General features: G+C 41.6%; 3 protein-coding genes and 3 long non-coding RNA genes across 13 annotated transcripts; 1 reads left to right on the top strand and 5 right to left on the bottom strand.

Annotated features, from left to right (window-relative positions):
- Nucleotides 1-155,335: 155,335 nt before the first annotated feature.
- On the bottom strand, nucleotides 155,336-199,971 carry ANXA2 (annexin A2). The gene is made up of 13 exons (XM_027553861.1): nucleotides 199,757-199,971; nucleotides 188,755-188,813; nucleotides 185,456-185,555; nucleotides 170,186-170,280; nucleotides 166,591-166,704; nucleotides 163,406-163,496; nucleotides 162,405-162,484; nucleotides 161,017-161,076; nucleotides 159,258-159,351; nucleotides 158,582-158,677; nucleotides 158,080-158,138; nucleotides 156,720-156,842; nucleotides 155,336-155,710 (listed from the first exon to the last, which is right to left on the bottom strand). Exons 2-13 carry the CDS (start codon nucleotides 188,800-188,802, stop codon nucleotides 155,651-155,653), a joined length of 1,020 nt encoding a protein of 339 aa, XP_027409662.1. The 5' UTR covers nucleotides 188,803-188,813; nucleotides 199,757-199,971; the 3' UTR covers nucleotides 155,336-155,650.
- Nucleotides 199,972-199,994: 23 nt separating this feature from the next.
- Nucleotides 199,995-218,776, top strand: LOC113900258. Its single transcript, XR_003513104.1, has 4 exons — nucleotides 199,995-200,392; nucleotides 200,928-200,993; nucleotides 216,459-216,524; nucleotides 216,681-218,776. It is a non-coding gene; the product is annotated as an uncharacterized LOC113900258 (long non-coding RNA).
- Nucleotides 212,495-219,785, bottom strand: LOC113900257. The gene is made up of 4 exons (XR_003513103.1): nucleotides 219,251-219,785; nucleotides 217,536-217,661; nucleotides 214,810-214,912; nucleotides 212,495-213,661 (listed from the first exon to the last, which is right to left on the bottom strand). It is a non-coding gene; the product is annotated as an uncharacterized LOC113900257 (long non-coding RNA).
- Nucleotides 219,786-227,598: 7,813 nt separating this feature from the next.
- ICE2 (interactor of little elongation complex ELL subunit 2) lies at nucleotides 227,599-294,419 on the bottom strand. 6 transcript variants are annotated; one of them, XM_027553855.1, is made up of 17 exons: nucleotides 293,451-294,415; nucleotides 292,398-292,533; nucleotides 289,684-289,788; nucleotides 283,609-283,870; nucleotides 282,539-282,658; nucleotides 272,444-272,581; nucleotides 271,722-271,838; nucleotides 271,381-271,540; nucleotides 270,240-270,421; nucleotides 264,251-264,292; nucleotides 261,775-262,771; nucleotides 260,908-261,083; nucleotides 254,329-254,458; nucleotides 236,229-236,313; nucleotides 234,726-234,776; nucleotides 231,415-231,673; nucleotides 227,599-229,734 (listed from the first exon to the last, which is right to left on the bottom strand). In XM_027553855.1, the coding sequence occupies exons 2-17, from the start codon at nucleotides 292,436-292,438 to the stop codon at nucleotides 229,612-229,614; spliced, it is 2,988 nt and encodes a 995-aa protein (XP_027409656.1). In that variant the 5' UTR covers nucleotides 292,439-292,533; nucleotides 293,451-294,415; the 3' UTR covers nucleotides 227,599-229,611. The 6 variants fall into 6 exon arrangements, with proteins under 6 accessions (XP_027409656.1, XP_027409661.1, XP_027409658.1 ...); XM_027553860.1 differs by having other exon boundaries at nucleotides 283,609-283,710; nucleotides 293,451-293,785; XM_027553857.1 differs by lacking the exon at nucleotides 289,684-289,788 and having other exon boundaries at nucleotides 293,451-293,785.
- A 4,550-nt stretch (nucleotides 294,420-298,969) lies between these two features.
- RORA (RAR related orphan receptor A) lies at nucleotides 298,970-1,109,670 on the bottom strand. Of its 3 annotated transcripts, XM_027553851.1 has the most exons (12): nucleotides 1,109,404-1,109,629; nucleotides 946,733-946,786; nucleotides 500,733-500,762; nucleotides 348,562-348,647; nucleotides 328,126-328,267; nucleotides 324,540-324,935; nucleotides 317,683-317,804; nucleotides 315,960-316,092; nucleotides 313,382-313,489; nucleotides 311,802-311,912; nucleotides 310,746-310,858; nucleotides 298,970-309,176 (listed from the first exon to the last, which is right to left on the bottom strand). In XM_027553851.1, exons 1-12 carry the CDS (start codon nucleotides 1,109,567-1,109,569, stop codon nucleotides 309,012-309,014), a joined length of 1,626 nt encoding a protein of 541 aa, XP_027409652.1. In that variant the 5' UTR covers nucleotides 1,109,570-1,109,629; the 3' UTR covers nucleotides 298,970-309,011. The 3 variants fall into 3 exon arrangements, with proteins under 3 accessions (XP_027409652.1, XP_027409654.1, XP_027409655.1); XM_027553853.1 differs by lacking the exon at nucleotides 946,733-946,786 and having other exon boundaries at nucleotides 308,820-309,176; nucleotides 1,109,404-1,109,670; XM_027553854.1 differs by lacking the exons at nucleotides 500,733-500,762; nucleotides 946,733-946,786; nucleotides 1,109,404-1,109,629 and adding an exon at nucleotides 409,963-410,105 and having other exon boundaries at nucleotides 308,821-309,176.
- On the bottom strand, nucleotides 1,099,294-1,109,317 carry LOC113900254. The gene is made up of 2 exons (XR_003513102.1): nucleotides 1,101,774-1,109,317; nucleotides 1,099,294-1,101,532 (listed from the first exon to the last, which is right to left on the bottom strand). It is a non-coding gene; the product is annotated as an uncharacterized LOC113900254 (long non-coding RNA).
- Nucleotides 1,109,671-1,153,433: the final 43,763 nt, after the last annotated feature.

Here is a 1,153,433-nt window from a genome sequence, read left to right as displayed (position 1 = left end):
GGATCTTTGGTGAAACCAATGGAGAAAAAGAGTTGGATGGACAGTTTCCTGCTGGAACATGTTGGGAGCGTGTAGTGTTTCAGCCACAGGCTCCCGATGATGGAACTTTCGTTGCTGAACATGAAGATCATTTCAGCACCCTACAATTATGTGCCTAATTAAAATTAAGAAATTAGAACACAGTTAAAAGGAATAATATTTTGCTCACAGCTAATTTCATTAAAGTATTAATGAACAGGACTCTTTTTATGGCCAGAGGGCAACCACTTTCCACAGAGTACTTCCATGCCAGCTAATTTATTCATGCATGAAAAACAATCCAATGAGAAATGAGGGAGCTCAGAACTGCTGGTCCTAATTAAAATATTTAAAACACCAAGTCTCTTTTCTTCCATCTAGCCAAATACCTAAGCTTGAGCCAGCATGGTGCCAATTAACATGGAAAAAGCAAACACAAACACCCATGGTTTCTGATTAAAGAGCACATTATGGTACCATGCAATACATTGTTCAGCACATATATGTAAATGTTTAATTAACCCATGTCTAAATCTCAGCAACATTCAAAAATCGATAATTTAATCCCTAAACAAGTGTCGATCTGTGGAGGGGAGACACTGACTTATATATTACAGTGTTTTATTCTAACCTAATTTGAAGCAGTCATGTGCTCACCCTGCTCAAGTGTTTCTTAAGGCAAAGAACAGGGAGGAGATTCTTTGCTTGGCAGATTTCTCTTCCTATGGCAGCAAGACTGTTTGTGTGAAATTGTTATTCGCCGAAGACTTGTGAAAGAAACTAGGTTAGCCTTGGGTGATAGGAAATTTTTCATTAATAATGTAGGGGGAAGTCTGGACCTAAACCCATTTGTCAGCCTGGACAGCAATGACAATACACACACACACACACACACACACACACACACACACACACACACACACAAACACGTACACACACACCCTCTCCTCTCTGTTAACTAAAGACCTGTCTGTCAGAACAAACTCCAGGGACATCACTGCCTTGGAAGCATGTTAGAGAGAAACATTTGAACCTGAGAATATAAAGATTTGAAAACTTTACTAGTATTTACTTGAACTTTATCAATATGTTACAACTAATTCTAGAAGGGGAATTAACATTTCATAGGCTGCAGTCCATGGGGTTGCTAAGAGTCAGGCACGACTAAGCGACTTCACTTTCACTTTTCACTTTCATGCATTGGAGAAGGAGATGGCAGCCGACTCCAGTATTCTTGCCTGGAGAATCCCAGGGACAGAGGAGCCCAGTGGGCTCCCGTCTATGGAGTTGCACAGAGTCCGACCCAACTGAAGCGACTTAGCAGCAGCAGCTGAAATAGTTTTAAACACTTTCACTCTAGTTATGTCTATCTAGTTAACCGTCCCTTGAGGCAGGCTGAGCAAAGGAAACCAGAGATGAGAGCAATGAGTCACTTGGTGAAGGTCATGATCAACATACGTTAGAGTCAGAACTTGAACCCATGTCCTTCAACTCCAAAATCATTCTACTATGTAGCAACTTTGCAGAACTATTAAGAACTAATAATTTTTCTTTACATAAGCAATATAATCTTAAGAAACCTAATTACCGACCTTTTAGCCATTAAAAATCATCTGTAGTTTGCTTTTGAGCACTTCTTGGAAGGGGTTGGGGGCGGGCGGTTAGGATATATTATACAACTTTTACTCCTAGGGTTTCTCATTGTTTTTCCAACAACATAAATCATGGGATTTTAGACAAAGATCTGAGAGGTCATCTTGTCCACAGGGTTTCAAACTGTAGCAGCAGAATCCTTTTTCAAACATAATCTTTAACATAACAGCAGTACACTGTCTCCAGTAAAAGCAGAGCCCCCCAATGGAGAAGGTGAATCTTACTGCCCAAGATGGAAGCTGAGGCACCACCCCAGAACTCATCTTCTAAAGAATCGTGCAGGAAACGGGGTCCAGAGAGGTGAGGACACAAGCAACATAATAGACCTAGAATATGCTGAGAGCAATCTTGACCACTTGCCCGGTTCTTTTTACCATGGTCCCTAATGGAATCAACAGAGACTATAGCACAGGTAAAATTACAAGAGCCAAAAAGAGGTGAGAAGTTTCATGCAAAATTACCAATGACAATTAAAGAATGTGTGGCCGTGAGGAAGGTTGGTGCACAAAACAAGAGGTAAGATTGGAGGCAAGAGGCTTACAAGAGAAGTATGTTTCATACCCACAACTGCAGGTTCTTCATTTCACTTCCCTAGGCCCCAGATTCCTCAGCTGAGAATGGGGTTAATATCTCACAGAACTTTTTTAAGAATAAAAAAATTAGTGAACATGCCATTACAAAAGTGCTTTATCACACTGCACTGCAATTGCTCTCCTGTCTATTTCTGCCACTAGACTACATTTATTTCAAGATAATGTTTTTTACTATCTCTTTATCCTCAGTGCCTATCTGGAAAAGGTATTTCATTAGCATTGGACAATGTTGTTAAATCCTTAATGCTAGGATTAATCTCTAACATACACTAAGCATTTACTGTGGTTAACACTGACACTGAATATCTGATTTTACTTATTTATTCCTCATAACAATCCATAGACTGATATTATTATTGTCTTCATAGCAAAACTAAAATCCTGAGACACAGAGAAGCAACGTGCTTGCCCAAGTTTCCAGAACCACTAAGCTGTGGAGATGAGATGCGTATTGTGATGGTTCAACTGCAGAGTCCAAACCCTTATTCACTATGTCCTTCAAGAGCAGCCAAAATGGGATAAAAGATACTTATCAGCTAGAGAACAAAACAAGTTTAATAGATGGAAAGCCATGTGAAGCACAGCACACATTCACTGAGAAACAGGAGATGCAAATTCAAAGAGTTTTATTTTCCATGACTATGCTCACAAGCACAAGTTAGGGATGTTTAGAGTACATCTCTGATCTCTAAGGATGATGCTGTGGAGTCCAAGTTTCCATCACACAACTCTCAGAAGGATCACTGATCTGATTCAACAAGCCTAAAAAAGAAAGACTCAAATATGCAACGGCCAAAGGAAGAGAGGAATGGGGTGGGGAGGAAAGAGGGAACATGAGAACAAGGTTCATGATGCACCAAGAATTAATTATTCCTGTGATCATCAGCCTCCCTATCCTCATACCTACATACACAAAAACCCGTGCTAAACAGTGAAGTTGATGTGTCTGGTTACGAAGGAGACTGATGAGAATCAGCAGAAACTGGCATCAGCCCTCTCTCATATTGAATCACTCTTCTAAAATATAAGAACACTCAGCAAAGCTTTATAGAAACAAAGTGATATAGCCATACTTGATCATAAAGGAAAGCTGTGCACACCTGGGTTACATCCCAGATATTTTCAGGGGCTTTCTAAAGACATTTTTTATTCGTTTTAAAAAATTTACTTATTTTTAATTGAAGGATAATTGCTTTACAATATTGTGTTGGTTTCTGACATATATCAACATGAATCAGCCATAGGTAAACATATGTCCACTCCCTCTTTAACCTCCCTCCCACCTCCCACCCCATCCCATTGCTCTAGGCTGTCACAAAGCCCTGGTTTGAGTTCCCTTTTCTGGGACTTTTTATTGGGAAGTCATGATTCATATTACAGTCAGAAATGGAATAAGGTGCTGGATGGACCACTATGCAATATTCTTCATTAGATTTCACATTTAATTGGTAATTACATTGATGTATACAAAATCTCTCTTTGAAGGTAAGATGGATTACATGTTCTTGGGTCTCTAATTTGCAGATGGCATTGATTAAGCCCTTGGTGATTATAGCATTTCAATTATTAAGATGATTTCAAGGAAGGAGCTACTACCTCATCACTTTATCTTCCAAAACTTTCCTATATCTTATGAAATTTCTCAGTTGCTTAGAATCTGAGTTAAACAAAATGCATTTTCTTATATTCTAGCAACATGCAAGTATTCCAAACATTTGACATGTCCTCCAAAACAGTCAGTACGAGAAAACTGGATTTTTCAAAAGGTTTGTTTGTTTTAAATTCTCTCTCCATAAGCAAGTTTGGTTTTTGAAATTTTCACGTTCAAGAAAAAGAAAAAAAACAAAAGCAACAAAGCAGATCTCCAAGACAGGGCTTGCATTTTTACGCATCTTTAGCCAGACAAACATTTGTCCTCCCCAGAAGTGGGACAGCTATTCTGAAGAATGTAAACTTGCTGTTTTCTCAATATGCAGATAGGCTGTTGTCACAGATCCCCATAGTAATGAACAACTTTTCAATATTTAATAAGCCTGGCATTTCTGTCCCCAGGCAGAGAGCGCAGACGTTTGGTATCCAGCTACTAACTGACCATTAAAATACAGAATCTCTCTTTAAAACGTGCTTCACAAACAGGCTGCATCACGTGCGGTGGGCAGCGAGTGCTGTCCTCGGCCAGGAGGTGGCCTGTTCTTCCGCCTGACGAGGGCTGGCAAGGAGCAAGCAGGACTACACTTCTCAGTACTCAAACAGCGGCTATAACACAACACTGCTTAGAAACAGCTTTTTAAAAGGAAGGGAAAGTCCATCAAAAGCCCTTTTCTTTGCAGTGTTGTTAGCACCAACAACAGCCAAGCAAGTGGTAATTAGGAAATCAGCCTTGGGGTTTTGTTTTTTCTTTAAGTGTGAAAAAATGAAATTATTCTTTCCATTCTTTGAATCTGTTATTTCCATTTTTTTTTTTTTCATGTTTGCCTGTACACAGGAGTGTTTTATGCTGTCTCTGGTGTGCTGTGTGAGTGTGAATGTATTGCAACAATAATGCTCACTAATTGGACAGAGGAGCCATTATTCAGTACAATATTTGAGCATTTTAACAGTGGCTTTTCCCCCCTTTAATCCAAGGAGTAAAAACTAATGTGAATGTGATTATAGGGAAATTCAGAAAATTTTCGGATCATTTTCTGAATAATGGGAAAGCTAATATAATGAGTTCTCCTTGCTCTTACTGAGCATTAAGAGAAGTTGTTGGGTTGTAACTGTAATTCCATGTTAACACAAATATTCCCAGGATCACATCAAGCACACAGATGTGAAAATTCTTGAGTGCACCCACTACAAAAACTATTGTTACCATCCCTTTATAAGACATGATTGCTTCTTATTCTCTTTCAACATCAGTAGAAATTGTGTTCTTCAGTACTGATTTTTATGAGGAAACAAGGTAATTTTTTTCTTAATCATTTCAGAATAGCTGCACACAGAATGATCAGAGAAATAATGAAGATGCACGTGATGGGTGACTGACTTCCTAGCAGAGGATCAGCTCTAATCACCGTTTTCCATCAGTACAACCCCAACCCATGTCTCTAAAATGACAACTCTATGGTCTGTGGGCCACTTTCCAGGAATATCAATTGTAAAACTATTTATGGTCATTTACTGCCATGCATGAAAGGGAGCAAATCTGTTCTGTGTTACGTCAGGAAATAAAATGAGGACCAGGGGGTAAAAATACAATGAAGCAAGTTCAGGACCCTCATGAGAACGTCCAGGCAGAATTGTACAGTCAGTAAAAAAGGAATGACATTAGGCCATTTGTAGAGACATGGATGGACCTAGAGACTGTCATACAGAGCGAGGTAAGTCAGAGAAAAACAAACATTGCATGTTAATGCATATTAATCTAGAAAATGTGCAATCTAGAAAATGGTATAGATGATCTTATTTGAGATAAGAAATAGAGACAGAGGTACAAAACAAATGTATGGACATCAAGGGGGGAAAGGGGAGATTGGGAATGACATAAATACTATTGATAATATGTACAAAAATATATAACTTAATGAGAACCTACTGTATAGCTCAGGGAATCTTACTCAGTGTTCTATGGTAACCTAAATGGGAAGGAAATCCAAAAAACTGGGGATGTATGTACACATGTAGCTGATTCACTTTGTTGTACCACAGAAACTAATACAACCTTGTAGAACAACTATACTTCAACAAAAATTAATTTAAAAAAGAACGGTGCAGTCATGGAATGAGCAACATAACTTACAAAGTAGGGATCCTCAAAGAAAGGGTGAATGAGTGTCTATCATGGACACTACTAGCAATGTTTTAAGAAAAAACATTAGTCTATTTTTTAAAACCTCATGTGAAATCCCAAAATATAATAAAAGTGAAACAGCTCTGCTCTGGTTGAAGTAGAAGACATAGAACTCCATTCAGTTTTAACCCCCAAAGCTCTTCAGGCAACTCCACAAGGCTCCAAGGAACACAGTTTTAAAAATACTGCTATAAAAAATCTTCCTCAACTATGTGGAAGACCATACTAACCCAGCAATTTTCAAATTTTCTACACTGGGAAACACAGGGCAATGATAATCAACATATAGAACTTGAACCCATGTGCATACCCAGATTCAAATATTCCCCCAAAAAACATCATGAGGAAGTAAAGCAACACAAAATTCACAGGCAAGTGATAAGAGTTCAAGCAGGTCTCAGAGAGCTGGTTTTAACCTGGCCCACCTCACCCACTCAAGAAATCACACAGAAGACAAGAGAGTTAGAAATATGACTGAGGTAGCCTTGTTCTACTCTAATTTGCCAAAGTAATACATTAAGAAATATTCACAACTTTGAGTATCTTACCAATAGTGATCAATTCTTTGGGTCACACCTCACCACTGACCACAGCACACCTGGGATAACTATGGGCTTAAGACCCTCGACGACAAATGAATTGACACCCATAGCCAGACCAAAGCCCCAGAGCTGATTCTACATGCTAGCTAACACTGGAAAAGAGGTGAACATTCGGATCTCCTTGCTAGTCCAGTGGTTGAGAACCTGTCTGCCAATGCAGGGGACACCAGTTTGATCCCTGGTCCAGGAGGATCCCAACTGCTGTAGGCAGCTAAGCCCTCATACCGTGACGACTGAGCCCTCGTGCTCTAGAGCCCGTGCTCCACAAGAGAAGCCACCACAATGAGAAGCTTTAGGACCATAACTAGAGCGTAGCCCCCACTCGCTGCAACCAGAGAAAGCCCGGGCGCAGCAACACAGATCCAGTGCAACCAAAGAATATGTAAATTTTCTTAAAAAGGTGAACATTTTTATGAAATACTGCAACCACTTTAAAGTCTCCAAATGCTGGGGATTTTATGTATAAAAACACAGTGGTCAGTTTCTATGAGGTCAGAGGGTGGGGCATTACACAAAAATCAGCCTCAGGGAATTTTACTGCTCCTGCTCCTTTGAAATTCTTGCAAAGCGCTCAAAGTTGAGATCTATCTACATGGTATAATTTAAAACGATGGTGTATTTTTTTGAGCGAAGAACTTTTTTGAGTCTTGATGAGGCACCAGGTGTGGTTCTGAATTTTTCACATACATTAACTCTCTGAGGTTTCACAAGAACCCCATAGATGGCTAGTGTTGTTACCCCCTGTTTATAGATGTGGAAACTGAGGCTTAGACGAGGCATCCAAAGTAGCTCAGCAGACTCTACACAATAGTTGAGTTGCACAGATGGGATCTGGACCCAAGTAAATCTGACCCCAAAGCTCATAAGCTGAACTTCTACACTGTACAAGAAGCCTGAAAATTTCTACTGTCCATGAGGAAACTGAAGCAGTAGCTCACCATAAAGCTAATTCTCAAATTGTGAGTGAGCTCCTTATCTCTCGTCTATGCTGTTACTGAGCAGCAAAAGAAAAAGAAATAAATATCAGAGGTGACACAGTATTGTAATTATCTTTCAACTAAAAATAATAATAATAAAAAAAAGAACAGAGGTGAGGAATTGGAACAAGGGTGTGGCTAAGCTACTTTTCCTGCAAAGGGCAAAAAAAAAAAAAAAAAAAAGCCAAGAATTCAGATTAACTCACCCAAAGATCAAAAGAGAATTTTTTCCCTTTTGGGGCAAGTTAGTTGCCACTCTTGGGCAGCTAATGTAGGACTCCAGGGGGCGCTGACTCTCTGCTGTACTCAGTGCAGGACTGAGAAGCCTCTTGGGAACTAGCCCTGAGCAGGCCACAGGAGACCTGTGGCTCTGCCCTGTGACCACCACAGCAGTAACACTACTGACAAATACCTAGAGGTCATTAGAATTGCAAAGCCTCCTAGCCATCACGGAATTGGATCCTCAAAACCAACCTTGTTTACAAATAAAGAAGTTGAGAAACAGTACAGTAAATGTCCTACATACAAACTTTCAAGTGGGTAACTTTCCAAGGTACAAACATGCATTTGCATGTCCACTAATGCCGTGCATGAGTGAAACTGCAGCTTACCCTCCTTCTCCTGTTGCTGATGATCCTTCAGTTCTACCAGCTTCCACCTCCTCTCCCTCCTCCAGTCAGTAACTCTTCTTGTCTGTTCACTCAAGGCCACACTGGGGAGAAATAACTCCAGAAAGAATGAAGGGATGGAGCCAAAACAAAAACAATACCCAGCTGTGGATGTGACTGGTGATAAAAGCAAGGTCCAATGCTGTAAAGAGCAATACTGCATAGGAACCTGGAATGTCAGGTCCATGAATCAAGGCAAATTGGAAGTGGTCAAACAAGAGATAGCAAGAGTGAATGTTGACATTCTAGGAATCAGCAAACTAAAATGGACTGGAATGGGTGAATTTAACTCAGATGACCATTATATCTACTCCTGCGGGCAGGAATCCCTTAGAAGAAATGGAGTAGCCATCATGGTCAACAAGAGAGTCTGAAATGCAGTACTTGGATGCAATCTCAAAAACGACAGAATGATCTCTGTTCGTTTCCAAGGCAAACCATTCAATATCACAGTAATCCAAGTCTATGCCCCAACCAGTAATGCTGAAGAAGCTGAAGTTGAACGGTTCTATGAAGACCTACAAGACCTTTTAGAACTAACACCCCAAAATAATGTCCTTTTCATTACAGGGGACTGGAATGCAAAAGTAGGAAGTCAAGAGATACCTGGAGTAACAGGCAAATTTGGCCTTGGAAGAGGGAATGAAGCAGGGCAAGGACTAATAAAGAGTTTTGCCAAGAAAATGCACAGACCATAACAAACACCCTCTTCCAACAACACAAGAAAAGACTTTACACATGGACATCACCAGATGGTCAACACCAAAATCAGACTGATTATATTCTTTGCAGCCAAAGATGGAGAAGCTCTATACAGTCAGCAAAAACAAGACCAGGAGCCAACTGTGGCTCAGATCATGAACTCCTTATTGCCAAATTCAGACTTACATTGAAGAAAGTAGGGAAAACCACTAGACCATTCAGGTATGACCTAAATCAAATCCCTTATGATTATACAGTAGAAGTGAGAAATAGATTTAAGGGCCTAGATCTGATAGATAGAGTGCCTGATGAACTATGGAATGAGGTTCGTGACACTGTACAGGAGACAGGGATCAAGACCATCCCCGTGGAAAAGAAATGCAAAAAAGCAAAATGGCTGTCTGGGGAGGCCTTACAAATTGCTGTGAAAAGAAGAGAAGCGAAAAGCAAAGGAGCGAAGGAAAGATATAAGCATCTGAATGCAGAGTTCCAAAGAATAGCAAGAAGAGATAAGAAAGCCTTCTTCAGTGATCAATGCAAAGAAATAGAGGAAAACAACAGAATGGGAAAGACTAGAGATCTCTTCAAGAAAATCAGAGATACCAAGGGAACATTTCATGCAAAGATGGGCACAATAAAGGACAGAGATGGTATGGACCTAACAGAAGCAGAAGATATTAAGAAGAGATGGCAAGAATACACAGAAGAACTGTACAAAAAAGATATTCACGACCCAGATAATCACGATGGTGTGATCACTGACCTAGAGCCAGACATCCTGGAATGTGAAGTCAAGTGGGCCTTAGAAAGCATCACTACAAACAAAGCTAGTGGAGGTGATGGAATTCCAGTTGAGCTCTTTCAAATCCTGAAGGATGATGCTGTCAAAGTGCTGTACTCAATATGCCAGCAAATTTGGAAAACTCAGCAGGGGCTGCAGGACTGGAAAAGGTCAGTTTTCATTCCAATCCCAAAGAAAGGCAATGCCAAAGAATGCTCAAACTACTGCACAATTGCACTCATCTCACACACTAGACAAGTATTGCTCAAAATTCTCCAAGCCAGGCTTCAGCAATATGTGAACCGTGAACTTCCTGATGTTCAAGCTGGTTTTAGAAAAGGCAGAGGAACCAGAGATCAAATTGTCAATATCCACTGGATCATGGAAACAGCAAGAGAGTTCCAGAAAAACATCTATTTCTGCTTTATTGACTATGCCAAAGCCTTTGACTGTGTGGATCACAATCAACTGTGGAAAATTCTGAAAGAGATGGGAATACCAGACCACCTGATCTGCCTCTTGAGAAATTTGTATGCAGGTCAGGAAACAACAGTTAGAACTGGACATGGAACAACAGACTGGTTCCAAATAGGAAAAGGAGTACGTCAAGGCTGTATATTGTCACCCTGCTTATTTAACTTATATGCAGAGTACATTATGAGAAACGCTGGGCTGGAAGAAACACAAGCTGGAATCAAGATTGCCGGGAGAAATATCAATAACTTCAGATATGCAGATGACACCACCCTTATGGCAGAAAGTGAAGAGGAACTAAAAAGCCTCTTGATGAAAGTGAAAGCGGAGAGTGAAAAAGTTGGCTTAAAGGTCAACATTCAGGAAACGAAGATCATGGCATCCAGCCCCATCACTTCATGGCAAATAGATGGGGAAACATTGGAAACAGTGTCAGACTTTATTTTTCTGGGCTCCAAAATCACTGCGGATGCTGACTGCAGCCATGAAATTAAAAGACGCTTACTCCTTGGAAGGAAAGTTATGACCAATCTAGATAACATATTCGAAAGCAGAGACATTACTTTGCCAACAAAGGTTCGTCTAGTCAAGGCTATGGTTTTCCCAGTGGTCATGTATGGATGTGAGAGTTGAACTGTGAAGAAGACTGAGCGCCGAAGAGTTGATGCCTTTGAACTGTGGTGTTGGAGAAGACTCTTGAGAGTCCCTTGGACTGCAAGGAGATTCAACCAGTCCATTCTGAAGGAGATCAGCCCTGGGATTTCTTTGGAAGGAATGATGCTAAAGCTGAAACTCCAGTACTTTGGCCACCTCATGTGAAGAGTTTACTCATTGGAAAAGACTCTGATGCTGAGAGGAATTGGGGGCAGGAGGAGAAGGGGACGACAGAGGATGAGATGGCTGGATGGCATCACTGACTCAATGGATGTGAGTCTGGGTGAACTCCAGCAGTTGGTAATGGACAGGGAGGCCTGGCGTGCTCTGATTCATGGGGTCGCAAAGAGTCGGACACAACTGAGTGACTGAACTGACTGACGGTACTTTTCAAAGTATTTAAAATACAAGATTTAAAATGTTTTATTGTTTGCTTTTTATGTATTATTTGTGTGAAAAGTAGTATAAAACTTATTACTGTGTATCCAGTTGTGTTAGTTGGGTACCTAGGCTAACTCTGTTGGACTAAGAAATTGGACTTACGAACATGCTCTCTGAATGGAACTCGTTTATATGTAGGGGACTTAATGTACCTGAATCTTGCAGAGGTGAGGCACAGATCTCCTGATGTCAGAGTACCTCCTTCTTATCACATCCCTTGGTACAGACATTACTCACTTGCTAGACAAGTAGTAGAACCTCGTATAGGTGGGCAGCCTGTGACCTGAGTTCACAGCCTGGCTCCACCATTGTTCAGTTGTTAGATAACCTTGGCAGGTTACTTAACCTCTCTAACCCTGTTTTCCAAGCTGTAAAATGGGAATCATAATAGTACATGTCTCATAGAGTTTTTGTTAATTGTTAATTAATTGAAATTAAATGACAATGTATATCAAGAGTAAAGCAAAATGGGGCTATATGGGAAAATAACTAAAAAAATAGTGTATATAAATATTTGACTGGTTCACTTTGCTACACACCTGAAGTGCTAACATAACACTGTAAATCAACTATACTCCAATAAAAAATTTTTTAAAAGATAGTGAACATATATCCATTGCCCCCAAAGATGTCCTCTTGACTTGTTGTAATCACTCTCTCTTAGATGTCTCCCTCTTCCAAGCAAATACCATTCTGATTCATATCACTGTAATTGAGCTTGTATATCCTAGAGCTTTAAATAGATAGAATCATACAGTATGTACTCTTTTGTCTGGCTTCTTTCACTCAACATAATCATTCTGAGAGTCATATATGTTGTTGCTTATATAGAAAGTTCATTTCTTTTTATTGCTGAATAGTATGCCATTACATGGGTATATCACTATTTTTTGATGGCTTATTGATGGCCATTTGCATTGTTTCCAGTTTTTGGCTGCAATAAACAAAACTGCTATGAACATTCGTGTATATACCTTTGTATGTGTGTTAGTCACTTAGTCATGTCTGACTCTTTGCAACCCCAAAGACTGTAGCCCACCAGGCTCCTCTGTCTAGGGAACTCTCCAGGCAAGAATACTGGAATGGGTAGCCATTTCCTTCTCCAGGGGATCTTCCTGACCCAGGGATTGATCCTGGGTCTCCTGCACTGCAGGCAGATTCCTTACCATCTGAGCTACAGGGAAGTCCCTATACCTTTGTATGGATATATATATATTTCCTTCCCTCTTGGCTGGAAACAACTTTGAGTGGAGTGGCTGAATTGCACGGTAAGTGTATGTTTAACTTTATCAGCATGAGAGTTCCAGTTCCTCCACAGTTCTATCAACACTTAGTACGGTCAGTCTTTAAGCCATTCTAATGGATGTCTCATTGTGATTCTAATTAGCATTCCTCTAAGTACTCTTGCCTGGAAAATCCCATGGATGGAGGAGCCTGGTAGGCTGTAGTCCATGGGGTCGCTAGAGTCGGACACGACTGAGCGACTTCACTTTCACTTTTCACTTTCATGCATTGGAGAAGGAAATGGCAACCCACTCCAGTGTTCTTGCCTGGAGAATCCCAGGGACGGGGGAGCCTGGTAGGCTGCCATCTATGGGGTCGCACAGAGTCGGACACGACTGAAGTGACTTAGCAGCAATGCCTATAGGTATAGAGCTTCTCCTCATGTGTTTATTTGCCATCTGTATATCTTCTCTTGTGAAGAGTCTGTTGAAATGTCTTGCTTGTGTTTAAAAAAAAATTGGGTTGTTTTCTTACCATTGATTTTTGAAAGTTCCTCATTTATTCTGGATAGAAGTCCTTCATCAACTATATCTTTACAAACTAAAGAGTAAATCAGAATGGCTAGTAATAGTAAGCATTCATCAAATATTAGTGTTTATTACTAATTATTCACTCATTTAAGAAACCTGAATCATATATTGCTATTCTCTTCCAGGCCTGTGTGCTTGGGCCTGATGATATGTGACAAACCCTGCCCAAACGTTACTTACAGTCCTTGAGAGACCAACACGAGGAGAGGTTTATAAAGCAAGGGAGGGGGGAATAAAATGATACCGGCAAGTTATAATATTATACAGGTACATAAAATGTCATTTTATCTAGAGCAGCCAGCCAAGATGCTCTAAGAGAGTTTATGAAGCAGTATCTTTAATTCTAAGAACAATGCTACAAATTGAAACACAGTTTCAAGTTAAATATCGATGTCACCATACTTTATAAAAACAAACAACAAGCTCCTAAGATTTAGAGTTGAAGACTCTTAGTTCAAACCCCAATTCTATAACCTACTAACCTTATGACCTTAAGAAAATAATTTAACTTTTCTCTGAACCACAATCAACTCATCTCTAAAACTGAGATAGAAACGTTCCTGGTGGTTCAGTGGTTGAGAATCTGCCTTCCAATGCAGGGTACATGAGTTTGGTCTGGGAAGATTCCACTTGCCTCAAAGCAACTGAGCCCACACACCAGAGCTACTGAGCCTGCCCTCTAGAGCCCACATGTGGAAACCACCAAGTCCGCATGCCGCAACTACTGAAACTCCTGCACCTAGAGCCCACATTCCACAGCAAGAGAAGCCCACACGCCGCAACTAGAGGAGCCCCTACACACTGCAACTGAGGAGAGCTTGCATGCAGCAATGAAGATATAGCTGCTGCTGCTGCTAAGTCGCTTCAGTCGTGTCGGACTCTGTATGACCCCAGAGATGGCAGCCCACCAGGCTCCCCCATCCCTGGGATTCTCTAGGCAAGAACACTGGAGTGGGTTGCCATTTCCTTCTCCAATGCATGAAAGTGAAAAGTGAAAAATGAAAGTGAAGTAGCTCAGTCGTGTCCGACTCCTAGCGACCCCATGGACCACAGCCTACCAGGCTCCTCTGTCCATGGGATTTTCCAGGCAAGAGTACTGGAGTGGGGTGCCAGCACAGCCATAAATTTTAAAAAATATATATATATATAAAACTGACATAAAATAATAATACACTTCACGTTTGTTAGGCAGATGGAATGATGTACATGAAAGTGCTTTGTAAATTTTCAAATGTGATTATAATTATTACTAATTATGGGGGGGGCAGGAGGATAAAGAAGTAGAGATAAAGGAGGACAGGAGGAGAAGCACTTGACATTTGCTGAGGGGCCTGGGCAGCCACAACCAGCAGGGGTCCTGCCATGCTCCCATGGTCTCAGGTGTACACAAGGATGATGTCTCTCATTAAAAACAGCAGACAGGGATTCACTCCAAAATTTAAATATGCACAGCCAGTTCCCGTCCACGTAGTCAGCTTTCTTCTTATTCACAGCCTCTACAGACTCTTCTGAGATTCAGGCATCTTTACTTCGGGAAACCACATTGCCCCTCTGTGAATGTGTGCAACCGGAGCCCACACTGTGCCTCCATCCTGGGAGACTTTTTGGCCCCTGGGGCTCACTCCCTAGTCACAAAAAATGCCACTATCAGACCCAGGCACATGGGTTGGGCAGCCCATCCCAAGCTATCTGAAGAAATGTTTCTGTTCACCATGATCCCTCTGGAGGCTCTGCCAAGCAGTACTGATTAGAGCCCCAAGGGGGGTACTCTGAGGTTGCTAAATGGACAAAGACAGTGAACCTGGGAAAGAATTGGCATCATAAAAGAGCCTAGGGACTGAGAGAACAATGAGCAGAGCAAGACGGCAGGGTGGGAAGGAAAGGCCATACGTGCCAGACTGGGACTTTAGACTTTCCTATGGAGAGGGTATAAAGGTAATTCAGTCAACTCAAGGAAAATCAGTGGTAAAAGCTGTTTCTAAAATTTTATGAGGCTATGAATTCACAGTTTTTTTTCAAAGAAGCAAAACATCCTCTTAAGCATATACAGAAGTAGGAAGATGAGGCTAACAGCAGTAAAGAGTACAGGCTTTGGGGACTTCCCTGGTGGTCCAGTGGCTAAGACTTGGAGCTCCCAATGCAGGGGGCTTGGGTTGGATCCCTGCTTAGGGAACTAGATCCCACATGTCACAACTAAAACCCGATGCAGCCAAATAAATATTTAAAAGAAATAAAAGAGTACAGACTTTGTAATCAAACAAAATTCCAGTGCTTTTATTTACTCACCATGTGGACTTGGGAAATTATTCATTGCTCACAGCCTCAGTTTATTCACCTGCAAAAATGGCTAGTATTTACTAGGGTTTGAACAAGCTAAAATGAACTACTTAATTATGTAAAGCACTTACCAAAGTTCCTGGCACATAGTGAGTGCTCTGAATTGGAGTTACTATGGATGAATTAAAGCAGCACGAAAAAAATGATGATGTTTGCCAACACACTGACTAGCATCAACTGACATGAACTTGCCTCCCCAGTGCAATTTCTATCTTCCCAGAATAGAGAGTGTAAACTATAGACTTCTAGAAATAAATTCCATCTAGTCTATTAGAAAATATATATAATAACATCAAAGTGAGGAGAAGAAATTCAGATCGAGTTGGTCCAAACATTTTGGTGTGGTGAGAAACCTGTATGCAGGTCAGAAAGCAACAATTAGAACTGGACATGGAACAACAGACTGGTTCCAAATAGGAAAACGAGTATGTCAAGGCTGTATATTGTCACCCTGCTTATTTAACTTATATGCAGAGTACATCATGAGAAATGCTGGGCTGGAAGAAGCACACGCTGGAATCAAGATTGCCGGGAGAAATATCAATAACCTCAGATATGCAGATGACACCACCCTTATGGCAGAAAGTGAAGAGGAACTAAAAAGCCTCTTGATGAAAGTGGAAGTGGAGAGTGAAAAAGTTGGCTTAAAGCTCAACATTCAGAAAACAAAGATCATGGCATCTGGTCCCATCACTTCATGGGAAATAGATGGGGAAACAGTGGAAACAGTGTCAGACTTTATTTTTCTGGGCTCCAAAATCACTGCAGATGGTGATTGCAGCCATGAAATTAAAAGACGCTTACTCCTTGGAAGGAAAGTTATGACCAACCTAGATAGCATATTCAAAAGCAGAGACATTACTTTGCCAACAAGTCATCTAGTCAAGGCTATGGTTTTTCCAGTGGTCATGTATGGATGTGAGAGTTGGACTGTGAAGAAAGCTGAGTGCTGAAGAATTGATGTTTTTGAACTGTGGTGTTGGAGAAGACTCTTGAGAGTCCCTTGGACTGCAAGGAGATCCTAGAGGAGATCAGTCCTGGGTGTTCATCGGAAGGACTGATGCCAAAGCTGAAGCTCCAATACTTTGGCCACCTGATGCGAAGAGTTGACTAATTGGAAAAGACTCTGATGCTGGGAGGGATTGGGGACAGGAGGAGAAGGGGACAACAGAGGATGAGATGGCTGGATGGCATCACCAACTCAACGGACGTGCGTCTGAGTAAACTCCAGGAGTTGGTGATAGACAGGGAGGCCTGGCATGCTGCGATTCATGGGGTCACAAAGAGTCAGACACAACTGAGTGACTGAACTGGAACTGGAAGCACCACTAAATATTTTTACACCATTTTATGCTGGGGAGGGACTCATCATTTCTGTAAGCAAACTAAAGTTCTCACTTGCCACTGGGAAACACAGTCAGTCACAAAAGTTAAGAAGCTAAAGAACACTAATTTTCAAGCCCTTTAACACTTAATCTGGTTCTACACATAACACAGACAGATGGAAAGTATAAAATAGGGTTTAAATGTATAATTTGTGATCTCACTGTTAGCAAAACACAGGTTCGTGTGCCTGATGCACAGCAAGACCAAACAATACCAAAGGTTGGAGTTTGGGGCAGAGAAAGGTTTATTGAAGGCCATGCAAGTAGATGGGTGGCTCATGCCTTAAAACCCCCAAATTCCTCAAAAGCTTTCAGCAAAGCCCTTTTCTAGGAAAGGTGAGGAAGGATCAAACTTCTTGGTATCAGAACTTTTGTGCTTGAGGTCAAGTTGTGGTCTGGCAATGAAGTTCCTATAAATCTCCACCAAATAAAAGTTACTCTCCATTCTGATGAGAAAGGGCAAGGTTCTAAGGCACAACTTTCACCCTCCGAGGTCCAGTCCTGGCTAAGAAGAGGTAGATCTCAGCTGGAGACTTCCTCAGGACAAGATCCCCAGACTCTGCCTAGCCGTCACTGCTGAGGAAGCCAGGAGCCCAACCCAGCTGGGCCTCAGGCTCCTCAGGCCACCAGTATGGCGGGAGCCAGTCCGAAAGACTGATCCTATGTAGACGGCAGCTGCCATTAGGTCTCAGAGACAGGGATGGGGGCGAGGTTCACCAAGACCTCAAGGCCTGGGCCAGGCCAGTGGGTGGCCCTGGAGAGGGCTCTGGAGCCCTCCAGGACACAGCCCCCAGACTGTTCCCTAGGGCCCCCCAGCTCACCCACTCAGGGCTGAGTGACCCAGGGCAGGGTGAGCTAGAGGGTCCTGGGGAGGAGGCTGGGATCTGCCTCTTACCTCACTCTCCATGTGACAGCCACCACTCTACCAACTGTTGGATGAATCCCCCCAACTAAGGGTCACTCATTGACAGTCAGTCACTCATTGATAGTCGGTCGCTCAGTGACAGTTGGTCACTTGGGGGCGGGGCCTACTGCAGCACTGACCAATGGCTGAGCAGGACTACTACCAGTCTCGAGGTAACCACTCACTGCCTGGTAACAGGGTGGGTGTTTTAATGGCCCACAGCAACTGAGGCCTGCTAAGTGCTCAGTGGCACTGGATTACAATTAGACAAAGGGATTCCATTCAAAAGCCATAATCCACAGAGTATAATCAAGGCCCAGCAGCCAGGGTTCACCCCACAAGGAGAGTATTAAGAGGGCATTGAGCTATTAATAATATTTGGAAAGAAATACCAGCTCAGGGAAGAAGTCCTTTTGAGAAGAAAAGAAGCCATTTTCTGACAGCCTTGGGCAGGTGACCATGGCTGAAAACAACACTACACATGTCTTCTGGGCTGTTTATCTTTATTGTCACCATTTTTACAGGCAAATAAAGTATCTGTTCCCAAGAGAACCCCCGACTATTAAAACTTTCAGAAATCTCCTCCCTGCTATGATCACAATCACTACACACACACACACACAAGTGCAGCTGTGGGACTCTCCTTCATTAATGTGACCTTTTCCTGCTCTGTCTAACCCTACATGGGGCTCTGGTGACAACTTGGGCCGACTTTTTCTGGAGAACCTAGTTCTTCACTCCTAAGTCGGAAGCATGTCCCCTTATCCTGCTCCATTCAGTGATCAGAAAATCCATGAGACAACCTTCTCCCTCAGAACAAAAGGGCTTCCAGGATGTTTCATAGGCTCTTCTCTGTGGGTTTGAAATTATACACAGCAGTGCCAAAGGTAAGGCATTTCTAGAGGTTTCTTTCCCTTTTTATTCCAGTTCTGGGTGTTTTTTAATTTTTTTATTCCCGCTCCCTCTCCCTCTTGTGGTATCTATTTGTGGCCTACAGCAATCACTTTAGACTTTTTAGACACGTCTGGATAGAGATAGATGACACAAGTGATCTACTTATCTTCCTTTCCCATCACCAATAAAAGTGACAGCCCGCCTAATTAGGCCTAATAAAGCAGCCGCAGAAAGAGTGGCGCCACGGCGATCTGAAGAGAGATGGCGCTGACCCGGAGATTCAGGTGCTGCCTTAAGGCGTTGCTGCTATTACTTTATCTCCAGTACATTACAGCTCGGCTCATGCCATATTCAAATGCAAGTAGCATGTTTTTCTCCTCAATTCTTAGATCAAGAACAAAAAAAAAAAGAACCCCATCTAATCAAAAAAGGCACTGACAATTTTTCAGCCCCACATTAAAAGCAAAGAGTCATTCAGAACAGTGCACTCCATATTCTATTTTATAATATCACTTTAAGCTATTGCTTTGAATCTCAGACATTTCTTTGTTAAGAAGGAAAATCAAAAATTCATCAGAAGAAGTTCTTTCTTCCCCCTTCTCTCTCTCTTTTTTTCTTCCAGGGCTAGCATGGGGTTTGGAGCTGGAACCAACATTTGTAGAAGTTAGGAGTCCTTAAGCAATTATTGGCGGTGAGAGTTTGACACGCGGGAGAGTTGTCAACAACTGACTTTAAACAAAGTGGAAGGAAAGAGAAGCAAATGGTGCTCTCAGCAAAATTAATACACAGGCCTGCAAATTAATGATGTCATTTATTTTTTTAAAGAAGGGGAAAAAAATCTGAACTTTGCATGAAACAGCATTTTAAGTACATCTTTGCAAAAATTATCAGATTGTCAAAGGGCATCAAAGTGAACTGAGTCTGCAACTACTCATAATATTTCCACATATGCTAAATGCAAAATTTATCTTACTTTATTCTCCTATTCTGCAGCAATTATTTAAAGCTATTAGAAAGGGGAAAGTGTCCTTGATCTGAAGTGCCAATGCTCGTTCTATAGCATTTATAATACAAAATATAACCCCCTTCTCCCCCATTTAAGCAAGCATGCACGCACATGCACACACACTCTCACACACACACACACACATTCTCCTCTACTTACTATTGGCCAAATGTTACTTGCCCTGAGCATTCTATCTTACTTTACATCCATGGTTTTGACTGCTACATGTTTCTAAGTAAGTTCCCCCAATCTCTACTTCCATCTATTAGTTCTGACCTTCTTCTTCTGTATCCAGAATGACACTTATCACCTTCTTAGCCTTGCCCAATGTGAACCCTCTTCAAACATTCCTCCTCTCCCACGTTCCCCACCTGCAGTGGTAGTTACAGCTCCCCTGCTGGTAAGCTGTGGTCCATGGCAAGTTCTCTCTCTTTGCTGTGCTTGCCAAGACGGGGATGCCATGTGTAACACTCATGGCCATCATCTATGGATGGCTTGCCAAGTGTTATGAAGAATGACATATGCTGCATACAGTAGTTAATTACCCTGAAAATTCTGTGGAATAGGCATATTCTGTCCACATGTGCTAATTGGTGAAGGAACTTTCAGAAGTAATGTAATCTGTGCAAGGCTGCTCAGCCAGTAATGTTCAGAACTGGAACTGGTACCTGCTGACTATTAGGACAGATCAGTTAAGTGGGGTGAGGGGGAGGGGCTTTAGAATTAGTGGCCAAGTTGTTTCACTTCATCATGAGCATCCTTATAATTTATGCACCCTAATCACTTCTCCTGAACAGTGGGATGGGCCTTTAGTTGAGTTTCTCGTCCCTACTATCCCTCCCAATATATCACATTATAAGAGCAATCCCCATTTCTTCACACACAGAATCTCTGGCTCTTCCCCCTATCAGCTGGGTAATGCTGGGAGACCCACTTCCCTTCCCTGAGGACCAGTTTCCTGTTCTATAAACAGGGATGCATGACATTGCCTTGTAGGCTCTGATCAGGATCAGAGAGGCTTCATGGAGAGGGCCTAGCACAACTGCCACAAACCAGAAAGCTCAATTAAGAGCAATCGCTGATAGAAGCAAAGTCCAATGCTGCAAAGAGCAATACTGCATAGGAACCTGGAATGTTAGATCCATGAATCGAGGCAAATTGGAAGTGGTCAAACAGGAGATGGCAAGAGTGAACATCGACATTTAGGAATCAGCAAACTAAAATGGACTGGAATGGGTGAAATTGACTCAGATGACCATCTTATCTACTACTGTGGGCAAGAATCCCTTAGAAGAAATGGAGTAGCCATCATAGTCAACAAGAGAGTCTGAAATGCAGTACTTGGATGCAATCTCAAAAACGACAGAATGATCTCTGTTTGTTTCCAAGGCAAATCATTCAATATCACAGTAATCCAAGCTATGCCCCAACCAGTAACACTGAAGAAGCTGAAGTTGAACAGTTGGTTCTGTGAAGACCTGCAAGACCTTCTAGAACTAACACCCAAAAAAGATGTCCTTTTCATTATAGGGGACTGGAATACAAAAGTAGGAAGTCAAGAGACACTTGGATTAACAGGCAAATTTGGCCTTAGAGTACAGAATACAGTACGTACACTTATGTAAATCCTTTTTCACTCAGCATGATAGTTTTGAGATCTAGCCATGTTGCTGAAAACATCAGTAGTTCATTTTTATTGCTGAATAGTATTCCATTAACAAATATAATATGGTTCAGCCATATTGTTGTTGATGTACATACACCTGAGCTGTTTCCAGTTTGGGGCTCTTATGAATAAAATATTATGAACAAACAAAAAAAAAAGAGCAATTGCTATTGTTATGGCCATTCCTTTCTGTCACTCATACCTCACAACTCCTTGAAAGCACAGCTGATGAGGTCTGCTGGGAGGTCAACTGTCGAAGGAGGATAAGATCAGGCTTAGAATTTTATAGACCTAACTGGATTGGTGAGTTTGCCACTTATCATCTTGTGATGTTCGGAAAATCACTTACCTTTCGAGCCCTCAGCTTTATCAATGATAAAAACTGGGTATGATGACACTATATGAGCACTTAAGAGTTGGTGAACACTTCCCTGGTGGTCCAGTGGTTAAGAATACAGCTGCCAATCCAGGCGACATGGGTTCAATCCCTGGCCTGGGAAGATTTCACGTGCTGCAGGACAACTAAGCCCATGTGCCACAACTACCGAGCCTGCGCACTAGAGCCCATGGGCAGCAACTACTGAGCTCACATGCCCTAGAGCCCGTGCTCTGCAGCAAAGAGTAGTCCCTGCTCGCCACAACTAGAGAAAGCCCATGCACAGCAATGGAGCCCTAGCACAGCCAAATTAATTAATTAATAAAAAATTTAAAAAGAATATGAGCGACCTAAAATTTCTAAAAAAGAATTTGTAAAAGTTCTAAATGTGATAACACAGAGAGAACCCCTAGTACTGCATATGACAAGCAGATCCTCTCATTAACCAGAAAGAAAAGGAGGGCCTACTATAATACTGCCTGTATTCCATGCCAGGCATGTGCTAAGTGTTTCACATACATTCTTTGCTCTAACCCCCCACAGCATCCCTATTAGGTCACTCCCTGAATCTCTATTTTATAGATGAGACAAGTGAGGCTTTTCTAGTTGTCATGTATGGATGTGAGAGTTGGACCATAAAGAAAGCTGAGTGCCAAAGAATTGATGCTTTTGAACTGTGGTGTTGAAGAAGACTCTTGAGAGTCCCTTGGACTGCAAGGAGATCCAACCAGTCCATCCTAAAGGAAATCAGTCCTGGATATTCATTGGAAGGACTGATGCTGAAACTGAAGCTCCAATACTTTGGCCACCTGATGAGAAGAGCTGACTCATTTGAAAAGACCCTGATGCTGGGAAAGACTGAAGGCAGGAAAAGGGGACGGCAGAGGACAAGGTGGCTGGATGGCATCACCAACTCGATGGACATGAGTTTGAGCAAGGTCTTGGAGTTGGTGATGGACAGGGAAGTCTGGCATGCTGCAGTTCATGGGGTCGCAAAGAGTCGGACTTGACTGAGTGACTGAACTGAACTGACGCTTAGGGAGACCATGCAATTACAGAGAAAGTAGCTGGGCTGGTATTTTAACCAAAGCAGCTTCCCTCTGGAAATAGTGCTCCAAGTGGGCTTAGATAATTTCAGAGCCCCTTTCCTCCCTCTGTGAAGACGTCACTGACTAACAGCTCCACTCCCCCCAATCCCTTCCCACAGACTCAGCACACAAACACACAACTGCTGAACTCAGTCACACTAGGAAACCTTTCAAGCATACACCTACTGCTGGCACCTACAAGTGTGCCTTTGTTTCTATTACTTGCATTGCTATGCATCCCACTCTTTTGTCATCCACCCTCCTTATATTTTCTCAAGAACCATGATCATATTTTTTATTTCCCTTACCTCTCACTGGAGTTCAAAGCCAATCAGAAAGCATTAGTAAAGGTTGTTGATGGAGCAAATGTGGTCACAGGGTTTGTACCATCACAAGAAGGATGATTCATGTATGCCCAGGGCTCTTCTTCATTTTAAAGAAAGAACACTTAGCTGCCATGTCCCATCATTTGCACATAAACTCCAGACCATGTCATATTGAACAGAACAGAAGCTGGGCTTCCTTTGCAGCTACTAGAAGTCCTAAATGGATGAACGCTAGGTCAGAATGTTACCATTAAATATTTTTTACTATCTCTTTTTTTGGCTACATACTCCCTGCTATTGATTCAGCATCTTTTCAATATCTCAGGGACTCAAATGTCAAATGATTCCTTCACAGATATATTTCTAACCTCCACACCCAAGTTTTATTTTATTTTATTTTTTTTATAAAGGCCTCTGGCCCCGCACAACGGGCAAAGGAGGTGGTAGCATATGCAACCCGAGAACCCCGGGAGCCCAGCCTCCAGCAACGAGTCCCTGCGGCCCGACGCCGCTGCCACACACCCAAGTTTTAAAACACATATGTCATACAAGGAATCTAATAAATCCCCTGTTTTGTTTAGTCTGATCATCTTAGCCAGAAGCAATTAGAGAGCTGTATTAGTATTTGGTTCATTTCAAAATGTTTGGGCATGCTTTGGGTTCTGAAAATCCATACGGTAACTCTTGGAAAGAATCCTTAGGGCCCCTTAGAGGTGTGCTTCTGTACCCAGGCAACCAGAGCAATGCCTACTGACAAGCATGTTACAAACACAGCCAGTCTGTGAAGGACTAATTATGGGAAAGAGTAGTGCTTCTCTTTTCTCCATTGCTGGTTAGAATCTACTGCAAGTGGAAGCTGGCTTTTGCACTCCCCATCACTGATTTGATGGACATGAGTTTGAACAAGCTCTGGGAGTTGGTGATGGACAGGGAAGCTTGGCGTGCTGCAGTTTGGGGTCACAAAGAGTCGGACACAACTGAGCAACTGAACTGAACCTTGGCTTTCTGCTCCCTCGTTTGCATATACCTTTTTTTTGTTTTGATACCACTGGTTTTTTAAAAAATATTTTTAAAATGTTTATTTATTTGGCTGCACCAGGTCTTAGTTGCAGCATGTAGGATCTGGTTCCCTGACCACGGATTGAACCTGAAGCCCCTGCACTGGGAGGATGGAGTCTTAGCCACTTGACCATCAGGGGAGTCTCCCTTGAATACACCTCTGTAAGTAATTCATCAGCACACCAAATGCAAAGAAATACGCTTCTATAAAACACAAGTGGACCCTGAGGGTCTGGCATTGCTCTCTCAGGGATTAACAGGTAACAAATGGCATTAAAGCCTTTATTTCATTTTTTTGCCACACTGCTTGGCTTGCAGGATCCTAGTTCCCTAAACCTGGGCCTGGAAGTGAAAGCGCCTAACCTCTGGACCTCTGGGAGTTCCCAAGCCCTTAATGCAATGAAACCACGAGCTCTCCCGTGTACTCCTTTCCAAGGAAGGCACATATACACGCAGATGTATTGCTTTTAAAGGCGGACAATAGAAGCTATGACAAGAACAAAAAAACTTCATCCGTAAAGAGTTTTGTCAATAACCCCCTGGCAAGGACGGGTCCTTCTCCTTTTGAAGGCCATGTGCTCAAATTCCAGAACTGTTTGGTGAACTCCAGGGCAAAATGGGAATGACATTCCTGGGATTTAATACATTGAGTGACTTTTGCATTAAGTACATCTTCCATATCACAAAGAGGTTTCCTCTGGTCTGTGAAGCCTCCCTCCTTCCAACACTGATAGCACTTCTTGCCAGACGGGAAAAAAATTGCTTTTTAAATATTGACTTTCTCAGTCACTGCCAAGGCCACCCAGTCAGCCGTGAACCACATTTGTTGCTGCCACCTTATATAGATCTTGAACTCCGCCACTTGCCAAGCCGCATCTCTAGGGCAAAAGCAAAGTCACAGTCATGACCCAGAGCTGAGATACTAGGCATCCAAGCCAGAGGCAAAGGAATCACTGCCTCACTTCACTTTAGGAGTCACTACTGAACCTCAAACCTTTCACTCCAATGCTCCTGAGCCCACCTTGCCCTATGAAGTTCTTCTCTATCCTCCCTTCCTCCTCCTCATCATTATCATCACTAACACTTTTTTTTTCTTTCCTTAGAGGGGTTTTTGGGGGGAAAACGAATCTAGTGGTAAGTTCTTTTTTTAAATATTTATTTATTTATTTTAATTGGAGGCTAATTACTTTACAATGTTGTAGTGGTTTTTGCCATACCCTGACATGAATCAGCCATGGGTGTACATGTGTCATCACCACTGACAATTATTTTAAGAGTTACAGCTTTCCTGGTGGCTCAGATGGTAAAGAATCTGCCTGCAATGCAGGAGACTGAGGTTCAATCCCTGGGTTGGGAAGACCCCTAGAGAGGGAATGGCAACACATTCCAGTATTCTTGCCGGAGAATTCCATAGACAGAGGAGCCTGGTGGGCTACAGTCCGTGGTGTCACCAAGAGTCAGACATGACTGAACCAACTAACACTTTCACATGCTAGGCATTCTCTCAAATTATTTTACATATTACTACCTTCACGATTTCTAAGAATAACAGCTAATACTTGGATAGTACACACTGTCAGACACTATCTTACAAATTTCACACACATAATCCTCACAACACCCCCAGTAAATAAGAACCCTTACCATCCTAGCTTCATAGCTGAGGAAACAGCACAGGGTAGTGAACACATAAGTAAGTGAAGGGGCTGAACTTCAAACACAGGCTGCCTGGCTCTAGAGCCTGCTGTTCCCCTCTGATCCCAGGGGAAAGACAGACCTAGAGCAAGCAATCGTATCTCCAGGTTTCTTTAGAGAGGGATTCAAAGGGGTTTCTCTAGGGCTGAGTCTTGAAGGACTAGGAGGAGTAAGTCAGGGAGAAAAGAAAAGGCAAAGTTTCCTGAAGGGAGGAAGGGTGTACACACAGACCTGGGGGAGGGCTTACTCAGGGGACTCCAGGCAGTTCTTGAAAGTCAGAGCAAAGGATGCAGAGGAGGAGGAGGAGGAGATAAAAGTAAAACGTACTGAACTCTGTCCGTGATGACCCTGCTGGCTCGTCTAAAGTTAGACTGCACCCTGAATGAGAACAATGACAGCCTCAAACTAATGCGAAACTAAGGGCACTGTTACACGTGGGTTTCCTTTTCAGAACGATTCCATGGTAGCCTTGTGGCAGCCATGCTAGACAAGAAAGGGAAACCAGGTGGGAAGCTATGAGCATAATTCAGGTAAGAAATTATAAGGGTTTGAATGTCAATGTCAGTAATTATAAACTTAGGAGAAAATTCTCAGTCTTGACCATTTTGATAATGCTTTAATTAAAAATACCTGTCTAGATAGGGGGTTCCTAAAGCCCTTGTCCTTTAGAACATGGTCCCCAACCCCAGGGCCACAGAGCAGAAGGTGAGAGGTGAGGGATTGAGTGAAGTTTCATCTGTCACTCCCCATCACTCCCATTATTACCTGAACCATCCTCCATCCCCATTCATGGGAAAGTTGTCTTCCATGAAACCAGGCCCTGGTGCCAAAACCTTTGGGAACCATTGCTAGAGTACTTCACTGCAGCCAACCCTTCTCCATGGAACTCACAGGTTAGTATCATATCTTGAAATCAAATGTAAATGAACTCACCATTTCACGTTTTATTATACTAGAACTCAACTGCTTAGCTATTATTGTTGTATAATATTCGTATCTACTTAATCAAAATATTAAGAGCTCATGTTTGTTTAATAAAAAAATAAAATCTTTTCCATCATTATCCTCTTTTACATGAAGCAACTTTTACCATAGGACTTCAAAGTACATCCCTATATCCCTATATATTATGTCTCATTTTGGGCCATGGTTCTTAAGTGCCCATAACTTACCAGGAAGTCACAGGCTGGCTGACTTCTTACAACATCTGTGCAGATAAGTGATACCATGCCTGGCTCAAACTAGATGTTCATTAAGTTTTATTGAAAAGAAATGAAATCAGTCCAATGAAAACCTATCATTGGACGTAGGCATGAACAATTTTCATTTAATACTTCACAAACCTACATGTTATCCCATAATGTCCTCACAAAAGTCTATGCCGTTTTACTTCTTTTCTTTGGAAAGGTCTCTTACCAGGATGCCTTACTATAGAAGCAGGGGTACAGTGACCAAGAGACTGGCAATCACTGCTAAGGGACTTGCAAGATTTACAAGAATGACTCCTGATTATCCTCACAATCACAAGGAGCAGGACTAGGGGACACTTGAAACAGTAGATAATTCAAAAATATTCCATAGACCACTAGGATTTTAGAGCCAGAAGACACTGGCCCAGAAAGGTGAAGGGGTTTACCTGAGGTCACACAGCCAATTAACAGCAGCCTGATTCTTAATTCCTAGACTTGTATTCTTTTCACTATCGCATGCTGCCTGCTCATTTTGTGTGAAAATATTAATAAAATATAACTAGAAACTTGATGGTATGTAAGTCAAAGATGTGTAAATAATGGTAAACCAGCCTCAAAAATCCTAATGTTTAGTCCTATTTTGATGCTTGCTTTTGGATGGCCACTTAATGTTTTTGAATTTCAACATTCCTGTTGGTCATAGCTGTAAATCCAGCAGCTCTATCCATGAGGCTGAATGCTTCCTCTTCCACAGCAGCTTCCCCTCTGCTCAGAAATCTGTGTCTCTAAGCCCTGTGTTCACCTCAACCTATAACCTCCTTTTCCTTCTTTCCTTTCATAAGCAAATTACCCAATAGAATCTACACTCACAGCCCCTACATGGTCTGGGTCAAAGGTGTCCCCACCAGTTCTCAGCTGTGCAACTTGGGGCAAGTCACTTAACCTCTCTATGGCTTGGTTTCCTTCTGTGTAAAACAGAACTATTAACAGTTCCTACAACCAGGTTACTGCAATGTTTAAATGACATAACGGAGACAAAGCATATAAGCATTCACTCAACAAATAGTTATCGATTGCCTGTTTCAGGAGGGATTCCGGTAGAGGGGATAGAGCACTGAACCTTCAAAATAAATGAGTTCTCATCTCCACAAGGCTTCAGAATTTCACTTTTGGGAGTTATTCTGCACCTCCTCAACTCCTATTTGGATGCTTACAATAAGGCCCTTTTACTTTCTTTTTGAACATTCATTTAAAAATTATTTATTTATCCATTTTTGGCTGCATCAGGTCTTAAGATGCTGCATGTGGGATCTTCACTGTGGCACACGGTCTTCGTTGCTCCACAGCATGTGGGATCTTATTTTCCCAATCAGGGATCAAACTCTCATCCCCTGCATTGGAAGTGTGGGTTCTTAACTACTGGACCACCAGGGAAGCCCCAGGCCCTTTACTTTCAAGTAAATAGAGTGTGCCTCTTTGCCTTAGAATTTAATGAAGCTACAGTAGATTCTGAAACAACACGAGTATGAATTGTATGGGTCTACTTATATGTGGATAGTTTTCTAAAGTAAATATTACAGCACTACACAATCTATGGTTGGTTGAGTCCATGGATGCTGAACTGGCAGGTATGGAGGAACGTTATGTATGGAGGACCAGAGGGCTGGCTGTAAATTACACATGGATTTTTGACTACCCAGAGATTTAGTGCCCTTCACCCTGACCTTGTTCAAGGATCAACTGTACTGTGAAAACTGTTAAAAATTCAACACAAATATAAGGCATTTTATTAGTACTCCTCAAGTTTAAGCACAGGTCTGGCCACCCAAACCCAATATTGTCTTTCCTTCTTTGGGATGCTGGAATCTACAGTAAATTAGAATCTTCCCAGGTATCTGAATAACAAACCAAGTAAAAATTATACGACTTTCTATTCGAGTCCCCAGGCCACAAATGTGCAAATCGGTTCAAAGTGAAGTCTCCCTCAATGAGATTTTCTTAATGCTCTTTGGAATCTGTCTCCTCATGCTGACTTGGCCCCACTCTGTGCTATATTACCCTCACGAGGCCAGAAGCTCCTGGAAGGCAAGGTGTGTATCTGGTTCACAGTCTCCCTCTCCCTGACACTCGCTTTGGCACAGAGCAGGCCTACAAAACTAGGTATTGGTGACCAGGCACCAGGAGCAGTGGAAGTGCTGAGCCCTCGGAGGGCAGTGTGTGTTGACGGCCAGCTCTCTGCCACACTCACCACATTCTCCTTTTCGGCCCATCTGTGTGCCTTATAAGTAAATAGAAAATGCTAACCTTAGCATATTCAAAAGAACGTTTTAGCATGCAGCAATTAGGTTATCTCTCGGTTATTTATTTCTTCGGCTTGTTATTAGCTCTGCGCAGAATATTATTCTAATTATGTCAGCCCAATCAGCAGTATTGCATGTCCAGGCTCATTTCCATTAGTCTGAGCTTTGTCTTTCACACTGTGATACTAATTCAATGAGACATCAAACATTTAAATCGACCCGGGATGCCGAGGTCAGGCGGTTTTGCCCTTCCACTCTATTAGCACTCGGGTGTAATTGTGTTCGTCACTCCCCACATGACGGATAGTATCAGGGTGACCATCGGAGCACAAATGAGCAATGTGCTAATATATTATTTTGTTCTATAATACCAATATGTGTTTATTCAGTGCTGGTGCTGGCCAACTTGAAACGCTCACTTTAATACAGCCTCATCAAATGCTGCTACTCCCAGTGAAGTATTTGGAACATTTGCTAGATTTTCAAGGGAACTGGACCAAAGTAAGGAAAATAAAAATGGTTGCCAGGGAAAGGAACCATGAAGGTCTCAAAAGCCTCTAACAGCAACAGTGAGGACTTGGAAATCATAAAAACAGAAGGTACAATGCAACTCTCTTTCTCCTCAAAGCACTTTGCAAAAGTCTTCCATTCTGTGGTAAATAGTTTAAAAATCAAGGTGCAGCCTACGGTATCTGAACAAATACAAACTTGACCTGGAGTTAGTGGGCACTCTTGATTTTCATGACTCTGTTTTTGACAGTGAGGGAAATGGAGGGAATCGATAAGCCGTGAAAAGAAAAGTTTTGGGAAGTCTGTTAGTTTGTTTTTGTTTCCATGACAGGTAGATATCTGACAACGAATGCTGTCCCTGAGACCTCAATGAACCCCATCTGTGCTCTTACCTGTTATTTACTCTTGTCATTATGAGACTTGAATTTGAATATTAGTATAACATAGTGTCACCCAGAGAGACACAGTTTTGATCCCTGGGTGGGGAAGATCCCCTGGAGAAGGGAATGGCAACCCACTCCAGAATTCTTGCCTGGGAAATCCCATGGAGAGAGGAGCCTGGTGGGCTACAGTCCATGGGGTTGCCGAGAGTCAGACACAACTTAGCGACTAAAACAACAACTGCTACCCATAGCCTTAGTTTATTATTATTCCACATTTTAACATCTCAAAAAGTAACTAGGGAAGCTGGTTTGCCAACAAGTCCAAGTCAGTACAGCATACTGCCTGATCAGGAGGTACTGTGAATTCCAAGAGGAATTCTGTTACTGAGTCTCAAGGCCTTTTCACAATCACCATAGGGCATCTCAAAGTGTAAGTGAAAAACTGAAGGAACTTCCCTGGTGATCCAGTGGTTAAGTCTTTGCCTTCCAATGCAGGGGGTGTGGGTTCAATCTCTAGTCAGGGAGCCAAGATCCCACACCCCTTGTGGCCAAAAATCCAAAACATAAAACAGAAGCAATGTTGTAACAAATTCAATAACGACTTTTAAAATGGTTCACATCAAAAAAAAAAAAAAAATCTTAAAAAAACAAAAACTTAAGCCTGGAGAAGTTGGTATCTAAGCTCAAGATCCCATAGCTTGTCAATGATAATGCCAGAGCCGGGTCTGGGTTTTTAGATCCCTGTATGGTAATAACCTGTTCTAAAACCCCCAGCTGTCTGCCCCCATCTCTCAACTGCAGGCCAGAAGTTCGGGTCAGCCCTGCTCTGGTGACATCCCTTATCCAGGCTCTGCTTCAATCTTGGCTCCACACACAGTCCATGTAGCTTGGGCTTGGCTCTTTGCCCAGGTGGACTTATCTATCTTCTCCAAATCATAAACTTCTTAAACTAATGCTTGCATGTGCAAAGATCTGCACTGAAAGAATGGAAGAGGATAAATCATCCCTAACCTCTACTGATAGGATCAATGAATTACACCAATATATGTTAATTGAAAATCTGCTCTTTATAAATATAGATAAAGCTTAAAAAGGTACAATTAAGTACTTTTTTAAAACTCACCACTGCTTTAAGTGACCCTTCAATGTCTTTTTGTTCTATTGATTTTGCCATTTTAAATGTAGATGCATCTTTTAATTTACTCTAAGGAATTAGCTGAGAATCACCCATTTTCTGTTTTGGTCTCAGTTTTGCATGCCAGAATTGCCTCTAATGTAGATGCCATCCAAGTTTAAGATACAAAGTTTTTGTAACTGGTCCCATGTGAGGAAAAATGGAACTTTTAATTTTATTACTGAAATTCAATGAGGAAACTGAAAGCAAACTCATAAAAAAGAATTTGATGCTATTACTAGTCAACAGTTTGGGTTCAAAAGAATGAGCGGAGCTTCATGTGGTTTACAAATTTTCCCACAATATTTCTGCACATTGATACCTGCATATTGAAAGGAGCACATTAGACTTTTGTTCTCAAAAGATTGAAGTTGAGCAGAAATGCAAGCAGAAATAAGAGACCAACTCCAAGGTGAAGGTCCACCCCCTGAGATGCGGACACAGAACTTTTGAGTTCACAGCACTTTGGAAAGGTGACAGGAGCAGTAAATAAACCACTGGATTAGATGAGAGGTCAGCAACCTTTTAAAAGGGGTATGCTAAAGAGTTGACCCCTTTCTTTCTGGCAGGCTACTCCCTTATGGACCACGTCTCTGCAAAGTAAAAAAAGGTTGAACTACCACCTGCCAATGATCAGCTCGGCGGCTGACCCTCCTGGCTACTGGTGGTCAAGCCATCCATGTGCATGTAAGAGAGCTTGGCTTAACCGTCACCTCAGGCAGTGATCGGTCAGGCTCCTTTGTACCAATATGGAGATGTGTGGTACAGAGAGGAAAATTCATCACACCAGCTTCCAACATACTTCTGATGACAAAGAAAGCACTGGAAGCATAAGATAGTAGATATGATAATAAAATAATTCATAAGATAATTCTTTACCAAAAGGAAGTGGGAAAAGGCTAATAGACCAGAACATCAGAAAAGTTAGTGATCATATCCTACGCTTTCTTCCCCTCCTATCAAAAAGAAATCAGACAATGGAAATAATTGGACAAGTTCTCTCATGGGGGCAGGGTGGCACATGGAAATCATAGACTAGGAAATAAAGAAAAAAAAAACAAACCACAGTCAACATAAAATGCAAAAGTAGCCACTTATTTATGCACTCCTTCCATTTATAAAAGATATGTTTGAGCCTCCGGCTGCATGTACATAATAATTAGCGGTAATGAATATAAATGATACTCACAACTCAACCTGTTTACAGAGTCCCCACCCACACCCCTCTCCATATCATTCAGGGAAGAACTGGGTTTGGAAATGAGATATATGCTGTGTTTTGGAGCTTGACAATGACTCAGATGTTATCAAAACTGAGGACAAGGAAATCAACTAGCAATTAACATGGCATGAAAAAGCCAAATTCAAAGAATTTGGCACTTGGAGTCCTAGGCACTGTCACAAAGTAGGACCCTCTTTCTCTGCAGATATTTGTCCACAGAGTAACACAATTATTCCTGCACAGCCCAGCACCTGAGAGATGCTGAGGGCAGAAATTCAAGGAGCAACTGTAACAGCATAAGAGGTCTGACAAAAAGAACACAGAACATTAAAAAAAAAGATGAAGAAAAGAATGACACCTCCTTAGTTTATTGGGACACTGCCCTCTTTGTAGAAATAAACTACAAAGCTGTTTGCATTTATATGTCAAACTGAAGAAACTTTCCTAAAGTTTGCTTTTTAGTCATTCTTGATTATCTGTAACATATTAAGAGATGAGAGTGCAAAACCAAGCTAACAAGAACTGAAATGGATGTCCTTCCTTTAAAGTTCACTCTCAAAGCTCACTTTATTCCAATAACTACTGGACTTACATGCTACTCTTATTTATTCTTCCAAACAAGAGAGGACATCTGGTTTCATAACTGAGAGGATATTTGAAGCCAGAAATTCATATGTATAAGAGGTTAATAGTAACAGCACAAAGACAAAGGCAAGAAGTAATATATAAAATGCTAGAGACCAAGTTAGTATTAGTCACTCAGTCGTGTCTGGCTCTTTGCAACCCCATAGACTGTAGCCCTCTGGGCTCCTCTGTCCGTGAAATTCTCCAGGCAAGAATACTGGTGTGAGTAGTCATTCCCTTCTCCAGGGGATCTTTCTGACCCAGGGATCGAACCCGGGTCTCCTGCACTGCAGGCATGTTCTTTACCATCTGAGCTACCAGGGAAGCTGGAGACTAAAAAATCCCAGAAAATCAGATATAAAATCTCTTGGAAATAGTATCCAAGGACTATTTAGTGTGAAGGAACACATCTTTATAAAACTCAATAAATATACCTGAGAATTTTACAGTACAAAAATGGGCTGGACTAGAAATGGAAAGATACTGATGTTTGGTATGTTTTGTTTAGTGAGAAATAAAGAATGCCACACATTTTAGGAAAGGTTCATATCCTCAGTTACATACACAAAACAAAGTTTGAGGGTTTAAAAAGGCCAGCCTTGGGTTTCCCTGACAGTCCAGTAGTTAAGAATCTGCCTTGCAATGCAGGGGACACCAGTTCAATCCCTGGTCTGGGAAGATCCCACATGGACGGGAGAACTAAGCCTGTGTACCACAACTACTGAAGCCCTCATGCCCTAGAGCCTGTGCTTGGCAACAAGAGCAGAAACCGCAATGAGGGGACCATGCACCGCAACTAGAGAGCAGCCTCTACTCGCTGCAACGACAGAAAGCCCACGTGCGGCAACGAAGACCCCGTGCAGCCATAAATAAATATTAAAAAATCAATAAAAAGGCCAGCCTCAGGGAGTTGGAAAATTCATTTGCAGAACACCTCATTTTCCTGTGGGCCCAGGAACCAATGCTTCGTGCTCTGACATTCCTGAGAAAACTTTCCTCGCTGTTGGATACACTTCTCTGTCTGAGGATCTTACAGTCTAGGACATTTCACAAGCAGAAGGGCCCCAAGAGATCAGCGGTCTCAACCACTGAGAAAACAAGCCAGCCCAGGGTAAGGTGGGGACCTCCCAAAGTCATGCAACAACACAGGGGCAGAGGCGGAACCAAGGATCCAAGACTCCAGTGGTTTCTATGAAATTAAGTACGATGTACAAAGATGGCTACAAATTTGGCCCCTTCGAGCTTACTGCCCTCCTAGCCTAACCTTCTGAAGGAGAGAGAGAAATCACAAGAGGGGGCAGGAAGTACCTGGGGCATCCGGGCATGTGAATAACAAGAGGAAGCTGAGCTCGTGTCACTTGCTAGATCCTAAAGCCCAAACTTTCTCACTTGCCCTTGCTCTTTTCTCGCTCTAAACCTGTGCCTCAAACTTACCTCATCCTGGAAGCCCACCAGGCTAGTCTCTCCTGCTCCAAACTCTTCCCAGCATCCCAACCCTTCCACTGACCAGCCATGTGATAGCTGCCTGATGACTTAGGGCTCCATTTCTCTCTCTAAAAGATAGGAACACTAAGATCTACTTCCTAGGATGGTTGTGGGTTTCAGGGGAGATAATTTGTGTAAAGGGCCTAGCACAACATCTGACAAATAACATATGATAAGTAAGTGCTCAGTTAAAGAAAGATCTTAGTCCTTTATCTTGTCCATTATCACAAGAGCAAATAAATCTCCACAGCCAAGTTGTGGGGTGACTCTCTCTGGGAGACCTCAGCACATTATATTTAGTTTTTTCATTATGTTTTTAATTGGAAAAGACCTTGATGCTGGGAAAGACTGAAGGCAAAAGAAGAGGGTGGCAGTGGATGAGACGGTTGAACAGCAACACCAACACAATGGACATGAACTTGGGCAAACCCTGGGAGACAGTGACGGACAGGGAAGCCTGGCAGGCTGCAATGAATGGGGTCGCAGAGAGTCGGACACGACTTAGCGACTGAACAACAAATGGTTGCTTACAACGCTGTGTTAGTTTCTACTGTTTCAGCAAAGTGAATCAGCTATATGAATATACATAGCTCCTCTTTTTTGGATTTCCTTCCCCTTGACGTCACCACAGAGCACTGAGTAGAGTTGCCTGTGCTATACAGTAGGTTCTCATTAGTTACTGATTTTATACATGTTGTTCAGTATTTTATACATAGTACTATATATGTCAAGCCCAATCTCCCAATTCATCCCACCCTCCTTCCCCCTTGATATCCATATGTTTGCTCTCTAGATCTGTCTCTATTTCTGCTTTGTAAATAAGATTATCTATACCAATTTTTTTCCAATTGTACATACATGCATTCAATAGGCAATATTTTTTCTCTAACTTACTTCACTCTATATGACAGTCTCTAGGTCCATCTGCCATCTCTACAGAAGACCCAATTACTTTCCTTTTTATGGTGGAGTAATATTTAGTTTTGCTATTCTGGTGTCCCTCTGGTCTGACCCCCCATGAGTTCCTGGAGACCAGGGCTCAACTGTACAGATGTCTTTGCATGTGGGTTGAATTGAAGTCTTCTCCTCTCTTGCCTCTCTTCTCTCACTTGATTGGAATCATTTCCAGAACAGGGATTCTGTATGTTTTTTTCACAAATATGGTTAGCACAGGTTGGCTCCCTGGCACTGACTATGCCAAGCTGATAAATAGTAACTAAGTTTAAGGGTTGTTAGAATCGTTTGTGAGGCAATTTCATATACAGAAATTCAATTAATCCTCACAATTACCTTAGAAGGCAAGCAGGACTTTTATTATTATCCCCATTTTAGATAAGAGAAGAAAACGGAGGCTCAGGTAGGTAAAGTGACCTGCCTCTCCCCTTGAGTGGGGCTGACAACTTTTGGAATCAGGAGCAACCTTGCCTGGCTTGGCAGTTTTCAAAAAAGGGTATTAAGCCTTCCCCTAGATGAGCTTTAACACATATAACTGCTCCTGTGCAGTATCCATTCAACAAGGAGTCCCTAAACACAGATCAGATCAGATCAGATCAGTCGCTCAGTCATGTCCGACTCTTTGTGACCCCATGAATCGCAGCACGCCAGGCCTCCCTGTCCATAACCAACTCCCGGAGTTCACTGAGACTCACGTCCATCAAGTCAGTGATGCCATCCAGCCATCTCATCCTCTGTCGTCCCCTTCTCCTCCTGCCCCCAATCCCTCCAGCATCAGAGTCTTTTCCAATGAGTCAAGTCTTCGCATCAGGTGGCCAAAGTACTGGAGTTTCAGCTTTAGCATCAGTCCTTCCAAAGAAATCCCAGGACTGATCTCCTTTAGGATGGACTGATTGGATCTCCTTGTAGTCCAAGGGACTCTCAAGAGTCTTCTCCAACACCACAGTTCAAAGGCATCAATTCTTTGGTGCTCAGCCTTCTTCACAGTCCAACTCTCACATCCATACATGACCACAGGAAAAACTATAGCCTTGACTAGACGAACCTTTGTTGGCAAAGTAATGCCTCTGCTTTTGAATATGCTATCTAGGTTGGTCATAACTTTCCTTCCAAGGAGTATACGTCTTTTAATTTCATGGCTGCAGTCACCATCTGCAGTGATTTTGGAGCCCAGAAAAATAAAGTCTGACACTGTTTCCACTGTTTCCCCATCTATTTGCCATGAAGTGATGGGACCGGATGCCATGATCTTAATTTTCTGAATGTAGAGCTTTAAGCCAACTTTTTCACTCTCCACTTTCACTTTCATCAAGAGGCTTTTTAGTTCCTCTTCACTTTCTGCCATAAGGGTGGTGTCATCTGCATATCTGAGGTTATTGATATTTCTCCTGGCAATCTTGATTCCAGCGTGTGTTTCTTCCAGTCCAGCATTTCTCATGATGTACTCTGCATATAAGTTAAATAAGCAGGGTGACAATATACAGCCTTGACGTACTCACTTCCCTACAATTTCAGCATCTCCCCACAGCAACTCGTTTTTACCTTATCAACCATCAATCAAAGAAAGGTTAGCAAACTACAGCCAAATCTGACCTACAACTAGTTTTCAGATGGTCTACAAGTTAAGGATTTTAAAGGGTTATAAAAAACTAAACAAAAACAAACAAGAAAAGGCAACAGAGATGTATGAGGTCTACAAAGCCTGAAATATTTACTATCCAACTTGTTTTAAAAAAGGTTTGCTGGCCCCTGAATCAAACTGTGGTTCTCTTTGGCAGTCTGAACACTTAAGAGTTCAACCTATGGCCCTTCTCCAGCAATAGAATAGGACTTCATGCAATGTCTTTTGGGAACCTCACTCTGATTCCCATTTTGCTCTCAAAGGAAGTATCTGATGTGATTCTTTCAATGCTTAAAAAATTAAGACCACCACTGGTAATCCTAAAACACAAACCATTAAACTCATTGGTTCCTTTACCATCAAGTAATAACGTACAATAGACACCCCTGGTGTTGTTCCTGACCCAGTACATCCTTGGTCCTTAATCACATCCCATGTTTCATCCTTAAGGGAGCTTCAAAACGTCCTGCCTAATGTTACTGTTCACTATTTCTAAAACTTATTTTAGTCCTTTATCTTATACCATAATAATCACTTTTGAAAATGAGCAAATACTTTCAGGAACAAGGATTTAAGGACTACACCTTGAATAACTTTCTTAGAATCTCAAGGGTAGTACAGAGCCTGTTTGACCCAGCTCACTTTATTCTACATCCGGGCCTTTCCATTGCTATCCCTAAAAGTCAAGAAGGTTTTTAAATGGAAACAATTAAGGACCAAACCCTGTTGGTTAGTGACCCTCCCCAGCTGCAGCCCACTCTTTAGGAACAGCTATCCTGAAACAGCCTCCCGGGCTTTCTCTTAGAGGGTCAGCCCTGGTAACTGCAGTTCCGCCTTCTCGGATTCAACCAACTGTGGACTAAATCTGCAGGTGCAGAACCTGTGGTTCCGGAGGTCCGTTATATTCCATCATCTTCCACAATGGACCTGAGATCTGCGGATTTTGTTATCCAGGAGTGTTCCTGGAAGCAATTCTCTGTGGATACTGAGGGATGACTGCTCAGAATAAGCCACACACAGCACTCCAGCATTCCCCCCACTGTTGGGACTCCAGCTACTCACCCTGTCCAAAGAAAAGTGGGACAAGAACCCATTCCCAGTTATATGGATATAAGACCTGGTGGTTGGGTTTGGGTTCTCTCACTACTCACTAGCTATAAGACCTTGAATCAGTCACTTACCCTCTCTGACTCTGCATCCTTATCTAGAGGATTAGAGGGGTCACACCTGACTTATCCTCCTAGTGCTGTCATGAACTGCATAGGTGAGACTGCATGGCAAAGTGTTTAGTCCACTAACATTTTGAAAGCCTGTACAACTGTAAGAGCTGTTATCAGAGCAACAGCCATTCTGCAATCAGTCTGAGATGCTTGGAGCTGGAGTAATCAGTCTTCTTAGTACACCCGCTATCAGAATTTGGACATGTGGATTTTTCAGGGGAAAGAGATAAGAGTTTTGCTTTCTCCTTTATTTCATCTCTAAACCACATGGGTCTCCAAGGTCTCAAAGGACTTTTTATTTAAGGAAAAGACAGAAGACAATGCACACACCCCAAAAGGCTATAAAGGACTATCCACGGAGAATCTTTGATTTAAAAAAAAAAAATGACAGGAAGTCCTGCCACCAGGGAAGTCCCTAATAGTCCAGGGGTTAAGAATCTGCCTTCCAAAGCAGGGGATGTGAGTTCAATCCCTTGTCAGGGAACTAAGATCCCATATGTCACAGGGCAACTAAACCTGTGTGCTGCGACTACTGAGCCCATGTGCTCTAGAGTCCACATGCCATAATGAAGACCTAGCACAGACAAAATTTTTTAAAATTTAACTAAAACAAACTTTAAAAAAAATATGGCAAAAGTACCCTTATCCATACTGCCAATTAGATGAGACAAAGTGATACCAACTCCATGCTGAGTCCAGGGACCATCCAGAAAAAACTTACATATTATCAGCTTCAAATTTCTGTGACAATGTCCTGCACATAGATACTCTCACATGAAATGAACTTAATATTTGTGTGTTTTGTACCTCTCTGCACTCACCTCAGCAATTAAGCTCCTGTGTACTTCATCTTTCACTTGACAACATGTCTTTCATTTGACAGATCAAAAGATTAAGCATGTATTTTTCCTCCTCTCTCAAACCAGCCATTGCATCTACGGAGCACTGATGCCCTTCCTTGAAAGTGCTGTTCTTTTTGAGTAGTTTTCACCTTGGGACTAAACATCTTTCACTTTCAGACTTGGTCATAACGTAGGCTGGTCCAGAAGAGATGGGTAAGGCCAGGGGCCACCACCGTTTGCAAGGGGAGGAGGTTGTCTGGCATCATTTTAGGACTGCTGGGAAAGTTAAAAGGAAGTTGCTAGCTACCAACGAGCTACCAATGGGCCCCGTGCACTCTTGCTTTTCTGCAAGCCCCTCCTTTCTCATGGGGCTTCCCAGGTGGCTTGGTGGTAAAGAATCCACTTGCAGTATAGGAGATGAAGGTTCAATCCCTGGGTTGGGAAGATATCATGGAAAAGGAAATGGCAACCTGCTCCAGTATTCTTGCCTGGGAAATCCTATGGACAGAAGGGCCTGAAGGGCTACAGTCTATGGGGTCATAAGAGTGGCACAGGACTTAGCGACCTAACAACAACAACCTCTCTCACATGACACCAAATACCCTGCATTCCATAATTTAAGGAAATGTGTATAAAATTCTTTGCAATTAATGGGTAAACATGTTTTAGTTTGTAAAAGCTTCAACATTAATTATTACAAATTTCATAGTTTCACATTTTTCATTCAGTGATTCCTTTCCAGAATTCCAACATGTTATTAAGCTCTTGCAAATTTCAAAGCCCCCAGCTCTGTGTTTATGGATCCAATGGTTTAATGGTCCTGTTGTCAACTCTCGCTTGGGCTGTAAGAGAAGATTTTGAAAGAGGAGTGGGAGTAGGAAGGTGTGAGGGAAGACCAGAGTTCCTGGAGCAGAAGGGCATAGGACCAAAACACTCAGATTTTTCACAGTGTATGCTGCTCCTTCCTATTCTCCCAGGGCCAAATGTGCCACCAAATACTGGGGGAAAACTTGTGTTTAAAGTTGCTCCATTTCTCAGTACTGATCTAGAGTATCCTATAAATCTTCCCAAATTTGGCAACATGATGTACTAATATTGGAAAGACAACTATGCTAAGAGCATGGCTCCCAGCTAAGGATCCAGGCGTAGATGCACCTCCTGGCTCCATGACCCCCACATTACAGACCTCCTGCACCTCACTCATTCATAAAGAGGGGTCAATGCCATCAATCAGCCTTAGCAGTGTTATAAGCATGAAGTGTTATGAATTAAATGAAAGTTCTTTGTAAACTATAAAGTGCTACAAAATGCAAAAGAACATTGCTATTAAGTTCTCCTGGCTAGTCATGTGATAATTCACAGGACACACAGTTTGTAAGGAGATTATGTGTATACCCAGGGTTCCTCATGGTTCTTTGTGGAGATAATTTCCAACTTCTTGCTGAAACTAACAGGAATTCCCTGGCGGTCCAGAGGTTAGGATTCTGTGCTTTCATTGCCAAGAGCTTGAGTTTGATACCTAGTGAGGGAACTAAGATCGTATAGGCCTCCTGGGGTAGCCAAAAAAAAGTGTGTGGGGTCGGGAGGGATGAAACTAATGGCATAAAAAGTCTTCAAACATGAGATGCAGGAAACTGACCTAGACTAAAAGGTGGAAGTATCCTAATGTTCAATCAAGCATCTACATTCTGCATGCATAAACACATATTCTATTTCGTTTCTTTTGGTTTAAGGAACTCAGAGAATTTACTCATGCCTACCTCTGGAAAAGAAGGGTTAATGGTTTTCACTCTTGACTGTGAAACTGTCAGGAGGTCAATGACATGCATTTTACTTAGTCTGTACACAAAAACTTGTGCTATACTACAACTATGTTGCATAGGTCACTTCTGCTTATTCCCCAAGAATTTTTGTTTGTTGGGGGTGTTTCATTTTGTTTTGCCAAAGAGCTCCTGAAAAGTGACAGAACATCCTCGGACCTGAGAGGGTTTTAAACTAAATTTAGGTAGGAAAAGGGAATAACAAAAAAATATCCTAAGAAAATCAACTTAAGGAGCTCCCAGTGGTTAAAGCTGAAACAATTTAGGCAACAAAGTAGGCAAATTGGTAGTGAATTATAACACCAGAGTATAAAATAAAAATCCTTGCGCCCATACTGATATAAATAAATATCTGAATAAGTAAAAATATTTGGGAGAATAGACAAATCTACCGAGCAGAAGAATTTCAAGTAATTTACGTAGCTAGGTGCCACAGCCTCAGGAGGTGGAGCCTAACTCTCCTCCCTTCCAGTGCGAGTCAGGCACAGCGACTTCCTTCCAGAGACAACAATGTGGAAAGGGGCGGAAGGCTGTGTCAACTTTGCAGTGGAGAAACCAGACAAACTACCTCAGCCAAATGATCGAGGTGAACACCAGCAGTGGTAAGTCATGTTGCTTGTATGTGGTCTCCATTTACTATAATGAGAATGGCACTTGATCTCTGTGGTCTTCCTCCCAAAACCTACAAAACCCTAGTCTAGTGAGGACAAAGCATCAGACAAATCTCAATAGAGACATTTTATAAAATTCCTGACCAGTACTCTTCAAAACTGTCAAATAGAAAAACAGGGAGAGCCTAAAAATTGTCACAGTGCAAAGGAGATTAAGGAAGCATGACTACTAAATGTAGTATGATATTCTGGATGGGATCTGAACACAGAAAAAGACATTAGGAAAGAACTAAGGAAATCTGAATAAAGTATGGGCATGCTTACCAAGGATCCATATTGTTCAGTCAGACTATCAATAATGGTTCATTAATTGGAACAAATGTGCTATCTTAAAATAAGATGTTAATAACAGAGGAAACTAGATATAGATATACAGAAAGTTCCTGTGTTAGCGCTTTAATTTTTTTGTAAGTTTCAAAATGTTCTAAAAAAAAAGTTAATCTTTCAAAAAGATCAAAAAACTACCTCTCCATTCAATCAGCAAATATTTAAATCCCTACAATATGCCAATAACTGTCAGATACAGTTCTTACTCTGATGAAGTTTATGTTCTAGTAGGAGAAGGCATCACAAATAATAAAGTAAATTCATAATATCAAATCCAAAGATGAATTTTAAGCCATGGAACAAAATGAGAACATCTCAAAGAGGCATGTGGAGCATTAAAACTTGGAAAATGCTTACAGATTTTTAAGGCTCTATTTGTCATTACACAGCAAAAGGTTCTGCCTTTGGGCTTATCTAGGTTATCAAACAGATGGCTTGTAAAAATTTATTTAAAAAATTTTGTGATTATTAAGAATCAGCAAGTGGGGACTTCCCTAGTGGTCCAATGGTTAAGACTCCACACTTCTAATGCAGGGATATGGGTTCAATTCCTGGTTGGGTAGCTAAGATTCTACATGCCTGTGGCAAAAACCAACAAACAAACATAAAACAGAAATGATATTTCAACAAATTTAATAGACTTCAAAAATGGCCCATATTAAAAAAAAAAAAGAATCAGCAAGTGTTCTCAGCAAAGAATGCAAAATCACACATTTCCTTCAATAATTTGGATGAATAGAAAGTAAGATTTTCATAATTTTATGTAATAAATGACAACACAAATCCAAAGGGATCTTGACAGGGTGAAACTATGTAGTAATGTCAAGGGTGAAATTTAACAAAAATTTGGTTGCAAAATTTGCACTCATATCCAAACATTTCAATTGCACAAATAAAAGATGAAGGATCAAAGTGAGTGGCATTTTCCATGAGCAGAGACTCAGAACTTTGGTTGACCATAGACTTGATTGGTGCCAACAGTTCAATGTGGTTAATGACAATTCAGTCCAAACTGATAGGAATTAGTGTACAGGTCAAAGAAGCTAGTAACCGTTCTTATCTCTGCTGTTGTCAGGCCACACCTGGAGGTTCTTCACCATGTATAACCACCATATTCTTAAAGGAATATTGACAAATTAGTGTATACAGAGGAATATGAAAGAACAGTAAAGACTCTGGTAACAAGTAGCTTACATGAGTAGAGTTCAAGAGTAAGAAATATTTAACATAAGAAAAAGGCTAAACAAAGATGTATTAGAAGGTGGATATTTTCTGGCTATAAAAAAAAAAGATAGTCACATAGTCATGTCCAACTCTTTGGGACCCCATGGACTGCAGCCCTCCAGGGTCCTCTGTCCATGGAATTCTCCAGGCAAGAATACTAGAGTGGGTTGCCATTTCCTTCTCCAGGGGATCTTCCCGACTCAGGGATCAAATCCAGTTCTCCAAAATAGTAAAGAAGTTGATAAACCCTCTCCCCAGAAAACTATGATAAAACTGGACAAAATTGTCCAAAAAAAAAAAAAAAAGCAACCATATGAGGACTCTAGAAATTGATCAGATCCAAACAACAAATTGGGAAGAGTTTCATCATGAAAAGGTGCTGAAACAATGGGAGCGTGTGGTATTCTTACCTGGAGTGGTCCTTATCCCTTCCATCCCACAGCTCAGTCAGTATGTACTATAATTTTACCAGGACATAGCTACTCAAGAAAACCAGCAGATTACTGTTAGCAAATGAGGTTCAAGTGGTGAGTGAATTTGAGAGGGAAAACAGAAAACCCACTCAAAGAAAGGAACAGGGAATTTCAGTATCTCTTCTAGTCTGAGATTATGGTCCTAGGTAGGAAATGCAGCAACCACAAAAAGAACCAGAAATTCAGTGGAAAGATACTTGACTAGTTTCCCATGGAACCCTGACTGATCGCCTGATTCTGTTCATGCACAGGGAAGACAAAACCAGGCCTGAGAACAAGTGAAAACTGAGGCTAATCTGAAAACAAAATGAACATTCCACGTGCTTTCCAATGGACACAGAGATCAACTGGCAAAGAGTGGGAGTCTAGTGTTTGTGCAAAGTTCCTGGCCAATTATTGATTAACTAATAACATACACAGGCCCATGGGAAACCTCTAGGTGACCAGGTTGAAAAGTAAAAACAACTGGAAAATCAGAGCACAGATATCAGTGGTAGCACATCACAGGGTACACAGATTCCACAGATTAAGCCCAAGAAAGTTACTTTAAAAAAAGCAAAGAATTTTTGGTTTCCACTGCAACATGTAACGGAGAAGGCAATGGCACCCCACTTCAGTACTCTTACCTGGAAAATCCCATGGACGGAGGAGCCTGGTAGGCTGCCGTCTATGGGGTCGCACAGAGTTGAACACGACTGAGCAACTGAACTGAACTGATACCAATGTGTCGTGTTCAACTTGCAACAAAAATGTACAAGTCATGTTAAGAGGCCAGAAAAAAAAAATGGTCTGAAGAGACAAAGCAAAATCACAACTATTCTAAGCTTTGACACTGACACTGGAAATAAGCTTGTCCATTTTTTCACTTGATCAAGAGCAGATGAGTAATATAAGCAAAGAGGTGGTAGTTCCAAGAAAGAATCAGGGACTTCTGGTGGTCCAGTGGTTGATATGCCATACTCCCAATGTGGGGAAGGGGAGTGGGTTCAATCCCTGGTCAAGGAACTAACCTTGACTTAACTAAGACATGCAGTGTGGTGTGGATTAAAAAATTAAAAAGAAAAAAGAATCAAAAGGAAGTGCTAGAGAGCAAAAACACTTTAAAAGACATTCAGATCAGATCAGATCAGATCAGTTGCTCAGTCGTGTCTGACTCTTTGCGACCCCATGAATCGCAGCACGCCAGGGCTCCCTGTCCATCACCAACTCCCGGAGTTCACTCAGACTCACGTCCATCGAGTCAGTGATGCCATCCAGCCATCTCATCCTCTGTCGTCCCCTTCTCCTCTTGCCCCCAATCCCTCCCAGCATCAGAGTCTTTTCCAATGAGTCAACTCTTCACATGAGGTGGCCAAAGTACTGGAGTTTCAGCTTTAGCATCAGTCCTTCCAAAGAAATCCCAGGGCTGATCTCCTTCAGAATGGACTGGTTGGATCTCCTTGCAGTCCAAGGGACTCTCAAGAGTCTTCTCCAACACCACAGTTCAAAGGCATCAATTCTTTGGCGCTCAGCCTTCTTCACAGTCCAACTCTCACATCCATACATGACCACTGGAAAAACCATAGCCTTGACTAGACGAACCTTTGTTGGCAAAGTAATGTCTCTGCTTTTGAATATGCTATCTAGGTTGGTCATAACTTTCCTTCCAAGGAGTAAGCGTCTTTTAATTTCATGGCTGCAATCTCCATCTGTAGTGATTTTGGAGCCCAGAAAAATAAAGTCTGACACTGTTTCCACTGTTTCCCCATCTATTTCCCATGCTTTTGATAACCTCATCAATAGACAGTATGGTTTAGAAAAACAGTGATCTTGAAAATACATCCATAGGAATATTCCAAACTGAAAAGGAAAAATAAAATTTTAAATAAAAGGAATAGAATATCCAGCAACTTGGGACAACTGCAAAAGGTATAACATACATATAATAAAAATGCAGAAGGAAAAGAAAGGACAGAAAAGATATTTGAAATAATAATGGCAATGTAGTGTGTGTATGCATGCTAAGTCACTTCAGTCATGTCCAACTCTGTGACCCCCATGAACTGTAGCCTGCCAGGCTCCTCTGTTCATGGGATTCTTCAGGCAAGAACACTGGAGTGGGTTGTCATGCCCTCCTTCAGGGGATCTTCCTGACTCAGGGATCGAACCCACATCTCCTATGGCTCCTGCACTGCAGGCAGATTCTTTACTGCTGAGCCACCAGGAAAGCCCCAATAAAGGAAGAGAATATTGCAAAATTCATGACAGATACCAATCCACACACCCAGAAAGTTCAGAGAATACCAAGTATGTTAAACACCAAAATCTAGGCTGAGGAATATCACATTGAAATTGCAGAAAATCATAGTCAAACACGAAATCATGAAAGCAGCTAAAGAGAGAAATCACTTTAGAGGTGTACACATAGAGGAACAGGAATAAGAATTACACTGAACTTTTCTTTAGAAGCCACACAAGTGAGAAAAGATTAGAGTGAAATATATAAAGTGTTAAAGGAAAAATGCGACAATCTAGAGTTCTGTATCTTGTTAAATTATCCTTCATGGTAAAGCAGAAATAAAGGCTTTATCGAGGGAAAAAAAAAAAGGTGGGGGTGGAATTTGTTGTCAAATCCATTATTTTAATTGAAGACTTCACTCTGTCTCAATAATAGACAAGTGATCCTTCATGTAGAAAATAAGTAAGGATATTGCTGAAGAGCACCATCAATATAAACTGACACTCATAGAATACTTCACCCCAAAGCAGCAGAATATATATCCTTAATCTAACTTGGCATAACACCCCAAACAGATTCCATTTTGGTTAATATAATACAATGAATGAATTTAAAAGAATAGAAATTGTAAAATATGATCTTAGACCACAGAGTAAAGTGTGAAATATTAGTCACTCAGTTGTGTCTGACTCTTTGCGGCCCCATGGATTATAGCACAACAGGCTTCTCTGTCTCTGGAATTCTACAAGCAAGAATACAGGAGTGGGTTGCAGTGCCCCTCTCCAAGGGATCTTCCCAACCCAGGGATCAACCCTGGGTCTCCCACATTGCAGGCAGATTCTTTACCTTCTGAGCCACCAAGGAAGGCCCTTAGACCACGATGGAATTAAATTAAAAATCAGTAACAGAATATATTACACAACCCACTTCTAAATAATACATGGGTCAAAGCATATTTTTTTCAAAATTTTAAGAAAACTAAATGAAAAGGAAGATACAAGTTACTGAAACTTGTGAGACACAGAGAAAGCACAGTCTGGAGGGAAACTGATAGCATCAAATGCTTATGCTGGAAAAGAGGAAAAGCTCTATAATCAACAACCCACACTTCCATCTTAAGGGAAACAGAAAGAGAAAAGCACCATCAGCCTAAAGCAAGCCAAAGAAAACTACAGTTAAAACTAGAGTAAACACCAATGAAATTGAAAATATGAAATCAATACAGAAAATAAAACTAAAAGCCATTTCTTTGAAAAGATCAAAAAAATCAATAAACCTCTAGCAAGGCTAATCACGAAAAAAAGAGAAGAAAAAATTATACTTTATCAGAAGTGAAAGATGGGCCATCTCTACTGATCCCATAGACATCAAAAACATAGTAAAGGTATATTATTAACAGTTCCATGATAAACTTGATAACCTAGACAAAATTAGTCCATTTCTTGAAAGACATAATCTGCCAAAACTTACATAAGAAGTAATAGATGGTTCTATTTCAAACTTTGAATAAATAATCAATAATCTTCTAAAGAGGAAGCAAAAGGCCTAAGTAGGTTCACTCATGAATACTATGAAACATTTAAGGAAGAAATGACATCAATTCTCTGCAGTCTCTTTCAGAGGATAAAAGCAGAAATAATATTTCCTAACTCATTCTATGAGGCTAGTATTATCCTAATACCAAAACCAGACAAAGACATTACAAGAAAACTAGTGACCAGTATCTCTAATGAACATAGATGCAAAAATCCTCAACAAAATGTTAGGAAATGGAATCTAACAAATACATAAAAATAATTGTACACCTTGAGCAAGTTGGATTTATCCCAGGTATGCAAGGCTGGTTCAACATTCAAAAATAATTAATCTATCACATCAAGAGATTAAAAAGAAAAATCACAGGATTATATCAATCCATGCAGTTTTTCCATGGATGCAGTGCTTTTTGTACTGACAAAATCTAATATCCATTCACAATAAAAACTCGCAGTAAACTAGGAATAGATGATAACTTTCTCAATTTGATAAAGAATATCTATATCATTGACTCGATGGACATGAATTTGAGCAAGCTCCGGGAGTTGGTGATGGACAGGGAAGCCTGGCATGCTGCAGTTCATGGGGTTGCAAAGAGTCAGACACGACTGAGCGACTGAACTGAACTGATCTACAAAAAAACCTACAGCTAATATTACACATTATAGTGAGGAAGTAAAAACTTTGCCACTAAAATCAGGTACAAAGCAAGAATGCTCCCTCTAAAATGAGAACCACCATAGGATTTAGCAATTCCACTTTTGGGTATTTATGCAAAGAAAATAAAAACATTAACATGAAAAGATATGTGCACACCATGTTCATTATATCATTATTTATAATAGCCAAGAAATTTAAACAACCTAAGTATCCACAAACGTGATATATGTGATGGAATATTGACCAGACCAAAGTCACCCAATCTGTCTGACTCTTTGTGACCCCATGGACTGCAGACTGTCAGGCTCCTCTACCCATGAAATTCTCCAGGCAAAACTACTGAAGTATCTTTGATGAAGAAGTATTCCTTCTCCAGGAATATTATTCAGCCTTAAAAAATAAGAAAACTTTGTTGTTTGCAACAATATGAACAGACCTTGAGGGCATCTTGCTAAGTGAAATAAGTCAGAGAAAGACAAATGCTGTATCATCTCACTTACATGCAGAAGCTAAACAACAAACAAATTCAAAATAAAAAAGCATGAATTCATGGATACAGAGAACAAATTAGCAATTACCAGAGGTGGGGGTGAGGAGTGGGTGAAATAGAAGAAGGAGGTTAAAAAGTACAGACTCCCAGCTATAGAGTAAATAAGTCATAGAATGTAATGTACAGCATGGTGATTAGAGTTAAGAATATTGTGATGTATATTTGAAAGTTGCTAATAGAGTAAATCTTGAATATTTTCATCACAAGAAAAAAATTTTGTAAATCAGGAGGACAGATGTAAATTAGATTTATTGCGGTAAAATTTGGGGGTAGAATTTGAAATTAAAAACAATACCATTTACATTAGCATGTAAATAATGAATTACTTATAAATCTAACAAAATATGTACAAGATCTGAGGAAAATTATAAAATCTCTGATGAATGAAATCAAAGAACTAAATAAATAGATATTTTATATTAATGGATAGGAAAATTCTATATTATCAATATGTCAGTTCTTCCAAAATTGTTTTATAGACAAGGCAAACCAAATCAAAATCCCAGAAAGTTATTTTATGGATCTCAACAAACTCATCCTAAAGTTTATATGGAGAGGCAAAAGATCCAAAACAGTCAACGCAATATTAAAGAAGAACAAAGCTGGAGGACTGGCACAGCAACTTCAGACTTACTATAAAGCCACAGTAGTCAAGACACTGTGGAACTGAAAAGGAATAAACAAACAGATCAATAGAACAAAGAGCGCAGAAACGAATCCCTATAATATAGTTAATTGATTTTTGACACAGGAGCCAAAGCAAGACAAAGTTACAAAGATGGTCTCTTCAACAATGGTGCTAGAACAATTGAATATCCACATGCAAAAAAATGAATAGACACAGAATATATATCCTTCACAAAAGTTGACTCAAAGTGGATCACAGACCTAAATGTAAAGTGCAAAATGATTAAAACTCCTAGAAGTTAACATGAGTTAGATGACCTTGGTTATGGCAATGACTTTCAAGATAGTACATCAAAAGCATCATCCAAGAAAGGAATAATTGATAAGCGGGACTTCATTTTTAAAACTTCAGCTCTATGAAAGACAATGTCATGAGAATTAGAAAACAAGCCTCACATGGGAAGAAATATTTCCAAAAGACGTATCTGATAAAGAACTATTATTTAAAGTATACAAAGAACTCTTAAAACTCACTCATAAGGAAACAAACAACCTAGTTTTTAAAATGGGACCAAAGTCTTCACAGCTCTCCAAAGAAGATACATGGATGGCAAAAAGCATATGAAAAGATAGTCCATAGCATATGTCATCAGGGAAATGCAGGTTAAAACAATGAGATACCACTACATACTTATTAGAATGACCAAAATCCAGAACAGTAACAATACCAAATGTTGGTGAGGTTGTGGAACAACAAGAATTCTCTTTCATCACTGGTGGGAATACAAAACGGTGCAGCCACTTCAGAAGACAGCCTGGTGGTTTTGTTACAAAGTGATATACTCTTACCATATGATCCAGCATTTTCATTTTTTTGGTATTTACACAAAGGAGTTGAAATTTTATATCCACTCAAAAAATCTACACACTGATGGTTATAGAAACTTTATTCAAAATTGCCAAACCATAGAAGCAACTAATATACCTTTTAGAAAGTGAATTCATACAACAAATATTATTCAGAGCTAAAAAGAAATAAACTATTAAGCTATGAAAAGACACAGGAGCCTTAATTACAAATAACTAAGTTGAAAGACGCCAGTCTGAAATTGATGCTTTTAACTGTGGTGTTGGAGAAGACTCTCGAGAGACCCTTGGACTGCAAGCAGATGAAACCAGTCAATCCTAAAGGAAATCAGTGCTGAATACTCATTGGAAGGACTGATGTTGAAGCTGAAATTCCAAAACTTTGGCCACCTGATATGAAAAACTGACTCATTGGAAAAGACCCTGATGCTGGAAAAGATTGAAGGTGGGAGGAGAAGGGGATGACAGAGGATGAGATGGTTGGGTGGCATCACTGACTTGATGGGCATGAGTTTGAATAAGCTCCGGGAGTTGGTGATGGACGGGGAAGCCTGGTGTGCTGCAGTCCATGGAGTTGAAAAAAGTTGGACACAACTGAGGGACTGAATTGAATTGGACTGTCTCTGTGACACATTTTGGTAATTATTGCAAGATTTCAAACATTTTGATTGTTATTAGTTTTGTGTTGGTGATCTGTGGTCAGTGAGCCCTGACGTTACTATTGCAAAAAGGCTGCAGTTTGTTGAAGGCTCAGATGATTGTTAGCACTTTTTAGCAAAAGAGCATTTTAAAATTAAGGTAGGTACAGTGATTTTTCAAACATAATGCTATTTCACACTTGCTAGACTTTGGTAGAATGTAAACATAAGTTCTACACGCACTGGGAAACCAGAAAGTTGGTGAGACTTGCTTTATGTTGATTCTTGCTTTATTGTGGTGTTCTGGAACCAAATCCTCAGTATCTTGGAGTTGGTGATGGACAGGGAAGCCTGGTGTGCTGCAGTCCATGGGGTTGCAAAGAGTTGGACACGACTGAGCAACTGAACTTAACTGTATAATTTCAACTCTATGAGATTCTAGAATAGGCAAAACTACAGACACAGTAAAAAGATCAGTTGTTGCCAGAGGCTGGAGAGAAGAATGGATGAATAGGTGGAACATAGTGAACTTTTAGGACAGTGGAAGTGCACTATATGATACTATAATAATGAATACATGTCAATATATATTTATCTAAACCTTTGGAATGTACAATACTAAGTTATTGTTTAGTTGCTAAGTTGTGTGAGACTCTTTTGTGACCCCATGGACTGTAGCCCACCAAGCTCCTCTGCCCACGGGATTTCCCAGCCAAGAATGCTGGAGGGGGTTGCCCTTTCCTTCTCCTTGCCAACTTAGGAATTGAACCTGCGTCTCCTGCGTTGCAGGTGGATTCTTTACCAGTGAACCACCAGGGAAGCCCCACCAAGAGTGACCCTTAATATAAACTATGGGCTTACAGTGATGATGTGTCAACATATGTTGGTCAACTGTAACAAACGTATCACTCTGGTAGGGGATGTTGATAATGCAGGAGGCTATGCATGTGGAGGGATAGTGAGTTTGTGAGAAATCTCTGTAACTTCCTCTTAGTTTTGCTGGGAACCTAAAGTGTTCTAAAAGAGTAAAGACCAAAATTATATAAAAAATGAGATAAGATAAAATAAAAATCAGTGGTTGTCGGGGGTTTGGCAGAAGGGCAGGGAGAATGAATAGGCAAAGCTTTGAACACTTTTATGGTAGAGAAACTTCCATGTGAAACTAATGTGGATACATCTATATGTCAAAACTCACAAAAAATACTACATAAAGACTGAAACTTGAGCTTCCCTGGTGGTCCAGTAGTTAAGAATCCGCCTTGCAATGCAGGGGACAAGGGTTTGATGCTTGGTCCAGGAAGATCCCCCATGTCATGGGGCAACTCAGCCCATGTGCCACAACAATTGAAGCCCGCACACCTAGAGCCCAGGCAGCAAGAAGTCCACGTACACAACTAGAGAGGAGCTGCTGCTTGCCACAATTAAAGAAAAGCCTGCATCCAGCAGTGAAGACTCAGCACAGCTATAAATAAAAATAAAGTATTTTTTAAAAAAGGAATGAGCCTTTTGGTAAAGGATAGACAATAGTTAAGGCCTTACAAATAGCTGTGAAAAGAAGAGAAGTGAAAAGCAAAGGAGAAAAGGAAAGATATACCCATTTGAACACAGAGTTCCAAAGAATAGCATGGAAAGATAAGAAGGCTTTCCTCAGTGATCAGCGCAAAGAAATAGAGGAAAACAACAGAATGGGAAAGACTAGAGATCTCTTCAAGAAAATTAGAGATACCAACAGAACATTTCATGCAAAGACGGGCTCAAAAAAGGACATAAATTGTATGGACCTAACAAAAGCAGAAGATATTAAGAAGAGGTGGCAAGAATACGCAGAAGAACTGTACAAAACAGATTTTCATGACCCAGATAATCACAACGGTATGATCACTCACACTCACCTAGAGCCAGACATCCTGGAATGTGAAGTCAAGTGGGCTTCAGGAAGCATCACTATGAACAAAACCAGTGGAAGTGATGGAATTCCAGTTGAGCTATTACACATCCTGAAAGATGATGCTGTGAAAGTGCTGCATTCAATACGTCAGCAAATTTGGAAAACTCAGCAGTGGCCACAGGACGGGAAAAAGTCAGTTTTCATTCCAATCTCAAGGAAAGGCAATGCCAAAGAATGCTCAAACTACTGCACAATTGCACTCATCTTACACGCTAGTAAAGTAATGCTCAAAATTCTCCGAGCCAGGCTTCAGCAATATGTGAACCATGAACTTCCAGATGTTCAAGCTGGTTTTAGAAAAGGCAGAGGAACCAGAGATCAAATTGCCAACATCTGCTGGATCATGGAAAAAGCAAAGAGTTCCAGAAAAACATCTATTTCTGCTTTATTGACTATGCCAAAGCCTTTGACTATGTGGATCACAATAAACTGTGGAAAATTCTGAAAGAGAAGGGCATACTAGACCACCTGACCTACCTCTTGAGAAACCTGTATGCAGGTCAGGAAGCAACAGTTAGAACTGGACATGGAACAACAGACTGGTTCCAAATAGGAAAAGGAGTACGTCAAGGCTGTATATTGTCACCCTGCTTATTTAACTTATATGCAGAGTGCATCATGAGAAATGCTGGGCTGGAGGAAGCACAAGTTGGAATCAAGATTGCCAGGATAAATATCAATAACCTCAGATATGTAGATGATACCACCCTTATGGCAGAAAGTGAGGAAGAACTAAAGAGCCTCTTGATGAAAGTGAAAGAGGAGAGTGAAAAAGTTGGCTTAAAGCTCAACATTCAGAAAATGAAGATCATGGCATCCGGTCCCATCACTTCAAGGCAAATAGATGTGGAAACAATGGCAGACTTTATTTTGGGGGGCTCAAAAATCACTGCAGACGGTGATTGCAGCCATGAAATTAAAAGATGCTTACTCCTTGGAAGGAAAGTTATGACCAACATAGACAGCATATTCAAAAGCAGAGACATTATTTTGCCAACAAAGGTCTAGTCAAGGCTATGGTTTTCCCAGTGGTCATGTATGGATGTGAGAGTTGGACTGTGAAGAAAGCTGAACGCCGAAGAATTGATGCTTTTGAACTGTGGTGTTGGAGAAGACTCTTGAGAGTCCCTTGGACTGCAAAGAGATCCAACCAGTCCATCCTAAAGGAGATCAGTCCTGGGTGTTCACTGGAAGGACTGATGTTGAAGCTGAAACTCCAATATTTTCATCACCTGATGTGAAGAGTTGACTCATTGGAAAAGACCCTGATGCTGGGAAAGATTAAGGCAGGAGTAGAAGGGGACGACGGAGGATGAGATGGTTGGATGGCATCACTGAATCAATGGACATGAGTTTGGGTAAACTCTGGGAGATGGTGATGGACAGGGAGGCCTGGTATGTTGCAGTTTATGGGGTCACAAAGAGTCGGACGCGACTGTGCAACAACTGAATAACAATATATAAATATTGGTTCATAATTGTCACAAATATATCCCACTAAATACAAGATGTTGATAGAACAGAAAATTGGGTGGGTTGGAGGAGTATATATGGAATGCTGTTTATTTATTCTATAATCCTAAAATTGTAAGCCAAAAGCATATTTTTTAAAAACATTGAAACATCCCTACACATACACACAGGAATGGCTGCTATCTGTCCCCCGCCCTCCCCAAAAAACAGGCATTACCAGGTGTTGGTGAGGATGTACAGAAACTAAAACTTGAATACTACTGGAAACAGTAGTATTAATGGCATAGTCACTCTGGAAAACATTTGGGAAGTTTAAGGGTAAATTCAGATTTACCATACAACCCAACAATTCCACTCCTAGAAATCTATGCAAAAGAAATTAAAATGTAAGTCTATACAATGAGTTATTCATGAATATTCATAGCAGCATTATTTATAACAGACCCAAACTGCACATGTCCTTCAAATGGCAAACTGGTAAACAAAATGTGGTATATCCATACAGTGGAACGGACAAATGGAATCTATAAAAAGGAATGAATCAGTGATTTGTGCTACAATATTCACGAACCTCAAACACATTATCCTAAGTGGGATGTGTTAGACAGGAAGAACTATATAATATATTATTCCATTTATTTTTAAATTTCAGGAAAAGAAACCATAGAGCAGGAAAGCGGATCCGTGGTTGCCTGGGGCTGGAAGTGGGGAGTGACAGTAAGGAAATTTATAGAGGTAAATGATATACTCTAAACTGGAATTGTAGCTATGATTACACAGCTTCTTTAATTCACCAAAGCCATTAAATTGTACACTTATAATAGGTGAGTCTTATGGATATAAACTATACCTCAAAAAAGTATTTATAATTTTCTGGTGGAAAAGAAAATAAAATCATTCCATATCATTCAAACAGTGAAAATGAAATTTCATAGAAAATAATTCTAAGGAGTTAGAATTTTAGCCAATATGTAGAAGTACATACACTGATAATCAGAGCTCCTCACCAGGAAAAATTATGATTCTAAAGCAAGAGCATTAATACTGTTGGTTGGCCAAACCAAGAGAACCCCTTCTTTACCAAAAGAACCTAAACTTTAACTAGCTGGATATTCTGTTATTTGTATCTGAATAAATCTTAATGGATAAACCTACTTTTCAGCAGAAGGAGTCTGAAAGAGCTGAATAACTTTTTACCAGGGAAGGCATGAAATAGTCTTACTAGAGTGAAGGGATAACAGTAATGGTTGGATTAAAAAAAAAATTTAAGCGTCCATTTTGAAAACCACCTACATATAGCTATTCTCTGAAGAAAAAAAAAGCAATTGTCATCATGAAAATATATTTATAGATATAGATCCATATAAATATAGATACAGAAAGATATATCTATTTATAGATATAGATAAAGAAAGATATAGATTGTTCCCTGGGAGAACTTGAAGAGCAAAATAGAAGACAACTTTTTTGTTTCATTTTGTTTTTTGTATTTTTTTAATCTTTATTTTTTAACATCAAAAACATTTCTATTGGGGTGTAGCTGAGTAACAATGTTGTGATAGTCTCAGGTGAACAGTGAAGGGACTCAGCTATGCATCTACATGTATCCATTCTTCCCCAAACCCCTCTCCCATCAGGCTGGCACGTAACACTGAGCAGAGTTGCATGTGCTATACAGTAGGTTTTTATTGGTTATCCATTTTAAATATAGCAGTGTGTACATGACCTTCCCAAAGTTCTTAACTATCCCTTCCCCCCAGCAGCTCTGAGTTCGTTTTCTAAGGCTGTGAGTCTCTTTCTGTTTTGAAAGTAAGCTCATTTGTATCCTTTCTTTTTAGATTCCACATATAAGGGATATCACATGGTATTAGTAGGAGACTACTTTTACTAGGAGATGCAAGGCACACAAAAGTTTCAGATTTGTCCTCTGTCCTTAAAACGCCAGAAAGGCAATCTTTGTAGAAGCAGGTAAATACACCTGAAGCAATTAGCAGATAACAGACATTGTACAATGAAACCGTAGATTGTAGGGTATAACAATTAAATTCTGTAGAAGCCAAATCACAGACAGCTTTAAGATCCACCAGGATTAAAATATGCTACCTGATGGTGAAACCATACAATTAACTGTCCACAGCCAAAACAAGTTATTTTGAACCAGGTATTAAGTAGTCTTTTGAAGGCTTCTGACACCAACATGCTGTTAGATAATATTCAAGTGGTTTCACAGGAACAAGAGAAATTAGTGCTTTCAAAAGAAGTCATTTAAAACAGGCTCCCCAAGATCATTTCTGGATGTGCAAATTCACAGTGGATTATTTCTTGAATTTTACTTATCTCTAAAATCTACATATGAGATACAGCAGTGAAAGTTTTGATAGATCAGTGCAACTTAAGCACTGCTATCATGACAGTTATCACAATTGGATTTTTTTTTCTTTATATTTTTCCATCTGCAGTCTTGCTTTCTGTAACTCTGGGATTTTTCAGAATGGCATCATCACAAAGACCTGTGTTATTTCAATACTATATATGGAAAAGCCTCCAAGCAAAGGAATTTTTTGGTGGTTCAGACGGTAAAGAGGAGAACTGGGTTCGATCCCTGAATCAGAAAGATCCCCTGGAGAAGGAAATGGCAACCCACTCCAGTATTCTTGCCTGGAAAATCCCATGGATGGAGGAGCCTGGCAGGCTGAAGTCCAAGGGGTCACAAAGAGTTGGACACAACTGAGCAACTTCCCTGTTCTTTTTTTGGGAGAATTAAAGTCCTTTAACGTATGCACTGGTAGGATTAATGAATCATCTGCTTTAAATACATTCTCATTTGAAGCTGACTCCAGTAATCAGTTGTGTGAATTGCTTTTCCAAGAATTGTCACCCACTCTCTCTTCCCCACCTTGTTCCATCTCTTCTCCTCCCTCTATCCATTAATGAACTTAATTTCAAGAGGTCTGAAGAGGCAATAGGTACATGGACTCCAGGAGGTAACTGGTTCCCTTGTGAAGCTGACTAGCTCTTTTGGCACTGAACCCACAGTCTTTGCTCCTTTAATACCACGACCACTCACTGAGAGCTCAGAGGACCCATCTCCCAACCACTAGTAAATGACCTGCTGAGAATTCACCTACCACAAACTCCATCAATGGCAGATCTGGTGTCTAAATTTGCAGATAACTTTTACCTGCTGATAGCGTTTGAGATGGAAGCCCCTATAATAGAATAAAACATCTCAAATACAACACTTCTCTTGACCCTGAGTAATTATACATAACAGCTACTTGCTGTGAAAATTTACAAAAACTCATCTCCATTGCTCTGTTCATTCTACTTCTAAATAGCACACACTGACTTACTTCATTATTCCTCATACCCAAACCTCACTTTCTAGCAAGCAAATCAACTTTTGGTGCCCTGTGCGAAGGAATAATTCCCAAGAGTACTTGAAGAACTAAAACTAATAACTGCCAATACATATTTTTAATTTTTTTTTCTCTAGAGCAAATCAGATCAGATCAGATCAGTCGCTCAGTCGTGTCCGACTCTTTGCGACCCCATGAATTGCAGCACGCCAGGCCTCCCTGTCCATCACCAACTCCCGGAGTTCACTCAGACTCATGTCCATCGAGTCAGTGATGCCATCCAGCCATCTCATTCTCTGTCGTCCCCTTCTCCTCCTGCCCCCAATTCCTCCCAGCATCAGAGTCTTTTCCAATGAGTCAACTCTTTGCATGAGGTATGCTGTAGTATATTTAAAATCTGTTATTTTCCCTGATATCCTTCTGAAAGTTGCTCCATTTTAAAATTTTCTCAAAAAAAAAAAAAATTTTCTCAGCTTAAATTTTCAACTGAATGGAATAAGTATCTGACAGAGTTCTGTTCTGCCTTCACTTTCTATGGTATTTCTTCCAAAGCTGTTTATTGCCATTCTGACTTCTAAACTGGTTTTATAATTATGCCACACATTCCTATCACAATGAACTTCCTTGCCTTTAAAATGTGTATATCTGAATTTAAACGCTGGTCACCACGACATTTGTGGATTTACTTGCCTCTACTAGTACTGGGTATCAGCTCATATAATACTTTCAATTTATTTCTCTTTCAGAGAAAAAGCCTAATAGAGTTAGTGAACAGCATTAATAGCCTAGGATCAAAATGACCCAGAATGAAAGGAGTCTTTTTTTATTTTTTGCTTTATGTTAAAATCACAAATTTAACTTATGATGATTTGGAAGTGGAGGCAAATGTAACTTCTTTGTTTCATCTATATTTGATGTCTTCCTTCACAAGTTCTTACCCGCTGTTAAGTGAGAAAGAAAGAGCTAAATATTCGAATTCAAAGCTCAGTCTGATCTGATTATTTCTTCAGTCTTTTTAGAAAATGTTCAGCCTGTCAGACAGCATTTCCTTCTTACTATTTCTCTCTTGTGAAAGAATTGATGCTTTGGAGATGTGGTGCTGGAGAAGACTCTCGAGAGCCCTTGGACAGCAAGGGCAGCAAACCTGTCAATCCCAAAGGAGATCAGTCCTGAACATTCATTGGAGAGACTGATGCTGAAGCTCCACTACTCTGGCCACCTGATGCAGAGAGCCAACTCAATGGAAAAGACCCTGATGCTGGGGAAGATTGAGGGCAGGAGGAGAAGGGGGTGACAGAGGATGAGATGGTTGCATGGCATCACTGACTCAATGGACATGAGTTTGAACAAACTCCAGGAGATGGTGAAGGACAGGGAAGCCTGGTGTGCTGCAGTCCATGGGGTCACAAGTTGGACACAACTTAGCGACTGAACAATTTCTCTCTCAAGAGAACATTCTGGGTTTCTGGGCAGGATGGTGTCTACATATGCTGGTGAATGAGAGACAAACAGACCCCTTGGGCATGTGCTGGCTGACACCTGAGGATCTCCAGGACAATGTCCAGCTGTTGTGTGTCCAACCAGCCTCAAAGCTGGAATTGTCCATTCTCTTGGTTTGGCCAATACTCTCTGTCATGGCAAGACTGGCTATCTGCTCTGCAGCCCCAAAGACAAAGGCACGTGGCCCTTTCAGGGTAAGCGTCTCAGGCAGGTCCCTAGCCTCTTCTCCTTGTCATGCCATATGCCCGAATTTATTTCATGGGGCTGCACCTTAAGTTAATGAGGGAAAGTCTAGAAGATGATACCATCCCAGAGTCTTCAAGGGAAGTTAGATAGGACAGACGAAGTGGAAAGAATCCCTTAGGCTTCAATATTATACTCACTCATATAACATATGTGCAAATGCTCTGGCTCTTGATACTCTGGACATATCTAACACTGACTACTGTTAGTTCCCTTTTGGATGTTCAAGCTTGCTCTTACTTGGCCTCAGCACATATTCTAAAGTACAATTTCTAGTGCTTTTGCCCTTGAATCCCTCTTTCCTCACCAAAAAATCTTAGGTATGAGGACTCAAAAATACACATAAGGATAGACTGACTAATACATAATAGAGTCTCATTCATTTGTGATGAGCTTCACTAAGGAATATTTTAAAAGAAATTCCACTTTTATAATTTACTCACAATATCCATAATAACTCACAGGAAGCTAATTATATCATTCAATAAGCTTTAGGGAACAATATAGGGAAAAGAAAATAATTATTTTTAAGTACTATATTATTCTTTTGTAAGTGAAAAGTTATTTAATGTGCTTGGGAATACTTAAAAACTGTTTTAGTCACTCATATAGCATACATAGAGCCTAACTTTCACTTGCAATCTTTATATTCATCATCATAGAAGTGAAGTTTGTTCTCTTCAAACGAAACTACAGATAGGCCATAACATTTAGTTTTAATCACATTACAAATGACTAAAGCAAAATTATTGAAATCTTCACATTGCAAATCCAATGTAAACTGATGTCAAAGTGGAAATGTACACATACGCATTGTTTAATAAAGAATGCTGAAAAATAACGAAAGCAATGATTTTCTAAAACCATGTAATTTTGTTGAAATTGAGACAAAGCTCCTGACTCAGAATGCCTGGGCCAGCCTGGAAGTTCTTACCCTGTCAATATCCTGCCTAGCTTTCCAAAAGTGATGGCCTTATTATTCAACTAAAAAATAAAAGATCCATTGCCTAGAACACCACATCCACTTAGGTTTTTTTTTAATATGCTGCTATGATATCTTAAAACATCTTATTAACAGACTAACCTAAACAAGATCAATCAGCAAAACCATTGTTTCCAAAGCTTTGGGAAACATGGTCCATTCCAGATTACCAGTCTTATCTCTCCACTGGAAAATTAGGCAGGCACGTTAAAGTCTGGCCTTTAGGACTGCAAGACAAGACCAAGGATCACATCCTTCTCAGGCAACCAGCATAAAAATTCTACAAAGCACTTTTAAAATAAGCAGACTAAATTTATCATGAGAAAAATACAGGAAAACTTCAACTAAGCCAGCGAAGTGAAAGTTGTTCAGTCGTGTCCAACTCTTTGCGACCCCATAGACTGCAGCCTGCCAGGTTCCTCTGTCCATGGGATTCTCCAGGCAAGAATACTGGAGTGGATTGACATGCCCTCCTTCAGAGGATCTTCCTGACTCAAGGATCAAACCTGCATCTCTTACGTCTCTCCTGGATTGGCAGGCGGGTTATTTACCACTAGAGCCACCTGGGAAGCTAGATAACTAAGTGCTTTGTAAATAAGTTGTCCTTAGACATCCAGGACTATAGGATTAATTAAATCAATTATGGTACATCCACACAATAAAATACACAGGAATAACTAAAAATCATGTTCCAGAATTTTAACTGACAATGGAAGTGTTGTTATATAAAATCTTCATATATGAAAAGGTCATTTAAAAAAAGCAGGATCAACTTCTTTGTGTGTGTTTTTAAAAACATATATAGAGACTAGAAAACTAGACTATATAGACATCAAAAGACCAGGAAAGTTTATTTTACATGATATGTTTTTTTTTCTCCTTTTCATTTATCTCAGTTTTCTAAATATTATGCAATAAGTGTTCATTATTTTAATGTTAGAAAACATAATGATAGGAAAGTGATTAAGCTACTTCATTATATTTCCTAGTTAACTGAAAAGTAGGCAAAAGAACTTTGGAATGGTTCAAGAATTTTCATCCACATCCTGGTTACTGTCAACAAAACCCTATGATCTAATTATATTCAGTGGGGCTTCCCTGATGGCTCAGTAGTAAAGAATCTGCCTGCCAAAGCAGGAGACAGAGGTTCGATTCCTGATCCGGGAAGACCACACATGCCTCATAGCAACTAAGCTGGCGCATCACAGCTAGTGAGCCTATGTTCCAGAGCCCAAGAGCCTCAATTGACTACTGAAGTCTGCCCACCCTAAACCCTGTGTTCCACAAGAGAAGCCACCGCAATGACAAGCCCTCCCATTGCACCTAGAGAGTAGCCCCAGCTTGCTGCAACTGTAGAAAAACCCACGCAGCAACAAAGACACAGGACAGCCAAAAACAAATAATTATATTCTGTGAAATCAGTCAGCCAATCAATTCTGATGTCTGTGATATCCAAAGGAGTTAAGTCTTAAGTTTTTACTTTCATTCAGTTATTACATCACTAAGCTGATAAAGAACTTGGTAAAAATTCAAAACAAGTGAACATGATTATACCTTACTTCTTAATTAAGCATCTCATAGGAACTACAGCTTATGAAGATAAACATCACTCATCATATCCAGAGAACCATGAATGCTGGTGTTAAGGGTTTAATATTCACTAGTTCAAGCATCATAGTTTGGAATGGTATTTAGTAACTAAATTCCTATTTCTTGTTTACACGGTGTCTGTCTCAAAAGTTAAATGCAACACAAATTCCAAAGAGTTTAGAATGTTTGAGATTCTTGTTGCAATCCTGTTATAATTTAATGCCTTTTTTGTTTTTGGCCATTTCAAATGTGCAAGTTCTATTTAAGTTCTTATACCCCCTTCCAGATTTTAAAAAATGCAGAGTCACTTACTTTTTTGAATAGGTTATAATATTCAGGTGGCTTAAACATCAAAAAGTAGAAGCTCCCCTTCCATCCACATACCTATCTACGCAGTTCCCACCCTCCTTCAACAATCCTCATTATTAGTTTCTGGTTTATCCTTCTAAAGATTTTTTAAAATGTATATTCAAGCATAGTATATGATTGTATGTATCTTATTTCCCCCAAAATATTATATTGCTATTCACCTTCTTTTTATTACTTAACAATGTACCTTTGAGATCTTTCCAAAATCAGCATAGAAAGAACATCCACATTCTTTTTATAGTTGTACTGTTTTTTGTATGAATATGCCATAGTTTATTAAACAATCCTCAACTGATAGACTGCTGGGTTGCTTCCAATTTTTTGATAATACTGTGATAAACGGTCTTCTGTGCATAAATTATTACACAAATGCTCAAGTATTACTGCAAAGTAAAACGTTGAAATGCCAGGTCAAAGGGTATATGCATTTTTAACTGTCACAACATTGCCACATTGGCCTCCAAAGGAGTTGTACCAACTTAAACTCCCATCACCAATGAGTGAAATTCCGTGTTTCTCCACAATCTTGCCAACATAATGTGGTACCTAACTTATAGCTTCTGCCAAACTGGTTAAAAATAGTATCTCAGTATATTTTTGATAGACTTTTCTTATTATGTATAACATTGAGCATCTTTTCATGTATTTAGGGATTCTGTTTGCTTCCCTTTTAGGTCAACTCTTCAATAAATGTTTTCTTATTGAAATTGAAGGAACTCTATAAACATTAAGGAAATTCAACATCTGCAGTATGAGCTTAAAATCTTTTCCCCAATTTGCCATCTTTCTTTTGATTTTGCTTATGATTTTTGCCATGAATATGAACATACAGACATGCATATTAATACATACATACAAATGTGTTAATCTTTTCCTTTAAGGCTTCTAGATTTTGTTATAGTTTATAAAACCTTTCTTCCTTATTCTGAGATATAATTTTTTGTGCCTTAATGGGCTCATTTATTGATATCAAAATTTCTATGCATTTGGATTTTTCTTGGTATACAGTGTGAAGTATTGATCCAGTTTTAATTCTTCCAGAGGCTACACTACTGTCTCATCAATAGTTTTTGAATAGGTTATTTCTCGCTAATTTGCATTGCCACCTTTCACTTATCAAAACTGTATATATTTTGAGATCTATTTCAGGATATTCTAGTCTATCCCATTGTCCTGACTACATGTACTAATAACATTAATTTAAAACTAAGAGTCTATAACACACATTGACATCTGGAATATCTAGTCTCACTAATTTTTGCTCTTTACAAAGGTTTCTGGCTGTTTTTAGGGGAAAAAATTGCCTGATTCTGAAAAAACTAAAATCTCTTTGATATTTTTGAGGCACCATGTTAAATTCATAAATTAACTGACATTTCTATAATGTTGAGTCTGTTTAGCCAAGATTAGGATATGCCTTTTCCCATTTTTTTCAATTACTTTAGGTCCTTCAGGAATGATTTAAAGTTTTTTTCATATAAGGCTTTATTGCTATATTTATTTCTAAGTATGTTATCTTTGGGATTGGTAATTGCAGATGTGTGTTTTCCTTTCTTTTATGTACTCATTGTTCTTTGTATATATGAAAACTAGTCATTTCTGTTCATTTTATACCCTATTATCTTACTAAATTCTCTGCTTTCTTCTAGACTCTGTTTTTTCTCATAGGCTTTTTAAGTATACAACAATAGCAGCTGCCAACAGAAATTAGGATTGCTCCTCTGTAATTTTAATGTATTTATTTTAAGATGTTGAGGAGTAGTATCTCCAGCCTCCAACACAATGTTAACTACACTACATCTTTCTCTTATTCCTAACTTTAATAAGTAATAAGTGAGGAATAAGTCTATAGTCTCCCCATTAAAAATAATACTTGTTTCAAAGAAAAACATGATTCTGAATTAGTGGGTTTGGGGTTGTCTTCCTTGAGAAGAGGGTGAGCCAATTCTCTATGTGTCAGGGAGAATGACCAGATTTATTTGATGAAAAGAAATTTCCATTTCATTCTGGCACATAGAAGACTATGTTTCCTAGTGCCCTTGCTTTTAGAAAAGAAATGTGGCTTCTTCTGACCAATTGTTATCACCTTTGAGCCAAAGAACAAAAGAGAATGTGTAAGATTTCTATGTGCTTATTATTTCCTTTGACGGCAATTGAAGAAAGCATGAGTTTCGGATGATGTACCCACACAAATGCCATGCCTCCAACACCCTCCCCATGTGTGGCTTATGAAAAAGAGGTTCCTTCTTACCAGCAACCAATGTTTCACGTACACTCTGAAAAGAAATAAACCTTGTCTTGTTTTGTTTTTTTTTTAAATAACAATAATTCTTGTTATTTTATCTCAGCCCTCTCAGTTTGGGAGCAGAAACAAAAATATTTTCTTTCAAAGAAATATATTATTTTACTGTGGATTTTCTATCAAGGATAAATGTTGAGTATTTTTAAAAGTTCCTTAGATTTACCAGTATTATAAATTATGATCAAAGATTTTCTAATATTCAAATGTGTGTTTCTGAAATAAAACCCCACATGATTTGTACTTTTAATATGTTTCTGGATTATGCTTGTGAACATTTTATTTCAAATTTTAAGTCTATGATCATAAGTGAGATTGGCCTGTAATTTTCTTTGTCTAATTCCTTTTAGGTTTTGCTATCAGTTTTTACACTTGCTTCTTACAGAGATGTTGGAGACTTTCTTCCTTGTTTGATGTGCTGGAACAACTGAATTATCTTTAAAGTGATCTGATCTTTAATGGCATCCTGGAATTTCTCTGTGAAACCATCGGGTCTTAGTATTTTTGGGACTGGTTCTTGGTCAATTTCCTCTGTTTGTACAATGGAGCTGTTTAGATTGCCAATATCATTTGGAGTCTAGTTGATAAACTATTACTTTGCAGAGTAAACTATTAAATTTAGAAGAGTATTTCTTATAATTATCCCAGTTTTTTTCTTTTCTATAAATTTCCCTTTTGTTCCCTAGTTTTCATATTTGCACTCTCCCTATTTTTACTGAATAAATCAGCAAATAGTTTATCTTGCCAAAGCTTTTGGATTTATTATTTCTACTACATTCATTATTTTCTGTTTGTAGTCTTTCCTTCACTCTCTCAATGTATTTCTCTTTTTATAACTTAAATTGGATGCTTATATCATGATTTCTATTTTTATAGTGTGTGTATACACATACACATACAAACATATACACATATACATATATAAATTTTCCAAGGGTTACTTTAGTTACATCCCATAGTTTCTGATATGTAGTATTTATATGACCATTTTCTAGCATCCTGGCATTTGAGTTTATCCTTTTTCTTTGATGCAGTTATGGCTTATTAGAGAATTTAATTACAAGAAGATACACAACAATTTTTTTCTGTCATTCTAATCCTCCACGTTAGTCTTCATTATACTGTTAAATATATTCAGTGCTTACCTCTAGTCCTTTCGCTGGTATTAACCTAGTCGTAGTTAGTTGAAATGTGTTTTCCAGCAATTTCCACAAGAAGGACTCCTGATATTGCTGCACCAAGTCATACTGGAGCCTGGGGCAAAAGAAAAATCAGTAGTAATGATCCTGTTTTCCTGTTAAAGTTTTGATACTTTATTTAACATAGATTTTTTCATTATTTAGTTTAACACTGCATTAAATATTATTGTTGATTATTGAACTTTCTGTACTCTCTTAAATTCTGTGCCCAGGTTCATGTTTCTTATTTGAAGAATGGTTTGACTGACTCACTCTTTCCTTGAGGAACTTTCAGGTTGCTAGTCATTTATAATCTTCTAAAAGATATTGTAGAGAGACTTCCCTGGTGGTTCAGGGGTTAAGACTTCATGCTGCCAATGCAGGAGGGGGCATGGGTTCAATCCCTGGTCAGGGAACTAAGATCCCACATGCCATATGACATGGCTAAAAGATAAAAAAGTAAATAATTTATTAAAAGTGTTTTAATTTAAAAAAAGATGCTGTGGAAAAGTCTGAATCCAGCCAATTTTTTTTCATTTGTTTTTTAACTTTTTGTAACAATTCTTTATCTTCAAAGTTTAACAACTTTTCCAGGATCTGTCTTGGTGTTGATCATTCTGGGTCACATTTCCTTGGCACACAGTATGACTATTAAATATAGAGACTTGAGTCTTTTTCTTTTTTGAACTGTATTTTAAAATATTAGTATTTGTTTTGTAACATTTGGGGTTTTCTTCTTTGGATATTCAACTTAAGTGCTTACTGGATCTCCCTTGTATATCTTCTAATTTTTAAACTCTTTTGATTTCTACTTCACCATGTTCCCTTTTCTTATTTTTATCTTTTACATCCCTAGCAATATTTTCCATATTGCTTGTTACTTCTTCCAGTTTTGTCTTTATTTCTGTGCTGGTTTATTTTTTCCTTCTACTTCTTTCCTGATTTCCACCAGTTTATATTTCTTTTCTTATGACCTCTTTTTTCAAATACTGTACTGCACTTCCACCTGGTGGGACTTGTTAGAAGAAGTGATTGCTTTACCGAGTTTTTGTTGTTGTTTTGATATCAAAATGTTTATCCATAATTCTTATCTGCTTCATGACAACATCTCTGGTGAGTAATGATCATCTGCTAATACACTTTGCTGCACCTTTTCTTCCTTTTTCTTATGGTTTCTCTACAGACATTGTTCTAGTTTCTTTTTCATTACTTATTATTGATAACAATAGAGGACTGAAAATTTTTTATCTGATGAGGTTAAAACAAAGGGAATTTGGACTTAAAACTATGAGGTACAATTTCTGGTGGATATATAATTCACGAGATAGTGGGATCATATGGAACAGACATTCTTCCCAGCCTTACTTGGCTTAGCTTAGAGGACCCTGGCAGCCAGGCAGTCAGCCCCAGGCAGAGCCTGGACAGTCCTATACAGTCTTAACAGCCAGAAGCAAAGACTTATACATACTGACGCCAGGGGTTCCTCACTAAAGGCTCAATCTAATCATTTCAAAACACAGTTGTGGTTACCAAGTCCACCCACAGGCTCCAACATTCCAAACCAGTCTTTAGTGCCTCTGTTAGTCTGCCCAGGATGTCATAACAAAATGCCACACACTAAGCAGCTTAAACAACAGACTTTTTAAAGCCTATTTTCCCCACACTTCTGGAAGCCAGAACTCCCTGATCAAGGTGCAAGAGAATTCAGTTTCTGGCGCAGGCTCTCTTCCTGGCTTTCAGACAGCTACTACCTTGCTCTGGGCTCACATGGCCTTTCCTCAGCACATGTGCATGGAGACAGAAGGAAAGTGAGATCTCTGGTATCACAATTTTAAGGACAGTAAACCTGCTGGGTCAGGGCTCCACCCTTATGGCCTCATTTAACCTTCATTACTTTCTCATAGGCCGCAATCTCCAAATACAGTGACTTGGAGAGTTAGGGCTTTAACCTGTGAGGCGGGGCGGGGGGGGTGGTGGGGAGACACATAAATATTTAGTTCATAATAGTTCCCCAAACGTTGTCAAAACAAATTTAACTCTATCTATGGAGTTTCAGTATACAGATGGTGATTCCCAACCATCATCTCTTCCTTTCTTATTTGACTGTTTTCACCTCTGAGTGTGTTCAGCGAGTCTCTAAACCCGAGGGTAACTAAGTGGGAAGAGACTTCCTGTTTCAAAACCAGTGTATTTAGTTCCATTGGGTCTAGAGTTAATGGACCTGATGTTGCCTTCTGTGGACAGTGCTATGCCCTCTTTCAGAGGTTTAAGTCTGTTGAAGTCTTGTAAAACTGGTAGAGATGGAGAACTGAAGACCACTGATTTAACTTTCTCTTTTCAGTGAATATAAAAGCGAGTGAAGTTGCTCAGTCGTGTCTGACTCTTGCAACCCCATGGACTGTCCAGGCTCCTCTGTCCATGGGATTTTCCAGGCAAGAGTACTGGAGTGGGGTGCCATTTTCTTCTCCAGGGGATCTTCCCAACCCAGGGCCATTTCCTTCTCCAGGGGATCTTCCCAACCCAGGGATCGCACCCAGGTCTCCCGCATTGCATGCAGATGCTTTAGTGTCTGAGCCACCAGGGAAGCCCTGTAAATGTGCTCAGTTATAATGCACTGTTCCAAAATATCTATTAATTGGTATACAGACATATGCATATATCTATATACCCTGTGTAAAAGCTGTGTCTCCTCTGTTGATGTACAAACTCTTCACTCCCTAATAATTCTTCAGCACAGACAGATCTTCCATCATCAACAGAGGCTGATGACAGCTTCAGAATAGAATGGGTGAGCATTGCAAAAAAACCCAGGTTGGGATATCTATATGCCTCTCCATCAGCAAAGTCACCCCTTCAAGGTACCCTCACCTCTACTTTTGTGGGTTCTTTGACTCTCTCCCATCTGTCTGTAGGGCCCAGAAGGAAACTCTGATTCTTCAGCAAAACCAGCTCTTAGCAGTGGGTTTATATGAGATATGTTGTCCCTTTGTTTGCTGCTGACAAGCGTAAAGAACCACTTTCACTGCTGATAATAATGGTTAATTTATCACATCCAGCGGAGGCTGACCTCTGGGTGTCCCAGCCCCTCCATCACCTTCACACCTGCTCAAGCTAATTGTTAGAGCCAAGTGTAAATGAAAATCAACTGGGCTAATAATGAATGGAGCCCATTACTCGCAACAGCACATTGCTTTACGAAGGTTTATCAAGAAACATTATAACCAGTCCCCTGGTCACAGTTCCCTGTTTCATAGATGAGAAAAAGCAAGCAAACAAGAAGGGACCTGCCCAGGAAAACAAGCACAGTGACTGAAAACAACGTCTGATTTTACCTCCCAGAGCTCTAGAACAGTCACCCCTGCATTTACCAAAATTCACTCACATATAAACAAAAAGGATTAAGATATTTCTCCAAATGTTCTTGTCATCTGTTTGTATAAGCAAATGAGATCATTACCAGAGATGAAGACTCTAATTAATATGCTAATCTCGTTCCTCCATCACAACCATTTTTAAGGCGGTTGTCTCCATGGCTTCTCCAGTCACTGCCACCTGCCCTAGAACTGCCTTGCCATCTCCTTCTGAAAGCACAGACCCAGCTCCAAAATGTTAGAAATGAAAGAATGAGAACTCCCATTAAAGAAACTCCCATGAAAGAACTCCCATAAAAGAAACTCAGAGAGCTTTACTTGATCTACTTCACTGAGCAAGGAACAAACTGTTACTGAATTCCCAAACCAAAGGTAGTTAAGTTCTTAGCTCCCAGTACTATTAATAAAAGCTCAGGTGATGAATAAGTACATTGTTTTCACTTGGGATCTTTTACCAGAAACTTTTTTTTTTTTTTTAACTGCATAAGCTTGCTTGCTTGTAGCTGCTTTGGCTAGGAAGCTGCAAGGTCCTACTGACATGAGGACTACTTTTATTTGAGGCGAGAGTCAGCATTTCAGGGAAATCAGGGCATTTTACACTTTGGTTATGTGACTATGAGTGTTTGGACTAGGGGTATATTCAAACTGTGGTCTCCATTTTAATTGCCTTTTGACAACTGAGTATCTTCAAGAGGCAGATATTAGAACACCAGGAATTGTCAACTGTATTTGAAGAAACAGCTTGATGGAGTGCAAGAAATAGCTTCCAGTCCCCAAGGTAAGGGGTTGGTATATTTAGGGAATGTTTTAAAGTTTTTTCATCTTGTACTTTATCTGTTCATTTTTAATGCCACTTATAAGCAGTTGCATACTAGCAAAGTAATGCTGAAAATTCTCCAACCTAGGTTGCAACAGTACGTGAACAGAGAACTTCCAGATGTTCAAGCTGGATTTAGAAAATGCAAAGGAACCAGAGATAAAATTGCCAACATCCATTCAATCATAGAAAAATGAAGAGAATTCCAGAAAAACTCTACTTCTGCTTCACTGACTACACTAAAGCCTTTGACTGTGTGGATCACAATAAACTGGAAAATTCTTTAAGAGATGGGAATACCAGACCACCTGACCTGCCTCCTGAGAAATCTGTATGCAGGTCAAGGAGAAACAGAATTGGACATGGAACAATGGACTGGTTCCAAATTGGGAAAGGAGTACGTCAAAACTGTATACTGTCACCCTGCTTAGTAATTTATATGCAGAGTACAGCATGTGAAATGCCAGGCTGGATGAAGCACAAGCTGGAATTAAGACTGCTGGGAAAAATATCAATAACCTCAGATACACAGATGACACCACCCTTATGGCAAAAAGCAAAGATGAACTAAAGAATCTCTTGATGAAAATGAAAGAGGAGAGTGAAAAAGCTGGCTTAAAACTCAACATTCAAAAACAAAGATCATGGTCTGTGGTCCCAATCACTTCATGGAAATAGATGAGGAACCAGGGAACAGTAACAGACTATTTTCTTAGACTCCAAATCACTGCAGATGGTGACTGCAGCCATTAAATTAAAAGATGTTTGCTCCTTGGAAATAAAACGATGATGAACCTAGATAGCATATTTAAAAAGCAGAGACATTACTTTGCCAACAAAGGTCCGTCTAGTCAAGGCTATGGTTTTTCCAGTAGTTATGTATGGATGTGAGAGTTGGACTATTAAGAAAGCTGAGTGCTGAAGAATTGATGCTTTTGAACTGTGGTGTTGGAGAAGACTCTTGAGAGTCCCTTGATCTCTTGGATCTCCCTACAAGGAGATCCAACCAGTCAGTACTAAAGGAAATCAGTCCTGAATGTTCACTGGAAGGCCTGATGCTGAAGCTGAAGCTCTAATACTTTGGCCAGCTGATGTAAAGAACTGACTCAATGGAGAAGACCCTGATGCTGGGCAAGACTAAAGGCAGGAGGAGAAGGGGATGACAGAGGATGAGATGGTTGGCTGGCATCACCAACTCAATGGACATGAGTTTGAGCAAGCTCCAGGAGTTGGTAATGGATAGGGAAGCCTGGCATGCTGCAGTCCATGGGGTAGCAAAGAGCCAGACACTATTGAGTGACTGAACTGAACCGATAAGCAGTCGACATCCCCCCTTCAAGCCATAAATCAGAAGGAATATGCATCCCACAGTAAATTCAGCCATAGACGTAATATCTTTAATCCCATACGTCTGAGTAACATTTTTACGAACTTCTACCAAGTGATTCTCTGCACTTCCAAACATATCAGACCTCAAGATCAGCAGCTTGAGATCAATTGGGGCCAAATACCAAGTCAATCTGTTTTAGAATTGAATCGATCATTCATAGGATGCAAATAACCCCATTATAACTTGACCAAGTGGAATTGATTTCCCATAACCTTGATTCTTGTCCAACTTTCCAGAAGACTACTCTTAAACCTGGTTGAAGACCCAGGGCTTTGCACTGATAAGACCTATACTTGTCATCTGCTTAAATATGGGCATCTTCCTTCCAGGTTTTGTAACTCATGGACAGATATAAAAGAGAGATGTACTCATCAGGGGCTTCTGTGTTATCTGCTTAATAGCCTTCAGTCTGAGGGGCACCATTCCAAATTTATACAGCACAGCTTCTGCCTGTAATGTGACAAGGGAAGGGAGGTAAGCACACATTGCCCTCAATAGCAGTATCCAGTGATTCCAGAGGAACAAGGTGTGAACTGTTGGTCAGGCTGGGGGAAGGAGGCAGGGAAGAGAGGGACATTTCCACGGTCAAATGAGATGGGACAATACTGGGTTTAAGGGACAGGGGAGCCTAGTGGGCTGCCGTCTATGGGGTTGCACAGAGTTGGACACAACTGAAGCGACTCAGCAGCAGCAGCAGCAGGAGTCCTTTTATCAAGGCAGAATTTCTTAAGTCTAAAAAACATTATCAGTCTTTTAATTTCCATGAATACAGAATCCTTGCTTCAGAACACTAGTAAACATCATATATAACATTGGTATTCAACAGGACACCAGATGGAAACACTATTCTAAAAGGCCTTGCCCTATAAAAGATCCAATATACTACTCTAGTAGGGAAGAACAATTAACAAATCTATCCACTCACACTTAAAAGCGAGGGGCAGGGGCTTCCCTGGTGGCTTAGTGGTAAGGAATCTACCTGCCAATGCAGGAGTTTGATCCCTAAACTGAGAAGATTCCACATGCCTCGGAGCAACGAAGTACATGCACCCCAACTACTGAGCCTGCATCCTAGAGCCCTCAAGCCCCAACGACTAACCTCGTGTGCTGCAACAACCGAAGCCTGCGTGCCCTAGAGCCTGTGCTCTGCAACGAGAAGCCACCGCAAGGAGACGTCTGAGCGCCGCAACTGGAGAGTAGCCCCCACACATCACAACTACAGAAACACCCACACGGCAGTGGAGATCCAGCACAGCCAAAAGGAAATAAATAACTCAAACAAACAAACAAAAACAGTGAGGGGCAAAAACTATTACCTTCATTTACAAACTGATATGGATGAGTTTTTTGATTTGGGGTTGTTCAGGTATTGTTGCAATAAGCCCGCAGAGCGAACGATCTCCAAACCTCACCCACATATAACAACCAACATTTACATCTCGTTGATGCATCTCTGAATGGGATGGAACCACTTGGCTTCAAGCAGTAGGTCAAATGCAGGTGTCTTCCAGGCATTTCTCACTCAGGCATCCAGTTTAAAAAGCAGTAGTCTACTGTGGGTGTGCTTTTCTTGTGGGATAAAACAGGAGCACAAAATTGCTGTCAGACATTTGCCGAATGTCAGCCTCAGTGCAGAGCTGATACACTATCCCTTTTACTGTGTTTCATCAGCCAAAGCAAGTCGAATGGCTAAGCTCAACATCCACAGGACTGGGAAATATTACACCCACAGCCAAGCCAGGCAAGGGCTGGGAGGGAGGAACCATGGTGGGCAAACCATATCTACCACACTGACCATAAATTCAAATCCAAAGTGTAACCATGTGTGGGAACAGCCATACTTCTATTTTCTTCAAACACAAATGTCCCGTTTAGTAATAATTCAAATATACTAATGGTTAGACTTGACCATAGGAATATAGACTCCATTTCTATTCTTCATTCTTCTTCCTGTACTGGACAAGTTAGTATTTGGTATTTCTAATCCAGGAGAGTTACATGTTAGAGCATTTTCCAGTTGATTTCTTAGTATGTATTTTGAATACCAACACCACAATCAACCTTTTATGTAAGAGCAGTGACACATCTTGTACATAGCATAACAAATGACCACCAACTAATAGCTTAAGACACATGTTGGTTATGTCCATACACAGCTTAGCAGGGCCTCTTCAAGGCTGTGATCCAGGCCTGGATTCTCCTCTGCAAGCTTGGCTGGGAAAGCATCTGCTTCCAGGGTCACTCAGGTTGCTGGCAGAACTCATGTGCTTATAGTCATAGGACTCATGGGCATCTTGCTTCTTCAAAGCTGGCAAGGAGAGCAAGACCTTAGAGCAATTTTGTTAGCAATTGTAAAGCCTTTGCTAGCAAGACAGAGCCTTATGTAACGTAATATAATCCCAGGAGTGATAGCCCATTATCTTACCATATTCTATTGTTTATGCACAAGGGGTAGGGATTATACTAAGGCGTGAACACCAGGATGTAGAGCTTACGGGGACCACCTTCAAGTATGTCCCTTGCAACAAGAAACCTAAAAAATATATTATTTGTGACTTACTCTATCCCAGCGTTGCCCAGCTTTTCTCAGTGGAGAGTCCTTCTCCATCATGTTCTAGAATTGCATTTACTTAGATGAACCCACGTTCACTGGGCAGTTCTATTTCACTTTGTATTTTAAGATCTTTTCAGGGTAGGAAACTAGCCGATGTTATTCAATCACTGAGTGTAGTCAGTGTCATTAACACCTGAATGGCCCAGAAGTCATTCCAGCCAGAAAAGACCCAAGTACCAATTATTAGACTGTCGTGATTTATGTTTGTGCCTGATGTAATAGACATAAGTCAACTGCTTATACATGGAAACGTAGCCATTGCCTCACAAGAACTACAGAGTATGACTCATGCTGTGCCTACCCACAGCCAAAGCCGTCAGTCAATTCTAAAGGTATAAATGTCAATTAAATAAATGGTTTGGCAGCCTAAATATTTAACAACTGGATGATGACTGGAATTTTCACTTTTCATTCAGTCACACAGACATGGTTTTGGTAAAAGAAATAACTGAAGTTTAGGGTAGTTTTCCTTTTCCTAAAAGTCATCCACCCCCAAACATTTGCTGAATGCCTACCATGTTCTAGGTACTTTGCTTACTGTTGGGAATACAGAGATAAATCTATTCTTCACACTGTTTCCCTTTTAACTTCATGTTACCTACCCTGCAAATAAGCAATTTTCTCAGAAGCCATCAGTACCCAGGGGCCTTCCCCACTGCTCCTTTTCAAATATTTCTTATTGTTCAGAAAACCCTAATAATTTACCAAAAATCACTTTGCTGTGGCAAAACCTCAATACCTATACATCTCACTGGCTCTGAAGAGTAACTGGAATGAGATTACTGCCTCTGTTGACAGAAATTTTGTATTTATTAAAATTCTGAATGATGGAAAAACCCATATGATAAAAATTTATTACTATGATGCCCATTATAATACCCCAGGATAAGAATATTTTGCATTCCTACCATATATAAAATAGATAAACAACAAAGATTTACTGTATAGCACAGGATACTGTATTCAGTATCTTGTAATCATCTTTAATGGAAAAGAATCTGAAAAAATATATAGGTAAAAATGAATCACTTTGCTATACACTGGAAACTAATACAATACTGCAAATTAACTATACTTCAATAAAAATAAAAAAGAAAGACTGCTTTGTTCTACAAACACTTGAGAGCTAAAGATCACTTGTAACAAACCAAGCAAATGCTTCAATGTGTGATAAACAGGAAATGCCACACGGAGAGGGACAATCTCAGACCGCTTAGCCCTTTCTTTCCCTATACTTTTTCTGTAAGTAATTTTATATATTCCCATGGCTTTTATGTACTGAATCTTCAGAGGGAAAACAGATAACTTACTTTAATAATCATTTATCATAAGCGTGGGATGGGGGTGATGGTGAAACTCTTGACAAATACCAAGGACTCCTCTGTTCTTAAAGCCCCTTTATTCTCAAGGACTCCTTTATTCTAATGTAATGGCTCCTGAAAAACTTCCCTTTTCAAGGATACTTTTTTCAAACACAATCAATAATCTACAATCAACTTTGTAATCTCTTTGGAAACCAGGACCTTTTTGGCTTTGGAGTTTTAAAGATAAAATGCACAGCAGGATTCCTACAGGCCAAATATTTAATTTTTTTTATTTGTGGGTTATGAATCAGATTACTAATATGGTGGTGTTTGATAGGAATAGAAAGTCAAAATATAGTTTCTCAAATTATTAGTTTTAGAATTCCAGAGATGAAATGAGTTTTAAAGCACATCTGGAAATGATATGCTGGAAATGAGCTTTAAGGCACATCCACCCAGAGCTTGGGTCCCTTAAGCAACATCTGTAACAAGTGGTTGTCAGCCCTTGTTCCAGCAGCTCCAGCAATGGAGAGCTCCCTACCTTTAGACCAGAGATCATTCTGTCTTCCCAAACCACTTTAAAAATGTTTTACTTGGTCTGAGTCAGTTCTTCTATAACTTTAATCCTTGATCTTAGTTATAGTCCTTTGAGTCTCATTGGACAAATATAATCCCTTCCTATAACAGTCCTCAAAATATGTGAAATCCCCTACCATATCCTCAACACTCCATTCTAAAGATGCTTTGCTCCTTGAATTATTCCTCATAGAACATATTTTTGGTTCTGTCACTGTCCTGCTATCTAATCTCTGGGTCAGATGATTTTAACCAGGATTTTGTAAGAATCACAGCCATTCTTGTGATCAATAAGAAAAGAAAGGGTGAGCAGCTGTAGTAACTGCACCCAGAATTAAGGATAACACTTTCTATATTATTCTGTGCCATGGACCAAGAAGAAACTAAATATACCCAGGTGAGTATTTTGCTTCCGTGAATGTGATAAACCACATGATCCATAGTGGATTAAAGGCTGAGAATCATTATTTTAAATGCATTCCAGTTTATTCTTTGAAAAGTGTAGCAGCTGAAATGTAATACAAAAACCCAGAAGTGGGTTAGCTAGGACAATGCAGACTGGTTCACTAAACAAAATATTTCCCCTCTTCCTACGCCTCCTTGTCTCTCAGGAGTCACCTGAAATCTTAACTCTTATGTGAAACATTAGTTCAGCTCAGTTCAGCCACTCAGTTGTATCCGACTCTTTGTGACCACCATGGACTGCAGCACGCCAGGCTTCCCTGTCCATTACCAACTCCCGGAGCTTACTCAAATTCATGTCCATTGTGTCAGTAATGCCATCCAACCATCTCATCCTCTGTTGTCCCCTTCTCCTCCTTCCTTTGATCTTTCCCAGCATCAGGGTCTTTTCCAAGGAGTCAGTTCTTCACAACAGGTGGCCAAAGTTACTGGAGTTTCAGCTTCAGAATCAGTCCTTCCAATGAATATTCAAGACTGATTTCCTTTAGGAATAACTGGTTTGATCTTGTAGTCTAAGGGACTCTCAAGAGTCTTCTCCAACACCACAGTTCAAAAGCATCAATTCTTCGGAACTCAGCTTTTTTAATAGTCCAAATCTCACATCCTTACATGACTACTGAAAAAAACCATAGCTTTGACTAGATGGACTTATGTCAGCAAAGTAATGTCTATGCTTTTTAATATGCTGTCTAGGTTGGTCATAGCTTTTCTTCCAAGGAGCAAGCATCTTTTAATTTTATGGCTGCAGTCACCATCTGTAGTGATTTTGAAGCCCCCCAAAATAAAGTCTGTCACTATTTCCATTGTTTCCCCAACTATTTGCCATGAAGTGATGGGACCGGATGCCATGATCTTCGTTTTTTGAATGTGGAGTTTTAAGCTAGCTTTTTCACTCTCCTCTTTCACTTTCATCAAGAGGCTCTTTAGTTCTTCTTCACTTTCTGCCATAAGGGTGGTGTCATCTGCATATCTGAGGTTATTGATATTTCTCCCGGCAATCCTGATTCCAGCTTGTGCTTCATCCAGCATGGCAATTTGTATGATGTACTCTGCATATAAGTTAATAACCAGGCTGACAATATATAGCCTTGACATACTTCTTTCTCAATTTGGACCCAGTCTGTTGTTCCATGTCCAGGTTTAACTGTTGCTTCTTGACCTGCATACAGATTTCTCAAGTGGCAGGTAAGGTGGTCTGTTATTCCCATCTCTTGAAGAATTTTCCACAGTTTGTTGTGATCTGCACAGTAAAAAGCTTTGGTGTAATCAAAAAAGCAGAAGTAGATGTTTTTCTGGTATTCTCTTGCTTTTTCAATGTTGGAAATTTGATCTCTGGTTCCTCTGCCTTTTGTAAATCCAGCTTGAACATCTGGAAGTTCATGTTTCACGTACTGTTGAGCCTAGCTTGGAGAATTTTGAGCATTACTTCACTAACATGTAAGATAAATGCAATTGTGTGGTAGTTTGAACCTTCTTTGGCATTGCCTTTCTTTGAGATTGGAATGAAAACTGGCCTTTTCCAGTCCTGTGGTCATTGCTGAGTCTTCCAAATTTGCTGGCATACTGAGTACAGCACTTTAACAGCATCATCTTTTAGGATTTGAAATAGCTCAGCTGGAATTCCATCACCTCCACTAGCTTTGTTGGTAGTGATGCTTCCTAAGCCCCACTTGACTTTGTATTTCAGGATGTCTGGTTTTAGGTGAGTAATTACACCATCGTGATTATCTGGTTCATGAAGATCTTTTTTGTACAGTTCTTCTGTGTATTCTTGCCACCTCTTCTTAATATCTTCTGCTTCTGTTAGGTCGATACCATTTCTGTCCTTTATTGTGCCCATCTTTGCATGAAATGTTCCCTTGGTATCTTTAATTTTCTTGAAGATATCTATAGTCTTTCCCATTCTTTTGTTTTCTTCTATTTCTTTGCATTGCTCACTGAGGAAGGCTTTCTTATCTCTCCTTGGTATTCTTTGGAACTCTGTATTCAAATGGGTATATCTTCCCTTTTCTCCTTTGCTTTTAGCTTCTCTTCTTTTCACAGCTATTTGTAAGCCATCCTCAGACAGCCATTTTCCCTTTTAGCATTTCTTTTTCTTGGGTATGTTTTTGATCACTGTCTCCTGTACAATGTCACGAACCTCCATCCATTGTTCTTCAGGCACTCTATCAGATCTACTCCCTTGAATCTATTTGTCACTTCTACTGTGTAATCATAAGGGATTTGATTTAGGTCATACCTGAATGGTCTAGTGGTTTTCCCCACTTTCTTCAAGTTAAGTCTGAATTTGGTTATAAGGAGTTCATGATCTGAGTCACAGTCAGCTTCAGGTCTTGTTTTTGCTGACTGTATAGAGCTTCTCCATCTCTGGTTGCAAAGAAAATAATCAATCTGATTTCGGTGTCGACCATCTGGTGATGTCCATGTGTAGAGTCATCTCTTGTGTTGTTGGAAGAGGGTGTTTGCTATGACCAGTGTGTTCTCTTGGGGAAACTCTGTTAACCTTTGCCCTGCTTCATTTTGTACTCCAAGGTCAAATTTGCCAGTTACTCCAGGTATCTCTTGACTTCCTACTTTTGCATTCCAGTCCCTATAATGAAAAGGACATCTTTTTTGGGTGTTAGTTCTAAAAGGTCTTGTAGGTCTTCATAGTACCGTTCAACTTCAGCTTCTTCAGTGTTACTGGTTGGGGCATAGACTTAGATTACTGTGGTACTGAATTACTTGCCTTGGAAATGAATAGAGATCATTCTGTCATTTTTGAGATTGCACCCAAGTACTGCATTTTGGACTCTTTTGTTGACTATGAGGGCTACTCCATTCCTTCTAAGGGATTCTTGCCCACAATAATAGATATAATGGTCTTTTGAATTAAATTCGCCCATTCCAGTCCATTTTAGTTCAGTTTCCTAAAATGTTGATGTTCACTCTTGCCATCTCCTGTTTGACCACTTCTAATTTACCTTGATTCATGGACCTAACATTCCAGGTTCCTATGTGATATTGTTCTTGATAGCACTGGACTTTACTTCCATGACCAGTCACATCCACAACTTGGCGTTGTTTTTGCTTTGGCTCTGTCTCTTCATTCTTTCTGGAGCTATCTGTCCACTCTTCTCCAGTAGCCTATTGGGCACCTACCAACCTGGGGAATTCATCTTTCAGTGTCCTATCTTTTTGCCTTTCTATACTGTTCATGGGGCTCTCAAGCCAAGAATACTGAAGTGGTTTGCCATTCCCTTCTCCAGTGGTCCTCATTTTGTCAGAACTCTCCACCATGACATGTGCAAATGTATAGCTGATTCACTTTGCTGTACAGTAGAAATTAACACATTGTAAAGCAATTATACTCCAATGAAAATTAATAACAACTAAAAAGGGTATCGATAAATACAAAAAGCTATGACAAATCTAGACAGCATATTGAAAAGCAGATACATTACTTTGCTGACAAAGGTCCATCTAGTCAAAGCTATGGATTTTCCAGTAGTCATGTATTGATGTGAAAGTTGGACCATAAAGAAGGCTGAGTGTCAAAGAATTGATGTTTTTGAACTGTGGTGCTGGAGAATACTCTTGAGAGTCCCCTGGACTGCAAGGAGATCAAACCAGTCAATCCTGAAGGAAACTAGTCCTAAATATTCATTGGAAGAACTGATGCTGGAGCTGAAGCCCCAATACTTTGGCCACCTGATGCAAAGGTCCGACTCATTAAAAATGACCCTGATACTGGGAAAGATTAAAGGCAGGAGGAGAAGGGGACAACAGAAGGCAAGATGGTTGGATGGCATCACAAATTCAATGGACATGAGTTTGAGCAAGTTCAGGGAGATGGTGAAGGACAGGGAAGCCTGGTGTGCTGCAGTCCATGGGGTTGAAAAGAGTCAGACACAACTCAGCAACAAACAACAAAATACAAAAAAAAAAAAAAACAAAGGAGACCCAAGTCAGATCTCCTGCCATGGTTTCCTGAAGCTTCCTGATTCTTGCCTGGGTCATGAGCCTGACACAGCTGGGTGTGTGGTCAGGGAGCAGGCTCTGCAGTGACACTGCCCATATTCCAGTCCCAGTTCCACACCACCAGCTGTGGCTTGGGAAACTTGCTGGACTTCTTCAGCCTCCCTCTCCCCATCTGTAGTACTGGGATTACAATGGCTTACTTACGTACAGGACACACAGCATGCAGCTAATTATCCAGGGGCCTTGACTCTTATTAACTTTCCAGAGCCATTCTTCAGACCTCCCTATCAACAGAGAAGAGGATTACTCCTCCGGCTTAGGCTAACCCTTCCATCTTGGCCTGGGACTCCACCATCCTTCCCCCACTTTGGAGAGGCATTCAGCTGATTACCTCTTCCCTGTCTGCTACACACATCCACTCAGCATCCCAGTGCCCTCTTTCACCTTAAAATCTCCTCCATCAACAAGATATCCCTCTGCAAATACTTCCCTATATCTATCTTGTTCTTCAGAGAAACTAATAGAAAAAGTGGTAGGGTAATTTTTTTCAAAGGCCAATTCATAACAGCGTTATAAATGCCACACCTATCCTCTGTTCATTTCTCCACTCTGTCAGCCTAGAGACTGACCCGCACTCCACTGATTGCTCTCCACAGGCTGACAGTGCTTCCCAGATGCCAGATCCAATGGCCATGTGTCACTGACAGTTATGTACTGGACAGCAACATTAGACTATACTGAGCCCTCTCTCCTGATGTTCTGTTTCCTAGGGTTTCATGATACCACAGTCTCCTTATTTTCTTCCTACCTCCTTAATCCCTTTTTCTCTACTTGTCCCCTAAACATTGATATTTTTCAGGGCTCAAAATTTGACTTTCTTCTCATCTGTCTGCTTACATGACGATTTCATTGCCTTCCTGGATGAGTTTATGATTCCAAAATTTACAGCTCCAGCCCTGGTTTCTCTCTTATATTCCAGTTTGCCACTTAGCCAAATGCCTGTGTATCTTCACTTGAATGTCCTACAAACATCTGAAATTCCACGTACGTGAAACTAAACACCTACATTTCCTTCCAAAATCTACTACTACTCTTGTCTTCCCTACACCCATATCTGACAAATCAAAAACGTACTTTTGCATTTGGAAATGTGAGTTTTTTGAACCTCAAGCACATACATGTATATACACACATCAAAATTTTAGCAGGATTACTCCAAAGTGTTTGGAGTGTTTTTAAAGGACCTAGAAAAGGAAGGAATCCTATCCCCTTCCTCTACCTGAAAGCAGACTCGGTTCCTTTTCAATGAGATTTACCTTTTTATCTTTAACACTCATCCCCGGATATCACCTCCTCCAAGAAGGCTTCCCTGAGCCCCTGAGAGCACGATACATAGCTCTCCTCCATGACCCCTTATTTCAACCATTGCACTGTTGAATATCTTAGTAACTTACTGTCATCACCACCAGTTAACAGAGCTTTCTCCCTCACCAGGATCTGGGCTACTGTTTTATTAATATTTATCTTTGTAATCCCAGTGCCTGACATAAGCAAGTGCTCAATGACATTGGCAGAATGACTGCACGGCAAATGCTAAAAAGCTGGATGAGGGAGGAAGAGTCCATGATTGAAATTAGAGGCTGAGCATTTTACTTCAGATGCTGTGACTCACTGTGTGACCTTGGCAAGTCCTCTTACCTCCAAGCCTGGGTTTTTACGTCTTTTAAGGAAACTGGAACAACAACAGTACCACCTTCCTCATAGGGTTACTGAGACAATTAAATGAGATGAAGTCCATTACATTTCCTAGCAGGTTCTGTAACATTTTGGGGAATCTATTGGGTCGGTGAATAGAAGGCAACAGAGCAGGGGAGGTGGAAAGAAGACAGAGGAAATTAATAAAGTTCTACTTGGTTTCCCTGGTGGCTCAGACAGTAAACCGTCTGCCTGCAATGTGGGAGACCCAGGTTCAATTCCTGGGTCGAGAAGATCCCCTGGAGAAGGAAATGGCAATCCACTCCAGCACTCTTGCCTGGAAAATCCCATGGATGGAGGAACCTGATAGGCTACAGTCCACGGGGTCGCAAAGAGTCCGACATGACTGAGTGACTTCACTCACTCATGTGATATAAACTCCAGTTCCCTAACTCCTCCATTTTGAAAATGAAAAGCATGTCAGGATAACAAAGATAATCCAAAGGATCGTTGGCTAACAATGTGATCAGGGATTAATGGGGTTTAGGTTGGAGGAAGCACTGAATAGATAGGAATGGAATACTGGTGGCTTTGTGGTGCTTGAGCTTTCTCAGGAGGTGAGGAGAAGGGCCAAAGACCTGGAGCACTAGAATATGTTTTCTCCCCGAAAAAAGATCACAGTGCTATACCTAACCCAAATGGAATTAAAATGGTTAAAGTCACAAAGCAGCTCAGCATTCATTAGGGATTCGGGCACAGGCGATGCTCAAGCACTAATATTAACTATGGTTCTTAGCCTTTGGAGTTGGCGAGATGAACCCAGCTTCCTGCAGACCAAACACTTATGCTAATTGAGGAGAAACTTTCTGAAAAAAAAAAAAAAAAAAAAGGCAGCCAAATCTAAGAGACCTGTCAATGCCAGGGTCATCAGTGAAGTGATAACCAGCAAAGAGCTGAAATCAAAGGCTGCATCTGCCTCCCTGTGCACATTCTGTTCAGTGGGAGCCCACGGTGGTCACAGCTCCTTTAACAATATTTATAATGAAGGAACGACGTTGGAGATGTCAACCTTGATTATTCATAAAGCGTCCTCCTGCTCAGATCCACCCCGGGGCTAACAGTAAAAGTACCTGATTCCCAATTCTCAAACACAAAAGCATACAGAGCTTGAAAGAGGAGCTGACTAATAAAGTTTGCATATCCCTAAGAAAAAGAGCATACAAGGAAGAAGAAAAGGAATGGCAAGATTAAACAAAAACAGTAAGCTTGGATGGGAAATGATAAAAATTTTAAAAGGCAAGAACTTAAATCTATTTTCCTCTTTTTTTCCTAACGTCCTTGTTCATTTACATTTCAGTATAAGCCATTCAGAGGAAACAGCTGTTTCATCTCCCGACTAGAACGCTGAGGTGCTTTGAACAGTTACTGTGGGAGCATAATGTTGCTAAACTCTATTCTGGAGAGGAGTCTAGTGGCTTTAAACTGTGAGGAGAGGCAGAGAGAGGCCTTCCTCTCTGGTTCCATTAGACAAGGAGGCCTCAGAGCAGAGGCTTTGAGGCCTCACTGAGGTGGTCTATGTAGGGTGAAGAGTCCCAGGCCAGCTCTGGAGTTTACACCCACCTTCTCTAGCCCCCTTGAGCTCTATGACCTAGTTACTTCTTTCTCAGTTTCCTCATTTGTAAGATGGGAAGATTAATACCACCTCCTCCTAGGGCTGCTGAGAATATTTAATAAATGAGGAAAATAAAACCCAGAGCTGGGATGATGAAAAAGTTAAAGCGTTAGTCTCTCAACTGTGTCTGACTCTTCGCGACCCCATGGACTGTAGTCCCCAGACTCCTCTGTCCACAGAATTCTCCAGGAAAGAATACTGGAGTGGGTAGCCATTCCCTTTCTCCAGGGGATCTTTCCAACCCAGGGATTGGACCTGGGTCTCCTACATTGCAGACAGATTCTTTACTGTCTGAGTCACCAGGGAAGCTGGGATGATGGTCAGCACTTAACGCCACTTGGGCTTCACTTGTAGCTTAGTCAGTAAAGAATCTGCCTGCAGTTCCGGAGACCCAGGTTCTATCCCTAGTTGGGAAGATCCCCTGGAGAAGGAAATGGCAACCCATTCCAGTATCCTTGCCTGGAAAATCTCATGGACAGAGGAGCCTGGTGGGCTGCAGTCCATGGTGTCGCAAAGAGTTGGGCACAACTGAGCGACTAACACTTACTAATGCCACTTAATTGCTGTTGTTATCAATCCCGAGAAGTCTGGTCAAGTAGAAACTGAATTATTCGCTTTTGGAGTTGATTTTAATAGAGCTATGGTTTGAGCTTATGGTAATAACATGCTGACTGTCAAATATCCTAACTCTTCTCTCCTTGGCACACACTGGATCAGATTCCTGGTTCCCTATGGTTGGATAGGGTTGTGTGACTAGTTCTGACAAATAATTGTGAGAAGAAATACCATGTATCACTTTTAAGCCAGAGCTTTAATCGGCGGTGTAAAACCTGCCAGAACTCTCTTGCTCTTGCCATGATACCTGCAAATGTTCAAAATGATGGACCATTCCATCAACCTGTTCCAGGTTTATAAATCTCTTGAATTTTAGCTGATTTAATATCTTTTCTCATTTTTGGAAACCCTTGCTGCCGCTGCTGCTGCTGCTGCTGCTGCTGCTGCTGCTAAGTCGCTTCAGTCGTGTCCGACTCTGTGCGACCCCATAGATGGCAGCCCACCAGGTTAGTAGCTATTCAAATATTGGTTCTGCCTCATTATCTCTATTGCATGTGACCACAAAAGACATGTACAGGGTGTTCTTGCAGCAAATGTTCACAGTAGTTAAAAATGAGAAGCAACATCAAAATTCATCAATAAGAGGATCACTAAAGTGAATTATATTCCTTCAGTGAAATATTACATAGTAGTTAAAATGTGAACCAACCATATACAAATAAATATGTACAATTCACAAAAATCTCATAAGAATAAAGTATTTTTAACATATAAAAATGCTACCTATATTTAGAGGCACACAAAAATGTAGTTAAAAGTATAAAAGTATGCACGCGTGTATGCTCAACTGCTTCAGTTGTGTCCAACTCTTTGTGACCCTATGGACTGTGGACTCCAGGCTCCACTGTCCATGGGATTCTCCAAGTAAGAATATTGGAGTGGCTTGCCATGCCCTCCTCCAGGGGATCGTCCTGACCCAGGGATCGAATCCACAGCACCTGCATTGTAGGCAGATTCTTTACCGCTGAGCCACTGGGGAAGCCAATATAAAAGTATACATGAAAATTATAAATATAAAATCAGAATAGAGGTGGCTTCTGAAGGAAAAAAAAAGTATTACAATCTGAGGTTGAGTATTAACTCTAAATATAACATCTTATTACTTAAAAAAAGAAAAATATGAAGCATATATCACAAAAAGATTATTATAACTGTGTATGTTTAAAATTGTTCAAAATTTTTAAACAAACATGACTAAATGAACATATAAAGATACATGCCAAGGCATGTTCTGCTAAATAACAGAGTCATTCCTGAACACATTCAAAAGGTACTTATTATGTTGGTCCAGTCTCTACAGAGATCCAAAACTACAGTAGGTTAGACAAGTCATAAGTTTCTCTTCTGTGATCACAGTCTAGGAGCTGGTCGTCCAGGACTGGCAGCACAGTTCTGCCATCTTCAACCCCATGTTTCCATAACAAGATAGACCGATGCTCCACCATCTCCATCACATGTACAGAAGAGCCAATGGGATAGCAAGAAAATGTCAAGGAGACTACACTTCATTCCTTTTAAGGTTATAACATGAAATTGCCACACACAGCTCCTTCTCATATCATATTTGTGAGAACTTTACTGCATGGCCACATCTTGTAAGGGAATGTGAAAAACGTACTTACTCTCTGGCTGGGAAACCACACAACCAGCTAAACTTTGCAGTTCTGTTGGGCTGGCCAAAAAGCTCATTCGGATTCATCCATCACATGTTACGGAAATACCCAAAAGAACTTGTTGGCCAACTCCAATACTACTAAAGGAAGAATTAAAGAATGGATACAGCTGAACCACTAGCCACCTCTGCCATAGGACAGATTAGGCAGAACTATGACAGAGGCACAGCAGGAACATTTACAAAGGGGAAACTTGTCCTTCTGACTTTATCTTGGGATCCAACCTCACAAATAGTCCCTGCTCATCTTTCATTTCCAAAGGTGCCTAGCTCTAGTCTTACTCAGCTGTCCTGCATCCCATAAGCACCTTCCAAGAGCAAGACACTCTATGAGGTGCTATAAGTTCAAAGATGGAATGACATGGACCCTGCCTTCACCTATGGTCAGCACTAAAATGGTAGTATCGGTTTAATCTGAGCGTTGGGGTGGATCTATGAGCCAGCCAAAAGAGCCTCTGAAGACTTCTCTGTAAAGTCTCTCCAGGCTTTACAGAGCATGTGGTCCTGGAATTGAGGCTTGCAGTTTGCGAAGGAAGCTCTCAGGGAGATAAGGTTCTGACCAGAGAGAATAAAATATGCAAAGAGAAGGGGAAGCATAACATGTACAAGAAAACAAAGATGTTCAGTGTGATGTAAATTAATAACACAGTGAGCCAAAAAGGAAGCTGGTAGCTTGCGTGAGGTCAGATCATGGGCAGTCATTCACATGGAGGCATTCGGATTTTATTCTGCATATACAGAGGTAGCCAGTAACAAATTGTGAACCAAGGAAGGGACAATGTTATAATAGGTGTGTTAGATCACTCTGAAAATAATGTGGAAGATGGATCAGGAGGTAAAGAGAACTATTAACAGGAAAAAAAGGCAGGGGTCAACAGTTTGGGGGATGGGGAAAGATGAGTTCAAATTGCACCTCGTTTGCTTTGAGGTCCCCAAAGGATAACCAGTTTGAGATGGCTGGTAAATATGGTGTTAGATACACATGAAGCTCTGGAGAGTTCTGGTTTCCACAGCCTGTTACTCCTTGAGTTTGCAGTTTCTGGGACAGATAAGACGCTTTTCAGCCTCAGCACTCATTTCTGCTTCTCATTTCACAGGCTGGTCTGCCATTCCATGGCAGTCGAAAACTCGTGTCCCCTACTCCCCATTATACTGTACTGGTCCCCATTATACTGTACTGTCCCCATTATATTGTGCTGGCGGCACAGGCTGGAAATTCAAATCTAGCTGAATATCTTACTAACGGAGTAATGTCAGCCTGAAGGGGCACCTCTGGGGTGAGCACCCAGCTTTCATTTGTCCCTGTCATGTTGAGCAGCTTTATCAGACAAGATGAAGGCAGACAAAGCATCATCAACCCATTTCCAATGACACCAAGACATTACAGGCAAATTTGTGGATGTCAGGTGGACAGTTCAGAGAAAACTAAATATGCTAAAATCAACAAGATAAAATAGAATGGGGAAACATGGAAAGCTTGTCAAATAAATGAATTGCAAAAGTAAACTTGTGGGGAAATTCTGCTAAAGGTGTTTGCTACCCAGAATATTTAAGTCTTCTAAAGGATGCTGGAAATGTTATCCAGAGCATAGCAACCACCATTTCTCAGGGCTCAATCAGCAAAACAAACCTGAATCTATTTTCCAGGGAGATGGTTTCCACTTTAAATAAAATAGGTGACCAATGATCTCTGTTAATCACTGTTCTATTCTACAAGTATTCCCATTCACTCACTCTAGATCTCTGGACACACAGCTTCATTTCTCTATAAATATCTTTCTAGAAATGTTATTTCATAGTTACCTGTTCATCTATGTATTTTTATAAGTACTAATCAAGACTTGAGACAGCTTCCAGACTGTCATCTGACCAAGCTTATCCGTATTAGATAGCCCCTTGACTAATGTTCACAAAGCCCACCGTACTTCTCTCTCAAACTTTCATCGCCATTGTAGTTCATTATGTCAACAAGTTTCAATGTTTGTAAGCTCCATGACTGATTCATTAGTCTGTCTCCAGTGCCTCATGCAGAGCTGGCCCGTAGTAGGCACAGAATAAATATGTATAGAAAGAGTGAATAAGTAAAAGAAAAAGTAAATGACTGACACCCAACAAGATTCATAACCTGACCCTCCTACACTGTTAGTGGTAATGTAAATTGGTATAGCTACTATGGAGAACAGTTTGGAGCTTCCTCAAAAATCTAAAACTTGAGTTGCTATATGATCCTGCAATCCCACTGTGGGGCACGTATGTGGATAAAACTAATTTGAAAAGATATATGCACCCCAACATTCATAGCAACACTATTTACAACACCCAAACATGGAAGCAACCTAAACATCCATCCATAGAAGAATGGATAAGGAAGATATGGTAGGGACTTCCCTGGAGGTCCAGTGGTTAAGACTCTGTGGTTCCACTGCAGGGGGTGTGGGTTTGATCTCTGGTCAGGGAACTAATATCCTGTATGTGCTAAAGTGCAGCCAAAGAATAAATAAAAGAAAAAAGATACAGTAAATATATGCAATGGAATATTACTCAGCTGTAAAAAAAGAATGAAATAATGCCCTTTCCAGCAAGATGGATGGACCTAGAGATTGTCATACAAGTGAAGTGAAGTCAGAAGAAAGTGAAGTCAGAGTTGTGAAGTCAGAGAAAGACACATATCATATGATACCTCTTATATGCAGAATCTAAAAAAAATATACAAATGAACTTATTTATAAACAGAAATAGAGTCACAGATATAGAAAACATCTACAAAGAGGAAAGGTGGGGAAAAGGGATAAATTGGGAGTTTGAAACTGACAGATATACATTACTATATTTAAAATAACCAACAAGGACCTACTGTATAGCAGAGGTAACTCTATTCAATATTCTGTAATAATATAAATGGGAAAAGAATTTGAAAAGAACAGATACATGTATACGTATAACAATCATTTGGCTGTACATCTGAAACTAACACAACATTGTGAATCAACTACAGTCCAATATAAAATAAAACTGAAAAGTTATCATTACCAAAGGGGAAAGGGGGTGAGGAAAGATAAATCAGGAGTTTGGGATTAACACATACACACTACTGTATATAAAATATAGATTGCCAACAAGAACAGGGGACTATACTCAATATCTTGTAATTACCAATAATGGAGATCAATCTGAGGGACTTCTCTGGTGGTGCAGTGGCTAAGATTCTGCATTCCCAATGCAGGGGGCCTAGGTTTGATTCCCAGTCAGGGAACTAGAACCTGCATGCCTCAACTAGGATCTAATGCAGTCAATTAAATAAATATTTTTTTAAAAGAACCTGAAAAAGAATAAATATATACATACACAGATATATTCAATTTGGGGTATACCTGAAATGAACACAACACTGTAAAACAACTACACATCAATAAATTTTTTTTAATATTCATAATCTATATTAGTAACACAAGATAATGTCAAAGCTCTTTTTTGTGCAACTATTTCATGATGGGAGAATAAATTCTTTTAATCACTTTTTTTTTTAACTAACTGTTCATCATTACTCATGTCCATCTTGTCAGCTATTTCTACTTAAATAAACTATATACCTCTAGACACCAGCAACAGAGGACTCGTCTGAGAGAGAAAAGTAGCAAAGAATATATAATATTGTCACCTGCTCTCCAGCACTATAAATTCTGCTTGTATAAAGTAGATGCTCCAGAAGAGAAAGACAGTCAGTTCCTCCTTTGCTCACATTCATTTTTTAGCTAGGAAAAAATCATTGCTAAAATTCCAAGCAAAAGCCCTTATGCATAAGGCATGAATAAAAGACTATTTGCTATACAAGAGCTGATTTGGCTATGAACAGGAGAAAGGTGGAAAGAGAGAGAGAGTCCGGAGGTAATTCAAAGAATGCGACAGAATGTAAGTGAAGCTAATCGCGTCAATTCTCTTTGAACGGCTCCTGCCCTTTTTTATTACAGATTCCATGTGCAGCTGGTGACGTGGCTCTGCTCCACACTCAACTTATAGCCATCAAAAATTCTCTCTGCGGAACTTCCAGGGAGGATTCCGTCTGGTGTAAGTGAGACACATTTCATTTTTACAGTGGCCTAATTAAGGTGTTCCAGTCCACATTGGTTCCATAAACTGTACCATAAAAAGCTGCTATTTACAAATTTTGCAAGCAAGCAATGGATTCCACTACCCCACGAGGAGCAAAATGCCATTTAAAAATTGCCATCGTGGAAGAGTACTGGACAGGTGCTCTTTATTCGGTAAAGACCAACCCAGATTCCTGCCTGCCTAGATACTGGAACTTCTCCACCAGGTAGCTCAAATTGTTAATTTTAAAATGCCCAAATTTTAGCTATCCTCACCTCTAGTCCAAAGACCCAAGAAGTAGTTTCAGAAGATGACCAGTTCCTCCCATACCAACAGACACAGGAAGTGAGGGAGCCATTTTTCACCCTCAAAAGGATTAGCTCATTAACTGAGGATCCAAAGCTCCAGGTAACATCCAACCTCAGGTAAGTAACCCCAGCCGCTGCCACTCCTGGTGACACAAAGTGACATTTCACAAAAAGTGTTTTACTGCTTAATGTTTGCTCCTTTAAGCATCTGGAGGTTATGATCACCTTTAAAGTGAAAGTCAAGTCTCTCAGTCGTGTCCAACTCTTTGCAACCCTATGGACTGTAGCCTGCCAAACTCCTCCATCCATGGGATGATCACCTTAAACCATAGTTTTATTCTAATTCATTTCACAGTTGGGTCATCCTCATTTTTAATATGTGGAAAAACAGACCTTTAAATATAAGTTTCATAAACAAACTTTTCATTCCAAAGACTCTCCCTCTTTTTTTGTCTCAATTTCTTTGTACCAGAAAAGGCTGCTTGCTTGTTTTGTTAACTTGTGTTATCAAGTAGAAACAGTATTCCCAAGCAGACAGGCAGCAGGTAAAGCAGGTCAGTCTTCTTCCCCTTTTTATATGGTTCACGGGCTTCTCAAGCAAGAATACTAGGGTAGTTTGCCATTCTCTCCTCCAGGGGACCAAATTTTGTCAGAACCTTGCACTGTGATCTGTCTCTCTCGGGTGGCCCTGCATGGCATGGCTCATAGCTTCATTGAGTTACGCAAGCCCCTTCACCATGACAAGGCAGTGATCCGTGAAGGGGAAAGACTGAAGGCAAAGGAGAAGAGGGCGGCAGAGAATGAGATGATTGAATAGCATCACCAACTCAAGTAGATATGAACCTGGGCAAACTCTGGGAGACAGTGAGGGACAGGGAAGCCTGCAGTCCATGGGTCACAAAGAGCTGGACACGACTTAATAACTGAGTAACAACTTCTTCCCCTGTGTGAGTGCTATAGAGCAGAGGTATCTGCTTTACCATTAGGGTAGATTTGAATATCCATACCCACTCAGGACAGAAAAAGGATATGGGTCTCATTTTTCCATAAGTACATGTCAGAAAGTAATCCAAAATTAGGCAACTGTGCAACCATTCTTGTGACCACTCAAAAATAAAGCATCATTCACAACCCAGAATGGGAGACTTTTTCTTTCCTAAAGAAACATATTATGTGAACATTTTAAATACCCTAACAAACATTCAGGCAGACTTGCAGAAACTTTAGCCTACTCTCTAAAACATTTGGGCTGTCATATATAAATTTCACGCCCCTTCAGTGGAAATGACCATTCAGAAGGCCAAAAAAAAAAAAAAGTTGAGGGTTACATTGGCCAAATTCTTTGGTTGCCAGCTTTAAAGTTTTTCCTTCCTGTGAAAGGCATTCATACATTTAAAGGACTGTCCACTGTCCCCCACCTCTTTTATTTTGTCAATAGCAACAACCTAAGAAATAAAATGTATAAAGCACCATACAGCACATCCTCCAAATTCATTTCTTCAACCATCTATCGATCATGCAGTGCTTCTTACTACTGAAGATTTCAAATACTTCTTAACTATGGCTTCCATTCCATGCCCGCATGCTCAGTCTCTAAGTCGTGTCCAACTCTTTGCGACCCCATGGACTGTAGCTCGCCAGACTCCTCTGTTCCTGGGATTTCCCAGGCAAGAATACCAGAGTGGGTTGCCATTCCCTTCTCTAGGGAATCTTTTTCCAACCCAGGGAGTGAACCTCTGTCTCCTGTGTTGGCAGGCAGATTTTTACCACTGAGCTACCTGCAAAGCCCCTCCAAACCACAACTGTACCTAAATCAAAGATAAGGTATACTGGAATTGAGAAGAAAGTAAGAAATTTAGATTCTTTTTTCCATCTCCAATGGCCAGGACACTTGAAGTATGTCCTTTTACATTTTTAATCCCAGTTCCCTAGAAGCAAAATGTGTAAGTATTCATAGCATAAAACAAAGGGAATCAAAAGAATAATTTCATGCCACAACTATTATTATGAGTGATAAAATGGCTAGTTAGAAGGCAATTCACACTTTAACCACTTTTGGAAACAGATGGTTCTAAATGTGACTAATTTTCCTCAACATTTAACAGCAACATCAGAAATTAAACATGTTACAGAAACCATTAAGGTTCGGTCCCACCCGTTTTCATCAGTGTTGTCTACTAGGGAAATCATACGACATTAACGTATTTACATTAATTGAAGGAGGAAACTTGAAGAAAGACAAGAATTAGCTATTCACTGCATACTCCAAAGGGAAGGCTGGCTTCTTCTTTCCCATTTCAAACCAAACACTTGCTGGTTTCCCTTTTGGCCAAGAAAGTTGATGGATCAAATTCAGGTTTTAAAATAAATTCCCTTAGCTAGAATCCTGATGCATTCCCAGGAGCTATAGTATATTTCCACCTCAGAAGAATAAGAATATCCTACTTGTAAACATCTTTGTCTATCAAATGGTAAGAGGGCTTGAAGCAGCAATCCCAACTCTAATGCTGGTTTTGTCTGAACCTACAGCAAACAATCAAGGAAGAATGCAGATTTATCCACTCCTCCTAGTGGCTTCCCCAGGGCTCAGATGATAAAGAATCTGCCTGCAATGCAGGAGACCCAAGTTTGATGCCTGGGTTGGGAAGATCCCCTGGCAAAGAGAATATTCTTGCCTGGAGAATTCCATGGACTGAGGAGCCTGGTGGGCTACAGTCTATGGGATCACAAAGATTCGGACACAACTGAGTGACCAACACTTTCACTTTCACCTGGTGGTTTGCAAAGGCACTGTTTAAACTCCAAGTCTTGACATGCATTGGCTGTACTGACTTTTCTCAACTAGCCAACTTCAGTGAAAACTGGTTCCCCAAGCCCTCCGTGTTCATATATGACTTAGATGATATAAAAACATGAAGTGTTTGTAAAGGCTTCTTCTGAAATCCTTCACTCTAAAGATGTGATCATCATTAGCATCTCCTGTCCTTCTTTTTCAAGGATGCACTTAAAACAATTTATGAAGAAATACAGATATGGATGTTATGTTTGAATCTCAAAAGGTCAACCTCAAAATAAGCAGGGGGACGAGGTGTCACCTACCATTCCCAACAAAGGCAGAGGGACAGCAAAAGTCCTGAGACAGGTGAATGAGGGTGAGGAAGGAAACGGGGAGCCTGGTGAGCTCAAAGTCTTAGGATCCTTTAGTCTGAGAAGATGGAGAATGAAAAGAGGGATGACTGAGGGTGACCAAAGTCTTTAACGTCATCAGGAAGAGAGAAAGCATCAACGAGAGCTTGTTCACACAACTAGAATAGACTTGGGGGGACTTCCCTGGTGGTCCAGTGGTAAAGAATATGCCTTGCAATCCAGGGAACATGGGTTTGATCCCTGGTTAGGGAACTAGGATCCCACAGCTGAAGAGCAATCAAGCCCAAGCATCACAACTACTGAGCCTGCATACCACAACTAGAGAGTTTATGCACTGCAGCTAAAGATGACGCGCGGAAGATGCCACAGCTGCAACTAGACCCAACACGGCCAGATAAATAAGAGCAAGGGAAAGGCTGGGGGCCTGAAAAGAGGGGCAATTTTGACATTGCAAACAGAAGCATTTAGGATAAAACAGTGCTTTCCACAGTAAATCGATGTAAACAATTTCCTCCAGCCTCCTCCCTTTTGTAATGATTAAATGAACTAGTATCTGAAAAGCTCTAGAAGAGTATACATGTTAAGTGACCATGACTACTTATTACCAACATCATCATCATCAATTCCTTCTACCAAATTACAAGATCCTTAGAGACTGGGTTGTATCTCATTCACATTTTAATTCCCGCACAGTGCCCTGCCCACACAGAACATGTGTCTGCTGGCCAACATTAAACAACCAGCTATGTGGGGTAAACTGATGTGGAGTGATGACCAGTTTCATGGTATAAATACCCCCATCAGGATGAAGTTCAAGCAACCAAGATGATGTCATTGAAAATGGTATTGGGAAGAGATGCACATCATCCTTTCTTGGGGGCTGTAAAAGCTGCTCCAGTCCATGCCCGGATTCATTTAGTAAATAATTATGGAACTGGAAATGCGCCAAACCTTAAATGATTTTACACGATGGCCAGCAGAGAGCCAGGTACATGACTGTCAGGAGTAGAAGCATCTGTTCACCATCATCTGTACTTTCAGTAAAATTATCAGGTTTTTCTCCCAACCAAGAATTTGACCTCTTCATCACTCATTATGTCACTATGACCAAGGAATTCTACTTAGAACTTTAGCAGAAAACCTTGTCATAACAGGATATATGGGAGCTGTATGTGCCCATAAACAAAAACTATGTGCTATGGTATTTACTGTCACCAATAAAATGTATACTATGGGTTAATAAACCAGGAACACCAAGTACTAAATGAAATGAATATGAGTCACTCAAGAGAAAAAAACCACAAAGCATTAGAACACTTAGTGAATTCTCAGTTAATACAATCTCTTCTTGTGAAGAAGCCTCCCTTCTACACAGACTCAAGGCCCTGTTGTCCTTGAATGATCCACAACAACTCCCTCTTGATCTACTAATAGTCCAGTCCCACACTAGGTCCCTCCCAGGGCAGCTGCCTCAGCCACTTGGGCACGGGAGCAGGTCACCCTGGGGGTTCTGTCTCCCTGCCTTTCACTGAGCTCTCCCTAACCTTCACTGAAGGTACTCAGAAACAGAAATATACTTTGAACTGCTTTTCTGCTTAGCAAAATTAGTCTCTGAAATCTCTGCCTGAAATATGTTTTCTTTTCCTCCTCTTTTAAAATGAGGCCCAGCTTAAAGATTCTGAACTTAGCAGGAGACTACATTGGATCTCCTGCTAAGTGAATTGGTGGAGAGACTTCATTGATCACTGGTTGATCAATATGTCAGTCACAGAGCTGGGGATAAGATAAGGGTAGGATGCATGGATATTAAGACAAATATGATATGTTTTCTGACTTTAACAAGCTTGCCACCCAGTGGGAGAGCTAAACATACAAAACTATAATATTTTATTTTAAGTAGATAATTTCAATATAATATGATACAACAGGAAAACACATGGGCATTAGGTGCTGTAGGAACTAAAAGGAAGTCACTAAACACAGTCTGTGAGTTGGATGGAGTCACAGGAGGAGGCTTCCTATATAGATGAGCCTGACCCTGAGTTTTTGTTTTTTTTAACGCAGGATTTATCAAGGTAGCACTTATACGCAGTAAAAATTATACTTTTAGGTATACAATTTTACGAATTTTAACAAATGCACATGTGTACACAGCCATTAGCCCGATAAAGAGATAGAATATTTCCATCCTCTTAAAATGTTCCCTTAAACTCTGTTGTGGTCAAACTCTTTCCTCCATATTCAGCCACTGGCAATCCCTGATACGATTTCTATGCCTATAGTTCTGCCTTTTCCAGAATGTCCTCCAATAAAGGGAATCATAGAGTATGTAGCTCTTTGTGTCTAGCCTTTTTTATTCATCATAAATGCTTTTGAGACTTATCCATGTTGTTGTACACATCAGTAGTTTGTTCCTTTCTATCACTGAGTGATATTCCATTGTATGCAAGTCTCCCAGTTTGCTTATCCGTATATCAGTTGAGAGCCTTTTGGACTGTTTTCATTTTGGGCAATTATAAATAATGCTGCTACAGACAAAAATAAAATGAGCCCCAGCTCTGGTTGCTTTCATCTGCAAAGAGGAACACTATTTTTGTTGTCATTTCTGTTTCAAACTGCCCCGTCTTTCTTGGTGTACCTCCCTCAGTCTCCACTTGACTTCTCTCAGTCTCTGAGTGACTGTGAATTTCTGCGTGTCTATTTAATCAGAGTGCTTCTTCGGCATGAGATGTAACTTACAATGAAAAGCTGCTCTCAGTTAATGCCTCACTAACTGAACTCTTTCCTTTCTTTAAGAAAAAGTCTTCATACTTCAGGCAGAAATCATCATGCTCTGCCAGCAAGTCATGTATCTCTCACCTCCGGACATCTCTGAATGTTTTTCCCTCCCAGTCCCAATTACAATGGTCCATACCTCTCTTCTCCTTAAAGAAGACACAGAGCTTTTCCAGGTCCAATAAACAGATAACCAAGACTGCAAAAAAAAAAAAAAATTTCATCAACCTAACCAAGTACAATAAAATGTAACTGGGGTTCAGATCCAGGCATCCATAAAGGACTATGTATTTGATTTCACTCAGTTTATTGTTCTAATACCAGGTGACATTCATCAGTGGAACAGTCTACAAATTATTAAATCTCATCAAAGAAGATTCCACACTCTTGCTTTCCTTGGCAGAAATAAATCCCTTGTTTAATATATGTGTGGAGACAAATTAATTCTTCTCCCTTTACATAATTCCTGCCAATGAGAGCTCTATCATAACATATATCATGCAGATGCTTAAAAAATAGTGTCTTATTTTTAATAGTCATTAAAAGCAGTTTTAAATTCATGAACTCTGGAGTCTGCACCCAAGTAGGAGGGATAGTGGAACCAGCTTATGAAGAGGGCTTGACAAAGAAGGCTCAAGGATTTACCAAAACATGTAATTTGGGAATCCCTGTTTAAGAAAACATAACATGGGCTTCCCTGGTGGTCCATTGGTTAAGATCCACCTGGAAATGCAGGGGACATAAGTTCAATTCCTAGTTGGGAAGATCCCACATGCTGCAGGGCAACTAAGCCTGTGTGCTGCAACTACTGAGCCCATGTGGCTAGAGCCCATGATCTGCAATGAGAGAGGCCAGCACAGTGAGAAGCCTGCACACTGCAACTACAGTGCAGCCCCAGCTTGCTTCAACTAGAAAAAACCTGAGTGTAGCAATCACCGACTCGATGGACGTGAGTTTGAGCAAGCTCTGGGAGCTGATGACAGACAGGGAAGCCTGGTGTGCTGCAGTCCATGGCCGACTGAACCACTGAACTGAACTGAGTATAGCAATGAAGACCCAGGGCAGCCAAAATAAAAATAATAAATAAATCTTTAAAAAACACAACAATAATGAATATCAAATTAGGTATAAAAGAAAATCTTTACTTAACATGGGTATGTGCAAAGTGAGGAGTCCTGAAAACTATTTCATAAGCTTCATGGTAAACTACCTCCCACCTAGGTTTTCCTAAGAGTCCCTACCAGTGCTTTCTACACGTTAAACCCATTACAGAGGGATGCCTACTTAATCATCACCCCATCCTTCTGAGAAATGCCCTATTTCTAGCTTTGCTGCAAACTGAAGAGACCAAGGTTTTAAAAGGTTCAGCAACTTGTCCAAGGTCACAGTGCCGTAGAGGATAGAGTTAGCACCTACCTCCAGCAGCCTATGGTTGGCCAGAACACAATGTGGCCTCCTAAGACCCAAAGATTACACAGAAGTCTTCTACACTTCTCAACATTAGTTTATTTTTTTTCCCATCCTAACTTTCCCAAGGAAAAAAAGGCACAAACATAAGAGTGTTTAAAGTGCACATAAATCTGGACCTTGAAGTTGCACAGAAGCGACTCCATCATTAGGTCTTACGTTTTCATCCCCAATTGCTCCAATTCAATTCTCCCAAACACAATGAGCCCCTTCATCAGTCATGGCCAAATGGGTTTCGAGTGGATGAAAGTTATCGCTGCTGGTTGTGGGGTTCTCCAAATCACTAAATTCAGATCATTTCGAATGTCAAACTGGCACTTAACAGGAAACAGCTGAGAATCTGACTTGATTTTATTTTGGAGTAAAATCCTTTCCGAGCTAAGGTATTATACGATAATTCCTCACATTACCTAGAAGTGTCATCAAATAGAAAATAAAGATATTCTTCACCTCCTTAAGTAATTCAGAAACATTGGAGATGATCCTTCTAATGCGGAAAGCTCAGGAATAAAGTTGCTCACTTTCAATGGGCGCATTAACTTCCTTAGGACCCAGAAGCTATCGGGTGCAGTGAAATAGGTAATTTAACAAATGGACCCTAAGAGGCAGAAGGAGCTAAGTATCTAATGAATCCACCACCAAATGTCATTTAAAACTGAAATGAAAGCCACAAAGACCTGTGCAAGCATGAATTAAGCTAATCAAGAGTGTTTACCAAACATACTGAACTTCACACACAACATACGCATACTTAGAGCCTTGCTATAGCAACAGTACTGCTGTGTTCCAACCAAAAAATGAGAGCTTTAGACAGATTTGTCAATGCCATCCCTATTTTCAAAGCAATCTAAGAACAGTTTACTTGCTTAACAATTAAAAACCATTTGCTGTCAGTATGCATGGGTGCTCAGTTGTGTTCGACTCTTTGGAACCTCATGGACAGTAGCCCACCAGGCTCCTCTGTCTATGGGATTTTCCAGGCCAGAATACTGGAGTGGGGAGCCATTTCCTTCTCCAGGAGGTCTTCCCAACCCGGGGAATAAACTCATGTCTCCTGTATCTACTGCATTAACAGGCAGATTCTTTACTACTAAACCACCTGGGAAGCCCTTTGCTATCAGTAATGGAGGGGAAAGAAAAGGGAGAAAAGCACTGTGTTCCTCAATTCTGGCTGGCATACTAAGAAAAATTATCCAGATGAACTCAATGGCCTACTGCTTCTGCCATCTCTTTTCTGTAACACATTCTGGTCTAAAGATGTGCCCCCTATAACAGTGTGGGGCACCAAGGATAAGTCTGAAAGGACTAAACAAGCAGGAACCTAAAGTCAGGATCCTGTAAGCTTGTTTGAACTGAAGGGGCCCAAATGCAGCATAATCTCAGAGTCACCTCACTTGCCAAGGAGTTGAATTTGGTATGGAGTGGAGCTATTTTGAGCCTCATACAAAGTTAAAGTTATTATTTTTTCAAGAATCCAAAAGATCTCCTTGGAGGTCACTTAAACACTCTGAGCATCACTTCTTTCTTTTTTTCTTTCAAATATTTATTGAACAACATGTGCCAGGCACTGAGGTAGGAGCTCTACGTAGATAGTCATTCATCTTTGATTATCTTGTTCATTCTTTTGACCCCAGGACATAGCATGGTACCGGGCATACAGCAGATGGCTCAAAAGTAGCATCATCATCATTATCACTCTTGTTAATGGTGGAGGCATTCAAAGGTGACACAGAGGTCAACATTTTTCAGAGGTGCACTCCTATCAGGCTCATGGAAGCCCTAAGTCCTGAGAGAGAGAGAGAGAGAGAGAGAGAGAGAGAGAGAGAGAGAGAGAGAACGTGTGTGTGTGGCTAAAGTAAGTTGTTACTGGTTAGAAAAAAATGATTCTTGTGTTCGTCATCAGAAATCTACAGTACTACTTTCTAAGGAAGGCCTGTGTATTACACACTAATGGCTTCTAAGTCAAATTACAAAAGGAGATTTAATTAAGAATATGACAATTTTACCATGGCATCTCTGAGTGACCCTCCACGCCATGCTCTGCTTTAGACGATTTATATTCATCCACACACTTAAATCTCATCACTTCCTCTTGTGGTAGTATTGGCTCCATGCCCCACTTTATAGGTAGAGACGCTAAAAGACTACTAGGAAACCAGGGAAAATGAGCAGGGGGACCAGGCCATATGTTCAGGAAGAAGCCCTTCTGCAAGTAAGGCAGAAATCTAGGCAAAATCCTGAGAGGGTCCCTGGGGTGAGGAGGTAGAGAATTTGGTGAGCTAAAAATCAGTGAGCTCTTTAGCTTAGGGAGAAAGAATGAAAGGGGAAATGATCAAAGGCTATAAAATCATGAAGAGTAAGGAGACCATAAACATGGGTTTGTTCACAAGATGAAAGACTGGAGATGGAAAATATGAGAAGTGAAGACAGATAATGGATTGGATGTAATCACCTAAGAGAAAATCACTAAAGAGAAAAAGATGAAGGGCAAAGTCAAGATTGATGGCAAAATCTGTCCAAAGGAAGATGAATGTCTTCTAGACACACTTTTACTGACTCTCTACTAGGTTTCTAGCTTCACGCTAAGCTCCTTGCTAATGATTGCATTTGATCCTAGTAACAACCCCTCCAAGGGGAATGTCGAGTTTTTTTCACAGTTGCTCAAATGCTTGGTCAATTAAATTCAGTGCTAGTGACTGCACCAGAATAGCTAGGTTATTTTCAAGTTTTCATGATGTCTCTAAATCCATTGCTCCTGGTCACTCAGTCTTTGTGTTTACCTATTTCTCTGTTTCCATTTCACTCTAATTGAATTTGGAGTAACTCTGCTATTTGAACAACTATGCTCTCCCAGACTCCTTGTTCTCCTTCCTAACGAATGCCCCCATCAGTCTCTCTATCTGTTATAGACTGAATGTATGCCTCCTCCTCAAATTGCTAAATTGTAACTCTACCATCCTATGTGATGGTATTAGGAGGTGAGGCTTCTGGGAGGTAATTAGGATTAGCAGAGGTCATGAGGGAGGGGCCCTCATGAATGGGATTAGTGCCCTTTTCAGAGTTAGGAGATAGGGGACATCCCTAGCAGTCCAGTGGTTAAGACTTCACCTTCCAGTAAAAGGGGTGTGTGGTTGAGAAGCTAAGATCCTATATGCCTCACAGCCAAAAAACAAAAGCATAAAACAGAAGCAATATTGTAACAAATTCAACAAAGACCTTAAAAATGGTCCAAACTAAAACAAAAATTTCAAAAACAGAGAAAGCTTGCTTCCTTCTTGGCTCTCTATCATGTAAGGATTCAATAACAAATCATCAGCCTGTAACCTGGAAAAGGGCCTCACCAGAACCCAACTGTGCTAGTATACTATGATCCTGAACTTACAACCTCCCGAACTGTGAGGAATACATTTCTTTTGCATATAAGCCAGTTCATCAATAGTATCTTTGTTAGAGTAGCAACCCAAACTGACTAGGACATTGTTGTGCAGAAACCTAGGGTTTCAGAGGGAGGGGAGGGGAGGGAGAAGAGTGGAGGGTTCAGGATGGGGAACGCGGGTGTACCTGTGGTGGATTCATTTCGATATTTGGCAAAACTAATACAATATTGTAAAATTTAAAAATAAAATAAAATTTAAAAAAAAAAAAAGAAAGAAACCTAGGGTTTCTTTTTAAAAAAAAAAAAAAAGAAAGAAAAAAAATCAAGCAAAGAAAGCTGTTTATGTGGGTCCAATGGCAAAATGTAAAGTAGACGTAGCCAAAAGAAGTCTTTGCGAGCTAGAATAATAAAATGCAGGTTTTTAAAAAGATGGTATTCAGCTGTGATAAACATAAGTGTTTTGACTTTAGTTGAAAAAAATGTAGATGTATATAGGTTTATCCTGTTAAAAAAGAAAAACAGAGATTTGGTCAACAATAAACCTAATATGTGGCTTCCCTCATGGCTCAGTGCGTAAAGAATCCATTTGCAATGCAGGAGGCCCCAGTACATTCCCTGGTTTGGGAAGATCCCCTGAAGAAGGAAATGGCAACCCACTCCAGTATTCTTGCGTGGAGAATCCCCATGGACAAAGGAGCCTGGCAGGCAACAGTCCATGGGGTCGCAAAGAGTTGGACATGACTCAGCAACTAAACCACCACCACTACCAATCCCAGTTTGTATCACCAATTTAATGTAACTTCCACAGAAGATAATATGACTTGTGCCTCAGTAATAGCTACTGTGCACAAATCAGAATATACAACACAGGGACTTCCCTGGTCGCCCAGTGGTTAAGACTGTCCTTCCACTGCAGGGGGCTTGGGTTTGATCCCTGGTTGGGGAACTCAGATCCGGAACAGTATAAAAAAAGAAAAGAGTCCACCCAATCCCACCCTCGACAAGAATACTGCTTTCACTTCTAGAAGCTATGCCTAGAACAGCTATAATTTGTTCAAGGCAAGTGATCACGACAGTGAAGAAATTCAAGCCCTGTCATATGAGGAATGATTCCAGTTAATGGGAATACTTAGCTGCAAATACTAAAAGGAAGACCAGGCATCAAGGAGAGAAAATAATTGTTTTCAATTATGCAAAGGGCTCCCATGTGGAGAATTGGTTTGTGTTGGTTCGTGTTATACAACTTCAAGAGGCAGAACAAGAACCAATAATAGCAATGATAAAAGCAGTTACCTTTTATTGGGTTCTTTCTCTGTGTCAGATACTACACTATATTATATATATAAGTACATTATATTCATTACCCTATTTAATTGTCACAACAATCTTGATGTTAATAAGTGGCAGTTACCAAGAAACAGATATAAAACCAACACACAGAATAATATTCTAACAATTAGTCACCAGAGATGAAATAGGCTATGTTGAAAGAGACCGGTGTCTGTCTTGTCACTGCCTATGACCAATTATGTGCTGGAAAACCCTAGGTGCGAGGATGCTGTCGAGAGAATTCGAGCAGCAGGGCTGGGTGAGGTCCCACAAGTCCCTTCTAGTACTTGCTGGAATAAAAAAGATATAAACAAGGAAGGCCTAATAGAGGCTTCTGAATGGATGAAAACAGAGGAACATGAAACAGACTTGAAGGAAAAACTGAAACTTATTTCAAGGAAAGTGAGAGGTCATTAATAGAAATCAAGACATCTTCAGTAACAGAACAAAGTCTCCTCTCTACAGGGTGGTTTCTGTCTGGTCTCCTGCAGTGGCAAAGGCGATTGGGTGAGTGAGCCCTGGAGCCACGTGCACCCTTTCGATTTTGTGAAGAAACTTCAGGTGACGTGCTGGCTTCTCTGGATCCTTTTAGGATTTGATAGCTGCCAGATTCTAGAATCCAGTCAAGTCTCCAAACTCTGATGGTTTCTAACCACCTCAAGATGCTATTCCCCTCATGGCTATTTAATAACTACAATGGTGTGCCTGCCAAAACAGCCTCGTGTACTCTGAAAGGCGTTGGACAATCCAAAAACCTGCCAGCAGCAAAGAAAACTATGGGGAAGTGAGTAAATTGGAATTCTTCAAAATAGTACTGGGAGTATTTTAGATATTTAGGACAAGATGTGTGATGGCGTTCGATTTTAGAAACCATATCCAAAGCCCATCTTCACTTTTATTCCTGCCTCTCATGTGCTCTTTGCCTAAAGGAGCAATTGGATCTACTATCTAAGATGTGCTTCCTACAAGGAAGGGAGAGAGAAGGGAATGAAGGGCACATGAGAAAGTAGAGAGCAGCACGGAGGCAAAGGAGAAAGAGAAGAGGAAAGAAAGGTACATTTGCAGACAGATGCACAGAGTGGGGTTGTGCCCCCTTAAAGATAGTAAGGGACTAATGGAATGATTACAGCTGAACTGTAAGAATGGGGAGCCAAGTCTACATGAAGCAGCTCAGGATACAAATGGAAGACACAGGTGTCAGCTGCCACCAAACACCGCTTCCTGGGACTTCTCTGGCAGTCCAGTGGTTAAAACTCCACTCTTTCCATGCAGGGGGTGCACGTTCCACCCCTGGTCAGGGAACTAAGATCCCACATGCTGTGCAGCCTAAAAAATATTAAAACAAACCAAAAACCATTGCTTCATGCCTTTCACTTCAGAAACAGGAAGGAGAGTTGATATCAAAAGTTAATATCAAGAACTTCCCTGGTGATCCAGAGGTTGAGAATCTGCTTGCCAGTGCAGGGGACACTGGTTCAATCCCTGGTGTGGGAAGATCCACATGCCACGGGGCAACTCAGTCCATGTGCCCCAACTACTGAAGCCCATGCACCTAGAGCCCGTGCTCCACAAGAGGGGCCAGCACAGTGAGAAGTCCACATGTCACAACTAGAAAGCAGCCCCTACTTGCTACAACTCGGGAAAACCCGAGTGCAGCAACGAAGACCCGGTGCAGTCCCCCAAAAAAGTTAACATCCAAAAGCCTTTGAGACCCAATTTGTCCCCAGTATTGAGCCAGTGTGCCAGTACATCAGCCACCACCTCTTCACTGGGAAATGCACCGTCCTGGCCTATAGTTTTGTCCTAGGAGGGCAGTATACCCATTTGCTAAATGATGTTTCTAGAAGAAACCCTTGCTCTTGAGTAGCAACAAGAGATTCACAGAAATTCAACTCCAGCAAGAACCCTCTCAAAGCCATTTTTCCTAGTTCCCCTGCACAAAGCAGGTTTTTCCCTCCACTTAAACAACAACAATTTGTTTTACTTTGATAGGTCCTCCTAAATAATGGTTTCATCATTAAACATCTGGCTTCTTCCTAGCAGATTAGGCCTCCAATGAGGAAAGTGTGTTTATAATTTTAATTTGAAACACAGCACATTAATATGCTGATTCTCATAATGTTTGCCTTAACCTGTTTGGAGAAATTATGACTACAAATATCTTGTACACAACACCTCTAACTACCAGCTTGTACAAACAACATAAGAGCCGGAGCGCCTCATCCAGACGATTGGAACCACTTCAGAGGCGATCATGATTAGTGCTTTGGCTGGAAGCCACATTTTATACATAAACTCAGCATCTGTCTCTGAGATGCTGTCCTGGGCTAACAGACCCACCTCCACTGTTACTAATAAGCACATTCAAGAGAACCAGATGGTCTGACGGGAAGAATCTGCCTTTTCCTGAGCTAGGCACACTGGAGGGAGGGCATCCAAGGGAGGCTCTGAGTCCTATTTCCTCAGGCTCCAGGTCCCTGCGATGCTGTGAGCAAACAGTCTCCACTAAAAAAGAATGTAAATGAGGGTGCTATTCATTATTTACGGCTGGCACCTTGCCATCCCCTCCTCCTCTGGGTGACGGCTGCCCGTAGGAATAGGGAAAGCATCTGATGAGAGCTGGGCAACCCTGGAGGCGTCGAGTCATTGCAAAGCAGTTTCTTTTCTTCTGCAGAGGATCCTGCAGGCTCAGCATTTCTGGCCCACAGAACAGCTGAGCTTTTCACTTCCTTCCTAACAAAGCACTGGAGTTCTCTGGCCTCCACGTTTGTTCCAAGAGTGTTTATTTACAACCCAACCCAGAAAAGCAGCCTTGCTGCTCTATTCTCTTTCCAGAGCTAAGGTTCTTTCCCCTGAGCCTGGGTTCAAGGGAATACAAAAACCATTGGTCTACACAGGGGAGGCACTCGCAAGCAAGTTCAAGACTCAACTGGCCAGAAGTTGCATCAAGAGAATGGCTCCTTGCTTTTGAGTGAGTGTCTACAGACCTTAAGCTATGATACTTATATATTTCACACATCTACATCATCTTTTGCGAACTGATTTCAAGCAACATGAGAGTATGGAACACGCTTTATATTTACTCTTAATTTCTCCAAAGTACCAACCAAACAGTGTCCAGAAGATCATTGTTAGATCCTTAAATATGGTTTTTAACTCTTCAGTGAATGTTGTGACTGAATATAAAATGTTTAACTTTATATTTTGAATTGAATCGAATTTATTTCCATACACATTTCAAAATCGAAAAGCTCTTGTTGCTGGGGTTGACATAGACCAGCTCTGTGTGTTGACTGCCAAACATCAGATTCTTTTCCATACCATCTGAGAGTTTTTTTATTTCAAAGATATAACACTAACTATTAAGAAAAAAATTAAACAGAGTAATAGACATGACTGTATGCTTTCTTTTTGAACATGGAAAAATTTTCTTGCCTAAGGATATAAAAGATGCTGGCTGATAGTACTAGTCCAGATCCTTTGAAGCAAGTGACAAAATCCCAACTCTATTCTTATCAAGGGGGTAGGGATGTGTTAGCTTCTGAATTCAAACTATAAAAAGGGCATGGATGGAGCTACACTCAGGGTTGGGTGGATACAAGGACACAGAGTTATCCCCTCTCTCTCTTCCTCCTCCCTACCCCACATCTCTGTATGGGCCTGCATACTTGCTTCACTTCCTCTATACAACTAACCCCACAAATTGGAGATATGGCCACAGGCAACCCAGGCTTATATCCCTCTAGCCACACAAACAAGACTGCAGAAAAAGGATTGTTTATCTCCATCAGTCCAGTTAGAAGAGGGAAGGATCTGGTTGGCCTAAGGTGAATCGGGTTCCCATTCCTGGGCCAGTCACATGACTAGAGGGAGAGTGAATGAGCTCAGCTCTGACTCTGTCAGGTGTCCACCTCTGACCCAGGAGAGAGAACCAGCAGGCACCCACCAATGACCGATGAGGAAATACAGACACTTTTCAAAGATAAGCAGTGCTGCTAAAGGAAAAGGCAGGAAGAGAGTCTGGACCAACTCAGTGTTTTCTGTTACTTCGTCGTTGTTTAGTTCGCTAAGTCATACTCTACTCTTTTGCGACTCCATGGACTGACAAAACGTGGTCCACTGGAGAAGGCAACGGCAAACCACTTCATTATTCTTGCCTTGAGAACCCCATGAACAGGATGAAAAGGCAAAAAGATATGACACTGAAAGATGAACTCCCCAGGTCAGTGGGTGCCCAATAGGCTACTGGAGAAGAATGCACAAATAGCTCCAGAAAGAATGAAGAGACAGAGCCAAAGAAAAAACCCAGGTGTGGATGTGACTGGTGATGGAAATAAAGTCTGATGCTGTAAAGAACAATATCACATAGGAACCTGGAATGTCAGGTCCATGAATCAAGGTAAATTGGAAGTGGTCAAACAGGAGATGGCAAGAGTGAACATCAACATTTTAGGAAACAGTGAACTAAAATGGACTGGAATGGGTGAATTTAATTCAGATGACCATTATATCTACTACTGTGGGCAAGAATCCCTTAGAAGAAATGGAGTAGCCCTCATAGTCAACAAAAGAGTCCAAAACGCAATACTTGGGTACAATCTCAAAAATGACAGAATGATCTCTGTTCATTTCCAAGGCAAACCATTCAACATCACAGTAATCCAAGTCTATGCCCCAATCACTAATGCCGAAGAAGCTGAAGATGAATGGTTCTATGAAGACCTGCAGGACATTCTAGAGCTAACACCAAAAAAAGATATCCTTTTCATCATAGAGGAATGGAATGCAAAGTAGGAAGTCAAGAGACACCTGGAGTAACAGGCAAATTTGGCCTTGGAATACAAAATGAAGCACAGCAAAGGCTAACAGTTTTGCCAACAGAACGCACTGGTCATAGCAAACACCCTCTTCCAACAACACAAGAGACAACTCTACACATGGACATCACCAGACAGTCAATACTGAAATCAGATTGACTATATTCTTTGCAGCCAAAGACAGAGAAGCTCTATACAGTCAGTAAAAACAAAACCGAGAGCTGACTGTGGCTGGACTCCTTATTGCCAAATTCAAACTTAAACTGAAGAAAGTAGAGGAAACCATTAGGCTATTCAGGTATGACCTAAACCAAATCCCTTACAATTATACAATGGATGTGACAAATAGATTCAAGGGATTAGATCTGATAGAGTGCCTGAAGAACTATGGACAAAAGTTCGAAACACTGTACAGGAGGCAGTGATCAAAACCATCCTCAAGAAAAAGAAATTCACAAGGGCAAAATGGTTGTCTGAGGAGGCCTTACAAATAGCTGAGAAAAGAAAAGAAGTAAAAGGCAAAGGAGAAAAGGAAATATATATCCATCTGAATGCAGAGTTCCAAAGAACAGCAAGGAGAGATAAGAAAGCCTTCTTCAGTGATCAATGCAAAGAAATAGAGGAAAACAAAAGAATGGGAAAGACTAGAGATATCCTCAAGGAAATCAGAGATACCAAGGGAACATTTCATGCAAAGATGGGCACAATAAAGGATGGAAACTGTATGGATCTAACAGAAGCAGAAGATATTAAGAAGAGGTGGCATGGATACACAAAAGTACTACATTAAAAAGATATTCATGACCCAGATAACCACAATGGTATTATCATCCAGAGCCTAGAGCCAGACACCCTGGAGTACAGAGTCAAGTGAGCCTTAGGAAGCATAAGCATTGTGACAAACAAAGTGGAGGTGATGGAATTCCAGCTGAGATATTTCAAATCCTAAAAGATGATGCTGGGAAAGTGCTGTACTCAATATGCCAGCAAATATGGAAAACTCAGCAGTGACCACAGGACTGGAAAAGGTCAGTTTTCATTCCAATCCTAAAGAAAGGCAATGCCAAAGTATGTCCAAAGCACTGCACAATTGCACTCATCTCACACACTAGCAAAGTAATACTGAAAATCATCCAAGCTAGGCTTCAAAATTCATCAAGCTTGGCTCAACTACTTGAACTGAGAACTTTTAGATATTCAAGCTGGATTTAGAAAAGGCAAAGGAACCAGAGATCAAATTGCCAACATCCGTGGGATCATTAAAAAAGGAACAGAATTCCAAAAAACATCTACTTCTGCTTCATTGACTATGCTAAAGCCTTTGACTGTGTGGATCACAAGAAACTGTGGAACATTCTTAAAGAGATGGGAATAACAGACCACCTTACCTGCCTCCTGTGAAACCTACATGCACATCAAGAAGCAACAGTTAGAACCAGATGTGCAATAACAGACTGGTTTGAAACTGGGAAAGGAGTATGTCAAAGCTGTATATTGTCACCCTGCTTGTTTAACTTATATGCAGAGTACATCATGTGAAATGCTGGGCTGGATGAAGCACAAGCTGGAATCAAGACTGCTAAGAGAAATATCAATAACCTCAGATAGATATGCAGATGACACCACCCTTATGGCAGAAAGCAAAGAGGAACCAAAGAACCTCTTGATGAAAGTGAAAGAAGAGAGTGAAAAAGCTGGCTTAAAACTCAACATTTAAAAACTAATACAATTATGTAAAGTTTAAAAAAAAAAAAAACAAAAAACGAAGATCATGGCATCTGGTCCCATCACTTCACGGAAATAGATGGGGAAACAATGGAAACAGTGACAAACTTTATTTTGGGGGGCTCGAAAATCATTGCAGATGGTGACTGCCACCATGAAATTAAAAGATGCTTGCTCCTTGGAAGAAAAGCTATGACAAACCTAGACAGTATATTAAAAAGCAGAGACCTTACTTTGCCAACAAAGGTCTGTCTAGTCAAGCTACAGTACTTCGTTTTTTAGTAGTCATGTATGGATGTACCAGTTGGACCATAAAGGAAGCTGAGTGCCAAAGAATTGATGCTTTTGAACTGTGGTGATGGAGAGAGAAGACTCTTGTGAGTCCCTTGGACTGCAAGGAGATCAAACAGGTCAATCCTAAAGGAAATCAGTCCTGAGTATTCATTGGAAGGCCTGATGCTGAAGCTGAAGCTCCAATCCTTTGTCCACCTGATGCAAAGAGCTGACTCACTGGAAAAGACCCTGATGCTGGGCAAGACTGAAAGCAGGAGAAGAGCATAACAGGGGATGAGATGGTTGGCTGGCATCACCAACTCAAGGGACATGAGTTTGAGCAAGCTCTGGGAGTTAGTGATTGACAAGGAAGCCTGGTGTGTTGCAGTTCATGGGGTTGCAAAGAGTCAGACATGACTGAGTGAATGGATCTGAACTGGACTCCCATGGACCCACCAGGCTCTTCTGTCCATGGGATTTCCCAGGCAAGAATACTAAAATGGGTTGCCATTTCCTTCTCCATGGGATAGATCTTCCTGACCTAGGGATGGAACCCACACCTCCAGCCCTGGCAGGTAAGTTCTTTACTGCTGAGCTAGCAGAGAAGCCCTATCTCTCTTATAATGTGGTGTTGCGGGGAGGCAGTTATGTAACACATGCTTTTATTATGTCAGATGTTTGTTGCTTCAAATAAGTTTACTTCTACAACTTTGGAGAATGAAGACAAGGATTTGACTCTTGATAATATTTTTGATCTTTACCCTAACAACTTTTGAGAAATTCAGAAATTCTGCCATCCCACACCTCATTTCTAATGTCTGACTGCTGTTGTTTTTGTCTTAATTAAAATCCAATGTGGTAGGAGTTTTAAAAGGCATATAGTTCTACAAGGGGTGGTTATAGAAAATAATCGTTCTCCTATAACCTCCCCTCCATACCAGTAAAGCATCTTTACTATGTAATTGAGTATTTACCTCCATAACTCTAATAGCAAGTATAAGCTTTTTCCTTTTGCATTTTTAGTTTTAAGTATTACTTACTGGGACTTCCCTGGTGATCCAGTGGTTAAGAATCTGCCTTGCAATGCAAGGGACTTGGATTCGATCCCTGGTCAGGAAACTAAGATCCTACATGCCATGTGGCAACTAAGCTCATGTACCACAACTAGAGAGCCCTCATGGCTACACCAAAAGATCCTACGTGCTGCAACTAAGATCCAACTCAAATAAATATATTTTAACTATTACCTATTGATTTTTCCTATTAAAAATAAATATTTCACTTTTTCTCTGCCCCAGCTCCCCAACACACACACACACACAAACACACACACACACAGGCATACTTCCAAATTCTCTGTGCCCAAACCTATTTTTATCATACTTTTGGTCTGCTCATTATCCACTTTTACATTATGATTATGTAAATGCTATTCTACTACTGAACCATGAAGTCTATTATAATTTTACTTCTTTCTTGTGCAACTTTCTATTTTCCCTAGTTTTGCTTAGTTTTCTGGTTTGCTTAGTTTCTTAGGAATTCTCACTACTATTATCTTCAGACTATCCCATGATTACCCAACTTTCCTTTCAATTCAGTCAAACACTACCATTTTATTTTTGGAATTCTCTCTTCCTGGACCTTCTGATCAGCTCCAATCTTCTGGTTGCTCTCTTGCTCTGTTACACAGATTCATCCAGGAGTCTCCTTTAACCATCATCCTGAAAATTTTCTTCACCTCTCACTTGGGTTGAATTCTTTTTTTCTCACTATCTGTATCTTCATCATCGTTTGTTTATTTCTTTGTTTTGACAAATACTTCTTCCAGTTGCCTACGAGAAAAATCTACAGGAGAGGCAAAATATTGTGGCCTCACATGTCTAAAAAATATAATATTTATTCAATTGGTACACTTCACTGATATTTTAGCTGGGTATAGCATTCTATGTTAGAGAGCACATGCAGAGTCTAAAGTGATTTGGATTCCTGATTCTTTGACTATAATCTTCCCCCTGTTCTTTGAAAGCTTTTAGGACCATTTTGACCCCAGTATTTAGAAATATTTTCAGGATGTGCCTTGGCAGGAATCTATTTTCATCTATTTTGCTAGGTACTCGATGGATCTTTTCATGCTGAAAACTTTAGGTCTAAGTTCTTTTTATCCTGACACCTTCCAGCCCTTGAATTATTTATTGGATAGTTTCCCTCATTTTCATTCACTCAATTCTCAGTTTCAGGAATTTCTATATTCAGATGTTCAAGCTCCTCATCTCATCTAATTTTCTTATCCCCTTTTCTACTGTTTTATGTTTCTTGCCTTCTTATTCTGGTTTCTACAAAATTTCCACAATCTTATTTTCCAAATCTTATATTAAGCTTATGACTTGCATCATAATTTTTTCCAAGACCATTTTAGTTTCTATTCTTCTGATTCTCCATTTATTACAACATTCTATTCTTGCTTTGTGAATGCAAAATCATCTCTTAACTGATTCTTCCTGAAATCGCCTCAATTTTTTTTTTTTTGGCCTAAGAGTCTTTCATTTTAGGGAGAAGCAATTCTCAGATGCCTGGTTGATTCTTCACTGTCTGATCACATTTAAAATTATATCACTAAAACACTTATGGAAGTTTTGAGTATGTAGGTTAGATTTTCAGCTCTGGCTTACTGTTTCCTTGGGAAGTCTCCAACATTAATATTTTTAGATCTTTTCTCATAGCCTAGTCAGACTGTTCAGACACTGAATTCCCAACCTCATGCATGAAGTAGAAACTGGCTGCTAGCTTAACAGGAATCAAATGGAAAAAGAAAACCAAGTTCTCAAATTCAGGAAATTCTCCCTATTTCTATATGGGATCCCTACCCTCTTAAATACTTTATGTACCTTAGTTCAAAGAAAAAAACTTTACAATTTTCTGTTGTATTGTGGGAGGGGGGCAATGTTTAGCTGTTCTTGGTTGGGGAGGGAACAGATGATTTAACCTGCATTCCCAGGTGCTAGTGGTAAAGAACTTACCTGCCAATGCAGGAGACATAAGAGACATGGGTTTGGTCCCTGGGTTGGGATGATCCACTGGAGGAGGGCACAGCAATCCTCTCCAGTATTCTTGCCTGGAGAAACCCATGGTCAGAGGAGCCTGGTGCACTACTGTCCACAGGGTTGCAAGGAGTCAGACACGACTGAAGTGATTTATAACATATATAGCACATGCATGTCCAATATAGGAGCTACTAGCCACTGAAGCTATGTAAATTTAAAATAATTTAAATTAAGCAAAATGTAAAATTTGGTTCCTCAGTTGCACTAGTCACATTTCAAGCACTCATTAACCACATGTGACTAGTGGCTGTGGTACTGGATAGCACAGATAGAGAATACTGCAGAAAGTCCCCTGGGCCGCACTGCTCTAATTGTTCTGAAATACACTTTTGACCAATGCTCATGTTTCAGTCCTATATTCCAGAGATATCTGGTATCCCCAATTCCTGAGCCCACTGGAAGTTCTGAGGTACAAATCTGGTTGAGTTTTTGGCTTTTCCTATCAGGTTGGTAACTCCATACAAACAGTGATCTTGCTTTTGGTCACTGATAAGTCAAAGGACCATGAAGAGGGCCTAGCACAAAGTAGATGCTCCATAATGCTTACGGAATGCTGAGAAAATGTTTTCCCTCACAGTTGACTTAGGCTTCAGAGTTCCCAGATCTGCTAAGTCAATTAACTACTCATCCTCCCTGCTGTCTGCTTCTAAAATGTTATTGTTAACCTCTCCACTTCCACTCTTTCTGTTACTCTCTACGTTTTATTACTGCTATGTCGGAGGGGTGTCAGGACAGAACAGGGATAAATGTTCATACTCAATCACCATTTTTAACCCCAAGTGCATTTCTAAATGAAAGGGAAGGAAAAATACATTTAGGATACCAACTTTTTAAAGGAAAAGATGTAGTTTTTCAAGGGGGGGGGGGGGGGGGGCGGGGGACTGAAACAAATACCAGAGAGGCTCACAAAGACAGGACTTATACTATACTCAAAAGAAGAAAAGACTGATAGTAGTTTTAAGAATAAAGCCAATCCATGGTTTAGAAAAGTACGTTGTTTATGATTTTCTTACATGATGATGACGTAATAATGCTTATTATAGAGCATTACCAGGACAGCATACCTCATGAGCCAAAGCACACTCCACCACAGAAGGAGGCGGTCACCTAACCAGCTTCCAACACAGCTATGGTGCACAAATAGGCCGAGGTTTGCTAAGAGTCATGTAACCTAGACCAAGAATTGGAAACGAATGACCCAAAGAACCAGGGATGGCCTAGGACCCCATACGGCTGGAGCGTCAGCAGCAGTGCACCTTCAGTGATCAGTTCTGCAGCCTAACTAGAAGGACAGTGTCTGGCTGCATAGCTAGCCAAATCTATTCTCAGATCCTATTCTGTATTTTTAAAATTGCAATAAAAAGTTTAATTTCAGACACTGAGTTCACCATTTATAAATACACTAAAACATAGTCAATGCTAATTCAGATTAATAATAAGTACAGTATTTTAACAAAACAGCTTCTCTAAAAGGTCATAGGCAAACCAGTGACCTGTTTCACCCAGAATATTTAACTGGTTTGAAATAAGAAAATGAATTCTTTTCTAGGTTTTGAGGCAAAAACTCTGAAGACATATTATTGTTAAAAAAAAAAATGGATGACTGATACTCCATTCTGATGTCCTTGCTGCTGCTGCTGCTGCTGCTGCTAAGTCGCTTCAGTCATGTCCAACTCTGTGCGACCCCATAGACGGCAGCCTACCAGGCTCCCCCGTCTGTGGGATTCTCCAGGCAAGAACACTGGAGTGGGTTGCCATTTCCTTCTCCAATGCATGAAAGTGAAAAGTGAAAGTGAAGTCTCTCAGTTGAGTCCAACTCTTTGCGACTCCATGGACTGCAGCCTACCAGGCGCCTCCATCCATGGGATTTTCCAGGCAAGAGTACTGGAGTGGGTTGCCATTGCCTTCTCCATCTGATGTTCTTAGGGTCCTAAAATACCCCCACTGACAGCTGAACCTTTCCTATCATAGAAAAGAAAATTTCCCCTATTATTAAAAAAAAAAAAAAAGAAAATCTAAGCACCTAATCCAATATCCTTTAAATCCATGCTTTTGGTTTAAAAAGAGCAGAATGAGTTTCTGTAACTAGCAAGGAAGAACCCAGACTGCCAAGAATTCATATCCCCCATGTTAGGAACCTCTAATTTACACAGAGAATAGTGTAAGAAGTAAATAACCCAACATTTTTTAAAAAGAAGAGTAAGAGATTCTTGGGGTTCTGAATGTTCCATTTTCTGCCCAGTATAAAAAAACAATTTGGAAAAAAAAAAGGGTACTTGCATAACTTCAAGGTGTCTTCCAAAATATTTATTACTGTCTGGTTGTAATATATCTCTACGAACTCTGATACTCCTCACTCTTCTCCTTAGTGTGGGCCGGACTTGCTGACTATGGTCTAGAGTATAGAAAGGGAGAAAGTACCTCTGGAGTAGAGAAACCTGGTGGACATGACCTGACACAGAGATCAAAGTTTACACGGCCAGTGATGGGTCCTGTGACAGCGCTGTCCACCCTCCCATGATGGTAGAGCACACTGCCACTTCTATGGTATTTCTCCCCAAAAGCCACAACTCAGTCTCATGATGAGAAAAATCACACAGACCCAAACTGAAGTACCTTCTACAAAATGCCTAAACAGAAAACCAGAAGGACTCAGAAACTGTCATATTGGAGACACGACAGCTAGATGCTCATGGTGCCCTAGATGGGCTGCTGGCTAGAAAGAGAACGCTGGTAGAAAAAGTGGTGACATCAAAATAAAGTCTACTTTAGCCAATGGTACTGTATCGCACCAACATTAATTGTTTAGTTTTGGTAAGCATATCACGGTTAAAAAAGAAGACAATCAATTTTTAAATAAGGCTTGGATAAGAGAAAGGATCCCTAAAATATTGCTTTCTAGAGAGGTATTTATTTCAAGGAACACGATTCAACTCATGCTTTATCCAAATTTATGACCTGCCTTTTAACAGAGCTAAAGCAGTGCTTTGTTACACAGAAAGCCTCTCTCTGTCTCTCTCTGAGTAGCACTGGAAATTTGTGGTCTTTCACACCCATTCTAGAAGCATTAGTCTCTCCTCTGTCAAAGATCTTTATACTCTAAGTTGCAGAAGATGCACTGAAGAAAAACTCACATTTTAAGGCAGGTTAGCTCCCAAGATCTAGCCCCACAGCAACATGGAATAAAATTATTTTAAAAGAGTAACTGAGACTGATTTTGTTCTGAAGGTTTGGCCTGCTACAGCTGTAATTTCAAATACACCTTCTAAGAATCCTCTTTAAAGCTGTGTAAAGACATTATAACTACATTACTTCTATCTCTATTATTATTAAAATACACCATTCTATACCAAGCCAACAGGCCTACCCTGTAGGCTGAAGTTGGGCTGGAAAATGTGCTTGCTTTGACTTTATTTCCCAGAGCTATTAGTAGACAAAGGGTGTGACCTACCTTACTGCTCTCCTTTCAATCAGTGGGTATAGTGAGCAATTCACTGTCTTAGGTACCAGGGATACAAGATTAAAAAGACACAGTCCCTGGTACACCTATTTTGGCAAATGTTTGAAAAAAAACTGGCAAAGGTTCAACTTCCTGAATATTCCATCCAGGTGTCCCGCTGCCAGCTACATCTATCCTGTTACCAACCTGCTTGTTCACCAGAAGATATGGGCAAGAATGTTCATAGGTGCCTTGTTTCCAGGTTTTGAAATTATGAACAAGTCATCAACAATAGATTCAATAAATAAAATATAAGGGCTCCTTGTTCAAAAATGAAGAAATTGAAGACAGCACACAGGGACAGAAAGATTATAGATCAGGAGTCAATGAGATTTCTCAGCTCACTACAAAAGTTTCAGAGCTCAAAAGTATCACCACCATTATGAAACACAGTTTTGGAAGTCCTAGCCATAACAATCAGAGAAGAAATAAAAGGAATCCAAGTTGGAAAAGAAGAAGTAAAACTGTCATTGTGCAGATGACATAGTACTATACATAGAAAATCCTAAAGATGTCACCAGAAAACTACTGGGGCTAATCAATGTGTTTGTAAAGTTGTAGGATACAAAATAATACTTAGTGTCACTGAACTATACTGCTAAATCTGGTTAAAATAACATGTTTTATATAACTGACTTGTACCACAATTAAAAAAAAAAAAACATTTCAAAAGAAGTATTGGTTAATAGAAGGAACGTCCCCAAACTTGCTTTCTTCCATCATGGGGAGTAACAGGAAAGTCCATCTAGGATTTAGAAAATTAGGTTCAAATTCCAATTCAGCTCTCACTGGCTGTGTGTCTTCAAGCAAATAGCTAAACCTCTGTGAGAGGCAAATGTGGTAATGGAAAAGTAAAATTTTTAGAAAGCACTAGACTTCAGAAAACTGGTGGCCAAGTCAGAGCTGAGCCTTATGCAAATGAGTTTATAGCGCATAGGTCACAGAACTGCTGGAGGGGGTGGGTAACAGGAGCAAAGGCTATGTCCCTACCTACCCCTCAAAACAGAGGGCGTCAAACCAGGAGGTCCGTCAATACCCTTTCTTGATCCATGTTTAGTCAATGATCCTTTGGAGAGAAAGAGCTGGTACACCACCTACTCAGGTTGAGTGCCTAGCAGGTGAAAGCACCCCAGCTTCAAGGGCGGTGGGGGACACCCCAACCAGCCACACAGTTTCCTGCACTTAGAGGAGCCCACACAGAGGTTAAGGTCCTGTGGCCACTGTCTTCCATTTCTTCATTTTTGAACAAGGAACCCTGCACTGTCGTTTTGCACTGAGTCCTGCAAATCATGCATCAGGCCTGGTACCCAACACTGTGCTTAGCGTCCAGGACATAGAAACAAAACAGACCAGTACTCTCAGGGAACTCCAAGTAAGGATATTACCTGGGAGGCAAATTCTACATAACAAACAGGACATTCAAGGAAAGACATTAATGTGCCTGTTTTATTCCTTAGCCTGATGACAGATAGAAAGCTCTAAAGATTAAAGTACTTACTTATCCTTAAGACAGGTTCTGGTTTGGTTGCACACGAAACACACACAAACACCCCTATAGACTCACCTAGCCACACCCTTGTGAGATGAGCTGTCTTCCTGGACACTTACAGCTCCCTGAGGAATGTCCATCTGGACACGCCAGGGACAGCTAAGTGCCTGAAGCTGTGGTTCTTAAAGTGTGGTCCCCAGTCCAGGAGCATCAGCAACACCTGGGAGCTTCTTAGAGATGCTAATTCTCAAGTTCAGCCCCAGACCTCCTGAAAAGCTCTGGGTGTAGGCCCAGAAATCTGGATGTTAACAAGTCCTGCAGGTGATACTGATGCAGAGGTTAGTTTCAGAACCACTAGCCTAAATGATGGGCTTCCCAGGTGGCTCAGCGGTAAAGAATCCACCTGCCATTGCAAGTAGACAGGGATTCAATCCCTGGGTTGGGAAGATGCCCTGGAGAAGGAAATGGCAACCCACTCCAGTATTCTTGCCTGGGAAATCTCATGGACAAAGGAGCCTGGTAAGCTACAGTTCATGGGGTCACAAAAGAGTTGGCCACAGCTTGGCAACTAAAGAACAACAAAGCCTAGATGATCAAATGTAATCACTTTATCACTTTGAAGTATGTTTGTTATCATTTCTTTCTTTTTTTTTTTTTGGCTGGGGAGGGTGTGTTGGGGGAATTGATGGAGGGTCAGGTTCTTCCCAACATCCCCCTTCTCACCCCACAATACCACAATCACCAGCAATTCCCGAAGTTTCCGATCTCTTTGTGTGTTTCCCACAAAATTGAATTTAACTTGCACACTTTGTTTTCGCCTGTTCATTCAGGACACAATGTAGCCCCCGGTTCCTTGTGAACAAACGTCCCATTAGAACATGTCAAGTACCTGATCACTTGCTTACCGTCTGCAACAGAAGCCTCCGTGATATTCTCGATCTAAACAGCTGAGTTAATGCCCTGGGACAAAGGGGCCTGGTGTTTGGGTGAGCTTCCATGGGACTGACCGCCACAAAGAGAAGCTTGTTGAATGCACACACAAAAAAGAGAAGAGATAGGTGGCAGAGACTAGATCTTTATGACCCTCTGATTATTCTATCAGTTAGTTAAGGCATAAATCCATCCCCTGACCTAACAAAATACTATTTTACTTCCTTTCACTCCATATTTTATCTTTTATAGCCAATAAAACATAAAAACCTTACAAAGGTTATGTTCTCATCAATTTTTGCACTAAATGACAATAAATTAAGTGGCAGTTATTGCAGCCTCAACACAGGCGTCAGCCTGAAACTTTCTGGAAAGACAATCCTCCCTTCCCACTGGCAGAGTTCAGGGCTGCCAGTCAAAGACGCAGCCATTAAAATGAAATGTTAATGGCATTGCCATTCTATTTCTTTAAGTAATTAGATGATGCTGAGCCTTTACTCATGTTTCTTCAAAATCTGCTCTGGACACAGACTTAGAAAACTGCAGGGGAAAGGACAGTTAGGGAATTTGGGGTGGACACGTACACAGGGCTGTATTTAAAATGGGTAACCAACCAACAAGGACCAATTATACAGCACATGGAACTCTACTCCACGTTATGTATGCCATGTGCCAGCCTGGATGGGAGGGCGCTTTGGGGGCGAATGGATACGTGTATGAGTGTGGCTGAGTCCCTCTGCTCTTCACCTGGAACTACCAGAACATTGTTAATCGGCTGTATTTCATCACAAAATAAAAAGTTTAAAGTTTGGGAGAAAAAAATCTGCTCTGGAGGCCAATAAATAAAAAAGAATATGAAAACACGAAACCTTAAATATTTGTCAGATATAAGAAAAAGCTACAGAACTACTCTGAGTTCAATATCTTCCAGTTCTCACTGTAATAAGGTTGCCCAAAGCTCCACAACACTGAATGCTTCCCAATGCATAAACTCGAAGTATACTTTTAATTTATATAAAAATCACTTAACCAGTGTTTCTCCAAAGTTCCATGCCATGAGTCAGTACCAAGCACTTAGAACAAGACCTGGCGCACAGCAGGGGCTCAACATTAGCTCCCACTCTTATTTGTTATTGTTGTTACTGTAGCTGTTACTGTGAGATTTTGCGCTAGTACATGCTATTATGCGCTAAGAATATGAAGTGAAAAGTAAAACAGATGTGGCTCTTCTGTTTTCATGAAGTTTATGGGCTAGCAGCAGAGACAAATACCAAAAAATAGTCAATAAACATAAGTTAAAACCTGAACAATTAAAATGTAACCCATGGGGGATGCAAACTAAGAAAAGCCCAGAGTAGTTCTGTATCATTTTATGATTCTGAAACCTCTTGGATACTTAGTTTCAACCAAATCAAAACCCCTCCCCAGATGTTTCCAAAGCCTTCTGTACTACTATGCAAATTTCAAATATAAAACAGCCCCCAAAATTGCAAACAAATATTCATATTTTATTACTGTACCATTCAACATCAGAAACACTGTACTAATTTTGTAGATAAGAATTTATTTTTTTAATACTCTTAACATTTCCAAATACAGAAACTGAGATATCCCAAGAAACAAGCCTGTGTTCAGATATATTCGGTGAATCGTCCATGAATTTTCTTAGAACTTTATCTGTTCAAATTAATTCATAATTAAGGTTAAGGTTTAAGTATGCATACCACTTTCTTGAACATTATAACTATTTCTAAATAATATAAAAACTTGATTAAAAACTTTTGTATTCAACTTTTTAAAATTATAAACTGGGTTTTCCAGTGACTTCACTTACAGCCAAGAGCAAGAAAAAGAAATTCTTGACCACAGAATGTGGAGGCCCATCCTTAAATATAATCTGTTTCACAGGGAGAACTGGGGAAATTCAGGAAGGCCCACTGGGACTGTCACTCAGAAAAGTACTAGGGTTGGGGGAACCCTGAGAGCACCCCCCAGAATTCTTTGTACCCCTGCAGGAGGGCCTGGGCTCTGGATCCAGACCCCCATGTGGATTCTAGCTCCACCTCTCCATGTCTGAACTGACAGCCAGTAGCTTAACCTTGCTCAGTCTCAGTCTCCTGCTCTGGAGAACGGGTACTCACTTCATAAGGAAGCAACTGGAATAGTTGGGGGAACGGATGCAAATGCTTCTTAGCATGATGCTGAAACACAGTGAGTGCTTCTCCACAACCATTCAAGCCTCTCCAAACTCTGTTTCCTAATGAGACAAGACCCAAAGTCACAATTGCAATAAAACACAAACCGGGACCCAGAATGCTCTTTCCACTTCCCATGTGCTTGTTCTTGAACATCATAGTCCTGCCCTCGGATCCCCACAGGCCCCCAGGGGAGGTATCACCCCATGGAGCAGGTGGCAGGTAGGTGTCCTCTGAGTCAGTCTTTAGAGACCTCTACAGCCTGCCCTCTGGGCTTCCCTGGCAGCACAGTGGTCAAGAATCCACCTGCCAATGCAAGACACATGGGTTTGATCTCTGGGTCAGGAACATCCCCTAGAGCAGAACATGGCAATCCACTCCAGTATTCTTGCCTGGGAAATTACATGGATAGAGGAGACTTGTGGGCTATAGTCCATGGGGTCACAAAGAGTCAGACACGACTTAGCGACTAAACAATAGCCTGACCTCCTGATATGTTCAGCCCTGGGCCACATCTCACAGGGCAACTTATTACCAAAGTGGAGACTGCAGCTAAACCAATAGGTCAAGCAGAACTCTGCCCTCCACAGTTAGTTCATCACACATATTACCTAGATACATAGCAATCAACTCCTGTGTGCTAAGAACATTAGTCCCATAACACACTCAGGAAGGGAACCTCCCTGGTGGTCCAGGGGTTAAGAATCCACCTGCGAATGCAGGGGACATGGGTTCAATCCCTGGGCCAGGTAGATTCTACATGCTGTGGGGCAACTAAGCCTGAGCAGCACAACTACTGATCCTGTGCCCTAGAGCCCATGCTCCCAACAAGAAAAGTCCTGGAAATAAGCCTGTGCATCCCAACCAGAAGGTAGCCTCCACTCGCCACAATCAGAGGGAGTCTGTGTGCAGCAACCAGGACCCAGGGTAGCTATAAATACATGAATAATTGTTTAAAGACACCCGGGAAGGAAAAGTCTTTAGACTGTGATCCTAAACCCTTTCCTCCATCCATTTAAAACACACTTACTACTGTATGCTATCTGTCACACTTCATGCTAGACTCTAGATACAAAAATGCCAAAGATTCAGTCCTTGTCATCAAGGCCTTCACAATCTTGGAGGAAGAAGCTGCTTAACAGACAATTTTAATGTGATGTTGTCATTATAGTGGAAAAAGCTACACACAAGATATCAAAATGTTTTTCTGTTTGGAATCTGGCCTGGGAAGTAAGGTATTTAAGACCTAAGTGTTTTAAAAAGCTCTTTCAAAATGACTATCATACCAACTTTGGTTAACTGATTAATACACATCAATTGTAAAAGACCCATGAAATGAAGACAAGCAAAAAGGAAAATATAACTTATAATCTTACTATCTGAAATAACTACTGTTAACATTAGCTGCATAGACTTCTAGGTTTTAAAATATTGATAGATATTGATTACTAAACAAGATATGAGATCATTTTATGCAGAGTATGGTAACCTGGGATTTTCCATAAACATATATTAACGTATTTCTGGAGCAGTGAATGCTCCCCTAATTTATCATTTTAAGTGATTACATAGAATTCCACTATAAGTTTCATCATTTCTTTCACTGTCCTCTACTGTGTGATATTTAGACCACTTCCAGTTTTTTTGGCTATAATAAACATTATGACATTCTTGTTCACTCATCCTTTCAAAGCCAGATTACTTCTCCAGAATAACCTCCTTGAGAGTTGAATAGTTGGATCAAAGGGTAAGCATGTTTTTAAACTGACACAAACGAGCCTATCTATGAAGCAGAAACAGACTCAGACAGAGCAACAGACTTGTGGTTGCTGAGGGGGAGGATGGATGGGGGAGGGATGGAGTGGGAGTTTGGGATCGGCAGGTGCAAACTATTACACACAGAATTGATGGACAAGGTCCTACTGTATAGCACAGGGAACTATATTCAATATCATGATAAGCCATAATAGGAATTATGAAAAATAATGTATACTTGTGTATATCTGAGTCACTCCGCTGTACAGAAGAAATTCACACAACGTTGTAAATCAACTATACTTCAGTTAAACATTTTTTTTATTTAAAGGGTTCAGCATATTTTTTAAGACATTGATACCTGTCACCAAATTGCCCTACAGAAAAGCTGTATCATTAACTATCACCATTTCCCCATGTTCAATTTAGAGCATTGTTCTTCTTACTCTTTGCATTTCATACTTTTATTTTTTTAAGATTATTTTATGTAGACCATTTTCAAAGTTTTAATTGAATTTGCTGTTAATACAATAGCACATCATTTTTATGTTTGGTTTTTTGGCCCTGAGGGATGTGGGATCTTAGCTCCCAAACCAGGAATCGAACCAGCACTGGAAGGCAAAGTCTTAAACACTGGACCGCCAGGAAAGTCCCCATATTTTTAAATTTTAATGTACCCACCTTAGTTAAAAATGTTGCTTATAAGAGCATCTTTTTCAGAGGCAACTATGACATTTGCTGAAATTAGGCAGCTGTCAGCTGCCCAATCATCCCAGTTTGAATTTGGGGCCTCAGCACTTCTCAAATTTCACCATGCACAGAAGTCCCCTGGGATCTTATTGCAATGTGGGTTCCGAGTCAGTAGGTCTGGGGTAGAGACTGAGATGCTGCCTGTCTAACAAGTTCCAAGTGATGCCAAGCTTCTAGTCCATGAACTATACTTCAAGAAGCAAGGAGCACAGCTCTCTTATCTCAAGCCCCCTCCCAACCCCTAAAAGAGGCCCTCATCTCTCCAGCATCTTCCTCCTCAAAAGTGCCCAGCAGGCCTGAAATCCCTCTACCACTCACTCCTACTCCTTGTGCTGTCTTAAACAATTCACGGAGGGCTTCCCTCATGGCTCAGTGGTAAAGACTCTGCCTACCAATGCAGGAGACATGGGTTCCATCCCTGGTCCGGGAAGCTCCCACATGCCTTGAAGCAACTAACCCACGTGCCACAACTACTGAGCCTGTGCTCTAGAGCCCACGAGCCACAACTCCTGAAGCCCACACACCCTAGAGACCGTGCTCCACAAGAGAAGCCACTGCAGTGAGAAGTCCGTACACCATAGAGAGTAGCCCCCATTCACCACAACTAGAGAAAAGCCGGCACATCAGTGAAGTTCCAGCAAAGTCAAAAACAAATAAAATTATAAAAAAATAACACCAACAATTCACTGAACATCAAAGGGCCTCAGTTTACCCATCCGTGAAATGAATAGCATGGAGTATCTGGTCCCTAAGCTCCTTCTCACCTCCCTGCACAAAGAGGTGTCCCTGCACAAAGAGAAGTAGGCGTACCCTGGGATGGTTCTGAGTATCTTCTCCCTGTCAGCTCACAGGCCGCACTCGGAAGAAGGCCAAGAGAGGGGATGACACTCCAGCAGCTGGTGACAGCCACAGCCCAAGGAGAAAGTACCCTGAAAGGGAAAACTCTTGTCCAACTACCTCTCTCCTGGGGAGTCTCCAGTTGTAATCACGTACACCTCTGTTCTCTTCCCCAAAAGAAGAGATTTAACAAGAACCTAAGGCAAATTCGCTCATTAAAGGAACAAAGGGGAAGGAGGCAGGAGACTGTTAGAAATACTGCATCTGTAAATATCTCACCAAAGAGCCTCTGAAGGCAGCTCTGGGCAAAGGGAGTCCAGCATCCTCGATGATACTTCACGTCGTGGCCACTCCCTTTTGTTCTGTTTTACCCTCTAGCTTTCCTGCAGCAACACTTAAAGGTAGGCAGAAACAGAAAGAGATCCTCAGCACCAGTGCTGGTGGAAGTGGTTATTTAAACAGATGTTGGATCTACAGACATATTTTCTGCTTTGCCAATAACATGAAAATGTGGCTGTTCTTCTGTGGGAGGCTTCCCAAGCAGCTCAGAGGTAAAGAATCTGCCTGCGAATGCAGGAGATGTGGATTCGATCCCTGGGTCAGGAAGATCCCCGGGAGAAGGACATGGCAACCCACTCCAGTATTCTTGCCTGGAAAAGTCCATGAGCAGAGAAGCCTGGCAGGTTATAGTCCACGGGAGTCACAAAAAGCCGGACGTGACTGAAGTGACTTAGCATGTATGTACGCTTGTTCTGTGGGGACATCAGACGTGTATTCTCCACCCTCAAAGAAGACGGTCATGTGCCCAGTTCAATTAATTTACTGAATAAGACCATGAACCTAGTTCACTTTAGTTATCAAATAAGACGGTGAAAGGTTGTCTCCTTAAATCCTCTTGTCTTTGGAAAGACTGAACCAGGATGGTTTCTTATTGGTAACAGTGCCCTTCCTTGACCCTCAAAAGACACTTTCCCCACCTCTTTCTAGGTACTGGCAGGAAGTTTAACATGTTCATGAAATGTTTTTTCTCACATTCATTTCCTTTATCTTCCTCTGAACAACTCCTAAGTATTTGACTGGTAAGTGATCTTTTTTTTTTATTTTAAAAAAAGTACCCACATCCTCTGCCTTTCTCTTCTGGGGATGGTATCCCTTTCTTCCCAGGGTCTCCCACAAAACTGGGAGACTTTTGTTGCTCAAATCAGGCCTGAATTAGGTATGATGGTCAACTCTAATCGAGACAGAACCGAATATCAATAAGCACAAATACATCAGCATCTTCCACTTTAAATGCTGGTGCTGCTGGCATAACTCACTTCCACTCTGCAAGCCCAGAGTCCCCCTGTGGACTGTTCACCATGTCCTGCTTGCCCATGTTGAGGTGGAGCCCTGGCCAGGACGTGTTGCTCTGAAGACCGACAACCCTAATTCCTCCCCATCATTCTGCAGCTTTTCAGCAGGACCCAAGCAATAAAAAGATCAATAAGAAAACAAATCCCCCCTGATTAGGTCCTACTTGATCTTAAACCCACAGCATCCAAGATTTCAGCTACATAATGCTGACTCTGGACAAGGGGAATGGACTTTTCTTAAGAAAATAAATTAGATGAGCACACGGAAGAAAGAAAACGGACATGCGACTAACTGCTAAAATATCTGAGAGCCTTCACTGAGGTTAGTGAGCTAAGCAAAGGGCAACGGTTTCTTTTCCCATTTTCTTCCGTTTTTTATTCTCTATTGTCCCTTCTCCCTGGAACAAATGTTTTGCTTTCAACAAATCAGAATCTGAAAAAGAATAAATATGATTATATGAATAACTGAAAAAGAATAGATATGTGTATATGTGTAACTGAATCACTTTTCTGTACACCTGAAATTAACACAACTGTAAATCAAATATACTCTGATAAAAAAATCTCAGTAGAGTGCTTGGGATGGAGTAAATGCTCAAATATACATTTTTTTTTTCAGGTACTACTTTTTGATCAGAGATGCCTTTCTTTCTCTTGTACACTGGTGTTTTGTTTTCCACATTGAAATTATAACATACCCTAAAGACAGCAAATGCAAGTCCTAGGAGTCGCCTTGCTACAAGCCATCAGCTGCGATCATATCAAGATGAATGTATTGTCAGGAACCTGTAGGTAGCATTTCATTTACCCCACTCCCTCCTCTAAGACAGGCTCAGCCAGGGACTAGATTATTATGCAAGCTTTCTGGACCCACTCCAAATGTAGATTGCAACTACAATTCGAAGGGAAACTTATAAAAGGTGATAGGAAATAAACCTTCTACAGAACACTTTTTATTAAAAAAAAATTAACCTTTTCAAAGTTTAATTCCATCCTATGTACCCATAAATAGACCAGCTTACAGGAACTAAAAGCTAATCCTATAGTAATAACACAAAGCTTGATATCTCATTCCACACGATCATTAATACTGCTTTAAACATCACAAGAAATCTCTTCGACTTCTTAAGCTTTGTAATTCATTTCTGTACACCAATTCAAGAAACCTCATTAATTTAGGTGGCCTTTTTGTGGTACATCTGAGGCACGCAAATATTTGAGGTTTTTACCTTAGGTCAGAGATTAAGAAAAAATTAACTTTTCATTTTCAGGAAGGATTTATAAAAGTGAAAAAAAAAAACACCACTTTTGACAGTAACGTGTTTATGTCATCTAGTTCGAAAATAAAACAGGCTGCACAGACCATCGGAAGTAAAAACTGAAAGGAAAAAAGGAGAAAGCTTTATATAAATGGTAGAGGTATTTCTTATGAAAGGAAAAAAAAATCTGGTTACCTCTTCACCATTTTCTTCCATAACCCAGTTTCCATATTCCAAATGAGAGTAAGATGGAAGAGCTTTGATTTGGGAGAGGAAAAAAATCCTTTGAACACTGATCGACACACGATTTGTGCAATTATTTTACCTAGATTTAACTCCCTCTTCTCAACTCTCTAGTCATTTGATTGACTGAGATGCTGTGTCCATTGAGCCGGTTTACAATTATCCTTAAACCAGTGAAACTTCAAAGCCTGTTCAATAGGTATTTTCCATTCTTCATTAGAACTCGTAAATGTATAACCTGCACATAAACAAGTCACTCTGCCTAATTAAATGGAATCTCGTCGTCTCTATTAAAAATTTAGAAGTGCTGCCTGAGTATAAACATGTCATCTGAGAAGGGGGGAGGGAGCACTCCTGTAACATCCGTGCATAACCAACTGAATCGCTTGTAAGCGAAGGCATGTTAATAATAGCAGAGATGCACATAAATTTTTCTAATTATTTTACTATCAAGAAAGATTGTTTAAAGGTAAAGGATTTTCATTTTTGGCAGTTACCCCCTCAAGTATTATCTAAATAATATTTCTAGGGAAATGTAGTCTGGGTGCTTAAATTTACTTCAGAGATTATCACATAGCCTTTCCCCTACTTTCTTTTTCAAGCACCTGTGTCCTGGAACAAATAATGGTGTTTTTCTCTAATATTTGTATTTAGCTTAGAGAATGAGTTGTTTGTTCTGTTCTATTTTTTTTTTTTTAAACCATACATTTAGAGCTAGAATTCTTAGGAAGATAATCCCTAAAAGCTGTTTTGGAAGTGCAAATGTGCCCAGAGTGTTTTGAGTTTGTATTGTTTGGCCTGTTGAAGAAAGCAACGGTTTTTAAACTCTGCCTTTTTTTTTGAAAATTGATGTAGGAATTATAAAGAACCTCCAGCTAAACAAGCAGTTGAACTTGTGCTTCTAATTCACTTCCCAGGTTCCCAACATTCTTTAAAAAAAAAATCTCTTCATAAAGTTTGAAACAATATTTGTGACATTGAGCTTTATGTCAGAAGACCAGGCAGAAATGGTAGCGTGTAAATGTTTGAGGAGGCAGATGTAGATTTTTGAGCTGTGAGGTGTTTTGTTAGCGCACCCTCTTGTGGTCAAACATTGTCAACACACTTTCTGTTCCACATTTTTTTTAAAGAACAAGTTCAGCAATTCACGTAGTGTAATCCTGACAAAAATAAGCCGCAAGTCAGAGTTGGACTTTCTAGTTTTTTGTTCGGTTTTGGACCCTCTCCTGTTCTCCAAAAACAACTTATAATGCATTCACTCAAGAGAACAGGAAAACGTATGCAAGTTCTTAAATGTACGAGATCTAACACATATGTGCACAAGTTACACACAGTATTCCTAGTGATCTGGGAAGAGAGAAATTCTTCTACATGAAATGACACCCATCCCCAAATGTCCTTCAGCTGGCCGTGGAAGGGATTCCTTCCCCAGCATCCACACCCCTGGCAGATTCCTATCTATAGCATGAGGTTGACATAACAGCTCTAAGCCATGTGGATGATGTCACCCATCACTGCCTGAAATGTCTTAAAATGCTGTGATGCAGACTGAACTCATCTGCAAGGAGAATATATATCCCCAGCAGACCAGGGGCCCAACTGCCTCAGTCCTTGAGTAGAAGTAAGTGTAGCTTTTTGTTATATCTGCTCCAAAAGAGCTGCTGCTGCTAAGTTGCTTCAGTCGTGTCTGACTCTGTGCGACCCCATAGACGGCAGCCCACCAGGCTCCCCCGTCCCTGGGATTCTCCAGGCAAGAACACTGGAGTGGGTTGCTATTTCCTTCTTCAATGCATGAAAGTGAAAAGTGAAAGTGAAGTCTCTCAGTTGTGTCCGACTCTTTGCGACCCCATGGACGGCAGCCTACCAGGCTCCTCCATCCATGGGAGTTTCCAGGCAAGAGTACTGGAGTGGGTTGCCATTGCCTTCTCCGTCAAAAGAGCTACAGGTATTCAAGTGAATGAAGTAACTATATTCAGGAAGTTCCATAATTAGTTAAATACGTAAAATATAAACCATTTAAAAAACTAACATCATGGTACCTGGTCCCATCACTTCATGGCAAATAGAACAAGAAAAAGTGGAAACAGTGATAGATTTTATTTTCTTGGGCTCCAAAATCACTGCAGATGGTGACTGCAACCATGAAATTAAAAGACACTTGCTCCCTGGAAGGAAAGCTATGGAAAACTAGACACCATATTAAAAAGCAGAGATACTACTTTGCCAACAAAGGTCCATAGAAAAGCTATGGTTTTTCCAGTAATTTATGGATATGAGAGTTGGACCATAAAGAAGACTGAGTGCCAAAGAATTGATTCTTTCAAACTGTAGTCCTGGAGAAGACTCTTGAGAGCCCTTTGGACTGCAAGGAGATCAAACTAGTCAATCCTAAAGGGAATAACCCCGAATATTCATTGAAAGGACTGATGGTGAATCTGAAGCTCCAATACTTTGGCCACTTGATGCGACAAGCAGACTCAATGGAAAAGACCTTGATGCTGGGAAAGATTTGAAGGCAAAAGGAGAAGGGGGCGGCAGAGGATGAGATAGTTAGATAGCATTACCAACTAAATGGATGCAAATTTGAGCAAACTCCCAGAGATAATGGATGACAGGGGAGCCTGGCATGCTGCAGTCCATGGGCTCACAAAGAGTTGGACACGACTTAGCAACTGACCAACAACAAACCACTTCTGTGGTTTCAGAATGTTCTACCTAGAAGCTTCACTGAAAATCAGGATCTTTATAATAAATCCTGCCTTTGACCAGAAAACCTGGGTTAAGAAGCTTTGAGAAATGAGACCTTCTCTTTCATACATTGGATTTTAGATCTTGAGGGGAGCCTGGAGATTATAAATTGCAAATTTGTCTCATCACAGGTTAAAAAATAAATAAAAGCCCACTGAGGTGTAGGGATATGCCCAAGGTCTCCTGGTAAAAAGCAGCAAACCCAGGACTAGAAGGCCATCTCCCAAGTGTATAACTAGCATGGCCCATTCTCCTTGCAAAGAGCATCCTGGCACCCAGTTCCTTGTGGAGGCCTGGGGTCCACAATCTAGCTCAGTGGTCCCTGAACTGCTACTAAAACTACTTTTCTGCTAATGAGTGGTCTGTCCTGTTCTCTCCTCACCTTAAGAAATACATGATATTCTTTCTTTGTGTTTAGTCTTTGTTAGTTTGATTAGTATGTGTCTTGGCGTGTTTCTCCTTGCATTTATCCTGTATGCAACTCTTTGTGCCTCTTAGACTTGATAGACTATTTCCATGTTGGGGAAATTTTCAACTATAATCTCTTCAAAAATTTTCTCATACCCTTTCTTTTTCTCTTCTTCTTCTGGGACCCCTATAATTCGAATGTTGGTGTGTTTGATATTGTCCCAGAGGTCTCTGAGACTATCCTCAGTTCTTTTCATTCTTTTTACTTTATTCTGCTCTTCAAAAGTCTTTTTCACTATTTTATCTTCCAGCTTACTGATTCATTCTTATGCTTCGGATACTGTGCTGTTGATTCCTTCTAGAGTATTTGTAATTTCAGTAATTGTGTTGTTTGTCTCTGCATGTGTATTCTTTAATTCTTCTAGGTCTTTGTTAATTGATTCTTGCATTTACTCCATTTTGTTTTCAAGGTTTTTGATCATCTTTACTATCATCATTCTGAATTATTTTTCAGGTCATTTGCCTATTTCCTCTTCATTTATTTGGACTTCTGTGTTTCTAGTTTGTTCCTTCATTTGTGTAGTATTTCTCTGCCTTTTCATTATTACCTTTTTTTAACTTATTGTGTTTGAGGTCTTCTTTTCCCAGGCTTCAAAGTTGAATTCTTTCTTCCTTTTGGTTTCTGCCCTCCTAAGGTTGGTCCAGTGGTTTGTTTAAGCTTCGTATAGGGTGAGATTTGTGCTGAGTTTTTGTTTGTTTGTGTGCTTTTCCTCTGATGATAAGCAGACAGGTAATCCTGTCTGCTGGTGATTGGGTTTATATTTTTGTCTTGTCTGTTGTTTAGATGAGGTGTCCTGCACAGGCTGCTACTGGTGGCTGGGTGATGCCAGTCTTGTATTCCAGTGGTTTCCTTTGTGTGAGTTCTCACTATTTGATACCCCCTAGGCTTAGTTCTCTGGTAGTCTAGGGTTGTGGTACATATTCACAATGGAATATTACTCAGCCATAAAAAGGAACACATTTGAGTCAGTTCTGATGAGGTGGATGAACCTAGAACCTATTATACAGAAGGAAGTGAGTCAGAAAGAGAAAAATAAATATTGTATTCTAATGCACATATACGGAATCTAGAAAAATGGTACTGAAGAATTTATTTACAGGGCAGCAATTGAGAAACAGACATAGAGAACAGACTTATGGACACGGGGAGAGAGGAGGAGAGGGTGAGATGTATGCAGAGAGTAACATGGAAACTTACATTACCATATGTAAAATAGATAGCCAACGGGAATTTGCTGCGTGCTTCAGGAAACTCAAACAGAGGCTCTGTATCAACCTAGAGGGGTGGAATGGGGAGGGAGATCGGAGGGAGGTTCAAAAGGGAGGGGATATATGTATATACCTATGGCTGATTCATGTTGAGGTTTGACAGAAAACAACAAAATTCTGTAAAGCAATTATCCTTCAATAAAAAAAAATCTAAAAAAAGAAACAAATGACAACCATATTCTTTAAAACAAGACTAGCAGCCATTGCAAACCACAACCAAACTCAATACAACAGTGAATACAGCATCCTTCCCAGAAATGTCCAGAATTCCCAGTCCATTTGGGGTCATGTACTGTGGGGGCTCCCCTCATAGCTCAGTTGGTATAGAATCTGCCTGTTGTGCAGGAGACCTGGGTTTGATCCCTGAGTTGGGAAGATGCCCTGGAGAAGGGAATGGCAACCCACCCCAGTATTCTTGCCTAGAGAATTCCATGGACAGAGAAGCCTGGCAGGCTATAGTCCATAGGGTCACAAAGAATCATACTGTGGAGCTCATCAGCCAAACTTTTTATACAAAATGGAATTAGAGTACGTAAGGGAACCAGTAATGTGCCATTTTTATTATAAACGCCAATGTTAATACTCCTCCATGACTGACTTTATAGGATATTGGTCATTCATGAAAATAAAAGCCCACAGGATGACTCACTTTAAGTAAAAGAACTGAAGAGGGGCATCATCAGTTGCCCCCAGCTGATGATACATTACACTCGGATGTGTACATAGCAGAGCGGTTCTCTGAGGTTGGAAATCCACGAAGATCTGATGTGGTTGTGGTCATAACAGAGACGCCCACAAGATGGCACTCTTCTTTACCTTTAATTCATAAGCCAAAAAGAGGAATTTTCCACAGTCTAACAATAAATGGGATATGTAGGTAACTCCATATAGTATCATGTTCAGTCTTGTAACTGCATCACAGTAATGAAAATCTGCCCCTCACCTCATTGAGGATGAGGTTTGTGTTGATGGAAGACAGAAAGGCCTGGAAAGATGAGTGTTGGTGCTCTGAGGAAATGCCAGGCCTTGGGAGAAAGGGTATGTTGGGGGGGGGGGGGGGCAGGGTATGGTTGGGTGTGGTGGGGGTGTGTGTGTGTGTGTGTCTGTGTGTGTGTCTCTGTGGGTGTGTGTGTACCACATGCTTCCATATTTTTCCCAAAAGGTGAGTTCTGTCTTAAAAGTATGTTAATTAGATAGACTGCCTACTGTCTTAAGAGTTTTCTATCTTCAAGGCCAAAATAGAGGCTCTCCAACTACTATGCCTTGCTCCACAAAGTCCCCTCTGAAGAAGCCTTTCCGTCTTGGTCACATACATACACAGAGCACTCCCTCTCCTGAGCTGGGAGTGCAGGAACTGCCAAGTTCTCTTTAGTAGGTGGTAGATAACATCTGACTTGGCAGGAAGATGGATAAACGAAAATAATAGACGGACATTATCAGAAGACCTCAGTGACCAGGCCAGAGCTCTCAAAGCTCACTTTCACAGCACTCCAGTTCCACAAACTAGATAGAAATGTGTGGCCAATAAAAAAAAAAAAAAAAAGCTGGCTTTTAAACAAATGGTCCTGGAACAACTGAATGTCTCCGCACAAGATAGACCCTAGGCACAGACCTGGCATGCTGCAGTCCATGGAGCTGCAGAACTGGACATGACTTAGTGACTGAACAACAACAACAGAGCATAGACCTTACTCTTTACACAAAAATTAACTCAGAGTAGATTGTAGATCGTAGGCCCCCGCATAAAATGGAAAAATACAAAAACTTCTTAAACATGGAAGAGAATCTACATGCCTGTGGATTTGGTGACGAATTTTTAAATACCAATAACACGCTCGAAAAGAAAAATTAGTTGGACTTCATCAAACTTAAATTTCTGCTCTATGAGAGTCGCTGTTAAGAAAATGAAAGCTAAAGCCACAGATTAGAAAATATTTGCAGAACACGTACCTGATAAAGGGCTAATATCAAAATATGAAAGAACTCTTAAAAGTCAATGATTTAAAATAAAGAATTAAAAGGAGTCAAAAATCTGAGCAGACACCTCACCAAAGAAGATATAGATGGCAAACAAGCATATGAAAGGGGCTCAATCAGTTCAGATCAGTCACTCAGTCGTGTCCGACCCTTTGCAACCCCACAGACTGCAGCACGCCAGGCCTCCCTGTCCATCACCAACTCCCAGAGTTTACCCAAACTCAGGTCCATTGAGTCGGTGATGCCATCCAACCATCTCATCCTCCGTCATCCCCTTCTCCTCCCGCCTTCAATCTTTCCCAGCATCAGAGTCTTTTCCAATGAGTCAGCTCTTCGCATCAGCTGGCCGAAGTATTGGAGTTTCAGCTTCAACATCAATCCTTTCAATGAACACTCAGGACTGATCTCCTTTAGGATGGACTGGTTGGATCTCCTTGCAGTCCAAGGGACTCAAGAGTCTTCTCCAACACCACAGTTCAAAAGCATCAATTCTTTGGCACTCAATACTACTGGTCATGAGGGGTTTGCAAGTGAAAACAACAATGACATACCATTACAAGACGATTAGAATGACAATATCCAAACAAAAAAAACTGACAATACCAAATGCTGGCAAGAAAGCAGGGTGCGGGAACACTCACGCAGTACTGATGGAAACACAAACCGGTACAGCCACGGTGAAAGACATTTTGGTAGTTTCTCACAAAACTAAACATAGCCTTACCACCTGACTCAGCAATTGTATTCCTAAGAATTGTGTTCCAAGACGGCATCATCGATTCGATGGACACTGTCAAAAACTGGAAGTAACCAACATGTCCCTTAATAGATGAAAGGATAAATAAACTGCACTACCTCCACACAATGAAGCATTCCTCATTTGATTAAAACAAACAAACAATCAAGTCATTGAAAAATATGGATTTATCTTAAGTGCATATCACTAAATGAAAGAAGTCAGTTTGGGAGAGCTGCCTACTATATGGTACCAAATATATAACATTCAGGACAGGAAAAAATATAAACCCGATAAACATATCACTGGCTGCCAGGAGTTGAGGGGGGAGGTGAGGTTGAGGAGGTGATGTGCAGAGGATTTGGGGGGGAAGGTAATTCTGTGTGATACTGTAAAGCAGATGCAAACTAGGGGAAAAAATTATTTAGAAGATTACAGAATGGAACAAAAAGTATGATGACCCAACTGTTAGGTCCACAAATCAAGGCAAATTGGAAGTGGTCAAACAGGAGATGGCAAGAGTGAAAGTTGATATTCTAGGAATCAGCAAAATAAACTGGACCAGAATGGGTGAATTTAACTCAGATGACCATTATATCTACTACTGTGGGCAAGAATCCCTTTGAGGAAATGGAGTAGCCCTCATAGTCAACAAGAGTCCAAAATGCAGTACTTGGATGGATGCAATCTCAAAAATGACAGAGTGATCTCTGTTCGTTTCCAAGGCAAACCATTCAATATCACGGTAATCCAAGTCTATATCCTGACCAGTAATGCTGAAGAAGCTGAAGTTGAATGGTTCTGTGAAGACCAACAAGACCTTTTAGAACTAACACTCAAAAAAGATATCCTTTTCATTATAGGGGACTGGAATACAAAAGTAGGAAGTCAAGAAACACCTGGAGTAACAGGCAAGTTTGGCCTTGGAGTATAGAATGAACCAGGGCAAAGGCTAATAGAGTTTTGCCAAGAGAACACACTGGTCATAGCAAACACCCTCTTCCAACAAGAAAAGACCCTACACATGGACATCACCAGATGGTCAACACCAAAATCAGATATTCTTTGCAGCCAGAGATGGAGAAGCTCTATACAGTCAACAAAAGACCAGGAGCTGACTGTGGCTCAGATCATGAACTCCTTATTGCCAAATTCAGACTGAAATTAAAGAAAGTAGGGAAAACCACTAGACCATTCAGGTATGACCTAAATCAAATCCCTTATGATTATACAGTGGAAGTGAGAAACAGATTTAAGGGACTAGATTTGATAGAGTGCCTGATGAACTATGGACAGAGGTTCATGACACTGTACAGGAGACAGGTATCAAGACCATCCCCAAGAAAAAGAAATGCGAAAAAGCAAAATGGCTGTCTGAGGAGGCCTTACAAATAGCTGTGAAAAGAAGAGAAGTAAAAAGCAAAGGAGAAAAGGAAAGGTATATCCATTTGAATGCAGAGTTCCAAAAGAATAGCAAGGAGGGATAAGAAAGCCTTCCTCAGTGATCAGTGCAAAGAAATAGAAGAAAATGATAGAATGGGAAAGACTAGAGATCTCTTCAAGAAAATTCAAGATACCAAGGGAACATTTCATGCAAAGATGGGCTCAATAAAGGACAGCAATGGTATGGATCTAACAGAAGCAGAAGATATTAAGAAGAGGTGGCAGAAGAACTATACAAAAAAGATCTTCACAGCCAAGATAATCATGATGGTATGATCACTCACCTAGAGCCAAACATCCTGGAATGTGAAGTCAAGTGGGCCTTAGGAAGCATCACTATGAACAAAGCTGGTGGAGGTGATGGATTCCAGCTGAGCTATTTCAAATCCTAAAAGATGATGCTATAAAAGTGCTGCACTCAATATGCCAGCAAATTGGGAAAACTCAGCAGTGGCCACAGGACTGGAAAAGGTCAGTGTTCATTCCAATCCCAAAGAAAGGCAATGCCAAAGAATGTTCAAACCACCGCACAATTGCACTCATCTCACATGCTAGCAAAGTAATGTTCAAAATTCTCCAAGCCAGGCTTCAACAGTACATGAACTGTGAACTTCCAGATGTTCAAGCTGGTTTTAGAAAGGGCAGAGGAACCAGAGATGGAACTGCCAACATTCGCTGGATCATCGAAAAAGCAAGAGAGTTCCAGAAAAACATCTATTTCTGCTTTTTTGACTGTGTGGATCACAAGTGGAACTGTGGAAATTCTTAAAGAGATGGGAATATCAGACCACCTGACCTGCCTCTTGAGAAATCTGTATGCATATCAAAAAGCAACAATTAGAACTGGACATGGAACAACAGATTGGTTCCAAAAGGAAAAGAAGTACGTCAAGGCTGTATACTGTTACCCTGCTTATTTAACTTATATGCAGAGTACATCATGAGAAACGCTGGGCTGGATGAAGCACAAAGTGGAGTCAAGATTTCTGGGAGAAATATCAATAACCTCAGACATGCAGATGACACCACCCCTATGGCAGAAAGTGAAGAACTAAAGAGCCTCCTGATGCAAGTGAAAGAGGAGAGTGAAAAAGTTGGCTTAAAGTTCAATGTTCAGAAAACGAAGATCATGGCATCTGGTCTCATCACTTCATGGCAAATAGATGGGGAAACAGTGGCAGACTTTATTTTGGGGGGCTCCAAGATCACTGCAGATGGTGACTACAGCCATGAAATTAAAAGACGCTTACTCCTTGGAAGAAAAGTTATGACCAATCTAGACAGCATATTAAAAAGCAGAGACATTACTTCTCCAACAAAGGTCCATCTACTCAAGGCTATGATTTTTCCAGTAGTCAGGTATGGATGTGAGAGTTGGACTATAAAGAAAGCTGAGCACCAAAGAATTGATGCTTTTGAACTGTGGTGTTGGAGAAGACTCTTGAGAGTCCCCTGGACTACAAGGAGATCCAACCAGTCCATCCTAAAGGAAATCAGTCCCGAATATTCATTGGAAGGATTGATATTGAAGCTGAAATTCCAATACTTTGGCCACCTGATACAAAGAGCTGACTCATTTGAAAAGACCCTGATGCTGGGAAAAATTGAAGGCAGGAGGAGAAGGGGACGACAGAGGATGAGACAGTTGGATGGCATCACCAGCTCAATGGAGATGAGTTTGAGTAAACTCCGGGAGTTGGTGACGGACAGGGAGGCCTGGAGTGCTGCAATCCTTGGAGTCACAAAGAGTCAGACACGACTGAATGACTGATCTGATCTGAACCCAACTGTGTCACAAATGTATGAAACAACTTTATTATAATAAACAGGCCGGCGGGGGTGGGGGGAATAATGCTAATCCTGGTAACTCTGAAAATTAGTAGAATCTGTAACACCAAAGGAAACAGGAACTGCACACAGCACTGTACTCTAGTCAATAAAGACTTTTCCTTGGGGATATGGGTTAATAATTCTGATATCTATACACATATACTGAAATTGAACAACTAAGTTAAAGGATGGCAGATGGCAGGAACCAGATTTCTCATTGTTGGAGTATGAATTTACAGATAAAGAAGGGGAGATGGCTAGAATGAGCCATGCATTGGTGGACTGGAGCTGATGATATTAGTATGCACTCATACTTAGCTTAATACACATACAGATGGTTACATACAGAAAATTTTATAGGCATGTGTATATACACAGATAGGGCTTCCCTCACAGCTCAGTTGGTAAAGAATGTGCCTGTGCTACAGAAGACCCAAGTTTGATTCCTGGGTCAGGAAGATCCCCTGGAGAAGGGAAAGGCTACCCACTCCAGTATTCTTGGGCTTCCCTTGTAGCTCAGCTGGTAAAAGAATCCACCTGCAATGTGGGAGACCTGGGTTCCATCCCTGGGTTGGGAAGATCCCCTGGAGAAGGGAACGGCTACCCACATCAGTTTTCTGGCCTGGAGAACTCCATGGACTGTATAGTCCATGGGGTCACAAAGAGTTGGACATGACTGAGCCACTTTCACATATACACAGATAAGTATACCCGCATATATTTCCTTGCTCTTTCAGCTGAGAGGACCTAGAAGCAATGCCATCCCCACAGCAGTGAGCATACCTAATGCCCAGATCCTGGTTTCTAATACTATTCTCCATGAAAGGAACCAGGGCTGCTTGGAGAAGCAGTAGATTCAAGGACTGGAGCAGGAAACATACAAGATGAGTTTGGAACATACTGTAGCTCCAAGAAATAAAAAACTGCTGGAAAAAATAGATGTGTCATAGCGACACAGTGTTGTGGGAAACACACTGACTGAATCATCAGCATGAGTTATTTTATGACAGGAAGTTCTGGTAAGGAACACAGAATTATCAAGCCACCACCAACCAGAAGAATCCAGGTCAAAGGTCAAAAGGAGACGCCACTTGTCCTACTACCTCCCAGAATCCTTCTTGCTGGCATCCACTTTGGCTGAGCAATGCATGCACCATGAGGAAGGGCCCTGAGTCAGAGACACTGGCCGAACACAGCCCAAAAACTAACCCCATGACCATAAAACCCGAGACTGCGAGCCACGTGGCAGAGGAGTCCTCCTGGGTTCCCTTACTCTCCTGTTCTCGGCCCAGGTGCCCCTCCCCAATAAAGTCTCTTGCTTTGTCAGCACATGTGCTGAATGTGCTGAATTCTTTTTAGACAATTCATTTCTGAGTATTAGAGAAGAGCCTCCTTTCAAGCCCCAGAAGGGGTCCCCTTTCCTGCAACAATAGGAGTCAACTGAAAGAGCTCCTAATGGCCAAAATGGGAACAATTAGAGCAAGAAAATTAAGTGGTGTTGGATTACAACCTAAAACATGAAATAAGTATCCATGAGGCCATACTGATATAAACTACTAATTAAATTAATGAAAAAGGAAAGGAGACAAATCCACTCTGCAGAATTCCAAATAACTTATACAGATACTCCATCCTCAAGGAGATGGCATGTAACCCCGCACTTCTTAAGTCACTTCCTTCCACAGAGGACAGCCTGGAAACAGGAGGAAGGAGTAAGACAGCAACCTAAGACAGGTGATCAACGTTAACATCTAAGTGATGTTACAGTGATGGGAGGACCTTTGGTACAAGATGAGGAAGATGGCATCTTATCTCTGTAGACTTCCTCCAAAAATATACTAATCTAATCATGAGGAGAACATCAGACAAATTCCAACTGAGGAACATTCTACAAAATATCTGACCAGCAATCCTCAAAACTGCCAAAGTTACCCAAAACAAGAAAAGTTTGAGTAACAACCATATAAAAGAGCCTGAGAAGACACTACTACATATCATATCGTGGGTGGGATCATGGAACAGAAAAAGGACGTAAGGGGAAAACTCAATAAACTATGGATTTAAATTAATAACAATATATCGATGCTGGTTTATTCATTGTAACAAACATATCACACTCTCATGTTTTTAAAAAGGGAACACTGGATGTGGGAATACAGGTACTCTTTTACTATCTTCACAGTAATTTTGTAAATCTTAAACTATTCTAAGATTAAAAGCTTGCTATAAAGAAGTGTTAACAGTTTTTTCCCATTTCACACACATGCACACACACAAAATTAATGAACAGATTTTTCTTCCATTTTTATTAAAATTCTGCTGCAGAGACAGTGGATAAGTTAATTATCAACTCTGTTTGAGTAAGAGAATAAGAGATTTGGGTTCCACTTCTTACCGGCCATAAGATTTTGGGAAAGTCGACCTTGCTGAGCCTCAGTTCTCTCGTCAGTCAAATGGGCTCATGATACCTATTTCCAGGCATGCTGGAGGAATTAAACATCATAATCTATGTTAAACACATAACACAGCACTTGACACAGAGTAAGCGCAAGAGATTGCTGCTGTTACAAGCTAGCCAGTGTGGACTGATTGATAAAACAAACGTCCTGGTAGTATATAGATTTAAACAGAAAAACTCAGAATGTATAAAATCTCTATACTGGGTTCCTTATTGTGAAGGAGGGAATAACAGTTTTTCTCTTAACCCATCAAACATCAATATCAGTGCCCGAAAAATATTCAATAGGTACTTACTCCAGGTTCAAGCAATACAATCTAATTCATAGAGAGCCAGGTTCAAGCAATACAGTCTAATTCAGAGAGAGCCAACCTCTATGGGAGAGATACGGGTTTTTTCCTTCTCTAATCAGCTCAGTCTGTCTCCCGCGCTCAGCCCACACTAACGGATCTTTAGTCTCTGGCTCTGTGGGTGCAGCCTGAAAAAGGTGCTTCCTCCCCGTTCCCTGTGCCTTCTTTTCTCTGCCTCTCCTCTTGTTCCTTCACTCCCTCTTCTCCCCAAACCTCCCTCCCATGCCTATCTGCAGAGACCCATCTCTGCTTCACGGTCAAGTCCAGATACTAAAACCCTACACCCAGCAATGACTCATGCCCACTAGCAAGCCTCCTTATATGCTACGAAACTCAGTGGGGACATTTATAAAGCTTTCATAACAATGTGGGGAAATGCTTATGTTTTATGGTCTCATATTTAGTGAAGGCAGGTCCCCAAATTTAATATACCTTGTGTTCTCTAATATCTTTAAACATGCATGGGGATTAAAAAAAAAAAAAAAAAAAGCTATACTAGACCTAAATGTTAACAATGGTTTTCACTGGATACCTGTTATTTTTACATGTTTTTCTTCATAATTTAAAAAATATTTTTCATGTTTTCTACATCATGTTACTATTATAGTCAGGAAAAAAACTTACAGCTGTGGAGCCCACTGTAACAATTGCTTCTATTTGTCTAAAACAGAAAGGTTACTTTTTAGGTTATGCTGTATATGTGACAGTCAAGTTGATTTTATATGATTAAAATGTTTTTAAAAAAGAAAGAAAGAAAAAGCAGTAGCTCACAGGGGAGTTTCATTGTAAAAGGCCTCCTTCTACTCCTTGGCCCCAGCAAGGCAGGCTGCAGAACAGGAGGAGAGAACGGTTCAGGAAGAGCCACCATATACACTTCATTTCCTAGAAACATTTTACACACATATTTGTGAGGCATGGAAACTCTACATACATGATTATAAAATTCCCCATCCATAAACCTACTTCTCACTTATATAACACATTCTGTGATGTCCCCAGAAGTGACTCCTAGGGGCCTGGCCCCAGGAACAAGAGTGAAAGCACTGCCTGGAGGTAAGACTCACCACGCTGGTTTAACACTTCCATCTGAAATAGACACCACACACTGCGGGCTTCTGGCCTTTTCCGTGTTTGCTGATCTTGTGGGACCAAAACTCCCCTGAATCTTGGCGGCCTGCTAGTCCCTACAGTTTCTATGATTATCTTTAACTTCAGCCATCTGACTTACAGTAGCAGACCTGGATCTAGACACAGGCTACCCACTGGGCACCCCCAAATCTGTGTTCTTTGTTGGGGCGGTGGTAGAAAATGACTGATTGATTATTTAACTCACCTCTGAAAAGGGAGCCCTCATAAACCTTTGATATCTAAGCCAAAGTTTCATCCTAAAATATAGCAAGGCAGGTTTGAATGGCAGTTTGAACTGTGCTTACAGGTAGGTTTTTTCCAACATAAACAGTACGTGTGTTTTCACTATATAGATCTTTAATTAAGTGTGGGGTAAAGTGTGCATTCAATTAGAGATCACGCTATGCGGGATCCAAAGAACTAGGCCTTGAATATGGAAAAAAATGAAGGCAGGAGGTGAAGGGGACAGCACGAGATGGCTGGATAGCATCATCGACTCAATGGACATGAGTCTGAGCAAACTCCGAGAGACAGCGAAAGACAGGGAAGCCTGGCGTGCTGCAGGCAGTCCATGGGGGTCGCAGAGAGTCGACTGAACAACAACGAGGGCTTGAATTCGGATTCTATCTAAATTCTTTAAGCTTCCAGCTCTCAGGTGAATCGTGTACCAATTCCTTTGTTTTCAAGACAGCGATAGAGCATGAAGGATTTCCATTCCATGGGAGGTCAGCTCCCCTAACCCGCGCGTCGTTCAAGGGTCAAATGACCTATCTTACCTGGCTCTTCCAGTTAAACGTCTAGAATTTAGTTTCCAGTAACGCTGCCTATTGAGTTATCCTCAGGCCCAGAGCAAAATTTCCCCGCCAGACTGCTGGGATGGCGAGCGGCCCACAGGACGCCGAGCGTGCAGGACTAAGGAGAGTTGTGATGAGTCTCACCTGTGGGAGGGCAGCCGTGGGCACTTGCACGTGGCGTGGGCGGAGCCACTCGCACCCTCACCCCCCACCCAACTCCTTGGCAACCTGGGGCGTGCTCCGCTCGCTCCCCGCCCACCTCCCCGTGTGCTTCAGGCCCCGGCCCAGCGCTCTAGGAGAGGTTGCCTAGGGGACCGAGGGGCGCATCCCGCCCACCTAGCTTCTCCTGCACCTGCCCACTCACCAGCAAGTGTGGTTCCTCCAGGGGAAGATAGGAGGCTTTCTACTTGGAATATCTTGAGGGTTGCGGCTGCAAAACGCATTTCACCAGAGAAGACTGAAACCAGATAGCGCTCATCAGCCAGTGTGGGAAATCAGTGCTCAAGAGCAGCTAGGGTGCTGATGTTGAGCTAAATATCAGTGCTAAACATCAGCTAAGGACCACGGCAGCTCATATACAGTCCTGTTCCTCCACCTTGAAGGTACCTACCAAGCCCTCCAGTGCCAGTTCCTCGCCACCTGCGCCTGATCACGCCCTGCTGAGTGTCTGGCGTGGGCCTCTCAGGCCGGCACGGCCCACCTGCACTACAGATGGATTCCGGGCGAGACAGCCCCATGTGGCTGATATTCGCTCCTGCTTCCAAGAAGCAACAGGCTTCATTGGGTCTGAGAAAAGGGAGGCAAGGGCCCAGTCCACTGTGAGGCAGGGATCTGGCATTAGCCAGCCCTCTGCATTGCTCACTTCTTGGAGTCCAGCAGTTCCACCTGAAGGAGGCCTTCGATCACAGTAACAGAGGAGAACTGCAGTCTCCCCTGAAGTTGGCTTCCTGGGCCAGCCCTGCAGTGTAAACCTGAGACCCTATATCCCACGATCTTCTCCCCGCTCCCTGCTGCCTGGAGGACACAGCTGGCTCTTCATGTAAAGCCCATGTGCAGACACTGAGCCCTGATGCACAGGGTTCCTACTGCACATTCCCTACCCCACCCAGTGGGCACCAGTGCCCACCTCCTGGACAGTCCCAGAGCTTAGCAGGAGCCCCATGGCCACAGCCCCATCCTGATAAAAATGGGATGGGGAACCAGCCCAGCCCCAAGATTAGCTGTGGTTGATTTTTAAACTGATGGACATTTCATCCCTGTGCAGTACTGAACTCATTGTACAGGCTGCCTCAGTGGGAGAGAGTGGCCACCAGGCTTGCAAACGTCAAACTGACCTAGAGGTTAGGTTCTCAGAGTAAAGAAAGGTCAAGTCGTTTCAAGAGTACAGCCTGTGCTGACCAACCACTGTTCTTCCAGAGCCCCTGCCCTCTCAGGATTGCCCATTCCTTGAAGCTCAAAATTTGCCTTTCCATTTCAAGTACAAGGCAATAAATACTTGCATTCACGTGGGAGAAAGCAGTTGCTAGACCAGGAGAAAAGACAGTTACAAAGCCAACTGATTTTGTAGGAAGCATGATTTCCACCTTATTTTGTTAACTTTGGTTGTCTCAGTCTCTGTCGCTTCAGGGTGTAAGCTGATCACCATCTAGTCAGGAAAGCAACCTGCAGGGTTTGTAGGGACATGATATACAAGCTGAGGGAGCCCTTTGGGCCCAGGAGAGGCAGGTTCTCTCAAAGGGATGGGCTCTGGGGTGAAAGGAGGAAGCAAATAGTCTCTTCCCGGAAGAGCTGAGCCACGTGAGACTGAGTGGGATAGTGCTAAGTGGAAGACAAGGCTGGTGAAATATTCCATGCTCAGGCCAGCAAAGGCCTGGATTTCTATGTGCAGATTTGGAGGTCTTGGCCAAGGGAATAAACAGAGGATACAGAGGCTAGGAATAAGGCTGATGTGCATTCTCTGCTTCTGTTCATATTAGAAACTAGATGTGAGCTATGCAGAAAGCTCACATTAAAATAGAACTGGCAGTTATCCCACTGAAGAGCTGAGAAGTTTTGATTCCACCTCCTCCTCTGTTTCATCTATGCTCTGAAATAATTTTCTATGGTTTGTTTTCCCAGCAATTTGGAATACACTATCCAGAGAGCATCCGTCATCTTCCTTCTCTTGCTTGAAGATTCTAAATGGAACCTCTAACTTAGGCTCTTCAAAGCACAAAGTTAGATCTCAATCATGGAGCTCTGAAGTATCTGGAATACTTAGGATTTATATGGAACAAATATTGTAAATTATAAAATTTCAGAAGAGAAAGAAGTCAGGAGGTACACATAAAAAGATTCCCTTCCAGCAGTTCATCCTGGCATGGGGGCTGTCCTGGTGACTGAGGGAAGAAATGGTATAGAATCAGAGCAAGACTGGAAAATAGATTTTACCATTAGGCAGGGCCTTATTCCCCCATTCACTACACCAGTCACTAAGCTGTTCCCAGATAGAACCAGTACTGTGGTGGGCAAGTTTTTAATTCCCTGCAAACATCCAGGCTCCCCCGTCAGAGGTCAGGACACTCCAGACGCTGTGTGGAGGTTGGTACTGTTCCTCATCCCTGGGCACTGCCGTGTTCAGTCTCTGAACCCTGCTGTCCCACAGCCAGGCTACTTGCTAAAGGCTTGTTGCTTCTTCCTTTACTCCAGAACCCTTCCCTTGAAGACAATACAGGTATATACATCTTCTTGAACAGGACTTTGGAAACTCAAAAGCTGCCTAAATCTTCCATGAAGCAAGGGGAGCCTGATTTTTACTGCCTGAACCTCGGTCTTCCCTTGTCAGGATGGGGAAGGAAACCTGCCTCTCGCTCTATCCTATGAACTTACCGCCAAGGAAACAAGACCTCATTCTCAAAAGGTTGTCCTGCCAAAATGTTAACAGTGTGATTAGTTCCAGTTGGAGTTCCAGTTGATTCAGATTTTCTCCTTTATACTTTTCTGTAGTTTTGAACTTCCTATAGTGACTCTGCTGTCTTCTTCCTGTATGTCAGGAAAAAAGTACGAAAATAATAAAATTCCTGTTTTAAGGATTGTTGCTGTTGTTCATTTGCTAAGTTGTATCCAACTCTGTGACCCCATGAACTGCAGCACTCCAGACTCCCCTGTCCTTCACTATCTCCTGGATTTTGCTCAAACTCATGTCCACTGAGTTGGTGATGCCATCCAACCATCTCATCCCTGCCTCACTCTTCTCCTTTTGCCTTCATTCTTTCCCAGCATCAGGGCCTTTCCCACTGAGTTGGCTCTTCGCATCGGGTGGCCAGTTTCAGCATCAGTCCTTCCAGTGAATATTCAGGGTTGATTTGCTCTAAGATTGCCTGGTTTCATCTCCTTGCAGTCCAAGGGACTCTAAAGAGTCTTCTCCAGCACCACAATTCAAAGGCTTTAAGGACTACCTCTTACAAAACCCTTCCAGATGTTTTATCCCAGGTGAGAATCAGCTACTGTGGACCACCAAGTACCTTACCTGTGCCTCCATCCTAGCCTTTATCACTCTATATGGTCAGCACTGCCTTGTTCTTCCAATTCTCAGTGATTAGTTCAGTCACCAGCATATAGCAGGCTTTCTACTGAATATGTTAATAAGTCAACAAATGAATAAGTGAATGACTGACAGATCCTGTATTACCTGCTCAACTCTGGACTTTAAAATGTTTCTTAGTCATAGATGAGTTCATATCTATTAGTCATAGATGAGTTCATATCTATCTATTAGTTCATATCTATTAGTTCATTTTAGGACAAAGGTGATCCTTTAAGACCAAGATGGTTTTCCCAAGCTCAGAAATCCAAGAAATATGGCAATTTTGCTGATATAGAAACCTAAAACCTGTTTGAAATATTTATGTATTCCTGATCCAAACTCCTTGCTAATCCTGGTATTAATTAATCTTTTAAAATTATTATCTTTAATAATTAATTAATCATACTTGGAAGTATGATAGTCTTGGGCTCTAATGAATTACAGCTAGGAAAGTTCTAATTGTCCTTACCTACTACTTGAAAAGGACAGTCACCTCCACAGCCAGGTTCCATTGACATAACATCTTTTATGGTTTGTTTCTTATTAATAGAAAACTGATGGTTCTATTACCGAACAACAAGGGTTGCAGGGAAGGGCTAGTGACCATTCTAAATACTCAGCCCACTTCTCTATTGTGATTTCAGGGGTTTAAGAATGCCCTCTTGAACCCCAGCCATTCTCCTTTTCTTCACTAATTCCTTTTGTTTCCATGATATGGGAAAAAAGCCTTCATTCCAAGATAAAGCCTTCCCTATAAACTTACCTTCAAGAAAGAGACATGGCTAACAACACTGTCAAGATTTCACCAGCATCCTACAGACACTGAAAGGAGAGAGAGGCCCTGCAGAGACCAAGCAGGGGATTTGGAGAACTTAAGTCTATCCTTAATCAGTCCCAGTTTTGCCCAGAGCTTACCTAGCTTTCAGACTAGACATAGGCTATTTAATGGTAGAATCTTTGGGTTGGGATTTCTCTAAAGCCTATATAACGTGGCTTCTGGTTCACTCTCCCTTTACCCTATACTGTGGAGAACAAGACTGAGCAGGATGATTAGGGACGCAGAGCTGGTAACAGCACAAATGCAAAAGAGGACTTGCAAAGGGGGAAGTGTGTTTTTTTCTGTTTTAAGAAACCTGCTGACATAGGGAATGCTCCCATTTTTCTGCAGAAATGCTGCCTTCAGTGGACAAAATTCAGCCACAATCAAGCTAATTGAATGCACAAATGTAATATTTTTCCAGGGCACCTCCAATTTAATGCTTGATGAAATCGTGTCTTTCGCATATATTTACAAAAGCTTTTCTTCATCCAGAAATGTCTGTTAAAATTGCTTATAGATGCTGAGATAGCAAATCACTCTTCTAATGTAATGAGATAAGTCATCTCTATAAACTTTGCTTGCTCAAATGTACTCGCATAAAAGAAATCAGGCTACAGGCTTTTTTCAATAAATAGAATGAACAACTAGAACTTGATGGCTATAGCATGTTCTGCCTCATTGCTAAGAGATGTTTAAAATTGCTCCCTCTCTCTCTCTCGAGCAGCGCAGTTTTCATTTTGGTAGTTGATGGAAAAAGGAGGTCAGATAAACTGATGTGGATAAGAAGCCAAAGCCGTTTGTCAAAATGTGGGGAGAGGCCTGGAGATTGGAGTCATTTTAAAAACTAAAAATTGATTTAAAAGATTTCTGTCCTCAAATCATTTTTCTTGCTAAATGTAGCCACTTTGTGAGCCTGGTTTCCTCTGCTCCAGTTATCTTTACCAATAATTTCTGCCAAGGGAATTTCACCTACTGGGAAGAATTGTATGTACAATCATTGGTGCATATCCTGGTAAGACAGGTCCAAAGATCAGAGTCCATGGTAAAGATGAGGCCTTGAGAGCTTTAGCCATCTGTTTCTTAAGATTTGTCTTCCAACTCTAATCTGGAAGCCAACAATGTGACACAAAGGTTTAGTAGGCCATCTCACACACCCCCAGGGTCACCATATAGGGCTGGTATGTATGGCTGCTCAGGCCATGCACTGTGTAACTCTGAGGGGACACACCATTCACATAGGCTGCAATGTGAAGGGTGTCATCTGGAGCTGTGCAATGTAACAGTCCTGTCCAGCCCCACCATGCGAGTCAGGGGAGAAAAAAAAAAATCATATCTTCTCATTCATAGTTGAATTAGTTTAATAAGTTCCCATGGCTACACTGCATGAATTTATCTTTAACTTCTCCAAGAATACAATCAGAGTTCTTATTATCAGCTGCCAAAGTATGAAAGCCTGCCTGGTGCCCTTTTCCTTCCTTTACAAAGTGAAATTGGGAGAAAAGTCAAATCCCCAGATGGTTCTTTACTTCAAGAAACAGTTTGGACAGTGGACTGTGGAGGACACGCTGGAATCCAGAATATGAGACCAAATTCCACGTGCTGTTTTTGTTGGTTTTGGAAAACACTAGGCAGCCACTGGTCCATTCAGAGGAGATAGCAGGCAGTGTCTGGAATGGTTCTCTGGGGGCCTTCCTTTTGCCAGTCTGTCTTTTGAATTTCCTTTCATACCTGGTGGGGGGTGTGGACCACCCAGACCACGGGCTGGGAGCGCCTGCCCAGCCCTGCCTTCTCCCTCCACTTTTCTGTCTGCTGGTCAAACTGTGTGATGGGAAGAAACAAAGCCTAAATACTGCTCAGCCCCATCCCTTCTGAGGTCAACACCAGACTATGGGGGGAAGCAGAAAGTCTCCACTTTGTAGGCAGTTCTTTGAACTTTTCCCTCAAGCACATGAAAAAGTCTATTTTGGGATGAGAGGAATCAAATCTAATATGCATAGGAGGAGACATTTGAGAAAAACCCCTATTTTTAGCCTAACTTGCATTATTCTTTTCTTTTTATTTTTTAGTGAAGGATAATTGCCTTACAAAATTTTGTTTTCTGTCAAACCTCCACATGAATCAGCCATAGGTATACATATATCCCCTCCCTTTTGAACCTCCCTCCCATCTCCCGCCCCATCCCACCCCTCTAGGTTGATACAGAGCCTGTTGGAGTTTCCTGAGCCATACAGCAAATTCCTGTTGGCTATCTATTTTATATATGGTAATGTAAGTTTCCATGTTACTCTTTCCATACATCTCACCCTCTCCTCCCCTCTCCCCATGTCCATAAGTCTATTTTCTATGTCTGTTTCTCCATGGTTGCCCTGTAAATAAATTCTTCAGTACCATCTTTCTAGATTCCATATATATATGTTGGAATATGATATATATCTTTCTCTTTCTGACTCACTTCACTGTAGAATAGGTTCTAGGTTCATCCACCTCATCAGAACTGACTCAAATGTATTCCTTTTTATGGCTGAGTAAGAGTTGACTCATTGGAAAAGACCCTGATGCTGGGAGGGATTGGGGGCAGGAGGAGAAGGGGATGACAGATGAGATGGCTGGATGGCATCACCAACTCGACGATGGACATGAGTTTGGGTAAACTCCAGGAGTTGGTCATGGACAGGGTGGCCTGGCGTGCTGTGATTCATGGGGTCGCAAAGAGTGGGACACAACTGAGTGACTGAACTGAACTGAATATTCCATTATGTATATGTACCACAACTTCTTTATCCATTCATCTGTTGATGGACATCTAGGTTGCTTCCATGTTCTAGCTATTGTAAATAGTGATGCAATAAACATTGGGATACATGTGTCTTTTTCAATTTTGGTTTCCTCAGGGTATATGCCTAGGAGTGTGATTGCTGGGTCATAAGTTGGTTTTATTCCTAGTTTTTAAGGAATCTCCATACTGTCTTCTATAGTGGCTGTTCAATTTACATTCCCAACAGTGAAAGAGCATTCCCTTTTCTCCACACCCTCTCCAGCATTTATTATTTGTAGACTTTTTATAATGGCCATTCTGACTGGTGTGAGGTGATATCTCATTGTAGTTTTGATTTGCATTTCTCCAGTAATAAGCAATGTTGAGCATCTTTTCATGTGTTCGTTAGCCATCTGTATGTCTTCTTTGGAGAAATGTCTGTTTAGGTCTTTTTCCCACTTTTTTATTGGGTTGTTTGTTTTTCTGGTATTGAGTTGTATGAGCTGTTTGTATATTTTAGAAATTAATCCTTTGTCAGTTGTTTCATTTGTCATTATTTTCTCCCATTCTGAGGGTTGTCCTTTCACCTTGCTTATAGTTTTCTTTGCTCTGCAAAAGCTTTTAAGTTTAATCAGCTCCCGCCTGTTTACTTTTGTTTTTATTTCCATTACTCTAGGACGTGGGTCATAGAGGATCTTGCTTTATCAAGTGTTCTGCCTATGTTTTTCTCTAAGAGTTTTATAGTTTCTGGTCTTACATTTAGGTCTTTACTCCATTTTGCATTTATCTTTGTGTATGGTGTTAGGAAGTGTCCTCATTTCATTGTTTTACATGTAGCTGTCCAGTTTTCCCAGCACCACTTATTGAAGAGGCTGTCTTTGCCCCATTGTATCTTCTTGCCTCTTTTGTCAAAAACAAGGTACCCATAAGTGCATGGGCTTATTTCTGGGCTTTCTGTCTTGTTCCAGTGGTCTGTATTTCTGTTTTTGTGCCAGTACCATACTGAACTGATGACTATAGCTTTGTAGTATAATCTGAAGTCAGGAAGATTGATTCCTCCAGCTCCATTCTTCTTTCTCAAGACTGCTTTGGCTATTCTGGGTCTTCTGTGTTTCCATATGAATTGTGAAATTTTTTGTTCTAGCTCTGTGAAAAATGCCATTGGTAATTTCATAGGGATTGCATTGAATCTATTTCTACCATTTTATCTTCCAGCTCACTAATTTGTTCTTCTGCTTCAGATATTCTATTGATTCCTTCTAGAGTATTTGTAATTTCAATAATTATGTTGCTTGTCTCTGTATGTTTATTCTTTAATTCTTCTAGATCTTTGTTAATTGATTCTTGCATTTTCTCCATTTTGTTTTCAAGGTTTTTGATCATCTTTACTATCATTATTCTGAATTATTTTTCAGGTAGTTTGCCTATTTCCTCTTCATTTTTTGGACTTCTGGTGTTTCTAGTTTGTTCCTTCATTTGTGTAGTATTTCTCTGTCTTTTCATTATTCTTTTTTTAACTTATTGTGTTTGAGGTCTCCTTTTCCCAGGCTTCAAGGTTGAATTCTTTCCTCCTTTTGGTTTCTGCACTCCTAAGGTTGGTCCAGTGGTTTGGTTAAGCTTCCTATAGGGTGAGATTTGTGCTGAGTTTTTGTTTGTTTATTTGTTTTTCCTCTGATGGGCAAGGCTGAGTGAGGTGGTAATCCTGTCTGCTGATGATTGGGCTTGTATTTTTGTTTTGCTTGTTGTTTAGATGAGGTGTCCTGCACAGGGTGCTACTGGTGGTTGGTGATGCTGGTTTTGTATTCAAGTGGTTTCCTTTGTGTGAGTTCTCACTATTTGATTCTCCCTAGGGTTAGTTCTCTGGTAGTCTAGGGTCTTAGAGTCAGTGCTCCCACTCCAAAGGCTCATCAGGGGTTTATCTCTGGTCAGGAACGAAGATTCCACAAGTGGTTTGTTATGGAATTAAGTGAGATTAAAACAAATATCCAAAAACAAGAAACCAAAGATGAACCCCAGAATAATGGCAGTTCCAAAATCAGGCAAATAATAATTAAAATAATGGAATATACACATATACACCCATGCTGCTGCTGTTGCTGCTAAGTCACTTCAGTCTTGTCTGACTCTGTGCCACCCCATAGACGGCAGCCCACCAGGCTCCCCCATCCCTGAGATTCTCTAGGCAAGAACACTGGAGTGGGTTGCCATTTCCTTCTCTAATTCATGAAAGTGAAAAGTGAAAGTGAAGTCACTCAGTCGTGTCTGACTCCTAGCAACCCCATGGACTGCAGCCTACCAGGCTCCTCCATCCACAGGATTTTCCAGGCAAGAGTACTGGAGTGGGGTGCCATCGCCTTCTCTGATACACCCATGAGCAAAGTCAAAACAGTCCAACAAAAATAGAGTACAGTAGATTGACCTGGCAAACAAAGGAAACCAAACATTATATTTACCAGTTAAGAATGAAACTAATTAAAGCACAAATTGGAAAACAAAATTAAAGCAAGGTGCCAAGTGGGGAATAAAGCAATGAAAGCAAAACTAACAAATATGTTGAGAGGAAAGGAAAGAAAGAAAGAATAGATATGCAAAGTTAAATAGAGGTAGATGAAGAAGATTTTCATACATTAAAGATTAACTGCAAGGGGAAAAGAACAGTAGGAAAGGCAAACAAAGGAATACATGTAGAAACATATAATAGGTTTAAAAATTAAAAATATAAAAAAGAGAAAAGAAAAAAACGGAAGAAGAAAGAAAATAAGGAAAAGGAAAATTCCACAGAACTGCAAAAGCCCAATGTAGAGGCAGAGGTTTATAACAATAAAAAAATGTGACTGAGGGGCAAAAAAAACTCAAAAGCTTAACTGGATTTCATATTGCCAATAAAATCAACAAGTAAAACAGAGGGGGAGGGGGAGAAAAAAAATCCAAAAGATTCTACAGAACAAGTCAAAAAGTAAGAATAATGTTTTTACTGAGTCACTGCTGTCAAGAGTCCTTTCCCACAGTGGGAGTCAAAGTCCACCTTCCTTCCCTAGGATGCCCTCCATCGCTGTGCTGATCTCTGGACCTGCTGTGGGGGCCACTCTAATCTGATCCTATTCCTGTGCGTTCTTGCCTTCAATGTCCACAGTTATCAGCACTAGTGCGTTTTCTTTTGTGGGAGCTCTCAATGGCTTTTTATATATTCCATAGACATAGAGGCTGTCTAGTTGACCGTGTGGATTTAATCTGCAGCTTGTACAGCTGGTGGGAAGGTTTTGGGTCTTCTTCCTTAGACACACTGCCCCTGGGTTTCAATTGTGGTTTTATTTCCACCTCTGCTTGTGCATCGTCCGCTGGGCTTTGCTCCTGAGGCTGCCCTGGAGGACTTGGGTTTGCCCCTGTGAGGGACAGGTGTGGAGGTGGTGCAGCTGCTTGGGTCGCAGGGATTCTGGCAGCACCAGGTACTCAGGGGAGTTGGCGGCTAGGGCAGCAGGAAATATAGTGCTCTAGAAGGGCATGGCAACCATTATTGGCCAATACACTCCAGTATTCTTGCCTGGAGAACCCCGCTCCCTGACAGAGAAGCCTGGCAGGCCACAGTCTACAGGGTTGCAAAGAGTCAGCCACGACCAAAGCAACCCTGCATGCACAGACAGAAGACTTATTTTGCCTGTGGCAGCTCTGCCCCACTAAGAGTTGAGCGTGAAGGTGGCGCAGCTGCTTGGCTTATAGGGACCCTGGCGGTGCCAACTGTGCAGAGACATGGACTGCCTTCGCCACAGGAGTTATGGCCCTATCAGTCTTTGTTCCAGCTTCTTGTAGCTGGCGCTCAGGCCTCTTTGGCCAGTCTTTCTCCACAGCTCCGCCCGTTCAGGCACTTAAAGGGTTCCCTTGCCTGGGGTCCTTCTCTGTTGTTTGGTGCATCAGGCACATAGAGGAGCCCCCTGGCTGGGATCCTACTCTGTGGATCGGAGCAGCAGGCACTTAAAGGGGCACCCTGGGTGGGGTCCTATTCTGTAGTCTAGTGCCTCAGGCACTTGCTGGGCCAGCCTCTTCATTGTTCAGCTGCCAATGCTGGCCTGTGTGGGGAAAGAGGCTACGGTGATGGCTCCACCCCCTATGCTGGACTCAGTGGTATCGCCTTGCTTCCACGGCTGCTGGGCTTTCCTCCACAGACATTTCCCCCCACAATCTCTTCCCTCACATCCCCTCGATCTGTCTCTTCACAGTCAACAGCAGCCCTCACCCTGGGATTGCTCCACAATCCCTAAACTCCAGCTCCTAGCCGCTGCACCTTCCAGGGAACCAGCGTTCCTGTCTGGGGTATATATGGCTGTGGCAAGGACTGTCTGATTCTCATTCCATTTAGGGTGCCACAGATCAGTTGTTTCACTCTCAGCCTTAAATGTTTTTCCTCTGCCTCAGACAATTGCCCTGATGTGGGGATTGGACTCCTGCTTCAGTTCCCCAACTTGTTGAGAGCTGGTCCAGTCCCACTAACACTCCTGTTGTTCCCCCTGGTTCCTTCATCCTATCAACGGACGTGGTTCTCTATATTCTTTTCCACTGGTCAGGTACTCCTGTTCACTCTCAAGTGGTATTCTGCATGCATTTCTGTGTCTGAAGATGTATTCCTGATGTATCCATGGAGAGAGATGTACTCCAGGTCCACCTACTCCTCTGCCATCTTGTTTCCCCCCTAATTTGCATTTTAAAGAATATCTCATTGGATTTACAGGCACTTCTCAGACCACTTAGGGACTCAAAGAGTTACGTTCCATCTGAATTTCTACCTAAAGTTTGCCAAAGGTCAAAACAGCAAATCAGTCAGCTCACAGATGTCTCATCATGTGCTTAATGTGGTGGTGTTTTCACCAGATCTGAGAGCTGCAAAGTGGGGCAGAGGTTCTCCAGATTCCCCTCTCTGTCCAACCAGCCCATTTCACACTTGCATTTCCATTACTGCCTAGACCCTGCAGGCCACAAGTGCATTGGACATTAGCCAGAAGTCAAGAATTAGCAACTAGCAGAGCATCCTCTCCAAACAGGAAATGTAAGAATTTAGGGATAGTTATCAACACTGCCCCAGCCCTACCCACAGCTGACGGGAGATACCTGTATGAGTAAGCTGTCCGCAGGGTCCTGGGCTAGAAGCCTAAGAACAGTGTCTTCACCTGGTGAATGGAGACAGACACATCAACACACATACCTGTTTAGCTCGCAGCCTAGCCTATCCATGGAAGGAAGGACCAGAGACCACGTGACTCTAGGAAGGCACCTGGCTGGTTGGGAGGAGAGTAAGAGGGAGATGTGATTCTCACTGCACTGACCCTTTGTGCCTTTTGAAATGTGAACCAGGTGTAAGGATTAGCTCTCCTCCATGATCAAGACCGTGTGAAGTGTGTGGAGAGCTTCCTCCCAGCTGTAACACTCTCCCTTAGATTTCAGGGTGAGGTTGAAATGTTTCCTTCTCTGGGTCATCCTTCTCAATCCTCCCAGGCAACACCGCTTTCTTCTTGATGCACCTGTCCACTTGTGTTACACTGCCTGGACAAGAATGCTGTAGCCTGACTCACTGACATGTGAGCCCTAGAGGTTGGGACAGGATGTTGTTTATTCCTCTGACTCTTATGGGAACATTTGCAGTATTTGCTGAACACACCATCCCACCCTCTTCCCAGTTTGAGGCCCCTGCAGATGCTGGTTTTCACCTGTATAAAGATGAGCAGAGATGAAGGGGTCATTCTGGGATTTCTCCCAAAGAAATTTCTTGGTTTATCCCTTGGGTAAACAGAGATGCCCAATACAATCTTCTGTTTATAATGAAAGGTGAACCCATCCACTCTTGATATGCTGCCTGTGCTGTTCCAATACACTAGGTGCTAACCACGTATGGACATTGATTATTTGAAATGTCAATAGCGTGACTGAGGAATTAACATTTTAAATTATTTCATTTAAATAAATGTAAATGTAAACAGCCACATCTGGATAGTAGCTACCATATTGGACAGCTCCTTTCAAGAGCTTTCTTCCTCGAGGGGGCAGCCTTACCAGCTGAACAAGACCACCCTGAAGCCTGTCTTGATTTTGAAACAATTAACTGAGAGCAAGGTCCACAAGTACCTGTTCCAACAGTAAAAATTCAGTTTATTCATCTGTTTATGACACAGTACTCGAGAGGCAAAGTGTTTCACATCATAGATTCCACTTCCAAATCCTTGGAATGTTCATTTCTTTGGCTATAATGAGGGACTAGCCGGGAAAGCCAGGTAATGCGTAGGAAACTAAACTAACAAAAGAGCGGGTGGGGCGGGCAGCGCTAATGTCATCCTCCCGGGGACGGGCACAGGGGGCTGTTAGCCGCGGGCTGACTGCGGAGAACTGTTAGCTGGAGCACGGAGCAGCCGTCCTCGATGCTTGGGCTGTCGCGGGGCTTCAGTCATCCCCACCACACAGGTACAGCAGCGCTTTCTGGTAGTCGCCCTTGGTGTCTTGCTACAAATGGCCGAGAAAAAAAGAAATTCTAGGTCAGGAGACAGATCCAAATTCTGCAGGAACAGAGAAGCAGGCCCACGGCACATGGAGGCCCTCTGGGACCTGCCCAGATGCCCCCACACCATCAGAGGATCCTCAGAGAACGGTCCAGGGGGGTTACTGCCACAAGCGTAGAAAACAGGGGGTTCTGGGATTAACATGGGAAGTGACCAGAGGACAGAACCTGGTCTGCTCCTCCTGCACTGAGGTCCTGCAGACACCACCCTCTTTCTCCCCGGCCTGCACCGTTCCAGAGAAGACACACGAGGCCCCTTCCTGTCTCCCTGTGTTGTTTTGTGGACCTGTAACGTCACGTGGGAATAAGCTGATGGATTAAGGAAATAATTACTTAGAGTCTAAATGGCCCCAGAATTTTAAACATATGCCCTATGAAACCTAGTTGCAGTGAACTCAGCTCTGAATTCATCCCTGGTGACCACTGACATGCCTTTGACATTTTCAGGATCTTTCAGAAAAAGGGGTTTGCAACATACGTCTGAAATAAACACAGTGGGGGGACCACGGTGACTGCAATCAGTGCTTATAAAAGGATGCTCCATCCCTCCCAAACAGGGACAGGCTACACCAGGGGAAGAGACGGGGGTTCCGAGTGAGGAAATGCTGCCCAGGCTTATCACAGAGGAGTTTCAAGAAATGCAAATATAATAAAATGCAGTTTGAATTGCCTGAAGTCTTTTCAGGATGTTAGCAAGTCTTACAGGATCACTGTCATGAACACCAACTATCACTGTAGAATAGGTGTGGGAAATATAAAATATTTGCCTGATTCTTTAACTTTCCAGGACACGTCGTAATAGCACTTTGAGAATAAACCCCTGATATTTGATGAGTAGCATCTCTCCCCTGGGGAGTTAGGAAACAGAAAACCACCAATGGCAGAAAACCGCCATTGTTCTGACGGACACCCGCCTGGGACCCCCAGCCCTCTGATGGCCAGGTGGGGCCTTACCTGAATATAGTAGTACAGGGACTTGCCGTACTTTTTCTTGAACTCAGATCTAATTTTCAACATGTCCACTTCACTGCGCGAGACCATGATTCTAATCAGGACCTTGTCGCGAGTGCCCTTGCCCTGAAAATCAAATTCATACTCCCAGTTACAATTCACTGACAATGTTAATCATTAAAAAGGAGTCTAGCGGGGACTTGGTGATCCAGCAGGTAAGACGCCAAGTTCCCAACTCAGGGGGCAGGGGTTCAATCCCTGATTGGGGCACTAAGATCCTTAATAAAAACTAAAAAAATAATAATTAAAAAAAAAGTCTGGTCGGTTCTCTTGCACATGGAACTGATCTAGGTTCTTGATGCTGCCCTAAGAGATTACAATGATAACATTGAAACTGCTGCCTAAAGAACAATGCGCATCTTGGAATTCCAAACACACAAGGGGCACAAACCCCTGCACACCATGCATTTAACAAACGTGAACTGAGCACTAACTACTGCAAGGCTCAGCGTTAAAGCACGCGAGTTCACCCATGTAACACAAAGCTCCTGGCTCTTGGGGGTTCGGGGAGCACACGTAACCATGTTCACCACAGCTCCGTGCCATCATGAATGGAACAAACAGTAAGGACCACTGAGTTTACTTCCGGAACCTTACACCAGAGAACAGGTCAAACGTGACATGGAACCTAAGGGGAAAGGGAAGTGAGGCCGTGTGGATCAGAGGGTGGCCCAGGAAGAGGCGGCAAGGGCTCAGAAGCACAAGGCACATGTGACAAGTGGAAAAGGGGATGGGACTGCGGGAAGAGATGGCCACTGAAGGGAAGATCGCAGGGCTGGCTTTGGACTCACACAGACTCAAGTGCAAGTCTGGCTATGCAACCTCAAGCAAGCCGCAAGCTTTCCAAGCTCCATTCTCCTCCTCTAGAAAGAAGACGGCCACACAAGCCCCGTAGGTTTTTCAGTAATGATTTACGATGAGGTCAGCAGCACAATGCCTCCTGCACAGTGGTTGCTCAGGAGCCTCTCTCTTCCTTGCCCATCCTCACCCTGGGGCACCAGGGGGGAATCACTGAGAAAGCTGAACAGGAATCTAACGTGATCACCATCTGGCATTTTCCGTCCTGTGGCACTCTGTTTTCTGCCTGTCCACAAAAACGCACTGAAGTAGCTGGGAGAAGCCGAAGACTGAAAACCACTGGATTGCGGGCTTCCCTCTGTCGGGTGCAAGCACAGCTGACCAGTGTGGCCACCCAGACAATGGGGTCTCTTCCGCCATCCATTAGTTAAGGAGACTTAGTGTGGGGCACAAAGAAAGAAAAGCCTAGTGCGGAAACATGGACCTCTCGGCAGGCTGCTCTTACCTTCATGGAGTCATACAGTCTGTCAGCAAAATACAGGGGCTTATTCTGAATGCACTGAACTGCGGGGAGAAGAAAGGGTCAGCAAATGGGCCGCACAATGGGAAATGCTCAGGGAAAACCGGGGATCCTCTGAAGCCCCGAGGGCTTTCAAATCAGGGGAGTCTGAGGGCCACAGAAACTGACGCATATATGTGTGTTGCCCCCAAGGAGAGAGCCCTTTCCCTGGTTATCTTATTCTGCCTGGGCAGCTCTCCATTCTACCAACATAGCCCCTTCTTCAGTCCCACATCTTAAATTCATACGGTGAAGATTATGAAACTACCCACAACATGTAAAGAAGTCACACTTCCCAAAGCCACCTGAATTATCAGGATGGTCATTCGTTACTGCTCTGCTTCAGCACAGTGGACTGAAAGATGATTCCACTGGGACGGGGCAGTGGCGGGGGTGGGGTGTGAGTGTGTGTTTGAGTGTGTGTGTGTGTGTGCGTGCACTTGCTTACCCAGATTCAGAAAGGCATTTTCCAGGTCTCCTTTGACCTCCTTCTTGATGCTCTCCAGCATGTCGTAAGGGCTGTAGCTCTTGTACCTTTCAAATACTAAAGAAAAGTAACAAACAATTATTGTAACAGAGCCACTAAGAGAGCTGTCAGTGGTCACCCACAGAGTTACACGTCACACACACACGGATGATCACAGCATCCTGGGGTCAGGGACTGCCTTGTGAGCCAGGGCCAGCACTGCACCAGTTGCCCTGGGACAGCCCTCCCATGCATCTGTCCTGAATGGCACAGCTCAGGGCATGTATTTTGACCATCTTCATCTCTATAGAGTGGAACCCTTTTTATCTAAGCTACAAGAAACAGTACATAGCACCCAGCCAAGTCCATTATTTCAAAAAATTTGGCAAGATAAAATGACCTAGACAAGAAGAGGCAGCCCACCAAACGGCACCAAACATGGAAAACATTTAGGACAAAAATAAAGCATCCAAAATGGGAGAGAAGGTTGAATGGACTTGGTGAGGAAAAACGCATGAGATTACAAGGTATAGAGTAGAGAATGAACTCTGTTCTGGCAGACCCGAGCCCCAACACAGACACCTGCTGGCAATGACCCAACTGAGAGGGCCCTTCATTCAGGCCCCGGACTCTAAGACCTCCCCAGAGCAGCACCCACCTTTCTGGAGGTGGCACACGCTCCGCTCGGTCATGATGCTGATCCACTTGGGAACATCAGTTCCTTTCCTCTTCACACCAGCATCATAGAGATCCTATGAGCACAACCAGCCAGGAAAGTTAACCCCACAATCCAGAGAGCAAGGTCGTTAAAAACACATCATGCAAAAAAAAACAAAAAAAAATCTATGCGTTCAAAATGCCAAATGAGAAAGGAGGATGGCACTGCAGGCACAGGAAAAATGTGCTATTTTCTTGATCAATGTCAAAGTCTTGATCAAGAGCAGGCTTCCCAAGGCACAGACATGCAGTATGAGACTAGGCTGTGCGTGAAGCTGATGCTGAACCAGTCTTCCCTGAACGCCAAGGGAAGAACCAAGAGCTCATCTACAGAAGGACAAGCCAATGCTCACTAGTGCCTCCAGCTCGCCTCCATGTGGCCCTTCCATCTACTGAAGACAGCTGCAGGCCAGGTACCTACCCTGGGCTTCTTAGAAACTGAGAAAATGATGTAGCTGGGAAAAAAGCTGCTTCAACCACGTCCTCAGTTTCTAGAAAATTTAGGGGCTACAAGTAATGCTAAGACTGTCAAGGAAGGAGGGAGAAAGGCTTACGCAGGAGCCAATACTCATTGAGTGACCGTCCACTATCTGGGCGCTGCAAAGCCTAACTTCCATTTCTTTATTAAAACGCTTTTTCTACCTTCTGCTAAAAGTACTCTGTGAAATATACTGAATTTTAAAACTAAAACGAATAACCTTGTTCTTCAGCTCCTCTGAAATACACTGAGACATCTGTCGACCCTCTGGGAAAGGCAGGCAGTTCACAGTGATCTGAATCAGCTTCCCAACTAGTTCTCAGTGATTATGGGATGAGAAGCAGCAGGAGTTCCATTTGGCCAGAAAGGAAGGAAGGACCTCTGCCTCCCTCGTCTTCTCCCCACGACCCGGGGCGGTGAGCTTGCCCATCCCTGGCCACGCCTCTACCACCTTCTTCCACTGCTGTGTGCTGTATATACTGTATTAGGGTTCATTTGCAGCAACTGCACACCAGTGCGCACAGCTGTAGCACACCCTGCGGAAACTGGTTCCTCCATACAAGCAAAGCCTGAACGAGCAAATGTGAGTCAGATGCTGATCCTGTAACTAACACCGGCATTATAAGGTCGTATAACTATGACTCCCAGAAAGTGAAAATGAAGCCCACAGGTTCTTTGACGTTTCTCCCTCCCAAACACGGAGCCTACTTCCTCTCCTGCTGTCTGGAGGCCAGACCTAGGGCCTTGCCTCTAAAGAACAGAGTGTGACAGAAGTGACAGCATGTGGCTCTTGAGATCACATCCTAAATGGCACCTGGCTTCCTCCTGACAGTCTCTCTCGGATCACTCTCTCTGGGAGAGCCTGCTGTCACGCTGTGGGATCACTCAGACAGCCCCTTAGCGAGGCCCATGTGGAAAGGGACTAAGGCCTCCTGTCAACAGTCACGTGGGTGGGCCATCCGGGAAGCCTCCTGATGCAGTCAGGCCCTCAGAGGATGTAGCCCTGGTCAAAAATTTGTCTCCAACCTCAGGAGAAGCCCTGAGCCAGAACCACCCAACCAAACCACTTCCCACTGCCTGACCCACACACACTGAGGGGTAATACATGCTTGTGGGTCTAAGCCACTGAGTTTCGACGTAATTTGTTACACAGGACAGATGACTACATAGACGATCCAGAGACTAGGAAACAAAATATCAAACCAAGAAGCTTGGCACTGACCCTGGCATCCTGGTCAATCAGTTCATAATCAATGACAGAGCCATCCTCTGCTCTCCGACCCTAAAAGAAAAAAAGAGAAAGAACATCAAATTTATATCTTTGTACATTTTAAAACTGAAAATGTTGATTTCTCCCCAACTCATGTAAGCCACTATTTACTGAATGGACACCCTCTGAAAATTTTTCTTCACTTAAAAGTCTAGGCAAGACCAAGGATTGCTACAATAATTGAGGCAGTGAAGTGGGGCGCTATACCCTCTGTGGTACCCATTCCTGGGCTAAGCACCTTACAGAATCCACCCTCTGTCCACCCCCCAAAAAGGTAATGATATTTAAATTCCTTCCCTTGGAGAGCACACAATCCCGAAGGAGAAATAAGGATGGGATAAATGGTAAAGCAACACAGTATCTGTGGCTCTAAGCAGATGAGAAATGCAAAAAAAGGAAGAAATCCATCAAGTAGTATCATCAGCAAAGTCTATGGACAACGGGGTGCAGCTGAGGTAAACCCAAAGGATGTGTCAGATGAGGGTGGTACAGGGGAACGGGAGAAAGCCCCTCCACACAAGAGGAAAGTCTCAGAGGACTGAGGTGAGCAGGGGGAAAGCCGGGGAGGAAGATTAAGGGAGGGCCGGCGGACGGAGGATGCCTGAAGGCAGTTGAGAGTTTGTATTTGATACAGCAGAAATGAGTTTTGATCAGGGTACGAGTAAAACGATACAGTGGATTTCAAAATGATGGGTAGGTGGCCACACTCAGGGCAGGAGGTAGAGAAGGGAGCTAGGGAGGGCGGAATGGAGCTGTGACAGCAATGGAGGTGTGGGTGGAGTGTGCCCACTTGTCTTCAGGGTTCCTGGATGAAATTCCTCTTCCCTCGCAGCGCTCAGAGTCATTAATCTGCACGTGGGTCAGACCTCAGACTTAGACGGAAGTGCCTTTCAGCTACATTAATGTGTTAACCTTGGCAAACAAGCAAAGACCTCCTCTCCAGGCAAACCACTACCTGGACAAACTATCCCTTAAGAAGCGATAACAGGTGAAAGAAACAAGAGGGTCACTTCCCACTGGGTCCTAAGTGATGACAGAGAGAGGCAAAATGACTTTCCCCGAGTCACAAGGCTGGCACACAAATCCAGGCCAGGAGCTAAGAGCTGCCTCTTCCTCCTCTGGCCCCAAAGTCCACCTGACCATACGGTTTTGCAGGATAAGAAATCCTATTATACAAAAATGACAACTCTGCAGTTAAGAGTGCAAACCCACTGTCAAAATACAGCTGGAATTTCTGAGGCAGGCCCAGAGGACTGAGTTAATTTGCTCCTGAGTATAAAAGGAGGTATGCAACTTGCATTGGGAGGAAGCAAGGACAAAGCAACGAACCGGAAACCAACCTTTGCGAGGGCGACCATCAGCTTGCGGAAGTCGCCAGATGTGTCGGAAACGATGTCCTTCTCCAGATCGGTCTTGTACACTTGGAAAACAACACATCTAGTTTAACACTTCCTGCCTACGCAGCCAGCCACCCCACCCAGCCCCTGCCCACTAAGCCTCTGAAAAGCAGAAATCTGTGGCAGCGTGGATGTACCCCTAAAAATGAGGGTGGATTCTCAAGAAGGAATTTTACCCTCATAAAATCAGAACTAGTATTATTGAATTATTATCAGTGATAAGGGATACACAGAGCAGGATCAGACAGGGGATCCTCAAGCTCAGCTGTGATCAGGGACCTCCTGTCTAGCTAAAATACTCTTTCCCAAACTTCTTGATTACACTTATTTAGAACATCGAACAAACTGGAGGACTACATACACATACACACACAAAACTGTGCTTTATATCTACTGATTGAGGAAACGCACAATGGTAAAAAACTAGTAAGAATTAAAGGGTACTTTTGAATGGATTTGTATTCTACTACTCAAAATAACACCTATGTTGAAATGAAGTACCACATATCAGGTACGCTGCGTCATTTACTCCACCTCTGGCCTCCTATACTGCTTGGTGCACATGGGTTCTTTTGTCTCCTGAAACAATGATCCACAGTCAAGTCTGGGAATCTTCTCAGCAGACACTGGACAGCACTCAGTACATGAAATCCATGGGGGATACTTTCTACTTCTCCCCACCAGATCTCTTTTGTTTCATAGTCTCTGCTTTCCCTCCCATATATTCTTCTGAACTAGTTCTAGGCGGATGTAGTCACAAAGCCCAGGCCATCAGGAGATGGAGGAGAGTGACCTGGTCACAGCAAACCCCTGGACAGTCCAGATGGCAGGTGTTTATACACACGGAATCCAGGGATCCTATCCTGAACACCAGACCAGGGGGCCAGGATAGTGGTCCCGGAAACAAGGTGGAATGGGTGCACCATGGAACTGGGGCTACTCACTTTCCTTGTAGACTCTGTTGATTTCCTGCAGCTCCTGGTTGGTCCTTGAGCAGATGATCTCAATGAGAGAGTCCTCATCAGTCCCCAGCCCCTGGGAACCAGGCAGCAGAGACATTAGCAGGGAAACCCCTCCCAGCCACTAGCCCACTTCTCTGAACTCAATCAGGTAAATTGCACACACGGGTTCGGTCTACAGTGCACCCCTTTCTGCATTCCTCCAGAGGGATCTGTACTGATTCCTTGGCACAAGGTGATGTTATATTCTATTCCTTTAAAAAAAAAAAAAGCTTCACTAGAATAAAGCATGGTTTAACTGGCATGTTTTTTTAGCTCAACTATATATATATATATATATACCTAAATTTCCTTACTATATATACACATATAGTGAAATGGGAAGAGACAGTAATGGAATACACTAAAATGTTAAAATATAGCCCTTTTTGGCGATGGGTTTATAAAATGAATAACTTCATCTTCTCCTTATGTTTCTTTATTTTTCAACTCCTCTAATAATCAGCCATTATTTTCATAGAAAAGAAATCATTTTCTTTATTACACAATTCTGCTCATTAATTTAAAATAAAGGAATATAGAAATTTTGAGCTGTCATTGGAGGTCAGTATTGTTAGATTGAAATAAGTCTTTGACGAGGGAAAGGTATAGATAAGATAAAATTTTTAGCTTTACCTCTTTGAAATGTAAAACTGGGTTAATGTTAAAAATTTCATTCTTGTACTTCCATTTTTGCTTGATTACTATGCACTCTTCAGGCATTTTAGAGAAGCAAAAGGAAATAATGAAGTGCCAAATAAACCTAGACACCAACACTTTATTAAGGAATGAGAATTTGATGGGTGATGTATTCAAATTTAATATATACACTTTTGAGCTGGCGTGCCAGATAGCTTGAAAGGACTCAATGAAACATGTATTTCAAAGCTGGCTTCATGATCAAAGTCAAGATTTAATAATCAGGATTCTCTAATACTCATCTTTCCGAATATGGAAATATCACTTTGAACTAAGCAGAATTACAACTGTTTAAAATGTAAATCAATTATAAGGTGTTAATACAATAAGAAACTTACTTATCCACATGAGAAGTGTGTCAGCTATTAATTAAACTTATTAGAGTTTATATGCCCCTAAAAAAGTAGTTTGTATAATATGAGCTAAGCCTCAGGTTAATAGTTAATTCTGAATTTTATTCCTCAATCTAATCTATGAGCCAAGGCCTCTTCTCCCAGAGTTTTTAATCATGGTTTGTAGAGGTGCTTGCAAAACCAAAATTTCTTCCCTTAGCAAAAGGTCTACACAACATTCTATACAAATATTACACAGAGACTACGAAGCATCTTCAGATATTTTAAGGGGCAGTTTGTCAATCTCGAGGATGTAAAAATAGTCTAAAAAATAACTCATGCATTGGAAGAAATGTTATTTCTTAACATTGTTGAAATATAAAATAGGTATAGCAACATAGATTTGTTTTCTTGCATCAGTGATATGCCCATTTTAATATAGGAAAATTCTGACAGTGTTTTTTCTCTATATTTAAAAGTGACCTTGGCGATTTCAAACTTGGCCCAAGCTCTCCACAGACTGTCCACAGTTCCCATCACAAGGGCAATGTCTACTGTAACATATGGCAGATACTGCCAGTGGTACTGCCAGAAGTCAAAACAGATATTTTTTTAAGCATTGTTCAGTTAATGTCACTTGGAGCTTTATGGATTTCAGAAGGGTACTCAGCTGTGATAGCTAATGGACGAGCTGGCCCAAGGTCAAAGATCCAGCAGGCAAAGCACGTTTCATTGGACCCAGTTACAGAGATTACAATGGCGATGGACAGCTCTTACAGGTCTGTTTCAGGTCACTTATACCTAATAACAGATACAAGTAAAACTGCACAAATTGCAACTAAATGAATTCTTGGAGAAAATAAGATAGACTGATCTGAAGTGATGATGGTCAGAAGAAACCCAGGGGAGGCTGGTTCATCCACGGCTCCAAAGGTCCCAAGACTGAGTGTTTTCAGTGTTCTTTTTATCAAGCAGAATCTTTAAGTGTTGTTGACATCTTATCATTCTTAATTATACCTTCCCTCCAACATAGTCTACTTAGATAACTCAGAGCAAGTCTGCTCAAATAAACTGAGCACAGCTTAGGCTTAAGCCGGAAAACTGATTTCAGAGCAAATAGCAGCCCTGAGCTATCAACTTTTGGGCCCTGAAAATGCCTGGCTGGGAAGCTGCCTCCCTTTCGAAGTGTTCTGTGGGAGAAGTGATGACAACTGAACTGTAACATTAGCTAGTGACAGGCTTACAGGTCTGTCTCTCCATTAATTCAGAAATGGCGGCATCACAGAAAACACACTCGGACTTAGAACTGCAGCTTTTCCCTCTATACTGAGGCTTTACCCAGCTTTACCAGCAGAGGGCAGTGACACATTATTCAAAGTGTCACAGGCACCTTAGGAAAAGGATTCTATGCTTTGCTGTAACATGTGTTTATGTTTCTGTATCTATTGCATTTATGTAACACTTGATGTTTTAGGTACACACAAAATACAGGGGCACTTGAAACCTGGAATTTTTACTCTCTACTTTAACCTTAAAATCCATGTTCAAAATAACTGCAAAAATACAAACACCACTCAGCAGTATATGCTTTGAAAACACAGGAGCCATTCATGATCTGAAATCTCCCTTAATATCCACAGTGATATTCTGATTTTGCCCGAAATTTGAATCAAACAATGGGACCAGCAAGGAGAAGGTCAGAAGAAGAAACAACCAAAAGAGCATCAGCAGATTTCTGTTAAGCTTCACTTAACAAAAGCTATGAGTTTTACTTTTGCCTTAATGTCATAACAAATCTTTTTTAAGGAGGAAGTGTAATCAAGGAAGTAGTTTTTCCAAATGGTATTCCAATTGCCCAGGTGCCAAGCAGTAGCAGCTGGTAACTGACTTCTCTGCATCATGAAATTTCTTTACAGTCTTAAAAAAAGTAATTGAAATATTTTTGGTACAAATCCTGAGACTTAAAGCTTCAGTTCATTCCCCCAAAATGACTCCAAATGAGAATTCAACAAAACTGAAAATCACCTAATTATACTCAGAAAGCTGTAATTCACAAATATTAATGGCAGATTTGACAGAGATTGCATTTTACACGTTTACCTTCATGGACGCTTTCAGCTCAGAAGCATCATACTGAGCAGGTGTTTTCAATAGGCCCAAAATCACTGTCTCCAGGTGGCCAGACAAGGCTGACTTCAGTGCTGATGCAAGTTCCTTCAGAAAAACGGGCGAGAACATGGAAAAGTTGATTAGTAACTGATAGTCCCTTTAAAACTAATAAGACAAAAATAGAGGCCTGTGTTTGTAAAGCAGGTTGTGATTCTTTGACAACTCTGGGGTGTTGGGTCAAAGTATTCTTCAACAGCATTCCCTTTGGCCAGACCCAAAGGTCAGAAACTGGAAGATCAGACCTTGCTCTGATAAAATCCAAGCTGATTCTGCCTTCTCCCCCATAAATAAAATGAAACCAGAGCGGCACACAAAGCCTCAAAAAGCTATGAGTGAATGCCTTTCACAACTTGCTTACACTTACCCGTGATTCAGCCTACAGGGGGCAGGGCCCTTTCCAGGGTCAAGGGCCTTGCTAAGAAGGAGGTGGTCAGAGTGGAGAGCTGCCAGGGAAGCAGAGCCCTCAAGGCCTGCTGATAACTTCCTGTAAAAGACTTTGTGCAACTGTGCCAGAGGTGGTTCCAGAAAGTCTCCAGCTGAAACCAGAGGCTGCCACGTGGCTGAAAGTAGGCTCATGAAGTTTTCCTATGCAAAACACTTCACCTATTGAGAGAACCTCTGTTTTCCATGCCAAGTTGGAATGGTGTTGACAGAGGTAGTGAGGATAAAGTCCCCCCATTCACTTCTTAACTTCCCCATTGTGTACTGTTTCTTAAAGGTTCCACTGTCACCATAAAAAATCCACTGACTGATTTTAAGTCAGAGGCCTGAGTCAGCAACACATATGCAGACAGATATCCCAATTCAATGTGGCTTTTACAGATGCTTCCTCGGGGATTAAACCTCCTACAAACCATGAGCACTGAGTGATGGCTGAACTCTCTTGTTACAATAATTTTTCTTCTTTCTTTTCACTTTTTCCCTCTTCTTCTGTCCCTTCTTTCTTCCTTCCCTGCTCTCCAGCAGCACCATGGCATCTATGATGTTTAGCCTCTAGAGGTGTGTGCAGGCTTTAAGAGGTGATGTGCAGCCTGCTTCAGAGAATCTTCTCAAATCATTCACAAATGTCGAGAACTGAGATGGGTCTTAGAGATAGTCTGGACCAACCCTCTCATCACCTACTTTCTCCGGCTTCCCCAAGTCCTAGTAACACCTAGCACTTAGGAGGGGACTTTCAAAGCTACTCCTTCCAATTATAGCACCAATTTTCCAACTTGAAACTCTGAGGTTAGGTAATTCCAAATTTAGTCTACCCTTGACACTTCCCTCCGTCCATTCTCTGTTCAGATCGCAAATAGCATCTGGGCACCTACTGACTTCTTCCACTTCTATAATAAACTTCTCATGGGCGGTCAACTTCCTGCTTCTCACACTGTCAAGCACAGGGCTTTATACCCTGCAGAAACTCCAGATATGTTTGACAAATAAAATACGACCATTCCTTATACAGAGAAACCTGGCATCTGCTCGAACATGAAAGAAACATTAAACTCAATCCTCTGCCCCAGCACCTGTCCACTTCTACTAGCTGTGCCCATGGTTCCTCTTACCCAGGCAGCCTTGGGCCCTATTGTTAAAGACTCTACAATACAGGGCTTTTCCCATTATTATGCAAACAATAAGGTTTTGCTTTGAGGATTTCCTTCAGAAAGTATCTCAAGGGACTTCCCTGATGGTCCAGTGGTTAAGACTCCATGCTCCCAATGCAGGGGGCACGGATTCGGGGAACTAAGTTTCCACATGTCACACAGTGTGGGCAAAATAAAATAAAAACAAGTGTGCAAAAAGTTATCTTAAGTATTTTATGTATCTCAATTTAAAATACAACAACTCTCCTTAGTCCAAGGCTGACAGACATCAAGAATCAGTAGGACAGTGAGCTGACCCCAGCCCACAGCAAAGCCTATGAAGTCACCAAATCCAGCATGATTCTGCAGTATCTTCCCTCCAGCAGGGTATGCAAGAGCTTGGTTCTCTATCTATCTCATATGAAATTGAGATCCAGGCTTCTATGATTCAATGTACACTTGTGTGTCCACACCCAACTGTGTTCAAAGACCACGCCCTGTAAGTGACAGCTGAAGGGGCAAGTACAGGCGTTTTGTCCAAGGAGGTGGGCCTTCTGCTCCAACTGAACTCAGCTCTACCAGCTTACAGATCCTTTTGGGAAAGGAGAGAAATAAACACTCCCTTCCATGCCTCACTACAGTAGGTTAGTAAAAGTCTAGCTGGAAGAATGGAGAAGGCAGTGGCACCCCACTCCAGTACTCTTGCCTGGAAAATCCCATGGACGGAGGAGCCTGGTAGGCTGCACTCCATGGGGTCGCTATGAGTTGGATGCGACTGAGCGACTTCACTTTCACTTTTCACTTTCACGTAATGGAGAAGGAAATGGCAACCCACTCCAGTGTTCTTGCCTGGAGAATCCCAGGGACGGCGGAGCCTGGTGGGCTGCCGTCTATGGGGTTGCACAGAGTCGGACACGACTGACTCAACTTAGCAGCAGCAGCAGCAGCAGCTGGAAGAAGAGCTTTATTGCATATGAGAGGAAAGAAACCACATGCTTTCCTATTTATGTCCTTTCCAACTGTTTGAGAGGTTGGGCTTGGGCTTGACCTGCAAATCCCTGGACCCTGGGGGTCATGCCACCCCAAGTGTAGAAACATCTTTTCTAGAATCCTTCCAGCTTACCTCCACTGTGACTACTATCTTTTCTAGAATCCTTTCAGCTCACCTCCACTGTGACTATGAGTGAAAACTAAAACAGAAGCTGCAGGGAGCCATGCTTACGGCACTGTCCAAGAATAAATCAAACGCTTTTAATAGCAAGAAGTTAAAAATAAAGCAGCTTGTCCTTAAAAATAAAATTTCCTAACACCGCGACAAAATAAAGGATGAACGAGTGCTAGGCTGATCTTTAACCACTAGCAGACAAGTAAGTGAAAAAAAACAGAGAAGACCCTTTCAGCAATGGCAGCATGGCACATTGAAGATGGCCTGGAGACCAAATAAACTACACTAACTAAACCCCGGTGGTTCCAGAGGTCTTAAGAACTCAAGTGAATTTTTTTTTTTTACTTTAATGAGAGGTGCATGTCAGGATCAATACTCAATAGAGGTTAGTGTCCTAAGATTAAATTAAAAACGTTTTATCAAGAGCCAGCAGAACTCCTGAAGGTGAAATGAGTGGCTACATGTAGAGAAGCGCATGCCCACCACAAAGTAAGCATTCAGTAAATGATACCTGCTGCTGTTGTTCCCCAGCCTTTCTATTTCTATTTCCAGAACTGCTGCCTCTACATGCTCTGGCTCGGAAGAGGTTGTGGTCTTTATGGAATGACCTCCAAGCACCCCAGGGGCCACACATGTGTGAGCTGTGACTCTTACAAGGATGGAAGGGGGAAACCTTGGCTCCCCTACGGTTCCAGAAGGCGCTTGCTGGTAAGAGAATTCATGAAACGAAAAACTAATGGCTGAGGACCTGAAATTCAACAAGCAGTGCCCTACAGCCCTGCGCCTGCTGTACCTTCTTGGTCCTTCTCTGGTAGGCGAAGGCAATATCCTGTCTCTGTTCATTGCTGCGGTTGGTCAGGATGTTGACGATGGTGACCTCATCCACACCTACGGAGATACAAGTTGTGAAGTTACTCAACCATATACTCTAGTCCTTTGGGTTTACAAAGAAGGGTTTAAGCATTTTTTTTCAACCTGATATATATATATAGTTCTCTAAACTGAAATATCAAGACATTAAGGTTTGTTCTCTTTCTTTTTGTCAGCACCCTCAACTCAACATGTACATCCTCTTTTTTTTTTCCTGACAACCTCAAACCTCAAGCCCAATTGGACCTCTAAAATATCTGTATTAAAAAAAAAAAAAAACTACTTTATTCATAAATTGCTTTCTGGAATCAACAGTAGGAGGTGCATTTGTGGGCTTCAGCAGTCAAATGAACAACAAAGATTTAGAGGGATTTGAAATGAAGGTCCCGAATTGCCATTTAACTGGGGATTTAACAGACAGTAACTACAACCTGAATTAATAGAGACAATTATTTATATTTATTGCAGGATTATAGCTGTATAAGCAGCTAGGTATAATTTCTATAATTATAGAAACTGTCATGACAAATGAGTCAGATTTAATATGGCAGTTGTATTTTAATAGCATAATTGATTAATACAATTCTACTTACCGAAGACTAAACTGTTTTGTAAGGAAAATAAACGTTCCACTGCTTTTAATCTTCAATAGGCAATTTTAATAATCAATTTTATAACTTTATTAAAAAGAGTAAGTGTTTTAATCTAAATTAAATCTAAATTGGGAGCTTTGAAGTGCCACCAAAATATTTTAGTACCTATTTTAATTGGAACATGTGTATTTACAAAGATAAGCAATGCCTTCTGGTATCTGAAAGTTTCCAATTTTACATCAGAAATACTCCTAACATGCCATTTAACTGAAGAAAGCACAATTTTTAAAATTCAGAAAGTGAAAGGTCTCTCCCCTGACTGATGATGACTTTGTTTAATAAAAGGAAGAGCCTTTGCCATAATAGGATAGGTAATTTCTGAGTGAGAGAGAGCACAGTGGTGAAGCCTACAGGGTCATACATGAATTGCAAACAGCCTGGCCTAAAGGAAATCAGGAGTTGCCAAAGTCAGAACTGTCGTGCTCTGAGGCAGAGGTCATGAGCAGACTGACAGAGAAGATACTTTAAACTCTCAAGTGTGTTAGAAAGATCAAAAGCAGAAAGTTAGAATTTCTGGGTATAAAAATAAATAAAATTAATTTTTGTATTTATATACTCATTTCTAAGTGATTTTATACCAATGTTAGGGCTTCCCAGGTGGCTCAGCAATAAAGAATCTGCCTGCCAATACTGGAGACACGGGTCCTATTCCCGTGTCAGGAAGATGCCCTGGAGAAGGAAATGGCAACCCTCTCTGGTATTCCTGCCTGGGAAATCCCAAGGACAGAGGAGCCTGGGGGGCTATAGTCCATGGGGTGGCAAAAGTTGGGACGCAACTTAGCAACTAAACAACATACCAATGTTAGTCAGTTACCTTAACTGCATTTATACCTTCAGCCAGTGTTAATGCTGACACCCAAATGCTGAATATGAAATTATTTCCAAGATGCTTATTTCAGCACTGCATATAATAAATAAACAGTGAAATGTCTAATAACTGATTAAATGTTTTTGTTCATATAATGGGGTACTATATAGACATTTTAAATGATGGTATTAACTGACATGAAAAAATGTTCACAATATACTGTTAAGGAAAAAAATGGGTTGCAAACCATATGCCTAATCTACCCTGATTTTTGTAAAATGAATGCTCATGTGTGAGAAAACACAAAAACCTCTTTATACCAAAAATAAATTTTTAAAATTTCTATTAAGAGTATAGCTGATTTACAGTGTTGTTAGTTTACACCAAAATTTTAATAGTGATCATCTGAGTGGTAGGATTATAGATAATTTCAAGTTTTCATCCTTTCAATTATCTAGAGTTTCCAAATTCACCGTGATGAGCATCAAAAGGGTATTGTGAAAAAATATATACACTGTGAATGGCATATAAGCACTGATTAAGAGTCAACTAGTGATTTCACCTCATGAGACTCCTAGTGTAGTTCTAAATACTTTGGTTAGAATAAAACATGATATGCATCATAGTCAGGAACTGTATCTGTATCATTCTCTTTGGTTTCTAAGACATCCTAATGCAAACCATCTTACGTAACCTTCACGACAACAACGTGGCAGGGTGGCTATTTCTCTTCCTAGTTTATAGTTGGGGAAGCTGAAGCTGAAGCTGCTGTTACCCATGGTAACATCTGCCCTCCTGGGGTCCTGGTCTCTACACCAGGATAAGGGATCTGAACCATGACCTCCAGTTCTGCTTCCACAAAACACTAACACATAAAATTGAACTTGATCTTACATTTAGTCTTAATTAGGTCCAAGCCTGATAGATTTCTTCACAGACTCATCAAGGCTTTTGGGACTACTTTACGGTATGTCTGGGCACGTGGGTATGCATGGCTACCCACACAAGTGTGTTCACAGGTGCTCTCTCTCTCTCAATAGTCTATACCTCTAACATTATATTTAAAAAAATGCTTGTTTATAAATGTCTTTTTATTTGACACTTAACTTTCTTACCCAAATCTGAAAATGCTGGGAAATAACAAAATACAATTATATCCTCTAACCTCTAATAGTTCTGAAACCAACTGGGGTTGCTGACCTGAATTCAGGCCAACAAAACTGACCCATAAAAAATTATTCTTCCCTGGAAACAAATACAAGGTTGTGTTTGTGTCAGAATAGGTCCTGAGCCCACCTGAATGACAGTCACATGAAGCTTTTATTAAAAACACAACACCCTGGGCCCCATCCCGAGATCTGATTAAAGACGCTTGGGGACACGGGACCTGGAAAGCACCATTTCAACCAGCTCCCAGGTATTCTTTTAGAATCACCACTAGAGGTGGAAAAGCATGTGTAGGGATTGGAAAGGCTGCTGGCAATCTGTCTTGTGTATATTAAATTGCTTCTACCACCTGCTTCATACCATTTCTGTCCTTTATTGAGCCCATCTTTGCATGAGATATTCCCCTGGGATCTCTTATTTTCTTGAAGAGATCTCTAATCTTTCCCATTCTATTGTTTTCCTTTATTTCTTTGCATTGATCAATGAGGAAGGCTTTCTTATCTCTCCTTGCTGTTCTTTGGAACTCTGCATTCAAATGGGTATACCTTTCCTTTTCTGCCTTGCTTTTCACTTCTCTTCTCTTCACAGCTATTTGTAAGGCTTCCCCAGACGGCCGTTTTGCTTTTTTGCATTTCTTTTTCTTGGTGATGGTCTCAATCCCTGTCTCCTGTACAATGCCACGAACCTCCATCCATAGTTCATCAGGCACTCTGTCTTTCAAATCTAGTCCCTTAAATCTATTTCTCACTTCTACTGTATAATCATAAGGGATTTGATTTAGGTCATATCTGAATGGTCTAGTTGTTTCCTCTACTTTCTTCAATTTAAGTCTGAATTTGACAATAAGGAGTTCATGATCTGAGCCACAGTCAGCTCTCGGACTTGTTTTTGCCGACTGTATATACAGCTTCTCCATCTTTGGCTGCAAAGAATATAATCAATCTAACTTCAGTGTTGACCATCTGGTGATGTCCATGTGTAGAGTCTTCTTTTGTGTTGTTGGAAGAGGGTGTTTGTTATGACCAGAGCGTTCTCTTGGCAAAACTCTTATTAGTCTTTGCCCTGCTTCATTCTGTACTCTAAGGCCAAACATCTGTTACTCCAGATGTTTCTTGACTTCCTACTTTTGCATTCCAGTCCCCTATAATGAAAAAGACATCTTTTCGGGGTAGTAGTTCTAGAAGGTCTTGTTCAATTTCAGCTTCTTCAGCATTAGTGGTTGGGGCATAGACTTGGATTACCGTGATATTGAATGGTTGGCCTTGGAGACAAACAGAGATCATTCTGTCACTTTTGAGATTGTATCCAAGTACTGCATTTTGGATTCTTTTATTGACTATGAAGGCTACTCCATTTTTTCTAAGGGATTCTTGCCCACAGTAGTAGATATAATGGTCATCTGAATTAAATTTGCCCATTCCAGTCTATTTTGGTTCGCTGATTCCTAAAATGTTGATGTTCACTCTTGCCATCTCCTGTTTGACCACTTCCAATTTGCCTTGAATTATGGACCTAACATTTCAGGTTCCTATGCAATATTGTTCTTTACAGCATTGGACCTTGCTTCTATTACCAGTCACACCCACAACTGGGTGTTGTTTTTGCATATCAGTAACCTCAGATATGCAGATGACTCCACCCTTATGACAGAAAGTGAAGAACTAAAGAACCTCTTGATGAAAGTGACAGAGGAGAGCGAAAAATTTGGCTTAAAGCTCAACCATCACTTCATAGCAAATAGATGGGGAAACAGTGCAAACAGTGACAGACTTTAATTCTTTGGGCTCCAAAATCACTGCAGATGGTGATTGCAGCCATGAAATTAAAAGACGCTTACTCCTTGGAAGAAAAGTTATGACCAACCTAGACAGCATATTAGAAAGCAGAGACATTACTTTGTCAACAAAGGTCTGTCTAGTCAAGGCTATGGTTTTTCCAGTAGTCATGTATGGATGTGAGAGTTGGATTATAAAAAAAGCTGAGTGCCAAAGAATTGATGCTTTTGAACTGTGGTACTGGAGAAGACTCTTGAGAGTCCCTTGGACTGCAAGGAGATCCAACCAGTCCATTCTAAAGGAAATCAGTCCTGAATGTTCATTGGAAGGACTGATGCTGAAGCTGAAACTCCAATACTTCGGCCACCTGATGTGAAGAATGGACTCATTTGAAAAGACCCTGATACTGGGAAAGATTGAAGGCGGGAGGAGAAGGGGATGACAGAGGATGAGATGGTTGGATGGAATCACCGACTCAATGGACATGAGTTTGAGTGAACTTTGGGAGTTGGTGATGGACAGGGAGGCCTGGAGTGCTGCAGTGCATGGGGTCGCAAAGAGTCTGACATGACTGAGCAACTGAAATGAATTGAACTGACTGAACTGACCAACTGCTTCTGTGAGGTGCAGGGTCAGCTACAATCTTAGGGAAAGAAATGCTTACCTTTGTTCAAAACCCAGGTAAGAAATAACACCTGAAGAAAGTTCACTCCACAAACTTCAGTGCAGTCCCATGCTCTTGATCAATGAAACCTCTCTTAGCAATCAAACAATGAAACTTTCTGTTCACAGCAGCTTAGCGTTTAGCCAACAGTCAGAATCCAATCCAATTATTGAAACTCCCCATAAAGAGCCTGCGTGGTTAACATGAATCTCACCTGGGAGGCAGCAACGGCTATAGTCTGAAGGCATCTCAGTGTCTTTAACTAAATTATTCATCACGCAAACAGCCTACTGTGATGCAGTATCTAGCATGCTGGGACCCCTGACCAGTGAAGGATCTGATACATTACACAAATGCTAATACCAGCAACTACAGAGACAACTGAAAATGATCTACCAGTAGAAGCCCCTCCTCCTTCTGAAAGCCTCACCTACATCAGCTGTTTCTCCCCTACCTTTGTCTTCAAGTTTCAAATCGAACTAGAAAGAGGAAAAAAAAAATCACTGGGCCCAGGATCAATGGTTGAGTCAAAGCCACTTAAGGCATATCCTACGTTGGAACAGTAGGATGCACACATCTGCCAGTGGGATTTAACCATCTTATCTTCAGAACACCGCTGCTTCCTCTCAACCTGCTATCGTAATTGGTGAGACGGTAATTCCTGCGGAAAATGGTTCAGTCCAGGTTGAAGCTGCAAGGGTCATCCGGTGACTCATCACTTCTGCTCAGGATGCAGCTCAAGGATGATGGCCGAACACTCAGCTGCCTATGTCAGCACAATCACCGTCAAAAAATACACAGCGAGTACCAGCGCTCCAGGAAACCTCTACACTGAACAAAGTTAATCCCGGCGCGGGTGCCTCTGCCACTCTGGATCTGTACTCTCTGCTCTTTTGTGCCCGTATGAAGGGTAGTGTTTGCTGAGAGAAGAAGCCTAGCTTGAAAATAAACTGTGTGAGTGAAGCAAAAGCATAAAGAAAACAACAAGCTTGAATAACGCCTCTTTCCTCTTCCCATTCTTCTTGTGTTGGATATGGACGGTCACAAAGTAATGTGAGCAAAGCCTCAGCCTGGGAGACAGTGACACGGATGGGCGATCCCACAGAATGTGGGTGCAAACACAGTAAATTCTGTGATTCAGACAGATTTTTTTAAATGTTTTTTCAATGTAGTTTTTATTTTATATTGGAATATAGGTGATTTACAATGTTGTGTTAGTTTTGCTGTACAGCAAAGTGATTCAGTTATACATGTCCATAAATCTACTCTTTTTCAGATTCTTTCTCCATATAGGTTATTACAGAATACTGAATTGAGTTCCCTGTGCTATACAGTAGGTCCTTCTTGGTTATCTATTTTATATATAGTAGTGTGTATATGTTAATCCTAGCCTCCTAATTTATCGCTCCCTCCAACCCTTCCCCTTTGCTAACTGTAGTTTTATTTTTGAAATCTGTCCAGTCTGTTTTGCAAATAAATTCATTTGTATCATACTTTCAGATTCCACATATAAGTGATATCATATGGTGTTTGTCCTTCTCTGACTTACTTTACTTGGTACGATGATCTCTAGATCCATCAATGCCACAAATGGCATTATTTAATTCTTTATTACGGCTGAGTAATATCCTGTCATATATGTGTATCACATCTACTTTATCCAGTCCTCTGCCAACTGACATCAAATGTCTTTTCAGCACGAAGAGAAGTTAAAATTTTCAAGACTGATGAGGATCTAAGACACACATTTATTTGGCCCCTGAGAGAAAACAGCACAAAAGGTTTTAAGCATTTATTCCTTGAATGAAAATGGCTGGCCAATCTTCTCAGCTAACTATACAAATAGTCCACTCTGAGCTAGGGCATCTGGAAAATCAGTCTCTGATCTAAGTGCCAGTCACCTGAAGCCACAGTTCTGGCAAGAGATACCACGGGAAGGCACCATTGACAAGCAGGGTTCACACAGAAAACTCCGGGGTCGTGGGTCTCTTAAAACAAAGAACACTTGCAGTCTAAAATAATGGCTGAATCCAAACCCACAAAATGGGCCTCCTGGAGTCTCCTCCTCTCTGCGGGTGGAACCCCAGGCCTGCTCCACACGTGGCATTCCATGGAAAATGTGCATCCTTACTGACCATGGCAAGGAACCAAGAGGCCATTCTGAACAGGATGCTGACTCACATCTGCCAAGACACTCTGGTTGCACAGAGAAAATAGATTTCATTATGCTTGATAAAGGACTCAGGAGGCCCTCAGGGCAGGGCTGACTGGTTAGAAAATAAAGGAAAACTGCCCAGATCTGCTCCTTATCTAGATCAGAGGAAAAACCAGGACTTGGCTTAGATTACTGGGCATATATCAAAGCTCGGAAACCACCTTTGCAATAAGGTCAAAGGAAGGCCATGAGAGAAAGACTCATGGGTTTTATTAAAACAGTATCAACTATTCACTGAATACCTACAATTTACCAGACATTTTACGAGGTACTTTGTACAAACAAATCTCTATTGCAATTGTCACCATGTCTGTGTGTGAGGGGTGTTATGGTCACCTCCACTGTACCCAGTGAGGAAACCAATGCTCACAAGGCAAGGGCTCACCCAAGGTCACACAAGTAAGTCACCTGCAGAGCTGGGATTCAAGTCAGGATTAAAGACCTGCATTGGGCTGTTCTGCTTCCTGTTAGAGAAAACTAACCAAAACTAAAACATGAGGCAAGAGGAAGGGAACATGTCCTCTGAGTGCAGCTAACTGCCCTCCAAGACTTTCTCCAGGGCTCACTCTCACTCGACTGGCTACTCACCACTGATTACAGCACAGGCTCTATGGCTTAGGGTTTCACTTGTAGATTTTGGTCCAATAGAAAGGACAGTTCCCAAGATTACGGCTTCAGTGCTCTCAAATTCATGAATGGTCTTGTATCCAGCCCAGTAAACTTCTCTCATTCTTTTCTCAGTGCTTATAAACAACCGGCCTCTCAAATTTCCTTTGAACCAGCCCCATCTCAATGAATTAATGTTTGACATGTGTTTATCCTGTATCACATGAATATCCTGTATACTCTTATGAGTCACATTTGTACCTTTCTGGAATTATACTGTGGTGCTTTTTTACATGACACTCCTCCATCTTGTTCCTAAAAATCATCTGACACAGTAATGCATCTGTTTGTCTATAGAACTGGATTTACTATTCAGAACATACAAATGTACAACCATCAAATAATCTTTAGATAACATTTGCCACACAGTAACAATGCACAGCCACTGATGAAATAACCCCACTGAGGTTTCTTTAGGAGAAAGAGCTAGAAGACCCTCTTCTGAAAATAGCCATTCGTAACTCAGCAGGAACCTAAAGTGCCAACAAGAGTGGTTTTAGGGACAGGGAAGCACGTGCATGCACACACACACACACGCACACCATTGCCCAAAGTATCCTTCCTCCCATCTGACACGGTGCTACCTGGCCTGATTCAGAGGAAGCACAGTCTAGCTAACTACCTCTAAGAAGAAGGTTCGGCTGAGAAATTAAATTTCTTCTATTTCCATTCTGCTCTGGTCTCACCTCAGCTGAGTCCCTTAGAAAGGATTTAAGCATCATCTCTTTGGTAATCCCACTGGATTCTTTAATAATCTAGAACCCTGTCGGCCTTCTGTGCATAATCACATTTCTGCGATACTACAGGACCAGCAGAAAAACACAAGGGCCACTGCTCAAGATCCAAATCAAATAAAACTGCAAACGAAGGATCGTGCATAAAATGCAAGCAGCAATTTGTGCCCTGTCGCTCTATCAGCCTCCTGAGTCAGAAAGTAAAACATCCGAACAGATGCAAGAGAAACCGCCACACTCACCCTGAGCTCAGCTGACAGAGAAGTTACTATTTATTGCCCCAGCACTGCAGACACCAGATAAGAATGTGGTGATTTCCATGGTCCCAGGGTGTCACCGGTATTTGATTTCCTCAATGGACAAGAGGTAACGGTTTTTTACAAAAGAAAGAACTGAGAGGCAGGCAACAACAGCCAATGCCTACAATGAGAAAGGCACCAGGGACTCCTTTACCCAGGTTGCACAGGCTCCTTAGCTTGAGTGTGGCATCTACATACCTGAGTAGACAATGATCTTCTTGAAGAAAATCAGAAAATCTGCGCCCGCAATAAAGGTGGCTATGACTCAGCACTGGTCACTTTGTTCCCAGCAGTGCTGTAAGATGAGAACTCAGTCTAGAGTAAACTTGAACACAAAAGAGAAAGTCTTCAACGGGAAGGTTGTGTTCCCTTCTATTCAACTTCCAGGATGGTGAGAAGGCCTGGGCTATGTGAGTCACAAAGGCCGTTCCCACAAGCGGGCTAGCACCCAAACTTGGGGGTTCTTGGTTTGGGCTCTCACCTCCAAAGCCCCTCCCAGAGGAGAGAAGCCACTTTTCCCAGCCAATCTGCCTCCCAGCATCTTCAAGAAAATACATTCCTAATTGCTGTCTCAACTGAATAAATATACCTGTAGGTATGCAGGTGAAATGCAAAACACACATCCAGACTTGCTTCCCACTGCCATGGGATGTTAGTCTTCTAGCCATGCTTGAAAACTTAAGCAGTTCCATTTTAAAAGTATAAGAAAAAAAAAGTGCAAAAACTTGCAGCATTTATGCTTCTATACTTGTGCTAATAAGAAGTGGGGGAAAAACACCCGCTATTGCAACCCTTCCGGAGAACACAAATACAGCTAAAATCAAAACTGGCAATAATAATAGGGCAACTCATTACCCTCCCCTTCCAGAGAAAGAGAGACCAAAGCTGTACCAATTTATTGGCACTTACTCTAACTCTCGGGTTGTGCTGCTTCTAATTACAATCTATTTTATGGAGTCTAGATTCATCCTTTTCTAATTTAGCTGACTTTCCTTTCTAGTTATTTGGACCCATATGGTAAACCACTCACAGCTGTGTTGTACACTCCACAGTATATATTTAACCCAAGGCCAATCTAGACCAAGAGACTCCTACAGATTTAAGTCTCAGCAACCTCTTGTTAATTAAGCAATATTACTACTTTTGCACGGCTTTATTCAGTTTCTAACTAGACATTAATTGAGGTAAGTAATTGCAGAGCCTACCTCAAGCCAGAACATACACAAAACAATCATGCCTTTGGTTGAGGTGAGATACACGAAATACTGAGACCCCTTAAAACCAGAAACAAAGCAGACTTTCAAGGCATGAGCTAAATTCACTTTGGAAAAAGGGACCCAACCTCACTAGGGGACTGTTAATCCTTTGTGGATATGGTCCGGATTCCGGATCTGTCTTTTGCTGCCTTATTTTGCCAGCCACGTGTCCACACTCACCTTTAAGCTCTGGTATCTGTGTACATTTTCACTACTATACAGGTTAACTATGTACCTTCTCACATGATCCCAGTGGCCTGGGTGTTAGAAAAGGTTAATGAAATGAAGCCCTCACCCTCAATGAACTCACATTCTAGTAGGAGGAGACAAATCCGTAGATAAATAACTTTAACACAATGTGACAAGAGCTATAAATGAGATGAAAAGTATTATGAGACACAGTCAAGGAATAATTGATTCTGCCTTCCTGCTAAGAGAAAGCTTGGAGAAGAGGCTGTGCATTGGCTCAAGAGACGAGTGAGGGGACTTCACTGCCGGTCTAGTAGTTAACACTCCACACTTCAAATCAGGGGATGGTGGGGAGGAAGGTTCAATTCCTGGTTGGGAAACTAAGATCCCACAAGCCATGTGGCATGGCCAAAAAAAGTTTACCAAAAGAGAGAGAGGGATAAGTGGGAACTGCCCAGATGTTAGAAGTGGGATAACACTCCCACTAGAGGACGGCTGCACACTCCTGAGAGAGCAAAGGCTCTGTGTGGGGCATGAAATAGCCTGGAGATGAGGCTAGACAGAGACTCTGTCACAGATGAGGCAAGGAGGCTCTTTAGAAATAAAGACAGATGCCCTCGCAGCCCAGATGAGAGATTTTAAGGGCAGAGGGCAAGGGAGGGATGAGAGCTACTTTGAGGCCTTCTGACCAGTCTATGCAGCACCACCCTACAGATCTCAGCCAGGTCTGCCCCTGCTCACACTCCCCACCGCAGGCTTGCCCCAGTTCACAGTTCTCGTGTTTCACAGCAATGAGTAACCCTCAGCCACAGGTGACCTGCTCACAGCCCTTCTTCCTTAGAGCACTCAGATGACAGGACAGTCGATGTACGTTAGGCAGTATAAGTAATGCCCAGCATGCTCTACATTTGGCACACGCATAAACACGTATGCACACACACCTGGGCTACACCATCTGAGAGGGAGGCCACAGAGAGGCACCTTTTCATGGCCCTTTGGCTTTTGTTTGTATCAGCATTTGAACTTTACCCTTTGTTTCCTTTGATATCAAGGAAGCACCAATTATTTGCATTGTGTTCTGGAAAAGGGTTTGAGGTGGAAGCTGGGTAAGGTGTGGCACAAGCTTCCTAATTACACTTAAAGTGAAAGGCATTCTAAAAGGGAAGGTAAGATCTCAATTAGCTTTTTTTTTTTTTTAAAGTAGTGTTAATATCTTAAAAGATCAAGAAGGAGAAAAAAAACAAAAAGGGATGTGACTTTCTCAACTATAGCTGACCCTTCAACAACTCAGGGATTTAGGATGCTGACCCTCCCCACAGTGGAAAATCCACATATAACTTATAATCCACATATAAGTCAACCCTCCACATAACTGATTTCATACCCATGCATCTAACCAACCTCTAACTGTGTAGTACTATAGAACTCACTATTGAAAAATATCCATGTAAGTGTAGTTCAAACCCATGTTGTTCAGGAGTCAATTGTAATAACTTCATTTGTTTTTAATTTGGTTTATTGCTTCCCGTTACAAAGGTAATATATGTCATCATGGAGAATTTGGAAAATACAGAATATATTGAAATTATATATGTATATATATGTATATACACACACACACAGAACAATGCTTTATTTTTCTGACATAAAAAAATTGTTGTGGTGTGATCACACTGTATATACTATTTTAGGAAGAGAGAGCTTAACCATGAGGCTCGTGAGATCTTAGTTCCCTGACCAGGGGTTGAACTCAAGCCCCTGGACCACCAGGGAATTCCCTGTATATACTATTTTATGTCCATTTTTTTACGCAATTGACAAATCTAAGGTGAAATTTATGTTAAAATGAGTGTGCCAAAAGTTGCACAAATCTGTGAATATACTAGGAAAAAAAAAAACATTGAATTGTACATTTTCTATAGGTGAATTGTATGGGATATGAATTTTATCTCAATAGCAATGTAAAACAACTGTTTATAAACTTTACTTTTCATATTGTGGTGACAGTCTACAGATATTCTGTGTAATATAAATAGAGCTATCATAATTTACTAAGTCACTCCCCAGCTAGAAGAGAGACCTGGATTTGTCACCATCATGACCAATACTGACAGTAACATCTTTGCTACAACACTGAGCTCTGTATGGATATCACAGTCTTTCCTCTCAAGAGTATCTTAGAAGAATTTAAGGTTCTAAATATACCAAAAATCTAGAAATTATTTTTAAGGGTCAACAGATTTAAGAAAATTCAGTTACTCTTTAAAACCACCAGGCACCAAAAATAAGTAAATAAAAAGCAGTCCTAAGTGGGACTCACTGGGCATTACGTTTGGGAAAGAAGACAACAGGGGGCCAAAAGCTGGACCTACAAATATGACATATATCTGATATCTCTAAAATCACAGATAGAAAACGTTCTCATGCCTGAACACAACTTATGGCAAAGTAAGAAGTCTGGTCCTGCCAAGTGGGTGGCGAAATGTTAGGGTGCGTGAGAACACAGCCCTGGGGCTGGACCGAGTCACATTCAAATCCCAGTCTGAACCACAGTCAAGAGACCTGGAGCATGTTAATCCTAAATTGTGTCCTCCATATATTGGGGATGATAGCACCTAGCATGAGAGGATTAATCTGAAGTTTACCTAGGAATAATGTTCCTGAAGTGCTTGGTGCCATGCCAGCCCATAACGAGCAGCACTCAATAAGGAGCTCCTGCAACCCTGATAATGGTGATGTCAGCTGCATTTGACCAAACGGGAATGTAGGAATCCAAATCTTAGCTTTCCAGACGTTTCTGCTTAGAAACTTGAGTATTTTTCTACTAACTCAGAAAGGGCCTGAAGGTATTTTTATTACCCTGGGAGTTTCAGCTGTTACCAGAGTTCACTTGCGCAATCTTTACATTCCAGTGCGCTAAAAGCTTTCTCATGCAGGGATAAAGGCAGCCTTTGTCTCAAGCTTGTAAAAGGCACCATCTTTGTTAGATGAGTGAGCTGTTAAACTTCGATTGTATCTCTACAATGGCTTGTTGGGAAACCCTAGGAATATAGGCACATCCAAATAGTGAGAAGGGGTGAGTTTACAGGACAGCAGACTGTGTGTGCATGTGTTAAGGTAACATACTCTGAGTTGTCTATATGGCAGGCACCACGCTACATGCTTCATACTTCACAACAACCCTGTGAGGTGGGAACTTTTATTAGCTCCCCCTTTATAGTAAGGAAGTTCAGGCTTAAGGAAGCGAAATGTTTTCCCAGAGTCTGCAGTTAGTAAATTAGTGGCAGAGCTAGGATTTGAAGCCACAAACACACATGCTCTCATCCACCAGGTTCCACCAAGTAGAACTGACTGCAGGGAGATAAGACCTGCAGATTTTAGTCTCACTTCCTGATTAGTGACTTCCTGACTTCCCAGGCTGGCCTTTGACAAGTATGGTCATTTAAAAGCACCAAAAGAGATGGCTTTTTGAAGGTTAGTTAGTCATCCAGGCCAGACGTGCCCACAGTGTCCTCATGGAAACTAAGGTTGCTTTGAGGCTGATGACGCAAGCCTATGTCGCATCAGAACCACAGGACCTAAAGGATCTTTCTACATTCCTTCTTATCCCTGGAAACACAGTATCCAGTTTCTCCAAGGGTTTTAGGAAAGGTGACTATGCAATTTATCCTGCAAAATATGACAGTTCTGAGGGTGCAAGGGGGCACAATCAGTAAATATGCAGGCATAACGGGGATATATGGTGATCCCAGTTTTAGGCCCCCCAGGTTACCCTGACTGAGGTCAGGTCTCCAGTCTGCAGTGACCTGTATGTGAACTGTTGGGGTGTGTCAACAAGCAAAAACACTCTATTATCCTAATGTCCTGCGGCTCATCAGCAGGGGATGAACCAGCAGTCAGAACAGCTGCTGGATCACATCTGTGTCTCTCAAGCTTTGCATGTAAAGAAGTGCTTTCTCCAAAGGGGGGAAAGAGTGTGGTGAATCACAAGCATCACCACAATCATCACAGTGTTTCCAGGGAGCCAAGGATGGAGCAACCCCAGAGGTACATGCTTCATCAACAGAAGCCTGGAAGTCTGGTCACAGGCTTTTGTAGATACAGAAAACAGCATGATGACCTGAAGAGGTCCTTGCTCAACTCTACCCGCAAAATGCTTTATCTGCTTTATTTCAGAACGGAAGCTTTTATGCCTCCTGGTCCTCTCTTACTCATCCTGGAACTCTAAGAAATACAGTCATCCCGACAGCTCTTTAAATCTAAGCTCTAGGCCCAAGGAGTGACATAACTTGTGGAGTTAAAAAAAAAAAAAAAGCCTGGATTTTTTGCTCATTAGATCAATCTAGGAGCAAAGCAGCAAAATGTATCCAGCAGTTTTCCAACAAAAGTGATGAAATTCAAGGGGACTTAGGACCACAAAGAGGCCCTTAGGGATCGCCATGACCAATCTCGTCCTTACAGAAGGGGTGCTGAGGCCTCTGAGCTCAAAGCACACACCCAGAGCTTCAGGCCTCCTGGCCCTGAAATATAAGCTTATATCCATGTCACTATGCCATTCGGTTAACTTCTCATCTTTAAATCTTCTCTCTCCAAGGGGAGGAGAGAGGGAGGAAGCTGGAAAGAAGAAGGGAAGGATGGGATGGAGTAGGTTTGGATCACTTCATTAAAGCTCAATGACAATTTCAAATGACCAATGTATGAAAATGAAAGACAGAGACTAATAACATTTTGGTGAGAGTCTGACAAGACGATAAACATATGGCTTACCTTTGGTCTTGATGGCTGTTTCAATGTTCAGAGCATCCCGCTCAGCATCAAAGTTAGTGTACGCTTTGACTGACCCGTATGCACTTGGAGGTGTGGAGTGCTGAGGTTAAAAGACAAACACACTGAAGTCATACACATTTAAAATCTTTTTGTTGAAATGTCAATTACTAAAATTTTTTATCCTATTGTTTTGTTTTTTAGCAATTCACATCATTCTTAGGCCAGGGAACTTGTAAGTATTCTTTGTTTCCAATGAGAATTCTTCAAAGCCTCAACTAGTTAAGAATTTGATAAATCTATTTTTACTTTTCATCTTAATTTTTGTGCAAGCTCAAAGTGGACAACACAAAGCTGGGTACTTGAAACCACCTGTTTCTCTGGGGAAGGCTTTGAAGAGCACAAAACCGGGCTGGCAACAATTTGAAACAAGCTGGAAATGTGGAAACGCCTGAATGACAAGTGTGTTTTGCCAAGTTTTTGCTACAGGCACATGAATTTCCACTGGGCCTGTATCACAGTTCTTTAAAAAGCAAATGCAGAGTGCCTGTCTGCTTTTCTCTATCAGATAAGTGAGGGAAGTGTCTTCCTCCTACCCCTACTTTGGCCACAGCCGTGGCACCAAGGTGGTCAGGCCACATGGCCCACATCCTCTACATACTGGCCAAGTCCCGCCTCTTTTCTCTCCTCTCTCTACCCTCCCTTCTGCTGTCTTTTTTTTTTTTAACTTTTTACTTTATATTGGGTGTATAGCCAAGTAACAATGTTATGATAGTTGCAGGTCCACAGCAAAGCAACTCAGCCACACATGACATGTATCCACTCTCCTCCAAATTCCCCTCCTATCCAGGCTCACTGAGCTCTACTCAATGCCACATAACATTGAGCAGAGCTCCCAACGTATACATATTTCTCCAGACAAGACATACAGGTGGCCAAGAGGCACATGAAAAGATGTTCAACATTGCTAATTATTAGAGAAATACAAATCAAAACTCCAATGAGATATCACTTCACACCAGTCAGAATGGCCATCATCATAAAACCCCTCTGCTGTCTTTCACACAACCCCTTCCACCAACTACTCTTCCTAGAATTTTGTTTTTCTGTCTTTTAAACCATGCACTCACTCTTGCTTTCCAGTGCTTTTCAAGGCCCTGGAAAGCTGTTCTTGATACTGTTCTTGATCTGAGGGCCCCACCCTAGACTGAGGTAATAGCACAGTTTTATGTCAGTTCTCCTTTCCAAAGTGTTAACTCTTCTCCTTTGAAATGCTCTTACAGCTTTATTCCCCCTTGCTATCCAGTCCGAAAGCAAAGGACAGACTAAACAGCACTGGCAATGTTCTTTAGGCTGGCTGAAGGGCGGTGGAGCTATCCACCACCTTCAGCACCAAGGCTCCCCCATCCTGCCTCCCCCTAGAACATACGTCCCATCATACATGACTTTGTCATGGCTCGGTTTCTGGAAAGAGTAAGAGACCGAGTCACCCTGACCTACCTTTCCACACACACACATCACGTTACAAGGCATCCCAGCATTTATTATTAATAGCAGGGAGGTTGAACAGGTAAACAACTAAGATGCCATCCTTTCAAATGGCTCCCAGGACAAACCCATGAATCTAAGTTCATGACTGGACAGAATATTTTAAACTAACTTGTGATCATCTTGGCTAAACAGTAAATCCAGTTAATATATATAACTGAAACCCAGTGGATTATCAAGGTGTTTTTCATTATAATTTCACTAAACTTTTCAGTAATTAACTCAATGGAAATAGAGCAGACAATCAAGAAAAGGTAAGGACAGAGTATTATTCTGAAATACTGACTAGATATGTTAGAGTGGCTACAAAACAAGTAAAGAAATCTATGGGAACACATTTTCCTATTTATTAACAATTCCAACCATTATTTACAAAGGCAGGCAGTCTAGTCATTGAGCCATATGAAATGTGGCTTCGTATAGCAGGTGCTATGTCATCTCATTTCAAAAACAACGGTGAGTAGGGAAACGTTTTGCATATTTTTATATCTCTGGAAATAGAATTAAATGGGCAATTGAAGCAATTACCTATAAAATTCATTTACCTGAAATTCAAATTAAGAAGGAAAAAGTAATGTTTTTCTTCTCTCAATGTGCTAGAGAATACATGACATTTTCTGCTGCAGTCCCATCTCTGCACACCAAGAAACACATCATACCTGAGGAATTTCAAAGGCCACATGAAAAGCGCTCTTATGAAACCTGATACTAAAAACGAATTAATGATCTACTCCATTAAGAAAAAAATTATTTAGACTTGTCTGGACCTCAGTGTGCCACTTGTATGGTTGCCAGCAACAGTATGCACAAGGTCCAAGAGGAAAGATGAAAATGAGGGAGGCTGTATACGCCATACGACTTGTGCTTGCACCAATGACATCATCGGAACATTTTATTGGTAAACATCAGGGGCAAAGGATTCTGTTCCTCGTGACCCAGGCTGCTGGTGACCCACTTGAGTGCTTTGTATTTTAATTTCAGTGACAGCATATTTTGAAATATCTCTAAGATATGCCTACAGACCAGTGTCACTGCGGAGTTTCTGTAAAAGCCAGTTCTGCTAAGATGACCTGGAAGATGTATGGTATTACTAGGTAATTTACACATTCACAACTTTATATTCTACTTTATTCTAAAAGCATTTGCAATGACTTATAATTTTGAATATAGCTTTCAAAATTTTTGACTGTAAAACGAAACAAAAAAACCAAATGCATCAGAATGTCTAGGTTCCTGTGAAAGACAAATACAATTCTGAGCTCCCTGGAAGCCAAAGCAAAAAAAGCATCACGATGAATTAGAATATAGAATACTTTTATTATTTAGTTAAAAAAAATTCTAGCAGTTTTAGAGAAAAGCTTTTCCAAAACATGCAGGATCATTTTCAATATGGCTGCAGCTTGATGCAGCCATTAATAAAATCTGAGGGCGTGATGCTAAAAGTTCTGTGTCATCATAACAAGTACTATCACTGGCACGTTAAGTATATAGCAGGATAAAGTTCCAGGCACATCAGTGTCACCAGTGCATGCCCAATTTTGATCTGACACCAAAACAGTTTCTGGAGCCATAACATTTCTTTCAAACTGAACTACCAGGAACAGCTAAAGTAATGGGGAAGACAGGAACCAAGAGGGGAACGAGTATCTTAATTCCGTCCTCATTTTCTTTAGATGGACAAGAAAAGAAGGGGCACAGTTACCCAGAGATGCCCAACTATCAAAAATTACACAAAATGAAAACGATATACTTACATCACCCTCCAAACTGAGCTTGCACAGAATTTCATGAACGGTAGACATTTTGAAAGAAGCTGGAAAAAAAGTACAACAAAAAGTCCTTATTATGAAGAGACTTTCCCTTCCCCTGAAGCACAGCAATTCATTATACTAATCTCTGCTTCTTGGACCATTTCATCTGGTGATACTAGAGTAATATTTGCAAATAGATGCAATTCTCATCTTGTGACTCAGAAAATTAAAGCTGAGAGATTGTTTGCATTGTTTGGGATGGACTACAGAACTATCTAGTTTTGTTCCTGCTCTGCTCAAAGAGAACTTGGGATGACTGACTTGTAAATACAAAAATCAAAATGCTTCCCAACAGCAGTGCAACTTGTCCAAACAGGATGAGGCTGAATCTTTTGGTTCTCCTAAAAAACAGTAATCTTGGCAAACTAGCCATTACTTCAGTATTTTTCACCAGTAATTTAATATATGGAAAAGGGTCTGCAAACTATGGATGTGAATTGAAATCAACAGCATTTCATGGTGGCTCATTCCTAAATAGAGCCCTTTATTACTATCCCTAATTATTCTCTTAGCTCACCAATGATGAGAGGTATTAGAAGACATTAAACTGTTGATGAGAATGACAATGGACATATCTTCTGATGTTAACTCATCCTATGAAAGAGTAATAATCCTTGTATTTAAGATTCAAAATGGCTGAAATGATGTCATCTTCCAGTTAATACACTTAACCCGGCAGTGATACCACAGCCTGATGAATTGGCTTTCCAGCTTTGTGATCACAGTTCTCGGAATTGATGCACCAACCCCTGCCAAAAAAAGTGCTCAACTGGCAAGAAATTTACCTCAGCCGAGACAAGACAGATCATTCAGCAGCAGCCTCCCCAAAATAAAGAAAATAGAGCAAAGCTGTGTCCTCAAATAGTGGAAATGACCTCTGAACTACAGCAACTCCTGTTTTGCTCTTTTATTATTATTTTTATGTTTTTATATATTTGCACCAGGTCCTAGTCATGGCATGTGGGATCCCTGATCCTGGGGAATGCAGGATCTTCAGCTGTAGCATATGAAATCTAGTTCACTGAACAGGGCGAGAACCTGGGCCCCCTGCATTGGGAGTGCAGAGTCTTAGCCACTGGACCACCCAGGAAGTCCCTGCTCTTTTTGCTTAATGTTCTCTGATCAAGGAAATAGTTTCCATGCAATTCAGCTTTCTGTTTTCTTCCAATAGTTTGCTTAGTTTACATGTTTTCATACAATTGGCTTGGAGGGAGTATTTTGACACAGACATTTTCTCATTTATCAGAAAGCTCTGGACTAGGCAGATTTCAGGCTCTGTGGGGAGTGAGTTATAAGAATGTAAGAGAAGAGGATTTGCCTTTATTTGTGGTTATGGAAATATTTCTGCAAGACTTTCACAATGAACTTTGTCCTACACCAACTCTTCTCTCTCGACTGATGCTTATAGAAACTTTTTGAGCATGGCAAAAAAGAAAGTCACAGGTATTCCAACTCCTCCATTCCCACAACTCTCAGACACTATCACATACACTCCCAATCCCTGCAATATACCCCACCACTGGGATATAATCTTAATTTGTAAAGTTGTCCTCCATAAATAAACTGTGGTACATCCAGATAATGTAGTATTATTTAGCACTAAAAAGAAATGAGCTATCAAGTCATGAACAGACACAGAGATAACAAATGCATATTACTAAGTGAAAAAATCAGTGTGAAAAGGCTACATATTGTATGATTCCAATTATATGACATTCATGAAAAGGCACAACCATGGAGACAGTAAAAGGCTCAGTGGTTGCCAGGGATTAGAGGGTAAGGAGGGAGGGAAGAACTGGCGGAGCATAGAAGATTTTTAGGGCTGTGATACTATAACAGTGGATACATATTATTATACGTCTGTGAAAACCCATAGAATTTACAACACCAAGAGTGAAGCCTAATATAAACTATGGGATTTGAGTGATAATGATGTGTCAATGTAGGTTCAGCAATTAAAACAAATGCACTGCTCTGGTGGGGGATCTTGAGAGTTAAGGAGGCTGTGTGTGTAGAGGGGATGCTGGAAATACACACTCTGTACTTTGCACTCAGTTTTTCTGTGAACCTAAAACAGCCCTCAAAAGTCTACTTTCTTTAAGAGTAGCCAGACTGTCCAGGGGCTTCCCCTGTAGCTCAGTTTGGTAAAGAATCTGCCTGCAATGCGGGGAGACCTGGGTTCAATCCCTGGGTTGGGAAGATCCCCTGGAGTAGGAAAATGAATACCCATTCCAGTATTCTTGCCTGGAGAACCCCTATAGACAGAGGAGCCTGGTGGGCTGCAGTCCATGGGGTCGCAGAGTCGGAAACAACTGAGTGATTAAGCACAGCACATCGCACAGACTGTCCACTAGCCACCAGCCACACGGCGACCAGACAGCCACCAGCTATCAGACACTGAAAGGTGCTCAGTCCAAACTGAGATGTGCTCAAGGAAGTGTAACATACACACCAGATTTGGAAGACTTAGCGTGAGAAGGAGACTGTAAAATCTAATAATTCCCAACTTCACCTTGGGCCAAGAAACATTTTATAGGGTCACCTTAGTATCCTGCTGAGATTCACCAAAGCGGAGGTGGATTCCTAGGACATGGACCACCTAGCCTTGACTCTCACTCATGGGGCTCAGTCAGAACTGGACTAAGTCTGCAGTGAGGGATAAACTGTTATCCTCTGCCTTGTGGAATTCTAGGCCTCATATAAGCAGCTAAGAAATAAAAACGCCAAAACAAAAAGACCAGTAAATCACAACTGTTTCTGGATGGATTTATTAGACCAGGTACTTCACATCAGTTCTCATATTTAGGAATCCGCAGCCACAGAGGCAGGTGAGGTTCTGCCAGGGAGTTCTTTCAAGTTGCCTTTCCAGCTCTGAGCACCAGCCTGGGAGACAGCTGTCTCACCGTGCCCTAGATAGATCCCTTGGTGCTGTACAAACCACAGAACATGAGATTTAATAATCCTTCTCACACCCACAACACACTAACACAGAAAATCAGATTTTAAAAACCAGATTTCCCTTCCCATTAACTATTTTGGCTCTTTCATGCCACTATCAACTACATTCCTCTATTTTATCTTGTCACAACAGTTCATTATCCAGCCTTCTGCAATGTTCTCTTACTCCAGCTCCATCCAGCCCTCTATCTATTCCCAGCAAAAGTGGACTTGAGGGACTTCCCTGGTAGTCCAATAGTTTCTTAAGAACCCACCTTTCAATGCAGCAGTTGTGGGTTCGATCCCTGGTCAGGGAACTAAGATCCTACACGTCGGAGGGCATCTCAGCACACACACCCCAACTAGAGAAGACCACAAGCTGCAACTATTGAAGCCTGCGTGCCACAAGGAAGAATCGGCACAGCCCCCTCAAAAAGAAGAAACAACAAAGTGGACTTGAGCCAAAGTGTCCCTTGCTTCTCCTCAAACATACTGTAACCACTCTAATCCACAGCATCTTGACTCGTGTCTCCTGTCTCTTTGTCTTCCCCTCATCTTCTCCTAGTTACAGACTCTGCCCATTTCTCAAGTCACTAGCACTTTGGCATATGCTTTAATAGAGTGGCTGCGGCCCCCTCCCCGCAACACCGTCTCCCACCTTTCGGTATCAGAAATACTTTCTGATACCACTCAACTTACTTGCCGTGAAACAGTATCCATGTAATCAAATGGCAACTACATAGCACAATTCAACAAAACGGTCATCTGCTGGACAGAGTCCCAGTTCCCCAACAGATTTAAGAAGCCTCTTCACACTTCAGGTGCTAAAGAAACTTTCAGAAACAGCGAATTGATATTTTGCATAATTAACATTGATATGTTACTATTTACAAGCATTCTGCAGAAAAATAATATCACAATAACCAAAAAACAAGATCCACGAAGCTTGCTATTTCTCCATGCAAGTGTCTTCTGCATCCATATAAATACTTCCTACTTCATGCAAGCTTAATGGCAAAGACATTTTCACCTTAGAAATAAACATGGTCCTAGTTCTTCACTACGGCCAATCCATTTATTTCTTCACTATATCCTGGTCTCCTCACTATATCCAAGATCCTGGCAATGCAAAGTCATTTTGCAGATGACTAATTAATCTCCAGAAGAAACAGTCGGCTTTGCCACTCATAATATTTGTTAAAACATTAGCTTAATATAGTGCTTTTGATTAATGAAAAGATGTCAGGGTGCTGCTACCCTTGAAAGTGGAAAGAGAAAGTCTTGGCAGGGCTACTGTAGGTTACAAACACTGGTGACACCCAGGAAATCAATCAACAAGCCCCTAACACACACACACACACACACATTCTCTCTCCCCTTCTCAGCCTGCCCCTCATTAAAAGCTGAGACAGACACACACAAAACTATGTAACACCGACTTCACTTCTGCAGGACCTTCCAGCTCTCTTCCTTTCTCGGCCCAGGAAGACAAGACCAGGTCACCCAGCTAATGACGAAGGGAGGCAGGGGCCCAGGTCCAGGTCCTCAGACTCAAGGGCCCTTTCAACTTCACCACAGTGGGTCTTCATTCCAAGAGGTTAAAAGAGAAGAGAAAGATAAAAGCATGCATGAGGCTGGCTAAATACCTAAGAGGTGACATACTGACTAGTTTGAGAAGGGCAGTCACTCACTCTGGAAGGCTCAAGCCAGAACAACAGAGGAAGGTCAGAGGAGATGAGACGCGTGTGAATGTTCCGGGGGTGTGAAGACACAAGGCCAGGTTTAAAACCAGCCACATCTAATGGGGTAGCATGTGGGGGCCTGAGAGGTAAGTTTCTGGATGGTGCGTATTTAAGTGTGGCTGTGGAAAGGGATTTGACCCCAATACTCACAGTATCCATTCACAGTATTTGCTCTGGAGGCTGAATTTTCTTACTGAAACAATAGCTTTGCCTTGGTGTACCTATTGTTAGGACAGTAACTGTCCATACCATCGGGGACAATTCCACCCCTACTGACCACTCAGCACAATGAAAAATTCATAAGCCCATTATAAGCAGAACCACCACTTCTTTTCTGGCAGATCTCTCTATGGAACATGAAAATGCCATCACTGGTTCCAACAACACAACCTCACCCAGATCTCCAACTGGTTTCAACTTGCAGGAAAGAAAAACACAAAAATCAGCAAATTCAATCTGTTGATGAGTACCTCCACATAACTGAGAAGGGCTGGGTGACTAGACAAGGCTGTTAAAATTACCTTTATCAGGTAAAGTTTTTTAAGAAAATAACCAGAGGGGTACAAGGAGACTGACTGAAAGAGCCACACCCATTTCAAACTGGCTTGAAATAACTCACCACTGGGAAGGGAACTCAGACACCCCACCCTAATGAAAGGAACAGACAGTTTCCTCTGGCCTTGAAAATATTAATAAATGAGGCTGTTAATTGCCTGACTACCAAAGATTTTAGAGTGCAAAGCTAGACATTAAAGAAAGCTGTGCAGCTGCTGGAAAACAGGCAACTTACATCGAACATAAAGACTATCTTAAGGATCACTTAAGAGTTTATCTTAAAAAAAAGATTATACTGTACTTCAATGCTTCACTTCCACAACACAGTTACAAGTCGTACAAGTAAAACAGCCTTAAACTCTCCGCTAACCCCCACCCAGTAAAAAGTAAAACAAAGTTTGCAAAAAGGTGGAAAACAAAAAGTAAACCCAGAAGTTAGCATTTCAAATAATAAAAACAAGTTCTACTGAGAACCAGATCCAGAAAGCCCAAATAGCAATTTGTACAAACAAACAAAAACACACTGCAACAGGCTCATCTGCACAGCAGAACCTGAGTATAACCCAGCAGTTTCGTGGTCACACCCACTTTCAAAATGTGGAGTGTTGATGTGTTACCACAAAACACATCCCTAGCAACCATGATGAATTAATCAGGAACTGGATGATACAAAGGATTTTTAAAACCCAAAAAAAAAAAAAAAATGGGTGAGGGTGTGGGGGTGGAGGGCTGGGATTCCCCACCAAGCCCTTGTTTGCAGTCCTGTGTCTACAGGACCAGACTGAAATTTTAAACCAAAAGCAAGGAAAAAAAAAAACGCATGAGTCGGGGGGAAGAGGTGGAGCTCCCACTATACTCCACTCTCCACCCCTTCCCCAAACCATTTTTATTTAACAGAACCTTTCTGAAAGCACCCAGTTTTCCCCTTGGTTTTTATGGTCTTGATTAATGTCTGAGTCACAGGCGCAAGTCATTCCCGAGAAATCCTGGAATTCTGCCCAGTGGCCTTGCTCAAACAGAGCAGGATGGACACAGCAGCACTTGCTCTGGCCTGTCCCTTTTGCTGCCTGATCTGAATCAATATTTGTTTGCTAACTTCAGACACAATGCAGCCCCCAGCTCTCAGAGCCTCTCAGTCAATCTCCTGATGCAGGGTTAGAGTAGGCGGAAAGAGACAAGCAGAAGAATGATGTCACTTGGCTCCAAGCACTCTCAGGGTTGAGAAATCAAGGTCTTCCCATCTACAACTCAATTTCAGTGTTTTATGGCCCACATATTACATTTCCAGTGGGGCCCTGCTGCTTACAGTAAGAAGTCCACACAGCATTCAAGATTTTCCACACTCTGGACTCTACCCACTTTTTCTTAAATAAAGCACATGCATACACACACACATACACACACACATGTAAAAACACTCAGCACTGAAGTCGGATTGGATTGGTAATTCTCCAAACACACTCACTGCTATTCTGTGACCTCCATGTCTGGGTTTTTCAAGTCCCCAGTACTGGGAATGCTCAATGTGGATCAGCTGACATCCTCATGCAACTTCAGGGTACAAAAATTACTGTTAACTTTTCTCCTGCACCTCTCCCTGCTCCGGGTTCCTGTCTCTTGACGTGTCTGTGAAGTATCAGAGCTGAGAGCATAAAGTCAGTCTTCTACTCTGTTCACCCCCAGGGTTCCCGTCTTAATCATCGCCATTTCCCCATAGGTCTGAGCACAGTGCTCAGCAAACTGGAGGTATTCACTGACATTTTGGTGTGTTTTACACACACTGAGTCTTTCCACATTCTGTCCTTTCTCCCTTCTTTTCCAATACACTCTCCTTTCTCAATTTTCTTTCTCTTCCTCAGACTGAATCTCTCAAACGCAGTTCTAGTTCCACACATACAGAGCTGGAGGCGTCAATTCCCAGCCTCTATTCACATCTTTGTAATGTCTGGTAGATCCATTCAGGGGACAGACTCTTTATCGTGATCTGCAGCTCTTCCCAACTCCCACAGCCCCTCATTTATACCACCTTTATATCATCAGGGCCCCCTGGGTCCTAGCTCTGTCCACAGGACAATGTGGAAAAGTAACCTCCATCTGCCATGGCAAGCAAAGTGGGAAAGGAGGCAGGAGGGAGTAAGGGTTTGCAAGTGGCCTTGGGACTCCGATTTCCTCTGAGCTGGGAGTGTGGAGATGGATGTGGCAGGTAGACACAGGGCAGGGAGTCCATGTGACAGACACTCCCTTGACTCAGAACTTTCGGCACCAAGCCTGGGAGGATAACTCAGACCACTTGTATGCTACTGACTTCTCTCTGACAAGACTAAACTAAGATGGTTTAAAAACCTTCAGGCTGTGCCCTAAAAGAGAGCTTTGGAGGTCATCTCAGTGGACCCACTGAGAAGGGCGAGCCTGGGCACCTCCTGACCCCTTCTGCTGACCTGCTCCCCAGCTAAGTAGACGGGGACCATATCTGGCAACTGGAGGAGGAAAAAGAGACCCGACAGTGAATGAGTCGGGTAGGGGGAATCTTTTATTCAGAGACTGCTGTCCTCTGAGGTAGCCTACAATGAGAATAGGGTGTGGCACCAGGGGAGGAAAAAAAAAGGAGTTGGATTCCAGTAAGCAAAAAAAAAAAAAAAAAAAAAGAGTATTCCATTTCTGTTCTTACAGTCAAATCCAGAAGGCAGGTTAAGTCATGATAACAAGCAACAACACTTTGCCTAGCAGGTTTTAAACATGAAGCTCAGGTCTGTGGAATAGCTGGATTAAAGGGGAAATGAGCCCCAATCAAGTTCGGAAGCTAATATTAATTTGGGAAAACGTAAAGTTTACAATCAATTACTGCCTATACAATTCACTCATTTTTGTTTTTCTCCTCACTAGATTTAAAACCTAAAGAGCAGAGTGGTGCTTTTTTTTTTTTTGGGTCTGTTTTGTTCACTGCTGTATCCCTAAGTGCTTATACTAGTGAGTGGAACATGAAGTGAAAATGAGGTGTTAGTTTCTCAGTCATGTGCAACTCTTTGCGACCCGATGGACTGTAGCCCACCAGGCTCCTCTGTCCATGGGATTCTTCAGGCAAGAATACTGGAGTGGGTTGTCATTTCCTTCTCCAGGGGATCTTCCTGACCCAGGGATTGAACCCAGTTCTCCTGCATTGCAGGCAGAGTCTTTACCATCTGAGCCACCAGGGAAGCCATAGTGGAACATAGTAGATGGAATACCTGAGTGGAACATAGTAGATGCTTAATAAATACTGTCGAATGTAGAGATGTTTAAGGCAGCCCAGGAGAGCCTGGGATATTCATCTGGCATACACACACCCTCAGTTTGTAAGATATGCCTCAGCAGGCCCACAGCCCCACACAAAGGAAGGACAAAGGCCAGATTCTAGGTGCATTGGTGCAGGAAGAGCCTACAAACCCCAAAATCAATAACAATTGTAGGAGGATATCTACCTTGCCAGGAAAAATACTTAAATTAGAAATCAGTCAGGAAACTAATGGCCACGACTGCAGACGTATCAATCGATACAGTATTTTTAATAGCTCAAAGGATGTTAAATATTGACACCCCAGTCCCAAACCAAGTTCATGATCAAAGCCAGTGAGTCAGCAGTATTTCCTGGGCATTTACAACAGGCAAGCCATTTCGCACTACAGGAAATCACAAAATCTAGGCAGTTTCCCAATCATAAAACTCCAACTAAAAAAATTTAGCTTGATGGTCACACCCTTCCATGGCAGTTGCAATTTATTTCTGGGGAAAGCCTTGACTTAAGCTTTGAGATAACAGATGGAGTTAGGGAGGCGAGTTCCACAGGCAGTGATCTTAACGCCCCTGACCAATAAGGATACCGAACCTGGCCTCATCTGAGATCTTCCTTCACGCTGCCTGGATATTATATGGCTCTCTGATTCCATAGCCTCAAATGTTATAAATTGCAATGTTTAGGTTCAAAAAGGTGCCTTGCTATTTTTTAAATAACACAACTCCCCTGAATTGCTAAGGATTTTAGGACCACCAACATTCCTAATACTGAATATTAACATATATTGATTCAATCTGCTACTCTCCAGCGGGGTATAAGAACAATGAAGGAGGAATGGGAGGAATGCATCAGAACTGGATAAGCATGGTCGGGCTTTTGCAATATGTCAGGGAGGAGGATCTCCAAGGAGGCAGGAGGAATACAGAGAAAAGTAGAGATGGTGATAAGGACATAATTACAATTACAATAATGTGATCAAGGCCAGCATTAAAACTAAGAAGACTTCCAGTAAAATATTTCAGTGATTTTTTTTCTTCTTACCTACACATCTTCCCTCCCACTTCCCACCACTCCCAACCCCCAAGCTGGGCCTGTTCTATCAGTACTTTCTATGGAAATGCCTTCTACAACATTGCTTCAGTGCGACAGTGCCTTCTACATTCCAAATGACCAAGTTCGGGACAGGCAAAGTATGATACATTTTGGATAGAACCTATCAAAACAATCAGTATGAGCTCAAGGGTCCAGAACCCTGGACTCCATGACCTTAGGGTTCTGGATAAAGACCCAGTAAGTCCCTATGAGGGTACTCCTCTTTTACACACAAATTGAGAATATCTTCCAACAGCTTTAAAATGGCAAACCTTAATACAAAAAGAATGATACTGCTTTGGTATGACACAACGCTTTCAGGGTGCTTTACAAATTTATTTTTGAATGAACATGTTTTGGAACCTTTGATAGTAACCCTCAGGGACAATTCTTAAACTTTCATCGATAAGGAAATACATGCCCACTTCCCACCGTCTTAACAGCGCCTTGATGGAAAACAGCCCTCCACGCCAGGCGCTAGGACCGACCTCACAGAGCTACAGGGAGAGGCCTAGGGGGCCACGCCCTGTTCTATACCCTCTGTCTTTGACTCATTGTCGCATCAGCACCAGTAAGTCAGTGACAACTCTGCCCACATAACCACGGGGGACACTTCCTTCCTGAAGCAAAAGTGGTCGAGCAAATTGGAAACTCTTCAGATACACGGAAATCAGAAGTGCTCTCCTACAGGATAATCTAGACAAAGGAGAAGTAGCTGAGGTTCTTTCGTTCTGTTCCGTTCTATAGGGGCAGGAGGTCGCTGCTAAAAACCCCTACCCCTTATCGTCCGACCAGTTGCTTCCCTCTTGCTGGCTGGCACAAGTTCCACAAATGCACATTTGTTTCAAGTCAACTTGCAACAGATGGGGATCACTTTCTAGACGGTCGTAAGGCTCGTGTTTAATGTGGAGGGTGTCGCACCCTCTGCTCTCCTCCCGACCCGGGGCTCCTAGGGTGGCCACACCCAGCCCCCCGCATCGCCTGGCGCGTCTGGAATGTGGTGCCTCCCTCTGGCCCCCTCCCCGGCGCCACCTCGTCTGGCTTCCTAAGTACACTCAGGAGGGATGCCCGACCCCTCCTTCTGCCTTGCATCCCCCATGCCAAAGCACACCCGGCGCCCCTCACTCCTGTCCAAATCTCCTCGCCACTGGGCACCGCCCCCACCCCCCCGCCCCTCCCCCGAGCCCCTAGTGCAGACGATCCCTCCGGCCCTCTCCCGGGTCCCCGTCGCCGAAGCTTCTCTTTGCAAGGCTGACTCCTTCCCTGCCTCTCCGCACCCCACCCCTCCACCCCGCTAGCTCTGCGGCCTCGGGCTGTAGCGGATGGGCGGGCGGGGCGTCCCGCTTACCTGGGCCGGGCGCAGTGCGCTTTGAGCTTCCCCAGAATCTGAACGGAGCCGGCTGGCCTGGGTGGGGCTTTTATAGTCACCACATCCTCGCAGTGCACTGGAGGCCTGCCCTGCCCCGCCTCTCGAAACCGGACTTGGGGGTGACTCACCCTTCCCGCCCCGCGCGCCGGCCAGGGCCGCCTCGCCCTGGAACATTCCCTGGGCCGCGCCAGTGGGAGTGGCCCCGCGCCCACTGCCGTACCCTCCGGTAAAGCGCCGCTGGGACCTCCCTGAGGCCTATCAGCGGCCTTTTTCCTCCCTTTCTCTGCTTCTCCAGCGCCACGTCGAGTTCTCAGCCCTGCCTCAGGTTCATATCAGTACAGTTGCAAGACTTTAGTAGACTATGAGGTTGGTTTTTTTTTTTTTTTTTTTAAGGCGTCGATGCAATGGAAGGAAGAACAGTTCCAAGAAACATAAATCGTGATTCCCCTGAGCTGGGCCGTTGGCATCCAGTCCTCGGTTACCGTCTGCAAACATATTAGCTTAACCTCTGACCAGCCATTCCCGGGAGGAGCGCTGGGAGGAAGAGGAGCGCTGGGAGGAAGAGTTCCGCAGTGTCCTGGCTGGCAAAGGATTCCTCCGCCTTGGGGCACGCTGGTACACAGGGAGCCACTATGGCTGTTGGTTAGTGGGTGGGAGGCTAAAGCCAGGAGCAAGATCCCACCCTCCAGGCCGGGGAGGCGCCCGTTCCCCAAACCTCCCGAGACGCCGGGCCTCCCGCGTGTCGGGCAGCTGTGCGTGTCCTCGTGGCAGGCAGTCCCAGGCTGGGTGGGGACCAGTGGCTTTGAACCTTGAGTTCCAACAAAGAAGTTCCTCCCTTCCTTCTTTCCTAACTGGCTTTTTTTTTTTTTTCCTCTCAACCTCAGCTCCCTGGCTTAGTTTTGCTATTTCTCGCTTTTTTTTTCTCTGCTTCTATGAACCACCGTGGCAACAAGCACACAAATGTGATTTTGTGTGTGATTGTGAAAATACTGTACTTCAAAGTAGCTGGAAAGTTTTGCTAAGAATCCCAAAAATCTCGCTCTGCACCTCTGAATTCTTTCCTTTCACACACCTCACGTAGTAGCTCTTTCTCCTGATGCTTCTATGTTTTAATCTCCTGTCTCGCTTAACGTCTGTTTTTACTTTCCAGTTGAGCGTCATTTCATTCCTGGGAATTAAGAAATGGCGAGGCCAAGACATCATTGCCAAGCTCACAGTAAGTCCAGACCACAAATGAGGTCTCTAAACACTCAGCCCAGAGCTCACTGTTACCCGTTTCTTCCACTCATAATGAAACATGACAGACACCGTCAGAAGGACAAATAGAAAACAAAGCAATTCTGTTGATACAATCTCTGATTTACATTTGCGTTCAGTTGCTAAGTCGTGTCTGCCTCTTTACCACCCCACGAACTGTAGTCCACCAGGCTCCTCTGTTCATGGGATTTTTAAGCAAGAATACTGGAGTGGGTTGCCATTTCCTTCTCCAGGGGTTCTTCCCCCTCAAAGATCAAACCTGCCTCTCCTTAATTGGCAGGCAGATTCTTTACCACTGAACCATCAGGGAAGCCCATTTACCTTTCAGTTCAGTTCAGTTCAGTCGCTCAGTTGTGTCTGACTCTTTGCAACCCCATGAATTGCAGCATGCCAGGCCTCCCTTTCCATCACCAATTCCCAGAGTTTACCCAAACTCATGTCCCTATGGGGTCACACAGAGCTGGACATGACTGAAGTGACTTAGCAGCAGCAGCAGCATGTCCATCGAGTTGGTGATGCCTTCCAACCATCTCATCCTCTGTCGTCCCCTTCTCCTCCTGTCCCCAGTCCTTCCCAGCATCAGGGTCTTTTCAAATGAGTCAACTCTTCGCATGAGGTGGACAAAGTATTGGAGTTTCAGCTTCAAAATCAGTCCTTCCAATGAACACCCAGGACTGATCTCCTTTATGATGGACTGGTTGGATCTCCTTGCAGTCCAAGGGACTCTCAAGAGTCTTCTCCAACACCACAGTTCAAAAGCATCAATTCTTCGGTGCTCAGCTTTCTTCACAGTCCAACTCTCACATCCATACATAACTACTGGAAAAACCATAGCCTTGACTAGACGGACCTTTGTTGGGAAAGTAATGTCTCTGCTTTTGAATATGCTATCTAGGTTGGTCATAACTTTCCTTCCAAGGAGTAAGCGTCTTTTAATTTCATGGCTGCAGTCACCATCTGCAGTGATTTTGGAGCCCAAAAAAATAAAGTCTGACACTGTTTCCACTGTTTCTCTATTTCCCATGAAATGATGGGACCAGATGCCATGATCTTAGTTTTCTGAATGTTGAGCTTTAAGCCAACTTTTTCACTCTCCTCTTATAGCTCCTCAATTCAGGCTGAAATCTTTACAACCAGAAATTGTGTTTTTCTGCCTACTCCCTGAATATTTTGGAACAGAAGGAGACCATAGACTGACAATAATGGTGGGCTGGATTCTGTCTCCGTTCTGTTCTCCCGGCTGGTTGCACAGCCTCTGATTCCCAGTTGTGCTGTGATAGGCACTCTACAGAAGATAAGATTTAATTCAAATCATGTGGAATACCTAGGAGCCAAGTATCCAAAAGAATGCTTTTGCTTATCTAGGGCATCTAGCAAATCCAAACATACAGATCTGTTCAATAGCCAGAGTCGGCTTCATACTGCAGAACTTCACATTGGTGTTTTCATAAAGAGGAAACTGTTGCAGGTCATGGATTGCTCTTTCTGAGGAATGTGGGGCCAGTTCTGCCAGTTGAAATGAGCTTTTGAAACTCTGTGCAAAGATCCTTTTTTCTTTCTTTCCCGCCATGGTTGGAAGAATGTTTACAACAACAAATCTCAGATTATGTCTCTGCTGCTGTGCATTGTCCTCCAAAGCCTTGACTTTATTTTGTTCATGCTTCATCTGCTGTACTTCAGCACTACTAATTGTGCCGAGCTAGCTCCAGTACTTTTGGCTGGAAAATCCCATGGACGGAGGAGCCTGGTAGGCTGCAGTCCATGGGGTCACTGAGTCGGACACAACTGAGTGACTTCACTTTCACTTTTCACTCTCATGCATTGGAGAAGGAAATGGCAACCCACTCCAGTGTTCTTGCCTGGAGAATCCCAGGGATGGGGGAGCCTGGTAGGCTGCCATCTATCAGGTTGCACATAGTCGGACATGACTGACGTGACTTAGCAGCAGCAGCAGCAGTGATAAGATGGAGAAGGCAGTGGCACCCCACTCCAGTACTTTTGCCTGGAAAATACCATGTACAGAGGAGCCTGGTAGGCTGCAGTCCATGGGGTTGCTAAGAGTCAGACACGACTGAGCGACTTCACTTTCACTTTTCACTTTCATGCATTGGAGAAGGAAATGGCAACTCACTCCAGTGTTCTTGCCTGGAGAATCCCAGGGACGGGGGAGCCTGGTGGGCTGCCGTCTGTGGGGTCGCACAGAGTCGGACACGACTGAAGGACTTAGCAGCAGCAACAGCAGCAGCAGTGATAGGCACTCACTAAAACTTAGCAAACGATAGAACTATTCACCCAATAATAGAATGTTAGAGCAGAGAGGGGCCATAACAGGCTACTTATCCAGTCCTTGATTTTTATAGATGTAGAAACTGGAGCCCGAATAAAGTCTCCTGCCCAGTCCAGAGATGGAAGAATGCACTCAAGTTACTTATTGCAGTTTAACAAATTACCACCAAAACTTAGTGGTTCAAACATAAATAAAACTGTTTGCTCATGATTTTGCAATGTGGACAGGACTCAGGGGACAGCTAGTCTCTTCTCTAATGTTGGGTGGGGCTGCTCAACTGGGGCTGCAGGATGGAAAGGCATTTCACTCATTTGTCTGGTGCCTCCACTGGGGCTGTTGGAATGCCTGGGAGCAGGCTAGATTTCTCTGTCCCTTGGACTGTCATCTGCCAGGTCCTCCTCTACACCGGGATAGTAACAGCAGCCGGCTCTCAAGAAGCAAAAGCTGGAGCTGCCAGGCCTCAGCTTGTGGGCTACCCTAAAACAGGCTGGATTGGTTTTGTGGGCTGTAGTTTGCTGATCTTCACTTTAATCTGTCATCTGATCGGTCTTTGGCTTTGCCTTCTGGCCTCTTGATTCCACTCTCTGAGATGTCTTTCCTTTTCCTTAAGAATGGTCCATATTTGTTCCCGAGTAGTTCTCTCAATCTTTGTCATGCTAGTAGAGACTCGAAGGCCCAGAAACTTCTTTTCATTTTTGAACTGTTTCTGTGTCCAACCTGGCAGTCCTTTCATTAATATAATTATCTTTAAAATTCTGTGGGCTTTCTATACATCTTATTGAGGTTCCTTCTGTGCTCCAAAATTTATATCCGATGGAATTTTTCTCAAAACTTTTGAGGAATTTCTGTAAATTTTAATGAGGCTTAACATCCAAATGCTCTAAAATTCACATTGATTATTCATATTGATTATCCTTTTTAAAAAAGATCTCTCTGAGTTTGTCAAGCTGGAACAATGCACTTAAGATTCTTAGAAGCCCTGAGATGGCCTTCAAAGTACCACATTAAATCTTTCTGGAATCTTAAAAATAAATAAAAGGGGACTTTTCTGGTGGCGCAGTGGATGGGAATCTGCCTGCCAATGCAAGGAATCTGGGTTCCATCCCTGTTCTGGGAAGATCCTTCATGCCTGGAGCAGCTAAGCCTGTGCACCATAACTCCTTAGCTTGCACTCTAGAGCCCGAGCCACAACTACTGAGCCTGCAAACCACAACTATTGAAGCCTATGCTCTGCAACAAGAGAAGCCACTGCAATGAAAAGCTCATGCACTGCAACAAAAAGAAGCCCCCACTTGTCAAAACTAGGGAAAGACTGTGCAAAGCAACAAAGATCCAGTGAAATAAAAAATAAATAAATTTTTTTGGAAAAAAAAAAAAAAAAAAGATTTTGCAACCACACATGATTTGATCTTTATCCTGGGGCCATTTCTTATTTTCCAAATCTTTCTTTGGCTAGAATTCTGCTTAAAAGCCAAACATATGCTTACTTAGTACTTTTTTTTTTCTTTTTTACTTTATCATACACATCTAAAAGAACACCACTGGCATTTTCAGCATTCTGCCTGGAAATCTCCTTGGCTAGATTCATAAGTTCATTAGGCACATTTTCTATCACTTGTGTTACCACAGGCAACAGTAACATTAAACATTCTGCCAACACATAACCTGGGCTGCCTTTTTTCCAATCTTCCATGGCAATTTCCTTACCACTTTTCCAAGCTCCAGTAACAGTCTTCTCTCTAGTTACAGTCTGGAAGTAAAGTCCATGTCACATATTTTAGGTTTTTCTTTCAGCAACACTTCATGTCCACATTCTAATTTCTGTTTCAGTCTCCCGTTACTAGGAAATAAGCCTACTTTCAAATATTAGAAACTTAGAACAGCAACAAATGTATTTGTTCTGATTCTATAAAGGGCAGAGTTCATGGAATCAGCTCATCTATGGTCTATTTAGCGTTGTTTCAGTTCAGTTGCTCAGTCGTGTCCGACTCTTTGCGACCCCATGAATCGCAGCACGCCAGGCCTCCCTGTCCATCACCAACTCCCGGAGTTCACTCAGACTCATGTCCATCGTCAGTGATGCCATCCAGCCATCTCATCCTCTGTCGTCCCCTTCTCCTCCTGCCCCCAATCCCTCCCAGCATCAGAGTCTTTTCCAATGAGTCAACTCTTCGCATGAGGTGGTTAGGGAGACTCAAATGAGGCTGGAAGATCCATAAAGGCCTCCTTCCAGCAGAGTAGTTATTGACCTTCAAAGGACTGAAAGTGGAAGCTACCAGGCCCAGAAGTGAAACAGTGGCACTTCCCTGCATCCCATTGATCAAGGGAAGTGATATAACCTAGATTCAAGGGAAGGGGAAATAATTTCCTTTTCATAAAGGGAGTGATATATGTCTACATGAGTGGAAGGAATTGTTGGCAACCACTTTTGTATACAATCCACCACAATCCTTAAACTAGTAAGTGGCAGAACTAAATCTACTGCTTTTTCCATCACACCATCTCTCTCACACACCACCACTGCTTCAGTAAGAAGCAGGCTGTCTCTAAGTCCTCTACATTATATGGTTTAGAGTTTCACTAACCATAAAGCTGTTCTTACCTTGAAACTTGTTATACACAATCAGTATATAATAATGTATTATATTTGAAGACATGGCCAGAAGAGGAAAAATACCTATTTGGAAAACCTGATATCCAGAATATCAGAATATTCAGATATCAGATATATCACATATCAGAATATCAGAGTAATAGAAAGAAAAATAGGGAAAATGAAGGGGAGAACATCACCAAAAAATAACTGAAGACAATTTTCTAGAACTGAAGGCTATGAGGCTTTAGATTGGAAAAACCACAAGTAATGGAAAAACAAACCTAAGACACATTATCGTGAAATTTCAGAACACTGAGCGGGGCCAGGGGAAAGATCCTAAAAGATTTCAGAGAGATTTAAAAAACAACTCATTTATGAAGGGTAAGAACAAGACTGGCATGATACTCAAGACTCAGATCTTAGTTTCCAAATACTATTCCCAGTAAATAAACCAGTTCTTAAAGCAATGGCTGGATCCAGAGATGGAACAGAGAAAATCCATGGTGAGCTTTGTGCTAAATGACTGATGGTAAAAAATCAAAAAGACAAAAGAGACAATTTAAAGGAGTTCTCACTGGTTAAAACTGAGGGTTATTTGAGCATCATATTGAATAGTGATAGGAACTGATGATACACATTGAATAGTAGTAAAATAGAAAATACAGGAGTGGACAGCAGAAGTTCTTAATTAGAGAAGAATGCTAACTTATAAATGTATCAGGAAAGATAAATAAAAAAAAAACCATTATTTTGCAACTAGAATTCCATACCCAGGCAAACTATAAATCAAGAATGGACTTCCCTGGTGGCACAGGTGGATAAGAATCCACCTGCCAATGTAGGCAACATAAGTTAGATCCCTGGTATAGGAAGATTACAAATGTGATGGAACAACTAAGCCCATGTACCACAGCTAATGAAGCCCATGTGCCTGGAGTCCATGCTTCACAACAAGAGAAGCTACTGCAATGAGAAGTCTGAGCACCACAACAAAGAGTAGCCCCAGCTCACCACAACTAAGAAAGCGTGCACACAGCAACGAAGACCTAGCATAACCAAAAATAAATTAATTTTAAAAAGAACGCATGCATCATTAACATTTTTCAAAAATATTGTTTATGCCTACGTGCCCTATGTTAATTTCCTAACACTGCCGTGAACAAATTGCAACAAGCCTGGTGGCTTAAAAGAACAGAAAAGTACTCTCTTGCAATTCTGGAAGCCAGAAGTGTGAAACTGAGGTAGCTGCAGGGCCACACTCCCTCCAGAGGCTCTAAAGCAGAACTCTTGTCTCTTCCAATTTCTGGTGGCTCCAGTCATTCCTTCTGGCTGCATCACTCTAATCTCTTCCTCCTACTTCTCAAGGCCCTCTTTTCTCTTCCCGTGTTTTCTCCTCTTCTGTCTTTCAGAAGAACACTTCTCATTGGATTTAGGATCAATCTAGATTCAGTTCAGTTCAGTCGCTCAGTCGTGTCTGACTCTTTGCGACCCCATGGACTGCAGCATGCCAGGCCTCCCTGTCCATCACCCACTCCCAGAGTTTACTCAAACTCATGTCCACTGAGTCAGTGATGCCCTTCAACCATCTCATCCTCTGTCGTCCCCTTCTCTTCCCGCCTTCAATCTTTCTCAGCATCAGGGTCTTTTCCAATGAGTCAGCTCTTTGCATCAGGTGACCAAAGTATTGGAGTTTCAGCTTCAAAATCAGTTCTTCCGATGAACATTCAGGACTGATTTCCTTCAGGATGGACTGGTTGGATCTCCTTGCAGTCCAAGGGACTCTCAAGAGTCTTCTCCAACACCACAGTTCAAAAGCATCAATTCTTCAGTACTCAGCTTTCTTTGTAGTCCAACTCTCACATCCATACATGACTACTGGAAAACCCATAGCCTTGACTAGACAGACCTTTGTTGGCAAAGTAATGTCTCTGCTTTTTAATATGCTGTCTAGATAACTGAGGATAATCTTTCTTCATATCTGTAACTTATCTTCAGATCTGTAACTTAATTATATCTGCAAAGACTCTTTTTCTCAACAAGGAAATATTCACAGATTCTAAGACTGAGGATGTAGACATAGCTTTAGGGCACCACCATTCATCCCACTATACACCCTCATCTCAGGAGACTTCTGAATGGTGTACTTCACCAGAACAAGAGAATAAAGCAAAATTAGGAAGCAGTGGATTCAGAAAACAAGGGATTCAATGCAAAAATAAGTGAACAGAATTCCCAGAATGATGGGGAGGAGAGAACTTGGAATGAGAGCTGTGCAGCAGGCATTCAGGGCAACCAGTGTAGCTTGGAGAAGGGGACTAATGGCTCTAGCACACGTGCCTCGGAAACAGTAGGAGGAAGCAATTACCACAGGGGTTTTAAGTTACTGAGAAGAAATTAACAGCTCCATTGAGCATGATAAGGAAAACTATCAATGAAAAGCTCTGGGAAAACAAAAACTTGCTGCAGCATGCTATAAACTGAATGTTTATATCCCATCCATGATTCATATCTTGAAATCTAACCCTCTACATGAGGGTATTTAGAAATGGGGCTTTTGGGAAGTGAATAGGTCATGAAAGCAGAACACTCATATGAGATTAGTACTTTTATAAAAGAGTCCAGGGAATTCCCTGTTGGTCCGGTGGTTAGGACTCTCTGTTGTTACTGCTGAGGGTCAGGGTTCAAAATCCCAGCTCGGGAAACTAAAATCCCAAAAGCCACGTGGGTCCTCATCAGATCTTGATCTTGGACTTACCTACCTCCAGAGCTATGAGAATTTGTGGCAGTTTGCTGTGGCAGCCCAAATGGACTAAGACACACATATTATATTCTCCAAAGATGACCCATCCCAGATGCTCCGCTACAATTCTACCACTTTTCCCTCAAGAGGAGGAGGATATGCCCAGTTCCCTTGAATCTCATGACCTGTTGTGAATTATTTGACCAACAGAACACAGCATAAGTCATGCTGTGTGCCTTCTGAGGCTAGATCATGATTGCATTTCTACTTTGTTTACTTGAGACATTTGCCTTGGAATCCAGTCACCATTCTATGAGGAAGCACAAGCAGCCTATGGAGAGGTTCCAAAGTCTACGGCTGACAGCCAGGACCAACCTGACATAAAGCCATCTTAAAAGTGGGCCATGCCAGAAGCAGGGCACTCAAAAGCTGGGGCTCTGGAACAACCCAGAGGGATGGGGTGGGGAGGGAAGTGGAAGGGGGGGACACATGTTCACCCATGGCTGATTCATGTCAATGTATGGCAAAACCCATCAATTATCCTCCAATTAAAATAAATTAATTTTTAAAAAAAAAGTGGACCATGCCAACTGAAGTTGAGTAGAGACAAACCTCTTCCACCAAGCTCTGTCCAAATTGCAAATGAGTAAGCAAAACAAATGACTGTTTTAAGAAACTGAATTTGGAGGTGGTTAGTTATTAACATACAGCCAAAAGGAGTTGCCGTGAGAAGATAATGAAAACATAACACATTATGTTATGCTCAGGTTATGTTCCTGTAATTTTAATTCTATAAACAACATTAGAGAAAAATAATGTAATCATTTGTGTGTATAACATAGGTAAGGAGTAAAATATCTCTTTTCATTAAAACATAATAAATGCTACTTAAAACTGAAAAATTAAGAAACAGTGGAATGTTATTCAGAAATAAATTGGTGAAACTCCACAAGAAATAGCTGCAAGTGCTGAAAATATTTGGCTTCTTGGAGCAGAAATTGTGAGTACTGTGGATGAGGGTGAGTAATTTCTCTGTGTGTGTGTGTGTGTGTGTATGCTGTCACGGAAGATCCAAATTCCTGACTTCATTCTGATTATTTTCTTTAGCAACCTTTTTCTTTAAAGTGGGCAGCAATATACTCAGCTAAAAGATTGCAATTTTCAGCTTCAAGAAAAGCTCCTTAAAAAGAAAACAGCAGTTGACATGGTGTTTTGGTTTGTTTGGTCTGGTTAGTAACTTTTACCTGAAATCCCCTTTCCTCCCTACTTCCTTTGCCTAATACTTGCTGTGATATCTGGAGCTCTTGCAGTTACTGTGGGCGCTGAGAAAAACTAGACGATGGAAACTAGGCACAAAAGATGGAGAACAAAAACCTTGAGCATGAAAACAAAAAAGCATAGGGCAAAAAGTCAAGAGGAGACTGTTTTCCTGATGATTGTTAAGCCATGAGTTCAATCCTGGACTGCTTTCCTCCAGACTTCTTTTACATGAAAGAAAAAAAATTAATTTGTACCTTAAAGTACTTACATTCAGTCTCTGTTACTAACAAATAAGCTGAACACTAACTTACATAGAATTATATAGAAATCTTGTATAAATATGTGCCTTGTACAACTATTCTCTTGTATAACTTAGCTGAAGATAAAAATTAGAAGAGGAGGGAAGATGAAAGGAAGAGGGAGAGGGAGAGAGGGAAGGAAGGAAAGAAAGAGGAGAATCAGAGAGAATGAGTCAGTAAACAAGAATGGGGCTTGGAGTGAACCCAGTCCTGGGGTCTTATTCTGTGTCTGCTTCTTTGACAACCTCAGTTTTCTCACTTGTGATACTGCAAGACAAATGTAAAGATTAGACAAAGTATTAAAAAGTGCCTAATGTACTGTTGCAAAAAAAAAAAAAGGGGTATTTCATTGGCTTTTTGAGTTCTTCCAGCATCTAGCCCTGTTGAACTCATGGTAAGTCTTCAAGAAACTTGTGTTGAATTAAGGTGCTTTCGGTGTGGACAAACCACAATTTGAGATATTTTTCAGGGAAATGTATGCCTCTTTTTCCCAGTTGTAACATATACTTTTGGTCTCAGCTCATTCTATACAAGGCATCCAGAAAAGCTTTCCAAGAAATAGTTCTGATTACATGACCCCTCTCTGGAAATCCTTCTCGCTCCCCGCATCTTTCCCTTCACTCCCACTTTGCACCCCTGCCAATCACACTCATGCCTCCACAGGCCTTTTTTCAGACTGTTTCCCTGCCAGGAATGCCCCTTTCCACTTTCCTCGATAGTGAGTTTCTTTCCCCCCAAGCCTCAGACCAAGTATTTTCTCATGAAGGAAAACCTTTCCCAAGCTCTTCAGGTAGATCTGGCTCTAATCTGTTTCTCTTGATATTTTTGTGTCCCTCTCCTCTCTATCACTTTGTATTCTTATTCTTTTATTTGTTGGTCTCTGCAACTAGCCAGGAGCTCCTTGAGGACAGGTCTTTGGTTGTGCTGACACTGTTTTTACCCAGTACCTGCTGTTATTGTATTTCTCTCCACAAACACATTACTTTGTCCTTATTCAAACTTAAACATACCTGTTAAATATTAATGGGCTGTTAGTAGTATCCAGAGTGGCTGGAAATGGCTGAAATAGGAATTCCTAAATGTTATCAGTGAGAAGACAATTTAGGAGTATCTATCAATATTAAAAATGTTCATACTAGGGAATTCCCTTGTGGCCCAGTGGTTAAGACTCTGTGCTTCCAATGCAGGGGGCACGGGTCTGATTCAGGTGCTGTGGCCAAAAATAAATACAATTTTAAAATTAAAAAAAAAAAAAAAAGTCTTGGGGGCCCAGTGGTTAAGAATCTGCCTTGCAATGCAGGGGACACAGATTCATTCCCTGATCAGAAACTAAGATCCCACATGCCACAGAGCTACTGAGCTCACACACCACAACTTAAGAGTCTGCACGCAGCAACGGAAGATCCCACATGAAGCAATGAAGATCCCGCATGCCACAACTAAGACCCGACGCAGCCAAATAAATAAATTAAATATTTTTTGAAATGTTCATACACTTTGACTGAGTGATCTTGCTGCAAGAAAGCTATCCCAAAAAGGGTGTGTCTTATATGATCACAACATATGTGTGTAAGGATTTTTATTGTAGCGTTAAAAGACTAATATACCCTAAATGCTTATCAGTGAGGCTAAATTAAAATGATAAAATATCTGTATTATCAACTGAAGCTGGAATAGATCAATACGGACAGTTTTCAAAAATACAGAGTAGGGACTTCCCTGGTGGCCCTACTCTAGGCTAAAGCTAGCCTACTCAGTGGCTAAAGCTCCCTGCTCCCACTGCTGGGGGCCTGGGTTCAATCCCTAGTCAGGGAACTAGATCCTGCTTGCAGCAGCAAAGATCAAAGATCCTGCATGCGTCAACTAAGATCCGGTGCAGCCAAATAAATAAAATTTTCTAAAAAATTTTAAAAATATAGAGTAAAACAAGAGAAAGCAGAATGTCAGTGTAGCCTGTGTCTTGTTGGCATGCTAAGTTACAATAGTAATATATAAAACATTATAAAAACAGATTTGGCTACAAATATCCACCTTATTGTGATGATTCTTACATTAAATTGCTGAGATATTGGGATGCTTCCTGAGCCATCATAGTGGCATCTTAGTTCTTACCTCAGCACATTTTGCTGCATTTTTATGGTTTGGCAAGTAAGAGGATAAATATTTCAAATTCTCCCAGCCTCTATCATTCCTTCAAGCAGTATTTTCCACAGATGTTGCACAACATATATACAAGTATTTGGTGCCAAGTGTCTGGAATGATCTTAATTCTATAATAAAAAATGTATCTTTTAGTCATAAGAGTTTGCTCAAAACAGTATTCATCATAAAATAAAATGTTTAGTGAGTATAAAAACACATAGAGATAGCTACACCTTGAACATTTTCATCTTTATTAAATATCTACTAGATACTTTTTTGAGTGTTTTGACTATTTTTAAACTTTAAAGACCTTATGATTTGTGAGTTAAAAAGTCAATTAGACTAATAATACTAATTTTGAGTATTTATATTGTTATATATGTATATTTATATTTACATATGTGTGTAAGTGTATACATATATTGGAAGGATATACACCAAGCTGATACTGGCTAGCTCTTGGGAAAGAAGAAGATTGGTGTATATGTGTAAAGGAGAATGCTCACCTTTTATTTTATACACTTCTTTATATTACTTGATTTTTGTTAACAATGAATATATGTTACTTCTTTAATTGTAAACATGGTTTACATAGAAAAAATAAATATAGCTAGTGAAAAGAGGGCTTCCTTCTTTAAAGGAAGATTATGATTATGACATATTAAGATTATGACAGTCTGTGCCAGGCTTTGGGGAAAACTTCCATCTTCTTGATGGTATTTTTCAAATATATTTAAGAAAATACAATTAAAAAATAATAGAGTAAAAGTTATACCACAGCACCCTCTGTGAAAAACTCAATCTGTGAGAAAACCATCTAGTAAAATTTCATTTGATTTTGATTCTTCTGATCATAATTTATGATAATACAACCTATGCAGGGCCAACGCTTACACAGTTCATATACTATACAGAAATAAAAAGGTTTGCTATACAAACTGATATAATAAATAAGATATATTGTGGCATAAGGTTTGTGGAAAGGTAGATTAGACTTCTTTATTCAGATAACCTTTGTCTTACTTGTAGTAGTTTATTTCAGGGCACCATAACTGCTTATGTATCAAGCTGTACCATCCGACTGGGAGCTCCCTATTCATCTTTGCAACTCCAGCACCTGACCCAGTGTGGGCACATGATAGGCTCGTCATCTTTCAAGGTCTGACTTTGCCGGACTCTTCTCTATTGCTGAGTCCTGTGCTAATCATCATCAACCTCAGGAGGAAGAGGTTCTGGTCCTAGTTCTGATCCTAATTGAGTTTACTTGAACAAATCATCCAGGATCTATGATTCTGTTTCTTACCTGGAAAACAAAATGAGGCACTTTGACTAGAAAATCTTCAAATTATCTTTTAACTCTAAAACTCAATCTTTAATATGCAAATATGACTGATTTAGGCACATTAAAGTATATAAGCACATGGATGTTACTAAACAGAAACAGGTCTTATCTATTCATTAAAACAGACCCAACAGGATTTCTAAATGGATATATTTTGAACAACAAAATTACATCTATTTACAAGGAGATCAATAGATCATTTTTTATTGAATACAATTGGCCACCTTCTTTCTCTGCATTCCATTTATGTCCAGATTAGGAAGTGTACTCCTTGTGCAACTGAATATATTCATATAAAGTTGTTTTAATTCAGATCTTTGAGTCATGAGACCCCAGCATGTTTTTCATCCCTAAGTTATTCAAATGCATAGCTGTGACTGAGAAACATCAATTTAAAGTGAAATAAAGCTGTTGGGATATTATCAAAATAAAATGAACTAACAGGCAACTGTTGAATCTCTCTCATGTTGCAAAGGACTTTAGATTTTTAATAACCTGAACCTGTGATAACATACTTAGGTAACTAGATACGGGACATTATGCTGGGCATATTCAGATGCTATCAGCATTGATTAGGTTCAGAGTCCTCCCCATTTTGTAAGGGGACATTGGCAAAGAGCAAGCAGTATGAAGCTGGTTTTGCAACCTAAGAGGCCAAAGCTGGTGCAGGGATGCTATAGAAGGATGTTGGAAGCTAGGAGAGAACTAAGCTAGGCATCAAGGGAAGAGCTAAGGACATTATGATCTTTTAAAAATTTTAAAGGACAAAAAGCAAAGATGAAATCAAGGTTATGTAGCTGGAAAAACACAGAAGCAAACAGAAGGAGAGAAGGAGCCTGGCAGACGAGCTCCAGGTGAGCTGACGTGGCGTCTTGCCACACTTGCCTCTGTGGCCAACGGACAGTGATACCTGGTGGCCAGGCTTGGTTGATGTGAAGAGCAGACATAGACGCTGAATCATCTCTCCCACTGCTTCAACCAACAATGCAAAAAAAGAAGACAAAAAGGAGAGGAGAGGAAGAAGATGACGGTGGAGGAGAGCACTGTGAGGGAGGATACTGTGACACGGGGGAAAGGGCTGAGAGTCAGCACTCCTGACCTTGACATACCTGCCTCCGCTCACCAGCTCCACCTGAGTCTCTGCACCCGGGGACTAGGCATTTTAGCCCAGATCTTCAGTGAGGCTCTCGCTAGCTCTTAAATTTGTAAGACCTAGTTAAAAACAGAGTTTAAAATTCTTTAAGACTCCATTAAAACAATCAGTGAAAGATTCATCATCTGACTTTATTACCCAAGCAGCAGGATTTTAGTTTGACTCCTTAACACTTTGGCAACTGGTTGTCCATGGGCCCTTGATAAGAATTCCTGATTGCTTTCTAACAGGGTGGATCTCAGGACTGTGTTAGAAGCAAAAGGCAAACAGATGGGTGGGCTGCTCTAAACAGCTCTGGTTGCACTTTTTTTCCTTTTCTTTTTTCAAATGAGAAGTTAGTCTTCCCCAAATCCCAATGCTCCACTCCCTAATTTGGAGATGAACCAGATGATTTCACTGGTCTTTCCCTTCTCTGGTTTCTGTGACTCATCAACTATAGCAACCAGGGTGGGGTTAAAATAAACAACGCTAATGCTCAGGTTATGCTGTAGCTCAAAAGGAAGGAATCTGAGAAAAACTGTTAAGATAGTCAAAGAATGAAAAAAAAATAGGACTCATAGTACTCCTAACTCATTCATCTTTCCCAGGAGGTCATCCTATATCCAGTGCCCCCATTTTTCTTCTTTAATTAACAACTACATGAATGTTTTGTTTATTGATGTGTATATTTTTCTATGAAAACTGGTAAAATGGTTAATGTAGTATAGAGAGAAGCCTACTTGATTTTGATCACTCACCTCCCCGAAAAAGCTCCAGAATCTATCTGACTATAGAAATCAAGGCAAATTCATTCCATTTAACCAACATGAAGTATCCACTATATGCCAGGTACTAACTAGGGCAAGATTGTATATAGCAGATGCATGACAGGAAAAAACACAGTAACTCCAATTTCAAGATCTGGTGGAGGTAAAGAAATAATTGTAATTTCACAAATGTATCAGAAATGAAATCAAAGTGCTAGGGAAGCCCAGGAGCAGTTAACCTTAGAGAAAGGAATGAGATAGTCCCTCTTGACCAATGCATTCAAGGTTACTCATAGCTATTAATACTTGAAGTCATTGTGAAAGCATAAAAGAGGAAATGTAACACATACCAAAGTATTCCATATCCATGTGAAGGATCAAAGTAGAGAGACATAGCTGTTAATTCTTAAAAAAAATCATTCCATTACAAAAAAAGGTACAGAGGATTAGTCACTGGAGAAGGTGTGTCTACTTATTTAATGACACTATTGTGAAAACTGTGGAAATATTTTTGAAAATTTTTCACTTAAGTATTTCCCTCAGAGCCCAAGGCAAATCCTGGTCACTTGAGAGTTTTCAGGAACAACTTTGAGACAAGGCTCATGACTCAGAGAGTAAAGGGAGCAGAAGATACTGCCAACAGGGGTTAAAAATGCATGAAGGGGTGATCAGGTCCTCGTTGGATCACATTGTTCAATGGATGAGTAGTATCTTTTTTTTTTTCTAGTTTTAAGGAAATTGATTGTTCTGATATGAGGTCTGAAGTCAGCCCAATGAGGTTTTCAGAGTTTTTGAGATACTAAATATTCACAGTTATGTAATGCTATTTAAAAGTGGTTTCTTCCTTTTTTTTTTTCAGTGAAAATGTCCAAAAATATAGTGGACTGAAATGGAATCTTCAATAATGACATAAATGAGGATTGAGGTATTTATATACCAACAAAAATTCTCAAAAACCCAATACTCCCACGGGCAAGGGAATGGTCAGGTTTGCTGCTGTTTCCAATGAATGACATCAGCTACCTGTAAGTCTCCATCAAAATGAATTCAGTTAATACTGTTAATTTCTTTTCCCTTCCAGAGCCTGTGGTATTCATGTGGGCATTCCGGAGAGCTGCAGCAAACTTAAGACGGAAACCCAGACAGCTGAAGAGGAAAGGGATAAGGCACAGAGTTACTGGATAGAGATCAGCCCAGAGACCTCCACCAGTCAGGCCTTACAAAGGATGACTACTCGCCTGGAGCTGCAATTATTCATCCTTCATAAACAGAGATCGCTTCTCAGAATTGTTAACATTGCTTCTGTTAGTCTTTAAACAAAGCGGTCTGTTTATAAGTTAGGAACATTAAAAAAAAAAGTCATCCACCTTGTATTGTTTAAAAAAAAAAAAAAAAAAGAAGTCTGCACACACTCGATACCAAACTGAAAAGGAATGGAGAGGAGATGGAGGCACAGCCTGAGACCCACATGGGTTTTTAACTGGCTAAGTTCAATTTTCTCTTTCAAGGCTGTAGTAGCCATTTTAAATATTTAAACATTAACATAAATACCACACAAACATCAAAGCGTTCTGGGGAGGAGGTCATGCCATTATTTACCCAAATGCTCAAGTCTCTGAGGGAGGGCACCTTGGGTTTCAGCTTGGGCTCAGGTGCTGGGCTCACTTTCTCTTTTTTTATTTTCTAGACGCCAGAGTCCAAGCATTAAAAGGTAAGGAGAGTCCAGCAAGATAAAAGTAACATTTAAAGAGTTAACCATTCTTTTTTAAGTGACCTTCTTGGGAGGATACCAACTTTTCCGCCCCCCAGATTTAGAATCCACTTCCAAATGATACAACTGGAATTTAATTCCCCAAAAGAACAACTTTTGCAAAGGAACCTTTATCCCATTTAGTATAGCTTTGAGCTCTAGAGGAAGGCGAGCCATCTGACTTACCCTGCATGAGGATCTGTAGTACTGATTACCACCAGTTCTGATATGTCCAACTCCAGTAGACTTAAGATCTGCATCGTCCATATCATTGGCTTGGCCACATCGTTACATATGTGGGGGCAGGCGTATCTGGTACCGCAAAAACAAAGGTGAACAGATTGCCAGTAAGACTGATCACTATAGCCTCAAGTTTAGGCTGAAAAAATAGCCTCCCTTGATTTCTCTGCCCTCAGATTGCCCTAGTTTCCATTCCGCCTCCCAATCTAGCTGACATATTTCAGCCACAGTTTCCATTATAGAAGTTTAATCATGTGGCCCACCTCTACTGCCAGCCTCATTAAAAAGCTTTTGATTATTCCCCATCTCAAGACAAAGGCTTCTGTCTCTAAGAAGGCACGTGGGGCTTTTTATTGACAACTGCTCCCCACCACATTTTCTTAGGTATCTTTCGGTTCCTTCCCCATAAATACCCATGGCCAGGTCTTAGGCACCCTGGAAGGCCTGCCATTCCAACAAGCGGTGCATGTTTCTACCTCTGCAGCATGGATTTTACTGTCCCTCAGCCTGAAATTTCCCTTCCCATCTGACAAACTCCTTTCAAACTTCAGCTCAAACGATACCTCTCATTGATGTGATCTGACAATACTTCACATTTATACAGTGACTTACAGTTTAAAAATAACTTTTATATACATATATATATATATGTATTATTTATTGGAAGGCCACTAGAGCCTGTAGAAAATGATGGGAAGGCATCAAATTCTGGATTTCACAGATGAAAAGACACAGGCTCAAAAGGGGAGAGACACTGCCTTAGCAAATGGTACAACTGAGACTCATTCACTGCTCTCTGCTTCCCACTCATCGCTTGCTTCTTCCAACAAACTCTGTACTGGTTACTTCTAAGATGCAGCCTCTCAAACCTCTCCAAGTTACAGCTGACAATTCCCCAACTGCTGGATGTGAATTAACTTTAGCAGGGGCTCCTGAGAGGTGGAAGGCTTGGCTGACAGCAAACTCAGCACTCCCTGATATGCAAAATGACATTTTGGCCTTAGGCACTTAGTAAGTTACACAGTCCTTGCTCCTTAGGAGTAAAAGTTTTCAGGCACTAGAGTGTAGCATTAAAAAAAAGCCAAACTGAATTACGAACTGACCTACCACTTTATTAGCTTCCCAACATGCATACATATAGAGACATTCAAGCCTGATGCACTGTGATTTCAGTCTCCCTTATCCTCTTCCTGAACTCAAAAGAACTCATTGTGCAAGTCTATGAGGTTGCATGTTGGAATTGGACAGAGATTACTTCCCGCTGCCCACTGTGGCACTCGGGAAATTATAATTTGCATCACTTTTGGTGGGGCAGAGAGCAGATATACTTGGGAAATACATTCAATTATTTATTTTTCACATTAGTAAAACACTGTTTGCATATTGTTGGAACCCAAGACTAGTTAAAAATAAAAAACAAACTCCATAAAATACATTCCATTTCTTATTTGTATAGAAATTGTTTACTTTCTCATTCAATTAAACAAAGATTGTAATCACTTTATTTTGGACTCATTTCTCACTTTCAGTTGAAAACTTCAGGAGTAAATTTAAATATTGTCTCATGGAAGATTATGCAGTCAGTTAAGACTGTTCCTGGACACAACATGCTATTTATTCGGAGTCTCATCTAACAGGTTAAAATTTTAAAAAAACCTTACAGTTTAGTGTCTGCAGTCTAAGTTCGGTAGAAGTTTGTTGAAAAGCCAGTTTGCAGAGTGGGGAGGAATTGAGTTTACTTGACATTGGAGAACATCCCTGGAGCTGGAGTGGCTTCCAGAGTTGTGTGAAAGAGTAGGTTTCTTTTCAGCATGCCAGTGACTTGTACATGGGTGGACATGGGTATCTCTTTGATAAGCTTTTTTTTTTTTTTCTGTCACAGAAAGAATCACAGGTTACATATTCATGGCCAAACAAGTTTTGGGTGCTAGAAAGAATGTTTTTAAGAGGTTTTAAACACTGTATCTTCCAACTATTAAATCTAACCTGAATTTGAACTTACCTTGTCGCTCTTAAATGAGATATAGTAACATTAAATGAGTTAGTATTATAAAACTGTATCCAAAACACGGAACTTCAGTGTTTTTTGAGAGGTAGGTGACTGGTATGGCCTTTATTAAACATGAATTTTTATTAAAATTTTTTTTTCTTTTTTTGGGGGGGGGTGGATAGGGGTGGGCCTCATGGGATCTTAGTTCCACAACCAGATATCGAACTCTGGCTCTCAGCAGTGAAAGTGTAGAGTTCTAACCACTGGTCTGACAGGGAATTCCCTAAATGCAAGTTTTTAAACTTCTTTTCTTGTGCAGGGTTCATAGCTGCCCATAGACTTGCCCTTGTGAGTAAGGGATCTAAGACTGAGTTACAGACAATTTAGCTACATGCTGGAATATGGGGAGGGTCTTATCAGCACAATTTAATAGGTGTTGATGGTGTATCTGGAGGCTGGCTAGTCCTGAGTTTGGTCTTGGGTTAGACATACATGTATAGAAACGTAATTGTTGCCTCCAAGGAGCATCTGTTTACAAAATACTTGAAAGAGAATAATGGAGGTAAACAGCTGAAATTCAAAATTGTGGTATTATAATAGGCAGAGTAGGAATTTAAAGCAGAAAAATTTTGTTTTTAGGGTGTTCAATTCTAAGGAATTTTCATGTCTGGGACTCTAAAAACATGAGCCCCTAATTCTCTTACCCTTGCCGTTTAATTTAGGCACTTCTATTGCCTGATTGATTATTAAATCTAATTAGCCTTTTCCCCTCAGTCGTCATCCTTTTTGACTTTCCTATAATATCTGACACTGGAACAATACATTTTTAATAAACTATCTATAAAATAATCTCAAATTTATAAAGAAGCTGTAGAAATAGTACATACAGCTCCTGTACACCTTTCACCAAGACTCCCTGTTAACCTTTCTCTGCCCAAGTCCCTCCAATTTGAGGCTAAGTTGTAGACATGATGTCTCATTACCATATTATACTTCAGTGTCTATTTCCTAAGTACAGGGCATGCTCTGACATAACCACATCGAAGGAAATGAACAAAGATGCATTCAGTTTAGTTCAGTTCAGTTCAGTTGCTCAGTCGTGTCCAACTCTTTGCGACTCCATGAATCGCAGCACGCCAGGCCTCCCTGTCCATCACCAACTCCTGGAGTTCACTCAGACTCACGTCCATCGAGTCAGTGATGCCATCCAGCCATCTCATCCTCTGTACTACCATGTAATCTACAAACTCCATTCAAATTTTGCCAACTGTTCTAATAATGTCCTTCACTGGACTATACAAACCAGGATTATGAGTCCCATTCAGTCAGTCTTTAAGTAGAACAGTCCTCCAGTGTTTCTCTTTCACGATCATGACATTTTTTAAGATTACTGACCAATTACTTTACAGACTATGCCTTTGGGTTTCCCTGGTATTTCCTTATAATTTATTTGGCAAGAACATATCACAAAAATGATGTGTTTTAGGTGCACACCTAGAAACATACATTGCTGATTTGTCTCATTACTGGTGATATCAACTTTAAGCACTTGGTTTAAAGTTTCTGCAAGGTTTAAGCATTAAGTAAACTAATAACCATGTTATGCTTATTATTAATATCTGAGTGTGAGATTCTTTATGATTACTCAAATATTCTCATCTGCTATCAAGTTTTCACCCATTGCATTTAGCATTCTTTGATGGTTTTTAGCTTATTATTATTGTAATGGTTGCAAATTCGTGAGCTAATTCCATCATTCTCTCAAGTATATTGATATTCTACTACAGAATATTCCCTTTTGCCCCATTTTTAATTCATTCATATAAGTATGAACTTGTAGACTACTATTTTACTCAAAGGATTTCAATCTGTTGCTATCATTAATTCCTGCTCAAATGTCACCAGACCTGGGAACTCCTTTAAGCTAGCTCCTGTATTCTCTTGACATGGAACCATCATTCTGTGAGCACATCCACACTTGCTAGTACAAGCTGATGCTCCAGGTTCATCTTCTTCTTTTTTTAATAATTTATTTTTGGCTGTGTTGTCTTCATTGCTGCACGGGGTTTCTCTAGTTGTGGCGAGCGGGAGCTACTCTCTAGCTGCAGTACACAGGCTTCTCTCATGGAGCAGGGGCTCTAGGGTGTCTGGACTTCAGTAGTTGCGGCACATGGGCTCTGCAGTTTCAGTTCTTGGGCTATAGTGCACAGGCTCAACAGTGGTGGTGCAGTATGTAGAATCTCCTGTATTGATAGGCAGGCTCCTCAACTACTCAACCACCAGGGAAGCCCTCCAGGTTCATCTTATAGTTTCCCTTCCCCATTCTCAGAACTAGTAATTTCTCCAAGGAGCATCAGTTTTAGTGATGAATGGGACTTAGAAACCAAGGTCTGGATACCGGTGCTAGGTATGTTCATTACTACCAGAGGGCTGTTGCTTCCAGAGCCTATCAGCAGAATTAGGCAGTATGGATGCATATGTACACAAACACACATCTATTTCACCATCTCTCTATTAAGTACCATGAATTCATTTCCAATTCCAAATCAATACCACAGGGTTTATTCTTGCTTTCCTCTTTCCCATTATTCTTGGTGTATTTGCTTGCTCAGTTAATTTGGTATATAACTAAACTCCCAGCCACTTGACCCAAAAAAAGGGGGAAGTGGAGGAAAGAAAAGAAAAAAGGCCACCTTGGTTCCAGACACGTCCCAGTTTCTTAGTATGTCAGCCCAAAGGTGGGCCCCTAACTTTCCTGTTTCTCTCTCCTAAGTTGCAGACCCACATCTTCAGTCTATAGGTTCTGAAGGATATCACCTGAATCATAATGCCGACATTTGGTTGAAAACATATCTAGTTGTCTTTTCACCCCATCTATATTCTCCCTCTAATATTTTCATAATATAAAATAATATGAAGTCTTTTTCCTTTCTGAATAAACCATTATATTATAACTCTTACAAATGATGTCATTTTGCTTAAAAAGCCTTCAATATCTCTTTACTTTATAAATTTATTATTTTGGCCATGCTGCACAGCTTGTGGGATCTTAGTACCGCCCCTAGCAGCGAAGGTGCAGAGTTCTAACCACTGGACTGCCAGGGAATTCCCTCTTCACTGCCTTTAGAATCAAACCAAACTATCTGGGAACAGTAGTCAATCCCTTCCACTACCAAGCTTTAACTTAACTTCATCCTCCATTTATCATCCTTTGTTGTTGTTCAGCTGCTAAGTTGTGTCCAACTCTGTCACCCCATGGACTGCAACACACCAGGTTTCCCTGTCCTTCATTATCTCCCAGTTTGCCCAAATTCATATCCATTGAGTCAGTGAGGCTATCTCATCATCTAATCCTCTGCTGCCCTCTTCTTGTTTTGTCTTCAATCTTACCTAGCATCAGGGCCTTTTCCAATGAGTCGGCTCTACGTGAGGTGGCTAAAGTGTTGGAGCTTCAGCATCAGTCCTTCCAATAAATATTATTTAGGGTTGATTTCCTTTAGGATTAACTGGTTTGATCTCTGCTGTCCAAGGGACCCTCAAGAATCTTCTCCAACATCACAATTTCAAAGCATCAATTCTTTGGCTTTCAGCCTTTTTTATGGTCCAACTCTCACATCCATATATGACTACTGGAAAAACCATAGCTTTGACTCTGCTGGTGCTGCTAAGTCGCTTCGGTTGTGTCCGACTCTGTGCGATACCATAGACGGAAGCCCACAGACAGAAGCCCACCAGGCTACCATCCCCGGGATTCTCCAGGCAAGAACACTGGAGTGGGTTGCCACTTCCCTCTCCAATGCATGAAAGAGAAAAGTGAAAGTGAAGTCGCTCAGTCGTGTCCGACTCTTAGCGACCCCATGGACTGCAGCCTACCAGGCTGCTCCATCCATGGGATTTTCCAGGCAAGAGTACTGGAGTGGGGTGCCATTGCCTTCTCCACTATAGGGACCTTTATCATCCTTTACCCTCACGCTTATTAAATAAGCATCTTAGCTACTTCCTAAAATCAGTTCTTTTCATAAAAATTTCTCTCACGCTCTAATGCTTTGCTTCCTCTTTATCCACATTAGTATTTTATTTGTTTTTCAAACATAGCTTAAAGGTCATTGCTACCATGAGTTTGCCTTACTTCTAATTATCCCCTTATTCCTGTCACTATTGTGCTACTTGAATATCCTTCTCCGTGTTATAGCTAATTGTGTATACTTATCTCCCCAACTAGATTAGGAAATTCCCTTAAGGCAGAAACCAGTATTATCTTTAAATCTCAAGAGACTGGTATAGTATACCCAAATGATGCTCAAATCTGCACTATCAATTAAATAGAGGACAAAGTTTTGACAGGTGTTAATAAATGCAAGAAGATATAGCTTTACATGGTAAAAACATGCAGGTAGGGACAAGAAAGGCTAATCTGTGTGTTGGTAAAGCCGGGATGGAGCAGATGTTGCCTTAATGCAGGGTTTGGGAGAGATCTGAGACCCGTGGCAATGGTGTGGCACTGCCATACTGGAGTGTGCTTCTTGAAGTTAACATGCACATACTCTCCTGTGCTGTATACTTTTGAGTAAGCAAAACCTGGGATAGGGAATATGAAAAGATTAACTTTTCCCCTCTAAGAAATGCATTTTCAAGAAAGGGGAAGGAGTGATTCAACTCACTAACCACAGAGTCTTTAGGTGTCTTCACTTTCAAAACATCAATTAAGTCACACTCATATTCCCTCTTCCCAACCCCAGCTCCTCAGAGGATTGACAAGGTTATACCACGCATACACAACAATAAAAACCAACCCTTCGTAGGTCCTTGCTTGATCACTTCTAGCAGTAGCTCATATATAGAAAGCAAACATATATGCCAAGGTAACTGAATCTTCCTATTTGTTGAGATAACCTGGAGACCCATCCTAGAAATACGTCTGGGCCTCGACACTTTGAGTAAGCTTTGCTCAGCAGATCACCCTCAATCTCCAGATAGATGTGTACGTGTCTGTCCTTATGTACTCTGATAAGAAGTCTGCACACTAGCCAAGGGAACACGACAGTGGAAGTGGAAGGATCAATGAAATGCATAGCCTTTATTTCTACATCTCAATGATAAGCTCAATAAATCCTGACATAAAATATTCTAAGGCTTGATTAAAAAGTACCTGCATATATCTATAAACATGAAAAACTGTCTTAATATCTCTACCTGCATGTACATCAAGAACTTCAACTTGGGAGCAAAATATTAAAAAGTGTTCCCTCTCTACCCTAAACATGTGCCTCCTTCTGATGTCTTTAAAATGTGCATGGTATCTAAACAGAGAATCCAAAAGAAATGAAAAGAAATAGGTTAACCTCCTTTGTAGTTGAAAAAGTAGATCCAAACAGAACTATTTCCAAGTTTTGCAATGAAGATTTTCATTGTTTCCACCTCAGTTTCTTATTCTTTAACAATTATAAATCTGACTTCCATACTGGCCACTTTAATAAAATCCTCCTGTTACTAAAGTTCTATGGTTTTCCTGGGGCCGCATTCACGGTCCATTCCTCATTCATTCTTGCTATGCCTTTCTTTGCTCTGATTTCAATCACCACAGATACACCAAATCTGCACTTGAGTTTAAAACTCAAATGATCAACTATCTTTGACACTATCTATCCCTATCTCAGATTTAATATGTTGGTAATAAGACATTAAAAAAAAAAAAAGTGTCCTTTCTTTTCTCTCTACCCTAAACCTAATCTTTCTATATGCCTAAAGTCTTCAATGGCATTGTGGAGGTTTAAAAATAGGCTCACTAAATCTTTCTATACTCCTCCCTTGTGAATCCTCAGTGTGGACTTGGTGACTTATTTCTAACAAGGAAAGTACGGCATAATTGACTGTACTTGACTTCTTGGACTGAGCCATAAAATACACTGTGGCTTCCTTCTTGTTCTGTCTTGGACTGCTCACTCTGAGATAAGCCATCTGCTATGTCATGAGGACACTCAAATAGACCTGTGGAGAGGCACATGTGGTGAGGATGCGTTACAGCTGACAACCAGTGAGAGACTGAGGAGGCCCACCATGACCACAGTGAGCTTTCCTGGAAGCAGATGTTCCAGCCCCATGCAAGCCTTCAGACGACTGCAGCCCCAGCCAACAGCTTGATGAGACCCTGAGCCTGAGGCACCCAGGCAAGCTGCATCTGAACTCCTGACCCACAGAAAGTCTGAGATAATTATTTATGGACTTGCCTGGTGGTAGAGTGGATAGGAATCCACCTGTCAATGCAGGGGACACGGGCTCAATCCCTGGTCTGGGAAGATTCCACATGCCAAGGAGCAACTAAGCCTTTGCACCACAACTACTGAGCCCACATGCTGCAACTACTGAAGCCCACGAGCCTAGAGCCTGTGGTCCACAACGAGAAGCCACTGCAATGAGAAGCTCATGCACTGCCATAGAGTAGCCATGGCTCTCTGCAACTAGAGAAAGCCTATGTGCAGCAATGAAGACCCAGCAGGGCCAAAAATAAATAAATTTTTAAAGAGAGTCTTAAAACATACCTACTCTTTAAAAAAAATAATAATAATTTGTGGTTTTAACTAGCTAAGTTTTGGGCTAATTTTTTTTTTTTTAATTATTTTCAATTGGAGGATAATTGTTTTACAATATTGTGTTAGTTTCTGCCATATATCAACATGAATTAGCCATAGGGATACATTATATCCTCTCCATCTTAAAATTCCCTACTTCCCACCCCATCCCACCCGTCTAGGTGTCACAAAGGACTGGATTTGATCTCCCTGTGTCATATAGCAAATTCCCACTGGCTGTCTATTTTACACATGGTAACATATGTTTCACTGTTACTCTCTCAATTCATCTCATCCTCTCCTTCCCCCATTGTGTCCATAAGTCTGTTCTTTATATCTGCATCTCCTTTGTTGCCCTGCAATTAGGTTCGTCAGTATCATCTTTCTAGATTTGGGTTAATATAAAGTATTTTTCTCTTTCTGACTTACTTTACTCTGTATAATAGGCTCTAGGTTCATCCACTTCGTTAGAATTGACTCATAGATGTTCCTTTTTATAGCTGAGTAATATTCTGTTGTGTATATGAACCACAGCTTGTCTGTTCAGCTGTCAGTGGGCATCTGTTGCTTCTGTGTCCTAGCTAGTGTGGGATAGTACTAGTTTATTATACAGTAATAATAGCACATCCAGCCCAGAATTCAAGGGATACAAGTGATGAAAGGAAATGAACGTGTTAAGCAAGCCCTCCTCTTGCTCTAGTCACACTCTTCATCCTTTCTAAGTAGTGTATTTACAAAGTATCCCATGAGGAACCTGGAAGCCATATTTTACTCCCCCTACAAACTATATCACCCAGTTGTCAGTTTTTTCTCTTATCACTTGAGCCTGACCCCACTTTTATTACTTTAATTCATTTTTCAATTATTATAACATAACTTTGCAACTTTTCTACTTCCCTATAGTCTTTCCCCGCTCCATTCCATTCTCTACACTAATGCCAACAAGAACTTTTTCAAAATTATACCTGATCATGTTATTTATTTTTATTAAAAAATCACTACTTGTTCCCACACTGCAGAGGACAGAATTCAAATGCCATAGCATAGCACGCCTGTTCCTGTCCTATAGCTCTTTCTCTCTCTCCCATGCTCACAGCCTACACTCTGGCTGGCTGTCACCTCTGCATATGCTGCTTTCTTTTTGTGTCGAAGACCTTTCATTCTTTCCTTGTAACTCTTACTTATTTTTAAAGGCACAGCTCAAGGTTTATCCAGACCTTCCTCCTTAATTATCAGGTCCTGGTTAGATGACTTCCTTACTTTACTTTCTTGGGGTACTTACCACAAAGATCAGTATTGTGTCTGCCACTAGAAGGTTAGCTCATGGGAAGACCAAAATCTATCTTTGATACTGAGATATTCATCTATTCATATATTCAAGTTCTATCTACTGAGCAACTTATGTATTATGTATGTTGTACACAAATGAACAAAACATATATGCCCCACCTTGGCATAGCTTGTAATCTATTTAAGAAGAAAGACAGTAATAAGTACAATAAACAAATATTCTGATACATGAGTAAGAATTTTATGAGAGTAAACATGGGGACCAATTTTAGGTTGTGTGGCACACAGGTACACTCAAACATTTACTGAATGAAATGTTTATACCTTCACCACAGAGATTATGTAGGCCAGGCTCATTATATCCTTGCCAATACTGACTGTTTTTGTTTTTTTAAAAACATCTTTGCTCATACTGTCAATGTCACTTTCTTGCTTATACATTCTCAGTACTAAAAATCAATAAAAAGAACACAAATTCAAATATACATTAAAAAAAAGAAGCTTGATTAAGCACAAGTGGAAAACAAAAACTAGCTTTACATATATTATCAGAGTTACTCTAATAGATGGCTAAGATAATTTTAAAATAATCTCTTATAAGATCACACATTTTATTAAGTAAAAACTAATACTAAAAAAATGAAAGTCATGTCTTTCTGGTATTCACAAGTCTAAAGTAATCATTGCTTAGCTTTTCTAAAAGAGAAAATTACTAGGGAATCCCTGCCTCTCCCATGGTTCACTGCCAAATGATTCACAAGTAGAGTATTTCAGGAAATATGGGTATGTGACCAAAGTTAAAAAAAAAAAAATCATGACTATTGAAACAAAGCTTAATATTTTAAAAAGGGAATGGCAGGATAAGGAAACTATATATTAAAATATATAAGACAGTTTCATTAATAACTAGTCATTAATTTAAAATATTATATAACCAACCAAAAAACTCAAAACAAAACTTGGTAGTAAAAAGAATATTTAAATGCTACTTACAACAGCTGAGAAGGTCACTGGGGCTAATTTCCTATATTAATATAAAATGCATAAAAAAATTCCAAAACCAAATTTTGCCTTGGATTATAAAGCTTGTATTTTATAAATTAAATGAGTTCATCCCTTCCTAAGTACAAATAGTTGTCTATAATAACATTAAATGATTGGCCCTTTCCTATATTCACCTTCATGGTCCTGAAAATTTTAAATTAATTAGTATAGATGAGGAAAAAGAGCTTCTGTTTTACCACATGTTAGTCTTTCTAGTTGAAATATGAGATTTCTCTGGAAAATACACTCATCTGTTTGTTTTTAGTAGTGTATTTCAACACCTAGCCAGGATTTGTGCCAAGGGACAGAGGCAGTCACCGAACCTGTTACACCACAAGCTTTTTTTTTTTTTTAAACAAATTGATGATTGCCCAACAAAAAACTGTTAACTTCCTTGTGAATTTACATAGGCAGAGAGCTTTTTATTTTTCTTTTTGGCTTCTGCAATGGAATTTCACCAGTTTTTAAAGGTATTAACTTTGTAACCTGCAACAATCATCATTTTAAATCAGTATAGAAAAACTGTCAGATAGGTCAGAAATAGGGTTTACATAAGTCAAAATTATCTCTGACAGTAGCAAGATTTAACCTTCTGAGCAAACCCCAATAGACCAGCATTACAACTGAAATGATTAACCTAATGTGTAGTTGCTAAGTCATGTCTGACTTTTTGAGACCCCATGGACTGTAGCCTGCCAGGTTCTCCTGTCTATGGGATTCTCCAGGCAAGAATACTGGAATGGGTTGCTATTTCCTCCTCCAGGATTAATCTAATACATAATGATAAATATTGCTCTTGAAAGAGCAAATTATTTTCCTACTTTTTTTTTTTTGCTAAAGGTCTAGTATAAAAATATTTTCTTCTCTCTGTATTTCCCTGCCACGATAATGCTAAAACATATCTATAGTCTCCTCAAACCTCAGGTGTTAAGGGCATATTAGCCTGTTTGAGTTGGAACACTGCTTCACATAGTCCAAGTGTTTTTTTAAGGCACTCTAAGAACTCTCAAGGACAGTAAAACAAAAACATTCCTGTTGCCTACAGATCTTTCAGGTATATTTTCCCTCAAATTTTTCTAAACTAAATGTTGTGATAACTGGTTTTTCTTTGTTTTCCATGGTACAGTCTTTAAGTTATTTTTCTTTTACTCGAAGCCACTCCTTCATTTTCAACTTGCTGAGCAGGCAGGCTTTTCGTTTCCACGGAAACTGAATTCCTGTGGCTTCGGGTAGGCATTCTTGTCCCACCAATCTAGGAGAAGAAGCAAAGAACAGGACAGTTTAACATGTTTACAATACAGTCAACTCTATTGTTTACACATGAAATAATTACCCTTCAAATTGTCCTTTATATATTTTTAGCCTCTAGCCACTTAACTGCCTCTATGCAAGCTTTAATCTGACAGTTTTAAAGTACGACAATTTCAAATAACAATCAGGGAAGTAGACAGATCAGGGTAAAGAGGAAAATCATTCTTTTGTGATTTTTTTAAATTTGGAAAAGTTTGAAATGTTAAATGAGGAAATGAAGGAATGACAGACCTTTAGAGCAATGTGCTTACAATAATGAAACTGAAGGGCAGTGGAAAAGAAGAAATGAAAACTAAGAAGGGAGGGAAAGGAACTATAAGAAGGTCAGCGATGGTAAAGACAGAGAAGAAATTATGAATTCGAGAAACAGACAAAGAGTAAGAAAAACATGAGTCCAAAAGAGAAGAAAGATACAAAGAATAAATGTGAAAGGAAGAGAAAATACGACTCCTGTTTGAAACGAAAACTGAAAAATACCCAACAAAAACTGTAGCTAAAATGACTTAAAATACTGATAACTCATTCTGTCTATTCTTTCACTTGTTCCAACTAATTAACCACATTTATGTATTTTCTTGGCCAAAGTTGACAATGTACAAGAAGTTGTCATTTCTAAAAGGATTCTCTCAATAATAAGAGTGGAGAATTGAAAAATATAAACAACCTTTGTAAACCATAAAACCACTGTAAATTACAAAATAATCCTCAGTATCTGCATTCTAGCTATTTCTCCAAAGGAATTGTGGACATTTGCAGATTAATACAGAAAGAAAAAAAAACAGAAAATATCTACATGATATACAAGCGATAGATGTTGTGGAGTGAAATACTGAGAAGAATAGAGGACTCAATAATTTTGACTCAAAGATTTTTGGCAGCAGGGAAGGAAAAGTCAGATTCACTCACAGAGAAGAAAAGTTTTCCTTCAACTAAACTCGAACTGGAACTTCTTACATGATACAAAGAATGGGCTACATGGTAAACAGTATCTCTAACAATGGTTTTACAAAAGTTTCTGAGAAATATCATTCAACTGTTATTTCTAGGAAGGATGCTATAAAGAGTATAACATTAATTATAACTAAAATATTGAGTTATAAAAAATACTTAGCATTAAAACACAATTTACTTAACATTTTATTGTACTTTTAATAAGGCACTGCAGTCACTAATTACTAACACTTGTTTTTATATTTTTCCATATCCTACTTATCAATTTTTAATTGCATCACCATAATTTTATTCTATGTATTCTTCTGCAAATTGCCTCAAATATTTAATGAAATAAAAAAGTATACATAAAAACTGAAAAAAAATTATAACTCTGCTTTTCATAGGAACATAGGGATTTAACTATGTGGTTGCCTTGCTCATGCCCTCACTGGGCAGGCTAATAGAATTTTCTTTAGTTGACTATAAACCTAACAAAAAACAGAAAGTTTTGCTAAAATGATGGGGGATTCACAAGAGCATACAACTTTACCTATCGTTCCAATAAACACTGTTTTTAGAATGGTGTTGTGATTAACATGGCAAATATGGACACCAGGTTGAAATGCATAGCAAAACAGATTAATAATAAACAACCTAGTGGAACATTTTATTTCAGAAAAGATCCTACCTTTTGTTGCGCTGTGGGACCCAGTGACTTAGGTGGAAAAGTACAAGGTATTCTTCCGTGATGGATATGATATGGTAACAAGAGACTGGGATCTAAAGGGACCCAGGGAACCGAGAGGCTGGAAGGCACACCAGGAAGGCCGCAATGTGTTTTATGCAAGTTGTACGCTGTCCTAGTAACTTTTCCATCAGAGGTTTTGTAGATCAGGAGCGAAGAATCTTCTGCGGCGTGAGACAACAAGTAGGAACCCTCCTGCAAGCTAAATTCACACAGTAAAACTCAACTCACTGATTCACTGTGTCAATTTCAATAGCATTTTCTTAATCATGACCTATTAATAAAATAAAAAAACAATTAGGGGAATGGGACATCATCTCTAAAAACACTCTGTTGATCAAATAAGATTTAAGAATCTTCTAATCTATTTTCATGCCTTTTTAGCAACTAGTTTTAGTTCTTATTCCAAGTTTAGGATATATAATTATTTTCTTTTCATTGTTATGTCAGTCAATTTGGAAGTTTTCAATAATTTAATGGGAGACAAATAGTCTGCCTAATTCTCTAATTCCTGGACAACACATAACGAAAAGTACACAGACATATGAGTATGTAAGAACACATACATACCATTTCTATACACAACATTTAATTAAACAAGCACTGTAACTACTTTCTGTCTACTAACAAGTGAACAGAGATAGAAAGGTGAAAGTGACACACGACACTGAAAAGTTTAAAATAAAGCGGCAGAAACAGTTAACAGAACAATCACAATATGAGGGGCCCTGAGAATAATAGCAACCTAAGCAGTTAATAGGTACTGAATGTTTATCATGAACTAAATGTTGCACTGTTTATGTCCTTTTTGTCATTAAATCCTACACAACAACAACAACAACAACAAATCCTACACAACAAATCTTGAAGGGATAAAATTATTAACTCCATATTAGAGACAAACAAAAATTAGAGATATTAAGTAATTTGCCCAAGTTCTGAGTGCAGGACCTGCATATAAACCCAGGCAATCAAACACCAAAAAAAACCCATACCCTTTATTGTGATCCTCTACTATCACAATAAGAAGTTCTGTCAAATTTGCATTAAACCCTTTCTCTTTAGAAAGCTTTAAGGAATTCAGTGTACCAACATGAAGAGGTAAAAGGATATGATTGACATCCTGTGTGTTCCTTTTTTGTTGTTGTTTTTACACTCTTCCAGTGCAAAGGTACTATGGAGGATATCAGTTCTTCCTCACAATCTATCATTAAAAACAAGGATTAATCATACTTATAAGTCATTCTTCTCTAGAATTTGTGAACATTACCCATCAATGGCTTGTAAATGTGATTAAGGACACAATGTAACAACAAAAGCAAAAATGTGAATAATGTACTTTGGAGATGGAGTAAGGGACTACAATCTAAGAAATATAGGTATTTTTCCAAAGAAAGCATCAGATCAGATCAGATCAGCCGCTCAGTCGTGTCCGACTCTTTGCGACCCCATGAATCGCAGCACGCCAGCCTCCCTGTCCATCACCAACTCCCGGAGTTCACTCAGACTCACGTCCATCAAGTCAGTGATGCCATCTAGCCATCTCATCCTCTGTCGTCCCCTTCTCCTCCTGCCCCCAATCCCTCCCAGCATCAGAGTCTTTTCCAATGAGTCAACTCTTCGCATGAGCTGGCCAAGTACTGGAGTTTCAGCTTTAGCATCATTCCTTTCAAAGAAATCCCAGGGCTGATCTCCTTCAGAATGGACTGGTTGGATGGCCAATACCATTAATCATCAGGGAAATGCAAATCAAAACCACAATGATATACCACCTCACTCCTGTCAGAATGGCTATCACCAATAAGACAATAAATAAGTGTTGGCAAGGATGTGGAGAAAAAGGAATCCTTGTACACTACTGGTGGGATTATAAATTATGCAGCCACTATGGGAAAGAGTAGGGAGGTACCTCAAAAAATTGAAAATTGAACTGTCATATGATCCAGCAATTCTACTCTTGGGTATTCATCATATATCAAAAGATATATAAACACCAATGTTCACTGCAGTATTATTTATAAAAGCCAAGATACAGAAGCAAGTTAAGTGTCTACTGATGAACAGATAAATAAGATGTGATAAAAGTACAATGGAATACTGCTGCTGCTGCTAAGTCGCTTCAGTCGTGTCCGACTCTGTGCGACCCCACAGACGGCAGCCCACCAGGCTCCCCCGTCCCTGGGATTCTCCAGTCAAGAACACTGGAGTGGGTTGCCATTTCCTTCTCCAGTGCAGGAAAGTGAAAAGTGAAAGCGAAGTCGCTCAGTCGTGTCTGACTCTTTGCGACCCCATGGACTGCAGCCCACCAGGCTCCTCCGTCCATGGGATTTTCCAGGCAAGAGTGCTGGAGTGGGACGCCATTGCCTTCTCCGACAATGGAATACTACTCAGTCATAAAAAATGAAATCTTGCATTTGCAGCAACATGGCTGTATCTACAAGTTATTGTGCCATGTGAAATAAGTCGGAGAAAGACAAATACCATACGACCTTACGTATATATGGAATCTGAAAAGCAAAAGAAACAAAAGTAAGATAGACTTACAGACACATAAACAAAAGGGTGGTTGCTGACTGAGGATAGTATGTGTGTGGAGAAACAGGCACAGGGGGCTGAGGAGGTACAAACCTCCAATTATAAATAAGTCACAAGGATGTAACACACAGCATAAAGAATATAATTGTAACAACTTTGTATGGAGATATATGGTTATTAGACTTATTGCAATCACTTCATAATGTATGAAAATATCAAATCACTATCTAGTATACCTGAAACTAACATAATATTGTACACTAACTATATTTCAATTAAAAAAGAAAAGAAATACAAGCAGCCACTAGAAGCTGAAAATTAGGCAAGGAAACAACTGATTCCTAAGAGCCTCCAGAAGGGGCCAGCCCTGCTGACACAAGTTTAGTCCACTGAAGAGAATTTCAGATCTTTGAGCTGCAGAACTACAAGAGAATAAATTTGAGTTGTCTGAAGCCATTAAGTTTGTGATAATTTGTTACAGTGGCAATAGGAAGCCATTATAATAGCTGTACAGAAAAAAATGTTTAACTGTAAGCTCAGTAAAGCCAAATGTTATTATATTTCCTTCCTATTTATATTTTCACAATTCCACTTTGACACAACAGAATAAATTTTGTATTTCTAGGTTATTTTCTGTCTATTCCTAACAAGATGTATTCAAAGTTTTTTCACCCAAGAAAATTAGACATAACAATGAAAAACGCCTCCAGAGTACTTACCTACTTAATTTTCTTAGAATGTGTTGGAGGATGTTAAATAAACTTGAAATCCTATTAAACAGAAGAAATCCAAATAAAATTAAGGAACAAAAAAACTTACTCTTAACAACTGTAACTCCTTGGGAAAAGAAATGTCTCAATAACAAAAGAAAACAACAGATGAAATAATGTAAAACAAATATCTAAATGTATTTCTAACTTGACTGAATTTTAGTATTTACTTCATTTTTGCCATTTTCTGATTTCCCTTAAAAATCATAAAGTATTTTGGCTTGTGTCAGTCAGAGCAGTGATCAGTAAAGAGATCACTATTTTAAGCTCTGATTTTTTTTTAAAGAATGTATTTCCCTTTGAGTTCGTGTTTTTTAAAAAAATGTTTTTGTTTTTATGGCTGTACCACGCAGCATATGGGATCCTAGTTCCCCCACCAGGCATCAACCCCCCTGCACTGGTTCATGGAGTCTTAACCACTGGACTGACAGGAAAGTCTCTCAAACTATAAATGTTTTAATAAGTTTATAAGTTTAAAATTTTTGAAGTTTAAAACGTCTTTAGCAGAATTAATCTGCAGAGGAGTTTGCCTTTTAGAGATGGTGGTGGTGAATTTCAAAGAAATTGAGAGGTACTTTAAATGAATAAAAGGAAATGAAATATAAGATATTGATTTAAATATCTCTTCTAGACCTACATTCATTCCCTTGATTATTTATTTAAAAAATGGTTTTCATTGGGAGAGGTAGAGCAGGCAGTGCATAAATGTACGGAAAAGCTTTTCTATTCACATATGTAAATAAAAAGTTACCCATCAAAAGAAGTAATACTTATAACAGATGTTTAAGTATAAGCAAGGAAGTCAAACTTGAATCTACAGCCTTCAAAAACTATGACAAGCCCCAAAGCTGGAACTACAGAACTAATATAAGTCAGGGCGATTTCCCATCCTTTCAGATGAATCAAACATATTAACGACCAACTGTCATCCTAGCTCAGCAGTGTGCTCTGGGGAAAGTCACTCCAAGTTCCAGTTTCCTCATGTATAAAATGTAGATTAAAGGTACCACCAGTTCTTCCTGGAAAGTTGTGAGATGCAAATTAAATTAATTTCAATCTGATGTACAGTAACAGTTGGTAGAAGAACAAATTTTTAGAAGTTAGAATACCTGAATGAGTGTATATATCCCTGAGCTCAAAGTCTGACTGGCCTATTTATTCCCACCTCTGGAAAGAAGTGAAATATGTGTGCCCATACTTCACCAAGATGGAAGACTCCTCTATTGTTTTAGCCTCCTTTGTCTTAAGTAGAAATACTGGTGCCACTAGAACATTTAATTTGGAGATGGAAATGATTAATGTAAAATGGATCATAAACTGGGTCAAGGAAAGCCTCAATTTATAAAAGGATGAAAGTCTTGAAAATAAATAATTTAAACCAATACTTAGTGATAAAGGAAAATTAATGATCATGTTAACAAGCTTTTAAATTCCTACCACAAAATTTCTTACTTGAGTGCTGAAAGTTTTTCTTTCAATTCTTCTGAGGTAATTTCTTCAAGCAGGAAAAGCTTTGATGTAAATGCATCAATATGTCCTAAAATAAAAGATCAAACTTAAAAAGAACAATTGCTGTATTTAAAAATCAAAAAAGCTAAGTTATCCAATCTTTTTAAAGATGTTTTTACACAACTGTCATAATTATAAAGGAACTTTATATTCTAAAAAGAGAAATAGACATTTTATTAAGTTTATTAAGTAAAGCTGTACTTTAAAATAATACCAGAAGTCAGATTATAAAGGAATATGTATTAATTCTAAAATATTTGCTGAACATAGAAAAGTTTATACACGTCCACATCAAAGAAATCATCTCTAAGTCTACAATTTAAGAACTGTTGAAACAGTGGTTTCTAATTTCTAGTAAAACTTTCATTTTTATGGAAATTAAATTTTTAGAGAGCTTCCCAGGTGGTGCTGGGGTTCCCAGTGGTTCAGCAGTAAAGAATCTGCCTGGAATGCAGGCACCATAGGAGATGTGGGTTTGATCCCTGGGTCAGGAACATCCCCTGGAGCACAGCATGGCAACCCACTCCAGTATTCTTGCCTGGAGAATGCCATGGACAGAAGAACCTGGTGGCCTACAGTCCACAGTGTTGCAAAGAGCCATGACTGAAGCGACTTAGCATTCATGTATGCATGTACCATAATACTATAAAAGCAAGCAGATAAAATATAGTTTGGGTATGATAAATACATTACTCAGACAAACTTGGTTAAGGTAAAAACTTGGCTTAATTATTCACAATAGCCAAGATGTGCATAACCTAAGTGTCCACCAACAGATGAAAGGATAAAGGTGTGATACACACACAAATAATGGAATATTATTCATCCATGAATTGGATGCTAAGTGAAATAAGTCAGAAAGAGAAAGATATATACTGCATGATAACTTATATGAGGAATCCGGGGGAATAAAAGTCAAACTCAAAGAAAGAAGTAGAAAAGTGGTTCTCAGGGGTTGGGGGCTAAAAGGGTACAAACCTTCAGCTACAAGATGAATAAGGTCTGAGGATCTAATGTATAACACAGTGACTCTAGCTGATAATAGTAGATTATATAACTGATATTTGGTAAGAGAGTACAACTCAAATGTTCTCATCCAAAAAAAAAAAATACCTGGAGATGATGGATTTGTTAATTCAACTAGATGAGAGGAATTCTTTTACAATGTATACATATATCAAATCATTATGATGTATGATTTAAATATCTTAAAATGTTATTAGTTATACCTCAATAAACCTTAAAAAAATCTAGCTTATTTTTTAATTAAAGCACATGATAAGATTTCCTACGATTAAAAAAAAAAAAATCAAAATAGTCTGCTCCAAGTCTTACTTTCTTATAAACATGACCTAATTCTAGAATTCAAAGAAACAAAACAGCAAACTCTCATGATTACACTTGTACATGTTCTCCCACAAAACAGGTTGAGACACAACACTGAGGCCTGGGAATGTGCCAGGGAAGTGATACAAAAAATGGCGTTTAGTTAAATGTTATATAATCACATTAATACAAAACCCATGTTATTACACCAGTCAAAAACATCAATCGCTAAGAGTATAATATTCACTAACGCTGAAAATAGTATCACTTTAATTTTTTTAGCTTCCAAAATTTGGTTATCAAAACACATGACCTGGATAGTTGACATCAATCATAATACAAAAAACCTGCAAATAATTTAGTATCTCATTTCTTATCTTGCCCCCTTTCATTTCATCTGCTTTGTGCTCATAAAAAAGAATTAGAAATATTTTTACCAGATACTTTTCTTCTAAGACAACAAATCTTTTCCCATGCCTACTTATTCTTTCCTGTGCCAAGTTTCGGTTTCACCTCTGCATTTCTAACACTCATTACACAGTGACGTTTCTAATAAAAAGGACACAGTTTAATGGTTTAAAGACTGTCAAAAGGCAATAAATATTAAGTACAATAAAACAGTTTAGACATTTACTAAATGTGTCTTTGAGGAAACTCACAGTTCTTACCTTTTTAAAGCAATCTCAATGAAAAGTATGTATTATAGTATATGTCAAATACAGTTAGTCTAAAATATACAGAGAATACTGTACTAAGTTCCATGAGGGCTTCAATTCTCTCAACATTGGAACATTTTAACCAGTGGGCCTCAAATGAGTTTAGATGTTTATTTCCTCAGTCCTTGGGGCAACTGCACAAGACTTGGGATGGCAACAGCTTTCTGGCCTCGTAGACTCTTGCATATCACAGTATGCTATCCAAATACTTTTTTAAGTGTGTCAAGGTTGGAAAGGTTAGTTAATACAAATCAGGGCTTTACATACATGCATGAATTCATACATATATATATACACACACACACACACATACATGTATATAGGCAGTCCCTATTCTACATGTAGTAGGGGATGATAAAAATAATCATGCATAAGTCAAAATTATGCAAGCGATTTTAATAATCAATGGGAAAAATTACAATTGCTCCATTACCTTTAAGATTTTTTGATCAAAACATTATAAATTCCCCATCAGTAATAAATGCATGGAGAAATGAAGACAGTAAAAACTAATCTTTATTTAGTAGACTATAAATTGCAAACACTGAGATTTAAAGTATTATTTCATTATAAAACTCATTAATAGTAGTCTGAATAGTGCTTGTCACTTTCTCCTGTTACAACTTATGATAGGGAGCAAGCACCTTTTCTATGCTGTGGAGGGGTTTCACACTTGCTGATCATTGTTGGATCAGCTCCCAACGTTATACCCTTTGCACTTTTAAGGTCATGAAATATCTCAAAGTGTTTCTTCAATGTAAAATACTGTGCCAGGGTCATTTCTTCATCCTTTATGCCACAAGCACTTTCCTTATTTATGTGAGTCAGATCACTTTCACTAAGTTCCTCTGGTGGCTCATCTTGTCTCTTGAACCTCAGCAGTGTCAACATTTCTACTGTCAGTTATTTCTTCTATAACTCCATTTATATTCAATTCAAATTCCATTTGCAGCAGTATGGTCTTTTGTTTCTTTGCTGTGCTTTAATCTTTGTTGGCCAATTCCCTCTTCTGATTATCCACTTTTACAAAACATCATGTGAGTTTATCACTGGGAGACAAGGAGGGAACACAACTAGACATTTTGCTTTCTATGCATGATCTCAGTAACAGGTACACAGCGACCAAAAACACTGACAGACTCTTAAAGGAGTGATATGATTGGTGACTGGTCATGACGCAAGTCTGTTATTTATGTAGTGATCTGTGAACTGAAGAGTCAGCAGTAAAGTTGGTAGTTTACACAATTACAGTTAATATGCCTTTGTAACTGACATTTGTGGATATCAGAATAGCACAAAGGAAGGACTGCTTGTATGTCGACTATGCAGAATTGATATACATTAGATAACTGAAAAGTAGATACAGAAGTTGTGGTAAGATGACTTTTGGAATTTTCTTTAGGGAGTACATATTAGTGTTTGGGGCAAGAGGGAAAAAATAACACAGCAATCTAAAGGAAGAGAAGAACATGTTCATAGCAAAGCAGGGAAACAAAAAACAAGTATTTTTATTCTACCTAAAAAGGAGACTAGGAGCTACAGGAAAGGTATTCAAGGTATGGTCCCTGGACTACCAGCATTAGCACCACCTGAGAACATGCTACAAACGCTAAAGTCTTAGGTTCCAATCCAGACCTATCGAATCAGACACTCCTAGGGTCAGGGCCGATAATCTTCAATCTAACAAGCTCTACAAACGACTGCGACACACAGTCAGTTTAGATAACTGCTGAACTGGAGTCCTATAAATCAATACACTCTTCAGTTCAGTAAGTGACATTTTGTATCTCTTGTGTTTTGTATGATACGCTGTATCTGCATCTCTCAATCACACATGTAAACTCTACTCTCACTTTTCTCTCCAAAAGATGTAATGTCAAAAAAAAACAAAGAAAGCAAGCTCTAACGCACTGGTCCCCGGCTTTGATTTCTGAGAAGAAACTGTCTTAAATTTCTTTGAAATTTTGAGATCATAGAGCTGGGCAGGGAAAACTAACAATGAAATGCCACAGTTAAATGGAGGAGCGGCTAGCAAAGGTTGAGTGAGGAAAACACAGGTCACAACTTAGAAAGGACGAGGGTGCATGATTGCATGGGAAAGAAATAGGAGCACGTGGAAATTTTCTGGTTAAGATTTTATCCCAGTTTCTAAGACACAATGAATTATTTGTATTCAGTCACACTGATTAACATTGTTATACACACAGTGCTTCATTTTTGTTATCTCTGACCTCCTCCCTCCCCGTTTTTTCCTAGCCCTGTTTAAGGTTTACAGCAAAGTTATAAACACTTAAAAATTGTGACCAGGACTTCCCTGGTGGCACAGTGAATGAGGATCTGCCTGCCAATACGGGGGACACAGGTTTGATCCCTGGTCAGGGAGGATTCAAAATACTGCAAAGTAGCTAAAGCCCGTGCACCACAACTACTGCACCTGCATGCTGCAACTACTGGAGCCCATGTGCTTAGAGTCTGTGCTCCACAACAGGAGACGCTACTTAATGAGAAGCCCGTGCACTGCAATGAAGAGTTGTCCCTGCTCGCTGCAACCAGAAAAGTCCATGTGCAGCAACAAAGACCCAGCAAAACCAAAAATAAATAAATAAATACTTGAAAAAAACTGACTAAATTCTGATCCTGCCACTGGTGGACTCTGTGGCATATATGAGGGTTTCTTTTTGTTCTTGTTGTTGCTGTTTTAAATAAGCAGCATCTTTCATTTTCAACAACAAAGTCATCCTTAATAAACCCGAGGATGCTATACAGCACAACTCTGAGGATGACCATTCATATGGAATGGACTGGGCACACTGTTTCTTGGACGGTGTACAATGTGGAGATAATAAAAATATTTTCTATTTTATATGTAACAGAACTCTACAACAACATTCAAAGGAGAGGACCACCTGTCACTCCACTTACTTAACATGAATAATGTTTAGTTTTTAATTTCTTTGGAGAAAAAGTAAAAGCTATAATATTTTCTTCTTGTATTCCAATGGCTTGTCTTACACACATCTAGGAAAAGTAAAATGAATAAAGTATATAAATTCTGTGGTTTGTTATCTACCATTTCCCTTCTCCTTGACTTTTTACTGTTCCTTCAACCAATCATGCAAGCCAACTTCACTCTCTAAAAAATACTTATTGAGCACCTCTGTGTGTCAGATACTGTTCCAGGTGCTTATGATGTATCAATAAACAAAACAGACAGAGACAGGCCATAAATACTATGAGTGATTAAATTACATAATTTGTTAGTGGTTACCAGAAAAAGGGAATGGGACTATATTCAGAGCCAAAAACCAGAAGAAGAAACACACTTGGAGATGTGAGTCTGGCACTGAGGGCTGCTTCTCTCTTAGGAGCACCTGTTAATCTGGAGAAAGCAACTGAGACCTAAGAGATGAACCAGAGTTTTCAATAATCTCTCAGGATTAGAAGAACAAAAACTGCTCTATGAATTACATAAACAAATGTTCTGAGTTGGGACACAGGCTCAGTGCTTCTCTACAAGGACTTATAGCTTCAACATACAGTGGCACACATGGATAAGATTTATTACAGCAAAAGGATACAAATAAAAGGAGAATCCAAAAAAGGCAAAGAAGTGTGGGATAAAGTTCAGAGAAAATGAGATGCTATCTTCAAAAGTCCTTTGTTGGCTTTCTATTCGGGATGATAAAAAAGCTCTGGAAATGGACAGTGATGATGGTTACATGGCACTATGAATGTACTTAATCACAGTAAATCATGCACTAAAATCATACAGTAGGACCTCCCTAGCAAGCCAGTGGCTAAGACACTGTGCTTCCAGTGCAGGGGGCATGAGTTAGATCCCCGATCGGGGAACTACGAGCCCACATTCCGTGGCCATAAAATAAACAGATAATTTTTAAAAAATGTGTAGTAAATTGTACCCTGGAATTGTTAAAATGGTACATTTTATGCTACAAACATTTTTCTACAATTAAAAAAAAAAAGGCCTTTCTCACTGGAGCCACACAAGATCCACTTAATTCCTCCAGCAACATCTTTTTGTACCAGATAAACTTAATGAAGACTCAGCACTCAATGCTTTTATTGGGGGATGCATCATGCAGGCAACCCTCTGCCTAACACATACCAAAATTCCAGACACTCAGCAAGCAGATGTTCAGAATAAACCATAGTATTTATACAAACAGTGTAGGTACAATGAGCCCTCCTTATCAGCTAATGGACGTTTTACATCAGCGTAGGAAACTGTTTACTAGCCAAGTTCCCAGATGCTAGCAGATAGCCAGCCTTGCAAGCAGGTTTTTCCAAAGACCGGCAATGTCAGACCATGAATGGCAACATCCCAGCAGTAAGTGGGAAACATACTGGGCTTTCTAGGGTGCAAAGCCAAGCTTCAAACTACCTAACTCCCTGTAATTGGATTACAGTGAATCCAGATTGCTAGTGTAGTCAAGAGTAATACAGGAAGACAACACTGTAGCTTTGACATCAAGTCCAGAATTTTTCATATACAATTTTCTGGCCCCTGATAAAGAATATTCTGACATACAATGAAGAAACATGGAATAAACAAGAAGAGAGAAAAACAACATGGCACGGAATGAAGTGTCCCTGTAAAAAGATATGCTGAAACCCTAAATTCCTACTCCCTCAGAAAGTGACTTTCTTTGGAAATAGAATTGTTGTAGATGTAATTAGCTATGATGGGTGGACCTTTAATTCAATATGAATGGTGTCCTTATAGGAAAAGGACAGAGACATACAGGAAAAAAGATCCTGCATGATGACAGAGGCAGAGATGAAAATGATATATCTACAAACCAGTAATGCCAAGGATTGCTGGCAAACACCAGAAGGAAAAAGGGGCAACAAAGGATTCTCTCTTATAGGTCTCAGAAGGAGCATGGCCTTTTAAAACCTTCATTTTAAACTTCTAGCCTTCAGAATTGTGAAACAAGAAGTATCTATTGTGTTAAGCTATCCAGTTTGTGGTACTTTGTTATGGAAGCCTTATAAAATTAACACACACACAAATAATAGAAAAGACTTGCAAAGACTCTAGATAACAGAGGTATTAGATACAGACTTTAAAGCAATTCTGCCTAATACACCTAAGATGGATTCACTGTGCCTAAGACATAATGCTTTTGAACTGTGGTGTTGGAGAAGACTCTTGAGAGTCCCTTGGACTGCAAGGAGATCCAACCAGTCCATCCTAAAGGACATCAGTCCTGGGATTTCTTTGGAAGGAATGAAGCTAAAGCTGAAACTCCAGTACTTTGGCCACCTCATGAGAAGAGCTGACTCGTTGGAAAAGACTCTGATGCTGGGAGGGATTGGGGGCAGGAGGAGAAGGGGACGACAGAGGATGAGATGGCTGGATGGCATCACTGACTCGATGGACGTGAGTCTGAGTGAACTCCGGGAGTTGGTGATGGACAGGGAGGCCTGGTGTGCTGCGATTCACGGGGTGGCAAAGAGTCGGACACGACTGAGTAACTGAACTGAACTGAACTGAAGACATAATTGAGACTTTTAATAGCAATTATACAAAAGAATTTCTACAGAAATGTATAAAAAGAACCAAATGAAAAGTCTAGAACTAAAAAAATACAGTAAATGAAACTAAGGACTCAGGTGATGGGTGAAATAGTGTATTAGGGATAGTTGAAGAGGAAATTAGTAAACTAGAAGAAAATACTGAGAATCATGCATGAGGAGTCAAAAGGAGGGTAAATACAGAAGAGCATGTAAGGGATGTACAGAACACGGTAAGATGTAACATAATACAACCTAGATCCAGAAGAGAAAGCAAATGAGCAGGAAGTGATGTCTGGTGAGATAGTGACTGAGAATTCTCCCAAACTGGTAAAGGTCATCAAATCACATACCAAGGAGCAATATGTTATAAAATGAACATGTACAAAGGAATATTTACAACAACAAAAGACTAACATAGGTACAACGTAGGACAATTGTTGAAAGGGGGAGAGATAAAATTTAAAGTCTGATAAAGAAAAGAAACATATTACTTGCAAAGCAGCATAAATGGATAAACAGCTGACTTTTCAACAGAAACAAAGCCAGGGAACATGGAGTGGGGGAGGGGCAGGTTGGGAGTCTGAGGTTAGCAGATGTAAATTACTATATACAGGATGGATAAACAACAAGGTCTTACTGTATAGCACAAGGAATTACATTCAATATCCCATGATTAAAATATAATGGAAAATAATATAAAAAGAACATGTGTATATATATATAGACACACACACACACACATATATATGTAGTGTAACTGAATCATCTTGCTCTACAACAGATATCAACGCAACACTGTAAATCAACTATACTTCAATTTAAAAACAGCAAACATTGAACTGATAATTAGAAACTCCTCTAAAAGAAAGCTCTAGGCCCGCAGGCTTCACACGTCAATTTTACCAAACATTTAATTAAGAAATAACACTGATTTTTAAAGAAATTCTACCAGATAACAGAAAAAGAGGAAACAGATCCCAAATCACTTTAAGACATAAACTTAATCTTAATACCAATACCTCACAAGGAAACTTACAGGTCAATCTCACTTATAAACACAAATGGCAAGATAAATATTAATAAAATGAATCTACCAATTGTTGGACAGAAGCATGGGGTCGCAAAGAATTGGACATGACTGAGTGACTGACAATTTCACCAATATTTAAAAAGAGTAATATATCATGAGCAAGCCGGAATTATGGCAGGAACACAAGTTTGGATTAGCATTTTAAAATTAATATGATTCATCACATTAGTAGAATAAAAAGGTTATACCATCATATAATCTCAATAAATACAGAGAAAATATCTGAAAATTTCTTTTTTTATCCATTCATTATTAAAATTCTTAACTAGGCATAGAAAGGAACTTCTTTCTTCAAACAAAAGGCATACACAAACACCCATACAAAACACTACATAAAATGGTGAAATGTTGAAAATCTCCTCCTTTAAGATTAAAGACAGACAAAGACGCCCATTATTTACCTTCTATTTGAATTCTAGGCAAAGGGAGCAAGGAATAAACAGGTATAATGATTGTAAAGAAGAAGTAAGATGGTCATTATTTGCCAAGAACATAATTGTTTAACTTGAAAATATAAATTATTAGAATGAGCTTAGCCAAGTTACTAAGATACAAGATCAACATACAAAATTAATATGCAAATAAATCCTGTATTATCAGTAACAGCCTAATAAGAAAATAAAATTTCAGAAATATCATTTATAATAACATATCAGCCAACAACAAAAATATTTAACAAAAGATGTGCAAGAACTTTACAAAGAAAATCATAAAGATATTAATAGAAATTGAAGATATAAATAGAAGAATATCTAAAGTTCACAGATTGACGGATTTGTTATTATAAAGCTGTTAATCTGTTCCACACTGACTGAGTCAATGCACTTCCTAACAAAAAGCCCAATCTTCCTGTTGCTGTTGGCTGAAACTGACAAGCTGATTCCCAAATCTGTAAATGCAAAGAGCCAAGAATAGCCAAGAAATTCTTGAAGAAAAACAAGCTGACATGGAACTACTCCATACTCTGTAATGACCTATATGGGAAAAGAATCTTAAAAAGAGTGGATATATGTGCCTGTATAACTGATTCACTATGCTGCACACCTGAAACTAACACAACATTGCAAATCAAATATACTCCAATAAAAATTAATTAAAAATAAAAAGTTGACAAGATTTGCTTCATCAAACAGTAAAAGATTTTATAAAACTAATGCAATTAAGACAGTGCTAACTGTCTAGCTAGAGTAATTACTCTAACTAGAGTAATTAAAACAGGATAAAGAAATAGGGAGTCCAGCTTAGATTCATATATATAACTCAAGTAAAATGGGACAGCAGAGAATGGATAGTCTTTTTCAATAAACGGTGCTGAAAACTGGGAAAAAAAAAACAACTTAATATTCCAGGCAAAAATAAATACCACATAAACTATGTGTCTGGAAAATAGAAAATAATTTTAGGAAGGTTTCCAGAAGATGTTATATTCATGATGCTGCTGTAAGGAAGACTTGTTAAACCAGGCAAAAAAACACTAATCATAAAGAAAATGGCTAAATATTGGTCTTTATTAAATCCAAAAGATACCATTAAGAGACTGAAAAGGCAAGAGCAGGAGAAAATTACTTGTAACATTTAAAACCAACAAAGAACTAACAAGCAAATAAACAAAAACTTGACAACAGTGAAAGAGGTTTGAAAAGGCAATTCACAAAAGTGAATATCCAAATGATTATTAATCATATGAAAAAGTGTCCAACCAAGGAAAAGCAAATTAAAACAATAATGAGAGGGGGGAGGGAGAGAGAAAAAAAATAATAATGAGATGTTAATAATACATACCCACCAGCGTGACAAATTAAACTGATAATGCCAAGTTTGGGCAAGGATGTGGAGAAGATATAACCCTCACATGCTGCTAATATAAGTGTATACTGGTATAATCATTTTGGAAAGCTTTCTGGAATTATCTAACTGAAGATAATGTAGCTTAAGCTACGACCCAGTAATTCCACTCTCAGGTATGTGCCCAATAGCAATACATACACATTGCTCTAACAGACACTTATGTTCATAGCTGCATTAACAGACACAACCGAAACAGGCTCCCAAAGTTAAATGCATAAATAAATGGTGGTATATTCTTAAAAAGGAAAATGTGAAAAAGAAAAATATTGTTACATACAACATAAACTTGAAAAACTATTAAGCAAAAGAAGGTATAAATGAAAGAACTTTATAATTCCATCCGTACAGAGCTGGCGAAACCCAAATGATTACGTTAGAAGGCGGGACACTGGTTATTAGTGGAGAAGAAGAAGGCTATATAGGCAAGTGGCAAAAGGTGGGTCTCTGGCAGTTTTCAGCTTCTTGATCTGGGTGTGAGTTACAGAGGTGCAGACTTTGTTATGTAATTCCTTGAGCTGTACATTTTTCACTTTTCTCCTGCATTGGCAGGTGCGTTCTTTACCACCTGGGAGGTCCTTTTCTTTTCACTTTTCTGAATGTATGTTATACTTAAAAAATAACATATATGAAAGAAAAATATTATCAAAGCAAAGGTATATGTTACAACTGACAGTATTTTAGGACAGAAGTAGTACTACGTAGGTCTTTTTGAAAATTATGCATAAATATAGAGAAGTTCTCAGTTTTTTGCTGTTGTTTTAGCCTGCTTTTAATCTTTGGTTAAGAAATCCTTTTTTACTCTCATATTTTGATCTAAATTTTAGGTTAATAGCTATTTTTTTCTCAGTACAAAAATATACAAAGTATAACTTCATTGTCTTGTGGTATTTATTTTCATTAAGGAGAAGTGTACTTTTAGGGCATTATATTACATAATATAATATAGAGAAGGACAGGGAAGTCTGGCATGCTGCAGTCCATGGGGTCGCAAAGAGTCAGACATGACTGAGTGATTGAATAACAAGAAAAATTACATAATCATTGTAAGAAAAAGGATTTGTGTATAGAGTCCCCGAGGTAGATTCAACAAAATGTTACTATTATTACTATTTTGACTGCACCCTGTGGCTTGCGGTATCTTTTCCTCAGTCAGGGATTGGACACAGGGCCATAGCAGTGAAAGAACTGAGCTGTAACCACTGGAATGCCAGAGAATTCCTTGAACAAAATATTATTATGTCCATTACCTACAGATGAAAAAGCTGCGGACTCAAAAGCTTAAATGATTTTGCCCAAAGTAAAAAGAAAACTGTAAAGTATGAAGTACTCATACACATATCTTCTGACTCACACATTCAGCATGATTTTTAAATTCCATTATAAATGAAAAGCACAGGCTGTGGAATCAGAAAACACATGGATACAAATCCCAGATTTCCCACAAACTGTAATCTTGAGCAATAAACTCTATGAGCCTCAGTTTCCTCATCTGTAAAACAAAGACAGACAACACTTATTTTACAGAATAGTGAGGATTAGTAACAATGGATATACAGTCCTTGACCTACATCACATACTTCATTAATGACAGTTAGAAATACTGCTGCATTACTTTATATATAGAAAAATACACATATATATGTATATACACACACACACACATACAGTTTCTGAGGAAAATTTTGGAGTATTTCAAGTGTATTATATTATAATTTGGTTTGAGAGTGGTAGATACATAAGGCAGCAAAAGGAGAGAATAAAACAAAACACACAGCAATACCCTAAGAGCTGTTATATTGGGAGCCTAAGAGGAGCAGAAGCTAAAAGGACAAGAATAGTACAGGGAGGAAGACTGACACACAGAATCAAAAAACAGAATACTTGAAAAGAAAGACATTACTAATTTCAAGTGTACTGTTCAGTTGCTAAGCCGAGTCCAACTCTTTGTGACCCCATGAACTGCAGCATGCCAGGCTTCCTCGTCCTTCACTATCTGCTGGAGTTTGCGCAAACTCATGTCCATTGAATCAGTGATGCCATCCAACCATATCCTCCTCTGTCACCCTCTTCTCTTGTCCTCAATCTTTCACAGCATCAGTCCTTCCAATGAATATTCAGGGTTGATTTCCTTGAGGATTGACTGGTTTGATCTCCTTGCAGTCCAAGGGACTCTCCAGAGTCTTTTTTGACATCACAGTTCAAAGCATCAATTCTTCAGCACTCAGCCTTTTTTATGATCCAACTCTCACACATGTACATGACTACTAGAAAAACTGTAGCTTTGACTATAAAGACCTTTGTTGACAAAGTGATGTCTCTGCTTTTTATTATGCTGTCTAGGTTTGTCATAGCTTTTCTTCCAAGGAGCAAGCATCTTTCAATTTTGTGGCAGAAGTCACCATCTGCAGTGATTTGGGAGCCCAAGAAAATGAAATCTGTCACTGCTTTCATTTTTTCCCCATCTATTTGCCATGAAGTGTACACTATAACTCATATCTAGCAAAGCATCATACAGGTAAAAACAATTAGCCTTTATTTAGATGTCAAAGGGAAATAATAAATACTTTTGAAGACAGATGTACCAAATAATATTTTGTATACATCTTCTACCTCTTGACCATCCGTAGATAGGCACTCTTCTTTAAAACTAAAACCACTTAGTCTACACAATGTAAGGTAGAACTACAAAATAGAGAGACTAAGTAATGAGTCACACATGCTACTTTAGAGTCATATCTGATATATAACTTATTTTAATTATATTGTCATACCAGACACCACGAGGACAAACTATTACTGTTTTTATCTTATTTCCTGAATGCAACTGTAGCAAAAACTTATTTAGGAGTCTATTCTCCTAAACTCCCTTCCTGTTGCAACATTTCTCTTAAATTAAAAGAGTAATAAAATAAAATTGTAAAAAACCTCAAAACTCACAGATGTTTTTAAAATAGTATTTTGAAACATTCACCCCCATATAAAAAAAAAAACCCAAACAAAGCAAACACATCATATAAGAATACATAAGTTTCTCACCAAACAGTTGTCAAAGACACTAAAAACACCACCTCATTACATCAAAATGAATGGCTTATCAGGATTCACTGATGATAAACAGCATGTAAGGCAATGATTACTTATGACTTTACAGAGTACAGTAGTCCCCCCTTATCCACAGGTGATACAATCTAAGAGCCCCCAGTAGATGCCTAAAACTGATAGTACCAAACTTTACATATACTGTTTTTTTCTACACATACATACCTATAATAAAGTTTAATGTATAAATTAGGCACAGTAGGAGTTTAACAGGGCTTCCCTGGTGGCTCAGATGGTAAAGCGTCTGCCTGCAATGCATGAGACTGGGGTTCGATTCCTGGGTCAGGAAGATCCCCTGGAGAAGGAAATGGCAATCCACTCCAGCACTCTTGCCTGGAAAATCCATGGACGGAGGAGCCTGATAGGCTACAGTCCATGGGGTTGTAAAGAGTCGGACACGACTGAGCGACTTCACTTTCACGAGTTCAACAACAGTAACTAATTATAAGATAGACCAATTTTAACAATATACTATAATAAAAGATTTCTGAATGTGGTGTCTTTTTCCCTTCCTCTCAAAATATCTTACAAACTGAATGCCTTTTCCATTTAAATTAATACTTATCTGCTCTGTGACAATAACCTTGCAGTATGAGGTTTGTTTTGCAGTTTGACAGCAAAACAAACATGCGTTCTTTATCCTTCATAACTTCAAGACAGAAGATTCATTCTGACCACAGATCTTTGCCACACTGCATATAAATTTTCTTTCCTAATTAAGAAAAGAAAGCTGAAAACTTTCACCTTTTCACTTAAAGGAAGCACTCTGCAGTTTCTCCTAAGCATATCTAAATTCCCAGTATCACATACTCTTGCACTTTGGGGCTGTTAAGTTAAAAAAGGGTTACCTGAAGATAAGCACTGATAACTGGGATACTACAAAGTGACTAATGGGCTGGAGAAACTAGAAAAGGGGTGATTCACATCCCAGGCACTATACAAAATGGTGTGCTTTTTAAAACTTACAATTTGCTTATTTCTGGAATCTTTCATTTACTATTTCAGACCACAGTTGACTAGTTGAAGATAACTGAAACCACAGAGTGAAACTGCAATTAAGGGGTGACTATTGGATGTTGGGGGCCAGAGTGAGGTACTCCGCGCGTGACAAAGGTCATGAGGAAGGAGGCTCGACATACGCAAAGGCGGGATCGAGCCTCAGGTGTCCCCCTGGAAATCCTCGAGCGTCTACCCCCATAACCAGAGCCTGCCTACTTTACTACTTTGTGCTCTTACCTACACCTCTGACTTTACGGGGGGCTGTCCCCCACCACCTCTTTCGGAGAAGGAGTTAACCTAGAGCTCCAGTCAATAAAAACTCTTGGGTGTGACAAGAGTGTTTTAACCTACAAACTCCTCTGAAGGTTCTCTAGCCTGCCTGACAGGCTCGTCGGGCCACATGTGATTGCTCATAGCCTCCCAACCGTGAGAGGCACGAGATGCTTTAAACCCTCTAAAAACAGGTTCTTTAGAGAAGTTAGAAAACTATAAGTATAGTGGGCTAATTAGAAATTGTGTTGGTGAAGGGTTTTTCATTTGTTGAGCCAATGTTTGTTGCTAAGTCTCCATATCCCCTGCCCTTACACACATTAATGAATATACAGAAGGAATAAGTATTAACCTTTGATATTAATCACGTTAGACCTTAGGCTAAGTAAATTCTTTCCTTAACTAAAACCCACTACACCCTCACCCTATAGTAATGTAACTATTTGGGTGGCGTCTGTTTTGAGAATAATCAGCCCTGGAGAAATAAGTGTCCTGATTGACTGACCGCTGTCACAAGGAGAGGGTCGTAAATTGTCAGCAGGCCCCCCTGGCCAGAAGATGATGTAACACCCCTAAGACCTCTGTATACATTTGTCTGAAGCACCTGACTTTAATAAAAGTCAGGACTGCTGTCCCCACGTGACTTTTGTATAACATCTCAGTGTATAAAAACAGACTCTGGAAAATAAAGAATTGGGATCAGTTTCTCAAAATACTGGTCTCCCCATGTCGCTCTCTCTCTCACTCTGGTTTAGTCTCCATCTGGAGCGCGGAACCCACCATGCTTACTAATTATGCCTGGGCTTCTAAGATCCGACCGGGGAGGCCTCAGTGTCTCCTCTCCTTCGGGAGAACGGAAGGACGCCTGCGGCCTACGTAAGTGGTGCAAACTTCTTGTCTTGAAGTTTTATTGGTCTCCCGCGTAAACCAAGCCACTCAGCCTATTTTCTCCACTGAAATTTCCTACTGAGCTATCCTCATCCTATTACTCTTTATATCTTTGATAAAATATTTAAATAAATAGGTCGCCGACGCCGTCCCCGCTTCGAATACCCTGGATCAGCCGGGGCAGGATGACGGTAGTTTTATTTGTTAAACTTTACATTAAAAAAAAAACTTAAATGTTTAAGTCAAGAATGTCTATTCTCTGTTAGTACTTTAAAAAGGATTTCAATAGTGAGTTTTTGCTCGGTCCCCTCCTAACACAGACATGGCTGACAATTGTTTTCAAATAGTTTACATGAAGACTGTTGGTGGGTTTCATGGCAACAGGTCTTTGGAGGAACACTGTAACTGTGGTTGTTGACTGAAAACTACAACAACAAACTTCTGGCAGTGTATATGAAGAGGCAGGAAGAGGCTAGAGCACCACCAATCTTTAGCTACTTCCTTTTGGGGTTAAGTAGAGAGAGGGTGGTCATGTATGATGTGAGAGTTGGACTGTGATGAAAGCTGAGTGCCAAAGAATTGATGCTTTTGAACTGTGGTGTTGGAGAAGACTCTTGAGAGTCCCTTGGACTGCAAGGAGATCCCACCAGTCCATCCTAAAGGAGATCAGTCCTGGGTGTTCATTGGAAGGACTGATGCTGAGGCTGAAACTCCAGTACTTTGGCCACCTCATGTGAAGAGTTGACTCATTGGAAAAGACTCTGATGCTGGGAGGGATTAGGGGCAGGAGGAGAAGGGGACGACAGAGGATGAGATGGCTGGATGGCATCACCGACTCGATGCACATGAGTTTGGGTGAACTCCAGGAGTTGGTGATGGACAGGGAGGCCTGGCGTGCTGCGATTCATGGGGTCGCAAAGAGTCAGACACGACTGAGCGACTGAACTGAACTGAAGAGAGAGTGAATCGATGATCTTATTAATACTCTCATAAAACATGAAGACAAAATATTGATTAACCAAAATACAGAAAAGGTTTTCAAGTGAGTGACCTATTTTTGGATCAACCAAGAAAAGCACACTTATAAACACTTAATTACATACCAGAAATTATGTTAAGTACTACAAGAATATAAAGTTTCATCAGACTCTGACTTTAAACCAGTTATTGTCTACTGGGAAGATAGTGAAGTGAAAGTTGCTCAGTCGTGTCTGACTCTTTGTGACCCCATGGACTATACAGTCCATGGTATTCTCCAGGCCAGAATACTGGAGTGGGTAGCTTTTCTCTTCTCCAGGGGATCTTCCCAACCCAGGGATCGAACCCAGGTGTCCCGCATTGCAGGTGGATTCTTTACCAGCTGAACCACAAGAGAAGCCCAATGGGAAGATAGGACAGGCTTTAAAAAAACAATTAAGTAAAAAAAAAAAAAAAAAAAAAAAAATTAAGTAGAAAGCAACAAACCGTAAAAGTGGTTAAAAAAAGGCAATGCATTGAGATATCAAAGGAAGGAAATCACATGAAGGAAGGGCAGCTTGAGAAGTCTGGCATGCAGTGAAATATAAGGGATGAATTGAGAAGTATAGGAGTAAGGATTCCAATGGAATGGAACAACGTCAGTAATGATTATCAAGTAATCCTTTGTGTGAAGTATGTTAACTGTATATGAACCCAGCCAACACAAATTAAGATCCTGCCTAACTATTTCCCTAACAAAAAACAAAACAAAGTAAATAAACTCTTTCATCAAGATAATATGTGAGATTTAAAAAATAATGTCATAAATTTAAGAAAATTTCAAAAAATATATTTTAAAACCAATTATATAGTACTTTTAAAAGAAGCTTGTTAGAAAACACATGTATATTTTTTCATTACACTCCTATTTTTTTTATTTTTTAACTTTACAATATTGTATTGGTTTTGCCATATATCAACATGAATCTGCCACAGGTATACACGTGTTCCCCATCCTGAACCCTCCTCCCTCCCTGTACCATCCCTCTGGGTCCTAAATATCTTAAAAATAAAATGATTACATTGACATTCATATGCAACTAATAAAGAAGTAGTAGAGAAATCAAAACATATGATAATCACTACTCACACTCTGCTATTTAACTCTGCAGTAGAAATGTTTTAATAGAAAGAAATACTAATACAATCAGAAAACTGAAAATTAAAAGTACAGAATTTACAGATGAATTGAACTGTGTATATTTACAAAGGAATTAAAAAGGAGAACAAAGCCTCTTGTTTAACTTACCAACATAAAATGAGGAGTTGGAATGCAATAAACTTTCAGTCCATAAGCGACAGAGTTCACTTTCAGTCAGAGCTTCAACTCCATAACAAGCTTGATACTCCACTTTTGGTAGTACATAAACTGGAAATTGCTGCAATTCAAGGTTATACTCTTATAAGGCTTTATTCATTTACTATTAACAGTAAATACATTTGCCTATATAACTTTGCCACTTTTCAAAATGCTTTCAGGTAATCTTATTTCATCCTTTCAAATACAGTTGGATGCAGGCAGAAATATGGATAGAACCCTTAGTAGACATGGGCAGTGGTGGATAAAAAAGAGATCGTGAACCAAGAGCCTCCCCTACTGCTGCTAAGTCGCTTCAGTCGTGTCCGACTCTTAGCGACCCCATGGACCGCAGCCCACCAGGCTCCTTCGCCCCTGGGATTTTCCAGGCAAGAGTACTGGAGTGGGCTGCCATCGCCTTCTCCGACCTCCCCTACCCCCAACCACAATCAACATAGCTCTCCATACATAAGCATATTTTCTTTCTGTCACTGAACATGACTGACAGGATACTTGGAATAAAGCCTGGGTTACATAATTGCCCAAAGGTTCAAAACTAGAAGCTGGGAAGCCATGACTGTAATACATACTAATCATTCTCAAGAGGGTTAAAAAAAAGTATGATTTTTTTTGCCCGTTTAAACCATTAGTCACATCATCTCAGGCTTAAATACTCTGAGCAGCTTGTTTTCATTCTACGAATGTGTGAGCACTAGTACTTACATTAATACACATGGATGTTGCTCTCTTCATTAATACAAAAGACTTTATTCCAGACACTACGTACTTGACAAATTAGCCGTTTAGTGTTTATTGGTCAGGACTGTACAGATTTAGCAAAATGACTATACCTACGACTAGTCTAAATGAGATGTAAGTAAATCCATGCCTGTAAAATAATATAATGCTAGTCATGTTCACTGTGCTCATATTAACTCATTTCTGTCAAAGAAAATTCTAATCTTAATAGCAGTCTCTTCATTTCTAGCTGCAGAGGGAAAAACACATGATTTAAGGAACTTAAAGTTATATACCCAGTTAGTACTTGTGAGATTGGGCTTCCCTGGGGCTTCCCAGGTGGCTCAGTGGTAAGAATCTGCCTGTCAACACAGGAGATGCAGGTACTGCAGGTTTGATTCCTGGGTCAGGAAGATTCCCTGGAGGAGGAAATGGCAACCCACTCCAATATTTTTGCTTGGGAAATCCTATGGATAGAAGAGCCTGGTGGGCTACAGTCCATGGGGTTGCAGAGAATCAGACATGACTTAGTGACTGAACAACTTCTGAAATTATACTAAGCTGTCATTCACTTTTGTACTTGAAACTACTTCATAAATGTTTCAGAATGACTGATTTTCATAAACTGGCGAATTTAGTGGGCCTAAAAAAAGATCTTCACGATCCAGATAATCACGATGGTGTGATCACTGACCTAGAGCCAGACATCCTGGAATGTGAAGTCAAGTGGGCCTTAGAAAGCATCACTACGAACAAAGTTAGTGGAGGTGATAGAATTCCAGTTGAGCTATTCCAAATCCTGAAAGATGATGCTGTGAAAGTGCTGCACTCAATATGCCAGCAAATTTGGAAAACTCAGCAGTGGCCACAGGACTGCAAAAGGTCAGTTTTCATTCCAATCCCAAAGAAAGGCAATGCCAAAGAATGCTCAAACTACCGCACAATTGCATTCATCCCACACGCTAGTAAGGTAATGCTCAAAATTCTCCAAGCCAGGCTTCAGCAGTATGTGAACCGTGAACTTCCTGACGTTCAAGCTGGTTTTAGAAAAGGCAGAGGAACCAGAGATCAAATTGCCGACATCCGCTGGATCATGGAAAAAGCAAGAGAGTTCCAGAAAAACATCTATTTCTGCCTTATTGACTATGCCAAAGCCTTTGACTGTGTGGATCACAATAAACTCTGGAAAATTCTGAAAGAGATGGGAATACCAGATCACCTGACCTGCCTCTTGAGAAATTTGTATGCAGGTCAGGAAGCAACAGTTAGAACTGGACATGCAACAAGAGACTGGTTCCAAATAGGAAAAGGAGTATGTCAAGGCTGTATATTGTCACCCTGTTTATTTAACTTTTATGCAGAGTACATCATGAGAAATGCTGGACTGGAAGAAACACAAGCTGGAATCAAGATTGCCAGGAGAAATATCAATAACCTCAGATATGCAGATGACACCACCCTTATGGAAGAAAGTGAAGAGGAACTCAAAAGCCTCTTGATGAAAGTGAAAGTGGAGAGTGAAAAAGTTGGCTTAAAGCTCAACATTCAGAAAACGAAGATCATGGCATCCAGTCCCATCACTTCATGGGAAATAGATGGGGAAACAGTGGAAACAGTGTCAGACTTTATTTTTCTGGGCTCCAAAATCACTGCAGATGGTGACTGCAGCCATGAAATTAAAAGACGCTTACTCCTTGGAAGGAAAGTTATGACCAACCTAGATAGCATATTCAAAAGCAGAGACATTACTTTGCCAACAAAGGTTCGTCTAGTCAAGGCTATGGTTTTTCCTGTGGTCATGTATGGATGTGAGAGTTGGACTGTGAAGAAGGCTGAACATCGAAGAATTGATGCTTTTGAACTATGGTGTTGGAGAAGACTCTTGAGAGTCCCTAGGACTGCAAGGAGATCCAACCAGTCCATTCTGAAGGAGATCAGCCCTGGGTTTTCGTTGGAAGGAATGATGCTAAAGCTGAGACTCCAGTACTTTGGCCACCTCATGTGAAGAGTTGACTCATTGGAAAAGACTCTGATGCTGGGAGGGATTGGGGGCAGGAGGAGAAGGGGATGACAGAGGATGAGATGGCTGGATGGCATTACTGACTCGATGGACGTGAGTCTGAGTGAACTCCGGGAGTTGGTGATGGACAGGGAGGCCTGGCGTGCTGCGATTCATGGGGCTGCAAAGAGTCGGACGTGACTGAGCGACTGATCTGATCTGATCTGAACATAATGGTGGTGTAAAGAATAATTCAAATCCAGTAAAACTTCTGTGAACAATAACTTTGGTTCATTATTACCTTTGAATATTGTAAAATTCAACAGCAGTGCTTCTTAAATTTCAATGTGCATGTGAATAACTATTTTAAAATAAATGTGGAATCTGAGGTGAAAATGAAGTCTCTACATGTGTAAAAAGCTGTTGTTCCTGGGGCCAAAGTCTGAGTAGTAAGTTCCCTACAGTGTCTCTGTAATTTAAAAAAAAAATTATGATTAGGATAATATTATTGCTGTGTGCTAAGTCACTTCAGTTGTGACTGACTTTTTGTGGCCCTACAGATCCTAGCCTGCTACGCTCCTGTGTCCATGGGATTCTCCAGGCAAGAATACTGGAGTAGACTGCCTTGCTAAAATCACTTAATTGTATAATAATTCTTCAGTAATTGGTAATCTGCATTTAAGGTTGCTTATAGTTGCAAATAAAACCCAGAGATAAAGAAATGAAGGCTCAAAGGGTTAAGATACGTGCTCAAGGACACATAACCAGTTCACAGCAGAGTTGGAAAATGAATAATTGAGAAAGAAGATCCTCTTTTGGATCATGAATAGGTAATAGAATTAATTCAAGATTTCTTTTCAAATTAAAAAACATTACTCTTTCTGAAGAAAGTACTCTGGGGGATTTTCTTTGATAATACTGTCATATCTATAAAACTAAGTCTTGAATCTGGTATTAATTTATGTATTCTACTGCCATCTCCAGGAAGCCAAGGGAAGGAAAAGTCTGAATATTTTATGTCAGTACTCCAAAATTAAAGTGAAATTTTAAGTACAAAGTTCTACAATTATATAAATTAAACTTACTGTTTTCTTTATCCCTTAATTGTTCACTTCTAAGTGAAAGCTTCTCTTGGTTTTCTACCTTCCAATTTATCACATAAACCTTCCAAACTTTTACATACATTCCGAAATATTTCATGGCTAGTATCCTGTCACTAGGATAGTGACATAGGTAGTATCCCAATAGGCACATTTCTGTTGTTTCTTAAGATTCAAGCACCTTCAGGATACTTTTCTCTGGACCGACAATGCCAATATAAACTTCAAGATAACTAGATCTAAGTTTTTTAATCCCTTCAGAATATCACTCTTAGGAAATCTGGTTAACCAAGACAGACAATAATATAATAATAAATCATTCAGAGGTATTTGGTCTGGATTTCACAACTACATGTAGAACTCAGTAAGTTCTAGCTTCATCTTGTGTTCCAAATTAGCCTCTTTTTCATCAATTGAGAGTGGCTGCTGTTCTAGGTTCCCCTCTGTTGTACAAGATTAAGCAGAATCTTGATGAGAAAAAATAAATGATACTGGAAACTAAAATCTCAACTACAGTAACAGAGAATTGAAGAAACAAAGGGAAAACAAAAAAAGAAGAAATGAGGTTCTTGAATAGCAGAAGTTGAAGAGACTTCTGAGTGTTTTAAAACTTGGTCTAAACCAGTTGGTTTTTAAGAAGGAAATGTTAATGAGGATGCATTTTTACCTAACTGGAGTTCAAATACTACCACTTCAAAATTTTAACTAGTGCCTCAATTTCCCTTCCCTAACACCCTCCTCTGTCCTCATGTCTCAATTTTTTCTCACTTATTCAATATTTGTTTATTGAATTTCTATGGAACAAAACATTTGAGAAAAACAGATGACTAGGATATGATTCCGAAGGGAACACATTCTACTAAGGAATTTATAATATGTGTACTAAACTATTACATATAATGATATATAAAATAAGTATTTGCTGAAAATTTTAAAATTATACTCAGGGTTTGACATAATGAGAAACAGAAGGCTTCTATTTAGCTATTCTTTGGTGGTTTTGATATATTTTGATGAAGAGTGAATACTCTCCTATAAGGTTTTACAAATTTCACTTTGGTCAAGTGAATGACAATGTCCTTAACAGATTATCTCACTGAACAATTAAATCAGGGTCCAAAATATTCCTAGGCTATCCTTACTTAAGAGATCTTGCCCATCAATAATTTCTAAGTGTTATAAGCTGGTAGGTCAGTGCAGAGTGGTATGGGCTCACAGAAATGATGTTAGCCTCCAAATAATCAGATAGCAGGTAAGAACGAATGAAATAAAATCTTGAAAATACAAGCCAAAGCACTGACGCTGGATGTATTCAACATGTGCATGCTATGGCTATTAACTTCATCACAGTTAAGTACAGATGAGACAGGAAAAAAATTACTAAATAAAATCTTTTAATACAGAGGATACTTGTATTTATAGAAAAGGAGACTAAAATCAGACCTATAGCATTTTGTCATTCCCTATGTTCTCTTTTAAAAAACTCTCCACCATACATTTAATTCAAAACCAGCTGGTTTCTAAAATTTCAAGTCTGAACCAGTGATGAGTACCAATTATGAGAACTTCTCTTTTCTTCTTCTTCTTTTTTAAAATTCAGTTATACCTTAATATGATAAAAGTAGTAGTCAGGGACTTGATCCACAAGGGTCAATGCTGGAACATCACAGTTCCTTAGCCCCAAACACACTGACATTCTACAGTGATCACTCAGCATTCTTAATGGGTGGCAGGTTAAATAGCAAGAAACAGATTATCAAAAAAGGAAGGAACTGGGACTTCCAATGTAGGAGGTGTGGGTTCAATCCCTAGTTGGGGAACTAACATCCCACATGCCTCATAGGATGGCCAAAAACATTAAAAAAAAAATACAATAAAAAGAAAAGGAGGAAGAGAGGGAAAAAAAGAAGGAAGAAAGGAAAGCAGGAGGAGGAAAGAAGAGGGGAAGGTAAGAAGGAAGGATGGAAGAAGAAAGGAAAACGAAGGAAGAAAAAGTGAACTATGATAAAATGGACACAACAGAAAAAGTCTTATTAAGAAACAAAGGAGAGACTTCATTATTTTTTACATAATCATTTATACCATAAAAACTCCTCTTTACCTAAATTCATTGGTTACATACACAAAAATCGAACTAACCTGAAAGAGAACTTAAAATATCAAATATAACAAACTGCCAAAAGAATCAACTACTCAAAGTGTAGCAAAAACTTTAAGAAAAATATTTATACCAAATCCCCAAAGAAACAATAGGGGGAAAAGAAAAGACATTTAGTCTTCTATCAAGCCTGGGAAGACATCCTCAAATTCATGAAAGCCCACCTTTCAAAATGTAAACTTCTAAAATAACTCAAAAAGACTCTTAAAGAAAGAAAGAAAGGGGCCAATAAAGGAAAATCCAAAATCACAGAGAAAGCTGGAACATGTGAGCCAGTCTAGGTCAAGTCTATAATGGTGCTGTTTTTCACAAAGTTTATATATAGTCCACACAAGTTATCAGCATTCATGATTATTACATTCAACTCAACTTTATTAAAAGTGTTTTTAGTATTTTACTAAAAAAATCTCAACCTGAAAAAACTACTCTAAGAAAGATCAATAACTTAAAATCAAACTTCATCACAATGGCATGTTCAATATTTGCTGCCCACCTACTTATGCTACGATATCCCAACTCCCCAGGTAACAACTTACTCTTCTGATTTTCTTCCGTTTTTTAGAACGTGGTCTGGTCTCTATCCTCTGGACGCTGCATCGCACAAGTAACAACAGGTCTTGCAGGCTAAACAGCTTATAAACAAAATTTCCTTCCTGAGGAGCTACATATTCTGATGTATCTTCAACATAGTCCTGAAGTTCATATGGCAATCCTTTAAAAATAATTATATTCATCATTTTTAACTACATTAGCCCTTTATCCATCATAATCCAAGATAAAACAATTGAACTACCAGCTTTCTATTTCCTCTGACCATTACACTATTAGCATTTCTGTTTACTTCAACTGTAACTCCAGCAAGAGCTGAAATCAAAGCTTTAAGGTTCTCTTCCTTTTATTCTACTACCCTCACAAATGTATCAGTGAGACAATGTCTGAAGTAAAAAAGTTTTAAAAAGTAAAAGTTTTAAAAACTAGTGTTATTCATAATAGAGACAGACCTGAGGTGCAGCCATATATCTATTTTACAAAATGAAAAAGTACAAAACTGCATTATAACATCAAGAATAAGTAAAATTTAGATTAATACACATTTATCGTGATTTTTGACACACTTCCCCTTCATCATTCGGCAAACCACATTATCTATAGCTTATTGGCCATTGTAAATGTTGAATAAACACAGGTTACAAAAAGCCATACAACTGTGGGTGTGTTTTTGGAGTGAAGGTTTTTACACAGTCAATGATAGTTCATTTTCCAATCAAAATGAACCATCAGTGACTATGTAAAGATCATAAACTTTATTACAAAGAGAAGGGAGGGGAATGAGGGGGAAAAAACCTAAGGACAAGGAACAGGCAAAACAGTTACTATAAAATTCTTTGTAAATATTTACTTACGTCCTTTTGGCTTCTGAAAGGCAGAAGGCCAGATAGACTTCGGCCAGCTACAGGCATCTGACGGAGCAGAAGGCTGCTCAGAAATAGGAGACTGTTTAGAGTTTTCCGAATTCATTAAGGGCAATTCAGGTATTTTTCTGGAAATTGGTTTTAAGAGTTCATCCTGCATTTTTAAAATTTCTCCAACTGGATCAAACTTTTTATATACTCGTTTGATAGGTTTTTTTAAAACACATGACTCTTCAGGACAAGTACTATTGGTCTGGTTTCCTGTAGAAGTCTGTCCTGAGGAAGAATTTAGGCTAGCTGGTTTAGAACTTAAATTAGAACCCACTTCAGCTGTCTTTCCATGACTATTACTTTGACACTCCATATCAATGATTAAACAGTCTTCATCTGTATCACTACTGTCAAGAACTACATCTTCAGTGTTCGCTGCTTCTGATGTAACAGTCTTTTCCTTTGAATTAGTGTCTGTGTTCTCTAGAACATTTACTCTTTCATCAACACTCTCCATTTCAGTGGCCATATCATTTTTACTAGAGGTTTCAATTTCCATAGAACTTTCTAATTGTAAGGGATCAGATGTTTTCAAGTCACTATCTTGCACCAAAGGCTTGTCAGAATTTGATACCTTTTCACCACATGGTATAAATCTCTGATCATCTTTATTTTTGGACTCTTCAGGGCCACTGTCTATCATACCAGTCACCAGCTGTTTCTCCTTCTGCAACTGTTCCATCAGAATCTGAGATAAGCTTCTAGAATGAGCAGAAATGTCTGGTGAAGTTGGTGCCTCAGATGTGTCTGCTATGCTGGGGGCTGTGAGTGTATCTGTCATGGGGGCTACTGTGGAGGTACTTGCTGGACTTGGTGACTTTGATGGTTTGGTGGTGGTTGCTCCAAAAGTTTCAAGTTCTGTGACATCATCATCAAACTCCAGATCCAAATTTTCTAGGGTCTCAATTTTTCGGCACTCGTTAACTTCATAAGATATCTTAAGAAAATATATTGGCAAACTATTAGCAACAATTCTAGGCCACCCCTCACCTATCAGTGACCCATCACAGACATAGTTCATACTCTTTAAAAGGAGAAAGAAAAGTCGAATGGTTTTGAAAGGTTCTTGCTTTGACAGAGTATTAGCAACTATTACCCTTATCCTCCCAATGAAATGTTGACAAAACACAGAAAAAATTTCCAAGTTGCTATACCATAGGAAACGGGAAATACTTGTGAACTACTACATCTCAAGAGGTATTCCCACTAATCAAAAACAGGTAGGACCTCAAAGAAGAAATGTGAGGCCAAACAGGAAGGCAGTGGATTTCCCTTCACACACACTTTATATGCTCTCGCAGAGACTTAGGTGACCAGGAAGAAAGCCTCTTGCCACTCTAAGGAAACTGCAACTGTGGAAGAGTCACCAGCCTCTAACATCAATCAGTACCTTTTTTCACACATCCACTCAGGGAAAACAACTCTCAGCAGTATGAGGAAAAATGGATAGGAAATGGTTTTACTGTATCTTGGGACATGAAGCCATTGAAGGTTATAGTTTTTACGTACTGTTTTAGTCGTGGAAGAACTCCAGACAGTTTTAATTTATTCAGGAATAAACTGTCTTGTCAAGTAGCAAAATTTCTCCTTAGTCTGGCAGAGTATTTTGGATAAACACCATGAAATTGTCTTACAGCTTAGGATTTGAGAGAAAAATACTCTGATAGCCTCAGGCAGTGAGTAAGATCTATCTGTGTAAATCACCTCTCTGAAAATCAATTTCCTCATCAGTAAAATAATGATAATAGGGTCATCATCTTAGGTTTGTTCTAAGCATTAAAAGTGCAATTATATATAGAAAATTTCTTGGTATAGTCAATCATAGTAGTTTCTCATTAAACAATACCACATTTATTAAAAAAATAAAATAAAGCTATACACTGTTTACGTGAGGCATTCTTACACAAACAGGTTTAAGGAGAAACAATGGGACATGACATCAAGAAATAAAGGATTAACAATATTAAGTGTTAGAGAAAAGTCAATGCAAAAAGCATTGGATAGAAAAAGGAATCCTATGTTGAACAAAAGATCAAGTCCAGGAAATTCCTGGACAGTCCAGGGGTTAGGACTCTGTACTACCATTGTCAAGGGCATGGGTTCAATCCCTGGTCAGGGAACTAACATTCCACAAGCCACAAGCCACATGGCTTGACTGAATTAAAAAAAAAAAAAAAAAACCTAAAAGGAAAAAGATGAAATCCATGATGAATAGATTATGATTTGTGACATGCCAAATAACATTAAAATTGTCAAAACTGAAAAATAAAAGAAAAATTTGAAAGAAACAACTGTACTTGGTCAATGATACACTATTTCTAAGTAAAGAAAGAGATGTAGAAAGTATGAATATTTAATAACTGAAACAAAGATACATGAATGACTGAAAACATACACATAGACTACAAAGATATACCTTTTCCCGCCCAAGGATCGAAGGGGTATTTCCAAAGACGGACTACAAATTAATACACAAAGAAAATATCAATAAAGTACAAAGCAGAATCTACTAAGGTCTGACTGTTTAGAAGGAAATAAAATTAGAAATCATTAAGCAAAAAGTCAACAAACAATAATAAATGCAAGCACTTGGAAATTTAAAACTGCCCAAACTGTTGGATAAAAGAAGAAATTAGAGAGATAATTACTGATTATTTAAAAAGCAACAAAAATGAGAACAATTATTAAAAATCAGAAATATCATTCATAGCCTTTTCAAGAAATAGGTAAAGGATAATATATTCAAAATAATGAAATTTCATAAATATAAAACCAAAATTAATGAACTGAAAAACAATGCTCTCATTCCTGACAGAACAAATTTGGGTAAAATAAAAATGGTATTTATCTATAAATATGTGCTTATAAAATAATTCTGTTAAACATATTAATTATATCAATAAAATTAACACTTCCTTAATGTCATGAAATACCTAATCGGTGTTAAAATTTTCTAGTCTGATACATTTCTTTTTACAACTGTTTATTGGAATAAGGATCCCACCAAGATCCTGACTCTACATTTGGTCGCTGTCTCTCAATTTTCTTTGTCAACAACTCTCCCTTCAGTTCAATTCAGTTCAGTCGCTCAGTCACACCTCTCCCTTACTCTCTGCCAATTCCGATATCCACCAGATATTTGTAGAAGAAACTAGATCAGTTATCCTGTGGAATTTTCCACATTCTGGATTTTGCATCCCCATGATATCATTGAACACATGCTTCCCCTACAATTCCTATTAAATGATCTAGTAGCTTAATCAGATTCAGGCACATTTTAAAAAAATCTTCATATGTTGTATGTGGTAAAGTATACCTCCCACTTCAATCAGGAGGCTAATGATGTTTGGTTATCTTTCTTCTTGTGATACTACAATTGTTCTGTTGCTTCATCAAGTGTCAACAACCTATTCTATCAAAATTCCTGACTGATCTTTTAATGATTTTAGCAGTCATTGATGATGATCACTGCCTAGATTAACTATTTCATTAGGAGTTGCAAGGTCTTCTCTGGTGGCTCAGAAGGTAAAGAATATGCCTGCAATACAGGAGACCAGGGTTCAATCCCTGGGTCAGGAAGATCCCCTGGAGAAGGGAATGACTACCCACTCCAGTATTCTTTCCTAGAGAATGCCACAGACAGAATTCTGGTGGGCTACGGCCCATGGGATTGCAAAGAGTCGAACTCGACTGAGTGACTAATGTTTTCACAATCACCTAGAAGCTGCAAAATGGTAACAGTAAAATTCTAGCATTACCGTGAAATACAGTTTGTACTGGAAAAGACAGATATTTGAAATTTTAAAAGTTTTCAGAATAATGATACACTAGCATCCTCTGAAGGTGACTAACACTCTTTTAAAAAGATATTATTTTAAATTCATGGATTTTAACATATTTCATATGTTTCCAGCTACTGCAGAGTTGTTTTTTGTGACAGTCAAGCTAACACATCTCGGGTCAACGGGCAAACCTTCAAGCATCTTTTTTACACAATTGCAGTTTTATTATAAGATTTTTGCTTCTTTGATTGGCATTTGTACCTCCTATGCTACAATTCTTGGTATCTAATACAAACATAAATACTTGTGTGTTTTATCATACTATCTAATACGTTCAAAGTAAGAACAGCAATATCATTACTAACAATGTGATTGTTAAATGAAATTTAAGATTTTTTGGCAATTCTTTCTGAACATGATATAAATTTTTGGTCACTAAATTATCTGAATGACCATTTTCACTTAATATATATTGGATATCACATTATAGTTGCATACCTAGAGCTTTCTGATTCTTTTTATAGGCATACTTTGGAGATATTGTATATTTCAGTTCTAAACCTCCCCAATAAAGCACATATCACCAAAAAAGTGACTCACACAATTTTTTTTTTGTTTCCCAGGGTATATAAAGATATATTTACATTATAGTCTATTAAGTGTGCAATGACTTTATGTCTTTAAAAGTATATACATCTTAATCAAGAAATACTTCACTGCTAAAAAGTGCTAACAATCATCTGAGCCTTCAGCAAGTTGTAACAGTAACGTCAAAAATCACAGATCACCATAACAAATATAATTATTTTGAAATATTCAAGAATTACCAAAATGTGTCACAGTGACATGAAGTGAGAAAACGCTGTTGGAAAACGGCAATGAGTGACCTACCTGATGCAGGGTTACCAGAAACCTTCCATTTGTAAAAACCCAAAACAGCATCTCTGAAGTGCAGTAAAGCAATGTGTGCCTATAATTGTTGCATAGTAGGCTACTGAAGATGTACAGTTTATTTAATAAATACCCTATTAAGGGACATGAGGACTGTTTCCAATAAATACCTTAGAGCTGATATGAATATCCTGCACAAACATTTCATTCTTTTCCTAGTGCACCTTTGAGCTACATTTCTAGAAGTGAGAATTCTAGAACAAAGGATGAACATATTAGCTTTCCTCTGTTCTGTTGGTACATCTTTCTTCTTACTATTTCTGACTGTAGAAATGTTACAGCAATCATCTTTTTTTCCTCTAATAACTTTGTAAGAACTTCCATCAACAATCCTCTTTTGCTTCTCATGTTTAATTGAGATGGGTTTATCTGTTTAGATTGTTACCTGTAGGATAACAATCCTGTGTGGGACTGTCCCAGGACAGCATTCATAGACTCATGGCTCTAAGCCCATGTTTCATTGTTACCACTAGATATGTATCTATGTATGAAGGTTGGTTTTTGTTCGTGTGTGCATATAAAATCTTTAGTACATTCTACTATCTGCTTCCTCTTTTCCCCTCTACCACAACTGTCTGAAAACTTATTTTTCCTTTACCTTTAATGTCTTGTTCTGCTCAATACAGACTTTACCACTAATGATTTTTCCCGAGTGAAGGCTTCTGTCTCGGAAGGAACTTTTGTTTGTTAGTTTCTCGAGTTCTTAGGGCCCACGTCATCTCAAAACTACGTTGAGATCCTGAGTGTCCCTGCACTCACCTACAAATTAGAGTCCATCCACATTATCTTCATTTATTTTCACATCTTTCACCATCCTCTTTCCATCTGAGATTATTTTCCTTGTGCTTAAAGAATATCCAGGCTTCCCTGGTGGCTTAGTGGTAAAGAATCTGCCTGCCAATGTAGCAGATGTGGGTTCGATCCCTGGGTTGGGAAGATCCCCCAGAGAAAGAAATGGAAACCCACTCTAGTATTCTTACTTGGGAAATCACATGGACAGAGGAGCCTTGAGGGCTACAGTTCAGAGGGCTGCAAAGAGTTGGACATGACTTAGCAACTAACCACCACAACAAAGAACATCCATTAGTGGGGGTTTGCGAGTAGCAAATGCAGTTTTTATTAATACCTGAAAATATCTTTACTTAATTTTTTATTATTTAAGGATATTTCACTGGCTATTTTCTCCCACCACAATATACTGTCCCCACAAGTCTCCTGGCTTCCATTGTTGTTTAGAAGTTATTTGCCAGTCAAACTCTCAGTCCTTTACAGGCAATGTGCCTTTTGGTTCTTTGGTGGCTTTTAAGAGTAGTTTTTGTCTCCAAGTATGGTTTTGTCCCTTTCTCTCTTTCATACCTTCCTTTTGGGTCGAAGTATACTGATGTTGGACATTCTCACTATATTCTCTATACCTTGTGCCCTATTCTCCATATTTTCTTTTCGTTGTTTGTGTTTCATTAAAAATAGTTATTTCAGACCCAACTTCAGTTTATTAATTCTCTTATCAGTTTTACCTAATGTGCTAATAACCATCTTTACAGAATTCTTAACTGTACTTGATATATTTTTCACTAAAATTTTTTTAACTTAGGTCTTTTTCAAATCATTGTTTGTGATGGTTCTTGCTCAGAGTATCCAGTCTCCTTCAGTGTCTAGTTATCTTTAAATGCTTTCTGGATGCTATATTTGAAAGTTATTTGTAGAAATAATATGGAGCTCAAAATGTCATTCCGTCCCTCTAAGAATTATTTTCACTTGCTTTTGCTAGGTATCTGGAGATACCAGCAATCCAAAAGCATCTGAACCCAAGTTCAAGGCCTGAAAACCCAGGATACAATCTATGAGAAAGCCGATTTATTTCTGGTTCATCCTTATTCCTGGGGTACAGCCCTGCAGGGTCCAAGCTCATGGTGGAAAAGTGACTGGTCCTGTGATGCTGCCAAAAAGCACATTTTCTGTTGCCTCTTTAGAACTGGCAAATATCATTAAGGCAAAAATTACCCTACGTGACAGGCTTACCAACCTGGATTCCAGTTTTCTTTACTATCTCAGTCCTATACGTTCCCCTTATCTTGTTAGGTCTTTGATGATTCTAAGAAATAAATTTATATAATAAGTACAGTGTTTTTCAATTGACATCAGTAATGGATGGTCCAAATTATCTGGCCTGCCATTACTGAAAGAAGTTACTCCGTCATTTTTTATCCCTCTTAACCTACTTCATTTTTTTCATAGTACTTGTTACTGACATTCATCTCACACCAATGTAAGTTTTAGGTAGATTTTAAAATGTAAAACAAAACAGAAAACAACCTATAAAAACTTAAGAAAGGTTGGAAGTGCTTTACGACATACACATCATAAAAACATTGAAAGGCAAATAGTAAACCAAAAAATACATAGGCCAATGTGAAAAACAAAAGGTCAATATTCTTAAAATAGTATGAGTTCTTATGTGTAAATAAGAACTACATTTTCCTATTTTATTTTCTAATCTGGCTTGCTCTCTCATTTTATTCAAGTCTTTTTTCATATTTCCTGTCCTTGGAAAAGTGTTCCTGATCATGAATCCTATTCTCATCTCTTTTCCCTAACCTGCTCCATTTTTATGCATAGCATTTATTAATATTTGTTTTTGATACAGTTTTAATTATGTGTCCTGACACTGATGTAAATTCTGAGAAAAAAGAGGCTTCATTTTTATTTACTGTTGTATCAGTGCATGCAATAGTATCTGCTCAATAAATATTTGCGGGATAAATAAATAAAAGTTTTGTAAAATAGAATGTCTTACTCTAATAATCATGGGAAAATATTTTACAATACACAAAATAATAAAGGTTAGTATTTATGAAATGCCAAGCACTGTTCTAAATGCTTTAGATGCATTAACTCATTTAATCTCAAATAATTCTACAAGTTAGGTTATCATTATGCATGCCTACATGCTCAGTTGTGTCTGATTCTTTGTGATACCATAGACTGTAGCCCACCAGGCTCCTCTGTTCATGGGATTATCCTGGGAAGAATATTGGAGTGGGATGCCATTTTCCTCCTCCAGAGGATCTTTCCTGCTCAGGGATCGAACCTGTGTCTTCTGCAGCAGCAGGCAGATTCTTTATCACTGAGTCACCTGGGAAGCCCAGGTTATCATGATATCCATCTTATAGATAAGCAAACTAGACACAGATTATATAGTTTGCCTAAGGTCACATAGATAATAAGTATATACTAATAAGGATTAACAATTCTGCTAAATACTTTCTGCATCAAACTCATCTGATCCTTTTCATACCTAAAAACTATTGAATACTAATGAAACCAATTAAATAAAACCATTACCACACTGACCGCCATTACTGAGTTCTTAGTATATAAATACTACTAAAGGCTGTGCTCAACATTTTATGTATAAATATCAAATTTAATCCTGACAGTAATTTTATGAAGCAGTAATTTTTATCATCCTTCTTCCATAATAGAAGAAAACTGAGGCTGAAGGAGGTTAAATAGCTGTCTAAAGTCTAGATCCACCAGGGGTTCAACTTTAACTTTTAATCTAACGTTTATATTTTTAATTACCAGATTTAGAGACTTGTAGTAAAACATTACACTTTAAAAGGATAAACAAGTACATTCTCTTAAGGAAAAAAAAAATAAAGTGTTACATACATCCATTTCAGATATATATTCTTCTGGTTTGTCCATAAATACTGCAGACACTGGAACAGATGTATTTTTGGACATCATGAATTTTAAAGGAACTTCATGGAAGATTTGATTTCTCTCTCTCATTGTCATTTTCTTTTGGGGAAGTGGTGAATTAATATAAATTACTTTAATTGGTTTTGAACCTTAAAACAGAAAAAGAATAGGAGTGATTAATTTGTAGTAGTCATAAAAAAATAAAACAATATAGGATGTACAACAGAAGAATTACTAAACAGAGAGACACAGGATAGGAAAGTGGAAGCACATGTCCCATACATGTGCCTTGAACATGAAGAAATTCAAAGACTCTTAGAGATGTAAAGGCAAGAAATTCTTACTGGCAAAAAAATATGTTCTGTTTCTAACAAGTTTTTAGAGGATTTTCTGTTATTATTAATATTATGCTTTTACTGTCATTATTACTCAGTTACTCTTGAGTTATACTTTCAAAAAGTGATAAAATGGTTACCAGAGAATATTTCATATTTAACCCTAACTTGTAGTTTTATTTTTAGACACAGTCCTTCATTTACTAGAACTGTGCTATTACATATAAGAATATTAATTCTAGAAGATACAAAAATCTATTACATATGAACAAAAACAGAAAGGAAAAAATATTTTATACAGAATTCATGTGTAAATATTAATTTTACCATCAAGAGAGAGACTATGTTTATAAGTATAGACTTACTTTAAATCTGAATTCCAATAATAGGTAAGTAAACAAGCCCTAGAAACCAATCCATTTGAGACTGTCTAATAAAATATTACATTCCTTTCATTTCAGTGAAAGACAGAAGAACCTTTCCCATTTCATATGTTTCTGGCCACCCTAAACTATAATTTTTTTCTCTACTTCTCACAAACCTAGCATGCATACAGGTCCTAGAGATCTAATAACTCACTTATGAGAGTCAATTCTAGAGCAGCACTATGTAATAAAAAGTTCTCCTGAACATAATTGTCAAATTTATATCAACCTTAAATCAAAACTTAAGCTTTTTGTATTTGACAAATGACCACCTGTATTTAGAGAGCTTAAAATCAACTGTTTGAACTCCTCTTTTGAAAGCATTACTTGATGTGGCAAATCACACACCTGCAACAGGTATTACTTGAATACACACTGGAATTTCCCACTGTTCCTTGTAGCTTGGTCCGTGATTATTTAATAAGGTAAATAATGACTGACTAGTTAAAGCTATCTGAGGGTGGTATCTTGCAACAAGCTTCTCTGCATTTGGGTCTTCACTAATGTCCTGAAAAACAACGTAAGACTTGTTACTTGATTATACTTTTGGAAACTTTGACTAAGTAATGAGAAGAAGGGAGAAATTAAGAAAGGATACTTTAGAACAATCAGTTTACATGTACTTTATGAGAAGTAAAAGATTACCTCATAAAGTTTTAAGGAAGATCCCAAACCATCTTACTACTTACATAATGCATAGCTGCAGCTATTTGTTCTGGTGTTTCAATGGCTGGTATGGTATCTTTTGACAGCTGCAACTTTGCAGGCATTGAGGGAAATACTGTTTTCACATATTTTACACTTCCCTAAATAAGAAAAAAATGGATGTTTTATAGAAAAATCGTGATGTATTTTTTTCCTGAAGTATCGTTTCATTAAACTTAAAATTCTTCATTCTACTAAATGCAAATTATCAAATTTAGAGCCTTCTTAAGACAAGACTTTCATGTTTTTACTTGACAATCACCATATATGTGTTTTAAAAAAAGGATCCAAGATAAGGATGCCATGGAATTTTCTCTGTCACTTTAAATTCTAACCTCTCATTTTATTCAGTACAAGTCAAAACCTGGTGTAAGAGAAGATATCTTCTCCACACACATACTTCCAATATGATTGTGAGTAAAATCCTTTAAAGAGGCTTTTTGCTTGTATTCAGGAACATTAAAAAAGGTAAAAACTAAGAAAATCAAGAAATAAAGTTGGTAGTAATAATTTTTAAAACATCAAATACTTGTAGCCATATAATAAAAGGGGACACATATGTATCGCATATTTTAAAAATTACATCTTGCTACTGCTCAAAATTTAAGCATAAATACTGAAATATATTTAAATTATGTTTCTATGTGAAATATAAATATTTCAGACAAAAATATGTTTATTTTTATTTTCACATGGCAAAACTTACCAACGCGAGAAGAGTTTTTTCTAACTTGAATCCCATCTCTATTCTGAATGGGAAGAATCCCATTAAGCTGGTGACCTCATGGAGAGTATAGAATTCTGGATACTTTTTCACTTGTTCAATACAAGCTTTTAAAATTTGCTAAACATTAAAAATTAAGAGAAATTCATTTTTACTGTACTTCTCTAACAATGCAACAAAAATAATTTAGTTACATATGATTATATAATTGTTTATTTCAAGTATGAGCCTCATTCATTAACTGAACTTCTAATAACTCAGGCATACTGTATATTCTTTATTTGATTCAAACTCTTATTTTTCATAACAATTCTTTTTAGCTTAATTTCTTAAAAAAAATGATGTTTAATAATCCTAAAAGTAGCAATTGTATTAGAATTCTCCAGGCCAGAATACTGGAGTGGGTAGCTTTTCCCTTCTCCAGGGGATCTTCCCAACCCAGAGATCGAACCCAGGTCTCTTGCACTGCAGGTAGATTCTTTACCAGCTGAGCCACAAGAGAAGCTCAAGAATATTGGAGTGGGTAGCCTATCCCTTCTTCAGTGGATTTTCCCAACCCAGGAATTGAACCGGGGTCTCCGGCATTGTAGGCATATTCTTTAACAACTGAGCTACCAAGGAAGCCCTAGAATTTAAAGTTAGAGAAGACATATTTTCTATGCTACTTAAGAAACTGTCAAAGAAATAGAGACGTGAAAATTTTAACACACTTTGTGGCAATAAAATCAGCTACATGAATGATTAGAAATAAGTTTAATACCCTAAAAATATTCCCAAGCACAATGAATTAATGAAGTAGTTATCTTACAGGTTATTCTAATCTTCAATCTAAAAACTAAATGAGGAAGGTTATAACTAATTTGTATTTTCTTCTCTCTAAAATGTTCTCAAAATATTAATGACTTACAAGGAAATGTAATGAGGAAGGAAAATTCACTGTTTCACCCAAACAGAATATATTCCACTTGTGATGACACGTAAATAACTCAAAGAAGCACAGCAATTTTGGAGGGGGTAGGGGAGTTAATAATGTAAAACCATACACACTACATTATCATCTAAGATACAATTGTCTCTCGGTATCTCTGGAATCTTCCATGGACACCAAAATCTGAGGATGCTCAAATGGCTCACATAAAATGGTATATAGTACCATCAGCCATCCATATTGACTGACACAGAACTGGCAGACATGGAGGACCAAATGGATGTGTTTTTTCTTCATCTCTCAATAAACTTTAATCTGAACCTTTTAGAATATAGTTAGTATCACAAAAGATTTCAGCAATAAGTATACTTTTATATTTTATATCCCCTTTCCCTTCAGACATTTATAAAATGTGTCATTACAAATCAGTATCATTACTCTAATACCTTTTCAAATATAATTTCATTTCATCTTCTCCTCTTCTTTAATCTTCTCTCCCTGCTATCTTTCACAGTTTTCCCCTCAATTCTATGCTTTTTAATAATGACTCTGATATTTAATTCAGGATATTATTTGCAATTGGGCTTCACCGGTGGCTCAGATGGTAAAGAATATGCCTACAACGCAGAAGACATGGCTTTGAGCCCTGGGTTGGGAAGATCTCCTGAAGAAGGGAATGGCTACCCACTCCAGTATTTCTGCCTGGAAAATTCCAGGGACAGAGGAGCCGGACAGGCTCCGGTCCATAGGGTAGCAAGAGTTGGATGTGACTGAGCAATTAACACACACATACACACACATATTACTTGCAGTTAAGGCATATGTAGGATAATATGGAGAATCTGTTTGATTAGATATTTATCTGAACATCTTTCTTGGTAAAACTCTGTTGAGTGTCACAGTCTTTAAGTAAGTTTACTCAGTAATCATGGCAAAAGAAAAATTCAGTGTAAATCTATGACAGTTTTATACCTATACTCAGGGGCTGGAATCAAGATTGCCGGGAGAAATATCAATAACCTCAGATATGCAGATGACACCACGCTTATGGCAGAAAGTGAAGAAAAAGAACTAAAGAGCCTCTTGATGAAAGTGAAAGAGGAGAGTGAAAAAGTTGGCTTAAAGCTCAACATTCAGAAAAGTAAGATCATGGCATCCGGTCCCATCATTTCATGGCAAATAGATAGGGAAACAGTGGAAACAGTGGCTCACTTTATTTTCTGGGCTCCAAAAATCACTGCAGATGGTGATTGCAGCCATGAAATTAAAAGGAAGGAAAGTTACTCCTTGGAAGGAAAGCTATGACCAACCTAGACAGCATATTAAAAAGCAAAGACAATACTTTGTCAATAAAGGTCCCTCTAGTCAAGGCTATGGTTTCTCCACTGGTCACAAATGGATGTGAGAGTTGGACTATAAAGAAAGCTGAGCGCAGAATTGATGCTTTTGAACTGTGGTGTTGAAGAAGACTCTTGAGAGGCCCTTGAACTACATATAAGGAGATCCAACCAGTCCATCCTAAAGGAGATCAGTCCTGGGTATTCATTGGAAGGACTGATGTTGAAGCTGAAACTCCAATACTTTGGCCACCTGATGCGAAGAGCTGACTCATTTGAAAAGACCCTGATGCTGGGAAAGATTGAGGGCGGGAGGAGAAGGGAACGACAGAGGATGAGATAGTTGGATGGCATCACTGACTCAATGGACATGGGTTTGGGTGGACTCCAGGAGGTGGTGATGGACAGGGAGGCCTGGTATTTTGTGATTAATGGGGTCGCAAAGAGTCAGACACGGCTGAGTGACTGAACTGAACAGATATATTACATAGTATTAAAGGTATTTCACAGCTGGTAGGTATTAAGTAACTAAAAGATCTTATTTAAAATATTTAATTTAAAAATTTTAATTAATAATTTACTTACGTTGGAAAAACAACTAAGTGAACAAATGAGGTTAAGAGATTCAGGCTGATCCCCATCACCCACCCACGAATATTATTTAACACTCAAAGTATATTGAAAATTAAAAACACCAAAAACATATACATGTACACATCATTACGAAGAAAGATGAAAATGATTATGCTCCAGAAAGAGAAAATACATTTTCATACATGTTTCAAGCTTAACATTTAACAGACACTACTTCTGGCAATATGCTAAAGTAGTATCTTGAACAGCACTCCTATCCAAATAACACAGATGCTGGCTAGGTTACAACTAGCAATTTTCATGCATTGTTGGGCTTGGTAAAAGCGAGAAGAATCTCCAAGAATCATAACTAAATAAACTCCAAATACCTATAATGAGGAAAAACAGGAGCAGTGAGCAGTAAGAAACACATGAAGTGGCTTGAGAGCAAATGTCTCAACTAGTTCTAAGATTAGGTAGGGAGATGAACATCAGAGTGCTACATTTAATGCTTGAGAAGCAGAGATCTTAATAGATATATATATACCCACATTCACAGCAACATTATTCAAAACAGAAGCAAATCAAGTGTCTATCAATGGATAAACAAAATGTCCATATACATACAATGGAATATTCACCCTTAGAAAGGAAGTTCTGCCACACACTACAGCTGGATGAATCTTGAGGACATTATGGTAAGTAAAGTAAGTCAATCACAAAAAGACAAATACTTTATGATTCCACTTATATGGGGGTATCTACTTTGGCCACCTCATGCAAAGAGTTGACTCATTGGAAAAGACTCTGATGCTGGGAGGGATTGGGGGCAGGAGGAGAAGGGGACGACAGAGGATGAGATGGCTGGATGGCATCACTGACTTGATGGACGTTTGAGTGAACTCCGGGAGTTGATGATGGACAGGGAGGCCTGGCGTGCTGGGATTCATGGGGTTGCAAAGAGTCGGACATGACTGAGTGACTGAACTAAACAGCAGACAAATTTAGAGACAGAAAATAAATGGTGTGTGATACAGTAAGAACTAGTTTGTGTTTGTTCCTTATTCCTGACACATAGCCCCTAAAGCTCTTGGAATCTCCTAAGTGATAAGAATGTCTTCTTTATGCTAATAAGATGACAAAAGGCCCATAGGCAGCTAGTCACAAGTAGCCAATGATTTGATCAAGCATACCACTAAGTAATCCCCACAGAAGCCCCCCTCAACAATCTCAAGAATGGGATCCAGAGAGCTTCTGGGTTGAAGACACGGAGGTTTGGGAGGGTAGCGTGCTTGGAAAGGGCATGGAAGCTCTGTGCCTCTTCCCTCACAACTTGCGTTATGCATCTTTCTCTTCCATTTGGCTGTTCCTCAGTTGTATTCTTTATATTAAACTGGAAATAGCAGGTAAAATACTTTCCTGTGTTCTCTAAGCCATTCTACCTAATTAATGAACTCAAGGCAGGGGTGAGTCATGGAAACTCTAGGCTCAGTGTCTCAAGAGTTGGAGAATCGATTGGTATGAGGGAAAAATCCCACATAAATGGTTTCAGAAGTGTTGTGAATAGAAACAGTTCAGAGACAGGGATAGTTTCAGTTTTACAGGATGAAAAGAGTTCTGGAGATTGGCCATACAAAAATATGAATGTAGTTAATACTATAGAACTGCACATTTAAAAAATGATTAAGCCAGTAAATGTAATGTTATATGTATTTTACCATAATTAAAATGAATTTTTTAAAAAAGGTAAGGAAATTCTGACACAAGCTACAACATGGTTGAATTCTGAAGGCATTATGCTAAGTAAAATAAACCAATCACAAAAGGACAAACACTGTAATGACCCACTTTTATAAGGTACCTAGTGAAGTTAAATTCATAGAAATAAAAAGTAGAATGGTGGTTGTAAGGGACTGTGGAGGGCAAATGATGAGTTATTTAATGAATATAGTTTCAGTTTGAGAAGATGGAATAGTTTGGGAATAAATGATGAAAATCTATTCACAACAGTGTTCAAGTATTTAATGCTACTGAACGATCCTTAAAAATGGTTAAAATGGTAAATTTTGTTATATATTTTACCACACCAAAAAAAGAGAAATATAAGACAGACTGAAACCTAATAAGTTTGGGAATCCCAAAAAAAGACTTGAGAAAATGAAAAAGAAGCAATTAATTGAAAATGGCTGAAGGAGGTGGGAGGGGAGTTCAGGATGGGGAACACGTGTATACCCATGGTGGATTCATGTTGATGTATGGCAAAACCAATACAATATTGTAAAGTTTAAAAAAAAAAGAAAATGGCTGAGAATTTTAAAGAATTGATTATGAATTTAAATATACAGATAAAGAGACACAATGAACCAAGTAGAATTTTCTTTTTATAAAGTACATTGTAATGACACTGTAATATATCAAAAATAAAAAGCAATCAGAGAGAAAAGACAAATTCCGTAAAAGAAATTGACAATTAAACAATACATTTTTCAATAATACATGAGCCAGAAACAGGAGAATTATATCATCAAACACTGAGAAATAAAACAAACTGTCAACTTAGAACCATGTATGGACTAAAGCTATCTTATTAAAATGAGAACAAAGTAAAAATATTTCCAGGTAAATAAAAAAGAAGATGGTTCACCACCAGGAGATTTTCATGAAAGGAACATCTAGAACATAAAGCATTTTAGGAATAATGAAGAGGATCTCAGAATGTATATTTGAAAAGAGGAGATGGAAAGGCAAAAAAAGGTCCAAATTTGTAGTTAAATGAAGACAAATATTGCCCACATAAAATAATAATGCAGGTTGGTTTAAAAAAGAGACAGGATTATCATATGACCCTACAATCACATTTCTGGGCATATATCCAGAGAAAATACACTGTTTGAAAGGGATAGGGGTCAGTTAGGTAGTTCGGTATGGTCATGTACACACCGACATATTTAAAATGGATAAGCAACAAGAACATGCACATGGAGCTCTGCTCAACGTTAGGTGGCAGCCTGGATGAGAGAGGAGTTTGGGGGAGAATGGATACATGTACATGGATGGTTGAGTCCCTTTGCTGTTCACCTGAGACTTCACAACATTGTTAATGGGCTATAAATCAATACAAAATAAAAAGTTTTTAAAACTTTTATTTATTTGGCTATGCTGGGTCTTAGTTGTGGCATGGGGTTCCTTCATTAGGGATTGAACCCAGGCCCCCTGCATTGGGAGCATGGAATCTTAGCAAGTGGACCACCAGGTAAGTCCATTTTTTTCTTTAAAATATACTTTTTCTAGCTCCATAAACTGAAATATTCTCAGAAACACTGATCAACGTAGGTGCAGTGAGCATCCCCAGTGCCCAGACTGTAGTCTTGAAATACCACTAGAAACTAAGGCTCTAGGAGCTTCCTGATTCCAGGGCTCAGTTAGGTATTGTACAAAACAAGCTTCAAAGACTTCTAGAATGACTCGAAGCCAGTATGAAGAACCCATCACTGTTCAAAGCTGGTATTATCTGAGTTTCAAAAAGGATAATTGTAGTGGACTAAAACCCATCAAATATACTTATCTTCATGATTTAATAATATTTTTAAAAAAACAGTGATCACCATTGTAAAGTAAGAAGGGGCCAATTATGTTTTTGAAAACTGATAAAGAATCTAGCAGTTTTTCTTCTACATGAAAAGGGAAGCCAAACAGTAGATGAGGAAAAATATCTTCATAAAATTATTCCAACTAACGAATAAAAATAAATGATGCAAATAGAATCTTATAATTTTGCAGACCAAGTGAATCAATGAATCCAGGCATTAAACATCAATAGCTCCTAACATCTCAAAATCAGACATTATATGTCAACTGATTAAAGAATACACCACCATCTAAATATGTTCAATCCCTTTGGCAAGACTATAATTCTGATCAAGTTTTGGATCCAGTTGACAATTTCTAAGAAATACAGAGGAAAGAGGAACATGTTGAGGATTATTATGAATATGTAATTATCAAAATCTAGACTATAGGAAAGTCTACAGGTCAAATGATCCAGGTTCTTGATTAGATAGCTAAAGGGAAAAAAAAATATGGGGGGTAACTGGTAGATTAAAAGAAACTGTTTTATCAGGTAAAGGAAAAAACATCCAATGTATACAGTAGTTTCCTTTATCCAAGGGGGATATACTCTAAGACCCTCAGTGGATGTCTGAAATCATGGGTAAAACCAAATATTATTTCCTATCCATATATATCTATGATAAATTTAAAAATTAGGCACAGTAAGAGACTAAAAAAAATAAAAACAATTATAGTGATATTGTAATAAGTCATATGCATGTGGCCTTGGCCCTCAAAATATCTTACAAAATCAAGGTCTCTTCAGTCTTAACTAAGCACTGCAGCTGTAACTTTGGCAGTTTGAGGTGGGGCAACAAAACACAAATTTCTTTTTCCTTCATTATAATTTCATGGATAGAAGATTTGTTTCTGATGTAAATTTTAGCAACTTCAGCATATGATTTTTGTTCTTTCCTTACTAAATTGAGAACTTTCACCTTTTTACTTAAAGGAAACACTCTGTGGCTTCTTTATGACATACCCAAATTGCCAGCGTCACTACAGTGGCATTACTGGGCTATTATCAAGCAAAGTAAGGGTGACTTGAACACAAGCACTGTGTTACCTCAACGGTCATCTGATAACCGAGGTGGTTACTAAGAGACTCATGGGTGGGAGATGCTAGACAAAAGGATGATTCACATTCCAGGTGGGCTGAAGCAGGATGCTGAGAGTTCATCATGCTACTCAAAATGATATGTGATGAATTATTTCTGCAATTTTCCACTCATGGATAACTGAAACTGAGGAAAGTGAAACTGAGTTGAAGGAGGGACTACTATTCAAGCCATAAAACTTTCATATTTACAATATTCAAAAAACTCCCACAGATTAGTAACAAAAAGGGAAAATACAATAGAATAAAGGGAAAAACCTGAACAATCAATTCATAAGAAATGACCAAAAGACACGTGAAAAGATATACAGTCTTTTGTACAGAGCACTCTATCCTTTAGCTTGATTAAAACTAACATGACTAAGTATCAGTTTGTTGAGAATGTGGAGTGAAAACTTCTCAAAACCTGATAGGTAGAATGTAAAGTAGCGTAACCAGTTTGGAAAACAGTCTAACATTATCTATTGAAGTTGAAGATGTGCCTATACTATACCCACAATTTCATTCCTAATCACATATCCAGTAGAAATGTGTGCACATGTGCAAAGAGACATGTATTGACAATTTTCACAGGGGCACTGCCTTGAATAGCTCAAATCTAGAAACAGTCCCAATTTTTAAAAATTTATTTATTTTTTAATTGAAGGATAATTGCTTTACAGAATTTTGTTGTTTTCTGGCAAACGTCAATATGAATCAGCCATAGGTATACATATATCCCCTGCCTTTTGAGCCTCCCTCCTATCTCCCTCCCTATCCCACCCATCTAGGTTGATACAGAGTCCCTGTTTGAGTTTCCTGAGCCACAGAGCAAATTCCTGTTGGCTATCTATTTTACATATGGTAATGTAAGTTTCCATGTTACTCTTTCCATACATCTCACCCTCTCCTCCCCTCTCCCCAAGTCTGTTAAGTCTATTCTCTGTACAAACAGCCCAAATGTTGATCAACAGAATATACTATTTATGTGCATTCGTAAATGTACAGAAATGAAAATGAATGAAATACAACTACACACATATATATATACGTGAAACTCACTAACATACTATTGAGTAAAGCAAGAATTTTGCTCACATAGTACAAAAGGGGGGACTCCCCAGGTGGTCCACTGGTTAAGAAAACACCTTGCAATGCAGGGTATGTGAGTTTGATCCCTAGTCAGAGAACTAAGACCCTACAGGCCATGGAGAAACCAAGCCTACACGCCACAAGTACAGAGGTCAGCACACTCTGGAGCCTATGTGCCACAACTAGAGAGTCTGTGCCCTGCCATGAAAGATCCCACATGACACAACAGAGATCCCATGTGCCACAACTAAGACTCAACGCAGCCAGATAAGTAAATACATAAATATTAAAAAATAATAATTCACATAAAATTTAAAAACAGACAAAAGAAAGCCTGAACGACCAAAAAAAATTTTTTTAAGGCATGGAAATTATCAAAGAAGTCACTTGGCACAGTGATTATTTCTTCAACAAGGGAAAACACTATTTAGGAGGGATACACAGAGGGCTTTCAGGTTAATGGTAACATTTTATTTCTTGACTTGGAAGAGTCACAAAGGTGTTCACTATATAATTATTTGTTGGAAAGCTATATATATTTGTTCTAAATACTTTCCCATAGGTACATTTCATACCATAAAATTAAAATTTGAAAACAATAAAAAATTAGTTAAATATCAATGAGTCTTTGGGGTGAGATATAAAACGTAACAAGACAATGTGCTGCCAAGTCAATCTGGGTAAAAAGACTTAAAGCTGATTGCTAGCTATCAAATAATGTACTTTGTTAATAAACATGTTTATTTTATAAAAGTGGTAAAATACCCTTAAAATCTACATCTTAACCATTTTTAAGTGTAGATTTCAATACTATTAAGTGTATCACATTGATTTGTACAGAGACTAGTTTTAAAGGCTTAAAAACAATTCAGACTAGGGTTGATATGTTTAGATGAATACTACAACTCTAAATTTTTACTGTGTCCACTAAATGATGGGAGGTTGCAAGGCAGAGCGATTTCCATGCTTTTTTATTTTTGCTAATATATCTGCATGAATAATTTAAATATAATAATAAAAAAATTATCTGATGAAATTTATCATCTGGTGGCTGTTTACCATGAGGATAGTGAACACAAATTTATGATTCAGTTCTAAAGGATCATTCAGATTTTTAAGGACTAAGATAACCCCTTAAACCCCATTCTCTCCTAAGGCAAATCAGTTCATCACATTAAATCATCCATATGAGTAAAATACAACTCAAATACAGTAGCTAGATCATTAAAAGAAAATATATGAATATACTGTAGTGTCTGATTTTGAGGTGTTATTATTTCTAGTATTTCCATCACTTAAATACATGATGAATAAAAGACCTATATACAATTTGGTCTCTAATTTGACAACATTAATATATACTTTTGGAAAATCATCACACATTTTAAAATGCTGCTATTGCCTATCATTTGGCAGCTTAAATAAATGTGACTTTTCTTTACCTCTGTGACGAGACAAGCATCGTCAGAAAGCATATTATAATCCTGGGCACATTTCTTTGCAGAATTCTGCAAAAATTTTAGGAATTCTGTAACTTCTTCATTCACATGTTTTTTCATTTCCTGATTTTGAAAAAAGAAATAGACACATCTTGGAATAAGACGCCTAGTTAAAAACAATCACTTCTCAATCAATGCATTAATAATTTGAACTTAAATTATCATATCCAAAGCAGAAATCACAAAACAGTTAACTGTGCAAAAAGAGAAAAGCTGATGACTAACACGACAATCAGAAATTACATTAATACAGAATTACAGAAATACATTAATTTTAAATAATTTCAGAAATACATTAATTTAATAAAATGTTCTGAATTAACATAAAAAGGGACAAACACTCAAATGGAAAAATAAGCACACATATGAATAGGCAAGTTACAAAACAAGAATTAGAAATGGCTTATAAACACATGCAAAGTGTTTATTTTCATTAGTAACCACTATAATATAAAGCAAGAGATTGCCATTTTTTCCCCATATGTTCAGTATTAGTGAAGATATTCTGGAAAAACCTTTGTACAATAGTGGTATATACAAATTGGTTTAAAATTATTGCAGAACGATTTGCTCATGTATAACTGCAGCTCAAAGCCTTAAGAACATGTATAGTTTTTCATCTTGTAATTATATTTCTAAGAATTTATCTCAAGGAAATGATCACAGATATGAACAATGAGTTTGCAACAGTGATGTTCAACACAGCAACACATAACTGAGAATTCGGAAACTACTTAACTAAAGTAATGATTACACAAAAATTTTAAAGTGATTCAAGGTAAAGTTCTACTACTAGTACTTAACGTGAACTAGGGTGAAATATACTCAGAACTAGAGCAAAATGCCTTAACTATAATAGAATAAAGAACAGAATTAAAGCATTAATATTCTGTCAATTAAATTCCTTTTATTTTTAATTTTTATTAATAATATTTATTGTACCTAAAAACAAATTTAAAATACTTCCTAACTTTTAAATATTTTTTATGGAAGTTGAAGAACAGAATACATACCAAGTACTGCAAGTAGTCATTTTTATTTATTCCAACAGTTTTGGAATTTGGAGGGACTTTTGCATATTTAACCAATAAATCCACATAATTTCTCTGTTCTCTCTGTGAGAAACGAGAGAAACGAGGATAAGGAACTCTTGGTTTTGGAAGAAGAACCATTCCAACTGTGGTTTTAACTTTTTCCTTTGCTTGAGCTGCTGAATTAACTGTCGGCTCATTTTCTACAGAACCTGCTGAGGCATTCAAATTTTCTCCTATACGTCTGGAAAAAAAAAAATACAGTTTACAAATATGTGCTTTTCATAAGAAGATTACTATCATGAAACTTCATGATTCTCAATCACCATGGAGAATATAGAGTGATTAACAGACTAAATTCTGGATTATTATCTAACTCTGCCACCTGCATTTTGATATTTAGCCATTTAGTATAAATTAAGTATTCTGTAGGATAGGATCATATCACAAGTCTACCTTCAATTATCTGATGGAGAGGAAGAGGCATATCCTGAAACAAGTTATTCAGTTTGGAAGTTTCTCCCCTTTATTGAAGAGGGGTTAGTTAATCACTCTTGCCAATTACATATGCAAGTATTTTGGATTTACATTTTATTACAATGCAAGTTGCTTTTTAATACTTAAATTCTTCAATAAGATATATCAGTTAATGTAGTGAACAAAAGCCAAGAGGAACAGGATAGGATGAGGTCACAAACTTGCAGTTCACAAATTCATTGAGATTCTAAATTTTCTGGTTTCCTCTGCATTTAATATCTCAAGAATTAAAAAGAAAGTCTGAACACTATGTGGATATATTCTATGGAAGCAATAGTTGTTTGAAAAAAGTTGTATAATCCTCTATCACTCATGCACGTGGCTGAGTCGATAGAAATGTCTTGTATGAATACAGGAAATCTTGGCGTGCTGCTGCTGCTGCTGCTAAGTTGCTTCAGTCGTGTCCAACTCTGTGCAACTCCATAGACGGCAGCCCACCAGGCTCCCCCGTCCCTGGGATTCTCCAGGCAAGAACACTGGAGTAGGTTGCCATTTCCCTCTCCAATGCATGAAAGTGAAAAGTGAAAGTGAAGTCGCTCAGTCTTGTCCAACTCTTAGCAACCCCATGGACTGCGGGCCCACCAGGTTCCTACGTCCATGGGATTTTCCAGGCATGAGTGCTGGAGTGGGGTGCCATTGCCTTCTCCAGAGAACCTGTTACCATATTTATTTCTAAAATGCTACCCCCAATTAAAAAAAAAAAAATCACCTTATTAACCCAGTTAAGGTTCATGAACACAAATTTCTTACCTGGTACATATTCTGTCTCTGTTATTGCTATTCAGTGTTATAATCTACATTTTTCATAAGAGTCTTAAATTACACACACAAAACTACATTTTCTTAGCCTCTGCAACTTTAATTTCCACCACAGTAACTGTACCCTACCTATGATTTGGTTCCAAACTAAACAACAATAACCAAAAGGAAGGGAAACTAATGATAGGATGAATGTCTGCTGATTCATTCTTCATTCCTCCATTCATTAGTACTTATTTTGAGTGACTACCACACTCCAGCCCTATGCTGGGTAGTAGACATACAACCATACAACCAACACTGAGTGCGATAAGTCTCTACTCTCTAGGATTTTATAATCAAGTGGATCAGGCAAATGGATGGGGAAGAAAGAGAAGTAAATACGTACATCAATACAATGTGACTATGGAGACCTTGGGTTTCCAAACTGAACATATTGACTAGGTGACTGGGGAGAATCCTAAGGATATGGAAATCAGGGATTAAGAGGAAGAAAGGGGAGGGGAAAGAAAGATCCAGAGCAATGATTTTCAATCTAACAGTATTAACCCTCAGAGCATTCTGAAATCCTGTGCATGTATCTGGGTTGTCCCAAAATAGAAGAATAGAAGGCATTTAGAGGTCAGGAATACTAGATTTTTATAATGTGTGGTAGTGTCCTGCACAACATTCAGAGGTCATTTCAAACTTTCCCTTCTCATATACAAATAAGTGTGGTCTGTTATTATTATTGTATTATTATTATTTATCCAGCAATAAATTTTACTTTTATTCTTATGATTTTTTTGTGATACAGTTTATCTTAAATCCAATTTTATTCATGTCAGCTGGTGCATCTGACTACTTCATTAAATCTTCTACTGCAGTAGCATCTACTATAGTACATGATAAAAATGATTTTCCTTTTATTTCATATAAGGCATTATTTTAAAGTATTATGTCTGTGGCTACTAATATCTATGAATTTCAATTCATAGCAAAGAGGTGTCTTATTTCTTATTAACATTTGTCACGCAAAGTAGGAGAGTTTCAGCCTCGTAAGTCTGAGAATTACCAATATCAGTGTCTGGATGAAGGGTGAGACAAACCCCATCTAAAACTACCACTAATGTGTTTTAGATCACCTTTAAAATACTAGAATAAATATGGTAAAAATTTCAAAACTCTTAAAAAAAAAAAAAAAAAGACTTAAGAGTCCCCCCAGTAAGCAAAGTATTCAAGACTACTCTTTTAGAACTAAACTGTATGGAAAACTAATCAAGAGAGCAGGTTAGTGAACAGAAAAAGAATATTGGAAATTAAAATAAGGATGCTTAGATTGGCTCTGAAAATAATAGAGGTGAAGACATACTTAGCTACTAAAGTTTCTCCAATAACTGTATAAAAATAAGCATATTTTAGGTTAACAAAATGAATATTAACTGCTGATCTTGGGAGAAATGTATTACAGAAAATTGATTTCTCACTAGAAAATGTCTTGAGAGCTATTCAAACCTAACAGTATTGTGTCCGCAACTCTTAACAATACTGCTTCACAGCTGTCTCTCTGAATATGAGAACATGTCTGTCCTTGTGGCACCAACTGGCAAATTTAATTAAGCTGCTGCAGCAACAAGATGCTGACTCAGATATGCCAGCGTAGAAATGTCAAGAAATTCTAGCAGTTTAAATTGGCTACATTCAGCAAAGAATGAAATGGCAGTGCATCAAGATCATTTCTGTGTGCACTGCTGTCAAAATCTTCATCAGGGCGCAAGCCAAAAGCATCTGACAGGGTTTCTCTATCCACATTTACAGCATTATATTTAATTTAAGTTGATAGTTTGAAGTTTTCTTCCTTCATTTTGTCAACTACCCATTCTCCTTTTTTACCTTAAGTTTCCATGAAAAAAAGGCAGAATTCAAAACTTTTTGCTTCCTATGCTTTAAAGTCTCCTGGTTTGGGTAGCTTCTTTAAGTGGCATTTGGAAATGGTACTTCTAGCTCCCATCTCAAGTCTACCTGTACCCACTGAATTTGATTTACTTATGTACATTAAACATGGTAAAATTTTTTCTTCTTTTTTTGTATTTGAAGCTACTTTCCCTTTTGCTGCCTTAAAACTCAGTTATAAATATCTATAACCAGAAACTAATTTTTTTAAAGGCAAATTTTTACCTTTTAGTGGCGGGAGAAGCGTTGAATAAAAACCTCATGTTGTTGAAAGTAGCATAAACACAGGTATCACTATTTTCCCAAATATGTTATTTATAGAACATAAAAAATTGCAAAATTAGGACTAATAAATTTACATTCTTTCTAGTTTTTTTTTCCATCAAGAAAACTGGTAATTAAATATAGTCTGAAAATTCATTCTTACTATAAGAAAAAAAGATTTTAGGAGTTAAGGGTACTCAGCTTCCAGTAATATGTCCTCTCCTTTACATATTTCAGACTATAACCCACACTTGGAATATGCTGAACAGAACCAGATTGACAAAGAATCATAAAATATTTAAGAAGCAGAATGAATAAGACTAATACTGGAAATTTTTAGTCTCGAAAGATGAGGCTGAGATAAAAATTAATAAAAGTGAGTTTTTTTTTATGAGTAAAGATATATGTGCACTAAATCTCAGGACATGAGTATTGGTAGGCATTCTTAGATTCAAATAAACAAAGGCAATTGTTTAACTGGTAATAAGTTTTAAGAAGTTAGTTATCTCCAAGAAGTGGTACAAGTTGGATAACAGAAATAGCTTCTGAAAAATATTCATAGATGCACACTGATAAGGAATTTACAGTCTTAACCTTTTGTAGTTGACACTTGCAAAGACAATAATTTCTTGCACTTTGGCAAGAAATGTTGCTCCTGAAACTGCCTCTTTAACGCAATTCTGAAAATGTCTTATTAATACAATTTCTGCTTGCCTTTATTTGAACTTATCTATTTATCTGATGGAATCAAAAAAGGACTTGTTTAATGTTTTTAATGGCAATCTGGCAATATCTATAAAAATTAAAATCACACACGCCTCTTCCTTTCATAGGAACTTATCCTTATAGCAGCATGTATATAAAAAGGATGCTGTTTGTAATAGTAAAGGAATGAAAACAGCCTAAATGAACATCAGTGGTAGTAATGAATTGATCCCACTAAGAAATACCACAGTCACCAGAAAACTAGAAGGAAAATTAGAGAGTGAGATATCTCCATAGAAAATAGCTCATTATCTTTAGAGGAGTAGTTTTAACAGCCTAGTGAGGGTAGGAGACAGATCGTAGTGAGATGTTTAGTGAAAGCAAGTGCAATGGGATGTGCAGTAAAGGGAAGGTGTTCTCCCCGCCCCCCACCCCCATTCTGTTTCTCAAATAGATGCTCCAAATCTGTCTTTTGGCTGAAGCATTTAATCCATTTAAAGTAATTTTTGGTAATGCTATCTTGTTAACTGTTTTCTGTAGGTCTTACAGCTTTTTTGTCCCTCATGTCCTCCCAGCAAGCATATACAAGCACAAAGAAGTCTAAGTACAAATGAGAGAAGAGGTAACAAACTAACTAGGAGGGAATGTGAAATTCAGGGATTGAGACAGGACAAACTTGAGCATGCTTAAATACTGATCAAGAGAGAAGAAAGAGGGAACAAAGACCTGATGGTCTAGTGGTTAGGACTGAGCTTCCACTGTAGGGGGCATTGGTTTGATCCCTGGTTGAAGAACTAAGATCCTGCAAGTTTGCACCACTTGACCAAAGTATCCCCCACCCAAAAACAAAAGAGAGAAGTGGGAGTAACAGGGGATGCTAATTGACAGGATATTGAAAAAGTAGAAAAGATGGGGTCCCATTCCATGCAGAGAGTGGAAATATGTTTCCTCCATTGCAAAAGGAGTGGAGAAAGATGAAAGTAGACATTGAGCTCTCCTAAGGGAGCTCCCCAATTCTTCATCTGGCATATTATCACTTCTTTCTAGTAAACTTCATGACTCAACTTTAAGATTCATCCACAATAGAGTAGAAGCAGCCAATCACAAAGGAAAGAAGAGCTGTTATAGGCAGGTAAGCAGTGAGAAGGGGAAATTATTACTGTCACAATACACATTTTCATACCAGAAATTTGGACGTATGACATCTATGGCAATTTGGTGGTATCTATTAAAATACAAAATGTTTATAGTATCTGCCCAAATAATTCAATTTCTATAAATTTATCTTATAGAAATAATTACAAGAAATTTATAAATGTTACTGTTTAAAACTGCACAAACATTTTACAATGTAAAACTAACTAAAAGAATTAAAAGTATCTCTGTAAAGTAACATGTAGCCATAAGAAGACTGAGGTAATATAGGGGCACAAAATACCTGAAGTATTATGTTAAATGAAAAAAACAAATTGCAAAAGTTTTATAGTGTTTATAGTATTTATAGTGTGATTTCCACCCCCACGCCCCCTCTTTTTTGGGCCACATACTGCATGGCTTGTTCCTTGACAAGGGATTGAACCCAGGCCCTCAGCAGCAAAAGCATGGAATCCTAATCACTGGATATCCAGGGAACTCTCCCCATTTTAATATGCATCTGTTCACGTGTAGAGAAAGGTCTTAAAAGATGTTACATATGTACACCAAAGAGTGGTCTTTTGAGGATACTAAGTTCTTCTATTTTCTAATTTTTACATTCCTATAATTCAAATGTTTCATAGTGGATATAGACAGATATAAAACTTCAAGTATCAGAAAAATATCAAATATGGATATAAATAACCAAATAAATAAGCATATTACCTGCTAGATAAAATACATAGTTCTTTTAAACTTGGAGCCATGGACTGATCTTTATAATTTTCTCGAGAAAAAAACGTCTTAAGACCATTTTTTGGTGAAACATCCCTGAAAAACAAAGTAATTTACTTGGATTTGACAACTGAAATATCAGGCTAGATTAACAAGCAATTACAACTGCAATTTAAAACTACATGTCCCTGACCTCTCCTTTCCCAGAAAATCACCTCTTAATATTTTAACTTCATGCAGCCATGAAATTAAAAGAAGCTTACTCCTTGGAAGGAAAGTTATGACCAACCTAGATAGCATATTGAAAAGCAGAGACATTACTTTGCCAACCAAGGTCCGTCTAGTCAAGGCTATGGTTTTTCCAGTGGTCATGTATGGATGTGAGAGTTGGACTGTGAAGAAAGCTGAGCGCCGAAGAATTGATGCTTTTGAACTGTGGTGTTGGAGAAGACTCTTGAGAGTCCCTTGGATTGCAAGGAGATCCAACCAGTTCATGCTAAAGGAGATCAGTCCTGGGTGTTCTTTGGAAGGACTGATGCTGAGGCTGAAACTTCAATACGTTGGCCACCTCATGCAAAGAGTTGACTCACTGGAAAGACCCTGATGCTGGGAGGGATTGGGGGCAGGAGGAGAAGGAGACGACAGAGGATGAGATGGCTGGATGGCATCACCGACTCGATGGACATGAGTTTGAGTGAACTCCGGGAGTTGGTGATGGACAGGGAGGCCTGGCATGCTGTGATTCGTGGGGTCGCAAAGAGTCGGACATGACTGAGCGACTGAACTGAACTGAACCAGATGTATGAGTTTAGATGTTTTATTTCTTGTACAGTTTTTAAGCTAGGCCCATTTTGAAATTCTCCAATTTCAATAATCAGCTTTGTTTTTTCTTTTAGTACTCATCTTAGGCTCTGTGGCATACATTAAGCTGTTTGATTGCTCAAAGAAAATGCTTCTCAACTTATTTTTGTCTCATTCACTATTGTGCTCGGCCAAAAAACACTACAAAGACTGATTATCCAACTATTTTTGTTTATTTGGCAAATGTGATCAATAGTGTGCCTCTACTAAAACCACCTGTAAGGTCATATATGATTTTCCATATTGTAATTAACTTACAGACTAACATACTGTTGTCAAGGCTTTCCATCTAGTAAGCATCAAATAAATGCTGGTTGAAGGAAACAATTTAAAAATTAAATACACTGAGACCCATTAATCTAGGGATGCCAAAAATTAGTAGGATTCTATAGAAAAGGACAGTTCCAAGGTCTATAATGCAATGCAAAGGCAATGCAAAGGCCCTGAACCACACTTGGTTTCACCATGTCAACGGTATAGAAGAGCATCTGTGTTGCATTTGAACATATTTTATAGCAAGAAACATAAATGAGCGTATCTCTAGGAACTTACAACAGAACAATCTAATCAAATAGCACCTGCAGCTGGCCATTCCTAAAATGGGAAATTCTAGCATATTTGTACCATATTCATTTCTATTTTTAAAGGTGTTTATCTAAAAAACAATGATTAACATACAAACAACAAAATTAAAAAATCTTATTTGGTATACACCAGGGTAGTTTCTTATTACTTGCTATGGTACTGTATTTGTGACATCTCATTAAATTCTAAAATTTTTGCATAACATACAAAACAAAGTCACAGGCCCCAGGGATTGTGAGCTCCTTGGAGGAAGGGAGCACTGTTTGCAGTAAGCAAGTACTTATTAAGCACATACTGATTTTATTTGATAAATTTGACATGTTACATTTTGTAAATTGAAGGTGTATAGCATGTTACTTCAATGACATTTCTATATTGTAATATGATTGCCAGTGAAGCAATATGAATTATATTACATCATTATACACAATATCATCATCTACATTATACTAGAATACATACTGATTGAATCTTTGAGTCAGGTGCTATCTTAGCTATCTTTGTTATCTCTTATATTCTCCTCTGCTAGCAAACTCCTTCACTAGTACAGATGCTCAGTTAATGTGTGTCAAATTGACCTAAAGCAGCACATACATTAGATTTCTAGAGTCCTTTATTTGGGATGGTCTCATACACTTCTAAAATAGTCTATGCATCTACATTATCACTTGATATAGAGTCCAATATAAAAAAAAGCTTGTCAGTTCTTAAAGAAGTTCTATTACTTGTACAGATATGGGCTAGGTTCTTGAATACAAGAATATTCCAGTATTTCTCCTTCACTAAGACCAACAATAAATACAAGATGGACTTATACATAGAAACAATCTACGTGCTTTGGGAGAGGAAGTACAGTCAAAGATAACTCAAAACTGCTCAGTAGGTGTAGATGAGAATCGTAAACTCTTAAGCCATTGAATTTGTCCTCTTGTTTCCTCCAGATCTCTTCAGGCCAGATACCCTCCTTTCCTAACCTAGTCACCAGACCCACTCAATCTTGTTGCGTAGGTGCCTAGTCAGTCCCTCAGTTGTGTCCGACTCTTTAAGACCGCCATGGACTGCAGCCTGCCAATCTCCTCTGTCCCTGGAATTTTCCAGGTAAGAATACTGGAGCAGGTTGCCATTTCCTTCTCCAGGGAATCTTCCTGACCCAGGGACTGCACCTGTGTCTCCTGAATAGGTAGGTGAATTCTTTACAGCGGAGCCACCTGGAAAGCCCCTCAATCCACTTTAGGGAATTACAAACAGATGTAACTCACCAGTTCAACCTTGGTTCACCCATGGCCATCATGGAAGTCATATTCCTAGATTTCTCCTTCACTCTAGTTCACAACTGTGCTGCCTGGCAGTGCAGGCTTTATAAAGGAAGAGGATTTCTCCAGAATTTGCACTCAACTGAGGAAAAACCAAAGATCAAGAACAAAATCAGGTGATTGGCGGGCCAGATACTGTTAACTCAGATGAGGCAAGAACCTGTTCCTAACACCTACCCTCACCCGACACAGACACTTAAAAAAAAAAAAAAAAAAGAGCAGACAGATGAATATTTCCAAGGTCTTTGAGGAAGAACCGCGAAGCTGACACAGGATCAGTCCTTCTCCATTTAACTTCTTCCAGGAACTTCGCGAAAATAAAGATGGAAACAGATTGGCATTCTCATTGTTCACATATTAAATCCCATTAGGGCACGGGATGTATGTCTTGACTCAGCCCCCTGCCCCGACTCCCTTACTGCCAAAATAAATCATGCTTCCACCTTCCCAAAGATAATTATGGGGCAAATTCTGGCGAGCGACGAAGGGCAGAAGCTCTGGATATCAAGAATCTTTCAAAGAGAACCTCCCTTTTGCGAAGACTGAGGTCTAGATAACTTAAGTGGCATTTAACGGGATCAAGAAGAGGAATCACTAGCACTACAAATCTGGTCTGAACATCAACATTCCAAGTTCAGTGCATCTCCTGTCACCCTGTGCGTACAGATAAGAGTTTGTGAGCAACGCAGTCAAATGCTAGTCTCTCAGTAACGAACGGGCCTCACCTGTTCCTACTGAACCCACCTTCCACACTTTTGCCCAGAGAGGGGCTGGGGCAAGAGAGCCGAGGAAGACACAAAGAAGGCTGAGGGAAAGGGAACTAAAGGAGAAACAAGGTTCCAGGGAGGTAAGAAATCTGCCAGCAAAGCCGGAGAACAGGTCTGCGCTAGCATCAGCTGTGTGCAGGGTCCCGGCACGGCCGCCATGTTCCCGCCTCCCGACTCTCACGAGCGCGCCCTCCCCACCGCGTCTCCGTCACGAAGCTGCCTTGCCGCCCACCTCGTGGTCCGCGGCGGCTCTGGCCCAGACCGCGACCCCCACGGAACAAAAACACACTCCCCGACCGTCTCCTTTCTCTCGTGCGTGCGCGACCTAGGAAGGCCTTATTTAAAGGAGGCGGTGGCGCCGCCTCGACCCTGCGTGATGGCGTCAGCAATGACGCAGTGGGCGGGACCCTCTCCGGGTCCCCAGACTCCAGGCAGTCTGCCCTGGAAGCTGAGAGAGGATTTGCTGGATACTCGCTTGAGGGGCTACCGCTGCTAAGTCGCTTCAGTCCTGTCCAACTCTGTGCGACCCCATAGACGGCAGCCCACCAGGCTCCTCTGTCCCTGGGATTCTCCAGGCAAGAATACTGGAGTGGGTTGCCATTTCCTTCTCCGGGCTGCATGTTGTCCTAGAAAGTCCTCCACCTTGAGGGTATGGTAAATTGGAAGGACAGGTGACAAGTACAGTACTGGAAATACCCAGACTTTATTGTGACTTTACTCAAGTGTCTTAACTGACTCATCAATAAAAGAGATATTGTGAGCACGTGTGTGTAAGCGTGGAGCACCTATTCAGTAGTTTTTTGAGAGGATTAAATGCATTTTCCTATACTTAGAAAAGCATTACAACCATTAAGCTGTCTATTTCTCTTGACTAGCAGTAACCTTTTACCAAGAAGGTTTGCTTGGTTACATCTCCCTTCCAGAATATCACATGTATACTGACCTGTCCCCTTACCTCTTTGGTTCCTTAGAGCTAAGAGGCAGTCTCTTGGATTATACTCTTCAGTAAGTCCTTAAATAAAATTGAAACTCACAGCTCTCATGTTGTGTTTAACATTACAGATACTATGGGAACCCAATGAAGAGGGAACTCATTCTGACTGAGACAATTTAGAGACTACTTCAGAGAAGAAGTTTCATTTAGCTGGGTCTTGAAGGACTACCTCTTGAGAAATTTGTATGCAGGTCAGGAAGCAACTTAGAACTGGACATGGAACAATAGACCGGCTCCAAATAGGAAAAGGAGTATGTCAAGGCTGTATATTCTCACCCTGCTTATTTAACTTATATGCAAAGTACATCATGAGAAACGCTGGACTGGAAGAAACACAAGCTGGAATCAAGATTGCCAGGAGAAATATCAATAACCTCAGATATGCAGATGACACCACTGTTATGGCAGAGAGCAAAGAGGAACTAAAGAGCCTCTTTATCAAAGTGAAAGACGAGAATGGAAAAACTGGCTTAAAACTCAACATTCAAAAAGCCAAGATCATGGCATCTGGTCTCATCACTTCATGGAAAATAGATGGGGAAACAGCGGAAACAGTGTCAGATTTTATTTTGGGGGGCTCCAAAATCACTGCAGATGGTGACTGCAGCCATCAAATTAAAAGACACTCTTTGGAAGAAAAGTTATGACCAACCTAGACAGCATATTCAAAAGCAGAGACATTACTTTGCCAACAAAGGTCCGTCTAGTCAAGGCTATGGTTTTTCCAGTGGTCATGTATGGATGTGAGTTGGACTGTGAAGAAAGCTGAGTGCCAAAGAATTGATGCTTTTGAACTGTGGTGTTGGAGAAGACTCTTGAGAGTCCCTTAGACTGCAAGGAGATCCAACCAGTCCATTCTGGAGATCAGCCCTAGGATTTCTTTGGAAGGAATGATGCTAAAGCTGAAACTCCAGTACTTTGGCCACCTCATGTGAAGAGTTGACTCATTGGAAAAGACTCTGATGCTGGGAGGGATTGGGGGCAGGAGGAGAAGGGGACGACAGAGGATGAGATGGCTAGATGGCATCACTGACTCCATGGTCGTGAGTCTGAGTGAACTCTGGGAGTTGGTGATGGACAGGGAGGCCTGGTGTGCTGGGATTCATGGGGTCGCAAAGAGTCGGACATGACTGAGCGACTGAACTGAACTGAACTGAAGGACTACTAGGAGTTCACTGGATAAAGGGGCTGTGGTTTTGGGGGTGTGAAGAGCACAGAAGTATGAAACAGTGTGCATGCTATGGGGAGAACAGCTACTGTATCACTGTGTTGGGCAAGGTGAAGGCCCTTAGACCAGGGAAAAGGGAGGGGCCTAAGAGGATTTTTAAGGCGTGCTAAAGAATTTAGAACTTTGGACTTATTCTTTGAGTTATAGGGAAAACACGGTGTGTGTGTGTGTGTGTGTGTGTGTGTGTGAGAAACAGTTTTTAATTGAGGTGTAATCCATGTTCCATAAAATTTACTTCAGTTATTCACTGATTTTTAGTTAAGTTCACAGCTATGCAGCTATCAACACTACCAAGTTTTAGAACATCTCCATCACCCTGAGAAATCCTGTGTGCTCCTTTTCAGTTAAGGAGCCCTGAGAAATCCTGTGTGCTCCTTTTCAGTTAAGGAGCCCTGAGAAATCCTGTGTGCTCTCTCTTCCCACCTCTGCTGCTGCTACTGCTGCTAAGTCGCTTCAGTCGTGTCTGACTCTGTGCGACCCCATAGAGGGCAGCCCACAAGGCTCCCCCGTCCCTGGGATTCTCCAGGCAAGAACACTGGAATGGGTTGCCATTTCCTTCTCCAATGCATGAAAGTGAAAAGTGAAAGTGAAGTCGCTCAGTCGTGTCTGACTCTTAGCGACCCCATGGACTACAGCCCAGCAGGCCCTCCATCCATGGGATTTTCCAGGCAAGAGTACTGGAGTGGGGTGCCATTGCCTTCTCCACTTCCCACCTCTATCTCTGGCCAAACACTAAGCAGCTTCATAATTCGACAGAGTTGCCTTTTCTGGATGCTTCAGATAAACAGAATTATACAGTATATAGTCTTTTGCATCTGGATTCTTTTCTCCGAGTAGATCATCCATTTTTGAAGATCATCCATGTTGTAGCAAGTATTAGTAATGGTTTTGTTGCTAAATGGTAGCACATTTATGTATATACCCATTTTGTTTATCCTGTCGACACAATGAATGTTAGATGGTTTCCACTTTCTGGCTATTATGAGTTATCTTGGTATGAACGATTGTATACAAGTCTTTGTGTGAAATTTGTGTTTTCATTTCCCTTGGACAGATACATAGGAATAGAATTGTTGGGTTGTATGGTAAATTTGTGTTTGACTTTTTAAAAACACTGCCAAATATTTTTCAAAGTGATTGTTCCATTTTATTCTGTGGATATTCAAGCAGAAGAAAGATTTTATTTCATTTTTGCTAAACTGAGAAATAAACTCGTAAGTTGTACAAGAAGCCAATTTCATTTTGAAAGAATTTACAAGAGTAGTTACTCATTTTGAGTTTATAAAATGGTTCAGTGGACCACAATTTCAAAAAGAACTTTGATTGCAAATGCAAGTACCTGGCTAAGTGAAGTTATCAGACTTGTTATGTGTATTTCTTCTCATCAACCAAATCAAGATAGAGAAATGTGCAAGATCATGTTTTTTTTTTTTTTTTTTAATCAGTACCACATTATTTTCCTACCCCTCAGCTAACAAGCTTCCTTTTTTGCTTTATCTGAGATGAACTTGGCCATGAAGTGAAGCTGGTAACTACTTCACTCAGGGAATTTCTTGAATTTACAATCATCCATAAGGTATTTTCAAAGTGAGAATCCAGAAATAGCCCCCTAGCAAAGACGTTTCAATCTAGTAATTGATTCAGAAACTAATGGGAGAAATATTGTTGCCAATAGTAGTTTGTTCTAATTAGGCTTTTCAGCAATAAATGATACTTCAAGTGAGGAGGAATTATCATTACTCCTGAAAAGCCAGAGAAATGCTAGCTATGCTGTCAGAACAGAATGACTTAAGTATTCAAATTTTTCTATTCAGAATATAATAGTTTTGAAGTATATTTTATTGGATTCTGTATAAGATGGTCTCTGGGCTAAAATAAGACCCCGAATTAACTGTTCATTTGAATACCAATCTTTTTTTTCTTTTAATTTTTAAAATTTGAAGTATAGTTGATTTAAAATGTTGTGTTACTTTCTAGGTTATCACAGGATTTTGAATATATTTCTCTGTGCTATTCCATAGTACCCTGCTGTTTATTTATTGATACACATTAATAGTTTTTAACTGCTAATCCTAAACTCCTAATTTATTCCTCCCTATCCCCTTTCCTTTTTGGTAACCATAAGTTCGTTCTCTATGACTGTGAGCCTGTCTACATTTTGTAAATAAGGTCATTTGTATATTTTAGATTCATCATTTAAGCGTTACATATGGTATCTGTTTTTCTCTGACTTATTTCACTTAATACAATAATCTCTAGGTTCATCCATGTTGCTCCAAATGGCATTCTTTCATTCTCTTTTTTTTAATGGCTGAGTCCACTGTATGTGTGTACCACATCATCCTTATCCATTCCTCTGACAAAGAAGAGAAATTTAGGTTGCTTCCAAGTCTTGGCTATTGTAAATAGTGCTGCTATCTTTTTAAATTAGAGTTTCCTCTGGATATTTGCCCAAGAGTGAGATTGCTGAATCACATGGAAACTGTTTTTCCATTTTTAGTTTTTTTTTTTTTTCAACCCCCATACTGTTTTCCACAGTGGTTGCACCAATTTCTCAGCAGTTTTTTTTCCCCCTCCACATTCACTCCATGAATGCTAGTTATTTATAGGTAGCCCCTAACTATCCCACAGAGAGAAAGTAATGATAGCAGAAATAATTCCAAGTAGGATAACTAAATAAGTATCTGTCTTTAGAATACAATGTGTATTTTATGGAAACAGTAAAGAAAGAATGGTAGAAGATAGATGTGAGACTTGTTAGGGGGTGACTATTGTAATTAACTGTGAGGGAGGCTAAAATTAATTTTTGTTCTGTAAGCAAAGAACAAGTCACAGTTGAAGCATCTTCTCCCCTACAAATAAATCATTCTGGAATTTTAAATATTGTTTGAGAAATCTATCAGGCAGATAAATAACAAATGGATTACTGAGACATGACTATATCTTACTAGAGTCAATATTTCCCCTCTAAAGGAGAAAAAAATCCAGAATCATAGTAAACACACAAAGACTTTTGTTAGCTCCTTAATCATAGATAAATGACATTAAGAAAACAAGCTCACAACTGATGGTACAGGAAAAGGATAAAGTGGCTGTTAATCTAGCAAGAGGCTTCTGCCACTCTTGGATGTTTAGGTTTGCCTCCAGACAAACTGGGGATCCATCAGTGTGATTCATGATGTTTGTTATATGCAATGACTTTGGGGATCATTTCAAATATTTATTTTACTAAGTGCAAGAGACGCTTAGGAATGTGGGTAGAGGAAAAGCCCAACTCAGTTGCGTTTAGTCTGACTTCAGTCTGACTTCCAAATATTTTATAATGTCAATGTCCTTGAGATTACTTTGAAAATAATTTATGATGAGGCTTTGCATCATTAAAATCATGTGATATTTAGCTGAAGTTAACTCTATTGGTTTACTCCTATCTGATCTACTCAAGAGAAGGGGCCAGGCTGGGATGGTACAATGATAGCCCAGGTAAAGTCAGATTTTTAAAAAGTCTTTGGCATCTTTAAAGCCTTTGGCATCATTTTGACATTCTCCTTTAATGATTTCTAAAGCAAAGATGACAAAGTGTGGTGTGAGTTCAGGTTTTCTCCCCTCCTACATTCAGGGTAGATATCACCGATCAGTCATGGCACTCCTTTGAGAATCCTCATTTCTGCAATTCTGGCAGCTACTATCAATCAATAGATGTTTCCTCACAAGTTGAAATTTCCTTCTTTGCCTTTTCTGATCAAAGGGTAGCTCGATCCTTGTATATGTTTTGTTCCCTGCAAAATAGAGACAAATTATATTTTTTAAAGTACTACCTTATAGACCAGTGCTTCTCAAACGTTAATATGCAAACCAATCACCTGGGGATTTTGTGAAAATGCACATCCTGTTTTAGTAGGTCTGGGATGGTGCCTAGGTTTTTGCATTTCTGACAAGGTCAAGGTCATGAGTGATGCCACTGCCACAGGTCTATGGACCCACTTTGAGTAGCAAGGTTGTCCTACTCCATTCTATGGAGACAAGGTAGAAAACTGTACATGCAATTCAAGAACCAAGTAAAAGAAAGAAAAATGAGGCAAGTGTTCCATTAGAAGCTGAAATTTTATTATAGGATAACAGTACATAAAGCACATCTAAAATTGATGTGTTCAATGCACTTTTAATAAAGGTAATGTAATATTAAAGGTACAGTTTCTAAGTACAATATAACAACATTCATATTAGAATGAAAATCGGAGTATTTAAAAGACAACATTAAATCTCTCTTTTTTACAGCTTGTATTTACAAAATGAATCAAAATATTTTTTTTTTAAATTGAGGACTCAATAAAATAACAAACGGCTGGAAATAAGCAGACTACTGTAAGAGTGAATTGAAAAGAAAACCCAATGTCAGTGAAAAGTTGGATGATCCTCTAATAAAGATCATTAGCAAAGTTTTAGTACAATACTATTTTTTAGGATTCCCATAAATGGCTTGCATTTTTAGTGTGGCAGAAAAGGAGTTTTTACATACTGTACACAAAACAGACAGCGCATATTTATAGGTACAGTATTACTGTTTCCGAACTTGCATGTATATTTACAGAAGGCTGAGTTTGTTACTCACAGAGTTTTGTGAAATTTGTGTGCTTAATCCTCAAGACCTACACACAATTAGAATCAGCATTTCATGTGGTCTTTGAAAATGTGGCTTTAAAACTTGGTTGTAGAAGAAAGTATTAACCATAAGGCTTGGCATACTTTATAAATTTACCAAAACAACCCAGGAAAAAAGGTGGAATTGGGGCACACTTGTTGTTATTTAACAATTATCAAATGCTGACATGTGCTGGCCACTGTGCAGACACAAAGAGATACTATCCCTATCCTTAGGAACCTTAGGATATGAAATGGTGCTAAAAAAAAAAGTTTCAATCCCTTTCTAAGCGAAGCAATAAGGAATGAAATAATTTGTATTCAAAGAGATTTCTCCCTAAACTGTAGCCAATTCACTTTAAAAGGTTAACTATAAGCATTAGCTCTCATTAACCACATGATTGCATTTATAATTAAGGTAACAGCAACTCTTCCATAAAAATGGAAAATGTCTAGAATTGTGGGTAAATATTCAGTGCATGGAAGCCAATAGCCATGGCTTGAGAATTTATCACCTTCAATTACAAAAAGTGCAGTAAACAGAAACATTTGCTCTATATTTATAAATTGCTCAAAAATCTTTGCTAAAGATCTTACAAATTCAGTAATATTACAGAACAATTCTAATCAATATTTAATAAGGTTAACTACATCCTTAGTTAGATATTTGATATACGTGGATTTTTCTTTTTTAAGAAAGCCGATAGGTCTTGGGAGAACAGGTGAAAGAATTAACTAAGCTCATTATTAAATGACTTTTAAATGAAGGTCCTTCACTCAGTTCATGGAACTGGTTGAGGTCAAGTTAACACAGAACATCCCTTGTCAAAGCTGCTTTATGGCCCATGTTCTGCCATGATAGCGGATGTCTCTATACTTCTCATGGCTCAGGTAGGAGGGGAAAGGTTTATTCTGCCATCAAGCCAACAAGGATATTTTATATAAATGTGTATTATCTATTATAGGAGCTAAGTACACAACTCTGTCAGGTGCCAATAATAAGGTGCCTTAGTAAGGAAAAAATAATACTCCATTAAACTAGAGTGTTTCTTTAGGATCTTGAAGGCCTGGCAAATTATTTTTCAGCTTAGGAGATATGGTATAAAGCCAAGTAGCAAACATAAAGTAAATGCTAATACATTTTCATATATCCATATTTATAAACAAATTCACCCTATAGATGTCAAATATCCATACTAAGGAAGTAATTTTATCCTAATTAAATACACTCTAGAATAATTTATATCATGATATTATGTATTTAAAGAGAAAAGCATGTCCCAAATCCAGCACTCTGATACAGCTGCCAGTTGGGCACAGGTAGATATATATATATGTATATATATACAAATATATAGTTATACTCAGTGAAATTAACAAGACCCAAAGGTGGTATTGTCTAGGAATAAAAGGGTTTTTTTTTGTTGTTCACAAAAGTAACTTATCTAGCACCACACATCAGAAAAACACAAAAATAGCACACTCTAGTTCTAAACAGCTATGTCTAAAATAGATTATATAGTAAAACCAGTATTATACAGCATATTGTGGATTTGATAAACAGATAAATATTTGCACTGAGTAGGCTGTTTATAATATAACATTTTCTTATCTATACAGAATGAAAGCCAAAAAGTTAACTGTATAGAGATGTGCAGAACAACATTAAATATTATGACTCAAAAGCAGGGACGAAGGTAAATTTGAAAGAAGAGTAAGAGAGAAAATGTTTACAGGCCATTACAAGTTCTTAAGTTAATAGTAAATAAGGAATCAATTGCTCAAGTTGAAGAAAGCAGTAAACAAGAGATTGCATTTACATGCAGATGTCTAAAATTTGTATTTTTTTAAGTCTATGCACAAAAGTCATTTGTTTTATTGCTTGACATTCAGTTATGGCTAGATTATTTAACCTATTTTTTTTTTGTACTTTGGAAACAAGAATATTGTTAAAGGTGCCATAAAAATGGACAACATTGAAAACGGTTTGCAAATAAACCACCTAACACTGCAGTTCTTTATACATATTAAAAGCCTTGTCTGGGGTTTGTCGTATGTTAAATATATTTAAACTGGGAAAATATGTTGTTGCTTGAAGCCTCCCATTGGCCCAAACATCCAATACAAAAACACATCTCCACAAAAGGAGCAGGCAGACAATACAGGTACATTTAAAGAAGCAGCCAGCTAATGTCCTAATGTTTAAAAATTTACCACTGTTTTATATGAGATTTCAAACCATTGTGGCTAAGAAGAGAGTTTTAGATTCAGGAAGATGTGTACAGTACATACAGATTTGTGTGTGTGTGTGAAATCATATTCACTATATTGCTCAAGAACTATCTGCATTTACATATGCAATCTGTTCAATGATAACCAAGTTCATAGGAATACTATTCATCCATGTTGAAGTAATGAGGAGAAAGGAATCACACACGAACACTGCAAAGAACTTAGTTGCTCTTGGAGAACAACATAATGGCACACGCAGCATGTCAAAGCTAATAGGAAGCTATCTTTCATCAGTTCTTAGAAGGGAAAGAGAAAAAGAGGTGTGAAGTTTGTTGTGGCAAACACTAAATGTCAACAGTAAATATGGGTTTTCTAGGCATCTCCTTAAAATTCTCATATTCACCTTCTTAACACAAGCCTCCACGTTATGTTGCATTGCTGAAAAGACATTGTTTCTATTTAGACTGAATATTCTATCATTCATTTATAAATAAATAAATGACTGAATGTATTTATTGCTCTAAGTTCTGAGGGTCTGGTTAAACATGGAGATCCCCTCCATCTACAATATTTCCTTAGTATGAAGCCAGCCTTCCGGATTATTTTAAAAACTGTACTGAGAGCCTGACAAAAATGAGCTCACTTACACAAACAAACAAGCAAACAGCCCCAGAAGTGAAACCAACTACTTTGTAAAGATAGTGCTTGCCAGCCTTATCTTAAGAATAAACAATAATAGGAAGGTCTCTTTCATCAAATCTGGTGGAACCTCTATAATAATACTAGTGTTTTGGGAATACAATGAAGACGTGTATCACAGACTGTAATAGATGATTTACTGTTGCAACTGCATTTACGGGCATATACTCTGATCTATAGGATAAAGTTGTTTGTATGGGCTTCTGCTGTGTCATACGGAGAAGGCAATGGCAACCCACTCCAGTACTCTTGCCTGGAAAATCCCATGGGCAGAGGAGCCTGGTAGGCTGCAGTCCATGGGGTTGCTAAGAGTCGGACACGACTGATTGACTTCACTTTCACTTTTCACTTTCATGCACTGGAGAAGGAAATGGCAACCCACTCCAGTACTCTTGCCTGGAGAATCCCAGGGACGAGGGAGCCTGGTGGGCTGCCGTCTATGGGGTCACACAGAGTCGGACACGACTGAAGCGACTTAGCAGCAGCAGCTGTGTCATATCTTTGTAAGAACGAGAACTAAATGGTATAATATGTATGTCAATAACTTCTGTGTGTGTACATGTATGTGTGTATATACATACATATATATATATGTATATGGAGAGAGAGAGATTTATGCCAGTTTTCACAGTCTTTATCATCAAAACAAGGTGACGGTTTCTTTTTTATCTAAACAACATGGAAAGTTATCCTAAATTTTGCTTTTCCATGGGGTAAGAAAATATGTAAATCTTCTTGTAAAAATGTACTCTAGGTGTGGAAGAATCAAAGCGAACAATTACACTGAGGTTCACTGAGGTTATGGAAAGTAGCATATTGAAATAATTACTTTCAAAATGTTTCAAAAACATAAAATGTTACCCTAAAAGCTAGCTCATGTTGCTGTTACATTGGTGGGTTTTGTTTGTCTTTATAGCCATTTGCTCTTATATTAACTCAACAGATTACAAATGTGGAAGTAAAAGACAGTTAAAATCCCCCCCAAAGGAATTTTTTTGTTTGTTTGTTTCTAGAGGAGAACACAGTGAAAATAGGAGTTACTTGCTGGTATTTGAAAAGGTTTCATCTTTTACCTCTCTCACTGCACTGACAGGCAGGGCTCTTATCTCATGACTGCTTCTAAAAATTGTTATCCATACTATATAGAATTTGAAATACCTTTTAATATATAATGATATAAATAAAATATATCAAGAATATTTTAATTATTAGAGAAACGGTGAGTAAAGTACGCAGGACTGTACTTTGAATGATGCTCTTGGTTGATTATGACCTATTAGTTTATCTTTTGAACATACTGGCATCACTTTATACTGCTCTGGAAGTTATTCAATGTTTTTAAGCACATAAGACTGAAGAACATATACATTTTGAACAAAACAAAATGAACAATAGTGAGGTTTACACACACGCAGTTCTACACAGTTCACTTGTGCCTTGGAGGGATAGTATTATCATAATTATTAACAATACAAAACACAATTTTGTCCCAGTAGTACTGGCCACCCTGTTTTAAGAGTTTTAGAAGATCCCTGAGCACATTGTTTGTTTCTTATAACCCGAACTCCAAAATGATAGGGCTTCTATTATTGATATCAAGATGGATTGTCATTCACAGTAAGTCAATCGTAAGGTGCTTATTTACCCTTTCTTTTTTCCACCAATCAGCACAAAGAACTGTCAGAAAATAATGTTTTATTATTATTATCTTCAAATAATAGCATTGGAAGGACACATGATTTAAACAATCAATGTTGGAAACAGTGGCTTTAGGATTATTATCTGGCTGCCCCTCAACAATAACAAGTGATTCAATCGACATTCCTTAGCCAAAAACAAAAGGCAAAAAAAAAAACAAAACCAAGAAACAAAACCAAAAAAACTGTACAAATATGTAATTTTCCCTGAGGGATCAAAGTACACCTGGAAGTGCTCTATGTACATATTGCACTAGAGAGGAATGAAGAACATGTGCAAAAAAGCAACAATGAGAGAAGCTTACCTCCTACTTAAACCTTTTCATTAAAGATTCTACTAGGCTGTTTTGCATTTTGGAATGTCGGAACACAAACAGCTATTCCTTAAGTCTAAAACTAAAAACACGTATTTCTACTATGGCACATTCAATGAAATAAAAAGTTCTCCAAAGACAGATAGACAAATTCCATCAAGAAAATAATACAAAGTTTGTTTGTTTGTATTTCTTTTTTTAGAAAATTACATTACTTTCTTTCTTTGTTTCACATTACAAAATCTTTTTTTTCTTTACACAAATCACATTTTATTGCAGGAATATTTCAAGTGCCATCAAATATTTATAGAAGGGTTAAAAAAATAGAAGTCTCTCTAAAGTGGTCCAGACAAGGCTTTGTATAGAATAAATCTTTTTTTTTCCATCTTCTAGTTTTGATTTAAGTATTTTGAATACATTTTCTTTTCCATTGACACTTAGTAGCCTAGAAGCGGTCCGACACATACACATCATACATACAAAAACCACACGCACGCGTGCACACACACACACACACACACACTCCCTCCTCACCTGACCCTCAGCCCATCCCCATACGCTCACAGAGATCTGAATATCCACACTATAAAGAACAACCAAACTTAGAAGCAGTGTCTTAAGTAATGTTTTCTTTAAGTTAGAAAGGGTGAATTAGGATGCTGAAGACTTAAAAAAAAATCCACACCTTTAAAGCAAATTAGGATGCTGAACACTTAAAAAAAAAAAATCCATAGCTTTAACCACAATTTGCAAACTGCCCCCAAAAGCACTTTCATCTGCACTTTTGATTTCATTGTGACCAAGGCCAGTTTCTTCACTACACAGTGCAACCATTTGGACACCACTGTAACCCAAGGTATTCAGGCTTTGTGCAAAAGCCTTATTTACCAGACGTTTAAAAATTGTATAAGAGGCATCACAGCAGTCAGGATAACAATGATGTGATTCCAATCTTTAAAAGACTATTGGACATTTGAGTTTAGGCAATTTTAATTACAAGAACGATTAAGAATAATTGTTCTATATCAGCAAGTATTTTGTGTCATCACACAGGTACTTCTATAATAAGGAAGAAAATAAAAATACAAAGTTTTTCACATCCTTCTCTGCACTTCATATTTTTTCAACAAAAACTGTTTAACTTCAGATCCCAACTTCGATCCGTATAATAGTTGTTCCCTCATTTCACCGAGCGCGCCTCTACTACTCTGTTCCTACACTGTCGATGTACTTCGTCTTAAAGTCCACACCCTGTTTTCTTTCACAAAGACCTGGTAGCAGCATCATGTCAATGTATCTTGGTTTACTCCAAAAGCAACGTCACCATGGAGTGACTTACTGAGATTAGAGCGTCATTTTTTGTTTGTTTGTTTGTTTTTTTTGCATTAGGTACATGCAAAATCCTTTCTGGGAAAAGAAATTTATGTTCAACATTGTATTCTCTCTCACCCTCAGAGAAGTCCAATTAGCTCTCATCATTTCACAAATGGACACTGGAATTAGGTTTAGTTGCTCTTTAATGCGCTAGCACCTGAGGCTGGTCATATTCAGAAAGCTTTGGTTAAAAAGAAGTTAATAGACTTTAACAAAATCACCCCCAAATTTAGTGAATCAAAATGACAAAGAAACAAAAACAAACCCAAACCCAAACAAAACACACTGTTTCTTCCCAACAGGAGAAACAACAGGGGGAAAAAAAAAGGATGAATAAATAACTGAACTAAAGTTGGTACTCTATTCAGAGTATAAATACTATTGATTTTTCAAGGAACTATATTTATTTAAATTAAAAATTTGATTTAACCCTTCTTGCCCAAATATAAATACTATATGCTGGTAGTTACCTCTCTATATAAAGTCACATAAAGTTTTATATGCTTGTAAGAAATTTAAGTAAATACTATTCTCATCTTCTACTCATGCTTATACCCTTACTGTATTTTTTTAAAAAAACTTTTTTTAAAAGATGTTATTTAGGCTTCATACACACTTCTGTGTGAATAGTTCCTTCCCCTTTTCCAAGTCCCTCAGGAAACAAGTCAGAACGTCAGTGGAGTTAAAAACAGAGTGGAGGGCTCTGGGTGACCCAGCAGGAGTTGAATTCCTGCAGAAGATTGGAGGACGGGGGAAGAAACCCTGGTGGTAGAGGAGATCCTTTCTTCCCTGTAAAAGGGTGCTAGGAAATGTTCACCTTTACACTATGGGAAGATGTTCTCTCTTCTCTATAGACATGGTCTTTGATGTCAGGCCAGAGGTTTGAATCCCACTTCAAGTGTGACTAAAATCTTCTAAACGCCTACATTCCCAAAGGTCACTTATTTTAGAATATGCACACTTGTCTTATCAGACTGTTCCTTTCCCCTTCCCCCCTACTGGGAATTATGTAAAAATCAAAAGACACACACATACACAAAATTAAACAAAAACAACTCAATATTTCTCACCTGAATCCAAAAGCCAAACTGTCTTCTAAAGATTTAATAAAATAAATTACAGTCCACAGTTTTCTAGTGAAGATAAATACAAAAGAAAATGTTTGCAGCTTGCATCGACTTCACTTTAAAGACTTAACAATAGTTAACATTTAAATAAGAGAAACTGGTTCAACATTGTATGTTTCCTTTGCCTTCCTGTCCATTGACTGTGACATATGGAGAAGAGTGTTCTAGAATGACACCATGGAGAGGCAGTTAGTCTAGAAACCATTCACTCTGAAAGTCTCAGGGTTCCTAGATGATACCAAGAACATAAACATTCACGAAGTAAATGCTTCATGTCTTCACACATGGGGAGTGTGCGTTTGCTCCAGACAAACTCTTTGGGTCCTTCTTCTACTAAAAGCTAGATTCTGATAAATATTCTGGTTACTGATCTGTTCTTAAAGCCTAAGAATTCCAAGTTGAGACTGAGTCTACTCAACTGTGTGAAATGAGCACCCCCCACTCCCCAAGCTCCATGAGGTGGCATGCTCAAAAGCTTTGGATAAATACTATGCACGAGGGCGTAAATCCACCCTAATCAATCACTCAACTTTGTATGAAGCATAAACACATCTATCCTTAAACTCATCCAAAAAGCAAAGGACAATTTAGGGAGAGTTCTGTGTCTAATTCCAAATTCACGTGTAAAAAAAAAAAAAATGAATCCAACAGCATGATTTCTAGATATGACCAGCCAGTCTTTTAAAAATAATTGTGTAAACAGCAGCATAAATACCTCCCGACGTACCTTCCAAGCCTTCTCAGTTAAACTTGTGTTTCTGGTGCACATGCGACACGACAGTGAACACGCTAGCATTTAATTTAAAGAAAAAAGGTGCAAAATGAAAGTGCCTTATCAATTCAACAGGAAAAGCTACTCCAGTAACTACATTTTATATTAATTAAAACAATATATAAACAATATCTCTTTTTAGCTATATATAGTCTTCATGCCCATTTACCCTGTAATATATTATAATGCTATTGTTGCTAGTGCCATGGACCCTTTTCGTGCCGTCCTGCTGACTGGCAATAATCGGTGAAAAAAATAAAAACTTCCTTCATGAGACAAAGAGCAAGTTGTGCAAAGTAATGCCGCAACCTCCGCTATGCACACCAGTCACCGATTAGTGCTGGACCCTCTGTGGTTACCGACAGATGGGTGATTCTGTAGAAAGTCTGTGGGCAGTGAGCTACAAGAAAAGGACATCTTCCAACTTTAGTACCCGCCTTCTGTTGTAAACAGAGGTCAACGATCAAGAAGTCGAGACAGAAAAAGGGTCCATATCTGTAGGCATAATGGAAATCATATGCATGAGAAAAACAAGTTCAACTTTTATTTGTTTTCATTGTTTCCCCTCCTTTGCCTGACCCCGATCACCAAAGGATGTGCAGCGTGTTGGCGCTCCAGGTCTGTGCAGGGCCATATAAAGTGTCTCGGTTAATTGATTTGTTTGTTTGCTTTTCATTGTTTGGACTTCAGACATTCTAGAAGTGCTTAGGTGATACATTTACCCATCAATCTGCATGGCTGGCTCAAATTCTGAAGTGAACAACTCCTTGTATAATGGAGGAAAATGAAGTCGCACAATGTCTGGGTATATTGCTTTAAACGCCATGAGCTTTTCTGTATGCCGTCCACATAAGGCTCTTAATGTAGACACCTTGCATATTAACTGTAAGTGGAAGAAAGGACATGGGGTCAGGACAGAAGAGATGCCAGAATCAAAAATCAGGGAATCTGGACGATCGTCACAACACTGTTTACAATGATGAAACACACTTGAAACAGCTTAAACATTTAGTAATAGAGGGATGGTAAAAATAAATGATATAGAATACCAGGTATATGTTAAATATGATTTTGAAGACAAATATTGTCTTCAATAATTTGCAACCCGAAAAGATGCTCATAAAACAAAAGAACTCAAGTCTCTTACTTACTCCTCCTATTCCAACATGCTTTCTTCTCTGTCATCCTGAACCCTGCCTTTTACCACTGGGGAAAAGGAAGAGATGTGGTGACAGAGAACAGAGAAGTGGGCAAAGGGGCAGCCACGGGTAGATAAAGTCACTGCTACTACAGGCAAAGCCATCTGTTACATATTTTATGCAAAAGGAATACTGGCTCACTCCAATGACAACAAGTTTCTTCTCTAGAAAGAGCTCTGCCTAGAACAAAGCAATTCTGGGTCTGAGCAAAAGGCCCTGGTTTGGGGGAAAAAAAAAAAGGTTAACAGGACTGGTGGAGTCTCAGCATGGACTGTTTACCTGCTGAGGACAGTAGCATGACTTGCACAAATGCTTTTTAAACTCTAAAGCACTGTGCAGCACAGAATATTCAACTCAGAACAATTCACCAGAGCATCAGTCTTGACTCTGTGTTATGTTAGGTGCTCTCTATAATCAAAGACCTGGATGGTATCCTGGCATTGGGGCCAGAAGATGGAGAAGAGGTCTTCTTCCATTTCCCATTCCGGCCTCAGTGTCTCATTTAATAGATGCAAAATCAAAAACAAACTGCAATTAACCCCCAACTTCTTTCTGACCTTGCCTAGCTATCAGGAGGAAAGAATGAAAGTAAACAGGAAGAAAATCCCAAAACTTTCAAATCGTGGTCTGGAACAATAAAACAAATAATCCAAGAAAGAACGGGGCTGATTTTTCTAAGACTACATACATACTGCTAGCACCAGCACCGAAGGATATTAACCTATTTTAAATTGCCATCCTAATTATATCTTTACTGTGAAAGATAATAAGCACAAAAGAAATCTTATGTTTTGCATACAGGGTAGTAATGAGAAACTGATGAAGAAAATACAAAAGCCATTTATTGTTGATTAAATAGAATGAAAATTAAAATAGATGGTTACTCTGGATGCTTTAGTCCTTCATCACTTCCTTCTTCTAAATTCCAAGATTTAAATTCTAAGTTCTCTAGTTTATATCAGTATGGGACATTAACTCTGCTTTCTGCCCATCTCTTATGGAACAGGGCGGGGGGTGGTTTCAGAATGATTAATAGTTGAAAAAAAATTCTATCATTGCTCCGTTATTCCAATAGAACTTAACCTGAATTTTGGCACAGGAGAATTTTTTGAAATGGAGATACTTCTTTCTTTTCAGTAGCTTGTCGCTTACTGAGAATTCTGGGGTCTGGTGGGATGACTTACAAACATGATTGGTGTGATCATTGGCAAGGGATAAGCCAGCTGTGTCAACTGGAAACCTTTAGCTCTCACCTTTGTTAGTATTCCATCTTCTCGGTGATTCTTCTGTAGGACATGTTGAAGAGCTAGCTGAATTTTCTGTTGCAGCTTTTCAATTTTTACCTTTTCCTGCAGCCATGAGCGATCTAAATGTGAAAAACCAGACTCCTTAGTATTCTTCTAACATTCTGTCAGAAAACCCAATTCCTCCTGACTCTTAGATATAGATTATTATACCACAATACAGAGTCAGGGACTATTAGGCCACCTTCACCCCTCATTCAAAATTTGCTCCTAAAGAAGAAGAAAACTAATCTATGACACAAAACAGAGTGCTAAGCCTTTCCATTTTTACTGACATCTGAAGGAAAGGAGGGTCCTCCTCTTCCAAAAAGATAGTCATTTAAATCTAAAACCATGCTCAAACAAGTGCAAATGAAACCACCACAGCCCCTCAACACTTTCTAAAAGTTACGTTTCTGAATGAAATACTCATATCAATTCACCTAGCCATTACAAAAAATATGAAAATTGTCTTATAATTACAAGGCAACTAAACTTGTCAAGAGAATGCCAAATTAATTAAGGTTGTTAGTTTAGGATAGAATCTTTATGACTAAGAAGTCCAAAAAGAAGATAGCAAATTTTCAAAAGTAGTTATCACCAAGAGGCAGTACTGGTTAAAAATAGAGATTAAATTTAGATAAACTTGTGGATGACATCCAAATGGACTTTAAGAAAAAGGAGAAGGTTTTAAACACCACGTTATCTTGGAGATTGGTGTTAAGGAGGGCAAGCCTACTCTACCACAGCGTTTCTCTTGTTATCAGAGGTTAATTGTAGACAGGATTTTATTCAATTCTCATCTCTTAAGAGTTTATCAGAATAGCATGAGGTCTTCTTAAAATAGGACATGTATAAATGTGTGTAGCAGAGGGATTGTTACCTGAAAAACTGAAAATTAGATTTTAACAAGGATGGCAGTCTCTCTTGGTATCCCCCTGAATATCCTATAGCCATTATAAGTTGTGTACTTGTAAAAATTCTTTACCTGGACAATTGAAAAACCATTAGATTTGGTTATCTTACCTGCTGACATCAGGACAAATGCAGAAAATAATGCAATTTCATCTTCAGTCAGGTGCATAGAACATAAACTCTTTCCAAATTCAAATACAAAGCTAATAAAGTCTTCACAACCTGCCAAAATTAAAGACAGGTTAGGATTTTAGATATTATCCTAGGAAAAAAAGATGGAAAAAAGTGAAGAGAGATCTACTAGTTGAAGATCAGGGAGAATACCAATAACATTTCTTGTAGTTTAATACTTTCAAACCTTAAAAGAAAAAATCAGTTTAGCTACCATCACCATTACTACCATCATTCACAGAGGGAACTTTAAAAAATATTGTAACTTAAGATATATACATGTATTCTTTTATTGATCACACCACATGGCACGTGGGATCTTAGTTCCCTGACCATGGATTTAATCAGTATCCCCTGCAGAGGAAGCACAGAGCATTAACGACTGAATTGCCAGGGAAGTACCATTGGCAGTAAACTTTTATTAGGTGATTACTATGTCAGGTGCTGCTCTGAGAGGATTCTTTGAGCATTCTATCAATACTACAACAGCCCTATGAAGAAAGTATTATTGTTACTACCCCACTGTAAAGGCGAGGAAACAAACTTGGGAAGAAAAGGAATGTACTCAAGATTTCACAGGTAGGAAGTAACAGCCTGAGATTCAAAGCTAGATGCCTAACTTCAGAGCCCACACTCTTAACCAACAGTCTAACAGCTATAGTCTGAGATGCTAATTTCACTCATTTTTTGTTTTCCTTGAAACAAACAAGAGTGTTAACATGCTTAAAAATGAAAACAAATGACACTTTATGGTAGTAAAACCATTATAATTATTATAGAAGTGAAAACATAGAATGAGAAAGTCCCATAAAATAAAAATCCACCCCCCAAAACTGGTTAACTTTGGTGTCTGTTGTTTCAGATTTTCATATTATGTGCATATAGTTAAATGTCAATGGGCTATTCTCAAGTATATATACCTCTCAAATATATATTCTCAAGTATATATGCCATTTAATTGTTTTTGAAATCATTTAACAACATATTTTGGATACTATCCCAATCTTAGTGACTTTATCTCACTTTATTTATAGACATCTAAAATAATTTATTTCTAAGGTATATGCCACAGTTTCACTTAACTATACTTTCTTTCCCTGATATCTCATTAACATTGTTATTTGAGGGGTATGGAAGGGCAGACTTTCAGGTCTTTGCTTGATTTTATGTAGCAAATCATATCTTCCAGTTTACTGAATAACATCCCTGCAAACCTCGTTCTTAAAATTTGGAAGGGAACTGGAAGAATATATAACATACATTTCTTTGACAACCAAATAGATAAAATCAAACTCTAGACCTTTACATGTCATATGGACACAAAGCATTTGAGCTGTGTAAATTTTCTATGGTAATTAATCAGAAAGTATTATTAACACAGGTATGCATTAGTATATAACATCCTTTAACTCTTATATCCAAAAACCCCATGATTTCCATTTTGTTTAAGAGCTATCACCCAACTCCAATTTTTTCCCCTAGCCCTGATCTGAAGACCAAGCACCCAGAGGTTTTCTTACCTAAGGATTTGAAGACATCGGGGCTAGCATATTTCCCATCGAAGTACACGGTATTGTTCTGAGAGTCAAAGGCACGGCACATTCTGATAAATACCACCTCTAGAGAACCTAAGCAAAGGCAGAAATGGAATGGGTTATTCTGTCTTGGTGAGTTGATTTTGACCTTAGAGACCCCCTTCTGAGTCAACAGGGCTGGGCTTAGCCCATGGGCACTCAGTTACTTATCTCTTTTTTTTTTTTTAATTTTATTTTATTTTTAAACTTTACATAATTGTATTAGTTTTGCCAAATATCAAAATGAGTCCACCACCGGTATACATGTGTTCCCCATCCTGAACCCTCCTCCCTCCCCATACCATCCCTCTGGGTCGTCCCAGTGCTCTAGCCCCAAGCATCCAGTATCATGCATCGAATCTGGACTGGCATCTCGTTTCATACATGGTATTTTACATGTTTCAATGCCATTTTCCCAAATCTTCCCACCCTCTCCCTCTCCCATAGAGTCCATAAGACTGTTCTATACATCAGTGTCTCTTTTGCTGTCTCGTACACAGGGTTACTGTTACCATCTTTCTAAATTCCATATATATGCGTTAGTATACTGTATTGATGTTTTTCCTTCTGGCTTACTTCACTCTGTATAATAGGCTCCAGTTTCATCCACCTCATTAGAACTGATTCAAATGTATTCTTTTTAAGGGCTGAGTAATACTCCATTGTGTATATGTACCATAGCTTTCTTATCCATTCATCTGCTGATGGACATCTAGGTTGCTTCCATGTCCTGGCTATTATAAACAGTGCTGCGATGAACATTGGGGTACACATGTCTCTTTCCCTTCTGGTTTCCTTGAATAGTCAAAGCAATCTTGAGAAAGAAGAATGGAACTGGAGGAATCAACCTACCTGACTTCAGGCTCTACTACAAAGCCACAGTTATCAAGACAGTATGGTACTGGCACAAAGACAGAAATATAGATCAATGGAATAAAATAGAAAGCCCAGAGATAAATCCACGCACATATGGACACCTTATCTTTGACAAAGGAGGCAAGAATATACAATGGATTAAAGACAATCTCTTTAACAAGTGGTGCTGGGAAATCTGGTCAACCACTTGTAAAAGAATGAAACTAGAACACTTTCTAACACCATACACAAAAATAAACTCAAAATGGATTAAAGATCTAAACGTAAGACCAGCAACTATAAAACTCCTAGAGGAGAACATAGGCAAAACACTCTCCGACATACATCACAGCAGGATCCTCTATGACCCACCTCCCGGAATATTGGAAATAAAAACAAAAATAAACAAATGGGACCTAATTAACCTTAAAAGCTTCTGCACATCAAAGGAAACTATTAGCAAGGTGAAAAGACAGCCTTCAGAATGGGAGAAAATAATAGCAAATGAAGCAACTGACAAACAACTAATCTCAAAAATATACAAGCAACTCCTACAGCTCAACTCCAGAAAAATAAATGACCCAATCAAAAAATGGGCCAAAGAACTAAATAGACATTTCTCCAAAGAAGACATACAGATGGCTAACAAACACATGAAAAGATGCTCAACATCACTCATTATCAGAGAAATGCAAATCAAAACCACTATGAGGTACCATTTCACACCAGTCAGAATGGCTGCGATCCAAAAGTCTACAAATAATAAATGCTGGAGAGGGTGTGGAGAAAAGGGAACCCTCTTACACTGTTGGTGGGAATGCAAACTAGTACAGCCACTATGGAGAACAGTGTGGAGATTCCTTAAAAAACGAAATAGAACTGCCTTATGATCCAGCAATCCCACTGCTGGGCATACACACTGAGGAAACTTATCTCTTTATTTAAAAGGGCAGAGTTCACTAGGGTAATTAAAGACTTCTGCCTAAGCTAAAGCCTGTATTACTTAAGAGAGATTGTGTCCTGCAAAAATACAGTCTTGGAGTTGCTAGAAACACATGTGTGCGTGCGTGCTCAGTTGTGTCTGACTCTTTGCAACCCCATGGACTGCAGCCCTCCAGGCTCCTCTGTCCATGGAATGTTTCAGGCAAGACTACTGGAACAGGTTGTCATTTTCATACTTCAGGGGATCTTCCTGACCCAGGAATGGAACCAGCGACTACTGGGTCTCCTACACTGACATGCAGATTCTTTATCACTGAGCCACCTGGGAAGCCCAGAAACACATAGAGTCCTGTTATTAAAACAAACAAACAAAAAGCCAGGGCTATCTCTCTGAATTCCATAAACAGCCATCTTCCTAACAACTTATCAAAACATCCTGAGGACCTGGGGCACAGAAACAAAACACAAGTGATGGTTAGGACTGGGGAATGCAGTGTGTCTTTCAAATTAATCTTTTCACAGAGAGAAGAAGCAAAATGGAGGGAATGTTTCCTTCAAATAACTCAAACATTAAAAAAAAAAATTCCTTAGTTTCTGCAAGTGAAACCTGAGCTATTATCATTTGGAGAAAAACTGTTCCCGACACCTTCCTTACCAAGCATTTCTTTAATAAGCTGGTGAAAGCAGGTTAGGAAGAGATCTCAAAATTCACTTGCAAAGCACATACCTGCTTTGAGAAGCACAATTTGATCGTTTTGACATAGTTCCATAAATCCATCAATGCGTTTGGCAAACTCCACCACGTACTGTATAGCTTCTGTAATTTTGATGGCACACAATTGCCACATCACCTCCCGCTGCTGTTGAAGAAGGAAATACATTAACATCCACGGTTACCCATATCTTTGACTCAGCTGTTTTAAGTTTTCCTATTGTGTACAATCCTTCTTTGGAAATAGATTCCCAAAAGCTAGAGGATTTAAGAATAAACAGTTGGCCAGTTACTTGGGTTACAATGATTGCTCCCAAGTTCTTTCTCATCTTCTTCAATTTCTCTCTTGCCATGTTGTTAGCAAAGGGCAGGGGGGAGATGTTATGGTCATAAAGGCAGCGGAAGATGAAAGCCCATGTGAGGAAAGTCACGCATGCCACTGCTTTAACCCTGGGCCACCGAGAGCGGGAAAGTAGAATCTCCTTTTAAGCAATAACCTGGCCTTGGGGAATTTCATACCACTTTACTTGAGGAAGAGAAGAAAGGGGAGTCAGTTACATTTCCTGTGCGCCTGCTATGAGCTGGGTGTTTTCTGACATCCTTGTCTCATTTCACTTTCACAAGAACATTTTCTCATTTGCCATAAATGAACACAAATACTCAAAGAGGTTTCACAGCTAGGAGGTACTGGAGCTGGGATTTAAACCCCCGCATTTCTGGCTCTGAATCCTGTTTTGCACACCCTGTGGCTGTTTAATGCTTTCCTGCTTCCCATTGTAACTGTGGCTGCTGGTGCTACCTCAAAGGCAAGCAAGGTGATGTGCTGCTATTTCCCAACCTGTCGTGCTTAATGCCTTTTTATACAGCCACTCTCCAGTTTAGTTACAGGCTAACCTGGGTCCGTCTTGCTGCTCACTTACTTTCCCAATCGTAGTTTAAGGCTGTTTCCACCAATATAAGGGGGTGGGAGAAATACTCAATCAGGAGCCAGGGCTCATGGTCTAGTCCTGATGTTTTCAACCTCCAGCCGTAAGCTAAGGGATGTTAGTTTCCTTGTACGTTAAATGAAGAGGATTAACCTAAATAATCTCCACGGCACTTCCTAAACCAGCATTTCCATGATTTGGAGGGGAAATTGAAGCATTTTCTTTTCCTAAGGGCAGAATGGATAATTAAGTGTCCCCCTTCTCCAGCCCTGCCTTCCCATTTGAGTAATCTGTTGAGCAGTGTGTTTTATAGAAAAAAAATGAGTAGCAGCTGCACTACTTCTCAGTCTCATATTGCTAGATTCAGACTGGAGTTAGGATCATAGCTTCCAGATCTTTTTTTTTTAAACACATATTCTCTAAACTCCTTCTTTTTAACCTCTGAAACCATGAGGCTAAGATTATTTTACATCGACTTCCAGACCGTGAAATCTCCCATTGTGATATCGGGAAAACTCCCAACTCATTGAGGCTTTTGGAAGCAGCTTAATCTAGCCCCCTGTAGATAAATGATGGGACAAACATGTACAGTTATCAGAACAACAGAATCTCTGTGCTATTTCTGAAATTTTGCATAGTGACATTTCAGTAAGGTGACAAAGCCCCAGGAACATAATCAGCTCTGGAAGAAAGATTATTAAATAGAAATCTGGTATCTGATGAAAGACATTCATTTTTTGGTCTGTTTGTATTCAAATCTTTTCCATTTCCCAGCGTTGCCTCAATCTTAGGTAAAACTGTTCAGAGTCTACCTTGTTTTGATAATTCTCAATCTCCTCCTGCAGAAAGGTCTGCCACGTTATCTGCTGGAGCTCTTCTCTCAAGTATTGGCAAGTTTCCAGATGTGATTTAGATATATTCTGTGCAAGGTGTTCTAAGGAGAAAAACAGGAGATCACGACATGAAAAGCCATTCTTCTTTGGATAACCAGTGTTTTCCCTACTCAATTATTCAATTTAAAATGTAACAAGTATAAAGCAACAGGCTGAACCAGGTTTAATTATCTTGACATATTTAAGTAAGTAATCTGGAACGATTCTGTGTTTTAGAGCAGGAAGAAGGACAGGCAAAGCCAACATCTAACAATAAGACGGCATGCCTTCAAAGACCCTGCTAATCTTGACCTTCTGTGCCTTTACACTAGTGTCTGGGAGTAAGCAAATATCGACCTAGAAAAGTTGTGAAAAATGACTGACACAATCTCTACTTGGCATTTTTATGAAGACACATCTGCCACATACATTTATGGGGAGGGATTACTCTTGAAAAATTGGGAAATGGTATTTTGTATGACAACAATTATGTGTGGTATTTGTTTTTCCTGCAAAATTCAGAACAAGCATTGCTGAAAGCCTACCCAGTCGTTATATATATAGTGTGGTGGTTAAGAGCTGGACTTTGCAGCCAGATTGACTAGGTTGGAATCTCAGCTCTGCTATTTAGTAGTTCTGTGATTTTAGGTAAGTTACTTAACCTCTCTGTGCTTCAGTCTCCTGATATGTAAAATGAGAAAAATAGTACCTATTTCATAGAGCTTCTGTGAGAATTAAATGAGTTGAGCACTCAAAATAGAGAGGATAACACAGCATCTGTTACATAAAACATTTGTTCTCATACTGAAGTGTAAGGATTTTGGAGATATTAAAGAAATAGAAGCCAAACAAGTTTCTCAAGGAACTTATAATCTGGTGAACATGTACAGACATGCGGAAAGGACAATTCAAGACATTAGACAATAAAGTGTGAGGTTGAATTATATCAGAAGAGAAAGAAAAACAAAGGTAGTAGGTGCTATCAGGGAAGGGAGAGATGAGGAAAATTAGGCGATGCTTCTCGGCAGAAGAGGAACATTTGGACTGGATCCTGAAGAATGGGGAGGGTTTGGTAGGCAGAGGCCAGTGGTGTGAGGCAGTGGGCCAGTTCCACATTCGAGGGATGGTAATTGAAAGAACAAATATGGCATTTGTAGGAGATAGGAAGATGTGATAGAATGATGATTCAAAACAGGAATATTGGTAGGTAAGAGTCCAAATCCTGAAGGATCTGAATGTGGAGACTGAGAGTATGGACTTGACTGACAAGAGGAGTCAGTGGGATTCTCAAGGGGGAGCTCACATAAAGAACACTGTACTGGGAAACAGAACATGTAGTTCTGCCACCGGGGGACTGAAGGATGGAGAGCCTGGAGGACCAATTAGAAGGCTGCTGAAATCCAGACGTAAGGGACTAACAGCTTGAAATACGTTGCTAATAACTGTTACGGAAGGGAAGGACAATTAAAGACGTATTTTAAGGAAATCCCCCGGTGGTCCAGTGGTTAGGATTCCAGGCTTCCACTGCCGCAGGTGTGGATTCAATCTCCAGCTGGGGAACTAAGATCCTGCAAGCTGTGGGTGTGGCTATAAAAAGAAGTATTCTAAAGAAAAATTGATAAGATTCCAAGAATACAAAATCATACCCCAAAGTGATCCCCTCCTTGCATCTTGAATATAGAATAAGAAAGTTATTTAAAACAATGGTGCCGAGCGCAAACTTAGGAACTAATAAGACTATTTATTTAGAAATTTGTTACTGTCTTTCTCAAACAGAATCAGACTTGTTTGTGTGAAAACAGAGCCAGGATCACGTAAATGAAGCTTGAAACTAGAATCTCCTTAGAGAAACTGAAACACAGTAAACTCAACAACCCTACTTGGCAACACACAGACATGAAAACAACATAAGTAAACATCATAAACAATAAAACACAGATGCAAGGAAAAAATACAGGAAAGAGACAGAAACTGAGAGGGGAAAGACGGAGAAACCAGCAAATTATTTGTCTTAGAATCAGTGATGCTTGTGAAGAGAAGTGGGGAGTAAAGACAAAAATAATGGGGAAGCATAAACAAGAAAATAAATGTGTAAACAGTAAACCAATTTTTATAAATAGGGGGGAAAAATGATGTAGATGAAGGGTTCACAGGGAAGCTGGGGGAATCCTGGAAGGGGAAGAATGGGAAGAGGCTCTCGGTATTATCTTCCAGATCCTCCTTTTCTCTAGTTAACATGGTCAAGCATCTTCCTGTTTCATTTCATCCTAAAAATTGTCGCCCCTACCTGTTTGAGTCCAGCTTTTAGAAGCATTAACAAATGACGCAATGTTCCATGACCAGTAGAGGGCAGTGGCTGCATTCTCACCAGCTGCCTTTGATCGAAATTCAGACTTGATTTGGCAAGTGTAAGATTTTAGACACTTTCCTATTTTTAAGTCTCCATTTCAGCAAAGAAGAAAATGCTCAGATGGAGTAAAAGCTAAGGAGTTAGTGCAGTCTCTCAGACAAACAGTCTGGTATAGTGAAATACCTTGGAACTAAGAGTTGCTGCTACTGCTGCTGCTGCTGCTAAGTCGCGTTAGTCGTGTCCGACTCGGTGCGACCCCATAGACGGCAGCCCACCATGCTCCCCCGTCCCTGGGATTCTCCAGGCAAGAACACTGGGGTGGGTTGCCATTTCCTTCTCCAATGCATGAAAGTGAAAAGTGAAAGGGAAGGTGCTCAGTCATGTCCAACTCCTAGCGACCCCATGGACTGCAGCCTACCAGGCTCCTCTGTCCATGGGATTTTCCAGGCAAGAGTACTGGAGTGGGGTGCCATTGCCTTCTCCGTGGAACTAAGAGTTAGGAGACCTCTTTTCTGGTCTGAGCTCAGTTGGGTAACTCATTTTGTGACAAGCAAATCAGTTCACTTCCTCAACCATGACTGTACATCAGTAGAGCCAAGGTCTAGATACTTCAGATAGAAAATCCTGTCTTCTAAGTCACAGATTTTCATAGTGGGATGGAACTTTAGATATTATCTGGTCCAAATCCTCCTCACTTTGTAGGTAATAACATTAACAATGATGATGAAAGATGACACTGAGGTAGAGTTTACTATGTGCTATGTGCACATATACACACACACATACATATACACGTACACAGTCATACACACACACACACACACACATTTTATCCTTAGTCTTTATGACAACAAATCTAGGGAGAAAGATACTAATGACAATTGTACTAATTATCCCCATTTTACAGATGAAAAAACCAAGCCACAGTGAGGTTAAGTGACTTTCAAGGTGTCATAGCTGGCAAGCGGACAGTGATTCAAACATATACAAAAGCTCCAGAATCCATGCTCTGAATCTTTACATTCCATGGGTAGGGAGATTGCAGCTTACAGAGATAACGTGACTTATACTAGGTTGTACAACCTACAGCAAAGCTAGAATCACTCACATAAGCTGACTTCTTGTCTCATGCTTTGCCCAGCTGTCTCTCATAGAAGGCTTTAGTAATTATAGTAATAACTGCAATTAGCTGTTTTATTTTTTATTTCTTTTTCTTTCTTTTTTTTACTACACCACTTGGCTTGCTGGATCTTGGTTCCCTAGCCAGATCTGTTTGTGTGAAAACAGAGCCAGGATCACCTAAATGAAACTTGAAACTAGATCCTCTAACCAGGGATGGAACCAAGGACCCACGGCAGTGAAAGCACCATGTCCTAACCGCTGGCACGCCAGTGAATTCCCGAGTCAACTTTTAAAAAAAATGAACATAGATTGTTTATCTGGAGTATGTAACTCAGGTACTAAGTGTATTGGGTGGGCCAAAAAGTTTGTTTGGGCTTTTCCATAAGACGTTACAGAAAAACCCCAACAAACTTTTTGGCCCACCCAATACATAAAGGGCAAAATTTCACAGCCAGAAAGTCAGATATATTTCACTAAAAGTAATGGAGTGTAGATACTATTACGGAAAGAATTGATCTTAGGATATGTTAATTTACAATTTTTTCCAATTGCACAAGTGGTTTCATTTGTTTCAAATCTAATGACAAAATTTAGCCTAAAATGAAGTTTTTAGTTAAAGAAAGAGCAGGGACTTAAACCCTAAAGGAAATGTCAGGGAATTTTTGGAGAGCTTTATTTTGGAGAGCATTAGCAAAGTCTTTGACCACTTTTAAGCCACTCTTAACCCCTCAAACAATTTTACACATGTAAATGGGACAGAAAATCAGAACCCCATTACATCCTTTTTCCAGTTAAATTCTTGTTTAGTTTTGGGTTTGCAGAAAATCCTGATGATGACTTAATTTTATTCATTGTGGGAAATGCCACAATACATGTGAACAATCCCTAGTTTAGGAGAAAGTGGAGAATGGAGGAAAGCACAGGGCTCCCAGGCTCACTGGAGGTGACAGCTATGGAAGAGGAAAGAGCTTGGTCAGGGAAGAGGGGCTGGGGAGGCTGAGTGCACTTTCAGCCCAAGTGCCACGTTCAGGAGCCACACACAGGCCAAGCCGTGTGGGTTACCTCCGGGTTGAACATCCGACAAGCAAACAGGAGAGATTCACTCGTATTTCTCATCAAGTGGAAGCACACCTAAAGTGAGTCAGGTCATCTTTCATGATATCATGTCAGCTTTCAATCAAATCCTTATTCATTTCTGAAAATTTTACTTTCATTACAGCTCTGCTTAAGGTTCAGCCAACCAAGATCTCATGACAAAAACGGAAGGTTTTTGTTCTAGTTCAAGAAAAAAAAAAAAAAATCAAACCTACCTCTGCTCAGCTTGGCTTCTAGTTCAGAGGTTTCTCTGTTAATCAAAAGAGCTGTGCTACACCTTTAATGCTGTGCAGTGGTTAAAGACCAGGCTTAAAATGTCCCTGCTCTTGAGGATTTAAATTTAGACCCATAAAAAGGTGCTTGTGTAAAAACCGTAAAGAACATTCAATTTGTTATATTTGGAGAAAGATTTTACTGGAAATATAAATTTCACTTAAAAACTGTTTTGTGGGGTACAGAGGTAGAGGAAACCATCTAAAGAACACAACCGTTATTTCTGTGAACCAAGGACATCTGTGCTCAAGTCAGAACCTGCTGGTTCTTTTCCATGTTCAGTCTTCCTTCTCTCCTGGTCTTCACTTAGTCACCCCCACAGCAACTAATTGAAATATCCCAGAGGATTATAACCTTGTATGAGGAACCATGGGGTGAAACAGATCAATTTCGCAAACAGCAAAGGTCCTTATCAAAGTTTCTCTAATAATAGTGCTGTACTTAAAAATCGATTAAATATAACAGAGGATGTTATAACACGACTCCCTTGAAATGAAAAGCTTTCTATTGTCTGTGCTAACATTTCTAGGTCACATCTCCCAAGAAGCACCAATGTCACAGGAATGAGGAAATGACAGTTTTTTTTTTTTGCATGGTGAGTCTTCTATGGAATACATCAGTTTTGTCATTAACATCCATCACCAAAATTTTGGAAAGTAAAGAAGCCAATTTCCCTTTACTGTTTATAGACTACATCACAGTTGCAAAGGTGAGATGCATACAGGGACTGGGAAGTGATATAAATGCCGAGTGGGATGGACCCATGGAAAGGTGGGAGGCCTTGACTGGTACCAGTTGGTTGTTGACATTTACAAATACTGACCCAGTGTAATCAGATCATTTTTCTCCCCTCCCACAAGAAACTGAAAATCTGAACTTTCAGATGGAATCCTCCAGGTTTAAATTTTTAGCAACTAATTCAAAAATTGAAAAGCTCTGCACTGGTTAAAAAACCATGTCTATGGGCCAGGTTAAGTTGGTGGGTTGCCATTTTTATAACTTCCAGTATAAATCAATACTTAGAATATAATGAAAGCAAAGGAGTTGGTGGGGCCATTCCCTGAGCTTATAGTTTTCTCTGGAATTTAAGACTGCTTTAAGTTCATGTTGTCTCAGCTCTGAAGCTGAGAGGTCGGTCAGTTTCTTGGACATGTGACGGGAGACAGTGGATAGAGAAAAGCAAGGGGAAAGGTAGAATTATGAAGTGCTTCCAAGGGAGACTACCCTGCTGGCTCAGACGGTACAGAATCCTCCTGCAATGCAGAAGACCTGGGTTTGATCCCTGGGTTAGGAAGATCCCCTGGGGAAGGGAATGGCTACCCACTCCAGTGTTCTTACCTGGGTACTTCCACGGGCAAAGGAGCCTGGAGGGCTATGGTTCATGCGGTCACAAAGAGTTGGACATGACTGAGCAACTATCACTTTCACTTTCCCAATGGTAAAGGTGACTTGCCCTTCTGCTGCTGCTGCTGCTAAGTTGCTTCAGTCATGTCTGATTCTGTGCGACCCCATAGACGGCAGCCCACCAGGCTCCCCCGTCCCTGGGATTCTCCAGGCAAGAACACTGGAGTGGGTTGCCATTTCCTTCTCCAATGCATGAAAGGGAAAAGTGAAAGTGAAGTCGCTCAGTTCTGTCCGACCCTCAGCGACCCTATGGACTGCAGCCTACCAGGCTCCTCCATCCATGGGATTTTCCAGGCAAGAGTACTGGAGGGGGGTGCCATCGCCTTCTCCAGAATTGCCCTTCTAAATGCATGTTTTGTTTTTTTTTTTCTGTGGGGCATGTGGGATCTTAGTTCCCTGACCAAGCATTGGAAGCGCAGTCTTAACCACTGGACAACCAGGGAAGTCCCTAGACGCATCATTTTAATATCATAACTTAGAGGAAAGTCAGACATATCCCATTTCCTTCAAAGGCATCAGTAGTACATCCCAATGGAAACACAGAAGCCATTACCTAGTTCTGCCATGGACACAGTTGGGGAAGTCTCTCCATTGGTGAAAGAGCAGTAGGGGAAGAAGCCTGATGCTGGTGTGTAGTCACATATGGGTTCTGGTTTGATTCCATTGATATCAAGACCTGACTGGTCCGGGGAAGGCTGTATGTCCAGGTAGAAGCTGCTGACGGCAGAGTCTGCCTTGCTGCCCTCGGGGGTGTGCCCGTCGATGTAGTTGCTGAGGTCATCGTGAAGCTCCGTGAGCCCGTTGGCCGAGATGTTATAGGTGGGAGTCAGCGGCTCGGCCTCTCCAGGCTGCTGTTGGTGGTCTCGCTGCTGCTGCTGCATCCGGTGCTTCTGTACTTCTGCATACAAGCTGTCTCTCTGCTTTTTCGACATGCGGCCAAATTTTACAGCTGGAAGAAAAAAGCCAAGCCACACCATATACAATATGTTTTTCTCCATGATCCTCTCTGGTATGCTTTAGGACTTCCTTTGAAGTTGCAGATAATTTTAATCAAAAACCACATAACCACCAAATAAGGACATGATCCAGAGGTGAAAACGGTCCTACCTCACGTAGGCTTGCTCCACATCCCTGACAGCAAAGATACATCCTGGAGGAGCTAAGTTTCAGAAACAGACCCAGGGCTGGTAGAAGAGACCTAGAGCAATGATCAGCTTGGTTTTCATGCTGTCACATAACCCTATGCTCAGTGGGAGCTACTGGACTGCGGTTTGATGGGTTTGTTCCCTCTCGACCCAGGCAGTTGGTCTAGACACTTCTTTTCTTAGTGTTCAGACTCGAGCACAGGGATGCACAAACTCACCGGTCTACATCAGGGCACAAGCAGTCAAATCTCCACATGCGTTCATTTCACTAATCCGTACACTTAGATGAGTTTCTTTCTGATCAAATAGCCAAACCTGGGGCTTCCCGGAGCAAGCTCAACAGACTACATGAAGCATTTGCAATTCCCTGGGTTACACCTCTGAGTGTACCCCTCGCCTGCTCCTGGGTCATGTGGCCCCTTTGAAACCCTTGGACCCATCTTAAAAGGATACGTTCTGCTATTCTCATTGAGCCTCAAGTGAAAAAGAATATTAGGATTTTGGAAGTGGTAGGCATGGACAGAGGGGCCTGGTACGCTGCAGTCCATGGGGTTGCTAAGAGTCGGACACGACTGAGCGACTTCCCTTTCACTTTTTACTTTCATGCATTGGAGAAGGAAATGGCAACCCACTCCAGTGTTCTTGCCTGGAGAATCCCAGGGACAGGGGAGCCTGGTGGGCTGCCGTCTATGGGGTCGCACAGAGTCAGACACGACTGAGCGACTTAGCAGCAGCAGCAACTGCAGCTCTGGGGAAGATCCCTGCCAGGAGAATTTGTGTTCGCAGCCCTTCTCTGTGCCATGTGTCCCCACGTTTAAAGTGGAACAGTGACTGGAGTAACTTTCCAGTTCACTTAGCATTTCAAATGATTTCTCTTGAAACATCGAGATAACTGAGAAAAAAAAAAACCCTGTGATTTCCTGGTCTGAACTCCCCCACTAACCCATTTATTTCTCAGCCTAAGTAGGTATAGATAAAGCCTCTGGCGGAGGGACTAAGATCTCCTGATTATGGTTAAATTTACACCCGACTGGGTAGATGAATTCACACATTTGACCATCAACAAAATTCTGTGAGTCTTGGGGCAAGAGGCAGGGTAGATGGAAGTGAAGTTGGGAATCGGTGCCCAGCCCAACTTGTGGGATCCTTTTCCTGCTAAGGAGGATGTGGTTTCCTTTTGCCTAGAGGAAACAAGTGAGCAGGATTCTGGGCAACTTCCAGTATCCATGGCTCAGGTGACAAATTGGGTGGGACTTGTTAGATAGCAGTCAGGCTGATGTGGGCTATGAATTTCAGGCCTAAAACTGTCGTCGTTTAGTCGCTAAGTCACGTCCGACTCTTTTGCGACCCCGTGGACTATAGCCTGCCAGCCTCCTCTGTACATGAGATTTCCCAGGCAAGAATACTGGAGTGGGTTGCCATTTCCTCCTCCAAGGGATCCTCTGGAACCAGGGGTTGAATCACGTCTCCTGCATTGGCAGGTGGATGCTTTGCTGCTAAGCCACCAGGGAGGCCCTGTCTAAAATTGTATAAGCCCCCAAATTCACTCCAAGCCCACAATAACATGAGCTGTCACTTATATACAAAATCTTCACAAGGCATACTGAAGGTACTTAATTCTTTTTGAAAAGAATAGTCTAGAATCCCCAAAGGGATTAATACCTCTAATTAATAGGGGGAAACTGGTTCTGCCATGACTCTGAATTGTGTTCTCTTTTCTTAATGTTAAAAACAGTAATCACACTATCCCCTAAGTGAAATAAATGGATCAGGTTTTTGTTTTTTGTTTTTTGGCCACAGCACACAGCTTGTGGGATCTGAGTTCCCTGACCAGGGATCAAACCCATGGCCCTTGTAGTGGAAGCATGAAGTCCTTACCACTGGACCACCAGGGAATTCCCTGGATTAGGTTTTGAGAAAATGCACACCCATCTGTTATTTTTTAACTTACAGACTCATAAGAGATAAACCTAGTTGTGTGAGTTCAGGGCCACTGGAAGTTGAAATCTGTAGAGTTGCATATCACAGGAATTTCAGAGGATATGGTGTAAGTTTTATGACTTGCATCTTCTGATCCACAAAACTTCCCTTTGCTTCTACAAATTCTAAGAGGCAATCCTGTGTACAACTTGTGCCTGGGTAGGTCCACAGGCCCGAGAACTTCTGATTCTAGGGAAAGCAGACACTCAGAACACCTGTCTAGCAGCCTGAAAGGTTTTTCAGACCCTTATTTTTCCAGGGTCTGAAACTCCACTGGAAGTGATGTTTCCTTCAGAGGGATCTCTCACGGTAGCCAACCAGCCAGTATATTCAGAAAAGTCCTTAAACTGTATCTACTGTGCTATCAGCCCAATTTTCTTATATAAGAATAGTCTTGAAATCTGGTGTTGATTATTTAGTGCACTGAAGACAATTTTCCAGGAAGATCCTAAACTGTTTTGCAACTGTTAAAATAGCTTGTTTTAATGAAAAGAACATTTGTCATTGAGGCCTGCTTTGCACTATTTCCACACATACTGGATGTACAAATATTTGACTTTGGATCCAGTTAGCAATAACAGCTAATGCGTCCCAACTGCCAATAAGCTGACTAGTATAAAGCACATAACAATTAGCTCTGCCTTGTGTTTTCTATGAGAAAAAAAAAAAAATGCTTCTAGAAGGTATCCTTTTTCAGACCCTCAGGTGACACCTTACCTCCCATCAATTCATCCACCTGCAATGACTTAAACATCAAAAATCTGAAGGTGTTCTGACCACATAGACATTTCTTCTCCATGCCCCCCATCCTGCCCTGCATCAGCCAGTGAGCTGACTGGATGGTTTATGGACGAGAAAGTAACTGCTGTGATACCCACAGGGATGCCAGAGGAGGGAAGACTGGAGGGGGTGGTGAGGGACAGAGGGGACATATTCTGGCAGACTTGGGTCCAGGCTTCAGAAGGTACTTTCACAACCCTGTGCTATTATGCAACATAGGCTGCGAGAGCTCACCATCTCGAGACATCCCCACGGCAAGGCATTTCTGTAATCGACAGTGCTGGCAGCGGTTTCTACTGGTTCGATCAATCAAACAGTTCTTTTGACGAGGACAGGAGTAGGTGGCATTGCTTTGCTGACTTCTCCTGAAAAAGCCCTGTGATTCAGTTATGAAATAGAAAACAGGTTAGTGTCAGCTTGAGCTGAATGATACTAAAGGCAGGAAAGGAAGCGCCCGTCGGCATGAATATTTAATGGAGAATTAAAGTTGTAGCACAATCATCCTGGAAACCATTAATGAAATTAAAGTCACTTCTTTTTCCTTGAGTAAAATGGGTCCCCAGAGCCCAATCCTCTGTCCCTTACACATGCAAAACTTTCTTTAATTGCAATAGACATTTGCTTATGTAGAAGGAAGAGAACCAGGCCCTGTTCTTGGCTTCTAATGATTGAAAGCTATATGCTTAATAACAGTGGCACAAAGGCACTCATCTTTAACCTTCACCTCCAACACATTTTTAGTAGAATAAACAGAATGCTTCTCCGTATGCCCAGAGACGAGAAAGTGCTAACCTAAGCGGACACTGTGGCAGTCTCAACTAGACCAAATAAATCCACCACTCTTTAGGTATCTTTCATTCCCCAAGTCAGAATCTACTGCTCCAAGAAGTTAAATGACACGTGGGTGGATTACCTTGGCAGATCAATCAGACTGGGAATACTCTACCCTTGAGAGTTTGGAAAAACCATCTTTTCAGAATCACGGACTTTCAGATTGAACAAATCTGAGCTGATGTTCATCAAGTCCCACGTTATTTGTTAAGCACTGTTTTGTAAATAAGAAGGTGTAATAAGATGCATAAGGAGTACTGACCTCAAGGATTCCATTCATTTACTCATTTATTTATTGATTCATTCATTTTTGCTAACTCCTTGAGCTAGATTCTTTCTAGCTCATTAATGTTCATTGCTTAGTCTTTTCTTAAAGCTGTCAGTGTTCCTTTTAGTTACATTTTGGTAGCAACCCATGAGTTTTGGTATATAGTATTTTCATGATTATTCAATATGAAACACGTTCTAGTTTTCAATAGATCTCTTTTTTAATCCATATGTTATTTAGAAGCACATTTTAAAAAGCTAAAGTAAGGTTGATTTACAATGTTGCATTAGCTTCTGGTGTACAGCAAAGTAACTCAATTATATATACTCTTTTTCAGATTCTTTTCCATCATAGGTTATTACAAGGTATTGAATATAGTTTCCTGGGCTATATAATAGAAACTTGTTATTTATACAAGCACATTCCTTATTTTACAAATATATGTGGGGTTTGTTTCTGGTTATTGCTTGATAGTTGACTTATCTCTCATTGGTTTTGAAAACTAGGAATGTATTCCGGAAAAAAAAAAAAAGGTAACCAGAGCCATTTCTATGAAGCAGAACCATGAAGGTTACAAAAGTCCATTATCATCTTTAAATCTTTAATGGCAACGATAGTTGACCATGACCAAGGGGACACCAGTACCAAAGGGTAAGGTAAAACCCTGAAGAACGGATAGAATGACAGAGTGCTGGGCAAACTGATAAGAGTACTCTCTCACCAGAAGATTTTTCTGGAGGCCAACTTGGCAGTTATACTAAAATCCTTTAAAAACATGCCTATCCACTGAACTAGAAATTATTCTTTAAGGAATATATTTTAAAGGCATGATAAGAAAGGTACAAGGATTTACCTACTTGGATGTTCATCACAGCACTATCTGTAAGGTAAGACACATTTATAAACATGCTAAATGTCCAACAGTAGTGAACTGGAAGAGTCATGTTGGATATCTGTATATTCAGCAACCACTAAAAATGGTATTTCAGAAGTACAGTTATTGACATACGGTGGTGATAGAAATGTACTACTTAATAACAAAAAAACAGCTAAAGAACTAAACACAATATAATCCAATTTTGGAGGGAAAATCCATATATTTAACACAGAAGAAACCTTTGGAAAATTATGCCCTCAAATGAAAACAAATGCTGATCTTTTTTTTTTTTTTGGTTTGTTTATCTGTGCTTTTTGATTTTTCTATACTATGTGAGTGGAAAGGTATTTGAGCTACACAAGAAGAACTATTCACTACATCTGCTTTTTTCCCTGACAGCTGGGGACTCTGTGGATTAAGTCATGGTTCTGATGGATATAACCTCGGTTTCCAGTTTTTTCCTTTTGGAGACCAACCTAGGATGGGAGGGGCAGGCACTGACCTTTTACCAACTCTCTGATGTCTACCAAGCTATTCACTAACCAACGTGGGCAAGGTTAGGGGCCCAGGATCTCAATCTGTCTCTCTACTATACTTCAAATTTTCCTGATATCAAGTCTGATCTCTACTGTGAGGCAATCCCTCTTTTCTCAAAATATCTAAAGCTGTTTTTCTTTTTTTTCCTTAATGTGTTTCTTTTCTCTGTGACAAGAAAGTGAGAAGTAAAACTTTCTTTGGCACTTAATAGACTTCAAGAAAATATAAATGGTAACAGAGGCAGACGATCCTTAAAAAGAGATACCAAGAGGTCACCTGTCTATGTATTCGGTCGAGTCAGGGACATATAATCTCTGCCAAGGCTGAAAGGCATTTCGTTCTTTCTTGAGACTATACCACTCCATGTTTGCTGTCACTGCAGGGGCTTGTTTGTTTGATCAGTTGCTCAGTCACGTCCGACCCTTTGTGACCCCACGGACTGCAGCACACCAGGCTTCCCTGCCCTTCACCATCTCCCAGAGCTTGCTCAAACTCAGGTGATTGAGTAGGTATTGCCATCTAACCATCTCGTCCTCTGTCGTCCCCTTCTCCTCCTGCCTTCAATCTTTCTCAGCATCAGAGTCTTTGCAATGAGTTGGCTCTTTGCATCAGATGGCCAAAGTATGGGAGTTTCAGTTTCAGGATCAGTCCTTCCAATGAATATTCAGGATTGATTGGTTTCATCTCCTTGCAGTCCAGGGGACTCTCAAGAGTCTTCTCCAACACCACAGTTCAAAAGCATCAATTCTTCGGCGCTCAGCCTTCTTTATGGAAGTGGAAGTGACAAACAGATTCAAGGGATTAGACCTGATAGAGAGCTTGAAGAACTATGTACAGAGGTTCACAACATTGTACAGCAGGCAGTGATCAAAACCATCCCCAAGAAAAAGAAATGCAAAAAGGCAAAATGGTTGTCTGAGGAGGGCTTACAAACAGCTGAGAAAAGAAGTGAAAGGCAAAGGAGAAAAGGAAAGACATAACCATCTGAATGCAGAGTTCCAAAGAACAGCAAGGAGAGATAAGAAAGCCTTCCTAAATGCACGATGCAAAGATAAGAGGAAAACAATAGAATGGGAAAGACTAGAGATCTCTTCAAAAATGAGAGATACCAAGGGAACATTTCATGCAAAGATGGGCACAATAAAGGACAGAAACGGTATGGACCTAACAGAAGCAGAAGATATTAAGAAGAGGTGGCAAGAATACACAGAACATCTATACAAAAAAGATATTAATGACCTGGATAACCGTGATGGTGTGACCACTCACCTACAGACAGACATTTTGGAGTGCGAAGTCAAGTGGATCTGAGGAAGCATCACTACAAACAAAGCTAGTGGAGGTGATGGAATTCCAGCTGAGCTATTTCAAATCCTAAAAGATGATGCTGTGAAAGTGCTGCACTCAACATGCCAGCAAATTTGGAAAACTCAGCAGAGGCCACAGGACTGGAAAAGGTCAGTTTTCACTCCAATCTCAAAGAATGTTCAAACTACCACATAACTGTACGCATCTCACATGCTAGCAAAGTAATGCTCAAAATACTCCAAGTTAGGCTTCAACAGAATGTGAACTGAGAACTTCCAGATGTGCAAGTTGGTTTTACAAATGACAGAGGAACCAGAGATCAAATTGCCAACATCTGCTGGGTCAGAGAAAAATCAAGAGAATTCCAGAAAAAAACATCTACTTCTGCTTCATTGACTATGTTAAAGCCTTTCACTGTGTAGATCACAACAAACTGGAAAATCCTTCAAGAACTGGGAATATCAGACAACCTTACCTGCCTCCTACAAAACCTGTATCCTTGTCAAGAAGCAATAGTTAGAACTGGACATGGAACAACATACTGGTTCCAAATTGGGAAAGGAGTACGTCCTGTATATCATCACCCTGCTTATTTAACTTATATGCAGAGTACATCATGTAAAATGCCAGGCTGGATAAAGCACAAGCTGGAATCAAGATTGTTGGGAGAAATATCAATAACCTCAAATACGCAGATGATACCAGCCTAATGGCAGAAAGTGAAGAGGAACTAAAGAACCCCTTGATGAAGGTAAAAGAGGAGAGTGAGAAAGCTGGCTTAAAACTCAATATTCAAAAAACAAAGATCATGGCATCTGGTCTCATCACTTCATGGCAAATAGATGGGGAAACAATGGAAACAGTGAGAAACTTTATGGTCTTGGGCTCCAAAATCACTGTGGATGGTTACTGTAGCCATGAAATAAAAAGACATTCCTTGAAAGAAAAGCTATGACAGACCTAGAGAGCATATTAAAAAGCAGAGACATTACTTGCTGACAAAGGTCCATTAGTCAAAGCTACAGTTTTTTCGGTAGTCATATATAGATGTGAGTTTGACCTAAGCAGGGGTTTAGTTTGTGTTTCCTTTTGCTGATAAAAGGGAAAAAAAGGGTCTGTGTCACAAGGATTCTGTTCCATTTTGTTCTCTAATCACTGAATATGAAGAATGTCTACACGATCTCTCTTTTTTTCTTTAAATGGAGCCAGTATATGCAGACTGCACCATTATCTCCCAGGACCTCGTCTATAGACCAAATCACAGTATCTGCCACCTTTCTTTCCAGGTTCTTTTGTACCTTTAGTATTCTTAGGATCCTTTACATGTCTCCACTTTCTTAAAAACTAAGAAATCCATGTCTAGACACCACTCTTGAATAATGCTTGGGTCATTATCAAGGGGAAAAAAGGTTACTCTTTAGGTTTTACACATTAAACTTAAGTGAACATCAAACCACCACTAATCAAGTTCCAAAATGTTAGCACAGAAGCCATATACAACCACCAGTTTGCTCTGCTAAAAGGGAACCGTGAGAGGGAATAATGATAATGATACTGGTGAAGATATGATGGAAGGAGAGATCTTAATGAATGCATTATTTTAAATATATTTTTTAATGTGGACCATTTGTAAAGTCTTTACTGCATTTGTTACAATATTGCTTCTGTTGTTCGTGTTCTGTTTTTTTGGCCATGAGGCATGTGGGGTCTTAGCGGATTGAACTCACATTCCTTGCATTGGAAGGTGGAGTCTTAACCACTGGTCTGCCACGGAAGTCTTCTAATCATATCTATTTATACTGTATTTTCAATGCTTTCACATCTTGAGGTCTTGCTAACTCAGAGCCGATTACACTTCCCAGGGCTACCTAGCTTCTAGAAATAGCAAACAACTTGCCTGGGAGCATACAACCAACCAATCCGGAGACTAGACCGGTCACCGCCTCCCAGGTTTTCCTCGCCCTCTCTCTGCCTCTGACTGACACGGCTTCTCACTGTGGTCCCCTGTGTGGCATGCTATGCCTCCTATTTCTGCTGCTGCTAAGTCACTTCAGTCGTGTCCGACTCTGTGCGACCCTAGAGACGGCAGCCCACCAGGCTCCCCCGTCCCTGGGATTCTCCAGGCAAGAACACTGGAGTGGGTTGCCATGTCCTTCTCCAATGCATGAAAGTGAGAAGTGAAAGTGAAGTCGCTCAGTTGTGTCGGACTCTTCGCAACCCCATGGACTGCAGCCTACCAGGCTCCTCCGTCCATGGGGTTTTCCAGGCAAGAGTACTGGAGTGGGGTGCCATTGCCTTCTCCAATTTCTAGGGACCTATGTTATAACCAATTTCTCTCCCTTCGTGGCGGTCATGTTTGTGTCTTAGTTGTCTTACCGTATCTGATTAACACCAATCCCAGGTAGCATTAAAGCGTGCTGATTATTTGCTCGTCACCCTGTGCTTTATATGGATTCCATCACTTAATTTTTTTAAATTATTGGAGGATAATTGCTTTATAACGTTGTGTTGGTTTCTGCTGTACAACAACACGAATCAGCCTATATCAGCCTATGGGCCAGTATACATGCGTCCCCTCCCTCTGAAGCCTCCCTCGCCCTGCCATCCCACCCCTCCAGGTCATCACAGAGTGCCGGGCTGGGCTCCCCGTGTTCTGCAGCAGCTTCCCACCAGCTAGCTGTTTCACAGATGGGAGTGTGCACATGTCAGCGCTGCTCTCTCAGTCCGTGCCCCTACTCCTTCCCCCGCCGTGTCCAAGTCCGTTCTCCACGTCTGGGTCTCCATTCCCGCCCTGCAAGTAGGCTCATCAGTACCATTTTTTAGGTTCCATATATATGATTAATATATAACATTTGTTTTTCTCTTCCTGACTTACTTCATTCTGTGTAAGAGGCTTTAATTTTGACAAGGGCAGCCTGAGGCAGGCACTATCATTTTCCTGGTTTTTAGGTCAAAGAACCTGAGGCTTAGAGAGGCACTAGCTCAGAACCCAAACCCCTCCCCACTCTCCCCCCTCCCCCCCGCCCCCCCCCCCCCCCCCCCCCCAGCGTGGGATAAAGTCAGGATCTGAATTCAGGTGGTTTAATTCCAGAACTCACACTTTTATCCCTTTTGTTGTTCTTCTGCTTCTTTTGTGTGTCAAAAAGGATTCCCACTTGGGGGTTCTTACAGAAGGTGACCATTAAAGGAAGCAGTGTCAAGACACAAGGTATGCATGATCAAGGAGCAAGACTGATCTGTTCTGAAATTAGTTTTCCTCCCGGTTAACCCCTTTAGCTGGCCATGTTGTCACTGCCCAGGCATTTAATAAATTCCTCTTCTATAGCCACCTCCTGATGTGGGTTATTCACACAAGAAAGTCAGTTTCACAATTTCATGATTTTTCCCTCATTTATCACCAGGAGGGTTATGTCCTCTTTAATTCACCCTAGTTATTTCTAGATTACTTTGGCTCATTTAGAAAACAAAACAATAACAACAACAAACTGAATCCAAGGCGCAGTCACTATCTTTAAAGATGTCTGAGAAATTGTACCACCTATTTGCAAGACAAATCCATGAGGCTTTCCACATGCTCTTGAAGCAATGGTGCTGAGGCCGGAACCAATACGTGAAAAAGGACTCCACTTCTTTAGCTGTCTCAGCTCCGAAGGGCTTGGGGAAAGCAAACGTGCAAATAGACACACCTTACTCTTTACAATCCCATTTACTTCTCACTGAGTCATTTGAGCAAGTGCCTGTGGAAAGTTCAGGGAGTGGCAGCACTAAGAACCACAGGAAAAAACCTTTCTTTTGGACTAAGTTGACAGCCCACAAGGCTAGCTATCAAATACCAAAGGGGAGGGGTCAGGCAGGTTTATAAGGTGAGAGCCATGGAGGGAGGGAAAGGGTAAGCCTAGGTGAATCAGACACACCAAACTCTGCCTTTCAGATAGAACGAGGGCTTGGTGTTCCTTTCCTGCCCCTTGTCTCCCCTTAAAACAACAACAACAAAACTCCACAACCCTACAGGGATTTCCCTGGTGGTACAGTGGTTAAGATTCTGAACTTTCAATGCAGGGCACATGGGTTCAATCCTTGATCAGGGAACAAGAATGCCACGTGTCACAAGGCACGGCCAATAAACAAAAAAATAAGAACTCTTCATTTCAGTATATTCTTGGGGTTTCTCAGAGGATTTGGGCAGTTAAACTGATGAAGTATTTAAAGCGAATGAGCATATACGAGGAGAAGGATTAGAAGGGCAGAAAGGAAGAAAGGGAGAACGTATGGTAGGTATCTTCCTTCATAAAGCGAGAAGCCTGCTCATAAATGGAGAAGCCGGATCTTGATTGATGTGGGACCTGGAGAGGGTCCCACTGATAAACGAGTAGGCTGGGATCCCGGTCCTAGGGGTGGGGAAGCTGGTGACAGCGCAAGGCAGCGCTTGGAGTTTTGGGGAGGAACTGAGGAGGTATGGGTAGAGAAGAAAGCGCGGAAGCTGCGAGTCAGCTGGGACAGATGTTAAATATACAATGGTGGAGTTTCACTTCTAAAAGCTGAGCTAAATGACTTCTTTGGCTTTCTGAAAAGTTCACTTTTTATGGCTGCCCAGGTACATGGAGATGTGCCATTACAAACACGGTGGGCTTGAGCAGGGGGCCACCATGATGACATTCAGGATACCGGTATTTGGTGTGACTGTGGCACACTACCACCACCTAGTGGCAGCAGACTCACATGCAGTTATTGCAAATAGTACGTTAGAATATGCAAACAGCCTTTAGAGATGAAAGGAAGTTGAGATTACTTGACTCAGTAGTTCTCCAACTGAATGTGTATCAGAATCACCAGTGGAACTTTTAAAAAATACACCTAAGATCTTCTGAACCAGAACATCTGAGGGTATATTCGCTGACATACATGCCCGTTTGAACAATGTGAAAGTGCCATTTTTGTAGGTCAAAAAAGACAACGCGTCATTCTGTATGGTAAGCATTTTAACAAAGCTTCCTGAAGACTCTGCTGCTTTCCCTTTGTTAAGAATCAGGGATCTACTCTAGCTCTCTGATTTTGCAGATAACAAAAATGAAGCTGAGAAAGCTGAGTGACATGTCCAAGGCTCCCCCGTGGCTTCATGTCATTGCTGGGACTTGAACTCCAGCATCCTAATTTTAAGTGTAGTGCCTCCCACATAAGCATCTCTCCTGCAGTGTTGGGCTAACAAAACCCATGTTACTCAGTCTTGATTTCCTCACATTCATCAACCTTCCACCTCCATTTCCACTGCCTCAAAGAGAATTTGCCAGTGTTTCCTGCCTTATTTCACCAAGCCTTTCAAAGTGCCTTCTGTTGAGTTTTATTTCTAACTTCTGCCTCTGTTCTTTGGAAAATTCTATTGCCTAGTTAAAAAAAAAATTATTTGGCCATGCTAGATCTTAGCTGTTGCATGCAAGATCTTCTATCTTCACCGTGGGATCTTTAGGTGTTTCATTGTGGGATATAGTTCCCTGACTAGGGATCAAACCTGGGTCCCCTGCATTGGGAGTGCAGAGTCTTAGCCAGGGAAGACTCTACTGCTATATATAAAAAAAAATCTGGCTGTATACTCTGAAAATTTTCATTGATCCCATTAGATTGGCGTTTCCTAGGATGGGGACAGAGGCCATGGGTATGGGAGAAGGCTGATACTGGGTTGCAAGAGCTGAATGTCAAAATTTCAGAAATTTTGTGAACCAATTGTTAAACATAACCATTATTAAACATTAACTTGACATATACATACTACTATATATAAAATGGGCTTCCCAGGTGGCTCAGTGATAAGAATCTACCTGCCAAGCAGGAGATGTGGGTTCAATCCCTGGGTCGCAAGATCCCCTGAAGAGGGAAATGGCTACTCACTCCAGAATTTGTGCCTGGGAAATCCCATTGACAGAGGAGTCTGGTGGGCTGCAGTCCATGGGGTTGCAAAGAATCAGACACCACTTAGTGACTAAACCACCACCACCATATATAAAATAGATAACCAACAAGGACCTACTGTACAGCACAGGAAACTATACTCAATATTCTGTAATAATCCATATAAGGTAAAGAATCTGAAAAAGAATGAATATATGCATATGTGTAACTTAATCACTTTGCTGTACATCTGAAACTAACACAACCTTGTAAATGAATTATATTTCAATAAATTTTTTTTAAAAAGTGATGAAGAAAATGATAACAATGCAGGTTCAATTTAAAAGTATGTCATGTCTGTAGCCATCACATTGTGAAGGGCACAAAAAATGTGAAGATCGATCCTTCCAATTTTTAAAAACTATTATCTGATTCAGAAAGTAGTTGCTCACATCATCACTGACAAATGAGAGAAGTTCCAAAACATGCTTTTCCTTGTTTCACTTTCCTCTTATTATTGTAAATGAAAAATCACATTGACGCTATAGTCTTTCATCAACCACAACCACAAGTGTGGATGTAAGAGTTCAGCAAAAATCAATGAGTGTATTCAATGAGAATCATCTGTCTACACACATACTATACATCATATATATAATATCTACTATATATTATATGGGTGGCTCAGATGGTAAAGAACCTGCCTATAATGTAGGAGACCTGGGTTCGATCCCTGGGATGGGAAGATCCTGTGGAGAAGGGAATGGTACCCACTACATTATTCTTGCCTGGGAAATCCCATGGAGGGAGGAGATTGGCGGGCTACAGTCCAAGGGGTCGCAAAGAGTCGGACACGACTGAGAGTCCAACTTTCACTTTCGTTTCATATATTATATATTCTGTTTATAATAATGTATTGTCAATTGCACTACTTGTAAATTGTATGTAATTGTATCAGTGACATACATACTACAGTTATGTATATATAGACACTGTTTTCCAGAGAGCTGATTGTTAAAAACTGACCAGCGGGTGACTGGACTGAGCCCAGTCCTTGCTGGATGCTCAGCTTTCCAACAGGCTGTCTAAGTGGCTCCTCTCTATTTTGGATAGGCACATACCCAGAGTTGTGGCGTGGCCTTCTACAGCCCCATCATCCCCACCACCAACACACACATATACAAACATTCTCCAGAAACTTCAGCTGGATGGCTTTATCTTTTTAAAAAATTAAACTATAGCTGGTTTACAATATGCCAATTTCCTCTGTACAGCAAAGTGATTCAGTTATATATGCCTTCTTTTTTATATTATTTTCTACTATGTTTATCATGGGATATATTTAAAAAATATATTTATTTATTTATTTTTGCCTGTGCTGGGTCTTCACTGCTGAGTGGGCTTTTCTCTAGCTGTGGCAAGTAGGGGTCACTCTCTAGTTGTGGCGTGTGGGCTTTTCACTGCAGTGGCTTCTCCTGTTGTGCAGCACAGGCTCCAGGGTGTGTGGGCTTCAGTAGTTGTGGCTGCTGGGCTCCAGAGCGCAGGCTCGAGAGTTGTGGCGCACAGGCTTAGTTGCTCTGTGGCATGTGGGATCTTCCTGGATCAGGGACTGAACCCATGCCCTGTGTTGGCGGATGGATTCTTTACCACTGAGACACCAGGGAAGACCCTATCATAGGATACTGAATATAGATTTCCTTTGTGCTATACAGTAGGACCTTATTGTTTATCCATTCAATACATACTGAATGGCTTTATCTTCATTCCGAACAGAACACTTCCAGACCCACTGATTATTTTCCCAGTCTCTTTTCCTCCAGTGTTTCCTTGCTCAGGCAAGGGTACCACCCTTAACCCAGATATTCAAAGCAGAAAGATGGGCCTCCCTGCTCCCTCCCCATCCACATGCATGCAGTTACTAAATTAGGCTGTTTCTGGTCATCTTCATATTCCTCAAATCCATCTACTTTTCTCTATCTTCACTGCAATTTTCTCAGGTCCCCACACCTGCCATCTTCTGAATGGGTTATTACACAGCCTAGGACTTGGAGCAGTCAACAAACACTTGCGGAATGAAAGACCAGAGGAAAAATGATGCCATGATAAAAACCTGTGGTGACAATCACATGGTGAGCTCCTATTCTATACCAAGCACCGGGGAGCACGCTTCACAAACATGATTCACACGCAATTCACAGCTTTACAAAGCAGGTATTTTTATGTCTATTCACAAATAAGAAAATTCCAGTTCAGAGAGGTTAAACCATCTTTTCAAAATCACACAGCAGTTGAAGGAGAGGCGCCAAGATTTGAATTCTTGAAATCTGGGTACATCTTAACCCAAAGGCCAGAGAGTTCTTAATATATTACCCAGAAGACATGCATACAAAGATACGGGGCAGACCAAACAAAAACAGATAAACAACAAACAGGTAAAAAAGCCTCACTTTTCAGTTGTACAAGGTTTCATATAATGGTTCAGACATGAGCTGAGGGAGATGGCATTTTATAGGGTATCAAATACTAGGTTTATACAAGTAGGAAAACAACTTTCCTTTGCTAGGTCTCTTTAATAAAAGGCTTTGAAATAGACGCGACATTTCCTATTGGGGTTATTAATATCTTCGCCCCCAAGTGGGCCTTAGCGGCAGAGACCTGTAAGTGTGGCTGGGAAGGTGTTGGGGTGGGGTTCTGGCTCTCAGGGGCTCCCCTCCTGCTCGGGGCTCCTTCCCAGGGAGGCACAGGCTGAAATGCTGATCTGATGTTTGGTCTTTTGACAATTTTCACTTAATGAATTGATTCCTACAGTTCATTAACATACCCACTTCCACTTCTGTATACACATATGTCTTAATTAGCTGCTCATTGGCTGTTTAATTACAAGAAAACAGCTGACAGCTGCCTTGCTGAATTCTAATGGCAGACGCGTTGGAACGGCTACACATTTGCTTTTGACAACCGAGATTTATTCATAACTCTATGATTTATTGTGAATGCTCATATGCCTGAGTGGATTATTGTATTTTCCAAGCCAACTGAAATGTTGGGATCTGGGAGACTATGGAAGTGGGAATCCCTCTCATTTCACTCCCGAGGCTGAGAAGAGCAGAGAATCCTAGCTGGAAAGGTATGAACTCAATTTCAGTTTTATTTATTTTCGGAACTTCCTGTTGGAATGTTCAGAAGTATGGGGGAGAGAAAAAAGACGTATCTTTGGATAAACGTGGGCTTGAAAGTTAAGGATTTAAAGTTAAAAAAGAATATAACTGGCAACTTAATTTTACTGAGGGGGAAAGAGGGCATGCATAAATTAAAATCAAAGAAAGGAAGAGGCAAAAGAAATGATAAAATTAAAGTCGGGGGAGGCAGGAATAACATTCCAAAAGGAAGCAAAAGAAAAGGGAAATTTGTTCTTTAGGAAAAAAAACAAAACAAAACAGGAAACATCATTTGCCAAAGTGAGCTGGTATGGCCCCACACTCAGGCAGCTGGTAGCAATAAATCATGGCAAGATGGATCTTCTCAACCACTTTTCCGTTCAATAGTGACTGAACTCCCCGTAGAATTGTACGTGCAAATGCTCTCTGATTAAAGCTGACCTCATGTGTTGTATTTGGTAAGAGATGTCTGTTTTGCCATACATCTGGTGATCTGCCATGCTCAGATCCAATCCTGGTGACACATTCAGCAACAGTGATTCCCAAGCAGGCATGAGAGGCCTTACTCTGAGCCAGACACCACGGTACACCCTATGCACCACAAGCTCACAAGCCCAGCATTTTCTATGAGCAGAGGCATGATGAAGATCAAACCAAAGAAATCGAAAAAAAAAAAAAACAAAAAAACTAAAACCAAAAAACCCCCTCAAATACCCAAATCATCTTGATGCAAATTGGGGTTTAACACATCCAACCACTTGTGCATTTATTTCATCACAGGCCTGGAATATGTTGCTAAATAAAAAATTTGTTCTTACCACCTGTCTAAAACAGAAATGAAATTCTGATGTCACAGGATGTAATAACAGCCAAATATAATTTTCATTTTAAATGGCTAGCTCTAATACTGGGGCCAAGTGCTATAAAGTGCTGAAGTAAAAATGTTGAGCATAAATGTACTAATGCTGAAAAGAGGACAAGATTGACCCAGGGTGAGTGAAATTTTACAACTGAAATGAAAATATTAGAACCCTTAAAAAAGAAAAAAAATTTGGGCCTAAAAGGAACATTTGTGGATATGTGTTTTTAACCTAAAACATAAGCAACTCCAGAAAACGCTTTAACTCTTTAACAGAAAAAAAAAAAAAAAAGTACTGATTTATATGTTCTGGGATATCTCTGAAAAGACTTGCTAATTTCAGAGAGAATATTTGTTAATGCAAAAAAAAAAAAAAATTCCAAGTTCTCCCTTTCCTGGGTGGAAGAGGAAGCTTTTCATAAGATATCATCTTAAATGTATTAATTGATGAATAAATATTTGACACATTCTTAGACTTATCACAAGGTAAAGGGTCTTAAGTGTAATCAGAAATCAATTTACTAACTTCAGTACTCAACTGTACATTATTATTTAAGAAGTTATGGACTTCCCTGGCAGTGCAGTGGTTAAGACTCCATGCTTCCACTGTAGGGACCATGGGTTTTAAACACTGGTTGGGGGAACTAAGATTCTGCATGCCGCGTGGCATGGCCAAAAACTAAATAAAAATTAAAACTGGCACACACAAAAAAATCTATGATGGACAAAAGCGATCAAAATTTAAAAAAGAAGTCATAGTTGAATGATAATTATAGTTAACACTACCATATGATATGTAAGAAAGTTGATATGAGAATAAATCCTAAGAGTTTTCATCACAAGGAGAAAAAAATTTTCCCTTTCTTTTTTTTTTTTTTTTCATTGTATCTGCAGTTAACCTTTGAACAATGCAAGGGTTAGGGGTTGTAAACCCTCATTTAGTAAAAAATCCAAGTTTAACTTTTGACTCCCTGCAAACTGAACTACTAATAACATAAATAGTTAACAAAAATTTTGTATGTTGTATGAGCTATATAATGTATTCTTACAATAAAATAAGCCAGAGAAAAGAAAATGTTATTTAAAAATCACAGGGAGGAGAAAATATACTGACAGTCCTCTGTTGTATTTATCAATACCATAAGTTTATGTCCTTTGTTTTCAAGATGAATTGTCTGTCAGTATCTACATCCATATTGTCATATACAATACAGGAGATGTTATATGCATTACCAACAGTAGACATCAAATATGAAAAGATAACATTAAAAAGAAATTCATATTTATTTACAATTTCTCCTCAGTATTATTTATTGAAAAAAATCTGTGTGAGTATAACTCAGTGGACCCATGCAGTTCAAACTCAAGTTGTTCAAGCATCATATGTGTATGAGAAAATGAATGTTAGCTGAAATTATTTTGATAACCATTTCACAACATATGTAAATCATACCATCATGCTGAATGACTTACTTATACAGTAACGTATGCCAATTATTTCCCAACAAAACTGGGGGAAAAAGTTATGATAGAGCCCCAAAGACTGAGAGAATATGGATGAAAAACTGTGTGTGTGTTTTTTAATCTTGAGATAAATGTTTCATCATTATCCTCTAAGCAGCCACTGTATTTAATACTGAAGGTAGGAACTGAAGTCGGATGATAAACAGAACCATGTCTCAAAAGAAAAGTGAAAAGGAAAGTGAAAGTCACTCAGTCATGTCTGACTCTTTGCAACCACATGGACTATATCCATGGACTTCTCCAGGCCAGAATACTGGAATGGGCAGCCTTTCCCTTCTCCAGGGTATCTTCCCAACCCAGGGATCGACCCCTGGTCTCCCCCATTGCGGGGGGATTCTTTACCAGCTGAGCCACCAGGAAAGCCAAGAATAATGAAGCAGTAGCCTATCCCTTCTCCAGTGAATCTTCCCGACTCAGGAATTACACCAGATCTCCTGCATTGCAGGCAGATTCTTTAAAAACTGAGCTACCAGGGAAACCATATCTCAAAAGAAAGCCTCAACCATAAACACTTCAGCATTTGTATTCACTTTGAAGAGCCAACCTGAACCCTGAAAAGCAGCCTCTCATTTTATTTCTGGCCTTCTCCTCTGTCTCCATGCTCCAAGGCCCAGCCCCTCCTCCCTGGCAAGCATGCCCAGCCTACATGACACCCTCTGCTAGTGCTCACCCAGGGCTGGGACTACTTTCTGTTCCAAAAGCTCAGAAACATCTTTTCTCACAAAGCTAAGCCCTTCTAGGCCTGGATTCAACAGTCTTCTGAAATGCAATATTCAGGGCTCGCCCAATGCTAATACATTGTTTCTTCATTATTTCCAAAGAACAAGGGCAATATTTTTATAATAAAAACCTTGGCATAACAGAGCTCTTAAAAATTTGGGATGGCATACTGTCTAACCTTATCTTCCACTGTAGAGAGAGTAACCCGCTGCTGCTGCTGCTAAGTCGCTTCAGTTGTGTCTGACTCTGTGAGACCCCAGAGACGGCAGCCCACCAGGCTCCCCCGTCCCTGGGATTCTCCAGGCAAGAACACTGGAGTGGGTTGCCATTTCCTCCTCCAATGCATGAAAGGGAAAAGTGAAAGTGAAGTCGCTCAGTTGTGTCCAACTCCTAGGGATCCCATGGACTGCAGCCTACCAGCCTCTTCTGTCTATGGGATTTGCCAGGCAAGAGTACTGGAATGGGTTGCCATTGCCTTCTCTGAAGTAACCCGCTGCTCTTGTTAAACCAGGCTACTACATCTTGTCCCTAGAATACAACTAAGACTTGCCCATTTTTAGGCTCTGGATGCCTAGTGGATGTGTGCTTCATGGGTCACATCTCAGACTGTGGCCTCACCCTAGTATTGCATTCTTCATATGCTACAAATGTCTCATCTCCACAAGTAGACTGTGAGCTGCATGAAGGAAGGATTCGGTCATCTTTTTTTTGGTTTGTTTTTGGCTGTGCTGCATCTTTGCTGTGGCAGGTGGGATTTCTATAGTTTTGCCACTCAGGGGCTTTCCCAGTTGCAGAGCATGGCCTCTTGAGTGCAGAGCCTCAGCAGTTGGGTTTGTTTGCCATGCGGCATGTGGGACCTTAGTTCCCCAACCAGGGATCGAACCCGAGTCCTCTGCAATGGAAGAGCGGAATCTTAATCACTGAACTGCCATGTCTATAGCCACACCACTCTGAATGCACCCAATCTCGTCTTCTGTGTCTTTAGATTCCTTATAGCATTTATAAAGCACCCAAGGGGGTGCTCGTATTTTCGTTGTTTATATTGGCAGAGCTACATATCAAATTAAGAATGGTCACAAAATCAAGACTGGACCCACAGATGTCCTGGAAATAGTGTCTGACTATACAGAGCACATTGCTCAGGCTTGCCCAAGAATAACGACCAGAACCAGTACTCAGTGAGTGCTTCTTACACTAGCACTCTTGTGAGTGCTTCACCTAAACGTGTGCAACAACAGAGGCACAGAGAGGTTGGGTGGCTGCTCAAACTGGTAAACAGCAGAACTCTGACTTGAACCCAGGCAGTCTGGCTCAAGAACCAGAACATAAGTCTGACACTGTGCTGTCTCTCTGCACACAGCCAAAGGGATATAGAGAGAGTGAGCTGGGAATACTCAGGAACCAGAAAAAGAGCTACCAAAACACCCACTTGTGCTGTTCATGTGTAATGCTTACCTGAGCAAGTATGTGGTGAAGACAGAATCATTTCAGTGACTATATATAGGTCCTATGATTTCTTGTGGCTTCAGGTTGTTTTTAAAATGCAATTCAAAATACATTCACAAAGTGATTTTTTTCAGACAAAGACTGAGTCACTTTTTTTCCTCTTATTAGATATCTATTTATATATCTAATCAGAAAAGTGAAAGTGAAGTTGTTCAGTCGTGTCCGATTCTTTGTGACCCCATGGAATGTAGCCTACCACACTCTTCTGTCTATGGGATTTTCCAGGCAAGAGTATTGGAGTGGGTTGCCATTTCCTTCTCCAGAGGATTTTCCCGACTCAGATCGAACCCAAGTCTCCTACATTGTAGGCAGACGCTTTACCATCTGAGCCACCAGGGAAGTCTAATCAGAAATTTTCCTTAAATCTGATGATTCTATCACAGAGATAAATTATCGACAATCTGTCATGATACAACCATCTCCATCTGGTTAGAATATGATAAATCATTAACACCACTGGCAAAAGTAGAAATCTCTTGACTTCACTCCTACTAGAGATAAAAATGTTAGTTGTCATGTACATACCACCATATATAAAACAGATAACCAACAAAGACCTACTGTATAGACTAGGGGATTATACTCGGATATTAAAGAATCTGCCTGCAATGTGGGGGACCCAGGTCAATCCCTGGGTTGGGCAGATCCCCTGGATAAGGAAATGGCAACCAACTCCAGTATTATGGACAGTATTATGCACATTCCATGGACAAAGGAGCTTGGTGGGCTACAGTCCATAGGGCTGCAAAGAGTTGGACATGACTGAGCAACTAACACACACATAAGGGAAAATAATCTGGACAAGATTCTGAATAACTGTGCTGTACACCTGAAACTACCATGACATTGTAAATCAACTATACGTCAATTAAAAAAAATGTTAATTGAGGCAGAAACTATGGTACAGAACAAATACTACATTCATCAAATATAAACACATACCACTGTATAGATCCTAGACTGGGCATAGGCCCAATCTGTTAATGAAATTAAGTTTTAATTGTTTTTGATATTTCCATTGTATAAAGTCAATAGTGATGAAAAACAGAACTGCAGACAACCAAAACCACGTTGGCACTGAGGCTGCACAAGACCTGGAAGGGAATCTAGGAAAATGACAACAGGGAAATAATAGCTGCCCTTTGCTTTCTTATCACTTTCATTTTTGTCATAAATAAACAAAGAAAACACACATCGTTCCTGCCTCTGTAAACAGTGGTACTCAGGGAATCAATTCAAATCTTTCTGAATAGCATGTTGTTAATCTTCAGAACTGCTGGGGTGTTTCCTATGAAGTAGCCTGTGCCCTCTCCCTGGCCCTGCCAGGTTCTGTATTCAATTCAATTTGCCACATTAAACTATGTGCGGCATTACTGAGAGACACAGACGGAGTGAGCAGCTTTGTCTGCTTGGGACCTGTCCACTTCAGAAAACACCTAGGTGACAGGCAATGCACAAAAGTCAAGTCTGCTTGGAACTCCTGGTAGAGGAGCACTGCTGGCTATACACCTTTCATCAGGAAAGGCCATGCTAGGCAATTATCCTCCAATTAAAAACAGGAAAAAAAAAAGAGAAAAAAAGAGGCTATGCCATCCCCTACAAGGGACAAGAAGGTGCAAACACAGAGTGAGTGAGGATGATGTGTGACAACTGTCCAGTCACATCAGCCAAATTAACCTCAAAAATCAATGAAATGACAGCTGTCATAGACAGATCCCTCTCTTCCTTACAGCTTGGGGTAACATAGGCCAGGCAGCTGATTTCATTTGTTTTAATTTTAATTTAGTAACTAATTTGGAGGGAGGGCAAATTGAGGAAATAATTTATTTTCCTTGCTAATACAGAAGCTTGAGGTCTTGAGGGTTACCAGAGAGATGAATAATTCAGTTTCCTTTGAGTAGAAAGTTCTCTATTTCTAAAGATGAGTGAATTAAAAAAAAAAAAAAGTTATGTAGTTGGTGTGCGGAAATCTCAAGCTTCCCCAAGATGAGATCGATATGAAGCATTTGTACACTTACAAAGTGGTAAATGTTACGATGAATGATTAACAGTAAAACAAGACATAAGGATGCTATGAGGGAAATTTCTCTTAAGTCTCTTCAGTAGTTACTTGTGTGTGAAGGTGGTTTTGCATTTTATGACATTGTATTTTCTAATTTCACTAAAGGAAATCTAACCAAATATGTGGATTTTATTTTTTTCCTTCAGCATCCAAATGCTTTCGGGCTAATCCAGGCCTGGTTCAGTAGCAAGCAACTGTCTCAGAGGCCTCCTGCGTGTCTAAATAGCTTCTCTCCTGTTTATCTTGCACTGTTTTATCCTGTAAGCAAGCTGTCTCAAGGCCCTTCCAAGATAAGCAGGAGGATTTAAATCTTAATAAATTGAAATTTGAATAACAGAGGCAATCTAGGTGCAGGGGTCTTGAATGATTAGGAGAAACGTCTCTATTTTCCATTCCCACATTATGCGTGTGCTGTCCATGTTGCCCTGTGATCAGCATCAGTAATGATTAAAATAGTAACAACAGCAAGAAGACTATTAGATTTAAATAGCACTTTTCAGCTTATAAGGACTAAGTATAGTTTTTACTTCTATTCTTGGAACAGTTCTAAAAGACAGGAAGGATGTCACTTTATGGATGAAGAAACAGAGTCACTAAAAGAGGCAGACGTGCCTAAAACAATAGGAACAAGTGGCGGCCCTGGGACCAGAACTCAGTTCTTCCCAAAAACCTTGCCACAGTTTGACCAGATGTATCAACATCTGTGTGCCAACAATAAGATTTTCAATTGCATTCCCATTAAACTTATCGGAAACGCCTTCTTATAAAGCTTATAACAGGGACATTACGAAGTCTAGAGTCATCTCTTTTTTGAAAGAAGATAACCAGAGAGATATCAATGCTGGGATTGGAAGTGACAAATGAGCCACACTCAAACGCTTCTCTCCAGCCTCCCATTATTTTGATGGGAGGTGTTTTATATGTGTGTGTGCCTGTGTGTATACACACATATATCTATATATAAAACTTCCTTCACTGTAATGAACACCCAATGCTTATTTCGTCCTGTTGTTTCTCGTCACTCAAAATGCCAAGGGGTTGAATTTTTAGGCATCGTAGAAGTAAAAAATAAAAGTCACAAAGATACCCCCACCCTGAACATTAATAGAAACAACAACAACAATTGAAAAGGCTTACCTTGCAGCCTTCACATGTAATGACACCGTAATGGATTCCTGATGATTTGTCTCCACAGATCTTGCATGGAATAATTTCAATTTGAGCTGCAACAGAAGCACGCAACCAGTTAATTACATTTTCTTTTAAACACCTTATAAAAGCGTTCCCTGATCAGCATTTGTATCGTGAAAACTAATAACCTGCTAAACATTATACTGCATTAACTATTCATTGCTGAACTGTGAGGGTCCCCCTAGAGCCCTGGACTAAATTATGGCTGCTCGTTATATAATAGCTTTCAGGTTATTAAAATGGGTCATTTGAGAAGGTGTTTAAGAACCCACAAGAAGACTGGAATCAGCATTTCAAAGCCTTCAAGAACTGGAGAGTTCGCAGTTTAGGCCTCAGAGCAAAGCAGATACTAAAATGTTTCCTCTGATCTCATTTTCCATCATTATTTTTAAAAGGTCATAAATCTGTGTTGGCTAGAGCATTGTAGCTTGGCAGGTGAAGAAAAATAGACTCCAAAAAGTTAAGACTACTTAGGAAAACGATTCAAGATATTAATAAGTTACATATGTTGGTAAGAATTCCTTACTCATCTTTTCTTAATTAATGGACTTGCCATGTGTTAAAAATTAGTCCATTTGTGTATGATCAAAACCTTTCAACCATAACGTTAATATCCTATCAGAATTTAACAGTGATGAATCTGGACAAATAGAATATGTAGCTTCTGAGTTATTTATGCTGAAAATTGATTTTCTGGTATAGCATGCATGTATTTCTATCTAACTGATTACTTAAAGATGTCTCATACTGGAGGAATAACCAAATAATTAATATATATTACACCAAAGTTCCCAAATATGATAAAGCACATTTCTAAGCAAACATACTTTATCTTGAGCAGAGTTGGAAAGAGCATAATTAAGGATCAAAAAATAACTTAAGGAATAGAATAATTAGGCAAAACAAAGTACTTGGACCACCTCTTAAATATAATTTATGTGTGAAATAAAGAATTGACACTAGGCTAAATATACAGGATGGTAACATTCACCAGTTTACCTGAAACACGCCATTACACTAAATTTATTTCCATGGTTTTCACTACTGGATATGTTAGATTATCTACTAAGTCACACATAAACACAAATTGCAAGTGCCCAAGTATACTTCATTTTCATAAAGACCCTACCTAGTGCTATGCCTCACACAAAGCAATGACTGGTCTATGGAATGTATCGATATTGCATGATGTAACTAACACACGTACACAGAGTCCAATGTCATATTGAGCCCAATTTCTTCCAATGTCATATCACATCATATCCAGGGGTAATTTCCACAACCACTTACTCTAGATCTGATGTAATGTCATATTCGATACTTTGAAAGAGCACGCATTACTGGACTTAACCTCATTACACATGATGTGTTCCCGTTAACTTCCTTCCAAGGGGACTACAAGTACTGCAGGGTCTTTTAGTGAGTCCTTTTCCTATCAATCACTTTTAGTGTTGACTTACTTAGTTTCATGGTCCAGAGCTAGACACTGTTCAAAATCTCACATCCAATAAACGTGCCATAAACCCAAAGCCTTCTAATACCCCAATAATGGTGTCTTTGTACACGAATATGTCTATTTGGAATTATGCAGCTTAATATGTTATAAGATCACACTCAACAAAAAGATCTTCTTTAAGTTGGTCTCCTCATCTTACAGACTAGCTTGATTTCTTCAAGGAGAATTCATTGTTAAATCTAAACTCTAGTAATGTTACACACTTTTGGCTCCTCCAATATTTTTAATATATGGTAGAGGCACAGTTTTATGCCATAGATTGTTTGCAGCTCTAGAGAGAGAAGATTTTGCCCAGTGATTTTTAGAGACAAAAGCCAAGTGGTAGTAGAAAAAGCCTGAAAGGTGGTATCAACTGAAAGTTACTGCCTGGATTCTCCTATGTGGATGAACCAGTCTGTAATGAGAACCAGCCTCCCCCATCCCAAACCTTCAGGAAGAGAATAAATAGACAACACAAAGTACTTGAAAGTGTTCATCATTCAGTCATGTCTGACTTTTTGCGACCCCATGGACTGTAGCCCACCAGGCTCCTCTCACAATGGCATTCTCCAGGCAAGAATATTGGAGTGGGTTGCTATTTCCCCCTCCAGGGGATGCGATCAAACCTGGGTCTCCTGCATTGCAGGCAAATTGTTTACCATCTGAGCCACCATGGAAGCCCCATCTATTAAATTCAACTGATATAAGAAATAAGGAAGACAGAGCTGCTTCTGCTTATACCTCACCTCAAACTGTATTAAGAAAAATTAGACAAATCTTGTTAGGCTTTATAGTTTAAGTCAGCATCAAAGTGAAAAGCAATATTAGCACTAAACTTGGGCCTTTCAAGAGTTATTTTCTTAAAAAAAATGTTTATTTATCTATCTTTGATGGCACTGGGTCTTCATGGCTTTGTGCTGGCTTTCTCTAGCAATGGGTCTCCATTGCTGTGAGCTGCATTGTGGTGAGAGGGGGCTGTTTTTCATTTTGGTGTGTGGGCTTTCCATTGTGATGGCTTCTTTTGTTGCGGAGCATGGGCTCAGTAGTTGTAGTGCATGGGCTTAGCTGCCTGGAGTCATGTGGGATCTTCCCGGGCCAGGGATTGAACCCATATCCCTTGCATTGGCAAGGGAATTCTTAACCACTGACCACCAAGGAAGCCTAAAGGTTATTTTCATTTCATCTTAGCAATGGGGAGGTCAAGCATACCTATTCAGTCCTCTATAAGATAGGAAAAGCACTAGGCAGGCCAGATAGGGAGCACTGAGTAGAACTATATGTATCTGGATCAAATGGAAAATGGTGTACAGTTGTTCACTGCCTGGATTGCTAGTGGATGATCCAAGAGAAGTGCCATGATGATGTTTAAGGCAGTGACCAAACTGCCTACTAATGGCTCCTGGAATCTTGAAAGTGGTCTGGAAGCCTGGTAAGGAAGGGTTTACTCATGATGGGGGTGCCCCTGGGATTGACACCCCAACCCAGAACTTCTACCCTTGGGATGGCTCTCAACCAGGCTGGGAAGAGGTTGGGAGTCAGGGTGGGAAAGTCACTGTGGTATAAATCCAGGGTTTGGTGTTACTACCACAAAGGACCATTGGCCTACGTCAGGCTCCCAAACTCCTGCTGAATCTTCAGTCTTGCTGTAGCTCTGGAGGGCACTCTAGCTGAGACATATTTTGCAAGACTTTATGGAAGCCAGATGCTTCCTATGAATGGACTCACTGTAGACTGGCCTGCACTGTCCAGTGAGCGGCGAACTGCCTAGACCTTTGGTCCCTGCGCTGTGTTTGTGCCTGGCTCCAGTGGGCAGTGTTGGCCAAAGATTCCAGGTTAGAACAAGCTTCCCTAGGAATCTCGTGGTGAGGTGATGGGAGGGTTCGCCAAAGCCAGGTTCTGATATTTAAATTCATCGGGTTAAACTATTCTTCTAGCCTACCTCTTTGGGTGGCTCTCTTAGCTCAGAAGACAATTTCAAACACAAGTGCTCTTTAGGAAATGACTAAAATCCACTTGCCCCCAAAAGCAAATTCTCTGAAAGTGATCTGATCACATGTGTTGATCTTTCCAGAAAGCAAACATTTGCAGATCAGAGCAGGGCACTTACTCAATCTTCCATTCAATCCAACAATGCACAAAACCACCTCCTTCTATCTTTTTCAGTCAAGGTACAGAATTCAGACGTATCAAAGAGGGGAAAAAAATAGTCAATGCCTCACAAATTTTTCAAAAGGAAAGCAGTTCAGCTCCACAAATTGGCGTTTTCAGACCAATAAGAGGGAACAGGACAAAAATCTCCCTGCCCTTCGCTTTCCATCCCTCAGGCTTTTCCATTTTCTAACAGGCAGTGTTGCGTCCTTTTAAAATAATCTTCTTGTAACAAAAATTATGAGTCTTGGCCCATATATATACTGCACATATTAACTCAGCCAGTATTTCAAAGGATGAAATCTGTCAGACACCACTACTGTCACAAGTATATTGATTAAATTAGTCCACATCCATATTCATTGCAGCAAAGAGAGTTTATTGTGTAGCGCGGAATAGCTGAAGCAAGACGCACACATATAATCATGAATTGGCTTAACAATGAACAATCTTGCTATGAAAAATTCTAATTTGCCCACATTTTCAGCTCTATTGCCTAAATAATTTGCTCTTTCATGCACCCTAAATAATTCAAGCAGCTCTCCACACCTGCACAGGCAAATTTCTGCAGTTTTCAAGGAGCTAACAACAAGTGGCAATGGGGCGTCAGGAAATTCTGGAATGCAGGTGTGCTAATTAGCCAAGTGGTCCTTAGGCTGGCCTGTCATTTAGCACTGCACCTCTGAAAGAAGTTTGCTTTCTACTTTTCATTATAGAAGATAACAAGACATTGGTGTTCTCAACACCTGACTTGTTTCTCAGACTTATTTCTGGTGTTATCTTGGTCCCAGAGAAAAATGCCCATTTTTCCCAAGAATTAAAAAATACAAAAAATTTTTAAACATGTAATTGCACAAGAGTTGTATCCATCACTTTAATCTGTGGGTGAAGAGTGATCTCTCAACAATAATCTAAATGGATAGATAGTAATCAAAAGAAAGAAAAAGAAAGTCGCTCAGTCGTGTCTGTCTCTTTGCCAACACCATGGACTGTAGCCTACCAGGCTCTTCCATCCACAGGATTTTCCAGGCAAGAATACTGGAGTGGGTTGCCATTTCCTTCTTCAGGGGATCTTCCCGACCCAGGGATTGGACCCCAGTCTCCCGCATTGTAGGCAGACGCTTTACCATCTCAGCCACCAGGGAAGTCCAGATAGTAATCAATAATATATCAAATATTCAGGCTTATAACATGTCAGGCATTATCTAATCTATAATTAGATAATCAGGCTGTTCTAACAACCCTACAATGTAGGTGGTATCATTGTGATCATCATCTGTATTTTTTTAGATGACAAAACTGAAGCTCAGAGAGGCTAGATAACTTGCCCAGTGTCAGAGAGCTAGGAAGAGGTAAGGCTGGAAGGTGGACACATTTTGTCTTTTTCTCTAGCTCAAAGTCTTGCACCCCTTTGGTCCTGCCTCTTCCTCATACTGAACAGTCAAGTTGAATGTCTCCAATACCTTCAAACATCAGGACAAACTGCTCCCGGTAAGAAATCATTAACCGAGGATCAAAAGACATCCCATAGGTAATCGAGTTAAACTTAATACTACTGAGAACTGATGTCAAGATGTCTTTCTAGTTTATAACTGGAAATAATCATCAACCTTCTGAGACCATTCTTCTCAATTTTATAAAATACCAAGTTTGGGGACCTTAGGGTGACCAGTACCAATGCTGAACACTTCTTAAGACCAGGAATGTTACTTCACCAACCTCTCAGTCTCAGTTTCCTAGTTGAAGAGTCAATGATATAATGTCTAAATGACATAGCACATACGGCCATTTTATATATGTATTCTATATATATGCACACCACACAATTCTTAGAGTTGGCACTCAAAACACAATTATTATTATTGTTATTGTTGATAAGAAATCCTGCCTTATAGCGAAATGAAATTCTTTTCTGCGGACTTTAAGCTCTTTCCAAAGTGAGGATAGAGAAAAGCAGCTTATCCTCCAAATAATATGACAGGCAGTTCATACCAGCTACCACAGCAATCCTTTACAACGTTGGCACTTAACTGTTGGTACAACACAGCACATGTTACAATCAATGTGGGATGTGTCATAAGGCATTCATTGCTAATAATAGCAAAAAAAAAATTAAAGATTTGAATGGCTCATATAAAAAATAAACTAATACAGACCTAAGCTTATCCCAATAATATCTTTCACTCTAGCTCACTTGCATAACCATATACTTTCTTGAATTGGGCTGAACAGGGTGGGATTACTGTTAGACTTGCTAGGAAATGGGCAAGTCCTGGGTACATCCATGACAGTATGTCACATATATGAATGCCAAGCAATTGTATGTGTTTTGCAAAAACTGTCAAGAACTGCTGCTTAAAAAAAAAGTAGTTTTACACCGATCTGTTGGCAGCATTTTTCCTGGAAGGCTGAGAATATGGAGGACTTTTCACCTGCTATGTTACATATTCCTCTAAAGTTTGAATTTTTTTTACTACCAACATGCATTACTTTTGTAAGCAGAAAAACCAATAAAGATTAAAAAGAAAAACCCTAAGGCATTTGATTTTATTTTCAGCAAAAATGGCTTGAGTGCTTTATGGATTAGTCACTTTATTTTATCCCCTGTTTAAAACTGCTGGGGTATTAAAGGCTTCAGCAGCTGCCTGGATGGCGGTCTGGCTTGCGTGTCAAGGCCAGCTGTGGGGGGAACAGGGAGTCTTCACCTGGTTCCCTGGAGGGACTTTGGTGACTCCTGACTTCTACAGTTTTGTAGCCCCTCTGGTCTGGCATCACTAGTTTCAGGGTCTCCAAGGACTCTGATGGTGCCCGGCTGAGGGGGCAGAAGTTGGGGCTGAAATTCACCTGCTTGTGAGCCCTGCTGCAGAGTGGCTGGGGTAGCCTGGAGGAAGGGAGCCTTTTTCTCTCTCCACGCTCTCACTGTTGTTGCCCAGGACCCCAGGCCACCATCAGGGTTTGCAGAGAGCTCACAATGCAGCTTCATGGTGGGAGAGAACAGACTGTGGGCTTCGAACAGTCTGGCATATTCTGTCACCCTGGGCCTAAGGCTTGGAGTATAGCATGCATTTGTTTCCCAGGCCAGGCATGGTCAATAGTCCTCCTGGGTGAGGAGGACCAAGTTCCAATTACATACCCTGCAAACTAATAATCAACTTGTTCTGCCATTTTGTCTACTAAATATATACTAAATATAATACTGGTATGTGTTCCTGGTATAGTCTTTTCTTCCACTGACTTTTGGATTTTCTTCATTATAGTACTTGATCCTAGTTGAACATCACCAAAGCAATGACTCCCCTAATAGAAAAGTCCTACCCCTTTGGTCGAGCTGTCTTGTGGTCATTTCTGGCAGCAACGGTAATGCTTGATATTTGCAGAGTTCTGTAACAGTTTTTAAAGTTTTTGTCCTCATTGGCTTCTTTTGGTTTTGGTGTTCACAACAACTCTGAAGTAGGCAGATGGGTCTTATTAAGCCCCATTCTGCACATGTGGAAAATGAACCTCAGGAGGGTTAAATGGCTTCTTCTCTATGTCTAGATTCTCAGGGTTTAATTGTAGAGGCAGCCACCAAAGAGGGAAAAAAAAAACAATAAAGCTTGGTGTCTCTTTCTTCCTCAGAATTATCTGATGCCTTTAGGTTTATGTCATCGTCAATCTGGGGCTCTCAAGGGGAAATGCCATGAAAAAGTAAGAGGTGGAGGCTGACCCAGCTCAGAAATGGAATTGGCAATCCTCCTGCATTTCCCTGTGACCCTCAACTCCCTGGGTGGCCTCAAGCAAGTCGCTTACATCTCTACTTCCTCCATCCATAAAATGGGAATAACTCCTACCTCCCAGGCAGGTGGTGGTAAATGAATGCTCACAAAACTCTTTGAAGATGAAAAGACCTATATAAATGGGAAGCTTTAGGAAGCTTGGCATATCATCCTTGGCAAGGACCAGGACGCGGTTCCCTCACTACCCACAACAGGCTCTGCCACAAAGAGAGTAAAGAAAAACCCAAAGAACTGTAATTTTCATCTGCTAACTAGACTCAAAGTTTTTCTTTGTTAGTTTCCAAAATGCCTTCCTGAGGGACTGTGTGTGTGCATGTAAGTTGCTTCAGTTGTGTCAGATTCTTTGTGACCCTATGGACTGTAGTCCACCAGGCTCCTCTGTCCATGGGGATTCTCCAGGCAAGAATACTGGAGTGGGCTGCCATGCCCTCCTCCAGAATCTTCTGGACCCAGGGATTGAACCCACATCCCCTTAAGTCTTCTGCATTGGCAGGCAGGTTCTTTACCACTAGCGCCACCTGGGAAGCCCCGAGGTGACTAATGAATTCAAATGTCATTATCTTTGTCTCAGCTTGACAGACACATAGATGGAGAAGTCACTTCTAACAGTGTCACAAGCAAAGTCACTGAACTAAGCCTTTCACCAGGACTTGGGCTGTCTTGCAGAGGGATCACGGAAATGGCATGATTTTTATATTTTATACACAATAAACACGTTACCCTCTGGCATTCTAATCCTCGGTATTAAGTTTATGTCTGACTCAAGTGTTAGTCGCTCAGTCCTGTCCAGCTCTTTGCAACCCCATGGACTGTAGCCTGCCAGGCTCCTCTGTCTATGGAATTCTCCAGGCAAGAATACTGGAGTGGGTAGCCATTCCCTTCTCCAAGGGATCTTCCTAACCCAGGGATTGCACCCAGGTGTCCTGCATTGCACGCAGATTCTTTACCATCTAAGCCACCAGGGAAGTCTGACTCAAAGGACCCTGTTAAATTACAGCCACGCAAAAAAAAAAAAGTCCTGTACCTTACTTCGCCTTCCCCCACCCCACCGAAGGTCTATGCCTTTTGTACTATTGAAAGCCACCTCTTAAAAGCTTTAACTTGATTGTGGTTTCTGCTGAAAATGTAACAGCTTTTTAAAAATCATTTTTAAAAATAAAACTGTTACATATACTTGCCAAATACTTACACATAAACATACTTCAAACTCTCCAACAGATCAAGCATTTGCAAAGGAAATCTAAAATATGACAAAATCAGAGTTTTGAGACAGTAACTCTTTCCTTCAGTCTTTAGCAAGTACAACTTAGGCACTTAAGAGTTAAAACTCTGGGCCAGAAGGCCCCATATGAATTCAGAGAAAGCTGAGCCGTGTATGCAGGAAATCTCTGAAGAATGAAGAAGATAGGCACATGCTGTCATGTGGCTTTCTGTGAATATGCAGGTAGTTCTGACAACGGGAACTGAGTATTAATCCTTTGTGATATGTTTCTATCTCTGCTGGATTAAGCTTTCCAGAGAAACTGACTCGCATTCCCTGATACACATGTGTCTTTGCTAAAAGCCAAATCCAAAAGGGTACTTTTATCCCTAGACAGGGAAATTATGTCAAATTGGAGAAGAAACAGATTTTTCATACAGAAGATCAGTGGATGGTTTTGATTTTTAGATCAAGTTCTCTTTCTTGAATTTTCCTACTACACAGCCATGCACAGAAGACCTCAATTTAAGGCAGCATACTCTTTATTTTTTTTGGTAATTATTGGTGACCAGCTAAAACTTAGGACAAAATAATTGAACAGTAAGAGAAATTGCTTCCTAATTTTACTTATCCAGGAGGTCAAATGCTGAATAAATTCTCACCCAACAAAAGATGATGCTGTTAAAATCAGCAACACAAATACTTTTCTCTTTTTTGGGGTCTTTCCTAATCTAACCTCCATCACTTTTGTGAACAATGGGAATATACTTGTTTTTGAGGATTCGTGGGGTTATGTGAAATCAACAATGAAGACAAGGGTAACTGGCCATTCAGCTAATTATTCTCAGTTGGGATAAGCCCCCTCAGTGAAAACAGTGTCAGACTTTATTTTTTTGGACTCCAAAATCACGGCAGATGGTGATTGCAGCCATGATATTAAAAGATGCTTACTCTTTGGAAGGAAAGTTATGACCAACCTAGATAGCATATTCAAAAGCAGAGACATTACTTTGCCAACAAAGGTTCGTCTAGTCAAGGCTATGGTTCATCCTGTGGTCATGTATGGATGTGAGAGTTGGACTGTGAAGAACGCTGAGCGCCGAAGAATTGATGATTTTGAACTGTGGTGTTGGACAAGACTCTTGAGAGTTCCCTTGGACTGCAAGGAGATCCAACCAGTCCATTCTAAAGGAGATCAGTCCTGGGTGTTCTTTGGAAGGACTGATGCTAAAGCTGAAATTACTTTGGCCACCTCATGCGAAGAGTTGACTCATTCGAAAAGACCCTGATGCTGGGAGGGATTGGGGTCAGGAGGAGAAGGGGACGACAGAGGATGAGATGGCTGGAAGGCATCACCAACTCGATGGACATGAGTTTGAGTGAACCCCAGGAGTTGGTGATGGACAGGGAGGCCTGGTGTGCTGCGATTCATGGGGTCGCAAAGAGTCGGACACGACTGAGTAACTGAACTGAACTGAACTGAAGATTCTAGAATTAACTACGTTTTTTCAAAATAAAGTTCTTAAGAGATTTTCTAGGACCTTGAGATCAGATATGTCTAACCAAAATCCTTCTCTTAAGTTTCTCAGTATGGGTTAAGTCATTTAATATCAGCAAGAAAAAGAATCCATCTTATCTTACTAACAGGTTAGACTATGATCAAGAGAATTTCTTAAAACCTTTTATTCCGACAATAGACATATGTCCCTTATATAATTCTGGATAATACTAGACCAAAAAAAAAAGTGTCATCTGACTCACAGAACTGCAGCTAATCTTTTCTAGCGATCAACCTCACTCTAGATACCCATTCCTTTTTTCCCCTTAACAAGAGCAATTGTGCCACATTTAGGTTACGTCTTCCTTTGCTCACAGTTGAGAGCAATGGGGTCAGCTCTTTGCTTTCATCATTCAAGGTCTGTTTTTGACAACAACAGAAAAGAACATCTTTAAAACCAAAGCAAATCTGTAGATCTTATCTAGTTTCTGCTTTACCAAAAACATCAAAATTACTCTAACTGCGTTTTATGAAATGACCTTACTTTACACCATTACCTCAAAATTCTCACACCCAAGCCCAAGAGATAAGCACTCTATTTTACAGCCCTCTTAACTTTGTACCTGCCTATGCACACCTCAAATTATAGTCATTCTATGACCTTGGTAATTCAATTTACAAGATTTTATTTTTCAATGGATACTTGAAATGTTACAAAAATGAACAAACCTGGTGATTCAATTACCAGTCCAAAGACAGAAAAATCCATTGACACAGTATGTGTGTGCTAAGTTGCTTCAGTTGTGTCAGACTCTTTATGACTCCGTGGACTGTAGCCCACCAGGCTTCTCTCTCCATGAGATTCTCCAGGCAAGAATACTAGAGTGGGTTGCCATTTCCTCCTCTAGGGGGAATCTTCCCAACCTAGGGATCAAACATGCGTCTCTTCTGCCTCCTACATTACAGGTAGATTCTTTACCACCAGACTAACCTGGGAAACCCCATAGAAATCTATTTGTTCTATATGATTTCTTATGAGTCTGGTCCATTGCATGCTTAGCATAGAGCATCACAGTTCCCTGAATAAATCAATCAAAACATTCTGTTTGTCTCAGAATCCTCTTTAAAGGGCCAAAGTCTCCTGCCTAAAAAGTCAGCAACTGAGTGCAAACTCCAACTGCACAATTTCTCTGACTTCTTAACAGTGCTATAACCTGCTGAAGATGTGCAGAAGTAGGTCAGAATAACAAGAATCCAGGTTAAGCCATCATACCTCATCAGGCAAAGGAACCTATTGTTTCTTTCCATTAGCTTGGTTTTCGTGAAGATCAATTACTGTTCACTGGATATTAGATCATATTGTTTAAGAAATATTCCCTAACCAAATTGTTTGGATTCATGCCGGAAAAAAAAAAAAAAAAAAAGAAAATAACTTGTAACTTTAAACCTTGAAAATACATTTGCTTTCCTCTATATTAAGCCATTGAAGGCTAAGATGATAACACATGCATAGCCACAGAAACACAGATCGGTGACACCAAAAATGTCATGCTCTACAGATCATTTCAGGGGGTGACGATGGTTAAGACGATTGCCTCACAGCCCAGACCCCTACTCTACCTTCGCACTATTTCCCACTTTACAAAGTCACCGTAGAATTAACAGGAAGAATGGAGTTCTGGGCAAGAGATCAAGGAAGGCTCTGGTCTTTATTAAAAATCACAAGCAAATTATTTAGCTTGCCAGAAGCAGAAGTGTAGATGTTGTCATACTAATCATTTTAAGACTTTAGGATCTTGAAGGATTAGTGACCAATTCCTAGAAGACAAATTCCACCAGGTTTCCACCTCTAATTTCCAGAACCTACCCAGTAACATCTAAGCAACAGATACCGCAAGTTCTAAGCCTCTGAATACAACAGTGCTGTATTTGTGGATTACAGGCCAACGGTAATTTTTCTTGAAAAAAATTCTCTTTTATAATGTTTCTCTAAGATAATCCACTCAGCCAGACATAAGAATGATCAGCAAAGATCCCAAGGAATTTTTTTCTGACTATCTAAATGCGTGTTCTTTTAACGTGCTTATTAAAGAAACATTTCCATTCTTAGTTACAATATATAACATCAATTAGACAATAGATAACAATATGCATTGATAGCTGAAGCACAGTTGTTTCTTTTGTCTGTTCCCAAGGGCAGAAAGCAGGAACGAGTAGCTCTTTCCTCATTGGAAAGGGAAATACAAAAAAAGGCAGCAGAGCCTTGAGGATATTAAGCGGTCGTGAGACAGAAGGAGAATGGAGGCTCCAGACCAAGCTTAGAGATCATCAGATTTATTTTAAGAAGGTCTGACATCTAAGCATCAATTCCCAGACCATAACACCTAATAAACGTCACGTTTCTGTGCAAGAAAAAAAAAAATGTATATCTTGGGGGTTTATCTTGAAACTATTTTTATGTAAGTCATACACTAGGGGTGGGGTAAGAATGCCACAGCCGTGAGAAGATAGCAAGATAAGGTTCACAGCACTGTCCTTCCTATTCCATTTTCAGTTTCTGCTCCTCTAATCCAAGGAGCTTCTTTTGCCTGCAGACAAACATTTCAGATGACATTTTATGACTGTCCTGCACAGACTCCTATCAGCTAGCCAGCACTTAGCAATGTGTGTCTCTGTCATTTAAGAGAGCCTGAGTGAGCATGACACTATGGTTGGCATATGTGAATCTTTCTAATTTGCAGTAAAAATGCACCATTCACACACTTTGGTACTTTGGTACGGCGAGGTTTTGAAATCTACTTCACAAGCAATGGCAGCACATTTCACATCAGATAGAAACACACTCTGATTGCTAACAGCTGCTACAGGCACATCTTACTGTCAGAGCGAGAGCTCAGAATAGCAGGTCCTTTTTAATGCCATTGGCTGCTACCATCTTAAATCATCATAACACATACACACACGTCCCACACGCTCACGCATGGGGGGTCTCTCCAGCTATAAGTCTCACCATCACTAGCTGGGAACCTGCACCACCAGGCATGCCAAGAGGGTACATAGAAGCCACAAGCACACTTCATCTTGTTACATCAGCTTTCCTGTATGTGAATTAAAGATGACAGTTAACCCCCCCTCCTTTTTTTTTAAGGGAGAAAAAAGAAAAGTCCAACCTTGAAAGTGAAGAGGAGAGGCTCACTTTGCAAACTCTAGAGGATGGGATTGAATTCCTGCCCCGTTACCTACTAGCTTTGTGAACCTGGGTGGCTTTTTAAAATTTCTCTGTGCTTTATTTTCCTCACCTTTAAAATGATCCCTACCTTCTTACTGGGTTTCCCTGATGGCTCAGCAGCAAAGTATACGCCTGCAATGCAGGAGATACAGGTTCGATCCCCGGGTTGGGAAGATTCCCTGGAGAAAGAAATGGCAACCAGCTCCAGTATTCTTGCCTGGGAAATCCCATGCACAGAGGAGCTGGATGGGCTATAGTCCATGGGGTCACAAAGAGTCAGATACACTGAGCACAGCATGCATACACACACATCCTTATTATAGGGTACCCAAGTGCTTGTAGAATAAGTGCATAGTACATGTGTGCTTAGTTGCTCAGTTGCGTCTGACTCTTTGTGACCCCATGGACTGTAGCCCACCAGGTTCCTCTGTCCATGGGAATTCTCCAGGCAAGAATACTGGAGTGGGTTGCCATGCCCTCCTCCAGGGGATCTTCCCAACCCAGGGATCAAACCCAGGTCTCCTGTGTTGAATGTGGATTCTTCATCATCTGAGCCACCAGGGAAGCCCATGAATACTGGAGTGGGTAGTCTATCCATTCTCCAGGGGATCTTCCTGACCTAGGAATTGAACCGGGTCTCCTGCCTTGCAGGCCGATTCTTTACCAGCCGAGTTACCAGGGAAGACCAAGTGCATAGTCTAACATAGTAAGTGCTTAAAAAATATTAGCTATCAACATCATCATCATCACCTATCTTTCAAGGACAGTAGCATTTGGCAGGGGCTGCTACTGGAATTGCAGGAATGAGCAGAAGAGAGAGAGGTCATTATATTCCTTTTCAGATACAGTGAGTTCGGCAGCGCTATTTCTACTGCAGAGGCCTTGTATGAGATATAACACCAAGCAGGTACAAAATGTGATGGAAAGAAACCATTGGGGATCAAGCAGCTCCCCCACCTTCTAGGTAAAGCCCACAGCAAGGCTGGCATCATGAAGAGATGGTAAGCAGAGGAAGTGGGAGCAAGGCTTCTAAGCACTGTGTGGTGAAGCAGGGAAAGAACACAGCTACTGGGTTAGGAGGCTGCGAAATTTACCAGATACTCGTGAAATTTTGTGAACCTCTTTCTCCAGGGCTCAGCTTCTCTCTTAGGGAACAGTATAGATATTCCCTGCCCCAAGGTGCAGTGTTGCACTGGATAATCTTCCAGATTCCGTCCTGCTATATTTCACAGCAATATGATGATTTAGAGTGAGTTGAACCCTTGTTTCCCCAACAGTTTGGACATCTTAAATGGCAAAACCCAGCAGGTGTCATCTAAGGTGTCAGGAAAAGTAGATACAGAATGTGGAAGAGAACTCCATCTGGAAACCAGTTTGTCCATGTTAATGGCATTTGGTCCAGGAAAGGGAATGCAATGAAATGTTCTCACCAAGGTCCAGAGTAAAAGCTCTGGTAGAATACCCACAGGAGCTAGAACACGCTGTTTCTATACACCTGCTCCTCTTTTTTAGGCCTTATTTATTTTTTAATAAGGTTTATTACTATCAGTCAAAGAGAATTCCTTTCAATATCATACCTGTCATGAAGAAGAGACAGGACAACAAAATGCAAACACGATGTGGATGGAAAATATTTTTTTCCCTTCAAGGTAAAAAATTTCATTGAATGTCGTAGGGGAGAATTAGGATGCTTTAATTTTTCTCTCTCTTTCATTGTTGTTGTTCAGTAGCTAAGTTAACATCCGACTCTTTGTGACTCCATGGACTGCAGCACACCAGGCTTCCCTGTCCTTCATTATCTCCCAGAGTTTGCTCAACCTCAAGTCCATTGAATTGGTGACGCCATCCAACCATCTCATCCTCTGTCATCCCCTTCTCCTGCCTTCAATCTTTTCCAGTATCAGGGTCTTTTTCAGTGAGTTGGCTCTGTATCAGGTGGCCAAAGTATTGGAGCTTCAGCTTCAGCATCAGTCCTAGTGAATATTTGGGGTTGATTTCCTTTAGGACTGACTGGTTTGTTCTCCTTTTATGGAAGGCCACAATAGGTGTGCTTTTGCTTTAAATCCTTAGAGGCAAAGACTATATCACATCAGTGTTCTTGTCTGGAGAGTCCCAGGGACGGGGGAACCTGGTGGGCTGCCATCTATGGGGTTGCACAGAGTCGGACACGACTGAAGCGACTTAGCAGCAGCAATGCAAATCTACTTCCCATTGTTACTTGTTTTTCAAAATAAAACTATCTCTATCAGTGAAGCATTTTAGGACCTCAAGCTACATAGTTCCCAGCGATAATTTTCTTAGTCAAGGACTAAGTCCGAGGCCGTGTCGGGGACCATCAGGACATAGAGAAGTAACTTCGGAAGCAAGGTCTGGTGGTATCATCAAAATGTACTCATCAAACAAAAAGAGACTTTCCTGTGAGATGTTGCGGAAACCAATGCCCAGAGGGGTGACTGGAGTCAGTCTGCTGCTGCTGCTGCTAAGTCGCTTCAGTCGTGTCCGACTCTGTGCGACCCCATAGACGGCAGCCCACCAGGCTCCCCCGTCCCTGGGATTCTCCAGGCAAGAACACTGGAGTCAGTCTAGTGCTCCAGGAAAATTAACCTAACTACTTTCCATTTCCTGCCCTGATCTTGCCTTTCCTGTTATTTAAAGGGACCGAAAGCAGCCACAGGCTTCCCTGGTGGCTCACCAGCACAGAATCCTGCCAGCACAGGAGACGCGGGCTCGATCCCTGGGTTGAGAAGATCCCCTGAAGGAGGAGATGGCAACCCCCTCAAGTAGTCTTGCCTGGGAAATTCCATGGACAGAGGAGCCTGGTGGGCTGTAGTCTATGAGGCTGCAAAAGGGTCGGACATGACTTAGCGACTAAACAACAAAACAGTCACTGAAAGCAATTCCCCAAAAAATAGAACTCAAAAAAATTAAGGCTTAGGAAAAAAAATCATTTGCATAAGTGTACAGATGTTCAAATTGAAAATCTGAATGGGACGGGATTTTTTCAGGTGTGTATCCTTGGGTAACTTTGTTTAAAAAATCAGTCATACCTCAAACACAACCACCAATAATCAGAAAGATGGCTAGCACTTATGAGGAATTATTATTTGTTTAAAATAAATTTTGAAAATATGTCACAAGTATAAGCTTGACCAGGTCCTTACCCATCCCCACCCTCTAAAATAAACAAATAGCTTTTCTATTAAAGCCAATTTTCTGTTCTTGGAATTAGCTTTTTGAGTTGTCAGTTAGACAAGATGAACTGATAATTTACCAAAGCAGGTAACTCTACCAGAGAAATATCCAAATGTTTCTTTAGAGTGAATTACTTCATCTATGAAAGAGCAATCCTTTCCCATCTTTTGGTCTATTAAGCTAAATGGTGCTCAAGAGAGAACACTTCATTGCCCAATTAGACAGGACAGTTCATTTTAAAGTGAATTTATTATTTTCCTTTCTTTCCTCATTCCTTTCCTTCTTGACTTCTGTACATTACTAATTCATTTCAAAGAATGTTTTCTCAGGGCATAATTTTACAAATATTCTTTGAGAACCTATATCAAAGTTCTGGGCACTCTGCAAAAACATAATGCTATCTGTAAGGCAGGGAGTTCTCAGGCATAGTGAGTGAGAACAATGATTTTAAAAGGTCTGAGTGACTTTTATGTCGTGTCCTTCCAGGGGCTTTCCTTAAAGGGGCTTTCAGGAAGAGATTAAAATGGGGAAAATCAAACCCTGAAAGCGGTCTTTCAAACTCTGAAAGACCCAAGGCTGCCTTTGGTCTAACCTATGTCAAAGGGTCAAAGGGTTAGGGAACTCTCAGCCCCATCGGATACCATGTTTCTTCACTCCTCTCCTAACCTGATTAATAGCTATGTTGCTTCTCTAGCCCTACTGACTACCAGGCCCATGTTCTATTCAGCTAAAACCGAGAGATGGGAGGTAAGAAAGGATGATATAGGAAAATGCTGAAAACCCTGAAGGTCAACTAATGAACTCCCTAAACTCATGATGTATTTTATTTTACCTCTTTTTTTTAAACATTTTTCAGCAGAACATTTTTGTTTTTTATTTTAACTGTAACCAAAGGCTCTTCGGATATCTTGATATCAGTGATATCAATGAATTCAAAGAAACAAATTCTATCAGTTTTTTTCAAGATTCAGATCATTAGTGCCTAATACACTGAACACACCCAAGATCTGTACATTTCCAGTGTGCTTTCTCTGACCCACTCCCATCTGCACTGTAGCTTGGTTCTTTGCCCTCTTAATCTACAGGCCCCCATTTCAACTGCTTTTAAAGGCACAAGTTAAAATAGGCAACAAAATGATGTATTTTAACATTCTAGGGATTTAAATTTGTATTCATTGTTATTTGAATTAATGTTTAGGCAGTCTATGGAGAGAATAATTGCTAAATGGGGGTGGAGGTGGGGAGATGAGCCACAAAGGCTTTAGCAATGGGCTTAGAGGGCCGAAGGGTCTGAGATCACGAAGGGTAGATTTAAGAATGAACACTTGGTCTAGATTGCTGCCGCTATTTCATGCCCCTGTAGCTATTTTCCTCCATCTGCAACAAGTCAAAACAATCCCTGGGAGAAAGGCACAGGGACAAGAAAATTAGTAACAGTTTTACATATTATCCAGTAAGTGGCATTTGAGAAACCTTACAAAAAAGAAACTTTAAGAAAGTCCATTTTTATACTCTCAAACACACTGAATTGTGAAACAAGACAAAACATGGGTAGGACTTCTCATGGAGAAAACGTCAACGCCACACCTCACATTTCCCGTCAACTTTTTTTAGGGTGCTCTCGTCTCGAACCCCGTGCTGAGTAAGGAGGTGAGGTTCGCCCAGCCCGGAACCAGGGAGCTCTGCACTGCCTAGCACTAAGAGCACCAAGCGGCTCCACGGTGCTTTAGAACCTAACTCTGTCCTCTTAGAGACTTCTCAACCGGTGCTGCAGTCAGAATTCTCCTGTGATCACCATCGGGTTATGACAGTGAAAATCATCATTCTGTGGTCTTCCCAGGCAGGAGTGTCCCTTCTGTTTTGCCTCCATTTGGCTTCCCACCCTTGCTGCTTGCTGTACAGCTGTGTTAGTCAGTGGAACAGTAATTCTGACATGAAAACATGTGCGATTGAGATGGTTGTCTGGACAGTGGACACATACTGGGCGTGTGGAGGTGCTCCTGTGCTGTGACAGAGGATGGCTTCTGACCATCCTTCATTTCTGTTGTAACCATCATGCGTGCGTGCTCAGTGGTGCATGACTCTTGTGACTTCATGGACTGTAGCCCACAAAGCTCCTCTGTCCATGGGATTTTTCAGGCAAGAATACTGCAGTGGGTTGGCATTTCCTACTCCAGGGGATCTTCCTGACCCAGGGACTGAACCCCCATCTCCTGTGTCTCCTGCATTGGCAGGCGGATTCTTTACCATTGAACCACATAGGAAGCCCCTTTTGACCATTATCTACATATTAATTTTCTGGAAGAAGACAATTAGCTGCCAATATTTTCTTCCAGCAAAATCACTGGCACCAGCCTCTACCCTAGAATGAGGACTGATCTTCAAAGTATGATGCTATCATTACCACAGGCCACTTTGAACTCCTTCTTTGGCAACTGCTCTTAGTGCCAACGGGATGAGAAAGACAACTTGTCACTTAAGAGTCGCTTTTTTTTTTTTTTTAAAGGTGCACAGCCTGGCTTGGTCTCTTTATTCATCCCAGTAACGACTGGCTGTTTTCAAAAATGAAATGTGCTTTTTCAGAGGAACAATGGTCACTATGGAGAATATTCAAACTTTGCCAGAGGAATGGAAAGTGGTTCCAGAAAAGAAATCACGTATTCGTTTTTGGCCGTGACAGTGCTTTTGGCACAGAGGTTTAGCCTCCCTGGTTGACTGCTTTAAAGGGGCAAAGTTCACGTGGAAGCATACCTTCTAGTACATTTGTTAAAATAAAATCAGCCTCATTACCTAATAATCTAAATGACTTTGGGAGGAACTTCTGAGTCACCTATTTCCTCCTCCTTAAGTTACTGTTCAATTCGTGTGGACTTTGTGGAAATTCTGATTTCATGACCCATCACTGCTGCATTAAAATATGCTTTCTGATGTCATGTTCTGAAATAAACTAAGTTGTTTGTGACAACTACCTACACACAAATTAGAAAATTATATGACAAGGAGTTCAATACAGCCTGCAGCAGGGACCCAGGTTATTACTGGAAGTCGCCATCGGCATGGTTTCTGGTTTCACAGTAAAAGAAGACGACTTGAAAGTACTCGGTGGTTTTGATGCTCTTCTGAAATGAAAACATTCAGTGAGTGCATAGCACTGGGTTGTCATTAATGTCAGCCATGCGAAAACACTGTCTCCATGAACACAACAGTCACTCCCCATCCAGACCATGGCTTTCCACTCTCTGGTATTTTGGACATTGTGCTGGTACTTTTCCAAAAGAGAATCTTTGGGCAATCCAGTCTAGGTACTCGAACAATATAACACTCTTCAGTGAACAAGTGGCCTGAATTTGCTGAAGTTACTCAATAATTTCCATGAGAGAACATGTTCCTTTCTGAGAAATACTGCAACTGAGTGATGAAATCCTCAAACTTTGAAAGGCAAGAAGTATAAATACTACATTTAAAGGTGCACAGGATGGGAATTCATTGTCAGTCCAGTGGTTAGGACTCCATGCTTCCACTGCAAGGGGCACAGATTTGATCTCTAGTTGGGGAAATAAGATCCCACAAGCTGTGCAGTGCACCAAAAAAAAAAAAAAAAGAAGGTACATAGGGTTGGTTCAAAATAATTTAGTGGATAAAAATCAGATTTTATCAAATACCAGGATATCAGAGTAGCTTTACATTGTTCCCATTGAACTTCTTAGTAAATATGGTTGCACAGTCTTATTGATCATAGCAGAAAACTCTGGCATTCTTGCTATCATTGATGATGTATAGTATCTTTTATGTACAGTGTCTGTTGCCTGACTATACTGTAAATAAGCAACAAAACATGATACTTCATCTCAAAGTTATGAGGAATGAGAAATTAAGAATGTTGTATAGGGGGGATTTAATAGAACATTAAAAAACAGTTGCCATTTTTTTTTTTTTTTTTTTTGCTCTATGCAATCAAGTTGGGCACAAGAGAGAAGAAAATAAACTTATTTTCTGAGGTTTGAGAGTGTTAGGAAGTGGTATCTGCTATCATATCATCAGTGTATTTTGCTTTTGTTATTCCCACCCCTCCATGCATTGCCCATGAATTAATTTAAGAAACAAGGAAGGCATCATGGAATAGGCAAAATTTATAATCTGTGTATCAATAGTTTCTTCCTTTAGTGCTTACCAAAAAGACATAAAAATTTGTTTTTGGCTATAGAATCATATCTGGAAAATATCAATAGATGTGTTCTCAGTTATCAATTCTCTTCATCTGGACATTAAGGAGATTAAAGTTACTGGAGGCATATAATAAACCTTCATTGCAAAAGAATCTTTCTTGACATCATTTGTTTTCCTTAAGGATGGTCAGAAAAAAGATGTATATGGAAGTATATATTGTCATGTAAATGGTGACTCTCAAAAGAGATGAAGGAATCTAAATAGCACTGTCTTCATTCTGAAACAATAACAGTTCAATGGCTGAATTCACACCTTAATATTATACCAAACGCAGGCTTATAAAAATAAGTTTTCAGTTATGTGAAATCATTACCACACTTACAGAAAACAAGAGGAGCACTGTGCAGAACCACAATGGTTTTGGTGCTCTTTCTGCTAATTTAATTTGTGTGAAAGATGTGCTGTGTGGACCACTTATTCTATATCACACCAAACCAACACCTTTAGAGGAACATAAGACAGCTATGAATCAAGTCACATCTTTTCATCTTTCAGATTTCTACAAGATGTCTCAGGGTTCCATAGTGATGTCGACTGAGGGACACGACAGCTACGCAAGGCCTGTGCAAACATTAATACACCCGTGTGGAAGAGACGGACGCACATTTATCTTCAGCACTTGGAAATTGCTGGTAAGAGTGATTCAGTGCCCTTGCCTCTTGTCTTGATAATCTCGTATCTTTTAAGCAAAAGGAAACAAATACTGCATAAGAGCCTTACCACACTGACCTCAATGTGGAGTAAAATGACAGATACCAAGGAAGTAGAAGCCAGGCGTTCACACAAGTGATTCTGATGGTTTGGCTCCTTCTGGTCTCTGCTCAGTTCCTACATCTTGGTCAGCAGATGTGACAGACTTAATTAAAACCTGCTATTTCTAAGGTTTAAGCTATTAAAGATGGTTTGGGTGTATGAAAAGCCATCTCTGTTCTCATTTCATTAACAGTCTCCATAAGAGGCCATCATACTAACTGTCCATACTAACATTTCCTTCCTCTGGAAGGAAAGTTAGAAAACCCCGAATAATTTCTCTTGCTGCCCTTGTAATGACACCTCACCAGCAACCTTCCTTGTCTGAAACTCTTTCTCTGGATTAGACAATAAAAGTATGATTCTCCTCTTGTGAATCATAGTTTTTGTTTTGTTTAGTGTGCTCTAAGGAATTAAATTTAACCTTCAGAATTCCAGGTCTGTAAAGACCTCTGAGATCACCCAATCACACCTCTGACATTTTAGCTAAGACAACCTGGGCTCAGAGAGGTACAGCGACTGTCCCAAGATTTCCAAGTTGGTGGGAGACACAAGAGAGAGTTCCTACCCACATCTTCTCAGTCTCCAGCCATCCTTCCCACTAGGTTGACCCTTACCTCCTCATTTCACAGATGAAAAAAACAGAAGCGGTATCAACAGAAATCACTCACTTGGGAGGAGTGAGCAGAGGTTAATTTATCAGAGTGGCTAGTGGAGGTCTTGGCAGCCACAGTGGGCCTGACCTTGATGACATGAAACACAGGACAGTTCATGGGTCACGGCGGTGGTGGAAGGGAGATGCAGAGAGCTTTGGAATCACAGGCACAACAGCAGGCAGCTGGGGGTGGAGAGAGTTATCAAGGGGGAGAAGGTCCTGGCAGACTGAAAAAAATTATACTGTTACCAAAGAGGAAAATGATATTGAAAGAAAACTGTTCACTGGACATTTTCTCCCAGTCTCAGTCCTGGCCACCATGCACTGCAGATGTACCTCCTGCTGCTGCTGCTAAGTCGCTTCAGTCGTGTCCGACTCTGTGCGATCCCACAGATGGCAGCCCACTAGGGTCCTCCGTCCCTGGGATTCTCCAGGCAAGAACACTGGAGTGGGTTGTCATTTCCTTCTCCAAAGCATGAAAGTGAAAAGTGAAAGTGAAGCTGCTCAGTCGTGTCCAACTCTTAGCGACCCCATGGACTGCAGCCTACCAGGCTCCTCCGTCCATGGGATTTTCCAGGCAAGAGTACTGGAGTGGGGTGCCATTGCCTTCTCCGGTAGACGTACCTAGAGATACAGAAACTTGACTCGCCTTTACCACTCCCTGGAAGGCTAGATAATTATTAGCTGTCTCTACTCTCCACATGTTGAGAATGAAAGGTATATAGAACAGGGACCAGTCTTTCCTCCTCATCCAGTATCCCTAGTGCCTAGGTTCATGCATGACACACAAGAATGAACAGATTAGAGAATTTCATCGCCTGCTTCTAGAGGGAATGAAAGGGTTGTTGAAGCTATCCTAGACAGTTCTAGGCATTTCCTTCGTGGAAACCATGAAGAGAACCAAAATAAATGAAAGAATTCCTAATTTATCATAAAAACAAAACAAACATAAATCACTTGGGTAAAGCAAGTGATTCTTTTCTGAACTACATTTACTACATTTGCCACCCAAAGTTGTCAAAGGAACTACAGGATTGAAAAAAAAAGAAAAAAAGGCCAGGGTTAGGGGTGGGGAGGCAAGGAGGACTCTAAGGATGAGAATTGTAGTAATACTCTTCTAACATCGTGGGCTGGTTCACAGGTGGTCAGCACATGGATGGCCTGTGTGGGCTGTCAGATGGCAAGAAGTAGCTTTAGAGATAGAAATCTGGACCCAAAAGCTGAGCAGGCCACTTATTAACTCAGTGACCACAGGCAAGTTATTTAACCTCCCATCCTCCATTGTGTAATTTGTACCTCAGAGGTAGTAGTAATGACTTCACAAGGTTGTTAGAAGGCTCAATGTCTCAATGTAAGAAGATATATAAATGACTATCTCAATGCCTGGTACAAACTGGTAGCCCTGTGATTACATGAGCTATTGGTCTTTTTATCTGATCTCAGATAATACTCAATAATCAAAGTCAATCTCCATCTGCTTTTCTGAATCAGGTGTTACTGCTTTATCCTGAGATTACTATAAGGTCACGGTGGCAAGTGGGTTTCAGCTCATTTTCCCAAGTCAGATGGATTTCTAGTGGATGCTTAGGATGTTGGTTGTGATGAACCATGCTCTGGTTGATTGTGATGTCTGCCAAAGGTGTGGAACCAGGCTCGTTGGTGCTAATATTAGAAGTGGTAAGCCTCTTCTAGTGTCACAGAGTAGCAGCTACATTAATATTATATAACAAAGCATAAAGAAACAGAAAGAAGGGGTTAAGAGTCAGGTGGTCTGGGTTCTAACTCTAGCTCTGTAACTAGCTAAAATGATTTTGTTCCAGTCATTGCTTCTCCATGAAATCACTTTCTATTCAAATTCTGTGATTTACCAATCTTGATTTTTAAAATGCAGGCAAAAAAAAAAAAAATACATAAGGCAGGGCCTGGCCTCCAGGAAGTCCTTGATGGTTATCTGTTGAGATCATTTGAACAAAAAATAAAAGCCCAAGTTTGTCACACGGAAGTGTAACAGTTAAGTATTTTCTGTCCTCATTCAAAAAGTTTGACTCTTCCTACCAATGAAGAATAAATTTGAAAGGAGAAAAAAGTTACCATATTTTTGGCACTAAAAAAAGGAAAGATCAGCTAGTGCTTAGGGATGCTCTAAGAAACACAAGGCTGTTGAGAATATGGCAGCTCTTTAATAACCAAGGCACCATTTAAAAATAGCTGAAATTAATTACAGAGCTAATGACCCATTGAAAGGCCGATTTAAATACCAAAGACAGCACTGAACGATCATGGAAAATATGTTTTAAAAGGGTTTTAGAGAACAGAAACCAGGAACAGCAATTGAAACAAAAACCGCATTATCCAAGGACACTAGCTACTTTGGTGAGAAACATTCAGGATGTGAACATCTCAGGGGAGTTTTCAGACTGGGTAAGAGAAGCCACTGGGATCCAGAGAAAGACAAGCAGATGTCACAGACAGTACCTGCTTGGAAAAGAAAGGCCTCTATTGAGCATTCACCCTTAACAAACAGCTCCCTCCATCCCCCAGACTTTTCCCCATCCCCGTCCTGGCCCCACCCCTACTTTCCTGATATCCTTACCCATCTTTACAGTGCCATAGGATAAAATGAAAATTTCCACAGAGAGGAAAACAGATACTTTAAGTCTCTGTGGCTATTTTAGAGCTGTATTGTCTCCGTGAGTTTCCTGCGTCTCGGTCCTCTGTGCCTTGCATCCACACCACCATCGGCCAAAGGAGAGGTGATAATCTTCTTCGGTGTGCCCTACTTGCCAGCAAAAGCGACACGGCTGCACTTTTGTAGCTTCTCTCTGTACCAAAATGGCCTTTCTGCATGTGGGTACCCGGGGAGCACCCCGGGTGGCCAGAGCTGGAAGAGTTTCATTGCTTCATTCATGCCCATTTATTAAGTACATCACTCCTACCCCTGTTTACTGCAGCCCAGACGTGCCTTGCAGTTGCCTCGCTGAGTTAAAAGTGCAATGGAATCAAAAGGTTCCAAAGCCCTTGAGATCTCAAGGTGGAGAGGTGGGGGTGGTGGTGAGGCACTCTTGACGTACATTGGTTTCAAGGAGCAAATATAAATTTTAGTATAAATTGCTGCTCACAATAACGCTTTTAAACCCACAATTATTTATACTGTACTACTCGAGGAACCCTATAATTATTCCAAAAGCGCTTGCCAACGTCTGCCCTGTTTCATAATTGCCAGCACAGCCTTGTTGAAAAGAATGAGTGGCTATGTTTAAATTCTGTTTGGTATTAGGTTCTTGTTTGAAACGAGAAGTGATTGCACGATGGACGTTGTGATCTTCAAGCAGAATGGGGCCAGTAAAGGAAAAAAGAATTGTGTTCACAGGTGGGAAGAGAGGGAAGACCAGAGAACACTCAGATCACTTGACATTTTCTTCTACTGCTTTTCTAAGAAAGACTGTCATCTGTTGAGCAAAATGACTTTGAAGAAACTTAAAACAAAATGTTTCAAGCAATAGTTACTTGAAAGAAAAATGATAAACCCTCTTTTCCATCTTCCCCTCTTCTACCTGTCCAGAGAACATCTTTCCACTTCCGGCCTTTACTTTCAGTGAATCTGGGTAGTGACTGTGGAACCACAGCTTACACATCTCGAAACACCCATCTGTAGGTCACTTGACTTTGTTGACCTATTTTCTGCTCTTTCTGTTACACAAATCTCCCCCACTTGAAACAGGAGGTTGTCTACATTCCCAAGAAGCAGGAGGGTTTCCCATTAACCGTAATGGATGCTTTTAGAGCATCTGGCATCTCAGATGAGTATTTAGGGGAAAAAAATGGGATACCTCTTGGGTGCTTCTTGTCTTTATTTCATGCTCTCTCTCCTTCAGACCCATCCAATTGTTTGTGGGTGGCAGGGTGGGGTGGGTGGTATTCCCTCTGTGTGTGTGTATATATGCACGCTAAGTCGATTTAGTTGTGCCCCACTCTTCGCAGCCCCATGGACTGTTGTCCACCAGGTTCCTTGGTCGATGGGATTCTCCAGGCAAGGATACTGTAGAGGATTGCCATGTCCTCCTCCAGGGGATCTTCCCGATCCAGGGGTTGAACCCACATCTCTTACATCTCCTTCATTGGCAGGCAGGTTCTTTACCACTAATGCCACCTACATTCCCTAGTCATCTCCAAATGAAACCTATCTTCAAAGCTGAAGGCTCTCTCAGTTTGTTCCATCCTCAACTTGGTGCTATGTAATGACTAAAGGGGTGGGATGGGGGGTGGGAGGGAGGCTCAAGAGAGAAGGGATATATGTATACATGTGACTGATCTACTTTGTTTTACAGCAGAAACTAAGACCACATTGTAAAGCAACTATACTAAACAAACAAACAGAACTGAGGGTGCTGGGGATAGGTTTATGAATAGGAACAGGGAGAAAAAAATCTGGCCTAAGTGATAACTTTGGATTTTAAACCAGCGATTCTTACCTTATCCCATGCCCCTTCTCTTTCACAAGCCCATCATAGAAACATAGAGAACTAAGGTAGTTATCTGAAAACAAGTTTTGTAAAACTCACCTAAATATTTCAGGGAAACTTTTTCCTACTCTGAGGATCCAGGCTATCTCCCTAGTTCTGTTTATTCTGTAGGTGTAGAGAGTACCATTGACTACTCCTCACACTCTGAGAAGGTAGGGCAGGTGAAAGTGCTGCGAGCCCATCAAAGTCAGCAGCCACGAATCCACTGGCCACTCACAGAAGTCCTCTACACCTGGGACTTCATGCTTTCCCTTTGCTAGCCATCATTGCAGGTTCTACTGGAGATTCCATGTTTGATTCAAACTGTACTTCCTCCAAAAAGCCTTCTAAAATGAAGAAACCTTGCACATAAAACAGATGTTTCCCTCCACCATTCATGGATCCAGTGTGAACTTCCTTATCTTCCTTTTATGAATATGTTACCTTCCCATCTTCCCTCCAGGAACATTTGTATGTCCACACTAATTCAACGATAAATGACAAGGAACAGATTTATTGGAGCATGTATTTCCTTCCTTTTTTTTTATTTCCTTCCTTTTTTTTTAAAGTAAGAAGTGGATTTATTTAGAGAGAATCACACCCCACAGACAGTGTGGGCCATCACAGAAGACAAGAGGCCCTGAAATATGGTGTGGTTAGTTTTTATGGTCTAGGTAATTTCACAGGCTAACAAATGGGAGGATTATTTCAACTATTTTGGAGAAGGAGTGGACATTTTCAGGAATTGGGCCACTGCCCACTTTTCACCTTTTATGGTTGGCTTCAGAACTGTCATGCTGCTGGTGGGTGTTTCATTCAGCCTATGCTAAGGTATTACAATGAGTGTGTAATGAAGCTCAAGGTTTACTGGAAATTGAATCTTCTCTCATCTTAGACCTAGTTTGTTCTAACCGGTTTTTGTCATGTTGAAACATAATTTCTGCAACATCTCCAAATGTCTGAACATCCCCAAATGCTTGAACAGCAATAAACACCCCACAGTAGTCCTTTAAACAGTCAACTCCAACTTTCTGATTTTATTTTCTTGGGCTCCAAAATCCCTGCAGATGGTGACTGCAGCCATAAATTAAAAGACGTTTGCTCCTTGGAAGAAAAGCCATGACAAACCTGAACAGCATATTAAAAAGCAGAGATATTACTTTACCAACAAAGGTCCATATATATTTTCCTGTAGTCATGTATGGATGTGAGAGTTGGACTATAAAGAATTGATGCTTTTGAAGTGTGGTGTTGGAGAAGACTCTTGAGAGTCCCTTGGACTGCAAGGAGATTCAACCAGTCCATTCTGAAGGAGATCAGCCCTGGGATTTCTTTGGAAGGAATGATGCTAAAGCTGAAACTCCAATACTTTGGCCACCTGATGTGAAGAACTGACTCACTGGAAAAGACCCTGATGCTGGGAAAGATTGAAGGTGGGAGGAGAAGGGGACAACAGAGAATGAGATGGTTGGATGGCATCACCAACTCGATGGATATGAGTTTGAGTAAACTCCGGGAGTTGGTGGTGGACAGGGAAGCCTGGCATGATGCAGTTCATGGGATCGCAGAGTCGGACACGACTGACTGAACTGAACTGAACTTTCTGATTTAATTCCACTGTCACCGGATGTCCTTTTCTCCTTTTGTACTAATGAAATTCCTCCTCCTCCTTGCTGGCGGGAACATTTTTCTGCTACTTGTATTCTTTCTGGCCAGTACTCTGATTCTGTGAAGGCTAAACTCCAAGTTGTTGTGGAAGAATCTGCCTTATTCCTCTACAGTCATACCTAAAATTAACCCACTTCCTTAAGTAAGATCTAAATTGCACACAACAGTTATGGTTACCTGGGAACTAGAGAGTGGGGCTTTTTGGCCCTAGAAGAGGATGTGTAAGATGTGGTTTGGCCTTCATTTGGAAGCAGCAAACATCACAGAGGTCGTGGTTACATGACAGGAAGGGCCAGGATGGTGAACACTGTGTTTTGGCTAAGTTACTTTGTACTATTATGTAATGAAGTACAAGCTCAGCCTTGCTTGAGTTTAAATAACCAGAGTCAACTGTTACAAGCTCTGGGATGGGAGGATAAACACAGGAAATTCTGTCCTCCGTCCTCCCGTGTGTCAAGCCCACCATTCATCAGGAACATATTCCTTTGGGCTACGAGAGAAACATCTTACAAATCGGAAACAAACAGAAGTCGTTTTCTAGATAGTTCTAAGAATGCGATGAAGTAAATTCTCCTAACTGCGGAAAACTTTGTGAACATTATGTATTTTAGAGCATCACCAGAGCAAACAGCAATGAATCTCAGCTGATTAGAGCCTTACTGAGTAATTTGGGATAGTTAAATTTTCTAATAGTTGGAGTTTTATCCAAGCAAGCACATAAAAACAAAGGGGGTAGTTATTCTAAATCTTTGTTATGAAATATTTCTAAAATCATGAGATATGTCTCTTCTTAGATTATTTAGAATATAATTTGCTCTTTCCTGATGATGAAGTATCATTACAAAACTTATTTTCAAATTTACTAGCAACTTTTCAAAACAGTACAAAATTATATGCTGTAATACTCTTAAGACCATTTATATGACATTTTGCCCCAAAGCTAAATGCCTTAGTCTCTTGTCCCTTTTATAATTTTTCCCTCTTTATCAGTTTTTTTTTCTTCCATCCATAGACATATGCTACGTGTTATGAGGCCTTCCTTTTACTTATAATTAATATTTTCTCTTAAATTAGCTATGTGCTTGGAACCCTACCAGATAATCAAACTTGTCAGAGGACTCATATAAAAACCAGTTATAAATAGGATGTATTGGGTCTACAGAGATTTCCTCTGAGTCAAGCTCATGAGCTGTCATACTTGAACTTTGGGACTCTGTTTTGGCAACCAAAAGGCCTGTTTGCTTACTGCCTAAGTCCTCACATAGTTCCTGATAGATGAGGTTGCAAAAGGATGGATTTATCATAGGTGAAGTACTGTTATAGCAGAAAGGCAAACAAAGTTATTGTAAGACCATGTTCTACAAGCTACCCAGAGAAAGTGTGTGCAGAGAATATAACAATCACCTTCTGTTACTGGCATTAGGGCCTGATAATTATAGAAAGCTCATTCAGTTTATGAAAGTTTTTCAGACACTTCTCAATGCCTTCAAGTAGATATGTTTTAAGGAACAGCAAATTGATTTGATATTACTTTAGCAAGATGAATTTTATGCTCTCCCCAAATATTCCAAATATATAGACTTTATAAATTCTGGCTACTGTCTTTTTTCCTTTGTTATAGATAGCATCACTGACTCAATGGACATGAATCTGAGCAAACTCCAGGAGATAATGAAGGACAGGGAAGCCTGGCATGTTGCTGTCCATGGGTGGCAAAGAGTCAGACACAACTTACTGACTGAACAATAACAACAGTGTAGTCAAAAGCTACTATTGTTGATATTTTTAAAGGGCTCATTTAAATTATAACAAGAAGTCTATGAATGATTTGAGTGTGTGGTTTGATTTCATTTTGAACCATGTCAACCAATCATCTGTCATTCATATACAGCAAAGCAAGAAGTTTATCAGAAACAAGTCATTATGTTTCCTATGAGACTATATTAAATTTAAATCTCTCTAGAGAATCTGACTCACTTCTGAAGGAGATTTAGGTTGAAAATGATTATGCTGTTCAGTTGCTCAGTCAAGTCCAACTCTTTGAGACCCCAAGAACCACAGCATGATAGGCTTCCCTGTCCTTCACTATCTCCTGGAGTCTGCTCAAAATCATGTCCATTGAGTTGATGATGCCATCCAAGCATCTCATTCCCTGTCGCTCCTTCTCCTCTGTTAAAATCTACATCACTTAAAAACGCAGAGTAACAGGAGTACTGAAAAAACTGTTTTTCTTTTCTTTGGGTTTCTTTTTGTTTTCAACAGTGCTTTCTGAAACAATCAAAAATCATGTGCTCTAACCAGGGTCAAGTTGCCCGAGTCACACCCTTAATATTTTATGAACACAGAAACTGAGCTGCCATTTCATTTTTTAAACGTTTATGCTTAATAACTGTATTCAAGTAGTTATCTTCCCTCTAATGTGGCTGCTTGGGCAATTTGTGGATTTGCCCTTAGCAGCAGCTGCTAATATTTAACTGTAATTTTAGACTAAATCTTTTTTCCTATTTAAAATTTACACAGGCTTACTGAACAAAATTTAGAAAATAAAGTATAAAAGAATGTTTTCACAGTCTTCACTCCTAGAGATAATCAAGGTTTTAAACATGTGTATGCCTTTATGCATATATCTTCACATATACATTGCGATGGTGATATTTTAACATATGAGTGCTTCCATACACAAAATTTTAATTTGAACTTTTTGAATATTAGAAAACACAAATATTTATAAACAATTGACACAATTGCAATTCTGATAATAAGTGATAAAGAATATTTTAAACTCTTTAACTTTGAAATGAATACAATAATTTCACACAGTGTTGTCGATCCAGGAAAACTTAAGGAAGGTGCTTTAACCACAAGATGGTTCCCAAGGTTTTGGACTTCCTTCCATAGATTCCAAAGTGTAAAATACCAAAGCATTTTTTTTTAAAGGGTCAAGTAAAACAGAAGGAAAGTAAATATAAATCCAAAACTATATCCATAGAAGTTGAAATTCTCCCAAAATGAACACAGAGCCAGTCTACCAAAGCAAATCCAAAATGAGGCGAGTATTCAAATGTTCAGACAAAATTCCATTACTGAAAAAACCCACAACACTTGCTAAACACCTACTATGTGCAAGATGCTGACTATGCAAATACCAGGTGTGCCAGACAACTTCCCAGCCCTTTTTGCTTCTCTGCCTAAATGGATACACCCACCATTTTCCATGTGGGATTACACTTCCTGTATTTTGGCTTAAGTGTACATTTATTCTAATGGACAGAAGATATTAAACAGGCTTTGATTTAGAAGGTATCTCATTTCACTTCAAAATAAAGTCTGCTTTCTGTGGTGACCTAAATGGGAAGGAAATCCAAAAAAGATGGGACAGATATAAGCATATAGCTGATTTACTTTGCTGTACAGCAGAAATGAACACAACATTGTAAAGCAACTATATTTCATTAAAAAAAAATGAAATCTACCTTATGAGTTTGATAGGAAAGTTTCATGAGATTTTATTTTAGCCACTGTGTATATTTTCCATCTATGGTAGTGCTGAAGATCACAGGATTTCTGTTTTGCCACTTATATAAATAGATCTTAGGAAAATTTCCTTAAGCTTCGGTTTCTTCATATGTAGCATGGGGATCTTTTTTTTTTTTGACAACACCTTTAATTCATGTTTTGCAAAGAATGATGCAGATGAAAAGTATTACCAATATTCAAGGTTTTTCTTAAAAATTCTTTGTAAATACAAATAGCACATCATAAAGAGAGTTTTTTAATTGATATTTTCATACATTTTTTTTCCTCTTTACCATATCCCATAGCCTAGGGGAAAATGTAGACAAAGTGGAAAAGTAAAAAAGAAAAATGAAGAAATCAAGAGGGATATAGCCTGCAGAGCTTTTTTTTTTTTTTAAGTTTTAAAAATTTGACTTATAGGGGTCTTACCACTCCCTTCATTTCATGGTGTTCTAAAAACAAAATGAGATAGTACAGTGCCTGTGGGACAAAGGACTCTGAGTAAATGTAGGAAACTGGCTTTCCAGGAGTTCAAATCATGGCTTTTCCTGTGTAGCAACATCACAGACATTGCTTATCAGAGAATGTGGGTTCTAATTCACTGTGGTTCACTCTGAGTTGTCACTGGGAAATTGGTTCCAATATGGTGGATACACACATCGGTAAAGTGAAAGTGTTAGTCACGCAGTTGTGTCCCACTCTTTGAGACCCCCGACATGGACTGTAGCCCACCAAGCTCCTCTGTCCGTGGGATTTCACAGGCAAGAATACTGGAATGGGCAGCCATTCCCTTCTCCAGGGGATCTTTCCAAACCAGGGATTGAACTCAGGTGTCCTGCATTGCAGGCAGATTCTTTACCATCTGAGCCACCAGAGAAGCCACACACACATTTATAACAGTGGCCTATATATTTATTCAACAGGGATCATGGCCCTCAGGACTGGGTGAAATGCTCTCATGGTATTTCATGGCCTTGGATCCAGCCTTCACTTGTCCTCTCACGTGCAACCCCCCACCAGCCTTCTAACTTAAGCCTGCTTGTCACCACACACTTCATTCCTTTAGCCTGTGAATTACATGTCCAGACAATGACTCTGACTGTTGAGAAATGTGTATGCTTACAATCAGTTCACAGCATGGCTATGGAGACATGGTTGAGGGGCTTATTAGGGGTCAGACACCCTAATGCAAATCCCAGTTCACAAATCCCTTGCACTGTGTGGCCTCATGCGAATCACTCTGTCCTCTCCAATCCTCAGCTCCCCTTATCTGTAAGAGGGAAGTAACTACAGTTCCTACGTAGGGAGCTATTAAAAGTGGAATGTAACCAGGCATGTGGACTACTAAGGCCAGGGCCTGGAAGATAGAAAAGATGCAATAAATGACAGCTTGTGTTGTTACTGTTGCTGACTTTATCCTAACGTAGTATCACAGCTGGCCCTCCGACTAGGATCTTCTTCCGGAGCTGGTTTTTAACTTGCAGGGGTGATAACTTGCAGAGAAGCTGCCACACTCTCTCATCCAGTTTCTTTTACTTCCACTTAGGAGAGAGCTTGCTAGGGTTAGGAGTACAATGGAGGCCTGCAAACAAACTGCTTTCTTGTGTTTGAAGTCTCCTGGGCTGTCATAAATCTGATCTTTTGGTCTCATTAGGACAATCCTCTAACCATGAAAGATAGGGGCCCACGGGAGAAAGTTATCTTCCACTTGCTGAACTTTCAACAGATGTACTGTTCAAATATATGTGGGAGAATGGGAACCAGAGAGGATTCTAGACTAAATAGTTTTCTCAAAGTAAAATAATGACTACTCTCAGGAAATTATAGCAGAGCCTACAAATACTGATATTTAAATCACTGGATATCCGAATGACACCTGAGTTAAAACCCTACAACCAGGGCAATAATAGCATCATTATACATTTTTGTTTCAGTCTTTGAGGCTTTTAATTTCAGTGCCACAACCAATTGCTTACAGACTGCTATGGGCAAGCAGCGCCCTCACCGTGAGCTCAGTGAATATTATCTATTGTGTTCTACCAGTATCTTAGCAAAGAGACCAAGTGTTCCCAGAAACCTTAGTCTCTGCATTCATCCACCAGAGCTCTGAAAAACACCGTCTTCTTCCCATGTGGACTGATTTCAAGGGGTAACAGAGGTTGCACAGAGGACACTACCATCAAAGTTAGATAAACTGGTGGATTCCCAAGAATTCTTCCATAAAGGTAAATTCCACAGAAAAGACACTGATCTGTTTTTTCTTTTTAAAGGAGCTGTTTCTTATAACCAGAAGCTCAGGAACTGTTGCTATTCAAACAGGGTTGGTTTCAGACAGTGGTAGAAGTGGCAAAAGTAATTTTGCAAATGTGACTCACAGTGTACATGCTATATGCAAATCTATTTTAATGTATTCATTAGGCATTTGGAATACCTCACTGCTGAATAATGAAATATACTGCATTTGTCCAATATCTTCCCATTTGTACCATATTTATATTTAGCCTTGAGCCTGAGCCTATGTTATTCAACAAACAACTGTCTCCTTCATAATGGATATTCTCCAAATGAATCTGTTTCATGTTAAAATTAATAATAAAGGTAGTTTTTTAAAGCAATAGGCAGCAGGCGACAGCAACTTCTGAAAGCATAACCAAATGCGGATGACTTAATTATTAGCTCTATCATCTACACAGAACCAGGATTGTAATAAAACTCAATTTGGCTCAAACACATATACCTATCATTCCTGTTTTTAAACAAAAATTTGCTAATTGTGATGTGACCTGAATTGAGAAAGTCAACACATCCCTTTGAACAATCACTCAAACACTTAAAGAAAATAAATTGTCCTTGAATTCAGGCCAGGTATTTGATCTAATTATAAACACCACTTGCCTTCTGGCTTGAAAACAGAAGTTAAGACTGATATAAGTTTCTTGCCCACCTATCCCCTTGATGTTGGTAAACTGTTAAGTAAGCATTTGGGTAATATAATGCAAAGTTAATAACAGAGGTCTATAATTAACATATGCTCCTATACGCACTCTAAAAATAGGGTACCAATGAAAGTCTTCTTATTAGGCAATATGATCAAGAATTAATTGGTTAATGTCTATATAGCCCAACTATATATAAATAAACTGTATGATTATTATAATTATGAAGAGTACAGTTCAAAATCCACTTCAAGTTCAAAGAATAGTAATTTATATGTCTAAGTATAGACGCAAATACTTAACTATGTAAAAACACTATTTTAATGCTATTTCAAATGTTTAATAAGTATTACTCATCTCTGAAGTTTTATATTTTTTTCTCTTAATAAAAGGTCTTAGATGATGCAAAATTTTCACAATTCCCTTATTGCCATTAATAACATTATCTGAATGTTATTTTAATTTGGGGGGAAAGCTGGTCATAGGAAGGGATGAGAGAAAGTTTGCCAGTTTGAAAGAAACCGCTGTATTAGTCACAATGCGTACTGGTGGATGGTTAAGGGGAAGGTGATTTAAATTTACTGAAAGCTGAGTTTACATGCAGGAGAGAACAATAAGTAAAGTTGGGTTCCTAGTCTCCAGGTCTTATATATTTCTTGAAATGGAGAGATGACTAGATGAATACGTGGTAAGTTGTAAAGATCATAATAACATAAAACACCAAACCAGATTTTTTTTTGAGAGAATTCAGGAAGCTTCTTTGTCATTTGATCTGGGCAATGAGTAATGAATATCACAGTTCAACAGACAACGAAAGTTGAGATGGGAGTGAGGGAAAATGCCAGGTTGAGGTCCCCACATATGCATGTGTGGTATGTTCTAAGAAAGGGTGGAGAGAAGCTAATGTCTGGAAATTAGGTAGCCAGGTTGGTGAGACCTAATCTTAAGGAAGCTTGAACACTTTGCAAAAGAATGTGAACTTATTTTCTGAGTCACTGAGAGTTTTCGAATGGAGCAAGTGGGCAGCCTCTTCAGATCCATGACTTTTGTCTCATCTGCTCTATGTTCAATGCCATAAAGTGTATGAGTTTTAAAATTCGTTTTTAAAAGTTAATAGCCAGGGAATTTCAATAAAAGCCCAGGTCTCCAGTTTTTCTTGAAAAAAGCAAAAGACCTGGTGATGGTGGACTAGTTATTCTAAATGGTGACAGGTGGTCAGAGCCAAGGGAGGTGGCTTGCTCCAGATGGCACATGTGCTGTCCAGTAGCCCAGGTGCCTCTTCTCTCTGCCACCCTCACATCACCTGCCCAGGGGCACTGAGCATTTGAGTCTGTGCCTTCCTTTTAAAGAGATGTCCTCTTTCAACAGCACATGTCTTTCTACCACTGCAAGCAGCATGAATTAACTTTAATGAGTTAATTTACATTGATGATCTCTGAGTTCTTTGGGGCTCCTCCTGCCAGTGAGGTTTTCCATTTATACCTTTATTTAAAAGGGAAGATAAATACTTTAAAATAAAAAGTACTTGGGTTGAAAAGGCAGATGTCATGTGTGAGGGGCCCACAGTGAACACAGGGTAAAGGACATGCTCTGTGGCAGGATTTCTCAACCTCAGCACTATTGACATTTAGGGCTGGATAATTATTTATTTTGGGAAGCTGCCCTGGACACTGTGGAATGTTTAGCAGCATCCCTGGCCTCCACCCACTGGATGCTAGTAGTACTCTCCAGTTGTGATAATCAAACGAGTCTCCAGACATTGATAAATGTCCCCAAGGAGTTAGAATCGCTCCCTGCTGAAAACTGTTGCTCTATACGGAGAAGGGTTTCCAGGAAAACAGGCTCTGGATATAGGAGGGTATGGAAACCCACTCCAGTTTCTAGAGAAACCCATGGACAGAGGAGCCTGATGAGCTACAGTCCATAGGGTCGCTCAGCATCTGACATGGTTGAAGCAACTCAGAACACACCCACAGAGGAATAGCGCTCTGCTGGAAAAGGGATAGGATGATGCCCTGTACCTCCTGCTGCTGCTTCTGCCTCTGTGCACCCTTCCGTTCTGCAGAGATAAAGCTTACCCCAACCACTGGGAAGCAGAACAGCCAGGCAGCCTCAGCGAGTGATGCCAAAATTGGCCCCTAAGGCCCCACCTACCTGTGAGAACCTTCAAACATCTCCAGGAGGTGGTGCGGCAGCGAGGGTTCCTCTTTCTATGCTCTTTGTTACTGGGATAGTTAAGGGAAAGAAGACAGGAACTGACATGATTTACTCTCAAGACCCAAACCTCTCCATTCATATACCCTGGCCAAGTGTTAGAAAGCCTCTGAGGACAGAGGACGCCTCTTCACCCCAACAAGGTAGTGGCGAGTCCACACTGGGTGTGACCAGGGAGGGCAGAGCTTGCTGCGTTAACTCTTGGGAGAGGCCAGGTACAATCTTGGAACACATTTGACCACTTCCAGGGCCTCCCTGTCTTCCAAATCTAAGGCCTCCGACACAGAGCTCACTTATCTGAGATCACCTTCGTTTTTCTGGGAATATAAGTTTATCTTGCATCTAAGCCTTATCCTCCTATCAGCAACCTGTCAGGGTGATTTTGCATGCTTCCCCAGTATACATAAAAAAGAAGAGCTTCTTTTGCATGGTGGAAGAGTGGGCAACTTTTGAATGACAAAGCCAAGAAGTAGGTAAAAGTTGATGGGAGAGTTTTTATATTTTTCACATGGATTTCCCAGGTGGTGCTACTGGTGGAGAACCTGTTTGCCAATGCAGGAGACATAAGGGATGAGGGTTCAATCCCTGGTTTGGAAAGAACCCTGGAGGAGGGCATGGCAACCCATTCCAGTATTCTTGCCTGGGAAATCCCATAGACAGAGGAGCCTGGCGGGCTGCGGTCCACAGAGTTACAAAGAGTCAGACACGACTTAAATGACTTAGCATGCACGCATGCATAGATTTCAGGTTAGATTGGTTCTGAACTAAGAAAAAAAAATACTAAGGTTATGACATTTCCTGGATTATAAAATAGAGTGTAAAATAAGCTGATGATATGACTTACAAAATCAAATTTTTGTGGTTAGTGCTTTTCACACTTCCTTCTTTTGGCATATAGAGTCTAATCTAATTTCTCTCAGGGGAGAGGTATTATACAGAGAAAATTGGTTGAATTAAATTAGTCAATGAAAGTGGCTTGCTCATTGTGCCCTCCTTCTCAAAAGAAACCAAAGGCTCCATATTTTACATAATTCAAGTCTTCCCTTTAGCAAATAGGGAGTAGATACTCAATATGGTTTAACTCATGACAACAAGGATTCTGGTCCTCATGATAATTTGGGGAGGGGTGATGGGTAAAAGTAAAAACTGGACAACAGCAAAGAAAAATGACAATTGGTCTTCTCATTCAGTAAATAATAAGTAAATGAAATCCCAGGCACCTCCGCAAACAGATACTGTGTTGATAGTAACGACAGTCCAAAAGGATGAGCCAGCTTGAACAGGAGGAGGATGAACAATACAGGGGTAACAGAGGGACAAGGACAAGGAGGGTTTTGAGTAAGTTAAACCTACTGGTGACAAAGAAGGGACAGAGAGCAGGGCTGGCCAGCTGAAGCATCCTTTTATGCACAAATCAATAGAAGCTATTCAATCCAATATGGTTTGATTTAGCAGATATTAACTGCAGCTAAAGTGATGCAAATACGTCAGTGAGTGGAGAGTAAGAGAAACAGGAGAAACCCACATTGACTAGAAAGGAAGAGAACAGAGACTGACATTTAGAGACTAGATTAAAAGGACAGGAAAATGTAGAGGACAGCGAGACGATGTGAGCATGACATCCTTAGACAGAAGGGAGGTGAAGTGGACAGATCCAGTGATCCCCTTCCAAGAAGAGAGAGAAGTGAGTCTGGACCACAGGTCACACAAATACAGCACAGGCACTCAGTAAGTATTTGTTGCATAACTAGACACGAAAAGTTCCTTCCTTTCTGGATCTGATGACAGCTTACGGTTTTAAGCAATATCAAATTAACAGGTTTTTGCCCTTTGGAGATGATTTTAAAACATCTATCTATTTAGAGAAATTTCTACAAGCCTCATCTTGTACCCCTGACACCACTCCTGTCATGGATTCAATTAGGGGGTCATGCTACAGTTGCTGGAACGCTGGACTGACAGGCAGGAGACCAGGGTTCCAAAATTGGCTTTGCTGTGAAGTGTATGAGGCTGGGGCAGCCACTTAACCTTTTCGAGTTTCTGTTTCCTCTGGAGTAACAGGAGCGGCCCAGATCAGATAATGCTCAGGACCCTCTTGTGATCCTACGCATGCGATGATGTACATTACCATGTTAATCACGTCTTTTGCTCTGTTTCACTCCTGCCTCCTAAGCCCAGAGTTGAATGGCAGATAAAAGTCATCTTTTCCACTCTCTCCTCATTTTGCCTGCTCGTGGCTTGTCAACAGTATTTTATATAATCAATGCTGGAAATGTTTACCCATCTGTATTATCTGAGGGTTGTTATTTACTGTTCCTGCTATTATTTTTTTCCCCCTTGGGGAGGAATTTCGATGTGCCCCTTGCCAGGAGACCACAGCAAACAATGAGGATAGATTTTCACAATACTCAGCAGGAAGGGACAGAGTTCTGCTGGCTTCTCTGACACAGTCTGAACTCATTGTGATGGTGTATTTGAAGCGGTTTCCTGTGTTTTTCTGTGTTTTAAAAAACTAAATGAAAGCCCAGGGCTTCTCTGTGATGCTGCTGTTAGCTGGAATTAATTTTTGTTCCTTTCCTATGAAAATACAAATAATGACGCAAACGGGCGTTTTGATAAAAATGAATGGCCTTCTTACTAAAGAGTTAAACAGACCCATCGCATCACTCATACAGCCCTTTCTGATATAACATTATTTCCAGAAAACTCTTTGCAGATCTCTTAATGAAACACAATCAGTGAAAACAATTCTAGAAGAAAAGTAAGGAGATGCTGAGTCTACTTAACCTGCCACTAGCTTATCCTGGGCAGGGCATTTCATGTCCCAAGGACTTGCTGTGTACAGATTGGACTAGATGATTTTTGAAGTTGCTATCTGTCAAATATCCTATAAAATGCCCAACTAGCCAAGGGACTGTTGTTTTTAGCTATGTCACTTTCCATGATCAGAATTCTGCTTCCATCTGGGGAGTTATCAAAACTCATCAGAACACTATGCCAACTCCTAAACTGACCTCACTGCTTTTCTCATTAAACTGTAATAATCCATGCAAAATGGCAGAGTGTGAGTTATATAAACAGAATAATGCCCTAACTTACATATACCAGAGCATGCTGCATGGGTCATAAATTCCAGCACTCTGAGATGGGGAGAAGGAGGCTTCAGCTCTAAGTTCCATGCATTAGATTCCATAGATTCTGCAGAAAAGATGCTGAGTGTACTCTCCTCTGTTTCTCAGTACCCATAATCTGAATTTGGGGGTTTACTTAAAATGACATAACAAAGTTGAGTAGCCTTAAATGTAGAAAGCAACTCAGTATAAAGTGGGTTTAAAGTGGATTCACTGGTTGGAGAAGATGCTGGCCTGCATTTCACATGGCTCATACAGGGCAAGCGGGGAGAATGACTTTGAAATTTGTATGGTGAGTGGAAGAACCCACGAGAAACCAATAACAAAATGGGCGTGATACCTCACATTTGCAGATTCTACCATGGCTTTCCCAAACACTTGGATAATGTGAGCATATTATCTAACCACCAGAAATGCAGGAAGCCTAGCTCAAAGAATTTAATAAGCCAGTGGCTATTACAGATACTGGACTATTCTGCCTTTATCAATGGTAGCCAGAAAAAAAAAAGGGTGGCATGTAAGTCATACTCCTGCCCATTGTTTAAGAAAATCTATAAAGAATAAAATTAAATTACATTAGGGATGAACAACAAGGTCCTATGGTATAGCACAGGGAACTGTATTGAATATCCTGAGATAAAAACCATTGCATCTGCGTTCAGTTGTGTCCGACTCTTCGTGACCCCGTGGACTGTAGCCTGCAAGGCTCCTCTGTCCATGGAATTTTTCAAGCGAGAATATTGGACTGGGTTGCCACTTCCTACTCCAGGGGATCTTCATGAGCCAGGGATCAAACCCACATCCCTTGTGCCTCCTGCATTGGTAGGTGGATTCTTTACTGCTGGCACCAGCTAAACAATAATGGATAAGAAGCGTACTTTTAAAAAAGGATATACATATAAGTGAATCACTTTGCTATAGAGCAGACATCGACATAACATTGCAAATCAACTATATGTCAATAAATATATACATTGGGTCACCTTAAAGAGACACTATATTATGAAGCACTCAGTGACGGGCCAAGTACCAGAAAGGTATTATCTCATTTAGTCCTCAAAACAATCCACTGAGGGGGAAGTTATTATTAGCCCCACTGGCAGATGAGAGCTGAGAGAGGTCAGTAACCCGTTTTCAGGTCAGGGAGTCAAATTCCTCTCTTCTGGATATGTCTGCTCAGTGCCAAGTGTTGATCTTGAATCCGTGAAGGAGAACCAACCTGAGAGGCAGCTGGCAATGGTATTTACTGCTTCACAGTTCGGGCCTAAGTCCTGACTAACACGGATTCGATTACCAAGTGTATCTTTAAATAAACGTGTGCTCCAGCCTCTTGAATTCAAACAGCAGGCGTCCATGGCATAATTACGCTGGCTGTGACACGAGCCTAGCTGAGAGTGGATTTTTATTTTAACAAGCTTGAGTAGGTGCACGCGTGTGGGCTGGGCTTTTTGCTTGCTAGTCAATACTTGAAAGCGGGCTTCAACCTTTAATTTAAGCATTCGCTTGTAGCACCAACAGGGCTACAGGGTTTCCAGTATCAAAGACACGCTCCTCCATCCTTTCATGGCCCTGCTTCTGTAAGCAGCGTGATTGAACTGCAGCACCACAGAACCTTGTTTTCCCTCCTCCCGGCAGCGCAAACACTGCTGCCCCATTCATCTTGGCGACATCATAATGAAGTCCCCGAATCAATTTCTAACAAGCAAAGCGCAAAAATCCACCGAAGGAGTCTTGTGGCAGATGCCTTTCATATATCAACAGCTCATGAGAGGTGAAGTGCCTGCACAGAAACCCAAACTGTACCATAGAAGTGTCTTTTGCTACATCTGAAAAGTGTTTTTTTTTTTTTTTCTCCCCTTCACTGAAATGATTAAGAGAAAGGAAGATACTGAGAACATCTGATTGTTCCTAGTGATTCCATGTGCCTTAAAAATGCTGGGTGACCTCCCTCTGTGGTTTACCATCACCTGTTTTAAGAGAACAACCCCCTTAGAGCGACAGCTGGGGCCTTTCATGGTCTGAACCCCACCACCTCCTCTAGCTGCTTCGTCTCCTGCAGTCCCTGCAGGCCACTCAAGTACCTGATGCCCCCAAACTCACCTCCCTTGCTGTATTGCCTTTGAGAATTTTCACAAGCTCTACCCTTTGTTGGAAATATCTTCCTTCGCTTTACAGCTCAGCTAAGCCTTGGCCTCCTATAGAAAGCTGCTCCTGACTCAGTCTGATTCTGGCTGCTCCTGTGTGCTTCCAATAACCTGCCCCCTATTACTCCAATCTGGCAATTACACTGTATCACGATTTTATTTCCACCTTGGGTTCTCACTGGCTTGTGAGCTCCTTGAAGGCAGGGACTCCATCATCCCTTCTCTCTGCTTCTAGCGCTTTGTACTGCCACACAATAGACGCTCAATGAATACCTGTGCAAATTTTGCCTACCTGCCATTCCACCAAAGTGCTCTGAAGGAGCTCACAACCCCAGTTTGCTGGCAACCCAAGTCCAGAGTCTGGAACCATGTATCTCTGTGAGACCCCCTTGGTGCTGTGCTGTTGGGTCAGAGTAGCAAGGAGGTTCAATGCATGGGCTCAGGAGTCAGACAGGCTTGACCTCCAAAGGCTGCTATGTGCTAGCTCCGTGGTTGTAGGTAGGTTGCCCTGCCTCCAAGGGGGCATGAAAGGCTCACAGGGGCATGAAATATGGGGATCCATTTCACACAGCTTGGCACAGAGGAATCACTTTAAAAAATGACAGTCCGAGGACATGTATTACTGTTCACCGTGGCAGGGCTTGGTTGGTGTAGAATTAAGAACCTCTTAGGCTGTATGATGAGAAATACCATCAGAGTTTGACTTCCATCAGCCCCTATCTGACCAGCTCACATAACTCATGTCTTTGGGCACAAGCAAAGGCCTTGGTAAAATGCCAGCGAGCGTCAGCTGAGATCAGACAGGATGAAGTCATTACCCTGACTTTAAGTTTGTGTACACGGTGTGTCCCATTCCCCCATGTGACATGATGCGGATGGCATTATTTACCATAATGTTTGTTCACTGCCTACGATGGGCCAAGCACCTCTTACAGTGAAACATTGTAGAAAGCACCTTGGATGTGTTACTGTCTACTTTCCAAAACACATGAGGTTCACGTTATTATCTTTTAATTTTACAGTTGATATAATTGAGGTATATGTGTAAAATAGAGAGCTAATGGGAAGCTGCGATATAACCCAGTGAGCCCAGTCTGGAACTCTGTAACGATCCAGAGGGGTGGGGATGGGAGGGAGGCTCAAGAGGGAGGGGGTATATACATATACGTATGCTGATTCATGCTGTTGTATGGCATAAACCAACACAACGCTGTAAAGCAACCATCTGCCAGCTTTAAAAAACAACAACAACTGAGGTTTAGAGATGTTACATGATTTGCCTAAGATCTTTCAGCTGGCATGGCATGCAGTATTACTGGGACTTAAACTTTCTACTTGGAAAAATTTCCAAATCCATCCATGCTCTTATACTTATGCCAAATTTCTCATATTCCTTCTCTATTCGTTTCCCTCATATCACCTGGAAGATCTGGGAGAGAATGGGATACAAGATGGAAACACTGAGTTTAAGGAGAGGGAAGAGGAGGTGGTCTGGAAAGAGGCACCACTGGTCTTTAAGTGCTGGAGGGCAGGGGCAACTTTGCCCTTGGCTGCTAAGCTAGGTGACCACTGGGAGCACTGAGAAAATAGATGATACACTTTGAAAACACAGCCAGTGGGCTCAGCCCATCCTTTCCTAAAACCAGACCCTTTAGGGAAGAGCTAACGATACTAACCGTCTCAACTGATTCACTTTCTCCTCCTATCTTCCTCCTGGATCATTCAAAAGCCAACATTAGAAAAAAAGAAAAGGAAAGAACAATGCAGAGGTGGCTACTGTGAGACAGTTATGACTCTGCACACATATTTGAAGTCTACAAATGCCATTAGTTCTCCTTGCATCAGGTCACAGATTCAGTCTTGTTTACGAAGCGGTGGTATGAAGGAATTGAGAATAAACAAAATGTGTGTTAAATGAGAATGAAAAATTCCAAAGCTTAGAGTACAGAGAATATTTTCAGTACTGTGAGCGTTTTATTTACAAAAGGGTACTAGAATGCCCCCACCTTTTAGTAAGCTTGTTATCGAAGTGCAACATACACAGAAATAGGCCCGACTCACAAATGTAAGCTTGATGAATTTTCACAGTAAACACTCTCAGATCAAGAAAAAAAAATGCCTTTTGGGGTTTTTAGTTTTTCTATGCTTGGGTCAAAACTACTGACTAATGCAAAACTAAACATATAAAATTCATGATTTTAAGTTAAGTTAGCAGGAAAATGTTAGAAATTGAATAAAATACAATGTCTATGAAGGGCCATTTTACTTCAGAGAGAATTAATTATCTCAGAGATTTGGAGGCAATTTTGTTTTCTCTGTAACCACGAGTAGGCCTGCAGTTGAATCTCTAACCCTTCTGACAGAGGTGAGGACTTGGCCTTCCCCACAGGTTTTCTAAGGAAGACAGGATGCTACCTTCATTTCCTTCCTCTCCACTCCCATCCTTCCCTCACGTTATCACTGTGTGTTGTTCCGAAGCGAGGTCACCTTACTCTCCTGCTCTCCTCAGCCCTCCTGATTTTGAGCAGATCCAAGAGGAAATGAGGTGATCTTTCTCCTGGCCAGGCTCGCTCTGGACCACTGCAGAACCTCTATTTACACATGTTTCAGCTTAACCTTTAATTGGTTAATAAAACTACGATGGGAGTGAGGGGTCCTGATTACTCCGACACTGAGCTGGCTCTAGGGGCACCAATTCCTCTCTTAGCTGCAGGAATGAGAAGAAAGACCCTGGCAATGCAGATCTGTCAAAATGCCTTTGCTCCCAGTCAACTGACCATCTGCTGAAAGGAAACCAAATGGAGCCAAGACCTGTTTGCCCCTTATTTGATAACAACAAAGAGGCCGATGGCCCAGCAACAAAGGCCACGATTATAAAATTAAGAACAAGCATTTGGGCATTGCTTTCTAATTATTTTTCACAAGAAGTTTCAGGGAAGGTTGGACTTTCCTGTAGTTCATCAGTATAATGGAACTAATTCTGCCAAGCACATCTGAAGTCAGTTGAAGGCTCAGCCTTCTTGTCACTCTCTAGGTGCCAATGGCTATCTGGGCAGAACTCTTCTCTCTTGGAGGGGATCTATGGGACTGGTGAACCTCAAAGGAAGGTACACATCACTTGAGGGGTGGCAGAATCTTGTGAGTTTTCCACCTCTACACACAGCAATAACATTATCCAAAGCATTCATATTAATGACAAACATTTCACATCTACCAGGACTTGAGATCCTTCTGAAGTTGTACTCATTGTACAAAATGTTTTTCGCATATTTTTTATTAAAACAAAAGAGAGAGAGAGAGAGAACAAAACGGCCACCATAAGCAATGGCTGTCCACAACCAATAAAGAGAAAAATATTATAAAGAAATGGGGATTAGTTCTTGAATTTACATTTGAAAGTGCTTTGTTTGGTATATAATCTGGGGTTTGTCTGCTAAATTCTGCCTAAATATAAAGTGCATCTCTATTGTTACTTTGTGCTTTGTCACAAAATCTTTTATGCCTCTTAAATTGTAGAGAACAGTTTTCAAACTCTGGCTGTCTGGATCATTTCATGCTCTTATAACAGCTTTTGTGTATTTGGGCTAAATATCAATACCATATAAGAAATTAAAACTGAAAACACTGAACAATATGTATCTATAATTAATTTGAAAATAACAATAATAAATTCATTACACATTGACACAAGGTATTTTTATGAAAAATAGATATTTACCAAACAAAAGGTTAGTAAAAAATGCCATTATTTTTGCATCTTTAATTTCTGGCTTAAATAACCCAGGTATATTCTCATACCTGCTTCTGCATTGGATTTGTTGTGTTCTTTTGGTTGAAGTAGATGAAGAAAATCTGCCCTCACACAGATATGAAGGTGGAAAAGGGAGGAGCATTTTAATAGTCTTTTCAGGTAACTCTGGATTTTCTGCCTTGATACTATACCAAAACTCAACAAGTGGCAGTTTCTTAAAGGTTAATTGAAATATGAAACCTGAAACTATATCAATAATTTTCTACACCCTCTATTAAATTCAAATATATTGGTATATTTTGTACTTTGAATGATCTTTTATATCCATCCATATTTTTATACTAGCATGCATTGGTCCTTTGGATTCTTTACCATCTGAGCCACTAGGGAAGCCTGTGAAAGTATTGGTATTAGATAAATGAGTTACATAACTCTTTTAGACGCTGACATGTTACATCACCTAATTTCATTATCAAATGGAATTATATTCAATAATCACATTTATTGATATCACCACCTACATTAACAAAAACCTCTACGTTATCAGGATACTGTCAAGTTCATGGTGTTGGATAAAGGTGTTCCAAAATTTGAATATGTGCCTGAAAGTATCTGGGCAGATATCTACTAGTAACAGATACTGTCAACTTTTTCTTGAGGGCTTCCCTGGTGGTTCAGTGGTAAAGAATCTGCCTGACAATGTAAGAGATGTGGGTTTGATCCCTGGGTCGGGAAGATGCCCTGGAAGAGGAACTGGCAACCCACTCCAGTATTCTTGCCTGGAAAATCCCATGGACACAGGAGCCAAGTGGGTTACAGGCCATGGAATCACAAGAGTCAGACATAACTTAAAGACTAAACAACAAACATTTTTTTTGAAATGATGGGCTTACTTGATCCATTTTTGAGAAAATGTAGGATGTGTATGTAAGTCAGAGAACTGTAGTCAGTTGTTCTAATAAGAAAATGGCCCGGGGTTGCCTGCATTGCAGGCGGATTCTTTACCAACTGAGCTATCAGGGAAGCCCTTAAGAAAATGGCATTCCACCAAAAAAGCACTGAGTTTAGCTTTTTTTAAAAAATCTTTTGGCCATGCCAAAATGGCATGTGGGATCCTAGTTCCTGGACCAGAGATTGAACCCGATCTCCTGGCATTGGCAAGGTAGAGTCTTAACCACTGGACCACCAGGGAAGTCCAAACTCAACTCTTAACTCAAACAGTGGCAGAAGTACTTTTCCCTGGAGAACAACATCCTTCTTTGGTGAGGAGCAGAAATGCTCTCTGTGCTTTCTGTGCACTTCCCATTTCGTCAAAAAGACTTGTACTCAAGGGTCAAAATTTAATAAGCTTAATAATTTTTACTGCTTCATCAGGACAGCCTCAAGTGAACTTGGTAATGTTTTTTTTTTTTTACCAGAGAGTCCACATTAATAGTGAAAATGACTACTGCCTTGATTCCTGCAAAGGCACCAAGAGTTTTACCTGCCTTGGCACTATCAATGCAAATGGTCAGTACAGTCAAAAGGGCAAATAATGTCTTAGTGTTATTATGCAAAGAGTTTTAATCTCTTGGAGCCTCTGAAAAGACCTTGGGGACCCCCAGGGGTACCCAGATCATCACACGTAGAGGACCACTGCTGTAGAGGATAGCATTGGTATAAATCCACTCTCTAATCTGCTCAATGCTCATGTCCTTGTGGGGTTCACAGAAAGAAGATTTAAAAGGTTTATTTCTGTCTCCACATTCCTGTGCTCCCCGCTTAAAAAAAATTCCATTGTGGCAATCCAACATAAATTGTGTGTATAGAACAAAGAAACAGCAGTACTCTCGAGTTCATCAGCATTTTTCTCCCTGACAAAGAAAGCTACTCTAACAAGCTACTGGGAAAACTATGGTGAGTTATAGGAAATATGACATCCTCAGTCCCCCCTCTATCCCATGTAAGTCCCAAACCACCCAAACCTTTCACTTCGGGGATATTTTGGATGAGCTCTTCATAGTGTCCTCAGAAATAATTGGGTGTCCTAATTCAGCCACATGCAAATTAATGCTCCCCTAAAGAGGCCTTATTATAATTTCCAACCCTTGATGTCTACATAATCCCCTATAGTTCTTTAACTTCTTGCTTTCTAACTTCTGTTTACCGATGCACTACTTTTGTCAGCTCGGTATAGCATCAATTAGTAACACAGCTGTGTTTATTAGGTCTCCCTAGAGCCTTGAGAAAGCCGCTTTGTATTTATTAATGATTACACAGAGCACTACTATTTTTCAATAGCATTTAAAAATGAGTAAATTACTGAAGATGAACGATAAAAGAACTCCAGATTTCAAAGGCAGGGGAAAAAAAAGCATATTATTTCAAAATACCCATAATGCTTGCATAGTTAATTTTATTTTCAATTTAATAACAAGGAGGGGGGGAATCAAATCTAGACTCTTCTTCCTGTTCTACTTTTGGTATTCTTGAGGACACACCATTGGCTTTAGAGATTGAAGTACAGATCTGGTGATTAATGAAGAGCCGGTTTAACAGGTCTGAATTTCATTATCACACACACCTGTTAGGTAACACACACCTGATTCAGCAAAAATCCACCCACAAGGCGAACGTTGAAAAAATTTAAAAGAAAGAGAGAGAGAACTCCAGAAACTTAGGTCCAGCTTTTTGTCAAGCATAATTCAAAACAACCAACCTGAAATGTATCCAATTTGTACTCTCTTATCTTGTGCCTAATTCCCCGGACCCTATTAGGTGAAGTCAGAGCTGCCCATGTCGGTATGGAATTTGCTCTTTAAGGAAACCAGAGGGACCAATCTCTGCAGCGATGAGTTTCTCCTAACCAAACTTAAGAGTGATGGGGAGCAATTACAACGTTCATTTGCCCTCCTTTCATATTCCTGGTCATTTATGAGATGAAAACTATGATCGGCAAAAAAAAATCACTTTGCATTCAAGAGAGGAGCTCTGGGAGCTCCCCGTGAGCATCTGGCTACCAGGCAGAAACATACCTCCGTGCACTGCCTTTGTCTTGCGCTTCCTCTTTGATGTGCAAGTCACTGGTGGAGTAAGCTGTGATCGCTTTGATGTTGAACTTCTAGACTTTATTGTTACTAGCATGCCTACAAGGAGAGCTGTCAGTCATGTCTTACATCTGAACAACCATGTTTCTTTACAGCACCTCTTTACAAGCATCAATCCTTAAGTACATGTTTTCCCATTTCTGCTGATTACCACACTATCTTTGTTGGGGGAGGGCTGTGCTCAAATATAACTACAGCACCCACATTTTCTGTAAACACCCTGAGGCGTCATCAGATGGCTGGTAACCAACCTTCTTCAACAAGAGAAGCCTGAGTGCAAAACATATTTCTAGCAAATGAAAACATTCTGAAAACACTCAAGCCATCTTAACAGTCAAAATGAGGAGTTTAGCCAATATTTCCCCTAAGCAGCCATTGAAATCACATGGAAACTTCTAAAAGAGATTCTGAAAGCAACAGCAGCAGGGGGCTTAGAAAGTCTGCCAAAACTTTGAGACATCTTAACTCATATTAAACGACTTTGTTTCTCTGCAGTGGTGGAAACAAAAACACTTCTGTTCTACATGATTATGCTTGTGATAGAAACATTGCTTTTGAAATAAATTTCTGCCAATTATTTTGTTACATGGTATCATTTTTCAGAAGGTGCTTGCTATTACGGATACAACTTCAGTTACAGGAAGATGGTGTTCCATAATTTTCTGTTTTAGGAGAATAAATGGATGTATATCATGTGTGTCCAATTTCCGAAATACATACATGCAAAACAGGCAATGTGCTTATTCTAAAAAAAAAAAAACCTGTTGAAAAAGACACAGCTCTAATTTCATGTGCCAGCTCCTATGAGATTTACTTTTCAAACTATTATCACTTGTGGAACTGCCTAATATTATCAAACCCCGCTGGGAGATTCCACACAAAAAGGAAATAAAGTTAAGGTGCTTACATATCATGCTGGTTTATAATGAACTGCTATCTTTCTGAATAAATGTTTCAATGAAACCCAAGTTCTTAGAGATACATGGTCACAGATGAGGAAGTACAATGATATTTTTCAATGACAGACTTCAGTTTCATAGTTCTCTTTTATAAGCTGGCAACACAGGAGATACACTGTTTCTGCTTGTTTTTTTAAAAAAGAAAATGCAAATAATATACGGAGAAGACTCAGTGTCTTTGGATTTCTGGCCTGGAATATTTGGTAACGAATAAAATTTCTGTGGTGTGCAATGGTTAAGACTATTCCAGGGTTTCCATTTTTAAGCAGTCTCTCTACCCCAACCTCCTTGGTTTTAACTCAACCATCAAAAATGGAAAAGGTTTTTGGCTAGAATTTGATAATATATGACTGTAATTTACCAGAACTAAGTCTGGGCCTTAATATTAATGAAAGTTTGTTCATTCTTAAACTTAGTTAAATAATTGGCAAAAAGTAATCACCTTTTTCTACCTTAAATTTTCACTTCCTAAAGGAGCTGATCAGCTGATGGAGGCACCCCTAGCAATGAGGAGCTAAGACAAGGAATAAGGAAACTAGAAGGGAATTGTTATGGACAATAAACGTGGCCCTTTTCTTATTTTAGGAAACATTTCCACAGAATGGGAGAGGTGGAAAGCTCTTGATGGCTACAAGTTTCCCCAACTTTACAAAAGGGGAAAGCCAGCAGTTGAGGGGGTCTGACAAGTACTGAGTAGCTGACTTGGGAAGAGAATCTATGTGTCTGCCCGAACCCTATGGGGTGGGGGTGGTGGTTTCCACTACCCAACGCTGCTGCCCTGACTGGGACGGATGACTCACACGTTAAGTAAGGGTGTTGGACCTTGGAGGTTTCTCCACCGCAGTCATCTGGACAGTTTTTTTTTTTTACACATTATCAGTACTTGAGACCCACCTCAGACCAATAAAATCAAGAGCTTCCACGAGTGGAGCCTGGGCTCATATTTTTCATAAAGCTTTCTAGCCAAGTCTAATGGGCAGACAAGGCTGAGCACTAAGAGAACAGATGACCTCTAAATTCCCTCCTGGGTTATGGCAGAACGTTCACCACCTGTTAAAAAAAAAAATCTCGGATTTTGTTCCCTCCTGTTCATCCACGAGGCCATAAGCAATCCTAAGCCATTCCACTTTCTGTGTTGGCCATGCTCTTGCCACTATCTGTATTTCTCTAGTTCACTTATGTTTACTTAGGTATCATCTGGGCTTCCCTCATAGCTCAGGTAAAGGATCTGCCTGCAATGCAGGAGACCTGGGTTTGATTTCTGGGTCAAGAAGATCCCCTGGAGAAGGAAATGGCAACCCACTCCAGTATTCTTGCCTGGAGAATCCCAGGGACAGAGGAGCCTGGCAGGCTACATACAGTGCATGGGGTTGCAAGAGTCGGAAACGACTTAGCGACTAAAGAGAGAGAGGTATCATCTGTCTCTTTCCGTCAGAATATACACTCACAAGACCACAGATGAACGTTGCTGTGCTCGACGTCGCTCCCACAGCATCATGTCTGCCACATGACGGGCTATGGCGCCTATATTTTCCAAGGAAGGAGGGGGCTGGAGTTGGTGCGGAAGGGGGTCGGCCTTCCCCTGCTCACCCAGCATAGTTCCACTTGTATCTGTTTCACCAGACTAGAATCTAAGTTGCACGAAGGCAAGATTGTGTCTGTGACATTCAGATTTTGCCATTCTAAAGCCTGGGCACTGGCAGATACAAGCAGGGTGCTCAGGGCTTCAGAAACACCATCTTGTAAATAGGAAACATTTGCAAGCTTTCAGGGCTCTAAAACCTGTACTTTGTTGCTGGAAAAAAAGCAACATAGAAAAAAGTCATCACTGTTTCCACTGGAGTTGGCCTTGACTTCTGCAGCACAATCCTCAGCCTGCCCCCACTGAGTGGTCACCATGGTGGTGAGACCCAGCCCAGTGGCTCACTGAGGGCTAGAAAGCCAGAGAAACTGGCTTTCTGATAGAAACCCTGAGCAAGATTTCTGCAGAAGAGGAATATGGTCCTCTCCCGTTTGGGCCACTTCAGGTAACAGACTCGGAGTCTGACCACTTGTTCCTACCCACTAGTTGATAGAAAAGCCAGAAATAAGACTATCTCAAATGTGTCTATAACATGCACACTACGGCAGAAATTACTCATAGTGGGCACCTCTTCCACTTTGAAAGGAGACTTCAGTGGCCTCAAAAAGAAAGTGTCTGCTTACCTTAATATCCCTGACCTTCTAAGTATCCTTACCTCACGGGGACCAGGAGAGGGTGAGACCAGAGCAGCAGTTTTCAAACATGTCAGATCCTCAGTCCCCAAGGGGGGCTTTTACAGGTTCACATTCCTTGGCCTCAGCCCAGACTATCAGAATCAGAACCAGGCAGGTAGGGATGGAGACTGGGCATTTGTTTTTCAAATGTTTCTCAGCTAACTGTGAAGATTGATGATATTTGAGAACCACTGAAGGGTTGGAGGACTCCACTGCCCAACTGTGCTCTGATAGCAAGAGGGAAGTTTTACAAAGTGAGCGAGAACCATCTGAATTGGCAACATCTGAGACACCTTTTAAATACTCACCTTCCCAGCTGAGACCAGGCTGACGGAATCAGGGTCTCCCCAGGAATCTGCCTTTGTAACTCTCCGGGTTATGGGTAGCTGTCCAAAGTTTCGGAGCCACTGCTGAGGCAGGATTTTAGAGCTACTCTGTGGCTTATTTGGAAGGAAATCATGTTCACATGTAAACTGAAGGACTAACTTTATCCAATTACATTAATGTTTCATTGCATGTTGCAAAGTCTTTGTTTTAAATGGCGTGGAGCTCAGAAACTACAGACCTATAAGCTCAGTAGTCTTGGAGCAGCTTTCCCTGGTTAAGCACGGCTGCCAGTTTCTCAGTACAGGTCTTTAAATGCTGATTCATGGCTTAAGATGGGGAGGGAGGTGTGTTTGTTCTGTTATGAAATCACAAGGGTGGCACCTGAATAACGCAGCACACAGTAGGCACTTCATAAATATTTGTTGAGACAAATTCAGTTTGTTATTTATATCCAGAGTTCTACTGAAGATATGACATGAGATAGAGAAAAGATAAAAATAAAAACCCCAATGACTGAAAAATGAAAATAACATTCTGTGAAAAAAAGGATATTTCTCATGTGGTGAAAGAATCACACTTCTGGGTGGCGCAGTTGAAAAACGGTCTGCTTCAAGACCAGATCTGAGACTTAACCACAAGTCTTCACTGCTGAACCACTACCTTATTTCTATGATGAAAAAGTTTAAACAGTATGTTTTCCTGGCTTTTTAAAAAAAATTCCCTTCCTTCTTTTTCACGTAAAGATGAAATTTCATCTTTCCGGTAGGAACAAGCCAGCACTGTCATCCTTTAAAATCCTGGTGATTATCTGTTACTGCGATCACCCTGGTTATCACGGCTCAGCTCACAAACTTCAACTACTTGAGCAATGCAAAATTCATGTAAACCTGCATTCTCCTCTCTTCCCATAGCACCAGTGGCAAATGACATTTAAGGAAATAGAAAAATCAATACTTATTTCTTCGATTCCAATACAGAAACCAGATTGTTTCATAACTGTTTCACACTCAACAGACCACAGAAATCTAAGCACACATTTCATTTGTATTATTTATCCTAAAAATGACACAAATGAATGCTTACCTCTACTTCGTGCAGTGTTTTAAAGCATATGTGATATGTTATATAAACCTGGGTCATACATTGCTCTATTTCTTTGGCAAATTGTGTATACTGAGGTGAGCAGGATGCTATAGCACTAAATCTTCAGAAACAAAACAGGTTAATAGATTTGCATCCACTGATAAACTGTTTTATTGCCAAAAAGAGCTATAGTAGTTTACTTCTAAGTGTCTCCCTTTTTGGAAAACAAAAAACTCCCAAAACTTTAGATTTAAAAAAGGAAAATTCTGGATTTCTCTGATCAAGATGGCTGAAAATCTCTATTTAAAAAAAAAATATTTAATGGTTGGGGAATAGAATTAAGGTTGAAATTCTTTTTTTTTTTAAAAAAAAGGATTACCACAAAAGTCATAATAATTGTTTACTCACAAACCAAATATCACTTAAATATTTACATTTAATATGGAGCCAAATGAAATTTTATAAATCATCTTTAATCTATCTTAAGTTTTAAAAAAATATTCTTATTTTCTTCAAGAAAACTTTAAAAATTTATTACCTCTACTACAGATACATTTCTATTAACCATGCACAACGATAAATTACACTTTTGAATCTGATGTAGAACGCCCCACAGCAATGGAGAAAGTAACTTCAACCTTTGACCTTCTCCACTAGCCTGATGGGAAATTCATTGGCACCATTACCGCTTTCAGCGTTCCATGGGAAAGTACCCACTAGAGGGCAGCCTTATCTCAGCTCTGACACTGGAGAAAAACGCCTCAGAAATGCTCCAAATGTTCCTTTATTTTTTCAATATCCTTGATTTTCTTGGATATTTAATATCAACTTCAGTTCATCTAAAAGTCCTTCTAAGTAGGTCAAAAGTCCACTTCCAAAAATTACAGTGGCATCACAAAGGCCATTCATGACATGGTCAAAAGATACAGCCTAGGTCATGTATCTCAAAGAAATTAAAACAAAATTTAAAATCTTCATGCTTTACTACCTAGTGGGTTAAGTGCTGAGTCAGTCATATCACAACTAGGACTATGGTTGTGGTACAAAAATTTGGTATAAAAATTTTAAGAAATTCTAGACAAACTGAAATGTGTTTGAGGAAGAAGCTAACCAAGGATGCTGGAAGGCTGACTGTGAATAGAATGGAGTGGATAGGGAAAGCAGAGACTGAGAATGTAGTGTGGGTATGTTTCATACTCAGTCTTCAAATAACTGACAATCTTTCTTTCATATGAAAGATGGATTAAATGTGTTGTGATTACCCCCAAAGAAAGAAACAGAATAGAATCAAAGGATTAAAAGTACAAAAGAGACCGCTACGCTTGATATAAAAAGAATTTTCATATTCAAGATGGAATAAGCTTCCTCTAATGATAGTGAGCTCCCCATCACAGGAGGTGTTCAAGCAAAACCAGACAATTCTTGGCAGGAAGGCTGCAGAGAGGAACCGAATGCCAGTAGGGTGTGTATCGAAATGACATTTTAGGTTTCTGCTCTTCCTAGGACTCTATGAGATGATGCTTGTTTGCTTTCAGGCAGACAGCTCAATCCAGTTGCCAGAGAAATAAACCCCAATCAAGTGAGAAATGAGTTTTTGCAGATCTATCTGCTCGGAAACTTTGACTCTGGTTTCCTAAAAGACAACAGATTTCTCAAGATTACATCCATGATCATGCCCTTTAACTGTCACGGAAACAACCAGGACAGCACTCACAAGCCCAAGGAATCAAGAGCTTTCTACTCCATAAAGGGATATTAAAGATGTATCTGTGAATGCTTCCTTTGCCTAAAGATATGTGGATGTACAGATAAATCTCCAGCTTGATTCTACCATGATGGAGATAGGTTACACAGGTTAGCTATGTATCATAGTATTCCATATTCTTTAGGAAAATAATGCTTGCATTTCACCCAGATCCTCTTATAACATGCAGACTTAATGAAAATCGTGGATGAAGAGAACTAATGGTAAGCAAATAAGAATAACCCCATTTGTACCAAATTGATTTTATTAAATAGTAATTTAAAGATATTAAGCTCAGCAAAGCATTACATAATTGAATCTTTTTCCTTATAAATGCCAGAGTTATAATTTCTACTAACTAGAGACAAAGTTATATCCAGGACATTTTCACAGCTTCCTCCAAGAGAGGCAGCATGAAGACAGCAGAAATTAGGGCTTTAGTCCTTGCTTCACCATTTACCAGCTGGAAGAGTTTGACTATAACAAATAACCTTTGTTAGCCTCAGTTTCTTCAACTAAAAACCAGGACAGAGTCAATGACTTTTTAGGGAGGATTAAATGAGACAAGAATGTAAGCCATAAAGCAAAAACCAAATATAGATTAACATCCTCCCTGTATTTATGAAATGCCTCATAAATTTCAGAGGCAATGAAATCAAAAGCAAAAAATCAAATTGCTGGCAAACCTAGGGAATAGGTTTGATATTACTTTTTAAAAAAATTTATCTATTTTTTAATTGAAGGATAATTTAATTATCCTTTTGTTGTTTTCTATCAAACCTCAACATGAATCAGCCATAGGTATACATATGTCCCTCCCTTTTGAACCTCCCTCCCATCTCCCTCCACACCCCACCCGACATTACTTCTTATACAAAGATTTTAAAGTTATTGGGTTACTTCCTTATAATATGATCAGGGCTAACAAATGTCACTTAAAAAAAAGAAAATCTAGAAACCAAAGATTTCAACTGCTTTCTTGTATTAATATTTTGCCTGTTGGCTAATTTACCCTATTGTCTGTCAGTTTAGACCTCTTATCTCTAGATACAGCATTCGGACAATGAAAAACCATGTTCCATCATGTTACAGACGATATGACAGATACAGAAAGCTCTGACTGCAAATCTCTAAGTCCATGCCTCAAAGGCTGGTGTGAAAGGGAGGTACCCTTAGTGGAGGAGCTAGAAGGGGGAGAAAGAAGGAGTAGATCATTCATCAGTGGGTCAATATGTGGTCTCTGAGATAATATCAAATGTGAATTCACACCTGTCTTGTCACTGGTGGGCCTCTCCAAATTATTATTTTTAAAGCAGAGAAATATAAATACAGTGTAGCTGCTAACTCTGAGCATCTAATTATGATTTATAAAATTAATAAATATAAAATATATCGGTTAAGGTAGGCTTGATTTCTTATTAATAAACACTGAAAATTTAGAATCCATGCAGAAAACATTTCTACAATGAAAAGTATTTATAGATTTGTTCCACTCATGTTTTTTATTTTATAATGTTACTTTTATTATTTTTTATTCTTGTTTAAAATTGGAATACAGTTGTTTTACAAAGTTGTGGTAGTTTCTGCTGTATAGCAAAGTGAATCAGCTATATGTTTACATATATCCCCTCTTTTTTGGATTTCCTTCCCATTTAGGTTAGGGCAGAGCACTGAGTAGAGTTCCCTGTGCTATACAGTAGGTTCTTGCTAGTTATCTATATTATACATAGTATCAATAGTATGTGTAGATATATATATATATATCTCAACCCTAATCTCCCAAATCATCCCACCTTCCTTTTCCCCAAGGGGTTTTATTGATCACTAAAATAACTTCAAAAAATTTTAAGATAACTGAACTCTACCTCTGCAGATCTATCTATCCATTCAGTAACTTTTTCTCCCATAAAAGGTCATTTGTAAATGTTATTTTTTTAGGTGCCCCAGAACAAATTACAAATAGCTGGGTGCTATTGCAGATGCTCTGCAATTATCTACTTGCTGATCTCACCCATTTTATTGTGATTCACTTGACTGGGAGGGAAAGGTGGGAGAAAGAGAAGTCTGGTAAGAACTATTCATATATTTACCTATATATTTACTAGATAGTAAAAAACCCTAACATTTAAATTACATATGTATTTAAATATATATGTACATAGACATATTCAAAGGACTAAGTCTATTAAAGACTATCATTTTATAACTGGGCAGCATTAAATAAATTATACAGTACTCAATTCAAATCGAGGGCAAAGCGGTTTACTTGAGTATGATATTGCTTTGCATTTCAAGTGATGTGAATGAAATATATAAAATCAAGAGACTGCTCATGCAAACAGTGCTTCTAAAATATTTTCAACTTCATAGATGGTCTGAACTCCCTCTATCACCCATGGGCAAATGAATTCAGAGATCTTCCTTGTCTATAAAAGAAGTGACCTCTCCTTGCCTGCTAAGCACTCTGCTCACTGGAATAGCCATTTGGGATTTCTTTTTCCAAGATCCAGACATTACTCTCTCCCAATCCTACCCATCAAAGGTCATGAAAGTGGAACCAAAGTCCCAGCTGAGGAATACTACTGACACAGTGCTTAAAATAAGATGAGGGATAAATTCAAACTTCATTTGGGAAAGAGAAAGTCCACACTCTTCAAAACTATAAAATCACATTTATTAGACTTGGAAATACCCCTAATCACCTACATATTCAGTATTTTCAAAGTAGTATCATGCCTTGTGTTTGCGCACAGACTGTGCACACGGAACAATCTATTATGGGACAGACATTCCCCTTAAGCCTCCCTTCACTCTCCTAACTCCATTTACATGAACACTGGCTGAGGGCTCCTAGGAAGCAAAGGGGGCATAATCTACTGAAACTGATGAGGCACTCGCATTTCCTTTCAGCACTGGCTGCCGCCTGACATTTGGCCAAAGCACTTTTGTGATGAGCAGAACAAGTGCTCCCCTGATTATAAATGTTATCGCTGGCTCTCTCCGTTTGCCCAAGAAGCCATCCAAATGGTATTGGAATTCTGTTGTTAATTAAACAAAAACAAAACTGAAAGATGAGACTAGAGTTGCTCCAATGAAGATTTATTACTTCTAAGCATGAATCCACTTTAAGCCTAAACTTATTTGACAACGAACGCAGAGGAAGGATTTTCTTCTTTCGTGAGTTCAAAAGGCCTGATTTAATGATGTTTAAAAAACATCAGTAAATCACCAACAAAGCGAATGTTTCTCTTTTATGGTGGCTTGTTCTACCCTCCCCCTGCTACATGCATACACATACTGAAAAGCTATATTGTAAAGAGTGTTTCTGTTTCATATGAAAAAAATCTAATTATACAAACTCCCTTCCATATGGAACCAATTTAACTATTAAAACTGAGAGGCAGCAGGGAAGTATTTAATATGATTCTGGGCCAGTTTCCGCCCCCCTCTTCACTCCCCCCGCACCTTAAATCTGATATGGAAATATTTACAGCATTCCTTATTTTCCCAGAAACTATTTTTCTTCAGTTTAAATATGCATCAGAGCAAGATAACCCTATTAAGACACAGGATATTATGATCCTTGGAATGAAATATTCTAATTGTCTAGATGCATCGCCCCCTTTCCCTGACCTCCCCTCCTCCAGCTGAGCTTATAGAAAAACTGCATTGCCAGTGTATCTGAGCCACTTTTCCCAAAGCACAATACTCTGAATCTATTATCTTCTGGCAGCCAGAGGTCACTCCAAGACAAATGTGTGGGCTAGAGCTCTGGGGGGGGGGGGGGGGGGGGGATACGGTGGTGGTGTGATTCCCCTGATAATAATCACCAAGTGATAGTATGGAACTTCGTTTTGTACTAGAACTACAAAAGCAAAAGCCTAAGTACTTAGAAACATCAAAATTAAGTTAAAATCTTAAAACGCACTTTCCTTATTGTTTGGTGGTTACTGTTCATTAGGGGAAATTGTCTCTGCTTCTTACCCTTCCCCAATCGACACCAATTATATCAAATAAAATAGATAAGGACTAGGATTAACACCTCCCCAAATCTATTTCATGCCGTAAAGAAAAAAAAAAAAAAAAGGAGGAAAATGTCTTAACTACAAAGGCTGTCTGAATCGTTTTACAGGATTAATGAACTGCAGGAAATAGCATAAAAGTTTTTTTGAGAGGGAGGGGAGGAGCATACACTTCTACAAAAAAAGTCGGTAAGAAAATCTTAAAATCATTTTGGGAAGAAAAAAAAAACAACTTCAGGCTTAAGAACGTGGATCACAGGGAGGTCTCCTCCCTTTTCCTTTATCTGATGCATATTCTAAAAATGATTAAATTCCATTTCCCTCAAACCACCGGGGAAAGGACAAAAATTTTGCTCTGGGCACGTCGGATAAGCAGATTTCATCTCAAGCAGCTCATCTTAGCGTCCAGTACGTTTCGGCCTGTTAATAATTAATAAAAGAGATGCCACCCAATCTCTAGTGAAGAAAGGCAAAGCTCGGTGATCTGAAAGTAAACCTAGGCCAGATACCGAACCTGTTTCCTTCATCCAGGATTGCAACAAAACCTCCACCTTAGCAAACGTTTAACGAGCGCCCCGCGCCCGCTCTGATGGGCAGACCCCGCAGGACTGTCTAGGTCTGAGAAACTGCGGCGCGTTAAGGGAGCCCGGTCCGCGGCAAACAGATGGGGCTCTAAATCCCCGCTCCCAACGGCCGGGTCTGCGAAGCCACTCGGGCAGATTAACCACCCCGAAGAACCTGCTGGCGCACAAGCGGGCGGCGGGGTGCGAGCTGAGTTTCTCTCGGGCTGTTGGCTTGTCTCGGCTTCTCCCGACCGCGCAGGCGACTTCCTGCACACCTCCAAACTTTGGCTTTCTCATTAGAAACTTCCCTGACTTGCCACGGTTTCTTTCCTCCTCACCTAGGGGGACCTGAAGCCAGTCCGGTCTCCAGCTAGTCCCCCCTGCCATCCGGCCACCAGCCCGGCTAAGGACTTCTGATCAGGGCCGGCGGCCGGGCGAGGAGGCTCGACGGAGTCTTGACCACGACTAATCTGCGCCCGCCGGCTCCTCGCCGCCGTCTAACCTCCACTACTGCCCGCGAATCCTGTGGGGGGTGAAGTTGCTTCCCCACATCCATTCACAACCCAAAAGTATCAAGTCGGGGTGCGCTGCGGCTGCGGGCGGCCCCCGAGGGAACCTTGGCACGTTCCAGAAGCCCGTCTCGCTAGGGCCTGGGCGCTTTCGGAAGTGGCCGGGGCGGGCACGCAGCGCAGACCGGCCGCATGTTCCCCCCGGCGGCCGCCGGGCGCTCGGGGCTGCCGGGCCGCAGAGGAGGGGAGGGCCCAAGGCCCGGGGCGCTGACCAGTCCCCAGGGATGACACCGCACCCGCGCGCACGCTCGGCCGGGCCTGGCCGCGGCGCTTTCCCTACGCAGGCCAGAGCTGTCCGGGGTGCGGGCCCTGGGGACCAGTCGCGGGCGCCCCCGGCTTCCTCCTAGCTCCTCAGACCCTCCCCTCCCTGCCAGAAGCGCGGCGACTTCCAGCAAACTTTCTTCCGGGAGCCCCGCCGGGTGCCAGGAGGACCCGGGCGACTGACAGGAGCCAGAGGGGACAGAAGTTGGGGGGAGGGGGCGTCCAGCCCCTGAGCCTTTGCCCCGACAGGAGGCAGGCAGATCCCGTGACCCGGCTCAGGGGGCGCCGCTGCAGGGGCCCAAAAAACCCTGGCTGGGTTCCCGCGGCCAGCCCCGGGCAGTACGTGCGCTCGAGCAGGCGCGCCCACCCCTCCCCCTGCACGCCCGCCTCCCCGCCCCCCGGAGCAGCCAGCCCACCCGGCCCCGGTGGGGCGCCCGGGCTCACCTTTCATCGCTGCGATCACAAAATACATCATTTAAGCCGCGGTGAGGAGAGCGCAGGGAGAGCGGATGGTCCGACCCCGGAGCCCCCTCTGCCGCCGCCGCGCCGCCGCCGCCCGAGCCACAGCAGCAGCTGCAGCAGCTGCCCGCCCGCCGAGAGCCATCCCGAGCCATAAGAGGCTCCATGTGACCGGCTGACATCACGGCCGCCGCTCTGTTTACACCGCGCCCCTCCGCTTCCTCCCCGGGCGGGAGGCGGGTGGCGGGAGGCGGCGCGCCCCAGCACCGCGCCCCGCCCCGCCCCCGCGGGCAGGTGAGCGGCCGCGGCTCCTGAGCGCACCCGGGCTGGCGTTGCCCTCTGGCACCCCCGGCCCGCATCCGGACCCCCAGCCTTGTGCCCGCTTCCCAGGGCACCTGTGGCCTCCCGGGCGCTCTGTGCGCTCAGCGCCCTTCTGATCGCGCATCTACTTTCTCCTTCGACCCCTTGGGCAAGAAGGGTGCAACCTGACACTACTTTCCCGCTCCCTTCCCGGCCCTCCCAGGGGTGACAAAAGCCCCAACTCGTTGGCGGAAAAGCAGGGTATGTTCGGTCTGGCGGGGGGCGAGGGGTGGGCTACAGTCTCTCTAACTTCCAACTTCCCAGATCACCCCAGTTTTATTCGGAAGGTAGAGCCCCCTCCGGGGCGGTGGGGAACGAAGTCACCCAGGCAGTTCCAGGAGTAATGGTTTCCTCAGCCTTTCCTGGGAGACTCGGCCTGCGAAAAGGGAATTCCGCCCACCTAGACATTGATATTTCTCATCCTGCCAACATTTAAGGTCCTGGTTTACACCTCTCCCTTCCTGCAGGACCACTGAAACCTGGAAGGAGAACAGACAACTGTATGTGAATCACCTAAATGTACTCCAGTTGCCAGCCGATTTGAGCCACTAATTTCCCAGGCTCTTCCATATCCACCATTCTCTCTAGAGAACCCATCTACAAGTGGAAAAGGTTCTAGGTTTCACACCCTAAAAGTGAGATGTTTCGGTACTTTAGACAGGAAAAAAAAAAATCACCACCACCACCACCAAATAACCAAGCAACCTCTAAAGGTCAACTTTGTGAATTTTAACTTGCAACTAAGGCTTAATTCCCTCCAAACTTTGAAGCTTAATCCTTTTAACTGGCCTTGTAGAAACTCAAACCATGATATTATCATCAGATGAATTTCTTTACTATGAACTTCAGATGCTACATACCCAGAGACCAAATTATTTAAAATTTCAGCATTCTTTTCCACAGTATTGAGCATGGCAGAAAAAATTATCAAAAGCCAAGTTTGTTACCTACTACTGTTTCTTTACACAATTTCAACTCTGCTTTCTTTTCTGATGGTCTATGTTTCCATTTACAACTCAGATATTAGATGGTTATTAGTTGTTGCATTCATGGTAATTAAGCAAGAAGAGTCCTAACATTTTTTCCCATATAACTGAGTTGTCCTTGCCGCTGAGTTGGGACTCAATTTAAAACACATGCAGACAATCAGCACTGCAAAAACTAAGATTTATACTCTCCCACCCTCCGAGCCCCCTTCAAGGCAAAATTTACAGAGTGTTCTAATTTAGAAGGCTAAAAAAAATTCATGGTACCTTAAATCAAGCCATACCTTTATAAAAGTTTGATTTCAGCTAAAGTTATCCTAACAGTTTTTTTCCCCTAATAAAGCCCCCAAATCAGAAATCATAACAGTGTGAAGCCAAGACCTACCCATGTTAACTCAGCTGTCCAGCCATGGCGAAGTGGACAAGAATTTCAAATGAATCAACCATACCCACTCTGATGTTTACAGTGATGAAATTAAATCACATCACGTTCCCATGATGCAACTACATCTCCCAGTGAGGCAACGCCCCTCAGTTACACGGACACTATCCTTCATATGTGGTTCTTGATTTCCCTTGTCCTACCGACTTTAATAAGGACAGGTAATGCTGAGCTGTCCTATTGGTAGGTTCTGGGTACAGTTTTCTTTCCTCTGTATTGTTAAAGGATGGAAAAACATCAGAGACTGCATGCTCCTAGGGGTGCTTTTCCATACCCACTGCAAATGAATCCAGATAAACGACTCTGAAAATTCAGCGTTACTTTAAAACAGCATCCTGCTTTAGAAAATAATGCTTTGAAAATGACCAAATCCATTAGCTCCAGCCTGCCTGTCAGACATCTGACTCCAAGGTAAATAGTCTTACATTACTAGTAATCGGTATTTATTTCCAGACCATTTCAAATGAAATCAGTAATCGGGAATGACATGTAACATGACATATGCTCCTGCAATTACAAGGAGAAGAATCATTCATCCTATACATATGTCCCCAATAGAAATATAATCTCATAATACTTAAACTTGAAATATTTATACTTTTATTCAACAAAGACATTTCCATGATAATGTAACACTGACCTTGCCCTTTAGAAATGTATTTCATTCTCACCATACAACTAATGAGCAACAGAATTTCAGATATTAAATCACAGTAACCTTCCTATGTGGCTAGATGCTATTTGTAATACATGCCTCTATTAAATGCATTTTTTCATTTTCAACACAGCTTTTAACCCAGAGTATATTAGTGTTTATATCAACACAAAACTCTCATGAAACTTCAAAGGTAAATATGAGAGGTTTTCTTTAAAAACTCTCTTGAAATACAACTTTTCCACAGAGTTATAAGTCCTCAACCAAGTAAATTAGTCAGGAATGAAAGGATCTGTATTTCCCTTCAGTACTTCCACATTGAAGCCAAAAAGGAAGCACATTTCGGTGCAAACTTTTACCAGCTAAATATTAAAATACAGGAATAATTATTTGGTTTCCATAAAACACACACTCCTGGAGTACCAACTATGGGGGTAAAACAGTGTTAAGTAGTTTACTCTTTCCATTTGAAAAAATTTTACCAAGTGTTCTGAAGGAAAAAAAAAGCATAAAAAAATTGATTACAGGAAGGTAATTAAACAAGATGAGAACTCTTTACCATGAATGGGATTATATCATACATTAATTCTCAAGTCAAATAGTTCTGTTGGCTAATCTCAGAAAAAGAAGGCATACTACATACTGAAAAAAACATGTAATTCAACTCAGAATCCTCTACAGACAGCTCCACGTGGTGTCCCTATGTACTGGGTTTCACATTGGATCTGTCACTTAGCAAGGAAGTGGAGGGACATGACTGATGGCAAGTTATCCCAAAATGCCCATGAGGAAAGCTTGCTGGATTTCTGCAGGAGTCTAGACTGGAGTATAATCAGTAAATTAGTGCCTATCTTCCCATTTTCAGAAGTTAAATAAGGAAATGATACTTGACTTTAGAAAAGTACATTTGACTTTCTGCCAAACAGAATCTGATCTCATGGTATACACCACACTGATTCACACCTGGAGTGCTACTGGGGAGAATGGCAAAATGACCGGCTGACAAACTTATCCAGAATCAAGTGGCTCCCCATGCAATGTTTTCAAAGTTGGCTGATGCACATGAGAGGGAAGCTACATTTTGACTCTGAGGTTCTGTCTCGCCCGGGTCCTGGTTCTCTCTCTCCAGTATGTGGCAGCTTGCTAATTCAATTAACTTCTTTCTAGCTGAACAAGAAAGGGATCAGTGAAAGGTTAATATGGTCCTGGGCAGCTTGATTCAGCTGAATCCTTAGCTTCCATGGCACTGTGATCTGTAGGAGCTGAGCCGTTTGGGCCAACATAAATCTAGGGGACCAGGTCTCCTACTTACAAACAGGGTCTGAGAGGTAGTTTGAGACCCTGGTGTCTAGGTCTGAGACCTAGAGAGTTCTAAGTAAGATTACTTGGGAAGCTAAAGAGTAGATACAAACTTGCCTACAAATGATTACAGCCTTGCTTAGTTTTGAGTCTGAAAGTGTCTCATAAAGAAACATTTATAAATGGAATAATGCTGTTAAGACCTGGACACCAAGGTGGAAGAGGGGTCTCTTTCTTTACGTGTGTTAATGAAGAGGGGTGATCAGATTAATATAACCTGTTTTATTCATGATTTTAAAGCAAATATAGATGCCAGATTTAAATGTACATGTATGTGTGCACATACATAGTCCATGAAAATAGTGAAATTGATGGTATTTTGATGGCAAGAGACATCTTCAATTTTATAAACACACACACACACATATATATTTCTTATATTTCACATCATCAAGCACATTTACTGAATATTTATTATATGGCTGGCCCTCTATTGGAGAATCAAATAAGAATCAAGATTTATTCTTGAGAAGCTTCCTAATCAGGTGGCCTGGGCTCTGAAAACTCTATGCAGAAGTCAGTTCCCTGAGTTGGAAGTTCCCTAAAGAAAGGCAGTGTCTGGCCATCTGCTGAAAAGATGTTTGCACAGTGTTTCACCTCTCACAGTTGATGAGTGGCTGTAAGTCATTAGTGCGGCGGTTAGGATAATAGGATGTTGGAAGTGAAGGATCTGGCTGAATTGAGACAACGGTGAAGGGATTCTGAGATTCTCGGAACCACGTGTCTCACATATCTATTAGGAAATTCAAGAACTGACAGATGTTTTGTAACCATCACAAGGAGGGAAAGGATAAAGTTCACAGGCATTCAGACCTAAGCAACCTCCACAGAGTAGGTAGGTGGCGGGTGCCTCGCTACACACACACCTGCTAAGGGCAGTGAGGAAGATGACTCATATCGCAAGCCAGAGGGACTGCATAACTGTGTTCCCAAGGGATATCTTCCCCCTGCTCCTACAGCTGGCAGCGGAACAGGAAATGACGAGTCTGTTTAAAAAATTATTTTATTAAAGTATAGTTGATTTACAGCACGTTAACTTCTCCTATACAGCAAAGTGACACAGTTATATATATATATATATATATATATACGTGTGTGTGTGTGTGTGTGTACTCTTTTTCATACTTTTTTCTATTTGGTTTATTATAGGATATTGAATATAGCTCCCTGTGCTATACAGTAGGGCCCTGTTGTTTATCTTCTATGTATAATAGTTTGTATCTGCTAATCCCAAACTCCCAATCCATCCCTCCACCCTCCCCTGCCCCTTGGCAACCACACATCTGTTCTCTACATCTGTGAGTCTTCCAGTTTCATAGATAAGTTCATCTGTTTCATATTTTAGATTCCACATATAAGTGATATTGTATGATATTTGTCTTTCTCTGTCTGATTTACTTCACTTAGTATGATAATCTCCAGGCCCATCCATGTTGCTGCAGATGGCATTATTTCATTCTTTTTTATGGCTGAGTAGTATTCCATTATATATATGTGCCATGTCATCTTTATCCATTCATTTGTCGATGGACAATCAGGTTGTTTCCGTGTCTTAGCTATTGTAAGGAGTGCAGAAACTTAAGATTTTTCTTTTAGTTAAAGGAATATAGGTAGTAGAAGCAAACTCAGAACTTGGAGCTCTGGGTTCAAGTTTCACACTTGTCACTTAGTGTTCTATGTCACCCTGGGCAAGTCATCTCTCTTCTCAGGCTGTCGGGCCCCTGAATGTAGAATGAAGCAATAGGAAAGACTTCAAAGGGCTCCTGCAACTCAAATATCCCATGACTACTTTCAGGACCATGTCCTAGCCCCTCCTCAGAAACACCTTCATCCCTTTCTCTCTACTGCGCCATGTTGACTTCCTTCTCCAAGGAGCCTTCCTTGTTTCACTGAACCCCGAAGAACGATACCATGAGCTCTGGCATTAGATTAAACTGGGCCCCAAACCAACCTTTATCCTACTCACTAGCTGAGTGAGCTTGAGCAAACCTTTGTTTCCTCATATGTGAAATAGGATAGTTGAGCCTTATAGGGACACTGGAAGGAGTAAATGAAACAATTTAAAGAAAGGACAAAGTGATTATCTCTTAGCAGGGTTACAAGAGGAAATACTATCACCACCCCATATTGTTATACACACAGACCATGTGCCTGGTAAAAAATTATTGACCTTAATAAGGATATACGGAAATGATTATCAGCAAGCACTTTTGATAAGCTTAGAAATGTGTGTGTGTGTGAATGCACATGTGTGTAATAAGTATTTATTATGCACCTGCTAAGTCTTGGGAATATAAAGATGAATAAGAATTAAGTTAGCCCTTTGCATAAGGGACCTCTTTTTATGCACTATTTTCTATAAGACTTCAAGCTTTTTTTTATGTCTTGCTTCTTATAAGAATGCAAGTTCCCATCCAATGAACAACGATAAACATCTGTGTATTACATTGTGCTGGGACATGGAGAGGAAAGGAAAAAAGATTAAAATGTCAGACCTTTCCTCAAGGAGCTTGCAATCTAGTAGGAAAATGAATGCAATGCTCATATTGTAAGGCAGAAGATGTGACACATAGTCTAAGCCAGGTGCTATGTGGGCCAAGAGTAAAAGAGGTTACTTTGTGCAGGGTTAATCTTAAACTTTATGAGCAGAAGGACTTCATGGAGGAGGAACCACTTAAAGTAGACTTTGAAGACTAATCAGATTTCAGTAGACAAAAAAAGGAATAAAGGCCCTCTAAGAAGGAGAGCAGAACACACCTAGGAGCACACATAAGAGCACAGACAGAAATCACGCATGTTTTACTTAAGAAAACGTGATGGTTTAGAGTAACACGAAGTACATATAGATAAGGAGGGGAAGAAAGCTCAAAATGTACGCTGTAGGTGTTCCTTTTGCTTTCCTTCAAAGTGCCTAGTACAGAGCTTTGCAAACTATACTTTATACATTCAGAGAACAAGTTCTGAAAAAAGAATTGAGGGCAGAAGACAGGAATCGCACTTTCAAAAATAAATCTCTTTACGGCTTGCCTATTTCATAGTCTTATTCTAAGGATTAATAGTTGGTTTGATAGTCATAAAGTTAAATTACACTTAATAAAACACATAGAGCAAAAGAGTTCCACATCACAGCACACTGGGGAAGAATAAAACTGGAAATGGGTGTTATTTCATCAGAGCGAAAAGCTAAGCAGAGCATTTTAAGAGGAACAAGATAAATTGAATGTTATTTGATTTCATATCTCATCCATTTCAGTTCTGAAAATGATCTGAGACAGTTCTATTAATACAGATGCTTCGTGTAGAGGCCATATTTTTAAAGGACTCTCTTAAATATAGATATATATATTTCAAATAATGGAGAGAAGATAAGCAGTTACAGATGGTTTTCCCTATTTTTGTCATGCATGATCAAGGACCACAGTGTAACGTGGGCTTCCCTGGGAAATCTGAGTCTCGCAGCTAGGAATGTTCCAGGAGCAAAGGCTGGCATTATTTTGCTTTCACAGAGAAAATATGTTCCTGTTCAGTCAAGCAAAGTAATCAATTATTCTGCATTATGAAATACTCATTTTATAACTATTGACATTTCAGACAGTTTTGCCACATGTCAATAGTGGTTTGGAGGCTCACATTTGAGCTGCAGTTCACAGGATGGAATTTACTGGGCTGGCAATGTCGGGTCAGGAGTCTGTTTGCTGCCCTCAGAAGTACGCTTATTATTTATCTCTAGTCCTGCACAGTGGAAGTACGCTGTGAGGACTGAAACAAGAACAGACTTGAGGGTGTTTCTCTGCTTTCATTGAAAAAAAAATATTAACTCTTCTAAATATGTTAGATTCATATTAAAATTCTATACTTTTCTCTTGAGTTAAAAAAAAAAGATTCCTACATTTTGTAAGGTGGAGGTTGACTAAATTAGGTATTCCATTCAGAGGTTCCAAAATTCACATGAGATTTTGACTATCCAGTTAAAGCTTGTGCCCCCCAAAGATGATTTTCTGAAATCAAAAAGGCTTTCCAATAATTATATCACACTGAAGCTCTTGCTTTTACCTCACCTGTTGGTTCACAATTCTTTGGAACGCATTCTTTAGCAGGCACTTTTTCATATTGAATTCACTCAAAACTCTCTTTTGAGAAACTGACAGATAAGTAACTTGTCCAAGAACACAAGGAACCATAAAAAGTGGAATCTGGGGTGTGTACTCTTAACCAATACGTTACAACTCTCAAACATTTTCTGAATTTTCCTTTAATTGTGCACTACTCAGTATTTTGAAAAAGGCAAGCTGACTTCTTCAGAAATTAAAATTGACTAATAAAATGTAGGCATATGTGCAAGAACTTCTTTTATCCCTAGCTCCTGTAATTGAGCAGGGTTAGCGTGTGCCATTATGAATTATTGCACAATTTAGTAAATTATTTAATTACTTACTAATGAAGAAACATACTGTACATGGTTGCAATTATCCTGTTTGAAAACAATGTTGTCATTTGTCCATTTAAGAAACACTTGCTACACATTAAATTAACTCATGAGGGGAATTCTTCCTCTTTTGGAAAAATTAAACCACTCTAAATATTGGCAATGGAATGGGACACAGGAACAGAAGAAAACTAACAACTTAAAAAAGCCTAAGTTGGCATTTCCAAAAGACTTCAGACAAAATAACAAATCTGCTGGAAACACACACAAAAAATAATAATTTTAGACTTCATGTTCTTCTACAGGAAAAGCACAAGATAGAGATAGTTACTGATTTTACTTTTCCAAATTGTATCAAGGCTGCTCTTTTTATAAATAATTTTTGCAACATGTCGTATAATATAGCATTTCCTGCACCTACTTTGGAGAAGGCAATGGTACCCCACTCCAGTACTCTTGCCTGGAAAATCCCATGGATGGAGGAGCCTGTTAGGCTGCAGTCCATGGGATCGCTAAGAGTCGGGCACTACTGAGCGACTTCACTTTCACGCATTGGAGAAAGAAATGGCAACCCACTCCAGTGTTCTTGCCTGGAGAATCCCAGGGACGGGGGAGCCTGACGGGCTGCCGTCTATGGGGTCACACAGAGTCGGACACGACTGAAGCGACTTAGCAGCAGCAGCACCTACTTTAATCACCGAACAAATGGTTTACGCAGCATAATAATCTTAAGCAGAGCTACTTAGTTTTCAATACACTTTGAATAAATCATTGTCTACATTTATTAAGTGATTACAGTCATGCGTGGCCTCATTATCTGTATAAAGACATAGTACATATACAGCCTCAAGATGTTTTGGCAACACATCTTAAGTAATATATTTTCTTTTTTACTTTACCACATCTTTGGTTCTTGAAATATAACAGAGATAATGTGGCAGAGCCACTGTAAACAAGGAAAGATTTCAAAAAAGACACATCAGAATTGGGAGACACTCAAAGATGTCATGCGCGCTGCTTCCGAGACCATACGCTGCTCAACAGTTTCCACGTGTGACAGTTGCCTATCATTGCTGTTGTTGTTCAGTCGCTAAGTCATGACTGACTCTTTTGTGACTCCATGGACTGTAGCCCGCCATGTTCCTCTGTCCATGGGATTTCCCAGGCAAAGATACTGGAGTGGGTTGCCATTTCCTTCTCCAGGTGCCTATCATTAAAGAATCATATGTAAGCAAGAAAAATGATATTACATTTCTTTCTTTTGTTGTGTTCCTACCCCAGGGTCAATATGCCATATCACTGGGTAATTTAAGTTAAATGAAAGTTTTGTTCTCCTATGAATAACACATATATTAGAGCTATTGTATTGTTGTTGTTGTTTAGTCGCTCAGCCGTATCCGACACTTTGCAACCCCATGGACTGTAGCCCACCAGGCTCCTCTGTCCATGGGATTCTCCAGGCAAGAATACTGGAGTGGGTTGCCATTTCCTTCTCTAGGGAGAGTTATACAGGGAGAGTTATAGTTTACAGAATTCACCACTTGCCAAAATACAGTAAGGAACTATTTCCTATAAACCAGTAAGAACTTCAATAAATTTGAGCATTATGAAACAATAGAAAGGAAAACATATTTTATATGTTCACAGTATTCACTGCTCAATTTATAGTGTAACATAAATTTCTACATAGTATTTATTTTGTACTCACAGTGTTTTATCAACAAGAACACTAGTAAAACACATGCTTTAATAGTATTTTCTGATGTTACCTTGGCAAACTAGAAGAACTATATTTTGATCAAAATGCATCCTTAGATATGTTTTTATTTCATTTCTTATAAAAATATAACATATACAGTAAAAGTCACTCTTCTTAGTGTATAGTTCTATGAATTTGACAAAGGGTTTTGATTTTGTAATGACCAACACACTCAAGATATGAAAGAATTCCATCTCCCTTACCTCCCAAATTCTTTTGTGCCCTTCTGTAGCCAACTTATTCCCCTTCTCCAAACCCTGGTAACCACAGATCTGTCTTCTGTCCCTATATTTTTGCCTTTAAAAGATATCATTTAAATGGAAAAATATATTAATGTAACCCTTGACTCTGGTTTCTTTACTCAGCACAATACATTTCAGATACATTCCATCAACAAGTCAATAATTTGCTACTTTCTATAGTTGAGTGGTATTCCATTCTGCAGTTTACTCATTTCCTAATTGAAGAACATTTATATTGAATCCATTTCTTAGCAATCACAAAGCAGCTATGAATACTCATGTACAGGTTTTTGTGTGAATGTAAGTTTTTATTTTACTTGGGCAAATATCTAGTTATGGGACTTTTAGATTATATGGGCTATAGAAGTTTAATTATAAGAAATGCCAGGGTCTTCCCTGGTGATCAAGTGGTTAAGAGTCTACCTTCCAATGCAGGGAATGTGAGTTGGATCCCTGACTAGGGATCTAAGATCCCACATGCCTCAGGGCAAGGAGGCCCACACATCACAGCTGCTAAGCCCCAGTGCCACAACTGGAGAGAAGCCTGTGCTGCAACTAAGACCAGATGCAGCAAAAAAGAAATAAAAAACAAATAAATATTAAAAAGAAATGTCAAATGGTTTTCCAGAGTGGCAGCGCCATTTCTTCATTCCTTATTAGCAATATGAGAGTTCCAGTTGCTTCAGATCCTCATCAGCACTTGTTATTGGCAGATATTTATCTATCTTGTTATCTGAGGTAGTTATTTATAAAGTTCCTGGGATCACTGAATTCGTGAATACTGAATAATTATTTCTAGGAGAAATATGAGTTTTCTAGGAGCTTCCTATAAGCCTGTGTTCGTAACATTCTTGTCTGTTGATCAAGATACAACCTTATTTTTTTGTGCTTCTACTTGAAGACATCTTATTTGACATATTCTATTAATTCACTAACATTGAACCCACACGCAACAGCAATGGACAAAGCTTATCAAACGTGTATTTTCTCTGTAGGGCACATCACAATGGGAACACTAGCCAGCACTTCAGCACTGTGCTTGGGGTCCACTTTAAACAGCAGTATCACCAACAAAAAGCAGACAAATGAGAAAAATGTGGCACTGAGGTGACTGTGAAAACAGGACACTTGTTTACAGTATGAGAGCTGAAACAAGAAGGCAGAATGTTGCCTCATCTGATCTCAGCTGGGAACATGTGTATCAGGATGCTCTGTGCTTGCATAAGTATGAGAAAAGGCAGTATTTTTTTTTTAATAGCTGAAGTATAGTTGATTTACAGTATTGTGTTAAGTTTCAGGTATGCAGCAAAGTAATTCAGTTATGCATAATTTCAGATTATTTTTCCATGATAGGTTATTACAAGATATTGAATGCAGTTCCCTGTGCTATAGAGTAAATCTTTATTGCTTATCTATTTTATGTATAGTAGTGTGTATCTGTTAACTCCACACCTCTAATCGCCCCTCCCTTTCTTCTTTGGGAGAGTTTGTTTTCTATGTGACTCTGTTTCTTTTTTTTTGTATATAGTTTCATTTGTTTTATTTAGATTTCACATATAAGAGAAATCATTAAATATTAATTTTTCTCTGACTTACTTCACTAAGTATAATATTCTCTAGGTCCATTTATGTTGCTTCAAATGGCATTATTTCATTCTTTTTCATGGCTGAGTAATGTTAAGGGCAGCAAATATTGATTCTGGAGTTATAAATAAATTTTGGTGAGTAGGCAAACATGCAAGTATAGAACGTGCCAATAATGTCAATTAACTCCATCTATCTATCTATCTCTATCTAATCTAACCTGTCTTGCCATCCTATAGTCTCAGTTTAAATGTCACAAACTTTCAGGATATCTTGTCCAAACTGTTAGCCTCCATCAGATGAGCTCCGGGCTCCCACTGGCATCCTGTTCTTTCCTTTCTAAAAACCTGATTCTTCACATTGTATTGTTTTTGTGTTTTATAATCATTTGTTCTTTCAGTCTTTTTCACTGGACTTTAAGAGGCAAGGATTTACCTTTGTATCTCCTGTAACATGAAGATTTAGCACAGTGCCTGGTTCCTTTTGGATAAATATTTGTTGAATAAATGAATGCTTCTTTCAAAGCAGCAAATATGGTAAAAAGAGAACTAGAATTAGAGTTGGAAAATCTGTCTTCCCATCCTAGTTCTAATACCTCTTGGTTGTGTGACTGGTGACAAGTTACTTATATTCCTAGAGCCTTAGTTTTCTCACCTGTAAAACTGGAAAAAACAAGACCCATATAAATATATAAAAATATTAAAGCTTTAAAGTCAGACAATCAAACATGAAAACATTACTATCTGGCACACTGTTGGTATACAATATTCACTGGATTGGAGTGTTTTATGAACCACAACTAGACTTTTATAACTATATGAGCAAAATAAAATATACTGATGACTACTATGAACAGTGAGTTTATTTAGCCATCCACATACTACCAACTCTTCATGTATTTAGTTTTATGAATTCAGGGGACTCCAACAGTGAAAATGATTTTTCACTTTAGAAGTAGAAGTTTTGGCACTTCATCAAGCCACACTCTTCAGGATCAAAGGTTATGTATACTATATACTATGAATATATCTTCATATGAACTGATGATATATCTGCTACATTTCAAAAATATTTTCTGAATGTTTAAAAGTCACTCTTCAATAACACAGGGTTCTTATTCTTTGCTAACAAGATTTTTTCTCTTTCAAACACTACTGAAAAAACAAAGAATTAAATTTAAATGTAAGCATATAATGATTCTGCCTGAAATGTTTTCTTACAAAGATCTATTATGTCCCTTAAGATGTCAAGGCAATAAAAATCAATCATTTCTATAAAATTATCACAATCCTTTTTTTGTGTGTAACTAAGGGTAACAAAATAAACTAAATGCTCAAGTCCTGTTGAAAAGAAATTGCATAAACAATACGATGGTTACATCACTCAAAATTTATACAGAGGATTGCCTTACAAAATCATGATGATCAGATATGATTAAGTGACACTATTTAAGATTATTGGTCTTTAGTGGATACAAAGCATGATGACTCACTGGCAAAGCAAGCTAATGGTAGGGAGGGAGAGATGTAACTTTATGTTTTGATTACAAAGCAGAACAGATAGTAAAACCTCAGAATCAATAATCACCATTTTCTATGAAACTTTCATTGTTTCCTAAATTAGATTCATAGTAATTTTCTTGGCGATGACATTTTTTTTCAACACATACATTCTTATAAGTAACCTAACCACAGGCCTAAATTAAACCTAGAGTTTAAAACATTATTTGCTGACAGGCATCCTCCAAGTGTTTTCCACAGAGAGACATCACTTCCGATTGTTTCCAGGCTATTCTAAATGATCTTGGACAGGGCTACTGAGTGACTTGTCAGGGAACAGGAAAACATTATGACACCGTTTCTCCAGATTTCTTCCCAGAACATGAAATATTTGGGATCTCTCTAATGGAATCAAGGCTAGTTTCATGTTAAGCGTCAGTTTTAACTGGGGGAATGCTTCTAACATATGGCCACTGGGCTCTGACTCACAGCAACCTTCAAATTCTGGCCAAAATGTCTGTTTCCTGAGATTGTGTCTGAGGGCCTGCACATCCCTGGTGGGGCCCGGGAGGCTTCAATAAATGCTATTGTTGGAACAAATGAATGAATGAAAAAGTTCCTAATTAGCAGCTACAAATTCCTCCATCAACAAAATAATCCCATAGGAAAATGGCAATGGATTTGGAATTCATATTTATGAAGAGTTCTATTTTCAGCCCCTTTACAATTTTTTTCTTCATTTCTGCTTAACCTGATCTTTGATTTTTTTTTTTTTTAATACAAAAACTAAGGTGTGAAAAGCACTGAACCATTTTCCAGAACATGAAAGACAAGTGCAGTTCTTGGAAAGTTTCATTTGTATGTAGCTTGTGCATGAAAATTATTTTTAAATCTCAGTTAATCACCAGATATTTTCTGAGAACAGACTGTGGGGGAGGCACTGTGTGAGATATTTGAAAAATAAGGTTAAAAACATCCTATCCTTGCTTATGCACCAAGAAGTGTTATTAAGACTAGTAGAAAGTGTGCAGGTTCCGGAATATCCACAGGTGAGGCAAATGTTTATCAAAGTGTCACTAAACTAGAACTGCTATCAAAGGAGTATAAATAATTGTTATCACACTTTTCATAATTAGTGAGGTCTCACTTGAAAACCTTATGAAATCCAACATAGAAGAAAACAAAACAGAAAGATCCACAAAGATACCACTAAAATTCGAATAACTAAAGCTTGTATTTGTGCTTTAAAAAAATCCCTCAGGCATTTGCTTGGAGACTATTTACTTTTATGTAAGACACAGTTCTGACAACCTTGATATCTGATTTTCTAGTATACAGAATATATTAAAAAAAAAATCCCAGCAGAAAGGGGTAGAGAGTTCTGCTCATAGGAATAAGGAGAAATGATAAATACTAAAGGAAGAGGTAAAAAAAGATTAAAAGTTAGACCTAAGAACTCAAAAAATATAGCAGCATGGGACTACTTAGCATAGGGGCAAACAATGAACCACACCTGCAAAGTCTCCGAGGCCATCCTGCATCACAGCATACTACACACGCCATCATAATTAGTGTTTATCATGACTTTGAAATATTAAGAATGGATTAACCCATGATCTCTAAGAAGCCAGGGACTTACATAATATATTTTGAAAGGCTTCTCCCACCACCGAACAGAGTGAAATAGTTTAGGCACTTAGATAGATTTCAGAAAATTAATTTACATGTAGTATCTCATTTTCTAATAAGTCTGTGAGTGTGGTATTGATATACATACTTCAAATAATAACTCTAATTACATAAGACCTTACAATTAGGGTCTAGGTTATTTCAGTTTCAGTAAGCAATATTCTGAAGCCAGTAGGAAAAATAAAGGCCTTTCCATAGTAGGAATAACTGTGTTCTACACCGGCATTTCATTCAACTGTATCATAGCCAAATATCAATAAAATAAAAACCGTTTAAACACTCCCTCTATTTTTAAAGCAACAATGTTTTTGTAAATGTTTACTTGAATTATGAGTATTAAGGGCTGAGGTTTAAATATATATCATTATATTAAGATACTTGCTATTTATATCTTAGTAAAGGCTATTTATATAATAATGTTTAACCTGCCCTTATTCTGGAGAAGGAAAAGTTAGTCAAATAAGTTCAAGGAGGGGTAAAGAAAGGAAAGAAAAACACATTGGCCTAACTTGGCATTGCTTTCATTCAGGGCAGGTGAAGTGATGGGTTTTGAAAAGGACGCTTTTTACATGCACACACATGACACCAACACCCTTCTTCATGGCTGCGATAATTCTTTTTCAAAACTGTAAGCCTGTTTCCAGGGCAGCTGCAAAACATCCGTGAACACTCGTTAATTTATTGGAGTCATGGAAACTGCTGCCTCTACACCTGCCAGCTACATCCACATTGTGCAGACTCCACAATGCAGGAGTCGAAGGTGCCGAGATGAATTCTCTTCGCTCCAGGCTGGCTGGAGGAAAGGGGAGCCGCTGCTCAGGCCAGGACCGTACTTTTGGATTTCTGCTGCTTTCACTCCATCTATTGTCCAGGCTCCAGAATAATGCTTTCTGCATTAAAATCACCATGCTGCTGCTGCTGCTAAGTCGCTTCAGTCGTGTCCGACTCTGTGCGACCCCATAGACGGCCTTTAAATTGCTATTAAATGTATTATTACCTTCACCACTATTGTTGTTGTTAATGAGAATGCAGTTTAAAGGCTACCACTGGGCACTCACCAATGGCTGGGGAAAGACAGCAGGCAGGGTCAACACCCTCACTTACGGATGGGGTAGATGAAGCTTGGAGAGGTTTCCCAGCTTAGCCTGGGACATGGAGAAAGGGAGAACTGAGAATTCAGCCTGGGTTTCTGACTCTTGGTCCAGTGCTCAATCAGTTTTGCTACAGGCTGGATATTGAGAACTGATTTCTTATTCTTTAGGAATTTATATCCCGAGAAACTCAGATTGGCAAGTGTAAGGAAAATTTCCACTGTAGTATTTCTGAAAGTGAAACATGAGGCTATCGTATTCTTTCAGAAAACTTTGGTCACTAATTATATCTTCCTTTCAGTTCATACTTTTTTGTGTTACCTATTTATTCCTGCCACAAGAGATAATTTACATGGCTCTTCAACAATATGCCACCAATAAATTACCAATCAAATGTTAATTATTGGACCTCATGACAATCCACAGAAAACTAACTCATATGATGCAGGTTATAAACCAAGCCTGATCATATGATTGTTGTTTCATAATTTCTAGCCTTTTCTAAGTGATAGAGATTCACAGAGTGCTTGCAAGGGGCCCCAATACCCATTACTACAATGGCCTCAGAAGTTAAGACTAGCATACTTTGAAGTTATATCTCATTTTTTATGTATCTTTTTTTCATTAATCAACTTAAAATTTTCTGGTACTTTATAATATTTTTTCTATTCAAGTTGGGAAGGGGGTGGTCCAGACAGGCTGTATTACAAGTGCTTTCCAGTAGCATAAGGGAGTGATTCTTATGATTAATTCCAAAATTCCTTCCACATTGAAAGGGTGCTCATTTGACATCTCTGCTCTGGCCCATAATCTTGCTCTTATCAGCCTTTGTTTGGTGTAAAATACTGAATTAGTTTATAAAAGAACCATAATAAGTTACCTTTAAAAGTTATATTATTTGATAGCAGGGCTTTTGAAATAAAATGTTAAAATTTTAATTGGGCAAAATAACAGGTGATATTTATTTATGGCAAGGATTATAGACAGAACAAAGTGTGGCAGCTCTAGTGTAAAAGTCTCAGGTAGAGATACCGCCAGACCCAGAAATAAAATCCTCAAGGTCTCATTCCTATTCAATGTTCTGATCATTTGGCCACACTCTAGGAAGAGACAATAAATACACATCCATGGAAAGTCCAGAGATGGAAATGAGGTAGTCTGACTTTCATCATTTGCAATGATCAGAGCTGAAGCCATTTATAAAGATACCGGCCATAACAGAAACCTCTGCATGTCGACTAAAAATGGGAAGACAGAGAAGAGGTTGATAAAAACGAAATCATGATATACTCATCCTTATCCTATCACCAAAGTGGTTGCCCAAAGAGGGGTCTCCACAGTGGTGTGATGAAAGGCATAAATCATGGACCACCCACTGGGGCAGCCAGGCCAGAGAGGGGAGGAAATGGCCTTTTCCTCAGAGGGCTGAATGACCGGACTCGCTCGGATGAATAGATAACACCATCGCGGAACAGACAGCAGAGATGAAAGTGGAAACCAACGAAAACAGAAGAACGGAGGAAAACCATCAAAGGCGTGGAAAATAACAAAAGTTCAGGGACTGGTGGGATCAGCACCCAAATGCTAAAACTGCAGCACGAGCGAGCTGTTTGAAGCTGCTAAAGGGATTGAATACAATCTGGAATGAACAGAATTTGCCATCAAACAGAACAGAAGGGCCACTAAGAGACCTCAAGGAAGGACAACCTAATGTAACATGAGCCCTGCTAAGAGCTCACACGGCAATGTCCTTTTGAACATCTCAATCATTCTAAAGTAGTGTTCAAAACACACACTCACACATGCACGCACACACACATAGTCCGGAGTCTGTGGGGAATTTTGATGGGAGCTGCTCATCAAAACTCTTAAATAATGCAAGGCAATGGCAATCTATCCGATCTTCCACTCCGAGGACCCGGAGCAGAGAACAGACACGGGTTTTATCAAAGCAGCCTCTAATCCTTCCAGCACATCCGCAATGTCCATCTCACCAGGGGCGACCTTCTGAGTGAACTTGGGGAGAGATATGCTCTTTGGTTTTGTCTGGGTTGCAGTTTAATTCAGCAGGAAGCAGGCCATGGCTGGGAACCACAGCACAAAGAAACCCACGGTAAGGAGGTGAAAAATGTAGGACTGATCGACCATAAGTGAGATGAAATAAGTGACTGGTAGTTTTTTATGCGACCAGCAGAATTAAAAAAAAAAATACAATGGGTTATCACTTTTATGGCTCATTTCCCATTGCTGTTACTAAGTAGGCAATGACAGAAACAGCACAATTGAGCAATCACACACAGATCAGAGAGAGAGAGAGTAGAAGAGAAAATGAAAGAATCAGAGAGACTCTTGAAGACTGTGTCCTATCCAGGGCAATCATCTGAATAAAAAAGTGTCAATTTCACTCAAATATAGTGCATATAAATTGCACTGTGAAGACATATAGACTTAAAAATTGTTCTGTTTTTATGCAGATAATTGTCTCTAACACCTCTGGATTGAAAGAGTTTTGGTTCATTTAAGGTAAAAAATCTTCAGATGATCAAAAGGGATGCATGTATTTGTAATAAAGCTAAGAAATCATGTTATCTAAAGTTTATGAGCCAGTGGTTTTCCCTGTGCTAACCGTTAACCTAATTTTGGACCAAAGGGAGGGAGGAGATATTCCTTAGAAGGGATAAGTCAAAGGAAATCTGCATACGAAGGGAAATAAACCAAGTCTTCCCACTTGATTATCTTCACTCTGTCGGGCCGGGTATCATTACATAGGCAGTGGGGAACAGAGAATTCTTTACTCTTGAATGGGTTCAATCTTGCAAAAGATCTCCAAGCAAGTCTCTAGAACAGGAGTGGCTGGAGCCAGGTTCTGATTGCTTCCATTACTTTTGGCTGTTGATTCCATATCCCATCAGGCGTCCAGCACTGAATCAGCATGAGAAAAGGGCACAGAAGGAGGGGAAAAGGGGATTCAATTCAGCATATCTTTAACCCTCCTCAAAGATTCTGGTGTTTGTACACTACTGGATTCCTACCAATATGAAAACACGTTTCTTGTTATTATTCCATTCAACATTTTACTTTCTTTGTCCCAGTGGAAAATAAAATCGCCACCTGTCTCCACCTCAATCTTAAGCTCAGCAACAATAAAGAAGGAGTCTTCTTTGCACGATGGGTTTAGAGTCGTCTGAGCACCTAGTAGGTGCTCAATAAATACTAGCCAACAGACAGGGCTCTTTTCCTCCGACAGCCTCCCAGAGATGCAAACTGCTTTGGGAAACCTGATGAAGAGGCCCGCCTTTCTGGCAGAGCCATCCTCACTCTTTCATCACTGTACTCAAAGATATTACTGATGTTGGTCCTCTGGTTTAGCTGCTTTTTTCCTCTGACTGGACTAACTGAGTCTACTCTGCTCACTAGCTGTCACTTCAGAATCCTGTCATGCAGCGGAAGGCCAAAGGACATTTTCCCCTAAGTCCTTTTAACTTCCTGGCATTCCGTTTTTCAACCCCACATTAAAGGTGCTGATGTTTCATCCTAGTCCTACCAGCCAATGGGTGGCCTCAAGTTAGACTAGTCAGGGCTTCTCTCCGCTCTTTCCCTGTTGGGCACAGGGAGAAGGAACCCAGAAAAATGTTTCCTCAAGCTCATTTTGTAATTTTCCCTTGGATGCTATCACTGAAGTTCTGAGATCATTCACTAAGAAACAGACACACTTGAAACTAACATACAACAGATGTCAACCTAGGGCCACTGTTGGCCAGCAAGACCTCTTTCTTGCAAGTTCTCAAAAAAATTTTTTTTTCCTTTTTCACTTTTTTTTTTCCCCTTCTGCTCTCACCCAATGCTCAGTCATCTTATAATCCATTAAAGCTGGTATACCAATTCAGTTTCTTTTCCAAGATAAGACCTGCCAACTTGAAAAACAAAAATGAACCTCCCCTAATGTTGGCAAGTTTCTCCAAGTCTCAACTAACCCCGGGCAGAGATTGGTGGATGTGAGCCCAGTTGAAGCCTGAGGTGAGAGCCATCATTTTTTACCTGCTTTAGCGAACAATCTTCTGATATGTTCTTCAGTTCTCATCCTTGGTATATTCCAGGCCCAGGAATTAGCAAGCCCAGAAGACTGGAATTCTTCGCAGTTTAGCAGAGCAAGCCATCTGTCCCTAGAAGCCGAGATCTGAGATGCCCCTGCTCCCATAAGAATCTCTCTGTGTTTCTCTGATTTACTCTGTTCCCTGTGGTAAAAAAATTAGTTTATATTTTAAGGGCTTTGGAATGACTAATTTCGACTAAGTTAAACAGGGCAGAGTAGTGACTCCCGAGTGACTCGATCTGTGATTCTTAGGAGGAATTTAATGGACAGATTTTATTTTCGTTCAGGGTGACCTCACTGATCATTGTGTAAAATGCTGCTTCTTTATTTTTTTTCCCTTTAAAACAAAGTCATCACAATTTTCTAGGCATTTTGTAGCGAAGAAAACTCTAATTACATTTATGTTTAAGGCCACTGTTCAGAAATTACTATTTTTTTAAAGACCTCTATTTTAAAAAGAAAAGTGTAGGTGAAGGTGATTATATCTTTCCAAAGTCAGTAAAACAAATGTGTTGCATAAGACATTTCAATTCAATTAAGAGAAACAGGTCAGATGCTAAAATATTAGTAAAATCAATTATGAGTAATAGGCCTCCTGTTAACATGTATCACTACAGCTGCCTCTCTCATAATTTTTGAGTACATTTACATTTGTTTCATATTCTCTGTGTGCCTGTAATATATGTATGTGTCACTGACTGTAAAACCTTGTCCATTTCCTTTTCTTCCTTGCCTTTCCTCTCATATGCCTTGGAAATGATGCATGGACTAATATTTTTTTAGTGAAGATTTTTCGAAGAGGAAAGTCAGGTGGCAAGTTGAAAAGAGCTCTGAATCTTGTCCTGTCACCTGTCAGCAGGGCAGGGAGCACCATCCTTCTGAACCTTGGTTTCCTCATCTGTAAATGAGAGTAACAGTACTTTTCCCCCAGTTGCTGTGTGACTGGAACTCAGCTTATTATAATGTGCCCACCAGGATGTCAGGGACATGGTGTTCAACGATTGTCTCTTTCTGATCTTTGAAAAGATCAGAGTCGTTTGAGTATGGAAGAGAGCATATTAGTCATAACATATCAAATACGACATGGCAACCCACTCCTGGATTCTTGCCTGGCGTATCCCATGAACAGAGGAGCCTGGCAGGCTATAATCCATGGGGTCACAAACAGTTGGACATGACTGAGTGACTAACACTTTCACTTGCACTTTCAGGGTCATTAAACACAACTGAAAAGAGGATGCCAAAGAGAAGGATATTTTCCCTTTATTTTTACTGTTTATTAAAGGAGCACCTTCAAATTCCCATATTGATAACTTATGAAAAGGCAGCACTAGGGGGACAAAAAAATTTGCCTCTGTAACTTCCATTAGCCTTTCCTTCAGACAAACAGGTGAAGCCTGATATGGGGAAATTATATAGGAAAAAAGTAATACCACTATGAATCTATACTATAATTACAAAAACATAAAACTGACCTATATGCATATGATAAAACATCAAAGAGTAAAATTGGAAATATTTTTGGTAGATGAGTGAAAAAAATGGGTACATTTTTTTCTCCTGTATGTTTTATCATCCATATAATGAAGTTAGATGTTTAGGTGGAAAATTGGGTGTTTGTTTAGGTTGGTGGGCTATCTGTTTGGCTTCATGGGATGTTTTCCTCCTAAGAACACAGACTGAATGTGAGTGTTGATGGAGCTGAGGAAGAGGAAGGAAGGACAATTTTGGAGCATGGCCACCTGCTGAGGGGAACAGACTTAGAGAAAATGGTCTATATTTAGAGGTCGAGTAGGTGGAAAATAGAAATGAAAAAGTTGTAGAAGGAAGGCAAGTAATACAGTGAGGAACATTAAAGCATTGATTATTTTGGGGGTGTGCATGTATACTTTTGAAGAAAAGAGGCATCCATAAAGTGCATTCCCTGAAGAAGGGAATGGCAACCCACTCCAGTACTCTTGCCTGGAGAATCCCATGGACAGAAGAGCATGGTGGGCTACAGTCCATGGGGTCACAAAGAGTCAGGCACGACGGAGGGACTAACACTTCCCAATTAAAGTGCATTGATGAGCTCAATACCTCTTGAGAAGGCCCCAAGTAATCAAGAGTTTAGAATATAGTTCACATTGGCACTTCCCTGGTAGTCCGCATTTCCAATAGGGGAGTGCAGGTTTAATTCCAGATCAGGAAACTAAGATCCTACATGGCACAGCCAAAAAAAATAAATAAATAAAAGTATAGCTCACTGACACCCTGCTTACAATGGCATTGTGTCTACCTTTGGTCCTACAAACTCTGGGAGGTATAGGGCAGCCTGGCATAGCAGGAAGGACAAGGCTTCAGGGCTTGACAGAAGCAGCTTGGTTCAAGCCCACCTCTACCACTCACTAGCTATGTGGGTTGGGCAAGTTGCTTAACATGTGAAACTCAGCTTCCTCAATTAATATTCATAGTTATACTTAATAGTTACCATGAGCTTTAAATGTGATTACACACACAAACACACATACACACCCACATACATATAAAATGAGTGCAACATAGTAAATTACATATCTATTCTTGCTATATGGATGAGAAAAAAATAAGAACTCCCATCCTGAGATAATAAGCAAATTAGTAAGGTTAAGGTTGTGTCTCCATCCAGGTTTCTATGCCCAAGGAGGGACCAGGACAATTTTCTCCAGAAGCCATGCTTTAAGAGCTGCCACTGAAAAGAGGGAGCGCCACCCCGCAGGCCCCCACTCTGCTTCCATGAATGTGGGTGGGGGTGGATTAGTTGCCATTATCCACAGTCGAAAGTCCTAATGCTCTTTCGTTCATCTTAGAGCTGGAGCACTTGGCTGAGCTGATCGCTCTGATTCCTGTATTTTGAATCCTGTAATACACCACGCTTGGGGTCAGGGGCTACAGATAAAGGGGCACGGGGTGGCTGTTGTTCTCTACTGAGCCCCGACACAGACTGCTTCTAAGTCCTGGAGGTCTGCCTCTCTCCTCGGGGAGGCTGGTAAGAGGACAGAATCACACCCCAGCTGGTATCTCTCGCCTGCACCTTGCAACATGTATAAAATGAGAAAGGAAGGGAAGGTGCTCCCCTAAGTCTCATGAGATGAGGACTCTGAGCTGGGAGCCGGCAGGTGACTATACCTGAGGCTCCGTCAGCAGTCGGGGCACAGAAGGCTAGTGACGCCCTGTGAGTGTAGCCAGTAAAACCCACGACAGGCAAGAGCCTGGTGGGCAGAGGAAGAACATGACCACACAAGAACCAGGGTCTGCCAGGGGCGGCTGCTCCCTCCCAGTACAGCTCATACGGAAACTGTTTATGTTTTCTGTTTGCCAGAAAACCCTCTGTGGGTTGCTGAACCTGTTTGTCCTGAACTCCTAACAACAAACACATGGCAACCAGTTCTCCAGATGACAAGTCCTTTTGTTAATGAGCAGAGAAGGACTGACGAGGCCCTGCCGCTGTGAAAACCCTTCGCTGCCTGGAACCTGGTGGACAAAGGGTAACAGGGCTGCTTTGAGAGGGGGGTCTGTTTCCTTCCTCTCCATCTCACTCCTTCACAGGTGGGCAACCCAGAAGCAAACGTGTAGGTAAAGTGTTAGCCACTCAGTTGTGTCCGACTCTCTGCGATGCCCTGGACTGTACCTCTGTCTATGGAATTCTCCGGGCATGAATACTGGAATGGGTTGACATTCCCTACTTCAGGGATCTTCCCAACCCAGGAATTGAACCCAGGTCTCCTGTATCGCAGGCAAATTCTTGACTGTCTGAGCCACCAGGGAAGCCCTAACCCAGAAGCATGCCCATCTAGATATGTCTCATTCAGGTGAGCTGAATTTATTTTATCCCCAAAGTGCCACTGCTCCAGGGGAAGTCAATGCAACTCCGTTCGACTCATAAGATTCAGTATGAGGATTAGAAAATACAGAAAGTTTTGTAAATATAGACACACTTATATACATAAAACACTTTCTGTTTTATGCATGGGTGCATATATACATTCACATATATGTAGCTGTGGTTTGGGGAATCAACAAGAGTAAGGTCAATTCGAGAACATGTGACTTGAGAGTGGTAATTAAATACAAGTGGTGATTAAACCCCATAAGGGTGTGCATCTCTCCAGGGTGGTGTGGTGATATGTCTTCAGGGAGTATGAGACAGATGCTAGCACATGCATCTCCTCTCCCCTTTCTGTCCCCTTCTTGTCTATTAAAATCTGTCTCTCACACCTGCCAGGTACCCTCCCCATTCCACCAGGGGTGTTGCTGGTTGGCGATGATTGAGAAATTTCGACTTTCGTTCATTGCTTTACCCAAATCTGCTGTTAACCAAACACAGGAAAACATCCCATGTCATCCTCAGAAAGGTTCAGAGAGAAATCAAGAGTCTGGAAGAGCCCCAGAGAAGTGTTGAGGGGAGGTCTCGAGGAATTCCTGTGGTCACAGGGTTTAAGAGATTCTGATCTTAGAACCAAAATAGACCCTAAATATGTCAGAATGGTGTTCCAGGAAAAGAGCTTGGAAAAAGGAAGCCTGTCAGGTAAAAATAAACTGATTTTCTCTGAACAATCTTGTACTTTGTACAAGTAAAAATGACCACACCATTCTATGCCTGGGGCAGATCCAGGGTCAGTCTGGCTCGCCCAAAGGTGTCCCGAGTCCACAGCAAGGCTGTCGGAAGCCCCTTGTTCTCAGCCCAGTGTCATGCACACACCTCTGAGCAGTTCTCTGAGAGAATAACTTAGAGAAGCTTCGATGGAAATGCTCTTACTGTGAAAGACAAGCTTCATTTAAAAAGACAATGCATTTCATGAAAACTTCTGGAATACAGAAATGCCTTAAAGCAACAACAACATCAAAAACCAGAAAACAAAAACCACCAACAGCCCCATGATCTTTCCCTTTTAATCTTACGATAACTTACCAAAGGCAGGGCTTATATGTAGTGTTTGCTGGTGAACCCATTAGAACGAGGACTGTCTCTGTCTGACTCAGTGCAAAGTCTCGGAGTCCACTGTGCCATACTAGGCACACAAGGCATGCCATTTTTGTTGCTCATAAGGAAATGGCAACCCACTCCAGTGTCCTTGCCTAGAAAATCCTGTGGACAGAGGAGCCTGGTGGACTAGAGTCCATGGGGTTGCAGAGTCAGACACGACTGAGCACAACTGTTGATCAGTCATGCAGTGTGGGGGATCCAGTGGGTTCCCAATAGGTGCTTGTTCACTAATCAAGGCAAAATTTACACCTGGCACCAGTGAAATGTGGGGCCTCTACTTTTACCTGAGAAATACAGAAGAAAAAGGTGAACTCTGTACAGTCTCGAAGGGCAGCAAAGTCTGAGGTAGCCACTCAGCAAGAAGTAGAACAGTGACAGTGACAGTGAGAAGCCCTCTCAGAGAATGCCCTGCTCACAAGCTTCCTCAGAGGGACTCACAGCAGAGCTGTCATGTGCCAAGTCTGATGCTTGTAACGGTTTCATAACACAGTGGGTGACAAGCCCTATTACTCAGGAAGAGAGAATAAAGCAAAAAAATAATATATACACTCACACAGAAAAACCTGTAACTGTGAGCTTCTCCACAGCCCAGTCTTCATTAAGTCTTCAAACATGCCCCATGGAGGGCAGAAAGCCTGGCTCCCTCTGGTCCTTGACAACAGTTGCTAGGCTTAACTTGGGGCGGAGCTGTTTCAGAGGTAGGGTGCTACTGTATTAGAGACTGGGGTAGCCCTGTGTGCAGCTGGGAATGAGAGATTCCTGGAAAGGGTGTTGTGCTCTTAAGAGTGATGAGGAAGTCAAACTCTGCTTCTCAAACCTATTAAGTCATAGAGAAGTGACTGGGGTTTGTATCTGAGGGCAATTTTTAATGATCCAATGGGGACAGGATAACTGTAGATCACAGATAAGTTGTTAAATATCCTTCTAATTATTACCACATATGTTTTCTTTTCTTGACCATTTAGCTTGCCTGGATCTTCCCCATTATGTTCCTGGAGGTGAGGCATATGTAAATGGGGACTCCAAGAATGTGATGGCAACGCCATACTCAGAAATAGTGATGGAGCAATGCTTGAGTATCAGGACTCCAGCCTCTCCCAACTTTGACCAAGACCAAGAGAGGACCTCTGCTATGCTTCCTCCCTTTTCTGCTTCTCATCTACCCATATAGCCTCCCACAAACACTCAAGAGTACTTGCTGACACATAGCACTTACACACTTACATATACACTTTCTGAAGTGTGTCCTGTTGTGTACACTCCAGGCACCTGGCACACAGCACTGTCCAATAAATACATCTGTCCCTTAGCATCCATAGGGGATTGGTTCAAGGACCCCCACAGATACCAAAATCCAAGGATTCTCAAGTCCCTGACATAATATGGCATGGTATTTGCATATATTCTATGCATATCCTCCTGTATACTTTAAATCATCTCTAGCTTACTTATAATACCTAATACAATATAAATGCCATGTAAATAGTTGCTAGGACCAAGAAAAATCAAAGTTTTCCTTTTGGAATTTTCTGGAATTTGTTTTTCAAAGTAATTTCCATTGATGGTTACTTAAACCAGTGAAGGTGGAACTGCACGTCAAATGTTGAGTGATTGAATTAAAATATTAGGAGGCAGGGTTCCTACTCATGCTGTATTTGACCCTACCAAGCTTTGATTCATTATAAAATTATGGGGATACAACTTTCTCCATGTATTTATTATCCATAAAAGAGCTTTATAAAAGTTAGGACACATAGGTAATATGTTTTTCATACTGTGGTGACAAAAATAAAAATAATTTACTTTCCCATTTCAAGAGAAAAGTCATCTTCCTTGTGAATTTTATTTTTGAAACACAATCCCTTCCTCACCACCCCCCAATCCCCAACCCAGAATAACCCTCCAAATATCAGTTCTCACTTAAATGAGATAAGAAAGGACAATTTCTTTGAAAAAAAATTTCTTTTTTCTGTCTTGCCCATTTCCCCAAATCTCGCTAATCTGCTGGGGTTGAAGCTGGTGTATATATATATATATATATACATATATATATATATATACACATACATACATATACACACACACATATATACATATTTATCTTTCCCAACACCTCCTGCTGATACATGCCCAAAGGTACTCAGCTTAAGAAGGGAGTGGTCTTCGAAAACATAAACTAGGTGTTCCCTGTTTAAATGAAAACTTGACAGATATTCTCACAGGGAATCCTGGAACCTTTCCCTCAGTAGCTGTACAAAGGTTAAAACTTGTTCCTGGCAAAGGACTTCACACGGATGTATCCTACATGGATCGTCCCTTCTTGTGGTTCACTAAACTCTAATTGCAATCATGTCCATCGCTTACTGTAATGTTTCATAATGAAAAGCACTCTCCCCAAAATTCAATACACAGTCATGGCTTCTTTGATTTAAAGTATGATTATGGTAATAAAACCATGACAAAACTGACACATCTCCTTCAGTAGATTATTCTTCTTTGGAGACAAAGGCGAGTTCTGATTACTCTGATAATAGAGTATCAAATTTAGAGTCTTGTACTTCAGCAGTCATTTCAGCTTTTTTTGACCAATTTTGGTGTAAAATATCTTGGGGCTACCACTATGGCTATCCTGTATTATAGATAATGTATCATGATGACTCCTTTGGGGTGCATTTGTAATTAGTGCATTTGAAAAATTTTTTTTTTGTTTTAATTGCTAAAAAAATTAAATTCTACTGCATAAGAATACCATAACGTAAAAGGGAATTGAGAAACTCACAATCCTGGAAACTTAAACACATTAACTACTTTGCTTCTTCACGGGTCTCCTTGAATTGAAATCTGTCTACATTTACACTGTATTTCCACACTCCCCCAATGCATCTCTATGTTATCACTTCACCATATGAGTCGTGACAGATTGGAGCACAATGGTTAGGCATCCTGAACCATCACTAGGGCTCATGAGATGGCAGAACAAGCAAACTACCCAAGACTTTAGGGCTTTATAATTTTCAGCTGTAGAACCATAGACATTACTTGAGACACCTTCTGGAGAAGGTACATAATATCTTTGCCTGTATTTTCAGGCCTCAAAGCCCAGGAAGCTATTGGCCATACAAGGCTGATCCTTTTGGTTCCATTTATCCAAAGGTGATCTAATTTTCAAAGAGTTCCATCTACCTTCTGTAAGGCTTTTCCCAACCATTCCTGCCCGTAAGAGGACACTCTCTTACTTTCAACTCCTTGAAGCTCTCAAGGTCACCATCTCTCACTTTCTCCTTTTGTTGCTAAAGTGTAGATGTTTCACCTCCCTAACCAGATTCTACTGTACTTAGAGGGAGGAATGTTCTTCAGACTTCTCTGGAGAGCATGGGAAGTATTAATGCATATTTATAGATTGATCCAAACAACAATGTGGATGAGATCATTGCCAAATGGAAAAGTAGGTAAGTAAAAAACAATGTATTCAAAAGCAGAGACATTATTTTGCCAACAAAGGTCCGTCTAGTCAAGTCTATGGTTTTTCCAGTAGTCGTGTATGGATGTGAGAATTGGACTGTGAAGAAAGCTGAGCGCCGAAGAATTGATGCTTTTGAACTGTGGTGTTGGAGAAGACTCCTGAGAGTCCCTTGGATTGCAAGGAGATCCAACCAGTCCATTCTGAAGGAGATCAGCCCTGGGATTTCTTTGGAAGGAATGATGCTGAAGCTGAAACTCCAGTTCTTTGGCCACCTCATGTGAAGAGTTGACTTATTGGAAAAGACCCTGATGTTGGGAGGGATTGGGGGCAGGAGGAAAAGGGGACGACAGAGGATGGGATGGCTGGATGGCATCACCGACTCGATGGACGTGAGTCTGGGTGAACTCTGGGAGTTGGTGATGGACAGGGAGGCCTGGCGTGCTGCGATTCATGGGGTCGCAAAGAGTCAGACACGATTGAGCGACTGAACTGAACTGAAAAAACAATGTACACTATATGAAAGGGGAAAAGATATTGCAGTATTAGTTTAAACAAGGGAAGAAACCCAGTCCCAGCCTCTATGTTACTTGACCTTTCTGCATGGCCCAAATTGAAATAATAATACTAACAGACTTCATAGGCTGTCATGAGGATTAAATGAGTTCATGTTTGAAAACTGTTTTGAACAATTGCCAGGCATGCAGCAAACTGCCAAATAGGCATTTGTTACATGAAAATGAAATACCATCACAATGTCCAAACTTACCCTGCTGCTGCTGCTAAGTCACTTCAGTCGTGTCCAACTCTGTGCGACCCCATAGACAGCACCCACCAGGCTTCCCCGTCTCTGGGATTCTCCAGGCAAGAACACTGGAGTGGGTTGCCATTTCCTTCTCCAATGCATGAAAGTGAAAAGTGAAAGTCAAGTCGTTCAGTCGTATCTGACTCTTAGTGACCCCATGGACTGCAGCCTACCAGGCTCCTCCATCCATGGGATTTTCCAGGCAAGAGTACTGGAGTGGGGTGCCATTGCCTTCTCCAAAACCTACCCTAGTCCTGCTCAATAAAGGTTGAACTCAACCACGGTCTTTGTTTTCAGACATCTAAATCAGCATGGAGCAGCTGCCAGGGTTAGTGGGTGACAGCGCCTTCCAGAAAGAGCAGCTCCAGGTAACACAGCTCCACGTTCCAGTTCAAGGGCTCTAGAAGTTCCCAGGTTCTGCCACAAACTCAGCAGGAGCGCTCCCTGGATAGGGACACGTGGCTTTTCTGGTTAGCCCAAGGAAGAGCGGTTGCGGAGCACCCTGGCGCCCGCCGGTGGTGGCTGCGCGGCGAGGGGACAGCTTAGAGCCCCGCCCCCGCCGCGCCGCCCGCCTGGAGCCGGCACGGAAAGTTACTGCGTGCTAACGTGGCAGGAACCATTGAGCGCCCGGGGCTGCCAAGTGCTGAAATCCTGGGCTGTGTTTCTCATGCTCACAGGCAAGGCTCTTCTGAGAGTCTAGTCTATACACGTCTCCGGCACATAACTGTATTCTTTTAAGCAGTTACTGTATTTTGGAGCAGAGGGAGGAGAAAAGAGTTTGAGGGAGTGGCCGGAAGGCAGGAGCCAAGATCCCATTTTTTTTTTTTTTTCTTTCTGCCTGTCCTAAGATGTTCCTAAGATGGATGTATAATCTCACCTCCTGTATTGTGTACCGCTGAATTTTCGGCATATAGATTTAAAGAAACAATCTAACTCTTTATCAAGTTCAACTAATCTGAAGCTTCCATTCTATGTGATCATTCTTTTTTTTTTTTTTTTAATTGGGATATAGTTGCTTTACAATGTTGTGTTAGTTTCTGCTGTACAATGAAGGTGATCAGATATATATATACATATATCCCCTCCCTCTTGGACCTCCCACAACCTCTATCCCACACTCTGAGAAAACCATAATTGAAAAAGACACAGGAACCCCCAATGTTCACTGCAGTGCTATTTACATCAGCCAGGACATAGAAGTTGCTCATACATTTTTTTAACAAACATTTCCTAAGCACCGGCGATCTGTCAGTTACACAAGGGGCCCTGGGAACCCTGAGAAGCTCACAGTCCAGTGTGGACAGACAGTATAAATGGTAGCTGTGTGTTAGAAGGGCTATCACCGTGGCTGCACAGAGAGCTGCCGGGCAGAGAAGTTTTTTTTCTGCCAGATGGGAGAGAAGACACAAAGGCTTTCAGGGGAGCCTTGTTAGAGCTGGGGCTTTGAAGAATGACTCTGGTGAGAAGGTCACCAGGTGAACAAATGGCCTAATTAGGCTGTGATATACATTTATCATCTTTGTCCCATACCTGCTTTTTCAAGGGAAGCTTTAAAAATACAAAAACTGGATTGGAGGTTGGAGGAAAGTCTTATATCAACATTATATTCTCTGATTATGATCATTGTACTGTGGTCACAGAAGAGAGAGACCATATTCCTAGGAAAACCACACTGAGAAAGAGTAAAGGGAAATGTCTTCTTCCTCCCCATCTCTCTCTCTCTCTCTCTCTCTCTCCCTCTCTCTACACATATCCACACATTTGTGTATGGTAGGGGGCAGAGAGAGAGACTGAGAATGAGACTGATAAAGCAAATAGGACAAAATATTAACAACTGATAAATCTGGATAAAGGGTACTTGTGCTATACTTGCAAATTTCTATAAATGTGAAATTACACCAACACAAAAAGCTAAAAAAAATGTAAAGTACAAAACATACTCAATTTGTTTGAAAACTACCAGAATGATAACGTCTTTCATTACCATCATTCTGAAAGGCAATAATCAGAACACCCAGGCCAGATGGACGCAGCAAGCCACCTAGGCCTTGGGGACTCTGAGGAGTGCAGCATCTTCTGTGGTTACCTCTTCACTCCCCCACCCTGTTCTTTTTTCAAATTGATGTATAGTTGATGTACAATATTCCCACTCTATTCTTTTTTCTTGAAACCTTTGAGACTTGAAGGGTGAGAAGGTCAGGACAGCGGTGAAGCCCATAGCAGGTGTGGTCTGCAGAGGGTCTTGAAGGAAAGGGCCTAAAAGATGCTGCCTGTTCCTCTGCAGTGGAACCCCCCACCCCGGGAACCTAGAGGAAGCAGTGCCACCAGGAGTGGGCAGTCAGATTAGTAAGGGTTTGTGATCTATCAAACAATATTTTTTTATACTTGCTTTCAATATATTTTAAAAAGCAGAAAGCAAAATTGTATAATAATATAAATAACAGCAGCATCAGCAGCTAACTTATACCAGAAGCAGACTATATTCTAGGCACTTTGCTAACTACTTCATATGGCTATTTCATTGGTGCTCCATAATAGCTCCATGAGGTGGGTACTGTTAATATTCCCATTTTACAGATACGGGAACTAAGACCCAGCTACTCAAACAGTGGAATTGGATATATATAAGCACAAGTGGCCAGGCTCCAGTGCCTGGGCTCTTGCCCACAGTTTTATACTCTCACGGTTCTAGTTACTAGTTTACGCGCATGTAGGCTCAGAATTTCAGAGGACATGGAGAGGGGAAGAAAGCAGTGTGATTGGGGCAGTGGGACTGCAGTAACGTTCACTCTCATTTCATTCTTCAGTGTTATTTGTGTATAATTTTTAAAAATCAACCCTATGAATGGATAATTCCTGATCTGGTAGATGTAGTTTGGGATATGTGTGTCTAACACTGAATCTATGTCACTAAATAAATTACAGCTTCTCTGTGCCTTGGTTTCTGTATCTGAAATATGAGATGCTATTTGCTAACATTTTCCCACTAAGATACTTGCTCTGTGGTTGATATTCTGGGCGTAATGTGTGTAGAATATGGAGATTGTGGAGACTATGGGGTAGGGAAAAGGTAGGGAGGAGTAGGGTGGAGTGAAGCAAATATCTATGAAGACTGTTACTTACCACTGGGATCAGATATGCATGAGGCAGCACTGGGCTTTCTGACAGTCCAATATGGGATGAAAACATCAGATCCAAATTAGACCTTCCCCTCCACTTGCAGGCCTCCCTTTTTTTCCGTCCCCTGCCCTGTCTCCCTTCTTCCTTTCTTTTCCTGGGCCAATGGAAGTTGTGTTCTGTTGTATTTACATTTTCTCAGATAGAAAAGAAGAGCAGAGACTCCGACCTGAGAGAATATGAGTGGCCTGAAGGCCTGAGCACACATCTCTTTGCATCCAGGGACTCACTCCTGGATATCATTTAACTCCTTTACCACATGCATGGAAGAGACACTTTTCTATTTGCTGCTTATACACAGATAATTCACTGGAAAAGCATCTAAAAAAAGGTAAAAAAAAAAAAAGAAAAGAAAAGAAAAATTAGAGCAACCAAAATTATTTACTGCTATGGTAGAAACTATGCTGATCCATTTGCATTCTCTTCCGGGTCACCTTTCAGGCAATCTGGCTAGAAAGCAAAGTTTTCATTTCTCTGCATCATCCATCTAGGTTCAAAGATGCTTTTGAGACAGCCAAGGGAATGATGATTTAATGTTGTCAAGTACTTTGAGATCTCAGACAAAGAAACTCTGTAAATACTGCGAATTACTGGGCATTACTGGCCCCAGAATCCATCCCTCAGTATTATCAGGGCTTTGGAAAAATTAATGAAGAAATGGGTCCTGACATACTGGCAGCAGCAATCGCTTCTGCAAAGATTAAGAGACCCTCTGAATTGAGGACTGTGGGACTCAGTGAAAATACTCACCTAAGAATTCCTTTCTTTTTTTTTTTTTTGCAAATTGAAACCACCAAAGATGAAAACCCACTGCAATATGAAAAAGAAAGAATTAAAGCTTTTAAAGTTAAACTGTAGCAGGGAGAGGGCAAGGCTTTGTGTGCATGTACATATCTGTACAGGAGCAGAGAAGAGAGAGACATTCGGAGAGACAGACTGGGCTTCAGGGAAAAAAAGAGCTGGGCAAAAGGCTTTTGCTCATATGTTTATATTTGCTATAAAACTAGATCCTTTTAAAACACAAAAACAAAAAACCATATGCATTCTGGTTGGTGAGGGTGTAGGGCAAAAGGCAGTCACATACATTCTTGGTGGGCATGTAAACTGGTAACATCTCTATGGAGGACCCCTTGGCATTATTCACTGACATTACACATGCATCTTTCCCATTATCTTAACAACTCCACATCCAGGGATTTATCATGTACATCTATTTGCATATATACGAAATGGTATATTCTTGAAGCTATTTGCAGCAGTGCTGTTTGTATCAGTCAAGTTTGAAACAACTTTAAAGTTGATTAGTAAAGGATTATGTAACTTTTGGTATATCCATAAAAGAGAGTATTACCCAGTCATTAAAAAGAATAATGCAGTTCTGTATGGACTCTATAGAATTAGCTCTAAAGATGTAGTGTTCATTGACCTGGTGGTCCAGTGGTTAAGACCCTGTGCTCCCAGTGCAGGGGGCACAGGTTTGATCTCTGGTCAGGGAACTAGATCCTGTGTGCTGAAACTAAGAACTTGAATGCTACAACTAAAACCCAGTACAGACAATTAAAAATATATATAGTGTTAATTGAGGAGAACCAATATGTAGAACAGTGTGTTTGTGTGTGTATAAATATATTTGAATACATATGTTTGGATTCATCATGCTCATATATTCATAGAATGGATTATTTCTAATAGATTGCATAAGAAACTGATAGCTGGCCTAAAGATAGGGCTCACCTCTGCTTGAAGGCTTCCCAGGTGGCGCTAGTGGTAAAGAACCCACCTGCCAATGCAAGAGATGCAAGAGACATGGGTTCAATCCCTGAGTCAGGAAGTTCCCCTAGAGTAAGAAATGGCAACCCACTCCCCTATTCTTGCTTAGGAAATCCCATGGACAGAGGAGCCTGGTGGGCTGTGTTCCATAGGGTCGCAAAGATTCAGACACAACCCAAGTGACCAAGCATGAACACACTTCTGCTTTACATGCTTTCAAATATTGTATTGTGTACCCTTTCAAAAAAATTAAATAAACAGTGTTAATGTGTGTGAAACCACTGATTAAATGACAAAGTAAAAAGATGAACCTTTAACCATTTTCTGGGGGTGGGGCTGGGTAAGATGTATTTTCAGAGCTCTCTCAACACCTGACTTCCCTGGTTGCCCACAGCTCAATTCGGGTGGGTCAGCCTTGGAACAAAGACACACTAGGCTAGGGGATGCTCATCTCAAGGCTGTAGGTGGAGTAATAAGATTTCTGTTCTCCTGAGAATCTAGTAAGAACAATAAAATAATAATGATCTCAAAAGTAAATATGGAACACTTAGGTGTCAAGCACTGTGCTAGGAGCTTTGTGCAGATAATGTTGCTTCAATCCCACCACAAACCATGATGCTGTGTGTGTGATTACCTCCATTTTACAGGTCACTGTAGAGGTCCTTGGTCCCATGGAGCCATGGGGCCCTTGGAAATGGAAAATCTGCTGCTCCCCCAGTCTCACTGCCATGGGCAGCACAGCATCTCTCAGGGCCTTGGCTTCTCCCTCTATGTTTGCATCTCTTCTCTGACACCAGTTGGTTTATTCGCTATCTGCTGGGCTCACTCACTGATGTTGCTTTCTCTAGTCCTTTGAGCATGGTCCTTCGACACCCTTCTCCACCCCCAGTTCTCAGCTGCCTCCTAACTGCCTCCTCTTCTTGGACCACCTGTTCTAGTCTCATGAGAGATGACTTGAGAAGCCATCCCCACTGAAGGTCAGCCACTTCCAGACTCGAGGGTGGGCTGTCGCAGGTCAGGTTCCCATTCTGCTTCATTTCCCTGTGGCTGAGGGCTTGGGGTTAAGTCTTCTCCTTCATTCATCAAATCTTTTTCTGAGAGCTGACCTCAAACCAGGCACAGGGACACTGGGGGTGCAGCACCAACAAAGCACAAAGCCCTTACTCACCCTGTGTCTCCTGGACCTGCAATCATGGGGGTGGCAGACACGCTGGCCTGGCCAGTTAGGAGAGAATAACCATGCCTGGCCACTGAGCTCTTGTCTCCATCTGTACATTACAGCTCCTGTGGTTCTATCCTCCTGGTTTTCTATCCACCTCCTGAAACTTGGTCCAGTCAACTTCAAAGTCCAAGATGACCAAGCAGATGGCCAGCACAGCTGGGTGGAGAGTAATGGGAGGGAATTCTGGTGGACAATAATGCTCAAGCCTGAGCCACCAATAATGAGGTTACCAACGGTTCCACCAAAACTGGGCAGCAAATACCCAAGTGGTGCTCTTCTCGTCTCTTCCTTACTTCTCTTCTGTCAATGCCAAACTGCTTGAAAGGATTCCATGCTGACCTTTCCAGGCTTGTCTTCTACATTCTTCAAACTCCAAAAATCCTTCAAAACCCAGCTCCAGGCATTTCCCTCCTCAGTGAATCAGCCCTTAAATTCTTAGTGACAATCATGGCTGCATTTGGGCTACTTCTGTATTTGGTACATAATTTTATTATTACTCTTATTGTGCTATATTGCAAGTGTTTATTTAAAAGTGTATTTTCTTGACTCCAGTGTAAACTCACAGAAGACAGGTTCCATGTCTTGATTATTTATTTTGAATTTAAATAAACTATTTTAGAAGAATCTTAGACTTATAAAAATGATACAAAGATAATACAGAGAGTTGTTCTATACCCCTTGCCTGCTTTCTCCTATGGTTAACATCTGGCTTTATGATGGTATGTTTACTATAACTAAGGAATCAGCAATAGGTTGTTACTATTTTTTTTAATGTTTTTTACTTATTTATATTTATTTATTTGGCTGTGCTCGGTCTTAGCTGCAGCATGCAGGATCTTTGATCTTCACCGAGGCATGCAGGATATTTAGTTGTAGCTTGCAAACTCTTAGTTTTGGCATGTGGGATCTAGTTTCCTGACCAGGGATAGAACCTGAGACCCCAGCATTGGGAGCACAAAGTCTTAGCCACTGGAGCACCAGGGAAGTTCCTGGGTTGTTGCTATTAACTGATTTTCATAGTTTATTCAGATTTCACTAGTTTCTCCCCTAATGACCTTTCCTAGTCTCAATGCCATCCAAGCACCACATTACATTCAGTCGTCTCCTTAGCCTCTTCTGGTCTGTGACAGTTTCTTGAACTTTTCTTGTTTTTGATGACCTTGACAATTTAAAAAAAATTTATTTGGTTGTGCTGGGTCTTCGTTGCCTCGTGGCCTTTTTTCTAGTTGCGGTGAGCGGGAGCTAGTCTCTAGTTGAGGTACACGAGCTTCTCATTGTGGTTGCTTCTTTTCTCTCAGAGCACAGGCTCTGGAGCATTTGGGTTTCAGTACCTGCAGCACACTGGCTCTGTAGTTGTCGCTCCCCAGCTCTAGAGCACAAGCTCAGCACTTGGGGCACAAGGGCTCAGCTACCCTGAGGCTGTGGGGTCTTCCTGGGCCAGGGACAAAACCTGTCTCCTGCACTGACAGGTGGATTCTTTACCACTGAGCCACCAGGGAAGCCCTGACTTTGACCGTTTTGAGGCATATTTGTCTATGTGTTATAGAATGTTGTTCAATTTGGGGTTCTCTAATGTTTTCCTCATGGTTAGACTGGGGTTTCTTTATTTCTAAGCAAAATATCTAGAATATATCACCTACCACAGACCAGGCTTTTGATTTAATGGTGAATGAACTGACTAGAATTCAGCTGTTTCTTTAGCACGGTACATATAAATGGAATCTTGATCAATGCTCTTGGAGAGATGAAGTATGGAACCCAAGTCTTGTAAAGATCTTCCACACAGTTCAGTTACAAAAAATAGCATGTGTTAAATAAGGAGAGCCACAGAGAATTATCTGTGGCAGCTCAGAAGATGGATTAATCAGCCTGAGTGGGTGAAGCCAGCCACGTCTCTGAAAGAAGGGACTGGAAAAGCAGGGAGGATTTAGAGAGGCCCTTTTCAGTTCTCAAACACACCCTCGCTCCCTCCTGCCTTATGGTCTGCTTACCTGCTGAGCCCAAGGTCTGGAAGACATTGCCAACCCCTCTCCTCTCACAGCTGGCTTCTCACTGCGGACTATATTATCAAAGATATGCTCCAACTCTGTGTGCTGCAACTACAGAAGCCCGAGCACCTGGAGCCTGTGCTCCTCAGCAAGCGAAGCCACCACAATGAAGAGTAGCCTCTGCTCACCGCAACCAGAGAAAGCCTGCGCAAAGCAATGAAGACCCAGGGCAGCCACAAATAAATAAATAAAAATGTAAAAATAGGCTTCACCAGTCTCTCTCTCTTTTCTTCACAGCTTTTGTCAACGTGTATACTGATTATTTCTTTACTGTCTGTCTCTCTCACTGGAATCTAAGCTCCTTGAGGGCAAGGACTGCATTTTTTAAATCCCTCTGGCAGAGCACATGACCCACAGAGAGAGGCACTCAAGTTATCTTGCTGAATCGATAAAGGGTTGATTTTGGATGAGTCAGTCAAGAGATGAGACAGTGAGAAAATCCATGAGCCCTGAGAGGCACTGGGATGGAGCAATGACCTGGGTAGGCAGTGGGATGCTGCCAGCCCATGAGGCTGATCACATGTGGTGTCAGGTGACCCTGAAGGGGCGGCTTAATTTGGGCAAATGCCAGCAGTGTAATAGGTGTGGGCTGCAAAGAGGCAGAGGCCATCCAGTGATTTTCCATCTTAGGAAAGCCAACGAGAGTTCACAGTAAAAAAATGGAGGGTCAGGAAAAAGTGGGGTCAAGGGAGGGCTGGGGGCTATAGGAACGTTTGTCCAAGTTGAGAATGCACCCACCAATGAGAATAACACAGAAGCTTCTGGAAGGCAAATGGGGTGCCTGGTTTAACTGCTCTGGTGTTGGCATAAATCCAAGGAGCCCAAAGAGAAAAATAGGGGACTCACATCAATGCCCCCAGGTAAGAAAAATAAAATGGAACATGAAGACTTGTGATTTTTGCTCTAGGATTTAGTATTAGTAAAGGACAGCCATCTGTGGAAGCAGGAGGAAATCAATGAGCATCTGGACTCAGGACGGAAAGGATTTCATTGAAATCTTGGATAATTTCCACCATGTTTTCTACATGGTTACAAAGGACAGAATTGGAGTATATGCTGATTATCTTGAAAAGTATACACATTCCCATATGAGTTCAATTTTCAAATGCTGACCAAAGGACAGTGTTTCATAGATTCTGACTGGAACAAGCCCAGTGGGAAAGGGCCTAGAAAGCATATGGCAAAGAGACTCTGAGTCCAGAGTATGATTTAGAAACTAAAGCAGTATGTGTCATCTGTGTTGGTTGGCTGGTTGGTTGAGTCACTCAGTCGTGTCCGACTCTTTGCGACCCCATGAATCGCAGCACGCCAGGCCTCCCTGTCCATCACCAACTCCTGGAGTTCACTCAGACTCATGTCCATCGAGTCAGTGATAGCATCCAGCCCTCTCATCCTCTGTCGTCCCTTTCTCCTCCTGCCCCCAATCCCTCCCAGCATCAGAGTCTTTTCCAATGAGTCAACTCTTCGCATGAGGTGGCCAAAGTACTGGAGCTTCAGCTTTAGCATCATTCCTTCCAAAGAAATCCCAGGGCTGATCTCCTTCAGAATGGACTGGTTGGATCTCCTTGCAGTCCAAGGGACTCTCAAGAGTCTTCTCCAACACCACAGTTCAAAAGCATCAATTCCTTGGTGCTCAGCCTTCTTCAGAGTCCAACTCTCACATCCATACATGACCCCAGGAAAAACCATAGCCTTGACTAGACGAACCTTTGTTGGCAAAGTAATGTCTCTGCTTTTGAATATGCTATCTAGGTTGGTCATAACTTTCCTTCCAAGGAGTAAGCGTCTTTTAATTTCATGGCTGCAGTCACCATCTGCAGTGATTTTCGAGCCCAAAAACATAAAGTCGGACACTGTTTCCATATACCTATGTAAATAATTACAATGGTTGAACTCTGCCTATTTCTCATCCAACCCAAGTAACATCCCTGAAAAAGAAAGATAACGATGATCTGTGTGTTTGGAATTCCAGAGGGACTGTTGGTGACAGAGCTCATGGGTTCCCTGGGAGGACTAAGAACACAACCAATCTTCCTCTGACAAGGTAGGAATGGGCAGAGGAAGGCATGAAGAATGGCTCCACTTCTACATCTGAAGATCAGAACACGAGATCAAGCAATGTGTCTTTGTCATTTTAAATCAACAGACTTTGAACCTCCAGTAGGTAAGCAGATGAGTCCTGTTCCCTGACTTGTAACGTAAGAATTTCTCCTCTCCTCTGTACCACCTTAGATCAGGGGTAGAAAGGAACGCAAGTATTAACTGCTGCAATGCCTTCGGAAAGAAACTAATGTCCAGAGGACAACATGACCTGCCCGGACTCACCTGGTAGATGGCTCTGGGGCCAGGATGGGACCATCTAAGTCACCTTTCCTATCCCAATCCTCAGCAACCCACCTGGAGACTGACCACAAAATTGCCTCTGATTCTACATTTTGGGTTTCACACTCCATTCATTTGAATATATTCAAATACATCAAGCACTGTTCACTATATAGTTGTTTCCCACCGCCCCCCACCCCCCGCCCCCATACGTTTCTTCTATAACAGCCTTGAGGTGGCTAGGGGAGAAAAACAAAACAAAGCACTCTTCACATTCACATTCATTTAAATGAAATGCACACCAAGTATCTGGCCTGGACTCTTGCTTTCCCTCCCAGTCTCCAGCTTGTATCAGTTCATTTCCCTAACAGAAAATAGGCGTCGACTTTGCAGATGGAAAGTAAATTTCCTTGCAGATATTACCAGGCAGGTTACTAGCACTACTGGACAGTTTTATTTTTACTTTTGTTTCAAGGTAAGGTGGGAACTCCACATTTGCCAGGTAGTCTGGTGAAAAAAGGTAGAGTTTAATTCTTTTAATTTTATTTTTTAACTGAAGTATAGTTGATTTACAATGTTGTGTTAATTGCAGGCATACAGCACAGTAATACATATATATATATGTCAGATATATTTGTGATTCAGATATATATATATGTAAGTACATATATTTCTTTTTCAGATATATATATATATATATATATTTGTTTTTCAGAAAGACTCCCCTGGTGGCTCAGATGGTAAAGCGTTTGTCTACAATGCGGGAGACCTGGGTTCGATCCCTGGGTTGGGAAGTTCCCTGCAGAAGGAAAAGGCAATCCACTCCAGTACTCTTGCCTAGAAAATCCCATGGACGAAGGAGCCTGGTGTCCATGGGGTTGCAAAGAGTGGGACACTACTGAGCGACTTCACTTTCACTTTCACTTTTCCCTTACAGGTTGTTACAAAATACTGAGTATAATTCTGTATGCTATACAGGAGGTCCTTGTTGGTTATGTATTTTATATACTGTAATATGTATATGTTAACCCCAAATTCCTAACTTATCCCTTTCTCTCCTTTTCCCTTTGCTAATTATAAGGGTGTTTTCTATGTCTATGGGTCTATTTTTGTTTTGTATATTAGTTGGCTGCTAAGTCACTTCAGTCGTGTCCGACTCTGTGCGACCCCATAGACGGCAGCCCACCAGGCTCCCCCATCCCTGGGATTCTCCAGGCAAGAACACTGGAGTGGGTTGCCATGTCCTTCTCCAATGCATGAAAGTGAAAAGTGAAAGTGAAGTTGCTCAGTCGTGTCCGACTCTTAGCGACCCCATGGACTGCAGCCTACCAGGCTCCTCCGTCCATGGGCTTTTCCGGGCAAGAGTACTGGAGTGGGGTGCCATCGCCTTCTCTGGTATATTAGTTTACTGGTATCCTTTTTTTTAAGACTCCGCATATAAGTGATATCTTATGTTGTTTGTCTTTCTCTGTCTGACTTACTACACTTAGTATGATAATCTCCAGGTTATCCATGTTGCTGCAAATGACATTATTTCCAAAGGCAGTGTTTCTAACTTTGTATTAGCTTTAACATCAGAGGGCAAAACAAAAAACAAAGAACAAGTATGCCGGCTGCGTGCTGAATAGAAGAGCACCTCGCAGGATCCTGGCTTTCTGCTTCTCTTCCCACATACAAACTTTCAAATCCTGAAACATTACGTGGGTTGAAGGGAATTACTCTGCAGCGCCTGAACTGTCAGCTTGGAAGTGGGTAGCTGAGGTGACTTGGCAGGACCTGCCTGTAAACATCGGTTATCAGCTCATTCGCAAGGTAAGCCAATTGGCGGCAAGTTCACGTGTTTCACTCTCCTCTATATTAAATTGAAGGTTGTTGTGCTTTATAAAAAACCCAAACATCTAAGTATTTCACATTTAGATGAGAAAACTAGACAACATAAACACAACCATAAGATTATGTCATTAGTAGCCACTTAGGTGTATTGCATTAATAGTCACTTATAGGTATGGGCTCGGAGAAGGCAATGGCACCCCACTCCAGTACTCTTGCCTGGAAAACCCCATAGACGGAGGAGCCTGGCGGGCTACAGTCCATGGGGTCGCTAAGAGTCGGACACGACTGAGCGGCTTCACTATATTTTTTCACTTTCATGCACTGGAGAAGGAAATGGCAACCCACTCCAGTGTTCTTGCCTGGAGAATCCTAGGGATTGGGGAGCCTGGTAGGAGGCCGTCTATGGGATTGCACAGAGTCGGACATGACTGAAGCGACTTAGCAGCAGCGTAGGTATGGGCTACTTAAAGTCAGATTTCACTTCCTATGTATTTTCTAAAGGGTCAGATAGTATTGGGTGTGGGGTTGCCAGACAAAATACAGAATGTTCAGTTGGACTTGAATCAAAATAAATTTGAATAAAATTTTAATGTAAGTATGTTCCAAATACTGCATAGGAGAGACTTCTATCCATCAACACTGGGTCTGTTACTCAGCCAGTTTATTGATTATTCAGATAATTTTTGCCTCTGCTTCCTCCTTTTTTGACCTTTCAGTGACTTAATTTTAGGAACCCCATTAGAGGGTGGAGAGAAATACACAAATCAAGCACACTGGGTGTCCTACTTACCATCAGCTGAGGCTCATGTTTTAGTACGGGAGGAATTTGATACTTTGGATTGAAAATGGTGATTATCTGCATTCTCCCTATTACCATATAGACAGAATTAGCCACAGACTGATGTTTTCCAGAGTTTGGATTTTGCAGAGCAGTAAAATGTAAAAAGAAAAGGAAATTGTGAAATTGTGAGAAGATCAATATATGGTTGCCAAGTTTAACTTTGATCAAATAAGAATGTTAAAAATACCACAACTGCCATCTTCAATGATCATTAATTCATAAGAGAAAATAACATTTGAATATTTCCGAAGTAGGAAAGATGTACTCTTAGAAGAATAAAAGTTCTTAAATAACTTTGGCAGGCTTCCAATGAACCCATCCTTAGTTTTGTGGAAACTTTGTTGCAGTGTGGTACCAAGTATGCCACAGGAGCATAAAACCTGCAGCAATACTGCATATCATACAGGTTTGTGCTAATGGGGGTGATCACAGAGTGATCAGTTTGGATTTTGACAACCTTAAATTAATAGCTAATTTAAGATTTCATTTCTGAGATGCATCTTATTTGTATGGGAGTCTGTTGTAATTTTTCTCAAACCAGGAAGCATTTTCTCAAATTAAAAGGTATAGAAAATCCTTTTCTAAATTTCCTTTGGAGCATAGCACACTGTAGATACTCTTCCTCTCTCTTTCTCTCTAAAATGAATGCTTCAGGAAATGGATAATATGACATTGAACTTCAACAGCTTCCCTTCCTAAGAGAGTTCAGAGGTCTTTGAAACCACAGGTAATGAAGCCTCCTGGCTCCCGTGAGCTAGCAGAGTGGTGACCCTGGCTGAGAAGAGTTGGCCCAAAGGAAGGTGTAGGTGGTGGCAGTGCTGGGAGACCGAGTCCCCAAGTTCAGAGTTTCCATCACCCTTCCCATTTTACACAAAGGAAAAGGATGGTATGAACGTGGAGAACTGCCTGAAATTTCTGAGTAATTAATAGAAACCATGGTTAAAATCAATTGCCCAATCCAAGTCTTGTGGGTAATTTTTTTCTGTCCTTCTTCTGCCTGAGAAACCCATATGAAGATTTCTTGCCACAGGAACTTTTCTTTAAATAGGACTGAAATTCAATTTCATAAGCCGCAGAGACATTCAAAGTATTATTTACCCATGATCTTCAGATATTCTTTCCTTCTCCCCATGCTGGAAAGTTGGAAACTTTTTGGGGTCTCTTGGAGTCAAAGTAGTAGACCCTGAACTCACAACACACACACTGAAATATACATTAGCATATGTTCAAAAACATGAAGAATACCCCCAACTTTTAAAATATTTTGATACACTTTTATTTTTCTAGTTATAGGGTTACTTGGTGTCTTTTGATTCTATATATTTGCTTGATAAAATTGATATTATCATAAAAATATTTCTCACTTTATAACCATAGCTTTATTTTAAAACATATACTACAAATCATGTGAAAAATATTTTTACCCCTCATTTTAACAAATGATAATCTCTGCTTTAGGGCAGTGGGATAGAGGGCCTTTTGTACATTATATTTTCCTGTGATGATGGCACTTTCATAAGTAAAATAATTGTTTATTACTTTCATATTAAGTAAAAACGAAAGATAAAAAATACATGCACTTCCATTGAAACTAACTTCAATCCAAATTTTAAGTATCACCTCATAATTGAAAGTGAAAGTCGCTCAGTCGTATCCGACTCTTTGTAACCCCATGGACTATACAGTCCACAGAATTCTCTAGGCCAGAATACTGGAGTGGGTAGCCTACCCCTTCTCCAGCAGATCTTCCCAATTCAGGGATTGAACTGGGGTCTCCTGCATTGCAGGTGGATTCTTTACCAACTGAGCTATCAGGGAAGCCCACAATTAAGCTTACCCGGTTAACCACCGTCTTCTTCCTGACCTACCTGAGAAACTCAATACCCCTTCTGTGTTTGAGACATTTGTCTTTCTGAGAGAAATGCACCCAACTTTTTTTGTTTTTTAGCCTCTCAATCTCAGCTCTTCTGTAACTACTGTAGCGCAGGTATTTTCCTCCCTGCCCTTTTCCACAGCAGCTTGTTTTCATTCCCCTCTCTTTGTTATTTGCCTTACTGAGAAATTCTGACATGATGACTTCTTTCAGGCTCAGCCAAATAGAAGTGCAAGATTTTGGCTTGGATTCCACACTGATGTTTCACAGAAAGTCAGCTCTGGTTCCAGGTACTTGATAAACATCTAACTTCTTGCTGTTTCTAAGTGATGATCATTTTGGTTAGCAAGTGCGCAGCCCTTCAGACATCGTTCCCTCCTACACAACAAGTAAGTTAATGAACCCCATGGAGTGTGGCCGGCTCTCTACTTCTTTTGAATGTTTTCTGTCACCCGGGCCAAGCTGCTGCGGCTGGGACTCTGCACATGGGGGCTGCCTCAGGGCAGGTGGAGGGGTTCAAATAACCGTGGCCCTCACGTTGCAATGTAAGGAGAGCTGTTAGCTTCCACCCTTCCCATGTGTTTCTCTTCCTAACCACCAAGTGTGAGGATAATGTGCTATTTTTATTTATTTTCAGGGAGTGAACATGAAATCTTAGGGTGATGGTGGCATATGGCTGAATTATGTCTTTTTTTAATATCACTTTTTTTTTTAACAAATGAAGTATATGTGTGTGTATTTTTTTTGGCTGTGCTGAGTCCTCAGTGTATTGCTTCTCTAGTTGTGGCATGTGGGTTCAGTTGCCCTGCACCAGCTGGGATCTTAGCTCCCCGGCCAGGGATTGAACCTGCATTCCCTGCAATGGAAGGTGGTGAATCATGTCTTTTAGTCCTGACTCAAATAAATTAGACGTTTTTGGTTGTTGTTGTTGGCAAGAGGGGAAAAAAGAGAGATTTGAATCCAAAGAAAATTAGATTAAACAGCTAGATTTTCCTAATTCCTGGGTTCTAGATATAAAGAAAACACAGCACAATGAATAATATAATCAAACTGGAGGAAGTTGTAATCACTGACATTTTTTTCCTGGCCAGACACCCCAAATCTGTGTACTTAGATTTTAATTACGTTTGCCCCTATCCATTTAAAATATGCTTTCTGCAATCAGAATACAACAACAAGATTTAAAGGGAAAAGAACCAGCTATAAAGCTTTCCAAAAACATCTACAGCTTCTTGGGCAGTGATACTTTCATTCAGGGATCCTGTGTGGTCTCATAGAAATGAATCAGAGACTTGGCCCTCCATTTCCTCAGAAAGAAGCATGCTTAAAATCGTTAGAGTAAATGAGGTGGACAAAATACAATCTGCATTTTGCTTTTAATTTCAACTAAACAAACAAACAAACTCACTTTGGACTTGCCGGAGAAAAATACTGACCCTGTTCATCTTCCTTCCTCTGCCCAAGTTAACTCTGGCATGACTGAGTGCATTTTCAGACCCGGCTCTCGCTGTGATTGTAATGCTGTTAATAGCGATAGTGATCACAGGGTTTATCACTTTAAGAGTCACCATTTTAAAACACCAAAATAAACTTTTTTAGGTTGACCTTTCCCTTTGCCTGTTTGGCAAATGAACTCCCTGATGAAGCATGTTTATGCCTATTTAGAAATGGTCTACAAGGTGGGCAGAGAAGTTCACCGAGGTCCTTACAGAGGCCACTCCTTTCCACTGTAGGAAATGTGTGTTTTCATTCCTTTCAAGTCTCTCTTCTCAGACCGGAAAGGACAGATGGAAACAACCCCATCTTGCCACTCTTGGAAAGGTGGTGGTGGGGGGGTGTCCTGCTCGTATTCCCTGGCTTTTATTTAGATCATTTGTGGGTGAAAGAGAAGAGGAAACTAAACCTTGAGGAAGGAGAAGAAGAGCAAATAGCCACCTTACAAATCACCTAGCAATCTGCCCTTTGGAGTAAACTGACTCACAATAGCTAGAGTACCTTTATGGATCTGAAGTATCCAGTGGTCTCTATTCTCAAGCAGAACACAATCTAAGACTGCTGAAGAAAGATGCCTACCACTGATTCTTTTTAAAATTATTATGATAATTTATAGAGGAAGAAAATAATTATTTTTCCTGTACCCATCTTCCTTCATGGCTGGGGTTCCACAAATTAGAATGATAAAAGACAGATGAATAACAAGTTTCTGAACTCTACACATAGGATACTCAGTGATGAGAAACTCAAAGGAATGGTCACAAGCTGAGCTTCTATGGCATCTTGTGTGCCTGTGTGCTCAGTTGCTTCAGCTGTGTCCGACTCTGTGTGACCCCGTGAACTATAAACCCCTCAGGCTCCTCTGTGGGTTCTCCAGGCAAGAATACTAGAGTAGGTTGCCATTTCCGACTCCAGGGGGTCTTCCCAATCCAGGGATCAAACCCTCGTCTCTTGTGTCTCCTGCATTGGCAGGCGGGTTCTTTACCATTACTGCCACCTGAGAAGCATTCTAAATATCCTATGGCATCTTAGGAAAGAACAATAAATTTATAGAGAAGTGACAATACAAAGGAGAAGGGTTTTAGATTTCCAAGGGTGGTAAACAGTAGGAAGGTAAATACATGGGGGGAACCAATGGAAAATAAAGATTATTTTAGCCAAGTTTGTTATGTAGATTCCCCTGGAGCAGTTTCTGGGCTGGTTAAGAGTCTAGAGTTGTCTCTGGTGGTTAAGAATCAGGTTACTACCCGTTCTTCCTGGTAGTAATGGGGAGGTCACAGGGCTTGTCTACTGCCTGTTTTTTCTCAGTAGTTTTCAGTTCAAAATAAGCCTTTTGCCAGAGTGGCAAGTTTTGGGTGGCATACTCTGAACCCCATTCAGGTTCAATTTCTCCTTCCTAAAATTAAGACATATACATGGTAGAAAGTTTGGAATGTATACAGAAGTTTCAAAAAGCATGCACAAACATGACTAAATCTTATTAGTCACATGCAGGCACATTTAGGAATGGTTCCAGTATTTTTTCCTATGCTCTTTTTTTCTTCACATAGCTGAGCATTCCTTACACAGGATTTCACATACCATGTTTTTGTTCAATTGATCAAAAATGTTTTTCTTATGCTATTATTCATTCTTTAAATATTATTCTAATGGTAATATAATTTTCTATGAGCATATCATAATTTATTGATAATTTTCCTAATATTAGACATCTTGGGTATACTTAAATAAATATTTTGTGTGTATGCACAAATCTTAGCACTTCAAATTATCTCCTTAGGGCAATCTACCAGAAGCAGCAATATGGGATGAAGAATATAATTTTTCCAGTCTCTAGTACATATTACCAGGAAGGTTATATCAATTTACATTAATACCGTACATTAATGTCTTCCTGAAGCTCTGACTGCATTGATTAATGTCATTTTAAAATCTTTGCTATTTTGTAATGTCCCTGTTACTTAACTTTGTATTCGCTGGTGAGGCTGAGGATTGTTTAGTATATAATTAGCTATTTGTGTTTTCTCATCTGTGAATGATCAGTTCATGATCTTTGTCCATTTTCTCATTGATTTACTATAACACTTTATAAAGCACAGTTATTAGCTTTCTTTGTGTCTCAATTTTTGAAAAAAAAAATATCTTCTTACCAGTTTGCTTTTGCCTTCTGATTTTTTTATGATTATTTTTGAGGTATAGAAATTTTATATTTCTCTATATTTCAATTTATTGGCCTTTTGCCCTGATATTTCTTCCATTGCTTTAATGTATATAAAAACTTTATCCATCTAGACTAGATAAATATGCAGAAATGACATTCTTCTAGTTATTTAATAAAATTTTCAAAAATAGTATTACTTAAATCTATCTAGAACTTAATTTGTTACATGGCATGAGGAAAAATTCCTTTTTTCCTAATAAACTAACATCCTGGCACCACGTACTGACTCTTTTCCCCACAGTTTTTATATGTATTCTCTATACACGTATTCAAGACTATTTTTAAAAATGCAAGATTACATTTCAGAGTTTTCTACTGATTTCTTTGCTTATTCTCTTACCAGTAGTTTCTCCACCCCTGATTTTTCTTTTTTGAGGTTCTTTTATCTTTTGCGTTAGACTCTTTCCACTTAAAAGGTGGCCAAGATGATGCACAAAGAAGACTGTTTCAAATTACTGGAGAAAGACAATCGCTGCCTTTACAGGTTTGGGTCTTAGGTGAAAAAGATACAGTGTTAGTTCCTGCTATGACACAGAAAATCAGAAAGGACTTTCTTAGCTTCTTGACAGTCATAGTAGTAGTAATATGTAGAAGAAGAATTACGTATCTTTTTATTCATCTCAAGAGAAGAAAATTTCCACTGAGGAGACTAAGACATTTAATGTTGAAAGATCATCTCTGCTTCTAGGGCACCAGTAAAGATTTCTACCCATGTATCTGCAGAAAATTGCCAGAAACTGTCACAAAATGAAAAATGAGAGAAAGCCCGGTGGTCCTGCTAGGTTTCTATAAGGTATGTGCCAAATAATTTTTTGTTTTTAAGGCTTAACAGTGAGTATCTTAGGATGACAGAGTTATAGTTGAATTTTTCTTCTTTAATTTCATTATATTTTCATTTCCTCTCAAATTGCATTTTTTCCCCCTTCATAATGGTCTGTTGATTAACTTCTGAAAATATAGTACTGGAAGCCTTAGTCCCAACAAGTGCAATAGTACCAAAAGTGTATTTTCTGTTTCTTCACCTCTTTTCTTAATAGACACAGCAACACTAAAACTCATCTCATTAGAACAGATTTTGTGAAAATGAGAAAGGACATTTCTAAACCAAGTGCTTTTCCTCTGAATAAGATTTAACCCAAAGAGAGGTTTGGGACTGGAAGAAGGAATGAAAAACTACCTCTTAAAATTTCTATATCTAAAGCTAATAGGAATTCTTTTGCAGTAGCTTTTTTTTTTTCCTCTTGACAACCAAGGATTGATACATCTTGCATGTTAAAAAGTAGAAGACTATCAGTAAGCACTGACCCGCTACAATTTATTTTCCTTGTAATTTCCCTTTTTGTGATACAATTGGAGCTCTTTTACTGTCTTAAAATTTTCCATTTTTCTTTAATGGTCTCTACTTTCCTCTTTTCTTAGCTCTTAATTGTTCTGCCTTTTCATTAGTAGATAATTCTTTCTGGTTGACCAACAGTGATGGGGGTCAGAGTCATGGACAATATATGATATCTGGTTTTGTTTCACTTGAGAAAACTTAAAACTGCGCTTCAGCCTAAAATTAGTCACTTTAAGCATAAATGCTAGTCAGCCTCTGTGGTGGCAATCATTTAGTTGTTGTAAGCACTTCAGAATACCTGGTGTAATATTTTCACACACCCGCCCCCGCACCCGCCCCCCCCAAAGCAAGTTTATCTTTGTTCTTAAACCATAAGCTGCACTCGGTATTTCTTTTCCATGGCACATTGAAAAGAAATAAAAATCAAGTGCCGTACATATCTCTTCAACACATAAACAATTAGGTAATAGTCCATTTCCCCCTTAAACATTTTATGCTTGTTTTCCTATCTTAGAGTCACACTTAAAAGCCATCAAAACACCCACAGAACCAGTAGCTCTTCATTTTGGGGGCATGGGGAGTGTTGGGCATGGAAGGTGTTTGCTCTACCATGGATGTCCATGTAATTTCTTGGAATGAGGCTTCTGATGGATAACCCAGGGAGATGGAGGAAGCTTCTTTCAACTCAGATACTGTCAGGGCCAATGTGCCTTTCAGGACGCTGTCTGTGAGATTCTGAACATTGAAAGTGTAAAAAAAATTGAGCTGGACAAATCCTTGTCACCACTTTTTCTGCTAAATATAGATGAGTTGTCATCGGGTTGCACAAGCAACTTCCAGCTACAGCTCCTCTGGAAGAGAAGCCGGCACGGGGCTTTTGTCTCTGTTAAAATGCATAGAGAAGAAATGGCCCTGACCTGGGTGTTGTGGGGAGAAAGGAATCTAGGTTTTGGTTAAATATATAAGGACACACTGTAGGGGAGGATGTAAAGCAAAGGATGGTATTGGCTTAAAATCTCATTAAACAGTGATAACTTGGAAGAAAAGATGGACAGAAGGAGTGCTTCCCCTGGGGTCTGTGTTCAAGTTCCTCCTCTAGTACTGCTTTGGAAGCAACGTGGGAAAAGGACATGAGGTTATGAAATATGGCATCAGATGGTCCTGAGCTTAAATCTTGGCTTAATCTAAACTTCTGTTTGATTTGGAGTTACTTAACTTCTCTGATGGAGAAGGCAAGGGCACCCCACTCCAGTACTCTTGCCTGGAAAATCCCATGGATGGAGGAGCCTAGAAGGCTGCAGTCCATGGGGTCGCTGAGGGTCGGACACGACTGAGCGACTTCACCCTCACTTTTCACTTTCATGCATTGGAGAAGGCAATGGCAACCCCCTCCAGTGTCCTTGCCTGGAGAATCCCAGGGACGGTGGAGTCTGGTGGGCTGCCGTCTATGGGGTCACACAGAGTTGGACACGACTGAAGCGTCTTAGCAGCAACTTTTTTGAGCTTCAGAATCCTAATACATAAAATATTAGGTAAAATAATATCTCATGGTCTTACTAGGATTAACATTAGGATTAAAGTACAAGGCATATGTAAAATAGATACCTGGCAGGAAGCTGCTGTATATATAGCACAGGGAGCCCAGCTCAGTGCTCTGTGATGACCTAGAGGGCTGCGATGCTGGGGGGAGGGTGGGAGAGATGCTTAAGAGGGAGCAGCTATAAGTATACATATAGCTGATTCACTCTGTTGTGCAGCAGAAACTAGCGCAACATTGTAAAGCAATTATACACCAATAACTTGTTTTAAAAAGTAGATGGTACTACTAATCGATTAACTTGTGTTGGTGCCTGTCTCCTTATCCCAGTTGAGGCAAATAATTTAAGCTTCCCTGAAAAGAAAAATGGAGAAGGCAATGGCACCCCACTCCAGTACTCTTGCCTGGAAAATCCCATGGATGGAGGAGCCTAGTAGGCTGCAGTCCATGGGGTCACTAAGAGTCGGACATGACTGAGCGACTTCACTTTCACTTTTCACTTTTATGCATTGGAGAAGGAAATGGCAACCCCCTCCAGTGTCCTTGCCTGGAGAATCCCAGGGACGGGGGTGCCTGGTGGGCTGCCGTCTATGGGGTCACACAGAGTTGGACACGACTGAAGTGACTTAGCAGCAGAAGTAGCAGAAAAGAAAAAAAGCTTGTTTTTCTCTTATCAAATCCTATTGTTTCTACCTTCAAAGTATATCCAGAATTTGTCCCTTTTTTCCCAACCCCAGGGCTACCAAGCTAGTACAAGTAACTCTCTCACCAAGGCCATTGTCAACAGCTTTCTATCAACTTGCTCTCTATTTCTAAACCCTGTACAGTCCATCACTGCAGAACAGGCAGAGAGAACTTTCAAAAACCGCATGTTAAACCATGCTATTCTCCTATCTGAAACCCTCCAATGGCTTCTTACTAACATCCAAACCTCATCACAGCCTTCAAGGCTCCGTGAGATCCAGCCCTTTCTACCTCTTTCCTCTTTGACTTCATCTGCCATCACTTTCTTCTTTTATTAATATTTTCCAGCTATATTGGCCTAATTTAACTCCCCAGAACACCTCATGTTTATTTGTACCTCAGGCCCTTTGTATGTGCTATTTCCATAGCTTGGAAGAAGTTCTTTCCGTATTCTGTTGTGGCTGAAACCTTCTCAACAGTTAGGTCACACGTTCCCTTCTAAAATTTTTCATCCCTGGTCAAGTCTCTATCACAGCTCTATTTCATTTTGTTTTTTCATAACACTTATCACTAAATGAAATTATTTTACATTTGGCTTCTCTGATTCCCCCACTAGGGATGTGAACTTCATGAAAGAAGAGGACTATACTTTTTACCTCTGAATAAACGGAACACTCAGTCAGCACGTGGTGAATGAATTCTGAATAAATATGTAAAATGGGATAATAACTTCCTAAAAGTTTGTGACTGGATTTGACAGTCTTTCTGTGTCTTTCCGTTTCTAAAGCGTCTATGTTTCCTCGAACAGCAAGACAGAATCACAGAATAATTTTTAAGAAATGTAGTTAGGAAATTGTCAAATATCCAACATATAGTTATTCATATTAGTTTACCCAGTCAAAGCGTTTTGTGTATGAGATTTAATGAAAAATTTGGAAGGACTTATAATTTGCATGTCAAGTATTTGGATATGAAGGGATCCTCTTAAACTACTATTTAAAAGCTGTGTTTCTTTCAGTAGCATTAAGGTTTTCCCAATCATCCTATTTACAGTTGGCTTAGCATATCTGTAATTCACAGATCTTAGAAAGGAATGTGATTCTACAGCATATCACATCTGCTAAAGGAAATGGCTCAGGTGAGCACAGGCTGCATCCATGGCATAGTTGTTCAGTTCAGGGAGTTATTCATTCCACTTCTGGGGCTGGGTTGTAAGGGGGACACTGTGCAAACTGGATCAATCCTAGGGAAGGAACTGGAAACTCTGGCAGAGGAACAAAATAGGAAGGACTAATTGAAATTAGGCCTAATTGAACCAAAGTCTGATAGTTGTCAAATATTTGAAGGTTTCTAATGAAAAGATGTTATGCTGTATATGCCCTAGGACAAGTCTAGAACTGACTAGTAGAAGCTACTGGGAGGCAGACTTTGGTGCCATCAATGAAGGATTGATGGTCAGTCAATCCTAAAAGAAATCAACCCTGGATAGGCATTGGAAGGACTGATGCTGAAGATCCAGTACTTTGGCCACCTGATGTGAAGAGCTGATTCTTTGGAAAAGACCCTGTTCTGGGAAAGACTGAGGGGAAGAGGAGAAGGGGGCGACAGAAGATAAGATGGTTGGATGGCATCACTGACTCAATGGATATAAGTTTGAGCAAACTCAAGGAGATAGAGGACAGGGAACCTGGCATGCTGCAGTTCATGGGGTTGCAAAGAGTTGGACACTACTTAGCCACCGAACGACAATAACCATGGAAGGAATCTCTAACAGTCAGTCTGCCCAATGGCCTGCTTAGAAATACAGTGAACAGGTGCCACCGCTGGATGTTTATCTTTTAAACAGGCAGACCACTATCAGCAGTGCCCTACAAAAATCCTCCTAATTATAGATGGGCAAGTTCTCCTGGAGCTCATTTCACAAATTCCTGGCTTGCTAGTTGAGCCTGATATGGTGTGATTTGCATCATATAGTGTTCTTTCTAGTATGTAATGTTGAGGACGTGATGAGTCTGTTATGGTTAATAATTTAGGCCCAGGAGATTTTGAATTTCAAAAGTAAAGCTAGAATCTCATAGACCCACGGTTTTACTTTTTGACCTGGAAGCAAGTTACTGGCTATTTTTCCTACCCAAGAGATTTCTTATCTGGAAGGCTGAAGCAGGCGACTCCTCTTCTTGGTGAACGATAGCGTGTGTTCCAAAAATAACCCTGGGTTTAGGGATAGAAGATCAAGCCGAAGAGTTTAAGGGTTGAATTAGATCGCCTTTTAATTTGCAGCTTAAGAGCTATCTGTTGGGCTTTTCCTCTGTCTTCTGGCGTAGTTGGGGGTGGGGTGGGGTGGTGGTGGGGAGGGGGAATGGTAACTCTAGGCAGAAGCTGACCCTCTGCCCCCGTCAGGGACATCCCCCAGCCTGTCCCCTCTTTTCTCCTTTCTTTCCTTCCTTGCCTTTCATTAGCAACCTCTACGAGCCTTTGCACACTTAGCATGAAAATGAACCCATTGTATTTTTGGAACCCACAGAGGCAGCCCTGAGGGAAGTTACTGTCTTTTTGCAGCTAAACAAAAAGGTGTGAAATCATTTGCTGACTCTTCTAGAATGGGAAAAAACAAACAAAAAAAAACGAGAAGGAAGGTTCAGGACAGTGTGTGGCCTCTTGGACAGAATCTCATGACACGGGCTTCTCTGAGACTTATTAGTAACCGAAGCGGCTGTGCGAATATCTGTATGTTTCTCTCACCTTCCTGGGAAGTTACTAGAATAACATGGGAAGCCATCAGGAATTTTTTTTCTTCTTCTTAAATGATTCATTTTGAAAAACTAGTTTCACACTGCTTTGAAAATGACTGGGGGACAGGACTAGTTTGAGAAAATTCCTTAGAGCCCTTTGCAAGGTTCCCTGTAGATGGCGGATGAGGGAGGGAGAAGAGGATGATTTTACCAAGAGTTTAAAAATATATGTATTTGTTTGTATTTGTGGCTGCACTGGCTCTTCAGTGCTGATGGGCTTTCTCTAGTTGCAGTGAGCAGAGCTACGCTCTAGTGGTGGGGGGCAGTGGCTTCTCTTGTGGAGCGTGGGCTCCACAACATGTGGGCTCAGTAGTTGAAGAACATGGGTTCTGTTTCCCCGTGGCATGTGGGATTTTCCTGGAAAACAGATCGAACCGATCTCTCCTGCACTCAAAGGCAGATTTCTAACCACAAGACCACCAGGGAAGCCCCTCATCAAGGATTTTTAAGAGCTGGGAACACCCAGTGGACAGGTATGGGAGTTTTTATCATGGGCCTGTAATGATTTAATCACATTACAAGAGTCTTTGTAAGAGACAAAGACTACCAGCAACAAAGATTTCTTGTGAAACGAGGTTTTTGCCTCTTGCTGATAAAATTCCCTGGGAGCAGGATCCTGTTTTGGGGGGCTACAGGCCCTCTCTTTTGGAAGAGCATCATATTTTGAAAGGTCTCTTTGTTAGCAAAGGCAACTTCATTTTCAGTTGCCATCTTTTATATGGGATTTTTTTTTTCCTTTTACAGTGATGGACTTAAAAAAAAATACTACAATATATCTAAAACTTACAAAAATGCAGCAACTTGGTGAATGCATATCCTTACTCCCAAGATGTCACAGCTGCTAGTTGATCTCTTCTTTAAAGAAAAAAATGCTACTGCTGTGCTTTCCTATTCCCACGCTTCTTTCTTCCTCTTTCCTGAGACACAAATCCTGTGCTTCAACTGGTGTGTGTCCTTCCACCCTTGGCCCTTTTGCAGGCCTTACCAAATAACCATTTTGTTTAACAAACTTGGCCTTCGGGATATTTAGCCAGGCTTCCGTGATGGGTGGATAATACCATGCAGTGGGCAGTCAATGGGCCTGTCTTACTGTAACAGCAAAGCTTCCTTGTATCTAGCATTCAGGGCAGAATGACAATAGAGTCAAACACTAGGATAAGACAGACCTTTTCAAAGTACTATTTAATTGATTAATCAATTCATAGAACAAATGTATTGACTGACCGCTTATTGCCAGGGACCATGCTCTGTGTAGAGATATGGTGAGTCACAGACGATGGAAATTATAAACACTATAATTCAAACTTTCTCTTAGGAAAGGGAATGTCTTTGTTTAGAAAAAATCCACTAAGAAGCCATGACCTTGACAAGGAGGGCAATAAGAACCAATAGATGACTTCACTGAACTGAGCAGGACTGTGGAGTAAAGGAGGAGAGAGGAGAAGGAGAAGGAGGAAAGAATAACTAGGGATCTTAGGGTAAGAGAGAGGCAGAGAAAGACAGAGATACAGAGTGGGAAAAAGGACAAAAGGGCGAGAGAAAAGGACATGTGACAAATGGCTAAAGTGAAAAAAAAAAACCCAAAAAACTACAGTGTTTCAGCTACTGGAAGGCTTCAATAACAAGGTCACTAAGGGTGAATTTGAAGTTACTTGTGTTTCTGTGAAAGAAATCTATTGCTTGGTAGTCAGTATCTTCTCCATACCCCAGTAAAATAGATTTTTAATCAAGTAAGGGGTAGATTTTATATACATATTCACATACCAGTACAGTTCAGTTCAGTTACTTAGTTGTGTCCGACTCTTTGTGTCCCCATGGACTGCAGCACTCCAGGCCTCCCTGTCCTTTCACCATCTCCCAGAGCTTGCTCAAAGTCACGTCCGTTGAGTCAGTGATGCCATCCAACCATCTAATCCTCTGTCGTCCCCTTCTCCTCCCGCCTTCAATCTTTCCCAGCATCAGGGTCTTTTCAGATGAGTCAGATCTTCACATCAGGTGGCCAAAGTATTGGAGTTTCCTCTTCAGCATCAGTCTTTCCAATGAATATTCAGGACTGATTTCCCTTAGGATGGACTGGTTGGATCTCCTTGTAGTCCAAGGGACTCTCAAGAGTCTTCTCCAACACCACAGTTCAAAAGCATCAATTCTTCAGTGCTCAGCTTTCTTTATGGTCAAACTCTCACATCCATACATGACTACTGGAAAAACCATAGCTTTGACTAGACGGACCTTTGTTGGCAAAGTAATGTCTCTGCTTTTTAATATGCTGTCTATGTATATATATGTGCATGTGATCTATATGTGTGTATATATACATACACAAATATGTCCACATATATGTACCTGATGACATTGTATAAACTGAAGTGCATCAGTGAAAAGCAGAAATTCAGCACCAGAGGTGCCCATGAAAACAGCCCTGGTGCCTCCATCTTATGCTCTCAAACCTTAGAATTTTCAGAGATCCGACAAGGTCTTGGCTTTCCATGTGACCTAGGGAAAGTGAATTAAGAGCTGTCTCAAAGGGCAGAGAGAGCTTATTTGACATCACAGTTGGGAGCTGAGCTTACTATTTCAGTTTTAGACTGTAGGTAATAGGGAACATGATTTGAATCCAGGGGTGGATTCTGAAGTCATGATTTATCAAACCTCTACCACAGTTGCCCAAATGCTCTTTTCCCTTGTTTCCAACTAGCACACACCTACTCATCTTTTTAGATTCTATTTAAATATCACTTATCTGTGAAGCCTTCCCTGACGCCCAGGGAGGGACATTTTCTTCCTCTGAATTTCCATCTCTCTCCATACATTATCTTTCTCTAGTACACCATATATGACATGATATCACATGGGATTGAACCTATATACAACCAAGTAGACCACATGGTACCACTTTTGAATCCCCACAGCCCAGCAAGACATATGGGTCATTTACAGAATACAACCTGGTGATATAAGTAAGAAAGGGAATCTTACAAGTAGACACACAACTTCAGAAAGAGCAGAACTCCAAGCCCCTAAAGAGAGTACCACTCTCTTTTCCATCTCTTTGCTATTAGACGCCATTTGTCTTGCCCCTTGTTCCTATTTTGAATAAGGACCCATTGCTCCCAGAAGTAAAGGCAATGTAATAGTCACTTGTTTGTTTATCCCCTGAGCCAAGACCCAGGGTGACGAGGCTGGATTGCACACGGGGTGTGGGCATCAGAAACTGGGAAGTCTCACCCTGCCTGGCCTGTCTAGCTTGTATGCTTGGGCAAGTCACATAGCTCCTGTGGGACTCCCTCTCCTCACCCTGTGGTAATAACTGGCTTCACAAGGTGGCTACAAAGCTTAATTAAGGATTGAGAAGGAGGCAGAAAATACAAAGTGCTTCATACATGCAAAGGATTTTTCTCCCCATATTTATTTTTGGCCTCAGTAGGCTGCGGTAGGAAATGTTGATGACCTGGAAGAAGAGTCTAGCAAAAACTGTGACTACTATTCTCATCCTAAATGGCTCCCTTGGTACTGGTTGAGGCATGGACCTCATACTTATTTCTTCTATTCCAGTACATTCTGTGACCCTTACTGTTAACTTCATGTGTACAGTTTTCTACCTACTGGCCTCAGTTTTCCTGACTCCAAGGACTTTCTTTATGTTTCCTTTATGCTCAGATGTATTGTTGTTGTTTAGTTGCTAAGTCACGTCCTACTCTCTGTGAGCCAAAGGACTGTAGCCTGCCAGGCTCCTCTGTCCATGGGATTTCCCAGGCAAGAATACTGGAGTGGGTTGCCATTTCCTCCTCCAGCAGATCTTCTAGACCCAGGAATCGAACCTGCATCTCCTGCATTGGCAGGTGGGTTTTTCACCACTGAGCCACTTGGGAAGCCCCTCAGATGTATTATGATGCCTTAAACTTTAATCTCAGTCTCTGCACTATCAAACCACTCTTAGAAACAAGGTTCAGTGATAGTACACCAGAGTTTGTGAATGAATCCATAGGGGCTGGTCCCTGAGCCAGAAGACACAAGGGCTTGTGAAGCCTTTCACAGGTGACCCCCCAACTCTTCCTGGCTTCGTAAATGCCCACCTCTCTTCTGAGCACTTGGAGGCCTCAGTAGAGTCACAGTTTCCATTGCTGCCAGCGCCTGAAGCCTCATTGCCAGTTTTTTTTGTTTTTTGTTTTTTTTTGCTGAACAATTGAGCAAAAGAACAACTGATCCCGAGGCAACAGTGAGAAGGCAGGAGGGACACAAAGACAAACCAAAACAATGGATTGAGTTACTGCCTTGAAAAACTTATTCCTACTGCATTTTGTGTGTGTGTGTTTTAATCACAGAGGCCATTGCTATACTAGGGATATTCAAAGACCAAAACTGTGGAGAAAGAAGAAAAGATTCCAAAGTTATATACCCTAAACAAACTTCGCATGTGGTATTTGTCATTGAGAAAAGAATCAGGCCAGAAGGATAGGATGTGTGCTCAGTCATGCCCGACTCTCTTGCGACCCCATGGACGGTAGCCCTCCAGGCTCCTCAATCCATGGGATTTTTCCAGGCAAGAATACTGGAGTGGGTTGCCATTCCTCCTCCAGGGGATCAGGCCAGAAGATGGCTATTATTTACACAGCGCCTCCTCTGTAGGCTGTCTTCAGAATCCGTGGCCTCACTCCCTAGGAGACAGTTGGGTCAGCCATAGGGATCAGGTGAGGAGGTAGAAGAATGAACAGCTATTGCAGGTGCCCAGCCAGGTGCGCTAATGGCTGTGGTGCCACCAAGGCTTATACAAGGAGAAGGGAGAACATGGGCCAAAGGGGAAGAGGTAATGTTGACTTTGATCGGCTAACTTGACAGGAGGCCGACTGAAAGAGGACAGGGAGGATGGGAGAGGAGTCACTGCTGAAAGCATGACGGTGTCCCATGTGTGTGCAAGTGACTATGAAGGTGGCTTCCAAATACAGTCCTGAAGAAGGTCAGGATAAACAGGAAGTTTGATAAGCAGTAAACCATATGCTACCTTAAATAGATACACACGTATTAAAGAAGGTTGCTGTTAGTAGAATATGATATATGTCCTAACTATGTCGATATTGGATTAATACAATTTCTCAGATGTATTTAAAGATCACTTGAAGAAAATGAAAAAAAGAACAAAATAATGCCATTTGCAGCAACATGGATGGGGCTAGAGATTTTCATACTAAGTGAAGTAAGTCAGAGAGAGAAAGACAAATTTCATATGTTATCATTTCTATGTGAAGTCTTAAAAAAAATGATACAAATTAACTTATTCACAAAACAAACAGAATCACAGACATAGAAACAAACTTATAGTCACCACGGAGGAGAAGGGGGGTAAATTGGGAGACTGGGATTGATATATACACTCTCAGTTGTGTCCGACTCTTTGTGACCCCATGGACTGTAGCCCGCCAGGCTCCTCCGTCCATGGGATTTTCCAGGCAAGAATACTGGAGTGGGTTGCCATTTCCTTCTCCAATATACACTCTAGTATATATAAAATAAATAAATAATAAGAACCTACTGTATAGAATAGGGAACTCTACTCAATACTCTATAATGGCCTATATGGGAAAATAATTAAAAAAAGAGTGGAGATATATATATATATTATATAAAACTATTCACTTTGCTATATACTTAAAATTAACAGAACATTGTAACTCAACTATACTTCAATAAAAATTCAAAAAAAAAGAAATTGCAAAAAGAATTTTTGGAATTTTAACCTTGGGTAGCATAGATCATCTTCTTAGGAAAATGCGGCTATTGAAAATATTAAATTTTTTTCAAGCCAAAGCATTGTAACTGATCTCCCATATGCTAGGGTAAAAATTTATGCTGAAGCCCTGTTATAGAAAAATACCACATGCTATAGATAAACATAGAAACCAGCTAATCACGACACATGAGAGGAAATGTAGCATGTTCTGAGAATGGCAAATATGTTGAAACATGTCTGCCGCAAAATATGGGTTTAACAATCCTCTGAAAAACAGCTCTTTTGCACGGGGCACTTATACTTCATGGAGGGTTCTCAGTTTCAAATAAGGTTCATTTTACATACTTGGATGATGGAAACAAAAGACATTCTGGAAACATACTTTTAGTTCTAAGAACCTCCTCTCTTTTTTGGGAGGAGAGGAACTCTCGGTGATTCTACATATATATCTTACATTCAAGAAATGGAGGATGGAAAGCAGTGTCAGGCAATTCCAACATTTAAATGGCTACTTTAGCATCTAGCTATTAAAGGAGTTCAGATGAATTGTTAGTTATAAAACAGGTTTCTCAATCTACATCCCACTTCGAGGTCAACTCTCGTCACAGGTGCACTTGACTGTGAGGCAGTCGTAATCTCAGAAGTAGATACGGCTGCCAAGTTCAAGTTGCCATGACTCTGAACATAGTATAACATTCCGCCCTGAGCCAGAGTCCATAACTCTTGCGGCTGTTCAGATGAGGGCCCTTCTTAGTACCACTTTGGCTCACACCCACTGGCTACAGTAATGCAGCAGGTGAAGGACTTAAGTGTCACTCAGTTGGTTTCCAGTTGCTTCCAGGAAAAAAAAAATGGCATATAAGATTCTTGCATCTGACACCTGGCAAATTTCCCCTGTGTTCACAGGCCACAGGCAGGAGATCTGACCACTGCTGTCACGGCCTTAAGTGACACACTTTGAGGGGCCCTGTGATACCCAGAAACCTGGGGACATTTTGGAGACAAGGTATAGAAGAAGACTCTACATGTATCCAAAAGCCCTGCCAAGCACCTTAGCCCTGACATGCCACTTATGAGCTCTTTCAGCTTCAGAACATTCTGCTTTAGGAGTTGTCAGCTTGACATCATATTTTGGTTTTTATGATGTTGATACACATCTACTAGAAAGGAGGGCAAAAGGAAAGGCTTGCCTCCATCGCTTTCTGCAAATGAGCCCCCTACTTTGCCCCTGGGTGTTTTCTTGAGCTGTTTGTCTAATCTGGACTGAGCATCTGTGGCCTTGAGGTTCCACAAATACTAAAATAATAAACAATAGTACTAATTACCAGTAGGTTCCTCAAAAAGCAAGAGAATCACAAACTCACCTCAACCTGGCCTTTGTTTCTCTGGCACATGAAAGGTCAGAATGCTATTTTGCCATTTTTGCATAGTCATTGAAGTTGTTTTCCCCTTGTGGGATCCAATCTTCAATGTGAAAATAAATCTAGAAACTTTCTGTTCACACGCTTTTAGGTGTGTGCCCTGAATGACACACTCCAGGAGGTAAGCACGAGTCAGGGTAAACTGGCCACATCCTTTATCTTTTGGGACCTGAGAGTTAGCAGAACTTTATCTTTATGATGAAGTAGCCTTTAGAAGTGGGTATCGCCGAGTTCAGAATGCGAACATCATTACTGAGAAAAGGCACTTTCTTTTTAAACAGAGAAACCAACAGCCATGCACTACGAAGCATAAAAAAAAAAAAAAGCTGAGCTCTAAGCACACCACAAAACAAACAAATATTCAGCTGGGTTTCAGGAAGTTTAGAGAGGATCAAACAAGCCTTTCTCTACTGAAGTTGTTCAAGAACACTGGTGCTTACTTCAGTCTCAGTTCCTATTTATGCTGCTGGCTTTTATACACTGACCTCAGGAGGGCATTCCAACTTCAGGTTACTCACACGTATCTTCAGAAAAGAAGGTCTGAGCATCCCAACCCCAGCGTCAGGGAGGGGAGGCATGCGGATTTGAATTTGTTTCCAAACCACTACTCTGTCCTTGAAGTGAAGATATCTCAAAAACCAGAGAGAGAAATTACACACAGAGACACACACACACACACACACACACACACATACACACACACACACACACACAGTGAGAGCGAGAAGGCTTCCTCATGGTGTGAACATGCCTGTGAGGAGACCATCTCTTCTTGTGGGATGAAACCAGGAGATGACAGAGGCTATTTGTGGAACCCTTGTGGAGGTTTCCGCTCAGAAAGAGCTCGAAATTTTCTGCTGGTCCCTGGGGAGGCAGATTTGGTAGACAGTTGAATTTTCAAGCAAATGATCTTCCAGAATAAAAGAAGAATGATGCCAACCCCTTGCAAACAATATTCTTGTTTTATAAACCTATTACCTTTTAGTTCTTGGCATCATTCATGCTTTGGATAGTGTTTTTAATCCCCATTTGATGGATTAGGAAATTGAGGCTTGGAGATTCCCAAAGTCACACGATAAATACATAGAAAAGCTAAGATTCACACCTGGGTCTTTCTGCCTCTAATGCCTGAGGTCTTCCCAACATGCTATATCAGCTCCTAGCTGCATCCTCCCTAACAAAGCATATTATCCTTGGGAAGAGAGAGAAACTTTTGGAGAACTAGAAAAGAGTTTTGACTGGGGAGTAGGCAACCCACTCCAGTGTTCTTGCCTGGAGAATCCCAGGGACGGGGAAGCCTGGTGGGATGTCATCTATGGGGTCGCACAGAGTCATACACGACTGAAGTGACTTAGCAGCAGCAGCAGCAAGCACAAGACAGAGGGAAATGTTGACACTTTGGTCATTGTTACTATGTCTCCACCTTTTCATGTAAATATACAGAGATTTCTTCTTAAAATCTGTAAGTTGGAACTTGGTAAAATTTAAGTCCCATTCTCCAAATGGTGCAACTTCACATCAGAGATGCAAAAGATTGAAAAGCTACTATCTTCAGAAGAGGCAAGTCTGAAGGATGAGCAAACCTAAAATCACATAAATACCCATGTTGCTCTGGAGAAGGTCTCAGTAAGGTTTATCCACATGGCAGCAAGAATGAGTCTTTCACAGACATATAGATGGCCAACATACATGTGAAAAGATGCTCACTGTCACTAATTATAAGAGAAATGCAAAACAAAACTACAATAAGGTTCCACCTCACACCAGTCAAGAATGTCCATCATTAAGGAAAACGAAAAGCTACAAATAACAAATGCTGGAGAAGGTGGGAAGAAAAGGAAACCCTCCTACCTTGTTGATAGGAATGTAAATTGGTGCAGCTACTATGGAGAACAGTATGGAGGTTCTTCAAAAAAGCTAAGAACAGAGCTGCCACATGATCCAGCAATCCTATTCCTAAGCATATAGCCAAACAAAACTACAATTTGAAAAGATCTATGCACCCCGACGTTCATAGCAGCACTATTCACAATAGCCTAGATATAGAAACAGCCTAAATATTCATCAGCAGATGAATGGATAAAGAAGACGTCGTACATATATACCATGGAATACTATTCGACCATAAAAAGAACAAAATAATGCCACTTGCAGCCACGTGGATGGACCTAGAGATTATCATACTAAGTGAAGTAAATCAGACAGAGAAAGACTAATACAATGTGATATTACTTACATGTGGAATCTCAAACATGACACAGTTGAGCTTATTTACAAAACAGAAATAGAATCACAGACATGGAGAAGAGACTGGTGGTTGCCAAGAGGGAGATGTGATGAGGGAGGGATGTATTGGAAGTCTGGGACTAGCAGGTGCAAACTATTATATGAGTGGATAAAGAAAAAGATCCTACTGTATAGCATGGGGAACTATATTCAGTATCCTGTGATAAACCATAAGGGAAAAGATATGAAAAACAGTGTGTATATATACAAGTGATTCACTGTACTAACTATATAGCAGAAATTAACACACCATTGTAAATCATCTACACTTCAATAAAGTAAAGTAAAAAAAAAAAAAGAATCTTCCACAAGCATAGTGTTTCTGTTTAGGTATCTCTCACCCCATACATGCCTCACTATGTCATTAGCCACTTGGCTTACTCTGGAATTTAGAAAAAACTTGGGCTGAACAACTCCCCACTTTTCGTTATTGAAGAATATATTTTGGTAATACAGCCTCTGAAACTCTTTTACAGTAGGACATTGATGTGTACCCCCTACCTGGACTCCCTTCTCCCATGAGATCAGTACCCTCAAGTACACGAGAAGGCTCCACTCCAGGAGGCAGCCTCCTCCCACCCTAATCTTTTTTAAAGCTACAACATGTCCATAAAGTTGACTATCCCTTCCAGGATTTCCAACAGCCATTTTAGTCACCTAAATCTGAGAGAGAGAAATTTACAGTCCACTTTAGGTTTACGTGGGGAGCCATAAATATCAGGCTTGAGCCCTGAGGGCTAGAATTTCATGGGCCACTGAGTGTGTCACCAGGTGGAGAGCTGTCAATAGCTGGATGTGAGCTACTCAGAGATAACCACAGTTGACCAGGCTTAAGAAAGTGTAGCCCTGATCAGAGTTCCTGATCACCGTGCCACTCACCGGTTCATCCCTCCCTCTTTGGATGTTCTGTCATTTGTAGCCAGGAAATAATGCACAAGTTACTTATGCCATCTTAAGCCCAGTTTTTCCAATCGTAAAATTATTAAAGGTAATTGATGGTATAAGAAATGTATGCTGCTGCTGTTGAGTTGCTCAGTCATATCCTACTCTCTGCAACCCCATGGGCTGTTGCCAGCCAGGCTCCTCTGCCCATGGGTTTTCCCAGGCAAGAATACTGGGGTGGGTTGCCACTTTCTTCTATAGGAGATCCTCCTGACCCAGAGATCGAACCGGAGTCTCCTGCATTGGAAGGTAGATTCTTTACTGCTGAGACACCAGAGAAGCCAGGAAAGGTATAGCTAGGGCCGATAGGGAGAGGTTGTAGGGAGATAGATTTCCTGGTTAGTAAACAAAAGAACCTGCTAAAAACCAGATTGGCTCAAAAATAGAATGGGCTGCTGTGAAAAGAGATGAAGAAGTAAACATCACTTGCAGGCTTTGTGCTTAACCTGGATGCTGGGTGGAACATTCTGGGTAGACGTGGGAACTGAGAGTGGCTACTGAGAATTTCCCTGCTAATCCTGAAATTCAACAGTTCTACAATTTGTATATGCGTCTTTCCAGAAAAGCCGAGATAAATCCTCTCAAAATCCCCAGTGGAGAATCAAAATAAAATGACATTTTTTTTCTGCCTTTCATTTTCCTTCTAGAAAACTAATCCCTCCCACGTTTTTCCCCCTCCACTCAGTTGGTAGAGAAGCACATTTCCATCAGTGCACAGAACATATTTAACCATTTTGAAACACTTAACATTTAACACAAACCACATGGCCATACATTTTAATTACTTCCCACTATACAAATAGTTCCATTTTTAGAAGAGTCAAAATTCTGTCCGCTGTCTCTTGCTCTCTTTCTCTCCACTGTGTTTCTCTCCTGGACTAGCCCAGCAGTGTTCTCCCATCCTGCTCTAGCACTGTCTGAGCCCATGGCACCTGCCAATAACAGTGATGACAGACTTGGACGCTCACGCAGGTTTCCAACAACAGAGTTCATTCTGTAATCACCAGAGTTCAGCCAGCAAGCCTGACCTGAGTGACACTGGATTTTTCACCTGAGATGTTACACTGTGGGCTTTCATTTCTATAGGTGATGAACCACTTTGAAAGTTAATTTTTTAGCTTGCTAGGAGAAATGACCTATGAGCCCACAGACAAATCCCACCAGATTGGGCAAAGACAAAACCCTTGTTCCAATTCTTGAGTTTGCTTAGAAAACTGCCTGTCAGGTATGAGTCATAGAGACAGGGTCATCCTCTGGGAGATTGTGGACCTGTGCTTGGGTGTGTGTATGAACATATCCAGGATAGGAAGTGAATCATAAGTGGATCTTACAAATGGTGGCTAAAGGGAATGTCAAGGGCAGCCTTAAACTGGAGGAGGGCCACAAAAGGTAAAGGATACCATGCAACAGGGGAAGAAAGGAGGACTAAGCCAGCCTCCCCCTCATCACAAAATGATGGTTACACAATGATCACACATTGATCAGCCAGGCACTGAGAAAGCAGGTGCTTGTACCCACACAATGTTATTTATTTGACTAGGTGCTGTCATCCCCACTTAACAGATGAAGCTCAGAAAGGTTACACACACACACACAAAAAAAAAAAAAAAAAAGAAAGGTTACACAGCCTGCCCACAGCCATATTCCCCAAGGTGGTGGCAGAGGTGGAAGGGGACCCCACGACAGTGCCTCTGAGGTTTCATGGCACTGCCCAGCTTTCTGGTGCAGAGTATGACTGTATCTGCCTCTCGGGCTCTGTCTGAGCACCTTGCTTCATGTTTTGCTGCTGATATTTTATTACTATTCCTTGATATTAATGGCCAGATTCCTCCCCCTCCAAGTCAGTTCTCTTATTTCCTAATGTCATACATAGTTCATGCTTCTGAATCCCAAAGACACAATTTTTCACATTCAAACTTTGAAAACTACAAAGTACTTTACGTTAGGGACAATTAAAGTCCCAATGGGAGCATCGATTCTGCCTGGAGACCCCTACTTGTGCAACCAACACTGAAGATGCAGGTGTAGCTTTTCTTCCTCTGCCATGGATGCTGCCTCTGTGGATACTTGGGATTTAGAATGTCTATCATCTTCATCAAAGATGCCACGAATAAAGACTCATTGACCAGAGTTTCTCACTGGCTAAAGACGGAGCAATCTTCTTTCCTTCCTTTGCAAATCAAGATTCCAATCTTTTCACGTGGAAATATGGATAATGTGCCAGTTAAGATTTATACTCTAAAATATTTGATGGTACCATTAACATTCGGTCTTCAAGGCAGAGTTTTGTAAGAGGAAGATTTATTTTAAAACTTGACACAATTTGAATTTAACAGACATATTTTCTCTACATTTTATTTTCCAAATGTATTCCACTGAAACTATATGACTGGAATAAAGCGTCAAAACAAACAGGCAGACAAGTAAGCAAACAAATGAAAAATGTACTGCATTTCCCTTTGCTAGGCAACTAGAACCTAAGATCTCTGAGGTTAGAAATGCTGTGCAGTTTGTTGCACAAGGCTGAAAAATGGCCCTCCCTCCCCGAGACATGTCCACATCTTAATCCCCAAAACCTGTGGCTGTGTTATTTTAGATGCAAATGGGACTTTGCACATGTGATTAAGTTAAGGATCTTGAGATAGGGCGATCATTCTAGATTACCTTGGTGGGCCCAATGTAATCACAAGGTTCCTTCTAAGAGGTAGGTGAGAGGGTCAGAGATACAGAAGGCACAATGACCATGGAAGCAGAGCAACAGAGACAAAGGCACTGGAAGATGCTCTTTTGCTGGTCTTGAAGATGGAGAAAGGGGTCATATGGCCTGGAATATAGGTAGCTCTAAAGCTGGAAGGGTCAGGAAGTAGACTTCCCCTGGAGCCTCAAGAAGGAGCTAACCCTGCCGACAGCCTGATTTTGACCACTGAAATTGATTTCAGACCTTTGAATTCCAGAACTTTAATGAGTGTGTGTTAATCCCATGCTTGTGGCTTGTGGTGATATGCTATAGAAGCAATAGGAAACTAATATACTTGGCTATCATTTATTGCATCTCATGTCTAGCATAGTGCTTGGCATATAATCTGGACTCATAAATGAATATTTACTGAATGAATTGAAAATATAAGTGAAGGAAGTCATGAGAATGGGATGCTCAGTTCATGGCAACATTTTTTTGGTTTAAAAATTTCCCTATTTCTGGAGAGGACATATGTATACCTGTGGCTGCTGATTCATGTTGATATTTGGCTGAAAACAACAAAATTCTGTCAAGTAATTATCCTTCAATTAAAAAATAAAAGAAAATAAACAAATAAAAAGCGGACTTAAAAAATTCCCCTATTTCTAAGGACAAGAAGAACAGTTCTTAAAGCTCAGCTGGGTGGATGGTTACCCAGTTATCTATGACAAGACCTCAGAGTTTAGGCAATTTTGCATTAGCTTTTCAGGGTCAGCAAGCTCTTTCCTGGGAGCAGATCCAGGAGGCCATGGAGCATGATAAGCAGCCTTTAAAGGTCAATTGCTTTAAGAAAACCTACTTAGGACTTCCCTGGTTGTCTAGTGGTTAAGACTCGAGGCTTCCAATGCAGGCTCGATCCTTGGTCAGGGAACTCAGATTCCACATGTTGTGCGGCATGGCCAAAAGAAAGAGAGAAAGAAACTTATTTAGTGCTTTGAAGGACTCAAAGCCCCAGGAAGACAGGGAGGAAGAAGAGGCAGTGTCTACACTGTATAATACAAATACCAGAACCTTGAAGAAAGTCTAGTACACAGTTGGCTCTCAGGAAGAAAATTGTCAAATGAACGACATTTAGAGCCAGTGTATAAACGTGACCCTGAACCCCTGCCCAACCCCTTTCCCAAAGCCTTGTACAGCAGACATCAATTTCCCACCACCTCTGCCTGCTGTACCTGTTTGCATGTCATTGCCACCAGTTTTTACCTGTATAAACTAAAGAAGAGCAAAGGAGGGCACCTTCTAACCTCAGACACACACACACAGACACCCCCACATGCCATGTGTACTTTGGCCACAGGGGCTGCAGACCATATTAATATACCCCAGCTTTTCTGGGACCCTCTCGCTTGTTCAATTTTTACAAGTCTTATAATCTAAAGAAAAATGAATTAAACCATTCTAGCTGATTGTAGAATAGTTACTCTAAGGAATTTAATACTTAATGATCATATTAGTGATTTACAGTAACTTCTCATTCAGGATTCTTTTAGATTTATCATAGAGGTAAAATCAATACTTTCTACCAAACTGGAGAAATTTAGATGATTCACTTTTGAAATATAGGGATAGAAAAATAATAAATGATAAAGACTAAAAATAACTCCAGTTCTTCCAATTTAAGATCTGGCTGACTCTGAAGATGATAATTTAGGAAGGGAGACAGTCCTGCTTCTTCACGGCACAGATGAGGAAAACTGAGGCCCTGGGGGCATTTCTCAGATCACCCTGGCCATGGGGCCCAGGCCTTCTGAGACCTGAATCCAATATGCACATTTGTCTGCCTCACGTCATTTGATGATGGGACAATGGATTTGAAGCACATAAAAATAAATAGAGAACAATCTCATTTTCAAGGTGTTTGTAGTTTAGCATGGGAGATAACACAGCTATATCTAAAATTATGACACAGAATAAACAGAGATAACCTCTATAAAAGTGGTATAGATTCAGAAGGACCCCTGAAAGTTTTTTTCCCCCAGTTTCTTGTATAATAGTAATTAAACTTGTGAAATATTGAAATTCTTCCTTTACTCAAGATTCCTTGAAATCAAGTCTGTGGACTATAACTTAGTTAAGGATTTCACAACAGACCGTACTTGGGTATCTGATTTGAAGATGCAAACAACTGAGCCAGACCACACAACACACACTGGATGAGGTCTTCTGGGCAGGTGTCTCCCATCTACCCAGGAAAGCCAAACCGAAGAAGGCACTGGGTCAAAAAGGAAGGAAGGGTAAAGGATAAATCCACTGACCACCACCCAAGGAGGCCAAAACAGTCTCTCCTCCTGAGTAGTCGTGGCTGGTTTCAAAATAAAAATAACACACTCAAGCTGTGATAGAGGAAAGCTCTTGGTTTGGAACCCAACTACAAAGTATCAGCAAAGAGAGATTATTACCCACTAGAGACTCTCTTTTAGGTATAATTAGAAGAAAAGAAAGGCTGCTGAACAGTGGGATTTATGAGACATATGGGTCACATGTCCACAGCACTAGTTGCTTGCAAAATTGGCTGTGTGGGTTGGCACATGGTACCGTGAATATTAGAAACCACAAATCTCCAGAGTTTCCTGAACAAAGGAAAAGGCCTTGTCTACGGATTGCCAGCTTGGAGGTCAGCTCATGAAAAAGGCCCTGGGTGAGCTCCAGTGCTACCTGTGCATTTTCTACTTTTCATTCTCTCCCCTCCCCCACTTCCTCCTCCTCATCTTCCCCTCCTTCTCCTCTCATTTTGGACGTGGACATCTCAGTGGGTCTTACTGTAATTAATGATGCTTCTGCCAACCCCTCCAGAGGAAAGAGGCCCTCTCCATGACAACGACCAGCGAGGGATCCACAAGCAGCTCTGGATAATGGGACAGACCACATTTCCATGAGGGAAACAAAGGGAAGCTGATTTTTTTTTTTTTGCCCCTGAAAGACTAGAGTTACTCCTCTATCAGATTATGTTGCATTCAAAGGCCTGAAAAAGAAACAAACCTTCCTCTATCCACAAGGCAATTCTTGAGATGCTGAGCTAGAGGAGGGACCCTTTAGAAACTTCTTGGGAGCCTGTCATGGAAACCAACACTCCCGTGTTTTCATTTGTCCTAAGATAGAGTCTTCTACAGGATCATTATCTTGAGTTCTAAAAAGTAAAGTAGATTCTTTTAGTAGGCGTAATTTGAAGGGGAGAAAGGAAAAGTTGAAATGAATTTTTCAAATCCTCAGGATGAAGTATCCCACGGACAAGACAAATAGCCATGTTCGTGCACCGAATGCTCATCTACCTCTGCCTGGAATGTTCTGTTTTCCCTTCACCTCCCTTCATGCTCTGAAATGTTACTTAGCTACATCTTCATCCCAAGTGATTTCCAGGAGGCCCCAGTTTTGAGCGGGGCGGGAGTCCTATGTCATCTGTTTTCTTTGCAGCACTTGTCTCCAAAACACTTAGATTTGTGTACTTTTCTGTCTCCGCACCCCTGCCTCCTCCAAAAAAAAAAAAAAAAGGGAGTGGAGGTAGTAATAAAGATTCAGTGTTTTCTTTCTCTGTCTCCAGTATTTACTACACATTAGGAGGTCAGTAACAGCAGGACCATTCTTGAATGAAAACACAAACCCTGTGGCTGGTCTCTCTATAGATAATACTAACATCTATCTATATTTCTATTTTCCCATCTATTTATATAATTATGTTTTTAGGAATTAGAAGGTTGCTCTTTTTAAAACTCTTGAAAATATTGGGTAAACATTATTTTATACGTGCCAGTCTGATCTTCTACTTTATCCCAATGAGCTGCTCTTATGTACAATGCAAAGAAGAGGAAATTTAGCAGGGAAGTTTGTGCTGAAAAGAATTTGGCCACAAATGCTAAACAGGATCCATTTTTCCAGTTAGAGAAAAACATCCCTATTTCAATTGTGATATTTGGAATTTCAGCTTAAATTACAGAAGGCCTTGGGAGAGGCCTTGTACCAGAGGCTGAGGATGCTGTGGAACCACTAGGCTAAGTGTATCTTCCTGTCAGCCTGGATTGTTGTTTGAGTATATTGACCTGTTCCTGACGGAAAGTCTATGAAAAGCCAGAGGAGGAAGAACAGGCTATAAACCTGCTGCAAAGCATTAACAAGAACAGAATTAAACATTATCACTTCTGGGACTTATCGTACAACTTGAAAATGGTGTTCAATAAAAGAAAAGATAATTTGGGGCCACACTATCCAGAATGAACATCTGACACATAGTCACTGGTCTGGATTTAGAAAACTGCTTTGATCCCCAGAGAATAGATTGTTAATGAGTATTTTTAAGGACAAGATTGAGGTAGCATGATAAGAGTCAAAAAGGGTACTGGTTTCCAAGGGTTCTAGTTTTGCTTCCACTCCTGTAAAAGCAACTGGAACTGACTTTGAACAAGACATTTTCTAACTCCCTGAGAAACTGTCCACATTTCAAATACTGGAGGGGAAACCAACAAATAAACACTCTGATCCATTCAATTCTCAAATCTGGGCCTTTAAGACCATTGAAAAGGTTTATAAACAGAGCAACTAACACTCATATCTTTTTCTTTTTAAAACTTTTTATTTTGTTTTGGGGTATAGCTGATTAACAACATTGGGATAGTCTCAGGTGAACAAGCGAAGGGACTCAGCTGTACATGCACACGTGACCTTCTCCTCCAAACTCCCCTCCCATCCAGGCTGCCACAGAACATCGAGCAGAGTTCCCTGTGCTATAAAACAGGACCTTGTTGATTATCCATTTTAAATAGAGCAGTATAACACTCGTATCTTTTCCCTACCTAAAGTGAAGATCAGGGAGCCTTAAGACAAAAGGCCATTTTTCTTACAGGCATGATAACAATTCATGTAGAATTTTTACCGCAATGCATGGATTTAAAGAGATTATTATCAACTTTCTGAATTTGACAAGCTCATCAGTGTCACTTCTTTCTCCTTAGTTTTCCAAGGTGATCAAATCTCCAATGTAAAAATCATCTTTTTATAAGTCCCAGACAAGAAGGTTAAAAAAAAAAAAGTAACCTATTAAAACATTTACAGTTTATTAAAAAATGGAGTAGTATAATACATCTTCATGTACTCCTTCTCTCTTCTCTGGTAAACATTTGGTCACTCTGATTTCATCTATCCCCAGTTTACTTTTTTTCTGGAGCAATTTAAAGTAAATCTTAGATATCTTGTCATTTTACCCATAAAATTTTTAGTATTCATCTCTGATAGAGATTAAAGAAAAACAAAACCAACCAAACAAAAAAAACCCTGCCAGGCCACTATTTTACCTGACAATATTATTTAAAAAATCTTTTCACGTCATCTAAACTACGAGTTCATATTCAAACTTCATCAACCATCTAAAAAAGTTATTTTTCTGTTTTAGCTTGAATCAGCCTCTAAACAAAGGCAGAAGTGAAACTGATTGTGCCCAACTCACAAGCCTTTGTCTTTCAACTATTTCTTTTAGGCGCTCACATGACTTAGGCACAGTGTATCTGGTCACAGATATCTCGTGAAAGCTGCTTTCATTGCTACTAAATATTTCATTATTTGAAATGCCCTGTTCTATGAATCAGATACAAATGTAGTTAAAGGCTCACTACTGGAAAGATATCAAGTAATTCTCACAGCTTTCTCTAATGCATGAACAATTTGGGCAACTTTAACTGCATGCTTTAAAGATATTTTGTTAAATTTTATAATATTCGCAGGAGGAATCCATTTGACAAACCCTAGTGGGCCTTTATTTTACCCGTATAAAAGCTGAATGCCCTGAACTGTACAGCAGCCCAATGGCAAATATAGTGTTTTCATTTGTAGCTTCATCTATACTTTAAAAAAGAGACATTTGAAGGAACATAGCCACAAAGCGGCCAGCTTTTAAATAGGGAGAAGAGCCCTAAACAGTCGTGGACTCTGACTTTTCTGGTAACACACAGGCACTGCTATGACACATAACTAGAAACACTGCTTTGTAACCCAAGTCTGTGTTTTAGAATACACACTGAAACAAACAAACAAACACGTCTGTTTAGAAACCCAAACCAAGCCCTGCCGCTGGGCATTGGTATCAAGGATGTCAGACTGGCTGTTCAATCCAGGTGAAGTAGCAAGGCTCTATCCCTTCTCTTGGCAAGAAAGTAGAAGCTTCTTATCTGATGCTGCACATGCCCACATGAGGAGCAACCATGAATTTAATTTTCTTAAAACAGAAGCATTTTCAGACTTATGTTTTCCTGGACAGCTGCCTGGTAGTTGTAATACATAATAAGGGCATGTAATTGACAGTAATGTGAATCACTCACAAATTCTGGCTGTATATATATATATATGGAGCTACTTTTTTCCAGGAAAAAGTTAAGGAGCAGATTCATCTTGTCCATTGAAAATAGCAATTACTTTTCATTTCAGCTCATTAGCTAGCTTTATATGTATATTAAAAAAAACACTGTGATTTGCACTATCAACTTATATTGCAAAGAAGTGGCGTGGGTACACAGCTCATGCAATGGGATGATCTGGGTCAGACATAATCTGTGAAATGGCAAATTTAGATGGGTTACTTGATATAGCATATATGAGACTCCTCTCCCAAGAGTCAGTTACAAGAGACTGTCCTGCCAATGATTTTGCCACTTGAAAAGCTGCCATCTGTCAGGACTTTGTAATTATTATGGTAATACCCAGGGCAGACTGATCAGGCTGCCATTGACATTCATGGGCAGCTTCAGAATTCCTTTCACAAGACCTCAGACACGGGGATTTCCAACATAATGGCTGGGGATTTTCCCAAGTAGGACCTCTTGGAACCATGGAAGCTTTCAGACAAGGTAAAGGGTGGCTCCTATCTATTAATTCCTCTTTGGATAAGGGACAGAATAATCTGAATTAACTTCACTATTAACCTGAAAGGGGCCCTCTTTTCTAAGGCAGAGGCACAGAAACTGAACTGTGGAAAGTCATGAAGCTGAATGCCATTGAGATAAACCCTGACTCCATCTGAACTCGACAGGTTAGGGAATTTGTTGGTAGCTTCAGCATCTGTGAAACTGGAAAGCTCTTGTTCAGATCTGCAAGGTGTTTTGAGCTTCTGTGTTCTGAAGGCAACAGGGGTGTTGATCTGTGGAAACTTCAGAAAAACATAAAGACAAAGCTGGGGCTTTGAATGCGGGGGTTTGTGTTGCAGCGGTGGGGGTGGGGTGGGGTGGTGTATCTTGAACTAAGATGAAAAGAGTGGAAACACTTACATTTTCCCTCCCATTTATAATACTCCATGAAGACAGTTTGGATTAATTTTTCTCAGATTGGGATCTCTCATTCTTAGGAGTAGAATTAAAGTCAAATTTCACTACATCAGAGGTTATGTTGAGATGTTAAGTGAAACTAAAATTCATTCTGTACTTGACCACTGACACTAGTGAGAAACTTTTTCCTCTACAACAGCAGTTGGGGGCTGGGATTATTGGCTCATCATGGTTCTCATCACTGACAGCTACCACTAATCTCTAAGCTAATTCTGGAGTTTATTTGGCAAGTAGTTGCTGAAAGGCAAAATGAGGGTGGAGTCCCATAAACCACAAAAAAAGAGAGACATGATGTACATAAAATGGCCCTGTGAAATATTTCAGATACTGTATCTCAATTATAAAACAGTAGCAGACTGTCAAAATCCAAAAAGTAACATGTAACACGTGCTAAGTAGGCATCGTCTTGTTCATATGTGAATACATTTCACATGAGCCCAAAGAGTTGGAAATGTGTTATCTATTTCTTTTAATTAAGAAAAATGTGTTAACTCTCTGGAATGTCCATGTGTGGAAAAATAATGCATTATGTGGAATTGCACACACATGATTTATAATGCACATATCCAGGACCAGAAATTCTAATGAAGAACCTTATTCAACAGAAAAAAATATTTTTTTTTCTTTAGCATTTGCAATTCTGGTATACCATAATGCTGAGGCCAAGCATATATTTTATTAGTTTAAATCCTAGCTAAGCAATAAAATGTGTGTCATTTTAAATAAAGAAAACATGTTTTCACAAAATTTAATGTCCATTTTGGCTCCCCTGCAAATGCTATGGTGTGCCACCCAGATTCTTCCCTGCAGGATGGAGGCCCTTATTTCCCCCGGGGCCCAGAGTGTTGACTGCCAGTGGCTCACAGCTGACTTGTTTTCTGAGCCTTGTCTTTAGCTAAAGGGAGCTGCCTTGCCCAAGATGATGCTTTTCTCTGGGCACAGCTGGCATCCAGTGGCTGGCTGATTTAGAGTAAACTATCCAGTCCCTTTGCCTCAATCTAGGATCTCTCTCAAAAACTGTATGCCTGCTTCTGATCTGTCTGTGGTGTCTGCTGAACTCCGGTTGCAGCTACATGACAGTTCAATTTCTCCTGCCCAATCCAGGTTCCTTCACCCCTTATAGCTGTTGTTCCTAAGAGTATTCCCCAATCAGCTTTCTGTATATAAATCTCAGTTTCTCTGAGTCTATTCTCTAGGGAACCCAATCTAAGATCTCCATTTCTTTAAGGATACCTTAGTGGAGTGACAAGTTGGGAACAGTGATGAATTTCAGATGAGAATAGTGTAGAACTTCCCTTTATTCAGTGTGAGGTTATCCCAGCCTCATCTTGATGCCGAGGGTTGGTTCCAGAAGTTTCCTAAGTCTGGCATTTCGAGGTGAGCTAACTTAATGGTGATTATACAAGAAATTTCATCATGGGGTTTTACTCTTGTATGAATACAGGCAAATGATGGACAGTATGTAGATGCTTAGGCTATATGCAGAATGTTAGAAGTTGGCTCTTCTCTCTTGGATTAGAAGTTAACCCAACTGTTCAGAGTTCTTCCCTATAAGTGAGGCTCTGGAACAGATCGGCCATTAAAGAGGAGCTTAAGCACTAGGAGAATCTGTGAGAATGGGACCCATATTGGTCATTTTATTCATTAGAAATCTAACTTAAGAGAAGCACATCAATAGAACCTCAGGTAAAGCAATTTAGGGCAATAAAAACATAGTCTTTTAAGTGATACTGTCCCCCAGTGGCTCCCATAATGAAAATGAGAACATTTTCCCATCTCTCAAATCACCCCAATTATACACAGGATTAGGTAACTTCCACAAATCAGGCCATGGAAAGTTCTTTGATTTAGAGGTATCAGTCAGAACTCTTTTTTTTTTGGCAGAGGGATGGTGGTGTGTATGCATGAAGGCATAACACCTTTTCCTTTTCCAGTCTGTAAAACCATAGGTTCAGTTGCCTTTTAGGACAGTTTCTACTTTGATTGCACTTTGCTGTGTGAAATTGCAGCATGAAATGAAGATAGTCCCTCTCCCTGTGTTATTACAAACCCCCATCTACCAGTGCAAGTTCAATGCATGAAGCAGGGTGCATAAAGTCGGTGCTGTGGGACAACTCAGAAGGATAGGGTGGGAAGGGAGGTGGGAGGGGGGTTCAGGATGGGGGGACACAGGTATACCTGTGGCGGATTCATGTTGATGTATGACAAAAATCATCACAATATTTTAAAGTAATTATCCTCCAATTAAAAACAACAACAACAAACCCTCCCATCTGAGAAAGGAAAGGGACGAAAGAGGCTACCAGAGATGACGCTTCTATGAAAAAACAACTTCAAGTCCCTAAAAATCTCCTAGGTCCATCCTGTTGTCACTCAGCTTGTTAACAGATGCAAAACAAAAGAATTATTGTGAAGCTGAGAAAACTTGGATTTAGATTTCATATGAAGGGATGGACTTTACATTAGAGGCAAAGAACCTTCATTCTCTGAGTATAATCATCCCAAAGTGCTTTTTGACCTTGGAAGAAAGAAAAAAATCAGTGTTAAGGTGGAATTGGTTAGGTCATCGCCTAAGGAGGCATAAAAGGCCATCAGGAAATAAATTAAAATTAAAATAGATTCTTTTATTGGGTCACATCTCATCCTTTCATTTATAAGCAAGGTTTCCACTCAAGGAATTGATACTGCAGGGGATAATCTTGCTCCTGATGTTTTGGCTCAAGTAAAAGTTACAAACAAAGCTGGGGAGGAAGCTGCACATAAACCTTGAAAAACAGAGGGTTCCAAGGAATAGCAGACAGAAATCATGGTTGTGTGCAGCTACTTACCAAGTGGACAACGGTTTTGAAATCAATGGTCCCTGCTAAGTTAAGGAAACACACTTAAACATTCCAGACCAGACAGACACAGCAATGTCACATGTTCTGACCTTGAAAAATAAATGTCATTTCTTTCCAGAATTAACTTTAAGATTCAGTAAGTAATCTAGGATTATCAGAACATATATTTCCTAAATTGTTTAACAAATCTAGATCGCTTTTTCCTCTAGAGACCAGACAGATCCAGGATATTTCCCTTGATAGAACATAGTCTCCATTCTTGGGAAGATCAGCCAATTCTCTTTTCTAGTAGGTAGCTTTCTCCTTTGCATTTCAATAGATGCCAATGGTAACTGAAAATGTCTCTTTTCTTTTTACTCTATAGATTTGATGATCTGGTTTATAAAATCTTGTGTGGATAATGCAAACAGTGTCAAAAAGGTCACTCCAAAAAATAACACACTCTGAATCTTTACATACTATATGAATATTTTAAAATTTTCTGGATGAGATTTTGGCTTAAATCTTACAAACTCCTAATGGAAACCTCAAGGCAAGCAGTCATATAAATCAACTATACTTCAATTTAAAAAATTAAAAGAAAATAAAACAGAGAAATTTGATCAATTAAAAAAAAAAAGCAAGCAAGCAGTCTTGAAACTGAGACTCAGAATATATCTAGTAAATTGTCAGACATTAAGAAGCCCTTTGAGTTCTAATATTGGTTTCCAAAGTAATATAGTACAAATCTCACAGTATCATTTCAAATAATAAATATCTGTTCTCCCTTATAGCTGTTAACAAGGAAAAGATTATTTTTTCCTATAATCAAATGCGTAAGAAGAGTGGTCTAAAATTGTATGTACACACACACACACACACACACATTTAAGTCTACAGAAAGGACTTTGCTTACAGTCCAGTGGTTAAGACTTCAACTTCCAATGCAAGGAGTGTGGGTTTGATCCCTGGTTGGGGAGCTAAGATCCCATGTGCCTTGGCATCCAAAATCCAAAATCCAAAACATAAAACAGAAACAATATTGTAACAAATTCAATAAAGACTCTAAAAAATGGTTCACACCAAAAAAAAAAAAAAAAAATCTTAAAAAAAATATAAAGTCTACAGAAATCAATGGAGCACATGGTAAATACCAATAACTCTGCTAAGACCAAGATACACCAGGATAATTAAAGCATATCTAGTGAGAAAAAACTACAGAACTACAACTAATCTACAGTACATTTTCTATAGTGTCACCTTAACAATGTTCCCTGGGGGCACAGGAGCTGTTAAATTAATTTAGCAAGGTGGGATCAGAGAAGGCTTTGCACAGATGTTGCTATTTGCACTGGCCTTTGGTGGAGCAGTAAGACTTCCATAGGCATAGAATTCGGTGAAGGCCATTCCTGGACAAACAAGGTGCAACAGAAGCAAAGGCACTGAGGTGTACCCGTGCACAGAGTCATCTAGGAACTAGTCATGGGTAGTGGCAAAAACTGCCAGCACAGCCAGGGAGAGAGCAGTGGAAAGATTAACACCAGATTGTGAAGGGCCTTGTTTCCCATACTAAGTATTGATAGTTTCGATTCCTCAGGCAACAGAGCGCCCCAAAGGTTAAGGAGGTGGAATAAGATCCTGCTGACAGTGGAATCCCAAAGTTTTTCTTTTTCTTTTCTTTTTATTTGGGAGAGGAGGGAGTACAATCTGCTGAATGTAAAGGTTGTATTTTCTAATCTATCTGGTCTCAGAGAACAGAATTCAGCCAAGGCACGTTCTTTCTTCTTTTTAAAAAAATATTTATGTATTCATTTATTTGGCTGCATGGGGTCTTAGTTGCAGCAAGCTGGATCTTTCGTTGTGGTGCAAGGACTCTAGTTGTGGCACACGAGCTCTGTAGTTATGGCATGAGGGCTCAGTTACTCTGTGGCATGTGGGATCTCAGTTCCTTGACCAGGGATCAAACCCACCTCCCCTGCATTGCCAGGCAGCTTCTTAACTACTGGACCACCAGGGAAGTCCCAGCGATGGCATGCTCTTAGCACATGATCCTAGCACCACAAGGCTGACATCCCCACTAAGAGAATTACAACAGTCCTTCTTATTACTGGTGCTCTCCTCTATTCACATAGCAAAGCGAGAGGGGTGCCAAGCCACATCTTGAGAACCTTGCTCTGCAGATTTACTGCCTGACAAGCCTTAAAGTTAGAAAACTATTTCAAGTGGAATCTGTCACTAACAGCTTTATACGGTCTGTTGTTTCCTGAGCACCTGGCCACTGGGAGACCAAGTCTGAGGAACACATTTCCTATGGTGAGCCTTCCTGACAACTGCATTATCATTGCTCACATGATATATACCAGTTCATCAAAGCTCTTTCAAGCCAGAAAGCCAAGCTGATGATGTGAACCACCAAGTGATTTTTCTCCTAATAGCCTACATTTACAGAAAACCTTTGAATTTATACAATACATGGGTAGCAAAGAAAGCAACACTAATTTTTTATTTTGATTCCCCTTCACGACAGTCCCTTGTGGCAGGAAAATGGTTAGTCTGCAGATAGACACCTAGGACCAGAGAAATAAAATAATTAGACATCATGGTTTTGATGGCATTGGGGCAGAGTTAGCAGTCACATTCCTTCGGTGCGGTTTTCCAAGGGAAACCCGACAGCCTTGCTCCCACAGCAGACTTAAATATCCTCCATCCATGTTGATCAATTCGATGTCTGAGCCCGAATGACAAGCTCAACTGGCAATAATGCCTTGGACAGGATTTTAAGCGACATAATCAACTGGAGAGGGACTTGTGTCAGTTAGACTTTGTCTCCTTAAAAATCAAGAGTAACAGTGGTGAGAGAGAAGTTTTTAACAAGGAGGAAAACCCTAGACAGTTGTCTCTGAGATTCTTCACCACAGCTTCAAGGACAACCAGGAAAAGAGCTGCTATTTGAGGCAACTTCATTATAAAATCATTTTTAATAAGCAATCTTAACAAAGAGAGGGAATACTCTTGTGGAGAAGGCCTCCAGGGACCCAGAGGCTGCCCAGTTAAGTTATTAGGAAGTTTCACACAAGGGACCAAACAGCTATTTCATTGGCCTCGGGGGACAGAGTTTAGTTTTCACCTGTTCTCTAGAGGCACTGGTGTTATCCTGTCTACGAACAGCAGAGACTGGTAACAATCAATTATCTCGATGCCCCAACTTGGTGAGGGAAAGTGAATTTTCAGTTTTGTCGATGCAAAAAGACACAGTGAAGAGAGACAGATAAATTACCGTGAGATGGTTCATTATATACTGAAGACTTTTCTGAACGTGCAGCCAATAGAATGCTACATCTGAACCTCAGTGTTAAGTGTAACAATAGAAACCCATTCTTGTGAAATTAAGAAAGAATAACAAAGAGAAAAGGACATATCATTAGCTAGCTTTGAACTGTACTGTGCAGTCATGTGAGGGAAATAATTCTTTGTGTTTATGAAAAATAATAAGGCTATTTACTTTGTCTATGTAAGGAGTGAGCAAGATTGGGAATGTAGGGTTCAAATTTTTAGAAAGCTCTGTGTGGCTGAGTTGAAAAGGGTTGGAAAGATATGGGCTCTTACAGTTGCCTCAGCCAATTAGCAGTACGAATGAAAGAAAGCAAAAAGAAACATTAGCCACATAATTGAAAGTGTATATGTATTTTTCAGGTTTCACTGTTTGCTTCATTCCTCTGATTTTAATGAAATGGCAAGCATTGGTCTTAAAATTAGACCTTCAAACTGGGAAGATGGAGAGAAAAAAAATGAAACACTTTTTCTTTAATAATTAGAACAGCCTTCTCTTTTTGGACTAAATCTTTCCTGCTCAATAAGCACTTTTTTTACACAGGTGATCAGAGGAAAGACCAGAAAAGAACCTCCATCTGAGGCTAAGAATTTTGTTGGAGTTCAGAAAAGGGATTGAAGTATGGAATGTGTGATTCCTATGATACTCACTAAATGACAGCAATAAAAACATTGTTTACAGGTCACTGTGCTTTTCACACCCATTTCATGGCTTCCCACTGGTTATGAGATAAAGCTAAAATCTTATCTCTGTTCTCTACATCCTCTCTTTTTCTTGTTAATACTCTACTCTAGTCGGATAGGTTTATACAACCACCCACCCCAAGTCCTCCATCAATCTACCTTCCAGCTGATCTTCTAGCTACTCACTACTCTTCCAGCTGATCCAGTTCAGCTCCCCACCTGGGTTGCCTACTCAGACAGACAATCCCATTGAATCACAGCCCTGCATTCTTCTGCAACTTCTTCATTACTAAAAGTTCCTCAAGTGTCCTTTCTACTCAGATGTAGACTAAACTACTGGAGAGTGAGGATTAAGAGTTAAAACTTTCTGTTTTATGCTGTGCCTAACACACTGCCACACACAGAGTAGGTGTTAGGAATATTAAGCTAATAAAATCTTTCTGACTCCCGACTACCTGCATTTGGTACAGGGATTGGCTGTGGTCTGCTTTCTAGCCTTCCCTCCTTAGATTCCAGTCTGGATCATCCACCATAGAGTCTCCTCCTTCTCTCCTCCAAAACAAGATGATTAAAGTAAAAGATGTATGGATTAAGTCTCTCTGAATCGAAACCTGAATCTTGCACATTCTTGCCGTTTCTGCTCTTTTTCTTCAATATGCCCTCTAATTTATGCTTGACGGTTAAGCATTTAAGACATGAGGGGCTAAAATCCATGCCTACAATTTCAACAAAGCAAAACAAGACATACAGAGCTATCGATCCTACATAGGAATAATGTGTACCCAGAGGTGGAGGTGAAGTGGGTGGAGAACTGTGAGGAAACTCTAGCAGTCACAGGAAAAAGGGTAATTGAATAGTGTGGAAATGAAAAACTTAGTCATCATTTGTGTAGTTATAAACATCAATTATAATCAAAAGGACCATGTGACTGAATTCACTAACTTCCTGCAAGTACATTTGATAGACCTAGTGTGCAATTTTTTTGTGTAATTCATTAAGTTCATGTAGACAGTAACTTTCTTCATATTTCAGACACTTTGATAATATCTGTGCTTCTTTTTAATCCTTTGGGTGCAGATCTCAATAAAGAGAGAAGCTGGTATGACTGCAAACCCAATCCGAAATTCAGGTACTCTCAGGCATACTTGAAACCCAGATGTTTAATTCTCCTACACATCCCTTTGATATACATTTCAGTTCCCTAAGGAACTTTTAGCTTTCATGGTTTTGTTTGTTTTTGGTTAGGTTTAGGGAAACCACAGTATCCTGAATTGTTCTACCTCTTAGTGGCAATGATAGTTGTACATGAATTATCAAGCTGATCTGACAAAAGAATGCTAACGTGCAATTTTCTTATAAATGCCGTAAATAACTGTTAAAGGTTTTGTTGCAGCAGAAAACAGGTTCCTGCTGTCAGAAATACATATTACTGCTAGTGCAAGGAGCATGACTATCTTAGAAGCAAAAATAACCATTTTAAACTATCATTTTATCATGGAATCAGTTGAGGTGTATGAATAGTGGTATTAAATGGAGGTTTGTTCTTTGATGAATGAGATTAGGTTGTTAAAAAATAAGTAATAATGTATTTATATTATTAGTCATCATACAGACCTGGTTCATAAACAGAATACCCAAACATGTGCAATAATAATTAAACTCAGTTTCCTTTGAAAAAAAAGATAAATAATGATCATTTTAGTTCAATTGGTTTAAATTAACTTTTTCATATAGTGGGAATAACATATCCTTTTTTTGTAATCAGTTGATTCACCAAGGTTAGAAGTCTTTATAGGCAAAACAGTTATAAAGTAAAAGAAAATCTGAGTCCTTTGTAGGAATGACTATTATACTTGACTTTCTTCCTATATTTTTGAGTGAAACGATCAATCTAAGGAATGAAGTTCTTTACTTCACTTTGTGGTTCTGTGGGTTGGCTTAAACCCTGGCTTAAACCACACACCAGCTGGTTGTAGAACCCTGGGCCTCAGTTTTCACCTGTAGAGGGGGGATAGTAGCAATACCTTGCCCACAAGATTATGGGAAAGATGGAATGAAACAACACACACAGATTGTTTAGAAAAGCATCTAGCACTTAGCAAGTGCTCCGTGGTGATTACCCAATGCCGATATTGGAGATAACAATGTGGCACTCATGTGCGTGCAAGGAGTCAATCTATTCCGAGTCCTGGCTCTGCCCATTTCCAGCTAGATGAATGAATTTGCAAGTTGTCTCACTTCTCTAAGTTAAGTGACTGATCTCTCAGACAAATTTTCTCATCTCAACTTGGGGGTACACGTAGGACAAAGCTCATGGGGCCAATGAGATTAAATGAGATAATTCATGTAAAGCACCGAACATAATGCCTGGAATATCAGAACCGCTTAGTAAGTGATAGCTCCTGTTGCTACCACAGCACCTACTGGAACCTTCACCATTTCTATCACCACTGTTACTACTATTATTACTGAACTTGAAGTAACACAAAATCCTGAAAAGACACACAGCTCTTCTTTAACGATCAGCGCAATCATGTACAAGAGTTTCATTAAATGTACAAGAAATCCATCAAGTAGACACCAGTACTTGATAGGCTAAGCATTTTTATTTTCTAGCACTGGTCATAATTTTGTTTTTGGCCATGCCACGTGGCATGTGAAATCTTAGTTCTCTGACCAGGTATCAAACCCACATCCCCCGCATTGGAAGCGCAGAGTCTTAACCACTGGCCCACCAGGGAAGTCTTGTGACCATGGACTTTAAAAGAGCTATTCACCCTATGAGCTATCCACTCATCTCAATTCACCCTTTTGAACCTATGTTCTGAAATGAGAACACAAATACTTTTTGTCCAAATTCAGTTCACAAATCTGAGGTCCATAAACAGCCAATATGAACCAGTTGGATGCTCTGATGGAAACACTTAGCTAAAGACTCAGATTTTTAATGGAATTCACAGATCCCCACCATGAATGGTAGATTTTTAGACTATGTAAATCTCCCACCTTGGAAGAACTGACTGGCAGGGCCAAATGTGATCCATTTATATCTTAATATGATGAGACAGAGGAATCCTATATAGTTCAAAGAGCTTGGCTCTAGACAGTCAGGCTGAGTCTAAACAAGGCAAACGTCTCCAGACGGTTCGGGGGATTTTTACTTCCTTGGCTTAACTGATCTTGAAGGAACAAAGTAGGTATTCCTCTGGGTGAGAATAGGGGGAGAGGAGGAGGAGCAAGAGTCATTTTTAGCATCCAGGGTTAAATATTCACTGCTCCCTTCATTGCTACTGTATGCTTGGGTCACAGTGTCAGAATCCTGGAGGTCTCCTAATTCTTTTCTCCTCTCTCACTTTTCTGGCTTAATCTGCTTTCCAGTTATGAGCTGAAACTTCTGGAAACTGTACACTTAGCCTTTGTATTTTCAGATTATTTCCTGTGATTATGTGTTCACACTTTCCTGCAGTCCCAATCTTGAACTAAGTGTGTAAGCTCCTTGGGGTCAAAGAATCTGTCAGTACATAGTAAATCCTTAATAAACAATTGTCCATTGAGTAGCCCTCTAAAGAGGCCAGCACTTGTATTTTGGTCATGCTCCATCAGTAGCAAACTTAGTGTCTGGGATGGTTAGTGGTCTCAGCAAGCTAAGAAATGAAACTTCTGGCAACTACGTGAGCACTAGTTTGTGGCTGTTGGTCAATGCGTGGATGAGAGCTGGATGAAAGCCGACTGAAAGAACTTCAGTGTGGCTTCTTCTCAGGTCTGTCCTAATGAAACATCCAGCCAGCAATTGAAATTATAATTGCTGTGAGTCACACCATGACTCACATTGGTTGTCACAGCAACCAATTAACTATACAACCAAAGCACCTTCCATTCACTTTGCCAAGAATGGTTCTTGAGTTTTCCTGGACTGTGAAAACACTGTGGGTGAGCCCCAAGTTTGGGGTTGCTAAGAGTCTACAACCAAAAGGAATGGCCTCAAGGAAAGGAAAAGAAAACAAGAAAATAAGGCGAGTCTAGTTCTCAGACCTCCTGAGTAAACAGCAACAACCGTGACAGACTGTTGGGTTCACTTTGCGATATCAGCAAATATCCATGGAGAGGAGGCTGAGGCCTCAAAACTAATTTTCTCTAAGTCAAATTTAAAGCCAAGTCTCTAGGGGTAAGAAGTGAATACATTAACCAAGTTTGCTTGGTTAATGTAAATAGTTTTTTTTCTTTAAAGATACAAAAGAGTTAGTTGTCAAAGAAATATTCTGATTTGTACTAAAATATTTTTACTTTTAAGAACTAAAATCTATTTATAAATAACACAGTGCTTTAATTTTTTTATCTTAGGTGTTCAGTTCAGTTCAGTTGCTCAGTTGTGTCCGACTCTTTGTGACCCCATGAATCGCAGCATGCCAGCCCTCCCTGTCCATCACCAACTCCCAGAGTTCACTCAGACTCACGTCCATCGAGTCAGTGATGCCATCCAGCCATCTCATCCTCTGTTGTCCCCTTCTCCTCCTGCCCCCAATCCCTCCCAGCATCAGAGACTTTTCCAATGAGTCAACTCTTCACATGAGGTGGCCAAAGTACTGGAGTTTCAGCTTTAGCATCATTCCCTCCAAAGAAATCTTAGGTGTTAGTCTGATGCAACCAAACATTTGCAAATGTACTAAATTCACTTTTGATGGTTATTTGGGTTAAAATGCAAAGTTCCAGAAGGTTCAGAAGCATATTCTATTTTTATTTACTAGGTAAAACTGATTCTCAGTGGGACTACACTGACAAATTTTCTTGATTGCTTACTGAGTAACTTGTAATTTTTGAATGTCTGGAAGTCCCTGAGTGTGGAAGAAAGCAAGGAGAAGAGACTTAAACAAGAAATATAAGGGATATGATTTAGGAATATAAATTAGGGTGTTGGGGTTAATATATATATATACACTACTATATATAAAATAGATAACCAACAAGAACCTACTATATAGCACAGAGTAGGGAACTGTACTCAATATTTTATAATAATGTATAAGGGATAAGAATCTGAAAAAGATCTATCTATCTATCTACCTCCCTATGTATCTGAATCACTCTGTGCTGTACACCTGAAATAACACATTATTGTGACTCAACTATACTTCAATAAACAAAAATCTCTAAAAAAAGAATAAAGAATATAAACAAGGATGAGAACAGGAGGAAGTGATGATGGTCTATTGACACTCTGGAGGCAATCCAGGAGCCAACCAGGTATCTCTCTGGTCTACACTGTGGCGACTAGATGTTATATTCCCTAAGATGATGACAATGATGGTAAACTCCCTAGTAGCTGGAAATAGCTAAGATTATTATCTGTTGTATTTTTCACTTTTTCATCTCATTATATGTCGTCTTCTAACATTTTAGTGAATGCAGAACTACCCATGCAGAATTAGATTAAAAAGTCAGGAGCAAATGAACAGTTGTCCTTGGCAAATAATAAAAACAAAGACAGCAGTGGATTCCAAGAAAAAACATATTTATCCACATAGTACTATTTCAGCAGGAAAGAGACCAGAACAAACTTGTGAATCACCGAAGCTAAAGCAATCTTGGACGTGTCCAACCAAATACAGGTGCTATATAATCAACCATGAAAATTAAATTCTACACCTCGGTAAAATTTCTCGAGGACACCCCTATCCCACAAATAAAAACTCCCTTTTATGTTCACACACCAAAACCCATCAGGAACACTTCCTGTTGACAAGCAAAGAACATCGAAAGCATAAGAATTCCTTGATCTGTCATGATGACTTCATAGCAGAAGCCCCCAAACTTGGCCTTTCCTCACCTGCCAAGTAAAGCTAATGACACTGATGGTGCTGTCCCAGGAACCGAGGATCAGTGGTCTCCAAAGACCATGCTTATGGATTTCTGTGAGGCCAACAGATCTCTTTTCCTGGGAATTTATGGCTTAACTCACCCCAAACACTTTTTTTTTTTTTTAAAGAAGCAATACCTGTACTTTCCAGATAACAAGGTGGCCTAAAATGTGATCAAGTGTCACAACTATTCAGGTTCATTTTGTAGTTCTTACACCTCTGACTGGTGTACCTGTGAGCTGACACTCAGGTCTGATAATATATTCTGCAACTGTACATGTTAATTTGTAAGTGGAACAATCTCTCTGTGAGGGCAGTTAGGAAATTCAGGTTGAAACTGCTAATGGGAGGTGACTTCAGCTATGGGTGATTATACAGTCAAGCCTTGACCGAAGTTTGCCAAACCCTGGCTAAAAGTAGAAGTCTCGAGACAGTCCGAAAAATGAATTCACACTTCCCTGAGAGTGAAACTTTTGAAGAATAGATGTCAAGATGATTTAGGAGGAGCTGGAATTTAACATCTTAAGAAAACTGATCAGCAAGTTGGGAAAGTTCAGTTTTCAAGAAAAATCGGACAGATGCTAAAGAAGTCATTTGGGTGATGGTTATTAGAGGAAGAACTGATTTGTTTTCCTCCTCACAACTTGCAGGACCTGTAGAGACACTAAGATCAGAAATATGATGGTCTGTCTGCTAAGCTTAGTGACAAAAACAATCTCCATGTTTAAGTGTCATAGAAGACTTCACTAACATGCAACTTGGACAGTTCAATTTCTCCTTGGCATGTGCAAAGTTTTGTGTCAACTGTCTATTCAGATGCTATTCTTCCCAGCTTGTCATTGGGACATTTTATCTTGGGCCCTGTCTCCACATCATGAAAGTAAACATCAACCAAAAAAAACCAAGATGATTTCCAATCTAAATCGTTCTTATAAATGTAATATCGAAGCTACACAATAAAGGACGTATGAAATCTTTCTACATTTACATTATGCTTAATCCCTAAGAATTTTCCTGCTGATTTTCATACTTAGAAAGGCACTCAAAATCTACCCACTCTGGCTATATCTTGATTTTGTTTTCAAGCAGGTATATCTGATAGAGTTCAGTAAGCCTCCATTGAAAGACCAATCTGTTACATTGCCTGAAGTGCGACCTTTTCTCACTAGCTACAACTCTCATGCTGTCACCCAAATCCTTCCATGAATTTCAATCCAACCACAGGTTATTATTTCTGCAACAGGCCAATGAAATTATTCTTAGGGATGATAGTTCCTTGAAGGTCCTTATGGATAGATGGTCTTTATGTTAAGTAACATCTCTGGTCTCTGTCCTATTCATTGAATCCAATGGAGTTCAACTAGTGGTTTTGTTCGCTTCTCCAGGAGCCAAGTCATAATGCAAACAGTCAGCGGCTTTCTGTATATTGCCAGGTGGCCAGGAGTCCATACCCCAAACCGCCATCAATAGTAGGCACAATCATCCGCCCCTGTTCGGGAGAGGCCCAGGACTGAGCTAGCAGAAAGACTGAATTACTTACCACCTCTAGAGTGGGTCCCACCAGGCCAGGGACGAGCTCATGGGCAAGGCTGTGCAAGGAAGCGCTCTGTACCATGCCTGCCCTGCGGATATACAGAGGACTTCAGTCTCCTGCACTGTCAATCTCTCAGTCATCATGAGCTCAATTATGCACCGACAACAGCAAGAACAACAACAACGACGACGACAAAACAACCCCCAAAAAACTAAGGGCCACAGACTATCCTGGTGGAGGGACAGCCAGCTGGAACTGTGCATTGAGAGATGAGGTGCTGTCCTGAGCATGTGTCCATTACGGGCCTGAACTTCGCTCTATCCTCAAACTCACGTTCCACTGGAGCCCACGGGAGAGCCACGTGGAGAGACTGCAGGACTGGGACCTAAGAGTCAGGCAACCATCAAACTGGGTGGGGTTGTTGGCTTTTGTGCTTTTTTTGCTTTTTATGTTTGTTTTCTACAAATACAGATAGACAGACAGACAAATCCAAGAGCAGATTTTAAGAATCAACCGAGGCACAAGATAAACTACTTTGATGGTACACAGACTTTTTTTCCCCTCCAAATGGTTCACATAAAATCAAAACTTTTCAAAGCATACATAGGAAAAATTGGAGGACACATCTCTGTCGGCCCTAGATTGTGCCATAAGTATCTCCATTGCTTGCCTTAGAAGGATGCCCAAACATATCTCATAGGTAGCACGTATCTGTGGTCTAAAATCGTTATCAAATTCTAATGACACTCTTAATTCGAAGTCTAAATAATATGCTGGTCGAGTACAGCGAAAGTTGACTGCCTGCCATCAATGACGTTATTGATTTCATCCTGAGGTTCAAGGCACAGTCAAATTTGCTCAGAATGCAAATCACAACACTTTACATTGACGTGAGTTTGCAAACTTAGGGTGGAGTTCGAATGAAGGCAATTGATGAAAGCAGTTGAACCTGAGAGGTGGGAATGAATACAGAGGGTAAATTCAGCACACGTTTCCACATCAAACTACCCATGCGATTTACCAGGGCCCACAAAGGCCACACTCAGGGTCAACCGGCAGCACCCAGATTCCTGGTCAGTATCTCTGCTCCACAGACACAAGTACAAAACAACCTACGTCGTGAATGGTGAGGAAAAGGAAACCCAGGTTTAAAAGAAATCAAGGTGATGTTTCCTAGAAACATACCGACTCCTCTAAGAAGGATCCAGAGGAAGGGTGACCAGTAAGTAATTAATTGATCCTCCCGGCTAGACTGTATGGTTTTTCTACAGATGAATGCCTTGAATTGCTAGAATGTATCACACTACGCCTAGACCCTGTTTAACACACACTCAGTACACACAGGTGGAGATGTACCACTTCCAACCACTACAGGTAGAGAAGTATGACCTGTACTGACCATGGATCACAGTTGAAACATTAGTTTATACTTGGAAGGGCCACAGCAGCCAGACATATGCGAATTCCAATTCTGCAGAAAACTTTGGACAAGAAAAAAAGATGCATTACTTACATGTATGTGTCTTCTTTGTTACTGAGATACCTAGAAGAGAAGAAACAAGGACAAGCGTGAGAAAGCGGCCTATGTGTATTTCTTAGAACATACATCCTTCCCAGTGTACTCTGAAATACATTTTGTTCAGATGGGGATGGAGAGGGAAGATGAGTTCTCATTTCACCTACAACATCACGGGATCTACCCCAGCGTAATGAAATCATTCACCATGGGGCCAGCAAGCATTGCCTACTGGCTTAAGAGATTCTGTGGTTAAAAAAAAAAAAAAAATAGCAGCATAGACAGTGATTAAACAGTGAGGGAAGACTCTTATTTTTGATTTTAAAAAGGGAAGATGATCACGTTTATAGGTAAAGTGGGAAAGATTGAAGGGAAATATTTGAGAGTGATGCCAACTTACTCAGACAAGATGAACCGAGCCACGGAGCAATTAATTTGCTCTGGCCATTGATTTCATGTTTACTTTTTAATGAAAATGACTCTTGCTGCTTACATGAAGCATAGCATTTAATGGGGAGGGAAAATACATCCACAAAGTGGACCTCTCTGTCTGTACTCATTAAAGTCAGAAGCGGGATGAACGCTACTTCTGCAAATGGCAGCAGAATGCACACAAACCACGTGAAAACACGAGGGATTCATGAGTCAGCACCCCTGAGGCTTCCAAGCTGCTCTACAGAGAGCAGGTGAGGAATGGAGCTGGGCAAGATTCAGCACATGAGGACCTCAGAAAGATAATGTGAACGCATCCTTCAGTGAAAACAGTGCTACTGCCATTTCAGAAGTGTTCCACTTATTAATTCTGTATGCTTCATTCTTCTTGGGGGATATTCTTAAGACGAAATAGGCTCAAAGTCATAAAACTCTTGAAAACATTTAGCCTGTGACTAAGAAATGTGGTAAACCTTAAATGTGTTTTTTTCTTTTAAGTTATTAAGAGAACTATTTAACCCTCCTCTAGAAAGTAACCTCATTGAAAAATTTGGCACCCACATCAGACCTATTACTTAGCTATGGGATGTATCATACAGGGAAGAAATCTGTTGTGAAAATCCATGGTAGACATTAAAAAAAAAAAAAGTGAGTGCCAAAGTTGTGCGCCAAGACCAAAATCATACACTTGTTCCTCCCACAACTTTCCAAAGGACTTATTTAGGGAAGCTGAAATTACATAGCCCAACTCAAATTCTTTTTCCCCCCCTTTTTATTGAGGAAAACGAAACTATTGTTTTTCATAGTGTTTGAGTTGGCTTTGCAGAGTGAAGTTAAAACCCTCTGCAAAGAGTCTTAAAGACTCTCTCACATGGGAACTAACCAAAGGGTTTTAGGAGTTTTTGAAATAAGCTTTTTCATGGGAAGGGACCTTCTCCCAACAGCAACAGGGAGTCAAATTGAAAATCTGAATACCATTTGCAACTCCAGCTCATGACGCCAGCACCAATAAATTGATATATGAGTGCTCTTTCAGCATTATGAGAGCTATATGTGTACTTTCCTTAGGAAATAATGCTTTCTGTAAAAATCACTTTGAAGAGAAAGTGCTTATGCTGTCACTCCTGATTATTCAGAACCTTCACACAATTGGATTTAACACAGCCCCAAACGCACCTATCTATATTCGCTGAGTGTGGAACAATTTTTCCTGACATCCAAAGGCCTGATGAAAATACCACTGCTTTGACTTTTCTACTTAAATTTATTATACAGTGTGATGCAGTGTTCTCATCAAATATTTTCATGACGATTATAATGATAATAGATTTTGAAAATCTTTCCAGGAAAACTGCTTGGTCTTTGCGATCAGAATAGCACAGAGCTAAAACTTCTCATATCTGTCTCCAGAAGAAAGTATGACTTCTGCAACAGCACAAACTCAGCCTTTTTTTTTTTTTTAAACTGCCAATTAGTGATCAGTATAAATAACTGGGGGATACATCTATACAAGAGCTGCCAGATTTAGCAGAAACAATACAGGATTCCCGGTTACATTTAAATTTCAGACACTAATAACTTATCTGAAATTCAAATGTAACTAAGCATCCTGTATTTTATCTGGCAGCCCTAACTTATACAAATAAAGTGTAAATTATATTCATTACAGCAAGGAAAAATATACCAATAAATTAGTAGATATACTTTTATGGAGAAACGCTTAAAAAACACATCCCTCTCACATAAGTAATATCTTTTAAAATGCATTACAACTCCTAAGTATAGAGACAGAACTGTGTATAACACTTAATTTTCTTTTCCTTTGTTTTTAACTTAAGAGCCATTATGAAGTCAAAATTCTGTTTTCATAGGATAGGAAAATGAACTGAAACAATTTGAACAAATAAAAGACAAATTTAAAGAAACAATCAGAAAATTTCATGGAATTCCTTACTTCTTATCTCCTTAAAAACAACTGTGATCACACTAATGTCTTACGGTAGTCTTTTCTCTATAGAAGCTCCAGTACTTCAAAGTAACTGACTCCATAGAAGTGGGGAAAAAGGAGAAAATGTTCTTCTCATTGCACAAATGTGTGAACTCTGGAAAGTTTAATGAAGACAATAAAAATTTTCTGTGGAAAGTTAATATCTGGTGGGAAGTGAATCCATGGTATGTATTTAAAGCTCTCTAAGGAAGTAAAAGACTGGTACTTGAAAACTATAAGACACTGATGAAAGATATTGAAGATGACACAAAATGATGGAAAGATATATGATGTTCTTGGACTGGAAAAAATAATATTGTTAAAATGATCATACTACCCAAGGCAATCTACAGATTTCAATGGAATCCCTATCAAAATACCAATGACATTTTTCATAGAACTAGAACAAATAATTTAAAAACTTATATGGAAACACAAAAGACTGAAACAGCCAAACCTTGAGAAAGAAAAATGGAATTGGAGGGATCATGCTCTGTGACTTCAGAAAATACTATAAAGCTACAGTAATCATAACAGTATGGTATAGGCACACACACAAAATATATACAGATCAGTGGAACAGGATAAAACGCTCAGAAATAAACCCACACACTATGGTGAAGGAATCTATGACAGAGAAGGCAATAATATACAATGGGGAAAAGATAGTCTCTTCCATAAGCATTACTGGGAAAACTGGACAGCTACATGTAAAAGAATGAAATCAGAACACTTAACACATATACTAAAACTCAAAATGGATTAAAGACCTAAATATAATACTGGAAACCATAAAACTTCTAGAGGAAAACATAGGCATAACACTCTTTTACATAAATTGTAGCAATATTCTTTTTGGCTCTGTCTCCTAAAGCAAAGGAAATAAAAGTAAAACTAAACAAATGGGACCTAACTGAACTTAAAAGCTTTTGCACAGGAAAGGAAACCATCAACAAAATGAAAAGACAACCTACCTACTGGGAAAAAAACACTGCAAATGATACGACTGATAAGGGGTTAGTATCTAACATATGTAAACAGCTCATACAATTCAACATCAAAAAGGCAAACAACTCGATTTAAAAATGGGCAGAAGCCCTGAATAGACATTTTTCTAAAGAGAAGAGGCAGATGGCCAACAGGCATATGAAAAGATGCTCAAAATTGTAACCATCAGGGAAATGCATATCAAAATCACAGTGAAATATAACTTCACACTGGTCAGAATGGCTATCATCAAAAACATATCACTCAGCAATCAGCTCTATAAATAATTTAAATGTACAGGGCCCTGTCCCCCAGCCTTAGCTAAGCCACGAAGCCCCACCAGTGCTTGGGTGAAATAAATCCTTGAGAGGCCTGTGTACCCTGGCTTCTGACCAGCAGCCATTTCTTCATCACCCCCTCCCTTAAATGGGTTGGCTGGTCTTCCATTTTGCTTTCTTGTCATTTCCTCAGAGGCTGCAAGATCCCTGTCTTTCTTGCTATAGAGCTTATCATCCCTGAGATCAAGGCCATCTGTGTTGCCCATGTTTGTTCTCAGGTGGAAGGGGTAAGCCTTTTTCAAACCTAACGCTCCCAGCAGCGACTCAATCAAGAATTCCAGGATAGTTGGGTTTTCTAAAGATAAATTATGAGTGTTTAAGAGAAAAACAGCTCTAATTCAACCTAGAAGTGAAAAAGAATAGACTTTTTAAAGGCAACTTAAAAAAAATTATTTATTCATTTTTGGCTGCATTGGGTCTTAGTTGTGGTTTGTGGGACCTTTCGCTGTGGCATGTGGGCTTCTCTCTAGCTGGGCCCACAGGTTTCAGAATGTAGGGGCTGTGTAGCTGTTGTGTGTAGCCATCATTGCCCTCTGGCATGTGAGACATTAGTTCCTAGACCAGGGATTGAACCTAAGTCCCCTAGGCAGATTCTTAACCACTGGACCACCAGGGAAGTCCCAAGGTAGCTTTTAAGATAACTGGATTTGGAGTCCAGCTGACCTGAACTTAGGTTCTTAGTCCATCCACTTTTCTTCACTTGGCAGAGACCCTGGGCAAGTTACTTCACTTCTCCGGTCTCTACAATTGCGTATAATCAGAATAATACTCAAAAGGCTGTTGTGAAAGTCAAAATAAAATAAAAATGTGTAAAGAGCTTTACATAGTGGGAAGTGTGATATAAATGTTAATTATTAACTTCAATAAAGGATGGGCAACCCACACAGTCTTGCTTTAACAAAGATGAATTAGAATGTTCTACCAAAATTTATGCCTTAGCTTCTTATGGTATCCTGGGTTTCATACTGGTTATCAGATCAAGGGCTCTGACTTCAAAGTGTGTATCTGATGAGCGTAAGACAGAGAACTAAGTTTCTAGAAGTAAGCGGACTCTTATTCTAGACCCCAAACTCCACTGGATTTTACTCTCTAAAATCAAGGGAAGATACTTGCACATGGGCAGTTGGCCTGCGTGGACAAAGGACTTGGATCAGTACCACCAAAGCATGTCAAACCAAGTCCAGATGTTGTGAAGGCTTTGATCCACTTCCCAACGTCTGGGAAGTGACGGCAATATCCTTCCCCAGAGATCTGCAGAGGCATGCGCTCTACAGAGATTGGGACTTCATGGAGTTGTGGAAGAATGATGGCTGGAACCTGGAACTAACTTTCTAAACACAGACCACTCATACACCCTGAGCCAAAAGTGACCTTGCTGGATGATTTGGGAAAGTCATTTAACTTCTCTGGGGCTTAGTTTTTTCATCTGTAGAATGAGATAGCTGAACTACACGATTTCTTGATTTCCCTTCTAGTGTCTTGATCAGTGACTCCTTGCCCTGCTTTCAAGCTATCAAACCAAACTTCCTCTATGCAACAGGCTGCCAGGTCTATTTCTCACTGCGAAAAAAATCTAATGTAGCTCACAATCAAAGGCAACCCCCTGAAACTTTTCTTCTTTTTACCTTTAAAAACCAAAGAAGAAAGAAGGCAGTATCCACAAAAGGTTATATAAGGAAAAGATACACTTCTTTTGGGTGATATTTTAAAATTATCTGGGCTAGAGAAAAATGGTACCTTTTGATAAAATTGTGAGACTCCTTATAATCTTACCCTGCTCATTTTATATGTGTGCGTGTGTGTGTGTGTGTGAGAGAGAGAGAGAGACAGAGAAGAGAGAGGGGGAGAGAGAAAAACATCCCTAGGTAATGCTTTAGAGTAATTTCTAACTTAACAGTGTGATAACAATTTTAAATTGCCAATTAATATCCTTAAAACTAAGGGCAAAAAAAATCTCCACAACAACTCTTCCCAAACTAGAACTTCTTTTTTTTTTTTTAATTTTATTTTATTTTTAAACTTTACAAAATTGTATTAGTTTTGCCAAATATTGAAATGAATCTGCCACAGGTATACATGTGTTCCCCATCCTGAACCCTCCTCCTTCCTCCCTCCCCATACCATCCCTCTGGGTCGTCCCAGTGCACCAGCCCCAAGCATCCAGTATTGTGCATTGAACCTGGACTGGTAACTCATTTCATACATGATATTATACATGTTTCAATGCCATTCTCCCAAATCTTCGAGAAAAGGGAACCCTCTTACACTGTTGGTGGGAATGCAAACTAGTACAGCCACTATGGAGAACAGTGTGGAGATTCCTTAAAAAACTGGAAATAGAACTTCTAATACAGCAAGATTCCTTGACTCTATTTAGCCGACCACACTTCAGAGTAATGAAAAGGAAATGTCATGAAAATACCACAGATTCATCACTGTCATGGTTATCAGTAATTTCAGAGTTACAGTTATCATGGAGCAGCGTACTCGAGGAATGAAATCCGATATACCCCCTTGGTGCCAAGTCTTTGACCAATTAAATTCCTCCATGGACTTCTTATTGTCTCTTGGTTTCCAGGCAATGGTATCAAGTTTAACTTTTTTTTTTGTAAGAAATGGCATCTTTCCTCCTCTCCAGACATGCCAATTACCATACTGGCATTTGTGAGACTCCCTCATGATGAGATAATAATTGTTGAGATAGAGATATTCGCAACATGGATAAGGTCTGTGTTAGAATAAAAAACAAAAGGAAAAGCAAACACAACAAAAAATAGCTGAAATAACAGATATGCTATCATATATAAAAGAGATAAACAACAAGGACCTACTGTTTAGCACAGGGAACTACATTCAATATCTTGAAATAACCTATAATAAAAATAATTTGAAAAAATATACATGTATATCTACATATATCTATACATATCTGAATCACTTTGCTGTATAATTGAAACACAACATTGTAAATCAACTCTTCAGTTCAGTTCAGTTCAGTTGCTCAGTCATGTCCGACTGCTTGAGACCCATGAATCACAGCACGCCAGGCCTCTCTGTCCATCAATTCCTGGAGTTTACACGAACTCATGTCCATTGAGTCGGTGATGCCATCCAGCCATCTCATCCTCTGTCGTCCCCTTCTCCTCCTGCCCCCAATCCCTCCCAGCATCAGGGTCTTTTCCAGTGAGTCAACTTTTCGCATGAGGTGGCCAAAATATTGGAGTTTCAGCCTCAGCATCAGTCCTTCCAAAGAACACCCAGGACTGATCTCCTTTAGGATGGACTGGTTGGATCTCCTTGCAGTCCAAGGGACTCTCAAGAGTCTTCTCCAACACCACAGTTCAAAAGCATCAATTCTTCGGCGCTCAGCTTTCTTCACAGTCCAACTCTCACATCCATACATGACCACAGGAAAAACCATAGCCTTGACTAGACGGACCTTTGTTGGCAAAGTAATGTCTCTGCTTTTCAATATATTATCTAGGTATACTCCAATTAAAAAAAAAATAAGATATTGTGGAATTTGTATTTTCTTCTTTTTATTTTTAAATATATCAATGTTTCCCTATTTCAAGTGGCTGTGTATGGTGGGGAGGAAAAGAGGTGCTGAAAGATAATTTACAAAATTTTTACTGGGCCAGCTTGTTTCATGTGTCTACAGTGACCCCAGCACACTGACTCTTGATTTTATTTCTAGAAAAGGAGGGCTGCAAATACAAAGGCCTTTGCAATATTCATTATCCCTCCTCATGAGATGCCTGAGTTAAATAAGATGCCTATTGTTTAAGCTGTGGTCTTGGGAAAATGGCTTAATGTCTCTTGAACCTCTGTTTTCTTATCCATAAAATGGGAATAAAATTCTCAGTGCTAGGTTTATAGTAAGACTTAAATACTGTAATTCACATGGGATGCACAGTATAGTGCCTCTTTCCTACTAAAGATGTTTTTAATTGCAGATACTCTGCACTGGATAAACAGAGAACAATCCCTGGTAGGGGGGTGGGGAACTCAGGCAATGCCCATTAGAGCACCGCTGTTTAATGGGTGGATAATCTGGTAAATAAATATTTGAGAGCTCGGGCAGAACTTTCAAAATACAATCTGGAAAATTAGGGCTCCCTTCTGCCATATTATCAACAAGCATTGTGATAAGGTTGAGATCGTCTGGTCCACCTGCTCCCTCCTGTACTTCTCTTTCACTTCCTCATCATAAGGAGCTGGTAGTTAAAACAGCGATCTATACGTAGCATAAGAACATGAAATAAGAAACAAGGCCCAGCATGTAGGATTTTTTTTTGAATGGCTAACAACTGTTTCATAAAGAAAACATATCACGTCGTGCTGGCATCTGGCCCACTGTCACCCATTCTGACTTGTCCAGTGAGCTTGTTCCATTCCACACTAAGGAGGGCAGAATCAACATAGGATTCAGATCAGGAGCACAGCCCGAGAAGGTCTCGGCCAAACAAAATGATATTACAAAACAACGTCCTTGCCTAGGACAAAAGAGCTATTAATGATAATCAGTACATATTACTGAAAGTGCTCCAAGTAATCTCTGGACTTTGTTTTAAAATTTCTTAATGGACACTAATGCTTAGGGTTCACTCAAAAGAGAAATAAATTATGCGCCAGGGTTGTGGGGACCAAGGACAACATGAGGAAGGCAACAAAGCGTTAGCAATGTTACGACAATCAAACATTTTGTAATTGCATTAAAAAGCCTTTAAAATCAGCAGAAATACTAATTATGATAATAAATAATACTTTAATGTGAAGTTTCTTTTCTGTTAGATCTGAGCCCAGGTTGAGTAATTTTGATAATAAAACTTCAGTTCTTTTACCAATCAAGGTACATTTTACAATACACACACACACACACATAAATTGACAGTTTAGTTTGAAAAACGATTATGGGAATGAATAAGAGAAATTTTTTTCCTGTTTTTTGAATTAAAAAAAATTCTTATTATTGCCCTTCATCTCTAGGTCGTATTTCCTGACATATGTGCCCAGAAATATCTTTTAATTTTGGGCAGGCAGGACAGAGTTATGCTTGCTTTCAAGTCCTGCCTTTATCTTTGACAAAACAGTTCCAAGGACAAAACCTTATTCCTGGTCCCCCAGCGAAAGTAACATAAAGAGACCATCGTCTCTCCTAGAAAGAAATTTTGAGACTAAACGTATTTGGGAAACATCCGTCTTCTCTCTTTGAGATGGTCATTCAGTGCATTATGAAAAGCCCATGCCTAAGGAGGGTAATTTCTCCTCTTATGGCTTGCTGGTGCCAAATGTATGATTAGTACTAGTGGACAGTAAGAATAATAGGAATCTTTATTCTTTCAAACTTATTTCCTCTTATCAAGTCTCTATCCTGAAAATGGAGCTACCCATTAGATATTACTCCGATGACTTAAATTTGATCTTGGCTCTAGGCAGAGATATGAATGGACAACGGTTAACACTTACAGCTGAGCCTTCTGAAATTGAGTAGTTTTAGCTTATAAGTGAATGATCCAACGCAGGTAAAATTCAGCAGCTTTTACCATGCTTTCCCAGCAAATGCTTTCCTTATATGCCTATGAAACCTGTTGAAATTGCTTATCTTTGCCACTAACAGGTCAAGTACTGACTTGTACAGTCTGTAGGAGACTTGTCTGGATGCTGTCAGACTCATGGCCACAGCTGTAAAGCCCACAATTTAGAAGCTACCAGAGTTAGTTGGTTGCTTCATCATCAAAGGTGATGAAGTTGGGGCCCCAAAGCAAGTCAGGCTTCTCATATATTATGTCCTTGTATATGGATACTTCTCCTATATTATGTATGTCTTTGTATACTTAACATAATCATATTCCATGGACCATGTTTTGTGGTCAGCATATCAGGTCAAGGCAAGTAATGATGGAAGAAATCTCACGTGGTCTGCAGCCACCTCAAACCAGTTTGCTACTACTGTGAGAAGTGTGGATAGAGCAAGGGTATATTGGGTATGTCAGATGAGGAAACAATTCCACATGTTTATTCATGTGCTGACTCACCTAGAAAGGAGAGGGAATCTAATGAAGTGGAAACAAGGAGAATGTGGTTCTAAATCTGGAGGAAAGGAGCTCCACTCTCAGAACTAAAAACTCCAGAATTCAATGAGGATATCAAATGAATATTCAGAAATGGAGAGATGGCTTCAGTTATTCCTGAATATATAGGATACCAAGAGTCTATAAAGGTTTTGAAAATGTTAACATTATCATCATCTTGAAGAAAGATGAAAAATCCAGTTAAGTCAACTACATAGCCTTTCTCTTCTCCTCTGAGTACAATTTTTGGCAGTTTGTCTGGATTGACCACTGCTAGGTGACAATTCAAGAAGCAGCCACCAGGGCATATACTTTGCATTCACAGAACTGGTAGAGTATGATCATTATTAGAGTAGACGCAGAAACTCTTTTCCCATATGAGATTTGGAGTCAAGAAAACTGGATCCCAGGTCAAGCTCTGTCACCTGCCAGCTGTGTGAGTTTGGCCAAAATACTTAATCTCTCTTGAGCCTCAGTTTCCTCATCTCTGAAACAAGGAAAAATTTTTTTTTTTCTTTTTCATCTGGCAATTCAACTACTGGAAATGTAGGCTTAGGAAGTAAGTATGGATTTTCATCACAACATTGTTTCCATTAGTAAAACATGAGGGGGGAACAACTCAAATGTCAATAGTAGATGATGAGTTAAACTTTAAAAAATGTGTGTTTACATAATGGAATACCCTACTATCATTAAAATAATGAAAACTTAATCACATAGAAAGATGTCTTAAGAAAAAGACTAAAAAATATACACAAAATTAATAACACTGGTTATTTTTGAGTGGAGAAATTAACAATGATTATTATTTAATCTTCATTGTTTATATTTTTCTAAAGTACCTATAATAAAGCCCCACAAATAAAATTTTAATAATAAAGAACAGTCAACATTAAAATGAAACTATGAATGGAAACGTGACAATACTGGTTTTTAGTATCACAAACATCACCTCTCTGAGACCAGTAGGAGACCAAGTTTCTTATGGTAACTACTAATTGTATTATACATTACAGGAAATTCTATCTGCAGCCTTTAGTGTATGTGTGATGGCATAGCTGGCAACTATAGGAGGCCCCATGGTGATGGGCAATCTCATAGTACATCTGACCCTTGAACAACTCAGGGTTAAACCACATATAACTTATAGTTGGCCCTGTTAGCCCTCCATATCTGTGCTTCCTCCACTTCTATGGTTTCACCTAACACCGGACTGCATAATACTGCAGCCTTTAGTATTGAAAAATATCTACCTGTAAGTGGACCTGCAGTTCAAACTCATGCTGTTCAAGGGTCAATTGAGGGACTTCCCTGGTGGTCCCTGGTGGCTCAGACGGTAAAGCGTCTGTCTACAACGCGGGAGACCCGGGTTCGATCCCTGGGTCGGGAAGATCCCCTGGAGAAGGAAATGGCAATCCACTCCAGTACTATTGCCTGGAAAATCCCATGGGCAGAGGAGCCTGGTAGGCTACAGTCCATGGGGTTGCAAAGAATCGGACACGACTGAGTGACTTCACTTTCCTGGTGGTCCAGTGGTTAAGAATCCACCTTGCAATGCAGGGGAGGATGGGTTGATGCTTGGTCGAGGAACTAAGATCCCACAGGACAAGGAGCAACTAAACCCCAACACAGACAATTAAATAAATAAATTTATTTTTAAAGGGTCATTTGGACTTTGTAAAGTAGTAATCAAATCACCAATCAATATGCTGATGAAGTTCTGAAAAATAACACTTTTTAAGTTCAGTGTATTTTACATAATGTTCTAGAATGCAGGGAGAAACTTGGACTCTGATATTGAACAAATCTTGACTCCTGGGCAAACAAGCATCCTTTAGCTATTTAATAGAGATTTTGTTTATCCTGATCACCAAGGGTATCTGACTGTGCTGTTAGCACATTCTAACACTCAGGCCCCCATAAGTTTGTGGAGATCTCTGCAGAGCAGGTGTGACCTCAGACACTGTTCACAAATTCCTCAAGGTAAGAGGTGGCCCTTTCGTGAGTATGCCCTGAGAGTCTCTGGGATTCAAACACCGTGTAATGTGATCGATCTTTGACAACAGAAGGACCCAGGCTGCAAGCCTGGCTTCACCATCATCAGTGAAGTCATTTCACTTTAGGCGAGTTTCTTAGTCTGAGCTTCAGTTTCAATATCTGTGGGGTGAAGGTAAGAATATCTTCTTTGTGGGGCTTCTATGATCAACAAAAGTGTATACACCACAAAGCTGAGAGCTGTTGATAGTTCCTGAATTCCATTACCTAAACTAGGTATCTTACACCAATGCACTGGAATGACTCCATAGAAGAAGAAAGGAAAAAGGGCCTATATGACCCTGGATTGAGGCATTAAGGTGGCACCATGCTTCAGAGTAAACTATGGGTTCTTTTTGAGACTGATATACTTTGTTATAATTTGTTTGATCTCAGTTAACGCAGCTATTCTCTGCTGAATTTTTTTACACAGCCTTCCTCCCTCCATCCTTCCATCTTTCTTCCATCTTTTTTCCCCCCTAGTCTTAAGAAGGTTGTAATGACTTGAGCTATATCTCCCAAGAAGATATGGTCAAGTCCTAATACATGAATGCGACCTTATTTGGAAATTGGGTCTTTACACAGATGTAATCAAGATTACATATTCTTGGTCATATTCGATTAAGGTGGGCCTTCAGTCTAGTGACTGCTGTCTTTGTAAGAGAAAGGAGAGGACTTCCCTGGTGGTCCCATGGCTAAGACTCTACAGTAACAATGCAGGGGGGGCCTGGGTTATATCCCTGGTCAGGAAACTAGATCCCACACACTGCAAATAAGATTGAAGATCCACAACTAAGACCCAGTGCAGCCAAATAAATAATTAAAAAAAAAAAAAAGAGAGAGAGAGAGAGAGAGAGAAAGGGGGATTTTGATCCAGTGACTCAGAAGACACACAGAGAAGGTCATGTGAAGATGGAGGCAGAGATGGAAGTGATGTAGCTACAAGGCAAAGCATGCTAAGGATTGCCAGTACCTACCAGAAGCTGGAACAGAAGCTTCCAGAAATTCTTCCCTAGAGCCTTCAGAAGGAGCATGCCCCTGCTGATTTTGGACTTTCAGCAACCCTAACTGTGACAGAATACATATCTGCTGTTTTAAGCCACCCAGTCTGTGGCAATTGGTTACAGCAGCTCCAGGAATTAATACAAAGGTCCACAAAATTTTTAGAGTTTAAGGAATCATGACAATACGCTGGATTTTCCTAAAACAAGATAGGGCAGTTTTCCTGCTACCCCTTCAAACCCATTCTGCGATCTTCCACAGCAGGTGCATTTGAGATGGGTGAACAGAGGGCCAGTTAGAGATTGCATTTCCCAGAGTCCCTTTGGGCTGGGCACGGCCACCATACTAGGTTCTCCTCAAGCACTGGATGTGTAATGCCCATGTCACTTAAAAGGAAATGAAGGAAGCTGCTCACCCAGATCTCCTCTCTCTCTCTTCACATGGACTGGAACCTGCATGAGGCCATGACCCAACTCCAACCATGGGGGAAGGGCCATCTTTGGAGGCAGGACCCTGGAGCTCATGAGCTGGGCTTCCCTAGCAGCCTCCATTGGCTGACACCCCACAGATGAGAGAAGCAAATCTCCTTCTCACAGATGCCACTGTGTTCTTGGGTCTCTTTGCTACAGCAGTTTTTAGGCTTTATCCTAAGAAATACATCTGATTATGAAGTAACTCTTATTTACAGTTTAGAACCACCAAATGTTAGATCCAGAAGAGTTTCAAGAAACTGTATCTCTCCCTGGATAAGGACTCAGAAACTTTAGGGCCTGAGAGCTATTAGGTGATGAGTTCCAAGTCAACTGACCAATGACAAGCGGAACAGAGAACAGTGCTCAGCTCTGTAGCCTCTGAGTCTGCCCACAGTTGCACAAGATACCTCAGCAGTACCACCAGCATCACTGAGAAGTGTCACTAAGGCCAGACTGAAATTTTCAGCTATTAATAAGAGCATGTAAGTCTCCTGCTCAAATTCCTTCCATGGCTCATAAGGTCTTCCAGGACCCAGCCCACCCGGTTCTCCACCTCACGTCCTCTACCCTCTGCCTGGCCTAGGTCACTCCTCTACACTGGCCTTCTTGGATTTTTCTCTAAAGCACTGAGCTTGCTCTGGTCTTAAGTCCTTTATGCTTATGACTCCCTCTGCCTGGTTCAGTTTTCCTCCTGACCCCTCCATCACAACCATTTCTATCTCCACTCACAGGCCACTTCCTCCCAGGATGCACCCTGACCAGCTCACCCAGAATTGTGTTCCCTGCCCCATTCTTCACTTTGCTTTTACCTTTCTTCACAGTATTTCTCTTCTGGCAGTATATCAAATGATTGTTGGGTGCCTTTCCAACAATGTCAGCTCTTGCAGGCAGGAACTTCGTGTTCTTGATTTACCACTGCGCTTTTCAGTGCTTAGAATGGTCCCTGGCACAAAGGAGGATCTTAAGAAAATCTGTTCAGTGGATGAAGATGGCTCCCAAAAGCCATGTGTCTAGTTTACCAACTGTGACCCCAAAGCTTAGTCCTCCAGAAATGTACAGAGGGCACAAGGGGAATACAGATGGTGAAGCAAGTGCTAAATGAGATGGTTTAAAAGCACAGGAAATGTTTTGCACAGGTGAGGAGAAACCGGAAGGCTCCATACAAAAGAGTGAGATGGGGAGAGAACACATACGGACCCCAGCACCCACAGCAGAGGTCAGGCAATCAATAGCAAAGTTAAAATGGCCCTTTTAAACACCTCTGATAAAATCAATTTGGTCATTACCAGAGCTGAACACGGGGCACGTCGGCCTCATCTGTTAGCAAGATCTTTATGATCTTGTTAACGGATCCCGACATAGAAGCTGTAAAGGTTATAACCCAACTTGTAAAGCTAATCTCACATTGGCTGTGGGATAATAAAGAACCTACAGAAAAATTCCCACTTAGCCATATGCTACAGCAAGAAGTAAGGGTTTGTGTGGCTAACAGTTTAACTCTCCCACTGCCGAGATGGAGGAAGCTATTGTGGAAGCAATGATTTCAGTACGCAGGGTCCTCAGATACAACAGCTTAGAGGTTGGGTTTAACAATCTCCCTTCTATTCAAAATGACTTAAAAATAAAAGCCAGGATGCTACCACCACTGAATTATGCTGGGATCAAGAAGAAATAGCAACTTGGCAAAAGACTCTGCCCAACTTAGTTTTTGTTTTTTTTTTTTTCAAAGGTAGTTCTGTTTTGGGAAGCAGCTATATAACACCGGGAGCCCAGCCTGGTGCTCTGTGATGACCTAGAGGGGTGGGATGGTGAGGAGTGGGAGGTGAGCTCAGGAGGTAGGGGATAAATGTGCGGTTATGGCTCATTCTCATTATTGTGCAGCAGAAACCAATGCAACATTGTAAAGTATTCGCTGATAAAAAATAAAAAAAGGAAAGAAAATAAAATCACACTATTTAACTGGTTAAAAAAAAAAGATAGTTCTGTTTTATATTTGTATATCCATAAGTTTAAATCCTTGTATTATTATTATTTTGTATGTGAGTTTGGGGGCATTCTTCTTAAATTATGCAGCCTCATTTCTTGATTCATATTTTCCTGGATCATATGGTCCAGGGCATCTCTATGGGAGTAGAACAGAAAGGGAAAAACCAGTTTGCGCTACACAGCCAGTCCAGAAAACACAACAAAATATCACAAAACCTTTCTGAATGGCCTTGAAAAGGAAACAAGGGGATAGTGTGAGTGCACCAGGCATTTAGTTGCTACTGAACACGAAATATGTGTGGAAGATATGATACAATGTCTGAAATTTGATTTAAAATGCTTCAGCAAAGAAAAAAGGGCCAGATAAAGCAAGTATGGCAAATCTTAAGTGTTGAATCTGAGTGTTGGGTTTGCCAGAGTTCATTGCACTGATGGCTCTCTTTATGCATATTTGAAGTGTCCATGCCAAAGCCTTTGACTGTGTGGATCACAATAAACTGTGGAAAATTTTGAAAGAGATGGAAATTCCAGACCACCTGACCTGCCTCCTGAGAAACCTATATGCAGGTCAGGAAGCAACAGTTAGAACTGGACATGGAACAACAGACTGGTTCCAAATAGGAAAAGGAGTCCATCAAGGCTGTATATTGTCACCCTGCTTATTTAACTTATATGCAGAGTACATCATGAGAAACACTGGGCTGGAAGAAGCACAAGCTGGAATCAAGATTACCGGGAGAAATATCAATAACCTCAGATATGCAGATGACACCACCCTTATGGCAGAAAGTGAAGAGAAACTAAAAAGCCTCTTGATGAAAGTGAAAGTGGAGAGTGAAAAAGTTGGCTTAAAGCTCAACATTCAGAAAACGAAGGTCATGGCATCTGGTCCCATCACTTCATGGGACATAGATGGGGAAACAGTGGAAACAGTGTCAGACTTTATTTTTGGGGGCTCCAAAATCACTGCAGATGGTGATTGCAGCCCTGAAATTAACAGATGCTTACTCCTTGGAAGGAAAGTTATGACCAACCTAGATAGCATATTCAAAAGCAGAGACATTACTTTGCCAACAAAGGTCAATCTAGTCAAGACTATGGTTTTTCCTGTGGTCATGTATGGATGTGAGAGTTGGGCTGTGAAGAAAGCTGAGTGCTGAAGAATTGATGCTTTTGAACTGTGGTGTTGGAGAAGACTCTTGAGTCTCTTGGACTGCAAAGAGATCCAGCCAGTCCATCCTAAAGGAGATCAATCCTGGGTGTTCATTGGAAGGACTGATGCTGAAGCTGAAACTCCAATACTTTGGCCACCTCATGCGAAGAGTTGACTCATTGGAGAAGACCCTGATGCTGGGAGGGATTGGGGGCAGGAGGAGAAGGGTACAACAGAGGATGAGATGGCTGGATGTCATCAACTCGATGCACATGAGTTTGGGTAAACTCCAGGAGTTGGTAATAGACAGGGAGGCCAGGTGTGCTGCGATTCATGAGGTCACAAAGAGTTGGACACGACTGAGCGACTGAACTGAACTGAAGTGTCCATAAGAAAACAGTCCTTATTGATGGAAAACTTTAAACAGTGGCTCTGTCTCCCTCACACAGAGTTTGTGAGTGACTGCCTGTGCAGGTGGATATGTAGCAGTCATATTTCTTCAACAGGTAAAGAAAGTGTTACTAAAGCAGGTTTAACGCTTTGGAGAGCAGATACCTGAAGAATATTTACTTATTTACTGAGTTATTCATTTATGTTCTTATGAAAAGGAATATGTCATCACTTTTATTCCTCCTCTTTAATTCTCATTTACAATGAGGTCTTAGTTTTTCCAATCATGACATTCTCAACCATGATACATTGTAGGAACATACCCTCATTGGTTGATGAGGGAATATCAGAATGCATTAAGCCACATGAAGGAAACACTCAGTAGAACACAAACCAGGAGACCTGACTTTGAACCCCACCATCCCTTTGTTCTCAGCAGGCCACATTTTGTTGGCTGGATAAGGAGTCCCATTGGTGGTATATGATAGCAGCCCAACCTTTCAGGCTGGCCAGCTAAACCAAACACAGACCTAAATAGAATCAGACGTCTCTTGTTGATGATCCCAAACAAAAAACCTGAGAAATCCTGGCAACCCTTTTAAGTGGTTCTTTTCAGGTAAACAGCTGTCTCCAATTTGCAGTTCAGTCTCTCTCTAGGTAATTTCTTTTTCTTTTTATTTATTTTTGTAATTGAAGGATAAATGCTTTACATAATTTTGTTGTTTCTTTTAAATCTCAACATGAATCAGCCTTAGGTATACATATATCCCCTCCCTTTTCAACCTCCCTCCCATCTCCTGCCCCATCCCACCCCTCTAGGTTGATACAGAGACCCTGTTTGAGTCTCCTTAGCCATACAACAAATTTCTGTTGGCTATCTATTTTACATATGATAATGTAAGTTTCCATGTTACTTTTTCCATACATCTCACCCTCTCCTCCCCTCTCCCCATGTCCATAAGCCTATTCTCTATGTCTGTTTCTCCACTGCTGCCTATATATAAGTTCTTTAGTACCATTCTTCTAGATTGCATATATATGTGTTAGAATACAATATTTATCTTTCTCTTTCTGACTCACTTCACTCAGTATAATAGGTTCTAGGTTCACCCACCTCATCAGAACTGACTCAAAGGCATTCCTTTTTGTGGCTGAGTAATATTCCATTGTATATATGGACCACAACTTCTTTATCCATTCATCTGTTGATGGACATCTAGCTTGCTTTCATGTTCTAGCTATTGTAAATAGTGCTGCAATGAACAATGGAATACATGTGTCTTTCTCAATTTTGGTTTCCTCAGGGTATATGCCTAGGAGTGGGATTGCCAGCCATATGGTGGATAAATGGCCATTTATTCCTAGCTTTTCAAGGAATCTCCATATCGTCTTCCATAGTGGTTGTATCAATCTATATTCCCACCAATAGTGCAAGAGTGTTCCCTTTTCTCCACACCCTCTTCAGCATTTATTGTTTGTAGACTTTTTGGTGATGGTCATTCTGACTGGTGTGAGGTGATATCTTATTGTAGTTTTGATTTGCATTTCTCTAATAATGAGCAATGTTGAGCATCTTTTCATGTGTTTGTGGGTTATCTGTATGTCTTCTTTGAGGAAATGTCTGTTTAGGTCTTGTTCCCACTTTTTGATTGGGTTGTTTGCTTTTCTGGCATTGAGTTGTATGAGCTGCTTATATATTTTGGAAATTAATCCTTTGTCAGTTGTTTCATTTGCTATTATTTTCTCCCGTTCTGAGGGTTGTTTTTTCACCTTGCTTATAGTTTCCTTTTCTGTGCAAAAGCTTTTAAGTTTAATCAGGTCCCACTTGCTTATTTTTGTTTTTATTTCTGTTACTCTAGGAGGTGGGTCATAGAGGTTCTTGCTTTGATTTATGTCATCGAGTGTTCTGCCTATGTTTTCCTCTAAGAGTTTTATGGGTTCTGGCCTTACATTTAGGTCTTTAATCCATTTTGAGTTTATCTTTGTGTATGGTGTTAGGAAGTGTTCTAATTTCATTGTTTTACATGTAGCTGTCCAGTTTTCCCAGCACCATTTATTGAAGAGGCTGTCTTTGCCCCATTGTATATTCTTGCCTCTTTTGTCAAAAACAAGGTACCCATAGGTGAACGGGTTTATTTCTGGGCTTTCTATCTTGTTCCATTAATCTGTATTTCTGTTTCTCTGCCAGTACCACAGTGTCTTGATGTCTGTGGCTTTGTAGTATAATCTGAAGTCAGGAAGGTTGATTCCTCCCACTCCATTCTTCTCTCTCAAGACTATTTTGGCTATTCGGGGTCTTTTGTGTTTCAACATGAATTGTGAAATTTTTTGTTCTAGTTCTGTGAAAAATGCCATTTGATAGGGATCGCACTGAATCTGTAGATTGTGTTTGGTAGTATAGTCATTTTCACAATAATCATTCTTCTTACCCAGGAACATGGAATATTTCTCCATCTGTTTATGTCATCTTTGATTTCTTTCATTAGTGTCTTATAATTTTCTGTGTACAGTTCTTTTGTCTCCTTAGGTAACTTTATTCCTAGATTAATTATTTTTGTTGCAATGGTGAATGGGATTGATTCCTTAATTTCTCTTTCTGATTTTTCATGGTTAGTGTATAGAAAGGCAAATGATTTCTGTGTATTGATTTTGTATCCTGCAACTTTGCTAAATTCACTGATTAGTTCTAGTAATTTTCTGATACTATCCTTAGGGTCTTCTACATACAGTATCATGTCATCTGCAAATAGTGAGAGCTTTTCTTCTTTTCCAATCTGGATTCCTTTTATTTCTTTTTCTTCTTTGACTGCTGTAGCTAGGACTTCCAAAACTATGTTGAATAACAGTGGTGAAAGTGGACACCCTTGTCTTGTTCCTGATCTTAGGGGGAATGCTTTCAGTTTTTCATCATTGAGAATAATGTTTGCTCTAGGCTTATCATATATGGCCTTTACTATGTTGAGGTAGGTTCCTTCTATGCCCATTTTTTGAAGAGTTTTAATCATAAATGGGTGCTGAATTTTGTCAAAGGCTTTTTTCTGCATCTATTGAGATTATCATATGATTTTTATCTTTCAATTTGTTAATATGGTGTATCACACTGATTAATTTGCATATATTGAAGAATCCTTGCATTCCTGGAATAAACCCAACTTGATCATGGTGTGTGAGTGTTTTAATGTGCTGCTGAATTCTATTTGCTAAAATTTTGTTGAGGATTTTTGCATCTATGTTCATTAGTGATATTGACCTATAGTTTTTGTGTGTGTGTGTGTGTGTGTGTTGTCTTTGTCTGGTTTTGGTATCAGGGTGATGGTGGCCATGTAGAATGAGTTTAGAAATGTTTCTTCCTCTGCAATTTTTTGACAGAGTTTTATAGTCATGAGCTCTTCTCTATATGTTTGATGAAATTCTCCTGTGAAGCCATCTGGTCCTGGGCTTTTGTTTTTTGGGAGATTTTTGATCACAGCTTCAATTTCAGTGCTTGTAATGGGGTTGTTCATAATTTCTATTTCTTCTTGGTTCAGTCTTGGAAGATTGAATTTTTTTAAGAATCTGTCCATTTCTTCCAGGTTATCCATTTTATTGTCATATAGTTGTTCATAATAGTCTCTTAAAATCCTTTGTATTGCTGCATTGCCTGTTGTAACCTCTCCTTTTTTGTTTCTAATTTGGTTGATTTGATTCTTCTCTCTTCTTTCTTAATGAGTCTGTCTAAAGGTTTGTCAATTTTATTTATCTTCTCAAAGAACCAGCTTTTAGTTTTATTAATCTTTACTCTTGCTTCTTTCTTTTTCATTTATTTCTGCTTGGATCTTTATGGTTTCTTTCCTTCTGCTAATTTTGTTTTTTGTTTTGTTTTTGTTCTTTTTCCAGTTGTTTTAGGTGTAATGTTAGGTTGTCTATGTGATGTTTTTCTTGTTTCTTGAGGTAGGATTGTATCGCTATAAAGTTCCCTCTTAGAACTGCTTTTGCTGCATCCCATAGGTTTTGAGTTGTCTTGTTTTCATTGTCATTTGTTTCTAGAAATTTTTTTGACTTTCCCTTTTGATTTCTTCAGTAACCTGTTGGTTATTTAGAAACATGTTTAATCTCCATGCGTTTGTGTTTCTTACCGTTTTTTCCTTGTAATTGATATCTAGTCTCATAGCACTGTGGTCAGAAAAGATGCTTGATATGATTTCAATTTTCTTAAATTTACTGAGGTTTGATTTGTGACCCAAGATACAATCTATTTTGGAAAATGTTTCATGTGCACTGGAGAAGAAGGTGTATCCTTCTGCATTTGGATGGAATGTCCCGAATGTATCAATGAGATCCATCTCATCTGATGTATCATTTAAGACTTGTATTTCCTTATTAATTTTCTGTTTTGATGATCTGTCCATTGGTGTGAGTGGGGTGTTAAAGTCTCCTACTATTATTGTGTTACTGTCAATTTCTCCTTTTACTTCTGTTAGTTTGTCTTATGTATTGAGGTGCTATTATGTTGGGTGCGTAGATATTTACAATTGTTATATCTTCCTCTTGGATTGATGCCTTGATCATTATGTAGTGTCCTTCCTTATCTCTTGTAACCTTCTTTGTTTTAAGGTCTATTTTGTCTGATATGAGGATTGCTACTTCAGCTTTCTTTTGCTTCCCATTTGCATGGACTATATTTTTCCTTCCTCTCACTTTCAGTTTATATGTTTCTTTAGGTCTGAAGTGGGTTTCTTGTAGACAGAATATATATGGGTCTTGTTTTTGTATCCATTCAGCCAGTCTGTGTCTTTTGGTTGGAGCATTTAATCTATTTACATTTAAAGTGATTATTGATATATATGTCCCTATGCTTACTCCTTGGAAGGAAAGTTATGACCAACCTAGATAGCATTTTCAAAAGCAGAGACATTACTTTGCCAACAAAGGTTCGTCTAGTCAAGGCTATGTATGGTTTTTCCTGTGGTCATGTATGGATGTGAGAGTTGGACTGTGAAGAAGGCTGAGTGCCGAAGAATTGATGCTTTTGAACTGTGGTGTTGGAGAAGACTCTTGAGAGTCCCTTGGACTGCAAGGAGATCCAACCAGTCCATTCTGAAGATCAGCCCTGGCATTTATTTGGAAGGAATGATGCTAAAGCTGAAACTCCAGTACTTTGGCCACCTCATGCGAAGAGTTGACTCATTGGAAAAGACTCTGATGCTGGGAGGGATTGGGGGCAGGAGGAGAAGGGGACGACAGAGGATGAGATGGCTGGATGGCATCACTGACTCGATGGACATGAGTCTGAGTGAACTCCGGGAGTTGGTGATGGACAGGGAGGCCTGGCATGCTGTGATTCATGGGGTCGCAAAGAGTCGGACACGATTGAGCAACTGATCTGATCTGATCTGATTGCCATTTTCTTAATTGTTTGGTGTTGATTTTGTATATCTTTTTTCTTCTTTTCTATTTCTTGACTATGTAAGTCCCTTTAATATTTGTTGTAAAGTTGGTTTAGTGGTACTGAATTCTCTTAACTTCTGCTTGTCTGAAAAGCCTTTTATTTCTCCATCAATTTTGAATGAAATCCTTTCCAGGTACAGTAATCTTGGTTATAGATTTTCCTCTTTCAGTACTTTAAATATATCCTGCCATTCCCTTCTGGCCTGCAGTTTCTGCTGAAAGATCAGCTGTTAAGTGTATGGGGTTTCCCTTGTATGTTACTTGTTGCTTTTCCCTTGCTGCTTTTAATATTCTTTCTTTGTGTTTAGTCTTTGTTAGTTTGATTAGTATGTGTCTTGGCATTTTTCTCCTTGAGTTTATCCTATATGGGACTCTTTGTGCCTCTTAGACTTGATTGACTATTTCCTCTTCCATGTTGGGGAAATTTTCAACTATAATCTCTTCAAAAAATTTCTCATATCCTTTCTTTTTTTCTTCTTCTTCTGGGACCCCTATAATTCGAATGTTGGTGCATTTGATATTGTTCCAGAGATCTCTAAGACTATCCTCAGTTCTTTTCATTCTTTTTACTTTATTCTGCTCTTCAGAAGGTATTTCCTCCATTTTATCTTCCAGCTCACTGATTTGTTCTTCTGCTTCAGATATTCTGCTATTGATTCCTTTTGGAATATTTTTAATTTCAGTAATTGTGTTGTCTCTGTATGTTTATTCTTTAATTCTTCTAGGTCTTTGTTAATTGATTCTTGTATTTTCTCCAGTTTGTTTTCAAGGTTTTTGATCATCTTTACTATCATTATTCTGAATTCTTTTTCAGGTAGTTTGCCTATTTCCTCTTCATTTATTTGGACTTCTGTGTTTCTAGTTTGTTCCTTCATTTGTGCAGTATTTCTCTGTCTTTTCATTATTTTTTTTAACTTACTGTATTTGAGGTCTCCTTTTCCCAGGCTTCAAGTTTGAACTCTTTCTTCCTTTTGGTTTCTGTCCTCCTAAGGTCTAGTGGTTTGTGTAAGCTTCGTATAGGGTGAAACTTGCACTGAGTTTTTGTTTGTTTGTTTTTCCTCTGATGGGTAAGGCTGAGTGAGGTGGTTATCCTGTCTGCTGATGATTTGGCTTGTATTTTTGTTTTCTTTGTTGTTTAGATTAGATGTGGAGTCCTGCACAGGGTGCAGGTGGTTGGGTGATGCCAGGTCTTGTATTGAAGTGGTTTTGTTTCTGTGAATTCTCACTATTTGATACTCACTAGGGTTAGTTCTCTGGTAGTCTAGGGTCTTGGAGCCAGTGCTCCCACTCCAAAGGCTTAGGGCTTGATCTCTGCAGATGTCACTGAGTCCCTTTCACCTCCCTTCAGTATGATGACATCAAGTGGAAATGGCATGCGTTTGGGAGGCAAGAGGCTGACAAACAGGAAGCACAACTGAGCCCGAGCTTTGTTCAACCTTGATGGGGACCTCGATGTGGTCCCTTCCTCTGTGTGAGCAGGGTATCTTTTTTAAAAAAATTATTTTATTGAAGTATACTTGATTTACAATGTTGTGTTAATTTCTGCTATACAGCAAAGCAATTCATATATGTGTGTGTGTGTGTGTGTGTATGTGTGTGTTCTTTTTCATATTCTTTTGTTATGGTTTATTACAGGATATTGACTATAGTTCCCTGTGCTATACAGTAGGACCTTGTTGTTTATCCACTCTATAGGTAATAGTTTGTATCTGCCAACCCCAAACTCCCAGCCCATCCCTCCCCCTCTTCCCCCTCCTCTTTTGGACCACAAGTCTGTTCTGTGTGCCTCTCTGCAGGTAATCTCAGTTCACCATCTAGAATAGCAATCTGATCCTCATTTAACAAGATGGAGTGATCTCCATCAGGATTTTTTTTCTTTTTTTTTTTCTGAGTCCTACATTAAAAAAAACTCATTTGAAGATTATTCAAGGGCAACTTGCACTTTGCTGTTGTAACAATGTATTCACTCTTGTACACTGGACAGCAGATTTTCTACCCATCTTCTGATTCCCTCACCTCCCTCTGTGAAGTAAGTAGTGAGGATATTGTTAAACCATTTTTTCTGTGAGAAAACAGTGTCAGAAAAATGGAGGGGCATGTTCAAGGTCAACTGGTCTCTGTACGGTAGAGCTGGGGCCAGAGCTCAGCCATGTGATGTTTTCAGTGGTCCATGCAATTATTCCTTCATCTGGTTGAATCCTTTAAGGGCTCCTCCCGTGCCCACATTAAAAGCCAAAAAGCATCCAGCAAACGGCATCAGAGACACCTGAATCCTGGCTCCAGGAGCTCCCTGTGTTCTCTCATCATCCACACCAGTGCTAACTTTTTCACTACTAGGCATTCTGGCTTTACAGTCTGACTGTCCCTTCTTATTCTGGGCAGTTAGGATTGGATTAACCAGAGTTTAGATGGCTTACTCCTGCACAAATAAGTGCCCCTTGTTCTACTCCCTGTATCTGTGAACAAGATGGAGGAGCCTTGCCCAAGTCTCTGGGGCCCTCCTTGCTGCAAAGGGGAGAGATGGGACCCCTCGGATATTTTATTATCTAAATGCATGGGGATCCACTCTGCCACATATAGGCCTCTGCTCTGCTCTCTGCCCTTCTAACCCACAATATTAAAACAGCACTCTCAAGGCCTTTATGAGTTCAGAAATCAACCCATATCCAGTGACATAGCTTTAGTTATCTCTAATTTCAGAACTGTCACTTATTTTGTCCCAGAACCAAATGAAAATGTGAAACTGTTTGAACATCTAGTAAACAGACAACATATGGACAAACAGATCTTTCAGCTCAAAGTGGAATTTGCTCAAGTATGAAGCTTCAGACTTGTCGTCTATACAACCTGGTTGAGTGGATGATTGTTCTCTCCCAGACCATGTTGTCAGATACTAAATTAGATGATGGGGATACAGCAAGACAGCAATGATCCCTTACTCAATGGTGCTTAGGAGGAGATGCCTACAGTATGGGAGTATCAGCCCAAGCCACAACCAGTGACCCAAATTCCATTCTGGTCATCCATTTCACATCAGTCCCATTCATGCTCCTGGAGGTCATTTCTTCTCCCCAGGGAAGTCCAACGACTGCTCTTCACGTCCATGAACTTCAAGAACAGACAGTGTTTGGGAGGAGGGCATGGAAAAATGTAGCTTATGTTCAATTAGCCCTGCCCTTAGCACATTCCTTTTGCATTGTTGGTCACTTGAGGGCCTGTTGACTTTTTTCAGGGCCATCAAAGAATATACACAACAGGGACTTCTTCCTGCTTATATACTTTCCCTACAAACATCTTGGGTTTTATTTTGCATTTTAAAAGATTCTTATACATGATCTAAATATTCCAAATAATTCCTGCAATTGTTATATGATGAACATAACTGATTTAGTGTTCTTTATTTACACCAATCAAGCCTGTGCCTCAATTTCCAAAGTTGCAGAACAAATAAAACAAACCATTTCCCTGTTGCCACTGTGGGATGTCAATACGTCACGTGGCTTTAAACTTAGACATTAGGAACCTTTCAGCCAATTTAACATCTTCCTGACTGTTAATATTTTTTCCCCACCAGTCATGTTTGGTATCACTTACTGAAGGGTGATTTCCATATGGCTATAAAAAACATACTAAAGAAGCAGGCAAACTTTCAGGATTTTAGTTTGAGCAAATGAAAGCAAAGTGACTAATCAGAGTGAATATGACTCAGTCAGGAACATCCACAGCAGAATGAATCAGCCTCAGACAGCGTCTGGCACAAAGTGCTACGTCTTCTACGACCACCGTGTCTCAGATAAAGTACCAAGCTGCACAGAAATCCGACAGCACTTCTAAGCTGACATGAGTCTTATTATTATTATATATTATGCTGAAACTCTGAGCCTTCCGGTAAGTCATCATTTTATATAGTTGGAACAATGACAGTCAAATCCCGCCACAAGTGGCACTGTCAACTCTTCTGTAAGGACTACCGTCTCCTCACAGTGACATTCAAAGTACAGAGTCTCCTTCATCTAAAGGAACTGTCCTATCCGCTCGCTAATGGGAACAATTCATTTAACCTGCACTGGAAGTACAGCCAAGGAATGGAGTGATGTGTACATGATCCAGGGGGAATCGGCCCTCCCAGCCGGCCCTGCCCACCATTTGATTCACTGATGAGAGTTCTACTTTCTTTCCACTTAGGCTGACTTACAAAAAAAAAAAAAGGACATTCCAGAAAAATTCAGTTACCTATTTAGCCAAATCCCCTCAAGCGGCTGGCTTGGATTAAATATCAACTTCCTAATTCCAGAAGCTGAGGAACAGGAGGCCCACATTTCTCTGATTTTGTATCATTTTCATGCCCCTTTCACTTTCCCCTCTCCCTGCCTCAGCCCACCGCAAGGCCACGTGTGTCTCTGACAGGCTGCAAAGCACGGATTCCTCATCTGTTTTAACGACGGGGGATGCTTGTGCTTTCACTGCAGTGCATCCTGGCTTCTGAAAATCCTCGCTTTTCAGGACCCTCGCTCACTGCCACTGACGCCCTCACCAGGTTACATTTGCAGAGCCAAGATTCTAGAAACAGCACCTACAATCATTAATGTATTAAACCGCTGTCCCAAAATGACTAAATGCATTATTTCTGCTGCAGGAGAAAATGCTGAGGGGAAGCAAGAGCAAAAGTAAAGGACCCGATTTTCCTAAACTGGAGATGGCCTCGGAGGCATTTATATTTTGAAGGACACAGTAGCAATTCTTCTGATCATTTTTTTTGGTAGGGTTTTTTGAATATAAGTTTTTATTGGAGTATAGTTACTTTACAATGTTGTGTTAGTTTCTGCTTTTCAGCAAGGTGAATCAGCTATAGGTATACATACATCCCCTCTCTTTTGTATTTCCTTTCCATTTAGGTCACCACAGAGCACTGAGTAGCATTCCCTGGGCTATACAGTAGGTTCCTATTAGTTACCTATTTTATACATAGTATCAATAGTGTATACATGTCAATCCCAATCTCCCAATTCATCCCCCCACCCCATCGCCTGCTTTCCTCTCTGGTGCCCATACATTTGTTCTCTATATCTGTCTCTCTTTCTGCTTTGCAAATAAGTTCATCTGTACCATTTCTCTACATTCCACACATATGCGACATTATACAATATTAGTTTTTCTCTTTTTGACTTACTTCATTCTGTATGACAGTCTTCTAATCCCTAAGTCAATGAGTGTGAGATGGTCCCCTTAAACCGATACAATAGAGAAACAATACCTGCATTTAGTCTGGGAAACATGGAAACTGTTTTCTGAGATTCTAAAGGGTTTCACAGGGGACCAAAAGTGAGGGTCTGATGTCTAAAAGGAGACTTATGCTCAGCCCTCACTCTTGACCGGCTAAGATGATAAACAGGGGGAGAGATTTCTGAGCTACAATGAATGAAACACAACTCCAGCTGGGATGGATTCCTTTTTGTGGGATTTTGAGCAATTTCCATATCACAAATTTTACCTCTAGTTAGGTCTGCATTGGAGAAGGAAATGGCAACCCACTCCAGTGTTCTTGCCTAGAGAATGCCAGGGACGGGGGCACCTGGTGGGCTGCCATCTCTGGGGTCGCACAGTCGGACACGACTGAAGCGACTTAGCAGCAGCAGCAGCAGCAGCAGCAGCAGCAGGACTTCCTTAAGAGATAACTAAGTGCCATGGCAGTTGCAACAATAAATATCTACAGAGCTACATTAACCTCAACATACTGCTTTTCCAAAAACCACAAGCCTAGGGACTTCCCTGGTGGTACAGTGGATAAGAATCCACCTGCCAATGCAGGGAACATGGGTTTGATACCTGGTCTGGAAAGATTCTACATGCCTCAGAGAAACTAAGCCCATGTACCACAGCTACTGAGCCTGCATGCTTCTACCACTGAGGCCAGTGAGCCTAGGGCCCGTTCTTCACAGCGAGAGAAGCCAACACAAGGAAAGAAGCTTGTGTACCACAATGAAGAGTAGCCCTAGCTCACCACAACTTGAGAAGGCCCATCTTCAGCAACAAAGACCCAGCTCAACCAAAAAAAGAAAAAACACCAAAGAACTCCAAGTTAGATGCTCTGTGTCCTATATGGCTGCCCAAATGAGGCCTCCCCTCACCCCAATCTCCTCAGTTCAGTTCAGTTCAGTCGCTCAGTCGTGTCCAACTCTTTGCGACCCCATGAATCGCAGCATGCCAGGCCTCCCTGTCCATCGCCAACTCCCGGAGTTAACTCAGACTCAAGTCCATCGAGTCAGTGATGCCATCCAGCCATCTCATCCTCTGTCGTCCCCTTCTCCTCCTGCCCCAATCCCTCCCAGCATCAGAGTCTTTTCCAATGAGTCAACTCTTCGCATGAGGTGGCCAAAGTACTGGAGTTTCAGCTTCAGCATCATTCCTTCCAAAGAAATCCCAGGGCTGATCTCCTTCAGAATGGACTGGTTGGATCTCCTTGCAGTCCAAGGGACTCTCAAGAGTCTTCTCAACACCACAGTTCAAAAGCATCAATTCTTCAGTGCTCAGCTTTCTTCACAGTCCAACTCTCACATCCATACATGACCACTGGAAAAACCATAGCCTTGACTAGACGTACCTTTGTTGGTAAAGTAATGTCTCTGCTTTTGAATATGCTATCTAGGTTGGTCATAACTTTCCTTCCAAGGAGTAAGCGTCTTTTAATTTCATGGTTGCAGTCACCATCTGCAGTGATTTTGGAGCCCAGAAAAATAAAGTCTGACACTGTTTCCACTGTTTCCCCATCTATTTCCCATGAAGTGATGGGGCCAGATGCCATGATCTTCGTTTTCTGAATGTTGAGCTTTAAGCCAACTTTTTCACTCTCCACTTTCACTTTCATCAAGAGGCTTTTTAGTTTCTCTTCACTTTCTGCCCTAAGGGTGGTGTCATCTGCATATCTGAGGTTATTGATATTTCTCCTGGCAATCTTGATTCCAGCTTGTGCTTCTTCCAGCCCAGCGTTTCTCATGATGTACTCTGCATATAAGTTAAACAAGCAGGGTGACAATATACAGCCTTGACGTACTCCTTTTCCTGTTTGGAACCAGTCTGTTGTTCCATGTCCAGTTCTAACTGTTGCTTCCTGACCTGCATATAGGTTTCTCAGGAGGCAGGTCAGGTGGTCTGGAATTCCCATCTCTTTCAGAATTTTCTATAGTTTATTGTGATCCACACAGTCAAAGGCTTTGGCATAGTCAATAAAGCAGAAATAGATGTTTTTCTGGAACTTTCTTGCTTTCTCAATAATCCAGAGGATGTTGGCAATTTGATCTCTGGTTCCTCTGCCTTTTCTAAAACCAGCTTGAACATCTGGAAGTTCACGGTTCACGTATTGCTGAAGCCTGGTTTGGAGAATTTTGAGCATTACTTTACTAGCATGTGAGATGAGTACAATTGTGTGGTAGTTTGAGCATTCTTTAGCATTGCCTTTCCTTGGGATTGGAATGAAAACTGACCTTTTCCAGTCCTGTGGCCACTGCTGAGTTTTCCAAATTTGTTGACATATTGAGTGCAGCACTTTCACAACATCATCTTTCAGTATTTGAAATAGCTCAACTGGAATTCCATCACCTCCACTAGCTTTGTTTGTAGTGATGCTTTCTAAGGCCCACTTGACTTCACATTCCAGGATGTCTGGCTCTAGGTGAGTGATCACACCATCTTGATTATCTGGGTCATGAAGATCTTTTTTTGTCCAGTTCTTCTGTGTATTCTCACCATCTCCTAGTCACAGCCAAAACCCCAAATTGGACCTTTCTACTGATCTGTTACACAGTGGATATTAAAAGCAAACAAGGTATCATCTAACTAGCTGTACTCATGCCTCAACATGCAGTGTTGTCCCTCCTTTTAGAAACACTGGTGGGCTCCTATTTAACTTTCTGTTCCCCAGCACTAGAAAGTTCAGGGCCAGTCACACACTGCAGAGTTTCCACCTGCCCTGAAACAAATAAGGCTTGGTCTTGTGTTAATGCAACCAGACCTTCTGCTCAGTACAATCTGGGGTCTAGGGTGACCCTGAAGAGACATCAATTTCTCTTTTTTACACTTTGTTCCAATTTCATGGTTATTTTTGTTATTGCAAAATCCAGTGCTTTATGATAAATTTATAGAGTGCCTAGGGGGATAGCCATTCATATTGTATAACATCTCATTCACGGTTCCTCCGGGATGGAAATGCGGAGTTGTACCTCTCAGTCAGCCAACAACTCTCCCCTGTGAAGTTGCTGTCTGACGGGACAAATGAGGCTCCTGTGGGATTCCGCACGCACGCAGAACATGAAAGGCGACAGCGCGAACGCGGTGCCGCTCCACTCCTGAAGTCGGATCACCCAGGCAAGCTGGAAAAACTCCTGTGTTTGTACTCATGAAATGATTATGTATTTTATTGTAGAACTGGTAAAAGTACCGATCTCAAGTGATTTTTACATACTTGACATGCTGAACTTGATGTGTTGCCCTTCTTCTTTCTTTCCAGAAGTGTCAGCAGCCACAGTTATACCAAGGAGTGGAGAATGCCATAGGAGCAGCAGACCAGCACAGCCTGCCGGGGATGATTTGAAAACAAAGAGCGCAGCTAGATGCTGGTTTGCTTTTGATTTTTACCATGGGCTGACAATTCTAAACAATGTCAGTGATAAAATATTCCTTCCCCAGGGCCAGCCACTCCCATCACCTGCCCCTGTTTGATATGCCACTGGGAAAGCCTTCCAGTATTTTCTTGAGATCCATCATCATTTAAAAACATAAAAGTAATGTATATTTACTGTAGAACATGTGGACAGATTTTTAAAGATTTAAGGAGAAAATTAAAATCCTATTAACTCTATCACTTATTAATAATCATAGTCCTTTATGCCAATTCCTTTTTTGTTATTAAAAATAATTCTACTCTAATTATCCTTGTTACATGTATCTTTATTAATATATATATTTTTTAAAAAGAACCTTCTTGAAAGCTTAACTTCTAAAAAGAAATGAACATATATCATTAAGATATCCTGTGGAAAAGTCTTCATCAATTTATAATTCCTAGAGTATAGTACACAGAACATTATCGTCAAAAAGAAATTGATACTCAGTTGGCTAAAAAGGTATCTCCTCTAAATTTATATCTTTATTTACTTATGAGATTGTTTTCTCTAAGATTGTTGATTTTTATATTCCTCTTTTGCTAGTTACCTGTTCATAATTTCTGCTTATTTTTGTATTGCAGTATTATTAGTCTTTTACTTACCAATTTATAATAATTCTGCAAAGATAGTCACATATTGTTTATTTCTTTTTCTAAATTTTGTTTCAGCTCAGTCGCTCAATTGTGTCCGACTCTTTGCGACCCCATGGACTGCAGCATGCCAGGCTTCCTGGTCTGTCACCAACTCCCGGAGCTTGCTCAAGCTCATGTCCATTGAGTTGGTGATGACATCCAACCATCTCATCCTCTGTCGTCCCCTTCTTCTCCTGCCTTCAATCTTTCCCAGCATCAGGGTCTTTTCAAATGACTCAGTGCTTCATCTCAGGTGGCCAAAGTATTGGAGCTTCAGCTGCAGCATCATCCCTTCCAATGAATATTCAGGACTGATTTCCTTTATGATTAACTGGCTTGATCTCCTTGCCATACAAGGGACTCTCAAGTGTCTTTGTTTGAGTTATTATTTTGTTTGGATTATTATTTTTGCATGTGCAAGTTAAAATTTTTTATTTTATTTAAGGGGATAGAATCAAATATAGTGGTCTTTTATTTATAGTTTTTGCCTTGTTTATATGCACATAAAGACTTTGTCTATCCCCAAAATATATTTGCCTATATTTTATTTTTAGAATTTTAATTATTAAAAAAATTGTTTTAATTTATTTTCACTGGGTCTTAGTTGTGGCACATGGGATCTAGTTCCCTGACCAGGGATGAAACCCAGGCCCCCTGCTTTGGAAGCATACAATCTTAGCCACTGGACCCCCAGGGAAGTCCTTATTTGCCTATATTTAAAAAAAAAATTACTATTGTGATTGTATTCTTTATAGCTGATTTTAATTTTTAAATGGAATTTAATCTATTTAATCTTATCTATAAGATGCACTATTTTTCTTTCTTTAGCTTAAGCTTGTAGATAAATTATTCTACTCCACTTCCCGAGATTTGAGTCTAAACAATACACCAACTATCTTATGTCTTTCTTTGTTCTCCTCCCAAGTGAGATATGTCACTGTGTCTGTCATGTCAGGAAAAAAGTCAGGAATATCAAAAGGCTTAGATCCAAATTCTAGACCAAAAGTTTTATGTATAGAATTTGAGTTAGTTCACTCCTTCCTTAGAAAATGAGGCTAACATTAAGATTTAAAGCATTCATTTCTTAAACTCATTTTCACCAAAAAAGCCTAGGCACATGATTTGTGCATAAAAAGGTGATCATAGGGAGAAGCAGAGAACTGTAGCACCAATGTCTAACACTTTCTATAGCAGTGTTAGAAACTGTCGAGTTTCCCTCTTATCTGTAGAATATTTTGTTTTTGCTCCCAGTGAAAATTACTGGTGACATTTTAATAGTTACCAGTAGTTTTCCAAATAGAGCCGATTCTATAAATTAGGCCCATGTGCTCCTTACCCCGGAGAAGGCAATGGCACCCAACTTCAGTACTCTTGCCTGGAAAATCCCATGGACGGAGGAGCCTGGTAGGCTGCAGTCCATGGGGTCACTAAGAATCGGACACCACTGAGTGACTTCACTTTCACTTTTCACTTTTCACTTTCATGCATTGGAGAAGGAAATGGCAACCCACTCCAGTGTTCTTGCCTAGAGAATCCCAGGGACAGGGGAGCCTGTTGGGCTGCCATCTATGGGGTTGCACAGAGTCGGACACTACTGAAGTGACTTAGCAGCTTAGCAGCTCCTTACCCAAGTTTGTTTAAATCAGAATTATATTCCAGAAGCTAAGCGGGCTTCATTCACTGATTTCCCACAGTACACAGAACGTGCTGTGACACTCTCAATGCTGTTCTGCTAGCTGATCTGCTTTTTGTCCAGGAGGAAAGCCAGGGAGGTCAGAGAGACAGGAAGGACCTTGCAGAGAGGCCTGTCCTGTCCAGATGTGGGAACTGTGCTCATTAGGAGACATGAGGGGGGTGGGTGGCTGGGGAAAGTACACATTTTATGAAAAAAAAAAAACACCTAGAACATGGTAAAAAGTAATGTGCACTCTGGGCATCAAGTGGGATTTGAATAACAATTTCCCATTCTATTCAAAAGCATCCAAGATACAACAACTCTTTTTTATTGTTCCCTTTCGCAAGGACACCTGCCAGCAGAGCGGTAATAGAGAACATGATCTTCAGCAGCAGTGCTTCCCTTAAGTGGAAGTAAAACCTACAAAGGGGAGGGGAGCAGGCAGGCTGACCTTGATCCAGTCCCACCAAACCTGCCACCTTCAGTGTTGCAGAAGCTGGAGGAAGCAGAGCCAACGTGATGATGCGTAAGGGACAATTTTTACTCTGTTCACAGGGAACTGAAGTCCAAGGGACGTGGGAACTGAGTATAAACTTGTCACTCTCTACTTTGTGTGTCAGTGTGGAAGGACAGCCTAGTAGATACAGCAAGGAAAAAGTCAGGAATCTTCACTGATATATTTCACCAGCAATAAACATTTTCCTAAAAGAATGCATTATCCAAGGCATCAAGGAAGTTACTTAATGAAGAAAGGCACCTGGTTTCCCAGCCTTTACAGCTCCCCAAGTATTCCATGTTCTCAAAGACCTCTGAGCTTTCTGGTCCTCTGTTTTCTCTGCCAGGAATGCTATACCTTTTTTCTTTCCTGGGCTAATTCCCACAAAACCTCCAAAGACTCAGTGCAGACTCCGTTTACCAGCACACACAGACTCTGCTGCTTGTCTCCTGCACCAGCTCACCCTTCATCTGGTCTCGGTTTATTGTGCAGCTTCATCACAGCTCACAGGTACTGGTTAAAGGATGGGCGGGACATATTTCCTCCACAAGTCTACGAGCCCAGGTGTGGGTCTGCATCCACCTCTAGGAAGGGGTGATTTTTCTTTTTTAAAAAATTATTTTTGGCTGCACTGGGTCTTCAAGCTGCATGTGGGCTTTCTCTAGTTTCAGCGAGTGGGGGCTGCTCTCTAGTTGGTGTGCGGGCCTTTTATTATGGTGGCTTCTCGTTGTAGAACGCAGGCTCTAGAGCTCAGTAGTTGTGGGCCACAGGCTTAGTTGCCCTGCAGCACGTGGAATCTTCCCAGACCAGAGATTGAACTCATGTGCCCTGCATTGGCAGGCGGATGCTTAACCATTGGACAACCACCAAAGTCCAGGGGTGCTTTTTCTAAATTCCCCCAAAGTTGGCTCTCTTCTCCCTGCTTACCATTTTCAGAGCCGTCATGCCACATTACCTTTTATTTACTTAATTGTCTAAACACATCTCTTATGTACCCTCTATTACCCACCACACTCCCTCTCAAAGATAGAAAATACTACCCCTTCCTGTTAAGTACAAAGACTTTCGTTTCTGAATCTTAAGGTCCCGCCATTGCACCTGGCACATGTTGACTCCTTAGAAAATATCTCTGGGATGTTTGCTGAATGAATCAAAGGTCATTCTGTCAATTACACCACAATTAAAGGAAAAACAGTGAATGCCTTCAAGAAATGCACAGTTCTATATGAGTACCATATCTTCTGATAAGCACCGTGACACGCAAGACAATGCTTCATATGTTAAGTATCTGAAGCATGGCTTGGACAAGAACCACCATGGATCAAAGGGCTCTGAAGAAGTTAGAAGGATTTTCCCAGAGGAAGTGAGATGGTATGACTGAGAAACTTTTACTTGGAGATTCGATTTCTCTAAAGTTAGGGTAAAGTGGGAAATGAATTCAAAACTCACCAGTGTACTGCCTCTCCTCTGTCCTTAGAACTGTGAGCACTCAGTCACACACTCAACAACATTCAGCTGTTACTTACCGTGTGTGAACCCCTAGTGGTGCCCAGACCCTGCTCCATAGCACATGGTACAGCAAGTGCCTGCCCTTCCTGCAGAGGCTCTGATTTTGCCTGGTCTTGTCTTATGCTCCCATTTTTGTACAAGAGAAAGACGGTACCCTCCTCGACCATGTCACTAGTGTGCTCATCACGACCTCCAAGGTCTGGGAGGAAGACTGAAGAAGTAGTATTTGGAAAGGGCTGTGGGTACCACAGGGACTGATTCATCAGCCTCGGATCCTCACAGACCCCAGGATACATAAGACAGCAGCATCTTCTCCAAAGTACACACTCCTGCGATTTCCTCTGAGTCCCTTCCAAGGAAGACTTAATTTGACCCAACTAACACACTGGATCCACTCCCTAAAAGACCGTCTTCCCAGGCTGGTGGAGGATAAGGACAAGGACTTTGGGAGGGAGGTAATTTAGGGTCAAAGCTGAGAGTGCAGGCAGATAATAAGAGTCTAAGGCTGGGATCAGCACTTACCATCTGTGACATATTAGACAAGTCATTTCTCAAAACCTCACTTGTCTCATCTGCAAAACTGGCATTGTGGTGTCCACAACCTATGTGTGCAAACTATTCAGTAACGACCATGAGAAACGAACCCCTTTAGGGGACAGCTGTATAATCTTAAGAAATTATTGTCATTTATAAGATAGTGTGGATAATACATTGCTGGGGAGATTTTTATAAGGATTAGCTAAAATAATTCATGTGCTAGTTTTTGCCACAAGGCAAGCCCTAGAAAAATGTGAACTGTTAAGATGACTGCACTGAGATCTTTCTATCAGGCTAAGTTTAAAATTCTTAAATCAGTTTGGGAGGAAGCCTCACTTTCCATGGCAAACTTGTTTGGAATGGGCCTTTTCTCTCCTGCCATTTTCATTCAAAATATCTGTGGCAGAGCTGCGGAATATTCTGATACGTCCTCTTGACCTCTATCCATAAACAGCCTTTCTTACAATGAGATGTTCTGAGTTTAGGAGCCTTGCTATTTTCAACAAAGAATTAATTGCAAAGTAATTAAGTTTAGAGCAGGGGAATAGATGAACCCTGTCTATCACAAAGGAACAGTGTGGATGGTGATATAATGAAGCAAGGAGACGATGCTTTAGATTAACACACACACACAATCTCTTTTTGAAAGCACACAAAGAAGCCTCCCATCACTTATATTGACAAGATAAATCTAAGCTGCTTAAAGAAGCACTTAATTTTGTTCTCATTAAGTCCCAGGGTTAAGGGCTTTACCCTCAATGTCCATGGAAGCAATGTTAGGTTTTCACCTTGGAAAGTTCTCTGAGGCCCTAAGTCCATTGACAAATATAGCACTAAGATGTGTTACAGAAACATGCATCGGAAAGCCAGCTGCATTGCTGGCTACATTCCCACTTGGCTCCACTTTCCTCAATGAACAGAGAACGTGCAGGGAACGCCAGAGGGGCACAAGTGTTTACCCCTCTGTCTTGAAGCACGGATATTTGCAATTAATCAACAGTGGATACTGAGCAGGGTAGATGGGGACAGTAACCAGCAGGTTTTACCACTAGAACTAGGAGACTTAATCTGCTTAAGGGCAATTAGGTTGCTGTCACTCTACCATTTTTTTTCCAGTTGCTTTAGGGACCAAGAAGATAACCAGCTCACATCACACACCTTTTCTAACTGATGTGAGTGGGCAAGGTGCTGGAGAGGTGGTGGAGGAGGGAGATGTAGGGTGCACCTTACTCATCCCTGAGTGTTGATTAAAGCAGTATATATCCAAATACCATATATTTGAGCCTGGAAACGTTCTACCTGGGACTTAAGGGAAAAAAAAAGAGCACTCACAGGAAAGAAAAGAAGGATGATAGCCATTCTAACAGGTGTAAGGTGACATCTCATTGTGGTTTTGATTTGCATTTTCCTAAAGTTAGTGACACTGAACATCTTTTCATGTGCCTGTGGCCATCTGTACATCTCTGGGAAAAATGAGTATTCATCTCCTCTGCTCATTTTTTAAAGTGGGTTGTTGTTCTTTTTCTGTTGTTTAAGTTGTATGAGTTCTTTATATATTTTGGATATTAACCCCTTTATTGGGTATTTGACTTGCAAATATCTTCTCTCACTTGGTAAGTCATCTTTTCATTGTGTTGATGGTTTCCTTTGCTGTGCAGAAAGAAAGGAAAGAAGGAAGAAAATGAAGGAGGAAGGTCTAGAAGGAAATATAAAAATTTTAATTGTGTGTCTAGTGCTTTTCCTTCTTTTTGCTCTTATAGCTTTTCTGTTATTTAAATAATGAATGTTGTTTCACTTTTATAGTGGGGGCACTGAAATGAATTTGATTTTGATATTTTATTAAAATCTCTTAAAAAATTGATTCTAACAAAATGTGCTTTAAACCCCCTCAAGGAATCTTACCTCTACCTGTAGGCAATACAGTTGTGACAAAGATGGGTGGCTCCAAACTTGAATAGGCAAAGCTTAAAGTCAAGGATTTTTCCAAAGTGTCTATATTTTGGCTTTTTTTGGGTGCTTTTTCATGGTTTTGGGTTGGAGAGGAGTTGTGGGAGGAGCTATATCAGGCTGTGGTTACAAAGAAAGAAGGATGTGGCCACACTCCTTTCATCACACCCATCCTAAGAGCAGACACAACCCACAAAGCCTGTTGTCAGACTGCCTGGGTGGCTCCCTGAAGATGCTGAAGGCACCCTCCGAGAGGGTGCGGTTGAGGAGACTGAGATGCAAAAATAAAAACAATCACCCGAGCTCTCTCAGGCAAAGGTTTCTGTTGTCTCCTTTCTCCCTGCCTTTACTGTCCACAGAAGCTGACTGAGTTTTGCTTAAATCACTCAGAGAAGCATTAACTTTCTCAGAAAATAAAATAAATGGAAAAGATAGACACTTGAAAAAGATGGCCATAAATGGACTGGAGAGAACGAGGAGCTAGACCTGAAGTTGTGAGTGCCTCAGATGCATAATCTAGGTCGGACAGGCGCCAGTTCACAGCATGCAGTGTTAGAGACACTTTCAGCAGGCCTTATTGGCTACTGATTCAGTTCATCCCACGGTTACATTTTGGATTACAATATACTGGCTTCAGATCTTCCACACTGAACGCCCCTGACTCATATCATTCTACATGGTGAATGAGCTTGCACATGATGCCACATTGCTCTCCACACTGACCTACATTACATGTTCCTGTGAATGAGTTTAATGGATTAAGATCTGATTCGCATGAGCTTCTTCTGCCTGTGATGCTGGGGGCTGGATGCTCCCCATGGGCTCACAGAGGCACTACAGATACTGGCTATGGGTTTTCTTCTCTAAAATTCACTCCAACACTTAATTTAAGGTCCCTCTCTCTCTCTCTCTTTTTTTTTTTTTTTTGGTCTTGTTTCTCACTCTGTGCTTTGTTTTGCTTGCCTCCAGCAAGATTCTTATTCTCACCGTGGAATTTTCTTGCCAGACAAAAGGAAGAAAGAGAAGAAAAAGAAAAAAGCGAGCAGTTCCCTACATACATAATGAAGAAATCCACGCAGTTTGCACCTCACTGCAATAAGTTATCCAAAACACAGGGCACGTCAAACTGGCTTCACGTGAAGGCTGGGCTTATATAAATGCCGAATAAGGCATTTTGAGACGATCTGGAAAATGAGGTGAATAGAAAAATGGAGACTGATTTGAGTCTTTCCTGAAATTTCTGTGGACTGGAGTTTAGATTTAAAAAATTCTATTCATAACTCACATTATTAATTTGTAAGATATCAATAAAGTATGAGTGTCATGATGACCCTATGACTTCTAAGCAGTTACTCAACTACAATGTGATTTAATCAAAGGATTCAACAATTTTAAGGGTCAAAAGGCCTTAAAATGAACACACAGAGAAATGAAGAGCTATCTTTACCATATAATCGTTATGGATGAGACAAGGGCATTTTATAAGATCAGAGGGAAAGTGATAGTGGTGTCTATTTTCTTTGGTAACTAAGTCCTTAAAACAAGCTTCTTGAGTTATGGCTAGGAATCTACCCTTTTCTTTCACCAACCAACTTGCTTTTTTTTCTATGAGTATATATTCCATTCTGGAGACCATAAGAATTAGGAAAACTGGGAGATAATTCCTCTAAAGGGAAGCATAATCTATTTGCTTAATGATCCTACAAGGAGCTAATATGTTTCATCCCTCTTAGAAATAATAATACTTTGCTTTTATGTAGAAGCTTTCTCCAAGGAGCATAAAGTATCTATCTAATTAATCCTCTAGGGTCCCAGGTGTAGTACTCTTCCCTGGAAAATCCCATGGACAGAGGAGCCTGGTGGGCTGCAGTCCATGGGGTCGCGAAGAGTCAGATACGACTGAGCGACTTCACTTTCATGCATTGGAGAAGGAAATGGCAACCCACTCCAGTGTTCTTGCCTGGAGAATCCGAGGGAAGGGGGAGCCTGGTGGGCTGCCATCCATTGGGTCGCACAGAGTCGGACACAACTGAAGTGACTTAGCAGCAGCAGCAGCAGGGTCCCAGGTGGAAGGGAGGTGGCTACTATAATGAAGGTTTATCAACATCATCAACGTGTCTCAGTTTAGGAAATGGAACTGTACCAAGAGTGGTAAAAAGAGCACACGCCTAGGAACTTAGGCTAAGGGCTTCCCAGGCGGTGCAGTGGTAAAGAATCTGCCTGCCAATGCAGGAGACGCAAGACATGCAGGTTTGATCCCTGGGTTGGGAAGATCCCCTGGGGTAGGAAATGACAAACCACACCAGTATTCTTGCCTGGAAAATTTCTTGAACAGAAGAGCCTAGAGGGCTACAGTCCATGGGGCCGCAAGGAGTTGGACATGACTGAGCAACTAAGCACCTACACGCTCTGCATGACCTCGAAACACCTCATCAACTCATTGAAAAAAAGAATCAAGTTTGATACTGTTGCTAAATGAACAACAGGACAGGACAGTTCGACCGGATGATTTGCCATTCCCCACAGAGTGCTCATGTGGCCTGAGCTTCAATGGGGCTGCCAATGGAAATATCCACATTTCCTGGCTTTTAACCTGGTGGTTTCTTCAGAAGGCAGACTTGGATCCCACTGATGGTGTGGATAGCTCAAACTTTCTCTGCACTGCTTGACACAGGACTCTCAAATCGTGCACTAGCTGTGTGCCTGTTTTTGCCTCTCACTGTCCTTTTAGGTATAGTGGATCATGCTGGTGTCCGTGGCCTTCTGCGTGTGTTTCTGTATGGTATTTTGGGGCAAGGTACCTTTGGGAAGAAGGGGATGGGGGCTTGAATGATGGGTTTGGTATTCTTGACTAAATCAACAGGAACCATGCCACAAGTCTGCATCTCTTGAATCGAGAGGGATCTGATCTGGGAGTCCTGGGAGAGAATGTGTTGGCCCTGTTGTCTTAAGGACTATTTCATTTGTAAAAATTCTACTGGCAGAATCCATCTTCTCATCATTACACACCCTCCCTGGAGATAGAAGCCTATATCAGCGTGTTGATCAATAACTGATGCACTGAAGATGGTGCTTCAGCAAAGATGGAGCAAGCCTGAAAACAACAGCCCGAGTAGCACTTTTTCAGCTTCAAACTCTTCTAGGGCCAAGTTCTCTAGGGAGTTAGGCCTCAGCTAAAATCACTTTCACAAAAGGAAAACCCCCCCAAGAGAAAATTCCAATTAATAAACTGCTTGCCTCTGATGTGAACTACATTTTTTTGGACACATTGCTATAATAAATAGTTCCTGATTCTTACCTAGCTCAGGAAATGTTGTTACTTGTTTTTTTTTTTTTTGTTGTTGTTGTTTGTTTTGAGACACTAACAATGTCATTTGTTTGGAAAACAGAGATATAATAGGGTGTGTCTGAGGAAAGAGACCACTTTGCTCAACTTTGGAACTTAACAGGGTGACTGATAGTCCTCAGTTTTTGTGGGTATCTGTGGGTCTTGGTTTGCTAGTGCTGAACTGGGTACCTGGTGAAGCAACTCAGAATGACAAACTAGTTTACGGCTGGCTATTACAAAGGGAAGACCCTTCCCCTAATCTCTGAATTAACTCACTGACTCTAGTCTGCCCCTCAAAAAGCAAGAATAATTCCCTTTAAGCATCCATGATCTTCTACTTCTTGAAGTTACTCTTGTGGTTCCCTAGGACCACCTCCTTTTCTCACTCCCACATCAATCCTCTTTTAAGATTCTCCTTGGCTACTTCCTCTCCAACAACTCTTTCTTCTTTCATTGAATTCCCACCTTGTGCCCAGTTCTTAGCTTATACACTTGCCATTCTCCAGCCTAGAATATCACTCCATCCCTTCGAATTTATTCTATCTCCTCTTTGACACTGGGATCCCACTCTAATCGTTCCCAGATCTGCTCCTCATCCTGACGATCTCAGGAGCCCTGTAAGACTTACATAAAACTAATTGCATACATTTGATTACATGTTTATCACCAATTTGCACACATGATTATGGACGTTGGCTCAACGTGCTCCTGGCAAAGAAACTTGGCTCCTTGGACTGAAGCATCAAGTTTAGGCTCTGGTAGGAAAAGAGAGTATCTATTGGGTCCTCTGAACCTCCCCACAGCACTTTGGCCACAGAGGGTCCTTCTGTTTTATCTGTGTCTACTGCCCAGTGGGAACTTTCCTAAGCATCTACCTTCATTTTTAAAAAAAGTGGGGGGGAGTATACTTGCTTTACAATGTTGTGTTAGTTTCTGCTGTACCATGAAGAGGATCAGCCATACATATACATATATCCCCGTCCTCTTGAGCCTGTCCTGCTCACCTCCATCCCACCCCTCCAGATCATCACAGAGCACTGAGATGAGCTCCCTGTGCTATATAGCAGCTTCTTACTGTCTATTTTACACATGGTAGTGTATATACTACCAATACAAGATAGTATATATATCTATATATATACTCCAATACTTTGGCCACCTGATGCGAAGAGCTGACTCATTTGAAAAGACCCTGATGCTGGGAAAGATTGAAGGTGGGAGGAGAAGGGGACAGCAGAGGATGAGATGGTTGGATGACATCACCGACTCAATGGACATGAGTTTGAGTAGGCTCTGGGAGTTGATGATGGACAGGGAGGCCTGGCGTGCTGCAGTCCATGGGGTCGCCAAGAGTTGGACACGACTGGATGACTGAAATGAACTGAACTGAACTGAGTGTATAGGTGACAATGCTACTCTTCCAGTTCATCCCACCCTCCCCTTCCCCACCCGTGTCCACATGTCTGTGGTGCCTACCTTCTTTTAAATATCAAAATGTCACCAACTTCTCATTCAAGTAGCATTCCACTGTGGCTCAGCATTAGGAGTTGAGCTTCTTTGTCATTTTATGCCTGTGTGTGTCCCAAGGTGGGTGGGAGGAACATTTAGAAATAGCTTCTATTATATAAAGGGCCAGGAAGGAATTTTCCATACTATTTGGATAAAAATACTTTCGCTCCGCTCCCCAGATGCTCCATAGAAATTCTGACATCTTCCCCTCCCTCCCAGGCCCTTTCCTCTCTCTACACTTTGGCCCTCCCTGTTCCCACCAGAGTATAGCAGCAACACGGTGGCTAAGTCTGTTTGGTATTAGAGTTAGAATTATTTACATCTTACAGCTTAGGCTTGTTTATGCAGGAGAATTCTGAGAGGAAGTGAATCAGGAGATCTATCCTCTAGCAGGGCATCCAGGGGTCAGGCTGAAAACAAGTACTGATGATAAGGTAAAACCCCATGCTGCACAGTCAGCTTCACTGCAAACCTTGAACAACATAGGCCATGCAGGGAAAGAGCCTTGATATGGCTTTGGTGCAGCTAGCAAAGGGTGTGTGAGCAGTAGACACACACCAGCAACAGTTCCTGAAATCCACGAGGATGGGGAGAATCACAGAGGCAGTCAAGAAACCACTGAGCTGCAGTCCCTTGCTCCAGGTCATCCTACTTCCAAACTTACTGCAGAAAGCTCAGTGGTAGGACTCTACGATGTAACATACTCTAAACTTTCCTCCCTGTGTTTAACAAACTATATGTATACTCCTCTTTGAACTAACTATATTTAAGTTTCTTAAGCAGCAGTAATTAACAGCCATGACTATTACCTGGGTTTCTACTATGCATCAAGTATTTTACATACAGATCTCATTTAATTCTACATCACTGAGAAATCATTATTACTACTCTCGTTTTACAGATTTAGAAATCCAAAGAGGCAAGATAACTTCCTAAAATCTCCTAGCTATAAAGTAACAGACCAGGGCCTCAAACTCAGGCCTGTGGATTCCAAATTTCATCGCCTTTCTTTAGACCTTCCTCCTTTTGGCATGATGCAAAATGAGGCCATGACCATGGCTAGAGGGTGGGGCCTGAGGGTTTTGATATGAAGGGAAGAAGTAAATATCAAGTGTTGGGTTAACTGGAGTTTTTAACCTTGATTTTATGTCTCAGGCACACTTTGGGGTTAGGGACTTGTTAAGGTGGAGACTAGATTCTAAGCCAGGCTCTGCCACTTTGGAAAAAGCCCCCATCTTGCCTTGCACTTGGACTTGGAGAGAAGGATTCCTCCTTACCCTAGGAATGATCTATATCAAACAATAGAACAGATAACATAGCACAGGGAATTATGCTCAATGTCATGTGGCAGTCTGGATGGGAGGGGAGTCTGGGGGAGACTGGATACATGTATATGTATGGCTGAGTCCCTTTGCTGTCTACCTGAAACTATCACAGCATTGTTAATTGGCTACACTATAATATAAAATAAAAAGTAAAAAGACAAAACAAAACCAAAAACAAAACAGATAACCTTCTACTGTAAATACTCAAGCAGACTGTAGTTAGATATCCAATTGGGATGCGGTAAAGGAGACATTTAAGTCTCTACCAAGGCAAGAACTGTAAGACGAGGTGTTGGCTGTTAATGGCTGGGTAGCTTTCACTTGGCATATTTACTCTTACTGTCATTGTTGTGGCCCAAGTTCCCCATGAACTTGGGATAGGCATGATGGCTCCATGGTGTACTGGTCCCAGGCTAGAGAAGAGGGAGGGCAGGCCCAGCATGAGGAACCCAAGCCAACCTTTGCCCTTCAGGACACAAATGCAGTCAAGACCGGAAGCCCCTACAGCAGAAAGGGACCTCAGTGATGGCTGCTTCAGTTCTCTTACTTAGAGGTGGGAAACCAAGGCAATGGGGAAGGAAGCTTCTTGTGTAATTGATCCCATGGCTAGGGAGAGGTGCACTCAGTCTAGAAGCCCAGAGCTCCTGCTACCCTATGGTGCCAGGGCTTGCCCAGCCTCTCTTTTCCCCTGCAGTTCAGTTCAGGCAAACTGATCTCAGAATAGAGAGGCATTGCTTCTGTAATGCCTCATAACAATGGGTCACTGCTGCCCTCTCTATGTGCAGCTCCCAACACAGCCTCCATGCCCTCAAAGTCCATGCATCTCTTCTCTCACTTGGAATTAGTCATGAATGTACATTTCTCACTCCTATGTCTAAATGCCTGCTTCTGCAGGGCTGGGACCACGTTTCTTTCTCTCCTCACTGCCAACTTCTTTTTGCTCAAACAACTGCCAGCATAGAGCAGGCAATCAATACACATTTATTAAATAAATGAATGTATAATGAATAAATGTCAAAAAGTTGCCGACAGTACTCAAGAAGATGGACAGCCTGAGGCAGTGGTTAGTTAGAAGCCAAGAGAAAGAAGGGGTAATTTAAGGTGACCCTTCTTCCCCATTACTGTGCCCTGCCTTCCATGAACACACACACCATGAACCAGAAAGGCTTATTTTTAGGGATCTATTCTTTGGTTGTAAAGGGAGCTAGATTGAGGACTGCCCATCTTGTGAGAGGGCTTCCCTGATTGCTCAGATGGTAAAGAATATGTCTGCAATCTGGGAGACCTGGGTTTGATCCCTGGGTTGGGAAGATCCCCTGGAGAAAGGAATGGCTATCCACTCCAGTGTTCTTCCCAGGAAAATCCCATGGACAGAGGAGCCTGGCGGGCTATGATCCATGGGGTCGCAAAGAGTCAGACACAAAAAAGAGACGAACACTTCGTCTTGTGACAAGCACCCCTAGTGGTGGGTTTGGTTTTGTTCCCATTCATTCCTTATTCCCTCTCACTGTTTTCGACCTTGCAGTCTCCCCTGGTCCTAAGACCCACTAATTTAAGGTCTATGGGGAGATGATAGTTCCTCTAGGGCAGATGGTTTAATTTCAGATTAAAATGCCAGTTGTGCTGACTATTTGTGACCCCATGGACATGGGATTCTCCAGGCAGAAATACTGGAATGGGTTGCCATTTCCTTCTCTAATTTCAGACTAGTCTTCCACATTTTTCAAAAGTGTCCAGCAACACACTTTTGCATTCAAGACCTACTAGAAAATCCCAAAGTTTAAAACACCTTTACTGAAACAAATTAGATAATAATGAAAGGCCAAATTCCTCAGCCTTCCCACACTTACTCTCAAGATGCTATAAATTATAGTAGCAGCAGTTTCAATTCTCTTTTTTTCCTGTAACAGTACAATAACACTATTTTGTTATAGGTAATCTAATAATACATGGATTTTTTTTTCTCTTTTAGACATGAAATCTGAAATGTCAACAACGGTATATTTTTCTTCCATGAATATTAGAAGTGATGTTTGTTATCTTAGAAAAAACGGCTGATATTTTCAAACGGAACTCACACTCTAAATAGGATATGTTGAAAACATCCTTGTGGTGGTTTAAGGAGGAAGATTTACTCCAGAGGTGACATACTAGTGGTTTTCTAGATGTTCTATTTGGATTAAAATGGCTGTTTAGCATGTTTAAAAAATTGAAGTATATTCCAATATTTAATCATTCATATATTTCCTTTAAGAAAAATATATAGTGTATAATTCAGATCAACTATATAATGTAACTGTATGATAATGGAATGTAGGCTTTCTGTTGCCATCTTGCTATATTCAAGAAAAGGTGGAATATATATCTATCTATGTATTAAAATTTACATGTACCTGGAAATCCTGTCCCTCAGTCTAGGAAGTGCAAAATCTCTATGCTCCAGAATATCAGACCTCTATTCAACAGTGAGGGTGGATACTTTGAACCTCAGTAAAGCAAAAACAACAACAACAACAACAGTTAAGGTTACATTAATCAGCAAGGCAAACGTTTTTTTCATTTCTTTTATTTTTTTCAGACTGTGGCCGAGGTTCACTGGCACTAAATTGTAATTGTAAATGATCACACTATATTGTTCTAAATTAGGTAGGAAGATTATAGTCATTAATACAGTCATCTTCCACAAGAAAATGAATGTGCTAAAGCCAACAATCCACGCCAGAGAAGCCCAGGAATTCCACCTTTTATTAGGCCGCCTGGCCACCTGGAGACTCATTCCTCCGATCACAGCAAGGAGGCTCAAGAGGTTGTCAGGTTTAAGGAAACGGCTTCTTGCCTCCTCCAACCCCTCTTTACTCACTAAGAAAACCAATGGCGCCTTTTATCAGTTTGGCAAAAAGACAAAGGGAATGTTTAACTCTGTACTTAAAATTCCTGGTTCCTACTGTCAGCATTCCTAGTTCTTAGAGAAGACTGAATGGGTATTTGAAGAGTTTTGTGAAACTGACATTGCACAGTGGCAATGAGGAGGGAAAGATCCAAACTTAAAAAAAAAACAAACAAACAAAAAAAACACCTTAAAATATACTTCCCCATATATTCCACTCTCTCCAATTTTCTCTTTTCCCCAACCAAGTAGTAGATGCCCTTAGGAATAATACCATAAATTCAATTTGGTTCAGTCGCTCAGTTGTGTCTGACTCTTTGCTACCCCATGAATTGCAGCACGCCAGGCCTCCCTGTGCATCACCAACTCCCGGAGTTCACCCAAATCCATTTCCACCAAGTTGGTGATGCCATCCAACCATCTCATCCTCTGTGGTCTCCTTCTCCTCCTGCCCTCAATCTTTTCCAGCATCACGGTCTTTTCAAATGAGTCAGCTCTTCGTATCAGGTGGCCAAAATATTGGAATTTCAGCTTCAACATCAGTCCTTCCAATGAACACCCAGGACTGCTCTCCTTTAGGATGGACTCATTGGATCTCCTTGCAGTCCAAGGGACTCTCAAGAGTCTTCTCCAACATCACAGTTCAAAAGCAACAATTCTTCGGCGCTCAGCTTTCTTCACAGTCCAACTCTCACATCCATACATGACCACTGGAAAAACCATAGCCTTGACTAGACAGACCTTTGTTGACAAAGTAATATCTCTGTTTTTTAATATGCTGTCTAGGTTGGTCATAACTTTCCTTCCAAGGAGTAAGCGTCTTTTAATTTCATGGCTGCAATCACCATCTGCAGTGATTTTGGAGCCCCCAAAAATAAAGTCAGCCACCATTTCCACTGTTTCCCCGTCTATTTGCCATGAAGTGATGGGACCAGATGCCATGATCTTCGTTTTCTGAATGTTGAGCTTTAAGCCAACTTTTTCACTCTCCTCTTTCACTTTCATCATGAGGCTCTTTAGTTTCTCTTCACTTTCTGCCATAAGGGTGGTGTCATCTGCATGTCTGAGGTTATTGATATTTCTCCTGGCAATCTTGATTCCAGCTTGTGCTTCTTCAAGCCCAGCGTTTCTCATGATGTACTCTGCATAAAAGTTAAATAAGCAGGGTGACAATATACAGCCTTGATGTACTCCTTTTCCTATTTGGAACCAGTCTGTTGTTCCATGTCCAGTTCTAACTGTTGCTTCCTGATCTGCATACAGGTTTCTCAAGAGGCAGGTCAGGTGGTCTGGTATTCCCATCTCTTTCAGAGTTTTCTACAGTTTATTGTGATCCACACAGTCAAAGGTTTTGGCATAGTTAATAAAGCAGAAATAGATGTTTTTCTGGATCTCTCTTGCTTTTTCAATGATTCAGCAGATGTTAGCAATTTGATCTCTGGTTCCTCTGCCTTTTCTAAAATCAGCTTGAACATCTGAAGTTCACGGTTCACGTATTGCTGAAGCCTGGCTTGGAGAATTTTAAGCATTACTTTACTAGCGTGTGAGATGAGTGCAATTGTGCAGTAGTTTGAGCATTCTTTGGCATTGCCTTTCTTTGGGATTGGAATGAAAACTGACCTTTTCCAGTCCTGTGGCCACTGCTGAGTTTTTTATATTCTCAATCTTTCTGTGTTCAAATCCTAGTCACCACACTCAGGTAAGAGTGGGCTTAGGTAAGTAAAAGACTTCCCTGGTGGCTCAGATGATAAAGAATCTGCCTGCAATGCAGGAGATCCAGGTCAGAAAGATCCCCTGGAGAAGGGAATGGCTACCCACCCCAGTATTCTTGCCTGGAAAATTCCATGGATAGAGGAGTCTGGCAGGCTATAGTCCATGGGGTTGCAAAGAGTCGGGAACAATCACTATCGGTAAGTAAGCGAACATCTCCATGCCTCAGTCTTTCTGTCAGTAGAGTTAACATCAGTTCTTGATTCTGCCAGCTGTTATATGGGAAGTGCTCAATAGGAGCTACTGCTATTATTTTAGTTTTCTAAAGAAAGCACCAGATTTCTCAGACATACACCTTACAACAGGACTTACAATATACGGGGATAGCTGCCAGCTGGTAGACCACTGACCTGGAGCTTCTCAGGCTAGAATTTCATAGAATAATACAGTTCTGTAACCATCTCCAGTGAGTGAGGTGCCCTTACTTCTCAAACTGGATCCTGTAGTACCCCAAGGGCAATTCTCTTTCTTGTTTAAAGGATTATTCTTCCTAGACGGAAAATTGTCAAAATGGACTTCTGCCTTCCCAGTTTGACAATATACTGATGGGAATTGTGACTGGATAGAAAAAGAGATCACCCGACGAGCCTACTGCTGCACTTAAAGCAAGTCTCCTTATTTTGTAGACTGAATAATGGAATCCTGAAATTCCAAGGCCAGAAGAGGTTGTACCAGCTCTTTTTCTGTAGAAGTGCCAGAGCCAACCCTCGAGAGTTAAAGAAAGAGGACCCAAATCTCTTAACTGTTTAGAGGCAAGGGTGGGGCTAGAATACACATCATGTGACTTCCCATCAAATGAGTTTTTCATTTTACAGGCTACCTCTGGTAGTTGGCTTGATTGACTACACTATTGGACAATGTTAGCCTTGCAAGATTCTAACTCTAGCTCTTTTTTGCAAGACAGGATCAGCTTCCACAGCTATGTAACACATCCCAAATCTTCTCTAGTAGGTTCTGTGACACAAAGCCTTGGCCATGCCTCCAGTGTATAATCATTTCTACAAAAAGACCTACCAGGAGCAGGAATCTGATACACAAAACACAGCTAGGAGGAAAGGAGCAAATACGACACAAAAAGAATTTCACTTGTGATGGAAGTTTGAAAACACTGAATACTGAGAACAATCAACGTGATGTGGCACATTTAAAAAGATGCATCTTTTTCCTTTGCTAACTACCTTGAAAAGTTTCCTGGCCACAGGCGGATTGTGAATTCTTGTTTCGTTTTTCCAAAGATCTTAGCCTACTGAAGGGGACTAACTTTGAGATTGTCTAAGGAGAATAGAAGCAACCTAGGCAAACCAAGCTATGAAAACCACAATTTTATTTATTCCTTAAGGCTTGCATTCGCACATATTGTGCAAATTGGTCTCTGCTAAAAAACAACAAAACTCAAATTATATTTTTAGAAAGGGAATATAATGAAAACACAATTGAGTTTTCATTAACCTTGCAAACAGTGCCCAACAATTTCTAACAAGTTCAAAGGCTAGCTTTTTCAAATTCCATGTGTGCAAGGGCACACACATACTCCTGGTTTAGTAGTTCAAAAGCAACCTAAATGCTGGAGGAGAGACAGACTTGTTTCCTAGTTCAAGCCACCAATCTAGAGATTCACAGTTGGAATAAATTCTGTTACACTTTTTTTTTTTAATAAAAAAATTATGATTCTCCCTCTCAGGCTAATGCAGGAGAATCGCCTTTACCCAGAAATGATCTTACGCTACACTAGAACTACTCAGTCAGCATCGTTAATTATCATTTCCCACAAGCCTTTAGGCTAGTGCTTCTCAAAGTTTAATGCACATACGAATTGCCTGGAGATCTTGTTAAAAATGCTGATTCTGATTCAGTAGGTCTGGGGTGGGCTCTGAGATTCTGTACTTCTTACAAGTTCCTAGGTGATGCCACAACTTCTAGTCCAAGGACTTAACTTTGGGAAACACAATTCTAGATGAAGTCCACTTAACATTGTTCTCACCAGGGCCAGAAACAGGCCACACACAATTACAGAAGAGCAGGCTTCTATGAACTACTATGTTCCCTGAGAATCTTCCCTCCTTGCCAGACCTCCTCAGTACCATCTTCCTTCCCTCTCTTCTGACTGTACTTGCAGTTAGTAACCCAAAGGAGGCAGTCAATCACACTGGCACAAGGAAAAGATGATGCAAGACTTGGGCTTGAAGTTTCAGCAACACCCTTTACTAGCCAGACAATTCTCATCTCTGAGCCACATCTGTATTATGAGGCTAAAGACACTCACCCATGCACTTGTTATTGTGAATAAATGAGGAAATGTACAAACAGTGCCTTGCACAAATTAAGAGTTCAACAAATATCAGGCTCCTGTCCTCCTTCATTTTTAAAAACTAGTTTCAGAAAAAAAAAAAAAAAACTAGTTTCACGTACAGGAAGAAATAAACGGTGGTCTGAACATCACTAGGAAAACATATTTATCTTGCTCATCCATCAGCCACCAATGGAAGAATCTTTCTAGAGTGCTCGGGTTTCTCACCTCATCCTTGATGTGACATTCAGATGCAGCCGCTCTGCCTACCAATTTTCTAAATGCTCTTCTCTTGCTCTGGAATTTAAGGTGAGCATGACAGTAGAGAAGTAAAGACATTCACCTAAAAATAGGGGATCCCCACTTATAAAAGGAGCCCGGTAAATGAAAAAAAAGTTGGGTTTACAAATTGAATAGGAAAAACCACTTTAGAAGAGGGTTTTCTGACTGGATGTGAATGCGAGTCTTGGGTTTAAGCACATTCGGATGAATAGTGGTGGTTTTCTAAGTTGGACTTTCCTGTCAAAACTGCCACCATGTTGCAAACAGACTTGAAAAAGATAACTGGGGCCCCAGTGGAAGAGTGAGAACTTAACACACAAAGCTTGGGTTGCAGGAAATTCACCTAAACATCCATGTCTTGACCTCCTTCTAACCCAAAGCACACAGCCTGGCAGACAGCCGGGGGGGAAGTCATTAATATTGGAAAAGGGGGCTCACCAAGACCATGTGCCTGTCACTGATGAACACCAAAAGGAACTGTACAAATATTTATTGCAATAAAATAATAAGTCTGTCACAAAGCTGAGGAATTTCCACAATAGACACAGGGCACTAAGTCGTCACCAAGGCAGTTTCTGTTTAGTACAGGCTCTGGATCCCTTCTGAAAGTGAAGTGTGGAAGTCAGAGCTCAAGGACTGGCTTTTCTTGAGCTTTAAAAAAAATGATCAGCAGTGTGTGTACGTGTCTATGTGTACCTGTGCATATGTGTTTGTGTGTATGTGTGCATAGATGCACGTTTGTGTGTGTAAGTGTACACGTGTTTGTGTGTGTGTGCATACGTGTGTGTGTGTGTGTGGCACTTTTAGATGATGGTTAACAAGATTAAAGCTTCTAAACACATCATGCAAACCACTCACTTATGATCCACTGCTTTTCTTCCTTGGTTGACTCTTTGTAAATTTGAAAATGGACTCAAAATGACTACATTAAGGAATTATTTGGCCACCTCATGTGAAGAGTTGACTCATTGGAAAAGACTCTGATGCTGGGAGGGATTGAGGGCAGGAGGAAAAGAGGACAGCAGAGGATGAGATAGCTAGATGGCATCACCAACTCAATGGACATGAGTTTGAGTGAACTCCGGGAGTTGGTGATGGACAGGGAGGCCTGGTGTGCTGCAATTCATGGGGTCGCAAAGAGTCGGACACAACTGAGCGACTGAACTGAACTGAAGGAATTATTAATTTTATTTTGCTTGATAATGGCTTTATGGATATATATATATATGTAAGGAATTATTAATTTTCTATTGTTTGATAATGGCTGTATGGATATGTATATGTATGTATATAATTTAAAAGAAATGTCTACCTTGAACTATTTATTAGTGAAATGACCTGATGTTTTGGATTTTCATTAAAATATTCCAGCAAAATTAAAAAGTATATGCATGTTTTTGGGGTGGGGGAATTGATGAAATAACTCTGGTACCATGTTGATTGCTATTGAAATTGTATGATGGGTCCACCAGAGCACTGCATTGTCTTTCAACTCTTGAGTATGTGGGGACATTTTTACAATAAAAGTAAAAAAAAATCCACCCCCAAATACTGGAGTGCGTAGCCCGTTCCCTTCTCCATGGGATCTTCCCAACCCATGGAATGAACCCAGGTCTCCCTAATTGCAGGCAGATTCTTTACCGTCTGAGCCACCAGGGAAGCCCCCCAAATAAAGAGGGTTTCTTTAAAAAGCACTAAAAATAGTTTACACAATAATACCATCTTTTGTGGTGAAACACAGGGAGTAAGTGCAAAAACCCAAGAGCAATAATTAATGGCCAATCCTACGTGCATTCCATTAAGCCCAAGCAGCTGTCACAAACATCTTAATTTAAAGAGTTGGGGTTTGGGGAATCGTGGCACTGCAAAGAGCTATGTCCTGCTGCTGCTCCACAGAACTGGTACATATCAGATCCTTAAATTTTTAAACACGGCTTTCATGTTTTCAAGAGCTGAAAAACCTTTGAAAAGTCAGCTTGTTAGGAAATTCACCTTGCAGACTCCTGCTTCAAGGGTTGGTTGGGTACTGGCAGCGTTGGTTTGGGGGTGGGGTGGATGTTCACAGGTCAGATAGCTGTGTCATATGGTGGGAAAGAGCAGAGAGATGGCTCTGAATGTATGGGGCATAGCTTTGTTACCTAATGCAGGACAGACCACCTTGTTGGAGTGCTGTTGGTCTACAAACCCTCCTTCCTTTATTTTTTCCTCTCCCAGTTTCTGTCCATAATATTGGATAGCGGCAGCATTTTTGAAGGCAGGTATATGGACTAACCACGAAGCAGGAACCTAGAATTCATTCCCCTCTGAGTGCACTACTGTGAATCTTTAGGCAATGACCTTGCTTCCATGCCGTCTGTGGGACACGGGAAAAGCATCCCACATCCATGTCCTTTCCACTATAATGGTGGCCCAAACCCTGCTACCCCAGAGCTAGATGGTAAACAAGGGTCCTATCTAGGTTGCTACATTTAAAGCAAACAGAGAGGTACAAAAGATAATCAACCCGATCTAAGTCAGCGATCAAAAAATCCAGGCTCCCCAGTTAAAAACATCTGAATGGGACCAATCACCTTTCTCAGTAGCAAATTTAACGATCCCCCTCAGTGCCTGCATTTTTTGCCTAAATAAGTAAGTACCTTGGGATTCTATGTATTGATGGTTCCCAGTGCAATAAAAAACACCTGTGTGCTGGCTGAACTTGACAAGAAAGGAAGCTTTCTGCCAGCCCAGAGCAAGGTCTCCTATTAATTTCTTAAATCGATCCTGGCAATATTATTATCCGGCCTAGGGAAGAACAGCTCTTTACTCATAGCATCAGATTTGAATTTTTTTTTTTAAACAACAGTCTCTATTGCCCGTAAGGATGACTAATAACTGTCGGCTGTAATTTCCCAGAGTTTGCGGGTATGACTTCTAACAGCGCTCCTTGCGTTTCAATTTGCCATAGTTCGTCTGGGGGACTCTAAGGCTTTCAAACACAATTTAACCAAAACCCCCAGCTGTCTCTCAGTTCAGCCGGGAGAACTTTGTGGTACTCTTGAACTCACTACCTCCGCCCCCACACCCGAGAGTCTCCCTGGACGCTGCTTTCCTTCCCTGCATCACACATCATCAATCAAACAACCAGAGAAACGCAGAAACCTCAGTTCTCAACTGCAATCAATACAACCACCTTTCCTGGGGTAGTGCTGTGTTCGTTTTGAAGGTCACAGAATGAGTCAGGGGCAGAAGAGAGAAAAAGAGGCCACGGGTTCTTTGACTCCGTGTCTCAGAGAGATCAGCTTGTACAGAAAAATAACCTCATTAAAATGGACTGATCGCCGGGGAGCGGACAGTCCCAGTGAACAAAATTTTGCACTATCAAAATACTATTGTGTTATTTTACATCTGGTCTCAAGAGCTAGACAAATAAATTTGCCTGGTGTAAGTTCTGATTCACCAACAGATAAGAGGATAAGAGGAAACTGAAACCACAATAGCCAAGTACCTCTCGGAGGAGAGCAAGGGTCTACTTCCATTACAATAACGCTCTTATTTACGCATTCTTATGTACATTATTTCAGTAAGTTATTTACTCATAGAAACCAGATTTGTTGAGTAGTACTGTATGTAAGCCACAGTAAAATGTGTCACGGGGAAGGCAGACCTGGGTATCTTCAAAGAACTTGGTAAATAGCTATTTCTTAAGTGCTCTTCCGTTCAAAAAATAATTGCTGGAAATTTTATTTCTGCTATCTATATATGAGGCTATTTAAAATAAACCAGATATAGGAAACATTTACAAATAAAAAAACACTATAACAGATGAAGCAGAATAGGTCTTCTTGATTAAAACAAAAAGACAAAATCCTTTGTAGTTCAAGCAAAGATGATTTTCGCAAAGAGACATCTCTGTCAGAAGCACCTGACCCCTCACCCCAACAGAGCTTCATTCTTTAGGGGTCATTCCTTACATGCTGGTGATTTATTTTATGGAAGAAATCACTATAGAAGATATACAACCAGCTCTTTAGAAACACATCAATTGTTTAAATAAGCTATACATCTATATTCGTTTGTTTAGTAAATCCTTTTGTTATGGATTTAACCCAGAGTCTACATGACCACACTGGCTACATTATACAAATACTTTTCCTACTGAAAACCTATCAAAGAAATAATAGCTCAGGATATCACTGTTTACTATTGACTCCATTCTCTTTTAGTTTGCTAAATACCGTTTATTTTCTAAAGTCCTAAATTTCAAGAAAATTTCTATGTTATCAACATAATGAAATCACCTGTCACTGAAGAACTGAGTTACTGCTGCAGTGAGCAGACTGAAGTGGAAATGAAATCACAGAGACAACCCAACAAACCGAGGTGCTGCTGAAATGGTAGCTCTCTCCCCTCATCTGCTACATTATTTCTTAGAATTTAATACAAATGTATAAATAAATCGAGTGTTTCTGTCCTGCCTTATTCTTATAGAGGACTCACCTGCAGTTCTCTGAACTTCTGATTCTGATTAACCTTGAAGGGACCTGAACCCACATGCAAGAGGCTGACGACACCAGAAGAAAGCGGCCTTCTGAAGAATCAGAGTTCGTAGCTCATTTTTACTACTCCTGTCACTGTCTGACCTCCTGGACTCGAGGCCCTGCCCACCTAGGGTATCACCTCCCTTTGCTCCTCTGTGGTTCAGCTGACTTCCCTGGATTCATTTCCTTGTTGGCCTGAACTCTCTACACACTGGATCCCTCCAGCAAGGCTGGACTTCCGTCATTCCTGGGTGGCCAGGTCCTGCGGTCATCCCAGAAGAATGCGGGAAAGGAAGACCACATCTGTGGTGGATGCAGACCTTCTTGTTCTGCATCAGTGATGCCCAACATCAGACCCCAGGGTCCTCCTTCCCACTTCTCACCCTTTTCTCTTCATGTCTCACAAACAGCGAGAACATTTCCCAGAGAGGTGATTGGGATACAGTGAGACCTGGAGGAATTCTGGGCAAGAATTCTGCCCATGAACTTGTCACCACGGACTACTGAGTTTGTCTCAAAAGATCTTTGCAAAGATGGAACAAGTCTAGTTGGAAAAAAACTCCAGATGATTGGATTCTCTGTCCCCAAGCTCCTGAGATCTTTAAGGGTGTGGAGATAATGGAACTTCACTTTTCCCATAATGAAACATAGAAGTTTTCTTAGGCTACAGATCTCCTTATCCAAGGAAGGAAGCCAAGTAAGAGAGGGCCAAGGCTAGATTTTATTAAAAATTTAACAGTTAAGCAGCTACATATGGCTTAATATGTGGGCTTTTATTTCAATAGCAGCTGCCCTTGGTTTTGATGAGTAAATAGGTTGAAGGATTGACTGAAAAGAGGAAAAATAAAGACCATTTGTAACTTAAAACTGGTAGAGATAGATAAATGTGAGCCTCCCAAACCATTTACATACACACACACAGCCATTTTCTTTGAAAAGTTAGGAGAAGGGAAAAGCAAAGCAAAAGAAGGTAGGTTGGACTAGTTGAGCACTTTCCCAATGACATAATTTGAAAGATGACTTGAAAAGATTTGAATCTCCCTAAACAAAACAGATGGCAGATTCTAAACAAATAATTCTTCTTGGAGATTTTCATACATTAAATAAATGTGGTATAGACTCCTGACAGGGTAATTCCCTAGTGTCCAGTGGGTAAGACTCCAGACTTCCACTGCAGAGGGCATGGGTTTGATCTCTGGTTGGGGAACTAAGATCCTACATGCCTAAGGCATGACCAATATTGTAAAATAAAATAATAAATGTGTATATCTAGAAACAAACAAACAAACTCCTGAGATGTTACCAGGCTCAAAGTGATGGCTCAAGGCAAGCCAGTCTTTAACACCATTCATGCATCCATGCCGGAGAAGGCAATGGCACCCCACTCCAGTACTCTTGCCTGGAAAATCCCATGGATGGAGGAGCCTGGTGGGCTGCAGTCCATGGGGCTGCTGAGAGTCGGACACGACTGAGTGACTTCACTTTCACTTCTCACTTTCATGCATTGGAGAAGGAAATGGCAACCCACTCCAGTGTTCTTGCCTGGAGAATCCCAGAGACGGGGGAGCCTGGTGAGCTGCCGTCTATGGGGTCTCACAGAGTTGGACACAACTGAAGTGACTTAGCAGCAGCATGCATCCATGCATCTGTCCATTCAAATAACAAATCAAGAAGTATTTAACGAGTGCTTACTATGCACAAGATCCTGTGTGAGGACTGGGGACTATAAGATGGAGCATGGCAAGGCCTCAGTCCTCAGGAGGGTGAGATGAAAGAGACAGCTTGGAGAATGTGCAGATTTGCAGGGTTCTCCTCCACCATCCCAGAGACTAAGAGGTCTATCTGGGTAGCACAACTCTGGACCCCTTGACCTTGTCTTAGAGAGACTATATGCTTAGGTAAAGGTGTTCATCCTCTCAAAGCTAGCAAGATCTGACAGCATGCAATTTGTAAACTTCACCTCTAGCTTCATTTTATTATTTTACCCATATTTTCTTTCCACCCTGATTTCTTCACTGAATTTTTATCTTGTGTACCATCTGTACTATTATAAGCCATCTCAATGCCTCTAAAGAAATAAAGAGATTTAAATTCTTAAAAAAAATACAACTGCCCTACTCAGTCACACAATATCAACGACGATGGTAATTTTTATTATTACGGGTAATGTCTATGGAGGAGTCCAACATGCCAGGCATCATTCTAAGGACTTTATAAGCATTTTCTCACTTTTCTTCATGATAATCACATGAGCCTGTCATGACTATTATTACTATTTTACAGATGAGGAAAATGAAGCACAGAGAATTGATGTAACGTGCTAGGAGGTGTGAAGCCAGGACTCACACCTGCACACTTTGCTTGTGGAGGGCTCCTTATGGCTCACCCAGGTTCACGAGCTCTCCGGGTCTCCTGATAGAAAACAGGCCCCGTGCTTCCTGTTCTGACTCACCCTAGATTTGACACTAGGATTCCTAAATGGGCCTTAGCTAGCCTTGGGGCCTTCTTGAATATTGGCTTCATCCTCTCTGCGACCCTTCCCTGACCCTGTGGCTGGGTTAGCAGGAGGTTCTCACATCGGAGCACTTGTATCTCCGGAGGGTGAGCTCCTTAAGAACAGGGGCTGTGTTGTCCTCACTTTCAAGGTGTCAGTGCCTGATAGCATATACGAGCCATAGCAGCTGTTTAATTAAGGTTGGTGTGGGTTGGTGAATGCATGAAGGCTCCATCACTTTGCCACAAACACTGTACAGCTCTCCCAGAGAGAGGCATCCCGATCTGGGCCCCCACCCTCTCGCACTGGTCCATTTACGATGGCAACCGTCGGGAGCTTCACCTACTTTATTTGGATAGTTCTACCTCTCTAGGTGCTGCTTCTACAATTAAACAACTATTAATCTGTGAGCTGTAAAGCTCATGCACCCAGGTTTTATCAAACACAGAGAAGCATATTTTGCAAGGAGAAAAGGTCTTCTTGATTAGTGATTATAAAATTGACTTGATTTCAATCTAACTTAGTATATTCAAAAGCACCATATTAAAAATTGGAATGGGCACTTTTAATTATCTTAGGAGTTCAGGCATTTCAACATCTTCTCCTGCACTGCCCCCATCTTGATTCATTTTAAAGCCACCAGCACCAAAGACTTCCCTCTCCTGCTCTGACTTAGTCTTTCCTCTCTCTTATGTTCTATGCTCTTATTTCCTGGGCCACTTTACTTAACAATTAATCATGTTTTACTTAGAGATATAGACTATTGTGTTCAATTATTATTAAACTCTCATATTGTCATGGTCTCCATGTTTCTGGTCTCCTGTAGAAACTTCTTGACAAGAGACCGTTGTGACTTGTGCCTTGCTACGTAGTTTAGTCACTCAAGTATTGATTCTATGGTGGTTTGGGAAAGTCCATGGAAAGTCATCAAAGGTGACTTGTGCCTCAAATAAACTGAATAGAAATGTCCTCCACTCCTGGCTATTTGTAAGTGAAGTGGAAGGAGGTTCTATGGAGCAGATACCAGCAGAACTGCAGAAGTTCTGGTCAAATATGAATGGCAAGAAAGGCAGAAGGTGAGGGTGGTGGTGGCGGTGGGTATTCAACATTTATTGAATGGCCACATAAGATTGGCACTGGGATACATGTTTTTTATACTTGATTTCACTTTGATTTCTTTTAATAATCCCAAAAACTCCCAGATACTGACATAATGCCCCTTTCCTTCTACCTATGATTATAATGAGATTCAGAGGATTGAAGTAACTCAGCCGAGGTCACACAGTGGTGGGGCTGGTATATGATTCCAAGTTTATCTGACTCCACAATTATACTTTTTCCTTTATAAAGCTTTGCAGAGTCACCTCCATCTGAAATGCATGCACCAGCTAGAATCCTCCTTCAGCTGGCAAGGCCAATAAATGGATGAGTTCAGGACCAATGGGGAAGAGATGTGGAAAGGTCTAAGTCCCTAGGCACAATACAATTGTAAAAACAAAGATGGCAAATGGTCCTCAACAGGTCTTCCATAGCCAGTTTTGAGCACCTACTGTATGCAAGGCAATATGCCCCAGTGCAGTGTGGAAAAGACTGGGGACAAAGTCCGATTACCCAGTTGCAGACTTGCATCCAGGCCAGCTGACCCAGAAGGCCTCCCTTCGCCTTCCATTCCCACCCAAAAGTCAGCATCCAATCGGGTCTGGAAAGACCCAGCAAAATTGGTCCCCAGCCTCCTTGCCTCCATCCTATGGGGCTGCAGACATGCCAGGTGTCTGGAGATAGCGGTGTGTGGCAGACGCCACCAGACTGCAGGCAAGCAGGGGGTTAATAGCTCATAAAATAAAACCCTCTAACACAAAAATGTTATTTTAATTGTATTACATTGAGGAGCCCTGAGGGTCGTGGGGTAGATAATCAAAAAGGACAAGGAGGAAATTAAAAAAGGGAAGAAGGCAATCAAAAAGGCCATTTAGGAGAGCCCCTTAATCCTCCATAGAAAGAACACTAATTATACTCCAGAATCTCCTTATAATTAACCCTGATATAAAGTGTTTTTTGAGCAGTAATAACTTTCACATTCACAACTGTTTGGATCGCAAACTCTGGTGAACGCCTCACAAACAGCAGCCCTCGCGGGTTGGCCACCTTTCCTCCCCTGCAAGCCTCACAATTACATGTCCACAACCAGAAAGAAATATTTCTGCCCTCAGCTAACTCCCCTGCTCAGTTGAACTCAGCCCATTGCTTTTTTGGCAGGAATAGCCCCAAGCGCAACTCTCCGTCCAGTCTCTTCCTTGTAATTGCTTCCCTGTGTTCATTGAGCCTTTACTAGGGCTTGGAATCCTGACGGGTACAAAGCCACTGAATTCCCAGCATACCTTCCTGAGCTCACAGACCCTTGCTTGGATGTACCTCCACTCCTAGGCCACTGGGCACACATTGCTGTAATCATTCTTAACATTTCCAGACAAAAGCAAGGATTCAGACAGACTCTGCCCAAATCCCATCCAAACTCGAGAGCCTCACATTCCTTGCCTTTGACAGCTGATCCCTTATGAACCAAAGCTCTAAGCTGTCAACTAGTTCAGGAGCAAAACAGAGCAGGGAAGGACTGCAGACAGATCTATGCTTCAGGTGTGCGAGGATCCTTGGGAAGAAAGATGCCAAGGAAAGACAGCTGAAACCAGTGCTGCAAAGGAAAAAGGCCTGGATAGGTTGTTTGGGCCTTTTTTTCTTAAGGCATGAAAAGGAAAAGAATCTGTCCCTGTCCTCATATGAACTGGCCAGTGCTCTCATCCCACCCAGTAAGAGAAGGAGCAGGATCTCAGATCCCATGAGATCCCCAGGGAGTAGTTTCAATGGGGCACCTGGCTGCCAAGTGAAACCCTAGCAGAGGTTCACAGGGCTCCTGACATTCACTTCACCGAGAAGGTATCCATCCCTTCTTTGAATGTCCTCCTGGACCAGCCTTCCCCTCCTCCCTCCAAACACAGTAAATGGGTTTGAAAGGTCTGCTTGCTCACAAGAGGCTGCCTCCCCCCTTTAACCAAAGATTAGGAAACCAAGGTCTGTGGAACACTGAGTGCAGTGTTTTTCCTCTTTATCAAGAGAATGCATGCCAAAGGAATTTTTCCATTTTTTCTTGCATGTTATGGGAACTAAAATCGTACTTCTACTTTCCATCTGGGTGATTATTCTTTATGTAGAATTTAACACGATAAGAAGATGCTTCCTTGTTTTTGTTTTTTAAACCCGAATCCATAACTGAGAGACAAATATTCTCTTACCATTCAATAGTACTGATTAATGATCTCTAATATGCCCAACTGCCCTGGGATCTAGGCAATATGAAATAGAGATTATATTGTCCCTGCTTGTGCAGGGACTATGCTGCTCCCATGTGATTATATATTTGATTGAGCAGCAAGTTATAGTTTGTTAATACAAATATAGGATGTTGGTTCATTTGCACTTTAAAATATCAGTACTAAATAAATCATTTGTTTTGTCTAAAACACCTATCAGATCAGATCAGATCAGATCAGTCGCTCAGTCGTGTCCGACTCTTTGCAACCCCATGAATCGCAGTATGCCAGGCCTCCCTGTCCCTCACCAACTCCCGGAGTTCACTCAGACTCACGTCCATCTAGTCAGTGATGCCATCCAGCCATCTCATCCTCTGTTATCCCCTTCTCCTCCTGCCCCCAATCCCTCCCAGCATCAGAGTCTTTTCCAATGAGTCAACTCTTCGCATGAGACACACAATTCACTTATAAAGTTGAATAAGCAGATTAAAAATGAAGAATAGATTATGAGTCTCCCACTTCTTAAGATTTATAAGTACAATGCACATACAACTATAATACACTAAAGAGAGTTAAAGAGATCTGTGTTGACACCTTTGCTGTGTTCATTGATTCAACAAGTCCATGCTGAGTGCTAGTCATTTCTCCATACCTAAAGGTGAGGCAGGCATAGATTCTACTCTCAGAAATCTTAAGAGTGTGGCTGAGAGAGAACAATTCACACTTACATATAATCAAATTGCAAATTCACACTTACATATAATTACAAGAGATGTGAAGATTAAAAAAAAATAATTTGAAGTTGCTGTTGTTGTCTAGTTTCTAAGTTGTATCTCTTTTGTGACCCCATGGATTGTAGCCCACCAGGTTCTTCTGTCCATGGGATTTCCCAGGCAAGAATACTGGAGTAAGTTGCCATTCCCTTCTCCAGGGGATCTTCCTGACCAGAGACCAACCCCCAGTCTCCTACATCACAGGCAGATTATTTATCACTGAGCCACCTGGGAAGCCTCGGTGAAGTTGCTAGATAAACATAAAATATTATTTATCTCTTTTGGCAGAGGTCTCCTCTTAAATTATTCCATCTGGACAGAAAGTGACACTATTGTCTCCACAGATGGGATATTTACAACTTTCTTTGGTGGGGTATTTATTCTACTCTTGCCTGGAAAATCCCATGGACGGAGGGGCCTGGTGGGCTGCAGTCCATGGGGTCGCTAGGAGTGGGACATGACTGAGCGACTTCACTTTTTATATTTGATTAATAGTAGCAATAGGAGCTGGAAGCCCATAGAAAGAGCTGAAGCTGGTGCTGATCTTTTCCTCTCACTTTTCAGTGTTCCTGTCTTTGGGTTGCAGTCTTCCTCTTTGGCATCCTTTCGAGCCCCCCCCCCCCAACTCCACCCCATACTCTGGATACCTCCCACCTCTGTTCTGTTTCATCACAACTTCATCACTAAGAAGACTCATGAATGCCAATGAAGAGGACAACACATTAACTCGGAAGGCTCAATCTCTTGGTCACTCTCCTTATTCCAACCTCTGCTGCTGCTGCTAAGTCGCTTCAGTTGTGTCCGACTCTGTGCGACCCCATAGATGGCAGCCCACCAGGCTCCCCCATCCCTGGGATTCTCCAGGCAAGAACACTGGAGTGGATTGCCATTTCCTTCTCCAATGCATGAAAGTGAGAAGTGAAAGTGAAGTCGCCCAGTTGTGTCCGACTCTTTGCGACCCCATGGACTACAGCCCATCAGGCTCCTCTGTCCATGGGATTTTCCAGGCAAGAGTACTGGAGTGGGGTGCCATCGCCTTCTCCAATTCCAACCTCTAACAATGTATATTTTACAAGGTCTTCTGCAGATGATTCCTAAACCAAAAGAAAACTCCATATAAGAAGAGTTGGAGAGAGTAGGGTCAGAAGTCTTGGGTTCAAATCTTAAATTAATTACTCACTATAGTGATCTGGCGGAGAAGGCAATGACACCCCACTCCAGTACTCTTGCCTGGAAAATCCCATGGATGGAGGAGCCTGGTAGGCTGCAGTCCATGGGGTCACTAAGAGTCAGACATGACTGAGCGACTTCACTTTCACTTTTCACTTTCATGCATTGGAAAAGGGAATGGCAACCCACTCCAGTGTTCTTGCCTGGAGAATCCAGGGACGGTGGAGCCTGGTAGGCTGCCGTCTATGGGGTCGCACAGAATCGGACACGACTGAAACGACTTAGCAGCAGCAGCAGCATAGTGACCTGGACAAACCCTTTTACTTCTCTGAGCTTCCCTTTTGTTCATTGTTAACACTGAACAGTAGCAGATTTACTGCGTTATATGTATTATGTAATACAAAGCTCTCATGAGTTATACAAACACATATGAAGACAATCATAGGTGGGAGGTTTAGTCACGTGCAGGGAATCTTTTTGATAGGCGTCCTGTCTACAGTGCCTTGAGTAGGCTTGCCCTACTGTGCCAACAAATGGCACTGAATCCATCCCAGTTGGTTTGCAATAATGTAACATAGTCATTTGGTTACTTCTTCCTCTAACTATGCATTTAATTCAACCTACACTTTATACAGTCAGCGGTAGGGATAATAACATAATGTTTTCCATCGGATAATTCCCCTATCTGTTTTAAGGCAATTGCTGACAAAAGGTTTAGTGTCAACATTAAGAAAATGGCCCATTTCCCTCTTTGCTGGTTCTATCTCTTGGGGTAGTAACACTAAAGCCCTAAATCAAAGTGGCCCTTGTCATGACCTGTCACTTCTTACATTTCTCTCTTGTTGTAGAAGAAAAAATAAGTAAAGCCACAAACAAGAGTAAATAGCTAGTGTACGGGAATCAGTTTTTAAAAAGTAGACCTTGATATCATTTAAAAATAGTCAGCAGTTCCAAACGAGGCCCCCAGCATCTTATCTTCCTTCAGCTGACCACAGGAGAGGGCCTAAAGCAGAAGATGCTAGAAAGCCTTCATCATGATAAAGGAAGATGGCTTTCCTCGCTCATTTCATGTGTGTGTACAGGACCCTGGGAGCTGATAGTTAGCAGCTGGAAAGTTTAGTGTTATCAAGGACAATAGGAAATGCCATTCTCCTCACTCTGAATAACTGCATTTGGTCCAATGACCTTAACCTTTTATGGCCTGATTTCTTTTGCTGTTCTCTTCCAATTAATTTCAATCATTCTTTCCTTAAAATATAGAGGTAATACATGCTGTCAGTAAAAGCTAAACAATACAGTCAGATGTAGAAATAAAAAATCAAAAGACTCCATCCATTTCCCCCCACATTCCCTAATACCTCTTCTCTCTTCTAAGGTAAAAGTTTTGTTTTATTTATTTGGCTGTGCCGTGTCTTAGTTGGGGCATGTGGGGTATAGTTCCCCAACCAGGGATTGAACCCTGACCCCCTGCATTGGGAGAGTGGAGTCTTAGCCACTGGACCACCAGGGAAGCCCCTAAGCTAAAAGTTTTTAATATAAAATGTTCTAGGCTACTTTATAGGCTTAAATATCTATATATATGTACACATATATGTGTGAGTGTTCACTTACATTTTTCTTTGCACGTTGTTTTGTAATTGTCTTGTTTTACTTAATGATATATCACAGATTGGGTTCCAAGTTAATATATCTGTATTTGCATCACTCTTTCTAACTGCTGTATAGTATTACTTGGAATAAATTGAAAGGCATGCTAAAGTCTAAATTGTTATGTCTCAGCAGTCAGCTACTTTATGTAGGAAAGGAATAGTTTTTCGACAGAAAGAACAGTATTTACATTGCTTCTTGACAATCATATGGCATATATTAAGGTTAAGCAGTAGCAAGTGGTGAAGCAAATAGCAAATCAGTCTGTCATTTTTACCTCAAGAGACCTGAGAACTCTGATGGGCCATTTAGGGTGAACAGCTATGGTGAAAATGGTCATCTGAACATGTGTGAAGGAAAGGGCCATGCCTCAAACCTCCAAATAATACACCTGAATTTCACGAATAGAAATTCATTCCTTTGGTCTAAAAATGGCTAACTCTGAACATTCTCTTTAAACATGCATGTTTTCCTAATGAGAGACCACTTGGTTGGGTGCTTTCCTTCCCAGAAAGCATGATTCAATCTGAAAATGCTGAGTGTTTGTGGTGGAAGAGAATTCTAAAACTGGGGAGGGGCAGATATAAGAGAGAGGGGATGTGACTAAAGAAAAAAACAAAAATAAAAACAGTAGGATTTCCAAATTAGCTGAAATGTCAGTCACCTTCCTACAGATGGGTCCCAACTGCTTACAAGCAAAAGTTAATTTCACCAAGCAAATAAAAAGAGACTTTTTTTTTTTAATTTTATTTAACTTAACAATATTGTATTGGTTTTGCCATATATCAAAATGAATCTGCCACAGGTATACATGTGTTCCCCATCCTGAACCCTCCTCCCTCCTCCCTCCCCATACCATCCCTCTGGGTCGTCCCAGTGCACCAGCCCCCAGCATCCAGTATCGTGCATCGAACCTGGACTGGCGACTTGTTTCATATATGATATTGTACATATTTCAATGCCATTCTCCCAAATCATCCCACCCTCTCCCTCTCCCTCTCCCACAGAGTCCAAAAGACTGTTCTATACATCAATGTCTCTTTGCTGTCTCGTATACAGGGTTATTGTTACCATCTTTCTAAATTCCATATATACGCGTTAGTATACTGTACTGGTGTTTTTCTTTCTGGCTAACTTCACTCTGTATAATAGGCTCCAGAATCAGTTTGAATTCTGATTCAAATTAGAACTGATTATGTTCTAATTTGTCTAATCAAATTCAAACATTTGAATCAGTTCTAATGAGGTGGATAAAAAGAGACTCTTACGAAGGTGGTGACTTTCCTTTGTGGGCTAGAACAGAGGAGAGATGGAGAAATACAGCGAGTATGCCATCACAAATCTACTGCAGCATTCTTTTCCACTGAACGAGGACTTGGCCTCAGATTTCTTCTGGACTCAGTGTTCCAGGTAGCTATTACCCAGTGACTCTAGTTGGTGCCCCAAACGAAAGCCAGTTTGTCATACAGTCATGGGAGTCGTTAGCTCCATTAAGACCAACCACGGGCTTGAATTTCACAAGTGGACAGTAACTGTGCGTGCCTGAGTGTTCAATCATGTCTGACTATGACCCATGGACTGTAGCCCACCAGTCTCCTCTGTCTATGGAGTAATGGTGTAAGATTAAAGTTGCTGTTGGGATTCTTTGTCAGCCAAGCATCTGCAGAGGACATATCCCAGGACAAACAGATCTCTGAGCTATGAACTGGGATCCTTCCCCACCAGACTGGAAGCTCTGTGTGGGAAAAGACTGCGTCTCCCTAGAGCCCAAGAGAACATCCAATGTGTACAGCAGGTACCGAGTTGAATGATCACCCAAATCAAGCATACAATAGAAAAAAACACATCTCCAGCAGACACTTGGTCAAAGAGGTCTTGAGAATTAACAAAAAGTTTGCCTTAAAACATCTCATTTGCACAGTGCAGCCTCTATGCATACACCCCCCCCCACCAAACTCCCTGTGATTTAGATATTGTCAAAGGATCTCTTATCTAAAATGATGATACTGTGTTTTAAAATATGGCAGTCATCAAGGAAGGCAGGAATGGAATCTGACAGGAAGGGCATGTGAGTGTCCAGTTGTTGGGTAATGTAAGATGGATTGGGAGGTAAGAATAAGCCAGCACCTTCCAGATTCTGCAGAGGTGGTGAAGCTGGCTGCCTACTCAGTAGTCAGGCTGCAGCTTTCCTCCCTGTGCTGAAGCCTTAACAAGTAACTGACTTCCTGCACCCAGTGCGCACTGAAGAATCTGCCATCACATTTAAGGAAGCCTTCTTGAAGGTTCAGGGCAGAAACTGTCCCAGTCAAAAAAAAAAAAAAAAAAATCAGCAAATAAAAAGACTTCACCTAATTTGACCAGCTTTGCTCATCACAGCAGAGGGAGCTAAGGCAGGGCCATGAGCCTGTTTGAGATGGGATAAACAATATCCTTGTCTCTCTCATACATACACACAGCCACGCACAAATACACCCATACACATACACATGAAAACACACATATGTACTCACATCCACATATGCTCACACACTCACATATCCACACACATACACATGCATTCACACAGACATCCACTCACATCTATTCACACACTGACACATACACCCACATACACTCTCACACACATGCACACAAGAAAACACACACACACACACATGCACAGCCACATTTACTCACACACCTGCTCACTCACACATCCACACACTGTCCTTGCCCTATTGCCAGCTCCCAGAGAAGCAGACTCAGATGCTGCCCCTCCGCATCATATTCTTTTCCTTCTCAACAAACATGGCTCTCTTTTGATAGAAATCACCTTCTTCTAAAGGGACAGTGTCACCCAGGGACTGTGTGGAAAATAAGCACACACCTGCTGTGCCATCGGCCCCTTTATTGGCAAGATGGTATTAGCCTGTTCCTCTGGAGGAATATGGCTCAGAACTTTTATAAGTAGGAGACTCAATTATGCTTCTTAAGGGCTCCCTAAATTTGGAAATAGAGCTAAATAAGGAAATACATTAGTCAATGTCCTTTTCAACCTCCTCCCCTACTTGTTTCTCAATCTTTTTTCTTTCTGCGTTCTTGGGGTGATTTGACTTAGTAAAACTGCCAGTTGTAGCACCATAAACAGGGCACAGCACTGAGATGAGAAAGAGGAAAAAATAAATGCCAAACATAGGTCTTCTAAGTATGATCAGCATATGATTAAGGCTTCACCAAGCCAAATCACATTAATGCTGAGTCTACTCAAGGGTAATCAGAATCACAGTGAGTTTCCCAAGAAATAAAACATTTCAATACAGGAGATCTTTAAACCTTAACTAAAGTGCAAAGAATAATGTTGCTAATACTTGGGGATTACAGAGGTATCTCCCAAGAGAGTCTAGGGAAGTAAAAAGAACATGGCCTGAAAGGTTAAACTCTATGATCCCACATAGTCATGGCAGAGATAAGCAGTTACCTTATACAGGTCTTTCTGGAAACAAAATTTGATACCTGCTTGAATTTAGAAATACATCAAAAGAAGGTATGACCATTAAGTCTGGCCATGGAAGCAGTGAGAAAAGAAAGTTATGGAGACAAGCTTGGGCAATGCCCTTCTAGGGACTTTTCAGGTTGAAGACCACAATCAGTTGTTGCAAGTGGCAAGGAAATAAGTTTAACTGCCTAATTTATGTATATTCAACTACATGCACATATAGAGAGAGGGAGAGGGAGAGGTGGAGGGGTGGATGAATGAAGGGAGGGAGGGATGGACAGAAGGAAGAAGGGAAGAAGAGGAAGAGAGAGGGGAATTGAGAGGAGAAAGAAGAAGAGAAGAGAGGAAAGCAGAGGGTGAGGGGGAGAGAAAAAGGGAGAGTGAGGTGCATATAGGAGATGTGACTCTGTTGAATCTTCAACCAGCCCCTGTTCTTGAGCCTTATTAGCATCTCTCTATGCTTCATGATTATCAGTGCTTAAATAAAGCTATTGTTCATTCACTATGACCCCTAACCAGTGTTTCCAAGTTTGATCCTTAAGCCAGAAGCATCAGCATCCCCTGGGAATTCGTTAGACGTGAAAACTTGGGTCCCACCCAGCCCTACTAAATCAGAAAGTCTGTGGGTGTGGCCCAGCAGTTTGTGTTTTAACAAGCTCTCTCAGTGATTCTGAGGCATGATAAAGTTTGAGGACAACTGCCCAAAACACAAGCCAACTACTGCATCTTTGGCACTCCACCGAAGAAATAGCTGGAGGAATCTCTGATTTACATAAACACGGGAACATTCGGGTTTTATACATCAGTTTGAGAGCTTGAGGGGTGTGGATCTGTCTTCACATCTCTGAATATTGCAAAGAAAAGTCTTTGAGTCTAGAGGGCTGAAAGGTGATCATGGCCAAGAGGAGAGAATCACTAAGGTAATGACCTATTGTTAATCTTCTGGACACCTGATCTCTCCATATGCTTGACAGGGGGGAGATTCTCCTCCATTTTTAGACACTTAAAGAAAAATAGGTTTCTGTGATTTAAGAGAGACCCACACCTTGGTACCACACTTCAGAAAGGTCTAGTACACTCTTCCAAAAGCCCATTCAGCTCTGTGTATAACATCATGGTAACCCTGTGGCCACTTTCAGGTGGGGCTACAAATTTCTGTGATGCTTTTTAACAATGGCTAACTAAATTGTTTTCTTGCAATCCAGTATATCACTCTGGTGTGTGTTTCTATACTACTTGTATTGTTTCCTGTTCTTTGCTATGTGCACTCAGAGTTGACTTGTAGATAACTGTGGGCAGCACAGTTGGGTATAAAAGAGTTATTTAATGGTGTTATTTCAGGTGTGCACCTTAGCCATGCAGTTTACAAAAGCAAATCCATGTGAGGTATAAAGCATCAGAGAGAAGAAAAAAAAAACAACAGTCACTGATATCTCTGTAGAAGACAGAAAGAAGCTGAGTCACTGAGCCTGCAATTCAAGAGAAGGCAAATATATCACAGAACAAAGGCTGAACCTCCACCCTGGGTCACAGGACATCAGCTTCAGAAATGTTCACCAACACAGAAAGATTTGTTGCTTACGATAAAAGACATCTGTGAAATGTCTTTCACTGAACAAAGCATCATCTGACCCCTAACTAAACATAGCTTGCTTTATAAAAGGTTGTTTTTTTTTTTATATAATATTGCCAAACACTATTTCTGTAGCTCTTTGAAGAAAAGAGAGACCAGTTAGTGTTATTGAATCTGTGGCAGACATCATTCTAATCTGTGTCGGGAAAGTATATCACTTAACATCTACCTGACTAATTTGTTATTTAGAGATAGAGATTAATGCCATTTAGTCAAAAACAAAGCAAAACAGCTACACTACTGAGTGCCTCCCAACTGTAGCATAGTACTAAGCGCTCTTAGGAAAAACAGAAAGGCAGGTACCACTTTGGCTTCCAGAAGAGATAAGGTACTCAGAAGTTCAGTACTGAAACATTTGTGTTTGGAGAAGGTTCATGTGAACTGGAATGTGGCAGGAGAAAGTTCCATGGAAGAGATGAGCTTTGCTCAGTAAGTAAAATTTAACAAGGAGGTTTGGCAGGAAATAAAAGCAAAGCAGAATAACCAAGACAAGAGTTGGTATTTTTTAAGATTAAAATTCAATTTCTCACTTCCGTTTGGGATGAAAAAAATGCAAGCAGCAAAATCACCAATAGGAAGGTTGATTATTCACCATCAGAGAAAGATGTACTGACTTGACTGTCCACACCCAACTGAATGTTCTATTTCAAATTGTAAACACAAAGTAGATGAAATGTATCCATGCCCTTCACACCAGGGCATCATCTATATCACATTTCAGCTTTTAACATTCCTAATTATCTTGCTCCCTCATCACCTCTAAGAAGTCACCCAGGGATCAAACGGATGCTATCATTGAGGAATCAAACAGATGCTATCAGATGCAAGGACTGAGTCTGGGGGAAGAGTTGTGCTGGTTGTGGGGGTTGGAGGGAGTGAACAGGGATGTCAGTTCACTGCTGGCTAAGTATAGGGCCCAGATTCAATCTTCTGCCTTCCCCCCGGGTCCCAAAGTATCCTGGAATAGTACTTCCTGGTTGTGCTAAGAGCTTTCATCTTTGCAATGTCAGCTGGTTATAGGGACCTAAGGCGGATGACAGGTGCCAGCAGCATGACAGGAGGTCAGATTTATCAAGGAAAAAAATCTCAAAGCACAATCCCTTCTGTCTCTCTCTCTGAAAGGCATTGAGAAGAGGGGCCCTTTGGCACTTAGTGATATTAGGAAGAAGGACTCTCCTCCCAGAGGAAGACCTTTGCATATGCCAACATTCAGCTGAAGAGTTTTGGCTTCCATTTCTCAGTCCATGATCTCTAATGTGATATTCTCTGATTTAGACACACGCTGATCTGATGTTCTTTTTTCTTCCCCCTCCTGAAAGCTAATTACATTTGCGGTATGATGATTTCCGGAACATCTTTGAGGAATTGTGAGTCTGCTTTTGTGGCACTGTCTACAGCGTATGATTTGTGGGCCTGACTCACTTTCCCCCACTAGAACATCAGCTCCCCTGGATTAATCACCTTGGCATTCTCCAGCTACCCAGTACAGAAACGTGCCCAGCAAAAGTGCTCAGTGAATACACAGCAGGGAGACTTCAGGTTCTTTCCATTTATACACTGCAGAAGACAGAGTCTTGTTAAATCTTTATTAATTGATTCTTCCCACTTCCACCCTCTGTACCTTTTCTTAGACCTCCACCCCCCACCTCAACACACAGCTGTTCCTAAGTGTCTCAGCAACCAAGTATATTTTCACACCTGAACCCCTGCAATGCCTTGATCCTGGACCACCCTGTTATAATCATTTAACAATTACATATCACTAGAGAGGATGCTAATGGGGTAATGAGGAAGGGAGCAGTTCGCTTTGACTGGGAGCAGGGTACCATCATGTTACTCACGTCTGGTAGCTAAACGACATGACATCCCTTTTGGGAAAGTGATGGTGTCCACTCCAGTTTCCAGGAAAGAAGATTCCACGACCTCAGGCAGCCCATTTCTATGTTAAAAATGCATTGTGTCCCCTATGAACTGTGGGATGGTGTTCTCTTCCACCTGTTAGCCACAAAGACCAATTGAAGGCTGATGTCTAGACCAGGGCTTCTCAAAGTCTGGCCCCTATACCAGCAGCATCTGCATCACCTGGGAACTAGGGAGAAATGCAAATTCTCAGGCCCTCTCTCAGACCTACTGAATCAGAAACTCTGGGGGTGGGGTCCAGCCACTGGTGCTTTCAAGATACCCACCAGGTGACTGTGATGCTCAGTACAGTTTGAGAATGGCTGGAGTATGGACTGGGAGTAGGGAGGTTCAAGTGTACATACTGTTCATCAATGCAGAACCACCTTTTATTTGACCCAAGTTTCCTGTGTTTACTGCTGCTTGTCAGGAAGAAATATTCACTTTAATTTCACAGTTTGTGTGAACTGTCAGCTGGAGAGGATGGGATACATTTTCATAGGCCACTAGGCTTGTGGAAGCTCAGGCTATTTGACTCCCAAGAAGTCAAATATGTCCTACCACAACCTAATTAATGAATTTGTCAAGAGCTGTTCCCCTTTGTGAGGATTTTAGCCAAGATTTCAGTGACAGCCCTCCACTTTTATGGATTTTAACTGCGTAATTAATAGGATAACAGTTACAAGTACAAGTTAAGTGCATATTATTTCCACTGGATTGGGTCATAAATAAGTCATATAGCTTTAAAAGTGAATGAAAAGAGACGGTTGAAAAGAAGGACCTATTGGGAGCTGAAGGAGGGAGGCCAGACTTAATTTTAAGCCCTACCTTCTCATTTTCGTGAAGCAAGCCATCCATAGGGGACCGGCTGAGACCGTGGTGGATTCTGTTTCACTTTGTGCTTCAGCACAAAAGTATCGGCCCGAAGACAGTCTACCAAATGGAGACGTTCCAGAGTCTCTCTCTCCACAGAAATCAAAAGTGAAAACAGCTCAATACGCTGGAGGTAAGGAGGAGGGACAGAACAGCAAAGCTTCAGGAATAGTTTGCAACACAGTTACACAAGCTATTGGACGTTTGATCTCTTTTTTTTTTCCTCAGTACCTGGGCCAACTCCCTCCCCAGCCACAAATTCCAGGGCTTCTCTCTAGCAATGGAGAGACCTCTCAATTCAACTCCTTTTCCGAATCAATGCCAGGCCTCAGGGCTGCATCACATCGCTGGTGGGCCCCGAGTGCTTTTATTTTCACAAGCCCTTTCCTCAACAACAACAGCGAATTTGTAATTATATTTGAGGACTCAATTGGTATAATGACAAATATAACCCAGGCTGGGTTTCATTATTACGTATTTATTATTATAGTCACTCAAAATTTAAACATTTTATTGGATCCTTAAAAGTATTGGATGCCTGTCAGTAGCTTCCTAGGGCTGCTGTAACAAAGTTCTGTAAACTAGGTGACTTAAGCATCAGAAATTTACTATCTCAGATAGTACCGATGATCCTACATGCAAGGCGGCAAAGGAGACACAGACAAAAAGAACAGAATTTGGGACACAATAGGAGAAAGAGAGGGTGGGATGATTTGAGAGAATAGCATTGAAACATACAGTACAATATATAAAAGAGATAGCCAGTGGGAGTTTGATGTATGACCACCTGGGGGAGGGGGGAAGGAGATGGGAGGCGGGTTCAAGAGGAAGGGGACACATGTATGCCTGTGGCCAATTCACATTGATGTATGGAAAAAACTATAACAATATAACAAAAAGCTAAAAAATATAACAATAACTATAATAATATAACAATATTATTATAACAATAAAAAAGTAATAATCCTCCGATTTTAAAAAAAAATGCAAAGAAAAAAAATCTACTATCTTAGAGATCTGGAAGCTAGAAGTCCAAGCTCAAGTTGTCAGCAGGGCTGTGCTCCCTTTGGAGGCAGTAGGGAAGGAAGCGGTCCAGGCCTCTCTCCTAGGTTATCGTGCTGCCTAGACTTGTGACAAGAGAATTTTAATCCTCACTCTGTGTCCTCCCTGTGTGCATATCTGTTTTCAAACTCCCCCTTTTTATAAGGACACTAATCGTGTCTGGTTAGGGGACCGCAGTACTCCAATACCACCTCATCTTAACTAATCACTATAAATGTGACCCTATTTTCAAAGAAGGTCACATTCTCAGGTGCTAGAGATTAAGGATTTTGAGGGGACACAATTCAACCCATTGTGGGGTCTATGCCCTGTGTCTGCTGGAGAAATTGTCCATGCAAAGATTTCTCTGGGATGCTAAAGGGAAGATGCAGTTCTGGGGTTTCCAAAGTATCAGAAAGAAGAGCCCAGAGGTGAAAGAGGGAGATGTTTTACATTTTGTCTTAACCTCTTTTATTAAAAAATAAGTAAATAGGTTTTATGTATAACTGACATACAACAAACTGCATAGATTTAAAGGGCTTTACACATACATATGTCAAAGCTTATCAAATAGTTTAATCCTATTTTTAAAAGAAATACTTCAAGATTAAAAAACACTTCAGGAGGACTGTTCTGGTGGTTCAAGTGGTTAAGAATCTGCATGCCAATGGAGGGGACACAGGTTTGATCCCTGGTCTGGGAGGATGCCCCTGTCACGAGGCAACTAAGCTGGTGTGCCACAACTACTGAGCCTGGGCTCTAAAGCCCTGGCTCCACAACAGGAGAAACCACTGGCACGAGGAGCCCACACACACAACCAGAGAAAGCCCTCACGCCACAGTGAAGACCCGGCCCAGCTGAACCAACTGAATACAAATGTTTTTAAAAATAAAATTTTTCAAACAGAATACTTCAAGGGAGACTTTCTGTGGATCAGCTCAATCTAGAGGAAAGTTAATTCTCCCAAGACCCCACCTCTAGTAAGTCCAGGTGAGCCCTAACCTGCCTCAGTTCCAGATCAGGAGCCAGCCTTCCTTCACTCTGAGGTTTCCATCCTGAACATTTGCTGCTTGCTTCTTGGAGCTGTGCCCTCCAAAGAATTGAGAATGGACACAATTTCTTTCTTTCTTTTTTTAAAATCTGATCTTCACAGAGGCAATGCACTTCTCATGCTTGTTTCCCCACATTAACCCTTTTCTTTCTCCTGCAAAAAACCGTCAATTTGCCCCTGGGTCTTAATGGATGTTCCAGTTGAAGACAGAGCTGTGTCTTTTGCCCCCAAACACTACCTCTTTTCCCCACTCCTCTATTAAAAAAGAGAGAAAAAGGCTGAGGGAGACTGGGAAGGATACCCGAGATGATCACTCCCTTTGTTCCTTCCATTTTTAAAGTTACTATCAGCCCATGGCAGCAAAGGCCTCCAAATTCTTTCTCAGTAACTGGTTCAATGGTTTCATTCCCAAAGGATTCTAGAAACCCAAACAAAGTGCTGGCTGTCCTTCTTGAACCATCCCCCTCCCAATCAAAAATCATCTCACACAAAAACAGCCAAATAAAGCAGCACAGCCTGTTGCCCACAAAGTGAGAACTGAACAGTCCATGAATTCGGCCTGTCCCACTGAAATTGCAAAAGCTCCAGCTCATTTGTAGACACACAATTGGGTCTGCCAGCACCATTCACAGACCTGGATGTGAACTGGAGCCTAAGCTGTTGTTAAAGGCACCCAGGACAATGCCAGTTGGGCTGTATCAAAAGCCAGGCCGTCCCCAAGAGAAGGGTCTCCTAGAGTAGTAAATAACAGTAATGGCTTTGAGGGCATGTGTGCCAAACATGAGCATTCCATGTTCCCATGGAGGAGCACTTGATCCCACCTGAGGAAGGCTTTTTCTCTCTGCACAAATTATAATAAAATAATGGCAACAGTGACTCTTGAGTCATAAATCTCTCGGGTCTCAGTTAAGTTTTAAAAAAACGGGATATAGTGATATACATATGCAAGTTATAAACACACAATGACTTGTGAAAGAAGCTAGTTCTCCTTTCTCCTCAAAAGAGATCCTCAAGTTGGTTGACCTACTAGACTCAGCCCAGAGCTTGAGCAAAGAAGCTGTGGTCCCTTTTGAGGCTGTTCATGCAGATCATCTCTATTTCCTGAGTTCAGTACCTATAAAATATAAGCCCCAAATGTCCTGCTAGGGCAGCAGAAATGGTGTGTTTTAGAAAGAATGCACAAGAGACTTCCCTGGCAGTTCAGTGGTGAAGACTATACTTCTAGTGCAGAGGGTCCAGGTTTTACCCCTGGTAGGTGAACTAAGATCTAAGATCCTGCATGCCGTGCAGTAGGCCAAAATTTTTTAAAAACAGATGAAACGGATGATCTCAGCTCTGGGTCAGTATATGATGAACTGCTGGAAATGTCCCAAGGTCCTCTCCAAATGCTTCAGCTAACTAAACCTATACAACACTGACCATGAGCAAATCATGTGCAACAAGAAGAGATGGTTCAGTGGACAAGTGAACTCAAATTCCACTTCTAGCCAGAAACTTCACACCACACAAGACAGATTTCCCAGGACAGTGTCCTCAGGAACAGTGGCTTCTGTGTCCTATGACCTTGAGCTGTCCTTTACCTTGGAGGAGCTGCCTGTGCATCCGTGTTTCTCCCTCCCAGAAAATGAATAAGACAGTTTCCTCTGTCTCATAACAATGGCTTTCATGAAGCCACCAGCTTCAGGCTTTCCTTCTACAGGCTATAATAACCAGGATCAGGGCAAAGTGAAATGGGAAAATACCTCATTGGGGCGAGAGTTTCCAAGGAATGGAATGAGGCAGAGGATAAGATCAGACTGACTGAAAATTTAGCTTCACTGACTTAATGGGTTCCAAGGACTTGGCCGTGGGGCTCCAGCCCTCTCCCTCCATTCTCATCTTTATAGTCTCAGAGCCTGTCTTACCCTCCTCACCTCTTCTTTATTTATGTGGGAGGCCTTGGCAACCTTACTTTCTTTGTCTGCTTTTCCTGACTTCCTAAATGGCCATGGTTGACACTCTACTCCCAAAATGCCTCACACTAACTGTGCAAATCTCCTTGGGAACCAACATGTCATCCCTTGCCAACTTTCCTCAGAACTTGGCCTTCCCTCCCAACTGAACAAAAGCTTCTCTCACAACATTTATATAACTCCTGCAATCTGACCTCCTCCAGGAAGCCACTCTAGATTGATTAGGGAGAAATGCAAATAATTCCCATGGTCCCAACTGGGGGAAAAAAAATAAAACAATAAATATATATAAACATTTCTCCAGGCACCACCAAGTTCCCAGATTATCCCTTCTCTGTCATAGCCAGTGAATGCTGTTATTCTTTTTAAAAAGTGAAAGTAAGATTAATGTTTTATCCATCATAAAAATGTCAGATGCTCACACTTAAACAGATACATAGATGCAGAAACTTATCTGAAGAATGTAAAAAAAAAAAAAAAACCCACACAAACCCACTATACAGAAATCACTTTTTACAAGATACACTTCTTTCCATAAATGCATTTACTCTTGATGGATATTGCCTCTAGGACATAGACAAAAATGAAGCTAATTAACATAGCAAAGGGTAAGTAGCTACTCATTAATTGGTCCTATTTACATGCCAACCATGAAAAGATCATTTTTATGCTTAAGCAGAAACTTCAAGCTTGACTAGGATTGTCATTAAGAAAACAGTGAGTGGAAACTTCGCGGGTGGTCCAGTGGCTAAGACTCTGCACTTTCAATGCAGGAAGTCTGGGTTCAATCCCTGGTCAGGGAACTAGATCCCACACACACAATTAAAAATTCCATGTACTGCAACTAGAAGGTCTTGCATCTTCTACAACTAAGACCTGGCACAGACAAACAAATAAATAAATGTTAAAAAAAGAAAACAGTGAATGGAAGTAAGATCCTACTGTGAACCGAAAGAGGAATGAAGTTCAGTCCTGCTATTCCTTTGCTAGAGACACTGATGAGTCTATCAAACAGGGGAAACACTGGTTTGAGTAAAGAGTGACTGAGGTTGACAGACGAAACGCAAGCAGGCCTGGGAAGCAAGTCTTTCAGTCTTTCTTCCCAATATCAGAAAGCGTGAGGCTAAGTCCAAATCTAGTGTGAGGATCTTCCAGGCACAACTGATGCATTGCCTTGAATGTCTGAGGCCACCATCTCTATGTCATATGCATATGTGACCAGGATAATAAAAGAATCACAGGGTCTGTCTCCCTCCTGCCCTCTAGGGAGAAGACAGCCTTCACCCAATTTGTTCCTGGGCCTGGTTGTTCCAATCAGAGTAACTGATTGGGGATGAAGGAGCCTAAAAGGTGTTGAGACTAACTGGTCATGCTGGAGAAACCAGACTCATGGAATTGGAAATAGTAGATTGGAAGAAAAGAGACAGGTGAGGGAAGGTTAAGAATCAGAAGACACTGGGCTTGAGAAAAAATCTGAAGATCTTTTTTTCTTTTGAGGCGGGGAAGTGGTTAGGGCAGCTGTCATATTGTGATGGATACCATTTTGGGAAGATAAAGAGGTATTTCCAATACTTTGGCCACCTGATGCGAAGAGCCAACTCATTGGAAAAGACCCTCAGGCTGGGAAAGACTGAAGACAGAAGGAGAAGGGGGCGACAGAGGGTGAGATTGTTGGACGGCATCACCGACTCAATGGACATGAGTTTGAGCAAACTCCAGGAGATAGTGAAGGACAGGGAAGCCTGGCGTGCTGCAGTCCATGGGGTTGCAAAGAGTTGGGCATGACTTAGGGGCTGAACAACAACAACAAAGAGCTACTCAGAAAATCTGCTATAAACTATAGATGGAATCTTTCCTTTAACATTTTCTGAAAAAATGTAAAAAAGATACAAATTACTTTAAAACTGCTTTTTGGAAGTCAATGCATGCTTCTTTGGAAGTGATGCTGTGCTGACACGAGGGACACTAGGCAGCTTAGTCTTGTATGGGTTACATACAAAAACTTGTGTTTGCTTTGAGCTCTCAGTTTGTAGTGGGCAGGGATCCATATCCATGGAGCTAATCTGAGCTATACATCCCAGGAGGCATCTTGCCATCATTTGAAAAGCTGTGAAGGAGGAAGCTGAATTTAAGTCCTGGTCCACCTTCTTTCTAACCATGTGGCTCAGGATACACCACTCCCTGAGTTCAGTATCCTCGCAAGTATTCTGTGGGCAACGATGGTGACGTCTGTCTGCACCATGGGCTTCTGTGAAGATCAAACGAGAAAAGTATATACGAGTGTGTTCTGTGGACTGTAAAGAGCTACCCAAATCATCATGTGGTATGGCCTCCTGGACAACACAATATTCAGCTACTTACTGTAATTCACAAGAACAAGGGTGGCTGGGGGATTCCCTGGTGGCACAGTGGATAAGAATCCCCCTGTCAATGCAGGGGACAAGAGTTTGATCCCTGGTCCAGGAAGAGGCCACATACTGTGGAGCAACTAAGTCCGTGTGCCACAGCTACTGAGCTTGCACCTACAGCCTGTGCTCTGTAACAGGAGAAGCCAGAGCATTGAGGAGCTGGTGCAGCACAAGGAACAGTAGCCCCTGCTTGACACAACTAGAGAAAGCCCACGCACAGCAATGAGGACTCAGGAGACCCATAAATGAAAAAAAATAATAATCAAACAAACAAAATTATAAAAAAGAAAAACCATGGCAACTGGAATGATTCCAGAACTAATAGCCCAGGGCTATTAGTGAGTGCTCTCTACCCCTTCCTGGTATCTCCTCTGACTTGGGAGCCAGGGAGGAATAAACTCAGTCCTAGGAAATCTACTGGGAACTTCACAACTTCCTTACCTCATCTCACCCAGGGCCTCCACCACTGATTAAATGGAAATGCTGGAGGGCATCATGGGCCTGGGCCAGCATTCTGTTGAGTCCAGTCTATGCCTGGCCACCGCGCCCTGTGCTGATGGTGACTTCACCGGCTGGCTCCCATCTCAATGGACAGCTCTCTCTGAAAGGCCATTCTGTGACTTGTCCTGGGAGTACTTCATTCATGCTGGCTGAAGTTCTCCCCCTTTCTGCTCAAAGTTAACCCTACTCGGCACAGAGCAGCTACAAAGAATGAATGAGACAGCAATGAGGGAGGACCTTGCACAATCTAAGTGTGTTTCCAGGGGGAGTTTTCTCTGCTTTCCAGGATTCCAAGAGAATGTCATCCAACCGCAGAGGCAAGGGCTTGGCGGGCGATGAGGGCCCGCCCCCCGTGGAGGTCTCTCCCCATATGTTCCCATCCCTCCCAGGAGCTGCACCTCCCTATGGAAGAGAAGCCAGACACATGTCTACCTGCTGTCTCAGAATCTGATCCTGCCTTTTTGTTTTTAGTAGCTGAGACCAAAGACCTGGCCCATTCCCTCCTTGGTTTGAGGCAAGAGGCCTTGCAATGGATTTTCCTGAGAGGCAGCCCAGAGGCTGGTGCGACAAGGAGCTGGCCTGCTTTCCTTGGACTCAGCCTGGCCGGTTCTGCCCTCGCCCTGAGCCAGGCCAGCAGGAATCACGGCCCAGAGCGGCACCAAGACCTTGAATTAAGACACAGGCAACTCATTCCACTTTCCTGGCCGTCTCAACGCTTCTGTCTTGTCGGCCTGTGTCTAAAACCCTTGAACGATTCCAGCTGCTGAGTAGGGCCTGTGGACACAGTGACATTTGGTTTCTGTTAGAACACAACAGATCAGTGTCTTCACCTGCTTCATTTTTTCCTTCCTGCACAAGGAGGGGGACAGAGGCAGCCAAAACCTGATGCTGCTGATCTGGAGATTTCCCATTTTGTTTCGGTGACTTCATGCCTTGGCCTGGCCTCTGCTGGATCTTCCAAAACCACTTGATTTCCTGTGTATTTCCAGCACTTGGCCAAAAAGAATGTACAGTATGAAAAAAATGTCTGTTGCCCTCAATTGCAGAGACCCTCTGGAAAAAAAAAATATCTGGAGGGTTTTTAAATAAAAGAAAATAATTACAACCTGCTGAGTGCCTTACAGAATCTATGAAACTCGACCTTTTCCAAAATATCATAGTATTTCCTGTGGCTTATGTAGGCTAAGCCTTCATGGATTTATAAGACTGTGTCCAACACAGTCTCTGGGCTCCATTTTTTGAAATTGAAAAGTCAGATGTGAAAAGCACAAACACATCCTTCTGGAGGACAACATCACCAAAGGTGTTAAGCTAAAACCCAGCTGGAAAAATAGAGGCCGCCAGCTCTCAGGGTGGTGGGCCTCATGCATTTATTTTATTTTATAATTTTTTTTAATGAATGGAGGCTTGATTTTCCAGCTTGCCGCTCAGTTGTAGCTTTGCAGATGCTGAACATGGTAGGTATGTCTCACAGATGTGTATGTCATAGCTTACAACTATAAGGTGGGTTGAGAGTGGTTTATGAGCCTTGAGCTTCATAAATTCTAGTCTTTAGAACTCTCTGTATAAACATGGTGGAAAGTTGGAAAGGGAGTAAGAGAAAACATTCTGACCTTAAACTACCTGTGATCAATGATCCAGACTCCTGCAAGTCTTTCCCAAGAGTAAACTGAAACCTTTTGAAAGAGAAACTCAAGGAGACAGAAGCTTCCACTGACTTTCCGGAAGAGGTGAAGATTCCAGGCTTCGGTTCATTGTGTGTGACTATCGCCCACTAAGTCTACGTGTGGACAGACAAGATGAAACACACGCTGGTACAATTAATGGACACTTGAATCTGCACACACCATCTAAAATCCATAGTTATAAAAATCTCTCTCCCCTGGTGGTTTTGCAAAAATAATTCAGATTATTATTTTAACTTCATATTGTCAGCTGCCCACTTTAGTGAAACCTGTGGAATTAGGGTCTTTGTTTCCAGTGAGGAGGAGTTGAATTCCCTATCAAATGACTCTTAATAAACTAGTGAGCACAAATTCACTCATCAACTCTGGTTAGTGTCAGCCTCAGGCTGAACTGTGAACTGGTGAACATTTGTTTTCACAGCCCCCCATCACCCTCTGTGTTCCCCTTGTTTCCCCACTAGGGACCCTGTCTGAAAGCTTGGCAGCATCCCAGGTTGGGAGAAGGCCCTCGCTCAGCTTAAAACCTACTTAGGAGTTTTCTTCTCTAAGAAACCAACAAAGAAATTTCCACAGAGGTGAGAACAGCTGAGTAGGGCCCACCTTCCAGAGGGCAACCATGTTTTAAACACCACAGGAGAGTCCAAAAAAAGTCAGATTCCTGGGAACCAATGTAAGCTATTGAGAGAGAGATTGTAAATTAGGAGATGGGAATATTCAAAACTCCTCATCCACCAACTTCAGGGAAGTGGTAGAACGTTCTCAAGAGATAGAAGAGGAGGAATCTGCTTTCCTTGTGGTATGGAGTTTGAATGATGAAAGTGGAGGAAACTTAAAGGAACAGGCTGGAAATAATCCACACCTTTTTATTCAACCTTGGCCTGTTAAATAGAGAAATAGTAATACTAACAACTATTTTATATACAGAGAAAAAGGCTAACACACACCAATCACCTTCCAGAGGCATTTTATAAACTTCCTACAGTTCAGGCTGCCTCTTTTGACTCAGGACTTCAGAATAGATGAGACTTGTTACCATATGCCCCAGCAGTCCCACTCCTGCACATATATCTGAGAAAACTCTAATTTGAAAAGGTACATGCACCCTAATATTCATAGCAGCCCTTTTCACAATATCCAAGACATGGAAGCACCTAGATCTCCATCAACAGATGAATGGATAAAAAGATGTGCTATATATACACAATGGAATACTACTCAGTCATAAAAAAGAATGAAGTAATGCCATTTGCTGAAGAACTGATGCTTTTGAACTGTGGTGTTGGAGAAGACTCTTGAGAGTCCTTTGGACTGCAAGGAGATCCAACCAGTCCATCCACAAGGAAATCAGTCCTGAATATTCATTGGAAGGACTGATGCCGAAGCTGAAACTCCAATACTTAGGCCACCTGATGCAAAGAACTGATTCATTTGAAAAGACCCTGATGCTGGAAAGATTGAAGGAGGGAGGAGAAGGGGACGACAGAGGATGAGATGGCTGGATGGCATCACTGACTCAATGGATGTGAGTTTGAGTGAACTCCGGGAGTTGGTGATGGACAGGGAGGCCTGACGTGCTGCAGTCCATGGGGTTGCAAAGAGTCAGGCATGACTGAGCGACTGAACTGAACTAAATGCCATATGTAGCAACATGAATGTATGTGGAGATGATCATACTAAGTAAGGTAAGTCAGACAGAGAAAGAGAAATACCACATGATATCACGTATATGTGGAATCTAAAAATGCTACAAATGAACTTATTTACAAGACAGAAATAGACTCACAGACAAGAAAACAAATTTATGGTTATCAAAGGGGATAGAAGGGTGCAGGGGAGGTAAATTATGAGTTTGGGCTTAACAAACTTCTGCTGTAGTAATATTAACTACTATATATAAAATAGATAACAACAAGGACCTACTGCATAGCACAGGGAACTATATTCAATATCTTGTAATAACCGATAATGGAAAAGACTCTGAAAAAAATATGTATAACTGAATCACTTTGCTGTATACCTGAGACTAACACAATATCATAAATTAACTATATTTCAATTAAAAAATGGTTGATGAGGTATCACCTCACATGGGTCAGAATGGCCATCATCAAAAAATCTACAGATGATAAATGCTGGAGAGGATGAGGAGAAAAGGGAACCCTCTTGTACTGTTGCTGGGAATGTAAATTGATACAGCCACTGTGGCCAACAGTATGGAGATTCCTTGAAAAACTAGTAATGGAACTATCATACAATCCAACAATCCTATTACTGGGCATATATCCTGAGAAAACCATAATTGAAAGAGACACACGTATCTCCCAATGTTCATTACAGCACGATAGCTAGGACATGGAAGCAACCTAGATATCCATTAACAGATGAATGGATACAGAAATTGTGGTACATATATACAGTGGAATATTACTCAGCTATAAAAAAGAATGTATTTAAGTCAATCCTAATGAGGTGGGTGAACCTAGAGCCTATTACACACAGTGAAGCAAGTCAGAAAGAGAAAGGTAAATATTGTATATTTACACATGCGTATGGAATCTAGAAAAACGGTACTGATGAATGTATTTGCAGGGCAGCAATGGAGACAGAGACATAGAAAACAGACATGTGGACACAGTAGGGGAAGGAGAGTGTAGAACAAATTGAGAGAACAGCATGGAAACATATCCATTACCGTATGCAAAATGGGTGGGAATACACCGTGTGACACAGGGAGCTCAACCCAGTGCTCTGGGACAACTTAAAGGGGCCGGATGGGGAGGGAGATGGGAAGAGAATTTGGGAGGGAGGGGCACATATATACCTATGCCTGTTTCATGTTGATATATGGCAGAAACATATATGATATTGTAAAGTAATTATCCTCCAATAAAAAAATTAATGGTTAAAAAAAAGAATATGTGAGATTTTACCATAGGGACCCTGAGAAGGAGTGCTGTGCAGAGAGCAGCATTCTCAGATGCACAGTGTGTGATGGCTGGAGGGCATGAGCAAGGCACAGAACAGACTGTGTGAACAGACCGCGGGAAGTTCTCGGATGAGTTGTCCTGGGTTCCCAGGTAAGACGCAAATCGAGTGTTGGTAAGTAGACAGAACCTTTCCTGTGTATATGCCTTTTCTTTAGGGATCTAATTCTTAGTAAGGCAACTCAGGAAGAAAAAACTAATGCTTCTTTGTTTCTAGGACTTGGCCCTTTGTTTTATAATTAATATAGATTCCCACCCAATGCATAAATGTTTAAAGCATCATTTATATTGCATCACTCACTTGTTAAAGTTTAAAATGTTGCAAATAGCCAAGAGTCTGTGCTTCAGTTACAAGCAAACTTGCTCACCCCGTGATCTTAATTGCAAACAAGGGACATAAAATTGACCACTAGGTGAATTTTACATTTGCTGTACATTCTTCGCCATTATAAAAAAGATGATTCAGTTTTAAGTCAAAGCCTAGATTAAATTATTTTAAGTTATATACATATCTGGACTGAAATGTGTGTGTGTATGTGTGTGATTGCACATGGACATGTTCACATGATACACTATATACAGAAATGGGTGAAGAAAAGAGTCCCAATTCAATATTGGTGCAATTAGTTAATATGGATCTAAGGAGATATAAACCAAGACCTTCAGACATTAGGGATTTTTTTTTAATTAAAATACAGTTGATTTATAATATTGTGCTGGTTTCAGGTGTACAGCATAGCCATTTAATTATTTTTTCTGATAATATTTCATTATAGGTTTTTATAAGATATTGGATATAAATACCCGTGATATGCAGTAAATCCTTGTTGCTTATCTATTTTATTTATAGTAGTTTGCATCTGTTAATCCCATACTCTAATTTGTTCCTTCCCCTTCCATCTTACCTTTGGTAACCATAGATTTGCATTTTATAGACATAGGGGTGATTTTATTAACAAAAAAGGGGTCCAAATATTGAAAAAGCAATCTGTTTTCAAAAAGTCCTATGCAAATAGAATAAGAATATTCCTCTCCTCATATCATTCTTAGATATGCTAAGGTTTCACATCTTTTGGTTCGATGGATTGTGCAGTAACTGGAATCAAGGCAGGCTCTTTGCCAACCTTCATTCCCATCACTGGGCTCCTGACCTGTCCTGTGTGACCGAGTATCTCCTGATTCAGTAACCACGTCTTTGCCATATTCTATCAAGACCATCCCCATGGAAAATAAATGCAAGAAAGCAAAATGGCTGTCTGGGTAGGCCTTACAAATAACTGTGAAAAGAAGGGAAGCAAAAAGCAAAGGAGAAAAGGAAAGATATAAGCATCTGAATGCAGAGTTCCAAAGAATAGCAAGGAGAGATAAGAAACCCTTCCTCAGCAATCAATGCAAAGAAATAGAGGAAAACAACAGAATGCGAAAGACTAGAGATCTCTTCAAGAAAATTAGAGATACCAAGGGAACATTTCATGCAAAGATAGGCTCCATAAAGGACAGAAATGGTATGGACCTAACAGAAGCAGAAGATATTAAGAAGAGGTGGCAGCAATACACAGAAGAACTGTACAAAAAAGATCTTCAAAACCAAGATAATCACGATGGTGTGATCACTCACCTAGAGCCAGACATCCTGGAATGTGAAGTCAAGTGGGCCTTAGAAAGCATCACTACAAACAAAGCTAGTGAAGGTGATGGAATTCCAGTTGAACTATTTCAAATCCTGAAAGATGATGCTGTGAAAGTGCTGTACTCAATATGCCAGCAAATTTGGAAAACTCAGCACTGGCCACAGGACTGGAAAAGGTCAGTTTTCATTCCAATCCCAAAGAAAGGCAATGCCAAAGAATGCTCAAACTACTGCAAAATTGCACTCATCTCACATGCTAGTAAAGTTCAAAATTCTCCAAGCCAGGCTTCAGCAATACATGAACTGTGAACTTCCAGATGTTCAAGCTGGTTTTAGACAAGGCAGAGGAACCAGAAATCAAATTGCCAAGATCTGCTGGATCATCGAAATAGCAAGAGAGTTCCGGAAAAACATCTACTTCTGCTTTATTGACTATGCCAAAGCCTTTGACTGTGGATCACAATAAACTTTGGAAAATTCTGAAAGAAATGGGAATATCAGACCACCTGACCTGCCTCTTGAGAAACCTATATGCATGTCAGGAAGCAACAGTTAGGACTGGACATGGAACAACAGACTGGTTCCAAATAGGAAAAGGAGTATGTCAAGGCTGTATATTGTCACCCTGCTTATTTAACTTATATGCAGAGTACATCATGAGAAACGCTGGGCTGGAAGAAGCACAAGCTGGAATCAAGATTGCTGGGAGAAATATCAATAACCTCAGATATGCAGATGACACTACCATATGGCAGAAAGTGAAGAGGAACTAAAAAGCTTCTTGATGAAAGTGAAAGAGGAGAGTGAAAAAGTTGGCTTAAAGCTCAACATTCAGAAAACTAAGATCATGGCATCTGGTCCCATCACTTCATGGGAAATAGATGGGGAAACAGTGGAAAGTGTCAGACTTTATTTTTTGGGGTTCCAAAGTCACTGCAGATGGTGATTGCAGCCAGGAAATTAAAAGATGCTTACTCCTTGGAAAGTTATGACCAACCTAGATAGCATATTCAAAAGCAGAGACATTACTTTGCCAACAAAGGTCCGTCTAGTCAAGGCTATGGTTTTTCCAGTAGTCATGTAAGGATATGAGAGTTGGACTGTGAAGAAAGCTGAGTGCCGAAGAATTGATGCTTTTGAACTGTGGTGGTGGACAAGACTCTTGAGAGTCCCTTGGACTGCAAGGAGATCCAACCAGTCCATTCTAAAGGAGATCAGCCCTGGGTATTCTTTGGACGGAATGATGCTAAAGCTGAAACTCCAGTATTTTGGCCACCTCATGCGAAGAGTTGACTCATTGGGAAAGACTCTGGTGCTGGGAGGGACTGGGGGCAGGAGGAGAAGGGGACGACAGAGGATGAGATGGCTGGATGGCATCACCGACTCGATGGATGTGAGTTTGAGTGAACTCCGGGAGTTGGTGATGGACAGGGAGGCCTGGTGTGCTGCAATTCATGGGGTGGCAAAGAGTTGGACACGACTGAGCGACTGAACTGAACTGATCCTGATTTTCTTTCCAGGCCTCCCCCAGTTCTTTTCCTTGCCTCATAATCTTCTTGAATCCCAATCTTACCATCAACTTTTTAGATTTTCTGACTGTCAGAGGGCTTTAACACAGGAAGTCTGGCATTGATTGTGGGAAACTGGGTCTATTTTCATAACAATTCTTCATTATGGGGGAAGATAAGTCTGCACAAGAAAAGTGTGAACTCTGAAATCTTTTAAAGAGAAGTTCTGGTGTTTTCCAGCAAGAAAACAGAGGAGCTCTGTTCAACTGCTAAAAAGAATTTCCTGGGATACTTTAGTTAAGGTATAAGTGATTTGTCAATATTGTAAGTAACAGCTGATCTTATACTTCAGTAAATCTAGGAATCATCACTCAAGGAGTCTGTTAAAATGCATATTCCTAGGTCTCCCGTCCCTTCCCCCCAGGATCCTTATTCAAAAGTTTTGGGTGTAATTCAGGACTTTTGGACCTTCCCTCCCCATGATTCTTTCTTGGATGGAATTTTGAGAAACATTGCTCTATGTATTCAGTGAACAACATCCATGTATTAATCATAAGTTTTATTTTCGTACAGACTGTTATTGTTAGGAAAATATTTGCTGTCTTTAAAAAGCCTAGTGGGCTTCCCTGGTGGCTCAGTGGTAAAGAATTTGCCTGCCAATGCAGGAGATGCGGGTTCAAACCCTGAGTCAGGAAGGCTCCCTGGGGAGCTTCCTGGGGAAGGAAATGGCAACCCACTCCAGTATGCTTGCCTTGGGAAATCCCATGGACAGAGAAGCCTGGTGGGATCACAAGAATTGGACACAACTTTGCAACTACAACAATAACAACGAAAAGTTTAGTATATTCCCCATGATTTCATTTGCATCGTTAATTTTTTGAGTAAATTATTTCTATAAAACATAGATGTAAAAATTAATGTAGCTTGATCCAGATTGAATTACTGCAAATTGTTCTAAGAATGGATGAAATGGAAATTAATAAGATTTCTGTAAATGATTGTTATTTTGCTAACTAATATTCTATGGTGGGGAGTTATGATATATATATCATATATTTGAATAATGAATATATATTCAAATATTTGAATATATATATGTATTCAAATTCTGAACTGTTGGAGATTAATTTCAAGACTATTTTTATACTATCTAAGAGAGGGAAAATACAGTTTATGGTCACCTAATTAATAACCCTTTTGGGCCAAATGGGTATGAACTAGACTTGTCCAGGTAAATGTTTCAGGGTATTTGTTGGAAAATGTATACAGTGTCTCCTTTACCAGGAGTATGACAGAGTGAAAACCTGCCCCACAATTTTAGGCATGTAAAGATGGAAATCTAAATAACACCGATAACAATAATAGCTAATATTAATCCAACCCTTTCTATGTGTTGAATGCTTTACATTCATTAGTTCACACAGTCTTCACAGCTATCCTACTCGAGCATCCCATTTCCCAGGTTGGCATCCTTCTATTATACTAGGATAAAGGAATGACTCCATTCTGATGTGAGGGCTCTGTGTGTGGAGCCATCTCAAAGCACTAGTGATCCAAGCAGAGAAGAAAGGCAGCGGGAGAACTGAACACGGAACAAGGCAGAGGAATGCAGGGAGCAGGAGGGCCGGGAGAAGTGCCGGCAGAGGCTCCAAGGGGAACGTCTTCCAAGCTCTTCTGGCTGGGTGTGCTTTTCCTCCCCATGGCGGGCATCCCTCCCCACACCCTGTCCACGTGTTCAACTGTTCACCCCCTTCAGCCTGGCTGTCATGTCCCCATGACTTATGGCAAATAACATCAGGAGCGATTTGCAGTTGTGTGAAGATAAATGGTGGGAATAAGAAGTGGGGAGAGCAGGAAATGGATCATCATTATGATTATTATTTTTATTTAATTAGGTTTTGCTATTCTAACAATAAATAACAATAATGAGAATGATAATAATGCTGATAAACCAACACTTAGGAAGCCAGGCACTCTGCCAAGCATTTAAAATATGCAATCTTATTTAACCCTCTGCTATTCTGCTCAGTGTTATCAGTAATCTGCTTCCCGAATTGGGACATTGGGGCATGAAGAAGTCAGAACCTTGACCACAATCACTGGCTGGAAGAGGGTTTTGTTGGGACTCAACTCTCAAAGTCTGACTGTGGATTCTGACTGCAGAGCTGGCATCCATGATCACTATGTGCTGGCTTTTCATAGATGTCACTTTCTTGCATCCTCACAGTGACAGGCAGAGCTGGGTGTTGCTATCCACTCCTATGGATAAGGAAACTGAGGCTCAGAAACAGTAATTTACCCCAGGAGAAGGGCAGAGCTGAAGTTCAAAATAGGACCCCAAGCCACTCATCTGGTGTCACCTAGACCATCCTGAGAAACACATTCTGAAATAAGAACGGGACTCTCTCTCTTGAATCTAGGACTCTATGTCCAGGCAGGAGCTGGTGAGAGTCTAGGAAGAAGAAAGGATGGGCAGAGAATGTTAAAAGATAGGCAAGCTGAAATATGCAGTACATCTCCTGTGGCTCCTCAGCAGAGTCGGTTGGGTACCACCAAGGAGTTGGAGAAGGGTCACTGGAGTTAGGTGGAGAGGTTCTCTGACTTGCTAAAAAAAACAAAACAAAACTGGGGAGACAGGCAATGGCTCAGGTTGGGAGAAAATAAGAGAGTGAGGTAGACACAAAGGAAGACCCTCAGGCGAAGAGAGAAACCTCTTAGAACAGCATAAACATAACCCATATTTCAGGCATCAACAAAAACCCACTGATGGTCAGAGACCTCCATCACCCTGCCTCTCCTTTCCCCATGGCACAACTGGAAGCTCTGATTTCATAACTCCTTTTACTTCTGGATGATGCACATTTTACAGTATGTAAAATGCAGGGACATGTGAAAAGAAAGTGTGGCAAGGGTTGTTTTCCATCTCCCAATAATAGCGTTTCAATTTGGTACCTAAATAAACAATCTATTTTAGTGGCTCCCCTTTGATACCTCGAATGTTCCCTTCTGTTATTTCTGGCAGTTCCCAATCCTGTGATGTGATTAGAGAGGATGATTACACTTACATAACAGCATCAAATTAATTTGCCGCCGAGAACAACAGGGGCAGGAAATCATTGGAGTTCTCAAATCGCTCCCCCCACCCCCACCCGCCTCGAGTTTATTTAAGTGACATCAAGGGATTAGAGCGAAGTCGGTCAGTAGAGCACTGTTGGGAAAACAACCAAAACATCGACGCTGACCTTGTAAACGAAAGAGGAACAGAGCAAATAATGAAAAGTGCTGGTCCCAGGCCTGGCACCAGGGCCATCAGATGAATCAGCCTTCCAAACACACATTTCCGTCTGCGGGTGAAAGACACACACTGTACCTTTTGGTGAAGATCATTTTCTCGGGCTACGTCCTGCCAACCAAGGACTGTCGAGACCGAAGATATTTGATATTGTGTTTATTTTTTTCTTTTCTTTTGGCCCCTTTTCAAGAAAAAAAAAATTAAGATGCCTTGAATTTTTTACCCCGTGAGCTCTGATCGAAACAAAACACAACAAAAAGAGAGAAGGGGGGAGAAAACAGAGGCAAACAGTTGTCTCCGCTTTTCTAAAAGAGAGGCAATAACAGCTCAGAGCACTATAGTCCACGATCTCACACAAGGCCAGAGGTTTACAGCAGAGGGTAAACAGATGCCTGGCTTGTAGATTTCAGTTCTGACACTAACCCTTGGGCAGTCGTTTAAAGTCTCTGAGCCTCATCTTGTCTTACCTAGGAAAGCATCTCTATTACAGAGTTGGTGTTCACCCATCCGTTCATGCCACTCATCCATCCATTCAACAAATACTGATTGAACAATTTCAACTCAAGAACTGTACTGACCAGTGGGAATACCATTTGACATTGTCTCAGCCCTAGGAGCTCATGTACTAACAAAGTGCGACAATAAAGAGTCACTGTACGCTATGTGGGCAGCCACCCACCTCATTACCCTTCATCCACGATTGTTTTTAAATCTCATGACCACCCTACCAGGGGAGGGATCACCATCCTTATTTTACGAAGGAGGAAAGGGAGCCTGGATACTTTAAGTAACTCTATGCCAAGTCATACTGGCAAGTGACTAGACTAGAATTCAAACCTGGATTTTCTGAATTTAAAGCTCCTCTAGGTCCCTTTATACTCTTTTGGAATCTGACAAACTCTAAAGCATTCTTCACATACAAAGAATTATTTTAACTGTGTTTATGCAAGATGTTCATGTACTAGACAGACACCACAAATGTCAAAATTTTGGTTGCTTTATTCCAGCAAATCTAGCTCTTCATTTGTTTTAAGGCAAATCATTTCTATGGTCTCATTTAATCCTTGTCACAGTGTTATTATTCCCATTACATGGATGAGGAGACCAAGGTTACACAATCTGCCAAAATTGGACCTAAAGCTGTCCTAGAACAGGAACACTGGTCAAGGGCTACTCCCTTGCCACCCCCTACCTACCATCACCAACCTCCTTTCAGTGAGAATGTACAGGTGGAGGTTAATGTTTCCAGTTTGGGCTTCAGTAGATTTCTGGATGCTGTCTGTGTCAGCCTTTCGGGTTTCCATGGCATCCTGTGTTTAGGTAGAAATCCACGTATGAACTACAACATGGTGTATTTTTATACTTGTCCACTTTGAATATCATTTGCTGCTTTTTCCACCTTGTAAAAATTTGCAGCATTTCCCTTCATCCTTTATTAACATCATCACCATTTATTAACATGGAGATTTCATCGTGGGTTCTTTCACTTAGCTCTTTTGTAAGACTGCTCTTAACATCAGTATACGGGAGTTTGAAAGTTGGTACTATTCCAATTAGATTATCATAACCTTGTGGTTCCTGTATATAAGCAATCATATATTACCAACAAAGAGACTTGTGCTAATTTCAACTTTAGCACGGAATCCATTGTATAACTTGATACTCCTTGTTCATATCTCTCCTCTAACGAATTCATAATATGGTTGTCGGAAAGATTTTTGTACCATTTTACGCTCCGTGGCTGAGTACACTGCTAGTCGTTTTGCCGAAATGCTTGCCACTGCACTTCTACAACCCTTCCCCATTCTCCAAGATCAGTTCACTCCCATGTCCTTGAAGACACACTTCTACAATTACTCTGCCAGCACCAACATCCCCCTACTCTGATTGTCAGTTTACTGGGCAGGCTCCTTAGTGGAGACCCAGTCCAAATCTCTTCTTATATAGATAAGGAGACTGGAGTCAGAGACATCAAATGACTTTCTGCTTGGTTTGTGGCAGGTGGGATCTTTTAGTTGTGGTAGGCGAACTCTTAGTTGCAGCATGTGGGATCCAGTTCCCTGATCAGGGATCAAACCCAGGCCCCTTGCATTGAGAATGCGGAGTCTTAGCCACTGGACCAGCAGGGACGTCCGCCAACTTCCTGATTCTTGAGGAATCAGTTTCACTGTTTTCATCAGACCCCTTTGCTTCACCCCTGACGTTTGTGGAACTGTATAGCGTGTCCACAGTCTAGAATGGGGATCTGTCTCATTACCCCCATAAACCCGATGAGCTTCTGGAAGGCAAAGGCTGAGTATTTCTTATCACTGAATTCTACAGCATCTTTCACAAGTCCAAATACACAGTAGTCATGCAAGACGTAGTCGGGGATAAATTACTATCTATGGATGGTGCATTTGTTATGGAAACTGTCTGCTTCCCCATCCCCTGCTGGTTCTATCTCTTGTTTCTCCCTGTTTCTCAAGCTCCCTCATCCATAGCGTTCCCCACCTCCGCAACCACACATTCATTCATCTGCCCATTCACTTTGTAGGAAATGCCTATTCTGTGCCAGGCACCATCCCAGGTTGGACATGCAGCAGCAAACAAAGCAAATTCTCCACCCTCTCAGAGCTCATCAGCCCTCAAAGTCCCCACCTTCTCCTCCTATGTGATGGTCTCCAATGCGAGGGAACCCAGAGCTGAAGAGTTGCTCCAAAAGTGTTCAAGTCGTTATAGGTAATGATGGCAGGTATTGTAATTTTTATTTAAATATCTGAAAAATGCTCAAACGTGTCCGACTCTTTGTGACCCCATGGACTGTAACCCACCAGGTTCCTGTGTCCAAGGGATTTCTCAGGCAAGAATACTGGAGTGAGTTGCCATTTCCTTCTCCAGGATCTTCCTGACCCAGGGATCAAACCCATGTCTCCTGCATTGCAGGTGGATTCTTTACCCATGAGCCCCCAGGGAAGGCCCCCATCCCAAGTCCCCACTATGGAGTGCTGAGCTGAAAACTAGCCACTGTCGCAATTTTAAATTGTATTTATTTAAAATGTTTTGTTGTTGTTGTTGTTAGTTACTTACTTGATTAACTTGTCTAACTTTTACCCACAACTGCTTAGGTAAAGGTAAATAGAAGAATTCTGAAGCAAAAATTTGAAAAGTTTAAAAAGAGCATACATAGGGTAGAAATTCTGTAAATATAAACTTTAGGCTGTTCTTCACCAGATTTCAGAATTACATTTGATTGATCTCTCATATAACCCACTGAAATCTATCATTTTTAAAACATATTAATAAAAGAAATTTGGTATTATATCCAGTTCAATTTCAATTATCCGTATGTAAGTGCTTATCAATAGTGACCAAAAATCTTTATTTCACTATTTAGAAATAAAAGAGACAAAGAATAAAAATAAACCAGGTTTTCTTTTACCCAAAATGCAAAGTTTCCAAACATTACTTAGAAAAGTAGATTTGTCTGTTTTTGTCAATATTTGATGTGATGATGATACACACTTAAATTTCAAGCCACAATTTAAGATTCATTTGGTTTTCCAAGTAAGCACACTATTAAATGTCATTTTAATGTATGTTTTATAAATTGTCATTTCTTACATAATTAAAGTAAATTAAACCATGTGCATCACTTGTTAGATGGAATTCATTCAGAATTTATTATTATAACCATGAATATTAGCAAATATTATCTTCAATTAATTTTGTAATAAAATCTTTAATACATACAGATCTAAAGTGACACATATTTTAAAACATTAAATCATTTAATTTTGCATTACATGTGAAATGATCAGATGATTAAAATTTTCCAAGATAATATATATTCTTAATGAATTCACAAGTTTAAAAATGGTTAAAGAATGCTGTTCTAAGCTTTTTATATCCATTTCTGCTTTTATCATCCATGCTCCTTCTCAAGATGAATGTCCTCCTCAGCACCATCTATCATCCTTTCTCTGCCCTGTATAGTCAACTTTTTCCTTTCTACTTTCTTCTTTTCCTCAATCTACAAACATTATCAAGTTTCCCTGTTCTAAACAGCCAGCCAACCAACTGTAAGCAGCATCAGGAAAACTCCTCCTTAGTCCTGTCTTCCCCTTGAGTTGCTAACTTACAAGACACACTTCAGGGAAGAATACTTTTCTGCTCTCCCCTCCGCCTCAGGGCCTTTGCACTAGCTGTTTCTGTCACTTGGAATGCTCTTCACTTAGTCCTTCATGTAGCTGTCTGAGTCCTGTAGTTCAGCTCTCAGCTCTTCCACAAACTGACCAACCTTGATAAAGTGCCCATTTAATCCCCTCTCCACCACATCACCCTCTTCTGATTCTCAGTATTTATACTGTCTGATGTTTATTTGTTTTGGAACAAAGCATTGCCTGCTCCCTGGATGTGACTCCAGCATGAAAATGGTGTTTGGTACGTAGAAAGTTCAGTAGGTATTTGTTGAATAAAGGAACAGGTGAGCAAATGATGATCTGTTTCAGTCTCCTTTGCTTGCTTATTCCTTCACTCCTTTCCATCCTCTTCTCCTTTTTCACACTTTCCTTGGGTTACCACAGCCACCCTCATAATTCCAACACCCATCTATATGGAGATGGAAAATACAGAGCACAGTATATGCCCAGGGCAGACATTACTGGTGGATTTCAGTTCACTTTTTAAAACATGTCTAGTCCTAGTGTGCACGGTCCTCCAGGGAGGCTCTACTAACTGATAGGAGTTGTTCTCCAGATGAAAGCTACTTCTCTGATCTATATGCCAATGACTTCCCATATCTATGTCTGCAGCACTGGAGTTTTCCAATCCCCTTTCACACTGCCTCCTAGACACCTTCGTTTGTTCACCTCCATCGTCTAGCACTGTGCCTGGGGGAAGGTAACCACTCAATAAATGCTTTGTGTCATGATAAGCATGTATTCAGTGACATTATCCACTCAGACAGTCCCTACCAGCTTGCCAGGTATGAAAGTGAGACTCACCTATTTGTCCTTCTCTGCTTTCAGACTTTCAGTGGCAATTTGCCAGGTCTGGAGCACAGTACCCGTTTGTAACAAGCTACACATTTTGGCCAACAGTTACACAATTTCACCCTTGAGTTCCTTCAAAACTCTTGGGCGGATGCCATCCGTTCCAGTGATTTATTCACACCTAGAGTGTCATTCCAGGACATCCTGTCCACTCACCATGGCTTGTTCGAACTATTTAGACTTTTCTGTTTGCAAACACAATTAGGGAGTGGGAATTCTCCTTTTCATTTCTTTTAGTAACAGCTAATGTAAGGAATTTACCATGACTCTCTCAGCTATTTTTTGCTTATCTTTAGAGTGGTGGTGATCAAGTGGGTCCAAGTGATCTAATTGACTCTCATTTCCTTACTGCCAGTGGTACATATTAAGAGATTGCTTTCTGATTGGCACAGAAGTTCTCTGCAAAGCCATCCTCAAATTCTCTTCAATAGCACTATATACCAATTAACTCTATGAAATTCAGGCTGATCACTCAAATGGATTAAAGAGCTTTCACATCTAACAACTCATTTATCTTCATAAAAACTCTGAAAGATTGATAAGATAGGCTAGATTATCATTTTATGGATCAAAAAATATCCCAAAACAAAAACAAGATTCAGAGAGGTCAAGAGCTTTGAGTCAGTAACTAAGCATAGATTAAAGAGCTTTCACATCTACCAACTCATTTATCTTCGTTAAAACCCTGGAAGATTGATAAGATAGGCTAGATTATCATTTTATGGATCAAAAAAATATCCCCAAACAAAAACAAGATTCAGAGAGGTCAAGAGGTTTGAGTCAGTAACTGAGCTGAGCCTGGAAAAATTCTCTAGATTTACAATGCAGTGCTTTTTGTTTGTTTGCTTGTTTGTTTGTTTGTTTGTTTTCTTCCTATACCTTGATTAAGTTGAACTGTATCAACCTATTCTAATCCAATCTAATGCTCAATGAAATGTCATTAGGACAACTGGAAAGAACTAACTGACGTAAAATGGTTGATTCAGTGGCCACATGTAGCTATGGCCTCATGTAACAAAAATGTGCTCTGCTAAGAAATATTCCCCAAGGAGAGCCCGAGGGAACAGGCTGAGAGCCCTGACCCACAGAGGCCAGTCCAGACTGTGTTTGAGGGTGAACATCACATCACACATAAATGTATACACAGCACTGTGCGCTTCCAGGTTTAAACATGCATTCTACTAGATTTCATCTTGAGACTAATTGAATTCTCATGATAAGACCCTCCACTGGAGCCCAGGCTGAGGTGAACCTCAGGGCCACCTCTAGCAATTAAAGCATCACCAAGCATAGGGGCGGGGGGACAGCGTTAAGTCAGTAGCAACCGCAGTTCCCACAGGGGGTAATGAGGAAGCTGAGTAGCTGGAAGGATTAAACACTGGCATTTCATTTTGAGGATCACATTCTGCGTGCAACCGCAGCTGCAGACCTGAAAGACTGGCAGTCTCAGATTTGCCCGTGAACAGAGAGAAATCTGCCTCTAATGTAATCTGACATCGTCCCTGCTCTCTGATTAACCACTTCTGGGGAGGCCTCGAAGAGGTGCATGCCAAATGCTGCCCTGTGGATCCCAGGGGCTGCTGGCTTCATTCTTCCCTCTCCCTAGAATTTCCCCAAATATTATCCTGCCAGCTAACCCTATCTGGCTGAAAGTAAGATATGGATGACATCTCTGATACAATGATAAGCAAAAAATATTACCATTATTTCCCTCCCATCAAGGAAATACCAAATAATTTGTCATTTTTGTTTTCATTTCTTTGGTACAAAGATCAGTCTGAGAGTATTTGAGACTTACTAGTCAATTACTCAATAGTTGCTCAGTATTTAAAAAATTTTAATGAATGAATCTGGACTATTTTTTTCATAGTTTTAAATTTGTAACACCCAAAATAATTTTTTTTTTTTAAGTTTCAGTTTGCTTCATTATGAGTTCTGAGTTTTCTTAAATTTTTTTTTGTATGTTCCAAACTGCCCTTTGGAAGAATGTTTTTCTAACTAATGTCAATTGATGATTGATGTTAAAATAAAATTCAGACTTTGTTGGGATAGGGGGATGGTGGAGGAGGTGAATGTGGGCTAAACATTCTCTGGACCCCTCACTGATTTGGCTCTTACATTCAGAGTATTTGCTAATGAAGGAGCACGGGTATGGGACTGAAAAAGGATTCCCTAGGTCTGTTAATTTATTGGAATAATTCATTAGCTGACACTTTCAGCTGTGAATTTAGCTGGTAACTCCCATGTCACCCCAACGTTATGTGTAAAAAGGGTAGTGTGGTTTTTGTGCAAGGACTTGCACAAGGATGGAATAAAGCCCTCTCTGCCATAGTTACCCTGATTTGAGGGAGATTGTTAATAAAGAGCTCTTCAGAGCCTTTCTTTTGTACAGCCACTATATGAATATTTATAAAGTATTCCATTGGTAAACAGCATTAAAATATAAACAGAGCATACCAAGAAATAGGAAGGCCATTTTCACCTAATACACGGCAGCGCTGTGACACGCTGGGGTTCTATTCCTGGAATGGCTACAGAACAGCACAGAAGGAACAACCGTTTGCTTAACAAACCAGGGGGCAGCAAATGGTATGGTTTGGTGGAACTTTAGTGCTCTTGTTAATTGCGTCTTCTGAGTAACTGAATGATATATGCATATCTACACACATAGACATGACTACAAATAGGCACCTGATATTCACAATCACCGAAATTGGCCATTTGAAACCACTCCTTTTGTAGACAGAAAGTAGTCAAATATCAGCACTTTCATATGGTTAACTTAATTCACGCTGCCCCAAGTTTCTGGCCCTTTTCCTTTTGGGCACAGGTGGGGGTGGGAATATGGAATCCTGCTTAATGTAGGCTCCAGCTAGTAAGCTGGGCAGAGGAAAAGGAATTGGGGGTGGAGGTGGGGACTTGAATGGAAACCTTCAGAGAGACCAATTTCAGCAGATTCCCTGGACAGCGTCACCTCCTCTGAAGGAGTGGGATGGAGGACGAGAGGGTGGTACTCAGCCTGGACACCACAGGGGCATCCCAGCTTGCCAGCTGTGGCTGCGTGCTCTTCACTGCACACCCCTGGTACCTGTCATAGGTGTGTTAGCAATTTTCAAAGGGATTAATATACAATAAAATACACTCAACAAGAAAACCACCCAGAACGCAATGAATCATTCTTTGATGATTCAAAAGGCACTTTGGGATCCTGTAGTGCCTGAGGGTCAGCATTACAAACATCAATTATTTTCTGGTGAATGGGTAGAAGAGCCAGTTCACTAGAAGTACTAGTTAAGAGAGTGCTGGGCGATATTATCTTACAATATTAAAAAAAAAAATTATGTCCTATCCTAGGCCTTTTCTACTTTAAAGCTTTTGCCAAGACTATAATGCTTCTATTCTCCACAAAACTGGTTCATTTAACAGCTTGGAGAAATACCCATTCTACAGAATGCCTGAGTAGGTCAAACTGAAATCCCCCCATCTTCCTAGGAACCACTTTTTGGATAGACTTCCACTCTTCTCCCATAACCATCTATATAGGCCTCTAATTACAATTCAAATCACTATATAAGAAATTTGGTTTGACAAAGCTGACAAAATTATTTTTTAAATAAACAGAGTCAGGTAATACACTGGTGCTTTGCTTAGTTTTAGATGTTCCTAAAACCCAGGAAAACGTGATTCAATCACACCCAAATCAATCACAAGCTGAGTTTCTCCCTTCTTGAAAACCACAGTGGCTGGTAATGAAGAGGAAAAAAAAAAATCTAGTCCTTGGAAATCAAGTTCATGGGCACTTTTGAAAACACATTAATTCAAAACATCTGCAAGGTTTTTATCTTTAAAAAACCCAGGTGTATAAAACTTAAGAAGACAAAAACACATACATAAGATTTTAGAAAGCAAGTTTCTGAAAACAGGCTTCTAGCAGAAACAAATTTTCACAAATAAAACGTAGTTGGCGTTATGCATCTTTATTTTCCATGGATTCCTCCTGTTGGCCTTCAACAAAGAAGGATGGAATTTTTAGGTGAGTCTCATCAGATTTTCCAAAAGGCTAATAAATGAAATGAGGGGATTCCAAGCAAAATAAAGTCTCCAGGAGGCTTTCTGACATGGATCTATTGAAAAATTCCAGTTTTTCTTAATTTAAAATTTAATGGCAGTAGACCCAAAGTAGTCAGACCTTGAGGTGATGGTATCATAACTTCATGGTATCATATCAGGCTTGAATAACTCAAGACATACGCAGTTGTATTTCTATGAAATGACAAGCTCAGGTTTTACCTAATTTGGAAAATACCCTGATGCTGGGAGGGATTGGGGGCAGGAGGAGAAGGGGACGACAGAGGATGAGATGGCTGGATGGCATCACCGACTCGATAGATGTGAGTTTGGGTGAACTCCGGGAGTTGGTGATGGACAGGGAGGCCTGGCATGCTGCAATTCATGGGGTCACAAAGAGTTGGACACAACTGAGTGACTGAACTGAACTGAACTGAGAAAGATTACCAAGAATTTAGCCAAAGGAGTACATGTTACTGCCTCTAAACATATTTAAAGATTGTGTAAAATGTGTGTACGCGCACACACGCACACACAGAATGAATAAGTGTCTCCAGCTGCTGCTAAGTCGCTTCAATTGTGTCCTATTCTGTACGACCCCATAGATAGCAGCCCACCAGGCTCCTCCGTCCCTGGGATTCTCCAGGCAAGAATACTGGAGTGGGTTGCATTTCCTTCTCCAATGCATGCATGCATGCTAAGTCGTTTCAGTCGTGTCTGACTCTGCGACCCTACGGACAGCAGCCCACCAGGCTCCTCTGTCCATGGGATTTTCTAGGCAACAATACTGGAGCGGGTCTCCAGCTTGCTAGCATATGTATTTACTCCTATTACTATGACTAGGTCAGCCTGCACATGATCTAAAAAAATGTCCTTTTTCTTGAAGTGATTGTGGCTTTGTAGCTGTTTTTTGCAACATCTACAAATTCAATACCAGCTAACTGCTACCCTAAAATTGTGTCTCCAAGAGAGACACTATTGGTGTTTTGTAAAGCACTGCTGCTTCCCCTCTCTCTCTGTTAGACATGGTCTAATGGGTTTAGAAAATGACATTCAAGATGCTGCTTTGCCAATTAGAACTTCCGCTACCTGATTCTTGAAGGACATAAGCATGCCTAATTGTGTGCTCAGCCATTTTATTAAGTTGTTTTGAGTGCTGAAAGTCTCTTAACCTTCAGAGAGACCCATATTCATAAAAAATAAATGTTTTGAGGGAAAAAAACAACTGGAGAAAAAAAAAAAAAGACATTTAATTCCAAATGGAGGTTCTATTCATTTCTGAAACACACAGAATTTTACTAATCTACCAAAGCAAAAGCAGCCTACAGACTTGCACAGATATTTTCTGCAACCTGTCTTGACAATGTGGTAAGTGCTGTTCTGGGTAGCTAAGGGGGAAAGACAGCATTGTCTTGCCAGGGGCAGGACTTATTCCCAAACCATTTTTTGATAGTGAGAGATGAACAAATAGGACTTAGATGTATCCTCTCCCCTGGATTAATTGGTGCTCAGGCAAATTTAAATCTGGGGTCTTGGACTTTTCTGATGATGATGCAGTGGTTAGGAATCTGTCTGCCAGTGCAGGGGACACAGGTTCAATCCCTGGTCCGGGAAGATTCCACATGCCATGGAGCAATTAACCTCATGTGCTTCAGCTACTGAGCCTGTACTCTAGAGACTGTACTCTGAAGCCCAGGCACCTAGAGCCCATTTCCACAAGAGAAGCCACTGCAATGAGAATCCTGTGTACTGCAATGAAGAGCAGCTCCCACTCGCCACAACGAGAGAAAGCCTGTGAACAGCAAAGAAGACCCAGCACAACCAAAAAATAAAAAATAAAAAAACTAGGTTTCCCTACCAGGGAAATTATTTCATGCAAGGAAGAGACTTCCTCAGTATCAAACTCCTTCTCTTTAGCTTTATTTTTAAAATTTTAAAGTATGTTTAAAGTTTTTATTGAATTTGTGACAATATTGCTTCTGTTTTCTGTTCTGGCTTTTGGCCTGGAGGCAGGTGGGATCGTAGCCCCCTGTCCAGGGATTGAACCTGCACTCCTGCAATGGAAGGCGAAGTTTTATTCAATGGACCACCAGGGAAGAGCCATCCTTAGCTTTCTTTTAGAAAGTTTCTTTCTCAAAGTTTAGGAGGTTACAGAATATGTTAAACTCTTGAAAAATCCTGAGGCAAAGGAGGGACAAGATACGCTGCTGCCAACCTTCCAAGGCAGCCCCTTATTAACCAACCCCAACTGGCACCAATACTATGGGTCCTCATGTGGGACACACTTAGTGTGATCACAATCTTGCCTCGGGAAGCCCGTGTGAGGACACAGGTCAGATGGTAGCTCCCTGATTCTCCCGCTCCATTTCAGAGATGTTTCCTATAAACTTCGGGAACACTGCCAGCTCCCTCCGGACCTGCCCCTCCAATTCTAGACCATCCACGTGTGTTTCTCACTTTGGGAGGCTTTTCTGTTCTGCTCTCTACCTTCTGGTTCCAGTGCCAATCACCACTCTCCCCCAGCCACCCCCCTCCCCAAAGGCTCTCCGAGGCTGCTCCCTTTGTGATTGGCATCTCATTAATGAAGAAGGGCTGGTGTCTCTCTCATTACAGTTACAGAGAGTGAGAGGACCTCAGAACTAATTTACTTGCTCTCACTAGGGAAGACACTTCCTTCCATCAAGAAGTTCACTTTCCTGCTGCCTGTGGCAATAAAAGAACCCGTTTTGTTTCAACATTAATAAGGTGAGAGAATAGAGAATTTCCAAAAGAAATTAGAAAGGCAAGAGGGTAGGTGTCGGCCCGTGGAAGTTTCCCAAAAGCAGGCCTGATGCTGGAGTTCTGAGAGGGAGTTTGATTCGCAACAATAAAGATGACTCTAGAAAGGCTGGCAGGCAGATGAGAAACTAGCCTCTCAGGGAGTGTGGGGTGCAGAGCAGGAGATGTGGGTTCTAGTCCTGGGTCCTACGTCCCTGAGTGACCTTTGCTCAGTCTTTGACTTCCTCCAGTTCTCTGTTTTACTTTCAGTAAAACACAGGGAATGAATAAAGTGATCTCTTAGGGTTCTCCCAACTCTGAGATTTTAATATTTTATAAATGAGCCTCTGGACTATTTAAAACTTTTTTCCTGTTTGGAGTGAGTCTTTATCTCTGGCAACAAATTAGAAATTCCTCCAGAATTAAAGAGCATGGAATGGAAATCATTTGACTTCTCCAGCTGAAAAGGTCAACTAGATTCAGAAATGTACTCCAAGCCTGCACCGTCTACGTGGAAATCTAATTAGAGATCATACTTCATTGGCTGAAAGGGATCAAACTTATCCAAGCTTTCATCTAGATATGTATTTTTTTTTAATTACTCTGAGTTACTAATTCATTTATCTTTTGACTTACAGGAAATCCCACTCATTGATAAAGCTCCGCTTTGACACTCCTGCTCACATAACCTTCCCCAACACATTACTTTGTGATCGTGCCCTATATCATGTTGTGTTTAAAATGCCTTGTCGTTTAAGAAAGCATAAAAGGGACATCTTAAAAAATGTGTTCATCATGTAGCTGAGATGACTTCTGTGCCTGGAACCAGAAGTGTGCCCTCTTGATGTCTTGCCTCAGTGAATGGAGGGCAGCCTAGAGATCATTACTGCCAAAGATAGCATCCCGTGTAGCCTTGATTCTATCTGAATGGGCATGTGGATGTTATATTTCAATATGGTTGGCAAAGCAGTGGAAATCAAATGCTTTCATTAGGCAAAGAATGGAAAGACCCTCCAATCTATAGCATATTTCTAATTCCGTTCTCTCTTGCTGAAACAGGCTATTGGAAAATAGGAGAATCAAGTTTACAGTTTGGTTTTGTACCTTTGATATCTATGGGTTCCTGCTCCCGAGATTCCCCACTGAACCCAGTGAAAATTAATCCCATGGGTACCCGCTGATTTTGGCCTGGGAGATCATCTTAGAATCACGGTGTTCCTGTCATTCTCCAAACTCATACCTACTTGTACCAGTTCCTAAGTATTGCCCTAGGGTACTGACAACCTTTTCTCCTACTTACAGTTTTTGAATGAAATTAAAACTAATCCTCTCTGGCTTGGCTAGGTCTTGTGCAAGATTCCCACACCCCACAATCAAGGCCTTACGATGTGGTGGCAGAAGAGAGAGCCAAGCCACCACACCTCCATCATGATGTGGACAAGGATCTTTCTTTTTTTTTTTTTGGTCTTCTGTGTAGCAGCTTTGAAAACCTGAGTCACAGAACCTCGCTTATGCAAATCATCAGGTTCTCCTTCTCAGCCAGGACATCAGCCCCTCCATTTCAAGGGGATGAACAAGACATGAGTGCACTGGAGAATAAAGATTAAAATCTTCAGCTTTTCCCCCAGAATCTCACTAGGTTAGTGTGTCCCGGCTTCACTCTCACCTATACCATGGGGCTGTAAATCTTCTAATGCTGGTATTTTACTCTGCGAGTAAGAAGAATAAGAAGAAAAAAAAAAGAATCAAAGGCAAGAAGGCAAGAGACAGGGGACCAATTTTCAGGTCATCCTTTCCTTCTTAAAAGAATGGATTTGCCTGCAGTGTCTGTAATTTAGAAGGTTTTAATGAGTGGCTTCTAAATTATTTATTACTCATCGAAAGTCATAAACATCCCTGCCTAAACCATTATGAAATTATCTGGGCAGGAGTCAAATGGTTCAAACATTTGGCACTTTTTTAACTGGACTGTTGTTGAAAACAGCTCTGATCTGTGAATAAAACTTCTTTTCCTTCCTCGTTACCCAGGATTGTGTGTGAGCATGGGAGTCTGTATTTGATTACTGACATGACATAAGGCATCTTAGCTTTGTAATTTGTTCTTTTGCAGACTTCCAACTTCATAAGCAAGTCCAAAATAAGTAAAAAAAAAAAAAAAAAAAGATAAAAAAATTTAAAAAGCTATCAGCAGAATATACAAACTGGATATTCAAGCAGAAGTGTTTGAAATGCCTGAGCCTCCTTTCAAAGAGCTTCCCGCTGTCAAGCCCAAACACCCAGACAGGTAGACTGCTGTGAAATATGTAGGCGATGCCTGCTGCCTGATTTTCAGATGGCGAGCAGGCATTTGAAAGCATCAAAGTTCCCTGTATAGATGTGTGTACATTAATCCCGGCTCCTCTGATCTCCACACTCGCCTATTGTAACTTGCTGTTTAATAGATGGTCAAACTTTGCCCTTCATAGACTGCATTTTTTTTTTTTTTTTCCCAAGGATCTGCTTCTCTCCCAGGAGCTTCTTGCTGGGGCCGAGTTTTAAAAGTTTTTCATTCCCGGGCTTGTGCTATGGCACTGGGTCACCCTTTGAATTCTGCACTTTTGAACACCTCACTTGTTGGCTGGCTTTTCCTCACCCTGGTGCCGGTGTCTGTATGTGGCTCCACTCAGAGCTCTCCAGCCATGGAGCATCCGCCATGAGCCAGCCCTGATACAAATCATTAACAGCCACAGCCCTCGCCCTGTAGGAGCCTGTAATGTGATGGGAGAGAGGAGACGGACATCAAAGGCCATAAACTGGCAGCCCACAGGTCGTGGATGGCCCACAGAGCTGTTTTGCCTGCACTGTGTTTTAAATTCGGATTAGTAGCCAATATATATAAGAAAGTTGGGAAATTTTAGTTAGATGTCTGTACTTCCAGCTTCTCCTGGAAAATTGGAAGATGTGATTGCATGGGGCTTTCTACCTGCATGTGGCCTGTTTTAGATGTTCTTTCTCAACTCAGGTGAGCGACAGATGACATTAAGCACCTTGGACATGGCTGCCTTGTTATCTTTATGTTACCCGCTGGGCCACTGGCCTTTTGAGTTGGTGACCCGTGGTAAGGACACACACAAAGGCAGATAATGATAACTGGCGTACTTGGGAAACACCAGCAGATGCTAAAGAGATGTCATCTCATTTAATTGTCCCAACACATCGACAAGGCTAGGATTCTAATAATGGCTTCCCTGGTGGCTCAGTGGCAAAGAATCTGCCTGCAATTCAGGAGACCCGGGCTCAGCCCCTGGGTTGGGAAGATCCTCTGGAGAAGGAAATGGCAACCTACTCCAGTATCCTTGCCTGGAGAATTCCATGGACAGAGGAGCCTGGCAGGCCTCAGTCCATGGGGTCGCAAAGAGGCGGGCACAACTGAGTGAATGAAACACACAACACACAGGATTCTAATACTCATTTTGCACAAGGGAAAATTGAGGCTCCCTGCTCTTAAGTAATTTGCAGTACTTCACACAGCTGATGAGTACAGACTTGGGTGTTGGAACTAGAGCTATTAGCTTTGAAGCACCTTTCCAATTAGCAATGCACACTTCCTGGGAAGGGTGTACCAAGAGCTCTTGGACCCACCCTCTCTTCTCTCATTCTCACTCAGTGGTGCTGGGGGTCAGCCACACTTAACTTCTCACTGTATCCCAGACAGTCCATATCATTTTACCTCTTCCTGCCTTTGCATAGCCTTTTCCCTCTGCCTTGAATACCCTCTTCTTACCTTTCCTTCTGGACTTGGAAATGCCTCCCCACCTTGCAAAACCCAGTTTAACTGTCAACTCCTCTGTGAAGGTTTTCATGAAACCCTGAGTCCGTCATTCTGACCTTGGACCTCTTGCAGCCTCCATTCTTATTTTTTCAGTGTCCTATGGTAGAAGGTCAAAGTCTCCTCTTGGGTGACCGCCAGGTCCTTAAAAGCAGGATTGTATCACATTCATCCCTGCACCCCACATGTCTAGCACAGGTGTTTGATATGCAGTAGGTATTCAACTCAGGGTGGTCTATGGAATGGAGTGAGCTGAACCATACACCTGTCCAAGTCTCCCTGGGGAAGTAAACTTAACTTGGAAGGGTCAACAGTACATTTCATGTATGCATTAGTTTATATCCTCCTGCCCCATCACTGAATGCTGATTTATCCTCCACACTCAACACTTAACAAGACTGCCACTCACTCTCCTGGTGTCAGATAGCTGTATACAAGCACTACTTTCAATACCCAGATAAGTTTATCAAGTGGCTTCAGAATGAAAACACATTAGAAACTTGCTGGGTAGCACGTGGATAATGAGAACCTGGCATATGTGCACTGCAGGATCATGACACAGCTGTAAACTCAGTCAGGAAATGACCGATGCTACCAAGAGCCTGTGAAGATATACGAAAGGATGGCAGGTGTCACCAGGGGTGAGCTGAGGGCTGGCCAAACATCTCTTTCCCGTACCCGTACAAGTATGGGAAACTCTGAATAGAGAGATTTCCCTCCAAATCATTGGCTTCAACTGACCTTCCCAATTTTATTCTCTACTCCCATACTATCTCTGAACATGTAAAATAATCGTCTTGACAGCAAACCACTAAAGGCCTCATTAAATAACTTACGGAATAGCATAAGCATGGAATAAACCAAACCAGAGCCCAAAGCTTAAACTCCATCTCATGCCCGACTTGTAAGTAAGTGGTAAATTTAAGAGCAGGCACACAGACAAAGCAGGAAGGCTGGCCTTATAAAATGGATTTGTAGTCTCTCTAATGAACTCATCACATGTAGACAATGAGAAAGGAATGACCAGGCAAGAGGGAAGAGTTGACTTTGGCATTGAACTATTAAAGGTGAGAAACATGTCTTCTCACAGAAGGATTATTTCAAGAGAGGATACAGAGGAGAGGCAGTAGTGCATTGAAGGGAGTTGTAATCAGCATATTTTTGTTCCTCAACCTGAGTAAAGCTTCATTGAATGTGCACTCCAGGTGTGGCTATTCCTAAAACATAAACAGAGCCTGAGGAATTACGACCAACATCATCACCAGGCCCCTGATGCCCTCAGTATCATTGGATGTATGGTGGATTGGTGTATGGCGCAGACCATATTTTTTGAATTATTTTTCCTAGTGTTAAGGGAGGGCAAAGAAAGTCCATTCTTTTCCCTTAGTAACAGATTCTTAACTGTTAGTGCTGGAAGTAAAAGTACAAAGGGAAATTAGCTTCCATGATCAATATTTGTTAGGCAAAATACTCTTTAATTGAGTTAGCATGAAAGTAAATGTGCAAACTGCTATTTAAGATAACTGTCTTGATAAGCTCTGTGCAAGTATGAAGCAGAAAACCTGTTAACTATTTTGTTTCTTCTTTATTCACCAAGATCAGGTGCTCTTAAGGGATGGAAGTCTGGGAGAGAGGAATCTGGACCAGTGATATCTTGAGAGGTTTATAAAAAGAAAAAATCTACTCTGTTGAAATGGTGACTGACATTTGAATATGTAGACCAATATTTGGTTAGGATTTAGGGAATGATCTTCAGTCAGTTCAGTTCAGTTGCTCAGTCGTCCCCAACTCTTTGTGACCCCATGAATCGCAGCACACAAGACCTCCCTCTCCATCACCAACTCCTGGAGTTTACTCAAACTCATGTCCATTGAGTCGGTGATGCCATCCAGCCATCTCATCCACTGTCGTCCCCTTCTCCTCCTGCCCCCAGTCCCTCCCATCATCAGGGTCTTTTCCAATGAGTCAACTCTTCCCATGAGGTGGCCAAAGTATTGGAGTTTCAGCTTTAGCATCAGTCCTTCCAGTGGACACCCAGGACTGATCTCCTTTAGGATGGACTGGTTGGATCACCTTGCAGTCCAAGGGACTCTCAAGAGTCTTCTCCAACACCACAGTTCAAAAGCATCAATTCTTCAGTGCTCAGCTTTCTTCACAGTCCAACTCTCACAGCCATACATGACCACTGGAAAAACCATAGCCTTGACTAGACGGACCTTTGTTGGCAAAGTAATGTCTCTGCTTTTAAATATGCTATCTAATTTGGTCATAACTTTCCTTCCAAGGAGTCAGTGTCTTTTAATTTCATGGCTGCAGTCACCATCTGCAGTGATTTTGGAGCCCCCAAAAATAAAGTCTGACACTGTTTCCACTGTTTCCCCATGTATTTCCCATGAAGCAATGGGACCAGATGCCATGATCTTCGTTTTCTGAATGTTGAGCTTTAAGCCAACTTTTTCACTCTCCACTTTCACTTTTATCAAGAGGCTTTTTAGTTCTTCACTTTCTGCCATAAGGGTGGTGTCATCTGCATATCTGAGGTTATTGATATTTCTCCCGGCAATCTTGATTCCAGCTTGTGCTTCTTCCAGCCCAGCATTTCTCATGATGTACTCTGCATAGACGTTAAATAAGCAGGGTGACAATATACAGCCTTGACGTACTCCTTTTCCTGTTTGGAACCAGTCTGTTGTTCCATGTCCAGTTCTAACTGTTACTTCCTGACCTGCATATAGGTTTCTTAAGAGGCAGGTCAGGTGGTCTGGTATTCCCATCTCTTTCAGAATTTTCCAGTTTATTGTGATCCACATAGTCAAAGGCTTTGGCATAGTCAATAAAGCAGAAATAGATGTTTTTCTGGAACTCTCTTGCTTTTTCAATGATCCAGTGGATGTTGGCAATTTGATTTCTGGTTCCTCTGCCTTTTCTAAATCCAGCTTGAACATCTGGAAGTTCACGTTTATGTATTGCTGAAGCCTGGCTTGGAGAATTTTGAGCATTACTTTACTAGCATGTGAGATGAGTGCAATTGTGCGGTAGTTTGAGCATTCTTTGGCAATCCCTTTCTTTGGGATTGGAATGAAAACTGACCTTTTCCAGTCCTGTGGCCACTGCTGAATTTTCCAAATTTGCTGGCATATTGAGTGCAGCACTTACACAGCATCATCTTCCAGGATTTGAAATAGCTCAACTGGAATTCCATCACCTCCACTAGCTTTGCTCGTAGTGATGCTTTCTTTTTTTTTTTTTAATTTTATTTTATTTTTAAACTTTACAATATTGTATTAGTTTTGCCAAATATCGAAATGAATCTGCCACAGGTATACCTGCATTCCCCATCCTGAACCCTCCTCCCTCCTCCCTCCCCATACCCTCCCTCTGGGTCGTCCCAGTGCACCAGCCCCAAGCATCCAGTATCGTGCATCGAACCTGGACTGGCGACTCGTTTCATACATGATGTTATACATGTTTCAATGCCATTCTCCCAAATCTCTCCACCCTCTCCCTCTCCCACAGAATCCACAAGACTGATCTATACATCAGTGTCTCGTTTGCTGTCTCGTACACAGGGTTATTGTTACTATCTTTCTAAATTCCATATATATGCGTTAGTATACTGTATTGGTGTTTTTCTTTCTGGCTTACTTCACTCTGTATCATAGGTTCCAGTTTCATCCATCTCATTAGAACTGATTCAAATGTATTCTTTTTAATGGCTGAGTAATACTCCATTGTGTATATGTACTACAGCTTTCTTATCCATTCATCTGCTGATGGGCATCTAGGTTGCTTCCATGTCCTGGCTATTATAAACAGTGCTGTGATGAACATTGGGGTACACGTGTCTCTTTCCCTTCTGGTTTCCTCAGTGTGTATGCCCAGCAGTGGGATTGCTGGATCATGAGGCAGTTCTATTTCCAGTTTTTTAAGGAATCTCCACACTGTTCTCCATAGTGGCTGTACTAGTTTGCATGCTTTCTAAAGCCCACTTGACTTCACATTCCAGGATATCTGGCTCTAGGTGAGTGATCACACCATCATGATTATCTGGGTTCTGAAGATCTTTTTTGTACAGTTCTTCTGTGTATTCTGGCCACCTCTTCTTAATATCTTCTGTTAGGGGATGATCTTAGACTAACAGAATTAACATCCCTTGAATGTCCCAGTCACCAGGTTAGAAAAGTAAATTCTTTCTTTCTGGTCTTTCCGGGAGTCAGATATTGATGGTCCAAACCCTAACATAACTAGCTTGATTCTCTGAAATCTGAGGTCATTGAGAACCATCTTGAAAACTTACTATGAGCAGTTTATATAGAACTCAACCATCGAGCTTTCCTGGTGGCTCAGTGATAAAGAATTCACCTGCCAATGCAGGATACACAGATTTGATCCCTGGTCTGGGAAGATAGATGCCATGTGCTGTGGAGCAAATCAGCCCATGTACCATGATGACTGAAGCCTGCGCCCTGACGTCCGTGCTCTGCATCAACAGAAGTCACCGCAATGAGAAGTCCGCACACTACAACTCAAGAGCAGCCCCCACTTGTCGCAACTAGAAAAAAAAGCCTGCATGCAGCAACGAAGACTCAGAATAGCCAAAAATGATAAGTAAATACATAAAATTATTAAAAAACAAAGACCTCAAACAGTCCAGCCTCTATCATCTGGGCCTTCTCTGAAGAGGCTAGTTGGTCTTTCTCCTTCTTCTCCTCTAATAATAAACTACCCAGTGTCCCCCTCAAATCTCTCCCTACTGTTTCCTAGCCCCTGCATTTTTCAAGCTTCTTTCATTTTTCCTGTGTATGCTGACTCCCTAGTTCCCCTCTACTAAATTATGCGCTATTATTTCCACAGCCTGAAGAACTCACAGCTGAAGCATTATTTCTAACCTTATTTTGTATTCCTAGCATGTGCTATAACCTGTTTTGAGTTTTATTTGCAGCCAAGATGCTGACACAGCTCCAATTTTGTTTTCCTATTTTGATTGGGTAGGAGTGTTCATTACTGTGGTACCAGGGTACAGAAGAAAAGTCATTTTAAAAGGCACAGTTTATACCTCCGTTAAGGGACGTTTTGTTTCTGAATGCTGCCCGTTAATATTCTTAAAACTACAAATGTTCAAGAAATAGATGACGTGTTCTTGGAGAAAAAAAAAAGATTTTAATTAAAACTGAAAATTGTAGTGGTCCAATATCAATTTCCTATCATGCTTTTTTATGTCAAGCTTAAACAATTTGCCTGCAATGCAGGAGAACTGGGTTGGATCCCTGGTTGGGAAGATCTCCTGGAGAAGGGAATGGCAACTCACTCCAGTATCCTTGCCTGCAGAAGTCCATGGACAGAGGAGCCTAGCAGGTTATAGTCCATGGGGTCGCAATGAGTCAGACACAATTGAGCGACTTTCACTTTCACTATTACATCAGATCTCCTTTTTACTTAACTTTCCAGCACACACAGGCAGGTGGAGAAAGCCTAGAAGTTGGGGGTTTGTCAGAAATGATGTTTTCAAAGCCCAGTCCCAGCTCGACATTAATCAGCCTTCCTAGGGTCAAATTCTTCATTAGTGATACTGTTGAATTTGTGGTAAATGTTAAGGCACATCTTATAACCAGGTAATTACCTTATAACCAGTTAATTCATGCATTTCACCTATAGGAAGTCCCTTAGACGGGGCATGATATTTCCACTGAGCTTTCCCATAAAGAAACATATATGATGAGTAAGGTTTCATAATACCTCAGGTCTTTATATTTGATTTTTAGACTTCATTTTGGAAGAGATTTATCCTCATGAGCTTCTTCTATTTCAAAACTAGATGACCTGGTAAGATACAGGATACCACTTTCCCCTGAATTTTAGATACATAATGAAGAATTTCTCTATAAGTCTGTCCCATGCAATATTTGAGATGTAAGAATTATTCTCTGTTCACCTAAAATCAAAATCTAACTAGATGCTCTGTTTTGCTTTGTGTGTTTTTCTAAATCTGACACCCCTATCTGCAGTGTGTAAGAAGAGACAGGCCTCATCTCTTAAACAAGGACTTCTAAGCCTTTCCTTCATACGCTGACTCTGACTCTTTTCTCTCTGCCTTCTTTTCTTCTATATCTGAGCTCTCCTCCCTCCTCCTGTGCTCCATTTACCAGCCTCTGAGTTTGGGTTATTTTTCCATCTGGAAAGCCTCCTTTCCTTCTCTCTCCCTGGATTATTCAAAGGTACCTCTTCCGAGAAGCCTTCCCGGAACACCCAGCCAAAAGTAACCTCTGGCCGCATTTAGGTTCAACTTTCTCTCTGGACCATACACTGGTACCTCTTACACGTGAGGAGCCTGAGTAATCATTTCCCCTGTATGTTGCACTCTTTCTACAAAGGCACACGCTCCGGGGTGAAAGCAGCCTTAGGTTACCCCTTTTTGGATACTTTATAGGGTCTAGCCTGAGGCTTTGTGGTCAGTGATCCCCAGATACCTAGTGGTTTCAAAAGTGACTATTGATTGTCACAGAGTCTATCCCTTGTGCAGCTTTCAGTTTGCTTGGTTTCTCGCATGGAGCGAAGGCATAGCACCTTCTCCACAGTATGAGCCACTGGCCACAGTGGAAGCCCTCGCACGTGCATTCGGCTACAGGCATGATGAAAAGTTTCACGGCCAGACCCATTTCATGGATTTACTCATGGACACACAAGTAAGTAATGCAAAACTCCGTCTTCCAACATCAGATGCCTCATCTGGGAGAAGGTCTTGGTACCCACCTGCCTCCCAGATCCTAAGGATACATGTGATCTTGGAAAAAGACAGGTAACATGATGTCTGGAGTGCATTTAGTGATGAGGATAAGAACACAAGATAAACGTCTCTAAAGTATATACTGTTGAACCTGGATGTTTGGGTTTCTCAAGAGGATTTCCAACTTAATGCCAGCATCATATCTTCACATCATGACTGACAAGATGTGTCCTAGAAGTGACACAAGTGGAGAGAAAACCAGCTAGACAGCATGTGCCTGGCTAAGCTGGGGTCCTATGTGACAGACCCTGGGAATTTACACTCACAAGCTATATCGCACAATGGTCTGGATTTAGAAATACTCAGAGAAGGAAATTCTAGGAAGAACACAACAATAATACTGGCTTTAACTTTCTTGGAAAGCTATTCTGTTTTCATTTTTCGATTCTGCTTTTCTTTGTATGCCTATTGGTCACCACACCTCGTGGGAGCCATTAATCGTCTCAAGAACCAGAGCTCTTGGAAAGGGTGGCCAGGCAACAGGTGATCTGCACACCTTGTTAGGAACTTGCTTTCCTTTTTTGCTCTGGTTTCCTTGCTGCAAAGACAGAGGGGCTTTCATTTACCAGGGAGCCATACAGTAGGGTGAACGACCCTCGGGGTAGCTAAGCCAAGATGGCTCAATGCTCTCACAAAACCTCCTGTAGCCACTGGATGGGCAGGCTGTCTATCTGCTGTATACCCGCTCCTCATGCCCACATTCCAGGCTCAGTGAATGGAAATCTAGTCTCACATCCACACCACAGCAGCACATTAAAATGTCTTCGATTAAGCCCTGGATTAGCATGTGCCCTGACTTTATCTTAATTGCCGATTAAGATTAATCCCTCTAGGGAGTTTTCCAAGGCTGCTCTATTACCGTGGGGTGAATCACTGAATATTTGGGGTTGTGAGTGCCATTTAGTTTCCTTGGACTAAAATAGGAGATCCAGACTCTCCCGGCCTCAGAGGAAGGGGCTCTTCATTGTTCTCTGAAAACCACCCCGACAGCTCATTTGCACCTAAAGTTTAGGGGGAATGAAGAAGCCTTGATCCATCGTGACAGGTCTATGCGAGCTGTAGCACAGAAAGCCATAGGCTTTCGGGTGGTCTCTTGGCTCTAAATGTCTATGGTGAATTTTGGCCTGAAGAATGATGTTCTAATCCACACAGTTTTGACTTTATTATTCACAGTGACTTGTTTAAACATTTTTTTTCCTCCTCTTTTTCTAAATGGATACATATACTTTGTCCTATGAACTGTCTGAGGATAACGTGTATACAGCTTGGTCCTTGAGCCTAAATACTTCAGTGTCTTTCTTAAGAATAGAAATGTTCTTTTACATAACCACAGGCATCAACTTCATAAATTACATGACTACAATGAACTGTATCTACCCTATCAACTCACTTTGAAATCGGCTTCACTAAATAATAACAGGGTATCTGTTAAGATCTGGTTACAAAAGAGAGGTGGAAAGAAATAATGTTTTCAAGGAAGAGTAAGAAAACTCTCTACCTTGAAGAAAGAGAAATGAGAAACAACCTGCAGTTTACACAGCAGCAGAAGAGCCAAGACAAGCTCAGGAACTCAGGCAGTCAGCTTTTCTGTCCTGCTAGAGTCTCTCAAACTGTTCTGCAGGGCCCCAGGGTCACGGGCGCCCTTCAGGGGTGGGCGGTGGAGGGCAGGGGCGGGCAGAGTGGCTGGAGTTCTCTCCCACCCATTGCCTCTGTCTTTTGAAGGAAAAAAAAATGCCATTGCTAACAAGCATTTCAAAACTGGTCATGAAGGAGCACACGTAGTTAAATAAAAGGCCAAGAAGGCCAACCTCTGGCTGTTGAATTGATAAGAGCTTAAGGAGTCAAGGAAGAACAGGTCAGTCTAGACTCTGCGAACATTAAGAGACATCCGCCCCACCGGACTTGACACTGCCCTGTCTAGATATGGAGACTTCCCCAGTGCAGCAGCCAAGAAATCTTTTTTTTTTTTTTCCTTTCCTTTTTATTGGTATGCTCAGGCATTTGTGTGGTGTGTAATAAAAACTTGATGATAGGGACTTTTTGGTGGTCCAGTGGTTAAGAATCTGCCTTCCAATGCAGGAGGCACAGGTTCAATTCCTGGTTGGGGAACTAAAACCCCACATGCCACGGGGCAACGAAGTCCACTTACTGCAAGTACTGAGTCCACAATTAGAGAGAAGCCCACATCATGATGAAGACTCAGGGCACCGCAACTAAGACTCACCACAGCCAAAAATAATAAATAGATTAATTTTTAAAAGATGACAGCTGTACCTATTTCACATCCTTTCTCTTAGGTTTAAGATGGTAATTGTTTATGAAATGTTGTGTGGCTATCTGGGGAGGCATATATCAGGCGCATTCAGCAGCCATGGGAAGGCCACTAAGGCGGGACACAGCTCAAAAGTCCTTTCGTGATAGCATGTACCTCTGGCCTGACTCCAATCTGAGAAGCCGGCTGATACCGGTGGCCATGGCTTTTGAGATTCCTAACAGGGCAATCCCCTGCTTTATACACCAGAGAACCTAATCCTCTTACTGGTCGGATGAATCAGCTTTTTCTCAGAGTACATGGGTCAGATGAGTCTATGTAGTGCTTATCAATGTCAAGGTCAGCCTTACTTTTCTTCCTCAGATGCACTGCCCCCTTTCATGATGTCTTCATCTGAGAATGTCTTCATTTAGGAGCCATTACTGGAAACTGCTCAATTCTGAAAAGCTAACATCAGAGATCTCAGGAGGATCCTAGGAGGCCAACCTCCTTCTTGGATCCTCCACCAAACACACCTTTCTAAAGACTCTTCCTCACATGTTTGTTGGCATTCCTGCTTCTTCTTAGGAGAGTTTACTCCTGGAAAAGAGAAAGTCACTCCCTCATTTCCTTCCTTCGCTTACTGACCTGAGAAGTGACTAGTCACTAGCCTTAGCAGCACTTGGGAGTTCCAATGGATGTAGCCCTGTGAACGTCACTCAAATATCTCACAACTCTCATCTTTCTTTACACTGAAGTCCCGAGAAAGGCCACAACTGTCAAAAGTATTTCTGAATGGACAGAAGTCATTTATGGTCTCTAAGTGTTCTAGTCTGCCCCCTCCCACAGTAATCCTGTTTTCATCCTGAAGCAGAGCACAAAAATTGAGGACGAAGCGCTCTCTCTCTTAAACCCACATGATAGCCATGTTCCTTAGATTCTGTTACAAAACAACTCTTGGCTTTAACTGGAAACTTGAAAATTTAGGGTAATTGTAGTATCAATTCATGATTACTCAACACATTTCCTCAACTTCCTTTATGACTGATATTTTGAGTCTATTACTGTAACCTTCTCTGAATAAAGTGTGTTGTCCTGAAACAGTGGGGTCTGAGACACCCCACACCTCTAAGATTTCTCGTCTATGAATCACATGGTTGCCAAAATATCTTTCCCCTCTTCTTTCAATCCCTCTCTCTTAAACTCCCTTCACTTCTACTTCCTGGATCTGCCTTCGGCATCTGCAGTAACATGATTCTAAACGAATGGGATTTCCACGTTATTCTGGTCTGAGCTGCAAATGATTAGATTCCCTACCGAGCCCTGATGGCAGTATTACTAGGCTTTAACTTGATGAGACTGACTTCGTTAATAGAATTCTCTCTTCTGCTGTTTGACTATGTTAATGTTGCTAAAAGAAGAGGAAGAAAAAAAAAACACACCAAAAAACCTGATTTTCCTATATGTAAGCTATTTTCAAATTTACATGAGGGGTTCTCCTAACAGATCTGCAGTCTTCTTCCTATGGAGACACTAAAATTACGTGTTTGTTTTTCTCCCTATCTAAAAACCAATATCTTGTGAGGCACTCCACGAGGAGCACTTAGATTTAGTTCTGATTAAAAATTCCTCTTGGATATTTCTGTCCTAAGCTCGAAGACCTCTTTTCCTACTTTCCCTCTCTGCTCTTCATCCCTCCCTTATTACCCTTACTCAAGGCATTTGTGTACACAAGCACACGTGTGTACACACACACACACACACACGCACGCGCGCGTCATCTGTGCTTACCTTGGAACAGATCTGAGCCAACATATTCCCTGGGGGTCCGGTGGTCTCTTTTCCTATTAATGAACAGTATGTTGTTGCAGATTCATGGAGGGCTTAATTGAATAAACATAGAAAGATGAATATGCTTATGGGATATCAAACCTCCTTAGGTTTAAAGTTACTGACATAGAAGAATGATCTTGTGTAGCATCCGTGTTCTTTCACAGTTGGGACATTATGGAGTACAATGTCACAGGGAAAATGTTGCCTGCATTGAGCTTCGACTCTGACTCCATCTTCTCCATCCCCAAGTGCTGGGGGGAGGCGTCAGATTTGCAGATGTCAGCAATGCCGGTGTGTGAACTAGTTCAACCTCAAATTCTGTGGCTTAGTCCTTATCGGTGATTCGACGGGAACCTGAAACTTTGTTGAAGGGGAAGGCATTTTGCTAGCTCAGTGAGAAGTTAGTTCAAACGGCAGCCAGGATATTGTGATCATCAACAAGCTTGAGGTGGAGGGACTCAAAACCAACTTGCAGGAGCGAGCATCTCCCCAGCCCCCAAACTCACACTTTCCCAGTCACTGTTCTGCTCTCCTTCCCTTGACACTTTCCATACATGCACTTCATACTGTGTCCTCTGCATTTCCAACCCCACACTCATGGGCAAAAAAAAAAAAAAAAGTCCACAATAAGAGAACAGAATCAAATTCAGCTGGTAAATCAGACAGTTGACTTTGCGATACAATTTAATAGGGACTGGCCCTTAAGCACCTCCCTCACTGGCCATGCCCTGGGCCTGACTCCAGTACTCCTCTGAGTTAAGGAATTAACACCATGAATTCCACCATCCTGAACCCATGGGAGGCATTGCTAATCAATCACAGAACTCTTTCTCATTCCTCATACTTCAAGCAGTCACCACTAATCCACTGGAGTTGACATGGCATCTGAATTCTATTTACTTCCTAGATTAAGGCAGTGAGAAAGCCTGGACTTCAGGGGCTTACATTTCAGCTCCACTACTTAAAAGCAGTGTGATTTTTGCCAAGTTATGCTGTGCCTCAATTTCATTAAGGGCAAAATGAGGACAATTAGAGCCTCTTTCTCATACGTTTTGAGTATTAAATGATTTAGTATTCTAAAATGCTGAGACCACTACCTGGCCTATCTCAAAAGGGATGTATGTGTTTGCTATTGTCATTATTGTTCAAATGCAAATATCACTCAGGAGGGAAGTGTTACAGTGTATTATCGCATTCCCTTCATATTAAATGGGTCTGTCAGATGGCTGGCTAGGTAATTTCCTAATAAGGTCTTTAGGAGGAAGAAAATAGAGTAGGGCAACTCTGTCCTGGCCTTTGGAAATGCCAATGGATGCCAGGTGGAGAGTGAAGGGCTGAGGAGCTAGGAACACAAGCTGAGAATTGAGTGAGTGCTGGGTAGAAAGAAAGGAGGGAGCATTACATAATTCACAACCCAGCTTTCTTGAAACACATGTGTTTTCCCGGCTCCTTTTAAATTAAGCAAACCAAACCGGGACAGCAGAGCTTAGATCCCCAGCCTAAAGGTTTGCAATCAAGCCATGGATGCAAAAGGCAGAGACAAGGTCTGGGTTCTCAAAGTTTGGGGTCCAGATCTAGTTGGGACAGTAGAGAAATTGTAAATCCTCTGATCACCGTCTGCACCAACCACTGTCCAAAGGCTACATCAAGACAGTGAAATCACCGTCTCTGGATTGATGGACTATTCTCAGCACCATACTGAAACCAGCAATTTGCCTCCCCTTTATCTGTTCTTTTTCCTCCTTCCCTTAGCTCTTAACACATTCTAACACAGCTATATCATTTACTTATTTCTCATAGATTTTGCTAATTGTCTTCTCTCTGTAGGAATAGAAGCAACTCAAAGGCATGGATATTTGTCTGTGTTGTTAATATATTCCTAATACCTAGAATTGTGCCTGGTTGATAGTATGTCGTGAGTAAATATCTACTATATCAATGAATGAATGAATGTTGTTAGTTCTTAAACACAGTTCTCCATGCTAAAACATTGGAGTCCATTTAAGACGGTAGCAAAAACAAGACCACTCAAAACAAAAACAAAGTATAAGCATTGGCATAATTTAGTCCTCTCTAAAAAAGTATACTGTACTCCAATTACTTAAGTGAAAAGCTGAAAAAGCAAACAAATAAACAAACCCAGAACATTAACTCAGGAGGAAACACATATGCCTGAGCTAAACACAGAAAAATCTCCTTCTTCATCAGGAGAAGCCTCATGATATCATAGAAAATTCACTAGCCTAGATATAGGGAGGCCCTTGTTGAAGACCCAGCTTGGCACAAACCAGCTGTGACGACAGACAAGTCACTCTTCCTCTCTGGGCCTCAGTTTCTCCATCCACATTTAGCTTGATTCAGTGCAAGTATTTAATGAATGCCCACTTAATCACCTCTAGTCCTAAGATGACATAACCCTATCCAGTCCCACTGGATACTAAGATGCTAAAATAGCCTCCTATCTAAATGTGATCATTCATGGGTGAGAAATTTAAGCTGCATCCCCTCCCTTCATCACAGTGGATGAGGGGACTTCACTTTCACACAGACCTCCTTACTCAGCAGAGCACACATTTACTCAGAGAGGCCAGGTGCTGAGAGCCCCTGGTGCAGCTGAGTCCAGCGTTCACCTCTTAATCGGCACTTTGAGAGCCAAGAATCCAACAGCAATCTCGTGAGCACAGAGGATGAGTCCAGTGCCGATAGTCAAGGTGCTTACGGAACTGCTGAGCCAGGGGTGTGCCCATGCTCTTTCAAACGGCTTACAAAGCATCACAACAATGTGAGTGGGTTTACCACTGTCTTACAAAAGCACATCTGGCGGATCTCCGTGTTCGCCTGCACCCATGAATATTGAACCCAGAAAACTAAATCGATTTGCTGTTTAATCCAACAGTCAATACGAGCTGCTGTATAGACTCGATTGGCTTAAAACTCAAGCCAGCGCCTTCGGCAAGGAAAGTCGAATGCAACTGTGCAGCCTGGTATTGATACACACCACAGGTAGTTGTAAGAAACAAATATCCCAACTGTATTTGGTGGGAATGGTCAGCGCTCAGTGATCGATGTGGCTAATAATTTTTGATCGCGCTTACTGAAGAGCCGAGCATGGGCTTGTGAACTTCAAGGTTTAGGAAAATTCTCTAATGGGATATGGTTAAGATTTTGTTCCCATGCATAAGGATTCCTCTTTCTGCCCCTATTCTGACAGAAGGGTTAAACATCCCCAGCTCCTAAGAGCCACTGCCCATGAATGTGCTCTCTGTCACGTGTTACTCTGGCATCAAATCTAGCCCCATAGCACAGCCCAATTACCTGGTTGTAGACCAGTGTCTATATTTCACTGTTTGGCTGCTGAGTGACAAAAAGATAAATTAGAAGAGCTAGAAATTAAATTATACTGAGTATGCTTTAATGCCTTATGTGTAAATCCTCTGCCTGGCAGACTATCTGGTTTCCTCAGGGACTTAATGATGGCAGAGGGGCAGAGAACAAAATTTTCTGAGAACCAACTCCCTTTACCAAAGAATAAAATCCTCCCCCCGATTTCCCATTCCTCAGTTCTAAGAACCGCTGCCTGCTTCTTTGCATGGAAGGTGGCTATTCTTCTCCTTTTGCTTCAGGATTCCTAACTTAGAGCCTTAGAAAAAACACAGTGTCTAATGATCAAAGGGTAGCCCTTTTCAGGGAATTTGTCTTAATTTCATTACATTCTGCCTCCCCTTTGGGGGCTCAGCGGATTGTGAACTGTGCTTTGAGTTTCAGTTTGGACACACCCCAGAACTCAAAGTAAAAATGATATAGGCTTAATAACAACTTTGAGGGAATCCTTTTCAAGTTCAAAGTAGAGGGTAAACATTAATTAATCGGTTCCCCTGCCAGCACTGTGTGAGGTATAAATGACTAGCCCCATTTTATAGATGAGAACATTTAGAGTGGAGAGTATGAATGACCTGCTCCAAGTCAAGGTAGACTCTCGTCAGTGAAGGCATGAGCAACTTGGATGCTTGTGTACAGTAAGGGCATGCACGACTTTTCTCATTCACAGAAATTGATGAAAACCCCGTCCCAGGCACAGGCATCTGAGCCTAGCTCAGCCGATCAATCTCCTGCCTTGGTCAGAATAGCAACTCTCAGCTCAGTATGGCTACTACCAATTTCTGCCCTTAGTTTTCCAGCCAGAAGGGACTGCCTTCCTCTAACACAACTCAAAGAAACTCAGATCAAAGTCTCACCAATGGGTCATTTAAACGACAAAGCTTGTCCGACACCTCCCTCTAATAAGACTCCCTGAGTTTTATTAGCCCAGCTCTGCGATGGAAGTCGTGTTCAATCTAAGTTGCTTACCGCACCTTGGACCTGCAGCCTAGGGAGGTGTAAACCAGTGGCTGGATTATATAAGGGAAATGCCATTTGGCACAAGCAGATAGGTGGGTGCGTGTGTGCTCAGTTGCTTCAGTCGTGTCCAACTCTGCGAATCAATGGACTGCAGCCCACCAGTCTCCTCTATCCATGGGATTCTCCAGGCAAGAATACTGGAGTGGGTAGCCAGTCCCTTCTCCGGGGTATCTTCTCGACCCAGAGATCGAATTTGTGTCTCTTATGTCTCCTGCATTGGCAGGCAGGCTTTTACCACTAATGCCACCTGGGAAACCCAGATAGGTAGGTAGGTAGGTAGGTAGGTAGATACATAGTTAGGAAGAATACAGAGAAACAGGTCAATACATTTTATAACTTTTCACTATATGAACCTTTTGGCTAATCTTGGTCATCTACATCTGCTTTACAAAGACCAAGCTGGTGGTCACTTTGTAGGAAGCCGTATAAGGTTTTCCACAAGATAGTCCCAGCTATCAGAGCTTTTGATGACCCTGACATGGTTCCATATCTCCCCCATGCCTTGCCTTACACTGATGAGCACTGATAGTATTTCTGTTGACAAAACACTGTGAAATAGTTAACTGAGTCCTGGGAAGCATTCTCTCTCTAGTTCATAAGCACCAAGGGGTTTTGCCTCACAGAGGGTGGCAATACTAAGATTTCAGCATTCCCTCATCAAAAACATGTGGATACATATTTTCCAAAGCACTTGGAAGGAGGTTTCCAGCAAATCTTTATACATCTTACAAAAGTACCTTCAGAAGCAACAACAGTCATCCTTCAGAGAACACACGTGAAACATATCTGTTCCATAGAGAGATGGTAGGAAGAAGAGCTTTAGATGAACCATAATGAATATGGAAATTTAAGAGAAAACAGAGGGAAAGAAATTTCTTTACTACCATGCTGGGAGTGGAAAACTTTAGCCTAGTGGATCTCAACCCTGGCTGCTTATCAGAACCATCTGGAGGACTTTTGTAAACTCTCATGTCTATTTCAGTCCTACTGAATAAGCTTCTCCAGGAGTAAGACTAGACAGAGGGATATATATATATATATATATATATATTTTTTTTTTTTTTAAGCTGTCTTTGTAATTCTGCTGTGCGGACAAGTCTGGGAACCACTGGGCTGGTCTAGGGAGTACAGTGTAGACTATGAACACCTACACGTGAGTTACATCACCTGTCAGGGAACACACAGATATTCCTTTAAAAAGAATTGGGCAGCCACTTCCATGTGGAATCTAAAAAATAATACAAATGAATGGGTACACAAAACAGAAATGGACTCACTGACATAGGAAATGACCTTACCGTATCCAAAGGGGAAAGAGGAGAGGGAGGGACAAATTAGGAGTTTTGGATTAACAAACTACTACACATAAAAGAGATAAGTAAAAAAGATTTACTATATAGCACAGGGAATTACACTCAGTCTCCTATAGTAACTTATAATGAATATAATTAGGGAAAAAATAACTGAATCACTATGCTGTATACCTGAAACTAACATAACATTGTAAATCAACTATACTCCAATAAAAAATAACACAGTAACAACAACAAAAAATAATTGTTTTGGGGGGGCTCCTTGGGTAATTGCCTCTAAATTGCATCATTGTTCCATTAGTAATTTAGTTTTATTTGACGCTTCATGTGAGAAACTATTTTAAAATAAGAAATCCTTCATGCTTATTTTCATTTAAATGGACTCAAAAGAAACTATTTGCTTGATAGATGAACAGAATTAGGGCTTATATGACTGACTCCAAAATAATTTAAGATGAGAAGTTATTTAAAAAAACAAAATGAAACGAAACCTACGTGGCTGCATCTGTGGCCTGTGCGGCTTGGTGTCCTCAGGCAGCTTGCATCCACACAGCTATGTAAGCGCCACGCGTATGGAGAGTCCATTGTGTGCTTGGAAATGTGCTTGACCCTAGCAGTGCTGGGATGGAGCAAATACAATCTCCACACGATAGGGTCACCCAGTCTAGTGAGGGAGTGGGTCAAATAAGTGCTGGGCTTCCCTGGTGGCTCAGTGGTAAATAATCCCCCTGCCAGTGCAGGAGATGTGGGTTTGATCCCTGGGTTGGGAAGATCCCCTGGAGAAAAAAATGGCAACCCACTCCAGTATTCTTGCCTGGGAAATCCCACGGACAGAGAAGCCTGGCGGGCTAGTCCATGGGGTCACAAAAGAGTCAGACATGACTTAGCGACTAAACAACAATGATAAAAAACTGGCTTTTATTTGTCTCCTCTCATGGGTCATGCAATCTTTCAAGTTCCATGTCTCATTTCATCCTCTCGACAATCTCATTAAGCAGGTTCTATTATTGTACCCATTTGACAGATGAGGAGCCTGAGACTTAGAGGACTTAAGTAACTTCTTCAAGGTCATAAAACCTGTAAGGGTCTTTCTGATGCAGCAGGCCAAATTTATATCTCCATCTTATTCTGCTTCAGAAGTACACAGAAGGTATGGGGGGCTCCGGGATGGGCATGGGGTGCTTATTTGGGCTGGCTGTTTTGGAGTCAGGTGGGGAAATTTGAGCACATCTTTTTCTCTTGTTACATCAGCACTGCTCCACATCAGAGCCAACTCAGCATCTTGGGTGCCTGCCGCTTTCAAGATTGGTGTTAAGGAGTCTCCTTCCCCTTGAACTTGCCCATCCAAACAGACCCAGCAGTATGATGGTCAGCAATGCCTTTGTACTACTCTCTCGGTGGAGAAAATACGCAACCAGTGCGGAGTCCTCAGGCTGGGCTAAACGTAGTACCTGAGAGTCATTTACTTCAGTTCCCCAGGGTGGGACTCTGCCTGGCTTGCTTACCCACATTTCAGCAGCTCAGAGTGCCGGTCTGGCCACAGCGTTAGGTGCAACTGAGCTATAACCCGAAGTCATCAATTTATCCTCAAACTGCACTGCTCGCTGGCAAGCGTAGAGGAGACCAACGCACGCCTTTGCTATGGTTCAGTGAGCCGAGCTCCTGGGCTCCTGTACCTTGGCTGTGGTGTCAAGTCAGTTATATAACCACTGGGCTGAGTGCCTCCCTGGAGAGGGAGATGGGGCGGGTGAGCAGGAAAGACATTATTAGTGTAATGTTAAGAAAACAGACTGTGAAAGCTTCCCGAGACTTCAGCGTTTGGAACCGTAGGGTCCCCTCCAGTTTGTTTCCCATTTAATTCTGTCATCTTTGAATCTTGCCCATTTGAGCCTGGATGGCTGTGGGTGGAGAGACTGGCACAGCGAAGGGGCTCAGGCTCTCTCAAGTAGTGAGCTTATTTAGCCTTAAAATATGCCCTGTTGGACATATGGACACATGCTGAGGGGTGGGGGGAGGAAGGAGACGGGGAGACAAGTGGAGAGAGTAGCATGGAAGCATATACACTACCATATGTAAAACAGATAGCCAGCGGAAATTTGCTGTATGACTCAGGGAACTCAAACCAGGGCTCTGTGACATTCTAGCAGGGTGGGATGGGGTAGGAGATGGGAGGGAGGTTCAAGAAGGAGGGAACGTATAATACACCTATGGCTGATTCATGTTGATGAATGGCAGAAATGAAACCAATGTTATAAAATAATTATCTTTCAATTAGAAATAAATAAAAATTTTAAAATGTCCTGTTGTATGACAGTTATTTGGTAGACCGAATCCGATGCTGAAGAACGTGTGAAAATTAATGCCCAACTACAGCTAAGGGAAGTGTACTTTGTCATAAGGTTTGCATTTATTCTTTTGCTTCTAAAGCCTTAATGTGGACAAACTGGAAAGATTGAAAGACTGGAGCATGAAAGGCCCTCCAGAAGTGCCCTGAAACTTTTCAACAAGGATAACAAAAGAAACAAACAAGTACCCACTTTGGCGACTTATTTTTGGGTTATACAAAAGTTAAAACCATTGATTTTTTTTTTTAATTGGCGAAGTGGTCATATGCTATGTAGTCACTCCATATCATAGAAATCAATGCAAGTTTTATTCATCCATAGCTGTCATCTGCCCTCCAGCTCTGAGAAGTGGTTTCCCATTCATAGCCCCCACACCCACATGTGACCCTAAAACATTTTTAATGAATGGCATTTGATAAGTGAGCATATAGGAAAATGATCATCCCTGCCAGTAATAAAAAATTCAAATTAAAGCAACTTTGAAAAGGTAGCACTTTAGTCTTACTAAATAATGCCCTAACGCTGGTCAGGCTGCAGTGGAACGGATAGATTCGAATGCTATAGGCACTGAGTTAAATCAGCATAATTCTTCTTGAAAGAACTAAGGCAATGTGTAACAGGAATCATAGAGATACGCTTCCTCTGACCCAGTAATCCTTCTCCTGGGAGTGTATACGAAAGAAATAATCTGAAAGAGGCAGAAAGCTATACAAACTGTAGCACTGTCTCTAATGATCAAATCTAATCACACACACACACACACAAAATTCCGGAAGGAGCCTAATGTTGGGTAATTGGGGATGGCTTAACAAATTATGGGGTACTGATGATGGAATATTATGCAACTATTAAACTCCAAAAGGCACAAGGGAAAAATTTAAGATTTAATATCATGAGGATGATAGGATTTACTTGAATGTTTTTCTTTATCAGTTTTTAATATATAAAATAAATGAAGAGCATTATAGAAAATGCAGTGGGAGGCCTCTTGGACAATTATTTTCTGGTACAAATGGGCTTTTATAATACTAAGGATCTCCCAAATGAAAATACTGAAATATAAACGGTCACCTCTATGGTGGGGGAAGGCTTAACATATTGTATCTCTTACTCTCTAGTCTAAGTCTGGTATTTGGCCTTGGAGTCTCTTCTTTGTACAGGACCTCTTCCATTTATTCTAAATAAGATGACTTAGAAAGATGCTGAAATGGAGCCCACTCTCCCTATACCAATCATATTAGCTTGCATCCATTTAGGTTCTGGAGGCACCCTTGGAGGAAGCCTAAGAAAACTCTCAATGCCAGGGTTTCAGAATCTCTAGATGGACAAATCTGTCTCTTATCTATCCTGAAATTAAGGGAACTCAGGTCTACATGACTGCTCATAGACAGGCAAAGAACTAAATCTCTATCCAGGATAATAAACCAGTACCACAGTGGGTTTAACACAACGGTTTCCAGTCAAAGAAGTGCAGCCATGCCTTTACTATGGACCAGTAGCTTCCTGTGACTGCCAGTAAGCAGTGTGGGCAGGTCTGTGCTTTAGTTTTCACTGGTCTGTGTCCAATCGGGGAAAACGAGTTTTCATGATGCTAAATACAGTCAAAGTAAAAAAAAAAAATTTTTTTTCTTACTCTAAGATAGTGCCCTTTCCAGCTTTTTTGGTGTTAAAACTCATCCTTTTGAGAAAAGACAGTGACTCTGGATGGGTAAATTTTTTTGTTTTTCGTTGCTTGTCCTCCTTTGTGGTAGAATACGTGTGTGTGTGTGTGTGTGTGTGTGTGTGTGTGTGTGTGTGTGCATGTGCGTGTGCGTGCGCTAAGTTGCCTCAGTCTGACTTTCTGCAACCCCATGGACCATAGCCCACCTGGCTCCTCTGTTCATGGGATTTCCCAGGCAAGAATACTGGTGTGGGTTGCTATACCCTCCTACAGGGGGTCCTCCTGACTCAGAGATCAAACCCACATCTCTTGGGTCTCCTGCAATGGCAGGCAGGTTCTTTACCACTAGTGCCACCTGGGAACCCTCCCTGGCCCTCAAAATGTTAGTGAAATCAAACTACTACATCCCATACATTGACCTTGAATTCCCATTCAGTAAGGAACTGAAGATTCTGGACATTCTTATTAGGCCACGCCACTGTTTAGTGAAAAGTTCTGGTCCTGTGTTGACTCTTCAGTGTGCTGTATGACTATAAGCTTTGCTTTCATCACAGCTTGTGTCTGTCCTTCTGGGTTGTAAGCATCTTTGCTGAGGAACCACTGCATCGTGTTGTTGGTAACTAACACAGCATCGAGTATATCACTGTTAAATGTAGTCTGTAGCTCGGCAGACAAAGTGGGTGAAATCTGAAGACCAGCTGTGGAACTGAGAAGAAAGCTTCTGGTGTGGGTTCGGCAGACCCGATCTGAACCCTGTTCTGCCACTTAACGGCTGTGGGATTAAGCAGCTAATGACCCGCTCCAGCTCCAGCTCTCACTATCTTATACCCAGATCGGATGCGTCTCACATTCATTCCCATGCCATCCCAAGCTCAGTGCTGGCCAGAGGGGACCCCAAAGCAATGGCCAGATCCCTCCACCTACCAGGTAAGGTAGAGGGTCACAGGCAGTTGTCAGTGAGCTCCGGTAAAAGACAAAATCAAATAGAAGCAGCATCCGCTCACATTGACTCACGATTATTGTGTTTGACAAGATAACCTGCACCCACTTGTACATTCATTACAGAGCTTCTGAAATGATTGTTCTTTGTCTGCTTGAACATAGGAATTTTGAATGAACAGTTTCAATGTCTGGTTTCACGCACTTGAAACTTAAACACTAGTGAGCATCTTTCTAACAGGTTTGGTCCTTACCTTCAAACGAGTCTATTGGAGACTCCAGCCGGGGGACTTGTGTGGGCTTGAAACTTGTGTGCTTTCTTCCTGAAGTCACTGATGCAAACAAAGAACCTTAAGCCTCCCCTTTCCAGTAATAAATGTTTTAAATAAACAGAGGTAGGATTTGAATTTTAATGGCTGATGAGTGAAGCTGGGAAAGATTGAAGGCAAGAGGAAAAGGGGACAACAGAGGATGAGATGGTTGGATGGCATCATTGACTCAATGGATATGAATTTGGGCAAACTCTGGGAGATGGTGGAGGATAAGGAGGTCTGGTGTGCTGCAGTCCATGGGGTCCCAAGGAGTCAGATACAACTGAGCGACTGAACAAGTGAGGCATGAAGGGGCAAAGAGAGTGTTGTAACTGCCATGTGTTATTTTTAAAAAATTCATTGGAAGATTATATCACATGTAGCACAGAGAAACATTAGATATTAGGCCCATTGTAGCATCGGAAGCTTCAGTAAGACCCCTCACCCATCTCTTCAGCTGCATTTCATGCTGCTCTTCCTTGCGTTCCTGGGATCCAGCTTCAGCAATCTTCAACCTGTTCCTCAAACACACGTTCTCTACCCTGCCCCAGGGCCTTTGCACAGGACACTTCCTTTGCCTGGTTCAGCCCTACTCTTGTTTCCCATCATGCTCTTCTCAGGGAAGCATTCCCCCCTCTCATGCTGGGACAAATCTCCTGTTACATATTCTTCCACGATGTATCCTTTATAGTACTTGTTGCTGTTATTTTACAATTATTTGGTTTCAGTCTGATGAATTCCACTTCCCCCACAAGACTGTAAGCTCGGCAGAACAGAGACTGCCTGTCTTTGCTCCCCATCTTATCCACATGGCAGGTGCCAGTGACTATGTAAGTAGTGATGAATGGAATAAATGCATCCCTGACAACCTCACCAAAATCCCTTTTTAATGACCTGTTTTTGCAAGGCACCCTGTGGAACAACTTGAAAGTCCTGGTTCCAGGCCTATGGTGGTTTTGGTAGCTGGAGAGAAACTCTTCAAATGCAAACAGCATCTCTGCGGTGGCATCAGCAAACCCAGGTGTGTTCCAGATGTGCCTACTGTTTGGACAAACCCTAATACCCTTTTCTTCCTCCATTCTCCATGTGTCAAATGGTAACTAGATCAGTGTGCCCTTTGCTGAATGGCCAGAGGATAAGAACAGATAAGAGAAATGAAAATGCCTTGCAAATGGAAATGTTGATTTAGAGGTTGAAACCTCTACAGTCTTGGACCTTCCTAGAAAAAGATGATGGAAGTGATCCTCTTAGGTGAGATATGGCTTGTGTAGCAGGAGGGGGATTGAGCCAAGTTGGGGGCACAGCTCAGTGACAGAGAGAGGGGGATACAGCAGGGAGCTGGGGGAGACCACCCTCCTGCCACCAGGGCTTTCCGAGGAGGATGATGGTTGGATGTCAGCAGCGATACTGAGTGACTTCGTGATAGCAGAGGCTCAGAGGGTGTGAGTGAGGGGGCAGGTTCTTCTCAAAAGCAAACCACCCATCTGCCCTGAGCTCCTTTGTTTCTCTAATGGTTCTTAGACCCCGTTTCAACTGCGTTGGGCAAACAAACAGGAAGCCTCCTCTCTACCTGATTCTCACCAGACCAGATCCAGCCCTCACTTGGGGGCAGTTCCCTCTTGGTGTCTCAAGTGTGACAACCATTTAGCAATCTTAGGGGCAGCAGGGTGGAGAGTCCCGTGTGACCACAGAGCAAGAACCATTGCCTTGCTCAGAATAAAATGACTCGAGAACCACTGGGTGGGGTGTGAGTGGAATTGAATCAGTGGTTTCTAAAGATAGTCAAGATTTCCAGTCCATAGCTCACCAAAGACAATGTCATCCCATGGTGGCTCAGATGGTTAAGAATCTGCCTGCAATGCCAGAGACCCAGGTTCAATCCCTGGTTGGGAAGATCCTCTGGAGAAGGGAATAGCTACCCACTCCAATATTCTTGCCTGGAGAATTCCACAGACAGAGGAGCCTGATGGGCTACAGTCCATGGGGTCACAAAGAATCAGACATGATTGAGTGACAAAGGAGGAGCAGAGAGGTAAAGTAGCAAGCCCCCTGTTAGCCACTGAATGCTGGGAAGGTAGGCGTAGGCTCATCCCATGAGACCTAATGGGACAAGTGGGAGCACTGTTGGGTCACCACGTGGAGTATCAGAATGGAAGGTCCTGTTATGCATCATTTGGGAGCTCAGGGACCTTGACCCAGCCAAGAGACTGATGTGGCTGTCACAGGATTAAACACTGCTCAAGTCTCTTTCTTATTTGGAAAGATTCCCTCTTTACATGAAAATGTGGAATCAGGAAGAATCCTCTAAATGTGGCATTTCTGCACAACACTACACCCCAATACAGCCAACACTGAGAAGGGATGGCCATGGCCAGTCATCCTTTCTGGATGTCCCTTTGCAAGGGGTGGAGTAGGGAGAGCTACAATAGTGGTTAAGAATCTGTTCATCTCATTGACTGGTTAGATAAGATACTGCCTATCGGACTTCCCTGGGGGCTCGTCGTTAAGAATTCACCTGCCAGTTCAAGGGACAAGGGTTCAGTCACTGGTCTGGGAATATCCCACATGCCTTGAGGCAACTAAGCCCATGTGCCACAACTACTCAGCCTGTGCTCTAGAGCCGAAGAGCTGTGCTCTGAGATAAGAGAAGCCATCACAATGAGAATCCCACGCACTGCAACTGGAGAAAGCCCACTTGGCATCAGTACCCAACACAGCCAAAAAAATCAATCAATAAATTAATTAATAAAAAAGATGCTGCCTATCTAACTGAGTGGTATGTGCAGTTGTTTTCACTAATTCTGCTGTCCTGGATGGAGCACTGACAAAGCACTGTGCAAAGCACTCAGAATGCAAAGCTGAATAGAGCACCACAACTGCTCTCAAGGAGCTATATCCTAGTTGGTTAGAAGGGCATAGAAGCCACATTTTACAGCTGCCGCTTGGCACACCTTTTGGTGTTATATGCAAGGTACTGTGGGGACTCAGAGAAAGAAGAAACTCTGCCAAGAGAGCCTGGGAAACTTTCCTGAAACAAGGTGTTGATGAGAGATTAGAAATTTACCAGGCATCAGAAAGACCATCGCTGAGTAATTCAATGAATGCATCCGTTGACTTTCAACCTCTCTGGGATACAGTGGTGACGAAACAGCCCTGTCCCTACCCTCACTGAGCTCACGGTCCAGTGGGGGTGGGAAAGCACATGAACAGTTAAACACACATTTGGGAAGTCCTACGAAGGGAAAGTAGTCTTCCCTGGTGGCTCAGTGGCAAAGCATCCACCTACCAATGTAGGAGATACAGGAGACACGGGTTTGATCCCTGGGTTGGGCAGATCGCCTTGAGAAGGAAATGGCAACCCACTGCAGTATTCTTGCCTGGGACATTCCAAGGACGGAGGAGCCTGGTGGGCTAGAGTCCATGGGGTCAAGAGTTGGACACAACTGAGCACACAAGCACATATGAAGGGAAAGTACAAAGTGTCTCAGCAGAGTCCACCCGGGGAGTTGGTCTCATCTGGGAGATGGGAGAAGCTCTGCCAAAAATGTGGCATACAGCCGAGATGGGATGGATGCTCAAGAGTGTACGAGGCCGAGGGGCTGGAAACGCAGGCAGAGAGAAGGAGCAGAGGGAACCTCATGTGCATTCATTTATTCCTGAACGTTCATGAAATATCTGTGAGTGTTGGTACAGTGCTCAGTACTGTGGTCACCATGATAAGCAAGAAACCTCAGTGAGTGTGCAGTGTAGTGGGGGAGGCAGATCATCATAACAGGATGTGCTACGTGCATGGTTGGGGAGGGGGAAACACCTCCCCCCCAGAGGGCATCGCATGTGCAAAGGCCAGGAGAGCAGAGCTCAAGACATGGGAGACAGAGGTCGGGGGTTCCTCACTCCCCTGGTCAATGGCTGCGTAGGGTGCTGCCTGGCCCTTCAACATGCTCTTCCTTGCTTAAGAATGAAACTCCTTTCTCCACCAATGGCAACGATGTTGCACGGAGAAGATGCCACCTCAGCAAATGCTGATGCACGCATTCTGCAGTGAGCTGGAAGCAGCTGGCCTGGCTTGGCCTGTGCCGCCCTCCCCTCCTCCCCAGGCAGGATCCACACTGTCATCAGCACCGTGGGGCTGATTGCTCAAAGAGGGCAGTCTTCCTGCCTCACTACTCCGAGCCTGCCTCAGCCCAGGCAGCCTGGCCACACCCGAGGCCCATCCAGACTTGCTGTTTGAGGGTCGAGGCCCCCTTCGAGGAGAAAGGCCCCCAACTCACTTAATAACATTTTCCCTCTGCCTGTCTAATTAACTCCGTCACTGTATCTGCAGTCAGATAAAATGCTCATTTCACACCACATTAATTTTTATCAGCTGAACATTAAGCAACACAAAGCTATCTATGCTTGGTTTAATTTACATACTGACAGACCTACAAAGCGTTACCCACAGTGGCTGCGAAGCAAATAAGCAGAACTGGCATCAAACAAGGCTCTTCAAAATGAAATATTGATTTGCAAAGCTGACAGTCGAGAAGTGTTGGAGGGAAGAGGGTGAGAAAGTAAGGGGTACAAGGGCTCTTTTTCCTTGAACAATTACTGATGGGGTCAACCAGGAGGTCTCCTGAAGGTCAAGTAGAGGGTTCAGTTGAGCTCCAGGATCTAGAGGATCAGCTGTGCTTTGGGGACACAGCCCCACAGAGTCCATACAGCTCCCTGGAAATGGAGATCTGTGTACCACTCTATTATCAGAGCCCCCGCCCCTCCACACACACACTATGACATATCTTACTTCTGTAACTGTGCTCAAGCTATTTCTCTAAAAGTATATTCCTTCCCCAACTTCATAGTCAAGCTCAGGCATCCCCTCCTCCAGGAAGTCTTCCTTGTTCATCCCTCCTCAAAAGAATACCTAGAAGAGGGTCTGTATTGCACTTATCACAATGAATTTTAATAATCCATTTCTTATATCTATTTCTCCCACTGGTTGCATTTATGTAATTTTTTTTTTATAACTGGAGTGGGGCCTGAGAACCTGCATTTCAAATGTGTATGCCTAACCATGGTTTTTCTCCATCCATCCCCTGCCTTACTTGGGATATAACTGCCACATAACATTTGTGGAAATTTAAGGTATACAACATGATAATTTGATACACGTACCTATTGCTACATTTTTACTAAAGTTAATTAATTCATCTTTACCTCACATAATTCCATTTTGTTGTTGTTGTCATGGTGAGAACATTAAAACTCGTCTCTCATAACAACTTTTACCTATATAATACACTATAGTGAACTACAGTTACATGCTGTACCAAGATCCACAGACCCACCATCTTACTGCAGATTTTCTAAGAGCACACTTTGAGAACCTTGGTGATGTTAGAAGGGAGTGGATTGGGGGAACAGGGTGCGAGCTGGTTGGTAGGGGGGCTAGCAGAGAACTCTACTCTCCTGAGGAAGCTGGAAGCTGGAATTAGACTTGGACATGATGCAGCATCACAGCTTGAAAAAGATTCAGGACTGACAGAGGGTGTGGAAAACACAAATCTAAAACCTGGAGAGTAGAGGAGACTAGATTTACTTTGAAATACCTATGTAAATCCCAGTTTCAGACCAACTCTTGTCCTCCTGTGAGTTTCAACCTGCAGATATCCACTTTGCATCAAGCTGCCACGAGGGAGAAGAGCACAATACCTTCCCAACCATACAGGCCAAAGTAGGCTGAGTTTTCAGCTTTGCAACACTAAGAATTTTAGTAGATAGTCATGCATACGCAACACACAACATTCATGCTATGGTTGTACATGGCTCCCCCTAAAGAAACTTCTGGGCTGGCTTCAGTTTCACAATCATGCATGCCAGGGCTTGTAGATATCAGTTGGTTCTAGAATTACACAGGTTTTTTTTTTGTTTTTTTTTTTTGCTTTCAACACCAGCACAGCACAATTTTTCAGAGATGTCTAACTCATAGAGGGCCTAGATCCTTCCTTTGGACCAAAAAGCTTCAAAATGATGGACTGGAATTTGTTTATTCAGTGGTGTTTAGTGGGATAGGAGCTTTTAAAGAAAAGTCTGCCTCATTTAGACTCAAATGTGCATAAGACCGACTGTGGACTGAGCCCAGGAAAGGTCATGGGCTCTGGGTGCCAGGCCTGGTTCAGGCATAATCAGCTGTATGAACTTGGACAAGTCACTTAAATTCCCTGAATCTGTTTCCTCATCTCTAGTATGGACTTAATAATATGACTTTCGCATCACAGAACTGTTATACTGAGTCAACGTGCTTTGAAAAATCTAAATTTAAAGAATATTGGCTTTTGGTAATTATCTACTAACCTTCCCACAGATAACAGTGAAACTACCTATACAAAATAATTTTTAAAAATTATTTGAAGACAATGGAGTACAACCAAAAGCAAAAAGAAACTGGAAAAGAGCCTTTACCTGGAAACATAGGGCCTCCACTTGGTAAAATTTATGAATTTGTAGATTTTTGCCTAAAAACACACCCTAGTTAGTTTTTGACTCTGCAGAGCTTAAACTGTTAGAGATAAGATCTGAGTTTGGAGAGGAACTGAAAGTTAGGGGACCAATTCTGGAAGGGTGGAAACTGCAGAAGAACAAGTCACAACACCTGTGTATAAAATCTGCCCAAATTCTTGGCTGACTGCTAAACTTTGCATGCATGGGGAAGATCACAAGGAATTCAGTACAAAAGCAGCAGCTGAAGGATTAAAGAAAAGGGTTAGCTGTTGCTGACCACGGGGAAGACAAAGCTTGAGTTGGCTGAGTTAACCGGCTGCTTTAAAAACAGACAAACTCTTCAGAGGAACATAACAGAATGTAGAGTCTCTGTAACATATACTATATACTATCTAATCAAAGTCACTGGACATGCAAAGAAAGAGTAAACTTTAACCCATACTCAAGAAAACATAAGAAAAGGAGTCAATAGAAACCAATCCCAAGAATATTCAGATAGTGCATTCAATAGGCAAGAACCTTAAAGAAAGTATGTTCAAAGAATTGAAAAAATATATATGTATATACATACATAATGCATGAACAGATGCGTAACCTTAGTGACAAATAGAAACTGTGACAGCAAACCAGACAGAAATCCTAGAATTAAAAAGAAAAGTGACTACAATGAAAAAAAAATTGCGTATGAGCTTAACAGGAGATTGAAGATGGTAGGAGAGTCCGTGTATCTGAATATGGATCAATAGAAAGTATACACTCTTTAAGAACAGAGAGGAAAAAATTGGAGAAAAGTGAGTAAAGTCTCAGAGACCAGCAAACAGTTTAACATACATGACACTGAAGTCCTGGAAGGATAGGGGAGAGATAATGGGCAGAAAATATATTGGAAAGAATGGCTGAAAACTTCCTAAATGTGGTGAAAGATATCAACTTATAGCTTCAAAAAGCTCAACACATCCCAAGCAGGATAAACTGAAAGAACCCCATACCTTGTCAAACATAGTCAATTTTTTTTTTGAAATCCAAAGATAAAGAGAGAATTTTGAAAGCAACCAGAGAAAAACAGACATTATATTCAAAAGAAACAACAATATGAATAATAGCCAACTTCTCTCAAAAAAAAAAAAAAAAAAAAAAACCAAAGTCCAAATGATGATGGAATGACTTCATTAAAATAAAGAAAGAAAAATTCAGAACTCTATATTCAGGAGCAAAGGCAAAATAAAGTCATTTTAAGATAAGCTAAAACTCAGAGATTCATTATCAGGAAACCAGCACTAAATGGAATGTTAAAGAAGCTCCTTAGTTTGAAGGGAAATGACACATAATGGTAAACAGATCTACAAGAAAGAATGAGGATCACTGAAGAAAAAAATTTTTCATGAAAATATGTAGTTATTCATATTTTCAGTGTTAAGCAAATGTACCCCATATAATCATATTTTACTGTATGATAAATGGCATGTAATCTCTAAACAGAATGTATAAATCCTATAAATTCTTTTTCCTGCCCCTAAAGAATCCCTTTCCTTTCAAAAAAAGTAAAGAAAACTTGGTTTTATTACCTAGCTCTGTGATCTTAGGCAAACAGTGAACTTATCTGTGCATTTGTTTCTCCATTTATAAAACAAAAAGATGCACTAAATCTCAAAAGTGAGCCTGTACATACAGTGATTCTATAGTAAACTGGAGCAGTATATTAATAATATTCTCTATTTCATTTTTACTAATTATTATTTCTATATTTTCATTATTATAGTTAAGGTAACTTTTCTTAATGATGAGATGAACTCATAAAATTTACCCAAGGTAGTATGAACCTCAGAAGCTTCTTAGATACACCAAACCCTTCTATGACTCACAGTTCAAAAACAACCCCAAAGGTACTCCTGTTGCTCAAGTAATCAAATGAGGTTAAGTTCACAGTACATATGGGCTGCACATGGTCCAGCCTTAAACAGATAAAGGTAAGGTGGTTTGATGATCCCAGTTGTCAGATCCTTTCACGTGTGCAACATAGCGACACTGGAAGCCTGCTTCTTAGTCCTCTTGGAACACTGGAGGAACTACATTAAGCCACATCAGCATGTGCTTCGCCGAGCGCAAAAGTTCACCGCGCAAGTCCAGGCTGAGTGTGAAGCAGCGAGTAGTAAGGCCCCAAGGACTAGGGACAGTTAATTAAACCTTCAGTGTGCCCATGCTTCACTGGGGGGTGAACCTGTGGACATTCCAAGGGCTTCCTGGTGATCTGCCATAGAGATGGACTGAAGCCAGGCTAGACCCAAGGCTTGCTGGCCACCACGTGCTGGCAGGTTGCCTCTGGGGTGACCTTCCACAGTTACAAAGCTCTGTGACATTTAAGCAAGGGGACCATTCCCTCCCGCCTCAGTGCCTCTGACACTCTGCCGGAGTACGCCAGCCTTGGAAGGTTCTCGACTGAGTGTACTCTAGAACGGCTTCTTTGAGGACCTGGGTCCAGGCTGGCCCTCTGAGGTGGCAGAAGAAAATCAGAATAATTCCATCCCTTCATCGGCAGCAGCCGTCAAATTCTGCTGAGTACAGCGTGTTCAGTCGTCTCTTTTCTCCCTCAGAAAACAGTCACTGTGAATAACCTGCTGTTTGGCAACAGCTCTACTTAAAATGTCATGTTAATATGATTATTTACAAATACTGGTATAAATGAAATACAAATACTGGTATAAATGAAATAAAGGCCTGACTGAAACAGAAAATTTCGAAGCCTAACACCATGGCTTTAATGAACAGAGCAGAGAAATGCTGAATAATTTTCTGCTTATTTTGCAGCATTCTTGATAAGCCCTTTCTCCCTCCTCTACATACATCCCAGGTTAAATTTTTCTTTTTTAATTTGTTCCAACTTCCCAACCCGTGGCCCATCGTGTGGTAAACATATCATTTGTGTTTTGAAGGACTTGTAGACATATTTGAAAGTTGCCGCTTCAGGACCATTACACCTACTTTTATGCTATCCTTTGGGGAAAGACAACATGAAAGCCTTAGGGGAAAAAATCTGGGTATATAACCAGTGAGCTAAAGTCTGCTTTCCCATATCCAAATCTCCACTAATGTCAAAGGCAACTGAGTCACTGTAGTTGCTGTAAACTGCCTGTGGGTTTCTGACAGTAAAATCCAATATATTTTCAAAACAAAAACTAGAATCTTCTAAGCCATGAGCCACTGTTTCATTTTTGACAGTGCAGAGTCACCAATGAATTAGAATCTGAGCAGAAAACAACTGGCTTTCTTTCCTGTTTTCTGTTTAGATGAGTGCTTTGACCCATCTGCCCATATCCTTGACTTCACTGATCAACGCAGGTTAGGCCTGGAGTTTTGTCTTTCAACTTCCAGATCTTCACCCAAGCTCATGTAGGAAACATGAGGTGGTGGGGCTGATCTCAGATATGTGTGTCTGAAACCAAATTCTGGACCTCAGTTTCTAAAATGCAACACCACCTCCCACCGTTTGCCAACCACATAAAAGCCTCAAGGAAACACTGCTAGAGCATCATAATTTATTTTTCTAGCACCATTTTAGGCTTTCCAGATGGCACAGTGGTGCAGAATCCAACGCAGGAGACTCAAGAGACCCAGGGTTTGATCCCTGGGTTAGGAAGATCCCCTGGAGGAGGGTGTGGCAACTCACTCCAATATTCTTGCCTGGAGAATCCCAGGGACAGAGGAGCCTGGAGGTCCATGAGGTCACACGACTAAAGCCACTTAGCACACAGCACAGCACCATTTTGGCATGGATATTTTTGGGTGATAGCAGCTATTCACAGTCACCACCCACTTGGTGTGTTCCAGCTCAGGAATAAAGACAAAGAATCCTTATCTACAGAACTAACCTAGGCGAAGAGGCTGCGAGTGAGGACAGGAATAGAGAGAATTCAACCTGGAGCCTCCAAGACAGTGGTGCTCAGCGTGGGGTATTCCCCACGTGCAGGCTGGCAGCAATGATCACTTTACTGCTATACTCACCACGAAACAACGGTAGTGGCAGCGATAAAACCTCAGCTCCTAGACGAGTGGCTTGTGATACGTAAATTGCTTCCACACTCTTCTTATGAACTGTCTCAGAAAAAGCGGCCAAGCCTCAGGAGAGTATTTTGGAGGGGGTTCAAAGCTTGACAGTGGTTTAGACTAGAAGCTCCTAGAGGGAAGCAGGCTCAGTTCTTGACCTCATTTCTGTTGGGCACAGCATGGCACCATGGTGGTATACGGCCATCTAAAAGTGTAATCATGAGGGAAGGATGTGGAGCAGCCACTGAACTCTTAAGTTTACAACTGTAAACAGTTTCTTCCCTTCCCTCACTCCACAATGAGCCAGCCAGAAACAACAGGTTTACTTGCCAACCTCACAAGTTAGAGGAGACTTTCTTTATGATACTCCCTAAGTATGCCTCCTCTCATCTACACCCTCATCCTTCCTTTTCCTCCAGTCCCACTCAAGGCAAAAGTACCTCATAGGCTAGATCACCATGGGACATTATTTACAGCAACTTATTACAGTAGAGATAGCTCTGGACAATTACCCAAATGGCCCTGTGCCTTAGTTTCTTCAGCTTTAAAATGGGAACAGTAGTACCAGACGTCTGGCCTATATCCCAGGATTACTGTATCAGAATGTTTAAAGCTTATGTAAATATTATCAGCATCACTGCAATATTTTTCTAACCTCTGCATCCTCCAAACAGGAAGTGTGAAATGAATCTGTGGTTCATGACAGAGTGGAAAGAGGCCTGCATGAGGAGTGAGCCAGGGTCTGGCTGTGGTTCTGCATCCATCTCATTCTGTGTGCTGGAACAAGGCTACCTGGCTCTCTGGATTATGGACAGGGTGAGAGGCTAGCTCTGGTGGGACACATAGACTATGTCAGCTCAAAGGGACTCCTGAGATGGCAGAAGGACACAAAACTAGGCGGCTGGCAGTTCTGGTGCAGGCTGCAATCTTAGAGGTGACACCCTGCTGCTGCTGCTGCTGCTGCTAAGTTGCTTCAGTCATGTCTGACTCTGTGCGACCCCACAGACGGCAGCCTACCAGACTTCCCTGCCCCTGGGATTCTCCAGGCAAGAACACTGGAGTGGGTTGCCATTTCCTTCTCCAATGCATCAAAGTGAAAAGTGAAAGTGAAGTCGTTCAGTTGTGCCCAACTCTTAGCGACCCCATGGACTGCAGCCTACCAGGCTCCTCTGTCCATGGATTTTCCAGGCAAGAGTACTGGAATGGGGTGCCATTGCCTTCTCCAAGGTGACTCCCTAGATTCCCCTAAATGCAAAAGCTGGATTCTAAACTTAGAATCGTGATGAGGACTCAGTGGGAAAGGCTGGGCTGGGCGATGGCAGTGATTTGGCCTGTAGAAGCCTTTTAGCACTGAAAAAACAAACTGTTTTGAGAAATAAATCCCTTCCAGAGAAACCCAAACACCATTTTATACCCGCTAGGATGGCAATTAAATAGAAAAAGAAAAAAGAACATAAAGAGTGTTGGGAAAATGGAGAATAATTGGAGCCCTCACACATTGCTGGTGAGAATGTAAAATGGTATAGCCATTTTGGAAAACAGTTTAGCAGTTCCTCAAAAGGTTAAACATGTATTATCATATAACCCAGCAACCCTAGGTTCAATCCCAAATGTATACCAGGAAGAACTGAAAGGAGGTGTCAAACAAAAACTTGTATATAAATCTTCATAGCAGCCTAACTCGCGCTTGGCAAAAGGCGGAAACAACTTTAACCCTCTACCAATGAATGAATGAATAAACAAAATGTGGTGTATCCATACAATAGAATATTATTGACCAACAAAAAAGGAATAAAAGACAGATACAACTTGCAAGACGGATGGACCTTAAAAACATGATGCTAAGTGAAAGAGGCCAGACATAGAAGGCCACACGACAGATGATTCCATTTACGTGAAGACCTCAAATAGGTAAATATACAGACATCAAAAGCAGATTAGTAGCTGCCAAGGGCTGGGAGCTGGGAATGTTCCCAGTTTAGTTCGGGAAGGGGGCTCCTTTTAGGGTGATGAAAACATTATGGACTAGACAGTGGTGATGGCTGCACAATCTGTGATATGCTAAATGCCACTAAGCTGTGAAGTTTAAAATGGCTAATGTGGTAAATTTTGTATGTCATGTACCACAAGAAATTAAGAAAAAAGAAAGACAACCAGACAAACATGGTGATGAGCTGGGTGGAAGGGGAGGTTCTAGAGCTCCAATAGCGGAAGAACCTTCAAAAACCATCTCTGCCACACAATGAGTGCTCTTCCAAGGGCCTGTGTTGTTGGTTTAATTGACAAATTATTCCTAATAAGTCCCAAGGAGATACAGGTCTTTTCCTTACAAAGAGGAAACGATCATATCTCCTGGCAGCTCATTACACATTCTTTTGGTACCATGAGTTGTTTTAAAACCGTGAAATTAGTTCTGGCAGAGTTTACAGAAAAATACCCATGAGATGAGACTGAATGAGTTATGTAAGACTCCTCGTACTCTGCGTATGAGATATTAACTCTATATTGGCAGAGCCAAGGACATAGATGTCTCTTACAAAGCAGCAGCACACTTTGGCCTCTGCCAAGACTAGCACGTGGTTGAGGGGGAGAATCAGTCATATGGACATGGATCTGGATGAACCCATCAAACCATCTCCTGTGTCTAGCCACATCCTCCTTCTCCACTTGAGGCCATGGAGGCACCCAGACAGGTGAAGGGAAGAAGGGACTCGCCCACAGAAATCGGTTCTACTAAAGTTCCAGACTTTTTCCAGGGGGTTGGTTGACACTCGGGTGTGGATAGGAAGCCTTTAAAATCAACCAGGTATCAAAAACATTAATACAATCATCACTGTTGGAGAGCTGTGTCATAGACCAGCCCTAGTTCAACTAGGAGGGTGACTACTTTGATCAATGGAGCTTGAATTCTGGCATGAAGGAGACACATATTACAAAGGTTTTACCTGGCAACAGTCACTAAACCAATGAGTGCTGAACAAGTTGCTAAGTTCATGAGCTCTGTTTCTTCCTTCTCTTCTTCCTATAGACATACACACACATTTAACCTAGAGTGTACCTCCAAAAGATACATCCAGATACATATGGAATATTCTACCAGTAAGATGTAATACTTCATGATTTCATTTATTTAGAAAATAGCAAGGAAACAGAAAACAAGTTAGGAAAAAAAAAAAAAAAAGCCTGCTCAAGGTATATGTTTCAAAGATCAAATACTTAAATCTGGAGAAGCCCTTAGGATGCTATTCAGAATTCATGGACTCTTATTTCATAGAGAAACTACAAACTTGGTTATCTGGTTCCTAAAACCAAACACTGGCTTCTGAGAAGGGCGAGAGGAAGCCCCACAGGCCAGATGCCCTGACTGCAGCAGTATGTGACTTCTGACCACGGAAGGAGGAAGATCCAGAAGGACTTGGAGCAAGCAGAAGTAATCAGAAATCGAATAGCCTGGAGCCAACAAACCTGACCCACCAGAACAGGCGTTCAACAGAGTACAAACCTAGGAGTCATGCAGACCCAAGTCTGAAGTCCAGACTTTGCAACTTACTTGCTGTGCAGTCTTGGGTAAGTTACTCCCCCTCTCTGACCGCTAGTTTCCTTCTCTTAATGAATAAGACAGCCCCATTTTAGAGTGGGAATAGGTATATTGACATACCAGGGTTATTGTGAAAGTGAGATGGTTTATGTAACAACATAACAAAGGCACCTAGTAAGTTCTCAAAAAAAAAAAACAAAAAAAAAAACCAAGGATGTTTTATTTTAAAGACTTGAGGACATTAGGGTACCACAGTGTGGTGTGGTTATTCATGTTTGAAGTGAGAATCCTGAGTTATCGGAGAGCAGGCTAACCAGGCTCTGCTGGTTCTCAGTGAGAGGGCAGAGACTTTCCCTCTAACAAGGCTCTTCATCCCCTTCCTCCCTCCCCCAGGACCCTGGTACCTCAAGCATTCACTCCTTCAACCCTTCCCTGGAGCCCTGTTTTGACTTATTCCTTCTCTTTTCAAAGTTTATTCTCAGGTAATTATGCTTCTATGTATTATCTGAGTAAACTAGTTTATCCTAAGGTGTCAACATTTGATCCTAGCAAAGCAAAGTTTTCGTGGGTATTGGTTATCTAGGGGCACTGCCATCAGTCAAAGGAATCCATCCTCAGTGGTGACATTTCAGCAAAGGTGCATCTTCTCAATCACACCTGTAAGAAGTTTCTTCTGTTTGGCTAAAACATTACCATAAGGAGTCTGGGGGCACTGAAAAGGTTTAAGACCTGGATCCTGAAGGTACCTGTGTTCCTTATCAGAGTGAGAGTGAAATGGGTATCCTTTCAAAACATCATAGCTCTCCTTCGGATTGGTTCACAGTGACTTTATTTCTAATTTACCTTGGTGCAAAAACATTGTGGAGGAGAGTTCTGAATCTCTAAAGGAAACAAGGTCTTATGCTAAGAAGATCCCACCCCTGAAATACGAAGTTTATTGTGATGCTTTCCTGCTAAAATGCACCGAGAAGTAGCACACTTTTCTTTGTTCTTTTTTCACTTCCTTCTGCCATCTGATGTTCTTTTAAATACCCATGTGCTGGGACTGCCATTGCAGAGAGGCAGATAAGGATGGAGGGACACAGGAATAGACAGATGGCCGAAGGATTTCGGAATCTATCAAGATGTGTAGAAGGAATATCTCAGTCTTTTTGTCTCTGTCTTTCAGTACCTCTGACTCTGGCTTTCCCTTTAAAATGATCGCTAGGATCAAGTGGAAAATATTGTCCATATTTCATCTTCCCAATGATAGGCTCTGATTTCTTATGGGAATAGGAATCATGTCTGTCATATGCACAGGTCCATCTCTCGTACCTGGACTAGGGTCTGCAACAATTCTGCCTAATTCCTCTCAATGCTGCATGCAAGAATATTTATACTAGTTGCCTGAAACCGATTACAATGGAAGTGTTTACACCACAGAAATTGGCAGGCACTGAAAATCAGGACTTCCCTGCCCCCACCCACTTGGAGAGCCAATTATTAAACATTTATCAGCAAACTGCTAATAGGTCTTCCATAAATATTTGTTAAATAAACACAGGAAGAATGACAAGCTGTCCCACTTAATGCAGTCATTTCCAGCACCTCTCAGCCCCTTCCCACAGCATACCCTCTGTTAAGTTCTCAACAACAGGATGACAAACCTTAGGATTTGGTTATGAAGCAGAGAAAGAAATGCCAGGAAGACTAAGTTAAAACAACATTTCTCTTTGGTGATAGTGTCTCTGACTCAGCTCTGGCGGAAAGTAACAACCTTATAAACCCACAAGGAAGTGGAGAAGATTTCACATCATTTCTCATTTCTTTTGATGCTAAAAAGAGAATCGTTTTAAGTGTAGGGACAGGGCTGTGAGAGGAAGGATGCCTGGCTCGGAGAGAGCAATCACACAGAGCAGCCTTCTCTCTGTGACCTCAGGGAGCAAGTGACTTTCTCTGAGTGTAGGTTTCCTTGCTATTAACTAGTAAACAATACTTCCTCTGCCTAACTTAGAGGGTAATCCCCTGTTGAACTCCTATTCATCCTCCAGAACCCAGTTCTCATGCCTCTGCTCCTTCTGCTGCTTCAGAAGAAGAGGGCTTTGCCCTTTGGGGTCCTTCACATCACTGCTGTCTTGATTCCAGCCTTAACTATGCTGGGCTGCATAGAGTTGCTTATATATCTGGTCCCTGCAACTTCTGTCATTCTGCGACCTCCTCAAGGGCAGGGGGCCACTTTGAGGCTGCACTGCCAGTACCTTTCACAGTGCCTGGCACACAGTAATTGATCATTTCATGTTTACTGAAGTCAACCACTGAAAAACTTGAAGTGAGAGGACTTTAAAACTGCACATGTTATGTATGCTGCTGCTGCTGCTGCTGCTGCTAAGTCGCTTCAGTCGTGTCCGAGCCAGGCTCCCCCGTCCCTGGGATTCTCCAGGCAAGAATGGGCTTGGCCAAAAAGTTTGTTTGGGTTTTTCTGTAACATCTTATGAAAAAATACAAATGAACTTTTTCAGCCAAAGCAATGTATAAAATATAAAGCATTATTATCAAGGACAGCCAGCACAGAAGTGTGGCACGTTCCTGCCAATCCTTAGGGATGGCCCTTGCCTGCACAGACCCTATGAAAGTGTTTAATCCCATAGCTGCCAGATAAAACTCATGAACACCTGGAGGACGGGTGGAAAGGATCAATTAGGAACTACAGAAGCATTCTTCTCAATAGTGGCCTCCTCCTCCTTCTCCCAATGTGTTCCAACAGCTTTATTCCACGTTCTGAACCCTCCCTGCCCATAGGGCTCAGAGGTAAGAATATTATATAAGGAATAAATTCTGCCTTCATTTGTTTTAATAAAAGAAACAGCCCATTTAAAGGAACACAGACATTAGCGGCTCAGATATTTCAGAATGTGAATACAACCCAGAGGCTCAGGAATACAGAACGGCTGTCTTGAGAATGACCATTTTTTCCTACTTAAAGCATTCTGGAAAATTGCTCCGTGTCCCCATGCCAAAATGAAAAAATGAAAAACATAAGGGCTATTTGGAATGTCTCTTTATTTTACAGATGACTTTAATGCATAATGTTATAAAGACATGGAGCTCTCTGGCCTCAAATGCCCTGATGTGGCTGCCCAAAGCCCAGAGAAGCAGCTCGCCACCGTGTGGAGTCTGTGAGCAGACCCTTGCAAAGCACACTCACCATCTCAGATGAGTTGCATCATCGTTCATGAGCTTTTTAGTTTTCCTCCTAAAATATAAGCCTGCTGCTGCTGCTGCTGCTAAGTCGCTTCAGTCGTGTCTGACTCTGTGCGACCCCATAGACGGCAGCCCACCAGGCTCCCCCGTCCCTGGGATCCTCCAGGCAAGAATACTGGAGTGGGTTCCCATTTCCTTCTCCAATGCATGAAAGTGAAAAGTGAAAGGGAAGTCGCTCAGTCGTGTCCGACTCTTAGCGACCCCAGGGACTGCAGCCTTCCAGGCTCCTCCGTCCATGGGATTTTCCAGGCAAGAGTACTGGAGTGGGGTGCCATTGCCTTCTCCCATAAGCCTGCTAGTGTGGGATAATTCCTTAACTGTTTCACAGAAGAAAATGATGATGGTGGTGGTGTATTGCCGTGTAAAAAGCTGTTTTCATGTATATCTGCCCCCTTTTATTAGACATAACAACCATGTTCACTAGGTAGGGAATGAATTACTGATGTTACAGATGTAGAAAGGAAGGCTGAGAGAGGTGCCTTGGCTGGCTCCAGGGGTCATTGCCGGGCAATGGACCCAAAGCTCTTTTATGATGGCTGGTAGGAGTGGCGTGGGGGTGGGGAAGTAGAGAAGGAGAAGCATTTCTGTAAGTAGACAGAATTTGAAAGAACACAAGGGCTGGAGTCAGGCTGACCTGAATCTGCACTCAGGCCCTCCCAAGGACAGGTCTCCTGGTCACCAGCCAACTCTCACTCCTCTGTCCACAGTTTCCCTACCTGAAAATATGATTAAGAGTTCCCAACTCAAAGGCTGTTGTGAGGACCATTTGGGGTTGGGTAAGAGGTAGAAGAAAAAGTAGATGGTAGGGATTAAAAAAAATATTATCATTACTTCTAGCTTGACCAAGGGCTCTTGGCCCTGTAAAGGGATTAATTTCATTCATCCTCTGAGATTCTGCCTGGTGGAAATCCTAAATATTTCATGAGGCCCATCTCTCTTTTACCCCTTTAGGGGCTAAGCAAAAGACAAGTTGTTCAAGTGTCTGGCTTGCATTTTCAGAAGGAAGAAACATGCCTGTCCAAGATACTGTGTGTGTGTGCGTGCGTGTGTGTGTGTGTGTGTGTGTGTGTGTGTGTGTGTTGGGGTGGAATAAGCCTGGTGGCCTATCTCTTCCACTCTTCTCAAATTTTGAAACAATATTCACTTGTTGTTGACAGACCATTTTTGTCTTTTTCAGATATTTCTGTGTCTACAGAAATGAAATTCTTTGCCCAGATTCAATAAGGCAGGAAATCAATTAAGGTTTTCATTTTCTGCTCAGCCTCAAAAGCAAGACAATGAGAGAAGGCCTAAGTAAAGAAAATGTGTACAGATTCCTGGAGGTTTCATTCTGGGTTCTATGTTCTGGAAAAAAAAAAAATAAAACAAGAACAAAGAGACTTCTATGTTTTATTTAAAAAATAAATGCTTTTTTTTTTTTTCTGTTTAAAAAAACGTACAAAGTCACTCCACTCGATTTTGATTAATACGGACAAATCTGACCGAGGAAAGACACCTCAATTTTTGAGAGACAGCCCTCCACCTAAGCTTGGTTTTTAAATGGCTACATTTAAATATTTCTTTCTCTGTTCATTTCCAAACCTGGGCCATAAATCACCCTTATGAACACAATGGTCTGTGCTATAGCAATTTATCATTTGGATAATGTCACCTGTTCAGGTGTGCATTAATTTATGCCTCAAATTAGCACTCGGGTTGGCTGAAATCTTCCCCTTCATCTGTACATCCTGAGCAACAGCCCCGGGGTACCCACGTGCACAGCCCAGGGCAGGGAGGAACATCGGGACCTCTTTACTCTCAGCTGAAGAGGAAGAAGTCAGTGGAAAAACCTCGGGGCCCAAGAGTCCTGTCTAGGTGACTTGTTCAGTCTCCTCACGTTCTTCGTCCAAGGAAGGTATCTATTCTGAGACGGTCAACAATTCCACCCCAAAGAGCAGACAACACATGTGTCAGCTTTTAAATTTTTGCTCAAAGAGAAGACAGGGAACTGAAAAGGAGTGAGATGGAGGGATGTGGATCCCTTAAGGCAGTGTCACAGATTGGAAAGGACACCAGAGTGGATGTCGGGATGTGTGGGTCCTAGTGCTGCTGCTATTGTGGGTCCTGTTGCTCAGCTCAGTATCATCTTTCTGAGCCTCAGGGTATCTAGTCATAAAATAAAAGATCTCCAGGGTCCTTCACTGATACTGCATGGCTCTAATTCAAGAGAAAGCAGCTGTTTATTACTACAGCCAATTATTTATTCCTACCTGCAACCCTTACAATGTAATTATTTTCTCCAGCTACCCCAAAATAGATGAGGTGGAGGTGACTGTAAGTTTCTGGGCCATAATCTGAAGAATTGGTTTTTACACATCTGGGTTGGGAAACCTTTATTTGGTTTTCTCCTTTTCTAACTCCACTTTGTTGTTTGTTTTTTTTGCTCTCCTCCCCTCTGCCCTGCCTCATGTTTCACTATTTCTTTTCTCCACATATCTCAGAACAGACAAAACACTAGCAGGAGCTGGTGTTTGTATGAGCAAGCATTCAAGAAGGGTTTGCTCTGTGTTAGGGATCACCTCATCATTTTTGAATACAACTATCTCTTTTAATGCTCCAAATAGCCTAAGGAGGCCTGCATTAATCCTTCCCATTTGACAGGTGAGGAAACTGAGACACTGAGAGGTAACTTGCCCAAGATCTCACAAGGAATGCTGCTAAGTCTGCTGATGCTGCTAAGTCGCTTCAGTTGTGTCCGACTCTGTGCGATCCCTAGAAGGCAGTCCACCAGGCTCCCCCATCCCTGGGATTCTCCAGGCAAAAACACTGGAGTGGGTTGCCATTTCCTTCTCCAATGCATGAAAGTGAAAAGTGAAAGTGAAGTCGCTCAGTCGTGTCTGACTCTTAGCGACCCCATGGACTGCAGCCCACTAGGCTCCTCCATCCATGGGATTTTCCAGGCAAGAGTACTGGAGTGGGGTGCCATTGCCTTCTCCGTCACAAGAAATAGCAGAATTTGAATCTGATCCCAGGGCCATCTGACTTCCAAATGAGTGCTATTTCCATAAGTGTTGAAGGGAGCAAGTTCAAGTACCAGGGTCCTTTAAAATGTGGTTTAGTAAGTTTGATTGCTTAAGCTCCCCTGGTGATTATGATCACCTATAGTCAAGTGGGATTACAAATGTTTTCGAATTTCCACAAATGAGAGAGGTGTGACTACAAAATTACATATGCATAAGATTAAACGACTGATTGCAGCAGCAACACACAAAAACTAGTCTCCTATCATTCTGGCCAAGGTTTATGCATTTGAATTGTAAATTTGGAGATCCTGGCTCAGTTTACTCCTCTTAATAAGCCTGTGATCACAGCTTTTACATTAAAATCATCTCTTCAACAGAAGAAACCTAAAATCTAAATTTATTCATTGTTCTTTTTTAATGGCCTCTATAAATGCATAATTTAAAAAATGATTTCCTCATGGCCCAAGTAAACCCCGGGGGAAACAACTTCCCAGCCACAGTTTTTAAAGGCACCAGTTCTGTGGAGGGTGTGCAAACTGTGAGAATCCCATGGACCCAGTCCTGAGCACATCCAGGGCGATGAATCAGTGCTTCCACCAGTCACTTCCCCAGTATGCAGCCTGAGTCCTCCCAGGCTCCTCTCTGCTCTCCCCTCCCCCTCACGTGGCCAGTCCCCTCTGACCATGACGCCACTCTCCACTGACAGGCAAGGGAACACCTGCCAGAGGGTGACTTCACCACACCAATCACTCTGACAACAGCCCAAATAAAACCGTGTCATTGAAACCACAAACAACAATGCAACAGGGTTGCAGAACTCAGAGTCACAGAAGAGGGGAGAGAGAGAGAGAGAGAGCGCCTTACTGCCACAGACAGAAGACGATCACCCGCACTGTGACTTGGAAGATACACTCAGACAGTGCACCCAGAGGGGAGAGTGAGGAGGCAGAAAGCACTGGCTTTGAGCCCAGTAGGACTCCTTACTAGGGATGCAACCTCGGGAAACATTGATCCTCTCTCGGCCTGTTTTCCTATCTGTAGCTTGGAATAACAATAGGACCCAACTCATGGGGTTGTCCTAAGATACCGAGCACTTAGATAGAAAATGAAGTGCTTGCCATTTGATTTGAGTTCATTGACTTTCATTGTATTATTAAATTGAGATTTCATGGCAGGTCTGTCTCCCCTGCATATTACGGAACGTTCTGGAGCCTGGAGTGCCCCTCTTTGGCAAACTGCTGGCTGCACCATTCAGGAGGATGGGGAAGAAGCCGGCATTTCAGTCCTGGTTTTGCCTCTGACCACATGAGGGACTTGAGACAGTCACTTCACTTGGTGTCAGTTTCCATTTCTGCCAGATAAACATGTGATTGTCTAATACAGCATCGTTTCCTCTCCTTATTGTTCAGTACCAGACCATCAATATGAGTGGCAAAGGCACACATTCTAGGTGGCCAGGATCTGTCTCCTTTGGAACCTGGAGTTCTCTTCCTCCACACCTGCTCCGCCCCCAGGAATGTCAGGGCAGGCTGGGCAGGGCTCAGTGCCTGGGAACTGTTTGCAAGGCCTCCCTCCCCCTGCAGTTCTCCAGCCAAGGCCGGCATCCCTAATAAGCATTTTAGGCAGTGATGTGCCACTTAGAAATTTTTCCTTTCAGTAGGAAAGTCGGAACTGTCAGAGGAGTTTAACTCTTCTGTATCTGACTTCTTGGTAGGAACTCAAGAGGGGAAAAAAACCGCAAGGAGTTTTAAAAAAACAAAAACAAAACCATCAGGGCAAGAGGAAAGTCCATATTCTAGTGGCTGGCTGGATCAAAAATCATCCAGTGCACCCACGCTCTGACTGCAAGCTTATTTCTGGGCACAGAAGCAGCACCATACTAATTCTGAGCCAGAGAGGAAAGGAACATTTCAAACTTCTCTTGCCATGCCTTTTGGAATGCCATCCTTTTAGTTCAACAGGAGTTGCTCATCAGTATACTAATGGGAACTTTTAGATCACCTTCATTGTCGCCTCACCCAAGGAGATGCAGTGGTCATGAGAATAACAGCACCTCCCAGGATCTGAAAAGTCTTTACAGTTTCATAAAGTGCTTTTATCGCTATGCTCTCCTTTGATCCCTATAACAATGCTGCCAAATGGCCAACACAGGTATTATTATCCCCATTTCAGAGATGAAAACATATTGAGTGAAGTTAAAGATGAGCAGGTCAGGAGCAGAGCTGGGACGGGAGTCAGGGCTGACTTCCTCCACTATCATCACGGGTCCCTGCCACCAAGTGAGCACCCTTCCAAGCACAAAAAGGAGAAAAGTGGAGCCTTGAGGGTGTGGAGGAAAGAATATTAAGTGTGAGGGGCTTGGTTTCAGTTTTGATTCTGCTCTGAGCTGGGGGCCCTAGGACAAGTTACTTGCCTTCTTTGGAGGAAGGTTCCTATCTAGAACACAATGTTTTTCAGCTCTAAATTTCGAAACTTGTTCCCTGCCTCCTTGGAATGACCAAGCTGACATTCTGTTTGGGTTGGTAAACCGTATGGTAGTAGCAGTCTAAACGACAACCATCATTGGAAGTGTGCATGGGAAATTTTAATTCTGTTTGAAAAAATTCATGTTGGAAAGTTATATCTGCATATTATTGAAAAAGATAATTCTAGAAAACCCAATGGTCTTCTTCCTCCATTTCTCCATGCCCCAAGAACAACCAACCACTTTCAACTCCTTTAGCTGCTCTTTATATATTTCCCTCCATATCTCTAAATAACATGTTTATGTAACTTCTTCTCAACTTTTCAGTTTTAGGCTTTATCTATTGACCTTCCACTATGGAAGATGAGGTTTGTGCTTTCTTTCAACAACTCCCACCCCTCCCCCACACACACGCACACTTCCTGTCCCCCATGCTACCAATGGAGTTCTATCAGTTTGAATGGATCAGTATTCTGTGCTTCCGGTGTAATGACAGTGGAAATGCTACACTCTGCTGGGTTCTATTGTACCCAATGAGTCATCTTCCTTTTCTGTATAATATTATGTTTCTCTGGAGTTAATCAGGAACTGGTTTGCTTAATTTTCTAACTACTGATTACTTATTCAACCCCTAACTCTCCTCTAGTTGTGCAAGTCTCAGTACATTCAAACACATCAGGAATTCTGCCGATTTCACCTGCTTGAAATGATTTCTCCAGGAGCCTGTGAGCAGCTCTAACCTGGGCTAGTGCTGCTCTGGGCTATTGCCCAGTTACTGGCCTGTGATTTCTCCTCCCCTGATCCTGGAAGTCTTCATTCTCTATTTTGTTGGCTTCCTTGTTTCTTAGAGTCTGTGGCTGTCTTAGCTGATGTTCTCATTTTGATAGAGCTTCCTTCAATAGTCTCCTGAGAGAGGGTGTGTGAGAGGTAAAATTTTGGAGATCTCATATGTCTGACAATGTTTTCGTCTAACCTCACATGTAATTGATAGTTTGGTGAGATACAGAATTCTACACGGGAAATCATTTTCCCTTAGAATTTTAAAAACTTTCCTCCATCATCTTTTAGTTTCCAAAACTGCTGTTCAGAAGACTAATATGAGTCTCATTCTAGGTCCTTTATAGGAAACCTATTGTTTCTCTTTGGGAACCAAGGGTCTATGCCTTGTCTTTGGTGTTCTGAAATTTCATCATAATTGTATGGACTTAATTTCAACCATTATAATAGGAATTCAAAAAACTTGACAGAAAACTTGTGTCCTTCACTTGAAAATTTTCTGAATCATCTCCTGAATTATTTTACCCTTTCCAACCCCTTCTATGTATTGTTTTTCATTTCTACTCTTAGATTCTTAATTTGTTAATCGTTTCCTTTTATTTTTGAGCATTCCTTCTTTTTTAAGAACATTCCATTCTTCTTTCATGGATGTCATATCTCCATTTATTTCTCTGTGTTTGTTAAAAGCAGGAGTATTTTCCTTTCAGCTTTTTTCCCTCTCCCTTCATGTTTGTTTCCTCTAATTTGTTACTTTAAAAACAAACAAACAAAACCCCCTCTGTCTTTCATATCGGACGCTTTCCTCAAATGTTTGGTAATTTTTGGTTATCTGCTTATATTAAAGACTGAGGTATTAAAACGCTAAGTATGATCTGGGGTGCACGAAAGAGGTTTATTCACTGTTACAGTACACGATTGGCCCATTTCCTCGGGGGAACTTCAGTTTGTTCAGTGTTTCAGTGAAGTTTCCAGCTCCTACTAGGAGGTATACATCTGGCTGCCCCTGTTTGGAACCAAGTTAGGGGAGGAAAGCACGAGTCTCCAATTAAATAGATAGATGTACCCTTAACTCCACTGCTTGTGCATGGTGACCCAGTATGCACATCCAAAGAATGATTTAGCTCAGAGGAGTGGGGCAGTTTCTCAGCAGGAATTTAGGATCAAATTTCTAAACAGGTTTTTAAACAATATTCTATTGTTAATCCATGTTCTGCACCACTTTCAGACATAACTGGTGCCATCAATTCTTGGACCAGTTTGGTGATGTTCTAGATTTTCCCCATTACTGGACTGGAATTCAGCTTTCTTATTTGGTAAGTCAGTGGCCTGTATTCCATTGTCTTTCCAGCCTCAAAAATAGTTGCTGATATATTCTCAAAATGTGGTCTTGTGGGTTAAAAAGGCTCTTTACAAATCATTCTAGTGGATTTTGAGGATAGAATAGAATTAAATATGTGTATTTAACCTGTTATCTCTAACCCTTTTGTTTAAGCTCCTTTATTCTGTCTTTGACATAGTAAAATAGTCAAATATACTTTGGACCAACAATATAATAACATTATTTGTAAAGGAATCTTAATCCACTGGAAAACTGACAGTTCCTTTGCGTCATTTATTATTGTCCATATTTCAGCTCTCATTTCTGCCTAGTACCTATCTGTAGGCCTGGTCCTGCCCAGTGGATTTGTAATTGGAGCCTTTCAAATATCTACTTGACCATTAATCCATGGTGAGCAATGTGCAAAGCCAGCCAAGACCAAACAATGTCAATTTTATTTACTGTCTCTTGGGCAATGGACAATTTTCTTTCTCAGGTTATTTACTAAAGCTGAATCATTTGCATGTCTATTATTTTAATTCTGGAATGGCTATTCCCTACCTGTTTAAAAATCCCAAGCCCCCAAATTTAATCAAGTCGTAGAATTCCTTAATTTGAAGAATTGTACAAATTGTGGGAAAGTGTGCTGAGGACCATGGCCCCTGGCATCACACTGCCTACAATTGAATTTTTGCTTCCCTCTATATGACCTTGAAAAATTGATTAACCTCCCTATGGTTTGGTTTCCCCATCTGTAAAATAGAAGCAACAATACCACTTCTCCTGTAAGTTTATTAGGAAAACTAAATGGAAATATGAGGGCAGCGGCCAAGAGGAGCTACCACACACCCAAGGTCAGGGGAGGGGGCCCAGAGGAGCAACCCCATGTCCAAGGAGCGGCGGCTGCATGGGTGCAGGAGGGCCGAGAGGAACTACTCCACGTTCAAGGTCAGGAGAGGCGGTCCTGAGGAGATACCCCTCGTCCAAGGTAAGGAGCAGTGGCTGCGCTTTGCTGGAGCAGCCGTGAAGAGACACCCCATGTCCAAGGTAAAGAGAAACCCAAGTAAGACGGTAGGTGTTGCAAGAGGGCATCAGAGGGCAGACACACTGAAACTATACTCACAGAAAACTAGCCAATCTGATCACACGGACTGCAGCCTGGTCTAACTCAATAAAACTAAGCCATGCCATGTGGGGCCACCCAAAACAGGAGGGTCATGGTGGAGAGGTCTGACAGAATGTGGTCCACTGGAGAAGGGAATGGCAAACCACTTCAGTATTCTTGCCTTGAGAACCCCATGAAAAGTATGAAAAGGCAAAATGGTAGGATACTGAAAGAGGAACTCCCCAGGTCAGTAGGTGCCCAATATGCTACTGGAGATCAGTGGAGAAATAACTCCAGAAAGAATGAAGGGATGGAGCCAAAGCAAAAACAATACCCGGTTGTGGATGTGACTGGTGATAGAAGCAAGGTCCAATGCTGTAAAGAGCAATATTGCATAGGAACCTGGAATGTCAGGTCCATGAGTCAAGGCAAATTGGAAGTGGTCAAACGAGATGGCAAGAGTGAACATCGACATTCTAGGAATCAGCGAACTAAAATGGACTGAAGTGGATGAATTAAACTCAGAAGACCATTATATCTACTACTGTGGGCAAGAATCCCTTTGAAGAAATGGAGTAGCCATCAAAAGAGTCCAAAATGCAGTGCTTGGATGCAATCTCAAAAACAACAGAATGATCTCTGTTCAATACCAAGGCAAACCATTCAATATCACAGTAATCCAAGTCTATGCTTTACAAATAGCTGTGAAAAGAAGAGAAGTGAAAAGCAAAGGAGAAAAAGAAAGATATAAGCAACTGAATGCAGAGTTCCAAAAACAGCAAGGAGAGATAAGAAAGCCTCCCTCAGTGATCAATGCAAAGAAATAGAGGAAAACAACAGAATGGGAAAGACTAGCGATCTCTTCAAGAAAATTAGAGATACCAAGGGAACATTTCATGCAAAGATGGGCTTGATAAAGGACAGAAATGGTATGGACCTAACAGAAGCAGAAGCTATTAAGAAGAGGTGGCAAGAATACACAGAAGAACAGTACAAAAAAGAGCTTCATGACCCAGATTATCATGATGGTGTGATCACTTACCTAGAGCCAGACATCCTGGAATGTGAAGTCAAGTGGGCCTTAGAAAGCAGCACTACGAACAAAGCTAGTGGAGGTGATGGAATTCCAGTGGAGCTATTCCAAATCCTGAAAGATGATGCTGTGAAAGTGCTGCACTCAATATGCCAGCAAATTTGGAAAATTCAGCAGTGGCCACAGGACTGGAAAAGGTCAGTTTTCATTCCAATCCCAAAGAAAGGCAATGCCAAAGAATGTTAAAACTACTGCACAATTCTACTCATCTCATATGCTGGTAAAGTAATGCTCAAAATTCTCCAAGCCAGGCTTCAGCAATACATGAACTGTGAACTTCCAGATGTTCGAGCTGGTTTTAGAAAAGGCAGAGGAACCAGAGATCAAATTGCCAACGTCCGCTGGATCATTGAAAAAGCAAGAGAGTTCCAGAAAAACATCTATTTCTGCTTTATTGATTATGCCAAAGCCTTTGACTGTGTGGAGCACAATAAACTGGAAAATTCTGAAAGAGATCAGAATACCAGACCACCTGACCTGCCTCTTGAGAAATCTGTATGCAGGTCAGGAAGCAACAGTTAGAACTGGACATGGAACAACAGACTGGTTCCAAATAGGAAAAGGAATAAGTCAAGGCTGCATATTGTCACCCTGCTTATTTAACTTATATGCAGAGTACATCATGAGAAACACTGGGCTGGAAGAAGCACAAGCTGGAATCAAGATTGCCAGAAGAAATATCAATAACCTCAGATATGCAGATGACACCACCCTTATGGCAGAAAGTGAAGAGGAACGAAAAAGCCTCTTGATGAAAGTGAAAGAGGAGAGTGAAGAAGTTGGCTTAAAGCTCAACATTCAGAAAACGAAGATCATGGCATCTGGTCCCATCACTTCATGGGAAATAGATGGGGAAACAGTGGAAACAGTGTCAGACTTTATTTTGGGGGGCTCCAAAATCACTACAGATGGTGACTGCGGCCGTGAAATTAAAAGACACTGACTCCTTGGAAGGAAAGTTATGACCAACCTAGATAGCATATTCAAAAGCAGAGACATTACTTTGCCAACAAAGGTCCGTCTAGTCAAGGCTATGGTTTTTCCAGTGGTCATGTATGGCTGTGAGAGTTGGACTGTGAAGAAAGCTGAGTGCCGAAGAATTGATGCTTTTGAACTGTGGTGTTGGAGAAGACTCTTGAGAGTCCCTTGGACTGCAAGGAGGTCCAACCAGTCCATCCTAAATGAGATCAGTCCTGGGTGTTCATTGGAAGGACTGATGCTGAGGCTGAAACTCCAATACTTTGGCCACCTCATGAGAAGAATTGACTCATTGGAAAAGACTCTGATGCAGGGAGGGATTGGGGGCAGGAGGAGAAGGGGACGACAGAGGATGAGATGGCTGGATGGCATCACGGACTCGATGGACATGAGTTTGAGTGAACTCCAGGAGTTGATGATGGACAGGGAGGCCTGGCATGCTGTGATTCATGGGGTTGCAAGGAGTCGGACACGACTGAGTGACTGAACTGAAATGAACTGAACTGGAAATATAGATATAGTCACTTTTCCTAGTGACTGACACATAGAAAAAAACTCAATAGATGTTATCTAATTCTAATCATTATTATTCAATATTTTTAAGGATTTTGGAATAAAATTAATAGATATGCATTATGTGTAACTATGACTTGACAATGAGACACTCTTTCACCCCTCTGTGATATAAGAGAAATCATAGTGTTATGTGATGGGTAAATTATAAATTTAGCACCTGTTAAGTTCAAGAAGAAATACAGTCAGGTAAAACAAGGTCTCAGGTCAGAACCCTAGTGGGATATGACTGATGGAATGTGCACAGCGGATGGATGAGCAGCATCCAGAGGTGTGTCCTGCTATTATATTTAAAAAGGATACTGCCAGAGTCTGAACTATGGTGACAATAACTAAGGCATTTCTGCAGTACTGACAGAAAAAGTTGGGCTCTGGGGTAACAAAGAAATCCTTACATCTCAGTAGCTTAACAGAAAAAGCTTTATTTCTTGATTCCAGCAGGTCTGACATGTATCAGCAGTCCTTCGCTATCTTGCTTCTCTGCCGTCTGGAGCACGTGGTCTCCTAGGTCCCCACAGGAGAGAAGAGAGATAGAAAAGGCACATCCATTCTGCAATGCCTTGCTTGAGAACTTGTACTGCATCCACTAATGTTGTTTGCCAGAACTCAGTCTTTTGGCCACAACCTAACTTGGGGAGACTTGGAAAAACCATAGCTTGTGTACCCAGAATGAGAGACAGGGTGGTGAGCAGAGAGCTTCACACAAGCCACTCCCTTTGTGGAGATCTATCTGGACAGCCAGCTGCTTTCTCTAGGGAACACTTTTCTGTCTCTTCACTGAGTACCCATGGCTGTGCACTGTGGACTGCCAATCTCTTTGCTCAAGTCCCAAGGAACCCCATAGGGACCAAAACCTGAAGCCTTTGTGATTAGTACTCAAGATGGTGAGAAGCTAGGCAGGAATTTGCTGACTAAAATCTGGTTTTCAAAATGAGCCCTGAACCACTATATTCCTTGCCCTTCATCCCACCAGTTCTGCCTTATGGCTGAACTTCAAGATTCCAGTGGATGACAGTTGAGGGACTAGGAAGAAAAGAAATTAGAAAATTATATCTTTACGATAATTATTAGGTCAGACCTAAGGAAAACAATATTTTATATAATGTATCATAGTTAACACAAAGTAGTTTTGTCTCTGATACCTTATTTTATCATCAAAATAATCTGAGAATTAAGTAGCAGAATGCTCATAATTTTACATATCAGAAAGTGAAAAAGAATGGAAGCACCACATTGAAGGTCACTCAGTAAGTTGCTGCTGGAAGTGACCTTGGAGCCTGGGTCTTCTCACTCATGTCTAACTTTGACTCTTCCTTTCTGTGTCTTGGGCTTCCCTGGTGGCTCAGATGGTAAAGCATCTGCCTGCAATGTGGGAGACCCAGGTTCAATCCCTGGGTCAGGAAGATCCCCTGGAGAAGGAAATGGCAATCCACTCCAGCACTCTTGCCTGAAAAATTCCATGGACAGAGGAGCCTGATAGGCTACAGTCCATGGGTCGCAAAGAGTTGGACATGACTGAGCGACTTTACTTTCTCTTTCTTTCACTTTCTCTGTCTTAGTTGCTGGACAAACCTTATTCTGTGCTACAGAAGTAAATACGGTCTTTGAACTTAAGTAATTCAGAATTCATCTGGATAAAGAGGCCTACTGCATTTCATAAAACAATCTATAAAAAATTAGGAGCGACTATATAATTAGGGATTAATTGAGTTCTTCCGGTCCAAAGGGATAATTTTGCACAACAAAGACTGAAGTATTTAAATGGTCCCCAAACCCCACACAGTCTCATGTCTTCATGTCCTTGTCCGGTCTGCTCCTTCCATACTGAGGACCTTCTCTTAGTTCTTAGCCCAATACTCTCATCTGGTTACTGCTGGGTCACATGCTACTTTCTTCTCCCCAAATCTTCCCCAAGCTCCCCAGCAGAGTCAGTCAGTCTGCCTTCTCCAAGGCACCTTGCACATGCCTCTTCTGTCCTGAGCACAAACCACATATGTATTCATATCGTTGATTTTGGGTGGAGGTGGGCAGGACAGAGATGGGCATCTTTTTCTCCTTTAGTTAAGTCTTTCATTTTCTGAAGGTAGGAATCAAGCCTTTTCCTGCTTTGCATCTCTAGGGTCCAGTGTATTTGCTGACATGAATGAAAGGTTCATGGAACGAAAAAATAAACAATCTGGAAGAGAGCACGGAGTTTAATAAGGAGCCCAGTATAGTCCCATTAGGTGTCTTTCCTAAGCTTGAATTCTAGAATTTTGGAGGCAGGGGACCAGAGCTGAAGAAAATGGGTGGAAGAGTAGAAAGAGGCTGCATCAGTAGACGCTTACAAATTTCCGGAGTTTGTGACTGCAGTCATGAAATTAAAAGGTGCTTGTTCCTTGAAAGGAAAGTTATGATAAACCTAGACAGTGTATTAAAAGCAGAGACATTACTTTGCCAACAAAGTTGAGTATAATCAAAGCTGTGGTTTTTCCAATAGTCACGTACAGATATGAGAGCTGGACCATAAAGAAGGCTGAATGCTGAAGAATTGATGCTTTTGAACTGCGGTGCTGGAGAAGACTACTGAGAGTCCCTTGGACAGCAAGGAGACCAAATCAGTCAATCCTAAAGAAAATCAACCCTGAATATTTATTGGAAGGACTGATACTGAAGCTCCAATACTTTGGCCATCTGAAGCGAAGAGCCAGTTCACTAAAAAAGACCCTGATGCTGGGAAAGATTGAGCGCAGGAGGAGAAGGAGGCAATAGACGATGAGATGGTTAGATGACATCACCAACTCAATGGAAATGAGTTTGAGCAAACTCTGGGAGATAGTGAAGGACAGGGAAGCCTGGCATGCTGCAGCCCATGGGGTCATAAAGAGTCAGACACAATTGAGGGACTGAACAACAAATACTCCTGTCACCAGGACACAAAGCCCCCCATGCATGACCCTTCTGTTCTCCCACCCTTCTCTATGCTATTGGACTTTGTATACAATTTCTTTTTAATTAATTGATCTGGCTGCAATGGGTCTTAGTTTTAGCTTGAGGGCTCAGCAGTTGAGTTTGACATGGGTTTGAATGCCCCTCTGCAAGTGGGGTCTTAGTTCCCTGAAGAGGGACTGAATCTGCGTTCCCTGCACTGCCAGGCAGATTCTTGACCACTGGACCACCAGGGAAGTCCTTTGTTCACCAGTGCTGACCTGACCCATGCTGTGAGTCTCTTGCAAAGTGCTGCCTTTGGTGTGGCAATGAATCCGCTTCTCTATGTGCAGAGATTCCATGAATGTGGAGGAGCAGGAGGTAGAGTTAGCAGGATGGTTTCTGAGTGCTTCTCCCCAAAGTTCTCTCCCAACCCTTAAGGGGTATTCTTTGCTTAGGCACTGGGAAGATCTGACTCTGTGTGCAGAAGTGGGTCATGCAGAGTGAAAGGGGTTGCTAAAATGTAAAATTCCCCAACTTCTCTTCCCACAGTTTGACTTCAAGGAAGTCAACTAAGCCAACAGCATTTCAGTTGACTCCTCTATAAAGAATCTAATGATACTTCGCCCAACTCATGAAGGAGTGGCGAGGCTTAATTAACCAATGCTCATTTCTTTCAGCACTTTGGATGCCCTCCATGGGTACAAAATTATGTTATTACTTGGAATAATAATAATAGTTCCCCCTAATAATTCTGTGTTATTATTGCATTTAAGGAACTGTATTAGAGGCCTTCTGGATCTAGTTTAATACCTATAAATGTCTCTCCCTGGCAAAACAAGGGAGCATTGCCCGGTGATTATGGTTTGTCTCACATTTCAAAACTAGACAGTTCAAACCCTCAGAAGAGTCCTTAAAAGAGCCTGGCCAAGGGGGACCTTTTTTGATTTCAATTCGTTGGACCACTGAAAGCACTTAACTTTCACAAGGCGGCCGGCTTTCAAAGTGAGGGCTTGGCAACTCTGAGGGCCCAACCCAGCACTGAAAAGATAGGCGCAGAGCCCAGATCAGCAGGTCCAGCCTTCCCCTGCAGCCAGAGCAAGGTTCCTGTATCACAAATCCAATTATTGCTGCCCCCCGATTTATTTCCACGATCTCCCCCTGCTCTCAGAAACCCCAAGGCATGCACTTCTTTCAAGTGGTAGGTACCCTGATTGCGCCCCGATTTCATCTCTAGACACCCTCCCTTGTGTGCTCCATGCCTCCATCCTGATGTTTTCTTTCCCCAAACACAGCAGGATCTCTCTCTGTCTCTCCGGTCCTTTAATAAGGTATTCTGCAGCCTCTGCCAGCTCCTTCTTCCCTGTCCTTACTTCCAACTCTCAGGTGGAGGGGTCCTCCTTCCCCAGTTCTCCCCAGTGTCCCACCACAGCCTTTGTTTCCTGGGTCAAAGCACTTGGCAGTGAAGATCACACTTTCCTGTTGAATTCCAGGTGTGCCCATGAAACTGAGTGGGAGCACAAAGCATGCCGATCTTGTGTTCTGCGTCTGTGCACAGTAGGTGCTTCATCAGTATTTGTTGAATGTGTGAAAGAATAGAGTTTCACTCTCTTTTCTCTTCTGTTCACTTATATTTGATGCTCTGACTCTCACCCTTCTCCTTTCCTACTCTTCCCCAATCACGGGTAAGGAAAATGGGTAAAAAAGGGAGAAAAGGAAAGAAGGAGTAAATTCCTTAGAGAGACATATTGCAAGTGAGAAGGATGAGGAACAAGGCAAAGTGAGAAAGGAAGAGGAATTTCTGGGAGGGGAAGATCTGACGTGAAAGTAGGGGACCAGCACTGATTCTAATCTGCTCAGATTAGATGATTACCATCCTTAAATTTTCTTTTTCAGGAATAACTTTCCATACAAGAGAACGGGGAGGGAAGGGGGAACCTGCTAGAATACTTACTGTACATTATCTCCTTTATTATTTCACTCATGCTGTGAGACAGCAATGATTGCCAAAGGTAACAGAAGAAGGCAGAAAAGTTCAGAGAGGTAGCATGCCCTGCTCAAGGTCACACAGCTTAATAAGTGGCAAAGCCCAGCATGAAACCCAAATGTGGATGAATCCCATCCACTTAAAAGAGCAAGATGCCCACTCCACTGACAGAGCATTTTTTCTCTGGGACCCTCAAGTATCCCTTCTCTTTGAGATGCAAAAGAGAAAGGGGTAACATAACCAAAAAGAAAAAAAAAAAAAAAACACCAAAATTTAGCATCCAGTTACATGTTAAATGCTACACTTTGAAGAGTGATTTCTTATGTTAGCACAAAAACAAAAAAGAATAAAAGTTTTCTATTTTCTTTCATCAGAAGAAAAATGAGTTGAACTGATTTTCCTTGGCTCTTGGTTTGTCTCCCTTTTATTAGGTACATGTCTCTGAGTCCCTTTGCATAGGTAGGCCCAATAAGCACGTCGTTAATTCCTCATCACAGCAATATTTTCTGCCACGGTTTGGGCCTGGCGGACACAACCATGCTTATGCACTTCTGCAAAGCTAGCACAACGAAGCCCAACAGAATATACCCTTCACCACTGTTTGCCCTTTGAAAGGCTCTGTGACACCAATTAAGAGATGCTGGAAGTCCATTTGCTTACTGACATCTAAATAACTTGGTTGCAGTGTCTGGTTTTCGAGGTCTAAATTCCCCGTCCCTTTAGGGAACAAGATTAAAAACAAAAGTCCTGCATAGAACGAGCAACTGTCTTGTCTTTGATTTATGCTATTACAGGAACTGTGGTCCTTGAAAGAAACTCCATCACTACCATCTTGAGGACGGATGCAGTTAACTAATAAATCCTTCAAGAGATTGCTCTGATGCTGTTGAACTTTTCATGAAACAATAATGCAAAAGAAAGAAAGATTATTTTAAATAACATGATACAGATATATATCCGCTATGAAGTGAATTGAAGCTTAGAAATATCTTGTGTAAGAGAACCAAGTTGATCATCAATAATAACACATTTCTCCTGAAAATACTAGGTAACTTTGCCTTTCTTCATTCCTGGGCCTTTCTTTGTAAAGGGAAGAACGAGAACCAAAACCTATCTGTGATTCAATCAGAAAATGCAAATGAGGTCAAGTTTCTTACAGGCTTGTGAGATTTCCCTAGAGAAATTTCCACAGCGTCTGGGCGGCTGCCGGTGCCCTTTGGAGGCTGGGGCTTGTCTGTGGAGTGAAAGGCAGGCAGTGCAAGCCGCCTCCATCTTCCCTGGGACCGCGGGCCAGCTGGACATTGAATTCCAGTAAAGGACTTCTGAGAGCTTTGGGAACACTATCATCCAGGGGCTGGGGTCATGCTGGATGCGCCCAGGAAACGGTCATCTTTTTGCAGGTGCAGCTCACATCGTGCCTCTCTGTCCTGCCTCAGAGTGAGGACCCTGTACCACAAATGAGGCAGGGGGGAGGTTCCCTCTGCAGAAGATGTGCTAGAAGCGTCCTGCCTGCCTCTGGGAGGGTGATTCCACTCCTGTGAACACTCTAGGGAAACCTGGAAGGAAAACTCTCTTACACAAGCCCTCCACTTCCTGACAACTTAAAAAGTGTGTGTGTGCGTGTGTGTGTGCATGCACACCATTTCACACAGCTCTGTCCTCTCCTGGGCCACAGAAGTCTGAAGCTATCCGGCTATCTTGCAATTGGGAAACTCGTCATTTGGGACAAGCTGACAAGTGAAGTTACGAGTCAGGACGCTGCCCTCTGCCTTCCAGGGACCTGAGGGTGGCTCAGGGAATTTATAGGCTTTCTCTTTGCTCGTGCAGGTTCCAGCATGTGTTCTTTCAGTGGCTTTTTTTTTTTTTTCCTTCCCAGAGATAGGTAAACATTGCCCATCAAAACCACATGCTAGTTCCCTTAAGTTATAAAAGACCAGAGAGTATTTGGAGCTGGCCTTCTAGGGGCTGAGAATAGCTGAGGAAAGACAGAACCCGCCCCCACCCGCAACCCGCCCCAGCTCTGAGCGAGCCGGAGGTCTCACAGAAAGCAAACCCTTGATTAAATGCTCCACACTCAGGAAAAGAGCTGGTGAGAATGAGGCCTACGTGGCTTGAAGGGAGTTTAAGAGTTGAGGTCAAAAAGTGCACTCTCTTTCCTGTTAAATTTTTTTTTAATGATTTTTGAGCTAAATGTGATTCTTCTGGCCTGGAGCTTTCACACCGAGAATGAGCATGGGGGTGGAGGGGCAGAGGGGGAGGGGGCAGGTGTACAGGTCTTACAGGAAACGCAGAGGAAAACAACACAGGTTTCCCCTAAGCTGTGAAAACGGCACGTCTGGAGGTCCCAACTCCACTACCAGCCAGCCTTGTCTCAGTTTTTCCTTTCTGAGCTTCCCTCCACCATGTGTGTCTCAAAGCAAAGATGCAGTTTACAGACATGAGAATGATGGCGAGGGAAGATTGTGAAAAGGCACATCCCCAGGCCTTGCTCTGAAGGATGCTGGATGTGGTCCAGAGATCTGGAAAGAAGACAGCTGATTTCCAGTCTCCACCCGCCATTGCAGCCCACCCCAGCTCTGCTGCCTGAAGAGTTTAGACTTTCTGGACATGAGCATGACCAGATCAGCAGCTACCCCATTATCAGGGTACACCTCACTTCAGCCAGGTGTCCCAGTTACATAGTCCCCTCTGCAGGGCCTCCAGCCTTGGCCAAGATTGGCTCCTCCCACCAGCCCCAAAGAAGATTCCAGAAGCTGGCCGGTTGGCTATACAAGGGATTTACCCTTCATTGAAGATGCCCGCAATGCCTCCAAGCTTTCCAATTACTGGAGGTGGTGTGTGCTCCACTTCTAGGTAACTCCCCACCTTGCTGCAACTTCCTTCTATCTCTCTGCTCCTGGCAGCCTGCCCATCACCTTCAGGCTGACTCCGAACTTGCTCTTCTGATCAGCATGGTCTGAATCTCCTTAGATCAGGAACTCCTAGCCACCGTGCTTCATTTCTTGAGCTACCCAGATCCTAGTGCCAGGGGTTCCCAAAACCTTTGGCCCCCCAGAAAAGTGGGGCTCACTAGTCTTTCTCCCATCAACAAAGTGTCCTGAATAGGTCCATGTGACTGGCAACTCACCACATTTACCCTAGAAATAATAGCTCCCTCTACTGCATTCCCCAAAGGCTTGGGACAAACTTCTATCATTTCATATCATACTTCAATTATCTGTATCTATCTCTACGTAGGCTGTGAGCTCTCTGATGCCCAGGACTATAGCTTACTCATTGCTGCATGAGTATGGGGCCTCTTGATACTGAGAGAAACAGTTACTGAGCACTTACTACCAGGCAGGCCCTGTGCTAGGTGCTTTCAGGCAATATGCCACCTTATCCTCACAACAGCTCTCCAAGAGCAGCACTTTCATGAATTCCACATGAACAAATGAGCCAGCGAGGCCAAAGAATTTAGGTAACTTGACCCAAGTAACACAGCTAGTAAGTGGTCAGGTTAGGATCAGAATCCCAACAGTCTGACTCCTGAGTTCCATAGTAAGAGTTCATTCAAAGTCTGCTGAGTAAATTAAAAAAAATGTAAGCAAGAGGAAGCGGCCGCAGAAGCACTGTATTTGGAGCTAAAAGGAACTTTGAGGCCATTTAGTCCAAACTCTGATTTTGTGTTGGAAAAACTGAGGGTCAGAGCAGTGTGGTGATGAGGGTCCCCCAGCTGTGGATGAGATGGCTAGGGGCAGAGTACGACTCTATCACCTACTCTCTGTGTGAGCCTGGGCAAGTTACCTAGCTTTCCCATTCCTCAGTTTATTCATCTATGAAGTGGGGATGGCAACACCAGAATTTATCTCATTGTTTGGTTGTAAGGATTAAATGAGATAATGCAAATTTCTTACAACTGGTATAAAGAAATGCTCTTTCTGATAAACACAGGAAAAGATGCTCAACATCACTCATTAGTAGAGCAATGCAAATCAAAACTACAATGAGATCACCTCACACTAGTCAAATGGCTATTATCAAAAAGTCTACAAACAATAAATGCTGGAGAGTGTGGAGAAAATTGAACCCTTTTGCACTGTTGGTGGGAGTGTAAACTGATACAACCACTATGGAGAATAGTGTGGAGATTCCTTAAAAAACTAGGAATAAAGCTACCATATGATCCAATAATCCCACTACTGGGCATGTACCCTGAGGAAACCATAATTGAAAAAGACATATGTACCTCAGTGTTCACTGCAGTATTATTCACAATAACCAGGACATGGAAGCAATCTAGATGTCCATCGACAGATAAATTGATAAAGAAGCTGTGGTATATATATACAATGGAATATTATTTAGCCATAAAAAGGAACACATATGAGTCAGTTTAATGCAGTGATGAACCTAGAGCCTATTAAACAGAGCAAATAAGTCAGAAAGAGAAAAACAAATAGTGTATATTAAAGCATATATATGGAATCTAGAAAGATGGTACTGAGGAGCCTGTGTGCAGGGCAGCAGTGGAGACACAGATGTGGACCCGGGGGTGGTGGAGCGGGTGAGACGAATGGAGAGAGTAGCATGAAAATATACACACTACTACACGAAGGACAGGGAAGTCCGGCATGCTGCAGTCCATGGGGGTGCAAAGAGTCGGACACGACTGAGCAGCTGAACAACAACAGCAGCTGTGTGTAAAACAGATAGCCAGTGGGAATTAGCTGTATGACTCAGGGAGCTCAAACGGGTACTCTGTTACAACCTAGAGGGGTGGGATGGGGTGGGAGGTGGGAGGGAAGATCAAGAGAGAGGGGACATATGTATACCTATGTCTGATTCATGTTGATGTATGGAAAAAACCAACACAATATTATAAAACGATTATTCTTCAATTAAAAATAAATAAAAAATAAATTCATTGAAAAAAAGAAGCGCTCTTTCAATGTCAGCTATCGTTATTAGTAGCAGAATTGCCACACTCAAACTGACAATAATCTTTGAAGTCACAAGTCCAACTCTGATTTTATCGAGGAGGAAATGAAGCTTCAGTTCGGGTTTCCTTGCACAACTAGCACTGCTAGAATTTGATCATTAAAACAAAAACAAAGCCCAGTGACCTCCTAGTTTAATGCCCTCATTTTGCAAACGAAGAGGCTGTATCCCAAGGAGTCAGATGACCTGCCAAAGTCTCCACCTCATCAAGGCAGAGCTGGAAGGGAACTTGGGCCTCCTGATGCTAGTTGCACTGTCACAGAACTGTCGGCGAGTCAGCCCATTCCCCACCACCCTCTTGTCCTGGGCTTCTCAGTGCAGGAACAGTGAGTCCGACTGTCCATGACTCAAGTTTAGTAGAAACACTGCATGCTGGAGCTCAAATTCACGGCAAGCAAGTCCATCAAGCTCCAGTTCTTTCATATGACAGATGGGTAGGATTACCGAATCACATTGCAACTGGGGATTTGTGAGAGCGACACTGGAAGAAGGCGGAACTCCCTACCATAGACTGACCGGTGAGTGAGTGAGTCAGCATTTGTGCTGCAAGTACCTAAGCATGTGTACTCCAGCCAGCACTCGGCAAGCGACACTCACGCTCCCTGGGGCCATCTAGCATCAGTGGTTCTTTATTCTCATGTGCATTAGGTGCTTTGGAAAATGCAGATACCCAGACCCCAACCCAGATCAATGACAACAAAAATCTCTTGGGATGGGGCCAGTCATCATTATTTTTCCCCCACTGGTTATTTCTTTTACACATGGTGGTGTATATGCTTCATATTACTCTCTCCATCCGTTCTACCCTCTCCCTCCTCATCACCCCCAATCCGTGTTGGTAAGTTTGTTTTCTATGTCTGTCTCCATTGTTGTGAACCTAGAGCTGATTATAAGAGTGAAGTAAGTCAGAAAGAGAAAAACAAATGTCATATATTAATGCATATATACGGAAACTACTGAACCTGTTTTTCAGGGCAATAATGGAGACGTAGACAGAGATCGGGGATCATTATTTTTTAAGGGCTTCCAGGTGATTCTAATACATTCTGAGCTAATCCATAAGGTAATCCACCCGTAATATATAATACTAGGGTAGTGACTCTTAGAGGATAGGCCCCAAACCAGCAGTATCACTTGGCAACTTGTTAAAAATTTGGATTCTACCTTAGGTCCCTTCCATCATTTCCTCTCATCATACTCTACTGTTAGCTTTCATGCCATTCAGCATGATGTGAAATCATGCCTTCATTCATTTAACGTCTTTGCCTACCCTCCTCTACTCCAGACAGTAGCCTTGATGAATGAAGGTTCTAACCATGCCTGTTGCATTACTCAGAGTGCCTGGCACACAGCAGGAGAACTCAACAAATACAGATTCAGTGAGTGGATGAATGTTGAGTATGTATAGGTAAGCCAGAGGTACTATTGAATTTTTTCATTATTTCAGATTTAATTGCTATAGCCTTATTGGGTAGAACAAAAGCATATGTAACATAGTTATCTCCTCCAGAAATAAGCAAATGAGTTCAACTCAAGGAGCAGGCAACTGGAATTTTTAAACATCTACCATGAAAAGGAAAAGACAGAAAAAGTAAAGAACTGATATTGATAAGGAAAAAAAAAAAAAGAAACTGATGTTAAAACTTTGGCCAAAAGACACTGTCTTGGCAAAAGTGTCTTGGCCAAAAGACACTGGCTTTGCCTTAATCACTACTGCTGCTTCAGGTCAGGTGCCTGGCTATTTATTAACTGTAGCTTTGGGGCATCCAGCATATTAATAAGTCCTTTGTGAAAAAATTACATTTAAGACATGGTTCAAGGCCTTTAAACTGTTATGAAAGCAGAGTTTACTGATGTGGAATTATAAAGAGGATAACATAAGTTAGTAAGTAGTGAAGTGTGATTTCCAGGATTCAGACCTGTCAAATGCTAATAAATATGCGTGCTGGTCCGATCAGCTATCCCAGTTCAGGTTCAGGGAAGATCCAAAAAAGAGATACACAGAGAGAGGACGCAGGACCTCCTGGCATAATCAGGGGGCCTTTGTGGAGGAGGAAGAGGTCTGGGATGTGGAAATATTCTTGACTCCACCAGGCTTTTGGAAGTTCACTGAGTCAGCATTTCTCCCTAGCATTGCATGGAGAACAGGCTTAATCTATGAGGTCAAGATAAACTTTGCTCTTGGATGGGGTTTAGGGGGTTCAAGTGAGGAGAAACAATTGTTGCTATGAGCATTAAATACCATTTTTCTGACAGAGGCCAACTGGCTCTTTTAAGACACACCATCCTTTGTAAAAGGGATCCTAAAGTTCCGGTAACTGGGGTATTACATTTAATAATAAAATCAGTGTTTCAAATCTCAGTGAACTAGTAGTGATTGAAGCAGACTGGCTGGATTCAAATCTCAGCTCTGCCACTTAATAGCAGTATGACCTTGGAAAAATTACATAACCTCCCATTGCCTCAGTTTCCCCATCTGTAAAAACGGAGATAATAATAGCACCTTGCTTGTACTGTGATAAAAATAATAGTACCTTACTTGTTACTGTGAAGATGAACTGAGGTAATTTATATAAAATTTCAGACTGTGCCTGACATATAAGAATTGCTATTCAATCTCAAACCCATGTAATCTGTTGTTTAGATCTATACACCTAACCAAAAGACTATTCAAAATGAACTGTAACTCAGCTAAGGGACACGAGAGCAGCTGGTTAAGGACAAAATAACCTGATACTTATGGAAAAGGTCACAGAGGTATCTTCAGTGATGGAATATAAAATATCACCATACTGAAGCCCGCTTGCCCTAGAGCCTATGCTCTGCAGGAAAGAAACTACCACAGTGAGAAGCCTGCTCACGGCAACCAGAGAGCAGCTCCCACTCACTGCAACTAGAGGAAGTCTGTATAGCAATGAAGACCCAGCACAGCCAAAAATAAATACATAAATACAATTTTAAGACAATACCAATAAAGAAGGTCTGAATAGATTAAAGTAGGACAGGATAGCCCTGAACTTCTAGAACTGTCTTTGCTGATGCTTGGGGATGAATTCAGGGGCCTAGGGCATCGTTGTAAGGAACAAAACATTACAGCTGCTGCTGCTGCTAAGTCGCTTCAGTCGTGTCCGACTCTGAGAGACCCCATAGACGGCAGCCCACCAGGCTCCTCCGTCCCTGGGATTCCCCAGACAAGAATACTGGAATGGGTTGCCATTTCCTTCTCCAAGGTTACAGGGTTAATCCTAATTGGAATCAGTTAACTTCCTCCCTCCCTTCCCTTGTCCCCACCCCCAGCCGCCCCACCCCAACTGGTGCCATGGTAATAGGGATAGCTGGGTAACTTTCTAAATTTCTGTGCCATGTTACCAAGTAGAACTGGAAGAAAGCATGGCAGGGATGGCTTACCACAACCCATCACCACTTTTAGCACATGCGTATAGGTACTTCTAAATCTGCACCCTCCATATACATGGAAGGTGTTAATGCAATGACTGCATAGGGAAGTTGGCTTGGATAAGAGTAGTAAAATGAAGCTTTTCTATAGAAGTCACTGTGACACTAACAACTATGCTCATTATTCATTAGATACCAGAATTTGAACTATGACAAACTATCTCAGAGCCTCATTCAGGAGGCTTGTTCGAATCACTGGAACTCCATAAGGGGTCTGATTCAAGGTGGCCTCATTTATAAGTCCCAAGGCTGGTGAACGCCTAGCACAATCCACAGTCAGCTCTGAGTAGGTCTTCTTTCTCACCCTATAGCTCCAGTCACCCCCTCTCACCCCAAAATGTGAATTTAAAATGATCTTTGATACGTATGATTTAGATCTAATTTATTGTTTTAAGATTTTTTTTTAATGTGGACCAGTTTTAGTCTTTATTGAATTTGTTACTATACTGCTTCTGTTTTACGGTTTGTTTTTTGGCTGCAATGTGGGATCTTAGCTCCCCAGCCAGCTCTCTAACCCACACCGCTTGCATTGGAAGGTGAATTCTTAACCACTGGACCACCAGGGAAGTTCCCTAGATCTAATTTATATGATTCTTGGGCACAACAGCTGCCACAAAAGATAACACAAAAGAAGAGTCTCCCCACTGAAAACACACCCCTCCTCCCTAATGTAATTCCTGATGTTTTACCACGATAAATATATTACTTTGGTCTTCAAAGGCTTTGTACATTGTTAAGAGTCTTTTCTTAAAGGCAAGTAACATTGAAAGCAATTTAAGCCTTTACTAGTTCTCAGCTTATAAGCTAAGCTAAGGCAGGGCCAGTTGGTTAGGTGCCTTTCCAAACATGACTAAGAGAAAAGCCGTAGGGGAACAGAACACTGCTTGGGGATGTGGTGGGTTCCATTCTCCCTGAGAGTGGGACTCAGTCTCATTCATTCATTCAAAATCCTATCCAATCTCTATACAAGTACTGGCACATGCTTTATATCTGTAAATGTTCTTGTAGTTTTAGAAGGAAGAAACTAAGGAAGAATGGAAGGAAGGAAAGAAAGGGAAGGAAGGGAGAGAGAAAGAAAGGGAGAGCAGGAGGGGGTGGGGGGAAGGAGGGAGAGAGGGAGAGCAGATTGGAGGAAGGACTTATGAATGTCCAAACAACAAAGTACTCTTGAGACTACCTCCTGTACATACCCTTGTCAGTGTGTACCCAAAGGCACCTTTCCAACTTGGGTCCCAAGTGCTCAAGCACAGCCCACACATCGAGGGGCAATGTCCAGCCCGGCCACTGCCTCCCCTGAGCTCTGAGAGGGTGCTGGCTGTCACTGAGGACTGTTCAGGGACTCTGGCAGACCAGCTGCTGCTATGCTGAGCCCTGCACCAGTTCTAGGTGCTACACTTTTTTTAAGCACTTGATTTAAATGAAGAAAGAAATTGGCTTATATTTTTAGCAGCTCCTGCTACTAAAACTCATTTGACAAAAGTGCCAAAGGGACAGTTAAGTCTGAGTATGATTTTTTTTTTTCCCATGGAGGAGGAGGAGGGTATAATTTATCTGAAAATGACTGGTACTTTCCTGGCCTGGGGACATTATTTTACCTGCTCTCTCTTTTTTAAAGACATACATTCTTTTTTTTTCTTCCTATCAAATTTCAAACTGAAGATTATTTATTGTGTTTAGCTTTAGTTCCCAAGCCCTGGCCAACCACACAAAGGAAAAGGTGTGCAACCTCAGTTCAGAATCTTTACAACTTCCAATTATATTTCAGAATTAGATGGATTTTATTGGGTAGACCAATGCCCTCCCCTTCCCCTACCTGTGGTATAGATATAAAGTCAAGTATCCTATAAAGCGTAACAGTAAACCTAACTGGAAAACAGTAGTAATGCTGTGCTTACATATACTGGGCACCAGACGCAAAATACATGATTTCAGAGCAGCTTAAATGTTTCTATCACCAACTTGCTTTACTGTCTGTCTGAGCTCCCCTTCATTACAGAGAGAACTACTAGAGTGAAGAAATCTTTTCTAGAGTTAAGGCATTAGTCCACCAGAAGTCTCTGCTAAAAAGCTTATTACTTAAGAAAGGAACATTTTAACCCAATAACACCTTGACACAAATGACTTTGAAAGATGAGTTAGGTTACAGCAATGGAGCCTTGAGAGACTGAGAGTTTTGAAGGATCTAGGGCTGGTAAGAAAATATCTGGTGTATAAAATCCCAAATGAACTCATTTGTTCATTTATTATTTGGAAGCTTTTCCCCAGAAATGCAAAATTGTGAAGGGTGGTTATGTTCCCCAAAGGCAGTCTAAAAAAGTATGTTTCAACCATAAGGCACTTGGAGTGCAATCCTGAAGGTTTCCCCAAACCACCCTTCCTGGCGAGGCTTCCACAGCAAAGTGTGTTCAGGGACCAGTTTGGGGGCCAAGACTCCATCTTCCCACTAAAATGATGTGGGAGATACCGAGCTGCCTCCGGGGAGACAGGGATCTTGAAGGAATCCAAGGGAGGAAGGAAATGCCTGTGTGGGTCCCTGAGAACAGGCCAGTTTCATCCGTGATTGTCTGCTCCCCAGGACCCCAGGGGTTATGGACTGTTTCTTATGACTGCTGTTTCTGGTCAGGATTCTTAAGGCCTTCTTTATAGCAGTTGGTAGTAGTATAGCAGTCAGAAAACTGCATAGTAGCCGATGTGTTATAAGCAGCCAGACAAACACAGTCTCTCCTTCAGGTTTGGAACCCCTGGTATATTGGATGCCATGTGTTAGGTGCTCAGGGAGAACTGGATGAAGTAAGAAGGAAGTGTGTACATTTCAGAGACAAGCTACTACCAACTATGTGGGCATTTCCTTGTAGAGCATCATGAGGGTGAAGCATAGGGGACATCAAGAGCGGTGGGGAAAGGAACAGACCGCAGAGGCTTCCTGAAGAAGGAAAAGGAGGAGATGGAGAGGGAGCTGAGAACAGAGCAGGCAGTCAGAGAGGAGCAGTGCCCAGCGTGAGGAGCAGGGAGCACAGATGGGCAGAGATTCACTTCCCTGTCCTCTAAGCCTTGACTCCAGACCTCAGCCTGGAGACAGCAGAGGAAGAGGCAGGTAGGATAGGAAGGTGGTCCTGCAGATGTGGTGGTCAATTCCAGGACGGGAAAGCTTGGGTTGGGGTCCCAGAAGGAAACACAGTCTAAGAGGTCGACAATGGAAGGGGAGGTGGAGACACTCTCCAGTGACTGTCAAATCTGGAATCAACCATAGCAGGCGGGGGCCAGGGGTATCTATTCTGGTACCTACACTCTCCTGCACAGCAAATGGATTCACTCCCTACCCTGGTCCAGAACCACAAGAGACATGGGACCCTTGAAGAGAAAACTCTTGGGAGGCACTTGGCAGAAATCACCCAGGATATATTTTTTTTATAACCTTAGGAATAAAGTAATAAAAGTCAAGTCTTGGTTAATAGCTTCTCCAAGGACTACGACTTTACACTCTCCTTCCCTCTCTTCTTCCTGATTCCCATTGATTTTGATTCTCTCTCATCTTCAGACAACGTCTTGCCACGGGAAGCTCCTCTCGTCTCTCTCAAACCTGTGCAAAGGTACAGAATTCATCTGCATTCATTATGGTCCCTGGGCAACTCATTTACTTTCATCTTGTGATATCCAAAGAGTTACTCATTTACTTAGATCATTTAAGGATTTTCCAGGAGTTAGTATTAGGAATCCCCTCCCCCTAAGACTTTCTGTAGAATTGAAAGCCCTGGCCTGGCTGTGGGGGGCGGGGGGTGGGTGGTGAAGAGGGAGGGATGCTGGTGGTGTCTCCCTGGGGTGGTGGGGGTGGGGGTGCGGTGTCCCAGTGAACAAGAGAGCCAGTCAGGCAGAGCATTTAGTGAGAATGGAGCAGGGAGGGGATGTCTTTCTTCTGGCCCAACCTGGTTCAGGCCTCACCTTTGCTTACTTGGATTATTGCCAAGCTGGAGACAGGATATGCCCCAGGGAGTTTCACAGCAGGAAGTGTTAGTCTCCCTTGGCATTTCTTTAAACCTTAGGGCTGACGGAATTCAGTGGGTCGCTGCTCCCTGGGGCACTGACCTGTTAAACTCTATCCCTCACTGGAGTGGAAGATGCTGGCCTTGGTTGTTGCATCAGTGATCAGGAGACAGTGGGGGTAACAGAAGGGCATTTTCAAGAGCTTCCGCCATCACATTGGAAGGATACTAACTTCTATCCCCTGCTGGGCCCAATTCTGCCAAAAAATCATGGTCCGCTCCTGTCTCTGGCTTGAGTTCTCACCCGAGAGGAACCCTGCAATAACTGGGGAGAAACTGCATCTGGAGGCCTCCAGCTCTGACTCCTTCCAGAGTCATCCATTCTTTAATCAGTACAAGCTCGCCAGGACAGCACATGGAAAGAACTGGTCAGTTCTTCCATGAGACTTTGTCATTTTATGAAGCAATTAACAGAAAGGGTAGGGCCAGACACTTGAGATTCCTACAAGGAGATGGGAGAAAGTTCACAAAGCTTCAGAAAATTCCTGAAGGAAAGGTCAGTGCCAGAGACAAACTCTTGCTCTGTTTATTAATTGAACCATCAATTAATTCCCAATTGGCTTCCCAATTAATTCATTCAGCAAACTCATACCTTATTCACAACACTGTAAGACAAGGAACATGCTCTCTCTATTAATAGTAGTTAACGTGTCTTGACCATGTGGTTGCTTCTCAAGGATGGGACCAAGACCTGACTAGTTTAGCACTGTGCCTGGCATATAGTGGGAGCATAATAAACAGTTTACAAACAGATGAATGAATAAGAGAATGAATGAAAAAATTTAAAGTATTCCACTGAGCACATGAGTTTTGTGTTAGAACTCATTCAAAGGCAGAGTCAAATATTCACCCAGGATTTTTGCAGAAAATTATCTACTTTTACCAATCTCTTCACATATTTATTCGATGGCATTTTTGCCTTTATTCTTTAAAAAAATAAACAGCTTTTTATAGTTACAAATGTGGTATGTATTGCGCTAAAACAGAAAGAATAGCTGCTTACTTAGACAACGTGGAAAAGATCAATCGTTTCAAGGACAAAACCAGTTGTTCATAATCTCACCAATATGGTAACACTGTGAAGAATATCCTTCTAGTCTTTTTTTTTTTTTTTCTATATGTACAAATCAATGAAATTGGAATCATGCTGCAGATGCAGTTTTAGATCTTGATTTTTCCATTGAATGTTCTATCATGAGCATTTTACCACACCATTAAATATTCTTTGAAAATGTTACACTTAATGGCTACATAATATTACATTACAGCTCTTCAATTCTTAACTAATGCAGATTTATTGTCCTTAATAACTCCCTGAATCACTGCACAATCAAAATTTTTCCCAGGCTTCTGTAACCATCTCAGCGGCTGATGTGGACTGAAAATCTTTACAAAATGACAAATACTTTCAGGCAAGTAAAGTTGTTGCAAGTATGGCTGGATCTCATCTTCAGCTTTTCCCCTCCTCAAAGTTACTAATTCATACCAGCACGCTAATGCCTTTGGAATGTTTATTCTCTTCAAGTTGGAGGCTCCAGGGTACACAAGAAAACAGGCATAGAGCATGATGAGAAACACATGGCAATAGTCTAGTTGGTTCACAAAACACTTAAGCACTCAAGATTTACTTGGGCAGGAGGGACCACACCTCATTTTAGGAACAGAAATATTTTTGTCCAATACCACAAAGTGATTTTGCTTTAAAAAGTTATCTTAAGATATCAAGAAGAGAAAAACATAATTTTAAGTTGACACACAGTCCATCATAGGCTTGTATCATCAGTGTGAGACTAGGAGTACAGGTGAGGCTATGAGGATGGAAGAGGTAAAGCAGGGCCTTGACTTCCTTTATTTAGGGAAGTCCTGAATAAGTTCTGTCCTGGGTTCTCTTTCATTGAATGACTGGCTTCCTAATGTGGCCATAGGTGTTTTCACTCCTTAGGTCCCATCCCACCCCAATCCAATCTTCTTTGGCTTGTAGTTTGACAGTTTTTGTAAAGCAAATTTGAAATTCTGATTAGGAGGGTTTTGCGTGAAAAACCAACCCCAATATAGCCAGGACAAAGCTAGATGACATGTCTGGCAGAGTGGAAGTGTATGATCTCCCCATTCATTGGCCACACCTGTGTTCCATGGTCCCCACCCTAACCCCGACACATCAGCTTTAGGACTGATATCCATCTCCAAATAGTGTTGGGCACACAGCAGACCATTTTCTGAAAGCTGTGCTAGGGTGCTAACTAGCTAGTTAAAGGGATAGTCCTCTCCAGAGGGCAGGGTTGAGGCAAGTACTCAATTTCCTACCATGGAGTCTTCTAGAAACATGCAGTTACATACCTCTGATAACATTTAAATACAAAACTCTAGATCCATGTGCTTGTCCTCACCTCATTTAGTTCTTTAGAAATTAAGGAAAAGACACACCACCCCTTCAGATGAATCCTTCTCCAGTACTTTCTCATCACATCATTTCGTGACTCCTGAACTCAAAACCATCCTGAGGACATGCCAGAGTGCATTTGAATTTCCATGTCTGGCCACATTTGTGTTTTGCAATCAATGTAAGGGTATTACAAGAAACACTTGTGACCTATTAATACATTTTTTTTTAAAATAAATGAATAGAGTCCAAAGTTATCCCTATAAAACATCACTCACAGCTATGCCTCCTGGATTGGGAAAAGAAAAAAAGTTCTAGCTAATATGGTAGGATGTACATAAAGCCCACAGCCTGACTCCTGGGACAGTATTTGCCGAACTACCATTATGGATACAGCACCAGAAGTCACACAAATTGTTGTTGATCTTTATTAACACTATTCTCTTCTGCCAATAAAAATTTTTCTGTGTTAATGGCACATATAGCTAGTTATGGCTCAAATATCAACTATCCCCTTCCTTTGTAGGTATGAAGACTTTAGCTGGGCACAGGGTCACCCAAAATAAAGATTTTTATTTCCCAGACTCACTTGCAGCTAGGTGTGACTATGTGACTAAGCTCTAGCCAATGGTATGTAACCAAGGACAAAGCTTGTGACTTTCAGGTAGGCCCTCAAACTAGCAGGACAACTCCTCTCATTTTCCAGGGACTTCCTGGTTTTAGCACTGAAAATCCTGAAAAATCTAGTTCCTGGAAGAAGTGGAATATTTGACCATTATCTCCCCACGACCACTTCTTTCAGCCTATTTCCTGGAGCATGGACCATGTGGTGAGCCATCTTGGACATGGAGAAGAAGGGAAACCCTCGGAATGCCAGAAGGAGCTGGGTCTGTGCCAATTTCATGGAGCACAACTGCCATACCAGCTCAGATTTTTATGTGAAAGACAATCTGCTTCTATCTTATTAAAGGTCTCTACTACTTTCTCTCCAGCTCATCTAACCCACCAAGCCCCATCCATCTCTTCCACCATTTTGGGCTACCATGTTGACTGTGTCCTTTTTCTGGATTCTGGCAACACCTGTCATTACCATGTCTTTGATAATTAACCACAGGCTTCTTTGAATAGTCATTTATCTTACTTATATGTTTCGGTTCTATCTCTTGGGAAGATTCTAATATCCTGAGAGGCAATATGGTTGAGAACATGGCTTAGGGTTTAGAAGATCTAGGTTCAAATTTGAGTTCCAACACTGCTACGTGGGAGATCTTGAGTGATAGTTTCCTTATTTGTAAGGTGACAGTGATTATAATACTTCCTCTTCCTATTATACTGTGTTGTTTTGAGATTAAATACTGTGAGAATCGTTCATCGACCATCAGGCACCATAAACATGGTAACGGTTCTTGAGAACTGGTCTCTCTAATATTCACCAGATATCCCTAACACACTGATCATAGTGCCAGGGACAGAGTAAATGACAACTCCATGAATCTGCACAAAATCACTAACGGAGGGGAAAAAAGGTAAATGTAACAGTTCCTTAAATATTACAAAATCAGGCTTTTCCTGGTCATCTACTCCTTCAAATGCAAAGAAGTCATGAAACATTGGGCCTATATCAAACTGAGACCTCAGACCAAGTCTGCCATTGTGACAGGTTTTAAAAAGCCACATCACTAATTAGTTTATGGCAATACAGTCAAAGCGCACAATCCAGTGATAAGAGGTTAGTTTCTATGAACAATGACACCTCCCTCCTCAGCCCCAGTTCTGTGTGTCCCTCACCTCAACATGACACAAGGAAAAACCAAATGGGGCCCAGACACATTTTATGTCAGGAAAGAAATGACTTCTACTCAGCAGGCTGCAAGAAGGAGCTGCTATTTTCAGGTGCTGTATAGCTTTGCAGATTACCAAGGTAATGACATTAAGTTTAAGACTACCTATTAATGGAAAGATAAATGTGAGTAATTCAGGGAGGCCTCTTCAGCAAACAGCAACCGAAGGATAAAAATCACCACAAAGCCTGAGGCAGAAGAGAGATGCTGCTTCTTCCAACAGCTCAGAAGATGAACCTGACCCCATCACAGACACATACAGAGCTTCAGCTCATCTGTTGACAGAAAGCCATCTGTTGGCTCCAAAGATGGACAAGTGCATCCTAGACATAACTCTCTCTCAGTGAGGCTATGAGCTGATCCAATGGTACAAGTTCTCCTTCTTGATCCCCTTTTCCTCTTGGACTTTGTCAAGGCATATTTTCCCTGGGGACCCTCATTTTTGCATGATTCCCCCCTCCACAGAGCCCTCTTGGCATTCAAAATAGAAGCCAACAAACTCAGCATCACTATGCTACAAATGACTGATAGTTCTTTTTCCTAGAAATATTCAGAATTTCAAAGAGATAGGAGGTCTTAAACTCAGGGGGTAGACTTGTAACCATGGAGCTCAAGTATGTCTCTATGGATAGGGTGGGAGCAGCCCTGTAAGGGAAGGTGGTTTTGGATGGAGAGAAGACTCCAGTATCTTCAGAATAACATCACATGACTGCTGCCTGCACTATCTTTCCACAAAGCAGGACCAGAACACTGCACACAAATTGCTCTGATCAAATCAAGGGGCCCTAAAGGGGATCAGCCCTCGGCTTAAAAGCTCTTGGGCTATGAGTTAATAAGAATTTTAATAAAAATTGAAAGTATAGCCCTGGGCTGTGGTACAATATCTCTAAGGGTTGCTGGTGTTCTATCAGTCAATCATATAATGCATCTATTGTTTGTAAAGTGGAGAGGGTAAGCAACAACCACGTGGACCAGATAAGGTTTCAAAAACATAACCTGCAGGAAGATCATCAGCTCTCTGATTGGTCTTCCAGGGGCCTGAAACATACCTGAAAGTGAAGTCTTCCCCGCATGATAAGTTACCCATAAAAGAAACCTGTGTCCAACACACTTCACACAGCAAAATATTTTCACACACGTCTAATTATGAAAACCTGTGATTTTAATTGGTTATCATCCCTATTTTACAGATGAGGAGTCTGAGGGTCAGACAGGTGGTGGTGATGGGGTGGAACCCGATCCTAGGTCTTCTGACTCCTACCTTCTTTCACTAATTCCTCAGTGGTGTATTTGCATTTTAAACTTGGACTGTCTGTTTAATTACTACAATGCTCTGTTTCAGTTATGTCAATCAATGGGTATATTTCTTTTCTTCTTTCTTTTGTACTCTATTTCTTTTTTAACCATTTTATAAGTTGAAGTATATAGTTAATTTACAATGTTGTGTTAGTTTCAGGTATACACCAAAGTGATTCAGTTATACATATATGTTTTTGTTCAGTCACTCAGTCATGTGCAACCCCATGAACAGCAGCACTCAGGCTTCCTTGTGCTTCACTCTTTGCTGGAGCTTGCCCAAACTCATGCCCTCTGAGTCGGTGATGCCATCCAACCATCTCATCCTCTGTTGTCCCCTTCTCCTGGCCTTCAATCTTTCCCAGCCTCAGGGTCTTTTCTAATGAGTCAGCTCTTTGCATTAGGTGGCCAAAGTACTGGAGCTTCAGCTTCAGCATCAGTCTTTCCAATGAATACTCAAGGTTGATTTCCTTTAGGATTGACTGGTTTGATCTCCTTGCAGTCCAAGGGACTCTCAAGAGTCTTCTCCAACATCACAGTTTAAAACCATCAATTCTTCAAGGCTGAGCCTTCTTTATGGTCCAACTCTCACATCCATACATGACTATTGGAAAAACCATAGCTTTGACAAGACGGACCTTTGTTGGTAAAGTAATGTCTCCGCTTTTTAATATGCTGTGTAGGTTGGTCATAGGTTCTATTCCAAGGAGCAAGTGTCTTTTAATTTCATGGCTTCAGTCACCTTCTGCAGTGATTTTGGAGCCAAAGAAAATAAAGTCTCTCACTGTTCCATTATTTCCCTATCTATTTGCCACAAAGTGATGGGACTGGATGCCATGATCTCAATTTCTTGAATGCTGAGTTTTAAACCAGCTTTTTCACTCTTCTCTTTCACCTTCATCAAGAGGCTCTTTAGTTCCTCTTTGCTTTTTGCCATGGGGGTAGTGACATCTGCATATCTGAGGTTATTGATATTTCTCCCAGCAGTCATGATTCCAGCTTGTGCTTCATCTAGCCCAGCATTTTGTATGATGTACTCTGTATATAAGTTAAATAAGTAGGGTGACAGTATGCAGCCTTGATGTACTCATTTCCCAATTTGGAATCAGTCCATTGTTCCATGTCCAGTTCTAACTGTTGTCTCTTGACCTACATACAGGTTTCTCAGGAGGCAGGTGAGATGGTCTGGAATTCCCATCTCTTTAAGAATTTTCTAGTTTGCTGTGATCCACATACTCAAAGGTTTTAGTGTAGTCAATGAAGCAGATGTTTTCCTGAAATTCTCTTGCTTTTTCTGTGATCCAATGGATGTTGGTAATTTGATCTCTGGTTCCTCTGCCTTTTCTAAATGAAACTTGAACATCTGGAAGTTCTCGGTTTGTGTACTGTTGAAGCCTAGCTTGGAGAATTTTAAGCATTACCTTGTTATCATGTGAAATGAGTGCAATAGTGTGGTAGTTTGAACATTCTTTGGCATTGTCTTTCTTTGTGATTGGAATGAAAATTGACCTTTTCCAGTCCTGTGGCCACTGCTGAGTTTTCCAAATTTGCTGGCATATTGAGTGCAGCACTTTAAGAGCATCATCCTTTAGGTTTGTAAATAGCTCAGCTGGAACTCCATCACTTCCACTAGCTTTGTTCTGTTCATAGTGATGCTTCCTAAGGCCGTCTTGTCTTCACACTCCAGGATGTCTGGCTCAAGGTAAGTGATCACACCATCGTGTTATCTGAGTCAGATCATTATCTGAGTCATTAAGATCTTTTTTTGTATAGTTATTCTGTGTATTCTTGCCACCTCTTCTAAATATCTTCTGCTTATGTTAGGTCCATACTGTTTTGCTCCTTTATTGTACCCATCCTTCCATGAAATATATTCTTTTTTTCAGATTATTTTCCATTATAGGGCCTTATTGTTTATCTATTCTACATATAGTAATTCAGTTCAGTTTAGTCGTGTCCGACTCTTTGCGACCCCATGAACCACAGCACACCAGGCCTCCCTGTCCATCACCAACTCCTGGAGTCCACCCAAACCCATGTCCATTGAGTCGGTGATGCCATCCAACCATCTCATCCTCTGTTATCCCCTTCTTCTCCTGCCCTCAATCTTTATCAGCATCAGGGTCTTTTCAAATGAGTCAGCTCTTCGCATCAGGAGGCCAAAGTATTGGAGTTTCAGCTTCAACATCAGTCTGTCCAATGAACACCCAGGACTGATCTACTTTAGGATGGACTGGTTGGATCTCCTTGCAGTCCAAGGGACTCTCAAGAGTCTTGTCCAACACCACAGTTCAAAAGCATCAATTCTTTGGTGCTCAGCTTTCTTTCTAGTCCAACTCTCACATCCATACATGACCACTGGAAAAACCATGGTCTTGACTAGACAGACCTTTGTTGACAAAGTAATGTCTCTGCTTTTTAATATTCTATCTAGGTTGGTTATAACTTTCCTTTCAAGGAGTAAGCATCTTTTAATTTCATGGCTGCAATCAACCATCTGCCGTGATTTTGGAGCCCAGAAAAATAAAGTCAGCCACTGTTTCCACTGTTTTCCCATCTATTTGCCATGAAGTGATGGGACCAGATGCCATGATCTTAGTTTTCCGAATGTTGAGCTTTAAGCCAACTTTTTCACTCTCCTCTTTCACTTTCATCAAGAAGCCCTTTAGTTCTTCTTCACTTTCTGCCATAAGGGTGGTGTCATCTGCATATCTGAGGTTATTGATATCTCTCCTGGCAATCTTGATTCCAGTTTGTGTTTCTTCCAGCCCAGCATTTCTCATGATGTACTCTGCATATAAGTTAAATAAGCAGGGTGACAATATACAGCCTTGACGTACTCCTTTTCCTATTTGGAACCAGTCTGCTGTTCCATGTCCAGTTCTAACTGTTGCTTCCTGACCTGTATACAGGTTTCTCAAGAGGCAGGTCAGGTGGTCTGGTATTCCCATCTCTTTCAGAATTTTCCAGTTTATTGTGCTCCACACAGTCAAAGGCTTTGGCATAGTCAATAAAGCAGAAATAGACGTTTATCTGGAACTTTCTTGCTTTTTCGATGATCCAGCTTAACTTTGTCTTTTCCCCTCTCCCCAGCCTCCCTGAATGGGGACCAGGACAGTGAAAGGACTGGTCGGTTAGAGGTAGATCCTGGGCTAGAGCCCAGAAATCTTATCTTCCCATCTTCCATGTCACAAAACCCATTTCTTTCTTGTTTGTTTTCTATTCCATATTTTCTATTTTTGATCATTGCATTATAATAGGAAAAGAAAGTGATTAGAAGGAAAAAAAGTAAAGGCTATTTGATTGAAGAAATTTTAGATACAGGATGGAGCTTAGCTAACGCAAGCTCATCCAAAGGTGGGGCTCTGATAATTATGCAGTGAGGAGGACGCACGCATATCAATCAATGGGCACTACACACAGCCAACCTCACCACTCCCTGTTCACGTCAATACAGGCTTGATAGCAGGTACTACAAGTTCAACATGTGAAAAACAAAAAGGAATGAGCCACCTCCTTCCATGGGAAGCAGTCTGGAGTGGAGAGATGCATCTGCTCCAAGTCAAGTCTCATGTCAGTCTGGAGCCTTGCCTTTGGTTTCCATGTGACCCACAAAGTTGGAGACAGCACACTATCTACTCCTCTAAAGAGTTAAGTGGGGGCAAAGTCTTCATTATCTCCATTTTCTTTGAAATCACAAAGGGCCCCACCTATCAAGTAAGCATCTGATTATTTCTTCTCATTGTGCCCAAATCCTGGATATCTCGAAGTCTCTGGAGGCAGCTACCTGTTCACTTTGCATGCAGGCACTTGCTATTGTGAAGGTGTGTCTTGAAGGATGGGCTATCTCACTCATGGATGGGTTATCTTCTTCATCTTTGCATCCCTGTTCCCTGGCATGCAGGTTGGCAGAGGAAGTGCCCACGAATGGTTTGGAAGGGACCATATAAACAAAGAAACTCAGCCATATGTTGTGGGATGGAGCACTGCTGGTTCTCCAGAATTTTCCAAGGTTTGGTGTCCCAGCTCTTCTTTGAAGAGAGATTCCATTCTTGCCTATATTGATCTTTGAGGTCCTCTTGAGCCTTCATAGGCTGTGGATAACCTGGGCCCTCTACCTCCCTGACTGCCCTAATGCCATCCTTTTCCTTAGCATGCAGCTGCTCTGAAACTACACTCATAGTAAGTTTCATCTACCAACAGCCCTAGAAAACAGGTGCATTGTCTGCCCCACAAGCTTAGGCCTGATGCCTGCCTCCTGATTTGAGCCTGGCCTGGCCAGTAAGCGGCCTAGATTCTCATCCTGATTTTACCCCTGAACACAGATTGACCAAGGCAGTCCCTGGGTGTGGGATTTTTACCTTGGCTGTGTCTGCAGCACACCAAATATCTGCAACAAAATGGAAAAAAGCTAACCAGCTGTTCCTAAACATGCTGATGTCTGGCACGGGGACGAGGACTATCCTGGCATCTACCCCACTAACCATGGCATGCTCTCCAAGCAGGAGGGCTGACAGGTGCCCCATGTTGACTGTGGAGTCAGACTCCTGTGGTCCAGGGCTGCTGCCCTGTCTCTGAGCAGGGTGAAATCCAGCCTAAATACCACAGACTGAAACCTTTCCTTCTGGAAGATTCCTTTAGTGAAGAAGCATGCCGACAGTCAAAACCAACCCACCCAACCAGATACAACTGTCTCATATTTGTAGGTGCCCCAAGTATGACCAGGTCAAGATTTCTCTTTCTGCTTTCAGTTCCCAGGGAGCACAGTTTAACCAAAACCACATTAAAAAGCTTAGTGTCTTCTGTTTCTGATTCAGTTCCCCTGAGTAATTTTCTTTTTCACACAAGAGAGCATTTGGATTTCCACCTGACCATCCTTGAAAAACATCAGTTCAACACATATTTGTTAAGTGCTTATGCATTGGGCACTGTCAGAATAGTATAGCCTACCTTTAATGAACATAATGACAATAAGACCAAGTGGTAATTACATTAATGATTAATGACAGTAATAATTACTATTAGGCATTGACCCTTTATGTGTGTGCGTATGTGCTCAGTTGCTAAGTCGTATTCGACTCTTTGTGACCCCATGAACTATAGCCCACCAGACTCCTCTGTCCATGCGATTTTCCAGTCAAGAATTCTGGAGTGGGTTGCCATTTTCTTCTCCAAGGGAGCTTCCTGACCCAGGGATTGAACCTGCATCTCCTGCATTGGCAGGCAGATTCTTTACCACTGAGCCACCAGGTAAACTCTACCCTTTATGTGTCTCACTGAATAATAATCTCTTTATTTGTATTTTTCATTGAATTTATCAGATCACACTAAAATATAAAATATTATCTTCTTGACACTCAGATTAAGTAACTGATTCAAAGCCACACAGTTTACAAAGGGTCGAAAGTCCAGATCAGCTTGCCTCTGGGGACCACACCCTCAATCCCCGCACCATCATCACACATCCACACAGCACATGCGGCATAGAGGACCCTGAGTCAGTACAATGATTTCACAACTCTGGGAAGCACCATGCATGGTATTCCAAGAGATTGCCACCTACAAGAGTCAAGTGCTCTACAGCATACAAGGAAAATGATCCCTGCCTCCCGCCACCTTGCTGCAAGCTGTGAGACAAAGCAGGTCCATCCTGGCTCATGAAGAGGCTTTAGAAGTGCTGGAGAAAAAACTGCTATACAGGGGTGGCTATGCAAGTCTCTGTATCACCATCGTCTCCAACATGGAGGCTGGCAACTAAGAGGTGCTGTCACATTTTTTGTGTGCCGAATTCAATGAATACATTTGAAAAAGTTAATGGAGGAGGAGGATGCCTAGACTGGAAGGAGAACTGAGAGTCACATTCTACTGTGCTTAGTACGTGGGAGCAGGGTCAGGCCAGAGAGTCCTCCTCACAGAAGGATCACCCAAGAGATGGGAGCTGTGATGATGGGCAGGGGACTCAGCCTGTGGAGCTGCCCTGAGACAGCTCCCCATGGGCAGAGGAAGGCCTGGGTCTGCAGCAGCAATGAGAACTGCTTGCAGGTTGAGCCCTACTTTGCTGAGCATTCATGATGCCAAATGCTACCTTAAGCTGGGGTCCACCTTGGTTTCTTTAGGCCACCCCATTCTGGGGTGGTCCATTCTAGCCTAGGAGGGTTTGTTCATGGGGGGAGAGGGAAGAGGGAGTCCTCTTTCCTGTGACTCACTGGTTCCAGGTGTCTTGTCCTCCTGTCCAGATGTCCTCAGCATCTCGTGGTCTCTTGTTTCAGGGGAGGGGTGCAGAGGGCTCAGTATGGTGCTGGGAAAAGACAAAATCTCCCAGGTTTTGAGGCTGGATTTGGTCCAGGTGCACCTGGCTGCAAAGCCTGGCTCTCTGCACTTAATCGAGAAGTCTCTGAACACTGGATTTGGAGCCACAGTACCTTATGTCCTATTCCAGCTCTAGGTGGCCATGGCTTGACCTTGGCAAAGCTAGTTCCCTACTCTGAGCCTCAGGGGTCCCACTAGGAAGAGGATCATGAGAGCTAAATGATTGCTAAGCTCTTTCCTCTCCAGAAAGGGACCCTGCACAAGTCCAGCCATGGTGAGACTGACAGCAGAGACAAGGAAGGAGGTCTGTGTTAACCAGCACAGCTCCTCATCCAGCCCTTCTCTCTCCACATCCCAGGAACCGGTGGGTCTGGACTCTGGTCTGTAATGGGAGACGATGCGTTTACCAACTCCCAAAGCCTGCATCGGTGGCCCGCATCCTGCCTGACAAGCCACCTGCTTTTCACACCGTGGTAACTGCTCTCGAAGCCTGGCCGGCTGGAGCCCAGTGGATGGTTTTTCGAAAGCTGTTACCCCCCAAAAAGCAACACCAACTTGGGTGCGCAGATAACCATCTCTGCACCGTCACACCACACGGGGAGGGCGGGGATGATCTTACCACCTCCTTCCTCGACAACAATAGCTCCCGGAAGCCAGAGAAATTTGGGCACTGAAAGTAAAAACATTCACGGCACTTACCAAGTGTCGAGTGACTCTCTGTTAGCAACTGCAGCAGAGAACTGCAGGAAACACTTGTTTTTGTCTTTTCCCCTGGCCTCTCAGAGGCAGATCCCATCCACAGAAAGGCCGCTTGTCTAGAGACTCCATACATTTTGTGTCTGCTCTGAACACTTGCGGAGACTTAGGCACTGCAAGGTGCCCTCCCAGACCTCTTAGGTTGTGAAACCCCGAGGAATCGAGGGGTGAGTGATTCTGTGCTACTAGAGAGAGAGAGAAAGAGGAAGCAAAGTCACAAGCTGGATGGCTCTGTGGCAGTCACCGCCATCCAACCAGCGGGTCAGCTGGCAGTGCCTACTGGTGGTGGGTCATGATCTCTCCCTTTTTTCCTTTTTGAGGCTCTTTCTCGTCTCTTCCTTCCCTCCCTCCCTCTCATCCTTTCCTGGAAGCTGTACTGGTGCTGGAGAAGAAGCACCTGCTGTTGCTTCCTCCCTTGCAAAGAAAAGGAAGATTTAAAATGTGGTTGAGAGATATCCCACTATTATTCTGGAAGTTAGAAAAGAGGTCAAAGGACCTGGTTTTTCTGTCCCTTTTGGGAGGGATTCTTCCCTCAGAAAGGGAGATGAGAAATGGTGAAATCTTAATTCTAAGGCCAAAGAGTCGACATTTTGGGACTCAACACCACCGCTCGCTTGTCAGTCATTTCTATCTCATTCTCCATGCTCCATCATTTCCCTCTATTTTCTATGTCCTTTTTTCCCTGGTGATTCAGTTCCTTTTTACTTATGAGGACAGTGTAAACCACCTACTCCCTCAGGGTATAAAACCATCTCAACTTCTTTCTGGATAAGCAGGACACAAATGTACAAGCCAGTCAAGGTGCCAAAGATGCCCTTGGGGTTTCCAGATCAGGGTCGCTTTCCCCCTGTCCCCACAGCAGCCCTACTCCAGGACAGCAACATGTCGTTCTTCCTCCCTTCACACCTCGGTTTGGGTGGATGTAACAAGGCCACATCCTTAAAACAAGCTTGGATCCCTCCTTTATCCTGCTCCACTGTCTGAAGGCTAAATTCCTATCCCTCAATTCTAAGCCATCTTCCTTTGTTTGTTAAGTTTTAATTGGAGGATAACTGAACATACAATGGACTGGTTCAAAATTGGGAAAAGAGTACATCGAGGCTGTATACTGTCACCCTGCTTATTTAGCTTATATGCAGAGTACATCATGGGAAATGCCGGGCTGGATGAATCACAAGCTGGAATCAAGATTGCCAGAAGAAATATCAACAGCTTCAGGTATGCAGATGACACCACTTTAATGGCAGAAAGTGAAGGGGAACTAAAGAGCCTCTTGTCGAAGGTGAAAGAGGAGAATGAAAAAGCTGGCTTAAAACTTAATTTTCAAAAACTAAGATCATGGCATCTGGTCATATCACTTCATAGCAAATAAATGGGGAAAATGTGAAAACAGAGTCAGATTTCATTTTCTTGGGCTCCAAAATCAATGCAGACAGTGACTGCAGCCATGAAATAAAAAGGTGCTTACTCCTTGGAAGAATAGTTATGACATACCTAGACAGTATATTAAAAAAGCAGAGACATCACTTTGCCGACAAAGGTCTGTATAGTCAAAGCTATGTTTTTCCAGAAGTTATGTATAGATGTGAGAGTTGAACCATAAAGAAGGCTGAGCACCGAAGACTTGATTCTTTAAAACTGTAGTGCTGGAAAAGACTCTTGAGAGTCCCTTGGACAGCAAGGAGATCAAACCAGTCAATCTTAAAGGAAATTAATCCTGAATATTCATTGGAAGGACTGATGCTGAAGCTGAAGCTCCAATACTTTGGCCACAAAGAGCAACTCATTGGAAAACACTCTGATGCTGGGAAAGATTGAGGGCAAGAGGAGAAAGGGGTGACAGAGGATGAGATGGTTGGATGGCATCACTGACTCAATGGACATGAGTTTGAGCAAACTCTAGGAGAGAGTGAAGGACAAGGAAGGCTCAGTGCTGCAGTTCATGGGGGTAGGAAAGAGTCAGACACGACTTAGTGACTGAAAAACAACAACAAAATTGCTTTACAATGTTGTGTTGGTTTCTGCCTTACAACAACATGAATCAGCCATAGGTACATGTATGTCCCCTCCTTCTTGAACCTCCTTCCCACATTTCACCTTCCTTTTTAAAGTGCTTGTTTCTGCTTTTTCCATTCCATTCCCCCTACCACCTCCCTGGCCCTCATCCATGGTGCTTGGACACTGACAGAGCCTCCTCACCAACATTCCTTCCTTCTTCCAATCCACCCCACATTGATGACAAGTGGAGAGTTTCCCCAACACCAGCTTCTTTTAATGCCATTCCCTGCTAGAGGACCTTCACTAGCTACCCATGGGCTGCAGGACAGTGTTCAAATTCCTTCCCTTGGCAGACAGGAGCCTCTACATTCTGGCCTCAACTTACTATTCTAGGCATTAAAAATAAGAGGGTTTTTTTTGTTGTTGTTGTTGTTTTTCAAGCTTCCATTTATGGGACACTTCTACGCTCCCAAAACAGCATTAAGCACTTCATCTGAGTTTGTTCTCAGGAGAGTCCTACAAAGCCCTCTTACGTTCACTTCACAGATGAGAGAATGAGGCTGGCAGAGATGAAGGAACTAGCGAAGGCTGTACATTCAGTCAGTGGTGGCTTCAGCATTTCAACCCAGGTCTCGCTTTCATGCATTGGAGAAGGAAATGGCAACCCACTCCAGTGTTCTTGCCTGGAGAATCCCAGGGATGGGGAGCCTGGTGGGCTGCCGTCTATGGGGTCGCACACAGTCAAACATGACTGAAGCAACTTAGCAGCAGCACCAGCTTATGATACTAAAGGGGCTTCCAGGTGGTGCTAACGGTAAAGAACCTGCCTGCCAATGCAGGAGACATAAGAGATGCAGGTTCAATTCCTGGGTTGGGAAGATCCCTTGGATGAGGGTATGGCAACCCACTCCAGGATTCCTGCCTGGAGAATCCCATGGACAGATGAGCCTTAGGGTCTACAGTTCCTGTGGTTTCAAAAAGTTGGACGTGACTGAAGCAACTTAGCACACAGTTAATGATATTAAAACTCAGGCTCATAACCACCTCTCACCACGGCCCGCTAGGTTCAGCCTCTCCTGTACACTGTCCTCCACACAGTCCTGGGGCTGCCACCTCCTTTTCACTCTGCCCTCTTTGTTCATCTCCTGCTTCTTTTAGGAAGCTCTATTCCTAGGGTGTGCTTCGCAAATATCCAGACCCAAGGATCACTCAGGCAGGAGGTAGGGTTCTGACTCCCACCCCCTGCTGTTCAGCCCCAGGGAGATGGAGGGAGGGGCGTCCTCACAGGGCCACTGGGTGAATCCTCCCACTCCTTTCCACAGAGATCCCTGGTCCTTTCCCCCTAGCTCCCCTCAATTGTCTTCCCTCACGACTCCATTCTTGGCACCTCCCTGGCCCCTGCTGGGTCGAATTCTAGCTGTTTGATAATGCATTCTCTTCCTGTAGTTACACAGACGATCTCGCAAGGACAGTCATATGTATTTTTGTACCTTAAGTAGCCAGTGCAGTTCCTAACACATAGAAGGAACAGCAGAATTACCAATTTAAATTAAATAGAAATGTGTCTGCTTAAGCAAAATTTTGCTTCAAATTCCTAAGTGGAAAAGCCAATGAAGGCGTCTTTTCTCCCCGCCGCTACTAGTAGAGTAAAAGCCTTATTATAAAGGAAGGGTAAAGTATCATTTTACAAGTTGCTGCCATGAGCATATATACATGCACACATGAATGCACATGTGTGTACACACACACACACACACACAGAAGCTGAGAGAAGCTGGTGCTTGGTGGCAAAGTGCAGAAAAGAAGATAAGATCACCACGCTGCAGAAGAAGGTGAGTCACATGATGATGTGGGTAACCCCAAGCACACACGATATCCTCGGCAAGGCCTAGCTGAAATCTAACCACATCATCTTTTCATGAAGCAGATATGAAAAAAACACAACTAAAACAATTACACAAAAGGTGGTTTAATACCTTCTTGCCTCGATGGTATCAAAGCTACGGACTCTGGGGCTACACTTGGGGAAACAACTCTCTGAGATAAGGAGATGAACTATCTGTTCAAGAGAAGGCACAGGAAGCCGAGGGGACCAGGCAACACATAATGAAACAGCTTGTGGCCAACACGCCATCTAAACCCAAGTGTCCTCAGGCGGCATGGGTTGTGTAAGCAGAGGAAGCTGAACCCACCCTTGTCTCAAAGTGAAGACTTTGTGGGTGACGATCTGTGTGCGTGTGTGCGTCCTCACTACACATGATGGCTGAGGTGAAATTCACAGCTCCCCCACCTGTGGCTGAGATGGATGTAAAAGGAAAAGGTTGCAAAGGTGACATTGTTGTCATGCAGCAGCCTCGAAGTCCCTTTCTGGTGTGTGACTCGCTTGCTGAATGGCTAGTGGCCCATGAATGCAAATTGAGATACCAGCGTGGACAGATCAGGATGCTGATATCCTGGTATCCTGACGTAGTTAAGTCTGAATTCTCCGAGGGACAGATGACGATGGTCTTTCTCCTCTTTGAAGCTTGACTAATACCTGGTCCGTGTTTTACGGCAACATGGTTTCCTTTATCAGACTTCACTCTTCTCCAGTTCCCCAAGTAATCTTTGAATGATTTGGGACGGCTCCTACAACTGAAGAATGTGCCAGCTGTGATGGGCTTCAGGGCATTTAGACCCCAAGCTTTACAGGCTCAAAGAGTCGCTACTGAATCCCAGCTCTGCATCAGTCCTTTGGGGCAAGTTACTTAGCCTACGTCTCAGCTTTCTCATATATAAAATGGGAATAACAGAAACTTTCTCCCAGTTAAATCTCCTTTAGGAAATATGAGTTAATTCCTGAAAAGTACATAGCACTTTAACTTTTCTTTTTTTCATGAGCACAAAGTTAGACCTTACAAAATGGAGCTATAAATATTATCACCATCATTATAAACCATTCAAACTCTTCTGATGTCGAGAAGAGGATCTGTAGGTCCAGAGTTGGTGATTTATTCCTAGGCAATTACTCTTGAGTGATCCAGTAGTTATTGCCCCTGCTAGATGATGACCAGACTGAAGGTAGTAACACTTGTAAGTGGCTGAGTCAGGGGCAGAACTCAGATCTACCGATTCACTGGCCAGAGCCAGAACCTATGCACCACGCTGGCACCACGTACTGTTGAATTTCTCATTGAGTGGTCACTTTTTTCCAACCAGGTCTTAAGCCTGTGGAAAGTAGGGACCTTCTACTTCTGAAATTTCTCCAGAGTGCACACATCATATGTGCTGGATAAATGCTTGTTAGCCAGCCGATTGTTTGCAAAGATCACAACTGATTTTCAAGGCAACACGTTTCTCCCCTACAGCACTATGTCCTCATCATTTTGAAAAACTCATCCAAGGAGGACTTGTGCTAATGTGCATCAGAGGGAAACATTCCACCCTGTTTTGGAAGGCAGCTATAGCTTGCTCCAGATTGCAGGCACAATAATTAGAGACACTGGTAATTTGACTGATGCTCTAAAGCCCCAAATCACTTTACTGAAGCCACCTTTGTCCTTGCACATTAGGGGTTTTGTCACTCCATGTCAAAATGGCCAAGCTGCTTTCTGATGGGTCTGCCTTCTCATAGACCAGATGTGAGGGTCCAGATGCTAGTCTGCCAAATCCATCATCAGAAGGGAACTCAGCACCAGCCCTTCTGAAAGCCCAGCATGTTGTATAGATAGCTGGCTCTACATAGGATATTCTAATAAACGTGCTGTTATTTTTATTGTCTTGTACCATACTGAATGTTCCTTATAAGTTGGCCTTTACATAAACCATCATGACCTACATGTTTAATTCAGGTCTTTATTTTCTGTTTCACAAACCTGTTTAATTTAACATCACTGCAAAAATCTAAATGAATGTACATGATGTTCTGTTGGTACTAAACCTTTCAGGCTAGACTTTTATAGTTAGTATTGGAGGGGCGGGGAGGTGGTCACAAGAGGAGCACAAAAGAGCATGGGTCATAGCTTAGAAGTGACTTAGAGAGAGTTCTCGCCCTCACAGCTGACATTCTCTCATTGCTCCATGGATTTTTCTCCTGTTCTTGACCTCTGCCCTGTTCCCAGTAATACTGATATAGTAAGATGAATAAATGGCTTCGTCTATAATGAAATGGGAGAGGTCTGACTTTCGCTAAAACTCTTCAAGGTATTAAACATATGAGGGGTGGATAGCAAGGTGAACCTTAACACCCATCATATGGATACAGACAGGTGTTCTTTGGAGGCTCCAAGAGGCAGGAGTTCACTTCTGGTCTGGAACTGAGCCCTGCCAGCCCCACCAAGAGACACATTCCTTTCCAGAATCTATAAATCCATCGTTTGCTTCCCAAGGTCTACTCAGAGCCTCTGAAGTTGGGGATGGTTAATAGGCATGACACAGGCCCGATAATTTCTGTGACACTTCACTGTCCACTTTTCCAAACAGCGCTGGAGTAGACTTTGCACAGGACCCTGAAGACCCTGTCTGGATGTGCACTGCCAAAAATGGTCAGACAGATGGCTACTGAGCAGTTACAATGTGGCTAGTCCAAACTGAGCAGTGTTATAAACATAAAACGCACACTGGACGTTGATCACATAGTACTTAAAAAAAAAACAATGCAAAACATGTTCGTATTTTTTTTATATTGCTTACATGTGGGGATGATAATATTTTGAGTATATTGGGTTAACTGTTTTATGAAGGTTATTAAGATTAATTTCCTGTTTCTTTTCACTTTTTAAAATGGCTATGAGAATATTCAAAGTTACAAATGTGGCTTGCGTTATATTTCTACTGGACAGCACCACTCTAGACAATTACCAAAAAACTTGTTTCCATTCAAGTACATATTCACCCAGTGAAAAACACAGCTCTCAGCTCCTTGTCACACTGAGAAGACAGACCACTCCTACCTGTGAGGTGGATGATGCCAAGCTACATGGGCTCTGCCTGCCTCTCCAGCTTCCCTCTGGGGACTCCCTTCAGTCATGCGGTCATTCTTCTCAAGACTCTCCAGGCTCGCACCAGGCTCAAGGGCTTTGCAGGCTGTTCTTGTTATCCGAGATCCTTTCCTTCATCTGTTTTTCTCATCTGGGCCTCATCTCAAATGTCACCTCCTCAGAGAGGCCTTCCCTTCCTTCCTGTGGTAGGCAGGATAATGATTCCCCAAAGAGGTCCATGTCCTACTGCCTGGAACCTGTTGTTATGCTATCTTACAAGGCAAAAGAGAATTTCCAGATACAGTTAAGTTAATCAGATATCCCAGATTATCTGAGCAGACGCCAAATCATCACATCACAAGGAAAAGAAGAAGGCAAAACAGAGTCAAAGAAGGTGATGTGATGACACAAAAGAGGTCAGAGACTTGCAGGTCTGGAGCCAAGGAATGCAGGCAGCCTTCAGAAGATGGAAAAAGCCAGGAATGGATTCCTACCTAGAGTCGCCAGAAGGAACACAGACCTGCCAACCCATTTTAGACCTCTGATCTCCAGAATAAAAGGCAATGAATTTCCACTGTTTGAAGCCAAAACAATAATGGTAATTGGTTACAGTAGCAAAAGGAAACGAATATGTATCCTCATATGAGACTATGCACTACCCAGTCCCCAGGTCCTCCATTCCATTCTTCTAGGTTAAAATCACTGCAGATGGTGACTGCAGCCATGAAATTAAAAGACGCTTACTCCTTGGAAGGAAAGTTATGACCAACCTAGATAGCATATTCAAAAGCAGAGACATTAGTTTGCCAACAAAGGTCCGTCTAGTCAAGGCTATGGTTTTTCCTGTGGTCATGTATGGATGTGAGAGTTGGACTGTGAAGAAGGCTGAGCGCCGAAGAATTGATGCTTTTAAACTGTGGTGTTGGAGAAGACTCTTGAGAGTCCCTTGGACTACAAGGAGATCCAACCAGTCCATTCTGAAGGAGATCAGCCCTGGGATTTCTTTGGAAGGAATGATGCTAAAGCTGAAACTCCAGTACTTTGGTCACCTCACGCGAAGAGTTGATTCATTGGAAAAGACTCTGATGCTGGGAGGGATTGGGGGCAAGAGGAGAAGGGGACGACAGAGGATGAGATGGCTGGATGGCATCACTGACTCGATGGACATGAGTCTGAGTGAACTCCAGGAGTTGGTGATGGACAGGGAGGTCTGGTGTGCTCTGATTCATGGGGTCACAAAGAGTCAGACACGACTGAGTGACTGATCTGATCTGATTTGAGGTTACTCCTTCTATACCATTTCAGTTCAGTTCAGCCACTCAGCCATATCCAACTCTTTGTGACCCTATGGACTGTAGCATGCCAGGCTTCCCTATCTATCACCAACTCCTGGAGCTTGCTCAAACTCATGTCCATTGAGTTGGTGATGCCATCAAGCATCTCATCCTCTGTCATCCCCTTCTCCTCCTGCCTTCAATCTTTCCCAGCATCAGGGTCTTTTCCAATGTGTCAGTTTTTCACATCAGGTGGCCAAAGTATTGGCGTTTCAGCTTCAGTCCTTCCAATGAATATTTGGGACTTATTTCCTTTAGGATGGACTGGTTGGATCTCCTTGCTGTCCAAGGGACTCTCAAGAGTCTTCTCCAACACCACAGTTCAAAAGCATCAATTCTTCAGTGCTCAGCTTTCTTCATGGTCCAACTCTCACATCCATACATGACTACTGGAAAAACCACAGCTTTGACTATACAGACCTTTGTTGGTAAATTAATGTCTCTGCTTTTTAATATGCTGTCTAGAAGGCAATGGCAGCCCACTCCAGTACTCTTGCCTGGAAAATCCCATGGACGGAGGAGCCTGGTGTGCTGCACTCCACGGGGTCACTAAGAGTCAGACACGACTGAGCGACTTCACTTTCACTTTTCACTTTATGCATTGGAGAAGGAAATGGCAACCCACTCCAGTGTTCTTGCCTGGAGAATCCCAGGGACGAAGCGACTTAGCATCAGCAGCAGGTTTGTCATAGGTTTTCTTCCAAGGAGCAAGTATCTTTTAATTTCATGGTTGCAATTACCACCTGCAGCAATTTTGGAGCCCAAGAAAATACAGTCTCTCACTATTTCCATTGTTTCCTCATCTACTTGCCATGAAGTGATGGGACTGGATGCCATTATCTTCGTTTTTTAATGTTGAGTTCTAAGCCAGCTTTTGCACTCTCCTCTTTCACTTTCATCAAGAGGCTCTTTAGTTCCTCTTTGCTTTCTGCCATAAGGGTGGTGTCATCTGCATATCTGAGGTTATTGATATTTCTCCCGGCAAACTTGATTCCAGCTTGTGCTTCATCCAGCCCAGCATTAGCATGATGTACTTTGCATACTGAGTTAAATAAGCAGGGTGACAATACACAGCCTTGATGTACTTACTCCTTTCCCAATTTGGAACCAGTCCATTGTGCCATGTCCAGTTCTAACTGTTGCTTCTTGACCTGCATACAGATTTTCCAGGAGGCAGATAAGGTGGTCTGATGATATTACCATTTCTTTAAGAATTTTCTACAGTTTGTTGTGATCCACACAGTCAAAGGCTTTAGTGTAGTCAATGAAGCAGAAGGAAATGTTCTTCTGGAATTCTCTTGCTTTTTCTATGATTCTGCCTTGTGAACTAGTGCCTGGCACATAGTCTCTGCTCCTTGGTGTGAATAAATAGTTGGTGGATGAATCAGTCAATAAATGACAGACACTGGCTACAGGAAAGATTTTTTTTTCAATCAAATGGATAACATCTGAAAATTTTTAGGGAAAAATTGCACCCAAGCAGGTAAAATAAAGACTACCAATAGACACTGAAGAGTGCTTACTATTCACATGGTATCATGATGGTACTGCAGACACAAAGAACCTAATGATCCTATCTCTCCTACAGTCTCTGTAAGAGACACACACATGGGCACATGATAAAGTTATGACCAGCAGAGGGGTGCCAAACTGTTGGGGTAAAATGCCTGGTGAGGCATTAGGCATGTACAGTGGTACACTGGCAAATCAGCTATCAAAACAATAATCATGCAACAACAAAGTCCTGATCTGTAGTGTGTGCCAATTTCTGTGGTGTAAAGACTCTTACTATGCCTGTTTATTTAACTTATATGCAGAGTACATCATGAGAAACGCTGGACTGGAAGAAACACAAACTGGAATCACGATTGCCGGGAGAAATATCAATAACCTCAGATATGCAGAGGACACCACCCTTATGGCAGAAAGCAAAGAGGAACTCAAAAGCCTCTTGATGAAAGTGAAAGTGGAGAGTGAAAAAGTTGGCTTAAAGCTCAACATTCAGAAAACGAAGATCATGGCATCCGGTCCCATCACTTCATGGGAAATAGATGGGGAAACAGTGGAAACAGTGTCAGACTTTATTTTTCTGTGCTCAAAAATCACTACAGATGGTGACTGCAGCCATGAAATTAAAAGTCGCTTACTCCTTGGGAAGAAAGTTATGACCAACCTAGATAGCATATTCAAAAGCAGAGACATTACTTTGCCAACAAAGGTTTGTCTAGTCAAGGCTACGGTTTTTCCTGTGGTCATGTATGGATGTGAGAGTTGGACTGTGAAGAAGGCTGAGCACCGAAGAATTGACGCTTTTGAAACTGTGGTGTTGGAGAAGACTCTTGAGAGTCCCTTGGACTGCAAGGAGATCCAACCAGTCCATTCTGAAGGAGATCAGCCCTGGGATTTCTTTGGAAGGAATGATGCTAAAGCTGAAACTCCAGTCCTTTGGCCACCTCATGCGAAGAGTTGTCTCACTGGAAAAGACTCTGATGCTGGGAGGGATTGGGGGCAGGAGGAGAAGGGGACGAAAGAGGATGAGATGGCTCATGGCATCACTGACTCGATGGACGTGAGTCTCTGTGAACTCCGGGAGTTGGTGGTGGACAGGGAGGCCTGGCGTGCTGCGATTCATGGGGTCTCAAAGAGTTGGACACGACTGAGCGACTGATCTGATCTGATCTGATGACTGATTTCAAGCTACAAGTGTAGTGTCCTCTGTCACCCCCTTCTCCTCCTGCCATCAATCTTTTTCCAACATCAGGGTAATTTCTACTGAAAGGAAAGGGGGTGACAGAGGATGAGATGCTTGGATGCCATCACTGACTCAATGGACTCGAGCTTGAGCAAACTCTGAGAGACAGTGAAGGACAGGGAGGCCTGGCATGCTGTAGTGCATGGGGTTACAAAGAGTCCGACGCGACTTAGCAACTGAACAACATTGCAATGTCCCTGAACATGGCTATATACAAGCAGGGTCTTGTTGAGGAGGTGGGATTCAAACTGGATATGAAAATATTCGTAGACTGATGATGTTCTCAGGAGGGGGCATGAGGTCTGATGTACACAAATGCAAGAATCTCTAGGGCTTCAAAGTGGGGTCTCAATAGTCCCTGTGGCTCCAGTGGGTTTCCTGTCATTGAGACAAACAGAAAAAAAGCATCTCCCAGAACTCACGCAGAAGAGGGCTTCCTGGAGAGATGCAGGAGCAGAGAATCTTACTGCCAGGAGGACTGGGATGATATTTCAGGCCAGCACTCATTTAATGAGAATGAGCATGGGGGAGAGCTAAGATCTCAGAACACCAATGTTGAGGGATGAACAGTGAAAGAAGTCTGTGTTCAGTGGTCTGGTTATAGAATACCCAGATCTGAACTAGGCTGATGTCCTCACTCATTCTGCCTCTCATGCTCTTGATGGATTGATACCACTGTATGCAGTTCCCCACATTCCTAGCCTAAAGATGAGCTGTCAAGTGAATTCGGCACAGTCCACTCAAGTTTCTCAAAGTAACCCTTTCTAAAATCTCCATTGTCATCCAGGCCTCATCCTCCATAATTTGTAAGGCTGGGAGAAATTATTCTGAGAATCCTAGCGTGGTATTTAAGAGGTTACTGTAGAGGGCCAGATGGTATATCTGTGTGCTAAGCTGCTTCAGTCGTGTCCGATTCTTTGTGACCCCATGGACTGTAGCCCACTAGGCTCCTCTGTTCATGGAATTCTCCAGGCAAGAATACTGGAGTGGGTTGCTTTTCCAGGGGATCTTCCCGACCCAGGGATTGAACCCATGTCTACTGCAATGGCAAGCAGATTCTTCACCACTAGCAGCATCTGGGAAACACATGATATCCAGATTCAAATCCTGATTCTGCCTCTTACCAGAGAAGTGGAACTAGGACTTTAGGTTCCTCATATGGAAAATGCTAGTAATAATATCTTTCTCATACTGTTTTGTGAGGATTATAAGATGCCTAAAGTACATGCAGCACCCTGCATGAGGCACAGTAAGGGCCTGGCCAATATGCACAGAGATGTAAAAGTCACGTATTTCTCTTTCTCCAGGTCCTGCGACATAGAAGCTAGTTTCCAAATAAGCTTTGCAGGCCATCCAGAGCCACCCGTCCACTGCCTTCACCCTGAGAAGGAAGGCCGTCTTCACACCCCTCTAGACACCCAGTCTGACACCCTCCCGGGCCCATGCCTTCCTTGTTGATCACTTTAAGAGCACACATGTGTTGTGTGCAGGGGAGATGTTTTCCTGGCTTTGGGTGTGTTTCAATGAAGGACAAGGATGAGGCCATTATGAGAACACAGGGGCAACAATGAAAACAAGACTGCTTTCTGAAAAGCACTGAAAAGCTTTCTTTTGCCTGAATGGCCACTATTTTCATTCTTTCTCCCCACACAAAGCACCGGGGCCCACTTCATTCAGGCTGTTGCCCAGGGAGTGGGTGTGAAGATGTGGTGCAAACAAAAGAAGTAACATATTTCTGTTGTCAGGTCTCTTGTTCAGGGCTCTGCGAGGTGGACCAAGCCTCCCTGCCAGCCCCACTGCTTGAATCATCAGGAAAAACAGTGCACACACATACATAAATACAAAAAACCTACCTAATCCTTGACACGGTTACATGACGATTTACGAGCAGGAGCTGGATTTCAAAAGTCGGCAGAATATAAAAGCGCAGTTCTCCCAAGATGTTGGCAACTTGTCATCCCCTTTGACAATTTTAAGCGTCAATCCAGCCACTTGGGAAATGCGGTTCCTCTTGCCCCCAAGGAAGGGGCAGGATTGCTTGAGGAAGAGGGGTCTCTGGGCATAAGGGCAAGGAGGTGGGAGGGTCAGCAGCACTGTCCTTGGAGACGAGGCCTGGTGGGGGGCATGTTTAAGGTACCTGAGTTTTAGGGAATTTTGGTCCCAGTGTCCAATCACACAACTCAAAGTAAGAGAGAAACACTGTTTCCTACTCAGAGTTTTCTGAAAATAAAAAGCAACATCCAATAGGGGGAGGAAGGAAATTTTGGCCTTCTGCAAGTTTTCCTTTTGACAGTGTTGTTGTTCAGTTGCTAGGTCGTGTCCGACTCTTTACGACTCCATGAACTACAGCACGCCAAGCTTCCCTGTCCTTCACCACCTCCCGGAGTTGGCATTCTGCAAGCTTTCCTTTATTAAAGACAATTCAGTGGCTTTGGCTGATAGCTCTGGGTGTGTGTGTGTGTGAGAGAGAGAGAGAGAGGAGATTTTTCTTCTCCACAGCAGTTTTCCTCTCTCCTTCGAACTTTTATCAAAACAGTCACTGTGCCAACCAGATAGAAAGTTCTGAGAACCTCTCTTCTGGATCACTGGACAGTTCTGAAGAAAGGGAAGTGGTTCTGGATAATGTCTCAGCTCCCTGAGGGCCAGGCTCTGCCACACTTCCCATCAGGTGTCCCCAGAGTCCAGCCTGTGCCAACACTGTGTTTGCTGAGTGAACTGCCGAAAGATCAACATCATGGCATCATGGTGCCATTTTTCTGATTTCAGTCTCTGTGAGGCCCTATCAGAGGAACCCTGGCCCAGCTACCTGAACCTCAGTGGGCAGCCTGTCCCTATGTCATTCAGCCATAAAATCACCTTTAAGAACCTATTCCCAGGGCAGGAAAAGAGACGCAGTTGTAGAGACTGGACTTGTGGGCACAGTAGGGGAAGGAGAAGGTGGGACAAATTGGAAGAGTAGTATTGGCATTTATACACGGCCATGTGTAAGACATATTATCATTGGGGACCCGCTGATGGCACAGGGAACTCAGCTCGGTGCTCTGTGATGACCTAGAGGGGTGGGATGGGGGTGGGGTGGGTGGGAGACCCAAGAGGGAGGGAATATGTATACTTACAGCTGACTCCCTTTGTTGTACAGCAGAAACCAGCACAACATTGTAAAGCAATTATCCTCCAATTAAAAATAATAATAATAAAAGAATACCATCCTTACAGAACACCTACCACGTGCCTGGCATTGTGGAGTCCATGATACAAGGGTAATGTAACTCATGTTTGGGATCCTCCAGGAGCCAGCTGTTGTAAGCTTTGAGCTTCCCCACCCATCCCTACACAGGCTCTGGTGTTTGGTACATAGAGCAGTCGGCGGCCTGGTTCCCCTGCTGACAAGCAGGGTGTGACCCCTGACAAGTTTATAACATGCATACTGTGTATAACTTCCAGTCTCTCATTTATAAACTACTCAGCATTCAACTCCTAGGAGTGCCATGAGGACTCAATGAAACCAAACATTCGATCAGCCCACAGCAGTTGCTCAGGAAATTTTGGTTGCCAGCTCCTTTTTGATAACTAGTAAAGGAAAAAAAAAATCAGGAAACAAGATGAACATGCAGAAAGTCATTTGGGAACATGATAGAGTCAGAAAGTCATAAAGAACGAAATGGAAGAGATGACAGGATGTTTGGTGTGGACTGAGCAGTCTGGAGCCCAGAAGGGGAATGATGGTGCTGGATGAGCAACCAGCTTTGTGAAGGACACAAAACTGAGATGGGACTTGAAAAAAAGGCTTAAGTAACCATGGCTCCCCTTGAATAATAAGAGTTCTGGGGCAAAAATATATGCCGATTGAAAAAAATATCTGAGACTTCCTTGGTGATCCAGGGGCTAAGCTGCCACATTCCCAATGCAGGGGACCTGGGTGTGACCCCTGGTCAGGGAACTAGATCCTATATGCTGCAGCTAAGAGTTCCCATGTGATGCCACTAAAAAACCCCACATGCTACAACACAGATCAATGATCCCACATGCACGACTAAGACACAGTGCAGCCTAGTTAATTAATTAATAGAGAAAGAAAAAAGTCCCAGTGTCAGATTCATCTCCTGGGACCATAAGGGTAAAAAGAATATGAGAAACAAGTGTGGGCTGGGCCAGGTATACAAAGGCCCTGTTTCCCCCGGAAAGGTCATCCATTTTATCTTCTGTGTCTCTAATGGTGGCAATCAGTAATGTCCCCAACTTAGCATTGAGAGCACTCCTTTATGATAAGAGCCAGCCACACAGTCTCTCAGCACTCAGGGTGTGTGCGTGGAGGGAACCAGGCAGATTCACACTGTACATGCTTCCAATTAAAACCAACACGAAGAGGAAAAAGCAACACGAATGTCACAGAAAAGAAAGTGCTGCCACCCACTCGTGGCCTAAAGGTCACTGTGCCTCCGCCTTGGCCATCATCTCCAGCCACAAAGGTCAGGGGGTCTGTCTGCATTTCTGGGCAGTGTGTTGGCTTTCATGAGCCCTCAAAATGACTACAGCTTTGACACCAAAATTAGTGATAAACTCTGAGGAGAAGACGATAATAGAGAAATGGAGTGACTGTAACCTTTTCCACCATCTCTCTAGTCAGTTCCATGAAGCAGAGTCACAAGGCATAAAACGAGAAGTTTCCACATTCTACAAAAGACTACAAGACTGCCGACTTAATTGGGTAGTGTAGCAAATGGCTAAACGATTGCCAACAAGAAGATGTCAAAAAAGGAGGAGGAAGTGATGATTAAAACATCTCATGACAGCACCTTGGTGTGGCAACAAGCTCACAATGTAGCTGGATAGGTTTTGATACAATAGTGCAGGGCATTTGCCATGTGCTTCCAACAAGAGTCCAATCGCTATGGCCCAGAATGGGCAACAATACCCCATCCCACTAGAAAAATTCCAGGAATTTAAATGCAGAATGAATTGGAAGGACGCTGGACTTGGAGTTAGACAGATCAGCATTCAAACCTCAATTACTGTCCACATTTGATAGGCAATTTGTATAATCTTTTATCATTCCTATGGATTCAGTTTTTGCATCTGGAAAGTTGGAATGATCTGAATATCTACAGCTTAAGGCCCTAGTGAAGATTCAATGATGGAAATGTCCTTTATACATTATCGGGTACAATACAAATACAAATAATAGTTGTCATTATTATTAGCTAGTGATAATGTCCATGCTGAGGTAATTCATATACACTCTGAGATAAGGCTGCTTTTCTATATTAGATACAAATTAGGAGAGAGGAATTTTCTGTTGTTGATGATTAAATGGAATCTAGGAGATGCCACACACACAACTATTTAGGTGGAATGATACATAAAACACAAGAAGAAAAATAAATCAAGGCACATAACAGGTATACGAGGTATGACTTAATGTGGCCTTTGGTGGATGGGTATCAGAAACAAAATTAGCAACCTGTAGCCCTTCAGCTAAGCTTCCTAGCAACAGAAGCATACAAATAACAAACACTGATGCTCATCCATAAAAACACAGTAACATTAGGATGTGATACTGGTCCCTCCAAGAATGCTCTAGCTAAAGATGTTTGGCATTTTTCAACTTATCCTGTAGTGAAGAATCTGATGTTCAAAGCTGCAAAGTATACAGAATAAAGCAAGAACAAGAGTTTGGTCATTTAAAATATCTTTCCCCCTTCTTACCAGAAGGAAATCAATTGTAGAATCAGCGACACTTGCAAACATAGAGAATTACCCAACATAGCAACCAGGATTTTCTTTCTAAAGTTCTGAACCTGACACTGGTAAATATTTCTGAAAAAGACGCTTGTAGAAGTTTTGAGCCTAGCATAGTAATCCAAAAGTAGCTGACTCAGGCTCGAGATCTGGGGCAGAGCTTCAGAGCACGTTCATCTGTGTGGCTGACCACATTCACAATGCTGCTTTATTGGCCTGCATATAACTCACTGGTAGACACAAGCTATTTGGTAAGATGTGGGAGAAATTTATTCTGTCAAGCTCCCTGGAGCACTGGGTATCAAAGGAATGAGATGTCTCCTGGCCTTTCATGTTGCCAACTAGAGAGAAAGAGAGAGAGACAGTCTAACCAGGGTGCAAAAATTTAGGATCAACTTTATGGTAATACGGAAACCACATGACAGATTGTCTAGGCGCCTCCATTACTTCTGATTCATTCCTTGGTGCTTCTTCTGTCTATAGCTACAGGAAGCCATATGGAGGAGATAAATAGTGCTCATCATGGGCAAGACTTTTCACTTGACGTGTATAGATCCCTTATCTTTCTCGTCCCAAAAGTTAAGAATCAGTGCAGTAGAATTCCACCTGGTGGAAGTGGTCAGACTTAGTGATATAACCATGAAGGGGGCACCAGCAGAAACTGATGCTGAGTTATGTTTGAGTTGATGCTACCATGGTTCTCCCATCATGCAGGTGGAATGTAACTCTAGTTTTGGAGGACAAATGTGCTGTCTTACATTTTATTGATCATTCTTCTGAAATGCTGGCTTATTAAAAACTGGTTCCTAACCCAATCAAAAAGTGGGAAAAATACCTAAACAGACATTTTTTCAAAGAAGACATACAAACAGCTAACAAACACATGAAAAGATACTCAATATTGCTCATTATTAGAGAAATGCAAATCAAAACGACAGTGAGATATCACCTCACACTTGTCAGAGTGGCCATCATCAAAAAGTCAAGAAACAATAAATTCTGGAGAGGGTGTGGAGAAAAGGGAACCCTCTTGTACTGTTGGTGGGACTGTAAATTGATACAGCCACTATGGAAGATTCCTTATGGAGATTCCTTAAAAAAACTAGGAATAAAACCACCATATGACCCAGCAATCCCACTCCTAGGCATATACCCTCAGGAAATCAAAATTGAAAAGACACACGTACCCCAATGTTCATTGCCACACTATTTACAATGGCCAGAACATGGAAGCAACCTAGATGTCAATCGACAGATGAATGGATAAAGAAGTTGTGGTACATATACACAATGGAATATTAGTCAGCCATAAAAAGGAACTCATTTGAGTCAGTTCTAATGGGTGGATGAACCTAGAGACTATTATACAGAGTGAAGTCAGTCATAAAGAGGAAGAGAAATATTGCATACAAACACATATATAGGGGATCTAGGAGGATAATACCAAAGACCTTATTTGCAGGGCAGCAATGGAGAAACATATATAGAGAACAGACTTATGGACACTGGGAGAGGGGAAGAGAGGTGAGATGCAAGGTGAGAGTAACATGGAAACTTCATTATCATGTGTAAAATAAACAGCCAATGGGAATTTGCTGCATGACTCAGGGAACTCAAACAGGGGCTCTGTATCAAACTAGAGGGGTGGGGTGGGGAAGGAGTCGGGATGGAGGCTCAAGAGGGAGGGGACATATGCATGACTATGGCTGATTCATGTTGAGGTTTGACAGAAAACAACAAAATTGGGTAAAGCAATTATCCTTCAATTAAAAATAAATTTTAAAAGGTTCCTGTATTAAATTTGAAGTGCAAATAACTAAACTGCATATTTCTGGCCTTATTCCAAGTATACTGAATCAGGAATCCTGATGAAGGGTCTGAGAATCTAAATTTTTTAGCAATATCAAGAGATCTTTAAACACACTGAAGGTAAATATGGCTATTTGATCCCTCCTTGTCAACCACAGCCCTTAACAGGTCTGAAGATCATCACCACCAATCCAAGAAGCCCATCAAATTGAGGAGGAAATTAGGGGAGATAATGAGAAAAACTTGGTATGATTCTCCTCCTGGCACACTTGAGGCCACAATGAAATGGCCTGATAGGTTTTTGTATCTTAAGGAGGAAGAACTCCAGGTGCCTCTCACTGCTCAGTATTTTATTTCTCTTTCAACCCTCTCTCTCCAGCAACAACACCCTCTGTATTCACACTGACCAGGTCTCCCTTTGACCAACAAATCACCTGTTAAGATAGAAGCTCTGGTAGCAGATCCCCTGAATGGAGAGCCATCCCCGATTTGCAGAGCTGCTGACTTTAAAATTTGTGTTCCAGAACTGGAAAGGTCCCTGCTGCTGCTGCTGCTAAGTTGCTTCAGTCATGTCCAACTCTGTGTGACCTCATAGACGGCAGCCCCCTAGGCTCCTCTGTCCCTGTGATTCTCCAGGCAAGAACACTGGAGTGGGTTGCCATTGCCTTCTCCAATGCATGAAAGTGAAAAGTGAAAGTGAAGTCGCTCAGTCGTGTCCGACTCTGTGCGACCTCATGGACTGCAGCCCACCAGACTCCTCCATCCATGGGATTTTCCAGACAAGAGTACTGGAGTGGGGTGCCATTGCCTTCTCCGATGGGAATGTCCCTAGACTATACCAAAATATTAATTGAAAAAAGCCAGATTTTAGAAAAGCCACTTATGCAAATAAATCAGTAATTTTAACAGCTTGAAAAATACACATGTATAGAATTGTATGTTGTAGATGGATCAGTGGGAAAGAACAGAGTATTCTGTAGAGTGTGAAGACAGACTAGTCCTGGAAATTGTATGTTTTACTTCAAACAGGGTAAGAGAGAAAGCACTGTCTTTTTTTCTGGCCAATCAGAGAACATGCAGTGAAATGATAGAGACTGAGGTATCATTTCAGAGGTGGAGGACAGAGAGCCTGGCCCATCAGAGGAGTGTACGGGGTAAGAAAACAGAGGAAAAAGGGATGCTGTTCTGGCCATAGAGAAGCTTGGGAGAAAGCTCAGAGCAGAGATCGAGTGACTGCATAAACATTTTGCAAATCTGCCAGAAGAGAAAGGAGGAGGAATAATGGAAGGGCATCAGAAAGACAAAGAAAAATCATATTCCTCACCTGAACACTAGAGGGGTGAACACTGAGAATGTGATGATTTCATCCATTCATTCACTCTTCACTCAATAAACATTTTGTGGGAAAACACCCAGGGGTAAATGACATATGGCTGGTGCTCTCAGTCAGAAAAATAATGAAATACATTTTCATTACAGTGGGGCAAGGGCTCTGGCAAATGGAAATTCAAGGACATATAGAGGAAGTGTGACTGCAGACAGAACATGTTGGGGAAAGCTTTCTAGATAAGGTGGCACCCATGAGGCTTGAAGGGAAAGAATGAGCAGAGATTTCAACCACAGGGGGAGGGGTGATCATGGAGAAGTCAAAGACTGAAATTCTCTTTGCTCATGCCCCCATCATGGAAGTAATGTGTCATATATGTCTTTGCTCTCTTCACCTTGAGCATCCCATCGACACAACGTGCCAGGCTTTGGAATAAAACCAGCAGTTTACATTCAGCCAAAGGTTACCCACAATGCTTTCTGGGAATTTGTAGCTGAAGGTATGCCCATTGCTTTCCAGTATAAACAGAGAAACTAAGCTGGCATCAGGACAGAACATGGTAGCATGTAGCCAAGGAGAAGGTCTGCCTGGCTGCTGAATACGCCCTGCAAAATGGCACACAGGTGCTATCATGCAGCTATAGACTTCATCAGTGCGACAAACTGAAGTGTGTTGACAGCTGCGGTAAAACACACTTGAAGTTAAACATAATTAAGCAAAATGATTAGCACTAAATAGAAGCTGGCAGTGAAGAACTCTGGTTTCTGAAACTCAATGGCATGATCACAGCCTATTACAGCTGGGAAGGGGTCTCACAGATCACACACATTGTATCTATTTCACAGGAGAGAAAATAAGGCCCAGGGAAATGAAGTGAAGGCAGGCCTGAACTGCAGAATGATCTGAGCAGCTCACCTTAGCTTCTTAGGAATCACCACTTAGGAACTGTGGCTTCCTGGGCCTCAGTTTTTTCCCCTGTTAAATGGGGGTGAAAATGCTAGTTCCTTCACTAACTACTTGCCAGTGCAAGGCTTGAAAATGAGACCTATGTACATTTCTAAGCAAACTGTTGCTGTAACTTGTACGGCAAGGTATGTTCTGGGCCAGTCTGCTGGTTAGTGGACAGGAACGCCAGATATATGCCTTGACAGAGAAAGATCAGGTGAGATTTTTTTCTGAGTAAAAAATTGTTGGATTGCAATGCTTGGTCTCTCCCCATCATATCAGAGAGTTTGATAGGAGTTCATGTATGAAAAGAGACCTGCAAATACGTGCAATGCAAACAGTTCTCATTTCTGGGAGGAATTCCAGAGTGGGACTGGAGTGAAGCAGAGATGGGAAGCAGAAAGGAGAGGGAAAATCCTGGGGAAATGGTACACTCTGCCTGAGTTTCCCTCTGAATTTTCAGATGAGGATGGAAGGGAGGCAGGCAAGAGGTTAAGAAGGAAGGAAGGAATAAAATATACCCCCAACCCCCCTAAAAAAAGCAAAACCTCAGTTCAGTCAATACACAAGAAATAACAGCAAGGTTGTAAACAGTGCTGAGAATGGGACTGCAGGACTTTTTCATAGCTTTGGCTGGCTCACAATCCCCTCAGCGTGGTGCTTCTCCGGGTTCCACGTCTCAAATGCTCTAATTATACTGTGCAGCAAAAAGAAGGCCTGGTGCTCCTAGATGTGAGTGATTGCTTACTTGCCACAGGAATGTTCTATGCTTTCATAGGCTTCATTCCCTGGCCCCCTGCCCCTCTTCCCCCACACCGGGCCTGGGAATGAACTGGGCACTATTTTAGATGTCTTCTTTGCAGGAAGATGACAAGCTTGTATTAGGTCTCGCCTCTTACCCAGGCTCTTATTTCTGCCTGAGATACTCTCTTCTGGCTTCCCTACCTGTTTGTCTCCTGTTCACCTCCAAGGCCAAGTTTAGAGCCTACCTGGACTCCATTCAACTCAGCTTCTGCCCTGAGTCCCTGTGGAATGAATACTGTTCACCGGCCAGTCTCCTGGCCACCATGTGGTTGCCTAAAGGTAATAACTTTGTCTTCACATCTGTATTCTCTACATGCTTCAAAGGTGGGGCTTTGCTTCTCAAAATGTTTATGGTCCAGCAGAATCAGCATTACCTGGAGCTTGTGAGAAGAGTCACAGGCTCCACCCAGACCTGCTAAATCAGAATCTTCCATTGAACAAGATACCTGGGTAATACTAATACACGGCCATGTTCAAGTTTAAGACGCTGGATGGAATAGGGTGGGGAACACTTAATCAGTGATCCTGGAATTTACTTGAGGCAATCAATTATTCCTGATGACGTTCTCTCTCTTCCAAGAGGACACCACCAACAGTTAAGGGAATGCAAACCCTCCAGCCCTTCTCCTAGCCCTGCAGTGGCTCCCTGCCGTGAACTCTGCAGAGCTTGGTGGCCAGTTTCCACGTACCTACCACCTACACCTTCTACTTTCAAAGAAACCACAACCTGGACCTGGAACAGAACTGGATGTGCCAAAAGGCCTGAGGACATTTCGTTGAACTGTGGCTGGCCTGATGGGAAGCTGGCATGGCCAGAAATGTTAAGAGTCTTTGCTCTTGGGGTTTCAGGCTTTGAGTTGCAAATTCAATGGTCCGGATCGAGATCAGATGAGTCAGAGAACCATCCAAACCTTTAGCTGGGGACTGAAACCAAACCTGTGTTCTCAAACCATTCTAAATGTGTTGATCACCGGTTAGAGTCTGCTGTACAATCCAATCCAAAAGAGTATAGTTATTTCTCTAACAGTGGATGTATTATTTGCTCATCAATGGAAAATCTAATTGTAGCATCAAAGGTCAAAAGTTGCGAGAGAAACTTGACACCTTTGAGACTATGCCAAACCTCAAGCTTTCAATAATATGCGCTTTCAGGTCAAACTATCTGAGGAAAATAGAGGCTATTTGACCCAAAGTCCAGCATAAATACACATGAATTATACTGTCCTTCAAAAATAGTGGAACTGTTTGACAGACTGTTAACAGCCTAAGCAGTTGGCCTTCTACCCCAGGAGATGATAGCCCACCTATGGTTCAAGACACGGCAACTCCTAGTTATGGCTCTGTGAAATATGGAGATATTGATGAAATCTGAAAAGTAAAGCCAAAGTCTTTAGCTTTATCTCTTAAATTCCCCTACTGTGACATGCTACTAAGGATTGTTGTTGTTCAGTCGTTAAGTTGTGTCTGACTCTTGTGACCCCCATGGATTGTAGCCTGCCAGGCTCCTCTGCCCATGGGATTTCCCAGGCAAGAATACTGGAGTGGGTTGCCATTTCCTTCTCCAGGGGATCTTCCCCATCCCAGGGATTGAACCCACATCTCCTGCTTGGCATATAGATTCTTTACCAATGGAGCCACCAGGGAAGCCCTTACTAAGGATTATTTAACTATAAAATTCTAAAGTATCTCCTACATTTATCAGAGCTATTAATTCAATGTACATTTCTGGGGCACTCCCTGTGTTCTAGGGAAAGTTTCAGGCATTTAGGATTCAGTCCAGGACTTCCTGCCCTTTTTCATCCATCACTGCCTTTTTCTTTTCAAACATCCAGTGACCAAGTATCAAAAATTGTGCTAGGTTTGGGGCAGGAAATCCTCCTTGAGCCCCTCATGTCCCACCTGGGAGTGAACAGATTCATCAGCCAATAATGTAGAGGGAAAAATCCTTTAAGAATGATGAGTACAGTCCTTAGGGATATCCTTAACAATCATGCTCCAGCTTGAGTCCCTGAAAAAAGACTTTCGGTTGTAACCAAGAATGCCAACAATAAATCTTGATCCCAAAGACACCATTCCACAATGCTGCATCCTTACTGGAATTGAAAATTTGCGAGGAAATCACATGCACATCAGAGCTGATAAAGAGGCCAACTATTCATAACAAAGGTAGCAGCATAATGCCAATCACACAGCTCAGAAATATGTGGTGGTGGTGGTTTAGTCACTAAGTCATGTCTGACTCTTGTGACCCCATGGACTGTAGCCCGCAAGGTTCTTCTGTCCATGGTCTTTCCCAGGCAAGAATACTGGAGTGGGTTGCCATGCCCTCCTCCAGGGGATCTTCCCGACCCAGGGATAGAATGTATGCCTCCTGCATTGCAGACAGGCAGATTCTTTACCAACTGAGCAACCAAGGAAGCCCCAATTCCCCTCTTAATTTTTGTAAATCAACTCCCAGTAGAGGAGCTGGGTATGTTTGTAGCCTCAATCACCTACATTGGTAAGCCACCTTTCTAGTGAAGAGCACTTTCATAAGTGTTTATTCATCTGGCCCTCAGAGTCACCCTGAGTAGCTGCTACCTTGCTATAATGTGACCTGGCTAGTATGTGCAGGGTTGAGATGAGAACTCTCTTATACCATACTCCCAAGCAACAAAAGGCAGCTATTCCTCACTTAAAAAGTGTTAGAAATCTTTTTTTCTTTTTTTAATTCCTAAGAATGGATCATCTCTCTAAACTGCCTTCTGTTTTATATAATTTGACAGCATGCATCCTGGTGTTTTAGACTCTCCACAGTCTAGTAGCCCTGCAGAAGGAAATGGCACTCAGATTTAAGAGGACAGAAGGATCTAGAGGAATTCTAGGTCTCTGAGCTCTCCTCAACAGGTACCTAAGCTGCCCTAAAAACAGTTCCATAGTTTTAGGATGGGAAAGATAATAATTCATGGAGATGGTTAATTTTAAATTATTTTCACTCTAGATTTTATCTTGGTTCCAGTTGGTGACTATCCCAGCTTCCATTAACATGGAAAGTGACCACCCCAGAGAGACAGGAACTGAGCATTTTATGAATATCTTTTGTGTACAAATAGTTAACCTCTTTGGGAATTTTCTAAGCCTGTGGACTCTCCATTATTCAAAGGCAGCATTTGATTTTTACTCTCCTTGAGGTTCCCCGCTATGGGTCCTGGCATTCCTCTTCCTTATAAAGGTCAGGATAAGAGGGAAGAGGGCAAAGTAGAGAGACATTCAAAACTGTTTATCTGGGACTTCACTGGCAGTCCAGTGGTCAGGACTTCTCACTTCCACTGCAGGGAGCATGGGTTAAATTCCTAGTCAAGGAATTAAGATCCCACATGCTGCACGGCACAGCCAAAACAGAACAAACAGAAAAACCTCCAAACTATTTATCTGTTAACATTAACAATGGGATATATATATATATACGTTGGCAAAGAAAAGTGGGCATGAGAAAGCAAAACTAATAACAGACAAGAAAGCCAATTATCCAATAGGGAGAGAGATTGCTTCAGAGGACAAGGATCTCTCAGAACCACAGCCTTAAGGACCAACACACTGCGGGAGGAGGGCACTGCCGAAAAGTGTTGAAAGCGATATGGCGGGCACCACTGGAGTTGAAACTGCATCCTCTCCCACCAAAGAAACACAAGCCACTGACAGGAACCAAGTGGAGAGTGACAGGCGTGTTTTGCAGCAGCAGAAGAAACAAAAAGAGGCACTCGTATGAGTTTTCATGTTATTTCAGTGAAGTCACAACAGGACAGTTTCCCTTCTGCAAGCTTGGCCGGAACAGCTTTTTAAAGGGGGGTGCATGAACTGTATGGGTTTGCTACTAGATTCTGAGGTCGGAGCCTTAATTAGAGTCACGACTATATTATACATCTATTTGCGTAACTGTTCAATTAGGAGTATAATAGCTGGGACAGAGATCTTAATGAGCTTCTAGTGTCGTGATGCCTCAAGACTGCTTTTTTTTTTGGTTATTGTTATTATTAAGCATTCATACAGGCTTTTTCCACTCTGCAGTCCAATTATACCGCTTCTCCCTTCAGACAGCTTTTAACGCAAGGCTAAGTTTTTGTAGGTCGATGACTGTGCATTAATGACAGTTAGCTTTCCCCTCATCGTCTTCATGGTGAGTTTGTCAACAGCTCCTTGGATCTACCCTTTGGTCAATGGAAACCTCTGGGAACATTGGGTCATAGAGTGAATTTTTTTGAGAAAGTTGGTTCAGAAAGACCAAGTGACCTCCCTGATACGGTACAGACAGTGACAGAACCAGGGCTGGGATCCCAGTATTCTGATTCGCCATGAGCAAAACAATCAAAACACAGGTACACATCACAGTGAGGTCATCTTACGGCTACAATATAGGCAAGTACCCCAAGGGGATAATTTATCAAAAAAAAAAAAAAAAAAAAAAAGAGCAAAAGAATTCTCTTCCAAAGACGTTGTTTTGTTGGTCTTAACTCAATAGGTGTCAATACTGAATTTTTCTCTCCTCTTCACTACTTAGACTTGAGAACAGTTAAAGAGGACAGATACATTTTGAGTTAAACAAAAGAAGCAGCACTCAAACATATGCTGACTTAAGCAAATATGGTCTACGAAATCTGTACTCATTAAACTTCACAGATGGGGATGAGGTTTTTTTTGTTTGTTTGTTTCAGGAAAGGATTCCCTGCCTCAGTTTCCTTATATGTAAAACTGGCATAGTAATGGCAAGTTCATTAGTGGATTACTGGGAAGATTAAATAAAATAATACAGTTAAACTGTTTCAAATACTACCTGGCACTCAGTCGCAATCAATGTGAGCCCCTTTTGTTTTCTTCTTTTCATTATCACAAAAGGATAGCCAGAAGATTCTGCATACCAACCAATCAGAATCAGTTTTGTATTTGTAGGCGGAGGTAGAGAAAATTGGGTGGCAAGCTAGGGGTGGTGCATGTGCTAGTATTTTTAGATGATTTAAAAGAAAAAAAAATTTACACCAGAGTTTGTGAAGATGACTGTTGAGAAAAAAACAATGATACTATTATAAGTTAATAAAGCAATTCATTTATGATGTGTTATTCAGCGCTTGAAGAATGAATTTCTCTCAAATATTCTCTTCAAAACCCATTTATTGCCCAAGATAAATTGAAGGATAGTGTCACATTTTGAAAAATGTTATTTTATTGGCCATAATTTTTCATGGTTCCAATGGGGACCTGGTGACAGCCCAACACAGCAAATGTCCTTCATGTTGCCAACCTTGCTTTTTCTATAAAGCTGAATTGTCCTGGGACCACTCAAAATGTGATTTATTTGTCCCTGGGCCAGTAGAAGGTTCCATGTAGGTGAAAATGGATGTTTGGATAGTCAGAGAGAAATGGAATTGAGACCCGCAGGTTGATTTACTCAGTGGAAAGAGGGAAGTAACTTAGGAACATCAGACCACTCCACATTCTGACTACATGGGGTTCTGAATGACCCATGTACCTTGGGGATACACATGGACTTACATGTGATCTATCAGGAAGGAAGAAGCAGGGACACGATAAGAGCATCCTGGTGCTAGGCCTTGTACTTGTATTTGGTATACATTTACTCGCTCAGTAATTGCAACAGTCTAGTGAAGCCTAGCGGAGAAGGCGATGGCACCCCACTCCAGTACTCTTGCCTGGAAAATCCCATGGACGGAGGAGCCTGGTAGACTGAAGTCCATGGGATCGCAAAGAGTCAGACACGACTGAGCGACTTCACTTTCACTTTTCACTTTCATGCATTGAAGAAGGAAATGGCAACCCACTCCAGTGTTCTTGCCTGGAGAATCCCAGGGACGGGGCGGGGCCTCGTGGGCTGCCGTCTCTGGGGTCACACAGAGTCGGACACGACTGAAGCGACTTAGCAGCAGCAGCAGCAGTGAAGCCTAGGGTTACTGAGGCTAGAACATGTGTTCAAAGTCACAGACCATCAAGTACCACCAGCATGGGTTTGTCCCAAATTTGCGCTCATTCAAAATGACCATTATACTAAGCGAAGATAGAAAAAGAACAACAAATATCCTAAATATTTCTTAAATGTAGAATCTAAAATAGGACACAAATGAATTCATCTAGGATACAGAAGCAGGCTCACAGACATACAGAACAGATTTGTGGCTGCCAAAGGGGACAGGAATAGCGGAGGGATGGATTAGGAGTTTGGAATTAGCAGTGCAAACCATTGTGTATAGAATGGATAAACAACAAGGCCCTGCTGTATAGCACAAGGAATTGTATTCAATATTCTATGATAAGAACCTCCTTGGTGGCTCAGTGGTAAAGAATCCAGCTGCCAAAGTAGGAGAGATGGGTTTGACCCCTGATCCAGGACGATCCCACATGCTGCAGAGCAACTGAGCCCGTTTACCACATTTATTGAGCCTGTGCTCTAGAGCCCAGGAGCAGCAACTACTGAGCCCACATGCCCTAGAGCCTGTGCTTTGCAACAAGAGAAGCCACTGCAGTGAGAAGCCCGCATACCCTAACTAGACAGTAGCCCCTACTCGCCACAGCTAGAGAAAAGCCCTCATAGCAATGAAGCCGCAGCACAGCCAAAAATAAATACATGAATAAAGTATTTTTAAAAAATCCTGATAAACTACAATGGAAAAAAATATGAAAAAGAAAGTATAAGTGTATAACTGAGTTGCTTTGCTGTACATCTGAAATTAACACATCATAAATCAACTATACTTCAATAAAATAAATTATTTTAAAAAAGGACCACGATGCTACCATTACTGTGGACACTTTGCCTTATCTCATCTCTTCCTTTGGGAACAATATGAGGCATCCACTTTCACAATGAATTTGCTGTTGTGGGGAGAAAATAAGAGGCTAGAGAAACTCGGGATAAAATGAACGGAGGTATGTTTCAATCTTAGTTTTCCTACTGCCTGGTCCAGTGCTTTTTCCACCACACTCCGGTCTCAGAGATGAGGAAGGAAGATGTCAGACAGACCTGACGAACCCTGCACAGGGCTAGTTGTCAGAGAAACTGGGTTCCAGCCAGTCCGTAAAGGTGCAACCTGGCCCTCCACTTCCTCACACCTCTGTTTCCTCACCTGTCAAGTGAGGAGGTTGAACGAGATGAATTCCAAGGTCTCTTTCAGCTGGAATATCCCATTATTCTATTATCTTTGTGCTCTGATAAATAGAAGCTGGTAGCCCTGGGCTTATGAATATTAACTGGGGCAAACAAGTGAAATTACTTTATGAAAACAGAGCTGTGATTGCTGCTTGGAGCCAAATTTGCCTTAGGAGACTCACTGTAAGCATTGGTAATGGGATTGCTGATGGCTCCTTGGCTACAGCCTACGAATGCCTTGCAGTTTCACTTCCCAGTTGGTGCCAAGGGTGAGTATCCCCCATGGACGCGTGAAAGTGAAGCATAACACAGTTTAAGTAAAGAAAGAAATCAGCCACGTTCAGCCTGACTCATCTTTCATCCATCTTCTCCCCAGTGCTTCTTCAGTCCAGCTCAGTGCAAAAGCCAATCCATCGCATCCCTTTAAGGCTCAGTCCTCAGTGATAAGTTGTCTTTCTGAACCTTAAGAGAGTTCTGGCTTTCTACACTCTAAACATTTATAGTCTAGGACTCAGACATCTCTATATGTTTCAAAATCTGAGATTTATAATGAAGATCCTTTTTGACATAGATAATATTTCATGTTTTTGGCCGGGGGCAGGGGGAAGGGGGAGGTGAAATGGACTGAAGGCCACAGGCTACACACATGACCTTTATTGCCCTGTTTGCCACATTTATTTTAATATTCTACTCTTGCGTTTTAACAAAGGATGCTGCAAAAATGACCACATGAAGTATATTAATGCATATCCTATAGAAATTCTGCTGAGAAGTTAAGTCAGTTCTCTCAATGCTCCCCAGGTGAAATCCTAGGAGCTAGATTTCTTTCACTATTTAACTCCAGGAATACAACTATCCCAATTCAGTGATTATTTTGTTAATAAAAGTTGTAAATTGACAAGAGTGTTTCTCCTTTTGTTTTGGTTGCCAAGAAGTCCAGGCCAAATAGGAAATGAGCTGGAATCATCTTTTTTGTTCCATGTGATCTGTATAGTACATTCTTAACTTGGTCATGATAGCTTTCAATTTTATTTGTACTAGCTCTGATTTCTTTTATATTTTGCCACAGCTGTATATCAGGAGTTTCCCTTTCCTTTAAGTTTTCTCCAATATTCTCTAAAATGAAGTAAAATATAAATAAATAGATAAATAAAACCTGCTGCTTCTTTGACTCTGAAATGCGGGCATCATGCCTGAAAATCAGCAAATACTCAGTAAATACATACTGCTTGATTTATGGGGAGACACAGCTCATAAAAAAGTACTTTCTGAGAGACAGAGCTGCTTAGAGAAGAGATGCATGGTTCCTGTCACTGAAAGTGTCTGTGAAAAAACTGGGTAAGTGCTTCAGCCAGCTTACTGAGCTCCAGTATCTATCTATAAAGTGGGAATAATAGTATCTCCCTTTGAGGTTGTTGTGAATAGCGTATAAGTTAGTGCATGTCAAGCACTCTAGCTCTTAGCACAGCGTCTGACACATACAGCGAGCCCTTGAAAAAAGCAGCAGTTATTATTAAAGAGGACTCATGCACCAAAAGCCATTTTATTAGCCTGCGTTCACTTCCAAACCCAACCATTCTGTCGGGTTAGCAAGCTTGCAGTCATCAGAAGAAGCTCAGACATGGAGTCACGGACCAGCCCTGCCACTGTGGCTACTGTGAGGATTTCCACAGTAGATGAGGGGCTGGATGAGGTAACTTTTAGGCTTCTTTCCAATCCAAAGTTCATGATACTCAGATTTCAAATCTGTTCATTCAGCGACAGTGTAAGGGCGTTGGGAAAAAGAAAAAAAAAGGGATTCTGGGGTCATTTTATAAGGCATTCTTTCTTCTTTCATGTGTAAATTTCATTTGGGACCTTATCAATTGGATATGAAAGCATTTTCCAGGGAAAAATACCCAGGAAGAAAAGAGTGGAGGAAACGTCGGACAGTGCTTCATGCCTTGCTGTCTAACTGTAAGGGAAGAGCTGTTTTCTCCGTGGCCTGCCACACACAGGCTGGCAACCTGATTATTTCTGGGAAGGCACAGACCCCACGCTTCAACCTATGAAGCCGTTTGGATGCATGCCGAGCATGATGGACATTCCAGTTTCTTTACTGCCAACCTCACACTGCATCACCCCATTATGCAACCCCGTTATTGTACAGTCAAAGTTTCCCCACTATTTAGTAGTGTTCCTACGAAACCTTTAGAAAACTGAAATGATGTAAAGCAAAGAAGCAATCACCTTAGGACGCATGTTGCTAACGGGTAGGAAAAATAAATCGAGGGAAAGCACAGATGCTCACAGTTAGAAGCTATGGTAGCCTGATGCTAAGATGCTGAGTATGCATGTGTGCATACTCAGTTATGTCCTGTGGACTGTGCAGCCCATCAGGCTCCCCTGTCCATGTAGTTTTCCAGGCAAGAATACTGGAGCAGGTTGCCATTTCCTTCTCTAGGGGATCTTCCCAACCCTGGGATTGAACCCACATCTCTTGTGTCTCCTGCATTAGCAGGTGGGTTCTTTACCAGCTAGGCCACCAGGGGAAGCCTAAGATGCTGAGTATAGTTCCTAGGGAAGGAGCTTGGTGGGGCCACCCTTGGTGCTCAGGGGTACACACTGCCTCTGTAAGATCCACTGCAAAACAAACATGGAACATGGTTTTTCACTTTTCACCCTTTTCTCTAATAGTGAAAATCGTCTTTGGATTTCTTCTGGCTAGTGGATACAGATCAGATCAGATCAACTCAGTCGCTCAGTCGTGTCCGACTCTTTGTGACCCCATAAATTGCAGCACGCCAGGCCTCCCTGTCCATCACCAACTCCCGGAGTTCACTGAGACTCACGTCCATCGAGTCAGTGATGCCATCCAGCCATCTCATCCTCTGTCGTCCCCTTCTCCTCTTGCCCCCAATCCCTCCCAGCATCAGTCTTTTCCAATGAGTCAACTCTTCTCATGAGGTGGCCAAAGTACTGGACTTTCAGCTTTAGCATCATTCCTTCCAAAGAAATCCCAGGGCTCATCTCCTTCACAATGGACTGGTTGGATCTCCTTGCAGTCCAAGGGACTCTTTCAAGAGTCTTCTCCAACACCACAGTTCAAAAGCATCAATTCTTTGGCGCTCAGCCTTCTTCACAGTCCAACTTTCACATCCATACATGACCACAGGAAAAACCATAGCCTTGACTAGATGAACCTTTGTTGGCAAAGTAACGTCTCTGCTTTTGAATATGCTATCTAGGTTGGTCATAACTTTCCTTCCAAGGAGTAAGCGTCTTGTAATTTCATGGCTGCAGTCACCATCTGTAGTGATTTTGGAGCCCAGAAAAATAAAGTCTGACAGTTTCCACTGTTTCCCCATCTATTTCCCATGAAGTGATGGGACTGGATGCCATGATCTTCGTTTTCTGAATGTTGAGCTTTATGTAAAAATTAACTAACAGAAGCTGAACTTTTGAAAAGCAGGGGATACCTGGATTTTGATGGTGGTGGCCTTCAGAAAAAGTACCACATCTAAGAAAAAGAACTCAAATGCTCAGTTCCCAGCATTTTGGCTGAAATGACCATGAAATGGCAGGGTCCCAATGCAACCATGGTAACCATTTCCCACTGACCTTTGTCTAAGAAGTTGTCAGGTAGCTGAATGGTGGAGAATGAATTGATGGGGAATTCTCCAGAGACGCAAAAGCCAGGCACTGATTTCATGATTTTAAAGATAGATTTTTCTTTTCCATGAAAACCCCAGAAGGAGTGTCTGTTTCAGAGGTTGGAACTCTAGGGGTCATCCCAGTAGCGCACAATGTAGATGGTCCAAGTGTACCTGCACCTCAACGGACAAGAAATGGCAATCCCAGGCATGAAGGATGGCTTTGAATTTCACACTCCTTGCTTAGTTAGTCCTTTGGTTGGAAACAGGACTGGCAATTTCTTGTTGGTAGAGCTTCTTGAAATATGAATGGGCAGGTCTGATGACAAACCTTGTCCAACCACATGATGGGTGCTATAAATATTTGTTAAAAGTCTCGAACTACCTCACCTGATCCAGGTTAGGGCTGTCCAAAAGCTCTTATAAAGGAGATTCTCCAGTCTTCAGATGGAGGTAAGAGAGGGTGGGAATAAATCCCAAAGGATAAGCAGGAAACTCTTAGTTACCCCTCTCCTTGAAAACCCATAAAATGGATAAGAAATTGCGTAGGTGACACTGACCCGTGGAGAGCGCTGGTCCTGACAGTGTATCCTCCTCCTCTGGGCCCCTCTGGCTTTTGAGTGTGTTGTCTTTGCACCCCCTCCTTCCGTGCTCCCCTCCCCACAACCTGGAGAGTGGAGACAACTCGGCTAGGACACAGTGTTGGACTCAGAGCTCCGAGTCATGGCAAGACAAAATGACTTTAGGACAGGCTAGCATTCTTCCTCGGCCTATTTATCTTTTCTTACCTGCTGCTGAAAACTCATCATGGTTGATTAGGCCAAAGCACAGATCTCTATGAAGTGATTTTTGCAACTATGGCATTAGAATTCAATCAGACCTCTGGCCAGGATTTCTTATTATTCATGATTTCACTCATAAGGTGATGAGTAAGGCTAGAGTTATTCTGTTATCAGCAGAACTGGCTACAGAAACCAGGTGCTATTTAGTGAGATATTTATTGAATGGCTGTTATGTGCCAAGCAGTATGCTAAGCGCTGTGGGGATATACAAAGGTGAGTTAAACATAAATCCTGTGCGCAAATTAATTGTACTAAATGAGGAGGAAATTAGCTGCCTACTTATATAACTGGAGAGAGAAGTGCATCTAAGAGCCACAGGCAGAGATTTGGGGGATGTCAGAGGAGGCAATGATGAGTTTTTTCTTTACAGGGATCCCCAGTTTGCATAAAAGAGGGAGCTCAGATGCTGGTCCTTGATGAATCAGAAGAACCTGGACAAGGGACATGGGAAGGTGGTGGTTGTGCAGTGGCAGCAATCATGGGAGCAGAGAGATCTTCTGCCAGGAAATGTCAATGTCCCAGAGGCGAAAAATATTCTTTACTGCTTGATGATGTGTGTGATGATGATTGTGTGTGTGGTAATGCTCAAACACTTTTGCTTAGAGACCTGCCTGTTGTCACAAAAGCATAAGACCTGGCAACAACCTGAGTTTCCTCCTCCTCACTGAGTTTTCGGGTTCTCAGCGGTTTACCTGCATACTGTGCTAGTTCAGTCCTCATCCTCACTAGTCAGAGATGCATCATCGATACAGCAGATGATCTGTCCCTGTGATAGTAGAACACGCCTGACTCTGACCCTCGTGGGAGACACAGCCTCATGTCACTCTTTTCTAAGACAATCAATGTGCTCTTCTGCCGAGTTATTTTTTGAACAACTTCCTAACTCTTTCAGTTACTCCACTAGTCCTGTCATAAGACACCTGACTTGTTTGTCAGAAAATTTGAGACGCAGAGGCTCTACTAGCCTGTGGAAATACAGCCAGCCCCTTTCTACTCCAAAGTGAGAACTTTTGGAAGTGGCACATCAGAAGAAGACCGGGAAGTGGTAATTAGAAGGGGCTCCAGTGCACAACAGGTCTAGGGAAGAAGACGGTGGGAGAGATTCAGGCAACAGACATTGTGCATATTTTCCCAAATTACATTCCTGCTGCAGATCAAAGATTTTTTTTTTTATCAACCACACCAAAGCATACGTTTGGAGGCCAAACTCTTCAAGGCACTTTAGAAGTATTTGGTAACTTTCCTGTTACATTTGGAGTTCAGCTTATAAGCCCAAGTTGTACTATGTGACCTAGCAAACAAAGCATTGCTTGTGGGACTAGAAGACTGCATCTGCATGAGGTTTGAAGTATTTTATGAGCACCATCTGTTTCAAGAGGTCATGGCTGGCCAAACCTATAATACCTGCCATATCACCATGTCAGATTTTGACTCACCCAATTTTTGTCTGCCTTGCTAAAACCATTCAGCCTAGGAAAGTTCATGAAGGGAATGTAGCACCTACATTACAAAGGTATTACTACTTAAAAAGGAAAAACTCTTCCTTCTATAGAAATGTCTGTCTCCAGTTTCACCAGGTTTAAAGCTTCTTATGCAGAATAGTCAGTTTCCATAAACCACAATCACATATAATTAAAAATACTAAGGATACAATGAAGTAAATAAATGTATAAGTGCAATGAAATACCCTGTGTTGGATCCTGGAATAGAAAAGGACATTAACATAAACCAAAGAAATTCAAATCAAGTCTGGACTTTGGTTAATAGTAATATGCCAGTGTTAATTTCTGAATTTTAACAAGTGAATCATTATTATGACGTTAACAATAGAGGAAACTGGGTGAAGGGAATACAGGAACTCTCTGCTGCTCTGTGTAAATCTAAAATTACCCTAAAATGAACAGTTTATTACAAAACTTGAAGGATGAACTTATACTTTGGAGAATAAGTCAGTGGCTCTGAGGGAATCTCTCAAGCCAGTGTGACAGAGCAGAGAGAACCCCAGCTTGGGAGATAGGGGACTCTGTGTCAAAGGCTCAGGAATACCTATAATTAGAGTGATGACCCTGGATCAGCCATGTAATCTCTTGCAGCAGTCACCTCTGAGAGGTTCTGCATCTGTCACAGGAGCATTATGAGGACCAAATGCAAAGATGCTTCAGAGAATTCACTGAAAACCTAAAAACACAACAGACTGGAAAGGTAGTCTGAACAAGCCACTGTGCAACATTTAGAGACACGATGGGAAAATGTATAGAGGAAACTGTTTGATCTCAACTCTGGAAGCTGTACAAGAGCAAGTTTTCAAATGGTCCCCAAGAGAAGACACCAGAGCGGCTTCAAGGCGCACAGAGGGGACTCAGCGGCCAAGGGCAAAGCAGGGCAGTGACAGCAGCAAAGGTTTTCTTTTCCAGCTCCTAGAAGCTCTGAGAATCCAGAGCGAAATCACCCCACTGTCTAGTGATGAAAGACGTGGCTCCTTCACAGGCAGAGGGACTCCTGCTGCCCCAAACTCTAGCAGCACTGCTTGTTGAATTGTCATTCCAACAAGTCAGTTCTTTCCCTCTGGCAGGACATCCAGTCATTCTTTCAGGGTGCCCCCCACCTAGACTGTCAAGTGCAACTGCTTAGCAAGCCCGAAGGTCCTTCTCCCCTGCTCATGTCTTGTTCTCTCCTCCTTACACCCAGCTATTATCTCCCATTTGCTGTTTCTCAAGTGTTCAATGCTATGTGCCCTTCACCTGCTAGCCTTTTCCCTGGAATGCCCTTCTCCACTTTCTCATAAGAATACCCTTCATCTTTTCTTTCTTTTCTATCTTTCATAATCCTTTGTGGTCTCATAGGCTTTCCCATTTTTCTTTCTTGGTTTTTCAGGTTTCACATCAAGTGACAAATCCTAAAAGTTTCTTCTCTGATTTTCCCCTCCTCCAATGTCTGCTGGTGCCTCTTCCTAATCTTTGATTAAACTATTCACCCAATTTTCTCACTGTCTTCCAACCATCTTTCACACCAATGTGCAATCTTCTATGGGTAAAGGATCTGTGTGTTTCTAGTATCCTAATCATTTAGCCACATATTTCAGCACAAACTAGGTTATAGGGATAAATATATCAGTGAATAAACTGGTCAAGCCACTTAGATCTATTCTCTAGAATAATTGCACATATTTCTAAGGCCAGGAGAACTTGGTATTGAATGTTACATGTTATTTCTACTAGCATAATTTCCAAATATGCTCATGCAACCAGCAATGAGCTGATATAGTTCAGATATACTAACACTGTGTTCAGAGCATTTCGCTGAATAACATGAGAATGACAACATTTTATGACTAAGTACCAGATAATAAAAGGAAATTAATTAATTCACTGCAAAGATAAATGACTGTAAGGACTGGGTGGGGGGCGGGGAAGAAAGCCACAGTAGCTATTATGTTTCTAAGTTTGCTCTGGAATGTAAAGTACCTTCCACTGAACAACTCCTATCTCCAATTAGCTGTATTAGCTCTATTAAACCTACAACTAGAGATACCTACCAACTGCTGTTCGAAACATCCCCAAATAATACCTTCTGGAGCAAAACAAACAAACAAACACATTTTGCAGGTAATTGACAAGTGTAAAATATCAGGGAATTTATCTTTTGCAGAGTAATTCACAAAGGAAGGGGTAAATATAAAATGCAAAGAAGTCTGTCTATTCTAGACAATTACCAATGACTTACCAATTAACTTTATAGGGATTCAAAACAAACTAGTTTTCAATGTCAGTGGTAATCAATGCTAATTTTAGTAAGCCAAAGCATCAGGTCCTGAAGTAGAGGTGGCAGAAAAACCTAAACCAACTGCTTATTTTATACATCTAGAGTTTCCCAGCCTTCAGTAAATACTGAGCAAAATTGATAAAAAATCTCATCTTATGAGTTCACTACTCATAAAATTCATATATTTGAATATTAGACTTTATAGGTTTTAGTCTTTAGGGGATAGCTCATATGAAAATTCTGTTTATTTGCAGACTGAAGCTGTGTCTAGGGCAAAGTAGAAGAAGTTACAAACAAAAGATTTTACCTTATTTTTTTCAAAACTATTTATCAAGCACCTACTATGAATCAAGCATTGTTCTAGCTGCTGGGAATGCAGCAGTAAACACAGTAAAGTCCCCAGCTTTATAGACTTCCATTCCAATATAAGGTTCAGCCAAATTCTCTGTAAAGGGTCAGAAGAGTAAATATTTTGAATTTGTACCCAGAGTCTCTTTTGCAATACTCAAATACATGCCATTGCAGTACCCAAGCGGCCACAGACAATATGTAAATGAGTGGATGTGGATGTGCTCCCATAAAATTTTATTAATACAGACAGGCAGGGGGCCTGATTTGACCTGTGGGCTGTAGTTTACAACTTTTGCTCCAGTTTGTAAAATTGCTTATAAATCACTGAAACTAAACAGCACTACAGACTCTATGGAATGATTTATAGAATTATAGAAATTTAGACTTCAGAAAGGATATTCACTTATCCTAAGCTTCATTTCCTCTCATGTGGTAGCATCATGGTTAAGTGTGGGGTCTTTGAGGTCAGCCTGCCAGTGTTCAAATCCTGTATTTTCCGTTTACCAGAGGTGATTTAACTCCTCTGGGCCTCATTTTTTTCTCACTGATAAAAGGAAAAGGAGAATAACACCTACATCTCAGGAGGCTCTTGAGATGATCCAGGTAAACATGTATATGAGCACATGACTGGCAAGAAACTAACAACAAAGTCTAGTTATTCAACAGAACAACAATGGCAATAATGGTAACAACAAAAACACTGAGTTCAGGCTGGTGACATGACTTGTAAAATGTCCCATAGTGAATATCACAGTCCCAGTGGAAATCCAGGCACTATTTCTCCAAAGTTAAGATCCTACCTAAAACCACACTATCCATGAGTAATGAAAACTGGAAATGCTACAAATGGTAGCAGAACTCACTCAGGTCAATTTCCATTTAATTTTAGGGCTTCCCTCTGATATATAGAGAAGGATTTGGGGGAAATAGGCCCAAACCAAACCTTTGTGTTAGAAAATCAATACTGCCATCAATACACCCAATTGTGACACTACCAGTGGAAATTACCCATGGTCATTCAGAGGATAAACTCTGCAGTAGAGGCCTAAGGTGGGCAAGAGAACCCAATTTGTCGAATTGCATGAATGAAGCCAGGCCTTCAGCAGATTTACTGTGGACCAGAATGCCAGATGAGGTTAAATGTTTTGGCTTCTTCCACCTCGTGGCATGCTTCAGAAGACCATCCAATGAGCCCTTCAAAATATTACTTTTCATGATAATTATTTTCAACCTTTTGCTTGTTTCATTTAAGGATCAGATTCTCCAAAAGCGCCTTTGAACACCACAGTTGTTCAGTGTATTTAAGGTAAGCTATCCTCAGGGAAAGAAAAAAACCTAGAGCTCTGAGAGCCAAGGTTTTTGTACCACTATATCCTTCTGAAGGCCCACGTATTTCTACTATTTCAAATAAATCAGCCACAACAGCATAAATATTCTCTCAAGGAACTTTAAACTAATTAATTGTGAATGTGACAGTTAGAGTACAGAAAATTAACTTCCTGAGGTTGGTGCACAAAAAAAAAAAAAAGTGTTTTTTCTGAGGTTGCTGCTTTCTGGGATCTATCATTTGTGGGTTCTGACAGGAAGTAGAAGGGCTAGAAGACCACCGCACTTTCAGAGTTGGTAGAATGATCCTTTTGACAAATGATTTGCTGACTTGAGATATCTGGGCCATACTGGGTTTTATTCGATTTTAAAGTCTTTCTTCCCAGGCCAAAGACAATGTTCTCTTTGGAAGTCCTCTACATCACTGCCCTGGTGTCCCTACATACCATCCTCTCACCTGTTTTTAAAACATTTGTTATCAGATCAAGGCAATGTGAGAGAGTCACATGATTTCAGTCCACTTGTGACACAATAGATTGTACTTGTTGAGATTTTTGTTACTTCCTTTTCTGAGATCACTTGGAAGATCCATAAATTACTATTTCTAGGAAGTTTTTAAAGAGGGACTCCATCTAGTATTTGGGATTCCAATATTCATTTGTTTAATATATACATATAAGACATCTTCTTGAGAATTACCAGGTCAATGATGTTGTAAAAACATGTTTCTTTCCTCAAGGATGAGGGAGACTGATAGATGCCTTGGTACAATTCTACTTGCTAAGTGCTATTAAAGAGGTATTTATAACTCTCGGGATATTGTCGAAAACCTTTTAGAAGAAATGGCATCTGAATCTGAGAGTGAGAAGTAGTTAACTAGGGCAAGAAAACAGGCAAGCACCTGCCAGGCTAAGCAGGCATAAACACCAATACAGATTCTAGAACCTCTTGGGACCTAAGGTGGTCCTAGGAACTTAAACCTTTTGTTTTTCTTCACCTGCTTCAGTGTGGTACACTTATCCATCTTATATATCCAAGTCTCCCCAGGGTCCAGCATAGGGTTGCAATTTTGTAAAAATACAATTATGATGCAGAATGAATGAGTGTTATGACTTTTTTTGCAGGCCTTCTCCCCTGGAGTCAACAAGTTCTCCAAAGACAGGGAATGGGATTCTTTTGATGTGATCTAAGATACCTAGTTGATGAGTAAAAAACAATCAAGGTTTAGACAAGGATTCTAAGCCGATTCAACAAAGAACTGTCCTGTCAACAACATTTTTAAAACAACTGGGTATCTACATATAAAAGAATTAAGCTAGACCTCTACCTCACGCTGTGTATAAAAATTAACTCAAAATGAATCATAGTACTAAGTATAAAAGCTAAAATTATAAAACTCTTAGAAGAAAATATGGGAGTAAATCTTTATGATTTTGTATTAAGCAATGGTCCCTTAAATTTGATACAAAAAGCCCAAATGACAAGTGGAAAAACAACAACAACACAGACAAAATGGGACTCCTTCAAAACTGAAAGTATATGTGCTTCAAAGGACACAGTCAAGAAAGTGAAAGGACAACTCACTGAATGGGAGAAAATTTTGGAAAGTCATATATCAGACCTAGCAGAGTCAATAAATTTAAAAAATTTAAAAATATATAAAAAGATAAAAATGGGCCAAGGATTTAAACATACATTTCTCCAAAGGACATGCACTAAAGGCCAATAAGCACATAACAGGACACTCAGCTTCATTAATAATTATGTAAATCAGAACCACAATGAGACATATCTTTTGCATTCACTAAGAGAGACTAAAATCAAAATGACAGTAATAACTGTTGGAGGGGATATGGAGAAACCGAAACTCTCAAACAGTTCTGGCAAGATTATAAAACAGTGCCTCTACTTTGGAAAACACTGTGGCAGTTTCTCAAAATGTTAGTTACCGTGTGATCCAGCATTTCCACTCCTAGGTGTCAAACCAAGAGAACTGAAAACACATGTCCATACGAAAAGCTTTACATCCATATTTATAGCAATTTTATTTATAATAGTAAAACAATGGAAATAAAACCCAAATGCCCATTAACTGATGAATGGATAAACAAAATGTGGCATATCCATCCAATGGAATATTATTAGGCAATAAAAAAGAATGCACATGTATCACAGATAAAACTTATAAACAGGCTACTGAGAGAAAAGAGTCAAGGTTCCCCCTTGAGCCTCTCCTGCTCCCATTCCCATCCCTCTAGGGTGGAATGTCCTATCAACTCACTCATATGAAATGTTTAGAATAGGTAAATCCATTCAGGCAGAAAGCAGATGAGAGCGGCTACTAGGAGCTAGAGAGAGAGAGCATGGGGAGTGACTGCTAGTGGATACTGGGCTTCTTTTTGGGGGTGATGCAAGCATTTTGAACTCATTTGATAGGATAATTGCAGTCTGACTATACCACTGAGTTGCAGAATTTGTTAGGGTAAAAATTTATGATATGTGATTTATATCTCAATAAACCTGTTAGTTTTAAAAAATCATGGTAGATGTTATCCTTCATCATTGTCATCACTGTTACCATTGCTGTATCAAATGTCACTGGACAGTGACTTCCTGCTAGCAGATGACTTCACAAAATAACTACTGATTAGATTTCTCTTTTGAAACTTGAGCCCACGGGAACTTTGTTTTAGAGCAGCCCATATATTCTATCTCTTTGGTATCTTTCCACAGTGCCTTGCCCAGGCCTGGGCCCAGAGTAGAATTCAGTAAATATTTTCTGACAATATATTATCAAAAAGCCAGTGTCTCTTCTGAATCCAAGAAATAACCAAGAATTTTTTAAATAAAAATACCAAAGTTCACATTTAAAATCATTTATTCATTCCAAGGTCTAATAATTCATTAACAATTTGAGGTCCTAGGCTGAGCACCAAAGAATTGATGCTTTTGAACTGTGGTGTTGGAGAAGACTCTTGAGAGTCCCTTGGACTGCAAGGAGATCCAACCAGTCCATTCTGAAGGAGATCAGCCCTGGGATTTCTTTGGAAGGAATGATGCTAAAGCTGAAACTCCAGTACTTTGGCCACCTCATGCAAAGAGTTGACTCATTGGAAAAGACTCTGATGCTGGGAGGGATGGGGGGCAAAAGGAGAAGGGGACGACAGAGAATGAGATGGCTGGATGGCATCACTGACTCGATGGATGTGAGTCTGAGTGAACTCCAGGAGTTGGTGATGGACAGGGAGGCCTGGCGTGCTGCGATTCATGGGGTCTCAAAGAGTTGGACACGACTGAGCGACTGATCTGATCTGATCTAATCTGCCTGGTTCCTGATGCTTACTATTTCAGAAGTGCAAGTAAGATAAATAAAATCCAGCAGTCAAACTGCTAAAAGAGAGACTCCACATTTATGCTACAGAATTATGCCTGAGTGTACCCACAATTTCTTCTCTTTGTGGATAATGGTAAACTGCCTAAATCATACACTAGTCTTGCTCTAATGAGACCTGATTTAGATTCATTTCTAGTCAATGCAAACTAAATGTCTAAAATGCTAGAAATATCTAATAGCTCACCACAGTACACAAACTTTCAAAACAGAATCCGCTGAAGTAAGTTTGGGCTGGTGAAGAATCTAGTGTGGAGCCTAAATTAAGCTAAGAAAAATTTCCCATTTTAAGGAGGACAAAGTGACTTTCTCTCTAGCACTCACCCTCTCGGGACATGGCTAGAGCTGCAGATTCAGCATGTCTGTGCTGGTGGCTGGTGTGACTCAGAAGGGAGGAAACTCAGAGCCTGGAAACTCGAGATGTGTTAAAACTGCCTTGCTCCTTCGTGGGTCTGCCTGCTTGGCCTCCGGTGTCTGAGTCCTGGCCACTCACTGAGGCGAGTCCTGATTCCTGAAAGCCCTTGCTTTGGTAGGCAGCTCTGTTCTTCCTTTCATGTGTATTCTGTTCATTTAGCTTTGTGGCTAAACCCAGAGTTCCTCTGTCTGAAAGCCTGGCCCCAAAGAAGCATCGGCTATTACAAGCAGCATCACTATAGTGACCTACTCTGCTTATCTTTCTGGATGAAGTAACTCATGCCCAGAAGAGATATCCTTTTCCCCAAGTTACTGCAGTGGGTTGGTAAAAGGAAAATTTCCACTCTACAGTCCTCCCTCTAGGTATCCAGAACTGGGGCCTTGTCCTACCATCATTAGTCTTCCTTTCCTTCATTTGAGCTCCTGGGATTCCAGACTCCCCAGACCTCCACCATGGACCTACTTGCTCTTCAAGCCCCAACTCAGCCACCCATCAGCTGGAGTTGGTTTCAGAACAGGACCCAAATACCTCCAATGATCCTTCTGGCTTTTGGAGTCATGCTCTGGGGGATCCTTCAGTCCCTCTTACTGCTCAAGATGCTGTGTGACAAGGTCAAGCTGTTCCCACGTGTTAGAAACACATGCTTAACCTCCAGTGGTGGTGGTGGTTCAGTCGCTAAGTCATGTCCAACTCTTTTGCGATCCCATGGGCTATAACCCACCAGGCTCCTCTGTCCATGGGATTTTCTGGGCAAGAATACTGGAGTCAGTAGCCATTCCCTTCTCCAAGGGATCTTCCTGATCCAGGGATTGAACCCAGTTTCTTGCACTGTAGGTGGATTCTTTACCAACTGAGCCACCAAGCAGCAGCAAAGAACAGCCCTCTACGTCTTAGAGTATATGATGATGAGCAAGAGTTGTGTGGACCACAGTGCTGAGTATGTGTTCTGGCTTCGCTAGTTGCTAGGTAGCCTTGGGAAGGTCTTTGCCTGTTTTGTTCTGTTTTTTTTAAGGCTTCCTGAACTTCAGTTTGTTTATCAATAGCGTGGGAACAATTTTAGTACCTTCTACATGGGAATGTCAGGTAGAGTTCATGAGACGATGTATGTAAAACCCTTACAACAGAGCCTGTCACACAGTGAATGCTCAGAAACATTAGCCATTAGTGTTATTTGAGAAGAAAAAGCAAACAATTATCCAAAGTCAATAGATGACACACCAAGCATCTACTTATTTACAATCTGATCATCATATAAATACATTATTTATATAACTTGAAGCATTTTCTTACAAAATACATTTAGTTTCCACAGTCAATTATTTGGATTATAGAAACAAATTGTAAGGACTTGCTTTAAGACAACATGATTGGTTACATCAGTGATTGGTTACCAGACATAAGGGGACATCAAAACATGTTTCTCTAACAGACTGAATCAAGTGGGACTTGGGGTCAGGGTTATTGAAATCTCTCTTACACTAAGAGGAAATGCTCTGAAGTGTTGTTTAACAGAAGCAAAAAAATTTTCCTTTTTCACCACTTGCCAAAAAAGACACGAACATAAACCTTCCACCTCTATGTGCCATTCTAAAATCCTATTTCCTTTAAAAACAAATATGAAGCTAGCATCATGAATGTGGTGTCATCTGAGTCATTAGAAGAAGGAGATTTATGAAAAGTGCATTTGTATTTCCTGTTAGCATGCTTTGAAGAAATAATCTACTCCATTAAGTCATGGGTCCCCTAAGAGGGCCTGTACATAAAATTTCTTTCACATAAAAGTATAATGAGCAAGTCTGCCACCCTCCGAGACTGAAATGCTTTCACCTAACCAACTACATCTCATTTTACTCCCTGGTTTCCAGGAACATTTAAGGCTCAGTGACTAGCAAGGTTGCAGGTCCGTCTCCCTCTCCCACCTCTCCTTGGCATCGGTTTGGTATCCTTCTCTTCACATTTCCTTGACCCTCATCTCTCAACAATTACTTCTATTAGGTTAAAGCTACCATCACTTTTGTAGGTCAAAAGTCAATGAATTTGGCAATTTCATTTGATTCAACCCATTTTTAGTTTATAGATATGTGGTAGACTAGCTCAAAGGCTCTGTAAAAGGGGATAAGGTATAAATGAACGGTTTAGTTTTTAAAGACATTAAAATTCTAGAATAAAATGATTAACTTAATATGTGTCTACTTTGAGAAAACCAGAAATATAAAAATCTGCCAATGGGTTTAACTTTTTAACCTTAATTATGGGATTTCTTTCTTTTAATGAAAATTGAGGCAAGTACTAATACACAAAACATACTGCCATTCCCCTGACCATTTGATGCCTCAGCCACCATCTTGCAATCCTGTTTTAACCTTGGGGTTTGTTCTGTGAACCCCCTAAAGTTTTTTCAGAGCACAGTCTGAATAGTGATCTAAACAAATAATCACAACAGATAACATTAATTTTGAGACCGAGTCGTGAACCTTGTCCTCCCTGTGTCCTGCTTTTCTCACAGTGAGTCTTACAGACTCTTGATCATGACCTTCAGACTTGTGGTGCAACTTTATCACTGTCAACCTGGCCTCTGCCTTCTTGGCTGCACTTGCCTCTCGTCCACCTGCGATCCTGAACTCCTGGGGTCTCCTACACCACGCCTGTCCTGGGCATACCAACTGGGGCTATCTATCTCTGCCGGGGAGAGGTCCCTCACGCAACCAGAGGGTCCAGACAGACACAGGCTGACCATTCGTGGCAGGACCCACAGCTGCCCCATTATTGCTCCGGAAGGCTGTTCTCAACACATTCCACCCTCCTCAAGTTCCACTCCCTGGATGAAACACTACTCTAACATTCAGTAAAGCTCAATGCCATTACTTCGAAAAGCAGGATGCTATTTCCACTACTAGGTTGGCCATTACAGCTGAGGCTCAAAGCACATTTCAAAGCCACTGTGCTCCCACCTTTTAATAAACCCCTGGGCTTCCTTTTACCATCAAAATAAAAAAAGACAGCTAGTGAAAGAGAAAGTGTTAGAAAACAGAGTGACTCTTCTTTTGAACAATAACGGCATTAAAAGTCGTCCTTGAGGCAGAGAGACCACTGGGGAAGGAAATAACACCTCAAACCAGGGAGCCGTTCACAAAAGGAGGGAACATTCGAAGCTCTTTGCAAAATGCTTCCCCATTTCTGCCTCCCCTTGTTCACCACGGGATGGATGAAAAAGAAAGATGATAAATATGTTTATAGAAAAAGGACCCATTCAATAATTCATCACCTTGTTGGCGTATAAGGACTCCAAAAGAAATTTGTTTTCCTACCTGCTGACCATGAATGGGCACCTGAGACTTTAAATGTGGCTCAGAGCATTGTCCTCATGTATACGTGTTCCGGAACTGTCCCCAGCACGCTGGCAGGGCCAGCACCCAGTAATGCTTCCTCCTCCATCAGCCCCGCTGTTCCCACATCTACCATCTTTTCTGTCTCCCACTACAAAGCAGGCTGGCTCCCACTCAAATTTTTGTTTTGTAGTAGCCATTAAAATGCAGTAGTTATGGAGTCACAGTATTTTTTAGCTTCTCCATTGGGAGCCGCTTTGTCCCCCAGGGTACACTTGGCATTGTCTGGAGACATTTGACACGGCCGGGGGTAGTAGTGGCCACTGGCGTCTAGTGAGGAGAGGCACAATGGTGCTTAACAGCCCAAAAGGCACAGGGCGGCCCCTACAACAAACGATTATCCTGCCTAAAATGTCAACATCACTGAAGTTGAGAATCCCTGGCCTATAAGAAACATAGCAATAAAAATCTGTGAGGCCAATCTCTCATTTCACAGTTGAAGATGCTGAAGCTCAAGGAAGGGGAGGAGTGTTAGGATCTTTCCAGAACTCAGCCAGCTAAGAATCACAGCCGAGCATGGTACCCAGGTCAGGGATTCTGTTTTCCCTACAGTATGTTTATTCTAAAAGGACTTACTCTTAAAATGGCCGGTAATCTCAGGAAAATAAAAAAAGAAAATCTGGAAGGACACATACCAAAATACAATCTGGGATTACCTCTGATTAGGACTGTACTGATTTTTCTTCTTTATTCTGATATGTCCAGCTTGGATTTATTTATTTTTTTTTCCATTTTGTTATTTTTGCTTTTATAACAAATATTGACTGCTTTTGTAAGTCAAGAGAATGAGAAACTATTTTCATTTTGAAAAACTATATGAAATGCAGATCTCACCCCACTGCTTAATGTTTATTGCTGGCAAGGATATGGCAAGACCAACATTACAAGGTGGTAGGGTGGGGATTGTTAGTGGTGACTCTTCTGAAGACAAACTGATAATGTGTGTTCAGAGTCTTTTAAAATGTCAGTCTTTCACCTGGTAATCATCTCTTAAGAAATGTATGCCAAGGAAAGGAAGAGTTTCAAATATTTTATGTACAAGAATGTGAAATGAAGTTTTATTTATAATAACAAAACACTGGGGATAATCCAAATATCTAACATGATTAATAAATTCTAGTTGGGCTTAACAAAATGTATAAATTACTAAAAAAGTGTTAACCTGACTCCAAAGATACGAGTAAACTCTGGGAGTTGGTGTTGGACAGGGAGGCGAGGCATGCTGCAGTCCACGGGGTCACAGAATCAGACACAACTGAGTGACTGAACTAACGAAAGATATGAAAATTATGAAATGTCACACAGTTGCTAAAAGTCATGTTATTACTTCAGTGTTTGTATTTCCGTTAAAGTCTGGGGGCTTCCCTGATAGTAAAGTGGTAAATAATCTGCCTAACCATGCAGGAGACACGGGTTTGATTCCTGGTCCAAGACCCACATGCTGTAGAGCAACCGAGCCCACGCATCACAGCTATTGAGCCTGTGCTCTAGAGCCTGGAAACTTCAGCTACTGAAGCCTGCATGTCCTAGAGCCTCTGCTCTGCAGCAAGAGAAGCCACCACAACGAGAAGCCTGTGCAACGCAAATAGAGGAGCCCCCGCTCACCGCACCTAGAGAAAAGTCCGTGCAGCAACGAAGATCCAGCACAGCCAAAAATAAATAAATAAACTTAAAAAAAATGAAAGTCTGTGAGTCCAAGGATCCTGCCCTTTTGATTCCTTCTGCATTCTTGGTATCCAAAGCAATTCACACAGTAGGTAAGTAATCATTATTGTGAAATGATTGCAATGCATCAGTGAATATGATTACCAGTCAGTGACAGTATTAAAGATAATCAGCATCTTTATTTTTTTTTTCTATTTTTCAAAGATTCTCCAATGAGCCTGTGTTACTTTTACAAAAAAAAAAAAAATATATATATATATATATATAGGCTGTTTTGTAAAATATAAAAATACTGTCTTATTTTACTTTTTCTCTTTTCCCCCCAGTTTTATTGGGATATGATTGAATATAGCACTGCACAAGTTGAAGGTGTACAGCATAATGATTTGACTTATACACATCATGAAGTGATTACCACAATGGGTTTAGTGAATATTCATCATCTCATTACAGATACATTAAAGAAATAGAAATATTTATTTCCTTGTGATGAGAACTCTGAGCATTTACTCTCTTAACAACTTTCACATATAACATACAGCAGTGTTAATTATCTTTATCACTTTGGATAGTACATCCCTACAGTATTTAGATTGTTTTGTTTATGCACAAAGTAAAAGAATGTAGTAAAACTTAAGGACAAAAGGGGGAAAAGAGAAGGCAGCAGAAAAGGTCATTAGAAAGACCATTCGGCACTTGGGAAGCCGATTCCATGACGCACCTGAGGGGCACCATGATACAGCCGCCATGGATTCAAAATACAGGGATTGTGTACACCCGACTAGACGGGCAGCACCCCTTGCTCAGCGCTGGTTTACTCTTACAGCATTCCTCCTTCATTTGAGCTTTTCTCCCACTGGTAACACCAAGAACTAAAACAACAGAGAAGCCACAAATCAACAGACTCGTGTGGTCAGAGGCTCCAGTGGCCACAGGATCAGAGGCATTGTGGCGGTGGAGGCCGGGAATGCTTTTCAACTGGATGTGCGTCTGTGGCTGACAAATGGAATAAAAGAGCTGTGCTGTGGGGCTCAAAATAGAACAGAAAAAAGTATCCCAAAGAGAGAGAGAGAAGAAGAAGAAAATGACACAGACATGAGAGGCTAGCTTCTGGGACAACCTAAAAAGACCAACATTAACCCAGACCCATGAATATAATTCTCACATCTTTTGTAGAACTTTTTTTTTTTTTCCTTTTCACAAATGCCTCATTGGGACTGCAACCCTGAAAAATGTCATCTGCCCCTTTATTGGAATGGCTGGATCCTTATGTCACCTAGGTAGAAAAAATAATGGTAATGTTATATATTTGACTACTTGTGATTCTCCTGGTGGAGTGACTGAAGAAAATAAACAAATCTAAAAATATAAACCCACATGTGTGTATACTGATGGAATAAAAGAGTAAGAGTGAAGAAAGAGGGATACAGAGAGAAAGAGAGAGAGAGACAAGGAGAATGTGCAAAGCTTATAAAACTTAGTGGACACAGCCACCACTGTCTTAGGGTAGAATCAGCAATTATTGCAGTGGTCTGCAGGTTACTGGCTCTGTCAAAGGCCCTCTGCCCAAACCTGTTCTCTCTTGTCTTCTTTTTTCCCCCCAAACTTTGAGAAGCAATACATTTCTTTAACCAGAGAAAAATCCTTTCATTCTTCTATTAGAGATACAGCTCAGGATGAAAATGGCCCCCAAAAGGGCATGTGGGTCATGGGTGTCTCATTTTTCTTAAGTGCACATTTTAGGGACACGGGGGAAGGGTGAGAGAAACCATGGAGTCACAGAAAGGATAATAGGCTACAAAAATGAGTGCTATTTCCTTTATAGTTTGACCCATAGCAAGCTTTGTCTTAAGACGGAGGCTTTTCACTTGACTCCATGGAAAGGGGCGTGTTTGACTACTCCCTAGATTAAAGATGGCAGTATATTCTTTGGCATTTTCTCCAACAACAAGTAGGTTCAATTTCCTCTCTCCTTGAATCTGGGCTGGCCTGTGATGGTCTCACTGATAGATTACAGCAGAAGTGATGCTATTGATACCTGCTTGGTCACCCTGTTTATTTAACTTATATGCAGAGTACATCATGAGAAACGCTGGACTGGAAGAAACACAAGCTGGAATCAAGATTGCCAGGAGAAATATCAATAACCTCAGATATGCAGAGGACACCACCCTTATGGCAGAAAGTGAAGAGGAACTCAAAAGCCTCTTGATGAAAGTGAAAGTGGAGAGTGAAAAAGTTGGCTTAAAGCTCAACATTCAGAAAACGAAGATCATGGCATCTGGTCCCATTGCTTCATGGGAAATAGATGGGGAAACAGTGGAAACAGTGTCAGATTTTATTTTTCTGGGCTCCAAAATCACTACAGATGGTGACTGCAGCCATGAAATTAAAAGACGCTTACTCCTTGGAAGGCAAGTTATGACCAACCTAGATAGCATATTCGAAAGCAGAGACATTACTTTGCCAACAAAGGTTCATCTAGTCAAGGCTATGGTTTTTCCTGTGGTCATGTATGGATGTGAGAGTTGGACTGTGAAGAAGGCTGAGTGCCGAAGAATTGATGCTTTTGAACTGTGGTGTTGGAGAAGACTCTTGAGAGTCCCTTGGACTACAAGGAGATCCAACCAGTCCATTTTGAAGGAGATCAGCCCTAGGATTTCTTTGGAAGGAATGATGCTAAAGCTGAAACTCCAGTACTTTGGCCACCTCATGCGAAGAGTTGACTCATTGGAAAAGACTCTGATGCTGGGAGGGACTGGGGGCAAGAGGAGAAGGGGACGACAGAGGATGAGATGGCTGGATGGCATCACTGACTCGATGGACGTGAGTCTGAGTGAACTCCAGGAGTTGGTGATGGACAGGGAGGCCTGGCGTGCTGCAATTCATGGGGTTGCAAAGAGTCGGACACGACTGAGCAACTGATCTGATCTGATCTGGGGCTCAGCCTATACGAGGATGGTAGTTTTCACCATCCTGTCTCAGATCCCTGAACTGCCATGTAAGAAGCCCCTGGTAGGGGCTGTGGTAGGACCATGTGGAGATGACTTAATAACACATGAAAAGGGTTGAGGGGGGTCAGCTAAGTCCATGGCTTCCAGTTGTCCCTTCCAAGTTACTGGACACACAAGTAAATCCACTTTGGATTCTTCAGACAAGCGTGTCTTCAGGTGAAAACCAACCAATGACTCCAACAGATGTCACCTGGAACAGAAGAGTAACAGCCGAGTCTTGCCTGAATTCCTAACCCCCTAAAAATTGCGAGGTGGGATAAAATGGTTGTGATTTTTTTTAAAAGAATTTTTGAAACACAGTTGATTTACAGTGTTGTTTTAATTTCTGCTGCACAGCAAAGTGACTCTTTTTCATATTCTGTTCCATTATGGTTTACACAGGATATTGAATATAGTTCTCTATGCTATATGATAGGACCTTGTTGATTATCCATTCTCTACATAACAGTTTGCCTCTGCTAATCCCAAGCTCCCAGTCTACCCCTCTCCGGCCAGCAGCCCCCTTGGCAACCACAAGTCTGTTCTCCATGTCTCCTAGTCTGTTTCTGCTTTGTAGATAAGTTCATTTGTGTCTTATTTTAGATTCCACATATAAGCAATATGATATGGTATTTGTCTTTCTCTTTCTGACTTATTTTGCTTAGTATGGTAATTTCTAGGTCCATCCACTTGCTGCAAGTGGCATTATTTCATTTTTCAAATGACTAATATTTCATATGATATATATATATATATATAAATCTTATTTATAAAATGGTTATGTTTATAAGCCCAAAGTTTTGAGGTAGCATGTATACAGTGAGAGATAGTCTGGTCCAGGCAAAAGGGTGGTCTTGTTTATCCATCTTCAATGCTAGCTTTGCTTCAAGAAGAAATCACTGTATGTATTTATCTATCTACCTACCTATTTGAAATAAAAGATAAAACATATCTGTGTTCTTTACTGAATGTGATGCAGTGCAAATAGTGTCTGTCTTGGCTTAAGTTTTAGCATTCTCACTTGCCTGGTAGTATGACTCAGGCAAATCATTTACCACTTTAATCTTCAACTTCCTCATCTGTAAAACAGGAATGATAACACCTACTTGTCATTATGCTGTTATATAAGAAAGCAACTGTAACACATGAAGCACAGCAGCCTGCTCACGGCAGAAGCTTCCAGAGGCTGAGACCTCTGCACCGTCTTGCCTACCTTTGCCTCTATTCTCCAAATCTCAGCTAGCTTTTCTGCCACCTCATTTCCTGGACATTCTGATTTTTCCTGATGAATGACTGCCTTAATTTTTGTCTTGTTTATATCTCAGCCTGACTCACTGTTAGAATATTAGCAAACCTAGGGGATCTTTCAAAGAACCCCATCTGGTACATAGAAGGTCCTTAAAGTGAAAGAGACAAGAGTGATTATATAGGCATTTCCCCAACAAAATCAGACAACATAATTTTCTAATAGAAGGCAGAGCATCTAAAAACCAAATCAGATGCAGAGACAGCAGAAAACCAAAAAAAAAAAAAAAGATGCAGAAGAGCCCTGAGAATTGAGATGTTAAGAAAAAGAACTAGAAGGTCCTAATTGGGGAATTTAGTTAAGAGATTAGACAAAAATGAACAATTCAGCACCCCTCTGTATCTATTATTTCATTTCATTCCACAGCACATGAGGCTTAAGGTAACACTAGGTCTCAAAGGCAATGTGGAATGTCTTTTGCCAATGACCAAGTGTAGAAATATCCCACATGAAAGGCACCAACGCCATGCCTGGGTGGTTCCTGTGGTACTTTCCTTACACTTGCTTATGTTAAACTCTTTATAGAATCTGCTTGCCAAGGGCCACCCAGTTACAACCATGGATTTTTATTTCTCCTGCAAAAATGTCAACCCATTGGTTTAATCAATCTATACAGCTTTGATCTCCATCTGAGGTGGGTCAATGGTAATGAAAAAAGCAGCCCTTTCTGCATAAACAATTATAAGTATGATGAAAAACCTTAAAAAAGAACTTAAGATGTTACTGAAATGACTGTGTCTTTATCTGGGTTGAGCAATGAATGCATTTTATAGCTACGACTTCTTCCTAGACAACCAGGTCTATTTCTGAAATGGTTTGGCACACTTGCTAAGTGTTTGTGGCAAAGACTTGGGTGACAACTAAAAACATTAAAATGCTTGCAATTGTAAAGACAAGATTCACGGTCACCATATTTAAACCTAACAGCCCATTAAAATAGCATCATCTGTGACTCTCTTTTTCTCCTGGACCACAAGATTACCTTCCTTGATAGTTTTTTTTTTATTGCTTCTGGAAGTGATTTGCTCTTCATCAGGTTATCACAAATGAAAACCAAGACAGGTCAGAAGAGAGCTGGCTTCTGTGTTAGCAAGACACTTTCTTTTGCCAGAGCTGAGAGAGAGACTGATTGCTGGAATTAGAAAAAAAAAAAAAAAAGGTTTCAAGTACCTCTCTGACGTCTGTGATCTTTTAAGAGAGATGTAAAGTGTATCAGATTTGCAACCCTTCCTGGCCTGAAGGGATCTAGTTATTTGGTCAGTTGTGAAGACATTCTCTTGTTCCTACTCTGACTGTCATGCTGTCACTAGGGTGCATGGCTGGTTCATGATAAAAGGAAACTAAACTGGGTCTTTACAGGAATTTCAGAAGTCTCAGTATTACCGGAGACCCGTACCAGGATGAAACCTGAGTCCAGTAAACCAAAGTGTTCTACATATTAGAGACAAGAGGAGAGGAGCAGGAAGAAAGAGAATGAAAAGGCCAAGAAGTAGGAGTACAAAATGGGTAGGAAAAAAAAGTATCTTTTTATTCACAGTCGATGTAACTCTAGGGACATCTATTATTTTTTTCTTCATGTTATACATTTGTGGTTATATGCCATTTGGGTAGCAAAGACGTTTTGAAAAATAGCCCACTCTCTCTGACACAAGACATAATCCTAGCATGAAACATTGGCTGTTCCAAACTACTAGTATGGGCTGTCTTCAAACAGGTGCCACACCATGACCTTGGTCTGTTTGTAGTGATGAGTAAGAGATGAACCAAGGTTTCAGTGATGATGTTTCGTTTCACCCAAGAACAACCAGATTCCTCCCCTCTCCCTTCACATGTGCATGTGCTTAGTCGCTCAGTCGTGTCGGACTCTTTGCGACCTCATGGACTGTAGCCTGCCAGGTTCCTCCATCCATAGGATTCACCAGGAAAGAATGTTGGAGTGGGTTGCCATTTCCTTCTTCAGGGGATCTTCCAGACCCAGGGATCGAACCCAGGTCTCCTGCATTGCCAGCAGATTCTTTACCATCTGAGCCACCAGTGAAGCCCTTCACGTAGTATTTCATATAGTCTAATCATGGGCATCTAAAAAGAAGGCTAGTGAGAACCAAAACAAAGATAAACTGAAAACTGGCCATACTCAGCCAACAAAAGGTATCCTGAGATAACCCAGTCTGCAGATGGGAAGGAACCCAGGATCACTTCTCTCTAGCCCTGCTGATCCTCTCCCAGCCTCACGCACATCCCTCGCCATGGCTGCTTCACTGCCTGGATTTGCAGTCCTTCATCTGAGCATGCGGGTCTGGTTTTGCTGTTGCTGTTTCATGTGACTCTTGTTCCATTCACTTGAGGTGGGCATTTCAACTCCAGGGATGCCCCCCAGGGGCACTAGACTGAGCTGACACAAGGTCAGCAGGACAGTGGATCTGTCCTGCCATCCCAGATGGCACTGACCTCTGGAGTAGGTTTACCAGCAAGTTCTTTCAGTGTGGGGGGGACAACATCATGTAAGTTACATGGGGTGGGAGCCAGGGCAGGCAGGCAGAGGAAGGCGTGTAGCCAGGTGTACATGTGTGTACATGGGCACACACAAACACGATAATCTTCTTGGGGTCAGCAGCTCATGTTCAGTTTTCCTCTACTGAAGAAAATCAGACCAGCCCCCCAGGTAACAGAAGCTGCCAGCCCCACCTACACATGGCATTTCTAGGCACAGGGTGGCCAACGGCATCCTTTGCCTGCAGCTCCGTCCAGCACGCTGTTTCTGGCTCCCTGCAGACTCTCTTCCCCTTTAAGACTCCAGGCGGGTGCCTGTCAGTTCCAGGAGCAGAGAGACAAAAGCTGTCCTAGCTCTCTGTGATATGAGCATGCCACTTTGTAAGTCCTTCCTGACTTGGCAGCAGGCCTCCTGCCCTGAGGGGACGGGCAGAGAGACCGGATCGGACCATCACATGCCTTCTGCTCCAAGAGGCAGGTGGGTGGGAGCAGAGAATGGGCCTTCACTACAGGAAGAAAGTGTGTCTCCAATGCACTGAGAATCCCTGGAGCCTAGAAGATGCTGACACCATGAGGGATGTCTAAGATGAAGGAGGCCACCTCTGAGGCACCTTTCTGACTCTTTATTGCCATGCCCCCAGCACCTGGCTTGGAGTTAGGTCTGCTCCCAGAGCCCCACAAGCATCCTGTGTTTCCCCGGCTATCATCCTGGCCCTACTTCCCACCAGACTAGCAACTCCTGATGGTAGGACTAGGTCCTCCAGGCCTGTGCTGCCAGCATTCTGTATGGTTCCAACAGAGAGACGCTCCCTAAATGTTTGTTGAAAAGCTGACTGTTAAGAAAAAGAAAGATAGTTTTCTAGAGCATCCTTTTGCTGAGAAGTGAGCTGGTGCTTAGAGAGAGAGAAAAGGAGGGGAGGAGGAAGGGAAAGAAGCCAACCTTTCTGAAAAACCCACAGGACAGAGAGCATCTTAGGCATCTGACATTCCTTGGTTCAATTTCTCCCAGAATCCCAGTGAACTAGGTCTCCTTGCTCTGCAGACTTGCTTATGGGCGCTGGGACACACATTTACTTGGGAGCGAACAATATGCAAGGTTGCATAAAGGGAAAGGCTGAACAGTTGGGGACAGTGACCACAGGAGGGACCTGAGTCACAAGCCTCACGGTGAGCTGGAATGAGAACAGGGCTATACAAGGGAGGAAGTTTGAGAGATACCAAGTCCTCCCTGGAATTTACATTTGGCCTGCCTTGCAGGCAAAGATGCAGAATGCTTGGATTTAAAATGTTAAAGGGCAACAGACCCAAACTGGGGAACGCCCAGCTTCTACCTTGCCCCCCTTCACCTTTGCCCGTCGGCAGAGTTAAATTTATACCAGGTGGAACTCATATGTCAAAACCGAAATGCTCTACTGCTGGAAATGGGAAACTTGACAACCCTGTGCATGGCAACAGATGTAAGAATGCCTTCAAAATGTCAGATTACTTCTGAAAACTGGGGGCAAGTTACAAAGAGATTCTAAAAGAGCATTAAGTATTTCCCAATTTTGGAAAGAGAGGGAAGAGTATTGTACATACGTGCATATACTCCAGAAGGCTCACTGCTCACAGCAGCCTCTATTATAATTCTCAGGCTCCATATTTCTATAATAAGAAATTCAGAGGTCATTGTCTTCTTTTCCAGTTGTCTGTGCCATACATGTTAAGTGTCCCTGTATCAGATCAATACTCGTTTCTTCTGAAATACGTATTTATTTATTTGGCTGTGTTGGGTCTTAGTTGTGGCACACAAGGTCTTTGCTGTGTCATGTGGGGTCTTTCATTAAGGTGCACAAACTCCAGTTGCAGCACACGGGCTCAATAGTTGCAGCACATAGGCTTAGCTGCTCCGTGGCATGTAGGATCTTAGTTCCCTGATCAGGGAAGGAACCTGCATTCCCTGCAATGCAAGGTGGATTTTTTAACCACTGGACCACCAGGGAAGTCCCTCAGCACTTGTTTTAAGCCATCTGATGTTAGAGTAAAGGCCCTTTTGTGATGATTTATCTTAACCCCCTTAGTTTATATTTGGGAAAATTGGGAGCTCAAGGAGTTTTCTCCAAGTTTTAGTAGAGGTCGGCCTTCTCACAGCATGTTTCTAAAATATGTCTAATCTAATGTCACTCCTTAACTGTCGACCATCCTAACTCTTCTCAGAAGGATACAGGGTACAGATCTTAAACAAGAAAGAAATTACACTTGGAATATTGCTTGTCCACACCATTTCAGCTTTTTCTTTGCCCCAGAGGCCTCAGCTGCAGAATCCTGAGCGTGTGAGCCATGGAAGGTAACATTCAAACAACATGTGTCTCCGAGGCCACCCTCGCATGGTCCGGGCCCCCGTCATGGGGACTGCAGAGAGCAGCTGTCATAAGGTGGGGCCAAGGGTTGTTCTGCTTGTGCCAGTTTAGTGGAGCCGTGATGTTATGCACGGAAATCTTGGGTGTTGCAATAATCCTGGATTATAAATAATTTAGCATATTTCTTTGTAAACTGCAGTCCAGAATCCTTGCAAATAAGAAAAGGATTAACTTTTTTAGAAGGACTTGCTCTTGAGACTTTAAGTTCAAGGCAGAACAATGCTTGCCGTGGTAATTCCATCTATTTTAAGATCACAAAACCATACCAAGTTGAAACCAGAGCAGAAGATATTAATGCAGTGCTCTCTCTGAAGTGCCCAATAGTGGGACGAGAAAGCTTTCAAAGGGAATTAAGTAGACAGAGAAAGCTCCCTGTTCATGTCCAAATCATAAGGAGCCAGCTGAATAGGATTCACAGTTCTCCGTGGGAAGAACCCACACCACCGCTAATGTTCAAAACAGGGGGGCGATGTCTTGGGAAGATCAAGGACCCAGAATTCTGCTGTCAGAATCAGCCGTCTGCCCATTAGAGCCTCAAAAGACCCTTTTCCATGGGTAAGCTGATACGATCCTGCAAATGAGCCCATTTTTCCTTTTCTAACCAGCCCAAACTCTATCTGAAGGAAGCGGTCATTATGTAATATTTCCCAAGCACCCTTGATGTAAGCTTCAGATCTGGGGTCTGTGTGTGTGTGTGTGTGTGTGTGTGTGTGTGTGTGTGTGTGCACAGCGGGAGAGTGTGAGGGGGCAGCAGAGAATAAGATGCACATACAAAGCAGAGAAACTGGCTGGGGAGCTACCCAGAGTGTGGAAGAACAAACAAGCGTCCAGAGCACGCCTTGGGTCAAGAGGTCAGCACCTGGTTGGGACACATGGATGGAGGTCATCAGAGGAACAAAGTTAGCCACAGAGAGTCATAGTCAGGGATAAATGAAGGGCAACAAGAGACAGATGCCGACAGATACAGGCTCAGAAACTAGCAGCTGCCAAGTGGGGGGCAAGGCAGGAGGGTGAAGGACTAGAGGAGCAGGTCAGTGAAAGCACACCACCAAAGCCTGGCCTCCAAGAGCCCCCATGAACCACTATCTGCCTGTTTTTCTAGCCTCATCTCTTGCTGTCCCCGTGTGACATCTTATATGCCACTACATTAAAAATACAGCAGTCTCTGTGCTCATCTCCATTCTTGCCTGTGTTCTTTTCGTACTCTGCACCTAGGCAGCTCTCGCTCCCTTCTTCTAATAATATCTCTCATTCTTGAAGATTTAGCCGTAGAGTTACCTCCTCCTGGAAGCCTTCCTTGGTCCCCCAAATTTTAGGCTGGGTTAAGTACCACACCCTCATGCTCTGATGACATCATGCCAATTTCCCAGCTTCTGCCTAAGAAAGATGGCAAAGAGTTTTCATGTGAAAATTGTGAATTCTGAAAGGGTCACGGCTGACTTGAGCACTGTGTTCAGAACGACTGTGCGGCTTCATCTGGACTCATTTGGATAGAATATTGCCCTTCCTTAAGGATACCTGCCACTTAGGAGCACGGGCCACAATTTGTCATTCCTGATCTACAGCAGCATCTCATTTGCCAGATGAAGGCTCCTGAGTCTGAAAGATGTGAAATATCTGCTTAGTTAACACAAAGTCTTGTGATTCCTTACTAAGTGCTTCTTTTAAGTGATAAGATTCCCCCAAATTCTAAAGCTGGGATATTGAAACTCTTAACAGATCCTTAGCTATTCCCAGAGGATGAAGATTACATAGTGATGGAGCCGTGAGGCAAAGCTTAGAGGTTTGGCAGTTTTGCTTAGACACCCCTCACCTGAACCTCTGTGTCTTAGGATGTTTTCTCCTGCCTAATCCTCCACAAGTCCCTGTCTTCATGCTCTTCTCTAATCAGTGCTGTTGGCACTGCCAGTGCCTGTTACCCAAGTTAAAATGAAGACTTCTGAGCTGACTCTCCCAATAACACAAATACACCATCAAAATGATGCAGTGCCCGGCATCAGGCAAGAAAGTGGAGAAAGCTGAAGTCACCTTTTCAACTTCATCTTTCACTCCTCACTCTGGAACCCGAAACTTTCCTGAGAAAGAAATATACTTGGAATGGTTTCATTTGATAAACTCCTTCTCTGTCTTACCATGGAAGGAATTTTCCAGCAGGTTCTAGTTTCAGGAGGTTACAAGGCACAAGGGAAGGAAAGCTGGCACAGTCTCAGTCTGACAAGAGGTTTTCACGTTACCACTGTACTTAAATTTAGCTGGACTATCTCGTGATTCAATAATTCACTTTCCTGAGATGTTAAATAGTGAGGAATGCTAGTCACTCACCTACCCGTCCCCTCTCCCACCGTCCCTGCTTCCGTGAGGGTCTGTGATTAGAGATGAACTCTCCCATCATGACTCAACTTGGCAAAAGATCATCTAACCTTTCAACTTCATTTTGGCAAACTAGGCTGGAGAGAAGTCGCCAGGATGTCCCCCTGCGACACGCTTTAACATCAATGACCTGCTTCACCAGGTTACCTGAGGACACGGCTCTGAGCAAAGATGGGTGAATTCCCAGCACTGAAAGCAAGTAAGAGATGATGGCAGGACATCCTCCTTGACCCCCTATCCTGGGATACTCACCAGCAATCAGCAACTATGTCCTCTGTCTCACTTTGCTATGTTTTTAGCAGCTCAGTTTCCTCAGAGGACAGGGCAAGAGGGAATGGGATTAAGCTGGGAGCCCTGATTTTTCCGAGGGAAGAAGGTATTACACGTTCTCATTTCAAGGTTCTCTGAAGGGTTTCTGGACAACCAATCCCCTACCGTGATCCAGGCGCTATTATCGCTGGGTGCCCACCTTACTTCTGCACAAGAAATCAAAGCAGCCAGTTTGCAGTTAAATTTGCAAGTGGCTGAAAAGAGAAGATGCTGTTGAATCTGTCTGTTTTTCTTCAAGTCCTGTAAGAAAGAGGCTCAGAAGGGAAGCGGGGCTTGGAGGAAGGAGAAGAGAGTGAGAGAACTTCTGAATGGTCAATACATTCAGCGGAAACTGTGCCTCAGTGGAAGGATGGCGCAAGGAGGCAGGTGGGAGATGAGATCCCCAGATCATAAATATTAAGGATGAAAGGACCTCAGAGGTCACCTGCTATAACCTCCTCTATTTTACAAATGGGTCTTCCCAGGTGGTGCTAGTGGTAAAGAACCTACCTGCCAATGCAGGAGACATAAGAGACATGGATTTGATCCCTGAGTGGGAAAGATCCCCTGGAGGAGGGCACAGTAACTCCAGTATTTTTACCAGAGAAGCCCGTGGGCAGAGGAACCTGATGGGCTACAGTTCATAGGGTCACAAAGAGTTGGACATGGCTAAAGCGACTTAGTACACAAGCATTTTACAAAAGAGAAAACTAAAAGTCAGACATGCCAAGGGATTTGCCCAAGGTGACACAACTTGTAAAGAGAGAAGCAGAATCTGGATCTAGCTCTCCCAGGTCTCCCATCCAGGGCCTTCCCCATAATCCACCCAAATGGCCATGGGGACGCCTGGGTCCTATAGGAGGACTCTACGTCCAACTCCAAGAGGTGGCCCACCATGCTCTTCTCCTCAAAAAACAATGTCACGGCTGCCCACTTTCCGTAAAAACTCTCTCTCTGTCTGTCAACCACATGGACATAGAGACAGCTCTCCCTGTAAAGAGCTCTCGTGGCTGACTTTTACCGTAAAGCTGGCAAAGCCATTTTGGTGATCATTTTTTCTAGCACAGAAGCTTCTTGACAAGAGGATTAAAGTAGGCAGCTTTCGAAAAAGTCTCAAGAGTAATTTAAACTCTGTATGTTAATCCTTGTCTGGAGTTTTGTACACTTGCGTGAAAACATAAATCTTGCCTGCCACACGCAATCAGCAATCCCATCACGGGTGTGGTTTACAGAAATTAAGAAAAAAAAAAATAGAGTGAACCCAGTCATAAATTAGGACCAGGAACCTAACTCTGCAAGAGGAAGTTTTGGAAGTTATAAGCCAAAATGGAGTGTGGGGTCATAAAGCTGGGGATTTCTGAGGCAGAAGGTGGTAGTTTTTTTGGAGCATGGTTCCTTAGCACAGGTGTCCCCAACCTCCAGGATCTAATATCTGATGAGCTGAGGTAGAGCTGATGTAATAATAATACAAATAGAGTGAAAGTGAAAGTTGCTCAGTCATGTCCGACTCTTTGTGAGCCCATGGACTATGCAGTCCATGGAATTCTCTAGGCCAGAATACTGGAGTGGGTAGCCTTTCCCTTCTCCAGGGGATCTTCCCAACCCAGGAATCAAACCCAGGTCTCCTGCATTGCAGGCGTATTCTTTACCAGCTGAGCCACACGGGAAGCCCAGTGCACAATGAATGTGCTATACCCGAATCATCCCAAAGCCATCCCTTCTCCCTGCTCCATGGAAAACCTGGCTTCTACAAATTGGTCCCTGGAGCCAAGAAGGTTGGGGACCTCTGCCTTAGTAATTTTTTCCTGAAAAATAAGATGGGAATGGGACTGGAAAATATTGCCTCTCAATGTCAGTCTACATCAGAATCACCAAAGGAGTGTGTTAAAAGTCAGATTGCCAGACCCCTCGCCCCTTGACTTTCTGATTCAGGTCTGGGGTGGTGCCTGAGAATCTGCATTGCTAACAAGTTCCTAGGATACCCTGCTGCTGCTGGTCTGAGACCACACTCTGAGAACTTCTGGGCTGGAAAGACCCCCTCAGGCCTCCACTGGGGAGAGACTTCATTACAAAATGGAAGACAGGATTCGAGGTGGAATTTAAAAATCCATTCACAGGTGCAGCAGGCAGGTGGGAAACCCCAGCACATGCGTGCGAGGGTCCCACTGTCATAGCATTGGCATCCAGCAGTCCCTTTTACAGGAGGCGGGCATTCCAGCTTTTTGAGTAACCTCTAAAAAGATAATGCCCCTCTGAGCAAAAGCAAACACCAGGAGGCTTAAAAACCTGGGGTCCCTGTGCCCGCTCCTCAAGCCAGCAGAAAATACATATATGTCAAGAAAGTGCAGTGTAAATAGAAAGCAGGGCTTGATTTCCACCAGCCCGAGTCAAAGAATCTGCTGAGGAGGCCACATGACACACGAAATGAAACCCAGGTCCTTGATACCCAGAGGCCAGAAAGGGAATGGAAGATCCAAGAAAATCCAAACGTTCCTGAATCTCTACAGTAAATACTTCTGATCGGATCCTCTTGCTATTTTGGAACATACATGAAGTTCATTAACTGGTACACATTAAACAGGAAAAGGGAGAGGAAAAAAAAAAAAAGAAAAAAACATGGTGCTGGAGGACAAATCAGTAATTGCTCCTTCAGAGCAAACCAAAGTTACTGAGAAAATCTCTTATAAAGGCTCTGTCAAAACAAGTCACTTAAGGATTAGTGAGAGCTAAATCCTCCGTCAGAGAGATTTTTCTCAACAGTCGTAAATGGGTTTTAGTATCAGAAAATCTTAGAAAATATACTTCCCCTGCCCCTACCCTCCTCTCGTAACGGCTCTTTCAATACTTTGGCATCTTCTGGAAGCACAGTGTTTCCTTAGGCTGAGACTTCTTTAAAAAATAAAATAAACTCTGTCATTTGCAGCAGAGTCAGTGGCTGGAAATAAATTGTTACAGACACTGTATTTCAGAGGCTTGCCCATACAACACACATGTTCAAGTACAGTCCTTTCTTTTCTTGGCAATTTCCCTGAGAAAAATTAATATAGGGCTGTTAGAAGCTAATACTCCTACTTTATCTTTTTTATCTTTTTTTTTTTTCATTTTGGACTCCTTCCTTAAGGTTTAACTGCTCAATTTGTTTGTTTGGTAATGGCAAGAGCTGAAATTTAAATTTCATTTTTGAACATGAGTAGCTGATTACTTATTTTTTTAATTAGAAAAAGGCAAACCCTGAAAGCACTATATGTTTTCCAATGCTGGCCTATGAAGAGCACACATTTTAATGCTATCAGTAAAGGGTCATCTTATTTACTCTCTCTAAACCATCACCAGGACTTGTGTTCTATTTCTGAATAGTATGCTCTGGAACTCCTATTGCTGGATTATGGAGGTCTGTCTCTTTCATTAAGTTAGTGTGTAGAAAAGACATACTTACACCATAAGCTCTTAGAAACACTGGCATTTATCCCCACAAGAGGGGGATCAGGCAAAGGCATTTTCCTATCTGCCTCTTAGATGGTTACACTCCATTTTTTCTGACCAAATCTTTGTTCTTATATCAGCTCTCAGAGCTAACGCATCTAGATGTCACTGGTGCCAATCAGTGGAAAGCTAACACACTTGCAAAATGCTCCCTGTGTGAGTCAGGACTGATTTCACTCTTTGGATACAGACTATGTTTCAAATTTCTCATTTCTACCATTAGATCCCTTAAAAACATTCATCTGCCATGCAAAAATATTTTTCCTGACATCCAAATGGCAAATCTTAGTTACAAACCTGTTTTGAGGCATTAATATACTCGGCCATCCCTCAGCATAGTGTATGTGAGGAGGTGACCAAAAAAAGTCCCCAAATTGTTCCCATCCCAACACACCTTATGTCTAAAATTTTGCCACTGAAATCCTTTATGATTTTTAATGTCTGGGACTATCCTTTTCATATTAAATTATTCCAAGAGAACCTATTTAATCTATCGAATCAGTAAGACTATAGAGAATTTAGCAAGTCTTTTATTTTGGTGGTAAAGCCAAGAGAATTTAGGCTTGGGATTATACAGACCTGAGTTGGCATCCAGGAGCCGTGGTTTTCTAGCTCTGGGAACTTGGGCACGTCATTTCATCTCTAAGAGGCTCAGTTTTATCATTTATAAAAGGGGAATAATAATACCTACCACCAGGAATAAAGAAACAGGAAAAGCACTCTGTGTGGGGTCTGCCCCCTTGACAGTGCTCACTAATGTGAATTCCAGGGGCCAGTTGGGTGGGGAGAGTGAGGTCAGGGTAGATTATCCTCCTCAGGTTGACCAGAGGTAACAGAAACAGGGTACACTCTGGAAAGGGAGCTCCAGGAAGGGGCCACTCCAGTGTGTGTGTGAGTGTGTGTGTGTGTGTGTGTGTGTGAGAGTGTGTGTGTGTGTGTGTGTGTGTGTGTGTGTGTGTTGTTGTTGTTGTTTAACCAACCAGCAGCAGTGGACACAAGTCCACTTGAGAGAGCAGACTGCAGAGCTGAGGAAACAGCCACAGAGGAGAGAGGACAGCGTTCTGCCCACCCCATTCTCAGCTGATTGCCAGCACTACCCACAGTTTTACAAGTTTCACTCCAGTTCTGCCCCAACTTGATTACAAACAAGGCTTTTGCATACATTATCTCAAAAATGACACTGTGAGATCTTTGCCTTTGGGATTAAAGAGTAATCAGGATGTACACATCCATCTCCACTTCACTAACGATCAAACTAAAGAGTTGCCGCAGATCTTTCTCTTGTGTGGAGGGGGCATGACTGCTAGCTGGATATGTACAGGAAAGCCTGACCCAATAATCTCGGTCACATGTCCAGAGACCAGGAATGCCTATTTTGGCCGGGGTGGGTGGGGGTGGATGGATGGGTGAGGATGAGTTTCCAACAGCCTGATATACCATTCTTCAGGAAGAATCTGTTTTTGTGCTCCTCACCCAGTGGGTAGACCTGCTGTAGTTAAATACATATTTCTGAGCCCTGAATTGAAGCACTTGTTTTCCAAATGACTTACGAATTTTATTTACATGGTTGTTTTCATTATGTTGCTATGAAATTGCACGTTTATTGAAAAGACAAAGCTTAAATGATAGAGATGAACCTGGAAATATCACCACGCCCATCTACAGATAATGTGTATGTACAAAGACAATGCACGTTCAGTCGCTCAGTCATGTCCGACTCTCTGCAATCCTATGGACTGTAGCCCACCAGGCTCCTCTGTCCGTGGAATTCTCCAGGCAAGAATACTGGAGTGGATTGCCATTTCCTCCTCCAGGGGATCTCCCCAACCCAGCAGTCGAACCTACATGTCCTGAAGCTCCTGCACTGGCAGGAGGATTCTTTACCACCGAACCACCTCCACCCCATAAGACCTGACAATTGTTACTCTCACATCTTCATTCATTCACCTCAATATTCTTGAGTCTCAGCTTAATCACAAAGTCATGCAACTGGGAAAGCAAAACCACACATAAGAGAGAGATGAAGACCTCTCTGTGAAAAGAACAGACAAGGCCCATACTAAGTTCAGTTCAGTTCAGTTGTGCAGTCATGTCCGACTCTTTGCAATCGCATGGACTGCAGCACGCCAGGCCTCCCTGTCCATCACCAACTCCTGGAGTTTACTCAAACTCATGTCCTTTGAGTCGGTGATGCCATCCAACCATCTCATCCTCTGTCGTCCCCTTCTCCTCCCGCCTTCAATCTTTCCCAGCATCAGAGTCTTTTCAAATGAGTCAGTTCTTCACAGCAGGTGGCTAAAGTATCTCTACTAAGTTAGAGAAAGGATTTGATGTTTCCCTTCAACCCCTATATCCTTCTTATCCTGGATAAACAATGTTGAAGATGGATCTTAAGTAGGAGTCAAGAAACTATAAGATTAGAAAAGGATGCTCTATTTCTTGTTCATATTAGTAAGTGACAGAACGCATTCAAATTGAGTTCTAGTGACTCCAAAACATATGTGGGAGAGGGCCAGGATGGTCTGTAGGCTTTGGAGGGGTTCTGTTTCCTGGAAACATGGGCTTAAGGAATAGGAATAGACAGAACTGGTGAATCTCTGTGTGGCTCAGGTCCTCTGTGGTTAAAATGGAAGCAGTCAGGGCAGAATTCTTCAGAAAATAAGGCAATACATTTTGAGAAATATCACATGGGGTTGGATGGGGAAGTACTACTAAAACAACTATTCAAAATTAATGTGAAGAAGTTTTACTCAGCATATAGTTTTCAGGGATCTGATAGAAGGGCATAGGAGATTGGGAGGGAGAGGACAAGCCACAATCATAAGCTTACTGATGGACGAGACCATGGTAGAAATGCCCTAGAAACATTTAGCAAAGAGTCCCTGTGGGCAGCGACTTACCCTCACACCATTGTTAACCAATACAAGGGTCAAGGGTGATCCACATCCTACTTAGGAGAACAATAAGCAGCATTTTGTCTCCAGGCTATCATGGGTTGTCCACAGTACAACAGAAACCCTGCCTGAACTTGAGAGGTCGGCCAAATGCAAACATGTTTCACAAGCACTATTTTCCTACCTCATCTTCATCTATCCAGCTTTAGGATCTCACAGACAAGATCTCGGAGACGTGAATATGAACACATCATACTCAGAAGTCCTCAACACAGAAAATAGAGAACTCTGCATTCAGCCACCTGGGCTGAACTCAAAGCATATGTCCCAATATGGACATGGTACCTTCAGAGCTCTTATCTGATTGCTGTGCACAAACGTGGATTAGAAATGACATGATCACTAACTTTCTGAGGGGGAAAAAGGGGAAATCCAGTAGAGTAACTGGGTAAAAAGTTAGTAATGAAAGGTAAGTAACCCAGACAGGGAGTTTCCTGAGCAAGCATACCCTGGCAGTTTTAGCCATGCTCCTCTGACGGCACCCTTTTCTACTTCAGTTGATAGATATCTGACCCAGTGCTTGACCATCTACTCAAACCACCTCCTGCCATTTCACCAGGTAGGGACGTCAGCAAAAAGTCATTTCAGTGGAAGTAGCAACCCGCTTTCCAAAACAACCCTCCACACTTCAAACTAAACAAACGACTAAGTAAACCCAGATTACATACAGCTTTATCAGGAGGAGTTTGTGTAATCTCTGAATCAACAAAGTCTGGGAAATGTGTGTACAGAATATCCATTATACAAATGTCAGGCCACAAAGTCAAACTCTTTTTTTGAGATGCTATTAAGGGCTTGCTAATCCAGCCAAGATGGAGAAGGGAATGGTAACCCACTCCAGTTTTCTTGCCTGGAGAATCCCATGGATAGTGGAGCCTAGTGGGCTACAGTCCATGGGGTCACAAAGAGTCGGACACCACTGAGTGACTAACACAATAATCCACCCAATAGAGGATAGCAGGGGAGGCCCAGGGTCTGGTAGCCTCCACCTTCTAGCCTGACTCTCTTTATGTAAAGAGCAGGAAAGCAAATTTTCCACAGAGTTATTCTCACTGTTTCCTGGAAAGAGCAAGATGCCCTTTCCCATCAGCCTGAATGGAAATCTTCTCTGAGCTGGTTTAGTTGATGTGGGTTAAGCTTGAATATCACACAGCTTCACAACCACAATACAACTGGGATCATTTGGTGCTTTTTAACTTTGTTGGTTATAACTTACAAAGTCCAAGATTGAAAGGGTCATTTATGGTCTGCCAAATAAAAAGTTTCAAAGTGAAATGGTTAAGTCACATCATTAGGGGAAGAAGAAAGAATTAAAATGTATACTTATAGAATTAAGTATGCTTATAAAATGATCAACACAGGAAAATATAAACAACAGCAGTTCGAAAGTACAGAGTTACTTGGATTGTCATGGAAGTCTTAAAAATGGACATGTACATGTATAACTGAATCATGCTGTATACCAGAAACATAACATTATTAATCAACTAAGCTCCAATATAAAATTAAAATGATTAAAAATGTCATCTTTTTGATCTATGTGGAAACACATGGACTATTTCATTATTGCCGTCATATAGTCCAGAACACTTGTACAACAGGCTGGATACTCTTAAAAATCAAATAGAGCTAAGTCAGATACCAGCTGACACATTCACTACCAACATTTGATTTGGGAAAAGAATTTTATTCTTGAAACTATCTCACAAGCCATAAAATGCAGACCATATGGCCTTCCTCATAGGTTTTTATACAGATACAATAGGATTACATGTATAGTACCTGGCCATGGCAGACACTGCTGCTACTGCTACTGCTAAGTCACTTCAGTCGTGTCTGACTCTGTGCGACCCCATAGATGGCAGCCCACCAGGCTCCCCGTTCCCTGGGATTCTCCAGGCAGGAACACTGGAGTGGGTTGCCATTTCCTTCTCTAATGCATGGAAGTGAAAAGTGAAAGTGAAGTCACTCAGTTGTGTCCCACTCTTAGTGACCCCATGGACTGCAGCCTACCAGGCTCCTCCACCCATGGGATTTTCCAGGCAAGAGTACTGGAGTGGGGTGCCATTGCCTTCTCTAATGGCACACACTACAACTATAATATTATCCCTGTCCCCCCAAATCCTTTGAGCAGAGAGATCTCATGTGTGTGTGTATACATTTAGCTTTGAAGTCATGCATTTAGCTTTGAGGTCACATAATGGACACATACTAAATACTTCTTGTCATTTATTCAATAACAAACATTGATTATTTACCTTTTGTACTGCCTGACCTAGAAGTCCCCCAAAACATTCTTGTTTCATGATTAATGGGTCAGAATTTTTTATAACACCCCAAGTTAAAAAGTGGTCATGTATGGATGTGAGAGTTGGACTATGAAGAAAACTGAGCACTGAAGAATTGATGCTGTTGAACTGTGGTGTTGGAGAAGACTCTTAAGAGTCCCTTGGACTGCAAGGAGATCCAACCAGTCCATTCTAAAGGAGATCAGCCCTGGGATTTCTTTGGAAGGAATGATGCTAAAGCTGAAACTCCAGTACTTTGGCCACCTCATGCGAAGAGTTGATTCATTGGAAAAGACTCTGATCCTGGGAGGGATTGGGGGCAGGAGGAGAAGGGGACGACAGAGGATGAGATGGCTGGATGGCATCACTGACTCGATGGACGTGAGTCTGAGTGAACTCCGGGTGTTGGTGATGGACAGGGAGGCCTGGCGTGCTGCGATTCACGGGGTCGCGAAGAGTCGGACACGACTGAGCGACTGAACTGAACTAAAGTTAAAAAGAAATGCCCAACAGTTGAGTTTATTAACTAATTAGATCCAAATAAGTTAATTACATCCTAACAATTTAGTAGTTTTTCAGAAAAATAATAAATCCAATAAATGTAAAGAAAATAATATTTCATTTCATTGTGAAATAATCAGCAATATTTATTAATACTAAGAAGACACATGTGCCTGGTGGACACTTCACAAATTCTCAAGCCTGGGCACTAGCCTGGAAACCCCCACCCTCATTTCCTGCTCCACATTGTACCATGTGGTGCTGCTTTACATGACAGCAACTGCCCAAACCCTAGCTTTGCAAATGTATGACATCACTGAGAAGAATGTCATGCATTCCAATAGTGAAACTAAGAACCACCTTGAGCTAGTAGTTCACATGCTGTCTGACAGATGTCAGGAATTGATATATTTTCCTCAACTATTTAAAGTATTTCCCAGCACTCTTTCAAGTTTGCTGCAATGCCTGGGGTGCCTTGGCTCATTGTCTGGGAACCAAAAAAGTAATCAATTACATCAAATCAGATTCTTCTCATCTGCTGCTGTACCATAAGAAACACAAATTAGACAACATCATAAATAAACTTAAACAGTAACAAGACTTACTACAATGGAGTTCTGTATTTCTATTGCACATTTTAGCCTCTAATACTTCACCTATTCAAAGATATCTGACTTGTGTCGTATGGTCACCAGATTGACCGTGCAGTGAAGGTACTGGGTATTTGAACAGGATAAACATCTACTTATCTTCGGGCTTCCCTGGTGGCTCAGTGGTAAAGAATCCACCTGCCAATACAAGAGATGCAAGTTTGATCCCTGGGTCAGGAAGATTCCCTGGAAAAGGAATGGCAACCTACTCCAGTATTCTTGGCTGGAAAATCCCATGGAGAGAGGAGCCTGGCAGGCTACAGTCCATGGGGACACAAAGAGTTGGACATGATTTAGTGACTAAATGACAAAAGCAAAATCTTGATCTCAAATGTTGACTTACTTTAAAAAACATAGAGCCATGCAGAGTTGCCCAGATGATCCTCCTCACTAGTGGGAATTCGTGAGCTCTGTGGATCAGCTTCCCGTAAGGTCATTCAGGGTGAACGAGGGGAATCTCCTTTCACATGTGAAAATAGCTCAATACCCAAGAACGCTGCTGGCACCTTAATTCTTCGGCATCTAGAATCCAGGCCTCAGGAAGCAACAGGGCTAGCCCTGCTCCCATTTAGACTCTATCCAATGTTGTGTTGTAGGCATGTCTACAGAGCTGAATGAGGGCTTAAAAACCTGTTCAGGGGGACAGTGGTAAGGACAGGTGCGGTGGGGCAGAATGTATATGCTGCATGTGCTCAGTGAAGACTAAAAGGAAAAACCCTGCTTCATAATGCTGGCTGATTTCCCTGTTACCAAGACCCCCACAGGGGAGGAGTGAGGTCCCTGAGTTCAGGGTGGGAAGAATTATCAGCCCACTCCCAGGCAGAGGGGTTTCCTGTCCTATACCTGCGTGCAGAAAGCTCTGAATGGAGGGATGTGTTCTTTGCTGAAAGGGAGAGACGCAAATGTCCAAATTTATTAGCTGCTAGTAGAAGATTTCTCTTAGACACATTAAATAAAATCGAAACACACACACACACACACACAAAACCAAAAAGAGCACTGTGGAGAGTAAGCAGGCTAATCTGAAGCATTTCACAGAGGGGATGAGTCCTGGTCCTCCTACGGTGTGTGCGGGGAACCATCCTTACCTTGATGGCTGAACCCTGCAGCTCAGGGGAGAGTCAAGGGGACCATTGATCATGAGGCACCAGGCAGAGGCCCAGTAGGTCTCTTTGTTGTTCTGGAGGGCCCCAGGAGAAGACAGCATAGATTGTCCTGAGGAGTGGACCAGGTCACTGGAAGCGGAGGCTTATTACACAAGAAGCAAGAAAAACCCACCTCCACACTCTCCTCCCTGCAACTTTAAAGTAAATTAAGTAACACTGTCTTCCTGGGGGTATCCTTGGCAGAGATGAGCAGGACCCACTGTTCCTAGTGATGAACACATGTATGGGGCCCTATTGGCCTATTTGCCCATAAGATATATATATATATATATATATATAAATGCCTTCTGGAATCAACCTGCCCGGTGAGCATCAGGGGCCTCAGAGTCCTAGCTCTGTCCACTAGAGCTAGGACCAAGGCCTCCTCAGGTCTGCCTGAGGCCCAAGGCATAGGACTTGGTACCCGCTGTCAAAGCTCTGTTTCATTTTGAAATTCAACTGGCAAAAACTATTCTATTCCACCAACTCTTTCTCCAAGCACTGTGCAACTCAAGGTGGAAAATTCAGAGACTCGCCGTTCAGAATGCACCATGCTATCCAAATGTGAATTCATAGACAAGGACACACAGAAAGAAAGAAACAGAAATGCAATTGTTATTACAGGGGTGATGATCTTCCCAGGGACCCTGAATTTGGAAGTAGGAAAAATAGAAGAAGACCAGCCTCCAAGCTCATCTAAGGTGATTTATATGAGGTAGAAACAAGTACACTACCTTGTAATAGGTTAGCATTTCCAGGGCAAACTCCTGCTATAAAATGCTTTCCTGGTCCGCTGATTAAATAAGCCTTTGGCATTCATATATAGTGTTAATCAAGTATCTTGTTTGTTTTGAAAAACAAGAGGCCAATAATAACAACCCTTGTGTTGCCATGATGTTCCTGGCATTCTCAGATTATGTGCCAAGTCTGGACTTGAGGCCCAGTGTCAGGAACAGCATTTGTTTGGCTCTTGAGGAATTTTCAGACCAGTTACTTGGTGTCCATGTTGCCTACGTAACTTGTAGTAATATATTTGAAATGAGTCAATCATTATGCCATCTGCACATTTATCCATCCCAAGATTCACTCTGGATTTTCCCAACAGCTTCCTCTCTTACTAGGTTTACCTTTATGATCTGGAGGTACTCGCTGGGACAGGATGGAGCTGCAGATACATGGTATGTGGTGTCAGACAAGTCTTTCCTGTAAGTATTAATTTGCATGAGGGTTAAAGAGCTTCCTCAAGAAGGGAGGTGTACTTGATCTTTAGGAACACTGGAGATTCAGATGTGTACCTACAAATATGATGGCTTGAAGAAGAGAGTGGGGAAGAAGGTCAGGAGATGGAGATGAAAAATAAGGGTCATCATGGGAAAATCTGAGAGGGCCAATTAGACTCAGCCACAGTTCTGAGAGTCATATGGGAAGATGGTCCCCCACTCCATGACGGTGAAAAGTGAAAGTGAAAGTCGTTCAGTCATGTCCAACTCTTTGCAATAGCCTTTCCCTTCTCCAGGGGATCTTCCCAACCCAGGGATCAAACCCAGGTCTCCTGCATTGCCAGGGGATTCTTTAACAGCTGAGTCACAAGGGAAGCCTAAGAATACTGGAATGGGTAGCCTATCCCTTCTCCAGCCGATCTTCCTGACCCAAGAATCAAATTGGGGTCTCCTGCATTGCAGGCAGATTCTTTATCAACTGAGCTATCAGGGAAGCCCTCCATGATGGTGGCTGGTGTTTAAACCCACCCGGTAGACCTACTTCCCAGGAGCTGTATATACTTGGAAGAGAAAAGGGTTATGTGTACAAACTGAAAGAATTCTCTCATCAATTTCCAGAACACTCCGGGCTCAAACTACTTTACTATGGTGATGTACTCCTATAAGCCCAGAGACAGAAATATTCCTCACTTCAACACAGACTGCTATTCAATTGTCAAGGTAATGAAAGATCTGAACAGGTTGGTAGACTGGGCCAGCAGTTAATCATAAGAAGAAACAGAAGCACATAAGTAACACTCAAGAAAAATAAGAGTGGTGTGGTTTGGGGTGGGCCAAGACAATGGTGCTGACCCTAGTGGAACTTGGAATAGCAAGCAATCTAGTCCTGAGTGGAAGCCTCGGCTAATTCCTTAACAGACAAAAAACACCCCTTTGGGAACTCAAAGAAATGCTGAGGTTGGGATGAGTTTTGTAAGGGATTGTATTACCTGCACTAACAGGTGAGGGCTTGAGGCTCTGATCTTGATGTTAATAAGATTCATTCACACCCCAGGGCTGGAAAGGCTTGGAAACATTGTAGTTACATAAGTTTACATCAGCCCCTCCTCTTTTTTTAACTGACACAAAATCTTAGCCCTGTTATCATCTCTGATCTTGGACCACTTCCCTGAGCCACTGTGCAATGTGATCTTTTTCTGAAAGGCAGGGAGAAAAGTAAATTCACAGGTTTCTTTCAGAGTGGCCTGATATTCCCTAATTTGCATTGCTCTGTGAGTGCAAAGCATGATGATAAAAAATGTAATTCTTCACGCACGTCAAAGACAGCTCATTAGATCAACTTCCCCCCAGCCCGCCGTATATGTGTGTGTGTGTGTGTTTTTTTTTTAAACAGGAACCACTGTGCTTTCTTTCAAGTGACAAGAGTTGTGACAGCTGCTCTAGAAGGTGTTCAATGGTTAATTAAGACACCGGTGTCATCGCTGAGCTCTTTTGTGTTTCGTAGAAAGCAACTGCTAAACAGATGAAAGTAGGTCTGAGGCAAGGGGTAGCATAACTATTATTTCAATTAATAAATAGCTCTAAAAGTGAAGGAAGTGATAAAGGCCTCCAGAGCGTCTGTATCTGCCCCGGTTCTGTCAGGAAAATTAAACAGAGTGCTCGTGATTGTCATTGCTTCTGTTTAAGAGATCCAAGCGAGTGGGTCACCTGTGCTGAGCCGGTTAGTCTGCTGGTTCCTGGGGCACCCCCTAGTGACACATTTGTATACCCTGGCTCATCCATTGCTACAGAAAGGAACTGGGCCAAACCACCTCTCTTTCTTCCACCTACATCCTCTCCTCTCTTCTCCCCCTCCCCCTGCCTTCCACCGAAAGAAGCTCTAAAACGTATTTTCAGACAAATATCAGGAAAGCATTTATAAATATTTCAGAGGCGTTTCATAAATAAATAAGCAAATCTACAAAAAGACTTTCCTCTTTTAATGAGATCTTAGCTGTGGTATATGCCTTTTATTTGTGCATCATTAACACCAGTTGGGGAAATTTTTATACTGGACTCTTTTGGAGTGCGGGGAGGGCTCATAATATATGAAAAAGCCTGTGAATGCAAGTCTGAAATGTGTAGCTTCGTCCCTGACAGATTAGGCAGCTCTGGCGTGAGGGAATAGCTTTTACTCTTTTAAAAGTAAATACTAATCAATAGCAACTGTGCCGACAAAAACCTTCTGGCCGCCTAATTGCACCACAGCTACTCATAGACCCCAACAGAATTTTCCCCTGGATGTAACAAAATTAACTACCAGGGGCTGAGCTAGTGAGTTATCACCAGCTCGCTATTCAAATGTAATTAACACAACCCCCCGACTGCCACATGTACCATTAAAGTACCATTTGTACGTGTAATTTCCAAACAGGGTCTGAAGGTCATGCCCACATTAATCTTTTCAACATACTCATCTGCACAGGAAATCAAACTGGCAGGGAGGTGGTCCCGACCATTATAGGAAATCTCTTCCTCTCGGAAATCTTGTTTGTAGTTTCTCTTCTGCAGCTTAATGCCCTCTGTGGTCTCTTTGGCCATGTCAGAAATAACCAGACTGTGTCAGAGGCAAACAAGTGGTTTAAGCTGTCTTAGCTTTGGGCTGATCTAGCTGCTAGATATGCAGAACTCTTACTTGACAGGAGCTTGGGATGGATGCTATGGTCACTATTATTAGTTAATAATAACTAATATTTTTACCACTCATTAGGATTTTTTAAGGACTTCTACATATATCTTCTGAATGTATTATTATTACTGGTGATTATAATAAGAACAGTGGCCATTTATTGAGCACAGGCTAAAAGCTTTACATATATATTTTATCATTTAATTCTCACAACTTTATGAATTAGAAATTATTACCCCTATTTTAAAATCAAGGAAGTTGAGGCTCAGAGAGCATGACTCAAATGCTCTGTTCCAAGCATCTGGAATAATAAAGTGCCAGAATTTGAACCCAGGTTTCTGACTCTAAAGGTCCTTCTTTAACCACTATGGAAAGGACTGATAATCATCACCATCACCAGCAACATCAGCATTTTACACACATGGTAAACGAAGCACAGAGAGGTAAAGCAACTTACTCAGGGATACTCAGCATGTAAGAGCTTCAAAGGAGAGGGAACAACCAGTCATGGGGGTTAGTGGAATCTCTGACTCCCTAAATGCACAGCAGAGCAGCCTTTCTGTCTTTGAACCAGTGGAGGTGTTGCCAGAGTTCCTTCAGGTCTTTGCTCAAAAACCATCAACTCTCCTCCCACCCCTACCTTTAGCAGGAGTGTCCTTGCTCAAAACCTGACACCTCACTCAACTTCAAGTAAGTTAACATCAGTCTTCAAGTTAAAGGGTCCAGAGATAATATATGAAGCTACAGTGAAGTCACTCAGTCATGTCCGACTCTTCGAGACCCCGTGGACTGAAGCCTACCAGGCTCCTCCATCCATGGGATTTTCCAGGCAAGAGTACTGGAGTGGGTTGCCATTGCCTTCTCCAGATATGAAAATATAAACAACAACAAAAGCCTAGATGGAACCAGCTGGGACCAAGATGGCAAGGAACTTCCACAAACCCTCAGTCTCATTGTATGTTGATTTGAGTACATTAGCATATTAAATATGACACACCTACCAGTGGCCATGATAAGCCATTAAGGACCAAAGAAGGATTGAAAGAGGGTAGCACCCCACCCCCTCAGAAAAAACCCTTCCCCTTCCCGGTAGACTAAGGCAGATACCTCACCATCATTGGCCTCACTCCTCTCCCTTTGTCTTTACTCTTTAAAATTAAATCCCTCTTGCTGGGTGGGTGAGGAGTTGATCTGTGAACTTATTTCTGTTTCTCCCTTCTTTGGCCACCAAAAAAAAACTTGTGCTATGTCAATATCAGCTTTGGTTTCATTATTTGCCTACTCCAACCCTAACAGAAAAGGAATCTTTCCACCCCAAGGCAGACAGCCTTGTTGAGCTAGGGCCTGAACAGGATCCATATGACTTATTACTCAATTCAGTAACAGAAGAATCCAGAAACATAGCCTATTAACCCGTGCAGGACAGCTGTACAAGACTTTCAGCCAGAGGTCCTCTCTCTGGGCTCAGGGACCTCAACTACATAATATGCTCAGTTATACAGTCATGTTTGACGCTTTGCAAGCCCATGAACTACAGCCTGCCAAGCTCCTCTGTCCATGGGATTCTCCAGGCAAGAATACTGGAGTGGGTTGCCATTTTCTTCCCCAGGGGATCTTCCGGACCCAGGGATCCAACCTTCCTCTCTTGCTTTGGCAGGCAGATTCTTTATCACTGAGCCACTTGGGAAGCTCCTAACAATGAATTAGATAAAAGCTCTCTTGGTCCCTTCCAGATCTATCATTTTAGGCTAATGGTGAATTCCTTGAGCTAGGAGAGGCCATACACAGAAATCTAACAGCATTATTTTCTCAAAACTTGCCCTGTACTGTCCCTGTAAGAACCCAGATAACCATGTGGTCACAAAACCATCGCTTTATAAAAGGAGGCATGCTGAGCTGAGGATGCACATTGTTAGGTAACTTTGAGAAATAATCAGCCACTCCAGGAGCCAATAGGGAGAGAGAATATAGGCTGCTCTCCCTCTAGTTGGGATGTGTAACTGGGCAAAGCTGCCCAGTTTGTGAAGAGGTCTTCGCAAAGCCATTGAGGTCTGAAACTACAACTGGAAGTCTTGTAACTTTTCAGCTGCAGACTCTATTGTCAGAATCCTGTTCCTGGGAGCACAATATGTATTGAGGGTCCTGCTATGATAGTGGTTTCTTGACTTCTTCCATTTAGAAATGCCTGGTGCTGGCCTCTAAGCCTGGAGTCTGCCTGATGGCTCAGAACTCCTCATTTCCACCCAGAAGGACACAGGCCACTGCTCACGTGGTTTCTTTCTGGCCCAAAGCTCGCCCTGTTCCATGTCAGTGAAGCCCCTGTGTCGGAGACACCATCAGCCCAGCTCTGAGGGGACACTCATGCCTGAGTTAACTGTGGTGTTTGTGTGTCAGGTGTAGAGGGGACTTTGGTGTCCAGAGATCCTTGGCATCAATTTATCTCCATTTAAATATGCTTTCCCTTGATTCAGAATGAACTGCGAGAAGCAAAAATACTAATCAAAATGGAATGCAAATATCCAAGGCTCCTTTTTCTCAGAAATGCCCTATTTTTCCCCCTCCATGGTACTAATGTTTTAGAAATAGAAGGCACCTCTAGAGAGACAGGATAATACCAAATTTTTAAATCTGTAGAAAATGAGTACAGGGGTAGGCGGCACTATTAGTGCTACTAAAAATAAGCTTGGGGAAGCGACAATAAATGGAAAAACCAGAAGTCATTCCTTTTTTAAACTGCATTGAAAACTCTGTATATTCAGAAGCCATTTTCTCCAGAGATTCCAACAATAATACTTTGGATTAAACATTCATTTTCAGAGTGGTCTCTCTCCCATTCTATCCCCATCTCGACCCTCCCCTCATCACTGCCCCAGCAATGCAGACTAATTATCAAGCTTATTACCCACACAAGACCATGCGGTTCTGCCAAATGAATATTGTGCCAAATGCCACAATACTGGGGCCATTATGCTATGCCTGGTGTTGGAGATGAGAATTATTTTCCTTTATTTTATGTTTTACAGAGAGTTCTAAGGTTGCTGTAGACAAACAACCCAGTGCAGGGGAGAAAGGATGTCCCCCTTGGACTGGATGTTCTTTCCAGTCTGTTCTGCCCGTGGTGGATGAGGTGCCTGGTATTCTGACCTCCGGGAGGGGTGGGGGAGGGTCCACTCACACCACTGTTCTCAGGGCAGGTCGAAACATGTCCCGAGAAGTCATGCCAGCCATCGACAGTTCTACTGGGCTGGAAAACTGACCGCAAATATTATCACTGCAAGGACACTGGTTCCAAATATTCCACCTGCTCTGTCTGTTCCAGACACCATACTGGATGCATCTGCTAGCCTCAGCTGTGGACTCTCAACTGAGCTGTACTCAGGCATCTGGGCATTTCTGGGATTTGAATAATTACAAAAAAATACCAGAAAGAGAAGAGTCTCACCAAGCACTAAGTCTCAGGTGTCAATTAACTGGAGACCGGCTCCTTCGTACCTACAGTGGGCTAGTAGACAAGGTCCGCATGAGCAGGAATCCCAGGGCCAAAATTTATTCCTGCTTTTCCATCTTCTTGAAAACTCTATCACAATATTTAATCCTCTCACACATAAATAAATGGAGGTACTCTTAGAAAATCTGTAGAAAATAGAGTCGCAGGATATTTATCAAGGGGCATGTATAAAGCAGCTGGTCCACTTCCTGCATTTCATAGAGGCGGAAACTGAGGAACAGAACTTGAAGGTTCTGAATTCAGCATGTGTTGGAGCTGGGAGAGTGCTCTGGCCAGGGCTCTGGCTCCTAATTCAGAGTTCTTACCACCATCCCGGGCCCTGGGCAGGGTTTCTGGTTTCATTCATGGAACCTCAGGAAAGAAAAAGGCCTCAGGTCTGACAGCAGTGAAAGGCCAAGATTTAGAATACCTCCCTCTTTTTCACAAGGCAAACTGGAACACATCACTATTTTTCCCTTCTTTGTTTCAGTCCGGGCATTTCTGCCTCTTAAAAGCAGCTAACCCTTCACCATGGAGGTGATGCAGAAATCTACCAAAAAAAATAAGCCTGAAAGCTCTTTGCTTCCCACAGAAAAATCTATATGTGCCCTTCAGCCTTATAATTGAGTTGCAAAGGGGAAAATAAAATTGTTTCCTAGCTGTGTGGAGCCATTCCACCCAACATGCCAATAAAAAGCAACTGATGTTTTTGTCCATGGGATGTCCAGGTTCAAAGTCGGATCTATGAAGCTAAACAAGGGCTAGGTTATTACCAACAAACGATTACACTCCGGGTTGTATTGAACAGAGCGCTATTTGAACTCTTGAGACTAATTGGAAGGGTTCTGAAATGTCAGTGTTGACGTCCCCCATCTAGATTCCCTGAATCACAGTGGAAACTAACCCTGAATCTGAAAAATGTTGCCATCCAGAAAGGCTCATGTTTCTAGCAAGAGATGTGAATATTAATCCTGGGTAGACAAATCACTTAGCTATGAATGTCCTGCTTGGCCATCAGATAGATAAGTAATAACCATCTACATTATCTTTTTCTGAAATTGATCAGGAAGATTGAGTAAACAATAATATTCTCTACTTGTAGAACATTTTAACTTGTAGAAATGCTTTTATTCAACTTCAATTACTCCTTGTGATATCTGTAAACAGGTGAATACTACCTGCCTCAAAACAGCCCTGTGTATTGGGGGGTACAGCCACATTTTAGAGATAAGCGTACTTAGACTCAGAGGGGTTAGGTGGCCCATCTAAGTCACACAACTAGAGAACAACAAAGGCGGGACAAACCTAGATTGGCTAGTTCCACAACCAATTTTCTGTGCAGGAAATCACAACACTTCCATCTTGGTACACAGGCGATGCTTTTAAAGGTTAAAAAGTGTGACACCATAATAGCTAATTAAAGGCATCCCCATCCTGTTAGTCATGGCACTGTTTAGCAGTCCAAGCCCCTCTCCACCAACATAAATTACCCTTGTAGAACTACAGCTAGCTCTGGCAGCACCTGGCTGTTTCTGCTTCACTGATGGATGGATGAAATGGCTGGACCAGTCCTGCAGCATACCCTCTGCTCCCAAGGCCACTTACCTGGCCAAGTCCAAGAACATCGGACCAACCCAATCTTTCATCACACTTGGTCGGTTGATTTTACTTTTAGACAAAACACAAGGCTGCCTTCCTGGTGTAATTTCCAGGTTCTTATGAGAAACAACCTCTTCTTCAACTCTCTTCTAGCCCTTCCCCTAAGGCTTTAAATCCCTCAAATGGGGATCTAAAAATAATCATTCTACAATGAGAGACAGGCATAAAGTACAAATATATTAAAGAATCAATTCAGGGCAATGGACTCATTCACTAATGAATAAGTAAAATACTTAGCAATTTGGCAGGGGCAGGAGTGGGGGCATGGAAACAAGAGGGGCAGAGACCCAAGAAGAGGGTCTCAGTCAACTGATGTGGGGAGAGGTCACAGGGGTGGGAATGGGGCAGAATAAGGATCCTAGGAACACTGAAGACAGTCCACTGACTGCAATGCCTATTGAATGTTCTAGACACTAGAGAACTGGTTGTAGGATCTATTAACAGGTTGTTTGTTAAAATTTGTTAGATTAAAAAAAAAAATTAAGCAGCTTTACTGAGATAAAACTGCTGCCGCTGCTAAGTCGCTTCAGTCGTGTCCGACTCTGTGCGACCCCTGAGACGGCAGCCCACCAGGCTCCCCCGTCCCTGGGATTCTCCAGGCAACAACACTGGAGTGGGTTGCCATTTCCTTCTCCAGTGCATGAAAGTGAAAAGTGAAAGTGAAGTCGCTCAGTCGTGTCTGACTCTTAGCAACCCCATGGACTGCAGCCTACCAGGCTCCTCCATCCATGGGATTTTCCAGGCAAGAGTACTGGAGTGGGGTGCCATCACCTTCTCCGCTACATACCATAAATTCTACATACTGCAAGTGTCCAGTTCAATGATTTTTAGTAAAGTTATCAAGTAGTATAACCAACACCAGAATCTAGTTTTAGAAACAAGTTTGAAGAAATCGTGCTTTGAAAATGTCTACTTCTTCCCCATAACAAAGAGTATTTCCTTTTGTCCTGTGAACTCAAGGATTTATTCTTGCGAACAACTGCTTCACTTAGGTTTCACTGGAGCATTGCATCAAGGCTTTAAAAAATCTGCCCTGTTTTTGTGGTTTCTGTGTATTGGGATTTGAGGTGAGCTCAGAGACCAGCCACTCAGTACTCAGACTCAAGGAGATATCCCTGGCCCACCATCACTTCCACAGTCTCCACACCCACTCCTTGGAGAGTTACAGGGAGCTCTTGGTCACATCTCTGGTTTCCAGAAGGAGAACAAGCACGTGACCAGCCCCTCCACCCCAGCTTCCTACACCCACCCTTCCTGGAAAGGCATGGGGGAAACTGGCCGCCACCATGGCATTCCCTTCTGGTTGCCAGGTCCTCTTGTGGTTTCTACACTTCTTAGAGACTGTCAGCCCAACTACACACCACCCCCTCCTGCCCACCACGTGACAGGTCACACTGTCCTTTTTCTCAGGAGACCGAATCAATGACCTACCTCATTCCAGGTCTTTCTGTTTCACTGTGAGTCAGGTGCAAGACAGAAAGGTAGCCCTGTTTTAAGGCAAATACTAGAACGAAGATACTGCTCTGTTTTGCTGCCATTGGTTAGCACCAGACATGGGTAAAGAATGAGTGTGAGTAAATGTTTGGTTAAGTATAGAACCTACTTAAACCCTTTAGATTGATTGTTTAGGTTCAAAGTTACAGTTGTGGAGTGGGAGTCTATTTAAGAGAGCTGAGCACTGAAGAATTGATGCTTTTGAACTGTTGCGTTGGAGAAGACTCTTGAGAGTCCCTTGGACTACAAGGAGATCCAACCAGTCCATTCTAAAGGAGATCAGTCCTGGGTGTTCTTTGGAAGGAATGATGCTAAAGCTGAAACTCCAGTACTTTGGCCACCTCATGTGAAGAGTTGACTCATTGGAAAAGACTCTGATGCTGGGAGGGATAGGGGGCAGGAGGAGAAGGGGACGACAGAGGATGAGATGGCTGGATGGCATCACCAACTTGCTGGACGTTGAGTTTGAATGAACTCCGGGAGTTGGTGATGGACAGGGAGGACACAATTGAGCAACTGAACTGAACTGAACAAAAGGTATATACAGCCTTTATACATGCTATTCTCTCTTTTGAGAATCTTCTTTCTTCCTCTTGCCTGTCCTTCCATCTCACTGTTCTGCAAGCCCTGGCAACTGACCACTCCTTTCCCCAGTATCACCCCTTCCTGTGGAACTGAGGCCGATGGATCAAGTGTTTCTGTTTGGTGTCTGTCATCCTTCCACACGGTGAATCTTACAGAAAGAGGACCATGTCCTTTTCAACCCTGGTGTCTAATACTATATCTGGTACATAAAAGACACTCCAAAGATGCTCTGCACTCAACTGATGAGGAGAGAATCATGAAAACAAACAGAGGCGCACATGCCAAGTAATTATTTCCTTCTTCAGGCAGCTGTGCTAATCTGCCAGACTTTACGTGACCAGGGAAACTTGTATGATAATTTTGTGAATTAAGAAATTGTTTTGGACTCAAGAAGCATCAAACATAAAGGGCAGTGTTAGATTCCAAGAAAAAGGGCTGCAGGCTCTGGGAAAGGAGCTTTCCAGAAGTACTTGTCCATTGGGAAAGTCATGGTGTGCAGACTCCTAGTGAAAGAGAAGACATTTACAGTCTTCCCAGATTTGGAAGAATAAGGCAAACACTCCTCCTTACAAACATCTACAGTCAGAGTTAGATCCACAACAAACAATATAAAGGTGTACTTTCCCTCTGTGTCTTATGAAATTGCCTTCACGATTTTCATTTTGTCTCTCATGTCCAGTTATCACACCCACCACCCCCCCTTCCCCGCCATGCTTAGCACAGTATCCAGAACACAGAAAGCACTTAGTAGATACTGGAGATATGAATGAATATTTTATAGTCTGGCTGGCCTCTTTCCCCACAAAACGTGTATATTTTGCTCCTCTGTGCTCTAAAAACGTAAGTGTGATGGAATGAATTTTCCACTGACCATCTCACTTGTCTAGGAAGCAGTCCACAAATATGTTAACAAATGAGAAATTAGCAAATCCATGCAAACCAAGGCCTGGGAGTACCACCATTTAGAAAAATAATGCAGTGAAGACTCAAAATCTCAGACATCCTAAAGTGAGTATCCACCTTTTGAATGAAGAAATGTCAGAGGATTCTGGGGGCTAGTGGGATAGCGAGAAGGAAGCAGGAATGAAGGGGAGGGAAGGGAACTAAGGCTTCTTTGGCACCTACTTTGAGACAGGTATCTGGCCACAGACCCCACTTCTCATGTCAGTTCTAATAATAGAAACTACCATCTGGTTATGGCCATCATGACTATATCCTTGAGGAGGTAAACATCAAAGAGACTTTCATCCTACCCAAGGTCATCCACTAGAAAGTGGCCATGTTAGAATTTGCACACAGAGTTGTTAACTCTAAAGCTGAGGCTCTCTCCAGTTCACCATGTATCCAGGCCCTAAAGTTCCTCTAAATCTGGAATTCCACAGGACAGGGACATGTCCTACTCATAACTGGAGCCTGTCCTCCTCAGTTCAGACCATGAGAAGCACTACCACATGTTTCCTGAGCTGCATCGCAGACCACAAGCATTAATACTCTTCTTTTCGTCTTAGATTCTTATTCATTTTTAAAAAAATATGAGTGATCTATGATGATCTTTTATTTATTTTTTGCCATGCAGCATATAGGATCTTAGTTCCTCAAGCAGGGATTGAACCTGTGTCCCTGGCACTGGAAGTTTGGAGTCTTAACCACTGGATCTCCAGTGAAGTCCCAGCATTGACACTTGACAGAGAGTTGTCTGACTATAGCCCAGACATCCAAGGGAAGACACACGCCTACCCAGCACTGGCCCTGGAGGAAGTGCTTAGGCAGCACTGGATTCACTGATGGATCACGGAGTGCAGAGATGTTTCCTGGCTATTACACAGACCCTTGTGATTCAATCTTAGCAGCAACAACACTGGGGGCTTCAGGAGTTCCTTCTCCACTTTCAAAAGGCAGCGTGCGAAATCTCCTCCTGATGGTTGCCCTGGCCACCCAGTACGGCCAGTGCACAGCCTCCCAGGTTGTCCTGACTCCCTCTGTTCAACGTTCAAGACCGGTTTTGAGCAGCATGTTTAGTCTGGTGTGAAGACTGCGAGGGGTGAGCATCAGGCAGCTAGGTTCTAGCCCCTGCTTGACCACTGGTAGGAGCAGGGGTGAGGCAAGGGAGGGCTGAGGCAAGTCACTTTTACTCCCTGGCCCTTAGTTCCTCTTCTGTCAATTGAAAAGACTTGGCAGGTAATTCCTAAGCATGGTAGAATTTTCTATGGTGACACAAATACTCTGCTTTCTGCACTGCTCAATATAGTAGTCACTGGTTATCTCCATCTATTTATCTATCTGAACATACATACTAAGTACGTGAAGTGTGGTTAGTGTGATTCAGGAACTGACATTTTATTTATTTTTAATTGGAGGATAATTGCTTTACAATAGTGTGTTGTTTTCTTCCATAGATCAATATGAATCAGCCACAGATATACATATGTCTCCTCCCTCTTGAACCTCCTTCCCATCTCCCACCCCAACCCACTCCTCTAGGTTATCACAGAGTCCCTGGTTTGAGCTTCCTGTTTTACACAGCAAATCCCCACTGGCTATCTGTTCTACAAAAGTTAAAGTATATGTTTCAATGGTATTCTGTTAATTTGCCACACCTTCTCCTTCCCCAACTGTGTCCACAAGTCTGGGAGCTGACATTTTAATTTTTTATAATTTATATAATTTTAACTAATATACAATTTACATAATCTTAACTAGATTTAAATTTAAATAGCCACACATGGCTAGTGGCTCCCTATTGGACAGAGAAGCAAGAAGAAAGCTCGAGCTCTGAGAAGCAGAGAAGGAAGCAGCTTAAGGTAGGATTAAACGTTCCAGCTCACACAGAGGTGGACTGAAGTCCCATTCCAACACTTGCTAGCTATGGGACCAAGTCCAAGGTATTTAACCTCTTTAAGCCGTGGTTTCTTCTTTTATAAAATGGAGCTAATACTGGCTTCTATACACCTGTGTGAACACTGAATAAGATAGAGCTCTAAGTGTGCCGTCCACCACACAACCAGGGCTCTACACATGAAGGGATGGGGGAGTTTCTTTCTCTGATTAATCCATTATTTCATTCACCAAAAGGTCACATCGAAAACTGAGTGAAAGGAGAGAAGGTTCAAAATCCCCTGGGTGGGGCCCTAGGGGAGGGGAAGCGATAGGGGAGGGAGGAGCCAGGGAAGAAAAGGCAGTTTTGCCTATTTCACATTTTTTCCCAGGGCTGTCCTGTACGTGTTGTGTGACGGACTGGGTCCAGTTACACAAGATCTAGCTAGATATTTAGATTCCCTGAGATGCACCTATGTTGTGTAATCTTCCCACTCCTGTAAAGAAATAGCTCTGACTGGCCAGGGATTTTACAGGAGGCATCTTCAGTGAGATTTCTGGCAAACAAGGGGAGGGTCCTTGACAGTCTACAACAAACGTGCAGTCTGATACATTGGGATGACACTTTCTGTGCTCTTTAACTGGTGTTTTCTAGCAAGAACAATTAAACAGAGGCCGAAAGAAAGTTATGACCAACTTAGACAGCATATTAAAAAGCAGAGACATTACTTTGCCAACAAAGGTCCATCTAGTCAAGGCTATGGTTTTTCGAGTGGTCATGTATGGATGTGAGAGTTGGACTGTGAAGAAAGCTGAGCACCAAAGAATTGATGCTTTTGAACTGTAGTGTTGGACAAGAATCTTGAAGGTCCCTTGAACTGCAAGGAGATCCAACCAGTCCATCCTAAAGGAGATCAGTCCTGGGTGTCCATTGGAAGGACTGATGTTGAAGCTGAAACTCCAATACTTTGGCCACCTGATGCGAAGAGCTGACTCATTGGAAAAGACCCTGATGCTGGAAAAGATTGAGGGCAGGAGAAGGGGACAACAGAGGATGAGATGGTTGGACGGCATCACTGACTCGATGGGCATGGGTTTGGGTGAACTCTGAGAGCTGGTGATGGATAGGGAGGCCTGGCGTGCTGCGGTTCATGGGGTTGCAAAGAGTCGGACACGACTGAGCGACTGAACTGAACTGAATCACCCACTTGGCTAAAGTGGAAGCAGTTCATGAGAAAGTGTCTGACTTCTTTTGCTCCCAAAGTTGCCAAATGTGACTAGTTAGCATCACCTCCATCTTAATAAATAGCTTCCTATCCATGTAACTCTTACAAACCTCATTTAAATCAGTTGGAGGATTTTTAAAAATCCCAATGCCCAGGATATACCACATACAATGAAATGAGAAAGGGTGAGGGTGGGACCCAGGTACCAGTCCTTTTTAAGTGTCCTGAATGATTCTAATACACAGCTTTGTTTGAGCACCAGGCATTTAGAGGGAGTGATCTGGGTAGAAACTCAGGAGTTAAGTCCATGGGGAGCCCTGATCTATATCACAGACTCTAGGCCTCATCAGATCATGCTGATATTCTATTTAGCTCACATTGCTTACTGCAACTAGCATATTTCTCAACCAACATGCTCTTTAACAAAGTCTAATTTGGGCCATTTCCACATTGTTAGCGTTGACAGGGAAATTCCCCATGGAACTGGTGATGGGAGGGGTTGGTGCTTTAAAATCAAGCCTTGCAAAAGTATTAAGCTGGCTTCCGGAGCCCAAAAACCATCAACAGAGGAGTTGCTTCAACAACTTCTGCATGCTGCCACCTGGTGGGGCCTGCTCCCAACTTGATCATGGCTCCTCATTCTTGGGCTCCTGCCCCCTCCCCCAAAGAGATGTAATTTAGGAAAATGTCATGCATTTTCAATCCAATTTACTGGTGCCTTCCACATTGATCAGACTTCCTTCTCCTTTTTCCTCCCATCTGGTTAATATAATTATTGCTTTCACATGGTGAAGCCATTTTATGTAATAGCTTTGTTTGTTACTATGGTTACACGTTAGGCAGTACTTTGGAATATAAATCTATCATCTCCCAAAAGCCGCTTTCTATTTGTCAAAGTGCAGCCCTCACACGCATCAAAGAGCAAGCCAAGCGGTGGCATTCATTTTCTGTCTTAAGGAAAAGTGGCCTTTCTTGGCCAAAGTGTATTTGAAAGTCCTCTGAGTCTAGTGTGGACACTCCTTGGAAATTGCTGGGTGCCATCACCCTTTCTCCCCCAGGGGATTTTCCTGCCTGAGTGAGAGACCCATAAGAATGAGCTGAGAAAGATTCAGAAAAGTTGGTAACAGGGCAGCTCCAGCTTCTAGGCAGGAGCCCTTCTACTGTACAGCCAGCCAGAGTTGTTATTAGACTGTTCACTCTTGGCTGGTTTCTCAGCTAAAGGCAAGGCTGAGAACGTAATCTCCCCAGAGTTAAATTTCTTTAGGTGTAATCTGTTCCTCTCACGCATCTCAAGCCACGCCCCTTATTTCCTGATGGGAATGGAGTTATAATCTCCCTTTGGAAAGGCAAAAGTTTAGAGCTGGGTTCATTCTGCCACCCTCAAGTGATGAAGCGTGACCGAGTCTCTGCTGTGACAGTGCTTCACACCCAGCTGAATCAGACTCGGCCCTAGGAGGATGGAGTACATACGGCCTGTGAAGCAAGGCTCTCCTCCTTGTCTTGGTCAGAGATAGCAGCTAACCCTGGAGAGGTTTGTGGGCTTATAGCACCCTCTGTATGTGTAAACATCTAATCCTCATGACAACTGCACGAGGTCCCCATCATCTGGCCTCCCTCTCATTTTATAGAGGAGGAAATTGAGGCTCAGAGGGATTAAGCACTGTCCCCAGATCACAAAGGCCATACAAAGCCTGGCCTCATCACCTTTAGGGTCAGATTTCTGCTTAAGAAAAGTCTAAGGAACCCTTGCTGCCAACTCAGCAGAGGTTCACTTTCCCAATTCAAAGAGCAGGGACCAGGAGAAAAGAAAGAGCAGGGACTATCCATGCCTTCTTGAAGGCCTTCATTAAACCAAATGGAACAGACTCCAAATATCTTCTTCCCCGCCTTGAGGATAAATTTATTGTTTTGGTAGGCCATCAGTGAATTTCCAATGGCTATTAATTAACTAGCCATGTTATTCAAATTTATTATTGCAGAGCAGGAACATACTTATTTACACCACTCACATGGCAGGATAATTTGCAGTTATATAATTTCAATGTAATTACGATCGAAATTGCCAGGTAGAAACTAGGCACTTTGGAGGTGTGTGTTTATCAACAACTCACTACCTTGGAATTACTCACTCCTGACATGAGTAGTTGAGGCCTCATAAGAAAGGCTGTTAATTGGGGACTTTATGTTTGTATTCCCAAATGACAGAAAAAGCAGGAACCTCAGAGCTACTAGAACTATTTTCTTCTTCTTCTGGTAGACTTCTGCAGTTCTGCAGGTCCATCCTGTTTGTGGGCATGTCTGGGGTGCTCTGGTGACAGGGAGGGAGCAGAAAGAGATGTGTGAGCTTTAGTGAAGGGTGCAAGCGCTGAACTGTACCAGGTTCGTCTCTGTATCTATTGAACCTGGGCATGGGAAGGAAATACGGATTTGTGACTTGGGAAGGAGTGAGTGAGGAAGGTCAGAGAACCTACGCATGGGCTAAGGGGCACAGAAGTCCTGGTCATCTGCTCCATGAGCAGAATGAAAGCTGGAGAAAGGAGGCCAGAAGGAGAGGAGATGGTGGATTCCATATACACGAGATGTTACGAGAAAGCACGCAGCTTACATAACCTGTACTGGGCACGCGTCACCCCTCTCCTCTCCCACAGAAAACAAAAATGATCCCAGGGCTGGTTTTCTTGACCAGTGTCCCCCTTTCTCTATATTTCCTGGTAGTCCTGAGGCTGTGTTTATTGTTTGTAAGATGGGGGCAAGGGGAGGAGAAACCCACCCAACGTGATGATTCTCAGCTCTTCAGATGGTTCTCCACTCAGCACACATAGAATAAGATAAACACTGACTTTTAGAACTGCAAGGGGAGTTCACTGAACAGGAGAGAAACCTAGGCCCCTGAAGGGCTGAACTTATGGGCCCAACTCACCCAGCAGATGAATGGAAGAGCCAGGCCTGGAATGCACATGTGTCACCCGCCAAGTGATCTTCCATAAAGCAACTCTGTTGTGAGGGAGGAGCTGTGGATGTTGTTGAATATTATTAAACTAATATAAATAATGGCCGGATGGGGTGTGTCTCTGCAGCCATCCTAAAAGCTGCTCTGGCATCTTTTTTTCTTTCCCCTTGCCTTTTAAAATAACCTTACATAAAGACTGCTGTATCAAATCCTTCCAGGGGCCAAGAGCAGAGAGACATTTGTTCTTCCTGATGTGAAGTACCTCCCACCCCGAGATAACCAAGATAACAGAACTCCACAATCCACAACAATGCCCCCTTTTCTCCAGGCTGCTAGAAGGCTGAAGGCTACACGTGGGGCTCATTTGCTCAAATTTTCCTCAGGAAGGAGTTTTCAGGATCCTTTTCTTTCCTTCTCTTTCACTTGATACCTGCTTTTACATCAGGTAAATTGTTTTGATCTTTCTGTACCTGTGTTTTCATTATAAAATTTCCAGATGGAAGTGCAGCTATTAACCAGTCACAAATATAAATAAACAAGTAATAATCTTAAACCTTGTAGTTCAGTGCTTAAAGAACTAAATCTTACAGAATTCACAGCCATGTTGCAAAGGATCCCACCCACTCTAGCGCCACGGATATACAATGTGCAAGAGGAGGAAAGCTCAGTTTTCATGAAAAGGAACATTAGGCAGAAGAGGCTGGTTCTCTTTCTCAGCCAGAAGCACCATCTTGCCCCACTAACCATTATACTGAGAACCTTGGAGTGGTGCAGTTTGGAGAGAGACCTATAATAACCTGAAACATACTCTTCTAACAGCAAAGGAAATCAGCTGCCATTTCCTGGATGGCTGCAGCATGCCTGGTGCTATACATGGGATCTAGCTATCCAGCTATCAATATGTATCCTTTCATCATCCCCCTCTCTCAGCTTTCTAGTTTGTTGTTGTTCAGTTGCTAAGTTATGTTCGACTCTTTGTGACCCCATGTATGGCAGCACACGCCAGGCTTCGCTGTCCTTTACTGTCTCCCAGAGTTTGCTCAAACTCATGTCCATTGAGTTGGGGATACCATCCAACCATCTCATCCTTGGTTGCCCCCTTCTCCTCCTGCCCTCAACCCTTCCCATCAGGGTTTTTCCAGTGAGTTTCTTCATATCAGGTTGCCATAGTATTGGGGCTTCATTTTTCTCTAAAATTGACATCATCATCCATACTTTGACAGATAAGGAAGCAGAGATTCGGAACTAACATTTTCAAGGTCAAAGAATAAATAGACATAGGGTCTGAAACCCATCCTCGTGTGTACATGACATTCACAATTTCTACTGCATCACTCATCCTCAGAAAATCACGGTCACCTAGAATTGTCAATAGTAGGCACCCATTTTAGATCGCTCTCAGGCCCAAGGTCACCAAGCTTGCCCAGTACCCAAACTCAACTCCCAGGAAGAACAGTTTGGGAGTGACAGATGTGAAGGATAAGGATGACCCAGCAAACCAAGGGGGAAAGCCTGTTTCTGGGGGTCATAGTTAACCACGGGCTATTATTAATACAACAGCTATTTTTCATCCTTCCAAATGAAATAGAATATTATTGCTAAAATAATATTCTAACCATTCTAACCATTGTTAGAATATTGGCAAATCTTCAAGTATGCACAATGTCAAGATGGATTTTATTAAAATTTTTATCTTAGGAAAAATTTGTTGCTTTTGTTGATGGTTTAGACAGGAGTATCCATACTTCTGTTATATGATTTTTGGTATCCTATTATAGAATGAGAGGAATTATGTTAAATCACAGATGCAGGACACTTCAGAGCAGTGCTTCTTTTGCATTAAACTTATTTCAAGGAAGATTCATGAAGCCCTGAAGGCCTGAATTGGGACTTGGGATTCAGCGATGCTGGATCAGAATATTTCAGGCTCAAATCTCAATCCTGGTTCTCCTTCAGAGCCTTTCAGGACCTTATGTCAATCCCTAGTCTTATAGAATTAATTATATATATATTTATATATATATTTATATATGTAATAGCTAATTTCTTTGTCTATTTAGACAGAAATGGGTGCTTGAAAAAACTGGAGCCTCTGGTTCACATGTGTGCCCCTGTGCCCCTATCATTCCCCTTTAAGGAAAAAAACCAACAAAGATCCATCCTTTTGTCCACCCAGGGACACGCATCACAATGCTCATAAATCCACTACTCATGATAACTCCAAAGTGGAAATACTCCCAATTCCATCAATAATGGAACAGATGAATTCTGAACATATTTCTACCATGAAATATATAGCAATGAAAGGGAAAGACCCATGTGAGGCATCACCACGGATAAAGTTAACCCACATACTGTTAGGAAAAAGAAGTCACAAATAAAAGAGCATGATTCCACTCACATCAAGCTCAAAACACATGCAAAACTCATCAAGGGTGCTAGAAGTCAAGACAGTGGTGACCTCCGAGGAGGCATTGTGATGGGCAAGGTCACCAGATGGCTTTGGGGATGCTGCTGCTATTTCACTTTTTTATGTTAGTCTAGGTTATTTGATGTGGTCACATTAAAAAGTCATTGAGGTGTACAAATATGATTTGTGCACATTTCTCTCTGTGTGTTATACTTCAAATAAAAGTTAAAGAAAAAGATCAGGGTTCAATTCCCAGCTCTGCCACGTGCTGTGTGACTTGTGGAATTCACTTTTCCTTTATGCTACAGCTTTTTCATCTGAGAAATCAGCGTAATACAACCCACTTACAGAGATGTAAGAATATAATAAGAGGCTACATATGAAACAACCAGCCCTGAACTTGACAAATGGTAGCTGCTCAATTACATTCACTATTTGAATGCTTTTTAATCTAAAGAGAATAATATAACAACCCCCCATGGACTCATCATCCAACCTTAATACTTATCAACTTATGGCCAATCTTGTTTTACCTAAATGTGTCTCCCCAACCATTAAATACTCAAAGTATAGTTTAAATAAATATACTCCAACAGCAATGGAATTCCAGCAGAGCTATTTAAAATTCTAAAAGATGATGCTGTCAAAGTGCTGCACTCAATATGCCAGCAAATTTGGAAAACCCAGCTGTGGCCACAGGACTGGAAAAGGTCAATTCTCTTCCCAGTTCCCAAGAAGAGCAGTACTAAAGAATGTTCAAACCACTGGACAATTGCACTCATCTCCTATGCTAGTAAGGTTATGCTCAAAATCCTGCCTGTTAGGCTTTACCATTACATGAACCAAAAACTTAACATATGTCCAAGCCAGGGTTAGAAAAGGCAGAAACATCAGAGATCAAACTGCCAACATTTGCTGGATCTAGAGAAAACAAGGGAATTCTAGAAAAACATCTCCTGTTAAATTGACTATGATAAGAAAGCCTTCCTCAGTGATCAGTGCAAAGAAATAGAGGAAAACAAGAGAATGGGAAAGACTAGAGATCTCTTCAAGAAAACTAGAGATAGCAAGGGAACATTTCATGAAAAGATGGGCTCAATAAAGGACAGAAATGGTAGGGACCTAACAGAAGCAGAAGATATTAAGAACAGGTGGCAAGAGTACACAGAAGAACTATACAAAAAAGATCTTCATTACCAAGATAATCATGATGGTGTGATCACTCACCTAGAGCCAGACATCCTGGAATGTGAAGTCAAGTGGGCCTTAGGAAGCATCACTAAGAACAAAGCTAGTAGAGGTGATGGAATTCCAGTTGAACTATTTCAAATCCTGAAAGATGATATTGTGAAAGTGTTGCACTCAATATGTCAGCAAATTTGGAAAAATTAACAGTGGCCACAGGACTAGAAAAGGTCAGTTTTCATTCCAATCCCAAAGAAAGCTCAAACTACTGCACAGTTGCACTCATCTCACACGCTAGTAAAATAATGCTCAAAATTCTCCAAGCCAGGCTTCAGCAATATGTGAACTGTGAACTTCCAGATGTTTAAGCTGGTTTTAGAAAAGGCAGAGGAACCAGAGATCAAATTGCCAACATCTGCTGGATCATTGAAAAAGCAAGAGAGTTCCAGAAAAACATCTATTTCTGCTTTATTGACTATGCCAAAGCCTTTGACTGTATGGATCACAATAAACTGGAAAATTCTGAAAGAGATGGGAACATCAGACCACCTGACCTGCCTCTTGAGAAACCTGTATGCAGGTCAAGAAGCAACAGTTAGAACTGGACATGGAACAACAGACTAGTTCCAAATAGGAAAAGGAGTACGTCAAGGCTATATATTGTCACCCTGCTTATTTAACTTATATGCAGAGTACATCATGAGAAATGCTGGGCTGGAGGAAGCACAAGCTGGAATCAAGATTGCCGGGAGAAATATCAATAACCTCAGATATGCAGATGACACCACCATTATGGCAGAAAGTGAAGACAAACTAAAGAGCCTCTTGATGAAAGCGAAAGAGAAGAGTGAAGAAGTTGGCTTAAAGCTCAACATTCAGAAAACGAAGATCATGGCATCTGGTCCCATCAATTCATGGCAAATAGATGGGGAAACAGTGGAAACAGTGGTTGACTTAATTTTTCTGGGCTCCAAAATCACTGCAGATGGTGATTGCAGCAGTGAAATTAAAAGACGCTTACTCCTTGGAAGGAAAGTTATGACCAACCTAGACAGCTTATTAAAAAGCAGAGAAATTCCTTTTTCAACAAAGGTCCATCTAGACAAGGCTATGGTTTTTCCAGTGCTCATGTATGGATGTGAGAGTTGGACTATAAAGAAAGCTGAGCACTGAAGTATTGGTGCTTTTGAACTATGGTGTTGGAGAAGACTCTTGAGAGTCCCTTGGACTGCAAGGAGATCCAACCAGTCCCTCCTAAAGGAGATCAGTCCTGTTTTTCCATTGGAAGGACTGATGTTGAAGCTGAAACTCCAATACTTTGGCCGCCTCATGCGAAGACCTGACTCATTGGAAAAGACCCTGCTGTTGGGAAAGATTGAGGGCAGGAGAAGGGGACGACAGAGGATGAGATGGTTTGATGGCATCACCGACTCAATGGACATGGGTTTGGGTGGACTCCGGGAATTGGTGATGGACAGGGAGGCCTGGCGTGCTGAGTTTCATGGGGTTGCAAAAAGTCAGGTACGACTGAGTGACTGAACTGAACTGAACTGGAGGACTTTGACTGTGTGGATCATAATGAACTGTGGAGAACTCTTACAAGAGATGGGACTACCAGACCATCTTACCTGTCTCCTGAGAAACCTGTATGCTGGTCAAGAAGCAACAGTTAGAACCTTGCATGGAACAACGACAAGGCTGTTTACTGTCACCCTGTTTATTTAACTTATATGCAGAGAATATCATGAGAAATGCTGGGCTGGATGAGTTACAAGCTGGAAGTAAGATTGCCAGGAGAAATACCAACAACCTCAGATATGTGGATGACAGCACTGTAGTGGCAGAAAGTAAAGAGGAATTAAAGAACCTCTTGATAAGGGTGAAGGAGGAGAGTGAAAAAGCCAGCTTAAAACTAAATACTAAAAAAAACCAAGGTCATGACATCCGGACCCATCACTTCACAGCAGATAGAAGGTGAAAAGGAGGAAGCAGTGACAGATTTCCTCTTCTTGGGCTCTTAAATCACTGCAGATGGTGACTGTAGCCATGAAATCAGGACAATTGTTTCTTGGTAGGAAAGCTAGAGAAACCTAGACAGTGTGTCGAAAAGCAAAGGCATCACTTTGCTGACAAAGGTCCGCATAGTCAAGACTATAGTCTTTCTAGTAGTCACATATGGTTGTGAGAACTGGACCATAAAAAAGGCAGAGTGCCGAAGAATTGCTGCTTTCCAACTGTGGTACTGGAGAAAACTCTTGAGAGTCCCTCGGACAGCAAGGAGATCAAACCAGTTGATCTTAAAGGAAATCAACCCTGAATACTCATTGGAAAGACTGATGCTGAAGCTGAAGCTCCAATACTGTGGCCACCTGATGCCAAAGCTAACTCATTGGAAAAGACCCTGATGCGGGGAATGACTGAAGGTAGAAGGAGAAGAAGGTGTCAGAGGATGAGATGGCTGGATGGCATCAACAAAGCATTGGACTTGAACCTGGGCAAACTCCAGGAGATGGTGGGGGACTGGGAAGCCTCGTGTGCTGCAGTCCATGGGGTCGCAAAGAATCGGACATGACTTGGCGACTGAACAACACGTATACATCACTTTGCACCTCTAAAAATAACTCTTTTAAAAATCACCACCATGATATTATCATTAGGTACAGCTAGTACCACTGCACCTAACCATATGACCATTTATAACTGATTCAATCAACTCAACCCAAATGAGATATAGTGATGTGTAATTTTTTTTCATTGTTTCATTCAATCTCTTAACAAATCACAAAGGCATATTCTCTGACATGTACCCGCCAATCACCGAAGTCTTTTGTGGGGGGGCAGACGGAAAAATAGGATGAAAGCTCCTAAAAACAGCCCTAGTTTCTGTCTATAGCACTCTTCTGGATTTTTTAGAACCACGAATGGCTGCTGTCACTGTCAGAACCAGATCTGACACTGAAGCAAAGGAAAGACCCTCTAGCACAAGACTGTGACAATAAATGGGAGAGCAGCTCTTACTATCATGCAATACACAGAAGAAATCCTGTACAGGACACTCCCTGGAAGACAAGCAGGCGTGGCATCTGGTCTCAACTAAATATTTCTTGATTTTTTTTTTTTTGATGTAGACCATTTTTAAAGTCTTTATTAAATTTGTTACAATACTGCTTCTGCTTAATTTATTTATTTGGCCACGCGGTATGTGGAATCTTAGCTCCCCAACCAGGGATCGAACCTGCACCTCCTGCATTGGAAGGTGAAGTCTCAAGTTGATTCCTTTAAAAAAAAAAAAAAAAATTGTCCCCTGGACTGCATTCATCTGAAGGTCCTTCCTTTCAAGGAGGCATTGTACTGCATTTTATGAAATCACCAGCTCATGTTCATGTCTCCTCTCACTAAATCATGAGTGCCCTGAGGAAAAGACCCTCATTTCATTCAACTGTGGATTCCCTACCCCAGTACAGTGTCCAGTACAACAGAGGCCCCCAAACAAATGTGTGTGAGATAAATGAGTGAATGGGAATGAGCAGAGCCCATGGGACAGGCTCTGCACTGGGAGCTGGAGGCCTGCAGTCTAGCCTTCTCTCTGCCTCTGACCCTTTCAGTGACCCAGAGCAAGCTACTAACTTTCATGGACTTCCAGTAATTCCTAGGATCTCTTCCAACTCTAAAAGAGCCTCCAGTTCTAGAATGTTCTTACTTTACTTACTATTGTGCTGTGATGACCCATTTATTAATTTATATCTGAGACCTAATTGCTGGGCAAAACTCTGATGTTTTTCAGATACCCCCATAGCAACCCAACACTGTTTGCTGGTCGCCCTAGAGCTTCTTCACTGGTTGTGTTCCCAGCACAGATGATATGCTAACAAGCCCATCCAGGATGGCCAGGAGGAACCATCCCACCTAACTCACTCATGGCATGCTGTGTACTCACTGGGCTTCAACTAAGCTGCTCTGGAGGCTAAGCTGAGCAGGGACTAAAAAGGCTCCTTTTCCTCGCTTAGTCCATGTCTGGCTCTGTTGTCCACAGAGCTGTGAGGCCTAGCCATCTGTAGATGCAGGCACAGGCCACTGAGTCTCAGAAGGTGAGCACAGGAGAAGTGAGCACAGGAAGGGTCAGCCCACTGAAATCTTACCAAGTGAAGAAACCCACTTAGGTACTAACTTTCCTCTCCTGCCATCCATCCCAGACCCTCCATCCTATTTCACAAGATAACTCTGGCTCTTAGCTGGCCAACTATTCATCTCCTGAAAGTGTTAGCTGATAACTTCTCTGAGGCTTAGGGTGTGATCAGTATGGGTCCTGGGAGAATGAAAGGGAGGTATTCAGTTATCTTTATTCCAGTCTTTTCTACTTGTTGAAAATGAAACATACAACTGGAAGGAATAGTCTCCTAATTTTTAAGAACTATTATGACACTACTGTTAATACAGGCTCATGCTATAAAAATATAAAAATGCAGATTAGAATAAAGAACACTAAAGCTGCCATATACTGTCCACATACAGAGGCCTTTGAAATTAGAGCCTCTATTTTTTATATAGTTTTAAGTGTGTATATTTCTTACATGCCCATAATCATATTTTACCTACTGTGTTTTACTGAATTCTATTTTATTTCTAATGGAATATAAATTCTATTCTATTCTGTTTCATTCTAATTCCAACAGAATAGAAGCCATGCGGTTCTATTATATGGTTGCATTTTTAATTTGCTGAAGTGGAGAGTTACATTTTGAAAAGAAATTCTTAATAACAGAAAGCATCTAAGATACAAAGGATTGACTATTTTATGGTAAGGACAAATTTTGAAGGCAAAAGGTCTTTCTTAGCCCACCTTCAGATCTCCATGCAGAGAGGCCTCTTTCCCTGCTGACCCTCTCAACTAACCATTCACCTAACTGGCCTGTGTATCAACCCAGGAAACACCAAGGGCAGATCTGGAAAAAGAAAAGAACTGGAAAAAAGAAAACCTAGTCTCTAATCCAACTCTGTCTCTTGTTAGCTCTTGGACAAGTCACTCATTGATTCATTCAGAGTCCTAAAAGCACAAATACACAGTGAAATAAATTAGTGAATCACTAATACACAGGGCGGTGTAAAGAAGTAACCAGTTAATGTGGGGAAAATACTTTGTAAACTAAAGATCACAGGGATATGAGGAGTGATTCTTGGAAAGATGGGTTACTGTTTTCAAGGATTCAAAGGTAATCTAACCAGTTAGATTAGAGCCAACCAGTCCATCCTAAAGGAAATCAGTCCTGAATATTCACTGGAAGGACTGATGCTGAAGCTGAAACTCCAATACTCTGGCCACCTGATGAGAAAAACTGACTCATTTGAAAAGACCCTGATGCTGGGAAAGATTGAAGGTGGGAGGAGAAAGAGATGACAGAGGATGAGATAGTTGGATGGCATCAGCAACTCTATGGACACGAGTTTGAGTAAGCTCCGGGAGTTGGTGATGGACAGGGAAGCCTGGTGTGCTGCAGTCCATGGGGCCACAAAGAGTTGGACACAACTGAGTGACTGAACTGAACTGAAAGCCCCTCTGTATCGCATCTTGGCAGGTTGACCCTAGCTGCAGCCATAATTGTAGAGTGCTCCCTCAACAGCATTATTTTGAAAGTTGTCATTTGCTCAGTGATGGAGCATCTCCCAGCTGAAATTGAGTCACCTTCAGGCTATCTAGCCTCTCTAAATAGGATCAACTTCCAAAGGAGTGTTTTAAATGCTCCCACGCTCAAGCCTACAGTAGATGGCTGGTCCAGCAAGGCCGGTGGAGAGAGGTCAAGTTACACACACTGTCAGGAGCCACAAAGCACTGCTCTGTTGCCCCTGCACCTCCCAGATCCCACAGAACACCACCACCGTGTCTGTAGGGCTGAGTCATAAAGACTCTGGCCCTGTAGGACTGGTTACCTCACAGGGGAGTTAGGCCATCCCTCACCAGAGGGCCCCATGTGGAATTTTGGCCCAGCCCCTCCACACTTTCGGAACAGCCCTTCACACCAACTGGGGCAGTAAGTGGCAGACAGGCCATTGGAAGTGGAGCACTTCATTTTTCTGGGCCTCAGTTTCCTCAGGAGGAATATGAGGGGGGTGGGCCTGATATGTGTCAGGATTCCTCCTCACTCAAAACACCACGGACACGTAAGCTCTTGTTTGCTTTTGTGTTCTGTTCAGTGCCTGTAATAACCTGAGTTCTTAGTGATGTTTGCTGGATGAACAAGCCATGAATAAACAGATAGAAACTCCGTGCTTGTCACAAGTGGCAACAGTGTTTGGGGAATTCTGCTGTAGCTCATCACATCGTGTCAAGGGATGACCAGACATGCTGAAGCCATATCTGGCCTGCATGCTGTGCCATACATGGGGGCACCCCGAAGGCAGCAAGATAGAACGTATTTAACCAGGCCTGCTTTGAGCACCCAGGACAGAAGGCTGTCCAATCAGGGACCAGTAAGCATTGCACGGGGCCCAGAAGAGGGAGTATTTCAGACAGGTACATGTTTTGCTGTTGGAAGCCTCTCTACATATGCATCTCCTACAGCTTCCGTGTGTAGTGACACATGGCTATTCAAAGACCAAATATCCCAAGATCCAGGGTTAGCTACCTTGGAGAAGAATCTAGAAAGCACCCTACCTGGCCTGGTATCAGTTGTTACCCTGACTATCTAGAACCTTCCAGGAGCCCTTGGCAAAGTCTCAGACTCCCATCAGGCTTACGGATTTGGCAGTGCTCAGAAAACAGTCACTGGGCAAACCACATACTGTTCCCTGACTCCATCCTGCCCCAACCCAACCCTTGGCACCCTGGTTTGCCAGTGACACAAAACACTAAATTACATTTAAAGTGCATCGACAAATCTTTGCAGAAAGCGTGTTTGGCAATACATAGCAAAACTATGTAAAAACTTCAAAATGTGCACACACTTTGCTTTGTGGCTTCATTTGTAGGAGAAATTTTTACAAGTGCACAAAAGTACATGTACATGGCTGCTCCTTAGTCTTATTTAAAAAAGAAAAATTGAAAGCAACCTAAGTGTCCAGTAATACTGATGTGTCAGTTGAATACATTATGATTTACTGATGAAATATATGCATCCCAGAAGGATGATGCAAAAATATATCATAAAAGATGCATACAAGATATAATGACTAAGAGTTTATGTGATAGAGCTCATACATTAAAGATATCTAGATTATTACACATGGAAAGATAACTAAAATGATTCTCTCAGAAATGTTAACTAATCACCTAGATCTTGAGATTTGGGCTAAAGTTTACTCTGTGGGACTTCCCTAGCAGTCTAGTGGTTAAGAATCCATGCTCCCACTGCAGGGGGCATGGGTTAGATTCCTGGTTGGGGAATTAAGATCCCACATGCCCTGTGGCACTGCCAATAAATAAATAAAAATTGAAGTAAGCATCTTCAAAAAAATCTTACACTGTACTTATTTTTCCTTTTCTCCTCTCTTCCTTCCTTCCAATTGCTTGAACTCTTTACTATGAGTATGTTCTTTATTAACACTAGAAAAAAAATTATTTTCATTTTGGAATAAGAAAGAATTTCACTGACAACCTTGGAAAGGAAAAAGAAAGAGTGGAGATCTCTCTCCAAATAATTGGCATGGATTTCTAAAGCTGTAGGCACTAGTCACGCTCATTCTTCTCACTTAACTGAAGTACTGGGCAGGCATGTACCAGTTCTTCCAAGGCCTTTCCCTTCCAGCTGCCCGCCTAACAATTCCTAAAGCCGAATGAGGGTTTCACAAACCCTTATTTTTGAACAAGTCCTAAGGATGCCTTCTGTGTGAATTGTGGAATGGAGGCAAAGAATCTACTCTCCTATCCACTGCAATGTGCATTTATCATGGTCCGTCTACATTCTCAGCAGGATGCAGCTGATCCAACCATTATTATTAAAAGTACTTCTATCAACCGTTAATACTGACGCTGCACCTTCACCCCAGCTCTACTTCTAACATACAGAAAACCCAATCCTTACTGAATGTCAGAGTCCATTAGAGACCATCCAGTCCAATGTCCTCATTTTACAGAGCAATATACACATTTTGGAGAAAAGAACTCAAGGTGGATGTTGACAGAGACTGGATTAGAACTCAGGTCTTCAAGCTCTCGCTCCTATCTATGCTCCCTCACCTCCCTCACAGTCAGGCCTTTGTTTCAAGCCTGTATCTCCTCTTGCTTGCAGTATTGCAATAGTCATCTAGCAGGTTTTTCCTTGCCCAGACTCCTGCGTCCTGGCACCAGAGGATCTCCATAAAATACTGATCTGATCATCTTTCTCCTCTGAATAAATCTCTACAAATGTTCCTCCTGTCCTTCAGGACAAAGTGCAGGCTCCTCAGCATTTCACAGGAACTTCTTCAAGATTTGGCCCTGTATCAACTTCCCCGTTAACACACCTATATTCCAGTTTATATAGAACCATTTATAATTTCTCAAACAGCTAAGGTGCCTATTTGCACTTTTACAGACACCCTTTGCTCAATCTAAAATAGTCTTCTACAATTTGTTTTTCCAGTAGTCATGTATGGATGTGAAAGCTGGACCATAAGGAAGGCTGAGTGCCAAAGAATTGATGCTTTTGGACTGTGGTGTTGGAAAAGACTCGTGAGAGTCCTTTGGACAGCAAGGAGATCAAACCAGTCAATCCCAAAGGAAAGCAACCCTGAATATTCATTGGAAGGACTGATGCTGAAGCTGAAGCTCCAATACTTCAGCCACCTGATACAAAGAGCTGACTCACCGGAAAAGACCCAGATGCTGGGCAAGACTGAAGGCAGGAGGAGAATGGGATGGCAGAAGATGACATGGTTGGATAGCATGACTGACCCAATGGATATAAGTTTGAATAAACTCCAGGAAATGGTGAAGGACAGGGAAGCCTGGCGTGTTGCAGTCCATGGGGTTGCAAAGAGTTGGACATGACTTAGTAACTGAACAACAACAATTTGTTTGCCCAAAGAACTCCTAGCCTCCCTTTAAAACCCAACTTAAATATACTGGAAGCCTTCCCAAAGCTCCGGGACACAATCAAACTCCCTCCCTCACGGTCCTGCAGATTCCTGAGAACGACTCTATGATAGCATTCAATGATAGTGGCATGCATTTACCTTCCCAATGGAGTGTAATTTCCTTGAATTCTTGAGTTTTAGCTCAGTCATTCATCTTATGAACACAGTTCTTGACACAAAGATGAGAATACATATTCAGTAAGATTTTGTGAAATAAAGGAATGACTCAGTGGATGAATGGATAGAGAAATGAATGAAACAATGCTATCATTCCTTTCATTGACAAGTACTTTCCACAGCATGGAGCCTTCTAGAAAACAACAGGGAATACACCCGGCACTTTAAAAGAGAGGCTTTTACAGTTTACTCATGGACCACAGAGGCCCCCTGGAGAAATAGCTGGAAACACTGCAGGCTCCCAATTGTCTGTAGAGGAGGGTTTACGACAAGGGACTGTCCCGTAAGTACTCTAGCGTAGTAGTGTAGTGTAGTCAAAGTCACTTGGTCCTGTCCGACTCTTTTCGACCCATAGACTATGCAGTCCATGGAATTCTCCAGCCAGAATACTGGAGTGGGTAGCCTTTCCCTTCTCCAGGGGATCTTCCCAACCCAGTGGTCGAACCCAGATCTCCCACATTGCAGGTAGAGTCTTTACCAGCTGAGCAACAAGGGAAGCCCAGTAAGTACTTTACTTAGGGATTAAATTAGTGTTTATGTGCTAACCAGTTGTTGAAAACACAAAATTCTAGACTGAAAACCCATGGAGGCCAATAGCAAGACCATGCACACCCAGTATGTCCACATTCCCCCTGGAACAAAATACATGGCAGGATCCCAGTAAAAATGATTTGCCCAATGAATAAACTAATTAATAACCAGACATGGAGGGGTTAAACCTATACCAAAGGAAGTGAAGGGCAAACTGTTCTTTGTTTTCTTAGAACTGAAAAGAAAAACTCTAAGGTCATGCCATCTGATACCCTCACTTCACAAGGGACCAATCTGAAGTCCAGAGAAACTGCGTGACCTTCCCAAGGTAGCACAGCAAGGTCATGAATGAGCGAGACCAGTGTCCAGCTCCTCTAAGCGTCTCCACTGTACGGTCTTCCCAGACGAGCAAGACAGGCCACCACGCACAGAGCTGTCAGCACAGACCTTCTCTTCTCTAGAAGTTGCCAGACAACAGCACAGTCTGAGCGTGAGGTACCCAGCTAACTATCCCCAGAGACGTTCACCTGAGCTCCCAAAAACAAATCTGGAATTCTTTGGTGAAGAGCATCTCTAGCCAAGGAGCAGAAACATTAGTACAGCCCTCCCCTCTTTCCTCCTTTGTTCTCTGCTTTGAGCTGGGCCCACTGGAGGAGTATTGTAAGGTGCCCCTGCTGGGTCTGCAAGGCCCCTTTTCGGTTCAATTAATGAGCCATAAATAACCCAATGAAGGTGTCAACAAAGAGGGTAATTTATCATACCTTGTCAGGAGGGCGAGCCTCGCTCGCAAACGCTCATTCACCCGTCTGGTGCAACATGTTAAGATTTATTCCTGGCCAGGTCCCTCCTCCTCCAGCCCTCCACCTCCCCCCAGCCAAAATTTATCTTCCACAGGAATCCTCACAGGTGTACTGCTTTGACAAATAAGCTATGAAGTCTGGTATTCATCACGAGCTGGTCTTTGTTGGGATGAAGGCAGTAGGAAATAAATTTATTTGAGAGAGAAGGTAATACTTGTGATTCAAACATGCTCAAGGGGAACACGGAGGTTATTTCCATCGTCCTGGTTCTGCAAGAGGAATGAAGGAGATAATTCTTGGACAGCCTCTTTCTTCATTATTTACTGTTTCGAGGAAGCAGAGCCAGGACTTTTCTGAGAGGGCACCCTTAGCTGCCAGCCTGGAAGCTCTGGTCACAAACGCTGGGAAGTCTTGGGCAGGGAAATCTGACAAGGGAGTGCAAAGCACTGTGAGACATCTCAGATGCTCAGAATGGCAGCACCAGGAAGCTTCCCACATTTGCTAGTCAACTTCTGTCTTCCCTCAGAGCACAGAAATGTGAGTTTGCAGAACAGCCGTCTGGGAGTGCTTATTAAAATACAGACTCCCAGTCTCCCCATCTTCTAGAGATCCTGATTCAGGAAGTCTAGTGAGGAATCCAGGAATTTATATTTTGACAAACTCTCCTCTCCTTTTGCCTTCATATAACTCAGATGCATATGTTTGGTGTACACGTTGGATCAAGAAGTGTTGCTCGGCATCCCCAGGGCCATCCATTTGAAAGTTCTGCAGTGACAGGAGTGTTCATTGTCTGTGCTAATACTGTAGGTAAGAGTCAACTTGTGGCTATCAAGCATCTGAAACACAGCGAGTGTGAGAGAGAATTGCTTCATTTGGTTTAATTTTAATTATTTGACATTTAAGTGGCCACATGTGGCCAGTGGCCCCCATATTGGATCGAACAGCTCCAGTCCATCACTCTGCATATTTGAATTCTGAAGAGCAGGTACAAACTGAAAAATTCACCATTCATACAAGACCCACTATACCAGTTTCCTCCCACTCCCCCTGATTTTCCAGCTAATAAAATACTGCAAACTCCTGGGGGGTACCCCATGTAGTCACTTAAGCTCCTCCATCCTCTACTCCCGAGGTCTACACGCATGGAGGGTCAGAGCAATCCAATCCCTTAGGCACTTGCTATGTGGGTGTGACGGGGAAGCCTTTTAAATGAGACATAGTCTTGGTCCCTTAGCACCAGGTCCTTCCCTTCCCAATACAGGAGAGAAGATAAATACACAAGTGACCCAACACCAGATGGCACAGTGATCAATGCTCTGAACAAGCCCTGGGGTTGTAACAGAAATCACTGACAGAAGCATGGGGCCAGGAGTCTAGCCCCACGCTGGTTCGTGTTGTAAGCACTTGGACAGGAGCCCTGCCTTCTCCACGATGGGATGAACCGGACACCTATCAGGCAATGGTGCCCAATTCATGGAGAGAACTCAAACTAAATTCCCTCCTTGAAGTGTCCAAGGCAGACTGCTTACTGTCTCTGCCATGTTGAGATGGGTCCCACCTATACAGTCACACCAGCCTAAGTGACTGTCCTCACCTGTTCCCCGCAAGCCTGTCAAGACTGGGTGACCTATGGAGACAGAGGGTCCTCTCAAAGTCCCAGGGCCTCACCCAGCAGCTGATGCTGGTGGTGACACAACCAGGAGGGAGTAAAGTGAAAGAGCCCCATACTGACTTAAGTGAGGTTCCCTTGCGTCTTCCTTAAGGCTGTCCATCAGATGGACAATGGGCCCTGAAAAGTAGAAACTGGTCTGCTTCCTGATGGTGAAAGAACACAGGTGTTTCCCCTTTATAGGGATGTGAGAGGGACACACCCTCTCACATATATGTAGTTATATATATAAAGGACAGGGGTATAAAAGCCAGATAGGCTTACAATAAAGAATCTGCCTACTAATGCAGGAGACCTGGGTTCAATCCCTGGGTGGAGAAGATTCCTCGAAGAAAGAAATGGCAAACCACTCCAGTATTCTTGCCTGAAGATTTCCATGGACAGTGGAGCCTGGTGGGCTACAGTCTATGGGGTCATAAAGAGTTGGACACAACTGAGTGACTAACACTTTAACTTTCAGTAAAAGACATATGGAGGGGAAAGAGGTCAAGGGTATGAGGAGGAACTGTGAACCCATGAGAAAACTCCACCTGGGAGAGTGAAGGGTGCATCTGACTGCTGCTGCAGAAAGGGTTCAGGCCTTACAGTAAGTGGGGCCAGCCAGGTCCCACCAGGGAAGAGGCCTCCAGAGGTGGGCTGCCTGCTGGCCAGAGGCACAGGGCTCCCTTTCCAAAAGGGGAGGAAAGGGTAACCCATAGACCATGACTAGATATTCCCTCCCTGCTCAAGCGCTTTTCCTAACACACCTGTCTCCCTGGGAAGGCAGCACCCAGGCTTGTAACTGCAGGGCAAGAGCTGGGGAGAGGAGACGCCTGGCTCTAGCTGGCTAAGGTCTCGCTCTGCCAAGCTCCAAGGCTCCTGGAGTCTTTCAAGTCTCCAGCATTCAATTCTCCTTTCTTTTCATCAAGTGGCTTTACTTTGCCTCTAGAAAACAGGCACTGGTAGCAAGAGTTATGTGCCTGATGCCAAGACTTTGGGCTCCCGAGTAGCTTGTACTGGGTCAAAACTGCTTTTCCCTGCAGGGGAGAGAGAGGGCTTCATACAGGAGAGCTCCCTAGAGGCCCAAGGCCACCAAATGAAAGGGCAGGAAAAGAAGGGGAAACTCTCAGCCTTCTCCCTTGTGAGAGCCCTGCTGCCTTGTGAGGGTAACAGATTAGAGCCCAAACATCTGGCTGAGATCTCCAGCTAAATACTCACTTGATCAACATCAGCTCAGTGTTAAGCCACTGTGTTGGCTTGGCACCCCAGCTTAATACCTGCTGGCAACTAGGATCAAGAATGAGCCCCTGGGACCTGTTCTCATCCTGAATCCTAAAAGCAATCTGTAGAACGATACTGAATCAAGAGATATTTTCCAAAAAAACCAAAGATCCAACAGCAGAGGGGCATCTCATCTTTGGAATAAGAGAGCAGTACCAATGTCTTTGAAGTCACCCTGAAAAACAAATCATAGTGGTCCCCTGAATGGCAAGATTTCACAGTACTGGGCTGGCCAAAATGTTTGTTTGGGTTTTTCATAAATTCTTATGGGAAAACCTGAATGAACTTTTTGGTCAACCCAGTGTTTGAAACTTTAAGTTGGTAACTAAAGGAAAACTGGAAAAGGCAGAGTCACTTGAGAGGCAGTAAATACAGATGTAAGAAACAGAGGGGCCATGAGCGGACTTGGGCCCAATTCTATCCCTACCAGGAGCCTCAGGCATGTGGTACTCAGAGGAAGGCAGATCTTTGTAAAACGCGGGACATTCTGGATCTCCCTAAAGAGAAACCATTAGGAACGATCAACTCTTTCTGCAGTCACACATGTTCATTGGGAATTATTTAGTCATGGTTGGGGAAACTGAGACCACCTTAAGAACAAACACCCAACAGGTGAATAAGTATGTAAAGAAGTTCCATCTGTTTATCTGTCACTGCCAAGTGCCAAGTTTCTCTATGAAGTGCAAGGAACAATTTCCATGCAACAGCTCAAGAGATGCAACGTGTGTTTGCCCAAAGCCATGGCACAGTGACATGCGGCTCCTTTCTGATCTCACAGGCTACCAGCCATTTGGCGGGGTGTATACCTGGCTGGGAAGCCTCCCAGGAAACCACAGCTCCTGCAAATGACTCAATAGGTGGTTCGACTCCTGTGAGTCAGGACCAAGCCCATGGTCCCTGTGCCAAGGCTCCCTGTCATGGTTGAGATGCTCTGGGCTTGGCTGACATGAAATACTGAGGACCTCTGGTGTTCACCTACAGAAGGATGGACTCTCTTTCTGACAAGTGACCAGGACGGCAGCTGACATCATTCAGTGGCCCTTCTCTTGGAGAGCTGGGCCTTCTATATCAAGCCCGATTTGAGTTTTGATGGCTTTCTACATTAGGTGACCTTTTAATTTAAGAGCTCACTCTTGGGACTCCCCTGAAAGTCCAGTGGTTAAGACTCTGCACTTCAAATGCAGATTGAGGGTTTGATCCTTAGTCTGGGAACTAAGATCCCACATGTCGAGTGGTGCAGTCTAAATAAGTAAATAGACAGATAGATAAAAGTTCAATTTTCCTTCTTACCAAGGGCTTCCAGGTTGCCTCCTAAAGTCATGAACTGGTGGACACAAAATACCTAGTTCTAAGTTCCTACAGTGAGGAACCTGAGGAAGACACTCACTGGAGGCCTCAAGTTCTCCCCATCTGAATTTAATCATCAGTTCAATTGTTCTCCAGCACCATGACAATCATACCAATATCCAACTTAACTTTCCACAGGCTCTCCCACCGATGGAATCATGTCCAAACTTCCTGGCTCGGTATTCAAATTCCCATCTATCCTTCACATCTTCTCTTTCTCTATGAGTCTACCTGTAACCTATGTTTTGGGAAAACCGGAACACTCACTCTTCTCTCAAGCAACTGCCTTTCCCATCCGTCATGCTGTGCCGGTCCCTTAACTTGAAATGTCTTCTCTCTGCCTCTTGAAATTCTGCCCACCCTTCAAGGCTGAGGTCAAATGCCACTTCCTCTCCCACACACCTTTCCCCATCATTTTTTGTGCAGCCCCTTTGATCTCACACCACACCGTGTTGGTACTTCCCTATCGGCCCACAGCACCTAGTCTTGAAGTGCCAGCCTTTGTATGAATGACTTGCATCTCCTCCTGGATGGCATATGATCCTTAGGAAATGATGGGCGTGAGGAGGGAGGATATTATTGTTGTTGTTGTGTCACTCAGTCGTGTCCAACTCATTGTGACCTCATGGACTGTAGCCCACCAGGCTCCTGAGTCCATGGGATTTCCCAGGCAAGAATACTGGCATGGGTTGCCATTTCCTTCTCCAGGGATATCTTCCCAACCTGTGTCTCTTATGTCTCCTGCATGGCAGGTGGATTCTTTACCACTGAGCCACCTAGAAAGCCTAGGAGAAAGGATACCCTATTCTTATTTCCCATTATGCCCATGTTTACAATTTGTACTAATTAGCAAATGAATGAATTTAGAAGATGCAGATGAGGGTTCTAAAATTATCTACACTGTGGGACTTTGTTCCATAGGTAGCCATACCCGCATAATAGAAGGTATACCCAGCCATGTGCTTTTCATATGGAAAAAGCAGAAGCCTTGGTGTGATCCATTCTGTTGGCTTTGCAATGCCTTTGGGTGTGTGCACACAGACTCCCGGGAGCCAGAAGCCGCCTCTGCTCTGAAATGGCCCAGAGCACCTGGACTCCCTCGTTTCTCAATATGATGAGAAGCGCACTGGAGTCTTGGAGCTGACAGTCTTCCTGGTAAAGACGTACCTACTTAGCAGAGCCCCACTCCACCTCCACACCACATGGATCAACAGGGGTCACAGTGCCCTCTGGGCAGCGAGCCAGCTGGCAATCGGAAGCTTGGTTTTGCTGTGTTCCTGGGTGGCCTTGATCTGCGTTAACAAGACTCCTGCTTCTGTGTGACCAGTTAACAAGGAGACTGGCCTGCCTGGTGCATGGAGACCCTATCCAAAGCTTGTGCACTTGGCCCAGAGGCATCCAAATTTGTGTGTGTGGTGGTGGCAGGTGAGGGAAGGGAGAGTTTCTAAAGCTCTGCTTTCTACTTGCCCTCAAAACATCAATGTTCCCAAACTTTAGCAAGAGTCAGAGTCACTGGGTGGGTGTTGCTAAAAATAGGTTGCTGGACCAAAACTCTAGAAAACTCTGATTCAGTAGCTGTGGATTGGTGCCTGGGACTCTGCATTTCCAACCAGTTCCTAGGTGATGCTTACAGTCAAGGTGCAGGGCCCACGCTTTGAGAACCATTCCTCTAGGCCCAGAAAGGCAAGTGATAGCTATCAGAGGCTGGGCTAGAGTTATATGACGGTCTGTCTGCCAATGCAGGAGATGTGGGTTTGATCCCTGGGTTGTGAAGATTCCCCTGGAGAAGGAAATGGCAACCCACTCCAGTATTCTCGCCTGGGAAATTCCACAGACAGAGGAGCCTGGCGGGCTACAGACCGGGGTCACAAAAGAGCTGGACACAAGTTAGTGACTAAACAACTCTGCTTCCAGGTTCTGGCCCACAAAGATGGGCCCTCCTCCTCTGCCACAGAAACCACCTTTTGGAAGCCCACACCTGCTGAGACCATTGGCTTCACTGCCTCTTCCTTATAAATAAAACTCCAACTTCCCAGCCAAGCTTCTACTGACAAAGCTCTAACTGTGTGCCAGGCACTGTTCTACACCCTTTGCCCATATTAACTCATTTAATCCACATAATTCTATGCAGTAGGTACTATTATTATCCCCATTTTAGAAATAATGAATCCCACAGTGAGCCCTCAGGAAATATTTTCTGAATGAATGGATAAAGGGACACGCATAAGCATTGACACCATGTACTACAGGAGGCTGTTTCCATGCCAAGGGAAGCCAGCAGAAAGTGAGGAACTGGCTTGCCAACCAGTTATTTGTTCCTGCACTCCACCAAATAACCCGTTTGCCTGCCATTGGCTGGATATTCTGGCTTTGTGTAGACATCTCCTGGCTGGGAGGAAAGCCAGAGTTAATCCCTCACAAAGGGTTGTTTAATAATAACCAGAAACTGGAGAAGAGCAGAAAGGAACACAATGATCCCACACAATCTGAGGAAAATGGACTGTTCAGGCCCCCAGTGCCCACCCTGTCAGCAAGGGCCCCTGGTGGGGCCTGAGGTTTCTTAATTTTTATTACAAAAATAGAACATGAATATGTCTCTCCTGATTATCACCACCAAGTGCGCCGGGAAAAACATCCACAGATGCATATTACTCTAATGCAGCACTAATGCCTGCATCGGAACAGAAAACCAGGTCATCTTTGAAAGTCTATAAATGGACAGCCCTCTCTGTCTATTACTTATTTATGTTTCCCGCCTTTTGCTTAACCAGCCTTCAGGCCCAAACAGGGAAAAAACACCATACATAAAGCTACCAGTATAGATAAATAAAACATCAGACTCACACTGGTAGCTTCAGCCCTCACTGCCTTGGAGGGGGTGGCCTTCAGCAGCTAAATATTATACAAATGACCAGCAAAATGCAATCCTATAAGAGGAGGCAGGTCATTCCTAAGGTATGTCTTCTTCCCCAAGGATATTCAGCTTTGACTTTCTGGACAACATTCTTGTTGGCTGTGGATGGAAGACGATGATTGCAAAGTGAGTCTGAACCCAAATCTCCTTGAGTTGAATGAACTGCGCTTGATGTTGAATTCATCACCAGCTGAAGTTTCTGGATCGCCTCCAAAGCTTTCCCCACTGGCCTTCCCTGCAGTCACCCAGCCTCAGAGTTCACCAGGTTTAACACAGCCATGGGGAAGTCCATACATGAGAGAAGTCATCAGAGTCTCCCTGAGAAGTTCCAGCAGAAAGACACCAATGCCTGTTTCAAGCCTAATGGATGTCCCTGTGGGACCTATGGCACTGGAGGAAGACCTTCTGGGGAAAGGGAAAACGCATCTCTGGGAGCAACATCACTTGCCTTGCCTCTGGCTTCTCCCAATAGCCCTCCCTGAGCTGGAACAGACTAGGTTTTACTCTCACCCCATTCTCAGGGTAGCCTGGTGTGTAGAATGGCTTGTCTGCAGAGATCTGGTGTGATGAGCAGCACAGAGGCACATTTCCAGAGACATCCTGGATGAAGAAGCAGAGGGCATCCTTATTAGGCATTGAGCCCCCACCGCTTCAGAAGTGAGAATATTTGCCTCAGCATCCTCCAGGTCCCCCTCACTACCATCAAGCTTCTCAAATACAGGTCACAGCTGCTCTATCCAGCCCCAAGAGCAACTGTGTGGAGGAACCGATACGGACTGCTCTGCCCTCGACCAAGTGGTGGGAGCAGTCAAGAAACAAGCCCTTGTCTTCATTATGTCCTCTTTTTCTAGTGCAGAGAATTAAACACCTCTTAGCTAGGTAGAAAAATTGGGCTGGTGAAATGTATGAGACAGGCATTTTGATGGGGCAGGAGAAGATGAGGGGAATTTTCAGATGCCAAAGACTCTACTTCTGAAACCACTCAAGTGACATCACTTTAACAAACAGAAAGCCCTGAGTGGAGCTGAGGCATGATTATCAGATAAGAGGAGTGCTAGACCTTACATTCTGTGATGGGAGGGGTGTGTGTCTTTTATTTTCCTGATTGTAATTGTAAGCATTTACCTACTGCTGTGTTCCAGGCAGTGTATGGAGTGCTTTTTGTTGAATTATGGATATGGAAACTGAGGCACACCCATGGCAAGTGGCCAAGCAGGGATGAAAACCCAAGATCTGACACCAGAACTGACTGCCCCCTTCTGCTACAAAGCCTTTGGCTGAGCTCAGAAGCACACCAGGCCCAGTATAGGCAATCTCTGATGGTCAGCACAGAGCTTGAACACGGAGATGCTCAAGAGTATTTTCTCTCCAGGTGATTCTCACTGTTCATTTCATAAGCTTTTATTTTGGGGAGAAAGGACTCACCCTCATCCAGTTGGAGAGCCAAGTTCTTCCAAGCTAGAGGAAATCCTGCCTCATTAAAGCCATGTGTTACCAGGCAGTACAGGAAAAGCTTATCACAGATTTCCTGAAACTGGGTGTGACCAGTTGGTTCAAAGCCTTACGAATAGTGTTCTATACTTAAAAATGTATGACTGGTCCTTAGAGCCTATTCTTAGGGGTGATTTCTTCAAACCCCTGAACTTCAACCTGGGTCTTCATAACACAATCGAGTCTGGTAGCACCACAGACAGCAAGGAGCAGCAGAGAGACTCCTAAAGCAGAGAGGTGTGAACTAGGACACCCGGGCTCCAGTCTCAGCCTCCCCCACCACTCCCAACCAGCATCACCATCTTCATGACCTTGAGCTCGTCACCAAACCACTCTGACCATCCATCTGTGCTATTTATTATCAGCAAAGTAGAGATGATAGCTATAATTGATATAAATCTACAAATCTCAAGAAGTTTACAATCAGAATCAATGAAGATACTATATGTGAAAACCTAAGAGCAAAAATAATAATAGCAGTGATGATAACTAACATTTCCTGATCTCCTCCTATGTGCCAAAAACTCCAATTAAGTAGACACTGATATCTCCATTGCTGGTGAGGAAGAAGGTGAGGCTTAGTGGAAAAGAACTGGCAGAAGTGAAATAAGAACCCAGGTTTTTCTAACCCATGCATTTTCAGCAGGGTTGAAAAATTGGTTCTTAAGGGCAAAGAAAAATAATCTTATTTTTCAATGTATTCAGCACAGATATACACACAATATGTAAAGAAAAATACTGTGTATCTGTGGTATTAACATTCCATGGGGAAGGCAATTAGGAAAAACAATCTCTAAAAAGGCTCCTTGGGAGGCAATAATGAAGAAAAATTTGAGAAATACTTGTCTAATTTAACTACATCATGCCATCTCCCATAACTAATAAAGATTATTATTACTATGCTATTAGGCTCCTACAATGGAAGCTCAGATGCTAGGTTCAAACATGGTCCCAGAGGAGGCGGTGGCCACTGTGGATAGTCCAGCTCTGAGGTCGTGTGCAAAGAATTAAAAAACCTTGATATTTAAATTCCAAAGGGTAAATCTTCTGCAATTCAAAAAAGAAAGTTAAGGTATCCCGTCTTTCCTCATCAATGGTACCTACTTAGATCAATTTCCACAGACCACAAGAGGGAATAATTCACTGTAACACTTTAAATATTTGGATTGGCCAAAAACTTCCTTTGGTTTTTAAGTTTAAAAAAAAAATTGTTTTCATTTTTACCAAGAACTTTATTGAACAACATATTCACCATTTTGTTCCACAACCTTCTATCATTTTTGAAGCAATTTCATAAATCCACCTTCCCAAAACTTTGTATCTTTCTGAGTAAAGAATTGTTTAAGGTGCCTTTTATAGATTTCCAGGAAACTGAAGTATTTTTTCCATTAAGAGAATTTTATAAAGACTGAAATAAATGGAAATCCGAAGGGGCAGTGTCTGGTGAATATGGCAGAGGAATCAGAACTTCCCAGCCAAGCTGTAATAGTTTTTGCCTAGTCATCAGAGAAACATGCAGTCTTGTGTTATCCTGATGGAAGATAATGCGTGGTCTGTTGATTAATTTCAGACACTTTTTGTCAAGTGCTGCCTTCAGTTGGTCTAATTGGGAGCAGTACTTGTTGGAATTAATCATTTGGTTTTCTGGAAGGAGCTCATAATAAAGAACTACTTTCCAAAGCCACCATATACACACCACCTTCTTTGGATGAAGACTGGCTTTGGTGTGGTTGGTGGTGGCTCATTTCACTTACCCCACAGTCTCTTCTGTTCCACATTATTGTACAATATCCACTTTTCATTACCTGCATGATTAATTTTAAAATGGGAACGTTTCCTTATGTTTAGCTTAGCTTATGCGGAACCCAAACATCAAAGCGATTAACATAACCAAGCTGGTGCAAATGATTCTCAATGCTTGTTTAGGATATTTTGAGTATGTCAGCTATCTCCTAGCATGGTATAATGTTGATTGATTTCAGTTAATGTCTAAACTTAATCAGTGTCAACTCCAACTGGTCTACTTGAAAATGGAACATCATCCAGCAAGAAATTTCCAGCATGAAACTCTGCAAACCACTTTTGTCACATTCAGTCAGTCACAGCACCTTCTCCATACACCACACACATTTTTTTTTTTTTTTCCATTCAGTTGCGTTTTTACCTTTCTGGCAATAATAAAGTATAGTATGCCCAAAATGTTGCTTTTATCTTCCACCTTCAATATTTAAATGGCTACACAAAAATTTACCAATTTTGCTGTTTCCTTTAAAATGCATGCTGATATGACAACTATCAGAATACAACTTAACAAAATTGTTTTGAATGACAATAAAGACAACTAAGAGCTACCAAAGCCAAAGGATGGTAAAAAAAAAAAAAAAAAAAAAGAACTTATTGGCCAACCAAATTTCTCCCCAATGAAACATTGGGAAAAAATAATTTAGAACGTCATTACAATTCTGACTAGATCTGCCAGTGGGGCCATGGATTTCTCCCTTTCCTTTGCTACTGGAAAAACTGGAGATGTAGTCATGAAATTAAAAGATGCTTACTCCTTGGAAGGAAAGTTATGACCAGCCTAGACAGCATACTAAAAAGCAGAGACATCACTTTGCCTACAAAGGTCCATCTAGTCAAGGCTATGGTTTTTCCAGTGGTCATGTATGGATGTGTGAGTTGAACTATAAAGAAAGGTGAACGCCAAAGAACTGATGTTTTTGAACTGTGGTGTTGGAGAAGACTCTTGAGAGTCCCTTGTACTACAAGGAGATCCAACCAGTCCATCCTAAAGGAGATCAGTCCTGTTTTTCTATTGGAAGGACTGGATGTTGAAGCTGAAACTCCAATATCTTGGCCACCTGATGCGAAGAGCTGACTCATTAAAAAGACCGTGATGCTGGGAAAGATTGAGGGCAGGAGGAGAAGGGGACGACAGAGGATGAGATGGTTGGATGGCATCATTGACTCGATGGACATGGGTTTGGGTAGACTCCGGGAGTTGGTGAGGGACAGGGAGGCCTGGTGTGCTGCGGTTCATGGGGTTGCAATGAGTGGGACACGACTGAGCGACTGAACTGAACTGAACTGAACTGATGTGTAAATTCCTACCAGTATCTGTAGATTAAGAGAAAAGGAACTGGTCCATCCCCTGATCATTAAACACACCAAGCTTACTCATGCGACATGCTCTCAGCAACATGTAAAAGTCCAGTCATTGTCAATAGTGAATCAAGTGTCTCTGAGTTAACCTACTATATCCCACTCTCCTCCTTTCCTTCTTTCCGACGTCCTGCCTAGGCATCCCAGCCGCTGATAATACCCATCATTGGTCTCCCCATACTCACTTCCCACCTTTTCCCTGACCTGGTATTCCACTCACAGATTCATTGATTTTATTCATTTGATTGTATCTAACAAACAGTGACCCTATACTCACAACGAAACAGGCACTCTCTGGACAAGGCAGTCCTGCGTCTCTCTAGTCTGAGGTGCCCAACCATCTGGGCCAGCATGACCCCAATTCCCCACTGGACAGGGGTGCAAGAAAGGAGGGATTTGCAACAATCAGAATTTCAGTTTGTACAAACTGCCTTTGAGGTGCTTTTCTGACTGCAGCCTGGCAGGAGTGCACGTGCTCACTTGTAACGCCGGGCCAGGCTGGTCCTGGGGTAGCTGTGATAATCAATCCAGTTGCCACAGCGGCTGTAAGTGTTCATTTACCACTCTGCGACCTGGAGCAATAATATATTATGCTTTTCACCAGCGGGAGCCGTGCCAGCTGCAGCATGGGGCGGCCGTGTCGGCCATCAGTCACCTCTCTCCTTCACAACCTTTTGTTCCCTGCTCATTACAGTGAATTATAACAGGGGGACAGCACATTTTTCAGAAGAGTCTCTCCTGTTAGGTCTAAGCACTAATTCATCCCAGGTTGTTCCAAGTCGGCTACACCAGCTTGGAACAGTATCGCCCACTGGGCTTCCCACTTTCCCCTCCCTAAGCACTTAGAATGGGTGAAAAACAAATGTGTGCATTTTTCTACAAGGCAAGATAAAAACCCACTCAACTCTACCTACTATAAATATTGAATACCACATTTTGTTGCACTCTGTCATGTCCCCAAAGGCCTGTCACGATGGTAACTTGCTTTATAGCTCACTAAATAGGCCATCATGTCAAGTTTGGGCCTTGGCACTGGTGCTTTGAGATGAGTAGAAGATCGCTTCTCAAGGGGCAGATTGGAGCATCAGAGGCAACACCTCCACCCATCAGCATTTTTTGAAAATCTTTGACTGTGATAGTAAAGGCAAACAATCTAAGATCATAAAAATTAGAAACTGGGTCAAGTATTAAGTGACTAGGAGAGATCAAGAATAAAACTATTGACAAAGATTATTCTGCCTAGCCCCCAACTGGAAGCAACCCAAATGGCCATCAACCGGTGAAGACAAGAACCAATTGTATACCTTATATCCTGTATGAGATGGAATACCATTCTAGCAATCAAAAGAAATGAAACGTAAATGCACATAATGACATGGATGAGTCTCAGAAACATTATTCTAAGAGAAAGAAATTGAATACAAAAGACTATATTCTATAGGACTTCATTTCTAAGAAATTCTAGAAAAAAACAAAACCATAGTGAGAGAAAGCAGATCTGTGGTTGCCAGTGGCCAGGGCTACAGAGAGGGATTTAAGAGAAAGTGGGCCCAAGGGAGCTTTTTTTAGGATAAGAGAACTGTTCTCTATATTGATTTTGGTGGAAGTTACAAGGTTATACACAATTACAGAAACTCATCAAACTGTACACTTCAAATTGGTGAATTATATTGTGTATAAATAGGACCTTAATAAATGGAAATATGGCAAAACAAAACCCACAAGCAAACATTGCTGAATAAGAGAAAGGGCACTGACTTTTCTTCCTATGTGACAGAGCCCAACAAGAGAGAAGTGATATTTGATGAAGGATTAATATCCAAAATAAACAGCTCATTCAACAACAACAACAACAAAATCCAATTAAGAAATAGGCAGACGACCTGAAGAGACATTTTTTTTTCCCAAAGAAGACACACAGATGGCCAATAGGTACACAAAAAAATTTTCAACATCACTAAATCATCAGAGAAATGCAAATCAAAACCACAGTGAGATATCACCTCACACCTATCAGAATGTCCATCACTGAAAAGACCACAAATAACAAATGGCAAACGGGTGTTTAAAAAAGGGAATCCTAGTACACCGTTGGTGAAAATGTAAATTGGTGCAGCCACTGTAGAAAATATTGTAGAGGTTCCTCAAAAAATCTAAAAAGAGAACTACCATATGATCTAAGAATTTCACCCCTGGCTATACATCTGGAGAAAACAAAATCACTAATTCAAAAAATGCACTCCAATGTTCACAGCAGCATTATTTACAATGGCCAAGACACAGATACAACTAAGTGTCCATCAACAGAATAATGGATAGAAAGATGTGGTACATATGCTGCTGCTGCTGCTAAGTTGCTTCAGTCGTGTCCGACTCTGTGCAACCCCATAGACAGCAGCCCACCAACTCCCCTGTCCCTGGGATTCTCCAGGCAAGAACACCGGAGTGGGTTGCCATTTCCTTCTCCAATGCATGAAAGTGAAAAGTCAAAGTGAAGTCGCTCAGTCGTGTCCGACTCTAGCGAACCTATGGACTGCAGCCTACCAGGCTCCTCCATCCATGGGATTTTCCAGGCAAGAGCACTGGAGTGGGGTGCCACTGGTACATATACATGATGGAATATTACTCAGCCATAAAAAAGTCTGAAAATTTTCAGTTTGCAAAAATATGAATAGACCTAGAGAGTATTATGCTAAGTGAAATGTCACACAAATGAAGATAAACACTGTATATTATCACTTACATATGGAATCTAAAAAATAAAATGAATGAATTTAATAGAGACTCACAGATATAGAGAACAAACCAATGGTTTCTAGTGGGGAAAAGGAAGTGGGGAGAGACAAGGTAGGAAAAGGCATTAAGAAGTACTGATAATTATGTATAAAATAAATACACAACAAGGACAGCAAGGTGATATAGCCAATATTTTATAAGACCTTTAAAAGGAGTATGAGAGTGAAAGTGAAAGTCGCTCAGTCATGTCCGACTTTTTGCAACCCCATTGTCCATACAGTCCATGGAATTCTCCAGGCCAGAAGACTGGAGTGGGTAGCCTTTCCCTTCTCCAGGGGGTCTTCCCAACCCAGAGATCAAACCCAGGTTTCCCACATTGCAGGCGGATTTTTTACCAGCTGAACCACAAGGGAAGCTGTAAAAGGAGTATAATCTATAAAAATATTAAATCATTACACTGTACATCTGAAACTAATATAACATTGTAAATCAATTATACTTCAAAAAAAAAGCAAGAAGCAAGCACTGGTATTGTATAGGAAAGTGAGTTATACTCATTAGGCAGAAATGAATAAGCCAAACTTGTGGGCCTGAACATTGTAAAGAATAAGCACTTCATAATCTCTATTGTATGATGATAAACTACATAGACCACCACTGTGACAGCAAAGTTTGATAAGTTTCAGCTCAACTTCTGGTTAATTCAAGCTGGGTCTAAAAGACACTAAACAGAAACAGATTCACAGACTTAGACACAAACTTATGACTGCCGGGGGGAAGGGTGGTGGGAAGGGATAGTTAGGGAGTTTGGGTCGGACACATACACACTGCTATATTTTAAATGGATAGCCAAAAAGGAATGGGTGAATTTAACTCAGAAGACCATTATATCTACTACTGTGGGCAAGAATCCCTTAGAAGAAATGGAGTAGCCATTATAGTCAACAAGAGAGTCTGAAATGCAGTACTTGGATGCAGTCTCAAAAATGACAGAATGGTCTCTGTTCGTTTCCAAGGCAAACTATTCAATAGCACAGTAATCCAAGTCTATGCCCCGACCGGTAATGCTGAAGAAGCTGATGTTGAAGAGTTCTATGAAGACCTACAAGATCTTCTAGAATTAACCCCCCCAAAAGATGTTCCTTTTATTATAGGGGACTGGAATGCAAAAGTAGGAAGTCAAAAAATACCTGGAGTAGCAGGCAAATTTGGCCTTGGAGTACAGAATGAAGCAGGGCAAAGGCTAACAGAGTTTTGCTAAAAGAACACTGGTCATAGCAAACACCCTCTTCCAACAACACAAGACTCTACACATGGACATCACCAGATGGTCAATACCAAAATCTGATTGACTATATTCTTTGCAGCCAGAGATGGAGTTCTATACAGTCAGCAAAAATAAGACCAGGAGCTGACCGTGGCACAGACCATGAACTCCTTATTGCCAAATTCAGACTTATATTGAAGAAAGTAAGGAAAATCACTAAATCATTCAGGTATGACATAAATCAAATCCCTTATGATTATACAGTGGAATTGACGAATAGATTCAAGGGATTAGATCTGATAGAGTACCTGAAGAACTAAGGACAGAGGTTCATGACACTGTATAGGAAGGAGAGATCAAGATCATCCTCAAGGAAAAGAAGTACAAAAAGGCAAAATGGTTGTCTGAGGAGGCCTTACAAATAGCTGTGAATAGAAGAAAAGCAAAAGGCAAAGGAGAAAAGGAAAGATATAACCATTTGAATGCAGAGTTCCAAAGAATAGCAAGGAGAGATAAGAAAGCCTTCTTCAGTGATCAATGCAAAGAAATAGAGGGAAAAAATAAAATGGGAAAGTCTAGAGATCACTTCAAGAAAATTAAGAGATACCAAGGGAACGTTTCATGCAAAGATGGGCTCGATAAAGGACAGAAAGGGTATGGATCTAACAGAAGCAGAAGATATAAAGAAGAGGTGGCAAGAACACAGAAGAACTATTCAAAAAAGTTCTTCATGACCCAGATAATCACAATGATGTGATCACTCACCTAGAGCCAGACATCCTGGAATGTGAAGTCAAGTGGGCCTTAGTAAGCATCACTACAAACAAAGCTAGTGGAGGTGATGGAATTCCAGTTGAGCTATTCCAAATCCTGAAAGATGATGCTGTGAAAGTGCTGCACTCAATATGCCAGCAAATTCGAAGAGTCAGCAGTGGCCACAGGACTGGAAAAGTTCAGTTTTCATTCCAATCCCAAAGAAAGGCAATGCCAAAGAATGCTCAAACTATTGCACAGTTGCACTCATCTCACACACTACTAAAGTAATGCTCAATATTCTCCAAGCCAGGATTCAACAGTATGTGAACTGTGAACTTCCAGATGTTCAAGCTGGATTTATAAAAGGCAGAGGAACCAGAGACGAAATTGCCTACATCTGTTGGATCATCGAAAAAGCAAGAGAGTTCCAGAAAAAACATCTACTTCTGCTTTATTGACTATGCCAAAGCCTTTGACTGTGTGGACCACAACAAACTCTGGAAAATTCTTAAAGAGATGGGAATACCAGACGACCTGACTTGCTTCTTGAGAAATCTGTATGAAGGTCAGGGAGCAACAGTTACAACTGGACATGGAACAACAGACTGGCTCCAAATAGGAAAAGGAATACATCAAGGCTGTATATTGTCACCCTGCTTATTTAACTTATATGCAGAGTACATCAGAGAAACCCTGGGCTGGATGAAGCACAAGCTGGAATCAAGATTGCCAGAAGAAATATCAATGTAGATGACACCACCCTTATGGCAGAAAGCGAAGAAGAACTAAAGAGCCTCTTGATGAAAGTGAAAGAGGAGAGTGAAAAGGTTGGCTTAAAGCTCAACATTCAGAAAACTAAGATCATGGCATCTGGTCCTATCACTTCATGGCAAATAGATGAGGAAACAGTGGAAACAGTGTCAGACTTTAATTTTGGGGTCTCCAAAATTACTGCAGATGGTGACTGCAGTCATGAAATTAAAAGATGCTTGCTCCTTGGAAGAAAAGTTATGACCAACCTAGACAGCATATTAAACAGCAGATACATTGCTTTGCCAAGAAAGGTCCACTTAGTCAAAACTATGGTTTTTCCAGTAGTCACGTATGGATGTGAGAATTGGACTATAAAGAAAGCTGAGCACTGAAGAATTAATACTTTTGAACTATGGTGTTGGAGAAGACTCTTGAGAGTGGATCAAGGAGATCCAACCAGTCCATTCTAAAGGAAATCAGTCCTGAATATTCATTGGAAAGACTGATGCTTGAAGCTGAAACTCCAATACTTTGGCCACCTGATGGGAAGAACTGACTCATTGGAAAAGACCCTGATGCTGGGAAAGATTGAAGGAAGGAGGAGAAGGGGACGACAGAGGATGAGATGGTTGGATGGCATCACCAACTCAATGGGCTTAAGTTTGAGTAAACTCTGGGAGTTGGCGATGGACAGGGAGGTCTGGTGTGTTGCAGTTCATGGGGTCACAAAGAGTTGGACACAACTGAGCGACTGAACTGAACTAACAAGGACCTACTGTACAGCACAGGGAACTCTGTTCAATGTTATTTGGCAGCCTGTATAGAATGGGAATTTGGTGGAGAATGGATACATGTATATGCATGGCTGTGTCCCTTTGATGTCCACCTGAAAATATCACAACATTGTTAATCAGCTATACTTCAATATAAAATAAAAAGTTAAAAAACAATAAAAGACACTAAAATGATGGAGTGATTAATAACCAGTGGTTGTCGTTTAATCTTCCTGGACCTCAGGTTCCTTGTCTTCAAAAATGACGATTTGGATATAATGGTGTTAAAACTTAAAAATGGTAGAGTTGTGTCATCTAGCTCTAGGAATGCGCCCCTCCTTGCCCCTCAACTAAATCTGCCTGGTTTCAATGTGGGCATTTTGTAGAATAGAGAGCCTGCAGGACTTGGAAGGATGATTACCAGTACCTCAGTCCACAGTGGACCCTAAAAATGAGACACTCCCATTCTCACTTCCCTCCTGTGGCCAGATTCTATTATGTTCTTACCAAGAGGGGTTCGTGGAAGATCTCCAGTGACTTATTTCCCTTATTTTTAGTTCCTGGGTGAGTGCTTACTTTGCAATCTTCTAGGTCTCAAGACAAGGAATTTTTTTTTAATCTCACTTTTTATGCAATTATGAGTCATTAAGCACATTAGCATCAGAAACCCAAGCTCCCCCTCTTATCACTTTTTCATGTCTTCAAAGATTCTGCAGGTAAGGAATATTTGCCCTTGAAGAGAAAAGACATGAAAATCTGATTGCAGTTATTTGTAAGAAAATGGTTTTCAAAAGCAGAGCTTTTACAAAGTTCATTGCTGATCTTCACTTCATCCACCAGTTCAGGGAGCAGCAAATCTCCTTTGTCATAAAACCTGCTAAGTTTTCAAGCAAGCCCTCCTTTCTATAGAGTTGACTGAAACTTAATCCATAGTATCTTGAGAAGATTCTTCTTAATTTTCTGAAAATGTTGTTTTTCGCCTTCCCCCGCTCCCCCCACCCGCCACCAACTTAATAGATCTGGCCACAAACTAACATATTAGCAAAAGCCATAGCTAACTATAAAAGTAATCTGTTCCTATTGTTTTAGTTGCTAAGTTGAGTCCATCTCTTTTGCAACCCCTTGGACTGTGACCCACTAGGCTCCCCTGCCCATGGGATTTTTCAGGCAAGAATGCTGGAGAGGGTTGCCATTTCCTTCTCCATGGTATCGTTCCGACTCAGGGATCAAACCTGAGTCTCCTGCATTGCAAGTGAATTCTTTACCATCTGAGCCACTTGGGAAGCGCCCCTCCCCCTTTAATGTTTGATACTCTAAATACAGTAGGTATCTCAAACCATACAACTAATGTAGACACTGAGTCCTAGTGAGTTCATGTCCCAAGTCAGTCAGACCAGATCCATATTCGATGCTCTTCTCTCTGCTTATTTTCAAAGTTGAGAACCAAGAGTCTGTTTACATTTCTATTCACAAGTCTCATTGTGTGTGTTAAGCAAGATATTCTGCAATTATTTGTCCATGGATTAGAAAGGTGTGTGTTTAGGTTTCTCATGTCTTGCACTTTACTTCCCATTAACGATGTAGCCTCAGGAATGCGTTCCTGTGAGCATCCATTCATGAGTGACCTGTAATCAGTTCATAAGATGATCACTTAAAAGAAATTTCCTGATACCAATGATGCTTGAAGCCCAGCTACTGGAACACTGTGTGACTGTTATGTGCATATATCTACCAACATTCTGTTTTCTCTTTAACCTGTATCTCCCTATCGTCCCTTGAAACATTATCTTTCACCTTTACGTTGATGTGCAAAAATGCAGAGACAGACAGACCCTAGGATGGGGATGGGGATGGGGAGGACATAGGCAGCTAGGCATCACAAGAGAGAAAAAGAGGCAAAATCTCACCACTTCAAGCCTGGCCCTTGCTGCTCTTACCCATTATGGAACAAACAAGGCTAGTGATATCATGGAGCCCACAAAGCTCTGTTAGAGTTGAAACAGCAGCTCACTGAAGGTCAAATTTATTAGATCTTCCTTTTTAACCTTGCAGGATGGTTGAAGAACAACTTCCTATTTTTACCACGCACTCTCTTCTGCAATTCCTTCACCTAAACCAAGAAAATTGTGACAAGGAACTTGTATCCGTCTTTGCGGGCATCAAGTTCAACTCTATGTCCAAGTCACTATGCGTCTTCTTATTTTGAGACTGGTTAGTAGTTCAGAGAGGCGATTTTGCAATGATGTTGCAGGCTGCTAAGTTCTGCAGGACACTTTAAAAGTGGACTGCCAGGCTTAGAGTTTCACTTTTCACTTTTGTTTTTTCTAGTTTTCACCCATTAAATTAACACAAGAACTTCATTTGTGAGTCTATTCTATCTTATTCTGGCTCTTGCAGTCACTCTTCTGGGATGCTCACGCTCTTTGCTATAATCAAGGTCACACTTAAAAAGGGATTTTATTTGATTGGAGTTCTGAGATGGTAATGTTTTCAGTGTAAAGGTTCAGCTACTGTTTAGAGGACTGGACTTATATGAGGGTAAGACTGAAGGTCTCGACTTAGAGAATGAACCTATGGTTGTTGGGGGGAAAGGATAGCTAGGGAGTTTGGGATGGACATATACACACTGCTATATTCAAGATGGATAACCAATAAGGTCCTACTGCTTAGCACACAGAACTCTCCTCAACGCTGTGTGGTAACTTGGATGGGAGGGGAGTTTGGGGAGAGTGGATACGTGTATATGTATGGCTGAGCCCCTTTGCTGTTCCCCTGAAACTATCACAACACTGTTGATCACCTATACCCCAATATAAAATAAAAAAGACTGAGAGTCTCAGGCCAGGGAGGACCTGCATGAGTCCTCTTCTCCAAGTAGGATATCTTTTGACCGCAGCTGGCCATCTAGGGGGCCAGGCAAGAGGGTCTGTAGCATGAGGATAAATACATCACCCCTGTTAGCTAAACAAACCATAAAACAGTGGCCTTTGCCATGTTCTATCAGCTGACCATCACTGTGAAGGTAAAACCACACACACTCACACAAGGTCATCCAACCATGAGAGAAATCCTATAAACTGAAGAACTACAACACGGGCTGAACGTGAGAAGTACCTGGGGAGCTTTAAAAACTCCTAAAGCCCAGCCTATCCCACTCCTGGACGCTGGGAGTCTGACTTAACTGGTCCGAAATGGTGCATAGGGCTCAGTATTATTTCAAAGTCCCTGGGAGAGTCTCATGTGCATCTAGGTTTAGAGCGCCTGCTCAAAACCCAGCCAGTGTGAGTCAACCTGGCACTAGGGACATGGCACAAACTGCTTAATGGACACGGCTGCATGAAGAAAAACCCCCAGTGTGTGAATGGTAAGCAGCAGCATCTCAAATTCCTCAGTGCTTCTTCCTGTAGTCCCAGAGGGCAGGAAACCCTTTCCAGTGATTGCTTCCGAAGGAGACTTGACACGTCAGCGACAAGAGTGACAGTGAACACCAGGCCTGTGGCCCAGGATGCCACAGGACCGGCAGAGTCTAAATCCCCACCAGCAGTGACCTGGGTTTAGCAGCAGGCAGAGGACACAGTCATATCAGAGTGTCTGCAGGGTCCAAAGCGAGAAGATGTAATAGATGCTCAATTCAGTTCAGTTCAGTTGCTCAGTCATGTCCGACTCTTTGCCACCCCATGAATCACAGCACGCCAGGCCTCCGTGTCCATCACCAACTCCTGGAGATTACTCAAACTCATGTCCTTTGAGTCGGTGATGCCATCCAGCCATCTCATCCTCTGTCGTCCCCTTCTCTGCCTGCCCCCAATCCCTCCCAGCATCAGGATCTTTTCCAATGAGTCAACTCTTTGCATGAGGTGGCCAAAGTATTGGAGTTTCAGCTTCAACATCAGTCCTTCCAATGAACACCCAGAACTGGTCTCCTTCAGAATGGACCGGTTGGATCTCCTTGCAGTCCAAGGGACTCTCAAGAGTCTCCTTCAACACCACAGTTCAAAAGCATCAATTCTTTGGGGCTCAGCTATATTCACAGTCCAACTCTCACATTCATACATAACCACTGGAAAAACCATAGCCTTGACTAGATGGACCTTTGTTGGCAAAGTAATGTCTCTGCTTTTGAATATGCTATCTAAGTTGGTCATAACTTTCCTTCCAAGGACTAAGCAATAGATGCTAGAGGTGAGCAAAACCAAGAGGACTTAATGACAACAACAAAAGCCAACAGCTCACTTTGTTTTTAGAGTGGAACAAGCCAGAAGCTGCTTGCCTTAAGAGCAGAGGGTGGGGGGAAGGGGGCTATGCCTGAACATTCCCAGAAAATTGAAAAATTTGGGGTTGGAATGGACAGACAGTCTATAAAAGATCATTTCCCTCCCCATTCTTTCTGAGGATCCAAACCCATGATCTTCTCAACCACTGATGTCATGGGGGGTGGGGGCAGTGGGCAGGAACTCTTTTGTCTCTTTTGTAAGGGAAATATCTGGATTCTAAGGTTCCTGCTGAAAGGAGCTAGGTGCTGCCAGGCTGACATGGGGACAGATCAGAACGCAGGCTTCTTGCAAGCAGGTGGGTGGTACTAGCTGTCCAGCCTAGGCACCTGGCTCATTCAGGAGACAGAACTTGCTTGAGCTCTTGTAGGGGGAAACAGCACTGTTATATGGTGGCTGCTGCAGACAAGAAGGTGAGGGGAAGGAGGAAGCTCTCCAGGCTACAACTCTACATCTGCCAAAAACAGAGCTTGTTAGAAGGAATAAGGCTTCTCAATAATAAGGGAGAGAAAGGATTCTTTCTCCAAACTCCTTCCATTCACCAACGTCCCAACATGCAAAAAAGACATTCCATTAAGAAGTGGTATTAGCAATAAAGGAATAGAGTCACAACTATGTTTTGGAGAAGGGAAAATAATTGGTTCAGGCAAGAGGCACCACCTTGGCAAACCCAAGACAGCTTGCATCAGGGTATATGCTTGTCTATTATAGAACAAATGGTAATATCTGAAATAATGAGGTCACCCACACTTTTGGGAAAGCCTAGGACCATCTAAAGTCACCCAGCTGGCCTGAAAAGCCAGAAGCAAGCCCGGCTCTCAACTCAACTCTCAACCCATGAGACAAAGGGCGTCTGCTACCTGCACCTTTCCCCAGGTAATGGTGGTAATGAGTTCTCCAGGAAGCTGGGCACTCTGAAGGTCAGGGATGTGGCAGGGTTCCCACCTCCAGCCCCCAGATTTACCCTAAGCTTCAGGTAAGTCTGGGCTCTCCCACACTATGACATTCAGTGTGAGTTCTGCACAAGTGGGACCAAGGAGCCTCCAAGAAGAAGATGCATTCTAAGGAGAAAGTGAATCAAAGTGCATCTATCTGAGTCAGAGAATGGGCCAGGATCTGAGGGAGGGGTGACTCTGAGTAGACCAGAGCATCTCTGGCCCCAACTGTCCTGTGCTTCGTGGGAGAACGGCCACAACTGCATGAGTGAGGAAAAACAAAATGAAACAAAAACGAGCAAAGACCACGCACAGGGAGAGCCTCTCGGAACAAGGGCATTCTGGCTTCTTTGCTGCATTCACCTCAGCAGAGGGAGCTGGTACCTAAGTGAGGGTGTTGGGGGAGCAGCAGCGCTGATGGCACCTTGAACAGACAGGACACAGGGTCTCCGGGACTCTGGGGCAGCTTTCGGTGGGCACTGGAAGTGTCATCAATGCGCTCAACAGGGAGCAGCTACCCATCCCCTTGGCCACTCATGGGCATCTCTGGCAGTAGATGATGTTTTCCTTGGACATTAACTAATCTGCTGTTTTTACCATCAGTAGATTCAGAAGGTGTCACCACTGAAAGACCACAAGGAACACGAAGGCAGCCAAGATGACTAGGTCACCTGAGATATACCCTGAGAATCCCAAATTACTTAAAAGATCATTTAGGAAGGGGAGGGATTAAAGTTCTTTCCAGAATGGGTGGGAACACAATGATTTGGTGACCCTATTTTTTATTCCCAGGCAAACACGACCCAAGAAATACAAGATACAGGAGTTAAAGAAGGAAAAGAAAACTGAATGGAAATTTTCCTCTTTTTCTGGTGATGCAAATGCAAGGCATCATCTATCACATAAGAGACGTGAGTTTGATCCCTGGGTCGGAAAGATTCCCTGGAGGAGGACATGGCAACCCACTCCAGTATTCTTTTCTGCAGAATCCCATAGACAGAGAGGCCTGGCGGGCTATAGTCCATAGGATTGCAAAGAATCAGACATGACTGAAGCAACCTAGCACACACCTATTCCAAAGAAACAAAATCTTTTTTTTTTTTTTTTCCTCTCTCTCTCCCCCTCCAAGATGCCAACATTTATAAATGAGTTATAGGGCTTACTTCTAGAAGGAAAAACGTTCTCCATGGTTCATTTCCTCAGTCACTCAACAAAGAGTAAGTAAAAAGAGATGAAGCTCCCAGCTAGTGCCGGCCTCTGATGGAGATAAATAAGAACAACAACAACACAACATTTAATTCATGCCAGACATTTTAACACATGCAACTGCATTTTTTCCTTATGACCGCACTGTGACAAGCATTGTTTATTCCTATTTTAAAGCTGGGAAAACTGAGGAATAGAGACGTTAAGTGGCTTCACCAAGATCATACAAACATCAAGGGGCCAGAACCAGGTCACATACTTGGATTTTCCAATTCTAGCTCCAGATTTTTGCCATCCCCCCACCCTTAAGTAACCCCCATGTGGAGTACAAAAATATGGCCCTACTTCAAGCTTTTAGTGAGACATGAGACAATGCAGAAATAGGGGCAGAGGTAGAGATCAAACATATGCATACCAGGAGGGAAAACAGAGCGTAGGATGAACTGGAGATTGAGATTGACATATATATACTACTGGTACTATGTATAAAATAGAGAACTGATGAGAATTTACTGTTTAGCACAGGGAACCTACCCAACAAGTACTACTGGTTCAGGGCTTCCCTGGGGGCTCAGTGGTAATGAATACGCCTGCCAATGCAGGAGATGTGGGTTTGATTCCTGCCTCAAGAAGATCCCCTGAAGGAGGAAAATGGCAATCCACTCCAGTATTCTTGCCTGGAGAATCCCAGGAACAGAGTAGCCTGGTGGGCTACAGTCCATGGGGTCGCAAAGAATTGGACATGACTGAGTGACTGAGCACAAGCAGTGAATGAGGAGAAGAAATAGGAATATTCTCGCTAAGATGAACCAGAGTGATGGCAAACAGCACGACGGTGGTGGCCAGCCACTCGTTCTCTCTTCACAGACAGCTCCAAAGCAACTAGCACGTGCCAGGCCCTCTGCTATGTCCAGGAGCACACATCCACCTAAGCCATGGTTTCTCCCTCCAAAAGCTCGCAGCCTCACGTGGGGAGGCGGTTGAGCCTCATGAAGGGAGGCAGCGGAGCCCCACGTGATTCCCAGGCCAGCCAAATTGCCTCTCCTATCCACAATGAAAATGTTGTCAGTTCCCAGTCCAAATCTTGCTTGGCTTCTCAAGTCAGGCTGCTTATCAGCACTGCCTCACAGAGATAAAACCTCTCAGCATAGAGCTAAAGGGGAAAAACTCAACCTGCAAAAATAAACTGCCCAAACAGCGTTTCCTCACAGCTTCACTTCAGCACGTGGTATCACTACATTATAGGCTTCCTAGATGGCTCAGGGGTAAAGAATCTGTCTGCCAGTGCGGGACACACAGGTTCAATCCCTGTGTTGGGAAGATCCTCTGGAGGAGGAAACGGCAATCCACTCCAGTATTCTTGTCTGGAGGATTCCATGGACAGAGGAGCCTGGCAGGCTGTAAGTCCATGGGGTCACAAAGAGTTGAACAAGACTTAGCAGCTAAAAAACAGCAATCATCCCACTCAGGAGGATGCCACATAGCTCGCAACCTGATCACTAGAGCAGCTGCTCTGAATGAGAACATGGAACATCAATGCAGAGATGGCTCCACTTCTGTTCTCATTGCTGAGACCTCGTCTGAACCCTGGAGTTTGGACTCTCCCTGCAGGACACTGGGGACAGGTGAAGGGGATGCTTTGTAATTCTCTCCTTGGCACCTGGAGTCTGGCTGCAGACCCCATGTTGGGGAGTTAGAAAAGGCATTGACACACTCCTACAAATCACCAGCATTACATTTTCCACTCTGCAGCCTCCTTACATCTTTATCTGCACTTGGTTTCTAAGTGAAGTCAACTGATAAAGCTTCAATTTCATACCATCTGTTATGTGTCACAAACACTGGTTTTGCAAAAGGGATGAAAAGAATCTTTTAAGGCTACGGAAACTTTCTGAATAGTTTCAAGCTCTGCAGGCTAGAGGTTAAATCTTAAAGAGTCTCTGGATATACTCAAAGGGAAACTTTCCATAAATGTGGGGGCAGGACTCCCATCCTTCTTAGATGTGGATGGTGAAGGCTTTTGTTCAGTTGAAGTATGTTTTGGGAGGAAGGTTCTGATTTGGTCCCCAGTGGATCCGGTATCCATCACCTATGGGCTTATATGGGGTTTCTGCTGGATTTAACAAGAGTGAAAAGAGCCTGCGGCCAAAAACTTCAAGGGGAAATCCTATTCAACCCCCATGTGGCAGGAGAAACATCACTTTTTCTTGAACACATTCTATGAGCCCAGGCAGAACTAATTATTTCTCTGGAGTCCCTCAAACACTGTGTGGGTATTAATCAGCTCTCATCACACTCTGAGCTGAACAGTGAGCTCCTTGAGGACAGGGCCACCCTTTTTCTCACCACCCATCCAGGAATTGGCAGAGTTTAATTCAAGGTAGTTATGAAAGAAAACTGGGTATTTTTCTCTAGTTATTTCCTGTGTTGACATTTATGTGGGTTTTCTGTTTCTCTAAAGATGATTTAATTTACATGTATTATTTCACATTACTGAAATTTCAGATGAAGAACTATGAACATTATATTATTTTACATGTAAAACCTTCAGCATACGATGGCTACAAAGTAGGTGCTTAATACATATTAACTGTTAGTTGCACTGTTACCATATACAACGTATTTTGTTGTTGTTGTTCAGCCTCTAAGTCATGTCCAACTCTTTGCAACCCCATGGACTGGAGAATGCTATGCTTCCCTGTCCTTCACCAGCTTTCAGGATTTGCTCAAACTCACATCCATGAGATGCCATCCAACCATCTCATCCACTGTCATCCCCTTCTCCTCCTGCCTTCAATCTTTCCCAGCATCAGGATCTGTTCCAATGAGTCAGCTCTTCGCATCAGGTGGCCAAAGTATTGGAGTTTTGATATATAGAACATATATATCATGCAAATATTTTCAAAAAGATGCTAAACACTTTCAGGAATTCAACAGTAAACACAAATTCAGATGTGTACAGTATAAAGAAATGTATGAACTGTTTTTTATAAAGTTTCAACTGCTGTGTTTTGCTGGTGAAGAAATGGAGGCTCAGCCAGGGTTAAGTTTGTCACTCAAGGCCATAGAGCCAGGATGGAACCAAAGGAAGAATCAGAGGCAGCGAAGCAGTCTGACTTCCAATCCTGATGTCCCAAAGCCTCTTTGGTTCTTCTCTGCAGCATTCTAATATGTTTTTAGTTATCCATTCTTGTTTATTCCACTGAGTAAAGGACAGTTTACATATGTACGCTCTCTGGAGGGGCCAGATGATGTCTGAAATTGCAATAATGGTAGGCAAGCTTTTAAGCAGGATGGTGTATTATTGAAAACAGAAAATCATAAACAACGTTGTAATCGCTGGCACAATTTTAAACAAGATTGCTTTACCTGGTTTTGTTTTCTTTCCTGCTAGATAATTTCACCAGCAGGTTTGTAACAAAAAGAAGCAGAGAAAGTAGTGTCTCTCCCTAGAAATTTAATAGCATTATGTGCAGGGATGAATAGAAGTATTTCTCTCATTTTGATCATGCCTTGCCCACAGTATGAACTCGATAAATGCTTATTCAATCGAATTATTATTACAATAGCTTGTTGCTTTTTTCCAGTGGGCAATAATAACTTTCATTTGTATGATGCTTTCACGCTTACAAAGCATATTTTTCATGTATTACCATTTTATTCTCACAGCAATTCCAAAAGGTAGATATTAATTTCTTCCTTTTACAAATCAAGAAGCAGAGGCCCAGGTAAGTTAGATCATTTGCTCAAGGTCATAAGTGTTCACAAGGCGTTGATTTGTTAGGACACAATGACGATATAGGGGGGAAAAAAGGTCTTTTAGGGGAGACAGTATGGCAGAGTGATTAAGAGTTTGGGCTTTGGGGGTTTTCCTGGTGCCTCAAGTGGTAAAGAATCCACCTGCCAATGCCAGGGGCACGGGTTCAATCCCTGGTCTGGGATGATGCCACATGCCAGGGAACAGGTAAGCCTAGGCACCACAACCACTGAACCTGCACTCTAGAGCCTAGGAACCACAACTGCTGAAGCCCATACACCCAAGAGCCTGTGCTCGGCCACAAGAGAAGCCACAGCAATGAGAAGCCCATGCACTGAAACTAGAGAGTAGCCCCAGTTTGCTGCAACTAGAGAAAAGCAAAGCAGACTGGAATAGTCCCAGCTCGTTCCAACTACAGAAAAGCAAAGAAGACCGAACACAGGCAAAAATAAATCTTTAAAAAAAGAAACAAAAAAGAGAGTTTGGGCTGTGAACTCCAACTGCTTCAGTTTATTTATTTTAAAAAAAAGTTTTGTGGTAGAATATACAAAACAATATTTAATATTTTACCTATATTTAAGTAAACAGGTCAGTGGCATTAAGTACATTGTTGTGCAACCATCACCACTACCCAGCATCGCCAACTGAGAGCCTGCCTGTATCCAGCAAATTATAACTACTAGTCTACTTTCAAAGACGTGTATTCAATATCATCACATCTAGTCTGCTATAAATAGTAGAGGAGGTTGTGAGTTAGGGGGCTTCCCAGGTGGTGCGAGTGATAAAGAACTCCTTTGCCAGTGCAGGAGACGAAAAGGATATGGGTTCAATCCCTGGGTCAGGAAGATCCCTGGAGGAGGGCATGGCAACCTGCTCCTGTATTCTTATCTGGAGAATCCCATGGACAGAGGGGCCTGGTGGGCTACAGTCCATTGAAGTGCACGCGCGCACACACACACACACACACACACACACACACACACACTGTGGGTTAGGGGTGGAGTCTATGGCTCAAGCCTCTGAAGGCCTGGGTGTGAGTCCTGGTCCTGCCCTCTATCATTGACAAGATATGAGAAGTTCTCTCATCTTTGGGGTGGCCTTCTGCTATGAAACGGGACAGTAACTCTAGTCCTGTCACAATCATAGTGTTGCTATATGAAGTCAAGTGACATTTGAAGGGAACGTACTACACAGTCTATTAGGTGTGATGAAAATACATTCATTCATTCATTCACAGCTTGTGGCAGCACATCTGCTGAGTGCCAAGCTCCATGTTGAACACTGATGATCTAAACACCCTAAGGGTGCAGAGGAGACAAACATGTAAAATGACAAAGGATTACACTAGGATATGGATTCAAGTAAGGTTCCAAATAGGAAAAGGAGTACGTCAAGGCTGTATATTGTCACCCTGCTTATTTAACTTATATGCAGAGTACATCATGAGAAACGCTGGACTGGAAGAAACACAAGCTGGAATCAAGATGGCTGGGAGAAATATCAATAACCTCAGATATGGAGATGACACCACCCTTATGGCAGAAAGTGAAGAGGAACTAAAAAGCCTCTTGATGAAAGTGAAAGAGGAGAGTGAAAAAGTTGGCTTAAAGCTCAACATTCAGAAAACGAAGATCATGGCATCTGGTCCCACTACTTCATGGGAAATAGACGGGGAAACAGTGGAAACAGTGTCAGACTTTATTTTGGGGGGCTCCAAAATCACTGCAGATGGTGATTGCAGCCATGAAATTAAAAGACGCTTACTCCTTGGAAGGAAAGTTATGACCAACCTAGACAGCATATTGAAAAGCAGAGATATTACTTTGCCGACAAAGGTCCGTCCAGTCAAGGCTATGGTTTTTCCAGTAGTTATGTATGGATGTGAGAGTTGGACTGTGAAGAAAGCTGAGTGCTGAAGAATTGATGTTTTTGAACTGTGGTGTTAGAGAAGACTCTTGAGAGTCTCTTGGACTGCAAGGAGATCCAATCAGTCCATTCTAAAGGAGATCAGTCCTGGGTGTTCTTTGGAAGGAATGATGCTAAAGCTGAAACTCCAATTCTTTGGCCACCTCATGCAAAGAGTTAACTCATTGGAAAAGACTCTGATGCTGGAAGGGATTGGGGGCAGGAGGAGAAGGGGATGACAGAGGATGAGATGGCTGGATGGCATCACCGACTCGATGGACATGAGTTTGAGTGAACTCCGGGAGTTGGTGATAAACAGGGAGGCCTGGCGTGCTGCAATTCATGGGGTCACAAAGAGTCGGACATGACTGAGCGACTGAACTGAACTGAACTGAAGATATTATTACAATGTGCCAATGGCTGAAGTAGACACCTTGGGGACTCCAAGATCACTTTAAAAATGTGAAGGCAGCCTGCAATCTTGTTGGAGAGGAAAGATTAACATCCTCATAACACCCCCATTTAGGAACTTTGCAAAGAAAGGCGGGTGAAGACACCACTGTGACTGTTAATTTTCTTCTGGGAAGAGGGAAGAGGCTCTAGGAGGCAGAGGGCCTCTGTACCTAGAGTCCCATCAGCTCTATAACACCATGTGATTCCTCAGCTCTCTCTCCCATTAGGGCAGTGATGTCTCAGGATTTGTTGTAGTTCAAGTAGACACTGATGGAAGACCTTCTATGTGCTAGCCTTTGTGTCTGTTAAACAGAGATGGAAAGGACAATTTGCTCAGACCCCAAGGGGAGGGGACTGCAGTTCAGTGGGGCAGGCACACTCAGTAATTATTCTAGAATAAGGCACTCATGGATGAGACACAGGTAAGCAAAGAGCTCAGTGTTAAAATGGTGAAAGGCCCCTTGGCCCAAATGGAGAAGAGAAAACTTCCTGGAGGAGGTGACATCTTAGTTTGAAAAGTTAGGTAGATGGAAAGAAAATGATGGGGGGGTGGGACTGGTAGGACAGAAAAAGGAAGGATGCAGACAAAAGGTAAAAACTATTCTGCAAAAGAAAACCACTTAGCCCAGTGAACTGCTGCATGTTTTCTCTCAAATATAAATACGTGGTCTCAAAATATAATCACATTATGTCACCTACTTTTCATGGTTTGTCTTATAAGGAGCTTTGTAAACATAACTAATACTCAAAATTACCTGTGAGGTATGTTTGATATCAGAATCATCTTCTTTTATTTTCCTGAACCAGAAGGGAAGAATTAGTGATCCACTTCGATTCAATGTCTCTTTTGAAAACATTCATCTGCTTTATTTCTCCAACTGCATAAGTAAATTATTCAGAAACCTGACTATGGGAGCGTACAAATCTAAAATCTGAGCTAGAATACTGGTGGTCAAAGGTTCCTCTCTCATTATAGAAGATGTTTAATATAAATATTAATTTTCCGAAAGTGGTGATGGCAGAGATTTCACACAAAGAATGTTCATACTGGATTAAACTTTAGACTCAAATTACCTGAGCCTTCACATGTATGGAGAATCAAATTCCATCTCATTCTGATAAGAAGCGGCCCTGGGGAGTCATTCTGGATTTAGCAGGCTAATGTGGTCCACGGCCTCTTTACCAAAATATATGACTGTCGAAAATATTACTGTGGCCTAATTGCCTTGGCAAGAGGTGGGGAAAGAAGGAAGTGGGATTTTATAATAACCTACATGATATAAATTTTGCCCCAATATACAACTATTTATTAATTGCCTAGTATATGCTTAGCATGACACAGATGCTCATTCAATAATACCTTAGAGTACTTACTCTTCCCAAACCCGCCCCTCCTCTCCCCAGAGAAAACTGAACCACAGAGGAATAAACATCTTATTCAAGGTCACATAACTAGGATTTTGTAATGGTTGTTGTGAGAGTAAATGAGATAAAACATATGTTAAATGCTTAGTACAGTGATGGATACCTAAGCAATAATGTTGGCCACTGTCATCATTAAGAAAATTTGACTTAGCTTATGTCCACAAATATGTATCCCTTGGAAAATGTACCCTATGGGAATAAGCTTCCTGATTGTTGGTCAGGGTATGACACGATGCTTGACGTCTACTTGACAGGTTTACATAGCAACTTGGCTCAGGCACACTCTTGAGGGGTTGGCAAGACCCAAGACAGGGAACGACTCTCTCACTTTCTGGGTCACGTGGGCTAGATTCTCTCCCAACAAAACAAATTATCACAAGTCTTCAGACGCGGCCAAAGTCTGCATATTGGCACATCTACTAGACCTGTACCTGCTAATAGATCCCATGGACACGTTCCAAAGCTAATTATGTGCCATATTTTGGAAACTTCGAACACCAGGATTACTAGCCTGCACAGTACAGACATTCCTATTGGGCACTATTGTGTAGAAGGAATAGTAATTCAGCGTCCCTTCTCTTTCTCTTTAGGTCTGTTGGACAGAGGACTCTATCAGCTATTCTGTGTGACACATAGAGACAAACAGAAATAGAAAAAACCCAAAGAGGTCAAAGAAAATATTTTTTGAAAACACTGTTTCCCTGAAACATTCAGACAATGGCAGTTAAAGTGGGTGGCTTAGCCTGCCTAATTTGAATTTTGGAACTCTGAAGGAGAGGCTTAGGAGACCTGGGCTTGAGTCTTACTTTGAGCAAAAACTTGATACTGACTTTGCTTCCGTTTCTTCATCTGTCAACAAAAAGTATTCCACAAAATCAGAGTGTCCCAAAGTGCCACAGAACACAAATGCTGGGAGATATTTCTAGGAGACATGACAAAAAGGGTTTCTTTACCAAAACACACAACACCAACAAAACCCCATAAATAGGGCTAATATTTACATCCCTTTCTAAGAGTGTCACAATGCGAAGGCAGTACCAGTGTCAAGTCGCTTCAGTAGTATCTGACTCTTTGTGACCTCATGGACTGTAGCCTGCCAGTCACCTCCGTTCTTTAGATTCTCCAGGCACGAATACTGGAGTGGGTTGCCATGCCCTCCTCCAGGGGATCTTCCCAACCCAGGGATCGAACCCAGGTCTCTTATGTCTCCTGCATTGGCAGGTGGGTTCTTTACCACTAAGGCCACCTGGGAAGCCCATCTCAATGCTAATGGTAGTTTATTGAAGATTCTGAAATTGCAGATGCAAACAGACCTGGGTTATTGTTCTTCAAGTCACCATGTCCAAATTTAGTGGACCATGATACATGACACCTTAAACATCTTGGGAAACTGGTAGCACACATTTTTAGAAATATTGGATTAAATGCTCCTGGAGGTTCCCTATGACACTGGATGCTGTGATCCTTGAGAGAAGCTTTCATTTTTGCCATGGAGGTTTATGGTAGAGACACATGATCTGTGAACATCTCTCTCAGTTCCTCTCCCATCCTGCACCTAAGACCCCAGCACTGCCCACGGCTCGGATTGGAAATGGGAGTCCGGGAGCTCGGCACAGGAGGAAAAGTACAATGCCTCTACACTCTCCAGCAGCCAACAGGGACTGTAGAATTGTCCTCTGAAGTCCCCAAACTACATGGAAGCAGGGCTTTCTCTGGAATGAGGAAAACATTTCCTGAAACTAAGACTTGAGGTTTTAGATACTTCTTCCCAGCTGATGGATCCACCTGGTTTTGTATCCCCTGCTCACTGTTACAGAGACTAGTTTTGGGACCCCCTCCCACTCCAAGATGATGATTCCATAGAGATGAGTAGATAGACTTTATCATAACATCATCAGCTTATGGCTGATGCATTTAATAAACATATTACTCTTTAAAAATTCCCATGGCCAAGGGAGCCTCTGGAAGCAAAAGTGCTTTTCATTTTCCTTGTCCTCCTGAAGCCAGCCTCAATGCTGGGTGACTCTTGTGGGAAGCAGGGGCTAGAGATTATGTAGCATTTAAGTATGTACTGATTTAAGTCACACATTTATACACCTGATTAAAATAAAGCACCATTCCGAAAATGGTCTGGTTGAAGGTTTGAGCCACTGGGACGTGTGACTAGAGGCCTGTCCAGGTGATCTAATGATGAGGGCAGGGACTAGAGATTTAAATGGCCAGGGAAGATAAACTGCTGACACACTAGCTTTCCCTTAAAATCCATTTCCACCCTGCCACACCCTGGCATGCACACACATGCACACACAGCTCCTAAAAACACTTTCTCTTTTCCTATTGCACAAAGTGCTCACTCCTCTGGGTGACTCTGATGGCCCCCCAAAGGCTGGCTTCACTTGATTCCTTCTGCTTGAAATGCATTCCCCTCATTCTCCACAGTTCTGCTCTTTGCTCTCAAACAAGCTTTATCTCACCATCATTATCACTGCAGTTAAGCTCCGTGCTTTTCAGGTGTTAATTCAGGCAATCCTCAAAGGCATCCTTTGAGACAGATACTATTGGGTTGGCCAAAAAGTTCGATTGAGTCTCTTCATAATATCTTATGTGAAAATCCCAATAAACTTTTTGGCCAACCCAAACTTATTATCATTTTTTACAGTTAGGGAAACTGAGGGATGAAGAGAGCAAGTAACTTGCCTGAGGTCACACAGTTAGGCAGATTTACAGCTGGAATTTAAGACCAAGCCATCTCTCTCCAGTCATCACTCTTAAGTATCAGTTTATAGAGACTATGCCTATCTTGTCATTTTCTCCAAATCTGACCAATCCTTTAAAATCAAGCACAGATCCCACCTCCTTCATGAAGCACATTCTCAGAGTTCAGTCTGTCTTCCTCCAATTTGCTACACTCTCACTGTCTCTAACTCCTGCTGTTGTCATGCCGAGCTGTGTGTGTGAATGACTCCTGATCTGACTGTGAGCCTCCTGAAGTCAGGAATCAGGCTAAGTATTAGGTCTACATCTGCTATAAAGCCCTGTACAGAATGCGGTGCAGGGTATATCACGCTCTAAAAGAAACCTGTTCACAGGTGAGTTCTGTGATGGCCTTTTCGAGGCACTGAACAACCATGCTCCATCTCCCCGTTCCCACAACATAGACATACCAGGTCCTGTGAGCCAACATCCACAAGCAAAGAGATATAAGCTAACAAGGAGAAAATGTTTATCACTCAACGATATACATGACAGACACTTCAAAGTCAAGAGCCAATCCTCTAAAGCAAACACTTTTGTGTCACCATGAAGCATCTGAGCTGCTACTCTAGATTTGGCCTAGGATATGAATGGGCAGGAGCCTCTTCCCTTTCTGAGACGCCTCTGGCTCTGAATGGCCCAAAAGCAAGGAGAAGGCAGGAGGGGGAAAAGCCATTATGGTTTTAATGGTTTAATCCTCAGATATATGTTGTCAGCCTGGCCTCCCTCCAGGAGCACTGAGAACCGCCAGCTCACGCCAACACAAGCTCCAGCTAAGTTGACAGGCAGGGTAACAAGACACAGATTGTATAACCTAAGGAAAGCGCAAAGCCCTCAGCAGGGTTCTTCTCCCTGGGGTCCCAGCCTGAAAGCGGTAAGTGATACAGGCACCACGGGGACCAGCTTAGACACACAAACATGGAAGGTCTGCACAGAAGGATGGGGCAAGGTGCTGGAGCTAGAATTTTGTTTGGCACAGAGGACAGCCACAGATGTGTGGATTCATTGGGGACCTGGAAAGTAGCCCCAGTCCGGACCTGGTGCAGCTTTTTCTTTGATTGCAGTTGCGTCTGTGAGACAGGAGGGTATGAGTGGCTTGCTTTGAATTCTGAGAGCCTTTGCTTTTCTGGAAGTTTTTCAGTTGGGCTTTTCTTCTTTAATGCCTTCAATTATCACAGTTCAAATGATTATATTCCCAGCACCTCCACCCAATAGCCACAAAAGTTTGGCATTTCCTGTACCTGCTTAAAAAATGGCCTGGCAGTAGCCTGGCTTTTCAGCTCCCTTTTTTATTTTTTTCCCCATCTAATGTAGGCTTTAATTTATTTCCCCCCAACCCCTCTCTCTAACTGCTAGAAAAACAAGAGATTACTGCAGATGGATGGAAATATTTTTTCCACTTCAGCATTTGCTGTCAGAACCAAGTACTGGGAAGGTTCTCAGATGGTGTCTCCGGCAGCATGGAAATTCCCAAACCCATCTTAAATTATAATCACCTGGTCTCCAAAGAAACAGATCAAAGAAGCCGGCCTATTTTGAGAGCAGTCCCTTGACAGGGCCCTTGGAGGATTTTTTTTTTTTAATTTGTTTTTGGCTGTGCTAGGTCTTCATGGCTGTTTCTACTTGCAGTGAGTGGGGGGTACTCTCTGGTGGTACAAGGGCTTCTCATTATGGTGGCTTCTCTAGTTGTAGAGCATGGGCTCTAGGGCACACAAGCCCAGTAGCTGCAGTGCACACACAGCCTTAGTTGCTCCTTGACATGTGGGATCTTCCTGGATCAGGGATCGAACCTGTGTCCCCTGCATTGGCAGGTGGACTCTTAACCACTGGACCACCAGGGAAATCCAGCCCTTGGAGTTCTTTCTGAGGCTCTCCCACTATTGGACTTTATCTTAGTCCTTTGTGAGTTGTCCTCAACACCCTAGTACCATTTCTTGTACATCATGAAATGAACACTCAGCGGCCTTAACATGTCCTGGTATTCACAGCTATCAGGAGGCCTGTACTCTAACACTTATTAGAAGGGTGACTTATTAGAAGGGTCTCTGTCTGGAGGTGCCTGCAGTCAAATAGGGAAAATATAAGGCTTGCTCAGAAGAACTGGAAGCAAGAGATAAAGGCCAAATAAGTGGTAGAAAGTAAGTGTGAATTCAGAAGAAATGAAATAGAGAAGATGAGGAAGATGGTATGGCGGTAATGCCACCTGTGGTCATGAAAAAGAGATAGGGTTTTGAAAGCTAGGGAGACAGTATTCTTGGCATGAATAAATGCATCTAACAACTGCCATACATTCCACCACCACACCACCTAGAAATAGCCATTGTACTACATGCCATATACTCAGATGCCATACATACACCATCTCATTTCACTTCCAAATTTGTAAGGTGGATGTGACTATCTCTATTTAAACTTGGAAGAGATGGAAGCTTTCAGAGGGTAATAGAAGAGCCAATAAAAGTGATCAGCTCTGATTCTAAAGCCTGTGCTCTTCGTGCCTTAATGTACAGCAGTTAGAAGGTCTACTCTGCTTGTCTGACACGGGGCATGAGAGCTTCAGAGTGGAGGTGAGGGGCGTGGGGTAGGGGGCACTGTTCACTCGGCCAGAGTAGCAGTGATAAGGAGAGTGGGAGCAAATGGTTGAAAGGGGCCAAGTTAGGGGACTTCCCCTGTGGTCTAGTGGTTAAGACTCCATGCTTCCAATGGTCAGGGAACTAAGATCCCACATGCTGCAGGGCACAGCCAAAAATAAAATAATTAAAAAAGACCAAGTTGGGAGGGAAACTCAAGAAGTTTCCATCAATTTCCCTTAGATGTAAAGTTGTTAATTGTTTCTGGTGGACAGGAAAGTGGCTTCCTCTGCTTTTCAGCCCCTTGGTCTCCTGGCGGTGGTCAACTGGTGAAGAAGAGGTTGCATTTACTAGTAAGCTTCCTCTCCCATTCCTCTTCTCCCTGCTCAGCTCACTGAGCTCCTGGTGCTTCCCTCAGCTTCATCCAAAACCCCTTCTAAGCATCTTAATGAAAGAGTTCTTCTGAATACTACAGAACTCAGCAGGAATGGCCCAGTTAGCTCTGCCAGCACATTCTGGGAGGTTCTGATGGGCGGGTGTGGACCTCAGTCCTGGTTACCACTAAGAAGCTCAGACACATATGTGTCTCAGCTGCTAGGGGATGGGGATCCTTTCCCAATCCTGCTGCTAGGATATTCAAGGGGAGGTTCATCAGTGGGTGGTTTAAAATCAAAGATTTAAATCAGAAACTTCCCTGCTGGTCCAGTGGTTAAGCCTCCATGCTCCCAAGGCAGGAGGCATTGATTCAATCCCTGATCAGGGAACTAAGATCACTCATGCCACTTGGCATGGCCTATATATATACGTGTGTGTATTTGTGTGTGTAATTATTCCTCACTCCTGACTTGAGGGAATGGAAAGACAAGAAAAGCAAAGTGAATTTAGCGTCTCTTATTTGCCAGCAACATTATACCCTCATATTTCCACTCATAGAAACTTCTTCAAGCCCCATGGGGTGGGAATGATCCCATTTAATAGACTGGGAAACGCTGCCCATAAAATCCTAGTAACGAGTCCTGGTTACAAAGCTTGTAAGTGGTCCATCTAGTTTCAAATAGAAGTCTATCAGGTTCCCGGCCGACATGGCCTTCCTACACTGCTGAAGCCCTTCTGGAGCTCATATGGATTGTTTTTGGCAACTGTGGCATTAATATGTCCTCCTGGGCAAGAAGAAGTACAGCCTCTAGCTGAGGAAGACTGGCCTGCTTTCTTCTGGGAGCAGGGATCCCAGCATGAGTCCCACTGGCACTGATCCCAGGATGCAGGTTTCGCAGGTGGAAGGGAGGGTGGGGGCCTGTGTGTGCAAAAGGCCCTGGGAGTTTCCTGAGGGAGCGAGCCTTGACAGCCACAGTGCTAAGGGCCAGGGCCAGGGCCCGAGGGGAAAGACATCATTCAGAGCTTTCATCTAGCTCCATTCCCTGTGGCCTCAAATGTGAGCCCTGAGTCCTGAAACTAGAATAAAAGAGCTAAGAAAAACTGCTGGGGCCTGAAGAGTGAAAGGAAGGCAGGGGTGCCTTTGGCAAACAGGGTCAGTACAGCCAGCAGGAGTTGGAGTGTGGGGTCCCGCTGGCACAGAATGAAACGGCCTGAGTAGTTTGCCGGGCCAGTTTCTGAGTGAACCAGGAGAAACGAGGGGGGGACATTGGTCTCTGTCTCCACGCACTGCAGCCCTAGAGGCAAAGGGTAGTGAAGGTGCTGTTGTGGGAGAACAGGAAAATGGCAGCCTGGGAGGACTAGCTTTGGAAACACACCTGAGTCACCTCTGGGTGAAGCACTTACAAGAGGGTGGGGGAGCAGGGCAAGGTCTTGTTGGAGATTCTTGGGAACCACAAATTAAGCAGATTTAAACCATGTTAATTATGCTGCAAGCGTGTTCTTCAGACCAAAGAAAGAAAGCTTCTCTTCCTCCTTCTCTCCTTGTAGCAAACATATGAGCACCAACTAGGAACTGGGCATAGACTAGGACCAGACTCTAGAGATACTGAAAGAGCTAAGGGAGGGTCCCTGTAGGTGAGTATTTGCCATCTGGGGGGACTCAGTGAAGTAATTAGCGAATGTAACTCAGGAGAGCAAGTGGTGATGGGATGGCCATGTTGGCATCCACCCCTCTCAGAACAGAATAACTCCTTGCACCTTTGCATGGGATTTCCTGACGACCAGTGGGAGGGTGGTTCAAGACATGAAGGAAGATGGGCTATGTTATTATTCAGTGAGAGACAATGGACTTCTCAGCCAGCACTAAAGGTAATCAGAACCTTTCACATGGATGCCTGAAAGACCTCCATGAAGTCAGCTTTCCAGGCCAGCAGGACTGACACAGGACCTCTTGTAACTGCACCAATTTCTGTGTCCTTTGAGCATCAGCGCAGTACCATGTCCGCCACAAGTATTTGCAGCGTTTGACTTCACATCTTTGAGCACATGCTCCACCCTTCCTTCCCAGCTTTAATTTTCAACACCCTGTCATATAGCTTCCCAATAATAGAAAAAAGAATGGCAGCATACCACCCTCTTCTCAGTACTGCTTCTCTCACCACTGAGTATATGTCTTGATGTTGTCCTGAGTGGTCGGGCACAAATCCAAATGCAGAATCAGCAATGGTCTCTGCCCACTGGGCTTAAACTCTTAAGTCTGAGCATTAAGGAAACATCTAAGCGCGTAATCACAAGAGACAAAGCCAGTCTTATCCGGCAAGAACTGAACATGTCTGAACGAAAGAAGGAGCGAGCCTAACACGAAGCCATTTCCCTTTGTTGTAAAACAAGACAATTCAATAAACATGACATCAGGGGAAGGTGCCCTCTGGAGAAGGCAGAAGCCTCTTTCACATTGATGATGTTATCAGGATGCAACGAGAGTTGCATCTTGATTTCTCTTTTTTTTCTGTTTGTAAGAGCTTTTTATTTTTTTTTTCAAGAACTGATTTCTCTTTTTATTCCCCGACACATTATCCTCACTTCTTACTAAAAACCTGATTTGTTGCCGCTTGAGCAGGCTGGTCGATTCCCTGTCCACATTTGAGCAGTTAATATATTTGTACTAGTTTGTTAGAGCTGCTGTAACAAAGTACTGCAGACTGGGCAGTTTGAACAAGAAATATTTACTATCTGGAGGCTAGAAGAACTATCTGCTATCAAGGTGTTGGCAGCATTGGTTCTGCCTGAGAGCTGTGAAGTATGGAACTGTTCCAGGCCTCTCTCCTTGGCTTGCAGATGCCCTCCTTCTCTGTTTCCACATTGTCTTCCTGCTATGTTATCCATGTCCACATTTCTTCTTATAAGGATACCAGTCATGCTGGATGAGAGCCCATTCTAATCATCTCTTTTTAACTTCAGTACTTCTTTGAAGACCCTATCTCCAAGTAATATCTCATTCTGAAATACTGGGGATCATTTCAACATATGGATTTTTGGGGGGTGGGGAGGTAACACAATTTGACCCATAACAATCTTCTGTAGAGATGGCTTTCTGATGGGTTTCTGGAAGACAGTATTTAGTTCCTCAGTTAGTTTGCAAATTCTACCAATATCATTCATTTCCATTTTCACAAAACTTAACGGTGAGTTAACAAAAATTGTAAGCTCCAGGAAAACCACAATTTGAAAAGATACATGCCCCCCAATATTAAATGCAGCACTGTTTACAACAGCTTAGACAAGGAAGCAACCTAAATGTCCATCAACAGATGAATGGATAAAGCAGATGTGGTACATATACACTATGGACTATTACTCAGCCATACAAAGATGAAATGATGGCATTGCATCAACATGGAAGGACCTAGAGATTATCATACTAAGTGAAGTCAGAGAAAGACAAATATCATATGATATCATGTACCAGTGGAATCTAAAAAATTACACAAATGAAAACTTATCTACAAGACAGAAACAGACTCACAGACATAGAAAACAAATATGGTTATTAAAGGGAAAAGGTGGGAGGGGAGACATAAACTGGGAGTCTGGGGTTAACATACACACACAACTATATATAAAATAGGATCAACAAAGACCTACTATATAGCACAGGGAACTCTACTCAGTGCTCTGTAATAACCTATATGGTAAAAGAATCAGAAAAAACACAGAGGTACGTGTATGTATAACTGAACTGGGACTTCCCTGGTGGCTTAGTGGTAAAGAATTCACCTGCAATGCAGGGGACATAGGTTCGATTCCTGGGTTGGGAAGATCCCCTGCAGAAGGGAATGGTTACCCACACCAGCATTCTTGCTGGGAAATCCCATGGACAGAAGAGAGTGGCATGCTATAATCCATGGGGTGGCGAAATAGTTGGATACAACTTAGCAACTAAACAACATAAGTGAATCACTTTGCGATACACCTGAAACACAACACTATAAAATCAACCACACTCCAATACAAAATAAAAATTAAACAAAAAAATTTGTAAGTTTTATGAGAGAAGAGATTGTGCCTGTCTTATTAACCACCATTCACTCCTAGAACAGTGTCTGCCACACAATAGGAATGTATTAAATATGAGACAAATGAATAAAAGGACCAGAAAGTTCCACCCTGGGAATTACATGCCTCTGACCTCCCTGAGACTCATCTCGCCTTTACGAAACAACTTTAACGTTGGTTTTCGGTATAAGAGAAAATACTTCTGTATGGTTATTAAGCCTGAACACTTGTAAATAATGTTGCCCCAGCCATGGAAGTAAACACTTGCTAGCCCTACATCAGGCAGGCAAAAATACGCTTTGAGTGTGAGTGAATAACACTGATTATATAGTTCACCAAGGAAGTCAGCTCAGCGTAGCACCAATTTTCACTGCATCAAGGTCAAACTGGGCGCTTAGAACTAACGTCTGTCCTCTCAGCCACCATGATGTTCTTCAGGCGCATATATCCCAGGTCATATCTTCAGAATATCCCACTCATCCTTCTGCCATCTCAGCAGAATTATCCTGGAAATACTCTAAAGCAATGGATTACACAAAATGACCTTCCATGAGTCCAATTTCAGCCACCTACAAATGCAGATGGATCCTAATCCATAGCAGGAATTCAAGTGAAGAATCAGCCCCATCATTACTTAAGGTCCTTGCTACGTGGGTATATTTTGAGTAGATTTTTCAAAATAACATATAATTATTGATATAAATATGCATATGTTTTTATGCATGGGCAGATGTAGCTATATTTATATGCATGTATTTGTAAATACATGTTTTAAAGTATCATGTGTTCATTGCAGCATCTACTTCATTACCCTCCATCCCCAAATTTCCCATCAAGAGAGCCAAGGGAATTGGGAATCAGCATCCACAAGATGTGACACCACCAAATGGAGCTAGAAGAGGCAGCAGCAGTTACAGCAAAGAAGGGCCCGAGTCCCTGGTTATGTCGATCACTGTGACATGCTCCCAGCTCCATCCATGTGATGGATGGGTCTGTAATTTGTTGTTGCTGCTATTCTGGCACACATTTGCAGAAACAAACTCATTCACGGTTCCCCTGCTGAAAGCTCAACCATCCGAGTGCCACAGGAAACAGACTTTGGCATTTTAGCTGCTCACAGACTGGGTCATCCATAAAAGTTTAATTTTCTAAAAATATTCAGTGAGGTGCTTTTCCTGAATGAGATGGTTTCTGGCTCATGAACGTATTTATTTGAGTAAATAGGAGGAAGATCGGTAAGTCAGGAATCTAATCAGCTATCATGCAGTCCATCTGGTTTAATTAGCGAGTCCAGCAGCTCGCAGGCACCTTTTTAGTAAAAGGCTTCAGAACCAGCTCCCTTAAAGGCAGAGGTGCTTCTGAATGTGGTTTCAAATGCTTGCCTTGTTCCCTGCCTCACATAGCCCCTTATCAAATTCCCATCACCGAACAACTTGAGACACATCACAGCATGCTTCTAAAGGGCATGCCAATGAAAGTAAATGTGGCCTACGGGAACCCCATGAACCATCACGGCTGGTCCCTCCATTTATTTGATCAGCATCAATTAATTAAGCATGCATTGGACCCTACTCTATGCCAGGGACTGTCTGAATGAGGCTTGGACCAGCTCTGGTGGGGGTGACAAGTGTGTCAACAGATGATTTCTAATTGCACACTAGAATAGTGAGGTAGCCCCAGGCATGGGACCTGATGAAGGTCTGACCTGACTCCGGACGGATAACTGGCAGCAAGTATGCACAGGAGAGTGAGGAAGATTCTTAACCAACAGTTCTTAAACTTAACCATGAACCAAATCCACTTGGAGAGCTTGTTCAGGTATAGATTGCTGGGCCCTACCCTTGGGTTTTTTAATTTAGGATGTCTGGAGTGGGGCCAAAGAGTCTGTGTTTCTAACAAGCTTCCCACTGACTCTAATTCTGTCAGTTCAGGAACTGTACTTTGGGAAAGGCCAGCAGTTCTCAGCCTGGGTTCACAGTGGAACCACCAGGAATTTCAACAACTACTGAACGCTTGGGTCTCCTCCCTAGACAGTGTCCTAATCAGTTTGGTATCCAAATTGGACATCAGGGATTTTGAGCATTTGTATTTTAAGAATTTCAAACTTACAGAAAAGTTACAATTACGGTACAAATAGCTTTTTTTACTGAACAATTTGGAAGGAATTGTTGATTTGGTGTCCCATCTTCCCTTCTTTAGAGTGTGTATTTTCTTCCAAACAAGAACACTCTCCTACATACTTACAAATCAATATCCAAAAAAAAACCCCCCAAAAAACACATGGATATATTATGATCATTCAAGCTTTGCCAAATGTTCAAAATAAATGTTTTAATATTTATTTATTTGGCTGCCCCAGGGCCTTAGTGGAAGCATGAGGGATCTTTTGTTGCAGGGCACGTACTATGTAGCTGTGGCTTCCAGGCTCGCTAGTTGTGGCATACCAGCTCCAGATCAGGAATTGAGCCAGTGCTCCCTGCACTGCAAGGGGAATTCTTAACCACTGGAACATCAGGAAAGTTCCCCACTCCCCAAATTTTTAATTGCAAAAGAATCTGGTTCAGATTACATGTTGCCTTTAGTTGTCAGGTTTCTATTTAGTCGCCTTTATTCTGCCAAAGGTTCCCAGTCTTTCCTGAACATTCATACCTTTGACACTTTTAAAGATGACAAGCCAGTTATTTTGTAGAAATATCACTTAGTTTTTGTTTGTCTGATGTTTTCTCATGATGGGACCCAGGTTATACACCTTTGACAGGGCAATCACAGTCGTGATGTAGTGCCTTCTTATTGCAAGGTAGTACCTGGTTTCTCTTTGTCCCAATATTGATAATGTTCACTTTCGTTTCTTGCTTAAGGGGGTGACTACTAGGCTTCTCCTCTGAAAATTTACTCATTTTCCTTTTTGTAATTCATCAGTCCTTTGTAGGGAGGTGCTTTGAAATTATGCAAATATCCTATTTATCATTAAACTTTTAATTTACTCATTAAGGTAATTTACATCAGCATGAACTCACCGTTTCTTATTTTGTTCAGTAGGTTATACTGTTCCTATCATCATTTGTTTGAGGCCAGTGGGAACCTTTTAATCTGGCTCTGATTCCTGGTTTTTCTAAATCTTGCCAGTCAGTTCTAACGTGCAGCCAAGGTTGAGAACCACTTCTGTAGATAGAGCAAAGTTTCGTATTCAGAGGACTGAAGACAATGAGCACAGCTTCAGGGAACTGCAAGGTTTCAGCATGACTGGTGGGCAGGATGGAGATGGGGGTGGAGTGGCAAGAGATTTAGGGTTCATTTGGGCCCAGACTATCCCTTCATCATCCTTTCCAACAGTGAGATCCTAGGACTTCCCTGGCTGTCTAGTGGTTAAGACTCTGTGCTTCCAATGCAGGTTTGATCCTTGGTTGAGGAACTAGGATCCTGCACACTGTGCAGCATGGCCAAAATAAATAAGTAAAATAGATAGAAGTCTCATTAAAACAATAAAAAAAATCCAATGATGTCCTATCCCTCTGTGTACATGAGGCTGTAAGCCCATACATCATGGAAGTGCTGCCTTGCAGTTAAGAGCACAGACTTTAGGCAAAGGGATTTGAGTTCGTGCTCTGACACTTCTTAATGATGCAACCTTGAGCTCATTACTTACTATGGACTGAATGGTCCCCACACTGACCCCAAATTCTTATGTTGAAGCCTTCACCTGCAGGGTAGCTGTACTTAGACATGGCGCCTCCAAGGAAGTAAAGTTAAATGCAGTTCCAGGGGTGGGACCCTGACCCTAGGAGACAGTATCCTTACAGGAAGAGATACCAGACCTTGCTGTACTCCCACCTACCCACCCCCAACCCTGCTCCTGCACAAAAAGAAGGCCATGTGAGCATTCAGCAAGATGACTGCCATCTGTGAGCCACAGAAGCCTCAGAATGAAATCTACCCTGATGGCACCTTGATCTTGGATGTTAAGCCTCCCGAAATGTGAGAAATAAATTCCTGTTAAGTCACCCATTCTATGGTGTTTTGTTTTGGTAGCCCCAGCAAACTTATCTGACCTAAGTCTGTTTCCCACCTTTAAAGAAAAAAAAGATACTAATGGTCCTACCTCCTGGAGGTCTGATGAGGGTTAAATAAGAAGAAAACATCAAGTACTTAGCACAGTACTGCCTTTGAGTTATTTCTCTTCCTTGACTCATCCTCAGCCACACCTGGCAAATTCCCACGCCCCTGCCTTTGTCTACAATCAGGTCAGTCCCGCACACACTGTCTGAGCACAGTGCACCAGCACTGTTCTAGGCGCAGCGATACAGAACACAACAAAGCACTGCCTCAGGTCCAAATCCAAGAGTGAAACGCTGCCCACGGCTGCCCTAGGTCAGGAGTCATTTCAGATTCCATCTGTACTAAAGGGTCTGATTCACTATGGTTTGAAACCTGTCTCAAGGCTTTGGCCTAATGAGAAAGACAGTAAATCATATGATGAGACAATCTTCCATACACTCCCTCGGTTTTCTTATATTCATATGGTTACAAAGTCCTCCCCCAGCTTACTAGTAACTAGTTCAAGGCCTGCAAACTAATAGAGGTCTTTTTTTTTTCCTTGCCTGTTAAAGAGAATTTTATTCCCCCTGTGTGTTGGTCTGAGATACTAGATAATGACACTGTAAAGTGAAAGCAACTTTAAACCAACTATCAAAAGTAGAAACGCCTTGCTGTGCTCCGCTGACATTCAGATGGGAGGACAGAAAAAGTCCTGAGCCGCAAGCAACCAGGGCTTACGGCAAGTGACTCATGTTAGAAAAACCATGGTTACAACTTTATACCTCCTCTGGGGGTATAAACAAAGAAGTAACTTTCCTTTTTTTTTTTTTTTTTTTTTTAGTTGAACTAAGTTAAGATGAAGGAGTCAAAATAAAGTTTGATGAGATAAAAGTCTTTAGAGTGCAAAATTTTGCCCGAAGTTCATATTTAAGCATTAGAAGGAAGTCACGCATTAGACTTTCTAGTTTTGGCTCAGGTTATTTTCACGCAAGGCTTCTCTTCCGATCTCTAATAACTCCATGTATATCTCTCTTACCATTGATTCCCGATTTCCTCCAGGATTGAGAGACTTTTGAGTATAAGCCCTATTTAGTTCTGTCCTTACGAAAGGGATCCCTGTTGGTGCCCCCAGGGACCCAGCACGAAGCAGGTCTGCGCTTCCCTCTCCCAACTTGGCAAGCCCCTAACTTCAGTGGGAGGCTGGACACATTGCCAGGGGCAGCAGACATCCACCATTCAGCCTGGGGTTGGGACACACTGGGCTTTCCGCTTTCTGCTGGAAATCCCCACTCTCTATGCTTTTTCTCAGTATCTTTATGATTCTTTTCCCTGTTCCATTGCAATTCTTCAATTTTCTCCCCTCTTTTATCATTCTTGACCTCAGAACTAGCTTTTCTATTTATAGCCAGCAAGCTCCCTCTTCTTCCTTCTTTAAAGCATTTCTGCAAACCTCTGAAACCTCTTCCACAAATATGAACGGTGGATTAAAGACCCTGAAGAGTCTTTCACCAAGGAGTCACATTCTCCTTTCTTGCAGCCTTAGGTAAGAATTTTCAGGAGAGACCTGTATGCTATTTCAGTTCATAGACAGGACTTGCTCACATTGGGCCAGCAAGGAGGCTTGGAGCTCTTAGCATTGCCTCTCCCACCACTGGGCAGCCTGTGCCAGGGCAGTGGTTTACAAACTGGGTTCTCTGGAACCTGAAACCTCCCTGATGGTACCCTCTAGGCCAAGAATGAGAAGTAGAAGGGCAGGAGAGAAGAGTGGATGGGGATCATGCCACCTATTCATGCTTCAAACACAGATGCTCTGCTTTTATCTGCCTCAAAAATTGGGTGTTTTTTTTTTTTTTTTTAAGATTCCATTGGAAATAAAAATAGTTTCACTGCTAAAATATTTTGCAAGCCACTGGAAGAGTGGGAAAGCATATAGCCAGATAGACTGGTTGAATGGTGGCACATCTTTCCTTTAAAAATAGATGGAATTTACGTGTTGGAAACAGCCAAAGATCACTTGGAGTCAAAACTGGTGAAAAGATATGTGAGCACAAGGAACAAAAAAGCAGATTGTGGCCATGATATGAAAATACTGTATATGTGGGCAGCGCACGAAGTATCCCTCTAGGAGAAAGAATCCTAACCAAGCATGTGTGACATTGTTGTAACAAGTACGTAAATTGACCCAATAAGGTAATAGTGTTGTTTAGAATGCATTCACTTACATAAAATTTCCTATTGGTCATGAGTATGGCTGTGTGTGTGTGTATTTAGTCTCACTGCTTTAAAATCACAGTTCAGAATTTCTCTAGATAGTCTTTGGGGAAAGGAGGCCAGAGTGTTTAGTCTGGGTTCAAATGCTGCTCTGAAAGTTATGAGTTGTATGACTCCAGAAAAATCATTTAACCTCTCTCAACCCAGTTGCCTCATCTGTAAAGCAAAAATAATATCACTTAATTCACGAGGGTTTTTTGTGGAGGTGTAAATGTGGTAAAACACGTTACCGCCTCAGCAGCCTAGGGCCAGGCACAAGGTAAATTCTCTTAATATTTGTTGTTCTTGCCCTTATTGTTATTATGATCATGATCATTATCCTCTGACCTGAGGACTCTCTACCATATCTAACCAGCTTTCTCAAGAATCCTCATCTTTCTTCAGATAATAGATGAGGCCCTGTTTTCAAAGATTAAAAAGAATTAAAAATGGAGGCAGCTTTGCTAAAATCATCACATGACTCATAGGAAATCTGGGATTAGAACTCAAAAGTAGAGGCAGTTTGAGCAGCTGGGCAAGGGGAGGACATAAATTAAAGCCCTACCCACCTCGTCTCAGTGGGTGGAGATGTGAAAGAGCCATCAGAAAGGTTCTGGAAAGGAATGTGGAAGATGACAAAACATGAGAGAATTCTAGAATCACAGGTTTACTGAATGTCAAAGGGAGATCTGTGAGAGCCCTCCCTCCAGTCCATACAACAGTATGGCCCAGAGAGTTTAAGTTACTTGCCTAAGGTGACACAGCTCATTGGTAGAAGAGCAGGATAAAAGCTCCTACCTCCAGTTTCAGGGGCCACTGACTTTTCCCGGCCACCTGCCCAGTTTTACTCAGAGTGGTGTCTCTGTGAACTGCCACTGCCTATAAGGGACGAGTGGCAGAGGGTGAGCAGCCTTAGCCTGCTGCTCTGAAAATGCTCTGATTTTTCAAGTGTGCAGCCTCAAAGCACAGCCTGCAGTTCTTCTGTCTCACCTTCTACTAAAAAATGTTCACTCTGAAACTTGTAACAGCAGTGACCTCTGACAGGCTGGCACGTCCCAGCTGTTAACATTCTTCTGCTTACAACAGAAGTTGCCCTTAAGACCCTTGTAGCCAGGCCTGGAGAGGGGGTGACTCTGTCAGGGCCAGGCCTCAGGAAGAACAGAGAGCAAAGTCACCTTGGCTCTGGGACTGGGAACCACTGGCCACTCAGTCCAGCTTCCTGCCTCCTCTCCATCCTGTACCTGTGCCTTACAGATATGAGATCCTGACTCTGGCCAATCCAGAGAGAGACCCTTTTGTGTGGAATTGATCTTAGCAATCAGCAACCAGAGCCATTGTACAGGGGACTTGCTCCACCCATCCCTACCTGTAGGACCCTGCATTTCACACTTCTTTTCATTGATTTCCTTTAGCTAACAGGCTGCTCCTTGAGTCACAGGACTAAGTGACCCAGATGAAGAGCCCTTTGGAGAAAGAGTGTGGACAGCCTGGAAGGATGATGCCCATGGCCTGATCCCCCATGGAAGGAGCATCAGGTCCCCATGACTCACCTCGGAAACCTCTAATGAGCTTGGGTTTCATATCCTTTCAGGCTATTAGGGGACTACGGTGAGAAGTGTGCCAACAGGATCCATACCTGAAAACCCCAGAGCAGCTTTCTCACCAGCTCCCCTTTGCCAGCTCATGTGGATCAACCTGCTTCACCCCTCAAGTTCCTTGTCTATAAACTAAGGCAAATGTCTGCCTTATCCATCTTTCACCACCCCCTCCCCATTTGTAGGTTGCGCTGGGTTTTTGTTGTGGTGCTTGGGATCTTAGTCCCCTAACCAGGGACTGAACCTGTGTCTCCTGCACTGGAAGGCGGGGTCTTAACCACTGGACTACCGGACAAGTCTCAAACCTCTCCCCTTTACACAGCCACCAGGAGCCTGGGGACAGAAGGCTATGTCTTACTAAGGGAAGCGTTACTGCCCCCCTGGGTAGCAGGGAAGTTATTCACTCTGTGCTTTACCTTTGTGGTTTCTGAGTTATCAAGACCCTTGAGAGTCAAAATATGTGAGAAACACAGCCTTCTAAAGACCTCATTTGGAGAAGGAAATGGCAATCCACTCCAGTATTCTTGCCTACAGAATCCTGTGGACAGAGGAGCCTGGTGGGCTGCTGTCTATAAGGTCGCACAGAGTCAGACACGACTGAAGCGACTTAGCATGCATGCATGCAAAGACCTCATTTACTCCACACGCACTGAGCCTGGTCTCTGTCCCAGGTTCTGTGCAAGGACACAGGTGGGAAGAAATCACAAACCAGGCCTCCAAGGAGCCTTGGATAAACAGCAGCATTACGTGACTTAAATGGAATGTCTCATTATATGGACAACCTCTCCTCTTAGACCAGGGCTGAGGGGACCAAGGCACCAGGAACATTTTCCTGGAGGAAGGGAATCTTGAAGGTAATTTGAGATTTGCCAGGATTCAGCCTGTGGATAAGGGGAGGTGGCTCCCCTCGGCATTAGGAAGAGGACAGGAAAGGCCGACCTGTCCAGGCCAGGTGCGGGTGGTGGTGTGAGGCTGGGCTGGCTGAATGGGTATTGGGCCTGGAGAGTGCAGGTCAGAGAGGTGGGCCAGGGCCTGCAGACAGCCCTGAATCCGCCTGTGGCAGGGAGTGTGGGGAGGGGGAGACCAGTGGGATTTCAACAAGGGGAGTGTCACTCTGTGGGGAGAGGAGAGGGAGGAAGGCGACAGGGCAGGGTGAGTATACATACTGCCTGTGGGCCCCTTGGAAGCTGCTACCCTGATCTGGGCAAGGAGCAATGAGGCCTTGACAATGCAACTGATCACAGCACAGAGTAGTGAAGACAGGCGAACATTAAGTCAGGTCAGGAAAGAGGAAATGAGCAAGCCAAGCAGTGGATTCCTGTTCCTACATCACCTGGCCTGTCAAGTCTCTTCCCAGGCTGTTTTGCCATGGTCACAGCATCTTCCTGGGCTTGTCAATAAACCATTTTTTTTTTTTATAGTTTATTTATTTATTTAGCTGTACCAGATCTTAGTTGTGGCATGTGGGATCTAGTTCCCTGACCAGGGATCGAACTTGGGTCCCCTGCGTTGGGAGCACAGAGTCTTAGCCACCGGACTACCAGGAAGTCCCTTTCAACAAATTCTTACAGAACTTCCCAAAGGAGCCCATTTCCAGTTTGCCGTACTCAAACGACAATTAAGAAAAGCTGGTCCCACAACTCACTATGAAAACCACTGAGACAAACATGTGGGACCACATTCTGGATCCGAGGAGTGTACGGAACATGGGTTACCTGTGATGAAACACCTCTGCAGCCCGCCTAAGCTGGTTTCTGGGGCAAACTTACTCTCATCTAGGAAGCAGGGAGGAGAATGCCTATGTCTAAAAACTCAGAGGATTAAAAAAGGGAATGGTTGTAAATAACAAAGAAGGTGCCAGGCAGGGTGCCAAATATGTGGCCTCCAACATAGTTCCCTGATGGTTACATGGCTGGCATGTGTACCCTAATTCACAGTTGCTGCCACCACTGATAAACTAACACACGAACCTATTTCACCTCCCACTTTCAGTCAACAGCTGGGGCCTACAGTCTGAGAGGTTTTCTGGGGTGGGGCCTTTTCAGAGGCCTTTGACTCCCACAATGCCTGCCTGCCCCTTCTCCACCCCTGAGCAGGGGTTAGCTGGGGTGATGGGATCAGTTGGAAGGATTCATGTAATCCCTTCCTTCTTTAAGGTACCTTCTGATCACTGAGCAATTAATCCACCACCCAGCCCAGGGAGGCCCGAGCGGATTGCCATTCCACTAATGAGGTTGCTGAGCTGTGGCTCTAAGCTGGGATGGGCCAGGTGGGGAGGAGGGTGGGGGATGGGCAGGGAGCTTAGCATCCTCAGCTACCTGACTCCCAGGACAGCAAAATCCCCTTAAGGACTCAATGCCTTGGACCCTCTGGATCTTCACCCAACACTTCTGCAAATTCTTCTTTTAAGAATCCAACTCTCCACCCCAGTAAAATGGAAGCTGAAAAGATAGAGATCAATTCCTACTCCAGTAGAAGGGCTATCAAAAGGAAAAATCTTGACCATTTCTGAGCCTCAGATTCCTCATTTATAAAATGAGGGAGTCAGATGAAATAATCCCTGAGTCTCCAGACAAATGCAGATCAGCATAGAGTTAAATGAAGACAGATTTTTCATACCCAACCATTCTGCTTGTGTCTGAGCAGCCCAGGCCAACATCTACAGGCACAGTTCAAATTTGCCAATTTGATCTGCCCACATGGATGCTCGCACATATGACAGCTGATGATGGAGAGAGAAACGTTAGCAAAGTAGCCCAGGCAAAGCCCAAAGACCCCTTTAGATGCCGAACAGGAAAAGAGGTGATCATCTTAGGAGGAGACTCTCAACAGGCACATTGCAGCCCTTAGAAGACCCCCACTCTTCCCGCATCCATGAAATCCTGGCTCCAGTAAGGTGGGATTACAAGGGGCTCCATGGAAGCCAGTAATTCTTGCTGCTGGGGAGAGGAAGCCACACCGGTCAGCACCACCACCTGTTGCAGAAGCAGCAACAGCAGCACAGTTATTACCTTGGAAGCAATCTTCCCTTCCACTCTTAAGTATTTTTTGAGTATCCAGCCTATGCCTGCAAGTAAATGTCACCTCTGCTTAGAGAACTATATATCCAGCTTGCCCAGGACAGTGTGGTCTACACCTGTTCTATAAGCATCCCTTATGGACAATAACTAGGGTGACTACAGGCTCCACTGAGTTGTTTTCAAAGTTTGTTAGAGGGAAGGAAAAGGGGGTATAGAACCATTGATGATTAAACTCGAAGACTATTTTCCAAAATCAGAAAGACTGTAAGTTTTTGCCCATAGACGTTATTATATATTTAGTTCAAGGAATAGATGGGGAAGGGATATTAAATACAATTTAGTATTATAAGATTATAAGCAAGAATGGTATTCCATAGCCTTTTCTAAAAACAAATGTCAGTTTCCAGCATAACAAAGCACCCTGTATTTAACAGTATTGTGTTAAAACCAAATGTTTATTCATACTCATTTAAAATATTTTCCAATGAAAAGAAAGGTTTTCCTGTTTTTTAATGAGAAAATCTAGCTTTAAACAATTGAACATCTGGAGTATAATACTAAAAAATAGAGGTTGAAAACAGTTCTAAAAAGATTTATGTGTTAAAAAAGAACAAGTAATGATAATAATAGCAATTCATTGATATTACCGATAGTATTACTAATTATTTTAATTATTTTTAAGAATTTGAGTTATCATCATCCTCATTTTTATAATTACTACTAACAATTATCTACTTACAAGTCTTACTGGAGAAATATGTACTGTGTAAGGTTTGTCCACAAAGTAATTTACACAGTGCAGAATGTAACACATGCAAAAATAATAAGATATTGCATGTAATAACCAGTGCTACTCATACAAAGTATAGTTCATGGTTCAGAGCTGATCTATAAGCTTGTTGCTACCAGTTCGAGACAAGATAAATATAGAACTTGGGAGGATTGTTTAGAAACTTACAACATTTTGAGAATGTGATAGATCCCTTCAAAAATGAAAAGTGTTAAGGAATTTGGTAATAATAAATCTAGGTTTTTATATTTTACATGTCTTTTTATTTCATTTTTCTGGTAATTCATTTTTATAGTGTAATTGAGTCATAAATGCAGGAGATAATTTTAATAAGGGCCCAAAATGTAAACCAAAATTTTGTTAAATAAAATTCCTATGTCTACACTTATTCCTAGACAGAGATGGCTGAGCTCAAAGAGTCAGAGAAGGATTTTAAAACCTCAAACGCAAGAGGTTGTCACTGGGGAGAAAACTGAGGCCAAATTGTACGTGAGTGTATAAAGCCACATTTATAAATAGTTCAGGGCCCAACAGAAGTGTTTTAGGTAGCAACTGGGGAGTTAAAAAAAAAAAAGTAATGCTCTGCGATACATTAGAGGAAGGTAGGAACAAATCCTTCACTATAGAAAGCTTAAGAAATACTAATTTAGGCAATCTATATTACTTGGTTTGGGAAATGAAAGGTTTGGGTGATATCTGCTATAGAGTACCTAACACTATATAGCAAATGCATATAGCAAATGTACCATATAGTACATAGTATATGTAACAGTACATTGGAGGAACCGAGTGGACCAATTCTGTTCGTGTTGGAGGAACAGAGTGATCACTATGGACTATGGTGGTTTGAGCAGGATTTATGGAGCAAGCAGCACTTTAAATTGCAACAAATTATAGGTGAAGAATAGGAGAAAATCCCAGGATTGAGCTGCCTAAAATTGGGAAATAAAAGGCCTATAAATTCTCCTAAGGTTTTGCATCTCTCTTTTCTTAATATAGGCACCCCTTTCCATTACGATGACTAAGATCAGGAAGTGGATTAAAATCTTTTCATTTCCTCCTTGGCTTTGAAGTTCCTTAAAGAAGGGATTTAGAATATAAATAGTATGATTGGTAGAATCTATGAGTGAAGGAGAAAACGTAAATTAAATGTCTTCTCATTTTCAAAATTAAATAGAAGAGCTTGCTCCTGCCTAAAAGAAAGAAAAACTAAATTAAAATGTTTGGCACTAAAAGTAATCAGAATATTTGATCAAATTAAGAAAAACTAAACCCATCTTAAACTTCAGTACCTTTATTTTCAAAAGGCATACTTTTATTTGAAAACATATAAAGACAGTGTTTGGGCTCATGTATGAAAAATTAATCTTGTGCTAAAAGGTAGACAAGGGGCTCAGCCTGATATGCTTTCTTAAATCAAGGAGTTATTCAAAATCAAGAATTTACATAAAGCTAAATTAAAACCTCTATAGCACATGAAGCCTATGGGAACAGGACTGTACCATGGCTAAGCCAAATCAAGTCACTTAAACCTAGAGATGAAGAGTTCCAGTCCATGAGAAGCTAAGACTTCCCGGGGGGCCCAGTGTAAGACAGATGTAGGCAGGACTAGGACACAGGACCCTGGATTGGGACTTAAATGCCCTGAGATCACCAAATTTCTAACCTGTGACACTTCCTTGTGTAGGCTTCTCTCACTGAAACTAGACATTGCAAATCATCCGTTTCCAGCTACTTGCCTTCTCACATTCCTGAACAATTTAAGGTCTTCTCATCAACTACAAGAAGCAGGCAATTGTCAATGGGTAATGGAACTTCAGACTTGGGATCACCAGGTGGCAATACAAGGCTGTTAGGGGGAGGGTGAAGTCTTCTGCTCAGGTTCACTTTGCCCAGCAATACATAAGTCCTGAATCTTCAAAAGGCTCTGAAAGTGCTTAGATCATAAAGTCCATCACACATTGTGATTATTATTGATGTACATTTGTCTCTAAACACAGGAGAGCTTTTTCCAAGCTATTGGCACAGGGTCTGGTTGAGGCATAAGCCCACACCAATTTCCACTTTTTTCCCTGAAATATTGGCTCTGTCTCCATTTAGGGGACATAGAGAAGTACCTAAAGTTGTTGGGACTTTCATTTAGCACAATCCTCAGATTGGGGGATTGAAGCACTTTGGATCAGGTTACTTCTGATGTTTAGAAAGGTCAAATGCTTCTCTAGCAGAAGTTAAACAAGGCTCTTTATGGAAAGACTATAATCACATGAAACGGATGGGAAGATGCTGGCAACATGCTGTGGTCAGCTGGGGAGATTGGTGCTCAGAACACATTATAAGACTGAAGACTTGGGGCTGCAAGGCCTCATTCTTTCCTCCCACTCCACATGGATTTTATCTTTACTGTTGGGTGATGTCATTCTCCTCTCCAGGCCTTTATCCTGGCTGTTCCTCCTTGCCTGAGGATGGTCTTTCCCATCATGGTCACCCAAAATACACTTGCAATCTATACAAGTGTGTTCATTCTTCCAGGTTCAACTCATGCTCTACCTCTTCGACAAAGGTTTCTTTCTAAAACACTACTGGGTGGTAAGAAAACCATGGACTTTGAGGCTGGCCAGGTCAGAAGCGGGCAAATTACTTGAGTGATAGACTCATAACTATAAAATTCTGGATCATTGTGAGATGTAAGGATTTGAGGTGCAAAATATGGTGTTTATTATAACTTATTATTACAGCCATCTATTTGGCTGATGGTCTTTTCTCATGAATACCCAAACACAACAATCAGAGCCACATCCTTCACACTTATACAATGGTGCAATAGTTAAGCAGTTTTGGCCTTAGCTCCCTAAGAATCCTTGAGGGCCATGACAGCATCGAAGCAGAGAGTCCGTTATACTGAGTATCCACTTAACGGGATGCTTGCTTTTGATAGGTACTGAACTGTTTTCACCTTGCTTACTTAACTCATATGCAAAATACATCATGTGAAACGCTGGACTGGATGAAGCACAAGCTGGAATCAAGATTGCCAGGAGAAATGTCAATAACTTCAGGTATGTAGATGACACTACCCTTATGGCAGAAAACAAAGAAGAATTAAAGAGCCTCTTGATGAAAATTAAAGAGGAGAGTGAAAAAGTTGGCTTAAAACTCAACATTCAGAAAACTAAGATCATGACATCCAATCCCATCACTTCATGGCAAATAGATGGGGGGGAAATGGAAACAGTGAGAGACTTTTATTCTGGGGGGGCTCCAAAATCACTGCAGATGATGACTGCAGCCAAGAAATTAAAAGATGCTTGCTCCTTGGAAGAAAAGCTATAACCAACCTAGACAGCATATTAAAAAGCAGAGACATTACTTTGGCAACAAGGTCCATCTAGTCAAAGCTATGGTTTTTTCAGTAGTCATGTATGGATGTGATAGTTGGACTGTAAAGAAAGCTGAGTGCTGAAGAATTGATGCTTTTGAACTGTGGTATTGGAGAAGACTCTTGAGAGTCCCTTGGACTACAAGGAGATCCAACCAGTCCATCCTAAAGGAAATCAGTCCTAAATATTCACTGGAAGGACTGATGCTGAAGCTCCAATACTTTACCACCTGATGAGAAGAACTGACTCATTGGAAAAAACCCTGATGCTGGGAAAGATTGAAGGCGAAGGAGAAGGGCACGACAGAGGATGAGATGGTTGGATGGCATCACCAACTCAATAGACATGAGTTTGAGGAAGCTCTGGGAGTTGGTGATGGACAGGGAAGCCTAGAGTGCTACAGTCCATGGGGTCACAAAGAGTCAGACATGACTAACTGAACTGAACTGAACTGGACTGCTTTCATTTAATTCTCCACATAGTCCTGGAAAGAAGAGATTTTTACCCCTTGTTTACAGATGAGGAAACTGAGGCCCAGAGTCACTGATTACCTCTTGGAGATCATGCAGCTAGTAGTGAGCCTCTCTGGCCTTGACCTCAAGTCCTCTTTAATCATGGCAAGTGTTTTCCAGAAAGTAGATGCTCAAGTACAAATTCTGAATGACTGATTAGCTGGACTGCATTCATTCCCCTGGCCCAGTTGCATTCTTCTTTTCATGGCATCTTTACTTGCTGTCCTCCTTGTTGTTGAGAAGTACATACCCACTTCAGCTCTATTTTCACTCCTGCCACTGCATGGAACATCAGCATAATGCAGTACAATGCTAAAGACTGAGGCAGTTAGCAAACCACATTTCATGGGGCAACTAACTGAGAAGAGCAAGATCAAGGTTGCAGGCAGAACCCCTAAGCAGGTCTGGTGGAGTCAAAACAGTGCTTAGGAGAGAGCAGATACTGATGGCAAATGATAGATCACCTATTTCTAGAATCAGATGGAAATATTAATTTCCCTTGGGGTGGAAAAACCAGAAGCAAACATACCTGCCATCAGTCACAGCATGTTAATGGCAGGGGAGTTACATTTGATGCTTCTGGAAACGGACCCATAACCTCATGGGTCAAAAGGCAATTACCTTCATTCGGCTCAGGAAATGCCTATTTTTCGATAAGTAAGTGTACTGTTTGGGGATTTTTGTTGTTCTGTTGTTCTGCCTCTGTTGGAAAGAATATATAAAAGTCATAGCCAAAGGCTGAACACTTGCCTCGCTGACAAACAGCCTATCGACCATGGAAAATCCTGTTGCTAAACTATTAGAACTATGACTCTCTGCTTCTTTGGCAAATGCCTGCCTGAGATGAAGTGTTCCGCACCACAGCTGTCTGCATCCTGCCCCATCTCTCTATGGGGTGGTGCTTAAAGGCCACGTGAAGCACTCTAGACAAGGCATACAATGTGTTTCGATAGACACAACATGGTAAAGGGCTGGCCTCTACTGACCCACTCCAGGCGCACAGAGACTGGGATTCACACCCCTCCCTCCTCATTTCCACTCACTCTCAGCTGAAAATACTATCATCTCACTCTCCTTTTCCACCAAAGAATGAATCATCATCCAGAAAGAGGGAGGGATGGACAACAGTAAAGGCAGAATAAAGAACAGGGTATTTTTTGAGTGCTTATGTACACGTCACCCTACTTAAATTCTAATAGCCTTCAGAGTGAGAGGTATCCTTATGGCATTATTTTTAGAGGTGCAATCCACACAGCATACAATGAAGCACTTTACAGTGTGCAATTCAGTGGCATTTAGTATACTCACAATGTTGGGCAACCATCCCTCTCTCTAGTTTTAAAACATTCTCATCACTCCTGAAAAATACCCCAAGCATCTTAGGCAATCATTGCCAGTCTTCTCTCTCCTCATCACTAATCTGCTTTCTATTTTTATGAACTGGTCTATCCTGGAAATTCATAAAAAACAAATCATATCATTTGTGAACTTATGGGTATGGCTTCTTTCTTTGGTGGAGTGTTTGTTTGAGGTTAATTCAAGTTGCAGGATGTAATTCATTCTTTTATGTTGCATAATTTTCCATTGTGTGTGTGTGTGTATAAAACATATGTGTGTGTGTGTACATGTATATTATCGGGGGCTTCTCAGGTGGCACAGTAGTAAAGAATCCAGCTGCCAATGCAAGAGCTGAGGGGGTGTGGGTTCGATCCCTGGGTCAGGAAGATCCTCTGGAGGAGGAAATGGCAACCCACTCCAGTACTCTTGCCTGAAAAATTCCACAGACAGAGGATCCCACTGGGCTACAGTCTATAAGGTCACAAAGGGTCAGACACAACTAACTGAATGAGCATACATTATGTCATATTAATATATATATATACATATTAAGTTGCACATTTGTTATCCATTTATCAGATGATAGATTGACATCTAGGTTGTTTCAACTTTTTGACTACTATAAATGATGCTGCCATAAACATTCACATATAATACTGCAGGAGGACATATGTTTTTGTTTATCTTGAGTGTAGATCTAGGAGTAGAACTGTTGCTGAAGCCACTATAAGATGGGGAGACTGAGTCTGAGAAAAAAGAGGTACCCTGCCCAAGGTCATTCAACTTGTTATTGGTGAAACCAGGACCGGGACCCAGGTCTACCTGGTCATCAACTCTATAGTCCATCCACTAAAGCTAGGGTTTCTTGGGCTAAAAATTTACCAAAGAGTTGTTTTGTAGACTATGACTAACTTTTAACCTCAACTCCAAACACCTTGAGGTCATATGATTAATAACATGAATTTAAACACATGGAAGTAGTAGTTTCATTCAGTTCCTGCTGAGATCTGAGCTTTTTGTTTCCTAGGCAAGTCAATAGCAACATACTTTATCTTATTAGATCAAATATAAGTTTTATTTTAAAAAGCTACCATTATACCCTAATGTAGCCTTTATGTACTCAGAGGGCTTGATGAGATAATAAATAAAATCTTAATTTGACAATTAATAGTATAAAAGTATTAGGATAGTTTGGAATTAGGAAGCCTTGCATGTGATTTTTATTTTTATTAGCCATTGTTTTAAGGTATAATTACACTTGTCTCACATTATGACTGGGCAGTAACTCAGTCATTAAGAGGTAGAAAATGAGTAAAATTTCTACTCTGGTGCTGTTTGCAGTAAATTGAGGAAACAATAAAAAACAAAATACAATGTAGAGTTGTATACAGTGTCCAGAAATAAAGTAACTCTTTCAAAGCCTATTACTCCTGGATAAGAAAAGGCTGATCAAAGAGTAAATACATTTATCTGGACTATTTATGAGAAAAACTTGTGAGACAGTGAACTCTGGAAGATTTTGGGTTCTCTGAATGAAGCAAAAAACAGTTTAAAATATGTGTAATAATAACTGTTGTTTAGTCACTAAGTCACGTCCGGCTCTTTTGCAACCCTATGAACTGTAACCTGTCAGACTTCTCTGTCCATGAGATTTCCCAGGCAAGAATACTGAAGTGGGTTGCCATTTCTTTCTCCAGGGGATCTTCCTGACCTAGGGATTGAAACCGGGTCTCCTGCATTGCAGGTGAATTCTTTACCACTGAGTCACCAGGGAAGCTATGTGCAATACACCCACATATGCAATTACAAGGGTATACCCTCCGATGTGTGAACACACAGCTCCTGCACCTGAAGACCACCAAGAGCACAGGCAAGTTTCCTAGGCTTCCCACAAAGCAAAAACTTCTAACTTGAATCATTATTTTAACAGGCACCAGTTCAACACTTGAGAGTACCAAGCACTAGATGTTGTAAAGGAGTTAAAGTAAATGGAATCTCAAAATACAACACAGGCAGAAATCAGTTATAAACCTTATCTACCTAGCAAAAGTGAGGTTATCCAGGAGATGGTGAAGGACAGGGAAGCCTGGCATGCTGAAGTCCATAGGGTCACAAAAAGTCAGAAAGGACTGAGCAATTGAACAACAATCAAAAAGGGAGTTCAGTTCAGTTCAGTCACTCAGTCGTGTCTGACTCTTTGCGACGCCATGGACTGCAGCACGCTAGGCCTCCCTGTCCATCACCAACTCCCGGAGTTCACTCAAACTCAAGTCCATTGAGTCAGTGATGCCATCCAACCATCTCATCCTCTGTCGTCCCCTTTTCTCCTGCCTTCAATCTTTCCCAGCATCAGGGTCTTTTCCAATGAGTCAGTTCTTCTCATCAGGTGGCCAAAATATTGGTTTCAGCTTCAGCATCAGTCCTTCCAATGAATATTCAGGACTCATTTCCTTTAGGATGGACTGGTTGGATCTCCTTGCAGTCCAAGGGTCTCTCAAGAGTCTTCTCCAATACCACAGTTCAAAAGCATCAGTTCTTCAGTGCTTAACTTTCTTTTCAGTTCAACTCTCACATCCATACATGACTACTGAAAAAAACCATAGCTTTGACTAGACAGACCTTGTTGCCAAAGTAACGTCTCTGCTTTTTAATATGCTGTCTAGGTTGGTCATAGCTTTTCTTCTAAGGACCAAGCGTCTTTTAATTTCATGGCTGCAGTCACCATCTGCAGTGATTTTGGAGACCCAAAAAATAAAGTCTGTCACTGTTTCTATTTTTCCCCCATCTATTTGCCATGAAGTGATGGGACTGGATGTCATGATCTTAGTTTTCTCAGTGTTGAGTTTTAAGCCAACTTTTTCACTTTCCTCTTTCACTTTCATCAAGAGGCTCTTTAGTTCTTCTTTGCTTTCTGCCATAAGGGTGGTGTCATCTGCATATCTGAGGTTATAGATATTTCTCCCAGCAATCATGATTCCAGCCTGCGGTTTACTCATGATGTACTCTGCATATAAGTTAAATAAGCAGGGTGACAATATACAGCCTTGACATACTCCTTTCCCGATTTGGAACCAATCTGTTGTTCCATGTCCAGTTCTGTGTCTTCAAATCCCATGTCATCCTTATCTATATATTAACTAAAACAACAAACGACTGTTTCTTTCAGATTAGGAAGAACAAATTTTATTCACTTTCATTTTTTCAGTAACTATTGGATGCTTACTGCAAAAATAAAACATTTAAAAACAAATGTAGACCCTGTGGAGAAGACATCAATAATACCTAGGAGAAAATAAATAACCATCTCATTCTTTTTCCTAGAAGCAAGTGGGAAGATAGCCAAACTTCCTGTATCAAGTTGACTTCTAGACAGACGAAAACCAAAGAGCAAAATATAACAACATTAAAGCAAGTAGGACTATTTGTTGAATGAATGAATAAATGAAGGAAAGAAACACTAGAGACAGAACCAAGAAGTAGGTAGAACTTATTTGGAAACTAGAGACTGGGTGAGGGGAGTCTCAATGTGGGTCGTCAGGGAAGTGATGGGCGTTGATTAGTGACAATAACAGAGGACATTTCAGGTCATTTTAGTCATGCAAAGATTAAATTGACAGGCAATATACATTTAAAAAAATTCTAAAAGTTCTAAGAATTTTGTGTCCAATAATATTAAACCTAAGAGTTTTTCCCAATAAAAATGACTCAAAAGATGAAAAAAAAGATTAGAAGTATTAATAGTACTGGTTTAAAAATAGAAGTCCCAGTGTTATTTAAAATGATAAAAAGGTAGAAACAAACAAGAACTGAAATACATTAATAATAAATATTAAACATTTAATATTAATAAATTATTGATAAATTATTGTCTAACATTATAAAATTAGAGAATTATGATAAGTGAATAAATGCAATTAAGTCCTTGGAGAGGCAGATGTGAACCAGTGTTAAGTTAAAAAGATTGTATACCAATCTAACTATTATTAATATAATATATGCTTCTAAATATTTTACTACGAAGCACAAGAGTTTCAAACAGGGAAGAAAAATGGATTCCTGCTAGAGGAAATGGCACTGAAAAGCCCATGGGTTTGGAATGATGGTGAATAGAGTTTGAAAATGAGACTTGTCTTGGGACAGCATTCTAATCAAAGGAGGACTTAGGCCATACTCATTTCTGCTTAAGAACTGAGCTAGGGATGAAGTTAACCTAAACTTCGACAGAGATGCTAACTGCAGTCCTTAGGCCTTTTGTTGTGGGCAGGGCTATGAGCATCTCAGCTTCTAGGAAGATACCACAGTCCTTGTGGTTTGGGGACTTACCATTTCATGAACCTCCTCATGCGAGGAAATGCAGTAACTACTCGGCAGGGAGGTGGGGGTGGGTGAGGTGGAGAATAAACTAAATTCACAAACTGATTCCAAATGCCTGCAAGCAGAGGCACTACCACCAGAAGGTTTTCATTTGAAACCACTAATTCCAGAACAAACTGGTCAACAATTTGCAAGATGGCGCTGATTTCTTGCAAGATTTCTCTTCAGCTGAAAAATTTACTGTCTCATCCCCAAGCTCGGGGGCTTACACAGGCCAAACTTTGCAGATATAATTCTAAACTGGGGAAATAAACAGAATTTTCCAGAACAATCAAGATACTGAGTAGCTATCCTTTTGCAATATCCTCTTATAAAGTCACCCCTACTGTCCCTCTCCTCCTGCCCAACAATCCAACTCAGTCGCTCAGGGTGAATAAACCATAATAGTAGATATGGATTCCCATGAATGTCCAGGAAAAAACACATTAGACATTCATGGAAAAGACTACATTTGCTCTGGCAGATTTAAAACCACTGTAACATTTTTGGCCCCAAGGGTGTTGGATGAGCCACGTCCCATGTGTTAGTAATTCATCTAAATGTTCCCACATAGTTCAGCATTTAAGTAAAATATTTGTTTCCATAAGAAAAATAAAAAGGGAAGGTGGTATTCACAGGTATGAAAGTGAAAGTGAAGTCACTCAGTCCTGTCCGATTCTTTGCGATCCCGTGGACTGTAGGCCGCCAGGCTCCTCTGTCCATGGGATTCTCCAGGCAAGAATACTGGAGTGGGTTACCCAATTAAAACACACACACACACACACACACACACAAAACTTTCAGTTTGAAATAATTTTAGATCTACAGAAGAATTGCAAAAATAGCTTAACTGTCTCTTGGTATCCATAGAGGATTCACTGCAGAAGCCCCTACGGATACAAAACTCCCCAGACCCTCAAGTCCTTTAAATAAAATGGAATAGCACAGGTGGCCATCTATATCCATAGGTTCCACATCCACAGATTCAGACTTGAGTCTATGCAGGTGGAACCCTTGGATAAGGAGGACCCACTGTACAGAGAAATCCCATAAACCCTTTATCCAGCTTACCCTGGTGTTAACCTCATGTATAACCACAGTACATTTCTCAAAAGAAATCAATATTAGTATATTACTATTAGCTAAGCTTCAGACTTCATTCACATTTTGCTAGTTTTTTCCATTAACATCTTTTTTTTTCTTCTTTCCAGAATCCCACATTGAATTTAGTCATCCATGCCTTTTTTTCTTTTTTTTTCCTCAATCATTGACAGTCGCTCAGTTGTTGTTTTTCATGACTTTGATACTTTTGATGAGTCTCTCAATTTGGGTGTGTCTGATGTTTTCTAATGATTAAATTGAGGTTATAAAGCTTGAAGAAAAATAGTTCAAGGGGCTAAGTGCCTTTCTAATCATGACTTAATCAGGGAACACATAATATTAACATGATTTATCAGTGGTAAGATTAACCTTGATCACTTGTTTGAGATGGGGTCTGTCAAATTTCTACACAACCTAACTTTACTTTCAGACAGAGTTGTCAGATTTAGCAAATAAAAACACAGGACATCAAATGGGACATATGTATACTAAAATTTTATTTATTTTTAGTTCAAATTTAACTGGGCATCTTAGATTTTATCTGGCATCCCCACATATTGTAAAGTAAAAAATAAATAAATAAAATGATTTTTGCATTAAAGAAAAAAAATCATAAATGTTTACTAAGCCCCTTACCTTGCCATAGAACTCTCCTTACTCTACTTTCTAGAGACATCCCTTGCCCCAAAGACTGCAGTATAGATAGGAATTCAATTGAATTCTTAAACCAGTAACCCTCAAAATCTAATATCCACTAGACTTCCTTAGCAGGTTGGGTCCTATCACCAGAGTTTCTGATTTAGGGAGTCTGGCAGGGAGCTCTAGAATTTGCATTTCTAACAAGTTCAAAGAGATGTTGACCATCCAGGGATCATAGTTTAAGAAGCACTGGCACTGGCATGGAAAGGAATCTAGGTACCTGCATTTCCTTCATTTTCCAGAGGATTAAAGATCTCCATAACCTGTGCATTAAAAGTCTGCCACTACAACTCACATAGGGTGGGTCCTAACTGACACAACACACTTTCAACTTATGAATAACTCACATAAAAGAATAGGAACAGGAACTTCCCTGGTGGTCCGGTGGTTAAGACTCTGTGCTCCCAACGCAGGGGGCCTGTGTTTGATCCCTGGTCAGGGAGCTAAGATGTTGCGTGTTGTAACAGCACAGCCTGAATTTTTAATTTTTTTTTTAGAAAATATACTTAAAAATAAATTAAAAATTTAAGTTCTATTTCCCCCCCCAAGAATAGGAACAAAGATAGTTAGAAATCCTTTGTCCTCCAGTTAGAGAGCAGGATTCAGTCTAGATCTTGTTGGGTACTACAGTGGGATGACTCCTCTCTCCTGCAGCCTCTGTTGTTGAGAAGGTTCAAGTTCATTCCCATGAGCACCTAACCATCTGTTGCCAAACTTCATCTCACAATGAGAGCCCATGGCACCATGGAACTTGTCAGAGACCCATCCCCACAGGTTGTGGAGATGCAGGTAAACAGTTTCTGTTTAGAAATCAGAATGCCCTGTTTCACAGAAGGAAATACTAGAGATGGTAAGCAAGTTAAAAATCAGTCTGGAGTATAAGAAAGTTTACTTTGGGCTGGTTTGGGTACTTTGGATACTTAAAATACTGTTTCACCGTGCTTATAGAAGGCTCTCTTGGACTCAAAACATCCAAGTGCTTCAGCAGAAAACAAGTGGTCCATAGACTGAAGGTATCTCACCCACCAACACCCTCTTCATTAGTCACCAGAATATTCTGAAATGGAAGGAATGGGCACACTCGTCTACACAACTTACCTGTCTTTGGCATTGGATATCTAACAATGTAGATAGAAGTTGGTTACGTACGGTTTCTCATTGCTATGCTCAGCTGTTACTTGGATAAGTGGTAAGTTTTCTAACTTGAGAAAGCATACTATAGGTCTTTGAAAAATAGCTCATTTGTGCATTCTTCTAGCATCCCACCAGGCACTCCATATACAGAATCTCATTAATCTTCACCAAATTATTGTGAGGAAGGTATTAAGGATACCCTTTCAAAAACTGGGTAAGTAACTTACAAAGCAAGTTACAAACCTGGGATCTAGCGTCAATGTTTTAGACATGCCTGTACAATCAATACCCCATTTAATTTTCAATCAGCCCAATCCAAGCTTGTCCAAGAGACATAACTTCAATCTCTTAAGCCATCATGTAGAGTATGTGGTATTCTTTAACTAGACATCTATAAACAATTCTACTAGGAGGTTGGTTATAAAGACAACTTGGAGGGGGGGAATCTCTGTTCACCACAACCCCCCTTTCACCAAAAAAAAAAAAAAAAAAATCCACTTTTTCTTATAATGTTCCACTAGACATACAATTTTCAAAGGAAAATGAAATACAATCCATACCCCAAATCTCTAAAATCCATAAAAGTGGAAACAAAACCTTAGTTTTATCTTTCACTGGATTTAAGCCCACCAAGTGTTATTTGCTAACACTTTGGGTTAATGAGAAAATCAATCTGAGGATAAACAAAAATCCAATATCATGTCCAACTTTTCATTTATAAAAGCCACCTTTAAGAAAGAGTGATCACCAAGTGTGGTTGTCAAAGGCTGTTCGGCATTTACTTGCTTTTGAGCCACAGATTTCAAAATGAAGGGAATAGAATGAAACATCACCAATCCTGAAGCAACAAGACTAAAACCTCTCATAATTTCTTCTTTATATTCTGAAGACTTCAGTGAATGTAAGATTTCCAGGCTTTTACACACTCAGTTGAGTTCAGTTCAGTCGCTCAGTCGTGTCCGACTCTTTGCAACCCCATGAATCACAGCATGTCAGGCCTCCCTGTCCATCACCAACTCCCGGAGTTCACTCAGACTCACGTCCATTGAGTTGGTGATGCCATTAAGCCATCTCATCCTCTGTCGTCCCCTTCTCCTCCTGCCCCCAATCCCTCCCAGCATCAGAGCCTTTTCTGAGGCTCTGATGAGGTGGCCAAAGTACTGGAGTTTCAGCTTCAGCATCAGTCCTTCCAATGAACACCCAGGACTGATCTCCTTTAAAATGGATTGGTTGGATCTCCCTGCAGTCCAAGGGACTCGCAAGAGTCTTCTCCAACACCACAGTTCAAAAGCATTAATTCTTTGGCTCTCAGCTTTCTTCACAGTCCAACTCTCACAACCATACAGGACTACTGGAAAAACCATAGCCTTGACTAGACGGACCTTTGTTGGCAAAGTAATGTCTCTGCTTTTGAATATGCTATCTAGGTTGGTCATAACTTTCCTTCCAAGGAGTAAACGTCTTTTAATTTCATGGCTGCAGTCACCATCTGCAGTGATTTTGGAGCCCCCCAAAATAAAGTCTTGACACTGTTTCCACTGTTTCCCCATCTATTTCCCATGAAGTGATGGGACCAGATGCCATGATCTTCGTTTTCTGAATGTTGAGCTTTAAGCCAACTTTTTCACTCTCCTCTTTCACTTTCATCAAGAGGCTTTTTAGTTCCTCTTCACTTTCTGCCATAAGGGTGGTGTCATCTGCATATCTGAGGTTATTGATATTTCTCCCAGCAATCTTGATTCCAGCTTGTGATTCCTCCAGCCCAGCGTTTCCCATGATGTACTCTGCATATAAGTTAAATAAGCAGGGTGACAATATACAGCCTTGACGTACTCCTTTTCCTATTTGGAACCAGTCTGTTGTTCCATGTCCAGTTCTAACTGTTGCTTCCTGACCTGCATACAGGTTTCTCAAGAGGCAGGTCAGGTGGTCTGGTATTCCCATCTCTTTCAGAATTTTCCAGTTTATTGTGATCCACACAGTCAAAGGCTTTGGCATAGTCAATAAAGCAGAAGTAGATGTTTTTCTGGAACTCTCTTCCTTTTCCCATGATCCAGCAGATGTTGGTGATTTGATCTCTGGCTTTTTCTTTTCTAAAACCAGCTTGAACATCTGGAAGTTCACAGTTCATGTATTGCTGAAGCCTGGCTTGGAGAATGCCTTTTCTAAAACCAGCTTGAACATCTGGAAGTTCATAGTTCACGTATTGCTGAAGCCTGGCTTGGAGAATTTTGAGCATTACTTACTAGCGTGTGAGATGAGTGCAATTGTGCGGTAGTTTGAGCATTCTTTAGCATGACCCCTCAAATGTGGTAGCTATTATTACATGTACCCTGGTACTAATTTTCCCTAAAAGGACTTAATGGAATGCAACCAAGCATTGGTGTAAATAATCAGATCTACATCCCTCTTCTTGAGCTTAATCAAAGTGTGTCCCTTCTCCTCTGACCATCACTGCTTGAGCCACAGGACAATGGGGTCTAGCTGCATTCACCTGTGTCCTCCATCACTGGCTTTCTCTACCTCTTTGGGGTTTAGTCCTTTCTATCTGGGTTGGGAAGATCCCCTGGAGGAGGGCAATGGCAACCCACTCCAGTATTCTTGCCTAGAGAATCCTATGGACGGAGGAGCCTGGCAGGCTACAGTCCATTGGGTCACACAGAGTCAGACATGACTGAGCACACACGCCCGTGTCTTCTCAGGAGTATTTGACAACAAGAAATCCCATCCTCCTTCTCAGAAAGCTGTATGATTTTAACCCAGGATTGATGAAATAGAGAAACTGCAATCCAGAAATGAATAGGCCCAAGAATAGGGGCTGGGATGCGGGGCGAGCTCTGCAGGTGAGGTGGTGACGGGAATGAAGACATCTCAACACACGTCTTACTTTGGGTCCTTCCATGCCCTTGTCTATTGTAACCACGGGCCTGAATGAACTCACAGGCCTCCTGGAGGAAGCCAACTTTATCACCCTTTTGAAGACCCTTCGTTTTAACAAGTGTGGTTATTCCACTGGGGCATTGGGGTGTCAAGGGCCAGAAGCTTTAAAAAGGAAAGAAAGAGAAGGAAATCAGGAAGTGGTGTAACAAAGGCCTAATTATAAGGGAGGAGTATCTCTCTACAGACAGGTCACTGGACGGATGCCAAGGGCTCTCGCCACATAAAGAGAAAGATTGTTATAAAAAGATTTTTAAAAAAAGAAGAAGAAGAAGAAAGAGGCATGGCAGTAGAGACTGCGAGGGGGTGGGGCAGAGAATAGGGAAATGAATAAGAATAATGACTTAAAAGCTTTTTTTTTTTTTTTTTTTTCTGGTTCTCTGCTTCCTTTCTGCAGATGCTCAGCTGAGCCAGTGCAGCTGGCTCCCTGACAAATGTGGAAAAATCAGCCAATCTGAGCTGGTTGTTAGCCATCCAGGCAGAGGCTCAGATACATGAGGGGCTGTCTCAGGTGTGGCGGGTCTTCTGGAGACACTGCTGGGAGATTCTCGGCCAGAGCGTGTCCTCCCAGACTCCAGGAACTCAGCAGCACCCCCTTCCACCTCTGGGCTCCAGGTTCTAACCAAGGTGACATTGAGGGAGGGCTCTTCCTCTGTTTGTTACCCTGCCCCACCTCCAACATCCTCCCCTAACTGACAAGCTCTCCTTTCAACCTGCTGGGGTTTCTTCCAGCTCATTCAGTGAAAAGCCTGCAACACCAGGACTCTTGTCCCAAGGCATCCTAGTGTACATCTGACGACACAACTCAAGGCCTCCAGAAAAATGCCTGATGCTCCTCTGTCTATGCAATTCTCCAGGCAAGAATAATGGAGCGGGTAGCTTTTCCAGTCTCCAGGGGACCTTGCCCACTGTGAGATCGACCCCAGGTCTCCTGTATTGCAGGTGGATTCTTTACTCTCTAAGCCACCAAGGAAGCCCCTATTCCTTTTCAGATCACCACGTCAAACTGCAGTCTGTGGACACCCAGGCAGAATACCCTGGAGTTTCCCCATAGGATAGTGAAGGCCGCTCTGGGAATGGTCACTGAGACCAAAGAGTATGCCACACACTTTTATGTATACATTATGTCCCCACACGGAATATGAACATGGAAATACATCTGATCGTTCAGCTCAAGAAAAGCAATTAATACTTTGAATCAAGTTCAAGACAAAAAGAGTATTATTGTAAGGAGCAGTCCAAGTTCCTTATTAAGCTGTCCACTTTTCCTGTGATTCTTGTTTATGGACTATTTGATAATTAAATAAAAAAGGTCAAAAATTAGGAACTAAGATACTAAAAGAAGTGCTCACATAAGGGAAGTTTCTAGAGGGATGGAAATGTTCTAGATCTTATTTTGAGTGGTGGTTACACGAGAGTAAATAACTGTCAAAACTCACTGAACTGAATAATTAAGATCTGTGCATTTTGTTTTAATTATACCCACATAAAAATTTAAAACGTAAGGCCTCATGTTCCAGTTCTGTGTCTACAGCTATACCAGCCTACTGAAGCAGCTGCCACTGTACAAAAATGCACAGATAAAGCATACATTGTGTCACTTCATCAGTTATCCTTTACATAATGGAATACTTCCAAAAGAAATGAAAATAATTCCTATACGACCCTTAAACACTTTTTAGAAGCTTGTAATAATCCAGAGTAGCTCCAAAAGATTTATTTTTGGAGGGAGAAATGATTATGTTGCACACTACATATGAACTGACTAGTTACTGCTATTCTTATAACCTGAAAGCGAAGGTTGGCTTGGTTGGTCTCAAAAGCCTTGATGCGGGGAACACTGGCTAGTAGTGTGGAGGACAGAGAAACAAAATGTGTCTGTTTGAACTACTACTGATTTTTAGATGAAATGAGAACACTCGTTTAATCCAGTAAGAGAATAAAAAAAATTAAGAGGTGCAGAAGTACCTTACGATATGTAAAATAGATAGCTAATGGGAAGTTGCCCTATAGACTAGGGAGCTCAGCCTGGGGCTCTGTGACAACCTAGAGGGGTGGGATGGGGTGGGAGAAAGGTTCAAGAGGGAGGGGACATGTGTATACCTATAGCTGATTCATGTTGATGTATGGAAGAAACCAACACATCATTGTAAAGCAATTATCCTCCAATTAAACATAAACTTTAAAAAAAGAGGTGAAAAGGCATTGTGTTATATGGTCTGATTCCCTCATTAATGAACATAGAAACTGAGGCCCAGAGAAAGAAAGCAATTTTCCCAAGAACACATTGTCATTTTTTGCCAAACACGGATCTTCTGACTCTCAAGTCTGTCTTCTCTGTTCAGTTTTTCATTATTCCTGTTTAAATGCTGTCCTCTAATAACATTTTAAAGCAAGTAGGATATTTATATCTATCAACTCTCCAAAATATAATATTTGTACTAATATTTTAAAACATCTTCAGAAAAATATTTTTCCTCTGAGAGAGGTTGTTTCTCAAATAAACTATGTTCTTAAAATTAAGAGTCTAGTGCTATACTCAACTACTCTCATTTATCTTCTTAGAAAGCACCCATGTATATCTTCTCTACAATAGTTAGAGCTTTTTAAAACTCTAGTTCATGTTTGCTGATATCCCATCCCTAGAACAAAGATTCTCAAAAGCAATTTTATTACCGTAAACCCACATTTTTCTCCCGTTTGGAGCCCAGTGTTATCCTTTAACTTTACTTCACTGATTCCCAAGTCATCCTTTTCTCTGTAGCTCTAAGAAATGCCCATGATAAGGTAAAAGAATCATATTATCATGGAAACCAATTCTTATGGTTAATATGAAAAAAAAATACTTTTGCTCATGTCTTCAAGATAATGTTCCTAAAGAGAGTGAGTTACAATGAACAGATGCCGATAAGATGGTCAGATCCCCACTATTCACAATGAAGACGGGTAACTTCCTACCCACACACAAAAGTGAACCCACCAGAGAGACAGTACTTGTTTTGGGGATCTAGAATCCAGTGTCCAACTATCCTGGTTAATACTGTAGTGACAGCACCCCAGAACAAGAAGGGAGCTGAGTAATCACAAGGGGCAGTGGATTCTGAGCAGTTTTTTTTTTTTTTTTTCCCTAGCAGAATTTCTTTTGAAATTAAATCTTACTTGGACATCTGACATAGAAAACAAATTTGAGTAATAGCTGTTTGTGGGGTAGTTAAAAATCCTCACTGTTGGATGGAAAGATTCATCTTCCTGTTGGTGGGACTTTAAAACACTGCTGTGGGAGGTTTCCTGGAGCACTTAAATGTGGGAGTTTTTCTAAAAGTAACGGGAGCTTCAACTGGTAAGGTCCTTCCCACCACTGGCAACCCAGACTCTTAGAGGATCCCTTCCACAATACAGAGCTGAAATCTTTCTCCTGGTAGCTCTTTATTCTTGGATATTAGTTTAGCTTTAAGGTCAAATTTTTAAAATCCCCATTTCACAGGGGGAAATCTTCACATATTCAAAAGGATCAGGTGTGTTGTATCTTAGACATGCTCATCCTAATACAGAAGGCTGTGTACACACCTGTCCTCACACAAGGTGTTCATGCTCAAACCACCTCTGGTCCCCACCTCTCCTTGGCCCCAGTCCGACAGTGGCTTCATGTATTCGTGTAGGCTGGGGGCTCAGCTTTCAGCTTGTGGCCATTTAGAATTACATCAGACTCTGGGGACAAATTCTAAACAGATTTAATATGTTAAAAGAAAACGAAAACAGCTGAACTGCAGGCAAAAAAAAAAAAAAGAATCTGCTCCTCATCCCTCCTCAAAGGCATCCTAACAGTAAGAACTACTTTGAGACCACAAGGAAGACTTCCTGTTCAGTAACGTTCAGTGTTTAGAGCAGAGCAACAGCTGGAAAGGCAAACTTTTTTAGCATGAATGTTTCACAGTTCGAATCACTTAACAGATGTAAAATTATAGGATATACTTAGCATTGAGGGTTTTTTTTATTATTAGCTAAAGAAGATCTTTTTGGAAAATACATTTGATGTTTAGTCCTTCTTGATGACGATGGCAAGAATTTTTTTAAAATGTTCATTACACCAAATAAAAATGTTCATTATACTAAATCCTACTTTAATCAGTTTAACATGTGTTTTATACAGGTTTACTCAAGATTAACATTTTAAGGCAATACATACACTAATTTTAAGGTTGAGAAGAGACTACCCTACTGACCAGCCAACTAGTAAAAGATGAGAGGCAGCAAGGCTAGAAATGCCATCAGATGCAAAGTAAATATTCTATGACTGAAACTGACAATCATACTGGTGAGAGAAGTCTGAAGATAAGAGATGTCCAGGATCAGAGGAGTACACTGATCTTAAAGGAGAACACTCAGGAGATCAGGGGAAGGTGATGGCTGGCCACTGCCCTCTCCAGAGTGTGACTGAGCAGGGCCCTATGAGGCCTTTCCAGAACAGGCCCCCACATCCATGTTCTCTGCTTGAATTTTGTCTATAGGAAAACTTTAGTCAGAGAATAGATTTAAATCAGAGAAGTGAGAAACTGCAGAAAAGAAAACAGTCAAGCAAGACAAAATAATAATACTTTGGCCATTAAACAAAGTCAAGAACATTTAGTTTTTCCTCAAGGACTATAGATAATATTTTGAGCCAAATCCTTTGAACTGTTTTGCAGAGACAAACTCCAGCCGGGTTGAAGAAGTTAACTGTTTGCTGCCCACGAGCACATAGACCTCAGACCCGTTGGAACCAGAAGGTTGATGAGGCTGACTTACGATTACCTCACCACCAACCAATCAGAAGAGTGTCCACAAGTTGATCACACCCTGCTCCTTGAATACTGTAAGACTCTTTACTACACCCTCCAGGTGGGACATAGAGTTTTCAGGGCATTAGCCTGCTGTGGCCCTCTTTGCCTGGCAAAGCAACAAAGCCATTTTTTTCTACTTCACCTAAAACTCTGTCTCTGTGTTTCTATTCAGCACTGGTGTAGAGGCTGAATTTCGGGAACAGGAGGGGCAGAGGGAGAAGAGAGGATATACTGGAAGACAGAGCTAGATGGCTAACTAGATGGAAAACAGATCCAGTGAGAACAGATTAGTGGAATTAGGGTGGTTTTCAGAAGAAAAGAATGGAGAGAGTAGCATGGAAACATATACACTACCATACGTAAAACAGCCAGTGGGAATTTGCATGACTCAGGGAGCTCAAACCAGAGCTCTGTGACAATGTAGAGAGGTGGGATGGTATGGGAAGGGGTGGGAGGGAGGTTCAGGAAGAAGGGGACAGATGTATACCTATGGCTGATTCATGCTGATGTATGGCAGAAACTAACACATTATTCTAAAGCAATTATCCTTCAATAAAAAATAATTTTTAAAAAAACAGGCTACTTGACTATCAACATTTACATGACTGACTTTTAAAGAGACTTCTGGAAAATTAAGTGAAATCAAGAGACATTTAGATGGGCATTTGGGGAGGAAAGCCAGCCAACAGGAAAGTGGTGAGTCATGGAATTAGGAGGTCTGGCTGGCCCCACTGGAAACAAATAAGTGAGGACACTGCAGATAAACATCTTGCTCTCTACAGGCCTCAGTTTCCTTACCTGTAAGGCATGAAGCTTGCAGCAAATGGTTTCTAAGATCCCAAACAGTTTAAGAGAATATTTTATTTATTTAACTTGTAATCAGTTCAGTTCAGTTACTCAGTCGCGTCCGACTCTTTGAGATCCCATGGACTGCAGCATGCCAGGCCTCCCTCCCTATCACCAACTCCCAAAGCCTACTCAAACTCATGTTCATCATGTCGGTGATGCCATCTGACCATCTCATCCTCTGTCATCCCCTTCTCCTCCGCCTTCAATCTTTCCCAGCGGCAGGGTCTTTTCCAAGGAATCAGTTCTTCGCATCAGGTGGCCAAAGTATTGGAGTTTATGCTTCAACATCAGTCCTTCCAATGAGTATTCAGGACTGATTGCCTTTAGGATTGACAGGCTGGATCTCCTTGAAGTCCAAGGGACTCTCAAGAGTCTTCTCCAACACCACAGTTCAAAAGCATCAATTCTTCAGCGCTCAGCTTTCTTTATAGTCCAACTCTCACATCCATACATGACTATTGGAAAAACCATAGCTTTGACTAGACGGACCTATGTTGGCAAAGTAATGTCACTGCTGTTTTTAATATGCTATCTAGGTTGGTCATAACTTTTCTTCCAAGGGGTGTCTTTTAATTTCATGGTTGCAGTGATTTTAGAGCCCCCCAAAATAAATTCTCTGTTTCCCCATTTGCCATGAAGTGATAGGACCAGATGCCATGATCTTAGTTTTCTGAATGTTGAGTTTTAAGCCAGCTTTTTCACTCTCCTCTTTCACTTTCAGCAAGAGGCTTTTTTATTTACTTTCTGCCATAATGGTGATATCATCTACATATCTGAGGTTATTGATATTTCTCCCAGCAATCTTGATTCCAGCTTGTGCTTCATCAGCCCGGCATTATGCATGTTGTACCCTGCTATAAGTTAAATAAGCAGGGTGACAATATACAGCCTTGACATACTCCTTTCCCAATTTGGAACCAGTCAGTTGTTCCAAGTCCAGTTCTAACTGTTGCTTCTTGACCTGCATACAGATTTCTCAGGAGGCAGGTCAGGTGGTTTGGTATTCCCATCTCTTTTAAGACTGTTCCACAGTTTGCTGTGATCCACACAAAGGCTTTGGTGTAGTCAACAAAGCAGAAGTAGATGTTTTTCTGGAACTCTCTTGCTTTTTTGATGATCCAGTGTATGTTGGCAATTTGATCTCTGGTTCCTCTGCCTTTTCTAAATCCAGCTTGAACATCTGGAAGTTCACAGTTCATGTACTGTTGAAGCCTGGCTTGGAGAATTTTGAGCATTACTTTGCTAGAGTGTGAGATGAGTGCAATTGTGCAGTAGTTTGAACATTCATTGGCATTGCCTTTCTTTGGGACTGGAATGAAAACTGACATTTTCCAGTCCTGTAGCCACTGTTGAGTTTTCCAGATTTGCTGGTATATTGAGTACAGCACTTTCACAGCATCATCTTTCAGGATTTGAAATAGCTCAACTGGAATTCCATCACCTCCACTAGCTTTGTTCATAGTGATGCTTCCTAAGGCCCATTTGACTTCACATTCCAGGATATCTGGCTCTAGGTGAGTGATCACACCATTGTGTTTATCAGGGTCATGAAGATCTTTTTTGTATAGTTCTTCTGTGTATTCTTGACACCTCTTTTTTTTTTTCTTTTTTTAAAAATTTTAATTGGAGGTTAATTACTTTACAATATTGTATTGGTTTTGCCATACATCAACATGAATCCACCACAGGTTCTTAATATCTTCTGCTCCTGTTAGGTCCATACCATTTCTGTCCTTTACTGTGCTCATCTTTGCATGAAATATTCCCTTGGTATCTCTAATTTTCTTGAAGAGATCTCTAGTCTTTCCCATTCTATTGTTTTCCTCTATTTCTTTGCATTGATCACTGCAATAACTTGTAATAGTTATTTTAAAAAATGGTTTCTTACCACTTTGAGGGTTAATTGGTATAACAGCATATATATTCACAGTGTACAATTTGATCATTATTTTTAAGAAAATTTAAGTGTAATTGCAATGTTGTGTTAGTTTCAAGCATACAAGTGATTCAATTATCCATATATATTCTTTTTCAGGTTCAGATTCAAGAGAATTGTTTAATTAAAAATAACCTAAAAATGAAAATAAAAAAAACCTTGTCTCAAATAAGAAGGTTAATAAAGACTATCAAGTAGATTGCTGATGATTCTTCATTTTAAATTTCCTTACCAAGTAACAGGTGTCTGAGCCAATAGTTTCTTAAATATCCTCCCATCATTCTGGTTCTAGGCTGCCTTTTCACTGCTCACCCATCACTGCATCAGTCATTGCTGTGATTCAGATGATACTTTCTAATCCATGATCTGTTTGAGGAAATGATGCTTTTGAAAAATGAATTACAAATCCTTGTGGGAAAAGAATAGTGTGCACTAGAAAAGTCATTAATAACTCAACTTGGAGCTCAACTTCCCATTTGGGAACAGCAACCAGTTAACAATATGACTGCTGGCTGAATAAGGATTGGTCTTCAAGAGGCAAGAGAAAGGGGGGTTTCTGTTTCTCTTTCTCCAAGAAAAAGCATTTGGAGCTGAAATTTTAGAACCCAAAGAATGACACTAGAATGTATCAGTTGTTGTCCTGGGCCAGTTTGCTTGGAATGGATTTAATCTTACAGTACCATGGGGAGACACATATTTATTATCTCCACATCCTAAGTGAGGGATCTAAAGTTCAGAGGTCAAGAAGTCTGTTCTAGGTCACATAAGCAGACTGAGAAGTCACCCTCTCCTTAAGTATCTACCGAGTCCTTACTGTGTTCTAGACATTGGGTACAGTGGGTGGTGCCACCATGGCCTGTACCTGATAAGAGTTTTCATTCTACTAGGGGAGGGGGGAAGACTGAGCAGCTGTGAACACACTAGCTAACCATGAAGATATATTCTGTAGCATAAGATATGACATAAATAAGCCCAGGGAATATGACAGAGTGTGACTGAGGGGCTACTTCTACATAGTAAAGGGAAAAACAGCTCTTTGAAGAGGTGACATTTAATTAAGAACAGAATGACAAGAAGGACCAGCCATGCATAGATCTGGGCAAGAGTCAGATCAAATGAACAAGAGAAAAGGGCATGGGTTATATGATGGAGACAGCAAACAACAAACAGAAGGTAGCCAGAAGAGGCAGCCAATGGGCAGGAGAGGCAGCTGGGAAGGCGCCTGCTGATTAAGAAAGTCCTCTCTCTACTGGGCTGCTGAGGTGGGTCATCTGGTTTCTCCCTTGTTTTTTAATAGAAGCAAGGGGAGGGACACTGAAGCCATGTCCAAATTACAGGGGCACCTGCACCTATGAAGGAGGAGGTCATTGTAGGAAGGCTGGGTACCACATTTTAGCATCCTGAAAGCTTAAAGCCACATTCTGCTTCATGTGCCAACTTTCTCTCTCAGCTTTCATGTCCCAGGGAAAGGTGCATCAGTGTGTTGGAGTTGTAGCCTCTGATCCTATAAACCACTCCTAAGTAATGCAGAAGCAAGGTAGGAAGGAAAAACATCCCACTGCGATCTCAGCTGTATTTCTTCCACATGGCAAGTTTCATTTTGTTTAATTTAACAATAAACTCATTATATTAACTCAATTCAATAGAAGCAGCAGGGGGATTTCTCCTAATTTAATCTTGGGCTTTGAGGAGCCTTGCTCGGTGCTAAAACAATGCCATGCAGAGAGATTAAAGGACTTGTGTCATGTTGAAAAAAATACCTTAGAGTTTCTGAGCACAGCCCACCTGTAATTTAGGAACTAGTCAGCCCACTTCTTACTTTATCCAAAGCATCATCTAGTCAGAGAGCTAATCTCTGCAAGCAAATCATTCTCGTGAACGATGTCACTGTAGGGTTTAAACTCTGAGAAGAGATCTTTTCATCCTTGGAGCTGATGCTCCAATTTGAAAAGGAGTTATTGGATGCACCCAGCCAGGGAATATAAATATCTTGTGCTTACCAATGTCACAAAATGGGTTTTCTGTAAGTCGCTTGAAAATACAAGGACGTAACTATCTAACATCTATCATTGCATGTCCATTGTGAAAAGCTATATAGCAGGCAGCCTTTATAAAAGGTTGTTTCTGATGATTAACCATTATAAGAAAGAATATCTACCCTTAAAAAAAATCTTAAGGGATAGAAAAGACTATATAATCTGCTGATACTGTGATTTGAAATCTGGAGATTCCATATTCACACACACATACACAATGGCTAGAGACCAGACAATAGTTTTTGTCCCCAGATGGCAAGGAGAATTAACAAGCTCATTAATTAGGATCCCGTTGGTGCTGGTATTGAATATATATGAAGGCAGTCCCACTTGAGGGTTCCATCTGGGAGATGGAACTTTTGAAATTCAAAGACAAACTAGATTTATCTTTGGTGCCTTCATGTGCTGAGCGTGGTCCTACTGACCATTGTGGGCTGGTGTGTATCTATGAAGCCCATGATTATTTATGGAATCAGGCAAGTTTTAAAGTTTATTTCATGTCCTTTCAACTACAAAATGCAAAACAAGGTCACCATGGGAGGCGGAGGAGAAAAAAGCCAGCTCTGAGGAAGACTTTATCCTTATCCCAGATTGCTTTTAGAAGAAGAAAGAAATGGCTGAAATGTGAGAAAAGGTATGGATAATAGTTTCAGTTCACTCCAGCAGTGGCTAACAAGGTCCAGCCTCTGTCCCTGGCGGGAAGGAAATCAAACAGAGGAGTTGGTAGGAGAAAGGCCCAGGCCTTGCTCTGGCTGAGGTTTCTCCTTCTCCCCATCTCTCTGTCTCCGGCTCTCTCTCATACAGACTCAGGCTGAAAGTCTCTCTATCAACCTCTCAAAAGATGAGACACCTTTTCTCGAGGTCAAAAGTAAAAGTTTTTGAGGGGAGGGGGGAAAGAAACCAATATCCCAACATGGAGGATCTGAAGCAAGAGGGAATTCTTTCACAGGTTTCAGCTCCCAGAGTGAAGGGAACTCAGAGGAGATGAGGTTTCAACTCTGCAAAGCAAGAAAAACCCTTCTCACCCTGTCAATTTGCAAACAAAAAGATGTTTCGAGGTTTAGGAAATTTTTTTTTCTATTATTTAAATTCCTTGTTATGTGTTTGCTTTCTTTACTGACAGCACTTCTTGTCATGGGAAAGTGTAATTTGCTGGAAAGAAAGTCAGAGAAAGGGAAAGGGGGAGGGGAGGGGCCAGGCAGGGTGGGAAGGGGGAGAGGCAAAGACAGAGACCAATACCAGAATTCAAACAACACAGTAAGAGGGCACGTCCTATTATAGGGTTCTTTATGCTTAAAATGGAGTCTATTCTTCCTATCTAAAAATAAGCCTGTGACCTTTTGCATTCTCCAGACCATATGTATTTTTGCAACATCCAGAGTCCCAAGGCACACCAGGCAGTGTGAGAGCTGAGGGCTGTCTGGTCCAGGTCCCTGGAGCTAAGAAGTACACCTGTCAGAGAAGCAGCAGCCAGAATCAAGAGAAAGAATCCACAGAGACCTGGGGGTGGGGAGCGGGGGGCGGGCACTCTGAACCCAACTTTCTCTGTTAGTCATTGACTAAAGCTCTTATGCATACACACCCGCTCCAGGAAAGCTGAACTTTAATTTTATGCCTCCTACAGAAAAGACATGATACAAACTTGGGAGGAAATAACAGTAAGCATCATAGGAACAAACACCTGCACGCATTCTCAGTGTCAGATTTGTTTTTTAAGTCCAAAGAAATAACAAAGAATGTCAAACCTCACTTATAATCAAAGAAACACAAACTAAAATATGTTACACTTTTTTAAACTTATCCAATTAGCAAAGATGAAAAAGAAATATAATACCAATGTTGGTGAGAGTTTATACAAACAGACACTCTCATGTCTATTTAGAGTGGGAATATAAATTAGTGGAATTTTCTGAAGTTAAATTAGGCAACATGTTGGAAATGCCTTAAATGTGTGGATTTCAGTGTAGCAATCACACTTTTAGCAGGTAATTGCATCAGTCATATTCAGTAAGTTGTTCATCCCAGCATTGTTTAGAATAGAAAATGGTTGGAAACAATCCAAGACAGCAACAGCTGACAACCGGTTAAGTCAATTGTGTTATATGTGTACAATGGACGTGATTAAGAGTCATACTTAGTGCAAAAATAACAAATGAAATGAAAAAACTGTTCAGGAAATGTTGCTAACCAAAGTGGGAAAAAGTCTAAAAGAAAGCTATCTACCTATCTATGCACCCATCCTACCAACCATCCTGCTTACTGTGTGCTAAGCACTTAGCTAAGGACAGCTGCATTACCTCCTGTAACACTTCGAACAATCCCATGGAGTATGTACGTACCATTATCTCCTTTTCATAGATAAAGAAACTGGTAAACAGGAAAGGGAAGATTAAACTCAAGTGGGGGCTGGTCTCAACCACACAAGCGTACTCTCTGCCATGACAACGACCATGTGTAAGTTTAGGAATATATGTCCTTCCTTGGGAATACATCCACTCTAAACTATCCACAGTCATTTCTGAGAGGTAGGCTTCCAGATGATTTTTGATTACTGCTTTGTGCTTTTCTGTGGTTTTCATGATTTCTACAATGAGCATGTATTTCTTTTGCAACTAGGAAAAAAATGAAATGAGCTCTCCTTCTGAGATGATATTCTGACTATAATTGTCTGACTCCTTGAGACTCAGGAAGACTCAAGAAGAGCCAGGAAATAGCAAACAGACTCTTACCCAGATGGACTCTGGAGCCAGGCAGCCACTTACTGACCATGTGCCCTGGGCAAGGTCACTTAGCCCTCTAATGTAAAGTAAGAAATCAATGTGCTCAGGCATCCCACATAATATTGGTTCAATAAACACTATTTCCCCTTTCTCTAGCCTGACTGCAACATACCAATTCTAGAAGTGGTATTCTCCAAGCCATGCCTAATACATAGTTGTCGTCTTAGGGAAGACCACTGACTCAAAATCAAAGGGAAATATACCCTTCCTGAAAAATGCCTGATTATCAATGTCTGTTAGATTCAACTGACCTATCTTTCTCCTCCAAAATTCCAGCCTTCTGTGAATTATAGTCCTGGTGTTTTAAAGGTTATTTTTTTCTGTTTTACAGTGGTCTTCAAACTAGGAAATGTATACAAAAGAAGTGTTACAAATATCCTCCAGGAAGGATGTGGACACATGGTTTTAAGAGAATTAACTTCCAGAATCTTTATTTCTCTAAGATTCTTTCCTCAATTTGTCTGTGATCACCTGGGTTGAGGAGTTCATTCCAGCAGACTCACCAGACCCCTTACTCCTCCTTCACCTCCTTCTACTTTGCAGCAGAAAGACATCACTCTCATCCATCACAAATCTACTGTGCCACCCTGCCTGGAGCCATGAACAGCACTGGAGGGCCCCGGAAAGGACCAACTTGATACATGAGTTAAAAGTAAGCCTCCTATCATCAAGGTGACTAATAAAACCAAGGTGGGTAGGGCTCTAGGTTTTTGTAAAGAAGTAGACAGCCCACTGGGCTTCCCTGGTAGCTCAGTTGGTAAAGGATCCACCTACAAATCAGGAGACCCCAGTTCGATTCCTGGGTTGGGAAGTTCCCCTAGAGAAGGGATAGGTTACCCACTCCAATATTCTTGGGCTTCCCTGTTGGCTCAGATAGTAAAGAATCTGCCTGTAATGCAGGAGACCTGGGTTCAATCCCTGGGTTGGGAAGATCCCCTGGAGGAGGGCATGGCAACCCAATCCAGTATTCTGGCCTGGAGAATACCCATGGACAGAAGAGACTGGCAGGTCGCCAGGAGTCAGACACAACTGAGCGACTAACACAGCACAGCACAGACAGCCCATTAGAGCCTAGGAAGTTGGTGAAGACTATCAATGGTCGTACAGTCTTCTCACAGCCAGGCCACAAGCTCAGGGTTCCCCAGCGCCATTCCTCAGTCTCAGGGTCTCTCAAATATCTCTCTCTCCCCTTTTCTGACAGATATTTATTGAAAAATTATTCCCTCAAAAAAATAAGAATAACGCCCTACTTTATGTACAGGGAACTCTATTTAATACTCCGTAATGACTTTTATGGGAAAAGAATCTAAAAAAAGTATGTGTGTGTTATATGTATATACATATATATACATATAACTGAATCACTTTGCCACAGAACAGAAAGGGACACACGTTGTAAGTCAACTATACTCCAATAAAAAATATTAAAAAAAAAAAAAACACCTATCCTCACAAAGCTATATTTTAGTCAAATTCTCAGTTGAAATCTGAGTTCAGAAGAGGTGTGGTTATCACAGAGATGCCTATTAATATATCAAGAAACATGTCCATTGAAAAATGAAGTCAGATTTTTTTCTGACACAAAATAAATCTGACTTGGCTGGCTGATTAAATAATGAGGACAGATAATTAGGGTATATTATCTATGCATTGAATGAAGTAAATCTGCAGATCCAAGGTTTGATGAATATGTATTTATAGAATGTGATAAAAAGCATTTTTTACCAAAATTATATAAAAATATTGTCAGGCCAAGGTTTATTGAAATTAGCAACATTTTAAAATTAGCAACAGTTTCAAAGTAGATCAAGTTAAGCAGCATATTAGTAAGTGAAAGAGTAATTAAAGAATATAATTTTTAGTCATGTAATGTCATAGTAACACCTTTCTGATAACATTTTGGGGTATATACTGAGAAAGTTTAATGTTTAACAAATGGTTTTTGAAGCCAGGTGCCCACTAATTCTTTGATTTTACAAAAATCAAACAAGACCTAACCAACTGAGAGATTACTAAATATCACTGCTGGGGATGGTTTGTTTTCAGTTTGGTTTGGGCTAATTTAAGAGCTAAAGATAGAAATGATATTGGTCTCACAGAACTCCATCTGTGCCATCACATAATATGTAGACAATGTTTCTCACAACTTACATCATAAAAACCAAAACTAGGAATAGAAATGATGTTGAACCTTTTAAGCAATAAATAATATTAATCCATGTGAGCCACTAAGGAAGCCCAATATACATCCATAGGATAAACTAATTGGAAGTAAAGCCTCATCCATCTCATTAAGAAAGACATTTTCAATAAATTTTTACTCTGTGTTTTTAATAATTATCAAAATATTGAATACACTTAAGTTGTTTTCATCAACTTGGTACTAACGTCATTGCAATAATCAGTCTGGAATACCTTTAATTACTTAGAGCTTTTGATCACAGAACTTCTAAATTTAAATTTATTTTTACATATGCTTATTGCAGAGGATTATGACAGCAGTATCAATAAAAGACTTTTAAGCATAAAAATATATAACAGGATAAAATATCACAGGGGAAGTATAATAGAAATACAAGTTTTAAAAAAGATGTGAAATTTTTGCCTGTTAAAGAATAGCTTATTTGCGTATTTTTAAAAATGAATGATGGTGAATATTCCCTGTAAACATTATTTAGATTTCACTGAATGACTTTCAAAGATGATCACACCACCTCACTGAAAAAAAAGTCAATATTTATAATTATGTCCTTTTCAGCTATTTAAATCTAAGATGAAAAAAATGTTAATGGTAAATTTCAGATCAGTTCAGTTAAGTCACTCAGTCGTGTCTGACTCTTTGTGACCCCAGGGACTGCAGCACGCCAGGCTTCCCTGTCCATCACCAACTCCTAGAGCTTACTCAAGCTCATGTTCATCAAGTCAGTTATGCCATCCAACCATCTCATCCTCTGTTGTCCCCTTCTCCTCCTGCCTTCAGTCTTTCCCAGCATCAGGGTCTTTTTTAAGGACTCGGTTCTTCACATCAAGTGGCCAAAGTATTGGAGTTTCAGCTTCAGCATCAGTTCTTCCAATGAATATTCAGGACTGATTTCCTTTAGGATGGACTGGTTGGGTCTCCTTGCAGTCCAAGAGTCTCTCAAGAGTCTTCTCCAACACCACAGTTCAAAAGCATCAATTCTTCAGCACTCAGCTTTCTTTATAGTCCGACTCTCACATCCATACATGACTGCTGGAAAAACCATAGCTTTGACTAGATGGACCTTTGTTGGTAAAGTAATGTCTCTGCTTTTTAATATGCTGTCTAGGTTGGTCACAGCTTTTCTTCCAAGGAGCAAATGTCTTTTAATTCCATGGCTGCAGTTACCATCTGCAGGGCTTTTTGGAGCCCCACAAAATAAAGTCTGTCACTGTTTCCACTGTTTCCCCATCTATTTGCCATGAAGTGATGGGACCTGATGCCAGACATTTTCTGAATGTTGAGTTTTAAGCCAACTTTTTCACTCCCCTCTTCCACTTTCACTAAGAGGCTCTTTAGTTCTTCTTCACTTCATGCCATAAGGATTGTGTCTTCTTTATATCTGAGGTTATTTATATTTCTCCTGGCAATCTTGATTCCAGCTTGTGCTTCATCCAGCCTGGCATTTCACATGTTGTATTATGCATATAAATTAAATAAGCAGGGTGACAATATACAGCCTTGACATACTCCTTTCCCAATTTGGAACCAGTCTGTTGTTCCAAGTCCAGTTCTAACTGTTGCTTCTTGACCTGCATACAGATTTCTCAGGAGGCAAGTCAGGTGGTCTGGTATTCCATCTCTTTAAGACTGTTCCACAGTTTGCTGTGATCCACATAGTCAAAGGCTTTGGCATAGTCAATAAAGCAGAAGTAGATGTTTTTCTGGAACTCTCTTGCTTTTTTGATGATCCAGTGGATGTTGGCAATTTTATCTCTGGTTCCTGTGCTTTTTCTAAATCCAGCTTGAACATCTGGAAGTTCACGGTTCAGGTACTGTTGAAGCCTGGCTTGGAATTTTGAGCATACTTTGCTAGCGTGTGAGATGAGTGCAATCGTGCGGTAGTTTGAACATTCTTTGGCATTGCCTTTCTTTGGGATTGGAATGAAAACTGACCTTTTCCAGTCCTGTGGCCATTGCTGAGTTTTCCAAATTTGCTGGAATATATAGTGCAGCACTTTCACAGCATCATCTTCTAGGATTTGAAATAGCTCAACTAGAATTCTATCATCTCCACTAGCTTTGTTCATAGTGATGTGCTTCCTAAGGCCCACTTGACTTCACATTCCAGGATGTCCGGCTCTAGGTGAGTGATCACACCATCGTGTTAATCAGGGTCATGAAGATCTTTTTTGTATACTTCTGTGTATTGGAGAAGGAAATGGCAACCCACTCCAGTGTTCTTGCCCGGAGAATCCCATGGACGGTGGAGCCTGAGGGATTGCTGTCTATGGGGTCGCACAGAGTCGGACACGACTGAAGCGACTTAGCAGCAGCAGCAGCAGTCTGTGTATTCTTGCCACCTCTTCTTAATATCTTCTGCTTCTGTTAGGCCCATACCATTTCTGTTCTTTATTGTGCCCATATTTGCATGAAATGTTCCCTTGGTATCTCTAGTTTTCTTGAAGCAATCTCTAGTCTTTCGCATTCTATCGTTTTCCTCTACTTCTTTGCATTGATCACTGAGGAAGGCTTTCTTATCTCTCTTTGCTATTCTCTGGAATGCTGCATTCAAATCGGTATATCTTTCCTTTTCTCCTTTGCCTTTAGCTTCTCTTCTTTTCTCAGCTATTTGTAAGTTTCAAAATTCTTTATTAGGGGGTAAATGACTGAAAAAGAAGAGAAATTCAATCTACTTCATTTAATGGCTATGCTTTTTCCTCTATGAGACCCAGGAGAATGACATTCATTTTATTGGGTTTTAGGGGCTAAAGAAAACATTTGATTTAGTCCTCTCAGAGATCTGGCCTTACCCTCTCTGCTGCCACAGGCCAGATGTTGATTGCCTCACCCATGAAGCACCTCACACCTGCTGCATGGGGCAGCTCCGAGGCCAAGGGTGACATCTAACACTGGGGAGCTCCCTGATGGTGGAATAAATCTGATTCATAGAATGAAAGTTTCCCACCTGTGACTTAAAGTAATAGTCAAGTAATTAGTATTTATCATTTTGGGGAATGGAAAAAATCCTATGGAAAAAAGTCAGCATGCAGATAGAATTCTCTTTTCCTCATATGCTTTATCCTTGACTTTGTTAGGCAAAAATTCCACAAAAGCATACTACATTATTTAGGAAGTTGCATGCATGTACCTACCCTCAAGAAGTCGTGGAGATAAATGACACAGAACATTTAGCGGGATGCACACATGGCCTTTCCTACTCTCTGCCAACTCTGACTAGGGGAAACTTCTGCAATAGGAAATTACTCACTCAACACAATTAAAGAGACGGGGGTTGTGAGAGAATCAGGTCCTATCTCTCACCATCTTAGCCTTTCAGAGTCTTGGTTTTCCTATCTTTAAATTGGAGTTCAAAAGGACACCTGTCTACTGCTGTGCATAACTGCTTTGAATGGCAAATTAGAGTACAATCCTAAAGAATACCATACACCGTGACTGATTCATCACTTTGAGTCTTAAATGCTTTTCTATGCCAACATTTTTAGAAGAACAACCTTAACTCAGTATTCTCCATTCTCTTCTCTATCCTGCTATCACCTCATTCTCCATAAAGCAGTCCATCAGGATGGAAGGATGGATACAGAGAGGTGCTGCTGATGTCATAAACACAGACCAAAAATTTACTATAGGGAAGAATCATACCACAATGAAAGGCTAAAGCCTGAAGCCCTCATTTCACTACAATGAAAGAAACAGCTGCAACATGAGCACAGTCCTCTTCTTAAACAGGCATGGTTTGTGTAGATGGATACATTGTGATAAAAGACATTTCTACCTTGATTCATCCTTATGACACAGAAAAGAAAACCTGGCAAATGAATTTTCACTTTTCAGGTCAAGACTAAACACTGATTTCAAGTCAGATGGATCGTCTTAATAAAACTGTTAACAACAACGAGAAACAGAAATATCTGATTTGTCCTGACTATGTTTCAATCTTAGCAATCTTCAGCTGCAATCCAGGAGCCAAGATCACTTAACACTTTCTTTACTTGATTTCTATACATAATGCCAAAGCTCTCTCTTGAGGTAAACACTGTAAGTCCTGACATTATTAACTCAGACAATTGGCACATAAAAGTATCCTAATTCATTAATTTGGTTATTGACATTCAAAGTTTTGGACATGGGCTTCAACACTGCCAGTCTAGTACTTATTCGTAGGAAATAAAGACAAAACTGTAACTGTGCAGATCTGGCCACAGCTTGAAAAAAATCAGGGTTTAAAATTCTCTGAACATGAAAATGAAAAACACAACTAATAAACAGTTGTGTCGCCTTTTAGTCTTTGCCCCCAACTGCACTGCTTCATTTTTAACATATGTTTAACTGCTATTTTTTTTTATTAAACTCATATTTAGCCAGAGAGGAACAAGCTAACCACATATGCTTTGGGTTATATACTAACTATTCCATGTCAGATGTTGAGTTAAAATGAAAAGACACTGGGAGAGAAGAATTAAATTTATATCTAGCTTATGAAAATCCCTAGCTTTGGGGAGGAAGAGCCTATGGTTGAAAGAATTTCGGATCACTTTTGTATAGAGAATTTTTTAAGGCACACCACAGCCTGAGTCTGACTTTCCTGGTGGCTCAGAAGGTAAAGCGTCTGCCTACAATGCAAGAGACCTGGGTTCAGTCCCTAGGTCGGGAAGATCTCCTGGAGAAGGAAATGGCAACCCACTCCAGTATTCTTGCCTGGAGAATCCCATAGACAGAAAAGCCTGGTAGGCTACAGTCCATGGGGTCACAAAGAGTCGGACATGACTGAGCAAATCTAATACTATCATGGAGAGGTTCTGTTTTGAGTAGAGTCATCTTGAGCCCCATTGAAAAGGTTCTTGAAGCACTGAAATTATCCCCTTAGTGTCCATCTATAAGCTATTTCACACTCTAGACCATATTCCTGGCTTGTAAGGTCCTCGTGAAAACTAGTGACCTGGTAATACAAGGACCCAGTTGCACATGGCTGCTGCGTAATGCACAGCAAACAAAAAGAACGATCCATGACTTTTCAGAGCTGGGAAGTTAGGACTGCTGACTGGAAGCAATGAAATGAATTGACTCCTTGAGATGTTTACATTATGAGCCTAGTTCTTCAGTTCTGATTTGCTATCATTTCAAGACCCTGACTTAGATTTCGTTCATCTTCTTAAGCCAAGCACCTTCACCCCATCATGTCACTTCAACACTCTAAGGCTTGTAAGATGATTCCCATGTGAAGGAAAAGGAGTCTGATGAAGGTCAAGAAACAAGTCAAAGGTCATGCAGACAAGGAAGGGGCAGATCTGGGAATCAGAAACAGATCTTCTGATTTCCAAATATGGCATTCTTCCTCTTGCCTCATTCCACTGCATACACATCTAGCTTCTTAGCCTTTCTTTTCTCTCTCCATTTCCTCCTTGTCTTCTCACCATTCAGAGCTTTATCTCTTCCTTTATTAGCATCTATTACCTCATTATTCAATGTGTTTCTCTCACTTTGTACAGGTATTAAAGTTCCAGGATCCTAGGAGAAGGATGGAAATTGGAAAAGAAATTCTAATTATAATGACATCCCAAAACTAAGGATGTCGAGACTAAGAAAATAGTAAGACATTTTGCATTTGTTGTTTATTTTTAAATGTATAAATCTTTTCTATGTTGTGTGCTAGACGAGTGGTTTCAAATAGAAACTCCAATCTAAAGAGGAAACAGAAGTGACATTCCCTTCTGTTTTCTCAAAGGAGATATTGGGAAAATACTCTTACTGAAAGTGTATCGGTGAAAGCTTTCCCATACACATCCCCCAACAAGGTTTTAAAGAAGTATTAGCGCCCTGACACTTATAAAGTAGATTGAATTACTCCAGCCAGTGCTGGGTACCTTGCATTTACCCAGGTCACTTGAGCTATTCTGATTTATGAGGGTTTAACCCCGAGCAGGGTAGGTTTAACCAAGCCTGCTACAAGTGCCCACTTATGGATTCTTTCAGCAAACAAGAGGAAACATTCTTAAGCTAGAGTTCACGTCTTGCCAGGAATGATGCATTAACTCCCAGAGAATGTGCCCTCCGTTTTCTCCACAGCTTACCTCAATTTACATCTCTATCAAAGCTACAGAAAGGCTGAAAGATGACCTCATCCAGCCAACTGCATGGAAAGCACAGGTAGGCAATCCAAGCTTCTCAGTGATGTAAAGCCGCTGATTCCCCTCTAGGTAATTATAGAAAACTTGGCTGTAATGTGATACTTCCAACATATTTATTGTAAGCCTCGGGGCCTCATCTTCCCTACCTCTAAAATGGACATAAGACAGCATCTATGTCACAAAACTGTTTGGAGGATTAAATGAATTCATTCAAGCACAGCCCTTAGAACATGCACTGGAAGATAGTATTAAGTATCCCATGCTTTAGCAAATATTAATGCCTTCTCCATTCATTCCTACGGGACACCCACATTGGTATAAGAATTTCTTTTTTTTTTAAATTATTTATTTATTTGGGTATTTACTTATTTAGTTGGGTCTAGTTGTGCCATGCAGGATCTTCATTGAGTCATGTGGATCTTTTATTGCAGCACATAGACTCTCTCTAGTTATGGAGCTAGGGCTCAGTAGTTGCGGTGGCTTAGTAGCTCAGCAGCATATGGGACCTCAGGTCCCTAACCAGGGCTCAAATCCATGTGCCCTGTTTTGCAAGGCAGATTCTTAACCCCAGAACCATCAGGGAAGTCCCAAGATAAGAATTTCTGTTGACAATCTTCCTCCCCACCCTGAATGCCAGTAATAAAATACTAAATTGTCCTGCTGCCTTTTTCTCTCTCAATCCTCCCCTTAACTAGCTAAGATTCAGTGCCAACATGATAACCAGACAAAGGAATTTGTAAGCCACCTAATGTATTTTCTCTCACAGATACAGGAATGCTATAATTCAAATGAAATTTACATGTCTCAGGAAGATCCTTAAGGAACTACTTTAATGGAAATTTCAGGTAAAGCCAGAAAATGTTTTTTGACGAGATACTGCTTCTCAAGAACTCAGCAAAAACTCTTTCACTAACATCCTGCTGCTGCTGCTGCTAAGTCACTTCAGTCGGGTCCAACTCTGTGCAACCCCAGAAATGGCAGCCCACCCTGCTCCCCCGTCCCTGGGATTCTCCAGGCAAGAACACTGGAGTGGGTTGCCATTTCCTTCTCTAATGCATGAAAGTGAAAAGTGAAAGTGAAGTCGCTCAGTCCTGTCCAACTCCTAGGGACCCCATGGACTGCAGCCTACCAGGCTCCTCTGTCCATGGGATTTTCCAGGAAGAGTACTGGAGTGGGCTGCCATTGCCTTCTCCAAACATCCTGATGAGTTGGCTCCAAATGTTAATCGCCATCATAAGCAAACAGTATCTCAGGATGACAAACCTCTCTGAAATCTTGCTGGGGTCACGTCTTCAATTTAGAGCACTGGGCACCAAACTATGAGCCAAGGAAACAGAATTCCGTCTCCAGGGCCATTGTTTACTCACTGAATTGTGTTAGACAAGTCATTTGCAGGCCTCAATGTCCTCATCTGTATCATGGGAACAGTAATACATCCCCGTGATACAGGGAACTATATAGCCCCAGAGCCAAATCTGCTCCGCCACCTCTTTTTATAAATAAAGTTTTATTGGCTCACAGTCATGACCATTTGTTTAGGAACTGCCTATGGCTGCTTCCCTGCGCTATTACAGCAGACGTGACAAGCTGTGACAGAGATCACACGGTCTGCAAAGCCAAACATATTTAACCATCTGACCTTTTTTACAGAAAAAGTGTGCCGACTCCTGCTCTGGAAGACTGCTGTGAGAAACCAATAAAATGACTGCTCTGGAAGTGCTTTGTAAACTGTGATATTTATGTAAAATGTAAATCTTTATTACTGCCTTTTCAGTGTTTATAGGCAATTACTGTGCCACTCATCCTGTGGCTGCGTTCTTCCAAGCTAAGCAGTCCCAACCACCTCCAGTCTTCTCCTGTTAGGTCAAGTTTAAATTTCTTTCACTGCCTTTGTTCCTGGGTGGGGTATTTTTGGACTTGTTCCAGTTTCCCCTGCTCATTTTTCTTATAAATTTTAATTAATGTATAGTATACTGGGAAGGTTATTATCTGGTTCTCAAGTGAAATTCAAGTTAATACAGCCAAGAACTGGGTTGGCTTTTAAAATAACAGCTCTGTAATGAAGTGCTCTTGGTCAAGTAGAAAGAGCACAGTTCAAAACCAGTTAAGTCATTCATGAACTGTGAACACTTCAGCAAATGATTTAACCTCTCTCAACCTTAGCTTCCACAGCTAGAAAATGAGAGAACAAAATTATATGGGGCTTGGAGACGTATTGCAGAGATAGTGTATTTGTAAATAAAACTGACTTATGAAGGATGCCTGGCACATAGTAGGTTCCAGGACAAGACTATGAATGTCTTCGACACATCTCTGACCTCTCTGCAACAGTAGCACTCACACAATTTTAAATTTGTGAGTCCATTTATTGGACATAAGAATCCTGCCTTACATTTGTTCCTATTGAACTTCAACTTGCTTTTGATTTATTGAGGTCACTCTGACTTCTCTTTCTGTCTTCTGAGGAGTTAGAATTTATGCCTTTTGGAATTTGTGTTCTGTGAACCTTATTTCCAAAGGATGAAAGAACAAGAGAAAACACAGGTTAACTACGGTTATAAGGCTACCTGTCTAAGGCAAAAGTTAAGTGTAGATTTGGTACAATTATTCAAAACCCAATATGACAAAACAGTTTAGCTGTAACTATCAGAGCCTTAAGAAGTAAAATATGTTTGCCTCTCAATTTTTCACTTCACATTGCTAACACAGACCAGACCAAAGGGGCAGAAGGACATGTGGGTGGCCAAAATGAGCAGTAGGATTGGGGACAGAAATGAATGGGAAACATGTGACTTTTCTCTCCAGAAAGCTCCCACCAGTTTTTAAATGCTGCTGCCTTTCTAAGGTTTGTTTTGGGATTGTTTTAATCTGAGACATTTTATCTACTAAAACCTTAATTTTTCTGCTCCATTTTCTGCATTTTCCTCCAGCATCTTTGATTCCCAGCATTTACAACCAGCACCAGATCTCCCCCATTAGCCTGGAGCTTGTTAAACTACCGCAAAATAAGATATAAGCACCTCATTAATTACCATCATCAAGAGAATTAGTGAGCCTATCGATAAATATTAAAGTTGCAAATTCTATCTCTAAAGAATGTATTTGCCATGCCCAGGTACTGGCTGCCTCACTGCCTGAGACAGATCTCAATCACAGAAGACAAGGAAAGCCCTGGCAGCAGATTCTATTTTAATCCGAGGATTTGAGGAGGGGGACTTGCCTGCCAATTGAGGATTAGTTGTGAGTTGTTTTTTTTTCCCCCTCAGAGTTTTGCAACTTTGAAAACCAGCTAAAAATGCCTATGAAAATGCCTAAATCAGCATTGTGGGAATCATTTTAAAGGTGTTGACAAAGCCGCTCCTATAAAGTGATATTAATGCAAAAAATTTTAAGAAACATTAATTTTGTTGAAATGCACAGAAAAATGTTTGGAAGGAAGTCTTTTTGCTCAACTGCAACTTCTAATTTTCTAATAACAACAATAATGATTACGCTGATTAATACTGATTGAATAGTTATTAAGTACAAGGGACATGTGTGAGAACTTCACCTGCTCATCTGTTGCCCCCACAGCTCCAAGAGGCCCGTTCCATCATCATTCACATTTTACTCATCAGAAAACTCAGGCTTAAAGAGGTTGACAGACTTGCTGCAGATCACAAACAGCAGTTTTTTAAAATCAGCCACATACATGGGAAGATACTATCCAATTCTGAGAATATGTTCCAAATGACACAAAATAATTATACACTTGTAAGGCACCCCACTCCAGTACTCTTGCCTGGAAAACGGAGGAGCCTGGTAGGCTGCAGTCCATGGGGTCGCTAAGAGTCAGCACGACTGAGCGACTTCACTTTCACTTTTCACTTTCCTGCATTGGAGAAGGAAATGGCAACCCACTCCAGTGTTCTTGCCTGGAGAATCCCAAGGATGGGGGAGCCTGGTGGGCTGCCGTCTATGGGGTCTCACAGAGTTGGACACAACTGAAGCGACTTAGCAGCAGCAGCAACAGAGCCACTGGAAAAGGAAATGGCAACCCACTCCAGTATTCTTGCCTGGGAAATCCCACGGACAAAGGATCTTGGTGGACTACAGTCCATGGGGTCACAGAGAGTTGGACACGACTGAACAACTGTACAACAACAACAGAGTCATTGCAGTCTTAGGCTGCATTATTTGAATTAAAGGGCCCAGGACGAAGGAGGTGATGTTTTGCCTAACTCCTAAGACCTCAGCATCCATCTGGGTATCTGTGTTCAGGAGTGTGAGCACAGTTATTAAATACATGGGATATGGATACAGGCAGAGGGGCTGAGATAATGAGACTTGAATCACGACACCTGAGAAATGACTGCAGGAACTTGCAGTGGTCGCTTGGACAAAGAACAGGACTGGGCTTAGTGAGAGATCACAGACAGGGTAGTAAGTAAGAGCACTGACCTGGGTTTAAGTCTCACCTCTCTCTCTCATTATCAGCATAATGTGAAGTATGTTATTTAAGCTCTCTAGGTCTCAGCATTCTCATCTCTTAAGATGACACTACCATGGCACTTTAACTCAGGGGGTTCTTGAGAAAATCAGATGTGATATTGGGTTGACCAAAAAGTTCATTTGGATATTTCTATAACAATTTTATGAAAGTGGAAAGTGTTAGTCGCTCAGTCATGTCCGACTCTTTGTGACCCCATGGGCTATAGCTAGCCAGGCTCCTCTGTCCATGGAATTCTCCAGGCAAGAATACTGGAGTGGCTTGCTATTCCCTTCTCCAGGGAATCTTCCCCACCAGGGATCAAACCCAGGTCTCCCTCATTGCAGGCAGATTCTTTACCATCTGAACCACCAAGAAGCCCCTATGTTATGGAAAAACCCAAATGAACTTTTTGGCCAACCCAATAATATAGGAAATATATACACAATCTCCAAAATCACTGCAGGAAACTGGGTTCCCAGGGTGAACAGGTGGCATGTCAACAAAGGCTTCCATGGTCCCAAAGATTTGGGACATATCAACTTAAGGAATATTCAGCAAGGTTTTTATTCTAGGCATTGTGGCTCTCCAAGAAGTGGTAAAAGCAGGTAACAATTCTCAGACATGTTTCGCTAGAACCATTTTTTAAGAACATTCCTTGGAAAGTGTGTGTTCTGCCGGACAAGCTCTGGCTCCCCTCTCTACAGAAGAGCCTACACAGCAGAAGCTATGCACATCATCATTTGATGTTGATAAACCACACTCCAGAAAGTCTGCCCAGAGGCTTCAGGACCTATAAGAGGGAGAGAAGGCCCCTGAATGACATATTTGGGAGGTGTACCACTGGGCAGGTTGAAACACAGGAAATGTGCCTGGTAGCCCAGGACATAAGTCAAGAAGCAGCTCATTCTGAAGAAACTGGCAGAGCAGTCCCCTGGTAAAAGATATTTTTTTAAAGTAAAATGGCCCAGATAAACCTGAGATTCATTAAGGGAGGCCTGAAAATAAGGTTGCCCCATATAGACTCATCCAAACACATATGAATGAAAAAAGAAATGAATGAACACTTTTATTTCAAGGTTATCCCCTCTCTTTTAACGCATATGAAAAAAATCATGCCATTATTATTACCATTGATAAAATTATAAGTAGCAACAAAAAGAGTAACAGTGGAGCCTTTCTTTTCCTATTTGAGTAGATCACATACATTGGATCCTTTTGATTCCCATGTCCTTATTTGCTGGCTTAACCTCAAGGGCTCTGTCGGAATGTGTTACACACAAACAAGTTCCAAATAAGAGATGTGACAGAATCCAGGACAGGCTTTGGGTAGACATGGATTTTCACATGCTTATTTTCACATGCTTATTCAAAATATTTGCTGTCAACGGTACTTGGTTAAAGTGATTGTTACATACAGCATGGCTAACTTTTTAATGTAAATGAAATGCAAATGTATGCAATGTTATCTTTAATGCAGATGTAGCAGAAAGTATTAAGATATGCTGAGAGCCTAATTAGGTCCTACATCAAAAACTATATATAAACTTGACTCCAGTGTCTCAAGAACACAAATTGAATCTAGAAATCCCAGTTTGCAAGCTTAAAAAAAAGATGTACATATATATTTTAAACCACAATTCTTTTTCTTCTCCCTTTTCTAAGACTGAGCACTTAAAAGGATGATCTTGGACAGACATTTCAGCTTGGGAGAGGGGGTGTGGAGTGGGTGGGAAAGGAATGACTTTCTAGCAAAAACCAGGAAGCAGAAAATCAATAGCAACACCCTCCCCCCCAAAAAAGCAAAACAAAGCTGTCTGTGCTTTCCGTCTTCATATTAAAAATGATGACTTGCCAGAAAAGCATATTTTTGCATTTATTTCCATTTCTAACCTTCCCAGAGACAAACACGCATGCATTCCTTCCTAATTGCTGGTACAATAAAACCTTATGAATTCCAGCTCTGCTTATTCTCTGTGTTGAGCATTCCGATTGGGGTGGGGCAGGAGCTGACCTTTTACCTATGGGGTAAGTGGGTTGGTAAAGGAAATAAACATTGTACTGAAGCTCACATATTCCATTCTGGAGGGAATAAGCCTTTCTCCAGCCTCTACAAACGATGTTACAGAAAAGTGGTTAAACTATTCAACTTCCTTTTCTATTCATTACAATGGATCCCTCCCCCTAAAACTCTCTATAATGCTTTGTGAACCCCTTATTAATTCTCAGTGCATAGTAGGAAAGTGATAAAATTGAACTTGTTTATATTTGTCTCTAAATCCGAGCTGCTCACAAACTCAGAGGGGTCCCATCTTCTGATTCCTCAGCCATGTGGAGTGGGGTTAAAGTCACAGCTTCCTGGGGCATCTGAAGCATTCTTGACTGTAACTTGTTCTATGTACTCTGATGGCTCAGGGGCCACACAGCATCTGAGAGCTTGTTCTCTCTTTTAAGGGACTTTTCTCTTCCCATTGACTTCCAGGATTGCTTTAGGAATTGAAAGAGGGGAAAAGAGATGCTAAAAGAGTTTGAAAATGAATTGAAAGTACCTCATAAATGTAAGATGTCACAGGCCTCCAAACTGTGAACGGACTTGTGTGTATGTAGTGAAGAAAACACATACCATATATTACTTGCATACACGGATATGTATTTTCATCCATGAATATTTATTGATCCCCACGCATGTATATATTAAGCTCGTAGCACGCCTATGTATGTGTACAGGTACACATGTATATGCATATACATACCTATGGGCAAATACAGATGTATAGATAAATATACTAACCTTAAAGTAAAGATGTTTATAAGACATGAACATATATGTATATGATGTACTCACACAGATCTACTCATACACTTACTGCTCATTAGTACATATATATGCCCATATGTGCCAATTCACACATCACATGTGCATGTATCTGAGCTGATTAACCTGTGCCCTTGGCATCAGAGGGACCTGAAATGGCTCAGGACTAAATCTAGACCTCTGTGCCCAGACTGAAGGGCTTAAAGCAAGCAGAGCTTATCCTGCTCTATTCCCCTCTGAGTTTTCTTCCATCTTATCTAATACACCCTCTGAAAGGAAAGATCTTTTTTAGTTCTGCTAAGATCCCCAAATGCTCTTAACATCTCCAAAGCTCTCTAATACAAAAGGACCCAGTTGCTGCGAGGCACAAGAATTGCACTGGCTTCATAGCTCCACGGAACATGCCCAGCGGAATACATTACACACCGCTCGCTCCAGCACGGCTCTTCTGAAATTGATATTGCCGGCATCACTCGCCCCCAATTTCTAACATTGTCATGATAACCCCATTTGTTCTCAGGCTGTGCTTCTCACATTTTAAAGGAACAGAAATTTCCCCATGTCTGTCCTTCATCATGCCCTTTCTTTAAAGAGGAAATACGTCTTCCCCTGGGTTCCTCCTCCATTTGGTGGACTAATTCCCAGTTGCTTTTGTCATTCAGTTATCAAGTATGTAGTAAACATTACTGTCCTAACAATCTGTGAGATTTTAAGAGACAAGATCAGAGACCAGTGGAAGATTCAGTCTTTGGCTGAATGGTTTGGTTCAAATGACAACCGCTATGGATGCTCAGAAGACACAGAGGCCGTTCTGGGATGAGCCATGAGGAGGAGTTGGAAACTGAGTGATCCTGGTGTCCCACCCCTCCCCCATGAAGCAAGACACATTCATGCTCTTCACTCTGATGATAAGCTACCTTCTTCAGGAGGTTCCCAAAGGCATCCTCTCTGGCAGCCTGTCAATCACCTTACGCCTTCAGCCCCTCCTCCCACTTCCATAGCACAGCACCCTCCAGGGTCCTCTCTCACTTCTCAAACATCTTCTGATTCCTGCTTGGTTCCAAGTACACACCCGTGGCCAACTTCCTGACCTCTGACCTCTCCTCCTTCCCCTATATCCTTCACCATCTCTCTGATAGCTTTAACCATCAAGAGGGATGGCTAACTTCTCTCAGGAGCTCCCTATGCACATTTCCAGGCATCAGCTGAACACCACCACAGAACATCCTTCTGTGAAGAGTCTGTGAAAATCAGCTCTGAATGCTGCCTCTTCCTTCCAGATCCCTTCGGGGCTACCACTCCCTGAGATGTGTGAGTGCGAAATGCCTCACAAAGCCTTTTTGGTTTTCTCCTCTTTCGGCTCCCGCATTAGGTCAGCTTGCAAGTGTCACCTCCATGGATCTCCTCTCATGTGTCACTTACAATCCATCCTCTCTCCTACCATTCACATTCAGGCCTTCCCACCTGAGGCCATGATGAAAGAGCCCTCTGACTCAGAAGTGAGCCCCATACCAGTGGGAAGCACACAAGCCCTGGACAAAGATGAACCAGGATCCTCATTTCAAGTTGCTGCCTCTTCACGATCCAGCTTCGGACACTGTCTCCATGCCATTCGGTCTCTATTCTTCCATCTCTAAAATAGGAACCAGGCGCTTTTCTTTTGACTTAGAAAATAACGATGCCTGCCTGCTGTACCACCACCAAGGTCTCCCTCCTCCAAGTAAGGTATTTCCCAAATCTTCACCCTTAGAGCTTCTGATTCAGAATGTCAACAAAAGCCCCCTCAATCTGCATTTTGAAAAGTTTCTCAGGGCATCTTGGTGCACAATTTGATTTTGGAGGCTCTGTTCTAATCCATCATAGACCATGGAGTCAGAATTACCTTCCTAAGGCATAACTCAAGTCACATTATTCTCAAGCTAAGAAACCTTCAAGTGCTCTTTAATTTTCTGAGGACATTTTTGTACCCCTCCCCATATTCTCTACCTACCCAATGGTAACTGATCCTTGTTACAAATTAGGTTTTTTCTTGGTCACTATCCATCATGATGAACTTAGTTGTAAATATAAAAATCCAATTGACAGTGACCTAAACAAATTAGCATTTATTTTTGTTTTTCACTTGATGAAGTCTTGAGGCAGAAAGCTTTATACTTTGTCAGAGGTTCCACAATGTCAGGGCTCCAGGCCATAGGCAGTAATTCCCTTGGTCTTTCTCTCACTGAGAAGAAAAGACAGCTGCAGCTTCAAGCATCAAGTCCACACTCATGGTCCAAAGCAGGAAAGATCTGCACAGGCAGACTCCTCAAGGGTCCCCTCTTTTGCCTCAATGGCCATAACTGAGTCACACCATTACAAAAGGGGCTGGGAAGGTGAATTCTATTGTGTAGCCTCGATAGCAGGGGGCCGGAAAGGGAGAATGAGCTTTGTGAATGGCTTTAAGCAGCCAATCAGTAGAGTTCCCTAAGTGTACTCTAGATGTCACTGCCTAACTCAAAAAAATCTTCCTTCCTGAACCTGTCTACTTAAACAGTTACTGTGAATATTTAGTAAGCCCTGGATCTAGTAAGAATATTTAGTAAGCTAGGCTTTAACCCTGGTTCACACACTTTATAGTATTAGCTTTAAGTCTGCACAGTTACCATAAGATAAAAGTATCATTACACCCATCTCACAGGTGAGGATACTGAGGCAGAGAGGTATTTAAAGCAGGCAGGCTGACTCCAGATTCCATACTCCTGTCTGCCCTGCAAGGATACAGCTTAAGGACAACCTTCTCCATCAAGAGTATCTTGCAAGCAGTCCTCACTAGCTACACTCTGCCTCCTTCAGCTCTCAACGGTACTTCTAATGGCTGAGGCAATGATGTCATTCAAAGCAGGGCATGTGTGAAAGTGAATGGAAGCACAAGGAACAATGACACCAGGGAGTCATGCTGTTCCTGGCAAACCAGGGCGAACATCTCCCCCCACCCCGGGGTTTCAACCTCCAGAAGGGTGCCTGTGGACACACTACCTGAGATCCTACTTGTGCAGTGAGGTCTGTGGGCAGGGACTAGCTGTGCATGGTGTGCGCATCCCCCTGGTAGGCTTTGTATGATGTTCTGCTCAGAGAAAGTGCTCTTGGTTCATCAGCCATGTGCTGATCTGAGGGAACCTTGGAATGCCAGCAGGATTTGCTTACGCAAAGGGCCACAGGGTGGCAGCTAAGAGGAGTGGGTAAGGTACAGGCTCTATAGTCAGACTGCCTGTATTCAAATACCATGTTGACCACCTGTGGGATCTAAGACTGGAAATAACTTACTTCACCAGTTTGTTGCTTCAGTGTCCCTTTCTATAAAAGCATGACAACATGAAGACACTTATCCTACAGGGTACTGGCAACCACTGCATGAACTAATGCATATAAAATGCCTGATGCAGATAAACTAAAAATTTTGGCAACCATTAATTAACATACACATTAATTAATCTGTAGGAACAAATGTATTTCAGCAGAAATGTGAGTGGCAAGTGTGTCACATGCTAAGATACTGTAACAAGATCACTTAAGATTGGCTATGTGGCCACTGGGCTTGAGCTGAAGGGCATTATTATTTCCCCAATGCTTTGATGAGCTCAATTTCAGAGGACCATCTTTGTTTTCATGCCAGTATCGTCAATGGTACTCACACAGACACATTGTGCTGATATCTGCTGTAGACTCAGCAAGACGCAAAACCCACAATGCACTTAGAAAATTCCATTTCACAAGGCCTTAAAAGTGAACTGAACAAAAGCCACATTTAAATTGATGTCCAGCACTAAGAACTGGTGAAAAGTGAAAGTAGTGTTAGTTGTTCAGTTGTGTCTGACTCTTTGCGACCCCGTGGACTGTAGCCTGCCAGGCTCCTCTGTCCATGGAATTCTCCAGGCAAGAATACTGGAGTGGGTTGCCATTCCTTTCTCCAGGGGATCTTCCCAACCCAGGGATTGAACCCGGGTCTCCTGTATCACAGGAAGATTCTTACTACTGAGCCACTGGGGAAGTATTATTATTATTATTCATTATTATTTTGGTTGCACTGAGCGGCATGTGGGACCTTAGTTCCCTGACTAGGGATTGAACCCATGCCCCCTACATTGGAAGTGTGGAGTCTTAACCACTAGACTGCCAGGGAAGTTTCAAGACTGTACACAGGGTGGGAGAGATCACCACACTTATCTTCATCAGTAGGTAACTCCCAGGCGCTGGGGAAGAAAATGAAGAAAATGAAAGTAGCCAATGTGAATACACTGATGTGTACAATCATGGCACTCTCCTACCCAAGCTCAGTTCAAGGCCCAGTTACACTGCACTGGGCCCACTAAACTGGTCTCTAAAGAGTTTATGGGAAAAACGGTAGAGGCACGAGAAGGAAAATCGATTGTGTGCGTGCCTGGCGCTGTATGAGGTTCATAACATACTCCTGATTTTTCAATACACACAACCCCTAGAGAGGAAGGCATTAACCCCACATGTTGGGATCCCAGTTGAGGACACCAGCCTAGCAGAGGCACAGGCAAAATTTGGGGGAAAATAACTTCATAATCTGAAAAAAATCGTTCAAGTGGCAATCATCTTGGGCGAAAGCAGAAATCTGCTTCATTTCCTGATAGATTCTGGTTGAACTTTTTTGTTTTGTTTTGCTTTTTCACATTCCATGTTTTTGCAACTTGGTCCAGGCCCAGATCACCCATCTCATAATTCCAGCAGCCAGGACTCAGACCCAGGTTGCTGTGATGCTAAAGCCCCATCGTGTACAAGATGACGAGCCCATGCTGGACTGTGGTTACTCTGGAATGTTCTAATCACTTCCTCAGCATAGCAGCACAAGACCTGGTTTCTCCTCAGACTTCTCATAAGACTCATCTCTGTCCATATGTCAGACAGGGTATTACTGAGCCCTGTGGAAATGTCTCGCCTGAGAGACCTTTCAGCTCCCAGAGAGCCACTCATCCTCTTGAAGGGCAGCCAGGCCAGATTCCCAGATCACACAGCTCTGTGGTGACACGACACAGGCTCATCATCTCTGAGGTGGTGGGGCAAGCCCTGCTCATTTCTGAGAGCGACAGCCCTTGAGTCTTAGCATTTTTCACAACTTCTAGAGAGGAAAATGTGGTTTACATCATCTCTGTGACTAAAGCATATAACGGAGACCACAGGACAGCCCAGAGCTATGGAGCAGAAGACACACATTTATGAGAAGTCCCTGGGCTGAACGTTTTAAACTCAAAAGAGCCACCAGAGAACGGTTCTGAGCTTAAAAGCAGAGAAATCTGGTCCAGCGTAAATGAAGCTTATTAGGATAAAGAATCAGTGCAGAAAAATTAAATGAATAGATGAAGAAAAAAGTTTGAGGGAAAAAACTCTCCCTACTACCTTTTACCAAAGGAGTGTGGGCAGCACGGGAGGGGGATCGCCTTTTACCAGCCGAGCGGCAGCAACGCTGGATGGGGCTGTCTTTGTGCACACAATTCACCATGCCCACGTTCTTTCAGGCCCCACAGTAATGCTCCTTGCCGTGTATTTGAATTAACCAGACCCAGAGGATAAAACTTTCAAATTAAACACATTCCTAAAGGATTTCAGGCTCATTGTGTATGCACCAAGGAAACATAACATCCTAAAAATAATACATACACAGAGAGAAGCACATTTTCCACGAACATTAAAGTGGAATATGAATTATGACCCAGCTCATGGGAATAGACATCTGATTACATGCAAAATGTAGCTTTTGTAAATAACATCAGTCTTTGTGAGCTACCACAATTATTATCAACCATTTAATTTTACTCCCTAGCAACTCATCCATCATTGTTCAAAGTGTCCACTTTTGTTTTTTTTTCCCGTCTGATTCATGAGGCTCCAAATTTTATAAAGTTCACCATGAAAGCTGTGTCATTTACCAACCCAGCAGCGAAGGAGTTCATGAGATTATGAGATTCACTAAAGCATACACTGCATTGTGTATCTGCTATTTTGGGATGTACTCTGCTGGCGAATTGCTAGAAGCAGCACAATTACAACAGTAGCCATTCTGTTAGATTTTTATACAAAGGAATTGTGAAAATGTGTTTACGCTTTGGGTATTTGGGTATTTAAGAGCAAACTGACTCCCAAGAAAATCGAGTATACTTCATCTCCCTGACTCTCTCGCCCTCAATATTTGACACTATTCCATGAGTTACCATCCATGAAGCCAGTTGGTTTATGTCATATTTAATATGCTTGCCTTATGAAGAGTGAAATAATTCATGAAATAAGTCAGTTGCCAGCCTTGCAAATTCTATTTCACAACAAAGTAGTGAGAAATGTCTATCAATAGAATTAAACTTTTCTAGCTGGCCTCCAAGTTTGTCCTAGTCTATTTCTGTTTTCAACTCTTAAAAACCAGACACAGGAAGTACCTATGGCTGATGACCTTGTGTTCCTATAGGAATTGCTAGGGAGTACATCTGAGCAACGCTGTCCTTTACACCCAATAAAGACTTGGCCTCACAAAACACGTTGCACTACCTCTCCCTTGAAATTACATTTAAGTAAGAGGTAAGGATTTTTACTGGCTCCCAGAGGCCTTTGAGTTTTAACTCCATCAGAAGTAAGCTTAGAAAGCCTTCTGGCCTACAAAGTGTTAGTTGCTCAGTTGAGTCCAACTCTTTGTGACCCCATGGATGGTAGCCCCCCAGGATCCTCTGTCCATGGGATTCTCCAGGCAAGAATACCGGAGTGGGTTGCCATTCCCTTCTCCAGGGAATTTTCCTGACCCAGGAATCGAACCCAGGTCTCCTGCATTGTAGGCAGATTCTTCACCGTCTAAGCCACAGGGGAACTGTTGTCAAATATCTCCATGCAGCTTCGATGGCATTTGTCATAGTAAGTGAGCTGTATTTGGTTAAACTATAAACGCCGTGTGTGTGTGTGTGTGTGTGTTCTTTGTTGGAATACGAGTCCAGTGTGGGCAAAGCACCATTACTACCACACGCACTTCTGTGCTCAAATAGCATTAGTTGAATTGATATTCAGGGTAAAATGAATGAGAAGAAATACTTCAGATGAGAATGCAAGTTTCTAATAAACATATTAACTGTTCAGCAGATAATTTCTTTCCTGTCTTGGCATGAAAAAGTATTAACTGGAAGGGCTGGGAAAATTTTATGCTAAAGGAATTCATTTGCATGAAAATATAGAAATAGTAAAAGAAATAAAAGAAGTGGCCTTTTTTTCTTTTTCTTTTTAAGCACCTACTTTGTGTCAGGCATTGGGTTGGAGTTTTGTTTGTTTTGTTTAATCCCTAAGTATCCTATTGCAATTGATAATAATTATTCTCAGTTTTAAAATTAGGAAACTGGGGTTCAGGGAAAGTAAATGTCATGTTCAACTAAAAAAGGGTAGAAGTGGAAGTTAAATCCAGGTCCATGTAACTCCAGAATGCAAGCTATTTCCTCCAGTCTGTTACAACAAAGGTTTTTAAATTCAGCCATAATCCTTAATGGGACTTCCCTGGTAACTCAGACAGCAAAGAATTTGCCTGCAATGCAGGAGACCCAGGTTTGATCCCTGGGACTGGAAGATCCCCTGGAGAAGGAAATGGCAACCCACTCCATTATTCTTGCCCAGAGAATCCCATGGACAGAAGAACCTGGTGGACTTCAGATGGCATCAGACCACAGAGTCAAACGCGAATGAGCGACTAACACATAATCCTTAATACTTTTCAATATTCAACTTTAATTCTCTACTTGAAAAGCTGTAGTTAAAAGGAGACCCCAGATCTGCCAAAATGAACAGGCAGTGTCTAAACTTGTGTAAGTTTACATGAGATTTGATATCAGAAGAACTGTGGGATAAAGCCCAAGTTATTTTTTCTCTCAAAGCCTCAGTTTACTCATCTGTAAAATGGTTAACTGTAGTGCCTGTCTCACAAGGTGGTTGAGACAATGAAATTAACATTCACACCTGAAGCTCAAAGCATAGCACCTAACCCAGTAATTCAGGAAGCAATTTGGGAAAGGAGGTAGCTACTGTCATTCCAGCAAAATGCCATTCAAGCAAAACGTTGACCATAAACTATTTCCCACACTCTACTGACAAAGAGGAGACTCACTAAAAAAAAAAAAAAAAAAAAATCCCCAGACAACTGACAGAAGGCTGCCCCAGTAATAATTTCTTTTCTCTTCCCATCTGCTAGTTACCTAGGCCACTCCAGCTCTGTGAGAGCCTAGCAATGCATTAACTTCTGCACGCTTCTCTGCTTCTGCCTGTCATGGTTACTTCCATATTTTTGCAACTTAATTCAAATAAATACATACAATAAATGCTGAATTCTATTAAGAAATACAATTGAGTAAAGGCCTGCTGGAGGCAAGAAGAAGAACAGAATGGTTTATGGCGGGCCCTTCTCATCTAAAGCACAATACAGGCCATGCCAGGGAAATTCATACAAATGGCTCAAATATCTCCACTGCCAGATGCAATCTTGTTTCAATGAGCAGAATTAGGATTTATTCATTGAACAAGTATCTAATGAGCTCCTACTGTGTGCACAGCCCTGTGTGAGCAGTTGGGAAACCTTGGTGAGCCTGAACAGATATGATCCCTAGCTCCTCGAGTTTATAGTGAAAAGACCAGCATCGCATTAGGCCAAGAAGTGTGCAAACAAATGTAAAGCTGGAGCTATGAGAGACATCAGCAAGAAGAGAGAAACAGTGCAGTGAAATTCAATCCAGCATGATCAGCCTGCTTCCACAGATCAGGGAAATTCTCTGAAAAAGGGATGCTCAATTCAAGATTTGAGGAATGGCCCCAGTGTCCATCAATTGATGGATAAAAAATGTTAGACTCTTTGCAATCCCATGGATTGTAGGCAGTCAGGCCCCCCTGTCCATACAATTTTTCAGGCAAAAATACTGGAGTGGGTTGCCATTTTCTTCTCCAGGGGATCTTCCTGACCCATGGATCGAACCCAAGTTCCCTGAATTGACGGTGGATTCTTTAATGTTGAGCCACCAGAAAAGCACCACCTAGTAGAATATTATTCAATTGTATGAAGGAATAAAAAAGTGCTTCACACTACAACATGGATGGACTTTATACTAAGTGAAAGAGGCCAGTCATAAAACATAATGTGCTGTAGAATTCCACTTAATTCAAATGTCCAGAATGGAACATCTAAAGTGACAAAAAATAGATCAGTGGGCAGGGTAAAGAGTCAGTGTGAGTGGGTATGAAGGAGTACTTACTAACAGGTATAAGATTTATTTTGGAGAGTGATGAAAATATTCTGAAATTAGATAGTGGTGATGGTTGCAGAACTCTGCGGCTGCTAAGTCTCGTCAGTCATGTCTGACTCTTAGCGACCCCATGGACTGTAGCCTAACAGGCTCCTCCATCCATGGGATTCTCCAGGCAAGAGTACTGGAGTGGGTTGCCATTGCCTTCTCCTGTAGAACTCTGAGAATATACTAAAAAGACACCGAATTTTACACTTTAAGTGCGTGTGTTGTATAGTATGTGAATTTTATCTCAATAAAGCTATTTTAAAATATTGGAAGGCTGAGAAGATAATGAGTGGGGAAGCAAAGGGGCTGCACTTCGTGGAAGCATGGAAAGCATGGTAAGAAAAACAGGAAGAAGGCCAGTGTGGCCAGAGCAGGGAAGGTCAGACATAATCAGTCCACACAGGATCCATCGGCCAAGTTCATCTTAGTCTGTCCTAAGCACAGTGGGATACCATTAAAATGTTTTAAACAGAGAATTCACATTCTTAAAAGATCACTCATGCTAAAATAAGGAGAATACACTGCAGGGGGCCAGAAAGGAGTAAGTATGATCAAATCAGATCAGATCAGTCGCTCAGTCGTGTCTGACTCTTTGCTACCCCATGAATTGCAGCACGCCAGGCCTCCCTGTCCATCACCAACTCCTGGAGTTCACTGAGACTCACGTCCATCGAGTCAGTGCTGCCCTCCAGCCATCTCATCCTCTGTCGTATACATACACACAAACCAATTAAGAGGCTGTTAACCGTCCATGGCAATTGGAGGGGGTACTGAAGGATGCAATGAACAGCTTAGCAAGATGTTTAAGACAGTCAATCAAAAGAACAAGGTGGTAGATTGGTATTTAGTAACCAAGAGAAGAAAGTAGGGAGAGAGTGGTTCTAAGAGTCCACAACTCACTGGAGAATGTTAAGCCTGAGATGTGAATTTGTGAGCAACATAAGAGAGGGATAAGTAGAACAATGCATGTGTATGAACATGGCTCAGGGAAAAGATAAGAAGGCCTGAAACTGAGCTTTGAGGAATTTCAACACTTAATAGGCTGATACTTCCCACATAACTGGAATCTAATTGTTAACACAAATAAGTGTCATTCTATGAACCAGTGAAGTAAGTGAAGTGAAAGTCGCTTAGTTCAGTTCAGTTGCTCAGTCCAGTTCAGTTCAGTCCAGTTTGTGACCCCATGGACTGCAGCACACCAGACTTCCACTCCATCACCAACTAGAGTTTACTCAAACTCATGTCCATTGAGTCAGTTGAGTCCATTCAACTATCTCATCCTCTGTCATCCCCTTCTCCTCCCGCCTTCAATCTTTCCCAGCATCAGGATCTTTTCCAGTGAGTCAGTTCTTCCTATCAGGTGGCCAAAGTATTGGAGTTTCAGCTTCAGCATCAGTTCTTCAAATGAATATTCAGGATTGATTTCCTTTAGGATGGACTGGTTGGATCTCCTTGCAGTCCAAGGGTCTCTCAAGAGTCTTCTCCAAAACCACAGTTCAAAAGCATCCATTCTTCGGCGCTCAGCTTTCTTTATAGTCCAACTCTCACATCCATACATGAGTACTGGAAAAACCATAGGTTTGACTTAGACAGACCTTAGTTGGTAAAGTAATGTCTCTGCTTTTTAATATGCTGTCTAGATTGGTCATAACTTTTCTTCCAAAGAGCAAGCATCATGGCTGTAGTTACCATCTGCAGTGATTTTGGAGTCCAAAAAAATAAAGTTTGTCACTGTTTCCATTGTTTACCCATCTATTTGCCATGAAGTGATGGGACCAGATGCCGTGATCCTCGTTTTCTGAATGTTGAGTTTTAAGCCAACTTTTTCACTCTCTTTCACTTTCATCAAGAGGCTCTTTAGTTCTTCTTCGCTTTCTGCCATGAGGGTGGTATCATCTGCTTATCTGAGGTTATTGATATTTATCCCGTTAATCATGATTCCAGCTTGTGTTTCATCTAGTCCAGCATTTCTCATGATGTACTCTGCATGTAAGTTAAATAAGCGGGGTTACAACATACAGCCTTGACGTACTCCTTTCCCAATTTGGAACCAGTCTGTTGTTCCAAGTCCAGTTCTAACTGTTGCTTCTTGACTTGCAAACAGATTTCTCAGGAGTTAGGTAAGGTGGTCTGGTATTCCCATCTCTTTAAGACTTTTCCAGAGTTTGTTGTGACCCACATAGTCAAAGGCTTTGGCATAGTCAATAAAGCAGAAGTAGATGTTTTTCTAGAACTCTCTTGCTTTTTTGATGATCCAATGGATGTTGACAATTTAATCTCTGGTTCCTCTGCCTTTTCTAAATCCAGCTTGAACATCTACAAGTTCATGGTTCACATACTGTTGAAGGCTGCCTTTGAGAATTTTGAGCATTACTTTGCTAGAGTGTGAGATGAGTGCAACTGTGCAGTAGTTTGAAGATTCTTCGGCATTGCCTTTCTTTGGGATTGGAATGAAAACTGACCTTTTCCAGTCCTGTGGCCACTGCTGAGTTGTCCAAATTTGCTGGAATATTGAGTGCAGCACTTTCACAGCATCATCTTTTAGGATTTGAAATAGCTCAACTGGAATTCCATCACCTCCTCTAGCTTTGTTCATAGTGGTTCTTCCTAAGGCCCACTTGACTTCACATTCCAGGATGTCTGGCTCTAGGTGAGTGATCACACCATCGTGGTTATCTGGTCATGAAGATCTTTTTTGTAAATCTCTTTTGTAAAGTCACTCAGTTGTGTCCAACCCTTTGCGATCCCATAGACTATACAGTCCATGGAATTCTCCAGGCCAGAATATTGGAGTGAGTAGCCTTTCCCTTCTCCAGGGGATCTTCCCAACCCAGGGATTGAACCCAGGTCTCCTGCATTGCAGGCGGATTCCTTACCAACTGAACTACCAGGGAAGCCCCAACCAACCTATAATCTCCAACTGCATTAAGGTCATGAAAGTCAAGAAAGATTGAGAAACTGTCCCACACGAAAGGGAACCAGAGACATATAACAACTAAATGTAATAAATGATTAGGTAGTGGAAACTTTTGCTATAGAGAGACAATTTATTATACTATTTATATTTTATTTACATATGCACACATATGTACATATAGGAAAAGAATTGGGATAACTGGTGAGACTTAAAGGGGTTGATGGACTTGAAGATTGCAATGTATCAGTGCTAATTTCCTGGTTTTGATAGTTATTATCATAGATATACAGTCCCTTGTAATACAGGGATTATATATACTAAAGTATTCCAGGGTAGTAGGGCAAGAGGTTGGAAACTTCTCAAATGATTCAAAGGAAAATTAAGTTCTTTGTACTAGTCTTGCTACTTTCCTGTATGCCAGCGGGCACGATGCATTTGACACAAGATTACAGAAGAGAAAGGACAACCAGTGGTGTATGGACCTGAGAAGGAAGTTTGAGAAGACTTGATAAGCAGGAGAATGAGACTGCTAGGCAGGTTTGGGCTCGTAATCCAAATGGTGATTATGGACAAAGCAACATACCTTTGAACCACATTCAAGGACTCTGAAAAGAAATCATTTTAAACTGATTCCTTAAGCTAATGGTCCCCAACCTTTTTTGGCACCAGGGACCAGTTTCATGGAAGACAATTTTTCCATGAACAAGAGCAGTGGGTGGTGGTGGGGTGTTGGGGGAAGGTTTCGGGATGATTCAAGCACGTTACATTTATTTGCACTTTATTTCTATTATTATTACATCAGCTCCACCTCAGATCAGCAGGCATTAGATCCCAGAGTTCGGGGATCCCTGCCTTAAGTGATATGTATATACAACTTAGAAAACACATTTATTTCTAACAACAAACTATATTTTAAGCTGTGTCTTCTTCAGTTTTGAGGGAAACTCTAACAATTGTAAAAGATGTTAGGAAAGATAGTTTAAAAGTCACAAAGCAGTAAAATTCAATAAGAGTATATACATATGTATGTATTCATGTTACATACATGTATTTCATTTTAACAAATTATTCCACAGGTTGTGTAAAACATTATCCAAATACTTCAAAACCAAAACTGTTTGATTTAGTAACTATTCAATAAATAGTTTCTAAACCAAACCAGGTCTATTTACCAATTATTAATCTCTTGATAGTTTTTGGGCAATGGGAAAGAATGGGCAAGAGAAACAGTTGCATAAAAACATGAAATCCCAAGTTGTTTAGTCAGTTGAAACTATGATATAAATAAATTTTCTCTAAATATCCAATTCATTGAAATGAGATGGTTACAAAGTGTAATTTATATTCTTCCTTCTCCAGATCTCACTATCCTTCAGGTAAAGTGTAACTTTACTTTGACGCATCTTCACCTACAATCTATCATGTTCGCAAAACACAATGCATCCCATTAGTTTATTTCAGTTATTTCCTTTCTGGTCTACAGAATGGAAATACCCTTTTTGTTTTAGCTTCAATGCATTTTTTGAACTAATACTTGAGTTGAAGTTAGCAACCCCCTGAACTACTATCAAGACTGGGAACATAATGAAGTTGTATGTTTTAAATTTCCATATAGGAGATTGTTAAAGATCTTAACAAATTAGAGGTAAAGGACAGAATTAGAACTGGATCTACTGAATTTTAGGTGTGTACATGATGTACTATGAAATTGAAAAAATAAAAAATATGTGTAGTATGATTTTATTTCCATATCAAAAAAATTCCCAGAGATACCCCATAAGTTATATCCACGCATATGTCCATGTACGTCAGCAAGGAGAAAAAGGTTTAGACAACAGTCTACTATGGCTGTTCCATCATGATCCAGGGTGCGAGAGCATGAGGGTGGAACCACAGAAATGGCTATAGCACCTTCTTATGTAAAGTATTACATACAGATGTTTCTGTATAACAGATGAAGATGTTCACAATTTTGTTCTCAATATCAGTGCCATCCTTTCTGAAGAGTTCAAGGATATTTGTCCCTCCCATTCATCCTGCCAAGAACAGTCATTTTATCACCAATTATCAGAAAAGGTTTGCCTTTGAAACAGTGTCTTTTTGTGTCACAAGAGAAGTACACCATGAAAGGGATTACATTTTACGTAAGTGATGTTCGTCAAATTTAGCATATGCTCTGCCCACGAAGAACACTTCAATAAATTGACTGGTCTTCAAAATTATATGCAGGGCACTTGAAGCTGGTGGAATCACAGAGAGAAGCTTTCCAAGTGGCTCACATCACATTTACTCAATTGCGGTCACCACTTTTATGGATCATAAAAGAAGCTATAAAATGTAGCCCCAAAGTCATCTAAAGAAAAGAGTTTTGATCAGAATGATAAAGACCCTCATCTCCCTCTCCCAGCAAATGAAACAGAATCCTGCAAATCATGTCTCTCCAGCCCAGAGGAGGAGTCTGTGGAATATTTTGCTAACTTGCAACCTTTAGAGAACACAAAAAATAAAAAGTTGGTTTCCAAGTAAACCCCAAGCCCCTAAAAAGTAAAAACCCAGAATTTCATCTATATTTGGTAAACAAGAGTAGACCAAAGCATGCCTGTCCTATCTTTTCCGATGACGACCACAAGGAGTTTAATCACAAAGTAATACACTCAGGCTGGACCAAGTATACATGTTTAAGACATTTTACATTCACAGTTTGAAATCATTCTGAAAAAATGGAGAGAGAGAGGAGTTTAACACTTAGTTTTATAACATAGTCCAGATATCTACAGATTCCTGCCCTAGCTTCAGCAAGAAGTAGCTTCATACAGATCATAAACTAGAGAACCTAGTTTTCATTCATGGACTATAGAGCCATACAAGAAATCTTCCTGCACAGGGTCACAGTGGCAGCTTGGGACAGTAACTCAATATGGGACCATTTATTATGTCCACACACACACTTCAGAGTTATACAATATTGTGCAATGATGGCTATCATTTATTGACTGCCTACTATGTGTCCGACACTCAGCCAGATGCTTTATACACTTTGTAGTATTTACTCCTCAAACAACTCTGCAAGGTAGGCACTACCTTTGCTGTTTTATAGAGTTGGAAACAGATTCAGATCTGCGATTTGCTTCAAGTCACCCAGCTGTTCAAACAGAGGACTCTTCAATTTTCCAAGTCCACACTCTCTTGGCACCACCCCAAGGACTCTGTGTGGGAATAGGTTTAGGCTCTAGGCTATGGGTACACGACAAGGCAACCAGCTTCTTTGATACAGCAGGAGTAGCCTCAGGTAAATAGGAGACAGCGGTGCTGAACTTTCCTGTAATTCTCACCTTCCTTCTGTTCTGAGATTGTTTGAAGGTGAAGGTGAATTCTTTCAGTCGTGTCCAACTCTTTGCAACCCCGTGGACTGTAGCCTACCAGGTTTCTCTGTCCATGGGATTCTCCAGGTAAGAATACTGGAGTGGGTTACCATTTCCTTCTCCAGGGGATCTTCCTGACCCAGGGATTGAACCCAGGTCTACTGCATTGGAGGCAGACGCTTTAACCTCTGAGCCAGCAGATTGTTTGGAGAGAAGTAATTCTTCCCAACGTGATCCTTCTAGTTAAGACCTAGCTCATTCCTAATCAGAACATAAGCCCAATAAGAGAGGACTCTCATACAAGTAGAAGTTTAGAGCCCCAAATGGGTAGTTTTATGCTCCAACAAAAACAAGTTATGCTACCAGTTGGACCCTCTAAATCTATAAGACCTCCTGACATATACTTTTCTCCAACTCCATCGTCAGCCAAGGGAGAAGCAGGGGTTGATTCTTCCATTATCTTCAAACTGACCTAAAGAAGTAGCTCCATGTAAACAAGACACTCAACGTTCCAGAGTCTGTGAATTTAACAGCAGGTCCTCTCCAGGCATCACTTACAGTTGTGCTGTTCAATGTGCTCACCATTAATCCATAGAGCTAATAAACATGTGAGATGAGGCAAGTCCAAACTGAGATGTGCTCCAACTGTGAAATACACACTGGACTTCAAAGACTAAGTATGAAAAAAAAAGTAAGATATATTGTTAAAACATATTATCAAATTTAATTTCCTGCTTCTTTTTGCTTTCTTAAAATATGACTACTAGAAAGTGTAAAGTTATCTATGCCACTTGTATAATAATTCTGTTGGACAGTTTTGGTCGAGAATGAAGGCTGACCACTGCTCTTTAAAGACTGCTACAGTTCTGAAACACAGACAAGTCCTTCTTGTTTTGTTTAGTCTTAAAAGGAAGAACTGCAACTATATTAAGTCTTGGGTGGACTGCAACTTAGGGGGAAAAAACATCAAGTAGGTGAATTTGTAAGGAGTGAAAGAAGGGGAAAGAGAGAGGGGAGAAGAAATTGTTTTCTTTGAAAAACATGATTGGTGATCTGTTGGTTGGTATCAAGTGATTTTCAAAAGAGTATCAACATCCAGTTGGAATTAAGTTTCTTCCTAATTCCCAAGGTTGAGTCAAGTGCAGTATATACAGAGGCTATTCCTGGACCTTCGTTGAAAGCTACTGCCTTTCCAATTGTTTAGCTGATCACTTTTGAATGATAATTATAGCTCATTGTTGTTCCCTCTTAAAAAGCATTGACATCCATCCAAAAAATTACAGCTTACAGTTCAGGGAATATTTATGTGATATTTATAGCCTGTGAAGAAAACCCTGGGGAACTGCCAGTAGGGAGGATTATTTATCAATTTCTCATTCTTCAAGTTTGAGTCTTCTTGAGATTCATATCCAAAGGATATTTTGTAATCCTATGGAACGCTAACGTGTGAATATAATTTGGCATATGGGTCAAGTTCAAAGAAAAATTCATTTTCTTTGAAAAATGGTGGTGATAGTGGTGGGGAAACCTAGCTGATCCCACCTAAAACACAGCAGACCCAAAAAAACACGCTCAAGGAAGTAGTGTTATATATTTGAAGAATTTTCTTAAGTTAGCCAAGAAAAATAAAGTAAAATCAAGGAGGGAAAGCTGGAGTTTCAATTTCTGGAGACTACTTCCTGGTGATATGAAAACAAAAGTTAAATTCAGAGAGATTCAATTCTGAAGTTAGTATCGCATAAAAAACAATCGAAAATATTTAACTATGTGCATATGTTTGTACACAAACAGAAATAGATATAAACAGACCTTAATTAGCGTTGTAGACTTTAATTATCTTCGTACAGTAATTGGGAATGGTTTTGTTCTGATTTATTCCATAACGCTTACTGTGTTCTGTTAACAACTCTTTTTTCCCCTTACAGCCCGTAATAGAAGGCTTTTACTGCGCACTTTATTGCATCTGCTTTTCATTTAATGACCATTGTTCTGGTCTGTCAGAGCAAGCAGCTACACAACTTCCCAAATCTGCAAGATTAAGCAAATATTTTGACAATGCCTAGACTTTTTTCTCTCCTTTCCTTTTTTTTTTTTTTAACTGAATAAAATTAAAAAGAATTTTTTACTTCCCCACACAATGGTAGGCGAGTTCTTAAGCCAAAGAGTACAAAGAATAAAGTGGCAGTTAAATGTGCTTCATGTGGCAAAATACATTAAGTCATTTTCTGACAGTTTCACTTAAGAGTCCTAAGAATCCGGCCTGAACCACACAGCTGAGGTTGCCAGAAGCCTCCCTGGACAACGAGGAGGTCGCTGGACCCCTGTGGCCAAGCACCTGGAGGCTTTCAACTATGACTAGCTTCTGGAACAAAACAGAGGTCTCCTGGTCACCTTGGAAGGCCACGGAAGGTAAGCTGAATGACAGCTGTCCGAATCACTAGAAGACATCATTAAAAAATAGTTTAGATAACATACAAAATTCCAATACTGATTGCAGCAAGATAGGATTATGACTCTACCCACAGAAGGCGGCTACACATACAAGAACACAAGCATTTCTAAGAGACCGGGGACACAAAGTTGGGGAAGGAGAGATGGGGAAAATCCATCAACCTATAAGCATTCATTTGTCTTATAAATATTCTAATAGTAGAAGGCAGAAAATACCTCCAATCTGCAAAAAAAAAGTAAGTGCTACTAAGTATGTGAGGTAATGGATGTCAACTAAACCTACTGTGGTGATCATTCAGCAATATATGTGTGCTCAGTCACTGAGTCATGGCCAACTCTTTGCAACCCATGGACTATAGCCCTCCAGGCTCCTCTAGCATTTCCCAGGCAAGAATACTGGAATGGGTTGCCATTTCCTTCAGAGAGAGAGAGAGAGAGAGAGAGAGAGAGATCTCAAATCATTAAGTTGTATACCTTAAACTTATACAATGTTGTGTGTCACTTATATCTCAATAAAACAGGGGCATGGGAGAAAGAAATAAACAAGAGATAATGGCAGCCTTGGCATGTGGTGATGGCAGTGCCTGTTCCTGGAGTGAGGGACAGGGTGAAAAATAGAAGAACTTGAAACAGTCTCTGCCCTTCAGAGTAGTTTATGAAACCAGGCACAGAAAGGTAACTAGCAACAGAAAGCAAGGACTGAATTAATCCCAGAGATATAAGCCTCTTAAAACTTTCACGTAGGGAATTTCTCCTTGGATGCAGCACCTGGCAGGGAGAATTCTTGCTAAGAGGGCAAAACTCTGCTAGAAAGATAGGAAAGATGGCTTGACATGAATGAGACACAGAAGAGCATCAGCAAAAATAAAGCAAAGATCAAGAGCCCTCTAGAGGAGGTAGAGCTTTGTCTTGCTACTACTGGATGTGGCATACTGCCACTGGTTTGCATTTACTGCTGCTGCTGAGTCGCTCAGTCCTGTCTGGCTCTGTGCAACCTCATAGATGGCAGCCCATCAGGCTCCTCTGTCCCTGGGATTCTCCAGGCAAGAATACTGGAGTGGATTGCCATTTCCTTCTCCATTTGCATTTACTACAGTGAAAGAAAGAGTACAAAGCTGGAAGTGTACTTCAGGAAGATCTAGGGGAAGGCCATCAAGTTCAAGGGTAAGCCATGGACAGGTTGCCTAAGGATTCTTGTGGAATGTGCCCCTCAATACTCCCTGCAGTGCTAACACCACTGGCCGAGCCCTTAACTAGGACAAGTCTTTACCTAGTCCTTAACTAGTCAAGTCTTAACTAGGACATGACTTTTAATGAATGCCTTGAATGAGTTCTCAGACTGTTCCATTAAACACTCATTTTATCAGAAAAGTCTGGTAACTCTCTTTAAAATTGTTTTCATGTTATCACTGATGGTTATTTCTAGAGTTAAGCAGTACGAAGAAACAAAAAACCCTAGAGTCTTGTCTTTCATTTCCAAGTCTCAAGGAGTGTATTTACCTTAGAGCAGAGATTATAAAGTTGTGGTATTGAAATCTCTTGTCCCTTCTCCTCTCAAAACAAGAACACAAACTAGTATCAAAGCTCCTGAAGCTCAGAACAGAATAAAACATCTTCGTGCAGATTCACTGGCCTTAGTCAAAAGAGTGAATCAGCAGATCTGGACTTATCTGTATTTTTCACAAACATGGGAGGTGATTTTGACTTTGGTAGGATTACTCTATGTGATTCTGCATATTTTGAAGCAGGCGGTTGAGAAACTAAATGTTGAAGCTCCATTACCAAGACACAACATGGTAAATTTCAAGAGCAGGGTTTGGAGCCAGACCCTAGGCTTTACCACTTCCAGGCTGTGTAACCTTAGAAAAATGACTTAATCATTCTGTGTTTTAGTTCTTTTCTCTTCAAAATGGGACAACGATAGCTGTGAGAAAGAAATGAAAAATATAGGACTAAGCGTAACACCAGGCACGAGGTAAACGTTCCAATATCTTAGTTGCTCTTAATAGTGGATTCCTCCAAAGGTGCATTCAGCTAATGAGCCAGATGTGGGGGGAGAGGGTAAGTCGAAGCAGAGTCCAGTAGAAAAAATAAACAAATGTGGCTAAGCATAAAATTTGGTCCTTATTAGGTATCCTCCCATTATCATCTCAGTATGGTCAGTGCTGTTCTACAAGCTGTAGGAAATCATTAAATTATTCATGGGAACTTCCCTTGTGGTCCACTGGTTAAGAACCTGCCTTCCCATGCAGGGGACACAGGTTCTATCCCTAGTTGTGGAACTAAGATCCCATACATCTCAGGCAACTAAGTCTGCAGGCCCCAACTACAGAGACTGCATTCTGGAGGCCATGTGCCACTAGATAGAAGCCCACACGCTGTAACTAAGACTTAACACAGCCCCCCCCAAAATACTCATGTATATGGAAAGCTTTAGATATAACATGAACCTCTTATAACACAAGATTTCCTAGCAACCTTCTCTGGCACAGACACAGCTATGGGCCAGGAAACAAAGCCACTGAACCTCCAAGCACAGGTTCCACCACCTCACTGTATGGGAATCCTGTTAAACACTGGTCTCCAAAGAGATGAGCTTGCAATGCAAACCCAGTGCATTCAGTTCAACTAGCATTTATTGAGCCCCTGTGATGATCAGGAACTCCACGAGATGCTGAGGATGATATAAAGAGAAAAAAAGAAAATGAACCTGTCCTCAAGGACATCATAATCTAGAGTGTGAAGGGGATGTAGTTGTGGATGAACACTGTAACACAAGATGGAAGAATGCCACGTGAGCAGAGAGGAAGCAGTAATTAACTCTAATGGGGGCAGTTAGGAAAGGCTTTCCTTAAGAGCAGAGGTAGCATGCCATTCTAAGAGATCAATAAGGCAAGTCTGCGAAACAGTTTAATGACTTTTTCATTCACAGAAACAACCCAGGAAAAGCCTGAGGGACCAGTCCTGTCTCTGCAGTCACATGAGTGTGATTTGATTAAATGTTTGTTGTTACTACATCACATTTTAAAAAATGAATATGAACATTTATCTACTATTCCATCTTCTTCAAAAAGAAAAAAAATCCTATAATTCTTTTTCAAAAGCAAATCCTCTAATAACAATTCAAGAGCAGTGAATTAGTGAAGGTATCACCTACTAGTTGGCCAAAGCATAACCCTGAACAAAGCCCGCATTTTATGTAGCAATAAAACCTGAGGGTTTTTTTTTTCCCCCTTATAGATGGCTGCTTCTTTCTACTTGACTACAATCACTAATAATTTCTTCAGACCAGCACAGGAAACAGGTATTGATCACAATAAGCCACCACATCCACAAACAACTGCTAAAGCAGGTTACGGTCTCCATGGAAACCCTCCAATAGAACCAATCTGAATTCAATTTCAGAAGTAATGAGAGCAGATAATTTTACACTCGATCAATCACTGTCAGCCGCCGTTATCAGCCAATCAGTCATCATGTCAGTCAATCACACTTTCAACAAACTTCTTCTGTGGCGTGGTCAGACGAGAATGTTTTGACATCCAGGAGCAACACGATCAAATTGGCTTGTCTCCCCTGGCAGGAAGCCCAAGACACAGCGATGCATTGTGTTCGCAAAGGCAATAAACAGATAGGGCAACCAAAATACACTGATCGTGGGAGCTTCTAGGCAGCAGTTGCAGTAATGGTTACAATACTTTACATAGAAAAGTACTTTAGCCCCAAAGGTCATAGAGTTTAATCCTCTCATTTAAACCTAAAAAAACCAGAGGATCAGAGAGGTTAAAATACCTGCCCAAAGCCACACAGTGGAAAACCCGAGAGAAAACATGTGCTTTCTCCCAGCCCAATGCTCTTTCAGGATGTCAGACTGCTGTTATTAAATGCCTTCTTTTTTTGTAAGGCAAGTGGGATATTTGAAGGTGAGGTTCCAGCTCTAAATAGAGTGCCCAGAGCCTGCAGGAGACTCACAGGATACTTGTGGGGCTTGTGTTTTAGAATCATCTCAAGTCTCTCTGTTTGGGGTTAGTTAGTCCTTGACCAAAGGCAACTTCCAGTTTCTAAACGGGGAACAAAAGACGTTTAAATACTACAGGGCTACCAAATCATTGTTACAAAAATTACACTTTGATGAATTTCAGGCAGGACTATCATGAACACATTGGTTGCATTTCCTTAAAGATGCTGGGTTAAATTTGAGGGGGCAGTCTGCTCCTGGCAAATATATTTGGGCTCTTCTCAACCTCAAACATTAGCAAAGTTATCTCGGACTTCTCAAAAACCTGCAAGGCATTTGGTTCAGCGATTCTTTGTAAATACAGATTTCATCATGAAAATCTCAAATATTCCAAGATTCCTCTGTATTTTCTCAAAGAGATGCTTTATTAGTTTTCTTTTTTTTTCTTTCCTACTGTATTATTGATGTGCCCATTCCACAGGGAGACAATTTTCTGAGGTTTATGCTTACATTATTTCTTGGTAAAATGGATTAACTTAATGGTTCTCAAGCTTCAGTATGCATGGGAATCCACCAAAGTTGTTAAAACTGAAGATCCCCAGACCCTTCCTCTAGAAATCCTCATTTAGTTGGAGGGGGAGGGTGCTGGGCCCAGGAACCACCTTTTCATCAAGGGGCCAGGTAATACCAATGAACTTCCTCTTCAACCATCCTGGAAAATGTCAGTAACTAATGATATCTGGCAGCAGATTTGGATGATTATTTTGTTGATGACTTTTCATGCACATTTCTCCCCAGACATTTTCAACTTCATCACTTGTATCAGAAGAACACAATTTTAACGGCCTCTGATCACAAGCTTTTATACATCTATAACCATTTTCTATTTGTTGTAAGTAGGCATTATCTTGGGCTTCCCTGGTGGCTCAGACGGTAAAGAATCTGTCTGCAATGCAGGAGATGTGGGTACAATCCCTGGGTTGGGAAGAGCCCCTGGAGGAGGAAATGGCAACCCACTCCACTATTCTTGCTGGGAAAATCCCATGGACAGAGGAGCCTGGCAGGCTATTGTCTGTGGTGTCACAAAGAGTCTCACATGACTGAGTGACTGAGCGCACGCGCGCGCACACACACACACACACACACACACACACACACAGGCATTCTCTTAAACAGGTAGATGGTATACAAGGCACTAATTCATCCCATCAAAATCTGTCTAAGTCAAATGAGGTGGAAAAGCAACACAGATATGGGTTCAGGCTAGATATGAAACCATTAATTAGAACAACAGTCATGTGGCAACTTTAACATGAAATGGCTGTTGGATTTCTCCAGTCTGTTTGCCTGATCTGGTCTCAAAATTCCTGCTTTATCTTCTTGCAAAACGGATATAAGGTTTTTGCTTATTTCTGGATCAGTAATACTGATTCCTTGCCTGAATTTCCTTCTTAGTTCAGTCTTTGTCTTTCACTTGTGTGTTTTAAGACAGTTCATGTTTCAGGAGTGTGTGCCAATAACAAGTATGTTGTGTGTACACTAGGTAGATGGTACACCCCGTGAGGACAGACACAGCTTTTTTTCACACTTGCACCCTCTGAACATGGGAGACTGCCTGGCACAGAGTAAACACTCAGTAAGTCTATGTTGAATAAATAAATCAAACTAAAGATGATTGGATGATACGCAGTAAGTAAAAACTCACTTGTCTGGATATTGAGTGAAGAGAGCTAGTTTTAAAAGTCAAGTTTATCATATTAATCAATGACTACTCATTTTCTCAAAGGTTGCTCTTACTGATGAAACTCTTAGTTAGGTGCTGTTTATCTCACAGAAACCAAAAGGCAAGGCAATGTTTTAAACATGCCCTCCTTCATAATGCAATCTATCATATAGATTTTTCTTTGCAGTCTTGAGCTTGTTTCATCAGCAGCAGCACCAGCGGCTGTCTTGATGGAGAAGGCAATGGCACCCCACTCCAGTACTCTTGCCTGGAAAATCCCAGGGACGGAGGAGCCTGGTGGGCTGCAGTCCATGGGGTCACAAAGAGTCAGACAAGACTGAGCGACTTCACTTTGACTTTTCACTTTCATGCATTGGAGAAGGAAATGGCAACCCACTCCAGTGTTGTTGCCTGGAGAATCCCAGGGACGGGGGAGCCTGGTAGGCTGCCGTCTATGGGGTCGCACAGAGTCGTACACGACTGAAGTGACTTAGCAGTGGCAGCAACTATGTTTGAGTGTCTCCTGTGGAGGTATGGGTCAGCACTGGACTGCTGCAGGGGCAGGGACTCTGGGTGCAGTTAACCTGGGTATGGCATAAGTCCTCTTGGAGGAGGTCGCCATTAACACCACCATAGAGCCACCAGAACTTACACAGGACTGGGAAACAGACTCTGAGGGCACGAAGAAAACCTTGTGCACACCAGGACTCAGAAGAAAGGTCCAGTGACCCCACAAGAGACTGACCCAGATATGCCCGTGAGTGTCCAGGAGTCTCTGGCAGACGTGTGGGTCAGTGGTGGCCTGCTGCAGGGTTGGGGGACTAAGTGTAGTAGTGCATGCATGGTACCTTTTGAAGGAGGTCACCATTATCTTCATTACCTCCACCATTTTTGGCCTCAGGTCAAATAACAGGAAGAGAACACAGCCCCGCCCATCAACAGAAAATGAGCCCCGCTCATTAAAGACTTACTGAGCATGGCCCTGCCCATCAGAACAAGACCCAGTTTCCCCCTCAGTCAGTCTCTCCCATCAGGAAGCTTCCATAAGCCTCTTATCCTTCTCCATCAGAAGGAGGATAGAATGGAAACCACAATCACAGAAAATTAACCAATCTGATCACATGGACCACAGCCTTGGCTAAGGCGATAAAACTATGAGCCATACCCTGTAGGGCTACCCAAGACAGGTCATGGTGGAAAGTCCTGACAAAACTTGGTCCACTAGAGAAGGGAATGGTAACCACTTTAGTAGTCTTATCCTTGAGAACCCCATGAACAATGTGAAAAGGCAAAAAGATAGGACACTGAAAAGATGAACTCCCCAGGTCAGTAGGTGCCCAATAAGCTACTGGAGATCAGTGGAGAAATAACTCCAGAAAGAGTGAAGAGACAGAGCCAAAGCAAAAACAACATCCAGTTGTGGATGTGACCAGTGAAGGAAGTAAATTCTGATGCTGTAAAGAGCAATATTGCATAGAACCTGTAATGTTAGGTCCGTGAATCAAGGCAAATTGGAAGTGGTCAACAGGAGACAGCCAGAGTGAACATCAACCTTTTAGGAAACAGCAGACTAAAATGGATGAATTAAACTCAGAAGACCATTATATCTACTACTGTGGGCAAGAATCCATTTGAAGAAATGGAGTAGCCATCATAGTCAATAAGAGAGTCCAAAATGCAGTGCTTGGATGCAATCTCAAAAACAACAGAATGATCTTTGTTTGTTTCCAAGGCAAACCATTCAATATCACAGTAATCCAAGTCTATGCCCCAACCAGTAATGCTGAAGAAGCTGAAGTTGAACGGTTCTATGAAGAGCTACAAGACCTTCTAGAACTAACATCAAAAAAAGATGTCCTTTTCATTATGGGGGACTGGAATGCAAGGAACCCAAGAAATTCATGGAGTAACAGGCAAATTTGGCCTTGGAGTACAGAATGAAGCAGGGCAGGGGCTAACAGAGTTTTGCCAAGAGAATGCACTGGTCATAGCAAACACCCTCTTTCAACAACACAAGAGAAGACTCTACAGGTGGACATCACCAGATGGTCAATACAAAAATCAGACTGATTATATTCTTTGCAGTCAAATATGGAGAAGCTCTATACAGTCAGCAAAAACAAGATCGGGAGCTGAGTGTGGCTCAGATCATGAACTCCTCATTGCCAAATTCAGACTGAAATTGAAGAAAGTAGAGAAAACCACTAGACTATTCAGATATGACCTAAATCAAATCCCTTACAATTATACAGTGGAAGTGACAAATAGATTCAAGGGATTAGATCTGATAGAGTGCCTGAAGAACTATGGATGGAGGTTCGTAACATTGTACAGGAGGCAGTGATCAAGACTATCCCCAAGAAAAAAAAGGCAAAATGGTTGTCTGAAGAAGCCTTACAAATAGCTGTGAAAAGAAGAGAAGTGAAAAGCAAAGGAGAAAAAGAAAGATATACCCATTAGAATGCAGAGTTTCAAAGAATAGCAAGGAGAGGTAAGAAAACCTTTCTCAGTGATCAGTGCAAAGAAATAGAGGAAAGCAACAGAATGGGAAAGACTAGAGATCTCTTCAAGAAAATCAGAGATACCAAGGGAACATTTCATGCAAAGATGGGCACAATAAACGACAGAAAGGGTATGGACATAACAGAAGCAGAAGATATTAAGAAGAGGTGGCAAGAATACACAGAAGAACTGTACAAAAAAGATCTTCATGATCCTGATAACCATGATGATGTGATCACTCACCTAGAGCCAGACATCCTGGAATGTGAAGTCAAGTGGGGCTTAGAAAGCATCACTACGAACAAAGCTAGTGGAGGTGATGGAATTCCAGTTGAGCTCTTTCAAATCCTGAAAGATGATGCTGTGAAAGTGCTGCACTCAATATGCCAGCAAATTTGGAAAACTCATCAGTGACCACAGGACTGGAAAAGGTCAGTTTTCATTCCAATCCCAAAGAAAGGCAATGCCAAAGAATGTTCAAACTAACGCGCAATTGCACTCATCTCATACGTTAGTAAAGTAATGCTTAAAATTCTCTAAGCCAGGTTTCAACAGTATGTGAACCATGAACTTCCAGATGTTGCTGGATTTAGAAAAGGCAGAGGAACCAGAGATCAAATTGTCAGATATCAAATCGGATCATCGAAAAAGCAAGAGAGTTTCAGAAAAACATTTACTTTTGCTTTATTGACTATGCCAAAGCCTTTGACTGTGTGGATCACAATAAACTCTGGAAAAGTCTTAAAGAGATGGGAATACCAGACCACCTTGCCTGCCTCCTGAGAAATCTGTATGCAGGTCAAGAAGCAACAGTTAGAACTGGATATGGAACAACAGACTGTTCCAAATAGGAAAAGGAGTATGTCAAGGCTGTATATTGCCACCCTGCTTATTTAACTTACATGCAGAGTACATCATGAGAAATGCTGGGCTGGATGAAGCACAAGCTGGAATCAAGATTGTGGGGAGAAATATCAATAACCTCAGAGATGCAGATGACACCACCCTTATGGTAGAAAGCAAAGAAGAACTAAAGAGCCTCTTGAAGAAACTCAAAGAGGAGAGTGAAAAAGTTGGCTTAAAACTCAACATTCAGAAAACTAAGATCATGGCATCTGGTCCCATCACTTCATGGCAAACAGATGGGGAAAACAGTGGAAACAGTGACAGACTCTATTTTCTTCAGTTCAAAAATCACTGCAGATGGTGATTGCAGCCAGGAAATTAAAAGGTGCCTCCTCTTTGGAAGAAAAGTTATGACCAATCTAGATAGCACATTAAAAAGCAGAGACACTACTTTGCCAACAAATATCTATCTAGTCAAAGCTATGGTCTTTCCAGTAGTCATGAATGGATGTGAGAGTTGGACTGTGAAGAAAGCTGAGCACCGAAGAATTGATGCTTTTGAACTGTGGTGTTGGAGAAGACTCTTGAGAGTCCCTTGGACTGCAAGGAGATCCAACCAGTCCATCCTAAAGGAAATCAGTCCTGAATATTCATTGAAAGGACTGATGCTAAAGCTGAAACTCTAATACTTTGGCCACCTGATGGGAAGAACTGACTCACTGGAAAAGACCCTGATGCTGGAAAAGATCGAAGGCTGGAGGAAAAGTGAATGACAGGATGAGATGGTTGATGGCATCACCAACTCAATGGATATGAGTTTGAGTAAAAGCTCCGGGAGTTGGTGATGGACAGGGGAACCTGGTGTGCTGCAGTCCATGGAGTCGCAAAGAGGCAGACAGGACTGAGTGCCTGAACTGAACTGACTGAAATAGAAACATTATTAGAAGCTGAAATTAATTGTAGATACTGGAGGAGTAAAGGGCAATTAGGAAGGGGGATGGAAAGATTAAAACAAACAAAAACAAAACCTTCACAACGTTATCTAGCTTCCCTGGTGGCTCATATGGTAAAGAATCTGCCTGCAATGCAGGAGAACCCAGGTTCGATCCGTGGGTGGGGAAGATTCCCTGGAGAAGGGAATGGCAACCCACTCCAGTATTCTTGCCTAGAGAATTTCTTGGACAGAGGAGCCTGGTGGGCTACAGTCCAGGGGGTTACAAAGCAATTAATACTTTCAGGGTATTTAGCAGTTGGTGATCTAAAAAGCCTGTAAAAATTCAGGTAACTTTCAAAACTCTCTTTACTACCTCCATTGCAATTGCTCCCAGGCTCATGCTCTCTCTACATCCTTCAAATGACAGAGACAACCCTTAGGAAAGTTACTTATGGGCTTCACAGCCTGACTGAAAACAACTTTAGATTTTGCAAGAAACAAGCACACTAGAGGAGAAATGAGCTCCATGAGATATCAGAGATTCTTCTCATCCCATTAAGGAAAACAATGTCTCAACACTGGTTGAGACCTCATTGACAACTAGGTACCACGTTAAACTCTTCACACACCCTATCCCAATGGATGCTTACTGTGTTTCCAAGAGGTAGAAATCAGTATGCTCACTTTACAGGGAACCATGGTTCAGCGAGCTCCATCCCAGTGGCCAAACTGATGAAGAACAGTAAAGCTGAGACTAAAATAATAGCAAATATTTACTAAGGGCTTAGTTAACATCAGTCATTGTTTCATGTGCATTAATTATTAACTCCTCTGATCCTCACTTCAACCGTATAAGGTAGGTACCTCGATATCCTTTTTACAGGTCAGAGAATAAATACAGAGAGATTAAGTAACTTGCCCAAGTAGTCACAGCTGGTAAGTGGCAGAGCTGGGATTGGAACCCAGATGGTCAGCTTTGGACCCTGTGCCTTAACTACCAGACCCCATCAGTCTCTATAATAGGTTGGCTTTTTCCAAAGGCCAGATTTTTTCCAGGATACAATGTTGATTCATATTTCTGGAGAAAACAAACAAACAAAAGGCATACCTTAACCAGAGCCCCATTAAGACTCCGCCAATATCATAAATCATGCGTTCTTTATTATACATAGAGACATCCTATGTGCTTGTAATTAAGGAACCGTATAATTCATTGTCCAATCCAAGACTCATCTGAGAGTGAAAGGGCGTGCTATTAATAATTATCCAAGGACTACAGATGTAACCTGGCACCATCCCAGGTGCCCAAGAGAGTGTGTTTACCCAAGTAATGAATGTGTCCACACATGCGATGTGATATAGTCAATTTCAGACCTTCTGATAAGCTTAGCTGGATGACAACTGTGAAGTCAAATGCCTTCTGACACTGCAGGCCCACCCATTCTCTCACTCCAAGAGCTGCTAGCCCTTGCTTTACCTAATGCGTTTCTTTTAACTTGTTTGCTCACAAAAGGCTGTGCGTAATTGGTCAGCCACGAGAGATTAATTTGTACTTAGCTGGCTGAGCAGACGCCGTGATAACTCAATAGCGGATGGTGCTGGCACACGGACCTGAGGCTGCTCTTTAGAAGCCTTCCCACCAGCTCTTCACCCTTCACACCATCCCTCGCAAGCCTGCCTCTGTGGAAGTTATCAGCCAAGCCCTTTACTACCTCATTGTTGTCTGCCTGAATGAATTCTGATATGTAGTTTTCAATTTTCTCATGGACCATTTTAAAAATGAAAATACCTGTGAAGACACCCAGATTCTCCCTTTCTAAAACAATGCAAGAAAGAACCAAGCAGTTGGTGTGCATAATGAGCAGGAAAACATAGAACTAAGCAAGAGCAAGGTTACATAGACCTTTCTTCTCTTTCATGCTATTTACGACTATAATCAAGATATTGGAGAAGGAAATGGCAACCCATTCGAGTATTCTTGCCTAGAGAATCCCATGGACAGACGAGCTGGCGGCTTACAGTCCATAGAGTCACAAAGAGTCGGGCACGACTGAAGTGACTTAACACACATAATCAAGGTATACACTTACCTGTCATGAACTTTGTAAAAATGAGAGAAGTTTAAAAAGTTACATAAATCAAAAAGTGCTATATAAACGCTAATTGCTATCATTGCATCAGCCCTGAAACCTGATTTCAGAATTCATTTTAATCAAATAGAGGCATTTAAAGTCAAGCACCAGGCACAGGGCCTGAGAAAACTCGACCTAACCTTGGAAATGCATCATGTTCTAGGTTCGCGCCTATAACACAGGTCTCCCAGAGCAGCCATACTGGCCACACCCCGGGCATTGTCACCAAGGATAAAGTCCCTTCAAAACACTATAGAAGCAGAGCACGGGGGACGGGGAATAGAAAAGAGAGCAGGTGAGCAAGGTAAAGATTCTGTTTAAATGTCCTCCAACCTGGTCCCTTTGCTCTGACTGGTGGAACCAGGAGGTGGAGCGGGGACTCATAAGCACCATGCATTGTGCTCTCAGCTCACGTTTTTACCACGCTGGCCAGGGTGTCAAGACAACCTACAATGCTGCACAAGGTATGGTACCCAGAGTAAAGCTCTCTTCAAAAAATTGGACAGCAGGGACTTCCCTGGTGGTCCAGTGGTTAAGAATCTGCTTTGCAACGCAGGGTACATAGGTTCAGTCCCTAATCAGGGAACTAAGACTCCACATGCCAGGGAGCAACTAAGCCCACGAGCCACAACTACTGAGCCTATTTATCACAACTAGAGACTCCATGCACTGCAGTGAAAGATCCTGCCCAATGCAACGAAGATCCCATGTGCTGCAACTAAGACCCAACACACCCAAATAAAAAATAATTATAATAAATTTTAAAAAACTGGACATCAGACACAAACCTGGACAGAGTCAGAATGCGGCCCTGGCTTCTCCTGTCCCCTTAACTCAGCAGCAGTTTGAGAAGAGTCCATTTTAATGGAGCAGGATGGGCTTACCAGGTAAGAGGGAAGGAAATCCCACCCACCCACAAACAGCGAGCATTCTCTGATTGGAGGACAATGGGCTTGTGCACTGGGATTTCTATTTCACTTATTCACATGGGGATGGGAAACAAGCTGGTCTACGATTCGTATCACTGAGGCTGCTCCTCATGAAAGGAGATCACATAGCCCTACAACTGGAGTTCTGGCCCAATGGTAGCACCATCTGCATTTCTGAGTCACTGTGCTGCGCTCCCCAGGGATAAGGGGAGTGCCTGGACCTACCCTGGGGCACACAAGAGCCAAATGCTGCACGTGAACTTGAGTACTCGGAATGTGGCTACTCCCACCTGAAATGTGCTCAAGATGTGCAAAACCCACACCTGCGTTTGAAGACTTCAAGTGTGTCTCTCAACGTTTATGTTGATTACTTGCTGAAATGACGGTATTTTGAACACACTGGGTTAAGCAACACAGTCCTTCAAAATCCATTTCACTTTTTTTTTTTTTTTTTTAACATGGCCATGAAAACATTTAAAGTTGCCTCTGTGGCTAATCAGGCCTCCCTGGGGGCTCAGCAGGAAAGAATTCACTTGCAAGGTAGGACATGGGTTTGATCCCTGAGTCAGGAAGATCCTCTGGAAAAGGAAATGGCAACCCCCTCCAGTATTCTTGCCTGGGAAATCCCATGGACACAGGAACCTGGCAGGCTACACTTCACGGGGTGAAGAGTTGGACACAACTTAGCTACTAAACAACAACCTGTGGCTAATATTTGTAGCTCAGGCTATGTTTCCTATGAAAAGCACTGGTCTAGACCCTTATCAGCTGTGATGTGCTCCATGGAACAGAAACACCATCATCAACTGGGAGCTTGTTAGAAACAAAGAATGTTCAGCCCCACCTCTTGATCTACTGCCTTTTCGTACTCCATGGGGTTCTCCAGGCAAGAATGCTGAAGTGGTTTGCCTTTCCCTTCTCCAGTGGACCACGTTTTGCCAGAACTCTCCACTATGACGCATTCATCTTGGGTGGCCCTATACGGCATGGCTCATGAGTTAGACAAGGCTGTGATCCATGTGATGACAGAGGACTAGATGGTTGGATGATATCACCAACTCAATGGACATGAGTTTGAACAATCTCTGGATGAAAGACAGGGAAGCCTGGTGTGCTGCAGTCCATGGGGTCTCAAAGAGTAAGACATGATTGAGCAACAGAACAACAACAACTGACCTACTGAATCAGAATCTGCATTTTAACAAGATTCCCCAGGTAATTTGCATGAACTTTAGAGTTTGAGAAGCAGTGCCCTAGGGCCTAGAATATTGCTTGGAACTCAGTAGGCACTTGGGAAATATTTGTTAAATGAGGAAATGAGCTATCTCTAGGAAGTAGCTGCACAGAGAACACTTGGGGGAGAAGGGAAGGTCCTCTCCTGGCTTTCTCTTTAGCTCATTAATATTGATACCCTTGTCAGATTAATCACCTTTTTTTTTTTTTTTTTTTTTTTTAGCAGGCACATAGTATCAGGTCTTAAGAAAAACTGTGGTCTCTACATCCCTAGGTCCTAGGAGCTGGTCAGAAATTAAGGATCCTGGATCTCTCACCAGACTCTCTGGTTTGGCAGCAAGACTGTAAATAGACCTCCTAGGTAAATGATAATCACAGTACTGAGAAGCTAAGGGCCGGCTCTCAATAACTTCACAGAAGCAAGAAAGCAGAGATCAGAAGAGGAGGACTTAAAGGAACCAAACTGTGCAGGTTGCTTCTCCGGGCCTCTCAAGGTACCCAGAGCATCCAAGGGGAAGCACAGAGGAGAGGCCTTAGACAGGGGAGGTGGAGCAGAGCAGGAGGACAGGGCAAGGCAGGCCCTGCGGCACAGGGCGCACGACCGTGTTTGGCCAACCAGAGAACTGACAAAGGATTGCTCTGCATCCCAACTCTGCACTTCATTCCTTTTCTAGACCTAAAATCCTCGACACAGCTGGAATGTCTGATCACGTTAGCTATAAAAACATACACTCGTAAAGCTGATTTTTCTAAATCAGAAGCAAATGCTCAGGGAAAGGGACGTCATGGCCTGTGGAGAACAAAAGTCACAACTATTGTCTCTGTCTCCTGGCATTCACTCCCAGACATCCGCAACTCCCCACCCAGCCACCCTAAGGCCAGAAAAACAGAGGTTTGGGGCAGGTGGTGGATAGACAGAAAAAATAGCGGAGGCTAAGAAATCGGGGAACAAGGCAAAAGATGAAGAAAAAGAGACCTTGAGAGGAAAAAAAATGAAGTCCTGAAAATGCCATCAGAAGCTGCAAATAGATGGTGGGGAGATACAGAGGAAATGGGAGTGGGGCAATATAAAGCAGTGTCTTTTAAAAAGTCTCCCTGTTAGTGAGCAAGAGGAGGAAGAGCAGTCCATGTGTGGCCAGGGGCACACAAACAGGGCTGGCGCGCCTACAGTCCCACCTTTCTTCCCCTCCTTTCCTGTAAAGCATCATCTGCTCTTTCTCAGCTCTGACAATTGTCCTAGGGGATGGGCTCCCCAGGCAAGTGGTGGGATACAGCCTGTAGGTTTCTATTAGAGATAAGCCTCGTGTGAGGGGGAAGGTGGACTTGGGCACACAGACGTACATCATAGCCAACTTGCCTGCCACCACACTAGGGCAGCTTGGAGTTCAGCCTGCCAGAGCCAGAGGAAGCCAGAGAAGTGCTGCCAAGGTGTTCATGGTGAATGGAAGGTGTTCCCCACCTCCCAACACCAAGTAGCAGGGCTCCTTTGCCAATTGTGTTTCATGTTTCAATATCTTTTTAAGAAAGCCAACCAATCCTACTTGGCCTGGGTGCAGTATTATGCACCAGGCTCCAGTATTGGCACTGGAGAAAAGGAGCCAGAATTGCTCCTAGCAAGGACTCCAACAGGATCCGTGAACTCCGAGCAGGGAAGGAAGGAACGGCCTCATCAGTGTGAACGCCTCTGGGTTCCTCTGACTTCGAGGCTGCTCTGATGAAAAACAAAGACCCTCTGGGGCATTCACAGCCAGCTTCTTGCCAGACAGCACATCTTATCAAGGTGGAGTTGGCATTTTCAAGCTCAAGGACCTCTCTTCTTTGAGAGCATCTTTTACTTCAAACGGTATCTGGGTCTGATGAGAGTGCTAGGGCAGTCAGATGGGCTCAGTTTAGGTGACTCACTCCAGCATTCTTGCCTGGAAAATTCCATGGACAGAGAAGCCTGATGGGCTACAGTCCATAGGATTGCAAAGGAAGGACATGACTGAGCACACATACATATGCACACACCACCAGAATCCCACCTTCTCCAAAGGGCAGCTGGAACTTCTCCGTGGAGTGTTTCTCACTGTCTCCTTGAGAAATAAATCAGAATGCGGGTGTTCAAATTGGTCAAGGAAAAATCCAGTGAAAAATTCACAGGCATCACTTTCCTTTCACTGCATTGCTCCTTGCCAAGAATGACAGTGTTATATTTTTCCTTTTTTGTATGTCTGATAGTACACAAAATATCCCACTCCATTGTTGCCCCATAACTCTTCACATCCTGAATGGACTTGGAAAGAAAAGTAAAGTTGGCCACAACTTTTTGCTGTGGTTTCCCCAACTATAAAAAGAGAACAGAGTCATTAATTTGGGATTTCTTGCAGACCCATTTGCCAGGATGGACCATCTTAACCAAAATGCTTATTCTCATGGTAACAAAATGAAGGACTTTAAAATTCTCCAAGCAGTGGAAGTGATGCGTGTGTTTATGTAATCAGAGATTTAGACATGGCTTTGGAAATGAGCACTGGCCTAAAAGGGGATACCAGCATCCAAACAGAATGTGCGATCCATGTGTTCAAAATGGAGCTGAGCTTCATCTGACATAGTGCATTTTAAATCAGCATCCTTCATGAAGTCTTCCTTGTAAACTGCATTAAAAAATGAACAGCACCAAGAGCACTTTAAAGTCGGATTATGATGGTATCACTGGTTAAATCATATGCAGGTCTGTTCAGCTTGTTCTCATCCATAAGACTGTGAGAACTTGTGCCGAAGTCACCCAGTTCCATTGATCTGAGTGTACATGTTCCCCTAGCAAATGAGAGCTGAAGACTTAATCCTGGTTTCCTCCTTCCCATCAGCCAGGCCTCCAGGGAGGTCACTGGCTCAGCCAGACCTGGGAACAGAGGAAGGCAGAGACGTCTTCTGACACAGGGTCTCCGCCTTCTGTGAAGGGTCACATGGAGAGGAGGATGAGATCCCTTTCTTTGGGGGAGCTGCTCCCCTCTTGCCCACACCCCAGACCTCGTAGTGGCCTTTGCCCCAAAGCCCAGTGAGCATCAGTGCTGAGCAGCCTGCCTGTTTCTGGTTATTCTCCTCAACAGAGACAATCTGCCGGCATGCACAGTTTTAGAAATTTCATCAGCTCAGGACACAAGGATATTTTGACGTCAATTCCAGCAAAACCCATACAGTCCCCTCAAACAATTTCTCATCTGTGTGGGAGGCCTAACGGAGGTTTTAAATAGTGGCTGGTGGTGAGAGTTGGGTTTTGGCCTTACTATTTACAGTTTCTTCTACTTATGACTCAGAGCACACACCGTATCCTGAAGCTTAATGGGAGACAAGACCCGCTTCTGGCTGCAGGTGCAGCCAAGAGTCATCTGCTGCAAAACACAGAATCACCTTTGAATCCCTTTCTTCACATCAACTTCCCCTTCCGGTCTCCATTATGTTTTTGTATGGTGGATCAATCTGCATTTACAAATCCTTACTTGGAAAAAAAGACGCCCATGGAGGCAGCCACTCCGAGGTGGCCCCCTGCATACTCCTTTGGGTCTGAAACACCACATCCTAACATCACATCTGCTGAAGTTGACCGGACCTGAAACACTGGCAATGCGGTGTTTTTGGAGACTGTGGAGAGTTCTCTTGCCACAATTCTCTTGTTGTAGTCAAAAGCAATTACATGTTTCAGATGATGAAGAGCACTGTCATGAAAAGCTGGCATAGCAGCCAAGGAGACAGATGTATTAAACCACACAGCTTCTAAGAACTCCCACTTAATGCTGGAGCTCAACACAGGGAGTGCACAGCCATATCCCCTGCTCCAGCACCCTCCCATTCGGATTTAGTGCATCAGGCCCATCTTGGATAAGATGCTAACTTCTTTTGGTGGACAAATACAGAACTGTAGAAATCAGTCATCATACAGGTCCATGGCCTCCAGTGAAAGTAACACTTCTGTAAAGGCAAATACTCTACCAATAAAAGATACAGTGGGTTTGACTGTAGTGAGTCAACACCAAGAAATCCAACATTTCCAACTGGTCATGCAGGACATACTGGTAGGTAAGAGGTTAATTAAGTGACATCCTATGAAAAAGGCATTCTGTGCTCACAGAAGAAGGGAAGCTGGAGGTTAACAAGGTGAATAGTGTTTAACTGCAGGACTTCTCAGAGCTCTTAACATATACTAGGTGTTGTGAAGTTTAAGAGGCTCGAATCAGTGTATATATGTATATACTGTGTGTATGTAGCTTAATACTTCTAATACGTATTGTTTTTTCCCCCAAACCTTCCTAATGCCTTCAAAGTTGGTCACATGGCACCATCACTTTCTATCCACCCTAAATACCTCATTCCTCCCTTCCTTCCTTATCCTTTAATACCCAACTCAGAGGCAGTCCATCTGCATTTACTGCTCAGTAACCTTCCTACCCCCTGAGGTGCCATGGTGTATGGCTCGTGGTTGTTCAGAGCAGAGTGTCAGAGCTTTAAGCACATGAAATGCTGCAGCAAGTCTGTGAGCAAGGTGTGTTGGGACAACTTGCCACCTCAGGGAAGTGCTGAGGTTAAGTAATATCCGTATGGGAGAACCACTCTAACAGAGTGGTCACTTGTCACACATTCCTGATTTGGTCCTTGTTCATCACTTCCTAGGAATACACTTTGTTTTCATAAGCTGCTGCTGCTGCTGCTAAGTCGCTTCAGTCGTGTCCGACTCTGTGCGACCCCATAGACGGAAGCCCATCAGGCTCCCTGTGCCTCAGATTCTCCAGGCAAGAGCACTGGAGTGGGTTTCCATTTCCTTCTCCAATGCGTGAAAGTGAAAAGTGAAAGAGAAGTCGCTCAGGCGTGGCCGACTCTTAGCAACCCCATGGACTAGAGCCTACCAGGCTCCTCCATCCATGGGGTTTTCCAGGCAAGAGTACTGGAGTGGGGTGCCATTTTCATAAGCTAGTTAACCTGAAACCTTGTTTCCTCAATGATAACCTGGGATCACTATACCATTGTGGTAAATATTAAAGGAAATTTAAACAATGTCAAACAGTTGGAGAGTTCCTGGCACATAGTAAGTGCTTGATAAAAAGTAGGTTTTATTGTTATCACAGGCTAAAGTGTTACAGCTCAAACTAAACTCAAACCTTTTGGCTTAAATTCCGTGATCATTTCCCTGATTCACCCGCCTGCATTCTCTCCACTCTGCCAGGTTGCTTCCTCGTACTATTGAGAACACCCACTGGCACCCACTGGTCTGTGCCTTGTGCTCTTTCTCACATATATGCCCTCCAACCTAGTGTGCGAGCTCCTTAAGGGCAGAGACCATATACAACGGCCTAGTGCCTTCCCATGTTATTGACAAAATGCTTACATTGTCAACAAGGAGGTTATTTACAATTAAATTTTACTAGCCATGGGAAGTGTCTCAACTTTGACTTGAGAAATTTGTTAGAAATATTGATCCTAGGAATGAAGTGGGTTTCCCAAACTGTTTAGAGGGCAGGAGTTAGCTATGCTTTCAGTCAAGGACCAGAGAGAAAATATTTTAGGCTTTATGAATCATGTGTGCCTGTGTCAGTGCTCAGCTCTGCTCTGCTCTTCTGTGAAAGTAGCCACTGACAATGAACAAAATCATGAGGCTGGCTCTGTTCCAGTACAACTTAACAGGCAGTGGCCAGGTTTGTCTCATGGGTGGTGGTGGTTTTCTGACCCCAACTATAAGGATGGTAAAAAGTGTGGTTCAGGGAAATGGGTTAGTGGTCAAATCAAATGGGTTTGTTGTATACTGATTTGAGTCTTTTAATGTCATAATGCTCATTACCATACGTAAACACACCTGCATGCACACATGTGAAATGAAAGTGTTAGTTTCACTTAGCTGTGTCCGACTCTTTGCAACCCCACGGACTGTAGCCCACCAGGCTCCTCTGTCCACAATATTTCCCAGGCAAGAACACTGGAGTGGGTTGCCACTCCCTTCTGCAGGGGATCTTCCCAACTCTGGGATTGAACCTGTGTCTCTTGCACTGCAGGTGGACTCTTTACTGTCTGAGTCACCAGGGAAGCCCACGTGTGTATACGTGTGTATGTAGATATGGTAGGTTTTCCTAAAATCTCCCTGATCACTTCAAGGTGGAGGATATACGTATGAATGTATACATATTGTATGTGTGGGGGTCAGGTATGAGCTGGTAAGGAGGAAGCAGAGACACAGTCTTGTGGGGCACATTGATCATGAACTTGAAAGCCTAAGCTCTAGCAGCAACTGTGTTTCAGCAGCAGCCTGAGCAGGATGAATGGTGGTGTGCAGAGGTTTACACTCAGGATTCCTAAACCATAGCTTCTCTTTGACTTGGAGTCAATCCAGCGATCCACTGCTAACGGAATCTTCTGCTAGACCCGAATGAATTGTATTGGTGCCTCTGGATAGGTATCCTGTCAGGTATAGCATCAAAGCATCCCACCGCAGTTACAAGCTAGGCTCCACGAGAATAATACACCAGGGCAGTTATGCCACCTAGTGATGCCTGCATGTACTGTTCTTATCCCGAAGAGAGCTGGAAAGGCTTCTGGGAGGGCTGGCATTTGCTATTTCTGGCCAACACTTCCACATGCAAAGGAGTCCGAAGCCTCATCTTGACTTTGAAACATTCCTTGTGGCTGCATTAGCCATTCCCCGCAAAGCTCAGAGGATATGATTGACTTCTTGCTAACAGGGAGAAGCCCAGTTTTGCAGCACAGATTACCAAGGAATTGACAGCACACACATACACACTCCCATCCTGCCCTTCAACAGAGAAGGATGATACATCTTCTCCTGTATATGAATTTGGGTGCAATATCCTGTTTTCCTGATTGTACAGCCTCAAAGTCTTCTGTATACAGCACTGGCTTTCTAAACTACACAAAAATGCTATTGTCTATGCTAATACAGTCAGAAACAGAAGAGACACAGGGTCAGTGGTGCGGATTTGTCCACCATCCCAGACTGGCAAGCGTCAGAGGTCCTGGCTATTAGTTCCATGTGGATGTAGCTTACACACGCAGAGAAGTATCAGTGTTTTCATAAAATGAGACCAGTCCTCCACCAAACCTAGTGGCAGAGGGGAAGATCTCTTGAGCCTCACCAAGGTTTAGGAGAAACTCTGGCCAAATCATACTTTTTCTCTCCCTTTCATTTCGGATTCCTTGTAAGAAGTCTACCACACAGCTAGAATCTGGATGGCCAAGCTTCATGCATGCTTTTCATCCTGCAAAATACAGTAAACTGCAGCAGTAGCACTAACACAGCTTTCAAATAGTGGTTCTAGTATCATACGATGCTGAGATAATAAGCTATGACTGTGTGTTTTCCATCCGGAAGGAAAACATCAGTCCAGGAGAGAAATGGAGGATGAATGACATTTATCAGATTGCAGTTCCTGAAAACAGATTTGCTTCACTAGATCAAAGACAGCCCATTTCTACACATCATCATCAATTCTGTGGGAACCATCCCAGACACTCTAAGTGTGTGTTTTGAGACAGGGTAGCTGATTCTCCTTCTGATTGTTTCTACTCTGGGACATTCTTGATGGTCTCTGTACAGTTCATCAACACAAAAGCACAAAAGATGAACATACAGCTCAACAGGGAAGAGAGATGAAAGCTCCAGGCAGCATGCCATGGGTGCTGGTCATGCTGTGCCTGGCACGAAAATGTCCAGTTTGTATCCCACTTACCCACTTGTGAACCTGGTACAGGATTCCAGAAGGGACGTCTTTTTGCCTAATTCTCCTTCTTAAGTGTCTTTTGGGGAATAAATGGTAGCATGGTATAAATAAAGCATCCTAAAGAAAAATCAATCTCATGTTCATGCCCACTCATTTCCTTCATATGATCAAAGGTGTGACCAGGCCTATCACCCCCGCTTTTGTCCTTGGAGTCATCATACCTGTGTGGTCAGGAAGGGACATGCAATTAGAACTACTCGGTCACTGCCTTGGAGTCATCATACCTGTGTGGTCAGGAAGGGACATGCAATTAGAACTACTCGGTCACTTCCTTGGAATCATCATACCTGTGTGGTCAGGAAGGGACATGCAATTAGAACTACTCGGTCACTTCCTTGGAGTCATCATACCTGTGTGGTCAGGAAGGGACATGCAATTAGAACTACTCGGTCACTGCCTTGGAATCATCATACCTGTGTGGTCAGGAAGAGACATGCAATTAGAACTACTCGGTCACTTCCTTGGAATCATCATACCTGTGTGGTCAGGAAGGGACATGCAATTAGAACTACTCGGTCACTTCCTTGGAATCATCATACCTGTGTGGTCAGGAAGGGACATGCAATTAGAACTACTCGGTCACTTCCTTGGAATCATCATACCTGTGTGGTCAGGAAGGGACATGCAATTAGAACTACTCGGTCACTTCCTTGGAATCATCATACCTGTGTGGTCAGGAAGGGACATGCAATTAGAACTACTCGGTCACTTCCTTGGAATCATCATACCTGTGTGGTCAGGAAGGGACATGCAATTAGAACTACTCGGTCACTTCCTTGGAGTCATCATACCTGTGTGGTCAGGAAGGGACATGCAATTAGAACTACTCGGTCACTGCCTTGGAATCATCATACCTGTGTGGTCAGGAAGAGACATGCAATTAGAACTACTCGGTCACTTCCTTGGAATCATCATACCTGTGTGGTCAGGAAGGGACATGCAATTAGAACTACTCGGTCACTTCCTTGGAATCATCATACCTGTGTGGTCAGGAAGGGACATGCAATTAGAACTACTCGGTCACTTCCTTGGAATCATCATACCTGTGTGGTCAGGAAGGGACATGCAATTAGAACTACTCGATCACTTCCTTGGAATCATCATACCTGTGTGGTCAGGAAGAGACATGCAATTAGAACTACTCGGTCACTTCCTTGGAATCATCATACCTGCGTGGTCAGGAAGGGACATGCAATTAGAACTACTCGATCACTTGCTTTTCATCCAAAGCCAATAATCTCAAATCCTCATAGTTTTAAAATGCTCATCGAAGTGGACTGTTACTCTCTGCATACAGCTGTCAGCTGTGAAAACATTCTTTTTTGGACACAAAAATCTGGCTTTTGCCCCCTTTCCCCCCAAGACTCGACGGTGGCCTACCGACTCACGCTGACAAAAAGGACACAGATTCCCTGTGCACAGGTGACCCCTCTGCTTCAGAGAAAGCTCAGGGAGAGGCATCATCGCTGGGAACACAGCTTCATGACAGCCACCACGCAGACTCGGAGCAGTTACACATGGACAGACCCATGGACGGCTGTCCTGGATCTCCCATCACAGTTGGCTCTGAAGTTTGTGTCTGGGGAAGAGCCCCTTCAACAAAGCTGGATGTACCGCCTTTGAGAATGGCTCTCGGAAACAAAATTCTTGCTTCTCCCTTCTGGAAGGGCTATGGGGAGACAACACAGCTGATGGTTATTTTTGTAGCCAGAAAACAAGTAGAATAAGAGTCAGGCATGTGTTCAGACAAATGTGCTCCTTCAAGGCACTCCTCAGTCTGCACGACAGTGGAGCGTGCTTAAATCCCATTTGTGCCCTCAACACTCCCAAAGCATAATATACCTTGCATCCTTGGGGAAGATTTCCTTCTACAAAATTATAGAAAAGGGAGAGTAGGGAACATCCTACTTGAGTTGTTCTGTTTCCTGCAAAATTATTTCTTTAAAAGGAATCCTTTCAAAGTAAAATAGACTACATGACATTTTTATCCCAAAGCTGCTGGGTGGTAGGTGTGACTTGGAAATCTGCAGTTTTGTTGCAAGCAAACCTGCTTGGGTTGAGCATGAAGGCAAAAAAAGCAAAAGGGGTGGTGATGAACAAATGGCAAGGTTTAGGACGGACTTAGCATCCTCATAGTTAATTGTTGCTTTTACATGTATATAGTTTCCCCTGAAGACAAGAGGACATGTATTATTATCAGGTGAGGAACAGAAAGAGCAATGCAGGAAGCAAAGAACAGCCACCAGCTATGCTGTCTCCTTGTGTGTGCACACGTGTGTGCTGAGTTGTGCACGACTCTTTGCGACCCTATGGACTGAGCCTACCAGGCTCCTCTGCCCATGGAATTTTCCAAACAAGAATACTGGAGTGGGTTGTCTCTTGGAGTCCCTGAAAACAACTGAAAAGAACTTCTGCTTTCTAAACAACTATCCTCCCTTAGACACAGAAGAGTCTACCTTCATCATCTGGCACGACCATATTCTATTTCTGAAATGCCTCAAACGATATCTAGCATCTCCTCACAGAGACGGAAATGAAGGGTAATGTGGACAAGGCTAGGGCCCCAGGATCACGATGAGAACCCCCAGACCTTGTCTTTCTCATCCCACCAAGACTTAAGAAACAGCTGCCCTGGGACTTCCCTAGTGGTCTAGTGGTCAAGACTTAGCCTTCCAGTGCAGAGGGTATGGATTCCATACCCCATCAGGAAGCTAAGAGCCCACATGCTTCATGGCCAAAAAACTGAAACAAAACAAAAGCGACACTGTAACAAGTTCAATCAAGTCTTAAAAACAAAGAAACAAACAGCTGCCCTTCTGAATTAGGCTCCAATCAATACTCAGTGTTCCAATAAAGTCCCTCCACTGAGTGTTAATATATTTATCAGTAATTATTTTAAATACTCTATTTTTGAGAAACTTGAAGTATGGGAAAATGATACCATCAAACAACGCACTGTTTATGAAAAAGGCCAAAGTCTCTGGGCTGTACTGTTAAAGTAATGATTGACTTTCCCATGAACTTTCTTCCATATAAGTTGTGGTCCTTAGTACCGGGAACTATATAGTCCATATCTTGTAAAAACTTTGTTGTATATGTGAAGCACTGTAAGTCAACTATGTGCATTGTGCTAAGTTACTCCAGTTGTGTCCAGCTCTTTGAGAAATCAACTATACTTCAATTTTGAAAACACACACATACACACAAAAGACACAGTCTTCATGGTCTTGCACTTTGTCTGAGTTCATTCAGTTGGCTATGCCACCCTGATCATCCTAAGCTTTCTCTGCTCCTTCCCAGTTCTCTTTTTAAAAACTCGAAAGTCAAAAAAGAGTGGATATATGTATACAGACAGCTGATTCATTTTGCTGTATAGCAGAAACTAACACAATGTTGTAAAAGCAACTGTAATCCAATAAAAATTAATTTAAAAAAAAGCAAAAAAAATTAAATATTGGGAACCTGAATTTACCCTTTCTGTAGTGAAGTTTAATATGGTGGGTTTTAGTATGTTTTCTGGGTTGGTTTTCATTCAGATTTTCCTTCATCGTTCCTGAGAGCAGTTCCTGAAGCAAGCATGGCTTCCCTGAGTGGCCAGGGCCACTGTGAGGATTCATATTTATTTTGCAGCTTCTGTTTATAGAGCACCTAATGCTATTCAGCAGAAAATCGCTTCATTTCCCGAAGCACGTGTTTTTGTCTGCTTACTCCCCTACCTCGTCCAGGGCAATTTGTGCAGGTGTTTCAGCTTCTTCAGGTGTTTTCAGATATTCAGGTCATCTGCTAGGCCATTATTAGGTCCACCACAAAAAAATAAATTCAGAAAGAAAAAGGCTGCCTCAAAGGTTCTAGCTGGTGTTTAAAAACAAAATTTAAATAAAGTACACAGGCAGAAAAGTTTGATCATCCTGAAATACCACCACCCATCAAAATGTCCCCTCCTGTATTTTTAGAACCATGTCAATGACAGTGTAGAACAGCACTGCTAATGTCTATAGGCAACAAATAGAATCATTTGGGTTTGGGAAATGTTTTTTAGAAAAAGTGGCTTTAAATAATTAACATCAGGGCATTCTTCCTCCCTTCTGTGTCTAGTAAAGTAAATACCTCTTGACAGGGAGTATTCCTTTATGGAAGCCCTAACTCCAAACTTCAAGTTCAAGGTAACTGCACTATTATTAAAAAGTGTACTTCAAATACAATGTTTCAGAAAATCATTCTGTTTATAACAACAAATATTCAATTAATGTTACCAACTTAATTGCATTAAAAGATTCATGTACTACTACTATCTTTGGAAAAAAAGTAAAGGAAAAGAAAAATACTAAGAAGGAAAGCAGAAAAATAAAAGAACTAATCAAGAAAACGGAGGCCAGTTTTGGACAGTAAACTACTAAGTGGCTGGCTCCTACATTAGACACTTTTATCTGAGTTTTCTGATTTAGCCTAAATACTATAGTAGGTATCAACAACCTTGTATCAAATGAAGAAAACAAGGTTCAGAGAGACTAAGTGTCTTGCCCAAGGGCAAAAGGTCTCACATAGAAAAGCCAGAACTTCTATCTGGGTGTCTCTGAATCCCATGTTCCTTTCTTCATTCACAATGACTCTCAAACTGGAGACAAGAAGGGGAGAAATTAAAGCCTGATCCATCCAAGACAACAAAATCTAGGATTACTCAGAGACATTGAATTAACCATATTTTGAGTAAATATGTGTTTTCCAGCCATTGGATCAACTATGATGTGATTCAGACTGGCTTTTCTGAAAGCCAAAGATACCAGATGGACCGTCTTTCAATCTGGTGTTTTTGTCATTTAAACATGGTCCTAGAAATCAAAACAAATAGAAACATAAAAATCTTTTTTTTTTTTTTAAATATGGGCAATCTGTCCCCCAGAGTAAAGACAAAGAATGACAAACAGTTACCAAAACCAGTCCTATAAGAGATTAGGCCTAAATCTATGATGAACCTAGACAGTGTATTAAAAAGCAGAGACATCACTTTTCCAGCAAAGGTCTGTCTAGTCAAGCTATGGTTTTTCCAGTAGTCATTTACAAATGTGAGAGTTGGACCATAAAGAAGGCTGAATGCTGAAGAATCAGTGCTTTTGAATTGTGGTGCTGGAGAAGACTTTCAGAGAAGGCAATGGCACTCCACTCCAGTACTCTTGCCTGGAAAATCCCATGGATGGAGGACCCTGGTGGGCTGCAGTCCATGGGGTCACTAAGAGTCGGACACGACTGAGCAACTTCACTTTCACGCATTGGAGAAAGAAATGGCAACCCACTCCAGTATTCTTGCCTGGAGAATCCCAGGGACAGGGGAGCCTGGCGGGCTGCCATCGATGGGGTCGCACAGAGTCGGACACGACTGAAGCAACTTAGAAGCAGCAGCAGCAGAAGACTTTTGAGAGTCCCTTGGACAGCAAGGCAATCAAACCAGTTAATCCAAAAGGAAACCAATCCTGAATACTCATTGAAAGGACTGATGCTGAAGCTCCAATATTTTGGCCACCAGATGCAAAGAGCTGACTCACTGGAAAAGACCCTGAAGCTAGGAAAGATTAAGGGCAGGAGGAGAAGGGGGCGACAGAGGATGAGATGGTGAGATGACATCACCGCTTCAATGGACATGAGTTTGAACAAACTCCAGGAGATAGTGAAGGATTGGGAAGACCAGTGTGCTGCAGTCCACAGGACTGCAAAGAGTTGGACAGGACTTAGTGATTGAACAACGAACAACAACCATGAAGAAAGGCAGTCACCCCTCCAGTTTCCTTCTGCAAGAGAGTCATCAATCACTACTTCTGCTGTGTGGAGATAAAGGTCCCCTGACGTGGGCATCCAGAGGGCTTCTGACAGTACTTGGCCTGCTCCACCTTTCCATCTGCCTTCCCTTGTGCCCCCTGACTTTTCCAGGTATGTCACAAAAAAGCAACAATGCCTTTAATAATCTATACTTGACAAGACTGGAAATTAACCTTTTAGTGAAATCTTTCACATTGAATGTGAAACAACAGAAGCAGTGGTGATGTGACATTTTTGGTAGGTGAGCACATCAAAGGCGCCCGCCTCCAACCATCTCCCTGAACACCCAAGGGTATCTCTGGCTGCCACGTCTCCTTAGTCTCGACAGGCGCAAAGCAGAGAGGAAGGAAGCCTAAGCAAGTTCACCGGATCCTCCACACAAAAGGAAGGTATTTCAACCCACTTCTACTTCAATCTTATGCACTTCATTATGCCTGGCTTTTTAATATTTAGGTAAAAAAGGGAAAGACAGGATGAAAGACAAAAAACATTATTTCTGACTGCCAAGCCCCCAAATGCAGAAATACATGGACACGTGACTTCAAACCCCTACACACTCCACCTTAATCTTTCTGCTGGCAGTTTTCAGAATGATCATGTTTAGTATTTTCTGTTGGGAAGGCAAGTGCCTTCAGCATTTCTTCAGATGTCAGGAAGCATTTTAAAACTGAAAGCACATGAAATCCGGAATCAGCTCATAACACTGTCATATAATAATGAAAGAACAAATAATTATGCTCATCTCTAAGATGCCCATGTTCTTGCATCCCCATAGTTAGCGTCTAAGGGCCACAGTGAGTCACACACGTGTTCAGTTCAGTTCAGTCGCTCAGTCGTGTCCGACTCTTTGCGACCCCATGAATCACAGCACGCCAGGCCTCCCTGTCCATCACCAACTCCTGGAGTTCACTCAGACTCAAGTCCATCGAGTCAGTGATGCCATCCAGCCATCTCATCCTCTGGCATCCCCTTCTCCTCCTGCCCCCAATCCCTCCCAGCATCAGAGTCTTTTCCAATGAGTCAGCTCTTCACACGAGGTGGCCAAAGTACTGGAGTTTCAGCTTTAGCATCATTCCCTCCAAAGAAATCCTAGGGCTGATCTCCTTCAGAATGGACTGGTTGGATCTCCTTGCAGTCCAAGGGACTCTCAAGAGTCTTCTCCAACACCACAGTTCAAAAGCATCAATGCTTCGGGGCTCAGCCTTCTTCACAGTCCAACTCTCACATCCATACATGACCACAGGAAAAACCATAGCCTTGACTAGATGAACCTTTGTTGGCAAAGTAATGTCTCTGCTTTTGAATATGCTATCTAGGTTGGTCATAACTTTCCTTCCAAGGAGCAAGCGTCTTTTAATTTCATGGCTGCAGTCACGATCTGCAGTGATTTTGGAGACCAAAAAAATAAAGTCTGACACTGTTTCCACTGTTTCCCCATCTATTTCCCATGAAGTGATGGGACCGGATGCCATGATCTTCGTTTTCTGAATGTTGAGCTTTGAGCCAACTATTTCACTCTCTACTTTCACTTTCATCAAGAGTCTTTTTAGTTCCTCTTCACTTTCTGCCATACGGGTGGTGGTGATGTCATCTGCATATCTGAGGTTATTGATATTTCTCCCAGCAATCTTGATTCCAGCTTGTGTTTCTTCCAGCCCAGCGTTTCTCATGATGTACTCTGTATATAAGTTAAATAAGCAGGGTGACAATATACAGCCTTGACGTACTCCTTTTCCTATTTGGAACCAGTCTGTTGTTCCATGTCCAGTTCTAACTGTTGCTTCCTGACCTGCATACAGATTTCTCAAGAGGCAGGTCAGGTGGTCTGGTATTCCCATCTCTTTCAGAATTTTCCACAGCTTATTGTGATCCACACAGTCAAAGGCTTTGGCATAGTCAATAAAGCAGAAATAGATGTTTTTTTGGAACTCTCTTGCTTTTTCCATGATCCAATGGATGTTGGCAATTTGATCTCTGGTTCCTCTGCCTTTTCTAAAACCAAAAAAAGTTCTAAAACTTTTCTACACACACGTGTAGAAACCTCCAGTTTCTCTCCCCTGTCACTTTCCTTGATACCAGAAACACAGGAGAAGAAACCACACACAAGATATTGATCTTTGTACAAGGTCACCTTCAGGATCCATCACTGACAGAGCAGTCATTAGGCTAATAATAGACATTTGGGACTCTACAGTTCTGAGAATTTCTCTCTTCATTCATGGATCAAACCAAAACACTAGTTAAAATAGACCACCATGGATGGGGAAACTTGAAGGATGCTTGATTAGTTCTGAACAAAGTTTAAGGAGAGATTCAGTCACAGATTTAGGTATTAAGGGTTTCAAGGGCACTTCTTCCATGAGTGTGGTTTGTTCCTGACTGGATAGTGTGTTTCCTGTTTTTCAATTCTGCCCCCTTATGGCTAGAGCAGTCAGGGAGGCCTCACAGAGGAGAACTTCAACTGGACCATGGCTGGGGCGGTGGGTAGGCTGTGGTTGGGGGGGGGAGTGGGGGCGTGGATCTGGCGCCCTGGTAGGAAACAGCAAGAACAGAGGAGAGGACAAGGTATGAGGAAGGAGAAAGCATTACCTGGAGGGTCCATGTTTAGAGAGGGGAGATGAAGGTCAGACAGGCACGTGAACCAGACAGGAGGTTGGGCTAAGGTTCAGAGTTCATTCCCAAAGCCACAGGGCGCTTCCAGGGCTTCTCAGCACCTCTTAACTGTTTGCTGAATGGCTAAATGTGCAGGAGACGCAAGTTCAGGAGGAAGGACATGTCTGAAGGCACATTACTCTTGCTGCCAGGTCTGGGATGGATGTGAACGGAGTTGGTCCATGGGCAGGAAACAGGGAACGTGATGTAGGTAAGTGGGAGAAAGGCCCTGTTTCAGGCAGTGGCAGAAGAGAGCCAGGTGGATGATTTTAGGAAAGTCAGGAAGGTTGCAGACGAATAGAATATCAAAGGGTGAGACTGGGAAGAGAGGACAAAATTGTGGGTAACTGGGTGATTACACCGAGGAGACCAGAAGAATAATGACAGCATCGAAACACAGAGTTCATGGTCACTGGGCCCTGGCTTCCAGGTCTATCACTTTGTATTTTAACCAGATAAAACACCTTGCATTATCATTAGTCAGTGTTGTCCATTAGACAATAATCTAGACAAGGACAAAGCCTGCATCTTACTTGCCTTCATCTGTTCCAAGTTTTGGAAGCACGATATCTGTCACAAAAGAGTTCAGATGTTCAAAAAATACTAGCAAGTACAGGAGACTCTGTTTTGGAGAATGATGAAGTTGTCAAAAATCAGGTGAGTTTGTAGTGACGAAGCATTTCCCTAGCCATGACTAATGGTGACATTGGGGATAGAGAGGCTGTCTCTGACTTCTTTCATAACTATGGGCCTTCTCCTGACTAGAAATATCCAGTTACTCCTGCATCTTCCCTCCTAATGTCTATCAGGGGCATCCTTTGTTTTCTAAGGTGCAGATGAATATTCTGGCTATCAGGACACACCCTTCTCCTGGAAGAACACAGAAGAGATGAAAAAGCCAGTAACTGAACCTCAAGGGTGCCTGCATCTTGGCAGCAGGAAGAGAAAGATAATCTAGTTGTTTTAAGGAACTCAGAACAACCAAGATTCATGCCTATGGAAGGAAACACTTAAAATGCTGACCACCTGAACCACTGGACCTCAGAAGATGCTCACTGCATACCTCAGAGTGATGCTTACTCAGCTATAAATCCTATTTCTCATGGCTTTGAAGGCTAGTTCACTTTCTGATTCCCTGCCTACCAAAGAGTTATTCATTTTTATTAATTTATTTATTTTTGGCTGTGGTGGGCCTTCATTGCCGTGCAGGCTTTTCTCTAGTTGCAGCAAGCAGGCGGCTATTCTCTAGTCGTGTGTGGGCTTCTCATCGTGGTGGCTTCTCCTGTTGCAGAGCACAGGCTCGAGGGCAGCGTGTGGGCTCAGTAGTTGTGGCTCCCGGGCTCTACAGCACAGGCTCAGTAGTTGTGGTTCACAGGCTTAGTTTTTCCTCAGCATGTGGAATCTTCCCAGATCAGAAACTGAACCTATGACTCCTGCATAGGCAGGCGGATTCTTTACCACTGAGCTACCACAGAAACCCACCAAAGAGTTATTCAAATGTGCCTATTTACTACAAGACCATTGTATGAGCAATTGCATGTTTGTGTCTGGAGGAACGGAAGTTTGCAGTTACCTTCCTTACTCCATTCAATATCTGCTTTGAGATATGTTATTCTGATTTCTATCAACAGAAACCTTTCCTTCATAGGAAAATCAGAGCTCAGGATTTCCTACTACCTATGCTGCTGCTGCTGCTGCTAAGTCACTTCAGTCGTGTCCGACTCTGTGCGACCCCATAGACGGCAGCCCACCAGGCTCCCCCTATCCCTGGGATTCTCCAGGCAAGAATACTGGAGTGGGGTGCCATTGCCTTCTCCACCTACTACCTATGGCATATAATAAAAGATTCTTCATCGCAATTTTCTTTACCTGTCCCCTAATAGGGCTTCCCTTGTGGCTCAGCTGCTAAAGAATCCACCTGCAATGCGGGAGACCTGGGTTCGATCCCTAAGTTAGGAAGATCCTCTAGAGAAGGGAAAGGCTACCCACTCCAGTAATCTGGCCTGGAGAATTCCATGGACTGTATAGTCCACAGGGTCGCAAAGAGTCAGACAAGACTGAGCGATTTTCACTTAACTTAATAGGGATCAGTCGAAAAGCTGAGCCAAGGACAGATGGTATCGAAGAGAAAAATTAAAGTAGACACAAAGCTCTCGTTTGAGCAGCCAATAACTCTAATCAAGAGAAGGGGATTTGGTTACATTCAATAAACCAGTCCATAAAATATAAAAGATGGATCAAAAACCCTTCTGCATTTGAAAAAAAACAACAATGCCCTTCTGATAAGTGCCACCCAATGATTAGTTCCATGGAGGCAGATATCTGTATTATTATCTGATTAATCCGAATCACCTATTGCAGAGTATAGCTCCAGAGAGGTACCCCATTACTACTTGGTGATTGAAGAGACTGTAAACTAATTCCTTGCAGAGAGAGGCAAATTTCACCTTTCCCAGGCTCTCCCCCCACCATAGCTGGCATCACGCTGTGTCAAGTGAGCACGTGATAATCATGCTGGTCCTCTGGCATCCACACCCCTGTCTCACTGTTCTCCTGGCCCACTTCCCCTCCCCATGGTGCTCTGTCTACGTCAATGCACTGTAGGAGCCCCTTCTCCCTGGCCCTGTCCCAAGTGGCTGCCATGACAACCCACCCTAACAGCAGGTACTTGACAAGGGCCTTCCCCTCCACCTCAGGACAGGAGGCAGTGTGGAGACCCTGAGACCCACAGGAGGGGAGGAAATGAGGAAATCCCATCCCCAGTTGCCATCACCTCCCTTGGTCATACTGCTCAGCTGCTCAGGGAAAGTGGGGACTCTGTCTCTGGGGTTTCCACTTTTCCATCCCAACAGCCTGTGGGAGAAACAGGATGCATCAGTGGTCATATCACCTAAATTCTTTTTATTAAAACAAGTAAAATGGCTAAAATCCAGCATCCTAGATAATTTCAATATCCAGCCTGAATCTAAAGGCAGGTATCCCTGAAGTCTTTATGAGGCACGAGGTGCTATTTTCCGCCCCCAACCCAGAATTTGGCATTGAAGGACAAGGCAAGAAGTGAAGTCAAGGTGCGGGTAGCAGGCATATCTCTCATGTGTGAGGATAGGCAGCATGGTTGATGTTATTGGGTGTGGTTGGCACCTGGTACACAGCCTTCTTGTCTCATTCCTCACTCTAAGGTATCATTCTCTAAGGTTCCTTCCTATGCATAAGCCCTTTATGATTTATTCATCCCACTTATATTGAAAATAATTCAAATTTACATAGCCTTTCTCTAAATTTCAAGAGTTTAAAGGAAATTTAAGCTACTGCTTTAGCTGCTGGGCAGAAAGGGACTGCAAAGAGTAAGGCATTATGCATCAGTGCATCAGCACCTTGGTACTCAATAAATGGTGGTGGTGGTGGTGGTTCAGTCGCTAAGTCGTGTCTGACTCTTGTCACTCCATGGACTGTAGTCCACCAGGCTCCTCTGTCCATGGGATTATCCAGGCAAGAATACTGGAGTGAGTTGCCATTTCCTTCTCCAGGGGATCTTCCCGACCCAGGAATCGAAGCCAGGTCTCCTGCACTACAGGCAGATTCTTTACCAACTGAGCTATAAGGGAAGCCCAACACTAAATGAATAAATGTTAATGAGTTAAATAGAAATACTAGAAGTGAAGCCAGCACCCTGCACCAAGGGCACTGTCCCCTCTTTACTAGGTCTTAGTTCCTAAATCCTGAGATGGCACCAGAGTAACGCCATGGCAACAACAGGGACAAAGTCACTTGCCCACACAACACTGCTGTTGTTGTGTTTGGCCAAACCTTGGGCAATGCTTCCCACTTCTTGAGTCTTTCTCAATCCTCTCCTCAAGATCCAGTTCTATTTCCCTAAGGCCTCCTGTTCTTAGGGACTTCCCGCTTCTCGACAGCGCTGCACAGTTGATTCACCTCATGTGGAATTTAAAATCAGAATAAGCACCCCTTTTACTTTCTGAGAAAAGGTGTGAGGTTTGGGTGATAAAGCCTCAGGAGAGCCATGCAGTGGCTTCCAGCCAGTCATGCTGATGATCCCCATCTCTATACCCAACCGAGTGGCCCAGATACCAGTGAAAGAAAGAAAAGTCATTACTTCTGCTCCCTTGGTTGGAAAGGGGCATTTCTCTGGACTGGTGTTCCCCTGGAGAGGCCTCTGGGGGTCCTGAAAATCAGGTCTGTTTAAGAATATGAACCACTCTAAACCAGCATCCTGCAAAAGCTTACAAGGTCAGCAGAGAGCAGTGGGGAGGGACTGTGCTGGCCGGGATGGAGGCAGGGAAGAGGTCTCAGAGGACGAGACCTGGAGCAGAATGTTGAAAAAAGGAGGAGTGAACCCAGTAGAGAAGATCCAAGAGGGCACTTCAGGCAGAGGGAACAGCCTGGATAAAGGCTCTGCACGTTTGTGACCACTGCTTCTTCGATGAGCAGCCTTCAGCCATTTGCAGGCAGTAGGTGCATTTCACGTGTGTATTTGTGCATTTGGTGGCCGCATGGCATTGCTACCTGGAGTGATGGCAGTGGCATCCCCTTTTATCTCCTTCATATGTAGGGCAGGGATAGGAGTTCTGTGTCTACAGGGAAATAGTCTCCATCCTTGAGGATGAGTGTTTCTACTCTTACTACCAAGGTCCGAGGACACGCTCCCTTCAAAAAGCCTGTGATAAAGTAAAACAAGGTATCCCACTTCAGGTGAGTTCTCCTTCCATACTGGACTCTTCTAATTTAACACAATCGTCTGAAAGCAACAGAATTTACAAAGCTTGGGTATCTTACCCAAGACAAAGATCCACAAACAGACCGTAATGTAAAAAGGTCAGGAGTGGGCACTCAGATCAGACACGTTCACCGGTGTGCTTGCTGACCTGCAGGACACATCTGTGAGCACCAGGGTGGCCACGCAAAGCCCAGCAATCATGACACACCATTCAATGGCGCTGCTGACAACAAAGCTCCCCTTAGAGACCAACGAGTATAGTATCCAATGCCTTCATGTGTGGAGCTGCTATTGTCCCTAAATAAAAATTCAAGTTCCACAGAAAAAGAGATTCCCTTCATCATGGGTTATCTTATTTCACAAAAAAGAAGCTTGTTAAGAAAGATGGGCATGGAAGGAGACAGGGAGAAGACAGCCACAGCCCCATGAGACAATACTATAGAGTATTTACACTCTATCAGTGTAACCTGATAATGCAAAAGTTGTGTCATTCAGAACCTGGTGTAAATGTTGAGCACACTTTATATTGTATTATATAAATGTAAAGAGTAATTCAGATAATGTTCCCTGGCCTTGTATTTGTACAAAAGAGAATTTTTGTACATCAACATAGTCAACTAATAGTTTGGTAAAATAAAAGAATAACCTGGAATCAGATTGGCCTAATTGAAATCTTCGGTCTCCTATTTACTAGTTGTATGTCCTTGGAAAATCTTCAGTGTTTCAAAAGCCTCATCTTTAAAATGGGGATCTTCACCCTCACAGGCCTGCTGAGAGGCTGAGACGGTTAATGTATACCAAGTGTTTAATGCACTGTCTGGCACATGGCATGCGATCAATAAATATTAACTATTATGAGTATAAAAGAGTAGGAACATTAAACGATACCTTTTCAACTTAAGAATCCTAGGTGATTCCAAACTGAGTTTCCTATGAGAACAGTAAAAAAATAAGCCAGTATTGCTTCTTTGGTTGCTCAGTGGTAAAGAATACACCTGCCAATTCAGGAGACGTAGGTTCGATCCCTGGTCTGTGAAAATCCCCTGGAGAAGGAAATGGCAACCCACTGCAGTATTCTTGCCTGGGAAATCCCATGGACAGAGGAGCCTGGTGGGCCACAGTCCATGGGATGGCAAAAGAGTTGGACACAATTTAGTGCCTAAACAACAACAAAACAACAACGAAATTGCAAAATAAAGTCAGAACATGTTGGCCTACATGTTAAACTATGGAAAACACTGGGAAAGTCAACTTTAGTCCTGGTCCTGAACTACCTTTCTGTATTGGGCCTTCCACTAGGTTCAGAATAAGCTTTGGTAGAATTACTGCGGGATAATGCCTCAAACCCCTTCCAGCCATAACATCCTGGAGTCAACCTTCAGGGCAGCTGTGATGGCAAAGGTCAACTCAGTACATTTCATAAACCATAATTAGAGGACAGTGTGATGGGGCCTATTGGCTGTGTTATGTAATTAGCCTTCTGCCTCAAGGGAGGGAGTGCCTGTGTACAATTATGCAATCACATTCCGAAAGGAAAGGCACTAAGGCACATCAAATCACAAAGAAAAACAACTCTCATTCCTTGGAGCCACAGTTTCCACCTAGGAATGCTGTCCAGGTAATTTGAGTCTGCACCTTCTTAGCACCAAATATTTGAACAGCTCTTTATTTTTGTAATACCTGGTAATACAAAGGGCACATTTACATGGCCCGTTCTTATTGGCTTTATATTAAACTGGAGAGCTATAGCCCATTATACCTGTGCTGTAACCTGGTACCTCCTGCTTAGCCTAAAATCCTAGTGCAAACTTTACGGTTTTTAAACTTTGGAGTATGTAAGATTCACCTAGGGAGCTTGTTAAAAATGCAGACCCTCTCCCTCCATACTGATTCTTCAGGTCTACTGTGGAGCCCAGTGATGTGCCATTTTCACAGCCTCCCCAGATTCTCGACATGAGTGATGCCTCTGCAAAAAGCACTCTAAGACTCATTTTGAGTAGCTTTGGGGAGACCATGTAAGTGGCTGAGCAACCATCACCACCGAAACTGAGACTTGTGCACTTCACCTCACCATCAGGTAGCAAGAAAAACTAAAACACCATCTGTCCATCTCCTTTCCTGGCATAGAAGTGGAACTGTACAAATTTCCAAGATTTAAAACAACTTGGGAGCACTGCCTGAACCTCTTTATCATTTTCGAAACCTTCATCCCATCCATTCTCAACTTCTTAGATGAAGGGTATCAGATACATCTATTTGCTCTTGCAAAATATTTAAAATCCCTTAGCTCCTTTATCCCTTCCCAAACCTTCCTTGGCTTCGTTAGGTTGTTCCTAAGGTATATTGGTCCAGCTACAGATCTAGTATAAATGGCCAGAGACATGTTTTTGATTTTGATCCCAACACCCTCCACAATTACACCCAGCCTGCCTTTTGGACCATAACCACAATTTGGTCAGTCTTCAGAGAACCGTCCACAGTAACATGTAAACCCATTTACTGGGTTATCACCTATAATTCTGGCTGCTCACCTCCAAGTGCAATTTGAGTTATCTTTTCCATGTGCTTTGTTTATACAGATGCTCTTTGGCTTCTTTTCTGCACACATGGCTCATGTCAGATCAGTATTTCACTATTACATCCAGAAGTTTCACTACACACAAGATTACATAAAAGCGAACAAATGGACCAGCGTCTAGAGGCCTGTACTGTTTATAATCTTCATTCAAAGAAATGACATTGTCTATCTACCCATTGTTTCCTGTCTCTGAGATAATCTCCACCCTTGAGACTGTTTCCTCTGATACCATGTTCATTAACAATTGTAGGAGGAGGACATATCTGGAAAAATGTGCTATGTCAATTGCATTTATTCACCAAATTCTCATGACAATTGCTCAATTGTTCCAGGTTCTTTGACATCTTAGCCTTGACTCCGGCTTACCGAGTATTTAATTGTGCTGTGCATTTAAGTCTGCAAGCAAGGCTGAGTAAGTGCTGCCCATTGTCCTGTAAGCCTGAGTCATTCATTCAGTCAATACAGACCTTTCTGGGAAAAATGAGATTACCTCACCCACATCAAGAGTCTTAGCTTTTGGGAACGACCACACTCAAGTATGTACCTATCTGTGCAGTCCAGTTCTTCAGTGTAGCTCACTTAGCCCTGGATTTACAGCCCATCACCCTATAAAGCAACAAAATTATATTGGACACCCAAACAGTTAAAGCCTTTCCCCTACTGACTAAGATGCAGAAACAAGTACTCTTGAAAAAACAAAGAGAAATTAGTCTGATAATGAAAAACCACTGAAAGCAATTTACAAACCATTTCCCCTGACAGTATATAAACTGTTAATATAATGTACATAATTCAGGGTCGGTCCTTTTTGGATTCCTCCCTTCTAATCATGCATCTTTCTAGCAGCAATACTGACACCTGAATCTTTTCTCATAGTTTCAGAAGGATATATGGTAGCAAACATAACTATGCATTGAATGAAGCTAATGGTTTGTATTGTTTATTCAATGGAAATGTCTCTTGTAATTAAAAATAAAGGTTGATCAAGCAACTGTGAAACCAAATATTCACAGAATCCAAGCACTTGTGCAAAGCCTAAATTGGTGCTCTGCACCTTTAAATAAACAAACTAGGGGATCACCACAAATAAAAGGGAACTTAAGTGGTAAAACTACTATTTCCTTAAAAAACTATGCAAGCCAAGAAAGAAGTTTTGCAAAATAAAATTGAGTGGAGGCTATAATAAAGGGGGAGCCCTGATATCCCAAAGAAGAGAAAAGCAAAAAGAAATTTCAGAAAGGATAACAAATTAGTTTAGCAAAGTCACAATGAGCGAGGGCAGACACAAATAAAGGCAGAGGATGCAGCGTCCAAGCAAAGAGGAAGGGGCGAGTGGAAACAGCTGGAATTGTTCAGCTGTGTCAACATTCGGCTGTTTCACAGATTGACTAGCAAAGTGTCATCTGAAACCAATTACATTCCCAAAACCCCACGGACCCAGTTCATAACATTGATTAATCCACATTGTGAAAAAATCCCCAAGCAAGACTAGAACAGCTGTCAGCCCTTGGAGCTCAAAACACACACACACACACACACACACACACAAAACAGCAATTGCTTAAGAAAAAGAAAGGAAGAAAAAGCTCCTCTTGAAATTTTAGGGGTTTTTCAGAAGGTATGCCTACTGAAATAGAATATAGATTTAAAACCGCTTCTACCAGTGCCTGTTTGAGAACAAACGACTATAATTAGAAAAGCAGGGGTTACATTAAAATAAACCGAAAGTCCATTCCCAAAATCAGAATGAGCTGCCTCCAAGTCTAGAATACCTTGTGTCTTTTTGCTCCTTTTTGGGTATAACACTACGCATTTCATTTTTCTTAAGTGCTTTTCTTCCTTCTCATTATCTTAAATGCATTGCTCCCATCAAAATATATATTTAATATATTTTCTAATCAAGACATTTTTAATACTTCTGTCACATTTCACAAAGGGAGAAGTAAACACAAAGTCCTTGATTTGCAAACATGCAGCTTGTTCTTGAGTCGAATATACAAACGGCCCCCACAGCCCTGCCACGCCTCCTCTCCTTGTATGGGCGCCTGTTAAGGTTTTCACGAAGCTTTCGCCTTGCCTCTGGAGACAGCAGGGTTAGCTATCCAGCCACCAGGCACACAGAGGTGACCTGGACACTACATACATGGCTATGAAAGGCCTTAAGAAGTTCCAGTTTTGTACTTGGTCTGCAATCTCCACAGTGATACCATAGAAGCTGTAAAAGTCTGACATCCTTTGGATGGATTTTTTTTTCTGCCCACAGAAATAAAATATAGGCTTACTCATTTGTTCACTCATTCAGCAAACATTTGTTGAATGTTTACTCTATACCCAATACTGGGTTTCAGCATTCACTTTTTATATATGTGCAAAAGCACTGAAAGTTTTAGTGACCTGGGTGACCTGCCTAAGGCCATACAAAGAGATTGTGCTCCAGTCTGGACTCAAACCCAAAGCCACCTGATATCTAATTCAGTTCTCTTTCTAAAAAACCATGTTACTACATTATGCTTAACATAGATTTTCATAAGCTAGATAGGGAGCCCCCAAAGCAAGCAAAATATAGTTCCTACAGGGGAATGCATTCCAAGTTACAAAAAACGGTACAAATAGGACTTTAAGGACATAAGCAGTTCATATATTCAGATTACACTCTAATTTTGCTCTTTTCCTTTCTAAGTATCCCATTAGTAATCTAATGGTCTCCTGTTGAAATGCCACTCTGTAAATTTTATGAAACTGAAGTATGCCTTTGATACACGGATCCTTTTGCTTGTGTTTCATAGACTAATCTCTACTACTAGAATTCACTTTTTCTCTGTAACTCAGACCTTTCAGAGAAATACAAACCTTCATTCCATTGGTATATCCTTGGATTTAAAAAACAAAGGAAAGCAAACAAACCACAATTTACTGTCAGGCAAAGGAACCTCGGCTTATTCTTTGGATTTCAGAATTGGAAGGCCAACATTAACAACAGCAACTTATTTCAGATATAAAGAAGTCATGTTACTAAATACTGTTCTTCAAACCATAACATTCTCCAAGCTTTGCAGTAGGTAACACCTACACTGGGTTTTGTAGGACTTAAGCAAGTCCAAAAAAGTAATTGGGGTGGAGGCAGGACAAAAATAGAGCAATAAGAAAGTCTCTAGACAGACTCTCCAATTCTTTCCACTATTTTTTTTCACTCTAGAGGATATTTATAATTATTGTTTTTTAAATGCTCGTGATGTCACAGATAACGAACACCAACTGCTCCCCACAGAACTCTTACTACAGTACATGTTTATAAGAGCAAATTATTGTTTATACACAGATAGGATTATAAATGAGGGGAAGAACATTACAAATTACATGTTATTGAAAAAAAGCCAGAACATTTCCATTTCTTGCTTTTCATGAAAAAACATCATTACCTGGATCATGCCGCCTTCTCTCAGTTCCCTCACTGGACACTGGCATGGATAACCCTACAAGATTAGAGTAGTAAGTTTATGTTTTTATGATATGATTTTAGAACACAGGGTAATACCCACAGTGATAGGAGCAAAATCACTCACATTTCCATATTTCAAACTACTCTACGAATCATTGCAATAGAAAGATTTTAACTTTAAGTGCTGGACAAAGAGATCATCCGTCCCAAGAACTACATACATCTAGGACCTTCAAATAAATCCCTCCTAAAAGGCTGATCTTTTAACATTTAGAACTGAATCTTAAAAGAACCTGAATGAAGTTTTGTACAAAATGGGGTCTTTTCTCTGCACATTTAGATTAATAAAAAGTGATATTGTTTTTACTTTCTTATCAATAGTATCTACTTTATAATGTGAGCTCTGCTCCTGGAAATAGTATTTTTGTGAACTAACATAGGGTCAACTTATGTATCTACCTCAGGCTACCATATGACCTTAGAGAGGACTGAGAGACCACAGAAGCAGCATCTTTCTTTTTGGTTCTAATACTATTTTCAGGATTAAATGAGTTAATACACATAAAGTCCTCAAAACAGGTTATGGACCATAGTAAAAGTCTTGGAATAACGTTACATGTTCAGTGTTTCCACTCCACTGGAGTTCCAGGAATCTACACCTGGGCAGGCCCAAAGTGGTTCTGCAGCAAATGAATGGAAGACTTTTTTAAAGGTATGGCTTCCGATCCACTTCTCTCCACCATCGAAGGCATCTTTTCCTGACTCATTGCAGAAAAGGAGTTGAAACCGAGCAGGCAGTTCACCTGTGCTCTGAACTACAACTGGCAGAGACCTGGAAATGGCGTCTTCCCCATTGCTTCTATGCTATAAATGGCCCTCTGAACAGCTTTCTGAGATTCATATGCTAAAAGACTCTTGTTTGATTCTAAGGCAAGTTTGAAGGCACTGTGCAGGTGCACCATTTACCACAACAAGCTTCCTTACTGCTCCTGTTATTTAAAACCAAGATACTCACTGACCCTGTAGGATTATGAACAGCTCACACCTCAGATGCCTAGATGCTCTCAGGGTTGGAATGGATATTAAAATGTTGTCTAGGCCCACCACCTTGTAGCACTGTTAGGCACAGCTCAGTGCTTCAAATTTCTCAAATGGCATGAACTGCCTACCCATGGCACCACTGTTTATCTTGTAGGGCTATTAACTTCCCTTAACCCAACAGAGTTTAAAGGATACTGGGCCTAGGGGATAAAGGGAAATAGATGAGTGGAGAGCCCCAAGAAAAGCTCTCATCTCTATTTGTCAGGTATCCAACTTAAAGCAAATATTAAGGGACTTGGAGAAAGGAATGGTAACCCACTGAAGTATTATTGCCTGGAGAATTCCATGGATAGAAGAGCCTGGCGGGCTACAGTCCATGGGGTCACAAACAGTCAGACACGACTGAGTGGCTTCACACCAGACCTGGTGGTCCAGTGGCTAAGACTCCACATTCCCTTTGCTTGGTATTATCATGGGAAGCAAAGCAGGCTCCACCAGGACCTCCACAGTCATGCCAACACACTTTGATCTAAAAGCCATTCATAAAAAGAGTAATGTAATTTGAAAATACACATTGAGCACCTACTCTTTCCAGACTCTGCCCTGAAGTAGTCAAAGGTTCACTGAATGATAGAGACATGGAAATAGACATGAGATACAGGCAATTATTCTGTTACTCTAGAAAGAAACCACTGCTTCTAAACTAAACTAAAGGCAGCACATTTACAAATGGGTCCAAAGGAATTCTTGACCTGGAATTGATTCTGATATTGAAATATCTTTAAAGAAACAGATCGTGTCTACCAGTTGCTTACAATTTATCAAAATCCCCTTTCCACCAAACTAACTTTCTTCCCATGAGGAATGGGTAAAAATTCTCATTATCTACTGGACTATTTCAGATAAATGTCATGAAGGTGGTAGGGTCCTTCTCAGTGTTGAAGTCCCTTCTCCTTTGCTTCAGGTGAGGTAGAGGCTATGGTTCCCAAGCTGTGGGACTGCAACTAACTCACAGGAAAGCCATGGGATATTTTAAAAAGTCAAGGGTAGCACAGTCTCTGTCAGTAGCAGACACTGCTACTAGTAAGTTGAAACTATTAATATATGGAACTGTTGCTATTTCTCTTGGTCTAGGGAGTGAAAAAATTACTGAGACACAAAGACACCATGAGCTGAGAATGTTTGAGAACCTTAGGAATTGGGCAGCGGGTTGGGGGTGGGGGTGGGGGTTCTCTCCATCATATCTCAACAACCTCAGAAAGCAGGCTTAATAGTGTCTCTACTCTTCAAAGTCACCTTGAAAGGAGGTTCTAAGAGAGACTTAATAGATTATCACTGTGTAACATGTCACTTCTGATTTAGTAAAAAAAGATGGGCCTGTGGAATCGTAGTTAGAGGAAGTCTTAAGATGGTCTTCAAACATGTTATGTGCCTGGCATGTAATATATATAAATATATACACACACACACACACACACATATATATATATAAACACACATATTCTTTTTCATTAAAAACCCTTCCATCAGGGAGTTTAGGTCTTTTGAGGATGAGCTGCCCATTCTCCTTGCTTGGTGCCCTCTAATAAATAGTATATTCTCCTTCACTACAACGTGGCAACAGTAGCTTGGCTTTGTTGCATGTTGGAGAAGCAGATGCAAATTTGGTTCTGTAATGGGGGCATGCCCAATGTGATGGGTTAGAGCCTGGCTGTCACTGGACACAATCACAATGGCAAAATTGTTGTCCTCTCACACAGCCTCCTAGGCTCACCTCCCTCTCTTTTACTGGCATCTATGGAGAAGACTCAACTCAGGTTCCTGCCTTTATCTGGTCTTCACACCCTGACATTGGTCACAGGCTTGGGGTTCCAGCTGCTCATACCTGGGCTGGGTGGGTAGGTATTGGGATGGGGAGTCTGACCACAAAATGGAGATGGGAGCACTCACTTAGATTAACATGATTCAGCCTTGTCTTTATCACCCCTTACCAGAAAAGCCCTACAGTGTGTGTATGTGTATATGTAAATATATCTGTATAAGAAACTAACAAAGTGCTCTATCCCCACTGAGCTCTGATTTTTGCTGGTAGGGCACCTTCATCTTGGAGTCTATTTGAGTGAAGTGAGTGAGTTTGGGCAAAATCCCATCTTGACCTGTCTCTCAATTGAGCAGAACGTCCTATGAAACAGATAGGGCAAATATAATTAGCTCTGGCTTTGAGATGAGCAAACTCAGGTCCACCTGAATTTAGTGAGGTTAATGGATTTTCCCAGACTCCCCAAGCTCCCAGAGCAGGGCAGTTCCTTGACCCAAGTCTTCCACATCTAAAGCTCTCTCTCTTCATGCCACTGCTGCCTTGGTTTTGAACAAGAAATCAGTGCCCTTCTCTTCCTCAACATGCATACCCAGTGGAGAAGCAAGAAGACATTCTCTTCAAGGCAAGAAACATCCAGGTTCACCCATATGGTTCTGTGGAACTCTACTGGGCTTCCAGGCAGCCCTAAAACATCCAAAGGCAGAAGTCATCATGTTGACACCCTGGAAGGCTATGTCAAAGTTTGTCCTCATCTCTAGGAAGTTCAGTCCTCACCCTTCTAGTCTTGCTGGTATTACAAGTCTCCTTTCCACAGAAGAAAGGAGAGGCCTCTGCAGAGACATTTAAGGGCCAGGAAGGATGTAGACCTGTGCTTCTCATACATGAGCATGCATCAGAACTACAGGAAAGCTTGTTAGTACACAGGTTGCTGGGCCCGAGCCCCAGAGTTTTCCAGGGTAGGGCAGAAGCATGTGCATCTAACCTGTTCCCAAGTGATGCAGAGGCTGTTGGTCGAAGGACCACTCTGAGAACCACTGATTATATAGTGAGTTGTCTCTCCCAAGGGCCTGGTTTATTGGTCCACACACACCAAATGCTTCTTGAGACACGTCCAGGAGGGCATTCACTGATCATCTTAACAAAATCATTTAAGTGGCTTCTCTCTTCAGCTTTGTTTTAGACCCAATGCAATAGAAGTTAGATAAAAGTCTCTGCCTTTTAGAAACATAGAAGCTAGATACGGACAAAATTCATGTGGAGAGGCCTAGAAATACTGCCGTATTCTGATTATGATAACTCTCCCAGAATAAAACAAAAGGCTTACAGTGGCAACCTCACGTTTCCTTGGGGGGGTCTCCAAAGACTGTGCTTTCTAATTTTCAGTGATACCATCATGATCCCGAAGATCATTAAGCAGCTGTTACAGCTGTGTTTAATCACAATCCTACCGTCATATTGAGTGGCTCTGACCTACTGACATGCGAGTCCTTGGCCTCCATGGAGTCGCTCTGACAGGCAGAAGTGGCTGCAGAAGGCAGTGATAGAAATGGGTTTAAATGCTGAGACTCGTGGCATCAAAGATCTGTGAACTGTTGAGCTACACAGAGGAATCATCAGAATAATGATCATTTTTCTCTACCCCCTCCCTCGCTTGTTCAAAGAAAAGAGCCCTTAATTGCTTCTTGAACTACACACAAGTGGGCCATTGACTGTGACTGTAATTCAGCCGAGAGGCAAGGAAAAGTCTAAAACGGATTTTGTTGAGGTGATGTCTTAAACACAGAAAACGCTGCAGAGAGCTCGCCACACACAGGACACTGCTAGGTAGAATTGAGAACAGCTTGGTATATATATGGTCAGCAGTCAAAGCCATCTTTCATTATAGATGATACCAGTGTGGTCAAGGCAAATGTATTTTTTTAAGTGGAGAGGGGGCGAGAGAGATAAAGAGAGGGAAGAAAATGGAATAGAAGTCGTATTAGAAGGATATCCCATTGCAGATGACCTAGCAAATTCAGATTCCTAAAGAAGATGACACTGTTTAAGGAAACTGATTTCTGAATTCAGTTGTTTACTATTTACCTATCTCTTTACACCCACATCCCAGGTATACATGACATCTGAAGGAGTCTGAATCATTTCCTTCCTCTGGAATGCATCAGCCTAGAAAGGGTTATGGACTTAGGCAGCAACTCTCTGCCCATACTGTCCAGTTTGCCAGCCATTCCACTCAAGGTCATGGCAACAGGGACTAGGAAAGGAGCGCCAGCAACTGAGAAACCTACTGCCAACTACATGCCTACATGCTCATCTAGGAAGAAAGCGGACCTTCCAAGGAAATCTCCTTTTCCAAAATGTGCTTTTCTAAATTCTCTGTGCCGTTAGGCCTCTTAAATAAAAAGTAATGCCTAATACTTCTCTGAAGCCTCTCATCCCACTCCATCCAGAGATCTCTTTTTTCCATAAAGGCCTTTTGCACCCCCTGCTGGGTAGCTCCTCCATTCCTCTACCCTTCCATGGAAACCGGCCCACTCACCGCACCTACATGCCCTGCACTGGGGGAGGTTAGAGGGAGGGCCCCCACTCCTGCTCTGCACAGAGTAGCTAGGTCACATCCTCCTAACACTCAAGTAGAACCCTGTTTGCAAATAAGCCTCAGTGGTGAGAGCAAATGAGTGATACTGACTTCCTAGTAAAGCAACCCCTGGATAATCAGAAGAGTAGGTGATAAAAATTGGCATTGCTTACTTACTATGCATGGAGTCCATATTAAGGGCTTTAAACACTTTCTCTCAGTCAGTCCCAAAAATAACTCTCCAACCATGATCTCCATTTTAAAGAGAAGAAAATGGATGCACAGAGAGAGTAAATAAGTTACAGAAGTCATAGTGATAGCTGTCATCTCATGATGTGAATCCACATCTTTGAGTTCAGCGTCCAAGCTTTTATAATCTATTTATGACCGTAAATGGGGCACATGCCGCACTGGGACAAGCTGACCATCTGGAGGGTATGTGTTCTCACCTATCTCATGGAGTCAAACACTTACATATCTACTACATGTTGGGCAAAGAACTTGATGCCCTTTACATATTACTTGTACACTTCACAATTCTAAAAGGTGAGCTGTTTTATCCTCATTTAGCAAACAAGAAAACCCTGAGTCCACATGACAATAACTCACCTAAGTTTCTCTGGTGGTAGGGACAGGACGTGAAATTAAAAATCCCATGTGCTTTATTAACTCACAGCATATGTATTACCATCATCCTCCTGACAAGTACAAAAAAAAAAAAAATACTAACTATAATCCAGGACTATTTTAAGACAATAACCTTGAAGGATCTTCTGAATTCTACACATCAAAAATGATGCCACCAATTCATTTAGATGGTGTCTTCAAATTTTCATATAAAAGGTACTCACCTTTTAAAAAAGCAATAAAATGGAAATGTATTAATAGATCAATTAAAGAGACGTAAGTCACTTATTTCATTACCAGATCTCAGATGTAGTTCTACATTGTTCATCTAGTTTGTCTAACTTTTTTCCTGACATAAGCCTGACTTTAATTCCCTGGTGGCAGGATACACTCTCTCCCTCTCAAGCAATTATAATGCCACTTGCATAACGAAGTAGCATACGAAGATTTCAAGGGTCTCTTAACAGTGGCTAAATTTCTCATACATTCACTCGTTCATCTACTACTGAGTCACGTACTCAGTCTCAGAAAAGCTATGTAGAAAAGGCCCAAGTGTAAATGTCATTGTTGAATTCCTTCCAAACTCATACAAGAAGGACAGAAAGGGGGTTAAGAGATAGAGCAGCCCCTCAGTTGGCAAGCATTGATTGAGAAGGTATAATATGCCTGCTCCATCCTAGGCATGGGAGGGCTACCTAAAGAATCACTGCTTCTCATCCTCAAAGAGCTGGCTCAGAGCTGGAGTGGGGAGATGCTCAGACAACACAATATGGGTTATTGGGTTTCATGGGCTTCCCTCTTTCTGGCTGGGGCACTTCTGGTGGGAGGTGCTAAAGAGCTCATGTTCTGAGTTAGACTTGGTCTAAAACCTGGCTCTGGTGCTTTCTTTCCTGTGCATCTGTGAGCAAGTTGCTTCAACTCCTGCAGACTCTGTGTCCATATTTGTAAATGGAGATGACAGTACTTATAACAGGGCAGGAAGGAGGAAGCCAGTCCTGTAGAAAGAGGTCAGCACATGACCAGCACATGGCCAGGACTATTAAAGTTAAGGGCAGCACAAAGTTGGCAAGAAGGGAGCTGGCTGGTCCTGTCCCATTGCAGGTAGCTCAGGAAGCCACTTAGTTCCTGAAAGCTTCCCTCTCTTACTTCTCCAGGCAGGGGTTGGAACTCTTTAGCTTGGTTTCAACTCCCACTTCCCTATCCCTGAACCTCATGCAAACTTCACTTGGTTAACCTGTATTCATCCTTCAGCCCAACCTGAACCTCCCTTTCCATTTCTCACTGAAACTCCCACTCCCTCACAAGAGGCATGAGTCACCCCTGATGCTCTCCAAGCACCTAAGCTCACCGGTAACTCAGCAGTGATCACTCAGAGTCCCTGTGTGCCTGCCTACATCCCCTACCAGAGTGTATGAAACTGGAAGGCAGGACCACACGCCCGGGGCTCTCTGCCAGCTCCTCATTTGATAATGGACAGTAGCAGGTGCTCGGTAACCATTTGTTTAGAAGACACATGAATGAACGCAAATAGATACCATGTCTAAACCTGTAATAAAAAGTACATGGCTCAAGTGCGGCATCGAATTCTGCTGTCCTGTCTCGCACCTGGTGTCATTACATCTCTGGATAAGTAGAAACACTTATGGTGTCAATCTGAGGCCTTTCTAATACGACATCAGCTGCTTTTCCTGCACATGGTGGGCAGAGTTATGAGATTTGGCCAACTTTCTCCTAGTCAGTTCACCATTGGTCAACAGAGGTGTTCATGTGGATGCAGTTAAGATGTTTATGCCAACGTCGGGCACAAATAAACGTGGAAAGAATTCAGGTCAGTCCAACCATTAGTAACAGTATCTTCTTGCTCTCCTGGGAGCTGTTTCAGATTTCGGCTGCATCCCCACCCCTACATAGAGAGACCGGGAGAGGGCTGCAGCTTCTAGAATTACAACCATTTTGTCAACTTGTCATTTGCCTCACTGTCTGGACGATGCCTCTCCCTCTGGGTCCAGAGACATTCTGCACAGGAAGAAAGCAATAAAGTGAACACAGGGCCGATGAATTCTCCAATCTTCAAAGTACCTTGTTCTGTCCCACAGAACATACATATTTCTGGCAAGCACCATGGAGAGCCTCACATTTGTTACCTCCTGCTCTGCTGGGAATCAAAGCATTTACCCCCCATGAGATGTTTTTTAAAGGCCCAAGGGCACTGGGCCATCTTATCCCCACTCCCTTGGTGAGCTTCCCTGACTACATGAAAATACCTGAAAAGGCTAACTTTGTCTGTTCCATATTGCCTTAAAAATAAGAATACTCTTAACCTTTAGGGATTTATATTTGGAAAAAGGAAATGAACTAGATACAGCTTATAAAAAAAAAAAAAAAGGCAGGAAGGTGAGTCATTTTTCAAATTATTTACAAATTTGGGATGGAAAATACATATATATTTGCAGATATTGAATACGATGAACTGATTTGTTTCATCATTTCTCAGTGTACCATACCTTTGTTGGTTATATTTTACTTTCCAGAGAAAACTGAGTGGGGCCCATAGCAGGTGCTGAAAACCGACTTGATGAACAGAGTAGCCAGAATTTATAATCCGTAATTAGTTAGAATTAGCCTGGGGAATAATAACTAAAATTCTAGAGAAGTGGGAGCCAGAAGATCCATATTTAGATTTCAGCTTTACCACCTCCTAATCATTCCCAAAATATGGGCATAACAAACAGTCCCTTCACAGAGCTCTGTGATAATCAGACGTAACAGAATTTTGTAAAGTGCTGTATGTCTCAGTAGTAACGGAGATCTTTCCAGTTCCTCATCATGATTGAAGGGCAAATGTCAATGGGGTTGCTCTTTCAGAGAAAGTTACAGTTAGGTATTTTTTGAAAATGTTAAATTGTATTTATAAATAAATCTCCATCAATGGTTTCTTTAGGTTTCTTTTGGCTAGGACATTCTAGAATCCTAAGGGAAATGATACAACACAAATCATTGACTTGGTCAGTTTAATACTGGCTCAAAGAGTTAGAAAGTATTATCATTAGAAGAAGTTTAGAAAACAACTAATTCTAATCCAACCTCTTCATTTGACTATCATGGAAAGGGAGGTGAAGGGAGGCTGAATAAATTCCCCAAGATGACACAGACAATCATGGAGCCAGGTTTAGACGGGAGGGCTCCTGACTCCTGCAGCGTGACCCATCTTCAGTGCTCCACACTAAACAAAACCTTCCGTTTCAGCTTTCCACATGAAGCCAGCATCTGAGGCCACAAAAGCAGCCCTCTCAAAAAGGTGTGGAATCGCTGTGAAAGCCGAGTCTAAAGGTTGCAGATCATACCCAAAGGCTCACTGTGGGATCCTTTCTCTATATGTCCACAAAGGGCAGACAGGACTCACACCCCCTCCCTGAAGCCTGACCTGGCTTCTCTCCCCATCCCCTCCATATCTCAGTGGGTCAAATCAGCTTCAACCACAGTGACCATGTTATCAAAATCCCAGGCAGAGTAATATTCCATTGTATATATGTGCCACATCTTCTTTATCCATTCATCTGTAGATGGACATCTGCTGCTGCTGCTTCTAAGTCGCTTCAGTCGTGTCCAACTCTGTGCGACCCCATAGACGGCAGCCCACCAGGCTCCCCCGTCCCTGGGATTCTCCAGGCAACAACACTGGAGTGGGTTGCCATTTCCTTCTCCAATGCATGAAAGTGAAAAGTGAAAGTGAAGTCGCTCAGTTGTGTCCAACTCCTAGCGACCCCATGGACTGCAGCCCACCAGGCCCCTCCATCCATGGGATTTTCCAGGCAAGAGTACTGGAATGGGGTGCCATTGCCTTCTCCAGATGGACATCTAGGTGGCTTTCATAAAAAAAAAAAAAATATGAACTTGTGTCAGTGAGGTGTATGAACCTAGAGCCTGTTATACAGAGTGAAGTAAGTCAGAGAAAAACAAATGTTGTATGTTAATGCATATATACGGAATCTAGAAACATGGTATTGATGAACCTATTTTCTGGGAAGGAAGGGAGACACAGATGTAGAGATGGACTTGTGGACACAGCGGGGGAAGGAGAGAGTGGGACAGACAGAAGTAGCAGCATCGACATATACACACTATCGTGTGTAAAACAGACAGCTGCTGACAAGTTGGTATATAACACAGAGAGCCCAGCCAGGCGCTCCGTCATGACCTAGACGGGTGGGCTGGGGGGGGAGGGAGGCTCAAAAGGGAGGGGCTATACGTACAATTATGGCTGATTTGCCTCGTTGTACGGCAGAAACCAACACAACGTGGTAAAGAATTTTCCTCCAATTAAAAAAGAAAAATAAATCCCAGGCAGAATCCAAAGGGAAAGATCCAGATTATGAAATGTCTAGTTCCAGAAGGTACCAGATAAAAGAGGAGCTCTGTTCCTCATCTTCACTTGGGCCTGAAGCTGTTCCCCAAAACACAGCTGTGCACACTCATGGACATTCTGGAATGGGGTAGTTCATTTCTTAGCCTCTCTAAGCCTGAGGCTGGAAATCTCTCTGTGTTCAAAAACCCCATGCATTTCACAAAATCCTCTAGTGCGGGAAAAGCCCGATTTGAACAGACCCAAATAACCCCCAAATGCTGTGGACGGCACATCTGTTACAGTGTCTGTTCATCTGGAAAAGGAATCTATAGCACTCAAATGCTGACAGGGAAACTGGGAGAAAAAAGGAAAGACACCTTGGCCAAGTCCCCCCACCCCCACCAAGCATATTCTCCCTTATGGAGATTGCTCTCCCCCAGGAAATAAAATGCATCAGCCTCAACAAACAGGACACAGAGAAGATGGAGGACACAGACCTCTAGATCAAATCCAAAAGCTGAATAATAAAGAACACAAAACGACAGGATAATTCAAGAGTCATTTCTGCTTGGCTCAGAGTGATATTAACAGCACAAGCCTCCCAAGTTACCCCTGTACAGAAAGCCCTTTCCTGGTTTTACTAGTGTTCAAGACCAGGAACTCAGCTGGATGGAAGTGGGCAAGAGGCTTTCCACCACAGAGATGATTTCCTGTGGCCACCTAAAATGAGGGGCACCCAAGGGTTCAGGGAGCTCTTGCACCCGGATGGGGCCCAAGAGGGATTGTCTAGGCCACTTCTCCACTCGAATTTTCTGCTAAGACTCTCAGTAAAGGCAAACAAATTATTTCCTTCCTCTACTTTAGAATGCTGTAATCTATTTAGCTCTTTTCAGGTTCATTGGGAAAGCACAAGATTCTTCTCGACTCCATTAACCATGCTTGCAAGAAGCCCATCAGGCTGGTTTCACCCCATGTGGCAAGACAAGACCTTCTAGGTACCAACCGTACAGACCCAAAGTCAAAAAGTGAGAGAAAAATCACAAAGCCTCTGGGAAAAGGACCGCACAGACTGCTGAGGTCCCTTCTTCAAGGGCAAGGGTCATCACAGGAGAAGGATAATGTATTTGACCTTTCTTAGAGACGTCTGGGGAGAAGGCAATGGCACCCCACTCCAGTACTCTTACCTGGAAAATCCCATGGATGGAGGAGCCTGGTAGGCTGCAGTCCATGGGGTCGCTAAGAGTCGGATACGACTGAGCGACTTTACTTTCAGTTTTCACTTTCATGCATTGGAGAAGGAAATGGCAACCCACTCCAGTGTTCTTGCCTGGAGAATCCCAGGGACAGGGGAGCCTGGTGGGCTGCCGTCTATGGGGTCGCACAGAGTCGAACACGACTGAAGTGACTTAGCAGCAGCAGCAGCAGAGAGGTCTGGATATTGGGAAACATCCCACACTTTTCTCTGGGACTTGCTGTATCTTTTTAGAAGTGTGTGTGTGTGTGTGTGTGTGTGTGTGTGTGCGTGCGTGCGTGTGCGCGCGCGTGAGAGAGAGAGAGATTTTCTAAATTTCAAGTAGTCTCTTGCCAGTTTGAGTTCTCTTGGCAGAACCTTCAAGTGTTCTCAGTAACAGATGCCTGGAGGAGAAGGAAGCTAGGAGTTCTGCAACAGAGCAATGCACCGAGTTGGGGAAGCAGCTGCTCCGCTCTAGTCACTGTGTATACAACTTCACCCAAAGTGTTTAGGAAACAGATCATTCGGGAGCCTCTACCACCTATTCAAAATTCAGGCCCTTTTAGTTCCACTCATTTTTTTTCCTCTATGCTGTTTGTTTTCTGCCATGAGTTTTAGCAATCTGTTTATGTTGTGTGTGTGTGTGTGTGGTGTGTGTATTTCCCTCTCTAGCCTGGCTGAATTATCCCCAAGTGACTCTTAATCCTCAACAGTAATTCCCAGTGATCGCACTGACATGATGGTAACAGGAGAGCCCAGGCTCCTCCCGCCCCACCTCACTCCCTCCTCCCTTGTTGCTAAGCTCAGCGAGGATGTTCCAGAGAGCTGTTTATTTACAAGATGAAGTTTGAGAGCAGGGCCACCAGGCTTTTAAGTGGACTGAGGCTGCCCAGGGTAGGAGAAGAGCTAGAGCTCACAGTCACAAATCCTCCCATTTCTTCCTGCCTCCAGCACCCCTCCGCCATAGCATAAATGTTGGTCCCATATCATCACTCTTTTTAAGGCCCTTGGTCTCCTCATAGTTCATCTAGACTGGCACTGTTACTGAACAGAGTGCTGGACTAGAAATCAGATCACCAGCTCCCCATGCCCAGCTAGCTGGTTTAAGGTGGCACGTTTCCTGCCCTTGATTTCCATAAACATTAAGAATGGACTAGATGGGACCTCCTTGGTGGTCCAGTGGTTAAGACTCCATGCTTCCACTTCAGGGGGCACAGATTCAATTCCTGACCAGGGAACTAAGATCCTGCATGCCAAGTGGCACAGTTGAAAAAAAAAAAAAGACTAGACAGAGCTGACTGGTGAATCAAGTACTTCTCAAACTTGACCGTGCTGAATAATCAGCTGGAGACCTTATTAGGACAGATTCCTTGGCCAACATGTAAAGGTTCTAAGTCAGTAGTTTGGCCATAGGGCCTGGGATTTTGCATTTCTAACATGCTTTCTAGAAGGTCTGAGGACCACACTTTGGGAATCACTGGCCCAAGCTATCTTCCAAATGTTCTACTGGTCTGTCACCACACACACTGGCACGTGAAAAGTCAGAATATTTGGTCCTGTGATGAAAGTCACAGGCCTCTTCCACATTTAGCGTTTTTCTCTTAGTCCCAACTTTTGATCACTTATTTGCAAAGATAAGGAGCAAAGACATGGGTGAGGAGTGCCACTGGCTTAGCGTTTAGCTGGCAGCAGCTACTACACCTGGGAGGGCAACTTGAAAACCATGTGAAATTACAAGATGGAAACAAAAGAGCAGAGGAGGAGGCATAAGAATACATTGCATAGGCTCCACTTGCCAAGCTGTTATCCTGGGTCATATTTTTTGCCAGCTGCATAAGTCACCTGGAAGGGTACACTGCAAATGCAGTGGTCTTACTCACTGTTTGGAAACACATAAAAAATAACTCCAAAGCAATATAAAAAGTAGTGTTACAAGGTACACTCTCAGATATTTACCTTGCTCTTAGCTCTATAATCCTTTTCATATGGTGAAACCAGAAACCTTTCTGCCGTACACAACCTAACCATGACCCATGAGGCCTCTGTAACATCCTGCTAGAGCATGCCCATTTTTACAATTATGTAGCCTGGTGTGAAATGGAGAAAGCACTGCACAGGGATGCTGGGATTAAGTCTAAGAGGAATTCTGATTCTAAGCTCCTGCATTCAGACGCCTCAACATTTCTGCTCATCTGAAACTCTACTTATTCAAATACAAGAGCTCATGCTAAGACAAAACTTTAAAAGAGAACATAAAGAAAAGAACTCAGGATAATGCCACCAGATCAGTGTTTGTCCTCTCCTCTCTTCAATTGTTTGCTGTAGTGAGCAGCTGTTATGAGGAATGCATCCTATGCAACTGATGAACTAAAATCAAATAAATCTTAAGAATCATGGGGGAAAAAAAAGAACCAGGGCACTAGGATAAAGAATAAAAATTTGATTTACCTTTTAACACTGTAACTTGATTCGGCCACTTTAGAAATTGCCAAGTAGAATGGGAGTCAGATAAGAGGTCCATTCCCAAAAGGTCTGAAAAGGTTTCCATAATTACCCAAAAGCATTTTGAAAAATCTGTATTTGTTTGAATCAGGGGTTAGCTATAGCCTGCTGCCTACTTTTGTAAATCAAGTTTTATTGGAACACAAATTCTCTTATTTACGGATTGTCTACTGTCAGTGTACAAGGCACACTTTGAGAGAGCATAACGACCTGAAGAGCCTAAAATATTAACTATTTAGCCGTCTACAGAAAAAATTCTGCCAGCTCCAAATAATAGAAAAAATAATAATAATGACAGCAATTTATACTCCAACTATCTTATAAATTAATTACAAACCTGTTCAATCAAAAAACTATCACCCATTATTAGAGTCTACAGCTTCTTCCTGACTCCCAATAGTGTCTTCAAATGTAAAGTAACCATGCTTTGAAATTCACTCAGCTGTTGAACAAACTTTTGAAAGCCTAAATCAATCTAAGGGCTGAAAATTTATTCTTATGCCAGATCCACCAAAAAATAAAGCACAGCCACACTCAACACGAATTTCTTCATGTGATTCGAGTCATATAAAAACAACATACGAGAAGGAAGGCAAATTGGGTTTTTAAAGCCATAAGTCTGCACTTGGCAGATAAAATGCCATCTCAGATAATCACATTTGATTGTCACTAATGTTAATATATGTCGATAAGAGTCGAGCGCCGCACACCAGAGGTTAGGTTTACTGCTCACATGCAGATGTTTGCTATACTGAATCTCTGCCATAACCCTGTGGGAATGGCATTTTTTATGTGTTCTGCAGTGAATTTATGGCCAGGGAGCCATAAATGTTATAGTTCTTCAAACCTTTTGCTTGTGGAGATTGTCACAGTGATTGAAAAGGAGAAAGACACAGATGTCTTTTGTTAGCGGGCATTTCCAGACCCACTCAAGGATGCAGCCTATGTCAGCTCCGCAAGTTCAGGCCATCTGAATTATCAATGCCACACAGGTTTGCAATCTCCCATTATCAACTTGCTTCAGTTCAGATCTGCATTGAGTTGGCAAGGCCCATATGTACCAGGTCCTGGACTAGGCCCTGAGACAAGGTTCCTGACCACAAGGCACTCAAATGCTGGGTACAGGCAATATACACAGCATGGAAAGTGCTGTAACCACCAGAGAATGAGGCAGAGTGTCACGGGGGCTCTGCATGGACAAGAGCAGGGGCCAAGACAAGAGCTGTGCAACATTGCTCACAGGAGGTCATGCCTGAGCCAAGACTTGAGAGATCAGCTTCAGGAGCATAAACAAAGAAAGCTCTGTGTGTGTGCATGCATGTGCAAGTGTTACTCATGAAAGAAAAGGCAGGAACAAAACCACATGTGCAAGACCCATGCTGACGTGCTCAGAGTATCCATGGCGTTCAGCACTGGTGTAGCATGAAGTGGCAGGGGTTTGAGGGGAAAACAGTTGTGTCATGTGGGAAGAATATGGCCTTGAGAGTGAAAAAGATCTTAGTTCAAGCTCTAGTTTCATCACCCACTAACAGTGTGACCTTGAGTAACTTCTAGAATTTCCATAACCTTCAAAGTCTGGTTAGTAACATATACCTCTGAGGGTTGGTATAAGGGTCAAGGGAGGTGATGGGTGGGTCCTGAGAGCAAATGGGCTAGTAAACTGGTAAAAGAACAACACAGCCACCAGGGAGGACATACACACACTCTGTAAAGCAAGAAAGAAAAATTTTTTTTTTTTTTAAGAATTCCATCCATAGCTTCTTCCATCAACACCGAATAATGACGGAAGGAGTCATTTAAGAAAGAAAAACCAAAGACATGGCAACATTGCTTGAATCTCCTGTTTTCCTGTGTCACTGTCAGGCAGGTGAAAGAAAGGCCATCAGGGAGACGCTGAATCATGAACACAAGGGACACCTCTAAAATGGCAGCGTCGTAGGGGGACCTTCCCAGCGCCTAACCCAACACAAGCTCCACGTGCATCCACTGTGTGCCCAGTACTTGTCCCTGCATGAACACCGATGGGGCGTGAAAGAAACCTCCCCTCAACGTAACATAAAGCCCACTTCTGACTCGCCAGGAGCTACATGACAGATGCAGAGGTTCTTTCAAGCAAATGAATCAGCACCTCAAGCATTTAAAAAAAAGTGGGGGGGTAGTAATTTAGAACTTTCAGTTAAGATGAGCTTTGCCAGTTTCTCTTAGGGAGACTAAAAAGCCCCTAATGATGATGAGTAAATGCCTGTGCTCTGGGGAAACATTAAAGATGAGCGGCTACTCTTCACCAAGGCCTTCCTTAATTCTGTGTGAGAGGGAAGTCTGCAGAAGAATACAGCCCTTGCTAACTTGGGAAATCATCCTGTCTCCTGCAGCTATGGCTTTGTTCATGCTCTTTCTTGCATGAACAACACGCACGCACGCACACACACACACACGGAGAAAAGGGGATGAATCATCATGTCTGCAGGGTTGAGACCTCTATCTTTTATAAACATCATGCACGATGGAAGGGATGTCTAAATACGCAGACCATCCTTGGGGACGCCTTCTAAGCAGTCTCCAGGCAGAAGCCCGTGGAGCCCAGGAGGAAAGCCGTGGCAGAGCCACAAATGGAGAAGATCCCCCTAATCGACAAATTATCCTTCAAAGGTTTAGAGTGACCCTTTTTTTTTTTTTTTTTTTAAGGAAGGAAGGCCCATCCAACTGCAGTAAAAACCATCACTGCAGACTCTGGGTCCCTAGAATCAGGATTGATTTGAGGGGTTTCTCTGAAGCCCGCCAGCAATAACAAGTAGCAAGCTCCTAGTATGCCACTGGGGGAGCCACAGTTCGTCACTCTGGTGGTAAACACAGCTTCCCAAAGAGGACTGCTTTAAAAAAAAAACCCCAATTATCATGCCTATGACCATTCTGAGGGCAGATCGAAATAAACAAATGAACCATGCAAAGGCAGCCTCTAATTACATTGCCCAGAGGCCAGAATTCACACAAGCCCTGGTCCCTACTTCCCAGTTCAGGGCACCAGACAGGGCCAGTCCAGGGTCTTCTCCCCAAAGACTTACTTTTCCCTCAAGAGAAGATTCCCCATTCTTGACTTTCAATAGGTAAGAAAAGGATGAAGTTTTGCCCTAGAATGGGGTGAAGTGGGGAGAGCTTCAGACCTGAGCCTGGGTTCTGGGGACTAACTCTTTCACTAGGGTACTGCTGAGTGCATTACCTTCAGGACCTTTGTTATTTTTTATTCTATTCAACTCTTTGGACCAAGAGATGATCCTAAAACTCCCTGCCAGCTCTAAGTTTGTTCAGGATACTAAGTGAAAGTAACGCAAATCAAGTTGACTCTTGGTGGATATGAATGAGTCAGTTGCCAACTCAGTGTCATTTAAAGGTGGAAAAAGTGGGAGGGAAAAAAAAACAAAAAACAAAACAGGCCTTGACTGGGGATCCTTGAAAATCTTGCCATTTAGTGACTCTTGGATGAAAGACTGAAAGCTGCTGAAATGTACTCACTGCTTCCTCTCAGAAAGTGTGACCATTATCAGTCATTTAGTCATTTACAGAAGCAAGCTATCCAGCAAGTCAGCCAAAAGTTAGGTAATTGTGGTGGTGGCGGCAGGGGGAAGGGGGGCAGAACAGGTCTTAAATTTGTAGCCCAGGAAGACGACAGTAGCCACAAGTCCAAGTATGTGTATATCACAATGCCTGCGGTACATACACAAGAAGGAACAGGAGACAGGCTACTGAATTAACATGGATTCTCAATCTCTCAGTGTGAAGCAGGCATCAGTGGCCTCCGACTCGCTGTCATCCACCCCTATACATAACATGCCTCTGTTTGATACCTTCTGTCACTCCCAAAACGACCCCCAAAATTCACTGCCTCAACACACACCAGCATTTGTGAGTTTCAGAACAGCCAAAACCAGCGTCTGAAAGCCTTCCAACATAGCTCTGTCCCTCCTCGTACCTAAAATGATCCACTGTTCCATTTCCATAGGCTTTTCTTCAGCAGATTGACAAGGTAACATCTGCTTCAGAAACAGATGTTTATGCCAGAATTCTCTTCTGCTCATTAATGCTTTTCCGGTTAACATCTAACTATCTCACTCATTAGTTCTTAATAATACTTTTTGTATCCAAGCCATGCCAAATACGCGCTCTTTAGAGCTCTGTATTATTGTTGCTTCTGTTGCTGTTGAATTACGCTGCTGAATAAAGGAAAAGTAAAAATAAGCCCCTCTAAGAAGGCTGCTATGTGTCAGAGCTCTATCTTTGTGAACTGAACAAGCTGAAATCAATTAAAAGTGTGTGTTTAGAGAATGCATCTCAGCTGTCTAATTGCACCACCTCTGCTTTAGGGCCAAAGTTTGACTTCCTGCCAAATTGCCATCAAAATGGGCGTCCGTCAGCGCTGCTACAACTGCCACTTGTCTGGGCGTGATTCAAGAGCTTGTTCAATGAAGGAAGCCCAGGCTGCTCTGGGGCTTGGCGCACAGGCTCCTACTTCCCAGAAGCAGGCCTCAGCGATGGTGCCCAGACAAAGGACACCACAGAGCCCTCTGGGATGAGAGTTCTGGGACTGAGTTATCGATCCCACCCAGCCCCCGTGGTCTGACAGGCCTAACAGATTAACTCTAGGGAGCATTCACATGATGGTCTCTACTGACCCACATGCAAGTTCACATAAAGAGAACTGCTTCAAGGAAAGCAGAGTCAACACACCTCTGCTGAGTACCTAGCTAGGTACTGTTGATCCATCCATTATTAAAACCACAAGCACTGTTTCTACGGTTCCATACCCAACAGAAGCAAAGGGAAAACAAAAGGTTCAGTTTTTCACTATTTGTAATACAAGGGCACAGGTTAAATTATATTTGAAATACTTTTTAGAAACACTTTTAAATACTTCCTGGTGATCCCAAGGATGGGCCTTTACGTTTCAAGAAGTCAACACCATAGTCAAACAACCAAACAAACCAAGAGAGAAATAAGGCTACTGTTGGTCTGTAAGATAAGGCAAAACCCAATCCTCCAGGGAACCTGTGCCAACACAATGTATTGTTTGGGGTTAGGAGAAAGAATGTTTAATAAATCATCAACTATTGTTTCCATGGTTACAACAGATGTATAGTCACCTATATTGTTTAGCTTGGTGTGATCAGTCCTATAGGAAAGAAATGATTAAGGGTCTTGGTGATAAGCAAATATGGAATTCAGTTTACTTAAAGGCTGGCATACTATCCAAAAAATCTGAAATAAAACAGAAATTTAAATCTAATCAAACAAATGATCAGTCTCCAGACTTCTTGGTAACCAAGGTCTTTTGATTCCAATGAACTTGACTGCAGCTCCATAACATGCTCTGTTCTTTTTATAGCATGCTCTTTCCTTTTCACTGAAGTGGCTGCTTTTCAGCAAAATTACTTGGCAAATACTGCTTTATCAAGTATAAATCAGATATGCTACTCTGGAATCTAAACCCACAAAGGATATGCCCCAGAACACTACATAAAAATGAAAACTAGAAATACCGCATCATTGCTGCCAAAAGAAATGGAAAAATATGAATGAGAATGATCCCTGGGTGTGTCTTCCATGAGATTCCACTTAAATAACATTCTCCACTTATTTAAATCTCTACAATCTGATGGGCTTACACAGTGCAAAACAAAATCACATTTTAGGAGGAAATTAAAATGTTCTGAACTGCTCTGGATGGTGCTGGCATTGTGTAAGGAATGGTGAGTACTAACCACAGTCAGAATCTCTCTGCCTCCAGTTGGCAGATACCATCTGAGGTTTCAAAGCAATGTGCGAAGGGAGTTCAAACTAGAGACTCAGGGGCCTCTCCCCAGCTCCTCTCTCCAGATACAGTCCAGAGGGAGCCAGGCAATTGTGTAGGGGAATGATGATGCAGGTGCAGACCTATGACTTTTAACCCCCAGTCCTCTAGCCCTTTAAACACTCCCCACCTCCAGACCAGTCTCCTGCTGCCGTCTTTACTCACTGTGAGCACTGCTGCCTAGCGCTGCTGGACTTCTTTCCTGAAGCAGTATTACTTTCATCTTCTTGGACTCTCTGGTCAGACCGATATCTGATAGCTCTCTCCTGTGACTGAGGTTACAATATTTTCTCAATTATCCCACAACAACAACAAAAAGACAATATTCCATCTTTAGTAGTTTTCTAAATCTTAACTAGAAAGAAAAACTTCCTTTCTTATGACTGTTTGTTTGGTTTCTTTTTTTAAAATAAAGGACTGGCTTTTGTTGTTGTTGTTTTATAATTTTAGTTATTTATTTGTTTATGGCTGTGCTGGGCCTCCACTGCTCATGTGGGCTTTCTCCAGCTGCAGCACGCGGTGGCTACTGTCTAGTTTCAGTGTGCAATTTCTTACTGCAGTGGCTTCTCTTGTTGTGAAGCAAGGGTTCCAGGGCATGGGCTTTAGCAGTTGCAGCACATGGGCTCCATAGTTATGGCTCATGGGCTTAGTTGCTCCTCGGCATTGGGATCTTCTTGGATAAGGGATTAAACCAGTGTCCTCTGCATTACAAGGCCAACTCTTAACCACTGGACCACCAGGGAAGCCCTACTGGGTTCTTTTTAATTTGAATACATTAGGTGCTATTAGAGACCATCCTGGACTCAGTTTCCCTAAGACACAGAGCAAGGTCTAGCACTAGGAGGTCATCAGGTATGGGTCTATCAAGGCTATGAGTCAAACAAATGATGTGAGGCCAAAGGCATACAGCAGGTTATCTGGGCATTATCCCCTAAGCCTGGAGATGTGGCCAAGCAACACAGTTCTATCTCCACCACCAATGGCTGAGCTGTTGGTTCACAGGCAGCTGAGCATGGCCCACCCATGATACATTTCTTGGTAGAGTGGTGACTGCAGGTACGGCAAGAATGATCATCTGGACATGCAAGGTTGTAGCTCTTCTTGAGGAAAGCAGATTTCACATCAACCCCTGGGGGCAGGGGGTGGCTGTCACAAAGCTGTCCTCATTATGACTGACAACTTGACAGCCATCTCCAAAGCTAACAAACTGAGAAGGGGAAGAAGGTGCAAGGCATGACTGCTCTCTTGCTCCACGAGGTCTCTAAGTAGCCTTATGTGCCGTCAACAATCACTCACCATTAACAGAGGTCTAGAGCTCCATGAAACAGGGTTTGAGCAGGGTAAGAGCTGAATGAAAGTAAAACAATGTCCATCACACTCATAGACCAGAAGAGAACAGAGATGACTTTGGGGCGGGGGTGAGGGGCAGGGGGGTGAACTACAGACTTACCTGTTTCCACTGCCAATCCCACGAGGCCCATGATGGCCTGAGATCTTCACCAAAGCTCAACATGGCCCAGGGCTTTGGCTTCACCAAAGCCCCAGTTGTAGTACTTGAGCCCAGGAGAGACCCTAACACTGAACTTGGCAGGTTCAAGGTGCAATACTCACTGGAGAGACCCAGCCTTTTCTCCTAAGGACAGAGGATGAAGAGGCTTTCATTTCTCTAAGAAGGGGTGACTCTTCCCTTAGGTGAGTAAGCCAAAATGCTGAGATTTCTGTATCTTTCAAGGAAACCTCCAAGTACTGCGAACTCTTGCCCCTAGAAACAAATCTCTAAATTTAGGTGGCAGAGATTCACCTTCAAGTCACAGGAAGATCTAGACCATCAAATTGAGCTTAGAGTGCTATTTTAATCTCTCCCACTCTATTTAATCAAGTGACTACAAGGTATAAGCAGAATCCATGTAACATTCACTCCCTTGTCTATTTGAATAGATAACAGTACAGAGCCCAGGCTTTTCTAGGCCTCATCCCTAGGTGATGACCCTCTGGCTAGATGGCAAACCAAGGAAGACAGCTCATGCTCTCAGAAAGGGAGTTCCTCGTTGACGGCCTCAGCTCTCTCCAACAAGATGTGATGAGACCCACAAATGTACCAAGCACATCTTATTTGTGTGGCTCTATTAGGAATGCAATGCTGCATCAGACAAGTGACCAGCCTTCTGGGTGCTTACATTTTAGTAGGGAATAGAGAACAGTTACACACATAACTTGTAAGCATGGGGAAAGATACATGTCATAAAGGGAAGAAATAAGTTATTTTCAGCTTAGATAGGAAAGATCAGGAAGAAATGGGAAATATTCTTTGAACAACCAGTAGGTATCCAGTTGGACCAGATGCGGGGGTTATAGTAACACATATAAGTCACATGCTGCACTTTGAGGGGTGTAATTCATCCAATAGACAACTATCTACAACAGCTGTGACGTAGAAGACTGAGAAGAGACATACATGCAAAGCACCTCAGGAATGAGAAAGAGGAGCTGTTTCGCCGAAGTGAAGAGATGAATTCACTAGAGTTGCTATCTGAGCTGGTTAATGAAAAGGAAAGCCCACATTTCATCAAGCAGAAAAGAGACGAGAATTCCAGGGAGTAGGCACTACATCTCCATGAGGGCTCTTTTTTTTTTTCCCCTTCTCTACCATCCTTGATTCTTGAGGGTCTAGCAGTGCCTGAAACATCATGGATGCTCAATCAAGGTTACTGAATGAGTCAGAGAATTCAGGACACAGATGGACAGAATACCCTTTGGGGGCAAAACTGTAATCAGGGGAATCTCTGGGAAGACTCTTGTTTTTGAAAAATGCTTCCAGCAGTCTAAAGCGTGGGAGTGAGCTGGCTCCATCAGGGAGAAACTAGAAGGTTCGGGTAGCAGAATGCTATACATGGTCTGAAGGGCCAGCAAGACCAGGATGTGCAGAGATGATCATAGAAGGCAGTTTCCAGAAATTTTTCAGATACTAAATACAGGGATTTATTACCCAAAAGATACTTTTCAGAGTATTTGTCTCTCTCTGTCTTTTTTTAAAGGCATTACCTTTTAAAAGATTTATTTTCTGGAAATAAAGAACTTTTCATAACACATACTAATGCTTTAAAAATAAGCTATATACAAAACCAAAAGACTTTGATACAACTAAACAAGGTCAGTGGCTACCCATCTGAGGAATCCTGGCAACTTTGTAAATATCAACTCAGTCTGGGGGCTGGGCCCTGGTGACAAATGCATTTTCCAATTTCATGGAGAATGAGATAAGACAGCGCCAAGGTTGTGCAAGGATACAAAATCGCAGAGTACATAAACTGGAGGTTTTAAACACTATTTTTTAAAGTAGCAGAACCCTTACCTTAAAATCATAGGCCATAACCAGCAGGCAAATCAGATATGCAACAAGAACGTTTGTTTGAGATGGCAGAGTAGGGGCCGGGGGACCCTAGGGGGGCATCATTTTCTGTCCCCTCTCAGCCCTGGAGGCAGCCCACGGAGACCCTGAATGAACCCACCCTGGAGTCCCCTTGGGACACCAAGTACTCTCCTCAATTCAGGAAGACTTCCCAACTGGCCCAGCTTCCACACCAGAGACCCAAGTCCTCAGAATGACAAGATGTACTCCAAAGCCATCTGGATCGGACTTCCGGCTGCTTCTTGTATAATCACCAGTAGGTCTGGAAATATGAATCATGGACAACAAAGGAAAACTCCCCAAATCTGTCCACATGTGGGAGAAGTGAGAGTAGCACCAGGTGGGTTCCTCTTGATGAGTCCTGGAGCTAGGGTTCTGCAGAGGAGATACTGAGAGCCCTAGGGCAGCACCTTGCCCAGGCACTCACACACATGGGGGAAGGCTGCAGCCAAGCCAGAGCCCAAGGCCCCAGGACTTCTACAGGGCTCTGAGGCATAGTGGCTGTGTCTGCCAGGGTCCCTTATGGAGCTGCTGCTTGCAAGGGAAAAACTGAAACTGGGCATATCCTGTATCTAGCACTCTGGTATATGCATGCAATGTAATGCAATGCATTGCGGGGTGAATCCAAGGACATTTGGATCTTTAGCAGAGACTGACAAGCTCATTTAGTAGCATCCATTCACAGTCCACCAGAAAATGCTGAATCTCACTTACAGACATGGTGAAATTCAGGCAAAGACAGCCAAACAGTGCTGAAAGCTATTTTGGACGTGCATATTTTAACACCATAAATCTTTATTTTTCTTAATAAAAGGAAAATTATCTGTTACAGCAGAGAAGGACCTACGAGAGAGGTTATAATCCCCATTTCAGAGATGGAGAAACTGACAAGGGCAGGCTTCCAGACAGGGAACGAATGCCGAAACTTCCTCATGCACAGCAGCCGTGGAGCGCACACAAAGGGCCTCCACAGTCAGCAAAATGCAGCCTCTGGGAGCCTAGGGAAGGCAGTTCGGAGTCATTAAAAATCAGTCCTGTCGCATCCCAAAAGGACATCTGGATAAACATGCACTGGGGAGACATGACTAGCGGGCTTACCTGAGGAATTTAATCCAAGGGTGCTTTAAATTCACAGTACTTCTGCCCTGGCTGCGCTTTCCCTACTGATAGAGTGGCAATTCTCTAAGCACTTCACGGGAGAATTTACTTTCATGTCTTTCTCACAAACCCTTTCCAGGAAATAAAAATTAAGGCCACTAATTGTATATAAACCACTCCATCTAAACAGTCTTTCTCCATTCTTTCTGATTTTCTTTTCCTGATCCTTTTTAAATGGATTTCACACTCTAAAGGTTGCAGGCTGACATCCTCAGGGACCAGTCTTATCCATTTATGTGTAGGATCCAGAGAAGATGCTTGCCCTCTCCGCACACAGACTAAGCAGATGGAGAGGAAGGAGGGAGTGGGGAAGAGCAAGAGAGACAACAGGGTTACCAGAATCCAGGGCTGTCCTAGTGAAAAGCAGTGCCCACGGTAACAGCAAGTCTACTCCTGAACTGGCATATTAGCAAGGCTTCTTTGAAATAGCGGGGACCTATTTTCTAAAAGGGATCTTCCTTGGGAGCTCAGTGGTAAAGAATCTGCCTGCCAAGCAGGAGATGTGGGTTCGATTCCTGGATGAGGAATACTCCCCTGGAGAAGGAAATGGTGACCCACACCAGTATTCTTGCCTGGGAAATCCCATGGACAGAGGAGCTTGGTGGGCTCCAGTCCACAGGGTCGCAAAGAGCCAGACACGACTTAGCGGCTGAGCATACTTTCTAAAACATATGGATCTGAATATGCAGCAACATCTTTCATACTTGCATTGAATACAGTAGAATGAGAAAGAAGCTCAAAAAACCTCCAAACTCTTTCTGATTCAGAGGTTTCCTCCAAACCCCTTATGATTTGGTCCCAGGTCATCTCTTCAGCCCCCATGTTCTCCTCTTCCCCATCCCCTCATGATTCCCCCCGAACACCCTACAACCCAACTGTACCACTGTTTTATCCTTTGTCCTAAAATGCCCTTCTCCAGACCTCCACCCCCTTCACCTGATTTAAAAGCCCAGCCCTTTCTTGGCAAAGCCTTTCCTGAAACCCACTGGCAGGTCCGAGTGTTCTCCATGCAGGGAACCGCACACCTCACAAGCCCCTCTAGTCTCTGCTCCCATTCACTGTGTACAATTACTTGTGGAGAGTCAGCTCTCCGCACCAGGTGATGCGTTTCTTGACAGCGCAGTCAATGTCTAATTTATCTTTGTGTGGTCTGGAAAACTCTGGAAGCAAAGTGCCAGACACACAGCAGGTAGTCAGAAAATGTATGCTGAAAAAAAGATGGAGACTGCACTCCTAGCTTGACTCAGCAAAACAGACCATTTGAGTGACACAGTCGGATGTGTGAAGAGTTCATTGCAATAGCAAGAAATTGGCAACCATCTAAACAGCCCTCAATAGGATGAAGTGTAAATAATCTGCCCACATTAGGGAAGACTCTGCAATCGCTGATAGAGTCTATTGATAGAGGCAGGTCTGTGTTACTGACACGGACAAAGGAAATGGAATAGCGTGTGGAAAATAATGGAAAAATAAATAGGGAAGTCTTAGCTATAATTATCCTGGAATGACAAATGATACTGCAGATTTGAGAGGTTAATTCTAATTTTTCTATCCTATGCATTTTCTTAAAAGTTTGAATTTTTACAAATATGTATTATGTTTGGAACTTTCTAAATGGATTTTTAATTTTTGAAAAATTTTAAAAATTTCTATTAAGTTGAATCTTTTAAAAAATGAAGTACAGTTGATTTACAATGTTGTATTCATTTCCAGTGCACAGTAAAAGTGGTTCAGTTATACATCTACATACACTTTTCCATCATGGTTCACTCCAGGATATTGAATATAGTTTCCTGTGCTATAGAGTAAGACCTTTTTATTTTACTCATTCTATAAGTGGAATTTAATAGAGGTGTCCAGGTTAACAATCCTCACAATTAAATCCATCTGGTAGATGAAACACTCTGTTATGGACCCAACAAGTTCCTTAAAGTATAAAGACAAAATAGTGGAACCATGCTGTGAGGGCTCAGGACATTTTCCATCATGTTTTAGATCAGCTTCTCTCAGGCACAAACAATGCTTCGGAAAACTGCCCTGATATGCAGACTTACTTCAACTCAATAGATATCTACTGGGCACTTCCCATGAAGAAGGCACACATTCACAGCAATGGATGCAAGAGGAAAAGTGAATGACATAGAGTCTAGCATCTCCAGGCTCCTCCTCTCCAGGGTAGACCAACACCAGGCCTCTCAAACAAAGCAGAACAGGAGAAGCACCACACCAAGGAACAAGCAAAGGGAGGGGAAATAGTTTTAACAGGATGACTGGAAGATCTTGGGGAAGAAAAAGATGGAAACAGGGTCCAGAAAGTTTAGACTGACCAGCCAGAGACAGGGGAGAATTAGAGAGGTGTCTGCTTGTCCCGCTATCTTGCTGACCTGGCACTATGGACTTCCAGCCAGTTCATCTGGGATATTTAGAAAATCCCAACTTTCAAGGACTTTCTGCATGCAAAGTCAATGCAAGACACACACACACACACACACACACACACACACACACATGCATGTAAAGCTCTATCTGGGCTATAAATCACTTCACCTGCCATAAACCACAAGGCACTATACCAAGTATTAAGCCTGACACACTCTTGCCTTCCATTCCCAGGGTACTGATGTAGCTCTCGAATACAGGGTCATCTCAGTGTGTACAAAATGCCTTGGCAATTTAATTCTTACTTCACAGTTTAGAAAACTGATACCCAAGGCAAACAATCTCCTGAGCAGCCAGGAACTAAGCTTCAAAGTTCTGTGCCTGGTTTAAATCCTATTTGCTTATACTAAACTCCAGCTGATATGTTGGTCTTGGAAGAGAATTACTCCTCCAATGCTTAACAACCACCTGCCAATGAGGGAGATGTAAGAGATGTGGGTTTGACCCCTGGATCAGGAAGATCCCCTGGAGAAGGGCATGGCAAGCCACTCCAGTATTCTTGCCTGGAGAATTCCACGGGCAGAGGAGCCTGGGGGGGCTACAGTCCACTGGTTCGCAAAGAGTCAGACATGACTAAAGTGACTTAGCACACATGTGCTTAACACCAAGCCATGAGGGCTTCTAAGTCTCTGATTATCTAGAAAGACCATCAGTGAAAGGTATCAACAAGGGAATGCAGTGAAGACTGGAGGAAAACCTCCCTCCTGGTACAGTCAGGAAAGAACCAAGCAAGTGTTAAACAATTACTCCTCATTCGTGTTGCTTTAAAGCAAACATAAGTCCTCTTGATTACTGTTATCGGAATGTCTAAACTTTTTAAAATAATAAGTACCACTTAGGAGCAATTGTTATTTCAACTGTGAATTAAGATCACAAGTCTTTTGTTTAAAATAAATTCCAAAGGTGCACGGCTGTGATTTGTTTGCAGGCTATGTATGCTTCAGTGAAAATTTTCATTTCAAATTAGGTTGGTTTATGGCAGAAAGGGCTAAATGAAAAGCCATCATCAGACAGATCAAGAAATGGGGCCATTCTTTACCTAGAAGGAGCAATTAGCTGAAACATCTGGGAAAGTTTATCTTTCATATACTGTCGATTTTAAAAAGGTATGAAAGAATCATTCTAAAAACCTCAAGAACACACGTAAATACTGTGCACCCCAGTGATCATTCCTAGCTGCCTATTTATTCAAATTGAAGTATGAGTTGCAGATTTTCCTTGAAAGAGATACCATACCTTCCAATATGGAATTCTACAATGTGCTTCTGGTTCTCAAACTCCCAGCACAGGCAGGCCTTAGAAAGCATCACTATGAACAAAGCTAGTGGAGGTGATGGAATTCCAGTTGAGCTATTTCAAATCCTGAAAGATGATGCTGTGAAAGTGCTGCACTCAATATGCCAGCCAATTTGGAAAACTCAGCAGTGACCACAGGACTGGTAAAAGTCAGTTCTCATTCCAATCCCAAAGAAAGGCAATGCCAAAGAATGTTCAAACTACTGCACAATTGCACTCATCTCACACGCTAGTAAAGTAATGCTCAAAATTCTCCAAGCCAGGCTTCAGCAATATGTGAACCATGAACTTCCTGATGTTCAAGCTGGTTTTAGAAAAGGCAGAAGAACCAGAGATCAAATTGCCAACATCCGCTGGATCATAGAAAAAGCAAGAGAGTTCCAGAAAAACATCTATTTCTGCTTTATTGACTATGCCAAAGCCTTTGACTGTGTGGAGCACAATAAACTGTGGAAAATTCTGAAAGAGATGGGAATACCAGACAACCTGATCTGCCTCTTGAGAAATCTGTATGCAGGTCAGGAAGCAACAGTTAGAACTGGACATGGAACAACAGACTGGTTCCAAATAGGAAAAGGAGTTCGTCAAGGCTGTATATTGTCACCCTGTTTATTTAACTTATATGCAGAGTACATCATGAGAAACACTGGGCTGGAAGAAACACAAGCTGGAATCAAGATTGCCAGGAGAAATATCAATAACCTCAGATATGCAGATGACACCACCCTTATGGCAGAAAGTGAAGAGGAACTCAAAAGCCTCTTGATGAAAGTGAAAGAGGAGAGTGAAAAAGTTGGCTTAAAGCTCAATATTCAGAAAACGAAGACCATGGCATCCAGTCCCACCACTTCATGGGAAATTGATGGGGAAACAGTGGAAACAGTGTCAGACTTTATTTTTCTGGGCTCCAAAATCACTACAGATGGTTACTGCAGCCATGAAATTAAAAGACACTTACTCCTTAGAAGGAAAGTTATGACCAACCTAGATAGCATATTCAAAAGCAGAGACATTACTTTGCCAACAAAGGTTCGTCTAGTCAAGGCTATGGTTTTCCTGTGGTCATGTACGGATGTGAGAGTTGGACTGTGAAGAAGGCTGAGCGCCGAAGAATTGATGCTTTTGAACTATGGTGTTGGAGAAGACTCTTGAGAGTCCGTTAGACTGCAAGGAGATCCAACCAGTCCATTCTGAAGGAGATCAGCCCTGGGATTTCTTTGGAAGGAAAGATGCTAAAGCTGAAACTCCAGTCCTTTGGCCACCTCATGCAAAGACTTGACTCACTGGAAAAGACTCTGATGCTGGGAGGGATTGTGGGCAAGAGGAGAAGGGGATGCCAGAGGATGAGATGGCTGGATGGTATCACTGACTCAATGGACGTGAGTGTCAGTGAACTCCGGGAGTTGGTGATGGACAGGGAGGCCTGGCGTGCTGCGATTCATGGGGTTGCAAAGAGTCGGACACGACTGAGCGACTGATCTGATCTGATCTGATTTACATATAGGCTCCCCTGGTGGCTCAATGGTAAAGAATCCTCCTGCCCATGCAGGAGAAATGGGTTCAACCTCTGGGTCGGACAGATCCACTGGAGAAGGAAATGGCAACCCACTCCAGTACTGCTGCCTGGAAAATTCCATGGAGCCTGGTGGGCTACAGCCCATGGGATTACAGAAGAGTTGGACATGACTTAGTGACTAAACAACAACAGTAATCTATATATAGATATACAGGAAAAGTACTTTGTTCTTGGCTTGTTCATAGCACTCATTAATTGTCTGTAGAGTGAACAAACTGAATAGGTAACGACTGCTTACATTTATCTCTATGGAAGCACCAGCTGGGACACAACGGCCTGCTCTGGCGAATTCATTCAATTATCTCCAAAAATACAGTCTATCTTGTCCTCCACTGGATCCCCCACAGGAGAGGGAACAGCTTCCTTGGAACATTACCTCCCTTGTTTAATTTTCTAGATAAATTAGGGAAGATCCAAGGAGAATGAGAGATGTAGGCTCATATTTCACAGGCATTCTTAATAGTTATCAGACATGACACTGTTGTTAATCAGACATATGTTGATTGCTATTTATTAAAATGTTACTTATGACTTCCAAAGTAAAACATACATATATCCCCTATCAAAAGAGAAAAAAAAAAATCTCCACAACTATTTTTATCAAGTCTGTGTATCCTGTTCAGATCTATTTTTATTTCCAGCAAGTTGAATTCACTCCATTTTTAGTGGCAACTCCTTTAGGAAACACTCAAAACCTGTGTTTTGAGAAATGAAGTTAATGGGCCAGAACTGGTTTATCATGAAATACTCATCAAGTCAGGAAATAAAGTTCAAAGCCTTCTGCCCTTAGGTGAAGGGAACCGTTTGCAGGACAATCTCAGAGTAACTATCTAAAGGTCATTTTCTAGAGTTAGTAAAGAGAGTCCTAGTAGTGATGGACTTGGATTCCGTACTATTATTTCCTGTCATACATAATTTATAAAGGAGAGAACACATTTAATGTACTCAATAAAGTGGTCAATCACCCTAAATTACAAACATAATTCAAAAGAGCTCGTGCATATATATATATATGGCTAAGTCCCTTCGTTGTTCACCTGAAACTCTCACAATATTGTTAATCGACTATATCCCAATACAAAAAGTTAAAAAAAGTTTTAAAAGAGCCAGAAGTCAGGCCTTTCCTCTGTTTGCCACATCTAGTTATGAGGGGTCAGTTTTTAAACGTCTCCCAACTAGAAAGAGCATTTTTGAAAAGCTGGCAGAACGGGGGTTCCACACAAAAGCAGCCGAATGGCTTGCCCTTGCTCCATGGCAGGGCTCCCAGTACCCAGAGAGCAGGCATTTGTTTGGAACGAGGGTCTCCACTTCCCCAGAAGGTGAAGGGCAATGGCACACTCCTGCACTTCCAGACTCTCGTTCTCAATGTTACTTATCAGCCACCACATTATCTGTCACCAACACGTGCCCTCATGTTACAATTAACTAGATCACAGCTTATCTTACACTCCTTAGGTTAATGTCTGTCTGATGAGATTTGGGAATGGTTAATCACTTGCCTGGTACATGGATTCTTAGCAGCTTTAATTTCAGAAAAATATACTTACTACTTTACCTGGAAGCTCAGCACAGGAGACCATTCTCAGGCCACCTCGTCTGTTACTCTACTGAAACAGTTCTCCTACTGTGTGGAATATTAGCTTATTATAAGATAGTTGCTTCCACCCAAATCCTCTTGAAAATGCAGGCAGGCCTTATTCTTGCTTGCACATACTCACCACTCATTAAATATTTGCAGAATGAACAAATTTAAAAGGTAATAACTGTTTAAATTTATCTACATGAAATTACCAACAGGAACAGATCAACCCACTATAATATATCCATTCAATCCTTCATTCTTTGATGTAATCAATACTGAAATTACACTGGAAACACTAAGATGAATTAAACAGATATGGCCTCTGCTCTTAGGATGTCGACAGTTAATGGAGAAGAAAGACACTGAACAATCATACAAATGATAGTCCAACTGCAAACTTTGACAAAGGATATGAAGGAAAAAGCAGGGGTATGTAGCTGCCGCTAAACCACTTCAGTTGTGTCCAACTCTGTGAGACCCCATAGACGGCAGCTAACCAGGCTCCTCTGTCCCTGGGATTTTCCAGGCAAGAACGCTGGAGTGGGTTGCCATTCCCTTCTCTGGGGGTATGTAGAGGTAGTAAGAAACTTTGAGACACTGAGGAAAAGACTATTTATTCAGAGATTGGAAGAAAGAGCAGGAATTCAGCAGGGGGAGAGAAAATGGAGAGAGGATAAGAAAAAAGTTTTCTAGGCATTGGCAACAACATGTCCAAAGGGCCTGAGGTGGAAAAAGCTTGACACATTCAACAAACTGATAAGTAAGGATGACTATAATTTAGGAGTAGGACAGTGAAGCAGGAATGACTGTGGAAATCTATTCTTTCCTCCTTTGACGCAAGTGAATAACCTTCCTTCCTTTAAAATTGGGCTTCCCTGGTGGCTCAGATGGTAAAGAATCTTCCTGCAATGTGGGAGACTTGGGTTTGATCGCTGGGTCAGGAAGATCCCTTGGAGAAAGAAATGGCTACCTACTCCAGTATTCTTGCCTGGAGAATATCATTGACAGAGGAGCCTGGTGGGCTGCAGTCTATGGGGTCTCACAGAGTTGGACATGACTGACTGACTAACACAAGGTTCCTTTAAAATTACAAAACAAAATCTACGCAAGGCTTCTGTAAACCTGTTGAAGGATCTAATTTTGTCCTCAGGTTAAAGAAAGTCTTCCAAACAGAAGAGGGACAGAATCAGACCTGCATTTCAGAAACAACATTCTCCCTTCTCTGCCTTGGTGGAGGGAAAAGTGGGGAGTAAGAGCAAAAGTGGGGGTTCAGCCAGAGGGCCCTGGGAGTCAGTGGAGACCAGACCTGAACCAGAGTCGGGAGTGGGGGTGTGGGTTTGGTATGAATGTTGGAAGAAGTAACTTCCAGGATCCTGGAGGATGGATTCAATGTGGAGGTGAAGTAGACAGTGTGTGTCTGTGGGTTTATTCATTCTCAAAGCTACCTTAGACCACCAGGAGCAATGGCAGTAGGCCCAACTCCCAAACCACCCTCCAAGCACACACCTGGGATGGGAGGTTTGTTGGAATGCATGGTAACAAGCCTGAGGTCTGGACCCTAGTTCTGCACAAGCAGTACGTACATTTCTCCCAGCCCTCGTCACAAGTTCTCATACCTTGGTCCAGGTCCTGGCTGCCCTAAAGAAAGTAGCTGGGCTCATCCTTGTCAACAGAGGTCTTGGGGTTTCCATGTGAGGAGCCCCTTCCTCAGCTCTATCAACTTGACACGCTCTGTGCTGCTGATGACTGACTACACAATGTCACAGGGACAGTGAAACCTAATCTCTTCTCTTCCTGGAGTGGCCTGTAAACATCCTTCCTTTAAAATAACAAAATAAAAGCCCTGCTTCCCACTGTGAGTTCTGGCCTTGGCTGCCCCCACGGTCAGGGCTACAGCTGAGGACCTCTGGCCTCCCAAGCTTTTAGTGGCTGCTCTTTATTCCCTCTGCTCCATTCCCCTGACATCCAAAGCTCTTCTTAAAACATCCTTTGATATCCAGTTTCCCTTTCATACGGCCCCTACTGTCAAAAGCACGGTTTTGTTTTCTCGCTGGAGGACTGATCCAAATTTTTCTGCTGTGCACCCACCACTTCCTAGCTGTGCTCTTCCATCCCCACGCCAGACTGGTCGTCCTCACAAGCCCCCAGCCTGCTCTTCTCCAGTGCCACCTCCTACTCTGAAAGATGCCCCCCACTTTTCCTTCTGTTAATATCAAACAGTCCTTTTACCTTTTCCCTTGCTTGACTACTCTTTCCTCTGTGACAGTATTTTTTTTTTTTTTTTTTACAAAATCAGATTCCTCCCAATAAAGAACTGGGTGCTTTCCTGAAGGGACCACCAGATAAAAGCCCTAGAAAGACACAAAAGGGAAGTCGCTCAGTCATGTCTGACTCTTCGCGACCCCATGGACTGCAGCCTACAAGGCTTCTCCATCCATGGGATTTTCCAGGCAAGAGTACTGGAGTGGGGTGCCATTGCCTTCTCCAAAAGACACGAACCACACTCCAATTCCTCTATCTCAGAATCAACTTGATCTCTGACTTATAATGTCTCTTAACTTCGAATGTTCAGTTGGGTTAAAGCTTGACAAAAATTATGGCGTGTCTACTGTGTATTTGGCATAGGATATCAATGATATTTCTATTCAAACACCCTCACATCTTTTTCACTTCTTAGTCCCTGCACTAATTTTGGGTGGATAACTGGAGACAGGGTGCTCTGGAGTGGGAGGACAAGGAGGAGCAAACAACATACTGGCTAAACACAGGAAGGCAGAATGGGACAGGGGTTTCAGTCCCCAAGGGGACGGGGACGCATCATCGGGTGGGGAGGACTAGCAATGAGCATGGGGGAAGGGACCGGGGAGCCAGAATCATGATTGCATGGCTTATCAGCTTCCGGACAATTGAGAGTTAACTGGATGAGAACTTGAAGTGGGGGAGCTTTTTGCCCACTCTAACCCCTACCCTAGTACATTGAGGGCTGAGAGTAATGACTTCCCCTCACATGATGTCAACCATGGGTTGAGGGCTTTCCCAAGCCCTCGGAGGGTGGGTGGGACACTCAGAAGCAGAGTCCTCCCTCATATCCAGCTGACTTTGCAACACAATGCCAAGTCACCCATACCTTCCATGGTGTCCAGCTCTCTCTCCTCCAGGTAGCCTCTGTGGGCCACTGCAGGAGAGCTCGCAGACCCGAAGGCAGTGGGTGCAGAGAGCTCAGGGATCCATTCTAATTCCCATGGTGCTTACACTTTCCTGGCAACTCACCCCCAGAACAGATCCCAAACACTGCGGCCAGCAAAGAACTGGATGAAGGCAACACCAAGATCATTTGCATGCTGGGGAGAGGCCATACCCCATCCCATCCATTTACACGAGCAGAATGTGCCCGGGGACTTGGCCCTCTGCAAGCACCACAAGTTTTACAGAATGAAAGGGGAACAATAACCAACTCAACAAATCCAGTGGGAATAAAAGAGGATTTCTTCCCCTCCCATGTTGTTCACACTATGCCAATTACAAAATAATTCACCAGCTTATTTAATTTCCTTAAAACTCTGAACACCCTGAGTTCATAAAAGCGAACTCCTTCTGTGCAGGAAGGAAGATGTATCTCATATGAACAAGGCTGCATTTGGGAAGGTGGGAAAAGCCACACCTGTTCTTATCCTCCCCTCCCCCTTTCTCCCCACTCACCTGTCACCTTTCTGTGCTTCTCCATTGCAAAACCGGCATTCCTCTCACGGTTGGCTATGCACAAAATATCCTTCTGTTCTCCTAGTCACATCAAAGCACCTTCACGCTATGCAGACAGGTCATCGAGGGAATGCAGAAAATTAACAAACCCACCTAGGTTATTTCTATTAAAATTAGCCCCTCAGCCTGTAGGCTCTGTCAGTTTCCATAGAACACAAACTCTGACAAGTCTGTTGAAGACTCTTAACCTTTCCAGGTTGTGTCAACAGCTTGCAAACACAACAGGAGGATGGCACCTCCGCATTCAGTCTTCTCTTTTGAAATAGAGGAAATATCAGGGTCCAGTCACTAGCAGATTTCACCTTTATCTTCATCCTCTGTCTCCTTGCTCATCACCCACTGCCCCCTACAGGGCATACAACCACCTAACTGGATAAAGACTGATGCCTTACAATTGTCTGTAAGGTCCTGACAGAGGTCTTACTCCCTCCATATCTTATTGCACTCTCCTTTTCACCATACTCAGCCCCACGGAAGGTTGCTTCCCCACTTCTTCAAATAGGTCAAGTTCCATCTGTCCCAGGGCCTTTGTACAAGCCAGTCCTCTGCATGGGGCCCTGTTCTCACTTACTTAACCCTTTCTCATTCCTTTGGGTATCAACTCAAAAGTCACTTCCTCAGACCAGGGGACGACTCACATTTACCCTGTCATAGATTTTATATATTTAAGGTGTGTTCCATAGCTGGTAACTATACATGGCATTTATAAGACTATTTAAATAAAACTCTATCTTCCCTACCAGAATATAAGTTTCATAAGAGCAGGAACAAAGTACAATTTGCTCTAACACAGAACTTGACATATAGTATGTGCTCAGTAAGTAATTATTTTAGCATGTTATTCTAACAGTTAAAAATTTTCCAGTAGCTCCCATGACATTTCACAAAGTCTGAAGAAATCTCACCAAATCATAGGAATTCAAGTGGATTTCTTATCAATCACTTGAATATCCTTCTCCTGCCAAGGTCATTGTACCTCATCTGAATTGATCTCTTTCTCCCCCTCTGCCTGTTCAAACCTAATCAATCCATAAAAATGTAATTACATAGGAGGTGGTTAACCCAGTGGGAAGAGCATCACTCTGGATTGGAGTCCTAGATTGAAATTCAGCCTTCACTACTTTTTGTGTGACCATGGACATGGCACTTCCATGCCCTAAACTTCTCTCTTATAAAATGGAAAATATAAATGACATTTTTTCAAGCTTTCAACACAGTTCCTGGCACATAATAGATACTATATAACTATCAGTAACCTTATACAATGTGAAAAAAAATGCCTTAGTTTTTCATGTTAGACCGTCTTAAGCCGAAGTCCATATGCCTAAAAGTTGACATACTGTAGAAGCAACATGAGTCAAGTTCACACAAACTCATTGCCAGGAAAATCAAGAGTTATTGTCACCAGCTGGCATGAAGACCCTCATCACAGGTATATGGGCTCATTTCCACTGAGGTCATACGGAGCCTAGAGGTAGCTGCGCTGTCTGTGGTAGCAAAGCAATTCATGTTACAAAGATTTCTTTCCCAAAGTGCCCAACAGAATCCTAGCTTCTATCAAGGCTGAGCAAGGAAATCAAACCAGTCAATCCTAAAGGAAATCGACCCTGGATAGTCATTGGAAGGACTGATGCTGAAGCTGAAGCTCCAATACTTTAGCCACCTGATATAAAGAACTGACTCATTGGAAAAGATCCTGATTCTGGGAAAGATTGAGGGCAGGAGGAGAAGGGAGCAACAGAGGATGAGATGGTTGGATGGCATCACCGACTCAATGGACATGAGTTTCAGCAAGCTTCAGGAGATAGTAGAGGACAGAGGAGCCTGGAGTGCCGCAGTCCATGGGGTTGCAAAGAGTCGGACCCAACGTAGCTACTGACCAACAAGGCTTCCTAAGAGCAACTAAACGCAGAAAGACAGGATAAGGATGGAAAACAACTTTTATAGAAAAGCAGCTATGTGCTAGGTACTTCCTCAGACTCATTTAAGTCTTAATAATCCCAGAAGAAGGTACTGAGTCTTCCTAGAAGACTTGCTCTCCTCCTACACACATCTTCTGAGCATGGTCACTGAACAGCCAGCATTTGTCCGCCTTGGCCCTGGCTACATTTATTTCTAAAGTGGGCGTGTATTTTCCTGTTTCCAAAATCACTAAAGTAATTACTTGCTGTATCCAATGGGCTGGAATCACCTCTGCTCTGCTTGTTCCTAATACACCCATCAACCAAATCTAAACACACAGGAGACCAGTGATAGGAGCATGAGCTCTTTGCATGACTGCCTATTTGAACAAATTCACAAAGGCCTCCAAGTGCCAGAAAGACCATAAGAACATAGAGGTTTAAAAATGATAAGTGGCAGTTTTGCCAATATGTACAGAACTACAGTATTTTTTTTTAAGGAAGTCCACTATTCTCCATCTCCCCAAAAGTTCTTTGTTCTTTTGCTCTAACAAAATAAATTACTCCTCACCTTGGGCAAGTTGGTAGGAACGTGAGAAAATTATATTAAATCAGACATCCTTGAGATCAAAATAGATTGGAACAGGGGTTCTCTTTGTTTAAAATAGTTCTTCAAAGAGAAAGCAAAAAAGCTTAAGGGAAGAAAAAAGTTGTCAAACACCCTCCAGCACTTTGGAAGCACCTAAGATCTAGGAACAATTGATATGTTAATTAAATTTACTTTTATCTAGGATAGGTGTTTGCTGGTCAGGGTCCCATTACCCTGTGGCACTTTTCGGTCTCTTGAATAAAATTTCATTTCTTGAAAGTCATTAGAAAATGCTTCCTTTACTCTATTTCAGAGTGGCTTCCTCTCCCTTAATATGCTTTAGTGAGACCTCATCAGACTAGGATGTTAACATTATAAAGTTCATCACCCAAGTTCAGGGAGAACATGCAACCCATTAAGTTCCTCCACCCTCGGCCTTCTGTCCAGATAAGGAACCAATCATCTCAGATAAGAAGAAAGTCAGGCTTTTTCACCATTGAGTGATTAACAATTGTGTTGACTAGCTGCCAGAGTGGGCCCTATCTAGAATTGTAAATATCTAGAGAAGGAAAATCCTTTTCAGCAATAACCCACTTCAGTAATCTATTTCAATCTATTGCAAAGCCTTCACTGCTGAAAATTCTTCTTCATAACCAACATAAATCCCCTGGGACAGTTTAACTCTGATTCTATTCCAGGAAAGATGCCCTTTCCGGGTTCTTGAAACATCTTCCTCGTACTGGTCTTGGTCTCAAACCAATCAGGAAAGAAGGTCAGGCAGAGTACGAAACTGAGAGCATCAGGAATTGAATGAATCCAAACCTAAAAGTATCCAAGGAGTAGCCTGTGGATTTGAAGTCAGTTGATGTTACTTGACTATAAGCTCACATTTTCTTTTCCCTTAAAAAGCTAATGGCATCCATGATATCATCACTATCAGAATTTTTATTTTCTTCTGGAATAGGGGTTGTTAAAATATGAACTGTGGGCTGAATGCCCGCTTTTATAAATCAAGTTTTCTTGGGACACAGCTGTGCTCATTTGCTCATGTATTATCTATGACTGCTTTCTTGCTACAGTGAAGGACAGAACTGTAACAAAGACCCCACTGCCCACAGATCCCCAAATGTTCACTGTCCGGCTATTTACAGAAAAAGTACGCAGTCCTTTGTTACCATCAAAGTGCACAGTTTCAAAATACTAGTCTAAGACCCAAAGAGAAGCCTTTGGCTATCTTAAAAACCAAGGCCAACGGTTGCATTTTGAATGCAACAGTGATAATGATGAAGAACCAACATCATCACCTTGCATATGACTCAATTTACCATCAGCATCTACAAACCCAGTTTGGCCCCTTTCATTTGACTGTATCTTGTCATAAAATTGGGAATGTACCACTACTGCCTGTCAAAAGCACTGAATAGCAGCACCATAATAACAGAAATAACCAACCAGAGGCACCACACACATGATACATTATCAGGTGATCAGGATAGAAGCTCCACAAGGGCAGGTTTGCTGGCTCCATTCACTGTAGACTTCTCAGGACTTTAGAACAGTGAGTAGCACATTGTAGTTATCCAACGAATGTGTGTATGCTCAGTCACTCAGTCATGTCTGACTCTTTGTAACCCCACGGACTATGGCCTGATAGGCTCTTCTGTCCATGGGATTCCCCAGACAAGGATACTGGAGCAGGTTGCCATTTCCTACTCCAGGGATCTTACTGATCCAGAGATCGAACCTGCATCTCTTCTGACTCCTGCAAGGTCAGGCAGATTCTTTGCCACCGAGCCACCTGGGAAGCCACCGGTACCCAACGAATGCTTACGGAATAAGTGAGAGTTCTCACAAAAATGTCACAGAGCTCATTCTGGCATTAGGCAAAGTGGCCAAGCAGAGATGTAAAACCCCATGGTTTCAATCTCTCAATGGCTCACTGCCTGTGCCCATATGTGGTTCAATCGGCAAGCCCTCTTCTAGCCCATCTTGTTTTCAATTAAATAAAGACCCCTCGGCAATGGGATAACTAAATCTAACCTGATTAAATGGTAAGCATTTATTGGGGGTTGATTTACTTAGTACTGCATTAGAAACTACAAACCTAAAAAGAAACACGAGATGTTTTTTGCCTATAGCACATGCAGAACAATAAAGCTATTAAAAATTTGAATTCTGGGAAAAAACAAACTGCCCAACTTTCCCATCCTGGCTCCATCATTCATTTGTTATGGGACTTTGGGCACGTTATCCAACTGCCCAAACCTCTGTTTCTCCATCTATAAATGGGAACAATTATAGTATCTAACCAAGGGTTGTTGCACAGTTACAGTGCAACACTTACATACTTATATTAATTATATATTATATAACATATTAATTATATTAATACTTATATTAATGAGTGGCTTACTATACATTTTTTTCATAGAATTACTGCCTTTTATTCTTCTATTGTCTCCTGGTCTTACTATATTTCTTTGATATTTATTTTCTATGGGAAAATAAGAAACCTGCAACTGAGGCAATTAGTGAGCAATAATTTATCATTCATAATTTTGAAATTCCATGTGCGGGTAGGGTTTATAGTTAGAGAACAGAATCCTTTCTAAGTCCTGGAATGCTCTTTCCCTAACACATCCCTTGGTTAATTTCCACCCATTGTTTAAGTCTGACGTTCAGTGTCAATTCTCTGGAGCAACCTTCCCTGACCAATCCATCCTCCAACTGGACCAGTATCCGCCATATGGCACCCTCTCTGCACCCTGCACCTCCTTTCTGTAGAGACACCACTACTGAAAATACTTGTGCAAAAGGCTGTCAACGGCATGTATGAAGCTATTGGTTTCTGTGTGAATCGTCTTCACACACAGGAAACCTCCATAAACGTTAGTGGATTGAAGGACTGTGTAGTATGGAAGCCGAACGAAGCAGAGAGCATTGTGGGCTTGAAGAGTTTGTGGGGAGGTGAAACTGGGGGTACTTAAGAGAGTAAAATTAAGAAATGAAGAAAGCTGACTGGTTTGCAGGTCTTAAGTTTTTTGTTTTTTTTTTTAAGGTAAGAAACAACAGCAGTATGTAATTTCTTGAGAAGAATGTATACAAGCTCATGCTCAATCTCAGATGTTCCTTTAGGTAGTTAATGGAAGAAACTGAGCTGGGTCTCTTCTTTTGAGACAGAGGTGAGATTTTCAGAGAACATCCATGCCAGCTGATGCACAGGTTCCTTTGCACATCTCTGAAAATTATCAGTGTATTCCTCAAGGAGGGAGAAAACATCAGGAGGGAGATTTTTCCATTCAACATTGACTTGATCATCAAAGGCAATACTATAATACAAAGTAATTTTTTACTCTGTTAATTCAATATGGTTCTTGAGTTGTGACTATTCATGTGAAGTCTGTTACATATATTAAATATATATATACACACAGAGACATATACACACATATATACAATCTCTTCCTTCTGTTCTCTAATTAGCACTCATTAAAAACTCTGAAATTCTGTCACTAAAGCACAAGGTAAGTGTTCTACTAAGACTCTCATCTATGCCTTTCTTCTCAGGATATTATCAAGTATGTCCATTATCTAGGGAAAGTACAAACCTTATCTCCACTTAGCTATCAGAGATGGAAGATTTTAAAAACTAAGCAAAAAGAATGAGTCTTAATATGCAATGCAAATGAGTGAATTTTACAAAAGGCAAAGATAAAAAAATTATAATCCCTTTGGCATGTCATTAAGCAAATTCTTCCTGAGGATTATGAGTTTTAAAAATGCTCTGAACAATCCATTCATTCATTCAACTAATATATGTTGTGCATTCATTTATTCGTTCATTCAATTCAACTAATTTCCCAAGCACCGTTTATGGACAGTACTGCTGGGTGTGGGAGGTTAGGGTCACTGGATTCAATGTGTAACTGAGTAACGAGCGCCCATAGAGCCACAGATGACGTCACCCTTCACTTTTCAGAGCACTTGTGTACCAGGAACCACATAGGTCCTCAACCTGGCCATTACCAGTCTGGAGCAGGAAAAGTACAAAAACTGAGAGTAAGCCTTTATGACCTTTCACATAGATTTGACAGAGTAATTTTACCTCTGGTAACTCTAATAGTTAACGGGGGCTGGTGTTTTTTAATTGTCTTTGTTTTTAATTTTGTCCTATTAAAGTTATCAATCCACTATAGACTGAAGGCAAAGAGGGACCGAGAACCTTGCCTGAGGGAAGGAAAACTGGCATAGAACCCAGGAGAAAGAGAAAACAGGACAGAGAGTGAGCAAGAAAGCTGGAACAAGGAAGCAATGAGCAGTCCTTAAAGGCTTCCTGGAGGTAGTGGCATTTGAGGAAAGTCTGACAGAACAGGGCAGACCTGGGAGAAAAGACCTTTTGAGGCAAAGTGAAAGGTTGAGGTTCAGAAGTACAGGGTTTTTATAGGGTACAGCAAGTACCGAAGCCTCTGTAAAGCAAAGAGGAGAATAATAACTATAATCATGGCAAATATTGGGAATTATCTTCTTTGTTCCTTCCAATAACCCCCAGGGACACTGACTTGTGAAAATGGTTCCCAGATAGATGAGGAGGCAAGGGTGCATCCTGGGCAGGCAGGAGACTGATGCCACTCAGGGACGGATGGACCCCAAGTCTGTGCCTCCCACTGGATGAGGGAGGGTGGGGCCTCCCTGGGACTGAGTCGGGGTAGTCAATAATCTCTTCAGACAGAAAGTTATCCTGGGGGTTCTTTTGAAAGGGTAAGGTGAGCCCAGGAATGAATGAACAGATGAGCAACAAACACGGGTTTCTCCAGGTCTAGGAAGATTCCCACTGCAGTCTACCTCTTCTGAGTGACCTGCTGAAACCTCCAGTGAGCTGGCTGCATCTGGCTCCTGCTCGAGTAGCCACCTCGTGCTGGTGAGATGTTGTGCCAACAGCTATTTAAACATAGATATTCATCTAATCTTAAAATATGCATGCTCTGCTATCTACTAGTTGGGCTTCCCTGGTGGCACAGTGGTAAAGAATCTGCCTGCCAATGCAGGAGACCTGGTTCGAACCCTGGGTCAGAAGATCCCCTGGAGAAGGAAATGGCAACCCACTCCAATATTCTTGCCTGGGAAATCCCATGGACAGAGGAGCCTGGAGGGCTACAGTCCATGGGGTCGCAAAGAGTCGGACACAATTTAGCAATTGAACAAATACAACAACCTACCAGTTAGTACAGAAATGCTGCACTTGCTTTTATTTAAGTGTGATGTGACGTGTATAGATGATCTGATCTTAAGCCCGATGGCCTCCCAAGAGGCAAGAAGAGATCCCTGCACATCAGGTAGGGACCAGGAGATGGATGGAGGCCCTGATTTCTGGATTCAAGATGTGGACTTGGAGCCTGAAGATTGGAAGGAGTTAATGCAGAGCATAAAAATCCTATGGGTAGCTCTTTGCTTCCACAAAGAACATTCTTTGGCACAATAGACCAATACTGTGAAAATAACCAAGCTACTCATGTGGCCCTAGGTCCCAGTCCTCTTGGGGAAAAAAAGCTGGGCTGAAACAACACAGTCAGCTCTTCCTAAAACAGGTTCCTATGATGCCCAGACATTCCCAAGTCTGCACTTTGCAGGCAGAGCCTTAAAATGTCTAGCTAGGGAATTCTTGAGTCTGCTTTAAAATTTTATATATATTAAAATACTAAACATAATATTTAAAATTTATAATATCAAAATATCCACACATATATATATATTCATATATATACACATGTATACACCTCCACCTTTTCTTGAGACCCTGCATGTAAGAAGGTCTCGTCCACTTACCAGTTTGGGAGACACTTCAGCAACTTTTAAGATGTCAAGCACCATAAAATCAAAGTCCCTGTTATTGTGGTAAATTGGCCTTCATTGCCAAAGCAAAACTAGAGACAGAGTTAACCATTGTAGCCACGAATAGCTGTTCTTGAACGGCCAAGAATCATGATTTTCAATGTTTTTCCATCCAAAAGAGGGGAACATTACTCACCAGGGCCTGAAACCGTTTCCTGCCCCATGAACCTAAATTCCTACGCTAGGAAGACGGTCTCCACAGAAGTCCTTGAAACAGAAATGTCACTCCACAGAGTTCTCGTTGCGGCCAACACAGCTCTAGGTTTAAACTTGACTGCAGAGACTGAAAATCTGTCTCACCACAGAAGCAACGAGAGACCTTTATTTTTTGAAACGCCTGGAGACTGATGTCATTGTTCTGCCTCTTCAATGTCACCAATTCCCAAAACCCAAGTGAACTCTGGAGAACGTGACAAAGACCTGAGATTTCAGTTTTATCCCATGGCTGGCATGTATTTCCAAATTCATTTAGTGCTCAGGTAAGTCTCAGCTTTAAAAAACATGGTGAGGATAAAGACTAGATAGTTGACTCCACTGGTGTCTGTGTCATAGGAGGGGGACAACACTATTAATAAGATTTTCAGCAGAAAAATGCGCTGCTGTTAGGCAGGGTTCTCCAATTTCTTTACTACAGCCATATTTACTATAATGGTTGTTGCCGTGATTAAAAAAAAAAAATGTCATTAATACATACCTCTAACACCGGAAAGAACTTACTGGTGATTCCTCCAGGAAAAATTCTATAGAACGCTATACCTAAAAAAGGGTTGAATAGGTGCTGGTCCGTGACCCACCCCTCCCCCACTCCCCAGGAGGAAGTTGGTTATATAAATAAATGGATTTTCTGTGAGGACAACTATCCCTCCACCTTGCTCTAGTTACAGCAATTAGCCTAAGTAGGCTTTGTTATTACTTAGTCACTAAGTCATGTCCAACTCTTTTGAGACCCCATGCGCCATAAACTGCTAGACTCTGCCCATGGGCTTGTCCAGGCAAGAACACTGGAGTGGGCTGCCATTTCCTCCTCCAAGGGATCTTCCTGGCCCAGGGACTGAACCCGTGTTTCCTGCACTGGCAGGCTGATTCTTTATCACTGAGCCACTGGAGAAGCCCACTTAGCAGGTTCACCCCTTCTGATTTATAGTCCTGGCCAATGTATGTCCACCGGGACATGGCCACAGACAACCCCCCAGGGTCTCTGGACATTGGCTTTTTTCCCAAAGGGTGTGAGGACTCCTTTGTGACATCAAAATGTGATGTTAACTTCCAAATCATTAAAGTTATTATTTTAGCCCATTAATTGAGAATGCTCATAAATTATTTAGCCATGCTTCAAATATTTATGAATTGCAAGGCCGTCTACATTTATTTCCCAAAGAAGACTATAGAAGATGTGTGTGCAGTGAGTGGGGAGGTGCTGTTTGGTGGTGGGAGGTATCCTGATTCCCACATCCCTGGTGAAGACTCTGAGGTCCATGGGAATCCAGCACCCACAAGTTTGGCATCTCGGGTTTGGCTGCATGAAGACACTGCTCCCTTTCATATCTCCAGAGTACAGGAAGGAGCTGGCTTTCAAGTCTTTTAATTTTGCCCCTTTAACTGTGATGCGCTCCACTATGAAGGCTTTGTAACGGATATTCCAACGAAATGCAAATATGAGCCACATTCAAGGGCGCCATTTAAAATGAAAACCCACACAAGATCTCTCGGCAAACCACTGGCTTTAAAGGGAGCCTGGCTGACTTGAAAGGCAGGACACTTGATCCTGGACGCACTGCACCACCCGGCTTCCTGCCATGGCTCTGCTGGTTCTGACCATGGAATTTCCAAAACAGACACCCTCCAACAAAGCCAAGAGCACATTTTTGTGGCTACAGAGTGAAGTGAGGTTTCTCTTTATTAGAGAGAGATGGCATTGCTACATGCATGGACTAGTTTTCCCTCAGAGGGTACCAGTCTCAGCAAGCCAGCCTCCCAAGAGAAGTGCAACAGGAAGAGAAATACCACATGATTCAGGCGCCACATGGTTTGGGAGGCAAGCGGGCTCCCAAGAACCCTGGGAAGGAAGAAGCAATTTCAGCACCACTTTTCTGGAGCCAAAGGAACATGGACTCAGAACTGAACGATGCAGTGATTATTCCACAAGGACCACCCACAAAGCAAAAAGACATGAAGTTATCAATGAGGGGGCTTCCTTGATGGGGGAATCATGAGCTCACTTCTGTGATGGCAGAGAAGAAAGCTACTTGCGGAAGGTGAAGAAGAGTGAGCCATGCGTAGGTAAACTGGTTCAGTGGCTCAGTGTAAAATACAGACCTACCACTAGTGAAATGCCTCTGTAGGCAACCCACTGCTGGTCCTACAACACTTTCTCGAAAACACTGTCTTGATGGAGAATGAATCATTTTAGCAGTAATGGGCCAGATAAATTGGAAAGGCGAGATGACTAGGGATAAGTCTGTAGTCATCACTCAAGTGTGATACAAGATGGCTTTGGAATGAAGATGGTGGATATAGAAATGTGAATTAATATGGAACCCCAGAGAGAGGCCTTCCCCCTCCAAGCAAGATATCAGACTTACTACCCAACTGTGGATCTGACTGTAACATTTTAGGTGGAGACACTACAGGATAGGGGTTGGCCATATGCACCACTGGCCTAAAGAAAAGAAAATTCTAGGATAACCACAGAATAAAAGGATCCCCATTTTGTCTCTTCTCTTGAAACCTTCCCAGCACCAGCACCGTCCCTGAACACCCTATTCTTAGATACCCCATGCCAAGTCAGGGTATCACCATTCCTTAGAGGTGGACTGATAACGATGATGCAGTAAAACAGAGAAGTCATCCAGCTGATGACAAGCATCACTGCAATGTGACCTCTCCGGCTGGAGGGAAGTGAAGCTCAAACAAAGCACTCACTTTGTGAAGGAGGCCATGAAGGCCCGTGAGGATACAGTCCCCCTGGGGAACTGAGAACTGGGCTCTGTGGCGCTGGGTGAGCCCTGTTGTGGCCTCTGCCACTGTCGCACCGGATAAAGCTGAAAGAATGATTTTTCTGAGCCTCGAGATTCTGTATTTGTAAACAGAAGAGATATAACTAAATGGCTCCTAGGTCCCTGGGAGCACTAAATTCTCGTGTGATCAGTGCTTCTGAAATTGGGCTGTGTCCAGGTGGAGAAGTTCATTTACCCCCTATCTGGCTTACGCTCACAAAAGGGAGTGATTTCTTCCCTCTGAGGCTCTCATCTTGCCCATTATTCAGAGTGAGCTGCCTCCTGGAGTGCTGTCAAAATACATCAGCTTCAAAGACAAACACACACCTTTCAATCCAAGGCCAAGATAGTTTACTGTATAATTTATGATAATGTTAAGTCTGCTTCTCATAAATGTTAATGGTTCCACTTTTTCCCTTCATAGATGGGTAATTCTTAGAAAAGCAGCTGGATGCTAAAAGTTACTTTTTTTTTTAAACAACATAACTGCCTCAGCCAACAAATCGGATTAAAACAAAATCAAACCCCACTAGGTTGCAGGCACAAAGACTCTGTTAATGGCAGTAAGTAAATCCAAAATGAAACCATTCAAAGTTCTGTTCTCCTGAGCATCTACCATGATTTTGTTAAGTTCATAGTCACACACCTTTCTCCATGTTAGTGTGTACATACTAACAGAGAAAGAGTTCATTATCTTACTCCACCTTCTTTCTATTCCTATCAGTTGCTGAATTTGTTGTACATCAGTCTAACATGTCTAATACGTCTGAGTGCCACCAGAGTAAATTCTTTCCTGCTAAAAATATTTTGCCATCCAGTCTTCAACCTTTTCTCATTTATAGAATTAGCAAACTTTAATTTGAATTAGAAATGCCATCCCTTCATCGTTTATACCCTATAGAATTGCTTTGACTGTTAAGTGTGTTTGAGGAAGGTTCTCTCAGACATTAGGAAGATGGATTTTGAAATCACGCGAACCTTTCAAACTCATTTTCTGACAAAAGAGTCAATTTCAGTTTAGCTACTGAAGGTGAGGCTTTTGAAATTCCAAATTTTGAACCATCAAAATAAGACTGTAAGTCTTCTAAATTACTGATTCTACAAAATACAACAATACACAAATTATAACCAAAAAAGTTTTCAAAATTCCGCACTAAAACACCCACAAAATCATATGAAAGAAATAAGTTAAATGTCTTCAAATTGCTTGGTCTCAGGATACCAAGGTTCTAGTTTCTCTTCCACTTGATAACTCTGTAACATTATTCATTTATTCTTTCTTTCATTATTTCATTCAACTAAGACATACTAAATTTGACAGCAAGATCCTGCTCTGGACATTGGTTATAAAGAGATGACAGAAGATAGTCTCTGCTTTCAAAGAGCCCACAGTCTGGGGGAGAAAGAGACATACAAACAGATAATGCTACAATGTGGTGGGTATGTTGATCAAGACCTGCAGACAGTATAAGGAAGAAAAGTGGGTGGTGATGAGGGCAGAATGTCAGGGTTACAGGGTGTTTTAAAGAAGGGGATGCCTCCATGGAGCCTTAAGATCTGCCCTGTCTTGGCTTCCCGAGCCAGTTGTGAGGCTCTTGTAAGATAAAGCCTGGGAAAGGGCCTTGTGAACTATAGCACAAAAGAGTGGGACTGAGATTATTTTCCATGGTGAGAAACAGTGAGCAGCAGCATAATGAATGAGTTCTTTGGCATCTCTGGCTGTTAAGGAAAACATCCAAACATGATTTGCAAGAGGGTTTTTAAAAATCCAGTTTCAGCCGATTTTCTCAATTTTACCTGTATTTAGAGAGGACTTAAAATGAAAGGACTATACATCTCCATTTCACAGATGAAGAAATTTCGGCAAAGAGCCCCCAAAACTGGGGAAGACTACAAAGGAAAAAAGGTCCAAGAGCCACTCAGGCCCAGGGGGTGGTGATGGTGGGAGATGCTATTTTCCTTAAATCATATTCTTTTTTTAGAAGATTTTTTTTTTGAATGTAGACCAGACCATTTTTAAAGTCTTAATTAAATTTGATACAATATCGCCTCTGTTTTCGGTTCTGTTTTTTGGCCCTGACGCATGTGGAATCTTAGCCACCCAACCTTGGTTCAAACCCACACTCCCTGCATTAGAAGGCGAAGCCTTAACCACTGGACCATCAGGGAAGTCCCTTAAATAACATATTCTTCTCAAGGATGACACTCCTGCCAAAAATGGGAAGAGTGATTTTTTTTTTTTTTTGGTTCATAAAAACACATCAGAAAGTAAACAATATCCACATTATAAACATCCCAAATACCTATGAAACACTTTTCACCACCTCTTTCCAAGGCAGACAGAACACAGCAGGTGTTAAGACTCAGTTCATCTTTCACTTGAGATGAAGGTGGCCCTCACAAGCTTGTCATAAGTGCCCCTGATATGGATTTGAAATACAAGAGGAAATAAAACGAAAAGAAAGAAGGAATCTGGGAGGGTTGGGATTCTTGGAAGACACTGTAAAGACAAGATATCCACACGAACTGGGGAGATTCACTGAACACAGAAGGAAGGGCAGCCACTGGGCAGAATGAACCAAAGCACAGGGACCAGCAATGGCCTCGTCCAGGGACAAGACAGCTCCCAGAGAGGTCGTCAGGAGTCGCCCGTGACCAGGGCTTGCCCCATTGCTGCTTCCACAAAGAAGAATTAAACTTAACTGCCCCTGTTCCCTGGAGAAGGCAGTGGCACCCCACTCCAGTACTCTTGCCTGGAAAATCCCATGGACGGAGGAGCCTGGTAGGCTGCAGTCCATGGGGTCGCTAAGAGTCGGGCACGACTGAGCGACTTCACTTTCACTTTTCACTTTCATGCATTGGAGAAGGAAATGGCAACCCACTCTTGCCTGGAGAATCCCAGGGACAGAGGAGCCTAGCGGGCTGCCATCTATGGGGTCTCACAGAGTCGGACACGACAAGCGACTTAGCAGCCCCTGTTCCCTGAACCCCCTCCATCACAGCTAATTCTCGTGTTGAGAAGCGAATGGCCAGGTTGATAAGAGAGTACCAGAGTTGACACATGTATTCCACGCAAGCTCCGTTGTGCTTGCCCTGGGGAGATGAAGAGCCAGAGCAATCCAGTCTTTGTGCTAAAGAAGCTCCTAGCTCCCCACGCCACCCACAGGCTCAGTAGCACATAGTGCTCGGGGCAACAAAGGAGGAGGGTGTGGTTGCTGGGGGCACCCACAAGGGGAAGAATAAGAGCTTTGTGAAACAGATGATGAGAGGAAAGAGCCTGGGCCCAGGGGTGTGAAAACACACAGGGCATTTTGAGGAGGGAGGAAAAGCTAGTGTCAGATCCAGTGTGGGTGGCCATCTGCTTGGGCTGTGGTTCTCAGCCCTGACTGCCCATTAGACATAACAGGAGAAAAAAATACAGATGTCAAATGTCCAATGTGGTGTTATGGGTGGTAGCACATGGCTGTGTTCCTATGTAAAAATTCAAACCATACCCTAAAGATTTGTATACTATACTGTCTTAAATCACACCTCCCTAAACAATTAAAATCCCCAGGTCCCATTTCAGACCAATGAAGTCACAACGGAATATGCAAAAGCAGGACTGAAGATTCTTGTCCTGGGGGAGAATTTTTTTTCTTTTTTTTAAGTCCCTTCATTTTAAGGTCACAAATGTTTTTTAACAGGAATTAAAAAGTTATATTCCACTATCTGCTAGGGAGAAATTAACAAAAATAAAATGTATTGAGGGTCCTTTCAGCAATCTTTTTTAAACAAGCATTAGCTTCAATCCTTTCACACCACCTTGTAAAATAAATAGGTTGAGTCCCGTTTTACAGATGAGGAAACTGAGGCTCAGAGAAGTTACTCTCTTGTCAAAGGGCACACAGTCATTAAGAAGCAGAACCGGGGGCTCTGTGTTGCGCAGGGATGAGTAATTTTTCTAAAGGATCCATGCATCTTTTCTGAAGGGAGTTTAGTAAATACCATCAAATGACATACACATCAAATGACAGGGAGCCCACCACCTTCTCTGACTCAAGCTCTAAAAACTTCTTAAAACAGGAGCTTTTTGCTGCTTATAGGAATTATTTCCGCAAACCAGTAAATCTGAAGTCAGCAATGCTTAAATTGCTCCTTGAAGCCCATAGCCACTCGCATGCCTCTTTGTCTTTGGTCGGGGGGTAGGGGTGGTCTCATCTGCAATTCATTTCAGCTTCAGTCTATACCAGAATCTCCAATCTGTCATGCCAAGAGCAAGAAGAAATACCCTCCTAACAAGACTCTGGGCAACACTAGGGCTGCCTGCAATCTAGACTTTCAAAGAGTCATATTCTGCAAGAGCAGCTAACGAAGCTCACAGGAACAGGAAAAACTGCACAAAAGCAGAAAATGACAATTTAGAACGTACACCCATGGAGTGATGGCATTAAGGAAATCCTCAAAGCCCCTAGCAATGTAGCTGTCAAAAGAAAAAAAAAAAAAAAAAAAGACTTCTTATACACACACACACAAAGGCCCAAGCTATAATAAGGATCCATATACATACCACAGGTTATGAACATTACTGCAGCATTTAAAGTGATAACAGTGCAATATTACCTAGTGTATATGAAATCCTGGACAATATAAGACAGGTTGCTTAAGCATAAAGGCTGACAGAGTCTGGAAACACCAGGGAAATAAGAAGCACATGCAAGAGAAAAATATTCACTTGTTATTTCTGGGCCACTTTTCCTGGTGCTTGCAGGAGAGTAAACAGTGTTTCCAGATGACATCTTAGTAGTTCCCTGCATTCACACAACTTCCTTCTTTCCCAAGCCCAGCTCTGCTGTTTGAGCTGCAATGTTCTGGCTGCCTTCATTCCATCTTATTCCTTCACTTCCCATTCTATTTCTACAGTTTTGAAATGGATAACAGAGACAGGGAGGAGGGGCATCAAGAACTAAGAGGCACTTGAAAAAGGACACGTGTGGAAACCTATACATCCACCATCTCCGTAGAATCCAGACATAAGGACTATATAAAGTTAGAACATACTAAAAAGCGTCCATTCCAAACTCCTGACTTTAAAACTGAGGAAACCAGGCTCAGGGCAGTGGGATGAGTTGCCTGAGATTACAAAACTGGCTTCCTGGCCAGAACTGGATCTAACAAAGTCATAATTTGTTCTATCCTTCCCAGCTATCTTATAAATAATGTACTGAGGGTATCCCTCACACAGACAGTGTGACTTTTTTTCTAAGCTAGTCAGAGGTGGATCTTAAAGCCAGGTGTCTGGAATCCTCCTCGGGTAACCAGAAAAGGACTTACGTTAGGTGTGTGGCTGGCAGGCAGACGTCTCTACCTATACCAGGCTTCATTAGTCCGATTCATCCCAATCGGAACTAAGGCATCCCTCTCTGTCCACATCTCAACTAAGGGAGACCACATTACTGTGTAAAATATATTCGGGTTGCTTAAGGCACATGCTGTACTGAGAAAACTGAGACAAAAGGCTAAGGGTGTTTGGGCAGAGGCAAGAAGCTGTATTACAAAGGTACATCACTTTCATATTCATTTGCACATTTTTCCTCATAAGAAAATTAGGCTTTAATGTAACCTCAATTTCAACCTTGTTGCTTTACTGCCTAAAGCCCATTAGAGAGCTATTTCCCAGGGCCAGGAACTTACGATTGAAGGTCAGGAGGCTTGAGTTTTAATCGACTCATGATGAAACTTCTTTCCCGGGGCTCCACTCCACTGTCTGGCTCTGCTTTACTATGGGGGAGGCAGGGTGCATCCTATATAGGTAGTGGTAAGTTTTCTTAATACACCAAAGGCTCAGTTAACTGCCTGTGTGGGTGTGCGCATGCATGCACTGGGCAGTGGGGACAGGGCTTCTACAGACTCACTGACAAGTATGCCTCAAAACTTGGAGAAGGAAATGGTAACCCACTCCAGTGTTCTTGCTTGGAGAATCCCAGGGACGGGGGAGCCTCGTGGGCTGCCGTCTATGGGGTCGCACAGAGTCGGACACAACTGAAGCGACTTAGCAGCAGCAGGTGCCACCTTGTCTGTGTCTTCTTCCTCCTCTCCCTTCCCCTGAGGTAGACGGGTGTGTCTAATCCACTTTAGGATATAGATGAAGAGACTCTGAAGAGTTTCCTATGGCTCAAAACAGCGGATTCCCACTCTGCCCCCCAAATTCCTCAGACACTAAAACTATCTTGTCCCCTGGAGGAATGTTCTTGTCCCCTGGATCTTAAAACTTGGATCGGTATGGAAAGGACCTAGGTGGTCTTTAAAATTGCTGATCCTTCAGCTCCCCTAGTCCCTCCTGATTGGTCAGGGGTGCAGCATAAAGCAATGGGATTTTTTAACCACCTCTTCCCCTCCTCCCAGGGTAACTGTAATAAGCAGGCAAGTTTGAGGAACACTACTCTGGCCTAGGGTCTTCCAAGGTGGCGCTAGTGGTAAAGAACCCACCTGCCAATGCAGGAGATCTAAGAGAAGCTGGTTCAATCCCTGGGTCGGGAAGATTCTCTGGAGAGGAGAATGGCAACCTGCTCCAGTATTCTTGCCTAGAGAATTCTATGGACAGAGGAGCCTGGTGGGCTGCAGTCCATGGGGTTGCACAGAGTCGGACATGACTAAAGCAACTTAGCATGCACCCACGCTCTGGCCTAGGTGAGACTTCGAAGCATGCTTCTGACATCAAATGTTCCCTACCCCCCGCCCACCTCTACCCAGGAAGAGGGAAAGCTGTCTACACCCTCCATGCCCAGGCCAACCTTTCCAGCCACTTGCCATCTCAAGGTAGGATCCTGGGGAGAAGACAGGGACAATTCACTGACTGCTTCTGAGTCCTTTAAGTTTCTTTTTCTATTAAATAAAATGCTTATCAGGCCTCAGACTTCCTTACGTACACGTGAACAGCCCTTGGCAGCCCATGCAAGGTTCCTTACCCCTCAGCAGCCAGGACCACGTGGGCTCTGCTGATTCCCTTCAAAGCACATTTCCCTCCCTGCTCCCCAAGGCGAGGCTCCCACCTCTTGGCCAATTATGCAGCCTGGCAACCCCCACCATTAAGGTATCAGCTCCTTTTCCTTAAAGCCATTCCCTTATCAGGGCTCAGAGATAATGCCAACACTAGGAAAATACTATTTTTATATTCCAGTGGGTACAGCTTATAATAATTCATGCTGGTAGGTTTTGTTTCCCATATATGCGGATCCTGACTGCAGTCTACCTCCAGGCAGGAACAAAATGCATGCACGTTGGAGGCAGTGGGGGAGGCTCTTGCCTGCCTCAAATGCCGATTCAGCACACTCTCTGTCCCCTGAAGAGTGAAGGGTGGAGGGGCTGCACACGTCCAGCTTTTCATAAAGCAACTCAGCAAGACTAACAGCAGAAGGCCAAACTTGAACATGGCTTTCTAGCCAGAGAATCACAAAAGGAAAAAATCCTGGAGTTCCCGATACAGGTCACTACAAGTGACCTATTCTCTGCATTTATTCAACCAGTTTTTAACTTTCTTTAAAAAAAAAAAATTCAGCATCACTCTTCCCTAATTATTTTTCAAATCTGGCCTAGAAGTAATAAAAAAAAATCAGTCATAACCCAGGTGCTGCAGTGAATGAGCCTCAGAACTCTGAAGAACAAGGTATGCCTCCCTAGGCCTCAGTTTCCCCATCTGATAAGGAGATCACACTTCACCAGGTGACTGCTAATCTTCCACACTGACCTCACAGGACTCTGAGACTGTAATCCCTTTCTATTCCATTATCATCTTTAGGTCTTCTTTCCAGCATCTAATCTACAGCAGGAGCTGACACTGTTATCTTTCCTTGTACAGTCCACCCCAGTCCACCTCTAAAAGGGTGTGTTTGGGTTGGCAGAGGAGTTGTGTGCATGTTCAGTCGCTCAGCGGTGTCCGACTCTGCAACTCCGTGGACTATAGCTCACCAGGCTCTTCTGTCTATGGGATTTCCCAGGCCAAGAATACTGGAGTGGGTTGCCATTTCCTCCTCCAGAGGGTAGAGGAGAATCAAAATGACTTAAAATTTTTTAAAGTTTTTATCAACTCTTCTTATTATAGCATGGTGGTATAAAAATTAATTGGCTATAAAATATAAAACTACTTCTTTTTCTCCAATAATATCATATTTTACATTTATTAACATTAGTATTATTATCAAAAGCCAATTATTACATAGTTGCAAAAAGCACATCTTTTGAGAGCAAAAAGGATGAGGAAATGCCAGAAAGTTATTAAATACTCTACATGTATATGTAAAGTAATGGAGTTTTGTAATATTCTTGGTATTACAGGTAGAGAGGTATTATCAAATTACAAAATTCAAGACTGCTGATATTGTTTTTCTGCAGAGCAGTTTAGATTACAAGATATGTACATTCCACTGTTCTGAATGACATTCAAACAAGTGGGCATAGTCTATTAGATTTGTTAGAATTCATGCTTATTAAACTTATTTCATGCTTATTATATATCAAACTATTCCATTTATTAGATTACAATGGATATGTTATTATTTGATCCCAAGTATTCCCTTTCATAAAAATTAGATTAGAATAACATAGTTTTATTATACTAGTTCAAATTATTCTATGAGCAGTTTTTTTAATTGACAATGCTTCTGACTCCTTTAGCAAATATTGCTAAATTTTTGTTTCTTTTTCTGTCCTTCCCCATTTCTCCTCCTAGCTGAATAACAACTACCAACAAGGATGAACCTAAAATTTCTGTTTTACATCAAGCTCTGCTATCAAATGCTTTTGATTTGAATAAAATCAGTGCCATTAGCACATTTTAAAAATTCAATTAGCTAAAAGGTAGTGAAAAATTGTCACATTTACTGTGAGCAATATTGTAATAGCCACAGAACTGTAGCACAGAAGTCAAAAAAGCAAAATTTTTTGGTTGAGAAGCCATACTGTAATACTAGTTGACACCACTATTAATGTCATTTTTTGAGGTCTCATATTACATTAAATTATGGCTCTGCAGCTGTGAAATGAGTGCTGGGAAGATTTCTGGTCACTCTTCTCTAGAAACTCCCTCTTCAGGGCTATGAGGAATTAATCTTCATTGTCATTAACCACACCTCCAGTCAACAGTCAGACCTTGATTTTCCCTATCTTTGAATTAACAAAGCCCCCCCCCCTTTTTTTTTAAGTAATTACTATATGGGGACAGTGAAGAATGCTTAAATGGGAAAATTACCATTATCCAGAGAGTTGTAATTAATAAGCTATTACTTGTTAATAGAAATCACTTTCTATTCCAGATTCCAAGTACATACGCTTCATGACTTACTTCATTTAATAATCATACCTGCCCCCTGACACACACACAGACATGTATACACACCTAATAAAAAACTACTTATCTTCATTTTACAGGTTTAAAAAAAGAAAACTGGAATTTTAAGAAGCTAAGTATTGAGTCCAGGGACTCAAGACTGGGAAGAAGCAGAATCACTGTTGGAACTCAGACAGACCACGGTGAAGCCCATGCTCTCTTCACCGGGCTGCAGGGCTGGAAAGTGAATGTGTTAGTCACTCAGTCATGTCCGATTCTTCACGAACCCCACGGACTATAGCCCACCAGTCTGTCCATGGAATTCTCTAGGCAAGAATACTGGAGTGGGTTGCCATTCCCTTCTCCAGGGGATCTTCCTGACCCAGGGATCAAACCCAGGTCTCCTGCACTGGAGGCAGATTCTTTACTGTCTGAGCTAACAGGGGAGCCCTATACAGCTGGGGTGAACCACAAAACAAGATAAAACACCCAACAATAAAGTGACTTAGGTTGTTAAGTCAATAAACTAAGGGAAACAACACAGCATGCATTTTATTCTCCCAGTATATGTTTGGTGGAGAACAAATTGCCCTGGGAGAGGTACTGTATAATTTCATTTGGAGGATCATCCTTCTGCAGCAGCAAACAGAAACACACACACTAAAATCAGATTGCAATTAAAATCCAATTATATTATATTACAATATTAGACACCTACCCAGGAAAGATTCAGCAGGGACCTTCTCTGGAAGGCAGTGTGTCACAGTCTTCAAACTGTTTCCAAGTGTGCTTCTGACTCTGCCCTCTGACCCTGAGCATGTGGTAAACAATGCCTGGCAGCCTTTCTCCAATAGCAAAAGGACTTGATTTATTTCTCATGACAGAGTAACTTTAATAACACCATTACTAATTTACTTCAGAGGATGACATAGGAGGAATATTAAGTCTTCCTCATGTATATTATCAAACAAATTAAACACAGCATTTCAACTGGTGGGAATCAAGAGATGGAGTTTGTGTGCAGTCAGGAAAATCAGGGTCACAAGAAAATGTCCCCTGTGTGACTTCACATCCTCTATGCCCTTTGTTTCAACAACTTGTCATTTCACTAACTTAAAATGTTCAGCAAATACTTATTCCAAGAAATAGTCATTTCTCCACCACCCAAGATTTTCTTCCCTCATCACATGATTTACAAATCCAATTTTGGGTAATAACAAATATGCAGTCTATCTGAAGATGTAAGAATTTCCTTCTGGTGGCCTTCTAGAAGATCTGCACTGCTGGCATTTAGGCTGATTTTCTTTCATTTGAAAGAACATTACAACTACAGAACTCAGGCTTCCAGTATTTTTCAACAGTTGTCTTCAAGTTCATTTGTCATCATTAACATGGGCCATCCAGAAAATCACCCAGCAAAACTCCATTCAGCCGTCCGGCTCTCTAGTGAGGACAGAACACTAGGGCTGGCTCTCAATATTTTTAATTTATGAAAATGTCTAAAGGCCAGAAGTTGAACCCCCACAGTTCCTTTGTAAGTGGTCTGGCATAGACTCTAGGTCTACACTATATGCATCTTCTTACAGCTACAGGACAGGTGCTAATTAATCTACCTAATTATGTAGTCCGTGGAAGAGGCTTACCCATAGGATTCTAAATCAGAAGGAAAAAAAAACGGACGGGGAAAGGGAGGAAAAATGCTTTTGGTTTCACACTGAAACAATTTTAGGAGTCAGCTTCCTTGTCATTTCCACTTTAGTTGGATTGATTCTTTATTTCTCCTACATCGTGATTGATGCGTGGCTTTTTTTTCTCTTCCATGTGTACACCTAAAAATCACTAAGGAAAAAAAAAATGGTAAACTGACCTGAGGATGACTGGTTAGTCTTTATTTTTTTCCAAATAAAGAAAAAAATCCAAACAGCACACAAAGTCCAAATCAATTCAATGAAACATGCAAGACCCCAAATGGTGCTGTTCCTCCAACAGGCTTCTGTTTGTAGTTAACCACTCACAGGGCTCATCACTAGAATTCCCCGGGTACCCATACAAATGAATTTAATTACAGATATCATGAGCACGGGCCTCTGAGGCTGTGGATTACATTAGGTAACTCAGGGATGCTGGGAGAGAGAAAACCTGGGGTGTGCAATGAATTTTGTCGCATATACTCCCTTGGTCTTTCCAGCTTTACGGAAGGGCTGAGGTGTTCTTTCTGTGGTTCTCAACTGCCAGGAACACATATGAATGCTATGGTAACTGTCTGAAAAGAGGAGAGGAGAATGCTTTCTGAATTTCCTCCAGGGGAATAAAAGCAGATCACAAGGGATATATTCTCTCAGGGCACAAGCTAACACTGGCAAAGCATCCCGAGAGAAGGAACATCAAATGATAAGTGAAGTCCAAGGGCAGGAGCAGACTGTGGCCGGGAAAAGAGACTCGCGCATTCAATGCTACACACTAACTTCCACGCCGCCCACAAAGAAACACAGGCCACCACAGGCATGTGTTGATGTCCCATTCCCTTCTCTGAATGCCCCCAATCCTTTGGACAATAACAATTTAGTGTCCTGAATTAAAATAGCTGAAAATATTTTATTTAAAATAATTTAAGAATTCACATGTCTCGTTAACACTAAATGACTTTCCAGCTGGGCAGAAAATCAAAATCTGCATTTGGCAGTTTTACAAGTCATTATGGAAATATGTCTACTCTCTATTTGATCTCCTATTTCTAGATATGGTCTTCACTCCCAGATATTTTTCTCTTCTGTGGATTACTGCAAGTATCTGAAGAGGCTTACAAAAATCAAGCACCATGTGTGATCTGAGGGCAAATTAAGAAAAAAGTAAACTACCTGGCAATTTAAGATAACATGTTTTTAGGAAAATAATGACAAGTGAAAGAAGCCAGACACAAAAGGCCACTTATTATATAATTCCATTTATATGAAATGTTCAGAATAAGCAAACACACAGAGAAAGATTAGTGGTTGCCAGGGGCTGGAGGTACGGAATTCTGGGAGTGTTGGGAGTGACTGCTAAGGGGACAAGGTTTCAATTCGGGTGTGTGCAAAGGTTCTGGAACTAGAGTGGTGATGTTTGCACAATACCGTGAATGTACTTAATGCCACTGAACTGCAAATTTTTTAGCAGCTAAAATGGTCGGTTTTATGTGTATTTATTTTATCACAATTAAAATGTGACAAGGTTTTTCATTTCTTTTTTAATTGGAGCATAATTGTTTTACAGTGTTGTGTTAGTTTCTGGGGTACAACGATGCGAATCAGCTATGCGTGCGTGCGAGGTCGCTTCAGTCGTATCTGACTCTTCGTGACCCCGTGGACTGTAGTCTCTCAGGCTCCTGGTCCATGGAATTCTCCAGGCAAGAATACTGGAGTGGGTTGCCATTTCCTTCTCTAAGAGATCTTCCTGACCCAGGAACTGAACCTGGGTCTCCTGAATTGCACAGATTCTTTACCAACTGAGCTACAGGAAGTCCCTTTACACATGGTAGTATACACAGTTGGGGATTCCCTGGTGTATACAGAGTCAATAGTGTGTATAACATATATAGTCAATGCTGCTCTCTCAATAGTGTTTATAGGGTATATAGTCAATGCTACCTTCTCAATTCTCTCCTCCCTCTCCTTCCCTCCATGTAGAAAAAAAAAAAAAAAAAAAACATGACAGAGTTTTAAATGGTAAAGTGCAAAGTTTGGGTTAAAATGAATGGCAGATGAATCAAAGGATCAAAAACTCTGGGTACTTGACGACCCCACCAGGTCTTCCTGAAGGATTAGAGAAAGAAATGCCTCCATCTACCTTCTTTCCTAATTCAACCTTCTTATGCTGTTTGTCTGAAGCTCAGACATTCAAGACAGAGAAGACAGTAAGGACAAAATTCCACCATCTCTCCTTCCCTTCTTCATTGAAAAGTCCTCAGAGTCCAGCTAAGCAGGTAACCAAACCATAGCCAGCTAACAAAGTTTCAGATGTTTTCAATTTCTTAAGATTGTTTGCAAACAACAGGAAGTTGAAGATGACTGCTCATCAATTCCTAAATGCTCTGACAGCTATGACCTGATCATGTCTCCTTTATCAAGAAGGAAGGAGAAAACCAGGAAGGAAGGAAAGGAAGCAGAAAGACGACGAAGAGTAGGAGAGATGACAGTATCTGTAGAAAACTTCTCTTGAACCTTGAATGCCTAATTACTATTTTTCCATTGGTCTGAAGAGGCATAATAATCTTAGTTACAATAATGCTGGCATGATATTTTACAGTTCCTCCATCTATACGCTAGCAGCAAGTCAGATGTGTCTGGGAAGTGATGATATACACATAAATACCTGATGATTGGGAACGGTAATTGTCTCTACACGATCTACGAAGAGGCTGGAAGAGGCTTCCAAATCCTCTACAATCCCCTCATCTTACAGATGGGAAAAGAGGTCCAAGGAGATGAAAGAAGGTACCTGAAGACCTACCAGGACAATGTTTTAGATGGCCTTTGAAGATCGAGACGATGAGAATCAAAGAATAAACTGAAAGCTTTGTCATTAGCAGTGTGAGATGTTTTGGCAGTAGGGTGGTGGTTGAATGCAGAATTTAGAATTAACAGGTTCAAACTGTGTATTTTGCCACTTAATAGCTAAAAGTACTCTGAGTAAATAATTTTATCTCTTTCAGTCTGATTTCCTCATCTATAAAATGGATTTTAATTTATTTTTAATGTTACCAAGAGGATTAAGTGAGGAAAATACAGATCAAGGGTTAGCATAGGACTTGCAACATATATCTTCAATACATTAGTTGTTGGTGACATTGCAACCATTGAAATCCACTGTGCAATGGCTTTTCCCTATATATTTCTTTCAACTTTATGTATAGTTCAACATATTCATGATAAAGTATTAGGAAATGAATTGAAAAAATAAACAAAAAAAACTAAGTGATGGCTTCAAGAAGCAACAAAGAAGAACAGGCTGACGTCTGTAGTTCTGGTATTAATAAGACCCAGCTCATCAATAGTGGATGAAACTCAGGTCTCTTGTCTCCAGTATAAAAGATTTCCCAATACTCCATGCATATAAATAATTTTAGCTCATATACATATTTCCCAGGATGCACCCACTACCGAAACCCTCTACAGTATTCAGTGACACACAACAGAAATCATCTCAGAGCTACCTCACCAGTGTGTTTTAGGGGAAGAATTAGCGCGTTCTGCTTGAGTGGCAAGGTCAGACCACTTTGAACACTAGGTGTGAACATGACCGTCTCAAACATTCCCACTTTGCTTTACCTTGGGCCTATTTCAATAACTTTCCAGTGGACCAGATCCCGTTCATGTCTCAGCAAAATGTTTCCACTATTTGTGTATTTATCTGTTAATGCAGTTGTTTTTGAAGTTTTTGATCCACATGTGGGAGAAGTCAATCTAGACTCTTTGTCAAGGAAACTTCTAGCAGATTGAAGCAGCACTAGCAGGGGCAGTGACTCCAGCTTCTCCGGAGGGAATACAGCTGCAATCTCTTCAGAAGCCAGTTTAGTGTTGGGTGCCATGGCGGCTTTGATCATTCATTGGAAAATCCAGAAACCGGGGTCAAATTACTAATGCTACAAAAACAATAGCATTAATAGCCAATGTTGCTATACTGTTTACTATCTGTTAGATGGTGTCCAAAGACTTTTGATATATTAATACGTTAATCACACAATGAAAGTCAACATTTGAAAATCCAAGTCCCACTTTTGTACAGTGTACAAACAAACAGCCTGAGCCGAAGTTCCAGTGCTCACAGCGGAGTCAGAGGGAAGGAGCATGGGATGATTGAGAGAAAGCAGACCTGACTCCTGATTCCTGCCACCGAATGGTTCTAAGTGTCATTCCTGTTCAGTAAAATGTCATCATTGGCAAAGGAGAAGTTTTCATTTGGAAAAACAGCACTGAACTGGAACTGGGGGGTGGGTGCTGAGATCCTGATTACTAGAGGATCTGGAACATATGCGCAGACTTCATGTCCCTTGGGCATTCCCCATCGCCTCTCTCTCTCCCCTTCCTGCCCTCCCTCTTTTTACAAAAGAGAAATCAGATTTGCATTCAAGCCTTTAAAAAAGAAGTACTTTGCTCACTAATCTGTCGATTCTCTGTATAAAATGGAAGCAGAAATTCAGTGAAATGCATAATTCAGAGTGGTTTATAGAAACCATGCCATTCCAGAAAAATAAATTCAATTCATCTTAATTTCCCCAAAGTATAACCACATTAAATGCTAGCATACATACATGTCAACAAGAAAACTATTAATTTTTTTATATCTTAACGGATGTTTGAATGATCAATAAACCATGACCTCCATCATGGCAAAACAAAAACAATTCCACAAAGTGTCTCCTATGTTAGACTGTTACTGCTGTTTAAAAAATACTGTCTCCCATAGTAAAGTATAATCATCTTTGCTCCTGTTTTATAGGCATCAAACATTCCAGTTCAGACTTTTCCTTCTTCTCAATATTATCTTTAATAATCTCATGGTACTGCAATAAGTAATGTTGAAAGATGAATGATAAAAAGTAAATTTCAATGTGCTATAATTATAATTCTTTGAAAATGAAGTGTAATACTTAAGGACTTGTTCTTTAGTGATTATAAACATACACAGAATTTCCTCTGGCTTTTAGATACATTTGCCTGTAACAGTACTGCTGTCAGAAATGCAAACAATTGAAAGAACAAACGTCGACTTTACCTACTGTTCTATAAATAAAGTCCAATTGCACTGCTGGCAGGGGAAACACGGTCCATACGTTTGGTACCGTCATTTGCCGGGTACAGTTATAGGACTGACCTGTATAAATGTGTGCTGTTTTCATTGGTGACACTTTTATAAATATCAAGAACTTGCTGAATAAATCCTGCTAGATATCTCTTTGGATCAAAATGGAACACTCCACTGTTGTGAAATCTGACAGTTAATAAAAATAGCCTACTTTTCATTAGATTTTCTTCCAACTATGGGATCACAATAGTTTGATAGTAACTAAGCATGCTTCAATAGGCAAACTCGTCAAAAGTGAAAATATTAGGAAACGTATAAAAGAAACAGTTTTGTTTCCTATCCCCAAACCCACATTTTCTTTTTTTGAAGTACTTTCCAAATTATTAGTATGTATGCAAAATACTGTCAATCAAATAATATATATAAGGTTCTGCACCATAACTGCTAATGCCCTCTGGGAGTATAAAGAGAAAGCAGTTTTGAACACCTTCCTGAACCTTTTTACTACGGGATAGCAACACAAATTGGCATTGCCTAACTCTCACTTCAGTAATAATTATAGTAACAGTAAAACGAGTTAAATTTACCCTTTCAGCAGGTTTACATAACGATCTTACTGTGAAAACAAAACTAAAACAAAAATGATTCAAAGCAAGAAGAATATGGACAAGCATACGTAACGAGCAAGAAACCCAGGAAGTGGCCACCGACTGATGGGAGAGGAAGTTCAGCAGGCGCTGTGATGTCATGCAAGACAGGAAAAGGGCGGAGTCAGAAGTCAGAGTGGCCAGGGGAGCCCAGACAGACCCAAGGTCCATTGGCTCCCAGGGAGGGACTCTCAGACCATGGCTACATCTATGGCCACATTTATGGACTACATCCATGGGCTACATCTATGGTCACATTTATCGACTACATATATGGTCACAGAGAAGGTAAACCTACCTTCTCTGCTCTCCTGCAACTTGAAATCAATCAGCCATTTGTTGAAATGGACTGGTTTTCTACAGCATCCTACTTACGGTTCCTTGCAAGTTCCAAGAATCTGGGAACACTTGCCTTCATGCCACAAACCCTTGGCCCTACCTTTTCTAACACCTAACCTTCTTTCTACTCTATCACTAGGTTCAATGAAAATGATTCTAAGGGCAGCACAATACACTGAAATTTTCCCCAAGGCAGGCAAATTCTTGTGAACATCTTACCAAAACCCAGCTGAAAGAGGAAGCCCAGTTTGTTTGTCGAAAGCACTGGCTGGTTTCTTTTATGATATGCCTGACTCCTTGCAGGCTCAGGCAGGGAGATCATGGATTTCTGGAATCACAGTCGACTAAGTGAGCAGCCCTGAGATTTTTTCTTCAGCATTAGAACTCTTAGTTCACACCCACATTTAGCACCCTCATTTAGACATTTACGGCTCATTGAAACTTTACTTACCTCCCACAGAAATCTTCAAGTCTGAGAACAGGCTTGGCCAGGCCAGTCTCAAAGTGTTGAATGCTCTACTGGACTTTCAGGGCTTACTGACGGTTAACAGTGTTAATATAAAAGTTTCTTAGGCTGGCCTAAAAAAGACTTCTCCCATCTAAGAACAGCTAGTCTAGGGTTAGCAGAGTACGGGCCCTGCAGCTACCAACAGTGCTTGAACACCAGGTCCCTGGTAACACTGCACCCTGGTTCTTCATTGATAAGGCCAGAGGACAGAAACAGGCCCTCGCCAGCTCTGTACGGCAGCATCAAAAGAACACATATAAGTCACTAAGTAATTATTAGCCTTGATAATTAACCCATAAGGAATTGAGCAAGAATTCCTGTTCTCAGTCCCTTGAGTAGGAAAAATACACAAGTATGCAACAATTCAAGTTTGATTTCTAAAAAAAGGTAAATGTGCATCTCATTTTTAGATAACCAAACATACAATTTTCAAAACCTCACTGAGACCTGTTCTGGTGTCCTTGGCCCAAGAAAGATAACATAACTATGTGGCTGACAGGTGTGATTATACCTGGAGTGTTTCTATCTATGTTTTGATGGTCCTTCAGAGAACGCAATGGCAACCCATTCCAGTACTCTTGCCTGGAAAATCCCATGGACGGAGGAGCCTGGTAGGCTGCAGTCCAAGGGGTTGCTAAGAGTCAGACATGACTGAGCGACTTCACTTTCACTTTTCACTTTCGTGAACTGGAGAAGGAAATGGTAACCCACTCCAGTGTTCTTGCCTGAAAAACCCCAGGGATGGCGGAGCCTGGTGTGGATTAGTTAAGTCCTTCAGTCGTGTCCAACTCTTTGTGACCCCATGAATCATAGCATGCCAGGCCTCCCTGTCCAACACCAAATCCTGGAGTTCACTCAAACTCATGTCCAACGAGTCGGTGATGTCATCCAGCTATCTCGTCCTCTGTCATCCCCTTCTCCCGCCCCCAATCCCTCCCAGCATTACGGTCTTTTCCAATGAGTCAACTCTTTACACCAGGTGGCCAAAGTACCGGAGTTTCAGCTTTAGCATCATTCCTTCCAAAGAAATCCCAGGGCTGATCTCCTTCAGAATGGACTGGTTGGATCTCCTTGTAGTTCAAGGGACTCTCAAGAGTCTTCTCCAACACCACAGTTCAAAAGCATCAATTCTTCGGTGCTCAGCTTTCTTCACAGTCCAACTCTCACATCCATACATGACCACTGGGAAAGCCATAGCCTTGACTAGACGGGCATTTGTTGGCAAATTAATATCTCTGCTTTTGAATATATGATCTAGGTTGGTCATAACTTTCCTTCCAAGGAGTAAGTGTCTTTTAATTTCATGGCTGCAGTCACCATCTGCAGTGATTTTGGAGCCCCCCAAAATAAAGTCTGACACTGTTTCCCCATCTATTTCCCATGAAGTGACGGGACCAGATGCCATGATCTTCATTTTCTGAATGTTGAGCTTTAAGCCAACTTTTTCACTCTCCTTTTTCACTTTCATCAAGAAGCTTTTTAGTTCCTCTTCACTTTCTGCCATAAGGGTGGTGTCATCTGCATATCCGAGGTTATTGATATTTCTCCTGGCAATCTTGATTCCATCTTGTGCTTCTTCCAGTCCAGGGTTTCTCATGATGTACTCTGCACAGAAGTTAAATAATCAGGGTGACAATATACAGCCTTGACATACTCCTTTTCCTATTTGGAACCAGTCTGTTGTTCCATGTCCAGTTCTAACTGTTGCTTCCTGACATGCATATAGGTTTCTCAAGAGGCAGGTCAGGTGGTCTGATATTCCCATCACTTTGAGAATTTTCCACAGTTTATTGTGATCCACACAGTTAAAGGCTTTGGCATAGTCAATAAAGCAGAAATAGATGTTTTTCTGGAACTCTCTTGCTTTTTCCATGATCCAGCGGATGTTGGCAATTTGATCTCTGGTTCCTCTGCCTTTTCTAAATCCAGCTTGAACATCTGAAAGTTCATGGTTCACGTATTGCTGAAGCCTGGCTTGGAGATTTTTGAGCATTACTTTACTAGCGTGTGAGATGAGTGCATTGTGCGGTAGTTTGAGCATTCTTTGGCATTGTCTTTTTTGGGATTGGAATGAAAACTGACCTTTTCCAGTCCTGTGGCCACTGCTGAGTTTTCCAAATTTGCTGGCACATTGAGTGTGGCACTTTCACAGCATCATCTTTCAGGATTTGAAATAGCTCAACTGGAACTCCATCACCTCCACTAGCTTTGTTCGTAGTGATGCTTTCTAAGGCCAACTTCACATTCCAGGATGTCTGGCTCTAGGTGAGTGATTACACCATCGTGATTATCTGGGTCGTGAAGATCTTTATTGTACAGTTCTTCTGTGTATTCTTGCCACCTCTTAATATCTTCTGCTTCTGTTAGGTCCATACTATTTCTGTCCTATATTGAGCCCATCTTTGTATGAAATGTTCCCTTGGTATCTCTAATTTTCTTGAAGAGATCTCTAGTCTTTCCCATTCTGTTGTTTTCCTCTATTTCTTTGCACTGATCGCTGAGAAAGGCTTTCTCTCTCTTTGCTATTCTTTGGAACTCTGCATTCAGATGCTTACATCTTTCCTTTTCTCCTTTGCTTTTTGCTTCTCTTCTTTTCACAGCTATTTGTAAGGCCTCCCAGGCAGCCATTTTGCTTTTTTGCATTTCTTTTCCATGGGGATGGTCTTGATCCCTGTCTCCTGTACAATGTCACAAACCTCCATCCATAGTTTATCAGGCACTCTGTCTATCAGATCTAGTCCCTTAAATCTATTTCTCACTTCCACTATATAATCATAAGGAATTTGATTTAGGTCATACATGAATGGTCTAGTGGTTTTCCCTACTTTCTTCAATGTAAGTCTGAATTTGGCAATAAGAAGTTCATGATCTGAGCCACAGTCAGTTCCCACTCTTGTTTTAGCTGACTGTATAGAGCTTCTCCATCTTTGGCTGCAAAGAATATAATCAACATGATTTCAGTGTTGACCATCTGGTGATGTCCATGTGTAGAGTCTTCTCTTGTGTTGTTGGAAGAGGGTGTTTGCTATGACCAGTGCATTCTCTTGGCAAAACTCTGTTAGCCTTGGCCCTGCTTCATTTCTTACTCCAAGGCCAAATTAGCCTGTTACTCCAGGTGTTTCTTGACTTCCTACTTTTGCATTCCAGTCCCCTATAAAGAAAAGGACATCTTTTTTGGGTGTTAGTTCTAAAAGGTCTTGTAGGTCTTCATAGAACCGTTCAACTTCAGCTTCTTCAGCATTACTGGTTGGGGCATAGACTTGGATTACTGTGATACTGAATGGTTTGCCTTGGAAACGAACAGAGATCATCCTGTCATTTTTGAGATTGCATCCACATACTGCATTTTGGACTCTCTTATTGACCATGATGGCTACTCCATTTCTTCTAAGGGATTCCTGCCCACAGTAGTAGATATAATGGTCATCTGAGTTAAATTCACCCATTCCAGTCCATTTTAGTTCGCTGATTCCTAGAATGTCAGCATTCACTCTTGCCATCTCCTGTTTGACCACTTCCAATTTGCCTTGATTCATGGACCTGACATTCCAGGTTCCCCTGCAATATTGCTCTTTACAGCATCAGACCTTACTTCTATCACCAGTCACATCCACAACTGGGTATTGTTTTTGCTTTGGCTCTCCCTTCATTCTTTGTGGAGTTATTTCTCCACTGATCTCCAGTAGCATATTGGGAACCTACCGACCCGGGGTGTTCCCTTTTCAGTATCCTACCATTTTGACTTTTCATAGTGTTCATGGGGTTCTCAAGGCAAGAATACTGAAGTGGTTTGCCATTCCCTTCTCCAGAGGACCACATTCTGTCAGACCTCTCCACCATGACCCTCCCATCTTAGGTGGCCCCACACAGCATGGCTTAGTTTCACTGTGTTAGACAAGGCTGTGGTCCATGTGATCAGATTGGCTAGTTTTCTGTGATTATGGTGCCGCCGTCTATGGGGTCACACAGAGTCGGACACGACTGAAGCAACTTAGCAGCAGCAGCAGGAGAGTAGGCAATTTCCTTCATCAATATATCACTTCAACAGCTCCCATCCTTCGCTGATTATCACCTCCAAAAACATGGCCCCTTCCAACATCCCATGTCCTGAGAGATTAAGAGAATTTACCATGTAAGGTTATTTTTTCTTAGAGTGATAGAGTTGAAAATTTAAACAACTATTTGGTCTATTAGGAAAAGCACATAAGAATTCTTCTTTTGACCTTAACTACCTGTTTAATCAAGGGGAACATGTTTTTATTCTTCAGTATCTAGATAATCATTCCATTCTTTCCTTGGTTTTTGAAAGTGGGTATGAAAGTCAACAATCCTGGTTAATAATTGTTGTTTTTGTCAGTCACTAAGTCACAACAATAATTGTTATTGTCAGTCACTAAGTCGTGTCCAACTCTTTGTGACCCCATGAATTGCAGCACGCCAGGTTCCTCTGTCCTTCCCAATCACTCAGAGTTTGCTCAAACTCAAGACCATTGAGTCAGTGATGCTATCTAATCATCTCATCCTCTGCCAGTCCCTGCTCCTCCTGGGCTCGATCTTTCCCAACATCACAGTCAATAAATTAGCTTCCTATTAAAGATGGGAATACTTTGAGGAACAGAAAAAAAGTCAAAGGATATCAGAGCTGGTACTCAGACCAGACACTGTAAATAAATGAGAAGATAGGTGATTTACATTAATTCCCAAACAGAGGTAGAATGCATCTATTTATGAAACCAGTTTAAGGTTTTTTTGTTCAAACTCAATCAGTTCAGTTCAGTCGCTCAGTCGTGTCTGACTGTTTTCTATCCCATGCACTGCAGCATTCCAGGCTTCCCTGTCCAGCAATTTCTGAAGGTTGCTTAAACTCATGTCCATCGAGTCAGTGAAGCCATCGAAACTTCTCATTCTGTTGTCCCTTTATCCTCCTGCCTTCAATCTTTCTCAGCATCAGAGTCTTTTCAAATGAGTCAGTTCTTTGCATCAGGTAGCCAAAGTATTGAAGCTTCAGCTTCAGCATCAGTCCTTCCAATGACTATTCAGTACTGGTTTCCTTTAGGATGGACTGGTTGGATCTCCTTGCAGTCCAAGGGACTCTCAAGAGTCTTCTCCAACACCACTGTTCAAAAGCATTTAGTGCTCAGCTTTCTTTATGGTCCCGTTCTCACATCCATACATGACTACTGGCAAAACCATAGCTTTGACTAGACAGACCTTTGTTGGCAAAGTAATGCCTCTGCTTTTTAATATGCTGTCTAGATTGGTCATAGCTCTTCTTCTAAGGAGCAAGTATCTTTACCCAGGGGTTAAAAAAGTAATTTCAAAAATTAGTATCTTCCTTACTTTTTAATCGGGAATGAACTTGGTCAGGGGCATCATGATTTTAATAGTTCAATCAGAATCTGATACAGACTTTCAATGCTTAAGCAGTAGAAGAACTCACTTTAGCTGTTCATTTCTTGAGGGTAGGACCATTCTTGAAGATCAAGAATTCTTATAAACCACAAAAAGTAGGCTCCCTTCCCTTTTTTTCTAACAGTAACCAGTTCTTGTTCTTTATATTGTTTTGTTTCTAGCATGTGTACTAGTCAAATGTTTAACAAAACTTTTGTGTTGTTATCTGTTTATATCATAACTTTGGAGGAATAATATGATACATTCCACTTACAGCAAGTGCAGACACAACCTACCAATAAAGCCTTATTTTTTCCCCAAAGTGTGAGAATAATATCTAAGTGTGAGAGCTTTTCTCACACTTTGATGCTATTCTCACATTTGTAACATCAGACTTTTATTTCTACATTTCAAAAAGCCAAATAAAACCTACCACCAAATACTAAAACCATGTAGCTACAAAAGACCAACACACCCTTATGCACAAGTACTTTACCCAGCCCCAGGTAAGTGTAAAGCAGGACTATTAGAACCATAGGTGATGAACTCAGAGACAGCTGAAAGTGACAACTGGATAATCTAAGGGACACCAAGCAGAGACATTACTTTGCCAACAAAGGTCCATCTAGTCAAGGCTGTGGTTTTTCCAGTGGTCATGTATGGATGTGAGAGTTGGACTATGAAGAAAGCAGAGCGCTGAAGAATTGATGCTATTGAACTGTAGTGTTGGAGAAGATTCTTGAGAGTCCCTTGGACTGCAAGGAGATCCAACCAGTCCATCCTAAAGGAGATCAGTCCTGGGTGTTCATTGGAAGGACTGATGTTGAAGCTGAAACTCCAATACTTTGGCCACCTGATGCGAAGAGCTGACTCATTGGAAAAGACCCTGATGCTGGGAAAGATTGAGGGCAGGAGGAGAAGGGGATGACAGAGGATAAGACGGTTGGATGGCATCACCGACTCAATGGACATGGGTTTGGGTGGACTCTGGGAGTTAGTAATGGACAGGGAGGCCTGGCGTGCTGCAGTTCATGGGGTCACAGAGTCGGACATGACTGAGTGACTGAACTGAACTGAAAACAGTTCAGAGACACCAGTACTGATCAACCAACATGAGGCTGGCATTAAGTATGATGGTCACAACAACAATGGCTATTATAACACAAAGTCCTTGTGAAGCACCTGAAAGTTCATTCACAGTGCTTTCATGTACTGGATATTATCTCTTCCCCAAGTTTATGCTCTTAAAATCAGGTTCATAACTGCCATATTTACTTTAGCCAAAGACAAGATGGCCTCACTTTCACATATAGATGTTTCTTGGGATTTGCCATGTAGGCATCCACCCATGCCAAGCAGGCATGGTCTAACAGCCAATGAGCAGTGAACAAAGCTAGTGAAAAGCAGGAGCATGTATCTCTTCAGACCTAGATAAACATGGTACACATTTCTCAGTATAAATGAAAAATAAGATTTTAGCAAAACCTGTTGTTGTTTAGTTGCTAAGTTGTGTCTGACTCTTTTGTGACCCCTTTTGTGGACTGTAGCCTGCCAGGTTCCTCTATCCATAGGATTTCCAGTCAAGAACACTGGAGTGGGTAGCCATTTCCTTCTCCAGGGAATCTTCCTGACCCAGGGATCAAACCTGCATCTCCTGCATTGGCAGGCAGATTCTTTACCACTGACCTACCACAGAAGCCCTGAACAAAACCTAGGTTTACACTAAAACTGTCATCTGAATTCTACCAACTTGTTCAGTTGTATTTCTCTGCAGGCTCTTGATCACTCATTTGGTCCACAGCATGTACAATGCAGAAACAATAGTAGCTGCTGGTCTAACATTCAAAGGTGTTTTCTCTCAATGAAGGAAAGAGGCCCAAATCTGGACAATGAGGTTCAACTGCCTTTTGTGTTTGTGAAAAGTAACTGTCTTAAAGGAACACGCTTTAAGATATTGCCTGCAAAATTCATATCTCTCACACACATTCTCATTTATTAAATATCTCCTTTCTTGGGCTTGCCTGGTGGCTCAGATAGTAAAGAATCTGCCTGCAAAGCAGGAGGCCCGGGTTCAATACCTGGGTGGGAAAGATCCCCTGGAGAAGGAAATGGCAACCCACTCCAGTATCCTTGCCTGGAGAATCCCATAGACAGAGGAGTCTAACATGCTATGGTTCATAGCACAGAGTCAGACACATGTGCCTGTACCCTGGCTGAGCTCATAGTTGAAAGGCATCAGACTGCAGTGCTGAACCACCCTGCTCTTGTCAGTACACTACGCCTTCTAAATGCAGACATTCTCCAGCACCACAAAGCACACCTCCTCTCCATGCTCAGAACAGAGCTCAAATATATTTACCATTTTTAAAATTTAAAACGTGTCTGAAATGAATGCCACTCTTGCTGAACAATCAATTTGCATTAAGTTAAATTAACACAGTAATAGACAGCTATAAAATTACACTTTTCATGCACTGAATTTAATGATGAAATAATAGGTAGTAACAGGTTACAATTCTGACATAAATATCACACAATGAGTAAATCCACTCAACAGTAATGAAAAACTTTCAATATCCCATTTCCTGAGAAACAATATTGAAAGAGCAACAAATAAATTACAAAGTTATTGTCCATTAGGACAACATAATTTTCTTCTGGAAAGAGAACTACAAGGAGCTGTTAACCTGAGCATATGGTTATAATGGAGTTTTCTGGGTTTGGTTTATATTGGAGAATTTAATATAGTATCATCTCTATTTTGACATGTTGTTGTAGTATCATTCATCTTTATGGTTAAAAAATGATAACTTGCATGCTTAGATTAGGACAAGAACAAAGGTGATAATTATTGGCAATCCAAGAAAGTGAGAAACCTATGTATTTGGTGCTTAAGGTTCATTTGGGTTTTTAAATTAGACATGATTTATTTTTATTTTTTTTTCTAATTATCTATGTGCATGAGACACTTTTTTCAAAAGTACTTTTAAAAAAAATGACATGTAGACGTGGGATGAAGCTAGATCGTTCTGTGTAAGCTGAATGATGTCTGAATAAAAATATTCAGAGCAAGCAGACTTTCCACAGTATGAAAACTTACTGCTTCGGGTTGGCTGTCACTACTTCCCTGGGGCAAAGAAGACCACTCTGAAAATGTTCAAATTTCAATGGCTGCCTGTTCTAAGCACAGATCTTTGGAAATCTTTTGCAAAATGTGTGAGCTTTTGTATTGCAAGGAATCCAAGTTCCTTCATGCCTTAAAATCAAACTACTACACCAGCAAAAAAAACTTGTGAACCACACATAGAAAAGCTCCCATAAGATGCGGGGAAGGTCTTACTCTGCACAGTCTAGACTACTGTGTGGAACACTTGTGTGCCCTGGATATTAAGATGTACTATGAGTGAAAAAACATGCTGGGGGGCGGTGGGGGAGAAAGTTCTGCAAATACTGGACTCCACAAATTTTACAAATTGTTTCTTTTAACTGCAAACATGTCAGGCTTAACATGCTAATGTGCAATGAGAAGCAAGCAGGGGAGATAAGGCAGGTGGTGTTTCCCCAAACTAAACTGAACTCGGATATATTATCCACAGGGTAACAGTAATGCTCTCACTGATTACCAGTGTTCCATGGAACGCACTTAGGGTAACACTTGTTTAACCTAATAGATGAGAAGAACTGGTCAATTTGCCTGGGAAAAAAAAACAAAAACAAAGACCAAGTCTTCTTTACTTCCTTACAAAATAAAAACACAAACACACCAACAAATAAAGGAACACAAAATATTCCTATTCAAGGAATCAGACTGGGGAAAAAAGAAGAGGATTTTAACATCTCAACTTATGAATAAATTAAAGGAAAAATTTTTGATTTGCAGGTAAGAAAAAGTCATCAAGGCAACCAAGGCAGGGACCACCTGAGTCAGCAGCCCAGCAGCCCTGTAGCTTTAAGGGAATAAAGTCTCACCCAGGGAAGCAGATCCCCTTGAAAAAGCCTAGGAGTTTGATTTTGCAGGATCTTCAGGTAAACCCCTGGCTCACTTTTCTCTTGATGAAATCCAGCTGTTCTGCCCTAGTGGCTGGTACCAGGCATGGGTGACACAGCGGGGCCTAAGACCTGAGGGGAGAAAACAACCTAAAAAAAAAAAAAAAAAACACACAAGAAAAACAATGCTCCCCAAAAGCTTTTTTTTCCCCCCCGAATTCTAGCTTTTTTCCAGGTTCTCTTCAAAAATACTATTTTCAAAAAACTGGACTAAAAGGCATTGTTACCTGAATGGAAGTTCCTCTCATCCCAGGAAAGTTCTGCTCTATGCTGGAGGACACCGTTTGGCACCTCCCAAGACTTCATTTGCACATTCTCAGTTGTTCTGCTATAAATGTAACCACCGGTATGCATATACATTCACGGTACACTGAATTTATAATGCCGAGCTTATTTTTTGAGAGAGAAAACTGCTCCTCTACGTGTCAATTGTCTTATTTTACCAGAATCTGCTCACTCCAAAAAATGCAAAGACAGAGGAAGAAAACTTGGTTCTGAGTTCACTTGCTTCCTGTTTAGGCAGAAGGTCTAGCATAGTCCGTAAAGTTTTCAGCATTACCGTGATTCCTTCAAGGCCTCCACGTTCTGGGTGCTTTTCAACTAAGCTACGAATTATGTAGCCTGGTAGGGGTACTGAACAGACCAGCTCGAATAGATGCGCCTCGCTGACAACTCTCTGTTCAAATCCTACTCATGGTAAAGATTCAGTTTAAATGTCATCTTCAACAAATATTCTATGATGTTCCCACCCAGATGTGAGCCCTCCCTCAGTCATTAATGGTGCTCTGCCAGAACTCTCAGACGATGCCTTGAGAGTGCTGGTTTTTAATTTTTTTTTTAATTGAAATAGAGCTGATTTACAATGTTACGTTAGTTTCTGTGGTTCAGGAAAGTAATTCAGTTCATACACATATATGCACATATACGTTTCTTTTCTAGATTCTGTTCCATTTGGTTATTGAGTAGCATTCCCTGTGCTATACCATAGGGCCTTATTGGTTATCTATTTTATACACAGTAGTGTATATTTTTTAATTTCAAACTCCTAATTTATCCTTCCCTATCCCTTTCTCCTTTGATAGCCATAAATTTGTTTTCTATGTCTGTGAGTTATTTCTGTTTTGTAAATAAGTTCATTCATATCCTTTTTTGTTTTTTAGATTTCATATATAAAGTGTATCATATGATACTTGTCTTTCTCTGTCTGACTTCAGTTTAGTTCAGTTGCTCAGTCATGTCCGACTCTTTGCGACCCCATGAATCACAGCACGCCAGGCCTCCCAACTCCCAGAGTTCACTCAAACTCACGTCCTTCAAGTCGGTGATGCCATCCAGCCATCTCATCCTCTGTCGTCCCTTTCTCCTCCTGCCCCTAATCCTTCCCAGCATGAGGGTCTTTTCCAATGAGTCAACTCTTCGCATGAGGTGGCCAAAGTATTGGAGTTACATAGTGGTAATTAAACAAGAAGGCCTTCAGACTGAAGTGGCTCTAATTTCCTGAAAGCCTACATAAGCAAATCAAACCTGAGCCTGTAAATGTCTCAAAGTTACAAAATCAAAATGCTAAGGCCGACCAATTACAAACAGCCAACTAGGCTTGAGGCTCTAGCCAGTCATGTGACTTAAGCCTTTTTGGGCTTCTGTACTTCTCATACCCCTGGGTCCTGCAGGCAGGCCTTCCTTCTAACCACTTCTGGTTTGGTACTACCAAATTCGAATCTATTTTTCAATCAAATTTAATAAATTTAGTCAAATCAACTCAAATTTAATAGGCCCCAGTTTACCTTTTAATAGAAAGCAATAGAACCAGGGAAGCTAAGTTGCAGTGGTAGATGGAAAGACGAGCAATTGCTCAAACCGTGGGGGAAGGGGTGGAGCTGGTCAGATAGAGAACCCTGAAACCTTCATTAAAAGATAGAAATAGCCAATGTGGGGCCAGGGGTAGGGGGCCCAGGAAATTTAGAGCAGAGGCACAGGGGTTCACCACAGGGGCATTTCCACAGGGGTCAGGGTTTTAACACTGGTTCTCTGGGGGAAGAGAGAAAAGGAAGAGAAGAAACTACTGTACAAAAAAAAAAACCTACTATATATTCATATTGGGGGAATATTTTTAGTCTTGTGTTTTTGACGTGTGAGCTGCCAGCACAAAATACACCAAACACCTTCCTAACTCCCTCAAACCAAATAAATAAATGAAAAGAGAGGCTGCTGAAAACCTTGACAAGCAGCTTGTCAAGAAAAGCTGTTTTTCACACAAGAAACCTCCTTTCAGAACCCTAAATCCTAAACTCTCATTCTATTTGCAGTACCCTTATCTGTTAGTATCACAATGGAAAAGTGTAAATTGGACCCTAAAAGAAAAAAAAATCCTCTTCATTTTTAAAGCCAAAAACTGATCAAGCAGTTCTGTCCACATCTCAAAAGGCTGTATTCACATTTCAGATATATGGATAGAGATGTATAATTTAGAAAGGAGTACATATTGATTTCTGGTGTTGAAGCCACACGCATAGATTTGTCTTATGTATGATGTCCTTCAATTTATAAGTAAATTTTTATGATCAGTTAAATTTGGAATTAATGTAGAATCTGGAATAAATTTATCAGAACTGTGTGTGACTGGAACAGGTTTAAACCAATACACATGTCATTAAGCAATCTCTGCCCTGTTATAAAGTCTAATGTAATTTCTCAGAATTAGCAAGAGCAAAAGAAAAATCTGAAAAACCAGCAAAATGATCTAGTTTAATACAACTGTCTGGCATGAGAAAGAGGGAAAAAACACTAGAAAAAAAGTGCCATTCTTTAATAATTTTTAATTTTAGAAATCTATTGGAGGAGAGCAAAGATTGCTGAGGCTGAATCAGATGGTACAATTACTTGACTTTCTAAGTATAAGATTGACCCTATCCCTAATAGTCAGTCAGATGTTGGGAACATGGTCCTATCAGACATACAAAAAGACCCAGCAAGCCCATCTGGTAGGTCACTGCCTGCTCTTTGGGTTTAAATGTTATCTGATCACCCTGTCAAATATAAACAGGTCATGTTTGGCAGACACAGAACCAAACCATGACCAATTTGCACTTGAGTTTGGATTGACCTAACAGTTCCTCAGTAAGGAACTGTCACACAAAGGGCACATTTTCGTGGGAAGGAGAAATGACAGTCCTGGCATCTGGCCGGTGAGTACTGCCAGGTGGGTCCTGGGCTACACGGGGAAGGGGCAGGAGGCTCGGGTACGGGGAGGGTCTGTCAAGTAGGGTGCACAAAGGAACTCTGACACCATTTACCCTTCTCACATTTTCCTACAGGGCAACTATGTGAATAAAGAGTTACAATTTCAGACTGCACACAATGCAGCCCAATTTACAAAGACTTGTTTTGAGTGTTGTTACCCTAAATATCTCCAAGATTTTTCAGTGGGTTTCCAGAGTGTTCTGGCTGATATCCACAGCTCCCCACCTTCTCACAGAACTCACACACACACTTCTCATCTCCTCTGGCATCTCTTGCTAACTAAGGGACATATCTGTTAGACTTCCATCTTGCTTCTTCAGCTTGAATAGGATGGGTCTTCTTGAAAATTATTAACTATAACTCATCAAATACTCTCCTCCCAAAACATAGTTAGGGATGCACCGAAAAAGACACTAACAATGAACTGTTTCACGCTGATTCAAATTAAAAGACTCAAATATATATTCAAGAAAGAAAACTCCCAGTTTATCTTTTCAAAACACTGATTTCAAACCTGACAAAATACTCCAAAAAATGAAAATTCAGATCCAACTTATAAATAATTATGTAAAAATATTAACTCAAATATTAGCAAACAGAATCCACCAGCACAATGAAAGAATAACATACCATGACCTAATAGGACTAATTATAAGGATACCAAGCTCTTTCAAGAACAGGAAAACTACTTTGATAATTCATAGTATTTAATTCAAGAAGCTAAGGGAAAAAAAACCATATAATCATCTCTACAGATGCTAAAAAAGAATCTGAAAGACTTACAGTCACCAATGTGTTAACAGACCAGGAATCTATAAATACTTCATAATTTTTTTTTAAACTGAAGTATAGTTGATTCATAATGTTGTATTAGCTTTAATACAACAAAGTGTATAGCAAAGTGATTTAGTTATGCATATTTCATATATTTATTCTTTTTCAGATTCTTTTCCATTATAGATTACAAGATATTGAATATACTTCTCTATACTATACAATTGGTCCTGTGCTATACAGTTGGTCTTGTTGTTTATTTCATATATAGTAGTGTGTGTATCTAGTCATCCCAAACTCCTAATTTATCCCTTCCACCCCTATAAACACTTCTTAATGTGAAAAAAAGATATTTTAAAAACCAGAACAAAGCTTAACAGTGACACATAAACAGCATTCTCATTGAGACAAGAATCACCACTACCAATACTCCGTATTAATAATTTTATACTTTCCAATTAGCACCAGCCAGTGCAGTTAGGAGAAAGCCATTGTTATGAACAGAATGTTTGTGCCACTACCTGAAATCATACAAAGCCCCAAGCCCCTAGGTGTGGCTTTAGTAGAAGTAAAATGAGGTCCTATTGGTGGAGCTCTCATGCAATTAGATTAGTCCTTCACAAAGAGATACTCAGGAGCTCTGCTTTTCCTCTTCTCTCAATCTCACCTTGGATTTCCCAGCTGCAAGTACAGAGAAATATAAATTTGTTTTCTAAGCACCTTTGTCTACAGTATTTTGTATGGCAGTCCAAGCAGAGTAACACAGTCACAAACACTTAAAGTTGAAAAGCTAGAGGCAAAAATATTATTTTTTGCAGATGATACATTTACAAATCTAGAAAATCAAAGAAAATCAACCCAAAATGAATAAAACCATTGAAAGAAAATTAAGCTAGATGATTATTAAATTAGATAACAAGTAACAGCTTTTCTTATAAACACAGAAGTCAATTAAATGTAAAGAAAGATAGTATGTACAAGAGAACACAGAATTTCAAGAAATTTCAAAGTGTGCAGAATTCCTAAGAAAAAAAACATCCAAATCCCACAGCAAGATGACAAATAGACAAACTGTTCACAAATGTGAAACTCACTGTAAAGATGTTACTTTCTCCTAAGTTACTTTATAAATTTAAAGCAATCCAAGTAAATATGCCAGTAAGAATATTTTTGAAATTTGGCAAGTTAAAATGCACATAAAAAACTCACCTGTAAGAACTGTCATGAAATATATGGTTATTAACCTCACTGGATATTAAAACATACTGTGAAGCTAAGGTAATTAAAACAGTTTGTTACTAGAAAATCAAATCAGAAAAATGGGATAAGAATAGTTCAGAACAGACAATACATATAGAATTATATAATACAGTTGGCATTAAAGATGTGGGAGAATGATGGATTACCCAATGAATATCCTGGGTACAAGTAGCAAGTTCCCAGGGGGAAAAAGTTTGCTGGTTCCATTCTCATGTCTTACATCAAAATAAATCCCAGATGGCTCAAAAAATGTAAATGTAAAAAATAAAGTTGTTAGAACAAAAAAAGAACATTAAAAAAATATTTTTAGCCTAAGAAGGCCTTCCTAGGCAAGGGACAAAAAAACAAATGCCATAAATTTAAAAATAAAGGGAAAGAAAATTGATAAATTTGCATCAGCATTTGAAATGTTCAAAAAGCAAAGAGTAGCAACAAGAAACAAAAAAGCAAATGATGAAGCAAAAATACTTATAACTCTTAAGTGAGACAAATGTCTCATTTCTCCTAAATAGAGTATCTTCATATCTTTTAGAAAAAGACCAAGACCATGGAATAAAGTTAGTATTGTATTGCATTTTGGGCTCTCTAGGAAGCAGATAGAGATGGAGAATAGGGTGCAGGAGGCTTACTGGAAAGTGTTCTGAGGATCAACACCCATTGGGGAAAGGAGGAACCACAACCATGCAAAAGAAGTTGGGCAGTGATGAAATCCCAACAAGAACTCCATTAGTTCCCCACACAGCTCAGGAGCTGGGAATACCAAACTGGCACCAGAGGAGATAGGTCTCTCCAGTCGTATTGACTAAGAGCTGAATATGGATATTCCAGGGCCAGGGAGAGAGACCTCTGGCTTAGGGGGATCTCGTCAGTTGATGCCGTTCCCCAAAAGCAAAGGATGTGGCTAATAAACATACTAGAAGATACTCAACTTCATTCACAACTAAGAAAAGGTTAAAATTAGTACCATTTTTCCTATCAGAGAGGCAAAGAGTAGATGGCAGCCAATGCGGAGTGGTCAGTATTGATACTTACAACACTGGTGAGAGGAACGAAAACCCCAAGACCTCTTGTGCAAAGATGGGCACAGAAAGGACAGAAATGGTATGGACCTAACAGAAGCAGAAGATATTAAGAAGAGGTGGAAAGAATACACAGAAGAACTATACAAAAAAGATCTTTATGACCCAGATAACCACAATGGTGTGATCACCCACCTGCAACCAGACATCTTGGAATGCAAAATCAAGTGGGCCTTAGGAAGCATCACTACAAACAAAGCTAGTGGAGGTGGTAGAATTCCAGCTGAGCTATTTCAAATCCTGGAAGATGATGCTATGAAAGTGCTGCATTCAATATGCCAGCAAATTTGGAAAACTCAGCAGTGGCCACAGGACTGGACAAGATCAGTTTTCTTTCCAATCCCAAAGAAAGGCAATGCCAAAGAATGCTCAAACTACAGCACAATTGCACTCATCTCAGGTGCTAACAAAGTAATGCCCAAAATTCTCCAAGCCAGGCTTCAACAGTCTGTGAACTGTGAACTTCCAGATGTTCAAGCTGGATTTAGAAAAGGCAAAGGAACCAGAGATCAAATTGCTAATCATCAAAAAGCAAGAGTATTCCAGAAAAACACCTACTTCTGCTTTATTGACTATGCCAAAGCCTTTGACTGTGTGGATCACAATAAACTGTGGAACATTCTGAAAGAGATGGGAATACCAGACCACCTGACCTGCCTCCTGAGAAATCTGTATGCAGGTCAAGAAGCAACAGTTAGAACTGGACATGGAACAACAGACTGGTTCCAAATAGGAAAAGGAGTATGTCAAGGCTGTATATTGTCATTCTGATTATTTAACTTATATGCAGAGTACATGATGAGAAACGCTGGGCTGGAAGAAGCACAAGCTGGAATCAAGATTGCCGGGTGAAATATCAATAACCTCAGATATGCAGATGACACCACCCTTATGGCAGAAAGTGAAGAAGAACTAAAGAGCCTCATGATAAAAGAGGAGAGTGAAAAAGCTGGCTTAAAACTCAACATTCAAAAAACTAAAATCATGGCATCTGGTCCCATCATTTCATGGCAAATAGATGGGGAAACAATGGAAACTGACAGACTTTATTTTTGGGGGCTCCAAAATCACTGCAGATGGTGACTGCAGCCATGAAATTAAAAGATGCTTGCTCCTTGGAAGAAAAGCTATGGCCAACCTAGATAGCATATTAAAAAGCAGAGGTACTACTTTGCTGACAAAAGTCCGTCTAGGCAAAGCTATGGTTTTCCCAGTAGTCATGTATGGATGTAAGAGCTGGACCATAAAGAAAGCTGAGCACTGAAGAATTGATGTTTTTGAGCTGTGGTGCTGGAGAAGACTCTTGAGAGTCCTTTGGACAGCAATGAGATCAAACCAGTCAATCCTCAAGGAAATCAGTCCTGAATATTCACTGGAAAGACTGATGCTGAAGATGAAACTAAAATACTTTGGCCACACTGATGCAAAGAACTGACTCGCTGGAAAAGACTCTGATCCTGGGAAAGACTGAAGGTAGGAGGAGAAGGGGACAACAGAGGGTGTGATGGTTGGATGGCATCACCGACCCAATGGACATGAGTTTGAGTAAGCTCTGGGAGTTGGTGATGGATAGGGAAACCTGGCATGCAGCAGACCATGGGGTCACTAAGAGTCAGACACGATTGAGCAACTGAACTGAACTGACTGAAGACTTCTTTGGAGGAAAATCTGGCCTAACTTGCTAAATTCAAAATGTACACATCCTTTGCCCCAGCATCTCCACTTCTAGCAAATGCTCTTACCAACTGATTCATATGTATATCCCAAATATGAGCAGAGCCTATTAACCCTAGTTACTTCTGGGGATTCAATCCAGAAATAAAAGGAGAGGATATGTGTTTCATTGTATACCTTTTGATGCTATGCTGATTTTTCCCCCTGTATATGTATTACTTTTAAAGCAATGATCTGAAAGAAAATCTCAACATGAAATTTAAGTATCTACCTAAAGAGATATTATTATATATTAAAATACTTCTACATTGAAAAGAACCCTCTTTTTGCTTCCATACTACTATAGTCAGACATCACCTGGATTCTCTTACTATCACTGTGGTAAACTTACTCCTATATGCAGAGAATCCATTTAGAATGTTTAGCTTTATTTACTTTCTCATAAGAAACTACACTACCTGAATGCAAATCCTGATCATTCACAACACTTTCAGAAAGCAAACTTGAGGTACTGAAATACTATGCACTAATTATGCTAATAGGCACTCTAATATATATTCTAATTTAATTCTTACAACACTATGAGTTACGTCTCATCATGCCCATGTTACCGATATGCAGAGCACACAAAGATGAATTGACTCAAAATGGCCAGGTCCAGTTGACATCTAGTTATTCACCTCTTTCCACGACATCCTTCTATCTCACACAGTGTTTTTCTTTTGCCTCTTAAAATATTTTGGAAGCAATCACTGGTATCCTAAGTGGTTGGTATGATTTTAAGTGGCATGCTTTTCATCTTGAACAAAATTGAGAAACAGTAATAGGTAAGTATCTCTTTCTAGCTGAGGAAGCTAAAATTTCACATCCTAGAATGCAAGTCTTCATCTTCCTATCGTTTCCTTTGAGTACACTTTCATCTGCTCCTAAACCTTTCCCTAAAAGAGAATTCACAGTAGGTGGATCTCTGCCCATCTTCCTGTCCGGACTGCTATTAGACAAAGGGTTAGAGGAAGTATGTTCTGCCAAGAGAAAGGGCAGGAGTCCAACACCATTGTTTTCCTGTTAGTCACTAAACTCAAGGTTGAACAAGGGAAACCCATGTATGTTTGGGTGAACTATTTCAATCTGAGGAGAGACGGGAGATGAACCAAATTCTGAGACAAAACAAAACAAGAAGGGCACAAAATGAAGGATGATTCTTACACGTCAAGATCACTGAATGAATTTGGGGATGGTGGGTACACTGAGTTCCTGAATGCTGGAAGCAACTGCTTCCCAAATGAAAATAGCCAATGCTACCGAAAATTAGACTGGAACCAATGACACATCATTTTAAGATTCTAATCATAAGCAATCAGAGTGAACAATGCATTGGCTTCAATGTATATATTGAGGATTTTGAACCTATATAGTGTTGTTATCCAGAGGAGGGATACTATCGCTTCCGCTGCAGTGACACTTTTTTATCATCTCGCCCAGACCCTTCAATAGAAATTGCTGTTTCTCACTGCCGACCATCTGTTGTCATTGACACGAAGGATCTACATAAATCCCTACTAGTTTCTGTACCTCAGAAATGCCCCCTCCCAAAGAAAAACGTAAATTAATTGCTGCGGCTTTCAGGGTGGGGGAGGGGGTGGATTTAAACACTCCCGCTCTTCCCAATACATGCACACGTACACCCAGCAACTTTCAGTTATAATTTAGAAAATGGATGCAGTTCAGCAACAGTTAAAGACTGATTCCTTATGCTTTTTGTGCATTTACATAATTGATTCGCTAGATAATGCACTCTGCTTCCTTATTTAATAAACATGTTAATGATTTCAGACAATTACTCAAAACTGCCTACAAGTGTCTGCCTAAGAAAAGCAACAAAAAATAATTAAAATGAAAATACACACCAAAAGGCACATCCTTCATCTCACATTACACAAGATATTAAGTCAATATGTCACCCTGTCACCAGTCACTTGCTACCTGCTGTTATACATTTATTCAAATTCTAATGTATTAGCTGAAGCTGATACATTGGTTAGACACCCAAGCGGGCAGACACACAGAGCAAGAGAATAAACCTGGTGCTTTGTCAGGGTAGAGGCAGTAAAAAAGCAGCCGAGTAGGGGGAGACCATAAAACACAGGCCAGAAACAGAAGGCTGAAGCAGACGTTTTCACAAGAAAGCCCTCTCCAGGCTATTCATGGTAGGGGGCAGTCACAGGGGAACGAAATGGATTCCATTTCCTCTGCCACCCCTGAGTGCTTGGAGAGCAGTGAGCAGGCCAAGCATCAAAACAGGTCCAATTTTGGCAGATGCCTCATGCATCCTGGCCCTTTTCAGGCTGTCTTATTTTATTTCCCAGAACTTTCACATGAGTCACCCACAAAGCCAAAGCCTGAGCCGCAGACACTTTCACCATCCAAGGGGACTGTGAGGATGGTGGTGGCGGGGAGGTAGAGGAGTACTGAAGGAACCTGTTGGCTGGGCAGCCATGATATGGCCTTCTCTGGGGCATGGCCAGTCCACTTCGGCTTGGCTCCTCAAGCTTCTGATGGAAGCCAAGTCCCCAGGGCACAGCAAGTCCCAGCTGCCCTCCCCAGCCCTTGGTGAAGTAAAAGGAGGGTCACCTAACGGGTACAATAGGACACTGAAGGAGTCTGGGCATCTCCACCTCTTGCTAGATGCTGGCTGATTTTGGTTCAGGAAGTCCTGACTCCAGCCATCCCAGAAGACAGAAGACTTGGAGACCAAAGACAAAAAGATGAAACTGAAAAGAAACACGGGCCCTCCATCAGTACCTCAATCTGCTACAAAGGAGGGTAAGAAGAGCACACAGGCATGTTCTCTTCACCAGGTGACCCTGCTTTCAGGTTTCAAAGTCCAGGCACACTGATCTCATGTCAAAAACAGGAGCCATCAGTGGGCAAGAATGTGTGTGCAGGTGTGTGTGTGTGTGGTGTGTGTGCGTGTGCGTGTATCCCCAATTTCCAGTGTTTTGACCTCCCTGCTTCACTGCATCAGCTCAAGCTGCTTAAAGCCTGGATATCATATGGAGGAAATGGTGAGAAATAGAACAGAAGCAGGAACAAGAACAGCTCATTTAGAAACACCTTAAGAAATATGCACTATTAGGAAGGTTATAGAGAGCCACAAGGGGATTTTTATTTTTATTTTTTTAATTTGTTTTCTTCCAGAGCATTTTAAACCAAGAGAGACAGGGTCTCTGATTTGTTTCCTGGAGCCATCACTGTGGCAATAAGGTGACAAGTGATGTGAAGGGGATACAGAGATCAGCAAGGAGGCTGTCATAGCAATCCAGGGAGAAGGGGACTAAAGATGCAGACCAAGGGTACAGCTGTTGCAGACAGGTGGGCAGCAGCGCAGGCTTAGAGAGGCAGCATCACATTTCTGAATATCAGGCCAAGATAGGGAGGTAGAAGGTGATGCTAGTCTCTCAGGGATAAAGGTAAACAGGAGGAGGAAGAGGAGGGGATGGCAAGCACTGCTTTGCGCATGTTCGCTTATTGATGCCTACTGCTGCTACTGCTAAGTCGCCTCAGTCATGTCCGACTCTGTGCGACCCCATAGACGGCAGCCCACCAGGCTCCCCCGTCCCTGGGATTCTCCAGGCAAGAACACTGGAGTGGGTTGCCATTTCCTTCTCCAATGCATGAAAGGGAAAAGTGAAAGTGAAGTCACTCAGTTGTATCCGACTCTTAGTGACCCCTTGGACTGCAGCCTACCAGGCTCCTCTGTCCATGGGATTTTCCAGGCAAGAGTACTGGAGTGGGGTGCCATTGCCTTCTCCGATTAATGCCTAAGATACACCCAATTGAAGGTTTCAGAAGCCAACGTTGGACTTCCAGCCTGCAGTTTCATTTCCCCAGATATTAAAAACAGTCCACTAGACTACAAGGGCATGGAAAGGGTGACCTGCTCCCTCGGTCACTGCATCACCTCGCTCACTATCAAAAAGCTCCCCTTCGTCTCCAGAAACAGAACCTAGGCATGAAATACAATTGATCTACTGCTCCAAAGTATTAATAAAAGACCTAGTTAATTTAAACCACCCCTCCCACCCCCAGAAAGAAAGGAGAACAACAAAAGAAGAGTGGGAGGAACTGCCTAATAGTGTTTATAGCATTCTTGCAATTTCATGGCCAATTCATTCAGGTCAAAAAGTAGAGCAGTTAACACCCTGATCAAATGTTCCATATTATTACAAGGTCCTTGTAAGCCTCCTCAGTAGTTATATACTTTAAAGTTACATACTCATAATGAAATCATGAAGTCTGACTAGTCTAAGAGGAAAGGAGGACTGGGTAATCTTCTGCATGCATCAAAAATCTACCCACATGATCCCTTTTGAAAGCTGATTAAACCAAGGCAGCTCACAAACCCTGCATACAATGCACTCGATCTAGATGTACCCATTTCAGACCCCTTCCCTTGTGCCTGTCAGATGCGATTCCCTTGCCGGCTTCCAATCAGGCAACTTGCTCTGTTCCTCTTGATGATATTTCTGGCAAATGGAAAGAGGCTACGTTTGGGGATTCCAAATGCTAAAGTTTACAGAAGCTAATGTAACTCAGGTGTTAAGGACTTCATCTAGTTGGGTGATGTGTGCTATCACTCACAGCAATGATAACCCCTTCACCAGCTTCCATGAGAAACTCAACCATTCCCATCCTATGGTGACTGTGCACATTACTCAAGAGCTGTGAGGCTGTAAGGTAGAGTCTCCACTGGACAGTCTTCTTCCACATCTCCCTGTGCCCACATCTCCCTGGTCCCTCTTGTCCCTCTTCATCTACAGAGCGACCTTATCTTTGGTTTGAAAGCTGGGTGCCCCAAAGGCTTCCTTCTTTCCTACAGAGAGCTCAGAGACAAGTGTCTCATCGAAAGAATCCCACCACCAATGACTAAAAGTTATTCAGCTGCTAAAAAGATACCCTTCTCTCTAAATTATTTCCTTTTAAATTTTTTTTTAATTTTTCATTTCCTCCCAGAGAGGGTTTGAAGCAGCTTAGAACAAAGGAAAGATATGCCATAAAGAAAATCAGTTCCACATAAGGAAGAAGTCAACATACTGTTCTTAAAATGATCAGTAACTGTTGAGATTCAACACGAACATTAGCCAGGGGCTTCCAAGGAGCCACAACGAAAGTGAAACAACTGTTAGTGAAAAGTTGCCTATTTCTTAGTATCAGAAACGATCAAACATACTAATACCCCAGAGGAGAGAGCTTCAGGGCAGCTTTCAAAACATCGACTTGGGAAGGCTGAGTCATTGGCTAAGAACTCTCATTTCTTCTCTATAATATCCACATGACTTGCTCTATTTTATACCCTCTTGATTTTCTTAATTATTTGAGTTAAGAACAGATACTGGACCAGAAGTCAAGAGTTCCTTGTGTGATGCCTAGCTCTGCCATAGCTAGCCAGAGAGCCTTAGGCAAAGAGCCTCACCTTTGCAGGAAACCAAGAGACAAGAATCAAGACAGTCCTTCTAATGCCAACCTTACATGGCTTTTAAGATGACCATCACTGGTTTTGAAGAGTTTAGAAGCATCATACATGGAAAACTTTTTGTGTGAAGAAACAGGACTAAATCTTCCTTCTAAATTAACTCTAAAGTTTACATTTTTGGAGAAATCATATGGCAGTCTACAATTTATGTAGCAATAAGCCACACCCGGTGGTGGGCATTCTACCATATTTCTTAGAAGTATGAGAAATACACTATTAGAAAATCAGTTGTGAAGTATTTACCAGCCTCATGATTGATCCTGCTTGGGCTTTTAAAGCTTATCTATATCAACTGCCCATCTTCTAAATGGGATGTACAATTTAAAATAATTCTTTTGGAGAGTGGAAGATGGCAGAAGAGTAAGACGGGGAGATTGCTTGCCTCCCCACAAATACATCAAAAACTCATCAAAATATGGAACAACTCCTACAGAAAAACTTCTAAATGACAGCAGAAGACCTCAGGCTTCCAAAAAGAAATCAAGCCTATATTGTAAAGCAATTATCCTTCAATTAAAAATAAATTTTTAAAATTAAAAAAATATTCCTTTTGGAGCTACTTGCACAGAGATGAACATACATGGAGAGCATGTACATAAAAAAAGATCATCTCAAATTTGGTCCATATTTAATGACCTTCTTCAGCCCTGCCCATTGCTAACACTATTATGTATAACAACCTTAATTTAAACCTACAGTCAAAAGAAAACAGCCCTAATGAAACACACTTTCAAATTAGAGTTAAAATCTGTCTCCTAGACCAAAATATACAAAAGGTTCTTGCTTATATTTTTAAACTTCATGTGACTTATTTAAAGATTCAAGGTTTTCACTGAAATGACGCAGAGATGACTAAACTTTCATTTAGGGTAAACAGTAACTCAGGAAGAATTCTACTGATGCATTTGGATTAGTTTCAATACTCTTCAGCAAAACACATGGAAACAGGATTGGCCAGGGCAAACTACACTTTCTTTTGTTCTATTTAAGGCCAATGGTCTGAAGAAAAAAAAAAAAAAAGTGCTTGTTTAAAAAAAAAACAAAACTGTCATTTTTCTACTTTTAAGAAGAAATTTTTAATCATTACATTGCTTCAGGTGCCCTTTGGTGGTTTTCGTTTCAATTAAACTAAACAACTATACTTATCTGCAGAGGTTTTTAGTTCTTGGAAGGCAAGGACAACCTTATGGAGACACAATATAGAGGCATTAGAACTTGACAGATTACATGACCCAGGATGACAGTTAATTTGCACACGTGCTGTAACTTCCTACCCACTGTCCACAGCAGACATCACCGGCCAGTCATGGATAGCATTCATTTACTCCACGCCCAAATGTGGACTCAGATTTCTTTTCAACCCAGCACCGTAGGCAGTTAATACCAATTGACAACACATGAGGTGAAACTTTCAGCATTCTGTGATGTCGACAAGTCTGATGTTGACAAGAAAACACCAAACTCCAAGTTGGTTAAGATGCACAGTGGTTAAGCCTGAGTCAGGACTACACTCTGAACTCTACACCCCTGATTCAGTGCTCTTTCACTAGACACCAACGACAGTGTTGTAGACCTACTAAGTCATCGTCAAATGGGATAAATGAATATATAAACATTTCCCTTGTGTTCATTAATGCCTCCTGCTTTCTTTGGGGAAGACTGATATGGAACAGTGCTCCTAATCATTATCAAGTCATAATATTTGGGTACCAAAAGAAGCTTAGTACGTAAATGAAAAGTAGCAAACCACTCCTGGATTAAAAAATACAGAGCATCCCGTTACTACACATCTCATGACTGCCAATCCAAGTACACCACCAGTAAATCCCACAGGATAAGTACTGCGTGTATGTGTTAAATTGCTTCAGTCGTGTCTGACTCTTAGCAGTATTGCGTGTGCGTGCGTGCGTGCGTGTGTGTGTGTGTGTGCTGAGTTAAGTTGCTTCAATCATGTCTGACTCTTTGCAACCCTATGGACTGTAGCCAGCCAGGCTCCTCCTCTGTCCATGGGATTCTCCAAGGCAAGAATAATTGAGTGGGTTGCCGTGCCCTCCTCCAGGGGATCTTCCCCACGCAGGGATCAAATCTGCATCTCCTGGATTGCAGGTGGATTCTTTACTGCTGAGCCATCAGGGAAGCTCTAAGTACTACATACCTGATTTTGCCACTAGAGATCTGTGACACCTTAAACTGAATATTCCCTTTCCTAGGCAAAATCATTTTCATTTTTAAATGGAAAGTTTTAAAGATCCAATGTACAATACCCTTTTTGATGATGAAACAAACATTTCCTTTAAATACAACACCTATTTATTCATAGCTTAGTGTAAGCAGAGCGCTATGATCGGTGCAAGGCAAAAATCAACCAACAAAACAGGATACTGCCCTCCAGTCTGTGTGTCTTCTATTGGCAGATGGTTGGGCTTCTCTGGTGGCTCAGACAATAAAGAATCTGTCTGTGATGTAGGAGACCTGGGTTTCATCCCTGGATGGGGAAGATTTCCTGGATAAGGAAACAGCAACCCACTCCAATATTCTTGCCTGGAGAATCCCATGGACAGAGGAACCTGGCAGTCTACAGTCCAGGGGTTGCAGAGAGTTGGACATGAATGAGCAACTAACACTTCCACTTGTCTTGCTACTTGCCATGTTCATGTTGTAAAGAAGGCCCAGTTTGCTTTAGAGGTGGTGAAAATAGCTGTTCATCTTTCTCCATCAAGCTGTCAGTCATAGTAGCTTGGGGAAAATCCTAGTGTTATTTCAAACACTTTCTGCAACTCAGTAGCTTCTCTCCTCTATACCTAAACTAAACACAAGTGCACATACTTGCTGTCCCCTCCCTCAAATGTCCCAATAGGGAATGAAACCAGGGAAGGCTGTGGTAGAGAAGTCAGTGTTATAAACACATTTTAAATTAACCTTTTGGGGAGCTTGGGATTGACAGGTATGCACTGCTATATTTAAAACAGATAATCGACAAAGACCTACGAGTAGCACCGAGAACTCTGCTCAGTACTCTGTAATAAACGGGAAAATAATTTGAAGAAGAATAGATACATGTATATGTATAACTGAATCACTTTGCTGCACACCTGAAACTCATACAACATTGTTAATCAACTATAATTCAATATAAAGTTTTCATAAACATCTTTTAAATGGGCATTTTTCTAAAGTCTGTGACCCTAACTCCCCTTCCCTCAAAGATTCCCCCAGTTCCGACCATGGAGAAAAAGATAAGCTCCTGCCCAACTATGAACGACAAGAAGCTACCAGAAGCAAGTGGCAGTCCTTGAGAAAGATGACAAAGATGTGAATCCACTGTGAAAAAAAGAATCACTATAGGTCTAACATATTTTCTTTTAAATCGATCATACTTTTGAACAGAAATCTACTATCTTTTCAGTTTAAATTTTGCAAAAAAAATTCCATTGTGTTTCATTCATTCAACAAATATGTATTCAAATCTACTATGTGCTAACTACTATTGGAGAAGCTGGGCCATTCAGCAGTGAACAAACCAGACAGACTTCACTGCTCTTACAGAGTTTACATTTATATAAAAGATAAACCAGGAAAGCAGCTCCTGTGTTTATCCATCTGTCCTCCTGAACACTCATAGGTATTTCTTAGGGAACTATATGCCTTTCTAGGTTAAGCTAGGAGAAGAAAAAGATTCTAACATTCAAGCACTAACAAATGAACAATCAATTCAGAACAATCAACTACAGGATAATGGGCGACAGTCAAGGGAGGTAACAGGGCTTCCCAAGTGGCTCAGTGGTAAAGAATCTGCCTGCCAATGCAGGAGACCTGGGTTCAATCCCTGGGTCAGAAAGATCCCCTGGAAAAGGAAATGGTTACCCACTCCAGTATTCTTGCCCAGGAAATCCTATGGAGAGAGGAGCCTGGTGGGCTACCGCCCATGGGGTTTCAAAAGAATCTGCCGTGAGTGACTTAAGCCACTAAACAACAACAAGGCGGGTATGAGCAAAGCACTTCAGACAGAGGAGTCATCAATGTTCTTGACATTTTAGGGGAAGACAAACCACAGCTGGACTGGGCTTTCAAGGAGGAAAGGCTTCCTAACAGAGTTCCATCAGAAAGATCGTCATGAGCGGGCAGAGAAGGCTGGAAGATCCACAAGAAGTCCTGCAGCCTGAAGCAGGCATGTAGGGTGGGAAAGGATTCTGGAAGGGCAAGCTGGAGCCCCGAGGGGCTGGGTCTTAACACCAAATCCAGGAGTTTGTCCTTGAATCAGGGAAAATCACATTATAAACTCATTTCTGGTTAATATTCTGTTCCAATAGGCTTACCCTGTATACTCCTTAAGTGGGATGGGATGGTTTGTCTCTCAAGATTTTGATCCTTTTCCAACCTCTAGACAAATGAGGGAAATTCTGCTGATTCTTACCAGGAAAGGACATGTGAGTGTGACCGGCCCAGGCTGGATGGGGCCCAACACACCCAGAGAGATAGTATTTTCTTCCTTTCAACCACTTCATCCAGCGAGAAGCTGCTAACCCACTAGCTGTGCCAAAGAGACTCCATGGGTCCGATGGCTGTTAATGGGCTTTATTACCTTGTTGAGTACCTCAAACTTCAGTTACTAATTACAGGGCATAGATGTGAATGTTTGGCAATATAATTTTTGTTAATTGATTTGCATGAGGGGATTTGGGCATGACATGCTCTAAATTTTCTTTTGGCTCTAAAACACCATGACTCTTCTCTATGGCTATATGCATCGGTAATGACCTTGTGTATTCTGGATCATGAGTTTCATGCACGGGCTCCCTCTTCAATTGCTCAGAACCCTTAGGAGCAGAGTGTTATGCAAGGACACACAATGACATGGAGGCCCAGGCTGGAGGGCCATTCTCAGCCATTACACTCAGGGGATCTTCCTGACGCAGGGATAGAATCCAAGTCTCTTGTGTCTCCTGCATTGGCAGGCAGATTCTTTACCATTGTGTCACCTGGTAATTGCTTCCCCTGGAGGAAGAAATGGTAACCCACTCCAGTATTATTGCCTGAAAAATTCCATGGACAGAGGAGCCTGGCAGACTACAGTCCATGGGGTCGCAAAGAGTTGGACATGACTGAGTACACTTTCATGCAGTACCTAGGCCAACACAGGAAGGATCCACAGATAAATTGACTTGATGCTTACACCAAACTTCCTGAGGCCCTCTGCCAGGTAGTAATATATTGCTAAAATAATATATACCAGGCAGGCTGCTCTGACTCTCAGGCCCATAAGCTTTTTTATGCCCTGGTTTTCAAAGCGAAAAATACCATTACTAAGAAACTAAGCTACAATGCTCCATTACCAACCAAACTTCTGGGGAAGAGGTCAGTGGAAAATCTCTGGAATGGAAAGAAGTATTTCTCAGTGACTCTAGATGACCTGTCATTCCAGATGTGTCATCCACTATTTGTAGCTAAGAACAGGACACCTTCTCAAGTTTTCATTCAATTAAGGTTTCCTACAAAAATTAAAGGGACTAAAGGCTATCACTTAATGAAGCTCCTCTTGCAGCCCTATATTCTGATATGGATTCTCAAATGAGAAAGAATACAGGGATGCGGGAGCTAAAATTCCCACTTTATCTATGCCTCCACGTGGGTGTGTCTCCTGCAGGGAAATGTCATTGGTTATGTCATCCATTATGTCTGCCATGTATTCCAGCAGAACATACACGCTGGTCCAACAGTAAAGAGCAAACTGAGAAACATGAACAATGATGGTTCTGCTTCCTCCGTTATGGAGGGGACGTCAACTGGGGCAAGATCTTTGGGCTACTCAATGATACAGACATTATCATTTTCCTGGTTCACAATATTGGAACCAACACCTCTTTAGGCATGTAAACTGTAAACACAGCCAAATTCCATTTAAGGCACCAAAAGTGCTTCCATTCTAATAAAAGAAAGAAGGGAGAAAAGAAACAGCAAAGCTAGAACAGTTGCTTGGTTTTTCCTCTTTAAATGGATTCTGGCTGTTTGGAGAGTTACAACCTCAGGCTCTTGGGCAATAGACATCATTCAAATGGGAAAGATAAAGCAAAATACATTTGTGTGTGATGCTTGACAAACTCTGTAGTCAGCTGTGAGAGGGGAAAAAATTCATTGTTTCCTCCAATAACATTAATTATCCAACCACAGCAGAAACTTGACAAAGGCTGATGAGACGTCTACATATAGCAAATGTGGTCAATCACTTGGTACAGTTCCAGAAATTCTGACACCTCAAGAGAGTGACTTTCTCCTCCTCACACTCGAGGTAAAGGGTGACCCTAGCATTTTCAAGGCAGGAACAGGAAAGTGTGTCTTCCAAGCTTTGTGTTCTGGAAAATGGGATCAATTAGAGAGAGACAGATGCCACTGATGCCTCAGAATCCAATAGGCAGGGTGTTAATCCAGCTGCAACCATTTACCCACCACATGACTTTTCTGGAAGAAATTCCCTAAAACTTTTGCAGACGAAAAATCTCATGAGCTGCTCAAAGTCAAGGGCTGTTCCTACTCTTTACTGGGTGACAAGCCAGTTGCCTGTCACTTTTTTTTTTTTTTTACGAGTATAAAGCAAAGCAAAGAAGATTTAAAAAAGAAAGGGGGGTAGTCACAAGAGAGGTATTAACATATTTAAATAGCTGTTCTTGTTACCATGTTTAGGATAATTCTAGAGTTTTTTGTTGTTGCTATTTTGTAATTTTTGCAAAGGGTCCAATATTGTGTAGAAGAGAAGTCTGCCAGAGACAGTAGGTTCCTTGAGTTGTTTCTTATAAGCAAAAGGAAGAAACAAAGGGAAGTCTCCCTTCTCCCCCAAGAGGCCTGAACCCCCTACAGCACATGAGTCATAAATTAGCTCATGGAAGAGGCTGCTCCATGGAGTCTTGTCTATTATGTTCCCCAGAGACAGGGAGAGATGGCGCCAGAGAACAGCCCAGCAGGAATCTGTGGGAGTGAAAAGCAAACAGGAAGCCTGAGACCTTAGGAGGTACAGGCAGTTTGGGAAGGAGGAAAATTTTGGGAACGATGGCATTCTACGCACCATCCTCTAGGTCAGGGCCATGAAATATAGCCAAGGCTTGGAACTATAGAGGCCCTTGGAGCTGGAGACTCCTCTAGACCCCTCCACTTTACAGATTATGAGAAAGCTGAGTGGAGAGAGCTTAATAAGCTTGTTGTAAATCACCATGTCTGTGACTGAGTAGTCACCCCTAACAAGACTTTGCTTTTGAAAACGATCTTCCAGAATGTAAACCACGACCTGCACAGATTCGGCTCAACACCCTCTATCTTCTGGAATGAATGGGAAGAAGGGTGTTCTTATCGAAGAACCTGGGGACTGTCAGAGCCTCAAGTCCCTTCTCAATCACCCCAGCAACAGTACGATTAATACATTTTCAAAGGAATGTTTAACTCAATCATTGCTGTACAGTAGAAATGAACACAACATTGTAATATTGTAAATCAACTATATGTCAATAAGATCAATTAATAACATTTTCAAGGCAGAATGTAATTGATTCTTTTCCCACCTTCAGGAAACCCCCCCAAAACAAACCCACACACAAAAACCCCACGTTGGTACATGGAGTAAATCTTAAAACACAAGACTTAGGTTAGCTCCTGGCACACGGAAGGTACTCAGTATGTTTATGGGATTAATAAATGACCAAACCCAAGTACTTTGGCCAAATGGGAACAGATGATATCACTGGAAACATTGGGTCTTACCACCTCCTGGGGGAGAAAATAGCTCTTTAGTCTGATATAAGCAATGCCATGAATGCAAAAAAGGGACTTCACACAAGAGATAGGTCATCCTGGTCACAGTAACCAACACTGTCTGATACTGGAGAGCTCAGTTAGCTCCTGGTGTTTCATCTATCAAGGGAAAAAAACACCTTTTAATCTAAGAGTTATTGAGTAGAACAAATAAAACAGTGAGTATGAAACCAAAGGCTTAGATACTGGGCAGAATCAGGTATTGGTGCTATACAAATACCATGTATTTGGTCCTCAGAGCACCTTGCAAGCAGCTTGATTATAACTTATCCAATTGTTCTCAAATAGCCAAGATTTAAGAGACACACCCACCCTCAGGAGCCAGGCACTATGAAAAGTAACTGGCTTACACAGCTGAAATAGAATCCTTGTGATTCATCTTACATGGATCTGCCCCACTAGTGTTTATGGTGACTAGCCCGAGACTAGCGACTGCCACAAAGTAGGCTATCACTATAGGACTGTTGAATAAATGGATGGGAAATGCACGCATGCAAGGATGAATGGATAAAAATGAAAGCTGCACCAGCTAACCAGCACACACTGCAGACCCATGTCAGTAAAATCCCATAATCCACGGAGTTGCAGAGAGCCACAACATCAGGCCTCGGAGGTATGTGTATGTTCCTTGGTTGAAGCCAAATTCCAACCTCTGGAGAGCATGAGAGCCACTGACTATCCATGAGAGAGTGTGCCAAGGCCCAACTCCAGCTGCAAGTGGATGCGTAGGAGAACTTCCCCAATTCCCTTTCAAGAGAGGGTGCAGGACCACTATCTCCAACGGAGTGCTGATCACATGGCAGACTAGGAGGCCAAGCCCTCGTCCAGAGTGGGGATGAGCAATTCTATCCTGACAGACGTGATCTCCAGGGTGCCTGCAGTGACAGTGCAGAGTTTTCCGCTCCTCCAGACAGCAGGGGAATATGTGCTCATCTGACGTGGCTTAAAGGAAAGTCTGACAGTCTCCTCCCTGGCGGGGTCATCTCTCCTGGAAATCAGCCAGGATGTTTTTCTAAGTCCTGCCTTCTCAACTATGGAGAACCGGTGGGGGATGGGCAAGCTGGAGCATTCTTCGGATATTAACCTTCCATTCCCCCTCCAGGGTAGATGATATTGCTCACAGGCACATTATTTTAACCTACTCTATGTCTACATAGGTAGGAAGCTCATTACTTTCTGTGCAGCAATCTTTGCCTTTTTTGAATCAACATTCTTTGGGCCCTTGTTAAGTATTAATACCAACCACCTTTCTAGTGCTTTGCAAATATCACTGATTCACTTCTCATCTAATCCTTTGAGGTTGGTGCCATTATTCCCCTTCCCCTCACTACCCAGTTTACAGATGTAGTAACTGAGGCTCCAAGAAGCTAAGAAACAGCTCACCATCTGGGTAATTGCAAGAACTGTCATGTCAGGTAAAACAGCATTTGATGAAAGACTTGAGAATAAAAGACCTCCATTCCTTTTTAGGAGTGAGTCATTCTGAAGCAAAAAGTCTCTTGTATTTAAAGGATGGGACCACTGATGGAGCAGTGAGGACCACAAGAAAAAAGTACACCGTTAATATTGCACTCACATTTTTATTAGCACCTGTAGCCAAGGACAGAGGCTACAAAGGGAAGCACATGACCCAAATGTCATAGGCTTTTCCCTTGGATTCAGCCTCAGTCATTTGAGAACTAGACTTCAGTAAACAGAATAACTCACATGTAAATATACAGACAGGAGATATATATAGAAATCGATATAGACAAAGCAGGTCCTCTGAGTCAATATCTTAAGAACAACTTCCTACCCTTTGTTAATTAGAAAATAACCAGCTCTGGCAAATTCTCCTACATGAAATGCAAGGGGGTAACTCATCCCATATTAAGAGTTTCAGTTACCAGTCTTTTTGAAGATAAAGTCCCAGCCTTTGAGACCCTTCTCATAAAGAAATGGCTTTGCCTTTCCTATGCATCCATCTACTCTGGTAAACCATGATTAAAACATTAAGCCAAAAAAAAAAAAACATTAAGCCATCATCTAACCTAGATGACAAAATTTAATCCTGAAAATCTACTCCCCATTTTCTTCTTACCATGTTATCACCTACATCTCTCTCTTTCTTCCATCAGAAGTCCTTGTCAAAAACTGATGGTTTTTGCATACTAATTTCACCACAAATACCTGATCTGAATTCTAAGTAATTAGCAAATCGGGTAACCTGAGAGATGCTGATCTTTTTTTGTAACCACAAAAAAAGCTTTTCACTGAAGATATTTTAGTTCAAGAACATTTCCAATCAGGAAACCTCACATTGTGTTTCAAAATACCCCTCAGTGTTGCATTCATACATTCTGGCAACATACTGACTGAGGGTAATAATGTACTTCACATCAATCACACTGCATTTTGAACCGACAGTGGCAATGACATATTATGTATATTTCACTAGTTTGGGCAGTTGTCCACAAAGAATACTAGCTATCACCAAATTCATTTTTTGAGGTTCAGCTCTCTACTGTAAATGAAAAACCTTTGTGCATTCAAGCGGGAATACTTGTTTACTGAGATTTTCATTTGTGAGGCTCTGGAGACCGTAAACCCCAACAACAACAAACACCATTCCTATCCAATTCTGAAAAATCAAACTAGGATGTAGCAGACTGAGAAAATAATTCATTCCCTTCTCTGTGATCACCAGCGAGGTGACCTCAGTTTCCTTGTCTGTAAAGTGGGAACACTAGTAGGTACATACCTCAAAAGCTGTTGTGATGGATTTTTTAAATGGGAGAGTTTTATACAAACTTAAAGCAACACACTATATAAGCTTTCATGGTACTGACAGGGAACACTAAGACCAGAATTGACAAGACCAAGTTAAAACAAACAAAAAACAGCAAAGCTGCATAAACCTGCCTCTAATTACCGATACTAGTAAAAGCTGTTCTCTGTTTATAGCTATTAGCTTGCTAGGTTTTTAGCCTAAGGTAACATATGTAAAGTAACTGAGGTGAGAAAGATGGGTTTTTTTTTTTTCATAATTTACAAGTTCATGTTATGTTAAAATTTATTTTCACAGCACTGTTGTTTTAATGTTGAAACATTTCACACTATGGCGTCTTACTATTGAACTTTAATACTCAGTAAATAAGTTTATTCTTATTAGTATTTTCAATAAAGGTAAAAAAAAAAAAAATCCCTCGTAAAACCGCATTCTACAAATGGTAAGAAGAGAGACAGTGGTGAGGAGGCAGTCAGGCTCCAGGCCTGGTCCTGAGGTGGTCTTCAGTACCTGCTTGATGAATAAATGGAGGAGTAAGTACAGCGCAGAGGTGATAAGAAACTGGCAAGAGAAGCATTTTAGATCTGCATGCTATTTTAGAGCCATCATGATTGATCATAGCCAAGACAGACAAATCTCTGAGTGGGAACTTTTAGGGGGTTAGGAAGACAACTGTCTTCATCAATGAAGATGTGAAAGTCACAAATACAGAGTTAGTACAAAGAGAAAATTTTTTCACTGAGTCCCAACCAATAATCTGTTCAATGAAGGGAGTTTCCATTAGAAATCTGGGGAAGATGTTTCAGGGGAAGTACCACTTTAACATGCCCACTTTGCACTGGGGGAGCACAGATCTGCTTCAAGCCAAGTTCGCTTGAAAAGCTAATCATATCCTTGTCCAACACTAGGGCAGGAATTCTGCTACTTTGAGGTGGGGCCAGCTGCACAAGTGTGGAGGGGGCAGGGAGCGGGACATCTGACTCAGAAGCCAGGTCTGCAATACTAGGAAAAGCTGGGTTGCTCCGATAGAAGCTAAAGGAGGGGAGATGCTGGAACCTGAGCATCTACTTGGATCCCATGTGAACCCCACCCTCCCAGGTCCCAGTGGGTCTCAGGAACCAAGAATCCTCAAGAGCAGGGGTTGTCTTTCTGAGTTTCTCCAACAGATTTTCAGTGATGTGGGGCCCCAAAGCAGGTAGAAATTACCTCAAGCCAGGCTTTCACATTGATACATTTTAGGAGAATTTGGTATTTTGTTTCTTTATAGGGGGTTTTGGTTTGTTTTCTGGGGCAGGGGTGGTTTGGTCACCCTGCCTGGCATGTGGAATCTTAAGTTCCCAAACCAGGGATCAAACCCACATCCCCTGCCGGGATCAAACCCACATCCCCTGCCATGGAAGCACGGAGTCTTAACCACTGGACTGCCAAGGACATCCCAAGAATTTCTTATTTTGGATTGATAGACCTAGGTTCAAACACTGGGTTTGCCATTTTCCAGCTGGATAAACCTGGGCCAGTGCAAAACCTTTCTGAGCTCAGTTTTGTCTTCTTTGAAGTAAGGTACCATTTATCTCACTGGTCGTGACAACCTTATGAAATGACGTACGTGCCTCTACATAGTCTGTGTTCCATAATGTCATATCTTTCCTTCGTGTTTCATTGTTTTGACTCATTGTGTTTAGTCACACATAAGGACAAAAATAGAATCTTCAAAAGAAGTTCTTATGAATTCTTTGAATTTTTAAACATCTTAGATTGTGTCTAGAATAGAAAATTTTAAGATGTTAATTACCTGCAATTTCTTCTCACAATCAACATGAACTTGAATCTATTATTCTAAAGACCATTGGTCTTCCTACCTACAGAGGCCACTTTAGAACAAAAACCTCACAGGTCTAAATTAAAAAGTTGTTTTGATACATTGTGGCGACAGTTAATGAATTATGAAATTATTATAGATGATATAAACAGCCACTGATAACTATGTTTTTGAACTACTTTTAATCATATGGGAAATGGATAAGCTCTAATATTTAACATAAAAGGTTGAACATAGATACAAAATAGAAATTTATACATATACTAAAATGCCATTTCTAGGATATTTTATTGCTTTCTATTGCAAAATATGGAAATATTTTGCCTAGAATAAGAAATTAAGGATGGTTTTAAAAATATTCTACAGTGTAATAACGAGTTTCTATAACTATAATGAACTTGTTCTGAAATAGACATGTATTTTTCCCCTGTCATATGTGCACACGCCAATATTCTGCAGTGTAACAACGTTTCTATAGCTTGAATGAACTTGCTCTGAAAGGGACATGCAGTTTTCCCCATGTCAATGTGCCCTGGGTCATCAGAAGACCCAGAGAAAGATGTGTGCGGTGACCACCTTGTGGACTCTCTGGTTCTAGGTCACATTACAATGGTGATAATTTCTAACAGCCAACTTTGGTGTTTATACCAAACGAAGTGAAAAAAATGGTAATCCCAAAAAAAAGAAACACATTCACCTGTATTTTTGTAGAAACCAGTCTTGTCAAAAGGCCTGTCAGGCTACACCCAGAAGACCAGTTACGGGTGTAGGACCGTTCATGAGGGAGATCCTGCCGGCAGCAGCATTTCTGCTGCTCAAATCATAAGGGCACTTCCACACCAGGCTCACAAGCAATGGTCTTGGTAAAGGACTCCACCAAACCTGAGCAACATCAGGGCAAGGTGAGAGCAATCCAGGGTTCTTTTAGCCCTGACATTTCAAGTTAATTTTTTATAAATTATTAGAGTTCAAGGGCTGGCTCACCAAGACCAGCAAGCAGCCTCATCTCAGAGCTGCTGCTGCTGCTAAGTCGCCTCAGTCGTGTCCGACTCTGTGTGACCCCATAGACGGCAGCCCACCAGGCTCCCCCATCCCTGGGATTCTCCAGGCAAGAACACTGGAGTGGGTTGCCATTTCCTTATTCAATGCATGAAAGTGAAAAGTGAAAGGGAAGGCGCTCAGTCATGTCCGACTCCTAGCGACCCCATGGACTGCAGCCTACTAGGCTCCTCCATCCATGGGATTTTCCAGGCAAGAGCTAAAGAAGCCAAAGTCCAAGACGAAGGTTAAGTGTTTTATCCACAGTCTCAGTTAGTCACAAGCTGAGACCACTAACAAGGTCTCCAGACACACAATCCAGTGCTCCTTCAGCTGCATACAAGCTACTTTGTGGCCAGTTTCTAGCTACTCAATCCTCATTATACTTCAATATAAAACTAGACAAAAGCCCATGATCACTGAGGAATCTGGCAGAATGTAGAACTGTCTTATGCTCCATTTAAAAGGGTTGGAACAGGTCTTCTAATCTGTGTGTCACTCACTGCACGCATAAGAACAGCTCACAAGCTGCTGAGACCTGATGTAGCCAAGGTAAGTCAACGCATCAGGGAATCAATGTCAATGGCTGCAGGTAGCCAAAGAATCACATCCAATATAGTTACACATGATGACTTCTTTCTATCTATTCCCGGGGCGGGGGGTGGGGGGGGCAGGTGGGGGAGGGGTTACCAAATTCTGCTTCCTCTTCTGCAGGTATCTGGATCTTTGTGTGTCTATGCTTGTACACATCGGTTGTTTCAGTATCAGTTTACCAAAGCACAGAAGGTTACATGGGAATTAGGCAGGCCAGCGTCCTAGGTCCTGGAGGAGAAACCAAGAGCATTCGTGTTCCAGTTCAGACCAGGTTAAGTCAGATCTACTACGATCTTTTCAAGGGCAAGTCATCATTCCAAAAATCATCAAGGCCTCAGGGCAGAGCATGTGGAAGGTTCTAGAAACTGACAATTAGACAAGGCAAGAAAGCACCAGCAATTAACACTCAGACATGAGCCTAACCTTCAAAGTAAGAACAATCTGTGCTCAATACTTTCTCCCAGAGCAGTGGGGATGTGGAGGGAAGAGAGATAATTGAGTCCAGATGTGTGGAGATGTTGGTACACGTTGAGCTAAATAATCAATGGTAGCTGGTTAGGGAGGAGAGAAATTTGAGCTGCAGTTTTGCTCTGGAGCAAAGATGACTTACACAGAATTCTTGCAGGAAATCTGGTGTCACCTTCTCATCTCGAACCAATGCATAGCCTGCCGACCATCATACCCAACATCCTTCAGAGAGCGTTTCATAGGCAAAGGATTGCCCTAAGCTCTTTACGTACTGTTCCCTTCCAAAGACAGGCTGTTATCTCCCTGATTCACATGGAGAAGCTAAGGCTTGGCTGAAATCACGTGACTTGCCCAAGGTAACAAAGACTAATTTGATCTAAATTAGTCAGATTACTGAGGCCGGGCTCAATAAACTTCTGGATAATTTAATCACATGTCTGCCCAAAATAAACAACAAGGGAAAACCCCGACAAGCTTTCACAATTGAAGATTTCATCTCTTACTGCAGTGTGTCTATCCTTGGAACAGCCAACGTTTAGCCAGGTGGTTCAGTGACTTCTCAGATCAAAAACATGTGGGGAGTCCATTCTTAACTAATGTATTCATGTGTGCTTTTTTCTGACTTTGAGGAAAAGGTTTCATCAGCACTTTTAAAGGTATTTCCCATGTTTATTGCCTTTCGGTAGTCCTCAAACCCCAAAATTGGCAGCCTACTAATTTTCCTATGTGGTAAAGCTGCTCTGTTTCAGACTAATTAGGGAGAGAGGGGGGATGGAGAACCATTAGAATAAAAGGAAAAATGTTTGCTTTTTCCTGAACAATTAGGTATCATTCTTTTTTATCAAGAACAACAACAGAAGCCTTTAATGGAAAGGCAAGAAGGATCTGTGATGACGACATTACCTGGCACTCCGTCAAATACCTACAAGCCCCTTGCTCCTGTGAACTTGCGCTGGACCCTCTCTCCTCCTAAGCAGAGCTGGAACCACTTTTGCTCCACCTCTGACACAGCAATCCCAAATTCTGAATCCATCAGGCCTAAAGGAATACTTATTCCTCTGCCCCAGATCTGCAGATTCTAAAGAAGGTTCCCATTTTAAGAGCTCAAAAGATCTAAAAGCTGCACATTTTGATTTTTAAATTATTAAAAGAGAAGTATGGAGGTATAACAGAAAAATTAGACTGTTGCAAATAACAGGAGCGCTCCCCAAAGAAGTCCCGCTCAATTCCAAGTGCCCATGTGTACCAAGGAACACAGTGCTGTTTTAAAACAGAGAATCTTTCCCAAGCCCGACTAGGTGTCCTGCACCCAGGACGACCTACCCCACTCCCGAAGCTCCTACTTCGAGGTAGGCATCCTGTGTCTCTTCCGGGGCTCTACTCTCAAACCCCAAAGAATCAACTGCTGTCATTGTGAACACAGCATTTGTGTCTTGTAGGAAGAACACCGTTTCATTCTTTTCACCTTCCTGCTGCTCCAACCTGGAGAGGAGCATCCCCAGGTTAACATCACACCGAGCACCCAGTGACAGAAATCAGTTTTTCACCAACTTTAGAAAAAGACCATCAACTGAAACACTGATCGTACACACAACTCCAGCCTGCATCCTTTGGGGTTATTTCTTGCTGGAATGACAGCCCCACCTTCAACTGTTCTGAAGTAGCTACATCTACTCAGGTCCACTCTTTATTTTATAGCTGTTCATAATGTGAACAGCATTTTATAGCTGTTCCACCTCTTCAGAGTCTAGTCCTTTATCTCTTTCTTATGATCCAAGGTCTTTATCCCAGACCAAGGCCAATGCTGATATTTTCAGACTCCTTCTTCCAAAGAATCTTTACCCCAAAGAAATCCCATTCCAAACTCCCATGTGTCAGACAGACCAAAGGCAGGCTGCCTGGTTAGAGCTAAGTAAGGGTGGGGCCCTACCAACCTTTTTAAAGAAACGTTTCCTTTAAGAAGTTACTGAGGAAGCTGATGGAGAGAGACAAAAGGTCGATACTGACAGTATTCAGGACCTGATAAACTGGCCAGTTTCTATTAGATACACACCACATGACCAGGCACTGGTGGATAAGAGGAAATAAGACTACTTGGAACACCAGAATAATGTTCCCCTGTCCACCTTCTGAATCTGACTAGAGAAAAGGGCTGGGGCCAGAGGCAGAAATAAGAACTGACACAGATTGGGAGCAGGAGCAGCAGAAAGGAAGAGGAATGGGGAGGGAATCAGAGGTAAACTGTACACAGCATTTGGACTTTTCAAAGAAACTGCACATCCCTGATAACTATTATATCACCTTATAAGAGTTGTTTGACTGAACTTCACAGCACCACTATATGAGATTAAAAAAAGAGAGAGATGGATTAAAAAACCTAGCTTTACAGCTAAGGAACACATGGCCTTAAGTCATCTTGCCCAGTTACAGAGCTAATTAGGGGTGGAGCCAGAGCTAGCACCCAGACTTCAGGACTCTGCAAAGCACTAACTCCCAACACAGAGAGGGCTCCATGGAAAGCAGACAGATTCTGTATGCATTTATCCACAGCTACTCTGCCAGCTAAAAGCTAACACAGTTGTCTTTTTTTTTTTTTTTTTTAAGACTTTTTCCTTACTTCGTCTTCTCGATCATATGTAATCCTCCCCAACCACCTTCCCTAACATCCTTACTGAAACAACAACTATCTGAGCCGAGCTATGCTCACTCCTTCAGCTCAGCCCTCCTTAGAATTACAACAGAGAGTGAAAAAGTCCTAGTTGCCAGAAGATGTTTCAAATTGGTTATAGTGATTAAAAAAAAAAAAAAATCACTACATCGGCTACATCTCCAACTCTTCTGTTCAAAATCCAGTTCTTGTTGCAATGACATCTAATCAGGCAATGGAATCAGCTGAAATAAAGGCTTCCGTAAAAATCACTGCTTATTTGGTACTCAGCAGTTAAGTCTCTTAAATGTCAACCTGGTAGGAATTAAAGTTTTTTATTCTTCATAACAAGTCTCAAAACTATCAAGTGCTCTCAACTTTCAGCTGAACCCAGATACTCGTATATTCCAGAGGATATAAATGTTCTTTATCTGCTGGGTTTGAACAATTTTGAATTACTCAAAGAAGCAGTGTCCACATCATTAAAGATACCCAGGTTAAGACTAAAATATTCCATGCCTTATACAGATATTTATAAACCTTCGGAATTCTTTGGAGATAGAGAAACCTTGCCTAGGATTTTTGGCTTTTGACGCAGTTTTTCTACAATCGAGACCACTAACCCTACAATTTGGCTGTGCAACCACTAGGCGGTGATAGTGTGCCAAAACCCAGAACCAGCAGTGCTGGGATCAGTGGACTCTCCCCAGGGTTCCTCTACCAAAAAAGCAACCTGCAAAACACAGTCCCCACTGAATTCGTTGCCACAGTTTAACTGTTACTTTTAGCAAAGCATTTCAAATCCTAACCTGGCATTCAAGGCCCTCCAAGGTGGCACTAATTCCATAATCCATACCCAATGCCAGTATTGTCCTACACACACGTATTACATATTATTACAGCCGCATGTGATTCCTTGTTTCCTGCACATTCACACAGACACAAAAATAGTCCTAACATGTCCTGCTTCTAGACATGTGCTCTTGCTCTTCTGATACACTTGGAAATTCCCCCAAAGGCCACCCCCTTTCAGGCACCTCTAAAATACTTGGAAATCTTTGCTCAGACCAAATTATTTCAACTGAATCTCAGAGCTGTTAGTATTTAAATGTTTCCCATAGAAAATTTGTAAAATATAGACTCAGCAAGAAGAATTTTAACAAATCACCCCCCCACTTCAACACTCTGAGGTATCCACTTGACGACATTAAGGTGTGTTATATATTCATTCTCGATCTTTTTAGGATAAATGCGTGTTAATAAGAGCTGGATCACATAACCTGCTTTATCCACTTAGCTATATCTCTTGAACGGCTTTCCAAGTCATTAAATAACTCATGAGGCATTTTATGATTCCCCCCAGGAGTCAACTCAGTGTGGTGGAAAATATATTGGGCTCAAAACCAAAACCAAGTTTCACTCCTGGTTCTGGCATGGACTCGCTGGGATTGGGCAAATGAATGAACCTCTGTGAGCCTCATTCTACAAAACGGTGTAACATCCACCTCAGCATCTCTGACTGCCTAAAGGAGAGAATTTATGTGATGATATCTAGCATGGAACCTGCCTCGGAGTTAGCCTCTGTAACTAGCCATTTCTTTCCTGTCCACCTCAGTCACTGGTTTCTTTCTCCTCCCAAGCCCCATTCTTCTCTGTGCCTCCCTATGGCTCTATCCTGCTGGTTCTTCCCTGAGGGAAAGGTGTGAAAATGCTGTATTCTTCCTAGCAGGGCCTAAGAAGGCCCTTAAAGGAGGAGCTGGCCTGCCTCCAGGAACTAGGTCCTGCAGCTGCCAGCACAGTGCTGGCCGGCCAGTGCTCACTGCCTCTACCTGAGCCACTGCCATTCTGGCCTGTTCCCTCCTGCGTCCTGTTCACAGCTTCAAACACAGTCTGGGCTTCCTTCAGCCTCTCGCTTGCCTTTGATATTAAGAACATTACGTGTGCAGGGGCCACCACAGTGTTGTGAAGTGACTGTCCTCCAATTAAAATAAATAAATTGAAATATATATATATTAAAAAAAATTCAGTCTGGAGCTTGGGTCTTCAGGGTCCTGACGACACCTCTATTCTTGGCAGCCTCTAACCAGAGCAGCTCTCGTGGTCGGCAGTTTTGCTGCCTCTTCTCCAGGCTCCTGAGTCTTTGATCCCAGAGGATAAACTTACTAAGTGAGAGGACAGGCAGCGTCTTCCCTCCGCCCCTCCTCCATCTGGGAGATGAACAACACACTTCAGCTGTGAACTATACCACAGAGGCTTGCTCCAGTCTTACAAGGCTTTCTTCACTTCAGTGTTTCTTAAATGTTATATTCCCCTGCCCCCATTTTCATGAAAAAGCACTTTGGGGGAGCTCTTTTTTGAATCATCTGAGAGATCTGCACTGGATGCTAAAGCCTCTTCCTGTTTTCCTCTCAACACCACAGCAAGAATCTGCCTTCCTTTAAAACCACCTTAGAAAAGAGAGATGGCTCACATTAACGGTACAGCATACTTGGGAAGAAAAATTCCTCTCATTTCACCCCAGCGTTGAGTCTGCTGTGGACCTTCCTGCCAACTCTACTAAGCAAGTGAATAGAAAAGAGGGCCCAGAAGGCAGTCAGACTGTGCCAGAGGCCCCCTCCTGCAGACGCAGTGTGTATCATGAGGGCGGCAAGCATGGGCTCTGGAGCCTGATTTCGGCATGATTCCCCAGTGTACCACTTCCCTGGCTGAGTGACCCCAGGAGAGCTGCTTTGTCTTTCTGATCCCCAGTTTCCTCATCTGTCAAATACACACAGTAGTAAGACTTCCTACATTATTTCCTACATTATTTTTCACATGGCTGCTGGAACAAACGACCACAAACTTAGTGGCTTAAATAACATAATAAATGTATCACTTACAGTTCTGGAGCTCAGAAGTCCTCAAAGCAAGGCGTTGACAGGTTGTGTTCCTTCTGGAAGCACTGGGGACAGTTCATTTTCTTCCTTTTTCCAGCTTCTAAAGGCCACCTGCAGTGTGCGCCTCACGGCCGCTCCTGTCATCTTCAAAGCCAACAGTGTAGCATCTTCAAATTTTTGCCCCCCTCCCTCTCATGTGTTTGGGCATGCTCTGTCTCCTCACCCCTCCTCTCGAACTCCAACATCAGTCTCCTTCTCTAACTCTGACCTCTTGCCTCCTTACAAGATTCATGTGATTACACTGGGCCCACCCACATTATCCAGGAGAACCCCCCCTTCAAGGTCCTTAACTTACTACATCTGTGAAGTAATGTACTCCCGTGTTCAGAGGACTGGGAGGTAAACACTGTCAGGGGGTCATTATTGTGCCTCCCATCCTTCTCTATGTAAGAGAAGGGTGATATGAAAATGCAAGTAGAGAATACACGTCTAGTCCCCTGCACACTGCCAGGCTCCCTGAAAGGATTCGCACAACGTCAGCCACAGTTCTCTCTATAAAGCAACAGTAGCTTCGACAGGAGTGAGGGAAACACTTGTTCATGCTTACATAGGTAAACTGGAACCTTGTGGTCAAATTTTAATGCAAGCCACAGGAAGTACCACTGGGGCCCCAGAGACCTCCCTTTGGTTTCACACTCTCATCCTTCATTTTTGAAAAAAAAAATGTTTACTAGGCATACACGCGATATCACTATTTTTCACTCCTCGTAGTAGACCTAGGCTGCACAGTTTGCTTAGGTTATTCAGCTGGTGACTGGCAAGGAGAGGCTTTGAACCCCTTTTGGTCCGACTCAAGAGCCTATCCTTTTCACACACACCAGGACCTGGTAACTCACTGGCTCACAGGCGCTCTGGTCATCAGGACGCTGCAAGGCCGACCCGGCCGGCAACCAGCACACTCCTTCAGGGCAGAGAGCAGGTCTGTGCTTCTCTCGTGTCCTCTTGGTCCTCCACCCAGTGATGAGCACACGGGGATGTGGGCTGTGGAGCCTTGGTTATTTTTTGAGGTGCAGGTGATTCTGATGAGATGGACAATCACCTCTTTACCAGAAGCAGGCATCAAAATCACCTGGAGGGGCTGAGAAGCCAGACTGCAGGCCCCACCCCCAGACTTCGATAGGTCTCAATTTGCATTTCAAATAAACTCTCAGGTGCAGCTGCTGCTGCTGCTGGTCCAGGCTGACACTTTGAGAAACACAGTTCTGGATGGTATGGAGGTAAATTTAGGAGAGGAGAACAGATGGCTCAGGTCTGTGGGATCCAGGCTCCCTGGCCCCCACTCACTCTTCCCACTTTTTTATTTTCACAGACCTGCTAGGGCCACCTGACTAAGACGCCCAGCAGAGGGGATGGGACCCACAGCACACTGCTCACTCCATCGGCAGCCTCCCCACCCCCACTTCTCCAGGTGGCCCTGATTGAAAGCCTTAGGTTTGTATTATCTTCAGAGGAGAGGCCTGGGCAGGTTCTCACAGTCTCTGCAGCTCAGCCAAACAATGAAACCTAAGATACCAAGGATCAGCTTTGAGAATTGAGGCAGCAGGGTAGTGGGGAGATACCCTTGAAAGGGCAAAAGTTCTTGTGGTCACAGATTCTCAACACCTTACCCATGGCTCAAAGTCATGAGTTTGCTGCGTTCGAAGAATTTGGGAGCCAAGTTCTCCAGTGTGCTCTGTGGTGGTGTTTTTCTTTTAATTAATTTATTTTTAATTGGGGGATGATCACTTTACAATATTGTGTTGGTTTCTGCCATATATCAACATGAATCAGCCATGGGTATACATATGTCCCTCCTTCTTGAACCTCCTCCCCCCCTCCCATCCCATCCCAACCCTCTAGTTTATTTTTCTTACTAATTTCCATTGGGGTATAGTTGCTTTACAATACTGTGTTAATTTCTGCTGTACAACAAAGTGAATCAGCTATACGAATACATCTGTCCCCTCTTTTTTGGATTTCCTTTTCATTTTGGTCACCACAGAGCACCGAGTTCCCTGTGCTATACTGTAGGTTCTTATTAGTTATATATTTTATACATAGTATCAATGGTGTATATATGTCAATCCCAGTCTCCAATCTAGCCTCCTCCCCCCACAAACATTCTCTATGTCTGTGTCTATTTCTGCTTTGCAAGTACATGGTGGTATTTAGATATGACCCTCCAGGCTGAAGGTCATGCACATCAGCCTATTTTGGAATAGCTGTTGATGAAGATTTTTTTATGCTTTGCTCGGGGGACCAGTTGCAAGGAGGAGCTTTTTATGAGAACAATACATATCACAGACATCTGAATATATTTCCATGAGAAAATAAGGATGAAGGAAACCAAAAGATGGTGTCGTTTTCTTACATGGCAGATGAATATTTACCATGCTCGGGCTTATCTTTAAGGGGAAAAAAAAAGACCCTTTGCAATTTGACATGCTTCCTACAATAGCAATCCATACACAAAACACCAAACACTACAGACACCCATATAAATACCATGTATTTCATTATTCCCTTATTACAGTGGCACAAAGACCAGCTGCTACATGAAATATCATGAAAACATAAATTACTGGTTATAAATAGCATATTTAAAGCATGAGGCCATCCAGAATGGGCTGGTTTAACATAGGCTGCTGAGAACGAGTCCAAGGAATTGATAAGACAGGCAGGGGAAGTCAGGCAGGGTCTGCACATGGCAGGAGATCAGCCAACAGAAGCTGCAAGAGGGGCTCTCGAAACAGACTTGGAGGGGGGTACAGTGGAGCTCTCAGGAGCCCCGAGGAACAAGTCCACTTTCTGTTGACCCTTGCCACCCCAAGAGGGACCAATTCGCAGACTGCTTATCACCACTATTTTTAACTTCCTGGCAGGCTAACCCCGTGCAATGGGAAAATCGCCCAAAGTAAATACACACTCTCCCTTGATTCTTCTCCTGGCGAGTAATTTTCTATTATTTTCTGTTAGAACCATTTCCAGGATAAATCATGCTCCAGTGTGAGCCTGAGTGTGAGAGTCCTCTAAGGAGCCTCCATCCTAAACTGGGGAGCTCAGAAAAGCTACATCTTTGCTCTCCGCTCTAGAGGCTGTGTCCAAACAAGCCCTTTGAGAAGCTTTCCAGGCTTTTCACCTTCCAGGCTCCTTTGTTATTTTTATTTCCCTTGAGTTTTGCTACTAGACAAATTATGGATTGTCATATATAATTATCTTTCCATGAGACAGATTAATATGAATAACAGTTTTTGAGCTTAGAAAGAGAGAAAAAAAAAATTCTTTATGTCAGGCCCTGCATATGCATTCTCTCACGAAATCCTCTCCATGACTCTCTGAGCTGGGCACTACTGTTTTTCCCTTTTTTACATGCAGGGAATAAAGTCACACAGAAGTAATTTGCTTGAGATCATGCAGCTGGAAGGCAGCGGAACACGTCTGAAACTCAGCTCTGTCTCCGAACTCCATGCTTTTAACCACTGCACGGTGTGGCCTTACCTTACAAGCTGCCACACCATGTTAACACAGTTCCAAAGTTGACACAGACCAAAGTAAGGGCTAGATAATAAATGCAGAATTTGATTTAGATTTTTTGAAACATCTAACACAGTTTGAAGACCCCCAGTGAAGTCTTTGTGGACCCCTATCTCTCCCAGACCTCCCATGAGGAATCCCTAACCTGGAACCATTCACATATCATTTGCCATGTACGACTTTATGTCTGCATAAAAAGAGCTAGTTAAAAATACTGCCTGCTTCCCTGGAATCTAAGACAAATCAAGTCCAAACTCTGAATGACGTTCAAGGCTCTTCTTAACCTGGCCCTCGCTATCTCTTCAAATCCATCTTCTAGAACCATCTGGAACAAGAAGTGAGAGGAGTGAGAATGTGAAGCAGAACCAGATCTTTACAGGCAGGTAAGGTTGGACTTCCCTGGTAGCTCAGACAGTAAAGCGTCTGTCTACAATGCGGGAGACCCGGGTTCAATCCCCGGCTGGGGAAGATCCTCTGGAGAAGGAAATGACAATCCACTACAGTACTATTGCCTGGAAAATCCCATGGACAGAAGAGCCTGGTAGGCAACAGTCCATGGGGTCGCAAAGAGTCGGACATGACTGAGCGACTTCACTTCACTTCACTTAAGGTTGGGCAGCATCTCCATCCTGACCATGACTCTGCATCTCCATCCTGACCATGACTCTACACAGACATGGTAACTCTCATCTTCCAAGGCAACTCACCATGTATTAATAAAAGGTACACTGCCTACTCTCTCAGCTTTGTTCTTTGGTCTGGACCATTCCCCAGCCTGTCCCACCCTTTCTTCTTAGGCTCAGTTCCCAAGCCTCCTCTGGGAGCCTTGCCTGCTGTCTCCTGTTAGAAGCTGTCAGGTCCCATCTGCCCCCACAGCACCCTGCTCACATTCTGCCTTCTATTGTGGAGAGCTGCCCCCTAGTCTGACCCAGTGGACAGTAAGCTCTTTAAGCACAGAGATGTTTCTCACTAACCTTCTTTGCTGCCCCCTGCTCTTAGCACAGGCAGCAGCCAAAGAAGGTTCTTAATAAAGATTAGCAGGTCTGATTCGTCACCAGAGACCAGGAGTAGCTACTATACTAGGAACAGGAGGAAGGAGGAAAGAGAAGGGAGAGGGGTTCACACAGGAATTAAACAAAGAGAAAAAACAATGATGGTTCATTTTTTCCTTTAAGAATGTGAGCCAGGATTAATAATGTACAAATGGTTCTCAGGAACTAGTATTTCACTGTGATCAAAACGTCCCGTAATAAACTCTGACATAAAGTTTTAATGTTTGCATTTGTCATCATTATCAACCACTTCATTCACACCCAAAATAGAGCAAACGTCTCCTGAGCCCAACTGCACCTTCCCAGACCCCAGGAAGCCTTGGCATCTGTCCCCTAGGGGACCAGAATTTACTGATTTCTAGCTAACGTTTATTGAGCACCTACTGTGTTCCAGGAACCAGAGCCTCTATTTATATGCATAATATCTAATCCTCATCAGAGCCCTCTGAGATATTGTGATCACCATTTTCTAGATAAGAAATCTGAATTCAGGAGGTTAAATAACTTGCCCACAGCTGCATAGTTAGCAATGCTGCAGGTTGAGCTCAAATATGCCTTACTGCAAAGCCCATGTTCTTAGCTATTCTACTAATTTTTAAATAAAAACATCCTTATGATTTTTCAGAGTATTAAGTTGTGACATCAAAATACTAGTGGAAGAAAAGGCTCTGGATCTAGGCTAGAAAATACTCTTTCAAAGGACACAGCTTCATCATGGGAACTCACCAGCCAGGGGCACAGGACTCATCAGGCAAAGGTTTGAGTCTGCTCAGGCACACTTCTAACTAAAGATGCCACAAGGGCCATGTCTTCAGTGCTGAGAACCCTGGACTCAAGGGGACCTGGAACCTCGTCAGCACTGAGTCTCACAAGGTTTCACATAATGGAAGGGTCAGGGAGATTCTAGACATCCCCAGTCTCACCTTCATTTTGTAGATGGGGAAACTGAGGTCCGTGGAAGTTAGGCATTTGCGCAGGTCATAGAGCTAACAAGGGGGCTTCCCTAGTGGCTCAGATGGTAAAGAGTCCACCTGCAATGCAGGAGACCCAGGTTTGATCCCTGGGTTGGGACGATCCCCCGGAAGTAGAAATGGCAACCCACTCCAGTATTCTTTCTTGGAGAACCCCATGGACTGAGGAGTGTGGCGGACTATACAGTCTGTATGGTCATGAAGAGTCGGACATGACTGAGCAACTGAGCACAAGCACATGTGTTGACTATATTCCCAGGTCAACAAGATTTAGTTCCTTCTTACTCAGAGACGCATCACTCCACTGCGAGGAGGGGGCACAATGCATTCAGACAGCCTGTTACCGGTAGACAGTCCGATCATGGGGTGTGCCTTCTGCAGGCCACCCCACTGCCACTGAAGTAATGAACCCTGCCAGTATGGGGTCAGGGATAATTCTAACTCATTTAGTTTCACATGGATCAAAATGAAAACCTGGTCTAAATGGAGTCTATGACTACACCACCTTGAACTCGCCTGATCTCATTTAGTTTTCATAGAGGTTCCATTTCCTGGCACATCTGATGGCTAGCAGTGTCATTAAAGCAGTCTATGAAAATAAAATATTTTTACTGAGTGGCATGAAATTGGATGAACTGATATTCCTGCATCTGCAAAATCAGAAAAAGGTAGTACTTACCCTATAGAACCTATGCATTTCAAAATCAAATGAGATAATACATATGAAGTGCCCAACATGATGCCTGGCACACAAATATGTTTAACAAAAATAGTTAACATGGGACTTCCTGGCAGCCCAGTGGTTAAGATTCCTTGGGCCCTGGGTTCAATTCCTGGTCAGAAAACTAAGATCCCACATGCTGCATGGTGTGGCCAAAAAAAAAAATGGTTACACTATTATGGTTGCTATTGAACTTTTGGCAGACATTGACATACGATCAAAAGAGGGACACACGTTATGATATGAAAGTTTTTGCTTTCTTTGTCTTGACCTCTTTGTTACACATGTTTGTGGAAGACCTTTTCCCATAGGTGTGAGGAAGAGGATGGTGGACAAGAGAGGACCAGGGTGAGTTGGCCTCAGATGAATGCTGGTGGTTGAAGGTTAAGACACTGAAGAGATGTAATCCCCACACAGCCATTCAGTGTGTATAACAGGCATGCGGTGAAACGACAGAAGGAGTTTCCACGTTTGAATCTAGAACACTTCTGCACCCATGAATCATGCTACCTGTAGCAGAAGGGAAGAGGAATTGCTGCCCTGGGTTAAGGTTAGAGCATCCGGGTGAGCACAAAGAGGCCTTCGTGGAGAATGTAATTAGCAAAGCAGGTAAGTGGGGACTTGTGTTTCCAGAAATCTGTTTTTAAAGTACTAATAGCCTTGGGTTTTTCACCCTAGAGAACGTTTTACATCTTTGAATATGTTTGCAATTTGTGTGATCTGCATACTCCAGATTTTGTTTTGCAAGGGGAACTTTTAAGTCACTGCATTATTACTACAAATAATTAAACCAAAGACTAATTTGTGGTTGCACACATGTTCACAACAATGTGAAAAATACTCCTGTCAGCACCAGGGCCCGGTTTCCATCACATCACTGTTTTACAATTTAATGGGCCTCTGAATGTTGCAAATCTGAGGAGAAAAGAATAAAGAAATTTTTTAAAAGCAGAAAGTAGGAAGAAAGAAGAAAGTGAAAAAAAAAAAAAAAAAAGAGGAAGGAAAGAGGAAGAGAGAGAAAAAAAAAATTTTCCTTCCATTTCTTTATTCTCAAGAAAAACTTCCAAGAGCTCCACTGGAAAGTGTGTTAGAATATTCTCTGTTAATGGTATTTTTAAAAGAGAGAGACAACAATGGACCTAATGTGTGTTTTTCAAAATCCTTTGATTCTAAATCCATTCAACTATAAATCTGGGTTCTTACTTCAAAAGCTAGATACATCCTGACTTTCCTAAAGTGATGCAAAATATTCAATCCTAGGCCAAGAAAAATCCCAAACCAACCAACAGAAGTCAAGGAAAATTGAATACAGAAGCTTTCAACTTGAATTATTCAGGTCCAAGGAAATTAAGTCTTTCATCTTTTCTCTCTAGTTAACTTTTAAAACATTTTAAATACTCCGCCCTAAATATTTCAGAATATAATCCAAAAGTGATCAAATTCCATTATATGAGTTGAATAGTACAGATAAATATATCAATTTTTATCTGGAATATGCATACCCATTTCTTCCACAAGTATTGAAAAATACTGATAGTACTGTGTCTATTCAAATGGTTTTAGAGTACATTGGAAAGCTTTTTGATATTGTGATTAATTTAACCCTAAACCTTCCATCTAAAATAAACCATCACCCCAAAATACTTCTAAAGATAAAAGATACTCTCTAGGAAGAAACTACAAATTATGAAACCCCTTTTGCCAATAAACACACCACCACCAGACAGGGATAAAAATGATTTATGAATTAGTTTAAATGGAAAACAACCCCACATATAACTGACAAACAGAAAACTGCCAAGAGACATGGGATAAGCAGAAGCATCACACAAAGGGCACTGCCCGTGAGTAGCTAACTGCCTAGAATATACGCAACTCTGGAAATAGCTTTTATGGGATGAAACATTTTCATATACCTGGCACACCATTTAATGGTTTTCCATGACTATCCCTCATTCATATACTTTGGCATGAAGAAAACATAAATACAGGAGGTCTCTTTTCTTATGTGGACTTAAACCCAGAAAAACAGTCTCGTGAATTATCTGTGGATTTCTCTTTTGGAGCGTAGGGTGGATGGAAGACCACTAGTCTGTAGTTAGCTTCCTCTCATTCTTTTCAAACACCTCCAGCATTTCAGCATCTCCCCTCTAGGGAGAATCAGGGCATCATTTAGCAAAGCAGTTCCCACAGGTGTGGTCCTTGGATCCCTCTAGGTCCCCAAGACTCTTTCAAGAAACCTATGAGGTCAAAACTATTTTTATCATAATACTTGTCACCAGTAGAGTTTTCCACAGGCTATGTGATGTGTATGGCCACAGACTGAATGCAGAAGCAGAGTTGACAATCCAGCTGTCTTCTGTTAAGCGCGACATAAAAGAGACTATTTACAAAAACACAAAAGAATGCCATTCTTCTGGTTTTGTTTTGCAAAACAGTTTTTCTTTATTATAATGTTTTTTATGCTAGGATGCAATGGGTTTATTTTTTTTTTAATAAATATACTGTTAAAATTTTTTCCATTTCCAGTTCTAATATGGCAAATATCAAGTAGCATTCACATAAACAAAAAATCTTGAAGGTCCTCAATAATTTTTAAGAGTGTAAAGGGATTCTGAAACCAACAAGTTTGACAGTGATTCAGTAGCACAATCCTTGACTTATAGTAAATGCTCAACATACAAATACGTGGCAAATTTACTGATTAAAGGGCACTGAATATTTTTCAATGTGCAAGAGACTCCAGAGTTCAGAATATGAATATGGCCAGTAAAGGCCCTGGGATGACCATGTTCAGGCCTCTGCACCTGCTTACAACATGATTTATTTTTTTTAAAGATGGTAAGAACACAAATGTGCACAGCCAAAACAAAGACAGAATATCCCTAGTAAATGTGGCTCAAAGACAGGTAAAGGCAATAAAGGAAAGGAGGGCAGGAATTGGTGGGGATGGCTTCTGTTAATCAGTGGATTTCCTTTATCCATCCTATCACCACCTATGCTTCATTTCAGGGGAAAAAATATCATCTATTAATTCAGAGACAATGTCCTTCCAAAGGGGTTTATGGGGACTTCATACACACACTAATTAAACTACATAACATCCTGAATGGTTCAAGTCCTAAGATCCCACAAGGTCACAGGGTCATCTGTGTGGACCAATTAGTTAACTTTCTTGGGTTCCATAGTGTTCATGTGCCTCTCCCAATTTTTATTCCTGGAAATGTCTTCTTCCTCTTGCAAAATCCACTTCCGACAATACCTCCTCCAAAAGTTTTCCTTGCCTTATTTCCCAGAACAAATTAAAAAGTCCTTCCTCTGCCTAACCTCTGTACCTTGCACATACGTCTGTGGCAGCATGGGGCACATACTATGGAAATTCCCCATTCTCACTGTCTCCTTAGCTCACGCACTGTCGACCTTTGTGTTCCAGTACCTATTGGTGCCAAAACATTGCAGACGCTTTAAAAACCCACACAAACCCTAGTCAGTCACCTTACAGATGCATAAGACAATTCCAGAATTAAGTACAAGGCAAAAGAATAATAAGGAAGTTATTACTCAAAATTCCACTTGTTTCCAGCCAACTAGAAATCCAGCATGGGTGTCTTAGTGATGGTGACTTAGTCTTGCCATGTTTGAGAATGAAGAGGAGCCCACTGAAAGAAAGCCGTCTCCTAAAAATGTGTCTCCTGGAAGAAAGTATAACTTTTCATCCCTTCTGAAAGGAGACAAATTGCAAATGGCATAGGCAAGTATTGCAAAAGATAAATCAAACCAAGGCAAAAACTCACAAGGCAAAAAGATGTGCTAAAGTGACTAACAGTCAATTAACAGGACAGGACTGGAGAAGAGGGGAAATCTATTTGAATGTTTATATGACATCAAAGAAGGCTGGAAAGTCATGCTCTAAAATCAACCAGGCTTCATCACCACCTTTTAAGTGACATACTCATCAGCAAAGAACACAAGAACACACATTTTCATTAGTACAGTAAAGAAAGAATTTGTATGCCTATGGTTAGCATTGGCAAAGAAATGGGTGAAGTAGGTTGTTTCCATGTTTACCTTTAAGAATGTGGCCATATGGTAAGAATTAAGATGCTGCCCAGAATCTAATATGGAAAGACGTCTTCGTGCCTCCAAAAGGTGAGGGCAAAACCAGTAGCACTCAAGTGGAAACTTGAGTTGGCTAACTAATGGCCATCTAATCTTATGAAAAGCTACAGAGAAGTTTTGAAACACAAAGAGCCTGTTCATCCTCATAACCACCCTGATATAATTGTATATGTATCCTTGTGCAGGACTGTGAAATTAGCACTTTCTCATTTATCAGTCTGATTTCAAACCACCCTTATTGGATATCTCAATTATCTGAGACTCCAAGGTTAACTAACAGTTGGACCCTCTCCATATCTGTTTTCTTTATTCCTCATTAGAGTTGAGAGTTTTAGCCCAGGGGAACTCTCACTATGGAACCCCAGAGTGCTAGAGCGGAAAGTCATCACAGAAAATGACTAATCTAACCCATCCACTTTGGGAAAACTGAGGCCCAGAGAACCCTTACCCTGGGGTCACACAGCTAAGGACTGTCAGAAACAGGGCCTCAACACAGCCCTTCCTGCAACACAGTACTATTTCATCACACCAAAGCAAAGAAGTATAGATGCTCATTTGGAAATGTGTGTTTGGACAAATCGCTAGCCCAAAGCACCATTTCCTCCCTACATAAATAAAAGCAGTGCTTTCCACCTGCCACCGCTACCCTGGGAACATCCATAGCACGTGTGTTTATTCCCTCGAGCTGACTGCAGGATGATGGAAGACAGACCATGGCCGCGAAGCAGCAGACCTGATCCTACGAGGAGGCAGTGAGAGGGAGCCCCAGCCAAGGCTGGGAGAGCTGCCACACTTCTGGATGTTTAGAAAGATGGGCTGTTTGTCTAGCCCCAAAGTGTCTCTCCGAAGTGTCCACTGTTCAAAGCGGAAAAGAGTGATTTTACAGTGGAGAATATGGTAGACCTCATCTTCTCGAGGGGACAAAGACCTACATTCCCTGAAATGGAGCAAAGTGGAATCCTGTTCCCCTGATGTGTCAGGAAGGGCTCTGCCCCACTGTAGGCTTCCCCAGAGCCTTAGCCTCCACTTAGCCATGAGGAAACATCAGATCACCCAACCTGGGGTTCGTCATCCTAGAAAGTACCTGACTAGTGCTCTTCATGAGGGTCAACATTATGAAAAACAAGGAAAAACCAAGGAACTGTCCTTGCTGGAGGAGACTAAAGAGACAAGACAATAAAATGCAATGTGGGATCCTGGATTAGATTTTGGAACTGAAAAAGGACTGGTGGAAAGCCGGGTGAAATCTAAATAAAGTCTGTCGTTTAGATGGTGGCATCATGCCAATGCTCATTTCTGAGTTTTGGTAACTGTAGCATGGGGATGCTGTGGAGGTTGCTAACTTTGTTTGAGGAGCAGGCAGGAGCTCTTTGTACTATCTTTGTAACAGTTCTGCAAATCTAACATTATTTCAAATATTAAAAGTTAAAGAAAAAAAAAAGTGGCTCATGGCTGGGTAGGAGACATAGCTGATGACTTTCCAGTCCCTCCTCTCAACCGCTTGTTAGAACCAATCACTCTTCCCTCTTTGTTTGGAAAGAATGTGGCACAAGTTCTTCCTTCTCCTTTATTCTGGGTTATCTGTATATCTTCAAAAAATGATGATGTTTTAAGAGCAGAGAGAATCTTTATCACTGCTAGGAGCATTCCCATGTCCTAAGTTTTCACAAAGTAAATGCTCAGAAAGTCGGCTAGAGGAATGAATGAGTGAATGCACCTGCTTCCCCTGGATGAGATGAGACACACATTCTGCTGTATTTTATGATTCTGCCCAGTCTTCCCCATCCCATGAGTTAAAAGGCACAAGCTGCATGTAAAACCACACTTCTTGCTTCACAGCACCTCATATGGCACACTGCCCTCACCCACTAAATGTTTAAAAAGCAAATGCTATTCAAAATCCCCTTGCTCTTTGACAAGACTGCCTTTCACCTCCTTCTCAGTTTGGAAACGTGTTGAGTCATCCTCCCAAACTTTGTGCCTTGTATCACCTTCTCCAGTAAGCCTCCTCTGGCCACCCCTCAGCCCTCCCCGTAGACTAACCCCTTCCTCCTCAGAATTAATCACTTTCACCTCTGTGGTACTTATGTACCTGGTACGTAATTTTGTTTTAGTACTCATAACAATCTGTTAATTACCTATTTACACATCCATCTCCCCAACTATAACAGGAGCTCATTGAGAGCAGTAACTTGGCTTTATTTATCGTGTACCCTCAACTCTGGGGACCGTACTTGGTATGTAGTCAGTGATACAATAAATGCTTACTGAATCAAAGAGTGACTGTTATTCCCATTTCCTGACTCTTGCCCAGGAATTTACTGCGATGGCAGACACATAGGCCATGCAGGCGTTACCCAGAACAAGGGGATGAGGGCTGCAAAGACATTCCAAGGGTCTTTTTCATGACTGCAGCAAGCTGGCAGGTTGGAGGCATCAGCATAGGTGTGAGACATGAACGATGATCTGCTGACTCTGACCTGGCTGAGCCTCTACAGCCAACTCACTGATACTTAGCCTCCAGACCTGTTGATCCAATCTTTTCTTATTGCCCTGTGAGTCTTCATGCTCAGTAAGAAGGACAGGAAATAGATTTGAGCAACCAGACCCGAAGGGTGTCCAGTGATGCCAGTGTCACCATAGTTATAAAGAAAAAGTATATAAATCTGGCCAGAATTTCCTCATCAGAAACTTCATCTCAGCCAACCCAGTATACAGAGTGAATGGGCTTCCTCTGTTTGCCGCCTCACTCGTGCCTTCTGAAGGCTCCTGGACTTTAGGCCAGCTGCTCGGCCATTTCCCCTAAGCTAGAAATCTTCCATTCTTCATTGTGTCTGTCTCCCTCGACCCCCACCACCAAGTGAAAACCTCACCTTGTTGACAAACAACTGCAATAACCTAAACAAACACGCCTCTCCATCCTGGGACAGGGCTCAAATCCCGGCCTTTGTTATCTCCTGCTCAGCCTGGGGCAGGGGCCTCTCTGGTTTCCCTACAGACCACCCAATATGAGACTCAGGCACAGCAAAAACCTCAGCTCCTCCCCCAGCTCTGGTGGCCCCACCAGGGGGTGGTCTGCAGTTGCCTCCTCCCTCTGGTGTCTTACATTACAAGCTCCTTGAAAGGCTCAGGCTGAGACCTGCTCTGCTACCACTCGCCTTTCCTGGGATGTTCCACTCTCTCTCTCTCAGCGATAAACTCCTAAACACCCTGCACGGCCCAGCTCGAAAGTGCCTGGTTAACCTTTAGCCTGGAGAAAACACAAACACACGGAATCACTCAGGACTCCACGTTAAAGCCCTGTCTGTGGCTGGCCCCCACCACACGGTGAAGAACTGCCCATCTATGAACTGTCTCCAGGGTACAATTTTTCTGTTTCATGTAATTGCTTAGCTCCTGTCACTGAAGTTTTCACATGCATATGTGTTGTGTCTCTGCCTAGATGGTAAGCTCCTCCCTCCCTCATATCTCCCAGCACAGCTCTCTGCCTACCTGAGTCATTTAAAAAGATGTGCTGGGGTGGGAAATGACCGAAAAACCATCTTGTACCAGCAGATGAAAGCATCCAGGATTATACCTGTGGTCCTCAGCCCCTGTGTGAATCAGAAACAGCCAGGAAGCTTGTTAAAAATGGAAGTGCTTTAGCAAGGCCTCTGCAGATTTGGACTCAGAGGATTAGGGAGGGTTCTAGAAATCAGTATTTTCCACAAGGTCCTCCACGCCTGTGAGTTAACTGTGAAAGTAAAAGTGAAAGTCATTCAGTTGTGTCTGACTCTTTGCGACCCCGGGGACTATACAGTTCACGGAATTCTCCAGGCCAGAATACTGGAGTGGGTAGCCTTTCCCTTCTCCAGGGGATGTTCCCAACCCAGGGATCAAACCCAAGTCTCCCGCATTGCAGGCGGATTCTTTACCAGCTGAGCCTGGTAAAGGGAAGCCTGAGTAAACTGTGCTGCTCCCCAAACGTAAGAACTACCCACTCCTTCACCCATCAGGTTTGAGGAGCTTGAGTCACCTGCTTGCCCTTCAAGCTTCCTCCCTCTGGGGTCAGGGGTCAGAGGTGATGTCAGAAGGAGTCACTAAAGGAAAGTCCAGGCCCCTCCGTGACAGCTTCCCTCAGGAACTGGCTCCTCACCTCAGAAGCAGCAGCTGAGAGAGGTGATCGTATCTAGAGAGCACACAGGCTACTTCTCTGCTCTCTCCAAAATGCCAGTGAGTTTGAAAGGCACTTTGTCCAATTAGAAGTGTGGAGAAATATTCATCCTGTCCATGACAGAGATGAAGTGCTTCTTTCAAAAGCAGCGGTGGCAGCCTGCCAGGTTTAAGAAGTCCAACTATTCCACATCGAGCCAGCAGTTATTAATTAGTTTTATTAGTGGCAGGTCTTTAATGCAAAATGACAGAGGGAGAGCGCGAAGATCCCCGTCGCTACTAAAATACAAATTGTCCGGATTTAGGTTGTGTTGTTCCCCAACATGTACAGGCGGCCAGCCAGGCCCAAGCGGGGAACAGAGGACGCAGCCAAATGCCTTTCTGCAGAGTTCCGGACTATTAATGGCGTGACAAAGAGGCTCGGGTTCTTACCTCAGGTAGCTCTCTAGGGGAAAATCCACCAATTTCAACGATCGAGGAGGAAGAGGGAGAGGATGGGGATCTAAGGGGAACCCCAGGAGCATGAGGAGGGGCTGTGGTGGGGACAAGACGGGGGCAGGCCTGCGTCATCCACGCTGCTCAATGTGCCCCTGCGAGAAATGAGCGTTTCCAGAGAGCAGAGCGGGGCTACTTTGTGAAGAATTAGTCTTACACTGTCAACCTGCTTTTTATGACCATTAATCACATTTGTATTTATAAGCACTAAGACAGGATAATCAAATCTCATGCTTCAAAGCATATGTTTATCACCGCAGGCATAAAAAGGAAGGAGAAAAAGTTTACAAGCCTGCACTGTTGGCAAGAGCTGCTGTTTATCTGGTCGCTTCCCCAGAAGCCCCCTGGGGGGCTCTGGAGAACATTCTGTGAGGGAGAAGGCAGAACTGCCCAGTGTCTCACTCTGTCAGTGTTTCTACTTTCCTCTGCACTGGTCTGAAGGCAGGAATTTAAAGACAGTCCCCAAACAGCCTCTCCCGGAGATGCTCACCTAATACAGCCCAGAGCTCTTGGCCTCAGGCCTTCCAGACCTTTCTCCTTTGCCTCATGAAGGGGTTCCTCACAGACTCTGGGCAGTGCATTCTCCCCCATGCCTTTTCTTTAAGCATCCTACACGTTTCCGGCGGTCCCCGAACTGCCCTGTAACCCAACCCTAAGCTCCCTATGCTTTGAAGAGGTTTCCCATACCACCCACCTCAGTAGGCTTCCTCTAGACCAGGCCAGAGACAGCAGAACTTTTTCTGTCAAGTGCCAGATAATAAATATTTTAGTGGTGTTGCTGTTTTTAATTTAGCAAAGATTTATTTTTTAATTTTATTGGAATATAGTTGACTTAAAATGTGTTAGTTTCAGGTGTACAGCAAAGTGACTCAGTCACACATCTATCCGTTCTTTTTCAGATTCTTTTGCAATCTAGGTTATTACAGAATACTGAGTAGAGTCCTCTGTGTTATACAGTAGATCCTTGTTGGCTACCTATTTTATACACAATAGTATGTGTATGTTAATCCCAAGATCCTAATTTATCCCTCCACTCACCCCAATACTTCAGTCTTTGCAGGCCCTGGAGTGTCTGTAGCAACTATTCAACTCTGCCCTGGTAGCTTGAAAGCATATGTAGACAATATATAAATAAATGGGCATGGCTGTGTGCCAATACGGAGAAGGCAATGGAACCCCACTCCAGTACTCTTGCCTGGAAAATCCCACAGACGGAGGAGCCTGGTGGGCTGCAGTCCATGGGGTCGCTAAGAGTCGGACACGACTGAGTGACTTCACTTTCACTTTTCACTTTCATGCTTTGGAGAAGGAAATGGCAACCCACTCCAGTATTCTTGCCTGGAGAATCCCAGGGACGGGGGAGCCTGGTGGGCTGCCGTCTATGGGGTCCCACAGAGTTGGACACGACTGAAGTGACTTAGCAGCAGCAGTAGCAGCAGTGTGCCAATAAAACTTAATTCCTTACAGGGCAGAGGGTGGGCTGGGTATGACCTGTGGGTTGCAGGTAGCTGGCTCTTTCTCTAGAACAGCAGGGCCTGATCCAGGAACCCAGGTTCTAATGAGTTCTACAAAACTGGATGGAATATTTCCAAAATGCTGATAGAAAAGTTGCATTTGCATTGGCCATAATAGCTCAGATTAACCCAGATCTCCTGGCTGGAACCATATCAACTACTTAGTTTGATAATATATACCTCCCATTGTCTGATTAACAAATATTGGGAAGTAACCATTATATGCAGTTATGCTATGCTATGCTAAGTCACTTCAGTCGTGTCCTACTCTGTGTGACCCCATAGACAGCAGCCCACCAGGCTCCCCTATCCCTGAGATTCTCCAGGCAAGAACACTGGAGTGGGTTGCCATTTCCTTCTCCAATGCATGAAAGTGAAAAGTGAAAGTGAACTCGCTCAGTCGCGTCCGACTCTTGGCGACCCCATGGACTGCAGCCTACCAGGCTCCTCCGTCCATGGGATTTTCCAGGCAAGAGTACTGGAGTGGGGTGCCATTGCCTTAGAGGGAATCTTCTAGAGAAGCATGTGCTGATATGCCCTGTTTACATATAAGCAGTAGGACCACTTTTACTATCTGTTCTCTTCCCATCATGAACCCAGGGTCCATGATGGGAAGAGAACAGATCCTGGGTCCATGACAGAAAGAGAACAGATAGTAAAAGTGGTCCTATTGCTTATATGTAAACAGAGCATATCAGCACATGCTTCTCTAGAAGATTCCCTCGAGCAGCTCAAAACAGTTTTAATGAAGGAGGACATCTTCTCCTAACATATGAGTAACACAGGTCAGTATGAAAATGTCTTATCATCATTATCAATATTAAGAAGGAAAATCTGGAGGACTTACTGAGAAAGGAACTATTTTACAAGCCTTTTCAGAACCAAAGGCACTACCAACCCAGGCACAGATTTTCCAGAACTGATAGAAAATGAAAAAACTACACAGCTCTGGGGAAAGAAAACAAGGAGATCCTGCTTCTCTTGATGATTTACTGAGTGATAACTGAGGATAAAAAACATATCTTCTTCCTCTTTGACTCTTCAATGTTAACACGGTACTGAAATGTTTCTTTTTTAATTTATTTTTAGTTGGAGGTTAATTGATATACCATGTTGTATTGGTTTCTGCCATACTTAAATGTTTCTTGAGTGAATAAATTTTTACATCCATGTTTGATGTTATAAAAGATTCAAAAGTGAATGTGAGATGAACTTTGTTTTCCCAGGGTTAATGGTCTAATAACAGAGAATTTAAAAGGATGTAGACATAAATAATACACAGCATCTATATGTAGGTGCTGTGTTTGCAGGTTCTCACTCAGCATCTTTGGGTCCTGTCTTAGAAAGGATATACTCTAGCCTTCTTATCTAGCTTCCCAGCTCCTAGTAGATCCATAGTATATGATTCAAAGGATAGTAGAAGAAGGAGCCATATGAGGCTAGCACAATGTCTAGGTCCCACCAAGATAGAGAAATAGAGCCTAAAAGGGGCTACAAATGCTAAACACAGAACTATTATCTGTAATTATTCCAGCATTGTTTGCAATGAAAGGAAAAAAGAAAAAAAAAAAAAAAAGCACTGCAAACAATATATATATTCATCAACAGGGATGAATAAATTAACATGTATCTATACTATGGGAAATTTTGCAATTCTTAATAAAAAGAATGAATTAGATTTATACATGTTGTCTTGCAGGCCATGATACATTTTGAAGTTCATCTGCTCCTCACTCCGAAAGCCTGTTGAGGCACATTCTCATGTATATAAATAAAAATTTTTTTCTCCATCAATTAGTACTTTGGCTAAGAAAAAAAATCAGTGTGTCATGCTTTAAGAACATCAGTGTGCTCAGACCTAAACTGAGGAAACACACACACAGAAAAGCTGTAACTCCTCACCTTGCAAAGGGTGGCCACTAACAAAAAGAACTTCACTAGGTTTTCTAAAATGGAGCGTTTCCCAGGGTACATGGAAAGCATAATGTCTCGTGAAAACTAAATAGATTAAACTTTACAGAGATTTTCTGCGTAAGGTAAAGCCCACCTTTAAATATCAGAAGATGCTTTTGCCAAAAAATAAAACCATGAAAGAGTTCAAGGAAGAATACATAAAGAATTCAAGGAAGAACCTATATATGACCCAATGGGTATATTAAAGAATGCTTGGATATATGTGTGTGTATGTATGCATAATTTCATATATCTTTTACATAAAGCACAAATGCTTTCATACTATATATAAGAATACTATTTTCCTATTGACTTCCTTTAGAAAAACGAACACTCAATTGATCTTCAGTAGCTCATAACAGTGTAACTTTTAGAGTTTCTGGCCTTTCAGCTGAGAAATAAATGGCCTATAAACAAAGACTAAATGCGTCAGAGAGATATTTTGTATATTTGGGTTTTCACTGGGGAAGCAGTGTTGTGTAGTGGAAGGAACATAATCTTACCAGTCGAAGAGACCTTTGTTGAAATGCTGGCCCCACTGCTGTGGCTTTGGGCAAAGCCTGAACCTCTGTTTCCTCATCTAAAAATAGAAACAGAAGCCTTTCCCTTGCACAATCAACTTGAAGGATGGAAACACTACATACGAAGCTTCTAATACCACTCCTGGCCTAGAGCGCACACTCCTTGATTGTTACCTAGATGACTTTCACAAATTCATGATATCATCATCAGAAAGAAAAAAAGAGAGATCCACTCTGATCTAGAGCACACCTAGCAGGTGAGAGTGAAAAGTGAAATGGGAAGTTGACACCACCACCCAGCCCCTTTCGGGCTCACATTGATGTGTACCAGGACACTAAAAGGCTGGCTACTGGATTTCTCAGGCTGTGTCCAAACCACTTCAGTCAGAATCAGAGCTGTGCAGAACACACTGTCAAGCTTTAAAATATTCATCTTCCCTTTCTACCCTCCCTTCCAGTGGAATGGAGAGAGTAACTGCTGATCTAGGCTCTCTCTCTCTAAACAATAAACACAATAAAGTGACACTCAGGCAGCCACGACTCAAGCACCAACCCAAGGACACAGCCTCGTAACCCCAAATACAGCTCTGTCCATCAAGGCAGCTTCAGCAAGACCCATGCTGCCAATGGGCTCGTCCATGAATTCTGCTTCCCCGTGTTCTGTTAGTCTGGCTTCTATTCTGAAAACCTGGTGGCGACAGGAATATTTAAAAATCAGGTCTGCAAAGTGCTATCAGGTCTGAATGCCAACGACTGTTGCCATTCAAGCTTCACTTCTCGTAGAAGAGGCTGCCCGGAATGAAGATCACAACTGCAGGCCAGGCTCAATTTCAGCCTTGCTTAATGGCGCACAAGGTACTGAGGTGATAGTCGAGAGAGATGCACAGCTTTTAGGGGGTAGCTCTCCAGAGAGTAAATTGTGTGCAGACAGAGGTCAGATCAGCATGGGTCATCCTTAACCAACACATGGCTATTTAAGTGAGTACTAACCTGTGGTTTCAGCCATTGTGATTTATTGAGAAGGGTGGTGTCAATAATGCAGAGGACCTGACCACTGGCCCTTAATTCCTCTCATTTAGACAGGCTGCTCTTCATCATAAAATAGTCATCCTGTAAATTAATGTGTTTTATTTCAAAAGTGACAAGTTGTACTGGCTTGTGCTTCCAGGCAAATTGCTCTGGATTGCCGGTTTCCCAGCCAGGCTACAAGTGTTCCAGCCCACTTGACCCCCTGGTCCAAGAGAAAATCTAAATGGGAGGCAAAGATGACAGATCTACTATCCCTACCTGGGGCCCCCCAGGCACTCCATGCATCTGCAAAGGCAGACCTGCTACAAAATAGAGGGAGCTGTGCTCAGTAACTGGGCCTCATCTGCAGCTCAGTGCTGAGCCTGGTCTTATCTACCTGGAAGCATCTCAAGTACAGGTACCTGCAGGACCCAAGGTGGCTCTTAACTTCGCTGACACCCAAAGTCAGTTGGGCAGTGAGTTAGTCTGTGGCTTTCCTGGTTGCTCATATGGTAAAGAATTTGCCTGCAATGCAGGAGACTCAGGTTCCATCACTGGGGAAGATCCCCTGGAGAAGGGAACGTCTACCCACTCCAGTATTCTTGCCTGGAGAATTCCATGAACAGAGGCGACTGGTAGGCTACAGTCCACGGGATCATCAAGAGTCCAACACAACTGAGCAACTAATACTTTTCCCTGCTTAGCACTCAACAGTGAGTCAGGGAATGATTGGCACATGTGGCTCCCAGTTCACATTCAAACCCCCCGTGTCCCTCACCCATCGTATGTGATTGAGTTGGTGAGCAGAGCACCACCCAGCTCCAAGTCTCTGGCTCTCAGAGAGCCCCTTAAAATCTCAGAGTACATATTTTCTCATCTGTAAAATAGAGCTAACACCTGCCTCCCAGAGCTGCTGTGAGGTCCAACAGACAAGGTATCTATGGCAGCGACTGGCCAATACAGAAGTGCCTGCAAATATTAGTTGTTGCTATTACTATTACAACTTCTTAGTGTTGAAACTTTCAGCAACTCTCTATCACCAAGAGAATTAACAAAAACCCCAGCTGTCAGGACCCACCACAGCACATTCCCTCTCCCTCCTTATACCTCCCTCCTTCTCAGGATGAACCAAGTATTCCAAACATAAGTCTTTTGATTAATCTTAAAACACATGATGCCAATTCCCACCCCTTTTATTTTTGTTCGTATCATCCTGAAATAGACCTGTCTTCCTCCCAGCTCAGCCTATCTAAATTCTATCCTTTCATCACACAATAATTTGTAGAATCTACTGTGTGCTCTCAAGGCTAGACACAGGACTCAGGATGGCTGCTGAAGGTCATACAGCCCCCATTAGAGGCTGTTAAGGGTGCAGGTTGGAGGTCACATGACCAAGCCTAAGCCATTGAGCATGGTTTTAAGGATTTCACTAAGTCCCAGGGGAGACGCAGTTGTACTTTTCTCCTTGGATCTCCTGCTGGAGAGGAAATGCCTGAGAACAGAGAAAGGCCAACTCAGGAACTCTTTGGCTGTCCTGATCTTCCCTTTAAACTTTCTAGTTACATGAGCCCATTAATTTCCTTTTTTGGCTAGCCTGAGTTTGTTTTTTCTCATTTGAACTCAGAAGAATTGTGATCAATACCAATATGAACAGTAGCTCCATTTGAATGTGAAAAACATCTTGTTAATTACTTTACATGTGTATCTTTTAATTCACCACTTTTACAGTTGTAGATCTGCTAAGAACCAGAGAGGCTTCATAATTTTCCCAAGGTTGCACAGTAGTGCCAGTGTCAAATGCCAAGACTCCCAGCTTACTGCTCCATTACCACCATCAGTTATCGGAGCCACTGACCGAAGTGGATGGCTTTGAGGCATAGGAAGGGTTGCCTGTCTTCTAATGCCCGGTTTTCAAGAACTGCCTTAGTTGAAAGGGGCCTCATAGCAATTCTCCACAGCCCCGAGGAGTGCACTGTTACAAAGCTCACCTCCCGCTGCCCTTCACTCACCCTGGCAGCCAGGCCAGACTCATAATGAATGGCCAGTGAGAAGTACACTGAAGTCCAACATGAATCAATGAGAGCACTAATGAAATTGCTTCAAGTTCTAGAGCAGAAGGTAAGTTGAATACAGTTCAGAGATGTACAACCCTGTGCCCTTCCAAGTTCCCAGAAAAGAAAGGAAAATACACATGGGTAAGGGGTGGAGAGAACAGGTGCAAAGCAACACATACTTCTTACAATGACTTAAAACGTGTAATATTCTCTCAGACCGTTTTGTTGGAGAAAGCAACAAAAGTGATTTTATAGATAACGGAAACTCAGTCTAGCTTTTCACCATTAGTATTTTTGGATGAAACGCTGGACATTTCAGTGTGCTATTAAAAGAGTTTCCTGAATATGATTTTATCATGACTTCAAGTTTAGAGGTTATTAGGAAGTAGAGAGTATCTGTTAAAAGCATAGGTAAAGCCACATTGCCTAAGTTTGTATCCTGGTTATACAATTTTCCAACTGTTGTGACCTTGGGCAAGTTAATTAACCTCTCTAAGCTCCATTCTCCACATCTGTAACACAAGGATAATAACAGGACCATTCTCATTTAAGTGTCAAGAGAATTAAATAAGTAAAATGCTTAGCCCTGTGCCAGTCAAAAAAAAAATTAGCCCTTTTTTTGACATTAGAAGTAATAAAATTGTTAATGTTATTTTATGTCATCAAGTATTATTTTTTTGGTAAAACAGTGATTTCGTTAGGATCTGCAGTGGCATATAGGTGGATTTATGCCATCCCTAGATGATCCCCAGGTTGCTTTATAATTTTTTTCTCTGCTTTCTATAGTTCTTTTGACTCTGCACGTTTTCAGACTATGAGCCATCACTGCTGTCAGCCTGGACATTATTTACATCCTGCTTCCGATTCACAATATAGCCAAGTTTGTGAAAATTAGGTGTGAAACAAGACTCTTATCATTAGGCTTTGCAGTAACTTTCTCGGCCACTAGAGGTCTACCTGCTATTTAGAGGTTCACTGCCCTGTTGGGCTTCCCAGAAGTGTGCTGGTGTCTCCTGACTTTCATGTTTAAACAGACCAAACCACATTAGATAGTGCAGTGATTTCCTTAACTTGGTATTCAGAGCTCTGCACAGTGGGGTTCAGATCGATATTTCTCATCTCCTAGTCCACTATTTTCCATATTCAAATCATCAGCCCCAGACAAAGCATATTCTACTGTTGCCCATATCAGCCTTGGGCCTCTTCATCTTTGTGCATTTGCACACACTCTTTGCCCCCACTGATAGTCAAATGACACCCACCACACCCACACCCACACCCACACATTCTCCAGTGGTCTTTCCATCTACCCAAATTGTTTTCATCCTTCAAAGACTCGTCAAGGTACACCTGCACTTCAACTTAGTGATGTAGCCCCTCCTTTGAACTCAGTGAACTTCGGGTCTATATCAATCCTTAGCCAATGAGTCCTGGACTATTTGTGACAGATCTCAAACAATTACTTGGTACCTTGATTTAAATCAGTACACAGTCATGCTTTGCCTCTCCAATGAGCGTGTAATCTCCTAAGGCCCCAGAGGTATTTTATATTCCATATGAGTGTCCAAGAGCAATTAAAAGAAAGTCTGACCATTTAGTGAGCATCTCATATGTACCAAGCACATTGCTGGCCATTTTATAATCTTGATCACAATGCCTGTTCTGTGCTGTGCTGTGCTTAGTCGCTCAGTTGTGTCCAACTCTTTGGGACCCCATGGACTAGCCCGCCAGGCTCCTCTGTCCATGAAATTCTTCAGGCAAGAATACTGGAGTGTTGCCATGCCCTCCTCCAGGGGATCTTCCCAACCCAGAGATCAAACCTAGGTCTCCTCCATTGCAGGTGGATTCTTTACCGTCTGAGCCACCAGGGAAGCCCAAGAATACTGAAATGAGTAGCCCATCCCTTCTCCAGGGGATCTTCCTGTCCCAGGAATCGAACTGGGGTCTCCTGCATTGCAGGAGGATTCTTTACCAGCTGAGCCACCAGGGAAGCCCAATCAGCATGCCTATCAGATGGATATTTCTATTGTCTTTGTAGAAGTTGAGCCTTAAGGACATAAAATTACTTGTTCAAGACCACACTGTAGGTAAGCCAAAAGCCAGAGTTCAAAGGTATATCTGACCCCCAAAAGTCATGTATTTTTGCCCCATCAAATCACATCTATTTAGCATCGCAAGCAGTACTTCCTCAATGAATATTTTGGGCTTGCTTGAATAGTTAAGGAGCAGCTTGTGCTGAATATCTGGCAAGATCAGACCATTAACCAAGCAGTAACATGTGTCACCAGTCCTCAGTACCCCTGAGTCTCTGTGTGACAACTCAAGCAGCCCAGCAGTCCCCCAACGAGCCAAGGCTGCTTAAAGATGGAAAAGCCTTCTCTGGCTGAAGCAGCCCTGAAGACCCTACGCCCGATCCACCAGCCCACTCCAGGCTGCAAGGGCTCTAATGACCTTCTCAGATGAAAGCTGGGGAGGTGAGAGCCACAGAGAAGTGACACAAGAGCACACAAGGCAATGATCAAAGAGTACACGGAGCCTCACATGCACATTTTCCCTGCGAGGAGCTTTACAATTCCAGCAGCACTCCGGTTCGGTTAGCCATAATATTATGAAAGACGCTGCAAACAACTGGATTTCATTTCAAACAGCATAAATTAACAAATTGCACATGTGCACACAGCATCTGCTAACCTAATAATTAAGATATTACAAAAAGTCACCTAATGGCACCCAAGTCAGGATAATGGGATAATTGTTACAGTGCTTCAAAAAATTTAAAGACATATAAGCCGGTCACCCATGGAGCACACCAAACGGAAGGTTGCTTTTTCATGGTCTCTTTGAGCGCCGTGTTTGGATTAGCACGATGTGAAAGGCAGCAACTGCTGTTATGTAACTAAACCCTGCATATACAGTTGTCAGTCTGGGTAAATTTAACTCTGCAGGTTTAAGGCAGAGCTGGCTTGCCAGAGCAGAACTTAGGAAACAACAAAAATTTAAAGCCACACTGCCCTGTGGGCCACAGAGGGCTGATTAGAGAGCGGCTGGAGAAGGCCACCCTGGCCAGCCCGTGCCATGCCAGGGTACTAGCTCCCTGTAATAGCTGCTTGGAAAGCAATGAGGGCTGACAAGAGCATCGTTGTTCAATTACCAAGCTGTCTGCATTTTCTCTCCCCCTACATGGCAATAAAGGCACTTAGGGGGCCTGTTGTAGTTCAGAAGGAAAGGCACTGAAACCTAGCATCGGGAGAGGCTTTAATAACAGGCGGCTTTGCAGCAAAAACAAAGTGGATCCCCATCCCCAGGCAAGAGTTCCACCATGGCCATGGCATGGCCCAGGTTGAAGGGGGTGGCACTATAGCCTGGGTTCTAGGCCTGGCCCTGCGAGGCCGGCCATGGGGCTCAGAAGGAGCTAGGCCATCTCCCTGAACTGCATGTTTGTCAAATGCAAAATAAGAATGAGGGTTAACTCTCCAGGAGGCCCTTCCAAATCTATCATTTCTCCCTCTGGTTATATCGGCAGATCTTTATTCATTACAGACAAGGAATAACTCTGCAGGGAACCTCTCATTCTAAACTGGGCTGTGTCAGGTGAGGCCAAGAGAAGGACATTCACTGGGAACTGTCAAGATGTCAAAAAAGATAAATCCACTGGACCATGCTGGCAATCCTCTTCACTCCCCAGCAGAACTCATTATGAAGTGGGTTTGCCCTGGACCCCATCCAAAGAGCCTTGGTGAACTCCATCTAGACAAAGAGGTGCCCACTGATAAGAAGTTCTCCCCCTGCACAGCTCAAAATCTGATGTTGAGGGCTATGGCCAGGAAAGACCCCATGGCCACAAGACACCCCCAGCGAGTTCAAGGGAGGCTGGAGAACTGTGTCTGTTTATTTACTGTTTGTTTCACGTGGTGTGAGGGGCATATTTTACAAGGACAGAGTGGACTGGAAGAGATGCCGAAAAAACTCACAGCATGGAGAAGACTTTCCACTCTGTTTTGTAAATTCAACAGGGCCAGGGCAAGCGAAAGACTCACCTCAGGCATAAAATTTAAAGGGGGCCAAAAAACCTAGTGATCAAGATAAATAGTATTTTAATATAATACTTTAAAATTTAATGTCATGAAAAAAAAATCATGATAAGCAACATATCAGAATAAATAAAGAGACAAGCAGTCCGGGAATAAGAGCACAGCCAGAGTCTCCTAAAAGCGTAAGTCTAGTTTGTGTGAAATAAACCATCATAACATCTTCCCATTCCGTTTTAAATTTAGATCTAAGAAAATAGATCTAAATTTGGGCATCTGGGCAAATGACCACTCACGAATTATCCACGTTCCCGCCCCTGTCCCATGCACATCTGCATTGGCTACACATTCTGATCATGGATATTCAGGAATGAGTATGATTCTGCAGAATCATGCTAGTGGGAGATGCCAGTGAAGGGGCTCTGGCTTCTATTGCTAAGACTGGACTGTGCAAAAACCCTCAAAGACGACTCCCAGGGAAGTTTGTGTCCTGGAAGGAAATAGTCTCCAAAAAAGGTATATTCTAAAATGACAACTCTTTAAAATAATTACTATTTAAGCATTGATAAAGCTTTGGCCTGCTTTATATTTTCCTCTAAAAGGAAAAGCTGACTCTCTCTGCAGCTGTATATTTTACTTCGGTGGAAGCATAATTCTAAGGATGCCACTCCTCACTCAAGAAACTTCCATGGCTCCCAAGTGCCTACAGACTTAAATACAAACCCCAAAGCCCAAAGTAATCAAAAGTCTTACTCTCTACACAAATTCCTATGATTCAGCTTTATTCTTTTTTCCTCTACCCACATTCCAGCAGGCCTGTCTTTTTCCCCACTCCGGTTTTCCAGCCCTCCTGCCTCTGCCGTACCCCCTAGAATCAGAAAAGCTCTTCTTTCATCTGCCTGGTCATCTCTCCTTCTCCAAATCTGACTCATTCTTCCCATCTCAATTCTACAACTGCCTTCTCCATGAAGCCTTAGAGCTCTGCTGGGTGCTAAACTACAGGATGAATTAACTTTAGTAAGAAAGAGCTGCAAGTAGCTTTGTACTTCAGTTTAACCCCAAATTAACCAAGGTACTTAATTAACCCAAAATGCCCCACTGTCAAAGCATACTGATTCTTCTTTCTTTGCCCTCAGGAACAACACCATTGAAGGGGAGAAAAGAAAAAAAAAAGGAAAAAAATAAAGCTCTTTTTCCTCATTGATTCCTTCTAGAACAAAGGAAGTATTCAATCAATGAAAAAACAAACACATCCAACTTCTAGGAAAGATGAAATATGGAAAAAAAGATCTGTCCAGTAGTCCCAGATACAGATGCAACAGGAATATTCTCTGGGGATGCTGAAGAACACACACACACACACACACACACACATACACAGAAACACATACCACTCTTGGCCCGCAGGGGAGGAAAGAAAAATTCCATTTCGAGTTCTGAAGCTCAGCTGAAGCCCTCGGCTCTCCCAGGCCTGCACTGCCTGTCCCGGGTGATTTTGCTTCTGCAGCTAAGGGCCTGGTGCTCAAAGCCTGATTTTCCCTGAGCAGAGCAATTCCAAACCATCTTAGTCACACAGATAGAAGGTGAAAGTATATTCCAACCAAACTACTGGACTGAGGTTGGGTTTATCAAACCAATTACGCCAAGATGTTATGGGAAGTGGGGGGGGATGTAATCACATATGACAGGGATGATCAAAACTGCTTACACAGTAAATCAGGAAACTGATAACAGGCTGACAACGGCATCTACCTGACTGAGGAATTTCAGGCTCAGATTCCCCAGGCTTGTAAAACAGAAATAACAACACAGAATAAGCTGTGCGGCACTGCCGGGCACCTGGGCACCTTTGGGGCGAGGCTGGGAGGTGAGGGAGAACCTGGTGCTGGCAGTGGGAATGGGCAAAGCAGCCCTTCTGAAACCACCTCCCAGACCGTGGTTTGCAGGAAGCAATTTCTCATTGCACTATTCAAAAACATCTTAATGGGTCCTGACCTTGGACACCACAGAAATACAGCACTGAGTCAGGGGACTCTTTGAGGAGCTGGAAAGAGACAGACTGAAGGCAAAGTTATCCATTGCAGTCGAAGACTGGTGACTGCCGAGCGCTACCGGGCAGAAGGCAGGGAGAAGAGTCACTAAGCAAGGTTTCCCGCCTAAGCTGACTTACCGAGGAATGGCCTAGAAAGCTATGTAGGCCTTCTCAATGAATGGACGCGTCCTACACACTGAGAAGGTCTCTCTCCTTTGGGGACCCCGCCTCTCAGGTGTCCAGAGAGCCATCCAGGGTAGGCAGGCTGTGGAGAGCGGGGTCACTGGGCATCCCAAATAGGAATAAATTAACTTTGGGGAACACAGAGTCACTGCAGGATCTGCGGGGCCCAGAGCAAAAGCCAATTGCAGGAGATACCTAATGAATCACTGACAGGACACCAAAATAGAGGCCCTAAATAAAGCAGCTGACCTGAAAAGGAAATAAACACCTGCATTTTAAAGGAGGGGGTCGTACTCTGTGCATCACCCAGCTTTGTTTTCCGTTCACAGTGTGGTGTCTTAAAACACCCTAACAAGTTTGGCTGACTCGGGGCACCAGCTTAAACTTTATCAAGGCCTTCGACAGCCGTGATTTGCATTAAGTTCAATGCCGTCCTTTTGGCAGTTGATGCACTTAATTGAGTGAAAAAAGCTGTCAGTCTAAAGCCCCAGTCCCAAGGTAAATTCACTCTGAACTAACCATCTGCCAGGGCTTCTCCCAGGGTAGTCAACACTTATCATCCAGAGGACTAGATTCACTTCCTCATAATTAGATCATTCCTGAATTAAATTGACGGTCCCAGGGAAAAAAAAAAAAAAAAACAATGCAAAGTATGTTTTGAGACCAGAAAGGAGAAACTGGCTGGTTTTAACAAATGCAAGAAGCTACATATTTTTTCACAGCGATAGAGAGGCACAATAAACGATTTTTCTAAATAAGGCTTCATAACAATTATTATCTTCCATGCCACCCTTGTCATTTACATTCGGGTTTTTGTTTTGGAAGCTGAGGCATTTTCTTGCAAGCACCAAGCGCAAACTCAAAGGATGGGTAGCTATTGTCTTCAGACCCAGGTGCCCAAGCAAGGTCAGACCAGGTTGACCAATCTTATTAAATGTTATGAATGTCAAAGTCTCAGTGAATTTGTTGGCACATCCACGAACCTGCTACTTCTCCAAAATAAAGGGAAAGAATTATCGACTTTTTAAAAAAATATATATACCCCACAGTAGCCACAGTGGCTGGAAAAGCTCAGGGAAGAGGCAGATAAAATAACTCACTAAGTGATAAATCTGGAACCAGGCCCCCAAAATAATGCAATCATGCTGCAAGCCAAAAAGAAAAAAGGAGGTAAAGAGACGAATCGAGCGGGTAGGATTCTGAAGGTTTCTCTGTAAACATGATTTCCTTCTCTGCCAGTAATTGGGTGATTTGCCTCTAGTCATAGATTCAGTCCTCTGGGTACTTCACTGCACAAGGTTTTTCAAACCTTGCATATTAACTCAAAATTTTCCAGGAAATACTTCTGAATTAACGAAAGTATTTAGTAATTCTTTTGTTCTTCAGAAGTTTGCACAGCACTTGGTTATCCTTACATCTTTGATGAGACCGAGACAGAAAATAGTGAACCACTGTCTCACAAGGCCTTCTCCAGCCACGGACCAGGAAAGATTAATGTAACTCAAAATAGAATGAGACCAACTCATTTTTGCCTGAATATCCAGATTAGACATTTTAGGGCCCACTTTTGTAGAGAAGTGATATGAGAGGGAAGAGAAAGGAAGATGGACAGAAGCAGAGAAAGGTCCTCAAAACATCACAGACTAAATAGAACCTGAGAGATTACCTTACATAATATTTCTACTACTTGCCTGATTTTAACAGCCACCTGAAGCATGTGATAAACACACAGGGTTTTTAGACCCTCCTCCTAAAGATTTAGATTCAGGAGGTCTGGGCTAGGTCTCAATAATCTGTTGTTTGGCAAGTTTACCAGAGATTAAAACTTCGGGTAAGACACAGAGGCCAGAGCCAGATAAGCAATGGCATCATGATCCACTGATGGCCTGGGTTGTGGGGGGACACATGCTCTGTATATACATACCCTGGGGAAGGGGCAGAGGCCCGGGTCCTAACACCCTCACAAGGACAGGAGCTGTCACCTTGTGTCCATGATAGAACAAAAGCTAGAACTGAGATCTCTACCAAAACAGAGATCCATAAAAAGCTTCCCACTCGTGAAGTAAGCACTGTAAGAACTCTACCCCTGATGCAGGCAAGTGAAAAAGAAACTTGCCACCTACTGAGAATCCCAGGTGGGTAACAAAAAAAAGTCTCCTATAAAAAGTTGTAAATCTTACACCAATGCAATATGCAAATGTATCCAGGTTCTGAATTTATACTACTCTTGCGCTGTTAAGATAGGAACACTTCTATAGCTCCATATATTCAGGACTCACTGATGAAAAATTCTGATTGAAGATGAATTTGCAATCAACAAGTACATAAGGAAAAAATCTATTATACATAAGACACAAATTTAAAAAATTAGCACCATATGAACTTAATAGAATGTTATAGCAGGTTCCAGAAAATAAGTAACTCTGAATTTACCAGAGGTTAAAAAAATAAGAAAGAGGATAAATAATGAAGCGACAGGCCACTATGGCAAAAAATAGACAAATTTTAAAAACATTTCCACAAGGGACAGATATTAGTCATTTAAAATTAAAAACTCAAAGAATGTGAGACAAAAAGATGTGTTTGGTATGTCTGGTATGTTTCCATTCATACGAAACTTAGTACAAGCAAAACTGATCTATGATGATGAAAGTTGAAAGAACGTTGAGCCTTGCAGAGTATTGTATTGCCTGAGAAACTGTTCAAGGGAGCAGTTGATGCACTCTATCCTGACCCGGATGATGGTTAATGAGAATATTCACAGGTGATACTATAATTACTTCCTTATATGCATATTAAACAACCACATTCAACGGGCAGTGTAGACACAAACTGAACACAGAAGATTAGTGAACTCAAAGAAAAAAAGCAAGGAGACAGCCCAGAACATTGAACAGAGAGAAACAGAGATAAGAGATGAGAGAGACAAGAAACAGAAGATAAAACGAGATCTCACATAAATCTGAAATGAGTTTCAGAAAGAGAGGAAAGAGACAAAGTCTGAGAATTTTCCTGAAGGGAAGGAAAGAATTATCAGAATGAATAAGCACACCAAATCCTGAGCAGAATGAATTTATGAATCCATGCCTAAACATATCATAGTGACCCTGCTGAACAGCAAAGACAGAGAAAATCTTAATAGCAACCAGTAAGACAAATTACCTATATAGGAGCAACAATTTGACTGACAGCCAATATATCCTCCACACAATAGGTGCCTCCTGCTGCTGCCGCTACTGCTGCTAAGTCGCTTTAGTCGTGTCCGACTCTGTGCGCCCCCACAGACGGCAGCCCACCAGGCTCCCTCGTCCCTGGGATTCTCCCGGCAAGGTGCCTCGTACGGTTGGTCAAAGGCTACTGCTAAGTTGTTGACAACATGGAAAATGTATTTTGTTTGAAATGACTGCCAGCGAGAACATTTTTCTCGCTAAGAACATTTCATGTTAAATGCATCCTTCATTCACTTCTTCAACAGGTTTTTACTGAGCACCTCCTATGTGCCATCCTGGTCAAGGAAATTCCCTGTTCTCTAAAAGCTCAAAACTCTGGATTCAGGTGAGTGATAAATGCTTTGACAGAAGAAATACAGGTGCTCTAAAAGGACAAGGAAGTATATCTAACCCAGAGGAGAGAAGTCAGGGAAAGCTTCCAGGAAGAAGCACATCCAAGCTGAGATCTATCAGATGAATAGGATTAACAAGGGAGGACATTAAACTCTGTGAGAACAAGGGCAGACTGCCCACAATGTTGTTTCCCTAGGGTTCAGAATAGTACCTGGCATCCAAAAGGGTCTCTATAATTACTTATTGAACAAATGAATGAGTGGGCAAATCCATAGAGTGGCCAGAATACAGGTACAAAGGAAAGAAGGCGGAGGCAAGGAAACACTGCATGTTTGAGCCCTCAAGTTCAGTAGGGCTAGAGAACAGAGTATGGAGGTAAGTGTGGGGAGAATGGGATGATGGGGAGACAGGTGCAAGATGAGCTCGAAAGCTAGACAGGAACCCTTTTAGGATATGTAAAGGGTTTGGATTTTATTTTAAGAGCAATAGGAATTCAAGGAAAGGTTTTAAGCAAGGGAGTGGTATATTAGATTTGCATTTGCAAAATCACTCAGGTCCTAGTGTCAATGTCAGGGAAGTTAGCACTGTTCTATAAGGAGAAAGAATATTTCCTCACCAGCAATATGAGGAACAGCTTTCAGATTTCCACCCAAAAGAGCTTGAGAGAGAAGAAGGGAGGGAAGGAGAGAAAGGGAAGAAGGAAGGCAGGGGAGAGGGGCAGTGAGGTGGAGCGGGAAGAGAAAGAAGGAGAGACCCAGAGACTGTGCATGAACAAGTCTAAGAAATAAACATAAAATCCCGGCTATCCGCATCCTGCAGTGGGTGTGTTTTCCAATCAGCCCTGAGACTTATGGCAGAGATAAAATAGGAAAAGAATATGTCCCCATCTCCAGCGGAACATTCTGTTCAGGCTTTTCAATCTAAAAACTTCAATGTGCCGGTCGGCACCGATGCTGTTCTCATGTTGTTTGCCCTGCACTGGGCCAAACTCTGCCCCAAAATACCAACGTGTCACATGTGAGCCCAGGCAAGTCTTACTAACTTTATGAAGTCTGGGTTTTTCCCCTTCTTGCAAAAGCAGTGAACCAAAGAAGGGTCCATGGTAATAATTATGATTTTCCTTGTACAAACAGCTTCCACAACAGGGGCAGCAAGCCCACAAGAGCCTGGCTGAATAAAACCATGCCCCAGCCAATGCCAAGTTCAGCATCTTCTCTGCTGGCAGCTCCTGTTGGGACTGCAAAGCGCTGAAGGAGCAGGGGAGATTCTGAGGATGTGTTCACAGGCCCTGGCACGTGGTACACTCAGCATCTTTAATATTCACAGCCCACGCACGGCACATGCGGCTGCCAAGCCACAATCAGGTTGCTCACAACAATCCGTTAAAGTTACTTGTCAGGATCGCAAGCAGGAATTCCTCCATCAAGATCGGGGCTTCATTCCTTCCAGTCAGCCGGAACTCAGCCAGGACAGTGAGGAAGAGTTAAATTGCGAGGAGTTCTCTGGGAGGACCACCTTGGGCCTGGGAAGGGCAACAGGATACTAAGAATGAAAGGAAAACCTGCAACCACAAGGATGAAGAAGCTGCCACAGGAACAAACAGCCAGAGGGCAAGAGAGAGTAAAGAGCCATTTCTAGGGGCAGCTGTGATCAGCTGACTTGGCTGAACACTGCACACCTCCAAGGAGCTCTGCCTGCCCAGACTGCAACCTCCTGCTTTTGCAGATGGAGAGGAACATAAACAGAGATGGAGAGGGCCCCAGGGTCCCAGGGCTGCTGTCTAGACACACTTATCACAGTCAGGGGAAAAGGAGGTGAGCTGTGGTAGGCAGAGTCCACATTCTGGGCTCTGACTAAGCCACTGGCAGAGGCCTCAGTCTTCTCATCTGCAAGATGGGGGATCATAATACTTGTCTCTGAGGAAGTCAGAGAGAAGTTTAAGGGCTGAGCTCAATATACCCAGGGCCTGCTCATCCTCAGGAAAGTCTGGAAGCACCCAGCCCTGGGCAGGCTTCTCTGCCCACACAGCTACCACAGCTCAGACTCGGCACAAGGGGAGTTCTAAGGTCTACTAAAGGATGTCCTGGTTTATCTTTCTCAGCACCAACCTACCATATGAATTCAACCAAAGCAAAGCTTTCCCAGGACCCAAGAGGCAGGGTGTGATGCTCTAAACATACTTCCACCACTGGGAATAGTAAACAGTCTAACATCTAAATTCCAAAAGATATTACTGATACTGTTTATAATTAGCATGCTAAATAAAACAGAATCAGGCTGCTGGCTTTCAGAGGCTGAGCAGTGTTATGCAGGTGGAAGAATATATGTGTGTGTGAATCTATGTGTGTGTATATACACACATATGTATATATATACACATGCACATGTGTGTACACAAATGTACACATACTACTCATGGGTCCAGCTTCTGAAATTTAGACTAGAGTATGGCTACAAAACACACTGATCCCGTGGAAGTGAGAAGGGCAAAGGGAGTAGCCTTCCCCTTCATCCTCCATGACGCACTGGCCAAAGATGGATTCCATGAAATTGAATGGACCTGGGAACAGCTAAAGATGGAAATATAGATTAACCACTTTTCAAGAGCTAAACTCCAAACTGGAGAATCATTTAAGAAGCATCCAGAATACTAAGTTGCTTACCCTTCATTAGCTAGAGGTTACCAAATGGCCTACACATCCCATCTTCACTCACAACACAAAAAGAACACCAAATTTCGAAATCTCTAGAGCTGTCTAGCCTATGGTGTTTTTTTCCTCAAAACTAAGAGCCTGAATGCTGAACTCAAGCATCTTCTCATCCTATCTACCTTTCCTTCGCAATTATCCTTAGTTGTCTTTGTGATTCAGAGCTAAAGAATAAAGCACGAATTTCTCTGCAAGTGTTTCCCTCTCTGGATTTGTGGCTCATAATAATTCTGATGATTTTCAGAGAAAAATGTTGAAAGTGACATACTGGCCAGTGTTCTTACCTCTTGTTTCCAAGTATTTCATCACCCTGCATGTAAAACAACAAGCAGACTGTCGTTGGGAAAGCTTTTGAGTCAAGTTCCCTAATGGGACACCGTACATTTATATTAGTTGTACCACAAAGAAGGGTTGAGTGCTTTCCACTTACCGATGGTTACTATGTGGTTGTTTAATCACAGTGGACCCAGCAGCATCAGTCCACTGACTTGGAAGATTTTAAGGGGTTTAAAACACAAAATTCTGGCCTCTTCCACTAAAGAAGACATGAGATACAGAATTAGTATTTTGCTAAGAGAGATCTGTTAGCTCCCTATACAGAGCAGGCTACATTGAGAATGCACAGTGAGAATATGTGTTCCACAGGACAAAAACGGAAGAAAAAGTAAACTGCCAACTGATGAATGGATAACAAAATGTGGTATATCCATACAATGAAATAGGATTCAGCAAGAAAAAGGACCCAGATACCAACATCTCCTACAACAGAGATGAACTCCAAAACCATGATACTAAGTAAAGTAAGTCAGACACAAATTACCACATAGTATATGACTGCATTTAAATAAACATCCAGAAAAAACAAACTCTAGAGTAGAAGATGTGCTTTGAGTCAAAGGTCAACATTTTGGGAAATGTAGAGAATATTGGACAACCTATGAATTAGTTATCCTCTGCTTGCTTCAGTGCTTGTATATTTCATTTTCTCATCTTCTCAATATTTGTTTGTATGTGAAACCTATGCCTGTGTATGACCTTCAGATGGAAGATTCTTTCCTAACCCAAGAGAGTCACAGATGTGTGTTTTAGAAGCTGAATCCACTCTAAAGTTCTCACTGCTTCAGTACCACTAACAGCAAACATCCTAATTCAGACCTAGCCACAGGGACTTGTCTTTCTAATAGAAATGTAAAATAGATCTTTATTTGCCACAAAATTAAAATGTGATCCAATTATGCAGAATAGGAAGGGACTTATTGTTGAATTACATTAAAAAAATCACCCACACTAATTTAAAACAATGATGCCACAGCTTTAATTACTACTGTAGCTTTCAAACAGTACAGGAATAGGACGAGACACAGTCTATGATAAAACATACACAGAAAAATAGGATTCTGTTTAAACAAACAAATAAGCAAGTTAAGAATTTTAAACAACTTTTGGAGACAAATTGACAACCCTGGAAATTATTAGACAGCTTTAAGTGTCAACCAATATTACAGACTATAGGTATGTGCCCCACTCCCCCAAATTCATGTGTTAAAGCCATAACTGCTGCCCCCTGTGATGATGTTAGGAGTGAGATCTCTGGGAGGTAATCAAGTTTAGATCAGGTTATGTGGGTGGCGTCCTCAATGGGGTTAGCATCCTTATAAGAAAAGGAAGAGACACCAACTCCATCATGTGAGGATACTGTAAAAAGATGCCCCTCTATAATCTAGGAAGAGGGCCCTCATTAAGAACCAACTCTGCCAGCACCTGGGTCTGAACTTCCTAGCCCCAGAACCACGAGAAAATAAACATGGTATAAGCCACCCAGTCTACGGCATTTTGTCACTGTAGCCTGGACTAAGACCACCAAATACTTCCTTTACAGCTGTGCAGACCTCTGTACAATTCACTACAGTGATCAAGGTGATTACACAACACCCCTTTCTCAGGAACTCGATCAGAGGTTAGTTATCCATGTGCATTAAAGTACGTGAGAAAATATTTAGCCTTCCTAAATTTGCATTTTGCAAGGGGCTATTCTTGCAGTGACTTACTTATACATTTATAGCCTATCTCCCAATGCTTTCGCCTTGGCATAAAGTAAAAATTAAAATAGAACTGCATATTTAGCTCAACTTCCCTGTCACAGAACCAGTCCTTAACTTTCTAAAATGTATGACTTTAGCTTTAAAACAATGCCCATCTCCAAACTACTTCACTTTTCAGTTGTCTGTATTCACTGGGGGCAGCTGGATGGATGTGCCCAGGATGCTGGGGGTTCCCCCAGGAGGCAGGTATCTCCTCTGAAAATCCAGGTGAAAATATGCAGTTAATGAGGAGGGACAGAACTGTGCTGACCAGTATGAGTGGAAGCTCAGAATTTAAATATACCAATGACCTCAGGCTCATGAAGGCTCCAAATTTGCCCAAGGGATCAAACTTGTCCAGCCAGTCTTTGTCTAACAAAGCCCCAAAGTCTTCCCCATTCCACCTGACTGACCCAGGCGATACCTAAAGTAGAAAGAAAAATTCCAAAACTGAAGGCAGTACTTGTACAAGGAGGTCTGTGAGCCCTAAAGCAGAGAATCTTTGGGGAAGGAACAATATTCTTTAATTACAGAGCCTAATCCCATACCTGTGACAACAGAAGCAAATAAAATAACCTCAAACCGTACAATCTCTAAACTATCAAAGCCTATATACATCCTAATTTTCTCAGGTGACACAGTTTACCTAATCTGTGAAAGAAAAAGACAGAACTGGGAACAATAGAAATATGTAAGGTGGGCTAAAGTTATGGATATCTTGTTCTTTGAGGAAAAAATAAAAGTAAATGGAATAAAATGAACTCTCTGAAATCTTGAGTAATAAAGCAGAAAGATTACACCACTCTAAGACAACTAGGTTTATGGTCATAAAGATCTCCTCTGAGCCATTTCTTCTCAGGATGCTTATAGAGCCTCAACTGTTTACAACCTGACATTGGACCCTTTCAGCAACCTTTTTGGCACCAAATTGTAGAAGACAATTCTTCTAAGGACCAGGGGGGGGCGGGGGTGGGGGGGTGTGTGGTTTGGAGATGATTCAAGCACATTACATTTATTTGCACTTTATTTCTATTATTATTACATCAGCTCTATCTCAGATCATCAGGCATTAGATCCCAGAGGTTGGGGACCCCTGCTTTAAAACATAATCCAACCTTATGCTTCTTCAGCAGGAGCCGTAACTCTCTTCCTGTATCTCTGCACAGAAAGGCCATGGCCCTCAGCTTCCCCTGGCTCTTGGGATGGTGGCCAAGTGAAAAGTCAAGCTGGAGAACTCCCCAAGGTGGGTCTCAGGTAACTGGCTGGTTAGATTTTATCTTGCGTGGGTGAGCTAGCCTCACTAAGCCAAGGAGGCACTTGGCTTGGGCTGAGAATGATTTCTGTTTAGGTTTCTTCAGGCCTTGATTCTAAACAGCCGGAAGAAAGGCTCCGCTGTCTCGAAGGGCACCTTTCAAGAGAAACCAAAATAGGACGCTTGCTGAACAAAAGGGGACTGTTTGGCCACCAACGTGCTGAACGGGGTCTGCCCGTAGAACTGGAAGGGCTTTCTTGCAAAGTTAAAAAGACTGAGAAGAAAACAGCAGCAAGAAAAGATTCATCCAAGAAATCACCCACTCCAAACCTTCCTTCCCCCACATAAGTGCCAACGGATAAAATTTAAACCTCTTTGAAGAAAAGTCCAGCCAGAGCTCAGCTTTCAGGTCTTAGAAGGCACCAGCGTCCCAAGGCCTCCCCACTGTCAGATCAAACACACACAAAACAGTTCCTGATACAGGCTTGGTTTCCCCCATACCATACAAAACAGGCTTTTGTGTTAATCTACTTACTGCACGGTGGGGAAAGGACTCTAATTTCACAGCTCGGAGATAACACAAATAATTCATGTGACATATTAGCGGAGTATCTGTGGGGAAAGTGTTTAGTTAGAGCTCATTGAAAACAATAGGAGCTTGGCCACCACGTCAGAAGGTGAAGAGAGGGTCCTTCCAGCAGGCTAAGCCCCCTCCTGTCGCACACCTTGGAGTTGTTCCAAGTCAATGGGGCTCCCTAATTACACAGCACTTCTTTATTCTTTAGTCTGTCCATGGTCTGGGACATTATCAGCTTCTTTCCAGGGCCTTCAGAGGCCACTGAATACGTGAAAGGCCCCTGCAAACTAAGTGCCATCAGTGTGCAGACCAGCAATTCCATTAGAATCATCAACATTGTCTCCACCTCCTTACCAACAAACTACTTGTGTTGTGCATTTCTCTGTCTCTTAATGGTAAACTTAAAAATAAAAAATATTCCCTTATCTTCCCTTGTTTCCCATGGCTAGACCCATCCTTTGAAGATCTCATGTTCTTTCTCAAGACCTTCTTTCAAGTTTTTCTCCCATGAAGTCTTTCTCCCAGAGCAGTGTGGAGACCTCTTCACAGCGATTATTCATTCTATTTCTCCCAACCTTGAGGTTCTGCCAAGCATGAGGCAGATTCCCTTTAGAGACAGGATAAATCAATCCTGGGCTGTGCAGAAAGTTTTTAAAAGGTGGGGGTAAAGGGCAACAACTCTACAATCATCAGTTAGACATGATGGGAAGGAGACCACCACCCAAGCAGATAAAACTCAAATGCAATCTGGAGCATCGATATGCTTTAAAACCTCACTCTGAATTAAAGACATTCTTGGTTTGGGGTGTGTGCGTGTGTGTGTGTGTGTGCGTGCGTGCGTGCGTGCGTGCCTTGTACAGGATTTCTGAGTCTAAAGCCAGTTTTTTATGATACTTTTCTCTGTCACTGCACCAATTCCTCCTCTTTACTTTCTCAGCCATACCCACCTGAACCTTAGGTGTATTTTCTCAGTATTGCATTTCAAAATCCAGCAACAAAACCTGATGTAAAAATTTCACCTTCAAAAATGCTGCTTCATAACATCTCCACCCCAGCTATCCCTCCTGGTTAAATGATTGTTTGTTTGTCTCTTTAATTCCACAGCTGACATGCTGTCTCATACTCTCTGCCAGACCCACATTTCCAGCTGCCCAGAAGACACGTCCCCAGCACCTCCAACTCAGCCCATCCAAAATGGAACCCCTGTCGTCAAGCCATCCCAGCCAATAATCACACCCAACTCTGGGGTGACTCGCTGCTGTCACTACTTCTATCATGCACCTCCAATTTCACCTCTGAGCCCCATTCCAGCCCCAGCCTGCAGTATGTCTCTCCAGAATCACCACGGACATCCCCTGACTTGGCTCCTTCTCACCATCAATCCTCCACCCCAACTTCAACATACTTAGGCTTAAGTACTCTGTGTGTGTGTGTTCAGTCTCTCAGTCATGTCCAACCCTTTGCGACCCCATGGACTGTGGCCCACAAGGCTCCATCCATGGGATTTTCCAGGCAAGAATACTGGAGTGGGTACCCATTCCCTTCTCCTGGGGATCTTCTTGATCCAGGGATCGAACCCGAGTCTCCTGCATCGTCAGGTGGATTCTTTACAGACTGAGCCACTAGGGAAGCCCTTAACTACTCTATCAAAAAGAAACAAGGTATTTTTCACTTGCTCAAAATTTTGCCCTAGAAAAAGGTCCAAAAAGCTTAGCTGGGTCCCTGCCTTCTTTCTCCATCTTCATCTCCTGGTCCTTTCTTCGGCAAGGCTCAACTGCACTCATCAACCTAAACGTCTCATGATCCTGCACTTCATGAAACTTGGCCTCAAACACCTGCTCACTTTTTGCCCTCTAGCCAAATCACTCGCCATTTTTCAAAAAATTAGGCAGATGAACCCAGTGAGCTTCCCCTGATTCCTTTTGAAGTCTTTTTGCCCTTATGTGCATTATAATTTTTTTTAAATATTATAGCCCTCTCCATATTTTTTTTTTAAATTACTAGTTAATGTGTCTTTTCTGTTCATCAATTCCTTTCATTCAACTCTGTACCTCCACTGACCAAGAGGGGATCTGGCACATAGTAAGTGCTCAATTAATACCTGATGCATCAATGAAAGAAGGCAATTTACTGCATCACCTTTAAACATCTGAAGCTTTCGAAGAATATCAGATTTTCTTGTCTCATCCCTGTTGTGCCTTGGCTGGCTCATTTTTCACATATTGATTCTAAACTGTACCGTCACTAGCATCCTGAAGGCATTCACTGAATGCCCAAATAAGAGACAGAGATGTACAGAAGACTCAAGACGGTCTACAACACTGCCCTCCAGGAACTGAGATCAAAGAAAAGATAAACTGAGCTGATGCAGCAAAATGTGACTTCAATAAAGGCTGTAACTAATTAACGCTAAAACCAGAGTGTTTGCTACTGAGAAATAGTAACGGACAAGACCAATTAATACCAACATGTTGTCAAACACCATGGTAATTTTCATTGTAATATTTTATTGGGAACGATATGATACTGATTTTTTTACCAAAATCTGCAATAAACTTTCTTTACTATTTTCTTAATCCAGATGCCAGCCATGGATGCTGTGTACTTTCTCCTCAAATGTTCATGGAGTTTAAAAATCAACACGGTTGATCTGAGATACAGAAAATGCTCAGTTGTTTATGAAGAAAATTTGCTTTTGATATTTTTGATTGTCAGAGTAAGCATTATATAATGAAAGGTAAATATATCTTAAACTATATAAAATCTCAGATTCCCTGGTGGCTCAGACAGTAAAGAATCTGCCTGCAAATGCAGGAGACCTGGGTTCAGTCCCTGAATCAGGTAGATCCCTTTGAGCAGGGAATGACTACCCACTCCAGTATTCTTGCCTATAGAATTCCATGGACAGAGGAGCCTGGTGGGCTACGGTCCATTGGGTCGCAGAGTTGGACACAACTGAAGCGACTGAGCATGCTCACATAAAATCTCAACTCTTCGGATGAGGGGTTTCTGGGGTTTCAGATCACCAGGTCGGGGTGCTGACTGACAATGCTACTGATGTACAACAATGGAGTGAGGGCAGGTGAGAAATGCAGAGCACCATCAAAATCCCTTCCAGATGGCCTCTGCACGAAAACATGGAAAGGAGGTAATGGAGTCAGAAACCGAGTCCAGAGATGAACCAAGTAAGTCTTCAGGACCTCCCTGGACATGGTTGGAAATCCATGTTCATTTACTGCCAAACTTGCCCGGTGATGCCAATCCTCCTGCAGGTTCAGGGCTAAAGTCCCTGGAACCAAAGTGAAGAGTAATTCACATGCCCCACTGGGAGCAGCCATATCTGAGGCCGCCTTCACACATCCCATTTCTGCTCAAGGGTTAGCTTATGACTTAAGGCATAAAAATATGTCTTTATCTTTCTGCTGTGGCAGAAGCTGTTTGGCCAGTGATCCTTCTTGGGAGATGAATGACAGAATAAAATGACCGCAGTTCTGGGTCCTTAATGCTTTTTCCCCACCTTGAGACATGTCCATTAATAGAGGCTCTCAGACATGATAATAAGGATGAAAAGGCTGAAACGAATACACGAAGCCTTGTTTTCAAATGCTATCCTTGATACTATAATTGACTTGGTCAGCCATAACTGATACCTGTCCCCAGGCAAACCAACCAAGTTGTTAAAAAGGCAACACAAGCAAGCACTTTAATGCTAATCACGCGTTTTCTTTTTGATCTGCCTGACTGGTACAATATGTATATGCCTGTGTGTGTATATGTGTATGAAAATGTGTATATTTGAAGATATAAAAACTTACTTTTTCACTGAACAGCGGTTTATTTTCATTCCCTGACTGTTCAGTATTATAGGATTGGGGCTTCTCTGCTAGAGTCTGCTTCTTAAAGACCAGCTACTCTAAGTCTGTATGTGTGTATCACCCACACCATCACAATACAGATTAGACAAAATAGATGCTTAATGGTGTAATTCACTTTACAATAGCACTATTATTACAGCATTACTCTATTTTCATTACTACTGCACATTAGAATCAGCTTCCAACATGTTTGAGTGAAGAAATAAAACAACCTAATCACTGTGCCAATTAATTCTGTAAAAGTCATGTAGTATATCAAAATGAAAACATTTTCACAGCATCCCAGGAAGACAGGATTCCATGCCTGACTCACTTCCTCTAGCTTCCTACGCTTCTACCCCACCACACTTTGACCTAGCCTAGTCCAATTACAAGCCAAAAATCAATCAAAGACCCTTAGCAAGCTTAATTGATTCTCTAAGAAAGGATATTATAATCCATCAGCACACCCTCATCTTGTGCTAACATTATTTTCCCAGATTTACCCAACGTCATTGTAGTCCCAATAACTACTCTTTCTCACGCTGTTCTCTCATCAGCTCAAATACTGTAACAGCAGAGTGATTTCAAGCAGGTTGTGAGTCTCAGAGAGTATTGCTTGCAAAGTGCATGTAAATTATTAGATTACATTACAAGTGAAAGACTCAGCAGTGGGTCACCATAGTGGAGCATTAATGTAGAGCAAGTTGAATGGGAACCCTTGCAGACAGGCTTCTCCAATGTGATTTTTTGGCAGGGAGGAGAAAGTGACTACGGGGGAAGGGAGGGCAGGCAAAGATGGGGTGCTGAGAAATGAGACATGAGAGAACACCGAGCACAGTGGGGTGGAGGGTGCTCCCCCAGCCTCGATGGTTGGAGGGGGCAGCCAGCAGTACTACGGGAATAGGGAGGACAAAGGGGAGGGGAGCAGGCAGAAGTGGGACTCTCCTCTTGTTCAGTTGCAGGTATGGTATATAACCTCTGGGAAACCCAACAGGTGGCTGATGGGCTTGAACTTAAGTGATTCATCTGAACTTGGCAGAATCTAGCCTATGGCAGATGAACTGAAGGACTGGCATAGGATCCAGTCCAGGAGAGAGAACTGGTAGTTAAATGAAAGGCCCTTGATGTCCTGGAACTCATTAATTTCACAGAGCAACCAATCAGAAACAGGAAGCAAAAGGGGCTGCAGACCTGAGGAGATGGGGAGAGGTAGATGGAAGGGCTCTGCTTCTGGATGTGCTTCACCATCACCACCGTCACCAGAGTGACACTGGATGTGTGCCAGGCATCACGCCAGAAGCTGTATGGGCATCCTCACAGGGGAGCTTCTCAAGCACCTTGGGAAGCCGGCATCATTAACATCCCCAGTTTTCAGGTGACATAAGGAAAAGACTGAGTGGTGAATGAACTTACCAAAGGCCACACAGTTAGCACACCTGGGCCCCACTCCCAGCAGGCTTGTAACAACCACGTAAGCTGTTCATCATGGTCTGAGCTGCTCAAGACTGGAGCAGGCCTGGGCCTGCCACAACAGAGGGCAGGATTGGTGGACCCAAGAGAGACAGAAGTGGGACAAACTAGGGTGGCTGGGTCCAAACCCAAGACCCAGTTGGAGGTAGGAGCAAGTAGAAGCTGTGATTACAGAGCTGAATATTCTAAGAAGTGCAGACCTGAATATTCTGAGATGACAAAGAGCTCTCCAGGGCAATGTGGGAGACAATCTGTACAATTGATGAGCACCTACTTTTTGCAAGGCGTTGAGCTGTGAAGGAATACATCATGGAGCTCATCTTCTTGGGAGGACCTGACTCTTGCCCAGGAAATAATACTAGAAGACAATGTAAAGAAACCTGGAAAGGAAGAAGTGACATGTTGATTGAGTGAGCAAAGTCATCTATGTGTCTGAACACTGTAAAAGAGAACTACAAGAGGGAGAGCGTGAGTCTTATCAGGAGCTAGAATGACTGTAGGATCTCAGGAAGCAAGGAGATTGGACCAAAAGTGGGAACTCAGATGGGGAAGAGGAGGAGGAGGAGGAGGAGGAGGGCCTGTACTAGTGAAAAAAGAAAGTGAAAGTGTTAGTTCCTCAGTTGTGTCTGCCTCTTTGCAACCCCATGGATTGTAGTCCACCCGGCTCCTCTGTCCATGAGATTCTCCAGGCAAAAAAACTGGAATGGGTTGCCATTCCCTTCTCCAGGGGATCTTCCCAACCCAGGAATCAAACCTGGCTCTCCTGCAATGCTGGCAGATTCTTTAGCCCTAGCCCATACTAGGAATAGAGAGAGAGAAAAGAGGCTGAGGTCAAGACAGATGTGGAAGAGAAACCTTAGAAATCTTTGGTCAAAGGAGACCCAGACAAAGGGCTACACCAAGATGTCACGAGGAAAACTTAAGATCAAGCAAGGCAGGGATTCTGAGTTCCCTAGTCTATTGCTTTCTTCCCAGAGCTTACTTAGCACAGTGCCTGGCACAGAGAAGGTGCTCGGTAAAGTTTTGTTGATTGAAAGACTACCACCCTCGTGCCTGTACACAGTGATGACAAACTGCAAGCAAAGGGATTCCCAGAATCTATATGCTGAACCAGACTAGACAGATGCGTGTCTAAATGAAATAGGATGTTAATGAGCATGTTCTAAAAGGGCATAAAGATCCTGAATGATTACAAATAACAAGTATTTACCTTATTTTCCCTCCCTAAACTCTTCCTTGAAATTATAATAAAGTAACACTTGGACTCCCACATCAGTGACTATGGAAAAACCTCCCTCCCTCCTTCCTTCCCTCCCTTCTTCCCTCCCAGTCAGGCCATGGCCCACAGAAAGGCTGCTTCAGCCTCATGCCAAGGATACGGGTTTTCAACTTCATGGAGCCACCCATATAGACGGTGAAACCAATCTGGTGGCTCACGACTTGTATTTTGTCTTTAAATAATAGAGGAAAAATAACAGAGCATTGCAGGTAATGGATAATTTATATGCAAAGTTTATTGATGTGTGTGATATATCTGTGTACTGGATTTCAATATATTGCGTTTTTCTCATAATAAACACATGAAGGACACTGCACTAGAAGGGCAAGAAATTCCAATATGAGGACACTTGTTTTCATATCCAAGCTGAATGACCTTTGTTTTCCTGGCTAAATACAACCATCAAAGGTGCTGCTCTTTGGGCCAGAAAACTTGCTTCATCCTGAAACATCATGAAATATCCTGCAACATACTAAAAGTTCAGAATCAGTTCCCTCAAAGTAGCATCAGTTTCAGAACACACAATCTCTTTGAAAAAAAATTAGATTTATTTTTTTTCCAGTTACAAAAATAATACACACATTAATGCAAGAAACTCGGAAAATAGAGAAGGGCAGAGAGGAAGAGAAACTCATAGATAACCCCACTATCCAGAGATGACCACTTTATCATTTCATCATTTATGTACATTTGGGCCCATGCGAACATATACACACACACACACACACACACAGTTTTTATAAAAATGATCCCATTCCATGCACACTACTATGAAAGCTGTGACTTTTCACTAAGCACAAGATCCCAAGCATCTTCCACTACAACATGAGTTTTACTGACTACATAGTATCCCATTTGCAGACTTGCTCAGGAGCATCCCCATAAACAGCCCAGATAAACCCTCTGCCTTGAGGAAAGATGACAGCTGCTGAGAGACGCCCTCCCCCACTGTACAGCTAGGGCTGGCTGCCTCCAGTTCCAGAGAGTTTAAAGGCTCTAAGAACAGAATGCCGTACTCTACATCCCTTATTTTACTTTCTATTAAATCAGAGCAGGAGATGCAGACACAATTTTCACTATGCCCCTGAATGGCTTTACTGGCAGAGCCACAAGCTTACTAGCTAATTTTTAAAGAATAATAAAAATGCCCGATGGGATTAAAAAATAATAATACTGAGAATGTTCTGCTATTGATGCACAGCCAAGACAAAGTGTGTTGACCTTCAAACGTATCTCCACCTAAGGCTTGGTTAACTGATACCTATTGTAATAGCCTCAGAGGGGGGCATCTCCTGGTGGAAAGGAACTTACTGGAACTTCTGAGCATCTTGACACAGCATACAAGTGGAAGGAACATTGTTAGGGAGGAAGAAGATCTGCGTTCTAGTCACAGCCTTGTTACCTACTAGGAATGGGGCCTCAGGCATATTCTGACCTCTGTGAAAGCCAGTTTAAAAGGGGAGAGAGGGTAGATGAGATGATTCATAAGACCCCTGCTGGCTCTAACAGGTTTTAGTCTAATAAAACATGACCAATGGCAGTCTCATGAGTGAGCCCTACATATATGTGAACATGTACCCTCACGCTCAAGATTAGACATCAAGCTTTAGAATTTTCTAGAGTCCTCTCAGGGGAACCCCATTTATTATACTGAATCTCCTGGGAGTCTCAAGAAAGTTTAGCAGCTCACCAATCTTGAGGCACTTTCTGTGCTTATTCAAAGAAACGTGCTTATCCAAAGTGGGTCACGAGTGCCAGAAACGGTAAAATACAATTCCGGCAATTTCACCCTTGTCAGCATCAGTCAACCAATATGATCACTGAAAGAAGCATCGTCTTTGATGATCAAAGTATTTCATTTGCCGTGCTTTCCCCCTGCTTCATTACCTGCACAATTGAGAGTTATGGGCAGTTCACCCTTCCAGGTGCCCTGTCCTTTCAGATATATTATCCTTGTCATGCAAACTTTCCTGGGAGTACATGCTGTATTGTCACTATGGCCTTCTTACCATCATTCACTGGCTTTATGATTGTACAGTGAAAATGAAAAGCAATGCAGTTTATTTAAAAGTTTTTAAACTTGTGAAATATACCCTTGTTTCTTCTCTGATTTGACTCTCAGAAATCCATTAACTTTTAAGCAGTCACTCCTCCCCATGATTGGCATCGATCTTAAGGGATGATACAGGTCTCTTTGCTCCTGGAATGGCGGCATCCCATCAGAGCGTCTCTTCTCCGTCTCTGTCCATTTCTTCAGGTTTCTTTAAAACTAATTAGAAGAGTCAATAAACACGCCCGCCAATTCCCTTAACACACTCGGAAGCACATCGGCCTGCCCTTCAGACCTGTTCTTGTTCTGTTGCTCCAAGTATTCCCTTACCTGCCTTTGTCAATTGGCATTCTCGACAAGTTCGTCATAACTTCTCAAAGTGTCAACTTTTCCTCTGTTCATCGTCCTTGTTAAAGATAATTTAAAATTAGAAAGGCACGTTCCCAGCCATTACAGAGTCAATGCTAATTTCATTCTCTTTTGCACGTAAGTCTCCTTCCCTCTAGAGATTCCCTTCCTTGGTTCGCAGCCCCCACTCCCCAGCCCCCAAAAGGCAGCATCCTTAATCTCTGTACGCACGACCCCCTTCCCCTGTTCCACCACTCTTATCTTCCCTCCTCCCAAATACTTCACCCAGCGAAACACACTTTAGTATGTGGTTCTCCTTCCTTCACTCCACTTCTGAGAGAAATGTCTGTGTCTGGAGATTGTAAAGTCACCTTCAGGAAAGAGGCATACAGTCGGCTGTCAATTAATCAGGATAAGACAGAAAAAATTACAATGTGTGCAGTTCTGCTTCTCAGTACATGCATTTATGCTTTGGGGATCAAGAGGATTTCTCGCGCACAACCTAAAACTCGCAGCGATACCTTTTTGTTGGGCTATAATGAATTCTCTACCTAGCAGCAATTCTCTACCTAGTCATTAATAGTCTGGATTATTTAAAACAGTGATTAGCATACTTTATTATAAATTCAAGTGTTGGCCCCTCCTGTTTCTCCCCCATTCCGTTTCCCCTCTATTCTTTGCAACCTGCCTGATTCTCCTCAGTAGCACTCTTTGCTTATAAGTCAAATGACTCTATATGTATTAATTTTTAGTCCCACATCGAGTTTGACACATAGATTTTAAGCCAGTTTATTCTCCCCCATTAGGCACAGAACCAAACATCACCATTCTTGTCACATACACAAGTCCATCAAGTTTCAGGGTGTCATTTATACACCCTTTTATTGCTTCTTACTTCTTTCACACACGCCTACCACTTACGTACAGCAACTTCACAACATTCATATTTCATAAACTTCATCAGTATTCAGCCAAATCCTCCCCCGAAGTAAGCTAGGTATTTTTAACAGTGCGCTGCCTTCTTTCACAGGCGTGAGAATCCTGCACTGGGCGGTACCCTTCCTGGTGCCCAGGAAGAACCTCATCTATCACGGTCTGTTCACGGATGCAGGCACTTCCTAACTGTTTTCAAAAACTTCATGATCATTGATGATCAAAACTCCGATGCCCGATCACGCTGTTAGAGATGACTGGAGGCTGGCGATTATAAATCCTCTACACCTTGATTATTCCTCTGAGCTCCAGGGAAAGCAGCATGGGTGCCTGGGAGGGCCTGGAGGCCTCCAGCACTTCACAGACTGTGTGAAACCTGTCCTCACCATTGTTGTGGGCCCTACAGACAGTGCCTTGGAGGCCGCTTTCTGTGGACAAGACAACCACCAGGAGACTGCAGGGCCACGCCACTGCCAATGTGCCACAGCACATAATGTGATGAGACGGTTTGTAATAATGATGTGTCAGTGGAGGCCATAAACGTATGTTAGGAAAAAAATATGTTCTTCCACCAACACAAGGGAATTGCTACCTATAATTCCTTTTAATATTAGCACGCACGTAAGAGCCAGACCTGGAACGGAGCCTGCCTAACCCATGGGCTATGGTACATTTATACTTCATTATGCCTCACTCCACTTTTCTAACCATTTCTTGAGACAACCTCCTTGGTGTCTTTACTCCAAAAGCAAAGTAATAACAACAACAAGGCTGTCACAAAAGAACACCAAGACTCCCAAGCTGAATTTTCGACAGTAGGATATCAAAGATATCACAAGACAACTACGGACAACCATTAAGTCAGCTGGGAGGGCCCTGAGAAAGTCAGCCCTTGATGATGCGGTACCACACTGTCCAGCGAACAAAAGCCTAAGCTTGGATAGACAGCTTCCTCTGGGGAAATCTATATGCTCTTTATTGGCATTCTTAAAAGTCTTCCTTCTAACTCTAGAACTTCCTAACTTTCAGGGTTGATGAAACCCTTTCAACACATATAAGGAAGAAGCAAAATTAGTTGATATTTCTGTGTACCATTACACAGGGAAAAAACTGCATAATGTTATGGTAATACAACACATAACTTATTTGTAAATACAATAGCTTTGCTAAATTTTTGAGAATGAGTTTACATTTTCTAGAGAAAGAATTAGCGTCTAGACTTGGATTGAAATTTTAAAGTAAAAACCTTAACTAACCAGAATCAACTAACTGACATGAATTTCTATTCTGCTACTTGCAACTCAGAGAGCAAGGGAGGTAAATAACAAAACAGACAGATATTGAGGATTTAACCAAAAAAACAAACAAACAAACAAACAAACCACCAACCATTTCCAAGCTACAATCAGGACAGATTTAGCCCAATCTCTAACACCATCTCCATTTACAGTTCTATAATGTACAATCAGAACTCATCCTCAGAACAGTGAGCCTGTGGTACCCTAAGGATCCCCAAATCTCTAAGAAAGATTCAATTACATCCCCAGTGTTCTTCCCAGGGCAGGAAAGGGGACCAGCACACTTTCAAACACATTTGATAAGGAAAAGACAAAAAGTGCTTCTGCTCACTGTGCCAGAAAAACAAATTCATCAGTGACGCTTTGAAACTCTTATAGAAAAATCATGGTTTATTGTATCTTAATCAATGCTTGAACACTCATTATCTGGAGAGTTCTGGGCAAGCATTAATTCACAAGGATTCAATTGTATTTTTCTTAACATACAGCTTAATAAGATGGGTGAACATTTTAACAGCTCATTTCAAACCAACACTTGCCCTTCTGAATGAGATACCAAGGGAAAAATAAAACAAATCTTCATTTAAAAAAAAAACATTTTATTTTAAATGATGGAAGGGAGAACATCTTGGGGAGACAGAGAGAAGCAAAAAGGAGGTTGTTCTTAAATTCTCAGCAAGGAAGACAGTCTTCATTTTCAGAAAGGTACTGTACATTCGAGGTTGGTGTTCGCTCTGGCACCTGAAGGCCTTTCAAAGCAGACTCTTCTTGCTGTACAGGAACCTATCTCTAATCTGGGATGAATGGGTCAGGGGTCCCTCCAGGAGGAAGGATGCTGTCTACCTCAGAGTCTCTGCACACTGGCTTGTACAAGACAAAGAGGATACGATATTTGAGAACAGTGACATTTTCTATAAAAAATTTTGCACATGGGGCAATCACATTACAACTCTCTCCCAGATACCTGAAATGTAGTTAAGTATTTTGCTTCCACAGACAGAAATACATAGATGAGCTTAGAAGGAGACTGGAAAAATGGTGGGGGTTGGGGACAGCACCTTCAGAAAAAGTGGTACGTGCTATAATGGCCCACACTCCATCAACAGGGTTCTAAGCAACACCCAACTTAGTCAGTCCTTCCGACATCACACACACAACTTCCTCAAGGTAAGAATGGGAGAATCAGGAGAAAACTGTGCATCTTAACTCAGAAGTGACCGAGTATGGCTCATGGAGAACACCTGGGCTTGCCTGATTCACAGTCCAAAGGCTAGCTCTGGACAGGAGTCAGTTTGCTTTCAAAAACGATTCAGCTGTCACCAAAGACCTTCTGAATATCTGCATTCGGAGGCACTACCTATTGCAATTAACAATCCTATACCTCCCTACATCCCTCATAGGAGTCTGGTGTAGAAACAGCAGTATGCACTGTACCCCCCAGCTCTACCGACTTGAAAACACAAGCTTAATGTCTCTTGGTTAGGGGGTCCGTCCCTGCAACCTCCATATTTCAGTTTCAGAAACCGAGATGTTTTCTAAAGCCAAGGGCTCCTTTTAACACCAGAAGACTTTGGAAAATTCCAGCAGGTGACTAATATTTAAAAAAAAAAATGTCTGCTGTAAATGTTTTTAGCCACTCAGGATTTGACTTCTGGATTAATAATTCAATTCTTTTTAAGAAAGAAGGGGGAAGCAACAGAAAAGGTTTTCATAATCATCCTCAAATGCATTTTCTAAAATTATTCTATTACATTTTTAAAGGGTATAATTATAAATGTTTTTATGAGCAATTTACTGGAAAATGAAAGTCCCTTAGTTTAAAAAATAATTATTCCATCCCCCTGGCACAGAATTTTATCCCAGCCAGTAGCTCTTTCAAACTACAGGGCATCATTTGTTCACTGGGGAGAGCCAGGTCCACGTAAGAAAAGCTCATCTGAGAATCAATCTCTAGAAAACGCTCGAAATTGCCAGGCAAGAGCACCGACCAGAAAGTGAATCAGCCTAGACTGAAGTGGTGAATTGTGGAGAAGTACTTTGAGAGGCAAAGATTCCTGTGGGTCTAGAAGTCCTCAGGGCTACAACTAAACTTGTTAACTGATTTTAAGTCAATCTAAGCTCAGCTTCCAGGGGGTTCGATCTCAACCCAACTGAGCTTTTCAGTGTTAATCCCATCTTTTGGCTTCAATTTTTCCCTTAGGTCAGCCTGCCCTATCAGCCATCCACCTGCAGCACCGGTGTTCCAGACCACCGATGTGGCACACAGCCCCCTGAGGATAACTTTAGGGAGGTAGAATGTGTAAGTTTCTGGCATGCATATACTAATGAGATTCTGGAAGAGGGTTTTTAACAACAGTTATGTCACAATGCTCAGGGCTCCCTGAAGCCCCTGAAAGCCTTGTTAAATTAAAGATTCGCTGTGGTTCTTCCGCTTCATTCTTACTTCCCATGTTGTCTCCTGCCTTTCTTCCCTTTCATTGGGCTGAAAGATGGGCTGAACAACAACAGCCATCATTAAAAACACCCTGAAAACAAAACAGTTCTGCTGAAAATGCTAACATACCCTGCCCCGTTGTAAAAAGAAAGGGAGGCCATCTTTCAGATTATAAAGTCACATATTTGATTTTGGAAGTGCAGGCACTAACGGTGCACGGTCCATTCACCCGTGGATTCCCAGGAGTTTAGAATCCAGCAATAGCTTCAAGTCTACCTAGGTAATGTCTCATGAGGTCACCTCAATGTCATGAGAATCCTGACCACAATCTCTGCAGACTGCAAACACTGGCTGCCTGGAAGCTAACCCCGCTACCTCCCAGGAAAGCATCCCCCAGATCAGAAAGCGGCTCTCTTCACCCAAGGCCAAAGTCTCCACTCAACCCTCCTTGAGGTTGAAAATGCTGATTTTAAGGTGATGGTGTTTGCTTTTCCTTTTGCGTTGTGTGCCTGTATGCTTTAAGTATTAAAAAGGCGTAATCACCTAGTGTGTAGGTTAATTTCTTTCCGATATTGTAATTTATGCAACATTAATACTGGATGCCAGCTCCAATTTTCTTGCCGCTTACACTCTGGGAGCCGACTTGCATATTCTGCCAATTCCATTACATCATCTGAAAACCCAAACATTTCCCATTTTCAAATCACTCTCATCTACTGAGCATACTTACACGTTCCCTCTTTTTCTCCCTAGCTCACATGCACAAAGATTGGTACCCCCGAGGAGCAGACAGTACATCTGAGGTTAAAGTCTGCAAATGCACATAATTTCTGGAAGCTATTACTACTGCTGTGTTAGCTAAAGGATGCCTCCATCTCTGACCTTCCTTTTCCATTCAGACTGTTATATAACCGAGTGCCTGCGTGCAGGATGTGAGTTGAGTGTTTGGGCCTTACCTCCTCTCCCTCCCCCCATTAACTCTCCGGAGGGATGGACAAGAGGTGGGTTCAAAGAAGAGGGAGTGGGGGGTGGCCCACTAGGGGGCCAGGGGATGTGGGTCAGCAGGTCAGTTGCACAAGATGCATCCTATCTGCACTTTGTCCCTCTTCCCTTGTTGCTGAGCCTCCGGGGCTGGTGGTACCGAGAAAGCCCCATCGGTTATATAATTTGCAAGAACAGCAAGTTACGGATTTGCTAGTCGGTTCTGCAGCCTGCCACCCTGATCTCTTGCAAGAACACCTTCTGGCAAGAATGACACCTGAAGATGCTAATAACACACGGGAGGGGGATGGCTAAGACAGAGGGGGTGGCAGCACAAATCAGAAATTAGTGCGGCTTCCTACATACTATGTTCCCCTCTTCCAAAAAAAAAAAAAAAGCCTCAGAAACACATGAAGGGGATTTTCTCCAGTGTTTCTGATTAACCCTGTTACATAACCCGCTCGCATTCCAAATCCACCGTCTCAGGTCTAAATATACTCTTTGCAGCCAAAAGCTCTCTACACACAAACTCACCCAGCTAGCGGCAGGTCCCGGCCCCCGGCCCCATCGCCCTTCCTATACTCCCGACCCTCGCTGCCCCCTCCCTCTCCCTTAAACAGCGGTTTGATGTGTTCGCTCTTCCGAAATCGCCTTTAATTAAATGTTTTTCGCATGTGTCATCCTGATGGCTTTTACTGTACTCGAATTCCGTGAATGGGAAAGCGCCTGGACAGGGGGTGTGGCTAAGGTGGGGCGGGGGGGGGGGGGGGGGCGGGGGGAATACTGTAAAACAGCCAGCACATGATCAGCCATATTCCTACCTCCAACTCTAACACTGAGAGGAAAGGAGGGGCTCTGGGGCCCCCACTTGCCTCTTCCAGCTCTACGCATCTCTGCCTGAAGCTGAGTGGCAAGAGGAGGGGGTCCGCTGGGCCAGTGCCCAAGCCGGGGCTGGAGATCTCTGTCCCCCAGCCCTGGGCGGCTCGTGCGAGCTGGCTTCCTCCGGAGTGACAGGCGTGATTTATACATTATTTACAACAGTAATTAAAGCCATCCTGTTCTTTATAAACTCTGGGCGTTTTCAAATAACCCCCCTCCCAAAGAAAAATCCCACACCAGGTTCCCATACCTTTAAAAAAGAGGAAAGAGGATGAGCTTTTCCCAACACTCCACTTTAATTAGAAAAAAAGCAAGGAGGGGTCATGGAGCCGCCCCCCCGCCAAACAGACACACGCACACAGATCCTACAAATGAAGTGTGTAAAACATTGCCCGGGGTGGGGGGCATCGATCGCACTATCCAACAAGCATTCAACTCGCACTGACCATTCCCAGGTTCTTGCAGAAACGCTTGGCGAGGGAAGGATTTCCCAGGGCTGAAATAAGTTTGGGTGCCTTGCGATCTTTCTTTTTCTGCTTGTTTGCTTTTGTAGACGCTCACTCCGAATGCGCGTGGAGCGCCCCACAGGACCGCCGCCGCCGCCCCGGGCGCGCTGACGCGCACACGCCCCCCGCCAGCCTGGGCGCCGGGCTGCGAACCCCGGGTCTGCAAACTTGCGCACCTCCCCTCGCGGCGCCCGCCAGACAACTTGGCGAGCACCTCACGCGCCAGCACCCCGCTTCCCCCAGCCCTATTTCCAAATCCCAAATCCACGGCTGTGCTCCAGGGAAGGTAACCACGTCGCTCCCCCGCCCCAAGTCCAGAAGCGCTCCCTTTCCACCCCGGGGGAGGGGGGGCTGCCCTGATCTCTCACTTCTAACACCCCTTTCACCTCTGCGGGGGGCCGAAAACCCACCATGTCTCAGGCTGCCCGGGCCGACACTGTCAGGAGGAGAAAAGGTAAAAGGGGAGGAGGATGGCCATCAAAAGGATTTTTTTTCCCCCCTCTTAAAAGGACACTGCCGCTTTAAAAGTTTCTTTCCCGGGCCCCCACTCTCCGGTCCTCCGTATTTTGGGGGAGAGTATTTAATTTGAGCAACGCGGCTTTCTTCCTCTCTTTGCAGAAAAAAATCAAAGCCAGGGGGGTGAGCCCGCCGGCTGTCAACCCTCCTGCCGCCTCCCCCGCCCCCCTCTCCTCCCGCAACCCGAGAACGGGCTGCAAAAGTTTGCAACATTTCTGGGGGGCGGAGGGGGGAGGGGAAGGGGTTGCTCCGAGCTCCAGGCGCCGCGGCCAGCTAGCGCGCGGCCCCCGACCCCGCGCCCCGGGCGCCCGCTCCCGGCCGCCCCCCGCTCCGCGCCGGGGCTCCCGCCGCCCCCTCCTCAGCCCCTCTCACAGCCTCCTACCTCTGCTGGTGCTGGAATAGCTCTGTCTGCGCACCGGGGCGGGCGGCTCGCTCTTGCGGGCGGATTCCTGGTTCAGCGGGGTCTCCCTGGAGCCGGCGGCCGCGTCCGAGCCGCTGCTGCCCGGCTCGCTGGCGGCGGGGTCGGGGGCTGCCGGAGCTGACTCCATGTTTTTTCCCAATGTAGAGATCGCTGGAGATGGCGAGCTCCGAGACTCCCTCTATCTTCTGTTTTCAGAGCAACTCTATGGTACCAAAAAAAAAAAAAAAAAGGGAGAAGGAGACCGGGGAGAGCAAAAGGGAGAGAGCAGGCGGCGGCGGGCGGGCGAGCGAGAGCGCAAGGGAGCGCGCGGAGTGTGTCTGGGTGGACGTGAGTGTGCGCCCGAGAGGGGATGGGAGGCGGGTCTGGCCACAGGCAGCGCTAGCGAGAGCTTCTCCAGCCGGCCCCCACACCCACATTCCCCACCCTCCAGACCCCAGACCGAGAGCCGCGGACTGCTGCCAATTTTGGGAGGTGGGGAAAAGAGTGGAGGAGGAAGGGAGAGCCTCCCGTGCCCCAATCCTCCCCTTCCCTCGGCCCAGGGACAGCAATTAAGATTCGTGAGATTGATTCTGTACCTACTTCTGGGACTCTCTCGGGAGCAGAACTCGTCCCCATCAGCAGCCAGCCTGGGAAGAGACAAATCCGATTATCCACGTTGGGGACCCGCAGGTAGCTCCCCGCCAGCCCAGCCCAGGACTGAGGAGATGCTAAAAAGGACTTCGACCTGCGCTGGGGGAACTGAGGGTGTGGCACTTCTTACTTTGGGATGGGACGTCCAGTGGGTTTCCCGTATCGCTTTGATGTAACTGTGTGAGTTTAGCATTGCCACGGAGAGCCAATTTCTGGTGTGGTTGGAAGAGGTCCCTTTCAGCTCCTTCGCAGTTTTCTCCGAGAAGGGTCCAGAAACCACTTGGCAGGGCAATTTCTACTGGAGAAAACTTTGGCCTGTTTGGTCGATGACTATCTAAGCTGGATGAAATATGCCACGCTGCATCTAGTTCATGCGTAGCTGCTAATTGTCAATTCCCATGGTACTACTGCTATTAAATGTACAGTCTCATCCATAAAAGATATACTAGAGAGGCGTTAATAACATCTGGATGATAAAATTCAGATAATTAACAGCTTTTAATAAGTCACATCATTGTAGGCATCATTCTGCACTCCCAGCTTTCACTGAAACTCCCCAGCACATAGTAGGTGCTGAATGAAATCCAAGGGTGGCAAAGAACTGCAGCAGTGTTACTTTGATCCCAAACTCCAGTATGAAGGAACAGTACAAATTGGATGAGTGGAAAATATTCAGGTGGTAGTAGCTTGATTTTCTTGTCTCAATACTCAATCCACCATTTCCTATTGCCTGCGGAGACAATGATGAAATCAGTACATTTTTAACACATACCCCCACCTTTCTTTCAGAAGATTTACAAATTTTGACAACAAAAAATATTGTTATATACCAGAAGGTGACATAAATATGTGTATTTAGGGGGTGGGGTGGGGAGGGAATCAGGGAACATTTTGCTTTTTGCTAACTTCCTGGTTTGGAAAAAAAGACTTTTCAGAAATAAGAGGAAAAAAAACCTAGTTAGATAATAGCCTAAGAGGAACCGCCATATGCCCAACTTCACACATGGTTTGTGTTACTGTTACTGATCTTGGTCTGATTTCAGATACACAATGCTATTTGCCATGGTCTATGTGTTAATCAGCAAAACCTGTGGTCCACTCTTCGGAGTGATGTAAATGAGATGTGAACAGTTTTGATACCTTAATCCAGTCTCTGCAAGGAACCCTGGCTTTTGGCTGTCTGTTGGCACCTACAAACAATGCCATGATCGTCTCCTCCCTGCCCCCCAAATCAGATGTGTGGGTTTCCCCATACATCAAAGCACAGATTTCCAGAGCAGCGTTCACACCTTTTGTAACAGGTTAGTGTTAGTCTGTTAATAAAGTTCTTGATGCACCTGACCCAGCTTGTCACATTTGACTTTTCTAAGTAAATATATCAAATATATATATCAAAGTGCGTAGTGTAATGAACAAGTTCCTCTGGGACAGTAAGTATGTCAAAACACATCCATGGCCCCAAATATTTTCAAATATTTGAGAGAAAAACAAACTTTTCCTATTACATTTCACTAATGATTCTATTTGGGATGCAAGCAGCTTAAAAAACATCTATGGCTCATTTTAGCTACCAGTAGCAGCTTATTAACATTTTGGGTGAAATTTATTCCCTTAGGCCTTTAATTGGTTCCTTTGTTATTCTCCTTTGACTAAACTGGTATTTGTTTACCCAGGAAAAACTGTCCTGAATATGGCCTTAGTGATCTTAGTTAGAGATAGAGTCCATATTCCCCTCAGCGGTAAATTGCAGCTCCCAAAAGCCGCTTCTCCTGCCTTCCTAAAACAATTACTGCTTCTGCAATTTAAAACAATTGGGAACGCAAGTGCTTTCCTCAAGGGAAAAATAAAAGTGAGTTAGATACATTCCTTGACTGTCAATCATTGTTGCTAAGGTGTAAATCACTTGGGGAAGCAGTGATTAAGATTATATTTCTTTCCTTCCCTCATGTCCCTTCCCTGATTACTAAGTAAGGCTTTACAATTTTCCAAATATTTGGAAAGATGGCAGCCTTCCTTAAACTCTGTTCATTGAGAAAGGGCAGTACTGTTTGCTTAAAAATGGTTATTTTACTTTGCACTACTGAGTTGAGACAATGGCTTAGAAAAATCTGTGCTTTGTAGAAGAGAGAAGCCTAAAAACCATTCTTTGCAGACTTCTCTTGCCCTCACCAAACTCACCAGAACTCCCCTACCTCCTTTTTAATCACAGGCTCCCCCTACCATGATGACTCCATGTTTTTCTTATTCCAAGGTCATTACCGGGAACCTGGAGAGTTGGCTATGACTCCCCTCTCTCACTTCTGCCCTTCACTTTCCACAGCCTATTAGACTTGCCAGGTGCTTTCAATTCTAACTCTGTGATATCTGCCCTTCCTATCTTTGGCTACCATATCACTCCAGTTCCAGACATTATCACTTACCTAAACTATATCTTCCAAATAGTTGGCCTTCGTTCTTATAACTATTCTAATCCATCCCAGAAAGCATTGCCAAGTTCATTATCCTGAACTACAGCTCTCATTTCCCACCATGTCACTCCCCTGCTTACAAGACTTTAATGGCTCCCTATTGCCTATCCAATTAACCACTAACTAGTCAACAAGGTATTCAAGGCTCTACCTCACTTATCCCTGCACCAGGGATGGCAAATTGATCTCATCTCATGAGGCACTCCTGAGGTCAGTTGAAAAGATGTGGGCTGTGATTGATGAATGCTGTCTCACTTGGGTGGAGGACTAGGAGCAGGATACTGGTGCCAGGAGTCTGCCAAACTGCCTGGCATCCTTACATACTTCCTGCAATCCATATGGAAGGCCACGCGCCACTTCCCTCTCCTCCTACTTGTGGTGCAGGATACACGCAGAGACATTTGCTTCTGCCTCTACCCTGGTGGCTCAGTGGTAAAGAAACTGCCTGCCAATGAAGGAGACACAGGTTCAATCCCTTGGTCTGGAAGATCCCTTGGAAAAGGAAATGGCAACCCACTACGGTATTCTTGCCTGGGAAATTCCATGGAGAGAGGAGCCTGGTGGGTCACAAAGAGTCAGGCATGACTTAGAGAGTAAACAACAGCAACAAAACAACTTCTCCTGAAATGTCCTTTCTGCCTTCTCTGTTAACTGAATCCCTAAATTTCTTTAAAGGTCTGTTCTATTGGGTTAGCCAAAATGTCCATTCCAGAGTGGATTGCCATGCCTTTGTCCATGAGGGGACTCTTCTATACAATTTTTATTTATTACAAACTATATATTGGAGTCACAGAAGGCAATGGCACCCCACTCCAGTACTCTTGCCTGGAAAATCCCATGGATGGAGGAGCCTGGTGGGCTGCAGTCCATGGGGTTGCTAAGAGTCGGACACGACTAAGCAACTTCACTTTCACTTTTCACTTTCATGCACTGGAGAAGGAAATGGCAACCCACTCCAGTGTTCTTGCCTGGAGAATCCCAGGGACGGGGGAGCCTGGTGGGCTGCCGTCTATGGGGTCGCACAGAGTCGGACACGACTGAAGTGACTTAGCAGTAGCAATATTTGAGCTCTCTTAGTATTTTGCACCCCTCTTAAGGCACCTGGTTCACCTTGTGCTGTGGTTGGTTGAAGATCTGCCTTACCCTCTCTGGTGGAAGATCCATTCCTAGAAAACAGGGGTTTACCCTTGCACACAGTAGGCACACATTAGACTTAGTGGATTTGAGAAATGGTCTTAATCATAAGGTAGAATGTCCACACAGTGATTCCATTACACAACATGAATGAAAACCTAAGTGTTTCAACTTTCAATCACTTGAAATAAGCCTTTCTTTCTTGGGTAAAGGATTAGTTGACATGTATGGGCTGTTAAAATTTATATATGCAAAAATTTTGTTGACACTTATTTTCTTTGCGTTTCTTAGAGAGAAAGACAAGGAAAATTATGGAAATATATAGATTTTCCTTGGGCAAGGGGAGCTTTCTACAACATGCCTAAGAAAAAGAAGACAGAAAATTAAAACCAAGTGCCCAGGCAACAAGTTTCCTTTCTTTCAACAAAGCCTCAAGAAACTGAAGCTGGACATGATGCACAAAATAGAAGAAATTCAAAAGAAAATGTAGCAGCTCTTGGGCATGGGAGGGGCTCCCCTATCCTGCTGCAAGGTTTGTAGATTTATAGTCAGAGCCACCCCAACTAGAAAAGTCCAGATTGAGAAGACCCCTTTGTTCAACCTTTATTTTTTGTACAGTTATTGCCACCTCTTCTTAATATCTTCTGCTTCTGTTAGGTCCATACTATGTCTGTCCTTTATCGAGCCCATCTTTGCGTGAAATGTTCCCTTGGTATCTCTAATTTTCTTGTACAGATCTCTAGTCTTTCCCATTCTGTTGTTTTCCTCTATTTCTTTGCATTGATCGCTGAGGAAGGCTTTCTTATCTCTTCTTGCTATTCTTTGGAACTCTGCATTCAGATGCTTACATCTTTCCTTTTCTCCTTTGCTTTTCGCTTCTCTTCTCTTCACAGCTATTTGTAAGGCCTCCCCAGACAGCCATTTTGCTTTTATGCATTTCTTTTCCATCGGGATGGTCTTGATCCCTGTACGATGTCACGAATCTCCGTCCATAGTTCATCAGGCACTCTGTCTATCAGATCTAGTCCCTTAAATCTATTTCTCACTTCCACTGTATAATCATAAGGGATTTGATTTAGGTCATACCTGAATGGTCTAGTGGTTTTCCCTACTTTCTTCAATTTAAGTCTGAATTTGACAATAAGGAGTTCCTGATCTGAGCCACAGTCAGCTCCTGCTCTTGTTTTTGCTGAGTGTATAGAGGTTCTCCATCTTTGGCTGCAAAGAATATAATCAGTCTGATTTTGGTTTTGACCATCTGGTGATGTCCATGTGTAGAGTCTTCTCTTGTTTTGTTGGAACAAGATAATCATGATGGTGTGATCACTCACCTAGAGCCAGACTTCCTGGAATGTGAAGTCAACTGGGCCTTAGAAAGCATCACTACGAACAAAGCTAGTGGAGGTGATGGAATTCCAGTTGAGCTATTTCAAATCCTGAAAGATGATGCTGTGAAAGTGCTACACTCAATATGCCAGCAAATTTGGAAAACTCAGCAGTGGCCACAGGACTGGAAAAGGTCAGTTTTCATTCCGATCCCAAAGACAGGCAATGCCAAAGAATGCTCAAACTACCAAACAGTTGCACTCATCTCACACACTAGTAAAGTAATGCTCAAAATTCTCCAAGCCAGGCTTCAGCAATACATGAACCGTGAACTTCCAGATGTTCAAGCTGGTTTTAGAAAAGGCAGAGGAACCAAAGATCAAATTGCCAATATCCGGTGGATCATGGAAAAAGCAAGAGAGTTCCAGAAAAACATCTATGCTATGCTATGCTATGCTAAGTCGCTTCAGTTGTGTCTGACTCTGTGCGACCCCATAGACGGCAGCCCACCAGGCTCCCCCGTCCCTGGGATTCTCCAGGCAATAACACTGGAGTGGGTTGCCATTTCCTTCTTCAGTGCATGAAAGTGAAAAGTGAAAGTGAAGTCGCTCAGTCGTGTCTGACTCCTAGCGACCCCATGGACTGCAGCTTTCCAGGCTCCTCCGTCCATGGATTTTCCAGGCAAGAGTACTGGAGTGGAGTGCCATTGCTTCTGCTTTATTGACTATGCCAAAGCCTTTGACTGTGTGGATCACAATAGACTGTGGAAAATTCTGAAAGAGATGGGAATACCAGACCACCTGACCTGCCTCTTGAGAAACCTATATGCAGATCAGGAAGCAACAGTTAGAACTCGACATGGAACAACAGACTGGTTCCAAATAGGAAAAGGAGTACATCAAGGCTGTATATTGTCACCCTGCTTATTTAACTTATATACAGAGTACATCATGAGAAATGCTGGGCTGGAAGAAGCACAAACTGGAATCAAGATTGCTGAGAGAAATATCAATAACCTCAGATATGCAGATGACACCACCCTTATGGCAGAAAGTGAAGAGAAACTAAAAAGCCCCTAGATGAAAGTGAAAGAGGAGAGTGAAAAAGTTGGCTTAAAGCTCAACATTCAGAAAACGAAGATCACAGCATCTGGTCCCATCACTTCATGGGAAATAGATGGGAAAACAGTGGAAACAGTGTCAGACATTATTTTTTAGGGCTCCAAAATCACTGCAGATGGTTACTGCAGCCATGAAATTAAAAGACGCTTACTCCTTGGAAGGAAAGTTACTCAGTAGTGTCCAACTCTTTGGGACCCCATGGACTGTAGCTTACCAGGCTCCTCCCTCCATGGGATTCTCCAGGCAGGAGTACTGGAGTGGGTTGCCATTTCCTTCTTCAGGGGATCTTCCCAACCCAGGGATCGAACCCAAGTCAGAGATCGAACCCCGGTATCCCGCATTCCAGGCAGACGCTTTAACCTCTGAGCTACCAGGGAAGCTTACTCCTTGGAAGACCAACCTACATAGCATATTCAAAAGCAGAGACATTACTTTGCCAACAAAGGTCCGTCTAGTGAAGGCTATGGTTTTTCCACTGGTCATGTATGGATGTGAGAGTTGGACTGTGAAGAAGGCTGAGCGCTGAAGAATTGATGCTTCTGAACTGTGGTGTTGGAGAAGACTCTCAAGAGTCCCTTGGACTGCAAGGAGATCCAACCAGTCCATTCTAAAAGAGATCGGTCCTCGGCGTTCTTTGGAAGAAATGATGCTGAAGCTGAAACTCCAGTACTTGGCCACCTCATGGGAAGAGTTGATTCACTGGAAAAGACTCTGATGCTGGGAGGGATTGGGGGCAGGAGGAGAAGGGGACGACAGAGGATGAGATGGCTGGATGGCATCACGGACTCGATGGACGTGAGTTTGAGTGAAGTCCGGGAGTTGGTGATGGACAGGGAGGCCTGGCATGCTGCAATTCATGGGGTCGCAAAGAGTCGGACACAACTGAGCGACTAAACTGAACTGAATTTTGTTCAACCTGGAGAAAAGTGAAAGTGAAATCGAAGTCACTCAGTAGTGTCCAACTCTTTGGGACCCCATGGACTGTAGCTTACCAGGCTCTTCCCTCCATAGGATTCTCCAGGCAAGAGTACTGGAGTGGGTTGTCATTTCCTTCTCCAGGGGATCTTCCCGACCCAGGGATCGAACCCAAGTCAGAGATCGAACCTGGGTATCCCGCATTCCAGGCAGACGCTTTAATCTCTGAGCCACCAGGGAAGCCCTGTAGATTTACATTGTTCCAACCTGGAGAAGGAACAATGTAAATCTCAAGTACCCTTAGAGGGGAAGAGAAGAGCCAGTCTTGCCAGATGTTTGCAAGTAAAAAGGAAGATGAAGGCCTGCAACACCCACTCTGGATAATCCTCTCCACCTCTCTTCCTATTTTGTACAAGAGGAAACCAAAATGCAGGGAAGTGACTTGCTGAAGACCACCCAGTTAATCCATCCTGCCATGGATGTGGAATCCTCTGATTACCTGAATTCAAGATCCAACTCTGCCACATACTAGCACTGTGGACAAGGATGTCACTCACCATTTTTATGATGATATTTCTTCAGGTACAGGTATGAAAGTGAAAGTGAAAGTGAAGTCACTCAGTCGTGTCCGACTCTTTGCGACCCCATGGACTGCAGCCTTCCAGGTTCCTCTGTCCATGGGATTTTCCAGGGAAGAGTTCTGGAGTGGGTTGCCATTTCCTTCTCCAGGGGATCTTCCCGACTCAGGGATTGAACCCGGATCTCCCGCATTGCAGGTGAACGCTTTACCCTCTAATCACCAGGGAAACCCAGGTATAGATGAAGGTTATTAGGAGGGTTAGATAAGTCAATCCTTCTAAATCCTTCCAAAATGCTTGCCACTCAAAATGTTGCTATCATTGTTGTTAGTGTTAGTCATTCAGTCATGCCCAACTCTTTGTGACCCCATGGACAGTAGCTCACCAGGCCCCTCTGTCCATGGAATTCTCCAGGCAAGCATACTGGAGTGGGTAGCCATACCCCCTTATCCAGGGGATCTTCCCAACCCAGGGATTGAACCCAGGTCTACTACATCACAAGCAGAGTAACATCTGAGCCTCCAGGGAAGCCCTAATTACACATCTTTAATAAAATAATTAATTATATAAAACTTCATTATCCAATGCAGTAACTACTGGCTGCATGTGGGTATTGAGAACTTAAAATGCGGCTAATTCAGATTGTAATATATGATAAATGTTACATATCTACATTAGATTTTGAAGACAGTACAAACATTCAAAAAAACTAAGATCATGGGATCTGGTCCCATCAGATCAGATCAGATCAGATCAGTCGCTCAGTCATGTCTGACTCTTTGCGACCCCATGAATCGCAGCACGCCAGGCCTCCCTGTCCATCACCAACTCCCAGAGTTCACTCAGAGTCACGTCCATCGAGGCAGTGATGCCATCTAGCCATCTCATCCTCTGTCGTCCCCTTCTCGTCCTGCCCCCAATCCCTCCCAGCATCAGAGTCTTTTCCAATGAGTCAACTCTTCGCATGAGGTGGCCAAAGTACTGGAGTTTAGCTTTAGCATCATCCCTTCCAAAGAAATCCCAGGACTGATCTCCTTCAAAATAGACTGGTTGGATCTCCTTGCAGTCCAAGGGACTCTCAAGAGTCTTCTCCAACACCACACTTCAAAAGCATCAATTCTTCGGCGCTCAGCCTTCTTCACAGTCCAACTCTCACCTCCATACATGACCACAGGAAAAACCGTAGCCTTGACTAGACAAACCTTTGTTGGCAAAGTAATGTCTCTGTTTTTGAATATGCTATCTAGGTTGGTCATAACTTTTCTTCCAAGGAGTAAGCATCTTTTAATTTCATGGCTGCAGTCACCATCTGCAGTGATTTTGGAGCCCAGAAAAATAACTGGGCTAAAAATAGTCTGACACTGCTTCCACTGTTTACCCATCTATTTCCCATGAAGTGATGGGACTGGATGCCATGATCTTTGTTTTCACTTCATGGCAAATGGATGGGGAAACAATGGAAACAGTGACAGACTATTTTCTTGGGCTCCAAAATCACTGCAGATGGTGACCGCAGCCATGAAATTAAAAGACATTTGCTCTTTGGAAGAAAAGCTATGACCAACCTAGACAGGATATTAAAAAGCAGAGACATTACTTTGCCAACAAAGGTCCATCTAGTCAAAACTACAGTTTTTCCAGTAGTCATGTATGGATGTGAGAGTTGGGCCATAAAGAAAGCTGAGTGCCAAAGAATTGATGCTTTTGAACTGTGGTATTGGAGAAGGCTCTTGAGTGTCCCTTGGACTGCAAGGAGATCAAACTGGTCAATCCTAAAGGAAATCAATCCTGAATATTCATTGGAAGGACTGATGCTGAAGCTGAAGCTCCAGTACTTTGGCTACGTGATGCCAAGAGCTAACTCTTTGGAAAAGACCCTGATGCTTGAAATACTGAAGGCAGGAAGAGAAGGGGATGACAGAAGATGAGATGGTTGGATGGCATCACTAGATGCCATCAATAGACATGTATTTGAGCAAGCTCCAGGAGTTGGTGACGGACAGGGAAGCGTGGCATGCTGCAGTCCATGAGGTCACAAAGACTTGGATACGACTGAGTGACTGAACCGAATACAAAAAATGTAGTGTCTCATTAATAATTTTATATTGATTGCATGTTGAAATGACAATAGTTTGGATATACTGGGTTAAATAAAATACGTTATTTAAATAATTTCATCTATTTTAACTTTTTAAGATCTGGCTACTAAAAACATAAAATTACTATGTGGTTCACATTATATATCTACTGGGCAGGGGTGGTATGGAATATATTAACATATGGTACATAGTAGGCATTCTAATGATTTAACTAGACTAACTGCCAGGTTTCATCTGAGGGCACCATTGGGTCAAGAGTTAGCATCTATCTTGTTATTTTACAAAATGTCAATTGTGCTCCTGCTTTTCACAGGGCATTAAGCTGGGTGCTAAGCAAAACTAGTGTGTTTTACAGGGAAAGTAAGATGTGCTCACCAAAACTAACTGGCATTCAATGAGAAGGCTCTAGCTGCCCTAGAGACCATGGCAAAGAGAGCTAATAATCTCCCTCAGGGAATGAAACAGTAAGGGCTCTGCCCTGAGCAGCTAATGTTCCCTTTGTTCACTTCTGAACCTGAGGCTGTGGACTTTGATAAGAAAAAAAGGTACTTGACCACATGCAATTGCCAGGGAACCTAAGAACAGGTGTCCTGCAGTCTGATGTTACCAACCTGAAACACCTAAGCTTCCCCTGGGTGGGGTGAGGTGAGGTGATGTACTGGGTCAGTGTTTGACAAAGAACCACCATGAGCCCACTGGTATTGAGCTCACTACCCTCCCTGACTGGCTTTGGAAAACACAAGGGGAAAGAAGCCTAGGTTGTAAGCTCCGTGAAGGAAGGCATTGTGTCTCACTTGTTCCCCAGTGCATTCTCAGCGCTGAGCTCTGTGTCTAGCACATTGGTAATTGCAGTATTAGTTGACTGAGTGAGTGGATGAGGTTTTGTTTTGTTTTGTTATATATAAAGAAGCTGTGAATATATCAACAAATATAGGAGCACAATTTATTGAATACCTATTTAATACTAGATTCTGAATACCCTTTCATGTTTCATATATACTTTATAGATTAGGCTTCTCTACTTTGCCATGAAGCAATTTATTTAACTTCTCTAAAGATCCATTTTTCTTTCTATAAAATGAATTTAATCACCTTTCTTTTTTTTTTAATTTTATTTATTTATTTTTTTTAATCACCTTTCTTTTTTGACCACTTAGAGCAGAGTTGGTGAGGGTCACATAAGGTAGATGAAAGTGACTTGGGAATTCTTAGCGGAGTCCCTCCAATAGAACTGTATTTGTGTTACCCAATATGATTGGCACTAGCCACATGTGGCTATTGAGCACTTGAGACATGGTTAATGTGAACTAATTTTTTTTTCCTTTTAAATAGATTATTTTTTTCAGAGAAGTTTTAGGATCAGCAAAATTAAGCAAGAAGTGCAGAGATTTTCCATATACTTCCTGCTCCCACACACTCACTGCCTCTCCCACAATAACATCCCTCACCAGAGTGGTACATTTGTTATAATCAATGAACTTTTATACTGACAAATTATTATCACCCAGAATCCTTAGTTTACATTAGTGTTGTCCACTTTATGGGTTTTGACAAATGTATAATGATATGTATCCACTATTATAGTGTCATACAGAGTAGCTTCACTGCCCTAAAAATCCTCTGTGCTCCACCTGTTATTTATCCTTCTCTCCTCCCAACCTCTAGCAACTACTGATCTTTTTATTGTCTCCATAGCTTCGCATTTTCCAAAATGTCACACAGTATGTAGCCTTTTCAGATGGGCTTCTTTCACTTGGTAATATGCATTTAAGTTTCTTCCATGTGATTTCATGGCTTAACAGCTGATTTCTTTTTAGCAACGGATAGCATTCCATGTCTGGATATTACCATGGGCTTCCCTCATAGCTCAGTTGGTAAAGAATCTGCCTGCATTGCAGGAGACCCCAGTTCGATTGCTAGGTTGGGAAGATCCCCTGGAGAGGAGAAAGGCTACCCACTCCAGTATGCTGGCCTGGAAGGTTCCATAGACTATATAGTCCATGGGGTCCCAAAGAGTCAGACACTACTGAGCGACTGTCACTTTCATTTATCCATTCACCAACTGAAGGACATTTTGGTTGCTTCGAAGTCATGGTAATTATGAATAAAGCTGCTTTAAACATCCACGTGCACATTTTTGCTTGGACTTGAGTTTTCAGTTCCTTTGTGTAAATACCAAGGGGCCCAGTTGCTGGGCCATATGGTAAGAGTGGGACTTCCCAGGTGGCTCAGAAATAAATAATTAACCTGCCATGCAGAAGATGTGGGAGACTCCCTGGGTAAGGAAGTTCAATCCCTAGGTAAGGAAGATTCCCTGGAGGAGGGAATGGCAACCCACTCCAATATTCTTGCCTGGAGAATCCCGTGAACAGAGGAGCCTGGCAGCTACAGTCCACAGGGTTGCACAGAGTTGGACACGACTGAAGCAACTGAGTACGCATGCATGGTATGAGTATGTTGAATTTTGTAAGGAATTTACCAGAGTGTCTCCCAAAGTGTTGTTATACCATCTTACATTTCCACCAGCAAATGAATTAGAGTTCTTGTTTCTCTATACCCTCTCCAGTATTTGGTATTCTGGAATTTGACCATTCTAACAGGCCTGTAGTGGTATCTTGTTTTACTTTGTGTGTCCCTAATGACATATGATGTAGAGCATCTTTTTATATGCTTATCTGCCATCTCTATACTTTCTTTAATGAGGTGTCAGTTCAGATCTTTTGCCCATTTTTAAGTGGGCTGCTTGTTTGCTTGCTGTTATTTGTATATTTTAGATACCATTCTTATCAGATATGTCTTTTAGAAATACTGTATTTTCTCCCAGTCTATGGCTAGTTTTCTCATTTTCTTGATACATCTTTCAATATTAATTTTAATGAAGTTCAGTTTATCAATTCTTCCTTTCACAGATCATACTTATGATGTTACATCTAAAAAGTTATCAGTGTCCAAGGTCATCTAGATTTTCTCCTTTGTTACGTTCTAAGAATTTTACAGTTTTGTGTGATGCATTTAGGAATATGATGCATTTTGATTTAATATTTATGAAAGGTTGTAAGGTCTGTGCCTAGGTTCTACTTTTGCATGTAAATGTCCAAATGTTCAAGCACCATTTATTAAAAAGACTCTTTAGTGTATTGTCTTTACTCCTCTTTTAAAAATCAGTTGACTTAATTTATGTGGGTCTATTTCTGGGCTCTCTGTTATGTTCTGTTGGTCTGTTTATCTATTCTTTCACCAATACCACACTGTCTTGATTACTGTAGCCTGGAAGTGGATTATTTTATTTTATGCCAATTAAATTGAAATAGCCATATGTAGCTAGTGGTCATCATAGTGGATGGTGCAGGCCTTTCATTTCAAGTTTTAATCTTTTGAACTGCTGAGCCACTTTCACATGGATAGCCATTAATAGGTTTTAGGTTCCACAAATATTTATTTTACACCCACTGCAGAAAGATGCTGTAAGGGATTCTACGATGAATCAGGTAGATTTCATATCCTCTATGAGAAGCCAAGACAAGTCAGTCAGCACCTGATTTCTAAGCTATGTAGCATAAAATGCCATGGGACAGGTTCAGATCAAGTGCTAGGATTTTAAAGAAAGAGACAATGTCCCCTGTTGGAGAAATCGAGGAAGGCTTCTTTGAAAAAGGAGCTTTCCATGAGTTTTTTTTCCTGGAGTCAGGACTTAAAATACACATTTAGGAAGTGGTTGTGGGAATAGATGAACTTTTTGCAAGGAGAATTGAAACTGCTGACTACATTTTTGTTCTCCAGGTAGACCTACTCAATGTTATATACAGGTATTTTTCCATTAAGGAACTATATAAGAATCTTTTTCTGTACAAGGCAATGTCCCAAACAGAATATATCTCAAACATACATACTTTGCATTCCAGTCATTTGAGAACCCTGGCTCTCGAAGTGTGGTCCCCAGGCCAGCAGCCTCAGCATCACCTGGAAATTTGTTAGAGGTAGGAATTTTCTAAACTCAAAAGCTTTTGAATTGCAAAGGAAACCCACAGAATGGGAGAAAACATTTGCAAATGATGTGACTGACAAAGAATTAATCTCCAAAATATATAAACAAAGACCACCTAACTGGTAAATGCACATGCATAAATAACTATGAATTCTAAAGGAGGGCTCTTCTTGTGAGAGAATACATCCAGGCCTCTGTGGGCTTAACTTGGCCTGTGTCTCCAACACAACCACAGACCCCCTACCCGCTCCCCATAAGGAATCTTACCATAACTAAATCTATACCAGGCTCATTATTTTGGTCGCAGTTATACAGAGAGCGTTTTTTCCCCATTTTTCCACAAAAACTTGGATACAGCTTTAATTTTAAAATTAAAAAGAAAAAGGGGGGCGGGGAGGGAAAAAACCCCTGTTAAACTAGCCTGGGGCACTGATGATTCAGAATGCCAGTTCTGTCCTGGTGAAGACAGATGTTTAGATGGAGAGCCTGTGTGAAACTAAGTAAGAAATCAGCAGGAAATATTTTCTGCTTAACAGATCAGAAGGGTGACAAAGACAGTAACACGGTTCCAAAAAGCTACATCATAGTAGATACTATGGGTCAAACTTTCCTTTCAAAATTGTTCTAAGTTGATCCTCTCGTTCACGTCATAAGAAATGTAGTTGCCCCCCAAATGTAGTTAGCCATCTCACTCAATAAGTTTTTTCAATTTTACATATATCTGTTATTTCACAACAATGCTAGATGATAACGAAGCACCCCGCAACTTAGTGCCTTACAGACACAAATATTTCTTTCTCCTTCTTATGTCTACAGGCATGTCGGGGTTTGGCTGGGCTTGGCTTCTGGTGGCTGACTGGGTTTATGTCTGTTCTACACATCTCTTATTGCTCTTGGGACAATGGTTGACTGAGACCTGCTTTGTTCAAAGGCAAGTGCACAGGTCTAACATGCATGCATCACATGACCTAACAGCCCATTGGCTAAAACAAGTCATATGACCAAATCCAAAGTCAAGGGGTGAGGAAGTACCCTCAGCCCACCAAGAGGTGAGGGCAAGGATCTGAAATGTATACCACTACCTACTGTAGGAGACTGAACAACTCGGGCCAATAATTCAATCATCAAAGATGCCTTATCTGAAGACCAGAAGTTCTCAAACTTGGCTGAACACTGTAATTACCTGGGAGTTTTAAAAATTACTTCTGCCTGGGTCCCATCCTCAGAGATTCTGATTTAATAGGTTTGGGGTGCAGCTCAGGCTGGGAGTGGTAAAAGCTCCCCTGCTAAGTCACTTCAGTCGTGTCCGACTCTGTGCGACCCCATAGACAGCAGCCAACCAGGCTCCCCGGTCCCTGGGATTCTCCAGGCAAGAATACTGGAGACGGTTGCCATTTCCTTCTCCAATGCATGAAAGTGAAAAGTGAAAGTCAAGTCATTCAGTCGTGTCCGACTCTTTGCAACCCCATGGACTGCAGCCTACCAAGCTCCTCCATCCATGGGATTTTCCAGGCAAGAGTACTGGAGTGGGGTGGCATTGCCTTCTCCAATCCAAAAGTTCCCCAGGTGACTCTAAAGAACAGCCAACTCTGCTCAGCCAAGTCTGAGCACACTGGTGTTAAACCAAATGCTATCAACAAAACAAATGAAAAAAATTTGACCACTGTTTTGGAGAGGTCACTTTCCTATTCATTTTTGGGACTCCCTGTCTTTTAAGACCGTTTACAGTTAAAGCACAATTATTGTATCAGATGCAATTTCTGTTCCCTCCAGTGAGCAGCCTCAGGTCAAATTCATAAAAAGGTACCATAGAGATTTTCTTAGCATTGAATGCTAATGAATTGCTGGTGAGTCTGTTTGTTACTTAGCTATCATTAAAGTGAAAATGCTGGTGTGGGTGCTAGTCGTTAAATGTCTGTATTTCTGGAGAAGTTGTGTACAGGTGTATAGAATCCTGCTCTTACTAGAAGGTAGGATGTACAGTCTCAAGGCACAGGATGCATCCATAGATAACACACACATTTTGCTTTTCATGTGTCTGTGCGCGCGTGTGTGTGTGTGTATGTGTTAGTCGCTCAGTTGTGTCTGGCTCTTTGTGACCCCATAGACTGTAGCCCACCAGGCTCCTCTGTCCATGGAATTCTCCGGGCAAGAATACTGGAGTGGGTTGCCATGCCCTCCTCCAGGGAATCTTCCTTACTCAGGGATTGAACCTGCATCTCCTGCAGTGCAGGCAGATTCTTTACCATCTGAGCCATGAGGGAAGCCCACTTTTCATATATGTTCATATTTTCAGGACGTATGTACATTGAGAGTTTTAACTTTTCTTTCTGTCTTCCTCTCTTCCTTCCTCCCTACCTCCCTCACTTGCTTGTCTGTCTTTGTTCCTTTCTTTCTTCTCATGCCTTCTGGCATTCAAAGTTCTATAAAGCATGGAAGTTATAAAGGACCCTATAACTGATCTTATAAAGATCTGTTCTAAGGGAGTTGTTTTCTGCCATATATTTTTGAAAGAGGATACCTGGGGCTAATTAAAAGCAGCAGGTTTACTCTTCTGTAAACTATGCTTCTTCCCAGCAGAGTTTTAGCCACTTAAGGATCTCAGTGTATACTTACTCTTAAAGCACTCATGTCATTTATTTCATCACTAATTTTATTTCACAGTTTTCATTTTGGGATCTTGCTAAACCTCTTTACGACACTCTGAAAATAAAAATATGGCAATATACTCCCCTTCCTGAATTTTTTTTAACTGTGTGTAAGAAAGCTAATATTTTAAGGACCAACCTGAGGTTTAGAAAACTCTTCGTATCTTTCAGAGATCATCTAGAAATAGTGATCAAGCAAAGCATCCTCCCATAATTTCTCAATATGTTGCCTGGCTCATAGATGGGCTCATTTGTTGGAAAAAGAAGATAAATCATCGGTTTGCATATTATTTTCCCCCTCAATTGAATGCTGGCTGTCAAGATACTTGAGATTTTGAATAACCAATCAAATTATTAATTTTTGGATGAAATTCCATAATGCTGTGGCTAATTGTGGATGCACATGCAGACTTGGCCCGGGGGCGGGGCGGGGGCGGAGGGGGGAGTGCTGTGTGAAACTACAAAAATGTCAGTGTCAAGAAAGAAAAAAAAGATACATCCGCCCTGGAGATGAGTCACTGGAAACATATTGGATACATTTATCAGAGTAGGAAGCACTATAGAGTCAATAACATTTCAATTTGACACTTACTTCACATCCAAAAGTTAGATCCACAAATATTTTCTTCCCAGGGACATGTTGTCATAATAAAGAAAATAAAGCCTTAGGTCTACCAGCTGTTACCTTTCGTACTTATTGCATGAGGATAATGACCCAAAAGTATAAATCATCATGCACAAACCACTCTGTCACTGCAGGAGGATGGAGGTAGGAGTCATAATACTGCCGCCAAAAGGCTGTGTGGCTTTGGAGAAGTTGCTCAAAATCTCTGGGTTTCAGTTGTCTCATTGGATGGACTAGATGATATCCAAGAGCCCTCTGCAATTTCATTTAATTACTTAAAGAATACTTGGCACCAAAGAGGGAGCTATGTTACAAGAGATAGAAACGAGCAGATGTTCAATATGGAAGATGTTACTAGTGGAAAGTTCTGGTGCTAAGGAAGTTCATCAAATGGAGAAATAACACTGTGGACCCAGAGAACAGGAAGAGTTCTTAATTGTCAGCAAAGAAACTAGAGAGGTCAGCGTGGACTTGGCCAAAGTCACTCACAGAGTTGGTGGTCAAATGCAAGAAGGACCCAGGACCTCTATCTCCCCATTGAGCACCCCTTCCCCTTTGCCCCAGGCTGCCTCATGGGCCCACATTCAACAAACCAGACTTTACTGGCTGACAAATCCTCATTTGGCTGACAGGTCACTTGAGAACACTATGGGTTTCACTGTGAGCAAGAAGGATCTTTGAGGGCAGACACAGCCTTTAATATGGATCACAATGTGATCCCAGTGAGTGTGGCCCCAAATGGGGTCAATATTTTACATTCATTGTCAGCCACACCTTAACCATAGGATTCTATAAGGTCAGCAAACGGCCTCGGCTTTAACCAAACAATCATGCTGGATTTGAGTTAATTTGAACGTGGCCCATTTGGGCAAATAGAGCCACTCTTCAATCTCAGGGGTGTCCCAGAGAAGACAGTTGCAACTTGGAATCCTTACCTGCATGCTTACTAGGCTGTGGCTTCAGGGAAAAGTTAACATGTTTTGAACCATACAAGGAGTATCACTTTTGTTATCACAGTGCCAAAAACTGGGTGATAGAATCCCTGTTTTCCAGAGAAATTTAGCCCAGATTCTTAGAGGGGTTGACCAGAAGCTCTATAGTTAATATTCAGCAAGCACAGACTCTCAGTCTAGGTCTGTTTAATTGCAATGCCTATGTTCTTTACATGATATTTTCTTTCTAATATAAACAGTAATAAAATGAAAAATAAAAACAAACCTTAAATATTGAGCTAGGGAAAATGTAGAAGAAAAGGGGGAAGATGGGTGGATTTATTGAAATAAACAAGAACTTAAAAATCTGGGTCCAGATTCCAGTCTTTCTTCTTGATCATCACCCCATCCACCTCATCGGCACATATTGGATATTATTATACAGCTAAGAGCTACTGAACACTAAGCCTTCAAGTTGTTTAAACAGATTTGCTGTACTTTATACATATTTCTCAGATAATGATGCAATGAATAGCTACTGCTATCATTCCAAGTAATACTTGGGGAAACTGAAGCACAGAGAGAAGATGAGTAACACGATCAAGATCATACAACTCATGGGTGGCAGAGCTGACCCCCTTTCCAACTTTAGATGACAGCAGACTTCCCTTCACTGCCCACTAGAATGGTTCAGATTTCCTGGACAAATCGCTTGAGGGGAAGGGGAAGGAGGAGGACTGGAGGAGGGCGAGGTAGGGAGTAAATGGGGGGGTGGTGGCACCTCCCTCCCTACAATTTCCAACATCCCTGTACTTCCTGCTCTGGTCCTTCATGTTGTGTTCCACTTCAAAACCTGGAAAACACACTCAAAATGTGTTAAGAATAAAAATGTATCATAATACAAGAGGTCCTATGATAGGACGGTCCTGGGGTTGGCTAATTCCACCCTCAGTGATATCAACAAGGGCTTTTCCATCTCCCTACTCTGCATTCTCTGAATGTCAATTTGAGCCTCATGCAACCTACCTCTTGATGACAATATGACTACTCCAGGTTTCATGTCCAGTTGGGAGAAGAGATTCATCTTGTCCTCTGATTTGTTGTTGTTGTTGTTTGTTTAAAGAGAGAACCTCCAGAAACTTCTGAATAGATTTTCACTCATGACTATTGGCTAGACTGAGTCACAAGCCCACTCCTAAACCAACCACTGAAAAAGGGAATGGGAGTACCAGAGTTAGAGACATTACTTTGCCAACAAAGGTCCGTCTAGTCAAGGCTATGGTTTTTCCAGTGGTCATGTATGGATGTGAGAGTTGGACTGTGAAGAAAGCTGAGCACCGAAGAATTGATGCTTTTGAACTGTGGTGTTGGAGAAGACTCTTGAGAGTCCCTTGGACTGCAAGGAGATGCAACCAGTCCATTCTGAAGGAGATCAGCCCTGGGATTTCTTTGGAGGGAATGATGCTGAAGCTGAAACTCCAGTACTTTGGCTACCTCATGGGAAGAGTTGACTCATTGGAAAAGACTCTGATGCTGGGAGGGATTGGGGGCAGGAGGAGAAGGGGATGACAGAGGATGAGATGGCATCACTGACTCAATGAATGTGAGTCTGGGTGAACTCCAGGAGTTGGTGATGGACAGGGAGGCCTGGCGTGCTGCGATTCATGGGGTCGCAAAGAGTCAGACACAACTGAGTGACTGAACTGAACTGAACTGAATAGAGATTCATTCTAAATTGTTGGAAGATCACGACTCCTCAGGGAGGGATACTCAAGCACAAATGCTTAGTGAGCCAGCTACTTCTGCTACAGAACCTTCCACTCCTCAATTGGAAATGGGGGAAATGACCATTGCTCCTTTGCAGGACTGCTACGAGCATTAAAAACATGTAACAACATTTTCTATAGTTTAAGTACTCTGGAGATATAAGATACTCATATTCCTCTAATATAAAGTGAGGGTCAGAGTCCCCTGGAGGGCTTGTTAAAACAGACTGCTGGGCTCTAGATTTTCTGATTCAGTAAGTCTGGGTGGGGGTCTGAGAATTCATCCATCTAACAAGTTCCCAGGTGATGCTGCTGATGGTGGTCCCAGACCACACTTCAAGAAGCACAGCTCTAGACTGTGAGTGTCTTGAGTGTAAGAACCAGGTTCTTATTATATTTATATCCCTGGTACTTCAATGCCTGGCGCATACAGTTGTTGTTTAATCATTCAGTCATATCCAACTCTCGGCAACCCCACGGACTGTAGACTGCCAGGCTCCTCTGTCCATGGGATTTTCCAGCAAGAATACTGGAGTGAGTTGCCATTTCCTTCTCCAGGCCATCTTCTTGACCCAGGGATTGAACCCATGTTTCCTGCATTGGCGGGCAGATTCTTTACCACTGAGCCACCGGGGGAGCCTGGCACATACTGGTAATAACTGGTAAAATGGTAATAAGAAGAATTAATATTTATTCTGTGCTCAACACTATTAAACATTTTTCATACATTTATTCATTTAATCCTTACTGTAATGCCCCGAAGATGGCAATTTTATTACCCCTATTTTACAGATGGGTAAAGTTCCCTGATAGCTCAGTTGGTAAAGAATACACCTGTAATGCAGGAGACCTCGGATTCCTGGCTCACCCACTCCAGTATTCTTGGATTTCCCTTGTGACTCAGCTGCTAAAGAATCCGCCTGCAATGCAGGAGACCTGGGTTTGATCCCTGGGTTGGGAAGATCCCCTGGAGAAGGGAAAGGCTACCCACTCCAGTATTGTAGCTTGGAGAATTCCATGGGCTGTATAGTCCATGGGGTTGCAAAGAGTTGGACACTGAGCGACTTTCACTTCAAAGTGAGGCATAGTATAGTCCATGGGGTTGCAAAGAGTTGGACACTGAGCGACTTTCACTTCAAAGTGAGGCATAGAGGCAGGAGGCTAATATGTAGTAGAGCCAAGATTTAAACCCAGGTCCATCTCAATCAAGAAACTGTGCAATTAACTAAGACTTTATGCTAAATATAATAAGTAGTGGGTAACTGTTGAGTGAATGAATAAATGAATGTCATATCCTCAAAGAAGGAAAAGTAACAGGGTTATATGTTGATGGGCGCTGGAGAGAAGGCAGGACAAAAGCATTGACATCTCTCTGGGACCATGGTCCAGGAAAAATCCTTGATATCTGGGGTCCTGGGCAGCACAGCAGACCCCTCAGGGAGAGATGATCCCCAGGGAGGTGTCTCTAATCAGCACATACTCAGCTGAGTTCCCTCCTTCACTCATTCACCTTGGCTTATCTCCCACTGACACAGCAGCCCAGCATGAGAGTGTGATGGAAACAGAAGAGCAAGCAGGGGGCCTTGCTCTTCCCACTTTCCACCCTAGGCTGTCCATGCATTTCAGGCAGAATTCTGAGAGTGCATCCTTGGATGCGAAGGAAGCCCTGTTACAGATGCGCTCTCACTCCTCAAGTCACCAGGGTACCATCTGGTAAATTGCTGCTGCAAAGCACTGAATAGTACCCTAGTGGCCTCACAGAATGATTGTATCCCTAAAAGTGTTTAATTTATCTCTGGGGGGAATTTACACCCTGGGAAAAATCTGGTTAAATATATAAATGAATCTTCTAACCAGCCAAGATTGAAGATATGAAATCATAAAGCCAGAAGGCTCTCCTCAAGGGCAGCAGCTTCTCCCCACCCTCCCAGCACACTCTCACCACCCAGTCTCAGGCAATGGTGACGTGTTTGTTGATTTCAAAAGAGCACAAGCAAGGAGGTTCCAGAAGATCATTCCACCCATTGACCTTCAGAATATGTCTGCTTATCTAACTTAGACCCTATCAGATTGGGCTCATTTCAACCTTCTCTGCCTCCAGTGGTGATGAGAACAGATGATTGGCATACTCTTTGAATCAGAACTTTCTGCAGCTTTACGACTGTCATTAAACTTCCTGTAGGTCTAAAGCTTTTGGGGTTAGGTCTCACTGTAATGACTCTTTTTAATTCCTCAATGTAAGATAAAAATGCCAAGAGCCACTTACTGAGACTTTCAACAGTGTCTCCATCAGGATAGACTGTTATACAGTGAATGTAATCAACTGTCCAGTCTTAACAGCTTATAATAACCAAGAACTGTGTCTTGCTCATCCTAATATTCATTGTCCATCAGAGGTGGGAAGCTACCCCTCATAGTACCACTTCAAATACTGCTGGCCACTGGACCAGTGAGAAATCAGGTCAGGGCCCTTCAAACTTTCACCTGAAGTAACACTTGGCACTCCAACTATACTATGTGGTCATGTCAAATGTGCTCGCCTTACTCAGGGGTCAATGAAGGGAGAGCCTAACACATTTTCAGAAGGAAACACTGGAAATATTTGGTAAACCAGCTAATGATGGCCAGACCATAGGAGGCAATCCTGTGCGAGAACTTCCTTGAAAGATATTTTGGTTCGTATATCTAGGAGTGCCTGTAGAAGGGTTCAGCCAAGTTGTGAGTATGTATATGCTATAGGAAGATGAATCTATAGGTCTCTCTTTTTTATGGTATGTGCAATTTTGGGGGAACTATGTCTATTCCCATAAGTTAATTCCCACCTCCTACAACAGTAACCCAGTCAAGAGCCAGAAGAGAGGGAGGGAGATTTAAATCAGGTGAGCTAACGCTTGTTCTGTGTCATCCTGTGCTACCTGCTGAGAGCACAGAGTGAATACAAACTGTCTCTGGTCTTAAGGAATGTAGAGTTGTGAGGGACATATGAATAAATAAATCCATTGTAGTTCATTACACCATGATGCACAGGCTCCAGAATCAAAAAGACCTGGATTTGCACCCTTAGTTCTGTTTATTCAAGTCTCCTCTTCAGAAATTGTCCACAGACCTAGTAACCTCCTTGAGAAGGCTTGTGAGAACTAACATAGGTAATCCATGTAAACATTTATGACACACAGTAAATGCAGTGTTTAAAATAAACATTTTATTTGAATAAAGATGCTGATAGTTGCAGAAGCACAGAGAGCCTCCGTGCTAGCATTAGGGATCACGTTCCCTGGTGGCTGAGATGGTAAAGAATTCGCCTGCAATGTAGGAGATATGGGTTCAATCACTGGGTTGGGAAGATCCCCTGGAGAAGCCATGGCAACCCACTCCAGTATTCTTGCCTGGGAAATCCCACGGACAGAGAGCCTGGTGGGCTACAGTCCATGGGGTTGCAAAGAGTTGGACATGACTGGGCAATTAACACTTCCCCTTTCACCTTTTTTCTGAGAAAGCAGCACCTGTGCTGTGTGTTGAAAGGTGAATAGGAGTTTGTTAAGAAAAGAAGGAAGGTAAAGACTTTCTTAACAGTAAGGGTAACATAACCATGGTCTGGGGCCAACATCAGAACCTGGGCAAACTGTCTGCAAACCCTAACTTTGCCACTTGTTAGCTGTGTGGCATTGGGTGAATAATTTCAGCTCTCTAAGTCCCACTTTTCTGACATCTTCCTTGCTGAGTTATTGTGGGTACTTGATAAACTGGAGATGAAATAAAGGAAGGAGTGAGTACATGCCAGAATGGAGGTGTGAGATGCCAGTACTTTTGTCTACCCTCCATTTTTACGGATGCCTCAAATCAACAGAAGCTGGAGGTGCTCACTCTCATTATTCCATGAACAGCAGGTAAAAGAAAAAAGCAGTTTCATTGGCTGAGGTGGAAGACAAGGGCAAGAATAGAGCTGTGTGTTTGTTTGAGTTCTAAGTGGTAGGCTCCTTGGTAGCAAAGGAAGGTAATTGACTTACAGTTCTCACTAAACTTAAGAGGCTTTAGTTTGTGCCAGACGAAAATTAAATAATTAGCAAAAAATGTTCACTTCCAACATCCTCGGCCAACTGCCTATTTCTCCATAAAGATGGGCCCCCAGGGAACGGAGAAGGATGTAACTGCAATTAAATAGGTGCATAAACCTAGCAAAGAGCTGTCACCACAGTGCCAGAGCTTGGCTGGGCTCTATTCTAGATAACTCACCATCCCGCATTTATAGTATGAGCCAAGGGAAAAATGTATCAAAAAGGTGGCAAGCACTCCCAGATTCACCCATTCTTAGAAAATAAAAGTCAAACAAAAGAGGGCCTTCTAAAGGGTTGCCAACAAAGGACGATTATTGTGCAAAACATGGCTGGGAGGATATACTATTTTCTTTAAAGTCTCAAAGTCACTTGCCCAAATGTGAAAGATATGAAATGTATGTATGTCAACCTCCTGAAATTCTCAGATTCGCTATTATCTTGCCCATAAATGGACATATATGCCTCCTACAAGCATTTATTGAGTGTTTACTATGTTCCAGCTCCAGTGTCAAGTCCTGTGAATAAAACATAAGCTCTCTTCTATGTTTCTATATCATTTAGGATTAAGTTTGGCTATATATAAAAGTAATCTAATCCAGAACAATGATGTTTTACCCTAGTTAGAAGTTAATTCTGCTTCTTGGAGAGAAGGAGCAGATAGTCCAGGACTAAAATGCCAGATCAACAAATTCAGGGACTCAGGCTAATTTTGTCTGATTGCTCTGGACTCTTTAACATGATGCCACAGAATTCAACATTGCTGCTTTAGCTCCTGCCATCATGTCCTCATCCTAGCCAGCAATAAAGAAGTAGAGGGAAGGCAGGTCATGCTTTCTACCTTTAAAGACATTTCAGAAAAACCAGATAATTCCCAGCTTCCAGGAAGTTTGTAATTAAATAGTCTTTATTCTGATTGGTCATGTACTCAGCTAAGAATTGGGAGTTCTGCTACTAAGGAGGAAGGCAAGAACCGATTTTGAGGGATAAATAACATCTTTTGTCACAGGATTAAAGAGCTTTCTTTCTTTTCTCCATTGTCTTATTTGTAATCAAATCATTGAAGTAGCACCACTCTCCTCCAAGAGGAAGGAAAAGCCCTGGGCACAAGTGTGTTACAGAAAAAAATATGTCTTGATTTTTTCCTATCTTTTAGATTACTAACAACTGAAACTCTTGTATGAAAACCCGAACAGGAAAATATAAAAATATCAGAGAACTTTTAAGGATGTCCTTCGGGAGATAACAGTTTAGGTTCTTGAGGAAAAGTAAACTTTGATGCTTACCTCATGCTAGACATATAAAAAGGAATTTCATAAAGATTAAAAATTCAAATATGAAAAATAGAAGTATTCTATGACTACACTTAGGATGTTACATACTTAATTTAGAAGTGGCTGCTGCTGCTGCTAAGTCACTTCAGTCGTGTCCGACTCTGTGCGACCCCATAGACGGCAGCCCACCAGGCTCCCCCGTCCCTGGGATTCTCCAGGCAAGAACACTGGAGTGGGTTGCCATTTCCTTCTCCAGTGCATGAAAGTGAAAAGTGAAAGTGAAGTCACTCAGTCGTGTCCGACTCTTCACGACCTCATGGACTGCAGCCTACCAAGCTCCTCCATCCATGGGATTTTCCAGGCAAGAGTACTGGAGTGGGGTGCCATTGCCTTCTCCAAATTTAGAAGTGGAAAGGGTCATAAACAGAACACACATACACACATATACATGTGTATAACACACATGCCACACCATGCAGAGATGGCATATTAGGAAACATATCCCAACTACAGACATAATACAAAGGTAATCACATCCTTAATATAAGGAAAAGATGACAGTTTCAAATTAAAACATGACAAAGGGCAATGCACAAAACAATAATAATATAGTCAAAAACAAATTGATATAAAGAGAGAAAAAAATCACAATGAAAACTATTTTATTTTAACCCATATTCTACTCAATAAGCCTGAGCTCTCTATTGCACTGGAGACAGGAGATATGGCCTTATCTCTCCATATTTCATGAACAATGTAAAAGGTCTTCAAGAGTCATTTGGGCTGCATCTAATTTTTTTTGTGTTAAGTGCTATCTTTAGAATATAAGCATCATATGAAATGCAACTTATCTTTACCCAGAGTTGGTGAAAAGGTGGGGAGACAGACTCTCTTCACACATATCTGGTAGGAAATATAAGTTTATAGAAGCTTTCTGGACAGGAGTTTAGCCATGCATGAAGTTCAGCAGCCTGGGAGGTATTTAAGAACTATAGCTTGTTCAACAAGCAACAGGACAGATTGTTAGGAAAGTTGGGTAACAAATCAGTGAAGCATTTAAAAAAGACAGGCTTGTGAGTTCATCACATTTAAATACTTTGATTATGTGTCTCAATAGAGAAGTGAGCCTATAAACCACTATTCTCAGGTGGGTCTTGGACATCTTGGTCTCTGGTAATCTATCACATGTTCACCAGATCTTTTGCAGTTTCAGAGGAAAAGGTTTTAAAAATTCTGTTTATATACATTTGAAATATGAGGTTAATTATGATTTTCTAGAGATTGAGTTATAACCTGAATCACTATATTCTTAAATGTTGGTTATGCACTAATAGAATTGTATTATTCTATTGTAGCTAATTTCAGGTAACTGGTACAGGTGTGTATGTGTGTGTGTGTGGGCATGTGTGTGCCCAGTGGTGTCCAACACTTTGCAACCCCATGGACTGAAGCTTGCCAGGCTCCTCTGTCCATAGGATTTCCCGGGCAAGAATACTGGAGTGAGTTGCCATTTCTTCTTCCAGGGGATCTTCTCTACCCACAGTTACTACTGGCTAAAACATTTTTGTGTCTCTTATATGTTATCATATTTGTTTATGAAATATGCATTTATTATTGTTAGTCTATTATTATATTTCCAATAAATTAAAATGATCACTAATTCAGAAGTCACTGACTGAAGCACATGAGTGGTGACAAAACAAAAAACAGAATTCAAAACAATGTCTAAAACATGAAGAGTGAACAGTCCCAGTGCAGACACTGTGAGTCTGTGTGTTAAATACACAATAAATTTTAGTCTCATATAGCTAAAAGTGTGATGATTTTTCACACACATTCAAAAAAAGAAAAAGATAATAGAGAGAAGTGTGATGAATCTGAAAATTAGATTTTATTGAGCCAGCCAGCCATTCACTCTCAATTCTGAATGTCTCGTCTGATGTGAAATTTTCAAATAGTGATAGAAAACGCATTAAAAAAATCTCTAAACATACTGACTTCTCTAGTAAACACATTTAGATTTTCCATAATATACACAAAATACTGTTTTCCAGCACAAAATGGATGTTTGTTGTTGCTAAAGGCAAAGAAGAAACCAAAACTACAGAAGTGTCCTTCAAAGTCTCATTCTTTACAGCATGACAGGAAGCAAGTGTCACTCCTGAAAAGCTTATAAAGTGATCCCCAATATAACAAATATTATACTTAGAACAAGCTATTGGAAAAATTCCTTTATCAAGGGATAAAGATGGACATGGCAAGACAACAGTGGCATACGATGTAAAAGAAAATGATTTTCTCACATAGCAAAGGCCCACAATCAGGAGAAAAATAGCCATCTATAGTGTACATGTCAGGTCCTGACATATTACGACATAAACTTTTGTTTGTGAATCACTAACAAATTCACGTACAAGAGTTTAGGTAATACCATTTTCTGAACTAAGATAAAACTGGAAAAGGTACATTGTAATAAATATTGATGGAACACCAGGCATGTACTCAAAAAAGAAATTGTACTACCTTGGGCTTCCCTGGTGGTCCAGTGATGTGAGGGGACACAGGTTAGATCCCCGGTCCAGGAAGAACTTATACGTGAGGGATAACTAAGCCCTCCTGCCACAACTACTGACCCCGAATGCTCTAGAGCCCACAAGTCACAACTACGGAAGCCCCCGTGCCTAGAGCCTGTGCTCCGTAACAAGAGAAGCCACCACAATGAGAAGCCTGAACACCATAACTAGAAAGTAATCTCTGCTCGCGACTACAGAAAGCCTGCATGCAACAGTGAAGACCCAGCACAGCCAAAAATAAAAATAAATAAATTTTAATAAATGAATAAAAATTTTAAAAAGAAAATGTATTACCACAGACACTCAAAGGTTTTTATCTGAACACCAATCCACAGACTGATTATTCAAAAAAGGCAATTGGGAGTGAATGATGTTCCTTTTGATCTTGATAAAATATTGAAGGAACTATTGACTTCTGTGAATATAAGCAAATCAGAGCCACGAAAGCACATTTGTTTTTTCAATTTGTTATGCTAAGAAATGGACAGCAGGTACAAGAATGTTCTCCTGCGCTGATGCGTGCTTGCTGTGAAATGGAAAAGCACGCACCTGGGTTACTAAAAGCAAGGGTTACGCAAACTCTCCAACGTCATCTTGAAAAAGAATAATAAAGCTGGAAAACTTCTAACTTCAAAGCTTACAATAAAACTACAATAATCAAGATGAGGTGGTGTTGATATAAGAAACAAACATCAATGGAACGGACTAGAGAGCCCAGAAATAAACACACACTTACGTCTTCAACTGATTTTCTTTTTTTCAAAACCTTTTTTCTCGTATCGAGACAAAATTCATGACATATAATTTTATTGGAAGGACCTATGCTGAAGCTGAAGGTCCAATAATTTGGCCACCTGATGGGAAGAACGACTCATTGGAAAAGACCCTGATGCTAGGAAAGATTGAAGGCAGGAGAAGGGGATGACAAAGGATGTGATGGTTGGATGGCATCACTGACTCCATGGACGTAAGTTTGCGGAAGCTCGGGGAGTTGGTGATGGACAGGGAACCCTGGTGTGCTGCAGTCCATGGGGTCACAAAGAGTCAGTCGGACATGACTGAGCACCTGAACTGAACTGAAAATTCATGACATAGAATTTCTTATTTTAAAATATATAATTTTAAATTGTGTGGGTTTTTAAGGTATCTTTGCAACATTGGCTAGCTATCACAAATACCTAATTGCAGAACATTTTCAGTCTTCCAAAACAAAACCTGTACTTGTTAGCACTCACTCCTGGTCCCCATCGCCCGTATCTCCTGGGAATCACTAATCTAGTTTCTGTCTCTATGGAGTGGCCTATTCTGCATATTGCATATAAATGTCATCATATGAAATGTGGACTTTAGTGATCTGGCTTCTCTTAGTGTAATATCTTCCAGGTTCATCCATGTGGTAGAATATATTCGTACTTTGTTCCTTTCTTTATGGCTGGGAATATCCCACTGTACATCTACACCACATTTCATTAATCCTTTCATCCCGTGATGGACATTTGGTTTTTTTCCTATTGCTTGTCCCTTATGAATAAAACATTTACTATAAACATTTACTATTATATGAACATATATTTTCAATTCTCTTGCATTGTAACTAAAGAGAAGAATTCTTGCATCATATGGAAACTCTCACTTTCTGAGAAACTACCAAATTGTTTTCCATTTGGAAATAGCTATACCATTTTATATTTCCAGCAACAGTATATGCAAGTTCTAGTTTCAACAAATTCTTGCTGATACTTCTTATTTTTCCATTAAAAAATTACTATGATGACAGCCATTCCGTTGCTGCTGCTGCTAAGTCGCTTCAGTCACTTCAGTCGTGTCCGACTCTGTGCGACCCCGTAGACGGCAGCCCACCAGGCTCCCCCGTCCCTGGGATTCTCCAGGCAAGAACACTGGAGTGGGTTGCCATTTCCTTCTCCAATGCATGAAAGTGAAAAGTGAAAGTGAAGTCGCTCATTTGTGTCCGACTCCTGGTGACCCCATGGACTGCAGCCTACCAGGCTCCTCCGTCCATGGATTTTCCAGGCAAGAGTATCGGAGCGGGGTGCCATTGCCTTCTCCGGACAGCCATTCTAGTGGACATGAAATGATATCTCATATCTCATTGCTTTGCTATGCACTTCCATAACAGCTAATGATGTTGAGAATATTTTCACGTGCCTATTGGCCATTTCTATACCTCCTTTGAAGAAATGTCTATTCAAATTCTTTGAACAATTTTTAACTAGGTTGTTTATCTTTTTATTGTTAAGTTGTAAGAGTTCTTTTTATACTCTGGATATTAGATTGACCCTTAACACACATGATTTGTAAGTATTTTCTCCTGTTCTATGGGTTGTCTTTTATTTTCTTGATAGTGACTTTTGATGCACAATGTTTTAAATTTTTTTTAATTTTTTTAAAAATTTTATTTTATTTTTAAACTTTACAGTATTGTATTAGTTTTGCCAAATATCGAAATGAATCCGCCACAGTTATACATGTGTTCCCCATCCTGAACCCTCCTCCCTCCTCCCTCCTCCTTCCCCCCTCCTCCCTCCCCATACCATCCCTCTGGGTCGTCCCAGTGCACCAACACCAAGCATCCAGTACCGTGCATTGAACCTGGACTGGCGACTCATTTCATACATGATATTATACATGTTTCAATGCCATTCTCCCAAATCTTCCCACCCTCTCCCTCTCCCACAGAGTCCATAAGACTGATCTATACATCAGTGTCTCTTTTGCTGTCTCGTACACAGGGTTATTGTTACCATCTTTCTAAATTCCATATGTATGCGTTAGTATACTGTATTGGTGTTTTTCTTTCTGGCTTACTTCACTCTGTATAATAAATAATAGGCTCCAGTTTCGTCCACCTCATTAGAACGGATTCAAATGTATTCTTTTTAATAGCTGAGTAATACTCCATTGTGTATATGTACCACAGCTTTCTTATCCATTCATCTGCTGATGGACATCTAGGTTGCTTCCATGTCCTGGCTATTATAAACAGTGCTGCGATGAACATTGGGGTACACGTGTCTCTTTCCCTTCTGGTTTCCTCAGTGTGTATGCCCAGCAGTGGGATTGCTGGATCATAAGGCAGTTCTATTTCCAGTTTTTTAAGGAATCTCCACACTGTTCTCCATAGTGGCTGTACTAGTTTGCATTCCCACCAACAGTGTAAGAGGGTTCCCTTTTCTCCACACCCTCTCCAGCATTTATTGCTTGTAGACTTTTGGATCGCAGCCATTCTGACTGGTGTTAAATGGTACCTCATAGTGGTTTTGATTTGCATTTCTCTGATAATGAGTGATATTGAGCATCTTTTCATGTGTTTGTTAGCCATCTGTATGTCTTCTTTGGAGAAATGTCTATTTAGTTCTTTGGCTCATTTTTTGATTGGGTCATTTATTTTTCTGGAGTTGAGCTGTAGGAGTTGCTTGTATATTTTTGAGATTAGTTGTTTGTCAGTTGCTTCATTTGCTATTATTTTCTCCCATTCTGAAGGCTGTCTTTTCACCTTGATTATAGTTTCCTTCATTGTGCAAAAGCTTTTAAGTTTAATTAGGTCCCATTTGTTTATTTTTGCTTTTATTTCTAATATTCTGGGAGGTGGGTCATAGAGGATCCTGCTGTGATGTATGTCGGACAGTGTTTTGCCTATGTTCTCCTCTAGGAGTTTTATAGTTTCTGGTCTTATGTTTAGATCTTTAATCCATTTTGAGTTTATTTTTGTGTATGGTGTTAGAAAGTGTTCTAGTTTCATTCTTTTACAAGTGGTTGACCAGTTTTCCCAGCACCAGTTTTTAAAGAGATTGTCTTTTCTCCAGTGTATATTCTTGCCTCCTTTGTCAAAGATAAGGTATCCATAGGTGCATGGATTTATCTCTGGGCTTTCTATTTTGTTCCATTGATCTATATTTCTGTCTTTTTGCCAGTACCATACTGTCTTGGTGACTGTGGCTTTGTAGTAGAGCCTGAAATCAGGCAGGTTGATTCCTCCAGTTCCATTCTTCTTTCTCAAGATCGCTTTGGCCATTCGAGGTTTTTTGTATTTCCATACAAACTGTGAAATTATTTGTTGTAGCTCTGTGAAAAATACCATTGGTAGCTTGATAGGGATTGCATTGAATCTATAGATTGCTTTGGGTAGTATACTCATTTTCACTATATTGATTCTTCCAATCCATGAACATAGTATATTTCTCCATCTATTAGTGTCCTCTTTGATTTCTTTCACCAGCGTTTTATAGTTTTCTATATATAGGTCTTTTATTTCTTTAGGTAGATATATTCCTAAGTATTTTATTCTTTTCATTGCAATGGTGAATTGAATTGTTTCCTTAATTTCTCTTTCTATTTTCTCATTATTAGTGTATAGGAATGCAAGGGATTTCTGTGTGTTGATTTTATATCCAGCAACTTTACTATATTGATTGATTAGCTCTAGTAATTTTCTGGTGGAGTCTTTAGGGTTTTATATGTAGAGGATAATGTCATCTGCAAACAGTGAGAGTTTACTTCTTCTTTTCCAATCTGGATTCCTTTTATTTCTTTTCTGCTCTGATTGCTGAGGCCAAAACTTCCAAAATTTTGTTGAATAGTAGTGGTGACAGTGGGCACCCTTGTCTTGTTCCTGACCTTAAGGGAAATGCTTTCAATTTTTCACCATTGAGGATAATGTTTGCTGTGGGTTTGTCATATATAGCTTTTATTATTCCTGCTTTCTGGAAAGTTTTTATCATAAATGGATGTTGAATTTTGTCAAAGGCTTTCTCTGCATCTATTGAGATAATCATATGGTTTTTATTTTTCAATTTGTTAATGTGGTGTATTACATTGATTGATTTGTGGATATTGAAGAATCCTTGCATCCCTGGGATAAAACCCACTTGGTCATGGTGTATGATCTTTTTAATGTGTTGTTGGATTCTGATTGCTAGAATTTTGTTAAGGATTTTTGCATCTATGTTCATCAGTGATATTGGCCTGTAGTTTTCTTCTTTTGTGGGATCTTTGTCAGGTTTTGGTATTAGGGTGATGGTGGCTTCATAGAATGAGTTTGGAAGTTTACCTTCCTCTGAAATTTTCTGGAAGAGTTTGAGCAGGATAGGTGTTAGCTCTTCTCTAAATTTTTGGTAGAATTCAGCTGTGAAGCCGTCTGGACTGGGGCTTTTGTTTGCTGGAAGATTTTTGATTACAGTTTCAATTTCCGTGCTTGTGATGTGTCTGTTTAGATTTTCTATTTCTTCCTGGTCCAGTTTTGGAAAGTTGTACTTTTCTAAGAATTTGTCCATTTCTTCCACGTTGTCCATTTTATTGGCATATAATTGTTGATAGTAGTCTCTTATGATCCTTTGTATTTCTGTGTTGTCTGTTGTGATCTCTCCATTTTCATTTCTAATTTTATTGATTTGATTTTTCTCCCTTTGTTTCTTGATGAGTCTGGCTAATGGTTTGTCAATTTTATTTATCCTTTCAAAGAACCAGCTTTTGGCTTTGTTGATTTTTGCTATGGTCTCTTTTGTTTCTTTTGCATATATTTCTGCCCTAATTTTTAAGACTTCTTTCCTTCTACTAACCCTGGGGTTCTTCATTTCTTCCTTTTCTAGTTGCTTTAGGTGTAGAGTTAGGTTATTTATTTGACTTTTTTCTTGTTTCTTGAGGTATGCCTGTATTGCTATGAACTTTCCCCTTAGGACTGCTTTTACAGTGTCCCACAGGTTTTGGGTTGTTGTGTTTTCATTTTCATTCATTTCTATGCAAATTTTGATTTCTTTTTTGATTTCTTCTGTGATTTGTTGGTTATTCAGCAGCATGTTGTTTAGCCTCCATATGTTGGCATTTTTAATAGTTTTTCTCCTATAATTGAGATCTAATCTTACTGCATTGTGGTCAGAAAAGATGCTTGGAATGATTTCAATTTTTTTGATTTTACCAAGGCTAGATTTATGGCCCAGGATGTGATCTATCCTGGAGAAGGTTCAATGTGCGCTTGAAAAGAAGGTGAAATTCATTGTTTTGGGATGAAATGTCCTATAGATATCAATTAGGTCTAACTGGTCTATTGTATCATTTAAAGTTTGTGTTTCCTTGTTAATTTTCTGTTTAGTTGATCTATCCATAGGTGTGAGTGGGGTATTAAAGTCTCCCACTATTATTGTGTTATTGTTAATTTCCCCTTTCATACTTGTTAGCATTTGTCTTACATACTGTGGTGCTCCTGTGTTGGGTGCATATATATTTATAATTGTTATATCTTCTTCTTGGATTGATCCTTTGATCTTTATGTAGTGACCATCTTTGTCTCTTTTCACAGCCTTTGTTTTAAAGTCTATTTTATCTGATATGAGTATTGCTACTCTTGCTTTCTTTTGGTCCCTATTTGCATGGAAAATCTTTTTCCAGCCCTTCACTTTCAGTCTGTATGTGTCCCCTGTTTTGAGGTGGGTCTCTTGTAGACAACATATGTAGGGGTCTTGTTTTTGTATCCATTCAGCCAGTCTTTGTCTTTTGGTTGGGGCATTCAACCCATTTACGTTTAAGGTAATTACTGATAAGTATGATCCCGTTGCCATTTACTTTATTGTTTTGGGTTCGAATTTATACACCGTTTTTGTGTTTCCTGTCTAGAGAATATCCTTTAGTATTTGTTGGAGAGCTGGTTTGGTGGTGCTGAATTCTCTCAGCTTTTGCTTGTCTGAAAAGCTTTTGATTTCTCCTTCATATTTGAATGAGATCCTTGCTGGGTACAATAATCTGGGCTGTAGGTTATTTTCTTTCATCATTTTAAGTATGTCTTACCATTCCCTCCTGGCTTGAAGAGTTTCTATTGAAAGATCAGCTGTTATCCTTATGGGAATTCCCTTGTGTGTTATTTGTTGTTTTTCCCTTGCTGCTTTTAATATTTGTTCTTTGTATTTGATCTTTGTTAATTTGATTAATATGTGTCTTGGGGTGTTTCGCCTTGGGTTTATCCTGTTTGGGACTCTCTGGGTTTCTTGGACTTGGGTGATTATTTCCTTCCCCATTTTAGGGAAGTTTTCAACTATTATCTCCTCAAGTATTTTCTCATGGTCTTTCTTTTTGTCTTCTTCTTCTGGGACCCCTATGATTTGAATGTTGTAGCATTTAATATTGTCCTGGAGGTCTCTGAGATTGTCCTCATTTCTTTTAATTCGTTTTTCTTTTATCCTCTCTGATTCATTTATTTCTACTATTCTATCTTCTAATTCACTAATCCTATCTTCTGCCTCTGTAATTCTACTATTTGTTGCCTCCAGAGTGTTTTTAATTTCATTTATTGCATTATTCATTATATATTGACTCTTTTTTATTTCTTCTAGGTCCTTGTTAAACCTTTCTTGCATCTTCTCAATCCTTGTCTCCAGGCTACTTATCTGTGATTCCATTTTGATTTCAAGATTTTGGATCAATTTCACTATCATTATTCGGAATTCTTTATCAGGTAGATTCCCTATCTCTTCCTCTTTTGTTTGGTTTGGTGGGCATTTATCCTGTTTCTTTACCTGCTGGGTATTCCTCTGTCTCTTCATCTTGTTTAAATTGCTGAGTTTGGGGTGTCCTTTCTGTATTCTGGCAGTTTGTGGAGTTCTCTTTATTGTGGCATTTCCTCACTGTGTGTGGGTTTATACAGGTGGCTTGTCAAGGTTTCTTGGTTAGGGAAGCTTGTGTCGGTGTTCTGGTGGGTGGAGCTGTATTTCTTCTCTCTGGAGTGCAATGAAGTATTCAGTAATGAGTTATGAGATGTCTGTGGTTTTGGGGTGACTTTGGGCAGCCTGTATCTTCGAGCTCAGGGCTGTGTTCCTTTGTTGCTGGAGAATTTGCTTGGTATGTCTTGCCCTGGAACTTGTTGGCCCTTGTGGGGTGCTTGGTTTCAGTGTAGGTATGGAGGCGTTTGATGAGCTCCTGTCAATTAATGTTCCTTGGAGTCAGGAGTTCCCTGGAGTCAGGGTTTGGACTTAAGCCTCCTGCTTCCAGTTATCAGTCTTATTTTTATAGTAGTTTCAAAACTTCTCGTTCTATGCAGCACCATTGATAAAACATCTACATTAAAGATGAAAAGTTTCTCTACAGTGAGGGTAACCCAGAGAGGTTCACAGCATTACATGGAGAAGAGAAGAGGGAGGAGTAAGTTAGAAGTGACCTGAATGAGATGAGGTGGAATCAATAGAGGAGAGAGTGGGCTAGCCAGTAATCACTTCCTTATGTGCACTCCACAACTGGACCACTCAGAGATGTTCACGGAGTTATACAGAGAAGAGAAGAAGGAGGAAGGAGACAGAGGTGGCCAAGAGGATAAAAGGGGGGAATGAAAAGGAGGGAGACAGATCCAGCCAGTAATCAGTTCCCTAAGTGTTCTCCACCGTCTGGAACACACAGAAATTCACAGAGTTGGGTAGAGTAGAGAGGGGTTAGGGAGGAGACACAGGCAACCTGGTGGAGAAAAAGGAGAGTCCAAAGGGAGAGAGAGCAGTCAAGCCAGTAATCTCGCTCCCTAGTGAAAAATGGGTCCTGAAGACTGGGTTCTTAAAGGTACAAAATTGGTAACAAATACATAAAAGCAAAAATTAAAAATCTAGAGTTTGGAATTTCAAAAATATGATGTTAAAGAAAAGAAAGAGAGAAAAAACAAACAAACAAAAACAAACAAGGTCGTGAAAATTATAAAGAAAATATAGGTACAAAATTGATAACTAATATCAAAAAGCAAAAGTTAAAAATCTAGAGTAGAGTTTTGAATTTCAAAAATACAATGTTAAAAAAAAAAAAAAAAAGAAGAAAAAGAAAGAGAGAAAAAAAACAAACAAAGTTGCAAAAATTGTAAAGAAAATACAGGTACGAAATTAATAACAAATACCAAAAAGCATAAATCAAAAATCTAGAGTAGAGTTTGGAATTTCAGATATACAATGTTATATAAAAGAAGAAGAGAAAGAAACAGAGAAGAAAAAAAAGTCACAGAAATTATAAAAATAACTATAGGTACAAAATTGATAACAAATACCAAAAAGCTAAAATTAAAAATCTAGAGTAGAGTTTGGAATTTCAAAAATACAATGTTAAAGAAAAGAAGAAGAAAAAAAAAAAAGGTCAAAAAAAATTTATATATGAAGTTTGCTTTAAAAAAAATAGGGTCTTTTTTTTTTTTTGCAAAGTAATAGGTTATAAAAGTGAAAATTAAAGGAATAATAGAGGACTTAAAATTTTTTTAAAAAATTTAAAAAAAAGAGAGAAAGAAAGAATGATTGTAAAAATATATCTAGGACTTTCTCTGGTTTTGTTGTGCGTATTGTGGGTTCAGTTCATTTTTGGCTAGTTCCTTGGTCCGACTTATATTTCTCAAGATCTATAGGCCCCTTCTATGTAGTCGGTACTAACCACAGGGTTTGAATCTATTGCCTGTAGCTTCCAAGGCGGTTCTCTCTGTTATAGCTTCTTCTGTTTGCTGGTCTCTTCAGTGTCTGGTTTCCACCCTGACACAAAGGGGACGGTGGTGGACACTTTTTTTTTTTTTAGGCTCACTTGTTCAGTCGCGCTGTGGGGAGGGAGGGATGCTGCAAACAAATGACACTGGCGTGTGCTCGCAGTGCCTCAGCCACACTGGGTCTACCCCCACTCACCGCGCGTGTAGCCTCCCTGCCCACACTGCTCAGGCTCTAGGTTGCTCCCCTGGGAACCATCCGTGGCCGGCCCTGGGCTGCCTGCACCTCCCAGGTCCAAGCCGCTCAGGTTCAGGCACTTGGGTAGTCCTCAGAGGCCCAGACTCGGTTGGGCCTGCGTTTTGTGCCCTTCCCAGGTCCGAGCAGCTCAGGTGATGAGGTGTTTGGTGAGTGTGATTGCTGCGGCTTATCGCCTCCCCGCTGCTCGGTTATCTAGGTGCACCAGCGCACCTTCTCAGGCAGATGTTGACCGTCCAGACCCCCAAGAAGTTTTAGTTAGCAAAGAAACCTGCTTACAGTTTTATAGATAATGTCTCTCTGGGGCTGTGATTGTCCCCTTCCGGCTCTGGCTGCCTGTCACCGGAGGGGGACGGTCTGTAGCCAGCTATCTCTGTTCAGTCCTTTGTTCCATGTGCAGGCCTGGCAGTGTCTTAGGTTAGGGCTGGCTTTTCGCGTGGTAGATATCCCACAGTCTGGTTTGCTAGCCCAAATTATTTCGCTCAGATAGCGCTCAGGGTATTCAGACCAGATCCTTACTCTAAGCGATACAGCCGCGCCGCGCCTCCCTGCCCAGCCCCCTGCTTGCTAGTAGCGTGTGCAGGCATCTGCACTGCTTCTCCGCTGGGGGAGTTACTGTAGGGCTCGCAATCTGCAGGTTTTAATTGTTTATTTATTTTTCCTCCCTGTTATGTTGCCCTCTGTGCTTCCAAGGCTCGGCACAGATTCGGCAGTGAGAAGGTTTCCTGGTGTTTGGAAACTTCTCTCTTTTTAAGACTCCCTTCCCGGAATAGAACTCTGTCCCTCCCTCTTTTGTTTATTTTATTTTTTTTTTTTTTTGTCTTTTATATTTTTTCCTACCTCCTTTCGAAGACTTGGGTTGCTTTTCTGGGTGCCTCATGTCCTCTGCCGGCATTCAGAAGTTGTTTTGTGGAATTTACTTGGCGTTTAAATGTTCTTTTGATGAATTTGTGGGGGAGAAAGTGTTCTCCCCGTCCTACTCCTCCGCCATCTTAGCTCCTCCCCCACATTGTTTTAAATTTTGATGAAGTCCAACTTACTCATTTTTATTTTGGTTGTTTGCGCTGTTAGTATCCCACTTAAGAAATCATTGCCTAATTTAACATTATGAAGAATCACATCCATATTTTCTTTTGAAAGTTTTGTAGTTTTAGTTTTTTCTTCAATATTTTGAGATAATTTTTGCGTATGGTCTGAGATTGGGCTCTAAATTCATCTTTTGTGCATGGATATTCAGTTGTCTGAACACTGTTGAAAAGACTATTTTTTCTTCCACTGTATGATTTTGGCACTGTCAAGAATAAACTGGCCATAGATATCTGGGTTTATTTTTAGACTCTTCTATTTCATTGGTCTGTAAATCTATCCTTCTGCCAATAGTACATTGTCTTTATTATTAATACCGTGTCTTTATAATAAATTTTGAAATCAGGGAGAGTGAAACCTTCCATGAGTCTACTAATCTTTTTCAAGACAATTTTGGCTACTTGGGGTTCCTTATCCTGCTGCTGCTGCTGCTAAGTCGCTTCAGTAGTGTCTGACTCTGTGCAACCCCATAGATGGCAGCCCACTAGGCTCCTCTGTCCCTGGGATTCTCCAGGCAAGAACACTGGAGTGGGTTGCCATTTCCTTCTCCAGTGCATGAAAGTGAAAAGTGGAAGTGAAGTTGCTCAGTTGTTCCCGACTCTTAGCGACCCTATGGACTGCAGACTACCAGGCTCCTCTGTCCATGGGATTTTCCAGGCAAGAGTACCGGAGTGGGTTGCCATTGCCTTCTCTGGTGGTTCCTTATATTTCCATATAAATTTTAAAATTGGCCTGTCCATTTATGCAAAAAATGCAGTTGGAATTTGGAAAGGGAATGCACTGAATTTGAGGAGTGTTTCCATCTTAACAATCTTATAGCTTCCAGTTCATGAATATAAGATATTATTTCATTTATTTAGGTCTTCTATAACTTCTTTCAGCAATATTTTATAGTCTCCACTGTAAAAGTTAAACTTATACCTAAGTAGGTTATTCTTTCTGATATCATTATAAATTGAATTGTTTCTTGATTTCATTTTTTAATGGTTTACTGCTAATATATAGAAATACAACTGATTTTCTACATGGATCTTGTGTCTTGCAACTTTGCTTAAGTTATTTATTAATGTTAATACATTTTTTCCCTGGATTTCTTGTAATTTTGTAAATATAAGACAATGCCATCTTTAAACAGGGATTGTGTTTACTTCTTCCTTTCCAATCACGTCAGCGCAGTTCAGTCGCTCAGTCGTGTCCGACTCTTTGTGACCCCATGAATCACAGCACACCAGGCCTCCCTGTCTATCACCAACTCCCGGAGTTCACCCAGACTCACGTCCATCGAGTCAGTGATGCCATCCAGCCATCTTATCCTCTGTCATCCCCTTCTCCTCCTGTCCCCAATCCCTCCCAGCATCAGAGTCTTTTCCAATGAGTCAACTCTTCACATGAGGTAGCCAAAGTACTGGAGTTTCAGCTTTAGCATCATTCCTTCCAAAGAAATCCTAGGGCTGATCTCCTTCAGAATGGACTGGTTGGATCTCCTTGTAGTCCAAGAGACTCTCAAGAGTCTTCTCCAACACCACAGTTCAAAAGCATCAATTCTTCAGCACTCAGCTTTCTTCACAGTCCAACTCTCACATCCATACATGACCACAGGAAAAAACATAGCCTTGACTAGATGGACCTTTGTTGGCAAAGTAATGTCTCTGCTTTTGAATATGCTATCTAGGTTGGTCATAACTTTTCTTCCAAGGAGTAAGCGTCTTTTAATTTCATGGCTGCAGTCACCATCTGCAGTGATTTTGGAGCCCCCCAAAATAAAGTCTGACAGTGTTTCCACTGTTTCCCCATCTATTTCTCATGAAGTGATGGGACCACATATTTTTATTGCCTAATTTCCTTGGCTAGAACTTCAGTATAATTTTGAATAGAAGTGTTAAGAGCTGACTTTTTTATTTTACTTGTTTGTAGTATTGGAAGGAATTCTTGAAGTCTTTCATTATTAAATATGATGTTAGCTGTGGGTTTTTCATATATACCTTTCATTAAGTTGAGGAATTTCCCTTCTATTCCAAGTTTGTTAGTGTTTTTATCATGTTGGACTGTGCAACTGAACTGCACTGAAGTGATTGGAAAGGAAGAAGTAAAAACAATCCCTGTTTAAAGATGGCATTGTCTTATATTTACAAAATTACAAGAAATCCAGAGGTGTTGGACTTTCTCAAATACTTTTCTGAATTTATTGAGATGCTCACTTTTTTTTCTTTAATTTCTATTAAAAAATTTTTTTTATTTTCAATTGAAGGATAATTGCCCTACAATATTGTGTTGGTTTCTATCAATATGATATGTATTGTATTGATTCGCTTTTGTATGTTGAACCAATCTTGATTTCCTGAAACAAATCTCACACGGTCATGGTGTAGATCCTTTTAATGTGCTGCTGAATTCAGTTTGCTAGTATTTTGTGGAGAATTTCTCCATCTATATTCACAAGGGATAATGGCCTTTAATTTTCTTTTTATATGTTGTGTTTGTCTGCCTTTGGTATTAGGACAGCACTGGCCTCATAAAATAAGTTAGGATGTATTCTCTTCTATTTTTTTAGAAAAGTTTGGTGAGGATTGCTGCTAGTTCTTTCTTGAAGGTTTGGTTGAATTTACCAGTGAAATCACCTGGTCATAGCTTTGTTGGAGATTTTTTTTTTTTTTTTTTTTTACTATGTCAATCCTTTTACTTGCTATTGGTCTATTCAGGTTTTCTGTTTCTGTTTGAGTAAGTCTGGGCAGTTTGTATATTCCAGGAAATTTGTCCATTTTATTTATCTACTTTATTAGCACATTAATTTATTGACATAATAATTTTCTGAATCCTTTTATTTCTGTAAATTCAGTAGTAAGAGTCCCTCTTTCATTTCTGATTTTAGTAATTTGTTTCTTGTTCAGTCTATATAAATGTTTGCCAATTTTGTTTTTTTTTTTTTTTTTTCAAAGAATCAATTTTTGGCTTTACTGATTTCCTGAATAGTTTTTCTATTCTTTACAGAGTTTACCCCCACTCTAATCTCTATTATTTCATTTCTACTTTTTTGCTTTGAGTTTAGCTTGCTCTTCTTTTTCTAGTTCCTTAAAGTGGAAAGTCAGACTACTGAAATGAGATTACTCTTATTTTAATGTACACATTTATAGCTATAAATTTCTGACTGAGCACTGATTTCACTGTATCTCATAAGTTTTGGAATGCTATGTTTCTGTTTTGATTTATCTCAAATATTTTCTAATTTTTCTTGCAGTTTCTTCTCCCTAACCCATTGATTATTCAGAACTCTGTTGTTTAATTTCCACAGATTTCTGAAAACTCCAAATTTCATCTTAAACTGATTTATAATATCATTCCATTGTGGTTTGAGGATATAACTTTGCATGATTTCAACATTTTAAAATTTGTTGAAATTAGTTTTGTGGCTTAGCATATGGTCTACTCTGGAAAATGTTCCTTGTGCACTGGAGAAAGATACACATTTTGCTGTTGTTGGGTAGAGTGTTCTATAGAGGTTCAACTGATTCCTTTACAAAATGAAAAAGCAATCCAGTAGAGAAAGCAAAGTATTTTCAATACGTGGTGAAGGAAAAACTGGATGTTCATTCAGAAAAAAGTGAATCTCTACTCTTCCCTTAAAAAACTACATTAAAATTTATTCAAGATACTAAGTTTAATGTAAAATTCTAGAACGTACAACAGAAAACATAAAACAACATTTTTTTGTGATTTTGGAGGTAAGCAAAATTTTCTTAGGTCACAGAACACAATAACTATAAAATTAAAAAGATGTATTAGATATGATTGCAATAAAAAAAAAAAACTTCTGTTTCATCAGCAGACACAATTAAGAAAATGGACAGGACATAGAATAGGATAAAACATTCACAGAAATATGTGTCCAACAGAAAACTGGTATTGGGATACATAAAGAACTTCTATATGCCAATAATAAAGAAATAAATTCACCCAATATGAGTAAAATATTTGAACAAATATTCTACATAAGATGAGACACAAATGGCTATGAGCACATGGGAATGTGTTAACATCATCAAGGAAATACAAGATAAAACCATAATAAGATACTTTCACTACATTTTGGCTAACATGGCAAAAACTAAAAAGATGGACGCCACCAAATGTTAGCAAGGCTTTGAAGCAACAGAGACTCTCACATGGTGTCAGTGGCTTATAAAAAGTGCTTCAATCATTTTGAGAAAATAGTCTGGTAGTTTCTTATCAAAGTAAATATACACTGACCTAATATCCCAGAAATTCTACTCCTAGATATTTACCTAAGAAAAATTAAAAGATATATCTACAAGAAGATTGATACAAGAACGTTCATAGGAGCTTTAGTCATAAGATTGCCTAACTAGAAATGGCTCAGATGTTCATTAACAAGAAAATGGTTAAATAAACCAGGTATATTCACACAATACAACAGAGCACAGCAATATAAAATAGTAGACTGTTGATGTACCCAATGGCTTGGATGAATCTTTAAAAGATTATGCTGAGTGGAAAAGTTCTTAGGAAAAAACAGTTCGTAATGCATACTTTATAGTTTCACTTATATGAAGCTCTAAAAGTGGCAAAATTAATCTGTAGTGGAAAAAATCAGAACGTGATAGTCTCTGAATTAAAGAGGTAGAAATTGTCTGCCTGGGAAGAGGCATGAAGAATGTCCAGGAGTGAATGTATTTTTCTACATATCAATAGAGGTTTGTATAACATAGGTGCTTAGATTTGTCAAAACTCATAGAACAGTATACTAAAGATTTGTATATTCATTATATAAAATAAAACTTATTTTTACAAGGAACTATACAAAAATTAACTCCATTTAATAACATGCTGCTGCAATTTACTTTGAAATGTATCAAAAATGAGTTGAATTAAGGAATGGATAGAAGTGTGAATAGAGAGAGACATATATAATAAAGCAAATAAGGTAAAATGTTAACTGTAGAATCGGGGTAATATATGAGTTCTCATAGTACAATTCTTTCAACTTTTCTCTATGTTTGAAAAATTTTCATAGTAACATATTAAATTTATCTAATAAAAGTAAATAAAATAATGATTCTCATAGTTTT

Source organism: Bos indicus x Bos taurus, chromosome 10 (genome assembly GCF_003369695.1).
Source record: "Bos indicus x Bos taurus breed Angus x Brahman F1 hybrid chromosome 10, Bos_hybrid_MaternalHap_v2.0, whole genome shotgun sequence".
Lineage (NCBI taxonomy): Eukaryota > Metazoa > Chordata > Mammalia > Artiodactyla > Bovidae > Bos > Bos indicus x Bos taurus.
This window is presented reverse-complemented; position numbering and strand designations above follow the sequence as displayed.

Coding starts and splice junctions, on each gene's coding strand:
- ANXA2 (XM_027553861.1), bottom strand. CDS start 188,802: ATGTCTACCGTTCATGAAATTCTGTGCAAGCTCAGTTTGGAGGGTGAT. Junction 163,497..166,590: donor AGCTGAAAGCGTCCATGAAG/GTAAACGTGTAA, acceptor CCTGGTTCCCAG/GGGCTGGGGACTGATGAGGA. Junction 161,077..162,404: donor TGATGGTCGCCCTCGCAAAG/GTTGGTTTCCGG, acceptor TTTTTCTTTTAG/GGTCGGAGAGCAGAGGATGG.
- ICE2 (XM_027553855.1), bottom strand. CDS start 292,438: ATGACTTCCATGATGGCCATGGGTGAACCAAGGTTGAACTG. Junction 271,839..272,443: donor AAAAAACTCTTCTCGCGTTG/GTAAGTTTTGCC, acceptor TTTCTTATTTAG/GGAAGTGTAAAATATGTGAA. Junction 261,084..261,774: donor CTTTCAGAAGCCAAAAGGAC/GTAAGTAAATAT, acceptor TTATTTTTAAAG/GATTGCCATATGAACTTCAG.
- RORA (XM_027553851.1), bottom strand. CDS start 1,109,569: ATGGAGTCAGCTCCGGCAGCCCCCGACCCCGCCGCCAGCGAGCCGGGC. Junction 348,648..500,732: donor AACAAAGAAGACACATACAT/GTAAGTAATGCA, acceptor CTTCTGTTGCAG/CTCAAATTGAAATTATTCCA. Junction 316,093..317,682: donor TTGAGAATTATCAAAACAAG/GTAGACTCTGAA, acceptor CTTCTTCAACAG/CAGCGGGAGGTGATGTGGCA.